The sequence below is a fragment of the Panthera leo genome, chromosome B4 (assembly GCF_018350215.1).
Source record: "Panthera leo isolate Ple1 chromosome B4, P.leo_Ple1_pat1.1, whole genome shotgun sequence".
Classification (NCBI taxonomy): domain Eukaryota; kingdom Metazoa; phylum Chordata; class Mammalia; order Carnivora; family Felidae; genus Panthera; species Panthera leo.
The window spans coordinates 127,246,825-128,400,257 of NC_056685.1; the positions used below are offsets into that span (position 1 = coordinate 127,246,825).

At 44.6% G+C, this 1,153,433-nt stretch overlaps 3 protein-coding genes and 2 long non-coding RNA genes across 14 annotated transcripts in view; 3 read left to right on the forward strand and 2 right to left on the reverse strand.

The window, feature by feature from the left end:
- Positions 1-23,447, reverse strand: part of SYN3 (synapsin III) — a 461,325-nt gene extending 437,878 nt beyond the window's left edge. For all 7 annotated transcript variants that reach the window (XR_006205084.1, XM_042947629.1, XM_042947630.1 and 4 more), the window contains exon 1: positions 23,398-23,447. The gene's annotated coding sequence lies outside the window, so the exon portion shown is untranslated. The remainder of the gene's footprint in view (positions 1-23,397) is intronic.
- An 80,336-nt stretch (positions 23,448-103,783) lies between these two features.
- On the forward strand, positions 103,784-118,954 carry LOC122223730. Of its 2 annotated transcripts, none has more exons than XR_006204439.1 (3): positions 103,784-103,844; positions 113,227-113,632; positions 118,556-118,954. It is a non-coding gene; the product is annotated as an uncharacterized LOC122223730 (long non-coding RNA). The 2 variants fall into 2 exon arrangements; XR_006204440.1 differs by having other exon boundaries at positions 118,559-118,954.
- A 33,026-nt stretch (positions 118,955-151,980) lies between these two features.
- Positions 151,981-691,857, reverse strand: LARGE1 (LARGE xylosyl- and glucuronyltransferase 1). The gene is made up of 15 exons (XM_042947656.1): positions 691,464-691,857; positions 551,208-551,395; positions 447,385-447,686; positions 430,482-430,564; positions 413,183-413,306; positions 379,314-379,485; positions 268,699-268,803; positions 234,272-234,384; positions 232,444-232,569; positions 208,920-209,075; positions 194,084-194,247; positions 183,243-183,521; positions 162,409-162,555; positions 156,417-156,612; positions 151,981-153,594 (listed from the first exon to the last, which is right to left on the reverse strand). Exons 2-15 carry the CDS (start codon positions 551,311-551,313, stop codon positions 153,397-153,399), a joined length of 2,271 nt encoding a protein of 756 aa, XP_042803590.1. The 5' UTR covers positions 551,314-551,395; positions 691,464-691,857; the 3' UTR covers positions 151,981-153,396.
- Positions 599,793-602,763, forward strand: LOC122225461 (60S ribosomal protein L32-like). Its single transcript, XM_042948341.1, has 2 exons — positions 599,793-599,863; positions 602,295-602,763. Exons 1-2 carry the CDS (start codon positions 599,793-599,795, stop codon positions 602,761-602,763), a joined length of 540 nt encoding a protein of 179 aa, XP_042804275.1.
- A 16,741-nt stretch (positions 691,858-708,598) lies between the features above and the next one.
- LOC122223731 lies at positions 708,599-734,245 on the forward strand. Of its 3 annotated transcripts, XR_006204443.1 has the most exons (4): positions 708,599-708,698; positions 709,905-709,990; positions 733,389-733,468; positions 734,175-734,245. It is a non-coding gene; the product is annotated as an uncharacterized LOC122223731 (long non-coding RNA). The 3 variants fall into 3 exon arrangements; XR_006204442.1 differs by lacking the exons at positions 733,389-733,468; positions 734,175-734,245 and adding an exon at positions 712,320-712,397; XR_006204441.1 differs by lacking the exons at positions 733,389-733,468; positions 734,175-734,245 and adding an exon at positions 710,513-710,584.
- Positions 734,246-1,153,433: the final 419,188 nt, after the last annotated feature.

Genomic DNA, 1,153,433 nt, shown 5'->3' on the forward strand with positions numbered 1-1,153,433 from the left:
CTTGTAAATAATCATTACAGCTTCTGTCAGGCATTGTTTTGTTTTGTTTTAAGTTTATTTTATTTATTTTGAGAAAGAGAGAGAGAGAGAGAGAGAGAGAGAGAGAGAGAATCCCAAGCAGGCTCCACAATGTCAGCATGGAGCCCAACCTGGGGCTCGATCTCACATATCGTGAGATCATGACCTGAGCTGAATCAAGAGTTGGACACGTAACCGACTGAGCCACCCAGGCATTGTTCTAAGCACTGGACACATTAACTCATGCCATCCTTCCTCTAGCCTTATGAGGTAGGTGTGCTATTATCATCCACACTTACAGACATGGACACCGAGGCCCAAAGTTAAACTGCTGATTAGTGGGAGAGCTTCAATTCAAACCCAGGCAACTTGGCTCCTATGGGCATGGTCCTAATCACTAGGTAGCACTGCCCCTTCATGATATTAGGATTCAAACCCAGGTCTTTCTGGGGCCAGGACCTATTGATTTTCTATCACATCATGGTACCTTGAGCCTCCATGAGCCTGGAATCTGGCTTCTTGGGTGCTGACAATATAGCTTAGCTATAGAGCTGCATAGAGTTCCTGGTTACCTACGCCCTGGCCCCCATGCAATGGTTTCACATCTCTGTTCCCTCTACCTGGCATGACATTCCCTTTGCTCTCCTATGTTCTTTAGTTGGCTACTTCTGACACAGCTCATTCCCTTCTCCCCTACGGAGGCTTCCCTGACTACTTTCACCAACCAACTGGGATTAGAGAGCTGCTCTGTGTCCCTGCAAAGCCCTGTGCACACCTGTCCCTATGGTTTTGGGGGAGGGACCGTGTCTGGTGATGGGCTCATTGAGTTGAAACAGTAGCAGACACAGCTGGGAACCCAGTCAAGAAAGATGCCAACATTGCCAAGGTCCAGGCACCAGACATGGTGTTTTCTTCTGCCAGATCAGAAAACACACAGAGCCAAATAAGTAACCTTCTTCCTAGAGACACCGGAGACTTTTGGGAGGCTCCCTCAGGCAAAGGAAGAAGGACTGAAATGAAGGACTACCTGGAACATCTGAATGAAGCTATTGACAGGTGAAAGAGGAAGAGATAGAGAGACAGGAAGAGATAGAGAGACAAAGAGGCACACAGAGGGACAGGGAGACATGGAGATCAAGAAGGACACAGAGAGAGACACAGAGAGAGAAAGAGAAAGAGAGAGACACACAGAGACACAGAGAGACAAGGAAAGACGAGAGAGACAGGGAATGACAGAGACGCACAGAAAGAGAGACAGGGAGACATGGAGACAGAGAAGGACACACAGAAAGAGATTCACAGAGACAGAGAGACAGAGAGAAACACACAGGAAGAGAGCACACCAATGAGAGCAGGCTGAGCGCTGCACCGTCACTCATCCCCTTCAGTTGCCCGCAGCCCCCTGCCTGAGCTCCGTGGGCAGACAGCCAGCCTGGCGGTGCTTCTGACGGGCAGGTGCCGCCCTAATGAGGAATTTAGCAAGTGCACTCTGCAGAGCAGCAAAGGCACGCTATTAGGCATCTTAAATGTATCCTGTCCAAAACAGAACTCCATTTCCTGTCCTCCCCCACCCCAAACTGCCCCTTTTCATCTTCCCATCTCAGTAAATACTGCACTTGGTTGTTCTTCCCTCTCCAGCAGCACCACCCCCGGGCCGTCAACCCTCCTCCCCAACCCAGCCTCCCAGTGCATCTACTTCTTCCGACTCCATAGCCACTACCAGGGTCCAAGCCACTGATATCCTGACCTGGACCAAGGAGGAAGCTCCCCTCTGGCCTCCCTGCCTCCGCACCCCCTTCCCTCCCACAACTCACACCCCTCTGCTCTGGATGCAATTAAGCTTCCTTCATGGCCTGTGGGGGGACATCACCTGGACTCCCTTTCCCTCACTCGTTTTCTACACCCAAACTGGCCCTTCTGTTTCTCACACAAGCTGACCTCACTCTCCAGTATCCCTGCCCCACCCACCATGGGCCTCAGCCCTTGCTGTTCCCACTGCCCAGAATGTTCTGCCTTCTCTCTTCCCCTTGCCACCTCCTTGTCATTCAGGCCCCATCTCCGATGCTATTTCCTCAGAGATCTTCCTGGCCACTCCATTTAATGTTGACCCTAGTGGCCCCCACCAACTACAGCAGTTCCCCCCTTATCCATGAGGGGTCTGTTCCCAGACATCCCGTGGGTGCCTGAAACCGCGGACGGTACCAAACCCTCTCTACACCAAGTTTTTTCCTATGATAAAGTTTGATTTATAAATTAGGTGCTATAAGAGATTAACAACAACAGCTAATAATAAAATAGAACAATTATTACAGTACACTGTAATAAAAGTTTGTGACATGGTCCCTCCTTCTCTCTCTCAAAATATCTTATTGTCCTGTACTCACCCTTCTTGTGATGATGGGAGAGGATAAAACGGCTATGTGATGAGATGAAGGGAGGGGATGACACGGGTATTGTGACACAGCGTAAAGGCTGCGGTGGCCTTCTGACGATTCCTCAGAAGAAGGACCATCTGCTTCCAGATGGAGGTTGACCACAGGTTACTGAAACTGCGGAAAGTAAAACCGCGGGAAGGGGGGCCCAGTGCGCATCTTCTTCCATTATCCTGCAGTAGTTTCTTTATATTGAGAATGGGTTCACTTCCTGCCAGACTCCCCGGTGACCCTGCCCACCCAGGCCTCATCCTGGCACCGTGTACAGGACGTGGATGCAAGACTGGCATGCTGGGCACTCACTAATGATCCAGTGAAGAACTCTGGGATTCTGGGGGGTGTGGGCTGTGCCCTGGCAGAGACAGTTACCTGGTGGGGCTGGATCTGGAGGGGACCCCTGGAAACACACGGAACTGTGCACTGTGGCCGCTCTGCTCCCACGACTTTGTTGCCTGATGGGGAGACCAGGCACAGCCCAGGAAGTGCCACTCCGTGAAGTAGAGCTAGGCCAGGCCCAGAACGCAGGTCTCCTGAGTCTGCAGGTAGTGTGTGTTTGTTTTGTCTTGTTTTGTTTTCTGACTCCAAAATTACCACAATTAAAATACAGGATTCTCTGGAAATCCGCGCATACTTGCCAGTTGCTCACTTCACCCTGTCCAAATGGGGAGCACTTTTCTCCTAAATAGCAGACAGTAATAGCCCTCATGCAGCCCACTGCTTACTAGCACTGAGCTCATTACAAGCATTGTCTCATTAATCCTTACAGAATCCTACGAAGCAAGTACTACCATTAACTCCACTTTACAGATGAGACAACTGAGGCTGAAAGGGGTGAAGCAACCTGCGGAGCATCATGTACCAGGTAAGTGGCAGAATTAACACCTGCCTCTGTATCAGTCTAGTCCATCCCCAGATGCAGCCCTTCAACCACTGTGACGCCCTGGCTTGTTGGCCCACCCTCCCCTCAGCTCTCCTGGTGCTCAACGTCAGTGGGATACTGCTTGTAACCCGGCACCTACTGGGCAGCACTGTGATGGACTCTGCAGTGCCCTTCGCCACGGAGAGCCTGAGCCCAGGCACTGGCTCCGAAGGCACTGGCTCCGAAGGTTCTGGGAACTGCTCAATTATGCGGTCTCAGCTGCGATTATAGGGACACGGTTCCCTCTCGACGGCTAGGAAAGCTGTCAGCCTCACCACTTGCGTAAAGGGGCAGATGTGGGCAAGACTAGCATGCATTTCCACTAAAGGCGGTCGGTGGCTACCACCACTGGCCCACTGTGTGACCCTAACACCAGTGGTTGTGACAGTGACAGCAATACTAATTACGGTGTTAACAGCACCTAGTATTTATACAATGTTTCCTATGATCTAGGCACGTTTTAAGCTCTGTTCATATATTAAACCAATTAGTGCTAACAGTAATCGTTTGTTATTTTCCACTTGACACACAGAGGAAACTGAGGCCTGGAAAGGGAGAGGAACTTGCACAGTTGCCACCGTGATTCTGTGTGGGATGAGGACTCAACCCAGATGGTTTGGACTCCACACTATCAGCGCCCCCTAGGCTGAGTCACCTCTCTATCCACGGGCTTCTTCACTTACCTATAAGACGAGGGGCTCAGATGGGAGAGACTCCATTACACATTTCCGATTCTCACTTCCAAGACTAAGAACCAAACACAGAAAAGTGGTTTCTTTCTCTTCCTTCCTTTGTACTGATGTGGTTTTTTTTTTCTGTTTTTCTTTTTTCCAGTGCAAAAAAGGTGATTTTATTAAAGCACGGGGACAGAACCCAAGGGCAGGAAGAGCACCCTGGGGATTGTGAAGAGAGACTATTTATATACTTGCGAGCTGGGAGAGATAAAGTCAAAGGGAAGTTTCCGTATCAATTTTCGTATGTTAAAGAAGACTCACAAGATACTGAAGGCCTAGCTATTGTCAAGGTAATGTTGTTTTTCCTTCTAACAAAGCATTAACATTAAGACAGTAGGAAGTTCCTGGAGGAATGTCATACTCTGCCTGCCTCAAGTATTTGTCAATGGGCTGCAGGTTATAAGGAAATTTAATTTTACCAGATGTCTAATAATATTTGTCAGACTATATATTTTTTTAAGTTTATTTATTTATTTTGAGAGAGACAGAGCGCACGAGCAGGGGAGGGGCAGAGAGAAAGGGAGACAGAATCCCAAGCAGGCTCCTCACTGCCAGTGCAGAGCCTGATGTGGGGCTCGGTCCCACAAAATGAACTGTGAGATCACAACCTGAGCCAAAATCAAGAGTCGGACGCTTAACTGACTGGGCCACCCAGGCGCCCCTTAGACTGTATTCATAACCATAACAACATTGCCTGAATTCTTGCTACATGCCAGGCTAAGTATGTTACCTATACTGCCTCCTATACTCCTAGTGATGAGGGAGCATGAGGCAGGCAGAGGGGCAAAGCACAAGCTAGCACCCAACCCCCACCCCGGGTGGGATCTGTGTGATATTCCTTGGACTCTCCCAGCTACCCAAGAACAAAGAAAGGGGGTCTAAGTGCTTGCCGTGGTGACGTGGGAAACTAAGACAAATGAAAAATTAAATTCCTTTACTGCCTACAGCCCATTGACAAGTCCTTGAAACCAGCAGAGTGACCTCCCTCTAGGAGCTCAGCTTCCTTGATGATGACACTTTGCTGGGGGCAAAAGAGAACATTGGCTTAACATTGTTCCAACCTCAAGGATCCTAGAAGTCTACTTCCTTTATGTCAACTGCCCCAGGATATATGCTGGTAATCACGCTCCAAGCTTATGCCCCCCCCCCATATGCATCTGAGGGGGGTCTCATGACTGAGGTTTTATTAAATGGTGATAAATGGTGTTTCCCTAGCAACAGCTGGCCCCTCAAGGTCCTGGAAAACTTGCTTACAAAATTCCTTAGAAACATACTCTATCCCTGTCCCCCTCCCAACCTGAGGGTATATAATTAGCTACCCATCAGGACTCCAGCACAGCTCTTCCTACCCACGGATCCTGTCCCTATGCTTTAATAAAATCACCTTTTTGCACCAAAGACATCTACCAGAATTCTTTTTTGGCCATCATCTCTGGACACCACGAACCCCACATCACCCCAAAACTTCATCACTAGCAATCCTAGGAAGAAGGTTCTAGTACTCTGATTGAAAGCTGAAGCATCTGAGGCTCACTTGAAAGGTTCAGTAACTTGCCCAAGGTAACACATTGAGGATGTGGCCAAACTCTAACCAGGTTTGTCTGACTCCAGAGATTAGACCACTTACTACAGGCTTTGCCTGTGTATTTCTCCTCTTCTGGCAGCAACTAAGCTTCTGAGTGCGGGAAGGTGTTATCTGTGCCCTGGGCTAAGTGCTGCACAGAGAACATGCTTGATGGATGGATGATGAATTAACAAATGAGTGAGTAGATGAAAAGAAGGAAAGAAGGGAGAAGAAAAAGAAAGATCTAAGAAAAAAATGAGGATAGATGGAAGAAGAAAAAAAAGAATGGGGGTGGATGAATTAAATAATGAAACTGAATACATACACACACACACACACACACACACACACACACACACACACACACACAAGAAAACAGAAGACTCAGACAAGGAAAAAAGGGAAAAGGAACGTCTTACAGGAATCCCGATCAATGCTGTGCTCTCACTCACTCCCCTGCTGGGCAGCGGCTTGCTGCCCCCAGACTCTCCCCCAAAAGCAGCCTTGGGAAGTGGTTGGCCTTAGCCAGGCGGCAGTAATGCCCCCTCAGGCAGGCACCATGACACCAATGATTGATGACACATGACAGGAAAGAGAAGCACCACGGGCAGCAGAGCTGTGTTCCACCCAGGGAGCCCCAGCAGCTGCTGCTGACTCCTTCCAGACAGCAGCCCTCTCCTCTGTCACTTGCAGGCATGGAAGGGCTTTTTCACAGCCAGGACTGGAATGGCGGCCTTGGCAGCTGCCTCCTCCAGCCCCTGCAGAAAAGAGCCATTTCTGTTGGGCTCACAGGTAAAACTGCTCACCTTCAGAGAAGGTGAGAAGCCAGACTCACCTTCACACCCACCAATTTTCACCTCCATTATTTCTTTAAATCACAAAAAGCTTTTTCTCACATCCTTTCCCAGGGGGTTGAGACCTGCCTAGGGACAGAATTCTTCCCAAGATGCATGGAGACTTTCAAGGACCACAGCACGAGGCATGACACTGGGTCCCATGGCTCTCCTGTCCTCTTTAGCAAAGAGGCTGTTTGGGGACTTTTGCCTCTCTGCCCCTAAGGCTCCCTGACTTGGTTCTGCAGGGCCTGCAAAGGCACAGCAGAGATTCCTGGTCAGGAAATCTGTTTCAAACCCCCCTGCTGTACCTCCCAGGGCCCCTTTCCTGTAAAGCCCTGGTGATGCCCTGCCAGAATCATCCCCACCATTATGAATATGTACCATATAGTGAGCATTTTCAGCGTGCCAGGCCTGTATCCCATTTTAGAGATCAGAAAAGCCATGTTCAAGGAGGTGAGAGGTAAAATGATGTGTCTAAGGTCACCCAGCCAGTATGGCATGGAACCAGGATTCAGATTTAAGTCTGCCTTTCCCCAAAGGTCATGTTCAAAGTTGCTATACTGTGATGCCTCCATGTAGGTAGTTTTGCCTCTATATTTGTATACTTAGGATAATGTTCCTTTTCCCCCCTTTAGCTCTTTATTCAAAAGCTGCCTTTTAAAAACTGGCAGCCCCTCCTCCAACACCCCTCTCCTCCTTCCCTCCTTTGTCTGTAATGCCCACTACCATCTAACACATTATCTATCTTACCTTTGCAGTGTCTCCCCTCTGTGCTCCCTCCAACTTGAATGGGAACCCCACGAGGACAAGAATTTTGTTGATTTTTTTCACTCTCGTATCTTGAGCACCACCCAGAAAGGGCTGGCACACAGCAAGCATTCAAAAGATATTTGTGAATCAAAGAAACTTGATGAACCCATCTCTTGTACTGCCAATGGTTTCTGAGATGTCTCTATATCATAAACTTTTTGAGGACAGGGTCATATCAAATTCACCTTCACAGGGAAAAGGGGGTTATTCTGGGTGTGGGACTCAATAAAGGGAAGCTTTGACGCTCGCTTCACCTCTCTCAGCCTGTAGCTCAGAAAAGCGTAATGTCTTGCATGGACCACTGCAGAACCTTCCCTCCTGGCCTCCCTGCATCCAGCTAGGTGTTCTCCAAATCCACTTCCACAGCATAGGCTGTCAGAGACATTTTTTAAAAAACAAAAATCTGACCATGTCACTACCTTACTTAAACGAGGCAGCTGCTCCTTAATGTAAGCCCAAGCCCTTCCATGCAGCACGGGGGCCCTTTCTGATCGGTGCCAGCTTGGGCTGCAGCCTCATCCGGCACCATTACACTCACTGACACGTATCTGCTTCCCTGCCATGTGGTCATATGCCTTTGCACATGCTCTTCCTGCTTCTTGGAATGGCATCCTGTTTTATCCTTCTCTAAGCACCTCCCCACCCCCGCCGGATTAGTGAACTCCATCTTTCAAAACTGAGCTCTAGGCTCCGGAAACCTCCTTAGAGCTCCCTCTCTACCTCTGCCAAAAGAAACTTCAAAACTCTTCTAGATCACATTGTATTTGTTCTGCGCTGTCTGGAGGTCTCTTGCATAGCACACTCAGCTACCCAGATGCTATGGGCTGAGGGTTTGTGCATCCCCCCACCCCCACCCCACCAATTCCTATATTGAAGCCCTAATCCCCAGCCTTTGGAGATGAGGCCTTTGGGAGATAATCGGTCATGAGGGAGGAGCCCTCCTCATGGGGATGGGATTAGTGCCCTTCTAAGAAGAGACATTCAGAGAGCTTACTTCCTCTCTCCCTGTTCTCCAGATGCTGGGACACAGCAAAAAGATGGCCATCTGCGTACCAGGAAGAAGGCCCTCACCACAACCCAGTACACTGACACCCTGATCATGGACTTTCCCGCCTCCGGAACTGTGAGAAGTAAATGCCTGTTGTTTAAGCACCCAGTCTACAGTAATTGGTTACAGCAGCCTGAAGTTACAAATGCCAGCACAGTTGAGAACCTTGAAATAAGGGGGAGAGGCCTTCAGACCCATCAGTCTGCAGCACCTCTCTCTGAACTTTACAGAAAAGGAGAAAAGCCCTTTAGTCCGAGCCTATTGACTCTTCCTTAGGAAGCAATCCACATATATTTGGTCATCTGCTTTCTTTGACTTCAGCCAAATAGATGTGGTAAATCAGAAAGAATTCTGCTAGAGGAAAGTACACTACCTGCTTGAAGCAGGGGAAGTTAAGGAGAAAGACAGAATTAGAAGAGCTCTAAAAACATAATACCCTAGGGCCATTTCAGCATAAGGTCGAAAAGTTCCACACATAACAACAACTTTTAGGGGCATCATGATACCACAACACCTTATGTTGCTATTTCATACCTCACAAAAGATACACCGTATTGTTATGAACCTGGCAAGAAAGAATAAAAATAGTGTTTTAACCCAAAAGCTAAAATCAAAAAAGAAAAATCTTTCAACATAAAAGTGTATTATTGACATAGTCCCCAGGGGCACCTGGGCAGCTCAGTCAGTTAAGCATCCAACTTCGGCTCAGGTCATGATCTTGCGGCTTGTGAGTTCGGCCCCATGTAGGGCTCTGTACTGACAGCGCAGAGCCTAGAGCCTGCCTCGGATTCTGTGTCTCCCTCTCTCTCCTGGTTGCACCCTGTCTGTCTGTCTGTCTCTCTCTCCCTCTCTCAAAAATAAATAAACATTAAAAAATATATAAGAAAAAAAAAAAAAAAAAAAGAAATAGTCTCTACAGGGAATCACCCCAGGAAGGCCGCAAAACAGTGACGGGGCTGCAGTAAGTTCAGTGCTTGTGTTATTGCAGCCACTCATCCTCTAAAGATGCCCCTAGAGGGCGGATGCAGCGTAACAATTCAAAGCGTGGGCTCAAGTCAAAACCACCTGGGTTAATATGCCAGCTCTTCTATTTTGTAGCACTGAGCCCTTGAGCCAGTCTGTGACTTGGCTGCTCATCGTAACACAGAAATAACTGTTCTATCTTATCCATAGGCTGTTGGGAGAATTAAATGGGTTAATCCATGTAAAGTGCTTTGAACTACACGTGGCACACAGTGAGTAGTAATTATGCCACAGGAAGATGTGGCTCAGCATCCTTGGGAAGTAGGCATGATGAGGTATGAAAAGGAGACGCAGAGTCTGTGAACTTCAAGGAAGGCCCAAAGTGGTCCTGGGGACAGGGCATCCTTCTGCAAACCTCTGCACACAGCACCCCCAACCGGCTTGTTCCCCAGGCAGTGGCTCTCCTCAAAGGCACGTGGTCACATGCGACTTCGAAAGCCAGCCACTCTGCACACCCAGCATTGGACTGCCTGGTCCATTTCACCATGGCAGACTCCTTGTTAGTACCGGGGAGCTGCTAGGTTGTGGTAATCACATTAGGCTCATTGAGCACAGGAAGTCACATGACTCCCACTCATCACCTATGCTACTCTAGGATCCAGCCAGTCTCCATCATTCTTCCAACCCTTTGCTTTCGCTCTTCCCTCACAAAACTGTACCGTGCCTGGCTGCCCTTCCCACAGCCTTCTCCAAGTCAGAATTCCCACTAAACGCTGAAAGTCAACCGCAGACATCACCTCTTCTCTGAAGTCCTCTCAGTTCCTCCAAGGGTTTCTCACATTGGTCAACCAATCACCTGCACACAATGATCTGTGGTGTTGCTAACCACAGGCCTCTTACTCTTGGGGCAGGAGCCTAGCCAGCTACATTTTTAATAACCTCCTCACCTGATTCTTACACACATGAAAGTTTGAGAGTGGCTGTCAAGAGCACAGGCCTTGCAAACCTTACACTTAGTCATTTTTCCATCAGCTGAGCTCCCCCAGTTCTTTCTATAAGACCTCTGAGAGCACACCTGGATGTATTCCAGGTGAACTGCTTATAGTAAATCTCCTCTCACTAGATGGTGAGCTTCTTGAGGGCAGATGCCATGCCTAAATTACATTTAAATTCTCAGCCCCTCCAGCACTACAGCACTATGGCTATCTTATCTGTGACTCTTCTTTTCCCCCATATTCCAATTCCACCCATCACCAAGTTCAAATGGCTCTACTTTTAAATTTTTCATTGATTTTGACCACTTCTCACCGCTTTCACCCAAATGAATTCCATTCAAACTGCCATCATCTCTCCCCATGGACTACTGCAATGGTCTACTCACTGACCCTTCTGCTTCCACCCCTCCACACTAGAGCTTCCCTCCCACACAGCATTCAGAATGATGCCTTAAAAACAAGTTCAATATTTATAGATCACATGTTCAAGAAAACACCGATATCCAGAAGATACAAAGAATACTCAAAACTTAACAGTTAGAAACACAAAAGCAATTTTAAAAATGGGTAATAGACTTGAACAGACACCTCTCTAAAGAGGATATAAGGATGGCAAAGAAACATGTGAAAGATATTCAGTATCACTGGCCACTAGGTAAATGCAAATTAAAACCATGGCAAGATATAATTAAACGATTAGAGTGGCTAAAATAAAAAGTACTGAAAATGACAAGTGCTGACAAGAATGCAGAGTAACTGGAACTTTCATACCCTGCTGGTGGGAATGCAAAATGGTACAGTCACTTGGGAACTCATTTGGCAGTTTCTTATAAAGTTGAGCGTAAATTTGTTGTATGTCCCAGCAATCCAACAGTTGGGTATTTACCCTAGAGGTCCAAACATGTGTGTTCATACAAAAACCTGAACACAAATGTTTATATCAGCTCGTTTCATAACTGCCCAAACCTGGAAACAACCCAAGTGTCTTTCAAGGGTGAGGGAATGGACACACGGTGGTATGTTCACACAGTGCGATACTAGCCAGCAATAACAATGAACTAACTATTGATACAACATGGACAATTCTCAAAGGCATCCTGCTCAGGGAGAGAAGCTAGCCTCAGAAAGCTACATACTGTATGATTCTACTGGTATCATGTCCTCAGAAAGATAAAATGATAGCAATGGAAAGTAGAGTTGTGGTTGCCAAACGTTACAAGTGGGGAGTCTGTGACTACACAGGGACATTAGGAAGGAGGTTTCTGGGTGATGAAACTGTTCTGTGCCCCCATTGTTATGTTGGTACTGCCATGAGTCTATACGTGTGCTGAGTCATAGAACTGAACACCAAAACAAAGTCAACTTTACCACATGGCAGTTTAAAAAATAAAACCAATTAACAGAATAAGCCAAACCATGTAAACTCTTTGCCCAAAACCTCCAGCTAAGAGTAGAGTCCAAACCTCACTCTACAGTCCATGAATCCCAACCAGACCTGGTTTTGGGTACCTCTCTAGTTCTACCTTCTCAAACTCCCCTCCTCCTCCCCACTCTGCTAAAATGAATTCCATTCAAATGCTGCTGCTGAAATAGCAACTCCTTAGAGCCCTTTGATGGACTTTTCTATAATGGCATCTTCTTATGCCCTTATACTGTTTTTTCTTATGGCCCTCACCACTGACATCTCACAATGTAATTGTTTTGTGGTTATTTTCTATTTCCCCAGAATACAAGATCCACGAGGGTAGGGATCTTGTCCACACTGTTCATTGATATATCCCCAGCACCTAGGATGCTGCCTATCACAGCATAAGCACTCCATAAATATTTATTAAATGGATGAATAAATAAACCCAAGGGATGAAAATTCAATGGTGAAATTTCTAATGCTTTGAATGCAGAGCCATACTTTGGCTTCTGAAGCATGCTTCAAATTACCTGTCCACTTGACCCCTGAGTAAAGCATATTTAAATCAGCTACTGGGGTTTTAAAAATGGGGGCACCTGGGTGGCTCAGTCGGTTAAGTGTCTGACTCCTGATCTCGGCTCAGGTCGTGATCTCGGCTCAGGTCGTGATCTCCTGGTTCCGTGGGCTTGAGCCCTGCATTGGACTCTGTGCTGATAGTGTAGAGTCTGCTTGGGATTCTCTCTCTCCCTCTCTCTCTGCCCCTCCACCACTCATGCAGTCTCCCTCTCCCTTTCTCAAAATAAATAAATAAACTTAAAAAATGGATTAAGGGGGCGCCTGGGTGGCTCAGTCGGTTAAGCGGCCGACTTCGGCTCAAGTCATGATCTCACGGTCTGTGAGTTCAAGCCCCGTGTCAGGCTCTGTGCTGACAGCTCGGAGCCTGGAGCCTGTTTCAGATTCTGTGTCTCCCTCTCTCTGACCCTCCCCCGTTCATGCTCTGTCTCTCTCTGTCTCAAAAATAAATAAATGTTAAAAAAAATTTAAAAAAAAATGGATTAAGCACAACATCTCCCTTCTGAGTGCAGCTTTCTGGTGTTTGGTTAGGTGACTGCCGTGAACATGAGCTAGAAGGGGACAAGGCTGCAAGACAATGCATTCTTAGAGCAATGTCAAGAGGTTTCCTGAAGGTTTGTACAAAATTCTCTAGAAACAGAGGTGCCTGGGTGGCTCAGTTGGTTAAATGTTCAAATTTGGTACTGGTCATGATCTCGTGGTTTGTGGGTTCGAGCCCTGCGCTGACAGCTCAGAGCCTAGAGCCTGCTTTGGATTCTGTGTCTCCCTCACTCTCTGCCTCTCCCCTGCTTGGGCTCTCTCTCTCTCTCAAAAATAAATAAACATTTAGAAAAAAGTATCTAGAAATACTACTAATGTGGGCAAATAAGTTTGAGATGAGAGTGAAAGGGGAAAAAAAAAACACCTTTCTGTAACACCTTTCGGTGGAGAACAAAGAAAGTAGCTATTTATAGAACACCTACCCTATGTATGTTCCAGTCCCTTTCTAAAGGTTCTAAATTAAGCCCCCATCCACCCTTCAGGGTGGGCCTACCAATCCAATTTTCAGAAGTGAAAAAACAAACACAGAGATGTTAAGTAACATGGCCAATGTCACAGAATGATAGATAAGGGCTGGTGTCTTGAATTCAGGTCTGTGAAGTTTACGATCTCATTAGTCAGGGACAAGAGGGCGAGCACTGTGCAGAGGAGCCAAACAGGACATGCCAATCTCAAATAGGAAATGCCAGCCTGGACACAGGTGGCCAGGTTCTTCTCCAAAACTTTTCAAAGACCAGCAGAGACAAGTATGCTAAAGCAAGATGCTGATTTCCTTCCGGTACAAATGTACTAAGCATCTACTCTGTCTGTAACAGTTCCTGGGTTCGGGGTTTCCACATACATTATCTCATTTAATTTTTAATATCACTTAAAAAACCTGTTAATGGTATTATTATAAACAATACCATATTTAATGGTATTAGAGATTGTTTACCAAACAGAATAGCATAATACAAGGAAGCAAGGGCACTTGAGAATTCTCCATCCCCTACCCCATGCAAGTGAGAAATTTTAGTTACCTTAAAGATAGAACAGTAGAAAGACCCAAATAACAGCATATAGGCTTTATGTTGCTACTTCTCTTAGCCTAAATCAGTGTTTTACACACTAATTAGCATACAAATTACTGTTCAGGATTGCATACACAAAAAACATATGTAATGTAATTTTTTGGCAATTAAAATATTTTAAACGGTTGTTTGGACTGTGAATGATTTCCACCCCATACTAAGACTAAGAGGCAGCTCTGGTATACTCTAGGCCTCCTCTCATTTACTCCTGCTTGGTAGATAGATTATCAACAAATCTTATGTCTAGAAGGGGCATTAGAGGCTACCAAGTGCTACTCTTGGCCAGGGCAGTAATCCCCAAAGGTTACCACCCTCTTCTGAAGACAAGAGTGTGGAAGGTGGACTTACCCATTGCAAAGCCCCCACCATCAGTACACTCTACCTCTATTTATCTATCTGCTCCCCTCCAATTTCCACCCATTGCTGCTAGCTTTGCTCTTCAGTCCTGCAAAATAATGATAACTCCTCTTTCCTACAACCATTAGGATGTTTGAAGCCTGGTATTAAGATGATTCCTTTTTAAAGTTACAGTGATCAAGGAGGGAGTCAAGTATCTACATTGTGCTTTTTAATCATTATTTGATGGAGTTTATTTCTGAGTGTACATCTCTGCACATCCAAGATACTGACACCCACCTCCTCATTAAGCAGCTCCACCGATTAAGTTCCACATTTTGGGAAACATGCAGCTTAGTAGGAAAGAAAAAGAACAGAGACCACATGCCATGTAGCAAGTATTCCTATAGTGGTATAAATTAGGTGCCAGTCACACACAGAGAAAAAGGGTCAGAGTCCCAGCTCATCCACTAAGAAAGACTGCTGACCTGTGAGTTAGATTCTCAGGAAATACAATTTTCATCCTGAGTCTCCTGAAGGAGACTGACCATGTCTCACATCTCATACTCAGCTTGCCTACCACCCTCCTTTCATGTTTCAGACACCTGCCACAACACCAAGCATGGGTTAAGTGTCCAATGGTTCTTACTTCAACCCTTTGGCATTTCAAAGGGGCCTGGTGAGAACAGACAAAGGTTCTGTTCAGAACAGTTAAATTCAAATGATCCCAAATTTCTCAGATGAAGGTTTTTTAAAAAAAAAAAAACCTCATTAATAATAATACACCTTCAAACACCTAAATCAGAGTCTTGGACTCCATCCCCTGCCATCTATTGACTCACTGAGTGACAGAAAACAAGTCACCTAACTTCTCTGGACCTCCATTTTCTCAGCTATAAATTGAGGGGCCTGGTCCACAGGACTGTAAAGTCCCTTTTAGATCCAGGGTCCCCCAATCTTCTGCTGTCTCAGATATTAATGTGGAGAGTTCACATCAATCTGGCTGAACTAGTCAATTTTAAAATCAGTGCTTGATTTATAGTAGAAAGAAGAGCATGCATGGAAGCAAAGGTAGGTAAGGACCCCAGCTCCAGCCCTTCCATTCTCCTGACACATACCGCTATCCCAGTATGATCACCTGCACAAATACCAGTATCAACATTTACTGTATGATGATTTGGGGTAATTTCCTATCTGTAGAGTGGGGTAAACACCACCTACTTCCAGAGCTATTGAGGGGGCAAAATGTTAAAATGTTTACAGCCTCACACCTAGTGGGCACATGCAGCATATTCCTTTATTCAAAGATTCTTTATCCAGCCCACTTAATCAACAACCTCAGATTCCAAAGACTTTTTGCAATCCAAAGTACAGACAGACAGAGCTAGGAGAGCTCTAAAAGTCAGCTAAGTCCAACTCCCTCCAGCCCTGTGATTGACAAATGAAGAAAACAAGCTCAGAGAGACTCAGTAACTTGCTCAAGGACCTATACATATATTCTTCAGCAGCAAAGCCTGACCCAGAACACAGGGCAGCAGGCACCAAGGGTCATACAAGACACAGAGAGAACACTGCAGGCTCCACTCTTCCTAAAGAAATTGGTAACTCCCCATACATCACTAAATTCTGAAAAATAAAAGAACTTTTTAGTTATATATTTTTTGGAGTGTTGCAAGAGAGAAGGAGCATCATAGCTTGTCTGTGAAACGCAGGCTTTCAAACTGAATTACCTATGAATTGAAGGTGAGACTTCCTTGCTATCAGCCTTTCCCAGTTATTCGGCTCCAATCTCCCTCACCCCACCCCATTTGTCCTTTTTTCAGTTTACACCCGGAGGCTAATACGCTTGCATTAGGACCCTCTTTGGACAAGGTGAGATGTTTCAGGCTGGGGCAATAATGCATGCCCCACTAAACACACACAAGAAAACTGTCACAGCTAAGTTACTCGATAAAGCAAAAATAATTCTCCTCTGCTTAGGAGTTCCAGCATGGGACAACTAGGAATTAATCAATTCGATTAATCAATTAATCAAATTCATTAAGGCACACTGATAACTCAAGGGTCAGGGGCCCTAAGGTCCTCCCAAAGGGCATGATCAAAATCCCTGAGACCGTTCAGGTGTTTCTGGAGAAACCTCAGCCCAGAGTCTACCAAGGGCTTCTTGGCCACGTGGGAGCACTGAAGAGGGAGTCCAGACAATATAAGGAGGAGCCTGGGTTACAGCTAGCTCCAAGGAGACCGCTCTCACCTGACACTCTCCTGCTGCCCAAGATTCCCAGAGCAAAGCATGTATCTACACAGATCATTTGACAGAAAGCTACACCAACAGTATGCTTGTTTACAGCTTCAGGTCAGCACACTCCCCAGTCAGTGTCTCCCAGAATTCAGAGGGCCCTAATCTAAGCCTCACATTGTGCACTTGAGCAAATAGACCCAAAGAGGGAAACCGTCCTGCCCGAGCTCATACCACGTGCCAGGTCTATGGGATGGAGCCTATGCTTGACCTTCAGTCTAGAGCTGTTCCCTCCCTTTAGACCTCTAGTCTAGAGCTCCTCTCTGCTAGGCCCACTCCCTCTTCCAAAACCCTGGGCTCACCTCCTGGTTCTGAGGATCCTGCCAGGTTGAACAATGCTCAGAAGCAGGTGGTAATTTAGCAATGCATCCAGTGGGACATTTGTAGGCCAGAGCAGCGGGGGCTGTGTCCGTCCCCAGTGGCAAGGAGAGACTGCAGCGTGGAACTTTGAAAGGGCTCTGTCTTCCCTAAACGATCCTGATCCTCCTCCTCCTCCTCCTCCTCCACCTCCTCCTCCTCCCCCACTCCCTCTCCCCCTTCCTCCTCCTCTGTAGTACTACGGAGACATGTGCTCTGCTTGGGAGGAGGTAAGGAGGAAGATGCAGCTGTTTATTGGAAGGAGAAGGGCAGCAATCTGCTGAGCTGGGCTATATACTCACACCTAGCAGAAGAGGAATGGGGAAAAAAAAGAGATCTGTTGCCACAGAATTATTAACCCTTGGGCTCCAGCTTTGCTCCTCACACAGCTGAAGCAGCGAGAGAAACAATACACTTAACCAATGGAGTGCCAGCCAAAGACATTACATCATCGGTCAGCACTGTCATTGGCTAATAATTCCTAGAAGGCAAAATTCTGCTTCTAGGTGCTTAACCCTTTCATGTTCACCATAGCAATGACTCAAGTATTTGGTCAAACCAATGGTTCCTAGACTTCCTTTTATCAGGATCATGTGGGCTGCTTTCTAAACATACAGATCTCTGTGCTTCATCCAGAACCATGAAAGCCTTCAGAGGGAAGACGAATATCTGTATTTTAAATAGTGTACAGAATGTGAGGACTACTGGTCTATTCAGAAACTCTTCCTCTCCAAAAGATAAAAGAGATAATCGGTTGTCTGAGCATTTATTATGTACCTAATATTTACTGCATCATTTAATTTATTTACTATACTAAGCAATGAACACTACTGGATCCATTTCATAGGTATAAAAAGTAAGGTTCAGAGAGAATAAGTCACTTGCTCAGAGATGGGACCTGGCTTTAAAAACCAGGCGGTTTGGGGCACCTGGGTGGCTCAGTCAGTCGAGCATCCAACTTTCGCTCAGGTCATGATCTTGCAGTTCTTGAGTTCGAGCCCCACATCAGGCTCGCTGCTATCAGCATGGAGCCCGCTTCAGATCCTCTGTCCCCCTCTCACTGCCTTTCCCCCACTTGCACTCTCTCAAAAATAAATCAAATATTAAAAAAAAAAAATTAAGAGCTCGGCTGTTTGCACCCTACCTCATTCCCCCTCTGAAGCTCCCACTTGAAATCAAACTAAGCCATTTGCCTGCTTATTGACTCCAGGGTTATAGAAAATGTAGAAAACCCTCTCATTGAGTTGGAAAATGCCAGTAACCTATGAAGAATGGTGGAATGAAGAGAATGGTGAATTCCCATAGTAGGTGTTCGGGGACCATGAACCCTCCAGAGAATCCTCTTTTTCTCAGGCTCCATTCTTCTGCTTCTGCTGCAAATCTCAGCTTCACTGTCACTTTCTCTAGGAAGCCTCCTCCCACTCCCAAATCTGGGGCAGATTCTCCTGCTCCAGGCTCCTAAGGTCCCCTGTATCAGTGGACTGCAGCTGCTTGCTTAGTGGGTAAACTCCATAAAATTAGAGCCATTTCCACTTTCTCCACCAACATACGCCCAGCACAGTGCTTGCCACATGTGAGTACTCCATCAGGACGAGGAGGGATGGGGAGGGAAGGCCCTTGCTGAAGGTCTAAATGGCATCATGCTGAGATGGGAATGGCAAAGCACTGGAGGCCAAGGGATACACATGAACAAAGTGTCTGACCTTGGGCAAGTTCATGTCCTGGGGGTTCGGGGGGTGGGGAGGGCTGAGTTTCCTCATCTGAAAATGAAGACAACAGCACCTCCCTCATAGGTAGATATGAGGATCAAATTAAAGAATGATCCAGGCTGTGATGTGCTCCTTTACACTGTCTCTCCCTAGATCTCATCCATTTTGTTGGCTGACATCTAAGTGCTGACAACTCCCATATTTATAGCTCTAGCCCAGACTTCCTCCCCACCCCAGGCTCCACGTGGATATCTCACAGGCATCTCTAACACAGCACGTGAATTTCCTCTCAGAACCACAACCTGCTCCCCACCTAGTCTCCTCCACTCTGTTATTGGTGCTCCCATCCAGCCAAGCTTTTATCTATTTTTGTTTTTGTAATTGAAATGAAACTCATATCACATAAAATGAACCATTTTGAAGTGTCCAACTAAGTGGCATTTACTACATTCATAATGTTGTGCAACCACCACCTCGATCTAGTTCCAAAACATTTTCATCAACCCAAAAAGGAAACTATTTACCCTTTAAGCAGTTATGCTTCATTTACTCTTCTTCCCCAAGCCACTGGCAAACACCGGTATGCTTTATGTCTCTATGGATTGATCTACTCTGGACATTTTACGTAAATGAAATCAGACACCATGTGAACTTTTGTGTCTGTCTTCTTTCACTTAGCATGTTTTTAAGGTTTATTCACATTGCAGCATGTATCAGTACTTCATTTCTTTTTATGGCTGAGTAATATTCTATTGTAAGTATATACCACATTTTGTTTATCCATTCACCTGTTGATGGACATTTGGCTCCACCTAATCTTAAACCATAAACCCATGGGTCATCTTTGGTTCTTCCGTTTACTGTATTCCCAACATCTAATCTATCAGCAAGTCCTTGTCCATTTTGTAACCAAATATAACTCTAATCCTTCTACTTTCCTCCAATACCATTGCTACTCTGCAGCCAAGACACCAACATCCCTCTCACCTAACTCTTAATTGGTGACAAAATCCCATTCCTCTCCCTCCTCCATTTTTCACCAGGTAGCTACATAAACCAGATCATTCATCAACTCTAGCAATATTTACTGAACACTTTGCATCATGGAGCTTGCATCCTAGAGGCATGACAGACAACAAACAAATATATAGTATAACCTCAAGTCATTACTAGGCTTAAAATCCCTCAATGACCTTTCAATGCACTTCAAATAAAATCCAAGCTCAGCATGGCCTTCCAAGGACTTCTCCAAACTCATCTCAGGCTGTTCCCCAATCACACTGGGCTCCATTCCTCCACCTCCTGGTCCTTGAACAAGCTGTTCTTTCTGCCTCTTGATCCTGGCATTGTTTAGCATTGCTGGATCCTTCTCATCCCTCAGATCTCAGGATAAATATCACTCCTCAACATGACCTTCCCTGGCCACTCTTGTTAAGCAGATCCACACCTCATTCATTTCACTCATTCAAGAAGTATGTGCTAATCACTGTGCTGGGCTCTTGGGATAAAGCAATATGTGACCTCCTGGAGCCATCAGTCTAATGGGGGGGGGGGTGGCAAACAACAAGGAAATAAATAAAATGAATGAACAAGTGCTATGAAGGGAGAGTAAAAGGGAGGGGACCTGCCTGACACAAGATGGTCCAAAAGGCCTTGCTGTGGAGATTATACTAAAAGATTCAGTTGGGAAAAGGGCCTATTACTCTCTATCACTTCCTGGTTAGGCAATGGGATGTTCTTTTTTTTTTTTTTTTTTCAATATATGAAATTTATTGTCACATTGGTTTCCATACAACACCCAGTGCTCATCCCAAAAGGTGCCCTCCTCAATACCCATCACCCACCCTCCCCTCCCTCCCACCCCCCATCAACCCTCAGTTTGTTCTCAGTTTTTAACAGTCTCTTATGCTTTGGCTCCCTCCCTCTCTAACCTCTTTTTTTTTTTTTCTTCCCCTCCCCCATGGGTGTCTGTTAAGTTTCTCAGGATCCACATAAGAGTGAAAACATATGGTATCAGTCTTTCTCTGTATGGCTTATTTCACTTAGCATCACACTCTCCAGTTCCATCCACGTTGCTACAAAAGGCCATATTTCATTCTTTCTCATTGCCACGTAGTATTCCATTGTGTATATAAACCACAATTTCTTTATCCATTCATCAGTTGATGGACATTTAGGCTCTTTCCATAATTTGGCTATTGTTGAGAGTGCTGCTAAAAACATTGGGGTACAAGTGCCCCTATGCATCAGTACTCCTGTATCCCTTGGGTAAATTCCTAGCAGTGCTATTGCTGGGTCATAGGGTAGGTCTATTTTTAATTTTCTGAGGAACCTCCACACTGCTTTCCAGAGTGGCTGCACCAATTTGCATTCCCACCAACAGTGCAAGAGGGTTAGGCAATGGGATGTGCTATCATTCAATGTTTGCTCTTGAAGAATCAAAGCATTTAATGTCTGTCTCTCTCTCCCCTAACAGACTGCACTGTATCCCCAGCACCTAGGACAGTGCCCTATCATTTAGGAAGCACTCAATGCACATTGTTGAATTAATAATTGGTAAATAAATTAATTAATTAATCAGACCACCAAAGAAATCACCTCATAGACTATAAAAAATCATATCATTTTGATTGCTGCTTTTGTTGTTATTGCTATTATTTTATGGCAAAAGGACACATACTCTGTTGGGTTTTAGAAAAAAGACTGGGTTGACTGTAAAACAAGAGTTAAAGTACTTGACTCAGAATACCACTAGACAACTAGGAGAGAATGCATATAGATAATAGGCACTCAATAACAGGAAGTGGCAGTCATTGTAGCTATTATTATTAAAGATCCTTTCCTCTAAAGCTTATTTACCCAACTCTAACTCCCAAATCTACTTTCAGATGCAGTCAAGAAGGTTAAAGGCAAAAGAAATGAACACTTTTTAAATACCTGCTCTGCACCAGATTCAGTGCAAACCAGTTTCTGTCAAGTTATCACATTTACTTCCCAAACCCATCCTGCAGAGGTGGCTGCTGTGGGACAGCTCTCAATCCCTCTCCAAGACAGAGGCACCCCTTCCTCCCCTGGGCCCTACTGCCAGTTCCGTTGGCTGAGTCCCTCTTCAGGAACTGTCTTGCTGAAGGGACAACCAAAGTTATGCCCTTCCCTGCATCTACTGGCTGGCCAACATGGGGCTTCCAAGGCCTGGCCCCCAGGCCTCAGGGGATCAACTAAGGCCTCTTTTGCATTGCATCACAGATCTACCTTCCCTCTGCCCAGTCCTGTTTTCCTCACCTGTCACCCCCTTGGACAGTGAGACGGCTCCCCCCAAGCCCCCCTACACACAAACCTCAGAATCTCTGAGTCTTTTACCAGGGAATTTGATCTTCTAAAGGTAGTTATGGTATTTCCTTTTAAATCAGAAAAGTGACATTCAGAAACATTGATTAATGTCCCCAAAGCACACAGCTAAAGTGACTTTCTGGCCTGACTCCCCAGTGACACCTTGCTTTTTATTACAGCCTCTAACAGCCAAGACTGTGCCTCTGCAAGGCAGAAAGAGGAGGAGAGAGGTACCATTCCCAATCCTCCAGGGTCCATGCCTGATGACAAGGTTGAGGTCAAAGCCTCCTGAAACAATACAAAAATGACCTGCAGGTTGCAGAAGCAAGTATCACAGAGGCAACATTTCCTGGCCCAAATCTTTGTCCAGAGGCCAGGGAGCAGGACTCCCGGGCAGTTGGGGCTGCTTTCCGGGACCTGAGCATTTGCAGCCACGTCCGAATAGCAACTACAACTTACCGGCTCTCTGATGCTCCAGTCTCCATCCATTTTCCAGAGAGCTGCCAGAGTTACCTGGTCACTGATCAGAATTCCTCCACTGCACTCCACCCCAGGACAAAATTCAAGACGGTCAAAGGCTGCATTTTAAGGTCTGCGCATGGTTTAGCCCCCCGCCATGCCGACAGCTCATTTCCTACCCACAGTAAGCCCCGGTCCTTCGTGATTATTTAATGGGATAATAGACTTTTTCAGCTTCCTTACCTCTCTCTGGAATTCCCGCTATCCCAGCAGCCCTCCCCCTTGGCCCCCTCCCCCCAGCTCTCAGCGGGGCAAACCCTCCGCCTCCTCCAGTCCCCACTCAAAGGTCGCCTCCGCTCCAAAGCCGTCCTGGCTGCCTCACGCCTCCTCTACACCTCGTGTCCCCTGTACTACGGTGCTCTGAAACTGTTCCTCCTACTGTCCTTCTTGGCCCCAGGAGCCCCTCCAAGGCCCGTCTTCGTGCCACCAGGGCTCAGCACAGTGCCTGGCACACAGCGGGGGAGCCGATAAATGCTGAATAAACACGGGGCGCGGCATCAAGGCTAGTCCCCGCTGCGAGCTCGGCCAGGGAGCCGCTCGGAGGTTTCTTCCTGCGCCTCAGAAAGACTGGAAAAAGGCAATGGCGTGACAAATCTGACCCCTAGCCCCAGGCCAACAGGTCCTGAGGGGTCCGAAGACCTGGGTCGAGCGCATGTCCGGCCGGGGGCTCCCGGGCCCCCGGCATTTCCCGCGCGCCGACCTGTCCGTCGCAGGGTCGGGCCGGGGCCGGGCTGCGGCAGCCTGTGGAGGGAGAGTGGCGCGGCGGCTCGTCGCCTCCCTCCCGGGCCCTCCGCGCGCCCGCACCCCACGGGCACAGGGCCGGCGCGCCGGGGACGAGGACGCCACCGGCAGCCCCGTCTGAGGGGCCGCGGGCGGGGACGGGGGGCTCCCAGCTTCCGGAAACCCCACAAAGTCTACTTCGCGGCGGCGCTCCCCTTACCGTGCGAGCCGCCAGGAAACCCGCGCCAGGGGAGTGTCTCGGCCGCGGCGCCCGCCTGCGGATACGCTCCGGGTCCGCGAGCTCAGCCTCCGCACCCGGCCGCGCTCCAGCGCCTCCCCTCCGCCGCCCGGCCTCCCCGCCGCGCCGCACCGCCCGATTGGCTCGGACGGCCAGGCCCCGCCCCCTGGGGCCCCGCCCCGCGCCTCCCACCACGGCGCCCCTCACGTCTCCACGCGGGAAAGTTGCTTCCTGACTCTGAGCTCTTCCCCGGCTCGGGCAGCCGAGTGCAGTGATCATTCCCGATCCCCAAAGCGTCTCTACGCCCCTTGGGGAGTGCGAAGAGTGCAGCGTCCTTGGAAGCCAGCTTTGAGCAAGGCACCTGACCTTCCAGGACTTCAGGAGGCGCCTCAGAGAAACCCTGCCTCACTGCTCGCGTCTCAGGTACTGTACCGGTCACTCAGCGCGGGAGGTGCAACAGGAACCAGACAAAGTCTGTCGCCCTCCTGTAGTTTGCGTGGAGTCGGGATGGGGGCAGGTTAAATGAAGGTACACGAAGAAGATATGTCAGATTGTTATGGGAGGGAGAGGTGATTTTAAATAAGAAAGGGGCCTTGGGACGTTGTAAATAGGAGGGTTTCTTGCGGCCACTTGGGCAGGTGATAGTTGAACAGAGTTGAAAGAGAAAAGGGATTCCAGGACTGGAAGGAGAGCATCGCCGGCAGGGGGCAGTAGATGCACCGTGATTCTGAGGCCACAAGTGGAAACTAGGATAGCCCAGAGTGCTGAGCAAGGAAGAGGTGCGCTAGGCTGGAGAGAGTGCGTGGGGCCGATTTCCCCAGAACCCGGAGGGGTGGGGGTGGGGGGGGGGCAGCCTGAATAGCGTCGGTTCGTTATAAGGACAAAACAAAAATAAGCCATCGAAGGGAGGCTACGACATGTTTAAAAGACCACTGTTGCTTGTGTGGAGAATAGATTTTGGAAGAGAGAATGAAATAGCAGCGAGACCAGTTAGGAGGTGTCTTAGTCGGCTCACGCTGCCATAACCAAATACCATAGACTGGTTGGCTTAAACAATAGACATTTATTTTCTCATAGTTCTGGACGTGAAGGTCAAGGTGCCAGCGTGGCCTGCTTCTGGTGGGAGCTCTCTTCCTGGCTTGTAGATGACTGCCTTCTCCCCGTGTCCTCATAAGGCAGGGAGAAAGAGAGCAAGTTCTCTCCTGTCTCTTCTCAGAAGGACACGAGCCCCATCATGAGGTCCCCACCTGCAGGACTTCACCTAAATCACCAAAGGCTCTGTCTCCAAATACCATCTTGTCGTGGGTTAGGGCTTCAACATATGGGGGGGGGGGGGAGATGCATAGTTCAGTGTGTAACTTGAGTCTACTGCAGGAGTCCAGGCAAGAGATGATGGTGACTTAGACCAAGGTGGTGACAGTGGAGATAGGGAGAGTGGACCAACTGAAATACATTTTTAGAATATCATGGAAAGCCTTGGTGATGAGTTGATTTTAAGAAATGTGGAAAACAGATGAATAAAGAATGACTCCCAGGTGCTCACCTTGAGCCATCCTTGAGATAATGGTGCCCTTACCAACATGGGGAAAGACTAGGAAGGGACAGGTTGGAAGCAGAATGGAAATAAAGGCTCCACCATGGACATTTGAGAAACCCATTAGGCAAGCTACAACAACTGTGCCAGGTTCTCTTCAAATTGTTTTACATATATTAACCAATTGTATACATAATTCTTATAGTAACTGTGTGGTGGAAAAGGACTCTCATTGTCCCCGTATCACAGTGGAGGAAACGAAGGCACTAAAAGATTGAGCAACTTGCCCAAAGTGAGGGCTGGTTACCCAAGTAGAAAGCACAGATGTGAGCCTGGGGCTGGAGATATGCACTGGAGAGTGTTCTGACCTGGGACCTTATGAGACCACCTAATGTGAGAAGAAAGCAGAGCCAAGGACTGAGAGCCCTTGGAAGTTTGTCTTCCAACATCTCTGCTTACTGCATGGCCCTTAGTAAGTGACTTCAGTCAATAAGAGGGAGTAACCCGACTTCTGTAACCAAGGGAGGAAAACTGGCTCAGGAGTCACAAACTTTAATACTGTTGGGGACGGGCAATAATGTAATAAGTGAAGTTGGCAGGGTGTGATAGAACAGGGTGGGGTAGAGACTGTGGTGCACTGAGGTGTGCGTAGACCTGCCTAAGGGGGCAGGCTGTTACTTAACAACTCATGTTTGCCGTATAGCAGTAGGGACCCTGAGTTGCCAGATGATCTGATTTTCATTAAATTTTCATTAAGAAAAATTCAGATTATGTTACATCTGCAAGTGTTTAAATGTTGGCGATTAATTTAAAAAAAAATGTAAAGGACTGTGTGAACCAAGATTGTTGAGCAAAATCAAACCCATGCATAGACAGGATTTGCCCCTTTGGCTACTACTTTCCACCTCTGGATCAGGCAGTACCTCAGATCCTTCCTGAGTTTCTATTCAGACATGGATAATGACAGTAGTGGACATAAGAAGATGAAGAAGATCAAGGAAATCTCAGCTCATAAACCCTGCATGGATTTTTGCCCCATCTCTGCCTCTACCCACCCTGGAATATCCTTTCTAAGCTTCCGTCTCCCCTACCTGTGAAATGAGGTCAGAGAACAGCTCTGAGTTCTCTCAACTCTAAGATTTGGACTTATATGTAGTTTTTTTTGTTGTTGTTTTTTTAAGAATATTGGCCTTCAAATGTGCACAGGAGAGTTGCTTGGACAAAAATGGAAAGGATGTTCTTGTCTAGGCCTATAAATTCAAAAACCTTCACTAGTATCAGTTTTAAACAAAGAAAGAAAAGAGGAAATGGTTAGTGGGATAAAAGTGTAGATGAGAAACCAGGCAAATTATGGCATGGAAAATTATTTTTTATTGCACTGTGAATAAGGGGGATAAAAGGCAGTTAGATGCAGAAGTGCTTAGTGGTTTCTATTGAAAATTCAATGTATCATAGCCAGTTCTCTATATTTATCATCAAGGGTTTAGCAGTAATGAGATTCTCCCGTCATGTATTGGAGGTCAGCTGCATTCCAGAATTATTTATTCTTATGTGCTGAGCTTATGCAATGAAAAGAGCCTGGAAACAGATAATGACTCTCCATAGTCAGTCCCTTTTGTCTCCGCCCTGAGATGGTGTTTCAAGCTGGAGAAACAGCTCACGACTTTATAAATTTCTGACTTTTATGTGAGAGTGAATGTGGGTTGGAAGTCAGAAGACTTGACACCTGGTCATGGGATAACCTCTCTGAACCTTCTTCATCAATGAAATGAGAGCTGGACCAAAGATGGCTTCCTAGAAGATATTTGTATTTATGCCTCCACATTTCTTTGGGGGGAGTTTTTCACGGTGGGGAGACCTGGAAATTCCCAGGGCCAGATCCTTCAACAACTTGCTAACTCCTAGTCCCCAAAAATACTTGAGGGAGGGATGTCACCTGAGTTGGGCCAGTTAGATCTTCACTCCTGGGACTTTGTCTCTCCAGAAAGTGATAAGGATGGAGAGAGATTGACCACGAGATTGATCAGACTAATGATGGCAGCAGCAGCAGCAGCAGCAGCAGCAGCAGCCGCCGCCTAAGGAGGCTGGACCAGTGATTGCTGTTTAGTCCTGAATCTTGTTGGCACACCTCTAGATTCCTTTGATTTCTGCCCATTTCGCAAACTTGCTCCTTCATGCCATCCCTGTCCCCCATCTAATTTTATTTTGTGAATCGTCCATCTCTGCTAAATTCCCTTCTTGTGTTAAATAGCCTACATTGTTTCTCTTGCTTTTAACCAAGAATCCTCCCAATGGGTCCAGGAAGGAAAGAAATATATTGTCATAGGATCTTTTCCCTGGGGAACAATTCAGCTCAGGAATTTGCATGCATATGGATGCACCCACAGTGACAGGTGTACACGTTGTCTTACAACTCAGTAAGAAATCCAAACCCACAGAGTGGTGGTGGTGGAGGCTAAAAAATATATTTATTTTTGATAAGAAGAACTCAGATCTGCTATTCTTATCTAAAAAAAGATGAGCAAGTTCTTATAATAACAAAACAACTGTAGCAATAAGTCCTTTTTATGTAAATTCTATAGTTTGCAAAGTCCCTCATTTCATATACCCTCCTGTGAGGTAGGCAGATTAGATAGTATTCATGGATTAGAGTAATAGTAGCTATCATTTATTGAATACTTTTTGTGACCAGGCACTGTGCTAAATGCTTTTCATACCCACGGGCCTACACTGTTAAAGAGATGTTATTCCCGGGGCGCCTGGGTGGCTCAGTTGGTTAAGCCGCTGACTTCAGCTCAGGTCATGATCTTGCACTCTCTGAGTTCAAGCCCCACATCGGGCTCTGTGCTGACAGCTCGGAGCCTGGAGCCTGCTTCAGATTCTGTGTCTCCTCCTCTCTCTGCCCCTCTGCCTCTCGTGCTGTCTCTCTGTCTCTCTCAAAAATAAATAAATATTAAAAAAAAATTTTTTTAAAAAGAGATGTTATTCCCATTTCATAGGGAAAGAAACAGACTTGTACAAAGTCACTTAGATGATACATAGTTGAGGTGGGAACTCAAAATTCTGTCTGACAACGAACGCCATATTTGCTTTTAACACACACAGCTTCGTGTCACGTAACACAGCTGGTGAATGACAGAGCTGCCGTGGGAACCTAGGTCCTGAGTCAGGAAAGTTTCACAGTTGCCAACAAGGGCAAAGTTAATTTTGTTATCCATCCATGGCAAGAGTTTTAAGCTCACAAGAAAGATCTTGCAATATTTCCTCCTCTCTACCTATCAGGGAGCCTAAAATCTGCACAAAGATGAATTGCTATAATTAAAGATTGATTAGGGGGTACGAGGGCAAATTAGCCTGCGAGGGTTAAGACACAAAGTGTTAACATGTGCAAGAATAAAAGGGCTCTGGAATCTATCCAAAAAGGGTTGATGTAGTAATCATTTCACTATGTATATGCAAATAATCGTGTTCTATGCCTTAAATAGATACAATTTTTATTTTTAAATAAATTAATTAAAAAGCATTAAAAATAAATTTGACTTATAAGAAATTTTTAAAAAAGTAAAAGTGAGAGAACTTTTTTGTTTCATAAATTTCATCTTTGGATTAAAAAACATCTTAGAAAGATGAGGAGGTGGGGTATAGAATAAAAGAAAAGCTGAAAATATTAATCTACTTCCTGACATGAGGCAATTCAGTTCATCTCTGAGCCCTACCTAGTAAAATGAGGGGAGTGCTTAGAATGCTGTAACATCTACAGTTCTTTTCTAGAATCCCTAGGTAAATGCTCAGAAGGGGCATGGCATGGTCTGGAGCTGAGGTGGATTCTGAGCTAAAGATTTTGAGTGGTTTTATGGTTGCTTGTTTGTAGCACAGAACATTTTTGCTGACGTTGCAAAAAATTGTCATGGTAACCAGAAAAATAAGTTTCCAAATCCTTGGGGTACCCCTTAAGGGGAGGCAGATGTCAGTGGGTGTTCCTTTGCAATTAAGGGTGCTTGAAGGTTTTAGCTGATCAAGTCACTTTCAAGGTAGTGTTCTAATGCATTTGCCCTCACCACAACTCCCTGGGAAGCAGCTGTAGTAGGGCAGAGAGAGTACTAGGTCCACTGGAGTGGGCAATGAAAACACCGAGGCAGTGGTTCTCACTGCTGGTATATATTTTGGCATATATTCTCACTAGTAGGTATATATTTTGTCAGCATCCCAGGTGACATCATTGTGTAGTCAAGGTCGAGCACTGCTGAGCTGATTTTGAGTCCTACATCCCCAGCTTCCTGTCTGGCTGTGAGGTCTTGGACTGGCCTCTTCACTTCTCCAAGCTTCGGGTGCTTCCGCTATAAAATAAGGTAATAGAACTAGCTTTGCAGGACAGTTGTGAGGCTTAAACACGAAAGTACCTGACCATCACCATAACTTCAATATTAGTTGCATTTGACTTAGAACCAGCATGGAATTCGGAAACCCACTTTTTATTTTTTCTTATTTTTTAATTTTTAGATTAAAATCGCCCTTGCTCTCCATTTCTACCACTTTGTGGGTCTGGATTCTGTCTGCACAGGAACACAACAAAAAACCTACCCCTTCCAGGTCATTTTCCTTCCATCTTAAATCCCACATAATAATGACGCTGCATCGGTTGGCCTCTAAACAGACCCTGGTCATTTCAGCCAAGCTCAATCACCAGAGGAATAGCCAGGCCACACTGAGAATGGATTTTTTTCCCCTTTAACTACATGGGAAGGCAATAACTGTAGCTGTTGAGAACATGAAAGCTGTAACTATACCGTGTTTGAATCCTTGTTCTGCTACTTCTTAGTTTTTGACTTTGGGCAAGCTGTTTGCCTAGGTTCCTTATCTACCCAAGGAGGGTAATAATAATAATTACTTTCGGGAGTTGCATGAGGATGAAATCTATTCAAACATATAAATTAGGGCAGTACCTGGTATATAATAAGTGTTCTTCAAGTGTTCCCCATTTTATTTGCATTGAAATGATCAACTCTTCGATTTCCCAAAAAAGAAACACCTAAATCTTACCACTTAGAGCTCAGACAATGAGCAGACCCCTTGATCCCTGGGTTATGAGGGAGTGTGCCCCGGAGGTGTGGAGCCCAGCCTTAAGCACTACTGGTCTCTATCTTATTTGTCCCAGACTACAACTGCTTTATTGGACCATGGGTTTTACAACAGCATCCACCGTGTGTGGCTTCCACCTCTGTCCCTATCTTCTCAAAGTCAGCTATAAAGACAGTTAAGTGTGGTCCTTTTCTCCTCCCTCTTTCACTTTCTTCTCTTTCCTCTGACCCTTAGAGATTATGGGCTGGCTGTGGCATTCCACCTAGGCCCATCTTCCCTGGCAGGTCCCCATAGTACAGGCAGGCCTCTGGATGGCATAGTGATCGCCATCATCATTGTGGCAGCTGCCATGGGGAGCACTGGGCTGAGCATTCTGCAGTCATCCGCTTACTGAATTATCCCAACAACTCTGAGAAGTAAGCATAATAAACACATTCCCATTTTACAGATTATTAAAACTGAGGCCTACAGTGGTACATGAACCTGCTAAGGTCCCATATCTCATACATACGGGATCAGGGACCTAAGCTGGTAATTCATTGCCCTTTACCAGCATGCCCTTGGGCTGGCTCCACTGCCCTGGGGGATGGGGCTCCCCCTCCTGGCTTTTGAGCTCCTGAGAAAAGAGTAGAGTTTAACTTCTACCATTGACAGACCATTGCCTTCTCCAAAACGATCTCCATCCAGACATCAGGGAAATGACCATCATATTAAGTGAGAGGATCCATGCAAAAACACAGCTTGATCTAAAAACTGCTGTGTAAGAGTTAGGTATCATTTTCAGCACCATCACATAGGGGCTCATAAGTATTTGCTGAAAGAATGCATGCTTATGGCTTTTCCTTTCAGGGAAGGAATGAAGTAATAATAACAAAAGTTGGCCTTGGCATTACCAGAGACCTGTATTCAAACCCCAGCTTTATCATTTAAGTGGTGTGTGACCCTAAACAGTAACAATAATAATGGTAAAAATTGTGTGCACGTGTACCAGCATCTGGTCTGGTGCTTCAACCTCTAATATCTTACTTAGTTCTTTCAATGACACTTTGAGATAGGATTAATATCCCCAATTTACAGATGGAGAAACTAAGGCTCAGAGGAGCTAAGAAACTCACTCAAAGTTGCACAGTTTATAGTGGCAAAACCAGGAATTAAACCCAGATCTACATTATTTCAGAAGCATTGCTCTTAAGTTTTTTGAAGGATTCCCTATCTGCTGAACTTCAGTTCTGCCTGTTTTTCAGAGTGATCATGGGGATCAGTTCTACTGTATACAACCTGTCCAGTAATCCAGAACCTAGATGTACATTTAAAGGCAGGTGGAGCACAGGAAACAGTAGTTTTTTACATGGAAGAGAGCAGAGGGAGATCTTTTATTAGTGATACTAAAATACACTTCTGTGCTTATGATTTATGTGATAGGGTCACGTCCTTATGGGCAGATAGGACCATGCATAAGGATTTTTGCCACCTCCAGATTCCCCATGAGGCTGCTGTATCAGCATTATATGAAAAGCACATTCCAGACAGGTGGAGTTATGAAATCTACAATGTGCTTCTCTGGCTGTGGCCACTGCTCCTGGTGTGAATATCTCTAATCATTCATTCATTTCTCCTCTGGGAACTGGCAATCTCCATCATCATGTTACCAGGCAACCAAAACAGCACCTGCATCAGGAGGTGAGCAAACCAATCAGGACGGTCAGGGGAGGAGTTTTACCTGGTTGGCCTCGGTGATGGAAAGAGGGCTCTCTGGGTTCACTCAGGACTATGGCTGCTGGAATCAGCATCAGAGCTGAAGGGAACTCCGGAAATTTGAAACCTCCCATTTTAGGTAGCTAAGTGGGGGCCTGGTTGTGTAGGAGTCAAGTCTTCAATGTCGCACAGCAACTCCAAGGCAGAATCAGGACAAGTCAGATCTGATCCCTAACAAAGTATTCCATCCCTTATACTTTACTGTCCTCATTTAAAAATCATTAATGGGGCACCATCTATATATTAGGCTCTCTGTGTAGTGGTGTGGGGGATGCAGAAGGCATGTAGACCATTCCTCAGTCATCTAACAGTTATGCTTATTATGCTTCCATATTTAGGGCAGTATAGCATAGTGGTTAAGGGCACAGGTCCCACAGTCAGAGCATAAAAGTCAGCTCAAGCACTTACCATTTATGGGAGAATTCAGGTTACTTAACCTTTCTGTGCTTCAAGTTTTCTCAAATAAAATGGTGCTAAGGATGAGATAAAAGAAATAACTTGATTGTGTTGTTGTTAAGCCTGTCCAAAGGAAGTTGCCATCAGTATTGGTCATCCTTGGTAAAAACATGTGGGGCACTTGAGCTTGGACTCTGGAACCAGGCACCTTGCCAGAGTTCAAGCCTTGACCCTCCCTTGCACTCATTACATGATCATTGCCAAGTGATTTAAAATGTCTATGCTTTAGTTTGCTTATCTATAAATGAGTATAGTAATAGACCCTCATAGGCTCATTATGGAGCTAAAATAATTTAATATACATAAAATGTTTAGAACAGTTTCTGGCACATAGTAAGTGCTCTGTAAATTTTAGCTAATAGGATTCATCAACAAATATTTATTTGAGCTCTCAGGATGTACTAGGTACTGTCCTAGGAGCTGGGAGGTATAAAAATGAACAAAATAGACAAGTCTTTCTCAGCCATCATAGAACTATGTTTATTATTACACTTGTAATCATGTCCGTTTACTTCTCGACTCCCGCAGCTTAAAGGTGGGGCAAGTGTTTTATTCACAGTTGTATTATTACCTGTGTCTGGAAAAGGCCTGACAAGGGGTACATGTTCAGTAAATATTTGTTTCATGAGTGCCAGGCACTGCACTAGATATAGAACAGTCGTTCTCAGCTAGGGATGGTTTTGTTCTTCCAGGAAATATCGGACAATGTCTGGAGACATCTTTGATTCCTGTGACTTGGGGGAAGAGGGTAAGGTGACAACGAGGCTACTGGCATCTAATGGATAGAGGCAAAGGATGCCACTAAACATCCTACAGTGTCCAGGACAGCCTCTCACAACAAAGAATTACCCAGCTCCAATGTCCAGTGTGCCAAGGTTGAGAAATTCTGGTGTAGGAGAGAAACAAAACCTTATAAAGACTCCTTCCCTTCAGAAACTCATGGTCTAGCAGGACCATGATCACATAGCACACTGAGTGCTGTGTGGGAATCATGAGAGAGGACTCTGAGGACATACAGAAGAAGCAGCTGAACAGCAGAAACTTCTGGTGGAACTGATGTCTGAGCTGACTCTTCAAGGACATGTATTGTCTTCAGGCAAATTCTGTGTGCCCTGAAGGATGTTCCAGGGCTTGAAGAATGTGTGTGTGTGTGTGTGTGTGTGTGTGTGTGTGTGTGTGTGTGTGTTGGGGGGCAGGCAACATGCATAAAGTCTTAGAAGTAAGAGGGAGTTTGGTTTTAGTAAAATGGAAGAACCAGAGCAGGAAGCAGAGGCTTGTGCAGGAGGTCATGGGGAACCCTATGACACATAATGTGGATGTTGGGCATGATGTGGCCAGCCAGAATTTCCCGAAGTCTGTTCTCTAAGCACCAGTTATTTAAGATGTGCCCAAAAAGGGCCACAGTCAACTAAGAATGATAATGTGCTGAATATTACTTCCCCCCCTTTTTTTTTACTTATCCCCTCTTTTAGAGATTTAGAAGACTCATTAGTATCATAATCCTTTATTAAAAAAATTTGATTCAGGGACGCCAGGGTGGCTTAGTCAGCTGAGCGTCAGACTCTTGGTTTAGGCTCAGGTCATGATCTCATGGTTCGTGGGTTCAAGCCCTGCATTGGGCTCCGTGCTGTCAGTGTGGAGCCTGCTTGGGATTCCCTCTCTCTCTGCCCCTCCCCACTTATGCGTGCTCTCTCTCTCTCTCTCAAAATAAATAAATAAACTTAAAAAAAATAAACTTGATTCATTTAACTTAATTTATCCCAGAGTCGTCCACAGTTATTTGACCATGAAAACTTCCTTTCTAGACATCTGTCTACATGGAGTCTACAGACCTTCTTTGGGAAGAGGAATCGTAGGAGAACTATTGACTTTCTTCAAGCAGTATCATGGCTGGATTTGTGTTTTAGGATAATCTCCTTGGCTCCTGTGTGGGGTAGATTCAGAAGGTAAGAAATATCTATGTGTATTGTTCAAGCACTTGTCAAGTTGATGTGACTTATTGACCGCTGGGCTGTCTCCCCCACTGGACCTGGTATAGCGAGCATACTTATTAATCATTGTGGCCCAGTGCCTAGCTCAGCTTGGCAGATAGTAAGCACTTCCATGCATTTTTTTGAATAAACGGATGTTGTTTTTAGTTAGGCACTGTACTAGCCACAGAGGCTGAGCAAATCAGATGCATTTCCTGTTGTCATGCAGTTAGCAGACTAGTGAGCATGTAGTAGGCACTTTATACATGTTTATGGACTGAGCAGGTGATTACCATAAATAAGACAGGAAGTGGCAAGGATCATAATGGGGTGAGGCCTGGGAATCTGTATTTTAAGCTAGTTCCTTGGCTACTTCTGATGTCCAGGGGCTGGTATTTGGGAAGCACTATGCTGTCAATCACAGATGATGTGTCTTTGATTGGCCAGCTGACATCAAGGCCCCAACCTTCGGACACTGGCTGTTCCTGACTCTTGCCACTTGGGTCCTCAAAGCCCCTGGTCTCATTGCCCCTGAGCCACCACCATGCCTTTCCTGATCCTGCTAGAATCCTCTGAATTGAGCTTGGAGTGCTATGGGTCCTTTATAGCCCAAATCCTAATGGGAACCATCTCTAAACACTGAGTGAGATGTTTGCTTCTTGTTTCCGCCTCTCAGTACTCTTTCTGAAACACTCATGACTCCCTCATGCATTCCTGAGTCTACATGATTGTCTCTCAAAAGCTGCTTGAAGACAGCTATGTGGCAAAACCTATTTATGTTTTGATGTATGTTGTGTACACATTATAGCTCTATTTTGTTTTTGGTGTGAAATTAAAAAGAAGGAGGAGGAGGATGGGAGGCAGCAGAAGGAGGAGGAGGAAGAAGAAGGGAGGAGGAAGAGAAGATTGCATGGTCTTTTAGGAGAGATTGTGAGACTTTTCTTCATTTTGTCCTGAAAAGAGTTTACTATGGAAATGAAAACAAAAAAAAAAAGTCCCTGATTGACTAGTTTGTGACAGGTGGAATCATTGCTTTAATGGTCTGGTTAGAAAGGGAATAGTTGTGATTGCCTTAACTGGCAGTTCTGAAATTTTGGCATATGAGTAAGTTTCACCAGAATTATGTGAAAATGAAAAATCATGCCCAGGCCTCATCTGAGATCTTCTTAATCAGGGTCTCCACAGGTAAGGTGCAGGAATGTGCATTTCTAAAGATAGTCCCTAGAGATTCTGATATGTAATCTGACTAGCAGGTGCGGGGCTAAGGTTTGCTGGGTGATGGACTGCTTCCTAGCCAGGCACAGCCTTCTCCTCTCAGGAAGTCAGCTCTGATTCTCTCTGCCCAGCTCTAAGTCCACCATCCCAGACCACAATTTGTAACCCCAAATCCTTTTTCATTCTTTTGGGCCCTGCTTGTGCCAGGGAAGGCTGTTCACCATCCTGGCTGTCACACACTGGTCTAGGAAACCCCAGGTCTGGCTTCTGTTCTAGCTGCACTCCCCATGAGTCCCCAGCACAGACATTTCTGAGCAATTTTTCTTGCAACTGTCTCAAGGGATATGCGTTTCCTATTCTTCGAGTTGTTAATTTCCCTGATGATGTAAGCATCATGTCAACTCTCATCCAATTTAAACAGGTCATCTATTGACTGGCTTTTCTTCCCCTTAGGAGTTAAAGATGGTAGCGAAATGCCTCCTCCTTCTGCTCAAGAAAAGACTGAGGATTTGTTTTATTCCCTTTAAACGTTATTCCCAAAGTTTAAATAAAACTTGCTGATATTTTCTCACTTGCCTTCACCAACAATTTTTTTTCAAAATTTTGAATGTATATTTATTTTTGAGAGGGAGAGAGACAGAGTGCAAGCAGGGGAGGGGCAGAGAGAGAGGGAGACATAGAATCTGAAGCAGGCTCCAGGCTCTGAGCTGTCAGCACAGAGCCTGACATGGGGCTCGAACCCATGAACCGTGAGATCATGACCTGAGCCGAAGTCGGACACTCAACTGACTGAGCCACTCTGGTGCCCCCACCGACAAGTCTTTCTTTAGAAGAGCAAAGTGGTTTGCCTTTAATGGAATAAAGGGGCTTGCGTGTCCCAACCCACGTCTTTAGTGAGTGGGAGTGAAGTTCTAGACTGAAGTTTGCCTGTAAATAACCCTGATTACTGGACCGTGGGTTAATCTCTAAATAAAGTCATATTTTTGAAAGTCCAATCTAGCAATCAGAAGTAATTTTAAAGGAATTTTAAATGATACTTGGCCCTCTTGAGGACCAATAAAAGGAGTCCATTTTACAACCTAGAGCAACTCTCTAAGATCCCCTTCAATCCTCCTCTCCATTCTGTCTCACCCCCATGGGTGCTCCAGAATCCATCCTCATGAAATGCCTCAGACCCTAACACCCAGCCCCTATGGCTTTTATAGTTTTTCTCTCTTTTCCTTCCTTTTGGATCTCTAGACCTGTCTCTCCATTCACATTCTTTCAATTCTTCTGAACTTGTGTCATAAAACCCTAATAACAGGAATAGTAGGCCAAAACTCAACTAATTGCTGAAGAGTAAAAAAAAAACAAACAAAAGGGTTTGAATGGGGGTGATGTAGAGCATATGGAGGCTGGGAACCTAGACATGCTGATAAATCTTGTGTCTTTCACGTGTGTGTTTGGGGGTATCATCTGTACTACATACAGATCATAGTCCCATAGACAGCCACTGTAATGATATTCCTATGGTATTCCTATAATTGTCCCACAGAGCTTGAGGACATTTGGACCTCCTGTCTCTCCTAACTAGATGCTTCCTTACTGTGTCTCTCTCCCCTTCTCATCATAAACAAGCTCATTCAAGCTATTCCTATTATGTTTCTATGCTGTGAACTCATGTCAACAGGAAGGCATGGTGAGCTGGCTGAATCAACCAAGGTTGAGGTTAGCATTTGTAAATGTTAGGAGGAGAGGACAAAGCTTTGTTTCAAGCCTTCTTCCTCACTTTTCTTTAATGCCTGGGTCTCTTGCTCCTTCACTCCCACCGCCTCCCACCTTTCCTTTCCTTCCATAGAATTCACTCCTTCACACATCCTTGTGATGTAGAATAAAATATCTCTGATGAGATCTCCCCCCATACTGATGATCACAGTTATCAACTGCACAAAATGGCCTTAAGAAAAATATGTAAATGAAAAATAAGATATGGTTTCATAATAAGCAGATCTACAGAAGAGAAAAAAAAATCCTGTCTTTAGTCTTCTGTCTGGGAAGTTAGTAAAGGGGGTACCTACTCGAAGGGCCTAGCTACTTTATGTCTGGTTGGCATGTTCTCTATCTTGTGACATTTATTGAGCCCCTATTATGTGTCAGATACTGTTCTCAATGCTTTATACCTATTAAAATTTTCAATGTCATAACATCCTCATAAGATGGTTGTTGATACTATCCACATTTTACTGATGTGTAAATCCAGGATCAGAGAGATTTAGATACTTGCCCAAAGTCGCTCAGCTTGTGACTGGTAGAGTCAGAATTTAAGCCAAACCACTGCTAGACCCTGAATTATTATCCATCTTTTAATCCAGGTAACTAGATTGATTCTTTTTGCTTTAATTTTTTTAAAAGATTTTATTTTTAAATAATCTCTACACCCAACATGAGGCTTGAACTCACAACCCCGAGATCAAGAGTTGTATGCTCTACCGGCATAGCTGGCTCAGCTAGCTATATTCCAGCACAATAATTATGTTTTTGTAGCCTGAGGAAGCAAAAGTTGGGAAAGAGGGGAGGAAGAGTAGCTAATCTATGCTAGATACAAGGTTTGAGGCCAATTCTGACTTCAGATCTCATGACTTTTTAACATTTGGGCGGTTGAAGAAATTCATTGGCAGTGACAAGGAAAATCTTTATGCCAGTGTTTATGGAGATTTCCTTCATGCTTTTTCTATAAAAAAAATGTATTTCAGCCCCCTTAGGGGAGTAAGTCACCTGTGCCCCATTTCCTCTGCTTCTGCCTGCCACTGTTTTATACCATGTGGTGGCAAATTATCTCATTATTCCTCACAGTGCCCCAGTGAGGAATCACAAGTCAGACAGTCCTCATTATACAAAAGAGGTGACCGAGACTCAGAGGACTTGAGTAACTTTCCATGATTACATAGCTAGTACTTGAATAATTGTTGGAAGCATCTTGGAGGAGAAAGATTTAGGGTGATCCTTATTTATATCAATAGAGACTCCTTGAAGACCTTTGCACTGACTATTATAATAAATGTAGTCTTCAGTGATTAAATCTATAACTCTGTATTCCTTCACAGAGGCACATTCTTTTCCCTTTCAGCCTCTCATAGCTGCTTTAATGGAATGGGATTAGTGAAGCACGCAAATGGAAAGTTTTCCTTTCATGAGCTCTGAGAACTATCTACCTAAAATGTATCTTCCAGACAAGATGATGTCATCCAGATTAGACATGTCCTTAGAGACTGATAACATGCTTACTGGGAGTGAGTCACCTTCCTCTGGGACGTCAGAATTAGGTAGCATCAAATCTAATAAACACTGATAGGCCGGAAAGAATTCTAATGTACTCAATGATGTCAAAGAAATGCAGTGTCTGAATCAGGGTCGGTAGTAACTTGGATCTGTTTCTCCTCTAATGAACCTTGAAACTTGTTTCCACCCATGCTTTCAAATTCAAATATATTAGGAAGGATATAGGGGATAGGAGATAGTAAATAACAATATTAGGAAATGAATCTTCTTAACTGATTAAATAAGGATTCTTCTGGAGCTAAAACCAGAGTACCTGACTTCTTTCTTGATTCCTGTTTAAGGAATTGTCACTGCATGCCATACGCATGTCACTGAATATATACACAATTTTTCTGCTTGGTGATACCAATACACTTGAGATGAATTATAACTAGATTAGTTCTAGGAACTTAGTTCTTGGCTTCAGATGTGTGGCCTCGTGGATGCAAATTTCCCTCTCTGTTCCAGGGACTTGTATTTGGTAATTTCTAGGATTCTTCCTAAGATCTTTCTGGATATTTAATTTGTGTGTGTGTGTGTGTGTGTGTGTGTGTGTTCTGAAATATCAAATCTTTATGAATTCTGAGAGGAAGGATGTTCCTAATTCTAATAGGTTTTGTCTGCTGTCCCTGGTGCTGAATTGTTCAAGACATTAGGGTTCCAAATGTGTATATTTTCAGCTGGTAGGGGAAAGGTAAAAGAAATAAAACCAAATGTTTAGACTTCATAAAGACTTATAGACCTGGAAATAGTATTATCCATATGAACAAAATGAACATGTACAAACCTAAAAGAAACAAATATATATTAAGTATATTAAATATTTGTGAGGGAAAGACTCTGTGTCTCTATTTTTTAGTAATATATCTCAGAGTGGGTTGGTACTTAGCCCAGAGTAGATTCTCAGTGAATATATTTTGAGTGAATAGTGAATAAATTCAGGCATAGTGCTCAAAAGAAGTGAAGATAGAGTTAATGCTCAAAAATGGGAGCTCTACTCCCAAATATATAAAACAATTAATCACAAACTTAAGCAACCTTATTGATAAGAATGTGGTAATTTTAGGGGACATTAATACGCCACTGACAGCAATGGATTGATCGTCTAGACACAGGATCAATAAAGAAACAAGGGCCCTGAATGACACATTGGATCAGATGGACTTGACAGATATATTTAGAACTCTGCATCCCAAAGCAACAGAATATACTTTCTTCTCAAGTGCACATGGAACATTCTCCAAGATAGATTACATACTGGGTCACAAAACAGCCCTTCATAAGTATCAAAGAATTGAGATCGTACCATGCACACTTTCAGACCACAGTGCTATGAAACTTGAAATCAACCACAGGAAAAAGTCTGGAAAACCTCCAAAAGCATGGAGGTTAAAGAACACCTTACCAAAGAATGAATGGGTCAACCAGGCAATTAGAGAAGAAATTTAAAAATATATGGAAACAGGGGCGCCTGGGTGGCTCAGTTGGTTGAGCGTCCGACTTCAGCTCAGGTCATGATCTCGCGGTCCGTGAGTTCGAGCCCCACGTGGGGCTCTGTGCTGACAGCTCAGAGCCTGGAGCCTGTTTCGGATTCTGTGTCTCCCTCTCTCTGACCCTCCCCCATTCATGCTCTGTCTCTCTCTGTAAAAAAAATAAATAAAAGTTAAAAAATTTAAAAAAAAATAAAATAAAAATATATGGAACAAATGAAAATGAAAATACAACAATCTAAATGCTTTGGGATGCAGCGAAGGCAGTCCTGAGAGGAAAATACATTGCAATCCAGGCCTATCTCAAGAAACAAGAAAAATCCCAAATACATAATCTAATAGCACTCCTAAAGGAAATAGAAGCAGAACAGCAAAGATACCATAAACCCAGCAGAAGAAGAGAAATAATAAAGATCAGAGCAGAAATAAATAATATAGAATCTAAAAAACACTGTAGAGCAGATCAATGAAACCAAGAGTTGGTTTTTTGAAAAAATAGACAAAATTGATAAACCTCTAGCCAGGCTTCTCCAAAAAAAAAAAAAAAAAAAAAAAAGGAAAGAGGACCCAAATAGATAAAATCATGAATTAAAATGGAATTATTACAACCAATCCCTCAGAAATACAAGCAATTATCAGGGAATACTATGAAACATTATATGCCAACAAACTGGACAACCTGGAAGAAATGGATAAATTGCTAAGCACCCATACACTTCCAAAACTCAAACAGGAAGAAATAGAAAATTTGAACAGACCCATAACCAGAGAAGAAATTGAATCAGTTATCAAAAATCTCCCAGCAAGTAAGAGTCCAGGACCAGATGGCTTCCCTGGGGAATTCTACCAGACATTTAAAGCAGAGATAATACCTATCCTTCTCAAGCTGTTCCAAAAAATAGAAAGGGAAGGAAAACTTCCAGACTCATTCTATGAAGCCAGCATTACTTTGATTCCCAAACCAGACAGAGACCCAGCAAAAAAAGAGAACTACAGGCCAATATCCCTGATGAATATGGATGCAAAAATTCTCAACAATATACTCGCAAATGGAATTCAACAGCATATAAAAAGAATTATTCACCATGATCAAGTGGGGTTCATTCCTGGGCTGTAGGGCTGGTTCAATGTTCGCAAATCAACCAGTGTGATACATCACATTAATAAAAGAGAAGATAAGACCCATATGATCCTGTCAATCAATGCAGAAAAAGCATTTGACAAAATTCAGCATCCTTTCTTAATAAAAACCCTCGAGAAAGTCAGGATAGAAGGAACATACTTAAACATCATAAAAGCCATTTATGAAAAGCCCACAGCTAATATCATCCTCAATAGGGAAAAACTGAGAGCTTTCCCCCTGAGATCAGGAACACGACAGGGATGTCCACTCTCACCGCTGTTGTTTAACGTAGTGTTGGAAGTTCTAGCATCACAGACAACAAAAGGAAATCAAAGGCATCAAAATTGGCAAAGATGAAGTCAAGCTTTCACTTTTTGCAGATGACATGATACTATACATGGAAAACCCAAGAGACTCCACCAAAAGTCTGCTGGAACTGATACATGAATTCAGCAAAGTCACAGGATACAAAATTAATGTACAGAAATCAGTTGCATTCTTATACACTAATAACGAAGCAACAGAAAGACAAATAAAGAAACTGATCCCATTCACAATTGCACCAAGAATCATAAAACACCTAGGAATACACCTAACCAAAGAAGTAAAATATCTGTATGCTGAAAACTATAGAAAGCTTATGAAGGAATTTGAAGAAGATGCAAAGAAATGGAAAAACATTCCGTGCTCATGGATTGGAAGAATAAATATTGTTAAAATGTCGATCCTACCCAAAGCAATCTACACATTCAATGCAATCCCAATCAAAATTGCACCAGCATTCTTCTCGAAACTAGAACAAGCAATTCTAAAATTTGTATGGAACCACACAAGACCCCAAAGAGCCAAAGTAATATTGAAGAAGACCAAAGCTGGAGACATCACAATCCCAGACTTAAGCCTCTACTACAAAGCTGTAATCATCAAGACAGCATGGTATTGGCACAAAAACAGACACATAGACCAATGGAATAGAATAGAGACTCCAGAATTGGACCCACAAAAGTATGGCCAACTAATCTTTGACAAAGCAGGAAAGAATATTCAGTGGAAAAAAGGTAGTCTCTACAAATGGCGCTGGGAGAGCTGGACAGCAACACGCAGAAGAATGAAACTAGACCACTTTCTTACACCGTTCACAAAAGTAAACTCAAAATGGATGAAGGACCTGAATGTGAGACAGGAAACCATCAAAGCCCTAGAGGAGAAAGCAGGAAAAAACCTCTCTGTCCTCAGCTACAGCAATTCCTTAATTGAGACATCTCCAAAGACAAGGGAAGTAAAAGCAAAAATGAACTATTGGGACCTCATGAAGATAAAAAGCTTCTGCACTGCAAAGGAAACAATCACAAAACTAAAAGGCAGCCGACAGAATGGGAAAAGATATTTGCAAGTGACATATCAGACAAAGGGCTAGTATCCAAAATCTATAAAGAACTCACCAAACTCCACACCCGAAAAAGAAATAATCCAGTGAAGAAATGGGCAGAAAACATGAATAGACACTTCTCTAAAGAAGACATCCAGATGGCCAACAGGCACATGAAAAGATGCTCAACATCACTCCTCATCAGAGAAATACAAATCAAAACCACACTGAGATATCACCTCATGCTGGTCAGGGTGGCCAAAATGAACAAATCAGGAGACTATAGATGCTGGAGAGGATGTGGAGAAACGGGAACCCTCTTGCACTGTTGGTGGGAATGCAAACTGTTGCAGCCGCTCTGGAAATCAGTGTGGAGGTTCCTCAAAAAATTAAAACTAGGTCTACCCTATGACCCAGCAATAGCACTGCTAGGAATTTACCCAAGGGATACAGGAGTGCTGATGCATAGGGGCCCTTGTACCCCAATGTTTATAGCAGCACTTTCAACAATAGCCAAATGATGGAAAGAGCCTAAGTGTCCATCAACTGATGAATGGATAAAGAAGTTGTGGTTTATATACACAATGGAATACTACTTGGCAATGAGAAAGAATGAAATATGGCCTTTGGTAGCAACGTGGATGGAACTGGAGAGTGTTATGCTAAGTGAAATAAGTCATACAGAGAAAGACAGATACCATATGTTTTCACTCTTACGTGCATCCTGAGAAACTTAACAGAAGACTATGGGGGAGGGGAAGAGGGAAAAAAGTTACAGAGAGGGAAGAAGGCACACCATAAGAGACTCATGGGAACTGAGAATAGACTGAGGGTTGGTGGGGGGTGGAAGGGAGGGGAAAGTGGGTGATGGGCATTGAGGAGGGCACCTGTTGGGATGAGGACTGGGTGTTGTATGGAAACCAATTTGACAATAAATTTCATATTAAAAAGTAAAAATAAAAAAATAAAAATCTTTGATAGAAGTGAGGAAAGTAATGGGAGCTCTAAATTCAGACTCTCAGTGTTCACATCCTGGTATGCTACTCACTAGCTGTGTGACCCTGGACAAGTTGCTTCATCACTACCTGGTAATACTATCTCAAAGGCTATTAGGAGGACAAAAGAGTTAATATACAGGGGTGCCTGGGTTGCTCAGCCAGTTGAGCATCCAACTCTTGATTTCGGCTAAGGTCATGATCCCAGAGTAGTGGGATCAAGCCCTGTGTCAGGCTCCATGTTTAGCATGGAGCCTGCTTAAAATTTTCTCTCTCTCCCTCTGCCCTTCTTCTCTGCTTGCATGCTTTCTCTGTCTTTCTCAAATTAAAAAAAAAAAGAGTTAATACACAAAAGCTGTTCAAAACTGAACCTGTAACATTGAAAGTGCTCTGCATTATTATTTTTTTAATTTTTTAATGTTTATTTATGTTTGAGAGAGACAGAGACAGAGACAGAGAGACAGAGTACAAGCACGGGAGGGGCAGAGAGAGGGAGATACAGAATCTGAAACAGACTCCAGGCTCTGAGCTGTCAGCACAGAGCCCAACGTGGGGCTCGAACTCAGGAACCATGAGATCATGACCTGAGCCGAAGTCGGATGCTTAACCGACTGAGCCACCCAGGCTCTCCTTTATTTTTCGTAAATTTTTTAAAAATGTTTGTTTATTTGAAAGTGCTATGCGTTATTATTGTTATTATACTTCTTTTCATTCCTTTTGTCGAGGATATTTATGAATAATATATTCTAGACACATAATAATTAAAATTTATTGTGAGATTATTATGCAAGAAACATTTTAATTGACTAATTCCTTACGACAGTACCATGATCTAAGCGCTATTATTATCTCCATTATAAAGTGAGGAACCTAAGTAACTTTCCCATGGCCCCATAGCAATTTTAAAACTAAGATTTGAACCTAGGCTATCTAGACCCAAAATCTGAACCCTTAAACACAACACTTTACTGCTTCTCAATATTTTTGATATCCCAAGTTGGTCATATGGAGGGCAGTCTGTGTCTGGAAGCAGCATTTTCTGTAGATGAGAAGGTAATGGCTCAAAGAGAGTTCGCAGGCTCAAAGATTTTTTTAAGCTAAAAATCTTCCTTCAGTATTGAGCCATACTACTAACCTCACAGAAAACATGATGAATTTCCAACATTTCTGTCTTTTTTCCTTGAGGAGATAGGAAGGGAAGGGGTATTTTTTCCATTCCTTTTCCAATGAACACAATTAGCATGTCGATCCTAAACATATGCTGTGTATATCTTATCACTAATCTTGACACAGAGATTAGCACATGTTGTGCTTTTTGGCTGACTGTCTTCACCTCTAGTCCAGCTATTAAAATAATTTCAATGACCCATTTTTAGTTTATTGGGTCAATATTGTAAACTTGAATACTGAATATTCTTCACCTGAAATTCTGCTTGCATGCTGAGTATAATAAGTTGTAGTTCACGTCCAATGAGGATGGATGTGCTTTTACACCATTGTTTTGTTTCCATTTCTTTTCAAAACGAGGTTCTTTTTCAGAGATATCTGAATTGCATGTACTATTTTCAATTTGCAGGAGACTGGCATATAAAAGAAATAATGAAAGCTACATTATTATGGTCCCAGAAGATAACTGGTAATGGTGTAATCAATTTTCTCAGGGTTATTTCTTTTTTCCCCATTTTTGACTGCTCAACCTCCATCCATCTGAATGGAAAATGTTAAGCATGTGCTGATTGCCGTTGGGCATGTACTAAATTACTAGAGTATAGCGGCTTTACAGATAGATTGGTTTATACCCCTTAGTCTGCCAAGTTGTCATCATTTAGCCTTGTTCATCTGAGCTATTTTCTTTTTAGTCAGTGATAGGCATGGCTATAATGCATCTTCACTGTGACATGTACCAGGTTGCTCAGGCAGAAGGAGCTAACATTTATTAAGCATACACTCATTAACTTATTACGTTCCAGGATCCAGGTTAAGTTCTTTGCTACATCATTTCATTTAATCCATGCAGTGACCCATTAAGGTTCATACTGTTATTGTTCCCATTGTATAGACACACAAACTGAGGCACACACACAAAAAAACCCACAAACATTCCCATGGTCATACCTGTGAGTTATGAAAATTGATGGCTGGTATTTGAGGCTAAGTGGTCTGACTCTAGAGTCTATACTCTCCATTGGTATGTTCTACTGTTTTCTATGTGCTCATGGTTTTCAAATCCTTGCACGTCAACTCATTAACAATAAATTAGCTTTTATTTTGTGCCAGGGAATGTGCCAGATACCAAAGATGCTAAGATTATTAAGATGTAGTCTCTAAGGCACTCATGGCTTAATGTGAAATTTATTGTAATCAAGGCATAGAGTTCACAGAAGAGAAAGTAAAGAAAGAAAACCTCCCTCAAATGGGAGGATGGGATTAGAACTCAGAGCCAGCTCCACAGTGAGATGGTCCCGGATGTAAGTTTTAAAAATTCACAAGAAACAGCACATGCAAAGGCATGGAAGTATGAGACAGGTGAGAGTAACTCATAGTGATTGGAAGCACGGACCCTGGAGCCCAACTGCTTGGATTTGAATCCTGGCTCTACCTCGTGACTGGTGGCAAACTCCTTAGCTTTTCTGTGCCTCAGTTTCTCATCTATACAAGAAGGATGGCAAAACTTGTAACTCCCTGATAGTGCAGTGGGATTAAATGGGTTAAGGTCCACAAATCACTCAGAGAAGGGCCTGGCATATTTATTTAAAAAGCACACCATAGTAGTTAGTTATCACTCTTATTACCCACAACCTTTATTATTTTTGGTGCCTGTTCCTCCTTGTTATATGAAAGATCATACCAACTAGACTGGACCACACACTGTCATCTCCTTTCAAGCCTGTCCCAGGTTTCCAGAGGCATCAACTGTTACCAAACCAAGTTTCCTCACAAAACAAATTGGCAAGAAGTGGCCTTCCTCTCCTTTCAAACCTTGAACTGTCTGTTCTGCTGAGGATATCCCAGGCAATTAGTGCTTCTTGGAAATTTCCATTCAAGGCACAGTTTCACTCTGGGCCACAAGGAAAGAAGGAGAGGAAAGGATGGATGCTCTGCTGGAGGAAAAATCCATCAAAACGAGTCACTGCCCTTCTCCCCAAACTGAAATCATTGGCCAGAGTGACCCGCTCTGGCCAATGCTCAGGAACTTGTCTTCAGGAGAAGCCATCCTCCTAGTACTAGGTTTCTTAGGACCAGAGGCAGCTGGCAGGTAGGGATAAGACTTCTGCTTATCTCTTCTTCTCAAATGTTCTTTTGTAGATCGTAGAGTAACATTTTCGTAGGTGAAAATCCTGTCATAATCCTACTCAGAAAACCTGAGTTCCCATCCTAGGTTTAATCTTAACTAAGTAGTAATAATTATAAGCACTTATGTCGTGCTTACCATGTGCCAGACAGCGTTCTACACACGATACTTTCATCAACTCATTTTTTGAAGGTTTTTTTTATGTAAAAAAAATTTTTTTAATGTTTATTTATTTTTGGGAGACAGACAGAGTAAGGGAGGGTCAGAAAGAGAGGGAGATACAGAATCTGAAGCAGGCCTCAGCCTCTGATCCTTTAGCACAGAGCCCGACGCAGGGCTTGAACCCACGAAGCACAGGATCATGACCTGGGCTGAAGTTGGACACTCAACTGAGTGAGCCACCCCGGCACCCCAAAGACATCTTTTTTTTAAGTTTATGTTTCAGAGAGAGAGAGAGAGAGAGAGAGAGAGAGAATGAGCTGAGAGGGGCAGAGAGAGGGAAGCACAATCCAAAGCAGGCTCCAGGTTCTAAGCTGTCAGCATGGAGCCCGATGTGGAGCTTGAACTCACAAACTGTGAGATCATGACCTGAACCAAAGTCTAGATGCTCAACAGACTGAGCCACCCAGGTGCCCATCATCAACTCATTTAATCCTCAGAAGAGCTTAGTGATTTGGTATATATATTGGTCAGGGTAAACTAGTTATGCTGTGATAACAAACAAATCTCAGTGGTTTGTTTGTAACTCATGTATGTTCGTTGTAGGTCCATGGGAATTTTGTTCCACACTATATTTACCCCAGGATTCATGCTAATAGAGAAATCTCCATCTGGAATGTTTCACATTTCATGTCAGGGAGAAGAAAAGGACAGATTACGCATTGGCTCTTAAAAACTCTCATATTGGGGCACCTGGGTGGCTCAGTCGGTTAAGCGTCTGACTTCAGCTCAGGTCACGATCTCGCAGTCAATGAGTTCGAGCCCTGCGTCGGGCTCTGGGCTGATGGCTCAGAGCCTGGAGCCTGCTTCCGATTCTGTGTCTCCCTCTCTCTCTGCCCCTCCCCTGTTCATGCTCTGTCTCTCTCTGTCTCAAAAATAAATAAACGTTAAAAAAAATTTTTTTTTTTAAAAACTCTCATATGGAAACGACACAGTTACTCAATTCACAATTCATGGCCATACCTAACTTCAACTGGGTATGGAAGAGATATCTTACCATGTGTCTGAAAGAAGAGAACCAGAATGTTGATGAACAGTTCTAGGGTTACCATAATATAGTATTTTTATCAGCATTTCATAAATGAGAAAACTGAAAAACAGAGAGCTTAAGTAAGTTGCCTCAAATTACCTAGTTTTTAAGTGGTAAAGCTGGGATTTCAACTCTAGTGGTCAGCTCCAGGGACTGCTCTTAATAACTGTGCATAGACCTTTTCCAAGGCACTGAATCTGTCTAAATTTGTTTCTTCATCTGCAAAAATGGGGAGAAAAATGCTTTCTTCCGTATCTCACAAGGGTACACTCAGAAGTCATCCATCCAGGCATCTATCCGAGCATCCATCCATCCATTCTTGCAGTAATTGACATGCCTATTGTCATGCCAATTGACATGCCAATTATTGCTCTAATTGATGTGAATCAGTAGTGAATAAGACTAAGTTCCTATGCTTGTGGAGGGTACATTCCTCTATACCGTATGAAACATTGGGTAAAAATAAAATAAGTAAGGGAATGGATCAATGAACAAGGCAAGGATAAATGCTCTGAGATAAATAAAACACAATGATATTGTATGGTCTGGATTTTGTCCCCCTAAAACTCATATATTGAAGCCTTAACCCACAATGTGATAATATTTGCAGATGGGGCCTTTGGGAAATAATTAGGTTTGATGAGGTCATGAGGATGAATCCTTCATGATGGAATTAGTAGCTTTATAACAAGAGGAAAAGAGGGATCACTCTTTCTTCATCATGTGAGGACACAGTGAGAAGGCAGCCATCAGCAAACCATGGGTTCTCACCAGAAACTGAATCAGCCAGCACCTTGATCTTGGACTTACCCAGCTCCAGAACTGTGAGAAATAAATGGCTGTTGTTTAAGCCACTCAGTCTATGCAGCAGTCTATATCCTGCATAGACTGATTATATATATGATAGAAAGGCACAGGGTGGGAGAGGTTCTCTTTAGAGTGGGAGATCAGGGAAGGACCATCTCAAGAAGTAATATTTGAGCTGAGTTTATCATGTGCACATCTAGGGAGCAGAGAGAATAATAAGCAAAAGGCTCTGAGGCAGGAATGAGTATGGCATGTGTAAAGAACAGAGAGCGGGTTAGAGTAGTTTGAGTATAATGAATGAGGAGGAAAATGGCAGGTAATGAAGGTGCAGAGGGAGGCAGGAATGAGACCATAAAAGAAATATATGGACCAGTGAGTTTTAAACCTTGTTTTTGGGTTAAAAACCCCTTTGGTAATCTGCTGAAAACCACAGACATGCTCACCAGAAAAGACAACACTCAGAACATTTTACATATAGTATCAGGAGTTTCACAGTCCCCAACTCTCCTGTCCATCTAGACCACAGTTTGGAAACTTGTGGAAGATGTAAAGATGTTTTGAATAGCACATAGGGAAAGAGAAGGGAGAAAGAAACTGACATTGTTTGCAAGCTTTCTCTGTGCCAGAAGCTTTGCCAGTTGTGATAAATTATTTATCATATTTTTCAAAATCTTATTTGATAAATGATGAAGCCAGGTATCAGGTAGGCTAAGCAATAGGCTTTAGGCTAGCCAGGTAGTAAAGGACAGACAAAGAATTTGAATTGAGGTTGGCTTCACAACAGAGATACTATTATTAGATGTAGGGTCCAGTTTCATTCTGCCAAGGGTATTTTTATTATTAGGTGAAGGGTCTGTATTTTCAACCAGCGGAGGCAGTATCCATTTCCTTTTCAGCTCGCTCTAGTTGAATAGCAGAGCAGCTCAGATTCTGTTTCTATTTCTTTACAGCCACACTGATTATAACGTCAGTCTTTATTACTCCCAGCAGAGCAGTGAAATATAATCCCTACACCACTACCAATTAAGGCAGCACCAACTCTATCCACATATGTTCTCTCTGTGTGAATGCCAGAAGACCTGCTCCAAGAGTTTTCCAGTGGTTTAGTATTCTGCTCAAAAAGCTCATTTGTCAAGCATCATCTTTCTTAATTAGGAACCTAATGTATTACAGCCAATCCTTTAAACAAGAGGAGGATGGTGACCTGAAAAGGAAGCATGACCATTCATTTCAAGATAATCAGCTTTGAAGCTGCTTGACAATAGATATTGATTTCTAGTGCCTGAAAAACCTCCTGAGAGAGGTTTCTGGTCTCAGCAGCCTGAGCAATCTGTTTGTCTCCTTATTCACTTACCATATGAGGCCAGGAAATGACCTATAATGTGATGAGCAAAGAAACTACCTTCTCTGAAAAACCACATGCATGAGAATGAGTGGAAGGATCCTCCTAGACTAACGTGAAGGAGGATAAGCAAACCATTCATTCCATTTTCTTACCTCTTACAGCCTTCTATTAAAGCTAATATTAGCTATCCTTTAAAGAACACACTCTATGTTATTTCCAATGTCAAAACGCTATTGGTTTTATCACCCAGTTTTCAGGATGAAGAAACTGAGCGCAGAGATGTGAGTTTCTTTTCACAGTGTCACACAGCAAGTAAAAGCCTGAGCTGAGAGTTGAAATCTGTCAGAGTCTAAAGTTTTTTTTCTTCCACAACACTAGGCTGCCTCATTTTTCTAGATATGCATTTTCCTCCTTTGACTTTCTACTTGCTGAAATTAATTTTTTGAGCCAGTAAAGTCATCATCGTTCAGAAATAATGACACCATATTGGTGGAATTTGGCTTCTTTAGTGTCTTACACAAGTATCTACATACGGCAATAGAGCTAGGTTGCAATACTACATGTTGCCAGTAGGTGCCACTATCTTATCTAATGCACTACATATTCAAAAATATTTACTGAATACCTAGTATATGAAAGGCTCTGTTATAGGTGCTAGGGATATAGTCATGAACAAGACAGTCTCTGCTTCATGACATTTCCATTCCATTGGGGAAATCTGAGCCACAAGCAAATATATAATATATCAGACAGTGATCAGTTGAATAAGTAAATGCTGAAATTTGAGGCTTCAGGCTCTGAAATACATCAGCTGTTTGAGTTTGAAATATGTTATATTCTAGTGACATGAAACCAGCTGCCCCGTAAGAGTTTATCTCTCAGGAAATGTCCCTGCAACTAACTCTGTTCGGCAAACCAGTAAAAATGATCAGTGTTCCCATGTCCCCATTGAAACAGATTAGGAAAGAAAAACCTCCTGGGACTAGAGTCTACATAGTTTACTGGCTGAGTGTACCATCACCTACAAAATAAGTCCCAATCCAAGCATGCTCTATTAGGCCCGTTATGATCCAGCTGACCTCTCTAGCCCGATCTCTGGCCACACCCTTTTCACATTTTACACCCTTATAAGCCATATTGCTTTTCATTCCCCACATGAGTATACTGTTTTACCCCTTCAGGCTTTTGCTAATAATAACTACTACATTGGGAAACAATTTTAATTTTTTCTCACTTATATAATCCCTAATCCTCTGGTTAGGGACCAGCTAGACCTGGTGTGGTCATATCCAGCTATCACCACCTCTAAGAAGTCTTCCTTGTTTTCCTCAATCTAAGTTAGATTTCTGTTAGATTCCTAAGTAATCCCTGTTACTTCTTCCACATCTTTTGGATCCTATCACTTGACTTCCATACTGTTTACCATGAGATATCTTTGTGCTTCATTTTCTTTTTGAGGCAAGGAACTAGATCGTATTCACCTCTATATCCTCTTTGCCTAATTCAGCACTGTCCAATAGAAATATAATGCAAGCCATATATGTAATTTAAAATTTACTAGTAGCCGCATTAAAAAGTAAAAAGAAACAGATGAGATTCATTTTCATAATGTGTTTTACTTTACCCAATATATTCAAAACATTACCATTTCAACACATAATTGATGTAGAAAATAATCAACGAGATGTTTCAGAATCTTTTTATCACATTAAGTCTTCAAAATCTGGCGAGTATTTTGTGCTTACAGCCATGTCAACGCAGAAACTAAATTTCCATCAGAAATACTTGGTCTATGTTTAGATTTTACAAAATTTATTCTCAAAGTATAACCACATGCTCAAACTGTTCCAAACATACTTAAAAGTTTTCTAAAAACTGAAATAAATACAAAAATATCATCTTCCTTTAATATTCAAGTCCACATTGACAAAACTGGCTTATCACTTTTAGAACAATTAGACTTTCAAGCTGAAGCATATCCATTTCAAAACTATGTCCACAATAGACTCACCAACTCTTCTGTCAATTCAATGTTAGCAGTGGGTTCAAAGGGTATTGCATAAATTGAAAAGCAGTTCTAAATTTACCAGTAACAGAAAAATTCTTCAAATTTTTCTTGCCATTTTTATAGCCAATGTACATAATTTTGTTAATTGCAATGACAATCTTCTGCATATTGACTCCCATTAGAAAAATACATAAAATTATTATTGATCTGTGTATTGGAATTTTTAATTCCAGCAAATTCTCATACTAGTCATACCGGGTCAGAAATAAGCTTTTCCTTTTCACTAAACTTCAAATTTAGCCTGTTCTTTTGTAGTGTCATATTGGCTAGGAAAGTTAAGTCAGACTGACATTTTTGTCTTTGACTTACTGAATTTTGTTTCAAAAAAATCTTGAATTAGAGTTAACAATAGAGTCGATTTTTACAAAACAACTCAACTGATAAGTATTGGCAAACCCCCCCACCAGATAATTGACTTCATTGTCTTCTGTTTTGTTCAACAGATGTATAAACTGGCAATGATTCACAACATTTACATACATGCACTAAAGAATTTTAACAACTGTAAACAATAACACTTTTCATAGAGTATGCTTTAGAAGCTTAATTTTTTTAATGTATGTTTTTAATGTATATCATACGGTGAAAAATGTATATCATTTTTTGTATGTTTTTTATGTATGTTTTTAATGTATATCATACAGTGAAAAAAAATAAAGTATCAGGACACCTGGATGGCTCAGTCTGTTGAGCGTCTGACTCTTGGTTTTGGCTCAGGTCACAATCCCAGGATCATGGGATGGAGCCTGCTTACGGTTCTCTCTCTCTCCCTCCCTGTCCCTCTACCCCACTCATGCTCTGTCTCTAAAAACTTAAAAGTTAAAAAAAATAGTGTTTTAAATTAAAAAACACTTTAAAGCTAGAGCATCATCCATCATAATAAGAACTTTTATTACATCTAAGTAAAATTCTTCTTTGACAGATACAAAAGATTTAAAATGATCTATGCCATAAGTTCCGTATTTTCAGTTCTGTATTAACAACATTTATTGTAAATCTGAGACAACATGTACCCAAAGTATTAATTAGGCGGTATCTCACATTTACCAACTCATTGAAAGATGAAAACAATACTTTAAAATTTACAAATTTTGGATTAAATGATTTTGATACTGTTAGAATGATCTTACAGTCCTTAGGCAATTGTTTGCTGGCTTAATTGAAGATCTTCCATTTTTTGTGAAGTATCATTTTTAGTATTTTCCTCATAATTTTCTAAAAAAATTTTCATAAGTATAATAATAGTTCATTTTACTATCTATCAAAAAACAGTTCTGTGTATGTATGTGTAAGAATTTGTCTTATGGCCAGAATTACAAGCTCAGATTCTGTTAAAAATCTTTAAAAATTTTTGATTAATGCTTAATTCTGATATTAGGTGACTAATTTAGTCAGTTATTTTTTGACTGTTGAGAAGAAACATCAAATTCATCATATTGCTGTAAATTTTCCTAATATTGTCTATTATTTTTATTAATTAAATAGAGATCTTTTTTTATTCTACTGCAATAAACTGCAATTGCCATTCATTGTAAACTTTTCTTCCAATCTTTTCTTTTCTTTTCTATTCTGATCATAGTGTTAGCTTTTGCATTTCCACTTAATTCTGCATCAGCAGTCTGCTTTTGTTTTAAAAATTTTAAATTTGTCCATACCTGTTTTTTTATATTGAAAAATCTAATTGTATTACAATTAAAATAATAGCAAGATTTCAATTTAATTATCAGTGAAATTTACAGTGGCTCGAGCTGTCAGCATAAAATATTCTAAGAAACACATTACCATATTGCATGTATAGAAAAAGAATCATTCAAGCTGAATCAACCCATCAACTTTAACTAGACCAGTGATATGTTTATATATATTAGTGGAAACAATCCATGTACCCAATAAATACATTACTATACAACAGTACTGTCTTATGCAATACAAAAGCTAAAGTGAAGCGTTCTTTTACTGAAACAAAGCTGTGTTTAATAGAAAGTATTTTACATTATTTCCATTTTAAAATTAAAATTTTAAGTAATACAAATTAAACAATATTAAAAATTCAGTACCTCAGTACTGACATTAGTCCCGTATCAACTGCTCAAAAATCACATGTAGCCAAGAGCTACTGCCCTGGACAGCACAGACCTAACACATTGTATCCAGTCAACAACTATCTTTTGAATTAATGGACCCAGGTATATAACTTTCCCCAACTTTACATTTGAACCTTGGCAGTTAAGACCTACACAGAGTCGCATCATACTCAACTCCTCTCTAATCTAAGATCAATGGCACGGAGACACTGTTTAAGTTTTAACGGACCAGTGGAGATTCTAGAGGTTGGAGTAGTATAGACAACCATGTGTAGTTGAAGGCAGCATGGTGCAATGGAGAAAATCATTAGACTTAAGGCCAAATGACTGGGATTATAGTTTCCACTCCCTAGCTCTTTAGTTGGGTGTGTTAGATTTCTTCCTTCCTGCCCTGCCCAATGCAGGGCTTGAACTCGTGACCCTGAGATCAAGAATTGGTTGCTTAACTGACTGAGCCACCCAGGCACCCCTAGATTACTCCTCTTTAAAAGAGACTGCTTTCAATACTTCACATATTTGCTATGAGGATCAAATAAAAATATTTCTATTTATAAATGTTAAAACACTGTCCAAATGTTAGTGTTTTTGTCTTGTCTGTGCCAGTGGGAAATCTGTCTCAGGCTGAATGCCACACCAATCAGAAAATATCTGTGTCAATAGAAAGCTCTGTTAAGCAGCTAGGGAAACCCATTCTGCTGGCAGAATATGTGTAGGCACAGTGGATACCACAGAGGTGTCTTACTATTAGCCAAGCACAGGGACACATACAATTCAGAGACTAATGCTTAAATTGTTAATTTTTTTTTTTTTCCAAGCAGTGGAAAATAGTTAAGAGTCCAGGCTCCTGCTAGCTCCTAGCAGACTACCCGGCTGCTAGGGGATTTAAAGATTTAGGATTTAGGATTTGGCAGCTGTATGACTTTGGGCACATAAATTAACTTGCCATGCCTCAGTTTTGTCATCTATAAAATGGGGGTTATATTAGGGCCTATCTCCTAGAGTTGATTACAGCATGAGATAACCCATATAAATTGTTTTAAAGAATGACTGACGTATATTAAGTTCTCAGTAAATAGTTAATGATAGTTATCATGCATGCCAAGTGTACTGTGGATGAACACGTAGGAATTTTCTTATTCTTTTTTATTGAAGTAATATTAGTTTCAGGTGTACAACATATTGATTCAACAATTCCATATAATACTCAGTGCTCCCAGGGTAATTGTAGTCACCATGTGCAACTGTAGAACATTATTACAATATTAATGATGTATACCCTATGCTGTACTTTTCGTGTCCATGACTTCTTTATTTGATAGCTGGAAGTTTATACCTTTTAATCTCCTTTATCTATTTCACCCATCTCCCCCGTAACCTTCCCTCTGGTGACCACTAGTTTTCTCTCTGTGTTCAAGAGTCCATTTTTTGGTTGGTTTGTTTATTCATTTGTTTTGTTTTTTAGGTTCCATATATAAGTGAAAACATAGGGTGTTTGTCTTTCTCTAGCTTATTTCACTTCGCCTAATTAATGCCCTCTAGATCTATCCATGTTGTTGCCAATGACAATATCTCATTGTTTTTTATGGCTGAGTAATTGCACATACCACATCTTCTTTATTCATTCATCTATTGATGGACTCTTGGGCTGCTTCCAAACTTACCTATTATAAATAATGCTGCTCTAAACACAGGGGTGCATATATCTTTTCAAATTAGTATTTTTTCTTTTGTGTAAATACCCAGTAGTGGGATTACTGAATCATAGGGTATTTCTATTTTTATTTTGTTGAGGAACCTCCATACTGTTTTCCACACTGGTTTCACCAATTTTACATTCGCACCAACAGTGCACAAGTTTCCTTTTTCTCCACATCCTCACCAACACTTGATATTTCTTGTCCTTTTGATTTTAGCCATTGTGACAGGTGAGACGTGATGTCTCATTGTGGTTTTGATTTGCATTTCCCTGATTAGTGATGTGAGCACCTTTTCATGTGTCTGTTGGCCATCTGAATGTCTGCTTTAGAAAAATGTTCAGGTCCTCTGCCCATTTTTAATCAGATAATTTGGTCTTTTTGGTGTTGAGTTATATAACTTCTTTATATATTTTAGATATTAACCCCTTATTGGATATATCATTTGCAAATACCTTCTTCCATTTGGTAGGTTTTGTTGATGGTTTCCTTTGCTGTGCAAAAGCTTTTTTTTTTTTTTCTTTTGGTGTAGTACCCGTAGTTTAATTTTGCTTTTGTTTCCCTTTTCCTGGGAGACATATCTAGAAAATTGTTGCTAAGGCCAGTGTCAAAGAGATTACTGCCTTTGTTTTCTTCTAGAAGTTTTATGGTTTCTGGACTCACATTTAAGTCTTTAATCCATTTTGAGTTTATTTTTGCATATGGTGTAAGAAAGTGGGCCAGTTTCATTCTTTTCCATGTAGCTGACCAGCTTTCCCAATATTGAAGAGACTGTCTTTTCCAGGAATTTCCTTCTTTTTCTGATTTCTCTCTCTCTACCTCCTCCCTAATCTCTCTGTCCTTCACACAGTGTCCTGGTTCTAACTTAAGAAATTGCAAGTCCTGGGACACCTGGGTGGCTCAGTTGGCTGAGCGTCCTACTCTTGATTTCAGTTCAGGTGAAATGATCTCACAGTTCGTGGGTTTGAGCCCCTCATCGGGGTCTGTGCTGACAGCATGGAGCCTGCTTGGGATTCTCTCTCTGTCCCTACCCACCTCCTCCTTAAAAATAAAGTAAACATTAAAAAAAAAAAAAAGAGAGGGGGTGCCTGAGTGGCTCAGTTAAGCATCCATCAGACTTTGGTTCAGGTTATGATCTCACCGTCTGTGACTTTGAGCCCCGTGTCGGGCTCTGTGCTGACAGCTCAGAGCCTGGTGCCTGCTTCAGATTCTATGTCTCCCTCTCTGCCCCTCCCTCATTCATACTCTGTCTCTCTCTCTCTCTCTCTCTCTCTCTCTCAAAAATAAATAAACGTTAAAAAATAAAAGATTTAAAAAAAATCACAAGTCCTTAAGATCCAGCTCATCATTAGAGGAGACAATAAGTCTTCCATTTTCTGCAGAATGAAATATCTGTTAAGTCTTCCTGCTGATGTTGACTATATTTTATAGCTGAATTTAGCTGTGTTATCTCATTAGGCAGTTTCTACCTCTTTACTAAGGCTTACCAAAAAATCTCTTCCAAAGAAGGACAAAATAAGAATGAAAGGAAAATCTCATTCATTCATTCATTCCAAAAATATTTATTGAGTACTTACTTTGTGTACAGACATTTAAATGTGCTTGGGAGTCAACTGTAAACAAAATGATTTTTTAAAAAATCCTGCCCCCCTGGAGCTTGCATCCTAGTGAAAGGAGACTGGCAATAAATACTAACATAATAAATAAGCAAAATATTCAGTATGTTAGAAAATTATGAACACCATGAAAAAAAATTGAACAGTCTAGGGAGGATTGGAACTGTAGGATATAGAGGTGAAAAATAACTTTAAGAAGAATTCTCAGGTTGAACCTCATTGAGAATAGAGTTTGGGGGCAAATAACTTGATGGAGGTCAGGGAAAGAAGCACAGAGTTATTTGGGGGAAGAGAATGCTAGGAAATGGAGCAGCCACTAGAACGGACCTAAGGAGTGCACTTGGCCTGTTCAAAGCACACTAAGGAGGCCAATGTGTCTGGAATGGACTGACAGAGGTGGGACCATAACACATGGCCTTGTAGGACATTGTGAAGAATGTGGCCTGGCCTTGCTAATTGCATAGTGATTTCAAGTCAGTTTGGGCACTGAGAGTATAAATAGACTGCATATTCTTTGAGCTATTAGAGACCTTTAAGGGAATTGAGTTTTCTTGCTCATCAATCTATGAATTCCTTCCACAGTATTGTCACCATAGAGTCATCTTGCCTTTTCATGGGGACCCTGGTGACAGAGAGCTCCCATCTTCCCAAGGCAATCCATCTTTCTAGTTTTACCTGGTGGAAGATTTTCTCTTTGATCGAGCTGACATCTGACTGTCTGTCACTGCCATCCATAACCTTTATTTCTACCCCCTGTAGGCCTTTCAGAATATAAGTCTAATTTTTCTTCCTCATGACAGCCCTTCAAATATTTGAAGACAGCTGCCACATCCTTAGAGTTTTCTCTTCCCCAAGCCAATACCCAGTTCCTCCTGTCATTTCTCATATGACAAATGTATGCAATTCCTGCTCTTTCTCCTCTGATTCTGCTCTGGCTCTATTTATTCAATGGCCAGAAGGGAGCCCAGATGTGCCTGGCTGGAGAATAACAGTCCAGAGCCATCCCATCCTTGGCTTAGGGCTTGGCCTTGCATCCTGGCAGTCATGTAATGAAGGAGAAAGACTTTGAAATCAATAGACAGGGGTTCAGATCCCAGCACTGCCCCTTCATTGTTGTGTGGCTCTGGAGAGGGTTTCGTCTCTCTGAACTTTGTTTCCATATATGTAAGGTGAAGATAGTAATTCCAACCTTGGAGATGTGTTGCAAGAATTAGTAGTTTGATGAGTTTATGGTTGCCTGGCACCTTGTAAGGGTGTGAAGTTGATTTTTTTGAAAATCTCTTCTGTGCCTTTGACAACGTTTTTCTCTCCACATCCGTTGTAGCATTTTATTCCCAGAGCCAGATCTTATACAATACGGCCTCCTAAGTCCCTAGTAGAAATACTCTTGATGCTCTTTTTCTAGTTCTTTAATAAGAGATATGTAGAGTCTTTAAGGTTTTTTCCCCTTCTTTCCTTCCAAAATTAATAAATACAACAGTTTCATTGGCCCAAAGCCCAGCTCCTCAGAGGCTGTAGAGGTGGTTCGGGGAGTTATTCAAGGGGGTCATGGGCAAGTACTATAAGAAAGAGTAGATGGAGTGATCACCTACATTCTGGCTGCCTAACCTTGTAACAAATAAAATGTGCTTTTATTCTAAATCCAGGAGAGTAGGCTCTTTCTTTGTAATATGATATAAAGAATGTAACTAGAACTCTCTCTCTCTCATCACCACGAACACAGCTCTGCAATGAATATGACTTTCACTGCCCATCTGAGGCTGAGGGATAAGGACAGACACTGCCCCTGAAGGGTTGTAGCCATTCTGGTGTGGGAGGTGGGGCATTGGGGAAAAGGCTGCAGCATGTCTGGGCCAACATGAGGACTGGTATTTAGCCAAACTGAGCCTTTCTCTCTGCCATCCTGGTTGAGAGGCTCCTCATCACTTGCTTGGACTATTGTACTTAGCAATCTCCTAACCAGGGCCCTGCCTCCATTCTCCACTTCACTTGTCTCTGTGATCTGATTATGACGTCACTCTCAACAGCTCCCCTGGTGATCAGGAGGCTCCTGTGCACTTAACTGTGTGGTTTCAGGGGAACTTCCCAACCTCATATCCAGCCCACTCTTAGCTGTGGTCTTTCAAAATTATTTGCCATTCCCTAAAATACTGTTTAAGTCCCAGCCAACCCTCTGTATGTGCTATTCTGCCTGAAATAAACTTCTCCACTTTTTTTTTTCTTACTGAATTCTCATCCATTTTTCGAGATCCTACTCAAATATCACTTTATTTAGGAGGACTTCCTGGTTCCTTCAGGAAGAGTTTATTACTCCCTCCCCCATGCTCTTAAAACACTTTTCACATAGCTGCATTGCGTTATAATTGGTGTATTGTATTACAATGATGTGTTCACCTTCTCCTCCACTAGAGTGTGAATAGAAAGACAGAGATTATGGGGCGCCTGGGTGGCTCAGTCGGTTGAACGTCTGACTTCAGCTCAGGTCATGATCTCGCAGTTTGTGAGTTCCAGCCCCGTGTCGGGCTCTGTGCTGACAGCTCAGAGCCTGGAGCCTGCTTCAGATTCTGTGTCTCCCCCTCTCTCTGCCCCTCCCCTGTTCATGCTGTGTCTCTTTCTGTCTCAAAAATGAATAAAAAACATTTAAAAAATTAAAAAAAAAAAAGAAAGACTGAGATTACTTTCCTAGGGCTACCGTAACACAGTACCACATACTGGCTTAAAACAACAGATATTAATTCTGTCACAGTTCTGGAGGCTCCAAGTCTGAAATCAAGGTGTCTGCAGGGCTGTACTCCCTCTGAAGGCTCTGGAGAAGGATCCTTTCTTGTCTCTTCCTAGCTCCTGGCAATTGCTGGCAATCCTTAGCCATTCCTTGGTTTACAGGTGCATCTCTCCAGTCTCTGCCTCTGTTGTCATATAACCTTCTTCCCTGTGCCTCTGTCCAAATCTCCCTCTCCTTTCTCTTATAAAGATGGCAGTCACAGGATTAGGGCCCACTGGGTGCAATATGGCCTCATTTTAACTTCACTACATCTGCAAAGACCCTATTTCCAAATAAGGTCATATTTGCAGGTTGAGGATGGTTAGGACTTAAAAATATCTTGTTTGAGGGATACAATTCAACCTACAATGCTAGGTTTTATGTATTTGTGTATTGTCACTGCCTGGCATATAAGAGATACATAAAAATGTTCATTAAATGATGAGGGCATAAATGATAAAGGAAAAATAAGCCATCTCAATACACACTCATTCCCTGTGTGCCTTCATCCAGGTGAGGTCCTATGCTAAGTGCTGAGGTTACAGAGGAGAGTAAGATGTGGCCCCTGCCATCACTTCCTCCCCGTGAAGTGTCTGAGCTCCCCGGCCATGTCTTTTACAGTCCTCAGCTCACCCCAAGTAAGGACTTTAAATAGATCTACCAGTGTTTCTGATGCCAGAGTGCTCATGACTAATTGAGGACCTTCCTGGCAGTAAGTTCAGGGGTGTGGGCATCCAGCTGGGACCCCCATTACCCCAGGATCACTGGGTCCTGCTCCCATTCAGCAGCAGTGAGGGTTTTACTCTCTGCATCTATACAGAGAATAAACCTGTAGACTCTTTTGAAGCAAGTCCCCAATTCTCACCCCTATTTTGCTCTGAGTTTTATTCCTTCACTTGTGAAGTGGAGATAATACCCAATCTTGAGGTAGCTGAGATAGTAGACGTGGAAGTAATTTTTTAGTTATTTAGTTTTCAAAATGTATTTTGACACATATTCTTCCTATCCCTGTGTCCTCACTTCTTCGCACGGTGATCCCATCAAGAGGCAGACACCATTTGCTCCTTAAACATCACCTTGACCATGTGATTCACATTGATCAATAAGGCAGTAGCAAATATGATGCCAGCACTTGGTTGAAAAGCATTTGAATATTGGTGCTTGTTCTTGTGGCTCTACCAAGAGTAGGCTTTAAAATATTCCCTTAGGACTCTGAAAGAATGGCACACCCCACTTTCCTTCTAGACAGGCCCCAGAGTTTAGACATACTGGAGTCCAGTAACTTCAGATATCCTAAACCTCATCATTAGTACCATACTCACTTATTGAGTCTCTTTCTTCAGACTATGTATGCTACTGAGCAAATAAAACACTGGCCTTGGCTTCTGGGAACTCTCTAAGACACTTTGCAGAGTCTGTAGAGAGAGCCTGAAGCAGTGCTGAATATGTATATTAATTAAATATATCAAAATAGGGGCATCTGGGTGGCTCAGTTGATTAAGTGTCCGACTTTGGCTCGGTCATGATCTCATGGCTCATGGTTTCGAGCCCCTCATTGTGCTTTGTGCTGACAGCTCAGAGCCTGGAGCTTGCTTCAGATTGTGTCTCCCTCTCTCTCTGCCCCTCCCCCATTCGTGCTCTGTCTCTCTCTCAAAAATAAACTATTAAACAAACAAATAAATAAATAAAATATATCAAAATAACTGCTAGCCTTATAAATTGATCCTAACTTGGAAAGGGATTTTAAAATCATATGTCAGCTGACCCTCACAGCAGTCCTGTGAGCCAGGATGGTGATGCTGTGCCCTTTTATTTATAAAGAATCTTGGGTTTGGAGAGTAACATGACTTCCTCAAGTCACATGGCTAGTTTATCAGTTAGTGTTTGCTGTATAACAGCCCTTGCAACAGTTAGTGGTTTAGGACAACACTCATTTATTAGCTGATGTTCCTGCAGGTTGACACTCTAACTTAAGATCCTTTGGGCAGTTCTTCTGCTGGTCTTGCTTGGGCTCATTCATGGAGTTGAGAACTGGTTGTTTTAGGGTAGTCTCATTCAGATGCCTGGTTGTTAACTGGGGTTGGTGCTGGTTGTTGGCTGGAGTGATAATGATTGGGCCATGTCTCCAGTAGATCAACCCAGGCTTATTCATATAGCAGCTCTCACAGAATTTCCAAGAGCCACAAGGGAAGAACTAATGTTCAAGTGTTTTACAACCTGTGCTTGCATTGATTGTATTTACTACTATTTCATTGGTCAATGCAAATCATAAGGTCAAAGTTAGATTCAAGAAGTTGGGAAATTGCATCCACCTTTTGATGGGAGGAGCTTTAAGGTCACTTTACAACGGGGCAAGAATATAGTGATAGGAAGATTTGTGTTTATCTTTATAATCTACTACAGCTAGTAAATGGTAGATATGGTACAGGAACTAAATATTATTTAGTATTCCTTCTGCTCTGGCAGGGCCTGAGAGTGTGATCAAACACTCAGCTGATCAATGTTCTTTTTTTGTTTTGCTTAATAAGTTATAATTATGATTCTGCCCTAAATGTATAGCACATTACAATTTTTCAAATAGGTATATGTTCTAATACAAAGACAGGCAAATAAATGAGGGCTGGTTGTGAACAGGGAACAGGAGAAGCTGAGAGCAGATGTCAGTGGTACCCTCAATTTCAATTTAAGTCAGTATTTTTCATTGAGCATCTATTATGTCTGACACTATGTTAAGTTCATGAATACAAAAGTGGTTAAGTCCTGGTCCAGTTGCTCAAGGAACTCCCAGAAGTCTAGTGAAAGAGATAAACATAGGACAGAAATTAATTATAATCCAGTGGGGAAAGTTCCATTAAAGAAGTTTCATATATAGTTCTTTGGGGAGCACAAAAGGAACAATTAATTCTGTCTCAGAGATTTAGAGATGTAGTCAGAGATGCCTGCAGAGAGAAGGTACTGGTGACAGGTGTAATTTTACTTGTGCAAAGGCACAGAGGTGCCAACTTGCATGGAATATTCTGGGAACAGCGAGACCACAAAGCATGGAGGGGATGGGTGGGTGCAGTAGCCAGAGATGGAGACTGGAAAGGTTATAAGTGACTTTGAATGCCAGGCTAAAGGGTTTTAAATTCATCCTGAGAGTTACAGGGTGACATGGAACACTTCTAAAGTTGTGGGGTGAGGTCAGAGAAACACAGTTTAATATCTGCAGAGTAAGATAATTGCAGGCTACACTTAGGAAGGAAAAACCATGGGGCGCCTGGGTGGCTCAGTCAGTTAAGCGGCCAACTTTGGCTCAGGTCATGATCTCGTTGTCCGTGAGTTCAAGCCCCGCATCGGGCTCTGTGCTGACAGCTCAGAGCCTAGAGCCTGTTTCAGATTCTGTGTCTCCCTCTCTCCGACCCTCCCCTGTTCATGCTCTGTCTCTCCCTGTCTCAAAAATAAATAAAACATTAAAAAAAAAATTAAAAAAAAAAAAGGAAGGAAAAACTGGAGAGTGCAGACCAACTCAGAAGCTTTTGCCAAGTAAGAGGTGATGATAGACTGACTCACGGAACTATGAGTAGGATTGAAGAGGACAGGATGAATTCTAAAACCAATGAATGGTTGTGTGTGGGAGATGAAAATGGGCAACGAAATGAGCAGCAGCTGGGGCAATAAATGACACAGAAGCAGGTGATGGGGAGTGAGGGACTGAAAGACAAAAAGACAGGGGAGAAGTGATGGCAGATTCAACTGGTCCATGTACAGCTGAGAGACCTGTAAGGATGTCCAGAGAAGTATCCAGATAAGTAGGTCACTGAATACCCAGGTCAGAAGCTCCAGAAACAGACATAGGTAGATGTCCATTTGGAGATCATCTACATACAGATGAAAAATTTGTTACAATTCATTTGATGGTAATGGATAGAGAGTTCAATCCAAAGCACCTTAAAACAAAACAGTAAAAACAAAAAGATGGAGTTTTGAATTTTACTAACAATATCACTAGAAAGTCCTAGGAAAGTCTTTTTCAAGCATGGCTAGATCAAGGGTCCCAGTGATGCTGTTATTGTGACTCTCCTTGCTCTGCTTCCTTCTATATGTTGGCTGTATTCCAAGCACGTTTTTTTCTTTCTAGATGGTGGCAGCATGCTGTCCATCCATTACTTATTCGTGATATTTTATCAGTTCATCCAGACTCGGAGGACAAAGTTTTAGAACCTATGCTGGGCAAGGCCAGGGCATCCCCAAGAACTGTCCGGATTTTAGACTCATTTGGTTTGTAGCCTTCTGGAAGTTCTGCAGGGTTTTGAAAGTATCTGAGTCCATTCAGTGGGATGACTGGCCCTATTCAGATCACAGTTCTTTTTCTGGAGTCAAGTGATTCTAGTTCTGTTTTGGGCAAGGCTGGGGCACCCCCAAAGAACTCTCTTAAGGTTAATAATTTTGGAATTCCTGGATTTCCTACATGAAAGATAAGGGGAGGGGAGGGGAGAGGAGGGGAAGGGAGGGGAGGGGAGGGGGAGGGGATGGGAGGGGAGGAAGGGAAGGGAAGGGAAAGGAAGGGAAGGGAAGGGAAGGGAAGGGAAGGAAAGGAAAGGGTGGAGGAGAGGAGGAGGGAAAGGGAGGGAAGGGGAGGGGAAGGAAGAGGAAATGAATGGAAGAGAAAGGGAAGGGAAGGGAAGGGAGGGGAAGGAGAGGAAAGGAAAGGGAAGGAAAGGAAAGGAAAGGAAAGGGTGGAGGGGAGGAGAAGGGAAAGGGAGGGGAGGGGAGGGGAAGGAAGGGGAAACGAACAGAAGAGAAAGGGAAGGGAAGGGAAGAGAAGGGAAGGGAAGGAAAGGAAAGGAAAGGAAAGGAAAGGAAAGGAAAGGAAAGGAAAGGGAGAGAAGGGGAGGGAAGTGTGTCTTTAAACACCACCCCAGGTGTCTCGGGTTCTTTATGCTCTTTACCTGAGCCTCCTAACCTTGCCTCCTGAGACACTGGGTAGGTGAGAAGGCCCATGGAGAGAACGCAGCACTGGAAGAAGGGGTGTCTGGACATAAACCTTGGGAACATCCACATTTAAGAGGTCAACAAAGAAAGAAATAATAGTGAAAGAAAATGAAAGAGGTCAGTGAGTTTGGAGGAGAACCAGGCGAAAGCTACTTCATTTATCCTCCTAACAGAAGGACACCAGCATTATCAGACATCCTGTCTTTCTGTCTCTTGCTCTTCTGTCTCTGGAGTCCTCTTCACCAGACAGTTAATTTCTTTAGAATGTTAAGTACTTCACCAGTTGCTGTAAACAGCCCCCTGGTGCACATCCAACACTTATCATGCAGATTAAACTACTAACATAGAGGAAGGGGGCAGCAAAAGAGATAATCAAATTTAACTTGATTCTTTTTCCCAAAAAAAGCATAAGTCAGGACAGAGTACTGTATCTTAATGACCTCTAAAGACACCTCTATCCAAGAGAATTAACTCATTTTCTTTGAATCTTAGCATAAGGAGCTTCAGTGCCTCCTACAGGAAGATCTTTTGGTATCTTTTGCATAGCCAACTCAAGAATTAAAGAGGTGGGGCACCTGGGTACCTCAGTCGGTTAAACATCCAACTTTGGCTCAGGTCATGATCTCATGGCTCGTGAATTCAAGCCCCACGTCGGGCTCTGTGCTGACAGCTCAGAGCCTGGAGCCTGCTTCGGATTCTGTGTCTCCCTGTCTCTCTGCCCCTCCCCCACTCATGCTCTGTCTCTCTCTCAGGAATAAATAAACATTAAAAAAATTTTTAAAAAAAGAATTAAAGAGGTTAGGTCAAAGAAGAGGAAGGTGGGTGCACTTATTCTGATTGTCAGTTTCTTCATCTAAAATAATACCACTGCTCTCTCAGAGTTACTATAAAATTATCACATGACATAATGTTTGTCAAGTACTTCAAATGGTCATGGGATATAGTGGCAAACTTAATTATATGATAGCTATTAATAGATAACTAGGTACAAGAAATCCATGGAATGTATATTTTGTTTTTCTATCCCTAGCACTTAGTATTTGCCTTCATGAAACTTTTTTGAAGTGAGACCATACAAATTAGCAAATAAAATATAAAGCATCTGTAGGGGATCAAAATTTGCCGCCCCCAAATATGCCACTTTGGCATAAGGATTATTTTTTTAAGTTCATTTATTTGTTTTTGAGAGCAAGAGAGTATGAGCAGGGAAGGGACATATTAGAGAGAGAGAGAGAGAGAGAGAGAGAGAATCAGAGAATCCCAAGCAGGCTTGGTGCTGTTAGCATGGAGCCTGATGTGGGGCTTGAACTCACTAACCATGAGATCATGACTGGAGCTGAAACCAAGAGTCAGATGCTTAACCAAATGAGCCACTCAGGCGCCCCAACACAAGGCTCTTTTAAAGAGACTTCACAAAGGGTTATGAGATCACAGGGAAATAAACCTAGGGGAACAACAAGTCTAGAATCTGTGCTGCTCAAAAAGGTAACCACTAGCAACGTGTGGCTATTTAAATCTAAATGTATCAAAATTACGTAAAAATAAAAATTCAGGGGTGCCTGGGTGGCTCAGTCCTTTAAGCATCCCACTCTTGATTTTAGCTCAGGTCATGATCTCTTGGTTCCTGAGATCGAGCTCCACATCTGGCTCTGCACTTGACAGTGTGGAACCTGCTTGGGATTCTCTCTCTGCTCCTCCCCTGCTCTCTCTCTCTCTCTTTCTCTAAAAATAAATAAACATTTTTTTTAAAGCAGTAAAAAAATTCACTTCTTTGTTCATACTAGCCACATGTAGCCAGTTCTTATTACATTGGAGAGTGAGATATAGGACTTTCCCATCATTGCAGAAAGTTTGCTCTGACTGCACTGGCCTAGGTAATGTGGCTCAAATGCTACTCAAACTTGAATGTGCATATAAATTGCCTAGGGATCTTATTAAAAAGCAGATTTTGATTTATTAGGTCTGGCGGTGGCACCTAAGAATGTGCATTTCTTTCTATTAAGCTCCCTAGTGATGCTGAGGCTGTTGGTTCACCAGCCACCTTTAGTAGCAGGGACTTAGAAGTCAGGGAATGTTCTCCAGTACTCATAAGAAAGAGAGGTGCCCAGGGAGCTTCTACAGTAACTCCTCACACACCCATCCTGGGTCTTATTTCTCCCTCCAACGTAAAAGATGTAGAGGCATATTAGTCCCACTGTCCCTTACTAGAAATTCATGTCTTACGGACAAGTGCATGGGTTAAAGAATCAGAATGCCTATGTTAAATTCCTGGCTTTAGAATCTACTAGCTGTGTGAACCTAAGCAAGTTACTTAACCTCTCTGTGCCTCAGTTTCTGTCTATCATCAAAATAGAATAATATCTTACAATGTCTGAAACTCTGGAAGTGTCTTATAAGTGTTAGTGATTATATTTATAAATCAAATAGGTTTTGCTGCAAGGCATATTTCCCCATGTATTTACTCTATGCTAGGGACTAGGAGATACAGTAGTGATCCTTATCTTGAAGGGTTCCCAGGTAAAACTGCAGATGTCTGGCATTTGTATAGGTCTTTGGGAATGAGATATTATGTCCTTTGTTTAATAAGAAAAAGATGTCTCACGATGTTAGATGGCACATTTCTGTGAAGATCTATGCTTCTCTTTTATTCTGCTGCTTGGTATTTTCATTGACATTGTAGGGCAACCTTGCTTGTAGCTTAACCAGTAAGATAAGGTACCTACATATGCAATTGGAAGATATGTCACCAGGCCCAGTCTCTGCACAGAGTCATAGTCAAGGAAAGACAGTCCAGTACTAACAATATTAAAAACAAATGCATGTTTTTATTGGCTCCTCTTAAAGAATGTCTCAGAGGATGTAATTTATAACAGTGCTTCTTAGGATCTTTTTTTCCCTGTTCCTCCCAATGCCCTTTCTCATTCTCATCTCCCACCAAATCTTTACCTGAAATCAAGTCCAGGATTCTTTCCTGCCTCCTTCTCGCTGTTCCCCCCTCACATAGTAGACCCAAACCTTGCCTCTCTCACCTGCCCATCCCTCACTCATCAGTGGTTTCCTATGACTTCCTCCTCCTCCTGTCTTGATGTCCACAGGCCCACTTCCTTCCAGAAAGCCTGCACTCCTGGCCATCTCCACATCTTGCTGGGAGAGGAAGTGTGGCTGTAGCTCTCACTGTTTCTGGGTGGACATCTCTCCAGTTCTCGGGTTACAGAGGAGAGCTTATAAACTGACCCTGAAGGCAAAACTCCTTCCTCCATAGAAAAGAGAGCATGGAATGTATGGGGACAGAATTCTGAGGTGTTCCCAAAGATCCTCACCTCCTGGGGTACACACCCTCCATTATGTCCAGGACTATAATATGTTAGATTCAAACTCTTGTATGAGTGTTACATGCTTACTGATTTCAAGAAAGGGAGATCACTCAGGGGTAGCTTGATATAATCAAGTGAGTGCTTTAAAAGCAGAGGGTTTTCAGGGTGCCTGGGTGGCTCAGTCGGTTGAGTGTCTGACTCTTGATTTTGGTTCAGGTCATGATCCCAGAGTCATGGGATTGAACTCCACATCAGGCTCTACACTGGGTGTGGAACCTGCTTGGGATTCCCTCTCTTTCTCTCTCTCTCTCCCTTGGCCCATTTAGCTTGCTCTCTCTCTCTCTCTCTCTCAAATAAACTTTTAAAAATTAAAAATAAAAATAAAAGCAGAGGGTTTTCACATATATGACATTGATGGACTAACTTATCAGTCCATAGAACAGAATTTAGAATCCTGAAGCAGATCCTCACATATACGATCATTTAATATTTGACTAAAGTTGTGATTTTACAAAATCAAAAAGTGTGGGTAATTTAATACATGGTCCTAACAACTAGCTATCCAAATGGAAGAAAATAAAATTGGATCCTGCCCTCAAACCATTAAAAGAAACCTTCTAGATATATCGCATACATAAATGTAGTAATAATAAAATTGTTTCACAGTATAATCTAAGAGACTATGTGTATAATCTCATGCAGGGGAGATATTAACCAAGATTGGGAACCCAGAAGTTGTTAAAAACATGTAGATATGTTTGATGCCAACAAAACCAAAGATAAGTTGAAAAAAATGATCACATAATGAGACTTCAGTGATTAATATCTACAGTTAAAAAATGAGCTCTAGCAAGTGGACAAGAAAAGATAAATAACCCGAAAGAAAAATGAGTAAAAAAGATGAATGGGCAATTTAAATAAGTGCAAATAACCAAGAAACATGTGAAAATGATAAATTTCACAGTAAAATGAAAATATGTAATAAAATAATAATAGTCACTTTTCTCCAAACAAAACATTTAAAACCCTTGTCTTCAGTAGTTAGTGTGGATGTGGGGAGACACATGTTCTCAAACACTGCAGGGACGCCTGGGTGGCTCAATCACTTAAATGGTTGACTTAGGCTCAGGTCATGATCTCGCATTTCATGAGTTCGAGCCCTGCATTGGGCTCTGTGCCGACAGCTCAGAGCCTGGAGCCTGCTTCAGAATCTGTGTTTCCCTCTCTCTCTCTCTGCTCCTCCCCTGCTTGCACTCTATCTCTCCCATTCAAAAATAAATAAATATTAAAAAAATTTTTAAAAAAGCATTGCAAATGGTAATAGGGATTGGTATAACCTTCTTAGACACAAATCACTGAATAAAGATTAAAATTAATATATATGTGTATATATATATAATTTTAAATTTTCAAATTATAATCTATATAGTGTACAATGTGTATTTGTGTACAATTATACAATGTGTATAATTATAATGTGCTTTACTAAAAAAAATAATAAACTATATGGCAAAGCAAACAAAAGCAGAGAGTTTTCTCTGCTTGGTCACTAAGAAAGAAGTGAGAGAGATGTGCTCCTTCTGGCCCTAAGGAAGAAACAACAGCCATCTTGTAAACCAAACAATGTTGGAGGCCAAATGGCAAGGAATGTGGGTGACCTCTAGGAGCTCAGAGAAGCCCTTGATGAGGAAAACCTCAGGCTTACAACCGCAAGGACCAACAACTCCAATGAGTTTGGAAGTGAATTCTTGCCCCAGAGCATCCAAAAAGGAACACAGCCTGGCTGACCCCTTGATTTTGGCCATGTGAGACCCTAAGAAGAGACCCAACCGTGCCATGGATGGTAGGATGTGGCGGTTGGAGAGATCAGAGAAAGCGTCCAGGTGAAGGGGTTGACTGAAGGAAACATGTAAGAGCATGTTGGGGAGAAGGAGAAGGGTGCTCTGGATGCTGCCTACTTTCCCCCCTTTGCTGCAGATGGTCCGGATGATTCCCTGCACAGGTCAAGTACTTTCATACCTCTGGGAATTTTCCATGTGCCCTTCCGCCTGCTGTGCCTCCCTCTCCTCCTTCACTATACTTGTCTTTCAAGACCAGCCCAAGGCTCCTCCCTGCGCACCCCCACCTTCCCAGTCTCAGAAAGGCTAATCCCCAGCCCGGAAGCAGAAACTCCAGCAGCCTTGCTCATTCTACTGTTCCATGTTCAGTGAAGAAAGAAAAGAAACTCTTTGCTAGGTCAACGATCAACCTCACATTCATCCCTTTTGCATAATTCTCATTTCCAGATGGCAGATTTTCTTAAAGCAGGGACACTGTGACCTGGCCAGGCTGGCAGCCCTAATTCTATAGGAGCCTCTGGCTGTTGGATTTCTAATGAAGCTGGAGCTGCCAAGTTGCTGCTGGAGGCTCCCAATAAGAACTGGAGGGCCCCGGGCTCTTCCCACAGGATCCTTGATCATGTTCTCATTTCCTCCTCCAGAAAGTGGGGCTAAAATAAGCCCAGGGGCTGAGGAAGGGGTGAGTCAGAGCTTTCAGAGTGGCACAATCACTGCATTGCAGCTCCTTGTAAGAAACGTCCCCCGTGGGCCCAGGGTTGTTTATGCCAAGAGCTGTAAGTCTGAGAAATGAGCTCTCCTAAGACAGGGTGGCAGCAAGCTCCCCTTCCTGGAGATAGCAGGGTGCTTCATAGCATGGAAACTTTCTATGCTAGTATAAAGGAGGGGCGGGCATCCATCTGAGCTGGGGAAGCCTGGTGACAAGGGAGGAGGAGCCTGGGCTGGAAGCCAGGTGACATGAGGATTAGTCCCAGCTTCACTGCTGAGGAGCTATGTCAAATCAGGTAATATACCCTTCACCCCTCCGGGTCTCCTTTTATTCAGATGCAAGATAAAAATGTAAGTCCAGATGATTTTCAAGTTTCCCTCTAACTCGAATTCTTTCAGGTTATCTGAGCAGCTTCCCAAGTGTCAGGTCTCCTGGACGGGCGTGAGATGTTAAATGTGGAGAAAGGAACGCCCACATGGCCAATGGCTGACGTTGTTCATGTGAAGCAGGCTCAATCAGCATGCACTGATTGGGCACCTCCACTGTGCCAGGCATCTGGGAGACGGCTGGGGATGAGAGGTGAAAGAGAAAGTCTCCCTGATGAGCTACCCGTCCGGCAGATAAGGGTGTGCACAGAGATATGGACAAGAAGGTTGTCAGCAGCACACAGCTTTGCTAAGCCCTGATCGTATGATATATACAAAGTGCTCAGAATGAGGAACAGTCCATGGTAGTCCAAGTGGAAGGGGGCTTTAATCTGTTACTAGATTTTCCCCACCTCAACCAAAGGTTTTAATGAGAGACAGCTCAGTACGAAATGACCAGAGAGGTCAAAATTCATTTTCTTCAGATTATCTAACATTTTAATATCCATATAGTGTTCTCCAGACAGGAAAAATAGTTCAGGATGGTTTCCATTCCCAAAGAGATAATTCTCCAAAATTGAGAGAAAAATCATTCACATACAGTGATGGGGGCCCCTCAGCTGAGAAAACTTTTAAGCCCAAGAGTAGGAAACTTCATAATGCCTAGGAGTTAAGATTCTAGTCCTACTGTGCTCATCATCCAATACACTTACCACAACCAGGACTTCCAATATGCCTTTCAGTCATCTTAAAACATTTATTTAAGACATTGCATCTTAAACCACGTTTAAAACATGTAGTAAAATTTAATTACATATTTTAATATTCCAAATATTGCGAGGCTTCTTTTAATTTTGTGGTTTTCTCATTAATGAGATTTTTTTTGCTTTCAAGTTTTTGTTTTGATGCTTTATTTTTTTTTTTAATTTTTTTAATGTTTATTTATTTTTGAGACAGGGAGAGACAGAGCATGAACAGGGGAGGGTCAGAGAGAGAGGGAGACACAGAATCTGAAACAGGCTCCAGGCTCTGAGTGGTCAGCCCAGAGCCCGATGCGGGGCTCGAACTCACGGACCGCGAGATCATGACCTGAGCCGAAGTCGGACACTTAACCAACTGAGCCACTCAGGCGCCCCATGTTTTGATGCTTTAAAAATTAAATAAGAAAAATTTGATATATACTTATATGGACAATGAATAAAATATCAGGCATACAGAAGATTGAATAAAACATGTATGTATCCATATATAATATATATAACCATATATATGTGTGTGTATGTATATATATAACCATATATGTGTATATGTGTATGTACACATATAAAACCACGAGTCAGGTTATATCATCCTATAGATTCCCCTCCTTTTCCTGAGCTTCTCTGAATCACATGTTTTTTGTCTGTAACCACACCTGTAATGCAGCTCGTGAAGCACCTAGGGCGGTACCTCATACACAGTCAGAGCTCAGTACGTATTCATCCTAATTGTGATTAGCGATTCATTCAACAAACATCCACAAGTTTGTGTCACGTGCCAGCTCTGTATCAAGCACTGAAGAAGGAAGCTGGCTGGCACATGGTGTCCCTTTCCAGGACTAAGAGGGAGACAGACATGAAAATAGATGAAACAAATAAATTACAGTCTCTGCTAATGGACAGCTCTTTGCCCTGGTTCCAGGACCTAGGGGAAGGAGTGATTCATCTGAAGAAGCAGACAGAGTTCATCAGTCAGTGTGGGGGAGGGGAGCTGATCGTTCCACCACAGGGAACACCAGGAGTGGAGTGTGGAGGCCCTGGTGAGCAGGCTTGTGGTGCACTGTGGTGAGGGCAGAATCCAAGAAGGAGCGGGACATTTTCCTTGAGGGACAGGAGAATCATCAGAGTCCTATAAGCTCATCAAATTTAGAGGGATGATTGTGACAGTGGAGTGGAAGTTTGGGGCTTACATAGAGATATATTTCATCACTGCATGTGACAAATAATAATAGTTCATGATATTTTTAAAGCCTTCTGAGTGCTGTATGTGCATTGTATCATTTAACCACCACAAAAGTCTGCTAAGATACATACTATTATTACTGAGAAGCCATAGAATTTCATTATCATGAAGTCATGCTTTGAAGCTAAACCATCTGGGTTAAAATCTTGACTCCACACTTAATTAAGTGTGTACTTTTAGGCAGGTAACTTTCCATAATGCAGTTTTCTTCCTTTTATAATGGGGTAATAAAAGTGCCAGGATGATGGGGTTGTAGAAAGGATTAAATGAGATTCTACCTGTACATTGTTTAGAACAATGCCTGTCCAAACCATGATGTTTAATGGGTGTTGACCCACTATTGACCCATTTCACCTAGAAGGAAACTGAGGCTTCAGGTGAGAGAGTCACGTTTCCAAGGTCACACTATGAATAAGTTGCAAATTTTAGCTTCAAATGGGAATGTGAATCTACTTTGCCATTGTCATCTTCAAGACCCTGGTTAATTAATTAATGGATTGATCAAACATTTATTCACTTATTAAGCCCCTAGTAAGGGCCAAGCATGGTGAATTATCTCAGGTGCTTTCTACCATACAATGTGTATGACTCTCCCAGTTCTGTAAGTGACAGTGTCCATGTTCAGAGGAGTTGAGTAGCTTGTCCAAGACCACAGAATTGCTGTTGACTTCCCAACATCCAATCCACACCATCTGCAGGGGCAGCACTTGATTCATCTCTGCTAATCATGGAAATCATATCCCAGTTTCCAGAGGGAGAACCCGGTCCTAAGCCAATTAGTGCAGAGCATTCTCTTGGCCACAGGATTAGCTTAGAAATGAGTGTAATTTGGATCAGAAAGGAGTGAGGGAAAATTTTATGCAGCTTCTGCAAATGTTGTCTCCACTCTTTCGAGAAATCCTCAGCAGGAGACAATCTCATCCTCTGACGTTGTGTGTGGGTCTGAGGTCTGGGGGTCGTGTAGCCTTCTCACCATCAGCCTGAGGATGACCATGGCAGGGGGTGGGCATGGCCAAGAGAATCACAGAGACCACCAGATGAAGCTAACCCTGAAACTACCATCTATGTGGGCCAATGGATGTCCTTATTGTTCCAACCAGTCCAACTAAGAATTTCTGCACAGCCAGCAAAACAGAGAGCTGGGCTCCAAGTGCAAGTCCAAACCAGGGCGACTCCCTGATCCATGCCTTCCTACAGTGCTTGGCTGCAGGCATGGCTCTTCTACCCAAGTTGTTTACCATCTGGCAGAAGGCTTTTGGCATTCTGCTGTAGTGGCAGATTTGATCATCAGTCACAATGCCAAAGTAATGGTGGTTTGAGTCATTGTTTATCTGTTGGTCTAATTCTCCCATAATAAATATGCATTGCTTAGATAATAAAAAACAACAAAGGGGAAAATTCCATGTGAGGCAGAGATAAAAAAGCTCGGCTAAAAAAGAAGGCTTATATAAAGATAAAGCTGTATGATGTGCGTCTGGCATGTTTTAAAAAATGCTAAACTGAATTGGGCCAAAGACAGAGCAAGGCGCTGAGCCTTTTATCACGCACTAGTGTGTGATAGGTTCCCTTGGAGACCTGATTATTAATTAGGAGGAGCTTGTTGTAGCTATTATCAAACTTCCCTGATTTCCCCCTGTCAATAGAGGACCTTACAGAGAAATGTCCTAATCAAGACAGCTTCTGAAGACAATGGGTCCAACTAAGAGAGATTCTAGACCTACTTTTTTTTAAATGTTTATTTATTTTTGAGAGAGAGAGAGCATGCGCAAGCTGGGGAGGGGCAGAGAGATAGGGGGACAGAGGATCCGAAGCAGGCTCCATGCTAAGAACAGAGAGTGGAGTGGGGCTTGCACTCACGAATGGTGAGATCATGACCTGAGCCAGTCAGAGGCTTAGCTGACTGAGCCACCCAGGCACTTCAATTTAAGAACTTTAATGAGAGGTCCTAAAAGTTCATGTAATTTTCAGACCGAGAAAGCCTGAGAGGATACATGCCATCCATTAGAAGTTTGGTTTAATACTGTGTTTTTGTGTAGTTTTGTCCACTTCCCTCACCCATCAGTGAGATCTTCAGGGATAGAGAAGCTCTGCATGAGGAAAGAGAGCCCCTAACACCCAGGGGTAGGCTCAGTGTTTGTGAGGTTGTACCATATTGGCAGAGTGATGGAGGGGTGTTGAAGCCAAGAGAGGACAGCCTTCGAGGAGGGGAGGAGGGCACTGGCCTTGCCCAGTGTCAATCAGCACTAACTGCAAAGTGGGGAGCAGTCATTTCTGGAAAGAAAACCAAATGAGTGAAGGCTTATCAGGAAATGGAGTTGTTTGTCCACTGTGGGATCCTAATGCAACTGTTCTAAGGCCTTCTTTAACTTTAGGCCTTCTGACTTTTGTTCCTTACCTCAAACATATTAAATTGCCCCCACACCCCACATTAGATTGAATTTATATATGATAAATTATAAAACTATAAAAATTGATATAATTCATTTCAGACACACTAATCAAAACATGTATTAATTTAAATTATACCGCTTTCATATTTCAGAGCCATTAACTTTTCTTTCTAGTTTTTAAAACATTTTTTAATATGAAATTTATTGTCAAATTAGTTTCCATACAACACCCAGTGCTCATCCCAACAGGTGCCCTCCTCAATGCCCATCACCCACTTTCCCCTCCCTCCCACCCCCCATCAACCCTCAGTCTATTCTCAGTTCCCATGAGTCTCTTATGGTTTGCCTTCTTCCCTCTCTGTAACTTTTTTCCCTCTTCCCCTCCCCCATAGTCTTCTGTTAAGTTTCTCAGGATGCACATAAGAGTGAAAACATATGGTATCTGTCTTTCTCTGTATGACTTATTTCACTTAGCATAACACTCTCCAGTTCCATCCACGTTGCTACCAAAGGCCATATTTCATTCTTTCTCATTGCCAAGTAGTATTCCATTGTGTATATAAACCACAACTTCTTTATCCATTCATCAGTTGATGGACACTTAGGCTCTTTCCATCATTTGGCTATTGTTGAAAGTGCTGCTATAAACATTGGGGTACAAGGGCCCCTATGCATCAGCACTCCTGTATCCCTTGGGTAAATTCCTAGCAGTGCTATTGCTGGGTCATAGGGTAGATCTAGTTTTAATTTTTTGAGGAACCCCACACTGATTTCCAGAGCAGCTGCACCAGTTTGCATTCCCACCAACAGTGCAAGAGGGTTCCCGTTTCTCCACATCCTCTCCAGCATCTATAGTCTCCTGATTTGTTCATTTTGGCCACCCTGATCAGCATGAGGTGATATCTCAGTGTGGTTTTGATTTGTATTTCCCTGATGAGGAGTGACGTTGAGCATCTTTTCATGTGCCTGTTGGCCATCTGGATGTCTTCTTTAGAGAAGTGTCTATTCATGTCTTCTGCCCATTTCTTCACTGGATTATTTGTTTTTCAGGTGTGGAGTTTGGTGAGTTCTTTATAGATTTTGGATACTAGACCTTTGTCTGATAATGTCATTTGCAAATATCTTTTCCCATTCTTTCGGTTGCCTTTTAGTTTTGTGATTGTTTCCTTTGCAGTGCAGAAGCTTTTTATCTTCATGAGGTCCCAATAGTTCACTTTTGCTTTTACTTCCCTTGCCTTTGGAGATGTGTCAAGTAAGGAATTGCTGCGGCTGAGGTCAGAGAGGTTTTTTCCTGCTTTCTCCTCTAGGGCTTTGTTGGTTTCCTGTCTCACATTCAGGTCCTTTATCCATTTTGAGTTTATTTTTGTGAACGGTGTAAGAAAGTGGTCTAGTTTCATTCTTCTGCATGTTGCTTTCCAGCTCTCCCAGCACCATTTGTTAAAGAGACTGCCTTTTTTCCATCGGATACTCTTTCCTGCTTTGTCAAAGATTAGTTGGCCATACTTTTGTGGGTCCAATTCTGGAGTCTCTATTTTATTCCATTGGTCTATGTGTCTGTTTTTGTGCCAATACCATGCTGTCTTGATGATTACAGCTTTGTAGTAGAGGCAAAAGTCTGGGATTGTGATGCCTCCAGCTTTGGTCTTCTTCAATATTACTTTGGCTCTTTGGGGTCTTGTGTGGTTCCATACAAGTGTTAGGATTGCTTGTTCTAGCTTTGAGAAGAATGCTGGTGCAATTTTGATTGGGATTGCATTGAATATGTAGATTGTTTTGGGTAGGATCGACATTTTAACAATGTTTATTCTTCCAATCCATGAGCATGGAATGTTTTTCCATTTCTTTGCATGTTCTTCAAATTCCTTCATAAGCTTTCTATAGTTTTCAGCATACAGATCTTTTACATCTTTGGTTAGGTGTATTCCTAGGTGTTTTATGATTCTTGGTGCAATTGTGAATGGGATCAGTTTCTTTATTTGTCTTTCTGTTGCTTCGTTATTAGTGTATAAGAATGCAACTGATTTCTGTACATTGATTTTGTATCCTGTGACTTTGCTGAATTCATGTATCAGTTCCAGCAGACTTTTGGTGGAGTCTCTTGGGTTTTCCATGTATAGTATCATGTCATCTGCAAAAAGTGAAAGCTTGACTTCATCTTTGCCAATTTTGATGCCTTTGATTCCCTTTTGTTGTCTGTGATGCTAGAACTTCCAACACTACGTTAAACAACAGCGGTGAGAGTGGACATCCCTGTCGTGTTCCTGATCTCAGGGGGAAAGCTCTGTTTTCCCCCATTGAGGATGAATATTAGCTGTGGGCTTTTCATAAATGGCTTTTATGATGTTTAAGTATGTTCCTTCTATCCCGACTTTCTCGAGGGTTTTTATTAAGAAAGGATGCTGAATTTTGTCAAATGCTTTTTCTACATCGATTGACAGGATCATATGGGTCTTATCTTCTCTTTTATTAATGTGATGTATCACACTGGTTGATTTGCAAACATTGAACCAGCCCTGCAGCCCAGGAATGAATTCTACTTGATCATGGTGAATAATTCTTTTTATATGCTGTTGAATTCCACTTGCTAGTATCTTGTTGAGAATTTTTGCATCCATATTCATCAGGGATATTGGCCTGTAGTTCTCTTTTTTTGCTGGGTCTCTGTCTGGTTTGGGAATCAAAGTAATGCTGGCTTCATAGAATGAGTCTGGAAGTTTTCCTTCCCTTTCTATTTTTTGGAACAGCTTGAGAAGGATAGGTATTATCTCTGCTTTAAATGTCTGGTAGAATTCCCCAGGGAAGCCATCTGGTCCTGGACTCTTACTTGTTGAGAGATTTTTGATGACTGATTCAATTTCTTCTCTGGTTATGGGTCTGTTCAAATTTTCTATTTCTTGCTGTTCAAGTTTTGGAAGTGTGTGGGTGCTTAGCAATTTGTCCATTTCTTCCAGGTTGTCCAGTTTGTTGGTATATAATGTTTCATAGTATTCCCTGATAATTGCTTGTATTTCTGAGGGATTGGTTGTAATAATTCCATTTTCATTCATGATATTATCTATTTGGGTCCTCTGCCTTTCTTTTTTTTTTTTTTTATGAGAAGCCTGGCTAGAGGTTTATCAATTTGGTCTATTTTTTCGAAAAACCAACTCTTGGTTCCATTGATCTGCTCTACAGTCTTTTTAGATTCTATATTATTTCTGCTCTGATCTTTATTATTTCTCTTCTTCTGCTGGGTTTGGGGGGTCTTTGCTGTTTTGCTTCTATTTCCCTTAAGTGTGCTGTTAGATTTTGTATTTGGGATTTTTCTTGTTTCTTGAGATAGGCCTGGATTGCAATGTATTTTCCTCTCAGGACTGCTTTCGCTGCATCCCAAAGCATTTATATTGTTGTATTTTCATTTTCATTTGTTTCCGTATATTTTTAAATTTCTTCTCTAATTGTCTGGTTGACCCATTCATTCTTTGGTAAGGTGTTCTTTAACCTCCATGCTTTTGGAGGTTTTCCAGACTTTTTCCTGTGGTTGATTTCAAGTTTCACAGCATTGTGGTCTGAAAGTGTGCATGGTACGATCTCAATTCTTTGATACTTATGAAGGGCTGTTTTGTGACCCGGTATGTGATCTATCTTGGAGAATGTTCCATGTGCACTCGAGAAGAAAGTATATTCTGTTGCTTTGGAATGCAGAGTTCTAAATATATCTGTCAAGTCTATCTGATCCAATGTATCATTCAGGGCCCTTGTTTCTTTATTGATTCTGTGTCTAGATGATCTATCCATTGTTATAAGTGGAGTATTAAAGTCCCCTGCAATTACCACATTCTTATCAATAAGGTTGCTTATGTTTGTGATTGTTTTATATATTTGGGGGCTCCTGTATTCACTGTATAGACATTTATAATTGTTAGTTCTTCTTGATGGATAGACCCTGTAATTATTATATAATGCTCTTCTTCATCTCTTGTTACATACTTTAATTTAAAGTCTAGTTTGATGGAAACCAATTTGACAGTAAATTTCATATATTAAAAAAAAAATAAAATAAAAAAAAATAAAGTCTAGTTTGTCTGATATAAGTATGGCTACTCCAGCTTTCTTTTGACTTCCAGTAGCATGATAGATAGTTCTCCATCCCCTCACTTTCAATCTGAAAGTGTCCTCAGGTCTAAAATGAGTCTCTTGTAGACAGCAAATAGATGGGTCTTGTTTTTTTATCCATTCTGATACCCTATGTCTTTTGGTTGGAGCATTTAGTCCATTTACATTCAGTGTTATCATTGAAAGATACGAGTTTAGAGTCACTGTGATTCTAGGTTTCATGCTTGTAGTGATGTCTCTGGTACTTTGTGGTCCTTGCAACATTTCACTTACAGAGTCCCCCTTAGGATCTCTTGTAGGGCTGGTTTAGTGGTGATGAATTCCTTCAGTTTTTATGTGTTTGGGAAAACCTTTTTGTCTCCTTCTATTGTGAATGACAGACTTGCTGGGTAAAGGATTCTTGACTGAATATTTTTTCGTTTATCACATTGAATATTTCCTGTCATTCCTTTCTGGCCTGCCAAGTTTCAGTAGACAGGTCTGTTACTACCCTTATGTGTCTACCTTTGTATGTTAGGGCCCGTTTATCCCTAGCTGCTTTCAGAATTCTCTTCATCCTTGTATTTTGCCGGTTTCATTATGATATGTCGTGCAGAAGATGGATTCAAGTTACGTCTGGAGGGAGTTCTCTGTGCCTCTTGGATTTCAATGCCTGTTTCCTTCCCCAGACCAGGGAAGTTCTCAGCTATGATTAGTTCAAGTACACCTTCAGCCCCTTTCTCTCTCTTCTTCTTCTGGAATTCCTATGATGTGAATATTGTTCTGTTTGATTGCATCACTTAGTTGTCTAATTCTCCCCTCATACTCCTGGATTTTTATCTCTCTTTTTCTCAGCTTCCTCTTTTTCCATTATTTTATCTTCTAATTCACCTATTCTCTTCTCTGCCTCTTCAATCCGTGCTATGGCTGCCTCCATTTTATTTTGCACCTCATTTATAGCATTTTTTAATTCCTCATGACTATTTTTTAGTCCCTTGATCTCTATAGCAATAGATTCTCTGCTGTCCTTTATGCTTTTTTCAAGACCAGCGATTAATTTTATGACTATTATTCTAAATTCTTGTTCTGTTATATTGCTTAAGTTGGTTTTGATCAATTTGTTAGCTGTTGCTACTTCCTGGTTTCTTTTGAGGAGAATGCTTCCGTTTCATCATTTTAGGTAGCCCCTGTGGTGCTACCATGCACCAAACTACAGGGCACTTCCCTGGTGTTGTCGGGAGAAACTTGTGTTGGTGGGTGGGGCTGCAGTCAGACTCGATGTCTGCCTCCAGCCCACCACTGGTGCCACAGTCAGACTGGTGTGTACCTTCCCCTCTCCCAGGGGCAGGACTCACTGTGGAGTGGTGTGGCCCCTGTCTGGGCTGCTTGCACACTGCCAGGCTTGTGGTGCGGCTTCAATGGGATCTGTCTGGCCAAGGGCGTATTAGAAGGGGTGGATCCGCAAGGTGCACAGGGGCGGGAGGGGCAAGCTTAGCTAGATTTGCCTTCGGTGGTCCCCTGCGGGAGAGGCCCTGCAGCACCGGGAGGGAGGCAGGCCTGTCAGAGGGTTAGATCCACAGAAGCACAGCATTGGGCGTTTGCATGGTGCAAGCAAGTTCGGTGACGGGAACTGGTTCCCTTTGGAATTTTGACTGGGGGATGGGAGAGGGAGATGGCGCTGGCCAGCGCTTTTGTTCCCCCACCGAGCTCTGTCCTTCCGGGACTTAACAACTCTCCCTCCTGGCGTCCTCTCGCCCTCCCTGCTCTCCGAGAGCAGAGCTGTTGACTTTTAACATTCCAGATGTTAGGTCCCGCTGGCTGTCAGAACTCTCCACTTTTGCAAGCCAGACTTTGGGGGCTCTGCCTTGCAGGGCAGGCTGCCCCTCCACCGCCCGGCTCCCTCCCACCAGTCCGTGTAGCACCCACCACCTCTCCACCCTTCCTACCCTCTTCTGTGGGCCTCTTGTCTATGCTTGGCTCCGGAGAGTCCATTCTGCTCTTTTTAAAATATTTTTAATGTTTATTTATTTTTGAAAGAGAGAGAGAGACCATGCGAGCAAGGGAGGGGCAGAGAGAGAGGGAGACACAGAATCTGAAGCAGGCTCCAGGCTCTGAGTTGTCAGCACAGAGTGCAATGTGGGGCTCGAACTCACAGACTGCAATATCATGACCTGAGTGGAAGTCAGACATTTAACTGACTGAGCCACCCAGGCGCCCTACATATATACATACACACACACATATATATATGTGTGTGTGTATATATATGTGTGTATATATATATATATATATACATATATATTACAAAATTTTTTTTGAGACAGAGAGAGAGCACACGTGAGTAAGAGGGGCAGAGGGAGAGGGAGAGAGTCCGAAACAGTCTCTGCGCTGTCAGCACAGAGCCTGACACAGGGCTCAATTTCAGGACCGTGAAATCATGACGTGATCTGAAACCGAGTGGGACACGTAACCAACTGAGGTTATTGGTGCCCCTAGAGCCAATAATTTTGTATTTGAGATCTCAAGGGTTTCCCTAGACACTTGGGAAGCTTGTCCCCCCCAGCTCCTGTTCCCATGGAACCTAATAGATTCAAGAGCCCTAGCAGATGAGAAGGACAGTTGTCCATCTGCTGGGCTGGTAGACAATGAGCAGTTACATGCATCTCTGTTTTTCTCGGTGCATGGCAAATAGTGGACATTCAGTGGTTGTGAGCAAACTGACACTTGGATAGGAGAGGAGGGAGCTCAGATCAGCGCTGGTCTTTCAGGCAAGTTAGATGGAGGTTTAGGCCCAAAGCTCTGGGCATCCCATCCTACACAGGAATCTCATGCATTTTCTTAATTCCATTTCTGTAGGTGTAGGACAGTGGCAACATATAGATAAGTTAAAGAAAAAAACAAAAGCCTGTCCATGTTCCAGCACTGTGATAGTCCCTTTTAATATAATGATTTCAAGGAAATCACAAGAACCCTCTACAGTAGCAGCACCTTTATTAATATTTTACAGATGAGGAAACTGAAGCTGGTGGGATGGGGCATGCGAAAGTCCCATAGCATAGCAAGAACTCAGAAGAGTTTTGTGGCATACTGAGGACCCACCCTTCCTAGAGGGTTTTCAAGTGAGTAAGTGAGTGCAGGGTGAAAGAGTGGTGAAGGAGAGGTGATAAGAACTCTTTGGAGCCGATTTCTGGAATCCTGGCTTCTCGTGATCCCTGCCTCCCTGGCAAATTTCCTTTCTGCTCTCTCGCAAGTGCCCTGCTGAGCCTCTGACTCCCTAGAACCGACCTCAGCTACCCCTTCGTTGCTAAGGATGGATAATCTTGCTGGGCTTTGCCAACGGCATTAATAAATCAGCTCCTGTCATTGTAGCCACACAAAGATAGACAAGGAAATTACTCTCAGTCAAAAAGCAGGACCCCACTCTCCAGCTGCGGCTCAGTTCCTGACCTTCCCACCCCTAAGGGCATCGGTTAAGATGCCTTTTCTCTCCATTTATTAGATTAGTTCCAGCCTCACAGACAATCCCTCCCTCCAGTTGTGTTTACCTGCCCTTGTTTCTAACCTCCACAAACGTCATGGCAACAAAGCTCAGAGGAAAGATCAGCGTCTGGAGACAGACCGACATGAGCTGGCACACTTACCCTATTGCTTGCTCCCACTCTGATTTTGAGCAGGTCACTTGAGGTCAGTTTCCTCATCTGTAGAGGGTTGAAGATGAATTAAATGATGCAATAGAAATCTGGCAAATGCATTAAGTTACCTGGGAATTCATGTGCTTTTGGAGGAAGTTTGAAGCAGAGAAGCAAATGAGATGCCTTTATCTTCTCCCAGAGATGAAGGCAGAAGGCAAGGGACACTTTTTGAGCTGAGGGCACAGACCGTGCAAAGCCTAGGAACAAACAAAGTCTGATAGAGCTGGATCATAGACTAAGAATGAGGGCAGGTAAATTAAGTCTGGAGAGCTCAAGGGAATCCAGATAGTTCAAAGCCATATAAGGATTTAGCACATTATCATAAAAATGCAGAGCCACTGAAGGATTTGAAACTAGGGAGCAACATGGCTTATGTATGTTTGTACAGCTTCACCTTGCTGAGGTAGAGAATAGATTGTAGAGTGTCAAGGCTGGAGACAGACAGCCCAGCTAGGAGGCTGAGGAACCAGTCAAGTGATGGAGTGGTAGGCTTGACTGGGGAGGTGCAGGTGGGTCTAGAGAAAAGTGGACAACTCGGTGCTGCTTGCTCGATCTGTGACTTTGGGCAGGCTACCGAACCTCTCTAAGCCCTCATTTTTCTTATGCTTTGATTTTCAACCATTATGGAGGATAGTAAAAGTAGCCTTGTCCCACAGCTATTAGGGGATTAAATGAGATCATGCATGCAGAGGACACAACACAGTGTCTGCCACATAGCGAGTGGAAGGGGTAATTGTCATCGTTAGCAGTGGCAGCTCTGGTCACAGGATGCACTCAGAGAATGTAACTGATGAAACCAATGAATGAGTACAAGAAGAAGCCCTTTAGAAAATGAAATCCTGGTTAAAAGGTACAAATGGTTCTGGTGTGAAGGAAGTCGAGAGGTGGAGAGAGCTGTTGTCTAAAGAGGTCAACGTACCTGGGTGGTGAGCCTTCCTGAGAAGTAGGACACAGATAGGAGGTGTCCAAAAGGTGGCAAGTGGGGTGGGCAGGCTCGAGCCCCTTTGAAGAGGGTCTGGAAAAAGAAACACCCAGGTTGGTAGGAAGGCTATTCTTAGTTTGGCACAAGAAGTCCACAGAAGAGGGGCGCCTGGATGGCTCAGTTGGTTAACCATCTGACTCTTGGTTTTAGCTCAGGTCATGATCTCACAGTTTCATGAGTTCAAGCCCTGCATCAGGCTTTGTGCCAACAGAGTGGAGCCTGCTTGGGATTCTCTCTCTCCCTCTCTCTGCCCCTCCCCTACTCTTGCTGTGTCTGTCTCTCTCAAAATAAATAAATTAAGAAAAAAAAAGTCCACAGAAGAAGCATAACTGTTACCAGAGCCCTCTTTGCCCCTGTCCTCCCCGTCAGGAAAATTAATCATTGAGTCAGGTGAGTGGGAGCTAAAATTGGTTGGAGGAAATAGAAAATGTTGAGAGAGGGTCTTGTTCTGTTAAATGCATACAAGTTTTATTGTTTAGACATTCATTTCAACATGGGATTGTTTTTATTGTTTCTGCTAATTCTGAAGGAATGTGTGTTCATTATAAAACTCTCAAAATATCCATAGGGACTATTTTGAGCACTAATTTTGTGGCAGGAAGTTGGCATAGAGCTTTATATGTATTTGTGTCATTTCATTATCACCCCAAACTTATCATACAGGTAGTGTTTACCCATTTTACAGCTAATGAAGCTGAGGCCAAGAGAGGATAAGCAACTTGCCCACAGGCACTCAGCTATGTCCATGACTTGCTAGTTGAGGAAAGTTATTTCACCTCCTCCCTAAGCCTTGGTTGTTTCCACTTGTTGAGGAAGGGTAACAACCATTCTGTGCATTCAAACAATGGGACCATGCTCTGGTTTGAAACCTGATTCTCCAATAACATTACATCTTTGGGACAGTCCCATAACCATGTGCCCTACTGACTCCTCTGTAAAATGGTAATACCATTTTAGTACTCACAGTTGCCATGAGGATCCAATTAGCTAATACACATTAAGGGCTTAGAACAGTACCTGGTACATAGTGACTGTTAACTGATATTAATATTATTGGTTGTAGCAGTGTTCCTAGGCTATTTTGCTAGGAGAATGTCAGTTATCCAGGCAAGGTTCATTAGAGGGAAAAGAATGGGATTTTAAGGGCAGGCAGATCTATTTTGAAGAATGAAAGGGCTAACACCTGTAAAACACTCAGCTGTGAAAAACAGTTAAGTGCTGATGTCCATTATTTATTATCTATAAATTCCAGAGCATATGCTCTCTTTTACAACAATGTTTTTTTTACATTTATTTGTTTTTGAGAGACAGAGCATGTGAGCAGGGGAGGGGCAGAGAGAGAAGGAGATGTAGAATCTGAAACAGGCTCCAGGTTCTGAGCAAGCATTCAGCACGGAGCCCAGTGCAGGGCTCGAACCCAGGATCGGTGAGATCATGACCTGAGCCGAAGCTGGACACTTAACCAACTGAGCCACCCAGGTGCCCCAGAACATGTGCTCTTAACTGCTGTTTGTAGCTTCTTCACACTACGTTATGGTGGCTAACACAGAGGTAGAAATTGTTAACAGCTTCTCTTGCATTCTTCTGTACTTTTTTTTGATTATTTTATGTTTATTTATTTTTGAGAGAGAGAGAGAGAGAGACAGTGCATGAGCGGGGGGAGGCCACAGAGAGAGAAGAGCGAGAATCCAAAGCAGTCTCCATGCTATCAGTGCAAAACCTGACATGGGGCTGTAACTCATGGACCATGAGATTAAGACCTGAGCCAAAGTTGGGCACTCAACCAACTGAGCCATCCATGTGCCCCATTCTGTATTTTTGAAACAAGCATATGAACTTGTTTCTGTGTGATTTTCACTTTTAACTATGGGTAAATGTAGTGGGTGTGATTTCTGGTTGTAGTATATAGACTACATGACGTTAGGTAGGCTATTTGCCTCCGTCTTACTTTCTTCATCTGCAAAAATGAAGCTAATAACATCCATCTCATAGAGTAGTAGTAAGGACAAAATACAGTAATTTAAGAGACTTAAAACTGAGCTTTGTCACATAGGTTTAAAAAAGACTTAGTGGTTTAAAATAGATATTCCACACAATAGCCAGAGTAATCCTTATAAATCAGATTGTGTTGTTTTCCTGCTGAAACTCTGAAGTGTTCCACTGCATGAAATGTTCCTGTTCTTATGCCTTACCTTGGTCTGTGTGAGGGTTTTTGGTGGTCTGGAAAATGTTATTTTCATTCTCCACTTGAATTCAGAACTGATGAAGCTATAGGTAAATATTTTTTGTACATTTGTTTGGAGTATATGGCATTAGTATGTGGAAAAATAAGTTGAAATCTGAGGGAATTATAGACTGAGTTGTGTTCCCCAAATTCATATGTTGAAGCCCTGACTCTCAGTGTGACTGTATTTGGAGACAGGATTGTTAAAGGCTAAATCAGGTTAAGTGAATTCATAAGGGCAGGACCCTTCCTTATAAAGAATAAAAAGAGACCGGGACATGAACATACACAGAGGAAAGACTGTAAACACACTCAAACAGATGGCTATCTGCAAACCAAGGGTTTACCGGAATGTGACCATACTGATCTAGAATTTCCAGCTTCCAGAACTGTGAGAAAATACATTTCTGTTGTTTAAGCCACCCAATATGTGATATTTTGTTATGGTGGCACTAATACAGGAGGCTTACTAAGACAGCACCCAAGAAATAGTCTGATTATAGGCTCATGGGCAGATGTAGACAACCTCAGGCTTCCTCCCTAAGGGTTTAACTGTATAAGATCTATGGCAAGAAGGAACCAAGAATAGCTCTCCCCTGGAGATACTTTAGATGCTAAAGAGGAGAGAGGAAAGGCTGGGGTTCATTTTCTAAAAGTCACACATTGGATAAATCACTCCTCCTGCTAAGGAAGAGTGGGGGAAGGACGAAGAGCCCAGAACTATTACTCCAGGTGCATCCTGTGGAGACACAGGGGTGGAAGATGGAATGTTCCTACTGAGAACCTACAAGGCCTGCCATAATTGGCCTCTTGACTCTTTCTCTTATTTGGCCTCCCCTCCTTCTTGCTCCCCATACTCCCTCTAGGCACGTGAATCTCCTTTCTGTCCCTCCTGAGTTCTTCCCAGTGCTTTGCCCACTCCAGGGACTTTTCATTTACTATTCCCTTTGCCTGAAACATCTCCCTCATTCTCATGCTTCATGTCTCAGTCCATACGTCACCTTCCCAATGAGTCTTTCCCTAACCATCTTACTTAAAGTGGCCACTGGAAGTTACTTGCTAATTGAAGGTCCTGCTATTTAGTTCCTTCCTGTATAGAACCTAACCAAATCTGTAATTACCGATTACATTTTATTTGTGTACATATTATATGTCTCTCTCAGAGAATGTCAATATCCAGGAGTATCTGTAATATAGTTGGTGTTCAGTAAACATCATGTGTTACTGGAGTGCATGTTGAGAAAAAGAAAAGCAATCCTGATGTCTATGAGTTGGCCAGGTGCTGGCAGAGAGGTCTTGATGTTCTAGGAGCCAACTTGAAACTCACAGCTAGGCCTGTTGGACTCATTCAATTTCATAGAAATGCCAATAGTAGGTGAAGTCACTCTGTAACTATCATGGAACAAGATAAAAGGATCACTACAAAAATAACCAAACATCCTGAGTAATGTGAGTAACTTCTGCTTCTTTTCCAATTACCCCTTAAATCTTGCTCCTGTCTTCCCTTCCTATAGATAAGATTTATTAAGATATCCAAGCAGAAAATAACCCCTGCTTCTTGACATTCTCTAATTCAGAGCAAAACCTACTTCCTTATAACCCTCCCAAATCACCCAACCAAAGCCAAATCTTTTAGGTCCTTCCTAAGTCCTTTTACTGAAAAGGTCCACTGTTCCTCCTGTCCCTCATTTTCTACCACAATCATCAGTAACCCCAACGTGTTCAATTACATGTATGTCACTGGGGACCTTTGGCCGGAGGGCATTGACAATATAAACTGGAAGTCCCAGGACACATCTGGCTTCAGAATCATCTGGATTTAGGGGCTTCCATGATGTCAGGACACTTTTCTTTCTATATTTTAGATCCACCTTCCTCTTGTGTTGGCTTCATCTTCTGGTAGGATCTTTCTGTGAAGCAGGTCAGATACCCACGGGCACTCCCAGCCCTACATCCATACAGTCCATTATGCAGATGAGGGGAAATCTGTTTTCCAATGACCTAACAGCACAACTTAAAATACTCTTGATTTTCTCTGCTTGGTTTAGATACTTCTCTCTAGATCAATCATTGTACTAGACGATGGGGTACATTGGCAAGTCTGAGGCACATACCTGTTCTTGGGGTAGGAAAAAAAAAAGATTCCTTGCTTGTCAATTCCATGAGTGTCACATAGAGTGGGGGTGGATTGCTTCCTATATCAGAATTTGGTAAGAAGAACAGGAAACACTCCCTCTTTTGTGGGCAGTAAGGGGTTTTAAATGTTTATTAACTTTTGGGGGCGGGCAGAGGGAGAGTAGACAGAGGATCCGAAGTGGGCTCTGCATTAACAGCATAGAGCCCAACGTGGGGCTCAAACTCAAGAAATGTGAGATTATGACCTGAGCCTAAGTCTGACGCTTAACCTACTGAGCCACCCAGGCGCTCCAGCAGTAAGGGATTTTATATAGAAAATTAGATGCTTATAAAACTACAGTAAGAGCCAGAGGGGAAGAAAGCCAAGGAAGATGGCAGCTAGTTTTCAGTTAAGCTGCTAGTTTTCAAGCAATCAGGAAGGCGCAGGACCTCAGCAGGAAGCTGCTGGCGGTGACTACAAACATCTTCAGTGCAGTGGTGGGTGAGTGGCAAGAAAATGCCTGGAGGCTACTCAAAATCTCACATCTGCTGCAGCCCACAGATCTTCTGTTTCCAAAGGAGCAGTGACTATCTATGATCTCTCTATCTATCTATCTATCTATCTATCATCTATCTTTCTATTCATTCCAGTCTTCCAAATTTTGTGAAAATTCCTCACATTGGCAAACTAGTTGTCAGGGACTCTGGGATATGTGGTCTGCCTTCACATTTTCTGGCCCCTGTGACACAGAGCACAGAAGGGAAATGGCAGGTGATGGCACTGAGTTGCCAGCAGATAGTCTGATGCAGATTATCAAAGGAGAGGATGTTGGACAAATGATACAAACAGTGCCCTCAGTCATGGATATTATAAATACTTTTCTCAGGTTATACCCCTCCCCTCCTTTTTTACTGACATGTAAAGGTTCAAAGGAAGCTTAATTTGTTTGAACAGCCTTAGGAATCATGGGGGTATTGAGACTGGATTCCCGGAGATACAGGAAAATGTCTCCATTTTCAAATACAGGAAGAAAATGGTTGTCATGAACTACCAGTGATGAGCTTGATGGAAATTTTAGGAGAGTTTCTAGGTAAGAATACCAAGAAGATAGTACACAAAGACTCAGAAAATAAAACCGTGATTACAAAGAAACATCAGAGGTTTACTAAGAACAAATCATAGCAGACTTGCCTTGTTTGTTTGCTCCTAAATGAATTAATGAGGGGGATTACTAGAGTCACAGGGCATGTGGGTTTTAGTGTGGCATTTACTAAAATCTCATTATGCCTCTGTGAACAAATGACCAAATATCGATGGCATCATCGTTGAGTGGAATGAAAGCTGAATGGCTATGTCCTGACAATGCTCACTAATGGATCAATGTCAATGTAGAAAAATGATCTCTGTGAAGGAGCTCCAGGTTTGTCTGATCTTGTCCCATTCAAGATTTTTATCAGTGTCTCATATGACAGCATTGATGGCCCTCTAATCAAATCTGAGGATGCACCAAGGCTGAGGGAAAAACAAATGGATTGTATAATAGAATTGGGATTGACAAAACTACCAATAGCCTGGCATGAAGGGAAGAAAAGAGCAAGTTGAATTGTGCTGGAAATAAATTTAAAACATTGCCTCTAGACCTCCACACACTGTTGTGAAGGTAAGTGAGAGGGATGGCTTAACCGAGGACTCTTGGGAAAAAAAAAAAAAAGACTAACACCTTGTCTTTATTGTAAACAACATAGACTGTTGAACATATTGAACAGTGAAAATAATGGAATGCCATGTTCGGTTGCATTTATAGAATTATTTTGAATTGAATAATGCTACACATATAGTATATGCTCAGCAGATATCACTTAAATAATTTATGATTTAATGTTTTTTTTTCTTTCTGGAACACTATGTTGAGTTATGCACACAGTCATTCAGCAAATATTTTTTGAGAACCAGAGCCAGGCTCTGGTTAGGTGCTGAGAACACAGCAGTGAACAAAATAGACAAAATCTCTGCCATAAGACAGCTGAAACATTCACTGAGCACCCAATATGTTCCAGATACAGTGTTAAGGCTGTAAAGATGAATAGAGTTCCTGCCTTCAAATTCTTGTTAAGGAAACAGATGTGAAATTATAATTACAACCCAGACGTGCTACAATGCCATTTTAGCTCTAGAAAGAGGAGTTGTTCTGAGAAAGGCACAAGGAACTCATAGAGGGGTGTCTGGGAAGGGGTTGCAATGGGTGGGACACAGAAGAGTTGTTTTATGTGTGTATTTAATAGATATTTGCCCATTCTTGGTGCCACCTTTATGAATGTGTTTTGAGTAAGACAACTAGAATAGTGGGAAAACCTCAAACCTGAACCATAAAGAGCAATAGAAAAGGAACTTGGATTTTGTTTTTTAACCTAGAGATGAGAAATTCTAGGAGTAGGGCCAGCTTCATAGGCATGCAGCCTGTGAAATGTTGCTATAGAAAATGAAGATTGGGGGTGCCTGGGTGACTCCGTTAAGCATCTAACTCTTTATTTTGGCTCAGGCCATGATCTCACGGTTTGCTAGATCAAGCCCTGCATCAGGCTCTGAGCAGACAGTGCAGAGCCTACTTGGAGTTCTCTCTCTCTCTCTCTCTCTCTCTCTTTCTCTCTGCCCCTTCTCCACTCATGCTCATGAGCACGCTGTCTCTAAATAAATAAATAAATAAACAAACAAACAAATAAACAAACATGTTTTTAAAATGAAGAATAGTCTCGTACTGTATGGCTACAAAGGATGGCTTTAGGATATTGCTGGGTGTTTCAGAGCAGCAGATTTGGGTTCACAGGAGGCAGATTTTTCTGACAGAGTAGTTCATCACTGGAAGGATAATATTTGTGAAGTAGTGGATTCCTTCTCTCATTAGAGTCATTCAAACAGAAGCTGGGGAGGCCCCTCACAATACGCGATGAAAATCGACTCCTTGATTTGTGTTGTGGACTGAATGGCCTCTGAGGTCAGGTAGCCCTGAAATTCTCTTACTTTTAGATCTTCCATATGCTGCATTTAAATATTTGTATCATGTATTGCTATTTTGCATCATGTCTGTAAATCATTACCTACTTCACTCAATTATGGACTTCCTGAGACCTTGAGAAAAGGGCTGAGTGGTGTATTGGAGAGGCTGTAGATTTGAAGTTTGTTCCGGTACCAAAACACTGTGTTCCTTTGGGGCAGGCTGTTCACCTTCTCTGCAACTGAATTTCCATGTCTCTAAAAATGAATGTAATAAAACTCATCCCGCCTTGTTGCTGTGAGGATAAGAAATAGTGTGTGGGTAAAGCATCTTGAAGAGAGTAACACACAAAATGGATATACATTTAATGGTAGTTATATTTATTCCATTCTTACATACTGCTGTCCCGCTGGCGTCTGGCACTGAAGAATGTAGAGATCCTTTCTGTCTACAAAGCTCCTTGCTGGGTGAAGGCCAAGTGCTCACTGAAATACTGTGGACCAACAAACCAGAGAACCAATGGTCATGGATTCTTTCCTCAGAAGGAGGAGGATTTTGCTCTATATTCTGGTTTTTGGTCTTTTTTTGTTTTTTTGAGGGTTTTTTTGTTGGTGGTGGTGTGAGTTTTTTTTGGGCGGGGGGGAGGGGCTCCCTCAGCTTCTTCTTTGTGTTATTCCTGCTCTGGCTCTTCAGTGTTCTTTACGTCATGTTCTGAAGCTGCTTGAGTCTAGATCAGTGGGTTCTGAGCACCCTCTAGAGACAGAAGAGGGATTTGTCTCTTCTTGAAAGAAGATAGATTTTCCTCATTATGCAGCTGCTGGGGCAAAGTGAATGTGCCAGGAGCAAGTGAGATGTGGAGGGAGGGAACACGCAAGGGAGAATCCAGCTTTTCTTAACCCACCCTTCCCTAGTAATGCGCTTTTCTGATTGCCTTCTCTTATATGTCCAAATCCCCAGGTGTATCTGAAGATAGGGAGCCACGCAGGATGCACAAAAAGATTCACTTCTATTCTTGAGTACAGGTAGTCAGTTGACAGTGTTCCAGTGGGGCCATCAATGAATCTCTAGTGAATTCCAGACATGCCAGTGACTCAGATCTAGGACTAAGTATGTGCCTGAATTCCCTCCTCTGACTGTCCAGGCAACATGTCCTGCTCAGTCATCAGAAGGGAGGGAAAAACTCATTCAAGCGCAGTGGACCACAGAGAGCAATTTTAATTCTAAAATCTATCTCCAAGTATTTAATCTTCAGGGTTTTTTCGTACCCAACTCTTAAATTTCCACAGCACTCCTGTCCCTCAGTAGACTTAAAGAACAACCACTTTCCTGCCACGAATGTAGAGGGGACTAGGGTGATCATAAGGGGGAGGGTATGATAAGACCCACTTCAAGATTGTTACATCTTGGATAATTAGCAAAAGTTATCAACTAACTGAAAACTCAGAACACTTATACAGGCCTCCCTTGGAGATATTGCAGGTTCTGTTCCAGACAATTGCAATAAAATGGATGTTGCAATAAGTGAATGTCGCAATGAAACATGTTGATGAATTTTTTGGTTTCCGAGTACATACAAAAGTTATGTTTACACAATACTATAGTCTTTTAAGTGCAAGATAGCATTATGTTTCAAAATACAATATACATACCTTAACTGAAACATGCTTTATTGCTTAAAAAAAATGCTAACCATCATCTGAGCTTTCAACGAGTTGTCATCTTTTTGCTGGTGGGAGAACTTGCCTTGATGTTGATGGCTGCTGACCAATCAGAGTGGTGGTTGCTAAAGGCTAAGGTGGCTGTGGAAGTTCCTTAAAATAAGACAACAGTGAAGTTCATTGCATCAACTGACTCTCCCTTTCATGAATGATTTCTCTGTAGCATGTGATGATGTTTGATAGGATTGTAGAACTTCTTTCAAAGTTGGAGTCAATCCTCTCAAACCCTGCTACTGTTTTATCAACTCAGTCTACATAATATTTTATATATTTTTTTATTTTTTTATTTAAAAAAAATTTTTAATGTTTTTTATTTTTAGTTTTGAGACAGAGAGAGACAGAGCATGAGCAGGGGAGGGGAAGAGAGAGAGGGAGGCACAGAATCTGAAGCAGGCTCCAGGCTCTGAGCTGTCAGCACAGAGCCCGACGCGGGGCTCGAACTCACAGACTGCGAGATCATGACCTGAGCTGAAGTCGAACACTTAACCAACTGAGCCACCCAGGTGCCCCAGTATTTTATATTTTTAAATGTTCTTTATATGTTTTTGGAGAAAGAGGGAGTACAAGCCGGGGAGGGGCAGAGAGAGAGGGAGGGAGAGAGAGAATCCCAAGCAGGCTCTACACTCAGTGCAGAGCCCGACACAGGGCTTAATCTCACGACTGTGAAATCATGACCTGAGCTGAAATCAAGAGTTGGACACTCAACTGACTGAGCCACCCAGGTGCCCCTATGTCATATTTTAAATTCTTTGTTGTCATTTCAACAATCTTCATAGCATCTTCACCAGGAATAGAATCTGTCTCAAGAAACCACTTTCTTTGCTCATTCGTAAGAAACAACTTTCCATCCATTAAAGTTTTATCAAGAAATGGCAGCAATGAAGTCATATCTTCAGGCTCCACTTCTAATCTTAGTTCTCTTGCTGTTCCCACCGCATCTGCAGTTACTTCCTCCACTGAAGTCTTGAACTCCTCGAAATCATCCATGAGGCCTGGAATCAACTTCTTTCAAACTCCTGTTTACGTCGGTCACATGTATCACAAGTGTTTTTAATGACATCTAGAATGGTGAAAACTTTCCAGAAGGTTTTCAGTTTTCTTTGCTTAGATCCATCAGAAGAATCACTATCTATGGCAGCTACAGCCTTGCGAAATGTATTTCTTAAATACTAAGACTTAAAAGTCAAAATTACTCCATGAAACATGAGTTGTAGGATGGGTGTTGTGTTAGCAGTCATGAAAACAACATTAATCCCATTGTATATCTCCATTAGGGCTGTTGAATGACTAGGTCCAATGCCAACAAGTGGTACTAATTTGAAAGGAATCTTTCTTTCTGAACAGTAAGTCTCAACAGTGAGTTTAAAATACTTAGGAGACCATGTTGTAAACATATGTGCTGCCATCCAGGCTTTGTTGTTCCATTTCTAGAGCACAGGCAGTGCAGATTTAGTGTCATTCTGAAGGCTCTAGAATGTTCAGAATGGTAGATGAGCATTGGCTTCAACCTGAAGTCACCAGTTGCTGTAGCTCTGAATGAGAGTCAGCCTGTCCTTTGAAACATCAAAGCCGGGCATTGACTTCTCCTCTCTAACTATGAAAGTCCTAGATGGGATATTCTTCCAATATAAGGCTGTTTTATCTACACTAAAATCTATTGTTTAGTGTGGCCACCTTAATGATCTTAGCTAGACCTTCTAGATAACTTGCTGCAACTTCTATATCAGACTTGCTCTTCACCCTGCACTTTTATATCATGGAGACAGCTTCTTTCCTTAAACTTCATAAACCAACCCTTCTAGCTTCAGAGTTTTCTTCTGCAGCTTCCTTACCTCTTTCCATCTTCACAGGATTGAAGAAAATTAGGGCCTTTCTCTGGGTTAGGCTTTGGCTTAAGGGAATATTGTGGCTGGTTTGATCTTAAACCCAGACCACTCAAACTTTCTCCATATCAGCAATACACTCTTCCATTTTCTTATCATTTGTGAGTTCACTGGGATAAAATTTTTAATTTCCTTCAAAATCTTTTCCTTTGCATTCACATCTTGGCTAACTGTTTGGCTCAAGAGGCCTAGCTTTCAGTCTGTCTCAGCTTTCAACATGTCTTCCTCACTAAGCATAACCATTTCAAGCTTTTGATTTAAAGCCAGAGACATGCAACTCCTCCTTTCCCTCGAACACTTAGAAGCCTTTGTGGGGTTATTTATTGGCATAAATTATATTGACATAAACATAAATAAAGTAAGTTATTAATTTCAATGCTGTTATGTCTCAGAGAACAAGGAGGCCCAAGGGGAGGCAGACAGAAGGGGGAACAGACACTTGGAGTAGTCAGAACATAACATTTATTGATTAAGTTCACTGTTGTATATTTGCACACTTCATGGTGGTGCCCCTAAACAATTACAATAATAAAATCAAAGATTATTGATCACAGATCACCATAACAAATATAATAATGATGATGAAAAAAGTTTAAAGTAAAAGTTTGAAATTTTGGGAGAATTATCAAAATGTGACTGAGAGACACAAAAGTAAGCAAATGTTATTGGAAAAATGGTACCAGTAGACTTGCTTGATGCAGGGTTGTCACAAACCTTCAATTTACAAAAAAAAAAAATGCAATATCTGTGAAGCACAATACAATGAGATATGCCTGTGCTTGGTGGAGTACAAGAGAAAATTTTTTTATTATCTTTTGCCCATCAGTCTTCAAACAAGTGCTGTTGGCTCTTCCTTTCCTTCTCCTTTGTGGCATACTGGGCAGATGTCACAGCTTTCCAGACACTTGCCCATGTTAAAATGTCCAGCCCAGCTAGGCCAGTCTAAAATCTTATTCTTGTATCCAACTCAAAGTATCTCCTCTCTCCATCAGCCAAGACCTGCCTTGCTCATTGGGGACTGGACCCTTTTGTTTTTGCTTCTCCTTCATGCCTCTTCTCTCTTCCTTCTGATGCTTCAGACTTCTCCAAGATCAGGATCTGAAAGGAGAAATTCGAGGAAAGTGGTAAAATCATTTTTTCTTCACAGGTCTGGTTGATGGTTCTTCCCTGGCTATGGTGGACTTCCATATGAGGTGCCAATTTCAGAGCTTCTGGAAGTCCATGGGGCTCCTCACTGCATGGTTTCTTGATGTGGGAGAACCTTGTGACTTGACCTTCTCCAAACAACCACTTCCTTCCTGCCCCAGGGGATACATACTCCAGAGTACCTTATTACTATGGTAGCCTCACCTGTTGGCCAGGATCCATGCAGATGCGAAGGAGGGTTGCTGGCAAGACAGTCTCACCTGTGGCCAACTCTTGATTTCCAAGAGACCCACACCAGGTAGTGAGGATGCAGGCTGCTCTGCTACCAGCTCCTCTCTTCCCCCTGCCACCAGTCCATTTCTTCCTTTTTCCCTTACTCAAATATACACAGAGGAGGGAAACAGGGAGATGCTGGTCAAGAGGACAGAGTTTCACTTCTGTAGGGTGAATAACTTCTGGAGATCTAATGCATAGCATGGTGACAATAGTTAACAATTCTGTGTTATGCACTCATTTGCTAAGAGGGTAGATCTTAAGCGTTCTCACCACACACACACAAACAAAAGGAAGGAAGGAAGGAAGGAAGGAAGGAAGGAAGGAAGGAAGAAAGGAAGGAAGGAAGGCAGGAAATGATAACTATGTACAGTGATGGATGTGTTAATTACCTTGGTTGTGGTCATCATTTCACAATGTATACCTATATCAAAATATCAAGTTATATACCTTAAATGTATATAATTCCTACTTGTCAATTAAAGCTCAATAAAGATGGGAGGAAAAACAGATGTGGAGGGAAGATGGCAAAGCTACTACTCCAACAGATGTCCACAGGGCAAAGGGATGCTGGGCTTTCATCTTTCAGGTACACACAGGCTTTACAAGTGGTCCTTTCAGAGCACCCCCCCCACCCCAGTTTGACTTGGGTGGGAGTGAATACCATAAAGAGTAGAGGGGAGGAGGAAAAAAAAAACAGCTTTTCTCCCCCTGAAAGCAATGACTCCATATTCTAACAAATTCCATTTAGTTGAGGCAATCATTGTCAAATTTTTAGTCTTTTCTCTCTATAGACAGGAGAGAGCATGGATGGGTGTTGATCATAGTACTGGAGGGGCCTCGTCATAATAAGCCTGAAGAGGAGTGTAGTGCTCACAATGCAGGATGCTCAGGGCTGATTCCACTCAGTTTCAGGGCATCAGTTTGTGGTTTCTGTTATACCTGTATAGATGCAGATGGTCTAGAAAAAAAGAAATTAAATGTGAGGATCTTAGAAATGGAAGACCAAGAAAATGAGATCTAAGGAAATTTTGCAAACCATGTAGAACAGGCTGGAAGATGTCTCTTGATATTTAGCTCCAGGAAAATAAGGATGTGTCTGTCCCTTCTCCCTGCGTGTGTGTCTTAAGTATCAAGCAATCCAGCATTTTGAAGCTGTGTGGGCTCCTTAGTTAGCAGGTAACAGGAGGAGTACATGGTGACTACATCATTATTCTTCCTCGTTATTCTTTGTAGTAGTTCTTTGTAACCTTTACTCTTTGTAGTCACTGCATTCCAAACTTTCCTAGTGTGATGGCCATTGGAAGCCTATGAGTGTCCTTCTGGAAAAATAATGGCAAGAGAACATATGCCCAAAAAAGACCACTGTGTATCTAGTCACCTCTTTTCTTTACAGTTCCCAGTTTGAAGTGCCTTTCTATGGTTCTTGTCCACAACCCCAGCTTTCCAGAACTGACGACTACATAGGTAGCAGATGGAAATCTTTAGTAATTTGCCTCCTCCACTGGTACTCTTCAGAGCCATAGTGTGTTGTGTAACCCATACACAATGTGACCTAAAACAAGCACTTACTAGATATCTTTCAAGTGGAATTCAAACATAGGAAGATGTGATAGTGTGAAGGTCAGTTCTACTGACTTTCCTCTATTCTGTTTTGCTCATGAAAGCAAGTTCCTAGAGTGCATTTCAGCGATGATTCAACTGATGGATATTTGCTTTACATACAATATCTGGATTCACAATAATAGTCTGCAGCTGTGATTCCCCACCTTAACCTTGGTTGTACATTAAAAATGCCTAGGGTGAGGAGCCTGGGTGGCTCAGTCGGTTAAGTGACCGACTTCAGCTCAGGTCATGATCTCACAGCTGGTGAGTTCACCCCGCATCGGGCTCTAGGCTGACAACTCAGAGCCTGGAACCTGCTTCAGATTCCGTGTCTCCATCTCTCTCTGTCCCTCCCCCACTCATGCTCTGTCTCTCTTTTCTTCAAAAATAAACAGTTAAAAATATTTTTTAAAAAATGCCTAGGGAGCTTTCAAAGCTCCCCACGCCCACACACCCAACCCATTTACACAGAGGATCTTGAGAGTGGGACTCAGACCTCAGGTTTTGTTTTGTTTTGTTTTAAGGCTTTCCAGAAGTTTCTGGTATGCAGCCAAAGTTGAGAAACACTGCTGTAAAGTAATCCAGAACTGTGTGCTCCAAATCCAGGAGTCTGTCTTTTTCCCATTAACTCCTTCTCATCCTTGGTCCTTGACCCTGCCCCCACCCCACCCCACCCCAAGCCTCCGTAGGCCTCTGGGACCCTGATCTTTGCCCCTCTGTTTAACACAGCCATAGTGAAGACGGAAGCCTGGGTGGCACAAGGGTGACATCTAGTGGTGAAAATAAATTTGTCAATTGTCCCATTTCCTGGAAAATTACAAGAGAAAGTCACCAGTGGAACCTGATCTGTGTGCATCCTTGCATTGGCTAACCCGTGCTTTTCTGTCCCATGAACTTATGACATTCTGGGAAGATCACCAGGCTGAACTGCATTTTTGGAAACCAGAGGAGAGGTTTTGGTCTCTGCTGAACTCAGTCTTCACTTTCAGGGTGCTTTGCCCCCCCTGCCAAGAGGTCTACTGTTCATGGCCCTTTTATCACTCACAGGCACAGCCTGACAGCCCCTTGCCTCAAGCCTGGCAAGCATGCCAAGCTTTCCCTGTTTCACTCCCATTGCCACTAAGTGCTTGTGTGCACATGGCTCACCTGGCCAGGCCCCTCAGGTGGCAGGCAGACAGGGGGTGTGGGTGGGGGTGGTCTCTGATTTTCAAGTGCTCAAAGGCCCTCCTCATGCTCTGTGCCTCCCTCCATCGATACCTCTGCTGCTCCCAGCAAATGTAGGGGAGTTGATGCCTGTGGGCATTATATTGGATTACTAGGGCCGCCATAGCAAGGGACCACAGACTATGTGGCTGAAACAACATAAATTTACTTTCTCACAGTTCTGGAGGCTGGAAGTCTTGATAATAGTGTTGTCCAGTTGATTCTTTTGAGTCTTCTCTTCTTGGCTTATAGATGGTTGACTTCTTCCCGTGTCTTTATATGGTCTTCACTCTGTGTGTGTCTGTGTCCCCATCTCTTCTTATAAGGACACCAGTCATATTGGATGAAGGCCCACCCTAATGACCTCATCTTAACTTGATCACCTTTTAAAGGCCTCATCTCCAAATACAGTCATTTTGAGGTACTTGGGGTCAGGGCTACACCAGATGAATTTAAGGAGGCGGGGACACAATTCAGCCAGTGACCAGCATGTTTAGCTAATATGCGAGATGGAATCCAGTAGATAAATTCTTCTCCCTTTTTCCCTGTTGACTATTTGGAGACACAGTACTTCTAGGCAGCCTCTCTGAGCTTGACCTTGGAGACCAAGTAACCTTTTGGCCCCTTAAAAAGCTGTGGCCAGCTCAGTAATGCATTCTGTTCTTCTTTGTCACACAACCCCGTTTCCTTCCTACTTACTTCAGATAGTGCTCCCTACTGAAGTGTTTGCATGTAAGATTTTCTTTCTAGAGTCTAGTGGTGCCCATCTTTCATATGAATTTCTCTGGTTTCACCAAGCTTAGGCACAATGAGAAGTTGGTGGACATTGATTTGGCTTCCTTGTGTTGTGTCAGATCAGTTCCACATAGCCAACCCTAAGTACTTAGTATATACAAGAGGATATAGAAGTATAAAACCGAATGAGGCCTGGTACTTGATATAGATAATACAGGGCTTTTATAAGAGGCATAAGTAAAAATGGCTTTAACACAATGGGAAATTATTGTTAACATTTTAATAGTTTCTTAAAAACTCAAAATGGTAAGAGTTGTGAAAGGGATAACGTCTGAGGTGTCTGTAACAGATGTAAGCTCAGGACCTCACCCAAGTTTCTCTGAATTAAAGTCTCTAGTATTTGTGACAAGGAACCTGCATCATTAATAATCTCCCTCCCACCCAGGAGGGGCACCTGGGTGGTTCAGTCGATTAAGTGTCCAACTCTTGATTTATGGTTCGTGGGTTCAAGCCCCATGTTGGGCTCTATACTGACAGCGTGGAGCCTGCTTGGGAGTCTCTCTCCCTCTCTGCCACTCCCCCCACCTCTCCCTCTCTCTCAAAAATAAACATTAAAAAAGGCTTGGGGTGCCTAGGTGGCTCGGTTAAGCGTTCGACTTTGACTCAGGTCACGATCTTACAGCCTGTGGGTTGGAGCCCCACGTTAGGCTCTGTGCTGACAGCTTAGAGCCTGGAGCTCGCTTTGGATTCTGTGTCTCCATCTCTTTCTGTCCTCCCCACCCCCCTCCCAGCTCATGCTCTGTCTCTCTCAAAGATCAATAAACATTTAAAAAAAAAAATTAAAAGCAAGTCTCCTCAGGAGAATTTGGTATATGATAAATATTGAGAGCTTTTTTTAAAGTTATGCTGTCCAAATAGAATAGTGCTTTGCACAGAATGGGGATCCAAAAGCATTGACTACGTCGGTGAACAAAAGTATGAGCCAATAAGGCATTTATTTGGAAAGGGACCCCACATCTTCCATATCTTCTAGATTCCAAATCCAGTGCTGTTTCCCTAAACCCCCTTGGAGAGCACCATTTGGGATTCCTTAAGTTAGGAAGGCATTAAGCCGTTGTTGGAAATGGGCCTCTGCTGTTCTCAGTTCTGGAGGCTTTTCTGCAAGCTGCCAGAACTCAGACGCTACACCGGCTGGACTCATTGCCCAGCCTGTCCACGGAGCAGGTGGTTGGCCTGAAGCTTCGAGAGGCAGTTAAGGTCAAACTCCCCACTGTCACCAGGGACAGTTGTTCTCAAGAACATCTTTCATAAAAGAGTGAAATCCTCCTACTCAAATAGCCTTTGTCCTGAGAAGAGAGACAACTTTATGATTACTTTCTAATAAAAGTCTGTGCTAAGCTTGATTTCTGTGGAGCGTTCTGCAAGGGCTGATAACCCCTGGGATCATCCAGCTGATGGTGGATTGAATTCAATCCTGAATTCTACTACCATGGGCTCTTGGGGGGTAACTTCTAACCTCTCTTAATGGAAAGGGACAAAGAAAGGCCAGTTCTGGATTTGTGAGGTCAGGCACAGCTCAGGCAGCATGGAATTTACGGAGTTTGCTGCCAGCTCAAGCTGTTTTCTCAAAATGACTGTCTCTCAAGGGAGAGATATTATGCTAATATTGTTAGAAGCTCAGAGGTTAGGTTATAAAACAATATTTATCTGCTCTTTTGTCAGCTTTATTTTTTGTTTTGGTTTAATGGTTGTTGAAAATGTGGGGAAATCAAGGGAGATGAAAAATTGCACCAAATAAAAAAGACTAAAGAAAGAAAAGGAGGGGAGTAGAGAGTCAGCAAAGAGCAAGTGAGCACAGTATATTCACAGATGAGAGAATGTGGTAGAGTGAATGGGGAAGAGAATTTAGGTCCTGCCTCCCTCCTTTTTCCTTTGAAGAGAGTACGGTGTGTAAGCTTCGCACTGTCCTGACCCCGCCCCAAATTGTCAGTGACGCTGTTTTTTCTTTCCTCTAAGCCTGAAACAGGTATTGAGGGATAATCTCAGAAAGTTGTAAATTGCCTGAGCACAACAATGAGACCCCCCAGAGACTACTGTAAGTCTAATGCTGTCTAGCAGAGGGTGCAGCCACAGAAGAATAAATCTCTGGACTTGTGCCTTTGTCCGGCCCATGCCGGCTGCCCTCCTCTGTGTCTCACCATCTCCTGAAAAAGCTTTCAGCTGAATCCTTCATGCTCGCTCTCTCAGAAATACAGCCTCATGGGGCTCCTGGGTGGTTCAGTCGGTTAAGTGTCCGACTTCGGCTCAGGTCATGATCTCACGGTTTGCGAGTTTGAGCCCTCGAGCCCAGCATTGGGCTCTCTGCTGTCAGCACAGAGCCTGCTTTGGATCCTCTGTACCCTGCCTCTCTCTGCACCTCCCCCGCTAGTGCTTTCTCCCTCTCTCAAAAATAAATAAACATTAAAAAGGAAAAAAAGGAAACACCGCTGCATGTAATCCCTTTGCTATTTAGGGGCAGAGGTACCCAGGCTTGTGAGGGAAGAACAAGGATTCTGGACTCTGATCTGCCCCATTCTCCTTTCTCTCTCTCCCATACGAGGGTGAGACACTGAAAAATTGGAAGGTCAGGGAGGACGTTGTCCCATGGGACCTCTGGGTTTCTGCTCCCCCCCACAAACCCCTAGAAGTAGAAGTATGGGACATCCTCCCACTGTTAGGAAACGTATTACAACGTATTCTCTTCTGCTCAGCGCTTTGCCCTTGTTGAAAAGAGAGAGGGGAGAGCAAGAAGGAATTAAGTGAAAAGGTTGTTTCAACATACGATTCTGGTTGCGAATATTATGTTGTTCACATCGTTAGGAGGGTCAATTATGAATGTCCAGGGGAAATGACTGTGCCCTCTCTTCTTCTCTTATGTTCTCTCTTTTTCTCCCCTGCCAGTCTTGATACTTTCCTGCAAGGAGCTACCTGCCGAGTGAAGGTCAGGACATAATTTTGAGGTCAAAATGTTGCTTCTTCTTTGTATGAAAAAAGATGTTAATTATAAAAGAGGAGTATCATTCGAGGTAGTCCTGCTTGTTTATTTTTGCTTTTGTTGCCCTTACTTTTGATGTCAAATTCAAAAAATCATTGCCCACAGCAACATCAAGGAGCTGACCCCCTCTGTGTTCTTCTAGGAGTTTTATGGTTTCAGGTCTTACATTCAGGACTTTAATCCATTTTGACCTGATTTTTATGTATGGTGTAACATTGGAGTCCTGTTTCATTCTTTTCCACATGGACATCTCGTTTTCCCAACACCATTTATTGAAGAGACTATCTTTTCTCCATTGTATGTTCTTGGTGCCTTTGGTGCCTTTGTCATAAATTAATTCACCATATGTATATGCATGGGTTTGTTTCTGTGCTCTCTATTCTGTTCCATTGATCTATGTGTCTCTTTTTATGCCAATAAGATACTGTTTTGATTACCATAGCTTTCTTGTATAGTTTGAAATCTGGCAGTGTGTTGACTCCAGCTTTGTTCTTCTTTCTCAAGATGCTTTGGGTGTTTAGGGTTTTCTGTGGTTTCATACACATTGTAGGACTGTCTTCTCTATTTCTGTGGAAAATGCAATTGGAATTTTGGTAGGGATGACATTGAATCTGCACATCACTGTGTATAGTAGGGACATTGGAACAACATTCCCGGCCTTTTTCCCCACAGAAGGCAAAATGACTTGTGATGGAGGTTTCAAACCCCCCCTATCTCTGCTACTTGGGATCTGTCCACCTGTGTCTTCTCATCTGCTCTCTGCTGCCCCTATCAGGGGACGCATGTGACTATGAACAATTTGTGCCAGTGTCAGGATAAATAAGCACGTCTGACTCAGGGTTAATTAGCAAGACCACGTTACACCAGGCCTGGTCCGTTTTACTCCAGCTTCATCGGTAATAAAGGTGATAGTTTTATCTCTATCTACCTGACTTTTCTGCCCATCTTTCAGGGGGAGAAAGCAGACTGTTGCTTAATCACTTCTTAAAACTTCGAAACAATCATTGCTAAAAGGGCAAGGCAGAGCCATGAGCAGAAAATGGGCCAAGAATTTTGATGGTAGACCAAATCCAGGTCTACCTGGAAAAGGAATACAATGCCTGGTGTGAAACTGCTTGGGCATTTGCCAAAGGTGCCTCTTCCTTAAGACACTGTACTTCCATCTATGAGAAAATGGTCATAAGATGCTGATTTGCATAGAACGAGACAGTTTACTATCATTCTTCTGGAAATTGCCACATTTTGGGTGCAGATGGATGTCTAAGATGAGACTGGTGCCCTCCAGAGTTGTGCAGTGCCCTACCTGTCCTGCAGGCAGCACCAGTAAATGCTGGTGTCGTACACCATATTGGGAAAATGGGGACACCCATACACCAAGTTCCTTCTTTCCTCACTCAGTGCAAGAAGCCCTCGAGTAAATAGGGCCCTCAAAGCTCCTTACTGGATTGGTCTTGCCCTGTCTGTGACTCAGTTTGGGCTCAAGGAACCATGCTTTTATAGCTATCTGAAGATATCTGAGTTCTGTACGAACCAGCCTCTAACATTATCTTATTTTAGGTCTTGGATACCAGATCTTTTTTAGAAGCACCTGACCCTACAGCTTGTTATTGTTAAATACCAGTCACCCAATCCCCAAACAATTCACTAATGCTTATGCAGGCCAGCCACGGGCCAGGATTCCTGTGCAATCACCACTCAGTCTTCCCCATCTCCACAACAGCCTAGCATAGTGGGTACTCAAAAAGCTGGTGAATGAATAAATGAATGGATAAATTCCTCATTTGTATACATAGTACAGCATCCTCTCTGAGTCATGTTTGTCTAGAATGTATTCATTCGTATATCGCCTTTGTGCCTTTTCCCAGAACTATTATATTGTTAGTGTTCTTTAAATTGGCTCACTTTTTCCCTTAAATCTTTTGAGTAAAAATCCTCATCGAGTGAAAAACAGTATCTCGGTATCTTTGTGCTATGGTAAAATGTTCAAACCTCACACCACTGAAAAACATGTTATGTAGTGACTATTGTGCAAATATCACAACTCAGGAAGCATTGCCCTAGGTCCTGGGGTCCACCAGGAGCTGAATCAAGATCCAACAAACTCCCAGATGCCAGCTGAATAATGCAACCTGCAGGCCTTGTCAAAGGCAGTACACATTGTGACACTTGTTAGCAATAGGATAGGGAGAGCTGGTAGCACCAGGAGAGGTTGGCCATAGGCTTACAGGCTCGCAAGCTGTCAACCCTGTCAAAAACAAAACAAAACAAAACACCCAGAGCCATGCCTGCCAGCCAGAGGAAATGAATCAGAACAATTATTCAGAGTCATTTGTCTGGAAGGGGGAAGAGACTTTTTTCTTAGTTTGCAGGAAATGCTTAGGTAAGCACGAACCCTGCTGGGCAGGCTAGCACCTGCCAAGTCACTGTCTGGAAACCCAGATAATTCCAGACTCTGCACTTCCCGATGAAGTCCCCTTGGCATCAGTTGTCAGGGCTGTCCGATGGCTCAGTGAGAAAGCTTCTGCTCAGCATCCTGACAGAAGACACTGCGTTCCTACATCTGCTTGCTTGTCAGGGAACAGGTGTCTCTGGGTGGTACTGCCCTGGGTGTGATAAACACCAGTCAGGAGAGGCAGGTGAGGCTGACTTGCCTAGCAAAGCTATGGAGGCCACTCTGGGCTCAGGAACAGGGCTAGAGGAGACGCCGCCCTCTTGGTTCTAACTGTGGGGTGCCTTGGACATACCTTAGTCCACCAAAAATATCAGAAAAATAAGGGGAAGAAAATGTGCTAGGCACTGTGCTGGCTGCTGTAAGGATAGACATTGTATATCCATCTTTTACAAAATGTTAGAGCAAGCCTTTATTTGTAAATAACCAAATAATAAAGCACTCATCCTGAACTTACTGGAAGGCCAGGGAATTTCCCAGGCATTTCTGAGAGTTCCCAAAGACAGCTTTATGTTCCCAAAACCCATTTGCTTTCCTCTGGGGTGCCTTCTGAATTTAAGTTCATTCATGTTGGCTGTGTCGAAATCATGTCTCCACAGTCCAGTCTCTCAGATCACTTTGCACATTGCCACACACACACCTCACCACCAGAGTAGATGCAGGGTCCTCCTTGAAGCCCCAAAGCACAGCAAACACAAGGTTGCCATGCCAGATGTGTTTGATCAGAATGTAAGAATGACATGAGGACACTACACTGTAGCTGGACATCTGTTGTCACTGCTTCTAGGACACATCAGCCCTGCCCCTTCCCAGGTACCCATTCCTGTCACTGTCACCCATAGCTGCTGACCTCAGGGCATGACATAGGGGCTCACTTATCTACCCAGACAAAAATCCTCCTTCAAAATTCCTATATTTATAATTCCAGCCCCCTTCTGTTTTTCCCCATCCTCAGGACCCCACAAGAGGAAGTAGAAAAATTTTTTAAAAGGTAAAAACAACTCTCTAGAGACAGATCACCTGTGATGAAGACAGCCCTGTAATTATTAAACAGGAAGTTATATGCATTTGAATCTTGCCATTTGCCTTTACCTCTGAATGACTAAATTATTTCTGTATTTATGTATGTATTCATTTATTTAGTAGACCTGCGTCACACCTGCTGAGTGCCAGGCACTGTACTGTGCAAAGATTAGCTCCTTTAATCTGTATAACAGTCATACGAGATAGTGTCTACTTTCACTCCTATTTGACAGATGAGGGCTCTGAGGCACAGAGAGACTGAATAACTTGTCTGACATCACACAGCCAGCAAGGAGCAGAGCAGGATTTAACCAGGTCAGTTGGCTCTGTAGTTGGTTCTTAACTACTTGACCATACTTCTCTGCAGTGGTCCCCATCCACACTGAGGGAGACCTAGTCCCAAAGACAAGCCCAAGCTTATACAGTGGGGCATAAGAAAAGAATTGCTGTCCGGTGTGTCCCCTCTTCCCACCATCAAGGGTTCAGAAATATTGTTGTCTTAAAGCCCCTCCCCCAGTTACATTATCCAAATTGGTTTACATAACAACCCTATTCGTTGTATGTTCTCTTGATTTTACAATTGGGAAAACTGAGGCACAGTAGGCAGTAGAGCTTGGATTTGACCCCAAACCTGGCTGACTTTAAAAAAAGTATGTTCTCAGGGTGCCTGAGTGGCTCAGTTGGTTAAGCATCTGACTTCGGCTCAGGTCATGATCTTGTGGTTGGTGAGTTCATGCCCCACGTTGGACTCTGTGCTGACAGCTCAGACCCTGGAGCCTGCTTTGGATTTTGTGTTTCCCTCTCTCTCTGCCCCCCTCCCGCTCACATTCTGTCTCTCTCTCTCTCTCTCAAAAATAAATAAACATTAAAAAAAATTTAAAGGGGAACCTGGCTGGCTCAGTCAGTTAAGCCTCTGACTTCTGCTCAGGTCATGATCTCACGCTTTGAGGGTTCAAGCCCCACATCGGGCTCTGTGCTGACAGTTCAGAGCCTGGAGCCTGCTTCAGATTCTGTGTCTCCCTCTCTCTCTGCCCCTCCCCTACTTACGCTCTTTCTCTCTCAAAGATGAATACACATTAAAAATTTTTTTAATTTAAAAATTAAATAAAAAATAAAAATAAAAAAATATGTTCTCTCCACCATACAGAGCACTGTGTCTATATGATGCTACTAAAGATAGTATTTTTTTTAACTTGCCTCATTTTAAATCTTTTACGTACAATGCTAAGTAAGACTTGAAGAGTTCAGAAGGAGAAAAACTAGATTTCAAAGAAAAGCTTACGCAATGATCAACTGCATAAGTAATATGTTTGAGTTCTGTGTGAAGGAAAAAAGAAACTTGCCATAGTTCTAGTTAGAGTGTAAGTCTTTGGGCCAGGCACATTCCTACACAGCTTCCTTAACATGCTTTCTGCCTCCAGGTTCTCTTGCCCATCAACCTCCCATTCACTCACAGCCAGTGAGGATCTCTCTCAAAGGCATTCATCTCCTCCAAATATGGTGATGACAATAGTAATAATAATACCTTCAACAGCCCTGTTCATCCAGTGGATATTTATTTAGGTGCTCATTGGAAGTGCTCATCTATCAGGATGTCTGGATTTGAATACTGAGCCCACCATTTCTTAGCTATGTGACCATCGGGCAAGCTATTTAACCTCTTTGTGCCTCAATTCTTTGTTGTAAAGATAAAACGGAATTACATATGTAAAGTGTTAATAGCAGTGCCTGGCATATAGGTAGGAGCTCAATAAAAGTTGTTACAGTTAGAATTTGCCAACCATAACAGTAGGTACTGGTGACACAAATAAAAAATAAATGTAGTGTGACCGCAACTCAAGTTAAACCATAACTGAGATGAACATGCATCCTTAACTATGACTGCTACTTGGTTAAGCAAATGTTATGTGGGAGTAAAACTTTACCCAGCACGGTTTTCTGTCTCTTGACCAGTGCCTCAAAATCAGAGGGATCCTGTGGAAGCAATGCTGAAGTTATCTGCATATTTTTTCAATCTTGGCTCTAGGTGAAAATTAAGAGTCCATGATGTTGGGAGAGGGCAACTTCTGACAATATGTCAGATGAGCTCATGTTGCAGGACTTCCTTAGTGCGACAAATCCTAGCTAAATTAAAACTAGAAAAAAACTAATACATAGTCTTTTAAATATATACACTTTCTCACATCAGCCATGTGCTTGGCTTTATGTTGAGTGCTAACGGTATAAAAAGAAATACCTCGGTGCTAGAAAAAAAATAAGAAATTGAGGCAAAAGCATTAAGAGATAATGCTGTACTCATCCGCAGGGTTACTGGTCTTATATATAGGTCACATGAGCTAGTGATTGAGATTTTTACAACCACACAAGGGCAAGAGACTTGGCTTTGGAGAGAGAGAGAAAAAGAGAGAGAGAGAGAGAGAGAGAGAGAGAGAGAGAGAGAGAGAGAGAGAGATTGAGCTGTAACTAAGCCCCATGCATAAGGCTGGGAACTTTGGATGCTATTCTATAAAAAGGAACATAAAAAGAATCCACAAAAAGCAGATAAAACTTCATTCTCCATCTCATGTAAGTTTCTATATAACCGTGAGTGAGAAAACAAAGTCACCATAAGAAATAGAAAAATGTTAAGCTTGAAGCATGTGTAGTAGATGACCAGAATTCACGTTATTATCGTAATTCAGAAAAACCCCAAATAGTAAATAGAGGCAAAATCTGTTTTGGAATTAGTGTGACCACAAGGATCTTAGCAGCTAAAAATTCAAAACCACTCTGCAAGGATACTTCCAGGACACATGGGTCTCCCATAGGGGAAAAATATATATATATATTTATATATATATATATATATATATATATATATATATATCTGAACATAAGTTCCCAATTAAATTATAAATTAAAAAACAAAGTTATCACAGGGAAATCCAGCAGGTAATAAAAAGAAGAATTAATACACAACATGGAAAAAAAAGAAAACAAGCTTAAAAAAAGATAATATGTAAAATAGAGACAAAATGATGAATCAGAAATCATATTAAAAATAAGGAGTATGAACAAAATAGTATGCATATTTGAAAAAAAGCAAATAAAACTTTGAAGAATAAAAGATAACATTAAAATTGAAAACAGCAAGCTGAATTTAAATAGAAGATTAGATACAGCTGCAAAGAGAATCAATAAACCAGAAGAGAAACCTCAGGAAATAAAGTAGATTATGTCATAGAGAAATAAAATTATAAGCCATTTTTAAATGAGGACATAAGAAGAAAGTTTAAGTGTACATGTAATAGAAATTTCAGAAAGAGTGAATATAAAGATTTCAGAAGGAAAGAGTAGAAAGGATGAGAAGAAAGCAATATATAAAGAGATAATGGCTGAGAATTTTTCAAAGACGATTTGAAAGGCACACTGAGTCCTGAGAAGAGAAAATAAAGACCATCCTATACCTTTACATGCCATGGTAAAACTTCTGAACCTTAAAAGCAGTGGGAGAGAAAAAAAAGACCCTATGACCCTACAAAAGAATTAGAATTAGATTGACTGCAGAGTTCCTATAAACAGCAAAAGAGACCAAAGAACTGTAAAATTATGTCTTCAAAGTTCTTAGTAAAATAACTGCCATCCTGAAATTCAGTGCCAGCTCTCATATTCAAGAGCAGTGGTGAAACACTACATTGGTGAGCATTCTAGAATGATTAAGTCCAAGCCTTGGTCCCATGGAGCAGCAGATTAAAAGGATGCTGGGAATCCCTGTAAACCAATATTCGTGGACTTAGAATTTCCCAAAAGAAAACAGAATCATCTTTTTCTTTCTAGAAAAAGAAGGGAAATCCATTAGGACTGATTTTAGGTTCTTAACCTACTCCAGCCTCTGAACACAAATCTCCAAGACAAGCTGGGTTCATATTACAGGCAGGTGATTGAACTGGCCTGAGAATTCCTGATGGAAAACACACATAGTTGTCTGCATTGGTCAGGAAAACTCTGAAATTGTCACAGTTTCCAAGAGCTTATTGGATACTGAATGAAGTAGATAAGTTTATAATTGTTATAAAAAGTGGGTGTGCTCTAAAGGTTGGAAGTGGGGTGCCATGGCCACTCAGAGAGAAGACGCCGACTCCTCATTGTCTGTAGTTCAGACTTAGCTTGACAGTCTATGTCTTTCACCATAATGTCCTGTCATAACTTCTCCAAAATAATCTTTCACTACTCCCCAAGCTAACACTCCCCTCCAAATGATTGGACTCTTCACTAACCCTTGAAAACAAGTCCCATTTTAATTAAAGTCCCATGTTAAATAAATATGGGCTGTTTGTTGGTTGATTAGTTGACTGGTTGAGTAACAAAAGCAATTCAGATCGCCTTATGTCTTGACATTTCAGTTGTGCTAAACCGCTGTGGACAGATTATAAATCAGGTTGTACATAGAAAGAGAAATCTCTGTTATAAAGCCATGTGACCTAACCTCCAGGTTGCAACAACTTTTCGTTAAAGCATGTAGTATAGTACAGAAGTTTAGATGCCAGCTTTGGAGACCGATTTCCTGAGATCTAATTCTCATTCTACTATTAGCTCTGTGACCTTGGGTAAGATATTTAATTTCTTTGCGTCTTGATAGCAAACCATAGGAATAAAATTAAGGTGTTACTCATAAAGTACTTGCAAGAATTTAATGAAGCAATATATGTAAAATTAAAATGTGCCTGATAACTGGCACATACTTAATATAAGTTAGCATGCATTGCCATTATTTTTATTAATGCTTAAATGCAGAACAAGGAAGAAACATCTGCTATTTGATTTATATATTATTGCAGGTAAGAGAAGGGCATCTAAATGAAGATTTGGAGAGGACCATGCAATCTTCCAATTTCCTATAATTCTACACCAATTCTCAAAATATAGAGTAACTACTGAGACTAGATACCAGGTCCTCAATCTACCATTCATTCTATCAACTCTATCACTGGTATAATACAGGTCTCCTGGCTTATAACCAGCACTTTCATCATTTCATTATTATTTTTACAACAACTCCACTGATAATACTTACCTGACAACCATTGCTATTATCACAACCATAACTAATGCCACTGTTGTGTTATCATTGCTTCCTCCCCACTAGAAATCATTTATGATGCACCAGCCTTGTGCCAAACACTCTAAGAAAGTATTTTCTCAAAAAAAAAAAAAAAAAAAAGGATTGTCTCTAGTCATTATAACAACTCTGCAAGAATTATATTTCTCTCCCCATTTTACAGATGAGGAAATTGCTAAATAGCTTGTTCAACATTCACAGCCAGTGGGCAGAAGGGTCAGGATTCACACCTAGATCCTGCTAGCTCTCAAGGCCATACCTTTTCCACTTTGCCAACCTGCCTCTCTACCTAAAATGTACTGGAGCACAATAGAACAGATTTTTACCAGTTTTACAGCTGTTTCTCTCAGCCTGCAAAACAGATTGCTCCCAGTTGCTGAGCCTGATGATTGGTGCCAATATGTCAAAATGCCAGTGGAGTTTTAATGATTTAGAAAAAAGCACAGGCTGATGGCTCTTTCTACACCCAGCAGATGCCTCTGTTCCAAGAACTCTAACAGCATCAAAGTGGAGCGCACCCCCTGACTTGCAATGTTTCCTGCAAATGACAAGTCTGTGGACGTCATCTGGGGACCAAGGGCAAGGATGAGCTCTGTCAGGCTCATCTGCCGGGAAAAGGGGAGCAAAAAAAACAACCAAGATAAAACCACCATGGGGCTGGAAATCTGGCAGAGGATGGCCTGAAGATTAGTTTTAGATTAGATAAGTCCTGTCTTCCTCTTGGTATTTGGAAAGCCTTGAAACTTCAGCTTTCTTACTTTGGCTCTTCTGTTCCAGCTCTTGGCGTAATTATTTTGATGAAGTGCATCCCGAGATGAGAGCCTCACTGACGTCTATTTGACAAGAACTCAGAGCAGTAAAGGGGAGAAGAAAGCTGTGTGTGCAGCTTGGAAGCCACAGATAAATGGGGCCTATTCACAAGGCAGTGTGAAAAACGGGAGAGTGATGGTAGCCATTTTGCAAGGTGCGGGACTTATGGACTCATAAGTCTTTTAGAACTTGGCAATTGTGCTTCAAAATGATGGAGAAAAATGAGCAAGTGACTGCACACCAAATATAACCCACCTTTCTGAGAGCAGGAAGCAGGAGCCCATGCTCATGCCTCATGTGGCATTTCTGTGCACGATCCATCATCTGGGCTGGGGAATTCACAGGCCTCGGAAACCTCTGCAGAGCCTCAAAGGTAGGATGTGCTTTGAATTCTGAGTTATTACAACTCATTCAAATTCTCATTTTCCACAGGGTTGCTAAATCTTATCGGGAGCTGCTTTTCTAAGGTAGGTCCAGCATCTTAGCAGACAAAGGGGACAAGGAGGAATTCTGAGAGGCTCTAGGGAGAGAGAGCATAATGAGGGTGTAGGAGTGGTAAACTTCCAGGTAAAGGGAGTTGCCTACGGCAGGCTGTTAGAAGCCTACATGGTGGTGGTGGTGATGATGGTGATGATGATGACAACGATGACAGTAACAGCCCCTCCTACTTGCAGAGCATTTACTCTATGCCAAGTCCATGCCAAGAGCCTTCATAGGCAACAGGTGTCATATGTCAACAGGTGTCATATGTTTTCTCCTGCCTCTGGCATCTTACATACTTTGTTTTCAGTCCCCTACCTGTTTTTTATTTTAGGCTTCAGGATTGAAAAGTCTGGTTTGTGGGAGGGTCAGACCATGGAGAATACATGATCAGGTTTTCTGAGATAGAGGTATGGTTGCAGATGAAAACAGAGTTCTCAGACTAGAGTGGAGGGAGAGTTTCAGAAGGGACACAAAGCTTTGGTATTGATGAGGGTCTCTAAGAAAAGAGTCTTCTAGCTGGACACCCTGAGAGCTGGCTATCTTAGTTTTTTCACTAAGTTTTTGGCAGTCATAATGAAATACCAGTGGGGGACTTAAGCAACAGAAATTTATTTTCTCATGACTCTAGAGGCTAGAAGTCCAAGATAAGGTGTTGGTAGGGTTGGTTTCTTCTGAGGCCTCCCAGAAGAGAGGTTAGTTTCTTCTTGGCTTATAGATGGCTGTCTTCTTCCTGTGTCTTCTTCCTCTTGTGTGTGTCTGTGTCCTAATTTCCTCTTCTAGTAAGGATACCAGCCATTTTGGATTAGTGTCTACCCTAATGACTTCATTTGAACTTGAGTTCCTCTTTAAAAACACTATCTCCAAATACAGTCACATTCTAATATACTGGGGGTTAGTGCTTTTACGTACGAACTTTGGGGGGCAATCATTCAGCCCATAACAATGGTCTCAGGGACAAGGAGCACAACAAAACCATAGGTAGTTTGGGGAAAGAGGGGAAAGTACAGAGGATTTGCTAGATTCTCTTCCCAAATAGTATAGCAAAGCAATAAGACCCAATAGTAAAAATAGCTGTGTGTTGTATTTATGCAGGAAAGCATGAGCTCACCTCACAAAGTTTGTCAAATCCAGAGTGGCCAAGCCCTTTGTCCCGAAGAGCAGGTCAGACAAAGCACAGATAGGTGGAGGCTCTAAAAAACTCTGTCATCAGAAAAAAGGGAAAATGAAACAATAGCATTCTACCTAAGATACGAACAAGGACATCTCAGAGAATATCAGCATGTATAGATGTTGATAGCCAATCTTGCCATTTGTGTAACACTTACTATATGCCAGGTTCTGTTATAGGTTATAGCTTCATTTGAATCAGATCATTTCATTCTATCATCAATCCTACAAAATAGCTATTATTATTACTCACACTTTACAGATGAGAAAATTGAGTCATAGAGAGAACTTGCTCTAGGTTACAGACAAGGAAGTGAAGAACCAGAATTCAAGCCATAGGCCAAGCTCTTGACCAGAACAAAGATTAATCACTACCCAGCAATATATCCACACTGATTATAAAAATATCAAATGCTTCTATATATGTTGGCGTACAACTGGTAGTCCAATACTCCTTAATGCTTTCTTGCTGCCCTGTCCACCAAGACCCCTCCCCTGGGACCCCAAGAACAGAATCCCTACATTAACAATTAATTCCAGGGTCTGCCAGACTCCTGTTCCAGCTCTGCATGTCCCATTCAGACTGATGAGACCCAGTGCCATAGTGGTGCTTCTTTTTTTTTATATAATTTATTGTGAAATTGGCTAACATACAGTGTGTAAAGTGTGCTCTTGGTTTTGGGGGTAGATTCCCATGGTTCATCGCTTACATACAACACCCAGTGCTCATCCCAACAAGTTCCCCTCCTCAATGCCCAACACGCATTTCCCCCTCTCTCCCACCTCCCCCATCCATCTTCAGTTTGTTCTCTGTATTTAAGAGTCTCTTGTGGTTTGCCTCCCTCCCTCTCTGTAACTATTTTTTTCCCTTCCCTTCCCCCATGGTCTTATATTAAGTTTCTCAAGATCCACATATGAGTGAAAACATATGATATCTGTCCTTCTCTGACTTATTTCACTCAGCATAATGCCTTCCAGTTCCATCCACATTGCTGCAAATGGCATGATTTCATTCTTTCTCATTGCCAAGTAGTACTCCATTGTATATACAAACCACATAGTGGTTTTTAAATATCTTGAACATTAGTCCTGCCTTATACCCCTGTATCATATTGCCTCTTGTGGGCCAGAATGTCCCCACCAATACTTTGGAAACATTACATCATTCAGGATCAGCTGTAGCCACAGCCCCCACAGCCAGTGGGTTCATCTAAAACGTCTTGCTCATGCTACGTGTCCAGCATGTGTCAGCAAAGAGTCTCTGCTCATCATAGTCACTCAGGGGCCCAGCTGATTAAGCCTCCACCCTAAGGTGTGCTTACACAGATACCAAGGGAGAACCAGACTGTGGCATATCAAATGCTGACTCTTAATTCTCCTACCAGGAAGTGACATATGTCATGTCCACATACATTTCAGTGGACAATGTGAATCACGGGGTCATGCCTATCTTCAAAGGGGCCAATCCTACATGTGTCTAAAAGAAAGAAAGTAGAAATGTTTGGCACAGAGCACTGGTGAGCAACCCACATGGCCAGCACTTAGTGGCAACACATGGAAGCTGAGAATCCTACATGTTCTGAGATGATGCTCCCTTTTTTTTCCTATTTTTTAATGTTTATTTTTGAGAGAGAGAAAGAGAGAGAGAGAGAAAACACAAGCAGGGGAGGGGCAGAGAGGGAGAGGCAGACACAGAATCTGAAGCAGGCTCCAGGCTCTGAGATGTCAGCACAGAGCCCAACATGGGGCTCAAACCCACAAACCATGAGATCATGACTTGAGCTGAAGTCGGACACTTAACTGACCCTGAGACACCCAAGCACCCTCTGAGATGATGCTTCTGACATGGGGGACTTATAATAAAAAAATCAAGTTCTAATAACATTAAGTAATTGTATTTAAAAAATACCTGGGTTCCTCAAATGATATTTATAAATACAACACTTAAATTATTTCATCAAATAATTATATAAAACACTTTAAGATGATATTTTATTCCTGTTTTATAGACAAGGACACTGAGCTATGGTAAGTAACTTGCGTGAGGACATTACCAAATACTACAGCTAAGATTTGAACCCTTGTCTGCCTGGCTCCAACACTTTCCAGTTTTAAAACACATGCTGTCATTTATTCATTCATTTTACAGTTACCTACTGAGAGCCAACTATGTGTTAGGCACTATAATGAAGTTGAGAATACAGCAAGGTCTCTCCTGCATGGAGCTTAAATTAGGATAAGGGAAGAAGACCCAGAATAAAAAGCAAGGAAACAACTATGTAAACAAGAAGATATCGAGTAATAATAATACTATGATGAAAAGAAAATGGAGAGTTACATGATAAAGGGGCTACTTTAAGGAGGTGATATTTGAGCTCAGACACAAATGACAAGAAGGAGCCACCAATGTGAATGTTTGAAGGAAAAGGCATTTGGCCCAAAAAGAACAGTTAGTTCCAAGGCCTCAAGGTCAAGATAAGCTTGGAAATGAAAGGACCTCTTATGTAGTTACAGTCAGATGTCAGCTGAGGCTACAGTCCAATGAAGGATCCACTGGACTGGATGTGCAAGATGGTTCACTCAATATATATGGCTGGCAGCTGAACTGGGGCTTCACCTATGCCCTCTCCATATCACACATGGCCTCTCCGAGTAGCATGAACTTCTCACAGCATGACAGTGGGGTTTCAAAAGGGAATGTCCCAGACTAAACATTCCAAGAGGCAGAAAACAGAAACTAGCTTGGAGTTAGCACAGAATCACATCCACAGTATTCTAATAGTCAAAGAAATGACAAGGCCTGGCCCAACTCAAGAGGGTTAAACTGGGTTAAACAGTGTTCCCCCAAATTCAGGTCCGTGCAGAATCTCAGGAATGTAACCATATCTTGTAGGGTCTTTGCTGATGTGCTTAGGTAAGTTCAAATGAGGTCATACCAGATTGGGTGGGTCCTAAATCCAGTGACTGTGGGATGAGCCCTAAATCCAGTGACTGGCATCCATATTAGAGGAGAGACACAGAGACAGAGATGCAGAGATGGAAGCAATGCACTGGGAGCCAAGGAACAGCAAGGATTGCCAGTAGCCTCCAGAAGCTGGGAGAGGCAGGGAACATCCTGAGTTTTCTGAAGGAACCCACCCTACAGACACCCTGATTTAGGAATTCTGACCTCCAGAACTGTGAGAAAATAAACTTCTGTTGTTTTAAGACTTTCAATTTGTGGTAATTTGTTACAGCAGCCTTAGAAAACTAAGAAACAGGCAGAGAAATAACTCCTCCTTCTGAAGAATGTGACGGTCACATTGCAGAAGAGAAAAACAATGATGGCGGATATTATCAGGGCCATCCTGGGAAAAATACCACCTGCTACTAGTGTTCATACCCCAAACAGGGTAATAGTCTCAGGAGCTATCAGGTTGGTTTCTTCTTCCTTTAATAATTTGTATGTTCTATGTTTATGTGAGTGTGTGTGTGTGTGTGTGTCTTGCTGTAGGGCTCCCAGTATCTTCCAGTATCTTCTTTGGAAAGTGTTGGGATGTGAACAAACCAACAACATTCTTTTCCCTGGGTTAGGGCTACAGCTTAGACCTCAACCCGTGAGTGTCACTGTTATTTTTGCCGGACTGAATTTCAAACTTTTTCTCAGCAGGATGTAAAGATTGAGCTACAGCTTTGACAATTTCTGAGCTCTTGCTGTGGCTGAGATCAAGGAACCATAGTTAATCACCAAGGGGTTGGTGGATGCTGCTGCCACTTCTCCACACAAAGCACCAAGGCCAACCCAGCCCAAAGCTAGAAGACCACAGGACCTGGGCATATTGACAGCTACTCATGGGTCTGAAAAGATGGAGTGTGTCCCAAGCACTGAAGAGGCTTCTGCAAGTCTCCTGTGCCTTCTGAACATGCCTCAGGAAGCTGTTCTTCAGCCGTTACCTAGGAATTTGAGATTTAAGGCTTGAAGCTTAAAGACCATGGAATCACTGGCATCTCATTGGGAACTGAGACAGTGGATATGGACACGCTTTGAAAGATGTAACAAATAAAAGCAGAGATTATTACGGATGCTTAGTGTCAAATCCTTCTACCATATGCCTCCACTAACAGGAAACTCACTACCATATAAACATGTTACAGGCCCAGCCCTCAGTGGTGAGGAAGTTTGCTCTCTGTCCAGATAATTTGGTGGTAGGCAAAGGAGGTGGGGAGAAAGTCACCTGTGAGATAGCAAAGTTCCATTACTATGCATGGATGTAAGAATTAAACCTGCGTGATGAGAGGCCCAAGTTGAGAATCCAAAAATAAAATTAGCCCAAGATGATTGAAACCATAGGACAGGTTTCAAGCAGGATTAAATGTAAAACTACCCTGAGGGAACATTTTCACAATACAAGGTAATAATTTGCTCTTCCCATTCCCAAACAAAAAGAAAATGTAAAAAACATTCTGCCAAAGCTTGAGTTTACTAGGGAAAAAGATTACAAAATACATGAACAAATGAATCTTCATGAAAACATGTGATAATAGGAAAATTATCTGCCCCCTACTCCATTAAACTGGAACTAATATAGTAAATCTAAAAAAGGTGTAAGTGAGCCTGGGTGGCTCAGTTGGTTAAGCATCCAACTTTGGCTCAGGTCATGATATCATGGTGCAGGGGGTCAAGCCCCACATCTGGCTCTGTACCGACAGCTCGGAGCCTGGAACCTGCTTTGGATTCTGTGTGTGGGTCTCTCTCTGCCCCTCTCCTGCTCACGCTCTGTCTCTCAAAAACGAATAAATGTTAAAAAAAATATTCTAAAAGCTGTAAGTATATTTGAAATGAATAAGTATATTTAAAATGAATAAATAAATAAAAATACTGATAGATGGGGGACTGAAAAAAAGCTATTTAGTGTTTTTAAAAATAACAGGTAAACCTTCAAGAAGTTAAAACCGAACTATTGAAATGAAAAACCCAGTGGTTAGCTTAAAATTAAATTAGATACAGCTGAAGACAGAACAAGTAAACTGGGAAAATTATCTAGAATGCAACAAAAGGATATGGAGAAAAAATGTGAAATAAGAGTTAGACATTGAAGATAGAATGAGAGGGTCCAAAATATATCTTCAACCTATTAGTGGCTAACCAAAGAACTTCAAAACATAAGGCAAATATTGACATAATTACAATGATAATATGACAAATCCATAGTCACAAAAAAATGTTTTAAGACATCTCTCTTAGAAACTGATATATTGAAAGACCAAATATGAGTAGTATTTAGAACATTTGAAAAATTTAATAAGCAACCTTGAGCTAATGGACAAATAGAGAAATCCACCACCACAGAGAATACATTTGTTTTCTGGCTCATGTAAAACCAGTGCAAAATCTGACCACAAAATAGCCCTTAAGTAAAATCTTGGAAAATACCAAAGAATAAACATTTTGCAGTGCCGTAAAATTAGAAATCAATAACAAAAATACAGTCTGCTAAAGCCACACTTGGTAACTGAAAATACATATCTTCATAATTAATGGTTCAAAGACAAAATTATAATGGGAATTAGAAAATATTTAGAACTTTGTATGGAAACCAATTTGACAATAAATTATATTTAATATAAAAAAAGAAAATATTTAGAACTGTGTAACAAAATCAGCATATCCAGAAGACTTTGTGACATTGCTAATATAGTACTTTGTGGGAAATTTATAACTAAATTTGTATATTGAAAAACAAGGAATTTGAAAATATTTAGCAAGATGTTACAATAAAGATAGAAACAACAGAATAATCACAAAAGGAAAAAGGATGGAATAAATAGTAAGAATGAGAGTACAAGTGAATGAAATGGGAAACAATAAGATGAACCAAATCAAAATTATCTTCAAAAGACTAATAAATTATACAAAAGATTGATAAAAAAAGACAAGACAAAAATTAACAAAAGATTAACAAAAAATTAACAAGACAAAAATTAATTCTAATAGAAATGAAAAACAGTGGACAGATCTGCATATATTTTAAACTATAAGAGAACACCATGCTGTACTGAACATTCTTGGTAGTTTATTCATATCAGAATTTGGGGGAAGGGGTATATACCTAGTAAAATTTCTGGGTTGAAGAATGTATATACCTTCTACTTAAATACATATTGCCACCTGGCTTTCCAAAAGGGGGTTGTAGTACTCACTTATTTATAGGCTTGCCAACATGTAGTATCAACAGGTTGTTATTTATTGTTTTGGGGTTTTTTTTGCAGATGGATAAGCATGAGATGGTCTATCAGTGGTTTCAATTTGCATTTTCCTGGCTATTAGTAAGTTGGCAATATTTCCATATATTCTTTTCTGTGAATTGCCCTTTCATATCTTTTGCACATTTTACTAGAATATTGTTTACATTTCTCTTTTAGATTTGTCGGAGCTCATTGTAAACTCTAGACACCAATCTTATGGCAATTAAATGCAAAGCAAATTTTTCCTGATATGGGAGAAAATATATTTGCAAGCCATTTTGTGAACATATGTTTTCATTTCTAAAAAATAGATGCCCGGGAGTGAAAAGGCTGTATCACAATTCAGAAATGCATTCAACATTATGAGAAACTGCCAAACCATTCTCCAAAATGGTAGTACCATTTTACACTCCGCCAGCAATGTATGAGAGTTCCTATTGCTCCACATTCTCATCAACATTTGATTCTGTCTGTCCTTTCTTTTTTCAAGTTTACTTATTTTGAGAGAGAGAGCATGCACGTGTGAGAGAGTGAGTGGGGGAGGGGCAGAGAGAGGAAGAGAGAATCCCAAGCAGTCTCCACGCTGACAGCATGGAGCCCAACATGGGGCTTGATGTGGGGCTTGAGCTGGGGCTGGATCCAACGAACCACAAGGTCATGACCTAAGCTGAAACCAAGAGTCAGATACCCAACAGACTGAGCCACCCAGGCGCCCCTGATTTTTGTCTGTCATTTTTACTTTAGTCACTATAGAGAGCGTGAAATATCTCTTGTGGTTTTAATTTAAATTTTCCTGAAGACTAGTTATTTGCATACTGCCATTCATAAATCATTAAAAAAAAATTTTATGTTTATTTATTTTTAAGGGGGGGAGGGGCAGAGAGAGAGAAAGGGAGACAGAATCCAAAGCAGGCTCCAGGCTCTGAGCTGTCAGCACAGAGCTTGATGAGGGACTGGAACCCACGAACCGCAAGGTCATGACCTGAGCTGAAGTCAGATGCTTACACAACTGATCCATCTAAGCCCCCCTCATAAATCACTTTTAAAAAAAAAATGTTTTTTTAATGTTTATTCATTTTTGAGAGACAGAGAGAGACAGAGCATGAGTGGGGAAGGGGCAGAGAGAGAGAGACGCAGAATCGGAAACAGGCTCCAGGCTCTGAGCTGTCAGCTCAGAGCCCGACGTGGGGCTCGAACTCACGAACCGTGAGATCATGACCTGAGCCGAAGTCGGGCACTCAACCGACTGAGCCACCCAGGCGCCCCCATAAATCACTTTTTAAATATCACTTCAAGTCTTTGCCCATTTTTATTGGGTGTTTGCCTTTTTATTATTGATTTGAAGGACTTCTTTACATGCTTATATTTTGGCTATGAATCCTTTGCCATTTTTTCTTTCCAAAAGAATATTCAGTTTGTACCATTTGTTAAAAAGACCTCCCATCCTTGTTTGATTGACTTTGCCTTGGCCAGTAGTCAGTTGACCTTATATGAGTGAGTATATCTCTGGACTATTTTCTTCCAATGATCTGCTTGTCTCTCCTGTCAATAACACTCTGTCTCAATCATGTAAGTCTTGAAATCAGGTCATGTAAGCCCTCCAACTTTTTCCTTAGATTTCAACATTGTTTTCAAAATTCCTCGTATTTCCAAATAAATTTTAGAATGAGCTTTGTCAATGGGGTATTGATTGGTATTGCATTGAACTTATGAATCAATTTGAGGAGAATGGACATTCTTATATATTGGTCATAAAGCCATCTACTTTGATGAACTCTGTCTTGTCCATTGCTAGCCCTAGGTCTAGGTGACACTACTTATTTCCTTCTTCTGTGTTTGAACCTCCAGTTAAACTCAGTTTGTATTAGTACTATCTCTTCCTTTGATGCCTTTATTCTCCTCTAATTACCAACCCATAACTTATCCAAGTTCATGGCTTGTCTCCTTCTTCCTGGGTGAGTGCTGCTCAGATTATGTGCTCAAGGCATTCTCATTTCCAGCTTCCATGGGATGCCTTGTACTCCTGAGAATGGACACCAAGTCTCTGAATAGCTTAACGTGGCATACAAGCCCTCTCACATGGTCAAGCTCCTTCATACCTCTCTAGCCTTATCACTTAAATTACTATCTTGTGCTCTTCCTTCAGCCATAATAAGCCACTAGGAGTTCCTTGAACACACACACTCTCTCTCTCATCTGGACCTTTGCATATCCTATTACTATCTCCTGAAGCATGTTTCCCTCCCCAGACACACCCATCCCCATCCTGTTAGCTTAGAAACCTTCCCTGATTCTTCAAGGCTGGTTTAGATGCCCTTCTCTGAGCTCTCATAACAACAGCCTGCAATTCATCATAACAGCCCTATTACGCTGTGCCCTTTGAAGGCAGGGACTGGGTCTTTCTCACTGTTGAATTTCCAACATCTATTTTTTTTTAATTTTTTTAAATATTTATTTGAGAGACATAGGGAGTGTGAGTTGGGGAGAGGCAGAGAGAGAGGGAGACAGAGGATCTGAAGCAGCCTCCGTGCTGACAGCAGAGAGCCCGCTGCTGGGTTTGAACTCACAAACCCTGAGATCATGACTTGAGCCGAAGTTGGACACTTAACTCACTGAGCCATCCAGGCGCCCCTCCAACATTTACCACATTGCCTGGCACATAGCTCTCCATCAATATGTGTTAAATGTATGAATAAATGGAAGAATTAATAATAAGTAGACGCTGTCAGTATATCCATTATATATTCCTAGGGGATGGGAACCCTGACTCACTAAAGACATCATGGCAGTTATGTACCTGTGGTAGAGACAGATGACTCATTCTGCTCCCGGCACTTGTTAAAAATATCCCTTATCCATATTCAATTTTTATGCACCGATCAGTCTTCTAATCTTAATGCACTTTCCAAGTAGATTTCATAAACTAGGGCGGAAATGTATTTGCTGGTGGATACATTCTTAGCTTATTGGTAGATAGAGTGCACATTGTAAATGAGTTTTTGTTTTTCTGTTTTTTAAAGCAATCTTATGTTATTTTGGTTGACATGGATACAATCTTAGAACTCCTGCTGGGAACTGAAAGAACTGTTTTTCTTTCCTTTTTTTTCCCCCCCATATATACGTTCCCCATGGGGGGCTGTTCTTACTTGTGTTTTCCCCACAGGGCCTACCTAACATAGTGTAGAAACACCGTGATGGCATTCAATAAACATAAGTTGGATTTAACAATTAGCAAGGCTGAAAACTGAACTCTAGGGACATGTATTAGTTTGCTAGGACTGTCCTAACAAAGTACCAGAAACTGGGCAGCATATCAACAAAAATATATTGTTTCCCATTTCTGGAGGCTAGAAGTCTGAGATATTGGCAGAGTTGGTTAGTTCTGAGGGCTGTGAGGAAGAATCTGTTTCATGCCTTTGTTTTAGCCTATGGTGGTTTGCTGGCAATCTTTGGCGTTCCTTGGCTTATACAAGCATCACACTGATCTCTCTGCCTCCACCTTCACACGGAGTTCTCCTGTGCCTACCTCTGTGTCCAGATTACCCCTTTTTATAAGACACCAGTGGTATTGGATGAGGGGACTGGCCTATTCCAGTATGACCTCATCTAAACTTACCTAATTAAACCTGCAATGACCCTACTTCCAAATCACCACATTCCTAGGTATCAGAAGTTAGGGCTTCAAGATATGAATTTGGGAGTGGGGGGTGGGACATACAATTCACCTCAACAAGACAATTAACCCTAGCCATTGAAAACCTCAGAAAGGCTTTATATCAAAATATAACCTTAAATAGACTTCACTTAGGTATAATATACATTTAAGTATACAGTTCAGTGAGTTTTGATAAATGTATAAATCTATGTAACTACTACCACTATCAAGAAGATATAAGACAATTACATCACCCCAGAAATTTCTCTTGGTCCTCTTTTTAGTCAATATCCCCCACCCCAACTACTGCTCTGTCAACAACTGATTTCATTTCTGTCACCAATGATTAGTTTTGCCTATTCTAGAACTTCATATAAATGGAATATAATAGTGTGTACTCTTTAAACAATTTTTTAATGTTTATTTTTGAGAGAGAAAGAGAGAAAGGAGGGGAGGAGGGGCAGAGAGAGAGAGGGAGAGAGAGTGAGAGAGAGAGAGGCAGAAACCGAAGCAGGGTCCAGGCTCTGAGCTGTTAGCACAGAGCCTGACATGGGGCTTGAACTCATGAGCCGTGAGATCAAACCTGAGCCAAAGTTGGACACTTAACCACTGAGCCACCCAGGTGCCCCGTAATAGCGTGTAGTCTTTAGTGTTGGCTTTTTTTCTCCCAGCATACTATCTGTGAGATTCATCTGTTTTAACATTTGTAATATCTGTGTTCATCAGCAGTTTGTTCCTTTTATGTTGGTTTGTAGCCCTCCCAGGGGCTTCCCTGGTGTAATCTGAAACTGGTCCCTGCATTCAGAGGGCAGGGAGAGACTGAAGAAAGAGGGAGGCCACTGACGTTGACCAGAACTCCATCTCTCAGAGCTGTGGTCTCTCGTGACTTTCCTTAACCTCCCAAAGCTTTAGTTTACCTGTATCTAAAATATATAATTATGCTGTATTAGTTTCCTATTGCTACCAATTTTGTGACTTAAAACAACACAGATTTATTACTGTTGAAGGAGGTCATCAAGAGGATGTGACCCTTGGTTGACCTGCAACCCCAACAGAGTCTTCTCAGTCCTTCCCCTGTCCTTGGACTGTACGTTCTGCCCACCTCCCCACAATAGGAGCCATTTTCAAAGACATAGTCTGGAGAGAGTAAGGTGTTATTGAGATCATCTGGACTGAATACATTACTGAGCCTAATTAAGGCCTGTATATAAACTTTTAAGATTCTGGCAGGTGGTTACATATATGACCCCTCTTGCAGCTGCCCAGGACAAGCCTTGTGTGTAAATTTCCTTGCTTATTAGAATAGCCACCTGTCAATCTAGAGTGGTCTGCCTCTATTTGGTCACCCCTTGCCCTCTGTATGGGGGCCAATTTTCAAACCAACAATTAATTTTCAGTTTTGGAGGTCAGAAGTCCAAAATGGATCTCACTGGACTAAAATCAGCAAAGTGGCCTTCCTTTCTGGAAGTTCTAGAAGTTACACCATTTTCTTGCCTTGCCCAGTGTTTAGAGGCTGCCTGCATTTCTTGACTTGCAGCCTTTCCATCTTCAAAGCCAGTAATGGCCCAGCTAGCCTTTCTCACATCCTATCACTCTGAAACTCTCTCTTCTGCCTCCCTGTTTCACTTATAAGGATGCTTGTGTTTGTATTGGGTCCACTCAGATATTCCAGGGTAATCCCTCATCTCAAACTCAGCTGATTAGCAATCTTCATTCCTTCTGCAGTCTCAATCTCCCTTTGCCGTGTAACATAACATAATCACAGGTCCCAGGGATTGGGTTGTGGATGTCTCTAGGGGGCCATTCTGCCTATCACAAATATCTTGCCTCTTAACTAGGTTCTAAGGATTAAATAAGTTATATTTAAGGCACAGTACCTAGCCTATGGTAAACTCTCTGATCTGTTGGTTCATCTCAAGAAAACTCTTGACTGACATCCACTAGTCTGGAACTATGTTTTATTTGTCTTTGTTTTCCTAGGGCTTTCCTATGATCTGCCGTACTAGGGTCGGTACATTTTCTCCATGCGTAAGTGAAGAAACGAATGAACAAATAAATGAAAACTCCCTATTCTTGATAGTGACTTACAAATTCAACCCTCACTTCCTATTATATTTATGCACTTGAAATTCAATTAGAGAAAGTTTGGGTACCCCTAACATATAACATGGGTATCAAAGAATCTGCTATCATAGACTTAGAGTTGGAAAGGACAATAAAAGTAACTGGATCCCCCTCAACCTTGGTAGAGAAGCGCAAATCAAAACTATAATGAAGTATCATCCCATACCCATTATGGGTAGCCATTATGATGGCTATTATCAAAGAAAAAAATAACAAGTGTTGATAGTGTTGATATGGTTGTAGGGAAATTGGAACACTTGTGCACTGCTGGTGGGAAGGTAAAATGGTAAAGCTGCCATGGAAATAACTCAAAATAGAATTACCATATGATCCAGTAATTCCACTTCTGGGGATATACTCAAAAGAATTGAAAACAGGGCCTCAAAGAGATATTTATCCACCTATACTCACAGCAACATTGTTTACAATAGCCAAAAGGTAGAAGCAACCCAACTCTCCATTTGTGGGTGAGTGGATGTACAGAATGTGGTACGTACATACCTTGGAATATCATTCAGCCTTAAAAAGGAGGGGAATTCTGACACACACACTACAACATTGATGAACCTTGAGGACAGTATGCTACATGAAATAAACCAGCCACAAAAAAGACAAATACTGTGTGATTCCATTTATATGAGGCCCCTAGAGTAGCCAGACTCCTAGAAACGAGAAGTAGAGTGGTGGTTGCCAGTGGCTGGGTGGGGGGAAATGGGGAGTTGTTTAATGAATATAGAGTTTCAGTTGTGCAAGATGAGAAAGTTCTGGAGATCTGTTGCATTGCTATGTGAGTATACATAACACTACTGCACTATACAGTTAAAATGGTTAAGATGCTAAACTTTATGTTATGTGTATTTTACCACAATTAAAAAAAAATGTTTTTAAGTGATTGGATCCCTACTCCCACCAACATCAATTCTTTTCCAGTGTCTCTGATAGGTGATTATTCTCTTATACTCTAAAATATCCAGCGACAAGAAATGCCAGAGTTACTAAATGCCATTATTGGATGATTCTACTTGATTAAAAAAAGTTTTCCTATTTGGAGCTGAAATTACCTGCCCTATAGGTTACTAGATACAGATTTGTCCACTGATGTAACAGAATAACTTGACTCCTTGTATAAAACACACTTTCAAGGATTTGAAAAAATTTAGATCTTCCCTAAAGTAAATACATAGGACATAGTGCCCAAACCATTTGGAGGAAGATAATTTGGGTACCCACCGCCTGTAAACTATGAGATTTTTAGCATCTCAAACATTCTGAACCTCAATTTTATTCATTCATTCATTCATTTAACCAGTCTTTATTAATCTCTGTTGTTGTTTTTTTTTTAACCAAGCACTGTGCAAGATACTAGGAATATAACGTTGAACAACACAGACATAGTCACTATATTCATAAAGCAGGTAATCCAGTGAGGAGTAAAGATAATTAAGCAAGTGTTAACAAGAAATTGAGACAGGTGCTAGGAGGTGGAAATTACAGAATTAAATGTGAGCATGGAACGGAATCATCAAAACTTGTTTGGGGACTGGGGTAGACTCCCCCTGAGAAGTAACATTTAATGTAAGCCCTTAAGAATATATAACAGTTTGCCAGGTGAGTAGCACCTAGAACCTTAGGGGTTATCAGGAAGATTACACTGGATAAAATAATTTAGAAAAATTTTATCCTTGTGCTCTCATTTACCCCTATGGATTCAAATCTTTTAGACTCTATTATCATTTATGGAGCTGCTGTATGCCAGGCTCTGTGCTAGCTTCCCATATCCTATCTAATTTATTTAGGACAACCTCATGAAGACAACTCAGAGTGCTGTCATCTTTTTTAAAAAGTGACAAGAACTATTCCATTTTGGATGAAATTATGCAGAGTGCAGTGGGAAAACACAAAGAGAATGAAATGCTTTTGCTAATAGTATATTGTGAAATGATAAGCCATCATTATTACCATTACTTTCTTACATATTTATGTCTGGACACAATGATTAGCGTAGCCTGCAGTTTCATTAATATTCTGATGCTGAATTGGTTTACTTGCATATGTGGTCCTACAAATATTTTCTCTTTTGTTCTTATAAGAATTCTGTCCATTTAGGTCTCCTTCCAGTCTGCACTTACACAGCTGAATTTTGGAAATTAAATGGACACATTTCGTGTTACCCTACACATTTTTTACTTAACTGATTTGGATGCTTCATTCTAGTCTGTCAAGATAACCTTGAGTTCTGCTTTTGTCATTCGCGTTAGCTCTTTTTCATTAGATTTGATAAGCATCTCTTCTGAGATCTGAGATTCAGCGACCAAGGTAATACCCTTATTTTGTTTCCTTTGATTCTGCTGGCTCCAGGTGGAGAAAACTGAGCCAATGCCAGCTTTAACCTGTCTCAAGCTCCTAAGAGGATAGAGGCTGGAGCAAGATTCACGAGGCTTCTCCCATCACGTCTCATTGGTGGGGTTGGTTACTAGATCTTGCTCTCACGTTCTGGGATTTCACGGCCTAGTCATGCCTTTTGCGTCCTTCTTTCTTCCCCTGTTTATGAAGGTGTCCTTAAGATGACATGTGGACATGCCCCTTTCGTGGCACATCACATTCCATATCCTGACTGGACTATTCCCTTACCCTATCACATGCCTATCTGTGTGCTAAGAGTACATCCCCCACCCCAAATAGTCAGTGCTTTGCAAGTGGTTTGGTGGTGGTAGATAAAAGCAAGGAAATAATTTTGTTCATATATTTTATATGAATTATAATTACTTCTGCTTTTTATAGAAATCTCAGTTTCTTAAAATCATTGCATTCACTAAAAGTTTTATGCATGCCACACATGGCTGTGGTATAATACTGTACATCATTTACATTATCAATGTGCTTGTTTTCATTTATAAAATTTTCACTTTTCAATGTTACTCTACGGTGTTACCTTATGTTCCAAAATGTTCTTTAAAAAATGTGTCATTGCCTCCAAGGAGTTTTTTTTGAAACATAAAAGTGATAAAAATAGTAATAATATTATAAATGTAAACTGCAGAAAGATCTCCATACAATACAGGGTGAAAGAGAAATGTAAAGTAATATTACAAATTATGGAAAGGTCTTCATATAACATAGAGTAAGGGATAAATCTCCAGCCAAAAAAATATAAATATAAAATTTAATAATAAGTATCTAAAAATGTATTTTATTGGGCTTGTAATCCATTTGCTTCTGCTGCCCCAGGAACTGTCAGTTTTAAATCTTTGCAAATACTGACAGGTAGCCAAAGAAATGCTATGCATTTTCAAATAAAGTAGGAACTTCTTTGGTAATCCAGTCACTTTTTCCCCCAGTCCTTGCACCAAATAGTATTTGCTAGTATGATTTAAGTGAATTGTATAGCCAGATGTAGAAGAGAGTCCAACACTCCAGAGGCGTCCATTGCTGGAAAACCTGATAAACTAGCCGAAAAGTTAGTGAAAACTTTGCAAAATTCTTTAATCCAATTAATGCTTTTGGGTATTACATAGTATTAATCCTAAAAAAAAATGTGAAGAGAAATTGCTAGATGAGAATTTCTAGCACATATTTTGCTTTACGTAGATCAAACCACTCATATGCAGAGTGTAAATCAACCCCTTGAATGTGTGTAGGGCATATATGACAGAGATATGTTCAACCGCTCATTATCACTGAAAGCCTGTGCCATCAGCAGACTTTTTTCATTTAAGTTAAAACGATTTTGTGAGCCAAGAGGAGGACAGTACAAATACACTGGGACCCATACCAATAGTGCACACATATTTTCTTGAATATTTTATTCACAGAGACTCATTAGTAGCCAACAATATGCCTCTCGATTTTGATCCAAGGTTGAAAAACCTGTGGAAATTTTTACTGTGACTGAATCATAGCCAGTATATGTGCATCTTTTCACTGCGACGTGTTGAGAAATAGACTGACACATAGTGGTTGATAAAAAACAAAAATGGATGTTTTAAAGTTAGGAATAAAAAGAAAACATTTCTTTGTGACTTGATCACTTCAATTACTTAGAATGTACTAATATATATTTCAAAGTTGGAGTCAGTATCTTGAATAAAGGGACTCTGTCATTTCAGAGCTAAACGATTATAATTTCTAGTGTTCCGGACACAATATTAGGATTTCTTAAGAAGATCAAACTGTGAAGAAATCCTTCAATCATTATGGCTAATAATTTTCTTCCAGTGTCAGAGAGAGAAACTGATGATATATTATTGATAATGTCTGAAAAATCACACCCAATACTGCCACAAAGCATTTAGAAATATATTCCAAAGACACATTCATCCAAAGAATGAATTGGTATTTTCATCTTTCAAGTTGAAGGGTTCTCTGAAAGTTAAAACTTTGCCTATGATGTATTTATGTCTAATGAAACATGGAAAGCAATCTTCAGTGATAAATCTATTCTTTCTGAGGCAATGCTTTATTTGAATATCCAGGATTATCTAACTATCTTTATAATTGTAAATTGGTATCTTTCAATTTAGAAGGAATGAAGATTGTAGCACCTGGACGTGTCTTGAGCTACTCATTGTCAAGCTGGATCTAAACTAAAATTGGTGGTCAGCTTGCAACACGTGAAGTGGTCCGCAAATGCTCAGGTATTGAAAGACTGTGCCAGAAATTCTGACCAGGTTCAGAAAGCACCTACCCCCAGAGCAGGGAATTACCCTGAATCGCAGAGTGTTGACTAGGCTAACATCAGTCCTCATTTTTGCCATTTCTGTTTTCCCAAGATTGGAACCTCGTCATTTATTGTTGACCCATGACTCTATCTGACTGTATCTTTTGCTCACTACCTGGACCCTTGATTCCCTACATGCCCTACCATGTTGAATATCCTAGAGCCAATTGCTCGAGCTTTGGTAGTAAGATAGACTACTGTGTTCCTTTGAATAGAATTCACCTGTGTGCTCCCTCTGTAGCTCATTAAAAAAGACACGCTTCTTTTCTCTTTTACTCCTGATGAATCCCTCCATGTGGCAGTGTCTCAGCTAGTGAAATGCCCCTGGCCTTAACTATCCTCGCTTATCAGATTTATGAGTTTTGAAGGAGAAATAGCTTTGGTAACCCAGCGCCTTCCTCCTGTTTCCCCTTGGGACTGTGCCAAACATGGAACAGGGGTTGCTGTCACTTGGCAGTCTGGCCAATGATGGATGATGACAGGATATAAAACCTGTGACAGGGTGGATGAATCTGTCTATTCTAGGGTTCAGTATCAGTATCAGCAGCTGGCCTGCAGATGTGTGACATTTACAAATATCAGCTTCTTCTCTTGGTAGTACAAGTGGCACTTCGGCTCTCTTTGCCTATTATTTTCACATGTCTCCCCCAACTCAAAGGGTTAGAAAAGGAGGTGCTATTACTTAGCTTTGTTCAAATTCTAATACCAGCCTCTATCGCTGGATCAATTTTCTCCACTGCTGTCCTGCCTTGGGGACAGAAAGAAGGTGCACAGTGTTTCAGCTCACTTCTCCTTCCCACCTGCTGGGAAACAGCATGCCTGGGTCTCAGAGAAGCTCAAACTATGGTTAAGACCGACAGGTAGTCAACAGTCTCTGGTGATTTAACCAGTGATGGAAATATTTAGCCAGTACCAGCCAGTCCAAATCTCCCCATCTTGTCTGTAAGCTATTGGAGTCCATTTCAGAGAGCTTGCTGAAATCTGAATGCATCCTCCTGTTCCCCCAGACTGGCAGGTAGTTTCAGGAAAGAAAGTGAAGCTAGTTCTGAATTTTTGTTAGTAAATGCTACTAGCTTGGTGGTAAAGCAAAGCCTTCTATATTTTTATAACCTCTGTGTCTCACACATACTACATACTCAATAAATGTTTTGACAAATGAATAAATTAATCAGTCCCATAAACTATTGCTGACTCCTAATAATTATCTTTTTAACTTGTGAGTGTTCACAGACCATCTTTTTAATGATCATTCTTTTAGTGCTTTCTTGTTCTAATTTCAAACTGCATATATAAAAGGAGGGGGTCTCCTTTTTACCTGGTGGTAACACAGAACAGTATTTACCTTCCCCTGGCCTTCCAGCCTAGCTCTCTTTCTGGATCATTTCTTAAAGAGCAGAAATGTCGATCCATCAACAGAGACACGTTTTATTAATACATCCTGTGCCCTGAGGTAGAATTATTCTGGTTGTGAGAATTTGAATTCATTTAAAGCATATTAAATCCTCTCTTTATTATCTTTTATCTTCTGGGAAGTATCTGGTTGGAGATAGCGTTTCTAGCGTTTATTAATTATTCCCCTTGGTGGTAAAGGCAAGTAGGAACTGAGCCATTTGCTTTTCTCTCTCTCATGCGTTAACATTCTAATATCGGCCCTAAGAACTGAGTCTATACCCTTGTCTCCTTTGTAGTATTATTTACAACTTTGCCAGCCTCTGCTTTTCTGGCAATATTCTTATGGGTTCCATAATTTGATGTTGTTTGGCTATGGTTCCCTTCTTCTGTATTTTTTTTAAATTAAAAAAATTGAGTGTGTTTAAGAGAGACAGCATGAGTAGGGGAGAGGCAGAGAGAGAGAGAGAGAGAGAGAGAGAGAGAGAGAGAGAGAGAGAGGAGAGAATCCCAAGCAGGCTCTGTGCTGCCAGCTCAGAGCCCGACGCGGGGCTTAAACTCATGAACCATGAGATTATGACCTGAGCCAAAACCAAGGGTCGGATGCTTAACTGACTGAGCCACACAGGTGCTCCTTTTCTTCTGTATTTTGTACACATGCTTTCATTTAAAAGACAGTCTAGAGGACCCTTCTTGAGGTCACTGTCTTTCTCTGAGAGCCCACTGCCAGACTTAAGTTTCATGCAAAGCCATCATCTTCCTTGACCACAGTTGATTAGGCAAAGAATGAACATCTGGGAAACCAGACTCTCTCTCCCAGGAATTCAGAGCTGAGACGGGATTGCTATTTGAGTCTAGGTTGGCCACTTGAGTGGAGAGATTAGGACCTCAGAAGTTATTAAATGTAGCATAGGCAGACTGTACACAATGAATTGGTAAGAGGAGAATGGACAGGTGTGTAGAATGAACTGGAGGCAGTGAGCCAAGGAGATGAGCTCCTGACGACTTCCCAGGTCCTAGCAAATCATGGCAGGATAATCTCTGGAGATTTCAATTTGTATTCTTGCTCCTTCCTGCTCCCATTATGAGGCAGGAACTAGACCACTGCTATTTCCTTGACTGTCCACATGACAGGGCAGAAAGCAAACACTGCTTAAAGGCAACACAGAGAAGCAGTGTAGAGCTGCAGGGGTGAGAGCAAGAGTCTCGGGCCAGGCCATCTGGTTTTGAAGAGTCTTGTGTCAATTCCTGGCTGTGAGAACCTAGGCAAGTGGCTTAATCACCCTGCTGTCCCATCTGTAAAATAAGGGTAATGCTGCATCCCTTGTTGGGTTATCATGACAATTAACTAAACATGTAACATTCTTAGAACAATTACCATCATGTCACAAAGAAACTAATAAGTGCAAGGTATTTTTATTAGCTTAGTTTTGTTTTTGTTTTTGTTTTTTTTTCCTCCAAAGCCCGAAACTAGTTGAAGGGCAGAGCTCTGTGTCCCAGAGGGTAAAACAGAGAGAGGAGCACCTCTGAGGACACGGAGTGGTCGGGGGCAAGCCGGCCAGGTGGGGTAGAGATTAGAATGGCCTGGAAGAGCAGTGGTTCCTACGACATTCTGACACAGTGTCTGGGGAGGATGCGCTGGACATCCGACAGGAGGGCTGCCTCGCGAGTCTGAGAAAGCAGAACCCTGCTCCCAGGACCCAGAAGCTGGCGTCGATGACACACTGCTAGCTGCTTCCCAAATGCTATTCTTTCCTTCTCCCTGCTAAATTTTAGCTGGCCTCCCAGGTCAAAGTGGCTAGATTTTTTATGAGTGAGAGGCAAAGAGACTTCCATCTTAATCAAGCCTTGCTATTTTGTTTTTCATTTTCGTATGCAGCCAAAGCTAATCCTGTCTGCTTCTACACGAAAGTGACGGGGCTTCCTGACCTGAACTACCAATTAGGAGAATGGGTGTAAGTAAGCCCAGGACTGCTGTCCAAAACCTGGAGAGGCTCTTCTGTTCTTTGGAGCCCCCTTGGACAAAGTGGGCAAGGAGGTCCCCCAGATAACCAAGATTTTATATCCCTCCAACATGGCAAGATGGGAGAATCCAAACCAGGTGGAAGTTGATGTAGTATTCCTCACGTTATCTGAGTTTATTGTTTGAGATTAAAGAGGTTTAACAGCCACCCTGGGATTTTGTGCTTTACCCTAGGACCCTTTAAATAGATTCCTCTTTGACTTCTTAAACTTAATTCAAAGTGATTTTTTCCTCGCACCCAAAAGGACCCTACCTAAGACACAGAACCTACCTGTGCAAACGCATTAATTTCTTAAGGTGTTTCTTTCATCTCTGGCTAGGGATACTTTAAATTATACTGTCAGATTTCATTTTTAGGCTCCTTCTAAAGCGGTTTGCTTTGGTGAAGTGTCAGTTCCTGGCATCATGTTCGTTTTTTGCCTCACATTTGACATCTGCATTGTCAAAGTTTCGGGCCTGGGGAGGGGGGGCTCCCTCCCTTCATCCTGTGCCAACCTGGTTCTCTTCCTGGTCATGTCCAGACAGTCAGCTGTTCCTTATTGATCTAAATCAAGCCCAGGATGGCAGTTCTTGCCGGTTCCTCTACCAGCTGGGCAGGGAGCTGTCAGCGAGGCAAGGCAAGAATTTATCAGCTTATCAGCGGTAATTCTTCCAGAGGAATTAACCTACCTAAGGATGGCAGGCTCCTTGAATCTTTCAAATGTGGTTTTTACAAGTGCAGAGGACTACAGAAGAGATTCTTAGGCAGAGCTTGGATAACACCTCTGAGGAAGGCCTTTGTTATTTAAGCCATTCACAGATGCCCCACATTCTTTGATGCTGGTTGGCTGTTGAAACAAACTGAAGCCAAACACTGGAAATGAAGCAACTGGAAAGAGCACACAGGGGAAATGGGCAAGAGCAGAACTCCTGCATGAAATGCAAAGCCCCTCAGCTTTGCCACTGATTCACTCTGTGATCCAGTACAAGCCACTCAAACTCACTGGGGCTTACTCTTTCAATCTATAAAATGGGGATAATTATCTCTCTTCTCGATACCTCACAAAATTATCTGGTACAGGGTTTGGAAACATGATTAGTTCTGTTTAAATGTGTGGTATTGTTATGATCTGACTGTGCTCTCAATCCCAGCTTCCATCCCCATATTAATTACATGTGCATTTTATTTTCTTCTTTTATTTTTTTTAAACACGTATTCATTTTTGAGACAGAGAGAGAGAAAGAGAGCAGGGGAGGGCCAGAGAGAGAGGAAGACACAGAATCTGAAGCAGGCTCCAGGCTCTGAGCTGTCAGCACAGAGCCTGATGTGGGGCTCGAGGTCATGAACCCACGAGATCATGACCTGAGCCGAAGTTGGAAGCTTAATCCACCGAGCCACCCAAGTGCCCCATTTTTTTAATGTTTATTTATTTTTGAGAGAGAGGGGTGGGGGAAGGGTCAGAGACCGAGACAGAATCCCAAGCAAGCTCCGCAGAGCCTGATGTGGGGCTCGATCTCACAGACTGTGAGATCATGACCTGAGCTGAAACCAAGAATCAGACAATTAACCGACTGAGCTACCCATGCACTCCAATTACATGTGCATTTTAATTTAACTTTCCCACCAGCCCAATGAGGCGTATATTAACATGCATTTTTGTGTTCACTTTGCAGACTTCCCTCCCAGGTTCTGGGAATTGAAGCGATTACTTAGAGTCTCATAGTTGGTAACTTTTAGAGACAAAATTCAAGTTCTAGGTTTACTCCAAAGCCAGTGTGTGTTTGTATATACTGTACACAAAGAGGAAAGGGAGTAGGGAAGGAGAGGTTGGAACTCTAAGGCTATCTTTTTCTAAGGCATTTATTTGTGTTTGTTTTCTTCAGCAATGGAAGTATCTTTATGACCTGACACAGATTTATGGAAATAGAACTCCAGGGAATTTATACCTTTAGAGCATCTGAGGTGCATTTGTAATAGCCAATCTGTTCACTGTCATCCAGGAACCCAGTCAGGTCCTAAATTCACGTCACTTTTCTGCTCAAAGCCCGCCAATGGTTTCTCATCTCACTCCGAGTAAAAGCCAGAGTCTTACAATGGCCCACCATTGTCCTGTGTGTTCTATGCTTCGTGTCCTTCCTTCTGGATTCCTCACTGTTCCTCATTCTACCCCAACTCACTCTGCTTCAGCCATCTTTGCCTTCTTACTAATCATCTAGCCTGCCAAGGATTCTCCTGCCTCAGGGCGTTTGCATTGGCTGTTTTGTTCTATCTGATTACTCTTTCCCAGATTTCCACATGTCTCACTCTTCTTCTAAGTCTCTGATCTTATCAGTGAGGCTTTCCCTGGCCACCCATTGACATTGTAAGCCCCTCTTCCCCCACAGCCTTCCCATATCTTAAAGAAGTTCTTTTCTGCTTGCAATGAGGAGGAAATAGACCTCGCTAGGAAGTAACACACCCCCCCACCCCCACAGGACACAGAAAGCCTTTGAACAGCCCATTACAACATAGAAACAGGAGAGGCCTTAGAAATCCTTGCAATCAGTTCTTCCATTTCACAGATGGAGACAAGAAGGCTCAGAGAGGGAAAGTGAGAATAAGAAGCTGTGTAGAAATGGGTCTGGGAATAGAAGCCAAGTTCAACTATGCATTCATTCATTTACCAAACATCTACTACAGGGTAGGGTCTTGAGCTACCCTGGTGAATAAAACCAGTTTCAGTTCTTCCCTACCTCTCTCTAGAGCCTCCAGCCTCATCAGAGAGTCACTGAACAAATCACTACATACACAACTGTGAAATTCAGCAGTGGCAGGTGTTTTGAAGAAGTCCTCGGTGCTTTGACAGCACAGTTTGAGGTGTTGACTTGGACGGAGAGATCAATGCACGCTTCTTAGCACTGGCGATGGACGAATGACTGACAGGTGGCTGGATGAGAGCAAAGGGCATTTTAGGCAGCCGGGCAGAGTGCAGTGTGAGATGAAGACAAAAATGGAGGTGGAGGTTAGAGTCTGCGGCTCCCTATAAGCCACGATAAGAAATTTTATCCTCATCCTAAGAAACGCTGAAAGGTTTATCTGATTCCTATTTCCATTCCTTACCTTTAAGCACACTGACAAATAATGTTAAAGATAAGTAATAGGGGAGGCAGATTCAATTTCTATTTATATCCATGAACCATCCAGAGAGTGAAAAATACACTTGGAAAAATACTCCTTCCATCCCTTGCCACATCATACTTTACTGGCCACCTGGACAGTCAGATGCCTTCTGTTTCTCTGCAAGCCTGATTTGTGTGTGCACTGCACGCACACACACACGCGCACACACACACACACACACGCGCGCGCGCTTTACATATACCTCTTCATTTTAGCAAACAATGTCTTGACATTCCCGATACAGGAATAACAGGGCTTATTCTGATTAATCTCATTTAATTCCAATTAGTTTATCCACTTGGGTCATTTGATCTGCAATTACTTGCTGTCAGGGCGCTGAGAATAATGCCCATCCTGACTTCTCCAAATGATGGTAATTCAATTGAGAGGTCTCTCCTGTTGTTAGGGAGTCCCACTCTCTGGTTCCAGAACACAGAGAAGCACCCAGGAGCATCATTATTAGCCACTTTGAAAGGTTTGTGATGTCTGTTTGCCTGGTTGAATGTTGCTTTTCTGCAAGAACCATGAGTTTCTGACATCTGGGACCTTGCTGACCCTGGAGAGGCTTGTCCCTCCCAGGGCCGGCCTTCCGTATGCAAATCAACCAATGCAAAGGTCTTACCCCCCACCACCTTCTGTATCTGGCTGTTACACTGTGGGCCACTCCCCTGCTCCAGTCACCGGAGGGCTGGGTACCAGACAACTCTGGGCCCTAACCCCAGAGCCCACTGAAGTTATTCAAACTAGCCACTCCTAAGCCCACTTACCCTGCCTCACGAGTCCCTTCCCTGGAAACCGTAATAAAGGCTCTTACCAGTGTTTTTCTCCATCACGTCTGCCTCTGACTGACCCTGGTATCTCCCCATGTGGCCCTGCATGATGTGCCCGCCCCTTCTCTTGGCAACTGTGAGTAACAAACTGTCTTTTCAATAACAGTCCTCTCCTGAGGTGCCTGGCGGGCTCAGTCAGAGGGGCGGAGGGATGTGCTCTCCTCTCCCCCTTCCTTTCTCCTCTCATAACTCTTGGTTATGAGTTCGAGCCCATGTTGGGCATAGAGATTGCTTAAAATAAGAAAATAAAATTAAAAAAAAAAAAATCCCCTGATCTGTTGGCCTCATCATGTCTGAATACAAATAAAACCTACATTTTCAAGCATCTTCCTCAGACTCTTTTTCATTCCCTTCTGAGGAATCCCATGGGAGATCCCTCTGCCTCCCTGGGGTATGTGTTAGTGGAAAGACACAGATTTCAGAGCCTGGCAGACCAGAGTCAATAGCCCTGGGGAGCCAGGGACCAGCTGGTTCACCCCCTTGACCCTACCCCCGCCCTGCCCACCCCCTACAGAAACCAGGATCACACAGTCATCTCAAGAGGTTGCTTGAGGCTTGGATGAGATAATACAGACCATGCATCTAGCACAGAATCCAGTACCTGGTGTCTGCCTAACGTGATAGACTCCCCCTCCCCCTGCTCCCTTCAGTAATCTGAGAGCCTCCTTTGCTGTCTGTTTTCTGCGTGCCGGTTTTATTGTTCAGTCAACCGGGAACCTTGAAGAAAATCCGTGGATGATTTATTGTAAGCTTTTCAACCTTTGCTTCCTTTATTTGCTAACCTCCAGCCAACCAGAGCCTTTTATTTTCCCCTCCCTAAGCCCCCTGCAGACTGACAGGTTCTGAGAGGGTGTTTTTCATGAACTGCTTGGGCCCAGCCGCTCTCTTGCCAAGCATATCAAAAGAGGGCTCCCAGGGACACAGGCCTGGGTTCCAGCTCTGACTCTACTTCTCATGCATGCCTGGGGGCACAATAGTTCACCCCTCGGAGACTTCACTTCCTCCTTTGTAAAGTCAGGATAAAAATGCTTATGTTGCCTCTTAGTACTGTTTCGTGAAGCCCTATGAAATGATAGGACACTAGCAAAAACCATCATGAACAACACGAGAGGCAGTCAGGGTTGACCCTCTGTTTTTCCTCTTCTGTGTCTCTTGACCTCCTTCCTGGTATTGGAGGTATATCCTGTCCCCTACCATCCAGGCCTCCTACCGCCCAGCCCTTCCCTTCCCTCTCCCATTCCTGCCTTGTGGCTCTGAGTCCAGCCTGAAAGACCTTCCTTTCTCCCTTATCTCGAGGATTCATAGAGGGAACCTCTGTGAAGGGGGCAGAGAAAACCACAGGGAAGAAAAAGGGAGAAGGATCAACTGTGTGTGTGCAGGTGTGGGCACATGTGCAGACTCACTACGTCCCAGGTGCTGTCCCATGCAAACCTCTTAGGCCTGGAAAATGGGGATCCTAGTGTCATCACCTTACAAGTGAGGACAGGAGACACAGATGTGCAATAACTAGCTGGGAAGCGAGGACTTTTTTGAGCCTGAGCTCTCGACTCCTATGACGTCTTGCTCCGCAGTCACATCATAAAAATGCTCCCATGCAGCCAATCCCAGGAAGGAAACTGCCCCCCCCCCCCCCCCCGCCTTGGGGTCGCTGCTGTTCCTGATTCACCTGTGTTCTCCTACTTGACTGATGGTTTTTGTGTGCTCATCTCCTGCACTAAGCAGTGAGCCTCGTCTGTCTCTTTCAGAGCCTGTGGGGCTGAAGCCAGCACACACACATTCTCACTGAATGCTGCATTTAATTTAATTAAAAGAACATCCTGTCCCACCCTGGGAAGAGAACGCACACATGAGAACGAGAGAAAAACGATCATGAAGCAGCGAACGGGGAGTGACGATACCTGTCATGGAATGGAGGGGTTTCTCCCTTCGGATGTCCGTGTTTTCAGAATGAAAGGCTAGTGCCTGGTGCATGTTGGTACCACGCCTGCCATTGCCCAAGCCTGGCATCAACAGAGTACGAGCAGGACGGTCTCTGTGGCATCGGGCGATTTACACTGAGCAAGGACTGAGTGCCGCTATGGGGACAAAGTACCAGTCATGGGACCCAGTGGCAGCCCTCTCTCTCAAGGAGTGTGCGGTCGGGCCCGGATAGAGGTGGGTCACGTGACTCCTTGCTTGTGCCAACAAGAGGTTTCTCCACACGACATTGTAATTGAAACTCAGACTTTTTCTTTGGATTTATCTTCTCTCCCAAGTTTTGCAATGTTTAAACGGCCAGAGAGCGATGAGAATTGGGATTCTGCGGTTCTGTCTCAGGGTCTTGGCTCTAATTTCCCTCTGCTCACTTGTTAGACGGCCTTAGGGGCTACTGTTGACTAAAGGCACTGGGACTGTTTTTCTGGGTCCCAAATTCAAATTGTGATTCAAAAGTGGCTCTCTGAAGGAGAATGTGTGAAAAGGTTGGTTATTTTATAAAAAGTGTGAAAAAGGAAAAAAATGAACCAAGGCTAAGATGCAATACAAGACCAAACAAAACCAACAAACCCTGAGCCAAAATCAAACCCAGACAAACACTCAAACCTGTTGTTGATTCTAAAATTTCGGCGACATGCTTCTACACCCAACGTCCTGTCAGTGTGTTGAAGTGTGAAGGAAATGAATCCTGAATAAAGGACTGTGTCTTCTCTGTCACGGGTTTGAGAATTCATTGTGTTTTTGCTTCTGTCTTCTCATCCCTGAAATGATTTATTTGCCCTCTAGAGCAGAGACTCAAACTGTGTGGCCACCAACATCCACCATGGCTATGGCAGCTCCTCCCAGCTCTTCAGACAAATGCCCCAGAAGAATCTCTATTTCAGGGCTATTCATGATAACTAACCTCTTGGCTCCCTTTTCCCACTCAAAAAAGCACAGATACTGAACAGGAAAAAAAAACGCATGAAGAGTTTTCTCGCAAACAATACTTTGTATGGATGGAGTGCTTTGAGGGTAAAACATATCCACTCACGCTGATGCCTTCAATCTTGACAAAAATCTTAAGAGACAGGCAGGATTTTTCACAGTGTTTTCTTCACAGCTGAGTGAACTCAGGGCAGAGATGCTAACTGGCTTCACCATCACCTGGCTGTGAAGCGGTCTGGGAGACACAGGAGCTCATGCGGGTCTGATCTCAAGTACAGAGCTCTTATGACCAGGCCATTCTAAAAGAACTTCTGGAAAATTCTCCCTCCTCCTTTGCTTTTGGCCAAACCCCTTCTGGGGCACAGGGGGTAGACAGGAGAGTCACATTCTTCTCTATTAAAGGCCTACCGTCCATCCTTGCTGGTGTCACCTCTGGTTCTTCTGCAGTGGGGAGACACAGGCCATCCCGTCTCTCCCACAGCCTGGTTCTTCTGCATGAAGGCCTAGGGTCCTACCCACCTCTCAGTGTGAAGCTCACAGGTAACCTCCTTAGGAAGCCGGAACTGATGCTCAGCCTGGGGTGGGTGCCCCTCCATGCTCCCACAGAATGTTGTGCCTTTCAGCTGGGCTGATAACTGATTAATTCCTTTTCCCTCAAAGGCAGTGGACTTGCTCCGCAGAAATCCTTCTGACCACAAATTCACATCGGAATCCCCCACTCCCTCCCACTCTGTGGCAGCAGGATTCTAAGGAAGCCCTGAAGTTTTTCATACCCTTGTGTGCTCGCCCTGTAGAACTCTACTCTGCCCCAGGTGTGGGCAGGGCTTGGGGATGCGATGAGGTATCACTCCCATGATTATATTACCTTATAATAGACTCTGTCTTAGCAAGCTGGAGGGAGAGGTTACCTCTCGAGGGCTTCAAAGAAGGAAACAGGCATGTTGTGCAGGGGACCACTTGGCAGGGAATGATGGGTGTCCTGTAGTTGCTGAGAGTGGCTGTGGCCAACAGCCAGCAAGAAAGCTGGGATCTTGCAGCATCATTTATAATAGTCAAGATATGGAAGCAACCCAAGTGTCCATCGATGGATGACTAGATAAAGAAGATGTGGTCTATATACACAATGGAATACTAGTCATAGGAAAGAATGAGATCTTGCCATTTGCAACGACATGGATGGATCTACAGGGTATTATGCTAAGTGAAGTAAGTTGGACAGAGAATGACAAATACCACATGATTTCACTTACATGTAGAACTTATAAAACAAAACAAACAAGCAAACAAACCAAGAAACAGACTCATAAGTACAGAGAGCAAACTCACGGTTGCCAGAGGGCATGTGAAGGGTGGGTGTGGGGGTGGGGGGGAGAGGCAGGGGCTGGGTGAAATAGACAAAGGGGATTAGTATAGTTAGGGGCATCTGGGTGGCTCAGTTGGTTAAGTGGCCAACTCTTGATTTCAGCTCAGGTTATGATCTCACAGTTTGTGAGTTTGAACCTGTGTCAGGTTCTGTGCTGGCAGCATGAAGCCTGCTTGGTATTCTCTCTCTCTCCCTCTCTCTCTTTGCTCCTCCCCCTGCTCTCTCTCTCTCACAAAACAAATAAGTAAACATTTAAAAAAAAAAAGTACAATTGTGCTGAGCACTGAGTACTGTACAGGAATGTTGAATCATATTGTGCACCCAAAACTAATATAATACTGTATACTTTAATTAAAAACATAAAAGCATAGGGGCACCTAAGACTGGATTTCTTAGTCGGTTAAGCATCTGACTTCTGCTCAGGTCATGATATCATGGTTTGTGAGTTTGAGCCCCACATCAGGCTCTGTGCTGACAGCTCAGAGCCTGGAGCCTGCTTCGGATTCTGTGTCTCCCTCTCTCTCTCTGCCTCTCCCCTAGTCATGCTCTCTCTCTCTCTCTCAAAAAAAAAAAACCATTTAAAAAGTTAATAAATAATAAAAAAAAAGACAGTGGCACCCTCAGTCGTACAACCACAAGGAACTGAATTCTCCCAACAAACACTGAACTTGGAAGAGGACCCTGAGTTCCAGATGAGAACCATACCATGGCTCGCATCTCTGTGGCAGCCTGGTGAGACCCTGATCAGAGGACCCAGCCAACCCATGTCTGGACTCCTGAGCCTTGGGAACAGTGAGATAAGAAATGTGTATTGTTCTAAGCCACTTAGTGAGTGGTACTTTTTTACACAGCAATAGAAAACTGATACACCCAGCAAAGATATTAAATGCAAAGATATTAAATGAATCTGTTATAATTGCATCTTTCTTTCCCCATCAGGGAGGCAGTAGCACATAGTGGTTAAGAAGTGAACTCTGGGGGCCCATGGTGGTTCGGTCAGCTAAGCATCTGGCTTTGGCTAAGGTCATGATCTCACTGTTCATGAGTTCGAGCTCCACGTCGGGCTCTGTGCTGACAGCTTGGAGCCTGGAGCCTGCCTCAGATTCTGTGTCTCCCTCTCTGCCCCTCCCCTGATTGTGTGCTCTCTCACTCTCTCTCTCTCAAAAACATTAAAAAAAAAAAAAAAAGAAAAGAAAAAAAGAAAAAAGAATGTGAACTCTGGGGCCAACCTGCTTGATTCATATCCCAGCTCTGCTAATTACTGTGTGATTTTGGGCAAACTACTTAACCTCTCTGTGCCTCAATGTGCCCCTTCACAAGATAGGTCTGGTAATATAGTACCTACCTAAGGTTACTACTTAAACTAATTTACGAATTTTCTAAATGTAAGGTGCTTAGAATTATGATACATAGCAAGCACTACCCAAGTGCTTCCTAAAATCATTAGCAAATCAAAACCAAATGGTATAACAGAATTTCTGTTCAGAGACACACACAACCAACTGCCTCATATTATAAACACAGAAACTGAGCTCAAGAGATGTCTTGTTCAAGGTCAGAGGGACGGTTTGAAATTCACCAACTACATTTAGTCCTGTCGGTAAGGCTCTTGGAGCCCACAGGATAAAATCATATTGTAATCCATTCATGGCAAAATCAGACCTGAATTACGGTAAAGAAAAACAAGCCAGTTTCAGGTCTCTCCCTGCTGGGCGGGCCACTTAAATCAGGTTTGCCTCCTTGTTCTTTAGGCCAGTGATTGTCCTCTGTCAGATGTGACAAAGACTCTCTCCTTGACCCAACTCTGTATGGGCTCCTCTGAGCCCTCTTCGTGACATGGTTTGTTCCCATTCTGTGGTGAGCTCAGCCCATTATAGCAAAGAATCCTGCTGACAAGTTAGCTTAGTAAGAATCCTCTACCCTTGACAGATGATCAGCCTTGACATCTGACCAAGTTCTTCACCCCCACCTTTGATGCATAAGTCCTGTATCTGCACGGGCAAGAATCCTGTTAATTTGGTTTAGGAAGACTCTCACTACCCTTGAGGTCTCCTCTTGGTGATTTTCCATCTACCAATCTGCGCCCCCCCCCCCCCCCCCCGCCGCCACCCCACTCAGATTGTCTATAAATCCCCCCTGTATCTGGAGCTGAGCTCCGTTTCTCTCCCCTACTGCAACAGTCTTAACACCTGAATAAAGCCATCCTTACCATTTTAACATGTGTCAATCAATAATTTTTAACAGGAGTCATCTGTCTTGAGAGCCTTCCAGGAGCCCAGCCTGGAGTGAGCTCCTTTCTGCCAAGCTCCCATAACACCCTCAGCCCCTCTCCCGATACTTCCCCGTATGTCACTCATCACACACCTCTCTTCCTACTGGACACGGGGAGGGAGGGTGGGGAGGGTGGTTCCATGAGCTTGAGGACTGTGTCTAATTCATCTTTGAATTACCACCACCTGGCACAGTTGCTGAACCTTAGCCACTGTTTCTTAAAAATGAACCAATCTCCTGAACGGCAATTTTCCGAGGTATCTAGTGATGCCTGCTAGGCATGCTGTCAGAGCTCCACAAAGATTTGGAAAGAAGCTGAGTGACTGATGCTTAAAGGCATGAGACCATATCACGTGTGTGGACCAGGAGCCTCTGCATCACGTGGAAGTTTGTTAGAAATGCAGAATCTGGGGATGCACACACTGAATCAGCTTTTTTTTTAATGTTTATTTTTGAGAGAAAGAGACAGAGCATGAGTGGGGGAGGGACAGAGAGAGGAAGCAGGCTCCAGGCTCTGAGCTGTCAGCACAGAGCCCGATGCAGGGCTGGAACCCATGGACCGCGAGATCATGTTCTGAGCCAAAGTCAGGTGCTTAACCTACTGAGCCACCTAGGCGCCCTGCACTGAATCAGCTTTTAATAAATGCTCACAATCCATGCACGTTAATGTTGGAAAAGCACTAGTTATAAGCCAAAGAGGAAACACACCCCACTGATGACTAGGCTTTTTCTCATTATTAAGGTCCTTTGAAAAACAAAGATTCTATGACCTTGTGTTAGCCAAATCCCTGGGAAACAGTGCAGACAACTGGCAACATCATGAGCTCTGGAGTACCTAGATCCGGCTCTTTTCACGGCTTTTGTTTAACGTCTCTGAGCTTCTGTTTTCTTACCTTTAACAAGGAGACACCTATTGCTGGTTAAATAAAATAATGCAAATTGCATACTAGTCAGCAAATGTCTGTCCACCCCCTTCCTTCCCAGCTCTGACTGATCCTTGCCTACATCGTTCAGAATGGTTCACAACACCAAGCAACAAAAGAGAACCTGGACTCTCGGGGAGGGAGACCATGAGGTCTAGCTTTATGTACACTGGGTTCAGGAATGCTGCGGGAGACCAGCAGAGAGACTCCTGTCCACTGCTTCGCCCCCAACCCCATACGCATTTACTTCCATCCACCAAAATTGTGGAGTCAGAAAAATAGTGTTTGGTTTGTGGCCCTACCAAGTACTTCCACTGAGCCTTGGTTTCCCCATCTATGAAAATAATCCCTCCTCTCATGGGATTCCTCCAGACCACAGAAGAAATTTAGCACACCAGCACATAAGTGCCGCATAAATGGTAGCTGGGATGGCTTCAGGTAGCCCTGAGCAATATTAGAATGTTTGAAGTGGATTTGTCGTCAGATAGGATTAAGTGGAGGTTTCCCATCAGTCTCTTCTGCTGGGCGAGACATAGGTTTTTTTATATTCAAGGAACTCAGAGTTAATGACATGCCCAAGCTCAGAGTTGCCATTGTTTAGGCATAGAGACAAGCCACGCAGGACTGCAGGGTGCCTCAGGGAGGGGCCCCTGGGACTTTGGAATCTGAGAGTGGCTAGCTTGGTATAACACAGTGACCAGGGACTACCCGGAAAACAGACACTTTTGAGTGGGGCTTTTGGTTTTGAGGCCAGATTACCAAGTCAGGGTATACAAAGAGGGCTCATTGTCCTTCCACATCAAGGGTGTTGGTTATCAGCGGGTCAGTCTTCTCTCACCTACTTAGAAGACATTTCTGATCCTACTAGATGTTGACCTTAATATTCATGGGGAAGGAAACCTAGTTGCACAGCTCTACCTAAGTATTAAATAATCTTTGGGTAGGTTGAAAATATTAATAAGTTGGTGAATGTGGGTCCATACATAATGAAGTCGGGGGGGGGGGGGGAAGGTAAGAATTCTTGAATTGTTTTATCTTTTCTCTTGTAGATCTGAGAAACTGAGCTAAAAATGTCCACATTTACATCCACATGTAATATACATTCATCCTAACACACAAAGCATTTCGACTAATGCGTGTATCTTAAAAGTGACTACTTAAATTTCAAGTAAGTAGAAAATGATCACTTTCATTGGTGATAAGATAACTAAGTGGGGTTAGTGATGTGTCCCCATGGCTGTATGTGCTGCCTGCCATAGCATCCCACCTCATGACCATCTCACCAATGCACATGCACACACATTGATGGTGAACCTTCTGAGGACTGGCTTCTTTAACGCTATTTGCCATACAATTTTATGTTATACAATATACTATATAATATTAATGAATTTAGAAAGTCACACATGCATATGTACCTATTTCATGAATTGCTTTGTATATGTATATCTATTTCTCATTCAAAACACTAAACTATTGCAAAATGTGCTTTTCAAAATGTCATTGTCATAAAGTGCAAAGGACCCAGGAATTATTCCTGATTAGAGACTGTAGGCAACTATGCAATGTGTCTTAGATTGGATTGGACCCTGGAGTTAGAGGTGGGATGGATGTGGTTACTGTTACACAGAAATTATTAGGGCAATCAGCAAACTGTGAATGTAGACTGTGTAATGGATTATCATATTGTAGCAAACTTTTCTTGAATTTCATCACTGCATCATGGTTATATCAGAATGTCCTTTAAAACAAATACATGCTAAAGTATTCAGATTAAAAGGGGTATGACATCTACAATCCACTGTTAAAGGTTCCAGAAAAAATATAGACAGATATAAAGCCTAAGTGGTCAAATGTTAACAATCATTGAATCTAAGTGAAGGGCATACAGTTCTTTGTATTATTCTTACAACTCTTCTATATGCAAGTGTAAGTTTAAAAAAAATAATCTGGGGTACCTGGGTGGCTCAGTCGGTTAAGCATCTGACTTACTTTCGGCTCAGGTCCTGATCCCAGGGTTGTGGGATTGAGCTGAGTCAGGCTCCATACCCAGGTTAAGATTCTCTCTCTGTCTCTCCCTCCCTCTGTCCCTCTCCCCCGCTCCTGCGCTCTTTGTCTAAAAAAACAAACAAAACACCAAAAAACCTAAAATTGTTGACGTGAGTGTAATAAAATAAGACCTATTTCAGCATTGTATGTTTTTTAGCTCTCCAGGTAAATATATTACCTGAAAGCTGGCTGTGCCTGGGTCGCTGCTGCATTCACAGTGCACATCCCACAGTAGATGCTCCATAAATTCTTTGTGGAATGAAGAAAGAAATATTAGTATAGTGAAATTACTCTGACGCCACCACTGGAGCCCTTCCTTCCTTCCTTCAGAATTTCAGCAGCATAACGTACCCAGGAATCTCTTGACAGTTCTTCTCTGGGCAAACTCTGTTAGTCATCCCATGACATCATCCCAGCCTCATTGGTCCCAAACCTTGGGAAACACTTTCCCAAAACTGACCGACTTCCTTTCATTCCAGAAAACACCGTCTCTCAAGACTGTGTTGGAAAAAAACAAGGACCAACTCCATCAAATAGTCACAATAAGAAACCCAACATTTCTGTGGTGCCCCCATTATCTCCTTTCCGATATTACCAATCATTCCTTGAAATCAGGGGAGGGGGGTTCTTACTAAGAACATTTTTGTTAAATGAATGAAGACAAAAACCATGGTATCTCTGACATTAGATTCTATGGGTCTGAAACTACTTAGAATGCACTTAGTGGATAACTGACATTTCATAAACTTCAATGGCATTAAATTGAAGATAAACACACAATTAATAAGGCAAGGAAAAAAAAAAGCATATCACCATGAACTACATGATGATGTGGCTGCATAAGCCTGTAGCCAAACTGATTTCAATGTCGTATGGGGAGGCAGCAGCAGAGTGGAAAGACATGGGTTTTTGAAGTCAGCCAGATTTTGGCTCAAATTCCAGAACCTTCATGAACAACCTGCGTGATTTTGGGCAACTCACATAATTGCTCTGAGGGGTTGGTTCCATTAGCTAAAGAGTAGGGATAGTCAAACCTTCCTTATATTATTATGCCACTGTGAAGATTCGTCAGTGCCAACTACCATAGAAGTCTTAGTTCAGTAAATGGTGGCTCTTATCTTCCCCGAGAGTGTGCAAGAGCTGTGTTGGAGGGGATTTTAATCACGTTTCTTCCACTAACACAGAGCTCCCTAAAGGCCGGGTGACCACAAATGAAGCCTTAACTCAAAGACAGTAGAGTCTTTGAAAGGAACAGAATTGAAGTAGGGTCTGTCCTTTCATGATGGGGTACAAAGAAGCTATTAGTCAACTCGGCAAATATGTGCTCTGTAAATCAGCTCAACACTCAGAGAGATCACTTTGAAGCAGCAAGCTGAGTTCGGGTCTAAGGGCGAGATTAAAACATAGTGTCTCGACCTGTGCCATGTAATCTAGGAGGTAACCCAGGAGACGCATTCAGGGAACGAATTACTGCTTCCTAGAGTTGATCCCAGCCATGTCTAAATATGATTATAGACTGCCAGGCCTATTTCACATGAATTTTCAGGAAGTCCATGAGCATAGCAAGATTTAGAGCTTCTAGAGGAGATTGCTGTCTGGACAGTGTTATTGGATGGATGTTGGAGAAAGTCTAGAAATCTAATACTCTTCCCATATAGGTTCAAATGCTCTCATTGGCCAATATTTAATAGATTTCTTTCTTACTGGGGAAGGAAGGAGCATTGCAGGTTATGTGGTTTTGGATCCACCCAAGTAGGCATGGGTTTAAATTCTGGTTCTGCCGTACATTATTGTGAATTCAGGGAAGCTAATTTCCCAGAGCTCCCTCGGTTTCCTCATCTATAAGCAGTAATTTTCATTTTGCAGCCTTGCTGCAAGGATTCAATGAGCTAATGCATGCAAAGGCCCTTTTACATAGTAGTTACTTGATAAATCTTAACTCTCCAGGGAATAGTATGGGGGCTAAATGAGAATAACTTTTTTTTCCTCCCAGCTGAAAGCCAAGATGGTATTGGCTTCTTTAGGCCTGAAAACATCCGTGTGGCCCATTTATAAGCTTGTTTTGCCCTGGGGAACTGATTCTAGGGAATCCACATCGATAGTGATTGCCTCTGCCCACAGGCAGCGCCCCCCACCCTTGAACTGGGATGTGCAGTGAGATGCCGCTGTGGGCTAAGTTCTGGAAGTTCCTTCTGTTGGCTCTGCAGACCTCAGCCTCCACTGACTTGGCAGCCTCTGTGTTGAACTTGGGCCTTAGCCTCTGAGCTCTAGCCTTAAGTGAGACCGGCTTCACTGTGTCAGGCACCTGTCTTTGGGGGAATAGGATTTTCTCCTGTTGGTGTGGAGAGTCAGTTTCGGGCTTTAATAAATTCAGTGTGCATGAAGCTACATTGTCCTCCAATTTATACCTATTGTCTCAAAGCACTTAGTACCTTCTCTTCTTCTCAGAGGTGACCCAGTCTGCATGGTAAGTGATACGGTCATTCTCATACCCATAGAAACGCAAGTAAAAGCAAGGTGGCTGGGCAGGATCCAGGGGCTGTGAAAAATTTAAAACATAAAAGGCTTTAGGGAATTAAAAATTGATTTTTAACATCAAAGAGCTAGTACTACTGTATATTCTCACTTGGCTCAAGTAGCTGGTAGTGATTAATTAAAAATTACATCTATTAACAATGGTCTTCTCTAGAAAAGAGAGTTTTTGAGTGAGTGAACGAGTGTGTGTGTGTGTGTGTGTGTGTGTGTACACAACGAAGATAAAAAGGCACTGGTGCGCTGGTAAATGTTTAACAACCAGCTCTTGGCTGGGGGGAGGGGGGTGGTGCCCTGATTTGTGGTTTTCAGATTTCCCATGGTGTAAATACTTCCATCATGGCCAATTTCAAACACAAGAGTAGGAGAAAGATGCACACAGTAAGTCCTCATGAGCTGGTTGGGGCTGGCTCTCACACACCTATGGAGAAAGGGGACTTTACCATGTACTTTGAATACTTTTGTGATAGTCTACTTTTTACAGTATTCATATATTGTGATATGCATGCTACCTATATGCTATATGTATGTAATACCATGACAGACATACACATATGCCTACAGACACACAAACTTATCCGTATCTGAGGGTGAGTCTTACTAATTGTTTTCCTAAGTTTTTAAAAATCAACCTGAGTGAAATCTCCCCTTGGGCATATAACACATGGAAGGGTCTCATAGGTCAGATTGCAGTGGGGTGTCACATGGCCACCAGGACAGAGTCTTAGAGGCTCACTCTGCTACTGACGACCAGGTTTTAACATGCTAGCATCTGAGATATAAAACATCTGGCTTCCGTGCCGAGACAGAAGCTGGATGGAGACTCTGAAGATGCTTTGAGGGTCAGAGGGTGTGGTGAGATCTAACCTCAGAAAAGGAGAAAACAAGGTTAAGGTTCAAATGGTGAGAAAAACAAAACGGGAGAACACAAAGTGTAAAGTTGCTGTTTATCGATCTTGCTCTCTACCCTGGAGCTACCCTCTGCAGCTTCTTACAGGAGTGGAGGGAGGGAGCGGGGGAGACACAGTCCGTACTTTCGTTTATTGAATGCAGCGTTCGCTGGTCACATTGCAACTCAATACAAACAGCCCAGCCTAGAGGAGGGCGTGGACTTTTGTTCTCATCAATGTAAACACAACATTAATATTGAAGATTCAAGAAAATGGGTAAAAAGTCCAGCGTCTCCTCAATCCTTGTAATGGTAAAGGTGCTTGCCTGCCCTCTGGACAGGTCCCAGAGGGAGCCCCAGGCTGTGACCTCCTCCCACCCGCAGCGAAGCAGCACGGAGTCGGAGGAACCCAACACATTCTTCCTCAAGGTCTCCAAAGGGACATGTGAATCTTCGGAATTGGGCATGTGTGAACTATTACAGTTCTTCTGAAGGCCTGGGAGGTTCGTACCTTTCATGTGCACCAAAGCAGCCCCTTCAGAGCCCTTTCTTCAGGAAGCGGTCACTGCCAATAGAAAATGTGACTGGTTGTAGACGGGATGGTCTTCCTATTTCCACAGTCCCCGTCTTAGCCCCTGGATTCTGGAGAGTAGGGAATTCAAGGTCACGGGGGCCTCAGTGAGAATCCTGAAGAGGGCTGCCCATGTTTAAATATTGGCTGAAGACTCTTGTCCTCCTTGCTGGGCCACTGCTCATAAGGGGATGTTGGTTGACGCAGCTGATTCTCTTTCAGAGACTTAAAAGATCAAGTTTTCAATTTTGGATTCCCAGACCAAAAACAAACAAACAAAATCCCCTCAAAGGAAAACAAATCAAAGCAAAACAAGAGCGACCTTGAGGATAAAGAGCCAACCCACCCCACCTCCAGGTCCCACCAGGTATAATGTCCCCACTGGGTCTTTCCACACAGTTGGTTCAGATCATTGGATGGCCCCCACCTTGGATACACAGCTAGATTGCAGGACACAAAAGAAAGTTTCCTCTGGACAAAAAGACAGTTTTGCCTTTATTTTCTGGGATCGCTAACCCCCAGCACCCTGACTTCCCTTTCTTAAAAAGCAACAAGAACATCCCTAAAGACCAGCTCGGTTTTGTGGCTTTTTAGTAGGATAACCCCTTTGCTCCCTCTAACACCCCTGTGTCCCGTTCTTGAAGAGACTGTGTCGATGAGCTACTCTTCCACATTCTGGGAATGCCAGATTGTGGAGCAGAGAGGAGCTGGCTGGATCCTTGTCCCAGATCTCTGTAGTGTGGGTGGCTTTGTTGGGCCAAAGAGACAAATAAAAACAAACCAAAAAAGCATTGCTCAAATTTTGAGTTTGAAGGCTGGGCCCCAAATAGCAAAGTGGCTTTTCCCCTGCAGAATAAGTCTCTCCCTAGGGGTGGGTTTCCTGGTGCTAGCTGTTGTTCTCAGCCGTGAGATATTTGAGGGCGGCAAAGCCGTAGCGGCGGGACATGTCCTGCTGAAACTCTTCCTTCAGGGTTTTGAGACAGATGCGGTATTGCTTGTTGGACCGGAACTTGGTGATGTCAAAGCTGGGGGCGTGAGGCATGTGGATCATGTAGGCATTGGGCAGCACGATGAATTCATATTCCTGGAAAACAAGAGTAGTGTGAGAGCGCTTGCAAGAACCCTTCAGAATGCGTGATGAATGCCCAAGTGCATGACCAAATGACAAAGTGACTGAATGAAGTGGGGAATGATGTCAGCAAGGAGGGTGGGGCCATGGAAAGCCTGCCATACTGGAGAGGGACAGAGCAGGCCTGTTTCCCTGACTCTGGACAAACTTCTTGGCTTCTCTATGCCTTAGTTTTCTCATCTATAAAGTAAAAGTAATAATACCTACCTTGAAAGATGACTAATAATGTGTGGATGATGCTGGGCAGAGCTCATGGCCCATGAAAGATTCTTGATAAATGTGAGTACATGCCCACGTGGTTGTTCTAGAATGACATAAGCCACGAGAGACTCTGTTGCTCAATTAAATGATGTCTGTTTATGTGATTTCTCATAGGGCTTGATGAGGTTTGACAGACTAACATACTAGTACACAAGAGGGGACAAAAAAGGAATAATAAAAAAAAAGATCCCAATGGAATCTCATAGATTCCATAAGCTTTCATGGAACGCTCATTAGGAACAAAGCTCTTGCCTACCTATCCTTCTTACACGTCACATCGCCATACAGGGGCCTCCGCTTGGCAGAATACAGATAGAAACTCAGACCAAAAATAAAATGTCTCCAAACAGCCCAAATGAGTGACATAAATTTAGAACGTGTAACAAAGGAGAATCCGGTGCACCTTCACTCAGACTCTGTGTATTCTGGTTTCGGACATAATGTCTGATAGGCTTTGATCATCTAGTTTCCCGGCCCAGAACAGATCAGAATAAACTACGAGAGGGAAAATCAGAATGGAGAAAGGTAGGGGTGCCTGGTGGCTCAGTCAGTTAAGCGTCTGACTTCGGCTCAGATCATGATCTGTGGTTCACAAATTCAAGCCCTGCTTCTGGCTCTGTACTGATAGCTTAGAGCCTGGAGCCTCCTTCAGATTCTGTGTCTCCCTCTCTCTCTGCCTCTCACTCTCTCTGTCTCTCTTTCTCTCTCAAAAATATATAAACATTAAAAAAAAATGGAGAAAGGCATCTGTTACAGATGGAAGAACACTGACCGCAGCAAGAAATGACAGGTGATGGTAAGGAGGAGTAAGAAAAATTCCTGAAAAGAAAATGCAAGAACTGTTAGAGCTTAGCTGTTGCGACATCTCCTACAGGCACAAAGCAGCTCACCGATCCCATTAGCCCCAGTAGGTGTGGCTGGATTACCTGTCAGGTATGACCTCATTATTTCCTTCAATCACGGAAAGGGCAAAATTGCCTGTGCTACTGGCAAAAAAGGGAAATAAGCAAGAAATCCTCAAGAATCCCACCAAAATTGCCTAAAACAAACAAAGCCCAGGTTTTAGTGCTGGAAAAATTAATTTTATTTGAACCAGTTCACCTCACCACACTGCTGGATACAAAAATAGTACTTTTCTTTTTGTTCAAGCAGAAGCTGAGGCAGACTAAACATTTCTGTCTGTGAGTAGCACTAGACTACCTCCAAGTATCAATGACAAAATGAATACTATCAGTCATGCTTCTGTTGTTAAATATGGACACTATTCTACAGCCTTCCATCTACACAGGTGGTTTGCAACCCTAGATACTTATTAAAACCACTTGGGACTGCTCTCAAATATAATGAGCTGTTGGAAAATTCTCCAGGTGATTCTCAGGCCAGGCAGCACTGAGCATATCCAACCTTGCTTTTTTTTTAATGAATTTGGTGCTCCTGTTGAGAAGTATGTGCATTGTGCTCCATGAACAGGTGCCTTGGAGAATAGACACAAAGAGAAAAAGGTGGAGTTGAGAGGCCCAGGAATCCTTCTCCTAACTTAACCAGATCAACTTTACTTTTGTTTGTTTAACACGGGGGCTGATGAACTGCAACATGTCCGGCTTGCTGCATGTTTTTATAAATAAAGTTTTATTGGAACACAGCCACACTCATTGGTTTAGATACTGCCTACCACTGAATGACAAAGGCAGAGTTAAGTAGTTGAGAAGGAGACCTGTAGGCCCCACAAAGCCCCCCAATTCAAAAAAAATTTTTTTTAATGTTTATTTATTATTGAGAGACACAGCATGAGCATGGGAAGGGCAGAGAGAAGGGGAGACACAGAATCTGAAGCAGGCTTCAGGCTCTGAGCTGTCAGCACAGAGCCCGATGCGGGGCTTGAACTCACAAAATGTGAGATCATGACCCGAGCTGAAGTTGGACACTTAACCGACTGAGCCACCCAGGTGCCCCTAAAGTCCCCAAATTTTCTATCTGGTCCTTTGTGGAATAAGTTTGCAGACTCCTGGTTTAACCTGTTGGAATTCTACTGATTTCTTCTGAAGCAGGTGTTTAATAAGTATTACTGAATGAATGAAAGTGTTTCACAACTAAATACAGTCTAAAGACCATCACTTATAGTTATAACGTACAATAATGAGCTGCCCCTCAGCCTCAAGCCTTGTGTCACTCATATGGAACTCCTAAAATGCTTTGGGCCACTTATATGGCTCTAACGCTAAGTGACAATTTTTCATCCTCATCGTTAAATTGGGTAAGGATGGGGGGTGGAATGTTTTGTCACAAGACACTCACACTTGCCTGGGTCCTGGTCAGGAATCGAACTCTCACCCAAATGTAGAGAAAGAAGTTGGAAATCAACAGCCCTAAGAATTAGCACTGCCATTTTCTCACTTCTGGTCCTAGGCCATGTCTTGTTCCCTCTCGGGCTCTGCTTTCTCACCTCCAAGGTCCCCTTTCAGCCCTGAAGTCTAGGCTGCTTCTTTCCTCACAGCCATGACAGTCCATTGTCTCACCTGTGCATCCAGTTCCATGATATGAGCCACCTTGTTCCATCCAAAGCCCACAAACCTCCGGTCATACTCAGGGCAGTCCCTTCTCACAACAACATATGGCTCGAAATCAGCTTCCCACTCAACACGGTAAGGCGTGGTGGCAGTCCGCCACTTGGCGAAGTTTGTGGGAGCATGGCCTTTTGTCCAGACGTGGTACCTAGGTCACACAGAGAAAAGCCATTGGGCAAAAGGAAGGAAGGAAAGGTTTATGCAGATACGGTCCTTGTGGGTTGCACTGTGTCCCCCGCCAAAAGATGTTCAAGCTCTAACTTTCAGTACCTGTGAATGGGACCTATTTGGAAAGAGGGTCTTTGCAGATATATCAAGATGAGATCATGGTGGAATACGGTGGGCTCTAATCCAACCACTGGTATCTTTATAAGAAGAGGCAAATGTGGACACTGAGACACACACTGGGAGGATGCCATGGACAGGTGGAGGCAGAGATGGAAGTGATGCTCCCACAAGCCAAGGGACATCAGAGTTGGCCAGCCTCCACCAGGAGCTGGAAAGAGGCAAAGAAGGATTCTTCCCTAGAGCCTTTGGAGGAAGAATGAACCTGCCAACACCTTGATTTTGGATTTCTGGCTTCCACAACTACAAGAGAATAAACTTCTGCCATGTTGGGCTGCCCGCTTTGTACAATTTTGTTATGGCAGCCTTAGGAAACTAACCCAGTCTGTTATGTACATCTTTCACTAACGCCAAGACTCTCACAATGAAGGGGTCGGTGAGTTCGTGTATCATTTATATGGAATGAACTGCAGGTGAGTGGATGCTGGTTGATCCTACCAGAGAACACGGTGCCCCTGCCCTCATACAACATTCTCCCCCCTGAGGCTGAACCTGTGACCGTGTCACTCCTGTGAGTATGTTACATCATATGGCAAAAGGGATCCTTGTAGAATCCTCATAGATGTAATTAAATTGAGCAATCAGTTGACTTTGGACTAATTAAAAGGGGGATTCCTGGGGTGGGTCTGGCCAAATCATGTGAACTTTTAGATCTGAGTTTGGAAGAGAGTGAAGAGCCATGTGTGGGCTACCTGTGGGGGCCACATGGCAAAGAGCCAGCAGGGAAATGGTGACCGTGGCCTTCCAGGTGCAAGGAAAGGAAGTCCACGAGCCCAGAGTTCAGGAGAACTGTAGTCTTGCCCTCACTTTGATTTCAGCCCAGTGAGACCCCACTGAGAATCCAAACATTCCATGCCCCAATCTCTCACCCTCAGGGACTGTGAGGGAACAAATCTGTATTGTTTAAAGCTTCTAAATTTGTAGCAACTTGTTATACAGCAAATGAATACAACTATATAACAACAATCCTAACAAGCTAATAGTTATTAAGCACTTACTATATACCAGTTATATTGTAAATACTGTATCTGTAGCTTGAAATTGGTATAACTTAATACCAAGTTACAAATAATAAGGATGGGCTGGGATTCAATCCTAGACAGCCTGGCTCAAGGGCCAGGACCCTGAAGCACTATGCTAGGTTATCTCTCTTCCGTGTCATTCTTACCCACACTCTGTGGTCTATACACACAGAGAGTCAATAATCAGAGAGTCAATAATCAGACACTAAGTTGAATAACTAACTAACGAGTAACCTAAAAACCTGAGGGGTACCTAAGACAGAGGGCAGACAGTAGGGCAGGAATCTGCCTCTGGAAGCTACAAAGAGATGACAGGAGGCTGGGAGCCTAGTGAAGGCAGCAGACCTGGCCCAAGAGCAAGGGGTTAGGGACAAAGAACACGGTAGAAGATAAAATGAAAGTGAGACTGAAGGGTAGGACTGTAACATCTTAGGGAGCTACAGGGAGAACGGAGCTCGTGGTCTGGGGGTTCCACCTCCACGCAGGGAGGGTCTAAAGCATGTGAGATTTTTTTTTTTAATGGGTATTTATTTTGGAGAGAGAGTGAGCAAGAGGGAGAGAGCACGCATGTGCGTGGGGCAGGGGCAGAGAGAGAGGGAGACAGAGGATCCGAAGCGGGCTTGGCGCTGAGAGCAGACAGCCCAGTGCAGGGCTCGAACTCAGGAACCGTGAGATCATGATCTGAGCCAAAGTCACATGCTCAACCCACTGAGCCACCCAGGCGCCCCTAAAGCGAGTGAGGTTTAAGTGAGAGTGGGTGGTCAGTGGAGCCCTGCTGGCAGGGGAGGCGGCCGCTTACTTATTCTGCTCCCTCCTGACGGAGGCTGGGCCTGCCCTGAAGCCTGAGGAACTCCCCAGTGCGCGGGCACTGGCCTTTCAGTAAGCTGTGTTGTGGGGCGACATGGCCAGGCTGGCAGAGAGCAGGGACTTGAATCCTCAGCTCTATCAGTTCAGCAACTGCCACCTAAACCACAGTCACACAATGGGAAGAAAAATGAAAGGCTGAGTCACATCACCTTAACAGAGTGTGAAAAGCAGGGATACTGCGAGATGTCGGGATTAATCAAAAAATCAGGCCGGGAAGGAGTTGATTTTCCATCTGTGAACTAGCCCAACAGGCAGCCTTGACATCTGAGACTTGCACAGAGCCGGCCCAGCACGACCGGTGGCTGTGAACATGCACTAGGCTCAAGCATGGCACAGTGGGACCACCGCACCAGGGTTTAAAAACCCACCTCCGCCACTTAGGAGCTGGGGACCTCGGTCAGCAAAGCATTTAAATGAGGCTTCACTTGCCTCTTGCATCCACTGGAGAAAAGAATATCTATCTTGTTGGACTGCTGAGGAACTGAAATGAGAAAATGTTTATAAAGGGCTTGGCACAGTGCTAGCATACAGCAGGCGTTCAATAAATGCTCCTTCCCTAGAGGCACTTTAACAAGGTGGCTGAAAACAATGGCTCTAGCGGCGCCTGGGTGGCTCAGTCAGTTGAGCGTCCGTCCAACTTCAGCTCAGGTCATGATCTCACGGTCCATGAGTTCGAGCCCCGCATCGGGCTCTGTGCTGACAGCTCAGAGCCTGGAGCCTGCTTCAGATTCTGTGTCTCCTTCTCTCTCTGCCCCTCCCCTGCTCACACTCTGTCTCTCTCTCTCTCAAAAATAAATAAACATTAAAAAAAAATGTAAAAAAACAAAACAAAACAAAAAAAACAATGGCTCTAGAGCCTCCCTGTCTGGGTTTGAATTCTGTCACTTAGCAGGTGCAGAAAACTTACTGAATTCCTCTGCTCCTTCATTTCTTTCTCTAGGTGAATTTATTAATAAATAATAATTAATATGATTCATTTCTTTCTATAGGTAAAACAGAGATGCTAATACTTACTTCATAGATTTCTGACAACTATGTGAATTCACATAAAGTATCCAGAGCAGTGCCTGATATGTAATAATTCCTCAAAAAATGAAAATATTCTCATTATTTCCCCTTGTTTGCCCTAACTACAATGTCAATTCACAGTGGTCTTACTCCCAGGGATATCAATGCATCAATAGCCTTCTTATTTAGAATATAAACTCGTGGCCTACTGTATGAGAAAGAGGAAATGGGGGAGGGAGGCAGCTGGCTCAGTCCTCTACTCCTGGGTGGGAAGGCAGCTTTCCTTAGCTCAGCAGCAACACTGACAAGCATACTGAGTGGCTGGTCAGCACAGAACAGGGTGACATTACAGTTCACCTGCCATGAAAACACATCACAGCCTGAATACTCGCTCAAGGAACCTACCGTGAGTCCAGTAGACATTGGACTTCAAGGCTGTTCTCTGGGACCATCAGCACCAGGTAGCCTCCAAAGAAACAGAGATGAGAGAGGTTTCCTGGATATAGCATGTGGGATGCTACTTCTGAGAGATCTGGGGGCATTCTGCTTTGAGCAGTGGTACTTAGACTTGAGCTGACTACCAGAATCACCTAGGAGACTATTTTTTTAACTAATCACTGGGTTCCACCCCCAGAGCCTCTGATCGGTTACATCTGGAATAGGGCTTGAGAGTTGGCACTTGGAAGTTTCCAGGGGATGCTGGATGCGACTTGTCCAAGGAGGCTTGACAGGTCATCATTTGGAGGGAAGGTGACAAAAGCAATTTCTTGGAGGAAGGTCTATAATTTAGCACTTGGCCTTGTGGCTTGTGAGCTGTTGGCCAGAGCAGCAATCACGGACGCAGCAGGCCAAACATGACCACAGACATGGCCTTGAAATGAGTTCTCAGATCACCTGGGGATGGGGATGGAAGGAAAGATGCCTTGGAAATGTACCAGGCGTGGAGCCATGAGGCTATGGCATCTGTAGGAAACTCAGACTGATTTTGGTCTCAGCGCCTCCATCTTTACCTTTATCTTCTGACACTGATTGGTGGGAACATTCAGGACCCAGTCCAATGGTATTAGACTTAAAAGCACTGGCTGTGCAGCTCCTAAGACCTGGTCTGAATCCAGGCTCTGCCACGTACTGGCGATGTGTCTTTGGGCAAGTTATTTAGCCTCTCAGAGTCTCAGTTTCTTTATCTGTAGAAGGGGAATAACAGTTATCTGCCTCATGGATTTGTTGTGAGGATTCCATGAGCTGATGACAGTGTCTGGCAGAAGTTATATATTCAAAAACTGGTGGTTGTGGTTATTTTTTCTCCAAGAAGAAAGAAGTCTTCGTTTTGGGGGGCAGGTATTAAATCAAGTGATTTCAGATCACTTTCCAGAATTCTGGATACAGGAAGAAGGTTGGGGTTCAAGTCCTGGCATGAGCAGGTCCCCTCCACTCCTCAGTTTGTCTGTATAAAATGTGTAAAAGGATCATCTCCGAATTGTTGAATGAATAACCTATCTTATGAAGGTACTTTCCCAAAATAAAACTTGTTTGAGAAAACCTTCTAGAAACTTCTAGTAACTTAGTAGTAGTATGGAAACTTAAGTTATTATTACAATCTTTTTTAAAAATTTATTAAAAAAATTTTTTAATGTTTATTTACTTTTGAAAGACAGACAGAGCATGAGTGGGGGAGGGGCAGAGAGAGGCGGGGACAGAGGGTCTGAAGCAGGCTCCAGGCTCTGAGGTGTAAGAACAGAACCCGATGCAAAGCTTGAACCCATGAACCGTGAGATCACGGCCTGAGCTGAAATTGGCCACTGAACTGACTGAGCCACCCAGGTGCCCCACTATTACAATCTTTTTGGTAAAATTCGGGTTGCCTAGGAATGTATGATTTTTCACTCCAAGGTGGCGTTGGCCATTCTTACACTGTTCAAAGCAGAGGCTTCTCTGTAAAATCGGAGACGGGAGCAGTGGCTCTGTCTTCAGACTGTTCTGTCACGAGACCGGGGAGGACTCGTACTTCCCCCAAGGGCACTACACTTACTGTTTACACTTACAGCCTGTTTCTGGGAGTCGGAGCCCCTTCCCACCTGTGCAGGTGCACACGCTCTCTGGGCACTGTGGACAGGTGGCAGGGCAGCTCCCCTGCGATGCTCCTGCAGGACTTTGGGAACTTGGAAAGTCAGGCAAGTGAGAGGCTTGTTCAGACCTGTCACTTGGGCAATAGCAAAGTCAGTGGCCCCATCTGCTATATCTGACCCTGTAGTCACCTTGATGCCATTAGTTGTTGAAGCTACATGAGCCCATCCTAGGCCTGAGGACCTTGGAGACCAGACCACTCACAGGAAAAGGAAAAGGGGGAATAGGAGTCATCATGCTAACAGGACAAACCCATTTCCCAGATGAATGAAGTAACAAACAAACCAAAGAGAGAATTCAGAGAGAGGAGATGGGATCAAGTATAAGCTGAACTTCCTACCTGACGACCTGATCCTTCCATCTGGACACATCATGTCCACCACCCATGTGCAAAACAGAGCACACGGCATGTGGGAAGAGAAAGATTATTCTAAAGACCTAGTGGGGGCCAGCGGTGCTTCTTCTGTCCTTTAAATGGTTTAAGGTAGCAACAAACTTCTGGGCCAGCAGCTCTGGTGCCTGGGTTTCCAAGAAGGTCCCGGACACCCCCAGGAGGGATGGCACCGAGGGCAACTCACCTGAATGTGAAGAGAGTCCCCATGTCCAGCATTGACAGCAACTCCGCTTTGGACTTGGGGAAAGACAGCCGGTAGCGCAGTGTCTCGAATGCAGGGACAATCATCGCTTTCTTGGTGCTGGCAAGGTCAAGCTGGATGACAGACTTCCTGAAAAGAGAGGGCAGGCAGAAACAGGGTCTCATGATACCAGGCAAAGGCCTTTCCCACGTGAGGACAGGGAGAGGGTTGGCACAAGGGGGTGGAGGACAGAAAGCCCAAGTCAAACTCTCAGTTTAAAGATGGGGAAACCGAGGCTTGGGGAGGCCAAGCAGCCAGTCCAATACCACTCAGGAGTCCAGAGAAGCAATGTCACCTCTGAGCCAAGTGCAGAAGGCAGGTCTCCAAGGACTCACGGGGGGTTGGAGCTCAGCCTGCAGGAGCCACTGTGCTGGCCGCACACTCCTGCTGTGCCACTGGCCGCATGGCATCGTCAGACGTAAAGCTGATGACGTGATCACCAACCTGGGCATTTCTGGGTCGCCTCTCTTGGACTCCTCAACTCCTTGAATCCCCCAGACCCTGAACCTTTAAACTAGCCAGGCCTGCCCCTTGCAGCCAGCACCCAATACAATAGAGCTTTGGTATTCCATGCAAGGGTGGGACATTCTCCATCCTCTTACTCACTCCTACCTTTGACCCTGGCCTTCTGCTCGACTCCCCTGAGACCCAGCTCCTGCCCTTCTAAATTCGTCTGCCATTGCCTAGCTCTGTAGCCACCATTCTGAAGGGGAGAAGAGCAGGAGGTTTGTAATGGACACAGAAAGATGATGGGTCTTGTACCAGGCAAGTAATTTAGCTTCTTACTACCTCAGTTCCTCCTCCCTAAAATGGGGCAATGATCTCTCCCTCCTGGAGCTGTTGTGGAGGCTGAATGAGGTAATATAAATACAAATGCTGTTCGGTACACTCGGCACATGGCTGACTTGTAGCAACAAAAGGTCACTATTCTGCCATGACACCATCATTATTCTGGCTTTGGTCTTCCTATGAGCCCTTTTGGCCACAACTATGGTACTTCATTCTGGCTTCCTGCTCAGACCACTGACTCTCGGATCTCAATGCCAGCAAGGGCTATTTGCTTATTATCTCTGAAGTCTTCCTTGGGGGAATCGAGGCACTGGAAGGCATTTTGCAAAATACTGGAAGCAGCAGTTCCATAGCAATACAACTTATCGCCGTATTGTTAAAGTCACTTCACTCGACACAACTTTGAGCCTATGCGTAAGCAGGGACTGGTCTGCAAAGGGAAGTCATGCTACCATTTAGTAACTGTTAGCCCGGGCCAGCATGGGGCAAGAACAGAGCCGCAGTTTGAGAAGGATGAGGCAGGGCTTGGTATCCATCCATGATGAGGTCAGAATAAGGACAGGTCTCAGAAGTTACCCTTGCTTAAGGGGTAGCACCAGTGTCCCCTTGAGTAGAGGTGGCTGAGAGATGGACCAGAAAGTCATTTTAGAATGCTCTGAATATCATTTGTAGTTCATTCTTTATAATTAGGCTTGTGTTATGTTCACTATATACCAAATCATATATGGTCCCGATGGCACTATTTCTGGGGAGACTCATAGAGGGTGACACCAAGATAGAATCTGGGTGAGCTATATTTAGCCAGTTGGAGGACAAGTAGTCTGAGTCAGACAGCTTTGGTCTGCGTTCCTCTCCTGCTTTGTGTCTCTGAACAATGACTTCATGGCTTCAAACACCAAAGATTCCCTCATCCACGGCCAAGCATTCTCTTCTATATCAATCCTATATTAGACATCAGCAGAACTGAGGCTCGTCACCTTTCCTCCAGGAAAACTAGATACCTTATCTACTGGTTCTGGGTGTTGAGGATGGGACACATGGGTCTACAGAATTTCCCTGGACTCACCAGGTAGCAGAGCCCCTGCAACTACCAGGAAGGAGGGGTTGGGAGGTCCCCCCCCCGCCCCCCCAGCACGGATAGTTGCTACTTATTGAACAATCACTGAGCACACCCACTATGTGCCAGGCACCACGCTAGGCACTGGGAGACACAGACTGAACAAAATAGGCCGCATCTTTCCTGCCTGGTATTTACATTCTTGTCTCAAATATCTCAGGATGCTAAAAGCCCAAGATTGCATTTGCAGATAATTGTGTTAAGATAATTGGAAAAAGCGTGGGAGGCCAGTAGCTCTGAACCACAAAGGGATGGGCGAAGCGTGCATACACATCCACAACAGAGATCCAGGAATGCACGTGTGTCTATCTCTATTACTTTTATAATCACAGTCACGGTGGCCACTTCTCAGGCTGCCTGCTCAAAGATGACTCCCCTTCTCGTCGTCCCTGTGTGGAGGAGCAGCTCCCAGAACACACGGCCAGGGCAGTGTTCAGGGGCAGACACTTGACTCAGGCTGAGCAAATCAGTTTCTCACTCTTGGAAGTTTGAACGGAGATGCAGAGACTGAAAACCAAAGAGCTGACATGTACTAATGTCAGGCAGCACTCTAGAGGCTTCTGAACTTCGAAAAAGATTTTTTTTTAACATTTTAATTTATTTTTGAGAGACAGCACAAGCAGGGGAGGGGCAGAGTGAACGGAACACAGAATCCGAAGCAGGCTCCAGGCTCTGAGCTGTCAGCACAGAACCTGATGTGGTGCTCGAACTCACAAACCATGAAATTATGACCTGAGCCGAAGTCGGATGCTTAACTGAGCCACTCAGGCGCCCTGAGGCTTCTGAACTTCTGCTGCAGAGGGTCCCAGAGCTGCCCAGGTTAATTATGGTCTCAGGTATTGGTTTTTCCAGATTCTACTTTGATTCCATAAGAAATACCACTCAACTAGTTTTTGTCTTGTTTTCCTTTGATTTCTTTTCATTTTTATTAAGCTGCCTACCATTGGTTTCTGTTGCTTGCAGCCAAACCACCCTGATCGATATGTTGCAAGGCCCAGAGTAAGCAGACCCAGTAAGCAGCACGCTTCACAAAATGCAGCCCGAGAAAGCCTTATTTCCCTGCATAGAGAGCATCAGATTCCGGAGTGCTTTCTGCAAATTCCCTTTAATCTCCCTGAAACATGCACTGCCACAAAGATGGATTTGTCACTAGATAGGCCCATTACAGACTCAGTTCAAAGAGGTTCTGATATCGATGTCCCGAATGGGTCTCATTACGAAGTTGTTGCAGCAGTAAAGTGGTTCCAGGATGCTGACTCTGAGCACATCTGCTCATGGACATGGCAAAGACAGCTTGGATCCTTCCACACGGCTTCCTTCCCTTGCTGGGGGTTTGTGGACCACCTAGGGATGCACAACATGCCTCCACTATTTACCTGGAAAGTGAGTCCTGCAGGAGATGGAGTGTTTCAAATGCAGAATCTTCAGGGAACAGAGGGGCAGTATAGTTGAGGTGAGAAGGCTAGACCGGGAGCCAAGAGACCTGAGTTCTGGAGCCAGCCCTGACAGGCTGAGTGACTTTTGGTCACTTCACTCATTCCTCTTAGAATCCTAAATCTAGATTAACACTGAAGATTCTAGAAGGCAGTCTGGTACAGGAGCAATCAGACACACTTAGCTTCTAGTTCTGACTCTAGAAACTCACTTGAACCACTCTGAGATTCAGAGTTCATGCTCTCGTTAAATATTTTGGTGAGGAAAAGCACACGTGCATATGGAAATACTTGGTGCCATGCCTAGCGCACGTTAAGCACTGTGTATGTGATGGTTCAGCCTATGACGGTTGCTTTTATGTGCCAACTTAGGGAGGCAATGCTGCCAGCTGTTTGGTGGAACCACTCATCTAGATGTTGCAATGAAAATATTTCATGGATGTAATTAACGTTTACAATCAGCTGACTGGAAATAAAGGCCTGAAAACAAGGCCCGAACCCACAACTGTGAGATCATGACCTGAGCCGACATCAAGAGTGGGATGCTTAACCAACGGAACCACCCAGGCGCCCCTGGACTGAGGGACTCTTAAAAGAAACCTTAGGCTTCTACTGAAGTAGTTCAGAACCCTGTGCAGCACATGCAAGTGACCTGGGGCCAGCCAGCACTGGGTTCAAATCCTGCCTGCCACTCTCTTATGACCTTGGGCATGATGCACCATTTCTCCTGCTCACAGGTTCCCCGTCTACAAAGTGGAGATGATGACTCTTACCAATAGGGCTGCTGAAAGGATGAAGCAGAACAGTCCCTCTAGAGCCCAACCCAGTGCCTGACTTAGAATAGCTGCTTCACAATCGGCTTACTGATGGGCCTGTTGCAGGAGATGCGTGAGTGCAGTGGAGGCGGGAAATACAAAACACTCTCACACCTGGGGCGGGACTCTGGCTGCCAAGCTGCTTATCTACGGAGACAGACTGTGTTAGATCTCTGTCTCCAGCCAGCTCTCTGGGTCCTTCTTCATGTCCAAAACAAGTCAGGTGTTCCCGGCAGATTAAGTTTGGCCCCGTCCGATCTGGCCGAGTTGATGGGGGGAGGGAGACCGTGCACCGGGTGGCGTCTGTCTTCGAGCCCCCTAGTGCTCTCTCCTGCACATCTTCCCTAGGCATCTCCCCATAGCTTGCTCAAGTCTACAAATACTGCCTGCTTTGCTCTTGCCTGGGAAAAGTGGTGAGCAGGGGAGAGGACATGAGCAGTGAGGATTCCTATACCAACTGACGGGGTGGCAGAAAGCAGACTGTAGGCTCGCCCGGGCTCAGTGTCATGTCAAAGAAACAGCATGAAAGGGTACCCTGTAAGGTAGACAGGCTTCCTGGGGTTTCGAATGACCAAACCCCAAGACTGGTCCTGACCAGTGCGTGTGCACATCCATGCACACAAGCACATACACCCCTCCCTCCATCTCTCTCAATCTCTTTTCACCCCATCCTCTGCCCAAGAGGCAGGTCTCTGTCACCAGGGAAACAGGTACCAGGCACGAAGAGATTACGGAAGAGCATCTCAGAGAAATAAGGAACAGGGCACTGCAGAGCTCTTCTGACTTCATCCCATCAGTGGTGAGGACAAGGGCTTGGGCTGCCTAGCACTGCATCCTGGTGGATCACTTATCCTCTTGTGCCAGTTTCTGTATCTGTGATCACGGGGGAGGTGACAACAGCACTAGTCTCAGAGGGGGTCTGTGAGGACCACACAGCACTTAAACAGAGCCCTGCAGATGGTAACCACTCCATGCATGACGGCCGCTAGCACGACTGCCCACCCATCTTCTCACAGCGGCTTGACCGGGGTCCCAAAGGCTGGCGCCAGCACTGGCCAAGGTCTGACTCTGCTACTCATCTGTTCAAGTCCTCACTTATTCCACCACGTGCCAGAGGCTGTGTGAGCACTTGGGATACATCAGTAAATACAACAGGCAGACATTCCTGTCCTCGTGGAGCTGACATTTCCAGGACGGAGACACAACAGTAAGTGAATTACTGTTGGAAAGCAAGAATTTCTGTGAGAGAGGAAGGGGCTGGGTGAGGGGTATTAGGAATGCCAGGGGTGGGGAGTGGGTGGCAGTTTTAGATAGGATGGTCCAGGAAGGCCCCACGGAGAAGGGTGAGCAGCAGGTGAGGGAGCAGTCATGTGATCTGGGGCAGGCGCTTTCCAGGCTAAGGAAGCAGCCAGTGCAAAGGTCCTAATGACGAGAGCACAATAAGGAACAGGGTGAGTCCCTAAAAGTGGGGCCAGAGAGGCAACGAGGGAAGAAGGGGTGCTGCAGGTCACATGGGGTCGTGTAGATCACTGAAGTTGAGGTGGGCAAGAGAACGGCACTCCCTCTCCTCCGAAAGTGTCCATGTCCTAATCCCAGAAACCTGGCAACACGCAACCTTACTTGGCAAATAGGACTTCACAGATGTTATTAAAGATGCTGAAATGGAAAGATAATCCTGTTTTACTTAAGTGAGTGCAGTGTAATCACAAGGGTCCTTATAAGACAGAAGCAGGAGGGTCAGAGTCAGAAAGAAAGATGGGATGATGGAAGCAGAGGTAGGGGTGAGGTGGCCACAAGCCAAAGAATGTGGATCCCCCTAGAAGGCAAGAAGACATTCTCCCCTAGAGCCTCCAGAAAGAACGCAGCCTGGGGTGCCTTGATTTCAGCCCTGAAAGACTGATTTCTGATCCTGACCTCCACTACTGTAAGATAATACGTTTGTGTTGTTTTCAAGTATGTTCATGGTGATTTGTGACAGCAGCCAAAGGAGACCAATACAGAGGTCTTGGGATTTTACTTAGTGAGATGCAGTGCCACTGGGGACTCTGAGCTAAGGGGTGAGATGAGCTGCTTTCTATATTAAAAGAATCCCTCTAGGGGTGCTTGGGTGGCTCAGTTGGTTGAGTTTCTGACTCTTGACTTCAGCTCAGGTCATGATCCCAGGGTCATGGGATTGAGCCGTGTGTTGGGCTCCGTGTTGAAAGTGGAGCCTGCTTAAGAGTCTCTCTATCTCTCCCTCTGCCCCTCTCCTCTGCTTGCTTTCTCTCTCTCTCTCTAAAAAAGAAGGGTCTCTCTGGCTGCCTTGTTGGTAAGAGGTTCCAGTGCTGCACGGGCAGAAGCAGGGAGATCAGTCAGGAGTCTCCTGAGGTGATGCAGGTGAGCTAGCTTGGACCAAGCTAGTAACAATGAAGGCAAAAAGACTAGCCTGGTTTTAGAGCCAGCAGGATTTCCTGACCCACTGGGCGTGGGCTGTGAAAGTGGAGTACAGGACGTGACCCAAGCCTCTTGGCTTGCATCATGGGAAGACAAGTTGCCATCAACAGAGATGCTGGCGTGGGCTTTTGGGGGAAGATGAGACTTCAGTTTTGAACAGTTCATTTGAGATGCTCATGGGAAAACTGAGCAGAGGCACCGAGAAGGCCATTGGGACATAGGAGTTTTGAGGTCAAGGGACAGGGCTGGGTGGAGCTATACTGGGGATCAGTGGCAGATGCCTTTAAAGCCACAAGACTGAACAACATCACCGAGGGACGGTGGAATGAGAAGAGAAGTAGCCAGCGATGAGAATTACAGGAAGGGACTAATAAAGTCAAGAACCACCAGGAGACAGGGATGTACTTCGGTAAGCCACGAAGAAAGAAATGGAGCAGCCATCAGCGGTCAAATGCTGTGGAGGAGTGAAGAGGAGAAGCGGGCACTGACCACTGGATTTTGGCAACGTGGTTTCTCCCTTGATGGCTGCCACCTGGACCCGAAGCAGCAGCCAAGACCAGCTAATGGGTGGGTGTGAGAGCCATGGCCATTTGGCATGGCCTGCCCGTACTTCTGCAGAAACGAACCAAATCAACATAAGAGGAGGGTCAAATCATTTGTCAGGAACGGGATCCACGTCACCATGCTGGCCCCTCGTCCCCCACCCAGCATGCACGCTGATGGTCAGAAGAGGCTGGCTATGGTGGAAGCAGGGGTGTTCAGAGAGGCCAGGGTCACTCACCAAGAAATGGGACCTTACACTTGGCAAAAACATACAACCTTGTTGTCATGAGTATCTTTCTGTGAAAAATGTTTAGTTTCACCTTATGTGATTAGAGGTTGGAAAGAACTGACCGGCATGGTGCAGTGGAGAGGAAATAAGTAAAAACTCCCGACTGACACCTGACTTCTTAACCATGTGCTGGGAGCCAGAAGAGGAGGCCAAGTTTTCCATTTAGACCCTCTAGGGGTCCCACAAAGGGTCACAATTTGCCTGCAAATGGGACTTGAGTTACTTGCCAGTTTCCCTCAAAGGATTAGCTAACTCCTTCCTCTCTACTTACCTGGACTCTGCTCTGTTCAGAATTCCCTGAAACAAAAGCTTCCTCTCTCATGGGCGTGGGCTTAGGCACTGCCAACCCCATTTGATGTTATTTTTAGGAAAACAAAATGAGAAAAATAATCTACCTCCAATGTACATAAAAATGAGAGGGGCGTCTGGGTAGCTCAGTCGGTTAAACATCTGACTCTTGATTCTGGTTCAGGTCATGATCTCACGGTTTGCAGGTTCGAGCCCTGCGTTGGGCTCCATGCCGAAGTGAAGAGCCTGTTTGGGATTTTCTCTGTCTCCCTCTCTCTGCCCCTCCTCTGCTCATGCTCTCTCTCTCTCTCAAAATAAATACAACTTAAAAAAAATTTTAAAAAGGAGACAACACAGTCAAATTTGAACAGGAAGAAATGGTTTTGGAATTATCTCCTGTTTCGGTCTATATTGGGTGGGAGGGAGGGGGGCACAGCCGCAGGGCAGTGGAGGATAGCGGACATCAGGTGTCAGTGCTGGGCAGGCAAAAGGGGGAAAGGGCAGGGGATGGGATGAACCAGGACCCACACCCCTCACTGAGATGCTCTTCAACTCCTGCTGTGTGGTAGCCACATGGCATTGTGGCATCCCTGTGGCCAGGTAGTCTGAAGTTTCAGGAGGAGCCAGCTAAAATTCAATGCATTTGAGGGCTGAATCTCCCTCAGGGGGGTACCAGTTTGAAGGAGGCTGAACAGTAAGAAAGAGCGTGATCTTTATTTAAAAAAAATTTTTTTTTTAAGTTTATTTATCTTGAGAGAGAGAGATTGCAAGGGAAGAAGGGGAAGGGGGTGGGGAGAGAGAATCCCAAGCAGGATCTACACTGTCAGCACAGAGCCTGATGTGGGGCTCGGAATCATGAACTTTGAGATCATGACCTAAGCAAGATCAAGAGTCGGACGTTTCACTGACTGAGCCACCCAGGCGCCCCAAGTGTGATCTTTTAGATGACAGAGATCCTATCTGAACTCTACCCCTTCACTAATTGTACAATCGGGGCAATTAGCTCAACTCTCTGGGCTTTTGTTTCCTTATCTTGATAATAAACATTTCACAGACTTGGTTACTAACAGAACTGAGATACTACACTCATTAATTAATGGACATTTATGAAGCCAGGCATAGAAACGGAGTAGAGAGCTGAATGAACAGATACAACCTCTGTCTGCACAGAGCTCAAAGTGCAGGGGGGGAGGAAGACAGGAGTGCAGGGCTCTCTGGTGCAGAGTCACGGAGAGTTTCCCACCACTGTGTTCGAGGAAGCAGGAGTTAGCTGGTTAGGGGAGGGGGCTCTAAATATTTGCAAAGCTCTGAAAATGAGAAAGCACATAAGGTTTGGGGAAACTGATTTCTTAGAAATGCCTGGCACATTCATTGTAGGTGGTCAAGAGATGGTAGTAAAGAATGCTTATGTATGTTCAGTACCAAGCATCTTAAACACTTTGTATGCTTCACTTCTTGAACCATTGCCATGTAGGACACAGGCACTAGTATTTCCAGTTTACTGATGAAGCCACTAAGACTCCAAGAGGCTGAGCAATTTGCCTTATAACCCAGCTGGCAGGTGCAATCACCCTCATCACATCATCATTATCAAGTGAAGGTGATGACAATCACTGTTTTAGTTAAGGCTGCACCAGCTTAGAAATAACTGGGAAAGATCAATAATCATGGGATCTGTCTCAGCCAACTCTGTTCATGTGGGGACTTTACACCTGGAGCACTGAGCCTCTTGGAGTCCATGGGTCAAGGCAGCTGATGGAAGAGCCAGTGGGAACGGGAAGGAGGGAGACACCGGTATAAGACATACAGCCCGTATGCTTATCCTCACGGCAGACCCTTCCTCACAGCAGCTAGGTGGGGCAGAGGCCAGAGCACAGGCGGTGTCTGGAGACGTGAGCACCGATGTGCTGGCTTACTGAGCCTCCCACACTGGCGATTTCCTTTCTTCAAACAAGTGGAGTCTGCCATCGAGCCCCCGGATCTGGCCATGATCAGTAGTGTCCCTTCATTGTCAAATCTGACACTTCTCCATTTCCATCTTCCCCGACTCCTCTCTCATTTGGTGCTAAGACCACGCCCTCTGCCCTCAGCTGGAGAACTCCATCCCAGAATTTCTGGACAGCAGCTTCCCCCTTGCGTCGGCTTTGATCAGGGAACTGCTTTGGGCATCAGCCCTTGTGGTGCTGGTTACCATTTGGATATCTCTTGTTCCCTCTACCTTTGGGCAGGGGTGGGGGTGGGGGGGGAATCCTTGATCTCTGCTCGTGCGAACTTCTGCTCCCATAACAGAATTGGCTGAGTTGGTATTTTGTGGCAGTGCGATGAATGGCTGGGGCCAATGCTGACCAGTGACAGACTGCTGGGAACCACGGGCTGAAGGCACTGGGGCTGGCGTCGAAATGCCAGGAGAGAAGGAGGGGGCTCATCAGCTCTCGGAGCCTTGCATTTGCACAGCCCAGTCGGCAGCATCCGATGACAGAGAGCATGCTGTTTAATCGAACCTGAGCTGTAAGGAGTCCAAGCAGCTCTTACGGGCTCCTGGTGACTTAGGTGAAAGTCATATTCAAAAGGGATGGGAGGCGGGAAGGAAAGTTATGCTGGAGTGTGCACCTATTTCTGAAACCCCAGAACGGCCTCACGCTTTCTCTTAAGGCTTTGTGCACAGCCGGCAGGAGGAGCTTTGCCCTTGCACCTCTCCTGCCCACCTCTGCTGGCCTTGACGCATCCCTCGGATGATGGGCCCACATCTTCTTGGGGACTGCTTCCTTCTGGACAGTTCTGCTCGCCGGGGATCGTGAGAGGTGGTTCTGGACAGTTCTGCTCGCTAGGGATGGTGGGAGGTGGCAGCAGTCACAGCATGCAGACAGCCTGTGTGTGTAACCTGTCAGCTCTGCCAGGCCTGAGGTCAGGGACGCACCTCGTCCATGGCTGTGTATCTAGCTCTGGCACACAGTAGGCACTCAATAAGTGTACAGAGAATGAAGGAATTCGTCTATGGTTGTCCTATGGAGGAGAGGACGGTATTGCGAAGGTTATCCTTTGGAAATGATGGAGTTTCCAAAACTGGGTTGAAATTGTGGTTGGTCCTGCCCCTTAATCCACAGGACCGCTGGGCACATTTAGCTTCTGCACGTTCATCCTCTCGCTTGGATAACGGGAATGGAAGCCCTGTGCACTGACTGGGTCGCCATAAAAAGGAGAACATTTGTCGAGCACGTAGCACAGTGCCTGGTACACAGAAGGCACTTGTAAAACGCTCCTTCCTTCCTTGTTCCTTCGCAGACTGCTATGCAGTCACATTCTCTGGTGATGTTCTCCAGGAGTACGTGGGCACAGCTGGGGTGGTCCCTGCTCGAAGAGAAAGCTGAGGCACACGTCTGAGGCTCACCCTCAGACCCTTTCCTGATTTCAGCTTCTTCCTGGAGCTAGTGGGTGGGCAGGGTGCAAACCAAACCCGTAAGTGAGCTCAGATGGTGAGAAGCAGCAGGCTAGTGTGGCCACAGGTGTAACCAACCGGGGAGGGGCAAGGAAGGGCATTCGTGTGTGTGTGTGTGTGTGTGTGTGTGTGTGTGTGTGTGTGTGTGTTGGGGGGAGGGCGGGGGGGGGGGTGAGGGAGCCTAAGGCAAACTGACACCTCGCAACCCCTCCCCCACTCCGTGGGATGAGTGTGATATTCCTCAGGCACTCCTGGCTGCCCAAGGACACAGGAAAGGAAAGCAAACAAATGGTTAACTGATAGAGATCACAGTCCTGCAGGACCCAAGTCTTCATTAGTTTACAAATGTCTTAGTAAACTACAAGAAAAAGCCAATCTTCTTAACAGCCTAATCTCCAGAAATCCTTAGACTTAGTTTCCTGGAGCCCCCAGATCACCCTCCCCTCCATAGTGATGTGGGGAACAGGCAAGGAGGGAATGGTAGGTAAAGTTAAGTTGCTTTATAACCTGCAGCCCACGGATAGATACTTGAGACAGAACACAGAGTCACACATTTCTCCAGCAACCCCCTCCTGTTGCAACGCTAATGTCTTACTAGAGAGAAAACAACTTTAACTTGACAATAGCAAGGCCTCCTGTATCCTAGAAGTCCTCTTTAGCATAGAAAGCTCATTTAGAAATTTCCTTTTTTTTTTTTTTTGCCTTTACCTCCCCTAACTCCCTAGTATACAATTTTTTTTTTTTATAATGTTTATTTATTCTGGGGAGAGAGACAGAGCATGAGCAGGGGAGGGACAGAGAGAAAGGGAGACACAGAATCCAAAGCAGGCTCCAGGCTCTGAGCTGTCAGCACAGAGCCCGACGTGGGGCTCAAACTCACAAACCACAAGAGCATGACCTGAGCCGAAGTCAGATGCTTAACTGACTGAGCCACCCAGGTGCCCCAACTCCATAGTATATAAATGGTCACCCCTCACACTTATAATGCAACTCTTTCTGCCCAAGGGTCCTGTCCCCGTGCTTTAATAAAATCACCTTTTTTTTGCACCAAAGACGTTTCAAGAATTCTTTCTTGGCCATCAGCTCCACACCCCCACTACTCCACAACCCCATCGTGTGTGTGTGTGTGTGTGTGTGTGTGTGTGTGTGTCTCAGGGAGGCTAGGAGAGGCCCCTGTCTCCAGCTGCCCCCACCCCCACCCCTTAAACCACCTAGCTTCAGTAGCACTAGATGTAAGCATGGCCTTAACCAGAGTGTTGGGGCTCTGAACCAGGTTCAGGTTCACCTGAACCGCATCTCTGAGGGCTCAGCAGCCTCCCTCAGGGCGGGGGAAGGCAGGAACAGAGTGCCCCTGTCCTGATTACTGTGCTGATAACCTTAGAGGCAGGCCCCACACAGCCAGCCCTGCTTCCTCTCTGAACAGGGAGGCAGGTAACAGGGTGGAACTCAGACCCTATTCCAGTTGCCTAGGAAATGAGCTCCTGGCAGACAGGCTTCCAGGAGGTGTGTGGGGACAACAGCAAAGACTTGCAAATGAGGGTGATCAGGCTGCCCACAGAGAATGCGACTGTAAGAGACACACATAATGGATGAGGTCTGGAGAGCCAGGGGGCTCCCAGGCCCCAGCAAGATCCCGTGGCTCCGAAATTGGTGGCATTAACATATCCAGAGAGAGAACCTGTCAGTCAGAGAGGGGTCAGGAAGAAAGAGAAGCTGAAAATGAGTCTTGGGGGCAAATTTTTAAACAACGAAATAGCTATAGTTACAACACCACGCTCCACGCTAGGGACTCCATATTCACCACCTCACGTAACTGTCAACATCCCTACTGACCCCTATTTAACTACCCCATGGCCACCATATTTACTGTTAGCAATCAGGGCTAAACTTCGGGGAGCGCTTTCTCTGTGAGGGCACTTTGTTAAGTGTTGGCTGTGGGTTATGGGAGGGCAGTCAATACCCCCGAAGTTAGGAGGGCAGCTTTGGGGCAGGCTGCCCGATTCACATCCTACCTGGACCCTCACCAGCTTGTGCTCTCGAGCAAGTTACACCGTCGTGCCACAGCTTTCTCTTCTCTGTGCGTGTGGTAGGGGGTGGGGGGCGGTTGTGAGGCTTAAATGGGTTATCTCATGTAGAGGTGAAGACAGCTCTCCAATGCATGGAATAGCACTTGACAAATATAACCCGTGATGATGGGCGTGGCCATCATGATGGCGGTGGAGATGGGCCCATCAGGCAATGGGAGCAATAAACAGGATAAGCGTAGAACCCTTGGGATAAGCCCAAGATAAGTGAGTTGTCCCCTTGGCAATGCTGTGCCTGAGGGCATGCTTCTTAGTCTAACCCACCTCGTCTCTAAAATGAGTTGTGATGAGGTGAAATGAGAAGATACAGGCAGAGTGCTGGTAACAGCGCTTGGCACATAGTAAGTGCTCAATAAACGTTAAATGTCATCGAGATAGCAGGATTAAATGATGAATTAACCCGAGGAAGTGCCACGTAGTCATGGCTCTTGGAAGGCAGCCAGTTGGCCTTGCTTGGTGCTACCTCGGCCTGGTCTTTTCAGATTTCTGCACTCGTTCAACAAGTATTTATAGAGAAGCTATGTGTGCCAAGGGAAATTTGATGCGGGAAGGTGGTTAGACATCATCCTGGAGAGAACAGAATAAAACTGAAATCTGTCATTCCTGCACGCTGTCAGAATACAGTATCCGCGTAGGGTGGCATGTTCGTCCCCTAGAAAGCAAAAGCAACATTTGCAAAGCAGATGTTTTAAGTTTCAGGCAGTGAACAAAGATGAGGATTCTTCAGGATTAGTGAAAGGGGCGGGAAGCTTGCCCAGTCTCATGGATCTCCCTCGACCTTCCGGAACAGCCCTTGAAAGTGCCAGGATGTATCAGGCCTCTACGCCTGTTAGTCCTTCGAGTCCATTACCGACTACCCAACTCTTTTCGAGGCCTCCCCTGTCCACCACACTGGGTCACCTGGTTGTGAGTCTGAGCTCCTGGATCTTCTCTTTTGTACCAATAACAAGAACAGCAACAGCAACGACAGTTGAGAGTAGCCCCTAGAATGTAAACCCCATGAGGGCAGGAACCTACGGGGCCTGTTCTGCCCACCGAGATAGCCCCGCGCCTGGAACAGTGCAGGGCCGCGGCAGCCATGACAATTCGGGGAATGAAGCACGTTCCAAGGCATTTTGCCAGGTGCTGTGCAAATACTACTATATTTAATTTTCCCAGGACCTTACGAGGGAAGGAATAATATGATCCCCAGTTCACAAATGAAGAAAAAAAACAAGTTACAGAAAGTTAAGTACCTTTCTGGAGGTCAACTAAACGCTGAGTAAAGGGTACTCAGAATTGAAAGGCAAGGCTGGGGGCACCTGGGTGGCTCAGTCGGTTAAGCGTCTGACTTTGGCTCAGGTCATGATCTCACAGTTTGTGAATTCGAGCCCCACGTCGGGCTCTGTGCTGACAGCTCGGAGCCTGGAACCTGCTTCGGATTCTGTGTCTCCCTCTCTCTCTGCCCCTCCCCTACTAGTGCACTCCCTCTCTCTCTCTCTGTCTCTCAAAAATAAATAAACTTAACAAAAAAGAAAAAGAAAGACAAGTCTGAATGACTCTGGGGACAGCACTGTCACAATGCAGCACACTGCCTGGCACATAATAGGTACTCACTAAATATCTTTTTGAATAAGTGAATATAACTACACAGCTTCTCATTTTATAAGAAAAAAAGTGGAGGTGGTTATATGAAGTCACCCGGTGGCACTAAAGCTGGCAGTCTGCAGTGGGAAGGGGTGGGGGTGGGGGCCTGGCAATGAAGTCCAATTCTGAGTGTTGTGAGCAATTCTGAGTGCTGTACACTGACCATTCCCTCACACGAGGCTATCGTTAGCCCCTTTATTCATTGAGAAAACATAGGATTGGAGAGACGAAACTGCCCCAAATCACACACCTGGTAAGAACCAGGATTCGGATGCAGGTCTGCTGCGCCCTGCTGAATCCCACTTGACACTTCTGAGATCCAGTGAAAGCCACACGTCTACCAGCTCCTTTAGGAGGAACTGGCGAAGAGGCGGGGGAGAGATTTCAGTGAAATTCTGCAGCTGTGTCCGTGCGAATAACTTATTTCATTATTTTCCAATTGGTCTGTTTGTTTTTGCTGTCATATTAGCTGGTTGGTAAGCAACTGCTGAGGGGAGCCATGATGCTGGACTGTGTGAGGAAAGGTCCCCCCAAAAGGACGATGCGAATGTCTGGGCGGGGGGGTCCAATGAGAGGGCTGCCAGTCAGCCTGTGCTGGTGTCCAGGGGTCTGAGAGTGGTCTGGCCCCTTCCATTAGTGAGCAGGCTGTCACAGAGGCAAGCCCACCTTCCTCCGCTGGGGCCTCAGTTTGGTCACCTGTAATAACCGTTACCTCACAGAGAAGTGTGAACAAGAGAGGTGACGTGTAACAAGGCAGCTGGCAGGCTTGCTGGCCCATGTTAAGGGCTCAAGAAATTGTAACTATCCTCATTTTTAATATTAATGTTTTAACAGAGTTTGGGGAGAGCGTTTTGTTGGAAATCGATGCTGAAGAAGTCAGTCTCGAAGAGGGTCCGCCGGCCTTGTTGGGGTCCACGACTCTCATGGCGAGCAGTACTCTTAACCTCATCCCAAAGTAATGATATAATACTGGTCACGAAGCACATCCACTTTTAGTGTCTGGATCAGAAACACATTCATCCCGTTCACTGGGGACAAAATTTTCCAGAAGCTGATGGCAAGCCAACATGGTTATCTTCATATGAGAAGAACAGTACGTGCTTATTTGGGGCTCCTGATAGAATCATATTCCTGACCAGTCCCCCCAGTTCTGGTGCCTAGGAATTACCTAGGTCAGAGGTCACAAACTGGTGGCACAGGATGGGGGTGGGAAGTTCTATTCAGCCTGAAGACATATTTGATTTGGGGCTCAATAGTGTTTTTGTTCTTTAAATTAGTTGTCAACATTAAAAATCAAAACACAAAAATCCAAGTTTCCAGGTTCTCTTGAAAAATATGAAGACCTCAGCCCTGTCCCCCATTCCCAAAGCAATCATGCCACAATTAGGGTGGAGAGAAGCCAGCAGCCAGAGGTGGGGGCTGGGCTCAGCATTCTTGGCTCTTTTAGGCCAAGACTGCATTTCTGCCTCCTGATAAAAGTTCATTTCTTCATTTTACAATGCGGAAACAGGCTGGTAAAAACAGGATTGTTGGAAGCCACACAGTTCACTACGGCACACGGGGTGAGTGGGAACAGGATTCCTGGGTCTCAGCCAGCGTCCTGTCCACCATAACACTCAAAGTCAATGCCAAGATATCCTGCCCAGTCCTGGAAGGAATGGGCACAGCGGATCAACAGGTGGCCAGCATGTGGGCCAAAGCAGGCAGGACTTCTGGGTGAAGGCTTTGCAAAGGAAGACTTGGGTGGCAGCACTTGGAAGAGATTCCTCTTCCCTTTCAAAGTCTAGACACCTTTGCAGAAAGTTACTGATTTCAGCGGCAGGATCCCTCACTGGTCCATCAGAAGCCCTGCTGCTTCTGATCCCTGCGTCAGGCCCTCAGTGCCTCCCACCTGAATTAATGCAATCGCCCCCTCACTTATCCCCCTTCCTCTGGCCCTGCTGATTGAGATCCTTCACAAAGCAACCAGAATGATCTTCCTGAAATGAACATCTAATCCGGCCATTCTCTCCATGATCTTCCATTGCTTTCCTCCCTCACGGAGTCCAAACTCCTCAGCATGTTTTACACGAAGTTCTGCGGGACCCACTCTGGCTTACATTTCTGGCCACATCATCTCTTGCTGTTCTCTTCATCAAGGCTCTCACCACCCTGCACCTCTGGAATGGACAGCCTCTTCTACCTGGAACATCGCTACTTCTACCAGCAAATTCCCACTCAGCCTCCGCTTAGATCTATCTTCTTCAGGACATCCTTCCTCCCACCCCAGACTGGGTGAATTCCACTGGGAGGGGGCACAGTCCCTCACAGAACAATAAGAATTTACATCTTTAATGGTCATTCCTGCTGGCCTGTAAATGCTGGGATTCATAGTTCCTCTCTGTGTGGCTCACATACATGGGGGCACATAGTAGGTACCTTACAAAAGTTCATACACTAAATGAATGACAAGATGGAGGGGAAGAAATCAGGAGAGTCACAATGTCTTTTCACTCTAGATGGGCAAGACACAGCTTCCCTGTTCTCAGTTTCCACATGTATACTTTAAAGAGAAGACTGGATAATACAATGCAACACTCCAAAACCAAATAATCCAACTAAGAAATGGGTAGAAGACATGAACAGACACTTCTCCAAAGAAGACATCCAGATGCTCAACAGACACGTGAAAAGATGCTCAGCATCACTCATCATCAGGGAAATGCAAGTCAATACCATGATGAGATACCACCTCACATCTGTCAGCATGGCTAAAATCAATAGCACAGGAAACAACAGGTGTTGGTGAGGATGTGGAGAAAAGGGAACCCTTTTGCACTGTTGGTGGCAATGCAAACTGGTGCAGCCACTCTGGAAAACAGTGTGGAGATTCCTCAAAAAGTTAAAAAATAGGACTACCCCACGATCCAGTAATTGCACTACTGGGTATTTACCTCCAAAATACACAAACACTAATCCAAAAGGGTACGTGCACCCCAATGTTTATAGCCGCGTTATTTACAATAGACATACGGAAACAGTCCAAGTGTCCACAGATAGATGAATGGGTAAAAAAGATATGGTGTATATATATACACACACACACACACATGCCCCACAACAGAATATTAATCAGCCATAAAAAAGAATGAAATCTTGCCATTTATTACACATAGATGGAGCTAGAGAATATAATGCTGAGCGAAATAAGTCAGTCAGTAGAAGACAAATATCATATGATCTCACTCATATGTAGAATTTAAGAAACAAATGAGCAAAGGAAAAAAAAGAGAGAAACCAAGAAACACACTCAACTATCGAGAACAAACTGATGGTTACCAGCGAGGAGGTGGGTGGGGGGACAGGGGATAGGTGATGGGGATTAAAGATATGCTTATCATGTTGAGCACTGAGTCATGTACAGAACTGCTGAACTGTTGTATTGTACACCTGAAACTAATATATCAGTGAATGTTAACTATACTGGAATTAAAATGAAAAAGTTAATAAAAAAAAAGATTGGACAAGATCATTTCTTCTCACTCAGGGTAGGGTTGCTGGGCTGCTACAGGGCCTGTGAAGAGAGCAGCAGAGCGGTAGAAGCCATGTGCACTATTTCAAAACCCCTGAGAGGACCACGCACCTTCCTGTAACGAGGTGGCAAAGGCCAACCAAGCCTCAGGTGACTGGGTGTTAAGAAAATGTTAATTAGTGGGCAACACTGCTTACCTCATATTGAGTAAGGTCTTGATTAGAGATTAATAGAGTCTTTGATCAGTACAACATAGGAGTACAACATAGAAACAATCTGTTCGTGTGTGATGGTTTTTAAAACCGTTATGCCCATGAGGTAAGATAAGAAAATAGTGCTTGGAGGTGGGGAGCAGACCACACACTCTTAAGAGAGGACCAGTTCACCTTAACTCCTGGGAATGGAGGCCCCTCAGGTGCTCCCGCAGAATAGCTCCACAGGGGGAGGACGGGCCCTGCAGTCTAACCCTGATTCCTCTCTTTTCTTGGTGGAGGGCGGCCCAACCACTGTCTGTTCCTGAGCCTGCAGGCTGCAGCGGCTTCAGATCTACACGACTCAGGCGCTGAGAACACAGTCTGGCCACACGGGGGCACCCTGAGCCCACACACTGGGCTTCCAAGGCCCAGCTGGAGCAGAGCCGGAGGACAGATCCATTCCTGGAGCCCCAAAGCCCATGCTCTTCGGGAAGACACCTCCCATCCTCCCTGGCCGAGGGTTATGCGGCTCCAGGGTCACAGACCCTGCTGGTGGAGAGAGAGAGAGATTGGACGGGGCTCCTCCTGTGCATAGGGGAGGGATTGAAGTTATGAAACCCCAAAATCACCCTGGAAGGAAGTCCGGTTCAGAAGAGTGGACAGAGAACACAGGCTGCCTTCCCTGGCTCCAGAGGGTAGGGTGGGGAGGGAGCTTAGATCACACCTGTGCTCTGGCTTCAGGACAAATGGCTGAAAGTGTTTTGGAAGAAGAGGCTTTTTTAACCCTGGGAGCAACAGGGGCACCTGGGTGACTCAGTCGGTTAAGCATCTGACTCTTGATTTCAGCTCAGGTCATGAGTTCACGGTTCGTGAGATCGAGGCCCATGTAGGGCTCTGCACTGACAACAGGGAGCCTTGCTTGGGATTCTCTCTCTCTGTCCCACCTCCAGCTTGTGCGTGCTCTCTCTCTCTCAAACATTTCAAAAAAAAAAAGAGAGTGATGGAGACAGTAAGAGAAAGACTGAGAGACAGAGGCAGACGGACACACACACACACACACACACACACAGAGGGAGGAAGGGCAAGAGAGCAGGGGAGAAAGGATTCAGATCCTACCTGGTTTGGGTGCAGCCAGACATGTATGAAGCAGGGTGGCTTGCCCACTTGGAGTTTAACAGACACTGGTTCAAATTCTGGAGCAAGCAGGGGACTCTGCCCCTTTGAGCCTCATGGTTGCCCACAGTCTGAGGAGGGTAACCATGCCTGCCTTTTGGGTTTGATGTGAGGCTCCAGCAGGATAATTCATATGTGCAAACCACCTCTCATGGTACCTGGATCCAGGCAAACACTCACTGGGTAGCAGAGATAATTCGTGCTGACAAAAGCCAGCAGTAAAGAATTAAAACAAAACAAAAGGCTTGACCACTTACATCTTGTGACTTTAGTTTTCTCACATGGGGACTTTAGGGCTATATGAATTCAACAGTCCCTTCCAGTTCAGATTGGTTGTTATGTCATAATAAATGCCATTCCCCACACAGCCATCTATGCCTGACATGAGCCGAGGGCTCTGTCCAGCTGCTGGATGCCTGCCCCTCCACATGGGCAGAGCTTCTGGAAAGGGTCACTGTACAGTCAGAGAGGCAGCCAAGATGGAAATTCAGCACGTGGCTCTGGAGTCGGGCCGGCTGACCCCAGCTCCCGCAGTAGGTGTATAACCTTGTGCTAACAGCTCGTGATCTCAGCTGCACACACTCCCATTCGGAAAATAAAGATAATAATAGTCCCCAGCGCAGGGACTGCAGGGGGTGGGAATGAACTACTTGTCACGCACTCAGAACCGCGCTTGGCACTCAGCAAGCACTTCAATAAATGTTAGCCTTCACCATCACTCTGATCTGTTTTACAGAATAGGCAGTGATCTTTCTAGAATGGTTAGATGAAGGCCATCTGATCCAAAACTGGAAGAGGGACGACACGTTTTCATAGCAGCTACAGAAAGAGCATTGGACTGGGAGCACAAGAGATGTTTCTGAGACCAAGCTCTGCCACTAACATTTCCATATGCAAAGTGGGGTTCCAGCCTGCTTGTCAGGAAAATGAAGACGCTGGCTTGCCTGATGGCCCTTCCAAACCTGAGAGGACCATCTTTAAGAGGGAAGAATTGGACTAGAGCCTAGGGAGCATCCTGCACAAGCTGATGTCCCCATGGTCCTCACCTGAGGTACTCATAGAGCCCGTACATGGGCAGGAAGTCGATGTCCGACAGGAACATGTAGGGTGTGCCGACGTGCTTCATGGCCACGTTGCGCAGCAGGTTCACGGGGTAGAACTGGCCCTCCTTGTACACGATGTGGTAGGCCACATTGTGGCGGCTCATGAGCACCTCGGAGCCCTGTGCGTAGCGGAGGAACTGCTGGGCCTCGGCGTCCGACAGGTAGAGGGCCAGGCTGATGGGTCCCTCCCAGTGCTTGCAGATGGCCTCGAGCATCTGGAGCCTGGACGAGACAGGGAAGGTGAGCCACGGGGACCTGGTCCACGCACCATCCATCCAGCCTCCTGAGGGGGTGGGGGCAACTCCACCTCCACAGACACCTGGTCAACCAGCTCCCAATCCAAATCCCTGCTCTAACATTAATCACGGTGCAATGAGGGCAAATCCCCAAGCCTCAGTTCCTTTATCTATAAAATGGCCATAAAGACACTTACCTTTCTGGTTCTTGTCTTTATCTGCCTCCAATTGAAGGTGTGATACTGACAGTCATATCCCACTATCAGCCTTCTCTTTTCAGACTCCTCTTTCCACAGGGGGTGGGGATGATTATATTAAATGATATAAAGATCCCCTTCCAGCTCAAAACTCCGTTGCCTCTCCTCTCTCAGCAAAGATGTACAGGAGCCACACTGCTCTGCTAAAGCAGTGACCACCATAGAAGATTTAGCCAAACTGGGGTCATAAGTTACAAGGAGCATTAAAACAGGGGTGATAACAACTATGATCACCGACTCATTAACTATGCACCAGACCCTTTCCAGAACTCCCTCAACAACCCTGTGCATGACCATCATTTCTCTGATGGAGAAACCGGGGAATCCAGATGTCCAGTCAGCTTGGATTCTTGGATGTGGACCAGACCCGTACAGATGGGTACTGGGACAGGGCCTCGGAGACGGTGAGAAGAAACATATACTGGGAACGGAAAAACATGTGAATGCCAGGGACAAAAGTTTGCCTGGAGTTACGCTGTCTTCATTTGTCAGAGTCCTTATTGCCTCAGGGTCTGAGCCAATTTTGCGAGGCAACATGACAGGCACCAAGCCAAGGATTATGGGCAGGGAAGAAGAAAGCCCAGAGAAAAAACAAGAGGTGCTTCCAATGGAGAGGATTCTACAAAAATGAAGAGAAATCTATAAAGATTTTTTACCCCCCAAAGGCATTAGAAGTGCCTGGCAGATAGGATCTATGGTTAAGAGACAGCAATAGCCTATTTCAATTTTTTCTCTGCCCAGCAAGAGGTACATAATCAGCAGTCTCCTGGTCGGATGCCCACTTTATTCGGACAATTACCAGGAAATAGATTCCATGCATTTCCCTGCTTCTAAACAAAAGAAAACAGGCACACCTATCTTGTGTCAATGGCTTTCTCGATGGACTTTCAGAGTTTCCTCTCAGTAATTCTGTGAATTGCCATTGCCTGGGGTTGCTTCCTCTTTCATGACGGGGGATTAAGATATTCACTAGGATAAAATGCCCTCCATTTCTCATACTTTATACTTACTAATCAAATTGACCACAGCCAGTTTTCAAAGAGGGTCTGCATTCTCCACAACGCCTGATTTCCCTGAAATGTACATTTGGCTTAAGCCACAGACCCTGTTCTCCACTGGGCTCAGAGAACCTGGGATTTTGAATGATCCCACGTGCACCGCACTGTCGCTATCTGTGAAGCGGGGCGGGGACCGTGCATTTGGAAGGGACAGCTGTTTGTACAAATCCTTTGAGATCTGGGGAGTGAAGGGCAAGAATAATTTCTAACATGTGGAAGGAAGAGGTTGCTAGAGGGACAGCGATGTAGGAGGCGTGCGTGTCTGCTGGGAAGAGAGGTCAGTTCCTGTGGTGGAGTCCCCCACTGCCTGGGTTTTTGACTCTGAGTTTTCTGCGTGGGGAGCCAGCTCTGCCAAAGGTTTAGCATGAGAACAGAGACACAAATACTCCAGGTTCTCAGGTGCTGCTGATGTGCTATACATCACACCCACATGGGCTTTACTATAAAGAGTACAGCGAACAAAGAGTAACAATGACCCAGCCACTCCTTGTCGGTCCGCCACCAGCCCGAAGCTTTCCCACCTCTCCTGCCTCAAAACTAAGCTTTCTGGCAGGACCTGAACAATAGTGGGAGACTGAGGTCTATCATAATGATACTACAGAAAATGTGATTGTGATACAATAAATCTCCACCATTTCTCTGCTGCTTCCAGTGTGCTGGCCACATTTTCAGTTACTGGCTTTTTTTTTTTTTAATTTTTTTTAATGTTTATTTATTTTTGAGACAGAGAGAGACAAAGCATGAACGGGGGAGGGTCAGAGAGAGGGAGACACAGAATCCGAAACAGGCTCCAGGCTCCGAGCTGTCAGCACAGAACCCGACGCGGGGCTCGAACTCACGGACCGCGAGATCATGACCTGGGCCGAAGTCGGCCGCTCAACTGACTGAGCCACCCAGGCGCCCCTACTGGCTTTTAACATTCACACTAATTCCATAAAGTTGAGATTCTTTTAAAAATTTTTTTAAGGTTTATTTAATGAGAGAGAGAGAGAGAGAGAGAGAGAGAGAGAGAGAGAGAGAGAGAATCCCAAGCAGGCACAGAGCCCGACTCAGGGCTTGAACTCACGAATCGTGAGATCATGATGTGAGCTGAAATCAAGAGTCGGCTGCTTAACTGACTGAGCCGCCCAGGCGCCCCTAAAGCTGAGGTTCTAACCACTGTGTTACAGGTAAGGAAGTTCAGGAGGCGAAGGGACTTCTTTCAAGTCACGTAGCTGCAAAGTGGGGAAGCTGGATTTACACCCAGGTCTGTCAGACTCCAGTGCGCAGAACACAGATGGTTATTCCATGCGGATGGCTGGCAGGCTGAAACAAATGTCCCCAAGCAGCTTCTCCTTGTTTCCCCAAACATGAATGTGTTCTTCCCCTGGTGTCAGCTTCTGTGCGTTCATTCCTTCCTCCTCCTCCTCCTCCTCCTCAGTCTTGGGTCTGTCTCAAAGACCCCGCCGTTCTCTTGACCCTCCTCCTGGTTGCGTGTCCCACACCTGTTCCTTAGGGTCCCCCTGTGCAGCTCTTGTCCACACAAAGTTCTGTGCTGAGTCACTCTTTGGTCTCTTACACTGGAAGATAAAGTCACAGCAAGGACCAGGGACGATGGAGAATGGTTCAAGAGACAAAGGTTCATTCTGAAACTATGGAATTTTCAGTTTGGAAAGAATCATAGAGGTTTTCTTAGATTATGCCATCTTTATGATCAAAGAGCTCAGCCTCGGAGAGGGGCTTGGCTTGGCGAGCACGTAGTGAGCGAATGGAAGAGCTCATTAGCGCTAGGACCCATGGTCCCGACTCTCTTGCCCCATGCTCTTCTCCACTTCCACCATTGCTTCATGTCTGGAAGGGGAGGACAAAGGCTCAGGAAAGGACAAAGAGATGGCGGGAAGGGCTAGACTGAGGCCAGGGCCACCCAGGGAGTCCTACTGAGACAGGAAGCCTCGTGTGTTCTGTCTAGAATCAAGGGAGCAGGCAAGGAGACAGCCAGGTCAGAAACCTGTAAGACTGGGTTGGAAGGGACTCTAGAATGCCAGTCGGCCTCTGCTGACATAGGGAACTCACTCCCTACAAGACAGCCAATTTGGTTCACCAGAGCAAGGCAGGATGCATGGTGTGGCAGTGCAACCGTGGGTTCTAGAGTCAGAACTGGGTGGGAATTCTGAGCTGTGTCAGTATCCCTGAGCAAGTCATGATGGTTCTTTTGAGCTTCCATTTCCACACATGTACAGCATGGACAGTGATAACCTCTGTAGATCACCAAAGGGCTATAAGTTATTCTTCTCTCTCAATCTACACCCTCGGCTAATACTCCCCACACCGATTCTGGGATGGCCACGTGACTTGCTTCCAACAGGACACAAACACAGGTGTTAAACCGTGCTTACATGGTGGGGCTTGGCCCTAGCTTTGTGACAACCACCATGGGACAAGCCTACTTACTACGCTTCTATGAGGCGTCTGGCACAAAGCAAGGTACACAGCAGGTACTCAATATATGGCAGCTGTACTCTTCCTTAGGTTCTGTTTCTGCCTTTCAAACATGCACCCAGCCAACAGATATTTATTATCTATAATGTGCAGGTGAACGTTCTGGGCCCTGCGATGAACAAGAAAGACAAGGTTCCTGAGCTCCTGGAGCTTCTTTCCAGTGGAGGGAAAAGATAGAACAAACCAAAGTAGATTCTGAGGGAGTGAAGGGCTAAAGAAGGCAACCAAGACAGGAAACAGGATGGAGTAACTGTGACGGCTGCTGGGGAAGGCCTGATGGGCACATGAATTTGAGACTTGGGTAAGGAGAAGGTCCCAGCCTTGAGGAGTCAGGGTGAGAAGCTTTCCAAAGAAAGGGAGCAGCCTTTGGGATAACGGGGTATAGCATGTTCAAGCAAGAAGAGAGGGAAGATGGGTGAGTGAGGGGCAGAAGGGCAGAAGACGCTGGGGAGTAGGCAAGTGTCAGGTTACACGGGGCCCGGAGGCTGCTGTAATACTGTTCTGAATGTGGTGAGAAATCATCAGAGACTTTTAAAGATGGTGACCTGATGTACAGACAGATCCCAGCTAATGATGGGTTGACTTGACAAATTTTCAACTTGGGGCTCCTGGGTGGCTCAGTCGGTCAAGCGTCTGACTCTTGATTTCAGCTCAGGTCATGATCTCGCAGTTGGTAGGTTCGAGCCTGACATCAGGCTCTGTGCTGACCACGCGGAGTCTGCTTGTGATTCTCTCTCTGTCTCTACCCCTCCTCTAAATAAATAAACTTAGAACAATTATTTAAAAAACAAAACACAATTTTTAAACTTTATGATGGTGCATTCAGTAGAAACCATCCTTGGGGTTTAGAATTTGCATTTCCTCTCCGGGGTATCAACATGCTGTGTGATGCTCCCTCGTGATGCTGGGCAGCCGTGGCCGCGACACTCAGTCAGCTGCATAGTCACAAGGGTCAGCAACTGATACACGGACAACCAATCTGTACCCAGACAGCCATTCTGCTTCTCACTTTTGGTACACTATTCCAAAAATTGCATGATACATCTGACATTTTATTATAAAATAGGCTGTGTGTGAGATGGTTTTGCCCAACTGCAGGCCAAGGTAAGCGTTCTGAACACATGTAAGGTTGGCGAGGTTAAGCTAGGATGTGTGGTAGGTTAGGTGTATTAAATGCATGTTTGACTTACGATCTTTTCAGCTTATGATGGGTTTACTGAGCTATAGCCCCAGCCACTGGATGTTAAGGAAGATCTGTATTAGAAGATCACTCTGGCTGTTACATGGAGAAGGGATTACCTTCCACTCTCTTGAACGATGCTTTTCAAACTTAAGCATGTTCAAGATCACCTGGGAGGTTTATTACAACACAGATTCCTGGGCCCCACTCTAGAGGTTGCTGTTGGCTAGGTCTGGGTGGGGCCAAGGATTTGTCTCTCTAACAGGCTCCTGGGTGATCTAAAGCAGGGCCCCCTTCACCTCAGCTAACATCCCTTCCTCCACTCACAGAAGGCAGAGAAGACCCATCAACCACAGGATTCCCTGGAGCTATATTCAGTATGTCAATAACTTTGTCAAAGGAACACGAAAGAGCAAGCTCTCCTGGCCAGGTGGCAAGGATGCTGTGACCAGAATCCCTCCTATCGACCGTTCTCGTGTGCTGCTAGGATGGGAGGGACGTCTCCCGTGTGCTGGGAGAGAGCAAACCTGCCGGTTTCATAGCTGTGGCAGGCGACATTCATTCTTTCTGAACAGAATTCTAGAGGGAGCCGGACACGGGAGCCTGTGTGCCGGCTCCCCTAATTCGTTGTGGCGTTCACGTAGGGCCTACTTCTGACTCAAAGGTTTACAAACACACCCGGAATGTTTCTTCAATTAAGAATCAATCCAACAGGCACCAGTCAGCCTGCTGCATCATAATTGGATGTGTAGGATGAAGCGGAAGGAGGAATTCCTACCGTCTCCATCGGCTTGTGGTACTGCTCTATAATTTTTTATTATGTCCCGCTAAGCATCTCTCGTTAGGGTGTGGAACTCCTTGGGCTCTCTGGGGTATTGTTAGGATGGCAACACTTGTCACAACGCATTAGGGGAGGGGATCATGCACCTGCTATGCCGAGGGATGTGCGTGCTTTGAAGGGAAGGTCTCTGTGGTCAGTGTTTGTGGCAGATGCGAGAGGGGCCAGGGTTTTCTTTTCAGAGGGCTGGGAGAGGGGGGCCTGCCGGGGTCCTGCAGCCCCAGCTGGGAGGATGCTTCCAGCCAGCACTAGCAGGAGCAGTTCTGTTTTGCCTGGATCCTTTTATTGATGGCAACTGCATACAGAAGGATGGCTGTGGGGTGTTAATCACTTAAACAATTTTCTAGTTGTCTATAAATTCCAGATCGCGAATTCCACAGCTAGTATAGAGGTTAAAAAAAAAAAACAACCTAAGGAAAGGGAAACTAGCATTTGTTGTAGACCTCATCTCACTGAGCACTCCACAGCCTCTTATTTCAGAACACCTGACACCAATCTGTGACCCTGACAGTATTGTCCACTTCACAGATAAGTAAGATGAGGCTCAAAAAGCCTAAGTAACTTGCCCAAGTTCATACAGCTAGTAAGTGGTGCAAATGGGCTTTGAACCCAGATGTTTCTTTTTGTTGTTCCCACATCACTTCACCGCTCCTAAATACATACATGTGCAGATGCTGTGGTCAGGGTTTTGAGATCTGTAAGCATTTATTGAAGGCAAATATATGCCAAGGGCTTTCACAGACAGTCTCTCATTTAATCCTAATTGGGACCCTATGAGGCAAATATTTTTTTTTTAACTCTTTTTATAGAAGGAGAAAGATAACCAAAGTGCAAGTGGTGATCTTGCACAAGATCACCAGCTGAAGAGTAATGGAGTTGGTGGGATTTGAACCCAGAGCTCTTTGTGAGACGAGTGTCCTTTTGTGCATTACCACAAATACTAAGATTTTGGCCAACGGTGCTATCAAATGATAAGGAGCCTCTGACCACACACCAGGGCTAAGTCCTGGGTATGTACTATCTCACCTGATCATTACAACAACCTTAGATGGGAGCTACTGTTATTAGCATTCCCAGATTACAGATGAGGAAACCAAGGCTTAAGAGGTGACTTGTTCAGGGGCACCTGGGTGGCTCAGTCGGTTGAGCGTCCGACTTCGGCTCAGGTCACGATCTCGCGGTCCGTGAGTTCGAGCCTCGCACAGGACTCTGTGCTGACAGCTCAGAGCCTGGAACCTGCTTCAGATTCTGTGTCTCCCTCTGTCTCTGCTCCTTTCCCGCTCACACTCTGTCTCTCTCAAAAATAAATAAAACATTAAAAAAAAAAAAAAGAGGTGATTTGTTCAAGGGTCAAAGTCAAGAAGTGGCAGTACCACCAAGACCCCACAGTGTCTGATTCCTGAGACCAAGTTATTCAAGGTCAGACCACTTTATTCAGATTAGAAAGGATGCCAGATTTACCTCTTTCATTTTCTCCTGAGTTTGGAGGTACCAGATAGCTACTAATCTTGATTCAGCATATTTTGTTGATAAACTGAATGTATTAACAGGAGGCATGAATTGGACCAAGGAAAACCAGGGATGGTCTGAGAGCTGAGAACCTGGAATTGTCTGAAACTCACTCACCTGGGCAGATTATAGTATTTGAGCTTCAGGGAACCCATCTGAGGGGCCTGACGTGCGTTTATGCTGCCTGAAGAATATAGAAGGCCAATCTCAAACATCATTCAGCATGAATATTAAGGATTAGATTTTATTTTCATTTTAAATGGCATAGAGGAAAAGGAAAAAGAAATGAGGAGACTGGAATGGCCAGGTCACTCACTAAAGTGCTGCCTGGTGAGGGGAGAGCGTGCATACCCCAACCGAAGGCTGGGTGAGGAGCTCAAGGGACATAGAAGTTTAGGGGTGACTCTGGGGCTCAGGTCTTGGTCAGGCCCTTACGGAGCCTCACAGGGAGCTTGACAGGGTTGAGCAGGGGCAGGGGGCACCGGCCCTGGCATCCCAAACCCCTCTGTAATCCTACCTGGCCATGTTCATCTGATCTCCTCTTCCTCACCAATCCCCGAGACTCTAACCACACTCAAGCCTGCGTGTTCCCCATGGGCCTGGGGTCCTCTTTGTCCCATGAATACGCTTAGCTCCACCTTGGGAAGCCTCCTTCTTTCCCTGTGCGCTTTCTCCTGCCCACCTACTCAGCCTCCAGCTCAATGTAGGCAACACCTCCCTTTGGACGCACTCCCTGTCTCTTCTTTTCTCTGCCCCCAGGCTGGGATGGGGGCTCCTCTCATAGCATCTTCTCTATAGTGAGAATTCTAAAGATGAATTCTAAGCTGGGCCCCCCAACTCCTGCCCCCCTGACATATAGACCTGTATAACCTCCTCCCTTGAGTGTGAGCCAAACCCAGGGAAAGGGATGGAATATTGTTCCCATGGATTACGTGATACAACAGACTGCAGAGTCTCCTGCTGGCTTGGAAGACGTAAGCTGCCAGGCTGTAAGAAAACCACAAGGCTAAGACCTAGGGGTGGCCTCTTATTGCTCAGAAGGACCTCAACCCAAAAGCCAGCAAGGAAATGGGGACCTCAGTCCTAGCATGAGTTCTGCCAAAAGCCAAATGAGCTGGGAAGTGGACCCAGACTCCCATGAGATCACAGCCCCAGCCAACACCTGGATTGCAGTCCTGAGAGCCAAATAGGGGATCCTGCCAGCCCGTATCCAGACTCCTGATCCCCCAAACTGGAAGATACTAAGTGTGTGTTTAAGCTGCTCCATCTGTGGTTGTTTGTTCTACAACAATAGATAACACACACACCGTCTGAGCCATGAATACGCTATACACTCCTTGAAGGCAAACATGGCGTCTTCTCATAAATATCCCCAGCTTCACAAAAGCCTGGTACAACACAGCAGTAGATGCCGACACAATATTTGCTGAGTGGTCACACGAGTTTTGGACATTAGGAAACGGAGGCCATAGGAAGGGAAAATCTTGCTTGAGGTCACACGGTAGGTCCGGACAGAGCTGGTACAAGGACCTCTGTGCTCTCCTTTTGAGTCCCAGTTCATCTCTACCTGCCACCTGTTATGCTCAGCAAGTTCTGTGTATTTCTGCACAGGAGCCCTGAGCCTGTTAATATCCAGGAAACACCCAACCAATGGAGCCACTTAATTCCATAAGCAAGCATTCGCCAACACACAGTGGCACTCCCACAGTGAGGAGCCTGCTTCCATAAGCCACACTGAACTCGACTCATTCCAGATGTCTCTCGATGCCAGGTTCCGCTCACTCACTCCTTGGACTATGTGTGAACCTTCTCATGTCTGAGTGCTTACCCCTTCATTGGCTTGTACAGTCTTCAATCAGTCCCAACTAATAACAACTGACATTTATTGAACACCTAACAAGTGTGCCAAGTACTGTTTTAACTCTTTTAATCCTGAAAACAGGCATTAACTCCTTTCATACTGAAAACAACCCCATGGAGTCTCATCCATAGGCTGGACAGGCATCTCCAAGGTGACTCAAAGACAGAGTGAGCCAATCAAATTCCCTTCCCAACTGTGGGAGGTGAGGGGGAATGATATGAAGGAGGCTGGGGCTAGGGAGCCACTGTGAACCATGTGTAAATCAAAGAGAAAGCTGATCACTCGAGGTGGGAAGGAGACACATAGGACACCCAGGCAAAGAAAAGTATAGCCTTGAATGCGTGACCTCAGGACTCTGAACCCATATACCTCCTGGCAGCCAGAGAGAGATTTTCAAAAACCTAACCTGGATCATATAACTTGGTATAAATGTCTTCACTAAGTTCTCACCACCCTTAGGATAAAATCTGAATATTTTGTGAGTTTCTAATGTTCTATAATCTTACTCTCATGCCACTTTCCTGCTAGGCTTCAGCCACTGCTCTTCTATCACGTTTTTGAATGTTGCAAGACCCTTCTCACCACAGGGCCTTTACACTCGCTATTTTATCCACCTGGAAACGTTTTTCTTTCAGCAACCCACATACCTGCCTCCTTTTCTCATCCTTTAGATCCCTGCAGAAATGTCCCGTCCTTATAAAGATTTCCCCTGACCACATCACCTAAAGAAGGTCCCTCTCTTATCATAGTTATTATCAATCTCTTTTCCTTCCAAGCACGTATCACAATTATAATCATTTTACTCAACTATTTTTTGCTATTTATGCCACTATCCCCACGTTCTCAACCCTGGCTGCACATCTCAAACTTAAAACAATGCAAGGTCTCTACCACACAAATATTCTTACTTAAATGGTGTGCAACAGAGCTTGAAGGTGAACTTAAGAGCTCCCCACATGATTCAATTTGTCCCCAGCCAAGGTTGAGAATCAGTGCATTAGAGTGTAAGCCACATAAGGGTGGAATCACGTCAGTACTTCCTGATAAGGGGTTGATGGATGTTTGCTGCATCAATCCACTAAGGAAAAGAAACAGCAATTGTTTTCCAGCAGTGATAGTGGTTCCAGAATATGTGTTTCCCTATAACACACCCCTTCTTCCTTCAGGTAGTCTGAGTAGACCACTGTTCTTCTTACTCTATCCTCAAAACCACCACCCTCACCGGAAGACAAGAGCCCTTGGGTTTCAGGGCTGGAGAGGGCTGTGACCTGAGCCTAAGCCTGTGAAGCCATCTCTCCCTTCTCCGTATGACTGGGTATAGAGCTGCAGGGAGGGCCCTGTGGGGAAGGCAGGGCCCATCTGCATACCTGTCCATGGAGAGCTGAGCGACCAGGGTGACATCCGTGTTGTCTGAAGCGGGCTCATACTCATAGTGTAAGAAGTACAGGTGGGTTCGGTGGACAGTGAATCGTTCTCGCCGGAACTCATAACACAGGTCATCCTCATCCAGCTCAGAGAGCTGCTTCTGGAGCTGAAAGATAGAAGAAAGGGGTATGGGACCAGAAAGGGAAGCCCCAAGGAGCCAGGAGCCTGCCCTTGCCTGAGGTGGTTACTCATTAGACGTTGTTGATGGGTCACACATAGAAAGACAGGATCACTGTTTTTAGTTTCCTTGGCAATTTAATTTTATAAAGGCCATGACGAAGAAATGAAGGCCATGAAGATCTCACGATCTGAGAAACAAGCCTCTCTCAGCTGAGAATGATGGTGGTTATCATCAACAAACATATAAGCAACCACAAACTTCTTATAAACAGAAAAATGTTTTGGTAGATGACCTAGTACAACAATTTCAGATAACAGGGCAGAATGTACTGAAATCCAAATGCAGCAGTGCCTTTGTGTGCGCTGATGCTTTTCTCCCGCCTAGAGCTACAGACTTCAATCTCTATACCAGCTATTGTGAGAGAAAAGCAAAACCAACCCCCAAACAAAATTTAAAAATCTGTTTCTTTCATTCTATCCAAGTTTAATCAGAGTCTTGGCATCCACTCTTCTTTCTTCTTTCTAACTCTCAGGAAGTCATGCTCTCTTAATCTGCCTGTAGAAGTTCTTAGCTCTACTTGCCTTCCAAATCCAGCATGTAAGAGCAGGCTGACCTGCCAATAGGGAACCAAAGACTTAGCATCTAACATTGACAGATGCAGACGCACAATATCCAGATTTGTCTGAGGATGCACAATTGCCTGACACACAACCATGTCATGCCAATCCCACCATGTCCCTCCCAGGCAAGGGTGACTGTGTCTACTTCATTGACGAAGATTTGCAATGAAAAGTAAAAGAACTTCAGCAGGGATAGAAATTAGATCAGTGGACGTGTGGGGGCAGAGTAGATGGACTGGGCAGAAGCAGGAGAGAAGCTTTTTGGGGGATGGAAATGGAGGACACTTTGTCTGTGAGACCGTAGCTGGCCCTGCCAGGTAGAGCTGGGTCCACTTCTCTGTGCCCCAAGAGCACTTGATTCATAACTCCGCTAAAGCACTCATTAGTTTGAACCGAAATTAATCAAGGGTAACTTCCGTGGCGCCATGGTGACACTTTACCATTGCCCTTAGCACTGTGCCCATTGCATGACAGGTGCTTAATATTCATGTGCTGCACACATGAGAAATGTTTGCCGCACATACACTGTAATCATTGTGCATTAAGGCCTGTCCTTCTAATTTTCCTTCCATATCCTCTAATGCTATACATAGAAGGTGATCCTTCTTAAGCCCTTTATTTGCTCCTGTATTTGCAGTTCAAGGGTCTGTAATGGCTGAAAACGTTTTGGACAGCAAACAAGCATGCACCAGGCTCTCTGCAAGGTGGCGGGTGCATGTGATCCCTTGGAGCCCTCCAATGAGGCATGTACAGCTTCATCTGACAGATGAAAAGCAGTTTCGAGATCTTGAGGTCACTCAGGGAGGTTGAACCTGGGTCTGCCACCAAGCTGCCTCTCCGGGAAGGATGCTCACTCAGCCTTGGGTCAAGAAGCAGACGCAGCACAGTGGCCGAGGCTACTGGTTCTATCCCACTCACACCTCTACAATCTTGGGTGAGCTGCTTAACCCTTCTGAGCTTCCACTTCCTCAACTGTAAAATGGGGTTGATAATAGTAACTACCCCAGGGGGCTGTGGGAGGACTCCAAGAGATCCTGCATATGCAGAGTACAGTGTTTGGAGGGAAGTAAAGACACAGCCAACGCTGTCTATTACCAAGGTTGTTATCACGGTTAGGAAAGGGAGACACGTGGGTGGATGCTTTCCATCCTCAACCACCACCTGAAGGAGACAGTACAGGGAGGGCAGGGGAGGCAGGGGCTGGGTGAGCCTGGATAGCACTTCTGTCAAACACAGTCCCCACCTCCTCCTCCTTGAGGAACCCAAATATACCTAGAAACCACAGTGTCACCCCCCAAGAGGAAACTTAACCAATTCATATCCTCCTCCTCTCCCACCCACACTGCAAAAGAACACAAGCAATTATTCCCTTTCAGAGAATATACATCTGCAAAGTTCTTTGCAAAAGCAGGGTTGTTTGGGGTGGGGGTGGGGGTTGATTTGTGTGGTGTTTTTTAATGTGTTGACAGGAGTGCATGGCTTCCGGTTCAGTGAAGACAGGTGTGGGGTCGCATGTGAGGATAGGTGTGGACATGTGTGTAAGGGTGGCCACACACGTGTGCATGGAGAAAAGCGTCTTTGATGAGCTTTAAAAAGAGAAGGTTATTTTGAAGGTTATTTTGAGAAAGGAAATTAGTGGGCAGAACATAAGAAATGCATGGGTGTATAGGGGTTTCTCTTTACTTATGCAGGCACATACCCTTGAGTTAGGGGCAAAAACCATCCCAAGGTAAATGGCTCCTCCAGGCAGGGGCTGTAGCCCATTCATCTCTGAATTTCCTGTACCTAGAACATCTAGAGCATCCTGAATGTTCACATAGTCTCTACTAGATGTACTCATAGCCATGTACTCAGGTTAAAAAAGGGAACAGTGATCAGTGACGCTTCCAGAACTCTCAAAGCATGGTCTGACCAAGTTGGGAGGGTCTACCAATAGTCCTGAGGGATAAGTAGCCTCTATGAACTTCATAGTAACAACAATGTGGTTCAGTGGCATCCATCCCTAGGTCACCTGTGGCCTAAGGGGTAGGGTCTAGGGAATACTGTTGCCTTCCTTGAGCTTTAATGTTCTATTCATTATCAACATGGTGGTCTGTACCTTTGCTCAGCTAACAGGAGTGAAACACCTGCTCAGGGCCAGGTGCGGTGCTAAATGTTTTCAGGTGGATTGTTTTATTAATTTAATCCTTTAGCACACCTCCGTTTTACCAAGGAGGAAACTGAGGCTCAGAGGGTTTCAGTTATCTGCCAGTTACACAGCTAAGGAGCAGTCCAGACTGAGAATCCAGTCTGCAGACCTCACACCAGGGACATCTTCGCAGTGTGGTGACTCCTCTTCCAGGGGATAGATACAAGGATCAAGGGAGATGGTGGAAGACACAATCCTCCATGAAAAAGCAGGCCACAAAAATGCGTATGCAGTACGATCCCAATACAGCAAAAAGACAAACAAAAAGCCACACGGAAAACAGACAAAAGGGAACACATTACAATGTTAACTAAAGCTTTTCTCTCGACTGGTGGATTCACAGATGAATTTTATTAGCTTCTTTATACTTTTCTGTATTTAACAAATTCCCTGCAATTTTCTCAAAGGAACTAATGCATGTAAAAGTGCTTTATAAACTGTAAAGTGCTACACAAAACCTAAGCAATGTTATTATGATTCCATTATGTACCTTTCCAAATTCTAATCTAGGAATTCTTAGTGCTGACTGCATGGTTGATGTTATCTCAAGGGGAAGACTGGAACAGCTTAAAAACTGCTTAAAACTACCTCTTTTTCACCCAGGGTAGGCGTAATTTCTCCAGGGAGATGCTGGGCTGGAGGGAGGGCTTTCATTAACAGGGCCTGAATGCGCCCGCACTCCGTACTCTGGCCACGGGGGAAGGAGCAGGGGGCTCCTGACAAGCAAGTCACAGAAACAAAAGACAGATTTCTCCTGAGATAAAATGCATTTGCTAAATTGCTTCTTTGGGCAGCCAGCTGAGGCACAGGGAGATTTGGACTCAAGGGAAAATGGCCCTTTAAGCACTTTGCATTTATTTCTTCCCATCCTTAAAGACAGTGGCCTGGATTGACCTCTGAGCTGTCAGAGATGACGGCTGGTCATTCCTGAGGATTCAGAGGGGTTGCAAGTGCGTCCATGGCTCTGGCCTAATGGCCTTCTGTTCAAAGTCAGGCAAAACTACAGAGAGAGGTTATGGGGATAACCAGAAACTGAGACCTAATCTCTCTGACATCCATTTTCTATGTGACCTTGACCGAGTCATTTCCCCGATTCATAAGACCAAGAGTTTGGGCTTCATAAAACAGCTCTCAAGGATCAAATGCTCACTAGGGTCAGCAAATGTGCTGGGAGCTTTGCAGACACTTTCTCTTTTAATGCTCACACAGACTCCATGGGTTAGGGACAGCTATCTGCCTGTTTACAGATGAAAGCATTCATCATCTGAAGGGTATAGCCACTTGTTCAAGGTCACACAGTGAGTGGACGGAGCTGAGATATTACCTCCAGGTGTACTTCCTTTGAGTCCTTGTAAGTAATCAAGTCACTACAATACCTTGTTAATCAATCTCTGGGACTCTTTCTAGTTCTAATGCTAGATAGTTCTGTGACTATAGGAGACTGAACACATGTATTCCCCACAGTGGCAGAGACCTTCTGCATTCATCAATATTCATGTTCTCTTCTCTTCCTGGGTGCACAACCAGGCTGTGTTCCCAACCTTCCTGCAGGTAAGCTAACTGCATGGCAAAGTCTGGTCAGTGGAATGTGGGCAGGTTCTGGCTACTCTGGGCACCACTTTCGAGGCTAACTTATGCACCTCTGTCAGAGAGAGCAAGGGCATCCAGTAGAGTTCAAGGCTCCACGGAGGGAAGAGCCACAAGATGGAAGGAGTCTGGGTCCCTAAACCTGGAAAAAACACACCGGCCAATCAAAAACATCCATTTGGACCTTCGTGAGTAATAAACAGCTAGCATGCTGAACCCGTTTTACAATTGCTTGTGTTACTTTAACTAACATGACTACTTGCCTCTTCTAGCCACTGAGTGATGAAGACAGAATCCAACAGACCAAGTAAGAAGTCTATTCCTTCTTAGGACACTTCTCTTTCGGATGCCTTGGCAGCACAGGTGGAAATACCTGGTGGGTAAAATAACACTCCAGAGTGTTGCTTTATACTTTCAACTTACTTTCGGTATTCTATGGCCTCGACACCCATGGCCTTATGTGTTCCTCTCAATCTCTGAATGAGACAGGTGGGGCTGCCCTATTGCCCTCAGGTGACTGATGAGGAAACCAGGGCCCCAGAGATTTGCTCCAAGAAGTTGGACTCTAACGCACGTCTCCTGAAACCTACCTCAAGGCTCTTCCCTGTGGTTTTCCGTGAAGCAATTAGGCTTTATTAAACCACACAGACAGGTAGAGAAAGATTACTAGCTCACACTGGCTGCCTGCAGTGTGTATTAATCAACGAAGTTCCAGGAACTCAAAACATCTACTAAGGAAAAAAACCCATGCGCCACTTTCCTGTTTTTGTGGGATGGGAAAGGCATGGGTTTAGGTCTATTCAGGGAGTCTTCCCAGAACTCAGGCTCTGAGGAAATAATGAGGAAAAGGCCTGGTCTCCTCCCTCCCAGGTTATCAGTATTAATTCGTATGTGACACACACAATGAATAGGCGCTTATTATGCGCCAAGCTGTGTGCTAGGAATGGGGAATGAACCCATTTCTACATCTAAACTGTTCATAGGGTCTGGGTGGGGAAATAAATGAGCAAGTTAGCAATTACAATGCTGTGTATCCAAAATACCAACAAAACCTAGTGTGTGTGTGTGGGGGGGGGGTGGTGGTGGTGTGGGCATGTGCTGTGTGCCACGCTGCCCAAAGTTCCTCAGCTCTCTTATATTTAGTTCTCACTGAGCCTATCAGGCAGCACTCGTTACAATGCCCATTTAACAGAAGGGAAAACTGAGGCACAAAGAGTTTAAGTAAATGGCCTGAAATCTCATATTTAGTATTCCTAAGATTTTACATGTGGCAACCCTGCTCCAGAGCTGCCCTATTAGGTACGGCACCAGGAGCCGGCCAGTGGAGAAAAAGTCCAGGAGAAGAAGGCAGGGAGTTGCTGCAAAAGCACATGAGGGGAGGGACACCTGAGCGGCTTACTCGGTTAAGCAGCCGACTTCGGCTCAGGTCATGATCTCATGGCTTGTGGGTTCGAGCCCCGCATCGGGCTCTGTGCTGACGGCTCAGAGCCTGGAGCCTCTTTGGGTTCTTAGTCTCCTGTGTCTCCCTCTCTCTCTGCCCCTCCCCTGCTTACATTCTGTCTCTCTTTCTGTCAAAAAGAAATACACATGGAAAAAAAAAAAGCACATGAAGGGAGAGCACCTAGCACATTGGGACAGATTCCAGCCAGAGCCTTGGGGCGGGAAGGAGGGATGCGTGCAAGTTGGAGCCGGATGGGAACAAAGCAGATAGGCCACTATGGCGTGCCTAGCACCCAGACACATCCCCTGAGCACCAGGACCCCCTGGCTCCTCCTCTTCTCCCTGCCCCCGCCTCCCAGGCAAACACTGTGATCCTTCTGGGCTCCTCCAGAACGGAATATGCCCGTGGAAGGCCACCAGAGGCTGGCCTTGGGCAGCCTGTCTTAGGGCCCTGGTGCCATCCACCCAAGGGCTCTTCTGCCCACCACGTGAGCAAAGAGCTGGTGACCTGCGGCTCGCACGTGAGGGCAATAATGCATTCTGGTTTTTCCTCTGGGGTTTCTCTGGGATACAGCTGTTTCCAGAGCCATCTGTTCCCCGGCCCTGCTGCGCAGACGGATGCTGTAAAGTGTTTATAGAATCCACTTATATATGTCTTATTTTTAACTTCTAATTGAGCCACGGTGATGCTGTGGTCTTTTCTTTTTGGTGGGCTTGGTATGAGGGAACGTGGCCCACACAGGCAGCCTGCCACCCTCGTAGGATGAGGGCGTTGAGTCTGGAAACCGTCCTTTCAGAGGCGAGGGGGCGCTCTCAGAGCAGCTGGAAGGGAAGGTGTCAGGACAAGCTTTCTGGCCAGCGCGCCGAACCTGGCCTCCTGTGGATGTGCAGCACTCCACACCCCTTAAACCCATCAACCCGCACAACAGCCTGAGCTGGGCTTATTTATTATGGACCATTCTACAGGTGAGACCACTGAGGCCGTGGGAGGTGAGAGTTATACCTAAAGCCCCATATCTAGTCTTCAGGCCAGTTGTTCTGATTTCGAGCACAGGGGTCCTTCCAGTACACCACAGGTGCTTCCAGAGAAGGACTTATAATAGCTTATGTGTTTGCCAAAATTTACTGAACATACCAGGTGCCAGGCGGTCGTTTATGGGCATGAAGATACACTGATGAATGAAACAGACAAAAATCCTTGCAGTCACAGAGCTTCCTGTCTAGCGGGGAGAGACATAATCAACAAAATAAAAAAGTCAAGATTATAATATATCTAGTGGTGAGAAGTGCTGTGGGGAAAAATAAAGGCAGGAGCCCTGGGAGACAGGGATGCTGGGGTAGAGGGCAGGCACTACACTTGTAGATCGGGGAGTGTTTTAAATACTTGTAGAAGGGCCACTCGGCTGTGGGTCAAGCTGCATACAGGTTCCAGCGCTGCCATCAACCTGTTGCATGATTTGATTCCTCGGACCCGCTACCTCCTTCTCCAGAAATGGAGACAGTAACTACCTTGTAGGGTTCACCGAAGAGTAAGAAGTGGTGATAAGTAAAAACCATGAGGACAGTCACCGAATAACCTGCAGTTCTCATTATGTTCATTTTCTATACAGAGCTCCATCCACATGGGAATCACGGCCCTAGTTCATCACTCCTGAGTAAGACAGACCTGGTTTCCAATCATGGCCCCACCACTTAGGAGCTGTTTGACTTTGAGCAAGTAACTCATCCCTTCTGAGCTTTGCTTTCCTTATCTGTGAAATGTGACTCATAAAGCCTACCTCCCTCGACTGCAGTGAAGATTAAAGCTGCATTTCCCTTTCTGCAGGAAACCCCCAATTGGCAGAGGCTGCCAGAAAAAGCAGATAAAAGTCTTGAAGCCACACAGAGAGCTGTCCCCATTTAGGAGACACTAGAGTGACTAATGCCTGGCACAGGGAGACTCAACAGGCTCCAGCATCTCTTATGTCATCACTTGGAGACCGGTGCTGGTTTCCTGAAGCGCTGTCCTGGCGAGGATGCTGGGGATGGGGCTGAGCCCAAGTACAAAGAGAGGGGTCATTGATTAGTGATGTCTGCTGTGGACATGTGCTAAGGAAGCTCCAAGTCTGCAATGTCCATTGACTTACAATTCCACATAAAGGTGAAAACTCATCAGTGTCCAGTTTTTTGTTGTTTTTTCTTTTTTTGGCACATTGTGGCTGTTTGCTATGTTTCATAATTTTTAAAAAAAAATTTTTTTAACGTTTATTTTTGAGACAGAGAGAGACAGAGCATGAACGGGGGAGGGGCAGAGAGAGAGGGAGACACAGAATCGGAAGCAGGCTCCAGGCTCTGAGCCATCAGCCCAGAGCCCGACGCGGGGCTCGAACTCACGGACCGCGAGATCGTGACCTGAGCTGAAGTCGGACGCTTAACCGACTGAGCCACCCAGGCACTCCAGCTATGTTTCATAATTTAACTTCTCACTCAATAATGTGTGATTCTTTTACTAGGGTCTTTCTGACTTACATATAATTGTTTTTACTTTTTTTCCTTCAGCTGCAGGGGAAGGATGAATGGGGAGGTGAGCCCAGAAAAGGTTGTTCTGAAGCTGATGAACTCAAAGTGACAGCTGTCAGAAAAGAATTTGCAGAATAAGCAGGAGAGTCTGAGGCCATTTCCTGCCAGGATAAACAGCATCCTCCTTCCTCTGGCCAATTCCTGCCTCCTCAGTCTAGTCAGTGCCGCCTTAGTCACTGAAAATTGTAAACTGAGGTTAGTATCCTTTAGTTATTAAAGGAAGCACATGTACTTTACAAAGATTCCCATCCAAACTGATGAACACATCTGTATTCTAATGGTTCTGCATTTGAAAAGGTGAGCTTCCTTTATCTGGAAAATTCCCTTAGGTAGAACAAGGCACTCTTGATGATAAAACATCACTTTACAAATGCAATGCTTAGGGAGAGTTGCCTGTTTCTGAATCGCCAATGTATGGAAACACGCCACCCTATCTGGTAGGCTGTCAGGGACAACAGGGGTGTATCCTTATTTTTCATTGCTCTAGAGGACAGGACTCAGAAGGGAAGGCTACACTCAACATAAGGAAGAACAGGTTAGCATCTGGAGCTTTCCAACAGTGGAGTAAGCTGTTGTAGGTGATGAGCTCCCTGTCTTTGGGAGGATTCCAACAGAGGCCAGATGCAAGCCTGTTAGAGTTGCTGTAGAAGGATTTTTGTGTGGATTAGGGGTGGGGAGTATCTGTGATCACCCAACTGTGCTCTGAGGAGCCCCAGGGTTTCCTGGATACACTTGAGGGACGGGGTTGCTGAGGAAAAGGGAGGGAAATGCGAAGGTAAAGAATTCTGGACTCCACTGGAACTTCAGAGAACAACCAATGACCACTGAATGCTTACTGCATTACATAAATTATTGGTTCCAGGGAGAGATGTTATGGGACAGGAGAGACTGTGTGTCCCATCGGCTGTTCATCTAAACCACAGATGGAACCTGCTCTTCAAAGCAAACCATCTTGTCCTCAAGCAAGAACCTCAAACACAGTCTAAAATGGGAGTCTGCTCCTTCCATCACATTGGGTTCTGAATGCATTTACTCTTTGGCAGCAAAGTCAGCCAAATGGGCTCTCCTTCTCACCCGGAATCTCCTACCTGGTGGGAAATCCATTTGGGATTGTTTGGCCCAGAGCAAAGGTGATAGTCCCCTGCTATGTTTTACAGCAAGGGCTCTAAGCAACGCTGTGTTCCTCTCTCTGCCAGGCCTGCCCGGGAAAAATGTTCATAAAATCTGAAAACCATTTGTGGAACAACAGATTTGGACTCAGAGGGATTTGGAATCGCAATTGGTGAAAAAATGCACCTCAGTGAATGCTGTGTTCCTGGTGCTGAGTCCCGTTTTTGGTGATTTAACATAAATTATGCATAAAACACTGTGACAAAGGCATCACTGTCCCCACTTGTCTGATGGTGAACTGAGGCTCGGAGGCCTCGTATGAATTCTCTGAGTCCTATGTCCGCTGAACGAGTGATCTGTGATGAGGGAGCCCACTGTCTTCTCATCACCGCCCCAGTGAAGAAATAATAGTGAATTCGTGTGGCTTTTTATGTTCTCACATTGCCTTCCTTTGCATGTGCCCTGTTGTGTTCGCCTCTGGTCTCCACTGCCTGTGCTGTTCCCTCCTTCCCACCAAGTCTACTCTCTGTACCCCCTCATTCCTCCTTTTTTGGCCTTCAACTCTTACCTCCTCCGGGAAGGTTTCCCTGATGCACCTGCTCTCCTGTAGTGTATGGAATGGCCTTCTCGTGTACTATCGAAGCACAACCTTGCTCTGTCACTTCTCACACCGAAGAACGACCCCTGCGTGTCTGCATCCCTCACTAGAACAGGCTGCGATTTGCAACACTCCCCCTGGATCACTAGTCCTGTGGCCGGTGACTGTTTGAACAACTATCTGCCCAGCAGATACTCCCTTTGGAGCCCTCTCCCCTCTGGGACCTGCAGTCCCATGAAGAGGTTCCCGACTTCACTTCTTCAAGAATGCACTTGTCAAAGCTCTACTAATGACCTCTTCCCACAGAGCTGGGAGTATCTGGCTTCGGCCCACGTCCAAGATCTTACCCTTTCCTTCTGGCTGTGTTTGCCGGTGACACTTGACATGCTAGAGGGCCAGGGCTGGAACTCCCTACAGGGACGCCTTTCCAGGGACACAATGTTACAGCCTCTCTCCTTGCCCCCGCCCCTGCCACTGGGGGCGGGCTCAGCCAGAGGAACCTGGCAGCTGCAGGGCACAGGAACCTGTCCTCTTGACTTAGAGTGCTAGTTTTACCGCTCCCCTGTTCTGAGCTGTTCCCTCTGTCGCTGCTGCTGCTGCCCTAGGTCAGAGCCCCACCTCCACTTTTGCCTGGGATGTGGCAATGGTCTAACTGGCCTCCCAGCCTCCAACCTGTCCCTCTTATTGTATTCTCTATGTGGAACGATTTCTCTCAAACATAAATGTGACCTTGATTAAAGCCCATTAGTGGGTCTTCACTACTGACAGGTCAGTCAAAACTCCTAAGCACAGCCAAGGTCCCTCCGATCAGTTTCATTCTTCGTCACTGTCAACATGTCTGTGCTCCAGGACACCAGCTGCCAGCACGTTCTCTGTGAGTGCCCTGCTTTTTTATCCGCTCTGTCCTTTACCTGGGACTTCCTTCGTCTCTCTTATTTGTTCAAGTATTCCATAAATATTTGTTAAGTGCTTATGAGGTCCTTGCTTCTCTGCTAGAGGAAGGAGTCCCTAGAGGGGAACAAGACAAAGTCTCTAGAGGTCTTATATTCTGGTCTTCTATTAGGGAAAAAAGAAGAAAAAGAAAAAAGAAACAACTGTATGAACCAACTAATTGTGGACAGTAGCATGTGCTTGGATGAAAGGAAAATGGAGCACATCACAGACAGTGACTTGAAGCATTACTTAAGGTTAGGGGCAGGTCAAGGGGAGTTTCTGAGGACGCCACATCTGAGACACTTGGGCACCTGGAGGCAGGGTGTTCCAGGCAGAAGCGAAGCAAGCACAAAGGCCCTGCCTTGGGAAGGAGATTGGAGCAGAAGGAACAGAAGGAGGTGGGTGTGGCTAGTGCACAGTCAAGGGCAGAGTGTTTGGGACAACAGCTGCAGCAAGCAATCGAGAGGGCTGTTCTCTCCTTCGAGGCCCTCCCTCTACTCGGAGAGACCACCCCCTTGGCAGTGCTAACACTTGTGCACAGCAAGTGACTTAATGTACAGGGACTGGGCCAGCCTCTGAGTTCAACCCCGGTGTCCTGCATGGTCTGGCAGACGGCTGGCATTCACACCTGCTTGTCGAGCAAATAAATGCGGTTACAGATTCTGAGAAGGACCACTGACGACTTCCCTACCCTGATGACCCACCGGGGGAAGCTGGTGGTAGGAGAACCAGGTGGGTCATTTATAAAGGGAGTCTCACCTCCTAAAACACAGAAGAGCACACGTGGGGAACTCACTGATAGGGACAGCTAACCGATGGCTTCATCCTGCAAGGCTTTTTATTTGAGCCTCTTCTATGTAGGAAGAAACAAAGGCAAGAGAACAGTTTCCATTTAGTATTTGGGGACAAAAGTGCCGAATGGGCACTTAGATATTGACAATGATGGCAAATACTGATTAGAGAGTGGAAGGAAAAACCAGAAGAACACGGTGTCTGTCGAAACCTCTAAGTGCTTCCCAGAATCCAAGCCAGAGTTCAAGTGCTTAATGGTCTTCTTTCCTCTACTGCCAGTGGTAGGGAAGGGCAGACACTGACAAAGGCATGGGGTGATGCAGAGGAGGGCCAGAGCTTGAGGGGAGTCCACTGTGACTCAGGGGTCAAATACTAGAGGGCAGGGGGGCCTTGGGACCAGTTGTCCTGATAAAGGTCCAGCCGAGCGCATCCTCCAGACCTTCCACACACACCCTCCCCTGCCACTGGGAGCCTAAAAGAATTCTCATGACATCCAAGATAAGAATATAAACAATAACAATAATAGTAACAAAACAAAATCCTGACTCTTTAGCCTGCCTACAACATCCTTCCAATCTGTCTCCTGCCTTCTTGCTGCTCAGCTTCTCGTGTTCTCCTCCTCCCCCTCCAGCCCCTGGCCACCCTGGCCATCCTTCAGGTCCTCTTGTGGGCCTGGCCTTACCCCAGGGCTTTTGCACTGGCTATTTCCCCCACCTGGAGTGTACTTCCTTTGCCCTTCCACCCCTGCTCCCCCAGCTTTACTGAAGTATAATTGACAGAAAATTATACATAATGGTAACAATTTGGTGACTTTGGACATACGCTACATTCATTCATGTATTTTCACTACAATCAAGGTAATAAAACAAATCTATCACCCCCAAAACCTTCTTAGATTTTGAGTGTGTGTGTATGTGTATGTGTGTGTTAAGAACACTTAACATGAGGTCTACCTCTTAAAACGTTTGAGTGCCCAATACTCTGTTAACTGTAAGCACTACATTGTACAGCAAGTCTCTGGGACTCATTCATGCTGTGCAACTAACTTTACACCCACTGAACAACGGCTCCCCACGGCCCCTCCCCCTGCCCCCTGGTAACCAACATTCTGTGGTCTACATCTCCAGCTTTTACTATTTTAGATGCATCTACATACATGAGGCATCATGCAGTATTTATCCTTCTGGGACTGACTTCCTTCACCTGGCATAATATCTGCCTGGCTCACCTACGTTGTCACAAATGCTAAGATTTCCTCTTATTTTTGAAGGCTGGACGATACTCTATCGTATATATACACTACATTCTATCCACTCGTCTGTCGACGGGCAGGTAGGTCATTTCCACCTCCGGCTGTCAAGAGTAATACCACAGTGACCATGGCAATGCAGACACTGCCTGGAGATCCTGATCCTGATTTCAATTCTTTTGGACACATCCCAGAGTGGGATTACTGGGTCATGGGACAGTTCTATTTGTAATTTCTTGAGGAACTGCCATACCGATTCCCACGGCAGCCACAGCATTGTACGTTCAACCAACCGTCCTGGTTCCTCCTCATCCCCAACAATTCTTGTTACCTTTTGCTCTTTGGGAATAGACATTCTAACAGGTGTGAGGAGGGGTCTCATTGTGGCTTTGATCCCTTGCTCTTCCATGACTGGCTCTTTCTTGTCACTCAGGTCTCAGATGGACCATCACCTCCTCAAAGAAGCCCTCCAGACCCTGCAAACCAGCGGAGTAGCCAGCTCGTCATTAATATGCTTAGTACTATGTAGTATTTCCCACTGGCTGATCATTTTTCCTGAATGTTCTTGTAGTTATCAACTATGTTTCCCCCATGAGAATATTAGCACAGTGAGAGCAAGGACCATCGTCCTTTTTTTACCTATGAATACTCAGTGCTCAGCATAAGAAGGCCCTCAGTAAATGTTTGTCGACTGACTAAATGAACAAGTTACTTCTGTGTCTAATACTAAGGGTCAAGGCAAGGGAGGAAATATTTATTGAGCATCTAACATGGCAGACGCTGAACCAGGTGCTTCAAATGCAATTTTGTGCTTAGTCTCAAACACGCCTCTAAGGTTTTCGTCCCCATTTGGCGGTTGAGGAAACGGAAGCACAGAGAGGTCGAGTAACTTGCCAGAGGTCACATGCTTGGTAACTGGAAGGGGTTAAGCCAAACCCAGGTCGGCCTGACCCTACATGCCCTGCTTTTTCCATGACAGCTTGCTGCTTCCCCCCCTTCCTGCTCCCCAGAACTTCAAGTCACTGTCAACTTCGCCCCTTGCTTGCTGTGCACAACCTGCTTAACCTCTCTGTGCCGCAACTTCTCAACTCTGATGGGGGGCGGGGAGATGTTTCTACAAACATCAAAGGAGACAGAACATATAAACGATTATAAACAGTGAAGAGACAGGAAAGTAGAGGTGTTAGCCATGCCACGTACCTAACACTCTCTTCACCTCTGCTAACCCTAAAGGAGCCAGCTACTTGTGCAAATCTTTGATGCCCCCCGGGCACTGACCACTGAAGCCTGGGTCTCCCCTGTGGCTGCCAGGTCCACAAGGATGTCAGAGTTTCCTGGCTATGGAGAGACACGGCATCTGTTGTTTCACTGGCGCTTGGCTCGTCCTGATTCCTCTGCTTGGACACTCACTCCCGACCTCACCCCGTCCGGGCCAGGCACGGCCCTTCTACACCCACAGCAGCGGGGAGCACGGCAGGGATGTGCTGACTCACCTGCCTCCCCCACAGCCTGGGGCAAGGGTGGTGGCTTGTGTACCTCAGGGGCCCTGCCCCGCACCCCCAGGCCCCACGAGCCACTTACGTTTTCGCTGTTGACATCGGCTTCACTGGGGCAGCCGAACAGCTCTCGTCTCAGGAGGTTCCCGTCGTACTCCAGAAAGGTCAGGTAGAGGTTGCGGAAAAACTCCACGTGCTTGTTCTTCACCCGCAGCTTCTTCGGGGAGTTCCAGTGAATGACCTGCCCGGGCGATGAGGGGCCGTCAGGCCGGGAGGACTGTGCAAAGACTCGGCTGGGCGCCGGGCTAAGCAGTGTTGGTGGCTTGTCCACTCACTCACTCACTCACTCACTCACCATCTATGGTACAGTGCTGAAGAGGAAGGGCGCGAAGGCCAGACTGCCTGGGTTCAAATCCTGGCTTTGGTCTAGGTGGCTCCTTCATCTTGGACAAGTGACTTACTCTCTCTGTGCCTCAATTTCCATATCTGTGAAATGGGGAGAGCAATAGCTGCCGCCCGTGCCAGAATTTTAGCTTCTGTCTCTCAGCTCCAAGCTTGCTTTGTGATGCTGAGGCAGGGACTTTGCAAACCCTATTTCTGCCTTGCCAGCCGCCTCCCATTAGATGCTGCCAGCAGGGGCCGTGACAGGGAGACTGACTGACAATCTGGGAGAAGGAAAAAGGAATGTGGCCCTCCTGTTGCTTCCTGTTTCTGCAAGCATCACCCTACCTCCTTTATTTTTATTTTTATTTTGTCTTCAATGTTTATTTTTGAGAGGGAGACAAAGCATGAGCCGGGGAGTAGCAGAGAGAGGGGGACACAGGATCTGAAGCAGGCTCCAGGCTTGGAGCTGTCAGCACAGAGCCTGACGCGGGACTCAAACCCACAAACCGTGAGATCATGACCTGAGCCGAACTCCAACGCTCAACCGACTGAGCCACCAGGGCGCCCCACCCCCCTCCTTTCTTCAAGGTGGCAGTGGCACATCCTCCCTTTAGCAGCAGCTAGAATCATTCTGCAGTTTTCCCAACACTGAGAACAAGATTCCTCGTCTGCCCTGGAGCTGCCTGCTTTCCCCAGCCCAGGTCTGGGTTCCAGCCCCACGCTGTAAGAATCCCCCCACCTCTCCCTCTGTTCCTTCAGCCCTGGGGGTGGTAATGGTTTCCTGCGAGTTTCTATTTTTACTGAGTTTACCAAATCAACACTTTATGTGTAGTTGCCATTTTTTAAAAATTAAATTCTCTGTTTAAATATTTGGTATGGTTCCTGCCTCCAGCCGGACTGAGGGATGCTCCGTCTCAGAGCTGCCTTCAACTCGTTAATACATGTAAAGCATGTAAGGAGTGTCTGGCCAAGTGTGAGCGCTCAATAAAGGCTGGCTAGTAAGTGCCAAGGTTGGGAGAGGGGCAGCGCCCCCTGCTGACAGTGCTCGCCCTTGGTTGGCTGGCAGTGGGCGGGAGAGGCATCCACAAACAGGACTCAGAATGTGACCATGGAGGGAGGGGCGTGGACAATGGGAGCTCTAGAAGAGGAGCTCCAGAGGTGCACCTGCTGGGGCCTGAAAGATGAAGCAGAGTTTCCTGGGACGCAGGGGCGGGCACGGAGGGGATGGTGGTGGCACAGTCCAGCCAGAGGGAAGACGGTGGGAAATGAGAAGTCACGTGCTGCAGCCGGAGCCCAGGTGCTGGGTGGGGTGGGTGGGAGATGAGGCTGCAGAGGTGAGCAGGGTGCAGGGAGAGCCCGGCTCCACGGAGGCCATGCTCGGGGTGCAGGGAGAGCCGGCTCCATGGAGGCTCAGAACTCAGCTGTGGCACTGGAGATTTTGCAGAGGAGGAAATTACTAACTCCATGTTTGAGTAGGATCCTCTGACTATACTGGACAAGACATGAGTGGCAGGGTGGACAGGCAGCAAGTGATGCCAGTTAGGAGAATTTCCCAGCAGGCACAGCTCATGCTTTTGGCAGGGGGGACCCCTCACCATCAGCTTTGTATTTGTCGTCTTTTAATCCTTATGGTGACCTGAACAAGGAATGCAATTTTAAATGTTTTTTTAAATCTATCTGAGAGAGAGAGAGAGAGAGAGAGAGAGAGAGAGAGAGAAAGAAAGAGAAAGAATCCCAACCAGGCCCCACGCTGTCAGTGCAGAGCCCGATGCGGGGCTGGGACCCACAAACCTCGAGATCATAACCTGAGCAGAAACCAAGAGTCCCAGATGCTTAATTGACTGAGCCACACAGGCATCCCAGGAATGCAACTGTAAAGAAGAAACTGGAGAAGTGACTTGCCCAAGGCCACAGAGTTGGTAAACATGGGAGCTGGGATTCAAACCTAAGTCTGAATAAACCTGATTCCAAAGCCCACGTTCTTCGGTCCACAGGGCAGAGAACAGGAGAAGCCAGGTTGTAAAAACTTCCCCGTTGATGCCTTGTCACATCGCAGAAGAAATAAACTAGCTCTCACCTTTCTCCAACTCGCCTCACGTGGTGGGGGGACCAGCAGAGCTGACACTGAGACAGAGGAAGGGAATGGGGTGTCAGAGCTCAGTCTTTTCCTGGCTCCCTCCTTTAACCACATTCTTTCTGCAGGAGCCTCAACAGGCTGCCATTTAGAGAGGTCTGGAAGGCCTACTTCCCCCTGCCCGCGCTCTCTCAGGGTCCTCTGGAGGTATGGCAGCCACAGCCCTTGAGGCTGGCTGGGCAAATACTCTGCAAGACCAAGTCCTTCTCTCAAGGCAAAGGGAACAACGGGAGACCTGACTGGTGCAAACCACACCCCCTGCCCTCCCATGACCAGAATGGGGTGATGGCAGAGCAAGAACCCGGGATGCCAGGCCAGCCTGGGTTTGAATCTCAGCTACGCTCCTCATTAGCTGTGTGTCCCGGGACAGCTCGTTTTGTTTCTTGGGGCCTCAGTTTCCTCGTGTGCAAGGTGGGAATCAGTAACCCTGACTCCACAGAGTAGCTAAGAGGTTTAAACAGATGCCTACCTGGCCCAGTGCCTGTAGGCCGGGGTGGGCCCACCTTATGTGGGTTCTCTTCTCTCCTCAAAGACGGTGGCAGCAGCCTGCCTACTGGCATCCTGCCCTCCCTTCTCCTCCTGCCAGCCTGAAGTCCACTGGAGCAGTAAGTCAGGAAGAGAGTATTTAGCATTCAGGACAGTGCAGAACGGCCAGCAGACCCTTCCTGGAATGAGGCCACTTGGTGGCACTTGCATTTCAGGGAAGCAGGAGTGTGCACAATGCGTTCTCTTCCTGTGCCTTCTGAAGGATGCAAGAGGGAAGGAGAGGGAAGTCTCTCCCCTGAGAACACACAACCTGGGCATGAGAAGGTCCTGGGCCACGCATTAAAATAATTGCATACGAGCTGGTGTCACTCACACCCTGTGGGGATCATGTCTTTGCTGCAAGACATTTTGGTGTGTGCCAAGTGCTGAGGCAGCAGGAAGGCTGATGGATATGCATCTGACTCAGGAAACCTGAACTTCCTCAACAGGGAGAAACTTAACACTAAGTAAAAATCAGGGCTAGCCTCTGTGTCCCCAGACAAACAAATCTTCACTCTCTGTGCACAAATCTGCCAGGCACTTTGGAGACACTGTGTCATCACATCCCCCAAATAAGCCCATTTGGGTCCTAATGTCCATTTTACGGAGATGGTACTTGACTTGCCTGTGTCTCACAGCGGGTGAGTGGCAGAGCTGAGACACGAAGCCAGCTCTAAGCTCGAACCCCAGCTTCCTAACTGCTATCACACACAGCGCTGTGGGCTGAGAGCTTTGCAGACAAGGACAGTGAGGCTTATGGAGGAGGTGGCTTGCCCAAGATCATGTGGTGAGTATGGACTCAGTCAAGGCTACAATGAGGACCCAGGCCTCCAGATGCCCCCGACCCACTCCAGGCCACCTCTTAACCCATCATGCCTCACTCTGTTCTGTGTCTGCAGAGTGAGTTAGGTCTGCCTATTGCATCCAGGTAAATACTGGTGACTGGTGTTCTATAAAAATTAGCCAAAGTTAGAGGGAGAAGACGGTGGCAACACTGGCAGGTCAAGGGGATTCTGGGAAACCCTTTGCCACCTGGGTGGCCTGTGACAGGGAAGCTCACCCAAAGATCCTGGTGCTTGCCAAGTGCTAAGCCAGCAGGAAGGCTGAGGGATGTGCATCTGACTCAAAAAACTTGAGCCTCTTCAACAGGGAGAAACTTAATGTATATTCGGATTTACCTTTTTCTCCTTAGTTTTTAATCAGCTAGACACAGCATACTCCCTTCCCCTGTGCTAGGCTCCAGAGAAGTAAATGATAGCTATGTTTATCTAATACCCATCATACCCTAGATATTAGGCCACGGTTGGCGTGTGTGTGCATGTGTGACGTTTTCACATCCAACCCTCAAAACAACTTGGTAAAGTTATTTCTATTATCCCCATCTTTGCAGATGATAATTCTGAGGCTGAGCCTAACACAGAGTCACTCAGTAAGTAACCAATCCTAATGCAAAATCAGGTCTGTCGTGCTCCCAAATCTTTTTCTTTCTATCACATCATTCATTTATTCAATACATATTAAAAATGAGCACTGACTGTGTGCCAGGCACTGAGAGGGGCCGTGAATGCAGAGATGAACACAAGAGATCATGACTCCCTTTCTGGAACTTACAACTGAGAGAGAGAGAGAGAGGCAGATATTATATAGCTGTCCATTTTAAATTACAGGTATGATGTGTACTCTTAAAGAGATGTTAAAGACAGGCGGTTATTGATGGTTCCTGAGCTATAGTAAAGAAACCAAGGCCCAGAGGGAGAAAGTGACTTGTCCAGAGCCACACAGCAGAGGGAGAATCTGTGCCCAGAATCTGTCTCCTGGGGCACTGTTCCTTCCACTAAACCATATGCCTGCCTCTGAAAATCTGACTCAGGATTAGTATTGCTGATAATTTTGATCAGCGCTTGTCTGACGACTGAGAAATGTCATTTCCTGGTCCCTTGAGGGACAGAATCACCCATCATTGCTGGCTTGGGGGCAGCAAGCTGGTGGTGTAGATGACATTTGGTGACAAGTTTTCACACATGAGATGGAGTGACACTGGAGAATGTGTCCCAAAAATAGATTTTTGCAAGGAGCTGGTAAGTGTGTGTGAGTCTCCCAAGACTTGTGGTAAAAACCCATCATAACTTACTCCACTTACTGAGGCACACTGGCGTGGCAAGAATACTCAGTATCAGCAGCTAACATATATGGGAGGCTTGCGAACGTGCCATGGCACTGCTCTGAATACTTTGCTGTCATAGCTCCCTTAACATGTGCATTCAACACTACAAGTGATCGTCTCCTTATCCCATCTTACAGGTGAGGAAAATCCAGCGAATTGCTCTAAGTTACATAACTAGGAAGCAGGAGAGTCAGGATTTGAACCTGAGGGAGAGAGACATTAGGGATTCCTCTCTCATTTCTCTCATGTCTATAATCATCAAATGACTCTATTCACAGCAATGAATGTGAGTTTTACTGAAAAATTATAGGATCATAAAAGAAGCCTACTTTCCCCTTCCAAGCACAGGGACCTCACCCATCCCTGGGATACTGAGGCCGAAGGATGGTTTAGGGCTTCTCAGATACAGGGACTAAACCTCCAACTTGGAAGGAAGCAGAGAAGGAGGTATCCAGGTTGCAGGCCAGGTGGGCTGCAGAAGCTGCCAGGCACCAAGGGGCCCCGTGGGCGTGATCTGCTTGGGTCTGAAATGTCTGTAAAGGCTGAGTGTATGTGCAGACCTGGAGTCAGCCTGGAGTGAGCCAGAGAAATTGACAGAAATTGATTACTGTCCGGGAAACTTAAACATCATTTGGGAAGACAGCAGAAGTCAACTTGTTTAAAGGAGAAACAGGAGACTCTATCGCCCATCAAGGAAAAGGCATTTTAAAGGTAGAAACGAGACCTCAATACAAGGACAAGGCTATGGAAAGAGCTCAAAAATTCAGCTTCTGAAGCACTCAGAACCCAGAGGGTTCATAAAAATAACACATGGTACCAAAATGCTAAGACATCAGAGCCTGCATGCAAGTGCCAGGTGAGCAAGAACATGGGCCTTATGTCTTCCAAGTTTACGGGGATAAGGGGTATCTGGCAAGTGGGTATGTGTCTCAAGACCTCCCCTGATTTTCTATGACTCACAGAACAACCCCTACCCTCCTTGGCCTGGTAGTTAAGCCTATTGCAAAATGGTTCCCACTTACAATTCATGCTCTTATCTCTAGGCTAAAAGAATTTCCTGGTATTTCTTGAGCCTGTCTTTGATGACTTGGTGCCTTTGCATATGCTCTAGCCCCCTCCCCAGAAATCCTTACTTCTTCTCTTTCACGTGAAGACCTGCTCGCCCTGAAGGGCTGAGTTCAAATGCATGTCTCTTCTGTAAATCTCTGCCTGACCGCTTGTGGCAGAAGGTCCTCTCCCAGTAGGTCTGTCTCTCCAACCCATTCTTCATTCCTGACAGAACACTAACTCTGTAGTTGCAACTGCCAGCTCCTGTGAATGGATCATGATCCATTTAAGATCTAAGCTAAATATGATGATCCTGTTCTCTGATTTCCCAGACCCCCTTGCAGCCAAGGTGGGCCATATGATTCAGGATTGCCCAAAAAGATACATGGGGAAGCATATATTTCATTTCCTAATAATAAGGTTCAGTTAAAGTGCCATTCTTCTCCTACCCCACTCACCTTTCTGCAGTAAACAGAGATGTGATGACTGGAACCATGACAGCCATCCCGTGACTATGAGAAAGAGCTCAACGCACTGCTATCCACAAACCAATGTCTGTATCTACTGCAGTATTCTTAGCTAAGAAATTAAACTCCCCCAATATAGGGGGTTTAGTTTAAGCCTCTGCAAACTGGGTTTTCTGATTCTCACTGTAAGCATTCTTAATGTAATACCTAGGGCTGTTGCTGGGCCCTTCTTCAATGCTCCATAGAATTCTTGCACTTAACTCTATGGAGGACTCATTGCACACTCTTGTAGTTATTTATTTACATGCCTGCACCTGGCAGCAATGGAATGTGAATTTCTGGGCTGGCAGGGAGCATGACTTATTATTCTTCCTGAGTGCCACAGTGCCTGGCAGGTACTTAGTATTCAATCGCTGCCCTTTGCTTCAAGAATGGAAATCATGATGATGACATTCTCAATAATCTTCACATTCTGTCTACAGCAAATCATTTATAAAAGCCCTATTAATGTGGACTTTAGGATGGAGAAATATATTCCCCTCTTCTTTGTCTAAGGGCCAAACAGCTTGTCATGTTCTCTTGAAGGAGTTGAAGCTCCCTCTGTGCTCCCCCCTTGTTTGGTATTTCAAGGAGGGGATGATAGTCTCACAAGTCCTTTTCCCTGTCATCCTCAGGATTACGCTGCATGGGAGAGAGGGGAGAAGCAGACATACCCACACACCGGCTGCCATCAGCGGCTGGCCTGCGCTAAGTTGCCTAATACCATGGAGACAGCCCCTCATCTACAAAAGGGCTGTCACAGAAACCACCCTGTAGTTCATGGTCAAGCCCAGAACCGATGGATCGATGCACATGAAGGTACGTCGCATGAGCACCTCAAGTCACAAAAGAAATCTGGGTTTGGATTTCACAAAATGGACACCTTACGAACTAGGAAGGCTGGATGAAAATGGAGTCTCTGTGTGGGAAGGGGGAACGAGAAACAAGAATGGAAGCTAGGGACTACAGGTGGTCGCAGGCTGAGGCAGAAGGGTAGGATGGGTCGGACGACACAGCCCAGAGAAGAAGCTGCGGTCCTGGCCGGACCACACGGAGAGGCTTGAAGAGGGACTACTCAGTAAGGCAAATAGGTTTAACATACTGAGCAGACACTGAGCAGTGCTGATGGGCAGAGGAACAAAGCAAATTTCACCTCTGCTTCCTCTCGACTCTGTCCCCTAAACAACTTGATGTGCATGAACCTCGATTTTCCAATCTGATGCCTGCTTCAGAGGATCCACGAGACAAGAAATGTCAAGGCGCCCACTGCAGAGTCTGGAGCAGACTGGCGCTCAGTTCGCGTGGAACACACACACTCTGTTTGTTCCCATGGGATGTCCTTTAAAGTGACACTATCCCTCAGTCTCTAACCGCCTGACTGCTGGCTCCCTGAATGCGAGGCCTGTGTTTGTCCACCTCTGCATGTGCAGTGACAGGCTTGGCCAATGTTTGTTGACTGACAATGGAATCCACCTCCCTTCTTTTATTGCCCTCACCAACTGTTGAAGATTCTTTTCCAGCTCTCGTCCTTCTCTGTTCCCATTCCTGACAATTACCGGAAGTAGCTATTAAACAAAAACAGTGTGTCTGAAACTCAGATTTCAAGCCACAAAGGCTCTGTTGACTCTTTGTCTCCTTTTTACACAGGTCCTTTGTTGCTTCTTGGTTCTTACAAATCCCAGAAAGAAAAAAAAATTCTTCCCAGACAAAAGTGCATCATTACCCATGAAAGGAGCAGAGTACAGACCAAATTCAGCGATTATTTAGTCTCCTCATCTGGAAAAGGTAGACACGTAGGCTCCTGCATGAATCCGAGGCCCTGTCCTATATCCTTCCATCTCTTGTTCTGTCTCTGTAACATTATTTCTCGCTGTCTGAGGAGGGAGAGGATAGGGAGGGGGAAAATAACAATAGGAAAATGGATACCCTTGCTAATGCTCAGGGACGACAGGGTCAGGAATCCATGAGAAGGTCTAGCCATCTTCTCTCATGTTCATCACGTTCAATGTTTTCAGTTCTTTTTTGCTATAAAATGGAGTTAATAATCAGTTTGAACTGGGTTTTGGTATGTGTGGGGAATTCCTGATGGACCACTGACGGCAGGAAATGGCAAAGCCGTCCAAACTGAAGAGTCCCTCAGTGAGTGTTGTCTTAATGTGGCTTCTCTGCAGACACCTGACTTAAGACTTGTGGATGATAACTGGCCTCATATTCTTCCTCTCTATGAAATTAACTAATTACTAGGACTTGACTCACATTTCACAGACTTCTCACAGTGTCCTCCTGGGGAGTGTGTCTATTGATCTGGGGACAGGGAGGATACAGGGAAGCAGATCCCACCTGTAGGGACAGCATGGATCTTTAGCAGAGGGATTCTCCCAAGGTTGGTTGAGGAGCAGATGGGTTTGTAGTCCAGTGGGATTTTGCCCGTAGAGGGTAATTAATGTCCTTAGGGCAGGCACCATATGGACCTCTGCTCCAGGAAAGGCAGCTGGCTTCCTGGTTCCCAGCAGACACCTTCCGTGATGGCTATTGCTTTTCTCTGTGCCCTACATCATTCCATCACAGAACCAGACCTGGTCCTCTTTGGATGATTCTCATGGGACTATCAGTCATGCCTGATACGCCAGAAGCATGGGCATGTGACTCACACTGACCAATGAGCCATTCCTGACCATCCCTAAGAACAAAGAGTTGGGTTCAGGTGTGGGCATGTGTCCTAAGAAGCATCAACAGAGTTATTCAGCTGAGGCACTGAAAGAGGGTCTCTTTCTCCACACTGGGATTATGAGTGCCAGTGATGGTTAAATCACTAGCTTTGATTTCTTCATAGCCAGTTCGATTGCCTGGAATGCCCCATTTGACCGTCTGTTTTCTTGTTTGGTATCTATATTCTGTGCTGGCACATAACCTCACAGAGAGCAGGGCCTATGCAGTCTCACTCACTGCCGTACAACCAGTGCTCAGGGCAGTGCTTGGTCTACAGCACACACGTAGCGCGTATTTGTTGAAGAACTGACTTCTGCATACTTACTGGTGGGGGGACTGCTAAAAGTTACCCTGCGGAAACACAGGCAGCCCGAGAGAGACAGAGAAAGGGAGAGAATGAGTTCCTATGTCATTTGAGTACCCATATTTCGCAGTGTCAGTGCAGAGGGCAGAATGTGGAGCTGTCACATTTTGAGACGTATTGGAGTTTAAATGTGTGTGCGTAAGTGTTCCACCAACCATTAATATCTATTGCTAGTACATTTAATAATATATTTTTTTTAACATTTATTTATTTTTGAGACAGAGAGAGACAGAGCATGAACGGGGGAGGGTCACAGAGAGAAGGAGACACAGAATCTGAAACAGGCTCCAGGCTCTGAGCTGTCAGCACAGAGCCAGATGTGGGGCTCGAACCCACGGACCTTGAGATCGTGACCTGAGCCGAAGTCGCACGCTTAACCGACCGAGCCACCCAGGCGCCCCCATTTAATAATATTTAATAATATCAATATTTAATTAAAATATCCCTCACAAAATGGAAAAAATGGCTTAAAAGGAGTCCTGCATGATAGCCCAAAGTATAAAATAAATATACATGCGTCTACATGGATATAAATAAATATAAATGGAGGAGAGAAGCAGATCTCCTTACAGAACAGCCCTAACATGTAGATTCAAATCCCTTATTGGGAAGTAGAACTTAATCTCCCCATTTCCAGTGTGGGGTGGGTGTAGGGACTCACTTCCGAAAAATGACGCATGAAAGGGGAAAATAATCACCTTGTGGTACAGAAACCTGGAAATGCTCTCCTAACCAAGTACAGAGAGAGCCCTTAGTGAAGTCGTGTGTGAAACGCAGGTCCTCCCTGAAATGATGTGATGCCCTTGTGGGGGTGGGCACCCTTAACCTGTACGATACTCTCTCCAAACACTCACAATCTCAGTCTCATCATGAGAAAAAATACATTGGACAAACCAAGTTTGAGGGATGTTTTATAAAATACCTGACCAGTCCAGCTCAAAACTATCAAGGTCGGTCATGAAAAACATGGGAAAACTAAGATGGTGTCAGAGGCTAGAGGAGACTGAGGAAACACTGGCAAAATGCACCTAAAGCCTGCAGGTCAGTGAGGAGCAATCTACCAACATGGGTTTGTCAGTTTTGACAGTTCACCATCATCCTGTAAGATGTTAACATTAGGGGAAACTGACACTAGATGGCTGGGGATACAGGACTCTCAGCACTGCTTTTACAACCTTTTCTTTCAAAAATCCTTCCAAACAAAAGGGTGTATTAAAAACAAAAGAGAGGGTGCCTGGGTAGCTCAGTTGATTAAGTGTCCGACTTCAGCTCAGGTCACAATCTCACGGTTCGTGGAATGGAGCCCCACATTGGGCTCTGCGCGAACAGTGAGGAACCTGCTTGAGATTTTCTCTCTCCCTCTCTTTCTGCCCTTCCCTCACACACACACACACACACTCTCTCTCTCTCTCTCAAATATAAAAAAAAAAAAAAAATATTTAAAACAAAACACAGTCCTACAAAGCATCGACTGATTGAGAACACCAGTGAGACAAGTTCAGGTGACCAGCAAGAAAACAGCCAAGCTGATGCTTCTGTTTCCAATATGAGCACCTCCTTAGCTACATTCCCAAGTACAGAAATGTCTACCTCATTAGATCTGACAAGAAGCTACAAAAAAAAAAATTTAATTCAAATATGGATTTACAACCACTATCATTAAGGAAGAGCTTCACCCCAAGTGTGTATAATGCCTCGAGATACCATTTGATGTTAGTACAAAGAGGCATGATTAGCAAGACATTTAAAAACAAAGCATCCAGAATATGAAGACAAGCCTCCATAATTTTTTGATGATGTTTAAAGTCTTGTGAAAGTCAGTCTAGAACTTTATAACATTCCACTAACCCCCATGAAAAGAGTTTAGCAGTCCCTTTGGGGATTTATACGTAACAATGAAAGATAATAAAATCCAATAAGGGAAACACTTGTTTTTCCTGCCTAGGCAAAAATGGCTGAAAAAATACACAAGATAATACAGTAACAAATGAAGTAAATTCCTTTGTCAGCAAATGCTGTGAGAAGAGTCACGAAAACAAATGCTGAAGGCCTGAAGATACACGTAGGAGAACAAATTACATGGGAGATTTGCTACCGAGTTAAATCAAAGCATAGAGGATCCTGGTGTGTGTCAGCTTAGGCTATTTGCAAGATTCTGTTTCGATAACGAAATACCCAAAGACCAACCTTCCAGTGAGCACTAAAAGAAAGACAAGTTATAATCTGAACAGCAACTTCCTGCTTTCATGATGACAGTGCTTTTATGGAAAGTGCATGTATGAAAGGTACAGTTGCTTTAATTGGAATAACCAGATTCCAAGTAAGGTTACAAAGTGATACTGAATTCTTTCACCGCATTAGTGAAGTAAAGTTTGCAACAAAGCGCTTGAAGCCAGCTGCACACTGAATGTCACTGATTTGGTTACTTTTATAAAGGCAAGACTGAAAATATCATAGAATTTTTACAATACTTGGGAATGATACCAGGAATGACAATGGATATCTTTTGTAAGATACAGAGTTCATAGCAAAGCCCTTTAGAAGGCATACATAAAGGTGATTTATGCATGTTTTTATGAAAAAAAAACCGGTTATCTTTTGTATGCTATCTCGTACTTTTGAAAAAAAAAATACACTTTTAATCTGACCCTTCAATGTCAAGGTAATGAATGGAGAAGTAACTACTTTTAGAAAGAACATGTGATATAGATAGGGCTTTTAGAAAGTAAATGTTTGAAATTGTTGCCATTGTTATGGGGTTTTGAGGTAAAAAAAAAAAATGCTGTGCTACCTATCAAAACTCTCATTTCAACATACTTAGAAATTTCAGTGGTTTGATATCCACAACCACCCAATACTGCTTAATTGGTAATTCCCTCTCTCAAAATCTTTTTCATTCGAGAGCCCAGACTATTTAGGGAAGTGTTTTCTTACAGTGGGCTTTTAAGGAACCAGTCCCACAAGATATTCTGTGATCAAAGGGATCTGTTCTGTGTGTTGACGCAGAAATGCTGAGGGTCCACCAATCCCATCAGGATTTCTTACTGCAGGACTTCATAATGTGCTATTTTGTATATACAGTACACGGAACTCCCCCTCTGCAGCCCCCCCGCAGCTCCCCCCTGTTTAAAGTAATCCCATTAACAATTCTTAGACTTGTTTGGATACATACCCCAAACAGTGCTACATAGGGCAGACCCTCCAGAGGCAACACCTTGCTCCTAGGAATGTTGTTGATGTTTCCAGGAATAATTGCATCTCAACTTCATCAGCTACGTATAACAAAAGCCAATGATGGATAACTTAAATCACTAACCAAAGGAGTTAAGTTCTGAAAATTAGCTCATGAGCAAAGAATGGGTGAGTGTTGAAGGAAGACAAAAGACCAAAAACTTAAATTCTCCAAAGTCTCCAACACTGGGTATGCCATTCTCCAGCACACTAGTAGGGCCCAAGACCAAGTGCCACAAACCAGGGCTTAATCTCGGGGGACAGCCCTTTCCCTCCTCAGGTCCCTATTTCTGGTCTGTGAAATGAGGGCATTGGGACAGACGAGGAAGAAGATCCCGTGTTTACATGCCCACTAGCTGACTGAAAACGACTCTAAGAGAGAGTGGGAACATTACTAATTATTAATTATTGGTAAGAAGGAAACGAGGCTTACTATGTGTCTCCCTGCTCGGTACCAACTGCTTTATACATAGCCCCTTGGACTAGAGTCATGCGATGAAACTGAACAGGCCTTGGCCTGGAGTAAAGAGAGGTCTGGCTGGGAGGTGGTAATTGTAGATTTTAGATCTTCTCCCCCACAGCAACTGTTTTTTCTTCCTGATCCATCCTAATCTTCCAAAATCAACCTTACCGTTCATCATTCTTATTACCCTCGCTCTGGCTTCCCCGGCCTCATTTTTCACTGTAGTCTGCTCAGCTACAGCACACTCAGTATGCTAATGCACGGCAGCCCCTCATCTTCCTCAAAAGATGTGAAAACTGACACCTCTCTAAGTATTATAAAATGTTTTAAAACTTGAGTTATGTGCTACTCCTTTTATGCAAATGGTACAGATTGCCTCTAGGCACATGCATCGTTTCTCCATATGGATGGCACGTTTTCTCTTGGTTTTTCTCTTTAGGATTTTTCTTTTAAGTGTACTCAGCTCCCAATGTATGAATGGATGGCAGTCAAAAATCCAGTCTCTGACTCTGTTGCTTAAAATCCAAATGTTCTTTCAAGGAGGCAATGTGATATTGAGAGTCTCTGTCCTGGGGTCAGCCCTCAAAAAGCCATTGAATGCAAAGAGGGCTCACACAGAATAATCCTACAGAAGCATTATCTCACGTAAGATGCTTTCCTGGGAAACTATAATAAGGTGGGAACTCAGCCCTGTATCGGAGGAAAGAGCTCTAGAGTTAGGGTCAGGCCAACGTGAGTTCAAACCTCAGCTCTGTCATATTTTGCTGTGTGACTCTGGGCAAGCAACTAAGTGACTTCATCCATATGATCCCTAATTTTCCAATGTATAAAACAGACCAAAATTCACCCCGTGATACTTCTGTAAAGATTGAGTGATCCCTGCCTGGCACACCACCCCCACCCCATCCACCTGAAAACTCCAGGTCATCCTTTGAGGTCCTGGCCACAGCCTGCTTCCTCTGAGAGGCATTTCCTGCCAATCCCAGAAAGGATCAGTGCATTCCGGGCAGATGTTTTTGGAGCACTGCTGTGGTCCCTGCTAGGCAAGTATCTACCAGCCCCTGGTTCACTATTCCTAACTTGCATGGGGGTTACTGCTCCTTTCCATTCTCCAGGGTCATATTCAGGGGAGGAAAAGTGGTTACACAGAAGGACTGGGGAGAGGAGCGGCAAGGGTGTTTGGGGGCTGAGGAATGACGTGAGGGCAGAAGACGAGGAAGGAAGAGACTTGGTATCACGACTGAGCTTGGATGTCCTATAGAATCCCTCAAGACACAGACTGCATCACATTTTCTCCCAAGAGGGGCCTCCTCCGGTTCTCCCAGGCCCCCTTTACTTCCTTCCACTGCAGCACTTAGCAGGCTGTACTTGGAATCTTCTGTTTGCTTAATGCTTGCTTCTCACTAGACTGTGACCCTCCTGAGCGCCAGGAGCTGTGGCTTACTCAGCCCTGGGGCTCCAGTAACTCTTATAGACCCAAGGACTGGACGCTCTGCTTGCTACCTCCTGAACATCACCCACTGTTTGTGGCCAGGACTTCCTTCTCTAAACACCTACTGAAGACTCAAAGACTAGAACACAGTGTTATAGCTACCCTCCCAATCTACCTTCTCCCAGCCAATGCACAGCCCTTTTGCTCATCTCCTAAGAGCTTGTGCTCTGGGTGAAAAGACAAACAAATGCTCCGTTGGGTCCTTCTCTTTTTATTTAAGACTCAGCCAGGTAAGGTTGAGTCATCAAGCTTTAGGACTGAAAGATAAAAATGAAGGTCTTTGAAACACAAAGACTGAAGTAAAAAGTCAAGTGCATTTCTACAGAGTACTCAAGGGGCCTGGTTGATAACAGGGCCAAAAATCATGGCCTCCATTTTACAAGAACATAACTGACATGGGGAGAATGTACGTGGTTTATACAAGTCCTTCAGCTGGTAAGAGGTCGAACAGGCATTAGAGTGTAAGGGATTGTTTGGCTCCAAAAGCCCATATGCTTCTTCCCCTTTCTCAGTGAAACCACTTTTCCCTTAGTTGTGTCCTTAACCAATCTCTTCTTAGCATAAATTTCTCTACTGACACCCAGGGCAGCATAGATGCCCAAGGCTGGTAAGCTCCTGTCTGGTAGGATGTGGGAGTACGTCTGCTCCTACAGAGTGAGCTTTATGCTTACCAACAGTGAGCTGTGTGTTGCCAAATGTGTTTTGATACCACTTTTATTTATAATGTAAGTGGAAATGTATGTATTCAAATATTCTCTGAATTAGGAGAATGCAAAAAGAGTTGCTATTTCCACGAAAGGCAAGCCAAAGCTTTGGGACAACTTGATTAAAAAAAAAAAAAGTCCCTTAAAAAATGGCTGTCAGATTAGTTGTGGGTGAGAGACCATACAAATCTAGGACTGTCCTTCACCTGCTTTGTAAGAGTCCTTAAGTTCTTGCTCGCCCTTCAAGGAAAGGCATCGGAGAACCACAGAAGATGGATAATGAGAGATGTCTATGCAGGATAATACAGCACAATCAGCAGACGAGAAAACCTGGCCTTGGTTGAAAAGACAAGCTAATCAAGGTTAACCTATTTTTAGGAATCTTGCCTGAAGCGACATTTTCAATCAGCTGACCCAGCACAGGTGCCCTGGGTGACCCACAGGTGGGCTTCTCAGGTTGGCTACCCTTTGGAGCGTGAGCTGAGGGAGAACAGCATTCAGGGCACCTCTGTATACTCCCCAGGGGGAACATGGTACCCAGCAAACAGGAGGTCCTTCATTCCTGTTGAACATGATGGATGAAAGAAAGGATGGGAGAAGAAGGAGACAGAATGAGAAGAAAGAAAATGACAAAGATGTACCTTTACCTGGAATCTGAGGCCCAGGTTGGCCTGGAGGGACCTATAGACACACTGTGTCATTAAACCAGGCCCTCGGGCTCCATGGCAATGTACAGGCCCCGATATCACCCAAAGGGTGAAACTTGGGCTGCCAGCCCTTCTCCTTCATCCCTTAACCCTCTCCCCACTTTTACGGACTGGCTGTATTTTAGGGTTCTGTGTAAGATTTTGGTGGAAAAGGTATTAGTGGGTAAAATGACTTTCAGATTTTTTTTTATGGTTTATCTAAAAAGATAGGAGTTAATCTGATTTGACTCTGTCTTCCTGATTTTGCTATTTGATACAAAGGCCTCTACTTGTACGTAGAATAGGCTGCCAAAAAGAGTTGGTTCACAAATTATTTTGTTTGATAGTTTCAAAGTGACAATAATTAAGCAACCACTAAGCAATGTCAAAGTGGTGTCACCACCTGCTACATCAACATCTAATGTTAAATCATTCTGGTCTTTCCTGGAATAAAGCCAAGTTGGCCGTGATATATTATCTATCTATCTATCTATCTATCTGTCTCTATGTGACCAATGGCTTTGTCTGTTTTGTTTCCCATAGCATCACCAGTGCCTGTGACAGTGTCTGGCATATAGTAACCACTCAGTAAATGCACAAATGCATTGGTATGACTGTGAGGGACAGATGTGACACACTTTCACTTGGACGCCTAGCTAGCTTTGTTGGCATTTATGAAATGTCTAAGTTGAAGGTTCACAGAGGAGATCTCCTCTATTTTATGGTCCCTTTCCTTGTCCCTTTTGTGGCTGCCAATTTAGAATCTCTGATAACAACGTCAAATACACTGGCTTATGAATACCTGTCCGGTTTTTTTTTTAATGAAACTCATACTAATCCTGCTAAAAACAATCAATTAATTATACAAGACACCTGCCACAGTCCTCCCCACCCCTGAATTCTTTTTAGTGATAAAATGTACATGATATTTACCAATTTAACCATTTTCAAGGGTATAGTTCAATGCCACGAAGTGTATTCACATTGCTATGCAACCCTCACCACCATCCATTTTGAGGATTCTTTCAGTATCTCCTATGGAAATCTGTACTCATTAATTCCATGTTTTCCCTTCAACCCAGCCCCTGGTAATCATTCTGTTCTGCTTCTGTTCTGTGTGAATTTGACTACTGCAAGTATCTCATATAAATGAGATCATCAATAGTTTCCCTTTTTTTCTGGTTTATTTCACTTAGCATTTTTTCAAAGTTCATCCACATTATGGCACGTGTCTGAACTTCCTTCCTTTTTAAGGGCTGCCAAGGTTTTTAGGTGCACTGGTTTTTGTAGAATTTTTATGTTCTTATTCTTTTTGTGTGTCTTTATGTTTTTATTTTATTTATGTTTTTATTTTTATCCTATATGAAAATAGGACTTGAGAGTTTAGAAGTCTCCTATCAAGGAGACTTGCCTGGTCAAGTGCCAAAGTGTTTTTCCAATTTTGTTGTATCCACTGACACTTCTGTCAACAGGACTGGACACTTCCTACAGATCAGCTGAGACTTGACAATACCACTCTTCTAATTTGGTGGGGGTGAAATTATATGTGGTCTTAATTTTCACTTCCAGGATTTAATAAAGAAGCTGTACATCTTTTCAAGTGTTTATTGGCCATTTTCTTCACAATCGGTGAAATGACTGTTTATATCTTTTACATATTTTTCTTATTAATTAGTAAGAGTTATTTGTGTGTTTAGTTTGCTAGTCCATTGTCAGTTGTGTTGAAATGTCTTTTTCGTTTCTCCTTTTGACGCTACTTTGACGGGAATTATTAATTTCAATGTGGTTGAATTCACGGATCTTTTCATTTGTGACATATGCTTTTGCTGTCTTGTTGAATACATTCTTCCCAACTCTGAGGTCATAGGCCAGTTACCTAAATTTTTTTTAAATTAAAGCTTAATTTGGTTTAGTTTTAAGTCTCTAATCCCTTAGGATTAATTTTGTGCATGGACCAATTTTCACTTTTCCACTTGGATAATCAAGGTGCTTCAACACCATTTGTGGACGATTACATGCTTTCTCCGATGGCCAGCAAGCCATCTCTTTATAGATCACATTCCCATTTGTGTGGGCTCTCTGTTCTTTTTTTTTATTAATTAGCACATCTCTAAGCAAATGCTCAGCAAAACTTTGCTGTAGGTTTTCAATGGATACTATTTATGAGAGTGTTTCTCATAAATGAATATTTAATCTTATCGAATAACTTTCTTGCATCTATTTACATGATTATGTGGTGTTTCTCCTTTAATCCATTAACATGCTGAATGATACTTGTGGATTTTTCAATGTTAAGTCATTCTTGTCTTTCCTGGAATAAAGCCAAGTTGGCCATGATGTATTATCTATTTTCTACATGGCTGAATTCGATTTGCTAATATTTTGCTTAAGGTTTTTGCATCTCAATATTCATGAGTGCTACAGGCCTACAGTCTTCTTTTCTTGTGCTCTCCTCATCTGATTTTGGTATTGAGGATACTGTGGTCTTTTAAATGGGTTAAAAGTGTTCCTTTTTTCCTATTCTCTGGAAATTTACTTAAAATGGGAATTTTTGATTACAAAAATTGGTATAACTTAATCTCTATTTACCATCTAGGGATGGTGTGTACTTTGTAAGAGGGTTTAATGGCTAGAAGGTAATCCAGAATTGATATTTTTTCCTTAGGTCAGTTTTGGTAAATTATACATATGTAGGATTTTGTTCATTTCATGTATATATATGCCACTGTATGAAATGTATACAAGTCTGGAGTTCCTGTATCTTCTTGGTGAACTTTAATTTTTAAGTTGTGATCATCTCTACACCTACCGATGCTCTGTCTGACACCAACACAGTTATCTTGGCATTCTTTCTGCATTGTCAACTGTTCAAGTTGTTATACATTAGGTGTGTCTTTTATAAACAGCATATGTTGCACACTATTTCCTGTTCAGTCTGACAATTGGTCTTTTCATTCTCAAACTTAGGTTGCAATTATTTGCTTACTGATATATTTGCACCTCTATCTGATTTCTTGCTCTCTATTTCCCCCCACTTTTTCTATGCTGTCACTTTTTTTTTTAATGATGGAGATATTTTGGTTGGTTTTGTTTTTTCCAGTTCCATTTACCATCCTACCCATCACAGGCTTGTAAGTTATGCACTTTTCTTCCCCATTCTTTTCCGGGCTTCAGCTTGAATGGTTAACACATACAACTACTTAGCAGCTAAAATTACTATCTCATTCCCTTTCTCAACAAAACTCTGATTCCAGAATACCTGAATTCTCATCGCTTCCCTCCTGACTTACATGATGTCATTGTCTGATATTTTAGGTATAACCTTTTTAAGATCACAGTTACATGGTATTATTATTCCTACTCCTACGACTACTATTTAGAAATTATTGAATGAAATCCCTACATGTTTCTAATTTGTTCAGCATTCCTTCTTGGATCTGGAATCACACGCCTTATTCCCGAAGTAAATCCTTTAGAAGTTTCTTCACAGAGGTATGTTCGCGGAAAATTCTCTTTGCTTTCGCTCATCTGAATACTCTTTTCTCATGTCTGAAGGGCTGTTTTGCTAAGTATACATATTGTTATTGTCACCCCGCACCCTGAAGGTATTACTTCCACTCTTCTGGCTTGCACTGCTGCTGATAAAAACTCTCATTCCCACCCATGAAATGTCTTCGTAGAGAATCTGTTTTTTTCTCTCTTGGTTATTCTAAAAAAGTCACAGTAGGGTGCTGCAATTTTACTACTGTAGGTCTAAGTATAGCTTTCTCTTAATTTAAACTGCTTGCATCTGTGGCTACTTTTAACAGTTCTGGAAAATTCCCATTCACTATAAAGATGCCTCACTTCCAATTTTCTCTATTATCTCCTTCTAACATTCTAATTAGACATATCTGGATATCTTAATTTCTCTGTTTTTCTTTTTCCCTGTGTGCTCGGTTTTGGATGATTTCTTCAGTTCTCTCTTCTAGTTCACTAATTCTCTCTTTACCTGGGTCTAATTTACTGCTTAACACATTCCTTCAATTTGAAATCTCAGTAATTATATTTTTCACTTCCAAAAGTACTATTTGATCCAAATACGTCTGTTTGCCTTCAAAAATCTCTTGTTCTTCCATCCTATTAATTCTCTTTTATTACTTACACATAATGACAATTCTTCTGTTTTATATCTGATGAGTCTACTACCTGAAGTTTTTGAGATTAGTTCTATAGTCTCTGCCCTTTCTCCTGGTAGCTGATTTCCCTATATGTTTAATGATTACTGAATGAGAACTCATTTTTCTTGAAATGTCACCTAAAGAATTCTTTGAAGTCTTTCTTGTTTTTGAAAGCATTCTTCTAGATCATATTTCTGTTTATTTCTGCCAGGCACCTGGCACATTTTCATTTTTTTCTATTTCTGCCCCACACATATAATTTTAGTCCATCAATTAATATGAGCACAGGCTTGAAATTAGAGATTCCCATTGGAAACATTTCTCTTATTTTACCTAAAGCCTAGGATAAAACATGTAACAATCACTATCATCTTCTTCTATGGATATTTTTAAACGTGTTATCCATTGAGGATATCACTTTTCCTGGATCTTGACTTCAGCAAGGATCTTTTAATTGTCTTTCTTGGGGTTGAGACCCAAATTCCAACACACAGCCTTCCAATAGAATGGTTGTACATAGGTTTGCCTGACTTTGATTTAGGCCTAATGTCCCAGTGTAACTAATAATAGCGTTCCTTTGTTTAAATTATATAGTTACCTACATTTAAGCCAGGGCTCCAGCTACCAACGGTCAGCAGATACCCAGCAAATGTCAGATCCAGCTGCTTTTTGCTTATCCTTCTGGATCCATATTTTATCATGTGTCTGGTCTCTCCTTACTTCATTTACTTTATGGACTGATCTACTATGCTTTCAAAACATTAAAAAAAATTATTTATCCAGTATTTTTGGTGTTCTCTACAGGGCTGGTTTTATTTGCTTTCTCTTTTAAACTTCTAGTTCTTGACAGTCTTAGAAATATTCCTGAGTATTTCATATATTTTCTTTATGTCTAAGAAACACATGACATAGTGAAACTGCATAAAAGTTGGTTGAAAGATTCAACAATGGAGGCACTTCTGTTTTAAACACTTTCTAAGATTTTGCAATGAACTTCAAGAGCAGTGAAAAAACAAAAAGAAGTTCTTTCTTCTTGACTATGTAATTTCACTAACTTTAGACTGTTCATTACAACACAGTTTATCTTTGTGAAAATTGAAAACAACTGAACTAACAGCAATGGCTCAGCAACAGAAGTGTACAAAATTCTATGTGCCTGAGGACAATAAATGAGATACAACACATACCTACTTGGAAAAGACTGATGTCTTTGGTCTCATGGTCTCATGGTTTGGGAGTCTGAGCCCCATGTCGGGTTCTGAGCTGACAGTTCAGAGCCTGGAGCCTGCTTCAGGTTCTGTGTCTCCCTCTCTCTCTGCCCCTCCCCTGCTAGTGCTCTCTCTCTCTCTCTCTCTCTCTCAAAAATAAATACATGTCAAAAAAAAAAAAGTAAAAATTTGAAACTATTGTTACTGCAGTGTCACGTGGGCAATGGCTACACATTTTAAGTGACATGAACTGTTGATGGTTATAGGTGTCTGCTTCCTGTTTGATACAGCCAGAGAAGCAAACACACCTGCTGTCAGGCAGGCCTGGGTTCAAGTCCTTGTTCTGTCACTTATCAGATGAGGTCGGTTCCTCACTCCTCCCTCTGCAGGTAGCATATTCTGACACACCCTTTAACTGGGCTCAGCCCTATGGGTACTCTGGCCGACAGGATATCAGCAGCAAGGGCTCAAGCTTTCCTTGCAAGCACTAAGACTTCCTCTCCCACCTCTGCTTTGCTATGACAAACCAGCCTGGCCTGCTCATGGGACATGGCAGACACTGGAGGAGGACCAGGTCATCCCAGCCACCAGCCATCGGATCCGAGGCTGATCACAGACACTTGGTTAGGCCAATGAAAATCAGACAACCATCCCGCCAACCTGCAAACTCCTCAACTAAATAAATGGTTATTGATTTAAGCCACTATTAGACTATGGCAGCAGATAACTCATACATCCTGTTTTCTTCATTGTGTGGGGGGATGCTCAAGGGCTCTCCATACAGGCCACCAAACGTGGAGTCTCCCAATTGGATGGCGGGGGGGGCACCCAATGTGGGACAACCCAATCAGGTGGAAGCTGGCTGCAGGGTGGTGAAAAGAATTCACCGAAGGCAGAACAAAGGACACAGAAGTTTACTGAATACACCTCAAGGGAGCGGTGGGCAGGACAGGAAAGCAGAGACCATCTGATGCAAAGCAGTCGTGGGGGGGCTGTAGTTAAAGGAGGAAGACGAGGAGGTATGGGGAATATGGAATTTTCCTTTTTTGGTAACGGTGTCCAGATGTTAGTAACTCATTGGTCAGCTAGGACTTAGGGCTATCTTGAGGTGAATCACCTGATGGGCCTGTTTGTATTTGGTCAGGGGGTTGCGGGGTCACTGCGGGTCCTTGTACCTCACTCAGGTTTCCATTGTTCGGGCTGGTCACCTAAAAGCAGCCTCTGCATTACTCTTTCTATGTCCCGGCCCTACCACTATGTCCAGTACCTAGAGACCAACATTGAAGGCTTTTCTGTCACTGTCACCGCTGCCTGAGGTAGAATGAGACATTTGTGCTGGCGTTCCCACCCCTACCCCACCCCACCACAGCACCTGGCAGGCGTTTTTACATTCATTTCCTCACATGTGTCTCTCCCCTAGCCACGACTGACTTGAGAGTAGGAAGTAAGTTATTCCCATCCGTATCTATGGCACCTGGCACAGAGTAGTCCTTCAATAAATGTTTTTGTTGCAATTAAATGACTGAATTTGGGGAGCGGACAGGAACCAAAACAGCCAGCAGCAGGTGGCAAGAAGAATAACCACGCAAGCTGGTTCTTACACTTTCTAGAAAGCCCAAACAAGAGAAAAAAAGAAAACAAAGGAGAAAAGCATATTCTCTCTGCTCTTCTGTGTCCTTATCTCTCTCACCACATGCACACAAAGCTCAGAGCCATTCATCCCCCGAAGAGCCCTCCCCATCTGGCTTCCGTCCACCGGCCACCACCGCAGGACACCTCCCTCCACCTCCGGCCATGGGCCCTGCATCCACTGCAACCTGTCCTTCCTCTACCTTTAGATCAGACACGTCCCTGTAGCACTGCTCAGAGCGGGTGTGGTCCGACAGCTGCACATTCCAGAAGCAGGGGAGCTGATACACGAGGAAGGGGTTCTGTTTGATGACAGCGTTGAAAATATCCTGGGAGATAAAAGCCAGAGATAGAATGTTCAGGAGCGTTTCACTTAGGAGGCCAGCTCACGGGCACAGCACCTCCTGTGCAAAGGCCTCTCTTTAGGCTCCTGCTCTGAGCACAGGCTGGCTTGCGCTGTGAGGCATTCCCCTTGGAACGGACAGGGGAGCGCCCCACGCGTGCTTGAAGCTCATGGGCTCTCTGGCCTCAGGAGGCGCCATCCGGCAAGGGGACGTGGGAGCAGACATGGCTGGTCTTTCATACCGGAGCCAGCACAGATGAAATGAAGTCACTTTTCCACCCCTCTTCCCACCTCATCCAGGAGCCCTGTGTCATCCATCCTGGGCCTCCTGGAGAGGAAACTGCATGATGACAACTGCTCTGCTCATTCAGGGGCTGAGACAAATTATAGATCTTGTTTCATCAGTTCTTCCTGGGGCTTTTGGCGGGGACTCGATGATGGATGTGCCTTGGACTCCTGCAGGCCATGGTGCCCGAGGACGCTCTCCCCACCTCCAAATCCAACTCCGACTTTTCTAGGGAGTTTTCCTTCTTTTGGGCTTTTCTCCAAGCTCTCGTCGCACCAGACCACACTTATTAACTAGCTGCTGACAGCTGGTGCCGGGGGGTGAATTATGTGCCTTCGCAGAAGGAGATGACTGGATAAACTACCCTCATTGGACACAGATATGCAACTGCTAGCTTTTGGGGACATGCTGGAGTCATTGTGACCTGACTTAAAATATGATGATGGAGGACAATTTTCCCCTCAGGTTTAAAACAGCTACCTGGGTAATTTTTAACTCATTCATTATACCAGATCTCATGTTTGAAAAAGGAAATTAGTTTCTGGCTGCTTGGGAAATACTGAATAATAACAATGCTAAAAAAAAAAAAAAAATAGTAAAGTCACCCTACAGAGTTTCTTGTTTCCTCTGTATTAGAAAACTTTACAAAAATTCAGTGACTCAGACAGTTGAACATCGGGCAAAAACATGGGACTGCACTTTCTTTTTGGATGAACAGTAAAGGGTAAAACGCAGAGAACCCAGACAAGTCTTCTCCCCGTTTCAACACAGCCATCTACACCACAGGGAACTCAAAATCTAAATGCACGAGCCTGGCAGAGCCAAGGTCAAAGGCTCGGGCACCTACATTTGCTAGCAAAAATGAGGAATGGGATTTTTATGCATTCACATCAATGGTTTGGTGGAGTTCACAGACTTTTTCAGATCGCCTGGATTAGAAGCTGGTTATTCAAGACAGGTAGTTTGTCTCTTCCATTTAAATGCATTTCCCTTGAGGATAGGGTCATAGCACAGGATCTAAGTGAAAGGCATTGCTTTTAAAGTTAGACCCTATGTGCCGGAAAAGCAAATGTAACCTTGTCTGGGAAATGTGCTGTGGTGTTCTATGCACCCCACACCAAGATGAAGACAGCAAGCTCCTCCGAATGCCTCCTCATCAGTCTCCTTTAATAAGCTAGAAGCTCTCTGAGGCCAAGGACGACGTCCTTCATTTACCTCTGCAATCCTGTCTCTGAACGTCATCCTTGGCTCACGCAGCGTGCAGTGAAGGTCTGCTGAAGGAAGCGATGAATGGGTCACACGACAGGTGGAGACACCATTCAGACCCCTCTACTTTCAAGCTTCCTGGAGAAACCGCACAGGGCGTCCAGGAACAACTGCACCTTCTCACCTGGCCACTCACCTGGTCCGCTAAGGACGTGGACAGCATGCCCATCAACTCCCTCTCTGCGGTCAGCCGCCACATCTGTTCCCATTTCATCTTCCGTAGTTTGTCCAGAAGCAGCAGGATCACCCCTAGGCAACAGCATAGGGTGGAAGAAGGAAAAAACGACAGTCAGACAGACAGACAGACACACCTGTCCGCGTCTTGGAGACGAACATACCTGGGTTCAATCCCAGGCTCTGCCAGTGACTCAGGATGAGACTTCAAACAGCCTCTCTGAACATCCTCGTTGCTGGAAAACGTGACAATAGCATCGAAGGCTGTGGCCGACACTAAGTGAGATGGGCAGAAGAGCCTCGCACTTTCTGGAGAGGGGAGGTGGAGACAGTGGCACGACGTCGATGTGCTTAATGCTTCTGAACTGCACACTTAAAGCAGGTTAAAGCGGTACATTTGTGCTATGGAGATTCTGCCACACTAATCTTGAAAAGAGCCTCGTATTGCACCTGATACGTACTACACTCCCGAGAAGCATTTGGTTCTTCCCTGTGTTTTTTCCCCAGAGACAGGACAACCTCCCTAGGTGTAGATGATGGAAGGCGTTTGTACACTATATGCTGTTTATCTTTACACACACAAAGCGGCTCCTCTGTGACTTTTTTCTAGGTGAGACTGGCTGATTTGCTTTGCATTTATTGACAAGCCATGGGAGCTTGCTTCAGTGTTCTGATTTCCAAAGTCTTCTCTGGGCCCCACAACGAACACAGATGTAAACTACAGTGAAGGTGGTGCTGATGCTCTAAGATGCACTCCATCTTTCTTTTGTTAGTTTTTACGGGGAGGGACCTGGGTCAATGGGGGGTTGTGTCGTGAGACAAACTGCCATTGCATACCCTGCTGTTGTTATTATTTTTTTTTAATGTTAAAACAACTCAATTTATTACTCAGGTAAAAATTAACTAGTAAAAATGAACTAGAAAAGCACATTTTGGCTTTGCTGAATGACTCAGAAGCAGCTGTCTACTTCCAGATCAGTTAGAGCATATAGAGAATGCACAGAGAGCACAGAACACGAGGAACCAAGAGAATTTCCCTGCAGGCCACTGCAGTTAATTTGGTGGATGGAACTGTAGCACCCATGGGCTCCCAAATCAATCCTCCTCAGGATGCTGAGCTCAGCAGAAAGCTCAGCGGAGAAAACTCCAGGCAGTTGACAAATGATCTGAGTTGATACCTAGTACATACATTTCTAAGAGTTTTGGAGAGAACCTGATTCCCCAAGTCAAATATAAATGTCAACTCTGGGAGTTTTTTTTTTTTTTTTTTTTTAAACCTATTCCAGTGGCACATATTTGGAGAAAAAAAGTAAATTCACCATTTAGTCAAAGGTGTTTGGTCAGGTAAAGATGAAATAAGAAAAAAAAATATATATATATATGGTAGCGGTAATAATGGGGTAATACACAGATCTGAACTCGTTAAGCCAAAGGGTCAAATTATATCCTTTGCACATCTTTTATGGTTTGCTCAGTTTTTGCACGTATCTTTTCCCTTTTTGCTCCCAAGATCACTGCAGGTTAGATATTGTCATCCTTATTTCTTAGGTGGGGAAACTGAGAAACTAAGTCAGAAGCTGGAACAATTCACAGTACCAGAGAAGCTACACCAGCTTCAAACTCAGATCTGCCTGGCTCCAAGGCTGGTGTTCCCTCATCTACACCACAAAAACCGAAGCCTCAGCACCAGAGCTCAGGGACTTGGGCCAAGACTTTTTCCCTTTGGTGACCTTTGGTTTCTATATGTGTAAAATGAGAAAAATGCTACTTGCCCTGTGCAACTCAGAAAGCTGTTATATCCATTCATGGTACACTGGTAAATGTTTAGCCACAAGCTCCCGGGGGGGTGGGGGTGGGGACTCTGAAAACGTGATTTGTAGCATCTGCTGGTTCCTATGGTGTAAATTCTCCTATCGTGGCTGATTTCAAACTACCAAAGTAATCTCACTGAACACCCCATTGGGAAGACCGGGCACACAGCTGACCCTCGCCAGTCAGTGCAGGCACTGAAACTGTTCACAGAAGCAATTTCAGAAATAGTAAAATTCACCATAAGCATATTATTTGCTTCTTGTGGAGAAAGAAAAGAAAAAATTTACAGAGTTACAAACCAAGAGAATATAGTGATAGATTCAGGAAAATAGATCCCTAACACGTAAAACAATTTCATCTTACTGTAGAAACTAATCCTAATTAGGTTGGATAGGTGCTCTAATATACAGAAAAAATGGGAAGGGAGTGGAGGCTACAAACAAGATGGAGAATATTAATGCACATTTTGAAGCCTCTAGAGATGTCAATGGGAGATCTATCAGTCTCAGGGGACTGACCTGAGAACTAATGCTTTTTAATGGGTATTAAGACTTGGCAAGTCCTCTGTGGCCAATGTGATTCCACCCCATTTCCCAGACTAGTGGAAGACAGGCAAGTGTCTAGACCAGAAGACTAAATGCAGAAATGTGGGGTTATTCTCCCAGTTACCTAGCCTTTTTTTTTTTTTTTATGTGATTTTTTTTTTTTTTTCTTGAAATTCATCGTCAAATTGGTTTCCATACAACACCCAGTGCTCCTGTTGGGATGAGCGCTGGGTGTTGTCATGTTGATTTTTAAAAGCATGAACTATTTCAAACCACCAGAAAAGTCTAGAAACTAATAGGACAAATACCCACCACCCCAATTTAATAAATACTAATATATTGCCACATTTGCTGTGAATAATAAAACATTATAGATAAATCAAAAGCTCCTTCATCCCACTCTGGCTCTCTCTCTCTCTCTCCCAAGGGTAACCACCATCCTGAGGTGGTTGGGTTTCATTTCCATGCATATTTTTATAGTTTTATTCTCTGTGCATATATTAATTAACAATCTATGATGCCTTTAGAGTATTTCATTTCTCAATTCTCATTTACCTTTTCACCCAACATTACGTCTTGAAGACTTAACCATGTTAAGATTGCAATATCTAGTCTATTCATGGCAATCACTTCACTCATTGTAAAAATATACCACAAGTTATTTATGCATTGCCTGACTGAACAACATTCTGGCTGCTTCCTTTGTTTCTCCTGTTACAAACGATGCTGCAGTAAGCATCCTAATCTCAATTTGTGGGGCACATGGCTGAGAGGTGAGCTGGGGTCCAGCCTCCAAAACTGTGCAAGGATCGCTGTGTTGATGGTGCCATGTGCCCCGAAACATCTCAAACTACTCTCTCTCCTCTCGTGTTTGGGCCATTGCAGCATCCCACAGATGCTACATTTAAAACGGCTTTTGCGGGGCGCCTGGGTGGCTCAGTCGGTTGAGCGTCTGACTTCGGCTCAGGTCATGATCTCACGGTTCCTGGGTTCAAGCCCTGCATCGGGCTCTGTGCTGACAGCTGGGAGCCTGGAGCCTGCTTCAGATTCTGTCTCCCTCTCTCTCTGCCCCTCCCCTCCTCACACTCTGTCTCTCTGTGTCTCTCTCTCTCAAAAGAAAAACCAGGGGTGCCTGGGTGGCTCAGTCAGTTAAGTGTCTTCAGATCATGATCTCACGGTTAGTGGGTTTGAGCCCCACGTTGGGCTCTGTGCTGACAGCTGGGAGCCTAGAGCTTGCTTCGGATTCTGTGTCTCCCTCTCTCTCTGTTCCTCCCCTGCTCTCACTCTGTCTCTCTCTCACTCCCTCAAAAATAAATAAAGATTAAAAAATTTTTTTTAAATGGCTTTTGCATCTCTTCCTTTATTCACTCATTCGGTGGTTATTTATTGAGCACCTATTTTGTGCAAACAACTGAAACAGACCTGTACATGTTTTTCTTCCCTACTTTTCCCAATTTCTTGGGTTTATTCAAAATATTAATTCAACACATATTTACTGGATGGAGAGCATTTAGTCTTGGTCATGCCCATCTGTGGAAGACACATTAAGCATCATGATTCAAGGCCAGGGCTGTGAACACTGAGAACGTGCACTGTTCATTAAGAGAGTCTGGGGAGGGTGGCGGGGGGGGGGGGGGGGGTGGTCAGCCTGCGCTATGATCAGGCCAGGCAGACACGAGGGGGGCATCTGAAGAAACACGGACAAAGGCAGAGTAGTAAGACGTGTGGGAACAGGTGTATATGATGGCTGGATGGCTGAAATAGAGTGTTTTGGGGCAAATGTCAGGACATGACCTTGAACACGTGAGCAGGGATGGATCACGAAGGGCTCGTATCTGTGAAAGAGGTGCTTTCCAACCATTTTCATGTCATTTCTTACATAGAACATGAGATCCTTACAACCTGCTTGGGGCTGGAAAGGCTGACCCAGGGGTCTGGCTGCTCCAGGCCCCATTCAGGGGCCCCAGTGGCTGATGGGATCACTATTTTGGCACATCTATTACCCACGTGTGCCACACTGGTTGGAAAGTCCTGCTGAGGGCACTTGGGAGCTAGCGAAAGATTTTGAGCAAGGGAATGACCACAACTGGGTCTGTTTCAGAAAAGCCAACCTGAAATGTTGCTTTATCAGGTCACTTCACAGGCTCAAAGGCCTCTAGTATCTCAGGAAGCCTAAAGAACAAGCTGTAATTCCTTAGCCAGGAATTATAATTCCACAGGAATTACAGCCACACATTTACTTTTTTCCTTCCATCAGATTATGCAGTAAAGCTGGCACAATCAATCGCACTTTGCCACTTAACTATCTCTCTCTTTGCAAACTTGACAAGCCAATATGCAGTTTGGTTTTCTCATCAGAATCCAGAATGTTTACTAAATATACTACTGCCCATCCCTGATTCAATCAGAATCCAAAACAAACAAAACTCGTGAACGAACATGTTATAAAGCTTATGAACTTCACTGTCAGCTTCTGCATTTAAGAGTTTCCACATTTATCCACTTCTGACTCCACCATATCCTTAGAAAGGAGACAGGCTATACTCATCATCGCTTCTGGATAGACGTGGGAAGTGAGGTGCTACGAAGTGACTTTCCAATGTCATGGTAAGTGTCTCCCACTGCCCCATCTAGAAAAGGGTCTTTATCTTAGAACATTAGAACTAATGAAGCCAGTGTATCCCCTGTGCCAGCAAGGTCTATGGGATGTATGTATGTATGTCTTGATTTTTTTTTAAGTTTTTTTTTTGTTTGTTTGTTTTAGAAATACAGCAAAGTCTTTTTAAAAATTTTTTTTAACAATTATTTATTTTTCAGAGACATAGCATGAGCAGGGGAGGGGTAGAGACAGAGAGGGAGACATAGAATCTAAAGTAGGCTCCAGGCTCTGAGCTGTTGGCACAGAGCCTGATGTAGGGCTAGAACCCACAAACTGTGAGATCACGACCTGAGCCAAAGTTGGATGCTTAATTGATTGAACCACTCAGGCTCCCCTTAAAGATTTTAAGTACTCTCTACACCCACTGTGGGGCTTGAACTTAACCCCCAGATCAAGAGTCACATGCTCTACTGACTGAGCCAGCCAGGAGCCCCTGTCTCAATGTTTTGAAACAGCTGCCTCATGCTAAACATTAATGCCAAGTGCGTACTTGGCCAACACAGGCCAACAAAAGCTCATGGGAATCAGGGCTCCCAGGACCTACAGCCCAGCCATATGTGAGCTTCTCTTGACTTGTCAAACAAACCAGTGGGGATCCTGTCTGGTCTTTATTCATGGGGCCTGCATTCAGAAGTTATTTCTTCTACAATTCATTTAGAGGTATGTTTTGAGCACCTCCTACAATTCACTGGGTTAGCTGTTGACTTAGCGGTTTGTAAAATGCAGTCCTTGCTCTTAGGGAGCAAGATCTAATAGGGAAGGGAGATGGGCAATCAAGACAATGTAAACACTGTGACAGATACAAGATGGGGTAAGAAGCATGGGATCTGGGACTGGGAAATGTGATCTGAGTGTGGGAGGAAGCATTAGGGAAAAGCTTCCTGAAAAAAATGATGTCCAACTTGAAAGCTGAATGCTGTCTAACCTGCAGCCTCTGAAAGGATGCAAAGGATCACCTGTGTGAAGGTCAAGCCAGACACGCTTGTCCCTTCAGGGCTGTGACTGCCTATCAGGTAGCAGATTATTTTCCACCACATTTGAACAGCAGACCTTAAAAGGTAATGACCCATTTCCCCCTCCTCTCCCCAAAAAAGAAAGTTAAAAAGTGGCCACATAAAATTGTCTAGCATGGGTGAAACCATTTGTCTTTGCTCATAAATCTGTAATTAACCGTGGGTTATTTGTACAATAAATATCCTCACATCCTCACGCTGATGCAGTTGAGTGGATTCTGGGAATACAGGCGTTTCTGTAGCTGTCACACAAGAGGAAACTGTATGTTAAGTGGAAACCTCAAGTTTTTCCAACCGGACTTGAAAACAGAAGCCCTGGGTTTGAGTCCTGACATCATCACTTACCACCAATTTCTCTTGAAAAAAGCCACTGGGATTCTGAGCTCCAGTGCCTTACCTATAATATATGGGGACAATCCCACATTAACTCAACATGATTAGGAGGACTTTTTTAAAAAGTGTATCTTTAAAAGTATCTGGTATAGGCCATGATCTATTATTTCCTACCTCAAAGTAAAAATCCCACAACATTATGAAGTATCTAGGGGTGCCTGGGTGGCTCAGTCGGTTGAGAAGCTGACTCTTGATCTCAGCTTGGGTCATGATCCTAGTGTCGTGGGACTGAGCCCTGCATCAGGCTCCGTGCTGAGCATGTGGTGCCAACTTAAGATTCTCCCTCAAATAAAAAAAAAAAAAAGGTATCTAGCACAGTAGGCACAGTACGTAATATGGCTGAACTGAGAAATATTAATTGATAATAAATATGCATGCCTAGTAATTCACTTACTAGCCTAAATTAACTTGTCTTTCTAAAACTCTTTAAAATCCCCTCGTGTGTGGAATGCCCCGGACACTCAAACTATTTGAAATATCTTCAAGCCTATATTCTTCCTCAGATTTCTGTCAAATAGTCAGCTTATGGTGTCACAACCAGCATGATTAGGAGGTCCCCTGGGGTTATTAAGTGGCAGCTAAGGGATGTGACCTACAAGGAAGAAAAAAATAATAATAAAGGAAAGAAAATCTACCATAAGTAAAATTATGTGCATAAATGATGTTTCTAAGCAGCTAGGGAGTCTGTATAGACTGTTAAATACAATCACACGGTGCACACTCATAAGAGAATCTGCCTGTTTCTTCAAAGGTTAGGAGTTTGCACACAGATTGTACAAGAGCTGAAAAACAACATCTCCAACAGAAACAGAGCTCTAGCTGTTTATTGACCTCACTCCTATGGTGCTGGGGAGATATCCTAATTAATGATTGTAAAGGGCTTTGAAAATATGAAGTGGTACATAAAAGCTTATAAATAACAGTTACAGAAACTATACATTTCCTCATTAAGGTGCCTAATTATCACTCACTCAACTTGCATAATTCCCACTAGAATGAATACAAATTATATGCATGCATTCAATGTGGGAACAAGCTTTTTGAGTGAATATTGGTTAAAATGATGAAGACGGCTCCTTCTGAAATTGGACCCTTTCGAGCCGAAACGACACAGATTTGGCTTTGCAGGGCTTGCCCCAAGTCAGACTTTGACAGCGCTTTCCTGCTGTCAGGGGGATGGTGGTACCAAAGACCTTGACTTTGGCCTTTGGCTGGTATTTGCTACTGCATGATTCCTCCCATTTCCATACTTGCTGCCCGGATCTGGGAGCACAGAGAGAGCCCTCGGCCCTGGAGGCCAGCACTCTGCACAGAGGCAGCACGCCTTCCATTTGACAGGGACTCCCAACGGAGCTGGCTAGGAGGCATGGGGCTGGCACGGCTTTACCTTAAGCTGTTGTGCTGGGAGCCTAAGAGACCAACACTAAATAAATCAATGAATAAATAAATTAAAAATCAAAGGCTTCTCCTGCGAACATCTGGTCCAGTGGTAGGGTGTTTCATCTGTGGATCAGAGGGCAATGTTTCTGTTTTCCAAACTGAATATGTAGCAATAGCTTGCTAGCCAAGATGGCAGGGAAAGCAAGGGGGAGGTCTATGAAGAGAGGAGGGAGAAAATCATGCTTTTTTAAAAGAGCCAGATACTGGTTCTTACCAATGGAACTGCAAGAAAGAGAAGAGACTAAATATGGTACCAGTGTTGATAACACCCGCCATTTCTCAAGCAACTGCTGCATACTAGAGATGGGGCTTTACTTACAGGGCCTCCAAGTCTTAGGACAAACCTGCAAGGTGGATAGAATCATCCCCATCTTACACTCACCTAGCTAGTGAGGGGCAAAATTAGTCTCACCCTTTGACCTGTAGCCTTTCAACCATGCCATGTTGCCTCCCAGTGTGTGTGTGTGTGTGTGTGTGTGTGTGTGCATGTGTCTGTGCGCATGCTCATGACTGGATACGACAAGACTTAGCTGAATCAGTGGCCCAAACCCAAAACAAGTCAGGTAGCTCTTTAAAAAACATAAGTAAATGCTTGAAGGACTGTGTGAAGACCACAGGCCATAAGCAGTTTACTTGTACGAAAACATACGGGGAGATCAGGCATTACAGGAGGCCAGGAAAGGGAGGGTTTCCCCATAGAGTGGGGCCTGATCTGTACCAGGGGCTCAGGGGAACATGTGGGCTCTCATCCCAGAAACGTTCACGAAGATGACCCTCAAAATCACCACTTTCCTCTCCCGCTTTGAAGTTCTACATTTCTCTTCTCCCGCGTGACCCACGAGAAAGTGAGTTTATTAAAAACCACTTAATTTAAAATCCCCTGCTGATTTTACCTGGGACTCACTTTTGATCACATAAATTAAAAGCTTCTACTTTTTGTTTGTTAAATCTTTTCGTTTCTGAAAGCTCTTGAGCACAGAGAGAAAATGGAGATCCTCCCACCTGAAGCCTACATTTGCTGGGATTTCTGAAAGTGTGGATGGATAGGAAACAAAGGTCAGTTCATACCTTACAAGAGGCTGGTGGTCATTCACTCACTCAATCACCCATTCAGTTAATATTTATTGAGGAATTTCTATGCACCAGATACACAGAGATGGAGAACAGAGCGGTTTCCGCACGCCAGAGTGGGAAGGATCTACAGGTGTTCAAACAGAGAGGGGTGTTCTGGAGAAGGGTAGGCTTGGTTCAAAAATATATCTGTCACTGGACAGAATGTATTTGGCTACGGTTGTGATATGGCTAAGAACATGAAGGGTTTGGTGGCTGGCAAACACTTACTTTAAGTTTATTTATTTATTTGGTGGGGGGAGGTTGGAGGGGCCAGAGAGAGGGAGAGAGAGAATCCCAATCAGGCTCCACACAGTCATACTGGAACCCAAAGTGGGGCTTGATCCCATGAACTGTGAGACCACTACCTGAGCCCAAATCAACAGTCAGATGCTTAACCGCCCAGGTGCCCTGATTGCCAAACACTTTCAACCAAGACTTGAAGAGCATTTTTGTTTTTGCGACTTACAGGAAACTTTTAATTGTAGTATCATATACATTCAGAAAACCACAGGGACCCTAAGTGCACAGCTTCACGAGTTTTCAGACCCCTGAACTCCTTGCTGGAACTAGACCCCAGACAAGGAAACAGAACATCACTGACAGACTAGAATGCCTCTTACAGTCACACGCACACACACCCGCCATGTTGCCATTATCCCAAATTCTGACATCATACCTTCGTTTTATCAGTTTCTGAATTTTATGTAAATTGAATCATATAGTATGTGGCCTTTTTATGACTGGCCTTTTGGCTCAAAACTATGCCTGTGAGATCCAGTCGCATTATTACACGTGGCATTTTGTTCACCTAATGCTGTATAATAACCTATCATGTGGATAGAACTCACCCTAGTTACGTATTACATTGATGATGAACATTTGGGTTTTGCCAGTCGTGAAAGTTACAATCATCCCTGATTGGGTCTCTTGGCATCATATGTATGACTTTCTGGGTCCCGGGATGTGCACACGTGCAGTCTAGGCAGACACTGCAATTGCTTCTTCCTCTTTACACAGCCACTAGCAGTGCACAAGAGGTTTTTTTCTTTTTTTTTTTTAATGTTTATTTATTTTTGAGAGACAGACACAGAGCATGAGTGGGAGAGGGGCAGAGAGAGAGAGAGAGAGAGAGGGAGGGAGGGCGACACAGAATCCGAAGCAGACTCCAGGCTCTGAGCTGTCAGTACAGAGCCCGACACAGGGCTTGAACTTACGAACTGTGAGATCATGACCTGAGCCAAACTAGGATGCTCAACTGACTGAGCCACGAAGGTGCCCTTGTCCACTTTTAAAGCAAAGGATTGTGGGTCTTGGAGCTGACTGATGCTGATTTATGTCCAGTTCTGCACTTACAGACACCCACTGCTCAGAGCTGCCTGGATTTTCCTGGGTGGGTGGTGTTCCCTGCCCACATTGCTAGTTTTGTGGAACCAAAGAATATTAAGCTAGAAGAAACCTCAAAAAGTTATCAAATCCATGCTCCCACCCCTATCTTCATCTTTATGAGGAAACTGAGGTTCAAAAGGCTAGGTGGGTGGCTCAAAGTAAAATAACCAGCACGAAGCAAACACAACTTCCCCAGGAGCCCACCCTTCTCCTGGGCTTTCTCTTTGTCTCCTGGCCCCCATTTCTCTCCAACCAAGCTCTTGAAACTCCTCTCGGTGTGGTTCTTCTAGGCTCCTGGACCAAAATAAGGGAGATAATTCCTGGTCAACTGCACAGACCCAAGGAGATTCTATAGGCAGGTCTTTTTTCTTATTTAAAAGTTTGTTTATTTATTTTGAGAGAAAGAGCATGGAAGGGGCAGAGAGAGGGAGAGAGAGAGAATCCCAAGCAGGCTTTGTACCATCAGCGTGGAGCCCAACACGGAGCTTGAATTCATGAACTGCAAGATCATGACCTACACTGAAGTCAGAAGCTTAACCAACTGAGCCACCACGTGGCCCTATAGGTAGGTCTTCTTAATCAGACAGTGTTTTGCAAATAATAAGTGGAGGAAAATCACTATTATGGGGTGAACTGAGTCCCCCCAGAAAGGTGTGTCCACATCATACCCCCTTACCTGTGAATAGGACCTTGGTGGGAAACAAGGTCTTTGCAGGTATAGTTAAGTTAAAATGAGCCACACTCAATAAGGATGGGCCCTAACCCAATGACTGGTGTCCTTATAAGAAGAGAAGACACGGAAACAGATGTAGAGTGAAGACAGGGGCACATACTGGAGTGGTACAGCCACAGCCAAGGAACACCTGGGGCTGCCAGAGCTGGAACAGACAGGGAAGGATCCTCCTTGAGAAACCCAGAAGGGAGTGTGGCCCTGCCGACACCTTGATTTGGACTCCTAGCATCCAGAGCCATGAAAGAATAAACTGATGATGACACTGAGTCCTTGGCACTTACAACAGCCGAGGAAACTGACATAGCACCAAGACCCCAAATCCACTCGATTCTCAAGCCCCCTAAACTGCTGTCTTAGGCCAAACTTATTCCTGCCATTTTTCTGATTCGGGTAAGTTTTCAGATAATCATTAAGTCTTAGAAGGTAAGTGAGTTTGCCCATTTTATTTAAAAAAGTTTTCTTTAATGTTTATTTACTTTTGAGAGAGAGAGAAACAGAGAGAGTGTGTGAGCAGGGAAGGGGCAGAGAGAGGGAGACATAGAATCAGAAGTGGGTTCCAGGTTCTGAGCTGTCAGCACAGAGCCCGATGACGGGCTCAAAATCACAGACCGCGAGATCACGACTTGAGCCAAAGTTGGGATGCTTAACGAACTGAACCACCCAGGAGCCCCAGAGTTTGCCCATTTTAGACAGTGAGTGATAAGAAAAAATCCAAGGCAGAAGCCATGCCTGCTGGTCTGTAGTTCTGGCTCTCCTGCTACCCAGAAAACACATCAGAAGATGGAGTCTCGTATAGGACCTGCTCTGAGACAAGGACAGTCTTTCATTGGCAGACCATCAGATAGCAGGAGACAACAGATACTGAAGAGATATTCTGACCATGCCCAGCCCACTGTCATTAAGGTGGTTATTAAAGAGTCTCTGACCTGTCTCTTCCAGCAAGAGGAAAGTATTTTCTGGAGCTGTATATGGGAACGAATATAGAGAGTCCAAGCGGTAGATCTAAAAATTATCAGTAAGGGGTGCCTGGGTGGCTCAGTCATTTAAGCATCCGACTGGCTCAGGTCATGATCTCACAGTTTGTGAGTTTGAGCCCCACGTTGGACTCTGTGTTGACAGCTCAGAGCCTGGAGCCTGCTTCAGATTCTGTGTCTCCCTCTCTCCCTCTGCCCCTCCCTGCTCACACTCTCTCTCAAAAATAAACAAACATTAAAAAAAATTATCATTGAACAAAATGGAGCATATTACAACGCTTAGAAAAGCCAGAGGTAGATGCAAGAGCCAAGGACAGCACAGCAGAACCTGTCTGGGGGGCCGGGAACCCCGTGCCATTTCAGCAGGTACGGAAAAATAATTATACTCTGAAAAGAAGTCAGACCTGCTGACCAGCTCGTTGGCATGGAGATTTTAATTTTTTACAAATAATGAGCCTGCCTCTCCCTACCAGTCTGGCTGGATGCTCCACTGCACAAGATGATGTCTCATTTGCTTACCAAGAAGGGCGAGGCGGTGTGGATGGCCGGGCGATTCTGACCAGACGAACGTGTGCTAGAGCCTGGCTGAATTCGGAGCTAATGGCCCGCAGAAAGGGCAAGAAGCTTTTTGCAGTTTCAGACTTAACCAAAGTGAGTCCACATGGAAGGATGCATTGTGCGCCTCTTCACTACTCACTCGTTCACATGCTCAGAGAAAAAGCATGTACTGCAGGACAGCCAGTGAGGTAGGTAGGGGTGCACAGCCGCCTTCTTCACTTTTCTCCCTCCATTTATGAAGTGGAAAGAAATAGCACTTCTGGAGTGTCTCTCATGCAGCACATGCCTTGCCAAGTGGCATATTCTCCATCTGTCCGCTTCAGCCCCACTCTCTGGTCTTCTCTGCACCCTAAGAGATGCTTCCCCACAGACAGAATTACCTGCGACCCCTGCTGGATGATTCCTAGTTGGAGGCATTGGCCACAGACTGGAGGGTGGGAGGAAAGAGAGGGTGTTCTCTTCTCATGCACTATCCAGTTTGGGCAATGTGTCCTACAGTACCAGTGTCCTCTCCTGCTTCCGCTTCTACTGGGTAGCCATGTAGGTAGCCAGGTAGGGTAGCCATGCTGGTTTCTTCTCTTTGTATCTTGCTAGGGGCTGAACTGTGTTCCCCCCCAAATTCCCAAGTAGAAGTCCTAACCCCCAGTACCTTATCATGTGATTGGATTTGGAGATGAGATCTTTAAAGAGGTGCCAAGTGCAAATAACATCATCAAGATGGCCCCCGATCCAGTATGGCTGGTGTCCTTCTAAGAAGAGGAAATCTGGACAGATAGGCACAGAGGGTCAACCAAAGCTCAGGGAGAAGTGGTCACTACAGGCGAAGGAGAGAGGCTTCAAAATGAATCAACCCTATGGACACTTGATCATGGACTGCTAGTTTCCAGAATTATAAGAGAATGTATTCCTGCTAAGCCAGCCGATTGGTTATACTTTGTTATGGCAGATCCTGAGAAACTAACACACATTTCCTGGCCCAGAGGTGGCAACAGCTTGTGGCTTCTGCTCATCTCTGGTGCCTCAGCATCCTTGCTGATACCTTCAGTGCTGCCCATTCACCTCATACATAGTCCCTTCATTACAACACCTTATGTCTGATGACATCCTATTACATGTATATTATAATCATTTCATCCCCTGGACTGTTTCAAGAAATTTGGATGATTATATTCAGCTGGAAAATAAGGAAACTGAGGCTGAGAAAAGTCACACAGCTAGTGGGTGGTAAAGTTGTGATTTCAACCGAGGTCTTTCTAACTCTAAGGGCACAGCATGCTGGCTCTGGGAAACCTGTGGCAGGTGGAATGAAAGAGCCACCTTGCAGAATTAGAGGCCCATGGAGTGGGTAGGACCCTTGGACAACATCTAGGGCAATCTCTTCATTTTATAGATGAGGAAAGCGAGACTCCGAAGACTGAACTCAGTAAAGTGAGGAAGCTCAGGACGCTCATTCATATAAGTGGCTAAATTAGGGCTTGAGTGTCAGTCTCTTGACTCCAGCTTTGGTATGTTCTGTTGCTTCCCTGACTGGCACCTCATAAGCCCCCAGCCTGGACTATCTGAGGACTCCAGCGTAGGTGTGAAGAGTAAGGGTTCCAGCAACAATCCACATGCTTGCTCTATGCTTATGAGCTACGTGACCCGGGGCGAGTGACTTAATTACTGCTCTATGGGTCAGTGTACTCTTCTGTAAAATGGGTATTCATAACTCCTAGGATTGTTAGGAGGATTAAATAGGACAAAATAAAACAGCACAGCAACTAACACACAGGGTAGTCTTCATTAAATAATGAGCTATCGTTATTACCCAGGGTAGACTTTAAAACTCAAAACCAAGTTCTTCCTACTGATGTGTAGGCACTTAATTTATTGCTCAGAAGCCAAATGATAATAAATAATGGCACTGATAACTAACAAGGATGGCAGAGCCCACTAATAGGCCCCCTCTAGGCCCCAGGCACTGTGCTACGCATGTCCATGACCACTACTCCTTATAACATCCCAGGAAAGTTGGAAGTAACGGAGAAACTAATACGGAAGAGCCCAGATTCAAACCTAGTTTCATCTAGTTAGCAAAGCCATGCATTTCCCAGGCTCAATGTTGATGAGATGAAGCCGGACAAGCTTAGTAAGCAAACTGGCTGTGAAAAAGTCCCACACAACCTTGTCTACACAGATGTGACTTTAACATCCACAGCCATTGTGCATGCTTTGTGCCACAAACTGTGAGCTCCCGGAGGGTAGCATGTGTCTCACCAACTGCACCCCAGGTTCAAACAGTCCGTGATACACGGCAGATCTGCCCAAGACAAATATAGTGACCTACCCGTGGTGTTGCACTGAATTCTGGACAGTTGCATTTCAACCAGCACAGTGCCTAGAGCCCCAGGAGGGACCAGATGTGGTCCCTTGGTTAAAGTGAATCCCTGTTACACTAAAGCTGAATTTAAGCGAACGTTTTTACAGGAGGAGTAGGCAGTTCTGTCTCCGTATTTCCTAGCACATCCACACTTCTAGAGAAGGCTTTGGGTTTGGCCAGATGCTGTAGGGTAGAACCGTAAAGACTTGAGGGTCTGAGACACAGGTTAATTCTGGATCGGTTCATTACTTGTTTTCCAAACAACCTGGGGCACACTGGCTAATTTCTGTAAACCTTCTCTTTCTTGGTCTGTAAAATGGTTATGGCGATAATTATATTTGTTTTTTCACTCAACTGATATCTGCTGAGAGTCTGTGTACCAGAACCCATTCTGAAAACAAGCCATTGTCCTCATGGAGCCTATATGCTGATAGAAGAGGAAAGACAATAAACAAGTAAGCAGGTTGAGGATAAAAGTGTGTTCTCTGATGATAACAATAAAGCAGGATGGGAGATAAGGAGCATTCGGGCAGGGAACCTGTTGAAATCTTGAATGGATGGTCAGCAAAGGTTTCTCTTCAGAAGGTGATATTCAAGCAAAGACCTGCATGAGGCCAGGGAGCATGGGATGCTGACGTGGGGGGAGGAAATCAGGCTGAAGGAGCTACAGGTGCAAAGGCCCTGGGCGAGCTGATCTACTGCAGGAACAGCAAGGAGTGCCTGCCTCCTGGGCTGCTGTGAAAGTTAAACAAGATAATAATCCATTTGAAATATCACATTCATAACAAGTGCTCAATAGATGTTAGCCAGGACTATTAGCATTATTCCCGTGGGCACACAAAGGCCCATATCTACTGGAAAGCGACTCCAGCAGGCAGAAGGCCATGGTAACCCTTCGGGGTGTGAGCCTGTTCTAATGAATGAGCCTACTGCTCTTTGCCAGCCTGATCTGGGCAAACCCACAGGCTGTCCTGTTCACGAGAGAGCATTTCGTAAAATTGGATTAGTGGGGTGCACACTGAATGCTGGGCAGAAGGAAGGGAGAACTTAATCCAGCTTTGTTGTGGTGTCAGTCATTGAAAAAGCAGGCGCAAAATTACCCGGGTCCGAGCTTTCAGGCAAGAATGATAAACGTCCTTCCCTTGATAACGTTTCCAGCGGTCAAGAAAACAGAAAGAAGGAAGGAGTGGGGATCGGTGGAGCCAAACGGCGTTATCCTTCCAAGGATCTATTTAATGCAGGGTGAAATTTCTCCCCGGAAATGAATTTCTGCTTCTGTTAAGTGGGGGGAGGGGAAGTGTGGTGCAAGCTGTACCTGGGAGCAATTATCTGGGGTGATTCTTAGTAATCAAGATAATCAAAGAGGACACAAGAGCAGGAGCCCTGTGTTGGGAGGGTGGGGATCAGCGTTCGTTTGGCTTTTAAGGGCATATAGTCATCCAAAGCTACGCTTTAATGGACCCTGAAATTTGAATTTCATCTAATTTTTATGTGCCACAAAATGCACTTGTCTTTTTTCATCATTTAAAAATGTAAAAACCATTCCTAGCTTGAGACACACCAAAACAGGTGGTGGCTAGATCAGGCACGCATCAATCCCTGCTGTAAACAGTTGAACGTTAGGAAGAGGTTGAACATTAGGAACAGTTGAACATTAGTCTATTTAGACTGAGACGAAGAAAATAAATGTCCCCTCAGTGTATTTGCCTGGGCACTCCAATTCGATCTTGGGTTTGCTGAAAGCAAGGGCTATGTTTTCTACTTCTTTTGTTGTCTCCGTTGAGCATAACTAAAGATGAGCTTGTCTGCACTGTGCCAGGCACACGGTCCATGCTGGATACATGTGGGCCCAATAAGCAAAGCTTGCCTCTGTGCAACAGCACTGTCAGCTAAGAGACGGGTGATTTCTCTTGGATAATTGTCTGAGCTAAGATTGCCTTCACTTCGAGGAGTCCCTGAGGGCCCTGCTAACCAATTCAGGATATTCCATGCTATTCTGATTCAAATACATCTGACCTGCTGTGGGGAAATGTCAAATATGGTCTAAAAGGACATCTGGCAACTGAGGGCTCAGGAGGACACAGTGCGGGGGGGTGGGGGTATGCTTAAACATAAAGGTGGACGACAGGAACAGCTTTCAAGGAAAGGGAAGATGGTGAGGCTAGTCTCTCTGATGTCACTGGCATTTTTGCCGGGTTCTGTCAGTTCCAGGGAAAGTATAGCATAATGGGTCATAATCTGGGCAACAATGGGGGTGCAAATAAACCACTGGAGGTGCGTCCTTGCACCCCCCCTTCCCTGTAGCCCAAGACTTTCTTCATCTGGGCACTGATACATTACAACCTTTTATAATTGTTTCTGGGTCTGTAACATTTAACTTAAATTTATTGAAGAATAACCAACACATAGAATTGTATATATTTAAGGCGTATGATGTGATGATTTGATATACCTGTGCATTGTAGAATGATTATGAAGATCAAGATAATTAGCACATCCATCACCTCGCATAGTTAACAAAGGCAACTCTCCAAAGGAATTGAAATCAGGATCTTGAAGAGATGTCTGCACACCTATGTTCACTGTAGCAGTAAATAGTCAAGATAGGGAAATAAACAAAATGCCCTTTGATGGTAAATGGGTAAAGAAAATGTGGTGTGTACACACACACACACACACACACACACCAACCAGGAATATAATTCAGCTATACAAAAGAAGGAAATCCTGCCATTTGTGACAACATGGACGAATCTGCAGTGCCTCTATCCTGGGTCTTCCTGACAGCAGTCTGAGGCCAGGATTCTGGTTTCACTCAAGTATGCCCAGAGGCTAACACGGGGTCTGATATTACACAAAGCTAATACTCAAAATGTCTTTGCTGAATGAATGTACACAAAATCAAACAGCTATGGAGTCCCAGAGTCTGGTGACGGTTATAGAAACAAGGTGAAGATAGAGAAGGTCCAAAGAAAGCTGTGGGAGGCACACAGGGGTACCTATAACTACTTTATAATGTAGTTTTGGGAAAGATTAGGGGGCAGGCCTATCGAGTAGAAAGGAAACACCTCAGGGGTGCCTGGGTGGCTTCTGACTCTTGATTTCGGCTCAGGTAATTATCTCACGATTCAGGGGATCAAGCCCTGCGCTGGGCTCTGCGTTGATGGCACAGAGCCTGCTTTGGATTCTTTTTCTCCTCTCTCTCAAAAATAAATAAATGTACAGAAAGAAAGAAAGAAAGAAAGAGAGAGAGAGAGAGAGAAAGAAAGAAAGAAAGAAAGAAAGAAAGAAAAAGAGAAAGAAAGAAAGAAAGAAAGAAAGAAAGAAAGAAAGAAAGAAAACAAGAGAACACATGTTTGATTTGAGAGAAACTACAGTTGGAGGTTCTAACCGTTTTGAGGTGAGCCCTGGACAGTAGGGTTTTTAAGATCTCCCTAGGGGATGCCAGTGCACAGCCATGACTGTGAAGCACTCTTCTAAAGGTAAGTTTTGAATACCTGGGCAAACCGGACAAAAGATATACTGAGAGTTAGATGAGATAAAGCATAAAGTGCACTTAGCACAGGACTCAGCAGAGTAAATGCTCTGTGAGTGTTACCAGGTGATACTAACATAATGCCTGGCCCTCAATGCGTGGATGGCACAAGGTTGTAAGACTACAGCTGCCTAGCCCTGTGCACTGGGGAAGGGGCTGGGTAATCCTCCCTGGGGTAAATGCTCTCTCAATCTCAAGCACTGAAGGCCAGAGAAAAGACTGGAAAGTAGGCACAAGCACTGGGTTGTTTACTGGCTCTGCTAACTTCTGGAGCCCATCAGCCCCTCTGTACCTCCACCGACGCCTCTGATTACGTGAGCCAGTGCACACGAAAGCATGAGTCGACTCTAAGAGATGGGTACTGTGCACTGGAGAGGCCTCAAGGAAATCAGATGCCTCCCACGTAAACATGTCTTCAAGGAAACAGTGCACTGAATGAATGCCAGATTATTTTCTTTATGGCAGGAAGATTTAGGATCATATCCTCCCTTCTTCTGCAGACTGAACCACCCAGGTGTCTGGGTCAGGAAGAGCTGACCTTCTGTGGACCAGCAGAGTAGGGCAGAAACATTTTCAGGAAATGACCACCCCTTGCGTCCACCGATTCGGCCTGGTCAATACGCTTTGTCCAGGTGCGGCAATGCCAGAACCAGGCAGAGCTCCCCACAGGAAGGAAAGGGCTCTGCTTGAGTTGGCCGCTGCTTTGTGATTCATGGCTTCCAAGGCCTGGCTGGACCTCTCAGTCAGAGACTGTCTGCCTGGATTGGAAAAGGCTGAAATTGGGTTTTGTATTTGGTGGCTCAGGCTGGTGTAAGAGAACACCGCGGACTGGGTGGCTTCGGCAACGGGCATTTCTGTTCTCACAGTTCTGGAGGCTGGAAATCCAAGATCCAGGCAGGGTTTCTGGCAGGATGGCTTCCTGGTGAGGGCTCTCCTCCTGGCTTGGAGAAGACTACTTTTTCATTGTGTCCCCTCATGGAAGGGGGGGGAGGAGGGAGGGAGGAAAAGAGCGTGAGCCTCTCTGGTATCTTTTTTTTTTTTTTGAGAGAGCACGGGTGGAGAGTGAGAGAGAGAACCGTAAGCATATTAAGCAGTCTCCACGTCCAGTGCCGAGCCCACCAGTGCCAAACCCGACGTGCGGCTTGATCTCACGACCTTAAGATCATGACCTGAGCCGAAATCGGCAGTTGGACACTTAAGCAAGTGAGCCATCCAGGCGCTCCTGGTGTCTCTTCTTATTAGAACACTAACCCTATCATGAGGGCCCCTCTCTCTTGGCTTTATGTAAACCTAATTCTCTCTCAAAAGCCCCATATCCAAATACCATCACATCAGGGATTAAGGCTTAACCTTATGAATTTGGGGAGGGGGCACATTCGGTCCACAGCAAATTCTTATTAAGTAGGTACGTGGCAAAAAACAGATTCTTCTGCAATATACAGACTGTGTTCCCAGCACCGAAAACAAAACACATACATATACACACACACACATTAGACTTTTTTCAAGTTTACTTTTAAATATTACCTGTTTTCACCTGACCTCCACACAGTTAGCATTTTCTAATCTAAAAAAATTTAAAATATCTATGTTTTTTTAAGATTTAAAAAAATTTGTTAATGTTTATTTTTAGGAGAGAGAGAGAGAGAGAGAGAGAGAGACAGAGTGCGAGTGGGGGAGGGGCAGAGAGAGAGGAAGACACAGAATCTGAAGTAGGCTCCAGGCTCTAAGCTGTCATCACAGAGCCCGATATGGGGCTCAAACTCACAAACCATGAGATCATGATCTGAACTGAAGTCAGACGCTTAACCGACAGAGCCACCCAGGTGCTCCCTTTTTAAGATTTTTTAAAAGTTTATTTATTTTTGAGAGAGAAAGTGGTGGAGGGGGAGAGAGAGAATCCCAAGCAGACTCTGCACTGTCAGCACAGAGCCCAATGTGGGGCTTGATCTCATGAACCGTGAGATCATGACCTGAGCTGAGATCAAGAGTTGGATGCTTACCTGACTGAGCCTCCCAGGTGCCCCCACAATGTTTGATATAGCAAACATTTAAGATATACCCCTTCTTAAAATCCATTGTGTACAAATACACATAAGCAAACAAATAAATATAAGGGATGTTTCTGTGTATTGTTTGTAAATGGAGGGGGGCAAAGCCTAGCAACTAAAACAGCAATTAATCAGGAAATGAGATCAATTATGGCACATTCATCAAATGGAAAAAGCATGCAGTTCTTAAAAAGAAAATGCAACTTTATATACCAATGTAGAAAGGATATCCCAACATCCTATTTTTAAGTAAACAGAGCACATAACTAAAAAGGAGATGCATCCGTAAAGAGAAATAATTACAGAGGCAGAAGAAGTATTAACCTTGGGGAAGGTGATGCGGAGAGGGGGTTTCACGTATTACGGCATCTCGGTTAGATGCTGGCAAATGTTTAACATTTGCATCTGCAGAAAGACAAGCTCTGATTTGTAGTGTTTGCCAATTCCCATGGTGTAAATACTCTCACTGTGGAAGATTTCAAATTACTAACACAGTGTCACTGCTGGAGCTGGGAGGAGATGTGCAGTAGCAAATCACAATACACTACTCCCACCATATAAATATGGCAGATATAAATAACCTTAGGAACACAGATAGTAGTAAGATGTTTAGGAAGTAATGAGTTTTGAGCATTTATTACCTGTTTAAAAAATAACTTATTTAATGGTAAGTTTACAGAATTTGATTCTAAATAGTAGTTGTGTTTAACAACCAGATCTCGTATTTCCTGAAAATTTAACCACAGGCTCTCACAAGCCAAGGCTCTAGTACGTCACTGCACTTCTTTACTATTTGTCCTTTACAACAAATGTGGACATGGATTGTTGTCTAAAGTTTTTTACATGCAGTTTAAAATTAAAAAAAAAAAAGTGATCCAATTCTTTGGCAGTAATCTAGTGCTCTCACAGCACCTGGCAGAGTCTATAATGGAATTTTAAAGCTCTTTCTCAAAGGCCCATTGTGTGCCAGGTTCTACAGAAAGAGTTTATTGAGTGCCTGCTATGTGCCAGAATATGGATTTTTTTTTTAAAGTTTATTTTTGAGAGACAGAGTGAGAGTGGGGGAGGGGCAGAGAGAGAGGGAGACACAGAATTTGAAGCAGGCTCCAGGTTCTGGGCGGTCAGCACAGAGCCCGACATGGGGCTCGAACCCACGAACTGTGAGATCGTGACCTAAGCCGAAGTTGGATGCTTAACCGAGCCACCCAGGTGCCCCCAGAATATGGATTTTTAAACATACACACTATACATACACCTTACAAGATCTCTACTTCTGCCCTGAAATACCCTAAGTAGGTATCAGGATTTGGGACTTTCAGACCCCTGAGAGCCCTCTCAAACATCAAGGCACAGGAAGCCCTGTTTATGAAGATGACCGCCATATGCCCTGGGGAGAGGGTTTCTAGCTGCAGAATGAGGAATGGCTGAAGGTAAGTGGATAAAACAGGTGTGATCAGGCTGAAGGAGCAAGTGGTGATATGTAATTAACAAAGTGGTGTAGGATTGGTGACAGGCGCTCAGATGTTAAGAAAACACTGATGACCTTGTTCAGCTCTATAGATCTCTACGCTTTTACCTTCTCAGCAGTAGGGTGACATTTCAGGGCAGGTAATTATGACAGACTGAATGTGTGTCCCCCAAACTCCTATGTTGAAGCCTAATCCCCACTGTGATGGCATTAGGAAGGGGGGGTCTTTGGGAGGTGATCAGGTCAAGACAGGAGGGACCTCATGAATGGGATTAGAGCCCTTATAAGAGGGACCACAGTGAGCTCCTTGCCTTCTCCACCATGTGAGAACACAGGAAAAAGATGGCCATCCATGAACCAGGAAGCAGGGTCCTCAGCAGACACCAAATCTGCTGGCACCTTGATTTTGGACTTCCCCTGTCTATAGAACTGTGACCAATAAATGTGTGTCATTTATAAGCCACTCAGTCTCAGGTATTCTGTTACCAGTAGCCTGAATGGACTAAGACAGCACTGTTGCTTTCAACTCACAGCAGAGAACACCGAGGCTTGGAGAGGCGGCTGGACTACCTTCCGTTCAGGATGCATAGCAGTTTAAGGACAAACTCAGAAGCAGCCAGTAGCACCCCCTTCTCTAGGTGACAGATGAGGCCATTCTAGCTCACCTGGACAACTGCAGATGAGGCCCAGTGGAGGCCAGTGGACAAGTTTTACTATTGTTCTTGGTTTTCTCTTTATGATTTACTTAGCAAAGAGAGAAGAAAACTGTGAGACCCTGGTCAGAGCTACCCAGGAAACAGAATCATTTATAAGGAAAATAGTTCAGGGGAAAAGATCCCAGAATGAGAGAAGTCGCAAAGCAGATTTCTTGTACTTAAGGTCAGATTCTGGAAGCCTTACATTAAACACACATTCTCTCTCGTGAGGCCATGCCAGGGGAAGGAAGGAAGCAAATGACAGAGAAACTCTTCTAGAACAGGGGCTTTTGCTCAGGAGGGTGGGGGATAAAAAATCTTGCCATGTTTTCAGAATGCTGCAGTTAGGAAAACACTTCAGCAGTTCAGGGTAATTGGAGGCCCCCCATCAAGTCTGACAAGTGGAGGGGGGCTCTTGCTTGGCTGCCTTGCGAGGGTACTACAGAGAACCCAGAGCTACTGAAGGCAATGTGGTGGGTTAAGTGCCCTGGGCCTGCTGATGGGCGCTTTAGCAAAGTGTCTGCACAGGCTGTAACCCCAGCGCTCAGATGAGAACCTGGCTCAGAGACAAGACTTAAATGGAGACCGTGAAAAGGGAAGAGAGTGCTGGGTGAGGACAGTTTCTCCCTAGGGCCAAGAGTGAAGCTGTGCATTGTTTAAAAACCTTCCAGCCTGTCCGGTGAAGCTGGATGGGCCCTTTAGCATTCAGACATTGGCCCTACCTAAGTTCCCAGCCTCTTGGCCTACCACTGCGCTCTGTACTCTTATGCCAGGAGTCTTAGCTACCATTTATTGAGTGCTTACTGTTGCCAGGCATTTTCCATTCACTTACGCTTTCCAGCAATCCTCTGAGTCTGTACCGACACTCCCATTTTACAAGAAAGGCAAAAAAAAAAAAAAAAAAAAAAAAAAAAACCCAAAAAGGTGAAGGGATGTGCCTAAGTGACCACTGTATGGTTGCTGTAAGGCCACTGAAGGAGCCAGAACTTGGGCTCTTCACCACTCCCCACATGCTGGGCACATACATACTCTACAAGTCACATCTTGGACTAAACTAAAAGCCCAAACCATGGGCTGTTTGGTTTCTGTGCTAAGAAATTCTACATCTCCTAGCCTGGGCAAGGGGCAAAGTTGGGGGGTGGGGGAGCTTGCTGCTCTATTGACCTGGAATGTCCACCCCCACCCCCATCCCCACCTCCAGTCCTCTTGGCTGACACTTCTCAATGCATGCAAGCAGGGACTGTGGGCACACCCCTCCATCACAGCACCCAACTGCATTGTATTTGTCCTTAACTTCCTACTTTAAATCTAACGTGACCATGTGGGGGGAGGGGAAATGGGGGTGCAAGCAGAGACCACACGTGACTTTAATTTCTACTCCTAGTGTAGGGCCTGATGCCAGGCACCTGTGACCTGCTGAGTGCATGCCTATCGAATGGGCACATCCTGTAAGACATGGGGACATAAATGGTTTCCCACCAGTGACTTTCCAAGTTGTCTTCCATGTCCAGAAAGGCAGGATTGATGGAAGCTGGAATGCATTTATTCATTCGACAAATATCTGAGAACTTTCCCTGTTCTGGATGGGGACATGGGAGCAAACAAAACAAGATTCTCACCCCTCAAGGACCTTGCTTTCTTGTGGGGAAAGAGAGGGATACAAGGCTCCTGTTGCTGCCATAACAAATTACTTTAACAGCTTAAAACCCACACATTCATTATCTTGTAGCTGTGTAGGTCGGAAGCCTAGGGGTGGGGCTGGGTTCTCCACTTAGTCTCACAAGGCCAAAATCAAGGTGTCAGCCAGGCTGGGATCTTAACTGGAGGTTCTAGGGGAAAATCTACTCACAAACTCATCAGGTTGTTTGCAGAATTCGGTTCCCTGTGGTTGTAGAACTAAGCTCCCCTCTTCCTTGCATGCATTAGCTCCTGAAGGCTACCTGCTCTCCTTGTCACACACTGTCCACCAGGGTGGCATGAGAACTCTTCCCCACACTCCCAGTCTCTCTGGCTTCCCTTCTGTAACATCTGTCCTGTTGTCAGGTGGAAGAAGCTTTCTGCTTTCAAGGGCTCCTGTGATTAGATTTTTGGGCACATCGGATAATCCAGGATAATCTCTCCATTTTAAGGTCTGTAATTACCACTGCAAAGTCTCTTTTGCCATGTAACGTAACAGAATCACAGATTCCAAAGATTAGGGCATGGGCATTTTTCGGGGGCCCATCTGCCTACAACAGGCAGCAGCTGAATAATAAAAAATGTGTCTTTTATAACACTGATGAAAAGCACAATGAAGCAAAAGAAACCAGGGTGAGGGATGGGGAGTGTTCCCTGGGAGAAGCAGGCCAGGTAAGCCTGCCTTGAGGAGAGGCTGTCTGAGCAGAGCACTGAAGGTAGTAATGGAAAGAGCAGTCCAGGCAGAGGGTTCAGGCTTAGGGGTGAGAATGCATTTGGGTGACAGCCAGGAGGCCAGTGTGGCCAAACAGGAATGTGCAGGGAAGAGGAGGGGCCATGTGCTTGGAGAGGTAGCCAGGACCGGCCCAGAATGACCCCCTTCCAATGATGCTACACTTTGCCACGATTCTCTCTGGGCTAGTGGTGGTCTTTACAAACCCTAGACCAAAGCAGGAGAACAGGACCAGATGCAAGGCTCCAATGTGTGTTAACGTGAGTCAGAGCTCCCAGGGCCTGCAGGGCAGAATCTGGCGGCATTCTGAATCTGCATACTTGAAGACCCGGCTTTGAGCATCCCTAGATTTCTAGAGGAGGGCTTGGACACTGCAGGTAAGGAATGGCCCAGAGATGGGTTAATCCTCCGTAGCTTGGTGAAGGTATGCTTGACACCTGTGGCCAGGGGGTGTGGGGTGTGACCATGAGAAGAACATACACATCCAGGTCTACTCCTGCTGGGGGCCTCTGCTGTGTTGGCCGTTCTCTCTGGAATGCTGTTGCAGAACCCAGCATGGCTGCCAACTTCCTTCCTTTCAGGTCTGCTGCTCAAATGCCATCCTCCCAGAGAGCCCTTCCCTAAAGAAATGGCTCTTTCCAGAAGAATCCAATTCCCTTCTATGCTTCTCAGCACATCATATTACATCAGGGTTTTCTCAAACTCAGAAGCGTAAACATTTTATGCCGGACATATTTTTATAGGGGACCTTCCGTGCATTGTTGGGTTGGCTGCATCCCTGGCCTCTACCCACTAAATGCCAGAAGTATCTCCCTCACTGTGACAACCAAATACATCTCTGAACAGTGCAGTGCCAATGTCCCCCAGGAGCCAGATTTCCCCACCAATTCCCACTGATGACCGCTGCTCTGTGCTACTGTCTCCAAAACACTTACCATCTTCCAAAGTTATTAATTTCATTCAACAACAAATACTTACTCAATGCCTAATATATGCCAGGCGTGATTCTAGGGACAGGAGATAAAGCAGGGAAATTAATAGACAGAAATTACTACCCTTGAGGAACTTAAATCCTCATGGAAAGAGACAGAAAATTAAAAAGAAAATGAGGGAAATTATCGTAGGTCAGATGGCAATTACCACGACCGAGGAGAGTAAGGCAGGGAAAGGCAGTGGAGTGAGGCTGCTCTCTGGAGCTGGAGAGGCCCCCCCCAGGTTCAAACAGGTGTGTTTGAGGAATGGCAGGGAAGGCAGAGTGGTTGCAGCTGAGTGAGTTCAGGAGCGCCTGACACCAGGGCATCACAGGATACAAGAGGGGGATTGCTTCTCTCCTACAATAAGGGACCTCCCACAAACACAGCTCCTTTTTGCTCTGTCTGTAGCATCCCCTGAGCCTAGAAAGGCACCTGGCAAGTCGCACATGCTGGGTGCGTGAGGATTATGTGTCCAGCGAATGACTGAACACATGGATGGCTGGTGCTGGGGAGGGAGTGCTCAGGCCCAGACCTCTTCAATGGACTAACAATAGGGTGACTATCAAACCATGTTCAAGAGCCACAACTGTTTTCCCTCTATGGGAACCTCATAACATTTTTTTAAAGTTTATTTATTTATTTTGAGAGAGGGTGAACCAACATGAGTGGGGCAGAGAGAGAGGGAGACAGAGAGTTCCAAGCAGGCTCTGCACTGACAGCACAGAGGCTCAATCTCATCGAACTGTGAGATCATGACCTGAGCTGAAATCAAGAGTCAGACAGTTAACCAACTGAGCCACCGAGGAGCCCCGGGGAACCTCAAATATAAAAAGAAAGTACTAATATCTGACACTGACTGATTCAGAGATCGTCCCAAGCACTTTATAAATATTATCTAATTTTGTCCTCTAAGCAACCCTGTGAGGTGAGAATGCTTCAAGTCCTGATATGATAAAGACTATTAGATGCCCGGATATCATGGAGCCAGAACCAGATGGAGCCATGAGTTGAACCCACAACTGTTCATTTCCACAAGTAATACTGTGTTTTAAAAGGAAAACGGAGGGTCACCTGGGTGGCTCAGTCGGTTGAGCAACCAACTCTGGATTTTGGCTCAGGTCATGATCTCCTGGTTCGTGAGACTGAGCCCTGTGTTGGACTCTGTGCTAACAGGTGGAGCCTGCTTGGGATTCTCTCTCACTCTCTCTCTTCCCTTCCCCTGCTTGTGCATTCTTTCTCAAAATAAATAAACTAAAAAAAAGAAGAAGAAGAACTAAGGCCAAAGGAGATTCTGGTTCAGGAAATGAAGTGAACAAGCTTTGGGCAACTTCACTGAGCCTTAGAAGAAGCGTAAATGCAGAGAAGTAGCTGGCGGCAGTATTGCTACACAGACTTCTAGCTGAGTGAATTTCCCTCTGAGAGGGGAGCATATTATCTTATTCATTGATGCTAACCTTGAGGGAGATCACAAGCAGGTCACGGCTTTGCACTTGGGTCCATCTGTTGAACAGCTGCAGTGCCTTGAACTCATGGCTCTCCATGGGGGCAATGCCTCTTCTTCCCAGGAAAGGCTACCACAATGAAGACTATTCCTGCATCCCATGGGCCCCCCTGGACATTTGTGTTTAGGCAATCTAACTATCTGAGCCTGAAACTCATCTCCTTACAGAAACAGAACTAAGTGATGTTTTTTCAATGGTTTTAATAATAGACAATGAATTTGGAGTGCAAATCGAGGGAGGAGGATACTTCCTGCTACCTGATAATTTGCCAAGAGATGGTTACCACTTTGGGAAAACATCTCACAGATCACAAATGCCACTCGTGGAATCTGGATTGCCAGTGCCCCATTGGTGATGTTCAACACTGTCAGCATCACACTGAAGATGGCTGTACCCTGAACACAGGCACAGAAGCATCTGACTATTCCATCAGGTCCTGGTTCCACTGGAGCCAAGCCTGAGCAATTACATGTGAAGTCAATATTATTTTATAGTAAATTAATTTCCTTTTATTTCTTCTGTAAATTATATAGCCAGGTCACTATATCGATTTTTTTTTTGAAATTGTATTTGTAGACAGTGTAATATAGGTTACCTTTGAATTTTATTCCAGGATTGTAAAAAAAGCCTTCAAAACATTTGTTACAAAAATGAGGCAAGGCCACTGGCTGAATGAACAGAAGGCATTTTCATTATTTCCATTATTTTTGTGAATGACCCTAAGTTGAGGACTAAAATGAAGTCAAATAAAATGAGACAAAGATGGGTCTAAATCAGATAAAACTCAACTAGAGATAAATATAAAGTCTGTGCTTTGGGGTCAGTAAATCTAGTACAGAAGTACAGAATGGGGAACCTTTGGCTCAACAGTCACTCATGGAGCTTCTCAGTTGAACTCAAGTTCAATGTGAGCTTGATGTGCAAATGGCAATAAAAGTGTGTACCAGGAGGCTGTCTCTCAAATTTTAGCATGCATCAGAATCACGTAGGGAGCACGCTTCGAAGCACAGTTACTTGGCCTCACCTCCAGAGATTCAGATTCACTTTATGTGGTTTAGAGCCTGAAAGCTGACATTTTTAAGCAGACATTCTAAATGATTCAGAAGAGCGGACAGAAATGTCCAGGTGGAGGCGTGAACCTCTGACAGTTTGATAACATCCAGAACATATCATTCAGATCAGTGTGTCGCCCTCACAGAGAGAAGTTGGAGCTACCCAAAATGGCCAACCCAACAGGATGGTGGAAGATCTAGAAGTTATCTCACATAGAATTCCTTCCTGTGGGAAGGAGGTTTTGGAGAGCTGGCAACTGGCTTCAGACATGCAATGACACCGAAGATGTTGACTAAGAAGGTGCAGTAAGAGCACGTCTACATCCTTACAGTACAGAGATGGATCAGAAAATACAGTACAGAATAGACTAGACATGTCTACTGAGTGAACCATGCTTCGAATGGCAAGCATCTTTCTATGGGCTTATTCTACAAACTCTATTTAAACTCTTCTGTGCCACGAGCTTGGGATACAGAGCTCAAAAAGTCATAATCCCTGTCCCCAGAATTAGTGTAGAAGTAGTTTTTTTCCAAACTTCTTTCCATAGCCCTAGGATCAAGTAAGAGTGGAAAATCCGCTGGGCCTCCCTTACTTTTGACTTTCCAGGATCTCGAATATACCAATACTCAATTTGAATCTCTAAGGGAAGGATCTAGTGTACAGATTTCTCAACCTTATCTGTCCATAGTTTCTAAAGATGTATCAACATCTCCTGCAATGCCTTCTGGAATTAGTCTAGAAAATGCTGGTTGAGGTTTATTACGAGGTCAGCATTCAACTCTGAATCTCAATCATCCTAGGGGCTCAAGTCACCCTAAGTCTCTGTGGATATGCAAACTTTCCTCCACTAAACCACAATCTTCTTAAAGGAAAGTTCTTGGTAGCACTCATTTTTTTTTGTTTACAAATCTTTTTCTACCCTGAATATAGACATTCAGTAGCATGTGTTGAATGAACTACATTTAAAGCTAGTTTCTCTGAAAGCAATTATTGCAGACAAATCATCCAACACTAATATTCCTTCAGAGCATAAACAGTTCTTAGCTCTTGAGCCAAGAGACAAGGAGGGCTCTGAGAAATGAAAGGACTTGCCTTGGGCTGCAGAAGACTGGAGGTCAGGGGCAGAGCAAAGGGTCAGCGGACATCCCACGCTCTGGGCGGCCCTCGAAAGCTAATTGTTTAGGAGTTCTTTGGCAAGTGGCTAAACATTGGCTCCTTTTGAATCCCTGCCCTGGAATCACCGTGGCACCTGGCTTTGCCAGGCCTCCACCTTCCACTTGTACCTCTTACTGTGCTCTAGCCTCAGAGCTGAGTCCACCCTTGAATGTCCCCATTCGATTGTTCTGTGGATGAGGATTCCTAGAGAAATTCCTCCTCCCTCCCTGGAGAGCCAGGTCTCCATCTGCCTGTCTCTGGCCTACTTTGGAGAGTGAAAGGAATTGGGATACATTTTATTTTTAAATTGTTTCTTAAAGCACATCCTCTGGTTAACAACCTCGTCTCGGGGAGGACGCACCTTGTCCTGGAGTAACCTTTGGGATCGTCCACAAACAAACCTCTCTGTCAAGCATCTCCTTTCTACCGGCCTGACTTCCCTCACCCCATTCTCCGGTCACCTGCTACTTGTAGCTTTCTTTCTCCTTCTCTTCTTTGCTGGTGTTTGTTTTTAAGATATTCGCCGTCAGCGTAGGAACTGAAGTGGGCTGAATCTTAATGAGCCTGTCATAATCTTATTTAAGGAAAGAAAAAAAAAAAAAGTCCTGCAGACAGCTGAATGCTGGGTGAATGACAGCTTCCCGCACCTAGATGATGAATGGACAGAGTGGTCGGGAATGAACCCATCTCGATGCAAGGATGTGGGTGGTGCCCTTTAATTCCACCCGAGTGCTCATGGCAAAGGCACTGTGCTGGGGTCGGCCTGGTCGTCCACAGCTGCTGTGGCTCAGCAGTTCTGTGAAGATGGAATTAAGTTGTAAACAGCTCTGGTAAGAAGGGAGGGGAGGATGTGGGAGATGGCGAACAGATCTGCTCTAATCGTTTAGGCCCTGTGGGCTTTGTGCAAGCAGACTGGGAAGGAGAAACAAAAGGAAGGAGGAAGCTGGCTGGCTATTTTCAGGGGAATGTCTACCGCACAAGACAATTCTAGGAATTAATGAAGATAGTGCATAGTAAAGTGTCTGGTCTGATGCCTGGTGAATGCAGCTGAACTTGATAAATGTGGACAAATCTAAATGACTGGAAAACAGTTACTCAGCTAGGCTGTGGTCCGGAGGAGATATAAAAACACAACCAACTCCTAATGCATTTCGGTTCACCAGGCCCTTGTAGCTACACTACCACAACAGAGCCTCACAATGGGCTCTGGGTGGGCTTATTCATTCTCCGTTCCCAGAAACAAACCCAAGGCTCAGAGAGCTTGAGTAGCTTTCCAAAAGGAACCATGTTGGAAAGCAATAAAGTTATCTCTTGAAGACAGATTTTCAACTCAAACAGCCTATGCTTCCCCCCCACCCCCGAGGATTTTTAAAGTAAAACACAGTTAGGAAGCTGGTCTATGAAGTAAAATCATCTCTTTTTCTAAAATGATATGAAAAGGTAACTTTTTCCAGATACTGGAGAAACAGGAGAAAAAGTGCTAGGTGGCTGCACTGTATTTAGGGAAGAGCGAAAATCTCAGGTTTTTTTTTCTGACCTGAGAGGGCTTTGAAGACCTTAACAAACATCACATAACCACCAGTTTAAAAGCAGAGGACGGGTTCCATTCCCCCATAGGACAAGTGACAGAAAATCCAAGGGAGCACAAACTAAGATTTACTGAGCACTTGTTTTGTGAGAGACACCGGGCTAGGCTTTTGAACTAGTTACCTTGTTAATCCCCCCATACTAGGTACTATGATCCTATTTTACAGGGGAAAGAATTAATTAAGTTTCAGGGAGGTGAACTAACTTGGCCAAGCCTACATGGGCACTTAGTGGTTGAATCACGATTCCAACATGGATCTGCCAGAGTTTGCCAAGACAAAGCAGAAGTCTCAACGCGGGGCTTTGTTGGAGATACCCCTTTTGGAGGCCTGCTTTCCGTTAGGATTTAGGGCAGCGGGCTCCCTCCCAGCAGAGTCCTCAATTTCCACGAGAATCTAAGTGCTTCATGACTCATCCACTGATGTGTGGTACAATTCCTAGTCTTAAAATAACAAATCCCCATCATGAAAGCCAATGCATTCTGATGTCGCATAAATCCTTTTATAATGATCACTCGGTGTCACTGGCTTATTTAAATGGACACATCACTTCTAACAGGGTTTTCCTCATCTGCTCTGCCCTTTAAGCAGCAGCAAGTGGGAAAGTAACTCACTGCCTTGGCATATCAAGGAGGAGCTGGAGGTGGTTTAGAGACTTGTATGTCTCCCGACCTCACACTGAGGCAAACTGGGAGAGGCAGGACGGGATGTGTCATTTTTGTCCTAATAAATTCCCCAGTGTGCCACATTCTTCTCCTCCCTGCAAACCCAGATTGATGACCTGTGGTTTTTGTTTGACACAGATAACCACGACCCTGATGCTGTGTCCTCAAAACCACTGCAGTATATATCTCTGTGTGACACTGTCTATTATTCTGTGTTGTGGAAGACAGATACCAGGGTTTACCTGAAATCTCCCTTATCCCACCCAACAGACATGGGTGTCTCGGGCTTCCTGAAAGCCTGGAGTGAATGTACTGGAATTCAGGATTTTACAAAATATCAACATCAGATGATAATTCATTTACCAAAGGAAAGAATGGGGCAGGGTGGGAGGAAGGCATATGATTGGCCCCACAGTGGGTTCCTAAAGGGTCTAGCCTCAAATACACTGGGAAAGCGCTCTGGGAAGGTTTGCTTGGAGAAGAAACAGAGTGCCACATTTCAGAGCAGACTCTTCTGCTCCAGAAACATCCTGGAGGCTTATGAGGCAAAATTCTAGGCTCGTCTCCAGATGGTTGAAAGACAAGAGTCCAGAATTCCACAATGTATAGTATTCTTGATCTTGAAGCCAGTGAAGTTCAACCTAGGAAGATCAATAGTCAACAAGGCAGCCTCCTTAATGCTCAGACTAGAGCCTCAACCCCTCTCAGTGTGAGTTTCCTGGGTATAAAATAGAGATAAGAATAATGCCTGCCTGGTGGGGTTACTGTAAGGATTGAATCAGAGTAACTTCTAGAAAGCACCCGGTACATACTCAGCTGGTATGCCGAGACCAGAGATGTTGCCTTAGCCATTATGAAAATACTTCTACACCAGCTGAGGGAGAGCTGGTGCTCAGAGCCCTTCTGCCTCCCTCCCCCAGCCTGGCCCCTCCCAGGGATTCCTCAGACATCCTCACCATCCAGCAACTCAAGGGTTAATGCCCAGCGCAGCAGGGGAGCCTCCAGGAGGTGCGTGAAAGGCCTGTTAAAATTCCTTAGCTGCAACCTGCAAAGAAGGCTGTAATGCCTGGAAGGTATCACAGGAAAAAATTCCATAGAGGGAGGCATGCCTGGATGTTCTGCCAAATGTCAGCTAAGGACGGCCCCCGACCCCCATCTCAAAGGACAGCCTTACAGGACTCCCTAACTGGCACCTCTGGACATGGACTCTGACACTTCCTTTCCTTGTCTTCCGCCAGCTTTGACACCATCTCTGAACTCTCACCTCTGGAAGCTTGACTGTCATCCATTTTTCTTTGGCCTCTGGGGCCCCTGCATTTGCACCTGACCCTCAGCTCTCAGAGTTGACTTTTAGCCCCCAGGACCTTTTAGGTGGCGCCATCCCCTGACACCCGCCCCACCCCAGTCCAGCTGGTCTCAGATGCCAGGTCCCAGTCCTTCTGGGCCTCACCAAACCTACTGCCCCCTGAGCTCCAAGTTTTGATCTTGACACAGACCACACATCTACATCCTTCAAGAGCAAGGTTCCAAAGGGGTGGCAATAGAAGATAAAGGAGAAAGGGCAGAAGGATCCAGAAGCACTGCAACAATAGACATTGGCAGTCCTGAGCTTAAGGAGAGGGATGTCGCTCTAGTCTCTTATTGATACACTCTGTGAGGTCATGGGAGTTATCTGGCCTACCTGGCACGGGGTCTAGGGTCTAGTCCACACCAGGCACTCTATACATAGCTGTTGAACACAGAATGAATGAATGAAGATACCATTAGCCAATGAACTATTAGCAGAAATTATGTCACTTCTGACCAGAAACTTTCAGAATTAATAGGACATCTGCTACTTTCCTCCCTATACCGGGAAGGATGAATCCAGATGAATCCGGAATGCCTACGGTGAGCAAGATCCAGCAGGCCTCACACGGACATGGAACTGGAGGAAAGTAAATTTTTGTTGTGGTAAGAAGCTGAATGTCGGGTTCTTTGTCACTGTGGAACGATCTTTGTATCAATGGAGCCAAGGGACCTAGAGGTCATACTTCTAAAAAAGCCCAATGGGATCTAGATCTGAAGGTGAGTCAGGAGGGAGGCTTTTTGCTGAGGTTGCAACTGACAGCCAAAGTCTGACAGCTGAGCTGACTATAGTTGTGGCTCTAAGAAAGAACCGAAGGTCAGCTGTGTAGGTACCATCCACTGCAGAATTCAGGCAACCAAGTGGTCTCCTCCTATCCTTTGCCCGCCTCCTCCCTCAGAGGAAGGCACACTGAACCCTCACGTCACCTTCTGAAACCCCCACCATGTACCACCCTCACGATTTACCTGTGTTGTAGCCCCTTCCAAGGGCAGGCCAAGGACGGTGATTTTTCCACAGGTTTCCAAGGTACCAGTCACTCTGGTTCTCTACCAAGCCCAGGACCTGCTGACCTGTAAAGTACAGAGAAAGCAAAGGTCTTAAAAGAAGCCAAGCCACACGGAACAGTAAGTACTGAATAGGAGATATAGTAATGGCAAATCTTATTGTAGTTTTTATTAAGTGTCAGGCCCTGATCTAAGTGCTTAACTTGTATTAGTGTATTTAATTTTCAAACTTTGGCAGCCCTGCCATTTTTTTTAAGTTTATTTAGTCATTTTGAGAGAGAGAGAGAGAGAGAGAGAGAGAGTGAGCGAGCATGCATGCATGGGTGAGGGGCAGAGAGAGAGAGGGGGAGAGAGAGAGTGAGCGAGCATGCGTGCATGGGGGAGGGGCAGAGAGAGAGAGAGAGCGGGCGAGCATGTGTGCATGGGGGAGGAGCAGAGAGAGAGGGAGAGAGAGAATCCCAAGCAGGATCTGAGCTATCAGCACAGAGCCTGACTTGGGGCTTGATCTCACAAACCACAAGATGATGACCTAAGCCAAAATCAAGAGTCGGATGCTTAAACGACTAAGCCACCCAGGTACCCCTTGCCCCGCCATTTTTATTACCCCCATTTTATAGAGAAGAAACTAAGGAGCAGATAATTAACTTGCCCAAGGTCACCCAGTTACTCTGTGATAATACCGGAATCCCAAACCAACCAACCAACCAACCAACCAACCAACCAGCTGACCATCCAGCTGACCAGCTGACCATCCATCCCTTAACTCATGCAACACATATTTATGGACACACCTCAAGTGTTCCAGCTCTACTATTCCCCACTGTACATGAGTTCACTGGCTGTCTGGGCATCAGCTGAGATCATCTGCCCCCATTGGAGGGAAGAAATGCCCCTTGGTGAAGGAGATGGAAGCCCATAGAGAAGAGCCCCCTTTTGGCCACCTCCCCACAGTGTTTTCACCCTCACGTCCATTTCATCATGAGTCCCCAAGCCACTGTGTCATGTCAGTGCAGGAGTGTTTTCTAGAGGAGCAATTGCTTCTCTGTCCCCAGCACTCAGCTCTGACGTTGGCCTGTGTCTGCTGTACTGGGACCAACAGCACGGCTGAGCCAGGCCTCTTAGACTAGTTTCTCAGCACCTTAGGGGAGTCAGTCACTTCTCTTGATTTCTTAGAACATAATGTTCCTGGCAGTCCAGGCCTTCTATGGAGGGCAAGCAAGGCATCAGACCCACCCATCTTCCACGAGACAAGTCCATCATCTACTTGCAGAAGGTATTCATTCCCTTGGATTTAACCGTCAACTATTTACACACCAGGAAACTGAAGTTCACCAGGATCATGATGTGCACAGGTAGTGGTGGAGCCAGCACATAATTTAATACTTGTGCGACACGCACACTCCTTCCACCGTCTCAATTCCATCTCGTTTGCCTTTACAACAAGCATTTGTGGGAAGAATGAAAAACCCTTGTTATGGAAAAAGAAACTGACGCTTGGATATTTTAAATAGCTTGCTAAGGGTAACATGACTAATAATCATGGTCTTCCAGAGCTAAGTGATGCCTTCTGGGGCTAAAATCTTGATATTATTGGCCAATCTGAGAAATAAAGACCTTTCTGACCAAATGAAAGCCTGGCAGCATGTTAAGAAAAACACGACATTTCTCCCGGAACAGCATGCTGCATGATATAGAACCTCCCTGGTGTGATGGCAGCTCCCTGAAATGATGGTGTGTGGGCTCGGCGTAATTTATTTGATCAATTTATCGAGCTCCTATCTAAATCATCACCCCGGCACAAATACATAAATTAGAGGCATGGGAAAAATACTACCACCCACTTTGTCATTGTATATGATCACATCCCAAACTTGTAGAATCCCTCAGAAAAACACATCAACAATTCAAGAAGTGGAAAAGCCAATCAATTCTACATGCAACGAGCTTGGGATGTTTGTGCAAAACAATGAGATCTGAAAAGCAGGTTGTCCTCAGCTGAGAAAGATGTGTGCCGCATCCCGATGCTGTGACCTCCTTACAGAGTCCACGTGATAACCTCTCACAGAGGTTGGGGTGCAGGGGGCCTACAGAGTCCTTGAGGGATCCGGTTCATAATTACTAATGACCCCGGGTTCAGTATAATGAACACGGTGTCTGTCACATGCTCAAAAATGACAACAGGGGAATGATCGTTCACTGACTTTTAGGGTAGCCACCTAAGTTCAGATATGCTCATCTTCAGCACCTTCAAAGTCCAAATCACATACTCTGGCATTCCATGAACTGTGTTCTGCCTCAATCTACTTCTTCAGAAGCTTTCTCTCCTTTTTTTTAAGTTTATTTATTTTGAAAGAGAGAGTACATGTGCGTGTGAGTGAGCAAGAAGGGTCAGAGAATCTGTGCTGTCAGTGCAGAGCCCGATGCGGGGCTCGATCTCATGAACCATGAGATCGTGACCTGAGCTGAAATCAAGAGTTGGCTGCTTAACCAACTGAGCCACCCAAGCACCCCAGAAGTTTTCTCTATTTAACCACACTTCATTCCTGACAAATAAAAATGTACAGTTTTATTGTTTACATTCTCACCTCTGGCTATTGCTCATTTGGCTCGTTTGACGGGAACTGCACTGACCCCCAGACAACCCCTGCCCGTCAACCCTTCCCGTTCATCTAGCATGAAGCCACCTATGAACACCTCTAAGTCTGAATGGTCACTCTACCTTCGCTCCCATGAGATGGGAGACAGCTCTATTTAGCACTTCCTCCTGGCATGTTTTGCATAACCGACTTACGCCCTGTAAAGGACAGCGTGGGTGATACGCAGGTACACCCACACCTCATTTGTAAATATCCACCTACATTAGTCCGAGGGCAAGGACTGGGTGGTATCCAACACACTAACAGGTGCTAATAAATATGCTAAATCAATGACGTCTGGTGGATAAACCTCTCCCGACTGGAAGACCCGCAATGTTAGTGTATTAGTACCCCCACACTTCTGAAGCTGCAAAGCATTTTGCCCTCCCCCTACTCACCAACACATTCTCTGGCAAATCTGGCATCTTCCTCACCTGCATGGAAAACTGCAAAGGTGGGGTGGCACCACCTGAAAGCATGTTTATGTTAGTTGCTCTGCCCAAGGCTCGAACCCAAGGTCTTGATCTCCAGAGAAGGAGTGACATACATGATTAACCTAAGTTAATGTTATCCAAACTCCCCTCTCAATTTGCACCTGGGCTGCATTTCTCATGATGGTTGCATACGACTCCTTTACACATGCCAGCCCTCTTTAAGGTTAAAAAATCCTTAATTAGGAACACGATAGCTATAATTTTAACATCTGCTGGTTGACAAAATGCAAAGTAATAAATAGCTACTAAGATTTCATTTTGCTTTTTCAGATGGATTCATTAGCTGCTCTGTCAGGGATTAAAAGGGTAGCTGGGTTGGGGAGCCTGGGTGGCTCAGTGGGTTAAGTGTCCAACTTCAGCTCAGGTCATGATCTCACAGTTTGGAAGTTCAAGCCCCACGTCAGGCTCTGCGCTCACAGCCTGGAGCCTGGAGCCTGCTTCAGATTCTCCTCCTCTTTCTGCCCCTCCCCAGCTCGCACTCTGTCTCTGTCTCTCTCTCAAAAATAAAATAGAACAATGAGGTGACTGGGTGGCTCAGTCGGTTAAGTGGCTGACGTCAGCTCAGGTCATGATCTCATGGTTCATGGGTTCAAGCTCCACGTTGGGCTGTGTGTTGACGGCTTGGAACCTGGAGCCTGCTTCAGATTCTCTGTCTCCCTCTCTCTCTGCCCCTCCCCTGCTTACATGCTCTCTCTCTCTCTCAAAAATAAATAAACATTAAAAAAATAATAAAACATCTTAAAAAATTAAAAAGAAAAAAAGGGCAGCTGGGCTTTGCAAATGGGCTTGTGAGTACCTTGGACTGTCTGATGTGTCCTATCCTGCAGAGGTCTGTTGTCCATCCACAGGGAACCATGCAGCAGGGTAGCTAGAGGTAAAGAGTGGAAACCTCAGGTCCCACTGCCTGATCCCAATTCCTGGCCCTGCCCCTGCCCCTTTCCAGCTGTGTAGCCTTGAGAAAATTACTTGACCTCTCTTGGCCTCAGTCTCTAACCATTAGGGCTGTTGTGTCTACACATGTCTGAATGACTTCATGTGTGTTAAGGGTTAAGCATAGGGCCTGAAACCTATTAAGCACTCTGTAAGTCATAACTATTTTCACAGATCATCCAAGCTCCCCTGGAAGCTTCTGGAAGAGAGCAAGCCCATCCACAAGCTTTTCTTTGAAGGTCAATCTAGCACAACAGTTAGGTCTTTCTAGGACTTTATCTAACTGTGGTCTGAGAACTGAGTGCTTCTGAGGTTCTTATTAACTGCAGGTTCCTGGGCGTCAACCTAGACATTAATTTTGACCCAGAGGCAGCTTCCCCCTGCCTCTCTGGTTTCTAGAAGGAGGAATTTCCTGGCTGTTAGCCCCAACCTTTTGTTTCCTCTTTGTACACAGGAGGACTTACCTGGCTGGTGAGCTTCAGAGAAACAAGCCTACATTGCTTAACCCCTCCTCCATCCCTTCTCTGACAGAGGGTCACCTTAACCCTGTCCTTTCCTGGGGCAGACCCCTTTCCACGAGGCCACGGTTGCCCCACGCTTCTTGGGACGGGGTCGGGGGGCGCAATTCCAACTCAGAGTGTTGATATGACAAACATCCATAGTAAGCCCTCCAATTTAACTTGCACTAAAAAAGGTGACATTTTGCTCTCTTTTACCCTTAAATTGGCTCAGTGTCTGGGAAGGTGGGGTTCACGTCATCTATTAATTCTCTCATGCCTCAATTCTAAATAAGAATTCTGGTCACTGGGTCTGGTCATCTGCATTTAAAAAAAAACCAGGTAATTGGAAAGGACATTAACGTTTGAGAATTAGTGATCCAGGTCTGGAAACTCTGTCCCTGACAGTCGAAGGCGAGGGTCGAAGACGAGGTTCACCAGTTGGGTCCCCAGCACACGATAAACTCTTATGGCATCTAAATCTAGCCGACAAACCAACAGAACTCAGTGGCAGCCTCCAGTGGTAGGCTTCTTGAGGACAGTGAAGGGATGAAGAAAGCGAACATCAGAGCCAGACCGCCCACATCCAATCCTGGCTCTTCCACTTATTAGCTGTGCAACCTTGAACAAGTTACTCAATCTCTTGGTGCCCATTTCTTCATTCATTTATAAAGTGAATACGTAGGACATCCCTTAGAATTAATTTTTTTTTCTCTAGGCACTATTTTGTGTTCTTTGCTTATTCAAATGTTACCACTAACAATGCCTGGAAAAATAGTAAAATGTTCAGTAAATATCTGCTCTTATCATTACACCCAGAATTCCCTGGCCCCACCTTCTGTCCCATCCACCTGGATTCAGGCATCAGCAGTCTCGGCCTTCTCCCCCGATCCTTCCTTAGCTGACACGGTCCTTACTCTGCCTAGACTTTGGTTCTGTTTAATATCGACTGAGGGTTTGCTCTGTGTCAGATACCACACAAAAACTAAAGAATCAAAGACAAATAAAACACGGTCCTTGCCCTAGAGGCAGCTAGAAGAGGAGGCAGACAAACAATTATGAAACAGCATGGTACCCACAGTGACAGAAACACTGATAAGTTAGAGGAATGGAGGGCAGGGAATAATTGATTCTGTGGGGGAGGGTGGGTGATGCTGGCTTGGGGTCTCCCCGGGGTCGTCTACTGCATCCTAACCTGCACTGTGGGCTACACCTGCTGGTCCACATAGACCTCCAAACCCCCAAGCTTCCCCACAAGCTTTTCTGATAACAGTGCTATCTCACAACACCGTTCTCAGCAGAGACGGTGCATAAGACAGGCCATCCTTTATAGCTTTGCCAATCCCAGCTCATCAGCCAGATGGCATCTGGTCTCCAGAGGTCAAAGTCTAAAGCCTTAACCTGGATGATGCGAACACACATGAGACCTGCCATCCCATTAAGAGGTAAAGTCCCAGGGGACTCCTCTTGGGGGGCGGTGCAGGGGGCTGGGGGGAACACGGCCGCTGGCGTGCTGCCTCGCTCAGCATCCCGCACTGTCTCGTCTTCTTAGGAGTTATTATAATAAACCACCGTGACTAACAGAAAAGGCTTTGTCATTGTTTTCCATGCGGCCCTGTGGTTATGATTAAGTGCACTGTTCCCCGTCTTCTTACTCCAGGCACAAGTTAACTTATGAAAATGAAGCTGTCTTCTTTGCTTATTCATACATCACCACTAACAGCCAGACAAGAGCGAACAAGCTTGCTATTCTGCTGGGGCCCTGGTGTCGGTGTCACCAGCCAGCAGACGGATGGCTCCAGGCTGGGAACTCCCCTCGCTCCCTCCTTCCGCAGCTTTTGGCTCAAGGCAGAGAGCTCCGTTCAGGAGGTGAAGCCCCAGAAGCAGGGGGATGGTGATGCTTCCACGTGGCACATGGGGGCATGGACAGGGCATGCTGGGCATTCGCCCACCAGGTGGCCGGGAGGGAGGCAGACAGCATGGTGAATTAGACAAACGGTTTGTGACCCAGAGGAAGAGGGAGTCTAGCCCTGATTCTGTATGGTTTGGCCACGGTCTTACTTTTCTGAGCCTCTATTTCCTCACTGTAAAAGGGCAAGGACAGAATCTACCTCCCGCCTCCAAGAAGGGATGTGCAGTCAAGTGACACAGGCAAAGAGCCCTGCTCCTGGCGGATGCCTGCCTAAGGCACTGCCCTTCCTCTCCACGGTGATGGTCACTGTGCATATGGCGTCTGAGTCTTCCTATCAAGTGCTCACACCAGCTGCACACACTAGACTCTGCGAAATCTGGCCCTACTGCCCGCACCCTGTCCTGCTGGCCCTGCCGTGCCTTTCTGAAGCTATCAGCTGCACCAGTCTCTTGGCTGTTTTCTTCCCTCTGAACATTCTTTCCCTGCCTCCCCTTCGATGCTGGTGCTCCCCAACTCCCATCCTTGCCCCCCGCCCCACTTCTTCTTGTTCTACATTTTATCCCTAGATGACAGGATCTGCTCCAGTGGCCTCAAGTACCACTGACAGGAAGTTAGTCACCTATCTCCATCCCAGTTCAGACCACTTTCCAAAGCATCTTCTCTTAATTCCTTGCTCTTCACATCGTTGCCATAACCAAATCCCACAGATTTTATCTGCTATTTTTCAAACCTGTCCCCTCGCCTGCTCTGTCACCCCCTTATCACATTTTCTTCCCAGATTACTTGGCAGATCGCACTTGATCACCTTCTCTGAGGGGAGCTGTGCCATTCCATTCTGCCTATGTAAAAATATTTGGAAGGTGCAAATTTGATAATTTTGCTTCCTTGATTAAAAGCTTAGTGCTCCTGGGGGCCCAGTATAGCACGGATGGGTAGATGAAAATCTATCACGGACCACCCTAGCCCATCTGGAACTGGTAAACTCTTTCTAGCTGAATGGGATGGAAATGGATGCTTACAGGTTAACCTCGCCAGGTAAACGCCAGGAACAGAGTTCTAACGCGGATTGCAGATGCTCCCAGGGCTGCCTCCTTTCCCCCGCCCCCAGGAAAGCTCCTGGATGCACAGAGAAAGTCCACCCATCACCGCTGCATATCAAAACTGCTCTGCTTGCACCAGCAGGTGAATATTAAAATGTGATAGCTAGGGGCTGTCCGTAGCATCAGCAGAGAAAGCAACAATGACTTTTCAACCTCATATTTATTCTAATAAGCTATTTTAAAATAGAAAAGTCTTTAATAGTACCATTCAATAATGCATGTCTGAGCACAGGACGGCTGTAATAAGGAAAACGTATAGTATCACATTACCGTTTACTACACATCCTGAGAGGACTGTTCCTCGCCCTGGATGCCCTCTGCTAGTGGGTGTGGAATAATAAAGCATCCCCTGAGAAGATGCAACACAAAAGGTATTTAAAACAACCCTGGATGGGTTGAAAAGGACTGTTTCGGGAAGCTGCACATTTCCCTACATCCTACATCCTCAGTATAACTCCGCCTGAAGTCACTCTGGGATCACCGAAAAGTCCCAGGCACAGCAGAGATCTGAGTACTTACTCCGGAACTGCCTGCTTTTACAGGTGGAGCCCAGAGAAAGGGAGTGAGGTGCTTGGGAACATACCATCCAATGCTGGGGCTCAAGTGCTGACTCCATGCTGGCTGTGCTTTCTATGCGCAAGCTTCTCCAACCTGGCTGCCTCTCCTTTCTTTGAACGTGAATATAATTCTCACCTTGTTCAAATTCTACTTGAATGGTAATCCTGGGTCAATTCGTACTCCCTCAGTCTCCTCCTCTGTATAACGGTAAAGGGATCTACTTCATGGGGTTCCCTGAGACTCTTGGTTAGGTTTATGTACCACAGGCTCATACTGTGCATCCTTGCGTTGGAATGCACGTGCCCTAGTTAAAAAAAGGTCTTCTCTCCAATCATTTTCTTGCCTTGGGGGTGCTTCTCTAGTTTATTCATTCCAGTCAACCTCGATTTCATTTGGAGATAAAGACCCCATTCTTGCTGACCTTGATAGCTGAGGGATAATCCCCTCTAAGAGGAATTAGAATCCGTGTCCCTCTAGAAGGCAGAATTAGGCTGAATGAGTGAAGACCGAAGGAAGATAGATTTTGCTTCTTATATGCAAGGCTGTAAGTTCCCTTAGAGTTCGCCAAAATGGAAACAGGCTGCCTTTCTAGGGAGCAGCTTTTAAATACTGGCGTAGTTCTGGAAAAGGCTGCATGATTCAGCCCTCAGCCAGCAGGTATTCACCAAGATCCTACTGTGCACAGGGCTCTGTGCCAACTGCCGGAGACACAACAGCGAAGAAGAAAACAGGCCCAGTCCCCGCCTGTCAGATTTTATGATCTCTACGCAACGCTTCTCAAATGGTTTAGCTACCTTCCGCCAGGCCCCACCCCTAACCTCACTGAAGCAGATTCTCCTGGGATGAAGCCTGGGGGTTTCTCTGCAAAGACAGCCCCCTTAATTCTCATGCATGGCAGATTTGGGGGCCTTTGGAGTGGGAGGGCACCCAGGGATTTCTGTACTAGATTTGATGACCTCAAATCTCCCTTCCAACTTGATTATAAGATCTCTTCATTAGGCGGTGTTCAGATTACTCTGTTGCACTGTGTTTCCACACCTACATTTGTGGTTAGGAACAACCTGCAGGGCCTCTCCCTCACACTGTGGGTAAGGCTCCAAAGGACAGGAAAGAATGGGTAGAAAGGCTGGCCAAGGCGTATTTGACCTGCACACCTGTCCCTGCCTGCACCGCCACCAGAGGCTGTGGGTAGGGGTCCTGAATATGGCAGAGTCCTCTGTGGTTCATCTAAGTGTTAATTCCAGAGCACTGAGCTGAGAGCACTTCCTATCCCAGGGGCATCTGTGGAGAACAGAAAAGGACAGCCTGAGGTTCAGAAAAGAGTCTGCAATCCAATAAAGGTCCAGGTAACGATTCCATCTGCCAAGATGCAAGAGTAAGTCCCCACCCACCTCCTTAGGTCAGTCCCAAGTGGGCCCACATTAACTTAACTTACAGTTTAAAAAATCCTGCTCAATCTCAAATAATGATTCTGTCTTCTTCCTTCCTTGATCTTTGGTCTTTGGAAATGGGAAAAACTAAAAAGGAACACAGGGCCAGCCGCTGGGCAATCTTCCAAGGCTGCTTTTATCACACCAACTCCCAGGACGCTTGACTGCTGTCACCTCTCAGACGAGGTCTCCCCCAGGGGAGCAGAGCTGGCCTGGATCCAGCTACAACTTCCATCCGTGGACTCCTTGGATCTTTTTTTAAAAACACAATTTGTTTGGGGGCGCCTGGGTGGCTCAGTCGGTTAAGTGTCCGACTCTTGATCTCGGCTCAGGTCACGATCTCACGGTTTGTGAGTTTGAGCCCTGTGTCAGGATCTGTGCTGGGAGCAAGGAGCCTGCTTGGGATTTTGTCTCTCTGTCTCTGTCTCTCTCTGCCCCTTCTCCACTTGCATGCTCTCTCTCTTTCAATAAATAAATAAACTTTAAAAAAAACACCCACAATTTGTTAGCAACTTTCAGATACCTGGCTCACAGATACTCCTGTAACTCACTGTTGATAGCACCTAGGAGAAACAATCTCACTTTTCCTACTACGATTGAAGAAAAAGCACTTACTTGTGGGAGTCTCAGACCACCAGAAAAGTTCTGGCTTTTCCAATTATAGCTGACCCTTGAACAACATGGGTTTGAACTGTGCAGGCCCATTTACACATGGAGTTTTTTGGTTAAATCTGGTACAGGGCTGTAAATTCACTGCTCTTCTGATTTTCTTAACATTTCCTTTTCTCTTGGTTGCTTGTAAGAATACAGGATATAATACGGATAACGTACAAAATATCTGCCAATCAGTTATTCACATGACTGGTAAGGCCTCCAGGCAGTAAGTAGGTAAGTTTGGGGGGAGTCGGAAGCTAAATGCAGATATTCTGACCGCGTGAGGGGCAGGGGTTCGGTGCCCCCATTCCTGAAATTGTTCAAAGGTCAATTGTATTAATTGTGCAACCTGGGCCAATACTGCTTGATTCCTGAGCTTTAGTTTTCATTTCTTTAAAATGGATGATGGTAAAATTCATTCTATTTCCATCATACAGTTATTTTAAGAGTAAAATAAAATGTTGTAAACCAGAAACTACTGCTCAACTTTAAGTATTACCATTATTAGCCAACATTTTTGTGTCTTTTGTAGCTAGTACTTAATTTTTTTCCCATATAGTTTTTTTCTTTTTTTTTGAGAGAGAGAGAGAGAGAGAGGGAGGAAGAGAGAGGTAGCACGTGTGAGGGGGGAGGAACAGAGAGAGGGAGAAAAAGAATCCTAAGCAGCCTTCACAGTCAGTGCAGAGCCCTACACAGGGCTCGATCCCATGAGTCTGGGATCATGACCTGAGCCGGAATCAAGCATTGGAGTCTCAACTGACTGAGCCACCTAGGTGCCCCAGAGCATCTTTTGTTCTAATGAGGTGACTCTTGGTGGGCTTCTAGAGAGCTACATTGGGTGGGGGAGGCTGGCTGCCAGAAAGACAAAGCCTTGATTGGAAGCTTGGGATTTTCACCCACTGCCCAACCTCCAGAGAAGGGAGAGGGACTGGAGACAGTTCATCACAAATGGCCAGTGATTTAATCAACCATGCCTACCTACCTGACGAAACCTCCGTGAAGACCCTAAGTAACGGGATTAGAGAGCTTGCGGACTGGTGAACACGTCAGGGTGCCTGAGGGGAGTGCACTCAGAAAGGCCACGACCCCTCTACCGCACCCTCCCCCTTCAACCTCGTCCTTAGGCACCTCATCCATGTGGCTGTTCCTGAGTTGCATTCTTTAGAATCAACCACTAACAGTAAGTACAGTGGGTTCCTGAGTTCTGTGTTCTAGCAAATAGCAAACCGATGTGAGAAGGGGGTTGAGGGAGGGTCTGACTTTGTAGCCAAGTCAAATGGAAATGTGGGTAACCTGGGGGCCCGATGCTCATGTCTGGTGTCCGAGGGACAGGCAGTCCTGTGGGACAGAGCCCATAAGCCTGTGGGGTTGGATGCCAATTCCAGGTAGTTGTATCAGAACTGAATTGTAGGATGCCTACTTGGTGCCCCCAGGGGGCTGGAGCACTGGTTGGTGTCAGGAGGAAAATCCACCCCTCTAGGGACTGATAGCCAATGCGGTAAATGTGCAGGGCCTCATGGTGAAGGAGTAAGGAGCTTCTCCGTGCAGGATAGGCAGGGACACAGCTGAAGAGTCTGAGGCAGGCAGGACTATCTGCTCACACAACATCGGGCACCATGTGCAAAGAAGACAACATGAACCGTGCCCTGTGGTGTGGTGTGGCACTGAGGGGAACTGTACAGCCTCATTTATGGCCATTAAATGCCCGTGTGATCAGAGTTTGGATTTGAAAAGAACGTTGTTGCTGCTGTGTGGGGTAGGACGAGTGGATGCTTGGAAGGGTTAGCAACCAAAGGTCTTATTTTTTTTTTTTTTTCCTTCTATTAGAAACAGCCCATTGGAGATCCACATGCCTGGAGATGCGTGGAGATGTAAGGGCTGCAGACGTGCATCATGGTCAGTAAACACCTTCTGAGGGATCTGGGTGCAGATGGCATGCTTGGGCTGAGGGCCATCCACACCAAGAGGTGGAGGTGAGGTGCCTGCAATCCAGTAAGGGGGTGGAGCATGTAGGGAAGGGGATAGACTCTGACGCTCCCCTAACCCTGGATCTCCCAAGGCTCCACATACCCTGGAGAGCATTGAACTGCTCTCTCCTTGCCGGGGATGGTGCTGTGGTGATAACAAGTCAGCCTGTGCCTGGAGCCAATCAGCCTCCTGGAAAGAGGTGGTAAAGGCAACTTGATGGAATTATTATTGCATGTGTCTGGAGGGACGCAAAAGAGATGCTGCTGGGCATGGGGTAAGTCTCCGAGGAGGTGAGACTCACCCCCTAAAATAAGTCAAATCAGTAGAGGGAGGGGAAGGAAGGGACAGCGAGGTAAAAGGAGGAGGGGAGGGGCGCCTGGGTGGCGCAGTCGGTTGAGCGTCCGGCTTCAGCCAGGTCACGATCTCGCGGTCCGTGAGTTCGAGCCCCGCGTCGGGCTCTGGGCTGATGGCTCGGAGCCTGGAGCCTGTTTCCGATTCTGTGTCTCCCTCTCTCTGCCCCTCCCCCGTTCATGCTCTGTCTGTCTCTCTCTGTCCCAAAAAAAATAAATAAATAAATAAAAAACGTTGAAAAAAAAAATTAAAAAAAAAAAAAAAGGAGGAGGGGAGGAAAGTTGTCAGGTAGAACTCCCACACATGCTCTCTGGAGTCAGCGTGGGGAGACACGAAGCCATAATAACAAAATAACATACTCAGCCATAAAAAGAAAGACGTATTGATATGCGCTACAACTCAGGTGAACCTTGGACACATTACACCTAGTGAAAGAAGCCAGACACAAAAGATCACATACTGTACAATTCCTTTTATATGTCTAGAGTAGGCAAATTTATAAAGACAGAAAGTAGGTCAGTGGTTAACGGGCACCGTGGGAGGGGTGGTGGGGAGTGATCACTGGCTGGGTATGGGGAGCTTTTCTAGGGTGACAGGAAATGTCTTGAAAGTGGAGAGAGAGAGCAGCTGCATAACACTATAAACAGCAAAACACTACTGAAATGCACATTTAAAAACGGGCAATGTTTGAATTGGATTTCGCCAACATAAAAGCTGATGACAACGTAGCTAATGCATCGTGGAAGTAATATATGCCAATAATAGGTCTACGTGGGGCATCCCCGTGTGTCTTCACCACTGAGGCCAGAGTGCCGAGACCTCACTCAATCCCTGGAGCTTCTCTGTTTGCCAGTCATCTGCCTGCATCCCCAGTGACTTCCCTCCAGGCCACTGCTTTATTTATTTATTAAAAAAAAATTTTTTTTTTAATGTTTGTTTATTTTTGAGACAGGGAGAGTGTGAGTGGAGGAGGGGCAGAGAGAGACAGAGAGAGAGGGAGAGAGACAGAGGATCCGAAGCAGGCTCCGTGCCGACAGCAGCGAGATCTAAATGGGGCTTGAACTCTCAAACCATGAGATCATGACCTGAGCTGAAGTCGGACGCTTAATCAAGTGAGCCGTCCAGGTGCCCCGGGGCCACTCTGCTTTAAATACTGCCCACGTGTTGGTAACTTTCAATTTATATCCCCAGTCTGATTTCTACACTGAGCCCCAGAATCATAAATCCAGCCGCCATCTCACTTCTCTCCTTGGGGCATGTACCAGGCATCTTGGACTTGGTGCATCCCATATTGAGGTCTTGATCCTTCTCTGCTCCACATGTTCTCACCTGTGCTACCCACATCAGGAAAGAGCAGCTCACTCTGTCCACCTCTCTAGTTGCTTAGACAGAAAACTATGGAATCATTTCCTCAAGCTTTACTGAAATACAGTGGAATTCAATAAACTCACTGATCTGGAGTTTAACAAAACTTTGGCAAATATGTCTAGCCATGTAACCATCCTCACCATCAAGATACAGAATGGTTCCAACACCCCAGTGTTTCCTTGGGGCCCTTCTGCAATCTACTTCCCTGAACCCCAGCTCCAGGCAACTGCTGATTTTCGTTCCGTCACACTATCGTCGAGCCTTTTCTAGGACTGCACTTAACAGAATCACAATCACAGAGCACACGGTTTTTCATATTTGACTTCCTGTACTTAGCATAGTGTTTCTGAAATTTATCCAAGCCATATGCATTAATACTGCTTTTCTTTTTATTGCTGAACCGTATCCTAAAGCTTGGATATATCACAACTGGGGTAGAATCAAGAGTTCTTGTTTGGCCTAAATTAAGCCTGCGATCCAAGCTGCAGATTTGGGTATCACTGGAACACAAATGGCATTTAAGAACATGAGCTTATGGAGGGGCACCTGGGTGCTCGGTCAGTTAAACATCCAACTTTGGCTCAGGTCATGGTCTCATGGTTCGTGGGTTCAAGTCCCACATCTGGCTCTGTGCTGAGAACTCAGAGCCTGGAGCCTGATTCAGCTTCTGTCTCTGTCTCTGTCTCTGTCTCTCTCTCTCTGTGCCTCCCTGCTCACAGTCTGTCTCTCTCTCTCAAAAATAAATAAACATTTAAAAAAAAAAAAAAAAAAAAGGACACAAGCTCATGGAAAGGAGAGGCTAATGGAGAAGACCAAGGCAGAATGCTGAGCCCCATAATGCTTTGCTGTTGAACAAAGGAGAAAGAAGCCAGAAAAGGAATCTCCCCTGAATAATAGCAGAAGGGAGGGCAACCGTCTGTCACCCATCAATGGGGACTCTAAAGGTAGGGATTCTAGACGATATCGGCTCTCTCTCCATCTAAAATTTGCAACGAAGCAGTCTTGACTCCCAAACCCAGACTCACCCTCCCCCGCTTCATTACACCTGCCATCACCTTTCATTCACAAGATGCTGTCTATGGTGAGAGTTGTAACTGGCTTCCTTAGCCTTAGTGGCGAGAAACCAAGGTCTCTGTACTTCTCTCACCAGCTTCAGATTGAAGCGCCTGATATACACGCCTTGTGATACACGTCCTTCCGGGAGGGAAATCAGTTGCCACTCTTCTTTCCTCAAACAATGTGCCAAAGCAGCCCACTGGGGCAGGAAAGCTGAGCTCAAAATCACATTTCTCTCTGTTGATAACCTGAGGACAAGTGCTCACATAAGAAAACTGTGTCTCATGTTTAGAAAAGCCCCCCTACCCCTCCGCCCCGTGTCTAAGGAAACTCCTGCATCAAGGATGTGGCTTTTTTACTTAAAAAAACAAAACCAAGAAAAAAAATGAACAAACCCATTCCAGCATCATGGCATAGGATATCAAAGTGGCAAGGGCCTGGGGAATATTTTGGACCACACTTTCCATCTGAATGATAAAGAAATGGAAGCAGGTGCCCTTGTCCTTCCCCTGTGCGGTCTCCACTGCCTGCACAGAACATGAATTAAGCATCTGCTATTTTCCAGACACTGGGCTAAAAAAAGAGTAGACACTTTAGTAGGTGCCGTGATGCTTAGCATTTTATAATCTATTGTGCAAAAGTGAGTATAGATACTCCAAGATAAACAACAGAGGTGTCATATCCTATGGTGTCTAAAGAACAACCACCAGGGGTTGCCTGGGAAAGCTCTGAGGGTGTCTTGAACTGAGCCCTGGAGGGAACAATTAACATTACTTAGTCCCTGTTAGGCACTGTGCTAGAGGTTACTTAATCCCGTGACCAACCCTGCAAGGTTAGCGTTGTTCCCATTTACAGGTAAGGCTCAGAGGTAAAATGGAACTAGCCTGATTCTGCACAGGCTAATGATGGAGCTGGGATCTGAGTGTGACCTGAAGCCTAGGTGTCGTTTTTCTGGGATGAAGATGAAAAGAGACGGAAAGGGGGTTAAAAAAGTTTCCTACGGGTGCCTGGATGGCTCAGTTGGTTAAGCGTCTGACTTTGGCTCAGATCATGATCTCACAGCTCGTGGGTTCGAGCCCCGCGCTGCACTCTGTGCTGACAGCTCAGAGCCTGGAGCCTGCTTCCGATTCTCGTTTCTCTCTCTCTGCCCCTTCCCTGCCCGTGCACTGTATGTCTGTCTGTCTCTCAAAAATAAATAAACATTAAAAACATTTAAAAAAAGTTTTCTATATTGAAGAAATGTGAGAGATGGCATACGAGAGTGATCAGATTCTCAGAACTTATGCATGGAGGATTTATGAATTTTGCATAAGCCACCTGTGTTTTGGGGCATTTCACTGCATAATTAAAACTCCATCAGCAGGTACCCAAGTGCAGGAAAAGAGCTGAGTCGCATTGTCCACACAATGCACAAGTACTGGGCACTAGCTCTGACTATGGGTGACAGACCCATAGATAAGACAGGGTCCTCCCCCTCAGAAAGGCCACGGACTCATCAAGGAGACAAAGCACGTGACCAAATACATGGCCTGAAACGTGTAAGAGAGACATGCTAAACAGCAGACTTCAAAAGGGCATTAGAACAGCTTATCAATACCAGGTCCTAATGTGGTTAAAAATATTACACTTGGAACAACTTAGTAATCATCTACTCTAACCTTGTCATGGCATCACTGATGGAACCGAGTTACAGCAAGAAGAAACGGGATTCTCAAGATTACACAGCTGTGTAGAGACCAGAACCCTCGAGTCTTAACAAAACGGTGCTTCTCAGCTGTTCAGGATCAGCGTGGGAAGGAAGGTTGCTGATACCAACAGCTGGCATGGACCCTGGCTTCCTGGGGCCCTTACACACACTCTTCGTCACGCCACACCTGCAGGAGCTGAACAGCAGACACGCCACATAAACCACGGGGTTCTGCTCACAGTCTCGAAGCCTGCTCGTTGCCGTCCTCCTTGGAGAGAGTCCTCTCTTAGCAAGCCAAGGGCAACACACCTGTAATAGTCAGCTAATGGTCTTCTTTGGCATGGTATTAAGTCGCCAATAACAAAACGCAAGACCTTGCTTTTCAACAGTTTTGATATCCTTTTTGATGCAGACTATAAATGGAGGCTTGCAAGTTCAATGTAGAAAATAATTTGGTCTGGTGAAGTCACTGGGCAGTGGTGGGAGAGAGCCAGACAGGGGATGCATGTATGTGTATGTAGATAAGCACATAATTCTGAACAAGGAGCCAGCATTCTAATCTAGATCTGCTCAGCCAGCCAGCCAGCCAGCCACCCACCCATTCAATTCATCCAGCATTCATTTATTAAGTGCCGATTATGTGCCAGGCACTGTTCTGGGCTCTGAGTCGTAAACAACAACAACAAAGCCAAAAACCTTAAGGTCCTGTCTCGTTGGCACATCCGTTCCAGTGGGAGAGCCAGGCGACAGACAGATCCACAGTAAAATGCCAAGTGGGGCTAAGAGACATGGGGACAGCACAGTAGAGGAGGGGGTCCAGACTGATGGCGGCAGCGGGAATGGGAGCCTACTAGAGAAGACAGGGGGTTGGAAAAGCATAGCTGAGGTGACATTTGAGGAGAAAGAAACTCTCCCTCGGCTCAGAGCAAAAGTAAGAAGAAAGAGCGGCAGACGAATGGGGAGCCTGTAGCACCGAGGCATCCAGGAAAGGAACCAGGGGCAGCTGAAGTCTGTCTGTCTGTCCCAGGTGAGCTGGCTGCATGAAAAAGCTTTCGTCGAGGCTCAATCTAGAAAAGGTCGCTGATTTAGTAGCAAGTGGCAGGTAAAAAAATCTGCCTGGATGGAATGTGTTCCTTACTTAGAGCTCAAGGCTGCTGGAGAATAGGTCAGAAGGCACGAGGCTGCATGCTGTATGTTGTAAATACATTTCAGAGCCATCAAAGGAGGGAAATGATGCCCATTTTGGCCAGAGAAAGAGAAGTGCATAGAAACAACACATTCCCTGAGCCCAGAAGTTGAGAGGTGTACGTGGATCCCAGGGAAGATGTCTACAGCTTTCCCATCCTCTTTTTGTAGTCAAAATTAGGACATTTCAATTCATTTAGGCTTTAACTTACAAAACAGTCACTTCTTTTGCTATCAGAATTTAACCCTGCATGATTTGCCATTGAGGTCCTGCCAAAGGCCTGGGAGAGAGGAGTCACAGTGATGGATGACTGGTTAAGGGCTGGTGGGGGGATTGCAGAATGCTGCATGATGGGGCCACACTGCCTGGGGCCTGTACTAAACTCCCATGCCTGGCCTCCAATTTTCACCAAAGGACACAACAAAGAGCTCTACAAAACTCTCCATTGCATTTATTGCAAGGATGTTACTGAGGACACCGTCCACTGTAGATTGAGTCCCCTCAAAATAAACAATTATATATTGTTTTGGAGCAAGAATCCTTCAAATGACCGAGTAGACCTTTTTACTTTGGCAGCCTGGAACCTCAGAGCTCAACTTTAAAAACAGCACAGGATACAATGAACCTTGTACATAACTTATTGTATAAGTTGCCTAAAACCCTTTGTAGGATAAAGTGGGCTATAAATGAGTGATAAATAAAACAGAATGTGCAAACACAGAGCCTGTTAGGTGTTTAACTTTGTTTAAACTTCTTACATGGTTTCTCACTATGGTTTGTTAGACATGAATCTTTGCAAAGTGTTTCCCATTTTCCATTTTCTAGTAGTGGGCCAAAGACAAGCTGACTTCTTTGTCACCATGTAAGGTTTGGAACTCCCTTAGAAGGAAGACTTTGAGATGTTGTCCTTTCACTGACTTGCTAACTTGGACAGCTACATATGCTCAGTCCAGTCTCCCAGGAAGTAGCACAAATTACCCCACTCCAGAGGTTAGAGTTTATAAAGCTTCAACCGATGTGTAGAGTCAAGCACAGTCAAAGACAGCCAAGTTCACCCGTTTCACCGAGGGGCCCGGTCCTTTCCATTAACCTTGATCTGGAGCACATCTGACCAGCAGCTTGCGGCCAGTCCATCCTCTTTCTGTCTCTGCATCTGTCAGGCTGTCCATCTCTCCTGGATCCTGGTTTTTACATGGATTCTGGCTAAACTCCACAGAAGTGACCTGGTTCTGACCTCCAGTTCCTATTTCCGTTTCACTTCCTGTAGCTTCTGTTGGATGTCTGGGTTTTCTCAGTTTTCTCAGAAACCTGAGAAATGGGAAAACTACTCATTTTATCCTTTTCCTGCTGCATTTTGAACATACATCAGAGGCTCTCTCTGTTGAGCTACATTTAATCAGGGATGAGATTCCAAGAATAAGAGCCCCTTGGGGCGCCTGAGTGGCTCAGCCGGTTAAGCGTCCAACTTTTGGGCTCAGGTCAGGATCTCACGGTTCATGAATTCGAGCTCCATGTCAGGTTCTGTGCTGACAGCTCAGAGCCTGGAGCCTGCTTCAGATTCTGGGTCTCCCTCTCTTTCTGTCCCTCCCCGGCTCATGCTGTCTCTCTCCTTCAAAAATAAATAGACATTAAAAAAAAAAGAAAGAAACACAAGAGTGAGGGCCCCTACTCTGGGTCAAGTTATCACAAGACACTGCAAGGAGAGAGGAGCCCAGAAGCATCCCGCCCCAGTCACTGCCACACTGAAGAGAGCTCTGGTCCGAATTTCACACACGAGGTCTGTGAGCTATATATCCTGTCATCACCACACTAACGAGAGCTGTGTCAGTCATACACTGCTATGTATATGCCAACAGTTATGTAGTTACGCGCCACTGTCCAAGGAGCAACTGCCCCATGAATCTGTTGACTCGATTTGTTTGCCATGTGCTGTTGACTGGGTATTTGCGTGCCCCTCAAGTTCTTATGTTGAAACATAATCACCAGCGGGGATGGTGCTTGAAGGTGGGGCCCTTAGGAGGTGATCTCTGGGGTGATTCCTCAGAGATTCCTCACCCCATCAGCCATGTGAGGACACAGAAAGGAGATGGCCAACTATGAATCAGGAGGGAGTCCCACACCAGACACCAAAACTGTTGATGCCTTGATCTTGGACTTCCCAATCTCCAAAACAGTAAGGAATAAGCATGCCATGCAGTGTATGCAATTCTGTTAGAACAGCCCAAATGGATGAAAACACCAGACCAGGTAGAACTCTCAAATACCATTAATGTGTTTGATTGAAGGTCTATCACCTTTCTTTTGTTCCTGGGTCTGCAAGGGGAGGGAATAGATTACAATACATCGAGGGCCTCCTGCCCATCCTTCCTGTTTCCCCAGGAATGTGTTACATGGACTGGTGCATAGGGCACGCAGAACAAGGTCTACTGAGTTCTTCAAGATGTCTCCACTTTCCCGTCTCTGCCCATTGGGCCATGGGTGAACCAAGAATGAGTTGTGGTTGCTCCAAAACGTGTGTAGACCTGTTGTTATTGTTGCAATTAAGTATGCTAAGTCAACATTATGTAAATTGATTAATTAGGAGTGTGAGAAGAGCTGTTCCTCTGAAAACTAAATTGATTCTTGAGAAAGATCTGATGATGGCAGTGAGTAGCTGAACAACGGCTATTGTATTAGAGAACTCAGAAAGGCAGTAAACATCGGGCTGGATTCTGCATTCCTGGGCTTGGAGAGTGTCTTTGATGCTACCTCTAACTGAAATTGGAAATGACATTACAAGTGTAGGCTATATAAAAGAATGCCAAATAAGGCTAATCAGTGGACTCTAAATCAGAAACAAAGCTGTGACTTCAAAACACCTGCATTTACAGCCACGGTTCATCTGTACGTTTTCTCCCCATATTATGGCCATCTTTGTGATACCTGAGCAATTATCATAGGCAGTCTTAGAAACAAGCATCACGAGGGGCGCCTGGGTGGCTCAGTCGGTTGAGCGTCCAACTTTGGCTCAGGTCATGATCTCGCGGTCTGTGGGTTTGAGCCCCGCATCAGGCTCTGTGCTGACAGCTCAGAGCCTGGAGCCTGCTTCCGATCCTGTGTCTCCCTCTCTCTCTGCCCCTCCCCCACTCTCACTTTGTCTCACTCTGTCTCTCAAAAATAAATAAATGTAAAAAAAAAAAAAAAGAAAAAAACAAGCATCACGAGAGTTCTAGGCCAGGCCCAATTGTTCCGAGACCTGGGCATCCACTTTTGTGAAATATTTCCACAAAATAATCCCAAAGGTCCATCTGAGTTCTGACACTAGGATTCTGTGGCTGTCAATTAGCTCATAGCTGCTTAAGACCTAAGCACATCCATCAATCCATCTGTACCGAAAAGTCTCCCATACAATCTAAGGACTCTGACCTACCTTATTATAATCAGTGCTCCCCACCTTGGGTACTTTTATTCTTCCTTAGAGACAGGAAGATTTGGGACATATTGTCTTCATAGTTTTCAAACACACAGTTCTTGGTTTGCCTGTGACTTCTAAATGTATTCCTAATCAAAGTGTGGAAAACTCTTAAACATCTTATAAAGTCCTTTGTGCTGCTTCTGTGCTTGACGTTTTCCATTTCAATTAACTCTGTATTAAGGTGTCATTGGATGAAAGGCATCAGAGAAACAGAGGAACCTGTTATAAGCGCAACCTTTTAGCCCCCGGGAGATTCTAATTCCGTTCCACTTATGCAATTTTTGACTGCTGCTGACCCGGTAACTTAGGGGCAAGCTTCCTCATCATGAATCATTTTAAAGAGCTTGTACATGTGGGCAGCTGTGGCTCTGAGCTAACAGAACTCAACATGCTTTCCACTCACCTTTTGTAGATTTGGAATAATGTGCCAGGTGAGAATGAAGCCAAAGGGGGCCGCAGAGAAAGATACAGACGAGGAACAGGAGCAAACCTGCAGTCTGGGAAATTCTGTGGCCATCAACAAAGCTAGGCACTAAGGCAAAGTGAGTCAACTTTGTCTTCCACTAACAGTCACTTGTACACATCACTGAAGATTTAAGGACGAGTATGTGGAAGAACATACTGAATCACAACCAGAATTTTTATTCTTTAATTCGATACACATTTAGTGGACATCTAGGACAGGTCATGGATTATTATTAAGTAAAAGAATGAATGAGATAGAACTGCTGACTTCAGACACACTGCAAATAAATATAGGAGACGTTTATGTGCATGAGAGACACAAGAGAGTATCAACTGTGCCCCAGTGGAACCTAAGTAAACTCCCATGGAAATACTGCAATGCACTAATTCTTTGCAACTGAGAGAGCCAGGGGAGGTGGTATTTGTGCTGGGTCTTAAAGGATGAATAAGATTTTGGTGGGCAGATTAAAAGTAGAAGGGCCATTTCAGGCTGAGGAAAGACCCCAAGCGTAACAATCACACAGAGCCCAGCATGGGGAAGGGAAGCTGCATACGTATCAAAGACACCACCATCCTTGTTTCCAGTCCCAGCTGAGCCACTGGCCACTTGTGTGTCCTTTCAAATTCCTTTTATTCTCTGGGCTTTAGTTTGTTCTCTGCAAAATGGGGCTGATAAAACCCACTTAGGTACTATAAAGACTAGAGATAATATAGGTAAAGTATCTATACCTACACTGATGTTGTTTAATAAATGAATTGTGTTTTTTACTGTTATTACTAGGAACTAAATCTGGGCAAGTGGACTGGGGTCAGCGTGGACACAGAAATCTGGTCTTGACTTAGATGCTGAAGTGAGTGGGCATCAAATTTGCTAAACAGGAAAAGAATATGAAACTAATCCTTGTCCTATTTATGCCTTAGGGATTTTAGGAACCATAATAACAACAGCAAAAGTAACAAAGAGAAGTGTCCATAAGACAATTAGTATAGGGCATTTAAAATACACGGTTTCATTTAAGTTTTCCAATAACCCCAGAAGATAGATATTGTTACCTTCCATTTAACAGAAATGGAAACCGAGGCTTAGAAAAACTGAAATCCTTTGCCTGTGGACATGCTGCTAATAAGCTGTGCAGCTGGATTCAAACCCAGGTCCTTCCTGGGTCCAGATATGCAAGCCTTGTGAACTGTTCAGGATCTCCTTTCAATGTGAATCTAGGGGTGTGGTCCATTGTGAAGACTTTTTCAGGTTACTGAAGAGTACAACCAAACTCCCCTGACACCATAGGGTTTGATATAGCTTGGGGTCCTGCCAGAAATGGACCCGACATCCTGAGGGCTGTCTCCTGTCCAGAATCCTCCTGGCTCAGCCAGTGTAGCTGAAATTCTCTGACTTTTCAGCACCTGACAGCTCGGACAGCCCACGCCATACTCTCAGTAGGACCAGAGAACAACGCAGGTAGGTTTCTACTCTGTAGGCTGGAACGCTGGTGGCTAAGCCCATGCAATGGGCAGACACGTGGACGGCATTAGGAAGTTTGAGAACCTCATGCCACGAGGTCGGCCACCTCACAAGGTCTTGCTACACACACAGTGAGAAGATGGCTGCCACCTTGTGGACATTCCCTGGGGGCCTTCGATACATGGAGCGATGCTGATGTTAGATGCATACCTATGGTAAAGCTAACTGAAGCAGAGGATGAGAGGGAAGGTTTAAAAGGGGTAAAAAGCAATTTCCTCCTCTATAAAGCCTTCCCCAACTTCATGGGCCAAATTTAGCTCTCCTGCTGCACTTCCATTGCTCCTGGACCATGTCCTCATTATAATAATTATCTCTTAGTATGAGCGGGCATCACGATCCTCTGAGGAGGCTTTTTAAAAGTACATGCACTTGGCTCCCCATCTCAGGAGATTCTAATTTGCTAAGTTTGGGTTTTGGACAGGGAATCAGTATTTTTAAAGAACCCCTCCCCCAACCCCGAGCATTAGTATTTGACAGTGTGGAGGATAATATATCCTGAAAAACAAACCAAAAATCTTGGTAGAAACCTAAAAATGCTGGATTAGTAATAATGATGATGATGATGATGATGTGGGGGGGGGGTGTAAAAAAGGAAAAAAAGGAATAGACAAGAACATAAAGATAATCTTCAGAGTCAATAAAGAAATTGATAAGAAAGCACAAATCCAGAGAGGTAAGCAAGCTGAAAGCAATACGTGAGCTGGGGAACCTGCCTCCATGAGCATCATTAAGCACTGGTTTTAATAAGCCAAACACAGGAAGAGAGACAGACTAGGACTGTAGGACTATGCAAAAGCAGGCTGGGCAACAAAGACTAAAGCCAAGAATCCACCCTGCCCTCCACAACCCCTGGGGAAGTCAGGGCCCTGGTCAGTGAAGCCAGCCTTACAGAGGGAGAGAGAAGGGACATTTGCCTGTCCTGGCTCCAATTCTGGGTGAAAGACAGTGACAAAGAGGTCTCTACTGAGAGTTCTTAACTCCAGGCCTATCCGCAGGTATTTGGGGGCCAGAATTCATAGCTGTCTTTTTGGTTTGAAACCACTGTGAACACAAATCCTCCCTGGAGGCATGTATTTTAAAACCTGGCATCAAAGAGTTCTCATAGATAAATCTCCAACTCTCTTGCCGCCGCCCCCCCCCCCCCCCACACAGACACACACATATACACACAGTTGCAAAATCTATCAAAAAACAAACCCTGCAGAAGTCAAAATGAATTCAACCCCAAAAGACTGACTATTGAAAACATTACATAAGAACATAACACAGACCCACAGACTAAGAAGTAACAGGGAATGGGTGGTGGTTTAAAAACATCCCCAAATTCTTTCATACTCCTTCCATGAAAAGGTAGAGTCTAATCCTCTGCCCATTGAATGATTCATTTTGATACCAACCTGCCTCACACTGTTTGCTCACTTTGAGAGAACCCAGTCTCCATGAGACAAGGACACTTGAGAGGCCTCCATGAAGGGTCAATAAAGCCCCCAGCCTACATCATGAGAGGCCTCCATGAAGGGTCAATAAAGCCCCCAGCCTACATCAGGCACCAACTTGCCAGCTATGTGAGTATACCTTGAAAGTCAATTACACAGCCTCTTCAATAAATGGTGCTGGGAAAACTGGATAACCACATGCAGAATGAAATCAGACCCCTATCTTACACCACTCGTAAAAATTAACTCAAAATGGATTAAGGACGTATACATAAAAATTGAAATTATAAAACTCCTAAGAGAAAATATATAGAAAAAAAAGCTCTTCACTTCGGCAATGATTTTTTTGGATATGACACCAAAAACACAACCAATAAAAGCAAAAATTAATGAGTGGGACTGTATCAAACTAAAAAGCTCTGTATAGCAAAAGAAACAACAAAATGAAAAGGCAACTGATGAAATGGGAAAGATATTTGCTTAACCGACTGAGCCACCCAGGCGCCCCTATGAAAGATATTTGCAAATCACATATCTGATAAGGAGTTAATATCCAAAATATATAAGGAACTCATACATCTCAACAGCAAAACAACAATCTGATTAAAAAATGGGCAGAGGACCTGGAAAGATGTTTTTCCCAAAGAAGACATACAAGTAGCCAACAGGTACATGAAAAAGTACAGCCATCACTAATCATCAAGGGAATGCCTATCAAACTACAGTGAGATGTCACTTCACCCCTGTTGGAGTGGTTGTCATCAAAAGGACAAGAGGTAACCTGTACTGGCAAGGATGTAGAGACAAGGGAACCCTTGCGCACTGTTGATGGGAAAGTCAACTGGCATAGCTATTAGGGAAAATGGTATGGAAAAATTAAATACAGAACTACTATATAACCCAGCAACTCCACTTCTGGGTATATATCCAAAGGAAATGAAAACAAGATCTCAAAGACACATCTGCACTCCCATGCAGCATTCATTATTCACCCTGGCACTATTCACAATAGCCAAGACATGGAAACAACCTAAGTGTGACCAGACAAATAAAGAACATGTGGTATATAGAGTGGAATATTATTCAGCCATAAAAAGAGGGAGATCTTGCCATTTGACACAACTTGGATGGACCTTGAGGACATTATGCTAAATGACATAAGACAGAGAAAGACAAATACTATATGGTATTACTTATATCGGGAAATCTGAAAAAGCTCATGGGAAGTATAACGGTGGTTACCAAGGGCTGGGGGTGGCAGTGAGAGGGGTGGGGAAATGTTGGTCAAAGGGTATAAACTTCTAGTAGTAAGATGAATTAGTTCTGGGGATCTAATATGTAGCAGGGCGAATATAGTTAGTAAGACTGTATTACATACTTGAAAGTTGATGTCAAATGTTCTCATCACAAAGACTGGGACATGATGGTAATCATTTTGCAATGTACAATGTATCAAATCAAATCAAATCAAATCAAATCAAAAACACGTTGTATACCTTAAACTTACATAATCTCATAAGTCAAATCTATCTCAATAAAGCTGAAAAAATAACTGAAACAAAAATAAAATACCAACACCATAACACGATAAAATATTTTGTGTGTAAAAAAAGGGGAAAAGATCAATTATCCAAACCAAGATGACATATGCCTACAACAGCATGAGTCCCCAAATGAGAAATGACCAGCTAAGCCCTTCCTGAATTTCTAACAGAAATCATAAGACATAAGTGACTTGTTTTAAGTCACTAAAGTTGATCTTAATTTGGTATGGATGAATAGGTAACTATCCATACTATAAAAAGTATGATAAAAGAACATGAAAGCTGTCAAAAATGACCAGGCATATTTGAAAAAAAAAAACAAGAAAAGGATGTGGAAATGAAAAGTGACTGACAGCTGACTTATCAACAGAAACAATGTAAGCCTTTAGAGAGTGGAAGAATTTCTTCAGCGTGCCAAAAGAAAATCATTATCACCTAGACTGGTGGATACAGTGAAAACATCCTTTAGGATGGCAAAATAAAGACATTTTTTCAGAGGATCAGGAACAAATTTGACTAGGAGCAGACATTAATTAAAGGAAATTTAAAAATATACATTATAGGGAGGAGGAAAATTATCCTAGAAGGAAAGTCTGAAATGTGGGAAAGAATAGAGAGAAAAAAGCAAATTTATAAAGTTTTAAAAACATACCAACTGAAAATCAACAATGTTACCTAATGAAATTAGAAGAAAAGTGAAATATGGCACAAAAACAGACACTCAGATCAATGGAACAGAATAGAGAACCCAGAAGTGGACCCACAAATGTATGGCCAAGTGATCTTTGACAAAGCAGGAAAGAATATCCAATGGAATAAAAACAGTCTCTTCAGCAAGTGGTGCTGGGAAAACTGGACGGCGACATGCAGAAGAATGAACCTGGACCACTTTCTTACTCTATCCACAAAAAGAAACTCAAAATGGATGGAAGGCCTAAACATAAGACAGGAAGCCATCAAAATCCTAGAGGAGGAAGCAGGCAAAAACCTCTTTGATCTGGAGGGTATTATGCTAAGTGAAATTAGTCAGTCAGAGAAAGACAAATATCATAGGACTTCACTCAAATGAGGACTTTAAGACACAGAACAGATGAACATAAGGGAAGGGAAGCAAACATAATATAAAAACAGGGAGGGGGACAAAACAGAAGAGACTCATAAATATGGAGAACAAACAGAGGGTTACTGGAGGGGTTGTGGGAGGGGAGGATGAGCTAAATGGGTAAGGGGCATTAAGGAATCTACTCCTGAAATCATTGTTGCACTATATGCTAACTAGCTTGGATGTAAATTCAAAAAATAAAATTTAAAAAAAAGAAGAAAAGTGAAATAACCTAACATACTTTAAACAACAAGCATGTAATTCAAGAGGAGGTGATTATAGACAAAGCATTCTAAAGTTCTCATGGGTTTTTTTTAGGAGAGGGAAAATATTGATTTTAGACTTTAAGTTAAATATTCATGTTAAGATTCCTAGATTCCTCAACCTAACAGAGGTTAAAATCCAAAGAAGATCAGAAAGGAGAAATGAGGGAACCTAAGAAGTGGGACCAGTAGGAGGCACAAAATCAAATGGCAGAAGTAACAACCACCATATGAATAACAGAAATTTGGATAAATAGACCCATACCTTCTGGGTGAAGGATTTTTATACAAAAATTTTTTTTAAATCCAGCTACATGTCATTTAAAAAGGAAAAAATAAATTAAAAAAAGATAAAAAAAATCTAAAAGGCAAATATGAAATACATCTATTAATATACCAAAAAAAGACATTACTAGAGGTAGTCTTTACATTATGAAAACATTGAAGTCTATCGATAAATTATTAGGATCAGTAAGAGTTTAGTAGATTTCTGCATATAGTGTCCATATACAAAAGTTAATTGTCTTTTCATATATGGACAATAAGTTAAAAATACACTAAAATATCATTTGCAATGGAAAAAAATACATCAGATACCCAGAAATGCATCTACAGAATACTTGTAAGACTTTTATGGGGAACACTATAAAGTGTTATTGGAAGACATTAAAGAACAAACCAAAAGAATAACAAATCATGTTTATAGATTTAAAAAAAACCCTCACTATCATCAAGATAACAATTCCTCTCAAACTGATTTATGGATATTGACTTGAAAAAATTCCAATCAAAATCCCAATGTTTATGAGTGTGTGTATACATGCACGGGACCGGAGAAATTTATTCTTACACATATTTAAGAATAGGCAAGACTCTGATAATTCACTAAGGTATAAACACCTATACATACTGTATTTTTGTTATAGTTCAATTTTAAAAAGCTTTTTTTTTTTTTTAAAGGGAAAGAATAGGTGAGGAGACCACCACTACCAGCTACCAAGACCTATTATAAAGGTATAGTAACATAATGTGGTACTGATACAGGGATGCACAAATAGTCTATGCATATGCAGGAATGTGATCTATGACAGATAAATGGGAGAAAGTTGATTTGAAAAACTATCTTGGAACAAATGTTTATAAAAAATAAACAAACTTTATACTTTATGTAAATCAATCCCATATGAAGTTAAATATGAAAAACTCTTTAACAAACTAAAAAAAAATTAGAATAAAATGTGGAGAATATTTTTATGACTTCAGGGTATGGGTTATTTTCTTAAACCAAATACAAAAGCATGCAAACCATAAAGGAAAAGTCCGATAAATTCAACTGTGCTCTAATGTCAGTGTATCAAAGGACACAATAAAAAAAATTAGAAAGACATGAAATAAACTGAGAGATGATTTTGCAGCATATAGAATTTGCAAAGGCTTAGTATCTAGAACATATAAAGAGTGGTTACAAATCAATAAGGAAAAGATGAGCAACTCAGTGGAAAAATGGGCAAAGACATGAATATTTCTAGAATAGAAAATCCAAGCAGTCAATAAACACATTAACAATGTTCAACCTCATTAGTAATAGAAAAATGCAAATTAATGCACCAGTGACATATCATTTTTCACACAGTAGACTGGCAAAGATTTTAAAAAGTAAGACAACAAGGAGTAATTACCAGTGTAGATGGGTAGCCATAGGAACCCTTAATCACTACAGTGGGAGTATAAATTGTAACAACTACTTTGGAAAACCACTGGCAATCAGTAATCAAGTTGAATATATACATATTCTATGACCCACCTCTATGTGTAACCCCTCAGGAAAGCCTCAGGAGGTATGCACCCTAAAATATATATAAATAATATTCATACAAGTATCGTTGGGAATAGCCAAAACTGTGGCAAAAGAAGGGATACACTGTGACTTAGGCATACAGAGCAGTGAAAACAGAATGAACTCAAGTTACATGTTGCAATGCTGATGTAGCCCACTAATAAGACATGAGCAAAAGAAGGAAGTTACAAAAGTATATAGGCAGAATGCTTCCATTTTTAAAAAATGAAAAGAGGCAGAATAAATAACACAGTATCTGAGAATGTGGATTGTTAAACTACAAAGAAGAGCCAGGAGGTGATAAAACATACTGGATTCTGGATTTAACTCTGGGCAAAGAGTACATAGGGCTTCAAAGGGTTTGACGAAGGTTTATTTCTTGAGCTAGATGGTGGATACATGGATGTTGGATTTATTCTTCTTTAAGCAGAATGTAAATATCAAATGTATTCCTTTCCGTGTAGAGCATGTCTCATATATTTTAAATACATAAGAACAAAAATGACAACAGTTGCTACAAAACAAAGCTGGTGGAGGCAGGGGGACAAGGGGTAAATAAACAGCCCAGGGGATTCTGCCAAGCACCTCCAGTTGTGTGCCAGTGGGTCCTGTTGTTCTAAGTGTTTATTTGCACATCTGTCTTCCTGTTACAACTGTGAACCCGGTGAGGGCAGCGATTGTATTCCGCTCCCATCTATTTCCCCAGCCGTGGCATTGCTGACGTGCCACGAACATTTGTCGACTAGTGATGATGGCATCCTTCCTCATACTGCCTGAGCCAGAAAGCTGGAAGTCAACTCTGATTCCTTCTCTCCCTCACCAACCATAGCCTAGCATCCTAAGTAGCACACCCAAAATATATCTGAGATCCAGACACCTCTCTCTGCAAAGGCTGCTATCCTCCCCTGCCCGAACCAGTCACCCTGCTTTGATACTCGTCTCCTCCAATCCCACTTCCACGCTGTAAACAAGCTATGTTCTCAGAACGCAAATCAGATCCACACCAGTACCTTACTGTAAAACTATTTAAACATAAAAACCAAACTATTATTGTGGCCTCCAGATCCCTACATGAACAAGCCCCTGCCCATCTCCTTCCGCCCTTCCTAATGTGTGTCCCTCAAGATTACTCCAGCCACATGGGACATCCCGTTCCTCCAAGGCCAACCGTTCAGATGCCACACGTGCTGGAATGTTCTCTGCCAAGCTCTTCCCTACTTTTCTCAGGGTCAGCTCCTCTGCACTCTTTCAGCTTAAGGTTCTCCTTCCAGAGAAGCCTTCCTTCTTGTCCCTCTCCCCAAATACCTCCCCACTCCTTTATTCTCAAATTCTCTCACGTTTCCTTCAGAGGACCTATCGCATTGATTTTTCTCTTGCCTCTCTTTCATACTACATAAGCTTCTGAGGGGGGTTGTTATTCCATGTCTAGAGCCCAGAAGTGTCAGGAATATAGTAAGTGTTCAATAAATATTTGTTGAAGGGGAGGAAAAAAAGGAAGCCCAGATTAATTACAATGGAAGATACTCCTTGGTTAAGTCATGAACCTTAACTGTGATCCCAGGTGTTTCCCCTCCTTTCCTGATCTCCTCACTTACCCACTCTCTCAAGGACAGGATGCTTCCTGTGGCAAAGGAGCTCAGAAGAACCAGTCCTCACCTCATTCTCCCCTGAGTTTTCTCTGTTCTCCCCTTTACCACACACACACCTGATGTGGTAGTTCTCTCACACTGATCCTATCTGTCACTTCTAAAGGAATGATATTATTGTCTCAATGTTCTCTTACATTCTCCAAGGGTCAGGTGCGAACTGTAAGGAAAAGACTGGAGACGCCCTGCCTTCCCTTGGCCGCTCTTCCTTGCTTACCTGCCACATGGGTGTCTCTGAATCTGTACAAATGGTGACACTCAGCCCAGGGTACTCAGTGTTGAGATGATTCTCAAACTACGAGAACAATTCAAAGGAAATGATATGGGCTCATTGGAAACGCGGCAATTATTAGAACAAGACCTCTAATCTCATGAACAGTTTTCCTAATTAACAAGTCCCATTTTCCCTTAACTGATGTATATTCTAATTTTTTTAATGACAGCTCATTCATAAAGAGGCAGAATCCAAAAAGAAAGCCTTCTGAGTTTTGTTCAAAGGATTCAAGTTTAAAAGCAAATAGGTGAAGGATTAACGGAAGGTTCAAGTTTCATTAAGTAGATGTGTTGATGTTACGGGAAAGTAAAGTACAGAGGGCCAAGCCTTTCCATCCTTAGGAACACGTCGCCTGTAATGAATTCTGTACAGCACTGCTTTCAACCCTGCGATATTTCATTCATTGATTTTATTGTCAAATGAAAAGGCTCTGGTTCCAAGTGGCATTTCGTGAGACAGACGGGAGTGACCCAGACTTCATTACTCGGCACTTGCTCTCTGGATAATTTTAATGCTACGTGGGCGGAAAGCAACAGAAGAGGACAGTGTGCTGATTCCAACATCTGGAATCACTTTGGTTGAGGTCCACGTTACCAATACCCCCCAGCTATTCGATTCCATCTGTCTCTGGAAATTTGTGTGCCTTCCCTGGATGCTAATGAAGGGCCTGACCCCAGCTTCTCTCCCTCCCCTCTGAGGCTCGGAGGGGTGACTGGCACAGGTGGTCAATCTCGCTAGCTGTGGCAGAAGATGAGGACAGAGAAGGAGCTCAGCATGTGGTGGGAACACCCGGGAAGCATCCCGATGAACAATTCGACAGCGTGCTCTCTGCACTGTGGCAACACCGGGGAGGGCACAGAGCACAGAGAGCCCCGTCTCTTCCGTGATCTTGTCACCTTTTCAATAGAAAGTTCATTTTTTTGCCAGGGGCTCTCTCCATCAACGTCTCTGACTCTACGCGTGCCTATCGAACCTCGTATGAGTTTCGGTCCCAGATCACCAACTCTACACCCAACATTTCGACGCGGCTGTCACTCAAGTTCAGCATGTAACAGCCCAGACTCCAAATTTTTCTAGCACGGTTGCCATTTTTAGGCAACAAGTCTGGGGGCTTGAACTCAATTAATTATCAAACTCATTAGTAATTCCTTTGGAAAAAGAGGACATAAAGCCACAACATTTATTATTTCCTGGGAACAGGTGCTCTGAAAATATTATCTGTTTTATTTTTCCTAGTAGCTGAAGTACATACCTCAGTCTCCATTTTTCAGATGAGGAAACGCACTGACAGCTGAAGGGCACTCAGCTGGAAAGTGGCAGAGCCAGAGCCTGGCCTTACACGGCTTACGGAAAGTCCAAAAGCAAACCCCCAAAACATTAAGCAAAAATAATCATTACTGTTGCAATAATTATTAATAACTAATAATAATGAAAACCACTGCCTCTCTGTACAAAGCATATGCTCAAGTTCTCAATGTGTTTAAGGATTTATCACTGGTCTTTTCTTTCTCCAGTCGCTAATTTTTTGTGTCTTAAGCATTTCATTTCCCACCAACGTGCCTCACCAAAAGGAATACCAACGTGGACTGGGGTGCCTGGGTGGCTCAGTCGGTTAAGCGTCTGAGTCTTGATTTCAGCTCAAGTCATGGCCTCACGATTCGTGAGATCAAGCCCCGTGTCAGGCTCTGCACTGGCAGTGCAGAGCCTACTTGGGATTCTCTTCCTTTCTCTCTCTGCCCCTTCCCTGCTCATGCTCTCAATCTCCCTCAAAATAAGTAAACTTAAAAAACAAAGCAAAACAAAAAAAACATGTACCAGTTGAATAACTGGTCAAGACCGAACACAAGACTGCCTGGGAAACTCTTTCACTCAAGAAGGTGTGGGTCTTAGCTCCTTCCCTCTCTCCCACTGCCAGTCCAGAGGACACAGAGAGGGAAAACACTGGGCTGATTTTATGATCAATAAAAAGAAGCGAAACCTCAGCTCAGGGCTAGTGGAATTAATGGGAAGACCACCCAACGAATTCAGTTACAGCTGGAACTCAGCAGACATTCCTGATTCAGGGTCATTTTGGTCATGTTAGAGCTGATCCTTTGGGTTGGTTTGATATGTCCAAGCATACCCTAAGCAGTTTGGGGATGAAAATGGTAGTTATCAGCAGACTGTCCCAGGCGACTTTGTAGGATGTTGTACACAGAGAAAATCTCTACAGGTTGTAGCTGATGAAGGACAGGAAATAAGAGAACAAGGACAGGAGAAGGTCTGCTGTACCTGATCTCTCCTTAAATATTTATTTCTTCTCAAATGTGTAATATAGTGATTTCCACTGAGGGAACTACTGCCTCCTAGTGGGTGGTCTGGAAATCTGTGCAGGAGGTTTCTGTTATTGCTAAGACTGGAGAAGCCACCGGCTAAATTCGGAAAGTAAAGTCAAGGATGATCAATATTCCACAGTGTGCAGGACAACTCCACACCACAAAGAATTGTCTCTTGCCTCTCTTGACTTTCAAATACCTCACTAGATAGTCATTTAAGGGGAAAAGATGTCAATAATCATCTGTGTATGAAATCAAAATTACATTTTACAGGTAAACTCCACATTTTTCTGCAGACATTGATATATGCTGAATTTTCCAGCAATGCAACTACTGAGTAAACAGAGGGAAGATTCGGTTTTGTTTGTAATTTTACCCAGAGTTCATCATTTTGTGAAATAATGCTATCGACAGCAGCATCACTTGGAGTATCGGAGTCACCACTACAACACATCTGTATCTCTCTGCATTTGTGGCTGTCACTGGCACAGGAATTCTACCTGTTGAAGCTCGCACATCATGTCTTCCAGGGTAGGCATTTCTGAGCATCCGGGTGACGAATTGCCCTTGAGGGAGTTCCTGAATGTAGAACTCTTAATGCTAAATGAGAAAAGACCCAGGTAAACCGGGATGGGTTGGACACCTCATTGAACAGGAACACATAAGCATTGTACTCTCAAAATCATGCCTTCTTTCCTTCTTTATACCCCCCATATACACAGAGTACCTGGCACATGGAAAGCTCTCAAAAAATATTGCTGAATGAATGGGAGAAGGAAAAAAGAAAGACCATTCTCTTAGAATTACAAAAATTAATTCCCCTCCATATACATGCTTGCTTCTTTCTAGAAACACGTGGCTGAAATACAGGCTCACCTTCCCGCCACCCCACAGTTTGAAGACTCCTCATATTGTTACAGTTTTCTGCCAAGTAGCTCCCCAACTCTTCTTTGGAGGGCAAAGAAAGCTGGCCTGAATTTTACAAAGGAATTGTAATATATCACAGGATCACAGATTTTTTTCAAGGGAACTTCAACACCATTACATCTGAATAATCACTTGTATCCAAAGAGTCCCAGACATGTATTGCTGGCCATTGTGTTTAAGTTGCCTGTTAAAAGGCAACATAGGGGCACATGGGTGGCTCAGTCGGTTAAGCGTCTGACTTCGGTTCAGGTCATGATCTCAGGGTTCATGAGTTTGAGCCCTAAATCGGGCTCTCTGCTGTCAGTGTGGAGCCTTCTTTGGATCTTCTGTCTCCCTCTCTCTCTCTCTCTCTGCTCTCCTCTCTCTCAAAAATAAACATTAAAAAAAAAAAAAATAAAAGGCAACATAACGTGGCAGGTGACTCACCTACTTACAATCCCAGAGACATAAAACCTACCGACTTATACTTGGAAAGTTTTGTGTATTCGTATTACACCTGCCTTCTGCTTGCAGACACATGAGTTTGAAACCTTCCTCTATGCCTTTGAGACCCAAACAGCTTCTATATTTTTGATAAGTGATCCTGAGCCTCACCTTGAACATCTGCTGTGAGATAATAAGCAGTAACTGGAAAACAGTTCTCTGTTAAGATTAAGAGGTGGTCACAAGAGGAAATGAACCAGAAAGCTTCCAGGGAAAATAAGCAATGCAGACAAAGAGCAGGATGCTGTGGGTTAGCTGGTGTCCCCAGAGAAAACTCAGCTGTCAGCACGATGCTAAACCTCCCGAACCCCAAACCACTGCTCATCTATAATCCTGACGCAATTTAGTTCAAGGGAAGACTGGTAGGAAAAGCAGTTTTTGAGTCTCTTATGTTTTGGCTCCCTCCCTCTCTAACCAATTTGACAATAAATTTCATGTTAAAAAAAAAGAAAAGAAGAGCAGACAGAAGCGAAAAGCCATGAACATGGGTTTCTGAAAGGACTACTGAATTTACTGAGACCTATGGCCTTCTGTCAGGCTGCACTTCTCTACCCATCACCATCTTCCGGAACCACAAGGGGTAGGACCAGGGGGCAGAAGACCTGAGTATGGGAATAGGGAATGGTAGTCTATTCACTGAAACAAAGCTTTAGGGTTTGAAACTGCATTCAGAAGTTTTGGGGCTTTTTTCTTTTTTCTTTTTGTGAAAGACTGTCTAATCTAGTATAGGAGGTGATTTCTGGAGCTGGACTACCAGGGCTCAAATCCCTGTTCCATCTCTTCCTACTTATATAACTTTATCGGTCAAGGCCAACTGGCATATCTTCAGTCAGCCTCCTCCTTGTTAGCTAAAGATGGTAACAACAGAGTTTACATTATAGAGAGTGTTTACAAACACAAATTGAGAGAGAGAATGCAGAGAAAATGTTTAGTCCTGTTCCTGGTCCATTTTGGATACTCAGTATCAGCTGTTATTATTATTATTATTTTTTTACAGCTTGATTTAGATACAATTAACATGCTGAACAATTAGCTATTTTTATTAAATTTTTAATTTTGATTCCAATATAGTTAACATGCAGTGTTATATTAGTTTCAGAGGTATGATATAGTGAGTCAACAATTCCATACATCACCCACTGCTCACCATGGCAAAGGCACTCTTTAATCCCTGTCACCTATTTCGCCCATCCCCCCACCCACTTTCCCTCTGGTAACCATCAGTTTATTCTCTTTAGTTAAGAGTCTGTTTCTTGGTTCGTTACTTTCTTTTTTCCTTTGTTTTGTTTCTTAAATTCCACATATGAGTGAAACCATATGGTACTTCTTTGTCAGATTGACTTCTTTTGCTTAGCATCATACTCCAGCTCCATTTGTGTCATTGCAAATGGCAGAATTACATTCCTTTTTATGACTGAATAATGTTCAGTTGTGTGTATATGTATATGTCTTCTTTATTCATCCATCCATGAACACTTGGGCTACTCTCATAATTTGGCTATGGTAAATAATGCTGCAGTTAACACAGGGGTGAACAGATCCTTTAGAATTCGTGTTTTCATATTCTTTGGATACTCAGCAGTGGGATTGCTGGCTCACAGGTAGTTCTATTTTTAATATTTTGAGGAACCTCCATTTTTTTCCACAGTGGCTGCACCAATCTGCCTTGCCACCCATAGTGCAAGAGGGTTCTTTTTTCTCCACATCCTTGCCAACCCTTGTTGTTTCTTGTGTTGTTGATTTTAGCCATTCTGGCAGGTGTGAGGGGATACCTCATTGTAGTTTTAATTTGCATTTCCCTGATGATGAGTGATGTTGAGCATCTTTTCATGTGTCCGTTGTTTTCCGTATGTCTCCTTTGAAGAAATGTTTGTTCATGTCCTCTGCCTATCAGATGTTTTTTGAGTGTTGAATTGTGGAAGTTCTTTATATACTTTGGATATTAGCCCTTTATCGGGTATGTCATTTGCAAATATCTTCTCCAATTCAGAAGGATGTCTTTTAGTTTTGTTGATTGTTTCCTTTGCTGTGCAGAAGTTTGTATCTTGATGTAGTCCCAATAGTTAATATTTGCTTTTATTTCCCTTGCCTCAGGAGACATATCTAGAAAAATGTTGTTATGGCTGATGTCAGACAAATTACTGCCTGTGCTCTCTTCTAGAATTTTTATGGTTTCAGGCCTCACATTTAGATCCTTAATCCATTTTGAGTTTATTTTTTTCTGTATGATGTTAACAAAATGTCCAGTTTTTCAACACCAATTGTTAGAGAGACGTTTTCTCTTTGCATATTCTTGCCTCTTTTGTAGAAGATTAATTGACCACATAATTTTGAGTTTGTTTCTGGATCTTCTATCCTGTTCCATCGATCTATGTGTCTATTTGTATGCCAGTGCCATACTGTTTTGATTACTACAGCTTTTCAGTGTAACTTGAAATCTGGAATTGTGATGCCTTCAGCTTTTTCAAGATTGTTTTGGCTATTCAGGGTCTTCTGTGGTTTCATACAAATTTCAGGATTGTTTGTTCCAGCTCCAGAGAAAAATGCTGTTGGTATTTTGATAGGGATTGCATTCAATGTATAGATTGTTTTGGGTAGTATCACATTTTTAACAATTTTGCTCTTCTAATCCATGAGTCTGGAATGTCTTTCCATTTTTTTGCATCATCTTCAAGTTCTTTCATCAAGGTTTTACAGTTTTTAGAGTACAGTTCTTTCACCTCCTCAGTTTATTCCTAGATATTTTACTATTTTTAGTGCAAATGGAAGTGTTTAATTTCTTTCTGTTGTTTCTTTGTGTATAGAAATGCAATGGATTTCTGTACATTGATTTTGTATCCTGTGACCGTACTAAATTCATTTATCAGTTCTAATAGTTTTTTGTTAGACTCTTTAGGGTTTTATATATATAATATCACGTCATCCACAGACAGTGGAAGTTTCACTTCTTCCTTACAGATCTAGATGTCCTTCAATTCCTTTTTCTTGTCTGACTGGAAGCTAGGACTTCCAGTACTATGTTGAATACAGTCTTCTTCCTGACCTTAGGGGAAAAGCTCTCAACTTTTCACCACTGAGTATGATGTTTGCTGTGGGGTTTTCATATACGGCCTTAATTATGTTGAGGTATGTTCCCTCTAAACCTACTTTGTTGAGGATTTTTATCATGAATGTTTGTCAAATGCTTTTTCTCAATCTATGGAAAGAATCATATGATTTTTATCCTTTCTCATACTGATGTAAATTAGCCATTCTTTTAAAACACATCTCTCCTGTCCCTAAACCATCTAGAGCCCATAGTTTGGACAGGTGCAATTACAATGTGTTGTCATTTAAATAAGGTAACTTTTCACTCCGATTCTGTTCTACACCTCCACCCCTAGGAAATAATTAGGTACTATTTAGGCAGGCCCCAAATAATGGTAAGGTCATGAACAAAGAGGGCAGAATTAGAGACCCAAACAGTGGTGTCAAAATGTTGTAACACAGGATTTTCTTCCTCAATGCTGACAGCAAGCTTTAGTGACATTACCTGGAAATGTACTGTGATATGCTACCTGCTGTTATGGACTGAATGTTTGCATCCTCCCCAAATCCTTATGCTGAAGTCCTAACCTCTAACGTGATGGTATTTGGAGGTGGGCCTTTGGGAGGTAATTAGAGTTAGATGAGGTGATGAGGATGGGACCCAGTCTGATAGAATTAATCCATTATCATAGCCTTAGAAGAGACAGCAGACAGCTTGTGTACACCCATCCCCCCATGTGCACGTAAAGAGCAGGTCACGTGAGCGCACAGCCAGCTGGCTATAGCCTCCCAGCCAAGAGAAGAGATCTCAGAATGAAACTTATCTTGCTGGCACTTTGATGTTGGACTACTTTGCCTCCAGAACTGGGAGAAAATAAATGTTCAACCCACCCCACCCCATTTATGGTATTTTGCTATGGTGGCCGGTGGCCGAGCAGCCTACCATACCTGCTCTTCTTCAGCTTAGTTTACCAGAAACAAAAGGCAGCAAGGGGCTCAGGACCGCCCAAGACGTGAAGAAACCGTTTTTTGGGGGGCTGCCTTATGAGCCTGCCACACGTTTTCTTTTCTCAGGTCATGTAGAAATAACTTTCCTGGAAAAAGTTTTCAGAGAGATGAAAAAGAAGGGCTAAGAGCTGCATTGTGACTTAGTTTTCAAAGTGCTATGGGTGCCAAGGGGATTCTGTAAGAAATATTCTTAGAAGAGCCCCACCTGGGGTTTGAGAGATCTTGACACTTGTGTGTGTAGATTCTTCCTTCTTATACAAGTCAGGAGGGGATCAACAGAGTATAATTATGACACTTCAGCAAGAGTAAGGCGAGGCCAATGGGTCCCTTCCAAGAAAGCATTTGCCTGTCAGCTGCAAGGAAAGGGGAATTCTGCAACCTCTGAAGGGCTCTTTGTTGAAAGTTTCTATTTGATAATTATGCTGTCTAAAGATTTTCTGACAAAAGTCCTGCTTTGTTTAGAAACCATGCAGTCTTGCTCTTTTGGGTTCAACAAAAAAGTAGGAAAAAAATTGCCTCAGTATAAGGTACTGAAAAAGGTACAAGAATGCTGTTTGTGCTCACAGGAACTTAATTTCACGTCCAAGGGAATCTATCAAAGGATTCAGAAGATACCCCCAGAAGCTTGTCCACAGGTAAGCATAACCCCCCCCCCCAGCCAAGGATGCAGACCACACCCACCCCCCTAAATGTGAGTCCTTCCAGTCCCAGGGCTCCACTGAATAATCCCACTTCAAGCAAAGGGCTAAAAGCAGTATGACTATGACCTAGGTAACACTAGAATTGCAATGAATTGCTAATAAATGGAGAATTAAAGCCTATGACTACCATCTGTCTTTTCAGATCTTGCACAGTCCATTTCATTGCAATAAAAATAGCCCAAATGCCCAGAGAAAGAATCTCTGATTGCCAAAGAATCTAAAATCCTCACCCTGCCTTACCCAGATTCTTCCTACATTTCCCCAAAACGCAGCCTCTCTGCTTGAACATGTGAGTCATGGGCCCTAGGACCTTCTTCCTGGAAGCCTTCTTCTCAGTTCTTCAGTCAAGGTCAAGGCCCATTTCACACACCCTCTCAGATATGGATTAGGCTGTAGTGATGACAAGTTCAGTGGGCACTGGGGAGGGAGGGAGGAATAGGACACAGTCCAGAGAAAGGCAGGCTCGCAGACCACGGGTGCCATTCTCAGAATAGCTCATCAGATGCTGGTTAAAGGAATGGTATTTCTGAATTTGGCTTTCACGGGACACAAGTGCCATGATGCACTGTGTGTTCGTGTATGCCTGCCACAATGTCCTCTCCGAGCCTCACAGGACATGTATGTAACCTGAAGAGATAAAGAAGCTCCCTACTTAAACCTGTTTAACCCAGCATTTCCCCCAATGTATTTAACCATGGAAGCTTTTTCTGGTTAAACACCTATTAACATCTTTGTTCTCCAAAATAGTCTGGGAAACAGTGCTGCGTTACCAAGTAGGATGAAATCATTGCCAGAAGGGAACTTCAAATAAAGCACCAAAGGGTAAACCCTCCTCCATGCTGTTTCCCTAATTGCAGAGGGATGAAGAGGGCAGACAGCTGTGTTTGGGACTCAGTTATGCAGTTCGATACCTGTGACCTTGGCCAAGTCAATTAACCTCTCTGAACCACAATTTCTTCAGCTGTGAAAGCTTAATAAACTGTCACAGGATTTCTTTGACAATTAAATGAGATAGCACAAGGCAGTATCTGGCAAAATGCCTAGAAGGAATCTAATAGGTGTTCAATAAAAGCCTGTTTCTTCCCCCTCTCATTTTATGGAATTCCTGTAACACAGACACGGTCCACATCACTGAGCTGGCACTTACAGGTGGTTAAGTACTGATGGCTCTCCTTCCCATGGGATGCTGCTTGGGGTTTGCATCCCCAGTCTTCGAGGCTCACGGAGTGGGTGCTTCAATACATAGCTGATATCAAGAATTTTACCAGTAAAGTAGTTATTTTTCAAGGAACCCTACCATTTGTGTTCCCTGGTGGCAACGTGACACCTCTTGACTTCTTTCTGCGTGATTCCTGAGGCCAACTTTCCATCCAGAGCAGGTGAGTTGCAGAAGCAGGAACTAGATAAGGACAGGCATTCCTGCAGCCAGGAAAGAGGTGATCTGTAGCTGATGTGTTTGTGTGGGTGGTGCTCCCATGTGCCTCCACTGGGCGTGCTGGGGTTATGCCCAGCATAACACTTACCGGACAGTCCCTGATCTTGTCTCATTTCCTCACTAGACCTTCCACTTTTTCAGAACAGGAGCAGGGCCTTGTTTATCAGTATCTCCCAATGCCTACCACAATACCAGGCATCAGATGAGCACTCAATAAGTGATGGATAGATAGATGGGCAGATGGTTAGAACAAGGAAGGATGGGGAAGAGGGGGAAGGAAGGAAGGAAGGAAGGAAGGAAGGAAGGAAGGAAGGAAGGAACTGATCTCAATTCTACTGAAATATGAGCTTCGTAAAAAGTGTCTTTTTGTCCCCTGTTAGTCACTGCTGTATCCAACGGGACTAAAACAGTGCCTGGCACTAACAGAGACTAAATAAATATTTGTTGAATGAGCAGATGAATAATTGAATAAACTAAGCTGAGCTACCCATTTGGAAAATTAGCTGTAAACAATTACTACTCACTGACAAATCAAATTGCTCTCATATTATTTCCTGATCTGCTGATTCCTCAAAATTATTAGGACAGTTTAACATTCATGCAAGTCAAAATGAAAGCCGAGAGACAGTAGCAACATGAAGGTCTCCTAGGGGTCAGGCAATGTACAAAGCTGAGGGACTACAAGACGTGGCCCTGCCCTCCAGGAGCCACAAAGACCTAGAACCACGCCTCAACTCAACGCAGTGGGTTGACAGCAGCAGGAGGGAAAGGAACAAGCACCTTCTGTGGCTTCACACATCGCAGAGCAGGGCTGCGCCACCCCAGCTAGAGTGCGCTCGGGGAGGAAAGCAGAGAATGACAGTCTCAATTAATCCCTTCATGATCCTAATGTCAAAAATGTAAGCCTTTTATGATGCAGTAAAACTATTTTTATGGGTTTTTCCATCCGTCTCATGTCTTGATGTATTTTTTAATCAAAAAGGATAAGAACAAGAAGTCAAGTGGGTATAAATCTCCTGCTCATTTTTCTGGTTCTCTGCCCAGGGAGGAGAGACAAGCCCCACAGTGCCCCACAGGAGATTCTGTGGTGCTTCCTGTTCTCCCTGGGAGTATTTTCCAGAAAGAAGCCTATTATTCCTGGTTTGGAGAGCTGGGCCTTGCTTTAAACAACAGACACATTCTCTAAAGACTACATGTAAATGAAATCTCAGTCAATCAAAACCTCACATTTCCAATAACTTATAGGTTTATCATTCTTGATTTCTGATGGTCTGATGACGAGACCCCAAAAAAAGTGTTCTTGCATGAAATGTGCAAATCAGAATAAAGCACAAACAAGGAAATAAAATTACCTGCATTCTTATCACCTAGAGGTAATTTTAAAATGTAATCTTAGACTTTTATTCCATATTGAGATACAGATACATATTCTGACAAAAAAAGGGTAATGGTAGAGGCACTATGTAACCTACTTTTACAGCTGATCTATAAATATGTCATCAGCATTTACTCATGTCAATATTCTACCTTTTATTTACTAGTTCCATTAGCATTCTGCTCTATGGACACACTGCAATTTAACAAGTTCTTGATTTGGGATGCTGGATTTGTTTTCAACATTTTATCACAAATAATGATAAATATCTCCCATAATTTCTCATCTCCCATAATTTCTTAGAAATAAAATAGCCATGTCACATACATGCATATTTTTAAAATTAGATACATTTTGTCAACTTGTCCTGCAAAAATGCTTTGGCCACTTATACTACCTATAGCAAGAAAAGAAGTCCTTACATTTTTATCTTTACCATCACTGGTGTGTGTGAGTGTGTGTGTGTGTGTGTGCATATGTATATTTATATATATGTATATATACGTGTATATATACACATGTATATGTATATATGGTAGTGTTTAATTCCTGTTTTATTTTTCATTTTTTGATTAGTCACAAAGTAGAATTTTTTCCTATGTTAATTGGCCTCTGGATTTTCTTAAGCAAAGGATATCCATGTTCTTTGCCCATTATTTTTTTCTTATTGATTTATAGCAACATTTTACATACTGAAATACTGATGCATTATTTTTCATCTAAGATGTACATCTTCCCTAGAGTAGTTTATTTCGACGTTTTTGTTTTTAAATGTTTATTTATTTTTGAGACAGAGAGACAGAGCATGAATGGGGGGAGGGTCAGAGAGAGAGGGAGACACAGAATCAGAAGCAGGCTCCAGGTTCTGAGCTGTCAGCACAGAGCCTGACACGGGGCTCGAACTCACGGATCGCGAGATCACGACCTGAGCTGAAGGCGGATGCTTAACCGACTGAGCCACCCAGGCAGGCGCCCCTCGACGTATTTTTTTTAAGTGTTTTGTCTCGTCTCTTCATCCACCCTCCCAATTTTTACTTGTAGTTTCTCTTGTCTCCTTACTTATCAAATAGTTATTGGTAAAATGACAGGAGAGAAAACCACCACCGTTCACTCCAAGTTTATCAGTAATTAATCTATGGGATGACCAAAGGAATTTTCTTCAAGGTGGTAAACTTCATCCCTTAGAGCAATCACCAACCCAAGGAGATGCTGGCAGTCAATGTAGAAATTGGTCCCTACAGAAACCTTACCAGTTATCTTAGCAAAGTCAGGCAGCAGCAGCCTCATTTAGAACAATACAATTTTGAGGGACATGGACATCACCAACAGAGTTGAGAATTTGGAGTTCCTCAAGGGACTCTGAGTTTCTGGGTCAGTAAGGCCACTTCCTGCATGTTAAAGGAGGGTCTCGCTTGTAGGGAGATGTTAATCAATGAGTTACTTCCCCTAGAGGAAAGTTCCTCCATGAGCAGAGAAATCAGAGTAAAAAGACCCTTGTCTCTATTAATGGAAAGCTGGCTTTGTTGTTCCTCAAAATGATGATGCCAGGAGTCTGAGCATTGGTGCAGCTCCCAGTTGGTGGGGACAGGTATGGTGCCCTCTCCACAGGGTGCTGGGAAACCAGCAAAGCAGAGATCCCACCTGAGATAGGACGGGCCTTACAAGGTCTTGGAGCAAACCAACCACTACAGAACCAGAAACTCCACCGTTGATCTTTTACTGTCATGTCTCTTGTGGTTCCATTTATGAATTACATTTCCCCACTACTTTCTAATTGCAAATTTTGAATCTTTTTGAAAGACTTGTCTGGTGTGCATTGGGCTTGGCTCACACTTGGGCCAGGGCATTAAGGGTTAAGTGGTATCGTCCCAAAGGCCACCAATATGGCAGCAGTGAGAGCGGGGAGAAAGGCTCTAACGGAAGGTCAAATTCAGAGGCCCTCTACCCTTTCTTAGAAAAGGCATTTGTACTTCCACAGCCACCCTGGAGATCCAAGATTCCATTTTATTAATGAGAATGCTTTCCTGCACAGCCAGCAGTCCAGCAAAGCTTGGAGATACATTGATTTAGGGGATGGGAAGGCATGCAAAACTGGCCACTGAGTTCTCATGCCCAGAGGACTGAGCACAAGGTAGTTTACGGACAGGGGAGGAAAGGATAGACAGAAGGAGGATAAGGCAGTGAAGAGGCAGGCTAGAAATCAAGATACAGAAGCTTAAAGACAGATGGGGACAGGTGAGAGTGGGTGGGGCAGTAGCCACAGGAGGCTGAGGGAGAGAACTGCACCAGGACAGTGGATATTTCTAATGACCGCTGACACTCTTAATTATAACCGCGGGCCACTAAAGCTCCTGTCTCGTTAAAAAACAATTAAATTATCTTCACTCAGTTAAACTGATGGAGGCAGGATAGTGGGCCACTGGCTTTTAAAATTCTCTTCAGAAGCAGGAATGACACAGCAATGGGTTGGAGATCTGGGGAGGGTGACACAGGATGAGAGAGTGCCAGTCTGTGTCTGGGCCAGGCCTGGCGGTGGGTGCAGGCATCACGGTGGTGGTCTGGCACAGTGAGATCTACAACCAAGATGGCTGCAAGTTTAGATTTTTCTGGTAATCTGTGAGCATGTTTGAGGAGAATGTGGGTACAAACAGTGGAAAGCCATGATCTGGGATGATGACCACCATCTCCTTCCTACAAATGCATTTATCACTGGACTGTAAATGTGGGACATTTCAAAGGTGCTCCTCACCAAATACAGTAAACAACGAGATAATGGACAGCGTGGGGGAGATTCTGATATCCCTATGTTAAAAAAAAAAATTAGCTGTATTTCCATTGTTCTTCTCACTTTATCAAACAATCTTTTCTAATAAAATCAATAAATATTTATGGAGCTAGGTGCTACGGGGGATACAAAGAAAAATGAGCCACGGTCTCTAACCTTGAGGAGTTCCCACTTAATGACTATTTAAGAGACTTTTTTCCCCCTACAACCAATGTCATCACTATTTAAATGCAGGAACAGGAATACTCAATAAATCTTACTGCGAATCATACTTGGAAAAGAAATAATGTTTCTAGAAAAAATGTTAAGGGATGATAAATTCCTCTTTTCCCATCTTCTCAGAGTTTCTGCATCTGTAGGTACCAGCAATGTTAAAGGGCCCGAGGATCCCGCCATCTTGAAGTGAGCTGGGCAGGGCATGCAGGAAGGCTCTGGGGGGCTTGTACTGGAGGACACAAGTGCAGGAGGGGTCCAGGGCTTACTCTTTAGCTGACTTTAAGAATCAAGCATAATGGGGGCACCTGGGTGGGCTCAGTCGCTTGAGCGACTGATTCATGTCATGATTTCATGGCTCATGGGTTCGAGCACAGTCAGGCTCTGTGCTGACAGCTCGGAGCCTGGAGCCTGCTTCGGATTCTGTGTCTCCCTCTCTCTCTGTCCCTAGCCCACTCGCATTCTGTCTCTCTCAAAAATACATAAACATTAAAAAAAAAATCAAGCATAATGGTTGCTTTTACTCTCCTGCTGCCACATTTTTACTTAAATTTGCCAACAGGATGCTGAGCCACGCCCCATCTGGTTATTCTCGTTCAACTTCTTTCTTCCACACTCATTGTGGCTTGTTAATCTGTCACTTCACTACAATGAAACCTCCCTCACTCACAGTAATCGATGAATCTTTTATTATTATAAAAGTAATATATATTTCTCGTGCGAAATGCTAGGAATAAAAATATAGCGAATAGAAAGAACTGTAGGGGCACCTGGGTGGCTCACTCAGTGGGTTGAGCATCTGAAACTTGATTTTGGCTTGAATCCCAGGGTCATGGGATTGAGCCCTGTGCGCTGGGTGTGGAGCCAACTTGGGATTCTTTCTCTTTCCTTCTGTCCCTTGCCCTGCTTGCACTCTCTCTCTATAAAATAAAAATTAAAAAAAAAAAAAAGGAACTGTAATCCCATAAGTTAGAGATTCGCACTGTGAACGTTTTAGAGGGTATTCAAGGACTTTCTGGAGCTTAGATGCTGTTTTTTCTTAGACCACCACCCAAACTCAATCATCAGCTCAAACACCATGCTATCAATCAGTGAGGCCTCTCAGACTGTACTTCCCAGTTACCATAGCAACTCCTCTACTCCCCACCGCCCCCCCACCCCCACCCCACGCATGCTCCACCACCTAAAACACTATGTATTTATGTGCTGTCCTGGGGCAGAATACCAGCTCCACCAGGACAGGGACTTTGCCTGTTTTGTTTGCTGCTCTGTCACTAACATCCAAGGACAATTACCTCAAAACAGCCAGCACTCTTCTCCACCCAGTGAAGAACTGTTAGTAACAAAGACCACCACTCCAGGGGACGGCCTCTGCAGGTCTGCCACTTAGTGCTGGTGGAGAGAAAGGGGCAGGGAGGCCAGGAAAGAGCATGGGAGCCCTGGCCGCCAGGGCTGACTCTACACTTACTTTTCTGGTTGAGCTGGAGCATATGGCTTGTCCACACTGAGTCTCGGCTTCCTCACTTATGTAAATGAGAGGGCTGGAGGGACCCGAAGCCCAACGGCTCTTGCATCTATCTGCTCCTTGTTATCATACGGACTGTATGGAGAAAATAACACACAGCCACCAAAAGCAGGGTGGATGTCTGACTACTCTCCCTACCATCCACCCCGTGCCACCCCCTTCCACTGGCACAGCATTTGACAGTTTACTAAGTGCTGTCATCTAGATGATCTCATTAACTTTATCTATTGGCTAATCAGCTCCAAGAATCTCAAACAGAGCATCAAAATCAAGCTCAGTGCGCTCCCAAAATGCCATGACAAAGACAGCAGGATTAAACAGAAGCGATAGGGAGAGCCAGCCAGAGAAAGACTGAGAAACTGCATCGATGAGATTAAATGTAACTTCAGAGAGGGGAAGAAAAAGAGCACCAAGAGGCAGGGGAGCTAATTTTCACATAACTCACCCAAATTGCATTTAAATACTCTTCAGGCAACTGTCACCCTCCAGCAATCCCATGGGGATTACACAAACCATGCCAATTCAGCTCTATGTCCTTACTCCTGGCACCTCCTCCCCCACCTCCCTGATGGACGGGATGAAACTAGGTGGTTTCACAGGCTCCCACTCCCCAGACTTGGCTTGAGGGTTCCAGGATCCTCAGGAAGTGGCTGCCAAAACTTTTGTAACAAATTTAGGAGGATATATCTAGATTCCTAGCGAATCTGTTTACTGAGTTAAATAACTGTGCTCTTATTGTGATTCTGTGACTTTTATCAAAAGGCTGGATCTGAATTGCAGACACAAATATTCCCTTCTTACATTCTCTCCCAATGAGTGACTACAGCCCCAGGTGATTCTCCAGTCCCTCCAGATTGCTATAGAAGTTCACAGAAGCAAACACTTTTTTTTTTTTTTAGAAGTCCTTTAGGGCAACCGTAAACTTATGCTCATCAAATTATTTATTCATTCACCTGTTCATCCATCCAACAGATGACTATTGAAAATCTCCTGTCAGCAAGACACTGATCTAGGCAATGGGGCTAAAGAATCTCATTGGAACTGGAAAGAAAGGTGTAACTCACTTGCACCAGGGGTTAGAAGGCTGCCTCCTGTCGTCATCACAAGATGCTGAATTCCCTGGCCCCACTCCCTGGTGCAGGCCACCAATTCCTCTTGCTTCTATTTACATCAGTCTGACAGGGTTCTCTGCAGCAGCCTAAGGTCTTTCTCCTTTTCTCTTCCAAGTCCTTTTACCCAACACACACCCCTCTGAATGCTTTTCTGACTCATGAGTTACTCTGTCCAGTACCTTTGGGGAGCACTTTGGTTTTAAAGGTCTTTCTCTCCTGCTGCCAAGCCGGGGAATCAGAGAACATGCCTGTCCATCTCACAGGGTCAGTATACCTCTCGAATAAGGGAGTTTTGAGAACACGTTGCTAAGGATGCTGTGTTGTTGCCACTGTTAAGAGGTGATTTTGTTTCGCAGAGTAAAGAGGAAAAACTCACTGAAGTCTAGAAAGTAAGTCTGCTTTCTGGCCCAGTGCTTAGGAAAGTGCATTCAGAATCTCTCTTCTGCTACTCACTGGCTGCAAAACCGTCATGGGCACTTGATTTAAAATTCTGTGTTTCAGTTTCCCTATCTACAAATGGAGATCATGATAGCTCCCCTTAGGGTTACTGCCAGTGTTAAATAAATGCTACCTTTATTGAGCATTTACTATGAGTCAGGCAGTGTGTGAAGAAGTACTTTTACAAATAGAATCTGTTCCACTCCACATCAGCCTCAGATCAAGGTACTGGTGGGGGATTTTGGTTTCCTAAGAAAGAGTGTTTCTGGAGCAACTAGGTTGGGATTAAATACTTCAATGATGAACAGGAATTGGGGAAATGTCAAACGAGGTTGGTCCAGATATCTAGAGTTGTGCTAGCCATGTACCTACCTAATACAGCAGCCACCAGCCACCTACAGCTACTTAAATCTAATCAAAACTAGGTTCGATTAAAATTTCGTTCCTAGGTTACACTAGCTGCATCTCAAGTTCTTAATGACCAGTGTGGCTAGTGACTACCTTAATCAACAGTGCAAACATAAAATATTTCCATCATTCTAGAAAATTCTATCGTAACTGGCAAATATAAAATAAGTTATGGAAGGAGAAATGAGAAAAATCAACACCAGGGTGTGAGGGTCAACTCCATAGACACTTGTGAAATTTCAGCAGATTTTCAGTAATTTGTCAGGGCTAATAGGGTGAGGCCGTTCCCCTTTGTGGTCTGTCCTAACAAAGTGCCTTGGGGGCATCTGGATGGCTTTGTGGGTCACCTTTAGTAGTTGTGGTTACTAACAGTTCAGCACCATTCAAAGGTATTACATTTTCAGATCTTTTACTAATTAGCACAGATCAAATAAAGACATTTATTAAAAAGTCATGCAGAATCCACTCCAACAAGCCAAATGGCTCCCCTATCATTTGCCCTGACAATATTAATTCTGATAACCTAGCACTAAGGAGCCATACCTCAAACATAAATCATGTGCTCAATCATTATGACTTGCGGAAATGCTTTGCAATACTCTCGGATGTAAGGAGTCTTCCCTCCAGATATAGCCTACTCTCTATTATACAAGCTCTAGTGTGCTCCCAAACTCCCTCTGGCCACACCCAATGGCCCTTGTAAAATGCAACTGTGATCAGATCCCCCAGCTTCAAAAATTTCACAAAGCACTCTTCCCTAGATTACTTATCAAAAGCCCTCAGCTTGGCATAGGATCCCCTGCACAACCTGACTATAGTTCGCCAAACCCATCCTTACTCCTCTGCCCCAGACCCCTACCTACTCCTGCTGCATTCAATTTCACAGAGACAGCCTCATTCAGCCATTCATTCCTTCAAAAATTATTTATTAAGCACTCCTAGGTGCCAAATATTATGCTAGGTACTAGAGATACAAACAGTGAAGGCAAGAGAAAACAAGATCCCATCCCTACCCTCATGGAGGTTACAATGTAGTCGGATGAGACAGACAAGAGATAAGTAAATGTATTTAGATATAGGATATGCCAAATGGCGATAGGTACTACAGAAACCAAAACATGGGTGGTGGCTGGTGGGGGTACTTTCCTTACATTTAGATATTATATTATTTTCTTAAATCCTTTGAAATTATCATTCATTCATTCAATAGATTTCTATTGCGTATTTGCCATGTGCTGGGAGGTGTTCTAAGCGTTATGGCTGTAGCAACAAACAAAACAGATGCCCTGACAACACCTGATGGAGCTTATGCTCTAGTGGCTGAGAGGGATCATAAGCAAGGCAACACTGTAGAGGCTCAGCTGATGGCAAGTACCGAGGATAAGGGAGGTGAAAGGATATAGGAATGCAAAGATGGGGATGGAGAGGTGGTGTTCCCGTCTACACAGAAGGTCACTGCGCCTGGACATGCACAAACTGTACACGCATCTTTTATTGTACATGCACTTGCATAGGTGGCCACTTCCTCCTCTGTTTCCTCTCCAAGCCCTGACTGCAATGGTACTTTCTGGAGCTTTTCTGATTCTCCCCCTGATGGATTTCTCCCTGCATATTATAAACACCTTGATTCATCTAGTATCATACAATATTACATTATGGATTTAGGTATATGTTAGTCCCAGTGGGTTCAAATTCCTGAAGGGCAGGGACAGTGTCTTATCCATCTTCGTTTATTTATTCTAGAACCTTTCACGGAACACCAGCTACAAAGCTTGCCCTGTTTCTCTACCATAGAGGATAAAAGAACCCCTATCATTTTGTCCTAACTTGAAAAAGACCTGTTTTCTGTCCACCCTGCCCACCCACAATAAAGCACTGATGTGCCATTTAAATAAAATAACGTGTGCAGAAGTGTTTGAAATCGCACCAAGAACATGAAAATTCCTCTATAAATAGGAATTGTTGCTACTATAATCATTCCTAATCTAAATCCGTTGTTTGTCTGTCTAGTATAGTACATGCACTGTTATCTAGTAAGTACATTATGGGAATGCTTCTGATTTTAGTGTCTGACGATGGTAAGATACAACTCTAGCACTACCTGACTAGTAAACCTGAAAGTGGGCACCTGGGAATCCTGTACAGCTTATCTGCTCACTAAAGAGACAGCTCGTAAGGGAAGGCATTGCAGTGACTTCAAGGTGGTTACTGACCCTCCACATCATCTCCAACACTCTCGATACTCAGTTATGGTGGAGATACTCTTTGTTTTCAAAGCCTGTAAGTATGGACATGGCTCTTTGCCCCCCACCCTGAGCTGCACAGCGGCCCCACCTCTTGGGTCTTTTCTGCTGTTCACTTCTTCAAACCCTTGGCACCAACTCCCCAGACTCTCTTCCCTCCTAACCCATGTTTCTTCTCTCATATGTTACCTATATATTGTCTGGAGAACGTGTAAAAAATCTCGGCAGCTCGACGAGACAAAATTGAGCCCTGCACCCTCATGCCCCATTGAAATGGCTGTAGGACCACGGGGGCAGATCTGTCTCTGGGTCTTGGAATGTTCTTTTGTAAAAGGGAATAGCATCTGCTTTCAAGGCAGTCGAGAGGAGGTACATACCTTAATCCCACAGTGCTGGCAACACAATGTCTGGAAGTTCGAGGGCATGAAAATGCTCTTTCCTGAATAGATGGCCACCTACTACATGTGGTTATAGAGATACAGCTTAACAATTATATTTTAAAATCAGAAAAAGTTTTTAATGTTTATTTATTTTTGAGAGCGGGGGTAGGGGCAGAGAGGGAGGGAGACACAGAATCCAAAGCAGGCTCCAGGCTCTGAGCCCAACGCAGAGCCCCATACAGGGCTCGAACCCATGAACCATGAGATCATGACCTGGGCCCAAATTGGCGACTGAGACACCCAGGCACCCCTATTTTTAAAAAAATATTTTAAGTGTATTTATTTATTTTGAGAAAGAGAGAGAGAGAACCCCAAGCAGGCCCCACTGACAGCAAAGAGCCCGAGGTGGGGCTTGAACTCACAAACCATGAGATTATGACCCAAACCAAGGTCAAAAGTCAGATGCTTAACCAACTGATTCACACAGAACCCCTCACGAAGTATTAAGTAGGCATGAGCAGGAACCATGTTTTTATACATTAGCTGTTTGTGGATAGGAAGACTGAGGTCAGTTGACCTGTACCTGTGGGGGGTCAGACAGAACCTCTGATAAAAATAGTTAGAAAGATGAATGCATATTCTCAATTGGGCTACACCAGGCAGCTAGGGCTCAATAATTTAAAAGACGATGCTGGACTCTCATTTCAAGGTGAGAGAAAATTCTGAAGAGGAAAGAATCTTCTCCAAACTTACTTCTAATGAAAGTGTTGGTTGGCTGCATTTCCCCTGAGCTCAGGTCTTGGTCTATGGAGGGGAAATCACATGGGGCTTTGCCTAGACAATGAGCCACTTCATTTAAATTGGAACTCAATGGCGGGTTTTCTAGCCCCAGTTTTGTGCCCAGCATTGGGTAGGTTTGAAAAGTTTTTGAAAAGTATGAATTCAGTCTTTTTTGGCCAACACTGCCTGCATAGTTAAAACTAAGCAAAATTGTCGAATTGACACAGGAGAGAAATTTGAGATGTGGCTGAATTACTACAAAATGCAGATGAGGTTAGGAGGAAAAACAAAACAAAACAAAACAAAACCAAAAACCCACCATTCCACAGCAAGTTGTAAGGCAAAATTTCTGCCGAGGTGGGGACTGACCCACCGACGCGGCTGCAGGGCTCAATACATGAGAAGAGTTTCACAGAATATTTGAAAACTGAAAACTTGCAAAAGATGCTAATGTTCTGCGCCGAGCAGGTGCCAGAAAAGTGCTGAATTACCAAATGGGCGATGACAGAGAAGAAAAAAGGCTGGCGGATGAGCAAGTAACAGTAAGATTGATGGGACCGGTCAGCCACTGGCAGGTGACAGATGAGCCAATGCATCACCAAGGAAGATGGAGGGAAAGGCACAAAAAGACTCTGAGCTGCGGGGTGAGCTGCGGGATGGAGCCTCTCTAGCTGAGAAGCGCAAAGCAACAGGAGCTCTTGGGCTGTAAGCTCCATGGCCCAGGGAACAGAGCAGGCCACCCTTGATTCCTGAATGTGCCAAGTGAAGCCAAAGGAGGGTGGGAGAGAACACCACCTGACAGACACTGTGCTTCACCTCTACATATGTTATCTCCTTTGACTCTCCCCCAAATCTACTGAAGTAGAAAGCAGTATCATCGTGATTTTATAGCAGAAGAAACTAAATCTCCAACTTGTATACTCTGGTAACACAGCAAGCAGGGAGCAGAGCAAGGACTTACAGCTGGTCTGTCTGAAGGCACAGGTTGGATGCTCTCAGAGCTCTGCAGAGTTTTTCACTAACGTAATTCCTAGGACCCTGGGGAATGAATACACAGCCCAGATTAGCCTGCCGGTAAGCAAGCCATTTCTTTGAAGTCTCAATTTTTATCGTAATCATTTGTGCATTTTATCTTGTATTTGTGTTTTAACTGAAAAATAATGTTTTAAATTTCTTACCATATGGAAGGACATACTGTCCTTGTCCTGGGGGCTTGGAACAGTGACTGGAGTCATAGCAGGCACCCAAGGGGAGAGGGGAGAACAATGGGTGGGCCATGTGCACCCTGTCTTGAAAGGCAACATATTCTACCATGCTGCCTCCTCACACTCCATTTTCAGGGCAAAATAGGAAATATCAGAGTGCCCCATTAAAGTCAAAATTATGTTTAATGGCTGGATAAGTGAGGAGAGCCATAGTGCTCTGGCGAATAACTCGCATGTACTCTCTCCAATTGAGAAATAACCTATCTAGGCTACTTTCCTGGTAAAAATCCTCTCTGTCCAAATGAATACTCCCATGGGCATGGTGTTTTCTTACAGTCTGCATCATCTGTGCAGCTGACATTATCACTCAGCCTAAAGGTGACAACAGGTGACTCTGACCCTAATAGTGACAATAGGTGACTCTGAGTGTTGGTCCAGGTACTGGCCAAAGGGTTTTACATGGGTTGCCCCCAATTAATCTCTTTCAACTACTCTATGAAATAGGCTGTACTATCACATCCATTTTGCAGATGAAGAAACTGAGGACGGAAAGGGGGCACCTGCATGGCTCAGTTGGTTAAGCATCTGACTTTGGCTCAGGTCATGATCTCATGATCATGTTTGTGGGTTCAAGCCCTGTGTCAGATTCTGTGCTAACAGCTCAGAGCCTGGAGCCTGCTTCAGATTCTGTGTCTCCCTCTCTCTCTGCCCCTCCCCTGCTCATTCTGTCTCTCTCTGTCTCTAAAAAATAAACATTGAAAAAAAAAAAAAAAAAACCAACAACTGAAGACAGAAAAGCTGAACTGCTTGGTCCAAGGTGATCCAAGCTAGGGCATCTTGGGGCTGGGCTTCACATCGATGTAACTGGATTCAAAAGCCTTCATTTTAGCAAATCGCCCCAGATAGCCTGGCTCCTTGGCCCACCTTTGCATAGCACAAAGCAAAGAAATATCAGTAAGCTCATTTCTCTTGACATAATTAAGAAGCTCTACTAACCCATTTGCTGAGTGGGGTCTTCTATCTTCTGATTGGGTAGCCATCATTAGCACCTTCTATTGGTGCTAAGGGAATAGTTGCTCAATCCTTGCCAAAGGTTCTCATCTAAAAGATGCTGCTCGGAGATTGCAATGCCCACTGTCAGTTTAACACAAGTACAAGGTAAATGCCCAAGGTAAATTTGCTTTTGTTAAGCTCCTCAGCCCAGAAGTCAAGTTTGAATGTTGGGTAATTGATAGATACTGGCAAGGCTGTGGTTGTATGAAACTCTGTCAAGAGAAAGCAGGGTGGAGTCATGGTCAATCCGTTCCGGAACCAAACAGCCCTGGGTGTGGATGGGTAACCTTTCCACTTACAGGTTGCATGGTTCTGAGCGCTAAACCTAACCGCTGCGTCTCTGTTTCTCCCACCTGTAAAGTGGAGTTAGTAATTCTGGCCCCTCAGTGCTGCTGTAAAGATAAACTGAGACATGCTTCCCTAAGGTTAAATGCTATTTGATGACTTGTGTGAATGTCCACAACAACCGAGCTCCTTCTAAAACACGACACAGATCAATGTATCATAATGATCCCCGGACAACAGCAGGGTTAGGGGTGCTGCTCCCCCTGCCCCCACACGGTCAAAAATCCACATACAACTTTTGATTTCCCCAAACTTAACTACTAATAGCCTACTGTTGATCAGAAGCATTACCGAGAGCATAAATAACCGACCAACACGTGTTTTGTATATGCTATTACGACAAAGCTAGAGAAAAGAAAATGTTACTTAGAACATCATAAAGGAAAATACTAGCATTGTCCTGCGTTTATTGAAACAAATCTGCATGTAAGTGGTCCCGGGCAGTTGAAACCTGTAGTTAGCTGTTCAAGGGTCAGCTGTGTGCGAATGTGTTCAGTTTGGTGCCTAACACACAGTGAATGTTCAATATGCTGTACATGACAACGGCATCACAATATTGGGATCTGTGTTGCCGTGTTATATTTTTAATTGTTCGGATCAATAACATCAATACCTTGCAAACGTGTTTCTTTAAAACCGTTTCAAACTGCTTTCCTACCGTCTTCTCCAATTGATAATCACAAACCCCTGGCGGGCGGGTAGCTCAACTAATATTACACTTCTTCAGCAGATAAGAAACGTGAGGTTCAGAGAGATTGAAGAACTTGCTTAAAGCCAGGAGGCTAGTTGGTGTCACTGTTGCAGCTAAGACCAGAGATCGGATTCTCCTTCTTTTCCTTCTGCCACCGCTGCTTTGAAAATACCTGCAGGTTCTGCGAGATCACAAGGAAGAGAGATAATCGGCTTCTCCAGGATCACACAGCAAGTCCACGAGAAGGCAGGAAACCATCCTCAAGTCTAGTCTTCCACTGTGCTGCAGTCAGGCAGATAACTGCACCTTACGGTTCACAGGGAGAGACAAAACCCGCTCAGGAATGCTATATCTGAGCCCCAAGTCAGACAGCGGCTGATTTCCTCTGTCCTCTGCCTCCAGTTCATCAGAAAGCCCTCCATGAATGAGCCCCACACCCTACCTCCTGACTCCCCTCCTCCACTTGCTATGCTTCGGTGATACCTGCTTCCTTGGTCTTTATCTGCTTTTTGCATTTGCCGTTTGCTCTGCTTAGAGCACTCTTGGCTCTTGGAAGCGTTGGTGTCTTCTCTTGGCTGAAAGTCCTCACCCACCCTTTGTGAGTTCCTACAGAAGCAGCCTTACATCTACCCACCCATCTCTGTATTGTTGCTCTTGGGTCCTTCATAGCCCTTATCACCATCGCAAGTTGCTTCTGTGCAGTCTTCTTTCCTCCACCAAGAGATCTAAGCTCCATGGGCGCAAGTCCCTTGGCTGTACCTCATGCAGTATGTGTTACATGGTGTAAAAAAATTTTCCAACCCCAGCAGCACCTGCCTAGGAGAGATCAAAACTGGAAGTGTGTGTTTCAGTGCAACTGCTCTTAATAAGCAGCTGAAGCTGTTCAGAGACCGTGATCATGGCAGGCTCTAACTGGACCTAAAAAGAAAAATTCTTTCCTAGCCAATGAACTGTGTTACTTTCTCTCAAAAACCTCTGTGCAAACCAATGAACTCATCCTGTCCCACTGAGAACACAGTTTTCAAGTGCTCTTTCCTAACCTACCTCTCTCTTTTGCATTTAAAAACTGACTTTTTCTCTCTGCCACCTATTCGGTAATTTTTTTTCATTGGTGTGTGTTCCCTTACCTGGCAATGAAATAAACAATAAATTCAACTTAGTTTTGTTTCTTTGTGTTTGTTATATTTTATTTATTTATTTATTTATTTATTTAATTTTCTTTTTTGCTCTTGTCAATGAAAATAGGGCTCTTCCTGAAGTATTCTGACATACCTGGAGAGGCAGTATACATAGGGACCCGAATCTCAAATTCGGGAACAAGACAATCAAATTCAGACCCTAGTTGTGCTATTTTCTTAGGCAAATGGAGTAACCACTCTATGCCTCAGTTTCCTCACTGCAAACTACAATAATGATGATGATGATGATGATGATGATGATGATGATGATGATGCCTGTGTCATGGTCTGGCCCAGAGTAAGAGCTATCTAAGTGCCAGCTACCATAATTATTCAGCACAATGTCAAAAAAGAGCCTCATAATTTGTAGACAGGATTCTTACAAGGTTGTTGCCAGAAGCTTAGGGCTAATATGTTTATCAGTTTTTCAATGTGATAAAACATACAAAGTGTCCAATACATATTGAATAAATGAGAGCAACTCTTCTTCTAAAGCAAGGCAATGTATTATTACTTTCAACTTTTTACTAAGGCTTTGCTAAATAATGAAGTTAGTACAGGCAATGAAAATGATAACAACCTTACTGTTTTAGAAGAGCTTTTAGGGGTGCCTCGGTGGCTCAGTCAGTTAAGTATCTGACTCTTGATTTTGGCTCAGGTCATGATCTCATGGTTCGTGAGATAGAGCCCTGTTGCGCTGACAGCACGGAGCCTGCTTGGGATTCTCTCTCCCTTTCTCTCTCTGCCCCCTCTCTGATGCACCCTACCTCTCTCTCCAAACATACAAACAAACAGAACTTTTATATACTTGATCTCAGTTAATTGACACTGCACAAAGGAAGTCTTAACAGGTGCTCATTTTATAGATAAGAAAGCTGAGGATCAGAGATGGAATTGAGACTTGTCCCTGGCCCCACAGTGCAGGGGAGTCAGATTTAACTTTTTCACTAACTGTATTTCCTAAAACCTCAAGTAAGGGAAAGTCACTCAAGTGGAATTGTTCTATAAAAATAATTTCTAGAATTCCTTAGAATGACTCCATAGGAGAAAACTGGTTGTGATTAGGATATTTCTTCCTTCAGAATAGTAATCTTGAGTATGTATATTCAAGATGCTGCCATTGTTAAAATTACTACTGCTGTAGTAATATCCTAAAGCATTTTCTGAATACCAAAGGACTGGCATATCTTTCCCTCTGAGAGTTGATTTAATTTTCATAAAAAGCCAAGAATCCCATGTACTTTCAAATCTTGTAAATAAGATAAGTGGTAAAGAAAAGTAATGAGGGTTTGTTCTTTTTAAAAAAAAATTTTTTTTTAATGTTTATTTATTTTTGAGAGACAGAGAGACACAGAGCACGAGTAGGGGAGGGGCAGAGAGAGAGGGAGACACAGAAGCTGAAGCAGGCTCCAGGCTCCGAGCTGTCAGCACAGAGCCTGGCACGGGGCTCGAACCCATAAACTGTGATCATGACCTGAGCCAAAGTCAGATGCCTAACTGACTGAGCTACCCAGGCGCCCTACCCTCCCCACCTTTTTTTTTTTTTTTTTTTTAAATAAAACTGACTATAAAAGGAGACTCACATGGTTTACAAGGTAGTTTTGTAATAGGACTTTGGCGATGATGGACATTTAGAGTAGCCTCTGTGATATTCTGTTCTGTTGCTTGCTGTCTTCCATAGAATTAGGCTAATGCTTTGTAGCAGGGTGAACTCTGGGGTCAGAGTGGACCCCAAGCCTAGAGCTTTCTGCCCTAAATGCAATAAGGAAACCAAAGAAAGGTGCTCTGTAGCAGACTAATAGTTGCAGCTTCCTCTTATCTTCTTCCCTCCTCTATTTTGTATCAGCCATTCAGTTTAGATGGGAGTCACCTCACCCCTGCTCAAAGCTTGGACCCAACCTGATCTAGGCAAGGAGCATAATCCGCTCTTTAGCTATATAGATTGGATAAGGAGTGGGGCTATGGCCTGCGATAGCGCAATTAGAGTAAAGCATAGGACTCTTCCTCCCTTAGAGATAAATGAGGAAGCTGGCAGCCCAAGGGATGGATAGAAATCATGTGCTACTAAAAGGGAAGTCAGCCTGAGGACAAAGATGAAGAATCTTTGAGAAATGAGCCCATCTGCCACCTGCAATTACACAACGCAGTGCATTCATTTTTTATGCCAGTATGGTATGGATTTCCTTATAGCACGATTCCTCTCTCTGTTTCCAGAGCACCCTATGTCATTCCTTACATCAGATTTTAAGTATGTAAACATATAATAATTATATCATTTCCTATGTACACATTAGAACGCATATACGTAAGATAATATGTAAATCTGCATATATGTTCTTTTTTCTTCTACACATAAGTTTTTCAAAGTAGAAAAGGATTCACTTTTGAATCCCCAGTGCTTAGCACACAGCTTTGCTAACTAAGTGGGAGAGGCTTCTCTCAAAAGACCATTAAAGTTTTAGAACCTCTTGGGGATGCCTGGGTGGCTCAGTCAGTTAAGCAACTGACTTTGGCTCAGGTCATGATCTCACTGCGTGTGGGTTCGAGCCCCGCATTGGCTCTGTGCTGACAGCTCAGAGCCTTGAACCTGCATCAGATTCTGTGTCTCCCTCTCTCTCTGCCCCTCTTCCACCGCTCTAAGAATAAACATTAAAAATTTAAAAAAAGTTTTAGAACAGCAAAGGAATTACAAGGCACTTACTTCATATCTTGATCTTTCCAAACTCCTAACTTTACCTGTCCAATTACAGGTACAAACCCACTTTGAGGACCATGATGTTGACAATTAAAGAGAGAGGAAAAACATCATTACAGGCAGAATCTCCTATGGGAGGCCATTTGGATATAAAAATTCTAGTATGTATTTATTAAGGAAAAACAAGTTCCATAGCTTCCTGGTTTATAAGGTGGTTAAGTGGAGGTGTGTGCATCCCTCCCTGATGCTACCCGGGGACTCTCTCCTTGCTAACTGTGGGCAAGCTACTTCACCTAAGTGTTTGTGTCCTCATCCACAAAATGGGGATGATAAAATCACCTTTCCTTAAGTGACTGCTGAGATTAAATAAGGCAATATGCATGAAGCCATTAGCCTAATGACTGGCATTATCAATAAATGGAATGTATTATTATTACTAATGTTATTACTTCTTATTACTTCAGCACTTGCTAACACAGAAGCCAATCCAGGCAAGTGCCTTAATGGAAATTCACAGCTAAACCAACAGAAGAGTTGCCATCCCCGGAAGGGATGCAGGAGGAACATCTGGTCCCAGCACAGGTGTAAGCTCAGGGGAGAGACGGCAGATGATCACTGCTGGACCGGTGACGAGATGGAGGTTTCAAGGAAGCCTATGGATGGCTTCCCGACCCAGCCCAAGACCCTGCTGGAACGTAAAGAGGAACCAAGAGAATGGGGAGGGGGTAGGGGCAGGCTGTGACACTTCAAAGCCATTTCGGGGCTGCATCTGAGAGGTACAGGATTGAAAATGATACATTAAAGAGCTGGACTCAGAAGGCGAGTGGATTAGAGCTACTCTGCAAGTCAGGGATGAAGCTAATGAGGCTTTTCTTGTCACCATCTGTAGAAGTTTATTACTTATACTTCAAAGGCAGTGAGCAGCAGAGGGGCTGGGGAGAGGGACTGCTTCTCACAAGAACAGGAGCAGGAAACAGAAGATGCTGACTTTGTGGGGAAGGGGGGGGGGTCACCCCCTGCATCACTGCTTCCAAAAGAACTAAGCCCGGGGGGGGGGGCGGGGCAGTAGTCTGGATGCACACACCTGTGATGGTCAGGAGCTGGTGGTGGTCACAGGGTGGGAAGAAGATGGATAGGAAGGAGGATTAATTAACTTTATTATGAGGCAGGAGATGGGCTGGTTACCCTGAAATTACCTGCTGGCAGCCCTCAATTCTGATCTCACACACTCTGGGCTTCTTTCCCGGTAGAAAGTGCTCCAAGTCTTTGTTAATATCAACCTACTTAACACCTGCCTGTCCGTCAACATATATTCCACTTGAACACGGTCATCCAGACAGGATGGCAGGCGGCTTGCACAATGACTCTTCACTCACCCATGAGATGGATGATGCCTTCCTTCTAGCTCAAAGCAAGTCACTTTTGATAGTTTGTAATTACAGGGAAAGGAACAGATATTCATTCCCTCATTAGATATTTACTGACTGCTCACTACTGTGTGCCAGATACCAGGAATACAGTGAGGAGCAATGATAGCCCAGGCCTTGCCCTCCTGGAACTTTAGAGTCTAGTGGGATATATGGGACATTAATTAAAGAATCATGCAAAACCAAATAAATTCAAAATGATAGCAATCCTAAGTGCTATGAAGGGGTAACATGATGTAGGTATAAAATAAGAGGAATTGATCTGAACAGGCAAGGCTCTCCTGAAGGAGTGAAGACAGGGCTGCGGATGGCAGAACATGTAGGATCAACCAAGCAAAGGTGGGGAGGTTGGCCTAGGAACACAGGGAAGAAAGCTCCAGTGTGAGGGAAGAGCATGTGCCAAGGCCCTGTGGTGGCAGGGAGAACGAGTCACTCTAGAAACACAGAACACCAATATTTCTAGAGTGAGGCAAGGAGTATGTGGAGAGGCAAGTAGGCATGGACTTTTGTCTGTATTTTTCACTACTTATCCTTTTGGTTCGTACTATGTGCTTTTACACCACATAGTAAAGCTCAAGTGTATGGGAATGCAAACTGGTACAGCCACCCCGGCTGAAAAACTTATGGAGATTCCTCAAAAAATTAAAAATAGAACTACCCTACGATCCAGCAATGGCACTACTAGGTATTTATCCAATGGATACAGGTGTGCTGTTTTGAAGGGACACATGCACCCCCATGTTTTATAGCAACACTATCAACAATAGCCAAAGTATGGAAAGACCCCAAATGTCCATTGATGGGTGAATGGATAAAGATGTGGTATATATATACAATGGAGTATTACTCAGCAACCAAAAAGAATGAAATCTTGCCATTTGCAACTACGTGGATGGAACTGGAGGATATTATGCTAAGTGAAATTAGTCAGTCAGAGAAAGACAAATATCATATGACTTCACTCATATGAGGATTTTAAGAGACAAAACAGATGAACATAATAGAAGGGAAGCAAAAGTAATATAAAAATGGGGAGGGGGACAAAACATAAGAGACTCGAATATAGAAAACAAACAGAGGGTTGCTGGAGGGGTTGTGGGGGGGGGGACAGGCTAAATGGGTAAGGGACATTAAGGAATCTACTCCTGAAATCATTGTTGCACTATATGTTAACTAACTTGGATATAAATTAAAAAAAAATAAATTATTAAAAAAAGTTCAAGTATAAATGCTGAAGTGAAATGAATGATTTACTACGATGTCAGGATTTTATGTACTGTATCTTACTGAATCCATTAATTCACTGATTCCCACTCAATCAATGCCTTTTACTCTCAGAGAAAGAACAGCTGATAAACCCAAGGTCACAGAGGTGGTAAGTCCCAAAGTGGAGATCCCAATCAGGTACCCTTCAGAAACTTTATAGGTAGGCTAGTCTGTGTAATGTAGCTGAAATTCACGAGTTAGGTTATCAAACTAAAATAATGAGTCAGGAGAGTTTGCTCACTTAAGACATGATTCCTGCACTCAAAAAAAGCACTCAAAAACAATGACTAGGAAATGGGAGCAGCCACTTTGAAAAAATGGCTCGGCAGTTTTTCAAAACACTGCATATGCAGTTATTACCTGAGCTAGAAATCACACTCCTAGGTATTCACCAAAAGAAATGGAAAGACGCCCAGGAAAAACTTGTACACGAGTTTCGTTAGTAGCATTATTATTCATAATGTCAAAAAGTCATTAGTAGCATTATTCATGTCAAAATGAATTCATGTCAAAGCCTCAGTTCAGTGTCCAATAACCATGAATGAAAAGATGAAATGCGGCATATATCCATACAATGGAACATTACGTGGCCATAAAGAGGAATGAAGCACTAACAAGGGCTACAAGATGGGCGAACCTTGAAAACATGCTAAGGGCAAGAAACCTGTCATAAAGGCCATATGCTGTCTGATTCCATTTCTATGAAATGTTCAGAATAGGCAACTCATGGAGAGAGGAAGGAGATTAGTAGTTACTTAGGCTGGGGAGTGATGCTTAATGGGTACAGGTCTCTTTTTGGAGTGAAAGTCTAACATTAGATTATAGTAAGGGTCATGTAAGTCTGTGAATATACTAAAGAGTACTCAACAGGATACTATAAAGAGGGGTATTTTATGGTATATGAAACACATCTAAAAAATAAAAAGGAATAGTGACTAAGACTCCGACAGAGTCTGAATCCTTAGTCTGAATCCTTGCTCTACTAATCACTAAGCCATGTGAAATAGGGCAGGTGAATTTCTCTCTGCAAGCTTTAGTTTCCACATCGGCACAAGATCCACACCCCCAGCTCACAGGGGTAAAGAGGCAGCAGCACATTTGCCATAAGACCTCCCCACTTAAAATACCTTAGGTGGATGCTGTGATCATCGAAACAACACATGACAGTGAAAAGCACAATTAATCATGTGTCCAGCAAGTGCTACATCTCCTGCCAGCTCACAGGTCACCCCCACCCCCTAGAAAAAGTGCAGAAACTGAAGAGAGTTTCCCCTGGAAAAAGAGAATAAAAGGCTCACCAGGTCCATTCTATCTGCCCCAGACATGTGAAGGACAATTCTAGGAAGGGGGATTTATTCTGCCTGGTGAGGGCAGATCCTGAAACAAAGAAAGGAGTTACAGAATGAGACATGGGGTTGAATGTGAAGAACTTTCAAAGGTCACTGTTCTTTGGAGGCGGAATGTGTTGTTGTGATAGTGAGTTCACCATCGCTGGGGGTATGCGAGCTTAGCTGACGACTTGGGTAAGACAAGTGGGTACTCTAGGCCTTGAGGATTGCTTGTCATGCTGAGATTGTCATTTAAGGCGCTGTCTCTTGGTTCCTGTCATTTGGAATCAATTTCCCTTCTCTTCCTTCACTTCCTAGTACTTAATAAATGACGGATCTGACAACTGCTTTGCTCCCAGAGCAACTTGCCCTCTGCTCTACTAAGCACTGGTCATTCTACATCAGATATAATCATCATGCCGTTCTCCTTGCCAGGGACTGCTCTTTTCATCCCAGACACCCCAGGGCCCTGAAGCACAGGAGGCGCTGAGTGTGTGGGTCAGGGCAACAACATTCCCTATGCTTTATAATTACAAACTGTCCTCACTCAATTATAAGACTCACTGCAATGCATTCTGGACACTTGCTTGACTCCCCTCTGACATTAGATCTTCCCTGAAAGAAGGAATGGGGTCTCATTTCAAACCTCTTTACCTCACAGGATGCCTCGAGCATGGTACACACTACATAAAATATAATATGTACTGTGTATGTGTGTGTGTGTGTGTGTGTGTGTGTGTGTGTATTCCCCCCCCCCCCCCCCAAATCAGAGCAAGGCATCTTCTTACTTAGGGCTAAAGAGGCAGCTGCTGCTTCTGGAACAATTTTCCATTTACACCTAGTAATAAATGACAATTCTGAACCAGGCATGAAAACCATACAGCTCCTAGAGCCAGAGATCAAGCCCCTCAGGGCAAGAATTTGGCATCGGGGACATACAACTATAGATGTACCTCACAGGGGCCCTTCCTCATCACCTAGGCTGGACTCAACTTGCAAAATTCTACTCAGGGAGGAGCTGGGGTAGTGTAATGGAATCTGCGAGGTCCCAAACGGATCTCCTTTCTTATAAAAAAAAAAAAAAAAAAAAAGATTCTACTAGGATTTCTGGGTTTTCTTGCCTCTATTTAGCAAGCTGCTCAACAAAGGTTACTGAGCACAGACCGTGTGCCGGGGCTTTCTTCCAGGTATCTGGGAGACACTAGGGCAAGGGGTACTCACAGGCTGAAGGGAAAAGTCACGGAGAGAGAAGGAAGTGGGTAATTAGAATAGTGTTGCACACCATGCAAACATGGAGGCCATGAGTACTGAGCTCAAGGGGACCCCAGAGCGATGCCCTGAGAATGAGTTGGAATCCAGCAGGCTGATGAGATGGGCATCCCAGACACAGGAATTAGAATACGCAAAGACCTGAGAGCTTGTGAGCAGTTTGGTTTAATAACTTTGTTTGCCAGGGGCTGGTGGGAGAAGGAACGGGGAGTTGGTGTTTAATGGGTACAGAGTCTCAGTTTGGGGAGATAAAAAAGTTCTGGAGACGGGAAGGTGGTGATTGCTGAGCAGCGTGAATGCACTTAATGTCACCGAAATGTACACTTGAAAATGGTTAAAATGCCGATTTCTGTTATATTTTACAATAATTAAAAAAAAAAAAAGATTATGCCCAGGAAGCATGCCCAGGACCACCCTTCTGCAGTCTATAAATTCAGGAATCTCGGCTGGCACTGCACTGATGTGGTATGGGAATCAGACACCCTTGGGAAATGTCTCAGGCTCCCTGTTTACAAATAATCTAGCAGTTTTAAAAGCTGTCGCCTCCTGAAAGAGGTGAACCTTTAAGTCACACAATTTCCCCCTCCTCCCCAAGTTTTTAACAAACTCCCCTAATTTTATACCTTTGGGTTGAGGGAAGAAATGAGGCAGAGCTGAAATAGGCAGGCATCCTTTGATAAGGTGCTCCCTCTCCTAATTAACAGGACCCCACACAACTAAACATCTGCCAGCTTCAAAAACTTCCACGGTGATGAGCTTTGATCACGGTGGAGCACATAGTATCTGTACCGAAAAGAGAATTTCACACAGCTGAAATCAGACACTGCTCAATCCAACTTGACTCAACTCAACCCAACATATGAAGACGGCCGTGAGAATCAACCCACGTAAGGCATGGGGGTGCTGCAGAGAACTGGGAATGAGCAAGATACGATCCTTGCCAAACTGAAGGTGCCCCGCGGTTCCAAAGCAGCCTTTCTCTTCTTCCAACGTGCACCATGTTCATGGACAAGCTAATGGGAAGCTCGTGTTAATTCTATCTCTTAACATTTCCTGGAAGTTTCCTAAAGCCTATGTTTGGTAACAACACCACGGTTGTCAAAAGTTTATGAAGTTGCCTTTCTATCTGGAAATGATCCTTTCTTGGTTTCTCTTCTTTCTCTTTGGTTCTAGTCTCACAAAACTCAGAGAGAACTGTCATTTGGTGAGCTCATCCAACAATTTCTGACATGCCTATAAATCATTTTCTGCTTCCTGGAGAAAGTTACAACGTACATCCTGACATCGCCATAGGAATTATGTAGGTGCATCCAAAAGGTTGATTCACAACTTTCACATACACCCAACTGAATCAGCACGTGCTGGCAAGCATTAAAAAAATACCACTGCATATTATTACTTCATGTGATCTTGTCTTAAGAGAAGAATCCATCCAACTGTGATGGTGTTTTGAATGCAAAAGAGAAACATGGCAGAAAAACGTTGAGAAAACTCAGAGTGAATTCAAATGGTGGGGATGTCTTTGAACCACAACTGTTTTCCTCTCTAGAGTCATTAGTGCTAATTACTAACAACCACCCTGGTGACAAGTGCTGGCAGTTACTTAACTGCTAATTGGCTTCAATTTACCGCTCTGATTGTGTGGTCACAGGTATATATTTGCTTGGGGAGTGAGGAAAAAGAGCAGGTATCTCAAGCCTTGAGGCTGTCCTTTAAAAAGGCATCAACTGTCTAAAATGTCCAGTTTAACCCCAGTGGGTCTCAAACTTTCCCGAGCATCGGAATCACCTGGAGGTTATTTAGCACAGACCTGCTGGGCCCCACCCCCCAGAAATTCCGATTCCGCAGGCCTGGGGTGGGGCCCAAGAATCTGAGTATCTTAGAAGTTCCCAGGTAATGCTGGAGCTGCAGATTCCAGGGCCAGCGGCTGAAAACCACTGGCCTCCTCAATCCTCTACTCCCCTCAGCCAAGGTAGGCTCTGCCTCTCCCGCCTCAGCTGTCCCACCTGCTGCGAATGGACGGACGGGCGCAGCTCAAGACCACCGAGCGCCCTGTAGGGTCTCAGGGTGCACCGCCTCAGGCAGGAGAGTGATGCTGTATGAATGCGGGGGAGATCTATTGAAAGACGGGGATTTTAGAAATGATTTGCCCCGCCCCCACACAACCTAACTGGGCATTTTACAATCTTTCTGCTTTTTTCAGATGGACAGAATGAATCCAAGAGAGAGTAGAAGAAAAATGAGTAAAGCTTCCTCACCTGGGGTTCACCCAGCTGTGACTTGGCAGTCAGAAAACGTCCTGTGCTTCATTGCTAGGACCCCTCTCCACCCTGCTCTTTATACACATTTTAGACCTAAAGACGTAGAATGTGTAAATATGATAATAAAGGTTCCAGCCCCTAACCTAACAGATTAGAGAATAAACCTGAGGAATGAGCCTTATTCAAGAAACTGCCATAAGCAGACAATGCACTGGGAGTCAAGGATATAATCATGACAATGAGAAGTACTGTTAATTAAGCCTCACCGCACACTAACCAGTGCAAAGGACAGTGCGGGGACTTCAGCACATGCCTACAGCGTGCCTATCAGGTCCCAAGTTTCTTCTCAGCACTTGGCACATACTTATTTGGTCCCAACAACCCTGGGAGTTGGAACTTTGCAGGAGAGGCTACTAAGCCACAGAGAGGTTCAACAGCTTGGCCAATTTGCTCATAAAAGGTGAACGTAACAATTGCACCCAAGTCACCGGCCTCAGGGGATGTACCAAACCCTATCCTATTGCCTCTGTTGGTCAGTGACGTCACCCACGTTCCACCGATAAGAAAACAGAAGCCCACGGAGGTTTCGAATGGACTCGGCTTCTGATTCTGAAGTCTGTGCTACATGCCCCCGGGCTCTCCGATAATTGGCATGAGGCAGCCGCTGTTCTCAAGAGGAAGACGGGCATAGAAACTAGGAAACACAACTCAAGGTGGCGGGTGCCATGACGGTGCAGTAATGTTAAGCAATCCTTCACACACAAAGTGATTTTCTTCCCGTTCTACTGATGGGCTGTTAAATGACTAATGAGACTGATCTGGGGCAGCCAGATTTTGCTCCCATTTGGGCCAGATGTTTCCACATGTGGCAGCTGTACTCGGATACCTTCGCATGCAGGTTTTATCGCCACACTTCTTTATGTTGCCAGTGCTGCCCGCGTTGAGGTGTACCTGTGTGCGTACTTCCTTGTGCCCTCATCCGGAAGCTTAATACCCTACGTGGTAATATTTGTTGAGTATCCTTTAAACTCTTACGGAGACTTGAAGGCTTTGACACAGACAACACGGGTGGTATTTTCCTGGCATTTAAAGAGGTTTTCTATGTGTTATCCATGGTGCTGCTACTGAGAGCAAAGCAGGAATCAGCTTTGCATCATAAACCCCAGAGCATTTCGGCTCTGCTATCATCGTTCCCCAATATTCTAAAGATTTAGGTGAACTAAGCAGTTTCACCCCTGAGATTAATCCCATAAAGACAGGATGGCTCCAGGTTAGAGACAGAACTCCCCCAAAGCTGGGATGTTTGCAGGCCCCTATAGCAGAGATGGAATGCCTCACCCTGGACTCGGCAGAAGGAATGTGTTTACAAGGAGGAGTGGGTCTTCTCCTCTCTGACGGCCTCTGCTATATCCTGCATCTTGCGAGGCAGCTTCTGCACACCCCAGCTTGGTAAAGACAAATCTGAATGATGTCAAGGTTGCCTTTTCCCATGAAACAGAACATCATTTTTCTACTTAATGGCCAGCTTTCCTCCTTCAACTCCACCAGAAGAGATGCTTTTGTCGAACTGTCCAACTATATCAACCGCCCACACCTGTGGATGGGACTGCAGGGCATCACCTTGTCTGACCTCTTTATTTTACAGGGAAGAAAACTGAGGCCCAGGACAAGGAACCACTTACTTGTCAGTTGGTGGTCAGGTCACACAAATTTTTTTTTTTAAGCCATTCTTTTTTTCTTTTTTTTTTCTTTTATAAAAAATGTACTGTGAAAGAAAAATCAGAGTCAGAACTTCATTGTGACCTAAAACATTAAATTTATACCTCTGCTAGGGCTCTCTCTGACATCACTGGCTGTACTATATATATATATAGTAGCATGCCTTGTAAGAAGAAAACTGAACATTTCGATGAGGAACCTTCAGAAAATTCAAACCCCAAAATCACACTCTGCTAATTTATACTGAAAGATGAATCTGGAAGAAGGAATGCTATATGCCACAGAAATTCAGTAAAGTCTTAAGTAAATCTTCAAAAAAAAAAAAAAATCAGAAACATCCTAATTGGCCCCAAGTAGTGAGAATGTCTTAAAATAATAATTATGATATATCACTAAGTGGAACATTACCCAGATAGTGAAAGTGATGATTATATGGATCAATAATGTTAAGTGAAAATATAAACAATCAGAATTGCCTACAGAAGCAACACAACTGTCTTGAAAAATGTAGAGAAAAACTCGAAGTAACTGATCAAATAGTGGTGATTTCTAAGTAGTAGAAGTATGATTTCCCTCACTTCTCCCAATCTTCTCAAGTCTCCAACATATTCTGTGATGCACAGACTTTATTCTATAATGAGGAACATGCACTGTTATTTTTCTTTTTTTTTTTACATTCTTTTTTAAATGCCTGAGTGAGATGTGCTATATCACCCTGACCAAAGTTTTTTTTGTTTTTTTTTTTTGGGGGGGGGGGGTAAGGGGGGGCAGTGGCACCTAACACCCAAGGCTCCCGGAAGATGCAAACATTGCATTCAGATGCTTTGCTGGAGAAACATAGGTGAGAAGCAGGGCTGTCAGGATGTGCTTTGGTGTGACCATTAATCAAAATGCTCAAACAAAAGTAAGGAATGTAAAAGAAAGGTACTGCAGAAGAGCCTTTCTGAGAAAGGGAATCGTGATGGAGGGGGTGGGGGGAAGATTTGTAACAAATGCAGCCATTTAGTAAGATTAATGAAAGGAGAAACCACTTTGCATGGCGGTCAATCTTCAATAATTTAAGGGTAATCGAGACTAATTTCGAGGTAATAGGAAAAGCTACCCATGTCTAAATTTTGGCTGAGATTCCTTTGTGTGCTAAATGGGCTAACCCTTGTGAAATCTGAGTATTACTGAGCATGGGGCAATTCCAGAACCTTTTGGTTCCTATTCCATACAGTTGTATGGCCAGGCTCCTGAATCGTAGAATTGGCATGCAGACGACGGAGACCAGCAGCAAGAAGATGTTTCTGCTCCAGGAAACTAGTTAACGGTAAGCAGAATGATGACAGATCCAGGAGAGCAGAATAAACAGAAATAAAGTACGTGCAAAAGAGGAAATTAATAAAAATCCCCATGGACCGCACAAGGATTGATAGAATCCTTGCACTGGAATGGGCAGAAATTAATTTCTCTGACCCTGGAGCACTCCCCCATATGTGAAAACGCATCATCGCTCAGGAGTTGGGACACGGACTACAGACTGCAACGACAGAAACAGAAAAGCTCTACAGACCTACAAGCTGAGGTTCTTTGCACACACACACACACACACACACACGCACACGATAAGGCATATGTACATATATGTATACTTATGTACACATATATGATACGTATCTCTATACAGGCACAGATATAGAGACCTCATACTGCCATATTTTAGTTGCCCAGTGTATACGTGGAGGAGAGACAATCATCCCAGGTCCAATACTACTTAAACTGAGTCTGAAACAGACCCATGTCGAGCTGAAACAAACACTTGGTCTTATAGAAAGGGACAGCCAAAGTCCAAAGCAAGAGGCCTAAGTTCAGAGAGGGTTCAAACAACATGAATGGACAAAGCATCACGTGCACACAGGGACCAGGCACTGGGCTAAGGAACTGACGTGCAGTATTTCCTTGGCAGCAGGTGGTGTGCCTGGCCCTATAATGCATGTGAAAACTACCAGCTGATATTGAGAAGTTGTTTGCTCAAGGGGTCAGCAAACAGCACAGCCGAGACTGAACCCGGTGTGGTGTGACTTCAGAGGGTACACTCTTGATCTCAAAGCCACTTTTGTTGGTGGTGAGGCCTGGATGGTAATTCAGGTCTCTAGACTTTGGGCCCAAATGTTCCTTCTTTCACACCATTACGAGTGGCTTTTCCAGTGCTAATTGAGGCATCGAGACCTTGAGAGATAGCAAATCTATCCATGCCAGTGGCTCATCCTGGACATCTATGAAAATGTATGTTCCAAAAGGCAGAGGTGTGGTTTGGTTTCACTGCTCTTTTTTGAGGGGCTCAAAGAATCCCTAGCACATGACGGGTACTCAGCATACATCTGCTGGCTGGCTGAATGAAGGAAGGAATATCGACAGCAATTAGAGAATAGAAAGCCAGGGTTGTCTTTTCCAGAACGTTGCAGCTGGACAAGAATTCTGGGCTCACTCAGCACACATTCAATACTAAATTAGAAATGCCATCCTTGTTTTATAGACTGAAGAACCCAGGTAAGGAGGTGGGGGTCTCCTGACTTAATCTGCCTGGAAGGGAGTGCAGAGTCCAGGAAAAGGCATTTGCCAAAACACCAGGGTGTCCCAATGTGTACTTCACAGATGAACGGTGCCCTGAGATACTTGGTGAAATGAATGAATAAGTTTGTGAAATTCAGTGCATGTCAGCACACACAGGGCTCTGAGAACCCTGAAGTCAAAAGTCAGGTCACAATCCCCCACTCCCTCCAGCATATCTGACCTCAGAACTGTCCCACACCACAGCTGCAAACTCAATGCAGGAAGTAGTGTGTTTCAGCAGATTCTTAAAATTCAGTGGCGACTTTGGCCTCTTACATGCCAACACCTGTTTTCTGTTTCACAGTCAAGGTCCTGAATCTTACAAATGGCACAGAGTCTGAATCAGACTCATGGAGACCAAGAGGAAGAAATGCTTCTGCCTGAGCAGATCACTGATAAAAGCAGGCAGAGTCAAGAGCAAACCCTCAGCCTTCTCTTGAACCCTCACACCTGGTTTGGCTTTGCCAGATGGCAAAGAGCATCCCCACACAGGCAATCCACACATACCAAGCAACAAAGGTGTGACTGGCACTGGGCGAGCCCTACAGAATACATAGAGCAGTGAGCAGCTCGGATCAAGTCCCAGCCCTACAAGAGCTTACACTTCACTGGGGTAAGAACAGCAATAATGATGAACCATATGCATGGAGAGAGTCAGGTCTTTGAGGCAAAGGGTGTAAGGGAGAGTGTTTGCAAAGGCAGGGAGTGCTATTTGGAGGAGGGTGCTCAGGGAAGGCCCTTCTGCTAAGGTGACGTCTGAGCAGGAACCTAGGTGGGCCCTAGGGTGACCTGGGGGCACAGACTTCCAGGCAGAGGGACATCAAGTACAAAGCCATGAGGCAGGTATGTGCACACTGTGATGGAGACACAGCAAACATCCAGATGCTCAAAGTGTGGCAAGCATAGGGGATAAGCCCCCATCCCAGCATCCTTCCAGGGCTGGCCTCATGGTCTTATGACCCATTTAGCCACCAAAAACCCCAAGCTGCATTTGGATTAACACTCTGCTGTCACCATTCTGAAATTCCTAACAGTTCTAGAAAGAGGAGGTCTTACGTGTAATTTTGCACCGGGCTCCACAAATTACACAGTCAATCTGCTGCCCGCAACACCATCCACAGAGGACCTGCCAACGTTACCCTTAAGACCAGTGCCTGTATCACTGGGGGAAGTGCTCCCCACTTTGTCCTGTTTAAGCCCTTTTCTCTCCCACTTACTAGATAGCGATGACAAGAACCCCACAGAAGTCCACAAGCGGGGGGGGGCACCATCATTTTTTTTTTTTTTAATGTTTACTGGAGCTTTAAAAAGAAAAACAAACACTCTTGTGTTGGGGCCCAGACCTCCGAAATGTTGCCAACTCTTTATTATCTGCATTAATAAGGAGAATACGGAGTGTGAATAATTCAAAAGAAGTGATGAAAATCTCCAGTTCTTGAAGGTACATGTGGCTTTTTTTTCTTTCTTCCCCTGCATAGTTTCCTTAATTGTGAATAAGCACTGACTGGTAATCCTGAGGCGGTACAACCTGAGCCATAGGAAAGCGAACTCTCTGTTACTGAGCAAAGCTGCTGAAGGATGAAAAATTGCGAGGTGGTTACAAGCTTACTTCCCTCACCACCAACTTTCCCCTTCCTCATGATCACCTGTCAAGTATCAGGGGCACACTCTCACATCCGTGACAGTTTCCGTCTAAGAAATGACAACCCACGTGTGACAGTGCCACCAAAGTTGCACCTAATACACAAACAGTTCTGCACATACCTTCTGAGGGGTCTGAGAACTGCCATAATCTATGGACCCCAGGTAAGAGCCCTCCCCCTCCCCGGACTTAGGAATGGGGTGCATGGCAAGGAACTGGCCCAGCACCCAACTGTTGTATCACCAGATGCAGCACACCCTGGGAAGGAAGGGGTAGATTTGGGTCAGCCACAGTGGCTTCTTCTACAAAAATAAGGCCACAAAGTTGGACCCCAGCAATTAGGTCCAGGAGATTACAAGTGGAAGGTGACATTCCTTACCATCTTTAGATAGACTTTTTATTACTTGGGGCTCTCTCTTCCCAAGGCAGTGGGATTCAGGATAGGACTTAAGGCTGTTTTTATGGCCAAGAAGACAACCACAGGAGAACTTCGGGCCTTTAAGTGAAGGAGCTGGAACAATGGCAAATGTGCACTGAGCATCTTTTGTTAATCACTGTTCTAAACACATAACATATATTATTACCTCACTGGATTGTCACACTAACCATATGAGTTAGATTCTGTTACTGTCATCCCCATCTTACACATGAGGAGACTGAGGCCCAAATAAGTTAAACCACCTGCCCAAAGTCACACAGCCTGTAAGTGGTAGGCTCAGGACTTGGAATGCTGGCCGACGGGTCCTTCTCCACTAGTGTTGACCATAACAGGATCCCACATAAGTTCTACCCACAGGGACCCTCCTAAGTCAGCAGGCCACAGACAGTTCTCCAGGATAGGGGTCGATGTGTGAGAAATGAGGCTGACAGTCCATAGTAAAAAGAGTGCCAGCTATTTCCTGGGAGGGTCCCTAAGAGACTGGTTCAGACAAAGGGATACGGCTGGGGGTACTAGACAAGGTTTAAAATTCTGGTAATAATCTGAAATACCTAGCAAGAACAGACACGAAGAAAAATTCCATTTAGTCAGCTGGGTGTAACGTGTTTTAGGAAAAGAAAAATAAAAGGTTTCACTTGCGGCCACCTGATACCACAGTCTAAAGGGACTTTGGCTTCCACAGGAAGAATGAAATCCCACGGATATGCCTAAGCTGCTGAATGAAAATCCAACTCCTCCTGCACACTGATCTCTGGCAAAACCCTGAAGGCCTCTGAGCTGCCCACACGTCAGGAGGACACGTGTGCTCTAGAGAGAGGTTCACCCCAAGGAGACCGGGGAACTCTGGGAGGTGGATGGCTAAGGCACAGATTCTACCCCAGACTCAGAGGGCCCAGGATTTTGCAAGTTCTAATGTTAAAAACCACTCACGCCAGAAGGGGGCACTGTTACCTCTAAAACTCACCTTAAGCTCCATCCAGGTCCTGAGGCAGGTTACCTGAGCTGATAAAAGGAAGCCCCAGCCAGACCCTTCAGGTTTCATTCATGGTGCAAAGGGCACATCTTTCAGGTTCCATATCACAAACTAGGCTCCCCATCTCCCACCCCTGAGGACTTTACTTCCTACATTAAAAAAAAAAATTGATGATTCCCTTCCCAAATTTCTTTTAAATCGTTGCTATTTTTACATCTTCCCTGCTCTACTGAAGTCTGTCATTTAACTAAAAGAAACAATATTTTAGAAGTAAAGAACAAGGGGGGAAAAAAAAGAAACCACTCATTTCTTCAGAGGCCTGATCTGGGATGGCTACATCACTAGCCCACATTGTTTTTAATGTCGGACATAAAAGACAACATTTCCAAGTTGTGTTCTGAAGGAAAGGGGGATTTATTTCTTCTTGGTATTTATTTAAAGAGCATTTTCTTTTCCTCGGGTTAGAAAGTTGCTCCAGCTGGCTTTCCCTTGTCGAGAGGCTTGTCTCTCTTGTAAGAGACCGTGATTCATCAATTTCAGTAGTTCTTAAAAAATTTTTTTTTTTTAACATTTATTTATTTTTGAGACAGAGAGAGACAGAGCATGAATGGGGGAGGGTCAGAGAGAGGGAGATACAGAATCCGAAGCAGGCTCCAGGCTCTGAGCTGTCAGCACAGAGCCTGACGCGGGGCTCGAACTCACGGACCATGAGATCGTGACCTGAGCCGAAGTCGGACACTTAACCGACCGAGCCACCCAGGTGCCCCAATTTCAGTAGTTCTTAAACTGCTGTGAGCCTGAGCCCTGCACACAGGGGTGATAAAATGTAGTCTCCCGGATCCCACAATTGTGCAGGGAACATCCTCCGGGCTTCTGCATTTCTAACAAGCATGCAGGGAACTCAGACCTCTCTCTGCAGAGCACAGCAGTTCAGAACTGTCATGTCCAAGTCACGCTGCCCCTGACACGTGTCCAGCTACTCCCTGTGCATTAGGCTGAAGCACAGTCCACTCCCCGACTGCTTCTGCAGTCCACAGTGGAGTCCTAATCCTGGGTTTGCTCTGCTGGACTCCCTATGGTTTTCTCTGTATTTCTGTCCTGGTTTCTGTAATGCTCTGTGAAACACAGACTGCAGGAAATTCACGGGATTACTGTGCAAAACACGAGCTATCACTTTGTGACTTACTTCACTCATTTGTGAAAGGCAAGCACTGAGCGCTAAGTGCCCTACACTTCCCTCCTTGTCAACTGAGGGAGGGCATCCGAACCTTCCCAATTTACTCCCATCACTGCACTTGCCAGCACCTGAAATAACTGTTTCTATTTATCTCTTGCTGGAAGGTAAGCTTCCTGAAGCCAGGGCATCTGACTTTGAGTCCTTAGCACTTGCCAAGTAGAGTCTTGATGAATATTTGCTGGTACTGCCTGTCTAACTGAAGATGAGATTGAACTATGAGTTATCTCAGGAATGATGATGAAATGGTGAAGAGAGAGCATGACAGGGCATATGTGGTTCTTAGAGAACTTGTCTCAGAAAGAACACACTGGGACCCGCACTTCTGTGTAACAAATCGCCCCAAGACGTACTGGCTTCAACATGCAGGTGGACCATGCATGGTCTCATGGCTGAGTTTGCTCAGCATCTGTAGTTGGCTCGTGGATCAGCTGGGGTTGGCTACTATGTGATGGCCTCTGCAACCCTCATAAGGCAGCTCAGGCGACAGGGACTTCTCTTCGCATGGTCTCTCATCCTCTGGCAGGCTGGCCCAAGTGTGTTCACGTCACAGCAGAAGGCAGCAGAGGGGTGAGCCCCAAAGCTTTCCAGTCTCTGCTCAGGTCGCGTTTGCTCCCATCCCATGGGCCAAAACAAGTGCTAAGAGCAGCCCAGATTCAGGAAGTAAAGACAAACTCCTCCTCTTGATGGGCAGGGCTGCAAAGCTGTGGTGCAGGGCATGCGCACAGGGAAGGAAGGAACTTGTGGCCATTTCTGCAAATGTGCATGCGTGCACACGCATACACAGGCACGTTTTTAATTCGCATCCTATTGCTGAGTTGCAGCAGACACATTGCTGGGAAGGGTAGCCCTTGTCTGCTTAGCCATGCTCCAGCTATAACTGTATCACTGGGGAAGGGCAAAATGAATTTTCTCTGTTCCAGGAATTTTGTCAGTTCTGCCGAGTCGCCCGTTCATACTCCCACCAGAAAAGCCTGAGAGGGCCGCTTTCCCACAGCTCCGTCAACAGAACGTGTTAACCAAATTTACAGATCTTTGCAAATCTCAGATTTTAAAAGTGGTATCTCAGTATAGTCTTATGTGCATAACTGTTTTTTTAATTTTTGAGAGAGAGGTTGAGTCTCTTTTATGTTTAGGAACCACTGGTATTTCTTCCTCTGTGAATGATGTGTTCATATTCTTTGACCATAGTTGTTGGTCTTTTTCATGTTAATTTCTAGGAGTTCTTAGCATATAATTTTGAGATTAGTCCCTTGTGTGTGACATGAGCCAAACAATTTCCTCTTGGGGAATCTTGATGATGGACACCACACAAGCCACCAGGGGCTGCCTTCTGGTTTGAAATGACACTATTTGTCAGAAGCGCAATAGAGGTTATACCTAGTTAGACGCTAGGACATTATTTGCCCTGTCCATCACATCATTTACTTTTTTTTCTGTTTGCAGTACTATTTCCTTTTTTTCCTCCCAAGTTAAAACAAAAACAAAAACAGAAACAGAACCTTTTTTGCTTTGAAATAATTATAGATGTTGCAACATAGCACAGGGAGGTCCCACGTACCCTTCACACAATTTCTCCCATGGTGACGTCTGACATTAAGTACAGTATGATATCCAACCAGGATACTGATGCTGGCACCCTGTGTGAATAGCTCTGTACCACTTTATCATACACGGAGAGTCAACTAACTACCCAGCAGTCAGGATCCTGACCTGTCTCATCTGACTGCAAACACCTCCCTGATACTGTCCATTGCTTTCAAAACTGTAGCTACTCCCTTGTACTCTCTCCCTGGCAACTGCTCATGCCATTTCCTTTCTAACCTACTTATTTTTCTTTGTGCCCTCATCATCTTCTAAAATCTCTAATGCTCCAAGTATAGGGTCCCATGTAAAATGTGTTTACTTGAACCTGGGAAACTACCAACGCAACGCTGGGACCCCAGAACGTCTGCGTCATCATCCCGTTCCGTGTTCTCTCATTCCCTCCAACATGCACCCTTCCGGGGTGAGTTCGGGTGCCAGACAACTGCCTTCATCCCAAAAGTCTTTCAGTCAAACCTTTCTCTCATTCCAATACAGGTGTGAGCCTCCTAGAGGTCTGAAAAGCCACTCCTGCTTCCTGGTTGGCTGGAGTCACTGGTCTACCAAAAATCACAAGGTAAAGCTAAAACAAAACAAAACACCTTCAAATCAAACAGAAGCCATAAGAAAAGCTCAGCCCACTGTCAGTAGGCATGGTACAGAGAGCCCTTTCTCTTCCAGTGTCTCTACAGGGGAATGTATCTCTGGTAGAGGTAGTTTGTTGTGGCAAAGAAACCTGGCAAGAGGGACCCCAGGGAATTCTGTCTGAAATGCAGTAAGGCTGCTACCACTGAGGTGGTTTTGCATTTGTCGACTTAGTACACAGACCTTCTGGTTTAGGAAGGGTCTAAATGCTTGTTAATCTTTTGTTTAGAATCTTTCCATTAGAGAGTGTGGTGTTGTCATAAAGATGAAAGTCCTACCTCAGTTGAGACAAATAATAATTAGGGCAGGGAGAAAGGAGGACAAGAGTCAGAGCTGACCCCGTACTGCAGAAGGTCTCATTACCTGCTCTGCCATCAAGAACAGAGGGACCCTTGACCTGCCGGCTCTAACAGGCTCTGCTTAATCCTCTAGGATGGAGGCCCAGAGAAAACACCTTCAATGAAAAACAGTCTCCTGGGCAAATCAGTGGCCACCTCAGGGCCACGGTATCAGCATGATTTGCAGCATAGAAGGTGTGACCTCCAGTAAGAGATTGGAGGTATTATGAACCTTGATTGTAACTATTGTACAAAGTAGAGAGACGGAAGCCGAAAGCTGCAGGAAATAGCCTCTCAAGCAATTCTGCTGCATGCCACTGAAGAGAAAGAAAAACAAATACAAGTGATACATGATGTGTGATCAGGATGCAGGCACCCGTCATGGAAATTTACCTCTTAGATACCATCCTGCCTTTGCCTCATGGCTAAACAACTTCATCTGTCCCAAGGCGACCCCTAAGCCCTGGGTCCTCTGTGTCTTTACCCATCACACTGGACCCACTCACTGTGTCTGAATTGGGCCTCAGAGTGGCTGCAGTGATGGAGGAGTCTGCAGTTCTTTGTTCCACATTCGTCACGTGTGTTTCACCTGTCTGATTAGCTGGCTTTCAATGAAGACACGGGCGTTGGTATTCTTAGCACACGAAAGGCTAGGTCTAAGATACAGGCTTGCAAATGGGACACTTTGGAAAACAGTTTGGCAGTTCCCCAAAATATTAAACAGACCTTCTGTTTAGTATATTCCCAAGAGAGCTGAAAATACATGTCCACACAAAAACGAGCTATGCAATATTCATAGCAGCATTATTCCTAAGAGCCAGAAAGTGGAAACAACCCAAATGTCTATCAGCTGATGAATGCATTAAAAAATGTGGTATAACCCTACAATGGAATAGGACTTGGCCATAAAAAGGAATGATGTACTGATACATGCTACAACATGGATGAACCTTAAAAACATGCTAGGCAAAAGAAGCCAGAAAAGATCACATAATGTATTATTCTATTTATATGAAACAGAATAGGTGAAATCTAGATGCAGAAAGTAGGCTAGCGGTTGCCATGAGCTGGCAGGGTGAGGAATGATGGAGAGTGACCACAAAAGGCTGAGAAGTATCTATTTTGGGGTGATTAAAATGTTCTAAAATTAAAAAGTTCTGATATAGTTGCACAACTCTTTGAATGTTTGACTATGCTAAAAATCACTGCACTACATACTTTAAAAGGGTAACTTTTATGGTATATGAATTATATCTTAATAAAGCTGCTAAAAAAAAAAAAAGAAGAAAAAGATATGGGCTTACCCAATACAATAAAGACCCCATGAATGAACGCCTGCTAAAAAATTACTACGAGGGGAAAAAAGTCAAAGCAAAGTTAACTAATATCTTTCCAACTTTGGAAGATGAGCTAAAGTAATTGCTCTCTCTTCTATGTATTACAAATGATAATAAAGAGCCCCAAGACCATCTTTTAGTATTTCCTCCATTCACAGCACGGTCCACCGCTTAATTATTCATTTTCTGATATTCAGGAAAATCAGACGCAGTGAGATGAAGTCAGCTAGTTCCTAAGAAGCAGAGCTGGTATCAGAACCTGGTCACTTCATTAACCATTTATTCTGGAAGGATTTATGTGCCTACCATGTACACAGCACATGAAGTTCTTGGTCTTCAAGGGCTTCTAGTCTAATAAGGGAGATGTGAACATTTTAAATAACACAAAGCAAAGCTCTTGAGGAGGCCGGTTTTAGAAAGAGATGGCACTGAAGTAAAGGAGAGACTGACCCAGCTTGATCTGGAGAAAAACAGAATGTGCTTCAGGAAAAGGTAATGCCCAAACCAGGCTTAGGGTCTGGAAGCACTCGTCAGATGAGTAAAGACCAGTGCAGGCGTCTGTTCACAATACAGGTAAATTCCCCACGTAAGGGTCTGGCTTGACACGATCCAGGGAGAGCAGCGACAATGGGGCCCCAGGAAGAGTTCACACGAAAAACGCTGAACACAAGTTCTTAAGTTGCAAAGGCTGTTCTGATCTTTCAGGGCAACTGATTTATACTGTTTTCCTTTACTCTCAGGAAACTTGCATTTCCTGAACTCCTTTCTCTTCTCTTTGTATACTAATTAATCAAATACTCAATTACCCCACCATTCAATTAAAAAAATAATCAGGCAAGGTGCTGGGACTGCACAGATACAGTCACAGACTTGCTCCCATGCAGCTCACAGTTGAGTGAAAAAGCATTTCTCAAAGCATGACCCAAAGATTGCATCCGTATGACCCATGAAGTTGGGTAAAAATATGGATCTCAAGGTCAAATCCTGGTAGGTCTGGGGACCTGGACCTGGAAATCTGTTTTCCTAAGGAAGCCCCACATGTTTCTAGGCTGGTGGTCCTCAGAATACACGTTGACAAACATTGGCTCAGTGACAATGACACTGGCACTTGGCAGGGGCTCCAAAGACCCAAGTAGGTGATGTGGTGGGAGCACAGAGCATGGACAGAGGAGATTTACCTTCAGGAAGCTCAATCCTGACATGACTCTTTCTTGGTGAGAAGTACTGGGATGGTGGGCAGCTCAGAGACCACCTCAAAGATGAGTGTCAACTTGAACCACTTTCGCCATTTCTCCACCATCAAGATGACTTAACATGCCCCTGTATCTGATGTGACACCTCCTGACCCAGCTTCTGAGTGCCACAGAGTCTGCGGTCCCCTGGCTCCTCTGTGGAAGGTACAACCATCTGCCCAGATGCTGACCCCATTCAAGGAAAGTGCCAACACAAAGAGAAAGTGACTGACTATGTGGGTGAAAGGAACTGTAACTGCAAGAGGGAAAAATGAGAGGAGAGAGAAGGCCCAGAAAGGAGAGGAGGGAGAATGAGCCGGTGTTCCTAAAAGACAAGTCATACCCTACCCTAGAGCAGGGCTAGACGTCCGTAGGCAGAAACGCAGTTCCCATATGGAAGAGCAGAACAACAGCTTTGGTGTCAAGATACTTCTGAGCTTGAACAACTAAACAGCTGCATGGGAGCAAGCCTGTGACTATATCTCTGCATCCCCAGACCTCATCTGCTGTATTTTTAATTGAACAGTAGGTTAATTGACTATTTGATTAATTAGTATACAAAGAGAAGAGAAGGAAGTCCAGGAGATAGAAAGTTCTAGTTTCTTAAGAGTAAAGGAAACAAAATAAATCAAACCGATTTCTGGACTTGAACAAATAGCTTAATCTTTCCAGGGCCCCCAAATTTTCTGCTCTGTAAAATCAGTATATTAATATCGATCTCAGTCTATTGGAGGAATAAAAAGAAAAGTTCTAGCAATAGATCTTTGCACAGAGTAATTAATGTACCTCCTTTCTTCTCCTTCAAATTGTGGGTTTTAGAGGGTCAAATCTCATACAGTTTCCAAGATTAATAATAGCAGATAATTTAATACATGTCTACTAAATATGGGGCACTATATTCGGTATTTACATTTGTGAGATTCTTTAGTCTTATACCCTTACTTTCCAAGGTGGAGAGGTTCATCAACTACAACAATTATTGTACACCCACCATCAAAAGTTACAACGTTCCATCTCCCTTACCCAACTCCCTAAACATGGAACGGTGAATATCTTCTCTACTCTCTCTCTTTTTTTTACTTCCCCAGTATCTTTTCTACCAGCCATGTCCTACCAAAAAAGAACTCTCTGAAGAGTTGGAGGAGGATGAACTTCAAATGGTATCTTGCGTGCTTTTCGTTGGAAGAAATATCAAACCCTCTTTAATACCTGGCTCATCGTCACTGAGTGTTGTGATGGCCTCCTGCTTTATCAACCCAAACTCGGGTTGGGTGGCCCCTCAGGTTGAACCAGCACCGTGGGAATCACAACTCCACCACTAAGGTCCATCCAAATGCAGTAGCTAAGAATCTTCCTAATTTACTGTGGATACCTAATTACCTACAGGAATCCAGTCAAGGGCATTTACCAAGTGGGCACCTGGAGCCAAAAACGATAGTGGGCAATGAAGTACACAGGAGACAAAAAGCAGCCTAATGTGTAGAGCTGTTGGCAGGGCAGAGAGCACTAAGTACCCCAAAGGAAAGACGACATAGTTGACAGCGGTGGAGGTTCTTACTCTCAATGAAAAGGTAGGACTTCCAGAAGAGAAAGGATTTTCGCCTTGCTTTATCTTTCTTTAGAGACCCTGGAGTAAAGATAAGATGGCCTGGGCCATGGCAGCCATCTTGCAACCATGAAGCAAGAAGTATGGAGACAAAAAGCCAACACACTAAGAATATAAAAAGATGGGAAGAATCTGGGGTCTTGAGGACACCGTGGAGCTGCTGCAAAGGCCCTGGGCTTCCCTACCTCCTTATGGCTTAAAGCCCTGTCACTTGCAGCAAAAGCTCACCTAACTGAAGTGACATATATAGCAATTGGCCTAGAACTTGGCAAACCAAAGATGTTCACTTCCTGTAGGGCAAGACTGTTTCACTGAAGCATTTTTTTTAAAGCTATCAGATAAGCCTCCTAATGGCACTGGTTTTCTATTTTCCCAGAAAACTAAAAATGAAGACCAAACAATCCAGGGGCAAAATGTCCTTTTATCCCAGGTCTCATACGACCTCAGCTCACCAGTATTGAGAAGTTAGGTGTGTTTGCTCTCTTGTGCCCCCTGAAGTCAACTGTGTCAGTCTCATAGTGCACAGACCTCACTCCGTACCTGTAGAATCTGAATCTTCAAGCACGGGACCCATGGTCTGAAAGTTCCCTAGGAGACAGACTTTGAAGCACATCCAAATTTGAGAAATACCAGCCTGCATATGGACTCAGACTCGGATATGATCATTTGGTTAGCTGGCCCTTTTCTCTGGACTGGAAGGACGCTATCTTATTGTCTGGCCATCAGGTACCACCCTGTGCACAGCAAGAATTGCAATCAAGTACCACCCTGTGCACAGCAGGAATTCAGGCATTGCAGAGACTGGCCATCCTGACTTTCCACCCGGTCATTCAGGGCACATACAGGGCACTGATATCCAGCCTCACCCTGACCTTCTAATAGACGTTCCAGGCTGGGAGTTTGGAGGCTCACGTGTCCTGATGGTACGTCAGCATCTTCATCCATAACCTGAGACCTGACCCCATCAAGTCAGAAGCGCTGCCTGTGTGGACAGCTAGACACACATACAGCACTATCATGCAAAGCTACATCAATTAATCCTTCAACTATCCAGGGTCGACATCATTGTGACTGCCCCTTCCTTTCGAGGAGCCTAGAGACCGACTCACTGGCTCAAGGTCACACAGCAAGAAAATGGCAGAGTGGAACATGAGTACGGTCCAATGCTGGTTTTGTGATCATGTGCTGCCACCCCAGACAGAGATCCCGGTAAACATGGAGTCCCACTTCCTAGAGGAATTCAGACATTGGGCCTGACGGAGGTAAGCCTTGAAGGCAGCCATGAAGCCAGCCGTTAATTACCTGAAAGGACATCATCAGAAAATCAATCAGCCTCAGTTCTAGGTCTTGGAGGACATGACTCTAAACAGGGAGAAGAAGTCAGGCAGTGGTTTAGGCTTATCCAAGCTTTGCTCAAGATGTCCAGAAGCAGAGAAGATTGTCCTGTGAGGTTAGCTTCTTTCCAAAGGATGCATACAACAGAGGCTGAACACCTACCTGCAAGGCAGGGCTTATACGGAAGGGCCTGAAGCCTCAGGAGTGCCGACATGATCCAGAAAGCCATTTTAGTGTAATTGTGCCATGAACTTAGGTGTAGCAGTGGTATCCAACTCTGATATGCTTGGCACATAGTAGGTGCTTAATTAATGCTTACTAAATAATGAATGAAAAAAACAGAAATGAAGAGGGCCACATATATCCTTTAACTCCATCACATGCTAACTGTATTAACCTAAGTCTTCCTCGTGTGAGATCTAGGAACTTGTTAATAATCTCTTAGTGTCCCATTTTCCCCCACCTGTAACAGCTGTTATACTGGTCTCTGTCCCCACAGGCTCTAGGATGGGTTTGTGCAGGCAACAGATGGATGTACAGATGCAGAAGTCCCGAAAAGGGGGGAGACTAGGAGCCCCATCCATTCAGCCCCTACTCTTGTGCCGGGTGCCACTCTGTGTATGTCTCACGGAGCATCTCCAATAATCCAGATACTAACACTCTAGGGCAGAGATTTTTCATCCCCAGTTTACAGATAAAAACACTGAGGTGGACTGAGGTGGTCACTGACCCAAGAGCAGACAGCTACTAGGTGGCCTGGTCCTTGTCTGCAAGTGCTTATCACTGCTGGCTTAAGTTCTGGGCTCATCAGCCCCTCCTGATATTTCTAAGACATGACATTAAGACTGTGCTGATTTTAAGTTTATTTATTTTGAGAAAGAGAACGTGCACGTGCATGAGTGGGGCAGGGGCAGAGAGGGATAGAGAGAATCCCAAGCAGGCTCCACGCTCAGTGTGGAACCAACACGGGGCTCGATGTCGGGAACCATAAGATCATGACCTGAGCCAACATCAAGAAGAGCTGGACACTTAACTGACTGAGCCACCCAGGCACCCCAAGACTATGCTGATTTTCAGAATGGAAAAGAATTCAGTCCTAAGACCCTTTCCCCTTGTACATACAAGAGGTATATGCTAATTTCTAAGTGCCAAGCACAGCGGTCAGCACAATTGGCCTGAAAATGGCTGCCGGATAACGCCCAGCTACTAATTCACTAGGAATGGACACGGAGAGCACAAACTCGTATACCAAAGAGTCAGCACAGAGCAAGATATGGCATAGGTTAGAGCTCAAGACATGCGTTGAACTCGAATGCTTGGTTTCTTTCAGTGGGAGAAAAAAAGGTAAAAATATTTAGAACAAAGAAACATCAAGCAGATGTATCTGCTGTAGGGACAGACCATTTTAGAGATGGGGGTAAAAAAAAAAAGTACATAATTGAGCATCCCAGGAGGAGAGAGGGACTGAGGTCCAGCCACTGAGCACGGATACTAGTCTTTTAGGAGCTAACAGATGTTCATTTTATGGGCAAAGACAAGAGCCATTTGGCCTTTTTAGGTAGCTATAAAAATCTGGATAATTCTAAGTTATTCTAATAGCTGCCTGACAATTTTATTAACATCATCAGCTGCTGGGTGGCCCTGTCCATGCCTGAAGGAACGAGCCCTCACTTGGGATTATTCTTATCAGCTGTGTCCTATTCGGAACACCTTCCTGGTTTTAAATTAGCCAGAATAAGAGGCTGTCTGCCCATATGGCCCCTTCAAAACTTCACGGCAGGCTTTCTCTCTGGGCATGCAGTCCCCTTTAAGAGGCTGACAGGAGCTTTAAAATCAGGCAGTACTTTCCGCACCCCGGTTCCCTAATGTAGTGGGTGTAAAACACCCAGACTTCGTGGACTTTTACCAGCAATAAGCAGGATAATGTAGAGTTATCCCAGAGACGGACACTTGGTGTTCAGTAAGTTGTTAGTTTGTGTTTTCTTCTCATTAGCCTAAAGTCATTTGAAAGAACCCAGGTGGCGAGGCTCCCCATTCAACAGGGATATGAGGCCAAGAATTTTTCTGACCATCACTACTACTTATTATTATTATTAACAAAATGTTTACATCATCCTGTGTCAAGAACTATGCTAGATGTTGGTGTTACAGGATTTAAGCTCCCAACAATTTCATGAGAGACTAAGTATTGTCATCCCCATATTCTTTACAAGAACACAGAAGCCCAGAACCATTTACTAACTTTCTTAAGACCAAAAGTTAGCTGAGTGCTCCTCTTCTCCCTCATCTCTGTTTCTTAGGTATTCCTTTCTTTCATCTGTCAAAATGGACCTCTGACTTTTATATTAGAGATTTTCCTCCAATGTGTACTGACTCTTCACAGTAGATATGAATGAGACACTAAAAATGGCTTGGCAGCTTTGAGTTCACGGGTAAGCTTTTTAAAATTTTTTTTAATTAAAAAAAATTTTTTTTAAATTCCCCCCCCAGCTTTACAGAGATATAACAGACATGCACCATCAAGTTTAAGGTGCACAGGGTGTTGACTGGATACGCCTATAAATCTCAAAATGACTATCACCAGAGTATCAGCTACCAACTCTATCCCATCACATAATTACTATTTCTTTGTTTGCAGTGAGAACATTTAAGATCTACCCTCTTAGCACTGTTCAAGTATGATACAATATGATGAGCCAGAATCACCATGCAGTACATTAGATTCCCCAAACTTCTTAATCTTATAACTGGACGTTTGTGTCCTCTGACCAGTATCTCATGTGGGTGGACTTCCTGGCTGTTGGCCTTCACTAAAGGGTGTTGAAACGAGTATTGGTCTCTTATTAGGTCTATTAGTCAGGGTCCAGTCAAGGAAGAGGAACCCCACACAGAGGAACCTTAGTAAAGGGTTGCTAGCTAGCTATGGGGGGGGCTGGAAAAGCCAAAAGGAAAATACTGAAATGTCACATAAATAGCACCTGTGACAAGTGCCATTCAGAGAGCCAGCACAACAAAGGGAAGTGAGGAATTAGGATTACTAGAGTTTAGGAGCTAGGAAGGGAGGCCCCCCTCAGACCTGGGGCCCAGGCCCCTGAGAAGGAGGCACCACAATGTGGGTGTTGGGAGGGGACAGACTAAAGTTGGAATGAACTGCACACCCAGGTGAGGAAGTCCTGCAAAAAACAGACTGTAGATAAGCAGGAGCAAACCCCTTCTTCTCTCCAGCCTTACTTTTCCTCTAGTGCCCTATTCATAGAACCTCACAGGAGCCAAGGGCAGGACTGAAATGTTAGCAGAGTCCCAGCCCCAGGATCGCAGAGCAGAGCACACGAGGCTGGGTTTGAAGCTGAGAGTAGAAACTTAAAATGACCTCAAGTGAGCACACGGGCTGTCCTAAACGTCAGTGCCAGACTCTTGGGCTGGGACCTTTCCCCACAGACATCAAACAATTTCTTGTCTAGAGGACAGGAAACCTGCCACACATATTCTGAGCTCTGGGTAGAGGAGGAGACTGAGGGGTCTTCTCTGTCCAGGACACAGACTTGGAGGCAATCTCCCGACGTTCACTTCAGCGTCCAGTCCCAACCCCATGTGTGCATGAAGGGGGTGGGGGGCGTCAGAGCCATGGGGGTGCAGTGCCCCCCATCTGCCTTCTAGATCCCACAGTTACTGATGCCCTTGTCCGTTCTCCTCTCTCGTTATCTCTGTTCTTGTGAACTTGTGTCATTTTTTATTCCTTTCCTTCCATTTTAGTAGACTTTGGGAGGGTCCAGAAATAAATGCATGTGTTCAATCTGCCATGTTTTATAATTCACATTAAAAAAAAAAAAAAAGTATGTGTGGATCCCTTAAAACACGTGTGCAAACCAAATCTATCCTCTGGACCATCATCTGCAACATCTGCAAGGCCTCACAATGCTGTCCTATGAATAAGGGAAAGCCAAAATAATTTGGGTCATTTTGCTTGGGAAGAGAAGGCTGAAGAACAAATTAATGGTAGGGAAGAGACCATTTGAGGACAGTGTGCAGCTGTTCTCTTGCTCTGCGAACAGAATTAAAGGGCATGAGCATAAAAGTATGACAGGAGGGATGTTAGCCAGACAGGAAAAACCCCTTCTCACCTGGATTACTGTGGGGCCCACACTGGTCTCCTTACCTGCTGCCTCTCCCTCTGTTAACGGCCTTCTGTGCTGTGCATTTCCCCTCTCTGATCTGGAACCTCTAAATACAACAGAGCATGCATCGAATTGTTTATCAATTAATTCTAGAATGCATAACATGCCAGGGCCGTGCCAAACGCTGGGGAGACAGGGATAAACCCAACAGATATGGTCCCTTCGCCTCAGTACTTAGTGCTTCGCTAGAAACAAAGACAAGCCAACAAGCATTGTAGCAAAAAGTCATTTTGATCTGTGATGAGGTCTCTTATTTTTATCTACTTTCACAAATAAATCTCGCCTACATGCCGGGTAGCTGGCTAATCCCCGTGTTAAAGGAGACACACACAATCCTCACCAAAACACAACATGAGGTTGCTGCTGTCAGCATGATTATTCCCATTTACTCCCACTTTTACACACGCGGCTTAAAGAAGTAAATTCCAAAGGCCATCTAGACACTGCATTAGTTTCCTAATTGCTGTAACAATCACCACACACTTAGTAGCTTGAAGCTAAATGTATTACCTCACGGTTCTGGAGGGAAGCACGGAATCTGACTAGGCGACCATCAAGGAGTCGGCAGGGTTGCTTTCTTCTGGAGACTCTGGGAGCAGAATCGGATTCCTTGTCCTTTACAGCTACCAGGGGGCCCACGTTCCTTGGCTGGTGGCCACTGCCTCTGTCTTCAGAGCCATTACTCCAGTCCCTGCTTCTGTAACACATCCTTTCTCTCCACAGTCAGATCACCCTGTCTCTTTCTGGAAGGACCCTCTCCGCTGTTTCTACTCCTAACGCCTCTGACACCAGATATGTAGGACCTTTCCTCACACCAGCCAACTCTCCAGATACCAACCATCCTACAGCCCAGTTCGATTCTGACACTAACTACCTGGAGTCAGCACAGACCCACAGCGTTAAGGGCTGAGTCCCACAGGACTGCCCCCACTTCAGACACAAGTCCCAAGTACTGGGTCCCCAAGTTACTCACACTTCTGTCCAAAATGGCTACAAAGTCGAGGGTTCCCACAACCCTCACTGTTCAAGTTCAATCACCTGCTAGAATGACTCATGGAACTCAGGAAAGCATTTTACTTTCTTACCACCAGCTTATTATAAAAGGTTTAACTCATGAATGACCAAACGGGAGAGATGCATAGGGCAAGATGTGTGGGCAGGGGCATAAGAGTGTCCACGCTATCTCTGGGTGTGTTACCCTTCTGGCATCTCCAGGTGCCCACCAACCTGGAAGCCCATCAACTCCCAGGGTTTGATGGAGGTTTTGTCACATAGGCATGATCGATTAAATGACACGCTGGTGATTAACTCAGCCTCCACCCCCTTGCCCTTCTGGATGTAGGGGGCCTGCAGGGGAAGGGGGCTGAAGATTTCAATGCTGTAACCATGCCTTGGGTCTTTCTGGCTACCAGCCCCATCCTAAAGCTATCTAGGGGCTCATTAAGAGTAGCCTCAATAGAATAAAAGACATTCGTATTACCCAGGAAATTCCAAGAAATTTAGGAGCTCTGTGTCAGCAACTGGGGACAAAGACCAAATATATATATTTTCTATTATATCACAGACACTCCTTACATTTTTAGCTCACCCATTATCTTCCAAGATAACCTCTCCATCTCAATACCCTTAGCTTAACCACATCTGCAAAGTCCCTTTTGCCATATAGTTTCATTTCCACAAGTTCCAGGTATCGGGACGAAGGTATCTTTGTGGGCATTATTCAGCCTACCACAGGTAGAAAGAAGGGCCTGAAATTCAGACCTGTGTTTTGTGCCTCAAGGCCAAGTGTTTAACCACCTGCTGTGCATGCCAGCTGCCCCATGAGCCCAGAGCTTAAGCCCTAGCCACAGTTAATGTCCTCCAAATCTACCCTGCAGGACCACTCCTTTTTGCCATTTCTAAGATGTTCCTTTTGCCTGAATTACCATCTGCTTGGCCCCTACAAATTCCTACTAACCTTCAAAGCCCAGATCGAGTACTTCCCCTGTGTGTTTGCCCCTGCCACTCCTGACCAGAACTGGTTCTCCATCTTCCATGTCCACACAGCACTTTGGTAAACTCTCTGCACAAGCAAGGACCACATTACTTGACGGCTGCTTCTCCTCCCCCTTCCTCTTCACTTATACAGGAGTTCCTTAAGAACGAGGATCCCTTCCCTTTCTTGTGCACTCACCATATGATATCTTCCATGTCCACCATTACTAGGCACACAGTAGGCATTGAGTACATGCTCCTGAATTGCAGTTAGTTAAAAACAGAACCAAAAGCAAATGATTTGCATCATCCAAGCGGATTGAGCCATCTTCCCCAAATGTTAATGAGAAAAAAGAACCGAGCCACCTTTTTTTTTTTTTTAAGATTATTCCCCATCGATTTACTGAGTCCAGTGCTGAGCATTATACTAGCAGCTAGGAAGAGAGAGATGAATAAAACCCGACACCCGCCTGGGAAGAAAGGACAATGAGACGTATGGGGTCCCCCACCATGTGCCAGCCATCGTGCTGGATGCCACCCCACACGTTAGCTCATTGAAGTGGAGGTCGGCCAGACAAGAGGGGAACAGACTAAATGAGATCCCCGTGGCCCCTTCCAGCTCATGGATTCTAGAAAATGAGTTTATGATCTCCTCTCTGATTATTGGCAGCTTTGCTGAATTTTAGAATGCTCAACACAGAGTTAAAAGCCATCTTAAGAGAATTTCCAGTCCAATGTTTTTGAAACTAGGGTGTGCCACACATTAGGGGGTTGTGAAAATAACTTAGTGGGTTTCGACAAGCATTTTAAAAATTAAAATCCTTTAGATCGATTAGAAGTATAAAAATTCACTGAACATTAGTAAGGTTAAGTATTGTTTTATGAAGATACTGTGTTTTAGTTACACAGCTGTGTCTGTATAATGTGTATGTGTATACATGTATAGACACACACATGCATTTTCCTTTAGATTGCGATGTAAGATATACTTACTACTGTAGGATATAGTCAAAAAGGTGTAAAAAGTACTGATGCTCCTACATCTATACTTGGATACAAGGAGCAAGAAAGGCTGGGTAATGGATTCCTGTCAGCTCTGTTAACAAAGGGCCCAACAGGTAAACTCCCCAAGCCCATGGGCGTCTGCACTTGACATTCAGTCCACTGCCGTTCCTGAGAAACGGGATGTCCTTTTACTAAAGGAGCCAGTGGGGTTCCCACGTGAGCCCCATGGGGAAAGTCACCCACACAGGTATGTCTTGTTCTATTCCCTAGGCTGTCCTGACAAACTTACATGGAAAACCTTTTAATAGTTTACAGTGGGATTTCCTTCTGATTGTCACAATCAAGATGGGATGATCCAGAAATGGTCTAATTAAATCCCCTGAACTCCTAAGATGTGAAATCCTGAGGAACAGGTCACAGGTTCTGAAGTTCTGCTGACCTCAGATAAAATTCCCACCTCGGCCACTTGCTGGCCAGGTGGTGACCTCAGGTGCGTTGGCTGCACTGGGGAAGTGGGCCCAGTGTGAGGGGGGCACCCCTTCAATCCTGGGAGGGCCTGCACAAAATACAAGCTCAGTAAACACCAACATCTCCCGCCTTCCACTCCCCTTCTCTTTCTACGAATATTTGCAAAGAAGTTAAAAAATAACCACATGCCAAGTACACTAATGAGTCAAGAAGAACAACCGCTGAGAAAATAGCATTTCTCCTCCTTCGGCAAAAGCAACAGAGCCACGTGAACCTCCATTCTGTGGCTGGGGCGCCGTATGCCTGAGCCCTGCCAAGTCCCCCCGGCGCTGTGTGCCAGCTCAAAGTTTGGAGTTGACCAAGCGCCAAGCCCAGCTCGGCTGTGTGCGCTCGATCCTACGAGCAAGCCCAGTCCTGACCTTTTCTGGTATTTATGATGTCGGATTGGATTTTGATCACTGTTTGAGCTCTTGACACAAAATAAACAGGTTGGCACTTTTCCCTGGGAGGCATGAGTGCCAGGATTCTAATCCTGTCTCCAAACACTACCCTGCCTCACCACCCCATGACAAAACAGCCACGACACAATGTCTCTTTTGCAGCAGCAGCCAGCAGACCCCGGGGCCGAAACTTTCGAGCAGGGAGTCTCAACCTTGGTGGCACAGGAGACTTATAGAAGGGGCTTGTCAACATGCCGTATCCAGAGCCCAGACCAGAGATTCTGACTTGGTTGGTAGAGAGTAGGTCTGGGCACTGCTCTTCTTAGAAAGCTCCCAGCTGATTCCAACTTGAAGCCAGTGTTGAAGAAAACTACATTTGGGAGAAGGGAAGGGAACAGAGAGGTACATGACTGGGTTCAACCCTCAGGTCAGCCCCTGTGAACTGGGGAGAAAGTACCTGGTTTTCATAGCAGGAATGTATAACAGAGAGACGTTAACTGGCTCATCCAAGATCACACAGCCAGGGCTGGGACTTGAACACAGGGTTATCTGACTCTCTGCAGCCATGACATTGTAGCATGAGGCTAAGTGAGCTTCATATGTCAGCAGCCTCAGGGCTCCAAAGACAGGGTGAGCATTTTGCTCTTCTTGAGAATACCAAAAACCATTGGAAATGGCCCAAGAATCTAAAACAGAAGGCCTGGATTGGCAAATAATAACACAGCCATACCACGGGATATGAGGAAGCATAAGAAACCACATGGCACATCACACTGGAAAACGGCCGCAATGTGTAGTTAGGGAGAAAACACAATAATGTGCAAACAGTATTACAATAGGATCCTAATTTTATACAAAAAATAAACAATTTTATATGCATGGAAAAGCGTCTGAAAGGAAATATACTATAATGTTAACACTGAACTCTAGGTAGTAGAAACACAGGAGGAGTTTTATTTTCTTTGTGCTGATACGGACGCGCATTGTTTTATTCATGACACATACATATAAAATGGATCAGTGTACTGAACCTTAATGATGCCCACGACAGAGCTGTCTGTTTGCGAAAGGATCTAGTAAATTCTTGTTTTTGCCTCTGGAGATGAAGCTCTTTCACTATTACAATAATGCCCAGAGGGCATCTTTATGCTGCCTGCACCCTGTCCTGACTAGACTTCTCTTCTTACTGTTTTACAAAGAAAACATATTTTCTTCCTCAAAATTTGAAAGCAAAAACAACAACAAAACAAAACAAAAACGTAGAGCCGAAGTCATGGGCATCAGTGTGCCTCTAAAAACCTAAGTCAGAGGAACAAATGCTATAGGGATGGGCACCTAGCGTATGCCGCAATGGAGAAGCATCAACAGGTATTCAAAGCCCATCTCCCATCATTGGTGCTTCCACACCTCTCTCCAAGATAGAGGCCAGAACCTGGCGTGGGTTTGGAAGCCCACTGTCAGGAGCTTCTCGCTGGACTGAGCAAGCCAGCTAGTCGCTGTTCGCTCTAGAAGTTCTAGATCCTCATGGGAACCCTACTTTGGGGCTGACTTCATTCTCCTCACTGGATCTCCATTCCTGTCTTAGACTGTGTTTCATGCCTCCTTGAACCTCAGTGCTTCAGGTCCCCTTGGAGACTCCAGGGCAGATGATTTCCTACTTTATAGGAGCAGACAGGGGAAAACAAACAAACAAACAAACAAACAAACAAACAATATTCTAGAATCCAAGGAGCCACAGAAGCTGAAGACCTAATTTTGTTTATTCAATAACTAATTTTTTAGCATCTCCTAGGCTTGGATTGGGATAGACCTTGAAGGTGGTCTCACAGGACTTGCTGGTAGATAAATGCAGGGTCAAGGGAGGCATGAAAAGGACTCATGTTTTCTGTGATTCTGGCTTTGCCTCTAGCCATGTGAATTTGTGTTAAGATTCGCAGACCTGAAAGGGGCATTGAGATTGTCCAGGCAAACTCATTCATTTTACAGATTCATTTCTGCACGAGGCACTCAATAAATACTTATCAAAGAATTATCCTTGGGTCAGAAAGGTAGAGTGACCTGCCTAAGACTAGTAGTAATGACAAAACAGAGACCTGTACCTAAGTTAAGTTCTCCTGCAACTGCATCTCACAAATTAAAGACCTTCTGGACCTCTCTTTACCTTTGCGACAGAAAGCACTAAACTAGCTCACAATCTCTTAACATCCTTCCAGTCCCTATTTCCTCCATGTGAGCATGCCAGCAAAGCCACTACAACACTTCCTTTGTTTTCTACTGCTTCTATACAAGACTGGAAAGAAAATTCATCTTTCAACGTGTCACCTTTCCACTTTGACAAACACTGATTTATTTTTTAATTGATGTCCCAGGAAGGCACACACCTAATCTGCTTGAATGATGACACAGTTAATTAGGCCAAACAAGGAAGAATGCCCAGGACGGAGCCCAAGCTGGAGGCACTACTTACTAGAAGCTATGGCCAATTTCTCAGGAAAGAGTAATTTGTAAAAGGGAAGATCAAGGAGATATTCAGTTAGGTCAAACTTTTAATTTAGGTCACATTTGAGGATAAATCGGCTCCAAAATCTACCTTTTCAATCTAGACAGAATACTCCTCTAAAAAACTGAAGAAAATCTGTTCACGTGCCAAAAATTTACCATGTCTATTATAGGCTAGTCCTGGTCACCGAGGAAGACCCCATTTGAGACAAGGAACAGTGACGGGGATTTGTGGTAAAGAAGTTAAAAAAGAACATTTTAGGTAGAATAGGTTTTATTGGCCAGTGTGCTTCTTAAGACTGTAAGTGGCAGAAATTTAAATTGACCTAAGAAATTAAAAAAGGAAAATCTGCTTCAGGCATGGCTGGAACTAGGGACTATAATACAATGTAATCTGGAATCGGTCTCTCTTTTCAGGCCCTCAGATCCGCTTTAACTCTCAGACAGAAAAGCTGTGCAGGAAAGAGGCACCACAGCCGGCCTGATACTTTTCTCTCTTAAAAGGTCTGCTTGCCAAGTTAGGCCTTGGCTGGCACCTGTGAACCTGGGTTCCAGGAAGGTTCCCGCTCTTGCCTGGTAAGAATTGCCCATTGTCTAAACTGTGCAAACATTATGGTTTATTATGAACACCTGCTTTCCTTCTGGGAGTCTGGTATTTTGGTATGGGCTAGTAGAAGGTGCCTACATGACAAGCCCCCAGTAAAGATCCCAGGTGCTAAATTTCTAATGAGTTTTCCTGGTGGAGAGCATTTCACTAATGTCACCACAACTCATTGCTAGCGGAATGAAGTGTGACCTGGATGACGGCACTAGGAAAGGACTCTGGAAGCCTGAGCCTAGTTACTCCTGGACTTCACCCATGTACCTTTTCCTTTGCTGATTTTGCTTTATGTTTTCTGCTGAAGTTAGTCATAGCCATGAGTATGACTCACGCTGAGTCCTGTAAGTCATCCTAGGAAATCACAGAATCTAGGGGCGGTCTCAAGGAGCCCCTGACACAGTGGCAAAATGACTGATGGAAGTTCCAGTCTCATCTCCTCATAGTTTAGCAACTGGAGTGGAAAATCTTCTCCAGAAGTTCCAGAAAAAATCCTTGGCCTCATGTTCTGATTGGTTCAGCGTGGGGCACATAACCACCCTGAACCAATCAATCACTAGAGCCAGGGAGATGGCTGGGGTCCTGATGCTGATCAGAACTGGCTCATGCCCTTACTTTGCAGCCAGGGATGGATTACCACCCCTGAAAATCAATTAACACAAGAAGAGGCAAGGTTTTCAAAAGAAAAAGACATTCTGCTGATGTTTATGGAAGGGGGACATGGATGCTGAGCAAACAGGACCTCTACCACAGTGGAGCATAAATGCAGTATATTATGAGGAAGCATCTGCTACCATTAAAACATCAACCTCCAGTACTGACACTAGCACAACCATATCACACATAGAAGACTTGAACTCATTTTCTCACCCAGCACTATGCTTCCTCTTGTATTCACACCCAATCTGCTAAATTGTGAAACAAGAGTCATCTACAAATCTCTCTCTTGTATCACATTGTATCTGGACATCCATCCATTTCTAATTGATTCTGTCATTGCATCCCACCTCTACCTTTGTCCAGGCAATGATCATTTCTTACTTGGATTACTGACATGGCCACCTAATTGGATTTTGCTTTTGGTTTTGTACCATCCAATTCATTCCCCTACTACAGCACATCACCTTTTCATACTGGGGACTGACTGGTCTGACTTGGTCAATCTTCTTAGAGACAGTCAATGGATTCTCACTATCTTCTGAATAAACCCAAACTCCATGGCATGGAATGCCAATGCCAGCCCCCCCATGACCTAGCTCCTGCCTACTTTTCAATCTTCCATCACATTTCCAACCCATCCTCCCATGCTCCATTCTTTGTACTAATTTTCCGGCCACAGGGAACCCCCTGAAGTCTAAAGAACACACCATACATACTGTTTCATGTCTCATGACTTTGGCCCATTCTGTTTTCCTGCCTGAAATGTCCCATTCCCCTCTTCCTTCGTGGAGATACTCTAACCAATGCACAAAACCAATTTATCTTATGATGTAGGTGATGTCTTTCCCAGTCCCCAAAGTTAACTATTCTCTCAATGGTGGCGCCACTGTGCTTGGTACATGCCCTCCTATCTCTGCCCACAGTCCTTTCTCAGGAGCTGTGTGCCCTTCTAATTCTCAATGAGAGTGTCCTCTCCCTGAAGGCAGGTGTATCACTCACTGTCCTCACAGCTCAGTACCAACAAGGAGCAGGGCTGAAAAACCTGTGGGCTTATTGACAAAGGAAAGAGGCTATCCTTATGGCCCTGCCATGTACTAGTGAGGTGACTTGGGTCTGTTATTTAACCTCTTTAAGTGTTGGGTTTTCACTCTCATAAAAAACTGAGATTGGACTATCCCTCTGTCAAGACTGTTGTGATGAAAGAAGCATATGTATGTAGACCATCTAGGCTGCATGCACAGTCTGGACGGTACCAGGCAGCTTGTAAAAAGGCAAGTTCTGGGGCACCTGGGTGGCTCAGTCGGTTGAGTATCTGACTGTTGATTTCAGCTCAGGTCATGAACACAGGGTCATGAGATTGAGCCCTATGTCCAGCCTGCTTAAGATTCATTCTCTCTCTCTCTCTCTCTCTCTCTCTCTCTCTCTCTCTCCCTCTCTCCCCCTCTCTGCCCAGCTCACTGGAGCTCACTCGCTCTCTCTCTCTCTCTCCCTAAAATAAAATAAAATAAAATAAAATAAAATAAAATAAAATAAAATAAAATAAAAGACAACTTGCCCCCCAAAATGTACCGTACTAATGTAAGATGCTAATAATAAGGGAGAGAGGGTGCAGGGCGTACAGGAACTCTGTACTAGCTCCATAATTTTTCTGTAACTCAAAAATTGTTCCAAAATTTTAAAGTTCACTTAAAAAAAAAAGTAAGTTCCATCCCTACCAACCAACCCTCCTCCTTCCCCTTCCCTCCTCCCTGCTCCCCCCAGGCCCTTCAAAGGCTGCCTCCTCCTTTTTGAAAACCTAGTATCACATCATTTCAAAAATAAAAATGCTCAGTGGCTGGATTTGGGGAATCTTTTTAATCTTGTAAGACTTCTTAGCATCGTGGCATCAACCTGGGTCTCTTCTGCCATCTCAGGAATAAAGAAGAGAAGCCCCAAATTGTCGTGACCTCTTTGCCTCTGAGACCAATCAAAAGGCAAACGAAAAAACAGAAACCAGACTTCCTTTTCTAATGAAGATGGTTGTGAATGAAAAAAAAAAAAAAAAAAAACCCTCTGCTTCTAGGGAAGCTGGTAATTCTACCTGGTCCTAGGCTGGCTGACAGTGTTCCCTTAAATGGCCCCTCCATCCATCTCAATAAGGAATCGGCACACACACCTCTGCCCACTGCACTCTTCCAGATGGGCAAGCCCAGCGCACCTTGCGGAGAAGAGAACAGTTATTTGTCTTCCTTGACAGGCCATGTCCGTCCTTGTCATATATTAGATGCTGCTAATAATCTATGTATATGCATTTCGGAGGGAAAAAAAAATTTGTGTCCTTCCAATAGTCAGCGAATGACATGCACCGATTTCCTCTTTTCGTGAGGATGTAGATGAGGGGTAAGTTGGTCCCTCTTGTAATTTCGGGGGAAGATGGTAAACTCCAGTGGGTCCTAACAGGATCATGGCCTCCTATGGATATGAATGCATCTGAGTGTGGTTAATTCAATCACACTTTCCCTTAGTATCATGTATCCTTCCAGGTACAGGGGAATGAATGCACTCATTTATTTTCTGAGAAAGGAAATTCAGTACTGGCTGTTCAACTCTATCTGTAGCCCTAGAAAAAGAGAAAATTTATGGTTCAAGCATCTTCGAGGCTAGCATTGAGGATAAACAAAGGAAAAGAAGTCTGGAGCATATAGAACAGGAGCTTGAACATAGGAATGATTCAGAAAGTCATTCAAAGGGCATTTGGTTGGGAGTTTTCCAAGATAGGAACTGATAAACAAGTTATAGAAAGTTCTAATTTTATTTCTCCTTTTGAGCGTTCATTATCAACCACTTAAAACCACCATCACCACCAATGCCTGACTGAGCCCATACACTTTCATCAGTAATGGTGGGCCACTAAGGAAGGGGTTCTCAAAAAAGATAGATTTTGCCCCTCAGGGGACATTTGGTGATACCTGGAGATGTTTTTGGTTGTCAAAACTGGGGAGGGTGGTGTCACTGGCATCTAGTGGGTAGAGACCAGGGATGCTGCTAAACCTCTACAATGTACAGAACCAGCTCCCCACAACAAAGAGTTCTCCAGCTCCAAATCTCAGCATCACCAAGCTAGAGAAACACTGCATGAGGCAATGAATCTCAGATCACTGGTGATGTCCAGGCCAGTGTGGGGGACAGGAGTGTGCCTTGGTGATGTGAAATCTGGGAAGACCTTACAGGTAATTCTGATACCAGAAAAGGGCCTCTCCACCCTAGAGCTACCCTTCATGTAAGGCCCCTTTAGCCAAAATACTTGTAGAGCAAACAAGAAAAAAAATTGAGCATATGATTCCAAAGATGGGCTTTGTCATTGTCTCCATCAATTCATTCAATAGGTATTTGCTTCTTTCCTCCTACTGCCTATTCTGCAGCTGTCTCTCTCTCTCTCTCATGCCTTTATTTGATCCCAACCTGCTCCCTCACCCTCCCTCCCTTCCCCCAGAATGACCCAGGACAGCCGTATATCCTCTATGCATCCACTAAAGCTACATTCACCATCAAAATCTCTTTGCCTCAAGGTAGCTGATTATCAGCTAACTTGAAAGAAAAGCAACCTGAATAATTCACATTAATGGCAGGTACCACCTAGTGGCACTCCCAGTGCACTGCGCCCTCTCCGAGTCTGGGGTCCCGCCCTGAGCGGGCAGCAGGTACACAGACTGCTAAAGTGTTCCCAGAAAAAAAAAAAATCAGAACGATCTGATTTTTTTCAAGGAAGAATGAATTAGTCGCATCAATTTCTAATAGACTGAGCACTAGAGAGCATCGCTTGTGTGTCTGGTACCAAGTAGGTGCTCAGGAAATATTTACTGAATGTCTGAATGAGCAAAAAAAGACTTCTGGGCAGAGCAGTTTCCTGTAATTCTGGGTTTGATGCTTAAGCTTTTTGATAGCTCTTTCTGAAATTTTCAAAGCCTAAAATGTTTCCGTTCCATGACTTGATGACCTCCCCTTTTCTCCATGCCCACAACATATTTTTTATTTCCAGGAAACACATAGTCAGTCTCCACAGCAGAAGGGCCTGTTAGGGGTGGTAACCATTCCAACGTGGGAGCCACAAGCAAGGTGTTCACCAAAAATAGCAACAGCACACACCCTGTGGCCATACAATAACAGGAGATCAAAGAGTGGCCTGCTAAGACCCCCCCACCCCCGCAAATCCTTCTCTTTTACTGATTCTAATCAACCTCCCAACTCCGGTCTACAGCCCTACCCAAACTCTGTCCCTCCTCTACCACTCCACGATGAGAGAAAAAGCTAGAAAAAATAATAACACCATATTTTCTGGATTCTAAGAGGCCACTGATTATAGAATATATCAAAACATTTTCCAGGAGAAAAAGACCATCAGGCAAATTACTTTTGTAAGTCACACATCTCAATTTTGCAGATAGTAAAATGGGAAAACCCCTGCATGGAAAAACTGAGCTAATATAACAAATACCTACAAAGCACTAGGTGAATTACATATTTTGCCTCCCAACTGTTATTCCCATTGAGATTGAGCAACAGACGTGCCAGCTGTATGGGAGAGCCAGCCTCAGACCCAGGTCCTGGGACTGGCACGCTCCACAGGGAGAGCCTGTGCTCTCCCCACGGAGACACGTAGCTGATGCTCTCCAGTTAGGACAAAACCCTGACTTCCCCCAGGACCCTCCTCCCAGGCTCCCCTCCTCCACCATGATCATAACTGGGGCTATCTGGGGAGTGCGCCTTACTCACAGAGGACTAAGGTTGCCTCCTCTGATATCCAGATCCTCCCACCCTGAATCTTAGGTCCCCAAACAGCTGCCCTACTGGGATGGCCACAAAATGACTCTAATATTAGTACCAGCAGCAGCTACACACAGTCAGTGCTGACTCTGCAGGTACTGAGCTAACCTCTACGTGCAACATCTCACACGACCCACGCAGCAATACCCTAGCAGCATTATTATCCCCATTTTACAGGCAGGAAATTTGACTTGAGACGGTACCAAGGGTAGAAAGGGGACCTACTCAAAGGAAAGGGCCTGGATGTCTTTGTCCCACTCCTTGGCAGTGGACACGTGAATTAGGGAAGAAGGGAAGGAATACTTCACAGCCACTTCTAGAAATGTGTCTTTCCTCCTCTTTCTTGGGAGCCTCCCAGTGTCCTGGAGAGCCCGGAGCCGTGTGCGTTTAGGAACAGCCACGCAGTTGACAGAGGTCCCGTCTGCCCAGTCAGGGGCCTCCTGGGGATGTATAGGGTATGGCTGGCCTGAGAACACATGGCCACATCAGCAGGAGGTACCCTCAGTCTCCAGGTATGTGCTGCACAATCAGGGCAAGGTCGGGGATCTTTCTCGGATGAATTCAGCTCTGCACTCGCCCTGTCGCTCCTGCTCACTAACCACGGCTTGCCAACCACACCTCGCCCTGCTTGGTGCTTGCTGATTGCTCATTAGCCTTCTATTAGGGACAGCAAATCCTGCCATTCTCCTTTCAGAAACCAGGAACCACAGAAAACAGAAAACCAGATGCTACACTAGGGCACACCAGGAAGTTCAGAAAAGGAAACTGTAAGAGCCCAGTGAGAACACTATTTTAATACCAAAAAGGAAACACCTAAAGATACCTCCAGCCCAGACCTTTGCTGTAAGATTCAGAGCTGCTCATCTGTCTCTGCATGTTCCACCCTGAACTCCAGGCACCAGGTGCTATCCACTCAACTTTCCTAGTTCACCTCTAATCCAGGTCCTCTGCTTGCTCCCAGGGGCACTATCCTACCATAGGCCACATGTCCTGCTTGGACTGAAGCAGTAGCCAACCCAACGCATACTGTCACAACTTTCTTTCGAGGTATGGGTTTCGTGCCTCACCTTTTGGATCACTGCCCACACTGCAGCCAAAGAAGTCTTTTCCAATCTGAGAATCTGAGCATACTTCTCTACCTGAAACTCTAAGCCTTTTAATTACCTGTGGATAAAACTTGAAGCTGTAACTTAGAAGACCCTTCCTAGTTCTCTTACTTTCCACCCCGCAAATCACCTAGAATCATATGCTTTATTTGTTCATTTACCTAACAAATATTAACTGAGCACCTATTATCTACCAGGCACAGTTCTGGATGCTGGAAATGTCTCAGGAACAAGACAGACAAAGGCAGTATTTATGCATCAGCAAGAAAGACACACAGCAACCAGGTAAAGCCAGAGGCATCCGGGTACCCAGGTCTTTGCTGCTTAGTGGGTAGCGTGGAGCAGCCATCTTGGTAAATCCTTGCAAGACAGACTAGAAGGTGACAGTTACTATAAAACATGAAAAGAGCAGGGTGGGAGCGAGAGGCTGGCATCTCAGGTTGCAGGATTAAAGGCAACAATCAGGAGAAGCTCACTGAGAAGCTGAGATCTGAGCCAAGACTCGTAGGGACTTGGGGCAGCAGGACAGAGCAGGCTAGGAATAAGCATTCCCCAGCAGGGGGACATCAGAGTAAAGGACCAGAGGCAGGAGCCCTCCCAGTCTGTCTGAGGAGATTTGATGTTCCCTTCAATGCCTGTCTGCACCATTCTCTCTCCAGGATCTGCATGTGGCATTCTCTCTGGGAGGTGACACGGAGGCTAATGTCACCATGCCTCTTCCCTCCAGAAGCCTTCCTGACTCCCTCAGCCCACCAGACCAGGGCTGCCTTCCCTGAAATGTGATCCTACCTCACCCCGAATTCTCCCTTTCAAGGTGCTTTCCACATTTTATGTAACCGTGTGTTCAGCTGGATCTAGAATCCAGTGGTCAAGAGCACGGGCTCTGGGGCCACCCTGGCTTCGGTCTAGTCTCTGCCACTTGCTGTATGATCTCAGCAAGACAGTTAAAGACTTTTATGAATGCTAAATGAAATAGCCCACTGCCTGACACGTGAAAAGCACTTATTAGAAATCAGTACCGTGAGGGCAGGACTTGGGTCTGCCTTATTCATGATTTTCTTCTCCCAAGCCTGAGGCAGGCCCAGAGGCTCAAAAGATAAGGAGTCAACGAAAGAATGAGTGGATGAATGAACATGGAGGCAGAGAGAAGGACAGGGACAGGGTGGCAGGGAAGCAGGTGGGTTTCTGTTCCCCCTAACTCCTCAGGAGTTGCTGGTTGAAGAACAAGAAAACAAAGACGCAGATGGGAAAGGGAATTATCATTGATGATTAAGTAGCATGCAAGGCAGAGCCATTTCCTGACTTCACCACCAAAATAAAACCTATGGGGGGTGTTTATGGCCAAATTATTCCCCCACTTTCATAGAACAACAGCAAAAAGGAAGCTCAGAGAAGTCAAACAATTTTTCTAATATAGTGAAAGAAGGCAGATCCTCTTCCAAGTTAATGGGAAAAATAATTAAAACGTCTTCACCAATTTTGCCAGGAACAGAATCCCTTGACGTTCCGCCAGTGACGAGCATTTCAGCCTGTCCAAGGGAAGAACCGTGAGCTTGTGAGAGAAGCCAAGAGCTAGTTCTTGGGGGCACCTGGGGGGCTCAGTCGTTGGTTGAGTCTCCAACTCTTGATCTCGGCTCAGGTCACAATCTCCCAGTTGGTGGGTTTGTGAGTTCGAGCCACGCATTGGCTGCGTGTTGCCAGTGCAAAGCCTGCTTGGGATTCTGTCTCCCTCTCTCTTTCTGCCCCTCCCCCACTTGCTCTGTATCTCTCTCTCAAAATAAATAAAAATAAACTTAAAAAGAGCTAGTTCCTGGACTCTGAATGGAAGGGAGCACGGACAGGACAACAGACTCGAAGAAGGAAGTGGGTGAGGACATAAAGGGCCCTCAAATTTTCCACACGGAAAACCAGCTGAGAATTAGCAGTTAAAAAACAAAGCAATGAAGACTGGTGGTGAGCAAGGAACTTTACGAACAGGAGGAGTGCAGGAGAACATTCGAAACCACGGCACAGACGAAAAGAAATGCCCCAGCCTTTGACTGAACCCTAAAATGAAACACAAACCCCACAGAGGAGACTCACCCCATCACAGCAGAACCCCAGCACCTTCTACACTAACAGAGCACCACCCACACAGACACAGGCTGCCAGAGTCATTGGAAAGCACCTGATTTGAAACTTCATAGCTTTCAAAGTTTCTGCTTTTCTTCCCTGGGGCCAAGCAGCCTCTCTAGGAAGGCAGGAACAGATGTGCAGTGAGGGGTACCTTGTCCAGAGCAGGCCTGGCCAAGGAGGGCTGGCTTTACTCAGGGAACATGGGCCCTTTGACTCCCTGTAAGTCAGCTGAAGGGGGAGGGGAGTGTGGAACTTTACCTGCAGGTCAGTGAAGGGAGGGAAGGAGAAGGATCTAAAGTCAAAGGAAAAGGGGCAAATGGGATATGACAAACAGTAGACACAGGAGGGAAGAGGAAGAGGAAGGGAAGGAAAGGAAAGGAAAAGGAAGAGGAAGAGGAAAAAGAAAAGGAAAAGGAAAGGGAAAAGGAAAAGGAAAAGGAAAAGGAAAAGGAAAAGGAAAAGGAAAAGGAAAAGGAAAAAATAACGAGACAAGGAAGGAAAAGCGTGTACTGGGCACTAGGGTTCCTCAAACCCACAACCCTGTGAGGTGGCATCTGTTTTCTTTCTACAGGTAAGGGAGCATCGTGGAGAGGTTAAATGACCCCCCCACCCACCCCTCAAGATCATCCCACTGATAAGCATACCAGCGGGGACTTGAAACTTGAGGTCTTCCTTTAAAGCTTTTCCTACTCCACCAGTTCCGTTAACAGAGGGAGGGAGGGGGAGGGGAGAAAGGAGAAGATAAGGAGAGGAGCAGGGAAGGAGGGGGGAGAGAAAGGGGGAGGGGAAAAGGGCAGGAATGGTAGAGGGGGGAGGAGGGGGAATGGGGAGGGGGCAAGGAGGGGGAAATGGGAGAGAAGGGGGAGGGGAGGAGGGAAAAAGGAAAGAAGGGAACAAGGAAGAAGGGAGGGGAGGGAGGGAGAAGGGAGGGGCAGCCTTCACAAGATAAGAAATAGACCTGACCCACTGGAAGAAGTGTTTAAAAACTCCTTCAAGGCAAGTGGTTATAATCACAAAAGTTCTACAAGTGTCTTTCCAGAAGTCATACTTTCAAGGTTTTTCATATTCAGCTTTTCTACATTATTTTACCCTTACAGCCACCCCAGTGCCGAGGAGGGCTTTGTAGACAAAGCTGCAAAGTAATGGAGCAGACACACTTTAAGGATGTCCACCATCATCCCATACTCCGGTGGGAGTCCTTAGAGAAAGCGGAACCTGGGAAGAATGTGCACTCCTCACAAAGACGTGCACTGTTCCTGGTTCATTTGAGCCCAGAGAAGTCAGTTAACCCACCATGGTCACAGAGCGACCCCGATTCTGCCTTCTTCTACCGGCCATGATGAGCACGAGTAGAGCTCTTGGGGCTCACGGCTACTTTAAAGATGATGTTCTGGGATGTCACAAGCTGGGCCAGGATTCTGGAGACCAAAATTTTATTTTCAAATCCTGGGAAAACCACACTTCTCCATGGCCCTGATTTTGCCTCCACACCTCTGTTCTCAGGATGCCTATATCATCCATACAGCCCAGTTCACATGGTCACCCAGACTGCTTTCTTGTTTCTAGCTTCGGTCTCTCCACAGAGACTCTAAACTCCATCTGCTCCCCTGGGGAGTGTAGGTGCAGGGTAAAGGGTATTGGATTTAGAGTCGGGTCATCTGAGTTCAAATCCCAGTTCTACAATTTAGGAGCTGAGGTGCTGGGCAAGCTACTTTGTCTCCCTAAGCGTGAGTTCCCAGATCTTTAAAATGGAAACATTAACAATAATTACTTCATGGGAGTGTTGTAAGGATTAAATGAGTTTCACCATAAAGTGCTTAACAGAGTGGTTGGCACAGAGTAAGTGCTTAAAAATGTTAGCTGTAATTGGTCCACAGTGAGTCTGTTAGCTCTTGAAAAATATCCACTGGAAAAAAAAAAAAAAAAAAGAAAAATATCCACTGGTATCACATACCTACCCACACTGTGGCACCGTGGGGGTGAGCAGGGCAATACCCACCTGTGCTTGGTACTCTGACCATACCTGTTCTGGGGCCAGAACTTTACATGATGGCAATATGCTCTTCCTACAGGGAAGGCATTTCTTCTCAAGAATTAAAAATACTAGGTTGAACACGCAGCATGGAGTTTTTCTAAAAGCTTCAGATTATGGGGGTACATTTATTATTTATGCCTTCCTAACAGCCCCTTCCAGTATTGCTAAAATCAGATAGTGTTTCCAAATATTTGTGCAGTAAAACGATGGCACTCAGGGGTAGTGGGTGACTCAGGATCAGCAGTCACAGCCGAACTAAAGGCAGCCCCCCCCCCAGCCCACACACCCCCCAACGACCCCCCCCCCCCCCCCGCCCTGGAACACACACAGCCCCCTCACCATCAGGAAGCCCAGAAATGCAGGAGGCAGAGCGCAGACTCCACAGCCAGATGGTCCAGGGCTGAGTTCTGCTGTGAATAGCTCTCTGAGCAGGAAAAGTTATTTAGCGTCTCTGGGGCCCAGTTTATCCTGCTTTTCAAAAGTACAAAGCTTCGAGCTCAGGGCCTGGACCAGAAGAAGGTCTGTAGGAACCAGTACTTTCCCTTTGCTTTCCAAGCACTCATTCACCTGCCTCCTTCTCAGCATCTCCGTGTGGATGTCCAATGAGGCATTTCAAATGTAAAGGGTCCCAAACCCAAATCTTCTTCTTGCAGTTGTGGTGGGGTCTGCCAAACGCCGGCTTGGGCGTCCCACACTCTGTGCCCTCTCACCTCCCACCACCTTGACCTCCAAAACGTACCCCTACCCTGACGACACCTTTCACCTGTGCTGCTCCCCTCGGGTCTGAGCTAGCAACAGGCTTCGCCTGGAAGACTGCCACGTCTCCTGAATGGTTTCCTTGCTTCCTGTTATTCTCAACTGGGCAGCCAGGATGACCCAGTAAAAACATCAATCAGGGGGCACCTGGGTGGCTCAGTCGCTTAAGCGTCTCTCGGTTTCGGCTCAGGCCATGATCTCACGATTCGTGAGTTCGAGCCCCGAGCTGGACTCTGTGATGACAGCACAGAGCCTGCTTGGGATTCTCTCTCCCTCTCTCTGCCCCTTCCCTACTTGTGCCCCCTCCATGCCCCCAATAAACTTAAAACAAAACATCCGTCAGATCACATCACTCCTGCTCAAAGCTGCACAATGGCTGCCCTTATCACAGAAGGGTAAGGCACAATTCTCCCTGTGCCTGACAAAGGAGACCTCCGTGACCAGACCCATTAGCCCCCAGCCATCCTGGGCTCATTCCATCCCATTCCTCAAACAAACCAGGCCACAGGGCTCCCGACACGTCACATTTGCTGTTTCTACTGCCTGGGACAGTATTCCACTTTTCCCTAGGCACCTGGCATGCCTATTCTTTCAACTTCTTCATGTTTCTGCTTAAATGTCACTTTCCATTAAATGTCACTCTTCCATTGGAAGAGCTTCCACTGCTGCTGGATTTGAATACTGAAGCAATGCACGTGTGCACACACAGAGGTATTCCTCATCTCCTCTCCTCCAGAGCAACCACTAATCACCATCTAATATACCGTATATTTTACTTGTTTGTTGTCTGTCTCCCCCCCGACCACCCCACTCAACTATACACTTGCCAGGGTAGGGGCTGGGTTTCTTTTATTCTTGCAACATTCCCAACAGTCAGGAGATGATCTGGCAACTATTAAGCTCAGTAATATGACCGAATGGGTGGCCCTTCATTCTCGCTCTCCGTGGCACATTCGATTCTTTTTGCTGAGAATCACTGAAAATCCTCCAGCAGTGGCAGCTGGTGGTAAGGGTGGGGAGGGAGGCACCTGCCATTTAGGTGAAGTCAAGGCTCTGGGGGCGTGTGGACATTTCCAAGAGGCACCCAAAGTTTCCCATGGTGGAGGCAGAGCAAAGATCTAAGCCCTTTCTAAAAGGCTTCTTACTAGTGTCTCCGTGTAAATGGATTTAGGTGAGGGGAATTTCACAGCGTTAGGAAGGAGTCAAGCATATGTGATCTGAACACAAGAGCCCCAGATAACTAGCCGTTGTGAAACAGAGAAAAATTAACAAGGCCAAACTACATCAATGTCACTCAAAATGTTTATGGTGAAGAACGCCAAATGCAATTGCCCTCAGGAGAGGGGAACTCTCCCTTTGGGATCAGAACTTCCTACATTCATGAGTTTGTCCTATGGGGTTTTCTTCCTATTCCATGTTCTGGCTACTAATGGTTCCAGTTTAGAAAAAAATAATTAAAAAACAACAACAAAAAAAGCTGTAGAAAAGAGTGCCATATGGAGAAGAGAAGAGCTTGCTTATTTTCTTTTCACCTCCGTATTATCCCAGAAAAGTTAGAGTGGGCATGGGAAAACCTCAGCTGTTTTTATATTCCTTTGTTGGTGATAGATAAAAATACAATGCAGCCTGCCTTGTTTGTGAGCTCCTTGAAGGCAGGGGCTGTGTTCTCGACCGTTTTAGGTAACAACAGCATCTACTATATTCCTCTGCACGGCAGGGGCCTAACAAATGCTAGAAATAAACCAATGAAAGAATGAACAAATAAAATATAGCCCATTAACTCAGCTCCTTGCATTCAAGTGCACACTCCCCCCTGACTCCTGCCACCCCCGGGTCCCTGTCCTGACCTTGGCTCATATACTCTGCTCTACCCCAGGATCCAAATCCTTGGGCCACAAGCACCTTGGGAGCCTTTCGTTCACAGATGATATCGAGGGACTTAAAACCACAATGATGCTATTGTTGTTATTGGCTTCAAAACCCCACCAGCACTATGGCAGGTCCTAGCTGGGACAGAATAAATGGTATTTCCTAGCTACAATGCTACAATTAGTGACCACCTGTTCTAGTGATTTTGCTGAGTTACATTTCTCCAAGGGAGACCTATAGCTTTAAATGCATATTTCAGGGTGAGTTTCTGGGGAAGCAGACTCTGATACAGAAGTTAGCATGCAGGAGGTTAATTTAGGGAGCGGGTCTTGGGAAGAGCATCTGAAAAGAAAAGGTAAGAGGACTGGGCAGAGGGAGAAAACCAGCTGCGAGGGGTTCTCCAGGGAGTGTTAGAGCTGGCTCTGCAAGACTCCACATTCTCCAGGAAAGGGACGTGGCCCCAGGCATGTGGCTCTTCAAGGGGCTGGTAGCTGAGGGCCACATGCGGGCAGTGATCCCAGCAACTGGAGTTAATACATCCTTTACTCCCAAAGGGGAATGTCGGCATCCACCACACAGAACCACTTCTCTCTGGCAAGTGAGAGCATGATGACCACCTCCTCTGTGAAGCCCTCCCAGCTGCCTTCTCCAATCCCTTTCAGAAGAAGTCTCCAGAGCCCAGCATACCAGGGACACCCAGTAGGGATGCAATAAATGCCTGCTGAATAAACACATCACTGAATACCAGACATTGGCATAAAAGTAGGAATATCTTAGAATTATTTTTTGAAAATTGTCCTCAAGGAGTTCAATGTAATCAGAAAAACAAAGAGAAGTAATAGGGAACTCGAAAAGAGGCACAGAAGCCAACACACATACACATTCTGGTCTGGACTCTGGGCTGAATCCTGCATGCCCTCAAGCCTCAGTTTCTTTGTTTGTGACATGAAAGGACAGACCGCCAACATTCCATGAAGAAGAGACCAGAGCTGAGCCACATGATGTCTCTATTAGTGTCATTACCGACATGGGTAAGGAAAGTATGTTTCGATCTTAACAAGGGAAAGCGTCTGAGGGTCAGAGTGTCTCCCCCATGAGATGCTGAGGACTTTTTTTCAATTAGCCTAGAGCTAAGAGACCCCTAGAAAGAAGCAGGCCAAGACCAGAGTAGGTGAGGAATTTACTCTTCTGTCCATGAGACCAACTGGAATACCCTGAGATTTAGGAAACGGCTGTGATTTAAAAATCACTGAGTAGTAGCTCACCTTCATAGGATAAGAAGCTACAGAGAAGTAGCAGGAGGGATTTTAAACACAGAAGCCAGAATGCAATTTTAAAAAGAAAACTAAGAAATAAAAAGGAAAAAAAAAACCTCTCACTCCCAAATTTATCTCCCACTGCATTTGTCTAATACAGAGAAGAATTTGTAAGATAATGCAATTTTAAGAAAGACATCTGGAGGGGGGATTAGAATTAAAGCCCGAGATTTGTGCTAACCTGTCACTTCTCCCATGCATCCACACCAGAGTCAAGTACACCTACTGGGCTCACAATTCCCCACCACATAATCTCATATACCTTGAGGCAGTGACAAGAGCCACAATAGCTAAGAAAAAACTAACTGGATGAGAGGGAATGTCATAAAAAGCCAAACTTATACACTTCCTAAAAATGATGAACCACAACATTAATGAAAGCAAAAGCCATAAGAACATTTTCCAACACTCTAATCACTACCCATCTCTACCACCTCACAGGCCTTCTTCGCAATCAAAACATCATTTGATTTAAAAAAAAAAACAAAACAAAAAAACACTGATAAATGTATGCCTCTACACAGCTAAGTCAACACTCAATTATCCACATACAAAATATACACATTTGACGTTTCTCTCTTACAATGCATCCTAAATTGGGTTCTTCCTATGAACATAAACCTTACCTCTTTATTTACTAAAGAAATGCAAACATATGCCAGTTTGATTCAAACGTGTTTCAAATGCCAGTAGAGTTGATACTTAACTAGATTTGTAATTCCATGTCCATTAGTATGGACCCGTTAAGTGTCAGCCTCACATTTAAAAAAAAAAAATACAATCCCTCTTCTTGGCATGGCGAGACCTTTAAAGATACCAGGGAACATGGGGTTACCTTTGAACTTGTGGAACACGGCCCACAATTCTGCAATGTCAGTGGCAAAGGTGATATCCGTGTCAAGGACAATGACCCTCTCCAGGTTGGCAGGGAGAGTCTTGGTCAGGACGAGCTTCATTAGACCATAAATGCCAGAGTAGTGTTTGTTGGGGATCCAGGAAACTTCAGACTACACCAGGCAGGGAAGAGAAGGAGCAGAAAAAAGAAAAACAAAAAGAATCATTACATTCATTTTTTGCATAAACATTATAAATAGTGCCTGGTACATAAAAAGTATTCAATAAAAATTTGCTGAGTAAATGAGTATTTCCTTAAAGATACGTTTATGTGATGTACAGTTTGGCATGTGAAGTTTTTTGGAAGAAAATGCATCTGAATCAAGAGAGAGGAAAAGCAATATTTATTAAATAAATATTATTTCAAATGTTAGGCTCAAATTTTTTTAAATAAAACCTTTATTATAGAGAGTATATAGGCTCACTGGGGAAAATAAGAATATGTGCAAAAGAATAAAAATATAAAAATTGGATCATACCCTCATTTTTACAAATAATACTTAATTGTTCCTATGTAGAAATATTTCTTTAAATCATATTCTGCTTGTCATTAAAGACTGCTACTTCAGTGGCATTGTCAAAGCTTCTGCTTATCTATTTTTTAGAGCTGTAATTAAACCAATGAGTGTTGCTCCTTTCCTGTTTCTCAAACACATGAGAAGGACTTGGTCATGACCCATGCAGCACTCTTCATTGGGGAGTAAGAGGATACACACCCATAGGCGGTAATGAACCACCAATGGAGAGCCACCACTGAAATCCTCACATGATAGAACAGGACAACCAACGTCCCAAAGGTCGGTAACCCTTGTCAGCAACTCGCACATCTCAGTACCACTTGGGACCCAAAGGCAAGGCGAAAAATAATACAGAACACCAGTGTGTTGAAAGTTTGCACAGGTACAGGACATATATGAATGTAACTACGGGTGGGGTCCCCATTCTAGCTGCCATGGGGAATCTCCATCGAGGCAAAAACACACTTATTTTTCATGAAGTTAACACTTGGGGGGCCCTGCGTGGCTCAGTCAGTTAAGCGTCTGACTCTTGGTTTTGGCTCAGGCCATGATCTCACAGTTTCATGAGTTCAAGCCCCACACCAGGCTCTGTGCTGGCAGTGTAGAGCCTGCTTGAGATTCTCTCTCTCTTCCTCCCTCTGCCATCCCCCTGCTCGTACTGTCTCTGTTTCCCTCAAAATAAATAAATAAACTTAAAAAAAAAAGTTAACACTTACAATGGAATTCTTTAGTGGAAAATGAGGCCACCTTATTAAGATTCAAAAAAATACCCCTCCCTTTTGCCCTTTAGGGACATTCTGAGGACTCTGTTCTTAAAAAAAGTCACATTTAAAAGCAAGAAACCAGTTTTGTTCCCAAAGATGTTCATCACCATGTTATAAAATAAACAGAAACAATCCAAATACCCCTAAACTGGACAGTTAATGAAAACATGCCTTTTTTTTTTTTTTTTTTTAGCTTGCTAGCATACTATTCAATGGCTATGAGCAATGTAGATTAAGATATACTGAGAAGAAACTTGCATATGATGTTAAAAGAAAAAAAGTAAGCTTTAAAATTGTTTTTGCTTAATAACCACTATGTATAATCAACATGAAAACACCCAAATTTACGCAGAGAAAGAAAAAATAGAAGCACGGCACTGAATTATAATAGTGGTCATTTTGGGATGACGGGTCCCCCTCTAGATAAAAGGATATGTATACTATACACACACATACACATATATTTAACTACACTTTTTTTTTAAGGTTTAATTATTTTTTAGAGAGCAAGAGACAGAGCATGAGCAGAGGAAGGACAGAGAGAGAGAGAAGGAGACACAGAATCTGAAGCAGGCTCCAGGCTCTGAGCTATCAGCACAGAGTCCAACGTGGGGCTCAAACTCATGAACTGTGAGATCATGACTTGAGCCAAAGTGGACGCTTAACTGACTGGGCCACCCAAGCACCCCTACACTTTTAAACACTTCTCAACTTTTTAAAATGAGCAACCACTACCGTTGTAAAGAAAACCTAAGCCCTGCATTCTTTTTAAACATGCCCACATCTAGTAATGGTAGGAAAACAGGGACACAGAGGCTGCCTTGGGAAAGCTATGAAAAAGGAGCCCTATGGTAACTCACACAGTCCAGGCCATCTCTGAAACCCCCTCTGGATTCTGCGTTCATCTTCAATGTACTTGAAAATACCATGTCAGCTACTCCTTATCAGTTTTACAATGGTCCTTTGCATACATGTGCAATTTAAAAAAAAAAGAAAGAAAACACATAAACTGATGGACAAAACTGTTCACCACATGTCGGCATCAGGAAAAGAACCCTGAACTCTGTCGCCCCCAACACTGTGTTCCCAGGCAGCAGAGAGGAGGGAAAGCAGAGACAGAAGGCAAAATGTAAACCCCTGTCCCATACAAGGGGTTGACTTAAGCCTCAGCTCCTCTACCTGTAAAATGGAGGTGGTGCCTACATCACATGTTCACGGAAAAATTAGAGATCAGACGGGGTGAGTGTTCCGTACACAAAAGACCCTCAGCTCATAGAAGCTCCCACCCTTCCTCCTGATCTCCCTCATCATGTCCAGGATTTAGAGAGCCATGCCTCTTTGCTCCATACCAAAAAGGGGGTTGGGGATCCAGAGTTCTGGAGTCGGGCACACCTGGATTCAGATTCTGGTGTCCCTTAATCACCATGTCACCTTGGACAGTTTGTTCAGCCTTTCTGAGCTTCTGTCACTTATAAGAGGCAGTTACTTGTCCTGCTTACTGCACTATATCAAGGTGTGGGTGGAAATGGCACACTCCAACTGGGTAATCTGAGGAAAGCAGGTAATAAAAGAACTATCTACAAAGCGCGTGCATAATTTAGGGCCAGTTGTGAGGCACCATGTGGCACCCGAGAACACAAAGAGTGGAGGGTCGTGACCACCCAAGGCCCAAAGGGCTGGTACCAGTGGCTGCTGGAGTCTAGACAGGGCGGCCATACACATAAGCCACCAGGAAGGAGCAGTGAACTTCAGTAGAGAGACGCGGCCAGCCTGTGGCAATCTCACAGGACAGAGCAGGGAGACACATGTCACTCGGCTTCTCTCCCCTCCTACCCACCAATCTCCTGTGAGGGCGCCCCTCTGCACAAACCCAAATGGAAGCCAGAGGGAAAGGGAGCTCAGAGGCATGGCCCTATGTAGCAGCGTCACGGGGCACGAAGCAGAGTGGAGAAGGGCCAGAGAGCACCTGGAGAGACTGCCTGATACATCCAGCAGTCATTAAACGAATGATGGCCAAGACCAAAAGGCAATGCCTTCTACATGACAGATGCAAAATGCTATCCATGATGGGAGGTGAGTGGGCAAATGGAAGGACGGACAGAAGGATGGGCAGGTGGACAGATGGGCAAATGGCACAGGAAGGTGAGCGATTTGCTCACAATCCCACAGTGAGCAGGATGCAAAGTTATAGTTAGAAGCCGCCAGGGGAAGGCATGCGTTCCTTCCCCAAGCCACGTTATCCTTCCTTTGAAGTGAGCACCCTGAGTAGCCATCAGCTTAGATTGTAGGGCTGGGGGCTCCTCAAGTAAGTGCCTCCAGTGGACTTTAAACAACTCTTTCTCATGAAAGCCCTGGCCTCTGGAACTCAGCTCAGCTTCTTCTCTCCCCTGAGAACCTTCCTGAACTGAAGCTTGGCAATCATAGGTCCACGCGGCAGAGCTGTGCTATTTAATCAGACCTTTGATTAACTTATTCATCTATTTTGGTTACCATCAAAGCCGGAGAGCTTGGTGAAGACTGAACACCAGAGCGTTGGGCTGAGCCATCTAATTAGATTGCCCCGACTCTCGGCTTTGTTTTTAACACACATGTGAGGCACTCAGATGCATCACAGAACGGTAGAGAGACAGGAATAAATTAATCTCAACATGAGCCCAGGCCGGAATGTCGCCCCAAGTCCCCGACTTAATACATAATCAATTAAGTCAGAGTGTTCAATTAGAGGTAAAGGAAGCATTCGGATGAGTTTGTATTCAGAAAGAAAATCTCAGAAAGAAAACCGAGGAATCTACAGGGGGAAAGAATGTGTGGTAAGAAGCAGATACATTTATTATAAATGGTGTTCTCTCTTAGAAGTAGAATATAACATGCCCCCTCACCCCCACCTTAGTCTAATCCTGTTCTTCCTTCAAGCCTCAGCTTAGAAGGCACCCCCCAGTCGCCACCTCCCTGGGGCCCCAGGCTGGGCATGGGCTCCTGGAGCAAGCCGCTTCCCTCCAGCACGGCACACTCTCATGCTGTGTCTAATTTTCCATGTCTCTCACCAGCTCTGGGCTGGAACTCCCCGAAGCAGGGACGATGTCATTTTTGCTGTGGTAACAACACAGTCATTACTCAAAAAAAATGTTTGATGGACGTGCATGACTGCCGAGTTTAAATCCTACCTTTGACGTTTTCTGCAACTAGCGGCAGAAATAGCCCTAATTGCTCAAGTCCAGGGTCAGAACAGTGCAACGGAAGAGGCACGGCTTGCTGAGCCCCGAAAGCCTGGGATTTAGCGCCATCCCGTCATTTCAGCTCTGTGAGGCTTTTCTCATCTGCAAAATGGGGGCTTGGAACGCTCTCTTTACAACACCACTGGGAGAAAGGCAAAGCACCTGGCCTGGTGCTGGGCACCCAGCCGGCCTCTGCAAAGGCCCCTTCTCCCAGGGGAGGTCTGTCAGCACAGTGGAGGCTCAGATGATTCAGGATGTCGAGCTTGATAAAAGCAAAGAATGAGGCTACCTTTAACAGTAAAGGGAAGTCAGGAATGAAAATGGCTTTGTCAGAGGAAAAGGTCACTCATCACCTTTCCCTATAGTCTATATAGATTATTAACAAAATCCTAAATTGAGACCTCTTTGGAAACTCAAAGCCTCTGCTGGTAGATCTCCAAACCGGACAGGATACCCTTGGTTTTAGGAGGAAAAACCTACTTATCCACCAAATTGGGTGAAGTGGTCACCCGTGAAACCTTTGGGACAGTCTCTTGGTGTAACCCCTGCTGCTATCAAATCTCACTCCCATCCTGCAATAAACTTCAGTCCAATCAGGGACACTAAGTCATGGGGTCAGCAGAGAGAAGACCGTCCTCAGAGGCACACTGCAGAGACCTGGGGGCACCCCAGGCAGACTGACCTCAGAGCATCCTAGAAGATGGCAATGTGTCACGGAGCAAGAACCTAGCATGTTCATCATTATAAACACACCGAAGGGTTTATGTAATTAAAACAATAACAAAAATGAAAGTTAGGTTTATTTTAATGGACAATTATCCTTGTAATGGCTGTGAATAATTCTAAGCGGCATGTTCTAAGATTTAATTAGCAAAAATGCAATTGTGCTCAAGAATACTACCTAATGCACACATCAAGGAGCATTAGCAATCCCAGGTTTTCAGGATTTCTATGCAGAGGAGGGGGTGGGGGATGCTCTCCAGGGAACATTCACCTTCCCCAAACTGCCAGCTCCTTGTCAGACAGATCCCAAGGGGAGTTTCTATGAAGTGCTACAGGTGATTTTAAGGTTCATATGATGCTGGGTGATCCTCAGAGAAGTTACTCAGAAAACCTGACCAGGGTAGTAACAGGAACACGGAAGCACAGGGTGTGAAGGGAAGCGATGTCTTGATGTGATGCCAGGCTCCTTACCTCTGACAGACAAGGGAAAGACAGGAAGAGAGGTTGGTTTTATCAGGGAATGATGCGAATTTCTTCCTGAAGACTCTGAGTTTCAGGAGGCACTGGGGATGCCCCAATGACAAGAACAATAGAAAACACCATCTAGCATTTCCTGAGTGCTTCCTGTGGGTCAGGCATTACGTTAAGAGCCTTCTGTGTAAGCTTTCAGTTAGCCACCCCCCACCGTGAGTGGGTGGAGGGTTACCATCCCAGTGCCTGAGTCCTTCCTATCCAGTCTCTCAGCCCCCAGCCTGAGACATTCCACTCTGAAACGATGAATGTTTCTCTCCTCCCGCCCCCTGCCCCTGGTCCCAGGAGTGCTTTTCACCCCTGTGGGATCCTGTATTGTCATAACCGAGCCTGTCTCCATCCAGACAAACAGAGAAGCAGCTTTTCATGCCAATTCGGTACGAAGGGTTTGGGGTTGGGTATTCCTGGCTGCCACGTTTCTCTGGGCCTGAACTGTCTCATCTGTATAATAGGGATTATAGTAGCACATCCTGCTCTCTTCCTAGGGAGTTATTTTATTTATAGTCTCTAAGCTTTCCCCCATCATCCTGGAAATATTTATTGCTCAGAATAGATTTCTCACCCATATCAACATTTTCCTGTGGATTACAAATCACCTTGACACCTTTTTAAAAATTAAAAAAGAAGTCTTCCTACCCGCAAAATGTTCGAAAAGTCATTTGCCTTTCATGTTGTTTCTGAGTGGTCGTCTTGGCAACCAACCTGTATGTTCAGAACATAATTGTTGAGAAAGGAGGGTGAGGATCGCAGATGGGGCAGGGCTCTGGGAGACACCACAGTGGAGGGCCACGGAACACGCACAAGCTCAGGCGTCTGGTTGGCCACATTCCCAGTCCAGCTCCATGGCCTCTAGACCAGCAAGCTCATCTCTCTAAGCCTGTACCTTGTCACCCATAAAATAGAGAACATGACATAGATCACATGAGGTTTGGGAAAGTATTAAATAAGGCAGGGGAACTAAGGTATCTGGCCCAGTGCTTGCCCCATGGTAAGCGTTCAATATTTAAAATGCAAGATTTTAAGGGGCGCCTGAGTGGTTCAGTCGGGTTGGGCTTCCGAATTCGGCTCAGGTCATGATCTCACAGTTCATGAGTTTGAGCCCCACATCGGGCTCTGTGCTGACAGCTCAGAGCCTGGAGCCTGCTTCAGAATCTGTGTCTCCCTCTTTCTCTGCCCCTCCCCCACTCACACTCTATATCTCTCTCAAAAATAAATAAAACATTAAAAAAAATTTAAAAGGCTTTTAAACTAACTGTGTGCACTCTGGAGCCTGACTGCCTGGGTTTGAATCCTGGCTCTATCCCTCACTAGCTGTGTCACATCAGGCAAGTGATTAAACCTCCATGTATCTCACTTTTCTCATCTGTAAAATGGGTATTCTTACAGCTCATACTCTATACGACTGTGAGAATGCTGGTGCTCTATAGAAGTATTGGCTATTGTTGTTCATTGTTAATATTATCAAAGATATTTAAAGCAACAGAAAAGAGGAGATTCATGTCTACGAGATAAAGTCATCTGCAGTTATATTTACGCTTTCCAGCAAAAAAAAAAAAAAAAAAAAAATCCACTTTAGCTCAGTTGTGATCATTTAAATAAGCGTTTCTAGAAAACTTAACGTGGGCCAGGTACTGAGGAGAGGCTAGGGACCAGAGTCCATGATGAATAAAACATAGCTGATGCTCTCAAGGAGTCCATGGTCTACTAGATATTCATTATCCATAACAAGATACCTCAAAACATAGTAGCTTAAAACAGAAATATTTATTATTTCACCCAGTTTCAGCGTCAGGGATTTGAGAGCACATTAGCTGGGTGGTTCTAGCTCAGGATTTCTCTTCAGGTTGCGGTCAAGGTGTCAGTTGAGCCTGCAGACATCTGAATGCTTGGGATCTGTTTCTAAAATGGCTCACTCCTACACGCACGGCAGGTGACGCTGGCTGTTCATAGGAAACCTCAGCTCCTCACCACATGCACCACCTGATAGGGCAGCTTGAATGTCTTTACAACATGGAGGCGGCTTCTTCCAGAGTAAGTCATCAAGAGAGAACCTAGGGTGTCTTTTACGGCTTGGCTCAGAAGTGACACAATGTTGGGGTGCCTGGGTGGCTCCGTCGGCTAAGCGTCTGACTCTTGATCACTGTTCGTGAGTTCAAGCCCCGCACTGGGTTCTGCACTGATGGTGCAGAGCCTGCTTTGGATTCTTTCCTTCTCTCTGCCCCTCCCCTGCTGTGCTCTCTTTCTCAAAAAATAAACACACTTAAAAAAAAAAAGTGGGGGGCGCCTGGGTGGCACAGTCGGTTAAGCGTCCGACTTCAGCCAGGTCACGATCTCGCGGTCCGTGAGTTCGAGCCCCGCGTCAGGCTCTGGGCTGATGGCTTGGAGCCTGGAGCCTGTTTCCGATTCTGTGTCTCCCTCTCTCTCTGCCCCTCCCCCGTTCATGCTCTGTCTCTCTCTGTCCCCCCCCCAAAAAAAAAAAAAAAAAAAAAAGTTGAAAAAAAATTAAAAAAAAAAAAAAAGTGGCCTGGTGTCATTTCTGCAATGTCTTATTGGTTAACTTATTGGTTATTGGCAACGTGGTTAAAGAACAGACAAGGGTGTGAATACTAGTGGACAGGGATTATTGGGGGACATCTTAGAAACTAGTTACCACATCTGTAATTCTAGAATATGGTTATCAACTGGATTATGAAGAACTCCAAGTGTATGCATAAGAGCAGTCTAGTAGAAGTACAATTAAAAGGGAGAGAGAGGTGGGGAGGGAAGGGTAGCCAGTTAGAGATGTTTGGAAGAGATGAGCCTTAAATTGGTCTTAAAAAATGTGTTGAAAATTGAGTTTCTCAGATAGTGAGAGAAGCAGGATAGTGGAGATATTATCATCAGTGAAGGCACAGAGATACAAGTAAACAACTGTGTGTGCATGTGTGTGTGATAGTCTGATACACCCAGGAAAAGCTTGGAGCTGGAAGTGATGAAGAAGAACATGGAGACGAGGAAAGGGTGGAATGTTGGAAAATACTGTATGCCCTGCCAAAGAACACTGGACAAGGTCCTAAAGATGGTGGGAAGAAACAAAAGGGTTTTCACTAGCAAAGAGACATAATCTCAACTGTATTCTTAGAATAAACTCTAACAACTTACATAGGGAAAAGATTAACAGAAGACAGCTCAGAGGCATCAGAACCTTGGAGGATGCCTACAGAAAATGCAGATTCCCAGCGGCGCCTGGGTGGCTCTGTCATTTAAGCACCTGACTCTTGGTTTCGGCTCAGGTCATGATCTCACAGTTTGTGAGTTTGAGCTCTGCGTCAGGCTCCATGATGACAGCATGGAATGTGCTTGGGATTCTCTCTCTCTCTCTCTCTCTCTCTCTCTGCCCCTCCCCTGCTCATGTGCTCTCTCTCTCTCTCTCCCTCAAAATAAACAAACTTAAAAAAAAAAAGAAAAGAAAATGCAGATTCCCAGAATCACACCCAGAGGTGGTGAGGATTCATCAGGTCCAGGGTAGGGTCCAGAAATCTGTTTTTGATTTTCCCGCCCCTGGCAATACAAGAAACAGACTCTTAACTTTAGAAATAAACTCATGGTTACCAGGGGGGAGGTGGGTGGGGCCAAGGGTTAAAAAGTGATGAAAATTACAGAGTGCCCTTGTTGTGATGAGCACCAGGTATTGTATGGAAGTGTTGAATCACTATATTACATACCTGAAACTAATATTACACTGTATGTTAACTTGAATTTAAATAAAAACTTAAAATTTTTAAAAAATCTGTATTCTTAAACCAGAGCCCTGTGTGGTCCTGAAACAGGTGTCCCCAGACTATACCCTAAGAACCACTAAGGAGACATAGTAAGCACTGTATTTCTCAAGGACTTGTTGGTTGAATCATTTACATTGGATCACCAATCAGCTAACTGTTCAGAAACACGACATAAGATAGCCCAAAACTTAAGGGTACCACCTGAACTTGATACAGTTGGATGTACAGGGAGAGAAGACCTTTCTCAAAGATTAATACAAAAAAGAGCTGATGGAAGGTCAGGAGTTCTTTAGATAACCCTATACCTCATGGGCAGTTTATGACTGTGGAGCCTAGAAGGTTTCCTGCCTGTCCTTTTTAAAAGTAGAAATCCCATTTTCATAAAAGCCACTCTAGGTCAGCTACTGTGAAATTCTAAGGAACCAGTATCAACAGGAGAGCTGAGTTACAGATTTCACATCTTCCCACATTGGAAACTTGGAAGGGAACCTTGTAAGAGCCCCCAGGTTGGTCTTTTCAGGTGACAGCCTTCTACACCAAGTGTCAATGAACATCATTCAGACCTCACAACTCCAGCCTGAAGTAAGTTAGCTGGCTTCCACCTGAAATGCTCAGTGTTCATAAATCTACTGATAAACCATCTTCCATAAACATAATTAATTCTAGAGTGATGATGAAGGTAGGATGAATCAAGAGGAATGTGCCCATGGATGGATCTATAAACACATTCCTCCTCATATCAGTGGCAATGAAACCCCTTCCTCTCACGTCTGGCAAGAAGCACTCTGTATTTAGCTTTGTGAAGCTTGGAGGGCATTGGTCACTGGAGCATTTATGGATTGCCTGAACATCCCTCAGTACTTTACATTATGAAACAAAGCATTTCAAAGCACTGGGAGTTCTGATTTGTGAACTGGACTGTTACAGTGGTTTAATTTCCTGAAATATAGCTGCCTTCTTAACTAATAGATTTTTCTTTTTTCTTTTCTTTTTTTTTTTTTTTTTTAAACATTTATTCATTTTTGAGACAGAGAGAGACAGAGCATGAATGGGGGAGGGTCAGAGAGAGGGAGACACAGCATCTGAAACAGGCTCCAGGCTGTGAGCTATCAGCACAGAGCCTGATGCGGGGCTCGAACTCACGGACCGCAAGATCATGACCTGAGCCGAAGTCGGCCGCCCAACCGACTGAGCCACCCAGGTGCCCCACTAATAGATTTTTCAATGCACTGAGGAGAAAGCTGCATTAGCTCCTGCGTAGCCTGGACTTAATATTTTTAGAAGCTGCAATTCTTACTACAGCGCACAGCAGCACACAGTATGTATTTATGTATGTATACTTAGCGCAGTTTCTGACACACAGAAGGCACTCAACGAACAGTTCTGAAAACGTGAAATCATACAAGCGCACAGGTGGTGAGTATCGAGAGCCACTCCTCAGGACGGGGATAGAACCTGTCACGTTGACCATTCACTCATCCTTTCAAACACCAGATGACGGCTTGAAGAGACAAAAACAATCGTTTCAAAAAAGCATTATTACAGTATTCAGGATACTGGTTTGTGTTAATGGAGGCTACAGGTGGTAGGGGGGCGGAATAGGAGGATGTCCTGGTGGTTCTGCTGATACTATTCTAGTTCTATGTTAGATGGTGTGGTGTTTCATCAGTGTCATCATAACCTACTTCTCTACAGTCTTCAAATGTGTGTATGGGCCTATGTGTACAGGAAGTCATGGGTGACCTAGAAGCAAGAATGTCAACTAGAGATAACACAGGATTTGGGAGTTAGAGAGACCAGGCTTAGCCAGCTAAAAACCCACCCCATTCCCTCACCTCTCTGTCTCTCTCTCAATTCCTGCTCAAAGCGCTAAAAAATGGAGATAATCATTTTGCTAGTAAATGCAAGGGGGGGGGGGTGTCTGGAAAAAACCTCTTCTTTCCCTGTTACTATAAATTTATTCTTCAGCATACATTCATAACAAGGCAAAAATTGTTTTGTGAGGCAAGAAAATAAAAAATCTTGGATATTACCATGACTTGTTATTAAAATCTCACAGGTGCAATTAGGGGGAAAATGTATCTAACTAAGCTCCTAGGGAAAGGCTGATAATAATTTTTTTCAAAGGTTGAGAAACTTTGCTCTAAAGGATTACAGGACACCAAGCTAGCCACAAAACAGAAAAGTGTACAAAAACACAAACAGAGGTGCCTGGGTGGCTCAGTCGGTTAAGCGTCTGACTTCGGCTCAGGTCATGGTCTCACAATTTGCGGGATCAAACCCTGCGATGGGCTCTGTGCTGACAGCTCAGAGCCTGGAACCTACTTCAGATTCTGTGTCTCCCTCTGTCTCTGCCCCTCCCCAACTTGTGCTCCCTCCCTCCCTCCCTCCCTCCCTCTCTCTCTCTCTCTCTCTCTCTCTCAAAAATGAATAAACATTAAAAAAAAATTAAAGAACAACAACACAAACAAACCAAAGCCCCAAATCTGCTGAGCTGAGCAGTTCTTCCTGAATTTACTCAGAAGGCAGGTTAATCACAAAACACTACAGTTATCTGTTCTCAAGTTCATCTGGAGATTTTAGGAGAACACTTGCCCAGGCTTCCCTCTCTCCTACTCCAACCACTTCCTCACAGGGAAACTTCCTGTGAAGGAACCTTCCTGTGAAAGGCAGCCTCAGAGCCTACAATTAATGAGGCACCATGCTGCTCTGCATTAATGAGATGCTTTTCATTTTCGGAGGGCTCTGCAATCCTTTGGAGGTGACGCTCTCTCCTGTGACATTCTCTGGTCCCAGCTTCAGAGATCTAATCTGCAGGTCAACTGAACTCTAAACACATGGGAGGGCAACCTGGAGCAGGTAAAGTGGGTTAAGGAGGGTGAACGAGAGTTGCCACTTAATTAATTCCTGGTTGGTTTAAAAACGGTCTTCTCTCGTAAAGCATGGAAGGTGAAACTATCCTGGTATAGTACAGATCCAAAGGAAAACCTTGACAAAGACCAACAAAAACCTTGTCAATGACCCTCTTCACTGGTCATCCCTGAAAAGATGGTGCCTTTACTCACCCCTTGTAATACATCTAACAAACATTAACCAAGAGTCTTACTGTAATTTAAAATATTTTTACCTTGACCTTGAAGCCTTAGACTGTGGTTAGTTATATTGACATTCACCTCCACAACAGGACCTTACTATTTATATGAAGGGTTGTCAAGGAAACCAGGTGTTGAAGATAGCTAACTTGTCTAGATTTAGAATTTATCATACACAAGAATACAGAAGGGAGATGAATGTCACCCTTAGAAAGTACTGTAGACGATGGTAATGGCATAATATAATTCCATTAAGCCTGTACTTTCCACTTGGGGATTTGGTTACTGATCAAAAGAATTCCTAATGCTCTAAATCCCTCTTCAAAAAAAAAAAAAAAATCACCTAATTCTGAAAGTGACTCATTTCTGTAGACATTCACTGTGTGTGCCAAACTCTCACGTAGATGTGAAGGAAAGAGCAGTGAATGTGGAATGTTCTTATTTCTTAGGAGATCATGGGTAAAAAGGAAAGAGTATTATTATATTTATGATGATAATAATATGGCATTTGTTGAATGCTCACTGTGTAACAGACACTAGAAGAAACTTATAAATACTCTCTTTTAACTCACACAATAACCCTATAAAGTAGACATTAAGGAAATCACACAATCTTAAAGAATTATAGGAGCCGGGACTACATATTAGATTTGATTTGCTTCAAAAATCTTAATCATTTTGGAAACTGACTCAAATAAGATATTCAAACGATCGTCAAGCAGGGAAAGCTATAAATAAAGTCTCACTAGAATTCTTGGGGATGGAGCAAACTGGTGGTACCAGGAAACAGGAAGTACAGTCAGAAAAGGCAAAGGTAACTACTACCTGGAGCACATACCTTCGGCACAAAGGTACATTCCACAAGTCACAGTCAATGCAACCTGTGAGGAGTCACATACCTTCTCAGTGCAAATGTCTCCCCAGCATCTACAAGGCCGCAAGTGACCAGTAAGAGTTTGAAGAAGAGCACTGTCAATAACACCAAAATGAAAAGCAGAAAGGGAAGATTGAAAAATAGACCCAAAGAGTGTTCAAATGAATTCGTAATTTCTGCTCCTTAGCACATAATGAGAATGTCAGAGAACATCTCAGCCTCTGATGCTCAGCCTTTATGTGAACAGTGCGATCGAGGGCCCAACTTCTCTAGGCCACTGAGGAACACCAGCTGGAGGCGAGGCCCGGCACCGGCCACACATGAGAGCCACCTCGTCCCACTAACTGGGCCTGCCCCAGGAAAGCCAGCGGTCAGGCCTGGTGCTGCTACTCCTTCTGGTTTGATAAAGATCATAAGCGATGCTAATGTGCAATCAATGAAAGGCCCTGCCATTGTTTTGTGGGTGCTGTTTTGTGTTTGTAAAGTCTATCAAGTGATTCTCAGGTGCAATCGAGCCCGAGGTACACATGCAACAATTGGGGAAGTGAGCCAACCAATCAATTCTAACTAAGCCTAGCTGGGAAATCAAATTAATGATGGCCCAGCTCTCTACCTTTGGTTCTTTTTTGTTTGCACACACACTGTCCAGTTCCCATAGAGTATTTGTTGTTATTGTTGTTGTCTCTCTTAATTCCCTGGTGTGGGAATATTTAAGCATTCTTGATCTGGAAGCAACATGGAATAAAGACAGGAGCGAGCGCTGTACTCAGAGTTTGAAAACACACGCTGGGAATCGGGTCAATTCCCTTCTCTCTCAGATTCTGCACCTGAAAGAGAGAGACAAAGCCGCTCACTGTTTGTGGGAGACTGAAAACCAGATGATGTCTGGGGAAGCACCAAGCGGAGTGCCTGACAGAATCTGCACTCACAGCTGCTGCTTAATTCTGGATATAGAAGTAAGGAATATTTCTTTACGTGACAAGTAGAATAAAGGCCTGATCACAGTGAGCAACTTGAAATGCCAGAGCCTCACCACATCTGCCACCGCTGGTGATTTCCTCTTGCTTCTTTATAATGGCTGGTTTTGGAGGGTAGGGCTTATGTATTATGTATATGTAATGTAAAGGCGACAAGCACATTCTGGGACACAATGTACGTTAGGTAATAACACCATATTAATAATAATAGGGGAGGAGAAAGGGGAGTCACAGCAGCGCTATTATGCCCATGAATAAGATGTTGATCATTGCTTGCTATTTTCTCTTCAAACATATTATTTAGCCAGTAGTGAGCAGATTTAAAACCCACTGGGGTTCTTGAATTCAGCCTAGCTGAGTGGTTAAATCCAATGAAAATATCCTAGTTAGATGAGTTTTTAGCCAAGGGAGTTGAGTATATAAAAGGATATTTAACAGGGCAGTTTGTGAAGACGTCCATCTTTCAAAAATGATAAGGGGCATGATGATAATACATGCATAGCATTTCCTAGTTTGCAATGCAGTGTCAGATTTATGTCATTTGATTCTTGAAATAACTTTGTGAATGAAGCAAGAACTCATATCCCCACTTTGCACACAGGAAGCGAAGACTTGAAAACAGCGTTGTCCAAAGTCGCACAGCTAGGAAATGGCAGGGTTGAAACTCATCTCTTTTGGCCTTCAGGAAAATCGCTTTTATGAGGTCCCCCCGGCAATGCTTTGACTTCATCATGGTAAGCAGATGGAACTGAGAGACTCAAGTATTGTCTCTTGTTCCTCAGCAAGAAAGCTCACATTCGGACACCTCTGTGCACCTTTTTGTTGGTTACATGGTGCAACAAGGGATGAAAACTTGAAAAATTCTAAGTTTGTGTAGAAATAATTCTAGCTTGCTTTCCACATTTCCATTAGAAAACAAAGAATCTGGCCCTTCAGTGTCCCAAATGAGGTAAGAAAGAGTGGTGAATGGACATCACCCTGGGGTCCACAGGTAAGGTGTCCAGAACAGGCAACACGTGGGTATGTCACGTGACTGGGCATAAAAAGACATAAATCTAATTGGCTCGTCTCTGACTTAGTGGCTTGAATTTTCCACTCCATGGCCTTCAAGAGCATCACAGTCAGGGCTTGCCTAAACAGCAGATTCACCTCCAATTTTGTCAGGTTTTAGTGCACTGGTTCTCAACTAGGGCCAATGTTGCCCCCCTATGGGGCATTTGGCAATGCTGAGGTCATGTTTGGTTGCCACATCCCGAGGTTCTGGAAGAGAGCTACTGGCATCTAGTGGGTAGAGGTCAGGGATGTTGCCTGACACCCTCAGATAGGACAGCCCCCCAACAAACAATTATCTGCCCCAAAATGTCAGCGGTGCTAAGGTTGAGGCACCTTGTTCAAAAATACTAGTGAAAACTTGAAAAAAGTATACAGGTGAACAGGGAAAATACTGATTGCATCCTAGTACCAGAGTACAAGTTTGCCTCAGTTTTGAGGCAAATACTGGAAATTACTGCATTACCCAGAGTTAGGGAACTTTGTCTGAAGAGGAGGAAGGCAAGGGTTTTCAGTCTTCAGCATCGTGAGCTAAAGGAAGAGAAGCAGTATTTCCACAGTCGCACAAACAAGACAGAAGAGTAAATGAGGCTTAGAAATAGAAGAACACAAAGTTTCAACGAGCAAGACTGCCCCGAGGCTGATTCAAGGAGGACTCTCCTGGCTGGCAGCGGCCATGGCAGCCCCTCTCCCAGCAAGAGCGATTCCCATTTCCACCAGACCCAGGCGCTCCCTCCACCCGGCAGATAAGGTTTATCCTAAACACTACTTCGTGAAGAACCCAGGACTCCAAGCTCCAGGCGCTGGGCAGCTGTCACTGTTTTGCATCCTCCTAAGCACTTCTACCTAATCCCGGGCTCTCTCACTCCAGAGCCCCAAATGTTAGGTTCCCTCCCATCCTTGTACTATACAAAGCAGAGTAGATTCCTTCTGCTGCATCACAGTCCCAGGATGCACCTAGCTGTGTCCCAACGGGGCTCACCTCTTACTTAGCAGGTTGCCTAAAGAATGATGCATTTGTGTACCTGATGACCCTGCATTACGCAGTTATCTAGGGGGGAGAATCACATTCATTATGAGCACTTCCAGTAACACACATTATACGCCCTAAGTGGATATCTAGATGACAGACAGAACTCTTGCTCTTCGTGAGAAAAGGTGTCCCTTTGTCAGTTTCCTTCAATATAGGTGACACCACCGCACACCCACCAGCTCCTTACAGGATTCTAGGAAGTGAACTTGATCCCTCTCTCCCTCTACTGCCATACCCAACAGGTCCAAACCCTACGAAAGCTATAGAAAATCAATCTGCCTTTAATACTAGTCACCTGAAGAGGAAGAAGGCGGTCTAGGGAGGAGACTTTTAACCAAAACACGTCTATACCTTCTTTCTGGGAACTGTTATAGTGTACAGCAGCAAGTCTGGAGTAGATGAGCCAATTCTACTGTTTATTTTTCACTCATCCATCATGACATCCTGCCCCCAAGATCCATACTGTCACCAGGTCACTGGTCCCGAGAACCTTAAGACCAGGCTCTTGGACTTAATTGTTCATTTTAGCACTGCCCCGAAGCACAAAGAGTTGGCATTCTGTTTTAAGTTACCTAAGGGAAACGGAATCTCAGGAAGGAATTTGACAATGCTCATCCCATTCAGCTCCCCTTTTGTCCTCAAACCCACTGAACAGATCAGTGTCATTGATTTCTAAATGGATTCTGCACACCGCAAAATCAAAGTTCAATTTTCTAAATATAAGGCCAGTCAGGTCCACACTCATCTGCTACGAAGCATGCTTCTCTCTGCCTTTACTCCATGGGTAACTTACATATATACACATATCTCCTCCATCTGAGCATCCTTTGTGGTAGATTCACTATGTTACCTCAGAAACTCCTCTAAACGTTTTCTAAGATAGTTTGCATACAGTAGTCATTCAACTTGTTGGCTTTATGGTGGATATAGTGACTATATGGATACTGAAGACTAAAAGGTAAAAAACAATCAAACTTTTCTCCTATCGGCATCCTGAGCAGTCCTAGGTGATAGTCTTAGTGAACCAGTTTATTCGTTTCTTCTACTATCAAAAGGTCTGACATTCATAAGTGAAAAACAGAAGGCCAGCCAGATAAAAGAAATGCATTTCTTTCTTTTCTGACAGAAAAAGCACAAAGATGAGGGTATTAAGTTTTATAGCTAAACTCAGCAGATAATAAGCAGACAAAGGAGTCCTGCTTGGGGAAAGGTATTCTCTTCTTAGGGCAGTGAAAGCCTGTCATTAATTCACAGAGCAAGATAAAAAGCTCTTACGCCTTCTCTCCACCCTCTTCCTCAAACCATGTTCTGGATAATGATGTACCCAGCATGGGAACGCCCCTCTCTTTCCCCTTCACTTCTGGAAATCGCACTAGCCTCCAAGGCCCAGCTCCAAATCCCATTTCTTCTGGGAAGCCATCCCTTGCTATCTAGCTGGTAACTGATTGGTACTGCATCTCTCCCTATTTTTATTCACTTTCACTAAATTCCTAGAGAAGATATTAGCTGCTCTATCTCTGCACTCTCTTGGAATAGTGTGCATTCAGCAAATCCTTATCTACTCATTGACTTATACCAAGGTACAGACCTGAGTTGCTTCCTCTTAATTGAGAATTCAGCTACCTAATAATTAGAGTTAGCATCAGGCTTTCCCCAAGCCAGTCAGTCTCCCTGGGCTCCTGAGAACATGGAAACCATTGGCAGTCTGTCTACCTTGATCCTGGAGGGACTGGGAACTTCCCCATGTACAGACTAAGTGCCTTGGGAAATCCCAATGAAGTTACTCATCATAAACTCCAAACTAGTTAACTCAGAGCAAGTAGAGAAAGAATACACACAAATACACACACACACACACACACACACACACACACACACACACACACACAAAGGGTTATCCCTGCCTAAATATGCATTTTCTTCTCACAAGAAACCTGCAAAGGGAAGTGTGAGAGACTCTACTGCTTGTCTACCCAGAGCTCTTCCAGCTCTCTAGTGGAAAGGCTGCAAATATGCAGACACACAGAAACCCTCACTTTCCCAGTCTCCCCTGAAGACAGGACATGGACACATGACGATCCTGACCAATGCACCTGAGGGGAAGTCTGCTGGGAGATTTGAGATTCCTTCCTTGCGAGAGAGAGAGAGAGAGAGAGAGAGAGAGCGCGCGAGAGCGCGAGAGCAGGCAGCGGTGGCTCTCCTTCTCCTTCCCAACGTCCTGAGAGGAGATGCCTCCTGGATTTTGCTATGGCCTCTGTGACCAGGAGACCAAGAGAACCCCCAAGACAACTACCATCTCTCACGGAATGGCCAATCTTTGGGCTTCTTGCTATGTAAGAAAATGAATAGGTTGCTTAAGCCATATTACTGGAGTAGTTCTTTCACTTATACCAAAAGCAATCTAATTGATAGGAGATCATGTGAAACACTGGGAACCATACTTCTGTAACTTCTCTTTGGGAACTGTCATAGTATAAAACAGTGAGTCTAGAATAGATGAACCAGTTCTACTCTGACCACATAAATAATGCAACCAAGAGTCACTGGGGCTGCTCAAGAGAGCAGGAGGCAAGTCCTTAGTGACCTGCTTCTCCATTATACTTCTTCACCTGTCCCACAAGAACATCTCAGACATGATCGAAGCAAAGAGGGTGGACTTACTAATATGCACAAAGCCCCAAGAAGTTCCGGGGTGTCCTTCCAACCAGATTCTCACCTGCGACACAGCAATGGTGGTGCCGACAGCCACGATTCACAGGCAGATGAGACAAACCCCACAGTGTGCGTGCGCTCTCCTACCTTTGAACATGCCGTCTGTTCACCACACCTGGAGAACAAGGTTTCTCCTCTGATTACTAGCTTGACGTCATTATTTTCTCTTTGTTTTTCTCCTTCTCTCCCTCCCTTCTTTCAAAAGGAAAAAAATTTTTTGAAAACTGAACTAACTATATAAATTTTGTATAATCCAACAATGACAAAAAAGGACCAGAATCCCTGTACCCAGAGGAAAGCTATTAAATGATGCCCTGTGTGCTTCCTTTTTCAATAATTATATAACCACACAGATGGCTTTAAATTGGGGGGGGGGGGTGGTAGCTTTGTGTCTTTTTTTTTTTTTAACTTAAAATACACCACAAGTATTTTCCCTTTTCATTGATTCAAGTAACATTCCACCTTGTTACTAAACCAATAAAAATCTCATCAAAAGAGAGATTTTGAAAAGTTTCAAATATCCCATTGTGAAAATGTACCATAATCTACATTTTCACCACTACTGGGATTTAAGTTGTGTCTAATTTTTGCTACTATAAACAATACCATTACGAAATCCTTGGACTCCACACCTCTATTTCCTCAGGACAGAGAATTTCTGCATCCTATAGCTTGCGTATAGTGCATATAAGTACTGCCTCACTATTAAAAATAACACTATCCTGATGTTCATTTATAACAGAAATTTTCACAAGAGTCGGTCCGACTGGATACTTGCCAATAGTGGGTAATACGTCTTTTTAAAGCCTTTCCCATTTAGATATAAAAATCTTAATTTTCTATTTCTTTGAATGCATAGCAATTCATTAGCAGTACCCCGTATGTGCTGTATAACAGTACATACACCCTCTTACCATTTGTTTTTCTTATTTTGTGAATTCCTTTATTCTTATCCTCTACCCATTTTTCCACTGGTCTATTTTTCCTATTGATTTGTGAGCTCTATGTGTTATACGCTATGTGGGTTTCAAGTATCATTTTCCCAATTTATCACTTGCCATTTAAATTTGTTTCAATTGCTAACAGACATTCAGAATTTTTCCTTTTTTTTTTCATTTCAATTAAATCTACTAGAGTTTTCCTTTGACTATATTTTTCCCCATTCCTTTTTGGCATATACAAATTTTCCTCACCCTTGAATGAAAATTTTCATATTTTTTCTTCTAGTTTTAATGCTTCTCCAAGTCTTCAAACTATCCAAAATTTATTTTTTGTATCTGGCATTATCCTATTTGATCTTTTCCCAAATGCTCAATTTCACAATAATGCCTTTTGCTACAGAATCCATTTTTTATCTACAGGTTGGAAATTCTTCCTTGAGCAAAGGTTGACAATTACCCTGAACATAAGAGATCACTCTTTCCTTTCATATTCACAGCTGATAGAAGTAACAGTTCCTGGGACTCCTCCCTGCTGAGTGGAGGAAAAGCCTCAGCATTCTTATTAAGACTCCTTCATTCAAACATTTACTTAGAGTCAATTACACACAAGCACTATGCTAACAGTAGAAATAGGCAGGATAAGAACAGAGGGGGTCCATCCAAGTGGACTGCACATTGTAGTTAGAAGAATCAGACTTATAACTAATATTGGGCAGTGAGGGTATTTAACAAATAATCATACAAGAGAGGTGTTTAATAATTATACAATGGCGAGCGTTAGGGAAAAGGAAGCAGAGGGGCATGACAACTCTGAGAACCCAAACATTAATAGGATGTTGGGCCAAGAAGAGTTTCCTTGAGGTTTAGGAAACAGTCAGTGGGGAGGGAGGTGAGGAGGGAAGACCACTATTTCAGGTAACATGGTGAACTAGATGACCTCAAAGCCTTCTCAGTGAAATATATGTAGTATATATGCATATAGAATATGTATATACCATATTACATACAATGTATGCATATGAGATCCATCCCATGCATGTATATTACATGTACCTAACACACACAGTATATACTAAAATGTATATTCTACATATACAACTAAAATACACCTATGTAAGGCACGGCATTTTACAGCGTTATGTTCTAGGAATCAAAACCCAGACACATTATCAGGCTGAAGGGCTCCAATCCTGTTTCCACCCCCTTCTAGACCATAGGTCTTGGCCAAATGGTCTCTAGTTTCAGGTTCCTCATCTGCACAATGGGATCATAACAGCACTAATCTTAAAGAGTGGTTGTGATCACTAAAAAAGCTAACCCACATTAAATACTTAGTACTGTATCTGGTACAGAAGTACCACATAAATGGTGGCTACTATTGCTATTTTATTACCATTTTCCATGTACATTGTTCTATCCCATCTTATTGTTTAGCATATTAATATTTTCTCCACTCATTACTACACTTGCCAGAGGACTGCCATTTCCTACACACAGAACCAGCTTTCAAACATTTAATCTTAGCTTTCTGTTTTTCATTTTCCTTATTTCACAGACTTCTGCTATTAACTTTATTTTCCTTCTGCTTTCCTTAGGTCCACACCATTGTTCTTGTTCAAATTATCGAGTGGAATGTGAGGTTCGTTTATCATCATCTTTGTGTTTGAATAATGAAGGCACTGAAGGCTATTAAAACATCTCCAATGACAGCTTTGAGCACACTCCATAAGCTTTACTGTGAAATATTCCTCTTTTGTGGTTTTCAAAATAGGCTATAATTTTTAGTTTTATTTCCTTTTGGATTAAATAAGCATTTAGAAAAATTCTTTACCTTCCCCTAATTTCCAGGTATTTGTAGCCCCCCATCTAGAAGTTTGTGATATGTACGACTAATTCATTGCAGTCAAAACTGGGGCCTATATAATCTTTATGGTTCAGAATTTAATGAGGTTTTCTTATGCTTTCAATTTATGTAATTTTTTTCACAAACACACAAAAATCCATTTTTATTCCATTTTATGGATATGAGCTTTGATATCTACTCATAATGATTATATTCTTAAAACTGCCTTTGTCATTAACAATATGATTTGCCTTGTTAGTGGTTGAAACTCTACCGATATATCCTATATTTCTATCAGTTTTTGCTTTATTAGAAAGCTTTCTACTTGGAAAACAGCTTGGCTATTATCTCCTCTTATGGATATCACACTTGTCAACCTAAAATTACTAATTTCAATTAAATATACTTTATATTTGAGATGGTCTGAAATTAACATATTCGTACCCTATTTTTCTTCGTATGTCTGAGACATCCTAATATAAATTTTATTTTTAAATTTTATGATTTATTTTACGTATGTTTCTTTAAGATTGTAAACATACGGTTAAGATACTGCTATCTAATCAAGCATCTGAGTTTTTCTCCAATGACAGAAGTTTCATGCTTGTATATTTGTTGGTTTTGCTTCTGGAACAGTATTCTTGTGCATAATTTTTCAGCTTTGAGAAAAAATTTACATGCGTTATAATCACCCCTTTAAAACGAAAAACTCAGGGGCGCCTGGGTGGCTCAGTCGGTTAAACGTCCGACTTCAGCTCAGGTCACGATCTCGCGGTCCGTGAGTTCGAGCCCCGCGTCGGGCTCTGGGCCGATGGCTCAGAGCCTGGAGCCTGCTTCCGATTCTGTGTCTCCCTCTCTCTCTGCCCCTCCCCCATTCATGATCTGTCTCTCTGTCTCAAAAATAAATAAACGTTAAAAAAAATTAAAAAAAAAAAGAAAAAAACGAAAAACTCAACAAGTGTATACAGTCTGCAACTAGCACACAATTGCTTTATACAATTCTATCACCCTCTCCCTGTGTCCCCTCAGCCCCTTTTCAGGTGATCCTGAAAAGATCCTACTCTTTGGCTCCTCGTAACTTCTGTCTTGCTTTCGAGAATTTTGTACGAATGCAGTCATATAACGTGTAGTCTTTTGTGTCTGTTTTTTTTCACTCAGCATACTACTTTTGAGATTTACTCATATTGCCATATATATCATATTCAATGCCGAGTAACATTCCATTAAATGGATATATCACAACTGTTTCCTCTGGCTAATGGACATTTGTGTTCTATGAATAAAGCTGACGTGAATAATCACAGACAAATTTTTGTGTGCGCACGTTTTTATTTCTCTTGCATCAATACCCAGGAGTGGTACTGGTGGGTTGTAACATACGCCTCATGGCTCACGAAACTGACAAACTGTTTTACCAAGTGGATGTACCACTTTACACGTCAGCTAAGTACAACAGTTCCCGTTGTTCTGCATTCTCACCAACACTTTGTACTGTCAGTCTTTTTAATCTTAGCCACTGCAGGGGGTGTGATGTGGTATCCTGTGATGACCTTAATTTGCATTTCCCTGGTGACTAAGGATGCTGAGCATTTTTTAGGGATTTGCTGGCTATTCCTGTCTTCTTCAGTGATGTCTCTTAAAATATGCTGCCCGTTTTTAAATTGGGTCATTTGTCTTCTTGTTACTGTTGTATGAGTTCTCTGCTTATTCCAGATACACATCTTTCATCAGACACATGCTTTGCAAATTTTCTCTCCAAGTCTATGGCTTGTCATCTTCTTCTTAATGTCTCGGAACAAAAAAACTATCAGTTTAGATGAACTGCAATTTATCAATATTTTTTTCTTTTAGTTTGTGCTTTTTTTCAGATTCCACTTAAGAAATCTTTGCCTAGTCTAAGGTCTCTAAGATTTTCTCCTCCGTTTTTTTCCTACCACCAGTTCCATTGTTTTTAATTCCTATCTTTAGCTGTAAGATTCATTTCAAGTTAATTTTTGTATATGGTATGAAGAGGGTCAAGGTTCATTTTTTCCGCATACGGATATCTAATGCTCAGCATCATCATTATTTTTTTCTGCTCCCTACCTATTTTATATAGACTTTGTTTCACTTGCAATATTCACCTTCAACAACTCAGTTTTAATTCTATTTATAACTTTACCAGTGGTCACCTTTGATTTTTTTCAGAAACATCTTGTCTCTCCTCGACGATCAGAGAGAAGGGTTACAAAATTCCACCTGACTTATACAAAACACAAGACACTTAGCAGCTTTGAGTCCAACAGCACCTCCCAACCTGTTTTAAAATGACTGATCAGACTTCAGTATTCAGTACACCTAAGTGTCCACTGATGGATGAGGAGAAAAAGAGTATTGTTCGGCCATAAAAAATAAGATCTTACCATCTGGCAACATGGATGGCCCCTGAGGGGATTATGATAAGTAAAATGAGTAAGACAGAGAAAAACAATTAGATATAATCTCCCTTACATGGGAATCTTAAAACAAAAACAAACAAACAAAAACAACCCAAGCTCATAGATCCAGAGAAGATAGAGGAGAGACGGTTGCCAGAGGTGGGAGGTGCGGGGCGGGCAACACAGGCCCAAGAGGGAACAACAACCAAACGAACTGGTTATTTGTGTGTGTGTTTTAAAGAACAACTTCAGGCATTTGCAGTCATCTTTGCAACTGACTTAAAACAATTATCTACAGATCATTCCATGTGTAACTTCTTTCAGTACACACTGCCTGCCCCGTTAGAATAAGATCTCTTCATTCCTGAATATTCATTTTGATAACTGTTTTGGTTGGCTGGCAAATTACTGATGACACTTCCTCCAGAAGTACACAGTGGTGTGTATTTTGTGAGCTGTTGCATTGAATATCATTTTTCTGTTGTCTTTATACGTGAGCAAACGTGGCTGGTGTTCTGAGGTCTCTGTCTTTCTAGCTCAAAAAGCGTGGTAGACATTTTATTAAGAACATTTATTACCCCAGCAAAAAGGCTTATGTAGAACTTTTACTCTTCAGAGATGTGTTTCTCTCTACCCCTTGCCCTGGAGTTACGACGGAGCCTCAGAAACCAGGTTTTGCTGCTTCTCCACAGCTACCAGTTGTACGTTGCCATTGAGCCCTTGAAATGCAGCCTGTCCTGGTTGAGATGTATGAAATACACATTGACTGTTGAAGATCGTATGGAAAAAAGTACATGAAATATCTCAATAGTAGTTTTTAAAATACTGATGTTGAAATGGTAATATTTTGGATATAGAGGATTAAGTAAAATGTTACTATTAAAATCCCTTTCACTTGGTTTCATTTTGCCCTTGGAAATATGACCAGCAGAAAACTTGAAATTATACCTATGATTTGTCATTGTATTTCTCTATCAGACAGCACTGCTCAAGAGCCAGATTCCAGTCGTATTCTGGCTCACAATGCTGAGTAATTTCAACAAGTCTCTTTCAGAAGATTCCATTTCCTCACCTGGAAATGGGTGAAAATAATTATACTAACCTCAAGGCTTACTGTGGGGATAAAATAATAATATGTGTGTAAAACTACTGTGTTGGCACATAATCAATTCTTATTAATGAGAGCTATTATTATTCTCAAAGGAAGGATTTTTTTGTATTTTTTGTAATCCTTATGACTCATAATGTTTCTAGGGTGTCCCCTGATGTGGCCAACTTGTTGCTGATTTTGCCTGAATTGTAGGGGCTTTTTTTGATCTGTGTGCATAGAATTCTTCTCTCTTCTTGAGAATTTTTCTTGGATTTCATCACCCTATGGATGGACCACCCATCACCACCCTTGCCTTGACGTTCCTAGAGTTCCTAATTTGCATTAACTTTTCATCACGCAGTCTCAGGGTAACATGTCAAAAAATACACCTCATCTGAAACACTGAGGGTCTAACATTTCACTCCCCAAGTCCAGCCTTTTATTCTTTCAAAACATTTGGAAGAAGAGTCATGTTCTCACTGGGAAAATGTCTTAACTTCCTAATTCTCAGTTCACTCTGCCCATTCCTGTCACTCGTCAAATAGCTCTGGTTTTATTTTGTTTTGTCTTGGTTTGGTTTGGGGCCAGCTTATATTCCAAAATCCGTCGCTGTCACCACATTGTGGAATCACTGATGTTGCTTTTTAACTCAAGCTGTGGATAGGTACAATTTTTTAGTACTAGGGAAGAGCACTGTATTCAAAGCCAAAGAAGTAGATTCTGGCATCAGTTCTGCCTCCGATTATTCCTTTGGTAAATTCCTTATTAACACAAGAAAACATGTGCTGTTTCCACAGCATGAGATTCTTGAGGACACAGTAGAATAAGGCACAAGAAAGCATTTCCTTCTTTATCAGGGGGAATGGATTACAAAGGAGAAGAGGACAGCAGTGAAAATGGGAAGGGATCGACACTCATGATGGGGACACTTAATTACTTTGAATGTGTTTAGGTCTGAGCCCAGGCCAATTACAGCTCCTGACGGGGCATGTCACCTACACAGATCTGACACAACTGTTGTATTCTGAAGGACCACAGAGAATGGTGGACAAGACAGAGACAAAAGTCAGCACATTCAAGGAAGGCAACAACTTGGAAACCATGTATTACACAAAAATGTCACAAGGTATATTTAAGTGACAAAAGCGTTTGCCTTTGTGCTGGAGTACTGCAGAGGCTCTCTTTAGATAACCGCACCCTGCTGTCCAGTGGGAGACAAGCTTATATTGTTCTTCTCACGGGGGGTGGATAAACTGCTACCTACACTTCCCTACCTGTTTCCTAGGAAGATGTGCTTCCAGATGATGGACATTTTCACTTAGGAGGCACTCATGCAAACTGGAAATCATAGGGTTTCAGGGTTAGAAAGAAGCCCAATAAAAATAGCTACTGTTTTTAGATAGATGAGGCCCAGGGTTTGGGGGGGGGGGGGCGGTGGTTAAGAATTGTCCAGGATCTCACATGTGATTCTTCCTAACACAGTCTCTTCCCCAAATTGGGTCTGGACGTTTGGACTGTGGAACCTGGGATGTAGTTCGAAGGGACTGCACTCGGCAATAGTTGAACTTCACGTGCAGTCTCCAAATACCCCCATGGGGCTGGAGCAGGTTCCAGTTAGACTCTGCCTGCAGAGCAAAGACAGACATGCTGGGACATGTCTCATGGAGGATATGATCTGCTCTAAGATGCCCTGCAGAAGAGTAAGGAATGAAGTAAGGTATGTGTGATCTTTGGGATTGTCTTGCGTGGCTTCTGTAATATACGGCAATACCCAGAGTAACATACATTGGTTAATTGTCTTTTAAGATTGTTACCTCTAGCTCCCCTTTATTGGTGAAGATTAAATGCAGGAAATGAGGTCTCGTAATGGAAAGCACAGTGCTTGGCACATTGTGGGCACTCAAAAATTCTATGTTTTCCCTTTCCCTTTCATATATTTGAAAGGCTATGATTAACCTCTTAAATCTGTTCTTGTTCCTTCTCTCTGAGTCTCATGTTATATAGGAGGGCTGGCAGAGGTTAAATCTTATGTTCAGGTATGGAAAAGTTACCATTTTCCCATTCTCTTTATTGTCTTGCTTGGGCCCTGGATTATTCATGTAGTTTGTGAATATAAGGGTTGGTTCCGTAAGGCCAGCAATGGACCTCTGGCCTTTGTGTAGCAAAGGTGAGATCATAGGATGGACGTGGATAATTGAAATGCATCTGAAAATGTATTTAGAATGCTAGTCTTTGGCTTTTAAATATTACACATGGAAAATTGTAAGCAACCAACAAATTATAATCTGCGTTAGAAAAGAATCTTTCTGTGTGAGTTGTACAATTCACTTTATACACAGGCAAATATTTCTTTAAATAATGGGGTGTCCTAATGAGCGGGGCCTGTCCCCTTCTGAGAATCATAGAATCTTAATTAGGAAGGAACTTGGCATTCATCGGGCATAACCTTCCACTTTCTTCTGTAATATTCTATATAAATGGTCATTAATCTTCTGCTTTTGAATACTTCCAGAGATAAGAGACCATTACCTCCCAAAGGACCTTGTTCCATATTTAGAAACTCTATTAGAAATATTCGCCTTGTGCTGTACTGAAATCTTTTATCTTTTTGATTCCCTCATTGGTCCTGAGCATTAATAAAGACCAAATGTAAGTGTATATATCATTGTCTGTTAACTCATGTGCCTGCCCCACTAGACTGTGAGAACCAAGAGGGTAAGGCCTGTAACTTTTATCTCTGTGCCCAGCTTTTCGGACAAAACCTGGTCAAAAGTGGCTCCAAGAAAAGCATGGATTCCATGCTTTGGGGTGACAGAGCAAGTCAACCAGCTGTTTGGAGACTGGCAGATCTCCTATGTAGGAAGCTGATTGTTAAGAGTCAGCCATCAATATTTTCTGTAACCATCATCCTGAATCCCATTTCATAATCTTTCTGATGTTGGTAACAAGCAGGCATCAGGCCTAAGAGAAAAGGAGATAAATCATGACCCTTGACTGGACAGGTGAATCATGAAACAGCCCCTACCCCAGAAGCTTCTCGTTGCTAGCTCGGGATCATCCTCACCCCAGTTGATGGCATGGGGGTGACTTTCTGAGCCAAGTGGGGCAAGATCAAAGCTGGTACGTAGGTAAGGTCTTCTCTGAAAATTGACAAGATATATATTGCTGATTTAAGGCAAACCGTCCAAGGTAGTGACTACTTCGTTTAGAAAATAATCCTTGGGTGCAAGTGAGAGGGCTGCCCCGAACCTCAGCAGCATTGTTGGTGGGGTGTCTTTTTATCCTCAGCAGGAAGCTCCAGTCCCAGTAGGCCTTTTTTTTTTTTTTTTTTTTAATTTTTTTAAAGGTTTTATTTACTTTTGAGAGAGACACAGAGCATGAGCAGGGGAGGGGCAAAGAGAGAGGGAGACACAGAATCTGAAGCAGGCTCCAGGCTCTGAGCTGTCAGCACAGACTCCGATGCGGGGCTCGAACACACGAACTGCGAGATCATGACTTGAGCCAGAGTCAGATGCTCAACTGACTGAGCCACCCGGGTGCCCCCCCACCCACCCCAGTAGGTCTTTAACAGAGGGGTCATGCTTAACATTTGTTCTTCAGGAACAACCAGAAAAAAAACCTCCACTGACAGCTTAGAGGACCCTTGTGTAGACACAATCACAGGGTCCCAGCTTAAAAGTTGGCTACAGAGAAGGAAATTCAACACTGGGGAGCACAGGTTTTGGAATCAGGTAGTTCTGAGTTTTAATTCTGGCTCTGCCATGTATGAGGTGCATACATGACTTGGGGTTAACCTCCCTAAGCCTCAGGTTCCTAGTCTGCATAGTGGGGGTAATAATAGCACCTGTTCCACAGAGTTCTGAGCATTCTATGAAAGAACCACACAAAACACAAGAAACAAAGTGTCCCATCAATAACACCTGTCACACTGCAGGCTATGGGGTCCAGAGGCACCGAAAGCAAGAATTCTGTGTTCAAGTGCAACCCAACAGTGGCAATTTCATTCCGCAGCGGCTGCAGCCCATGCCTCCCTCCTCCTTTTCGGATCTGCTCCACCTCCGTGTCTACTGAATTATACAATCCCGTATCTCATCTCATTTCATTTGGAAAGGGAAAAGTTAAACAGCAGCCTTGGCATTCATTAGATGCCTGATCTTAGGCAAATACTCCTCAACTCCGGGCTTCAATTTATAAATTATCTGTGAGATGGAGGTAATAAAACTTCTCAGTCCACCCCACAGGGCTGTTGCGAGGAGTGAGTGACGGCATGCCGCCATCTACAAAGCTCTACACAAAAATAAGCCCCCCCCCCCAACCCCCCGCCTCCTGCTCCTCTCTCCTCTGTTGAAAGGAGCTGCATGTCTTGAGTGGAGATCGGGGCACAAAGACGCACTCAGTCCTGGTAGCCTGTTGACATGGGGACTTGGAGGCTGGAAATGAATGGGCCCTGTAAACATCAGGAAGACCAATGAGCATTTCACAGGCCACAGAGACAAGCAAGCTGAGTGATCACTATTTGCAAATCTACACTAATTGGTCATTACTGAGAGAAGCATACCAGTCCACTGCGAATTTCCCACAGTTCATTTTTAATCATGCACCAATCTCTCATAAATTTCCTCTTCCCTCTTAGTCCATTCTCTAGCACTAACGGATATAATAAGGGGCCCGCAGGAGTATTTCTGAGAAATGCCATTTCCAACAGCTGTACAAAGCGATTTCTCGGCACCAGATCAGGGAGGCCATCGTGTGTGTCTGCTGAGGGTGCCATCTGACACGCTTCCTGAACTACAGAACACAGCACACGTCCCTTCCCTTCCTATTCTTCCTCCTTTGCTAACATCAGGTAATGGATGGTGTTTTAATGCATTCATGGAAAGACACTCACCTGTCCCCAGGGATGCTCTTGGGACTTTACACGGGGCAGCACAGATGGAGCTGCCTTATTTATGACACTGCAGGGTCACTGGTAGACAAATATCTGGCGGCCCGCCCGTGGCCCAAGGCACAACGGGCCTCACGAATGTGGTGAGCCCTGACAGTGATAAAGAAACCCCTTTCTAATGGCTTTATTACTCTTGGGAACCAGCACTGAGCTTATTGTATATCATCATTTTGCAAATATTTTCATAGGCCAGGCATCACACTAGGCACTGAAGACAGCAGGGTGATGAGAAGCAGACGTGATCTCGGCGCTTTGGAGCCAACTATCTGGGGAAGAGGACATTTACCAGCTTACTACACAAAGGCATGAAAGAGCACACAGGGATGAGTTTACTGAAGAAATGTAGGAGACCCTATGAGAACCTATAACAAAGGAACCCCTATGAGATTATGAAGGCAGGGAAGATTTCTCAACGTAAATGTAGCTTAAGCAAAAGAACACGGAATTAACCAGCAATGGGAAAGAGGAGGCAGGCTGGGGGACAGAGGTTAACAGACAGAAAAATAACCAGTGCAGCGGCCCCCTGGTGGGAGGGAACGAGCAGAGCAGACGTGATAATCTAATGGAGGGAGGCAGGAGCCAGAAAGCCCAAGGAGATGCCACTCAGGACTGTGGTCTTGATCTTAGGAGCACGGGGAAACCATGGAAGGTTTTATCCACAGGAAAGGGGATGGCATGGTTGGGCATGCCGTTGGGAAATCCAACTCACGCTACTGATGGAGAATACATTTGGGGGAGGCGGAGTGAGCAGAGCAGAGGGGAAAAGACTAGTTTGGACAGAGACTGCTGTTGTGTTAGGGAGAGGTCACAAGAGCTCAGAGTGGGATGGTGGCAGGGGAGACGGGAGACCAGCTAGGATGTGGAGTGGACAGACACACGGTGAGGAAGAGGGGCTGTCAAAGACGAACTCTTGGTTCTGGGGGTGCAGCTAAGCAGACAGATAATGGTGCTACAGCCAAGAGATGCTCAGGCTGCAGGGAGTAGGCAGATCACGGTTTAGGGTTTGCAGAGCTGGATTATGCATAAATCATTATTACTGTGATCATCAATTATGGCCAAATTATGTGTACAAAATGGTTTCACACCCATTGTCCTTACAGGATTCGGACAAGAGTCTCATGGGATACAGGATGGTGGGAGATGGGTGCTAACTGGTAGGGAGATAAAATGCAGGTGTTCAGGACCTTGCACAGTGTAGCTGGGAGCAAAGGTCACACTAGAGGACAGGACACTGAAGACAGCATCCTTTGGAACACATCAGATTGTTTTTGTTTTTTGTTTTTATTCCTATTTTTTAAGCCATGGAATCACCAATTCAAATGGATAAAAATCCAGTATATAAAGTAATAAACAACAGGACCACCTGGATTAAAGTGGTCATGGGAGAGTCAGAGCACCAACCCTCCTTCCCCCATCTCGTTCAAGACCTCAGGGAAGCCCTGCGTCCCCAGGAGATTATAGCCCTTGCTATACTCCTTGCCTTACTCCTTCAGTTTCCCAATGGTCCACAGGTTTCCTAACAGGCCATATAATCCAGAGTATTTTAATCCTATGTTGCCTTGGCTGCAAAGGGGAGTGTATGGGGCATTTTCAAGAACTTGCATTTCAGGCACCGCTGGGCTTTCATAGGAATTATCTTGTTCAGGGTCTGACTTGGTGGCCGGCCCTGATCGAGCCAGGGCTCAGGACCCAAATCAGATGGTTCTTCAAAGGCAAGTGAGGATATGAACCTGGGGTTTTGTTCATCTACTTTTGTGTTTTCTTAAAGAGTAGGGTGTACAGGCTTACAAGGGACATGGCACAGGATAGTCCCAAAAAGGAGAACGAAGAAGGAGGCAGGAGCATCCGTGAGCACCAGGCGCTGTGCCTCCCCTCCCGCTGCTTTTCCCCACTGTGTTGGCGCTTAGACCCTGGGAGACAGAGAGGCTTGCTTTCACCTTAATTAGTGCAGCAATTTGCTAAATTCTGTTTTTCCCTTTTAAGAGTGTTAATCAATTTTAGCTCAGAATAGATTGGAATGGCACACAAATTACCACGACAATCCCCAAATGCTAAATTCTGAACATCTCGATCAACCTCAGAGCCTAAAATATGGGAAAATCAGAAACTCCGGCCGGCATCTCTGTGATCTATTTAAAATGTTATGGCTCCGAAATGAAAAGATAATGGCTTTATGAGGTTTGGAACAAGCAATTTGCTCGAATCTGCCTCATGCCTAGGTGTTTAGTCCTTCCCAAGGTGACTGGAGATAGAACATCAACATATTTCTGCAAAGTTACATGTTCCTCTAACAACAGCAATTTGTTAAATCCACAAGCATTACAGGGTACCAACTGTGCACTAGAAATTAGAAAGGAGTAAGACGTGCTCCCCGCCCCCTCCCCCATTAAGAAGGTTCTAAACTAAAGCGGTAGACAGACACCTGAATAGAGAACATCTTCCTCTTTTCTGGAGAGGTCAGGGAAGGTTCTCGGAGGAGGTGCCAATGCCGCAGCGTCCTGCAGGGTGAGGAGGAGTTGTGAAAAGGCAGGTGCAAGGGCAGGCCAGATAGAAGGAACACCATCAGCAAAGGCTCCAACACAGGAGAGCCAGCAGGGACCAGAGGTGGTTTCTTAGAGCGGAGTATGGGACTGGAAGAAGAGTCAAGAGCCAGAAGCAGGACTTCTTAATGAGACCGTGAATCTCAGTCCTGATGCAACAATGTGGCACAACAGATGGATTGTAAGCAAGGAAATGGCATGACCAAATGAGTCTCGTTTGGTGAAACCCTCCAGTCCAACACAGTCTGTGCTATTTATTCAGCATAATCTTTTAAAGCACATTGACACATATTCTCTCATTTTTGCCTATTAATTATCCAATTGAGGTTGATATTATAATCACCTTTTCACTGATGAGAAACAGACAAAGCAAAGGTCTAAGTTATTTGCTTTCTATCTTATGACCAGTAAATGACAACATACGAATTACAACCCGGGCCCATCTGACTCTGAGTTCAGCACTGACCTCACTGGGGAGCAGAATTCTCTAGAACGGCCACCACGGACCTCTTTCAGATGTATACCAGGCCAATGGCCTCCACCTCTAAAGAAAGCCCTGGTGGCCAGAACCGCACAGACCAACATGGATTCTGTGCTGAGGACGTGGTTGCTCTAATGCTTTCCGCAGTCAAATCTGATGCGGGTGGCAAACAACCTTAATTATACTCTGGATGTTTCCAGTTGAAAGCTGAGATTTCCTCCACTGCCAGTCTGCTGAACCACAACCAGGAAAAGCTTCCAGCATGAGGAGCTGAGGGGGCCACCTCTCCCCTCCCGCCTGTACCTTGAGCTCATCCGCATTGTAGAAGTCTACACGTACGGCGGGCACCATCCACGTCTGGAAGAGCGTCGCCAGGATCTGCTCTGCGATGGAGTCGGCGATGAGGTGGAAGTGGAGAGGGTTCCGTCTGTAGGAAGCGGGGAGAAGACGGGTCAGCAGGGAGAGTTCCAGCCATAGAATCACATGCTTACCAATTTCACAGCAGCTGTGAAAGTCAGTCAGGCACGTTACCAACCCAGCGCTAAAAAGGAGAGAAGGCATCTCACGCAACCTCAGGATTTCAGAGAGGGTAAAATCATTGGTAACGCTCCATCCAAGCCAACCACCATACCTGTTACTAGTATATTTGTGTTTCCAGAAATCTTAAGCATATGTAACAATTTGGTCAAACGGTATCTGCATTGGTTTCAGAAGCACATGGACAGAGAAGGGTCTCTGGACTGGCTGAACGCAACTGGGAAGATTCTGAGTTCTGTTTTCTGCTTGCTCCTCTCTAAAAGAAACCTAGGCATCCAAGACGGCATCACCAGGGGCTCCCATCACTGAATGTCAGCTTACCCTCACTTAACATTCCTACAGCTTTTCTTTGTTCCACCTCCATCAACCAGCCATTACTGAGGCAGTACCCAAAATACAAACTAGCATTACACATGGGAAAAGCTTCCGGAGTCAACCAGAAATGGGTTCAAGTCCCAACTGTGGTATTTATTAGTGGGGATTCTGAGCATGTCACTTCTATTTCTTCACTGCTGCTGCTTCATTCTGTAAAACGTTGAGAAACATCTCCTTATCGGGCTACTGTGTCGATAAGTATAATATATGATGCATATCAATAATAAACACAGATAGGACAATAAATAGCAGATATGTTCTCTTGAGAAAGTACCAGGCACAAAGCCATAGTTCAATCCAGGAGGACTACTCTCATAAATACTATCGAGCTAGTAAAAACAGCAGCATAAATTGTAACACCATGCATGAGCACCTTTGGGAAATCTAAAGATGAGAATGACCTGGTCCCCCTGACTTCAAGGAGCTCATAGTCTTTAGAGGGACGGAGGATCCACAATTAAATACAAACACAAGGTGGAACATAACGTTGGTAACAACCACAATAGAACACAATGTTCTATGGGAGTAAAGAAAAAGAAGGGCTAATTCTGACTGGCTCAGGAGTACAAGGAAGAGTTGGGGGAGCAATACCTCAAAAGATAAAGGGGTTTGAAAGGAAGCAAAGGGAGAGGGGGACACAATCCAAGGAGAGTAACAGGAGACTATGGCCAGAGCCGAGGGGCGTGCCAGGAGTATGTGGGGACAAGCGGTTAGCTGGGACCCAAGGGTCAGAGCAAAGGAGGACAAAGTGCAGGAAGTGCAGTGAACGCCCAGTTAAAGAGTCCAGACTTCATCAGTGAGGCGTGGTAGCAACATGACTGATTTCAGCTCTTGGCCCCCCGTGCAGCCTCTCCCCAGCCCTGCTCTAGACCCTCCCTCAGATTCCCATGCTCCCATGCTGTCTTCACCTAGGCCTTTGCATATTTGGTTTGCTCTGTAAGAAACCTTCTTGCATTTGCTCCTTTGATAACTACTTATTGAGCACCTACTACTTACCGGGAAATGAGAAGGATGCTGGGGACAAGGTAAGACACACCATCGCTGCTGTTGGAAATCTCATGGTCTGGCCCTCTCCTCTCCCACCATTCACGCTGCCCAGTCAGCATCTATCTCTTATCCAGCCTTCAGTTCTGAGGTCTACCACCATTTTCTCCTAGAGTCCTTCCCTGACTACCCATGACTGGGTCAGGGGCCTTCCCAACGAAAAGCCATCTTAGTGCCATGTACCCACCCTTAGGTTTTGATCACTTGTTTACCTGTCTAGATCCTCACATGACTGTGAGCTTAGGGAGGTCAAGGATTGTGCCAGTCACGTTCAAGTGGATCACCTTATGATGTAGCTCTGTGCATGGAATGCAGGAAGAGTTCAATAAATGAACTGAATGGATGGATGGGTGATGGAAAGTGGACAGATAAGGGGAACCAAGGTGGACACATCATTTGGAAGACGGGACTAGGTGAATGTGAAATGAGGATCTGAGTAGGACTGAGTCTGGGGAAGAACAATAAGGGAGCTGAATCTAGAGGGATTTTAGGAAAAGAGATCTTAGATATGGGGGGAAATGGAGAAAAAGAAGCAGAAGGGGACACTGAGGTTCCTGGGTTGGTGGTGATATCTCCACGACAGGGGATAGGAGAAGAAAGGTATATTGGAGGAAGATGATGGGTTTGGGATTAGAGGTACCAAGTTTAAGATGAGGGTGGTAAAGCCAGATGGAGCTGAATGGATGAGTCTGGACCCAAAGGCAATTATTATCCAAGGCCAACCCACCATCTACATAACAGGTGCTCAAGGGTGACAAACTGAATAAATGAGTACAAGACCCAATCAGCACTGCAGAATTTCTCCACAGGGACCCATTGCCTGAAAAGTACAAATTTTCCCATAAACTACCTATAGTCAAGGGGAAGGGGCACACCTGCCCTGGAACCTGCCCCAACATTCCCTGGAAGCCCTAAGAAGCTTCCCCATAAGAAGCTACCAGGTGGCCCGAGGGAGGACTGATGCCAGTGGCGGGGGCATGTTTATCAGCCAGTGACTTGCCTGAAGGCCAAGTGAGAGGCAGCTCATCAGAGTCACTGGGAAGACACATGGGTCCATTTAGCCCTCAGTGTTGGCACGGCCACCCCCCCACCCACAGGAGCCACAACGGAGACTTATGCATCCAGAATGGATAAAGGTAAGCCTTTGTAACTGTCAGTTTGCATTTGTATCCACAATAGAGGAACGGCATAATTTTAGACACCGAATGGCAATACCAAACAGACCAACCTACATATGTTTGTTCCAACACGATCACGCTGTCCACACATCTGTATCTCCATGTGCAGCTTGCTCTCCAGGGAATACTCGCCCCTACTTAGAGGTCCCACGAATTCCTGTTCATCCTTCAAACTTCCCTTTTTAAGTCATTTCCTCCAGGACACCTCCTATAAGCCCTCCCTCGACCTTTATCCTGCTAACCTGGCATCTCATACGAAAAACATGACTAACATTCCCAGCACGGCACTACGATACTTATTCAAACATGTGGCTCCTTGTCTCTACTACGAGGCCCCCAAGGACAGAAACCGTGTTTTCACCTCCATCTCCAGTGCCCTGCAGAAAGCCTGGCACGTAACAGGGGCTCAACAAACACTTGTGCAACAGGAAAAGAAAGCCAACGTCCCTCCTTCTAGGCCACCATTAACTTTACCGTAAGAACGGTAACAACAGTCAATGGCAGTCTACATCAGTGCTTCGGAGCTGGGGGCTCTGCTCCAGAATGTCTGGAGTGGAGCCCTGGCTGCCCGAACTGCTAACTGAAGGCCCAGAAGCACATCACTTCATCTTTCTAGGCATCAATCTATTCATCTCCAAATCAAGAATAGTAATGGTAAGTAAACAATACCACACTGTGCAGACTAAGTGACATAATGTATATAATTTTTTTAATGTTTATTTATTTTTGAGACAGAGAGAGAGAGAGAGAGAGAGAGAGAGAGAGAGAGGGAGAGAGAATGAGTGGGGGAGGGGCAGAGAGAGGGAAACGAAGAATCCGCAGCAAGCTCCAGGCTCTGAGCTGTCAGCACAGAGCCTGACACGGGGTTCAAACTCATGAACCACAAGATGGTGACCTGAGCTGAAGTCGGATGCTTAACTGACTGAGTCACCCACGTGACCCAGCATAATGTATATATAAGGTGTTTAGCAAAGTGCCTGGTGTGTAAGATTTCAACGTATGTTAACCCCTGGTATGGTCTGAATGTTGGTGCCCTGCCTGCTCAAATTCCTATGTCAAACCCTAGCCCCTAAGGTGAAGGTGTCAAGACGTGGGGCCTTTGGGCCCTACTCCAAAGCAGGTGAGGGTAGAGTCCCACTGAAAGGGATTAGCGCCCTTAGAAAAGAGGCCCCAGAGAGCTCCCCCTCTCCTTCCATCATAGGATGCAGACAGAAGTCAGCAACGTGTAACCGAAAAGCAGGAAGGCAGGCTCCCCCCAGAGCCAGACCACGCTGGTGCCTGACCCTGGATTCCCAGCCTCCAGGACTGAGAGGAACCAACATCTGTTGTCTATGAGCCCTACCCCGTCTGTGGTATTTTGTTATAACACCCTGAGTGGATGGGGCCACCATTACCAGTGTTAACTCGGGGAACTTATTTTCTCTACTGCTTTACATCACTTTTCAAATGAAGTAATTTCAATAAGTTCCTCCATCCATAAACCCCAAAATGAGTTGAATGAATAAACATGCAACAAAGAGCTGTCAAGCAGTAAGTACAAGTAAGGCATAACGGGGATTTAGGTGACTCAGGAACTGGAACTCTCCTCTCTTCGGGAAGCTATCAGGCTGGCAGAAACAGAGACAGAGAGGACACAGATAACTAAATAAACATTGGAACACGGGTGGGCCGGAACACTGGGCTACCTCACACAACTGCTAAGTTTGGGAACTGCACACCTCCCGGGGAGACATTTGAACGGACAGTAAGTGAAGGGTACCCTTAGAGTTGGGTGGTGAGCAACTGTGCAACTGTACGGGATGGCTCTGCAAGGAGACACAGAAAAGCTACAGGAGTGGAAGAGGCTACTTCTCCATGGTGGAGAATCTAGGATGTTTGCATGGACTGCGTGGCTGTTAAACCAGACATTCAGGTAAGAAAAGATGGGAGGATGAAGGCGTTCTGCAGGGGTGACAGAATCAGGAAAGGGACAGAGGCAGGGAAGTACACAGCATGTCTATGACGGAACAACAGTTTTATCTGGGTTGACCACACTGCTGCATTTGGTGGACACGTCCTGCATGCCAGGAATAGGGAGGATAAAAAGAAAAAATTAAAGTCCTAACGGAAGGCTGAGCCAGCGTGTGTGACCTCTTAAGATCCATGACTTTCATTCTCTAAGAGAAAGAGACCCAGACAAGACTTGGGTGCCGAGCAGGAAGGAGATCAAAGCTGTAATTCGGGACGTTAATCTGGCAACAGAGCAGAGGATGCACCAGCATGGAAAGAGCAATAGGCCCACAGAGGGCACAGAGAGCGCTTGTGTGAGGCCTTCCCCTTACAAGCTCTCACTCTGGTCTATTGCAAGTATCTCCCCAGAACGAAGAATCAATCCAGAGAGACACTTAGCTCATCTTTAGGGCAAAACTAGCTGTTTGCTTGGCCAAAGGGGTCCATGTGCCTCATTAGAAGACTATGAAAATGTTTAATCAGAGGGCACACAAGGGTCCCCTGGACTGGGGACCATGGAGGACCTGGCATTTTGCTGACGATCTCCGCAATCCAACGCAGCTCACCAGCAGCTTGGTCTCACTCCCTGGAGGCAGAATGCCTGGAAAGGCTCTACTGAGCTCCGCCTTCCACACCACCGTGAGAATGTGGGTCCTGTCAACTGCACCTCTCGGCAGCCACAGGACAAGCATGTGAAAACACTGCCCAGACCACTTTGTTTCAAGTTTCTGTGTAAACCAGAATGTTTCCCTTGAGCTTTAATCTATAAATCCAACCATCAACTAGACGGTCCCACCTTCATGCCCACAGACCACTCAGAATCAAGATGGCCTAATTACAACCCTCCTAATACCAGGTTACTACGAGTTTTGTAGACTGTTCAGTACCCGTCTTCCCTCAAGAATGTAAGCTCCATGAGGACAGACATTTGGCTGTGATCCATGGTGCAGCTAGCTCTCAGAACGACACCGGGCATATTAAATAGGGGCCTCTTATACATGTCTGTCTTCCGGGATTCCCTGCCGGGGTTAAAGGCACATCATTCAACGTGGGAGTACTGCTTGGGCTCCTTCCCGGCCCATCTCCCACACCCCCTATCAATTCCATGCCCTGAGAGGCAGCTCAGCCCAGTGGTCAGGAGCCAGATCTCTACAGCCAAATTGCCTGGCTGCTTCTTATCATGGTTTGTCACAAAGTAATGATATGAAGTTGAGCAAGCCACTTAGTCTTAGAGTCTCAGCTTCTTAGGTTGTTATTATCAGATTGACTTAAAATGTATGAAACACTTAGAACAGTGACCCACAAGGAGTAAGGACTTAACACACATTAGCATTTATTAGCCTTTCTGCTCTTTGGTGAGATCTCATCAATATATTCACCCCTTCTCTCATAGGGTCTCTGTGCTGGTTCCCTCCAACAGATCCTCTGTCCTGTAAGCCCTCAACTCCCTCCAAAATGATCACACAACCCCCTGTTCACTGTACGATGAGTCGCGTCCAGCCTCCTGCTTGGAGCTAGCAGGACCTTTGATAATCTCACCCTGTCCACCTCTCCAAGCTCACGTCTTCCTACTCCCTCCTCAAACCTGCATTCCAATCATTCTCTTCCCCAGACCTGCATGTGACCAATTCCTCTCCCTCTTCAGGAATAAAGAGTGACCTGCTCAGGGAGGCCCTTCATGGCCATTCCCTCCAAAGTGCCCCCTCCCTCCCCTATGGCTCTCCACCACATTGCTTCTTCCTAGCACTTCTTTTTATTTTTATTGTTTAAAAAAATTTTTTAATGTTTTATTTTTGAGAGACAGAGAGACAAAGTATGAGCAGGGGAGCGGCAGGGAGAGAGGGTGACACAGAATCCCAAGCATGTTCCAGGCTCCGAGCTGTCAGCACAGAGCCCGATGAGGGGCTCGAACTCACAAACTGTGAGATCACAGCCTGAACTGAAGCAGGATGCCTAACCGACTGAGCCACCCAAGCGCCCCATCTTCCTAGCACTGCTTAGCACTGGAAATCTCTACATTCATCTTCAGGTCTACCTCCTGCCCACCACTAGAATGTGAGCTGTGTAGGGTGGAGTTTCGCTATTTCACAACACACCGCCCTCATTTTCTCTCTGTACAAACCCAGTGCTAAGCGAGTGCCTAGTTGTGGGTACAGATTAATCACATTTTCCTGCAGGCTTGTGTGCTTGCTGTCTCTCTTCCTTAACCACGTTCATGTTCCCTCCCTACCTGCGCTTCTAGCCTTCTGTGGTCAAGTTTCAGCACCACTGCTCCGGGGAAGCTATTCCACTAGATCAGATGCCCTCCTTTGTGCTTCTCATGGACGCCGGGGCTCAAAACACATGTGACCGCAATAATCTACTGACACTCACTTCTCTGTTTCCTGCTAGATGGAGTCTAGGCACTGGGATTGTATTTTGTGAATAATCTTATCCTCAGAGTTTCAATAGCCCCGTAGATGTAACATCCAGTACCTGTTTATTGAAAGAATAAATAAACAGACAATAATTACCAAAGAGATCCAAATGTTCTCACGGTTTGACACAGTTACCTGGATGTTACAAGTAGAGGCACTTATAAGAAAATGATGGAGTAAATCTTTTAGCATTGGGTTATAGAATGGTTTCTTTTTCTTTTTTTAATTTTGTTTTCATGTTTATTTATTTATTTTGAAATTTTTTTTATGTTTTTATTTATTTTTGAGACAGAGAGAGAGCATGAGCAGGAGAGGAGCAGAGAGAGAGGGAGACACAGAATCTGAAGCAGGCTCCAGGCTCTGAACTCTCAGCACAGAGCCCAATGCGGGGCTTGAACTCACAAACTGTGAGATCATGACCTGAGCCGAAGTCGGATGCCCACTCGACTGAGCCACCCAGGTGCCCGTCATGTTTATTTATTTATTTTGAGAGACAGAGACAGAGCGCAAGCAGGGGAGGGGCAGTGACAGAGGGAGAGAGAGAGAATCCCAAGCAGGATTGGATTGGGGCTCAATGTTGCAAATCACAAGATCTTGACCTGAGCCAAAATCAAGAGCTGGATGCTTAACAGACTGAGCCACCTAGGCGTTCCAGGGAATGGTTTCTTTGACACAAAATCCAAAGCACAATCAACAAAAGAAAAAATGAACTGGTTTTCGTCAGAATTTAAAACATCTGTGTTTCACAGGACACCATCAAGAAACTAGAAAAGATAATCTCAGAATGGGAGTAAAAATTTGCAAAGCTTTTCATAAAGGACCTGTAGTCATAATATATAAAGATCTTCTACAACTCAAACACTAAGCAAGCTGATCAAAAACTGAGTGAAGGATCTGAACAGCTATTTCTCACAGAGGAGATACGATGGCCAACGAGCACAAGGAAAGATACTCCACATCGTCAGTCACCAGGAGATGGCAATCAAAACCACAAAATACCAGTTCACAGCCACTAACATGGCTCAAACAATAATAATGAAAAAAAAAGGACAATAACAAGCGTCGGTGAGGATGTGGGGAGACTGGAGCCCTCATTTGTTAGTAGAGAGATGATGTTAGTGAGAGATGGTGTAGCTGCTTTGGACACAGGTTCTTGGAGTTTCTCTAAATATTAAGCATAAAAAGTTACCACCACTGAGCTCCACAGCAGTCCTACTCCTAGTTATACACAAAACCCGTGTTCACACAAAAGCATGCACACAAACCTTTGTAGTAGCATGATCCGTAACAGTCACGAAGCGGAAACAACCTTGATGGCCACCAAGTGATGAACGGACTAACAAAACGTGCTCGAGCCACGCAGTGGAATGTTACTGGCAATGAAGCGCAATAAAGCACAGACACGGGCCACAACACGGATGGAAACATGATGCCAAGGGAAAAAAGCCACTCACGAAAGACTAAATAGTAGAAGGTCCCATTTCTACAAAATGTCCAGAACAAATACATCCACGGGAACAGAAAGACAAGTGGCCACTGGGGGATGGAAGAAGGGGAAACAGGGCAAGACTGTGCATGGGTACAAGGGCTTCTGAGGGTATAGAAATGGTCTAATATTAGGAAGCAGCGATGGATGGACAACTCTGAATATTAAAAACCAACAAGCAGGCTGTACACATTTAAGGAGTGAACGCTATAGTATGTGAATCAAATCCCAATACTTATTCATTTGCTTGTGATGGGATGTGACCTGTGGGTTTGGGGGAGGAAAGTAGACCCGGTCCGCTCGGCGGTCTCTGGCTTCCTTCCTCAGGGAGCCGTGTTGTACAATAAACGGTCCACCACATGGGGAAGGCCAGCCTCTGACTGGGAAGGAAACTCAACTGGTTGGGACAAAAAAGAGCCCAATTGTGCCCACATTTGAAAGAACATCCCACAGCCCAGAGCAAACTGCACTAAAGGTGGCATTTCAATCTCCAGGTGTGACTTCTGAGTCTTACTTTACTTTCAGTTCCTAGCTCAGGAAGGCGTGAACTCGTTGTGTGTATGTGTGTGTGTTTAATGTTTGTTTTTGAGAGACACAGAGACGGAGCACACGCGGGGGAGGGGCAGAGAGAGACACACACAGAATCTGAAGCAGGCTCCAGGCTCTGAGCTGTCAGCACAGAGCCCGACGCAGGGCTCGAACCCATGAACCAGGAGATCGTGATCTGAGCCCAAGTGGGACACTTAACCGACTGAGCCACCCGGGGGGCCCCAAGGAATAGTTTTAATGATACAGCACCTTCAAATTCCAAAATCAGCCAAAGGCCGAGAGCCTGCCACCTATTCTCTTTTGTTCAGTGGGAGATTAGCAAGAGTTAGACAGATGTTAACGACACATTCACACCAACAGAACTTTACCAAGGGAAGGATAAGCACTTATCCAGAATTTCTTACTATTCACACGCACACACACACAAAGATAATTTCCTCGATAGATGATTCATTGTTATTTAATTTTATTTCTGTACAACATCTAAAACAGTCTTTTATACCAGCCGCCAATTATATATGCATTTGGGGAGCATTGCTTTGAGCCCATGAGAAAAGGCTTCTATGTGAACAGGCCAGAATATCTTAATATAGAACGGGTCCCATGTAGCTTGCTGGAGGCCTGAATGACACAGACGTTAAGTCTGGTCTATATTCAGACCAGATCACGCTTTGACAACAAAGAAAGAAGGAAGTGCATGTTTTATCTTCAGCAGAGCCTGCGGACTTCGCTTATAATGAGCAATGCTCCTGCCGCCTCTGATTTCCTTAACTGCTCCCCTGGTCCAGGTTGGGATGCCGTAAATATGGTAGTACAAAGAGCAAAGATGATTAAACCCCAGCTTTCTCCCTGCCTTTCCTTTCTTATCTTGTCAGGAATGTGCCACAGCCCCTACAAGGCAATCTAGGGTCTGCTTTTATTAAAATACACAGGGACATCTGAGCTGAAATAATCCTTAATTATTAAGTTTACAATGGAATGGCAATTTTTAGAAAAAGAAAGAGCCTGTGACAGCGGCCCCAATGCTCAGTGAATCTGTGACACTTGGAGATTTAATACAACTTATTGCAGAAAAACACAGCCGCCAGAATGAGGGTTTCTCAGTGTGCGTTCCCAGTTAGAAGGAAGAGAGGTAGCACTGATCATGTGGGAGGGTTCAAGGACAAGTCAGCATCACATCAGAAGAGCTCTCCGTGGGAGAAATACAGAGCAACTTTCCAAAAACAAACAAACAAAAAGGCCTCATGGATTCCAGGCTTTGGCACAACCAAAGTTAGAATCCCAGGAGCATCATTTACTCACCTGTGACCTTGAACAAGCTATTTAACCTCTGTGAGCCCCAGTTTCCTCATCCGTTTGTGGGGACAGTGGCATCTACTGTACCGGGTTGGGATGAAGGTCAAATACAATGGCCTATGTGATGCCCGGTATCTGAACTACACACATCACTTTTCTTTGGCACATGTACGTGCATGACCAAATAGCATAGGTATCCTACCCGTTCGAAGATATCACATGACCATAGCACTTTCTCTTTTCCCTAAGTTTACTGAGGTTGAGTTGACAAAAACTGTATATATTTAAGGTATACATTAAATATATTACGAACGTTTAAGGTGATGTTTTTACATATGTGTGGAATGTGAAATAATCACCACAATCAAGCTAATTAAGTTAACCATCACCTCACAGTTACCACTTCCTTTCCTCCGTGCTTTTTTCTTAAGTTTTACAAGAACACTAATGTCCAAGCCTTTAAAACCACTATTTATTTTATACTCAGCACCTCAAAAATACATACTTCAGTGGAGGGATGAAAGGGTGATTACAGAGATCATAGTAGCAATAACAATGTCCACAAGGTCACCCAAAATGATGATTAAAAACAGAAAGAATAATGATATTCAAAATAGTAACCCCCCCCCCCCCCCCCCCCGCCACCCCAGTTGAGGGCTCAGACTCTGAAGCTAGACTGACTGGGTACCAACCCATATCTGAGCATCCTGCGACTCTGAGCTAGGACTTAACATGAATTCTCAGCTTCCTCATCTCTAAAAGGGGTGATAACAGTACCCACCTCCTGGAGTCACAGGAACATTAAATGCATTAATATCTGAAAAACACTTAGAGCAGAGCCTGATATAGAGTGAGAGCTACATTTATATTTGTTCAATAAACAGAATACAGGGGTGCCTGAGTGGCTCAGTGGTTAAGTGCCCATCCCTTGATTTCAGCTCGTCATGATCCCAGTGTCGTGGGATCGAGCCCCATGCCAGGCTCCATCTGAGCTTAGGGTTCTCCCTCTCTCCCGTTCTGTCCCTCTCCCCAGCTCCCATGCTCTCTCTCTCTGTCTCTCAAAAAAAAAAAAAAAAAAAAAAAACACAGAAGTGTTTCACATAGATTATCTCTGTTGACAGTCAAGCAGGGCTATAAGAAAGGTTACAGAACAAGCCAAAGCTCTAAGTACAGAGACTTCACTAGGGTCACCTGGCTCATAGATGGCAAGACCAAAATCAGAACCTACTTCTGTTTGTTTTGTTTTATTCAAATCCTATGTTCTTCCCTTCACAAGCTAGACTCTACTTGTATAATAAGCTTAAGCTTGAATAAGCAATAACACAATTAGAGACGGATACTTGGCACAAATAGGCTGTTTTACCCTCCATGTTCTTCAGGGGCACGAGTGAAGTTAAAAAAAAAACAAAAAACAAAACAAAAACAAAAATCCAGCTGCTTGATATGCAAAGTAAGGGAAATCACCCAGCTTCTTCCTGCCAACAGGACTATACAGTGTAAGAATCAGTAGATCATTCCAGCAAACAAATATTAAATTTTTACAAGCTGGCCCACCTTCCTGCCCAGGAGGTAAACATTTAGCTACTAAGTAATTTCCGCCCCCCCCCCCCCGCTCTGCTCACTAAAAGCTTAGCTTCCTTGAAGAACAGCTACACTTCCCAGTTTATTTGCAAATGGGATTGGAGTTACAGGCCCCCAATTTCCTTTAAAAGCCCTTCCATGGACACATATTGTGCTATTCTCTATGAGATAAACCCTTGTTCACATGTATTTTGTATTCATTCTTTCTCATCCACCTTTTTTCTTTGCACAATGAGATGACCCAAAATACACGTAAAGAGAAAACAAAAACAATATCACCTTTATTTCTACCTCTCCAAACACATGAAAAATGCCATTTTTAAACAAAGTCTCTGCTACTCTTTCTCCTACCAGTGTTTTGAGAATATTTGTGCACATCTGCACACATGTGACACATATGTGCTTGTATTTATACCGCAGAATGATATTATGCACATGTTTTGAACTGTCTTATCACTTATTTTATATCATAAAATACAATTTGTCCACCAACTGAGAACATGGGTTACTATATAAAAGAGCGATCCACTATTTAGTCTTATTGTTTTTAAGAATGATTCAAATTAAAAAAAAGATTTAGTGTTTAGTTATTTTTGAGAGAGAGACAGAGACAGAGCGTGAGTGGGGGAGGAGCAGAGAGAGGAGCACAGAATCTGAAGCAGGCTCCAGGCTCTGAGCTGTCAGCACAGAGCCCAACGCAAGGCTCGAACTCACAAAAAGTGAGATCATGACCTGAGCCGAGGTTGGATGCTTAACTAAGCCACCCAAGCACCCCAGTATGATTCAAATTTTTATCATTATAAGCAGTATGTCATAAAAGTGTTTTCTATAATCAGGATTATCCTTTTTTTTAAAAAAAAAGATTTCTTAAATATTTTGATTTTTTTAAATGTTTATTTTTGAAAAAGAGAGAGAGACAGAGACAGAGACAGAGACAGAGACAGAGACAGAGACAGAATCTGAAGCAGGCTCCAGGCTCTGAGCTGTCAGCACAGAGCCTGATGCGGGGCTCAAACTCACAAACTGTGAGATCATGACCTAAGCCGAAGTGAGACACTCAACTGACTGAGACACCCAGGTGCCCCTTAAATATTTATTTTTGAGAGGGAGGTAAGGAAGGAAAGAGAGAGAGGGAGAGAGAATCCCAAGCAAGCTCTGTGCTGTCAGAGCAGAGCCCGATGCAGGGCTCGAACTCATGAACTGTAAGATCATGACTTGAGCTGAGATCAAGAGTTGGATGCTTAACCAATTGAGTCATCCAGGCCGCCCAGGATTATCCTCTTAAGACAGAGTCTCTGAAGTCGTCATATAGGGTCAAGGTCTTGGGCATAACACCATAAAATTTCTTTCCAAAAAGGTTATAGCAATTTCTGGTTCTGGTAGGAGTATATAGGAGTGCCTATATCACTCTTTTACTCTCTTTTAAAGTCTACTATGTCAACTGTCACCAGGCATACTGCAGAAGTAAAATTGATTTGATGTAACAAAGCAAGCCTTAAATGAAAATCTGCTGAAAGTCTTGTCTGGAAAATAAATCTAATTGCTGTAATTAACAGAGAAAGCCAAAAGAAGCATCCTACACCACTATTATTACATTATTATTAACACTAGAAAGGTACTTCATTTGCCAAAGTATTTTATAACCATGTATTGGTTAATCCCCATAACGTGCTTCGGAAGCAGTGAAGCTATTTATAGCTGGACTTTCTGAGCTGAAAGTCTTTCAAAAGTCCTTTTGTCTTGGTATCTTCAGTCATTATCACCAGCACATCAATCCACAGACATTCTCATTTGTAGAATTTCAAGGATGGGAGGGATTTAAGTGGTCATCTGGGTGAAGATCAAGTCCTCACTGACGTGGGGTGCAGAATTTTCCTAACGCATACTAAGAATTTGCTTTCTTCTCAAATCCCCAGGCCGCCACCAAAGCACGGCATGCCATTGGCAGCCAATTATAAATCTATTGCTATTTTTAAATGTAACATCTTTGTGCTGCGCAGTTACTGTAGGAGTAAAAGTTTACACTCAATGGGATTCCTTAGGGTTTCGGCAACTACTGGAATTATTTGATTTGTAGCGAAGCTGTTCAGCAACTACTGGAATTATTTGATTTGTAGCGAAGCACCAGCGATAATATTTACACCCAGCAACACAAAACATTTTTATGGCTTTAACATGAGCCATAATTGAGAGGCAGCACATTTGACTGTCTGTAATCATGCGAATACTCTTCTCTTAACAGGGGGGCTTTTCCCCCCAATCAGGGAGGGACCCAAGTTTTTTACTGGTGACAAGAAACCAACACAAAAAGGCTGAGAACCACTCATCTAATTCAGTGCTTATGGGACAAAATGCCCGGTTTCAAGCAGATGAAGGATGAAGAACCACAAGGAGTCTCAAACAACGCACAGGAGTGATGGTGGTGTAGAAACGGTATCTCACTTTAAGTCAGAAGACATGAGGTGGAGCCCCACTTGGGGCTTTATTGGTATCTTTATTTGGTATTCCCATTTCCTCCTGAGAGGAGCAACTGAAATCCCAATACCAACCTGGCAGAGGTAAGAGGAGGGAACGGAGAGCCCCTCCCATCAGCCGACCGCATTCTCTACTTGTTGGTTACCCAGTGCTCCCCCTTCCCCACTCCAGGGCAGGGACTGAGCAGGGAGGAAGGCAGGGAATCTCCTGCTCCTGGGTGCAGATCAGGGAATCTGACATTTTGTGGGCCTGCTACCTGACTACAGGCACATCAGGGCACCCACCAAAAGACCCGCCCAGGTGAGTTCAGTTTAAACAGTTGAGCTAATAAATTTTGTCTTCAATCTAATAAATATCGGGGTGAACTGATTCACAGCAAAAGGTAAGTAACCTAAGCATGAAAGTCTAAAGGGTTAAAATGACCTGCTGAAAATCACTCAGCTGTAGAGTGGCATGAATGTGTAGCTGAACCAGGTCTGAGCTGGATCTATTAGTTAACTGGTTGAATAAATTTATCTTCAGGTTATTTATTAATGAAGTTCCCCAGATTCACTTGTTAAACCAGTAAACATTCATGGAGCACCTAATACATGTGAAGTCCTTTGCTAAGATACTGAGAATACAGAAATATAAGGCATGGTTGCTGTCCCCAGAAGTCCCATATTCGACTACAAAAGACAACATGAATACAGAAATAAAATACAATGTACTAAGTCCAGTAACAGAAAGATGCACAGGGTATTATGGGCTGGGAGAAGGGGAGCCCCAGCCCAGACTAACAGGTACAGGTGGGCCTCTTGTTAGAAGGATAAGGAGGGGCACCTGGGTGGCTAGGTTGGTTAAAGCGGCCGACTTCAGCTCAGGTCACAATCTCATGGTTCATGAGTTCGGGCCCCGCATTGAGCTCTGTGCCAACAGCTCAGAGCCTGGAGCCTTCTTCGGATTCTGTGTTTCCCTCTCTCTGCTCCTCTCCTGATCTCTCTCTCTCTCTCTCTGTCTCTCTCTCAAAATTAAGTAAATGTTAAAAAAAAATTTTTTTTTAAAAGAAAAAGAAAAAGAAGGATAAGAAATTTGCCAGGCTGGGAGGAGGAAGAGGCTGGAGGAGGTGAGAAATGGACAAATAGACAACAGGCAGGGAGAGGGTGGGAATTCAAGCAGGTCAATGTTTCTGGAGAGTGAAGTATCAGCAAGGGGAGGAGACAGAATCACATCAGGTCCTGATGGTCTAGACAGACCCCGGTGAAGAGGTTTAATTCTCTCCCGTCCACAAGGAGGAGCCAAGAAAAGGTTTGAAGAAATCAGATTTGCCTTTTTAAAGTATCACCTGGCGTTGGAGAGGCTGGATCTTTTGGGACTGGGAGGCCAAGTGCAGGAGGGAGATTATGCAGACCTCAGCACTGACAGCTAGAGTCGGGCATTAACGTGACGTTGATCTCTGTTCAGGTGAGATCTAAGAGCTTCTCGTGATCATTCACACTACCCAGAACCTTCTGCATCTTGGCCACAGCCATGAATAAGCTTTATCTAAACCCTGAGTAAGAATGTTAGAACAGAGCCAAGGATACTGGCTAGAACTACAAACTCAATTCTGGATACACCTTGAATAGGTCTATCAATCTATCAATCAATCAAAATAGTGGAAAAAAAAAAACAAACACAAGAAAAGTCCTGTAAAAAAGTAGAAGCAAATGGCAGGAGTTTAAGTTGGATAAGAGAGGACTTAGGAGAAGCAGAATCACTTCCAGGTGGAGGAGAAACCTGTCCTTTGTGTGGCTAGTTCTACGGGGATCCACAAGGACCCACACACATTATCTACGGGTTGGAAAATTTCAGTTTAATATAAGGCAGGACTTTCCAATTGTTAGAAATGCCCAGATATGGGACAGGCTACAACTGGAATACAGCAAGCAACCTCTGTGAGCTAACTAGGGCTGCCATAACAAAATACCACAGACTGGGAGTGCTTAAACGAAATAAACTTATTTTCTATGGTTCTGGAAGCTGGAAGTCCAAGATCAAGGTGCTGGCAAGGCTGGTTTCTCCTGAGGCCCCTCTCCTGGGTTTGTACATGGGGGGGGGTCTTCTCCATGTGTCCTCACAGGGTCTTCCCTCTGCATAAGTCTGTCTCCCAATCTCCTCTTAGTAGGACACCAGTCATACTGGATTAGGGTCCATTCATATTGCCTCAATTTAACTGAATTGCCTCTTTAGAGGCCAATCTCCAAATACAGCTCACGTTCTGGGGGAGTAGGGGCTAGGGCTCCAGCAGGTTAGGTTTTAGGGGGACACAATTCAGTCCATAACACAACCTGTCAACAGGGATGTGTAAACAGAGAGGTCTGGTGACTGTCGGGAGAGGAAGCCAATGAAGAAATGGAAGTCTCAAATCTGAAGTGTCCTTGAAGGTCCCTTTAGGTCTAAGAGCTATAATCCTAAACGTTGTGGGACAGCACCTAACTGCTCCCGTTAAACATTATTAACACAATAATCTCCCCAGGGTTTCAGACAAAAAGCATATTTTCACAGCAGCTTCAGTGATTGATGAGAAATGCTGCCCTTCTTTAACTCTCTCCAGAGGAAGTGTGCAGGCAGGCAGCGACATGGATGGATCACACGCATGAGCCACGCGCCCCGGCCCCACGCACAAGCCCGCAGAGAACAATGGCCGCGCTTACCTGTGAAACAGGACAGACTTGACCAAGGTGACGACATCGCGGCTGGCGTTATATCCGGCACAGACAATAGCAACGTGGATTGTCTGGGAAGCAAAGAAAACCGGGCGAGCAGTTAAACAGATGGAAGAGGGCCTTCCTGGTGTTCCAGACCACATGAAAAATAAAAACCACCCTCATTTCTTGTTGGGATCATTAGAAAACAAAGGGCATAGTCTGCAGCTGTGGAAAATAACTTGAGAGAGTTTTATTAAGGCCTTTTTAATTGGTTTATGGAGCTATCATCATTTGGAAACCATTAAGGCTCTTTTCAATTACATTTTGGGGACGAGAGAAAGGGCAATCGGCTCACATAGGCAAACAGTGCGTCCCCTGCCCCCAAGCTGGGGGACAATGACAACTGGTCACATGAGAGAAGAAAGAAATACACCCTGAAAGGAAGCAGTGACAATCAGGGATCTCAGACTGAGAAGTGATGGCTCAGAGCTGGGAAATGTTCTCGCAAGATGACTCAGGTTAGGGGAGCCTGACCAGGCAAAGACACCAATGAACATCTATAAGGGCGCCAGCTGGGACATCGTTCCAAGAACTCAAGACAGGAGAAGTGAAGGGGACTTTATGGGGCATCTCATCTGAGCAGTTAAGAGCTCGGGCTCCGGAAAGGAATCCTGGCTTCCTCCTTTAGCCCAGGGTGACCCTGGGAAAGGTGTGGCATCTCACAGTCACACAAGGGCCATGACGCACGTCCTGCAGGAGGTCATGGAGCACATAAGGGAACAATACCAAGAATAGAATAAATATGGCGCTTGGCACACAGCCTTCCGATCATAGCGATGATGTTCTCTGGAGCTGGGCTTCCCAAATGGGGTCCCCTTGGCACCCTGGTGTGCTGTCAGTGACTTACAGGGGACAAAGTCACTCATGTCCTGAAGCGAGGTCTTAAGGCTTACCAGGCAGGGCTGGCCCCTCAGGCACGGCTACCCTGTGTGCTGTAGCAACTTGACAAAGACTGGGAAACCCTGTTCTAGGGCAGCCCCTACAGAAAGCCATCCAGCCTCTCACAACAGCTCAAAGAATAGAGGGGTCACGCCTCTCAACGTTGTACCTTTCGCCGAAGCACAGTCCACCTTGGACTGAAACCGGCCTCCTAACAGCCACCCCAGGCTTGCTCTGTCCTGGGAGTATTGCAGAACGAGCACGTTCCCTCTAGCACCCAATACTTAATTAAGAGAGGGGCCTCCAGAGGTGCCTTCTCCACCTTCAGAACTACTCACAGCCCTCTCCCCATGGCATGGCTTCTGGACTCCCCATTATTCTCATCAGCCAGTTCAAAACACAGTTCTGTTGACCCTACGTACTACCTTTGCAACTTCCTAGAAGTCTATAATTACTTCAAAGTACAAAGTTAAAAAACAATAATAAAAATAAAAAAGCAGTTCTGATATCCTGGTTGCTCCCCGACAGGCTTTCAGGATAATGACCTCTGGTTCCCAGGCCTACTTTACCACACTCCCCACCCCCCCGGACCCCCACCCCTCATAACATCACCAGGGGAAGTTTACTCGGGCTTAGATGGGATTCGAATTCTGGAGCAGACATTCTTAACCCTGATAGTACATCAGAAACACTTGAAAGGTTTACAAAATACACCCTGTGCCCCAGCCCCACCTCAGACCAATGAACTCACAATCTCTGGTGTCCAGGACCTTAAATTACTCTGCTGGAAGGCAATGGTTCTCCACAGGAGGCAAAATTCATCCCCCTCTGCCTTACCCAGAACATCTGACAGTGACTGGAGTCATTTTTGGCTGTCACTCCTGGTGTGTGCAGGCCTACTGGCATTGAGTGGGCAGAGGCCAGGGATGCTGCTTGACCCCCCTACAAGGCTCAGGGCAGCCCCCCAACATGGCATTACCCTGCCCAAAAGGTCACAGGGCTGTTGTGAGGAAACCCTGCTTTTAGAAAGAAAAAGAGAGGGTACAGGGAAACTCAGACCCACAAGCTGCCAACCCGACCTTGACTCAGTCTAATTTATGCATATTTTCATTTCTCCACCTGTAAAATGAAGAGAAGACACCATCACTTATCTCTGGATAATATCTCCAAAAGACTTGGGATGAAAGACTGTTATGTGGATGCAACCATCACCGTTTAAATCACGAAGGAAGTGAATAGGAAAATGCCTGCACGCAGGAGACATAACCAGGAAGGGGACAAGAATGGATAAAAGCACGCTGAATCAAGCTCTTTGCAATTGCAAATATTTAAACATGCGGCCTCTGAGATATCAAACTTTGTCTTGGCTTCAGGGTTCAGGGGCTTTTTAAAATGGGCCCATTAAATGAAAGCACGAGCGTGCACATTCTCAAACATTTTACATAATTTTCCAATCTCTTTAGTTTCATCCAATACACCTGCCACCATGAATACATTCATCATCTGGAGCCGTAGCAGCAAGGCCCTGCTACCAAGGAAGGCAGAAAATTGGAGCACTGTGAACATGCTCTTGGAAGAGTTCTGGGTGGTCCCAGCTTTTGGAGGTGTGGGAGTGAATGCCAAGAATGGGTCAGCGGTTAGGCTTCAGAGCAGAGACAGTAGGGGGACAGGGATGAACGTCCCTTGAAAGAGCAGAGCCACAAATATGGTCTCACCATGATAACTTGGTTTTGAAGCTACAAAGCCCACGTTTCAAGTGTCTCTTTGTGGTGACTTAAAGATGGCCAATAGCCAGGGTCACCTGGGTGGCTCGGCCGGTTAAGCATCTGACTCTTGGTTTCAGCTCAGGTCATGATCTCACGGTTCATAAGTTGGAGCCTCACATCCGGCTCAGCACTGGCAGTGCAAAGCCTGCTTAGGATTCTCTCTCTCTCTGTCCCTCCTGTGCGTGCTCTCTCTCTCTCAATAAATAAACTAAACTAAAAAAAAAAAAAAAAAAGATGGCCAATGGCCAAACTACTTGAACATTCATCCCATCAAACTGAAGCATCTAAAATACCAGATTTGGTGACCACTGGCCAGTCATCAAGACTTGCTTACATTTTATATAGATGTCATACTTACCTTTACTGGTCACAAAGCTCAGACTGGGCTGGGGTGATGATCTTAATTTGTGCCTCCAAACTCACTCTTACCCTCTTTCAATTTGCTCTGTGCCTAAGTGCCTGACATTTACAGACTGAATAATTGGGCTCCCACTGCCTCTGGTTTCTGGTGGAGTTTGGTCACTGGGAGGCCTGAGGGCAGGCGGAAGGAGAGATTAGATCCCCTGCACCTGTCAGAAACCCTCCCCCTGAGTTCTGATTCTGCTGGGCTCCATTAGGCCACCTGTCTCCTATCCCTCGGGCCCAGGGGTTCTAGTGGCTTCACCACCCTCACCAGTTTGCATGTCTGCGCTGCCTTAAACCCTTCCTGCCTCCTTCAAGAGTGCCACTGATTTCCTGCCAGGGCCTGACCAATTCCAGTGACCCTTCCTAGCCTCACATGGGTTCCGGTGGCTGGAAGGGAAGCACAGAGGACTCTGAAGCATTCATAGATAAACAGTCCATCCCTAAGCTGAAAAAAAAAAAAAAAAAAAAAAAGGCAGGAGAGCACCAATGTAACAAACTTGAGAATGTAGAAGCTGTATGTATAAACTTTAAGTAGCTTGACAAAGTTCTCAGACACATGGACCAAAAGTTCTTTCTGAGAAAGCCCACAAAGCTTCATGCTCACTCCCTCAGATCCTGAATCTGGCACTCAGCACATCCACAAGCTGCCCCTGAAGACATGATGTAGCTGAACTAGGTTCGAGTGAGTGACATCGACTTTTAGGACTTATAAGAAGGATTCAGGCATGACATGGGCATTCCTGGGGTCCCTGATATGCCAGGCACTATGTTGAGCTGGATGGAAAGGTGAAGCAGTCCCCCGGGATGAAGAGAAGAGGGAGAAAGACAGCTCACCAGACAACCCCATCAAACACTGGGAAGGATCCTATGTTGACGAGATCAGAGTCCTTGCAGCCTAGAGCAACCTGCACCATCTAGGCCAAAAGGGTACCAGCCGGCTTCAGGGAGGAGAGGGCCTTCCAGTGATTGGACCAGAGCAACTGTCACTCCTGACATTCAGGGCCACCTGGGATTTGTAACTCTCTGTGTGTCAGCCTTCAAGAGAACCTGAAAAAGAACATTCTCTGTGTTCTGGCCTCCCCTCCCCCAACCCCAACACACACAAGAAAAATCTCCACAGGGTTATCTTCTCAAATATGGACGCAGGGAAAAAGTTCCTGCTATCCCGAAAGAAACGTAGGAAAAAATTAAGGGACGGCAGGCAAGGTATGGCCCCAGCAGAAGTAATTAATACTGTGCCCAGCTGTGCTTCCCCCCAGCAACACTGCGAGAGAGACTGTGCGATGGGAGAGAGGGCGGAACCCCATTTCAACAATGTGCTGTGAGGAGTCAGGCTGAGCCCACGTTCTGATTGTGTGGTGGGGGAGCAAGGGGCGGGGAGGCAGGACTCCAGGAGGACAGGCAGCTGGGGAGAAGCACACAGCTAGACACAGAGGTGGAAGAAGGTTCATGGGGAGATCTGGTCTGAGCTGCAACATCAAGGCTAAGCTACTGTTTTGTGACTGAGGAGCATTCATTCAATGTCCCTGAGCCTCACTGGCTTGTCTGTAAAATGGACACAAAAATGGGCGCCCCACTGGCTTGTTGTACGCAGACAAGTGAGGGCAAGAAGGTGCACCTCGTGAAGTAATGCTGTTCACCAAATGCCTCAACAGCATAAAGAAAAGCTATTCAGCATCTTTGTGCTTTAACCCCCTCAGGAGAGCTGGGTGGTGGCTGCAGCTCAGCCTCTGGCCAGCTGAGTGACCTTGTGCAAGTAACGTAACCTCTCTGATCCTTGGTGAATCCTGTCTAAGAGCAGTGTAGAATTTCTATATACAATAGTGCACAGGGGATACTTTCCAAGACACCCCCAGTGGACGCCTGAGACTGGATAGTACTGAACCCTATAATACACTATGTATTTTCCTACAGATACATACCCACCATAAAGTGGAAGTTATCAGTTAGGCACAGTAAGAGATTAACAACAGTAACTAATCACAAAATAATTATAGCAACATACTATAATAAGTTATATAAATGTGGCCTAAGTCTCATGTTGTCCTGTACTCACTCTTCCTGTGATGAAGGAAGAAGATAAGATCGCTACATGCAGAGATGAAATGAGTGAATGACGTGCGCATTCTGACGCAGCGTTAGGCTACCACTGACTTGACGAATCATCAGGAGGAGGACCATCTGCTTCCAGACCACAGCCTGACCACGGCCAACTGTAACCGTGGAAAGTGAAAGCATGGATCGGGGGGATTTCTGCAGTCTTCCTAACATCCAGCGTTTTCCAAATTTCAAGGTGACGAGTGAGCGACACAGGGTGGCTAAGTGTCTCTGGCTCAGCCAGTCAGTGGCAAACCGAGGGGTTGAATTCACAGTCCTGCTGTGAAACCCATACCACCCTGTCTCAATAAAACACGTATGTGACTATTAAAATGAAAGCAATGTATTGCTAACAAGCCATCTAATATCATCTTACAAACCTCCAGGACATCCCTACTCTTCTGGGAAGCCAGTGATCGAACTCTGTTTTCTCTAAATACAAAAAACCATGGACTCAAAAGACAAAATTATCTCCATCCTGTAGAAAATAAAGGTAGAACACCTCCTAAGGTATGTCAACATTCCAAAAATTAAAAATCATTTAAAAATAAAAGTAGACATCTCCTGACTGTAATGGGACCCAAGCTGTCAGGGGCTCAGCAAGGAAGGGCAGGTGGAACCACGGGGGCTACAGGGCCAAGGATGAGGACAGGAAGGGCCACCCCTGCACTGGGGACTTCGAGCACCTTCTCCATAGCCAAGGCCTAATAAACGCACAACAAACGAATGAACCACCAGGCGTTCTCCATCCTGCATATTTCTGGTCCACTTTAGGATTTTCCTGTGTTACAAAGAACAGAGTACCCTCACCCAATCAGAAATCCAAATGTTATGTGGAAGACATATTAAAGGGGCAGACTGATTTTTAGGGTGAGTCAACAGAAGTCTAACCAGGATTTGGAGCAGGTGCACTGTCTGAATACAGCCCCAAACGAACCTGCCACGCATGGTGTGTGTTACACCCCTACCTAAGGTTGACCTGCCTGAGCCAAAAGCCTACCCACATTCGCCAAACCTGCAACCATTCTGCAAATGTAGACTTGAGCACCTACTATGTGCCAGACTCAACTGTAGGTGCTGGGGAAATAGCCTGGAGCAAAAGAGGGAGCCAGGCTGCGTGGCAACCAGTCCACAAGAAGAAAGCCAGGAGGTGAGGAAGACCTTCTAGAGTTCACAGCCATTTGGAAGAACTTGGCTTTTCCTGTGTGTGAAAAGAGAAGCCACTTGAGGGTTCAGAGCTGAGAAATGGCATGATCCTACTTCTATTTTATTTTTATTTTTGTTTTTGTTTTTTTAATGTTTATTTATTTATTTATTTTTTTTATTTTTTTTCAACCTTTTTTATTTATTTCTGGGACAGAGAGAGACAGAGCATGAACGGGGGAGGGGCAGAGAGAGAGGGAGACACAGAATCGGAAACAGGCTCCAGGCTCCGAGCCATCAGCCCAGAGCCTGACGCGGGGCTCGAACTCACGGACCGCGAGATCGTGACCTGGCTGAAGTCGGACGCTTAACCGACTGCGCCACCCAGGCGCCCCAATGTTTATTTATTTTTGAGACAGAGACAGAGCATGAGCAGGGAAGGGGTAGAGAGAGAGGGAGACACAGAATGTGAAGCAATCCTACTTCTATTTTAAAGAATCACTCAAGCTGCCCGTTGAGAACAGAGCATGTCTGTGTGCAGGTGCACGGGGAGGGCGGCAGAAAGAGCAAGCTGGAAGCAGAAAGGTCAGGAAGCTACTGCAATCACCTAAGCATGGTGGACACGCCATGATATGCTGCCCAAACGCCCCTTCAATGAGGTATGTATTGCCAGGAACTACCTTCCCTGCAGAGAAGTGTTTGCTGGGGCAGCTACCTCTAACAAACCCCACAGAGCCTTCAGGCGCCGGTCCCAAGGGCACACCTTCATAGACCGCACATGAAACTCCGTCTCAGGTGTGTCTTACCATTGCACTAAGCCAGAGGTGCTACAGGACAGGGAGGCAGAGGTGGGGGCGGGGGGAGAAACGGCCACACAATGTATTCTTGCCAAGTCCTTGGTGATCACTTTGCAGTCAACTTCCCCAGCAGAGGAAGCAGACTATCAGATACATAAAGATTTACAATCTGTGGCAAGGATGTGGAGAAACTAGACCCTCGTGCACCATTGCTGGGAGGATAAAATGGTACAGCTGCTGTGGAAAAGAATATGGTGTTCTCTGGAATAATTAAACATAGAATTACCATATGATCCAGCAATCCCACCTCTAGGTATATAGCCGAAAGAACTGAAAGCAGGGTCTCAAAGAGATATTTGCACACCCACGTTCACTGCAGCATTATTTACAATACCCAGAGGTGGGAGCAAACCCGAGTGTCCAGTGTCAGATGAACGGATGAACAAAATGTGGGCTATACATTCAGTGAAATATTTTTCAGCCTTAAAAAGGAAGGGGATCCTGTCTCACACTATAACTGAACTTTGAGGACGTCATGGTAAGTGAAACGAGCTAGTCTCAAAGACAAGTACTGGGGCACCTGGGTGGCTCAGCTGGTTGAATGTCCAACTTTGGCTCAGGTCATGATCTCGCGGTTCGTGAGTTTGAGCCCCGCATCGGGCTCTGTGCTGACAGCTCGGAGCCTGGAGCCTGCTTCAGATTCTGTCTCTCTCTCTCTCTCTCTCTCTCTCTCAAAAATAAAGAAACATTAAAAATAAATAAATTAATGGGGTACCTGGGTGCCTCATTCAGTTAAGCGTCCAACTCTTGATCTCAGTCATCATCTCACAGCTTGCGAGTTCGAGCCCCATGTTGGGCTCTGCACTGACAGTTCGGAGCCTGCTTGGGATTCTCTCTCCCTCTCTCTCAGCCCCTACCCCACTCATGCTCTCTCTCTCTCTCTCAAAATAAATACATAAACTCAAAATAATTTTTTAAATAATAAATTAACATTAAAAAAATTAAAGGTAGAGTAGAGCTATATATACCGATGTTGGATATTAATTGCTTAATTAATATGGATATTAATTAATATGGATATTAGTTACTCCAAGATATTTAAAAACAAACAAGAAGTAAAATTATTGTTTTGAAAAAGATGCGCATCAGGGCACCTGGGTGGCTCAGCTGGTTAAGTGTCCGACTTCAGCTCAGGTCATCATCTTGCGGTTTGTGAGTTTGAGCCCCGCATTGGGCTCTGGTGCTGACAGCTCGGAGCCTGGAGCCACTTCGGATTCCATGCCTCCCTCTCTCTCTGTCCCTCCCTTGCTCACACTCTGTCTCTCTCTCTCAAAAATAAATAATACCACCAAAACTAAAAGGCAACCAACAGAATGGGAAAAGATATTTGCAAATGACCTATCAGACAAAGGGCTAGTATCCAAAATCTATAAAGAGCTCACCAAACTCCACACCCAAAAAACAAATAACCCAGTGAAGAAATGGGCAGAAAACATGAATAGACACTTCTCTAAAGAAGACATCCAGAAGGCCAACAGGCACATGAAAAGATGTTCAACGTCACTCCTTATCAGGGAAATACAAATCAAAACCACACTCAGATATCACCTCACGCCAGTCAGAGTGGCCAAAATGAACAAATCAGGAGACTATAGATGCTGGCGAGGATGTGGAGAAACGGGAACCCTCTTGCACTGTTGGTGGGAATGCAAATTGGTGCAGCCACTCTGGAAAGCAGTGTGGAGGTTCCTCAGAAAATTAAAAATAGACCTACCCTATGACCCAGCAATAGCACTGCTAGGAATTTACCCAAGGGATACAGGAGTACTGATGCATAGGGGCACTTGTACCCCAATGTTTATAGCAGCACTCTCAACAATAGCCAAATGATGGAAAGAGCCTAAATGTCCATCAACTGATGAATGGATAAAGAAATTGTGGTTTATATACACAATGGAATACTACGTGGCAATGAGAAAGAATGAAATATGGCCTTTTGTAGCAACGTGGATGGAACTGGAGAGTGTGATGCTAAGTGAAATAAGCCATACAGAGAAAGATAGATACCATATGGTTTCACTCTTATGTGGATCCTGAGAAACTTAACAGAAACCCATGGGGGAGGGGAAGGAAAAAAAAAAAAAAAGAGGTTAGAGTGGGAGAGAGCCAAAGCATAAGAGACTGTTAAAAACTGAGAACAAACTGAGGGTTGATGGGGGGTGGGAGGGAGGGGAGGGTGGGGGATGGGTATTGAGGAGGGCGCCTTTTGGGATGAGCACTGGGTGTTGTATGGAAACCAATTTGACAATAAATTTCATATATTGAAAATAAATAAATAAATAAATAAATAAACAAACAAACAAACAAACATTAAAAGAAAAAAAAAGACAAGTACTGTCTGGCCCCATTTATATGAAGTATCTAAAGTAGACACATTTACAGGAAGCAGAAGGGTGGTTGTCAGGGTCTGGGGGGAGGGGGAGGGAAAAATGGGAGAGTTGCTGTTTAACAGATACAGTTTATTGTGCAAGATGAAAAAGTTCTAGAGATCTGTTGAACAACCGTGTGAATATACTTATCACTACTGAAACACACATCTCTTTTTTAAGAGAGTAAATTTCATGTTAAGTGGCTCTGCCGTACCACAATTAAAAACAAAGAAGATTTATAATGTAGACCTACACTTTTTAGCCACGTAGCCTCACCAAGCCCAAGCTTCCACAGCTATAAATTCAGGATGACTGAGTGCAGGAGCTCACACACATAGCGAACACTTGCTCACAAAGTGAAAGCAGACATGGTTAGCATCATTCTCACCAAAAGCCCTGCCCGCTTCTTTTCGTGGTGTTCGTGCCCCGGTCAAGCTGGATGGCTCGCTGGGTTTCTTCGCTTCCGTAATGTGCCTTCGATTTAATACGCCCTAGTCCTTCACCTCACTTAACAAACTCCTCCCCATCTTTCAAGATACACTAGCACCTAATGGAACCTCAGTTTCTCCATCTATAAAGAAGGGGTAAAAATTTCTCAACTCACAGAAATCTGGACAGATTAACTGAGATGATTCATCATCGTACAGGAGCCTGGCATCCTGTAAGTAGGAGAGATGTATCAGAAATCAGTAGTGTTACTATTAATGTAAGAGTTTACAGTATGCTGAAGGGTCCGCCACCTTCACGGTATTGAGCCTTAAATATTCTTGAAAGTCAGACATCAGTTTCTTTTCCTTCTGCCCTTATCCCCAACTCTCCTTCAAGTAAGGATTGGGATAGTCTTTCCCCCACTATTGAAAAGAGGGCTTTGGAGCTGCCCAATTCCCTCTGCTGTGTCAAACGTTGGTGCTTCCTTCACCTTCCTCCCATACAAGAGGGTAGAAGACACAGGAACGTGGAAATGAACCACTAGAATCATTCGTTATTTCGGCCTTGGTGGCAACTGTGTAAAATTAGGACAGATCCTTTATTTTGCTCAACTTGAGCTTCATCATCTTTAACACGAGAGGGTTGTACCTTTACTTGTTGTTCTTAATGGTACATTTTAGAAATAAAATATAGTAAGAGAGTAAAATATAGAAAAGAGATCAAGGCAGGACTGCTCCAGGGTAAGCACAGACAAGAGATTGCAGGAGACAGGGCCCCTTGCCATTGTCACGGTGAGGTGGCCACCTCCAAGACTGTCTCCAAAGATCCCTGCCAGCTTGTGTAACCCCTGAATAATCTCTCCTATGCTGTATCAGGGTCGGTCTGTATGACCAATAGCACTGGGCAGAAGTAACGGTATATGATATCCAATGCTAGATCATAAAAAAAAAAGACTGTGGTTTCTGCCTTGTTCTGCACTTATTCGGGGGGGAAGCCAGCTGCTATAATGTGAAAACGCTCAAGCAACCCTAAGGGACTGAGGTCCCAGCCATGCCTCTGTGCCGTCTCTGAAGCAGGTCCCTGTCAAGCTGACAGATGGTCACAGCCCCCCCACAGACATCTTAACTGCAACCCCATGAGAAAACTACAGACACAATGTCCGACTACGCTGCCCCCAGATTCCTGACTTTCATAAACTGTAAGACAAATAGATGCTTGTTACTTGAAGCCATTGGGTTTGGGGGATAAGTTGGTGTGAAACAGTAATTACCAGATTCGGGGACAGGAGGTAACCTAAGTTACCGCTGTAGGAGCTAGGGTTCCCTGAAAATCAACACGTAAGAAAATCCTACTAAGTTTCTTCCAGTTGTACCCATTCCCTAATTCCAAGGCCTGACATTTAGGGAAGATATTTTAGCAGATTTACATCCTTGAAGGAGCCCCAAAGACCGCCTATGAAGCTAATGAAATCTGAATCCAAATGTTGCAACAGCATCTTCCAAGAGCAACATGTATACAGGAGGATGGCAGGCAAGCCCTCTACTGCTGAGTTATTCCATAAAATCCTCAAAGTAAAAACAATAGATTGAAATACCATATAGTTAGTTAGGGGCCCAGAAAATGAAGCTGCAAGATGTCAAGTTTTATAAACATAATGCCTAACGTAAAACAGTACACCTCTACTAAGTTAACAAATGCAGTCACAATCTGGAAGGCAATTTAAAACAGAACTTCTTTTATAAGAACAGACATACCCTTGCCTCAACCTACTGAGAAATGAGTATCCCTCACAGGGCTACTGTAGCCCCCAAGGGAAAGATGACCTCCATCATGCCTGGTCACCCTGAAGCCTTCAAGGTGGGGCACCTGCCAGACTGGGGCTGTAAGTGTGGGTCCCGGGCACTCTAATTCACAGAGCGGGAGTGCAATGGTTCCAAGCACAGGTTCTAGAAGTAAACTGCTTAGGTTTAAATTTGACCTCCGCCTCTTCCAGGCAGTATGACTTTGAAGTAATTATTGAACCTTTCTTAGCAGCCTTCTAATGGGTAAAACAAAGTATGCTGCTGTGTGGACCGAATGAGATATTTTATGTAAATTTTAGCATAGTGTCTGATCTACTTTAAAGGCTGAGTAAATGTTAACTTTTATTACTACTACATTAATACTAAGAAATGAAGCTCAAAGCACAGTGCAGAAGGAGAGGCATACTTCCCTAATGGTGGTCTCACATCAGAGAGTACAATTCACTTGATCTCCCATAATAACAATATTAATTGTTGCCATATTACAGTATATCCACAAATGCTTGACATTCCTCCCACTGAGAGATGAGAAATGTGTATCCTTTTACCCACGAAACTGGGTGAGCTTTTGAGCTAGTTTCAACTAACAGATTACACTATCAGCAGAAGTGATACTGTGTGACTTCTGAGGCCAAGTCATAAAAAGTGCTTCTGTTGTATCTTGGTCACTGGAGTACTTGTAACTTAGTCTTCAGCTGCTACGGAGGCAGCCGACTGCCCTGGGGCCGCCATGTTGTAAGGAAGCCCAAACCAGCCATAGGGGCAGACATAGAGAGGCCTTGAGTCTACAACAGGAAAGAAGGATGCTGGGTCAGAGCCCACTGCTCCAGCCCTCGCTGCTCAGCTCCAGCCACGAACTAATGGCAACTACATGAGGGACCCCCAAACCAGAACTGTTCACCCAAGCCCTTTCCAAATCCTTGACCCCAAAAAACCAGAGAGCTAATAAAATGATCACTATTGTTTTAAGCCATTACATTTTAGGTGTGTGTTAGGCAGCATTAGGAAAGTGGACCACCCAGAGTAAGTATATGTGACACTCTTGGAGAATTAGTTTCCCAGCCGCTATCTCGTTTCGGCCTTACAACTGCACTGGGAAGAACATATTATAACTCTCATTTCGTAATGATGAAATAGACTACAAGAGGGTAACTGAATCACCCAAGCTCACATGACTAGTGACTGACAAAGCAAACATACCTGGTCAGGAATTTGGATTCCAAGTTCCGTGACTTCTCAGCTGCACCAGAGCGGACTCTCAGAATACACCAGAACCAGAAATGCAAGAAAAATACACAGAGCCACACACACGCTGGCCCGAGTGGAGATCAAAGAGGGTTATTCTGCTTCAAGTTCCATGGCACACAAAAACCAGTGCCTTGCTGAAACAGAATTGCCCTGACAACAGAGAAAGGCAAGAATAAAATGGACAGCTATTTGAAGGCCACATAATTAGGAACGATAAGAGGGCACAGGGACTGGCGAAGGCCCATTGTTTCCATCACCAGATATCTCGGCTGACAGCCTGGCATCATTACAGAAGACTTTTCAGAAATACTTGTCATACCCCAGAGAAGTTTCAGTGCAACAAGAGAGGATGACAACATCCTCGGTTATGAGGCACTGTGCTCTGACAGGGTGTCAGGACCAGCTTTGCCGCTTGTAATCGCAAAGTGTCATGACGAAGGGAGACTTCTACTTTGACGCCACTCGCCACTAACTGACATTTCTTCTTTGCTTCTATGGCTTCTTCACTGAAATCTTTAAAGACACCGAGTGATAGAGACAGAGAAAGCATTTATACTGGAATGGGTATGAAGTCAGCATCTCATGGTAAGTGTGGACCCAGGAGACCACGCTGAGACAAGATGCCAGCAAGATGAAGACTTTCAAAGTCATCTACGGAAACTCTGAACAGGACCAGGGTTTCATCACAGATAATTCTACCAAAACCAACCTTAAGGGCCTAAGAAGTAACATTATCAAGACACACAGGGAAAGCAAAGAAAAATGAAGAAATCTTAATTCCCAGGTGCAAGTCAAAAGACTAAAAAGAGAAGTTATGATGAGAATCAACAATCCCAAGATCTTAATTCCTATGGTGCTACTTTATCTTTCAAAGAGCAAAGGGATACAGAGAACCCCATCGTTTATGTTGTGCCTTCAAGCAGCGGCTTCCAAACATGCCCCACTATCTCGAATCACCTGCACAGATCTCTTTAATGCCCATGTTCTTGCAGCCTGCACTCAGAGATCCTCAAGTAATAGGTTGAGGGTGGGTCCCAAGAAGATGCATTTTGGGTACCCAATTCTAGTCACAACCGAGTCTGGGCACAACCCATGTGATAGGCAATGTTCACTGTAACCCTAACATCTGTTCTCTCGAGTGGCAGAGCTCCAAAATGTTAGCAGAGAACATGGTTTCCTTGGATAAAAACCCAACTTTTCCGGCTCCCTTGCAGCTAGATGGCAGCTGCCAACAGCCCTGCAGTAATGTTTTTCCACAACGTGCTCCAAGGGGAACAGATGGTGAAATGTCTAACACGTGTTATTAAAGGAGGGTGACATGCCCTGCCTTAACGCTGCTTCTTTCCTGCCTGCTGGATGGCATGCACAGATATGACCAGTGCTGGGACAGTCATTATGGACAATGAGACCCCCTTGGGAAGCCAGTCAAGCAAGCTGAGCGAAACATAAAGGAAGCCTGTATCCCTAAAACAGACATCCCCACTCAAAAGGTCTCCAGCCTTCTTAAGCTTCAAGAGAAGACTCAAAGCCATGGTTAGTTGGGATGTTTTGACACTTAAAAGTGAAATCTAATGCCAATAACAACCATTTTAGAGCTTGCCTCTAGTTCTAATATATATCGTCACCCCTGACATAGTACGAGGCAGGAGCTTGATTTTTATCTTTTTTACTGGTAATTTACAAATGAGGAAATCGAGACACAGAAAATGATAAAACCTGCTTGTTGCCACATGGCTGTGAAGCTGCGATGGGGTCAGGATTTAGGTCAATGTACCACCAGCTTCAGTAGCTGTTTTGCCTACACGATTTTGCAAGGCACTCCAGGCAGAGCCCTCGTTAGAAATAGGAGGTGCATCTCTGAAAACTGAACGGGGGGAAGGGAGCTGCTGGCCAGACAGACCGTGGTAGGAAGAGAAAGCCCCCCATTTTCTCCCTCTGCTCTACATGTGTCCTCCTTTTTTCTTTTCCTTTCCCATCTCCACTTTTTACCTCCTTGATGCTCGGGCAGCTGAATGGGTCTCAGTCATAACAGCATAAATACACTTCCTCCCTCTGGGCCCTCCTACCTGGGCCATAACCTGAGAGCAGACAACATGCAAGAGAGCAAGCAAGCCTTCTCCAAGGCAAGAATACAAGTTCTCAAAACTACAGCCCTCCCAGACCAGCCTAAAGTGGGGGAAGTTGATAACACTGCCGAGTCCCCATTTTCGAAGATGTAAAAGAGAGATACTCAGTACCATGGGCCACTGGCGATGGCAGTGGAAGGTTACATGGATGGGACCAGGCATGCAGGCAGGACTGAATAAACACACAGCATTTAACAAGTCCTAATGTTCCCAACTCGATGTTTCTTAAACATTTCTTCCTCCACGCCCCACCTCAACATGAGACAAGAGGAGTTTGGTTCATTGCTATTTCCCAGCACAGGGAACAGCATGGGATACATAACGGAGGCTCAGTAACTATTGGACGAAAGAATGGAAGAATGAATGAAAATACAGTTCGATCATGTCCTGGCCCAGGCTGTCTGTCTGTGCTTCCTGACCAGCTCCCCATGTCCTGCATTCTTTCTCGCCTTGCTTCCTATTCTTCATACGCTCATGTACATTTCTCACTGGACAGCCTCCATCTACCTGTGTCCACCTCTCCACCCCTCATCCAGGCTGGAGACACCATGACAAATCCTCCCAGCCCAAGGGCTCTCCTCCTTCACCACTGACCTTTCCCAGACCTGAGTCTATGTTGCTCAGCAAGCCCTACATTCCCTGACTGCAGTATGAGCAACAGAACAGGACTCCCCTCACATGAACAACATGTTGCTGTTTGCCAAGTGTTTTCAGGGGGGGTTGAAGTCTAACATTCTGAGAATGTGGCCAGGAAATGGAATAAAGTAACAGCAGGTAATATATCTAACCAAAATCAATAAAAGTTAACCACAATTGAACACATATTAAGAACCAGGCTCCGTCTGTGGCTTTATATGGCCCATCCCTTTTACTTCTCATAAATCCCCCACGAAGCAGGAATTATTTTCTCAAATTTATTGGTGAGGCACCTGAAGTTCAGAGAGGTCAGGTAACTTGCTCTGGCACCTACGGCAGAAACCATCAGAGCTGGGATTTGAACTCGGGCTTGTCTGGGTCACAAAAGGCCTTGCTCTTAACAGGGGTGCTCTAATTCCTGTCCTTGGGAACCGGGAGAAGCAGGAAATGAACGTGCATGCCATTGCCTTCAGTGCACACAGAAGCACAGATGCACAAACAAGAGGGGTGAGGCCGGTAGGGAGAAGGGGCGGGTAAGTTCTCCAAATGTCCAAAGAGTTACTAACACAGAAAGCATACTCTAAAAGTGGGGGGCAGGATATTCAGTTGTAAAAGTTCAAGACACTGCCTTAGAGAAGTAACAGGTCTCTGGTTCTCCAGAAACTGATCGTTAAGTGAGGAAGGAGGTGGCCAAGGGAACTGTTGCCCAGCAAGGCCACAACTCCAGGTACACCACTCACACCGTAGTCTAAATTAACAGGTGTCCCCAGGAAGACAACTAGGCGTAGAGACCCTGAGTGGGTCAAAAGGAACCGCAAAGAAGGAAGCGGTGGTTTCCATCCCTTTGCTCCTCGTAAGCTCTCTGTGCTGGAGGCCTTCCCATACCCACTTTTCAGATGGCAAGGCTGAGGCTCAGAGAGGCTAATCGACTGGCCAGGCCACACGGCAACGGTAGCGACCGTGCAAGGTTCCCACGTAGGCCCGAGTCAAAAATGCCAGCCCTTTGCGGGCACCTGGCGATGCTTCCCGGTGGCGTCTGCGAGGGGTGAGGGCCGCTGGCCTCTGGACCACCGCCCCCGGGGTGCTCTTTACCTCACACTTCTCCACGGCCGGCTGCTGCCCGCACTCCGAGCTGTTGCCCGCCACGATGCCCGCGCGGAGGTTCTCGCTGTCCCCGGTCCCCTCCTCCATGGAGTAGGTCTTGTTGTGGTTGCCGCGGCGGTGGGCTGGCGCGCGGCCCTGCGCCAGGCTGAGCTGCCGGCGCAGCGCGCGGTTCTCCTCCTCCACCTCGCGCACGCGCACCTCCAGGCTCTCGCGCTCCCGCTGGCCGGCGGCCGCGTACCGGGGGCTGTGCGGCTGCGACTCCAGCGGAGACAGGGACACCGGCTTCCCATCTGGGGAGGCGGAAAGACCGGGGGACGGTTAACCGCGACGAAGCACACCGCGAGCCCCGACCCGCACCCCACGCATCTGTTCCGCTCACGAGGGAAGGTGGATCCAAAGTGAGTGACCAAGAGGTGCGTCCAGACTGACCTGGGGACAGAGTTGAGAACGGAATGACTTAGGAGGTGATAAAAAGTAACATGCTATTTAGAGAAGACAATCATAATTTTTCCTAACTAAATACCCTGTCGTCTTTTCCCACCTTGGCACATTTCCTGGTAGGCGTTTTTCTTCTGGATAAAACACACATGAATATGAAGAAATAGCAGGAGGAAGGGAAAGAGGAAAAGGAGAAAGTGGAAGAGAGCAAAAAGAACAAATATTAATAACGACAAAAGTTTATTTTGGTCTTCCTATGTGAACTCCTATTCATCCTTCAAAACCCTGTTTCTGAAGTATCACCTCCCAGGAGTGTCAGAATTCGTCCCCAGGTCTCTCTTATGTCTCATCCTATACACTCTCCACTTAAATACAGTTTCATAGGAGGCCCTATAGAGAGCTATGGATTTTTAAAACATTTTATTAATGCAACATCCCCATCTCCCAAAAGTACTTAGCATACCACATCTTGTACACAGGTGCCCCAGGTACATGACACACTCAAAGCTGTCTGTCCTCCCTGTTCCTATGCTGCAGACATCCCAGTATCCAGCTACAACACAGCTGCCTTAGGGACTACTAAGCAAAAATAACATCTCTAGAAAATTACCCTCTCTTAGCCACCCGCCAAAAAAGAAGCTTCTCATTTTCCATACTTCAAGTTTTTCTTCTTCCTGCTCAGACCCCACTGAGCTTCCAAACCATCCCAGAGAGTCTCTGCGACCCACAAAACTTGAGGATCAAAGAACGCAATGAATTACACCCTGCGGGGTTCACCTGTGCTGCTGAACTGAGTCGGCCTCTGCCCAGGGCTTTTTGATGTGTCTCTGGGCCTTCACAAACATGACTCATTTCTCTCCCTCTTAATCACCTCGGGGTTAAACACCTGAGCTCCTGGCCCCCTCCTATCAATGTGGCATATAGGACTCGCTGCATCCCACTGCCCAGGACCACAGATCAAAGGCTGAGGCTGAATGTGTGGGTACACAGAATCACAGGTGGCTTAGGGCTGTATTGTCCCCAAGCTGGCCAATTACAAGCTCTAACCCAGGCTTTTGAAACCTGTTTCCCTGTTTGGTAAAACCAAATTAGTTCCACTGAGAATAAAAACGAATAGGCCACTGACGGCAACTGTGTTTGCTCAACTGGCATCGACCCTTCGAGCAGGGGTGGGGAGAGATGCGCATCAGGGCCCCGCTATGCATCCGTGCAGTGCTGGGTAGTTCCGTGCTGATAATGTCTTAGGTTATTCCGACAAAAACAGGTGTCAGACTCTAAACACTTAAGCCTTCCTGTTGGGGTGGAGCCTGAGCAGAAATAAAGTTTCCATGACTGTATGGGGCCGAGCCCCTGCTTTCGTGCTGGGAGTTAAGAGTTCTGGGGCTTGAGCGGTCTTCTTTCTTATGGAAACAAAACAAAACACCGGAACATTTAGGAAGGCACCCAGAAGCTCCGGAAAATTCACAACAAAGGAAAATGAGAAATTTGTTCTTTGGAGGGGTTACTTAAATGCTCTGAGCTTCAGTTTTCCAGTCTCTGAAATGGGAACAGAAATGCTAACCTCACAGGCGCAATGGGAGGCTTAAGTAAGATATGGAAATACAAAGCTCTGGGGGCTTTGTTTCTCATTGGGCAAACAGTTCCAGTAGTTTCCGGTGAGAGTGAGTGGTATTATAAGTAAGCTGAGTTGATGACATAAATTAGCGTGTTAAAGGCTGTACATTTTCTGAACTCGGGGCTGTTCTCTGAGTAGTGTATGGGAGAAAAGGGCCAACAAACCTTGGCTTATTCTGATCTGTGGCGTCTCTGAACCTTCTTCCCTTCAGCCTCAGTTAGGTCCAAGTTCATCCAGAAGCAAAGTGGAGGAGTGGGTAGGCTCCCAGGGAGACCTCATCACTTCCTCTGGCTCCCCTCCCAAAAGCCCCACATTTTGCATGCCTATAATTCTTTGATTATGTGCTTATAAATAAAGTCATAATTATGTAATCCCCAAGCAATTACAATTTCAAGGGTAGCAAGGGGGAAATCCTATCAATATTCTTTAGACCCCAAATGGTGTTTTTTTTTTTTTTAATGTTTATTTTTGAGAGAGAGAGAGAGAAAGCAAAAATAGGGGAGGGGCAGACAGAGAAGAAGACACAGAATCTGAAACAGGCTCCAGACTCTGAGCTGTCAGCACAGATCCCAACATCGGGCTTGGACTCATGAACTGGGAGATCATGATCTAAGCCGCAGTCAGATGCTTAACTGACTGAGCCACCCAGGGCGCCTCTGGACCCCAAATGGTTTTAACCAAACTTAGCTCTCCAAGGCCTGCAGGTGTTTCCTTCACTCTATAGATTTCTCAGGGTGCCTGAGTGGCTCAGTAGGTTAGGTGTCTGACTCTTTGTTTTGGCTCAGGTCATGGTGCCACAGCTCATGAGTTCAAGCCCCACACAGGGCTCTGTACTGACAGTGTGGAGCCTGCTTGGGATTCTCTCTTTCTCTCTCTCTCTCTGCCCCTCCCCTGCTTGCACTCTAACTACATAAACTTTAAAAATAAAATAAAAAATAAAGCTCTATGGATTTCTCAACCATTAAGACACACGAAATAATAAATGCCAGGCCTTAAGGAGGGGAACCAATGTTGGGAAAGGCAACATGTATGCTGTGCCCTACACCTGGCATATAGGAAGTGCTCAATCAAGAGCAGAATTCTGGTTTGTTCTAAAGGTAGGCTGTCCTGAGCTGCCCTTCCTCTTCCTTGGCCAGGTTCAGCTTCTGGAAGGGAGCATACTGGAGATGCGCCTCAGGGCCTTCTCAGCTGACTTTCCCTGCCTTGTGTGCACAGGGACCCTGTATCTCTTCCCTGGCGGATGGATCCCAATGCCGCTTGATACCAAAGGGACCTGTTGCTCTGCCAAGTTCACGGCTCATTCTACTTTCATTCATCCTGATTCTTGCTTTTGTTCCTGGGCTACTCATCTCTCTGGTCCCTGACCTCTTTGTTTTGGCTTGTCCTAGCCCTCTGGGTGGGGAGGGGGAAGGGTTAGGACAGCGAAAGTTCACCTTTTCAGAGGTGCTTTGCAAACACCAATGATGGGGACATCTTATGGGTTCTGGTCTCTCCCGGGAGTGCTCCCCTAGCTCTGGGTACAGCTTGTCACTACAAGGCCCATCACGTGGGATTTTATGGCCTATGTCGACAGCTGTGCCCACACCAGTACTTCTCAGACCATCAGTGGAAAAGAACCAATTTTCCTCCCAACCAATCCTGGATAAAAATCTGGCCCTAACACATGTACCCAGTACATAGCTTGACCCACGTGCAATACATCACATGAATTTGACAAATTGGCCTATACCCTCTTCATCAAGTCTACTGATCACATGCTTGGGCTGCCACAAAGTCCAATTTCTCTAGAAGTTTCTTATATAATTTTCATACTTCCTTGTTGTAGAACACTTTGGGCACTGTGATGTTTCATTTTGTGTGTCACTTGACTGGGCCACAGGGTGCCCAGATATTTGGTCAAACATTATTCTGAGTGTTTCTGGAGGAGCTTAACCCTTTGAATCAGCACACTGAGTAAAGCAGGTTGCCCTCCCTAATGTGGGTGGGCCTCATCCAATCAGTTGAAGGCCTCAAAAGAACAAAAGGGCTCACCCTCTCCTCTGTAAGAAACTTCCTCCTACTTGACAGCCTTCAAACTGGGAAAATTGTGGGGTTTTTTGTTTGTTTTATTTTTTCCCTCCCGCCTTTGGTTATGAACGGAAACACTGGCTCTTCCTAGGTCTGAAGGCTACTAGCCTTTTGAATGGTATTACATCGTCAGTTTTCCTGGGTCTCTAGCTTGCCAATCACCCTGCAGATCCTGGGACTTGACCAAATCCATAACCGCAAAAGGCAATTATAATAAATCTCTTTACACACACATATGCATGCAAACCCTAGTAATCTATTTCTCTGGAGAACCCTAATGCAGGGACCAAGAACAGGAACCAAGAACAGAACTGGCAAGAACAGTCTGCCACACTGAGTGGCACGGCCCAAAACCTGGTCTCTCTATCCTCAGGGCCTGGCACACTGCCTGTACTTAACAAACATTTGAGGAAGGGATAGAGGGAAGGAATGGCATCTAGAAAAAAAGACATAAAAAATTGATCTAGCAAATCTTAAACTACCAGTTACTTAAAAAGTGGCCTCATCATATACAAAAAAGAAAAACGTGGCCTCATGATAATATTAAGTGCTTAAGGAGAGGGAGAAATAGCCAAGAAAAGGAAATCAGGTAGAGTTATTCTGAATCCCAGACGCTTATAAGAAAGAACTGAATTTGAGTTACAGTTCCACTTACTAATAAATAACAGCCTTAGGCGAAGGACTTAACTTCTCTGTGACTCAGTGTCCCCATCTATAAAATGGGGGGGGGGGGGGGGGCGGCGTATGTGTGTATGTATATTACTTAGCATCAGGCCTGATCAGAGGAGACACACGAATTTCCCCTTTCCTCCTACCCTACCGCACAAAACCTGGAAGCAAGAGAAGATCCCTCATTCTGAGTTCCTTTACTTTTGCTTCTCTATTACCTTCCCTTCCAGGTCCTATTATTCAGATATACACAGTCTATTTGTACACATGGTACATCTCTGTCACATAATGCCTATATGTGTTGATCCGCGGTTCAGCCCACTTGAGAGTTTAAAATGTCAGAACAGACATTATTCAAAAGCTTAGTTGACAACATCTTCCTCCTCCCTCCCAAATTCTCAACAAACGTGAATTTATCATCAGATTTGAATTTCTGAATCCACTTGAGATGAATGCTCTGAATTAAGCAAAACATCTAAGATTGAGAACAAAAAAGGTAAATTGAAAATCAACCTCTGTGCAGTGTGGTGACAGAGATTAGGGACTTGCCATCCAAAACACTCTAAGTGACGATCTGAATCAATTTGTGTGCACTGAATCGCTCTGGATGTCTCCAGAGTGCTAGTGTTTAGCATTGTGTGTGATATCCACCACCAGAACTGTGGGTCGGGAGGGGAGTCAGAGGCAGGGTCAGGACCTGGGTGGCCTCCCAGCCCTTAGGCCACCCATGTAGGGGACTCCACCAGCCCCTTCCAGTGGGGACAGACCTACATCTCTCTAGTCAAGGACACCAAAATTCTACACTCATGCCCAGATTTCAGGAAGCCTGTCATTCTGTATCATTCTACCCACGACAAAGACACTGCATCCTTAACCTTTATGCAGCAAAATCCCCCTACGTACAATCTGTCACCAGGGCCTGAAGATTCTTCCTTCCCCGTGTTTAAAGCACTTGCTTCTATCACTATATTTCAAGCATTCCATCCCAAACCAATTCTTTTAACCTTATTCTAAACCAGGGGTCAAACTTTTTCTGTAAATGCCCAGAAAATGAATACATTTTACACTGCAGGCAATACAGCCTCTGATGCAAGTACTCAGCTCTGCCAGTTCAGCACAAAAGCAGCCACAGACATGTGTAGCACATGGGCATGGCTGTGTACCAATAAAACTTTATTTACAAAAACAAGTAGTGGGCCAGATTTGGCCCATGGGCCATAGTTTGTGAGCCCCTGTCCTAAGAACATTGGCCTCCAATCTCTCCCTATTTCTGCCAGCTTCACTCACAGATGCCAGGGATAACGTTCTTCAACCCCATTGGTACCGCATCCTGCATTGTGACAGTGCACAGAAGCAACTCCATCTACTTCAAGGTCCTCTATCGCTTTCAACAAACACTTGGTCACCATTCCTAGTGAGCACAAGCCCGTGCGTGGAAGCTGTGTGCACCGTCTCATTTGATTTAGCAACACTGTAATGAAGCAGGCATTCTCACTTTCCCAGGTTGACTATGAAAGGGGGGCAGGAGGGAAACAAGAAATAAGACACACGAGTTAACTTGTTCAAGGTCATCCCAGCAGCAAATGGCAGAGGGAGAGTCTTGAACCCAGATTCACTGGCTCCAGATCAATGGCCCTTTTATGTTCTAAACCAGAATGTCTCCTGCTCATCCTCTCTCCAGACAAGTCCAGTCTAACTTTTGTGTTGCCTCTGCTTCATTTCCTGGTCCCTTCGTCCAGTGGTTCTCAATCCTGGCTGCCGTTACAATCCCCTGGGTAACTTCTACAGAATCCCAATGTCCTTACGCCCCCTCTCCAATGAATTAGCTCAGAGGTGGGGATCCGGTTAGCATTTTTAGAAGCAGCCACTCTCATGGGGTCTCCTGTACAGTCAAGGTTGAGAAACCCTGATTTAGGCATGTCCCCCAATCTTCTAAGGCACCATAACCCCCCACTTGCAAGTGTGCCTGTTGGCTCCTGAAGGCAAATTTCCGAAATGGCTCAGGTGCAAAGGAGGTCTTAGCATTGCCACACTTAATTCCATTACTGCTCTGACACTGGGCCCCCGTTTCCCGGCCCGAGTCTCAACTGTATTCTTAGGACAGCTCCTATTGTATAACGCAGGACCTTCCTGAATTCCTAGAAGCTAGGTTGCCCGGTGTTCTAGTTCATTCAAGCTTGGGGCTGTTTTGATCCTGTCAATGCCTCCCTTTCCAAAGCAGCTACCCACCACCACCCCCCACCTGCTCCCAGACCTTCCAGCTTCCCTGGTTCTAGGCTCCCTTCTCTTGACCCACAGGTCACTTCATGCCAAACGAATTCTCCAATTTCTCACCTTCCACATAAAGCTGTGTTCATTAAGTAAGCATTTTGTAATTTTTTAAAACACAATGTCCTCTGCTTTAATTAACATAAAAATTTCACACCCTCAATACATTCTGAAATTGCAAAATAAATATTGCAGCCAGAGTCACTTCAGAAAAATTTAGAGAACTCAATCTCAATTTCATCTTAAAGTCTCACATTTAAAAAATTTTGGGGGGCGCCCAGGTGGCTCAGTCAGTGAAGCATCCAAATTCGGCTCAGGTCATGATCTCATGGTTTGTGGGTTCAAGCCCCACGTCGGGCTCTGTGCTGACAGCTTGCTCAGAGCCTGGAGCCTGCTTCAGATTCTGTGTGTGTGTCTCTCTCTCTCTCTCTCTCTCTCTCTCTCTCTGCCCCTCCCCTGCTCACACTCTGTCTCTCTCAAAAATAAAGAAAATGTAAAAAATAATAATTTTAAAAAATATGTATTTTTTTAACATTTTGATCTATGGATGTCCATATGACAGCTGAATTGGATATGGCACTAATTCTGGGCTGAATAAGACACAGGGCTCAGCCTGGACACTTTCCTAATTCCAGAATTGTGGAACTAAGATTTGCTGCAGGGAGGAACATGGCAGTGGTGATGAGCAAAGGCTGCTTACTTGTGTTGGGGTAAACAGGGAACATTTTACCCAAAAACTCCCCAAAGTGATTTTCTGGAAGTTGTCTTGGCAACCAAAGTAAACTTGAGTTCCAGCAAAGACCTTGGAGATCCTCTGGCAAAGACTAAACAACAGTTAAGAAAACAGTTCCCCACAAGCTTCTAAAAAGCCAGGGAAAGAAGCCTGGTTCTGTTTCGTCATAATAGGCTAAATGCGATTTGACTTTTCTCCTCCAAGAAAGTATTTTCCAGAACCTTGCCTTAAAGAGCTTCATTAAGTCAAGAAAATGAAGACATTTTTAGCACCAATTTGCTATAATCCATAGCTGGGTTTTTGCTACAAGTGCTTGAAGTATATCTTAATGAGCAATGATGTCAGTGCTTTGCCCCTTGAAACTTCAGGTTCAAGGACTTCAAAGCTCCAAATGTTTTCTGCCGAATATCCTAAGTTCTGGAAGTTTGAGACAGTTGGTCTCTGAATTACTATTCTCACAGCAGAGTAACTGAGTCTTTCCAGTTTTAGATCTGGCCAATTCGATTTCTCTTTGATTCCCAAGGAGTCTAAGTACAGACAGAAGGACCTTGTTGACAGCATTCAAACCATCACCAAACAAGGCAAAGGATAATGTGAGTAGTGCTTTATTTTTCATATGTTTGAACAATTTGACAGTGGGGTCCAGTTCTTCTCTTAGATCCCCGGAAATAACTACCAGACACGGTGTGTCCCAGAAAATGTGAGGAGACAGTCACTCCAAATCTGGAAAAACAACCAGTGGGTAATAATAAATTCACATTCCAAGTAATCTTTGATTACCCTCTGTCCCCACTTAACTCATTAACTTCAATCACTTTTAGCATGGCCTCCAAGTCACCCAGTTTTCATGGTGGCCTCCAGTGGTTGAGTTTGGAAGGCGGTGTTTCCCCTTCCTCTGGCATCCTGAGCCACATTTCCTAGGTGTGCAACAGTTGAACACCATTCCCCTTCAGGGACAGTCCTCAACACTCCAAGGAAAACAGGCATGATGATTTTATCCTTAGCAAAACATCAACTAGCCATCCTCACCGGAGTCATCAATATGGTGATCGACTATAGAATCAGACCCAGAAATATTCTAAAATTTCTTCTTTTATTTTCTCTTTGGCAGTATTCAAGATGAAAGATTTCCTAAGTTATTTTTCCACTGATCTAATTTTTAAAAAAAAATCCCAGCAATAAATGTGTTATTTTATATGAAATATTCATAGCCCTTATAAAATCCTACTAATAGGTTCCAAGAGTGGCAAATCATATGTGCTGGGGAGAGTCATATTTTACAATAAAAATTTTGAACAAGGATTTTTGTGTGTGTGTGTGTTTTTTTTTTTTTTTTTAACAAAATCTTGTTCAAATCAAGAGAACCACATGGGAGGACACTATAGCAAAGTTTAAAATTTTTTACGCTGGTCACACTAAGGATGTTCAAAGCTATCCTTTTCTAATTATGTGAATCCATACTTGCCATAAAACTCAAACCATCATTCTTGGTAGCCATATTAAGTATTTACCAAAAAGGAATTCTGTGATTTTTTTTTTTTTTTTTTTTTTTAAATGGGGAATGCTGACAATATCTGGTTTGGATGGCAAAGGGATAAAGATTTCACTGGCAGGGAGCCAGTGTTACAGGTCTCCAGACAAATCAGCAAAACTCTGGCCCCATCCCATTCTTGCTCCTTACCCTTCCCCGGGCGTTTAAGTCATCTTCTTTCAGGGGTGGAGTGTCACAGTGAAATTCACATCTACGGGAAAGAATTAGGGTCTCTTATTCTTTAAGAGAGTGTGTCTTTAAAGATTTTTTTCATTTTATTTATTTTATAGAGAGAGAGTGGGCAAGGGCAGGGGGTGGGGGGAGAAAGAATCTTAAGCAGGCTCCTTGCTCAGCACAGAGATCCTGATGTGGGACTCGATCCCATGACCCTGCGATCATGACATGAGCTGAAATCAAGAGTCAGACACTCAGCTGACTAAGCCATCCAGGCGCCCCGCGTGTGACTGTAATTAGACTGCCTCAGACTCGAACAACAGTGCTCTGCTCTCCTAGGGAGGGACAGGGACTACCAGACAGCACTCTCAGACATCACTACTCTCCCCTGTGTTTGGAAGACAGTAGTCTCACAAATGCCCTAGGTAAGAGGAAAACTAACTGCAAAACAGGACTAAAAGTCTAGCGTGTTCTTCATGCCTTATGTCAGTGACGGCACTCAGTTTGCCCACGTCCAATCAGGCACACGCCAAGTCTGAGCAGAAGTTCTCTTCCTCTGCATTGGGTGGAAGTAAGGATTAACATAGGAGAAAACTCCTTGCTCCCACTTCTGGTGTTTCAGGTGGTCTAGTGTCAGCGAGGAGTGGCTGGGTCTGCATCATGTTCTCTGGGCCCTCTGACGTTCCCCTCTCCTCCGCAGTGAACTGGTTTTGAGAGACAAAGCCACTGCCTTTCACACACTTACCCAACCGCCCGTGGCTATCATGCTGGTGCAGGGCACACGGCCCCAGGGGAACCCAACTCTGGCATGTGGTGCTCATGATACAGTTATACCTGATGACATACTGAAAGGAAGAGGTTAGAAGGCAGGTCAGTAGGAGAAGTTAGTTAGTAGGGCTCTTCATGTGCACAGGGTTAAGTGGGTAATGGCCATGGAACCCACAACAGCATGAGTAGCTGCCGCGAAGAACAATCTAACACGTTTCAACAAGAAGGGGAAGCAAATGTTTCTGTGAAGGTGGTTGATTCCTTCACTAGCGCCCCTTTCCTGCAAACTGCCACATCACCTAAATCAATGCCATCGTCTTCAGCTCAATTGTAAATTAAAAACAAGAGAAAACAAGCAACAGCCTGCCTGAACATCCCCTCGCCTATAAATGTCTGCCCTCCTTTATGCCGTCTTCTTCCCCCTTCTAAAGAGTCTCCGAACCTCCTTTATCAGTTCGACTTAAAGTTATATTCCAATTCTCGTGACTATCTATATTGAAACAACGGGGAAAAAAAAAGAGGGAAAACCCTTATCATCCCTTTTTTCACCCATTCCTGGCAAATCCAAACCATCCCTTGGGAGGAAATCAGAAATGAAGTATGAGGTTTTATCAGGATAGATGGGGTGGGGTTGGGGAGAGGGGAAAATAGAAGATTTTATCAGAAGCTCAGCTTGACAGAAATAACACTTTATCAGGATGGGCACTTGGCAAAGATAAGACATTACCAAGAGCAAGATAGATGTTTGGGTAAAATATTACGCTAATACCTATTAAGCAAAACCTGCCATCTCTACTTCTGACGGATTGTTATTTATTTGCAAGTCCTACTCCTGGGATGATGGTGATTTTTTATAAGGCGCTTCCACCAGTAGCAAAAGAGCAACAATAATAAAACCAAGGACCCTCTGTGAAGCAGAGGGAGGCTATGCCTCAGCAAGTTGAGAGGAAGCTGGGCTTGGGTGTGGGGAGTGCTAACAAACACAGAGGCCCCAAGAGATGCCCTGATGGTGGAGCCTCCAGGACAAGACCCCAATTTCCTGGCCCCAAAGAAATGAGTCCCTTGCAGGACCCAGACAAGGCTTTACTAATGGGACTGACCTCAGAGGCTAGGTCGGGACAGAAACCCTGGTGTAAGACTTCCTGGAATTGCTGTTGAAACGCCCTGCACTTTATGACTCCACCTTCTGGCCCTGAAGGGCACCTCAGACAACCCGTGACCTTCGCCAGTGAGTAGTTCCAAAGCCCCGACAGGTGCAAGCCCTATGCTAAGTTCCTGGGCACCACGACTGGCAACTGGAAGGAGCCTTAAGGATCTGTGCGATTTCCCCTGCAGGCCTTGTCACCTGGCGAGTTACCATGGACTCTCCCCTACCTGAGAGATCATTCCCAGGAACCCTTCTCCCATCCGTCCAAGGTGAGTCAGCCACTCCTCTGTTCTGTCACTGGATTTCCTGCAACCTGCTACAATACAGACCACAGGCAACAGCTCTTATTACATTTGTGATAACTGTTGATGTAGCCTGCTTCGCACCGTGACTATCCATTCCCTCAACACCTGTTTGGGGCAGACACTTTGTGGGTGAAGGCAGACGCCATGCTGAGTACCTTTGTTCCCGAGTACCACAGAGACGGACTCAGGAGCCCCTCGTGTCTCCATATCCAAATGAGAGCCCCTGGTTCCCACCTCAAAACCCCCTGCTCTCTCAGCACATAGCATCACTGTTGTTACCAGTGCACAGACCACAAACACAGAGCTCAGTCTTGAACTTGAACTTCTTCCCTCCTGTTCCATAGACCTCTTTAACGATATATTTTAATGTGTGTTTTACCTTTCAATACACCCCAGATACAAACTCTTAGGCCACCATCCAAGTCCCAGGCCCCACCTTTCTTCACCTGGACTCACACAACAGCCACCTAACCGGCCTCCCTACTTCCCACGGTCTACTTACCACTCAGCACCTAGACAACATGTGAAGATGGTTCTCAGATCCCATTACTATCCTGCTCAAACTGCCCCTCTTATGGCTTCCCAGCAAACTTAAAACCCAAATACCCTACAGTGGATTACAAAACTTTTATCAGAATTATCTTTCTGACCTTAACGCACTCCTCCACACAGGTCTTTTATTTATTTTTTGTTTGTTTATTTTTGAGAGAGACAGAGTGCAAGCAGGGGTGGGGCAGAGAGAGAGGGAGACACAGCATTGGAAGCAGGCTCCAGGCTCTGAGCTGTCAGCACAGAGCCGGATGGGGGGCTTGAACCTACGAACCACGAGATCATGACCTGAGCCGAAGTCAGACGCTTAACCGACTGAGCCACCCAGTTGCCCCCACCATCTTTTAGATGCTTCTCGAATGTACCAAGCATTCTCCCACCTTGGGGCCTCTGCACCTGCTGTCAGAGATAACACTCTGCAGAGAAAACTCTGGCCACCCTTCAGCCAAAATCTGTCTCTCACTCCTTCCCTGGTGATTCTTCCCCTTTGCACACATCCCAGAACTCCCCTAAGTATAAACGTCTTTGTTTTCTTTCTTGTGTGCCTGTCTCCACACCTAGAATACAAGTTCAGTGTTGGAAAGGTCCTTTGTAGATCAGTCTTATCCACCATTATGTGCCCAGGGCCCAGAATGGAGAGCACACAGTAGGCACTCAATAAATATCATTTAAATGATGAAAATTAATGGGGGCAGGCAAGGACTGGAAAGTTCAGTGGTGGGAACTGATTTTCAAAGGAGAATGATTATAACTCCCTTACTGACCACCCACTTTGGTTGAGTGGGTCTCACGTATCACCTTATTGTACGAGGTAGGTTTGATTGTCCCCATGTTAAGGTGGAGGCGATAGGTTCGTTGAGCTTAAGCAACTTGCCAAGGCTTAGTGCAAAAGTAAAAACGCCCAGGATGAAAAAGAATCTGACACCCACCTCCAAAGAAAAAGTCTGTTTTCATTCCATCTTCTACCTCTAAACAGCTCTCTTTCCAGAAAACAAAGGTTGCCTTTTGATGTGACAAGGAGGAGACACACGAGAGAGACGAGGGCAAGACGGCTGCGACAAGCATCGAGAAAGTTAAGAGCGTCCTGTGGCAAGAATGCTCGGAGAATCCAGCAAAACCATCGATGCCAAACTGCAGAACAGAAACCTGCCGAGACACAGCCGGAACAAGGGAGTCTGACAAAGCAGCCCAGGTGTTACTTCTACACACCCCAGAGGCAAGTGCACACACAGAAGAACAGGAGAAGCAGAGGAAAGTTTTGGATATCGTGAGCTAGAGATCCTGGGCACCCTGCCTCTGGGTCACCCTACGTCCTTCGGGAAGGATGCTGTTGGTTGGTTCTGAACAGGAGAGCTACTGCAGGGAGGCCAGTATTTCTAGGGCTGGAAGCAATCCTGCCATGGCCAATAGAGATGGGTCTATTCTGCCTTCTGTAGCCTGTAAAACAGAAAGGAGGTGGGGGCACAGGAAAGATGAACACATGTTAATACGAGGGGTCAGGAAGACCCAGCTGCCAGGCTCCAGCCAGACAGGAGGGGGGACAAAAGGGGGAAATCAGAACCTTTGTCTCCAATCACCGGAGTATTCAGAGGCTAGGGGAGGCGGCATATCCGGATGGACTAGAAATGGTTAACTCACAGTTTCTCTCCTGAGGAGCAGCTTCAGCTGCTCATCAATAGAATCTCCAGCTGATAATTATTAAGTGAAACTTGGGGCTTGCATTTGCATATGTAAAGCACACTTCCCTCGGAAGCCACAATGGGAGGAGAATGCACTTCCTGATTGTGCAGCCCTGGGAGGTTTGGGTGGGGTGGGGCTCCAGCCTGCTTTGCATGTGCTTCTCCACGCTAATCAAGCCAGATATTCAGCAGAAATAAACCCCACATCCCAAAATACACCATTTGTCAAAATCCAGAGCTCAAATAAGAGACCTCTTTTCTCCAGATCTGAGGATGCATCCTACCACAAAACAGGTCTGTAAGGAATGTGATTACCCAGCCAGGTGCACATGAGCTTGTACACACACACCTGGGTTGTTTTGCCGGACAGAATGGTTATTAGTTTCTCCCAAAGCAAGGCTTCTATCTTCCTCGGGTTTCCTGGCATTTCTCAGTCTTTGCACCTGTCGATTAAGAAGCTTCTGCCCCGAAGAAGAAAGAAAGAAATGCAAAGAGCATCAAATTCCAAGTATCTGATGGCTTATCTCTGTTATGACCTTTGTCTTGGCTTTCGAGGAGGAAAGAAGTTACTGAACTTGTCTCTCCTCCCATAGGAAAGGATGCCATATGGAGAAGAGCCATCAGTCCCAGGAGTATAGCGAGGACACTGCCCTTAGCATGGCTTCAAAAATCAAGGACTTCAAATACCAATGCCATTTCTAGGCGCTACGACTTGATTGTGATAAGGATGCTGTTGGGGCTGTCTAAATTTACAGGGTGTCTAAAATTACACCCATGACATTCTGAAGACAGAAACAGACAACAGGATTAAAAACAACAACAGCAACAACAACAAATTGTCAACTCTGGATCTCTTCATCCTTGGTCAAGCCCATGATCCTTTTGGCACCTCAGTGCCCTCATCTGTAAAATGGGAGTAAAGATTCTGCAGGAACCCTCTTACCCAGCATCATTGGGGTATGTATCTACTATAAACTTTTTAACTGATAACCTATAAACACGCATTCATTTGACAATCTTTTGATATGGGGCCAAGGCCTTTACTGTAAAAACAGGCCCACTGTGTGAAAAGGCACAATACCTCTGTTGCTTAAACCAGAAAGAAACTGTCAAACACTTCTGGCTAGAGTTTTTTTTTGTTTGTTTGTTTGTTTTAATGTTTATTTTTGAGAGAGAGACACAGAGCATGAGGAGGGAGGGGCAGAGAGAAAGAGACAAAGAATCTGAAACAGGCTCCAGGCTCTGAGCTGTCAGCACAGCTGACAATGTGGGGCTCGAACCCACGAACCACGAGATCATGACCTGAGCCAAAGTCAGATGCTTAACTGGCTGAGCCACCCAGGCGTCCCTGGCTTGGGTATCTTTAAAATACAGGGGAAACTTTAAAGACATTTGTGAAGTAATCAGAGTACAGAATTCCTTTCATATTTTTATCTCCCCCCCCCCCCGTTTTTTTAGCTGTCTTGCTTACATTTGACAGCTGTTTTTACAGCAATCTGCCTTTACGTCATTGTTCCAAAATACACAATTTAGTTTTCTATAGACCCGCTTCTTCCTGCGCTCATATTTCACTGCCTTCTGTAATAACTGTATCATTTAATTATATGATAAAGATACACTATAACAGACTTGAAAATAGATTAAAATGTTTTTTTGCTAAGCACAAAATTCAACTGGTGGGATCAAATGCCAAACAGTTCTAGAAAGCCGCCCAATATCCAGGAGACTGCATGCAGTGGGCTAGGAACAGTATTTTGATAGAGGGAATGGAGGAATGCGTGGTTATTGGGTGTGGTTCTTTTTTGTTGTTATTGTTTGTTTATTTATTTTTGAGAGAGAGAGCAGGGCAGGGGCACAGAGAGAGGGAGACACAGAGTCTGAAGCAGGCTCCAGGCTCTGAGCTATCAGCGCAGAGCCCGACGTGGGGCTCGAACCCACGAACCACGAGATCATGACCTGAGCTGAAGTCGGACGCTCAACCGACTGAGCCACCCAGGAGCCCCTCTTCAGTGGAGGTGCATTAAGAATCTTCCACTGAGTCTGCCTTGTGGTGCTGCGGGAAAGAATAACAGATTTCCCAGGGGGCATTTCACTTCCCAGGGTAGGTAGGAAAGGAGGACTCTGGAAAAGTTCTTGCCATTTTTCTTAGGCAGGGTCAAGTCACTGCTTCGGTAAACTATGGCTGCAGGCTTTGAAATCACCTTCCATGTGCTTCTGGTAAAAAATACTCCTCCTTTATGCTGGTAGAGCACCGTGAGACCACATTCGGAGCATCTGTGGGTCTTTGGTCCCCCTTGTCTTTCATGTGAACGGACACAGGCAGGGAAGGGGTTATGGCTGTTCCCACTCTGCATGAGGCAAGTGAGTCTGGAGGTGCAGAGGCACGTGCCCGGGAATGTCAAGAGCAGGACCAGAAGTGTTGGTTCACATTCCCAGAAATTGCTTCTCGTGCATATTGGCTACTTCCTATCACCTTTGTAACTTTGGAAGCAGCATAAGCAAGCATTTCATGGAGTAAAAAGGTGCACAGAAACAGATCTTTGCTCGCAATAGAGAAAGGTCACAAGAGAGCAGACTTGAAGCTTCCATGCAGACCCCTCAGCCGATCCTGTCCTTCCACATAAAACATTTCCACAGACCTGGAGTCCTGAAGCCTCAGGCTGTGTCAAAGATCTTCAAAGGCCCACAGGGTTACAGCATAAGTGAGAAAAGTCTCCCCTTGCAACAACTGAGCCCTTACAGAAAGGAAGCAGTAAAGGGTTATCAGCTGTGCTGACCTTGGGCGAGTAATTTAATACCTGTAAGCCTCAAATGACAGGGAACAAACTTTCCTGTCTACCTTACAGGGCTATTTGAAAATGCATTAAAAAGAACGGGCCTATAGGAAAGGCCTAGGTAAGAGAGACTTATGGGAATGGGACATGATCTTTTATTATTATTTTGTAATGTTTATTTATTTTGAGAGAGAGAGAGAGTGTGTGTGTGAGTGATGCAGGGCTCGATCTCATGAACCATGAGATCATGACCTGAGTTGAAATCAAGAGTCAGACGCTTAACTGACTGAGCTGCCCAGGCGCCCTGGGACATGATGTTCTCAAGCAAAGACACACAGTAACTATGAGTACTGTTACCAGACATTATTCATGAACCATGTTATTTTTTTTTTGAGAGAGAGAGAAAGAGAGGGATTGCACATGACAGTACATGTGTCCATGGGAGGGAGGGGCAGAGAGAGAGAGAGAGAGAGAGAGAGAGAGAGAGAGAGAATCTCAGGCAGGCTCCACACTCAGCGTGGAGCCTGACACGGGGTTCCATCTCACCACCCTGAGATAGTGACCTGAGCGGAAATCAAGAGCCAGACGCTAGAATGACAGAGCCACCAACATGTCCCATATACCATGTTATTTAATTTAGCAGTAAAAGCAGCCATCTGGTTCCTTATAGCATTACTGTCCCCATAGTCTAAGGATAAGACAAAACTGAAGAAAAACAATGTCCACGAAGCTCTAAAAAGCCACTTGAGTTATTTTTAGCCCGGTGGAGGACGTGGCCATCCTTCTTCCTTGATATTCATCTCATCAGTTCCAGGAACAGATACAGAAACACAGACGACCAATGCGCACTTAGGTGACTACCGTCTACTAGTTGAGGCCCGAAGAGACCTCTCCCACCTGCTCTGGTGTAAACCCACGTTCTGCACCCCCTGACAGGAGCCGGGCCACCGTCCCCAAGCCTCCATCATCTGGAGATTGAATGACCACAGCACAACTGTATTTCCAGTAATGCTACAGTATGCCGGCAGTTGGAGCCATCAGGCAATGTAACCTTTTTTCCCCTAAAGGAAAGAACAAACACATTTGAAGCAGGTTATACCTACAATTTCCCAACCAAAAAGATGTGTCTATGGGTCAATGTCTCGCAACATGAATAAATGCAAAAGGCTCAAAATGATCTCCGCTGTGGTTTATATTGAAATTCAGGAGGCCATGTGCTTATACCCAGGGAGGTCTGCAGGATGCAGCGAAGGAGCATATGAGGTCACGGAGGGCAAGAGACACTGCGTGTCGCTAAGGTCAGGCTTTTATAAAAGACATCCTCATACAAATGAGAAAAGCCCTGTAGTTGTCAACCTTGTCTGTTTGGAACACTTATTTCCTCGGGTCTACAAGCTCATTCTGAATAAGATCCAGTAAGTTACTCATTCATTCACTCAAGGTACACATTTACAAAGCATTCGCAATATGACAGTCACTACGCAGGTCCTTTCCTTTGAGCAGCTTAAAGCCCAGGGAGAAAGATGAGTGAAGCTAAAATGACAGAGATAATGTTTATCTCTGCAAAGAGGTAGGATCATAGGGTCTCTCTCTCTCTCTATTAAGAGATAGAGATGCTAAGAAGGATGATGCATCCATGCGGCAGCACCCCTTAGCACGTAATGGCCCAGGGGAAACTTCCAGGAGTCCTCATGCTGACGGCTAAAGCATGGGCACAGGAAGCCCGATGGAGAGGAAAAGTGTTCAAGCAGAGGAAACAGCGTATGTAAAAGCTAAGAACCACAGTTCTCAAACTGTGCCCAGATTCCCCAGGGTGACCCAACAGACCCACATAGGCACCCCAAGGTATTCTAAAATCGCTACAGAAGCACAACAATTCTTAGTACCTGTCGGGCATTGCCCGAACTACTAGCTCAAGATAGTTCGGTTTCAACAGGAGGTTGTACCACATTCCGTATCTTGGGCAAAGCTGGGTTTTCAGAATTTGCTAGGAAAGAAAGCAATGACTGCACAAGAAACCAACAGGTGTCCAGGCTCCTTCCAAGATTTGAGAAGTTATGCATCCCGTAAGTAAATAACGCTGTGTGTCACTTTATGTGTGTCCTATTTTCAAGCAGCTACTAAATTGTTAGGACAGGGGCGCCTGGGTGGCTCAGTCGGTTAAGCGGCCGACTTCAGCTCAGGTCACGATCTCGCGGTCCGTGAGTTCGAGCCCCGCGTCGGGCTCTGGGCTGATGGCTCAGAGCCTGGAGCCTGCTTCCGATTCTGTGTCTCCCTCTCTCTCTGCCCCTCCCCCATTCATGCTCTGTCTCTCTCTGTCTCAAAAATAAATTAAAAAAAAAACGTTAAAAAAATTAAAAAAAAAATAAATTGTTAGGACATAAATACTTAATAAATTGAATAGTTTGGTATTTCATTTGACCTATGAGCAAGGTGATACTACGGGGCCCAAGAAATGAGAAAACGTAGGAACCTATGGTTTAGAGATCAAAGGGCCTGGAGCTTATAATGGACAAAAAAGATTTTCACATAAGGCACTCAGGGCAAGGGGTGGAGGGTGGAAAAAGACGCTGGAAAGACAGGTAGGGCAGATCACAGAGGGTTTGGGGGCACCATCAAGAACTTGACCTTCATTCTGAGGCCAGTGGGACCCACAAAAGAGTTTTGAACTTCCCTGTTGCACTGAATGCAATGCCGCCTGAGTTTTCCCGGACTCTCCCCAGTTCTCAGAATATCTGCACTTCACAGCCCATCATGTGGGTACCACACAGCTGAGGCCACACTGAGGAGTGAGGTACGCTGAGAACCAGACCAGTTCCAATGAAAGCCATCGAGTCTCTGCAGAGAGGCTTGCAATTTCATCTAATCCACTGAACCTAAGTAAAATCACACTGTCAAGTGTAAAATGCCTTACAAACAAAAGTTACCATTATGTAGCATTTATATGTATGATTCATATTCTAATAGTCAACCCACAGTGAATTTAAGTCCTCTCTGGACCTCTCACAGCTGTTAACACCTCCTCTCCTTTTTCTACATTATTGCCAAAGCTCAGGCTTGCTTAGTCCTCTAATCCCTAAACCAACTTTTGGATTCAAAGAGAAGGAGCTATATGGTGAAATCTGAACTGCTTAACCTCGCGTGTTTGATATGCTGGACATGCCGAAACAATGTATGTTGTCATTTCTCCAAAGCTAAGATTTTAAAGAATGTTGACTCTTCGTATCTGCAGGTGTGATACATTGTACAATAAATTACAAAGACTACTGGAAACAAATTTACTAAAACATTTCACATGAAGATATTTTTCCTTTAAAATGTGATGCTGAAGAAAAATTTCTTGCCAGGCACAGAAAAGCTTTTATCAACCTAAAGCTAAGCTAGACACATCATCCCAACTTCCCTCGCAGTTCCAAAAGTCTGAAAACAGCAGGGTATTAAGTAATTAAAAAGTCACCATATCCACTGGGTCTTAGAGAAAAGAACAACGAACGAAGAAGAGAAATTGTGTAAAGGCTGTCCTAGAACGAGCACACAGGAGACAGGACCCCACTGGCGGCTCACGCACAGTCTCTTATAGAGGACAGAGAATGGTCAGGGGACCAGGGGCTTTGGCCAGTCCCAAGATCTTACCCCAGAAAAACCTACTCACTCTGAAAATTGCAGCAAGAGCTACTGTTCTGTATTTATTAACCCTTTGACCTCACTGCGCAGGGTCCCAGGAGGAGCGAGCTCTGCCAGAGCAGCAATCCTGGTCCATCACGGCACCTGCCGCTCCTCCTAGGGAAAAGGAGGCTACGTTTGCCCATCTGTGCGAATGACTTGTGCATGCTCAGCCTTGCCTGGCTTCCCTGTTCATTCGGGGTCCATCAGCCTGTGGAGAGCATGTGCCACATGTCCCCAGGGGGAAAACCTGATGTTTGCTTTGCTAAGACAGTCTAATTTGGGTGAGGAATTAAGTCTGCCTGCTTGAGACACATACATTCTCCAAGTAGCTTTAACAAAAAGGGAAGTTCTGATCTCTTTGGGCTCAATCCCATGCTCCTCCACCTGTTCTCATCATCTCACACACAGGACAGAGGGGTATTACTTTTTTAAAAATTTTTTTTTAATATTTATTTATTTTTGACAGATAGAGACAGAGCATGAGTGGGGGAGGGTCAGAGAGAGGGAGACACAGAATTGGAAGCAGGCTCCAGGCTCCGAGCTGTCAGCACAGAGCCTGATGCGGGGCTCGAACTCACGGACTGCGAGATCATGACCTGAGCCAAAGTCGGTCGCTCAACCGACTGAGCCACCCAGGTGCCCCAGAGGGGTATTACTTATTGATCCTGAAACCTTAACACTAGAAATAAGCCAAAGCACCAAATCAGCAAATGGAAAGGTAGACTTGATAAGTTACACTTCAGAAGCAGGATGTGGAGCACCTAGAGTGTGCAAGGCCTCAGGCCAGGTGCTGGGGATACTAGGTGAAGCGAGCAGACATGGTCTCTCTTTGGGTGCTATGTCTAGTTCACCAGGAGGACAGCCGACGGCCGATTAATTATTTAGCTGTAAGAGTGATTAATATAAAGTCTTGTGATGGATCCTATCAGGGTTCTGTATCTTGGCAAATTAGTCCCCATTGGGTGGGCAAAAGCCCGAGCCCCAGGAGCCACACTCACCCCGTTCCTTCTCACCCCCAAATCATGCCGCTGCTAACCAGTTCCCAGTCCCCAGCGGTTCGACCTCCACGGTCACCTTCCAGGCCAATCCCGTTCTCTCCCATCCCTCCCAGGAACCCCACGTGCCAGACTCCTTACCGGGTTTTCTCCCCAATGGCATCTGTAGCCTTCCCACTGATCCGCTTGGATCCATTCCTGTTGTGTTTTGTTTTTAGTTACTTTTAATTGTGAAATAAACACACAAAACTTTTCATCTTCGCCATCTCTAAGTGTGCAGGTCAGAGTCAAGTACATTCAGGCTGCTGTGGAGTCACCTCCACCATCCATCCCCAGAACCCTTTTCCGCTTGCAAAACTCTAACCGTCCACACACAGGAGCCCCGTATTCCACTCCCCTCCGCCCCTGGCGACCGCCATCTACTTTCTGTCTCTGTGAAGGTGACTCCTCTAGGGACCCTGTCTGAGCAGAATCAGACAAAAACTGTCTCCTTAGGACTGGCTTGTTTCACTTAGCACATGGCCTTTATCCCCCTTCTATCTGCAGGGCCCAGCACACCTGATGGCACCTAGCAAGGTCTCAAAAAGGCCTTTTATTTGCTTGTTCATTTAGCAAATTGACACTACAGTAGAACCCAACTTTAAGTCTCCAAGACCACCCCCCCGCCCCACACACACACACACACACACACACACATACACAAGGATTATATAAGGGGCAAGGACTCTAACTTCTTATATCATTATCTCAATTAATCCTCACGCTGCTCTGAAGTGGTTATTCTCTCTGATTTAAAGGACAGTAAATTGAAACCAAGAAAGTGAAGCCAGTTGGCCCAAGGCCATTCAGCTGGTGAAAGGGCCTGAAGTTTGGACAACGATCTGTCCCTAACACCCATGGGATTTTCATCAAACCATGGCTCTTAGGAAGCCTAGAATCTTAGGGGGTTTTTTCAGGTTTTTTTTTTTTTTTTATACTTATGTAAATTCTTATTCCAAAAGAACAGTTTTATGTTTTTATGCATTTCAGACACCAGCAGTGGAAGTTGTAGGGTGATATTTTGGTAACAAAGGATATTTTTGCATAAAAACATCAAAAAGTGGTTTATGCAGATTCACTGCTCAGTATACTTGCTGGGAAACTCGGGTCACAGCTCGGAGGTTCCCCCAAAGAAGCCAGATCCTGGAAACGAAAATGGAGAAGCAGGAGCCGCTCCATCACAGGTGGGAGAATCCTGAGAGAGGTCACTGCTCACATGCCGTTCTTTTCACATAAGAGTACGTCCCGTGGGTTAAACCTGCATGTCGTATCACTGCAGATCAAAGGCAGGGGGAAAAATTGCTAGCTAACCAGAAGTGGTTTAGAAAGACGGTGAAAGAGAACAGAGAATTACATACAACAGACAAGTAAAAACGAAAATACACATCAAAGACCAGAACTATATAATAAAATCAAAAAGCCAAAAAGTCTATGATACACAACACGAATAAACAGAAAGCTATTTATTCGCATCAAGACCCTGAGATACTTGAACAAGGGTTGGAAAACTTTTCCTATAAAGGTACAGATAGTAAACACTTTAGGCTTTCTGCGCCACATGGTCTCTGTCGCAACTACTCAGCTGTGCCACACTGTGGCTCAAAAGTGGCCACAGACAGTACATGAAGCTGTGCTCCAATAAAACTTTATTTACAGAAACAGAGTGAGGCAGATTTGACCTGAAGGCCGTAATATGCCAATCCCCATCCCTGAAGGCCAAGAATAGGTCTTCTCCCATCCTTCAAGGTAGTAACACAGAGCTTGGATATCGCACAAGGAGGAAAATTAAAATTAAATATTTCCCAGAGTTCTATTTAATTTTTTAAAAACCCTATTCTGTGAACTAAATGCCATTTATGCCCACTTTTCAGAAGAAGGAACTGAGGTTCAGAGACCTGCAACACTTTGCACAGGGCCACCCAGATGGCAGAGCCAGGAATAGAATCCAGGTGTGGTGGGCTCTTACATTCAGGTGCTTGTCACCATACTGGGGCTAACTGCTTATGGAGGGGGCAACAATCTGGCTGGGAAAAGGATCGGGGAAGATACAGAAATGGTCCTCAAGATGCGACCGCACCACGTGGGATTCCGTCTGCAAAATTCCAGGGGCAGAGACAGAAACTCACTTACACTGGTCCAAATGGAAAAAGACAGTTTACCATAAACACATGGGAACTGTCTAGGAACAAAGGAGTCGGAGTCTTGGGGGACTGAAACCACTGGAAATCAAGGCAGTTATCTCTCCATATCCACCCTCCATTTTCCCCTCCCTCCCTACTCCCCATCCACAGATTTCTCTGCATCTCTACCAGAAGCCTGAGGGACTCTCCTCTGTGCTTTCCTCAGAGTGTTCGCAACACTGTCCCCTCCACCAGCTGATGTCCCCTGCTGGCTCACAGGTGCCTACAGTCGCATCTCCAGCTGACCCATGAACAAGTGCACCTGCCACAGCCACTGCCCTGGTGCCACCCTCTGCTCTAGACCCAGAGCCGATGCTCAGCATCTGTCCGTCCAAATTCTCAGAACGGAGCGTCCAGTCCTCATGCACGAGCACGGGGATTCACCAGGCGCGGTTCACCATGGCATGTGTTCCCTGGCTAGCCGTGGCCAGAGATGCAGCAGACCTGGGGTCCCAAATGCCTGTGGAATATGCCAGAGCCACAGGCAGAAGCCAGTCCTCTGAGAGATGGGCACACACTTCCACACGTCTGACGCCACAGGGAAGACTGGTACCTACGATCCGAGAGAAACAGCAGACAGACTGGAGGAGCACAAAGCCAGGCCGGAATAAAAAAAAAAAAAAATTACTTAAAGGAAGTGGGATGTGTTTACTCAATTCAGGAAGAATATGCAGGAGTTGGAGACAGACCAAATGAGAGCGATGAAAATAATCATCTAGATGAAAAATCCAATATGCAAAACTACAAAAATTCAAAGGCGGTGGCTGCTCTTATTTTCTGTAAAGGGATACTATTCAACAACTGTGGAGAGCTGCAGAGTGAGTGGGGGGAACAAGAATCGAAACCAGGGCCTCCTGTCTGATTTAAAGAAGCTGGCAGTAGATTCCAATGGGAGTTGCTAAGGGGTGCAGCAAAGTTTCTGAATCACCTTGAAAACACAGTAGAAATGATCACCTGAGCGGGTACACAAGGCATTTGGGGGAAGGGGAACTAGCATTGCAAAAAAAAAAAAAAAAAATCATCACTTGATGGCAGATTTCAATATGGAGATCCCTACCGGGAAGCTCATTGTCTCTGATTTCTCTGCCCGAATGGTCCTTCAGCAACAGGAAAATAAATCTCTGCCCAAGTTCTGTTTTTAGCACGAGCCCTAGAACCAGCTCATTCTCTTTTCTGCTTCTCCAAGCTGGCCCAGATCTCTCCGCATCTCTTAATGACGTTCTGAGATTTGAGGAGAGCATGGTTATTATGTGACATATCCTCCCAAATCCGAGCCGGGTGCACGGAACAACGGAACCCTTCACAATGACCACGAGGACAAGGCACGCTAGAGGCAGCTCTGCCTCATGACATCCAAGTCATTGTAGTGGCAAGCGAGGTGACATCCCCGTACATCCCTTTTCTTGATGCTGGTCTAAGAAAAGAATTGACCGCTGGGGAAATAGTATCAGTGCTTCAGGGCAGTGATTCTTAAAAGCAGAATTATCTTCGGAGCATTGTTAATAATATCTTCGGAGCGCTGTTAGAAAAACAAACAAACAAACAAACAAAAACAAAACAAAAAACATACTTGCCAAGCACCTACTGCAAAACTCCAATTTAGCAGGTATGGGTTGGGATCTGGGAATCGGCCTTCTACGGAACCCTCCAGATGGTTCTGTCATACAGTCAGCCTTCAGAACCACTGACTGAGGGCATGAAACACTCAAAGTATACATAGGGCCTTGGGCAAAGAGAAAAAGCAGAGGAGTAAAGGATCTCCATGGGCCAATGACCCAGGTTTGGAGCTGTTGGTCTAGCAATGGAGTGGGAGGTCTTAAATAGGGCAACTGAGTTATCTATCCAAGGGGTGGCTCAACAGAGAGCTGAATACACAGCCCCACTGGAGAGGTTAGAAGAAGAGGTTCACATCTACAAACAGATGGGAAGAAGGTTGAACAGACTTGGAGTTTCTTTGAAACCCCATGAAACTAAGATTCAAACAGGGATAGAGGCCTCTGAAATTGCTTTCCAGGCCAATGTTCAGACCAAATGTGACACAAGATTTTAAGAGTTCTACTATGCATTTAACGCAGCTGCTTTTCCCTAAGGTTTTTCCTTCCTTCCTCTCAAATATCAGAACTCACTCCCAAGGACTTCCAGGGTGTTTTAAAAATAAGCCTCAACCCCAAATATCTTCTTCAACGAACCCTAGCGACACGTCGTATTTAATGTACAACTGGGGAATCACCACAGTGCAGGCCACAATGTCTCCAGATCTCCTCATGGCACAGGGAAGTTTTGGCTCCAATGCCACCGGCTCCCAGACACCTGCCTTGACTCCATCTCAAACAGCTGCCCATGGCACACACCAGTGGTTACCTGCCTCCCCGTTTTTCTTCATAGCACATCACTACTTTATTTTTATTTTTTCATGTTTGTCTCTCTCTCTCTCTCTCAAAAATAAACAGAGTGCAAGCAAGGGATGGGGAGAGAGAGAGACAGAGAGAGAGGGAGACACAGAATCCGAAGCAGGCTCCAGGCTCCGAGCTGTCAGCACAGAGCCCGACACGGGGCTCGAACTCACGGACCGCGAGACCATGACCTGAGCTGAAGTCGGATGCTCAACTGACTGAGCCACCCAGGCGCCTCTCTGCCTTTTTTTTTTTTTTTTTTTTTTTTTAATTCAAGATCTCCCCCGATTAAGATATGAGCTTCCTGGGGCACCTGGGTGGTTCAGTTGGTTGAGCATCCGACTCTTGATTTCATCTCAGGGTCATGGGATTGAGCCCCACGTTGGGTTCTGCACCAAGTATGGAGCCTGCTTAAGATTCTCTCTTTGGGGGCACCTGGGTGACTCAGTCCATTAAGCGTCCGACTCTTAATTTCAACTCAGGTCACGATCTCACAGTTTGTGAGTTCGAGCCCTGTGTCGGGCTCCGTGCTGATGATATGGAGCCTGCTTGGGATTCTTTGTCTCCCTCTCTCTCTCTGCACTGTGTGCAGTCTCAGTCTCTCTCTCTCTCTCTCTCTCTCAAAATAGATACGAACTGATCTTCTATGTACCAGCCACTTTACTCGTGTACAGGCTGGTATGGGTCGAACTGTGCCCCCTCCCCAAATTTATATGTCAAAGTATTACCCCCTAGCTCCTCCGAAGGAGACCTTATTTGAAAATAGGGTAGCTGTAGATGTCATTAGTTCAGATGAGGTCATACAGGAGCAGAGAGGACCCCAAATGCAATATGCCCGGGGCCCTTATCAAACGAGAAGCTTGGAAGCACACAAGGAGAATGGCATACGGAAAGATTGGAGTCATGCTGCCACAAGCCGAGAGGGAACATGGCCCGGCCAATACCATGATGTCGGACTTCTGGCCTCCGGAAATGCTGAGACAAAAGTTCTGTTGTTTAAGCCAGTCGCTGTGTGGTATTTTCTCACGTTAGCCCTGACAAACTAATAGGCAGGGATTCCAAATTCAGGAAGTTACGGAATGTAACACTTCACTCTACAGCTGCCCCAGGTCACCATCTGGGCCACCCAAAACAAGGTACCGCGTGCAGGTTACGCATCCAGCTTCAAAAACTGGGTTTCCGTGGAGCCCCTGACCACCGTGTGGTACGTAGTAGGAGTAAGGGGACGGGTGTGCGAGGGGACGACCTCCAGGGAAAACACTCAGGTGAACTCACAGGTACAGGTATTTTTACTGGGGTGTCTTGCCTGGAGCTTTCTAACTCCAGAACGGAGGCTTTTACAAATCTGTACTGATCTGGCTGTACAGTAACCATGGGCTGAGAACAATCCTATCCTCCTGCTTCCCAAGGAACAGACTCTTGGCTTTTGGAAAGGGCAAAGCCCACCCGCGAGCGTGAAAGACGCAGCTTGTACTCGAGTCTAGCAATGAGAATCTTGACTTTCAGATGTCTCATTGAGACATTACCCAGAAGGCGAGTCATTATTTCAACTCAGATGTCTTCTCAGAATACCCTCTTGTCATCTGCTTTCAAAAAAAAAAAAAAAAAAAACTGAAAAGATGATGTTGTTGGAAATGTCATCTGCCTGTTACGCAGAAGCAAAATCAAAGTGCTCTTTGTGTTAAATGTGACTGTCCCTGCACTTGTGATCCAGGGCACAAATGTTACTAATATCCTCTGCAATCACCCACCCAGTTATCAGCTGGCAGAGGCTACAAGGACAGATTCGGATTTCTTAATTTTGCCACTTATTTTTTTCTTGTTAATTTAAAAATATCACAGTGTTTTAATTGCACTCAATTTAATGTACTATACCTGCCAGTTCCAACACACTTCATTATTTATATTGCTGGAAAAGCACTTAAAAGTCAGATTGCATAATTTGTACTTGTATATCTTTAAGGTAGATTTATATCCGAAGTTGTCAAATAGCTGTGGCAACATTGCTCTGAATATTAAATTTTAGCAAGTTGTCAACCCCTAAACACACACAGAAGCTAGTGGGAATCAAGTCATTAGTTATTGGAGGAGATAGCTATTAAAAGAGGAGTTGAAAAGTCCATTCAAATCTGCAGCTGTTAGGAGCAAAGGGTCCCAGGCCAGACTGCCTGGGTTCAAATCCTGACTCTGTGTTTGTGTCCCTAAGCTGTGACCACAACTTTCTGTGCTTCGTCTTCTTCCCATCTGGTAAAAATACTACTGGAGGAGTGTGGTGGGAATGAAATCAGAGAACATACAGAAACCCTCAGAACGGTGCCTGGCATACAGTGAAGACAATTTAAGCATGTGCTAGCATGTGAATTTCACTACCTTAACGGTCTCTGGCTAATGAGAAGGGCAGAGAAAGAACAGATTCGTCAATGATGCAGTATACCTCACGAAGCCCACAAGTCTGGTGCAAAGTGGTTGGGAGCTCTCTGGTGGGAACAGAGGAAAGTAACAACCAAAAATGAGCCATCGTGTGGCACATGGGCATTCCAAGTTCTATGCCACGGTGACGCATCCCTTAGCCAAGAACACCACAACCAACCCCCCCCCAATGTTAAAATCAGGTTGATCATTTGCACTTTTTATTAATGTTGCAGTTGTATTGGAAACATTATATACATCTGTGGTGCTCTTCTATAGTTCATTCGAGCTACTTCTATAGAGGTTGCACGAAGTTGCACATGTCAATAATATCATGAAAATTATTTATGTCAACACAGAGGGCTGTGGAAACAGCATTCCTTGGGAACAAGATGGCAAGGTGCTAAAGGTGAAGAAACTCAGCCCTAACGGACCCATGGAAAAGAGGGCCTGCGAGCTGGTCCTGGCTCCTCTCACGTCCCCGTGCTTCGTCAGCAAAGCACCCACTTCTATCCCCTGTCGCCGGCCTCCACTATCTCCCCCAGACGGGAAAGTCCTAGTCTGCTCTCAAGTGCCCCCAACACCCATCCACGGGAAGTCTGGTGATTCCTACAGCAGAAGTTAGCTTGTCTTCGACCTGGTCCCACTACTGCTATGAATGCAAGCTTCTACTTCAGCCATTACAGCTTTGTGCAAAATCTTCTCTGGTCACATCTATGTTCTCATGGAAGAGTAGGCTGCTTCAAGCCAGAGACCATGTATTTGTGAATCTCTGGATCCCCAGCCATGAATGCCCAGTCTGGCATACAGCAAGTGCTCAGCAAAAACACGCCCGCGAGCGAGTTACCTACTGTGGGCCAGGCACTCTGCTGTGTGCCTGCTGCTGTGTTCACCTGAGCCCACAGGAAAACCAGAGACGCGTGCTTGGATTTCACTGGGGACACAGGAGGCCAATCTATAGCCCAAAGTGACATCGGCAGCAGGAAGCAGAGGTGCAAGTTCAATGCCAGGTTTCCTGGCTCCAACCCACCATGTAAGAGAATCCACGACAGCGATGATGGAAATAACAACAGGTAACATGTTATAACCTCCCATGTAACAATATTGTGCTTTACTTATAACACCGTAAGACACAGGCTATTATTATCTCCAGAGGACAGCCACTGAGGATCAGTGATCAGCAGACTGAGTGATCAGGCAAGATACCAAAGTCGCACGGCTTCTAGAAGTTGGACACAGTATTTGAACATCTACCATGCCTGCCTCTCTTCCCAGGGTGACTGAATGCCACCAGAACAGCAGGGACCCTCCCTGCAGCCTGCGATGAAATGCCCAAGCACGTGTCCAGAGGTACCGGAACAGAACGGAGGGTTCACTGAGGTAAAGCCCCACCCCGAGCCCAGAGTCTAGTAAGCGGATGCCACCTTCATTGTTACTAACAGTGGTGGTAACAGCAAGACCGCTCTAGGCTGATGGCTGTCCATTGGCATGGAGGCCAGTCGGGCAGGGAGGCGCAGAGAGCAAACCATTCTGAGCTAACGTAACAGTTTTACGGTGAGCAGCTCTTTAATAAGACGCGAAGCCAATTTAGTGCCCAATGCGCTTCCCCGTAAGTCAGCAGCATCAGAAATCACCACGGGTGGGGACACCCAGGGAACGTGGCATGTGTTCAGGGGAGGAATGTTCTAAGATGCCTCTCCCGGAATCCCTGCTCTGTGGCATCTGATCCCTCCTCCACGCAAGCTCCCCACCATCAACCCGGGACAACAAACTTACAGGGAGCAAGGGGAACCACGATACAACTACAGAGGCCAATGAGAGATTGAGAGACTGGCCCTGGGCTCCCCATGTGTTCTTTTCTTCGTGGCCCTGCCACCCGCCAGGTAGGACCTCCCCTCAGGAAACAAGACTGATACTGGGGAAAAACCTAGAGAGAACCCCACAAGGAGCTCTCTCTTTCCTCAAAGAGGACTCACCTGGTGTTTCATCAGTTTCTTAAGTAGCATTGCCTATCAGCAAGGGGACGGCTGCACAGACCCCATGAGGAACTGGGGAATTTCAGGACCTCACTCACTGGGGATCACTGTGTATGGAATGAATGCCAAGGTCCTCAGTAGTATACCCAGGGATGAAGAAAATGTTGCCAAGCCAACAAAAGTGTAGTTAAGAAGCAGAGAACTCCTTATATAAGGCTACCCTCTCTTCCATATCCTGTACTCCCTCAGGATGCCACTCCAGGCCCCCTGCCCTCCCACACCTATATTCTCCTCCCCCGACCCCCAACTTTTCTTGGCCTCGGTTCTGAGCTTTTACTTCATTTCTCTGAGGTGCTGGATGAGATCTTCTGAGGCTCCACATCACCCTCATTTCGAGGACACCCCAGGTGCCTGGGGCAGAAGCACCTTACTTCACCAAATTTCCACCAGCAGAGTTTTCCCTTGGGATGAGCATGTAACCAAAACATATTCAATCCACGTTCTTCCCCAAAACGTGCACACGGGGTGGGGTGAGAGCGCATCCGGCTGAGGAAAGCACGTGGGAGCGGCCGGCACAGGTCCTGGATGTGAGAAGGGTAAATGCAGCCTGATGGCTGGGGGGTGCTGGAATCCTTGGGACTGGGGGAAGGTACTCAGCAAGTGTGGGGGGACATCAACAGGCAAAAGAAACCCAAAGCCATTCTGCCCGAAACACTGACTGCAGATCTTCCCCGAGGCATCTGGTAAACGATGTGGAAATCCCTGAAAATACGAATCTGAGTAACCTATGCGATCAAACTGCGCTCAAAGCGCATCCCTAATGCCCAGTGACGGAATCCAAGCATGTCCCACTGGGTTCTGTTTGGCATCATTAAAGCAGAGTCACAGAGTATTTCTCAAAGAAAGTAGAGGAATAATGACATCACAATCGACTGTAGGGTTTGTCCGAAAACACATGCCCAGGCCATACCCTCCAGTCTGACAGAACCAGAACCCGAGGCATGGGTCTCAGGAGTGTGCATTTTTAGCAAACCTCCTAAGTGGCTTGTGTTCCTACTCGAGACTGAGAACGCTGCTATATAAAGTTATGGAACTGGGTTCTAATTCTGACACTGAGGTTTTAGACAATTTTAGGAGATGTCCCTCATGTGAACAACCCAGCTGCCGAGGGCCAAATACTGACACATGCCCACAACACAGTAGGAAACAGAGGAATAACCCAAACACCAATGCAGCAGGTAGCAGGCAAGTCACATGGTCTCAGACCCTTGATATGCTGGGCTGTAAACTGTGGATGATCCCAGCACGACCCCACCTGGTGGGAAGGGGGGGCAATCACGTAAGAGGAGACAGTTGTAGAGAGCAATTAGCTGAGAACCTGGCACAGGTTAAGGGCTCAAAAGATGAGGTATTCATCTAGCATAGTAACCACAGAACTAACTATCCAGGCAGAGCACATATAAGTTTAGTGAATATAAAAACAAACGCAGGGGCACCTGGGTGGCTCAGTCTGCTGGGCATCCAACTTCAACTCAGGTTGTGAGTTCAACTTGCAGTTCATGGGGTCGAGCCCCATGTCGGGCTCTGTGCTGACAGCTCAGAGCCTGGAGCCTGCTTCAGATTCTGTGTCTCCCTCTCTCTCTCTGACTCTCCCCCACTCACACTCTGTCTGTCTCTCTCTCTCTCAAAAATAAATCAGCATTAAAAAATAAATAAAAAACAAACAAAAAAACAAATGCAGCAAAACATGGCAAATTGCCCTGCGATCTGTGGGCACCTGAATCTTTAGCTCAACAAGACCTTAGGTAAACAGCAGGCGACTTGGTCTACAGCTGACCCTGTAGGACTCCACGCTTCCCCTCATGAACTAGAGCTTAGGACCAGCCCTGCCTGCATCCTCTGTCTCCCTGGCATGTCCAATCTACTACCAAGTCCCATAAACATCCAATATATCTACCCAAACACTTCTCAGCACACCTCCACTAGGGCCACTGGGGCCCAAACCAGCCCCACGTCTATCTTGGGGATGACTGCCTCCTTCCCGGTCCCCTGATTGCAAAATTCCTTCTAGCCAACAGCCTCCAAACAGCAGGCCTCTGCTCTGAGCCCACTGATGTAGGGTTGCCAGGTTTAGCAAATAAAAATACAGGATGTCCAGTTATGTCCAAACTAAACAATTACCCATCATTTATCTGCAATTCAAATTTAATTGGCCATGCTATGTTTTATCTGGCAACACTGTATCAATGGCCTCTGCCTGCAATTGAAATCGAAACCTCCTTTCTAGCATCTGTGAGCCCCATACCATTGGCACTGGCCTAACTCTGCTCCCACGTTGTCCTCCTTACTGTCCCTGGAACATACCAGACTTGTCCAGCCTCAGGATAGCTACACGTGTCGTTCCCTCCATCTGGGACACGATTCCCTCCGATCTGTGTGGCCTTCATCCCTCACTCCATTCAGGCCTTTGCTCCAAGAGAGCCTCTTCAGAGGTCCCCTCTGACTAAAACCATACTCTCTATCTACCCAGTCCGCCAGGTTCTATCTCCTTCCCTTGCTCAAGTTTTCTAACATTCATTACTAGCTGACAGGATTTATTTAGTACCCGCTGCCCCTTCTGGAAAGTTCTACGAGGTCAAGACCATCTGTCTCAGTCATGAGTATATCCCCAGGGCTGAGAGCAATAGGAGGCTGGTCGTAGGTGCGAAATAAGCATTTGTTGAATGAATAGATGTTCAAGGAAGCACCGTGTTCCACTCCGCTCGAGAGAGCCACGCAAGGAGGGCGCTGTGCCAGGCCTGAACACCCCGGCAGGTGTTGTTGACGGCTCTGTCACATCTTGTACTGGGAAAGCATGGGGGGCGGGGGGGGGGTGCAGGGGGGCACGTGGAGTGGATGCTCCCTCTCCCAGGGAGGACGGGGAGGTGGGAGGCAGAAAGGGGATCTGTCAGGTGGGCCCCGTGCCAGCATGGGTGCTGCCCACCTAACAAGTAAAAATACCCCAATACTAATTCTTGTCCTAATCTTCCTCAAACAAGGCCCGCACTCAGCTTCTCTCTCGATGGTAAACACTGAGACATCACGCCTGCGGAGAACTTCCATATGTTCCTTCTCTCCCAACAATTCACCACAACCCCATGCAGACGGTATTACTGCCCTCATTTTCCTGGGGGGAGGGGGGAGGAAATCAAGGCTAGGAACGGTTAAGTAACTTACCCCAAGCAACATAGCAAATAAGAAGCAAAGTGGGGATTCACGTGCAGGGAAATGTAGCAACTGGAGTGTAGAAACCACAGCCAGACTGCCCGCGATAGAATCCTAGCCCTGGTGCCACCTTTACCACGACGTCCATCTACAGACGTCTCACGAAGACGTGAAGATTCATGACTGAGCCCTCTCAGATAGGAAGCACTACCCCAGTGTTCATCATTCTTTGTGCTCAGATTTTAAGCATCTAAATTCCCTGTATGTTGCACAGATTTGAGCCCAGACCTCTGGCTTCAAAAGCTGTGCTCCTTTCAGCCTCCTTTCCCAGCCACATCACTTTTCTCTCTGGACCCTGCTCTCAGCTGCGAGTTGACAGAAGTGGCCTTGTTGGTCCTGAAGCCTCCCATGCTCATGAGCCAGGCTCTCCAGGATTCGTCTGCCTCTTCCCTTCTGAAGGTTATGGGCAAACTAATGGCCCCATTCCACCTACCTAATTTTTCAAGCCTTCCCCCCACTACAGCATCCTTCAGTGACTACCCCCAACACTGCCCTAGCTTTGCAAGGTTTTATGACCTTCCTGAGCACATATCCAAATGTAAAAACACTACATTAAGCACCAAGCCCTGGTTTAGAGCTCCAAGCCAGTAAATTAAAAATTATAGTTCCCACAGTAACCATCTCTCTCCCTACCATGCCCATATTTAGAACTGTGTGTTACTGTACAGGCTGACAAATTTACTGCCTTTAATGTGTGTGTGTGTGTGTCTGGCTAAGTTATGAGGAATGCAAAAATTCCATCGCAGAACTTTGCTGACTTTGGGGAGATTAAGTTCTCAGCCAGAGTCCTGCACAGGGATCTCCCCCTGCCTGAGAAGCATCTCCTCTGGCAGGAATAAATAATAAAGACGGGGCACACCCTGGTGACAGCCTGAGGAGCCACACTCCACCCTGTGCTGTGCCCCCAGGAATGGGAGGGCCCGAGGCTAGCACAGACTCCCCAGTGCTCCCACTGTGCCTGGAGACAGGGGCTGACTTCCGTCCTTGCTGGATTTGGTATGGCAAACATCAAGACGGATAAAAGCAGAGAGAGATGAGAAGGGAGAGAGGGACAGGCATGAAGCAGACGGTGGGAGGAGAGATTTAGGGAGACAAAAAGGAAATGGAGAAGGGGAATATACTAGGGAGTGCAAAAAGGCGAAAAGATCAAAAGCTTTAAAGAGGAAGGGGGGCTGGGCCAAATCCCCAGGAAAAAGGGCGTAAGAAGTGTAAAAAGAAGGAGAAAGGAAAAAAAACCAGGACCATTAATAGAAAAATATGAGTGATCTTTTAAATAGTTATAATTTATAATTATACGCCCAATACATACATTGTGCATCTTTCACATTGCACGTTAAGGAACTTTCGCCTGAAATTGGAGACGACACAAGAAAGCGAAAAGACCTTCCACACTCATGGATTGTTAGAACAAATACTGTTAAAATGTCCATACTACCCAAAGCAATCTATGTATTCAATGCAGTCCCTATCAAAATACCGACAGCATTTTTCACAGAGCTAGAAAAAACAACCCTAACGTGTATGGAACCACAAAAGACCCCAAAGAGCCAAAGCACTCTCGAAAACCTAAAGGAAAGCTGGAGGCATCACAATTCCAGACTTTAAGTTCTATTACAAAGCTGTAGTGGTCAAAACAGTATGGTACTGGCGCGAAAACAATGGAAGAGAATAGAAAACCCAGAAATAAACCCACAATTATATGGTCAATTAATCTTTGACAAAGCACGAAAGACTAATGGGGGCACACAGAGTGGCACCTCCACCCACAGCTGCTGTGGCTGTATTGGTCCTCAGGTGGCGCCAGCGGGAGGGTCTGTGGAGTTGGCACTCAGCCACGCAGCTCCTGAAGGGCAGTGTGGGCTCTCGCAGGGGGCTGACCTCTGCTGCTTCCTCCTCCACCTCCACCTCAGTTCCTGAAAGAAGGTCCCCATCTAATGGCCAACAGACACATGAAAGGATGCTCAACGTCACTCCTCATCAGGGAAATACAAATCAAAACCACACTGAGATATCACCTCATGCTGGTCAGGGTGGCTAAAATGAACAAATCAGGAGACTATAGATGCTGGAGAGGATGTGGAGAAACAGGAACCCTCTTGCACTGTTGGTGGGAATGCAAATTGGTGCAGCCGCTCTGGAAAACAGTGTGGAGGTTCCTCAAAAAATTAAAAGATAGAGCTACCCTATGACCCAGCAATAGCACTGCTAGGAATTTACCCAAGGGACACAGGAGTGCTGATGCAGAGGGGCACTTGTACCCCAATGTTTATAGCAGTGCTTTCAACAATAGCCAAATTATGGAAAAAGCCTAAATGCCATCAACTGACGAATGGATAAAGAAGATGTGGTTTATATATACAATGGAATACTACTTGGCAATGAGAAAGAATGAAATCCTGCCATTTGCAGCAATGTGGATGGAACTGGAAGGTATTATGCTAAGTGAAATAAGTCAGAGAAAGACAGATAGCATGTTTTCACTCATATGTGGATCCTGAGAAACTTAACAGAAGACCATGGGGGAAGAGAAGGGGAAAAAAATAGTTAAAAACAGAGAGGGAGGGAGGCAAACCACAAGAGACTCTTAAATACAGAGAACAAATTGAGGGTGGATGGGGGCGTGGGTAATGGGCACTGAGGAGGGCACTTGTTGGGATGAGCACTGGGTGTTGTATGGAAGCCAATTTGACAATAAACTATATTAAAAAATTAAAAAAAAAAAAAGGTCCCCATCTGTGGCCCCAATGAGCCCTGAGGAGTCCAAACCATGGGACCAATCCAAGGGAACCAGCCTGTGGTTTCAGGTCATGCATTCTTTTCAAGAAAGAACAGGTCACTTACACACGTCACCAGGCTTTTCTGTACCAGCCCGGACACCAAGGAACCAGACCCTCTTCCACAGCCTCCAAGCACTGTGGTAACGTCTGTAGCTGGCACCATCGAGACTGCACATAATCAAGATTTGTCACAGTTCACTGCACTCCCTTAACTGATTAACTGCCCTAAATCCCTTTAAAAATCTTTGGGCCAGACAGAAACCTTGGAGTTGGCTTTTGGACAGGAGTCTGCCTTCTCCCCAGGTGGCCAGCCTCTTGAATAAACGTCATATTCCCTTCCAATCAAAAACTGAAAAAAAAAGAATATATAATGGGAAAAGGACAGTCTCCTTAACAATGGTGCTGGGAAAACTGGATAGCTGCATGCAAAAGAAAGAAACTGGACCAGTTTCTTACACCATACACAAAGAAATACATTCAAAATGGAGTAAAGGCCTAAATATGAGACCAGAAACCATAAAAATCCTAGAAGGCAGCACAGTTAGTAAGTTCTTTGACATCAGACGTAGCAACTTTTTTCTAGATTGGTCCCCTGAGGCAAAGGAAATAAAAGCAAAATGAACTATTAGGACTACATCAAAATAAAAAGTTCCTGTAGAGTGAAGGAAACAATCAACGAAACTAAAAGGCAATCTACAGAATGGGAGAAGGCATTTGCAAATAACAAATCTGATAAAGGGTTAGTATCCAAAATATATAAAGAACTTATATAACTCAACACCCCCAAAGAGTCCAATTAAAAAATGAGAAGACACGAACAGGCACTTCTCCAAAGACAACATCCAAATAGCCAACAGACACATGAAAAGATGCTCAGGATCACTTACCAGGGAAATGCAAATAAAAAACACAATGAGATGCCACCTCACACCTGTCAGAATGGCTAAAATCAACAACACGAGGAACAAGTGTTGGTGAGGATGTGGAGAAAAAGGAACCTTTGTGCGTTGTTGGTAGAAACGCAAACTGATGTAGCCACTGTGGAAAACAGTACAAAGGTTCCTCAAAAAACTAAAAGTAGAACCACCCTATAATCCAGGAATCTCACTAGTGGGTATTTACCCAAAGAATGCAAAAGCAGCACTTCAAAGGGATACATGCACCCCTATGTTTATAGCAGCATTATTTACATTGGCCAAGATACGTAAGCAGCCCAAGTGTTGATCAACTGATGAATGGATAAAGAAGATGTGGTATATATACAATGGAATACTATTCACACATAAAAAAGAATGAAATCTTGCCATTTGTAATGACAGGGATGTGGCTAAAGAGCACTGTGCTAAGTGAAATAACTCAGTAAGAGAAAGACAAATACCATAGGATTTCACTCACGTGTAGAATTTAAGAAACTAAACAAATGAGCAAAGGGGAAAACAGGAGAGAGACAGGCAAACCAGAAACAGGCTGTGAACTATAGAAAATTGAGGGTTACCAGAGGAGAGATGGGGCGGGGGATGGGTGAAACAAGTGATGGGGATTCAGGAGTGCACTTGTGATGAGCACTGGGTGACGTGTGGAACTGGTGACTCGCTCTATCGTGCACCTGAAACTAATGTAACACTATTAGTTAACTGAAATTAAAATAAAAACTTAAAAAAAACTTTCATCCATAGATGTCCAATAAATGTTAGTCCCTCATTTCCCCATGTTCCAGATGTTTCCATGGATAAACTTGCCATGGTGTGAAGGATGGAGCCAGGCTGGGTGGAGATACTGGCTTCCCCATATAATAGCTGCGTGACTTTCAGCAAGTTGGCTGCTCTCCAGGCCTGGTTTTCTCATCTGTGAATTGAAGACAATAGTCCTGTCTCGTGGATGGTCCTGAGGATTGAGTGCACACATGTAGAACCAGTAGGTGATTTACAAACATAAGGGCTATAAAAGTTTTAGTGAGCGTGGTCATTATCCAGATCTCCCAAACAGAAGGAGGTAGGTATCTGCAGTCAACCCTCTAAGACACCGGTGCCCAAGTTCCGACACACACTCAATAGGACACAGAATTCTAACATGCTCCATGTTCCTTTTTCTAGAGACCACGGGGGAGAGACAGAGGAAAGGAGAGCAGGGGAAAGAAGAACGTAAAGGGCGGGAGAAGCGCCCTTTCCCCCTCAGATCACAGGGGAGGAGGGGTGAGAAGGAAGAGAGACCAGAGAAGAGAATAAAAAGGAAAGACATCCTGGGAACTTCTTGACCAAATCAAGGTCAGTTTCTGGACCATCTCCCTGTGGCTTAGTGGGGTCAGTGCTGGGAGGGGGTCCCATGTTGCCACCTCCCCGCAGTCCTGCCTGGTTTCTTCTCCAAGAGCATATATCCAGGCATCCAAGACTCCCTTGGACTCTTCCAGTATCGCAAAGCTACAGCTGTTGCACAAAACAGAGCTCACGGGGACCCTGCCTGGAACACCCTCCACAAGCACTGACCCCAGGTTGAGTTACTGGAATCATCCTTTGGCTTGAGAACAGGGTAAATGTGCTACGGGCGATACCGAAGGGAAACACAGAAACCCCACAGAGGCTCTGTGCGATTGCTTTCCACAGTCCAGCCACACACCGTAAGCAGATGGGCAGGCAGCCACACCTGCAAGATGTTAATCCAACTGTCATTCTGAGGGCGCGAGGGATGGAGGGAGGGAGGGAGAAGAGGTTGCTGGTCAGTATCTTCTCCCTTTCCTAAAAGATTTGTCAAAGCCCTACCACCACTAGCCACGCGCGTGACATTGATCACAGAGAGAATCAGTGAGGCTGAGCATTAGATGCAGTGGTACTGGTCGACTGGCTTCTCACCAGCAAATATTGACTGCACACTAAGATAGCTTGTGAGCCCAAGATTGGAAACACTTAACTACTACGCTCTTCACAGGCCAGGAGGTGGCAAGTCAGCAAGCAAGCAAAACACACAACCACACATCCCCATACAGACTCAAACACAAAAACTGACTAAGCCCCATTAATCTCTGCAAGTTTCCCAGCATGCCTGGCCCAACATGGCGGATTCCTAACAAGTATTTGCAAAGGCCACGACTGCTCCCACTCTCTAGGCCAGTCCTTCCAGAAGTTTAGACATGCAGACAATGGGAGACCCCCCCCTAAGGAACCACAAAGAGCCACGGCCTAGGAAGGTGACCCCACTCTTCTCTGGGCAGCTCTAAGGACACCAGAGGACCAGGTCTCTTTTTCACTCTGCATCCATACTTCTTCTCCTCTTCAAAATGTGCAGTGTTATAGCATCCGTGATATACCTCAAAAGGCAAACAAACATTTCCCTTGTTATTTCAATAATTCATTCCTGAAAGTAAAATGCTCTGTGCCAAAAAAGCTACCACGGAACCAATTTCCCATGATTTTAAGTGGGAAACGTTATAATTAAAATTATAAATTAAAATTATAATTAAAACTTATAATGCATTACACGTTAAGCCAACTCCCTCCTCCCACTCAGTTTTATAAAATGAAATGAAGACATCATAAACATTAAATACCTGTATAGAAGTGACACATTCTCTCATTAGGATGTGAAATACTTACAAATGTCACTTCTTGACCAGAAAACTACTCATGCAGCTATCAGCCAACAGTTGCTGTGCATGCAGCCGAGTGACCTTTCTTAGTACCAGCAACTTCCTAGACCCACATCCCCATCTTGTTGAGGCTTGGGCACTTCTAAAGTCTCTACACAGGATTCTGATTTTCTGTCTGTTGTATCTGCCCTATAACTTAATGCTTATCACAATACGTTACTTCGTTAAAAGTATTATATTGGTTTTTGCAATGAAAATATAAATTCTCCCTATGTAAATATCACTTCAAAAGTGTGGTGTTGAGATATACCCAAACTTCATAGAATGCACATAAGGAAAAAAAAAGAAAGAGGCAGCAGCTTTATCTATAATCACCAAAAGACACAAAAACCCCACTGTTCATCCACAGATGAGCAGATACACAAAACACAATACACATACATACAATAGAATATTATTCAGATTTAAAAAGGAAGGAAGTTGTGACACACGCCACAGACACAGACAAACCTTAAAGATATTCTGCCAAGTAAAATAAGCCCGTCACGTAATGACAGATATTGTAGGATTCCACATATATGAGGTCCTTAGAATAGGCAAATTCACAGAAACAAAGTAGAATAGAGATTACTAGGGGCTGGGGGGCCAGGGAATGGGGAGTTACTGGTTAACGAGCACAGAGCTTCTATAGAAGATGGTAAAACAGTACTAGAAATCGATGGTGGTGATGGTTATACAACATTGTAAAGGTACTTAATACCATGGAAGTGTACTCTTAAAAGTAGTTAAAGTAGTAAATTTTATGTTTATTTCACTATAAACAGACAAGATGCGCTCTACTAGGAACTCAACCCAAAAGCATGGAGTATGGATCCAGAGACCTGTGGAAAGGATCTGGATCTAGTTTGTTTTCAAATGGGGTTTTCTTGGTGACCTGGTGGCTTGTTAAAATAAACGGCTGGTGGGGGCGCCTGGGTGGCTCAGTCGGTTAGGCGGCCGCCTTCGGCTCAGGTCATGATCTCGCGGTCTGTGAGTTCGAGCCCTGCGTCGGGCTCTGTGCCGACAACTCAGAGCCTGGAGCCTGTTTCAGATTCTGTGTCTCCCTCTCTCTCTGCCCCTCCCCCGTTCATGCTCTGTCTTTCCCTGTCTCAAAAATAAATAAACGTTAAAAAAAAAAAAACTTTAAAAAAAAAATAAAAATAAACGGCTGGTGGAATTTAGAAAAGAGCTCTGACTGGTAAGATGTTCTCAAGAAATGTAGGCAGGCTAAAGCGTTTTAGAGATTCTCCCACCTTTCCATAAACAGACTGAAAACCTAGAGACACCCCAGCAATAGCATCTTACAGGTGGATCCCTAAGTAGTCTTGTTTCCAGCCACTGTTTGGAAAGACTTCTGTCTTCTTGACACTAGTTATGATGAGAACAGCAATGGTCCCTGTAATAATGCTGCCATGCCTGTCTCTTGTCATCCTTTCTGTAAAATGGTAGCCAGAGCATCTGAAAGCACAGAGGACAGAGACATAACTGATATTTTTAAGTTTGCTTCAATCGCTTGGTGCAGATTGACTAATGAATGCAGGAAGGTTGCGGTGGGAAGCTAACCTTCATCCAACTCAAATGTTTTGGTTGCTACCATTACCTACAAAATCAGCTAAGATTTTTAAATGACCAAATTGATTTAGGGAAATTCACAAAGAAATAAAATAAGATTACGTCGCTCCCCTCCCACTTTGGGTCTCCTCCAACTATAAGTTTGTGCTTAACCTCATCACAGAAATGCCTAGTTGTAGTATTTGCTAGCACGGACTTTGGGCTATCACTACAGAGTAATAGATTAAGTACTTTCTAGGCATCTTCTGAGGATGGGTGGATACAGACTACATCCCTAATCCCACTTATTTCAGTCACCCAAGTTAGGAGTCCTTTGTGCCATCCTGTATCCTGTTGAGCAAAAATCGCCTCGCCCCATAGAGTGGTGCCAGCCAGCTGAAGTGACTCGGTTAATGACAAACTGCTGCCTGATGCAGGAGAGGAAGGGACCACACATCCTACCAGTTTTAACGTTCCCTTATGAAATTTTCAAACCCACCACAAAGGGGAAAGAATTTTACAGTGAACATGTATACAGTGAACATATCTGCAACCTACATCAGCATCTAACCATGCTTGCTTTCTCATCCCTACCTACGTACCCATCAACTCATCTCTTGAAAAATGCATTTCAAAACAGTAAGTTAGTCACCAGCACATTATACCCTAGGCACTACAGTATGGACAGCATTAACTAAGGATCAGTAATGTTTACATATTTTTCTTTTGAGGAAAAAGTTACCTTATTATAATGAAATGCACAGGGTGACTTGTGACAAATGCATACATTGTAAAACCCAAACCCCTTTCAAGACACAGAACATTCTGGAGTGATGAAGGCTTGTACTCAAACCTCTTCCCAATCTCTGCCTGCACTCCCCAGAGGCAGCCATTTTTATAATTTATTCCCATTATAAAGAGGTTCATTTATTAGGGATCAAAGTATATACTCTTATGGGTAAGTCTTCTTTCCCAGCATAACATTTCTGTGATTCATGCATGTTTTCAGTTTCTATCTATTGTTCAGTGAGTGACAGGTCATTGTATTAATTGTATTAATATATTATATCTGTTCAGTATTCATTTTCTTATTGAGGAGCACCTGAGTTATTTTCAGTTTTGGCAATGATTACAACTGAAACTGAAGGGTTTCAGAGGGTACATGTTTATCTTTAGAAGAAACTACCAGACCTCTTTTCAAAGTGGATGAACCAGTCAATACTCCCACCAATAATGTAGGAGAATTGCACTGTGTCACATGTTTGCCAACGTCTGATATTATCAGTCTTTCTAATTTTAGCCATCCTGGTGGGTTTGTGATGGCATCTCCTGATTCATCCGGCCTTTCTGTGGGGTCCTCAAACATTGTTTTGGAATTCCATTTTGATTCACTTATGGGTTTTTTTGTTTGTTTGTTCTTTAGTGTATTTCTTTGTATGGCTTTTTGAATGGTTTGCTCTAAATATTGTTATACCAGCATAACTTATCAATGTCTCCTGGGGCCAGGAGATCACGAAGTTTGAGTGAAGTGCAGAAACCCTAACTCCATCTGAATCCCTTTACCCTCTCGAATTTACAATAGGATTATCTCGAGCACCTGGGTGGCTCAGACAGTTAAGTGTCTAACTCTTGATCTTGGCTCAGGTCATGATCTCATGGTTCATGGGATCGAGCCCCTGCATCAGGCTCTGTGCTGACAGAGCTGGGCCTGCCTGGGATTCTCTCATCTGCCCCACTCGCTCGTGTGCTCTCTCAAAGTAAACACTAAGCGTGCACGCGCGCGCACACACACAAACACACACACACACACATACACACACACACACACACACGGGTTGTCTCAGTATTTCCCCTACATACACTGAGAGCCACATCAGACATTTTCTGAGCTCCTTTAAGCCTATTTACTCCTAACTCCTGGACACCCACTGTGAAACATAGTTTCCACCACACAGATGCAACCACGGGAGATTGGAAAGCCACAAATGAACATCAGGAGGTGGGGCAGCTCTGCTGTTGCTTCTAGTCTTTTCTGATGAGCCTAAGCAAGGGAGACTGGTTTCCTTCCAAGGCACCTGTAGTTAGATCCCGGAGTCCAGTCCTGAACTTTGTGAGGATCAAGAAAACATGATACCCATACTGCTGACCCAGATCTCATCACACAGGGTGTGGTCCTTATGGGGCAGTAGTCTCAAGCCTTCTTAACCACAGTCTCCCTGGTGGTCTGCTTCTGTGTGGTCTGGAGAACCGCTCCTCACAGCTCAAGTGGAGAGCCTGTGCCTCTGGCTTCTCCTAGAATCCTGTACCCAATCACGGCCATAGATCCTTTTCTGTTTAAACTCATGCATTCTCTTGTCTGTAACTGAACTCTAATACATGGAGTCCCATGGCTAATTACTGGCACAGCAGAGATCAAAACCCTGCTCTCTGTCCTTTCTTCTAGAGTGTGCTGCCAGAGTCTCTCTCTGGCACTGTGTTCTTCAAAGAAGAAGGAGTTGAAAGTCCCATATTCTATTTTGAGAACATGCACTGGGAACATAATGTTTGTATCTCTTTGTCATCGCCTCCTTTGCCCACTTTCCCACGCGTGCAATCATCCCCACCTGGGCTGGTTAGACCTCTGCTCATGGAACCAGATGCCATGAACACTTCCCAGGCAGCACGATGGTGACAAAGATGAGCACATTTTTTTTTTGGGGGGGGGGGGTGGTGTGGAACAGTTACTCGCTACTGGAACTGAATCAAATCAAGACAGTGTTTCTGAAAAGATTAAATTCAGTCCGGTAAATAGACAGAGGTGTAGTCTACAGAGCTTCTCATATTTACCTGCATGAAGACAAACCCCAGACTCAGAGCTCAAAGATCTAGAAGTTTCAGCTCAGGCTAGATCCCAGTTTGTGCCATTTATCAAGCCTTTTTGAGCTCCAACACAACTGGCTTCCTTGCTGTGATCAACGTGTATTTGGTCTTTTTGTCCCCAGTTCTGGCACACACAGTGCCTAAAATCCCTTGGAATCTCTTATCATCCCAGAATGTCCTCTGTGTGCTAAGGAGAGGCGACCGGTGGCCGGGAACCCCTAGACAGCTTCAGGATGGGTACTGGTCACCACAGAGAGGAAGGCACAATTAGAGGGTGGGCTGGAGACAGAGTTAAACACCAGTGGCCAATAATTTCATCAATCATGCCTACATAATGAAGGCTCCATAAAAGCCCCTACATGACAGGGTTCAGACAGCGTCCAGGCTGATGAACACATCAAGGGCCTGGCAAGACAGCATGCATAACCCCTGCCCCCTCCATAACTTGCCCTAATGCATCTCTTCTGCTTTAGTCCTTTGATAATAAAACTGCAATAGTAAGTAAAGCACTTTCCTGAATTCCAGAAGGGGTTATGGGAACCTCTGAATATACAGCTGGTTGGTCAAAACTTAGGTGGCAACCTGGGACTTGAGAATGGAGTACGAAGTAGGAACAGTCTGTTGGATGTGAAGCCCTTCACCTGTGGGGTCCGTACTAACTCTGGATAGTTAGCATCAGAATGGAGTTTTAGGATATCCAGTTGTTGTCCCGAGATGGACAACTGGTGAGAAACCGCCTGCACCCCCATGTATTTGGAGTCAGAAGTGTTGCAGAAAAAGAACCATGCAGACTTCCTATCCCTCAAATAAGACAAACACATTCCTGCCACAGGACCTTTGCGCTTGCATTCCCTCTGGTCCAAATCTACATCTGTATAAGTGTATACCTTCACTGCACTCTAGTGTCTACTCAAAAAGCCTTCCCTAACACCGTGCATACCCCAACTTTTCTTCTTATAGCATTTACATGATTCAGTCTTAGATATCTATTTTTTCATTGACTATTCCACCCAGAGAATTTTCCACTTCAGTATTCCCAGTGCCTATACTGGCAACTAGCACAGAGTAGGAGCTCATTTAACTATTAGGGGAGTGAATGCCTGTTTGCATGTTTAATAGGGACCCAAGTTCCTCACCTATACAAGAGGTCACAATGCTGACCTTGGACAACTGTCATAAATACTAACAGACCGGTTATGTGAAAATCCCTGACGGTGAGAACATGTGCCTAGCACGTGGTGAACATTAAAAAAAAATTTAAGATGTGGTTTCCACATTGTAACATCTTTGAAACCAAGAAGCCCCCAGCAGTAACAGGACCACACAGCAGCAGTAACAGGACCACACAGCAGCAGAAACATGGCTGTCATCCCCAGCACATTCACAGAGCTTGCAGAACAGATCGGGGGCCAGTGGCTTCAGTAGGAATCCTGGAGACCATGGAGGAGGGCAGTCTTTTAACCCCGTGAACCGGATGGTTGTGGGAAGGGGCAGGAGGAGGTGGAGAATCAGACGTGTTAGCAACATTCTTGAAAGAGAAGCCAGGAGCAGGCCAGCTCCACAGAGCCGCAAAGTGGGCTCAAGTGCCTTCTTGATGGGATTCTTGCAGGAAACCTAACGTTCACAATGGTGAGGAAGAGGGCACAGTGTAGCCAAAACGCATCTGGCAAGGACATAGAGCTGAGAAAGGATTTTGAAGAGCGAGACTCCATGTAAAGAAGCTTTAGGAATGCGAGAACCAACATATTTGCCAATACTTTCCTTTTGACGTAGGCATGGCAGTAAAATATAATAAAAACCCATCTAATTAGGTCTAAAAGGGCCCTTTCAACAAGTACAAAAGAAAGATTCAGCAGGATAAGAAAGCATTGTGTCGCAGTTTAATTAAAAGCCTTTTTAAATTTTCTTGGCTTTATATAAAGCAACAGTGCATCTTACAATTGGCAGCATCTAGGTTTAGATGAAATGGAATTTGTTTGAAAAAAGAAAAAAAATAAAGAACTAAGAACCAAGATTCCAAAGTACCCTTGACCCCAAATATTTCTCTGCTGGTTTATCCCTGGACTTAATTTCTCCGTATTTAATCCCCATGTGTATTGTCAGGCCTGACGTACATTGAAGGTTCCCCTGGGGAAAAGCAGCAAACCTGTGTGTTTCTCAAGGACAGTGGTTCTCGGAGGGGTTGTTTCAGGACCAGCAGCATCAGTGTCATCTGGCAACTTGTTAGAAATGCACTTTCTTAGCCCCCACTCCCCCCCCACCAGACCTACTAAATGAGAAACAGGGTGGGGGGTTGTTATAACACACCCTCCAGCTGATTCTGATTCATACCAGGATTTGAAAATCACTGCTCTAGGAAAAACACCCAGTGCCATCAGCGTGAGCACTCAAGTTTAACTACTTATGCAAGTTGAACTAAAATGTCCTGGGGACTCATCGTGCATCAGGCACGGTGCTGGGGGCGGAATGCTGCCTCACAAAAAGAAGTACACGTGCAAATGACTAAGCAAAATGTAAAACAGAATGAAATGATGGCTGAGGAAGGTGCCGTAAGTACCACACTCTGTTTCAGGGGATGGGGGATAAATTCTGACGCAGAAGTCCTGGTGGGCTTCCCAGAGGAGGTGGCAGTGGAGCCTAAATCTTCTAGGGGAAGATGGTTTGGGGCGAGTTTTCGAGGACACTCACCCTAAGGAACTGGGACAAGCAAAGGGCACAAGAAGATCCACAGACCTGTGAGCACAAGGGGCCATCACTCAGACCTGCTCTAAGAACCTGATGACTTCGACAGGCCTCCGTCCCCTTTTAAGCCCCCACCGTGGATTCCACTTGTGGCAAAAGCACCGCCATGTTGCCACCCCACAGCCACGCTCCCTTTGCTGCTCAGGAATAGAACCCTGCTTACATTCAGGGGAGCAAAGCAGCCAGAAGAACACCACGGCTCACAGCCTCTGCAGCAGCTAAGTACGGCAGCAGGACCTCAGGACTACAGGCAGCTTGCCAGTGGCGACGTGTGCCCATTCTGGCAGCCTCTCCTGCCTCTTCTTGGCTGCCAGCCCACAACGAGGACATGGAGGCTCTGGCGCCATATTGGACGCGGAGGTGCCTCGGCCCACAGCGGAGGATGGCAAAGCCAAAATACAGTGCTCTGGCAATGACACCGTTAAATTACCACACCGACCCACTGTCGACAGGCGGGCTGCCTGGGTGCAGGAGAGAAGTAAACTTCCCTCGGGCTTAAGCCGCAGTTACTGGGGGCTGTTGTCGCATGCTGGGGCACCTAACCGTCCCTGATTCACCCCTATGTCCACCAGCCGCCTCTCAGTCACCACTCCAGGCACCCCCAGGCACCCCCTCCGCACTGAACACCTTTGCACCAAGCCCCCGCGTTTCCTCTCCATCTACGCCGTTCTTCTTGAGAACATGACCACACGGCCATCCGACCTTCTAGCCTGACAGCAAAGGGCAGGCCTCATTTCCAAGCACCTTCACCCACAGCCTCCCCCAGACCCACATCACCCTCCACACACTCCCAGACCTGTGTCACTTCCCCCACCCCCAGACCTACGTCACCCCCCCACACACACCCCCAGACCTACATCACCCCCACACACACACACGCCCAAGACCTACATCACCCCCCCACACACACCCCAGACCTACATCACCCCCCCACACACGCCCAAGACCTACGTCACTCCCCACACCCCCCCAGACCTGCATCACCCCCAAACACACACACACCCAAGACCTGCGTCACCCCGCCACACCCCCCCAGACCTGCATCCCCCTCCACCCCCAGACCTGCACAACCCCCCCACAGTCACACCCCAGACCTGCATGCCCCCCAAACACACCCCCCAGACCTGCATCAACCTCTATACCCCCCAGACCTGCATCCCCGCCACACCCCCCCAGACCTGCATCCCCCTCCACCCCCAGACCTGCACAACCCCCCCACAGTCACACCCCAGACCTGCATGCCCCCCCAACACACCCCCCAGACCTGCATCCCCCTCCACCCCCCAGACCTGCACCACCCCCCCACAGACACACCCCAGACCTGCATGCCCCCCAAACACACCCCCCAGACCTGCATCCCCCCACACCCCCCAGACCTGCATCCCCCCCACACCCCCCCAGACCTGCATCCCCCTCCACCCCCAGACCTGCACCACCCCCCCACAGACACACCCCAGACCTGCATGCCCCCCAAACACACCCCCCAGACCTGCATCCCCCCACACACCCCCAGACCTGCATCCCCCCCACACACCCCCAGACCTGCATCCCCCTCCACCCCCCAGACCTGCACCACCCCCCCCACAGACACACCCCAGACCTGCATGCCCCCCAAACACACCCCCCAGACCTGCATCCCCCCACACCCCCCAGACCTGCATCCCCCCCACACCCCCCCAGACCTGCATCCCCCTCCACCCCCAGACCTGCACCACCCCCCCACAGACACACCCCAGACCTGCATGCCCCCCAAACACACCCCCCAGACCTGCATCCCCCCACACACCCCCAGACCTGCATCCCCCCCACACACCCCCAGACCTGCATCCCCCTCCACCCCCCAGACCTGCACCACCCCCCCCACAGACACACCCCAGACCTGCATGCCCCCCAAACACACCCCCCAGACCTGCATCAACCTCTATACCCCCCAGACCTGCATCCCCCTCCACCCCCCAGACCTGCACCACCCCCCCACAGACACACCCCAGACCTGCATGCCCCCCAAACACACCCCCCAGACCTGCATCCCCCCACACACCCCCAGACCTGCATCCCCCCCACACACCCCCAGACCTGCATCCCCCTCCACCCCCCAGACCTGCACCACCCCCCCCACAGATACACCCCAGACCTGCATTCCCCCCAAACACACCCCCCAGACCTGCATCAACCTCTATACCCCCCAGACCTGCATCCCCCTCCACCCCCAGACCTGCACCACCCCCCCACAGACACACCCCAGACCTGCATCCCCCCCAAACACACCCCCCAGACCTGCATCAACCTCTATACCCCCCAGACCTGCATCCCCGCACACCCCCCCAGACCTGCATCCCCCTCCACCCCCAGACCTGCACCACCCCCCCACAGACACACCCCAGACCTGCATCCCCCCCAACACACCCCCCAGACCTGCATCCCCCTCCACCCCCCAGACCTGCACCACCCCCCCACAGACACACCCCAGACCTGCATGCCCCCCAAACACACCCCCCAGACCTGCATCCCCCCACACACCCCCAGACCTGCATCCCCCCCACACACCCCCAGACCTGCATCCCCCTCCACCCCCCAGACCTGCACCACCCCCCCCACAGACACACCCCAGACCTGCATGCCCCCCAAACACACCCCCCAGACCTGCATCAACCTCTATACCCCCCAGACCTGCATCCCCCCCACACCCCCCCAGACCTGCATCCCCCTCCACCCCCCAGACCTGCACCACCCCCCACAGACACACCCCAGACCTGCATGCCCCCCAAACACACCCCCCAGACCTGCATCAACCTCTATACCCCCCAGACCTGCATCCCCCTCCACCCCCCAGACCTGCACCACCCCCCCACAGACACACCCCAGACCTGCATGCCCCCCAAACACACCCCCCAGACCTGCATCCCCCCACACCCCCCCAGACCTGCATCCCCCCCACACACCCCCAGACCTGCATCCCCCTCCACCCCCCAGACCTGCACCACCCCCCCCACAGACACACCCCAGACCTGCATGCCCCCCAAACACACCCCCCAGACCTGCATCAACCTCTATACCCCCCAGACCTGCATCCCCCCCACACCCCCCCAGACCTGCATCCCCCTCCACCCCCCAGACCTGCACCCCCCCCCCACAGATACACCCCAGACCTGCATTCCCCCCAAACACACCCCCCAGACCTGCATCAACCTCTATACCCCCCAGACCTGCATCCCCGCACACCCCCCCAGACCTGCATCCCCCTCCACCCCCAGACCTGCACCACCCCCCCACAGACACACCCCAGACCTGCATCCTCCCCAAACACACCCCCCAGACCTGCATCAACCTCTATACCCCCCAGACCTGCATCCCCCCCACACCCCCCCAGACCTGCATCCCCCTCCATCCCCAGACCTGCACCACCCCCCCACAGACACCCCAGACCTGCATCCCCCCCAAACACACCCCCCAGACCTGCATCAACCTCTATACCCCCCAGACCTGCATCCCCCCCACACCCCCCCAGACCTGCATCCCCCTCCACCCCCCAGATACCCCCCAGACCTGCATCCCCCCAACACACCCCCCAGACCTGCATCAACCTCCATATCCCCCAGACGTGCATCCCCCCCACAGACACACCCCAGACCTGCATCCCCCCCAAACACACCCCCCAGACCTGCATCACCCCCAACACACCCCCCAGACCTGCATCCCCCCCAAACACACCCTCCAGACCTGCATCACCCTCCATACCCCCCAGACCTGCGTTCCCCCTCCATCCCCCAGACTTGCCTCACACCCCCACCCCCAGACCTGCATCACCCCCCCACACCTGCATCCCCCCCACCTCCCCCCCCAGACCTGCATCACCCCCCACACCCTCCCAGACCTGCTTCCCCCCAACACCCTCCCTACCCAGTGAGAGGCAGGTACTGACCACATCAGTGTCACCTGGGAGACTGAGGAAAGCAGTCTCTTAGGCTCACCCCAGGCTTCTGGACCAGAGTCTGTATCAACCACATCCCAGGAAATCTGTGTGCCTACTACAGCTCGACAGACACTACTGTCAACCTCATCACAGTCACCTCCAGCTGCTCACCTCCTGACCACAGAACAGGAGATCCATTCTCCGGCTACATCCTCCTGTCCTTCCAGGACTCTCTGCCAGCCAGCCTTCCCTACAGCTTTAAAAGCAACCTATACTACCCTGAAGTCCTTGCTACTCACTCTTCCCTGAACACAATAATTACTTTCACACTTCCCTGCTTCTGGTTTCCTTATTCCCTCTGCCTGGACTGCCCTTCACAATCCCAGACTACCTGTGGATTTCCCACTCACCTTTTAGGGCACTGCCAGCTTAGATGTCTCCTCCCCTCCAGACCATGAGCATTTTGTGGAGAGGGCCTGAGCTGGGCTTTCTCTGTCAGCAAGGTGGGCAGGAGAACACTCTGGAGCCCATATCATTCACTAGACTGTGACCCTGGACGTGGACAGCAACCTCTCTCTGCCTCAGTTTCTTCCTCTGTAACTCTGATAATAGGACCTGTGTTTCATAGGGTAGCTCTAAGAAAGTCAAGGAAGTGATAAAAATTAAAGCACCTGGGAGAATGGTTGGCACATAGTAACCACTTAATAAATGCAAGACACTCATTCTGTGTAGCAAGACCTAGCATGGGAGCAGACACACAGGGGGCACTCCGTATACATTTACTGATTTTTCCAGATTGGCTTCAGTGCCTTAATTTTTCCTGGGCTCATGAGTCCACCCCACCCACTCTTCTGCACAGCCCAGCAAAAAACCAGCATCCAGCCCCCAACAGGGACATTATTTAGATGAAAGAACATTTTCCGCAGCCATCCCAGTCCTCAGAGCCTCGCCAAGAAATAGAAAAGAAAAGCAATATAAATGTTAATAGGAAATTGTCTATTCGCTTTTACTGAGGCTAATCTACTGCAGCCCAACAAAGAGGGAATTAGACAGCTGAAGAAACAGGAAAACATGGGACCTTGACCTGCTGAAGCCCAAGGGACTACAGTTCCCAGGAGGAAACGATTCCAGGCCAATGAGGTCGTGTGGACATCAGGACAAAGGGCTTCCCCTTTGAATATCTCCATGATGGGTGGCATGGTTCCTGCCCTGGCTCCCACTTTCCTGGGCACCCATCAACCTGCACCTACGAAGTGTGGCCACTGGCCCACATGGTAGAGATAGGAAGACAGTGACAATGCAGTCCCTGTCCCCAAGGACTGCTGGGACAGGCCGACAAATAAACCTATGTTATCATACAGTGTGGCAATGCTAGTAATGGGTTTAAGGTGTGTACGAGATCAACAGGGCAGGAGATGGAAGAGGACCAAAGAAGTCTTCTAGAGAAGCCTCAGGGGTGGGTTCTGAAGGATGAGCAAGAATGAACCTCATGAAGGAGGCAGGCAAAGATGTCCCAAGCATCAAAAACACTCAACACAGAGACCAGGGAACCACACTGGGTTAAGCTACATAACAGTCCCCCAAAGATGCCCAAGTCCTAATTCCTGGCCCTTGTAAATGTTACATCATAAGACAAAAGAGACTTTGCAGGTATGATTAAAGATTTCGAAATGGGGAGATGATGCTGATTATCTGGGTGAGCCCAGTGCAATCGCAAGGTCTTTAAGACACATGCGGGAACTGTCGGCATCAGAGGGAAAGTCAGTGCGACACAGAGGCAGAGACTGGAGCGAAACACTTTGCAGACGGAGGAACACGTCACAAGCCAAGGAATATGTGCAACCACCTGACGCTGAGAAAAAGCAAAGGAACGGATTGTCCCCTCAGAGCCTCCACGAGCAACCAGCCTTGCCGACTCCCTGACTTGAGCCCAGAGGGACGGATGTTGGACTTCTGACCTCTAGGAGTCTGAAAGAATCCGTCTACATTGTTGGAAACCGCTAAGTTTGTGCTAATTCGTCACAGGAGCAACAGGAAATGAATACGCACATCTTCGGGAACGTTCAAGAAAAAGGACCAAAAAATGAACCGAGGAGGCAGCCATGGGCCAAACCGTGAAAGGATTTGTACACGAGGCTGAGTTTCCATTTTGTCCTCAACATGGAGCTGCTGCTAAACGATATTAAGCAGAGGGATGATATAATAAGATGGCCCGTGCTAAAGCACTGAATCGTCACATTTTTCGATCTTAAATCTCGGGAATTACCACATGTCTAATTCTCCATTTTATTGACTCATTTCTTTTATCATGGTCTATAATGACATTATGAAAAAGAAGGAATAACGTACTGGAATATGTAACTCTAGTGCCAGCCGCCCCCCAATGGCCCTCTCCAAGGCCATTTTTTGTGTTTTTTGATGACGCCCACCTGTATTGGTAGGACCGTCATCAGGGAGGAGTATGCATGGGCGGACAGCTGGACAGGACCAGGGATTGAGAGCCCCCTCGCCCCCCAAAAACTCCTGGATGGATGATTGCCGTGTGCATAAAAAGAAAGACCACATTCAAATCCAGCCCCGCTCCCCACCTCCAGGAAGCAGAAAGACAGACAACACGTCCTGAGCGCTCACTGGGGCCAAAAGCTTTGTGAACACTTCCTTTGCCGAGGCCCCCAACGATCCTCTGAGGAAGAATGATAACCACCCTTCTGGGCGGCACTCTAAGTGCCGGGAGGGGGGGTGGGGGCTGAGTGTCCAGTGACTGAGAGCCATCCCCCAAGAACTGTTGTCACCAGGCACCCAGTACTAGAGAAATCCAAGCAGAGGAGATGATCCGTCTGCCCACGCACCCCAGAAATCTCTTCAAGTCTCTGTCTGCACACAGAAAGGCCTTGAAATGTGAAATTGCAGCCAGCCTCCAGGCTCCGTGGCCTCCCCACCCGCCGTGTGCATCACATCCTCCACCCACAGGTACCTCCTTCAGGGCCTCTGTCGGCTGTGCCCTTTGCCGTATGTCACTCGTTGCCAAAGGGACTGCTTAGGCGGCATCTCGGCAGCCCCGGATCTGAACAAGCTGGCTTTGCTCTGACACTGCCACCAGACGCCTGAGGCCACGGGCCAGGCGCTGCAGAGGTGGCCACGGAGTGCCTCGGCTGGGACCAAAGCAGGGGACCCACAGAGAAGGGTGCTCCACAGACCGCAGAACTGACTTCAAAAACACCCTAGCCCTCTCTGGGCTTCGGTGAAAACAGCGGCCTGTTGCCTTCCCCGTCGGGACATCCCACAGACCGGAAGCCGTGCACACTTCCCACGCTTCCGACACGCTCCGTGGCCGTAGCGGGCTCTGTGGCGTTAAAACGCCAAAAAAGGGCTGACGACGTCGGGCACGTGCAGCGTTTTCAATTTGGAGCTATTTTAAACAGCACTGCTATGAACCGCTCTGACAGGCTCCACTCTTCCCCGCTCCCCCTTTTCTTTTGGGATCTATATTTGGGGACAGTACATTCCTAAGAATAGAATCACTGAGTTAAAGGGTAAAAGCACAATTTATAGTTCCTATGGTGAACTGGCAGTTTACTCCCCAGAAAGAGCGATGTCGGTATTGCTCCGACAGCCGCTGACTGAGCCCTGACTTAATCCCAGCACTGAGATGGGCACCTCCCCTCCGTGCTCTCTCTTCAGGATCGAACGGCGCTCGGTTAGCCCCATTTCGTTGATGAGGACACCGAGGTCATGTAAAGTAAAGCAAGCTGCCCCAATACACTAGGAGTATTTCAAGTTATTTTGAGACAGGGCTGGGAGAAGAAAGTTAAGTCCCTGGATCTCCCAGTTCTGCTGTATCTGCTGAATTATTCAGATCTTTGAATTATCCCACACTGCGACAATAGCTTTCACTTATTACGATAACCAAGAGCAGGGACTAGACTGGGCACCTTCTCTGTTATGGAAGCCAGCACATCCACCCCAGGCAAAGGTCAGCGAGTCAATCTCAACAAGGAAAACCCCAGCGAGGATAGCACCTACTACTGAATGCTCCCCGTGTGTAAGTCATTGTACAAAGTACTTTACATTCGCGTATTAACTCTAAAGACCTGAGTTAGGCATTAATATGCCCAGTTATAGATAAAAGGAATGAAGCTCGGGAAAGTGACTTCCCTCAACAGTTCCACAGATTATAAATCCATCCATCAATAAATGGATCTGAACACAGGGCGGTCTCCAAAACCTAAGCAGTTTGTCGCAAGGCTAGACTGCTCCTAGCCGTTACCACCAGCAGGTGGGTGGTGAGGAAGGAGGTTTCTAAAGATGGTGGTGAGAAAAATCAGCATTCCATTTTGGTCCATCTTCCCTGCGATGTGCCGGCTGTGTAGTTTGATGAGGGTGGCGTTTATTTCAACGCCATCCGCCCAGCTGCATACAAATGCACATCCTTCTCTCCTGAGGGCTGCTTCCCATTATACGAACGAGGACCACAGGATCAGCCCACATCCCACAGAGGCCTCCAGTGGACCCCTCCAATGGCTAAGAGGGGCCTTCCCGTGAGAGCCTTCGAGAAAACATGAAGGTTCCTCTCAGTCTCTACTGTGCAATGCAGATGGAACAGAAGGGTGACAGTTCCTAGAAAGCAGAAGGAGCTCCCTGTAAGGCCAAGAGCGTCCAAGATGGGAAAGAAGTCGCAGGTTCAAGTCCCAGCTCCGCCAGGAGTGACCTGGGGCGAGACAGTCTTGACCTTGCAAACACTGATAAATCAGACAAAGAACTTGATGGAATTTCAGACTCCCCTCTGGAGGGGGTAGGGTGGATTCTGGTAAAGACCGACTGAACAGCTTTAAAGAAAGGAAAAGATTCAGCAAATCAAGACCAGGTACCTGGGTCCCAGATCATTTGCACAGCTAACCTACCATCTCACAAGTGCTTTGCCTCAAAAATGCAGACAGAAACCTACGGGCTGGCTCCTTTCTGCCCTAAGGCAGTGGCCATCATAGATTCTTTTCAGATGCCACGCCAGCTCACATCTTGGTAATATTGCAGGTTGAAAGCAGCCTGAAAAAGAAATCATTACCTCCATCTTCAAGTGAGAATGCTATCATCTCAGGAGATCCAGAATTGACACACGAGACCAATGCCAGCCGAATAATGTTATGACTAATGGGACAAAAACGGGAGGCAGGAAAGGAAAAGCCCACACTGGCTTCCCTTACTGTCCCGACACGAGAAGGATGTGTCTTTTTCCTGGTCATCCTGCCCGTTGCTAAAGGGAGACCTCCCAGGACCACACCTGTCCTCTGGCACAAACAGTCTGACCATTTGATTATACATCCATCAGTGAAATACAGAGAATGCCCAGGGGAGAATGAAAAGCAGTCAAGCTACACATAACAAAATTCACCAAGTCAAGTTCGGCTTGCCAGAGTTGCTCTTTTCATTGTAACTTAGGAAGTCTCCAGGTGCTAACAGCTGGAAATGGTTCTAGGGCTCCTCTTGCTGGGGTTTATGGCTGCATTTTCAGTCCACAGCCAAGGTTTTCCAAGCACGCAGGACGCCAGGCACGTATCCATCATTCGCCCTCCTTTCTCCAATTGCTCTGGCTTCCTAGCCAGCGTTACTCTCTGCTCCCAGTTCTTTGGAATCAAAGGAACTTAAAAAAAAAAAAAAAATCAAGCTGCTTTGGGGAAAAAAAAGTGTCAAATTGTAAATTCCCTACTTGGCCCTGTCTACCTGCAAAGACACAGAAAATTCTAGAAGTGAAAGGAGAGGATTGTTGTTTCCCTTTTTAGTTTCCAGATGGAGCTGCCTCCCACTGGCTACCCACACACTCAAGTGGCTGATGTCACTACTGGGATTTTAGTAGTACTGTGCGGGCCCTAGGGCTAGTACACCACCACCCCCCCCCCACCCCCCCCACCCCCCCGCTAAAAATCCACCAGAGTTAGCACATCTGAGAAAGCCAGAGATAGAAACAAGGAAACCATGTGTATACCTGGCCCCGGAAATGTCCACAGAAGCACCAAACAGAGACCAGCAAATGGACTGAACATCAGTCTTAGAGAGGCAGACACACCTGAGCAGGCTGACAGAAGTCTGGGTGCTGAGAATAATGCAGCCCCAAATACCACCCCCACCCCCCGGACCTTCAGGAGAACCTCCTTGGGCCATTTCCTAGGATGAATGGCTCAAAACTCAGCAACCACACTGCATGGTCTGGAGGAGAAAAAAGCACTTTCGACTGAGCCTGGCACTGTGGTGTGAGTAGCCTCCACAGACTGGAAAGAAGTTGTCGGCACCCAATGGGGCTGCTATTTGAAAAAGAAAGTAGTTAGCACGACTGTGCACCAGGCACTGAGTCCACCTACCGAGAAGGTGGAGACACGGATGGGGGCTCAAAGCTGAACCCCTTTTACTTGGTCCAGCCAGGGTTCTGCCATGTGGCGTACCATGTAAGCTAGACATCGCACGCCTTCTTGAGCCACAGTGCCTCTCTTCTGGTGACTGTCACCGTCTTAGGTTACTAGTGTTGCCCTAACAGAGAACTGCAGACTGGGGGTGCTTAAACAACAGCAATGTATGTATGTTCTCACAGTTCTGGAAGCTGGAAGTTCCCAGATCAAGGTGTCAACAGGGATGATTTCTTTTCAGGCCTCTCTCCTTGGCTTATAGGTGGCTGTCTTCCCCTGTTGTCTCCATATGGTCTTTCCTGTGTGTCTGTGTCCTCATCTCCTCTTCTTAAAAGGACACCGGTAACACTGGATTAGGGCCACCCATGAGATCTCATTTTACCTTAATTAACTCTTTAAAGACTCTATCTCCAAATACTGTCACTTCCTGGGTAGGAGTTCTTAAGCCTATGCATTTTGAAAGGAACAAAATTCAACCCATAACAGTCATTACCACTGAGGAACGGGACACACACAGCAAGGGTAAGCAGCTTACCAGAGGGTCACAGATCTAAACAGAGTGACAGTGGAGCCTGTACCTAAGATCTAACTTTATCCCAAGGAGTCATTCGCATCGAGCATGCCAAGACTGCTCTAGGATTAAAACTGGCATTTTTGTGGTTGTTGAGCCAGCAACTGCCTGTCGTCATGACTCATTCTCCTCTGCTCAGGGTTGTCGAGACACCATGGTTGTGCAGAGCTACCCATTCCCCATGGCAGTGCACCAATTTTTAAAAACCTTCATTACGAGCCACTCAACTGTGGGATCACAACCCTCAGTAGCCCCCATGTGATTGATGCCTGCTCTCCAAATTGGATTTCATGCTTCCTCAGAGCCTTTTGATGGTACCTCGTGGAAAACCTTGCACATAGTTTCCTGATCAATATTTCTGCTGAATGCATGAACGTATGTATGAATGGATGGAGTGGTCAAGGTAACCTCAAAAGAGCCTTCCCAGTTTTAATTAAGTTTCATGATTCTGTTCTAGGAGGTAACACACTGGGACAGCTGTTTGACGGCTGAGGATTACATCAGATCCAAAACCGTTTCTTTCTTCTATAAAGTGTGTCTTCCTCCCGCCCAGCCAGTGGATCAGGGCAGCAGCACCCATGGAAACAACATGCAGTGATAAGCTGCCACTGAAAATAATGGCCTTTGTTCAGGTACAGAATGATGGAAAACCCCAGGACCAATTAAACTTTGCCCTTAGAATTAATCCCAACACTACTTTGATGTACTTTCTTCTCTTGCCAGACACTTGTTAGGTGGAAAAAAGAAGGAAAACTTCACTATCGCCATCTGACTGTACTGTCTCTGTTTCCTTTCTGGAAAAGGCCATTGTCATTCAACCAATGTCTGTTTGAGTAGCCCTATATGCAAAGAATTACCATGGGCAGTTCCCAAAGAAGCAGAAGACAATAGCTCATGAAGCAAGGCGTTTATAAGAATTCAAGGAGATAAAAAAAATTCAAGAATGCAGAACAATGCAATACAAATTGTATTAAAATGTGTGAAGTCTTTGAGGAATACCAGTAACAAGTGTAAGTCTAGGAGTTTAAATAAAGGATTCTAAGAAGAAAAGAGACAGTAAATCAAAGCATCAAATGGGAGACTAAAACTGTAAATCTTGACCTTGGCCCTAAAAAAATGGCTAGTTCTGGGTCTAATGGATGCCCATGGATAGAACTGTCTAGGTATTGAGCAAGCTAAAAGAACAGTGGCGGCAAAAATTGGAGGTCCAGGAGCTGTACCATCTGCCAAAGGGCAGGTTGACTCCAGAGAGCTTTAACCACTCCCACTACCCTGTTCAACAACCATGCCAACCACGTTGGGTGAAGAACAAGATGGCAGATGCAACTTGGTAGGGAAGCCAAGAACCTGGATGCCAGGCCTACCACTGGACATGAATGGCTCTGGACCACTAAGGATGCTGCCTCAGTTGGAGAAATGGTTCTTCCCTGAACATCTGAGCAGTCTTGAGGCAGGCAGGATCAGATGGGTCTTGGGACGAGGCCCTCAAGGAGAAGAACGCAAGAGGGGAGTGTTCACTGAGACCAGAGACCCAGAAGTTACGAGCACGCCAGAATGAGAGGTCTAGCCACTGGGCAACTAGATGAGCCACACACTCTACTCCATCATCAACAGGAAATTCCCAGGAGATCAACTTGGCTCCAAGTGTAGTCAAGACACAGAAAGGAACAGGTAGAGAACTAGAGGAAACCAAGAATGGTTAGAGCCACAGCGGTTAAGAGAGAGGGATGGAGAGTAAGTGTGCATACACACACATGGGTATCATGCATCCTACTGAGGCCAGCAAGAAAAGCTACTAACATAACCCAGTCTTTATAAAAACAAAGTAAAAGCAACAAGGCGAAAAAGAGCCAGTTACCTTGGCCCCCGCATTCCTCACCAGCCTTTACCTAAGTCAAGTTTAAATTCTGTTCCTGTGGCACCAACTCTACCACCTTCAGGAATCTGCCTTGTACAACAGGTATACTCGCAGGTGGTATATCTTAAATATCTATGGTGCCAACGACAGCCACTTGTTCACAGCCACAAACTGCCTACCCCCATAGCTAATTTGTTTTGTTTGTCCTCAAAATCTCCCCTTTATGAACCTCTTCATCTAGAGAGCAAAACCACATCACTTGAGGGCTAAGATTTGCTAAGAAGCTCAAAGCTTCATTTCATATCTATTTTCTTATAATTAATCAGTTTTATTTAAAAAGCAGGCGAGGGATAGATATATCTACAGACCAGGGAAAATGGATACGGCTTGGAGAACGATTATATATAATCGTCCCAGAAGGTTTAGCTGTTCAGATGATCATTAAAGAAATGGATGAAGTTGGTTTTTAAAAAGGTTCCAGCTCCCTGTCTTCCCTGAATCAGATAAAGAAAAAATGAGGAGGCCTCTTCCACGTCTTTCTGGAACTACATTAAAATGTATCCCCAAACAGCCCCTCACGGAGAGCCGCCCCACCTCTGCCATGCCTCTAGTATGTGAACGCAGGGCACCACCCCTGGATGTTGGAAGCACATTAGTTACAGCTTACGGTTCACTTATATTGTGGTATTGGTGGTTTATTTTTAAACACACCAGCCAGCACACATGGCTGGGCCCAGTAAAGCAGGTTGGCATTGTATTAATCTGAGAGTTCCTTAATTATCTAGGTGATGGTTTTGTTTTAGGCTTCCCCCCCTCCCCCGCCCCAGGTGCAAATTTCCTGTCATAAATGGTAAATTTGTGTATCTGTTTATTCTTCCTCTGTGATATTCAGGGTTTAAAAATGAACCCCACCCGTTGGTAATGTTGAACCGGATTATCTTGCACAATGGTCTAGGCAGCTGGGGACTGGATGCTTGCCTTTCTACTAAATTGGCTACAACAGCAGAAAGTTCCCACTATCCTACCACCGTGGTAACAGACCAGAAATGAAGAAGTCACCCTTGCCTGGACAAATTAAAGTACCGACTCTAGAGTCAAACGAGCCAGTTCAGATCTTGGCTCCTTTACCTGTGCAACTTTGGACATACCCATTCCCTCACTGCCAGTGGCCTCATTGCTGAACTGGTGAAAAGAATTATACCTACTTTCATGAGATTAAATGAGCAAGATCAAACTGGGATAGAAGACAGCATACAATAAACTGGAGCTAGAGATAAGAAGCAATTGCTTTGATTGTGTAAATGCTAAATTAAGAACTATAATATACATTTACCAAACCAATCAAAAAAGGGAAAACAAAAGAAACTGGGGGGGGTGGGAACCATACAAAGTCCAGGCAAAATGGACTGTGACATCATCTTGTTCTCACACAGGCCTATCACTGGCCCTGAGAAATTCTCTGAAAACCAACCAACCACCCACAGATCTCTGACCCATTCCAAGCTCACTCTGGCCTTCATGACCTCTTGAATTCCAACGTAAGCCACCGCAGATAATAGAAGCATACAAGCGACTACTTCGTGTGCACAGAACACAGGCCTCCAAAAATGCATAGAGGTGGTGGGAGAGAAGGAGGGGATCAGTCTCAGAACCTCATTTCATTTCATCCCCATCCCCTCGGACTTTGGGCTCAGTAGCCCTTCATGCAGACTGAGCAAGGGAGACACCTGCAGGTGAACCTGCTCATTCTGCATCACCTTGTCTGCCCCTCCCTCCACCCTTCCTCCCTCCCCACCCCCCCACCCCCACCAGGATAGGAATCTGAACTTGGGCCTGATGGACTCCAAGGGTTCCTGGCTCCCTCCAGGATGTCCTCTGGAATCCAAGTCACGGACAGTCCCCCCTCATCCTCAGAAGGACTGGTGTGCAAGTGTGGAGAGAAGTGGGGGGGTGGGCAACAAAACAGAGAGCAAAGAGCCTGGGTGGGAAGCAGGAGACCCCAGCTCATACTCTGCTGGGGGAAATTCTTGGGCTTCCAACTCTTCATCTTTTGTGTGAGAGGCCTGGGCAACAAGGAGTCCAAAACAAGGCTGTTCCTCTCAAATCCTCCCTTGACACCACCAGAAACTGAGGTCCAGAGAAAAGAAAGCAGTCGTATGAGGTTAACTGGACCACTTACTGGGCAGGTCATGACTAGAAACCAGGGTGCCTACCTATCACAAGACTTTTCCCACATCTTGGTATCAACACACCTGAGATAGCTCACCACCAACAGGCGGTCTTCTGAGCCCACTGAGCCCTCCCACTGCTCCTTGAAGGTACAACAGCAGACTCCTGCCATCCTGCTTACGTGGATGTTCCTAAGGGCAGGTTGGTAATGTTCGGGTAACATCTGGGTGTTAACCAGTCTCCAAATGGTTTCTCCAGACCGGCTGGGCTCATAACAGCCTTTTTTTGAACCACAAAGCAAACACTCTTCAATAGTCCCTCTGCTGCTTAGAACAGAGGTGCTCAAACTTCAGCGGGCAAAGTCACCTTGAGGGCTGGTTAAAAGCTAAGAGTGCTGGGCCCCATACCTCAGGGCAACTGCTGCAGTAGGTCTGGGGTGGAACCCAGGAAATCATATTTCAAACAAGTGCCCAGTTCAGAAATTCTCTCCCCCAAGCTCCCCGATCCAGCAACATGACATGTGGCAAGGATCACAAATCAGACCCCCGTCTGGTACCTCAGGGGACATCGCACAAGCCAGCCTGAAGTTGCTACTCTCTCCAACATGGGTCAAATCTCTCTTGTGATCACAGACAGATGTCATGAAGAAAAAGACCCACACTGCCATGCTGTGGATTCCAGCTGGCAGTGGGGCTTTCTTTCCACTGTTCTGAAACCAACACTAAGAAATCTCTCTGAGGAGTTACAAACCATTCACAATTTAATTTTGAGTTAATTCTCCATCACTAACTACTAATTCCAATTTCATGTTTCCCTCCAGATAAATTGTTCCAACTCTGTGCACAATCTACATTCAACTTTCCACCTCAATCCATATGGTTAAGTAGGTTCACAACAGGTAGCCCTCACTTTGGGAAACAGAGGCAAACCTTCAAATGTATTTCCATAAAGTCACTCCGATGTCCCTAGGGTTGCCAGATGCAGGAAATAAAAATACAGTACACCCAGTTAGATCTGAATTTCAGATGAACTAACCACGTTTTAGTATGAGTGTGTCCATGCAATGTTTAAGTGATGTTTATACCAAAAACTGTTAAATGTTTATTTGAAGTACAAATTTTAATAGTCTTGTATTTTATATGGTACCTGTGCACTCATTCAAAAAAATATGTTGAGCCTTTACTATATGTTACTTATAGACATATGGTAACAGATATATAAATATAATACTACAAATATATGACACATACGCATATATTATACTACAAATATAAGGACATATAGGCAGGGGTGTGTTGTAAATGTTTACCAACTGGCCATTGGAGAAGGGATGATTTTTAGTGTTTGTTGATGCTTGGGAATGCCTACAACCATCTTGCAAATATAAGATCAAGAGACCTTCAGAGATGCCCATCCAGAGGACCAATATGATTGAGCCACAGAACTGATGGCAAAAACCACATGCCTCCAAGGTGTAAGACAAACACACTCTTGTTTAAGCCACTATTAGTTGGCTTTTCTATCACTAGTACCCAAGTCATTCCCAACTGACACTCAAGATACTCCTCTCAGCTGTATATGTTATACTCTGCATCTCCAAGTAGACCAAATGTTGTTTCTGTTTGAGGGTCATGTAGGTGGGTTTCTTCTTTCCTCCCTTCCTTCCCTTTCCTTACCTACCCACCCACCCAACCGTCCACTGCTCACAGTGTAACATTTATCCATTTATTGTATCAAGACATCCACTGGTGCTATGCTCTAGAGCTGTGGGGACATACCCCAGTGGACTAGGATTCAATCACCAGTATTTTCTCCCAGGGCTTCTTTTGGAACAGTATTTTGTAAATCTGCTCTCAGCTGCTACCACAGAGTAAGGCTTTCTTCCTTCTAGCACTGGTAAAGCCCAGACCTTCTCAGGACCCAGTTCTTTCAACCTACTCAATACTTGCTTGGGGTCAGTGTACAACCCTACAGAAATCCAGAAACAGAGGAGCCACGGAAGGCCAATAAATCCACTCCAGAACCCTCAAATATCTGCACTGGGACAGGAGTGCTCTTAGCCACAGGTTATCTGGGAAAGCTGTTGACCCAACAGACCCTTCTTTTGTGAGCAATCCAAGCTTGAAGGACTGTACCTAAGAAACCAACTGGCACTTACTTCTCTCACTGGTACAGCAAATGAAAAAGGAAACAATGCATGAAGGATAAAGATTATTAAAAACATGCATGGAACCACTTGACTGACCATGTCCTGAAATTTCATTTCAAACCTATTCCTCCAAAGTCAGGTTCGTCGCAAAGAGCCAAGATGTCCATCCGCATTCCCGCCCCCTATGCCAAGACTTCCCACTTCACTCACCACTAATTTCCACCTCTGAGAGATCCTTCTCATACATAGTCCCTCGGCTTTCACTGCCCATCTCAACCCTAAAGCTTTTCTCTTTCTGTTCTCTAGGTTCCTGTAATACTTTGTCAATCACAATTCTGCAGTGCAAACCACCTTTTCTGTTTCACTGCTGACAATTCTAGGCACTATCTATACCTGCCCTTCAACCAAGCCAAGTGTGATATTTATTTATCCTCAGCTCATGGTTCCTTATTAGCACACTGACTGTCCCCAGAGACCAAATGTCCAAGATTATCAATACCTTGAGGTACTGATTCAAGAGGCAGACCAAAGCAGAGACCCGCTTTCCTTCTCTGAAGCCTCTTGGCTAAGTGAGGTCCATCAGAACCACAGCTGGCTCACTGGAAGACAACACCATTCAGAGCGAAAGCAGATGCTGGGGAGAAATCTAAGACAGTGACCAATTGATGAGGGGGAACAGGATTGGACAAATTGCAAGGCACAGAATGAGGCTAAGAAAATAAACAGACAGGAGACTTTTTAGAGGAAATCTGTTCACACGGAGGATAATTAATTAATGTGTTGACTGGACTCCCAGAGGCAATCACTGAAGCTGAAGCCATGATTATTTTTCATAGACCTGGGCTCTTATTGGGTGGAAACAATATGAGCCAACAAAGAGCTGGCTGGCCATGTGGCCACATGACTCAGCTCTCTCCATCCCGATCCACAATTATTTTAATGAGAGTGAAGTGGCTCTCCCACCCCAACTTTAATTCACTATCATTTTTAGCTTCTACTCAGCCTGGGATGGCACCATTTGGAGGGAACCACCTTATCTCCAAATGTCCTACACAGGTCTGTCATTGTCTGCGTGTCCCAGCCTGATTCTGTCCTCCCCTGTTCTGATTACACCAGCCAGAGATTCTGATCCAAGATGGCGGCTTGGGGCTTCAACCAGCAATGCTGAGCCACTCATACTTCTTCTCATGGAAATTTTAAATAAGGCATACAAAGAGAAGTTATCACTGATGGCAGGTGCCTAAGCTGACAGGTCACAAGGAGTTGGAGCTGGAAAAACCCTACTAGGTTGTATTTAAAAAAAAAAAAAGAGCAGAAAAGAATGAACGAGAGAAAGAGAAGAACACAAGCAATGAATGAGGAGAGGCAGAGATGGACAGTGTATGGGGTGGGGAACGAGAAAGACAGCAAGAAAGAGTGAAAAGATGGAGAGACGGACAGACAGAGGAGACTGGGGACTAGATGGATCCTAAGGATTCCTACATCCTGAAAGTAAAAGCCTTGATTCATAGATTTTCAGGTAAAATTGAGCTGTATTTCTCACTCCTGGGTTTCCAGGCATATACCTAGGTCTCACAGATACCACCACCATCCCCCTTTCCAAACTTGAGCAGATCTACAGGTCTTGCAACTAAAATATGAAGGATTAGTACTTCATCAACATGAAACACTCTCCTTGGGAGAAGCACAAAGGTCCTTTTAAGGTCAAAACGTGTCTTCAACAAATTATTTGTTGGACATCTTCTATGTCTTTGACCTTGTACTTAGAACTGGCTTGGAGGAATGAATCAAAACACAGCTGGTACCCACCCACAGAGTGCAGAAAACAGAAGGGAGATTTCCCAGCACACACAATTATGATACAGGCTGATAAGTGTTATTTATAACCAATGTTAGCAAGGAGGCATGTGAGCACACAGAGCCTCTGCCAGGCAGGGGACAGGTGGGTGCTGGTCAAGAAAGTCATCTCAGCAGAAGTAGTATCTGAATTAAGTTCCAACAAGAATCAGCAAGGTGAAGAGGAAAGAGAAAGCTGCCAGTGGTATGCCGACTGGCTCCTACCATTGGGAGAATTTATGCCACATGAATGAGCAAATAATTGCATATCAGGCCTTTTTTAATTCTTTCTTTTCTGAGAGTCAGTATACCACTGCACACCCGGAGGCCCAGGGCTCAGAGGCTTGGAGAAGATGATTTGTGTTTATAATAAGGTTGAAATATAGAATGTCAGAGAAGGAACTGGCTAGAGATAAGGCTGCCAGGTAAACAGGGGCCACCTTGAACACATCCTTGGTGACTGCAAGCAGTTGAGATTGTCCTAAGCCACTGGGGGGGGGGGGGGGGGTTTAAGTAAGGGGGTGAAATCATTGGCTGGAATGATCCGGCTGTACAGAAGATGGTTGCTAACAAAAGCTGGGACAATGAAGGCAGAGGGCCGCTGGAAGAACAGCCTGGTCCTCTAAGAACACCATCTCCATGCAGAGCATTAGTGCCTGCCCAGGGAGGGCAATTCCTGGGTCCTTAGTGCCCATGGGATTCCTAGGGTACTGAATGGAAAGCAGAAATCCAGAGCATTAAAGGTGAATCAAATCTTCTTGACAAAAAAACAGAGGCAGAAGGGAGTGGGATTCAGCAGCAATATAGCTGGGCTTTACCATTTACAACCCTCATATGACTAAGTAAGATTCAGTAAAATGACTTCAGAGTCAGGTGTTGTGCAGGGGAAAAACCGAACTTGAAGTCAGTAGGTTTAGATTGAAATGTTGGCTATCCTGCTGTAGACAACCTTGGGCAAGTTATCGAACCATAGCAAAATATCTATTCCTTCTGAACGGCAATAATCTCATTCACAGAATGTGGACAAAAATACCACAAAAATACCAGAATGTGGACAAAATTCTGTTTTCCGGGTTTATTATGAAGACTATGTAAGAATCTGAACATGTAAGTCCTTTATGTACAATACTTGGCAATTATGGGGGCTTGCTGCTGAGTCACAGAACTCTGAAACTCCCCTCTTCAAAGTCCGGACGAATTGGGGCAAAGAACAACAAAGGACGACACAAAGCCATGAGCACAAAGGAAACACAATCAGGAACGTTTCTATGAAGCGTCTTCAAGGGATGTCTTTTAAGTGCAATTGAGGCCCCCAAATTAAGAACAGCATTGAAATCTGACAGAGAACCAGAGCAGCCACACAATAAATGTTGCATGGTGCCCCCTTGAAGCTTATTGGTTAAATGCAGGTTAATGGCATCAGGTGTAAGCGATACATAAGAACAAACTTCTCACAGAAGCTCTGGACTTCACACGCGGAAATAACTGATCTGGTCTGAGCGTGACCTTCTTTGGCGCTAAATGGAAACATGAAAGTCTTGTGTGCAGCCCTGACACGATTTGTATTTTTATCTTTGTCTCTCGGCATATGCTGTTTTATACCCAGCAGCAGAAGTCCAACGGAGAGGGCCTGGATAAGAAATTATGCTGTTGCTTCGAAGTCACTATAAAGATAGTAATGACAACCACGTTGGATGAAAACAATGAAGACAACAAATGAAACACAGACAATGTTAAAAGTGCTTCAACTAAATGAAAATGTATTGAGACCTATGGCATGCATGGAACGGAGCCAGACATTAACAGGGATTCACCATTCATTCCTGCCCTTGGAACTGAATGGACAGACAAAAGCATTCAAGAGTCCCGGCAGAGGGCACACGGTAATAGGCTACCGTCATGGAGGGAGTTATGATGGCAATAATGAGGAGGGAAAAATACCTTCTGACAAGACAGAGCAGAGAATAGTACTGGGAGAGGAAACAGTGGAGGGGACTCTCTGGAAAGGACAGGGTGGGCCTACGAGAGAGGAGGTGGGCCCTGCGTGAGGACCAGCCTGCAGACAGATAAGGGATGAGGACATCCAGGAACATCTCCCATGGCTGCTCCAGGGGTCTGCTGAGGGCTGGGGTCATGAGTGGCAGTTGAGGTTGATGGCTGGGGATGGAAGGAGGGGTGAGGCGAACCGCCTCGGTAGAGCTGGAAAGGGAAGTCAGAGTGAGATGCTGGAAAGCAGAAACAGGAAGCTCACGACTCTTGTTCTGGCAATAAGGAGCCACAGAAGGCTTTCCAGCAGGGAGTGGTACAGCCTTTGAGGAAGATTCCTCTGGAATCCCTAGGAAGGACTGGGGGAACGACAGGAGACAGAAGGCAAGGGAGAAGAGGTCCGTTCCGAGCTAACGAAGCCTGTTTCAAACAAGACGGCCACTAGGGGCAATTACAAATGAGAAAAGTTTCAATTTAAAAGAACTTGATGAAGCTCTCGTAACAGGGGGAGACTGTTAATTTCCGGGTGAGCTGCAGAGAAAGCCCCAAGTTGGGTTCATGGCGAAAGACTCACAACCTCGAAGGTCCAGGGAGAAGGGGAGACATGTCGTCTCTGGATCTCTCAAGAACTTTAGGATGTGGGTAATGCACAAAGAAATTCTGGGGACTACCAGCCTCGTGCTCTTTCTTCTGCTCCCAGCCAGCTCGTTTCTGCAGACACTCTAGGGAGTCCTGCTACGTGTGATGTCCCGTAAGGTAAGAAAGTGGAAACAAGAATGAAAAAGGCAGTTGCTGATTCTGAGGATCCAACACCCCAAAACAGCTGTGACACCAGGTATATTTGGGTAAAGGGCATACGAGGCTGAAACGAGCCATCATGGTAAAAGGAGGGGGGAGGGCACAGAATTTGGAGTACGAGAACAAAAGCCATTGGAAGATGGTCTCTGTGCTGGACGAGAGAAAAAGTCCTGTCTTCCAAGCCATCCATACATATATCCATACAGGATGTGACCCTGCATTTACACCCACTGTGAGCCCCCTTTCTTCGCCCACTCCCCGTGCATTACAGGGTCTTTGGGGACCTCACTCATGCACACTCTGTGGCTCACGTGGCAGGCGGACTGGCGCACAAGGCTGTGTGGAAGACAGCAGATACGGGAGCGACAATGACGACCCATGTCAAAATTCTGTGTGCATTAGATGGGGGGAGACAGGGAGCGTGAGCGGGGAGGGAGGAGCGGAGGAAGCAGTGAGTCCCAGGGCACGGAGGCGACACCCCTTCTTGATGATGCTGGCGATCAGACGTGGAGTCCGGGGCTCCCAGCCAGAGTTCTACAAGGGTTCTCCTTGACACCTCATCTGTACGTCCATGTGGGCTCATAACCAGGAGAGTCCCCGCAAGATAGAGAAGGGCTGACATAAGGCAGACCAAACACCACTCAGAGATTCACACAGGTACAGACTACCAGCACCCAGGTCACACTACCAGAGCAGTGCGCACTCTTGGGAACTTGGTAGTGACACAGAGTCATCTTAAAAAGTCTCCTTTGTCAAGAGGGAATCCATCCATCCATCTGCTTATTCATGGATTATTACTGAGTGCTCAGGACATGCCAGGCACTCTCCTGGACACTGAAAAGACCTACAAATGGTCCACCCTAAGGACTTTAACACCCTAGTGGGAGAATACAGATAATAGCCTCAACAACAACAAAATACAGTGGATGTGTCAGGTGGTGATCAGAGTTGTGAAGACAATAAAATCAGGTGTGGGGGGAGGGAGGAGGAGAGCCACTTCATAAAGGGCCCCAGGGAAGGCTTCTCTTACAAGATGAAGTGTGGACAAGGACGTGCTCGGAGTGAAGGAGTGAGCTATGACGGATGGGGAGGGACAGCATTCCCAGAGGGGCCAGAGCCGTGGGCCCAGCAGGGAGAGCAGCTGTGGAGGGAGTAGAATGAGCTGAAGGGCTGTGGGGGAGTAGAGACAGAGGAGTTGGGGGTGAACAGGGGGGCACCTCGGGAAGACCTCGGAAGGTCAACAGTCCAGTGTGATGGAGAGCTCTGAGCAGTGGCACTTTGCAATGTGGACTCCTCTGCCTCAGGGACAGGTGAGCACAGGGAAGAGGTGGAAGTGACCCACCCGCCAGATTCTGGTGGGGTTGGGAATGCAAAGGAGAAAGGCAACAGCAATGTGACAGTGTCTGTCATCTCCAAGGGCCAGCTGCTCTAAGGGACAGCCTCTCCCAGGCCAGGGTTCACAGGAACCAGAGGACCAGCCAATGAGATCATCCCTTCTCCCCACTGCCCTCTTCGCCGGGAATCACGACAGGAGAGCCGCCAAGCCTGAAGAAGGCCTGGCTGTCGACATCCCTCTGCTATTTTTAGGTCAGAACAAAATGTTCGAAGCAATCCCGAAAGCCCATATGCTCAGGTGTAGGATTCTCGAAGCCCATCATAATCTCATTACCTTTTTTGATGGTCTCTCAGAACCCGGTGCAATGCAGTGAGCACAGTAAATGCTACACAAATACCTGTCAGATAAATAACACAACTGCATTATCATCAAGAGTGATGAGGTTTTTAAGAATACCTCAGTCTGTCTTTTGGGGCACCCGGGTGGCTCAGCCGGAGAAGCGTCCGACTCTTGATTTCCACTCCGGTCATGATCTCACAGCTCGTGGGTTCAAGCTCTGCATTAGGCTCTGTGCTGACAATGTGGAGCCTGTTTGGGATTCTCTCTCTCCCTCTCTGTCTCTCTGCTCTCTCCCTCTCTGTCTCTTTCTCTCTCTGCCCCTCCCCTGCTTGTGCTCTCTTTCAAACTTAAAAAAAAAAAAAATGCCTCATGATAATCTTCTTACTCATGCCAGTAGTTCTCAGCTTAGGGTGATCTCAACCCCCAACGGACATTTGGCAATGCTTGGAGACATTTTTGATGTCCTAACTGTGGGGGAGGGGCAGATGTTACTGGCATCTAGCCGGTAGAGAGGCCCGGAAAACTGTTAAACATCATACAATGCACAAGACAGTCCCCCATAACAAAGAACCCTCAGGCCCTTAACACCCCTGCTCATTTAATCCCCATGACACTCTCTTTTCCAGCTGAGGAAACTGGTCTGCTGGGAAGTCATGGTACCCAAGAGAGCACAGTAAGGAACATTCTGAACTACAAAACGGCAGCAACAGAGGCCAAAAGACAAGTTGAACAGTTTTTACTCAGCACTTTTGACACCAAATGTATAGTTTCTCCCCCTCACCTAAGTTCTAAAACACCCGGAGTTAATGCAGACCCCACTGGTGGCCCTACTTCAGACACCAGTCCAAGCACGGGCCTCCCTTCCCACCCACTGGCTAGAAAGTTGGCATGCTTCCAAGACTCCCTCCTCGGGTTTCATAGTTTGCTAGACTGGTTCACAGAACTCAGAAAAAGCACTTTCCTCTGTCACTGCTTTATTAGAAAGCCTACAACTCAAAACAGCCAAATGGAAGAGGTGCAGAAGGTAAGGTATGTGGGGGAAAAGACATGGAGCTTCCATGTTTCAAGGGGTACCACCCTCCCAGAACCTAGAGCTGTGCGCCAACCAGAAAGCTATTTAAGCCCCTTATTGGTTTAACAGGGCATGACCGAGCTGGCCAATCAATGGCCAATGATTTACTCAGTCTCTAGACGCCGCCCCCCATACCCTCTCCCCATTGCCTTGCTCTGACAACCAGCTCCCCATCCCAAAGCTATTTGGGGCCCCCACCAAGTATCACCTCATTAGCATAAATCCAGGTAGTTTTAAAAGGGGCTAATTATAATAACAACAGATGCTCCTCTCACCCCTTAGGAAATTCCAAAGGTTTTACAAACTCTGTGTCAGGAACCAGGGCAAAGACCAAATACATATTTCTAATTATCTCACAGCTAAATATAGATTGGTAGAGTATAACACATAGAGAGATTAACACCAAAATGGGAAAAATCAAGAAATATAGACAAGTTCAGGGAATGGGCTGGGAGGAAGTACCTCTAAGTCAAGCTCTGCCAAGGACTGGCATACGGCCCTGTGACTCTCACTCCCCACGCTAAACCAGTGCCCCCAACGGTAGGACTTTCGGACATGTACAGGATCACTGGCTCCCAGCCTTAATGTCGTTAGGACTCGTTCTCCTCTGCAGCAGAGACATCAGCTTGGTAAAAACACTCACAGACTCATGGCAACATTAGTCATACAAATCCTAAATTCCTTCCCCTTTACCCAGAGAAGGCAGAGGTGCCAAATGCATTTACTAGATACTCCTCCCTCCCCCCCCCCCCCCCCCCCCCCCCACTTTCTTACTCCCAAAAATATCTATTGACATCCACCCCATGTCAAGCACAGTGCCAGGACTGGGAATATTCGAATACAAGATGCAGGGGGGTCCTCCTCTTTACCCGGTCCATTTGTAAAGTGTTCCTTACCTGCCCAGGCCCAAGGTAGGCAATTTTCCTACTGCAACAAACAGGGCTGCCACACTGGGACCCGGCCTGCCTGCCTGCCTCCAAGCAGCAAGCAGGAGGAGGGAGTGTGGGTGGGGGAGGAATTCCCCACGTCCCTGCCTGTCAATATTTACCTCTCCACTCAATAAATCCTGATGTTCATCTTAATAGAAATCAATACCTACTTAATGGCAGAGGAACAAGAAATTAAGGCAATATAAGTGAAGGAAAGAGACAGGTTTTGAGAGATGTGAGTGCATTTGGAAAAGCAACGTAGGGAAAGTCAATTTGCCGTGGCAAGCGTGGACGGCAAACACTGGCAGCGAAACCGAGGCTTGAAGGTCGAGGTGATATAGGGCAGCCATGACAAGGTGGAAGACGGTTAAGGATGGAAAGGAAGAGGGAGGGCTTCACAAACAAGAGTGCCCCCAAACCGGACCCCCAAAGAGAAAGACGTCTCCCATGTCTTATGCCAACCATTGTGCATGTGGTTGCTAAGAATCAAGAGATTTCAGACTGCTCTAAGGAGTCACCACAAATAGCGAAGCTTGGGCTGATTTGATGAAGCCATTTTATTAGTATCCACGCTGGGCTGGGCACTGAATTAGGGCTGATCCATTTCCCCACCTGATTCAATCTGCACATTGATATTACCCCATATATACCACAATCAAGGGCCCAGAAGTATTTTGCTAAACCAAGTCAAGAGAAAGAGCCAGCATTCAAACGTGACTGTGTAATGCGTGTTCTTCCATCCTACTGTAGTAATGTGAATGGGGCTGGACAGTAGAACATGAGGAGAAATGCGATCTTAGAGCCCTGTGGCTCCAGATCCCATGATGAACGCTGTCCAACGGGAATGAGATCAAGCCTGAGTTCACTGTTTCAGGAAGAAGACAGAGGTGTCTGTTTCTTTTCTTTGTCTAGAAACTATCATCATGTCCATTTTACAGATAAAGAAAGTAAGACCCAGAAAGTGACATGGTGCACCTAAGATCACAAATCCATGGACTAATAAGGCTGGGACCTCAACCCGGGTCCATTCTCTGAATGACTAACACAGAAAACAAAGGCAAAGAGAGAAGGCCAGGAAAGGGAGTAAAGAAGGAATTCCTGAGGCTCAGGAAGTTCAGGGAGGGCTTCCTGGGGGAGGTGAGATTTGAGCTAAACTTTGAAGTATGGGTATGAGTGCAGCCAGCACAGAACCATCAACAGGCTCAAGAACGGGGGATAAGTAAGGGACACTCTGAGGCCCGGCAAATGGGGCCCAGTGCTCACAAGGCCTGATGGCAAACATCAACCATCCCGCACAATGGAATCAAACTCTCAGTGTGATGCAGAAATGCCCACTCAAAGCAAATGGCTCTCCATCAACTGTGCCACACCGCACATGTGGTCTGGTGCTCCCTCATCAGCCCACCTCCTTTACCGCTTCCCGCCTTCATCCACCTCTCCTCTTACACACATGTAGACTGCTCCTCCAGCCTCCAGACTCTCTATCCCACAAACGAAACCGTTTCCAGGGGATTTACTCCAGGGACACCTGTCTGCTGGAAGTGACAGGACAGACCGACCTCCAGGTCTTCCTACCCCCCAGGAGGCCACGGCTCCACTCAGCACGTAAGAGACTGGCCCTGCCTGCACCGTCTGGCCTCCCCACCAGCTACTTGAGGCAGGACCCAGAGTAGGACCCATATATGAGCACCTGCAGGTGTTCCAAGCCGTAGGCCCTCAGTAAACACCAAGACAACAGAAGAATATTACGAAAAGAGAGCAGATACAGTCTTAAGTGAGTCTCTGGCCTCCGGCTGCCTCAGTTGTCTCAATTCTGTGAAAGGGGTAATATCTGGCTTTCTGTGCTCATCTGGTAATCTTTATAGAAAGTCCAGAAGCTCAGGGGTATTAATCATTTCAAGAAAAAAAAAGTTAATTTTTGGAATGAGCCTTTATTTCTTTTTAATTTTTTAAATGTTTATTTTTGAGAGAGAGAGAGAGAGAGAGAGAGAGAGAGAGAGAAAGAGACAGTGTCAGTCAGGAGCAGAGAGAAAGAGACACACAGAATTCAAAGCAGGCTCCAGGCTCTGAGCTGTCAGCACAGAGCCCGATGCAGGGCTCGAACTCACAAACTGCTAGATCATGACCCTGAGCCGAAGTCGGACGCTTAACCCACTGAACCAACTAGGTGCCCTGAGAATCAGCGTTTATTTCTGAAACAGAACCAATTTATGTGGTGCCATCGTAACACAAACACACACTGGTGATAAACCGATCGAGGCACAGTGATGAGAACTCTCAATTTACACTTCGATCCTTACTTCCTGCTCCTTTCCCCAGTGAGTTGGCTGAGAACTGTAATATGTTTACAGAACACCAAAGCGCCAATTCGGCAAGAGGAGATACATAATGGGGTAAGGAGCTGGGAAGAAGATGGTCACATCAAGTCCCGGCAAAGGTCAATGACTGCAATCAACTGTCCCAAGCAAGGGCAGCCAGGGCAGGAAGGCAAAAGAGAGGAGTTGAAGGTGTCTTGCTCAGGGGACAGGATCAATGTCACGGGGCATGGGGTTGAGCATCAACTTTCAGGAGACACACACGATCACCAATATGTTACAGAAGAGGAGGAAGCAAATATGGTTTTCAGAACCATGGGAAAGAATGTGCTGATGAGGGACACAACAGACTGCAGCCCACAGGCCTTCCACACCCAGCGACCTCAGCCTCCTTCAGAGTGGTCGTCCTAGAACACTTTCATTCACCCCAACTGAACATGCCACCGTCGCCCCCCAAACAGCGAGGGTGCCCCAAAAGTACCTTCAGGGCTCACTCCCTTCAACAGATGATGCCGAGGACAGCAATGAAGATCAGCAGACAGGAACACAGGACAGATGCAGCCCCAGCCCTAAGCCTGGCTCCTACAGGCCAAAAGTCATTCTCTCAGTTCCCTGCTGAAGGCTATTAGGAGAAGGGGTTAGAGTGCATGAGGCTCTGCACAGATATGGTCTGTGACGCCTGCCCCTCTTGGCCCTTCAAGACATACTTACAGAGAACCTGGAATGTGCAGGGACACTTCTGACTGTGGGGTACAGCAGTACCTAGCAATGAGAACAACCCCTGTCCCATGAGCTCACGCCTGTGTGTACTGTCTGCACGCACACGTGTCAGGGGAGATGCAAAACAAAGCAAATAACCGCATCATACAACAGATTGAAAAGTGGACAGGGATCCCTGGGTGGCTCAGTCGGTTGAGCGTCTGACTCTTGATTTTGGCTCAGGTCATGATCCCAGGGCTGTGGGATCGAGCCCTGCATCGGGCTGTGCACTGAGTCTACAGCCTGCTTAATTAAATTCATTCATTCATTCATTCATTCATTCATTCTCTCCCCACCCCCCGCCCCTCTCATCCATTCATGCTCTCTTTAAAAAAAAAAAGTGGCGAGAGGAGAAACATTAAGTAGAAACTCAAGAAGTGGCAGCAGGTTGCACTTCTAACTAGAGTGGTCAGAGGGAGCTTATTGAGAAGGTGGTGTTTGGGGGACATGTGGATATCTGAGGGAAAAGCATTTCAGGAAAGGGAACAGCTAATTGGGACTCCTGGCAGAAAAAAGATGGCACGCTCAGATTGGCTAGTTTGAGGAGCCTGTCCTCAAAGGTTTAGGGAAATAATCAGCACTTCAGTAGTCCAGGGTTAGGAAGAGTAGGGACCAGGCCACCTCCAGGCCCGACGTGGTCCTGGGAACGCGACAGAACTGCACAAGGAAGGCTGCCGGCAAGAGCTGTAAATTTCCCTGCTTCATTCCTTCTGCCCTCAGGGAGGAAGCCTAAAGCAACAGCAGCAAACCCAGCCTCACTCTCTCCCTCCCACTGATCTCCTGCCAGAGTCCTCCAAATAGCATGCTGGGGGCATGGAAGCCTTTGCCCACGTGCCATACAAGTCAGGCTAAGGGGCACCAGGATGGAGCAGGGGAAGAAGATAGGGAAGGGCAACAGAAAAAAATTCCCATATCCAGTGCAAAGGTCCTGGGGCAAGAGTACGTGTAAGGAGAAGCAAGGAGGAAGTGGCTAGTGTTCCTGGAGGAAGGTGAACAGGGCTGGGGGGTGGAGGGTGGGGGGCACAGGAGGTCTCCTCAGCAGACAGATGCTGCATGGCTTGTCTGGCTCACTGTCACATTGCCCAGTGTTTGGCACAGACCTGGACACAAAATGTATGCACAGGACACATTCTGTCAACAGATGAACAGGTCAGCGATGAACAACTCAGTAAGCAAATCTTCTGCAAATGAGAGGACGTTAATGTATGCGATTGAATTTTAAAGAAGCATTAAATTGAAAAAATAAAATTAAAAACAAAAGAAACAAAAAAAAAACCCCCATATTCTAGAACCTCTGCACCCAACACGTGCAGTCACCACCAAAGTGCTCACAAGCAAGGCCACTCTCGCACTCAGACTGCTGCCACTGCTCTCTTTCACCTGGGCCCCTCTCCCTAGGAGTTGCCACAGGGATGGGCAGAGGCCGCAGTGCCTTTGCATATGCTTTTCTGTGTCTAGAACGCCAGCCCCCCCACCTGTGGTCAGGCAAAGCTCCCATGATGAGCCTTTCCTGACCACCACTATTGGGAGCTGGGTACCCCAGTCTACACCCCATGCTACCTTCCAACATACTGCTTCTAATTATACGCCCCGAATTCTGCCTCATTCCTCCATTGCACGCCACCCAGACTAGACAAGCCCCTTGAGGGCAGGAGCTTACTGCTTTGACCGCTGTACCTCTAATATTCACAGTCCATGGTGGAAAGCTGGAACTCAGATTTTAGCTGAATGTCTGACAAAATAAAATCCACACAGCATTAAGTGGCAGGCCCGAGTCACTGAATTCCTGGATTAGGACTCTCCGGAATAAAGCAACTCTTCTATTTTTAACGCACCCCACATTCTTGAAGACATCACTGCTGCAGAATTCCAGAAACACGATGAACAGTTTACAGCCCGTGCCACACTCAGCAGCTCAAGTGACAACATTAATTTAATGAACTTAAACACTGGTGAACTTTTTTAACACGTCCAAAAGTTATTTATACTGGGAAACGTGTGCCTGAAGACAGTTGCTAAAGAGAGGCTCCAACAGAGAGGACACACACAGCTTTCAAATGTTAATTTTGCATTTTAAACCTTGAGCTTTGATACCAAGGAGGTGGTTTTTTCTCTTCTGGAGTCAGAACATCGAGATTGACTTTTGACTTCTACATCCGCCCATCCTTCCTATGGGACACGTACATCAGTGGTTTTTAGTACATTCAGAGTTGTGCAACCATCACCACTGTCGGATTCCAGAACTTCATAACCCTCCCCTAATAATCCCCATACCCATTATTCTCAGCCACTCTCCCCCAGCCCTTGGAAACCACTAATCTACCTGCTGCCCCTCTGGACTGGCCTATCCGGACAGTTCAACAGTTCACCTGAACAGAGTCACATACAGTCTTTCATGACTGGCTTCCTTCATGTAATGTTTTCAAGGTTCATTCATGTTGTAGCACGTATCAATACTTCATTCCTTGTCATGTCTGAATACCCTCCACCGTGTGGCTATACCATTCTCCGAAGTGGCTGCGTATCTTACAACCCTCCCAGACCTGTCAGAAGGGTTCTGAATTTTCCACATCCTCTCCAACACTTGTGGTTTTCTACATGTTTGATAACAGCCACCCTAGTGGGTGAAATGGCATCCCACTGTGGCTCTGATGTACATCCCCCAATGACTAAGGATGCTGAACATCTCTTCGTGTGCTCATTGGCGATCTGTGTGGCTTCTCTGGACAAATGTCCACTCAAGTCGTTTGCCCACTTTTCAACTGGGTTGTCTTTTCATGAATCTAGAAGAGTTCTTTATGAAGGATGTAAGTTCCTTATCAGATTGCAAATATCTTCTACGTTGTAGGTTGTCTGCACGGTCTTAATGGTATCCTCTGACATGCAGAAGATTTAAATCCTGATGAAGTCCAATCTTTGTTTGTTTTTGGTTTTGCTTCTGATATCACATCTAAGAAACCAGTCTAATCCAAAGTCACAAAGATTTACTCCTATGTTTCCCACTAAGAGTCTTACAGCTTTAGCTCTTATAGGTTTATTTGAGCTCTACAATCCATTGAGTTGATTTTCGTTCTTATCCTTTGGAGAGAATGGCAATCCTCATAACGTTTAACTCTCCCAGTGCTGAGCCCCCGAGTTCACAGATTCTGGAAAGGAGGAGTAACTTTGCCCACGGCCACACAGCTGGACTCACATTCAGGTTCTCTGCCTTGATGTCCACAGTGGGCTGGCTTTGGCTCCCCTTGAGCGCACTGGGTAGGTAGCCTCTTCACAGAAGGCTACGGCATCCCCATAGAAGCACTCAGATTCAGCAGCCCTGCAGCAGCCTGAAATGACCCACAGTGCTCTGAACAGGCTTCCTGCAAGTCCTAGAACCCTTGCAATTAATCTCAGGTCCTGGACCCCAGCCCTCAAACTGGCCCTCAGGTATCAGGGGAGTAAAGTATCGTTCTCACAACCTCCCTTTCCCAGGTGGACTTTTATTCACTCAACAGAATTCACGGAACACCAACCGTGTACCCTGTATCTGGGGATACAAAAATATATTATTTAACCCCATAGCAACTTTGCACAGTAAGAATATTACTGCCCCATTTATAGCACACATGAAGCACCGATTCTGCGCAAAGCACTCTAACCAAGGGACGCATAAGTGCTGCAGGGGCAGAGTGAGGAGTTGGGGACAGCTTCAAGTACAAAGGGACCGGGAGTTGACCTTGCACAGTGGAACTTCTCAGGGAAAAAGCAGAGTGTGGGGCAAAAATAAAGGCACCAAAATACCTGTCAATTTACAAGACAAGCGAACAGAGGGATGGGTATATCCCAGTGAGAGGGGGCCAGGCAAAGGGAAAGGGCACAGCCCCTGGAACCTCGGAATTCACACTCCTAGACCACAGCCTGGACAGCCAGCACGTTACACAGGGGAAGAGTCACATTGTGTCATAATCATGCATATTTTGTGCCTTTCAGACAATCTGCCAAAAAAAAAAAAAGAAAAGAAAGAAAAAAAAAGAAAAGGAAAAAGGCTGCCAACTAAAAAGAAACCGGTATTAATATGATCCAGTGTGAGGATATGATTGATCTAAGAGTCGGGGGTAGAAAGGAGGCTGTTTTATTCCTTACAATAATAAATACTGGTATTTCAGGTAATCGAGTTTGGTTCTTAGCGCTAATGTCATTTTCTGCTAATTTAATGTCCCGGGGATCCCTCTGAGGTAGAGCATCGCTGGCAGAATGCAAATGGAAACCATTCTAAGGGGAAACAGAACCATTTCTCCAACCCAGGTGTGATCAGAGGCCGAAAAAAGGCCAATCCCACTGTGTAGAGGGAGTTAAACAGATCCTCCGAGGTGGCCTGGGCACATAGGCTGCGTGCTGAGCAGGGGAGACGGTGGTTATTTGAGATTCTTTGCTGTGGAGGCAAACTAATCAGGCCCTCCTGCACCAAGCATCTGGGAAGCCAGCAGGGCTCTGTCCTAGTGGGAGGGGAAGGAGGAGGAGACAATGGGGTCTGTCTTGCCATCTCCGCTTCCAGAAACGGCATGGAAGCATCCCTCTGCCACCAGCTATAGCAGAGGCAGGAGACCGTGCTTCTTGGTTACCCTGGACCAGCCACCATTTATGCCTGGTGGCCCAGCCTAACTATTTCAGCATCCCCGTTCATTCCTTAAAGTGTTCCAGTTTGGACAATAAATTGTATAGCCATCCTTGGTGGGCAGAGCGCAACAGGAGGAGTCAAGAAACCAACGACCGAATTTGGTTCCTCCTTGCTTGGCAACCTTGGCAAAGGCACGCAACCTCCCAGTGCTCAGTTTCCTCATCTGGAAAATGGACTAACAATGCACATCTGGCAAGTTCGTTTGTGACTGACTATGCCAACGCAGCATTTGGCACATAATAGAAGCTTGGTGCACGGTGAGCTATTTCTGGCAGTTGGTTCACAGAAGCAGGAACAGCTTGGGATGGAGAACAGCTTTGGAAAATAGGTCCTCTTCCATCCTGTCTGGTCCTCAAGCTCTTTGCCTCCTTCCCCAGCCATCCAGGATCACAGAAACTCAGGTGCTGTCTCCAAGCGTTAAATGGTATTTCATAGACTAAAAAGCCTACAGCTTCCAGCTGTGGTATCGCCCCGTTCTAATTTCCCCAGCAGTAGTGAGGACAGTGAAGCTGGGAGTTCCCATCAGGGGGAGCAATTTTCCCTTCCCTCCATCCCCTGACAGGGGTCTTCAATTACAGCATGTGATGCTTGGATGCAGGGAGGCTAAGAGAGGGAAGCAGAGAAGTGACCCTCCTGAAATGCATGTGCAGAAGCAGATTACTGAGCAGACACGTTTAAGAGCCCCTAAGCTCCATGGGGGGAGCTGGGGGGAGGGAAGGGAAGAGCAGAAAAAACCCCAGCTCCTCCACGGGCCTGATGAAGATTAATATCTCCTCTCTGACGAGATGAGGCGGCTTAATCACCGCCATTAATACAGAATCACTGAGGGCCAAAGATGGGGGCGTGGACGGATGTGGGGGACGGGAGGGCAGCGATTCACAAATACCATACAGAGGCAGAAAGGGACACCCTGAATGTCTGGAGAGAGGATTTCTTCAAGGCACGGAGGTTAATACTGAAAACCTGCTAGCCTGTGCATGGTACCACACAGATCCGGGTGTCATCTGTGCTTTTCCTACTAAGATCATTGGGCCGATTCCTTAAGCACACCACTCTCAAAGACCATTATCCGTCATCACTGGATGATCTCGGCAGGGACCAACCTCGCAATCTCTTGACCCCAAGCAACAACACTCAGCCGTGGCCTTCCAACTCTGCTCTCCTTGGCTTGCTCCTGGTCATGTGGCGAGACTCTGCCCAAGAGGCACGGTCCTCATGAAGCTTTCCTTGATGGCCCCAGCCAGCTGGACTCCCCAAAACAGGTGTGCACACTTCTAACACAGTAGCTCCTTTGGACTGTAACTTTGTGTGGCGGGGGTGGGGGGGGGGGGCATCACCTCCAAAAGAGATTGCTGCTCTTGAAGACTTCAATCTTCCTTCTGATCATCCTCTAGCCTCCCTCCTCAACCACACAGTATCCACCACTTGTGACCTCCCTCCTCCACAACACGATGGTCCCATCACCTCATGTGGTTTCCTCCAAGGATCCACTGTCCTCAGGGAATCACCACTTACTAAAAGGTCATGATCACCTAAGACTAACAACAGAACATCTTAAGGACAGGGACCATACCTTAACCTGCTCTGTGTCTTTCTCAAGACCCCAGTCCAGAATCAAACATATACCCAGTACTTAATAAACACCTCCTCCATCATCTAATAGGAAAACAGGGGAGTAAGAAACGAAGGCAATAAAATCAGGTGGCCATCCAGAGGGAACCTCAACACACACAAAGAAACATGCAAACACAACGGGGATAATGCAGGTCTTTCCTGCTCAAAAATACCAGGATTTTCTCAAGGGGGATGGCAGGGGAGAGGTCATTAAAAAAGGCACAGTAAGGGGCGCCTGGGTGGCTCAGCTGGTTAAGCACCCAACTCTTGATTTCGATTCAAGTCATGATCTCAGGGTCGTGAGATAGAGCCCCACATCAGGCTCTGCACTCAGTGTGGAGTCTGCTTGGGATTCTCTCTCCCCCTTGCTCTCTCTGCCCTTCCCCCACTCATTCATTCTCTCACACAAAATAAATAAATAAATATGTTTAAAAATGAACTAGGGGCGCCTGGGTGGCGCAGTCGGTTGGGCGTCCGACTTCAGCCAGGTCACGATCTCGCAGTCCGTGAGTTCGAGCCCCGCGTCAGGCTCTGGGCTGATGGCTCAGAGCCTGGAGCCTGTTTCCGATTCTGTGTCTCCCTCTCTCTCTGCCCCTCCCCCGTTCATGCTCTGTCTCTCTCTGTCCCAAAAATAAATAAATGTTGAAAAAATAAAAATGAACTAAAAAAGCAGTAAAAGTAGCACTCCCTACTAAACCTCACTTGCAAATTCCGGGTGAATTTTCATCTCAAATAAGCTCAGGATTTGACTCCCCAGATGCCACACTATCTGACATTAGGCTTAAGTGCTTGGGAAAAGTGGAATTGGGATGGGGGAATCTGGAAGGGCAGGGCAAGCCTTGGGCAGAACAATATTTACGCCCATGTTTTACATGGCACCTGGGTAGCTCAGTCAGTTAAGTGTCCGACTCGATCTTGGCTCAGGTCATGATCTCATGGTTCAAGAGATCAAGCCTCGCTTGGGGCTATGTGCTATCAGCATGGAACCTGCTTGGGATTCTCTCTCTCCCTTTCTCTTTGCCCCTCCCCTATTTGCAATCTCTTTGTCTCTCAAAATAAAGAAACATTTTAAAAAAATAGTTTTTAGGGGCGCCTGAGTGGCTCAGTCGGTTGAGCGTCTGACTTCGGCTCAGGTCATGAATTCACGGTCTGTGAGTTCGAGTCCCGCATCAGGCTCTGTGCTGACAGCTCAGAGCCTGGAGCCTGCTTTGGATTCTGTGTCTCTCTCTCTCTCTGTCAAAAATAAATAAACATTAAAAAAAAAAAAAGAATAAAAAAATAGTTTTTAAAGGGAAAAAAAACCTTCAAATGAAGGGGACTAGCCTGGAACTCACACAAGAAAGGAAGTCATCAAAAGGTGTGTGACACACACATATATTTTCTGTGTATATACTAATCAGCACACTGGAATATAAAACACACACGTGTATGGAATAAATGCTGCGGTATTATAGTACTGAGACTGCTTTGCTCCAGCTTTTAGGTTTAAAAAAAAAAATCCACAAAAAGTAGTATCATGCAATAACATGCCTCCCTCACGTAGGTTAAAAAAATCAAATTACTTAAAAAAAAAATTTTTTTTTTTAATATTTACTTTTAAGAGAAAGAGTACAAGCAGAGGAGTGGCAGAGAGAGAGGGAGACACAGAATCTGAAGCAGGCTCCAGGCTGTCAGCACAGAGCCAGATGCGGGGCTTGAACCCACGGACCATGAGATCATGACCTGAGCCAAAGTCAGATACTTAACTGATGGAGCCACCCAGGCACCCCCAAAGAAAACAAATTTAAGAAGTGGCCAGTACAGGACCACCGTCTCAAGTACTGATCACTACCCTTACGTGCTGCACCTAGTAGGGGATTTAAAGAGCCCCCAAAGCCAGTTTGAACCTTCAAGGCTCTCACAGACTGATAGGCAATATAAATATTAGAAAACCCAGCAGCTGCAAGGTGAAATGTCAGGCACCTGGGGCAAGCTGCAAACACGTCTGATGGAAATGAGACTTTCCTAAATGCACAAGCTTGCTTGAACCAAGTATAGAAACACGGAGCCGGTAAGGACACCCAACCCTACGGGGCTTAGAGTCTTCAGAACAGCACGATTCTGGCTAAATCACCCCCACACACCCCACACACCCGTGACTATAACTTCTCACTAAGCTACAGGCAGGAGCAGAGAGGGGGATCCAGGGGGAGGGGCTGCAGGGGAACAGGGATGCTGGACCGCATGGCCAGGGCACTGGAACTGCAGTTGGAAGGGAGAAGGAGAGCTACGGTCCGGTCCTGAGACCATCTGGAGAAAGAGCCGACCTTTCCGAGGCCCGGGGCTGGGAGGAGTATAGCAACAGGGCTGGAGCCCCTGTTTGAGATGAAAACCCCCTAAGAGACCATCTGGAGAAAGAGCCGACCTTTCCGAGGCCCGGGGCTGGGAGGAGTATAGCAACAGGGCTGGAGCCCCTGTTTGAGATGAAAACCCCCTCCTTAGCTGGGAGTTCCGGCAGAAGCAGCTTCAGCTTTTAACCATCCACGAGTGAGAAATGTGCTAATTGCCACAAACCCGCTGTTTCTGTAGGTACTTGATCCCCTGCCACCTCAGTTTCCTCATCTGTCAGATGGGGATGACGCAGGTCCCCTCCATGTGCGGAGACCACACAGTAACTAAAAGCATGGCCCCCAGGGCCACCTCCTCTATTTCCAAGAAAAGGGACCTTGGGCAAGGAATTTAACCTCCCCGGTACCTCCATGTCCTCACCTGTAAGTGGGGATAATGAAGAGACCGACCTGGCAGGCTGGTTTCATACAGATCAAAGAGCTCATCTGGGTAAGTCACAGAGAACAGCGCCGAGAGCGTGAGTGTTCAATAGATGCTAGCAGTGTTCCCTCTGATCTCTTTTCCCTCAAAGAGGGCTGATGCTTGCCGAATAACCCCTGTACACCCGGCAGCATGTCTGCAAGGATCCTGTCCTGCGTTAGCTCATCTGTCACAACCGTGTCCTAAAGCTTGATGAGGAGCTGAGGCCCCGATACAGCATGGGACCGCTCCAAGCTGATGCATCTGTGAGCAGGAGAATCCGACTCAGAGCCCAGGTCTTACGATCCAGGAGCCACACACTGGCTGCCCTGGCACACCTCCACAGCACCACCTAATAAAGCCACTGCCGGCGGGGCGCCTGGGTGGCTCAGTCGGTTGAGCGCCGACTTCGGCTCAGGTCACGATCTCGCGGTCCGTGAGTTCGAGCCCCGCATCGGGCCCCTGTGCTGACAGCTCAGAGCCCGGAGCCTGTTTCAGATTCTGTGTCTCCCTCTCTCTGACCCTCCCCCATTCATGCTCTGTCTCTCTCTGTCTCAAAAATAAATAAACGTTAAAAAAAAAAAAAAAAGAACTGTTTAAAGCCACTGCCGGCACTTCTACTGGACTTCAAACACACTTTTCTTTATGATGAATATTAAAAGTACAGCGTCTGCTTCATACTGGAAATGAAAAAAAGCCATCCCAATCTTTCTTTCCATAGAACATTTCTTTTTCCTAGCAAAGACTGTTGACATTGGCAGCCTACATCACCTCTCTGCTAAGTGTCACTGGTTCAACGGTCCCAACACCCAGGTGTGACCAGGTTGAGGGCGCTTACTGTCAGATGTTTGGTCTGTCACCGAGAGGTCACAAACCGGCCACTGGTTGCCCCACATCGGCTCTTCTGCTGGATCTCGCTACCTTTCTCTCACCGTCAGGAACCAAACATCACCAGGACCTGAAGGTTCTCTACAGAAAGCAGCGGCCAGCCATTTCTGCCTCACCTCACGGCCACCATCCAAGGTCAGGTCACCTCACTGCTCACATGGACGACCACACTAGCCACCTGGCTGGAGGTCTGGCCTAAACTCCCGTCTCCTTATAGCATTCTCCATGCAGACCCCCGAGGAACGGTTCCGAACGTAAATTTGATATGGCTGGCTGAATAACAGCCTCCAAAACATCCATGTCCCAATCCTTGGCCCCTGGGACTATGGTGCCTTAAGGGAGTTTGCAGAAGTGATTAAATGAAGGGCTTCAAGATGAGAAGATTATCCTGATGTAACATAAGGGTCAGAGTCGGACAGGAGACGTCACAGTGGAAGCAAGATGGAAGGTTCTGAAGATGCAGGAAGGGACCAAGAGCCAAGGAACCAGGCAGCCTCTAGAGCCGAGCCTAGAGAAGGCAAGGAAACAGATCCCCTCGGAGCCTCGAGAAGGAACCAGCCTCGCCGACACCCTGACTCCAGCCCAATGACACAGACTGTGGACTGCTGACTTCCAGAACCGTAAAAATAAATCAGAGTTGTCTAAAACCACTATGGGTGTGGTCACCTGTTACGAGGGCAGAAGAAGTGAATACATCCACCATGAGGCTGGCCTCGCCCCCAGCTTCCAGGACACTACTGGTCTTTAAAAGAATCCAAACTCCCATCAGTGGTCTGTCCACACTGTGTCTGCCTAAGTCCCCAAGTGCATCTCAGACCACGTATCCTCGTGCTTATCCCACCCCTGGCTCCTGAGCCTCCATCAGCTTTCCCCAAACACACCATGCCCCTTTCCAGACTCTGAGCTGTTACAGCTGGTCTCTTTGTGTGGCTGTTCTCATGCTCAGAATCATGCTTCAGGTCCCAGTTCAAATGTCACTTCATCCAAGTCCTTCCCCACCCACCCTCTCCAAAATGGCACGCACAGTGTCATTATCTTATTTGTAAACTTGCTTGCTTACTATTTCCTGGTAAACTGAAGCTCCCTGAGGACCAGAGGGTTTCCAGAGAACCCAGAAGTGTGCCTGGGACATAGCATGCCCTCAGTGAATTTTTCCTGAATTAATAAGTGGATGAGGCCGTATGAAATCAAAATAAGGCTGCAGACTCTGCTTCTAAACGGCCAGCCAAGCCAGATGGGTTGCACAGGAAGGAGTGAACACCAAGGCCTGGGAACAAAAGGCTTTCAGAAGGGTATGGGGAGAGCAGGGTGGCTCTCAGCAGGGCCTTGAAGCTGGGGGCAAGGTTGGGGAGGGGTGCTGGGCGAGAGAAGGTGTGAGGTCGACAGGGTGGGTGTTCAAATACCTCCACCTTCTACCCTGCAGACCTCAGCTGTATTCAGAGGAGGAGGCATTTCATCTTTTTGACTCTAAGATCCTTATGTGCACCAAAAAGAGTCTCCAAACATTTTCCGTATTTCTAGAGAAAGAGCTCAAGCAGGCCACCCTGGAAAATTAGGAACCGGGAATGAAATTCCACCTGCCCTTTGTCAAGCCAGCTAACCTTTCTTGGTTTTCTTCTTCAAGGACTATTCAATCCGATCTCCTTAACAACTCTCTGAGGTGGGGGCAGGGCAGATATTGATCACTCCCATTGTACAGGTTAGGAAACAGAGTCCTGGATCGGCTTCATGGCTGTTTGGTGATGAAGTCCATTCTTGGGGCCAATGACATGAGCGACTGGACAGGATATTCAGCTTCCTTGGATCTTAATTTTCTCTGAGAGAAAGAACACTAGCACAGCTGGACTCTCAGAGCTGCTGCAGAGACCAACGAGAAAGTGAGTGCCCCCGTGTGCTGGCCCGGTGACCCTGCACAATCCACTTAACCGCTCTCTCATTTTGTGCTTTCTCCCATCATGCCCTGCTGGCAATGAGGCCAGTCCAACCACGTGCACAGCCTCTGCTTTATATTTACTGGGCAACAGCTATGTGCCAAAAGAGGGATTTTTATACTATGTTTTATTTTCAATTACCTATCTGAAGTTTATCAATAAATGACCTCATCAAAACAAAACAAAACAAAACAAAACAAAACACATCGCTGCAATTTACTGATAGCCCAGGATGTGTCAGGTGCTTCCATAACTCTTCACACTCAGCCTTCTGAATAAATCTTTATGAAGACAGCGTTGTTCCCATTTAGGCAGGAGAAACAGAGGCACAGAAAAGGTGAGAGGCATGGAGAGGCGTGCCTGTGGATGCACAGAAGAGTTCAAACCCAGAGCTTTCTGTCTGCAAAGCTCATGTCCCTTCCATTCTGCCCCGCCTGCTGTCCTCACGTTCAGGTGCACGCTCCTCTGACAGGCAACTGCCACGCAGGGGGCACGGGAGACGTCTTCCGATTCCCTCCTGCCCTGGTGGCTTCTTTCCTCCGTGTCTTCCCAAATGACAAAAACGCTCTCACGAATCCCCAGAAAACTCTAACCACCTTTTCAACATTTAGCTCCAGATCACTTCCCCGTGAAGCCCTTTTCTGACCCGTGGCCCCTGCACAGCCCCCTGAGCTTTGTACAGTGTTCTCATGGCACCAGCAGCACATTTGGACTTCTGTATTTCTGTGTCAACCCCGTGCCCTGGGAAGTCCTACTCACCTGTTCCCCTGTGTCGGGCACCATGCTTTGCACAGAGGGAGAACCACGTGTGTGCCACCGTAATGGAAGGGAGGGAGGCGGGAGGCAGTGTACTGGTCGTTAAGAGCACCAGCTCTGAGCCAGACGGGCTGGGCTCACTGGCTCTGCAACCTAGGGCAAGTTTCCTAACACCCTGCACCTGATCCCTGCAAGGATGACAAGAACAGGACCTGCCCGAAGAGGCGTTATCAGAAGCAGTGTGCGTGCCTAGAACAGCACACACAGCCAACACTCACCAGCGCAAACTTCCCTCGTCCCGCAGCAAGGGCGGACGGAAGGCAGGTCTCAACGTCTGAAGGAGCCCAGGGAACTAACTGAACAAGGGAAGAAGAGGAGAAAATCTGCAACTCAAGGTCTCTTTCTGATTACCACCTGTCATCAAGGCATCTGGAAAGCAGTGCAGAGATTGTCTGGGGCAGAGGGGTGGACTGAAGGGAAAAAGCAGACTCCTTTCTGCTCAGCCAGCCACCTGAGCAGAACTCTGTATTAAGAGAACGGTGGTGAGAGGGAAATATAAAGATTTCATAAATACTCACTCTCTGAGATCCTTACTTATCCACCCCTTCACATCACTCACCTCAGAGTGTTTATCCAAAACATGAAATTAAGCTGTGAGTGAGAGGCTTCTCTCTCCAGACCGGTCTCACTCACTGCCACCTCAGAGCAGTCTCCCACGTGTGCCACAGGGGAGTGCCTACGTTCATTTCTGGACTGATCTGACAGCTTTCAGAAACCCAAGTGCCCCCAATCTCTTCAGGGCAAGCCAGGCATTGCATTCTGGGAAGCACAGATCACAGGCATGGTTTCCGGGTAGGAGAAAGCATAGGTTAGTTAGCTCTATTGCTCAGAAAAGGCTGACCCCTTATCTGTCCCTGAAGTCTGGATCCAACCATCAACAGGGCAGAGGCAACTGGCAGCTAAGCCCAGGAGGCAGGAAAGAAAACCCACGGCTTGACAAGTAAGAAAGGTTAACACAAGTGGATATCCCACCACCTGGGAAGATTTAGTCTAGTACTTTCCAAGTATATCTGAAGGGTTACTCACACATGGGAAATGACCTGCTTTTCCCAACCTCCATAGAGAATGATGCAGGAAGAAAGGAACTCACACAGTAAAGAGAAAGGTCTATAATCGTGTCAGTTTAAGAGGTAAAGGGAGCCTTGGTGAGATCCTGGTGAACACCAACTGCCTGAGCAAAGCCTTATTAGCTCTACCATGTGCTACCTCTGGAACCTTGAGCCAATTACTGAAATTTCCTGTGCCTCCGTTTCCTCATCTGTAAAATGGAAAGGTCAGTACTTACCTTAGTTGTTCTGACACACTGATGAGTTATTACAAGGACCTAAATCCTCCGTAAATAAGAGCTGGTGTTTTTATCTCAGGCACTCTTCAACACTTGCCGAGCACCCACTATATTCCAGGTGCCCCACGCTAAGGATTCAGAGATGATGACAGAAAAGCAAGACCTCACCATCTGAAGGGTGTAGAAATGAGGGCGAACACTAGCAACAAAAACAATTGATCCGGCACTCTGTCCTGTGCCAGGCCCTCTCTGAGCGACGCACGGCATTATTCTAGCCTACCCGCCAACTTTGCAAAAGAAGGGAGTTACGTAAGGGAGGTGCAATTCAACTCTAGAAGCTGAACAGAGGCACAGACAGTATAGTGGCTGGAAGTAATAATATCTCCCTCGGGAACCTGGTGGGAGGAGATTTAAATGTCAGAGATGAAGCACAGAGCTGGGCTGCTGCAGAATACAAACAGCAGGCATTAAAGCCAAGCTGTCATCACCAACCTGACCGTTATCAAATGCAGGTCCTACAGCCCATGAGCTGAGGAAGGGAGCTGAGGTCAAACACCCAGAGGAAGAAGGGAACCTACCTAGCAGAAGGAAAGATCTAGACTCGCGTCAAACCTCCCCAGCTTGCCAGAAGATAAGGCTGACCCTGGTGCGCTTGTTAAAAACACAGGCACCTGGGCACCTCAGCAGCAGAATCTCAGCATATCCCGGAAGGAGACCAGGATGATGAAGAAATCAGAGCCCAGAGCTCCAAGACCCACTGGCCAGGCCTGTGCGGTGGCCCCCACTTTTCCTGACTTCACCCACCACACTCCCTTCTCCAGCGACCTGATTTCTCCTTGCCTTTCTACAAAGGCACTGAGCACTCACCGCTTCCCACCCTTCCTTCTGCCTGAAATGCTATTCCTCCCATCTCCACCTGGCTCTGCTTAAATGTCACCCAGCAGAGAGCCCTGTCCAACCACCCTATTAAAACAGCACCTTCCCCTTTCCTGACACTTTCACCATCACCTTGCCAAACTTTTTCTTTGTAGCACCCACCACCACTCAGCAGAAGAGGAAACTGTCCATGGATCATTTTTCCCCCTGCACCAGAAAGGGAGCTCCGGGAGACCAGAGGACAATGCTCATGGGATTGCAAGCTCGACCCCCAGTGTCGCAGAACAGTCCCTGGCTGTGTTTGTTGAATGAATGAAGGTCCTCGGATGATCCATCAACGGCTCTGAAGCTCAATTACCTCATTCGAGACAAAATACTGCCTTCCCCAATGGAGTTGGGGGAGGGTTATTTAAATGTATGGGAGAAAGCTTCTGTGTGGCAGCACCATGCTACCTAATCGTCATGGTTACCTACTGGTGCAGTGGAGAGGGTTCCCACCTAGGACATCACCACCAGCTTCAACAGCCCGCACCTGCTCAGTCAGGACAACTCCCAGGTAGGCAGAAGATGGGGCATGGACTGCCCTCTGCTGGAGCAAAAATGACAAATACCCATAATCGAAAGGGCCCACCCTGGAAAGACCAGGAGCCTTGCATCATCAGGATCTCTTTAAGCCTCTCTGGGAAACGGTGTGGAGGTTCCTCAAAAAATTAAAACTAGATCTATCCTATGACCCAGCAATAGCACTGCTAGGAATTGACCCAAAGGATACAGGAGTGCTGATGCATAGGGGCCCTTGTACCCCAATGTGTATAGCACTTTCAACAATAGCCAAATGATGGAAAGAGCCTGTGTCCATCAACTGATGAATGGATAAAGAAGTTGTGGTTTATATACACAATGGAGTACTACTTGGCAATGAGAAAGAATGAAATATGGCCTTTTGTAGCAACGTGGATGGAACTGGGGAGTGTTATGCTAAGTGAAATAAGTCAGGCAGAGAAAGACAGATACCATATGTTTTCACTCTTATGTGGATCCTGAGAAATTTAACAGAAGACCATGGGGGAGGGGAAGAAAAAAAAAGAGAGGGAGGGAGCCAAACCATCAGAGACTCTTAAAAACTGAGAATAAACTGAGGGTTGATGGGGGTGGGAAGGAGGGGAAAGTGAGTGATGGGCATTGAGGAGGGCACCTGTCGGGATGAGCACTGGGTGTTGTATGGAAACCAATTTGACAATAAATTTCATATTAAAAAAAAAAAAGGATCTCTTTAAATATTTATTTTGAGAGAAAGAGAAAGAACATGGTGGGGGGGGGGGGGGCGGGGGAAGGGCAGAGAGGAGAGAATCCTAAGTAGGCTGCCCGCTATCAGCACAGAGCTCAAAGCGGGGCTCGACCCAAGAACCGTAAGACCCTGGCCTGAGTCACCAAGATCCTTCTGAATGGCACAATCTTAAACATTCAATTCTGGTGATTCCTGAAGCGATTTTCTTGCTTCAGAGAGCACAGTGTATAAAGCACAGCTAACCACAAAATGACTGCGAATCTACTCCAAATTACACACAATGGATTCCTTATCACCTGCACAAAAACCCTGTTAAATAGGCAGCAGCACCCCACTGTTAGAGGGGACCACTTGGGCACAGAGGGGTTAAGTTCCTTAGCGGACAACACACAGCACTGGCAGGGAGGTTTGGGAATTAGAGGCAGGTGTGCCAATGCATTTCCAGCCCTAGAAGACAAATCTGGTCACAGAGGTGATTCATCATGGAGTCAGAGGATGGTCCTCTCCTCTCTGTTACCCTTCAATGTCCTCACTACAAAGCCATCCATGTGAAATAGCTTCACTTCTCCAAGCACGGTTCCAGGGTCCCCAAGTAGCTGCGGGTGCATTTACGACCACAGGTTACGGGTCTCAGTCTCCCCACTTCCTCCCCCTGCTTTCCAACACCTACAGGGAATGCTGCCAATGTACAGAAATGTACTGAGGGATGGTTCCAGCCACACTGCCAGCCGAGACGCAAGCTTAGTTTGTCCAGTTCTGCTGACTTCAGTGGCCTCTGTGGGCCTTATTTAGACCAGGGGGGTGATCGTTTGCATCTTTCCAAGGAGGACCTTCTAACACTCTAGGAAAACAGGAGAGGGGGAAGAAAAAGTCCTCAACAACTGTCACTCTGTAAGACACTCTGCTCAGCCTTCACAACAAATGCATGAACTACATTCCTGCTTCCCTTTCCACGGGGGAGTGCTGTGAACTCCCATGTCTACTGTCCCTCTGACTTAAATCATGCCACCTGGCCCTCAGGAACGTGTTCATCACCCCCACCCTCCAACAGCCCCTGCCCCAAAGTCAAGTGGTTTTCAGAGGTTTTATCTGCTTAGGTTGTAAGGCTGCCCAAAGGAATCCTTAAATTCACTCCCGCTCTTAATTGTAGGAGTCTATGGCAGAAGCAAAATGCAATCTGCACTATAAGACTAATCGAATTCTCTGCTACATAAGCCAATATATGGCTAATAATAATCCTGCTAGCCACAGAATATGGTTTGCCCTCTTCTCGACCAAGATGGGTTTTGTCTTGTCCTTGTCTGAAAACTTGAGCATATGGACTTTTTTTTTTTAACGTTTATTTTATTTTGAGAGAGAGAGAGAATGAGCAGGGTAGGGGCACAGAGAGAGGGAGAGAGAGAATCCCAAGCAGGCTCCGCGCTGTCAACACAGAGCCCAACATGGGGCTAGAACTCACGAACCATGAGATTATGACCTAAGCTGAAGTTGAGTGGGACGCTTAACCGACCTAGCCACCCAGGTGCCCCTAAGCACATGGACTTTAAAATCTCCTCTGCCAGCCGTTTCTGTATCTTCAAGTTGAGAAAGGGCAACGTGCAGGACCTTTTTGGGGCAGGCCTGAGTTCACGTGCTGGCTCCAAGTTATCAGCTGGGTGACCTCAGCGAAGGAACACAACACCCTGAACCTCAAGTTCCTCATCTGTCAAACAGGAAGGCGTGAAGCTGTCTGGAGGAAGAAATGAGAGAGCGTAGGGCACATCCCCACCCCGGCACATGGCAGAGAGTAAGCCAGGAAGTCCAAATGCAAAGTCTGAGCCAGCCAGGGTCAACCAGGGACCTAAGCAAATCCCAGAAGCACTTTCTTCTCAATCCAGCTCTGTGTAAAACAACAGTGCACAGAGTGACACAGGGATCAACCAGGAAGGATGGCTCGGTGACAAACTGGAATGTCCATGCACTGGGCAAAGGGACAGCCACTACCCAGCTCCAGCCAATGGCTGCTAGGATGAAAAGTGGGTCTGGTTTGCTAGATCTTTCCACGCTGTTAAGCAAGGTCAGAAATCATGATTTTTATGTGCACTCTCCCAAGTTTTAATGGTCAAAAATCCAGTTAAAAACAGTAAAAGCAGTGCACCAGCCAAGCACAATGCAACTTCGGGCCAGATGCAGCCACTTTCTAACCAGAGACAGTAAGTGTTATCCCTTCCAGGTTTTCATGTCCAATAAAAATTTTCTTTCTTGGGGCACCTGGGTGGCTCAGTCAGTTGAGCATCCAACTTCAGCTCAGGTCATGATCTCACAGTTCATGAGTTGGAGCCCCACATCAGGCTCACTGCTGTCAGCACAGAGCCCACTTTGGGTCCTCTGTCCCCCTCTCTCTGCCCCTCCCCCATTTGTGCTCTCTCTCAAAAATAAAACATTAAAAAGTTTCTTTTCCTTTCTTTTCCAGGCACAAGGGTTTTATGGACATGCAGGTCGGCTGATTAATGCAGATGGGAACTTTTATCCAATGTGGCTTGGAATCCGTATTAAGAAATACTATCACTTTAATATTAATCGGAAATTGTCATTGCTGGAGTTCTGGTTAGGAACACTGATCTCATTTCAAAGTGATGGAAACACTCTTTCAGAATTAGGGCTTTATGAGCAAATTTCAGATTTTGAATCAGTGCTGTGATCAGGCCCTCACAGGAGGCGTGTGTGTCCAAATGGTAAGGTGGATCAGGAGGGAAAAAAAAAAGGAAACGTGGTGAAATAGGAGTGTTAAATACATATCCCAAAAGAAAAGTTTCGTGTTTAAAAGGTATTTGAATTTCAAAGTTAAACAATGACACTGATTCGTAAATCCCAAAAGTTAATAAAATTCCTCTTATCTGAAAAGAATGCAAACCCCACAAAATCTCTTCAAATTCAGTTAACTATCAGTAGAGTTGCAGTGTTTTTTTATACTATTTTATTTTTATTTTTATTTACTTCTGAGAGAGACAGAGCACGAGCAGGGGAGGGGCAGAGAGAGAGGCTGAAGCAGGCTCCAGGCTCTGAGCTGTCAGCAGAGTCCAATGCGGGGCTCAAACTCACGAACCGTGAGACCATGACCTGAGCTGAAGCTGGATGCTTAACCTACTGAGCCACCCAGGTGACTCTGCATAGTGTTTTGTTTTTTGTTTTGTCTTTTTTAAATAACACATGCAGAAAACAAAAAAGCTGATGAATATTCACAAAGTGAACACCCCTGTAGTAATCACAGGTTAAAAAGTTAGTCACCTGGATTACCAAGTCTTCCTTTGGCTCCTCCCCAGTCTCTACTCCTAGATCAACTTTGTCTGCTTTTGTATTTACATAATTGAATCCTACCATACATACTCTTTTGTTCAACACTATCTGTGAAGATATTCATTTTCATTGCTCTGTAGTACTTCACTATACAAATATGCCACTATTTATAGGTTTATTTTACTGTGGACGTACATTTCAGTATTTTCCTATGTGGCACTATTAATAATAATGCTGACGTGAACATTCTTGCACACGTCTTTTGTGCAAACATCCATAACGCTTCTCTTTGGTATGTGACCAGGGACAGAACTGATGGGTTACAGGCTATGTTCAGGTTTAGGTGGTAACACCAAATCGTATTCCAAAGTAGTTACACAAACATTTTACTTAGAATTAATAGACCATCACAGGGTTCTCTGAGGGAAATGCCCCCTTCTTTGGTTAAATTGATGTTTGAAATAAGAAAGAAGTCACTTTAAGACCTGCACCCCCCCAAAGAGAAGTTCCTGTCCCTTCTTTTCAGAAAACCTTAGCCTATCATTGGTTATTGAATAAACACCTATTATAGAAAATATTATGGTTTACAATTGTTTGAACAGATATGAATGTAATGCCTTTTTCATGAGGGGCAAGTCCTGCTGGATATTTATGTGTATTAGAATTATAGAACCCCAAACTCCTAGAGCAGGATAAGACAGAAGAGATGATTCCACATCCTTTTGTCCCTAGACAAGAGCAAGATGGAGGGGATGGGGAGGGTAGACTAGGGCCATGTGGAGGACCAAATAATGGCCCCCAGAGATGTTCGTGTCCTACTCCCCACAACCTGTGAATCTGTTACCTTCTATGGCAGGAGGGACTTTGCAAGCGTGACTAAACTAAGGCTTGTGAGATGGAAAGACTGTTCTGGGCTATCCAGGTGGGCCCAGTGGAATCACAAGGGTCCTTTTAAGAAGACAGGAAGTCAGAGAAGGAGACCTGAGGATTTCCAGCAGCAGGCTCAGAGTTAGAAAGCATGACCTGAGGGGTGCCCAGGTGGCTCAGTCGGTTAAGCGTCCAACTTTGGCTCAGGTCATGATCTCACAGTCTGTGGGTTCGAGTCCCGCATCAGACTCTGTGCTGACATCTCAGAGCCTGGAGCCTGATTCAGATTCTGTGTCTCCCTCTCTCTCTCTGCCCCTCCCTGACTAGTGCTGTCTCTCTCCAGCTCTCAAAAACGAATAAATGTTTTTTTAGAAAGAAAGAAAGAAAGCAAGAAAGAGTAACCTGAAGGAGCTACACTTCTGCCCTCGAAAACGGATCCCCGCTGGGGCCTCTGGAAGGAACCAGCCCCGACAACATCTAGGCTCTAGCCTACTAAGACCTGACTAGATTTCTGACCTCCAGAACCATACGATAACAAATGTGTGTGTCTTTCAGCACCGAACTTGGGGTACTTGGTTACAGCGGCCGTAGGAAACTAATACAAGGTGGCTGCTGGGATTAGTAGACCCCAGGTTTCCTAACACTCGGTCAGAGATTCTAACCATGAGCTCCTCCAGGAGGTACAGCCAACTGATGACAATCAGGGCCATTTTCTCCACCCCAGCAGGACCGCCAAGAATGCTTTATGGTCAAAAGCTGGTGCGAGAAAAGTAAAGGTCACCTTAGCAACCATCTCGGAGCTGAACACAACGGGGATGGATTTCAGCCACCCTCAGGGTCTAAGAATTAAGGAGATGCTTTGGGGCCCCAGGTGAGAAGCGCAGATGTGTGCAGGCCCGCTGTGCCCGCGACTTGGGCTCCGCTCACTGCTGCCTCCCTCACATCCTGTTTCGTAGGCTTCCACTCGGCACGAACAGCTAGGAAGCACTGGCCAGGAAACCCCTTCATTTCTGACCTATTAAGAACAATTTGTATACTTTCCATTTCATTCTGCATTCAGCACCCTGTGTTTTTGCACCCCATAATCACCTCATTATGGGGTTCATTTGGGCCACTGGCAGGAGGGCATGGCTCACATCACAGCTGCCACAGAGACTCATCCCAGGGGATAGACACCAAAACCTTGAGCAAATCATTCACTAGCACCTCGCACACTCCAAACTCACCAACCTTGGGGCACGGTCTCTGGGCTGAGGGAAGTGGACGGGAGGCTAGGGAATCGGTCAGGTTTGGACACCGCCCCCCCCCCCACCTCCCCTTTTCCACCGTTCATGCGCCCCGTGATCCCTCACAGTGAAAAGGAAAACACTTTAACTTACAAGTCCTTGGTTCTCAATGCAATTCTTCAAAACAGTCAAATGTCAGGCCCTCATTTCTTTCTGCTGAAATTTATCAAGACGACTCTCAAACCATTCATTTTAGGAGTAATTTGTGTTGATAAGAATGGCATGAACGGTGAACTAAAATGTGGGTGTGGGCTGAAATATCTGTGTGATCCAGATATTAATATCCTGTGCCTGTTCCCGACACCAGTTTTAAACGCTCAGGACTTTGCATCCTCTGAAGACATTTCCTTTTGAAAGCACCCGCACCCTCCCGGCCCTGCCTCCCTGACCATTGAAAGCTTCCGGCCTGAGCTTCTGCACAGAGCTGGTCATAAATTATCAGAAGGCAGCATGTGTGAAAAATCTTCTGAATGGCCGAAAAGCACGCTTTCTCCGCATGCTGGTAATTCAGTAACAGCTGAATACCATCTCCATGATGGGCAGAAGAGACAGAGCCACAGCCCGTAAATAAAACTCACATGCCCACGAGATAAGGTGATTCTGGTGGAAAATAATACGCATGATCTAAATTCAAACAGAGGTGTGTTTAAGCAGAATTACTTAAGTCCAAGAATTAACATTCCATCCAGAATTAAGGGGTGGCTCCTGGAGCCATATTCTGAGGTCTCAAAATCACACATGCTCAGGGCTCCGGATGAGAGACCCCTGCTTCCGTCAACATCCAGACTCCCACCCAGTCAACATTCACTAAGGCCCAACTAAGAGTGATGCCCAGACTCTGAGAATGGAAAGATAAATAAAACAGCCCCTTGTCTCACGAAACTCAAAAGCGAGTGGCTAGAAAGACACCACACAAGCAAAACATCCCTTGATGAGTGCTGTCATAGAAGTTTCCACACAGAATCAGACATTAGGGGAAAATGACATTGAATTTGGGCGCTGAAGATGTTGGTTGGGAGGAAGGGTAGTGGGAAAAAAAGAGAACTGTATACTGGACAGAAGGAACAAAGAGCAAAAATTGAGAATTAGGAAAATAGATGTTTTCTCAATGCGTTCAACAAGGCATTCACCTGAGTAAAGATGGAAATTATGAGCTAAGGGAAAATGTCTGTGAAAGACCCCAAGCAGTGACCATGAGTATGGAGAGAACCCAGAGGGCAACGGTGAGAGCTGAGAGCTGTCGGCATTCAAAGCCAGAAGAGGGCATTCTTCTCTCATTCATTCATTCAACAAACAATTCTCCTGACGCTGGAGTAGGTGCTAGTGACAGAAAGATGAATAGAAGAAAACCACTCCATTCCCTCCTAAGGCTTGTACTCACTTGTGAAGACAGGTGATTAAAAAAAAACAAGAAAAGGGGCGCCTGGGTGGCTCAGCCGGTTAGTGGTCCGACCGGCTCAGGTCATGATCTCGCAGTCTGTGGGTCCGAGCCCCGTGTCGGGCTCTGTGCTGACAGCTCAGAGCCTGGAGCCCGCTTCCAATTCTGTGTCTCCTCCTGTCTCTCTGCCCCTCCCCTGCTTACACTCTGTCTTTCTCTCAAAAATTAATAAAGAAATTTTAAAAAATAAAAGAAAACACAAGAAAAGTAATGAGGGTATGAAGAAAAGAAAGTAAAAGGAGTTTGTAGACGTGGCAGAAACCAACCTAGCTAAGGGGGAGGACCCATCATGCTCAGCTGAGACCTGAGGGTCTAAGTCAGCCCAGAAAAGAAGGAGGGAAGGAGGGGGGGTGGGCGGCGGGGAAGGATGGAAGGGCAGCAGTGTCCCAAGAGCCAGCATGTGAGAAGACCAGCAGTCTCAGAGGGCAGGTGCACACAGCACCCGAAGCGAATCCAGTGTGGCTGATGGAAGACAGGAGGGGACATAAGGAAACAGAGGCAGCACAGCTGACAAGGAGCAGGATGGCCCCGCAACTGAGCTCTGGCCGCTCTCTGGAGGCTGGAGGACATGTGTGAGACAGCAGGATGTTCCATCAGCCGCGACCACAAAGGATGAAGGTGAACGGCTGAGCCAGGGCCACGGCAGTGGTGAAAGGCGGGAAGCAAAGACGTGGCCGCAAGAGGCCACAGTCAGGTGCGACAGGATGTGGCACCCGGCGATGGAAAGAATAAAGAAGGAAGCAAAGACTCCACGCTTTGAGCTTGATGGACGGGTAGCTGGGAATGGTAACTGAGATGCTACAGGAGAAAAGGAGGATGGGGGCGGAAACGAAGGAAACAGGGTTGAGGAACTGGGGGGCTGAAGTGCCAGCAAAGACATCCCCTGATCAGCATCTGTAACCAGCAGGCACCTGGCCTTTGACAAACAGCTCTGCGAATGGGGATCTCATCACTTTCCAAGATGTGGACTCCAACACCTGGCAAGTCGAATCTGCGATTACAATGGTTCTTCTCTTACATTGAGTCAATGCCTGTTTCCTCATAACTTTTATGCATTGATCCTGGATCCACACTCAGGAGCAAATCACAGGAAGCCGATTCCCTCTTCCCGACATATTTGCCATTAACTGGAGAAGATTCTGGCCATTTCCAATTCATTCACGTCAGATGCTTAGAATAGAAAACTTCCAGAATGTTAGTGCCCCAATAGCCCCAACAGGTGACATTCATTTTTTTTTTAAATATATTCTTTAAGTTTATTTGTTTTGAGAGAGAGTGAGAGAATGCAGGGGGAGCAGAGAGAGAGAGAGGATCCCAAATAGACTCCGCACTGTCAGCGCAGAGCCTGATGCAGGACTCGAACTCATGAATCAGGAAATAATGACCTGAGCCGAAATTAAGTGTCAGACGCTCAACCAACTGAGCCACCCAGGCACCCCAGGTGACCTTCAGTTTTATGTCACTTCGTGTAGCAGGAGACAAAGGCCTAGAAAGAGCAGTGATTGTACCCCAAATCACACCGCTACTCTGGCTCAGCTGATTCGGAGCCTGAGGCTATCATCCAGGATACTCTCAATAGATCTTACTGCTGTGTGTCATCGAATTCGAAAACTTTATGCAGGAGGCATCTGCATCTCTGGGAGAGTCTAGGCTCTGCTCTCAAGAGATCCATTGAAATTAAACGGGGTTGAAAAATAAATAAACTCACATAAAATATAAATAGCATCCCCATGAATACAGGCAGCAACTCTGTCCCTTATTTATGGCTCCACCTGCCTTGAACAGAAAACTCAAGGGGGTCAATAAACGGATTGCAAAGTTGTTACATTTTTGGTTTTTTTTTAATTTTAACATTTACTTATTTACTTTTGAGGGAGGGGGAGAGAGAGAGAGAGAGCACAAGCAGGGGAGGGGCGGGGGAAGGGGGGCAACACAGAATCCAAAGCAGGCTCCAGGCTCTGAGCTGTCCGCACAGAGCCCAACACGGGACTTGAACTCACGGACCTCGAGATCATGAGCTGAGCTGAAGTTCGATGCTTAACCGACTGAGCCACCCTGGCGCCCCAAAGTTGTTATGTTTAACTACAGAGAAAAGAATGTCTCCACAGGCTCTTTTGCAAATGCACTGATATCTGCTGACAACCAGCAGGGGCTCCACGGAGGTACCTTTGTCTCCCAGTACATACTCAGCCTTTTCTAGAGCCTCAGGATCTCTGGGTCATCCTGCCCTACATGCCCCCCGCCCCCGCCCCATGCTGAGCTCCCCGTACCACACGACACTTGTATTTACACACCTCTCATGTTGGGTGTTTCACTACTTCCCAGGGCAGCTCATTCCAGCCCTGGACAGGATGATCCTTTACTAGGATGAGTTTGACAGCTGGCTCCCTGCCATGTCCCTCCATAGATTCTGGGGCCATCTCTCTTTCGGGCGACAGCTCCTTGACTGTTTGTGGAAGCCGATCAGGTACACCTGGAGTGGAACCTCTGCTTCTCCAAGGTAAATAGCCCCAATTCTTTCCACTATTCTGTATGTCACAAGGTTTGGATTGGCACTGGCATTCACCTAGACTCTCCTGAACGTGCTGACTTGTCTAGATTGTCCTCCAAGTGTGGCATCTAGAAATAAATGCTGTGGTCCAGCTGTGGATTAACTGATACCCCAGAAAAGGCATCTTTCCCCACTGTCATTCTAGCTGGGATACTTCTATTAACGTACTCACATCATCTAGCCCCTATTTAATGCAGTTTGTGATTTGGTCCCAAGGGGAGGATTTATTATTAGCAACATGTTGGTAAACATGTTGGTAAATCTTTCCAGTCTGTACAGGTCACCTCAGAGTATTATTTCCTCAATCCTCTCTGTTTCCCGTCGTCTGTCGTCTGTCTGATAGTCTAATACAATCATTCAAAGTCAGAGATAGTGGTCACTCCATCAGCCAAGGCTGGCCCAGACAGCAGGAGGCTGGAAAGGAGATTCTAGTTGACATCAACCTACCACTAAGCACAGCCAATTATACATTCTCCATATGTCAGATCCACTCCTAGTCTCCTCTTTGGGAAAATGCACCATTTACCTTTGGGGGCTATTTTGAGTCCCTCATTCTGACTCCACGTATTTCAGGGAACTCCTCTTTACCCTAAGACCAAAAATAGGCACCTCCCCCAGCCACGGTGATTGGTCTCTGGACCACAAGTGACCAGAGGCAATCCAATCAGGCAATACTGTGGAAGCAGGGGGAAGACGAACTCCTCTTTCCACAGGCACTGGTGAATGTAAGTTGTAAACTAAAGCTTCCTCTGTGGAGATAAAACTGCCCTGAAAGAAACCAAGGTGGAGAAATGGAGAGCAAAGGCAAGAAGGGAGACTGCACTACAAAAATATCATTTGAGCCCCTGGATCCAACCCTGCCTGAAGCCCGTCCTACATTTGAACTTACTGGTTTTGTTAGCCCCCAAATTCCCTTTTTGCCAAAATCATTTGGGGTTGGGAAGTGCAAATGAAAATTCTGCAACTTCCCTCTGAGGCACCCAGAAAGGTCATGTGACACCTTGTCAAACCCCTAAGCCAAAGTCTGATACCTCACTGGAGCCCCCATCTACAACATGGTATCGTAGTTACGAAGCTTAGATCTCGAGTCCAATAACACAGGCCCATCCTGACGGGCTTTGGGGTCTTGGACAGATCACTGAAGGATTTCTGCCTCGCCCTCCTCTTGTATACCTACTTCATGGGATTACTGGGGAGAGCGAGACAATGCATGCAAAGCCCCTGCAACGATAAGTGGCCCGCAGAAATGTCTGAAACACTGGCATGCTCATTATCGTTAATATTGTTACACCATTAGTATCATCACTAGTCCCGTTATATTGGCAGGGTCAAGGTTTTCACGTGCTAACCCTGGACCAGCACTGGGTGCTCTCAGCCTTCTTTTACAAGGGCTTTTCCATCATCCCTGGCCCAATGCTTCCTTCTGTCTCTTCTAGGATCCACATCAACTCACCTTTCTCCCTCTGATCTCTTTGCCAAAACTTAATCATCCACTGCCATGGCATAATTTACTCCATGTAGCTGCTCATATGGAAACTCCTCGACTCCAGGGATGTATGGGGCAGGACATACGGGTCCTTTCCTGCTCTACAGGCACACAGCCACCCCGATCACACTCAGTCGAGCTAACTCAGGGCACATCTCACAAAGTCCACAACTCCTAATTAAAAGGTAGCCTTGAGCTGTCAAAAAAATTATGCATAAAGGAAATGTTTAAAAACACAGTAGTGACTTCCTTGAGACAGATTTTCATCGGAGATTTTTTTGAACTCACTTATGGGCGTAAATAAAAAGAAAGTGTCCTCCTCGATGCTCCCATCCCTTCCCTCCCTGAAGCTTAGAAAACCACCTTTGATACGCGAAACACCGTGCAGCATTTGAAATTGCTGGCTGGGAGAATGGCCAGGCTTGTCTTCTCCACTGATTGCTGAGAAGCGACAAGGATCGGCGTTTGTTTTGATTGGCTTGGGGAGGGCCGCTCCTCTGCTTGAACGCCTCCATCCAGCCAGTGTGACCATCATCTTTCACACCCAGCCAGGCCTGACACCCCAACCGCTGCCTCCCGCGGCACCCTGGGCCCCATGCACGGCAGTCCTGTGCTCACCTGTCGTCCCCACCCCCCCCCCCAATGCATTGTGAATGTCCAGATCTGTGATCGCTGCATTCCCAGCACCTGGTTCGGTGCAGATGTTCCACAACAGCAGCAGCAGCAGCAAGAGTCAAAACAAAATGTGAAATGTGTGAATGAATGAATGAATGAATGAATGAATGAAAGAATGAATGAATGGAAGAATGAATGAAACAGCTGGCTCCATGCGGTTGAGAAACCTCTCCAGGGCCCAAACCTTTCGCCCGCTATTGACACAGCGATCGACCTGGAAAGCTGGTAGCTGACATTTGTGTAACCTCCACCATCCACTGCACCCAGGTGCACCTGACTTCGTTTCTGTTTCTCTGTGTTCCTCCTCACGACAGACTCCCTCCAACACGCGTGTAAGCCCCACGCAAGTCTCTGCCTGAGCACCAACGTTCTCCTGCTCCACACGGCAACCCGGAGGGGGCTTCCGAGACTCTGGGACGGCCAGTGTCCTTTTTCTTCCCTCTCCATCCCTCTCCCTGTGAGGAAGCCTCCTTCTTACCTTCAAAGCTCCCGGCAAAGAGGTAAAGCCAGGTGATGGCTGGGATGCAGAGAACAGTCAGCGAGGCAGCCAGGAATTTCCGTCTCCCTCTGCAGATTCCCAGCATCCTCTCAGAAGTGACAACCCCTAATCCCAGCGCCGATTCTCTGCCCGGAGCACGGGGTCCTCGGCCTCCCTCATAATACTTTCTGAAAGGAAGAGCAGAGAGGAAGGGCTGAGTTCTTAGCACTGTAAATGGATGCAGATTGCAGAGGAGAAATACCCTGTAGGTCATGAAAGTATCGGACTCGTCCACAATCTCCTGCTAACCTTCTATTCTGAGACACAGTGCTGCAGTCTTGCAGTCTATCAGAACAGAGACAGCTCTTTAAAAAGTAAATGAATAAAGGATGATAAAAAGTATGAGATCTCAAGGGACACTGGGTGGCTCAGTCGGTTGAGCGTCCGACTCTGGATTTCGGCTCAGGTCATGATCCCAGGGTTGTGGGATCGAGCCCCACGTTGGGCTTAGCATTGAGCATGGAGCTTGCTTAAGATTCTCTTTCTCCCACTGCCCCTCCCCAGCTTATGTTCTCTCTCTTTCTCTCTATAAGAAAAAACAAAAACAAAAAACCCTATGAGATCTCTCCCTTCTGCCTCTGCCTCTCTCTCTCTCTCTCTCATGCACATACACACACACACACACACACACACACGCACACACACACAGAGGCATGTATTCTATAGTGTAGGTTAGCTTGCAGCAAGAATGTGACAGACTGAGATGTGCACAGAGCTCTGTGGAAAGACAAACGAAGTTGCTGACTGATGCAGGTGTGGCCAAGATGCCAGAACCGTTCCCGAGTTCCAGATAGGAAGAGCTGAGGAAGGCACTGGAGGCTGACTGATGGCACACTCAGAGGAGAGGAGACTGCACTGGCCACATCATCATCTGCAGGGGACTACAACTGGATCACAGTTGATAACCCACAAACACTCACCAGGGACTATCTTAATAGCTCCCACCTTTAATACAGAAGAAGATATCCAGAAAAGCATGGAAACAATTAAAATGTGCAGAAAACGGAGAGGAACACAGATAACCTACAACTCATCTGCAGAGAGCCAGTCCTAAGGTCACGCAGAAGACTGCCTGAGACATGTTCAAAGAGGGAGGAGAAGGTCAATTCTCATGGAGTAGGGGCCCATGATCCTTCACCTGGGTATCTGACCACAGGTCATATGCCTTACGAAGGAATTTAAAACCCGACAGACCATGCAACCTCTTCACCTATATCCTAATGTGGATGTCACAATGGCTGCAGGTGGAATGCGGGATCCACATGTTAGGAGCCTCCCAAACAGGGCGGAAGCTAGTACTGCAGGTACCTATACAAGGCTTCCCATCCCCAAAGAACAATGTCCATGAAAGAGCTGGCTTTGCTGTCCCCTTGGGTAGTCCCACAAGTGTCCTTCCCTCTGCCAGAACCCCTAAGCCCCATGTGACTAGGGTCTGGTTGAGCTGTCTCCCCTCCCCACGAGCCGTGGCGTTTTCGGGAGACAGACACCCTGTCCGCCCATCTTACACTGGCCTAAGACTTAGCATACTGCCTGTCACCTGCTGGCTGGCTGATAACTGTCTGCTGAACGTACAAATGGAATCAGAGTCTAACCAAAAAAAAGCCTTTTGGAGCTTTAGCAAGTGGCCGGCAATAAGCACCTAATGGAGCCAATCTCAACTGTCAGTGCCAGGCTTTCTTCTGCAACCACTCTGACGCCATTTTCGGCCCTCCCTCGAAACACATGAAAGACCACAAGGCTGGAGGGTGTGGCCTAGAAAGTAAAACCAAAAAAGCAAAACCCCTTTCAACAAAGAATGCTGATTTGAGAAAAGGTTCCCCCAGCCCCCTCCACTACCATGGAAAGTTTTTCATTCTGAAGCATGGGCAACAAACCCTCCACACCAACTGTGACTCACTACGAATGAGGATTTCCCAGATGCTGGGGGATCTCTCAGGAAGAACATACTGGGGACAGGAGGCTATGCAGTGACGCTGATGTGGCTTCAAATCCAGTTCCACGCTCAACTAGCTGCAACACTGCCGAACTCCCCGTCTCCGGGTAAGTTCCATGTTGTCCGTCTACCATGAAGCGATGCCCTCTCTGCCAGAGAGTCTTAAATGAGAGATCCCTTGAAGAAGGGCCCAGAAAGGACTGATGGAGCCTGAGGCCAGGTGAGCCCCACCTCCTCCTGAGAGCAGAAGGGCAGAAGCATCATGTTTTTCTCACTCCCCATTCCCACAGGGCTTGGGAGAAAAGAGCCCAACAAAGAAGTCCTGGCTGACATTGTCAAGTGCAAATGGGTGACTTCAATCAGAAGAACCCACTGGATTCTCCTTCAGGAAGACACCACATTAAAACTGCCTCTCGTGGTGTTTGGTTGTTTGTTTGGTTTTTGGGTTGTTGGTTTTGTTTGGTTTTTTTTTTTGGTTTTTTGTTGTTGTTGTTTTTGTTGTTGTTTCTTTTGCAGTTCACTTATTTTTTTTAATGTTTATTTATTTCTGAAAGAGAGAGAATACACACACACACACACACACACACACGTTGACACACACGCACACATTGGGGAGGGGCAGAGTGAGAGGGAGACACAGAATCCAAAGCAGCCTCCAGCTCTGAGCTGTCAGCACAGAGCCCTACACCGGGCTTGAACTCACAAACTAGGAGATCATGACCTGATCTGAAGTCGGATGCTTAACCCACCGAGCCACCCAGGCGCTCCTGCAATTCACTTATAATAATAATAGTAAAGACAACTAGCAATAAGCAGCATGTATTATGTCTCAGGCTCTTTCAATTCTCCAAAATAATCTATGAGGTAGAAACTATTTTTCATCCCCATTTAGTGGATGAGAAAACTAAGGCCTAGAAAGGTTGATGAACGGGCCAAAGGTTACATGCCCCTACGGCCGAGAGGCCTTGGGCTCTGCTCTCCCCAAGTAACTGATTCCAACAACCTTTGCCAGGGGTCGTTTCCCTTCTGATCTAACCTAAATCTTTCATGTTGAATCTTAGGATTACTTTCCTCCCCTGGTTAAATACATCACCACCGTCTGTTCCCTTTCAAAACAAAACAAAACAAACAAAAAAAGTACACCAGACGGAGCAAAAACTGGAAAGCAATAGATGAATTTGGAGGGGTAAGTAGTAGGAATATATATGGAGCTGAACGCAAGTGGCATTAATATTTAAAACCGTTTTTAAAAACCTCTTTAAAACACTTCCTTTCCTCCTTTCTTCGCTCCATCTGCAAAAGTTAATTTCAACTGGCACAATTTGTCCTAAGTTTTGAAACAGAGTCCAGGGTGGTTTGCATTTTATGATAACACTGGCATCTGAAATTAAACCCAGCAGGTAAAAAAATATTCCTTCATGGATTTGACTTTTAAATGACACCTCTGTGCACTAAAAACACAATTTAAAGAAAAATCTCAATTTATATCAGGAGTTACTCCAGGAAGTCAATATAGTGAAGGAACACAAAAAAGAAGGAAGGTCCGGAAATCACCTCCCATACCTGTGCAAATGTTGATGGATTAACTGGGGAAACCAGTCTGGAACCGGTTCTTGCCTGGTCTGAGGGAGACAGACTCCAGGGTGAATAGGCAGGGCAAAGAGTCACCTCTAAAATGCCCATGTCTCCATCTGTTGGGATGAGCACTGGGTGTTGTATGGAAACCAATTTGACAATAAATTTCATATTTAAAAAATAAATAAAATAAAATAAAATAAAATAAAATAAAATAAAATAAAATGCCTCAAAACCCATCATCCAATTCCTTGGCCAAGCTGGTCAATTTCTGCTCCTAAACTTCTCCTACTTGATCTGTCTTCTCCCATCTGTTTTAACCAATGAAAGTCACATTTATGCAGAACATTGTATGAGCCAGAAAAATTATCGTGCTCTATTAAAGCCACAAAAGCAGTACTCACAGCTGAACATAAATGTGATTACAAGTATCTTTCAGTCCAACAAAACATGTATAAATACCGATATAACTATACATATGAACAGTATAAAAGTTAAAGGTTATCTCTGGGTATAGGATATGGATCATTTCAATATATCTGAATACAGATTTCTCCCAAAAAACTTTGACAAAGAATATGTGTTGCTTTTATAACTGAAAAATATTTTAAAATTTGAATCACCACGTCTTCTTGTTATATTGCATGTTGATTCAAAATACCTCAGGGCAGACAGTGAAAAATACATGTGTTAGTTTCACTTTCCATGACAGGTTCAGTAAGTTAAGATCTGCAGGATCCTAATTAGGAATACATCTTCTGGGGGTGGCTGGCTACCATTTGAAAGACTCCAATCAGAAGCCCACCTTCCAAATGCTGAGCTGAGCTGATCAACACCAGACAGTTGTCATCCCCTTCCCCTTCCCCTTCCCCTCCTTCTCCTTCTCCTCCTCCTCCTTCTCCTTCTTTTTTGAAGTAGGGTCCAGGCCCAACTTGGGGCTTGAACTCACAACCCCGAGATCAAGAGCCCCATGCTCCACTGACAGCCAGCCAGGCATCCCTGGAGGTTCTCTTTTAAAAAAAAAAAATTTTTTTTTAACGTTTATTTATTTTTTGACAGACAGAGAGAGTGAGCGGGGCAGGGTCAGAGAGAGAGGGAGACACAGAATCCAAAGCAGGCTCCAGTCTCTGAGCGGTCAGCACAGAGCCTGACATGGGGCTCCAACTCACAGACCATGAGCTGAAGTCGGATGCTTAACCGACTGAGCCACCCAGGCACTCTTGGAGATTCTCTTTTAATTAGCATCATTAGAAATGAATTTTCATGGGTGTTCAAGACATGTGAATTGTCTAGAAATTCTGCACATGAAGAGTGAATAAAAATCTAAGTAACTTCCAAAGGAAACAAACAAAAGTCTAAGGAACCCAATAACTGAAACCCTTCAGAATTATAAGGAGCCCCAACTGATCCTATAGGCATGTAACAGATTTGTTACATGTTATATTCTATGTTGTTACAGGTTATATGTTATTTGTTACAATTACCAATTGTAACTATAAGATAGGGTGAATCCTGTCAGTCCCATATTGTCATTGAAAGAGCAGACCTAGACCGGCTGACTCTATTTTGTTCTGTGTCCTCCATCTTGAGTGACTATGTCGCCCACATGGCCCCCTTTCCGGAAAAACCACAGAAAGAAATTCCAGCTCAAACCTCAGACCACGCATCTCACCGCTGCGTCGGTGCAGGTAGGGGACTGAGCTCAAGCTAGCTCGAATAAAGGCTCTTTGCTTTTGCCTCAGACTCGGCTCCCTGGTGGTCTTTGGGGATCACGAATTCTGGGCATAACAGTCATCCCAATCTCGAGTGAACCTTTCTTGCAAGAGGCTGTCCCAGTTCCTAAGAGGGCACAGGGCTGGCCTTCACTGAGCTTATAATACAGGTCCTACAGCAGACAGACCCTCCACCGATGTTGGCTTTGTTGTGTCATTATTTGTACTATTGCTAGTGTTATATCCACACCTCACACCTTTGCCCAAGCCTCTCACACACAGCCCGACTGTCCTGCCGTGTCTTCCCTCCTCTGCTGGACCTCAGGAGAAATTTTAAGTCCTGGCTGCTTCAGTGAAACATCTCTGGCAAGTCCAGACCTGGAGATGTTCCCTCCCTTTGTTCCAAACTCCAAAGGCCATCGGGAGCACAATCCAGATCACTGTCATTGTCTTTTTTTTTTTTTTTTAACTATTTTTAAAATATAATTTATTGTCAAGTTAGCTAACATACAGTGTATACAGTATGCTCTTGGCTTCTCCAGTAGATTCCCATGATTCATTGCTTACATACAACACCAGTGCTAGTCCCAACAAGTGCCCTCCTCAATGCCCGTCATCCACTGTCATTGTCTTCTAATCATCTCCTGTCTCTAATCTCTCTTCATCAGACTAAAACCCCGAAAGGGCAAAGGATCCTGGCCCTCTAGTGTTTGTTTTAAGCCTCTGCCAGAGACCAGGAGCTAAAACATTGGTTTGCACTTAGCCATCTCCATCCAAGTGTGGCCCCTAAATCAGCAGCAGCAGCAGCAGCAGCAGCAGCAGCAGCAGCAGCAGTGGGGGCTCATATCTTTCGAGAAAGGCAGACTGCCAGGCCCCACCCCAGCTCCACGGATCAAAATCTGCATTTTAACAAGAGCCCAGGTGATGCGGGTGCACTCTACTACCAAAGCACTGAGTAAACGACTGGTTATTGATAAATAAAGCTGGCCTCCCTCCACTCCTACCTGACCCCCTCCTTCACCTTACCCCTGCAGGGACTGGCCAGTGCGCCAGGGAGAACCATCACATCCTGGACTCTGTTGATGGCAGATTTATTACAACAGTTCTCTGATAGATGGAAAGAGAGTTTCTAGAAGGAAAAGTGCTTTTTTCTAATCGAACAGAAGCATCTTATGGACTAGAGGTTGCTCTGATGACCCATCCTGACTTCCCATCAAAAACACTTCTTCCATATTTGAATGACTGAAAAGCACCAACACCACCCACAGAGGCTGCATTATGTCCATCTTTCAGAGACCAAGAGAGGCTAAGGACACTGATTTAGTTGGAAACCCTGGGACTCAAATTCCGGTGCTTCCTGAAAAACAAAAATAAAAGAAAACAAAACACCCCAGAAAATCAGTTCTATGCTACAGGACACACAACTGATGCCTCAAGGGCAGATACTTTGTCTGTTTTGGCCACAGCTGTTTTCTTTGTTGCTAGCACAGTATCTAGCATATAGGAGGAGATCAATAAACATTGAATGGATTGATGACTGAGTATTTCAGTCACAGCCGGCAGACTCCTGGATATTCACGACCCTACAAACTACTCCTGGGACACAAGGGCCAGCCCACACCTTCCTCCCAAGCCCAACTGTAGAATCCTATGGAACTTCCACTATGTGATCAGCAAACTCCTCTTTATCCTCAGCTTCACCTGGCTTCATTCCAGCTCTGCTCTTATGTGAAAGGACAGCTGTCCCCCGATCTCTGCCTTCCCCAAAGGAGAACCCTTTCCCCTACTCTTCTCAAGCAAGTACGAAATGTCTAGAAGGTGGGCCTCTGTCCTCCAGGCTTCCGGCTGTCTGCCAACTCTTACTGGTTCTCCCTCTCCTGAAGCCCCTATTCGTCTTTGGCTCAGCATCGTTCTCTCTGTCCTTGTCACTGTCATCTGGAAGCTCCTGGTTACTCTTCTCATTGTCTGAAGACCTCAGCCTCCACCACACGTCCTTCTGCCTCTCCACCTCAGTTCCATGATGGGAATGGTCGGTTCACAACATCTGCCATTTCATGTGGACCAAATTTATGTTCTAGCTCTTGGTGTCACCAAAACCAGCACAGTCCCCAAAAATCTCAAATGTCAACATCAACCCCCCCATCCAGCCCCCTGCTAGCTTTCCCAGGCTGCCATTGCCCAAATTCTTCACTGTCATCATGAACCCCAGTCCACTGGCTTTCTTCATTACTGTCCAACCAGGTCTAGATTTTCTTTCTATTCTCTCTCATTCAGCTTAGATGCCATGGTTCATTATTATAACCTCCCTCTGCAAGCATGCATGCCTCCCTTAGCCCTCCTTCTTTCCAAATATACTAGCCTGGAAAAATCCAGTCATTCAGATGAGCACAACCACACTTGTTTACCACAGCTCTACTTGGGAAGCCAAATGTTGGGGTAGGAAACCGCACTATCAGGCAGGCAGATTTGTTCCATTTAATCATGTCTGATTTCAAATGGTCAGTCAACTACTAAGAGGTGCTATTACCTTTCTCTGGTAAACTCACTGTGCTATTATCTGAGATATTTATTTCATACATTCCTTTTCTCCTGTAGCCTTCTCTTGTCCAGATGGCAAATTCCAGGAATGTTCCAGGATGCAGTGTGGGACCCCTCTTGTTTTCTCTCCCCAGGTGAGATCTCCCATTCCAATGACTTGGGAGACGGTCTCCAGGCTGATGTCTCCCACTTTTGTATCTCCAGCTCTGGCCTCTCCTCTGACCTCCAGACTCACATGTACAATGATTTTCCCTACCACGTGTGCCTCAATCCCAATCTCCCCCTTCTCCACCCCCTCTTCTCCAGAGCTTCCCGCCGCCTTAAAGAGAACCATCATCTACATCAATGCTCAAGCCAGATACCTGGGTACCAGTTACCAAGTACCTCAATTCCTTACTCACTCCTCGTATCTTGTCAAATCTGGCCATCCTCAAACCCTGCCATTTTTACCTCTGAAACATTTATTCTGTCCTTTGATACACCCACTTCTTTCCAGTTTTACTGCCACTATATAAATCCAAGCCGCCATCATCTCACGCGTGTGCCCAGTATGATAGCCTCCTAACTCAGATCACACCGGAAATTATTCAACGTCTCCCTGCAGCTCTTAAAATAACCCCCTCTTTGTCATGTCTGTAAGGATCTCACGGCGTGACCTCTAACTGTCTCTACGTCCTCCTCTCTGGCCAGCATCCCTTCAATTCTGCTTGCCTCCAGCCACACCGGCCCTCTCACTTCTGGAACACACCTCAGGGCCTTTGCAAGTGTCTTCCCTCTGTCTGGAATGCTTCTCGCTCTGCTCTTCACTTGGCTAAGTCCTTGTGATTCTTGAGGGCTGTCAACTCACAGGGAAGACGTCTTCTCAGAGGGTCCCAGGCCTCAGTGCCCCTCCCTCACGTCCTCCGTCCTGCTCTCTGGTTACCTCCTCCTCCTCTGCACACATCAAACTTTGGAATGATACAATCGTCTGATGGATTACTTATGTAATGGCTGCCTCACTCACTACATTTCAGTCTCCGCTTGGGCAAAAACCAGGATGGCACCTAGGCACACAGGAGGCAGCCCTTAAATGGATGAACGAGCGAGTGAATGAACATGCCAGACAGCCTTGGCCATCAGGCAGGCACCTGGCAGCCTTCTCTAAACAAAAGCTTGCCATCTTGCTGCCGGACTCCACAACATCTATAACAGGAGAAACAGAAGCCACACAGCACCTCAGGTAGGTCCCTACAGTTGCAGTGAACCCTGCAGAGACCATTTGGTACATTTGAGGTCACCTGCAAAGTTCACTTTGGCAACTCTCTTTCCTTTCTCTGCTCCACGAGGAGGAACACACAAAGGGGGTTTGGCCTCTCCCCCCGAGTCTAAGGCATTGCTCCTGGAGGCCCACCCTACAGATGCTTCCTCCCTCCCTCTCTTCTCTGCACATCAGGGCCCAAGGCATCTCCCTCCTGTAGATGATCCTTGGGCTTGTCAAACTGGCACTCCCAATTCCTTTTTTCATTTGGAGAATGGCGTTTGGCCTCGGAGGCACTGTTTAAAAATTAATCACGTGAACTACAGGAGTAAAAGCCACATGCAATATGCTTGGGAACAAACATTGAAAACTTGGGAGTTCGCCGTGTTTCAAAGGACTCTAAGGGCCCACTGTCGCCAGCTTTGTTCGTCTTGATCCTGCTGTGAAGTCAAATCCTCTTGCTGCAAGGAAACATATCCCTTCGCTCTCAGAACCACGATGATGTGTCAGATCAAGGGTGGAGGGCCTCACCAGGGTCTCTGGTCTGGTCTTCAACCACCCATGTCACACACCTTTGCAGTTAGGACATGCTGCCTGCAGCCTGAGAGTTTTGCCGTCTTGTCTCCACTATGTTCACAGCAAGCTCTGAGGCATGGTCTGCATTCTATGTGGGCCTCACAGCATTTACAGAGGATGGGGAGTCAGGACTTGGGCTCAAACATCAGCTCTGCATATTGGCTGTTCAGGATCTTGACAGGTCATTCAACATCCCAGGGGCCCCCATCCTTTTTCGTGAAAGCCCGTGGCAGTACTGTGCACTAATAGCTGTTGGAAGCATTGAGGGAGATCAAAAGAATATCCAAAATATGATTACAGCAATGTGAGAGACTAGAGTAGTATTAGTAACATTAAAATGAATCAGTTGGATTTCAGCTGCTTGACCAACCAAATTCTAAGAACTTGCTGTCGCACCTACAAAGTTGTTAGAGGGGCGTCTTCATCTGTGTGGGCTGCTTGGGTAAATACCATAGACTGCGTGGCTTAAACAACAAACATTTATTTCTCACCATTCTGGAGGGTAGGAAGTCCAAGACCTAGGCTCTGGCAGATTCAGCATCTGGGGAGAGCCTCCTTCCTAGTTTGTAGACAGCCATCTTGTTCTTGTGTCTGCACACGGTGGGCTTTCCAGGTCCCTTTTATAAAGGCGCTAGTCCCACTCGCACGGGCTCTGCCCTCATAGTCTAATCATCTCCCAAAGACCCAGCCCCCTAAGACCATTGCACTGGTGGTTAGGATTCAACAGGCAGATCTTAGGGGACACAAACATTCAGTCGTAACCAAGGTGGGGAGGGAGGTAAAAAATATGGGTGTGCCCTCGTCCTGCCTCAAGGCGGTGTATAGGATGTATAACACTGTACTGTAAAGGGAGTAGTATTCAAAAGGAAAAAGACATCCTAACATCTGCAGGGGGAAAAAAAACCTGCGCTGAACACATTATTCAATAAATGGCTACTCTTTTAAAGGGGCCATTTCTGTTCTTTAAAATTAAACGGACTGCTCCGTGAAGCAGATTATCTCTCAAAACTCAGTGCCAGGAAATGATTCTCTTTTGAACCAAACCAATATGCTTCCTTGGACAAGACAATAGCTCCTCTTACAAAACTCATCTTGTTTTCCAGAGCCACCTTTAAAAAAGTAAAAAGAAATAAGGGAAGTTAATTTTAAGAATACATTTAACTTAAGCTAGCATGTCGAAAACATCGGCATTTTAACACGTCACCAATGTAAAATATTATTGAGATATTTTATACTCTTTTTCTCTCATTCTAAGTCTTCAAACTCCAGAGCTCACCTAACAGGAACAGCACCACTCAATTGAACTAGCCACATTTCAAGTGCCCCAGAGCCACAGTGCTGGACAGTACAGGAAAGTGTCTTCTGAGCCTTCTTGACATCCTGCTTCAGGAGGCAAGCGTGGCTGCAGGCCTGAGACGGAGCTGGAGCAGAGAACCCACGAGGCTCTGCAATGACACAGGCTGCATCGATGGCAGCTTGAGTGGGTGGCAGTGGAGCTAGAGGGACTGGAGGTCACCAGACGTGGGAGCGTGAAGACACTGTCTTCAAGAAGGAAGACAACAGGGGCGCCTGGGTGGCTCAGTCGGTTAAGCGTCCGACTTCGGCTCAGGTCACGATCTCGCGGTATGTGAGTTCGAGCCCCGTGTCGGGCTCTGTGCTGACAGCTCAGAGCCTGGAGCCTGTTTCGGATTCTGTGTCTCCCTCTCTCTCTCTGACCCTCCCCTGTTCATGCTCTGTCTCTCTCTGTCTCAAAAATAAATAAACATTAAAAAAAAATTTTTTTTTTAAAGAAGGAAGACAACATTTATCAGGCAACGAGTGCCAAGCACCATACTGACGCTTCCACACGGTCTTAGCTCACTCAGTCTTTACAACCAAGCTGTGCAACTCTACTTTCCAGATAAGGGCACCAAGACTCAAAAGGTTAAGTGATTCTCATCACATAGTGGGGGGACAGGAGGGCAGCCTGGGATTAACCCCAAGGCTTCTGACTTCAAATCCAATGTGTTTTCTTCAGCATGGTATTAAAGGCCTCCACGACCTCCAGCCCACCCACATCACACTTTCCAATGCAGAACAAGCACCCAGATGAAGGACGCTGTGTCTATCACATTTCCCTGCCTTTCTGCCTGCTTTGACTTCTTCCTACTGGTCTACCTACTGCTTATCTGCGTGGTGAGCCTGAAAGACATTGGTTCTCAATTGGGGGTAATGTTGCCCCGACCCTGGGAACATCTGGCAATGTCTGGAAACATTTTTGACAGTCAAGACTGGAGAGAATGGGGTGTTACTAGCATCTAGTGGCCCAGGAAGTACCACACATCCACTGTGGTCATCTTCCTCCAAAGTCACCACCTCCCTCGGCCCAGGGAGGTGGACTGTGTTCATCTGCATCCCAGGGACTTTCCTTAATTTCCACCCTTTCTATCGCATCATACAACCCAGATTCTGCTTTTGAAGAGCAGAAATTCAAGTTCCATTGAGATGTTGACTGGCAGGCAGTGTGACTATCACTTCTCACACAGAGCTCTCTCTGGGGTGACACAGGTAGAGAGGCAAAAGGAAAGAAAAGTGTCGAGACGCAATCAAAAACTTCCACTTACAATATTAACCTCTTTCAACAATGCATTGCCAAACAGATCTTTAATGGAAATTGATCTTTCCTGAGGATACAAGCTTTTCCTGGGGTCAGACTATAGCTCCGGGAAGGCTGATTTTTATGTTTTTCTTCTGAATGTTAAATCAGCGCTTAATCATATCCATGAGGCTACCCATTGGAGTGTTTTGGTCTTCGTTCTTTTGATTTTCACTCTGGAAAGGGATGATTTAAGCAGGCATTGCCTCCCATTTCCATTCTGCTTAAGCAAACACTCATAAGCACTTAACAAGGGCGGAGACGAAAAATGCACTCCAGTCTTCCCGACTGCTGGAGGGTGATGTGTCTAACTTGCAGAGTCTATTTTTCCTCTGGGTTTCAAGGCCTATGGAGATTTTATGTAAATATCTCTTGTGGCAAATGATAAGAAGGTAGCTATTTCTTTACCTTCTCTTGACTCTGCCACTTTCCTCCTCATTCCACTCTGCACGTGTTTACGGGGCACACACTCTATTCCAGGCACAGGGCTTGGAGCTGAGCATAAGAGAAGGGTACAACAGGGTTCCTGCCCTTGAGAAGACTTGTGAGAGTGTAGGGACCAGACAGACGCAGACACCATGAACAGGAACACAAGACAGGACCAGAGAAAGTGCTCGCAGGGGAAAACATCTGGGCTGAGCCAAGGAGGATGGCACAATTCAAATGGCTGCCAAGGGAAGAAAAGTCATCCCTGGCAGAAGGAGTCCCTCAGGAAAGTTCAAGGGCATGCCTGGGACCAGGGGATGGCAGCTAACCATTCCTTCCAGAGTCAGGTAAGGAGGCTGATGGGTGGAGGGGAACGAGCCTGGGTGGCCTTGAATGCTAAATGAAGGAGAACTTGGACTTCATTCTACAGACCCTCAGGAGCTGCTGAAGACTCCTAGGCAGGAATTACACCATCTGTGGTCAAGAAGACCAACAACTCTACGAGCAATATGAATTCTGGGTTGGGCAAAGAAGAACACACATCCCAGAGACCAACTTACAGGCTTCTGGTGGCAGGCCCAGCTGGGGGCCATCCCAATAGCCATGTCCTTGTTTGGGGGACATTTCTGTTAACACGATGCCAATTTGGTACATATATGGGTGCAATGGACTGAAGATCTGTGTTCCCCCAAGATTCATATGATGAAATTCTAATCCCCAATATGATGGGATGAGGAGGTAGGGCCTATGGAAGGTAATTACATCACAAGGGTGGAGCCCATGCATGGGATTGGTGTCCTTATTAGAGGCACTCTTTCCATCATGTGAGGATGTAAGAAGTCAACTGGAAGGGTATCATCCCCAGAACCTGACCGTGTCAGCAGCCCAATCACAGTTACTGTGACAAATGCATTTCTATTGTTTGTAATCCAGCCATTCGGTCTGTGGTACTGTGTTCCAGAAGGCCTAGTGGACTAAGACAGTGAGGCAGCACTGTGCTGAAGGATGGGGCCTCTAGACGCCCAGGATCAGTCATGGTTGGTCTCAGTGTGCTGGAGCAGTACTGTTCTCCTTTGCCAGGGAACAGTGGGGGGAGTCCTGGTCCTACACTGCAATAAAAAGTCACAGTGTCACCAAAGCCACAGCAGGGAAAGTGAAAAGAAAATTCCTCTTTTAGACAGAAACATTACTTGCCTCAGATCACAAAGACTCTATGCCTCCCAATTTCAAGATATTTGAACCATACTGTGTGATGGCTTCCAAGTGTGACATTTTGACCCTGTTCCACATTCCCCTGATTTGGGCCACATAAACATCCTTGTGACTAAAGAAGAACGATGCTTTTCTTTTTACTGGGTTAGAATTCACTTACCATAAAAATAACCATTTTAACAACACAGAATCCAGCGGCATTTACTGCGTTCGTAGTGTTGTGTGCAACCACTGTCTCAATCTGATTCCAAAAATTTCTCATCACTCCAAAAGATAATCTCATACCGTTAGGTGGCCACTCCCCATTTCCCCTCCCCTGGCCCCTAACAACCACCAATTTGCTTTCTGTCTCTATGGACTCACCAATTCTGGATATTCCATATAGGTGGAACCATACAATATTCCAGCCTTCGGTACCTGGCTTCTTTCACCTTGCATAATGTTCCTGTGCTTCAACCCTGTGTTGTAGCATGTATCCGTGGGTCGTTCTTTTTCATGGCTGGGTAATATTCCACTGCAGGGATAGACCACATTTGCTGATCCATTCATCGGGTGATGGATATTCAGGATGTTTCCACCTTTTAGGAATTCTGAATTGTGCCACTATAAATGCTTGTGTATAGTATTTCCTTGAGAAGAGTGGCTTTTCTTAAGGTTATCTAAATCCCTTTGCTCTATGCACACAGGGAGGTCTATTATTATTAATGATTTTAAATTTCTAGAACCTCGCACTTGGGGAGCTCAAGCAGTAGCAGCTATTTAGCAACTACTATGCAGCTGGGTCCATGCTGGGCACTTGACATTTTCATCTCATTCAACCCTCAAGACTCCTAACATTTGTGTATCTTTGGTCCACTGTGGAGAAGAGAAAACCATGGCTCAGTGCGGGTCAAATGCCACACGTTACACGTGTAGTATGAGGTAGAACCAGGATGAGACACAGTGGGAAAGTGCCCAGCATTTTATCTGGCACAGAGCAGCTAAACAATGAGTATGAATGAATAAATGAATGAATGAATGAATGAATGAATATTCAATTAATTCACCACACACCTAATGGCAGTTTGATAATTAAAAAACAAAAGAACTTTGGAGGAGGGTAAAAAGGAAGGTACTACAGTCAATTATTTATTCTCATAACTAATTATACTTTTATGGTATGAAATGCTTGGTGGGTGGCTGTATTAGTTTCCTAGAACTGCTGGAACGAAGTTCCACAAAATGGGTAACTTGGCAGAAATGTATCATCTCATAATTCTGAAGGCTCCATGGAAATCCAAGATGGCAGCATGAGCACTCCTGAAGTTGCCAAGGGAGGACCTGACCCAGACTAGTCTCTGAGCTACTGGTGGTCCCTGGGCTTACGGCAGCACAACCCCAGGATTCACGGGGCATTCTCCCCATGTGTCTATCTCTGTCTAAATTTCCCTTTTTATAAGGACAACGGTCATACTTGATTAGGGCCCAACCCAATCCAGTATGACCTCATTCTACCTAACTAGATCTGCAATGACCCTATTTCCAAATAAGGACATATTCTGAGGTACTGTGGATTAAGACACCACTAAGATAATGAATTTTGCAGAGATGTAATTCAGTCGCTAACAGTTACCTTCATCATCACGCAGAAGTCAAGAAAAGAAACCACCATGAAGGCAGAGAGTCATGAAGAGGCACTTCAGTCCTACGGGGTCAGGGATAACCTGTCAAAGAACAGCAGGACTGACTCGAGGACACTGGAGAAGGACAGGCTGGCCTGGACCTACCACAGGTCTCAACATTCTAAATGCTGTGAAAGAAAGAGCATGAGACCAAGCTTCAGGAAATCTAGTCCTGCTCAACCAGCAACTTACACTGTGACTCAACTGGACACTCACCTCCTCTGGGCCTCAGCATCCAATGATAATAAATGCAGGTTCCATAACTGATCTCTAACACCCAAAAGGCACCTGATTGTCAGTTCCAAAGTCCATCAGGAGATACAAACCCCACCTCTGCAATGGTGCAGAACTATTCACGGCTTCTAACAATCTCTTGCTGCCTTCGCTCTACGTAAGAACTTTGCAGCCAATGGTCCTGCTACCTTTAAGGTTAGAGATTAAGTCTCAGGCATCCAGGCTTCTATCAAAGAAATCAAATTATTCCGACGTAGCTCACTCACACAACACATCAGACAGATGAAGCACAGAAAGTAAGCAGGCTAGTTAATAAGAGCTAGTTCATTAGTTGTGAGGCTGTCAGGAGAACCTAATCGCTGTGATAACACAAAGCTGTCCCTCTCTTCAGAGTCAAGCTAAATGCTTTCCATTTTTATCACCCAATTCATAACCGTGCTGTCTGGCTTTAAGAATCAATAGCCTGGTGGTTTTGGTATCCACTAAATTCGTCTTAGTTTGGACGTTTTTCATTTCCCGTGTCACTTGAAGAGAGCAGGATAAGGTAAATTGCTCCTCTCATGGCATTTGTTTTTCCAAATCTATAATTTCGCACTGACATGTTCCGCACACCAGTGAAGGCAAAGGGGGAAAGGAAGACTCTCTCAGAAGCCCCATTCCAAGATCAAGGAAGCTTCCGACTGGGATCACGTGGGACAACCAATTTAACAAGTTTCACATGGGCAAGTGTCAACTGGTCTACCATCACCAACGGGTGATCCCATCGTTCACTTCGCAAAGAACTGTTATCTAACACTAAGTGCCAAATCCTCGGCTAATTTACATGAATGATCTCATCAGTCCTCCCAAGGCAGCTGCCTCCAAAAATGCCACTGTTTTATACACACGCACACACACACACATATAATATATTTACGTATTTTGACACATAGCACGCTGAATTGGAAACTAAAAAAGGAAAGCAATGCCAGCATGGAAGATAAGAAAGCAGCAAGAAACTTAAAGAACAAGCACACATTTAAAGCCAATCAATATAAACATGCATAGACTCAAAATCACTGAGTTTAAGCCTAAATGAGAAGTTGGAGAGGGAGCAGTTCTCAAATTGAATACAAGTCATCTAACTGCGGCAACTGCGGCTCAGACAAGGGAGTGACATCCCGAAGTCACCCAGAAAGCAAAGGGCACAGTTAGGTCTGGAACCCAAATCCCTGCTTTCCTGTCCTGCTGCTTCTGTTTTATCTTCTTCATCATCTTCAAATCAGCACATATTTTTAAAAATGTTTAAAGGACCCAGGGGTGCCTGGATCAGTTAAGGATCCGACTCTTGAGTTCGACTCAGGTCATGATTTCAGGATTGTGAGATCAAGCCCCACATCAGGCTCCACACTGGGTGTGGAGTCTGTTGGGATTCTCTCTGTCTCTCCCTCTGCCCTCCCCATTCGTGCACGTGTACACCCTCTCTCTTTCTCTCTCTCTAAAAAAATTTAAAATGTTTAAAGGACCTAAATATGTAAAGATTCATGATTTGTAAGTATTCAAGATGGGAGAGAGAGATACTCTTCAAGAATCTCCCAGTCTGAATCCAAGGAAACAGAAAGTGTCTACCTGGGGCTCACGGAAGAGGGGAAGGGGGGACTGCTAATGAGTATGTGGTTTATTTTGGGGCTAATGAAAGTGTTCCAGAATTAAAATGTAGTGACAGTAACACAATCTTGTGAATACGCTAAAACCACTGACTAGTACACTCACAGTAAAAACTACAGTATGTAAATTACACCTCAGTTGAAAAAATACTCAGTGACACCAGAACAGTCATGGCTGAACAACACAGACCAGCCCCTATCAAAATAAAGAATCAAGCTGTAAGAAAAACAAAACAAAACAAAACAAAACAAAAAAAGATTCTACCAGTCACCTTATTTATCCTGAGCAATTTCCAGACATAAGCATGTCAGGTAACACACAACAGTTCCTTGTCTCATTTGATCTACACAATAATTCTGTGGCACAAATGCTATCGTCCCCAAATTACGGATAAAAAACTAAGTCTCCTAAAAGAGATTTCCTCAAGATCATATAAGGGGATCAAACAACTGTCTTCTCTATCTTCTATCACGGACTTTAGCAAAATCTATTTTAATGAGTTGGTGTGGATCTGGCTCATCAGAGAATGAGCCCCTCTAAGCAGGGACTATGATTTTTCAGGAAAAGAACACGTGTGAAAGAACAGTTTGAGATGTACAGGAAGGCGAACTGGAGCCAGGAAATGGAAAACAAAGAAGGTTGAGAAATGAGTTTTGGGGCACCTGGGTGTCTCAGTAGGTGAAGCGCCCAACTCTTGATTTGGGCTCAGGTCATGATCTCAAAGTTCATGAGTTCGAGCCCCGAGTTGGGCTCCGCGTGCTGACAGTACAGAGGCTGCTTATGATTCTCTCTCTCCCTCCCCCTCCCCCTCCCCCTCTGCCCCTGCCGGGCTCGATCTCTGTCTGTCTCTGTCTCTCTCGCTCTCTCTCTTCCTCTCTCTCTCAAATAAACTTAAAGAAAAAAAAAGGAGTTTCCATTAAAGGAAGAAGTGTCTACTTAAAGGTACTCCAGGCAAAAGGGTTTTAATTCCCCATTAATTCAATCAAACAAATTTCCATGGAAGCCTACTGGTGTATGATAAAGTGCTTACAGTCCAGCTGGGGATAGGGGCATGGTCCCACAACAAGACAATAGCAACCTCAGTGCCACTGCACGATTCTGACAATTTGTGTTGAGAAGTGGCTCTAAATCCCCTGGTGGCTATTGATCACCAGGCTCTGCAGGAAGTCCTGGGCCAGAAAAGGCAGTGGAGGGGGATTAGAGCCTTCTTTCATCGGTGGATGATAAAGAGGACCTGTGTGCTCAAAAGGAACTTCAAAGTTGCTAAAACCAATCAATACTGAACCGCTAAGACAATCTCTCACTTTCTTCTTTCCTTTTTTCTCCTTTTGTGCGTGATAAGTCATGACAACCTCCAATCCCTCCTTCAGGGGCCACCTCTTTGGGGAAGCAGACCCAGACTCCTCTGAGCACCGCCCCCAATACTCTGTTTACTTAGAACCCTTTTTCTGTTTTAACAATTGCAACAAGACGAGTCGTAGTAGTATTTCCTATCATCTTCCAAACAATGTATTTGTACCAAGCACTGCATTTTAAGTGTGTCACATGCAGTGTCTCACTGAAATCCAACCCCGCAAATTAGGGAATAGTATCCCCATTTTAGAGAAAAGGTAACTAAGCAATTTGCCCCACGTCACACAGCCAGTAAGTAACAGAGCAAGAATGTCAACCCAGCAACCCGACTCCAGCAGCTTTTCCTCCGGGTTATGGAGGCTGGACCTCTGGCAGTTACCTAAAGAATTTCTGAATTTTCTTCCAAATTTGAAGGAATAAAAATTGAAGGTAGGGGCACCTGGTGGCTCAGTCGGTTAAGCGTCCGACTCATGATCTTGGCCCAGGTCAGGACCTCACGGTTAATGGGATTGAGCCCCACATCGGGGGTCATGCTGATGGTGTGGAGACTGCTTGGAATTCTCTCTCTCTCCCTCTCCCTCTGCCCCTACACTCACTCACTCTCTCTCTCTCATTCTCTTTCTCAAAGTAAATAAATAAAACTAAAAAAAAATTAAAGGTAAAGGTTTCTAATTTCCTAATTTGCTTCTTAAACTGCCTCAAAGTTTAGGCCTCTAATGCAAGATTAAATAATATGTTGAAAAGTTATAATGAAGGTGGCATTCTGCTCTCAGTCTGTCCCACTTTCAGGAGATAGTTGCAGGTACTAATAAGCACAAATCAATCTTTATCTTATTTACATATGCATACATATAAATGTGTACACCCATACAATCACACACATATATATGCGTATATAGTTTATATTTAAAAAATGTGTACACTATCTCTATATAGTAGACACATGCCACACACATACGACACATAATACACATACATACAGGGCATATACACACACACTACACGTATACATTTTACTTTACTATCCATTTTATCAAGTAGTAAACTGGGGAATAAGGGTGTTAAACAACTTGACAGAGACACTTGATGAGTAACTGGTCAAGCCATATGTCACACGCACACCTAGCACACTTTCTAACACACCAGGCCAGGGACACCCGGGTGGCTCAGTCGGTTGAGTGTCCAACCCTCAGTTTCGGCTCAGGTCACTCGTGATCTCACGGTTTTGTGAGTTCGAGCCCCGCATCCGGCTCTGTGATGAGCCTGCTTGGGATTATCTCTCTCTTTCTCGCTCCCTGCCCCTCCCCCGCTCACACGGGTCTCTGTCTCTCTCAAAATAAATAAATTAATTTAAAAAAAAAAACAAACATGTCTAATACACCACACCAGTTAATTCTAGAACAGCTGCTGTGTGTGAGGTCCGCCCCGCTGATGACTAACACAAGGGAAGTAAGAGACCTGAAGAAAGCTAGGGCTGCATTTCTACAAACCTCAGAGAGAAGTTTAAAAAGAAACCCCCCCCCCCCAAAACCCATGCACACGGATACAAGGCCAGGTGAGAGGGGGAAAAAAATACAAGCCCCAATTTGTTCCTGTTTACAAACACTTTTCAGCTGTTTGTCAAACAAAATGAGTTTGTCTGCCAGATGAGATGCCAATTTTCTAAGTTCATTAGCGGCAGATGAACAGAAAGGGTAGCCCTGGTGATTTAATAATTTGGCCCTGAGTCTTATCAAAGCCACTTAAAAGAGAGGAAAAAAAAAATCCAAGCTGTCAGGAGAGAAAGGAAATGCTATTTGATTCAATTTGGGCACTATTTCTGTGCAAACACGTTGCAGATATTTACAGACATGCTGTATTAAGTCCCACCGCCGGGGCAGGATGGCATAGGAAATAAAAGAAGGGAGGGTGGTAGGGAACGTTTCAAATAAGCCATGCTGCAAGCCACAGGCAGCATTAAATTGCCTGCAAGCCGACTCAGACAGCCTCTTTTTTTTTTTTTTTTTTTTAAATCCTGTAGGTAGCAAAGACACGCCTTTTTTAAATTATAAAACTCAGAATCATTAGGGAATGAGGAATTTTTCAAGAAGCCTGCCATCATGTGCGTAAGTAGGGCTCACTATTCAGAGGCCGGGGAGACTGCGAAGGTGGCTTTCCAAGTTCTAATAAGGCCCTTGTTAGGAGAAAAAACTTTTCTTTTACTATTGCCTTCATTTTATAATGCAGGGGAACACCAAGGTTCTTATTCAAGTGTATTAATCAGAATAATAAAACATCCCCAATATATCTCTCTCTCCAAATTACCCCACCATGAGCTCTCAGGGGGAAGATTCAATATTGCTACTCCATAGCCAAAGGGCATTTTTCTTTGAAGAATGAGTCCCATTCAGTTAGTTACAGCCCTTGGAAACTCCATTTCATGTTTGAACCTTATGGTGCCTGCCAGTAGAAGGAGGGCGGAGGCCTAATCTCTCCCCACTCCCTCCAGAGGAAAGGGGACATTCGCCTTTATAGCCTGACAGTCCCTTCAGCTCTCAATTCTCACATTCCTGGGGAATACCCTCCTTCCTTCCTAGCATTTACCTGCGTGACAACCTACACTTACTTGCAAGGTTGTTTTTGTTTGTTTAAGTTTACATATTTTTGAGAGAGAGACAGACAGACAGAAACAGAGTGTGAGCAGAGGGGGAGGGGGGAGCAGAGACAGAGAGGGAGACAGAATCCAAAGCAGGCTCCAGGCTCTGAGCTGTCAGCACAGAGCCCGATGTGGGGCTAGAACTCACGAACCTGAGATCATGACCTGAGCTGAAGTTAAGACGCTTAACCGACTGAGCCACTCAGGTGCCACTGCAAGGTTATTTTATTAATGTCTCTCTTCCCCTCTAGAGAATATGCTCCATGTGTATAGGGCTTACGTCCAAGTAAATAACATGCTTTACTTTCAACTCATGGCTGATAGGATTTTTTTTACCCAATTTTAAATAGGAACTAGAGAAGATCTTTGAAATTCCTGATTTATTGGTTAACCCAAACCTCTGGAAAAGTGCTGGAAAGATAAGTTTCAGAGAACAAGGGGCACTAAGGAGGCTGGTGACCTTAAGTCAAGACATGATGTTAATGCTTAGCAAGAAGTGAGGGCAGGTGGGGATTAAAAGGGCACTTTGTCTCTATGATCTTCCTAAAAACAGAGAGATCTTCACAGTGAAGTCTCAATATTCTTCTGAAACATCTTTTAATTTCTAGAATTTCAGACTTTCACCATTTGACACCAGATATAAAATAATGTACATTTCAAAACCAAATAAAAGCAACTGGATGACCAGCCTTTTGGAATGTCCTTCCTCCAAATTATCTGCTAACTCAGCTGCTAGTTCTCCATCCAGACATCACTTAATGGCCTCTATGAAGGCTTCCTCGGCAGGCAGGGCTCAGTTCCATCAGAATGAGAAAATCAAGTATTTAATTCAGTTTTTGCAAATCTTCCTATCTTAGTTCAAAAGAGTTTAGTGAGAAAGTTACTTCCTCCTTTTTCAGCCCTCCTTATGATGCTGGTGTATCCTGAAGGCTTTCCACTATTTGACAAACCGGAGTGAGGACTCCCCTTAAAAAGAGCTTTGGGTTAGGGCGCCTGGGTGGCTCGATCAGTTGAGCATCCAACTTCGGCTCAGGTCATGATCTCACAGTCTGTGAGTTAGAGCCTCACGTCGGGCTCTGTGCTGACAGCTGGGAGCCTGGAGCCTGCTTTGGATTCCGTGTCTCCCTCTCTCTCTGACCCTCCATTGCTTGTGTTCTCTCTTTCTCTCAAAAATAAATAAATATTTAAAAACAATGTTTTTTAAAAGAGCTTTGGGTGGGCAGCAGCACCTAGCCAGGCTTTAACACATCATGGGTTGCTTTGGTTACCTGCTTAGGGAGCATGATATAAATTTCTCATTACCATAAATGTATTTACGTAAATAACAAGGTCCTAAGAAGAAGTGGACGACCACTGAACAGGAAGACGAGAATGGCAGAGCTGGCAGAGCTCAGGAAGCCCTGGCCAACTGCAGACTCCATCAGGCTAGGGGGGTCAGTGTCCGGCTGGTTCTCGGTCACGCCCACGCCCTTGGCCCCTGGAACACAGCGGCCACTCAGTAACCACAGGAGAGAAACCAAGATGCAGACACTTTCAGCTAAATGGTGTAAGGACACAGCAGGGACTTAAACCATGTCTCCCTGCTCCCAGTCCAAAACATTTTCAACTTTGGAACTCTGTACCAAACTTTCTCTCAAAAGCTGAGAAACGCTTGTTACGTGAATAAAAAGAAAACGAAGATGGTTCTTTTCCCGGAGGTATTCATAACCCAACAGGAACACTTAACAACTCATACCATCCAGAGATTTCCCTTTTTTTTTTTTGCCTTCAAAAATATGATGAAAGACCAACCTGTGCTTCTGTGGAAGTTGACCAAAGTATAAGTTTATCCTGCCCATCACAGTGATTAAAACAAAAACTCCACATCTGGAGAATCTACTTATCTGACATGCCAACTTCCTAAGTTCAGCAAAATAGGAGATATAATTGGCAGGTATTTCCAAAGGCTGTTCTGAATTTTGTTTTCCATAGCAACCCATATCCAGAATATTTATTCAGATTACTTCAGAAGTTTTAATCCTCACTTTTTTTGCTTTAAAATGCCCTCAGGCACATATCCTCTCAAGGTGAACATCAGGTAAGAATTCTGCCAAAAACAACCACTGTGACTTCTCTTTGTATGCACCACAAACACAATTTCCGGAAGAGAAGGTAAAGAACACAGCTGCTTTGTAACTCAGGTTGGCTGTGAAGATGAGGCTTTTCAGTGAAGAAAGAACCACTTTCCTAGAAGTGAATGAGAAAAGCTCATCAAGTGACAAGATAAACAGTTCAAATTTAAAAGTCTGTGAGCCACTTCCTAGCGGTCACCCCCCCCCCCCCCCCCCCCGTTCACCAGGTACTTCAGGTGTGGGGAGGACTGGCTGATGGCCCCTGGCAGCTGACAGCAGGCCTGAAGAAAACAGAAGCAACAGGCAGCCACAGAAGCCACAAAAGCACCACAGTGGGGGCCACTGATTGTAGGGGCAAACTATTCTTCACACGGGGCCATCCCCATGGATGACAGTACAGCACAAAGGCGAAATGAGTCTCATTATGAGAGGTTTAAATAATACTCGGTCTCGCGTTTGAGAAGGGAGAGAAATGGGAGTTTAGAACGTTTTCTGCAACGTCACTATTCGTTTTTGGTTTTCTTTGGTTTGGGACATTTTGCTGCCTTATGGGGGACAAGTGTCCTTTCACTCAGAAACCTACCTGTATGGAACATTTTATTGCTAGCAATGACTTATTATTAGGCTATTGGGTGTTTCATGGCTAAATCTCTTTAAGAATAATGCTAAGTGGCATCATTATTAGAATATATATTAATAATATTAGCAGTAGGGGCGCCTGGGTGGCTCAGTCGGTTAAGCGTCCAACTTCGGCTCAGGTCATGATCTCGCGGTTCATGGGTTCGAGCCCCACGTCGGGCTCTGTGCTGACAGCTCGGAGCCTGGAGCCTGCTTCGGATTCTGTGTCTCCCTCTTTCTCTGCCCCTCCCCCACTCATGCTCTGTCTCTCTCTCTCTCTCTCTTTCTCTCTCTCTCTCTCTCTCTGTCAAAAATAAACATCAAAAAAAAGAAAACTAAAAAAATTAATAGTATTAGCAGCATATTTTTCCATATAATAATCTGACAGATGATTGCATAGAAATCATTAACGACTTTCATATGGAGGCTAAGCCAAAGCCTTACTGCTATGGTTACCACCACCACTAACAACTACCACCATCTTTCTAGGAACAACACATTTTAAGTCTTACATGTGCCTAAGGGAAAAGGAAATCTTTGTGTGTCTTATTTGTTTCACACCCGCTGCCTGCTAGGATAGGTACCAGGTAACACAATCTCATTCGGTCCCTGTCCCTTACCACCTGTCCCCTTCTCCATCCGAGGAATGTGATACCAGAGAGGCTAAGTGGCATGCAAGGCACCCGTGTCAGAGCCAATGTTCAGACCCAGACACAGTGACTCCAAGGCCAGTGTTATTACCCCTCCCTGTGACAGAACATACTATGACTGCAGATATTCTGGGATGAGAAATGCCCAGAGGGCAAAGGTGGGACCAGGAAAATCTGTTCTTAGATGACCCCTCTCAGGGGGCAGGATCGGGGGAGAACAGGAAGGAGTAAGAAGCGTCTTCTGTGACCTAAGGGCAGCCAGCCCTTACAAACCAGACTAGTAGAGTCATGTGCTCCAAAACAAAAAAACACACCAAGCTTCTGGACTTTTCCTCTACAGGAAACGCAGGCATCGTCAAGTCCCCTGCCCGCAGTCCACAGAAGTGTCTCTCTCCCCGACTTCACTACCCAGTGCGCTTTGTGATTTTCCGGAACAGACTTCCCTTCCCACTATGTCCCAGGGGTTCTCCAAAACCCCACCCATGAGAAAAGGAAAGGAAGAGGTGGGGTCAGGGAGGTCAGAAGAGCATCTAATCTGTGCCGAGTGCTATCTTACTTAATATCCATGAACAGCTTTCCACAAGCAGGACAAAAGACCCCTGGGCGCATCTGAAGGAGGGAGCTCCCTGGCTGGCTGAGCTGCTGCAGGCAAGAAAAGAAGGTTCAGGAGATGCGGAACATGCTCTCAAGGCATCTCGGAGACGGGTGTTCAAGACAGCGTTACGATTCACGCTAGGGACACAATGAGGACCTGCAAAACACATTCTGAAAGTTTAGAATTCCTTTCTGTCTCTCACCACCTGAAGGCTGTCATAACAGTTGGGGGAAAAAAGGAAGCAGCCAACCACCCCACCTCTGATCACAGACACCGGACTTTTCCAAGCGCAGATGAGGAAGGACAAGCCCAGCCTCAGCTCCAGCTGGCATCCGTAATGCCCACCGCAGACCGAGTAGAAAAAAGCCTCCAAACCCGGGAGTAGCCGCTTCCAACAGCTGAAGCTGGGACATAAATTCAGTTTTATTACAACGCCGTTGATGAAAATAAAAGGTTCACCTTCCCAGTTTCCACTCCAGAACCTGAAACCCCAGCAGAGGCTGTAGGAAGTAAAGAACACTGCTTCCCTCGGGACAACGGCTTGGATTCCAGAATGCAGACGGCTGGGCCACCATGTTCAGAGTCTCTCCTGCCCACCCCCCCCACCACCCCCCACCCCAGGAACTCGGGAAAATCCTTCTCCTGGAAACAGAACTTTTTCCAACTCAGCTCCCAATCTTGGAGGCATGTCTGCATTATATCCTCACCATTGTGGGAATCTCTGCGTATTTATAGAAGGCAAGCCCCCTTTCATCCGTAAGAATCTGCCCTCTCAAGGTTTGTCATATAAAAAGTAGTGTGAGAATCTTTTGCTTTCATGCAAATAGACCTTAAAAAAAGAAAAGAAAGAAAAAAGAAAAGCAATATTAATAGAGATGGGATTGGTAGAGGCAGCTTTGGGGTTTGCTTGTTGGTTTTTTTTTTTGGTATTTTGCAAAAGAATATGTTTTGGGTTCTGAGTTTTCTGTAGGGCCTCTCTCTCCTACAACTACAGGGGAAATAAGTAAGTTTATTGGATGTGGAGGGAAAAACTGGGCTCGGATACTGTGAGGTTTCACGAAGACCAAGACGACACGTTTATGCTCGACGCGACGCCCACCCAGCCTCCGAAACTCACAGATCCACACGCACTTCCCAGCTCCCACGTTCCCGTCCCTGAAGCGTGTGGTAGGGCCCCATGTGTCTGTGCATATAATTGGTGAATAATTTGCAAATGTTGACAAGACTGTGCAGCCGATTCTTCCCAGATACTGGACCACCAAAGACGGGAGTCTCCGTTCAATTCTCAGCTGGGTGGGAAGGAGGGAGGGAGAGAAGGGGTCCAAAGCCTTGGAGCTGCCCAGGCACCTGCAGTCCCAGCTGGACCTTGAGGGCTGGGGCTGGAGCACACAGAGCATCTCTGCCCACAAACCTCTGCCACGGAGGCAGCAACTCTCAGAGGGGTGGGGGTGGGGGTGGGGGGTGGGGGAAGGGCTGTAATGGTTGAAAGACTTGGCTCTTGGTGTAGATGGATCCGGGTTCCAGCCCGACCCACCCTGTTACTGTCATACGGCCTTGGGGAAGTCACACAATTCCTCTGAACTCGGTGTCCTCATCTGTCCAGCAACCACAGATACAATTGCCCAAAGTTGGACAATCTCAAGAGCAAAAGGGAGTAGTATTCACACAAATTGAGGCCAAAATAACGGAGGATGGCTCAAATGTGACAGTGTAAGTAATGTTTTCCTAACAGTTGTTGCCGGTCCTATTTTAAGAGAACTGATCTTCAAAAAGGTTTAAATTCAGGCTGCATCTTTGCAAACTGTGTCACCTGGTAGATACTATTTACTCTGTCGGCCTCAGTATCTTCACCTAAAAACTGGGTTAGCAATAGTAGCAAGCTGTAGGGCTGTTGAAAGTTCAGTATGGAATAATTTAAGCAATTAACACGACACCCAGCATACATGTATTTGATTAACTCTTAGCCATAATAATTACTATTTACTTATATTTATGTTCACATAGATATAGTCAATTTGATTCTTGCAGCAATCAGAACATATACACTGGTAGATATATGCATGTGGGGTTTTATAAGTGTGTGTGTACTTATAAAGTACACACAATGTACTTTATACATTGCAATGTATAAAGATGCATTGATTATAAGTGTGTGTGTACTTATAAAGTACACACAATGTACTTTATACATTGCAATGTATAAAGATGCATTGGGAGATGCAATGATTAAGAGCATAGACTCTGGGGGAGCCTGGGTGGCTCAGTCAGGTAAGCGTCCGACTTCGGCTCAGGTGATGATCTCACAGTCTGTAGGTTCAAGCCCCACATCAGGCTCTGTGCTAACAGCTCGGAGCCTGAAGCCTGCTTCACATTCTGTGTCTCCCTCTCTCTCTGCCCCTCCCCTGCTCATTCTCCTTCTCTCTCCCTCAAAAATAAATGTTTAAAAAAGAAAAAAAAGAAAAGAGTGTAGACTCTGGAGCCAGACTGCCTAGGTTCAAATGCTGCCTCTGCCACCTATATAGGCTGTGTGACTTTGTGCAAATCAATTAACATCTCTGGACCTCAGTTTCTCCATCTATAAAATGAGATAAAAGTTGTACCTACCTCATAGGGGTTCTGTTTAATAAGTAAATATATGTGTAATGCTTAAAACATATGAAGTGCTCAGATCTTACCCAGGCAATATACACATTAATGCCTGCATCATCTAATTTAATTTGTTACTGGAACCCTTTCTGAGAGTCGGTTTCAGTGGGAGTGAAGAATAAACAGCTAAGAATTTGAAACATTAGAAGGGATGAACCTGGACAACCCACTCACTTGGTGGTGGAGGAGAGAAGCACTGAAAATAATTCAAAACTCTAATAAGAAACACAAAATAAACCTTTAAAATAATGAAAGGAGGAGAGGGGCCAGGAACAGTATCTTCCTTGTAAAATCACCATGCCAGCAAAGAACACAATAAAAGGAACTAAGAGAAAGGCGACAGGAAAGTCCTGCTTGCGGAAGACCCTGGGAAAATGCAGAGACAGAAACAGGTGGAACAGGAGGGGAGGCTTCCACCTTAAGGGTGATGTGGTGGGACTTGGGCTCTTCTAAAAGCATATGGAAAGGTGCCAGCGGGTGTGGGGACCTACAAGGAACATGAACAATAGATGGGGGTGGGGGGGGCGCCTGGGGGGCTCAGTCGGTTGAGCCTCCGACTTCGCTCAGGTCATGATCTCACACTCCGTGAGTTCAAGCCCCGCGTTGGGCTCTGTGCTTACAGCTCAGAGCCTGGAGCCTGCTTCCGATTCTGTCTCCCTCTCTCTCTCTCTCTGCCCCCCCCCGCCCCCCCACCCCTGCTCATGCTCTGTCTCTGTCTCAAAAATAAATAAAGACATTAAAACTTAAAAAAAAAAATAGATGGGAGTGGGTACACGGGTGGGTGGCTGGATTTCCAGTCAATCCGGAAGCGGGCAGATGAAAAAGGGGGAGGAAGGAGACCCCTCCAGCCAAGCCATTCACCTTCTCCAGCCAGCGCCTCCTGCCTCTTGGCTTCCCTCCACCCTGGCCTGCCTGTTGACGACATCTGAGACCTTCACACAGTGGGGTCTGCATTTCTCTTTTCTTCCCTCTGCCCAAAGGACCTGGGTCACCCAGCCGATTGGGTGTGGGGAGGAATCCCACCACCTCCAGTGTCACGGTTGATTCCAATCAGCCTATACGATCGTAATCAAAGTCCCAGGGCCACAGAGAGGGATGCCAGGTGGCATGCACCTGAGCCACTCCAGTTGCTACAGAGCCAATGCTGCTTGTGGGAAAAGCAGCACGTGGAAGAAGACACTGTCACGTCAAGTCAGTCCTACCTCTGGACCTCTCAATTACAGGAAACCTCCAGTATATTCCCTAAACTGCTTAAGCCAGTTTATAGATGCTGCTTCCCACAACAAAGTCATCTAAACAGATACAGTGCCTTTGAGTTCTGGGATCCTCCTTTAGCCGTCACATGGTGCTGAAGATAAACTGACCTGAGTCTTACCCCACTTTTGCCATTTACAACCGTGACCTTGGAAGTTAACCTAACCACCCCTCCCCACCCCCACCCTCATTTTATTTTGCCCCTCTATAACATGGGGATCGTAATCCTAAAGTGCAGGGTGTTGCGTGAATTATGTAAGGCAATAAATGCAAAGTACCCAGCAATATCTGGAGTAGTGTGAGTATAGATGTGAACACACATGCACACACACACACACACACACACACACGAGCCGCATTTACCTTTAAAAATGAACATATTATATAATAAAAAGTATCAGTGAAAAAGGAATAAAGGAAAACTTTAGGAAAGAAATAAGTGGAACTTTATAGGTCCTCCTATTCCTAAGGTTTAAAAGGGAAACTGATGGAAGGGGGACCACAGGAAGTGTTCCGCAGACAATCTCCTTCCTTTTCTCCACTCTTCTATTTACTTTTTAACATTTTATTTATTTGTTTATTTGTTTATTTATTTATTTATTTATTTTGAGAGACAGAGACAGAGCATTTATTTATTTATTTGTTTGTTTGTTTATTTATTTATTTATTTATTTTGAGAGACAGAGAGAGACAGAGCATGAGCAGGCGAAGGGCAGAGAGAGAGAGAGAGAGGGAGACACAGAATCCGAAGCAGGCTCCAGGCTGTCAGCACAGAGCCTGACGCGGGCTTGAACTCACAAACTGCGAGATCATGACCTGAGCCAAAGTCGGATGCTTAACCGACGGAGCCACCCAGGCGTCCCTCTCCACTCTTTATCAAGACACACACATGGCTTTTTCGCATCAGGAATGTTCCACACTGGTAACTGCTGCTCCAAACGCTGGATGCAGGATCTGGACACATTTTTCCAAGATCTAATCTGGGGGGATGATGCAATCCTTCAGGTCCCCGCCACCCCCAGCTCTCTTACTGGAAGAATATGCAGAAAGGAAAACTGGCACCAGCCCAGCCTTATCTGGCCCGTGACGAGGGTGACAAAGGCAGACGCCATGACAACCTTCCTAAATCCTTCCTCAGAAATCATTCTCCATGAGGGCTTTCCATCCTGCTCTTAAGTGGAGCCAAAGAGACGCTGGGGTGGAAGGAACCTTCAAGGTCAGGTACTTCAACTTCCCAGCCAACACTACTGCACTCAGTTAAAAGTAACAACGGTGTGGACCTCAGTCACTTACAGCAGTGAACTCAGGCTTCTGGTTTGTCTGACTGGCTTGAACACCTTCATCAGTATTCTGCCTCCAGAATCTGGAGACTTCTTTTTCTTCAAGAAATTGCTGATAACAAATTTGATCCCTATCAGGATGAACAGCAGCTATATGCCCTGTCCCTTGCAAAACGGTGTCTGTAGTAGAATATTACGCTTGTAATCCTGTGGGTAGGAGGTAAGACTACCCCTGTGAAGTCAGACTGGAAAAGGGCACACCACCACCTGCTTGTTCACGCGAGAAGCATTTCTAGAGCAACACGACGGGCTGGCACTGTGGCTGCGAGAATAAAGGCATAATCCATGTGGTAGAAACAAATCAGTAGGCAACTAACTCTAGCAAAAAGGGATGCCTGTGTTTGTAAAGCTAGAGATAAAAACATTCTGACAAAGAGTCACTGGCTAAAAGTATGCTGGTGTAAGGAAATGCTTGATGTGCACAAACGGAAAATAGAGACGTCTCCATTGACGAGATTACACTGCAGCAAGGATCTGAAGTATGGACAAGGGTTTGCCGAGTGTGTGTGTGTGCTCACACATGTGCGAGCTGCACTTAGATAGAGTGCAGGGAAAAGCGATATCGTAGCTGCCCCATGCACTTTCTATTGTTCTAATTCTTTTTTTTTTTTAAGTTTATTTATTTTGAGAGACAGAGACAGTGTGAGTGGGCAAGGGGTAGAAGGAGAGAGAGAGAGAGAGAGAGAGAGAGAGAGAGAGAATCCCAAGCAGGCTCCATGTTGCCAGCACAGAGCCCAATGCAGGCCTTGAACTCATGAAAGGCAAGATCATGACCTGAGACAAAATCAAGAGTCAGAAGCTTAACCAGCGGAGTCACCCAGGGGCCCCTGTGTGTTTTAATTCTTAAGAAGCCTGACTCTGCGCAGCTTTCTCTTAGGCCCTGACTCATTCTATTTGAAAAGTTCAATGTGGGCATACCAAACCCCTGTACTAAACAGTCAGTTTCTTGTAGGCAAGGATTGTAGCAAATGTTCTGACTGCTAAGCATTTAGCTCCAAGGGTTTTTAAAAACTTTATGCTTATTTTTATTTTGAAATATAATAATTTTGAAATTATTTTGAAATAATTAACACGTTCACAGAGGTCCTGTGTACCCTTCACCCAGGTTCCCCCAATAGTGACATCTAACATGACTATAGTCCTCATCAAAACCAGAAAACTAACACCAGCCCTATACAGTCAGATCACAGACCTTACTCAGATTTCACTCGTTTGTGCAGCTACTAGTGTTTTTGTTTTGTTTTGTTTTGTTTTTGGACTTTGGGTACAGTTCAAGAAATTTTATCATGTTTGGATGTGTGTAACCACCACCAGAATCAAGATGCAGAATTGTTGTGTTACCTCCAAGGCAACTCCCTCAAGTTACCCCATTATCCCCACACACACCCCTGCTTCCGGCCAGCCCTTGGCAACCACTGATCTGCTCCTATGCTCTGCAATTCTGTCATACAGAGGATACTATATAAATGGAATCATATAGTATGTAACCTTTTGAGATGATTTTCACTAAACATAATGCCCTGAAGACCTCACCTCAGCTATTGCACCTATGAAGTTCATCCCTTTTTATTGCTAAGTAGTATTCCATTGTAAGACAAGACTACATTTTAATAAATCACCTGTTGGGCTCCTGGGTGGCTCAGTGGGTTAAGCGTCTGACTCTTGATCTCGGCTCAGGTCATGATCTCACAGTTTGTGAGTTCAAGCCCCGCATCGGGTTCTGTGCTGTCAGTGCAGAGCCTGTTTGGGATTCTCTCTCTCTCTCTCTCTCTCTCTCTCTCTCTCTCTCTCTGCCCCTTCCACACACTCTGTCTCTCTCAAATAAACAAACTTAAAAAAAATTTTTTTTACATAATAATTTGCCCGTTGATGATGAAGATGTTTATCTTAATTATGGCCACAGTGTCGGGGTGCCTGGGTGGCTCCGTCGGTTAAGCATCCGACTTTGGCTCAGGTCATGATCTCGCGGTTCATGAGTTGGAGCCCTGCATCAAGCTCTGTGCTGACAGCTCAGAGTCTGGAGCCTGCTTCGGATTCTGTGTCTCCCGCTCTCTTCCCCTCCCCCACTCGTGCTCTGTCTCCATCTGTCTCTCAAAAACCAATAAACATTAAAAAAAAATTTTTTCTTTAAATTGTGGCCACGGTATCACAAGTGCATGCATATGTTCAAACTCATCAAACTGCATACATTAAATATGTGTAGTTTTTATATATCAATGATACCTCAATATAGCTGCATAAAAATAAATGCATGTGTAAAAATAAAAAGCAAATTCTGGCATCAAATAACGATAATAATTATTATAGTTACCTGTTGAAGGACACAGGGGGTGTGTCCAGCATGGAGCTATTACAAATAACGCTCCTATGAACATTTGTGTCCAGGTGTGTGTGTAAACACAAGTTTTCATTTGTGAAATGAAATGGATTAAGTGCCCCGGAGAGGGAACGCTGGATCGTATGGTTAAGTGTATATTTAAGAAACTGTCAAACAGATTTGCAGAATGGCTGCACCATTTCACATCTCTGCAAAAGACATGGTGTCTGTGCATCCTCACCGACAACGGCTACTGCCAGCACTTTTCACATCCCTCTAATAGGAGTGTGGTGGTTAGCTGACTGTGGCTTCAATCTGTAGCTCCCTGATGGTGTGGAATCTCTTCTCATTGGCTTCTTTGCCATCTGCGTGTATTCTTTGCTGAAGTGTCTATGTAAGCCTGCTGCCCATTTTCTAATTGCACTGTTTGGTTTCTTCCTGTCGAGTTTGGAGGGATTTCTATCTATCCTGGAGAGAGCTTTGCTGTCAGATATGCGATCGGCACAGTTTTCTCCCAGTTGGTGGCTTGTCTTTCCCCCTCCTCACAGCAGACCCCCCTTCCAAAGCAACACTTTCAATTTTGATGAAGAACAATTTATCCATTTTGTTTTGTATTTTTGTGTTGTTTTGTGAATTGTGCTTCTGGTGTCCTGCCTTTCTTTAATCCAACTTTAGAAGACGCACTTGAACACATTCCTTAACCCTCTGATGACTCAGTTTCCTCACCTGTAAAAGGGGGCGGGTAAGCCTCCCACCTAATTCATGAGTTATTGTAAGAATCAAGAGTTGAAGTGTATTCTATAAAGCACTTACAATGCAGTGTTTGTGGTTTTTATTATTTTCGTGCCCTCATGGAATACCTTTTGCTCCCCCCACCTCCTGAGGACACTAGGAGGAAAGGCCTGGTAATTAACTCTGGAAAAAAAATGCAGGGTTAATGAGCATCTGTGCAAAGGAATGGTTTCTTGGAGGCAGAGAGGACAGAATGCTCTAAACACAGAAATCAGGCCAGATTGCTCACACGAAAGGTAAGTCAGAAACAAAAGGAATTCTGACCCCAGGCAAAGCCAAAAATAAAAGCGATAATTTGGCTTCTTCAACTCACAACAGCTGACTCTCTATGGGGGCTTCAGCCCCCACATCGTTGCAGGAAGAGTTCTGAGCCTCTGCTGCAGGTTCCAGACCACTCAGTTCCGGGGTCTTCCTTTGATTACCACTGACAGGTGAAGGAGGTAACTGCCACTTTCCTTTGGAAATGGCTCTGTCCCCTGGCTCTGACTCATCTCAATGCCAAATGAAAAGAATATTTTAAATTAACCTTTGGGGAACCCCGCAGGAGGACCTTCCCCTCTCCTCTGCTTAAATGTCCATGAAGGCAGGGACAGGACACCCAACCCCTGCACTGGTCCCTTTGTTTGATTAATCTCCTTGGACAACCTCACTGACCACGTTCCCTCTCTCCCCACCCAGATGAATGAGGCGTATGCTCCTGTGGGATTCTGGCGAGACTTATGCATATCACTTTCCACCCAGAAGTACTTGTTTCTATGTCTATCTCCTTCCCCGTGGACCACACTCCGGGGGGGCAGAGACCCTACTCAGCTCATTCCCGTACCCCATGCCTAGCACATTGTGTGACACATAGCCAATGCTCAGGAAGTTAACAAGCTGCCTGGGTGGGTGAGTGGATAACCAGACGGACAACTGGATGGATAGGAAGACAGGTAGATGAACACACTGATGAAAGCTTAAAGACGAGCAAGGGATACTAGGGAAGGGCAAAGCTTTCTTTCTCCAAACCACTCAACTCTACCAGTGTCTTATAGTCACTTCTGTAACACCCTCAAGACAGGAAGCATAAGCCTGTCCTTAATAAAAACGACTGCCACATCATGGAATTTTCCCCAACTTCTAGGGGTTCTGCTTTTATCAACCTTACATTTTCTCCCTCAAATTGAGATTCTGTCTCTGCATCAATCGTCTCTGTGACATACATAGCACCCCAAACGTAGAAATGTCTCAGGCACAAGTCACCCATGGAAGCACGTCATGGAGTGAGTCTTTGTAAAGGCAAATCAGCCTGGAGATGCAGACGTCTTACAGACGTGACACGCTAATGCCATTTACAGATAGTAGTGCTAATGACATTTCATGGTCTCTAAGGTGACAGGACTATTTAGTAAAGCAAACAACCAAAGATGGAGGAGTGTCAGAGGTCCCCAAGACCAGGCCCAGGTTCCATGATTCTCTAAGAGGACTCAGAGGACTCAGCATATACTCACACACACTCATGGCTATGACTTATTATGGCAAATAGACACCCAACAAAACCAGCAAAGAATAAAGGTACATGGGCAAAATCTGGAAGGAACCAGACACTAGCTTCCAGAGTCCCCTCCTGCTGGACTCACCCAGGATGCACCTAAGCCGCCCAGCAATGAGCTCTGACAACACATGTGAAATGTTTGACCAGCAAAGTTCAGACTCAGTGCCCAGGGTGTCTGCCAGAGACTGGTCAGATGGGTATCCTTTGCCTAACATGTGCCAAAATTCTGGACTCCCAGAAGGAAGAGAGGGGTTCAGCATCAACTACACTCTTTGCACAGATGGTTGAGGCACAGTGAGCCACCCTTACCGGCTTCAGGAAGGGTGGGAACCCTCCTAAAATCCGAGTTTTCAGACGTCAGCCAAGGGCCAACCTTGTAAACAGGCCTTTCTCCGGATACCAGCCGGGCCTGCTACCTCTCATCTGCACAGGGCCATACACCCAGATTCCTCAAGCATGTATTTGGCACCTTGTGAGGACCAGACCATTTCTCGGTCACTGGAGACACACATATGAGAAAAAATGCTGCCAGACACCCATAGCCCAGTGCACTGTTGTTCAGCCCAATAAACACCTCCCCCCCACACACACACACCTGGGGACCGTGTGCCACAGAACATTGCACAGAGCCAGCTGTGTATCTGTGTGCTTTTGATACCTTGAGCAACCTGGTTTCTTATTTTCCCCGGAGAATAAGACTGCAACTCTTTGTTTTAAAAAAAAAAAAAACAAAACTCAGGGCGTATGGGTGGCTCAGTGGGTTAAGTGTCTGACTTCGGCTCAGGTTATGGTCTCACGGTCTGCGGGTTCGAGCCCCGCGTCGGGCTCTGTGCGGACAGCTCCGAGCCTGGAGCTTGCTTCGGATTCTGTGTCTCCCTCTCTGTTCCTCCCCTGCTTGCTCTCCCTCAAAAATAAATAAACATTAAACAAAATTTTTAAATCTGTTTTTAAAAAAAGACTAAAGAACCCCCAATGTTCCCAGTGCAGCACAGACTTTATTTTTCCAGAGCATGGATAGAGTGCAGCCAAGTACAGCCTCCTCTTTTCTACTCGTTCTGTTCCCTGGCTGATCTCAGCCAGACCCGTGGCTTTAAATGCCACAGAAACAGTGGCAACCTCCAGTCTACAGCTCCTTACCCCAACCTTGCTCCCGAACCTCCGGCTCACATCCCAGTGTCTTCACCTGGTTACCTAAAGAGCAATGCTATTCAGTAAGACTAAGCCCAAACTACTAATATCCTCTCCCAAACTGGGACCCATGTAACCTTCCCGTTACTGTAAATGGAAGCCCTCCCTCCTTCCTTCAAGCTGCTCAAATAAGAAACCAAACTCACCACTGATTTCCTTCCACATCCCACAGGGCAGCAAATCCTGGTGAACTTCCCTCGAAAACACACTCAGATTCTGATGCAAAACAACGCACCGTGTTTACGACCCCAATGCCAATCCAAGCCACCAGCACCTCCTGCCTGAGTGTCTGTCCCAGCTCGCTGATGGATCTTCCCCACTTGCACCCTTGTCCCCAGTCTCTTGTTGACACAGGAGCCGGAGGGATGGTTTTGAAAAGCAAGCCAGGTTGCGTCACCACCGTGCTGGGAGCCTGAGTAAAGACCCTTCCTGTGATTTTCCCTGTCCCGCGGTTCTTAGCTGGGCCACCACTTGGCACACACACATTGTGCCCAAACAAGAGGGCAGGACAGAGAGGGATGAACTCCAGCCAGCCCTCTGGGGAGCCCTGTGCTCATGGGCTGCACCTCTGGGGGTGGAGGGCGCCTTGTTCTAATCTGTGCTCAGGCACTTGGGGACAGCAGCAGCACCTTCTGGCTCTGATCCCCACTCGGCCTGTTCCCCAAACACGACACATGATGGACACGCTCTCCTCCAGCCCTTTGCCCTGCTGTGCCCTCCCCTCCCTCTGCCTCTCCCAATCCTCTGCTGACACATCCCTGTCTCTAACGACAACCCAACATTGCACCTAGGAGCCCCATTTTCCTTCCCTTGCATCTCTAAAATTTGCACCACGAACTTCCTTTGCTTAATGCTCATCTCCCCTCCCTAGAATTTTTTTTTACTATTTTTTTTTTAATTCATTCAAGTGTGGGGCGCCTGGGTGGCTCAGTCGGTTGGGCATCCAACTTCGGCTCAGGTCGCCATCTCACAGTCCGTGAGTTCGAGCCTCGTGTGGGGCTCTGCACTGACAGCTCAGAGACTGGAGCCTGCTTTGGATCGTTTCTCCCTTTCTCTCTGCCCCTCCCCCATTCATGCTCTGTCTGTCTCTCTCTCAAATATAAACATTTTAAAAATTTAAATTCATTACAGTGAAACACAGCAGAACATAAAATTAAATATTTTATTTTACTTATTTATTTATTTTGAGAGAGACAGAGAGAGAGTGAGTGGGGAAGGGGCAGAGAGAGAAGGAGACAGAGAGAGAGAAAGAGAGAAAGAGAGAGAGAGAGAGAGAGAGAGAGAGAATGCCAAACAGGGTCCACACTGCCAGCGCAGAACCTGATGCTGGGCTCAAACCCATGAAACTGTGAGATCATGACCCGAGCTGAAACCAAGAGCTGGATGCTCAACCTACTGAGCCGCTCAGGCACCCCTAAAATTAAGTATTTAAAGTGAGCGATCCCCTGCCATTTAGTGAGTTCACAATGTTGCGCGACTGCCAACCCTACCAACTTCCAAAATATTTCCATCGCTCCAAAATAAAACCCCCTACGCACTGGGCACTTTCTCCCCACTCAGGGCCTGGTAATGGCCAATCTGCATTCTGTCTCTACATTTTACCAATTCTGGATATTTTATGTCAGTGGAATCCCACAATGTGTGACCTTTAGCGTCTGACTTCTTCCACTGCCCCTCGCCCAGAATGTAAGCAGCAGTCTCTGCTTTATTCGCCGCTATATTTCCTGAGCCGAGGGACAGTGCCTGATGGAAGAAAACCAGCTGGCAAAAATAAGTGTTGAATGAATGAATGGGCGGGTGGATGAGTGGATGAAAGAAAGGTGGATGAGTGGATGCTCACTGTCATCATCTGCAGAGTCAGGAGGACAGCTGTGGTTTCTGCACCCTCAGACTTCTGGGAGTAAATGAGTTAACCCATAGGAAGCACTCAGAACAGGGACCAGCACTTAGTGAGTGTGCAAGAAGCCTTCACTTTCACAACCAGTTTTCACCCTTCGAGTTCCTCCATCTTGTTATCTGGGAAAAGAAGAATGAAGCCTCGCCAGAGTGCTGAGAGGAGTCAGCAAGGGGGCATAAGCAGACCCCTCTGCCCCCACCACCGGGCACAAAAAAGCAGGGGGAACGTGATAAGGAGCCTTCTCCAGTAAGAAGTAAGCATCATAAGTATTTCCCAAATGTTTTCAAGCTGCAAGGCCCTGTGCACCGTTTCGGATCAGGAGCGTACCTAGGACTCGGAATCACCCCATCCTGAGCAGGTACACAGTCTGATGGCTTCCATGGAGTGAAGTGCACACTGGCCTTGGACCCCTCTGGGGACACAGCGAAAAGATTCAGGGTTTCACACACTTTTCAGGAGACCATCCTTTCTGTATTTCCCCATGAAAATGAATTATTTGTGCAGCTCGAAAGGACGAGATGGGAGACTTGGCACTGTTTACCCCTCAGCTCCGAGACCAAGATGCATACTTTTCACTCTGCCTGAGACACTCCTCTCTGAACCCCAGGCCCGCCTTCATCCAACCCCCTTCCCTCTGAGTTTAGGTCTCAGCAAATCATTCTTCCCTAACCCCACCCACCCACCCAAGGAGCACCCCCTAACCCCTTCCCTAACCCCACCCACCCACTAAAAGGAGCAGGTCCTGTGTCATTTGCTTTCCTATCATCCTGTCTGATGTGGCATATAGTGACTTACACTTATGTATATACACCATGGTATCATTGGTCCCCAGCCCCCCACCACTAAGCATGAGCTACGAGAACACATCTGTTTTGATCAGTACTGATAACCAAGGGCTTAGCACAGCACCTGACACAGAAGAGGTGATCAGTAAATCTATACTGACTGGATGGATAGATGGATGGATGGACAGAAAGATAATCAGACTGAAATCCCAGTAAGGCATGGACCTCACTTTCTGTATCTCTAAACCAGCACCACCCAATAGAATGCTAGCCCTGTATGTAATTTAAAATTCTCTAGTAATTAATTTTAATTCTCTTATTTAGCCCAATATATCCAAAATATTATCACTTCGACAAGTGGCCAACATAAAAATGATTAATGTCATAATTTACATGCTGTTTTCATACTAAATATTCAAAACTGGGTGCATATCTTATACTTATGGTACACTTCAATTTTGATGCTATGTTTTCAATAATTAAAGTGAAATGGAGTCCTTCCAAAGCAATTATCCTTGTGTTTAAAGGAAAAATATTTCCAAAATAATAACCTTCCATTTAAAGGAAAAATATTTTACACTGCTCATTTTAAAATTTAAATCATCAAGGGACACCTGGGTGGCTCAGTCGGTTAAGCATCTGACTTTGGCTCAGGTCATGATCTCGTGGTTCATGAGTTTGAGCCCTGCATCAGATCCTGGAGCCTGCTTTAGATTCTGGGTCCCCTCTCTCTCTGCCCCTCCCCAGCTCATGCTCTGTCTCTCTCTCAAAAATAAATAAAAACATTTAAAAAATTTTTAATAAAATAAGATTTAAACCATCAAGATTAAATAAAATCTGATGTGCAGGTCTTTAGTCACACCAGCCACATTTCGAGCGCTCCAGAAGCACGTGGGGGTGTGTCCTCCATTAGGGAGGGCACAGATATCAACTACAGCAGTCTGCAGGGAACAGGCACAGAAGCTTCCACTCTGAATGGGCTCTAGGGGAGGCAGCAATGACCATTTATTGTGACAAAATCAGAGATGCTCTCGATCCATTATCTCACTTGATCCGTACTAGTCCTTGATGACAGGTATTACTGTTTTCATGTTACAGATGAAGACACTGGGTTTGAGAGAGGTTAAGTCGTTGGCCAAGGTCACATAGTTAATAAGTGGTGGTCAGGATCTGAACCATGGACTGCTAAATCCCAAGCCTGTGTCCTTCACTACAAGACTCGCCGAGCCCCATAATCTCTCTGTACTGACTCCCTAGAACCACACTGTACAAGGCATAGGAATGTACCGCTCTACTGTGCTATGGTGGGTGCCAGGCTGTTCCCAAATACCAGTTCTCCAGCTCGGAGCTCATTGAAACAGAAATTGTCCGCTCGGGTGTGGCCACGTGACTTACTCTGGCCAATGAAATGAGCACACAAGCAACTGAGGGGAAGCATTAAGAACCAGTGAGTGTTCCTTCCTCTCTCTGCCATGATGACCAGAAATTGTGCCTCATCATCCTGGATCCTGAAGATGGCATGGGCTAGAGCCACAGGTGACCTCTGATAAACATGTATTACGGGGCAGGGGTGGGGGGTTGGGGGGAGGACTCATTAATGTGAGCCACTGAGATTGGTTACCCAGATAACCTAGCTTCCTGATGGATGTGCACACAGTTAACTTGCAGCGGAAGATGGGTAAGTTTGGTGTTGAAGGAAAAGTGGGGGGCTCAGAGCTTTTCCTTATATTCACTGCCAGAATCCAGCAGTCTGCTCCTCCCCAAAGCCAGTGAAAGGGCTATTACACCACCAGCTGTGGTGGGGTCTGGTTTCATCCCTACTGGTATTACTGTATTTCTTACAAATAGCTCATTAAGGCAATTATCAGTCATTAGCACAGTAGCCCGAGCATCAGTACAATCACACACATTAATAAAACACAATTTAGCAGAGCGAGTGAAGACATGAACAAACTGGGCTCCCTTGTGGGGCACTCATGGCTTCAGCTGAAGAGAATTTCCACTAAACTAAAGCAAAGCACTGAAGAGAAGTTTGCCAATTCCAGCACCTTCTTAATGCTCATTTGCATGCAATTCAATTCAACCCAAAACAAAAACAAACAAACAAAACACAAAAAGCAAAAACCCTGAGTCTTAAAGGAGGAGTAAGAGTCTCAGAAGCAGAAAAAGTTAGTAGGCTTCCCAAGGGAAAAGAGCTCACAAATCTTGGAAACATGGAGAATATGTTAGATTCGGAGAGTGGTCAAGTTGAGGTCTGGTACACAGATGTAGAGCCCAAGGCCAGGAGGACCAGAGCCCAACTGGGAACAGCTTTCTATAACATGTTCACTTGTTCAGACTTTTTCTAGAGGCAATGAGGAATAATCACAGAGGCTTAGTCATGGGCTGCCATGAGCTGCTCTGAGCTTTAGAACAAGCCCTCACCCCATGGGAATGATGGGTTAGGAGACACAGGAAGGGGGCAGGGGTGGGGTGGGGAAGCAGGCCAGCAGCTAGTGCCATCGTCCAGGCCCAGGATGATGGGAACCCCACCCAAGCCTGTGGCAGGTGGAGATGAAAATCCTCCTCGCCTGGATGACCTAAGTAAAGGAGGAATGAGGAAAGGGGAAATACCAGAGACAGAGTTCCTAAAGAGGACTCTGACATTTCAACCTTGGGGACACAACGGTGTCATTAAAAGAGACATTTTGAAATTATTTTGATAGGTTTAATCTGGGAGGGGAAATGTAGGAGATGATTAACATATGCAAACACAGATGTTAAAAACTCATTTCTTTTCCCATTCAAGGGCACTTCATATCTGAACAACTCCAAGAGCAGAGGCCCCAGAGGGCTAGATCATGAGGTCAAGGCTACACAAGGATCCAACATACTCTGAAACGTACTGAGAATCTTGCCTGCCCTACTCTGCCTTTTTTTTTTTTTTTAAGTTTTGTTTATTTATTTTGAGAGAGAGAGAGAGAAAGTACACGTAGAGGAAGGGCAGAGAGAGAGGGGGAGAGAGAGAGTCCCAAGCAGGCTCTGCACCATCAGCACAAAGCAAGATCATGGCCTGAGCTGAAACCAAGAGTTGGATGTCCGGCCAACCGAGCCCCCCAGGCGCCCTCCCTACTCTGTTTTTCTGTGGTTCTGACAAAGCAGCACGCCTGCCTGTAATGTGTGATGGACAGCTACATTTTGGACAAGGCTCCATCTGTGACAGGTGCTGTCTTCTCCAGGTCATTACTTCCACCGGATGTATTCAAGTGATGGCCCTCTCCCTGCATACCACGATGCCACTTCAATCCATTCAAGTCTCAAGGGACACCAGGACTCACACCAGTGCCTCCCAGCATGTACCTTCCAGCTAGGGTGAGTTGTCATTGGTAAGACCTCACTCAATCACGCGTGCACCTTCGATCTGCCAGGTCGGAGACACATATGGTACAGGCCTTGCCAGGCTGTCCCATCCATCTATCAGACCCTCCGAGGTGTTCCTCTTGGGACTCTGGTCCATTACTGCGTTTCCCTGTGTTGGAGTATTTCATTCCATAAGCACAGTCAAGCCTCAACAGCTGTCCAGGCCAACAGCACAACATGGATCAAGAATCTCCCTCACAGTGTGTCTGCTCATCCAACAAACATATACACTGTGCCCTGACAACATGCCAGACCCTGTGCTAGACAATGAGGCACAGCGATGGAAAGAAAACCATCTGTCCTTCAAGGACTTCACAGCCTTCTCAAGGAGACAAAGAAAGAAAAAGACAAAATACAGACCTATTTAATGCAACTGGTTCTGCATGCTTTTTGGTGTTTTCCCATGCAGAGGTACCAAGTTAGTATAGAAACCAATGTGAAGCAAATAGTCTGTATGGAAAGGGTTGTCTTAGTCACTGCAGACTGCTATAACAAAGTACCATGGAATGGGGGCGTTCAGAAACAACAGACCCTTATTTCTTGTAATTCTGGAGGCTGGGAGTCTGAGCTCAGGTGCCAGTGTGGCCAGGTTCTAGTGAGAGCCCTCTTGCATGGTTGCAGACTGCTGACTTCTTGTATCCTTGCATCCGGAAAGCCTTTTGGCGGTGACTCTTATAAGGGCACACTAATCCCAGGGTGCCTGGGTGGCTCAGTCGGTTAAGCATCTGACTTCTGCTCAGGTCATGATCTCATGGTTCGCGAGTTCAAGCCCCATGTTGGCTCCACACTGACAGTGCAGAGCCTGCTTGGGATCCTCTCTCTCTCCCTAGCTTTCTGCCCCTCCCCCATTTGGGCACTCTCTCTCTCAAAATAAATACACTTTACCCCCCCCCAAAAAAAAGGGTCCTAATCCCATGAGGGTGGGCTCCACCCTCATGACCTCATTTAATCATGATGATCCCCAAAAGCTCCACCTCCTGATACTATCATCACATTGGAGGTTAGGATTCCAACATAAATATCTGAGGGGAAGACAGACGGACGACCGGTCTGTTGCAGCGGGAATTTACCAGGCTCATATAGATTCTCTGTCCATCTTCTGACAGCCCCAGGACCAGAAACAAAACAGGTGCCAATACTGTCCCACACAAACATGCTGGTGAAAGATGGACATGTAGTGCATTTCAGATCCCCTCTGCCCAACAGGACAGGGATGGATGACACAGGATTGACAACGGTGATGGCTTATCTGCAGAAATGATACATCACCGATTCCCATTTGCACACAAGCATCAGGAAACAAGCCTCCACTTCTGCCCTCGCCCAGCTCTCAGCTCGGATGACAAAGCAGTCCTTCGGGGTGTTCTATCTCTTCTGCTCATCAAAGATCTCCTGGTGAAATGCACTTTCATTGTGCACATGGGAAAGCCAGGCAGTCCTGAACACCATACTTGTCCCCACCTTGACAGATACTTCCAGCTTTCCTGAACTCTCTTGCATTCTGCAATGTTCCCAGCTTCAAACCCCTTTTGGAAAATCTTTAATTAGAAAACAAATGTCCCATCGTAACAACTCAATAAGCACTTAACAGATACACAGGGAGGGAAACAATTATTTACTGAGGGTTTCAATCATGCCGGATATACTCCACACTCTTACAATAAGCCTAAAAGATGTTTGTTTTCCCCATTTTATGGAGAAAAAATGTTTTAAAAGCCATTGCTGAGGGTCAGTTACTTATCACAGTGTGGAATGGGAAGGAAGTTATGTTGAGGTCAAGATTCTAAGTCAGGTCTGTGTGGCTTCCAAAATGAAGATCCTCTCCATGACATACTCTCACTTGACCATTTCAAATTCCAGAATGTTCCCCTAGAAAGGCTGGTCTGATGGTCTGTAACTCTCCCCTAAGTGCTTCTGTCTCTCAAGTCATTCTCCTCAACCTGACCTCATCCATCACAATCTATCTCCACAGTTAACATGTTGGCTGTGTGTTAGGCCAGCAAATGACACTTTTCCAATAGTCCCCAACGGGGGCAAATACAATATTTGGTTCCTGGCATCTCAATAACAGTGACAACAACAATGATGGTTAGTTTAATGTGTCAACATAGCTAGTCTATAGTCCCCAGTTACTTAATCAGACACCGGCCTCAGTGTTGCTACGAAGTCACTTTGTAGATGTGGTTAACATCTGCAATCAGTTGAGTTTAAGTAAAGGAGATTACCCTCAATAATGTGGGTGGGCCTTGTCCAATCAGTTGAAGACCTGAAGAGCCAAAACTGAGGTTTCCCAGAGAATTTCTGCCTCAAGACTGTAGTATTGACTCTTGCCTGAGGTTCCCACCTGCCGGCAAGCCCTAGAGATTTCACAATTCCCACAACCTCGTGAGCCAATTCCTTAAAATAAAGCCCCTAGGTATAAATATATCTCTATGTCCTATTGGTTCTGTTTCTCTGGAGAACCCTGCCTGATACAACGACTAACACAGGCATAATGTAATCCCGTGTGAACTATTCCATTTGATCCTCACAACAGGTCACTGATGTAAGAGTGTCTTTTCTCCAGAGGAAGAAACCACAGCTCCCCACCACTGAATAACACATCCAAGGAACACACAGACATAACTGACAGGGCCATCACTTAGACTGCCGTCTATTGCAATGGCATGTGCCTTTCCCCCAAGACATGCTGTCCCCCAAAAGCCACTGTAATCCCTAATCAGAACACCCGAGGAAAGGAGATTTAACAGTTTGCCGCTGGCTACATCTTGAACACAGCCCAAGGAAAATGGACGCCCACAACCTAAGCAAACTGGTTCCTCTCCTCTTGGTGGGGCAGCCCTGGTGTTGCAGCCCAGAGCCTACCATGCTCAACTTCTCCCAGGACAGTAATAAGACCATGGACAACCGAGGAAGGGGCTAGCCGAGCAGAGAGTTTCCCTCAGTGCTTACCACCTTGGCTAAGCCCTGGGCCCTCCTGGGGTGCTCCCTTATCAAGCTGTCCAGCTGTTCAACATGAATGCCAAAATCACCGTTCTTCATTAATTCACTGGAAGCCTTCATGTAAACCTCATTAACGGGCACAGTAATTGCTCCGTGAATATTGCCCATTTTCCAATTATGTTTCTTTCCTCATGCCGGGAGAATCTCCCATCGGAGAAAAAGCACTGTGTTGGCTTCATCCGCTCGAAGACAAGTGGGTGAGTGATTGGCTTTTGACCATGGCTTCTACAACCATTAAAAAAAAAAAAAAGGACTCTTTTCATCTAAGACCCATTCTTTGGCATTCAACAGTGAGCCAAGTGCAGGAACCTGCCTGTCAACCCAGCCCAGGGACTCACACACTTGTGCAACTTCAGAGAAGAGGCTGGCCATGAAAATGAAGTTTCAAAACAGAGCTGCAGCGAGGGTGGGAACTCCTTTGCTGCCTTTCCCACAAGGGGCATCACCGGAGGTGCATGCACATTCACATGCACATGGACGCCCTGCGAGTGTTCAGCCTTGAGCATCGGCAGAGAGCAGGAGGGGTGGCCACACAAGGAAGACCTTGGGGAGATGCGCCTTAGAAGTAGGAACCCGGCTGCTCAGCCGTTTGTAGACCATCATGAGCACCTCTTATGAGACTATCAACTGCTCATCACCTCCAAAAACCTGCAACCCTCCTGAGTCCAATTATCTCCAAACTTTCCCTCTTTTGCATTCAAGTTTCTCATTAAATGAGCACACAAAGCATGGCCTGGCGTTTGGATGCCTGCACTGTTTTCACAAATAGCAAGAGTCTAAGTGATGGAAACTGAGCCTGACAGTAGCCCCTGTGCAGGAAAGGAGAGAGTGAAAATCCCAGGCCAAAAATGAACAGCGTGAGGCAGCCTCTGGAGTAACATGCAGGGTAACCCTCAAGAGGCAGTTTGTTTTGACAGACTGATAGACACAGACAGACACAGATATCAACAGATGGATGGATGACAGACACAGATGGATGGATGGAGGGATGGATGGATACATAGACAGATAGACAGATGATGGATACAGATAGAGGGGGGAAGGAGGGAGAGATAGACGGACAGATAGATAGACTGACATGGATGAATGGATGGATGGATAGACAGACATGGATGGACGGACAGACAGACAGATGGATGGACGGATGGACAGATAGATAGATTCATAGATAGATACACAGATAGTGGGGATGGATGGATGGATGGATGGATGGATGGATGGATGAATAAATAGATAGGGAGTGAGTGAGTTGTTGAGGCCAAGATTCTAAGTCAGGTCTGTCTGATCTCCAAAACTAATATCCTCTCTGTGACACAGTGTTTACCCTCACTTGACCATCTCGAATTCCAGAATGTTCTCCTGGAAAAGCTGCTCAGAGGGACTGTCACTCTCCCTAAGGACCTGTCTCTCAAGTCATTCTCTTCAACCAATCTGTCCCATAACTAAGATACCAGGTAAATGTCATATGCGTGTATGTGTGTTATGGGTAAATATACATGTGTATACCCACACACATTATCTGCATACACACACCCACACACAGCGTCAAACACATAACCCCTGAGGCTCAGTAGTTTCCATAGTCTCTCCTTCTCCAGGCACGTCGGTGCCTTCCCCACCTGGCACTTGCCTACAACCTTGTCTCCCACGCACCTCAGCCCCTTGTAGGCCACTCCCTCTACAGGCCCCTGCAGAGGCTGTCGGAGGTTTATGAAAGGCCCTCTGGCTGCCTCTTACCTCTCCTCCGATGGTGTTCCATGTGTGAGCATCTTTCTCAGGCCTTCCCATGGCTTGCCGCGCTTGGTCACACATTTGCCCTTCTCCTCTCTCTAGACCAGGACACCCTCAGGGCAGCCCCTACTGCTTTCGTGGCTGGATCCCTAGCACGACGTCCACTGTTCTTGTGGCTGTTGGCCAGTTCACAGAGCCAAAGAGCTTTTGAGTTGCTGCGGAGTCACCGAATCCACATGCAGAGAGATCACAGAAGGGAAACAGAGCAAAAATACAGAGGATGGAGCTAGAGCCGCTGGAGCCGGACTCAGCTTCCTAGTCGAGCTGGGGGCAGGAAAAAGCCCGCCGGCTAAACAGCTACCTAATAAATGTGCCCTCACATCTGAGACAGGCTCCGCTGCGAATTAACATTCAGTAGCACACCTTCTATTGGCAAAACGCTTCATTGTCATTTTTACTGGTTATGCCTTACAACTTCCCGCTAGGTCAATATCATGGAGGGGGTCAGTGGTAAGGTAGGACAAGATCATTATCCATGTTTGACAGATAGGGAGGCTGAGGAGAGAGGGAAGGCAGAAGGGAGGAAGGAAAGCTGGGGAGCCTAGTGTGGCACATGGAAAAGGGGCCTTTACAGGCAGACGACCCCGAAGGACACCCCAGTTCAGTAACTATTTTGACCTTGGACAGTCTGTGCCACAGTGTGTCACCTATAAAAACAAGCTATGATGGGGCGCCTGGGTGGCTCGGTCGGTTGGGCGGCCGACTTCGGCTCAGGTCACGATCTCGCGGTCCGTGAGTTTGAGCCCCGCGTCGGGCTCTGTGCTGACAGCTCAGAGCCTGGAGCCTGCTTCATATTCTGTGTCTCCCTCTCTCTGACCCTCCCCTGTTCATGCTCTGTCTCTCCCTGTCTCAAAAATAAATAAACGTTAAAAAAAAAAATTAAAAAAAAAAAAAACAAAACAAGCTATGACTGGGGCACCTGGGTAGCTCAGTTAAGCTACCCTTGATTTCGGCTCAGGTCATGATTTACTGTTCCTGAGTTCGAGCCCCACATGGGAAGCCTGCTTGGGATTCTTTCTTTCTCTTTCTCTCTCTCTCTCTCTCTCTCTCTCTCTCTCTGCCCCTCCCCTGCTTGCACATGCTCTCTCTCTCTCAAAATAAATAAACTTAAAAAAAAAAAAAACGAGATATGACTATACTTACTCACACTAGCACAAATATTAAAATCTCCCTATGATACAATGGCCAGTTTATAAGAGTTAAATAAATGGCATTTCTTTTCCTAGTCAAGATGGAGTACAAGAGAGTGAGGGGCTCAGGATTCCAACCTGGGGGCTCCCAGGGCTCAATATGGCGGGCACGGTGAGAGCCAGTTTACAAGATTTATTCACGTGCGTGGGCTGCTAGTTCTTATGTAGCCAGGGCATTTTAACAAGAAAAGTGGGAGAAGGGCTTTTAGGAAAACATTTTGCCTTGGAAGGTTGGAAGAGTCGGCTGGGAGGGAAGGGGGTTCAAAGAGGTGGTGTGTATGGGGGCACCCACTCTTTCACAAATATTCACTGAGCGCCTATGACGTGCCAGAGACTAGGAAGAGGGCCACCATCTCTCACGTGTGTCTCAATATGCATTCACTCTACCCCCATCACCTGACTCAGCTTTGAGCCATCCACCACTGTGGCCCCTTCAGTTCCTGCTGCCCACGGCTAAGCCTCATCCCTCAGGGTAGCTGCTGGTCCCCCCCTCACGGGGCAGCTCCTCCACCTCCTCAGAACCCAGAGCACCCCCCACCCCTGCAAAGACCTTCCCATCCAGCATGACCCCACAAGACACTCCCATGACACTGCTGTCTCTGCTTACCTGGGGCACATACCAAGGTGTGAAACCGCCTTGTTTGCCCGTTTACAGCCTGTTGCTCCAAAGACAACATTTGCTCCATGGGGACAGGGACCCTGCCAACTCATTCGTGGTTGTCTCTCCAGAGCCCGAAAGACTGTAGGTGTTTAAGAAGTACTTTCCAAATGACCAGGGAGGAGGAGAGAGGAGGAGCATGGGGTGGCTGTACAAGACTGGAATGGACTTGAGACCACGCGGGAAGCAGGCAGACTACCTACTGCCGGGGCCCTGGGGGCAGAGCCTTGTACAGCAGGGGTTCTCATCAATATCTGTCCACAGTCTGTACAAGTTTGCCTTCCCCGCCTCCCCCCGCATGTATTTATTTTATTCCTTTGCTTCTTGAGGGCAGCAGCTCTGTGTCCTACCCTTCTGTGCCCCATGGACCTGAACAGATGGTACATAGCAAATACTTATTGAATAATGAAAACAAAGCAGCCTTGCCCGCGCTTTCTGGTTTATTTTTAAACAGATGAGACACCCAAGGACCAGCAAGCCCAGTGACTTGGCAAAGGCTCACAGAACTCAGCGGGTGAGAACCGAGGTGGTCCCACCTTCGGGGGCTCTGTGTGCTATGATCACTGACTCCCTCGGATGCCAAAAGAACCATCAGTCCTTCGACCCCTCCTCAGGAGCGTCTCCTCTCCACAAGCCGGCTCCGGCCAAGACTGTGGGTTACACCCCATCCCATTCTCACTGCCTTCCCAGGAACGGATGCCACAAATATTCGGGCACACGGTACGTGTTCAATAAATATGCATTGATAGACTGATTTATCCCCACGCTCAAAAGCAACCTCAAAGACCACCAGTTTGAAGGGAATTGGGACTCATCCATTTTACCAGCAGTCTCATCCGGGTTTCCAAGTTCACACGGGCTCCCATAACCTTTGTAATCCGAAAGTACTGACCACGACAGCCAATTTCCGTCCATCCCACCATCACATCTCATTTTATCTCCTCCCCAGGGTACGTGAGCTCGAAGCTCTCCCTGGGTCTGCTAGCCTGCAATGCACATGGGAGGACTAAACAAGTAAGTTATCCCACACATACAAATGCCCTGAATAACCTGTTTGAAGTTTAGACCTTCTGGCCACAAACTCTGTATCCCTCTGTCGCTGACAGATCTCAGGTTTTCTCCTTCCCTTTCCCGTTCTACCACCATCCCCGGGCAGCACCAGCCAGCCTGTGACTGTCCGTACCACCGGTTTACCCAGTCCTTAATTTCTGATGCCAACATCCTTCACCACCACGCCTCCTTGGTACCAGCTCATGGTCCCAGACATCATCCTAGAATTTCCTCAACTATCTGAACTGTAAATACCCCTCCTTTATGAATTACTTAATCCCACTAAATCCACTTTCCTTAACCTCCATATCCCCCAACCGTGGGGCCCTTTGTGGAGAGAACTCATTGTTCACCAAGCCCCATACACAAGGTGAGACAGTTTTCAGCCTTCTTGCAGTGAGGTGTGACCCTGGGGGACTAAGTTTTAACCAGTGGGACGTGAGCAGCACTGGCACCGTGTTCTTGTCCTGTGCTGGCTGGACATCAGTATCCACAGCTTCGAGACCACATGAGGACCCAAGTCACTGTGTGGAGCAGACATACCACCCCCTTCCTTTACTCTCCCCAACCTTCTCCTTTGGAGAATGAGAAACAAACCTCTTGAAGCATTCTACACTCTTGGGGCTATTCAGGCTGCTCTAATGAGATGGTTATAATAATTAACAAAAAATTTGCAAAATGCCTAGTACGGGATCTGACATAGAGCCTGCCAACATAACAGACACGTGATTAATTTTTTTCCCTTTATTCGCTCCTGTAGCATTTTGCCCCGACTCTTTAAAATGAGAACAGAGGTTGCCAGGTATTAAATTCCCCACTGCACTCTCGCCCTCAGTGCTGCCTGGAAAGCTGGTAGCCATGTCCTGCTTAGACCCCTGGTAAAGCCCAAGACCATTCAAAACTGGACCAAGAAGTTCATCCGGCACCAGCCAGATGAAGTCGTCAAAATTAGAAGCAACTGGAGGGAACCCAGAGGCACTAACAACAGGGTGCACAGAAGATTCAAGCGACGGATCGTGACGCCCAACCCTGGTTACGGGAGTAACAAGAAAGCAAAGCACATGCTGCCCGGTGACTCCCGGAAGCTCCTAAACCACAACGTCAAGGAGCTTGAAGTGTTTGCTGATGTGCAACACGTCGCACTGCACAGATGTGGACACTGCTCACACGTGTCCTCCAAAGCCACTGCGGAAAGAGCAGCCCGGCCGGCCATCAGAGTCACCCATCACAACGCCAGGCTGCACAATGAAGAGAGTGGACAGACGGCTTGCGCACGCATTGTATTTGTGTTAATACAACCATAAAACTACAAAATAAACCAACTAATGAAATACGTTCCTCGCTGCAGCAAGCTGCATTTTTCACATCTTCATCATCAGTTATTAAGCACTGGTTATCAGTGACTAGCAGCAGCTGGCATTCACGTGTCAAACTTGAAGTGCTTTGTGTGTGCGATTTCATTTCCTTACAAAACCCCTAGGAGGGAGGTACCATTTGTATTCCCAGGTTTCAGGAATCGAAGGCTCAGGGTGGGTTAAGGATTCTGCCCGAGGTCAAAGAGCTAAGAGAGAACAGAGGGCTTGACTCCAAAGCAGGTGTTCTGGTCCTGTCTGAAACAGGATTGTCTTTTCCACTAAATGTGGCCCTCCCTCCTGGTCCACCACCACCCAGCTAGCTGCCCAAGCCAGGAATGTGCAGACCCTCCCAGGCTCCTTCTTCTCTTCTATTCCCCATGCTTACCACTCACCACTCATGAGACCAAGTGCTTCTCTCCATCCCCCTGCAGCCATCTGAATGCAGCTGGCTCTCATTCCTATGGCTTCTTGATGGAGACAGCAGTGGGCCAGGGCGGGGGAGGGGGGGCGGTTGGTAACTCACCTCCCAAATTGCTCCTTCGTCGCCGCTGCTCAAGAGGTATGCTGGCTGAAACTCAGTCACACAGTGCCACACCCCTGAACACCCTCAATGCTTCTCATGAACTACACACGAGGCACCCTTGCCCGTGCCGCTGCCCATGGTAGCAGGCTCCCTGCACCGACTTGATGAACTTATTGTCAGTTACACAGCACTAGACTGTTCACTCCTGAGGGCAGGAACCTTTCTTCTTCTTCATCTTCTTGTTTAAGTTTATTGTGAGAGACAGAGAGAGCAAGAGAGAACACAAGTGGGGGAGAGGCAGAGAGACAGAAAGAGAATCCCAAGCAGGCTCCATGCTGTCAACGCAGAGCCCAACACGGGGCTCCATTTCACAATCCATGAGATCACGACCTGAGCTTAAATCAAGAGTCGGACGCATACCTGACTGAGCCCCCCAGGCACCCAGGGCAGGAGCCTTTCTTAACCATCACTGTATCTACACCAGACTTCCAGGTCGTCACCGGGAACATGGTGGTAAACAGAACAAACCCCTCTGCCCTCCTGAGATCCCACTCTGCTTCAGGGATCTCTGAATGCTCCATGCTGGCTGGCAGGTATCACAGCAAGGGCAGAATAGACTTAAAGAGAACCCTGGCTTCACATCCAAATGCTGCCACTTCACTATGTAAGCACAACAGAGTTAGCGGTCTTCTCCGGTCTCAATCTCTTCATCATCAAATAGAAAACCTGACAGCTACAGAAGCCTACCGTAGGGTTAAGTTAGGTGATATAAGCTTGGAACAGTGTGAGGCACGTAACAGGCAAATCCTGACTGATCTCCCCATCTCGAAATTGTAAGCTCTTAGAGTCTGGGGGCCCTACTGACATTTCCCTTTCTTTCTCCACCATGCCATTGGGGATATAAACCATGCTTGATAAATGTTTGTTTGACTGATTAGCTAGTGCAGATCTCCAGGAAAGTGAGCCAAAGATATTTAAGGATCTTTCTTCCTAGCCACCTGTACAAAGGATATAGAAGAACGTGCTGAGAAAGAGAACAGAGCAGAGATAACAGGTAAAGACTACTCCAAAATGATGTCCTGTGTCCTTTTTACCCCAGCCAATGACCTTCTGCTTGCTGAAGCTCATATTTCTCCTGGTAGAAAGATATGTATGCATGTGTTCATATACACTTACATCAAAGTAGCTCAACTGTCAGTACTCTACTGGAAATTCTCAACAACCATAAGCATAAGGAACAAGAAAAAAATAAGAAGAAGAGAGACAGACTAAGGTCTGCGCGAACAATCAAGCACTCACAAACTGCCCATGAAGAAATGGAAAACTATAAACAGCAGTGCCTCAATTTACCCAAGTTCTATTGAAGTCACATTTTTGGGTAACAAAAGGCTTACTGTTTTTGTTACATTTAGTTTTAACTAAGTGAAAAGACACTTCCTCTGGAGTTTTACTATATGCAACAACATTATATGTGCCCCTGGGAGCTAAAGAAGCGTCCTGGCAATCAGCTCTACGCAATGGATCTACCTGACCTTATCACTGGTAGACAGACATGACTTTCCTGTACTTTTCCTAGATGTCAAGCTGTCACTCCTTTTCATGTTTCTGGCCAGCTTCTCAAGCTTGTCTTTCAATGCACTGTTTTGTTATATCCTCTAGCCTAGGAATTCAAACGTGAAGTTGGTCAGAATAATCTAAGGCTATCAGGAATCACCTGGTTCATCTTCTCCCAATCACAGGCAGACCCGATCGTCCCCAGCTCCTGTAAGTGAACAGTGACCATGTGACTATCTTAGGACAACCAACTGTAAGCAAAAGCCTGTAAGAGCCAGAACATGATTCCCCAAGTTCCAACTTCCTCCAGCCACCGGGATCTAGCACATTCCAAGGAGTGGGACTTGCTTGAGTCCCAGAGTATTGAGTAACACGGAGCAGAGACCCTCCCCACAGACACATACCAACCACAGATGAGTGTGTTACATGAGTAAGAAATAAATCCTTATTATTTAAACCACAGAGATTTGGGAATTGCTCATATAAATAACATAATCTAATCCATCATGACAAATATAAATGATATATTAAAAAAGAAAACAAAATCATGAGTCATCTGTCAAGAGGCCCTCCAACAAGAAAAATTCATGAGCTTATACTCAGACCACAACACACACCTTGCCCTTGCTCACGTGCATAAATATATCCCGGGATGCCTGGGTGTCTCAGTCATACGTCCAACTCTTGATTTTGGCTCAGGTCATGATCTCAGTTTTGTGATTTCGAGCCCCACTTTGGCCTCTGCCCTGACAGCGTGGAGCCTGCTTGGGGTTCTCTCTTTCTCTGTCCCTCCCCAGCTCACACACTCTCTCCTTCTCTCTCTCTCAAAACAAATAAATAAACTTAAAAAAAATTTATAAATACATCCACAGTACCAGAGTGCACCTGATTTTACTGCCTCCTTGCTATGTCTCCGGGGAGCTGAAACCTGCCCAAGGGCAGAAACCATGTCTTTTTCCTGTCTCCCCAGAACCTAATACAGTGCCTGATACAGAACAGAGGTCAATACATACTAATGTAGGGTGGAAAAAATAATTAGTAGAGCTTGCCCAAGTTAACACAGGGCCTGTAATGGAAAAGGAATTAGGCTCAACCATCCTCCTAAACCACAGTTCCAACCACCCCATCGGATAGGTCCAATGGCATGCTGTCCCCTGTCCTTGCCCTCCACGTCTGAGGACACAGCCAATGACTCATGCCCATAGACAGTGTGACTGTGGACAGATGCATCTGCACCCAGCCAGCGGCTCCTTCTGTCCATTGTGCCTGCCCGTTAGACAGTGAGGAATTTTCTGGCCAGGGCTGATGGTCGATAGAGTTCTTTCTGCTGCCCTTTGGGGTCAAGATATCCTTGTACCGACTGAGTCATGTGAACTTCACACTGGCTGTCCTGTTGGAAGGGAAGACCTTGGAACAGGACTTTATAGTTACCCCAGAGCACCCCACAGCCCAATGACAATGCATTCCTCATGTGCCCTTCAAGTACCTCACCAACTAACAAAAATTGCTGCCATGTACTGGGTGATCATGCCATTGTGCTATGTACTGGGTTAGGTACTTTGCTTATATTCCTCTCCCACCCAATCTTCAGAACACTCTGATACGGTAAATATTGCTATCTTCATTTTCTAGATGAGAATATGAATGAACTGAAAGGCTCATGTCACATGCTCAAGTGAAACACCCAGGGGGCTCCTGGATGGCTCCGTTGGTTAAGCTTCTGACTCTTGATTTCGGCTCAGGTCATGATCCCACGGTTTGTAAGACTGAGCTCCGTGTCAGGCTCTGCACTGATAGCTGGAGCCTGTTTAAGATTCCCTCTCTACCTCTCTCCTGCTCAAACTCTTTCTCTTTCAAAATAAATAAATAAACACTAAAACACACACACACACACACACACACACAAAGGTCCTGGATTTTCTTAACATTTTATTGACTGATATTTCTCAATCACATGTATTTTTCTGAATCCACCATTTATCTGTTCATCTACTTGTTCCTTTCACCTATAAATATTTACTGAGAGCTCTACTATCCCCATTTTCTGTATGAGGTTTCAATTTAACTAGCAAATGATGGTTCCAGAATTTAAAGGTTTGACTCATTACAAAGCCGAGGCACTCTTTACTAATAACAGCACCTACCTCATAGGGTTTTAATGATAATCGGATGAACTATATAATATAGGGAATGTGCTAACAGCAGTGCCACACACATAGTATGGCTTCAGTAAATGTCAGCTGTTTATAAAATTAAATAAATGACAGCTATTGCCCACCAAGACATTTTGGCACAGTCTTTGGTAAAGAGAGGTAGGAGAGGGATGGGGGCAGGTGGGCAACAGGTCTTATGTTATATTGTATCAGTGCTCACCCCAGAGGCAACACTCGGGGGCTGTGCTTTCTCATATGCAAGATGAGGAAAATGTGTTAGATCATCTCCAGGAACTTATCTTAAAATGTTCTGATTTGTGATTCTAGTAGTTGATCAATAAATAAGCGACTTCATGACTAAGCACCCGAGGGAATCCCCCAAGTCCGCTCTGCAGAGAACACGGCTCTTTACTCTAGAAAACGGGGGAGGGGTCCCAGATGACTGAGCGCTCTAAAACAAAGCTCAGAAAGGAACATCCAAGAGGCCACTCTTTTCATGTCAGAATAGGGCTATTTATCAGATCCCACATACAGGATGGAGACAAAGACAGGGAAACAAAGCCCACCTGTCGTTCCCACCACCCATCAATGCTGACTCCAACAGAGACTGGAAGCCACTAAACTCCCCAGCTGCAATTAGTGAGAACAAAACAGCAGGTGTGCATGTGGGAGAGCAGCATGATGGGAGGAAGCGCCCGGGAATGCAACACACAAACTGCCACTCAATGAGGAACGCAGAGCAGGAGGCTCAGGAAAGCATCAGAACGGGGCTGGGGAGGGGCAGGGCTGAGGACGCCAACCTGCCCGTCCCACACCTAGAAATCCTGGTGCCAAGGACAGACACATCTGCCATCCAGCATACGTTTCAAACACAGGCACATTCGTTTCTCTTTTAAAACAGAAAGAAAGAGAAAGAAAGAAAGAAAGAAAGAAAGAAAGAAAGAAAGAGAAAGAAAGAAAGAAAGAAAGAAAGAAAGAAAGAAAGAAAGTTTGTTTTTTTTTAATTGTGGTAAAATTCCTTATGTCACAAACTTGGTGGCTTAAAACAACAGAAACTTGCTCTCTTAGAGCTTTGGAGGCACAAGTCCAAAATCAAGGTATCCCGGGGCAGGGCTCCCTGCAGCAGATCCAGGGGGGAATCCAGTCCTTGCCTCTCCCAGCTTCCAGTGGCTGCTAGCACTCCCTGACTTGTGGCTTCTTGACAGCAGTCCCTCCCTCCGTGGTCACATCGCCTTCCCCCCCTTCTGTGCATGGACATCTCCCTCTGCCTCCGTCTTATAAGGATGCATGGGATTGCATTTAGGACACACCCCCAGTGATCCAGGATTATCTCCTTATCTGGAGATCGTTCACCAATCACACCTGCAAAGGGTCTTTCCCGATTTTCAAATGATGTTACATTTACAGGTTCCAGGGATTAAGACCTCATATCTGTGGGGGACATTTTTCAGCCTACTTCAATTCTCTTCTTACCTAATTTTAAGAAAATAGACAAATATTTTACCTTCAGAGTCACAGACCTAGGATAGCCAATGCTGGAGTAACAGCCTTAGACATCAGCACATTCCAGCCTCCTCCAACTGAAAAGAAGAGGCCAGAGGTGAAAGTTTTTGGCCTGGAATTCCCCAGAAGACACAGCCAAGCAAACAAAAGCTACTTCAATCCGTGGCTTCTCCCAGGGCATTTAAACAACTTCCCTGAAAAGAATATTCTATTACCCTCCTCTCCCCCCCCCCCTCAAAAAATCCACCGTGCATAAATTTTTGGTACATCTGCTGCATAAAATGAGCCACATCTCTACAGAGGGATATAATTTACCAAAAAAAAAAAAAAAAAAAAAAAAAAAAAAAAAAAAAAAAAAAAAAAAAAAGCCACTTCTGAGTTAGCCCAGTAGACCAGAAATACGAAATTCAAGAGTTCTGGCGTGGGTTCACGCCTGGGCAGTGTGACCTCAGAGCTGTCACACCGTGGCCTATGCAGGAGCCACGCGGGAGGTGTGTGACAACTGGGGTCTGATCAGGGCTGCTCCTGAGGAAGAGGAAGCCAGCATTGTGGTGCACAGCTGATGGGAGCAGAGAGAAATGAGTCATGGAGACGGGGAAGGAGGCTTATTCAGTTACCTACCTCGTTGGTTCTCAGGCTTCAGGAACAATCAGAATTACCTGGATGGACAGTGTTAAAACACAGGTGTCTGGGCCCCACCCCCAGAGACTCAGATTCTGCAGATCCAGGGTGGGGCCCAAGAATGTGCATTTCTCACGAGTCCCCAGGTGCTGGGGAAGCTGCCTGCTGGTCTGCGGGGACTGTTCTCTGGAGGACCAGGGCTGGGACAGGGAAGAGAAGTAGAAAAGGAACAAAGGGGGTGGGTATCAGAGACAGCACTGCTCAAGAATTCCTACGGTTTTGGTGGATGGGAAGAAATGAGTTGACAGGCACAAAGGTGCTGTCTTCACAAGAAGTGGGAGCATAAAGGGGGAGCCGTGAGGAGGAGGGAAGGTGAAGGATTCGGCGTTCCACACACTAAGTATAAAGCTGCCACAACAGAGCAGGTGGGCAAACACATCCACACACCCAGGGGGCGAGCTCATGAATGAGGTGAAGCCACAGAACCTGGAGGTGACCCGCGTTTGAAGGGCGGGAGAAGGGGTGTCGACATAGCCAGCTGGATGGGAGTCCTCAAGGAGCTAGCTGAGTGTGGAGAATCCTTTTCCAGGAAGTGCCCAGGAGGAGGCCTCTGCAGCAGCGGGAGGTGATCTGTGGGATGAAATGCGCCACCTGGTTCAGGAAGGGGGAGGATGGAAGAGGGGCGCGTAGACCTAACAACCAGCTCACTGACAGCACAGACTGCAGCTTGGGAACGGAAGCCAGATTCTGATGGCCCAGCTGAGAATGTGAAAGCCTTGGCCATGGGCTCTTCTTTGAGGCCTGGTGTTGAAGGCGGAGGCAAAAGGAAGGAAGAAAGAGTTTTATATCTTCTCAGTGAGGGACCACTCTCTCTAGAGGTAAAAGAGCCATCTAAAAAGAGGAATGGGGGGCGCCTGGGTGGCTCAGTTGGTTGGGCTTCTGACTTCAGCTCAGGTCATGATCTCACAGTTCATGAGTTTGAGCACCACATCGGGCTCAGTGCTGACAGCTCGGAGCCTGGAGCCTGCTTCGGATTCTGTGTCTCCCTCTCTCTCTGCTTTTCCCTGCTTGTGCTCTGTTTCCCTCTCTCCCAAAAATAAATAAACATTAAAATTGTAAAAATAAAAAAAAAAATTAAATAAATTCCCAGTCCCTAAAGTAGTAGCTGACAAGTGGCATCCTTGGTAAAGGAAAACTGAAGGAATAAATGAATGAATGAGAAAACGTAAATAATATAGAGGTATAAGTTACATTTGTTATATATGTTATATATATATATAATGTAATAAAGTATCAAAATTCTGTAAGAGCGATATGGAAAGACAAAAGAAAGAACAGACCAACATCAGTTCCAAATAGCCCCGCCCCCCCCCCCGTCTTTGGACTTCTGTTTCTTTCTTTTTTTTTTTTTTTTAATTTTTTTTTTTAACGTTTATTTATTTTTGAGACAGAAAGAGACAGAGCATGAACGGGGGAGGGTCAGAGAGAGGGAGACACAGAATCTGAAACAGGCTCCAGGCTCTGAGCGGTCAGCACAGAGCCCGAAGCGGGGCTCGAACTCACGGAGTGTGAGATCATGACCTGAGCCGAAGTCGGCCGCTTAACCGACTGAGCCCCCCAGGCGCCCCTGGACTTCTGTTTCTTAAACTGAGCTCTAGCATTTCTACCTGAAAAGCATCTTTTTAAATTTAATCCAGATGGAAGAGAAAATGCACCTGCCACTCTACCCCCTTTATTGCCAACACTTTTCTTCTTCTCCCCAAGGAAAGAGAAATTGCTAGCCTGATTGATAAGGCTGAGAATATTCATTTGGCCATACTTGAAAGTGAGGATTAAAAAGAAAAAAAAAAAAAAAAAAGGAAAGAAGGAAAAAGAAAAGAAAAATTGGTGTGCACCTCTTCACACCCATTCCTCAGCTCCCAGAGTCTCCTTTCTAATCACATTCCATGCAGGGCACCTGGGTGGCTCAGTCAGCTGAGCATCCGACTTCAGCTCAGGTCATGGTCTCACAGTTTGTGAGGTCGAGCCCGACGTAGCGCTCTGTGCTAACAGCTTGAGCCTGGAGCCTGTTTCGGATTCTGTGTCTCCCTCTTTCTCTGCCCCTCCCCTGCTCATGCTTTTTCTCTCTCTCTCTCTCAAAAATGAAATAAACATTAAAAAAAATCAATCACATTCTGCACTCAGGGCCCTTATTCTTGCTGTTCCCTCTCTCTGAAATGCTCTTCCCTGCTTATCTAGGTGGCTTGCCTCCCCGCCTCACTCAGGACCATGATTACTTGCTACCTTCTCCAGGAGGCTTAAAAACCTTTTTCTAAAACAACATCCCACCCCATGCTCATGGCCCAGTCACCCTCTTTAGTTTCCCTTCTCAGTACCTCCTGCACTTGACATAATCCGTGCTTGTTTGTTCACTAGAAGACCCACTGGAGCATGGGGTTGGCTTTGCTCCTTCCTATATCCCCAGTGTGTAGCTCCTGGCACGTAGTAGGGACTCAATAAATATTAAATTTTTTTTTTTATTTGTGTACAGTCAGCATCAAGAACTATTGATGAATCCATTGCCTTACTTCTCTGGAATCCCATCGCAGCCTTAATAGTCCCTTTAAGGGTCCCTGGGGGGATGGACTGGAGCAGTGGAAACCTGAGGGAGTAAAAACCAGCTCCTCCCTGCACCTGTGCTGCAATCAGAGGAAAACTGATGACTGGCAGAAAAATCCAGCCACCATCTGGCTGTTCAAGGACCCCTCCTGGGTGCTGACAGCATTGTCATTCAAGATAATGAAGATTAAAACCAACAGTGATCCAGGGGGACAGGTTCCCAGGAGGCAGCCTGGCTGGACTTAACTCCTTCTGAGCCACAGAGCTTCCAGACAGGCTGGGAGGAAACCACCCCTCCCTGAGGATGGAGGCAGGAGGCAGGCCGGGTCCCCGCTTGAGAGACTACAGGTGACGGTCCCAGAAAGGGAGGAGAGCGAAAGCGCCTGGGGGAGGTAAGGAGCGCCACCCCAGCGACAGATGTAACGTACCATCTGCCCATCCGTCAGCAAGGCCCTTCAGGCTGGAGGCCAAGGATGCTTTCAGCTCATTTATTAAAGCGATGGTGCGTGCTGCCACCCCCAAGGCCTGAGACCCACGGCCACTCGGTCTTCAACGGACAGTCCACCTCTGAGGTTGACAGACACAAGTTGTGCAGCTTAATCACTTTCCATGAGCAAGTGCTGACCACTCTCGATTCGAACATAAAACTTCGGGGAGCTCTCAAGAGCACAGGAAAGCAACAGTGTGCAGATGCCAAGGCAGAGGGAGCCGGCTGCCATCCAGGACACCCCCTCCCTGGAGCACGGGTGGAGACACCACCAGGGACACGTTTGCTCCGTGAGAGGCAGCAACGGCTCACACTGCGCCAGACAGCCTGGGGTGGGGTTCCACCTCGGCCGCTCAGCGGCTGTGTGGTCTCCGACAACTGATTTAACATCCCCACGCCTCAAAGGCGAAGTAAGGCTGCAACACCTCAAAGGCGAAGTAAGGCGAAGTGACTAACTCCCAGGGTTGTTATAAAAATTAAGTGAGTTCATTTATGTCAAGCATAAAGAACAAGGACTGGGGTACACCTGTATTCTAGAGGCCGGAGAGGATGATATGATGCTGGTGGTGATGATGGTAACGGGACAGGCGGTGGTGATAATGAAGGGGATGGTCGTGGTGATACTATTTCCAGATTAGCAGAGACTCTGGAGTTACACAGAACAAAGGAGTGACCAAAAAACTCATTGAGAGAAGCGTTACATAAAACGCAGTACTTTATCTTGCACGGGGTGCATATGAGTACTGTTCCTCTGCCCCTCCTTTCCTACTCCTCCGGTAACACACCTGAGAACAAGGAGACAAGTCTGGAGAGATGAAAAGATGCCGACAGTGTGAGAGAGCAGCCGAGAGGGTGGGTGGGAGGCTCATCAGTAGTTGCACTAGGACCTAACGCCAGCCCCGAGGCCTCGGGTGGCCCTGGGGGCTCACAGGAGCACTCTTGGGGCTGACGATGACTTCCTGGAAGCAGATGCTGGAAAAGTACTTTTCAGTTTTAAAAAAGATCACTGAATGAGAACGTACATGGTATGTCTGCCTCTCTCCTTAGTGCCTTCACGTCCAGCCCTCCAGCCTTCACAGTCAAGTCCATGGACCCCTTTCACTCAGGCACAGGTGCACCACTGGGTAACCTGGGATCTACAGGACAGAGTCCACACGACACACACACACACACCCCCACAGGTGCCCATGCAGGTGCACCACACACGCACATGTACCTGCACACAGACTTGAGCCCCCAAAGAAGAGGAGATTCAAGCTGCCGGCCAGCACACAGAGCCCCTCCCAACCTAGCCCAGGGATCATCCCCTGACACCTACTTCACCTTTCCAAATCCCAGGCACCTGGGCAGTCGTACTAACAGGTTTGAACAGTGCCTTCCACCACTTATCTCAAAAGTCCCTCACCATCCTGTTCCTGCAGCTCCCACTGACCGGCAGGCCCTCCCTCCTTTCTTTCTAGCTAACTCCAAATCAGTTTTCAAGGTTCTGGAATCAAATGCCTCCCCTGAAAGCCTCTAGTCAGTGGCCCTTTTTCCAGGGCCCCATAATACTGCTCCTTACTTCCCCTGTCAGAGCACAGGGAGTCCCAGCACCTGCCATAACAACCAGATTCCCAGGGAGCCCCTCCCTGGGGCCCTGGAGGCCCCCAGCTATCTTCTGCCCTCATGCATGGATCAGAGGTAAGGGCAGACACAAAGCCTAAGTCCCATATACTCCAAAAGCCCCCATCTAAGCGACAAAATAGATGAGGAACAGCCCTGAGAGGGGGATGGGTGTCTGATGACCAAAAACACAGAGGGACCAAGACAAACTCATGTCTTAACCAAAAGGGAAGTCGATGACCAAGGGACCCAGGACACAGAGCCAGAGCTTCCAAGCTTCCCACGAGCTGTGGCTTGGGCCCAGTTTAGAACTCTGCAGACAGGAAGTCAGGAAGGGCTTTTGAGCTGAGGCAACCCCAGAGGGCTGGGAACAGGCTGGCTCCACCCCGAGGGCATAGGGTAGGTGAGCTGCCCCCTGGGTTTCAAATACAAACTCCAGGGGCACCTGGGTGGCTCAGTCAGTTAAGTGAACGACTTCAGTTCAGGTCATGATCTCACGGTTCGTGGATCCGAGCCCCGCATCAGGCTCTGTGCTGACAGCTCAGAGCTTGGAGCCTGCTTTGGATTCTGTGTGTGTGTGTGTGTGTGTGTGTGTGTGTGTGTGTGTGTGTGTGTGTCTGCCCCTCCCCACTTGTGCTCTTGTCTCTCTCTCAAAAATGAATAAACGTTAAAAAACTTTTTTTAAAAAATACAAACTCCAGCACATGCTATGCTATCCTGGAGGAGCTTACCAAAACTCTAGATAGGAGCCCAAATAGAACTGTGCCCAGCAAACAGTAAGCGCTCAGTAAGTGCTGTTATTAGGCCACTGTTAATGAACGAGGCCAGACAGGACTTTGCAGGTACTGTGGAGCGTCTGAAGTGTGACCCTGTCCTCAGGTAGGTAAAGGCAGGCCACAGCAATTCCTTAAGCCCCAGGACGCACGTGTACCTTCCACAGGAGAACGTGTGCAGGAAAGGGGTAGAATGAGGTCCTCTCTAGAACCCAAAAGCACCATGTTCGCCAAGATCTTAGAATATACCAGACTGTGAATTGACTTTCATGCTATTAATTATACTGTATCTTCAATTAGATTTGAAACTCCTCAGTAATACCAAAACAGGTGAATGGTGCTTCACCAATTACAAAGCCCTATAATCAGGTCAGTAACTTCCCTCTTCCAGGTAGAACCGTGTCTCCTCCTTCACCTGGCCCTCCACCCCTGCGCACCCCCCCCCCCACCTTAATCTCTGCCAATTCATGTTTTGAAGTCTTACTCCCAGGACCTTAGACTGCAACTGTATTTGGAAGCTGGGGTCTTTAAAGAAGTAATTAAAGTTAAATGACATCTCTAGGGTGGTCTGATCTGACTGGTGTCCTTATAAGAAGAGGCCATTAGGACAGACACGCACAGAGGAAAGACCATGTGAGGCCACAGGGAGAAGACGGTCATCTGCAAGCCAAGGAAAGAGGTCTCAGGAGAAACAACCCCCTAATTCCAGCCTCCAGGACTGTAAGGAAATGCATTTCTGTTGTTTAAGCCCCTCATTCTGTGGTGCTTTGTAACAACAGCCCTAACTAACACACCCAGGTCAGTCTTAGTGTGTTAATTACCGTCATTGTACCATGAGAACATTGGACTTCTCAGACTTAACCGCTAAGAGGGATTCAAGAAAATAAAACCTAATTCCTTCTACTCCCTCCTAAGGAGCTGACATTTACTGCAAAACATTTATTGAGTATCTACTATATGCTGAGATCTAAAAGCCTCTTTCTTCTCTCATGGAGCTTACGACTGAAGGAGAGGTCAATGATAACCATAATCCGATAAATATAAAATATCTACCTTAAGAAATAACCAGGGAGCACTAGAAATATGAGCAATTTTTTTTATTCCCATCTGTAGTTTACAAACATTGAAGCCAAACAATTAAAGTTTTGTTTTTAAAAAGCTAAGCCATAAAGTGAATATTCAAAGGAAAAGTGCTGGGGAAAAAAAGAACATTGCTCACTCATTTTACTCTTCTTTAAATGAAAAAAAAAAAAAAATCAAGCAGTGGCAAGTTATAAGCCCTGAGTAAAGTTTCTATCACATTAATATGCCTCGGCAGCAAAGCTACAGCCTTAGAAATGATACAGTTAGCATTTTCCTACGAAGGATAATTTTCCCTCTAAAGTTTGAGGCCAGAGCTATTTCAAAGAATAACTACGCTCAGGGAAATGGATTTTGTTTTTCTTCACCCAGATGAGAATTCGCACAATGGCTAACACTCTCCGCCAGGGAAAATTCTTGCAAAACTGGATCGAGCTGAATTTCACTTTATGGCTGGTGCTTACGCGTAAATTATTATTACATGTTTATGAGGGGTTTATGTTGGTATAATATTTTACCGCGAGAGAGGCGTTTACACAACATGTGGCATCTTTAAGTGTTTTTCCGTTTACAATCCTGCACTTTGGGGTCCGTAATGGCAGGCAAGTCTGTGCAAACCCCTTGTGACTGTCAACCCCCTGGCTGGCCTGGCGCTGTCTCAGCGGGGGGATTAACTGCACTGCTGTGTGCGACAGAAACGGCAAGGACTCCACATCCCCACAGCCCTCCAGGAGTGTCAGGTGCTTTTGTAGCCACGTTAATTAATGCATCGATGGCATTCAAGACGGAACCAGAAATTCAATAGCATTCCCCAGGCTCGTGGATCTGAGCTGCCTAACAGAGCACAGGTGAGAAATGACATTTGAGGTCCTGGCAATATCTACAAGCACTTGTTTATTCATGCTAAGAACATTCTGGCACTAACTGCAGCCTGACTACTTTGAGATTCAGTGTAACTAAGAGCTAAGTTAGAATCCAGGCTCTGAAGCTCAGCTGGCAAGGATCAATCCCCCAAACTCCAGGCTTGGTTCTACCATCCTTAAAATGGAGGAAATTACAATACCTCTAACAGAGGATCACGGGGACATTGAGATGAAATGAAGCCGTAAGCTCTTGGTCCCAGACCCGACACATGACTAGGCACTTAAAGGTATGCTATTTAGGTAAAAGAGGTCACAGCTTATTGGATCCACATAAGAAGAGCGGTCAGGAGTCACTCTGTTCCTCTTCTTCCCCACTGCGTTGGTATGTCAGGGTCCAGCCTGACTTTGAGAGAGTAGGAACGGGGTTCCGGACCCATTCAAGAGATGCAGTAAAGCCCTTCCATGTGCATGCAAAACTGTGCACATGCAAATATGCACAAACGAGACCCTTTGGGGAAGAGGCCACATTGTAACAGCCTCTCCAAAGGGATCCACAGCCAGAAAAGGTTGACAACGACCTATGTGGAGTGCAGCTTGCTCTTCTTGTTCAGCTTGCTTCCTGCAGGCTGGACAGAGCAGGTGTGATGAAGTGGAAAGACAGTGGAGTCAGTTCAAAAGTTCAAATCCTGGATCTGTGCCCTTCCTGCTAGGGGCTGATGGCAGAGCTCTCCAGCTCTCTGAGCACAGTGCTTCAGCAGCAAAACAGGATCTAGGCCACCTCCTTGCAGGGTTTTGGGGAGGGTTAAATACAATAACACATGTCTGACATGCAGTGGCACCAACTAAGTGTTAGTCTTCCCATTCACAGTCCTGCTGGGAGAATGGGAGGGTTCCCTTGGTCAAGAGGACCAAGCACACGCCTCATCTTATCTTTCCGTTCATTCGCTGCTTCGTGCACATCACGAACCCGTGCCACCTAGGCTATTCCTGCACCTGGCTGGGCTTCATCTTGCCCGTTTACACCCACCCACAATCCCACACTCTCTCTATTCCCAGCTAGTCCCGTCCATGCCTGGCTCCACAGCCAGGGCCTGAGTTGCATCCCTCTTTCAAGTGGCAGCATTAGCTTCAGAATTGAGCCACCTGGGTTCACACCTCAGCCCTCCCACTTCCTAGCTGGTGACTGGAGACCAGTAACCTAACCTCTCCAGGACTCAGGTTCTCAGTCTGTAAAATGGGGATGATCATGGTTACATACCTGGCTGGGGAAAAATGAGTTAATCCATGTAAAGTGTGAAGACAGTCCTGGCATATTATGACTACTAGCTGTGATTCAGATCTGATTGCGAAAAACACAGACTTAATGAGGCCAGCTCAGATAATGACAATTTACCATGAACACTTTAAGGACAAAAAGGGAGACAGCCCCTCCCATGAACCCCAGAATAGCAGCCGTAGTATAACCAAGCAATATAGAACTGGCCACTAGAACCCAGGCAGCACAAGTGACCTCAGCTGGGGGAGCATGGGCTCTGCCACGAGCGGATTCCATGGCTCCATGTGTCTCTAAGATCTGGCCTCGTTTCCTCCAATCTCATATCCCACTGCTACATCTCAGACACAACAGCTTTTCTCTGTCCTTTGAACAAGCCAAGTTCACTTGCACCTCAGGGCCTTTGCACTTGCCGATCCCTCTGCCTCAAATGCTCTACTGTCCTATCTTTGCACAGCTGCTTTATCACAGCCTTCAGCTGTCTCCTCCCCAAGAGGCCTTCCCTGACACCTAATCCTTCCCTTCTACTGTCCACTCTCTAGCCCATCGATCTGGATTATTTCCTTTATAGCACTTGTCTTTCAAAACAATAAAAAGCATTTTTCTATATTGCCTCACCCTGGAATGTAACATCCAAGAAGGAAGGGACTTTGCTTCTTCATGCCCCTAGAAGAGTGCCTCATCCATAGAAGAAACACTGTAACTATTTGTCACAGGAATGAATTTCTCTACTTCTTTTCTTGAGGCCAAGTGACTGCTCCTCTCTGTATTTCTAGTTAAGATTCTCTAAAAGATACACATAACTAGTCACCATTATCGCATCAGGTTTCGGGTTCCTATGCTAGCCCACTACAAAAAATGCTGCCCAGACTCTGCAATGGCCGTGTCGGCTGCCCACCCTTAAGGCAATGAACACATATGCCCACAACAGTCCCCATCAACAAGGGGGAGACCACTGCTATCCACAGGTGTTGGGAATGTGGCAGAGCCCATGACAGTCATGTCAAAGGCAGAGTCTTTGTAACACCCTCCTTTCCACATATATAAATCCTTCCACATATATACTGTTTCCCCAACAACATTACGAAATTCTTAACGCTTTCGTACCTGCCCTTAACACCTTCAAGAAGGGCTAATTCAAACGGATTATGAAAGGCAGACCTAGTGCCTGAGAACAAAGACCAAAATACAGCAGGAAGAGTGAAAAGCATTTGTAAACCATAAAGAGCTTTGTGAGAACATCTTTATGGGAACATCTGAGTCTTGAGGCACGTTCAAGGAGCTGCAGAGGAGCAAGCCCAGGCGAGTGTCCATATCAAACAGCCGCAGGTGGGGCTGAAGCCCCTGGCCAGTCTCCGAACGAGGATTTCAGGTGTGGTGAGGCACTGCTCCCCCAGTCCTGGGCCAGCAGGGCACCGTCCACTGAGCAAACGTCATCATTTTCCACAATGCTTCAGGGTGAGAAGCATCAGAAAGCTCTGCCCTAGAGCATAGATCAGCATGCTGTTTATGTAAAAGGTCAGACGGTAATATGTTGGGCTTCGGGGCCATATGGTTTCTGGTGCCACTACGCCACTCTGCCCTTGTAGTGGGAAGCAGCCACAGACAACAATGAATGAACAGGTGTGGTTGTGTACCAACAAAACCTTCCTTGTGGACGCTGACATTTAAATTTCATATAATTTTCACATGCAATGAAACAGTATTTTTTTTTCATTTTTTTGACCACTGAAAAATGTAATAAAAGCCACTCTTATCTCATGGGCTCAGGCGGTGGGTTGTAGTTTGCTAATGGCTGCTCTAGACCACTCCCCACTGCTGTCTCTTATCACACGGTCTGAACGTCAAGATTCTCTTGACATTCTAAGCTGGGGCTATGGATGCTGGAATTTCCTCTATTCAATCTTTAGTAACTCATAAAACCACTATATCTCAAAAAAAATTTTAATTTTTTTTTTTTTTTGAGAGAGAGAGAGAGAGAGAGAGCAAAAATGTTCACATGCATGAGTGGGCAGAGAGAGAGAGAGAGAGACAGGGACAGAGAATCCAAAGCGGGTTGTGCTGACAGCAGTGAGCCCGATGTGGGTCTTGAGCTCACAAACTGTGAGATCATGACCTGAGCCGAAGTCAGACACTCAACCAACTGAGCCACTCAGGTGCCCCAAAAAATGTTGTTTTAAAAATTGTCCTTTGGCCTCTGATGAAGCACCTTGGCCAGTAGATCTCCACCTGCATGAGGAAACAACCCACCCGGCTGGTGGACAGCTCCAGTGCTGAAAGTTCTGTGCCACGAACCTCCCTCCACCTCCTGGTGACTCTCCCCAGAGCTCCTGGGTCTCTTGGATTTTGTCTGCAGAATTTATACCCTCCATTTTCCCCCTAAGAGTTTCCACATTTTTATTTGCATCAAGAGAGGGGGAAAATGAAAGAAACAGACTATTCCCATGACAATAAAATCTAACCCAAGAGAGCAAGCAAACACGTAATTTTGGTGGAAAACTCTACTTTTATCTAAGTATCAGCTCCAGAAATAACCCCAAGTCCACAGACCTACTAGGAACTCAAGAAATGACTTAGGACAGGTGAAAAGAAAGATGTTTCCTCAACACCTGGCAGAGAAGGTCCCAATTATAATTTGAATGAATGAATAAATGAATGGACCAATATATTTTCACATGTCTGAACAGAGAACCTCCTCATCTTTCTACCTAAAACTTGCCCAGATCTCAAAAAATAGAACATCTGCTGAGCACAAGTTTTAGTAGTCTAAAGAATTAAAAGATGGATGCTACTGGGATCAATTGGTTCTTTAATAAAATTCCTAATTTCCCTAGAGCTAGACTCACTGCCTGAAAATACCTCATCTACATGAATAAAAAAAGAAAAATAAGAAAGGTAATTACTGACAACCTACCAGGTGTGAGGTGCTTTGACACGTATCACCCCCTTCAGTCCTCACAACCAACCCACCACAGAGAACCGTGATCCTTCCTTTTTTCAGATGAGGTCACCCAGACCCAGGAGTGGGGGCTCCAGGTCTCAAACCCACATCCACCCAACCTCAAAACAAAGCCCATGCACTTCCTGCTGTTTAGGACATAAAACTCTGCTTATTCCAGTCAATTGTGGATTATGAAATCATTATTCAACCATCCACAGGTCAGTTAGAGAACATGCCTCTAAAATGCCTCTGAATGGCAAAAGGTAAGAGACAACACAAATCAATAGAGAAAAATTTGTATAATGTGAAAAACACACGCCCATTGTGACTAGGTTTGGGATTCCAGTCTACCTCATGCTTAATATAAAAGTATTTGATTTAATAACATCCTATGCAAAACAGCTAGCCTGGCACTAAATAGGTGCCTCTCAAAATGGAAAGCCCCACTTAAAAATCTAGGAAATTAATACACTAAAAAAGGACCTAGTTTAGAAAACCAAAAATGGCCCTAAAAATAAAGAACCCTTTTGCAGTTTTACTACCAGTTCTTAAGAACTACTTTTACATATATTCATTTAAAAATTATTTTTGGAGGCCAGCTCACTTTGGGAAAATACTGAGAATGTTATAATATGGTCTAGTCTCTTCTGTTAACGTTGATTAATGAAACTAAATTGTTGCTCCTTATCAAATAAATAAATAAATAAATAAATAAATAAATAAATAAATAAATAACAAAGTCAAAATTTGGTTTGGAAAGCTCTAACATCTTTTTTCTTACAAATATCTGATACCAGTATGATTTTACCCTTTGAAAAAATGCTTCTGGATATGTCACCTTCCTTCACCTTTACAATAACCTTAGGTGATAGGCAAATACTTTCATTGTTTTTTCCTTTAGGAATATTTAAGAAGGGAGGCTTTTCCAGTTGCAAAGGATAGAAAAACTATTCTAAACAAAACAGACAATTTAGTGGCTTATAATCTACGAAGTCCAAGGGTAGATCTGCCCTCAGGCAAGGTTTGATCTAGGTCTAAGGGATGACCTGGTCTCTCTCCAGTTCTCAGCTCTGCTCTTATCCACACTGACCTCATTTGCAGATGCCAAGCTGTGAAGAGACAGCTGCCAGGTAGGATGTAGCTAGGATGTGCACAGCTCTCCCCTCTAAGGTTCAAGGCCAGTGGAAAAGAACACATGCACCTTTCTCAAGAGTCCCTACAAAAGTCCCATCACATCTAATTGGCTCTGACTAAGCCATGTGCCCACTCAAATCACGGTGGTGAGGGTGATCTGTCTTACCCCTGAAGGTCACACCCTGAAGTCAGGCACAATATTGTCTCCTCCAAAGTTCATGGGCTGAAGTAGATTTCCACAGAAATCTACCACCTGAACAGGGTGAACACATACTGAGTTGGAAAACCAAGAGCTGCCCTTCCAAGTCTTTCCCCACCAAACAGAATACCAAGAGACACAATCAGGACTCAAGTAAAAATCTTCTGAAAGCAAGCACTCCAAAAACAGTGGCAAACTGTTTCAAAACACACGGAGTAAATCACAAAAAGCCTCAAAACCGAACCTCTTGGTCACAAAAAAACATTTGAAACTATTGATCGACGGCTCACAGAACTTCAAAGAAAGCCAAGCCCCTTTTACAAAACATAAATTTTGTGAAATTAAGCAAGGTTACCATTATCTAAATCAAAATCCCTTTATGGCTCTAAATGGTTCCTCACCATCTGGAAAGTCAGATCATTGTACTCAAAAGGAAAGAGGAAAAGCTTTTTGACCTATTTTTGTCCCTCCACTAATGTAAAGCACTGAATCCTATTTATTAAGTACCCTCAATGCGTGCTATTTCACTGGCTATTTGCAACTCTAAAATGACACCTATTATTCAGTTAGAGATTAGAATCTCAAGCAGTAGGGTGTTTTTTAATAAAAAATAAAATTAAAAATAGATTTGCCATTGCCTTTTTAATGAAACTAGTGGCTCTGCTGGCTTAGAGGGGAAATGATATATTTCTTGGGAGCTTTACATACTGATCTGAACAGTGCTTTAAAAAAAGTTTGGATCTTAAGCAAGTGTACAGTGTTTCTCTTCTAACTGCACACATCATCCCATTACCCCTTCAGGTAGAGCCTAGGCAGCCAACACGTGCTCTTCCCCCCAAACCAACCAAACCAAACTCTCTGAAACCTGACACCTGCAGGTGATACACCAGGTGGGGCCTGACAGGTGCCTGCCAAATAAGGAAATGATTTAGTCCAGCACCCTCCAACAGAACCTCCTGCAATGATGTAACTGTTCCACATCTGTGCTCTCCAATATGGCAGCCACTAGCTGCATGGGACTATTAAGTCTGAGGACCTGGAATTTTTATTTTATTTTAATTAATTTAAAGTAGCTACATGTGGCTCTTGGCTGCTGAAGAGGAGGGCAGTACAGATGTTGCCCTTGAGACTTTCTCCAGTTATGTCCATCTACTGGTCTCTCTCCCCCACTTGCATTTTCTATCCCAGCACAAACCAACCACCTGCCACTCTCCAAATAGGTGCCTGTTTGTGCCTCTGGCTCCTGCATGTGCTGCTCCTTTGGGCCGGAATTTCCACTCCAGGCCTATGTGGGTAGACTCCTTTTCATCCCCAAAAGTACAACCTAGGTTTCACCGCTTCTCTGAAGTCTTCCTTGACTTTCCCTTCTCTCCTCCACACTCATGAGAGTGGGTTGCCTCTGCTTCTCCATCACCTCTATGCTTACGCACATTTCCGTGGCTGTGTTTGGCACACTGCAATGTCCCCTCCACAGCAGAAGGCAGTAGGGCATGGTGGTAAGAGGGAGCACTCTAGAAGACAGCTGCCTAGTGTCAAATCCTTCTTCTAGCACTTACTATGAGCTCTTTGGGCCCAGGCAAGTCACAGGACCTCTCTGTAAAATGGGGTTACTAATGGTAACTCTCCTTTGTGGTTGCTTCAAGGACTAAATGACCAAACGCAGGTAAAACGTGGCTGGCAAGGAGCAAAGACTCAATAAAATTGAGCTCTTAGGCATGATTTTTCCATTACCTTATTAGACTATGCACCTTAGAGCAGGTACTAGACCTAGCCATCCCCATAACCCAGAGTCAGAGCATACAGCAGGCACAACTTAAAGAGTGAAATTAGTAATTCTCCTTCCAGCAGATGGATGCCAGTCCTGAATTCAGTTCTGAATATACCCCATAATGCTTAACAGCCTTGAGACTAAACAGGAGATCTCAGGGTAACCCGACGTAGAGGAGGGAAGTCACAGGTAGAACAAAGAGTTTCATGGGGGCTTATTCAAACTGCACCCAAAGTCACTACCACCACCCTCCCATATGTCCCATCGCTAGCCCAGACCCTTTCCCCATCCCCAATCTGGCCAAATCTCTACCCAAATGTTCCTGATGGAAGTTAAGCCTTATCCTGCAGGTTTTGGGGGCAGTAACAGAAGTTAAAGTGCCACTGGGCCAACATTAACCTAAGAGATTTTATAAGCCAACAATCTGTTTCTACCACTTTCCTCCATATTTCTAGTTTACCAATTCCCCTCTTTTCCTAGGTGGATAACTGGATACGGGATGGGAGGGGGAGAGGGGAACCTCTACTTTCAATGTACAGAAACAGCCTTATAAGCCTGGATTCTAGCTGTGCTCCACCTGTGTACCTGGCCCTGAAGGATGGGGCATCTCCTGAGTCCCTACGAGGCACCTAGTTTGACTGAAGGCAAAGAAAGACGAGCAGCAGATGGAACAAGCATTAAAAATGATTCAGTGTTCAGTATACAGGCTTTTCAGCCTGTGTAGGGTCCCAACGAGGCCGTTCATTTCCCAAATCCGATATCCGATGTCCTCCTCCTGCTGCAAGGCTCCAAGGCTCCCTGGCACAGGAGCACAGCCATGAATTTGGGCAGAGAGCAAGTCCGGGAGCCTGGAGCAGGAGCCTAGAGCAAACACTGCACCCAGAGAAGGACTTCAGCCTGCTTCCACTGCAGCTGGGGAGCGCAGCACCAAATACCAGAAGGCAGGTGATCGAGCCTCCTGGGGGACCCTGCACAAGAAGCCTAAAAGAATAACCAGAAGCATGACTGAGCAGTGCAAGGGACAGCTAACAAGAGGTCTGGGGCTCTGCCGCGTGCCTGGGGTGTGAATTTGGATACATCACCTTCCCTGCCTGGGCTTCAGTTTCCTGGTTTATAATGCTGAGGAGTGCTCTCCAAACTTTTTTTCTTTTTTTAAGCAGTAAAAATATCTTTTTGTCCCAAATGAAATCTTATGGGGGAACTCCAAGATATAAAATATACAAGTGAAACAGCTGTGGTCAAAGTGCACTTGTAGGATTCACAAAGCCGTACCTACTGAGTCTCTCTCCCTGCCCTCTCCCAACCCCTAGAGACCGAGGGGACAGTTCTAGCAAACTGGTTCATCTTTCTAAGATCATACCACATTGGAACATTTCAGGATATTACTTACAGCAGACCTTACTATAATTCTCCACATGGAGTAGAGGAGAAATAGACCAGACTGATGACTACTTTATTTAAAATTCTATGTCAGAGTGCCTGGGTAGCTCAGACAGTTAAGCACCTGACTTTGGCTCAGGTCATGATCTCACGGTTTGTGGGTTCAAGCCCCACATCAGGCTCTGTGCTGACAGCTCACAGCATGCAGCCTGTTTCAGATTCTATGTCTCCTTCTCTTTCTGCCCCTCTCCTGCTATGCTCAGTCTCTCTCTCTCTAAACTAAAATAAACATTAAAAAATAATAATAAAAACCATCTCCCAAAATGCTGTCATCTACTCAAAAATATTTTCACATATTTGTCTAAAAGACAAGAGATTTTGAAAATCTAGCCCTCAGTTTCATTACTAAGAAAATAAAAACATTAATCCCTTAATATCATCTGCATCCAAGTCACCGCTCCATCAATGTTTCCCTCTTACAATTAATTTGATGAAGGATTTTTTTCTATAGCATTTCCATTGCCTGGATTTTCATGACTGCATCTCTGTCATTTGACATGTGGCTGTACCTTGTGTATTTTTGCTGATTTCAAAATAGATCAAGAGTCTCAACCAGATACCGGGGCACCTGGGTGGCTCAGTTGGTTAAGCATCCAAATGTTGGTTTTGGCTCACGTCACGATCTCACAGTTCATGGGTTTGAGCCCCATGTCAGGCTCTGCACTGACAGTGCACAGCCTGCTTGGGATTCTCTCTCTCCCTCCTTCTGCCTCCCCCTACACCTTTGTGCTACCTCTGTCTCTCTCAAAATAAATAAGGGGGGGGGGGGGAATCTCAACCAGATTCCAGTTCCATCAGGAGACACATAATATTTGGTTGTTTTCTTTCTGCGTCGTTGGCAGCCATTAATTATGACTTTATTAGATTATTTTTTAGCTTCTTGTGTATCTTCCAAAACGTTTCACAAACATACAAAAACATCAAGCTATACCTTTTTGTTTTTACCCAGAGTGTATTAAACCCTGTTGTTGATCTGAAGCTCTCGCTGAACAATGTGAGATTGTTCACTTTAAAAATCAGAATTCAATAAGACACAGTTAACATGGTAATGATATTGGGTATAGCTGACATTATAACAACTTACAGTTTAAATTCCAGAATTTGTCCAGAACAGTGCCTACACATAGCAGGTGACTGATAAACAGGTACTGAATAAATAAGCAACACCATTAAATTTTATTAAGTTTTATTAAGTTTTTATTTATTGATTTTTAGTAATCTCAACACCGAACGTGGAGCTCAAACTCACGACCCCAAGATCAGGGATCCCATGCTCCACCGACTGACCAGCCAGGCGCCCCAGAATCCACCGACTTGTCCAAGAGTAGTACATACTATCAACTGACCTGCACAAGGGCTGAAGATACCACATCTGCTAAAAATTCTCAATCATCTTCTCAGATAAACTGCTAGGAAAAGCCAACCAAACCCTGTTTTCCACCACTTCACATTTTCTTTTTTTATAAATAATTGCTTAACAATCCCAGCATGACCCCATCTCTTACTGCCTCAAGTCGCTCATTCATCAGTTTTCCCGCCCCCAAAGAGCCTAACTATAAGCCATAGTCCCCGATCAATAATCAAAGCAGTGCTTCCAGCCGCCCCCACTAATGCTAACTGGTGGTTACAAAATTAACAGCCTGCTTCTGTGTGGCACCGTCTGGAGGACCCCAAAACGATCAATGTCCCTGTTCCACTTCCTGACGAGGGACCTACTGAGGCTAAAAGCAGTCACTCTCCGGTCCGTTAATAGTCCCATGAAAGAAGCCAGAATATGAGCAATCAAAACTAAATCAGCAACACAGATTTTTTTAAAGCCCTCTGTAGGTTTATTTACTTTTTTACTGGCATGACACTATTGCTTGGATCCACTGTGGAAGCTCAGAGTATAAACAAGTGGGTGCTTATCAAGAAAAGACTAATCAGAAGTCTCCTCCCAAGTCTATCTTGACCACCCCAATAATGCTCATGGCAAATGCATTTACATCTGAAGTATGTCGTGTAGAAGGCCAGAAACAGGAGGATGGCTAAGTGGTTTTTAAACCAGGATCACAGACCCAAGGAAGCAGTGGACTAAGAGTAGGTATGAAGAGTTTTTGGCCAGCAACTCTATCCCCTACCCCCCGAGGGCCACTAAATAACCATTCCCTCCAGAATTAATGCAGAGGAGGAAAGATGTGCCCCTGATCCACTCTCCCCAAGCCAGCAGCCCATCCCCAGCCTGATCCGGGTTCTACCTCAGCCAGCGAGGAGAGGGAACTAACTATTCCTGAAGCCATACTGAGACAAAGGCATCCCCTACTTCTGACACACAGCCAGGCATGGGGCCCTTAAACCCTAGTACTTAAACCCAGCAAAGGTATGCCCACCTGCACTCACAGAGCTCTCGTCCCGAATAAACTGCTATTCTACTAATTACTCGAGGTAAGCCCTTGGGTCCATCCCAGAGTGACTCTGAGGCACAGGGACCTGCGTCCAGGTCCTTGATCCATCCCTAACTAGCCCTGAGTAAATAACTTACCTGAAACACCTCTCTGGTCTCCAAATTGGAGAGCCATACTCACTACCTTCTAAGGTATCTAAAAGGGTAAGTCAGTCAGAAAAAGACAGATATTGTATGTTTCCACTCATATGTGGAACTTGAGAAACTTAACAGAAGACCATGGGGAAAGGGAAGGGAGAAAAAACAGTTTCAAATGGAGAGGGAGGCAAACCACAAGAGACTCTTAAATACAGAGAACAAACTGAGGGTTGATGGGGGGGTGGGGAAAATGGGTGATGGGCATTGAGGAGGGCACTTGGTGGGATGAGCACTGGGTGTTGTATGTAAGCGATGAATCACAGGTATCTACTCCAGAAGCCAAGAGCACGCTGTATACACTGTATGTTAGCTAACTGGACAATTATATTAAAAAAATAAATAAATAATAAAAGCATTAAAAAGAGTAATTATATGACCAATCCCTGTCTTCTCTGCTCCACCCCACCCCCTTCTTTCACTCTGCTTCCCTGTTCTTCATCTGTTTCCCAAGCGCCTGCTCTGTCTCAGGGACCATGGATAGATGAGCAGGATATAACCTCTATGCCCTTGTGCTGTTTCTGGCCTAGGGGCAATGCTGTATCATCAGTCTCAAAGCCCAGGCAATACCTTTGCCTGAGTCACCCCAGGATGGCATGCTGATCAAAATAAACCCGTCTCCTAAATACCAGGTCCAACAGACACACACACACACACACACACACACACACACACACACAAGTCCACTTCACAGAACACCCAACCACCTGGGTGGGTGTGGTAAGCAAATGTTTTTCGTGAACTTCACTGTCCAGCACCTCCCCAACTTCACCATGTCTTCAACGGCATCCATGGCGGGGATATGGGTCCTGGGCTGGGGCGGGGGGCAGGGGCAAGGACCGGAGCTCCAGCATACTGGAACAGACTCAAATTAGGACTACGACCGTGGAACAGGTAGCACTTACTGATAACTCACCATGTACTAAGCATTTCAAATATATTAATTCCTCCCATTTTTATCATATCCCTCTGGCATAGGTATGGCTGTTATCTCAATTTTCCACATGAGGAAACATAAAGGCATACAGAGATTACACAACAAGCCCCACGTCACGTGGCTGGCCAGGAGCAGAGGTAGGCTGGGAGCCCAGGTAGTTTGGCTCTGTGGTCTTAGGTCTTTTCCAACTGAAAAACAAAAGGGGACCCACACTTCTGTTCAAGAAACCACACTAGGAGAAAACCATCAGGAGAAAAAATCATATGAACTCTCTAGACTGAGGTAGAGATCGAGGTCTTAGCCCAGCCGCCCCCCCCCCACCCCCACCAACAACATGGCCCTCTAACGGGGACCTCACCTCTTCCAACCTCCCTTTACCCAACTAAAAGAAGATGCCCTAGATAATAGCTCTCATATACTAGGATTCTCTGAGAGGACCCCAGGGAGCAGAGTCTTAAGACTTTGGAACTTGAGGTCGGAAGGAACATATTCAAATGTAGGCTATGAGACCTGCTGATTGGTAACTGGGGGTAGGTAATTCAGTCTCTCTGTGCCTCAGTTTCCTCATTTTCAAAGGGGGATAACAATGGATTTGTTGTAAGTGCTAAATGAGATAATGCATACGCATGCTGAGTGCAGTGCCTGGTGTATGACACCCAGCAAATGGTAGACGGCGGTATTGTTACTACATATCACCATCATCACCACCACCACCATCATCATCATCATCGTCTGAAATTCCATAGAAGGAACTCTCTCCCTCTTTTTTTTTTTTGTTTATTTATTTTTGAGAGAGAGGAAAAAAAAAAAACAGTGCAAGTGGGAGAGGGGCACAGAGAGAGGGAGACAGAGAATCCGAAGCAGGCTCCAGGCTCTGAGCTGTCAGCACAGAGGTGCGCCCTTTCCCTTCTTTAATACAGGTAGATTTTATAACCTTATTTGGAAGAATAATGTGGTTAACACATTTTCCAGTTTCAATCCCTGAACAATTAAGGTTGACTCAGAGTGGAGGGGATAGGGCAGATGGTTTAAAGGTAGCAGTGCCTTCAATCCAGGGCCGACACCGGAGGGAGGGGCTGTGTGGGCTCCCCTATTGATGTAATGCCCCTCCCACCACATTCCTGCCCCCAAGACCCTACAAGTAACCTAAAGGGCCTTGGGAAAATACTCTACCCTCCCAAGTCTACATCTGCTGAATAATAATGACAAGGTTCCTATGGCAACACTCCTTAGTAAAGTTTGAGTAGTGGAAGACAGAGGGCTCACTTAGCACCTGGCTTCTGTTCCGTGAAATACCTTGAAACCACATTTGTTTGTTTGTTTTTCTTTTTCTCCACAATTAGAGTAGGCCTTACACTTTTTACAGCACACGACCATTTATAAAGCACTTCTACCGGAGTTCCCTCCTCTGTGAGGTAGAGAGAGATTACTGGCCCTATTTTTTACATTTTAAAAATCTAGCAATTAGAGTCATTACGAGCTCATACACAGTGAAATCAGCAGAAGACCAGTGCTGTTCTCAAGACCTGCAGTGTCTCTTGAAGTTGTCCTATCAGCCCCCTCCAGCAGGCTTTCCCTTTCTCTCAACCTCCAGGCCTTGAGGCATACATACCACGACCCCTGCATTAACATCCCAAACAGGGGAGGCTTGATGGACTGAGCCCTCCGCTTCTTTGCCACAGCAATCACAGTGGTTCACTGAAGCATTACGATGCAGAGTCTGAGCTTGGAAGTCCAAACATGTGACTTCACATGACAAAGACCTAGGTTTCAATCCCAGTTCTGACACTGTTTAGCTGTGTGATCTTAGGAACCTCTCTGTGACTTCATTTCCTTGTGTGTTTACTGAAGTAACAGCACTTCCCTCGTATGGTTATTGTGAGAATTCATGGGACCTTGACTCACCTCACACAGAGTAAGCTCTTGGAAATTTTATGCTATCATTATCATTGATATTATCTGGCAACATCATTATTAATTAACATCGTCAAAACTTTACAGTTAATAACACCAGAATTCAGGGCCCTGCATCTTGTGCAGGGCCACACAGCGTGCAAGTGCTACAGCCCAGGAGGGAATTCCTCCTACTTGTACCTCTTTTCTGGCCCTCACAATGCATAACACGCACTGAGCACTTAGTAATACCCAGGAGCCACAGAATGTGGCAACTATAAGAAACACCAGTGAGTCATCTGGTCAACCCTCTCCCTTTGCCAATTAGAAAACTGAGGCTGAGCGGACACCACATCTGTTCAATACCATTTATCTATTAATGATGACCTACACAGTTGTACAGTGATGCCTAGTGACAGAGTTTTATTCTCCAGGCCATTCGATGCTGAAGCCTCCAGCCAAAGACCACCAGGAACACACCTGAAGTCAGACAAGGAAGTCACCCTGGAGAATCTGAGCTGTCTCAGTAAGAGGATGTTAGGAAGTATTCAGTATACAACTTGGGCCTGCTTAGTGGTTTGGGGGAGGGTTCCAGGAAGCATGGTTTTGTCCTGGTGGGTGCAGTCGTAGAGCAGGAATTCTCTGAGCACGTACCCTTGTAACAGTTATCTGAGAAGCAGGAGGTACAGACAAGGGCTATGGCTATAATTGGTGAAGAGACAGCAGTCATTCACATGATCTGAGAAAAGGGGTGTTTGACCAGTTTCGTGGACTGCACAGTGAGCTTGTCTTCGTCTGCGATCAGTCCTGGTCATAGAGTGGCCTTGCCTTCCTCTTAGGTTCTATCACCATCACACAGTGACCTTGCCACATCTTGGTGCGCTGTGAAATTCCTCTCATCCAAAAGGAGAACACCAGGGCCTCTCCATCAGAGCCAGGCCAGCCCATGCGCACAGCAGTCAGAAGCTGCTGGGCTTTTTTCCTTTTCTCTATAACGTGTTCAACTCTTCACAGCACCTGTTTGTGTCAGGCAATTTCAAGACAACGGAAGTTCAAAATAAAGGAAGTTCCTGACCCTTAATGAGGCTACATTCCAATGGGAGGAAGAGGTAATTAAAAATAAACATAATACATCAAAAAAAAAAACAAAAAAACTCTACAGTATATTACAAGTGATAAGTGCTTTGGGAAAAAAATAAAAGGCAGAGCAGGGCAAAGGAGATGGGGCATGCCAGGCAAGGACAGCAGTGATAAGCAGGTGGCCAGAGGTGGCCTCCTCCGTATGAAATTTAAACAGACACTTTGAAGGAAATGAAGGACGAGGACCACAGAAGTTAGCAACCTCGTCCTAGTTCAGAAACAAGAAAAGTGACACTTGCAGCAGCAGGGAACATGTCGGAAACCACCTTGCAATGACATGGTAGAACCAGGGAGCCCTGTGGCCTCTGGATCCTCTGCCACAAGTGACCTTTCTCTGACAACAAACTGGATGTAAGGTCATTCCTCATGCAGGACTGGGCCCAGGATGGACTCCAGACTCAGGGGTGTAAGTGTGCACTCTGAAACTAGAAAGAGCCTCACTTTCTCACCCGCAGCCAGGCTGACAACACATCGGTGTATCCACATCGCTGGACTCAGAAGAGGCCACTCAAGATATGCCCCCCTGGCATAAGGACCACTTGAGCAGATGTCATGCAGAAAAAGCAGACAGATCCAGGATGTGCTCTCTGCCCTCTCCCTACCTGCCTGAAAACAGGGCACAAATTCCCCTGTTAAAGTTCCCTCTCTCCCACACCAGGAAGTGGGGAGAACAACTTTATCACCAGAGAGGCAGACTGCACGAAGGAGAATCTACATAAACACACCCTGCCAGATAACCCTTTTCTGCCACTGGTGCCCCCCCATCCACCCGGATACAGTGACCTTCCCACAATTCACCACCCCTAAAGGTCCGGAAACCCCTTTCTTTGTATCTTCCTTTGTCCCGTCCTAGCTGCTTCTCTGGGGAGTTTTCTCTTCTTACTCCTAAGCCTCCTCCCCCCACCTCTGTGCCCCATAAAACTTGCAACGTCCAATAAAATTTGAATGCTTTTTTCCTGTTAATCTGTCTTCTGTCAGCTTATTTTGCAGGCCTGGCCGCTGAATCTTAGAGGGCAGGGGAAAATTTGTCCTCCCCACCACAGATCCCACCTACTAAGTGCTGCCCCTATGCAGTCAGGCCATCTGCTATGCCCCTCACTCATCATCTCAATGACTCAGAGAGGGACATCCAACCATTAGCCTCATTCAACAGAGGAGGACATGAGGCTATGAACACTGAGGTGCCTTTTTCAATACAGCACAGTTGGTTAAGAGGCAGGGTTTATTTTTGGGGGCACCTGGGTGGCTCAGAAAGTTAAGCATCCGACTCTTCATTTCAGCTCAGGTCATGATCTCACAGTTCATGAGTTTGAGCCCCGCATCAGGTTCTGCACTGACAGCACAGAGGCTGCTTGGGATTCTCTCTCTCCCCATCTTGGTCTGCTCTTCCCCCACTGTTCAAACTGCCTCTGTCTCTGTCAAAATAAATAATAAACTTAAAAAGAAAAAAAAAAAAGATGCAGGGTTTATTTTCAAACCCAGACTGCATAATTCCATAGCTTAACTGTTTTTGCAAAACACCCCACACCAAACTAATGTTTACAAATGTGTGTGTGTGTGTGTGTGTGTGTGTGTGTGTGTGTATAATCCCAATTATTGGTGAGGTCTAAGTAAGAATGCCTTGTGTAGCAAGGACCCATCCAGCTCCCGTCCCACATAAGCTGAGCTGGAAAGAGCATGTTCACAAGGAAAGGACTTTGTCTTCACTTCTGTATCCTCAGAACCCGCCTTGAAGCAGGTACTAAATATTCACCAGATGAACAGAGAGAAAAGCAAACTTCCTTCTGCCCTTTGCCCAGAACACTGGAGGGACCCTTCCCCCAAGATCACCTCTTGGTTCAACTGTGGACAAGAGGAAGCAAATGTGAAATGAAACTGTTCTCAGCATGTCCCCATCTGATTCCCAACAGACAGGCAGGAACATGGCCAGCTGTACACATAGCCTGGCCTCACCAGACATTCTTTTCAGATGCTGAACAAGAAAATTAAGGTGCCACTTGGGGATTAGGCAGTCTACCAAGGCACTCTACAACTGACTCAAACCTGTTTGTATCAAAAAAATAAAATAAAACAGGGGCACCTGGTGGCTCAGTCGGTTAAGCCTCCAATAGCTCAGATCATGATCTCACCATCCGTGAGTTAAAGCCCCGCATTGGGCTCTGGCTGACAGCTCAGAGCCTGGAGCCTGCTTCAGATTCTATGCTACTCCCCGACTTGTGCTCTCTCTCTCTCTCTCTCTCTAAAATAAATAAACATTAAAAAGTTTTTTTAATTAAAAGTTAAAAAAATAAAACAAACCTCACACTCAAACAATTAAGATAAATTCATAGTTAATGAACGCAAATACTAATGTGCTTAAAAAATAAAAAGGAACTTGCCCTTGGCACAGATGACTGGCGGTGAGGGATTGGTCGGGAAGCTTTGCCAAATATAAAACAAATTCAAAACGAAAAGTGACTATTAAATACTTGAGCAGTTGTTGGCAAAGAAAAAAAAAAAAAGGGGAAAAAAAAGTCCTGTCCTGGGAGCATGGGTTTCAGTTCCTCAGTGTGAAGGTCCTTTTTTATAGCTCAAGGGCGGACCTTTCACCCATCAGCTCACATCAGCCTTCTCCGCCACGTTCCTTATTTTTTATAAAAACACAAAGTTAAATCCCCTGGTGCTCTAATCAAGCTCCTTTGCTCATCTGAAGGGTAACCTTCACAGAAAAGAGGCCACTTGATCAATTCCAAGGGAATAAAAATAAAACATAATGGAAAAGACAGTCTAATCATCAAGGCTAATTACAAAGGAAGAGTATCCTTCCCCCACCCCAAATGTCCCTGATTTATTAAAAAGAAAAAAGGTAAGAAAAAAAAAAAGACCCGTCTGACAAAGATGTCCTTTGTCACTGGTCTGAAAACGAACAGAAGGAGTCAGCTATGACTTACACATGTGAAACCAGATAAATTAGCTTTTGAAAAAGTAATTCATATATTTACCGGTGACATACTGGAATATCTATGATGTGCCAATTAGATCCAAGAGGCTGGGGAAACGTGCTGGGAGGGGTGGCCATTGAATCAGGCAAGACTCTGCCCTCCACTAGCCTATTGCCTAACATAGAAGATACATCTCATTCCAGCTGGTGGTGGCATTACAGATGTCCAGGAGCAGGACCCTGGGGCACTGAACAGAGAGGGGTGCTTTTGATCTGAGGAGGAGAGGGGAGTCTTTCTGGAGGTGACTTTTAAGCTGCATCTTGAAGGAGGGGTGGGAGGTGGAGGGCTGAAGTGAGTGCCAGGAGACCCTGAGAACTTGCCCCTACCTGTCAAACAGGTCAAGTCAAATCAGTCAGGAGACTTCAGAGGTCTGCATGCCCCTCTTTCTTAACTGGGGCCGCACAAGAGCATCACCCGGAACGCTTATTTTCAGAATGCGTGCGCCCAGCTCCAGCCAAGATGTAGTGAGGCAGACTTTCAGAAGCAGGGCTTTGTTGGGGGCTTATAGGAAAAGCCCCCAAGGAATTTCTGAGAAGCATCCCCCTTGAAGAACTTCTGATCAACACCATGATCTCATTTTTCAAAGTGGGGGAAATGAGGCTTAGAGAGGTACCCCTTATTCCCTCAGTCATTCAGTAAACATTTACTGAGCACCCACCTGGAAATACAACAGTGAGTGAAACAAAGATACCTGCTCCCATGAAACATTTTTGCTCCCTGAGACCTAGCACCAACACAGAGGGGTATTACTCTCACCCCAAGACAAGGAAACCTCGGCAAAAAAAAGATTAAGAGAACATAAATAATAACTGATGGAGACAGGATCAACCTTAGCCCTCTGAGAAGCCCCTCAACTTCAGGACTGTGGGTTGAGGGCCTCCTGTGGACTAGCCCTTGGGGGATGAGTTTGCACAAGGAATGGCCTGTTTTCAGAAGCAAGGACAGAGCAGGGGAGAGGGGTAGGGTAGGGGAAAGCTATGGGAGAGAGCTCCATGCCAAACTTCCACTGAAGAGATTCCGGAATGTTCCATATGCAGAGTCTAACCAGAGTTAAGTGTTGATTTGTGGCTATAACAGCTCTTGGGCGGCCGTGTTCCTCTGGAAATGTTCTCCATTGGGCTACACAACCCTCCATAGGAGGAGGCCAGGGACTGGGATGCAGGATCACTTCCGGGTCAACATGAGGAAGCCATTATGTCTTCTATGGTGGGAGAAGCAGAAGAGAGCCCCGAACTCATAAGAGGCCAGTGCTGAGGCACCGGCCTTTCCACTTACAGCTCTGTGACAGTTAGGCAAGTCACTTAAGCACAGTTCATCCAGATGCAAAACACCAATTTGCAAAGGTTCCCTTGAGGATTTAATAAAACAGCTTTGGAAACACTCCACATCTTACCTGGCACATGACAGGTGCTCTACAACGGCCAATGCATCTGAATTTGTGTCTAAATGTTCGTTCGAAACAATAGACGAGTTCCCCTCCTAAGGTCAGCTGTCAGATGAACCTGTCTGTCATTATCTCTTTTTCTTCCAATTTCTGTTTTGCCAAGAGCAAACAGAAAAGGCTAAAATAGCATCTGAAGTCAAGGTTCATGAGGCAGATGGAGCTTGGCAACCTTAGGGAGCTCACCTCATCGCCCACATGCCTTCTTGGTTCTGAACTGGAAACCAAAAAAAAAAAAAAAAAAAAAATAGACTCTCCTAGGGCAGGAGAAAATCCATCATGAGCTTTTGGTACTCAAACAGCCTCAAATGCTAGAGTTAACAGATGTGCACAGTAAATATTCCCAGTGGACACACAACTGTAAGAAATGATGCGGTCAGAGAAAGAGAGAGCTAAATTAAGCCCCGGCTGCAGTTACGCTTCCCAGAGAAGATACTAATAAAACACCTATCTAACTTATTTTTATTTATTTGTATTTGTTTTTGAGAGAAAGAGAGACAGAGCATGAGCGGGGAAGGGGCAGAGAGAGAGAGACACAGAATCCTAAGCAGGCTCCAGGCTCTGAGCTGTCAGCACAGAGCCCCATGTGGGGCCCGAACTCACAAACTGTGAGATCATGACCTGAGCCGAAGTCAGCCACTTAACCGACCGAGCCACCCAGGCACCCAAAAGCACATATTTAAATCTTTCATCTAGTTGTTGATGCCTATATGGTAGCAATTAAGTGCCTGGAAGAGAAATCACACCAGTTAGGAACTCCGGAGTCAGAATGTCCTGGTGCAAAACCGTCCAGGTGTGCCCTGAGGAAAGTTACCCAACCTCTACGGTCCTCATCTGTAAAAGGGCAGCGGGACCACCCAGAGCTCAGAGGGGAAATGTTCTGGGAATAAATGTGCGGGAAGTATTGAGGAGGGCACCTGGCACATGCTGAGGGCTCATAAACTGAGATGCGCTGGAATCACCAGGTGAAAGTGGGGACAAACCCAACACAGCCAGCTGGCCAGGCCACTGCCCTGACCGCCCCCCCCAACCCCTCCGGGCCAGCCCACCCCTCCAACGGCCACAGCTGGGCTGGGGCATCCATTCCCTTCACCCCAGAACCCCAGAGGGGCGGGACATGAAAGCTTGCTCAGCCTGAGGGTGGGGAGGCAGCGTCGCCCATGCGGCCTCTTCCCACTCTCCTGCCCCATCCAGGCAGCGAGGAAAAGGTCAAAGCTCAGCCCCGTCCTGCTATTGTTCCACATTAAAGGGAAAGTGGCTTGTGCACCCACAGAACAGTGGGCTCCTTTCCCCTCCTTGAACCCGGTGGGCTAATGACTCCAGCCTTCGCCATCACCCACTCTGCAAGAGGAGCCAAGCCCTGTGGTTTTGCTAGATGTCCCCCCCCCCCCACCCACCTGCGCGCGCGCGCACACACACACACACACACACACACACACACACACACACATACCCTCTACCCCACAACACGACAACAGAAACCAGGACAGGGTGCTTGTAGCACATCATCATGGAACAAGCCAGACCTGGACTTGAATCCCAGCTGTGGGACCCTGACTAACCTGGCCAAGCCTCAGGCTCCTCACCTGCAGAATGGACACATTGCCATCTCGGCTGCTCAGGGTTTAGACACCCCCTCCCCCTCCCCTCTGTATTTGGTACCACTTCCCTAGCCCCACCGGCTTCTGAATGGATCAATGCGGGAGCTAGTAAGGCATGTCACCTCTGCTTGCCACAGTTGGGCCACAAGGAGCCGCTTGGCCCTGCCTAACTGAAAGGGCGGGGTTAGGGAACTGGCCCCCGTCCCCAGAAAAAGAGGGTGGGATTTGGGTGAGAAGCAGAAGTTTCTACAACAGACACAGTCTCCTGTCTTCAAGAGCTCCCGGCAGTGGAGGAGCTGAGACACACAAACCTCTAAGAACACACAGTGGGAAAGGCTACAACAGAGGTTCACATAAACCACCATGGAAGCAAGGAAGACTCCGCTCACGCCACCTGGGAGCATGAGCGGACAGTCCATGTTATCAGGGAAGGCTTCTCTGGGGTGGTGACACTCGAACTGTGCCACGAACAATACAGGACTTGCCCAGGGAAGGGCAGCCAGCCAGCACCAAGCGGTGATCCAAGCCCGGACTTGAGTACCACCACAGTCCCGTACCGCCTTTCCGCTTTTCCAGCGGCGTTTCGGGCTCCCCCACAAGAGATCATAAGCTCCCTTGGGGAGGGCCTCCCTCATACAGTGGCTACAAGCAGCACAGTCACCAGGACCATGGGAGGTGAAACTGTCAGCCAGGACACGGGGGTCCTTGGAGAGACAGCTCTGGCTACATGTCCTTGGGGGCCCCCGGAATGTTGCATATGGGCTTGATGTTGTAAAACAGAAGTTCTTATTCTAAGAGCTGTGTCTTCATTAATAAAATGACAACTCTATTAACAAAGGCACAGTCCAGTAACACAATGCTCAAAATTGTTACTAGAAGCAACAACTGTCAAAACTGTAATGATCATTAAATGTTACTGTTAACGCTACTCATCCGGTAGGGCTCACATGTACTGAGAGCTTGTGGCGCACCAGGCTTTACCTGAGTAATCTCATTTAATCCTTATCAATCCTGCAAGATATTACTATTATCATTAACCTATTTTACAGATACAGGTGGGAAAACTGAAGCACAGGAATCAAGTGAATTACCCCAGATTGTGTGAATGTGATCCTGGGCCCTCGGCAGGGAATTCAGTATCCCCACCTCTCCACACATCATCGTGGCAGACGGGAACATAGAGGAGCCAACAGATTAGGGTTCAAGTCCCAGAATCTGCCACTCAGTAGCTGTAAGACATTTGGGGCAGGGATGCTTAACACAAATTTTGCATCCGTGTGGTTCTGAAGGTTGTAAGTCCAAAATGGGATTCCTGGGCTTACAGAGTTCCATGTTTTTTCATTTTTTGTTCTTGTTTTTTTGTTTGTATTTAAGTTTATTTATTTTGAGAGAGAGAGAGAGAGAGAGAGAGAGGGAGGCAGGGAGAGACGAAGAGAAAGAGAATCCCAAGCAGGCTCCACACTGTCAGCACAAAGCCCCATGAGGGACTCGATCTCACTAACCATGAGATCACGACCTGAGCCAACATCAAGAGCTGGATGCTTAACTGACCGACAGAGCCACCCAGGTGCCCCTGTTCCCTCGTTTTGTTTTTTTTTTTTTAATGTTTATTTATTTTTGAGACAGAGAGAGACAGAGCATGAACGGGGGGGGGGGGGGGGGGGGAGGTCAGAGAGAGAGGGAGACACAGAATCTGAAGCAGGCTCCAGGCTCTGAGCTGTCAGCACAGAGCCCGACGCGGGGCTCAAACTCACGGACCGTGAGATCATGACCTGAGCCGAAGTCAGACGCTCAACCGACTGAGCCACCCAGGCGCCCCTGTTCCCTCGTTTTTAAGTGGAGATTAATACAGGCTCACTAGGAACCCAAGACAACTAGAGTAAAACAACATGAATTAAGCCCTTGACACAAAATAAACTCCCATGAACTTGGTGACCTTCTTTCTTCCGGCTCCAGAGGGACCCATGCCCTCTCTGCTTGCTCGACTGCCTACTGCCTCCTGCCTCCCGCCTCCCGATGGGAGGGTGGGCAGTGGCACCCCTCCCAATGCTGGACGATGCCATCCCCATTTCTAGGAGTCTGAACGAGGCCTCGGACTCCTTCTAGGCTCAGGTGAACTTTATTAGGAGTAAAGGGGCGAGGGGAGCGGGTAAGAGTGCCTTTTCTCCAAAGTTTGTAGATTGTGGTTCCTACACTGAAGACACCAAGAGAAACCTGGAGTTTTGTATAACCAAACAAATTGTCTGGCATGCTTACATTTCAGTGTTACCTAAATGCAAAGTAATATGTAACGTCCCACGTTTTTACTCCAGAAAACTAACCCCTCACCTGTTTCCGGGGGGACCGTGAAGTGCATGGAGGTGTGGTGAGCTTTGGTGAACCTCTGTCTTCAGTGAGAGGTGAGGCTTCCCTTTCTTCTTCCACTGACTGGCAATAGCTCATGACAGAACATACCCTGGTGGGCCTTACCCAAGAGAGGCAAAGACAGAGGAGAAAGCTGGGACGGCCCTTCAAGTCACTGAGGACTGTTAAGATCCCTTCCAGTTTAAGGGGCTCTGATTTACTTCCATGGTTCTGGAGTCCCTAGCAGTGTCTATAATTGGGCTGGGTCCCAAGGACACCCCTATCCTCGGGAGGGTTACAATAAAGATGCAGTAAAGGGCTACCCTGAGCATAAATTAAATACCCCGAAGCATAATGCAGACAGTGACTACATGTATGAGAAAGCCATGCTGGCCTCATGTTACTGGCGAAAGCTACACAGCCAAAGTGCTGTTGACCATAGGGTGCAGAGCATCCAATGCCTTCTTTACCTGCTTCATAAACACATGCTCACGTACATGTCTCCAAACAGGACTATGACCTCCTCAAGCATAAGGACGGTGCCTTGTTCACCACCCTATCCTCAGGATCATGGACAGACTCAAATGCTGGCTGGGTGGGCGGGCAGATGTATGGACAAACACACAGAGAGAAGGGGCTGGTCTGGGAGGCTGTGTGACAGCATTGAGATAGCAACAAGAAGAATGTGTGTCTAACTGGCCAATCAAAGCCCTCAGAGAGCAAGGCTTTCCCCAGAGGCCACATTTCTTCTGTCCCTGCTTCTCAGAACCCAAAGCACTCTTGGCCTGTGGTCCCTGGGTTCCATCCACCATCACTGCCTGTATTTGGACCATGGTCCTGATGTGGCCTCATCCTTTAGGCCCATCCCTCTCACCCTCTTTCCATGTCTCTCTCCCCGTCCCCGTTCCTCCAGCTCTGCTTGTAACCTGAATCCCTGTTTGGTTTCTGGATGAGCCATGGGCATGAATGACAGACGGCCTCAGCCCAGCATGCACAACACAGTCAGATGAATTTTTCTCGCAAAGTAAGCTGACCTCTACTGTGGAACACAATTCAGTGACCTCTGCCACCCCAGCCCTGACACAGAGCCCTCTCCCACCCATCCTCAAGAAGGGAGGGTGCAGCCAGGAGCAGTAGAGTCTGCTCATTCTGCCCACAGGCTGCAGTCCCTTGTTCACCCCAGCAGGACTGCGGATTATTTCAGCTCCATTTTTTTCCTCTCCTTCCCAGCCTGACCTCGAAATATTATCACCATTACACCAAGAAGCAGCTTTTGTTTGGTCTGTTTGTTTTCACTAAAGAACATCCTGGCAAGGAATACTGGCATCTTATTTTATTTCAGAGTGACACTGACACAACTCTACTTCAGGTAAATAAATGTTTTCGACCCAAATGAGTCATTTGGTGGGGACAGTGAGTTCACAAGCCTGCATATGGGCTGACCCCTTTCCCAAGCAGGGAAGAGGGTGGCATTGTGTGTGAGGTTCAAAACCACTTAGAACACCAAGACCTCATTTTTCATGGCGATATCCATTGCTGTACGTGCAGAAAACAGGGAGGACAACAGGGAGATCATTTAAAACGCTGGGATTCTCTCTGGGGTAGAATCCAGCTATGCCACTTTCTGACTGTAAAATCTCGGGGGTGGGAGGAAGTGCTTGACCCCTGACCTTCGTTAGTTCCTTTGTGACTGTGAGGATTAACCTAAATCACTTACTGCTGTAAAGCATTTGAAAAATTGCAGCACATGCTAAACAATTACGGTAAACTGTTAGAATATGTACAGATCGCATAGGAAGGTACCGTGCTGTCCAATAAGGTGATCACTAGCCACCTGCGGTCATTTACCTTTAAATCAATTAAAATTAAATCAAACTAAAAATTCAGTCTCTCAGTCACACTAAACATATTTCAAGTGCTCAGTAACTACCTCTGGCTAGTGGCTACTATACTGGACAGGGCAGAAACAGAGCATTTCGCCACCACAAAGTTCTACTGGATGGCGCTCGTATGGAAGGAAGGAAAAATGGCTTGAAGCAAGAGAGTCTGTGTGACCTTAGGCAAGTTACTTAACGTCTCTGTGCCTCATTTCCTCATCTGTAAAATGGGGATGATAGCAGCTACATTATTCAGTGATGATTATTATCTGCTGTGCAAGCGCGTACGATAATGTTTACAGTAAAGGTTGGCACTCACCAGCTAGTACCCTACAATGGGGGACAGACACACGTAGGATGAGAGATGTGTTACTGGGAGAATTTTTTTTTAAGTTTTATGTAAAACACCTCCCACAGGGCCAAACACATAGCAGACGCTCAGTTCATTCACTCTTTTTTTCAACCAATGTTCATGGAGCACCTACTATGTGCTGGGCATACTTCCAGGCACTAGAGACCTAGAAATGAGCAAAGGCCCTGCCTCCTGGAGCTTAGGGTCTCAACGAACGGGGGCTCTATTGTGCTGATACAAATAGGCAGAGCCAGATTTCCATTTTACCACATCCTAAGCACTCCCAGCAATGCAGAGAGAATGCTGCCAAATATAAAACTAGCCCCAAACAGATACCTGATAAAAGTGCTCTTTGGATGGATGGATGATGGATGGATGGATGGATGCATGGATGGATGATGGATGGATGGATGGATGGATGGATGGATGGAGGATGGATGGAGGATGGATGGATGATGGATGGATGAATTAGGGAGCTGGGAGGGGACTAGATAATGTACAAATAGTGAGTTGGGCCCTGGGTGACCCAGTAAATTACTCTCTGGTGGGAGTGGCTAACTCAGACAGCTGTTGCCAGGCAACACTAACAACTGATCCTACAGCAGTATGCAAACTGCTATGCATAAAAGCTTAATCATCTTTAACGAGAATCTTAAAACTCGAATGCTAGGATAGAGATGGCCTTTACATACATGCCCTCTGGCTTCTATTCTGGGCTCTGCTCTGACTCACCCTGCCAGCTGGGGCTGCTCACTCCCCTCCGTAGTACCCAGAGGGGAAATGAACCAACCAAGGGGCCCACACCTACTTTGCCTACCCACCTCTCACACCAGGCAAACAGCCTTTTGCTGGTGCTGGACAAACAGCCACCCAAGAGGGAGGCATCCCGTTGCCCAGCAAACTCCTGTCCAGCCCTCAGACTCACTTGCGAGCTGAGCAACTTGCACACTGGCCCCAGTTCTTTTACTCACTGGGCACATCTTTCCCAAGAGGCGGCAAATGGCACCATACCTCTGCCTGTGTTTCTATTTGCAAAAATCTAAAAGCTCATTTTGATAGGTTTGCAGCTCCCTGACACAGCTAAATGTCATGGGAGGGGGCTATGTTGAATCACTGGATCTACATCTTATCCACAGGACAGGCCTCAGCAAGTTATTTCAAGTCCTTATGTCTCAGCCTCCCCTTGGTTGCACAGTAAGGAGAAATACTACTCCCTACACGATGTTGTTGGTGGGATTAAATGACAGAACTTAAAGCTCCCAAATACTCAGTAGGAACTAGTTTACGTTCTGTCTAGCATGTCAAGATAGATGGACAACAGGAGGAGATGTGGTCTAAGCCCCATGTGCTGACACCATCAGGGCCAGCTGGTCAACCCGTGCCTCGCCCACTTCCTTAGCACTCCAAAGAGGAGGCTGAACTGGATCTGTGCAGTCTCTTGCACACGGCCTTCCCTATTTTACCACAGCTATGTTGCTTTTCATCCAGATGAAAAGAATGCAAGGTATTTGGAAATGCAATACAAGAATTCACATCAGCAACCTCTTCCATCTGCATAAGCCTGACTTCCAAATGGTCATAAAAGGATATTGCTCATTATAGGTCTCACACATACAGGGGCATGCAGGAGAACCACCATGTAATCCGTGGGATCTGCAAGAGAGAGCTACTGTGACCTGTCTTACCCTAAGCAGTAATACCTGAGAAATGGCAGGTGTAGGATGCTAGTTTTATAGTAATATAAAAATGCTTGTCTTGAATATCACACTTCAAAACACACAGGACTGGATGATGTCTAAGGGTTGTGCTGTGTTTGATGTTCTAGGATGATTTCTGCTAGGAGCTGAGCTGGCTAGGAGGACAGGGCTGACACAGGGAAGCGATGTTCCCTACGTGGCCTCAAATGATCTCTGTCCATTTCTCCCCTCACCTTATTGCACTCAACACCCAGCATAACGTGCGGGACCTCTTACCTGTCTTAAGCATGTCCTTAAGCTTAAGTTTAAGCTTAAGCTTAAGCATGTCCTTAAGTCAATGACAGGCGATTTTCATTCCCATCCATGTGGACTCTTCCCACCAAAGGGGTCTCTGTGTACTCTATTATTCTCATTCATTCAATGTCCTTTTCAAGGCTGCTCAGGCCCTGGTATGGGCAACAGGAGACCACCAGTCACGTCTAATTCCACTCGTTTTGCATTTTCTGCATGTCCATTCCATGACAGGCTCAGCCTACAGACACGACAATGACCATGGCTGACCTCGAGGGGCTAAAAAACAAACAGGAGCCTACAAGATACACAGACTAACCTCGCAATGAAATAAGAGGCCAGAAGTGCTTCCTCAGAATCATAAAAATGGTAGGAAGTCCAGGCAGCTGTGGTTGATTCCAAAGGTGCGGGGGCGGGGGGGGGGGGGGGGGGGGGGGGGAGGGAAGGGGGGGAGTGAAAAAGGGTCTTGGACTGGGCTGAAAATGAGCAGAATTTGGACAGGGGGAGGGGGAGGGGAAGGAAATTGCTTGGGTCTAAATACTAATTTCTGATACATGCTCATCTCTCAAAGCCCCTCTCTCCAGATGCCTTTTCTCCCCGGAGTCAGTCCCTTGTGACCACTGAGACTGCAGCACCCTCCAAATTCTGGCTTGTCAGTTGGCTACTCCGTGCTCATTCTGACCCTTTCAGGCCTGCTCACCTTCCCCATTCTCTGGGCCCTGACCCAAGACAGCACTCTCCGAGCTGGCATTAAGTGTGGCAAGGCTAAAATTAGGACTGTTTCCATAGATATCTAGACTTCTCTGTAGCAAATCTGTTCGGCTCCCAAGTGGAAAAAAAAAATTTTTTTTTTCTTTCCCATTCTGACTGCAAAAGCAACTGGGGATCTGGAAAATCCAAATCAGCTGATGTCTGGACACAGCTTTGAGCCTTCCTGACCCCATAGGAAGGGAAGAAGGACCCTTCTTTGTCTGTGCAGTGGCCCCCACAGGAGTTTGTCCTCAATGGGCTGTAAATCACCCACCACGATTGAAGGATGGCAAGCATGGGAAGTACCATGTGTCTAGGCCACCAACACACTGGGCCTCACTTCATCCTGGAGGGACTGGTCCTACTTCCTCCCATCGCAGAGACCCGCTGCAGATCAGCGGGGTGAAAAAACAGCCTCGCCCTGGAAGACGGGCCACGCCATTCAGTTAATACATGGGAAAGCTCGTATTTTAACCAACAGGGTGAAGACATGAGGTTCATAGATGTTCAGAGACCCTCCCACGGCCACCCAGCAAAGGGCTGCCATTGTGTTAATGATGACAGGGTAACAGCAATGACAGGCACAGCCAACGTTCACTGGCACTGTTCTCTTCTGGGCTCTGTGTCCACTGCTTCTCGTGGATTCTTCTACTCCACCCTCGTTATGGGTTGAACTCTGTCCTCCCAAAAAGGACATGTTGAAGTCTGACCCCCAGGAACTCAGAATGAAACCTTATTTGGAAACAGAGTCATCGCAGATGTAATTAAGATGAGGTCATACTAGAATAGGGTGGGCCCTCCTCTCCGGGGTGCCTGGTGTCCTTATAAAGATGCCATGTGAAGACAAACGGAAAGAACACCCTGACGACACAGGATAAAAGTGATGCATCTACGAGCCAAGGACTACCCAAGATTGCTGGCAACCACCAGAAGCTAGGAAGAGGAAAGAAGGCTTGTCCTACAGGTTTCAGAGGGAGCACGGCCCTGCTGGGGTGCCTTGACTTCAGAACTCCAGCTTCCACAACTGTGAGACGATGAATATCTGCTCTTTTGAGCTGCCCAGTTAATGGTATCTTGTTATGGCAGCCACAGGAAACCTATACAAGCCTCATCCCAATTCTATGAAGACGTAGGTACTGAAATAGTCAGGTTTTACGCACGAGGGCACTGAAACTTAGTGACAAATACCAACCTGCTACTAAATGCTTTATATATATTAACTTGTTTAAAATCCACAACAACCCCAAGAAGGTATTCCATTTTAAAGAGGAAAGAAAATGAGGCACAGAAAGGTTAAGTAATTTGCCTGAGGTCACACAGATCCTAAGTGGTGGAGTCCGGATTCAAACTCACACCCGGAATCAGTGCTCTTACTCACTGTCACCACCTGAAGCCAGAAACAGAGTGTCTAACCAGGACTTGAGCTCAGGTGTTCTGGTGTTAAAGCCCACATCCTGGGCCTCTGTGTCACCTTTTGTGTTCCACCCGTCAAACAGAATGCTCTGCACTTAGGGGCCCTCAGAATGCTTGTTTGATGACACGGACAAATTAATTAAATGAGCAGTGACTTGCATGCATACCATTAATTCAGATTAAATTCAAATTAGTTCATTTTAGCAGTTAAAACTGACCCAGGTCCATACAGGCGAGAGAAAATAGGAAAGAAGCAATTAGGGTAGCTCGAGCACTAAACAGCAGAGTGAAATAAAGCTCTTAACTTACAAAGCTTTTATGTACCAAGTTGTTTCCATACACATTTACTGAGCCCACTACGTGCCAGCACAGAGTCAGGTCATGGGAGCAGAAAGTCACAGCTCCAGCCCGGGAAGGACATGGGCATGGTCAAACGGCCATCTATCCTGGCGGGTTCCAGCACTGAGGTCAGCGCAGAGGTGCTGCTGGAGGCCAGAGCAGAGGTACCTGAATCTGCCCAGGTCCACAGCAGGGGCTTCAGAATAGGAGGTATCTGGGCACCATCTTGCTTGTTATGATGCTGACCCAAACAGCTCCCTCTTTCTTTCCCGCCCCCCTCCTTTTTGCCTCTCTGTAACTTTTCCCTGAAACAAGAGTATTCTCACTGCATGAAACACACTGGTGCACATTTGGTGACATTCAATTTTCATGCTCACTAATCCATAGCAGAGGGAATAGAGTTAATTGTTCACCTTCAAAAAAGAAAAAAAAATGGGGGAAGAGTCAGAGCCTTTGCAAAACTAAAGTCAACAGACAACTGGTGACGGTTACGAGCGTTAATTCAGCTAAACTATCCCTCATTTGTTGACAGAGTGACAGAATACTGCACTGTATTCTTTATCAACAAGTGAGAGAACAGTATTAGGAAAGGTGGAGGTCAAGGTCAAGGGCCATGGAACTGACCTCACTGGGGAAACAAACACTAAAATTAGGAGGGTGGGGAGCAGCATGTGGGGGACGGGGGGGTGTCAAGGAAGAAAGATCTAGAACAGAGATGTGTCCTGTCACCCACCTTTCAGCCAGCCATTCACTCACCTGCAGGGCCTCTCCACACACAGCATGGCACGATCATGCGTGGCTTATCAGAAAGAATGAAGGTTCTGACTTAACCCTTTAAAAGAACTTTTTTAAGTTTATTTATTCATGGTGAGAGAGAGAGCAAGTGGAGAGGGGCAGAGAGAGAATGGAGAGAGAGAATCCCAAGCAGGCTCCGCACTGTCAGTGCAGAGCCCAATGCGGGGCTTGAACTCACGAACTGTGCGATCATGACCTGAGCCGAAATCAAGAGTCACGTGTTTAACAGACTGAGCCACCTAGGCGCCTCCTGACTTGAGCATTTACAGGGGGTATACAGGGGCACCTGGGTGGTTCAGTCAGTTAAACATCCAACTCTTGATTTTGGCTCAGGTCATGATCTCATGGTTGTGGGATCAAGCCTCACATTAGGCTCTGCACTGACAGCTGCTTGGGATTCTCTCTCCCCGTCTCTTTCTCTCTCCCTCTCTCTCAAAATAAATAAATAAACTTTAAAAATACACACATACATACATGCATACATACATACAGGGGGTATACAGAGTGGTTTCAAGATCAAGTGCACCTCTGATAGCTTAATTAATAGCAAATGATACTGGTAACAAACACCAACCTGGCACTAAGTGCTTTATATATATTAAGTTGTACAATCTCCACAAAGACCCTAACCCACAACAACCCCATGAAGCTATCACATTTTCTGGTTATTTTACAGACAGAGGGAAAAGGGCAGAGGGAGGGAGAGAGAAAGAGAAGGAGAAAGAATCTTAAGCAGCCTCCACACTCAGCGCACGGAGCCAGGCATGGGGCTGGATCCCATGACCCTGGGCTCATGACCTGAGTCCAAATCAAGAGTCCAATGCTCAACTGCCTGAAGCACTCAGTTGCCCCAAAGCTATCCCATTTTAAAGAGGAAAGTGAGGCATGGAACAGACACACAGTCAGTGCCAGCCATTACTGTTATCAACACGGTCTTCATCACCAAAGAATTTAACACAGTGCCCAGGCAACCAACCAGCAGCTACGCCTCTCCATCGTCATCACCAATCACCATCACCAATCATCATCACCAGGACCGCCACCAGAGCTGTGTACAGCCTTGGGCAAGCCCCTTACATCTCTTGACCTGAACTTCCACGTGTGTGAAACCCAGTTCTCATGGAGTGGAAGGACCAGGCGTTAAGCGCGGGCAGGGGAGGCTGGCCCGGCTCACGCTGGGAGCTGGTCTTCCTGGAGCAGGCTGGCAGGAAGTAGGGAACCATGGTCAAGGGCCATGGAACTGACCTCACTGGGAAAACAAACACTAAAATCGGATCCTTTCACCAGGAAACATTCCCACTCACCTCTGCCCCTTAACGAGATCGCCCTGCCCCTATGGAGGGGGCGGAACTGGCCATCTGACAACTTTGGTTTCCTGGGGCCCGGCAGAAGCTGGCAGAAAGTGACCCCGATAAGGCACCAACCTCGCTCCTGAAACGGCTCGCCTCTGTGTTTGGGTTTATTATTTCTGCACTGCTACAAAAAGCCCTTGGATCGGCGTGAGTATTTCTTTTTTTAACCCCCCTGGCAGGAGCTGCACACGGCAGAGGCACGCCTCGATTAGCTCAAGCTGTTCCTGGACTAAAGAGACAGACACACCGTGGACTTTATTTGTGGAGCCTCTTCTGAATGGCGTCGGGCACGGAGGCCGAGGTCCCCGGGTGGACCTTCTCAGAAACTCTGCTGCAGGCGGGAGACCCATAGGCTGAGCTGAGGAGCAGACTCCAGCCCCTCCAGCCTCACCCTCCTTTGCCCTGAGAGGCCACCTGGCAGCCAGGGAGCACTGGGGTGGGAGTCAGGGAGCTTGGCCACTCACCAGCTGCGTGGCCAAAGGTGGGCCAGGGTCTGTCTCTCAGCGGTACCCCATCCCGGGGCCTGGAGTCTATTCTGGCACTAAAACCTGTGGGATCCCTTCTCTTCCCAAGCCATCCTCCACCCTCCCACTGTCTGCCACCTGCTGTTCACATCCTTCCTCCCTGCTGGCTCCACCCCAGGCTTGCCCTGCCCTTCCCAAGGCACAAAACTCCAAATACAAGTCACCAGGCTCACCTCCCTCCTCCTGAGCCCCTGCCCCCACCTCTGCCCCATCCCCTCCCCCTCACCTTCCACCCCTATGGCATTTTTCTCTCCCCCCCCCCCTTTCTCTGGCCTCCTCTCTGGTGCTGGTTTCTTGCCTCTACTCAGGGAACTTCAACACGAAAATGGTACCTTCTTTCCACAGACTGTGCAGTGCCCTCCTATCTCTGTCAAACCCGAATCTCCTGTTTCCTGGCTGCTCTGGTCCTTTCCCAGAGCTGGTACAGGTCCCGAGGACGGGACCTAAAGAAGGGCTGAAGGTCAGAAGGGTCCAGCCAGCCTGGGCAACAGACACCAAGCACAGACAGATGAGACAGCGAGGCTTCACTTCTCCGAAGACACCACCGCCTCCACCCTCCCACATCAAAGCATCTCCCCCTCTCGTGAGCACATCAGCGAGAGAAGAGGAGCCTCAGGTCTGACAAGACCACAGAACTTTCTCACCCAGGTCTCAAGACACAAGCCAAACACAAAGGCCATGGAAATGTAGCAGCTGAAATGGGGCCATTCACTCAGCAAACATTAGTTATGTGTATTATTTTAAATGGATCATAAAATAAATAGCATCTGTCCTGTTTTTTCCTGCAACTATGGGAAGAGTGTGTGAAATGTGTGTAGTTCTGGGAAAGCCAACGGCAGCTTTACCCACCATTCACTGGAAAGCCTGCAGAAGGTTGTGCTGGGTTCACATTCCACCTCAGTGGCCTCCCGGCCAGGAACTGACCCTATCTGCGTCTCAGTTTCTCTGCAGGTAAACTGTGAAGACGAAATTATCTAGCACCCCAGATTGCTCAGAGACTAGAACCGATCCGTGCACATCTTCATCATCATCATCTTCTTCATCACCATCACCACATGAAAGTTTACTGAGCCTTTAACATGTCGGGCAGTAACCGAAGTGCTCCACGTGGATCCATTCATGAACACGACAACTCCACGTCATGGCTGGACAGAGAGGTCAAGTCACTTGCCCAAGGTCACACAGCTAAGCAGAGGATGGCAGGATTCAGCCCTAGACAGTCTGGCTCCAGAGCTATGCCATTCAATCCCTGACGTTAGGCCCAGTGGCCAGCTAAGAGTAAATCGTTCAGCAACTCACTTGCTAGGATTATTATAATAATATTGGCTTTATTTTTATAAGAACCACTGCCTCAGAGGGATGATTTTATTTTGCCTTTTTGAATTAAATTTCAGCCCTCAGGGCACCGAGCCTAGGGTAATAGCTTCTATTTCTGCCTGCTATCCACTCCCGTCCTAGCAGAGAGAAAGCCAGGCTGAGGGACTGCCTGCTTGCAGTTTTATGGGTCAAGCGGCATTCTCCGGGCCAAAGAGGCTGGGGGGTATCTCTATTCCAGAACTGTTGGCAAATCTCTCTCAGGCCACGACCAACTGCAGAATGACAGCTACCACCTGTCCCTCTGGACTGGAGAGCGGTGGGGCAGAGGGCAGTGCCACGGAGAGAGCAAAGCTCCCCAGCGTAGAATACGTATGCCCAATTCCAACCCTCCGAGGGGCCTCCAGGCCAGCCAGGGGCTGCCCTCCCCAGTCTGCCACTCTGGCTCCCTCCCAGGAGCGCTGATGGGTGCTAAACTCCAAGGTCCTCACAGGCAGCAGCCCCAGCCGTGCCCCCAGAGCAGGAGACCAGTGTGTGTGGCAACACAGAGTCCTTTCCACTTAGGTGGGAGTGAGCTGCTTTTGAATGGAAAGCTTCCCCCAACAGAGCCCTGGGTGAGCCTGTCAGCAACAAGCAGGGGTGGAGAACATGGGGCACTGAGGAACCCACCCGCCCACCTGTCCCTGTCACCCCACCCGGCATGGGCTCGCCAGCCAAGCCACTCTGGAAGGTGCGGGAGGTGCGGCCTCTGGGATAAATCCAGCACACTGGGCTCTGAGCCGGGATGGCTAGCCCTCCTCTGCAGCATCAGGGCGGTGGCTCCAATATTGCTCAGACCAGCAATCTCATCCTGAACATCCCAACCTTGCGTTTTAGACAAAATGCCGTAGAAGGAGACCTATGGATATGGGATGGTCAAGAACACAGGCTTTGGAGCACTACAGCTCTGGGTCTGAATTGCCGATCTATGCTCAAGCCATGAGACCTGGGCAAGCTGTATTACCGATGTGAGCCTTCGTTTCTATCTGTGCAATGGACACAAGAATCATGTCAGAACCTTAACCTTGGAGAACATCAGTGTAACAAGACAAACAAACTGCCCCTCCCGCCCCCCATCTCCAATCATCAGGATTTCTCAAAAGCATGGGCACATGAAGGTCAGAAGTCAGGAGAGCAGATACTCTTGGGAGGGCGGGGGCAGGGTGGCTCTGGGGTACTGGGGTACTGGGGTACTGGAAATGCCCTATTTCTTGATGTGAGAACTGGTTATATAGGGGACTCCCCTTATTAAAAATATATCAAGCTGCACACTTTGTTTTCTGGGCTTGGCTATGCTGTATCTCGATTTCTTAATTTTGCTAGAAAAACAAACAAAACAAGAGCTTTGGCATGGGATGTATAAACTCTGTCCTCAGCTCAGAGCGAGAACTCTGGATGTGAACATGCTTCCACATGAGTCCCCTTCACCCAGGGCTGTATTTATGAGACCATCCCTTAAAGGCACAGCTTCGTCTCCAAGCCTTTGACGGGCTCAGGGGTCATCATATCCACTGATGCTAACGCATCCCCACCGACTTGCACAAATATTTACCAAGCAGCTACTATGCACCAGGCTTGGGTCTAGATGGGAGCAAACCGGAGAAAGCCCTTTCTCTAGCAGACTTTCAGGCTCATCCAGATGATCCTTGGGGCCTTCCTGCCTCCTCAACCTCTGGTGTAAACTACCCAGTCCAGGCCGAATGGTAAGATTCAGTTCCTCCAAGATTTTTTAAGGTAACTAGCACAGCAGGGCTCCAGAGACAGCTTATCTGAGTTCAAACCTCAGCTTCATGGCTCTGGGTAAGTTTCTTAACTTCTCTGTGTTGATTTTCCCATTCTCAAAAGGGGAGAAATGATGAGCTCTTAGGGTTCCGTGCGGATTGAGAGGCTCCAGTGAGATGCTTAGAACAGTGCTGGACATACGGCTGCTACTGTTTTGCAAATTCCTAGTGCACTGCCCCTTTCTCTGTGTCCTTCCATGAAACTTATCCCCGTCTTCATTGTTGACAAAAATCCATTCACACAAAGCATCCACTGTGGTCTCCACTGCTCATTTATCTTCTCAGCCCTCTCAGGGAGGGGAAGCATGGAGAGAAAGACAGAGACGAAGAGAGACACAGATGGAGAGAGGGAGGAAGAGCTACAGCATTGTTACTTTGGCTCCTCCCAGGACCCACACCACCCAGTACAGGAGCCACACCTGTCCCGTGCTGGTCTGAATCAAGCTACACAATAAATATAAACCATGCACCAGCTTGGACTTAGTGTAAAATAAAGAATACCAAATAGTGCAATAATTTTTACACGTATTTTGGTTATACTGACTTACATACAACCTGTTATCACAATTCATCTCACCTATTTCTTTTTACTTATTTTTTTTACCCTTGCTACCAGAAATCTTTAAATTACATATGTGGATTCTATTTCTATTGGACGACATGTTGTAGCTTATCAACATCTTTTCCTACTCGAGGCAGTTCCTTCCTTCAAAGGTGTTTCCATCCTAGTCCTTGAGATAAATGTTTCACACGATACATATATACATGTCAGACAAAATGCCATGGGTGCAGAAACTCCACCCAGGAGTGAGGTCACGTGGTTTACAAACGGTGCGGCCAGAACAAGGTCCAGGTCCAAACAGACACTGCCCGAGCTTCTCCCAACATTCAGACCAACTGGCATATGTCTACTAGTCTGCCCTATGCCATCTCCCCAGGAGAGAATGAAGAACCAAGGTGCAATCCCTTGCGATCAAGATCACAAACATGTGGCTGTTTCTTAAAGGGTAAGATCAATGGGTACCTCAAGGGGAGACAAGGCTTAAACAAGGTGTGAGTAAATGTCTGCAGAGGTAAAATCAGGACGTGTGATATTCTGACCCCTTTAACAGCTGGCCCTCCGTGACATTTCCAGTCTCAGGTCCTTCTTAAGCAGGGCACACTCAAGGAACCTGGCATATCTCAGGGCTCACTGCTACAAGAGGGTCACCACGGGCCAAGCACAGTGCACCTTGCATGTAGTAGGAAAGAATCCTCCCAATACCCCATGAGGCATGGAGTCTTTATGCCCACTTTACAGATGAGGAAACCAACTCACAGGAAGGCTCAGTGATTTGCCCGGTCACCCAGCTAGTAAGTGGCAGAGCTGAAATTCAAACCAGTCCCTGCTCATCAACTGCGTATCCCCCCCTCATCTTATGCGTCCAAACCTTTGCTCCTGCGGTTGCCTGTGCGAAAATACTGTTTTCACACTACTTTTCTGTAAAGTTAATACCGCTCTCTCTTTTTTCATAAAACCAAGCACTCGGGGGGCACCTGGGTGGCTCAGTCGGTTGGGCGGCTGACTTCGGCTCAGATCATGATCTCACAGTCTGTGTGTCCATGACTTCGAGCCCCGCATCAGGCTCTGTGCTGGCAGCTCGGAGCCTGGAGCCTGCTTTGAGTTCTGTGTCTCCCCACTCACACTGTCTGTCTCTCTCTCTCTCTCTCAAAAATAAATAAACATTAAAAAAAAAAAATTAAGAAGAAAAAAAGACACCAACCTCTCCTTCCCTTGGTCCCCATGAACTTTGAATACCATCTATCCTGTACCTACTATGAAGCATCAGAATCCATTGCTTATGTGTCCATTACCTCCACCATCAACAGTCTCAGCCTCTTCACAAGAAAAGCTACACCTTACCCACAAACGTATCTTCAGTTCCTGGCACAGAATCAGGCCCACAGGAATTACTCAATAAATATCTGTTGACTGAAAGAATAATCCACCAAGCAACCCATCCTGACACCGCTTTTTGCTCTGAACCCTTTTTCCAACCAGCTTCCTTATTCTGCGTTCCGATGTTCCTCCCCATGGGTGGCTTCTCCACCAATCTGTTTGCGTGGAGAGAAGCCAAATGCATTGCTTTCAATTGCAGCTTGGTAACACCAATTGTCACCTCTCCACTTTTATTAATTGCTGGGTTAATCAAGCACTCCAAACTGTGCCCACCCACGCTAACACGAAAGCATCTCTGGATGACCAAGAAAACAGGTGTAAGCTGAAATGAGACGGAATCTCTCATGGCCTTTTGGACCCTGCGCGGCTGCCATAGTTTTCAGAGTATGTGGGTGCGAGTCGCATCGGATATTGGAACAGTCTTGACCAAAACCTCAGCCATCCGAGGCTTCTACCCAGCAGTCGGCATCACAGTGAACCCTGATGTACATTCTCACTTGCATGCCCTCACAGTGTGAGAGACTCTGGTGTTATACCAGCGTTCAGAGACGGACACTGAGGCCCAGCTGAGAAACACACCACACACTTGCCCACGGCCTCCGTGCGGATCACTGCACGAGTGATCACTAATCCCTGCCATCCAGACCTGAGGACCACACTCCTGTCTCCTCCCTGCGGCCTGGCCCGCTCTCCCAGACTCACCTGCCTCGCTCTGATCACTTCATCGAAGTGGGGCTGACCTGCGTGATTCAAGTTTTCTCTCCTCCGGCTGCGCTTTCCCAAACCTCCCAGACATAGCGGGTGAGGACGTTTTGATCAGAACCTTCAGCTAAATCTTGCTTTCAAATTCTAGAACAAGTTTTCATGCAGACGTTTTTACTCCCTCTGCTTCTCTCACGTGTGACACAGGCGTTGATGAAGGTATATTCCTCTCCCTCACACGTGCCTGTCTCTGCACCATTTTGTGAGCAGTAAACACAGAAGCAGAGGGAAGTACAAAGTGAGGAAGATTTACCGTACGTGTTCATGTACTTTTTAGGCTTCTGATTGCAAAGAATAATGTCATCCTTCCAAATTGTCCCCTTCTAGTTCACAAAAAAAGCAGCTTTTTTCATGCTCAATAAAGATGCCAGTAGGCCGCTAGGCCAACCCGCCATGACATTCCCTGACAGGCTTCCATATGGAAAGTCTAACATTCCAGATGCCTTCCCATGTACCAGGTTTCCAGAAGCGTAGTTACGAGCACCCCCGGGGGCCGAGAAAAGAGTTCTGTGCACAAGACAGGCTGTACGGCTTACTGCCCAGCTTCACGAGCAAACTGCTCAAAGCCTGCAGTGGGCCCAGGAGCCCCCAGGAGTCCCTGTGCTAAGTCATGGAGGGGAGTCACCTCCTGCTCCCCAAATGAACAGGTGGAGAACACAAAGGGAAGGTGTGCATCTGCATAGGAAGGCTGATCTGAGCCTCTCTGCCTGGAGAGGAATCTAGGAAATGGAAGGTAAAACAGAATTCTCATCAAGTTTCTTCAACGTGGATAACAAACTGACGCCTCTCAAAGGGGGAGGGGGAGGCTGGTTCCAAAGCACAGGTCCTATTTTCTAAAAATACATGCCAACTGCAAAAGAGCACAGCAAAGCTTCATGGCAACGTTTTTTTGTTTGTTTTTTCTTAGTTTACCATCAACTTATACACCCCCAATTTTAAAAGTTTTGTTGAAGTGGCAGCTCCCTCTCCTAGAACATACGGAAGAAAGACCCGCCTACAGAGTCTGTGTCACCAAGGCTAAGCCTTACGGGTCAGGGAAAGTTCAAGGAACAGTGCGGCGATGCTGTGTCCACACTGACATCTGGGGCTTGTTCTCCAGGACCCAAGGCTGACTGCAAAAGCCGCCAGGGCAGTAACAACCAGCACGGACACGTGACATGGAAGAAACGCTTTCCACACACGTGCACGGAGTAGGTGCTAACACCCTTACCACACCAGCAAAACTGCCTCTGTCCTTCCAGACTCCTTGTCCCTCTCCTTGATGAAAGAGGCCAGGGGCCCAGGGTGAATGAAATCCATCTAGATGAAGCCATCTAACGTCTTTCCAGATCTTGCCAGACGGCCACCACTTCTGCCCCCAGCAGCCATAAGGGGGCCAGGAGACATGCCAGCAGGAAATACTGTTCAACCTTAGGGAAAACAACCCCGATGGCATTCAGCAGGAAATCAAGGACTGGCACATCAGGAAAAATGGCACGGCAATGTTGACCTTTGTCACAGAAAGAAACTAATGACAGTAAATAATGCACTTTGCAAATAAAAGTTCCATACGTCCCACAGAGCAATAAAACACCCTTAATTACCTCACTAGGGCACTTCTGGTCAATGCCTGATATTCGATCTTGGAACAACAGGTGTGCATTCCTTAAGAAAACTGAGCCCAAATTTTGATTTTCTTCTGTTGTTCTTCCACTTTCTCTGCTAGGAGTTACCTTGAACTCCGAGAGCCCAAAATTACAGGATTTCAACAGACTGATGGAGCACTCTTTCAATTTATTGCTCCATAATCCAATTTTCCTCACACTGGACCACAAATCACCCCGCCTCTTCACAAATCCTTGGACGCCATGCGACGTGACACACAGCTGGATGAATTATGTGGAAAATCCGAAGACTCATCACTTTGCGCCCCAGCTTCCAAATCACGAACTCAAGGAGGTTGGGTGAGAACACCTCTGCGGACCTGCTGGGTCATCAACCCCAGCAGAGACCATGCAGAGAAGTTGCCAGAAGCCTGTCGGCCTCAGCACCTCAAGCCCCTTCCCGAGTGACACGACGAAAGGGACAGCACACAGCCTCCAATGCCAGCTGTGGGGAGGGTGGGCAGTGCCCCCACTGGGGTCAGGCTCATGCCTGGCCATTGCGTGGCAACCGCTCTATGAAGTAGGTTTCATTATCTTCATTGCAAGGCTGAGAAAATTAAAATCCAAGGATAATAAGTAACTCGCGCAGGATCACAGAGACTGTAAGCAATAGAGACCCACACTTCCCATCACTGTAACCCTAGCCGGAGTCAAGGTCACCTCCTGCCTGAACTAAAGCCCTCGTATACAGTCTCCCTGCTTCCATCTGTGCCCCCCAAGGGCAATCCTCAACAGGAATGTCCTAAGTGACTACCTGAGAAATGGGTGGGCTTATTAGGTCACTCCTCCAATGGCCCCAGCTCACCACCTGAACCACTGAGCCTCTACTCCTCTTTGACCTCATCCCCCACTACTTTCCTCCATGCTCCCTGCCTTCCAGACACTGACCTCCTTGTGGTCTCTCAATTAGCAATTGAAAAATGGCCTCAGGGCCTTTGCATTTACCCCAGCTCTTTCTCCAGATAGCCCCATGATTCGTTTCTTTACCTCTTCAGATCAGATGTTTGCTCAAATCACCTTGGAGAATCCCCACCTGAGTAACTTCAACTGGCAAACTCCACCTCCCAACACACGCATCCCCAACCCTCCCACCTGCAATTTCTTTTTCTCCGTGGGGACTTTTATCACCACAGAAGGCTCGACATATTTCACTTATTTTATTTGTTACTCTGTCTCTCTCAACTGGAATGTAAGGTCCCTGAGAACAGGGACTTTTATCACTCCATTTATGGGGCACCTGGGTGGCTCAGTCGGTTCAGTGTCCAACTTAAGCTCGGGTCATGATCTCACAGCCCATGAGTTTGAGTCCTGCATCGGGTTTTGTGCTGACAGCTCAGAGCCTGGAGCCTGCTTCAGATTCTGTCTCTGTCTCTGTCTCTGTCTCTGTCTCTCTCTCTCTGTCCCTCTCCTGCTCTCATTCTGTCTCAGTCTCTCAAAAATGAATAAATGTTAAAAAAAATACTTTATCACCCAGTTTACTATTTATAATTAGTTTACTAATAGACCCACTGCACATATAACCATGCCACACATAGTGCTCCATAAATATTTGTATGATAAAAAAAATGATTTGAACACAGGTCTGCCACAAGGTGTTCTCTGTTCTCTCAGTCTGGGCTAGCGTGTAGAGCACCAGCTCCCGGACAGTAGAAGTTAAGCAGACAGGACAGGCCTCAGTCAACACTGGATTCCTCCATTTACTACCATTTACTAGTCATTCCTGAGCCGTCCCTCCAGGCTGCTCGGAACACATCACTTTAAAGCACCTGGATATTTGCAAAGAACGTGGTCCTGGGTCACTGCATGTGGGACCTCTTTCCTCTGATGGCATTAAAGAGTGTGCTCTTCACACACAGCAACGGTGCAGGGTGAGTGAGCCCAGGAGAAGTGGCCCACTTATCAAACCCCACGTCTCTTCCGCGGCCCTAACACGGCGCCAGCCCAAGTGAAGCACCTGACACGAGAAGGCACGTGCCACATCCAAGCGACTGTGAGTTTGGCCGGAAAGTCACAATGAAGCAGGGAATCAGTCAGTGGGAGGGCGGGCGAGGCCAGATGGGGGAGGCCCTGCAAGGCCAGATGCCACCGTCCCACAGAGCTGCCAGATCCTTGAGGTCACTGCTTACACGGCTGAGGGCTGGCAACCCAGCCTTTAATCTGCCTGCTCGGGGAAGGGAGGCCTCCCCCTCCTGCAAATCACACACGCACACGGACTCCAAAAGCCAGCCCTCGCCTCCGAGGGACCATGACAGGAGCGTCTCTAGGTTTCCCCAACGGCTCAAGTCAACCTCCTTCCTGTTCTCTGAAGCCCAAGTTCCTGCAGCCTCCAAGGTGCCTGCTGAGCATAAGGACGGGGTCACCCTGCGCCTGTGATGCTATCAAGAGCACATGCATTTGTGAGGCTTTCTACTGAAAACAAAACAAAACAAAAATTTTTAATGTTTATTTATTTTGGGGAAAGAGAGTATGTGAGCAGGGGAGGGGCAGAGAGGGGCGGGGGACAAAGGATCCGAAGCAGGCTCTTGTGCTGACAGCAGAGAGACAGATGCAGGGCTATAGAACCTATGAACCACGAGATCACGACCCGAGCCATCGGACACTCAACTGACTGAGAAGCCACTCAGAAGCCCTGAAGAAAATTTTTTAATAAAAGTCCGGGTTGAGAACCTTGGGGAACAGGAATAACAGCAATGTGCATGCGTGCTGAGCCAGCCAGTTTTCAAATGATGGCTCCTTTCATCCTAATGCCCTGATTCAACCCATCAGTATCCCCATCTTACCCAGGCAGAAACTGAGGCTCAGATGAGAAGTAATCCACTCCAGCCTGAAAGGGACAGAGCCTGCATCCAAACCCAGTTTGTATGGCACGAGGGCGTGAGTCTCACAAGCCACACTGCCTTTCATGGAACCAAGAGGACCTATCCCTTTTTCAGTTTGGAAAACATAACAAAGTTGTTGCTGAGCCACTCTGTCATGAGCTGGTGTCCTAGGTGACCCTCTGCAGGAGGGAGCAGCTGAAACTCCAGACCTGGATGGAGGCGCTCACTTTCCTTCAGAGGGCCAAATGGCACGTGGAGGTTAACAGGACCTTGAAGCCCTAAGACTCAAGTTCAGATCAATCCCCTAAGCCTCAGTCTGCTCATCTGTGAAATAGGAATGTTTATCCCATATCCACTTCCCCTGGTTGCAGTCAAGACCTTATATTTTTTGACAGTAAATAAAAGGTGTCAATAAAAGGCTGGTGTACTCTCTGTCCCATAAAAGGCTGTTAGAACACAGTTATGATTATGACGCAGTCCAAGTGAGTAACACCCACTAAGAAGTTGAACATTGGGCATAAACAGCTACCCTCCAGAGGTGAGCATGGGCTCACCTGAGCTGCAATTTCCTGCTCACCTCCCACTTAGGCCCGAGTCTCTCCAAACTTCATAAAGGACAAGAACCTTCCAGGCGATACCCAATCAAGAAAGGGTACACTCAGATTACAAGCTCCCCAGGTAAGCATCTCAGGTATGTAGACGAGGTGAGCCATAGGCCGCCGTGTCCTCGTTGGACCCACCAGACACTGACCCAGGGCAGTCCTGCCTCCTGGTGCTCAGCAGACCCAAAGCATTCCTACTTCCCCACTTCCTCCACCTCTGGCAATCCCTCTCACACAATGTTCCTCCAACCTGAGTGACCAGGGGCCACTTGTACAGAAAAGAAATTGGCAGGGAAGCCTCATTATGGCTTAGTTTTTATTCTAGTGTTATTTTAGCATTAAAATGTAAAACATTAAAATTAAAAAATGATTTAAATATCAACTGAGTGCTAAACGCCAGGCACTGTGCTCAGTGTTGCAGACAGAGTAACAAGGACGTACCCTCCAGGCCTCAGCAAATCACCTAAGAAAGAAATGAACCGAAACATCCCACAAAACAAACAAACAAACAAACTGTAAAAATCAACTGGGAAAGCAGTCTTAAAGCTCTTTTAAAAACACAGAAGGCAAGGCTCAGGTCACGATCTCACGGTCCGTGAGTTCGAGCCCCACGTCGGGCTCTGTGCTGACAGCTCAGAGCCTGGAGCCTGTTTCGGATTCTGTGTCTCCCTCTCTCTCTGCCCCTCCCCTATTCACACTCTGTCTCTCTCTGTCTCAAAAATAAATAGACATTAAAAAAAAATTAAAAACAAAAACAAAAACACAGAAGGCAGGTGTTGACCTGGACGAGGCAGTGTGAGAGGACTGAGGACTGGTAAGTAAATTGAGGGTGGGGAGTTCCAGGACAGGGCTGATGAATGAGGACAGAATACCAGGTGAAGAGCTGTGGGCATGACCATCCAATGGGGGCCGCACACCCAGGACCTGTGGCTCTAATACAACCTTGAAGGCAAACCAACTTACAAGGTACCTGCTTGTTTTTTATAAGTTCAGCAACAATATAAGTGTAAATCAACTCAATGTGATAGTCAAGGCTGAACCTAAGCCAGCACTTTCCCAAGGGAGCATGGTTCACTGTGCTCAGGTCAACGAGGTTCTTTTGAGGTAGTGCCCCCAGCTGTATGCCTTCTTGATGTTGGAAACACTGTGGAATAGCCCAGATGCCTCCTTCATGATAAGCACTCCATCCTTCCTTCATGAGCTTCCCTCAACTGAACAAGGAACCATTTGGTGCCAAGGCAATGGTTTATCAGTACAAATCCAGGGCCAGTATCTGATTATAGGTGGTCACCCAGATGACCCAGAAGATATTTACATTAGCTTGAGATGACATCAAAATTCAATTTAAAAAAATTTAAGTGGGGGCACCTGGGTGGCTCAGTCGTTTAAGCGTCCGACGTCGGCTCGGGTCATGACCTCGCAGTTTGTGAGTTCAAACCCCCCATCAGGCTCTGTGCTGACAGCTCAGAGCCTGGAACCTGCTTCGGATTCTGTGTCTCCCTCTGTCTCTGTTCCTCCCTCACTCATGCTCTGTCTCTGTCTCTCAAAAATGAATAAATATTAAAAAATTAAAAACATGCGGGACGCCTGGGTGGCTCAGTTGGTTGAGCATCTGACCTCAGCTCAGGTCATGATCTCGCGGCTCATGAGTTTGAGCCCCGTGTCGGGCTCTATGTTGACAGCTCAGAGCCTGGAGCCTGTTTCAGATTCTGTGTCTCCCTCTCTCTCTGCTCCTACCCCACTCATGCTCTCTCTCTGCCTCTCAAAAATAAATTAAAAAAAAAATTTAGGTGATAAGAAAAGTCTCAGATAACACCTGCAAGCCCATCAGGGAACACTGTTAGAGAAACAAAGAACCTGCTTCCCTTCCATTTGTCAAAATCTCCACACCCTCAAAAAAAACCTCCCCCTTGCATTTTCAGCTGCCTTTCCACTTTTCTTCCAGTCTCAGAAATGGTGTGTGTATTGTGTATAAATGCAATAATGATGCATGCAATGGACAGTCCTTCTATCTATCACACACGAGGGTGAGAAAGGGACTAACATCCACTGAGGCCCTCCTGCCTGAGAAGCACCTTCAAATATGTCCTCATAACACACGCAGTCCGTTTCATAAAACATCTCACCCATTTTAGAGATAAGAAAGCCACGGGTGTTTTTCGTACCTTACTTAAAGCCAGCCCCACACTTAGTCAAGCACCCGATTTAATCGAGGTCTGTCTGATCCTAGAGCCCAGACTCTGTGCAGGACCTCAACTCCCTACCCCCTCCACCAAAGAAAACCCTCTCCTTTGAACTGTAAACAATAGGTACCTCTAAAATTCTTACCCAGCTCCAGAAGCTCTATGTTTTCCTTTTAATTACAAGCCCCTTCATTCACTATAAATGAAAAACATTCTGAGTCAATTGTATCGCCTTCCCATTTTAATTGTCAGATTTGCAAGTGTGGCCGTCTGACAATTTTGTGGCAAAGGTCCCAGAGTTAACTCCCTCCTGGGCCAGGCAGACTTTTGTGTACCGAGCAGCATTCCGTAGCATCTTTATGACATCTTTTTCAGCGGGAGAAAAGAAGACATATCCTTTGGAGCCCATCCATTCATAAGTTTGAGCTGGAATAATACAGACTTGGAAACTATGCAAAATAGTTTCCTTAAACTTTTTTTCTCTTGGTCCCCTTTGAAGTTCTAACAGAGGCAAAAGTCAAAGAGGGCCTCTGTTCAATCAACTCATGTCAACAGCACTTAACTGAGAACATCTGACATGGGAAAGTGGGCTCTGGGCCTGATATTTGCTGCGGGGGCGGCAGGGGCGGGGGGGGGGGGGGGGGGGGGGGTGGTTGTCCCACAGGCGCTCACCAGCAGGCAAGGAGACCGCCCCCAGCCCTTGCTGAAGCACCCACATAAAATACCAGCATAATATTAATATATAGGCTCAAGCTGTTCGTTTCACTACAGGAGGATGGGATCATTTGAAGGGAGAGTGGTCTTGAGTGACCGGAGGACAGGGGAGAAGATAAGTGAACAGAAATCTATTCATTCATTTGGTATTTACTGAGAGCTCAAAGCGGAAAAAGTACTAAGTGCCAGAAATACAGGAAAACAGATATGGTCTCTGCCCCTGGTGATATATGCAATCTCACAGGATAAACAATGATAAACATGTGGCCAAACACAAATGGCCACACATGTCAGCACTGAAAGAGATGCCCCAAGGTGCCACCCATGAACCGGGACCCCAGCTGGTGCCTGCCAAGCCTTCCCAGCCTAGCAGGCACACTGGTTCCTCAGGACTGGGACAGAACAATGGTGGTCAGGTCTGCAAAAGAAGGGGATGCCTGCACAAGTTTTAAGGACACAGTTAGTACAGCTGAGGGGTTGAGGATGGCTCTGGGGGGTTCAAATCCTAGCGCCCCCCTAAATAGTGCTGTAGCAATAAAGGGAGTTATCACACTTCATTTGTAAGGGGGGGGGGGGGAATCACCCCATCGCATGGTTTTCTGTGAGGATTCAAAATATCAAATGAATCCATTCATACAGAGGTTAAAAAAGACCACTTGACACATAGTTGGTGCTAAAAACAAAGAAAATCCTAGTTTTTTGTTTGTTTTTTTTTTTTATTTAAACTGTGTAACTCTAGGATGTGGATTTTATCTCTATTTCACAGATGAAGAAACAGAGGTTCGGAAAGCTATTAAGGAACTTCACTAAATTCTCACAGACAAATGCTGGGGCCAGGATTCAGATCTGGGTCAAGGTGCAAGTTGTCAGTAAATACTGTCAAAACTGAGAGTCACTGGGTGTGATTCTACGGCGGTTCGAACTACCACGAGCTATTCCAAATTTATTTTATATCTGCAGGATTCCTAGCTCCACTCAAGAGAATCACTGGCTTGGTGATAAGCCAGCCTTATTAGGCAATAACTCCTCAAGTTGTTTACGACAAAATGGGTCTTGGTTCCTTTTGTTATGCTGCCTCAGTTTCCTTAAAGTGACAAGGGTTAGGGGAACTAGAAACAAGGTTATAAGATTGCAGAGACTCAAGTGTTCACAGCTGTGGTCACAAGAGCTCAGAAAGTTCACTGCCAGCACCTCCCTCACCCAACAAACATTTATAACTGAGCGCCCGCTGTGTCCCAGAAGCTATGCTGGGCACTGGAGGGCATGTATATGTGGTTTCTGTAAACTCACATCTCCTCTGCGGTAGACCCCTTGCTTCTCCCTTGTCTAACTCAGACTCATTTGAGACTCACTCCAGAGATCACCACTTCCAGAAGGTGCTACCCTTCCTTTCTGGGCTCTCCCAAATACCTATAAATATTTCCAGGATCTCCAACCACTGACACAGCCTCATTGTTTTATAAGGATCAGTCCAGAAATCTGGAGACTGAAGTCTCGTCACCAGATACAATTTCCATACAGACACTATTCCTTCTTAATAGATTTATTCATTTTTTTTTTCCCTTAACAGATGTCATCTGAGCACCTACTGTGTGCAAAACATCATCCTCTGTGTAGTGACACAAAAATGAATGGAGAGGATGTCAATCTAATCGGAGAGACAGGTACAGAGAGTAGAATGAGACTCTGACGTTACTGCAGGGCTTAGCAAGTCACCTACCCTCTCTGGCTTGGTTAATTTACCTGGAAAATGAAATTAGCATTAGTATCTATCACTCTATCTTAAGGTGATGAGGATTACATGAGATCATGCCTATAAAATGCTGAGTAACCACATCCTCGGAACTCAGTAGGTATGTCAAATACACATCGGGTAGTTCTTTGTGATAAGCTTTGGAAATATTAGCTGTCATCACAGGGGGATGCTGTAATCTGACACCAATGTAGCTTTAAGTCTTAAGAGCCTTCTTTTGGTCCAGTGAAAGCAAAGTCATTAGACACTTAACGGAAAATTGATACCAATGCAATCCAGCTTTGATGAGAAATCAGTTTTGAACAACCACATATTCTAAACTCAGAAATCTAGTCAATGGTCCTCTATTCTGAACTTTGATAACATAGTCAAAGAACATCCTTTCCAAAGGTCACTCCCTCCTTGAGGCCTTCCTGAATCACTCACCCAGCAGACTCTCCCTCCTTGAACTCCCTTTATTGAGTCCTTTCTTAGGGCACTCAAGCATCTTCTCTGCCCCGTAGGAGCTAATGATCTTGTCCTGGCCCCACCATCACATTCCCAAACTCCAAGACTTGAGGATCTATGTCTGAGTCACACTAATATCCCTCCTTCAGCCACCTGTCACATCACAACACTGTGTAAAAAACCATCCCCAAAAGCAGTGTCTTGAGGCAACCATCATTTATCTGCACTCAAGCATCTGCAGGTCAGCTGGCGCTCAGCAGATCCGGTTGTGGGGGGGAGGGCTTGGCTTCTCACTGCAGTCTCGAGGGTTGGCTGGGCAGCTCTGTTCCAAGGATCTCTCATCCTGCTCTTCCTCAGAACAGCAAGCTAAAAGGGCATGCTGTTCTCATGGCAAAGGCACAGAGATGCAAAGAAAAGCAGGAACACTCAAGGTCTTCAAAGGCCTAGGGTCAGAACTGGCACACCAGCACCTCTGTCTCATCCTCAGCCTAAAGTCACCTAGTTGAAATATACCATAATCTTTAGATAGGAATTCCGAGAATTCAGAAAGGTGTGAAAAACTGAGACCATTAATGCATATAACATATCACATCCACCACCCAGGCACCTTTATACATAAAAACAGAATCCTTGGGCATGGACTAACTGAATGAATAAGTGAATGAATGAATGAATGAATGAATGAATGAATGAATGAAAGAAAACTGAGTGTCTTTCGGAACCTTGTCAAGACACATGGCAATTTACCAGCAGCCACTCTGAGTCCTAAATCTGGTAATACAACAACACTCTCATTAAATATTAGTCGGCTACAGGTCCCTAGACGCCCCTGTACTCTAGCTGAAAAGGCAAAATTTCAAAACCTTGTGTGAACACATTGTTATTTTTTTCATGGATCTCAGATTATGGAATAAACCGATATATCCATTCACACACGGGAGCCCGCATGCACACACACATCACGCCCTCTCCCTAAAAGAAGGAAAACGTGACAGTGTTTTGCACACATGAGGTAAGGGAAGGGGATCCAAAGGGAAAAGGTGAAGAGGTGACTTTGAATCAAACCTACGGCGGTTAATTTTCATTTAACTACCTACCTGAGACTAGAGGCTCAGCAGAAGCACATTAAAGTCCGTGAACTTATGAAATGATGCATTATTGAAGCCACAGCAGGGGAAAGGGCTCGGTATGCAAGACATAAAAGACTAAAGCCTGCAGAATTGTCATTTTCCATTACAAGGTAACTGCTAAAAAGAAAAATAAAAACATTTTAATTGAGAAAGAAGACACCAGATCTAAGAGGGTAGGTAAAGTAAAATTAACCCATAGCTCTCCATTCCTCCTGCCCTGGGAAAGCCTGCAGTTCATCTCAGAGCTCAACCAAGGGGAAAAGTCTTAGATGAGCCACAAGCCACCATTTGTTCATGCATTCGGCAAATATTTACCGAGAGCCTTCTATGTGCCAGATATAACGGGACAGAAACGCCTGCCACCATTAGCTTACATTCAAGCACGTTGCACAGTGTATAAACAAACAGTGATGCTATGTATAGGAAAAAAAAAACGGAGCAGGCTACAGGAGGCGGTGGGTGCACTTAACACAGTTGCAAATTAAACAGGGCAAAAATCACCAAGTGTTCCACTTGCCCAAGTGACCTCAGGTTCCCCACGCTTCAACTTCCCAAAGCTTTTTAAACCATCGCCAGCTGAAGTTGTACACAGCACCCATGATGGTAAATCCATCACGCCATTCACTCCAGCAGATCACACGCGAGGTCCCACCCACAAGATGACTGCCATCTAGCACCACTCGTCAGGAAGTGCTCCAGCTACGTGGGAAAACAGCCCAGCCCAGATGTAACCACTAACTCTAGGCAAGAACCAAAAGCAGTCCAGGCAGACACCAGCAGACTTACTAAGGCTTTGGGGTCTGTATCCCGACCCCTCTATCCCTTTCACTGTGTGTTGAGTAGGAGTGACTTGATGGCACTAGAGAAGCGGGGGTCCATCGAATCCACAGCCAACTATGAGCTTGCCTCGCTGGGTCCCCAAATTAGGCTCCTGGAAGCCAGTCCTGTGGGCCTGGACTCTACAAGGCCAAGGCTATAAACATAGAGTCTGTCTCTAAATGGGGGAGACAGGAGAAGAGGGGGTGCCTGGGTGGCTCAGTTGGTTAAGCCTCTGACTTTTGATTTCAGCTCAGGTCACGATCGCATGGTTGGGAGAATGAGCCCCACGTCAGGCTCGGGGGCTTGGGGCTGGGCATGGAGCCAGCTTAAGATTCTCTGCCCACCACTTCCTCTGTCCCTCCCACTTCTCTGCCCCTCCCACTCCTCTGCCCACCATTTCCTCTGCCCCTCCCCTGCTCATGCTCCTGTGCATGCATGCTCTCTCAATCAACCAAAGGGGAAGGGGGAGTATGGTGGTATTTGGGACCATGCCCCTACCCTTAGCCTCTGTCCACTGGACCTCCTACCCAACTTCCTGCCACGTGGAGGAAGGTTCTTCCAGTGTTCTGAATCTTGACTGCATGTGCTAACCTCCTAGGGAGTTTGGGGTTCCCAGCGTCCAAACTGCACCCCAAACCAGTTGAATCAAAACTTCCAGAAGTGGGGCCCAGGCATCAGTAGATGTGAAAGCTCCCCAGATGATTCTAGTAGACAGCCAGGGCTGAGAACCACTTGGGACCCCTCATTCTGCCTACTCCAAATGAAATCTCCATTCCTGAGCACCTGGTGGTCTCCCTCCCTATTTTGGCTTGAAGGCTCAGCTGTGCCCTCTACCCCACATTGTCCCACTGTGGTCCACCAGGAAGAAATTATCAGAAACCTCCAGGTGGCCTGTGTGCAGCAACTCTATTTTCCAAGCAAAACTGGGACACAGGACCTGGCAGGAACACCCCTATGCTCTTCCGAGGCAGTGAGCCCAGACAAGTTAGAGAACAGTTTTGGAGTTCTAATCCTGGTTTGGACACACACGCACTCCGTGTGACCTTGGACAGGAAAATAAACCCCACTGCATCTCAGCGTGCTCCTGTGTAAATCAGGCATCATGATAGCCACCTCACCGGGGCTGATGGGAAGACACGAGGGGAATCATTAATCAAGGGTCTGACATACAGCAGGTGCTCAAAAGACGGCAGCAGCTCTTATTAATTTACTGCAAGGGAACCAGTCCAAAAAGAGCGTAGATCCCAAAACAGACTATCTGGGACAGTTTCATGGTTTACGGGGAAAACAAATGGGGCAGAAGATTTGAAACCAGAGCCACCCTAGAAAATCTGATTACCTGCATTTTGTATAGTGAGCACTGTAACTAGGAGGCAAGACAGGTTAAGCCACTGGCAGTGAGCAAGCAGGTGAGGGATAGAGGTGGTACCCCGAGTCTCTCTCTGGCAACGTCCACCAGTACACCAGAAACTACTCTTCTCTTTCCAACAGGGGACGGGACACTCCCCTCAAAGCACAAACCAAAGGAGAGTAGGCAGGAACCGGAAGGACAAAGCAGCTCTAACATGGCATGTAACTGAACGTAAACAGAAAACAGAGAAGCTGCACACTGCCGGTGAAACAAAAGGGAAGATGGAGGTCTGAAGTGACAAGGGTGGATGGAAAACGAGAATGGAATAAATCCACACGGGTCTCCTGTGAGGTTCCGTATTAGTTATCTACTGCTGTGTAACAAATCACCACCAAGCTAGTGGCTTCAAACAGCACACATTTATTATCTCACGGTTTCTGCAGCTCGGGAGTCTGGCTGTGGTTTGTAGCTGGGTCCTCTGCTTAGAGACATGCAGGGCTGCAGCCAAGGGGTCCCGGGTGGCATCCTCATGTGGACGCTCTGGGGGAGAACCCACTCACAAGCTCACTCGAGTCCTTGCACTGTAGCACTGAGGGCCTCGCCTCCCTGCTGGCTGCAGGCTGGCGGTCACCCACGGCTCCTGGCCACGTACGTGGGCGTCCCCAGCATGCCGACTTCATCAAGCCAAAAAGGACAGCCTCTACCACGAGTCAGCCAGAATCACAGAAGCAGCATCCCATCACCCCTGCTACGTTCCATTGGTCAGAGCAAGACACCAGTTCACTCACACCCCATATGCAAAGGATCACACAAGAGCATGACCATCTGCCAGTGGGGCCACAGACAACCACGTTTTTTCCCCATTGTGGTAAAATACACATAACAAGGGGCGCCTGGGTGGTTCAGGTGGTTAAGTGTCTGACTCTTGGTTTTGGTTCAGGTCATGATCTCGTGGCTTCGTGGGTTCAAGCCCCACATTGGGCTCTGTGCTGGCGGTGCGGAGTCTGCTTGGGATGCTCTTTCTCTCTCTCTCTCTCTTCCCTTCCCCACTCACACTGTCTCTGTCAAAATAAATAAGCTTAAAAAAAATAAATAACAAAACTGAAAACTGCAACCCTTTCCAAGTGCACCATTCAGTGAAATTAGATCCATTCACACAGTTAGGTGACCACGACCTCCATCCATCTCTAGAGCCTTTTCATCTCCCTAAACTGAAACCCTGCAACCTCAGTCAATCAGTCAATGAGCCAATCGACGGGGAGAGGAAAGTGTGACTGTGTTTGGGACCTTTGCCTCTGCCTACTGGACCTCCTATCTGACCTCCCGCCACACAGAAGCCCTCCAGGTGTTAGCCCTCCATGCTAACTACCTGTTCTCCTCTCTCCCCAGGCCCCATCAGCCCCCACTCCTTCAGTCTCTATGAATGGGACTCCCCCCAGCACCTCACATGGGTGGAATCATAGACACCCAGGAGCAACATAACACTGTCAGCACCTCTTCTCTCTCAATGATGCCGTCACCCTGCTAGAATGTGCAAGTGAAAAGTGGATGTGGCACCCCACCTACAGGGGTCGGGATGCTGACCACTCCCCATACCCACCCACCCTTTGTGTACTCTTGACTTTTGCTGATCATTCTGCATTTTGAAGGAGTCTTTTTCTGTTTTGAGTTTCCTGTAAGCAGACACTTGCTCTCTCTTGGTATTCAGAAAAGCTCACAGTCAAAGACAGTCTTTCCCGGCACCGCCTAGAGGCCAAGCGTGGACGCCACACAGCAGAGCGCCTTCCCCACTGACCAGACCTGATGACACAACACCAGGAAAGGTCCTCCAAGAGAGGAAACTCGGGATTAGAAAAGACTTGGAGTCTTCCCCCCCCCGCCCCCCCGCTTAGGCATTTCCCCCCTATCGTATGCTTTGCGAATTCTCTGACCAAACCTTAGCAGGTTAGGGGCAGTGTTGCAGGAAAGAGGAGGCCAGTCCTTTGAGGCGCTCCCTTCCCCAAAAAGCCAGGAGGAAGCTGAAAGGAAACCTCAGGGAGACTCACTCTCAGCGAATGAATGAGACACACCTTTCTCTGCGCAGCAGCTGGTCACTTGGGGCAGAGCACCTGGAGCCTTTAAGTCGAGCCTGCTCTTTTGGAAATCCTCCTGCCCCCCCCCCACGGCTCTGCTTTTATTACTGCTTACCCCAAAAGCTGCAAGTGGTCAACTCTCATGGGTGGTTCATGCAAAGTCCCAGGGATGTGTTATTACAGGCAGCATGAGGGGTTCCTTCCTACTGTCCCCAAAGTAGCCCAAGAGAGGGAGATGGGCCACGTCTGCTGGGCCACTGAGGGGCCTGGCTCCATGGCAGGAGTTGGGCCGGGTCGTGTGACGGGAATACACAAGGGCGGCAAAGGAGTCCTTACCTCACTCCATCCCATCTCCGCCAGTGAAGGTGAAATCGGAGAGTGAATGACAATGAGGCCGCCCAACTCCAGACAAGCCAAAAATGTGGCGGTTTATTACAGAGTCTAAGTGACTGCAAACAGGCCATTATCAAATCTCTTCTGTGACAAAGCTCCGTGTTGAAGGGGACAAATAAAAACAAGTACATTAAGCACAATAAATCACAGGGGCCTGTCGTGGAGACCCATTATCCCTGGGGGATTAAGGGACTGTTCTCCTCCCTGCCTTCCAGCCATCCCGATCCCGGGTTTCTCATCATTGTTTTAATATTGCAGCCATTACTCTCCCAGCCACGAAGAGCCTGCTGTTTCTCTGTAGTTCTGGGTGGCAAGGGCATAATTTGTTTTTGATTTGCTTGGGAGGGTAGCTGTTTTATATTCATCTTTAAAAGATACGTTCAATAATCGTAGCAATGAGACCCCGCTTAAAAAATGAGACCCAGCCCTGCCATTCCTTCCAGCATCAATGTGGCCACCTCTGCAGCAGCCCACAGGGTACCCAACCATCACCAGGAGGGCCAGACCATTTCTCTGGAGTGGTGGGGGGCGGGGGGGTGGGGGGGAGGGACCAGCCCAATAACAGCCTGGGCCATGTAGCCTGGGCTAGAGGGAGTCAACCAGAGGCCAGAAGTCAGGGGGCCTGGATTTCACCACTGAAGTTGCTGTGACCTTAGACAGGTCCTTTGACCTCCCGGGCTGAAGTGTACCCATTGCCAAATCATCCAGTTTGTCCACATGTCTGTCTCTCTGGAGCCCAAAGAGTCTGCATCTCTATAGGATGCAGAGGGAGAGTGAAGAACTTTAAGCCAGATAACAGTACTTGTATTTATCTCCTCCTCTCTCTCAACAAAATCATTACAAAGCATCAATCCTAAGATAAAACCAACCCACTATGCAACTGTCGGAGACTCTCTCCACTGGTTCCTTCTCCCATCCACGTGGAAACCTTCCCTCCCGCCCCTCATTCCCCGAGAAGGTGTTGTCCAGGGACAGGTCATCGTAGATCCTGTAAGGGAATCCTCTCCCAATTTTATCCAGCAGGAAGTGGATGGGAGGTCTGTAAGGCTAAACCTGCTGGGCCAGCTCCCCACAGCAGGGCCAATTTACGCCCTTCCCCATCAGAAGGCAACAAGGCAACAAAGCCTCTCCGCTCTTCTGCAAGATGGCTGGTGACTCCTGCACACAGCGTGGGGACATCAACGGTCCTTTCAGGCATTCCCGTTTCAATTACCACATCTAAATCTCTACATGAAAAGAACACTTCTTGCAATGTAATGCTTCCAAGGGCGGCACTACGCAAGGCAGCCATATAACAAAATTGATCCCAGGGCTTCATTGGCCATCCGAGAGGCATTGACATAAAACCCGCCCGACAGTGCCCAACTCTCAAAATACTCTATAAAGGACTCAAATTCAGAAAAGGCAAGAAAAAAAAAGTTACAAGCTCTCTCGTGTTAGAAACGAAGCTGGGTTTTACGGATCATCAAAGCCCGCTGAGCAGCCTCTTGGGAGTGCAATAGAGGATTCCCTCTAACCAAGCGATGCCTCTGGCTTTGCAAAATTTGGTGTAACAACCCAATAAATACCAAGTGGAGTTAGATATATGGTAGCCTTCAGCCTTCAGTGCACGTGGCAAGTGTCAAAGGAAGTAGCTTTGCATGCAAATGGGACAGAGAGCAGGGAGACAACACATCCCAGACAAAATGAACTGCAATGAACCACAGGCCATTGGGAATGAGAGCTCCATGCAAGCAGGGCCTCACGTGTTGTCCTCACCCAGTGCCCAACACAGTGCCTGGGACATAGCAGATGATGCGTGTTCACTGAATGAAGGAAGGAAGGAAGGAAACGCAGCATCGTTTGACCTGAAGCCCCTGGAAACACTGATCCAGCTGATGGGGACCATGTTAAGACCTTCTTAACAAAGAAGTGAGATCTCTGCCGAGTTTGTGCCATCTCCAAGCAAACATCAAGATGCACGAGTATTCGGACAGCAAAACATACTAAGCTCTTTGTAAAAGGAAGTTGAAGACTCCAAATCCTTCCCATGTCAGGGTGAGGCCTTTGAGGGTTGTTTTTGCTTTGTTTTGTAGCTTTTTTTTTTTTCATACCACTGCAAGTTACTAACAGAAAGCAAAAGAGAAACACTCTCCGAAAACATCCTTAGCCTCTGCCCCAGTGAACCTCTTTTGAATATCAAAATACATCTCATGAAAACAAACCAATAAAGCTACCACGCAGTCCCATGCCCTCTATGAAAGATTCAAGAGTTGGACAGATATCTCAGGGTTTACATCCAAACTGTACCGCGGGGCGGCAGTGAGTGGCCAGCGAGTCGGGACGAGGCAGGAGACACAGCAGTCTCAGACTCTGTGGGGGCACAGCTTCATCCTCGGGGCGACATACCCATTGCAAGTCCACAGACAACTTGCCCACAGCCCCGGTCAAACATTCACAGTCCCCAAAGGACCTTTACTTGCAAAATCACAGAGAACATGGCATGCGCCAGATCCGAACGCTCACTAGGTACCAGAAACCAGGAAGAAGACACATCTGACATCCCATAGGGCATCCAGCCGTCACTCAGGGAATATGTTTTCTAGAGTGCTCTCGGACGTGACTGTGTTTGATCCCTACGCTGAAGATGGGAACAGATAATGGACCCTGTGAAAAGGAAAAATGAAGCTCGGGGAGCAATGGGCTGACTTGTGTCCTCCCCCCCACAAAAGGTATGTTGAAGTCCTAACCTCCAGGACTTCAGAATGTGACTACATTCGGTAACAGGGTCTTTACAGAAGATTCCAGTTTAAATGAGGTCATTAGGATGAGTCCTAATTGAAAATGACCGATGTCCGTACAAAACGGGAAATTTGGACACGGAGCTGTGCACAGAGAGCAGACAGTGTGCAGACACACAGTGAGCCTGTAGCCATGTGACCAGAGTGATAACAGCCAAGGATCCAGGCACACCCTAGAAGCTAGAAGGGACGAGGAAGGGCTCTCCCCTAGGGCTGTCAGAGAGAGCATGGCCCTGCCGACACCCTGAGATGGCCTCCGGAACTGTGAAACTTGTTTTAGACCACCCAAGCCCAGTTCCGGTACTTTGTTACAGCAGCCACAGGAATCCCATACAGAGAAAGCAAGTGCCTTGCCCAAGGCTGAGCTAGTGAAAAACAATAAACCATGTTCTGCCCAAACTTCCACCTCCTGAGTCCTAGTCTCCCAGGAACAGTGACCCGCTTTCAATGAAGACAATCTCTAAATCGCTTACCGCAACCCACACTGGCATATGAAGGGGTGTTACTCTGTGGACGGATTTTTCAAAACTTCATCCTCTCTCCGGGCAACATACGTACCCTTCAACCACGTCCTGCAGCAGAGGGCTTTCCTAAGCAGTAAGTACTGAACTTTCTGGACTGTAGGTAAGCACAGTTTGGGTGGGACATCTGGGGGTTTTGACATGAAAAGACTACAATTTGACAGGCAGCTGCTCACCCCCCCATCTTTTCAGCTGTGATGCTCCATCAACGGACCAGATGTTACTAGTCTCAGTTGTTCCTGGTCTCAGTAACAACCACTCAGCAAAGGAGAATAGCTGACAGGTTTGTCACCTGCCGACTTTAGAGATGAGCCCAGAGTGTGAATGGAAAGTGATTTCGGCCCTTTTAGGGACTTGGGTCAAGGTGACTCATAAAACCCCTCACTTGCAAACTCTGTTCCCTAAGACACAAAATAAAGGATGACGAGATTTCTCCTTCACACACACCAGCCCGGGCACAAGGGGGGCCCAACAGAGCTCAAGGTCAAATAATGCACCTGCTCCAAGGGAAAGAGTAAAGGAAACCGGCTTTGGCCACCAGCTGTTGAGCTAATGCAAGAATCCTGCCTCAACGCAGCCTCTTACCCAGCTCTGCAAAAAGTCCTAAAACTCGTTCCACAACCCAAGTTCACCCTCAGGGAATTTCAGGGAAACTGTTACCTGAACAACACTGGCAGCTGAGCTTAAGGAGGTGAAAGGTCCAGGTCCCACCACGGGATCCCAAGCATTTTTGGCAAACCCACAATCAGTTCTCACCTGCCTTCTCTCTAGTCCTATTAAGGGGACAAGTTACCCAAATCACAGAGTCAAGCTTACCACCCTGTAATGGGTTGTCTGCATTTCATTCGCGAATCTGTTACCAATTTGTGTTTAAACAAGGTGTGTGCATTAGTATTATTTTTCAAAATATAACCCATTCACAGAGTTGAAAGACAGGATGGTGTTATGGGCTGAACTGTGTCTCCCCTCCCCCCCTCTCCCACCAAATCCATAGGCTCAGGTCTTAACCTCCAGGACCCCAGAATGTGACTGCTTTTGGAGGCCATCTCTTTAAAAGAGATGATTTCCCTAATCCAGTTTGACTGGTATCCTTATAAGAGGAGATGGATACAAATCATACTAAGAGGGACCATGGGGGGGGGGGGGTGGGGGGGTGGACGGCCACAGACAACCCAACAGAAAAACCTCCAAAACAACAAGCCTGCTGAGACCTTGATCTTGGACTTTTAGCCTCTAGAACTGTGGGGAAATAAGTGTTGTGTCAGCCCCCCAGTCTGCGGTCCTCTGTGACGGCAGCCCAAGCAAACTGACACCCATGAAATTCCACATTTTTTAATTTCTTTTCTTTAATCACATAACTCAAGGTCTTTAAAATAAAAAATCATAGAATACACTATGTCAGGGATTTTTTTTTTTTGGCATTTCTTTCGAAGTCTTGAAACTACCAAAGCAGGGAACAGAAGGTATCACTAATGTCACTGTGTCATTGGGCACATGGGTATCCTAACATTGAAAGTGTTGGCTGGTGGGGCGGGGGGGGGGGGGGGGGGGGGGGGGGGGGGGGTGTAAGGGAAGCTTATCCAGGTGAATAAAAGGGTTTTAGAGACTTGTGGTTGGTTTGATATGACTTCAAGATCTCCAGGCTCATCTTCCCACTGGGCATTTGGGGGTTTCTGCTTGGCCAGCTTCTCTTGGCAACCCCTCCCCACTCTCTGAGCAATTCAACCAGGACTGGTCACTTTCCCCCCAACTAGCCCCAGGGCTTCATCTCAGCCCTCCTAACAGATCACGACCAAGACTCCCACCACGTCTACTGGGGAAGAGACACCCTCCTTCAGCTGTGATGACGAGGTGAGTACGATGTAAGCCTGAGGACCAACCATCCTGCCTTCCCATGAGGACACTCTACCTGAGAACAGAGCCAACAGATAAGAAAGCAGAGCCAAGAGACAGAGTAATGACTTCCTGAGGGCTGGATCCAGCACTTCCTGATGCTGCTCTCTATTTTTCAGTTACTTAGGCAGATAAAGTCCTTTTTTTTTTTTTTTTTTTTTTTTTTGCCTAACACCAGTATGAACGGGGTTCCCACCATTTATGCATGAAATAGTCCTCACCGAGCCACTAAGGCATTCTGGTATACATGATCACATGTCTTGCTCCCTACATAAAAGTTTCATCAAAATTCAAAGTGTGTTTACATTTGACTAAAACCCCACGTAATGTCAAGTGTGCTTAACTAGGAGTGCAATGTATGAGCTTTAGGAGACACTGATGTCTCTGAAATTCAAAGAAAGAAAAAAAAAATTAGGTGCATCAGAGTCTGTAGCAGAAACCCAACTTAGGAGCTGTCCCCTCCAAACTTCAGTATCTGAGGCGGGGGAAGGACAGTACAATGATCAGGCTATTTTTTGAATTCTGAAAGTTGAAAAACTTGCAACACCCTGCCTATTTTTAGGCTGACATCTGAAGTTCTTCATCATAAACTAATTTCTAAGGACAGAATTCCCAGCATATCATATAAACAGTAACACTTTAAAATAAAACCTTAAAAAATAATAATAATAAATAAATAAATAAATAAAGTAAAGCCTTCACATCACATCTTTAAACAGAATCTAACCATCTGAGCCCCATCACTCATTTTTAAAAATTCAAGAGCAAGTTATTTTTTTGGAGATTGGAAACATTTACATCCTTCCTCAGCATGACAAAGGGGCCCAGATGTCCTGCTTGAACACCAAGTTTAAACAGGTGAGAGACTGAGTCTGCAAAGGGGTGCCATATGGCAGTGGCTGCATTCACAGAAGGTTCCTGCCCGCCAGTTTCAAACAGTTCCCCTGTTTGGTGCCTCTTGAAGGGTTCTCTACTCAAGAGCAGTGCACCAGAGGGAGATTCGTGTTGGGTAAGAGATGTCCCTTTAAAAATGGGGGAAGACTTGGGGTACCTGGGTGACTCAGCTGGTTAAGCGTCCAACTTCGGCTCAGGTCATGATCTCGCGATTTGTGGGCTCAAGACCCATGTCGGGCTCTCTGCTGACAGCTCAGAGCCTAGAGACCGCTTTGGATTCTGTGTCTCCCTCTCTCTCTGCTCTCCCCCACTATCGCTTTGTCTGTCTGTCTGTCGGTCTGTCTCTGTCTCTCAAAAATAAACATTAAAAAAAAAAAAAAAAATCACGGGGGAAGACTGGGAAAATGGAAAGACAGTCCATGGACCTGGGAGCAGTGGTCTCCGTGCAATAAATTTCAGGGGACAGTTCACATGTGAGTTTGAAAATCTGAAAACTGATTCCCTTAAAGCCATCCACATCTGCATACTCCATGGAAAGGCTTCACATGTCCCCAGGGGTGTGTATATCCCAGTGTCAAGACCGCTGGGCTGGAGGATTACGGGACAGAGATTAAGAGGAAATGCTCTACAGACAGAACTGGGGTCCAGTCTCTGGCTTTACACTTAGGCCAATGACCACATCTCTGCACCTCAGTTTCCCCACCTGCAAAATAAAATGGCATAGCTCAGAGGGTTGTAGTTAGCATCAAAAGGTGTCGTGCATGGAAAGTGTATCTCGTAAACAGGTAAGAGGCCCTCAGCGGATGGTCTACGACTATTACCACTGCAACTGTTACCATTATTACGGTTACTGTTATTTTAAATACTGAGAAACACAACTTGCTAAGGAAGAGTCCTCTCCTATAGCATTCACTGACTCTCACCTCCTTTGCCAGTCAGGGTGCCAACTTCCCAATATGAGAAAGGAGCATGGCAGGACAGAAAGCTTCAGAAAAACAGTCTCAGGTGATGAGTGGGCTAGTGTTTGCCGTTACCTTCGGGGCCTCTGCAAGCTTTCTGAGATCTCTGGACAGAGCTGAAAAGACAAAGCCTGTGGCCCCCTCCTCTGCCCCAAGAGCCATTGGTTTCCTTCTTTTACCAAGCACGACCACCATAAGTAGTGAGGGAGAGGGGAGAAACGGTGGGGAAGCTCTAAATAAAAACACAATTATAACAGCTAATACTTATGGCGTGCTTTCTGTGTATGGCTCTGTCCTAAGCATTACAGACACATTAACAGATTTAATGAGCTCAAAAATGCCGTTTCAACAGGAGCTAGGGATAAATCCAAGCAGAAGAAAAAGGGAAATGTCAATAAGTAAGAGCCAGAGAAAGCATCTCTTGGTGTGTATGAAGTCAGACTACTATTGGAAAAGTAGCAGGGCCTTGTGAACCATGAAACCAACTCCCGTGCCAAGTGCAAGTTTACAAAGTGTTGCCAGTGCCCAGATCACATACACCCTCCGATAAAGCCCAGGGTTCATCTACCACTCCTCCCTGATTCGCTAAGCAAACCTACTCACGCGGCACCAATGCCGGGCTTACAAGGGCAGTGTGATAAAAACCCAAACGGACCTCACAAATACTAGAGGCGATCCTAAAAATTCCGACATAAACACACCGGTTACCTGAAGCAGAGTCTTTGGGCGCTGGGGCTGGGCTTCTGTGCAAGTCTATCCATCCTCCTCAGCCACTGCCCATCACTGCCTGGTAATCTCTCAATCTACTCCAAGTGCCACTCTGCAACTGGTTCTCTAAAGAACGTGCGACGGCATTAAGCCTAGTAAACAACGGAAACCACGGTCAAAGACTCCATCAGCACCTAGGGACCAGCAGCATCACCAGAAAGAATCAAACACTCGAGGGCAAGGTCCGCTACGGCTTGAAGGAAAGAGCTGACCTTCTCCATCAGGGTTTTAAAAAGCCTAGGAGGAGAAGAAAGAAGAGGCTGAAGACCAGAGACAATGGAGGAAAGCAGAGAAATGCAACGCTGGGGCAGCAGACACAAGAGGGTGTGGTGAGGGTGATGGCAACATAGTTACACGGAGCAAGACAAGAGGAAGCAGCAGGGATACAGAGGTTCTTTAAGCGAAACTTCAACATTCAGCCTGGGGGTTTGTGTAAGAGGCACTTCTCTGTCTGGAGAGGTGGCAAGGGCCCCCTCCCCATCTCCACCCCACATTAGCCATGCTGGTCCCTGGCAAGGGTGCATGCCCTCTTTAGACCGGGGGTACCTTGAGAAGGTGATACACACGCACACCCCATGTGCCCCTACAGCACACTGAACACTCAAGGTTCTGCAGGAAAGGGCTGAATTAGGCCTGGACACGCAAATTCGATGAAATCCAACATAACAATCACTGCTACCACGTACGGAGCGGACAGCACGGTCCAGGCATCCGGGGAAACACTGAAGAGCCCTCAGCCCTAAGATGCCCTCTTTACTGAAAGGCTCCCACACTCACGGCAAGGCGGCCAGCTTGAAGAGCTAGGAATACAGCGTAGAAAACGCAGAGGCAGAGTCCAGCCCCAGACACACATGCGGTTTAGCACCCAGAACCAGGAAAAACTTGCAGGAAAGGCTGCCTGTCCTGGGTTGTGAAGGAAAAACAGAGGTGTCAGAGGCAGACAGAGGGAAAGAACTCATCAGAGAGAAGGAGAAAGACATGCACGGCTTGGCAGGTTTAGGGGGAAATAGCCAGTAAGGGAAAAAAAGATAATGAGTGGGGATGCATGAAGGTGGGGGAAGGCGGATGTGGCCGCAGAGAAAGGCAGGGGCCAGTTCATAACAAGCTTTGTGTGTCCTGATAAGAAAGCTGGATGCTTTCCAGTGGCCAATAGCGAGCCGGTGAGGGTAAACACACAGAACATTCTAGAAAAGCCCTCACTCCTTAAAGATTAAAAATAAAGGCTGTCTTATCTAGAAGGGATCGGGCTAGTCGATTTGAAAAACTCTGTCATCCAGAATGGCTTACTCTGCAATTCTGAAAGGTGGGGACTGTAATCTCCCAGCAAGGCCCTGCTCAGGCGGAGAAACACCACCAGTCACGGGACACACAGCACAGCTTCGCTTGTAAGGTGGATCGGGAGCCGGACGTCTGAGCCCCAGTCATTCTGCTCTCAGCTCTCTGCTGCCACTGCTTTAGGGACCCCTCATGAGGAAAAGAAGAATTTTCTCCATTCCATCCCTTACTATCATCCAGGGCTAGGAAAAACGTTGCTCTCTACCGCGGGGCTCATGTGAACAAAACCCCAGTAAAAGAGGCTCTGGAGGGTGCATTTTGACCCAAGCCCCATCCCCTTGCCCAGCAGAGCCAAGGGAGAAAGCACTATTTTAAGAACACCGATAGGGGCGCCTGGGTGGCTCAGTTGGTTAAGCGTCCGACTTCAGCTCAGGTCACGATCTGGCAGTCCGTGAGTTCGAGCCCCGCATCGGGCTCTGGGCTGATGGCTCAGGGCCTGGAGCCTGCTTCCGATTCTGTGTCTCCCTCTCTCTCTGCCCTTCCCCCGTTCATGCTCTGTCTCTCTCTGTCTCAAAAATAAAAAAAACGTTAAAAAAAAAAAAAAAGAACACCGCTAGTGTCACAAGTAAACTTTCCAGGAGGCAACGTAAACCATCTGACTTCTGCACCAATGACTGGGATCAGAGAAAAGTTCAGAAACTCCTCTGGGCTACTATCCCTACTGTACCAGTTCTGGCCCAGTGGTCTTCAGAACTTCACGTGCGAACCAGGGCAAAAGCCTGTTCAACGGCCTCCCAGTTTCCATGTCTCCCCACTCCAATCTGACCCCAATACTGTTGGGCTCATCTTCTTAAAACAGAGCTTTTTTTTTTTTTTAATTTTTTTTAGTGTTTATTTATTTTCGAGAGACAGACAGAGTGTGAGTGGGGGAAGGGCAGAGAGAGAGAGGGAGACACAGAATCCGAAGCAGGCTCCAGGCTCCGAGCTGTCAGCACGGAGCCCGATGCGGGGCTCGAACTCACGGACCGCGAGATCATGACCTGAGCCGAAGTCGGATGCCCAACCGACTGAGCCACCCAGGCGCCCCTAAAACACAGCCTTTAATACACCATCCTTCTGATCAAAGTCACCCTGCCTTCCAAAAGCCCACAGCCCCAACCTTGCTTGCCAAGTTCACCTCCAACTCCCTGCTAAAAGAAACCCAAGAAATCCTGTAACCCAGAAATACTTGTCCACCTAACGTGGGCCCCTTGACCTCCCTATAATTCTTCTGTTCAGATTTTAACTATCCTGAGTCCAAAGACCCAACTCAAATCCTACCTCCACTGAGTTTGAGCAGCTAAAGTAAACTCCCACCTCCTATTTCCCATCCGGCTCCAATAATCTACAACCATTAACTGCACTGCCACATGGTTTCTATTCTTGCTCTGAACCGTTGATTTGAATCTTCTCTTGTTATTTAACTTACCACACATTCTTTAATTTTTTTTAATGTTTATTAATTTTTGAGAGACAGAGAGACAGAGCATGAGGGTCAAGGGGATGGGCAGTGGCAGGAGAGAGAGGGAGACGGGGAATCTGAAGCAGGCTCCAGGCTCTGAGCTGTCAGCACAGAGCCCGATGCGGGGCTCGAACTCCCAGACCGCAAGATCATGACCTGGGCTGAGGTCAACACTCCACTGACTGAGCCATGCAGGTGCCTCACCACACATTCTTTAAATCTCTCCAAGTATCTTTCTTGAGGGCAAGGACAGAGGGCTTTCAATTTAATTTCATAAATGATTGATTACTTTAGGGTTCCTAAGTGCTAGGAGGGTAGCAAGACATACCCATAGGAACACAGATGGGCTAACCTAGCCATAGTGAGGATATTAAGAAAAGGGTAGAGACACTGACCAGATGCCACGCAGAAGACCATATGAGAACATGCCAGTCTCCCGGGTCTGGGGCAATGCCTCTCCCACTCTGTTCTTCTGTCTCCTAGTCACTAAGAGCCAGACTGAATACTCTCTTCTTCGACCCCCCAAGCACAACACTGCCAACACACGGTGCCCACTGCCCTTCATGCATGCCCTTGTTAGCATATACCTCCCTCGCCAAGGCTCCCGGGTGATGGCGGGTGATCTCACCCCCGTGTTGCAGATGTCAAGCTGAGGCCTGTATATCATGGGAGTTTATACTGAACGTTGGCTGAAGAGTGTTGGCTTAGTGGATGTGGAATGAATGAAGGAAATGCCTTCAAAGACACACAGAGTGCACGGGGCCTCTAGGCAGGAGAGATTCTGACCAAAGGAGGGAGGACAGAAGAGTCTGATCCAGCAAAGGGAGCAGCAGTAACTAACAGGCCCAAGCAAGAAAACAAGAGGCGTTTCTGGGCAACAGCCAATAGGCTAGGACTGGAGAAGACCTACAGGGTCCTAGGACACACAGCGAGTGTAGACGGGCGGGGAAGCCAGGCAAGGTCAGTACTGAGGCAGCAGACCAAGTCTCAACAGCTCAGGGTCGAGTCCCAGCCCCAGGCTTCACGGCTGTGTGATCTGCGCAAGCCTCAGCTTCCACGCCCAGTAGCTGGGGAGAGCAAGAGTGCCGTGCCCACCACCAAGGGTGCGGGAAGCCAAAACGACACAAAATGACCCACTGGAAGAGTGCCTGCCACAAAGGAGGCACTCGGGGAACGAACTTTTGGGTGTGGAACAAGCTGACATAGAGCAATGACAGGAAGGGAAGGGGGCTAGGGACAGACACCCAGAAGTCACGGGTGTGAAAAGGCAGAGCCACAGGCTACACGGGGTGGTCAGGAAGCTGGGTGCTGGTCCTACCTCCCCTCCGGATAATCCTCCTTACCTCCGGCCTTAGTAACCACAGCTGTGAAACAAAGGTGTTGGTCTGGGGGGCTCAAGGTCTCCTCCAGCCCTGGTGGCATCTCCACACCACAGCTCTGCCCCCGATGCAGAGAACTTCCCCAACGTGGAAGAGCCCACGTGCCAGTGATCCAGGTAAACAGCGAAAAGAGACCAGACAAGATGGCAGTAGAGAGGTCTCCCTACAGGGAGAGAGCAGGCTCCAGCCTTCCTAAGCTTTTCCAAACCCCCCCCCTCCACCCCCTCCTAAGAGGGAGCCACCCCCACCCGGCTCCACTCGGGTCACTTCATAATCACCCTCACCAGTGCAGGGAACAGCATCAGCAACAATCCCGCTTTTCCAGGCATCTTCCAGGCCACCTGGCGTGTACATTTGACAGGCTTTAGGGCACGCCCATTCGTCTGGTGCCAGAAAAAAGTCAAAATCCTCACAAATTCAGAGCAAAGGAAATCCGCCACACATTTCGGTACTGTACTTCCCTTGCCTTGTTACAAAGCCATCAGTGTTTGAACCACAACAATGACCCCTAAGAGAATTCATTTTGCTGACCTGAAATGTCCTTCACATTTTTAAAATAACATCTTCCTGGAGAGGCCTCGAGTCTGTATGTCTGCTGGTGTTTACTCACTCTCCCTCCCCCATCACCCCCACCCCAGCACTGAAAACACGACCATTTGTTCATTCATCAAACAAACCGTTCTGGGAGAACACACTACTTACCTGGTGCAGACCTACTAAGCACCAGGCACCAAGCGTGCAGGCAAGGAAAAGCCCCATCCTGCTCCGTCACTCGGCCTGTGCCTCCCTTGGCTCCTGAAGCAACCAGGAAATACCATTCCCAGATGAGAGCTGACATCAGTCAAGGAGGCTGGTACACACACAGGCTGGCATATTCAAGATCTATGCAACCATTCTGGAAACAAAGCAGGGGAGGGGGTGTTTCCCAGTAGCCACAGAAATGTTAACCTTACTCAATAATAAGTATGTGCTCCAACGTATCCAAGGCAATCCCTAGCCACAGAACAACACTGGAGAGCCCATGACTCCCTGCTGAATTTAAATTAAAAAAAAAAAAAAAAAAAAGGAGGAAGAAAGAAATCCCCACATGCCCATGTGCTGCTGTAAATCCCCCTAAATTCTACTGCTTCTGTGGAAAGATCAGCAACTGGCCTTTCTTCCCGACTGGCCTTGGCACTTTGAAAAAGAGCTGTGCAAAGAGCAAACCTCTCCCAGCAGGTCAGGGCTCCATCTCCATCTTCGCCTGCTGCCTGTCCAAGGCGCAGCCCCATAAGGTGACAAGAGAGGCCAAAATTACCGGTGACACGGGACTTTCCATTCTGGCCCCAGCCTACAACTCCAGGTTGCCCCCAAATTACCTCTGGAGCCATAAGTGCTTCACATTTTATTTCATTCCTAGAACAAATTCTTTTCTGGGAACTTTCATGAGAGATAAAGGAACAAAAAAACAAAACTAAACTAAAAGCCCTAGACATTTCAGATGCGGCAAAGGACAAGCTAGTAGGCAAGCATGATTCTGAACATCTCCTACATTTATCTCCTCTCCTGTAGACTGAGAACAAAATTCATTCCATGTCTCCGCAATTAGGAAAACTCACAATCCTGGAAACTCTTACCTAATTTCCTCTTTAAACCGCTTCTGTTTTTGATATATTCTCAGAGGTAGAAGCTCAGTGGGGGCAGTGAAGGGACTCAGGCAGGTGGGTAGTTAGGACTGCCATCTCCAGGAAGACAAGCAGTTAAACAAGTAAATCTGCCCCAAGTAACTAGGTAAGTGAGGGAACACTAGGTGCTAGTTAGTGGTTATGAAAGTTAATATAACTACTGTACTTCTCAGTAAAACAGATCCTTATTAGGATCCTTGGCAGGTGAACATAGGGAGTTATTTGTTAAAACATTTGAGAAGTTTATAGTATAAAAAAAACCTTGGTTTTATGGAACAGAGGTTCCCAAAAGCATCCATCATGATTGTCGTAATCAAATAATTTGAAATACAATAAACGATCTAGCCCTTAAAAAGAGCCTTTTATGAATCCCTTTTGTATAATAAAAATCTGTTGTGCCCCAATTACTTATCTTAATGTGTTCACCTTTAAAATCAGATTTCAGGGGCACCTGGGTGGTTCAGTCGGTTAAGCGTCCGGCTTCCACTAAGGTCATGATCTCATGGTTTGAAGGTTCGAGCCCTGCATCAGGCTCTGTGCTGACAGCTCAGAGCCTGAAGCCTGCTTCAAATTCTGTGTCTCCCCCTCTCTCTCTGCCCCTCCCCTTCTCGCACTCTGTATGTATCTCTCCCTCTCTCAAAAATAAATAAACTTCAAATAAATAAAATTAAATAAAATCAGATTTCACAAGGCAAATTCTCCTAAAATAGGGCATTCCTATAGTTAGCTTCTAAACTGAAATAATAATGGAAAAAAAAAAACCCAAAAACCTTATATTTACACTGTACTCACTTCGAATCTCCTCTTTCCAGTAAGCACTACCCTCTACACCCAGGAGATCAATGTCTGGCGGGGGAAGAGCTTTCTTTCTAGAACACAAATTTGGAAGCATAAAATTAACTTGGTTTTTATTTTTCCCCGACTTGTTCATCTACCCAAGTGCTTTTCTGCATCTATTTTTCTTCCAAACATCCCTCCCCCCACACTTGCCCCACAGCTTGACTGCAAGGTAACCCGCCCCCGCCCCAGCCATATGAAAGGGTTCCCCTTTCCACATTAGAATCCAGGCTTTGCAAAATCCCTAAGGGTCAACTCAGCTTTTATCTACTTAAGATGGAAACAATCAAAATTTTCAGCATTGCTTTTTATCACGAGGTACTTAATTCTCAAGTCGTTCTCAAAGAATAGGTAACATCAAAATCAACTGGCTTCCATATTACATAATAAGTTAGCAGGCAAGTCTAGCTGCTTATGTGTGAATGGCCCAATACATCAGAGAGAGATCAGAGAATCTACAAGCAACACAGCGAAGACTTTGTGATTCTTTTATTCAGTGTTCCATCCTTGTGGTGTTTTATATTTCCAGGTAAAGTGCACCTTTGAACTGGCCAGGCCTCTTCCCATTTCAGAGTCAGAAATCTTAAGAAGTCCGAACTTTGCCACTAACTTAGGTAATCCCATTCCCTTTCTGGGCTCTAAATTCCTAGTAGCAAGATAAAGAACTCATGTATAGAGAGACAAGGCCTGAAGCCCAGAGAGGTCAAGAAGTATTGTAATGTCACACAGCAAGTCAGCAACAGATGATGCAAGGCTAGACCCAGATTTTCCGATTTTACTTAAACCACCCTGCCTCTCACTCAACACAGGTAAAGAGGATACAAGCAAACGCACACAGAAGCTTCTTTTACCTCCACTGTCTGGCTCCTATTTCTGAAAACACTAAATATATTTTGCACTGGGGCTCACTGCTGCCACTGTGATTTTCCTTCCTCCCTAACATCCTCCAGCAGCTATACTGTGGTTTTTCTTCACTATACAGTTTCCTCATGCCACAACACACACACACACACACACACACACACACACACACACACACGTACATTTGCACACATGCACACACACATACTCATCCTCATTATTACATTCTTCTTTTTCCAACAGCAAAGAAAGTTCAGGCCACAACTGAGATGATTCAAATACAAGAACCTTGTTCAAGTGCTAAACACGGCCATAACTCTACCCAGAAGCAAATCTGACAAAATGGAATTTGTTGTCATAGAGAAGGATTTTTTTTCCCCCATACTATATCATTTGTCAAGCAACATTGTCATTTCTCCCACTGCTGCATAATCACATAATGAAAGCCCCAGATGGAATTCTTGTACACAAGAGGGCGGACTTATGGTTGATAAGGGACCCTTTCTTTATTTGCATTGCTAATAGTTTTTTTAAAGAACAGGCAAAGTGCTATATGTAGAAGGATAAAGGACAAAAAAGAGAGTTCCTGTTTCTGTTTTTATTAACAATGTGGCATAATCAACTAGTACTCGAGGATCTTATCCAGAAACCTTTCTCCTTGCCATTTGAACACAAGGAGCATGAAGCTAGTCCCCAGCATGGAATCCTATTAAATTCTCTCCCTTCTAACACCAAGGCTTTCCCGTCTCCCAGAAATTTTCCAGCCACATCAACTAATGGCCGTGCTCCATATACAGTACATCTTTTAAAGTTCCCATGCTGTTCTTTCCGACTGGGGCTCTCTTCCTTTCTCCTCTTCTGGCAAAGTCAAGCTCATCCTTTGCAGAAACCTATACAACGGCACTTAGCTTGTAGTAATGGTTCGATGTCTGCATCCCTGAACTAAACATGAAACCTCTGTAGCCTCCACACAGAGCATGGCTGCCACATAAGAGATGTTCAATTATTGTTTGTGGAGTTAAAAAGAGAAACATTTTCTAAAATACATTTCAGGGGCACCTTGGTGGCTCAGTGGGTTAAGCGTCCGACTTTGGCTCAGGTCGTGATCTCACGGCTGGTGAGTTCGAGCCCCACATCTGGCTCTGTGCTGACAGCTCAGAGCCTGGAGCCTGTTTCAGATTCTGTCTTCACCTCTCTCTGCCCCTCCCCTTCTTGCTTGTGTCCGCACTCTCTTTTTTTCTCTCTCAAATATAAACATTTAAAAATATGTAAAATAAAATAAAACAAAATATATTGCATTATGCTGTAACTTTACCAGCTGCTTCCTACTGGGCTCCAAACATCAATGTGCTCAAAGAGGAACTCAGCACCCGAGTACCTCTCAATGTCAAATGCTCTAGAGTAGAGCAGCAAAGCCTCAACAACACTAGTGGATCCTGTGAGGGGGGCTATATTGCTAAAGTGTGTCAATGGCTGGGTGCCCAGAGCTCCCAGTGCCCTGGGACTCACACCCCTGACCTTGCATGCTCCCTATTCTCTGAGAACTCTGGCTGCAAAGATGCCTTCACATTATTCACAGACCCTAAGGAAGGCCAGTATTCTGCATCAACTTCTTACTCTCCCTCTGCCACCTGGTGTCCCTAAAATTCAGAAGACTTCGCACACACTGTAGGTCCACAGTATGTATCTTTTGCAGGACGAGTTTTCACTAGTTGATGCTCAATGGCAAATTTAACAGTGTTCTCCTGCTCCAATCTCCTACCCCCTGGCTATACGGTGCCTATGAGAATCAATCTATAAAGCTTTAATAACAGAAATAAAGCTTTATGCTGACCATTTTCCTTAGACCACAACAATAGCTCCCTTCAAACTACCTAAATATGCACTACGCATATGGGTAAAAGATCACAAATGTGGTCTGCCAGACCCCAGGGTTCAGGAAAGTGTAATAACTCATACAGGTTCACAGGTTCCAGACACTAAGTCTAATTCCATATGCTGAGTTGGGGCTTTTAGAATCCATTGAGACCTAAATCTTGGTGACATTTGCCTTTTTTGGTGCCAGTGTTCTGAAATGGGTAATCTCTTCTTGGACTCTGCTTCTCACCTTTTTCTGTCTGTTCACCTCTGGAAGTCAACTTTGATAAGGTTTGGCCACTGTGCGTAAGGTAAGCCTGGGCAACGGGGCTTTGTTCTTCAGTGAAATAGAATTATCTTGCAATTCTGCTGGAAGAAACCTAGACACTAATGACTTAATGCTGTTAAAAGTGCAGAGAGCATCTGAGATGAAACCACACTGTCAAATGTTCTATGTGTATAAATACAAGGTGTGTACTTTTAAGGGATGACAAGTGAGAAATTTTAAGTTTGAGGGAGTTGATGCTGGACTCCACTCAGAAGACTGCGGGTGTTCGGTGTAGCCCAAAACCAAAAAGGGGATTACAACCTCTCAGGGAACACAAAGTCAGCATGGTCTGACGCCCAAAGGATGGAATCTGCAAGAGATTCTGTCTGCCCGAAATGTATAGCCCCTGTAAACTTAGAGACTGCAACTGAGTTTTTTTCAGTCTTGCATAGTACTTTGCAGTTAACCGGTTCTGAGTTGCCTAAATGACACTTTAGATGTGATCAGGCCCATCATTTAAGCATTTGGAATACACTCATTCATGCAAGCATACATCAGGTACCAAAAAGTCAAGTTCCTGAGCCCTAAAGATACACCATAGCCTTTTGTAACATGGGTCCTTATGTTTTCTTCATTGGTGGTAGAATAGAAAACTAGTCCCCTAGTGTCCTGCCACTGTAGATGGCTGAAAAATGGAGATACTCCTGCAATCAGCATCCACAGTAAACCACAGCTCAGGAACCCAAGAACCTAAGGAAACCTTCATATCATCCCAATGAGATGGAGGTCCTCTGGGACCTATGAGGAGCCGGGAAAACTTTTCATTTCATTTCCAAGGCCCTTCTAGTTCTGCTTCCAAAGTCAATGCGATCTGCGTTATCTTACAGCCAAAAGTTAACCCACCAGCTAGCACATTTCACTACCTGAAGGAAAAGGGCCCACTCCAGAGTGATCCCATCTTCTCCCTGAAAGATGAAGGGAAAGATGATCCCTTCTCTCTATCCTGTTAGGGGAATTTGTTTCCTTTCCTCACCACCCTTGAAAACCCACTAACATGTAGATCTTCAGGACTTTTGCCTCTCTGTTCCAATTCATTTTCTTCCTGGTATGGAAGTAACAGGCCCTGGCTCGATAAACGTGTGTTCTCTTCAAACAATTTTCACTGAAGGAAAACACTCTTCAAATATAAAGGTTCACTAAAATGTGTGAAACCTTAAAGCCAGGTTTTGTTTTGTTTTGTTTTGATCCCCAGTGAGGACTCATGCCCGCGAGCAATTCATTCATGTCACCCATTTGTGAGAGATGAGAAAAGAAAACACCACTTATTCCTTTCCTTATTTAGAACCTTCCCCAGTCTTAAGTCTACCAAAGCTGATTCCTGGGGAGGGAAGACAGGAGAGGTGAGAAAAATTAGCCTGAGGTGACTGCCTCCACGGAGTGAATAAGCACTCTGGGTTTCCACCTGTGTCTGAGAGGGACCGATCTGCCTTTAGGGGAGGTGACTTTAGGGGAGGTGACGGACCCACTAGCAGCCCCACCTCATCCCCCAAGAAGGAAACAGGAGCCTGAGTGCTCTCTAGGGCAACTTACATAAGACCCTGTAAAACTTCCTGTGACATTCACGGAAAATGTAAGCTGCTATTTTGCTCCCTCAGGAGATCATTTTAATGGACTGAGTGACAAAATTCACGGATTCGGGATTCAACAGAAACCTGCTCAACCGAGGTACATCAGCTCAGGGACGGAAAAAAATCCATCCCCATTAAACAGGGTCACCGGGGGGATGGAGTCAATGTAGGAGAGACAATCTGTTCCTTCCTAAGTGACCCATTTAAAATCAGATTGTTCCAGGGAAATCTCATAGGCTTAATAAATTTCAAACAGGCAAGGACAGGCTTATAGGACTGAGGTTCCTTAAAAGGAAAACTTTGAAGAAAGTAATACAGCAATAAACAAAATAAGGAAGCACAAACCTTGGAGTCAGCCACTCTAGCCTTCAGCAACAGAGATATTCACGAGAATACCTGGATCGCTATATACTGATCACTCCCCACGAGCAGGTTTGTGGAAACAGGACTGGCACTCTGGTTAGGTTTCCTCTCTACAGATGTCCCCGCCACCCAACCACTCTGTCCTATAGAGGGACTGGAAAGCTGTGGCGGCTCACCCTAAATCGCCACGACTCTCTACAACAAGGAGCAAAGAAAAGTTCTTCACAGCATCACACCAGGAAAGGCAGGTGAGGATCACCGAAGAGGGGCAGCTAAAAACACAGCAGGTTCCCCAAAGCACAGGTGCCCAAAGCTAACAAGCTGCGGGGGGCTTGGGGTGGGGGTGGGCGCGGGCACACTACCTCCCGGTGCTGAACAGGAAACTCCTCCTTGCTTGCTCCCCGTTAAGCAGCCTATGTGCCTAGGAGCAAGACAGTCCCGGAGAAGGGTCCTGGGGACATCAGAGACTTGGGGACTTGTACTTCCAGCTTGTCCAGGGTTCCTGGCCCAGACAGCTGAGGGTGTTGTCTCACAGGGGGTACCAGCTACAGGTTCGGAGAACTTGTCCGGCGCCGCTCACCAGGGCGTCCCCGGGGCGGCTCTCAAGCACCCCCGGGCTCTTACCTTGGCCGTGACTGCCGCCAAACACAGGGGGACCGCGGAAGAGCTGGGTGGCGCGGCGGCGCCGCCGCCGCCTACAAGGCGCAGAGGGTCTCCGGGTCGGGGTCCCAGCAGGCGCTGCCCTAGCTCAAGCGGCGGTGCCAAGCGCAGACTTCGGGGCGGCCCCCGGCTCCAAAAGCTGCGGGGAGGGTCCGGGCCGCCCAGGCTGGGCACAGTCCCTTCTTCCTCTCCCTCCGGCGCCGCTGCCTGGAGCTGCTCCCCGCCCTAGGGACTCTTCAGAGCCGGGGGCGCCCCGCACGGGCAGGGGCCTGCGTCCGCCTCGGGCCGGGTCTGGGAAGGGGGCGCTGGGGAGAGACGCGGGGCGGCCGCCGGGGCCGGCTCCACCTCCCGCGCTCCCCGCGGCTTCGCCCCCTCAGGGCAGGGCCTGCCCGCTCCCGGCCCCGCGAGGCGAGCGCGGCCGCGCCCCCAGCTTGGGGCGCCCGGGCTCCGCGCGGCGGCGGGGCAGCGGCAGTCTGGCCGGGCCGGACGCCGAGCGCGGCGGCACGGAGACTGCAGCCGGCCGCGGCGCCCCCTCCCCCCGGGCCTGCGCCGCCCGCCCGCCCGCGGCTCCGCGGTTAGGAGGCGCTGGAGAGGGCCTCGCCCCGGCCTGGGGCGCGGGGCCGGGGGCGCGGGGCCGGGGGAGGCGCCCGGGAAGGTCACCGGAGCGGAGGCGCTGCGCAGCGCGGTGGGTGCGGGGAGCCGGGGCGGGCGGCCCCGCTGCCGCCGGGAGCGCTCGCCGGCCTCGGCCGCCGCCGCCGCCGCCGCCTTCGAGACGCGCCGGCTTCCCCGAGCGCCGGGCGCTCGGAGCTGGGCTACCGCTGCAGCCGCCGCCGGCAGCCGGGCGCCGCTGGCCGGAGCCGGCGCGCGATCCCCGCCTCCCGCGCCCGGCCAGGCGGGGGCCGCCGCGCGGAGGCCCGCGGGGGGAGGGGGGGCGCGGGCGGGCGCTGGGGTCCGGGCTCCGGGCTGGCCCCGCCGCCGCGTGCCCAGAGCTCCGGGCTCGCTCAGCAGCTGCAGTGACTGTGTGTCTGTGTCATGTCTGTGCAGCTGGGGGGGACCGCGAGCCCGGGCCGGGCTCCCGGCGGGGGGCGGGGCCAGCGCGCGCCGGGGCGCCCGCCTCCACCCCGTGACGGCGCGACTGGCCAATAGCAGGCGCCGCAGCCGCACGGACCGAGAGGCCGCCCCGGCCTGGGCTCCGCCCCCTCCCGCGAGGCTCCTCCCTTCTACTTCTCCAGCTCACTCGCACGCGGGCGGAAGCAACACCCGGAGCCGGAATCTCGGCCCGGGTTGGGATGAAAGGGTGCTAGCTGGGAGCTCCCCGCCCTTCTCCCCCCACCCCGACCGCCCCCGGCCGCCTCGGGCTTGGCCAGCCTCGCGGAAAGAGGGGGAAGGGAAGAGGGACGGGTCCGCAGCTGCCGCTGTCGTGACGCCGGCAGGCTCACAGGGCGGTACAGCCTGCCCACTCCCCCTTGGACAAAACCGCCGTCGTGGGAAGTAGGAAGTTTCCCCGCCTCCACTTCTACTCGGGTCGCCGCTTCTCTCCGACGTGGGCAGGGTATGGGGCAGGCTGCGGCTGCGAGGAGCCACGATGAAGCGCTCGGACACATTATTTGGAGCTCTGTATCTAAGAATCCGGTCCAAAGCTCCCAGTTCTTTCGGGAAAACTGCATTTCTTTGCCCCCACCCCCAACACACACACCCTTGCACGCACGACATGCCCCTCCCCGTTCCAATTTCATTCTTGCTCTCCGTCCTGGCAAAAGGGCCCCGCGCGCGACATCCCACTGAATGGACTTCCAAAGCCTCCCAGTCCTAAAGCCGCGAGTGGGGCGCCGAGAGTCCTCTGAAGCTATGGAAGGAGTGGGTGAAACCGGCAGGCCAAAGGGGCCAGTGGTGTGAGAGTGAATGGAAGGAGGAGGCCTGGAGAGAAAACCCAAAGGAGGGGGAAACAGGCCCGGAGAGGAGGAGAACGCAGAGGGATGGGCAACTCTGACTGGGAGACCCGAGCTCTGGCGCGTGATCCAGCTCCCGGGTTTTTCCTCAGCTCGGTCCCAGGGCTTCTGGGGTCCCCTTCCCCACCCCACCCCCCACCCCCCAGCCCCGGGTCCCCACCCCTCCCCAGCCCGGCGAGCCCCGGGTCCCAGCCTCGCCTCCGCTCGCCTCTCTCTCGGCCCTTGGGTGCAGATGAGGCAGCGGGAAGCCCACAGTACTCCAGGAAAGGGCAGGGGAAGGATGCAAAAACAGAGATAAAGTGCAAGGCGTGGGGTGGGAGGGTGTATAAGACAAGGATGCCGAGCTCGGGCTGCGGTACTGACCACACTCCCCAGAGGTCAGGCTGAGGGCCCCAGGGTTTTGAGGTCCGGCCCCTCGCTCGGCTTCGGACCTGGCTCCCGCCAAGTAACCCCGCTCTTGGCCTTCAGCTCGACCCATCCGGGACCCTTCCGCCATCCCCTCCCTTTCCTCCAGCCTCTTTAGGCAAAGACCCGCGGCCGCGGTGCTCCCCACCCCACCCCTCGTGCACCGCCACCTGCTCTCCCGCAGCTCTGGAGCGCTGTTTACCTAATCTCAGCGGCAGACCCAGCAAAGGAGAATGCAAAAAGACGGTAGCGGTTACACAGCGGCGTCCCCGGCGAAGAAGTAAAACACGTTTGCACTGGAGCTTCTGGATAAGTTAACTGCGAGCCGGGGTCCTGCTGGCTTATCTCCGCGGGGATGAGTCTCACACTGCACGTTTGCAGGGATAGGAGATCGTTATCTGGTTTTGATGTCACTACCGTGTCGGAGAAGAACATTAGATGATAAAATATTATCTAATATCCTAGAGACCATTAAAGTGTCAAAGTTTAATGCCAATCCTTTTAGCTCGAATGCTGCTTCCTTCTTCCTCTGACGTGCAGCTCTGTTGTAGAACGCGCTGAAAACAAGGGGATCATTTTTATTTTGCGGGTCGACCGTGCTTCCTACTCTTCCTCCTCCCGTACTCCAACCACACCCCCCACTCCTGCCCTGGAATTCGGTAAAGTTAAAGCAAGAATTTGGGCTTTCTTTTTATTCATTGCTTTGCTTCATTTCATTAGTGGTGTAAAAATGCATTATTACAACACATTAGCATAGTAATAAGGTTAACGTTACTGAGGAAGGGGAGGGAGACCTGAAATTTACAAGCAAAGAAGATATAATGGAATAATATCAGAAACTAAAAGATAAGCATGTGGTAAAGAAACATCTCCATTATAATTACCCAGTATATTGCATTCTCTAGATTGGATTTTAGAGAGAAAAATATGACCATAGTGAGGGACAGAGCAATACTCACTCTGGTCAATAAGATACATTAAAGATATATTTCATTATTAGGGGATTTCACAAAAATTACTTGCATCAGTCAATAGGCACCCTAAACGGGTAGAAGCTTTGCTTTCTCAATGTAATGTTGCAGTTTTGAACTCAGTAGCCTAAGATTCTAAACGATAGGAATGTTGTCAGAGTGAAATATTCCAGAAACTGAGCCCTTCTGTTAATATCACGTGAAGCCCCACATTAAAAGAATTCCTTTGCCCCACCAATGGTATGGATAGGTGTGTGTGTGTGTGTGTGTGTGTGTGTGTGTGTGTGTGTGTGTCTGTGTGTCTGTGTGTCTGTGTGTGTGTGTCTGTGTGTGTGTGTGTGTGTGTAAAACCTAAGATAGGATGTACTTACCTATGAATTATAGCCCTTTGACACAAACCAGGATATAAATGTCTTAAAAGGAGTTCGCTATGACATAATATAGTATGAGGAATGCAGAATAAAATATGTAAGGTGATATATCTGTTATTTCTAAAGAATCTGCACTGCTTTCGCTAAGAACTGAGAAGTGAAAAAATACTGAGCCCTCTAAACCAACTGTTATCTATTTTTTCTCCACACAGTTATTGCACCTGTCACAGGAGAGATTCAGAAAGGTCTCTCTCTCTTTTTTTAATCAGGGTCAAGGGGACCTAATCCTAAAAAAATAAATAAATAAAATAAATAAAAATTGTCTTAAGTCAGCCACTAGGGGGCCCTAAAGCATCTCAAAGAGGAAGCCTGGAACCCTGCTCTCCCCTCCGCTTTTCCTGGTCTCATATTTTGTGCACCCCAAGGAACTGGAATGGAATAAGAACATGATGCAAAGTCTGGAGGCAGATTGGTTTTATGTTTTTAAAGAAGAGAGTTCCGTTTTCCCAATTCTGTCTTTCCTCCCAATACTACTACTACTAATAATAAAGAATATTGCACTCATCCAGATGAAGGTGGCCTGATACTCTTACCATCTTAAAATCAACCCAATTACTTTTACTATTCCAAATGGAATCTCATTTCTAAAATTTTAGAGCTGTTTTCTGAATGTTTTGAACATTGTTCAAGTGCTAGGTAGGGAAACTAATGAATGCTCACAGGGGTGATATGAAAATTATATAACCTGTAACAGCAGGGCACCTACCAGGCAACTTATGGGAAGTCAAGTCAGCCATGGGGCACCAGCACTAGAACAGAGTCTGGAGGTGTCTGGTAGGCCCAGTATTAGTTCTTTGGTGCTGGGTTTGGTGAAACGGTGGTGGGAGGAAGTAATGGTTTGGGCAGAGGACAATGGCAGCTGGGGTAGACAGACAGGGGATGGGGGCTGGAAGGATTTCAATATTTTAAATGGTAATGTTATATTTGTCAAAACAATTGAATATCAGGCCTGATTATATGTAAAGTTGCTCAAATTTTTTTTGTAGACTTCAATATCTAGCAATCAAATCTTCAAGGTTTCAAATACTTAGCAGTCACATAATATTTTTCCCACATCTTACCAGTAAATTAGGTTACAATGCCCTTCCAAGAGTCAAGAATCAAACAGCACTCAGACTGCACAGATACAGAGAAGACTAGTTATCTTTCAGCTGATGCTGGAGAAGTATCTAGAAAAGGTAGTCTACCCAGACACATTTCAAGGGAAAATGTATGTGTGGGGCATGAAACATTCCTCTGTCATTCAGGCCAATAATCAAAAGACATTTCTGAGCAAAACAAAATGCCTCCATCAGCTCTAAGCAGGATACCAGCCACTTGCTAGCTGAAGAATTAAAGAACATTGCAAACGCCACAGAATTAACACTAATGAAAGTGTGATTTGAACATAATTTAACTAAAAACAAAGCAAGTCTAGAATTGAGATGTGAGATGGGGAATAAGGATAAAGTCTTTCTTGGTGGAATGAAAAATAGTTTATGTTCCCATCATCATGTTCATTAAGCAGGCAACATACAGGTATTCTCAAAATAGCATTATTAACTTCCGGAAGACTTGCCACTGAAAACCTCAGAGGCAGCTAATTAGAACAAATTTGGCTCTAGATAGAGAATCCCATTGTCTTTAGAAGAAAGAAGGTTTATCCACTCACTGAATGCGAAAATCCATCAGAGTAAAAACCTTGTCAGGTATATAGCTCCCTGATCACCTTATGATAAAGTGCTTAACTGGGAATGCAAAGGCCTTTTGGAGATAGCAAGGAAAACTCAGTGCTGAAGAGGTCACTTTAAAGGCCAGAGCCAGGTTTTGTCCTGAGGTCTTGGCCCCCCCAGAAGAAAAGGGGACCTCAAAAGACCAAGACAAAAAAATGAATGTATATATATATATATGATATATATATATATATATCATATATATATATACACACACCTATATATACACGTATGTGTATATATACATACATATATGTACATATATATGTGTACATATTTGAACATTGGTAAAAGCAGCAAAGTATTGAATCAAAATGATGAAATCTACTTTTTGAAGCTTTTAGGCAAAACAAAACAAAATGCTGTTTAAATGGCAATCATAGTTGTGTAGGTATATTTTATCAGTTCTGCTTATTTCTCCCCTCTTTATCTAAGAGACCCATACAGCAGGACATCTCAAACCTCAATGTGCATATAAAGCACCTAGGAGCCTTCTGAAAATGCAGAAACTGATTCGGGAGAGTTGGGGCAGAGCATGAGATTCTGCTTTTCAAACAAATTCCTGTCCAGGGGCTACACTTTGAGTAGCCAGGATATAGAGGACACTTGTTGGTAGTCAACAATATCCTACCCTTGCGTTCCTATTCCTGAGAGTATGGTGTTAGTAGGGTTCCCCAGAAAGTAAATGCTGAGACAAAGATTTGGGAGCAAGAAGCTTATTTGGAAGGAGATTCCAAGAAGCATAGTGAAGATGCAAAGAAATAAAACCAGAAAGGGCAAGAAGCTAATAAGAGGTATATTAATAAGTGGTCAATGGGTGCTTACTAACAAAAAGGATGCTCTGAGAGACTGTGTAGAATGGCATTGTCCAAACAACCTGCGTGATGGAAATGTTATATGTTTGCACTGTCCGATATAGTAGCCACTAGTGGCTATTATGCACTTGAAATGAGGCTGGTCAGACTTAGGAAATGAATTTTTAATTTTATCTAATGTTAATTGATTTAAATATAAATAGCCACACATGGCTATTAACTACTGTGTTGGACAGCACAGATGTAGAACATAACTCAGAATTGTCCCATTAAGGGACAGGAAACCTAGGGAAGTAATTATCCACCAAATCCCTTCATCTGTTGAGCATTGCTCCTGGGAATTGGTCACTTCTAGCACTTCTCCCATGCTCCCAAGGCCAGAGAATACCCACAGCAGAGAGGTACAGGTGCTTAAGATAGGAAACCTTCAGTTTATGTGGAATCTATCCATCAAAGGTGGAGGTGATCACCAAGGTGGGTCTGGGGGATACGAGCAAGGCACTTGCAACATTTGCTAAATGAATCCAGATTTTATTTTGAACCTGAACTATCCCCAGTTCTAGGAGCAGACATGAGTAGACATAAGGTAATCAAAGCATTCCATATCCTAGACACCATCATTGGTTCAAGGCTCAGTAGATAACCTAAGGCAGTCCAGTCACGGTGACTCTCAGGAGTCTTATTTGGGATGCTGGTCTACCACTGTTCTTTCAGTGTCCTATCAGTGTTCTGCTGATACAAATGTTAGCACTGCTGGAGCCATTTTAATGCCATGACAGATTAAAGTGACACTGAGAATAGCAGAGCGCAGAGAGAGGGGAAAAATCTATCTGTATCAACTAAGATTGCTTTGAGCTACAAGTAACAAAATATCCAGGTAATAGGTCCTTAAATAATAATCTCCCAAATGATAAATCTCAGAGTAGGCATGTCCATGTTTGGTACAGCAGCTCGATGCTTTCATCAAGGAGCTAAGATCTTTCTCTCTAGCCCGCCATTCTCCCATCCTCCATGTATTGCTTTATGTGTTGCTTCATGGTCACAAGTTGGCTGTGGTTGCTGTAAGCATCATGTTCTCAAACCAGCATCCAAAGCAGAAAGAAAAAGCCAGGCAGAATGTGCTTTGTCTTTTGTTAGATTTCTCCCTTAGGATTGACTTGGGCTATGATTCCTCTTCTGGAGATGGAGCACTGTTGGGTTTTGTTAACAAATAAGAAGGGGAGGAAGTGACTCCTGGAAGTGACCAGCTAACAGTGCCTTCTCTAGGACCCTTGAGGACACTGAATAGAGCAACCCTGGAACTTACCCTATGAATTCCCCATTTACATGAACCAATAAATATACCTATTGCATAAGTTTTAGTTGAGATTTCTCTTATTTGCATCCAAAAATATCTTAACCAATATAGGTAAGAGGGCTTGCTTCCCAAAGACTCGGACTTAGCAATTCTCACCTTCCCTATTCCTGGATGGGATGACAGTTGATCCTGGAAGGGTACGAGGGGCTCCCCCTCCTCCAAAGACTGAAATTCTGTTTGGAAATCATTTGCTATTTTATGCTTAGTGTGAACAGACTTAGAACCTGTGGTTCCCACACTCTACCCACCACCTATCACATGTGGTTGGTCTCCCCAACTACAACTTGCCTTTGCACAAGGATCCATTTACCGTTCCAATCTCCTGCTGAGTCTGGCATGAAGACCCAGCCTGCTTGGTTACCTCTTTCACCACCCTCTCTCCTACCCCACAGTTCCTGCCAGCATCTCTATCACGGGAGCTGGAGCCTGCCTCTAGAACCTTTGCTTTGACTTTGGAAGATCTACATTCCAGCAAGAACCTGACTTGAGAACTGATGATGGCTGACAGTTCTTCTGATAGCTCCATTCTCCACCAGGGCAATTGGACCTTTGGCTTTTAATCCCATATGTTTGAGTTTGAGTGTGCTGTAGTTACAGAACTAGGGAATTTGAATCAATGACCTATGTGTTGACAGGGCAAGTCATGGTGTCCTAGTTAAACTCCCAAACCCAAGCCTCAAATTGGTCTCTTTTAGGGCAGAATAGAGCAGGTCTGGAGGCCAGGGAAGAGCTGTTTCTGAGTGTTGTACCCAGTCCTGCTAGAAAGTCATGGATTTCTCATCTTAAACAGTTTTAAAAATTACTCCATTAAGAAGATTAAAAAACGTAACCTGAGTGTTTAGAATCGTGGGCCTCATGGTTTACTGTGAGGCACATCACGACTGTGCTATGCATTCTGTGGGGTGGGCATCGTGGGGACAGCAAGCCAAAGGAGATGTGGATGTGTTCCTACACTTGAGAATCTCCAAATCCAAATCAGGGGACAAAGCATTTACTTTGAAGAGTTAAATGACTTTGCAAATATGAGATAAATCCAAAGACTTGTCCTTAAGTATTCTTAAAAGATGCCGTAAGAACAAGAAATACTATGAATCTGAAGAGAGAGATCACCATGCTCCATCCGGTCTTTGGAAGACTTCTGAAAGCAGGAGTTTCTTGTTGGACATGGATGGTTTGGCAAGATTTGACCGTATGCAAAGAGAAAAGGTTTCAAGCTTTGAGAAACAACTAAGGCGTTAAATAGAAGGTGTGATTGGTTAAAGTGACGCAATTATTTGAAGGATCAGAGACTGGAAAGCTAATTTCAATCTAGAGTTATTTGACAAATAGTGTCTGAATCCCTGCTGAGTGTCAGTTACTATGCTGACTATTGAGGGTTTTAATAAAAATAAAGACAGTTCTTACTTTTTTAGTGGCTCACAGCCAGTGGACAGAGGAAAGAAAAATATTAAAATGTGATGGGTTAAATTCTTAACTTTGACTCCATCCACAGTTTATCCTCAGTCACCAACTGTTGTTCATCCTACCCTCAGAACATCCTTCAAATGCTTCATCCAAACTGTTACTACCTTAGCTCAGATCCTTTTTTTTGGTTTTTCTTTCTTTATTTTTTTTAGAGAGAGAGCGAGAGTGCAAGTGGGGAAGGGGCAGAGAGAGAGAGAGAGAGAGAGAGAGAGAGAGAGAGAGAGAATCTTAAGCAGGATCCATACCCAGCATGGAGCCCAACATGGGTCTTGATCTCATGACCGTGAGATCATGACCTGAACTGAAATCAAGAGGTGGACACTTAACTGACTGAACCACCCATGTGCCCCTTTTAGCTCAGATCTTTATCTCTCACCTGAAAAATTGTAGAACCCACCCAACTTACCTTCAACTTCCTTAAACTAGCCTTTTCCCATTCCTACATGCTAACCAAAGGAACTCTACAAAGTAAATCTGAGCATATTTCTTACTAACTTACTAACTTTACTTCTGTCTTATTTATTCTAGGTCCTTCCCCCAAATATCTATAATTCTAGTTTGACTCCCCTATGTGAGGATCTGAGATACTAGCCCCAGACTGGGGTTTAGAGAGTATCCAAAAGCTCCCTGGTCTCCAGAGAGGAGAGCCAAGGGAAAACCCAAAGTCCAGAACATCACCTGAAATTCTCAAATGAAGTATCAGTCCTCAAGTATCAACCCATTTCAGTAGAGAGGAAGAAACCAGGGACAATGCAAAAGATTTAAATAATGCTTTACCACGGATTTGCAATCCACTTAGCACTGTTCAGAACGCTTTCGTACATTAGCTCATTTAGTTATACTAAACCCTCTGAGGTAATTACTATTATTGTCATCATTGTGGTCATTTTACAGATGAGATCATGAGGGCATAAAGAAATCAGATGACTTACAAAGTTCACACAGTAACAGTAGGACTGGATTCCAGACACAGGCAGTTTATTTCCAGAGTCTGAGCTCTTAGGATGCCTGGGTGGCTCAGTCAGTTAAGCGTCTGACTTCGGCTCAGGTCATGATCTCATAGTTTGTGGGTTGGAGCCCCACGTCCAGCTCTGTGCTGACAGCTCAGAGCCTGGAGCCTGCTTCAGATTCTGTGTCTCCCTCTCTCTGCCCCTCCCCTGCTCAGTCTCTGTCTCTCAAAAATAAATAAATGTTAAAAAAATTAGAGTCTGAGCTCTTAATCACTATGCCATATTGCCTCCGCAAAGTGTGAGCGTAGAACAAATTAAGGAGATCATAACAAAGTCTAAGAGATGACTGTGGAGATACAGCTCTGAGCCCCCAGAACAAAACTGTAGGGGCTTTTTAAAGATTGTTCACAACCTTGGCTAAGGGCTGGGGAGGGAGTAGACAAAGATGCAGGTTAGTTCCCTGTAGTTCTTTTTGTCTGTAGGTGTCATCTGATAGAGATGCCATTCACCGTCTCATTGTTTTTAACCCCTGAGGGTTCATATACGCCTTCTGAGAAGGCTACCCTAGTTCATCCTCTCTGGCGTTGATCCACATTTCCATATGCTCAGTCCCGCTCTCTACTGATTCATTGTAGATTTCAATTCTCTGTTTGTATTTCATTTTTTGTTCTCCTTACAATTCTTATTTATACCACCTGTCTCTCTTTTAATTTCATTTTCTTTGTCTTGACATCTTGGCCTTTCTGCTCTAGTTTTATAGATGTTAAGCAGATTCTGAAGTATCACTTTATTTCCTAGAGTAAATCATTGTGAGAGAATTCTTCTCTCCTTAGATCTTCAGGACGGTCTTCCCTTTCCCTTATTCTGCAGTGTTTTTCACTGACTTCATATGGTTGTGGTTCCCTGCTCATTTATCCTCAAATAAGAACAAATCCATTGATACCCAGTGTTTACCAATATACTGGTGATGGATTTCCCTTAGCTCAATTCTCAGAGTGGTAGTTTTGAACTGTTTTCCAGATCTACAGCTGGCTGGACACTGATATGCATAAGCAATTCCTGGCCCAATGTCTCATCCCCACCTACCCCACAGCCCACTCTGTCTTCTGTGGCTTGCTCATTTGAGAATGAATCTTCTCTCTCCCTGCCATGTGGCTCTCTGATACTCTGAACAAGTGGACTGTGCAAATCTAGAATTCCCAGTTCTTCCTCTCACTGTGCTTCCCTATCTTGCTTTGCCTGTGAAGACTCTACCTTTCAGACTCTGGTTAGTTGAGACCTAGAGTTTCTCAATCAGAAGGCGGGGGCTGGGGGTTGTGCCGAAGGGTCTATCCATCAATTTCAAGCTCCCGTTACTTCTATTGGCCCAATGAAGGTGGTCCATGACTGTGAGCTTCTTCATCCCCACCAGCAGCCATGTGGTTGGTATAGTTACTCAATCGATAGACCCACTTTTCCATGTTATTGTGTTGTAAAAAGTTGTGAAAGGCGATGTGTGATCAGCCAAAGCTTTTTCATGCTCAGGAGGGAGAGGATCACAACTTACGGTTTTCTTGTGTCTGGTTATAGGGCCTTTGTTTATGAGCACCACCTTCTGAAGGATTTCTTAATGTTACAATTTTAGTGAAAGGTATATACTTCAGTTTCCCAGTGAAAGCAGGCTGAGGTTGAAGGAGAGTGGGGAAGTCAGATACTGCTTCTCTGGGGAACAGCTGTCCACTTCAACCCAGCATAAGAAGACATACTTGTTGGGCAGGTTAGCCAAACCAGAGCTAGCCAGATTAACCTAACCAAGTTGCTACTTCACGCTCCCATTGATGCTAATGAAAAGTTGAGTTAACTCTTTCTTGTCCAACATAAATAAATTACATGCTGAAAGCTGGTGGAAAATGTCTCCAGTGGAGAGACATTTTGGTTGATTCTAAAGAATTCTTTTTTGTTGTTCTTGTTGTTAATGTTTATTCATTTTTGAGAGAGAGAGAAACAGAACACAAGCAGATGGAGAGAGGGGGAAACATAGAATCCCAAGCAGGCTCTAGGCTCTGAGCTGTCAGCACAGAGCCAGACATGGGGCTTGAACCCACGAACCATGGGATCATGACCTGAGCCGAAGTCTGGACGCTTCACTGACAGCCACCTGGGCACCCCCATTTGGGTTGATTCTAACACTCATATGTTCAACCAGGATTTTTTGAGGGCCTGCTTTTCTAGCCTGGTGCCAAAAGTGGGCAGAATAGACATGTTCCTTCTCTCGTGGAGGCTACGATCTAGTTGGAGAGACAAATAATTAAGCAACCAAACACAAATATCTATATAACTGTTAACTGGGGGAAATGCTACAATATACATGTTAGGGGTACAGTGGGAAAAGGACAAAAGCTGGAGTTCAGGTTGGTCTTTCCAAGGAAGGGACACTCAGTCTGGGATCTGAAGTAGAAATAATCCAGGCAATCAGTGAGGACAGAGAGTATTCCACGTTAAAAAAAAAAAAAAAAAAAAAAGAATATTCCAGGTAGAAGGAACAGCATGTGCAAAGCAATGAGGCAGGAAGTCTTGGCATGTTTAAGGACTGAAAGGCCAGTGTGGCTGCTGCTTGGTGAGCAGGAAGGACAGTCCTGAAGAGAAGAACAAGACATGAGCAGCTGTTGAGGGCATTTAAGGGAATCAACAAGAGATGAACATATGGAGGAGCAGCATTGCCCCTTGAACTTAGCAGAAATTAGTGCTGATCCATCTCACCCCGTTCTGGGACTTTCTCCAGCAACATTCTCTCACTCTGTCTGTCTTCTACTTTTGCCTGGGTTAAAGAGATGCAGGATAACCCAGCTTCACCTTTTGTGATGGTCTGCCTGGTCCCTTAGCCTCTGCATTTGCTAATCCATGCTACAAGGCCTACTTAACCTTCTTATGTAGCCTTGTCTTTAACTATATTCTGGAAACACCTTATCCTAAGCAGGGAGATTATTTGGAAACTGTCAACTTTTCTTTGACTACGTTGAGTAGGTTTGCGATATCCCCTCCCATCCCATCACATTCCCATCTCCTTCCCAGTGGGAATGGGATGGCCTTTCAGTAATTGTGGCTTTCCTGGGACCACCTCCAATCAGTTGCTTGTCTCTGGATCCCATTTTGAGGAACTCATATCCCTCACACCTTACCTTTGGACTAAAAGCCGTGACCTTATTTTATAATGCACCAGACCTTTTTTGTTCAAAGCATCCAACTGGCCTCCTCCTTCTAGAAAGCCCCAACTCTTACACTGACAGTATTTACATAAGACATCTTTAATCCTCCCAATACAATCTCTGGAAGTGTTTCTTGGAGTTAAAACCTGATCTCTTTCAGTAGCACTTGAAACTAATTTCCTATTGTGTAGACCTTGGTAGAAACCAGATGATTTGGTCACAGCTCTCTTTGTGGAGACAATATTCAAGTTACAAAAAATAATTAAATCACCCTGTTCAGCTTTCCTTTCCCCAGACTAATTTAAATCCCTTAAACTTTTTTTTTCTTGGTTACATATTTAGACCTTACGTATTTAAAGGGCTTTCAAGGGCAAGTCTTATTATTTACCAGGGTAAGAGCTTTCCAAAAACAATAACAGCCACAAGGCCAACAATACCTTGCAACTTTATGGCACTTAACTTTTTTCCCAGTGCTTTTTTTATACATACATTATCTTATTTTGTCCGCTTAATGACTCTGTGAATTAGGGAGGGTGGATGTTACTATCTCCCAGGGGAAAAAATAAAACAAAACTCAGCCTTGATTCACTCTGATAGATATTCAGAAGCAGGTTAGACCGACACGAGGTTCCGACCACATCCCTGGAGTCTCCCTCCCAACCCTTAGCTGACCTATTCCTCTTTGTGCAATGCCTTTGCCTTTTATCAAAATCACCTGAGGATAATAGCCAACACTTGTTGAGTACTTAATATATATCAGACACTGCGTTCCGTGAGTGCTCTAGATGCATTTTATCTTTCAAACCTCAGAACAAAGGGGGTGGTTCTATTATCCCCACTGCTCAGATGAAGTTAAGGGACTTGCCCAGGATGCTACTATGATGCTGTGCTGCCTGGTAAATAAGCCAAGGAAAGCCCACTTCTGTATGTGCTGTGAAACTCTTGGGGAGGGTAGAGTCTGGTCACTTTCTGGAACGTTCCAACAGAAATGCCCACCTTTTTAGAAAATTCACAAAATTTACCACCAGGCATAATGTACTTTCTCTGGAAGAGAGGGTTTTTGCTGACTTTTGTGTTTTGTGTTGTGTTTTTACTGTTAACAAAAAGGTGTGTCACAGTGGAAAATAATAGGAATTAGAAAGACCTGGCTCACGATGCTTAGTGGCCATCAGAGCTCGATGGATTCAGCTGCAACTTTGCCACGTAGTTGTCTGTGGACTTCACACGAGTCACTTTATCTTTTTGAGCCTTCGTTTATTTCATTTTTTTAATGTTTATTTATTTGTGAGAGAGAGTCACACAGAGCACGAGCAGGGGAGGGGCAGAGAGAGAGAGGGAGACACAGAATCCAAAGCAGGCTCCAGGCTCCGAGCTGTCAGCACAGAGCCCGACAAGGGGGCTCAAACCCACAAACTGCGAGATCATGACCTGAGATGAAGTTGGACGCTTAACTGACTAAGCCCCCAGCTGCCCCCATTTCATTTCTAAAATCGTAAAATGATTATGGTAGTAATAGATAATTTAGGGATCATTGTGAGTGTTGGAGAAGATATATGTAACAGTGCTGTTGTAGTATTAATGTGTCTTTTTTTAAAAATACATTTTCCTTTTAATTTTTGAGAGAGAGAGAACATGAGCAGACACAGAGAGAGAGGAACAGAGGATCCGAAGGGGGCTCCATGCTGACAGCAGTGAGCCTCATGTGGGGCTCAAACTCACAAACTGTGAGATCACCACCTAAGCCAAAGTCAGAAGCTCAACCGACTGAGCCATCCAGGTGCCCCTAATGTGTCTTGTTTTTCTCTTTTGCTTCCCAGGGTCAGAATACCACTCTTCTTTTATTTTAATTTTTTATTTTATTTTATTTTATTATTATTATTTTTTTTTTAGTGATCTCTACACCCAGTATAGGGCTGGAACTCACAACCCTGAGATCAAGAGTCACTTGTTCTGTCAAATAAGCCAACCAGGTGCCCCCAAATACCATTCTTAATTGGGGAGACATTCTTATTATTTTAGTCTTGGTAGGAGTGAGGTCCCAACTTTTCAACGTGGAAACTGAAGAGGGATATATTATCAGCTAGGGATCCTGATTATGATCAACACTAAGTGACCCTGGATGATGAAGCAGAGGACAGACAATTTACAGATTATTGGAGGGCTGAGGAAAGGGGTTCGATTAGGAAGGATGTGGAAACCGTGCTGGGGAGTTGGCCCCATGAGGAAATTGCTGTGCTCTCATTGAGTTCTAGATGTTAGCGCTTGCACCCCATTAGGGACTCAACTTTTTGCCCTGTCTAGTATGCCATTTATGCATGGGGAACTTGACCTTGCAACCAGCAACCCCACAAAATAGACACTCCACCCAAAACCTGCTTCCTCTTGTTGTCCTCTATGGATGGGTGGAGCTGAGGTCGCATCTCTGGGTCAAGGCTGCAAACGAGTTCGGAGAAATAATTTTTCTGATTTCTACCTTGGGAAGATAGGACCCATGGGGGAGGGAGTGGATTGCCCAGAGATTACAGGGTAATCAAAAGGTTTCCTAGGCAGACAGAAAACACGAGAAATATCCAAGTATCTATCACAGGGAAGATATTCCCTCTCAATACTCTCTGGCAGCTAAGGCAAGGGCGTATGATCAAGGCTGAGCTAACCAAATGTCCCCGTCAATGACTTTGCCATCTGAGAGAGCAAAGCAGACACCCAGGTCAGTTGGAGATTGCTCCTGGTGGCTGTGGCAGAATTGAAAATTAGGGGCTGCTGCAGTGGCTTTCCAGGGGTGACGGTACCCACAGTGGCATCCTAACCCGATTCTTTCTAAGACATAGACTCAATAATGGTGGCTTCCTTTAATCTCCACATTTGTTTTGAGCCTGCTTTTCCGTCATTTCCTTCAGTTCTACAAGCTTTGTCATAACCTTCCAGTAAAATAATTTATCTAATGTTTGCAATACTCGTTGGTATAGAAACTGGTAGTAGGGAGTAGGTGATGGACAATAGTAGACCAAAGAGAAAAGGGAATAATCTGTGATTGTTTTTGGACTAATCGGGGCTGTAGCAATGTGGCAGATTATGGTATATGGTAGTTTTATAGGTTCCTGGACCTGATTCCAACATGTGAGGGTGTTGGAGAGGAAAAATTTTATTCTATCTTTCTAGGTCTTCTAGCTGGTTTAAGGATTAAATTGACATGAGACAGATTAACAGAAGGGAGAAAAAAGTTTACTTACATGTGCACAGAGGCCCCATAATGAAATTATGACCTAAAAAAATGACCAAGGCAGGTTGTCTTTATACTTTTTAGACAAAGAGACAGCAAATTTGTGAGGAACTGATGGACAAAGTAAACTTACATTTGGGAGTTTTAATTAGTAAGGAATTCTAAACAGCATTTGGGCTGGGGCAGTAAATTAGTAAAAAGTAACAAGGTTTATTTATACAGCCTTTGATTCTAAATGGTCTCTCTTTGGTGATTGGGATGTCTCTTTACCTCCTGGCACAGGAGGGTACCTCTCACGTGGGAGATTTATTTCCAGCTTTCAGGGGGACAAAGGAAGGTCAGAGTATTCTTCTTTCACTGGCCGTTTCTTGAGTAACTTTTAATTTAATGTAATCAATATGGCTAAAGTGGTATATTTAGGGACAGCCTGCCCTTGGCCCCTACACTTGGCTCCCCCACACCACCCAGCAAGTCTCTGACACTAAATGGGTGTCCCCACAAGGTTAGGGACTGGGTCCCACAAGACTGCCCCTCCCCCACTTCAGATGCCCATCACAGGCTCCCATTGTTACCTGTGCTTCTGACCAACTGTAAATGAGGTTCCAGGACCTCCTCCTCAGGTTTGATTAATTTGCTAGACTGGCTCACACAACTTAGAGAAACACTTCACCCACTTGATCATCAGTTTATTATCAAAGGATATAACACTCAGGAACAGTCACATGGAAGAGATACAGAGGGTGAGGTCTGGGAAAAGGGCATGAAGTTTCCATGGCCTCTCCAGGGGCGCTGCTCTCCCCATACGTCCAGGTGCTCATTCACTGAACTCCATCTTTTTGGATTTTTATAGAGGTGTCACTCTAAAGGCACAATTGATTAAATCATTGGCCGTTGGCAAAGGATTCGCCCTCCAGCCCCTCTCCCCTTCCCTGTAAGTTCCAATGGCATTTCTAAGGGCAATCCGAGTCACCTCATTAACATAACGAAGGACACCTTGCTTTCTCTCAGCACTCAGGAAATTCCAGGGGTTTTAGGACCTCTGTGACCCAAACGGGGTGAAGACCAAATATATATATATATATATATATATATATATATATATATATGCCATACATTACAGTGTTACAGTCTTTTAATTAATTAAATCAGTGCATTGGCTTACCTCGAATTCTGTGCCCATTGAAGGACCAGTGAGTGTTCCTCGCTACAGGGCAAATAACAGGCTTTTATTGAAATCATCCGAGATACTTTGTTTCAGTAAGAACTCCAACAGAGTCAAAAGCTTTATTTATTAATTTTTTAGCATCCATGCATGTAGGATAAAGAAAGAAGTACCAAGAAGACTTTTGGTTTATCAAAGAAACTTCACAAGTATTTGTAGCCTTTGTGAGGATGCCGCTCTATATATTATATTCAGGCAGCAAATCATTAAAAGTAACAAAGACAATTGCAGCAGCTTTAGAAGTAAAAGGTAACACCCAACCTGCTGAGGCCATCTCGAGTCTGAGAGTTGTAAGGACTCCTCTGTTAAGAAAATACATTTGCACAAACAGCATCCCTGTACAAAATCGAATCTGCTTTTCTATTGCTGAAGCAGAAAGGTGAACATTATCTCCTTATTTTTCTTGAGATTCCTTTCATCAGAAGTAGAAGGGCCCATAGCTTCAAGCTAAGCAATGAAATCACACCAGTTAGCAGTGAGGGGGCGGAAATAGGCCAAGAAGCTTAAAAGCTAACAGTATGGAAGAGAAAACATCTCGAAGGAAATGTTTAACAATTAATGTGCGAACACGTCAAATTTTGTATTTACGAGAGCATGAGGGATTCGTGGACGATGGGTGGTAACAAAGAAATAGAACGACGTCTTCAAATCTTCCCATTTGGGCTCAAAACTCAAAAATGGAGGACTTTCAACGACTGCAGCTAAATAATGTTATCTATTGCAGCTGAAAATCAAAAGCGAATTTTGATCCTGTGGATTACCAAAGCAATGCCTGTTGAATTCAGTCCCACCAAGTGTCTTTTGTGTAAGGTAGGTAATTGTTAAGAGTGGGCCCTCAAGAGTTAGAAGGGGGGATATGTGAGAGAATTTAGAGCATGGGAACTCCCAACCCTCAGTAATTCTCCCACTAAACCGCAGGAAAAGCAGCCCTCTCTACCCACAGTGTGTTGAGGCTGTTTTCTCTCGCTCAAAGGCCTAAGGGCATTCTCTTTGAAGACACAGTTACTTCTCTGCCTGACCTCCATACCTATGAATACTCAGGTCCCAGTATTCCTTGAGCTGGAAGTCAATTTAAAAGTTAAGCCTTGGGGGGAAAGGATGAGTCACAAAATAATTTTGATACGGGTTTACATGCTGGAGATGCTGAATTCAGTGTGTTAGCTCAAACAACTGGAATTAGTTCTAACGGATAGTTTGGGTGGTTGGCCGAAACCCACGCGGGCGCGCAGGCGCAAAGACAAGCCCCCAATGGTCTTGAAAGCACAAATGCATTATAGTAACACTGCCCAAACTCCAGGTGTACTTACCCCTTTTACTTTGCTACTCATCTAGGCCCCACATCTATGAAATCATGGGATTTTCCAGTGGCTGAGGAGGAAACAATTTGAGTTTGGCATATGCTGGGTCCTCACTGTGTGCGTAAGCCAGAATCGTGCCTGTTAAAAAACAAAATTTAATTGAGTAAATTTGAAGGTCTAATTGGCTTTATTAAGCGACCCATGAATCCAGCTGCACCCCAAGTAGCAAGTAGCAAGATGCTCTGAGGGGCTGCACAAAATGGAAGGTTTTTATAGGCAGGTTTTTTTGTTTGTTTGTTTGTTTTTGTTTTTAATAGGCAGGACAAAGACATTATTAGCAAAACAAAAGAAAGGATTGTTTCAGGCAGGGCTTTTTTTTTTTTTTTTTTTTTGGAGAGGAGCAAAATCAGGGTTTTTATCACACAGATTACCTCACTAATGCTGATCTGGAAATTTCAGGTTGACAGTTAAAAGGTCACATTCCTAGAATAGGTTGAAACTGTCATTAAGTCTTGGTTTGCTGGCTTGGGGAGGGGAGCAAATGACTCCAATTTGGGCTTCTTTCTTTTTTTTAACATACCCTGTGGTGATACTTATGGGTGGTCTTGTAGAATAGGGCTGGAGTGGCCTTGCCGTGAACAGGGCTTTGAGTAGAACATTCATAGATCATTCTCAGTTGTATGAGGAATAGTTGAATTAGTACTATTTTAGTGGGAAGCAGTCTTTTTTTTTTTTTTTTTTTTACGTAGGAAGAAGTGTTCTGAAGTTACTGGGTGCTAGAAGGGGCAGACTTCAAGGAGATCTTTTTATCATATCTTTTATCTTATCCTTTGTGGTTGCCTGGAACCTGAATATCCTTCCTATTAAGGTGAAATTCCTCTTTATAAGGACCTTGGTTGGATACGGCCCCACCCCCAATAAGGAAACTGATAGGAGCAGGTGTTTCCTCCCTCTGGCAGCTAAGATGTGGCCACCTGATCCTGGTTGACCAAATAGAAGCTTCAGAGTTCAAAGGAGGCAGATGCAGTTGTTTAGATATTAAGTTGTCGGACTCACTCTGAAATGTATCCTTGCCTGCGGCCTCAGCTCCCTTGTCCCCTTTCTTTCCTACCAGTTTTTAGTGGTACTCACCCGTGGCGTAAATGGGCTGAATCCAAGGACCCAGAGGGGGTCTGACAGGACCAGCCAAGGGGATCCTTGGCTTCGTGGAGGATAGAAATCAAACGTGAGGAAAGAGGAAGTGAGAGCGGAGTTTATCAAATAGCGTAAGTGAGAGAACACAGCAGGCAGAGTGTCTGGGAGACTCGGAAAGGAAAGGTAAGTCTCCCCGTCATTTGGGGTCAGGGGTTTATATTGGAAAGAGGTTCAAGGTACATGTTCCTCCAAGAGTCCAAGGTAGGATAGGGTCCCATCAAAGACAAGTGTCAGGTGAACAACAGATATTACACCATAAATCACAGAAAGTAGGCAATATTGATGCCAGTGTTGACTGAGGTTTGTTTGAAACTAATGTCCTAGAACACGTTAAGGATCCAATTCTTCTTAGACATTATCAGGTGTACGGGGGCCTAGGACGAAACTCGGAGAATAATTAGCTTTCCTGCCTCCCCCTTGGAGTGGGAACTTTGCTTCTTTGGTTTACTCGGATGCCAGGTGAAATACAGAACATAAATAAATAAGGTGTAGCAGAGAAATAGCAAACATGGAGCCTTTCTAAAATGGAGTCCTTTCAGTTTCCCTGCCTCACCAACCTTCTCAATTCCACTATGGACCACTTTGGTTCCTCCCAAAAATATCCATTTCTGCTTATCTTAACCAGACATGGTTTCTGTTGTCTGCAGCCTACACCCTGCCTGGTTGTAAGTGCTCACACACAGCAGGATGCTTGACACATGAGATGACCAATAAATGGTAGGGACTGTTGTTTTAACAACTTTTATGATTTCATTGATATCAAAAATCCTCTGAGGCTCTTTTAATCAAGTACTATTGTATTTAGTCTGTTCTGGAATAATCCCTTCATTTACTTAGACATTCTGGTTGTTTCTGTCTAGAAGCTTTCTTGCTCCTCCCTGTCAGTGTGTGATATTAGCAAAATTACACAGTCATTCTCCCTAGTGAAACCTGAGATTTCAGGACTAACCAGAAATTGCTACTGATATCCTTGATATTTTGATTAGAGATCTTTGGTTGGATGGTGTGAACTGATCTGCCTGTAGCTCTAACATCCAGAAATTCTACTTAAAATTTTAAAAATCATTAAAAATTTCTTTTCTTTTCTTTCTTTCTTTCTTTCTTTCTTTCTTTCTTTCTGAGAGAGAGAACACAAGTAGGGGAGGGTCAGAGAGAGAGAGAGAGAGAGAGAGAGAGAGAGAGAGGACCCAAGCAGCCTCCACACTCAGCATGGAGCCTGACACAGGGCCCATGTGAGATCATGACCTGAGCTGATATCAGGAATCGGAAGCTTAACCGACTGAGCCACCCAGGCATCGCCCCACCCCCAACTTTGTTTAGATCATTTGGATTAAGACACTAAAGAGTAACAATGGTTTTGTTTTGTTTTGTTTTAATCACATTACATATGGGATGCCGCATCATTACGTGATCAAGCCCTGAGTCAGGCTCTGTGCTGACAGCGTGGAGCCCGTTTGGGATTCTCGCCCTCTTTCTCTCCCCTCCCCCACTCATGTGCACTCTCTCTCTCTTTCTCAAAATAAATAAATGTAAAAAAATCACATTATGTCTTATTTTCTGTGTTAAAGATGTGAGCATAGTTGCTTAATTAGTTAATTTATGAAAACTAACTCAGAAAAATAGTGATTGGCCTAAAGGTATAAAAAAAATCCTTGTTTAAGGGAGAGATACTACTTAAATTCTGTGAATAAAACCAGACTTAAAAACTTTAGTGATCATTCATGGAGAAATCGATGTTGAGCCAAGTGCCTAATCCAGTGATAAGCTCCCTAAAAAAACTAGAGTCTAGCTGCCAACAGGCATGCTACTATTGTACATTTGCAGAGTTGCTCTGAGCAGGAAATTCATCCTTTCTTGGGTTCTTAAAAGCATCACACAGATTTTCAGTTATGTCTCTAGCTTTCCCATTCTCTCTTCTAGTCCTTTCTGCATCTTGGAAAAGCCTTCACTATTTATCCTGTCCCCTCCCCCATGCAATCTCTTCCCACTCCACTTCCCAGGGGATCAGTTAGGGAGAAGAAAAGCAGGGGGCCTCACTGTTGAGGTGATTTTGCAAGCAGTAAAGGTTAGGAGTCTCCAGAAAAAGTAGTAGCTTTCTCGACATAAGAGACGTCATTGAAGGGGCCCCGCCATCTTGCCATCTATCCCTGACCGGCACTACTTGCCCAAAGCACATTCCTTACAGAACTTCCTGGGATATGATGAATTGCAGAAGGATAGACCTATGTGGTTATGATTTTAAGCGAGGTAAGAGTGTAAGGACAAACTGCCACTGTCAGGGCAGGAGATAATCCAATCACATCAGGGGCAATAAATCAGTGGTAAAACTCCCAGTGCTGATTCAAAAGTAAAGACTTGACCTGAAGATGGAGATTCCTGAGTTGTCTTTGCAAGATTGAAACCCCTGTGAGCAATCAAATAGTGGGCCAAGTGGAGCAAGAGAATCGATGATACTCACCCTTGCCAGCCCTGGTGACTTCTTCCATCAACTAAGACCTAGAATCTGTTTCCTTAAGACGACTTTTGCCTCACTTCCATGCCGAATTCCCCACTGCACGAGCCCCTTTGTGAATGTGTGTGCCGTTAGCTTCAAACCTCCCCAGTTTTGTTGTTGGGGGAGACACTATTTTGGGAAATGTGCCTGATGTTCTCCTTCATTTGTTGCAAATGCATTGTGGCTTGACACCCACCAAGAGGCAAACCCAGTGTTGGGTAACAGTTTCATTTGTTTGGGGTTTATTTTCACAAAAGACTTGAATGTTTTACTGCTTGCTTTGGATTCCTACACCCAGTTTCAACTGGGGAGCAGAGGGGGAGAGTGGTGCCTGAGGTTTCTGAGAACTCAACTCAATTGCAACACAGTGTATCCAGGGACAACATCAAATCTGACGTGAAGGGCTCAGTCTGACAAGATTGCCCCTCCCCCCACTTCCATTTCAGAAGCCAGTTGCAAGTTCAGGTTGTCTTCTGTGCTTCTGACCAACCTGATACAGATCAGAGGTCCCCATGAACCCTCTTTATGTTTGATTAATTTTCTTCAGTGGCTCACAGGTCTCAGAGAAACAGTTTACTTTCTAGATCACTGGTTTACTGTGAAAAGATACAACTTAGGAACAGCCAGAGGGAAGAAATACATAGGACCAGGTGTGGGGAACAGGCTTGGAACTTCCATGCTCCCTGGTCACACCACTACCGCTGGAATCTCCACTTCTTTGCCAAACCTGAAACTCTCCAAACATGTAGCTTTTGGGTTTTGATGAAGGCTTATTACATAGGCATGATTGGTGAAATCACTAGCCATTGGTTATAGGTTCAGTCTCCAGCTCCTCTGCCCTCCCTGGAGGTTTTGGGGTGGGAGTAGCACATTGGTCTGAAAGTTATAGCCCTCTAACCAGGTGATTGGTTCTCCTGGCAACTAGCACCATCCTTAGGTAAGTCCCCAAAGTCATGTATTTAACACATCAAAAAACACTTCAGTCATCTCTTGGGCAATTCTAAGGGTTTTAGGAGGTCTGTGCCAGAAACAGGGTCAAAGATCATATATTTCTTTTTGTAAATCACAATATCACACTGTCCAACCTCAATAAATTTATAGTATAACTGACTCTTCCAGCCAGGGGGTCTTAAGGTCATTAAGGGTCTTAAGGGAGTATCCATTGTCTACGGAAAGCTTTTGGTCGATGGCCATAAAGGCTTGTCCACAGGAAATAGCCTGAGGCTGTGTTTCCAAGCCTGCTCCCTTATCACCCCCTAGCCCACAACAGTAGCTTTTTATTAAATATTTATTTATAAAACACTCCTAGGCTACTCTGTGTACCCTTCTGCTGAAAGGGAACGCTGGGAGGCCTGATTATTCTTTGATTCCCTAATGCAAAGCAACCATTCTGGGAACTGCTCAAAGATGGTCCTGCAGTAATTCTGAGATGGTGCACAGTGCCTACTGACAAAGTCATCCTCCCTTCTTTCTTGCCCCAAGCTCCAGGGGCAGATCCTAATTAGTCTATATCTACCACTGAGCCACAGTCCTCTTGCCAGAAGTTGGTTTAGAGATATACCTTAAAGTACTTCTGGCCAACGAGATGTGAGGAGTATGCTGAAGGTTTGGGAGGTGGGTTTCATCACTGATAAAAAGGGACACAGTGGTCACTTTCCTTCCTTTGCACATCACTGTGTTCGCATTGTAATGCTCAAAATGGTGGCAGCCATATCCCGTGACCATGATCTCACCAAAGACAAAGCTAGCACCATGGCACAGTTGAAAACTAGAAGAATTGTGGGTCCTTAATATCACTGCATCTTGAATTAATTAATTCTGAAACCACCTAATCTTAGAATCCTTGCAACTTGAAAATTTTAAATTTCCTCACTGTTTAGATTGGTTGACTCAATGTTACCTGTTACTTGAAGCTGAATGCATCCCAACACATGTATCTCGAGAACCATTCACTCATGCCCCTCTTCCCCCCACCAAAATTGAGCTGTAATGATCAACTTTATGGTTCTTCAAATTTTACTGTGTATAAAAATGTTTCTGTTTAGTAGCTGCCTGTGAACACCTGCCTGGTACTCAAAATTACCAGTGATATGTGGACACCCATCACTGAAGTCCTAACTAGAGATACAGGGGGATTAAATCATGGAAACAAAAATAATACTAACAAAACCAAAAAAATACATATATATGTCTGCTATGTTCCAGGTACTGTTCTGGGTGCTTTGTATCATGTGTTTTGAGAAGTTTTGCTGTTAAGAAAGAGATAAATAGAGGGGCGCCTGGGTGGCTTGGTCGGTTGAGCGTCTGACTTCGGCTCAGGTCATGATCTTGCAGTCCATGAGTTCGAGCCCCGTGTCGGGCTCTGTGCTGACAGCTCAGAGCCTGGAGCCTGTTTCAGATTCTGTGTCTCCCTCTCTCTCTGACCCTCCCCTGTTCATGCTCTGTCTCTCTCTGTCTCAAAAATAAGTAAATGTTAAAAAAAAAAAATTAAAAAAAAAAAAGATAAATAGAGCAGTAGCTTGAGAGTCAAGGGAAGATTTTATCAATAGTACTCATAAGATTTTCCCAAACACATCCACATAATTTTTAAACTGTTAATCCTCAGCCCTGGGAGTATCTACTCCATGCAAAATTGTGTTTAAGAACCCACCCCTTAGTCTGAACTCATGTTAGAGTTACCAAAGGCCATTGTAGAATCAGTGGTATCTGAAGGCCAAAGCATAGACATTGGAGAGAAAATCTTCCTTTGTTAAGCCTTGTTAGGATGACAATCATTCTGTTCCAGGAGAATGTAATCTATATCATCCTGAATTTAAACTCCATTGAGAGAAATTTCCCATCAAGCTGTTAATTTTGGCATCATCTGATTGCTGTATATGGGGCGGGGGGATTGACCTACGCTTCACATCTCTTCTCTAAAAGTGAGCAATTCAAATAGTTTTGCCTTCTTGAGAGTTTAGAAACATGTGTTGGCCCTTGCTGTGCAGTTCATGTCCCACCAGCCACTCTTCAACACCATCCTTCCCCACCTCCCAGTAAAGCTTCTGATGTTGTTACTTCATGGAAAATGGTGCTTGCTAAGGTCCCCATTGGCTTCTATCTTGCTAGATCCAATTCTCATTTTATGTGACCTCTTACCAGTAGGGATGGTGTCTACTTGCTGAAGTGTTCTTGGTGCCCAGTAGAGTCTGGCTCACAGTAGGTGCTCAATAGACAATTGTGAATGAGTGAATGAATACACGTCTTATGTCACATGATGTCTTAGGGGCAATCAGGTCTAGAATTCAGAGTCCAGAGTTCTTGCTACTAAAACATACTTTGATAGAGCTTTACATGGTGAGACTGAGATACAGCATGTTTACATTTTCTAAAGAAGGAACCAAAAGCCACTTTTACTTCTTTGCTTTGAAAAACAACTAAGTCCAAGAGCACACTGAATCTAGAGTCACTTTTCCTTTTCAAACATTCTTCTCTCAAAATTCCATTGCCTTGCAAGCAGGTGCATGGTGGAATGTTTTCAGAAAAGCTCTCACGCAGGCATCAGTTTTGTTTTGAGTTCCACACCCAACCCCAATTCTTCCAATAGCACTCTGAAAGAACAATTAAGCCCTGAATTTTTTACAAGGGGCTGGGGGAAAAAATCTGTTTTAAAAGCTCCATTATCAATCACATAAACTGCCAACTAATTATTACAATGTACCAAATAGCCAAAAGCAGCAAATATCTTTTGTAGAGCTGGCTTACACAGCCAGGAACTGGGCCAAAAGACCCAGCTGGGAGGCCCTGCTGCTCTAACCAAAGGTAAGCTGCAATGTCCACTTACCTTCCAAATTCACCAGTTAGGCAGCATATCAGGTTTTTGCTGTTGCTATTGTTGGTTGTTGTTGTTGTTTTTCACACAAATCCTCATGAAATGTCAGATGGAAACCAAGGCAATAGACTTCATAGCTTCTTTTGAAGGGAATGGCCTGATGCTATTGCCATTCTTTATGGGAAAGATAGATGTTAGCTCATTTTAGAGAATGACTATGCTTGACTATCAATCCTCTTTCTAGGAGGCACCATTCTAGTGCCCAGTGAACACAACAAATTGGGATACACAGTTACTCAGAGAATCCAGAGCAAAATAACTGGAGATGGCTTCTGAATGTCAGTCAAGGTCATAGTTTGGAAAGAGAGACTGAACACTAGGCCTTCAGGATGAACCATGGCCATCAACAGGAAAAAGAGTGACAAAGTTGGAAGTCTGGGCAATTGGAACCTGGTTGGAATGCTCTGTGCTGAATGCACCTGGCGGGAGGCTGGGGGGTGAGGAAGAGGGGGCAGAAACAGGTGACACTGGGTATTGAAGGTCCAGGTTGATGAATCAAGGAGATAGACTCTTGCAGGACTGAATGCCAATGTCCCCTTGCTCCTACAAATGCTTTTTCTTCACATCTTTGGACACTAACCAAATGCATTCACAAGACGCAGCCAACCCAGCATTGCCCACTCACCTCTGCAGGTTTGCCTTTGCTACAGAACACACTGAGGTAGACAATCTAGTGCCTTCCCAGTTATGTGTCCTGGTTGCCTTTGGAATAAAACCCAAAATTTGCCTGATACTCACAAGTTACATTTTGCTTTTTAGGGGGTTACTTTCTCCTGAAGGACAAATACACCCTTGAATATATTTTGGCCAATTCTTCCAATTTTCTGTATTCTGTAAACACTGGGATAGCTTTGCAGCAGAGCCAGACATAGATATAGCAAAGTCTGAAATTTAGGGTAACAAAGTAGGACATCTCAAAATCAGGCATCTTCTGAATTAATAACCTATTTTTGGCGATGATTTTTTATGGTGACATCTCTAAGCTAATATCATACTTTTTATATTAAAGCAGAGTCTTTGGGAAAAGCTGAACATTCACAGTTTGTGCCTACCAATACAGTCCTTAGCCTCAAAGTTCCCAAGGAACAGGGAAAACACAAGAGCTCCCATGATGACAATGGAGCATGAATTTAGAGAAAGTTCAAGGGTGCTATATGTGGGGGTGTGACTAGATGTGCCTGGTTACTTAGTAAGACCAAGGAAGGTGAGAGGGGGTTCGTTTGGCAGGCGTGGGGCGTGGGAGTGGGAGGGGTGGAGAAGCTCCTGATGCTGAAGCAAGGACTGGTCCTAATATCCAAGTTCTCCAGCCCACAGTGACCAGTAGTCAGATTTCCCAACGAATGGATGGAGTGTAGCTTCAGCAATTTTAGATGCAGCAATACCCAGATGTCCAAGTAGGCTGTTGCTTTCTAAGAAGTCCAAGAGCTTGTAGTCAGCCCCCTGGTGCAAGGTGGGGCCCTGTTTGTTCTTCAAGGGCAAAGATGGTGTTTATTTAATCTCAGAATCCCTAAGGAATGTTCATGAATGGAAAAATGGATGAATGGAAAGGGACATGGTCCACAGCAGGCCATGCCCCAGTCATGGGTAGGGAATGAGATACTAAGCATATTATTAGAACAGAAGCTGGTTACAAGGGACAAAGGGTGGCTGTTGTACTCAATTTCAGGTCACTCCGTGGGGACCATAGCTTAAAAATAGGACTGGAACCCAGATATCCAACAGAAGAAACTCAGATTCAGATGTCCAGCAAAATGGCTTGGCACCAAGTCTCTGACTAGAGCTCTCAGAATGCTCCCAGGTTGCAGGTGCACCTCAAGAGGCTACAGCCATGGGAAAGAGGGCAGGGTCCTTGAGGCTGGGTGGACCCTCACCTGGGAGGAGAGGGAAGCTTCTGATTGGTGCTGGAATATATCTGCCTATGGACCTCCCATGATCCAGCAACTGAAGGGGTTATTCCCACTACGGCAGGGTCTGGATCTGTTCTAGGGGGTAGGGGAGGCTGTGCTAATGGAGGTTATTATAGGCTTGGAATATCATCCTTGCATGTATTCATCCCCAGGGTAAAGCTAACCACAGGATCAGCAGTGGATTGAGGGTATGTGAGAGAGATTTTTTAGAAGTGTAATTGGGGTGTTTGGTAAATAGAGACCAGCTACCCAGTCTTTATTCTCCTGACACTCTTAATCTCCATACCTGTACAACAAAGAGCAAATCTGTAGACTCGGAGTTGTCTGAAAAGTCTCATGTACTGACCACCACTGGCCCTGTCATTTCTTAGAGCTTCTTGTTACCTGAGAACTCAAAGAGAAACAGATTTGTATCTCGGACCAGAGAATCAGAACAGGGACTACATTTTGGAAAGCCGAGAGTTTCCTGTATGGAGGAACAAACCAGACACAGGATAGGAGCTCCTCTGTTTTTGTTTTGGTTTTATTTTCCCTTCTTCTGGTTATAGGCTCACTTTTCACAATGTCTTGCTCATCCACCCTTGCAGCTGGACACATGGCTCTATCAAGGTCAATCGGATCTTCTTTCAATGGAATGGGTGGTGCTAGAATTAATCTGATTTGGTCTCCCTAGGACGTACCTCGTCCCTATTCCTGACATGCTCAGAGTTGCTCTTCTTCCTGTCCGATAGTCATTCAGTTCTCTCTCTGATCTGCCAAGTGACTTCATTGTCCTTCTAATAAAGCTCCCTTCCTTATTTCTGTTGTTCACATTCTGAGAATCCTAATACACCCAAGATAGTAAGGAAAATATTTTGCAGGAAAAAGATGTAAGCGTACTATCATTAAAAACCACATAGACAACTACTTTACATTGGTATAGACCAGTCAGGAGTCCTGTTAGTTGGGTTTGCACTTCAGAGATCATGGAAATATGTGTTTCTGCATCCTAAATACCGTTGGCTGAACATTCCTCAAATACAGTTATACTTAAAATTAGCTTGACTTTTATACTGTGTTTCCATTGCCTTTTTTGTCACTTTGGCAGAACCTTAGGAAAAGAACAAAAATGGGGTATTATTGAAAAACTGAACATTGATAGACGGAGTCACAATGAGCCAGCCCATGTCTGACATCCTTTCAGGGAGCTCTAGTTATGTAGTAATTCATTTCCTGTGGAACAATTTACTTCGAGCTTTTCTCTTATCCCCAGAAGAATTTAGGGGTGACAAGCACCTTCTGAGCTAACTCTAGGGGCTCAAATTAGGAGAAAAAAAAAGTCCTGGCAACAGCAGTAGGAGAAATTAGCAAGGGCGGGTAACTCCCAGTTTACAAAACAGTGAATGGAGAAACCAGCAGTTTTAGGATGCTGATCATTTATTTTGACAGGTGTAGTTTATCTCTGCTCATTTATAATAATTATACATTGTGGAGACTCATTATCCTGCCCCCCTCTGTCTCAGTGCTGAGAGCAGTTAAAAGTAAATTTGGCAAGTCTGTGGGGGGAGTGAGATAATGGGTGTTAATGACCAAATGGGAAATCTATACTTGAGCCACTTACTGTGAGGGTGGCACATGGATCGTTGAAAGGGTGCTGGCAGGCTTTGAAATAACAGTTCTAAACTCTTGATTTTTTTTTCCTCCCATTAACGTGTTCCCGTTACCTGTTACTCTCCCCTCTCCTAAGAAGACAGAATCTTTTGGATTCGGAGTTCAGAATAATATTGATATTTGGATGAGATGGGTATGGATGCTTTGGAACGTCTTGGAATGTTTTTATTTTAGACAGGGAATTTGGGGATATATTTGGGGATGATATTGGTTAATCACATGTACCCTGGAGCCCAGGAGGTTTCCAAGCTCTGTTACCTACTAAATGTGCTACCACAGCTTGGTTTTGCTATCAGTACCATGAAGATGATGATAGTAGCTTCCACAAAGTTTTATTAGCAGGGTTTAATTGGTTTATATAAGTAAAAGTGCTTAGAGCAATGCCTGTCACATATTAAACACTATGTATGTATTTCTTCTACTTCCTCCTCCTCCTCCTCCTTTTTCTTCTTCTTTGCAAAAGGGAAGTAATAACAATACCCACCTTACAGACTATGCTGTGAGGATTAAAGCATAGAGTTCATACAGCTCTCTCAATAAAAGCGAGTTATTTTTAGTACCCATTCTGATTTTGTAATATTAAAATCTTGAGTTCAGGATTCTCTTAGAACTGAAACTTCACATTATGACCTATAGCATGTCATACAGTTTTGCTCAACGAACATATTCTGAGTGTCCAGTCTTGGCCAAGTCCTGGGAATGCAAAGATCAGTTAGACGAGAACCCTAACCCCTGGAAAGGGAAAGAAAACACAAGCAAACATATTCTGAGAGCTAAAAGAGACGCTGGGAGACCCTCCCTCCCCTCCATGCAGAATTGAAGATAAAATATTGTAAATTGCCTTTTTGGAGAAGTCTTGCTAGAAGGGCTGTTTTCTAAGACTCCTTAGAACCACTCACATACCTGTGTCTCTCTCCACCTTTCACCTGATTCTCTCTCATCCCATAAATGAGGTCTCTGCCTTCCCACTTCGTAGGGATGAAGAGCACTCTTGTTTTCTTGTGGACATATGCTCTGGTTTTGCTTTCAAGTTTATCGACCCAGGACTGCCATTTGCCCACAAGGTGCCTTTGTTCAAATTAGTAAATGGCGATCTTTGTTCTGGGTGTCCTGGTGCAGAACTTTCACGGCGTTGTGTGGCAGCCCGCGGCTCTCCACTTTCTAACTTCCTCTATTGACATCTCAACTCTGGAGGGCTCTGCAGACTGAGATGTCCTTTCAGAAGTGAGTCCTTAAGAACCACCTCTGCTCTAGGGAAGCTTTTTAAAAAGGCAGATTTTTCTTTATTATTTTTTTTTAAGAGAGGGAGCAAGAAGTGAGTTATTAGGGAAAGGTGTGGCAAAGAGGCTAGATATGGGAACTGTTGCATGTGATTTCTTTGGCCACTGGCCTCCTCTACCTGTGACCTGGCCTCCTCTACCTGTGACCCTCTACCTGGGGGTTCTTCATACTTAAGCCCAAATTACAGTGACTTGGGCAACTCTCCAGCCCACATCTTCTGATGCAGGAATGGAGGTCATTTTGGGGAACCCTCTTCCGCTCCGGCTCTCATCAGTCTGCTGTGCCACTTGGAATCTGGAATCTGCTGAAAGGTTTCCTACAGTTACCCCTGTTCCACGTGCTTATCGCAAGGATACCAAGGTCCATGCAGGGCAGAGTGACCCAATCCTCTCCAAACTGCGAAGACTTGGGGTGCGGGCTTCTGTGCAGAGGTGGGAGAGACATCTCATGATGTGACCCACCAGAGTATTTAAGGAAGCCACAGAAATGTATGGGCTCTTGGGAAGACCATTACAATCTGCTCCCCCTAGCTAACTGTTCTCAAGGCTAATCCGTAAAGGGAGTCCTAATGAAAATCGATAGCTTACCTTCTCCTGTAAGGTCCCAGCACTGATCCTATTATGCCTTCCATGCCTTGTTACCTCAGTCCCTGTCACGTTGGCAAGCCTGTCTGACCATCCCTGGTCCCCTGGACACATCCCCAAATTGTCCAGCACATCACTTGCTTGGCCTGATCTCACACTCCCTTCCCGGTCCCTTTCACTCTTCTCTGTATTCCAAAAAAAGGAAAAAGAAAAAAATCTACACCCATTACCCCATCTCTGTCTGTGTGTCCCCGTTCTCTCGTTGCTGTTACTCCCCTGAGAAAACCACCTCCCAGGTGGCCCTCTCAAGTGCTGGTTGTTATTTGCACCCCCAAGGATTAGCAGACTAGGGGACAAGATACGTGTCCTAAGGGCTTCTCATCCAGACCCACCCACGTTCCCTCTAGGCTGAAGCTACAGCTGTGAACCAAAGCAGATAAAATCCTTGCCTTCATGAAGGAGACGGGGGTGGCAACAAATAACAAATACCTATGAAACATGTAAAAAATAAAGCAGAGGGTAAAAAAAAGGAGAGGAAGAGGGAAAAACAGGGATGCTAGGATCTAGGAGAAAGCACACCCGATGGGCAGTGAACCAGGCATGTATCTGAGAAAGAAACAATGTGCGAAGCCTTCAAGGAGAACATCGAGGTAACCGATCCATCCAACATCCAGGCCTCCGTCCTGCGTTCCCATGTCCTTCTCATTTTCTCCTTCCACTAAATCCAAGCATCTTGTCACATGACTCCCCCCTCGACTTTGTCATTGGCAATAGCTGAACTATCTTCCAGTTCTTGCTTGAAGCATCTTACTCTTTGACAAGCGGACTCTGTTTTTCCAGCTCATTTATGTGACGACAGCCCCCTCCTCCACTCCCAAACAGGTCTCTCCCACCTCATTCAGACCTGCACCAACCCTAACACTGTTTTACTATTTATCAATTGCTTTTGAACTCAGCTTATAAAACACAGACCACCACTGCAATCAACACAGCTTGTACATGTCACTACCACCGAGCCCGCATGCTAGTCCCCAACACTGCTCACCATCTGCTTCTCAGCCCAAGTAGCTGAACGTGGAAAAACGTTCTATAGCAGAAAAACACACATCCCCGCTGATGAACCTCACTTCAAATTATGGTAAGTCATATGCAGATGTTAGGGCTGCCTGGCTATTCTACTGGATGCCCTGATCCCCTCATTCTCTTACCCTTTGGGCTACTAATTCATCATGTCTCCTCCCTCCCCACAATTCCAGTGCTGCTCTGGCCTTGTCACTCACTCCATCTCTTTCTTCACTGCCATTGATGATGGAATCTGGAGGGAGAGGGCTGCCTCAGCCAGCTTCTTCCTGCTTCATCGCTTTTCCTCTTCTTGTCTTCTCTGTGGAGAATGGGTCCGGTTCCCCGGGGTTGCCATTGGCTCTCATCCTGCCCTATTAGTCATGAGCTTTGCAGCTCTTTGGATTATCCCACCTATTTCTTGTATGGACAGCTTCTCTCTTTGTAGGACCTACTCCCATAAGTATATGAGCACATGAGAAATAGCTGTGATGTTTAAGCAAAACTGAACAAGCCATTTTTAACCTCCGTTTCCCATCTCAAACCTAAGTAATTTCTTTGCTCGCCTTTAAGGTAAAACTTCTAAAGACTGTGTATATACTTGCTGTCTCCAAACCACTCAACCAAGTCACTGTAGATCTCTTTGTTATTCAACCTATCCTATTTAGGTTGCCTCCTCCATTCCCACTGTTCTTTTCCAGCTTACCAAAGTCCATGGTCAATTTTTGATCTGTATCTCACTTGATGTCTCAGAAGCACTGGACACAGTGGACCACTCCCTTTCTCTCAAAGCCTTTTGTGGCTTCTGAGCTACCCCCCTCCTCCTGTTTTCCTCTTACCTCACTGGCTGCTCCTTCTCCTCCTCCTTTCTGGGACTTCTCCCCTCCTCCGGACTCAACATGTGTTAGAATTCTCCAGCACACAGTTCTACTTACTCTCTTTCCTCTGTGAACTCACCTCACCCCAGTGGGATTAAATATTATCTATATTCTTAAGGCTTCCCTTTTTTTTTTTTCTCTACCCACCTCTTCCCTGAGCTCCAGAACTGTGTGTCTGGTTGTTTATTTTGGATTCACTCAAAGAGGTGAGTGTCTACCTGGCCAAACAGGCTTCTTTATTCTATTTCCCAATATTCTCTCCCATCAGTAAGTGGCACCACCGAGCACCTAGCTTCTCAGGCTCCAAACCCTAGGAGACTCCTTGAATCCTTACTTTCCCCTTACCCCAGATCCAATCCAACAGCAAACCTCAGACAGGTCCCTTTCCACCACCTCATCTGTTACCTTTCTAATCCAGGGTGCCGGTGTCCCTGGTGGCCTGATAAAACAGCTCTGATTGACTCCCCACCCACTTTTGACACTAGCATCCAATTCTCCATATGACACCCAGAAAGATCTTTAAAAGCCATAAATCAGTTCATGGTGGGTTTTTTTTGTTTTGTTTTGTTTTTTTTTTTTTTTTGCTAAAAAAAAAAATCTAATGATTCCCTGGGGCACTCAGAATAAATCCCAAACTCTTTACAATGGTGTCTAAGGCCTTACATAGTCAACTTCTGGTTATCGCGTCAAACCCATCTTCTACCACTTGGTGCCTGGAATGATATTTCCTCAAACTTTTGAACAGTTTGCTCCTATTTAAGTCTTTATCCAAATGTGATCTCTTCAGAGAGGCCTTCTTTGCCCACTGTTGAAACAGTCATCCCATTCTTCTCTTTCCCTTTAAATTATTTATTATTTTATTATTTTTTATTAAGTTTTTAATTTTAACATACAGCATTGAACATACAGCATTATGTTAGTACAATATAGTGATTCATATTAGCTGGTGCTCATCATGGCAAATGCATTCTTAATCCCCATTACTTTCTTCACCCATCGCCCCCCCACTCCCAACCTCCCCTGTTGTAACCATCACTTTGTTCTAGATAGTTAAGAGTCTGTTTCTTGGTTTGTCTCTCTCTCTCACTCTCTCTCTGTTTCCTTTGCCTTTTTTGTTTTGTTTTTTAAATTCCACATGATGAATAGATAAAGAAGATGTGGAATATTTTTTGAGCCATAAAAAAGAATGAAATCTTACCATTTGTAACAACATAGATGGAGCTAGAGAGTATAATGCTAAGCAAAATAAGTCAGAGAAGACAAATACCATGTGATTTCACTCCTATGTGGAATAGAACTTGTTTATTTTTTATAGCATGTATACTTCAACTTTTTACTATAATTTTTATGTAATTCATAATATTATTATATCTTTTTTTTAACGTTTTTTTTTTTTTTTATTTATTTTTGAGACAGAGAGAGACAGAGCATGAATGGGGGAGGGTCAGAGAGAGAGGGAGACACAGAATCTGAAACAGGCTCCAGGCTCTGAGCAGTCAGCACAGAGCCCGACGCGCGGCTCGAATTCACATACCGCGAGATCGTGACCTGAGCCGAAGTCGGACGCTTAACCGACTGAGCCACCCAAGCGCCCCTAATATTATTATATCTTATACATATTCTATATTAACTATTTCATATATAATGTTATACATAATATTCATATTATATTTTATATAATTCATAACATTAACAGAATAAATAAGAAAAGCCATGTGATGCAGAAGTGCATCTGACAAAAGTCAATACCTAGTCATGATAAAGTCTCTCTGCAAACCACGAAGGAATAAAAGGAACTTCTTCAACCTGTTAAAGGACATTTTTTAAAAACTTACAAATAACATCATAATTAATAGTGAAATACTGAATTATTTCACCCAAGAGTAAGAATAAGGCAAGGATGTCCACTGTCACCACACTTTTTAATGTTGCACAGGACACATCTTAGTTTTTGCAATAAGGCAAGATAAAGAAATGAAAAGACATAGGGATCAGAAAGGAGGAAGTAAAACTGTCTCTACTTGCAAATGCCATGATTATTTACATAGAAAAGTCTAAGAAATCCACAAAATGACTAGAAAAAATAAGTGAATTTCACAAGCTTGCACAGTTCAAGGTAACATGAAAAATCAACTGTGTGGTATATGTCGGCAGTAAACAATTAGAAAATGAAATGTTACAATTCTATTTATAATAGCTTCAAGAAACATAAAACACTTGGAACTAAATATAACAAAAGTCAAGGTCTGAAGACTAAAAATTATAAAACACTGCTGAGAGAAATAAAATAACTAAATAGAAATATATGCCATGTTCAAAGTTTGAAAGACTAAAATGTGCATATTTTTGTTTATATGTATATTGTCTGCTTACCCAGCTAGAATGTAAGGTCTTTGAGATCAGGAATTCTTTCCTATTTCATTCCCTGATGTATCTTCAATGTCTGTTAACAGCGTGGGGCACACGGTAGTTGTTTATTAAATATTTGTTGAACGAATGACAATACTAGGCTCCAAAGCAGCTTTGATTTTTGCTCCGAGTCTCATAAAAGTTTTTCACGAAAACAATCCTCTATTCCTCTATCCACGAGGACCGAAATTGGCTCCCGCAGCCTGCCAGCTGGAGAATATCCCCTTCATAATCTCCATCCCCTCTTGTATCTCCAGCCTCCAGCCAGAGCTCTGGTCCCCACCACTCGGCTCTGAACAGAGGCTCCTGGAGTAAATGGAGTGCGTGGCCTCATTGCCAGACAAAACACCTCATTAGAGCAGACCCTGTCTGCCAAGTGTGGAAAAGAATAGATTCAGGTCTTGCAGCAGAGTTGGGTAAGGGCTGGACAGTTACCCTAAAATAATGAAGAGCCAAAAATGTGGCCACGAAGAGGGAAGTTAAATTCTATAATGGTTCCCAAGGGAAGGGTGCAGATTAGAGCCAAGAGACAAAACCAAAGCAAAAGTCAGAAGCTGGATAGACGCTGTAGGGAAGGAGAACACAGGACAATGATTAAGACCTGGCTTGCCCCACTCCTGGGGAGCAGAAGATGACTTATCTGTAAAAGACTGAAAACCTCAAATTTGAAGTCAAGTGTGGATTTAAAACCCAGTCGTATGCATAGGTTTTGCTTTCCCTAAGACTTTCTTTCTGTACTTAATAGGAACTTTAATACCTGCTATGCCTACCTTGTAGGATCATTGTGATTGTCAAGTATGTATCATGGAAAGATTATTATTATTTATTAGCTTAAGACTTACATTATCAAAGTTCTGAAGAGTGCTCAGGTTTAATTTTTCGTGGTTCATTATTTAATTTGAAGCGAATTCCCATAATATAAGACCTTTCCATATTCAAATATAAATTTAAAAATCCATTTTGCTACAAAATATATGACTGTGGGGAAGATAATTTGTGCCTTGGCTTACCTGCAATGGTGGGTAGACCATTAGCGACCATGCCGTTTTCTTGTAGAGTTGAAAAATATCTCTTCCACTCTTGGTCTTGTTTTCCAGCTACATAATCTCTTTCAGAGGCCCTCATAAATTATCCCAGACAAAAGCATCCAATACATACAAAATCCCGACAAAGGATCATCCAATATCTGGAATAAAGACAGAATTAGCTCAAAATAATTACGTAAGTCTCCCATTTAAAAACGTCAACATCAGGTTCACATTAAGCCACAGTGTTAAGTAACTGGGCCATGTTCAGCTTGTTTTTGTAATGCAATCTCCTTGATAAATTCAATTATTAAAAAAAAAAAGTGGTCTTCTTGGTATGATAACAAGCACAAAATAAGTGGAAAACACCATTAAAATGAACTCTACATTGTTTAGAAATAGAATAGTTAATCGTATTGAATGTCCTGCCACTTATTACATAGAAGAGCTGGAAGCAGATCAAATCAATGACAAGAAATGTCACATCACTCCAGAGTCTCACAGATAGGCGTGTGCATTTCACGACATCTCTTATCTTCTGCCTTGAACATTTGCTTCTCATCGCCGTTTTTCTCAGCAGACTTACCTGACTTTAGATTGGTCTGTGCCCTTGTCTACAGTTGTAAAAGACAATTCACCAATATGATTTCCCAGGAACTGGTAGAGGACAGAGACCAAGAGAAGAGACAACCTGACTTGTCTAGGTTCTAAATGATGCAGAATCATGAGCCATATGGTCGAGGCCTCAAAGCTAGGAACTGGCCAGGCTGGGGTTTTAGCTCAAGCCCAAACATTGTTCTTTTCTACAGAAACAGCACCGTCTCTTGTGGGAAGAATCACATAATGCTTATAAAGGAATGGATAAAAACTAGTGATGATCAGAAATGTTATAAAAAAGCCATTTCACACAATGGTTTGAAATATCCCGTCCCCATTTGATATAGGGATTTGTGATGGTCTTCGTGACCTATCACGTCAGTGACAAAAATAACCATTGGCCCAATTGCTCAAGCTTGAAATAAATCAGAGAAAGGCAATCAGTCAAATATTTTTCAAGTGTCTTCTGTTTGCTCAACACTATGCTAGACTCTGTGGGAAATGACAGCTCACACATCAAAGTTCTTTGGCAAGCAAGAAGGGAATATGAAATAGAATCATCAGAGAAAAATGACAGGAGCTGGTCTGGCTTCAAAGAACCTAAATCACGATGTGGGGGAGGGGGGTTTCGAATAACAATAGATCCTCATTATCATAAACAGCGCAGAAAATGTCTTTCATTGGTGATTAGACCAGGGACAGGCAAACTTTTGCTGTAAAGGGCCAGATGGTAACTATTTTAGGCCTTGCAGGTCATAAGAGTCTCTTCAGCTGTTGAAGTGTGAAAGCAGCCGTAGCCGTTAAAGGAATGAGCATGCCTGTGCTCTAATAAAACTTTATTTAAAAACACAGGTGGGCGAATCTTTTTGATCCACTGGTTGTACTTTGCCAATTCTCGCTTTGCTTGAACATGAGGGAAGGGTGCAGAAGTGATTGGCTCTGAACAGTCAAAGAAACCTTAGTTACAACCAGCCGTTATTCAGGGCCAACCCTCCGCCAGGCACTCTGTGTCACAGTTCCCTGAATTTTTAAGACACTCCCCACCAATGCAAGCTGCTTAAGTTTACACAATTTAGTAATAAGCTGTGGCCTACACTTCAATCCAGGCATACCTGTTCGCAATCCTGCACTCTCCCACCATAATAAATTACCCCTGCAGGCAGACCTGCTGTTTTCGCCTCTCACTGTACATCTTAGAGAACTCGGCATTTTGAGCCATTAATAACAGGACGACCCTGCCACCCAATCCAGAGGTCAAAACTCACACAAAATACTTGGAGAATTGGTCCTCACACTTTGCTGCATGTGGAAGCTTTAGAAAATCCCTGGAAGCTTTAGAAAATCCCGATGCCCAGACCACACCTTGTACCAATGAAACCTGAATTTCTAGGGGTGAGACCCAGGCATCAGTATTTTTCGAAAGGTTTCCAAGTAATTCTAAAGTACAGCTAAACTTGAGAGCCACTGTGCTAAAGCAGGATGTCATCTACGTGTGTCATATGTAAATGGTACCCCCTGGAGTTGTCGAAGGTGACAGTCCCGGGCTAACCCTCACTGAGTAAGCATACATTATCAATCAAATAATTCGCTAAATATCTGTAGAGCACCTTCCTGGGGCTGGCCACCATTGTAGACATGAATAAACAGTAACAGAATAGGTAGCCAAGAGTCAGAAAGCTGTCCTCGATTATGTCAAACTATTGTATTTCTTGAATCTTCTTTATTTCCTTCCCGTCTCCGCTAGTATTTAACAAAGGCTTTTGAAAATTCCGGCCTGTCTTCTCTTGGCTAATGATGCACAATCCACTTTGAATAGTAGCATAGCTAACACACATCCTACCTATGGTAACAACATAGCTAACATTTACTGGACATCTATCACCCTGCAGGGGTGTACCCATGTGGTGTCCCAGCTCTGAGAATCATGTTTTCCGTGTTCATCCTGGTTTACACATGCGTAAACAGTTCCAGTGAGTTCCTTGTCCAAGGTTACCTGGAGAGTAAGGGAATAAGTAGGATCTGTACCAGATCTGCTTGATTTTATAACCCAGGTGCTTAAACACTGGAAATTACTGCATGGGTTACCTCCTCAATAAGTGTTGGCCATCTATTGAAATGACAAATGAATAAATGAGAGAAAAACTTTTGCTTTGAATCAGACCATTAATTAAGAAGGAGAAGTATCCCCTGGGCATGATGTAGGGGTGACAATGGAGGTAATGAAGAAAAAAAAAAAAAAAAAGAATACCTTTGACTGGCAACCCCTTGCTCACCCGGAAGGTTTCATTCCAAACTTTTCTCTATTCAAATTCCTCAATCTGTATTTTGGATTGAGAAGCAAGGCTGTTTTATTTGAAGAAGCACCTTGAAGAATGTGCAGGATCAGGATAGATGAGAGGAGAATGTCTTCCAGGCTCAAATGCCACCATTTCAGTGACCACATTCTCTTTCCACGTTCTCCAGCCACCCAAGACAGAATGAGTAGTTCTCTCCTCTGAGAATCAGAACACTTTACTCCTTCCTAGAGCATCTGATCCTCATCGTGGTGATTTCAGATTTCTATTATTGTTTTTGATTTCTCTGCTGTCCCATTAGCCTGTAATCTCATTATAAGCCAATGTAACACTATATTACGCAATATTATAACTAGTCTAGCCTCAGCCTAGCATGGAGCCAGGCACAGAATTGGTGGCCAGTTAAATTTTGCTCTGTTCCAGAGGCTAGATTTTGACTGTCTAATAATAATAGCTTCCAGTTCTTGAGAACCAATTATGTCCTAGGCATTGTGATATGCATGTTAAAGTCTACTTAGTGCCCTCATCCTCATAATGAGCTTGCAGTATTTTGTATCATTATCCCTATGAGGGTGGGCTTTTGGCATTCTGGTGCCCAGTTTCCCTTTCCTGAAATAGCCCAACATGCATGGTCATGTGGACACAGCAACCCCTGCAGTGATGGAGGCTGAAGAGATCTCTTCCATCCTGGCAGAGCCAACAACATGGGAGTGATGTGGCAGTCACAAATGAAGACGTTGAATCTTGAGCCAATGATCAATGTAAGGACACGGGGCCAGTTGGAGGTCATATTCATGCCAGCAGCATTAATGGTCACTAACCACCTTCTTGCTGCTGCATGGTCTTGCTGTGGTTTCTGCCCAGTCACCTGGAACCTTCCCAAACTTACCAGTGTTCCAAATTGGTCTTCTAGTCTCATTGGCTGTAGAAGACCTGAATGCTTCCAATGACTTGTGTTTTTTTTTTTGGGGGGGGGGGGCGGGGGGCGGGGGTAAGTTTGCCCAGTCCATTTATGTCAATTGCAATCATGGCCCCAATGGACTCGAACATTTTGAAGATAAGAGGGCAGGCTGTGTTTCCACCATCACACAGCTAATAAGGAAGAGACAGGATTTGAACATACTTCCTTCTGATTCGAAAACCCATGTTCTTCCCATCCACTGCTCTCTTTTGTACAGGGAGGGTGCTCAATATTTGTTTGCCTTTTACGATGCTGCTGCTGCTATTCCAGAGTTAATGGTTTTCTTTCTTTCAACTTAAGAGCCATTTAATTCTTTATTGCCCTGGTATTTTCTGTGTTTAATTACCTTAACCTGCTGCCTGACACTCAGAAACTACTTACATATAGGAAGGTGATTCTTTCTAAATTTATTTCTAACCTTTATTAAATGCTTACAATGTGACCAGCGTTGTGCTACGTGCTTGGCCTGCATTACCTGATTGAAGCGTCCCCCAAACCCAATGAGATACAATTATTTTCATTACCAACATTTTACAAATGAAAAAATAGGGGCTCAGAAAGATTATGTATTTTCTCCAAAGGTCATGCGCTGATGTATGTTGCATCCAGGATCCACTGAGGACTGACTCCCAAATGGATATGCTTTAACCTTTAAGCTTCGTTGAATTACTAAAAAATTGTTAACTTCAATTGTTTTTTATTACAGAAACAAGAGATTCATTGTGGAGAGCGAGGAAAATAAAGAGACGTTGGAAGGAAAAATGCAAATAATCTCTCCACTTAGAGGTAGCAATATCTGTGCTTTTTTTTTCTACATATGCCTAGGTATGCTTTAAACAAACAAACGAAAATAATCATAGTGTGCCTCATGGTGTGTGCCAGTTGCTTTTTCACTTAAGAATATGTCTATTGCTGTGTAACAGATTACTCCAAATTTAGCAACTTAGAGCAACAAATTTATCATCACACATAGTCTAAGGGTTAGGGTCCCCAGGAATGGCTTAGCTGGTTGTGGCTCAGGGCATCTTGACAGTCAAGATGGAGACAGGTCTGCCATCACCTAAAGGCTGGGCCAGGAGAGAAAGATTTGCTTCTTGAATCACTAAATGTAATCCAATGTGTGTTCCAGCGGGAGTCCGTTTATGATAGTTCCAGACTGAAAGGAAACTTCGAGGTCATGCTGTAAATACTTAGCTCTTTTGTCACTCATCCACTCCACAAGATTTGACCTGATAACTAACTTCATTTCAAGGGTTGGAAGAAACTCCTTTGGGGACAAGCAAAGTCTTGAGTAAAATGTTCTTTCCCTTCTCGAGTGAAATCAATGATGCTAGCAAAGCACTATGCAAGCATATTTTACATACCATTGTGTCTATGGATTAGTTTCTTGATGGCGTTTTTAATTATTTAAACATATTGAGAAAAAAGTACAAACTGACAAGTTTTTCCTTTCTCTTGCTGGTTTCTGTCTGTTATGGGCTGTCCATTACAGTCACTTGGGGTTGGTTACCTAGGAAATGGCTGGCAGACTGGAGCTTTTAAATTGATCACCAGACTTATGGCAGGAAGGTGAGTCACATGATGTGAATTTAGTTGCTTCTAAGTGGAAGACTAGAAATTGCTGAGCATTAAAAAAGAATCACCGGAACTTTCCCCCACTACTCCTTAATTTTAAAGATGAAACAAATGATCTCCTTTCAGGAAGTCGCAGAGATCTAAATTTATCTCCAGAGGAAGGGAGTCTAATGATTCCATGACCATCTCAGACTTCATGGTTATAAAGAGACACTGTATTCAAGGTGTGCATGTGTGTGTGTGTGTGTGTTCATGATAAACGCAAACTCAGCTATCTCTTAAGCTAATGAAAAATGAGGTGTTTCCTACTTTCTTCACAAGGATGAGGATTAATACGTATACAGCTTCTTGAGTTGCTCTGAGAAGCACCATTCCTTTATCCATAGAGCCTATGGTTATTAATCTCCAGAATGAATAGAGTACATTCAGTAAAACTATCTCAGTAGCTAAAACGTCGTTATCTGCATGATAAAGGAATTAAAATTCATCAGAATGAAAAGAACTGATCAAATTTGAAGTTCCTTAATAAAATATGCCAGGCACTTAAAACATAGTTGGAGGATAAAGAACATGAACATTTGCCAACTAGTGACTGTGAGCTAGGCACTTTTATTTAATATCTCACTTAATCCTAAACAAGAAAAAGGTATATATTAGTATAGTAATTTTTAGAATTTGGTGATGCAAATATTTATTGAGCACTTAATACGTCGTGTCTGTACCAAGATTCAGAGAAGATAAGTAACTAATCTGGGATTAGAATCTATTTCTGTTCTGCTCCAATGGCCATGCATTTCCTGCTTCAGTATATTATTTTTCAGTAGGGCATTTTTGTATCAGAAGTGTGGAAAATTCAACAATTAATCTGGACGTTTTTATTATAAGACATTATCTAATTTGTAAGTGAGATGTGCATGCATGTACACACATACCTTCCCTTATTCCTGAGACTTTTTCTAGCGGGCCAAAATCACCTTGAAAATCACCTTCTATCTTGAATTTGCCTGCAATGATACAGGAATGGTTGGTAAATAAAAGCAGTGAATCTGTATTAGGCCTTTACATGTGCCAGGCACTGTACCTAATACATAATCTCCTTTAATCCCAACACAACTCTATGAGGGAGGAACTATCATGATCACTGTAACAGATGACAGGACTAAATATGAGAACAGTGACCATGCCAAGGTCACATGGCAATATGTGACTGCTTTATTTTCTTCATTTTCTTTTTTTTTTTTTTTTTAATTTTGATTTATTATTTTTGAGAGACAGAGAGACAGAGCATGAACAGGGGAGGGGCAGAGAGAGAGAGAGGGAGACACAGAATTTGAAGCAGGCTCCAGGCTCTGAGCTGTCAGCACAGAGCTAGACACAGGGCTCGAACCCATGAGCTGTGAGATCATGACCTGAGCCAAAGTTGGATACTTAACTGACTGAGCCACCCAAGTGTCCCTCTTCATTTTTTTTCTAACTCCAAAGCCCATCCTCTTAATTACTCCAATATCTTCCTCTTCTTTGAGCTAGAACTGGTTTTCCTAGTCAGCAAGCAGTGGTGAATGCCAAAGATTAAAAAAGAAATTATGGGAGGAAAATAGAAAATCCTCTTATTAATATACTTCCTCTGCAAACGAAGACATTAACATCATTCTGCTTTATCAGAGGAACACCATGATTCAGAGCATAAGATGTGTCTCACTGCAGCAAGCTTTGAAAACCCCTGGGCTGGACAGACCCACATTTAGTGTAGAATTCCCGGGTATGTTGATCTCCACCCGTGGCAGGTGTCCTTGTGTTCCCTAACAGGTCCCGCACTCGATCTCCCGTTGTGAGGGGCTAACGGGAGAAAGCATGTTCTGTGCCTAGAAGGATGCTCAGCACACAGAACTAGCATGAGCTTACACTTTATGTATTAACAGTTACTGCATATAAATAATGCATTATGGAACAATGATATACAAATACTTTCATAATTTCAAGACTTACCATAACCACTTTCCCCCATTCCCTAAAAAAACAAAAGTAGCTTCTGGCTCTGAAATCCCACCATCAAAGCTTGATTCCTTTCCCTGGAGGGTTTCACACTGTGTAAAATGAACTACACGGGTGCCTGGGTGGCTCAGTTGGTTAAGTCACCAACTCTTAATTTCAGTTCAAGTCGTGATCTCACAGTTTGTGGGATCGAGCTCCGCATCCGGCTCTGTGCTGACAGCCTGCTTGGGATTCTCTCTCTCTCTCTCTCTCTCTCTCTCTCTCTCAAAAATAAATGTTAATAAAATAAAATAAAATGCAACTATAACTGGGCAGTCTTCAGTCATGGATACCTCAGAGAAGCTGAGGATTTCAGACAGGGCTTGAACAGAAGAGAACAGGAAAGGGAGGGAAAATCCCAGAAGGTCCCAGAAGCAGAATGTCAGAGCGGGAAGGGTCTTTGGGAGCCTAGAGCTGTACCTCCCTGTCACCTGACAGACTGGGAAACTGGGAGATAGAGTTAGTGAGTTGTTCTTTCTTCTTTAAGCATGGGTGAGCACGTGCGTGTGTGTGTGTGTGTGTGTGTGCTTACTTGTATGTTTTGGGGTTGTGTTCCCTTCACTAATGCTGTATAATAAACCACCCCACATTGAGTGATGTAAAAACTGAGTGATGGGCATTTTGTTCAGGTCACAGATTATGAGGGTCAAGAATTCAGACAGGGAGCAAAGGCAATAGTTTGTCTCCGTTCCATAATATTGGGGATTCACTTGGGGAGAATGAAAATTCTGGTGGTGGCTCAGATGTCTGAGGCTGGGAGCATTTAGAGATATTGCCTACTACCTGGTCTGGGATGACTCACCCAGAGCATGATGGGTAGGCAGTGTCTCCATGTGGCTCAGCCTTCTCCCAGCATGGGGCCTGATTCCCAGGAGGGAGTGTGCCCAGAGTGAGCAGTCCATGCAAGTCACGTGGGAGGTACCTGTACTTTTCTTACCCAGTCTTGGAGGTCAGAGAATCCATTTCAGCGGCCTTCTACTGGGTATGAGCAAATCACGAGATCAGTTCAGATTTCAAGGGCAGGAGAATTAGAGCCCATATCTCAGGGGGATGTCAGGTTACTTTGTAGAAGAGCATGTGGGATGGGAGAGAATGTTGCAGCCATCTTTGGAAAATACGGTCTGTCCAGGAGAGGAAAGCAGCAGTTTATAGCTTTTCTACTAAGTCTTCAAAATGTCTCTCTTTCATTCTCCAGGCCCTGGCTTCCTCTCTGGGCACCTTCAGCGCTGGCCTTCACAGGTGTGAAGTGAGCTGATGAATGCTGGAAGCCTCCCATCCAAACCTGCCTCCTTAGAGGGACAGGTTTCCAGAGGGGACTCTAGTGGCTTTGTCTGGTGCCAGGGAGCCCACTGGGTCCTGGGGAAGCCTTGATCCATCACAGTTGACCTTTGGGAATTTGTGAGAGTGGGAGGGAGTCTGCATGGGGGAGGCTGAAATAAAGCGGAGACTTAACACTCCAGGAACCAGAAGGAAATAAAACAGAGGGTGTGTGTTTTGTGTGTGTGTGTGTGTGTGTGTGTGTGTGCGTGCACGTGTGCGCACAAGCCAGGGTTGCTGAGGTTGAGGGTAAGAGAGCAGAAACTCTCCAAGAGATGAAAAGGCATTTGGATCAGCCTAGCAATGCTGGACCCTGGAGAACGGTGTGTCTGGAATGAATTCTCCTAGGTCAGCACTCCCTCGAAAATGGAAGGAAATCAATAAGGGTGGAGGACCTACTAAGTGTCAGGTACTCCATTAGGTACTTTATATACATTTTCTTATTTAATTCTTTCAATAAACTCACAAGTTACAAGTGCTAGTAGCCTCTTTTTATACCAGAGGAAAACTGATTGAGGTCATATAGCATCTAAGGACCAGAGTCTAGATTTTAAGGTATTTCTTGGGACTCTAGGACCTGTGAGTCTGTCACAAAACCAACTTCTTCAAAAGGCATTAAAGTTCTGTCTTTGCAGAAAATATTAACTTAAAGAATATAAAAGAGACTCTAAAGGAGCTGTTATGGTTGAGGCAGAGATGGGAGATTTGAGATGCACATGGCTGGACTTCCTTTTGACCCCAAGTAACAGTCCTGAAGGGTTTGGGGAACCCAGGGGTTCCATGGGCTACTGTTTGAAAACCCAGTTAGTAGTATCTTCACTAGCTGCCAAACAAGACATTATATTTGTCCTGTAGTGTTTCTGCTCATAATCCTGAACCTACCTGGGGGCATCTCTTCTTTCTTCATCCATCTAAATCTTAATCCTTCAGTGCCTCTCTCCTGGAGGCCTTCCTTTGGGTTTGTTACTTTTCTGTCTCTACACTCCCCCGGAAATGTATGGTAACTCCAAGATTCTACTCACCTCTGTGTGATAATGATTTCTCAATTTATAACATCAGTTCACCATTTCAGACATCTCCTTTGAATTCCTGATTTGCATATCTGAAACGCTACTTGACATCTCGCCATGAGTGTTGATTGGGAGTGAAAATTTAACATGTCTGAATTAGAACTCTTGAGTCCCCATTCTCTCACCCCTCCCAAACAAGTTCACTTGTTCTTTTGCTGGTCTTCCTTATACCACTGACTGTCCTTGACCATCTTGAGATGGTTTCCAAGAACCAAGTCCCAAGGAAGTAATCAAACTTTCTTCTGATCCTGAGCACTCTTTAATATCAAGAGGCTATAATGGAGAGAACAGATGGCATCTCAGCCTGAGGTGGGCTATGGAGATGATGAGGCTGTCAGTAATTGAAGCAGGAATATACTATTCCCTCCTCCTCAGGCTGGCTAGATTCCTAGTGGGCAAGAGAGACGGCAAGAAAGAAGACTCAGGCACAATGTTCTCTGAGATACTTTGGCAGAACTTGGGTACTGGTGAGAATTCCTGGCATTCTAAGAGTCTGGCTCCCCTTACCCCCTAAAAGGCATTAGGGTCACTGTTGTGACTAGGTGATCTCAGTTTGTGTGGGGACTTCCCAACTAGATTTAACCCTCTTAATGTCGGAGGTCATGACATGGTCTTCTGTCCATCAGCTCTCATGCCTGTGTAGTGCTTCTCATCAAACATCTGCGATTGACCTGATCAAGCAGATGCCATCAACAATTGATGAAGCAATACATAAAATGTATTTGAGTATACACTCAGGTTCTTAGGGAAAATAACATCTAAAAGGACTGGGCAGAATGTTTGAGGTCGATCTGGATGTGACATCTGTCACCTCATGGACAGACAGGCTTGATTTCTGTGGATCTTGCTGAGTAGGTGGGGTCCCCTTCCTCCCTCACTGCTCCATGTGTGTCCCTCTCAAAGCTTTATATTCAGTTGAAGTGGACAACCTTCCCTGATACAGGAAGACTGTTCTTTGGTGAAGGGTATAGGAGTAGCTGCGCTCCCCTGCTAGAACCTCCAAACAAGCTCTCGAGGTCCATTTGTAGAACAAAGGATAGTCAAGCTTCCAAGGCTCCAGACACATCCAATGGGGCACTGCATGTGGCAACCTGCCTTTCTTAAAAAAAAAAAAAAAAAAAAAAAAAAAAAAAAAAAAAAAAAAAAAAAGGACTGAGCAATTTGCACATTGAGAGTCACATTTCAAGACTTTGGTGCATTGTTTGTACATTGCCCATATCACAGGGAAGGACAAAGTGACTGAAATCTGTGAGTCATGCCCTTGGTGCTGTAATACCTGGGTATATCATGTCATTTCACTCCTACACGGTCCATTGAGGAAAGCAAGGCTGAGAGAGGTCCAGTAAATTGTTGAAGATTCTTAGCTAATTAGTAAGCTGAAGAGAAACAATTTGAAGTTAGGTCTAGTTGATTCCAATTTATAGGTGAGGCATATAAATTTCAGAGAGAGCCAGCAATGTGTTCAAGTTCAAGGCTAAAATTTATATCCAGATGTGATTCCTGCACCTGTGCTTGGTATCTGTATTCATCTGTATCACATCTCCCACCAATGCTAACTCCATCTCCAATAACAGTGGCCCTGGTTGGATGAGCAGTGAGATAAGCGTTGGATCCAGTTTTCCTGCCCGAAGGCAGGATTCTGAGAACAAATCTCTTGCGAGGAAGTTGCTAAGCAAACCTGACATCTCCTGGGGATGTTGGAAATGAAGTGCAGTTCAAAGGACTGGTAAGTGCCTACTAGTATTTGTCTTAACATTATACTTCCTCTTAGTTACCTTCTTGCTGGAAATAAATCGTGTTGTTCTGAGGTACTAAAAGAAATGTTTTTATAGTGGAAATAAAATTTATTTCCATAATAGGAAATTGACTATGTTATTGATCAAGATGTCCCATCTGCCAGGTCTTCCTAATTATACATTTGAAAGGTGCACCCAGTAGCATAGTAACTGTCAAACAATTACTGATGGGAAGCTGTTGTTATAAGTTTCGATGTAGGTCCCTCTAATGACAGTGGTACAGAATGAGACACCAAATTAAATATGTTCCATTTACTAGTAAAACGTTTTTGTTCAGTTTTGTCTCCCATGAGTTGGTTAACAAAATAATCCTGTGAACTGTTCACTCCCCAGGAGACACTGGACTTTACCAAGTGCCAGCCCTGGCCCGTGCATACAAAAGTGATATCACGCATCTGAGATTAATGCTGTTTTAATTTTAAAAACTGACGGGTTTACGTAGCTCTTCATTTTTGTTACTTGGTCAGAGATTCTTATAATCCCCAGTCTGCTTTACTTGATGAACAATAATTATCTTGCTTAAGTGTCGACATCACCCACAAATATATTGAAATATTATCCAAGAAGATTGTTACATGAGATTTTTTTTTTTAGCATTTTGCACATTTGATATGCAATAAAGGATCTCAGAGATGGTTTCTTATTTTGATTTTCCCTCCAATTTGGCAGGGTTAAAGCTGTTGTCTGTCATAGGCCAAGACTGTGTCAAACGGGATGAACTTCTGAATAACACGCTACGGAGACTAATAAACTCTAATTATCCCACAGGCTTCTTCTGAAATGGATACTTCCAATTCCATCCACCACAAATATTGGCCCAGAATCAAAGATGATGCTTTTTATTGCATTTTATATAATGGAGAAGTTCCACTGAAGACGAGGGAGCAAAGAGAAAGCCTCTATACAGTGACAGACCTAGGACAAATGTCAAAGGAGAGGGTGGTGAACCCAGTTACCTCTGAGCATCTCATGCGCTAGGTACCCAAATTTGTAACATCAACATGCTTTTCATTCAAACTGCCCTTGTGCCCTTTAAGTCTTTAGTCTTGTATCTTTCTTAACTCTGTGGAATGTCTTCTCATTCATTTTATTATTACTTCCTGTGCACATTTGACCCTTTAACAACACAGGTTTGATCTGTGCAGTCCACTTACACATAGATTTTTTTTCAATAAATACAATAGAGTCCTGTAAATGTATTTTTCTTCCTTGTAATTTTCTTAATACCATTTTCTTTTCTCTAGCTTCCTTTTTTTTTTTTTTTTACATTTATTTATTTTTGAGAGACAGAGAGAGACAGCATGAGCAGGGGAGGGGCAGAGAGAGAGGGAGACACAGAATCCGAAGCAGGCTCCAGACTCTGAGCTGTCAGCACAGAGCTCGACGTGGGGCTCGAACCACAAACCATGAGATCATGACCTGAGCCAAAGTCGGACGCTTAACCGACTGAGCCAGCCAGGCGCCCTTCTCTAGCTTCCTTTATTGTAAGAATACAGTATATAATACACATAACATACAAAACTGTTTATGTTAATGGTAAGACTTCCGGTCAACAGTATCCCATTAGTTAAGTTTTTGGCGGAGTCAACACCTATACATCAGTACCCCTAACTGATAGCTGGTTCAAGGGTCAGCTGTATTCTCTTTGTTCTCTCTTCTAGAATCCTGACTGGAGGATGTTCATGCTTCTTGTTATTTTCTCTATCTTAATATTCTTTCTTACTTTCTCCCTTTCTATTCTTTGGCACAGCATTCTGAGAGAATTCCTAGGTTCAGCCTACCGATTTCTCACATTGTTCTCTGTGTGCATGTCCATCCTGTTCTTCAGACTATCACGTTTGGTTTGATTTTATGGCTTATATTATCTATGATGGCAAATTGGTCTTATTCTTACTTCATGGATATCCTTCCTTGTCCCTGCAGAAACACTTAACTTTTCTTTCTTTTAAAGTCTTTTTTTCTTTTTCTTTCTTTCTCTTTCTTTCTTTCTTTCTTTCTTTCTTTCTTTCTTTCTTCCTTTCTTTCTTATTTTGGCCCTCTGATTTCCTTGGGTATTAGTTTTTCAATGTGTTGAACTTAGTATTTTTTCTTAGATTAGTTTCCTAGGGCAACTGTAGCAAATGCCCACAAATTAGGCAGCTCAAAACAACAGAAATGTGTTCTCTCGCTGTTCTGGAGATTGGATGTCTGAAATTAAGGTGTTGCCAGGGCCATGACCCCTCTGAAGGCTCTAAGGAGGAATACTTCCTTTGTTCCCTTTTTCCTTATTCCCTTCCTTCTTTCCCTTTCTCCCTCCCTTCCTTCCTTCCTCTTTCCTTATATTATGGTAAAAAAAATACATAACATAAAATTTACCCTATTAACAAAATGTTAAAAGTACAATACAGTATCATTGACTATATTCACATCATTGTATAGCAGATCGATAAAACTTTTTCATCTTGCATGACTAAAACTCTATACACATTGAACCATTTACCCTGGGCCCCAGATCCTGGAAACCATCATTTTACTTTCTGTGTCCCTGAATTTGACTACTTTATATACCTTCTATAAGTGGAATCTTGTAGTATTTGTCTTTCCCCGACTGGCTTATTTCACTTATCAATGTCCTCAAGGTTCATCTCTGTTGTAGCATGACAAGATTTCCCTCTGTCTTAAGGCTGAGTAATGTTCCATTGTATGTATCTGCTTTAGTTTGTAAGCAGACATGGATTCTCTGGGCTCACTCTGATTAGGACGCATCTTCACTACATCTATGGGAGGCTTTCTAAGCTGTTTCCTGGAAATAGTACGCCCTATCCACTGTCTCCTCACAAAGAGTTTACCCAAACTGCAAAAGCCATGATTGAACAATTGAATTTCATGTAGGAGTCAGTGAAGGGTCAACCTTTGCAGAAAGGTTGGCTCAAAGCCAGAGCAAAGCCAGCCTCTACAACTGAAGGGGCAGCTAGTGGTTAAATTATAAAAGATAGTGTTTCCTTTCGTCAAACACCTACTGTGTGCATGAGCTAATTGCATGGATTACAGTATCCTTATGAAACAAATACTTTTATCTCTGCATTTTGCAGAATTAAGGGCAAAGTGCCTGGCGGGTAGGTGAAAAAGGTAATGGGGAACCAAAAAACTAGTGTCTTCCTTGTCAGTCTTTTCCCAGGTTCTCCCCTCTGTAGGCTGGACCCAATCCTTTAATCCGGGAAGTTGGAGAGTGTAGTATTTAAGAGCAAGAACATGGAATAAGACAGATGTGAGTTCAAACCCAAGTTCTGCTCATTACTGATGGTAGGATCTTGAATAATTTACTGGACGTCTCTGGCCCTTAATTTCTTACCATTAAAGGCACGAGTATGTACAAAATAGGGGGACTGCTATCCATTTGCAAACATGGTATTTACCCAAAAGACACAAAATGCATATCAAGTGAAGAACCCAGATAGCAAGGTACTCTGTAGATTAGTGAGGAATTTAAACACTCTGTAAATGAATGAGTCCCTCATATTTAATGTTTGACAAACAAGGAGAGATGAGGACAGAGAATAATTTCCTAGTTCAAGGTTAGAGGCGATGCGGGGTCGCAACAAGATCTTGGGCTTTGGAAAGGCCAGACAGGTTATTCGCCTCCATCATATACTCGGTGTGACCTTGAACAAGCTGCTTATCTGCCTGGGTCTCGGGGCCCTCATCCGAATGTGGACACCTAACTTGAAGAAGGATGTAGGGTTAGATGAGGTGAGTGACATAGCCACACCCGAAGTGGGGGTTGCAACCTTCATCTTCTTATCCCAGGGTACAAATTACCAGGGTCATGCCTCTCAAAGCTCCCCCAAATGTCTGTTTCTGCTGCTACAATCCTTTTTTACCCCTTAAGTTTATTTTATTTCGACAGAGAGAGAGAGAGAGAGAGAGAGAGAAAGTGTGAATTGGGGGGAGGGGCAGAGAGAGAGAGAGATGGAGAGAGAATCCCAGGCAGGCTCCACACCATCAATGTGCTGAGCCGGATGCGGGACTCGAACCCTCAAACCGTGAGATCATGATGTGAGCCAAAGTCAGATGCTTAACCGACTGAGCCACCCAGGCACCCCTGCTGCTACTGTCCTTCTGATACAACTCATCATCTTTCATCTGGATGGGTGGGATCCCCTCTAAAAGTTCTCCTGTCTCCAGAATGCAAACTGAGTGATGCCCTTTGTGTAGACTCCTTCGGTGGTTCCCAGTCATCTAAAAGGTAAAATTCATGCATCTTTGTGTGACATGTGGGCTCCTCCCTGTCTGATCTTTACTTGCTTCTTCCTCTTTCCCTGGGTCTCATTCCTGCCACGTCTGCCTCTCCTATTAGGGAATCACCTGCTTTGGTGAAACACCATGTTCTCTAAAATGTCTTTTTTCTACCCTTAATCCACCTGGAAGCCTCCTACTTTTTTTTTTTGTAGCATTCAGTCTTAGCTCAGGACATGTGAAATGGACCCATCAATTTTTCTAACCCTCATTCTCTTCATCTGTAAAATGGGATGCAATTTTTACTTAAATAAGGTGGCCATGCAACTTAAATAATCTAATTCATATACAGTATAAACATGACACCAGAGACGTAATAAGTGTTCAACAGATGTTCATGATTACTACTTTAATACTATTATTATTTTTTTATTAGAGCACAAAGGAAGTAGAGCTTAACTTCTGGGGTTAGGGGTCAAGGAAGTTTTCCTGGACAGGGGATGCATGTGCTGAGCCTGAAAATATAATGGGATTTGACTGAGCACCCCCCCCCACCCCCACCCCAGGGGAGAGGAAAATGAGGAAGGACATCTCAGTCTCAGGGGTGGGAATGCGCATGATATGTTTGGGAAATGGAGAGAAGGTGAGTTTGCCTAGATTAGGGTACAGCAGGGAGAAGAGGAGAATGGGTGGAGGTAAAAACCTTCCTCCTCATCCTGTTCCCTATTTACCTGCCCCCTCCCTGCCCCCCAGTCATCTTTACATTCTCCACCCTCAGACTGGAATCTGGAATGCCCTCCAGCTCATCCTACCCAACACTACCTGTCACTTGCCTTTCGAAGTCCAATCCATTCTACAAGGCCCAGGTCCAATGTTACATTTTCCGGTCCATGATGGCTGGACCGTGTGTATGCTATCATCTCTCAGTGCTTGCCATGGATTGGGTACTCATTTCTTTTCTTTTTTTGGTTAAATAAATGAGTATATGGCAAACCCTGTTAGTTACTGTCCAAATCGGCCTCCCCACTCCTCCCCTGTTCTCCTTGCTGACAGAATGCCTTTGTGGTTAAGGTAACAATTTTCCCAGCCTCAGGCAATGGGTCATGATTAGCCCAGCACAGCGCCGTCCAAGAGAAACAGAATGAGAGCCACAACTGTGAGGCAACCACATTAAAAAAGCAGAAAGTTATTTTGAGGGTATGTTTTAATTTTTGTATGATTTCTTTCGAGAGTATGTTTTAATTTTTGTACAACTGGTTTTGATGGTATATTTAAATTTTGTAAAATTAATTTTGATAGTATATTTAACTCAATATATCTAAAATATTAGCATTTTAGCATGCAATCAATACAAAATTATTAATGAGACGGTTTGCCTTCTTTTTGGTACTGAAATCTGCTGTATGTTTTATGTTTACAGCACATCTCTCTTGAGTCCAATCACATGTCAAGTCCTTAATAGCTACACTTGGCTAAGTGGCTCCATTATTGGAAAGCTCAGGTTTATCCATCTCTTGGTATCCAAGACTCTTTTTCTGCAAAAGGTCACCATGTGACCCAGTTCTGACCCGTGAGGTGAAAAGGAAAGTCAGCTGGGGCCGGGTGGGGCTTACACCACTTTTCCCACCTTGTCCTGAAAGCAAATGTGCTTTCCAGAGCACATTAAGAAATGGTAAGGGCAGGGGTCAGAAACTTTTTCTGTGAAGGCCAACAAGCAGATATTTTAGGTTTTTCAAGCCATATAGTCTCTGTTACAACTACTCAACTCTGCCATTGTTGCACAAAAGCAGCCGAAGATAATATGTAAACATATGAGCATAACCGTGTTGCAATAAAACTTTATTTGCAAAAACAGTTGGCAAGCCTGATTTGGCCTGTGGGCCATCGTTTGTCAATCCCTGGTCAAGAGAATTATAGAGACGCCAGCTCTGATGTTGTAGATTCACTTCCAGACTTCTTATTATACGAGTTAAAAAAAAAAGATCAAGCCATTGCAATTTGGCTTTCTGTGACTTCTGGCTGAAAGTAACCTAATGGATAGTTACAAGATAGAATCAGTGTGTCAGTTATAATTAATCATCTCTCCTGAGATATGTGCCTTTTAAAAATATTATCACTAAGAGGATATGATGATCATAGTAAGATTAATGCCATTGGTTGAAAACCACTTGTTTTAAAAACTTTGATCCTCTCAACTATCATTTTTCTAGATTCATTGATCAGGACACTGAAGCCAAAAAAAAAAAAAAAGCATTGATTAGATCATGTAGTTGATAACCAGCAGAAAGAGGATCTGAATCCAAATCATTTAGAAATATTTTTAAATCACCTACTATGTTCCGGCTACTGTTTTCGGTGCTTGGCAAGATCAGTGAACAGTAACAAAGATCCCTACCCTTGAGGAGTTTACTGTCTGGAGAAGGGGCAACAGGCAATAAACAACCTGCACTGAGTTAGGAGGGTGTCTGCACCCCCAAGTTCACTGCATTGTTATCCACCATGACCAAAATGTGGAAACAACTTGAGTGTCCTCAGGCAGATAAAGGGACATGTAATGATGTAATACGTAATATGTAATAATATAACAATAATGTAATATATATGTATATATATAATGAAATATATATATATTATATATATATAATATATATATATTCTGACTATATAATATATATATATTCTGACTATTCTTATTATATAAAATATATATATATATATATTATATATATATATAATGAAATACTGTTTAACCTTTAACAGAGAAAGAAATCCTGCCCTTTGTGACAACATGGGTGGACCTTGAAGGCATTATGCTAGGCAAACTAAGCAAAACATAGAACGAGAAATACTGTATGATCTCATTTATATGTGGAATCCAAAATAGTCAGACTCATAGAAGCAGAGTGAAGAATGCTGGCGGTGGGGGTGCTGGGGTGCGAGGAGAGGAAATGGAACGATATGGGTCAAGGGCACAAAGTTGCAGTTATGCAAGATAAGTAAGTTCTGGAGGTCTAATACGGAGACGGTGATGAGAGTTAACAATACTGTATTGTATACTTGATATTTGCTAACAGGATAGATCTTAAATCTTCTCAATAGACACGTGCAAACGGTAACTGTGTAGAGGTGATAAATATGTTAATTAGCTTGATAGTGGTGATCATTTCACAATGTATGTGCATATGAAAACATCAGGTCACGCATCTGAAGTACATACAATTTTTAATGTCAGTGGTACCTCAATAAAGCTGTTAAAAATCTATATAAAGAGGAGGAAGTCAGGCAGGAATCTTCCCACTGTGCGGCCTGCCTCTTTGCACTTCTTTGAATTGCGTTTATCACAGGCTACCTTATGTAAGGATGACGTGAATGTCTGTGTGCATTTCCCCCTCAATTACAGCCTCTTGGCACGGAGGGCCTCTATTTCACTGATCTTAATACAGCTACAGCAAACAGCAGGCACTCAATGCTTGTTGGAGAAAAATCCAATCGATTTCACTTTGGCATCAGCTATTCAGTTGGAAGCAGCTCAAGAAACATGGATATCAGAGAGGAGGGTAAGTCCAGTTCAAAAATTCAACAAATATTTTTTGTGAATGCCCACAAAGTTCCAGGCACCGTGCTGGGCTCAGGGCTCCCAGCGGGCTCTGGTGGGTTTAAGGAGGCAGATGCCCAGGAAAGCACACAGCTTGCCAGCAGCAGAATACACAGGCCTGGGCTACACAGCTCAAGCCAAGACTGTAGGAGCAAATCCCTAAAGGGAGAGACCTCGGTAGGGTAGGGACTTCAGGTAGTAACTGCTGCAGCTGCCCTCCTACTTCTTATACTCCCTAAGATTGCATGTTTATTCTGTCAGCTACTCTGTTCCCTGGGCCAAGGGACATGAGCTTTTTTTTTTTTTCTCTACATCAGGTGTACAACCCCTGTTTGCAAACCTACCACAGGGAGAAAGCACACACAGAAGGCATTTGCATTTTGTTTGTTTCAGGTGAGTGGCTTTCAAGGTCCAACTAAGGAGGTCACCTGATCATTCAGTGTTTGAAAGACACCAGCCAGCCACAGGCATCCCTCTAACTGACCGGGCCAATGAAAGACGGTGAGCAAATATTCCTGGGAGCTGTATACAGAGGTAGAGACCCGATTTCAGGACCAATACTGCTCAATACTTAAAGGCCAATGCCGAAAAATAAAATGCATTATTCCCCCATTCAAGATGGAAATCACTTGATTGAGTTTTATGGGGTGCGAGGATGACTATTCTTACGATTTAAATTACCTACTTTACTGGATAGGAGAATCTAAATAAGAAAACCCGGCTCTGCTTTTTAGCCGTTAAAAAGTTAATATTCAAGTGTATTTTTGTGGTGCCAATTTGATCCTGAAATTAGATCCTGCTACTGGAACCCAAAGTTAAATGGGCCACAGTTAACTCAGCCTGGGTCTAGGAACTTGGACAGACCACATCTCTCCAAGACTTCATTCTCTTATCTGTAAAATGAGGGGTTGGACTAAAGCATCTCTAAGTCCCTGACAGCTTTGCCATTTTAGGATATAAATAGATTCATAATGATAAGGACTCAGGGGCTCCTAAACCTGTGTGTGCATCAGAAGCAGCTAAGGGGTGTCTTAAAAAATCAAGATTTTCTGATCCAGCCCTAGAGATTTGGATTCTGTAGGTCTAGTTGGGGGCCTAGAAACAGGCATTTTAAATTGGCTTCGGTGTTTCTGCAAAGCCCATTCTGCAAAGCCCAGCTTCCCTGGCATTTGACAGCCACTGGGAGAACAGAACAGCCAGCCCAGATTGGAGTCATTCTTGTTATTTTAAAAGATCTCATTGGATAAAAACACTGACTTGTCCCTGGTGTCTCTAGCTCTCATCCTGGATTCTGGGCCTTGAAACTAGCTTATGTTAGTAGACATCTTCCAGAACGCATCATTCAAACTCATGTTGGGGGGGCGGGCAGGGGAGAAGTCTTTGTATTTTGCATTTTTTTAAATTCCTTTTTATAATAATACAGTCCCAAAGAGGCAGTGGGTTTTAGGAAGGGGATAAGCCCCTCCAATTCTGGCTTGACTCGTTGTTTGACGCTGGCTCAGGAACTCTGCCCGGCTGTCCCAGTTTTCCTGGTGTGGAAAATGGGGAGTGCAAGCCGTGGCCTGTCACACATGTCACATGCTGCTAGCACCATTTTTTAAAGCTCACAAGTGCTTTGAGGATTAATAAGGTGCTTGGAAAAAGGGCAGTTTCTAAAACCGTGGTGTTTGGATTCAACATTGACAGAGAGCCAGCAGCGGCATGTGCTGGAAAGAACACAACACCAGAGACGAGCTGATTTGATTCCAGAGGACTGAAGTATCTAAATGCAACATCCAGGCCAGGCATGCCCTGGCAAAGGACAGCCCCTTCTCAACACGTGAAGCATGGGACAAAGGTCCTGATCTGAGGTTGGGGATGGGGGGGTGTGGATTGGGGGGGGGGTGTTGAGAAACAAGGGAAAGGAGAGTAATAGAAGGAGGGAAACTTGGTAGGGATGTAGGGGGAGGCAGGCAGAATTTAGGGTCCATCTGACTTTCACGGCCATGAATCTAAGGAGAGTGCTGTCAGCTTGGGTATGTGTTTTCTCGGCTGCATCCTGCTTCCTGAGCAGGCACCGAGCCGGCTTGAGGGTTGGGGTTCACTGGGATTTGGATTTTGCTGAGCAAGGACAATGGAGACAGGGCAGGTGGGAGACTTGATGGCGTGGTGGTGGATGGGGTACCCCATAGAGACAGAGAAGCCCCTTTAAAGTGCACATCATGGGAAGAAGGAGTGAAATGTGCTCTCCCTGAGGGATAGGGGAAAAAAAGGTGAGCTACCAATTTACCCAGCAGGGTAGGATATCCTCCCTTCCCAGGGAGGATAAAGGTTAGAAGTAGCACCAAAAGGTTAAGGAAACAGCCGGAGCATGGGAGGTGCATCCCCCTTCCTAACCAACTTCCCGGAAGTTGCTGTGGGAAGTATGGCAGGCCAATGTTATCTGAGTGTGCACAACTCTGGATCCCCTCCTCAGGGTCCCCTCCTTCAGGACAATGTTTACTTACAAACTGTGTATGTGTGTACTCACTACTAATCTATTGAATACATCATAAAACATACACAAATACCAGATGTTAACAAAGGATATCGAAGATCAACATAAGTAGAAGTTCTAGGATTTTCTTCCTGCTCCCCAGAACATCAGTGATTTAACTCCCTGTGTGACACTCCCCTTTTTGGAGAACAATCTTCTAGACCATGCTTCCATGAGAACCAGTGCAGTTCTTAAAATGCATATTCTGCTTCAGTAGGTCCTGGGTGGGGGACCGAGAGTCTAACAAGCTTTCTGGGATGCTCATGGTGTTTGTTAGTCCAGGACCACACTCCGGGTGGGAAGGCTCTGGGGTTCAGGGTACAATTGTAGCTCCAGTCATTAGTGGAAAACAATGATGCCTTTTTTGGGGGGTCGGAGAGTAGTAGAGGAAAATTAATAAGGAAGGGACCTAATGTGTTTTTATGTAACTGCATTGAGCTCTCTAATTTAAAATATCTTAGTTCAGTCTGACAATAACACAAATTATACCCATTTTACAGATGAGAACCTTGAACTTCAATGATATTATATATTTACCTGAATTTGTACAGCAAATAAGTGCAGAATAACAGATATGAACGCCGGTCTGTTTTCATACTAAAAACAAATACATATTTATTGTAGGGAGAATTAGAAGGGCACATAGACAAAAATTAAACTTTTTGTTCCCAGCACCCCAAAGCAGCTGCCACCAACATGTTGCTTTTATTTTGTTTTGTGTTTACGGGAATTCGGATCCTTTCTTGCATGAGCCGTGGATCTGAGTTTGAATCTTGGCTGTATTCCTAATGAGTAAGACCTTGGGCAAGTCACCAAACTCTGTGCCTCAGTTTCACCATCTTGAAAATGGGGATGACAATAGGACCAAAATAGAGTATTTGTGAAGATAAAATGAGTTGTATGTAAAATGCCTGATCTACCACTCCTTGGCAGATAGAGAGTGCTCAGTAAATATTGCCAATTATTATTTTTATTACCACTAAGACCAGAAAGGAGGGAGACACATCTACTGCGTAAGTTATACAGATTTAGCTGTAGCGACATTCCAGAAATTCTCAGATTCGAGTCGGCTCACTGTGAGGGGAAGTGGGAAGGCTTCTAGATCTTGTTAAATACACAGTTTATAAGCACGCCCCCTCAGGGTTCTGAATCAGTAAATTTGGAAAAGGAACAGGAGCCCAAAATTAAAATAAGCTCCCTGAGATGGTTGTGTGGCCAGTGGCCTGGGGACCACATGTTGAGGAAACCTGCTTGTTCATGTCTCAGTATTTCTGTTTAAGGGGGTGTGCGTGATCTTTCCGTTGCTTCAGGCTTCTCCCTACAAGCATGCACAGTGGCTAAGAAGTCTGGACGCCAGTGTTTAAATATCACATTATTATTATTTTGCTATTTATCTCAGGCAGGTGTTTTGAATTCAGCTGGCCTGAGTCTCTCTCATTTCCCAGCAGCCAAGCTGGGATGCAGAGTTCGGCTCAGCTCCCAGAGCAGACTCTGATGGCTTCCCTTCAGCCTCTCCTAACCCAGGCTGAGCAGGGCAGTGTCTGTTCCAGCTGCTTGAGAATTAGTTCACACGATCGGCCAGCGAGGAGTGCCAGTGTGCCCAGCTCCACAAAGATGGCCCACCATGGGGTCCCCAGCATTGCACACAGGCTCTGGAGCACAGTAGAGCTCAAAAAATGCTTGCTGGGAATGAGTGAACTCAGTTGCATAGACTTTCCTTTCACAAAACAACCAAGGTGTGTTGAACAAAATTAATCCACCATGCACATTTTGTGTCAGAACATGGGTCAGAAACCACTGCCCTGAAGGCATTTTTCAGAAGCCCAAACAGAGTAGCACAGGATCTTTGACTTGGGAAGGAGAAAAACTTAGCTGAAGGAGACCTAGTGGGGGTGTGATCACAAGCCTGGCATACCTCAGGGGCTCCACCAAATGTTGGCTCCTGTCCCCTTTCCTTTTCCATCCAAAGATTCAGTAGTCTAGGATTCCAAAAGGTGACAGACATCTTGAGACAGAGGTTTACTTATAGATGTGGAAACCAAAGCCCAGAGAGGTTAAATCACATGCCCAAAGTCACACAGCAAGTAAATGCCTTAGTGGGTTTGAATTTGAGCCAGAGGCTGGTTCCTGACTTCAGAGTCCTTTCTTCAAGCTTCTAGAGGTTGGCTCCCTAGCCATTTACATCAAAATTACACCTGACTGGTTCAGTTGGGGGAGCACGTGGTTCTTGACCTTGGGGTTGCAAATTCCAGCCCATGTTGGATGTAGAGATTACTTTATATATATATATATATATATATATATATATATATATATATATATATATATAATGGCACCTAAGTCTTGCAAAATGCAAATCAAGGGTCCCACCTTGTTGGATCAGACCTTCCTGGAATGGAGGCCAGGAATCTACAGTTTCCATAAAACGAGACTTACTCTGGATCAAAAGTCAAACAGACCTTAGTACAATAAATAAAGGTCAATTTCTGTAAAAAACAAACAACCCTAAGCAGGTAAATCACATTTGCACTAAAGTTCAAGCACCACAGCAACTCAATGTCTTCTACGTAACTAAGGAGATCCCTAAATTCATCCCATAGAGGATCAGATTCCCAACCCTACCCAGTCGTTATTTATAAAACAAAATTGTGGGGCGCCTAGGTGGCTCAGTCGGTTGAGCCTCCGACTTTGGCTCGGGTCACTATCTCAAGGGTTTGTAGGTTTGAGCCCTGCATCAGGCTCGCCGTTGTTGGCGCAGAGCCCTCTTTGGATCCTCTGCGCCTCCCCTGCTCCTGTGCTCTCTCAAAGGTAAATAAATTTTGAAATAAATAAATAGATGAATGAATGAATGAATGAATGAATGAATAGGTAAACAAACAAACAAACAAATAAATAGTTTTTCAAAGCTGGTGCAGCAAATGTCTTCTTGAACCCCACCATGAGCACTGGTGGGTATTCTGGTCCAAAACCTCCCCTTGGTCCTAATGGCGGTCACCGTTGCTGCCCCCTCACCAAAGGGGTGACTTGAAGAAGCCAGCCAGAAACAACGGGAACAGGCTCTCGCAAGGTCCCGGACGGCTCTGCCAAATTTCTCACATTCAGATCCTGGAGTCGTCGCCCATCAGGACCTATCAGGACCTGGGCAAGGGAGTTGGGGGAGTGGATTAAAACATGCGTTTTGAAGAGGCTGCGATGGAAGCCGGAGTCCCTGGCGAGCTAACCTTGGAGAAAGACGACACCAGAGACACCCTAGATGAGTGTGCTTGGGATAACAAAGGCAAGGACGCGGCGCTCCCCGACTTCCTGCGCAATATGCCTTCACCTGAAGTTTAGCTAACACCCTGTCTCTGGGGCCTCTGTTGCTATCAGATTTATGCCTTACGAAATGTCAAAAGGGAGGCACTGCTTCTCCAGTACAGTGGGAAATTTCTTTCTTTCTTTCTTTTTCTTTTTTTAACGCAATGCCCTCCTGGAGGATTTTTGCAACCCTGGATAAATATTTCTCTGTCAATTCAAACGGAAAAGAGCTTATGCCTTCTCAAGAAGGGCACCGTTTTCCTCTTTGTGCGGTGCTCCAGGGCAGAGGGGGAAACGTTTCCCTTCTGCCCCTTCAGTGCTTTGGCCGGTCTAATAATTAAATTGACATAAGACGGTTTAACAGGAGAAAAACAAATTTAATTACGTACATCCTGGAGTGCCATAAAAAAAATATGACACCCAAGGACAATTCTGGCAATGGTGGTTGATACGCCATCCTGAGCTAAGGAATCGGCTAGGGACCTGGGGCTTCAAAGTGGGGGAAGGTGATTCACAGAACAAAAGAGGACCAGATGTTTGGTAATTAGATGTTTGCCCTGCCACACAGATAGGTCATTTCAGATAGAAAGTCATCACTGGTAATAGCTCTCTCTCTGGGCCAGTCCCCCTATCTAAGCGTAGCTAAGGGAGAGAGAAAAAACTTTTCTTTGAATCTGCCGGGTCTTGATTGCCTTCAGCTCAAAATAATCCACATGCCAAAGTGGCATATTGTGGGGTCACCTGTTGGGCTCCATCTCATCTGCAAAGCAGCCGAGTGTGTGTGCCCAGCACTGAGGCGTGCGCACCAAGAGTGGAATCCCAGGTGCCTTCACCAGACTTACCTGCAGAGGAGAGAATGAATCGCTGTTATTAAATCAGGGAGAGTTCTTTCTTTTCTGCGTGGTGCCCAGCAGCCTGACTGCCAAGGCAAACCGGACGTAACTCCAACGACTTCGAACTCAAAATGGTCTCTGAGTGTAATGCACCTTTCGCAGGCCACACCTCCAGGAAGCCTGCTGGTACTTCTGCAGCCCAGTAGTTCTTTCCACAGGGAAACTAACATGTCCTGAGTGACTGCCTTCGGCCAGGGGCAGTGAGGACATGATCTCATTTATTCCTCCACACAACCTTGTGAAGTGGGCATTATTAAGCCCATTTTATTATTGAGGAAACTGAAGCCCAGAGTTTAGGTTAGGAAGTTCAACAGAAATCTCACCTCCCCCACTATTCAGGTGGGTGATGTGGGGCAGCTTGCTTAACTTTTCCGAGCTTTATGGCCCCATCTATAAAATGAGGAGTATACTGTACTTTCCAGGTTCATGGGGATTAGTCACTGCAATTATGTATATAGGGCTCAGCATTGTGCCTGGCATAGAGGAGACATTTAATAAAATGGTGGCTATTGCTATCATTATGATTAACTCTACTAAGGCAGAGAGGGGCAGAGGAGGGATCCAAACCTGGGTCAGGGTGACTCCAGAGCCCATGGACTTTCCTAGGTGTGCCCTGATGTCTGCATCTCTGAAGGTTTATACTCTTAGGTGTTCATGTGTGTGTGTTTTCTGTCCAGCCTCTGAGCACATAGGTATGAGATAGACTTTCTTTTCATTTGCCACACTGCCAGGTTCTGGTGTGCAGGAGAAGCATACTAAACACCTAAACATGGCTCAACCAGAGCCCTCCCAGACTAATGACAACTTTCCAGTCCTTTCTCTCCAAGCATTGGCATCCAAGTATTGAATCTACAAAAAAATAGTAAAGAAAACCATATTGGAAGATTTATTAGTTATCCTGAATATCTTTAAAAGAATCACAAACGGATTAGGAAAAAACCCCATGGAAACAAACCAGATTAAATAAGATTAAATATATGACAAAGCATGTTGTGACAGAAGCCCCCTACACCGACCTTCTTTGGTCTATGTGGGAAAGACCTTCTGAGTCCAAGAAGAAAGCCAGAGCAAAGTGGTGATCTCATCTTGGCTTGTGCGTTCCCATTCTCGTATTTGGGAAAAAGCACCTTCTCCTGAGAAGTTGAAAACAGGGATCTGAAATCCCTTTCCTACTTGGGGACTAGCCTTTGTCTTACGGCCCTTTTGGCTTACAAGGGAGCAGTGTGGCCCAGTACTAAAAACAAGGGTTCTGGAGATTCTGGAATGGTGTCTCTATCACAGCAGGAACACATGTTATTTACTGCTGTACTTCCAGAGCCAGGAACAGAGTTGAATGAGTGAATGAATGAATGAATGAATGGGCAAATGAATGGACCAGGAGTGCCTGGGTTTGCATTCCGGTACCACCTCTGGTTAGCAGGATCAGTTTTCCTGTATTTGTTTGCCATGCTGTGTGACAAATTGCTACAAACTTAGTGGCTTAAAAGAATACAAATGTATTACCTCACAGTTTCTGCGGCCTGGGAATCTACTTAGGGTCTCACTGGGCTGAAATCAGAGTTCTGGCTGGGGCTGCAATTGTCAGCTGAGGTTTGAGCTCCTCTTCCAAGATGACAGATCTTTGGCAGAATTCCTTTCCCTGTGGTAGTAGGACCGAGGTCCCTGTTCTGCCCCTGGCTGTTGGCCATGGAACATTCTCAGATCCCAAATGCTGCCTGCAGTTTCTTAACACATAACTGCCCTAGGTGGCTCACGACATAACTCTGCTTTCTTCCAAGCCAGCAGAAACACATCTCTCTCATCTTTGTTGTTTGTAACTGCCGGACCCTCTAAGAGCACACCTGATAAGGCCAGGCCCACCCAGGATGAGCTCCCTTTTGATGGACTCAGCTGATGAACAACCTCAGTCACATCTACAAAAATCTATTTTGCCATATAACGTAACACAACCACAGGACATCGCAGGAGTGACGTCCTATCATAGCCACTGGTCTTGCCCACAGTCCAGGACAAGGGGTTATACAAAAGCATGGGTCACGGAGGGTCATTTTGGAAGTCCACCCACCACAGTTCTTTAGTTGTAGAAGGAGAATAATAATAGCATCTAGTCTGTAATATTGTTATGAGGATTGTACAACATGACATAGATGAAATGCCTGTCATGGAATAAGTGCTTAATAAATTATAAACTATTATTTATATTGATATAGGCGTCTCATGTGAGTCTCCAGGGCATGCCTCCAGAATATCCCCTACCTCTGTACATGGGAAAAAGTTAGATTCAGACAGCCAAGAGCAACTTCATTCAGGCAGATCCTTTGTCAATAGCACTGTTTCTCAGACTTTCCCCTTCCAGATGGAAGAATGTAGACACACATTCTTGAATGGTCTGGAGTATACCTGAAGGAACCAAGCACTGAAAAATTTCTTAGAAGTCTTATGTTGAACTTTAAACTAAAAAAAAAAAAAAAAATCATGAGGATTTGGATTTAACTCCAAAATCTGTATTTGCTTTAACGATCATGGAAACGTCTGCAAACAACACGGATACTTCAAGAAGGCATACCAAATTTACCCTGCCGCCTCTGGAGTCCCCTGACACATCAATGTGTCTGTCAAACCCTAAAGGAGAGGTCTCCCCAACTTTAAACAATTTTTTTAAATGTTTATTTATTTTTGAGACAGACCATGAATCGGGGAGGGTTAGAGAGAAAGGGAGACACAGAATCTGAAACATGCTCCAGGCTCTGAACTGTCAGCACAGAGCCTGACACGGGGCTCGAATTCATGAACTGTGAAATCGTGATGTAAGTCAAAGTTGGACACTTAAGTGACCGAGCCACCCAGGCACCCCATCCCCGACTTTTTACCTCCTTGATCGTGTACTACAATGAGGACATTTGTTTGAGCCGATTCTTTAATGTGTGTATAATTATTGATAAATTAGATGCATGAACTACAGTGTAATATATTAAATCCCTAAGAAAACATCTCAATTTCAAAAATAGAAATTTAAAAAAGATGAGATAAAAAATAAATATGGGCACCTGAGTGGGCGAAGCGAGTTAAGTGTCCAATTCTTGGTTTGGGCTCAGGTCATGATCTCACCATTTGTGAGTAAATAAATAAACATTGAAAAATAAAAATAAATAAATATGAACAGAAGTTCTACCATTTCCTCCCTGTGCCCCCAGTGGATCATGTTGTAAGACCCCTGGTGTAGACCCCTCCTTTGGGGGACCAATAACCAAAAGGATGCATTACAGATCCTGCTGGCCACACCCATCTTCCTATCCCTGTCTCCTGTCCTCAGGGAGGCTCCTGGGTGTGGGACAAAAGCAAGTAGGAGCTGCAGATTTCCCAACACAAGAAACAAAACCTTTGGGAGAAAGAGCATAGGAAGACAAAACCTTCTTTCTGCTCTCTCATTGTCTCTCTTCTTCCTTTTGCTCTCACTCAGTTTTTTGGTTTTTTTTTTTTCCTACTTTTTGCTTTGGAAGGCAAAAAAAGGCCCAGAACAAAGACAGGGTTGGAATCTAGCACTTACGGGATAGCAGGCTACGTGACAGGTTCCGCACTGGATGCTTCTGGGTCCACTATCCCTCTCGCTCAGTGCAGCATGCTTGCCGGGTGGCTGTTAGAGTCCTGGTTTTACACGTGACAGGGATGGAGAAGTAATTAAACTGAGCCCAGCTCTACACAGTGGAATTTGCATTCTAACTTCTGTTCAACTCCAGTGCCTCAGATTTAACCACTTTGTAATTTCTGAAGAGATTTTGTTATATATTTCAATGCTGTTAAAGAAGGGGTTGCGTATGTGGAAGGTTAGGATCGAGTGGGTATGGGTGATATTGGAGACCCTCCACTCTGGCCCACTACAGTTTGTCAATATTGGAATTGAGCCAAAAGATGCTCCTGCTGAAACTGTCTCCAGAAATCACCTAGGCCATGATCACCTAGGTCAGAGAACTACAGCTTGTAGGCCAAACCCAGCCACCACCTGTTTTTGCAAATAAAATTCTGTTGGAACACGTTCATGTTCACTTATTTACATATAGTCTATGACTGCTTCCATGCTACAAAAGCTGAGTTGAGTAGTTTTGACAGAGACCATATGGCCTCCAAAGCCTAAAATATTTTACTGTTTGGCTCTTTACAGGAAAAGTTTACTGACCCCCATCTAGTTCAGAGACCTGAGACCTTCAAGCTATTTTGATCGTGTGCTCCTATTAGTAAAACGACACACACACCCCCACATCCTTTGAACTACATAGGTATATTTGTTTATTTAGAAAATATTTAAATGTACTACCATTCTAATAGATATTTTTCATCAGAGGACACCCAAACTAGAAATTTAAAATGAACTGAAAATAAAGGTATAAAAAGGTACAGAAAATAAAAGTATAGAATTTTTTCCAACACTCCTATGGATCATTTTGACCCTTTTTTGGTCTAGAGGTTTGGAGACAGATCTAGATCATGATTTTTAAACTTCATGCCTAGAAAGGAGCTATTATGGGTTCCATAAATTATGTAAGAATTGTGTCCAATGATATGGATTTGAATTCAGCAAAAACACAACTCTCTCACACGTATCCCTCTGCTGTATCATGTGTATATGACAGATTTCATTCAAAAAGAGGATTTTATAGTTAAGAATAGTTTACTTAGTTTTTAATGTTTTTTTTTAAATTTATTTTGAGAGAGAGAGAGAGAGTGTGTGTGCACACAAAGGGAAGGGGCAGAGAGAGGGAGAGAGAGGATCCCAAGCAGGCTCTGCACTGCCAGCACAGAGCCTGATGTAGGGCTCAACCTCATGAGCCATGAGATCATGACTAGAGCCAAGATCAAGAGTTGGCTACTTATCTGACTGATCCACCCAGGCTCCCCTATGGCTAAGAAGAGTTTACAAATGGACCAGACTTATTTAGGCTGGTGCTGGAAGCCAGACAGAAAGCACCATTTGGGTCTCGAATAAATACCTTATTTCCAAGCAGCACATTTTAGGCACCAACTTGCCATAAGGAAAGAAAAACACTTTGGACTTACTGACCTAGTCATTGAAGATCCAGGACATCCACTGGGCTTTGCTTTTAAAGAAAATCAAGGTCATTTGATTACAAAGACACAAACTCTAACATCCCATCTCTTATCTAGGTGGCTGTGTGAGCAGGTGGGCTTGGGGCCTTCTTGAGAAGCCAGGTCTCTGTCTGTCTGTCTGTCTGTCTGTCATTCTTGCTGCGTGCCTACTTGAACATGTGCATCCCTAGCATCGGAAACAGTAAGGCATTTATACCTCACGCCTGAACCACACACTCAGCATCTGACCCGAACTCTGTGGTGAAGAAGTGGGCTTGTGGGAAACTCTGGCTGAAGTGAAGCCTTGGCCACCACCTTGTCTAAGCATGAAGGGTGGTTTGAGAGTCTGGGTCTCAGCGATCCTGCCTGCTTCATCCTTTACTTCTAAGAAACGTGAAAAAGAGTTGGAGAGTGGGGGCCTACTTACAAGAAGAGGCTAGTGGCTGGAATGACATTTTCGAATCAGACAGAGGGGCGCCTAGGGAGCTCAGCTGGGTGAGCATCCGACTTCAGCTCAGGTCATGATCTCAAGGCTCGGGAGCTCAAGCCCCGCACTGGGCTCTCTGCTGTCAGCGCAGAGCCCGCTTCAGATCCTCTGTCTCCCTCTCTCTCTTTGCCCCTCCCCCTGTGCTCACTCTGTCTCCCAAAAAATAAATAAATAAAACATTAAAAAAAATTTTTTTGAGTCAGGCAAAAGTGGATTCAGCTCCCGTTATGAGTTACTTAACCTGAATCTCTTTTGCTGTTTCAGGGAACACTACGACTTGCCTTGCAGGCAGTTCTGATGCACTTGAGTGGTTTTTCTGTATATAAAATCAGACACAGCGTAGACCAGTGCACATTGCATGCATCACAAGGATTAAAGCATAATCATAACAATGACATTAATATTATTAAACTTTGTGGTGCTAACCAAGAAAGATGCTCTGTCTTCTCCCTGGATATCCCTGCCACACCCAGACCATCACCAATACCTCTGAAGTCTCCAGCGAATCCTCTTTCGTCTCATATTCCTCCCTTCTGTACTGTCTACCACTCCCCAAACCCATTACTTCCTCGATTTTACATTTTTTATTCCTTGTAAGCAAGCATCTTAACTTCTCACACATTTGCTAAGAAGATTGAGTGAACCTTGTCTGTGGACAGCGCAATGCAGATGCCCATTATTACAATTGCCTTGTTTTTAAATCTGCAAAATCATTATGTGGCTACAGACTGGAGGTTAGACACCCACTTGCTGCATTTTTTTTTTGCAGCAAAACACCCCAATTTCAACAGTCAGGTGCATTTTCCAATTTCAACAGTCAGATGCATTTTATTTTCCTACTCTGGGTTCATTGTTAGGGTGGCAACTCCCATAAATTTCATTTAATCTCTTCTGGACTAAGAAACAAGATCACTCCAATTCCTTAAAATTGTGAACTGGCTCTCGGTTTGGTCAAGGGTGTCCCGCCCTGGAGGACAGAACATGAACTTCACTTCCCGCCTGTAAAGCCATTTACTTTCATGTTTCAGAGGACTTCCATTTATTCTTCACATTTGGGCTGTGTGCTGAGGGGCGGTGGTTAATGTTGAATCCCTCCTACATCTTTACTCCATTTGCTCGTGCAGCAAACCATGACTGTGTGCCAAACATGTTCCAGTTGGAAATAGAGTTTTGAAGTATCATTTTCCCCCCAAAGAGCAGCTCCAGGCACGGCTCAGACAGATCCTCTGACTCACTAGACTGCAGTCAAGGCTTTGGCCACTCTGTGGTTTTCGGCTGGACCTTGGGGTCCTCTTCCAAGCTCATTGTGGTTGACTTGTGGTTGTAGGGCTGAGGCCCTTGCAGCTAGGAAACAGCCCTTCTCCAAGACAGTTTTGCTTCCTTCTTGATGTCAGCAGGATCATCTCTGTGAGTCTCACTTTGTTTCCCTTTAACTTGAGAAAAATTTCAGATTTATGAAAAAGTCACAAGATAGGACAGAGAGTTCCCATAGATCCCACACACACCTTGTCCTACCATTAACAGCACATGTGAGTGTGGTATATTTATCACAATGAATGAACCAGTGATGAACCATTATTATTATTAACTCAAATTCTGATTTTATTCAGATTTCCTCTTGTTTTTCCCAGTATTGTTTTCCATTCCAAGATCCCGCTCAGGATCCCACATCCCATTTATAGTTTGCAATCTCCATTTACGAACAATCTATGTCTGGTTTCAAAAAAAACTACGTCACTTCAGAGGTTGTACAGGTGCCTCAAGAGTATTTCTCACTCTTCTTCCTCCTGCCCACAGGGATATCACTGTTATTTACTTATCTCTAAGTACACTCATCTGGCACACTGTAACCATTATTGCTTCAAACAATATGTCATATTTTAGGTCAATTAAGAATGGCAACAGGGGCACCTGGGTAGCTCAGTTGGTTGAGCGTCAGACTTTGGCTCAAGTCACGATACCATGGTCCGTGAGTTTGAACCCCGCATTGGGCTCTGTGCTGACAGCTCAGAGCCTGAAGCCTGCTTTGGATTTCTGTGTCTCCGTCTCTCTCTGCCCCTCCATCACTCATGCTCTATCTTTCTCTCTTTCAAAAATAAATAAACATTGGGGCGCCTGGGTGGCTCAGTCGGTTGAGCGTCCGACTTCGGCTCAGGTCATGTTCTCACAGTCCGTGGGTTCGAGCCCCGTGTCGGGCTCTGTGCTGACGGCTCAGAGCCTGGAGCCTGTTTCGGATTCTGTGTCTCCCTCTCTCTCTGACCCTCCCCCGTTCATGCTCTGTCTCTCTCTGTCTCAAAAATAAATAAACATTAAAAAAAATAATAATAAAATAAAAAAAATAAACATTAAAAAAATTAAAATTAAAATAAAAAAAAAGAATGACAACAATAAACTATTTTATTTTACCTTCATTTATTCCTTCTACAACATCCTCCCTTTCTTTACGCACCTCCAAGTTTCAGTCCCATATAATTTTCCTTCATCCTGAAGAACTTTGAACATTTATCGCGGGGCTGGTCTGTTGGCAGTAAAATCCCTCCAATTTTGTTCGTCTGTGAAGTCTTTACTTTTCCTTCACTTTTGGAGAATTTTGCTAGATATGGATTTCCAAGTTGGTAGGGTTTTATTCTTTCAAAACTTTAAAGATTTTACTTTACTCTCTTCTCTCTCGCATGGCTTCTGATACAAAGTTCCGCATGATTCTTACCGTTGTTCTTCTATCGCTAAGGTTTTTTTTTCTTGTAGCTTCTTTTATGATTTTCTCCTTGTCTTTGGTTTTCTGCAGGTTGAATATGAATGCCCTGATACATTTGGTTTTGTTTTTACTTATCCTCATTGGTGTTCTCTGGAACATCTGTGGTTTGGTGTTGTCATTGATTTTGGAAAATTCACAGCCATTATCACTTCAAATATTTCTTTTGCTTCACTCTGTCTTCTGACAGTGTTTCAGTTATATGTGTAATTTCTTCTGATGTTGACCCACAATTTTTGGATGCTCTATTTTGTTTTTTTTCCCTTTGAATTTTCTTTTTGGGGTATTTCTGTTGACCTATCTTCAAGCTCACTGGACTTTTTCTTGGCTATGCCAAGTCTGTTGTCAAGCCCACTGAAGGTGTCCTTCATATCTGTTGCTGTGTTTTGATTTTTTTTTGAACTTTTTATTTATTAAAAAAATTTTTTTTCAATGTTTATTTTTGAGAGACAGAGAGAGACAGAGCATGAGAGGAGAGGGGCAGAGAGAGAGGGAGACACAGAATTGGAAGCAGGCTCCAGGCTCTGAGCTGTCAGCACAGAGCCCGATGCAGGCTTGAACCCATGAACGGTCATGACCTGAGCTGAAGTCAGAGGCTTAACCAACTGAGCCACCCAGGCGCCCCACTGTGCTTTGACTTTTAGCATTCACTTGATGGTTTCCTGGAGTTTCCACTTTTCCACTTACATCACCCATCTGTTCTTGAAGGTTGTCTACTTTTTCCATTAGATCTCTTAATATATTAATTGTAACTATTTTAAATTCTGTCAGATAATTCTGACATCTGTGTCATATCTGAGTCTGGTTCTGATGATTATTTTGTCTCTTCAGACTGCTTTTCTTGCCTTTTGACCAACCTTGTAATTTTTTGTTAAAAGCCAGACATGCTGTATTAGGTAATAGGGGATCAGGTAAATAGGCCTTTAACATGAGAATTTATGTTTCTCTGTCTACACAATGTGCTGTATTAATGTTTTTTGTAACTGCAGGTGCCAGAGGCTTCCCATTCCTCAATGCCCTTATTTGTATCTCTCTTTTTGACTCTGGGCTTCCTTCAGTACCCTCCCCAGAGACAGTCTGTCCCTTGCTGCTGTTTCGGCCCAAATCCACTATCGTTATATGGGAGCCCTATTGGTGTGGTGGAAAGGCACGAGGAATGGGGAACAGTCTACACCTTCCAGTTAAATCTCAAGTCTTTTGGGGGTGTCAGGGTGGCTCAGTCCATTGAACATCCAGCTCTTGATTTGGGCTCAAGTCATGATCTCATGGTTGTGAGATTAAGCCCTGCAGTGGGCTTGGTGCTAAATGTGGAGCCTGCTTGGGATTCTCTCCTTCCCTCTCCCTCTGCCCCTCCCCAACTTGCATGTGCACATGCGTGCTCTTCTCTCTCTAAAAAAATTAATTAATTAATTAATTAAAAATCACAGTCTTTCCCTGGATTTGTGTCTTGGGGCTGTGACCTTCATAACTATTTCTCCAGTGATACAGCTGTTTTTTCCCCTTTCCCTGTCTCCTCCCTCCTTCCCTGGCTATAGTGTTTTTTTTATCTGTTTCTTGGAAGGCCTTATCCTTATTGACTATGTTTTTCCTCCCTGCAGGTGATCTGGGAATGTTGAAGCAGGCTGGAGTGGGACGATCCTTCCAGGTGGATAGCTCTGGCAAAGCTCTTCTGAAGGTCAGGCCTTTGTAATGGAGAAGGCTCCTGGTGTATTTCCCTCCTGCTGTCAGAGCCAAGAAGGGATCTTTCTTGGATCTTCAGCATGTGAACCTGGTAGGGTTCCTGGAGGTAAAACTCACAAAAGCGTGGGTCCTTCTAAGACTGTGGCCCCCAGGAGTTTCTCACTCTCATGGTCATCCACACTGAGCCTCCAGCAATTTGTCAAAATTGCTTTCTGAGTCTTCCTACCAGCTTATGACCCCCAAAATTTCTCTTCTGGGTAAGCAGATCTCACCTGTGTCTCTCTGGATTTTAGGGTGGCAGTTTCTCTTACATCTACAGCCATCTCATGAGTCAAAAAACTTCATTGATTTTTCACGTCGTCCAATTTTTTCTTGGTGTAAGGATGGGAATAAAAATTTCCAAGCTCTTTACATGTCCAAGTTGAAACTGACAGTCCTGTATTGACTTTAAAAATGTTTATTTATTTATTTGGAGGGGTGGGCAGAGAGAGAAGGAGAGAACCCCAGGCAGCTTGTGCTATCAGTGCAGATCCTGACACAAGGCTCAATCTTACAAACCATGAGATCATGACTTGAGCCAAAATCAAGTCAGATACTTAATCAACTTAGCCACCCAGGCACCCCCCCATACACCCCCCATATTGACTTTTTTAAAGAATGCACCTGATTATGCCAGGATCACTCAGAATAAACTCCCTTTTGATTAGTCTAATCCCAGGAGAGAAATTCCATGTGTACATACATATCACCCACACTCAGTGGGAGGAGACTACATATTATATACACCAGGGGGTGAGAATCTTGGGGGCCATATTAAAATTCTGCCTACTACAACTTGCCAGAGTAGGTGACATTTGAAGTTAGTTTTAAAAAAACAAGTGGAATGAACTGACCTGGAAGTGGGGGGAGCACACAAGGCAGAAAGAATTGCACATAAAAGAAAGAGAAGTCACTGAAAAATGCCATCGAGATCCAGATGCTATGTCCAAACTCATCAAACTGTACACATTACATACATGCAGATTTTTGTCTACCAATTATACCTCAATAAAGCTAAAAGAAAAATCCAGGCATTGACTTCCTTTACTTTGGGATTGTGTCTTGAAGTTTTTGGTTGGAGAAATGTCCTCAGGAACTCACTTTGCGAACACACATAGCTAGCCAGCAAGAGTTAAAAATAAAGAATTCTCTCCATCAACCAAGAAAACCTCAGATTATTAGTTTTGAACGACAGGAGGTCTAGGTCACCCGAGGCTCCCAGTGAATGCTTGCCTGGAGTCGTGGTAGTTGGGTTGACGGATATGGTTCTTTCCTTCCAGAAATGCTGTCACCTTGGTTCTAATGAACCAAAACTTTAATGAACGAGGTCTTTCCAAAGAAGTGTTGTGTCTCTTCGAGAAAGTCTTGTTAAACCTTTTCCTTATTTTTTCCCTCAAACAGAAGTTAAAATAGCAACAACAAAACCACCCTGCACCCCCCCCCCCCATTTGGTCCAGGGGGAGAGTTGGGATAATTCTCGATTGTTTCCCATTTGTAATTATAGAAATGCCATTCTTTTCTTGGACTGTCATGTTACCGGACATTTCTAGTGAAGATGTTTACATTCCTGCAACACATTCAGAACACGTGAGGCAGCCGCTCTGCAGGGAAATGGCATTGACGGTTGTCATGGGAACTGTGTGAAGTCACAGAAAGTAGATTATCTCATAATGCATTACCCTGTGTCAGAAACCAGCAGCCTGCCTGCGGAACAAACCACCAATTAACAAGCGACAATTCAGGGCCAGAGAATAGAAACAAAATAGAGGCCGGCCTTGGAAAGGTCATGTTCAAGCTAATTTATTGGTTACTCTGCTCTACTCAAACCAATTATTCTGATTGCTTTCCACCCATAGAAATCTATTTCAACCAGTCCAGACTTCTATAGGGGGAAAATCCAGAAAAATGGAATTTTGACATTTTAGTGAAATGTTTAGGATCCGTTGTTGCTGGGTTTTTTTTTTTTTTAAATCCTTTTGCTCAATCAGTGAGATTTTCAAATTAAAGTTTTCGTCTTTTTATTTCTAGAAGTTTAAAAAAAAATTTTTTTAATGTTTATTTATTTTTGAGACGGAGAGAGACAGAGTGCAAGCAGGGGAGGGGCAGAGAGGGAGGGAGACGCAGAATCCAGAGCAGGCTGCGGGCTCTGAGAGAGCCCGACGCAGGGCTCTAATTCACGAACCATGAAATCATGACCTGAGCCTAAGTCAGGCACTTAACCAATCAGGAGCCACCAGGTGCCCCTGTTTCTGGAAGTCTTTTGGAGGCAGTAAGCTTAGCAATTAAGGGCGTAGGTCCTAGTATCAAACTACTTGGGTATAAATTTTGGCTTTGCCTCATTAGCCCTGTGGTATTGAATAGATGACTTTGTTCCTCCAGGCCTCAGTCTCCTCACCTCTAAGATGGGAACAATAATAGCATCTACCTCTCCAGTAAAAGTTTCCACCTCCTGGGCTCAGCATAATGCCTGCTCATATTAAGTGTTCAGTATGTGTTTAGCAGTGTTATCTGATGAAAGTACTCATGTTTTCTTGCAAAGAATTAAGGAATTTTGAAAAGCTCATCTTGTGAAGAAAAGCAATGAAAGGAGAGGGAAAAAAAATCTGTGTTTACCGCAAAGTCTAACATGAACCCACATCAAGGTCACCTGGGAAGCTTTATCAAACCACAGAACACAGGGCCCTACCCTAGACCTGCCGAATCAGAATCTCCTGATCTCAGGCTCAGGCTTATGCATTTTAAATGACCTCCCTAAGAGAGTTGGATTCATTTTAGCAAGCCTAATAATCACTTATTGCGCTCGTAAGAGTCATTTTGTTGTGTTCATGGAAATGCGTTTTTCTAAATCCCATTTTCTGAGTTTGATCAGCACACAGAGGACAGCAGCACAGTAGTGAAAATTTTAACATGCATCTCGGGATTCTGAAGCAAGTAGTAGGAAAACCACACTCGTCAGTGTCTCTTGGTCCCCTCCCCTCACAAACCTCACTTCCTCCCTTAGGAGGAGGGGAAATGTCTTAGAATGTCCCCAGATGTTCCTGGGTATGGAGTAGGGTTTTCCATGGACAGAACAAAGATGGAAAAGCCCTTTTCTTCCCTGTGGCAAGCCACTGTCATCTCTGTGTCTCCTGTGACCCAGACTGCTTCCTGTTGGGGTCCACCTTCCCTCACCCCGAGATACCTCATAAAAGGCCAGACGGAAACTGGATTGGGGGCCCTGGGACAGAAGCCTCCCACGAGTGGCTTCGGTCACTCCCACTCTAGGTGAGGAAAGAAACTGGGCACTTGTCTCCATATTTCCCCTGGTTCCTGGAATGCACAGGGTCTAAGGAAGAGGTGTTCTGGTTTCACAATGGCCTCTCGACAAAACAAAACAACAAAAAACTCTTATTTGTAGCACTTGGTGATTTCCATGGCATCAATATTTCCACTTATGGCTGACTTTATTCATTTATTTTATTTTAATCTTTTTGAGAGCAGGAGAGTGCGTACATGGGTGGAGGAGGAGAAGAGAGAATCTCAAGCAGGCTCTGCGTTTAGCCCAACGCGGGGTTCAATCCCACCACCGTGAGATCCCGACCTGAGCCGAAATCAAGACTCGGATGCTTAATCAACTGAGCCACCCAGGCGCCCCAGCTTATGGCTGATTTTAAGCTACCAAATGAAGTCCCAGAACAGACTTGGGAAAAGAGAGGCACAATTTGCTCTCGTGAGCCACCCACTCCAGCTCCAGTACAGCTCTGGGCCAAGTACGAGGACCAGACTGTGGAGCCAGTGGAAATAAATACAAAGGAATTTGCCACTTGGCTAGGTCTAGTTTTGGCTTTAAGCTAGAGGGACAAAGGAGGGTCCTCCTGCATGATCTGTGGCCCAGCTCATTCACCAGGGCAGAAGACCACATTGGCCTCAGAATGGCACATAAGTTTCTTCACAAGTGCTGACTTCAGTTGGTTGGCAGTTGCTGCCTAGAGGGGATTCTGAGGCTCTCTCCTGATTTAGCAGCAATGTTTACTGTGATCAGATAGCGACATCTGAAATGAATACAGAAGAGGGGAGTTAAACACACATTTGCCATCCAGGACATGGGGATTCCATTCAGGTGTTCAGAATACACAGAGTTCCCATTAAGTTCCAGGCATTGTTCTAGGCACTAAAGGCAGAACTGTGAGCGAATCAAGCTCTTACATCTTAGTGGGAGAAAGAGAGACAATAAACAAATGCACTTGTAAGATGTTAGGTAGTGTTGAGACTGTGAAAAAAACAAACAGCACCTAGGATTATGGGGTAGGGGAGTGGATGTGAGATAATGTGGTCAGGAATGGGATTTTGATTAGATCACATTTAAGCAGTGGCCTGAAGGAAGTGAGGAGGTGAGAAATAGAGTTTCCACAGTAAGATAGATCCAGCGAATGCAAAGGCCCTGTGGAAGAGTAGTGTGGGGTTGTCCAAGGAACAGCAAGGAGGCCATTGTATCGGGAGCCCAGTGAGTAAGGAGGAGAGGGTGGGAAACCAGGGCCAGTGCTGCCACAGGGCAAGGTCATGTTGGGTTTATAGGATTGGGTTCAAAGTTCCAATTAATAATAAAATGAGAATTTCCTATCTGTATATAGTTCTCAAACCTAAATAGATAGTTTGCCAAGAATTCAAGGGTCTTATTCAAATGTCTTTCCATAAGAGGCATGAATGAATCTGTAGGGAGTTTCTGTAACTCAGGGCCCATCTCTGGAAGCAGGAAGAGGCAATGAGAATACAAGTGTTTAAGAAGAATAAAAAATCCTTGTATTGTCAAAGATGTATTCCACTGATACTTAATTTTCAGGAAGGAGGAGAAAAACAGACAAAGAGCTTAGCAGATTTTCATATTTGGGCATTACCTTTGCCAGGATGAAAAGTCTGTGGTCTTATACACACACACACACACACACACACACACACACACACATACACACCCACACGAGTTTGGTTCTATAGAAACATGCACAGATTTTGGAGACCAACAGGGATGGATTTTGGTTCCACCTCTGTTTCCTTAATTTTCCATTAGTGCATATGCACTGAGGGCCTACTTTGTGCCAGATGCTATGCTAGGCACGGGGAGGTATAAAGATGAGTAAGAGACTGTCCTCTCCTCAAGGTGTCCACAGTCCATTTCAGAGCTGTATGAGGTACTTAGCCTCATTTGACTTCATAAGTAAAGTAGTGTAGGTGAAAACATCTACCCTCGAAGGGTCTGGGGGCATAAATGAGATAATGCAGGAAAGCTAAACTTAACCGGGTTTTAGAGATGCCCAGCATACATTTGTTCCTTTGTCCACTTTCCATCCCTTATTTCTCCTAACATTTGGAAGTTAGAGCCACTCACAGAAAGTGTTATCCTTCCTGAAAGTGTTCCTCTAATCTGGTCAAGGTGAAAACCAACAGAAGCCTTGACGGGAAAATAATTCATCAAGATGCACCATCCCTGAGTTAAGACAGTGAAACTACCTTGTATGATATTATAATGATGACTCCATGTCATATATTTTCCAAACCCACAGAATATACAGTCCTAAGAGGGAACTTGTAAACTATGGGCTTTGGATAAACGTATCTGTGTTGGTTCATTGATTGTAACAACTATATCCTGAGTGATGTTGATAATGGGGGAGGCTATGCCTGTGGTGGGGGGTGGAGAGTATAGGAAAGCTCTGTACCTCCCTCTTAATTTTGTTGTGAACCTACAACTACTCTAATAAAAAAGAAATCTATTTAAAAAAAGATGCACCATGTGGTTGGAGGGGTGGGCCTAGAAATTGGAGACTTTCTCATCTGGTCTGCTGTATCTGATTATAAATCCACATGCCTGGCAACCCTAAGTTTTACTCTAAGAATCCATTGACATATTAGTTGTTTAAGACTTGAAGTGGGTTTTCCAAAGAGAAGACATTTTAAATGGTTTCAGGGCACCCCACAAAGACCTATTAAGTGCACATGTAATTTCAGGTAAATTATGAGTTCTAGAGATTCCCTGAACCTTGGGCTTCCATGAATGCTGTGTTCTCGGGGATACTTCACTTAGCTGAGATTCAAGAAGCTAGGACCAGGGTGGAAGTCTTGTTTGCAGAGGGGAGTGCCAATAGACTGGTTATCAATGGAAAAACATGTTCATAGAGGCATCTGGCTGGCTCCGTCAGTAGAGCATGTGACTCGTGATCTCAAGGTTGTGAGTTCAAGCCCCACATTGGGCATGGAGCCCACTTAAAAAGAAAGAATACAAAAACAAATAAAATATTTTAAAAAGCCCAAGACATATTCATAAACTAGACATTGCCACTATATAAGCCTCAAACTTCTTGCTTTCTCTTATTTTATTTTTTATTTATTTTGAGAGAGAGAGAGAGAGAGGGCAAGTAGGGGAAGGGCAGAGAGAGAGGAAGAGGGAGAATCCTAAGCAGGCTCCACACTGTCAGCACAGAGCCTGATGCAGGGCTCAATCTCATGAACTGTGAGATCATGACCTGAGCTGAAACCAAGAGCAGGGTGCTTAACCGGCTGAACCACCCACGCACCCCTTACTGTCTCTATTTTAAACCAAACCTTCCTCTTCTTTCTCATTGCTTAGTCACCTGTCCGCTTGTTGGATCCTGGCAAGGGGCATGTGTATGTATGCGCATACCTGGGTTACCAAACACTGAGCATTTTTCTTGATTTTCATATCCCCGACATAAAGATAGAAAATGTGGTGGGTGATGGAATTTCGGCTTGCAACTCTCCTTCTAATACCATACGAGGAAACGCAAATTCTAAGGTCACCTGGTTCCTGTCTAGTGGAATCAGCAGATTTTCAGCTGGCTGGGTGCATGCATGCATTTAGACACTGTGAGCGTGTTATTCAGAGAAGACCAATGTCTCTATACTCTAAAGCCTTTATTTATTTATTTGCACATGACATGTTTAATTCTAAGGTGCTCAAGGCGTCTTGCAAACATTAAATTAAATGTTAATCCTCTCCATGCCTCTATAAAGCAGTGAAGAAAAAAAGCCTTTTATTATAACACATTATGAACTAAATCTGAAAAATAGACTTAACAAGAATAGGGATAATCAAGAGGGATGAACAGAGAAAGACACAACAGGAAAAACAGACCTGGATGAAAAGTCTCCTGTAGCTCCCAGCCATGTAGGGAAACTTTGGGCAAATTTTCCCTGCAGCTGGGGCCCAAGCTAGCTGTGCTACATTGCATATGGTGACAGCATATGTGTGTTTCTAGGCTTGCTACTTACTACTTCAGTAGCTAGATAACCTTGAGTAAGGGACCTCCCTGCTTGAAGTCGGAATTTTCACATCTGCAAAATGGGGATTACAACAGTATCCAACTCACAGAGTTATTGTGAAGAAGACTTGTGGTGTTATCTTTCTCTTCCTCTTCGTTTTCTTCCTCCTCCTCCTCCTCATCATCCACAATCATCAAGCAAGTCTTTCTCTTGGTCACTGCAGGTAAGGGGATTATTTTCTTGCAGCCAGAACTATGTCTGAAAATTCCCCATCGTATACTGTTTGCAGTAATGTCCTCAAATATCCATCCCTCCCTATATCTATGCCTTTGACAGTGTGATTTTTTAGTTCCTCCCATCTCTGTTTTCCTACCTCTCAAATTTGGGTTGGTTTTGTGACTTGCTTTGGTCAACAGAATACAGAAGTATTATTATCCCAGTTCAAGTGGTCTTGAATCCTTCTGTTGCTCTCTTGGAAACTTGGCTTATACCATGAGAACAAGTCCAGACTAGCATGTTGGATGATGACAGCCACGTGGTCCAGGAGCACTCACCCCACCAACCGACGGCAATCCTTGCTTGATCAGCCTTCAACCCCCTGCCAGATGACCACACATGCTTGAGGCCAGCCAATAAGGCTACGCCTGACCCAGGTCAGCAGAACCTCTCAGCTAGTGAGCACTAAACAATGGCTCCCGTTTTAAGTTACTAAGTTTGGGGGATAGTTCATTACACTGTAATAGCTAACTGCTACAGCCTTCTTCTCAGGTTTACCTTTCAGTCATTTTGCCAGAATCTTTCTTTCCTGATTTATAAAGATGAATCCATTCTATGAATTTATTTATGGCTAACTCTGACCAGGGTCAGTGAGAGTAATAGAGATGGATGAGTCAAAGTCTCAGTTGTCATGAGGCAACAACCCAGTTGGGTAGGGAAAACATGGCAGATAACTATCATGAGTGGTGAAAATGGCAAAGGGATTTTCATCAGGGAGTATGAGCAAAAGGAAATGGGATTCTGAGAGACTATTGCTCACGTGGAGTTGGGAAGAATGGGAGAGTTGGTGGAAGTCACATAAAGAAATGAAAAAAAAAATTTAATGTTTATTTATTTTTGAGAGACAGAGACAGAGAGACAGAGCGTGAATGGGGGAGAGGCAGAGAGTGAGGGAGGCACAGAATCTGAAGCAGGCTCCAGGCTCTGAGCTGTCAGCACGGAGCTGGATGTAGTGCTCTAACTCACAAACCGCAAGACCATGACCTGGGCTGAAGTCAGATGCTTACCCAACTGAGCCACCCAAGTGTCCCAAGAAATTCTTTCAGTATCTCTGGAATCCATACCTACCCCTTCTTGTCCACTTCCTCAACCTGACTTCTGGGCAGGTTGATATAGGCCTCGAACTCATCTCCCTTTATTAGCCTTGCCTTTGCTCCAATCTATTCTTCTATCAAATGATTTTCTCCAACATACAAATCTGGCTATGTTTCTCCCTTATTTCAAACCCTCAAGTTAAAATCAGAACTCCAAAGCATGGACCACAGCATCCTCCCTGGTCAGTCTCACTCCTGTTTCCCCCCCTAGTTTTATATCTACCCACACCTCCCATTCATTACTTAAGATCAAGCTGTGGTTTTTGGAGTCTCTGAGGAGCGTAGCATTATACTTCCTCATCTGGGTTTTGAACAAGTCAAGAAAAATAACTCAAGGGAGCCAGAACACCGAATTATCACCTCTCATTCTGATAAGAACTAAGTTATGGGTGCCTGGGTGGCTCAGTTGGTTAAACATCTAACTCTTGGTTTTGGCTCAGGTCATGATCTCATGGTTTGTGAGTCTGAGCCCGCACACTGGGCTCTGTGCTGACAGCATGGAGCCTGCTTGGAATTCTGTTTCCCCCTCTCTCTGCCCTTGCCCCACTCACGATTTCTCTCTCTCTCTCTCTCTCAAAAATAAATAGATAAACATTAAAAAAAAGGGGGGCTAAGTTAGATGACACAGTTTGTGTGAGTGGCATGGGCCTGCTAGCTGATTCCCCTGAACCAGGAAAGTCCCCCATCCAGCCACAAGAAATCCTGGCTTGGGGAGTCTTGAACCAGCAAGTGTAAAATGCATGATGCGAAGATGCACAGAACTGCTCTTTGCATGTAATTTGCTCACCAGAGGATAAAGGGAGGTCTGTTTTATTCTTTCCAAACTTACTGATCAGATAAGTCTCCTTACTTCCCCTGGGATAGAGTGAGTAAAGGGGTAGAAAGAGGCCACGGAAAGACATCAAAGAAGAGAAAATATGTCCCTCTAACAATAGGGAACTGCCGTGGTCCTATGAACACACTGCTGCAGCTTTCACACCTGTGCATCTTCACACATGCTGCTGCTTCTGGCTGGAACATTTAAAATGAAAGCGTCCCTGGGCTTCACTAGAATGCCGAAGAGGTCAAAGGCTTAGACAAGTTTAATAATCCATGGTATAACATTCGAGAATGGTCACTCTTGAACCAGTTTGGTTGAATTAGATCCCAGCTCTGCTGCCTATGAGCCCTACAATCATACAGCAATTATTTAACTCCTCTGAATCTCAGTTGTCTCATCTATAAAACGGAAATAAAAATAAGGCAAAATTTCTAGACGACATGATACTCTATATGGAAAATCCAAAATATTCCACTAAAAACCTGCTAGAACTGATCCATGAATTCAGCAAAGTCACAGGATATGAAATCAATGCACAGAAATCAGTTGCATTTCTATACACTAATAATGAAGCAGCAGAAGGAGAAATCAAGGAATCGATTCCATTTACAATTGCACCAAAAACCATAGAATTCTTAGGAATAAACCTAACCAAAGAGGTGAAAAAATCTATACACTGAAAACTATGGAAAGCTTATGAAAGAAATTGAAGAAGACACACACAAAAATGGAAAATATTCCATGCTCATGAATTAGAAGAACAAATATTGTTAAAATGTCGATACTGCCCAAAGCAATCTACATATTCCATGTAATCCCTATCAAAATAACACCAGCATTCTTCACAGAGCTAGAAAAAATAATCCTAAAATTTGTATGGAACCAGAAAAGACTCCAAATAGCCAAAGCAATCCTGATGCTGGAGGCATCACCATCCCGGACTTCAAGATGTATTTACAAAGCTGCAATCATCAAGACAATATGGTATGGGCACAAAAAACAGACACTTAGGTCAATGAAACAGAATAGAGAACCCAGAAATGGACCCACAAACATGGCCAACTAATCTTTGACAAAGCAGGAAAGAATATCCAATGGAATAAAGACAGTCTCTTCAGCCCCAAATGGTGTTGGCAAAAATGGACAGTGACTTGTAGAAGAGTGAACCTGGACCACTTTCTTACACCATACACAAAAATAAACTCAAAATGGATGAAAGACCTAAATGTAAAGCAGAGAGCCATCAAAATCCGAGAGGAGAAAGCAGGCAAAAACCTCTTTGACCTTGGCCGCAGCAACCTCTTACTCAACATATCTCCAGAGGCAAGGGAAACAAAAGCAAAAATGAACTATTGGGACCTCATTAAGGCAAAAACTTCTGCACAGCAAAGGAAACAATCATCAAAACTAAAAAGCAACTGATGGAATGGGAGAAGATAATTGCAAATGACATATCAGATAAAGGGTTAGTGTCCAAAATCTATAAAGAACTTATCAACCTCAACACCCAAAAAACAAATAATTCAGTGAAGAAATGGGCAACAGACATGAATAGACACTTTTCCAAAGAAAACATCCAGATGGCTAACCTGCTCATCATCAGAGAAATACAAATGGAATGTTTTTTTTTTTTTTTTTTTCCTGGACTTTCCATCACTAGCTCCTTGGAGTCATGTAGGTCTGGGCTGAAATGTCTCTTCCACAACAAAGTCTTCCTTGCCACTTGGAACATGCTTAGATTTGAGGCTATTATAGATATGTTTTAATTAGTGTATGAGTGGAGGAAACTCTATTAACCACTGCCTTCTTGTTGAAACTTCCCTGCCTCATGGAGCAGCACCTAGCAGTCTAGGGACCTGGAGGAGAAATCCAGAGGAAGGAGATTAAGGTGATGGGTAGCCCCTGAGCCTTGAGAAGTTGTCTTGTCTACATGGGGACTCTGTGCTTGTGCACCTGCTTCCACGGCAGGCATCATCCATCTTGGCTGCTCGCTTTCGGATTAGCTGCAGCCATGAACAAATCTGTACAGTAGCTGGGGAAGGATGGGTATTTAAAACTTAGCAAAGATCTCAAAACAATTATTTAAAAGTTTTGCACTTCCAAATTTTCCCTCCGTCATAGCTCTTTTTTGGCTTAACAGCCGTCTCCAAATGTATTTGCTTATTACCTCTGAAAATAATTTTGGAAATTAATATGCTTCCTCAAAAGTTTTTGAGTCAATGTCTTGAAATTTTCATCTGAAGTTTAAATAATTGCCAGGGATGTCATTTTTAGTGAGTTATAAATATTGACATTTAAAACTAAAATGCCACGTTGTGATTTAAATGTATCCATTGAGATCTAGCCACTGAGATGGTGATTAGAAAATCACCATCAAATATAAAAATATATAAAAGAATAATTTACTTTTAAATAACTGGATACTTTGCATTCTTGTGTAAATTTTGTTCAGCATGGGTCAAAACATTGCATTTCTAACACTAAGCTTTGCCCTTATCAGAAATGTTTACAAGACAGGCAATAAAGGCACTGAGTTTTGCATTCCTCACAGAGATTGGACAGAAGTCAATGGTATTTAAAGAAAGGAAGGAGGATGCTTCCAAGGTGTTAATTTTTAGAACCATGGACAGAGGGGTTCCTCAAATGTTTTAGTCACGCTGCTCTTCAACCCTGGATTTGAGCCCAACGTGGGGATGACAGGCTAGGTTGCTGACAACTCTCAGATGTGCTGGAACCTGCATCCTGGCCCCTTCAGAGTCTATTCCAGGCTGAATGATCTAAATGCTGATGAGTGTCTCCACCCTCCTGACTCTGCGCTGAGGCTGGGCCTTCAGCTGTGGATCTGTCAGAGCAGGGAGGAAAAGAACAGCACCCTGACTTCCTAATTAAGATTTCCTAGGGCTAGGATTTAAATTGGCTTTTGTTCCCTCAGCAAACACTAGGACAGAGAGGCAACAGTGGGCAGTAGCTATTGGTTGGGAAATAAGGGGCATTTGCAGATGATTTAGCAAAGGACAATCCACACCCAGTTAATTGGGAGTAGGGAACAACCAGATTTTAAATGCAAAAGGATTGAAAATCCAATGTAAATGGGCTTTATAGGCTTGGTAATGAAATTTGTGCAGTGTCCCAGACGAAGGTCAGAGAAGAGATGGAGACATGTCAAGATTATCTTTTCAACAGTTCTTTCTTTCCTTCTTTATTCATGTGAACACTAAACCGATTTATCAACCAGCCTCATTTGGGTAACATAATAATAAGTGCTTATGGTAGGATGCATTCAAAGCATACATAGATGTCAGGAACACCTGGATTTAAATCACTGCTTTACTCTTTGTTTCTCATATGAGTTGGGATAAGGTACTCAATTTCTCTAAAGCCCCAGCCCCATCTAGCCCTTGTGGATGGCAGCCCCAAGGGTGGGCAATGCATAGACCTCCTGGCTATTTATGGTGGCCTGGACTTGCATCATCTCATCTGGAAACGGGGACGATATCTTCCTTAGGACGATGGCAGGAGAGTTAAGTAAGTTAACGTGCATACATTGCTTAGTTTGGTAGCTGACATGGAATTGGCATGAGTAACTATTGGTTTTGAATGTGGCTATGTGCCAGGGATTATTAGATAGGATTTTTATCATTATTTTTAATTTGAGAGAGAGAGAGAGAGAGAGAGAGAGAGAGCGGGCGTGGGGGAGAAGGGCAGAGGGAGAAAGAGAATCTTAAGTAGGCTTCATGCTCAGTTGAGAGGCTGATGTGGGGCTCAATCCCATGACCCTAATATCATGGCCTGAGCTGAAATCAAGAGTTGGATGCTCAACCAACTGAGCCATCCAGGAGCCCCATAGGATTATTGAGTTTAACTCCCACAACCATCCAATGAGGCAGACCTTGCCCAACTTCCCGTAGCTAGTAATTGAAACATCTTGGCTTTGATTTAGCAGTGTACTTGTATAGCCTGTGCTCTTAACTAGTACTATACCCAGAATAACATGCTCTCCTTTCCTTTCTCCTTCACTATTATCCTTATGTATCTTTCCATCCGTCTGTCTATCCATCATCTACCTACCTACCATCTTCATCATCTTCACCATCTCTATTCTTTTTCTTTCTGTCTGTCTGCTTCTATCAATCACCCATCTTTCTGTTCTCTGTCTACATACCCTATACACCACTTTATGTGCATATGGTTGACGTAATACACAGAGAACAAAGCAGAGGCTCAGAGAACGTAACAGACCCCAGACAACAGAGCTGGTTTTTTAGTCTAGAACTGTCGACTCCAAAACCAGTGCTGGGATGTTTCAAACATACATCAAGATTATGATTAGAAGTCGTCAGCAATTCATCTTCAGGATAGTTATTTTAAAGTTTACTGCCAAGAAAGAAAAATATAAAAGCATCAGCAATCTTCCTCAACATTTTTTTGCTGTTAGCAAATAAGAAAGCATATTTTAATAAGGGGAACCGGAGCTAATGTTTTAGGGATGGAGATCATGGGTTTTCAGGAGTTAGGATGGTACCCATGTCGCTTGCATGCCCGTCGAAGGCTTGGTGGTCTTCATGTCTGGCTGCACGGTTCTTCTTGCAGGCGCAACCGTGAGGATGACAGCTTTAAAGGCGACACGGTGGCCTAGAGGCAAGTGGAACCCAGGAAAGGTGTGACACGCCCTGCGCATTTATATATAGAGACACTCCACGGAGCTGACACAATTATCTGCAGTAATAGAGGGGAGTTGGCAGCACACAAGATCCAGAACAGCAGGCAATCCCCGAATCATAACTCTCCAGCTTTGGAATGCATGGACTTCATTGGGATAATTTTGCATCTGATTAACTTTCCTAATTAGGCTTCCCATAAACCAGCATGACCTCTTCAGCATTTCTCCCGGAATACATCAATTCCTCTGCAGTAGTTTTCGATAATTTGGGAGATGACCCGTGGTTGGCACCCTTTCCCCTCCTGTCTCCATGGCTCCAAGTGATTGCCTCTCTCCATCAAGTCCCTTGCTTTGTTCCACCTGCTCCTGTCCACAGATGACCTAATGCCAGCCCCAGCAGGCAAACACAGACCTGCTCCCATGGTCTCTCTCAACTTCTCTCACATCTGTCTCCAAAAAGGATATCTAAGCAAACACATGGCATCACTCTCCTGGAAACTACCCATTTCATTTATCCTGTCTTGTTTTCCCAGTAAACCTTAGGGATACCTGCAGACGCCAATAGTTTTGAATCTAAAGTAAATCTCCCTAGATCACCTCTCATTGACCCCAGCTGACACAAACTGCTCTATGTTCGGATATTTGATTAACAAATAGGGGCACTTGTCCAAGTTTTCTGCTCCCCTTCCTTCTTAGAGGATGAAGTGATTCCTACTCCTTTCCAAAATAAATCCTCCCTATTGTGTCCTGGATCCAGTTTCCCTTTGGGAAGTGATGCTATTGCTTTCCCCTTCCCCCTCCACCTCATCTCTCTTTTCAAGCTCTTCTTTTCTACTGGCTTCTCCCAGTAGCCTTCGACATGCTTTGGTGGCCCCCGTACAAAAATAAAAACAAAGACAAACAAAAGCAAACTTTTTCAGAACTCAACCTTTCCCTTAAGTTGCTCCCCGGTTTCTTCTCTTCAATTACTATCATTAGTCTTTATCGTTCCTTCATTACCCAACCTGCAGCTGGCTTGCTTTGACTTTCTCTTCCCACCAAAAGCACACTCTGTAAGGAGACCAATAACCTCCATCAAAACTCTTTTTCACATTGTATTGTTATTTTTTTATGTCTGTTTTCTCCCACTGGTTTGCTCTTTGAGATCAAGAAGACATTAATTATGTGTGCTGGCATTTAACCAAGGGCCTTGCATATGTATCTTCTCAGCTAACATTTTTGAATGAATGTGCTCGGCCAAACCCAGTGGGTCCTTTTCGCTGTCACTTTACTAGTTTTCTCAGATGCATTTCCTGCTGCTGACTGTCCATCCTGCTTGAAATTCTCTCCTCTGGATTCTGGGATGTAGCTTCTCTTTTCCTATTCTCACCTCAACCTGCTCCTAGGGAAAATGGGTAGGGTCTTATTCATTCTTGTAATTCATCCCTCTTGTCTTTAGCAGGTCATGATAAATCAAATGGATTAGAATGGGTGAATCACGCTGGCTATGTAAAAGTTTCCTGTACTCTGTTTTTATTCCAAGGAAGGTATTCCCTAAATAAGTTTTTAATTCTCAGAAATCTCAGGTCTCTCCAGTAGGTGATTGTTTGAACTCTGCCTTATTTATGTCCATGGATCATAGACACTTGCTGCTAATAAGTATGGAACCCTCTTTGTATTTAACCTTAATTTTTTAAAATACGTAGTCTAAAGAAGTTTTTAATCTAATTTCAACCAGGAAATCTGATTGAAGATCAAGCATGCCTTATCTCTTTTACAAGAAGCAATGAATGTGCCCAAAGCTACCCACAAAATGAGTGGTTAATATGAAATTAAAAGCTAGACTTATTGCCCCAAAAACAGTGAGATAGACTGATTATAAAACTTGCCTAAATTCTTTACTGCTTCCTGGATCCTCGCCCTTTGCAATGTGATTTTTCAGAGGCTCCCTCCACCCCACCTTAATTTTGGTTGGCTTTATGACCCGCTGATTAAATGTGGGGGAAGTTGGGGCACCTGGGTGACTCAGTCGGTTGAGCATCTGACTCTTGAGTTCGGCTTATGTCATGATCTCAGGGTTGTGGGATCGAGCCCTGTGTTGGTCTCTGCACTGAGTGTGGATTGCTTAATATTCTTTCTTTCTCTCTCTCTCTCTCTGGCCCTTTCCCCTGCTCACGCTCTCTCTTTGTCTCTAAAATTTAAAAAAAAATGTGATGAAGTGACTCTGTGCCAATTTCCAATTTCAGCCTAGGGCTCAAGAAGTCTGGCAGTCTTCCATTTATTTTTAGAACCCCACTATCTCCATGTGAACAAAGCTGGGCCAGCCCTTTGGAGAAGGAGAGACCATGTGAGGCAGAGATAATCATTCCAGCCAACACCATCCTAGACTGGCCAACCGTCAGCTGAATGAACAGCTGACCAACATATGAGCAAGTCAGGCCAAGATCAGCCTAGCTCAGCCCAGAGCAGTGGTACCACCCACTAGATCTGCAGATTTATGAGCTAAACAAATGCTTGCCATTATAAGACACTGTGTTGTTTCTGGATGGCTAGCATATCTACACGAAGGAAAAGACTGGGTCGGAAATGTGATTGGTGTGTCTGACCCACTCAATGATGAAATGACAAATGTCTGACTGAATTAGTTGATTATCTTGATTGATGAAAAAATAGCTTTACTGAGATATAATTCATACACCATACAATTCATCCACTTAAATTATACAGTGGTCTCCCTTATCCACGGCAGATATGTTCTAAGGCCCCCAGTGGATGCCTGAAACTGAATAGCAGCAAACCTTCTATATACTATGTTTTATCCTATGATAAACACACACCTGTGATAAAGTTTAATTTATAAATTTGGTGCAGTAAGCGATTAAACAATAATAACTAATGATAAAGCAGAACAATTATAACAGTATGCTTTAATAGGTTATGTGAATATGTCTCTCTTGCTCAAGATATCTTATTGTTGGGACCTACTTCTTGGGATGATGGGAGATGATAAAATGCCTACATGGTGAGATGCACTGTGGTAAACGCTGCGGACACTGTGATGTAGTGTAAGACTACTACTGACCTGACGATATTGCAGAAGGAGGACCATCTGCTTCAGGACCACAGTTAGCCTCAGGCAACCGAAACCACAGAAAGCAAAACCACAGATAAGATAAGAAAGGGTACTGTATAATGCAACAATTTTCAGTGTATTCAGAGTCCTATAACCAGCACCACAATCAATTGTAAGGTATTTTTAGAACCCCTCAAAGAAATCCAGCACCTGTTAGCAGTCATTCCCAGCTTACCATCTCCCCCTCCCGGTTGCAGCCGGGTGCAACCACTAGTCTACTTTCTATCTATGTAGATTGGCTTATTATGCAAATAGCATATAAATGGAATGATACGATATCCGGTGTTTTGTGGCTGGCTTCTTTTACTTAGCATAATGTTTTTGAGGTTCCTCCATGCTGTAGCATCTATCAGTACATATGTCATTTCTTTTATATTGCTGAATAATACTTCATTGTATGGACATACCACTTTTATGTACCCATTTATCAGTTGATGGATATTTGGATGGTCTCCACTTTTGAGCTGTTATGACTCATGTGGCTGTGACCATTCATGTACAAGTTTTTGTATGGACATGTATTTTCATTTCTCCTATGTATATACCTTGGAGTGGAGTTGTTTGGTCATCTTATTACTCTCTGTTGAATTTTTTTCCTAAGAACTGCCAGACTGTTTTCCACAGTGGCCACACCATTTTTCAGTTCCATCAGCAGTGTATGAGGCTCCCATTTCCCCATATCATCACCAACAATTGTTATTATATGTCTTATTGACTATAGCCCTCCTCGTGGTATGAAGTGGTATCATGTTGTGATTTTCATCAGCAATTCCCTGATCACCAGCGACGTTGAGATATTTTCATCTATTTGTGGTGTCCATTTGTGTTCCTTCTTTAGACAGATGTCTATTCAGATCCTTTGCCCAATATTCAGCCAAAATTTGGAACCACTGCCTTGGCCCATATTTTTCTAGGTGAAGTGATGTTGAGAAATAAGGGGACTTACTTGGAAATTATAGGTCAATATCAGGAAAAAAATAAAGGCTTCCAATGCTTGCACCCGGCACATCTTTTCACCATGTAGGAAGGCTTAATAATAAATGCTGTGTATAGAGAGCAGCGATGGGCAGAGGAGGCACAAAGTTCAGCTGTAAACACTTTATTAACTGCTCTTGAAAAGCACAGACTCCACTTTCTGTAGATTGTAACTCACAGACCCCAGAGGAATAAACTAACAAGAACTCAAAGGTAAAAAGTCCTTACTGTCCCCTGCTGTGTTCAATAGCAGTTGTCCAAATAGACCCCTAACTGGGAGATGTGGAGTGGGACAAGGGGAAGAGGATATTGAGTAGATCGTGAAGGGAACAATAATGCTGGACATGAGGAGCAGTGGATTGATTTTGAGTGTATAAAATCAGGGAATAGGTGCCAGTTAAGCATTATCAGCTTCCACATTCCAGATTCAAATTCTGGGAGGAAAGGTCTGTCAGAGCCCCTACGACCAAGGGGCTGGGAAGGACTCCAAAGTTTTGTGAGTAATAAATCAGGTTTTTCAAATTTTCACTTTGCAAAAATCCTTTACAAAACTTGTAGCAGAGTTAATTATGCAACCAGTCCCTTTGAAAAGCTGTAACTTTGCATGTAGGTTATGGTTGTACCTCAGATCAAATAAAGGTAGGAAAAAAGCCTAGAAGGAAGTAAACCAAAAGATTCACATTATGCACATTCCAATTTTTCCAAAACAAGCATGAATTGGGGTTTTTTTTAATAAGTAAAATTTCTTTTTTTGAGATAGGCAATACATTTAGATTTAAGTGCACAGAGTCAAAACCCAGGCTGCCTGTGTTTAAATTGCAGTCCTGCTACTTATTAGCTGTGTGGCACTGGGAAAATTAATATCCTCTTCTGTGTCTTCATTTCATCTTGTCTAAGATAAGCATACTAGCGGGACATTCCTCATAGAGTTGATGTGAAGATTAAACGAGTTTTAAAAGATTAAATGTTTTTTAAATTTGTTTTAAGTTTATTTATTTTTGAGACAGAGAGAGACAGAGCATGAACAGGGAAGGGTCAGAGAGAGAGGGAGACACAGAATCAGAAGCAGGCTCCAGGCTCCGAGCCATCAGCCCAGAGCCCGACGCAGGGCTCGAACTCACGGACCGCGAGATCATGACCTGAGCTGAAGTCGGACGCTTAACCTACTGAGCCACCCAGGTGCCCCAAGATTAAATTTTTTTAAGTAGGCTTCACACCCTGCGAGGAGCCCAACATGGGGTCTAAACTCACAACCCTGAGATCGAGACCCGAGCTGAGATCAAGAGTCAGACGTTTGACTGAGATCAAGAGTTGGACGTTCAACTGACTGAGCCACCCTGGCGACCCTAAATGAGTTAACCTTTTAAAAGTGTTTGCTATGCATACCTCATGTAGTAAAGACTATGCAAGTCTTTGATATTATCAGTATGGTTTTAACCATGTTGATTTTGAATGGACTTATTAATTTCTTCATTCAAATATTCAGTGAACGTTTTCTGTTTGCCAAGCCCTATAGTAGGCATTACTATGCAGAGATAAGAAGGTGTGGTCCCTGTTTTCAAGCTCATGGAAGTTCCAATGGAAAACCACTCTCATTTTCTCCTTCACACAATAGTACCTTCCATTCAATGTTCAGTTATCATATGCCAGGCACCATGTTGAAAGTTCTCCAGACATCGTTTGAGACTTAGATTTGCCCTTCAGGGTTAATATTCTGATTTCTATTCTACAGATGAGGAAAACATGTCTCTGAGAGGTCAAGTAATTTGGCCAAGGTCATAGCACTACTAACTGTGACCCTAATGCAGGTGCTTTTAATAACTACATGATCTTTCCTCTTAAATTCCAGTTTGTGACTATTGGAATAAGTATTCTTATCAGCCTCTCCAGCAGTCGCTCTAATGGACTTGCTGTTGGGTTTCGCATGGAACCAAGTTTGGAGAGAAGGGTGTGAAGGTTGAGGAAATGTCTGAGAAGAAAATATCATCAAATAAGTCATCAGGCTGCCGTCGCAGAAATGTAGTCAAAATTCCCCTCTAACAGATGAAATCTTGATAGCCAGAGTCCTGTGTCTTTTAAATCTTTCCCATCCCCAAACTCCAAAGTAATAAACCATTCAGATAAAACTCAATATTCTTCAAGGTATGAGGCAGATCACCCCTTTTTGTAGGAAGTATGTGCTCGGGGTGATTTTTAAAAAATGTTTATTTTTATTTTTGAGAGAGAGACAGAGCATGAGTGGAGGAGGGGAAGAGAGAGGGGGAGACACAGAACCCAAAGCAGGCTCTAGGCTCCGAGCTGTCAGCACAGAGCCCAACGCGGGGCTCGAACTCATGAACCGCGAGATCATGACCTGAGCCGAAGTCGGACACTCTACTGACTGAGCCACCCAGGCGCCCCTAGGGGTGCTTTTTGAAGAGAGAAGGCCCTCTAGAGCCATCTCAAATTTAATTTGCCCCACAGTGGGAGATAAATATTATTTCTTACATAGCAGATTAATCCCAGCCAAGCCAGTTTTCCTAGCCAATCCATCCTCCCTGGGCTTTGGAAGACTGCCTCTCCAGCATCCACAACACAAAGAGTTAATGCTACAGCCTAAGTAGGTTTTTAAACAAGAGACCCATCTTTTTTGTGTGTGTGTGTGTGATCTGTTGAATTTAAGTTTGGAGACGGTGATGAGGAAGAGCTCTATTTGCTTGGAAACTGTAAGGCAACAAACAAACAAAAAAATGACTTTGGTTCACATGGTTGATTTCACACTCTTTCTCTTTGGACCTTTTTATACATTAATCATTGAGTTCAATTTGTATTGCCTTTCTTCATTTATGCAAGTTCTATAGAGCAGAACCCCTAATTCTCTGCACTTCTTGACCCTGTCTGAGCCCCTGGGAAAATTGTGCCATAGTGGGAATTATCTTCTGTTGTCTCCCTCCCCTGTGCTTGATCCATTTATATCGAGGTTCATTCTTCTGTCTGTCTGCCATTCCTGTGGATTTGGAAAGTGGCCTGGCATTCGCTGGTAAAAATCTTCAGGTGTTAGCTTTATGGCAGGACTTGATTAAAATGATGTTCGTAGTGGATTTTCAGGTGGTATGACAGGTCAGGAAGAAGAAGCAATTATTTGATTCATACTTACAGGAAAAAAAGGTTGGGCTCTGCCATCGATGGTGACTGAAAGCTGTGTCAGTGAGCCAAATCTGAAAATATAAATATGATGTTTGTAACATCAGTAGTGATCACGGTTTTGAGTTATGGTAGATTAATGTTCCAAGTTTCTGGAGTCCAGCTGTGGGCAGAATGAGGTGGGAATTGGGAAAAGCCTGCTGAGTTTCAAGTATCTACCAAACCAACCCCAGGTTTTCAGGCGGAAGGCTAGTGCTAGGAAGATGAAGACATCCTTTTTTCCCTTGTTCCAATAATGTAGCTGAAGCCCAAAGTCATTCTAGCTCTAGGAGCAGTAGAGAGTTGAAAAGAACTGTATTGCCCAACCCAGCAACTATTTCCTGTTTCATCACCTTGAATAGAGACACATTTGTTTATTCTCTCAAATCTTTTCTGAAAAATGATAGACTCATGGAGAAAGAAGCAATGTTATTGGCCCACGGCTCCATGGCTGCTAGTCCGCAGGGCTGGCTTTGAATGTAGGCAATCTAGTAAGTGAAGTAAGATATTGAAATTAGAAGGAAAGGTGTCCTAACTAGATAGTTAATTACCTGGGTAAATGGTGGACATAGTCTTTACTGGAAATACACTGAATAAAACACACTTTCTGGTGTTCTTGATAATATCATGGAGACATGTAACCCCCAGAGCATCTACCCCAATTCCTTCATCTCATAGATTAAAAACAAACAAAGTGGGGAGGAGAGGAGAAGTGATCTACCGAGGACCTGAACATGTCATTTTCTTATGGTTTCTGCCTTGCACTCACCAGTCTGTCCCTTAGCATGTGCCGTTCCTGTCCCTGAAGTCCTAGTCCCCACAAATTTCTACTTACCTTTTATGTCCGAGGTCACAAATAACCTCCTGAGACCCCCTGTATGTCTTCCCTCTGCCTTACGCCACACCAGATTAGACCCCTCTTCTGTTTTTTCTACCCAACTATCTATAGGCAGCAACTCCCCATTTAATTGGTTGATATGGTTCAGTCTCCTGATCTGACAGATAAGGAAACTGAGGCTCAGATCTTAGAAGGGATTAGCCTGTGAGCACATGCTTGGTGAGAAGCAGACTCAGGACTACAACCCACATATCCTAAAGCCATAGCATCTCACCAATGCATGTGACTTCTCCATATTTTTGCTGATTTTCATAGCAGTTGGTAAAATTCTTCTCCCATGTAGTAGCTGTGTGCCTTTGGGAAAGATGCTCAATCTCTCTGAGCCTCACTTTCCTCATTGGAAATCACACACAATAACATGGCTTATATTAAGATTTACTGTGAGAATTAATTGCGAAAATTTGTGTAAGGTGTTTAGTACAGTTGTTGGCACTTATATATAAGTCTGCCTAGTGTCACAGTCCCAGGGGCCCAATTCTCATTATATTCTTAGATTATCCTGTTCAATAAATTAAAAAAAATTTTTTTGCTTTAAAGAGAGCATGCACACATGTGTGCATGTGGACAAAAAGGAGAGGGGCGGAGGGAGAGAGAGACTCCTGAGCACTCCTGACACAGTGTCCAATCCCATGACCCTGGGATCATGACCTGAGCCATAATCAAGAGCTGGACGGTTTCCTGAGTGAGTCACCCAGGTGCTCCCACAAGTTTACTTTTTATCATTGTTTTTATGTCAGATGCTCTGACTCCCATTTTATTTTCTTGCTTGTTTTTTTCTTTTCCCTGTGGGTCTTGTTTTCCGCATGAATATTGGAAGCCTTGCAGGCTGGTAGAGCTATTTAAGACTCTGCACTCCTGGGTTCTGACCAGCAGCCTGGTGAGAACACCAATCAAACCAGTTTCACCCTCAAGTTACTCAGCAAAACAGATCTGGACTTTCTGATCCGCCATATTCCCTGTATATCTACCGACAGGACGAGTAAGTGGAAATTCAGCAACCCTGAACTAATGGAAGAAATACAGTGCCGGATGACTTTCAAATTTAAAGGGCAATGCTGTTTTGGAGAAAGGTCTCTGTGTAAGGTTACTCTTTCATCCAGAGCGGTGCACAGATCCAATCATCTGGAAAGTCAATAGAGAGGTATTTCGGTGTGAGGGTGACTATCTTTAGATTTGGGGGGTTCTTGGGTACTTGTGCTTTGGGATTAGGCAATCTGATGGACCTGTAGCCAAAATGAGTTTTGGAATGGAGTAGGGGGCTGTGATTGGAAAGCATGTGGTCTCAGAATAGACGTGGGTTTGATCCTGATTTCCACTTTCTGCTTGTGTCATGTTGAACAAATTACTCTCTCTTAGTCTCAGGGTCCTCATCCAGAAAATGGTGATATTAACAATACCTATGTTAGGAGATTATTTGTTCATTTATAGGAAACATCACTGAGCACCTACTCTGTGCCTGTCCTTGGCACTTGGGTGACATCATTGAAAGAATGCAAACAATCAAATGAGATAATATAAGGCATACATTTCAATACTCAATGCCTCGTAAGCGGTGAAACCGGCAGCAAATGACAGCTATTTGTACCACATTTTCTTATTCACTAAACAGAACTATGATGTGCACTCTGTTTGTTTTGAAGCCTGTCCCTGCCCATGGGTGGTATGTAGCATCTTTGTGACTTTGATTTTGCCTGATCCATTGAACTAGCATGGCAGTGGGGAGGGGATGGGGGAATTCAGAACTAAAATGCTAAGCTGAGGGTCACACGATATCAAAACCTTTCAAGGGGATGACAGGAGGATGTCTCCTGAGATACACTTATCTAAATTAGGGATGAAGTTCTCAATGGCGAGCTTATTTCTTCCACCTCTTCATATCGTGTTTTCTATAACCTTTTTATAGCCTGTGCGGGGGATGGGGGGGGGGGCTGAAATGGGACCAAAAACAGTGTGCAGAAAAGGGTTTTTCTCATTCCTTTTATCAATCTTGTTCAAAATGTCCATTCTCCAGAATATGGGCTGGGGACGTAAATTCTACAATTTATCTATTTCCAGCATGCCTTGGTGAGGACAAGTTTCTCCAGGTCTCCAAGGACTGTGCTTCTGTGATGTAAATGCTGGTGCCAGAGATAGGGAGCATTAAGCACACCAAACATCCATCTGGGAATCACTGTGCAAGCTGACGGAGGGGAGGGAACACCAAGCGTGTTCCATGTACCAGACAACGTGCTAGAGGAGCCCACAGCCAGGCGCGAGCAGGCATGGCGAGGAAGAAAACGACTTTAGATGGGAAATCAGGGAAGACCCCCACCCCCCCAGCCCCGAGCAGGTTTTTTTTTTTTTAAAGCCGAGACCTGAGGACCAAAAAGAAGCAACATGGAGGAAAAAGTCACCAGAGGAAAAGGTGGCAGAGGAAAAGGAAAAAGTCCTTCTGATGTGAGGAAGGACTTTGACCCTTGGTGTTTTCTAGGAGCCAAGAGGAAGCCACAGTGAATGGAGCAGGGGGCAAGAGAGGGTTACAGGAACTGGTGTACATGAGGCAGGCAAGGTTGTGCAAAGGAGTCCTAATCTTAGTCCAAGTCAGAAGGAAATCTCTGGAAGGTTAAAAAAATTGTTTGAACTTTGAAATAATTTTAGAGTTGCGAGGATAGTATAGTCAGTTCCCTTATACCGTTTACCCAGTTCCTGTTAATGTTGATAGCCATCTCCCATCTCCCATAAATGGTTCCATTGATCAGAACCTAGGATTAACACCGGTACCGTACTATTAATGCAACTTCAGATCATTGGGAGATTCTAAGCAGGAAGATTACTTAAGAATGGCCACCTCCTTAAAATATAACTCGCTACCTGTGGGAGTGCATCAGAGTGGGGTAAAATGGAAGTTAGGAAGCCATGGCAGTGAGCTAAGTGAGAGATGGGGTGGTGTGACGCTGGCAACGAGGGTGGACTCAGGGTTGGGTGGGGAACGAGTGGGGGAGGGGTGAAGGAAAGGAAAACAAAACTGCATCCTCAACACATGGCCCGAGCAGGATGATGGATGCCAGTGCCATTGGCTGATATGAGGAAAAACTGTAAAAGGTAGGAGAGCTTCGGGGAAGATCAAAGCTTCGGTTTGAGCGTGTTAAGTGCGAGATGCCTGGAATTTTGTAACATTCTGTAGAAATATAATTTATCATTACTAGCGCTAGAAGAGAGCCTCAATTAGGGGTGTGTTTGGATTGAACACTTCTGTCCAGCTCTTATGTTTACTCTTTTAACTAGAAGGAAGCAATAGTTATTAAATATTATTGAAAAGTCAGGTCCTAGACTAGATTCCCAAATTCAATTAATAGGATGGCTTTTGGCAATGGAAAATATACTTTAATGTGGCAAATATTTGAAGAGATGAACTCTCTGGATTGTACCCTGAAAGAGGAAATCAAACACTGACAAGTTAAAGTCCCAGAGGCAAGCGCCCAGGCAGACTCTAAACCTGGGTTTCTGTGTCCTGTTGGCTGGATACTGTGGGACTCAGTTTCCTTATCTGTAAAGTATAGACAGCAAATCACCACTTGGGGGCTGCTGGGCTGATTTACATGATTTGGTGTTTATAAAGCACCTGGTACAGTACTTGGCATATAAATATCGGTTCCTGTTCTCTCCTTCTAAACAGATTTCCTCGCTTTAACAGAGCAATCCCCTGCACTTTAAAAACATTTTTTGATTATCAAAGTGCCTACTGCAGTCTCAGAGCCTAGACTCATTTTCTCAGAAATCAGAAGAAAATGGAAGTATTTTTTTCTTCCTCTTCAAAGAAAACCTGAGAACAGTTAATTAAATGATCTGAGTTGACTTCATTTAGTACAGAATTACGGGCTCTCGGCATGGGCTGATATCCTTGACCCTCTCGTTAACCTGCACGGTCTCAGATTCTAAAGACCCTAGCACTCTTGCCATCCAGGCATCTGAGTGTCCTTGCTGATCTTTGGCTGATCTTTGAACTCTCCCTGTTTATTTCCTCATCAGTTAGTGGCTTCCCACCCTCTTTGGGCTGAACTCTGTGCAGGGAGCCCCAATGCTCCCTGCTCGGCCTTTACTCCGTGGCAAGCCGCTTTGCGACACTGGCAGGGCTCTGTTCACCTTCTGCTCAGTTCTCTCTGCCCCCACCCTTCTCTGCCTTCCTCCTGGACTCCAAAGGCCAAAGCTGTGCAGGTGGGTCTTGTGACACCGTCACACCTTTTATCTTATTCCTTGGCCTTTGTTGATGTTTGCTAGGCTCTTCTTCCTCTGGAGCACCTGTTTCCACTCCTTACCCTTGCTCTCAGGTACGTATTAGTCCTCCTGATTCAGCTGAGGCCATTTTATCAGAGTTTCCTCGACCATCTGGTTCCCATAATTCATCCATTGATTTATCGTCCATTCAATCATTCATTCAGGCACTCAGTTAATCACTAACCCGCCTCCCTCCCTTCATCCTATCTTTCCCTCTCATTTCCTGCAGGAGGCAAACAGAGTCCTGAGAGCCACTGTTATGGAAAGTGGCAGGCAGATGGTTTGTGACTGGTATTTCTGGGTTGGGTATGATTATCGACTTACTGTGGGTGCCCCCCCATTCATATGTTGAAACCATACCCCGAATGTGATGGTATTCGGAAGGGGGAACTTGGGAGGTAATTAGGGTTAGATGACAGTCAAGCCCCCATGATTAGTGACCTTACAAGAGTCACTAGAGAGTTTGCTTTTCTCTGCTGTCTGCCATGTGAGGATATAAGGAGTTGGTGTCTGCCCACCCAGAAGAGGGCTCTTCCCAGAACCTGATCACATCGGCACCTTGATCTCGGACTTTCCAGTCATCGGAACGGTGAGAAATAAACTTGTTCATAAGCCAACAAGGTTATGACATATTGTTACAGCAGCCCAGGCTGATTGAGACAGATACCTAGCACCAAATCCCCAAGGGCTGAAGTCCATCCTTTCTGTTGCCGCCCTCCCCGCACCCCCAACCCGACAAGGACAATCAGTATCGAGGGTAGAGCTGATTGGGCTCCAGTGATGGGGCCTCAGAAATTAACTCGTGCATCCTGTCCCATCTTACAAGTGAAGAAATGGAGGCTCAGAGGGGGAGCTGGCTCCTTGTCAGTGGTAATGCCATCCGATGCAAGGCACCTACCTGGTTTATAGAGTCAGGTGACAGGCATGAACTTCTTGTTGCGCCAACTGCGAGCTGTGTGCCCGTGGGAGAGTGCCATATTCTCTCTGAGCCTCTTTTCTCCTTTAAAAACAGGATTATAGCATCTACGCTTCAGGGTTGTTGTGAAGATTCAAAAGAGTGTAGAGAGCCTAGCTCATTCCCTTATAAATAGTAGTTGCTCAATAAATGGTGGCTGTCATTAGCTGAGGCCCAAACCCAGGAACCCAAATTCTTAGTCCAGGACTTTTCTGTGACCCATACTCACTGCAAAAGTTCTAGCTTCAAAGCCCCCTTTTCTGTGAAGCCCTCTTGTACCTCGAATCTCGTCTTGCTCTGTGCTATACGATTTTCCTTTTGCCACTTTTGGAGCAGTCCTGTCCTTCTGCCTTGGATTGTAGGTATTCACACACCCCTCTGTGTCCTCCCCTTGATCACAGAGCTTGAAGGCTGAACAGTGGCTACTGATTTGGGGGTCTTTTTAGTGTAGTAGTCTTCAAACTCTAAAGAGGATTAAAAGTCACCAGGGAAGCTCATCAAAAATGCAAATTACTCAGTCCTACTTCCAAAAGTAGGTAGGTGCATGACTATAGATCTTTAACACACACTCTATGTGATCCAACTGTAGGCAGGTTACAGCATTCTGGCAATTACAGAGCATCTACCTATTTTAGTGGCTTGTGTGTAGAAGAAGGTTCTAGAAACCTTCATTAGGTGAGGTACGATAAGATGCACTGTATTGAATGTTTATTGCTACTAACAAACCACCTCTAAATGGCAGTGGCTTGTTACTTCTCATTAATTGTGTGGGTTGGCAGTCTGAGTGGTTCATCTGGGCTCCTCACGTGATTGCATTCAGCTGGAGGGTCAGTTGGGGCTAGGCCAGCTGGGCCAGCTGGGCTCCTCTCTCCAAGGTGTCATGCATCTCCAAAGAGGCTAAACCAAGCTTCCTCACACGGTGGCAGTAGTCTTCAAGAGGCACAGCAGTCTCTGCCCAAGCATTTATCACGCCTCTGTATGTGTTACACTTGCTGACATCTCATTGGCCAAAGCAAGTCACATGGCCAGCATCAATAAGGGAGGGACCACGCAGAAGTGTGGCTGCATGATTTATTGGTAGGATTGCAAGACAAGACACAGGACAACCATAAGTAAATTTCAGATAGGTAAAGAATAATATATATATTTTGGTGTAAGTATGTCCTATGCAATATTTGGGATGTATTTGTATTAAAAATATTTTTTTGTTTACCTGAGGTGCAAATTTAATAGATCATCTAATATCTTCGTTTGCTGTATCTGGCATTGCTACATCGGAACCATTAATGTAATACTCTATCACTTTACTATTATTGTTTTTTAAATTAATCTTTACTGTGAAATTGCTGCTTTGGGTTTTTCTGCTTCAGACGGTTCCAAAAGTAGGTGCTTGCTTCTTTGCTGCTCCTAAGTACTCAGGGCTCCTATATTTTGAATTTTCCTATTCCACATTTTCTAGATTTCCTGAGGAACAATTTCTACTTAACTCTGTTCTTCTCGTGTGTGGTATTCTTGAGTATCTTCTCTTCCAAATCAGAGTTTCTTCTGGAGCCCCCATTTTTCCTAAAGTAGTTCCCCCCACCGAGGCCAGACTTTGTTCTAGACACATTCTCTTCATCTTTTTATCGTGGGTTCCTTTGGCCATCTGTGGAAGCCTATGGACCCCTTCGCAGTGTCATGCTTTTAAATGCATCAAATACAACACAAAAGAGTATTGAGGAATTATACTGAAATTCAGTTTATCAAAATATTGATAAAACAAAAGCAACAAGAGTTGTGATATAGTAATGTACGTCCGTCCTCGTTCACCATGAAATAATAGTATCTATAGGCAGGTGTCCTTTGAAGTCGTTGGTGAGGGTAAACAGTATTTCAAGATCCCTGCCACAACTGTAATATGATATAGAAGTTTCTTGATTCTCTTGGCCACAGAATCAAAGGTCCTGAAAAAAATGGCAAACGTCAGAGGTTAGCAAAAGTAAGTTTGCTAAAAAAAAAAAAACAAAACAACAAACTTTTTTTTTTTTTGCCATTCAACTTCATAGACCCCTGAGTTCTATCCATGGCTCCCCAGGGGGCCCCAGGTAAGAACAGTACATCTAAAACAAGGTGAATCAATCCTCTTTTCTCTCTTTTCTCTGGTGCTCTTCCTCCTATGGCAGAAACACCTCATTTCACTTTGAAACTACCCCTGATTAGCTACAGGTAAAAGCGTTGTGAAGCAATTAGAGGGTAAGTTAAAGATTAAGACCTTCTTTTCTTTTCTTTTTTAACCAATAGGCACTTCACAGACCTTATCCAAAGGATGGAGTGCAGTCCTTCGCGATATTTCCTATTCTAGGGACTGGGGCTTTCAAGATTAAGCTCTCAAAATTAATTCAAACCATGATCTGTGATTTCGGCTTGTCATTACTGTTGGCACCAAATAGTTCTTTTGCCTGATGTGGGTATTGATTATCACATAGTTATTTACCCAACGTCGTTTCCTTGTAAGTGCTTTCCTTTCTCCATGCAGATGATGTCAGTGATCAAATGTCCTTCCAGGAGGCGCGATTGATGTGGGCTCTTCTTATCTGTTCAGGTGCTGGGTTTCCCTTGGCTTTAGGACACTGCCCTCTCCTGGGCTCACACCTATCTCTCTAGCTTGGTCATTCTCCTCTGCTGACTTATTACCCTCTGATTTCAACACAACAGAGTACCCCTGGGCTCAGTCCAGGGTCCCTTTCTGGTGTGTGCTATTCTCCTGCATGGTCTCATCCAGCCCAAGCCTTTATTAGCCATGTATTTGGTGAGGATGGTGAAATCAGTATCTCTGGCCTGATCTTCCTGTACTCCAGATTCCCACATGGATTACCTCTTTCACACATCCAAGTCAGCACCTTGGAGGCATCCCAGGTGTAACACGGACGGTTTTCACACTTTGATTCTCCAGATCTGTCTTTTTTCTAGACCTCCCCCTCTCGGTGAACGTCATCAGAATCCACCCAGCAGCTCAAACCAAACAACTAGAAGTCGTTCTCTGTTTCTTTCCTTTACTCCCTGCAATGGCAAGTCCTGTTGGCTAACCCTCCCTCCCTGGTCTGAGCCCCCACCCCCATCCCCACCCCAGCCATTTCCATGGCTTCCACCTGTGCAGAGGCCCCATCATCTCTCATGTCACCTCCTACCTAGATGGATCGCTGCAATAACAATCCTAATCAATTCCCCTGGCTCTTGTCTAGCCCCCATTACCTACTCATTATACAGCAGCCAGAGTGATCTTTTAAATTAGATATGCCATCCCTATGCTCAAAACCCCCCAGCCCCTTCCCATTGCTCTTAGACTAGAATTCCCGCTCCTCAGGTGGTCCGTACAATTCTATGTCACCAATTCCTGCAGACCTCTGGGACCACCAGCCCCTACCACTTGCCCTTTGCTCACTGACTTCCAACCATACTAGCTGCCTGTCTGTCCTTGAATGCCCCAAACTTGGCATGCACCCAGGACCTTTGCACTTGCTCCCCTGTCTTCCCAGAGCCTGACACTCTCCTAATTTTGCCTTCCGATGCTTCTTGACATTCAGCAATCACCTCACAGACTGCTTCCTCAGTGATGTCTTCCACACCCTCTGAGTAGCCCTCACAGTCATTGGAACTGGGCAGCCTGTTGCAGCCAATGGACCTTCCATTGTCCTGTTTTGGTTTCTTCACAGCATTTAACACTTGCTAGAGTTATGTTGCTCATCTATGGGCTCCTTTCTTTATTCACCATCTCCTCTCTAGAGTGCAGTCTCAACAACATCAGAGCTTCTGTCAAATATTTTACCCTTGAATCTCCAGCACCTAGAACCATGTCTGACACATAGTAACTGCTCAGTAAATATTTATTGACAATCTGGAGAAATGGTTGGGCCACCACGTTTATATTCTGATCTCTGGATGGCCCTGGTGATTGATCATCAGGGTGGGTGAATGTGGAAGTTAGGGATCCCACCTCTCGCCAAACACACAGAGGTATTATTGGAACCATTTGTGAGTTGGATTTAAAGCCTTGGTGTTGTAATTTCATACTTGTTTATAGTGGAGTGTATATACTGAGACGCCCAGTAAAACATGTCATATCTTCAGGAACCATTGTTTTTCTAATGCATTGATTGATTTATTTTCTTTTTAAAATCTAACCTTGACTCTGTGCCTCTTCTGGGCCGGACACTGGTAACTAATAAGGCAATATCTACCCTCATGAACTTCTGCTCAGGGGAGAGGAGGAGGAAAGCCCAGTTGTTGGGTTTGGAACCCATTCTATTGGGGTCCAGGAGGGTTTTTCTATTGGGGTCCAGGAGTGGTGCCTGGGTAAGTTTTAAGGCAGGCACTGGAGGAAGCTAAACACAGGGGTGGGATGGTGGGTGGGGAACTTTTCTAGGTAGCAGGATAAGCACAGGCAAAGGTATGACACTGAGGGTATGGTGTTTCCCAGAGACCATAAGAAGGTCGACAGGCTGGAGCATAGCTGGAACAAGGAGTTGTAGCAAGAGACAAGACTGGAGAGGCCAGATCATGAGAAGTCTCGTGTGTGACATAAAGGAGGACAATGGGGGTCACTAAAAGGTTATAAATTGGGAGGAACACAATTGTGTTTGCATTTCAGAATGATCATTTCTAGCTGTTGGAGGATGGCTTAGTGGGTATGTCATGAGTGGAAATAGGGAGGCTATACTTTTAGGACTAAAATTTGGGACAGGAAGTGGGAAAGAAGGATCTTTATATTAGTTCCTGGCTTAAGAAGCAATCTGGGACCAGTAGTAAGGACGCTAAGACTTTCTGCTATGTGAGGCAGCATGATCTTCAAATATATAGGTAGCGGTCTTTTTTTTCTCATTTTATGTCTAGGGCACTATTCTGGATGAACTCTTTCTCATATACTTTGATTCGATAAAAAGATGGAACTGCTGAGTTTCTAGATTTTTCTCTTCCATTTTGCTTTCCTCTCTCTGTTGATCCTTTAGTTTCATTGAATAGTGCCACAGGACAAAGCCCCCAGACATTTTTACCAACCATCTGACTGGTCCCTGAGTAATCACTCAGTCTACAATAGATGGATTCAAAAGTTTACTGCGATCTCAGCCATTTAGCTGCCCTCCTGGGACAATTGGATCAAGTGTTGTAATTGGTCCCAGATTGAGACCAGGTCTGCAGCTGGATGGGGGAGGGTTTGTGTAGGAGAGAAAAGTGACACGGGAAGGAACATGGAGGGAGCCCAGCACCGGGGCAGAGCTGCCTCTCAGCAGGAGTAGGGAACAGGACAGCCTGGCTGGAATCTAGGGCACCTTCCTTGCTGTCATCACCAAATGTCGAGGGAATGAATCCTTCTACCTGCTGGGAAGTGTACATTTCACAAAGAGACTCTGGAGGGGGAGGATGAATCGTACCTGTACATGGGAGCAAGGAACTCTCATAGATTCCGTTGCTGCAAAAGGCTTTTGAGATTCATCTATGTAGACAAATCCGACTCATCTTGCTACACTGGGGAAAACACCAAGACTGTAGGAGGAAGTGGTCAAATTCACAGAGCTGTGGAGTAGCACGCTTAGACTCTGGGCTCAGTGTAATTGAAGAATGTTTCTATCATTCTTGTCTTAGAGCAAGAATCATTGAGACAGCGGGGGATGGGGTAGGTTGTTAACTGTATTCCGGAAATGGTTAGGATGTTTCGCCTTGGCATGAATCCTAGGCACACCGTGAATCCCTGGGCCATGCTCAGCTCTTGTTCAAATCTCAAATCAGTCCAGACTTCTCACCTGGTCCCTGAGTAATCACTGGGCCATGCTGACTCCCTGGGCCATGCTCAGCTCTTGTTCAAATCTCAAATCAGTCCAGACTTCTCACCTGGTCCCTGAGTAATCACTGGGCCATGCTGACTCCCTGGGCCATGCTCAGCTCTTGTTCAAATCTCAAATCAGTCCAGACTTCTCACCTGGATGGCGGTTGCATTTACCCAGTTGCTTCTTTTTAATTTTTCCTTGGCTTACTCACAATCACCTTGAGATATATGCTGTGGTCAGACACCCAGAATCCATCCCAATGCCTTCTGGAGTAACTTCCTGAACTATTAAGCTTGGAAAGCTAGCAGTTATATTTCTCAGACTCCATTGCAGCTGGAATTCTGGAGGAAAACCAATTATATGTATGCACATGAGATTTGGAAGGTAGAGGCCATCTTCCTGCTGCAGTTGGTGGGACGTCGGATTCTTCTGCAGTGGGGTCCCCGCCTCTGGTCACTGCATTTTTGGATATGGAAAGGCAGCTGCTTCTGAAGTGGGAACAGCAAGAGTGGCTTCTTGATTGTTGTATCATAATGACAGCGGTCCATTCTTGAAAGCAGTGGTCCTGCGGCAGCCATCCTGATTGTGGCAGAGGCAGAGGTTCCCCTGGAGGGCAAGTTCTCAGGTTCGTTGTTGGAGCCTGAGCATGGGGCGTGTTCCTGCAGTCCTTTCCATGATTCTGTAAGTACTTGTGATAGATTGTTTGCAAAAATGGTCATGATGTCTTATATCTCCCTATATCCATTCCCCTTTGCAGGGAGACTTTGCAATTCTTCCCATAAAGAGATGGGTCTGTTTCCCCACTGCTAGAATTTGGGCTGACATTGTAATTTGCTTTAACCAACAGAATGAGGTAAAGTGACATTCTACCCACTCTGAGCCTACCCCTTAAGGGGCCTCATATACATCTTCTCCCAGCAGCTGTGTGAAAAGCTCAAGCCAGACTGCTAAATGATGAGAAATATATGGCCCAGAGTTCTTTATCATGCTCAACCAACAGCTAATCAGTGTCCAGATGCAGAGCTGCTAAGCTAGTTTGCAAATGACCACAGACTAGAGTGAGCCCAGCCAAGACCGGAAGAACCACTTGGCTAAGCTCAACCCCAAATTGCCAGAGAAATTGTGAGCTAAGGAAATGGCTCTTGTTATAAGAAATAAAGTTTGGAATGGTGTGTTCCACAGTAAGAGATACCAGAGAGAACATCTCATTCTGGGAATTAAATCCATTACTGCTTAAAACAGCTAGAGTGGTTTCCATTGCCTGCCATTGAGCCTTGACTGATGTACACTTATAACCGACGTTTCCAAAACCAAGCTCATCATGTTCCCTGATAGAGCACTTGTTCTCTCCTGGGTTTCTATCTAGCCATTTGCAACTCTTCTCCCATGCTGTTGTATCCTACTGATCCTTGAGATTTGTTGTTTCTACCCCCCAAATACATGTGGCTTTGTCCACTGTCCACAACCACCCCCATCCACATTGACCTTCACCTTCATCTCCTGCTTGGACAACAGCTGTCTCCCCCCTGCTTTTCCTGCTTCTACTCTTGTCCTCTTCCAATGTTTCTTTACAAGGCAGCTGGAAAAACCTGATGTTTTTAAAATGCACATCTGATGGAATTGTTGAGTCCCTCTATTGTACACCCGAAACCAATATAACTGTTCACTATACTGGAATTAAAACAAAAATAAACCAAAAAAAATGCTAGTGGTATACAACCACCCTCCCCAGGTTGTGCTTCACCAGCCTCATAATGTAACACTCTTACCCTCCCTCTCAACACTGTAGACCTCCTCCCTTTCCTTCAGTTTCTAGAACCTTCTTTTCACCTTTCCTTCGCAAGGTGTTTGTACATACTGTTTCTTATGCCTGAGACACTTTGCTTGTTTACCTGCCCCACCTTCAGAGCCCAGTGAGAATGTCACTTGGTCCACAAGGTGTACCATGATCTCTCCCTGCGGTTCCAACAAAACTTGGCATAATCGTAAATAAACAGTAGTTTTCGTAATTACTTGAATACTATCTTTCTCCACTGCTAGGTCCCCTGAGGGAAGGGACCTTGGTTACTGTTTATTTTCAATGGCTAACAAGGTACATTTGGTATAAGAGACACTCAGGCAGTTTGTTAAGTGAAGGAATAAAGGCTTGTCCCTCAGGTTGACTGCTGTTTAGCAGAGTAGACGCTTGGATGCACTGTCACTTGGCTAACTGACACTTGGGTGCTTGTTAATATGCAGATTCCTGTGCTTTGTCCCCCTATGTTCTTTTTTTAAATTTGCATTTTTATTTTATTGTGGTAAGAACACTTAAGGTGAGACGTACCCTCTTAACAGATTTTTTAAAAGACAAGTGTTGGTGTTCTTTTTTGGTAAATAACTCAGGGTTATTTCAATGCTGTGCATGCTGTAGTAACAGATTTTTAAGTGTGCAATACATTATTATTAACTAGAGGCACTATAGAGATCTGTTGTACAGCAGATCTCTAGAATGAATTCCTCTAGTATAACTGAAACTCTATGTCCTTTGACCATTACTTTCTCCCTCCCTGCCCTGGCAGCCACGATTCTGCTCTCTGCTTCTGTGAGTTTGACTCCTTTAGATACCTCATATAAGTGGAAGCATGCAGTATTTATCTTTCCATGACTGGCTTATTTCACTTAGCACAATGTTCTCAAGGTTCATGCATGTTGGTACATATGGCAGGATTTCCTTCTTTCTTTTAAAGGCTGAATAATATTCTCTTATTATATTTATATATATAAAATATCTCATTATATATATATATATATATATATATATATATATATATATATATATATTCCAATATACCACATTTGCTTTATTCCTTCATCTCCTGTATTTTGATTCACTAGGCCTGGCCTCAGATCTGGACATCTGCAATTTTAGCAAGATTCCCAGGGAAATCTCCACAGACCGCACTTGGGGAAAAGGTTTCGATGGAGAATTACCTTGTTTCTTCAGTAAGTATTCATGATTCACCTGTTACGCTTCTTGGTGTGTAGATGTTTAAATCATGGACCCAGCCTCCAAGTATCTTATTTTAACTGGGGAGTCAAGCTTCTCCTGCATGAAATATTTAAGTGGATGGCATATGACGAAATTTCCTAAGAGCTTTCTTTTATGGATCAGGGATACATGGGGGTGGGAAAACGCAAAGCTCTTAAGATGTTAATTTCTCACTTGAGATTTGGGAGGAAATCTGGCTACTGGAAAGAGAGCTGGCTTGGACTCTCCGTGGTCTGGAATTCTGGAATTCTATCTCTTCTTGAGCTAACTGTAGCATGTTGAGCAAGTTATTTTACATCTTCTGAGCCTCGGGATCTTCATTCTTTTTTATTTTCTCTAAAGTTTATCTATTTATTTTGAGAAAGAGAGAGAGTGAGTGAGCATAAACAGGGGAGGGGCAGAGATAGAGGGAGAGAGAGAATTCCAAGCAGGCTCTGCACTGTCAGCACAGAGCCTGATGTGGGGCTCAAACCCATGAACTGTGAGATCATGACCTGAGCTGAAACCAAGAGTCGGCCACCTAACCGACTGAGCCACCCACGTGCCCCAGGATCTTCGCTCTTAAAATGGAGATGGTGGTAAGTAAACAATCCATATCTTACAGTATTGGGTGGACGTTAGAAATATTATAGGCAATGTACTTAGCCCAGGGCTTGGGCTTCCAGTGAGCACTCCAATGGCGAATTGTATTATTAATTCCAATGATCAAGCAGTGCATAACCATTGTTTTTCTTAACTGTAACTTCAGGCTTCAATGGGAGAAGGGCTTATATGATGTAGGAGAGATGTGTTGGATTCAAATGCTCACTCTGCCATTTCTTAGCTGTATGACTTTCAGCACTTAACTTTGCTTTCTAAGTCCCAGTTTGTTCATCTTTAATTGAGAGTAAGACTATCCATCGCATGTTGTTATAACCTGAATTAAATAATAATAATAATAATAATAATAATAATAATAATAATAAGCAACCCTAGGTAAAAAACCAAACGTGGTACCTTGAACATAGTAGGTTATCAATAAATATTTACTCAGCAGCTTCCAGCATCAGGGTTAAAGAAGGAGTACTCTTAACAAACTGAGGGTTGATGGGGGGTGGGAGGGAGGGGAAGGTGGGTGATGGGTAGTGAGGAGGGCACCTTTTGGGAAGAGCACTGGGTGTTGTATGGAAACCAATTTGACAATAAATTTCATATATTGAAAAAAAAAGAAGGAGTACTCATATATGAGAAAGTACCCAGCCACTGTTTGAGAAAGGACTTAGGAATTATAGGGAAGAAGGAAACTAATCCTCGATCAAAATCCTCTGAGAAATTTTTTAAAATACAGAATTCTTTTGTTGCAAGAAATCCAAAACCCAACTAAAACCTAGCTGGAAACAAAAATCAAAAGGACTGTTGTATATAATGTGTGTCTTATGTAGTTGACAGCTTCCAAGTGGGGCCAGTTTCAGGTATGGCTGTAGCAAGGTGGCAAGACGTGGTCAGGCTGTCCCCATTTCATAGAGCTGTTGGCTCAATTGGCAGTCTCCCTGCCAGTGGTGGAAATGGATTCTAGCAGCTCCTGGCCATCATTCTGTTCTCTTCTCAATCCCAGCAGGAGGAACATACCTCTTCCCTAAACTCCTTAGCATGTAGCATCAGTCCTTGGGCTAATGATGATTGAGTTGACCAGGGTCATTTGTCCATCTATAAATCCATCACCATGAACAGAAGGACGGCGTACCATGATTGTCACAGCGCTGGGCCAAGTACCTATCCCTGAATCTGGTGTGGCTGGTGCTGGCCGTAGCTCAGATCCCAAGAACTGAGAGTTAGGGGGTGATGGGTCTCCCCCAGAATGTGAGTGTTATCATCAGAAGGGGGAATAGAGCCTAGATACATAAAAAAATAACAGATTCCACAATATTCATTTCCCTTCTTGTGCTGTTTTCATTCACCCCTGTCTATTTCCCAGTCCCAACACCCTAGGAAGAAAAGGCTGTGTGCTTATTTTCCACAATGAAATCCGGGAGCCAGAACTGCATCCTAATTTGAAACCAGTCTTTGGTGGGAGACAAATCTGAGAACTGGAGGCAGTCCCGGCAGCAGTGAAGGGGAATGGGAGGCAGGATTAGTCTCTGGGGCTGTCGGAAGGAGAAAAGGACCCACGGGAAGTTAGGCTGAGGGAAATGTACCAGCTGCAAGAGGCAGTGCTCCTGGCTGCTGCCTATGCCGCCCTGTTTCTTCCCTCCAAGCCCCACTTTCACCAGGAATTGCAGCTGATGGGTCAGGGCGGCCTGGCCTGGCCTGAGTCCCTCCTCTTTGCCGACACCATGGTGCCCCAAGGGTCACCTGCTGGAGGACAACCATCCTTCTGGCAAGGCAGGGCTGTGTTTGTTAGGTGGCATATTAAGCTATGCCCCATGGGGGCCAGAGCTATGAAAATAGACTCCAACCCCAAGAACTGAGCAGAATACATTGACCAGCCTTTACATCAAAGGCAGAGTGGCAGGAGCCAGCTTGTGTCAATAGCAGGCTCCCACACTCAGCATTTTCTTCATAGAAAACAACATCACTAAGTGGCTCTCCCCACCCTCCCTGCATCTGCGGACCCCAGAGATCACCCGCAGCCCTTGCCAGGCGGTGCATTTGCTCCATCTCGGTTCTCATCCATTTTTCTTCTTGTCATGGGAAAAGACTTAACAAAACACTCACATTAATAATTCTGATTCCCTGTAAATGGCCAGATCCCCCAAGAGAGCGCCTTGGCCTCTCTGTCCACACGGCCCCTTCTGCCTGCCACCCTCCCTGGGACACAGCAATGTCTCTTTACATTCATGTCAGTTCAGAGCTTGGTAATAACTTGTAATCCATACATTCAGGCTCCCCGGTTATTCACCATTCCCTACTGAAAACATTAAAGTGGTTTCTGGCTTGGGACTTCCGTCTCCAAAACAATGCTCATACTTCCTTAATGAAACAATTTCATCAGCTCATCAAGGAGCTGGCCCCAACACAGACGCCCTGGTAGGTACACCTACAATTAACTAGGAATCTGGATGAGTGTGGTCTTGTATAAAAGCCCACTGTTATATTTCCAGCTCCAAGGACAGCTTTAAACCATGTATCTTCAGTGGTTCTCAACTGGCAGTGAATCGCTCCCCGGCCACCCCCAGGGGACATTTGACAATGTGTGGAGACATTTTCTATGGTCACAATTCGGTGGTGTTGGTGACATATGGTGTGTAGAGATCGGGGATGCTGCTTAAAACACTGCACTGTGCATGGCAGTTCCTGCCACAAAGAATTATTCAGCCCCAAATATCACTAGTGCCACGGTTGAGAAACTACGCTGTACGTCAAGGATAGTGATGATTTACTCATTGATTCTTTGATTCATTCATTCGTTTAGCACTTGACTATGGAGCATCCACTATGTGTCAGATACCACTCTATATATCAGGGATTTAATTGTGACCAAAACAGTCAGGGTACTTGTTCCCATGGAGCTGTTTTTCTAGTGAAAGACTCTGGCAATGAGTACATTAAAGAATAAGATGACTTAGAAGATCATATATGCCACCAAAAAAAAAAAAAAATGCAGAGGAGTGAATTTGAGACAGGATCGGGGCCCTGTTAGGTGAGGAGATTGTGGAAGGCCTCCCTGAGGAGTTAGCATTTGATCTGAGACCTGAAATGTGAAAGGAAGCCAGTGTGTGAAGATCATGATGAAGCGTTTCAGTGAGAATGGCAAGTGGTCCTGAGGCAGGAAGAGCTAGGCTTGTTTGGGGAAGAGAAGGAAGACCAGTGTGTCTGGAAAAGAGTGAGTAGAAGAGAGAGCAGAGATAAGAGAGGAAAGGTGGGTCTGAACAGACGGTGAAGAGGTAGGTTCAATAAATCTGATATTAGAGGGCCAGATGGTAAATTCTTTTAGTTTTGTGAGCCAGTCTCTGAAGCAACTACTCAAGTTTCCCACTGTAGCGCAAAAGCACTCATAGACATATGCAAATAAGCAAACATGGCTTTGTCCCAATAAAACTTTATTTACACAATCAGGCAGCAGGCTAGAGTTTGCTGGTCCCTGGTGTAAGATTTCTTAGGACATGGAAAGGAGTTTGAATTTTAAGTACCCATGGATTATTTCATGCGGGGGGTTGGGGGGGTGAAATCATGATGACTTTTAAACGTGGTTCACAAGAATAACCCCTCTACTGGCTTTGCGAACTTAGGCCCACATAACACATCACCTGTCAGCACCAGTATGCCCTCGTTTGTCAAGCAAAACAGGCCGGTCCCTGCCCCAGATTGTTGTGTGGCCAGGACCACGAGGATAGAATGAGCGGAGCGTAGTGTGCAAATGCAAACGACTGCGGGTGTTGGAAGCGTTTCCATCTGTGGAGGCCCCCACACCCTCACGCGCATCCTTGCGGCCTTCTAGTATGAGAGATGGCTCCGCTTCCGAGCTGGAGGAGCTTCCTGAAACTCCAGGAGGCAAAATTACTCATTTGCGATCGCAGAAGGCATAAACAGTTGTGTTTGGGCTCCCGCCCGCCTGTCTGCATGTTTTTCAGCTCAAATATAGACTTAGTGCTCACTGCCTCGTGGGTGCTGCTTCTCTCCCAGTATGCCCATGAACTTCATTTTCTCTGCAGAGGAGTCACCTCTCATGGAAAAAGCCGCTTCCTCTACCTTGCTTCTCCTTGGCAAAGGCACCCTGCAGTCTGGCTGCTCCGTGCCCAGGAGAGCTCTGAGCAAGTTAACAGGGGGAGGAACAGAGGGGCAGGAGCTGGGTCCTGGAAGCCAGACAGGTGTGCAGGGAGGAAACAGGCAAGCTCTTGGGAAATGGTGGGAGAAGTCCTGCCTGCCTGCCTGCCTGCCTGCCTGGGAGACAGGGTCTGTGCTCCCAATTTCCTAGAAAAGGACTCAGATTCCTCCCCAAGACCCAAGGCGGTCTGACTCGCGATTCACCTCTCTGCCTTACCTGTGTCACGCCCCCTCCACCTTGCCCACTCTGCTGAGGCCACACTGGCCCTCTCGCTGCCCTCCAAAATGCCAAGCACATTCCTTTCTCCGGGCTTTTGCATGAGTTGCTCCCTCTGTCCGGCTTGCCTTTCCTTCAGCTTTTTCTTAGCTTTGCTTGGTCCCTTTGCATAAATCTCAGCGTCAACGTCTTGTCCTCAAGGCAACCTTCCTGGACTAACTCAATTAAAATTGCACCCCAGCCCAGCCATCCCTCTATTCTGTTTATTCGATTTATTTCTATGCCTTTATTTTGCTTCATGTTTTCAAAGTACATCATATATTCCTACCTAATATTAAATTACATGTTTACATGTCTGTTTAGTTTCTGTGTGCCCCATTAAAAATGTAAGCTACCTTATCACACCTATGGCCAAATCCCTGTCTCCTGCTCGGGGTACTACACATGATAGGAGCTTAACCATTTACGTTGAATGAATGAGAGACTTTCAGTTAGGGTAGGAGAGGTGCTATACTGTCAGGCAGATGATCTTTAATGGGTTAGTCTGGTAGCAGCCGAGAGCTCTGGCAGGTTGCAGGAAGCCAGCAGTGTCAGTTCTGGACACATATAATATGCAGATTGCATTATAGTCACCTAGCTGCTAAAGCAAACAAACTCCCATATTTCCATGACTTGGGACAATCTTTCTTTCTCACTTATGGCAGTCCATTGTGACTTTTCCTATTAACAGAAGGCTTTCCTCCGGGTGGTGATTCAGGAACCCAGGCTTTCTCAGCTTTGTGGTGCCACCATCCCTAAGGGCTATGACGTCCTCTGCATCCAGTTGGAGGTGAGGGGAAAAGGGGTAGAGAAGGCATACCCACTCCTCACCCACCTTGGCTTGGAGGGGACCTACCACTTCTGCTCCACACCATTGGTGAGAACTGATCACATGTCCCCATCAGGCTGCAAGGGAGGCAGGGAGATGTTTCCCACTGGGCACCTGCTTCCCCACAGCAGCTCTCTATTAAGAAGTCCCCTGGACTCCATATCCCAAATGTTGCATTTAAGTCTCTCTCAGATGGTCTTAGCCCCTTCATGGTCTCTGCTCTCTTCTACATTGCCAGCCTTGCCCAGTGCTAGTTCCCACAACAGCCTCTGGACATGTTCATGCTCCCTAGCCTGCAGACGCTTTTTCTTGAATCTAAATGCTTCCAAGCTGCCGGCGTGGCCACCTTCTTCCCTTCACAATTGCCAAACTTCTTGAAAGAATTCTCTACTGACTTCACATTTCTCACAGATTACTTATTGCTTAGTTTACTGGAACTTCTCCAACTCAAAGTCAGCAATGACCTTATTGCTAAATTTGGTATTCTCTTCTCAGCCGTAGGTCTATATGTCTTCTCTGCAAAATCTGACACTGAGGAGCACACCTTCCTGCTGAAGCTCATGCCCTTTCGAGCTTCCACCCTCATAGTTCTCGTCTTACCTCTCTGATTGCCCTTACTCACCATTCTGACGCCATATTTTCAATGCCATATTGGTCTCACTTGATTTCTGTCTTGGGTCCACCTCTCTCCTTCCTCACCATATCCTGGGGCTTAAAATCCTTGCATCTGTGTTCATCTCTTAGGACTGTTGCAACAAACTACCACACACTGGGGGGCTTAAAATAACAGAAATTTATTCTCTCACAGTCCTGGGGGTAGAAGTCCAAAATCAAGGTGTCAGTAGGGCTGGTTCCTGGTGGAGGCTCTGAGGCAGGGGGGAACCCATTGCATTCCTCTCTCTTAGCCTTGAGTGGCTCTGGCATCGTTGGCAATCACTCTCATTTCTAATTTCCTCTGTGTTCTCTCTGGGTTTCAAACCTCCCTTTCCTTTCTCTTATTTGGACAATAGTCATTGGATTTAGGACTCTTAGTTCAGGTTGATCTCATTTCAAGATTCTGAAATTCGTTATATCCACAAACAAATCCACACTCATGGTTACTGAGGGTTAGAACTTGGACATACCTTTTTGTGGGACACTATTTAAATCATGAAATCTCTTTGGGGTGCCTGGGTGGTTCAATTGGTTAAGTGTCTGACTCTTGATTTCAGCTCAGGTCATGATCTCACAGTTCATGGGATCAAGCCCTGCCCTGGGCTCTACGCTGACAGTGCAGAGCCTATTTGGGATTCTCTCTCTCTCCCTCTCTCTCTCTACTCCTCCCCCACTCATGTCCTGCATCTTTCAAAATAAATAAATAAATTTTAAACCATGACACCTCCCAAATTTATACTCTGTCACCAGCTTCTTACCCGGGATCCAGATCCACATTTCCAACTCCCTGCTGCGCATCTCCAACCACAGGGTGCCGAAGAACTTCACATGCCCAGGTCCAAATTGGCATTTATAGCTTCAATTCCCTTCACTCTAATCATTCTGGATTTTCTCTTGTGGTGGATGGCTCACCATCTGTCCACTCTGACAAGCTGGAGGCATGAGACTCATCCTGGATTCCTTCCTCTCTTACCTCCCACCTCCAATCAGGCACTGATTTGTGTTGTTCTGACTGGGAGCTGTCCCCCAAACCCCTCTGTCTCCAGCAGATCCATCCTGGAGCAACTCTCCATCGTTTTTACCACCGGTTTGCCTATAGCTCCTTAACCAGCTCTCTTTTCTCCTTCCTTCAGTCTAGCCTTAGCTCAGCTTCCAGAGTTTTCCACCAAAAGATTATGCATCTGATCATGTCAGAAACCCATAATCCTTGATCCAAAACTTTGAGTCTTCCAAAAATTTGAAGCTTTTGGAGTTAAGAAAAACAAGCTACAGCATATCATGTAGGTCTAGCAGTGAACTCTAGGGCAGTACCCTGTAATCAAACACATCAAGTGAAATGTATGAATATTCACATGAAGAGGGAAAAATGAAGACTGTGAATAGCCTCGTGTAAGTTCAGTCAGTGTTTGCTGCCAGATGAGTTTGGGCCAAACCCATGAAAAGCCTTCAGCTGTCAGCTTTTAGAATTTTGAGATTATGGATAATGATTGGGGACTTGCACTCTTTTTCTTGAAACCCCGGTTGTCTTCTGAATGTCTCCCTTGGCAGGATTTGAAAATCGGTGCCTCACAACCGGCCTACGGCCTCCAGACATGTTGCGTGAGGCCATCACAATATTTTTTAATCATCCCAAACTGAAAGCCTTTACGAGGAAGATACACCCGACAGTTCATCAAGTTGGCCAGGTTTCTACCAGCACATATTGTCTTAACAACCTATGGCCTCACACACTCACATTTTCTTCCTTGTCCCTGTGGGTATTTGACCTTGAGTAAATGGCTGCAAATCAGAGTCCCAGGTTATTTCTCCAAGATCATCCTGACTCCTTCTGCCATGTCTCTCTTAGCCTCCTTATCCTAGGCTATATCATATTATCCAGTGGATAATATGGATAAGTGGAATCCTGAGATTATAAAGCTAAGCTTCGTGGCTTGGCATATGCACTTGCCTCTGCCTGAAATACTCTTTTACTGCCATATCTGAGATTCAAAATTTCTTCATTTGGCAAAAATCTATGCAACATCTACTCACCAGTGCCTACTAGGGATCTAGGGATACAGCAGAGAATCAGGCAGACAAATCCCTACCTGCACAGACTCTACACAAGCTACTAAATGTAGCCTGGCCAACTAATCTTACTATTACTGTATAACTAAAGGCACTGCTAATGCCACTTCACTTTCTCTTATTCTTATGACTTTGTTCCTATGACTTCTCCATCGTGGCACTTGTTACACAAAGTATTGTCCTTACTTGTCTACTTAGCTGAGCTGTCCACAGATGTGAGCTTCTAGAGGTCAGCATTAAACTCTAGTAGCTCCCGTGAGCCAAGAGCCATATCTACAACTCTTTAGTAGTTAGATTTCCTAGATTTGCTGTGTTTCCATGTTCCCCTGGCTTGCTCTCTTGACTTAATTTTGGATATCCTGAGTCACCCACTGTCCATCTTCTGGATCAGTATAACGTACTTTAGTTCTTCGTTATGGCCATCCCTTACTTTCGAGTACTAATCTCTGTATTGGTCAGGATGGGGCACATTGTGTTGCAATCATAACCACGGACTCTTGGTGCCTCAGCACAACACAAGTTTATTTCTGTTAACACTTTATGTCCAACACAGATGAGAAGGGGGCTTCCTTTTGACAAATGCCGTACCTTTGTGGTGCTGGAGAGAGAATGTGGCAATTTGTACGTTGGCTCATAAAGCTTCTACCTGGAAGTTACTCAGTTATCTGTGTACAGTTCATTGGCTAAAGTATGTCACTGATCATACAGCTCTCAGGGGGTGTGAAAGTCCCTGGAAGTAAGAGAACTAGAATATTTGCAAATACATCTAGTCTAGTGACTGCCATATCAAGTGTCTGCTTGGCAGCAGCTAGCACATGACAGGGCCCTCTCTTTTAGGGGAGCAGAGGCAAGAATCCCTTAAGTTAAAGTCAGTCCTTGGTTTTGAAAGATCTGGGGTCTCAAGCTAGGTTATAGAGGCAGGATTTGGGCCCAGGTGGATTCCTTAATAGGAGACAAGGTTGAAACATAAATGATGGAAATGAGGTTCTCGGTGGGAATTGGATCACAGAGGTAAAGTAAGATTTTCGTGGCTAGAACTGGTGCACACAGAGTTGAGTGAAGAGTGTGGAGCTTTGTCTAAATTATTTGGGTAATAACCTTGAGCTCCTTCAATTTCCTTTGATAGGGCCAAATTTATTAATTGAACACCTGCCATGTGCAATCGGATAATGGACCATTGCTGACCAATCCCTGCCTGCCCGTGACCCTTGTCTTCCTTTTGCCCCACCACATGGATGGGCATTTCTGTTCTCGAAATAGTCATGACTCAGGGCTTTGCACTTGGTATTCCCTGGTCCAGAATGCCTTCCCTTTTAATCTTTAGGTGGCAAGTTCCTTCTCACCATTCAGACTTCAGCTTAAATATCACCCTATTTCAGTGCACCCTTTTAAATATTCCTCCCACATTGCCTTAGAGCAGGGGTTGGCAAACCATAGTCCACAGGCCTGCCACCTGTTCCTACGAACGCAGTTTCATCCTTCATTCCTTTACATATCATCTGTGGCTGATTTCATCCTCTAACAGGTGAGTAGATGTGACCTAGACCGTATGGCCTACAAAGCCAAAAATATTTACTCTCTGACTCTTTCTAGAAAATGTTACAGACCCTGCCCCAGAGTCACTCTGTCGTCTGTCATATTTTCCTTAATACACTGTGAAACCATCTTATTTGTCATTTCAGTCTCGTTCCCTACTAGATTGGGCATTCCATGAGAGTAGGGACCTTGGCTCTATCTCGCTCATGGCTGCAACCCTAGAGTATTTGGAGGCATTCAATAAATACATTGTGTTTGAATGAGAAAAACAAATGGATGCTATGTATACACTGAAGGCACAATTGGTCTGAAAACCTGGGCAGGTGCAACTCTGGCCAAACGTGGACCAGTGAGGGGAAAGGAAAGAATGGATGCTCAGGAGGTGCGGTGTGTTTTCCATCTTTGGATTTAGGTCAACCAGCTGCCATCACCCTCCGTCTGTTACTTAAGCCATGAAAATAAAGTGCAAGAAATCAATTTCATAGGCTGGCCAAGGATTCAATGGTGTGTGGTCTGCAATGGGTTCTTGTAGTAATGAGGCTCTCGACCTCCTCTAAGGGCTTTGGCAAACACGAGGCAAAGAGACATGCACTGGCTCAAGCCACTTCCCTCCAAGACCTGAAATCCTGTCCGAAATCAACACTTTATTAAAATGGTACAGTGTGCAACACTCTCCCTGTGCTGCTGGCTTGCACAGATCCTTACCATGCCCGAGATGGGACAGCTTTCCAGGGAAGCCATCACCCCGCTGTGTAGTACTTGCTGTGTACAAATGATGTTTCAAAAAAAAAAAAAAAAAGTAAACCGGCTTCCCCCAAATTACGTTTTGCTGGAGAAATCAATAGCAGTGACTCGTAGCCTCAGTCAGGGCTTTAGAAAAGGAAAAGGTGCAGGAGACAAGCGAGGGAGGCTTGGGGGCTAGGAGGAAGGAGCCAGGTGTGCTGGCAGATTTCACTCCGGAGCATCTTCACTGATGTGGGCAAAATGGGAGTGTCCTCTCTGTAAGCGTTGGGGTACTGGAAAGGTTACTCATTTAGAAATCCATCTGAGCCAACAACCACCACCCACCCTTGCTCCCATCTTTCTCCTACCCTCTGTCCTGATTGCACCCAGCAGATTCTGTAGGCTTTCCCTCCAACATAGCTTCTGAATCTCACCTCCTCTCCATCACCACCAGTACATCCTGGACCAGCTGCCATCAACTCACACTTGGACTAATGCAATGGCCTTCTCCCTGGGTTTCCTGTGCCGACTGCTGTTATGGCTTCAGAAACCTGTTTTCTCTCCTCGGTCACGGTGATCTCTCAAGGACTTAAGGCAGAGTATGTCACTGTTCTGTGTAAAACTCTTCAATGTCCCTACCATGCTCACGAGGTGCTAATAAGCTGACCCTTGGAGAGTCTCTGGGCTCATTTCCTCCACCCCAGGTCCTGGTTCCCTTGCTGTGCTTACAACGTGACAAGCCTGCTTTTCCTGAGAGCCCTTCCACTCAATGCTGCCTGGCATAGCCTTGCCCACGGATCTATCCCACCAGCTCCTGTGGTCATTCAGGTCTCAGCTCATATGTCACCTCTTCAGAGAGACCACCCTGAGCGCTTATGTATAAGAAACCCCAGTGGCTCTCTCTTCAGCTCCTTGTGTTATTTCTCTCATGGCGCTCCCACTATCTAAAGTCTCTTGTTTCTTTACTTCTGTACTTGCTTCTTATTTCTCTTGCTTCATTCAAGGCCTGGGCTCCAGGCCTCAAACTGTGCCCAGCATGCAGTAGGCACTTAAGGGGTAGCTACTGAGGGGCGCCTGGGTGGCTCAGTTGGTTAAGCTTCTGACTTTTGATTTTAGCTCAGGTCATGATCTCACAGTTCATGAGCTCAAGCCCCACATCATGCTCTGCACTGACAGTGTGGATCCTGCTTGGGATTCTTTCCCTCCCTCGCTCTCTGCCCTTCTCTCTCTCTCTCTCTCTCTCTCTCTCTCTCTCTCTCAAAATAAATAAATAAACATTAAAAAAAGAGGTAGCTACTGAATATCTGAAGGCTACTTACCTCAGAATAACAAATCTGCTAAAGAACTGGGCATATTTTGGTCATTCATTCATTTAATCAATCAATGCCCCGGCACCTGCTAGATGCTAGTCTCTGTGCTTGATGCTGTGCGTAGAGATAGGAAGACTCAGGCTTTGCCCTTCAGTGACTTTTGCTAGGGGAATGAGGACAGACACAGCACTGGAGGCAGGCCTAGGCTTCAGCCTGGTAAGTTCCAAAGCAGAGCTGTGAACAATAACAAAGTCCTTCAGGAACACGGGGAGTATGGACTTACATTCCCTGATGGAGCGGAGAAGACCCCACAGAGAAGGTGGCATTTCTGCTGGATTTTGAAGGGGTGATAAGATTGTTAGCTGTAAAGGGGGTGTGAAAGAGATATAACACCTAGCACGTGAAGGGAAAGACTTTTATGGATATTTTGACTCAATGGAGGGAAGACCCTTGGAGAAGTCAGACCTGTCCCAGGAAGGGCTGTTCTGGCCCCAGAGGTTGCAAGATCTCATTTTCTTATTCAGATGAAGGACAACCACATGGAATTCAAGTGAGAGCTCCATGAGGGTGATGACCTTTGCCTGTTTTGTCCACTGTTCTATTCTCAGTGCCTGGTGCACAGTAGGTGTTCAGGGGAAGTCTGTTGAGTGGCTAAATGATTTGGCAGGGTGGATTGAAGCGTCAGATGGGGCAGAGGAGGCATAAGGCCAGATGGTGTTTAAATTCACTTCCAGTTCTGCAACTTTATGTCTTTGAGCCTTACAGGAGACCGTGACAGCAATATTCTTGGGCTTAGATTAATGACCTGCGGCCCAGACTCAACCACATCTGGCAAATCGTGGTTCAAGGAAGAAAGGCAACCCCCCCCCCCTTCCTTCAGGTTAATTGGACAGGGCCTTTGCAGAAGGAAATGGGGCTCTTTTGGGAAGAAATTCTTTTATTCCTTTGTGCACTTGACACTTCTTGTTTCTGAGCGTGGGAACTTAGAAACAGGAGGGAAAGATGTTCTTTCCAATGGGACACAACTAGTCCTTGCCTTTTAATTTATTTGACTTTCTGAGACTGTTGGACCAGCCTCAGCCTTCCCCACAGCTGGCTCAGTGTCTACATGGGAAGAGCATAGTGGGGAGAGATCACAGGGAGGACAGACAGAGGATGGAGAGAACGCACTCATTTCTGTGCAGCAGAGCGATGCCCAGCCAGTTTTCTCCTCCCAGATCGCCCTGGTCTCCCCAGGTTCTCTCTGGGCCATCTACTCTGCTTGTCTATTTTTCCTCAGTCCCAGGGAGGATCTGAGCAGGGAGAGCTGTAAATTATGCTGTGAAATTGGACAGTACAAGAAAGTGGCAAGGAGACGAGGGCCAGGGCCTTCCCGGATAGCAGCCAGATGAAAATGCCTTATAAAAATGGCATGGGGGCCATGTTTGAACACCCTGTCCTTGACATTGGTGCACAGGTTCCATGTTCTTGGCAGCCAGCCAAAGGCCTGTCTATAGGTCTATTTCTTTGCCCCACCTGGCATGAAATCATCCTCTGGATTGCACCTGTAGGCAGGCCATTCACATGGCCTAGTCTTTTAAGCTCATTCTCTTTTTCCTTTTGGTCCATGAAAATGAGCTGCAAATGCCTCCATTTGTGAGCTCCTAGAGGTTGAATCTGATTTATCCCTGAAACCCTCAGTGTCTGGCCCAGTGCTTGGCACAGCGTAGTTCCACCATAGATATTTGTAAAATGACTAAATGAGCAAATAGATTTTTTTTGAGGCATTGCTTATCCACACCTTCACCTTTCTCTCTGGATTGTTCTCCAGATTGACCTTCTTTTGCTTTGTGTGTATGGGAGGGTGCATTTGGCTGCAAAAGCAGAAAACCTGGCTGATAGTGGATGAAGTCATTAAACATTTATCGTTTTTATCTTTAACCAGACAGGAGACAGGTAGTGCCAGGATTGGTTTGTTGTCTTACCAGTGTCATCAAGAACCCAGGTCTTTCTGCTCCGTCTATTTTGCCACCCACTGGGCATCTCTCCTGCCCCCTGTTGGGTTTTATATGAACTTTCTCTGCTTCCTCTACCAATTCTTTAGGATGGAGACAAGCTCTCTAATGCATGGGTTGCAAACTGATGGCTTCCTGACATATTTGTTTAGCTTTCAATATTAAAAAAAAATTAAAGTAGTTTGCAGCATTTAAAATTTGGGGTACTTTACATAAAATTCCAGATTTTTGAGTCCTCTCCCCAAATCACAAGATCTAGAAGCATAGTATGGCTGCAACAAGCCACAGTCAGTGGTGACTGCCCTGTTAGAATGAGTCACGTACTATCCAGTTCTCTGGAGTGCCTGCCACTACTATTTTTGATGCTTTTCCAGCTTTATTGAGGTATGTTTTTTAAATTTTATTACTATTATTTTTTTTAATTTAAATCCATATTAGTTAACATATAGTGTAATAAGAATTTAGCGATGCATCACTTACATGTAACACCCAGTGCTCATCCCAACAAGTGCCCTCCTTAATGCCCCTCGCCCAATTGGCCCATTCCCCCACCCAACACCCCTCTAGTATTGATTTTACCCTGCCAGCTTCACCCATTCATGCTGTCTACAGGAATCCCTGCAGGTTTTTGAGTCCGGACCCTACTCTAAAGATTTTTTTCACCCCATTGGCCTGCAATTTCAGGCCACCTATTAAGAAGCTCTTGCAGTTACTTTCCCCCTAAGAATTGCTCTAGACTTCACCTCCCGTTGTTCAATTGTTGTTTCTGGATTCCACCCATTGGCTCTATTCTCTCCCACCCTTTGACTTGAGGGCTGCTCATTAAAAAAAAAAAAGTCTCTCAAATTGAGACAGCATTAAGGTTTGGATATGTGTGAAAGCAAAAATGACTAACACTGCAGAAGATTCAGAAAATACATTACAATATGAGGCAGTGAGAATCAACCATCACCCTGTTACCCAGATAACCCTGTTGATACTTGGATATGTGTAATTCCTCGGGCACTTTTGACATGGTAGGCACTGATCTAAGTGCTTTCCATGCATTATTTCATTCAATCCCCCAGAAAACTCTAAGAAATGGGTATTATTCTTATCTTCCTTTTACAAATGACAGAGTCAAGGCATGAAGAAGTTAGATATAGCTCCTAAGGACACACAGCTGATACATGTTGAAGCCTCAGTTTTAATTAAAGTAGTCTGACTCTAGGGTGTACATTCTTAAAACTAGAATATACTGAGTATGTGCACATATGCACATTTTATATGTAAGTGGCTAGAGATTGCATCACTCACCCCACAAAATAGCATAATGGGAATTCCTTTTGTTGTGTTTTCAAAGAACTCACTAAAACGCCCCAAGAAAACCCAGGATTGGGGGGAAGTCCCTCCTATCATCATATTTTAAATGCTATTCACTCTGAATACCCTAGATAACCAGACTCCTTGTGTGGTTGACTCAGAGGGTCAAGACATTGGCGAGACATATCTTTTCTAGCTTAGGTGTTTCTTATTGGTAGTATGGAGATGATGATATTTTTATGAATACCAAGGGTCATGGGAAAGAAGTAAAGAAAACAATTTTTATATCAGAGCTATTATGTATCTGCTATTTGGCATATGTATCTCACAAGGCCCCTTACAGATGGACATTATCGTTTCCATTTTTTTTTTTCCCCGCAGGTAAGGATAGAAAGGTTGAGTCACATGTTCCAGGGCATACAACTAGAAGAGACAGACTAGAATTTGAACCCATGTGGGTCCAATTTTCAAATTCATTTCTTCTCCACTCTTCTGTACCATACTCCATTGGATAATGTCACTAATTATGATTGAAAGGGTAGCCATTGCATAATTTTGTCAAAAGAATTATGAAATATCTGACGAGAGTGCTCTGTGCCCTTTCTTGTGGGCATCCCTGCGAGATATATGTGCATAACGTGAGTTGATTGATTTGTGGGCATGCTCATGTTAAATCACAGAGCTGTCCTTGAAAAAGTGAGTGCCAGTTAAAGTTTCAAAAATAGGATGACTTTGAAGTCCATCACAGGGGAATCAATACGAAGGGGAAGCTCTGTTTTATTTCTTCGTAACACATGTAACCTGGCTTCTCTGTCAACTTCTCTGTTGTGAAAAGCTGGCTTTCTTAGAGGGAATTACCCCATTGTGAGGATGGCCAGACACAGGTATAGATAGACCTATGGCTGATGTGCCGATCATCTTTGATTAGAAAAAAATTCTCCTGGGGCGCCTGGGTGGCTCAGTCGGTTAAGCGTCCGACTTTGGCTCAGGTCATGATCTCACAGTCCATGGGTTCAAGCCCCGCATCGGGCTCCATGCTGACAGCTCAGAGCCTGGAGCCTGTTTTGGATTCTGCATCTCCATCTCTCTTCCACTGCCCTGCTCATGCTGTCTCTGTCTCTCTCTCAAAAGTAAATAAACATTAAAAAAAAGAAAAAAGAAAAGAAAAGAATTGTGCTGGGGCACCTGGGTGCCTAACTCTTGATTTCAGGTTAGGTCAAGGTCTCACGTTTCACAAGATGGAATCCCGCATTGGGCTGTGCGTTGACAGGGCGGAGCCTGCTTAGGATTCTCTCTCTGCCCATTCCCTGCTCTCTTTGTCTCTCAAAATAAATAAATAAACTTTAAAAAAAAGAAAAGAATTCTTCCCAATTATTACAGCAGCATTATAGCACCATTTGTGGATCTTCTACTGGGTGATGTCTAGTTTCAAAGCACTAAATACATGTCTCTTCACTGAGCAAGTATAGGCATGTGTTGGACCTCAGAAGATTCTGAAGTGACTAAGATCCCCTTCTTGTCTTTAAGAATCTCAGTGTTTCACAGGAAGACAAATATGTAAGCAGGTGTATACAATAGTGTGATTAGTGCAACCAAATAAGTGATCTGTTCTTTCTATTGTTTCTATCATCCATTTATTCAAAAGTGTTCAATATTTAGCTCCTACTATGTGCCAGGCTGTAAGCTGCCTTGAGCTTATGGTTTCTCACTGTATCTGCACTGGATGCAGCATACAATAGTATCCAAGTGCATGGGCTCTAGCCCCATGCTCCCTGGGTTCAAATCCTCCCCTTTGCTGGTTCTATAACCTTGAGTAAATTATCCAACTTTTCCATGCTTTAGTTTCATCTGTCCTATGGACCTAAAAAATCACATAGTACCTATTTCATAGAATTGTTATGAGGCTCAAATGAATTAATATTTGAAAACGTCTAGGTGAATGACCCTCTCTCAATGAAGGCAGAATGGTGTTCATCAAGTAAGCAAATGGAATGGTATATCATAGACTCGGGTTATTCGAATTTTGGCCAAATCCACATGGTACGTGTATCATTTGTCATCTTTAAGCATCAAAAAAACCGTTCATCCACATCCAACCAGACATCACGAACAAGACTTTACCTTGCTTTCTGGGCTACACTGGTAAGGATGCAATGATGGCACTGGGCACTTCCTTTGTGAAGCCCCTCTTTGTTCGCCAGGCAAGACCAGCAGCTCCACCCCCTGTGTTCCTATAGAACTTTGTGCCAGACTCTATTTAGTGCTCATCAGAATGCCTAGAATTCAAGCCTCATCTTTGGCGAGTTGGCCAATACGAGGCTTTCCTTTGATTCACCCTGCCTCCATAAGCCCAGGCCTATAAAGACTGAGAGTAAGAAAATTTTCGCTTCTTAAGCCCACTGCATAAAGCACTCCATGACTGTCAGATATTATATGTGCCTCCATGTACCTATGTGTCCATCCAGAGAACATACACAGAACATACATGCTTACCAGATAAGGAACATACCCACTTAAGCATGAGAGAGTTTTAGAATAAGCAGGAGGCAGGGCTGGGGAAGCTGTATGTTTCTGGGGTGGGTGAGGAACCAAGGGCCATGTTTGAAGCTGTGTCTGAGTCTCCATTTTTATAAAGTAATGAGAAGAGCAGAGGCTCATCCATACTGCCCCAGTGACCAAGAGTAGGGACCAAACTCAAAGGTGTGACTGCAGAAGAGAGAAAATGAGTCACTTTTTACCTTAGGGGGTCTGGAGGACGTCTTCCATGACTTCCTTGTGTCTCTATTGATTTCAAAGGATGTAGGAAGGGGTTCACCATGCAAATTCATTCTAAGCAGAGGGAATAGCACAGAGACAAAGGCGCCCACCAGCATGAAACATTTGGCTAAGTATTGACATTTAGACAATATTTTAGGGTAGGAGGTCAACTGAAGAGTTTGAAGAGAAGAGAATATAGAGGTAAGTAGGGGGCCCGTCATTAAGATCCTCGAAGGTCCAAAGGCACTTGTACGTATCTTTAAGAGGTTGAAAGAGAATGAAAAATTCCCCATGCCAAATCACTACTGCTTGAGTGCATTCTGAAACAAATTTCTTCAAATAGAAGTTTTTTTTCTCTTTTCATACTTCTGCAATAACCAGTCTGAGGAATCTGGCATTTAAAGACACAAATGTTTCTGAAATACCCCACCACAGCAAAGTATCTGAAAGTGTTTCTTAATTGTTAGAAAAAACTATTTCTGTATGTGCTTGGAACACGTTTTTTAAAACACTGCCCTTCAAACACACCATCCTTTCTGGCCCCAAGTGGCTAAGGATGGTGATGCTAAGTGGTTTAATAGAGACGCTGTTGTCTGTCTCCTGCACATCACGCCTCCAGTTCAATGCATAATTTTATTTTTTGCTTGGTAAGTGCCCTACAAGGTTGCCATAGATGTACAGCCCAGCACGCAGAAGGGAGTCAGACGATCAGCAGAGTTGCCTCTATGTAACCAGCCAGGCAAAGGCTCTGGAGAATCCTTTGGCCAAAATGTTCTTTAATCCAGCCAATTTGAATGAGCTCCATGCACATTTACCAAAGTCATGGCCTCTCCAATCTGCCTCAAGCAAATACATGTCCCTAAGCAGTTTTCCGTGGAAAGCAAATTTCTGCAGAGGGGATGAGAGAAGAGAATTAGCCATGCTCATTTTACAATGGAATGCAAAGTGGGATTGGATGGGATTCCATCCTGCGCCTTAGGCCCGTCCCCTCTGCTGCCACACCCCTTCCAAGAAGTCCTCCCTGCTCAGCGTTCACTGAACTTGTCCTTCCTTGAATGCCCATACTAATCATAGTTGGTAGTGTGCATTCTTGCTCTTTGGTATCTTGCTTTGAACTTCTAATTGTCATTCTCACTGTTACCTTCCTTGTAGTACCAGCAATGAGGGAGCCCTGGGATTCAGGCATCTGGAAGCGCTTGTAGCTCCCAGGACAAGGCTAACTCTCACAATCCTCTGGGGCTCTGCTGGGGCTGCTCTTGCTCCTTGGAATGCCCCTCTTGTTCTTTATTATTAGCCTGTGTTGGTCTTCCTGGGCTGCTACCACAAAATACCATAGATTGGGGGCTTAACCAACAGGCATTCATTTCTCACAGATCCAGAGGCCAGCCATCTCCTTCTCTTCCCTTTGTATACAAAGCCACCAATCTCAGCATCCTAAAGCCCCACCCTCATGACCTCATCTAACTCTAACTACCTCCCAGAGGCCCCACCTCCAAGTAACATCACACTGGAGGTTAGGGCTTCAACATATGAATCCAGTCCATAACATAGGCCAGCTCTTTCTTGTCCTTCAGATCTTGGTTCAGGTATCAGTTCCTCCAGAAAGCCTTTGGTAAAACTCTCAACATCGGTTGAGATCTCTCTCTGCAAATACCTCTTACAATAGCACCCATCAAGCTGTACCACCACAGACCATTGTTTTGTCTGTCTTCCTCATTAGGTTGTGAGCTTTTGAGTGTAGAGCCTTGTCCTTTGTCTCTGTTCCCAGTGTACATGGTCCTTAGTAAGTGTTCAATAAGTGATTACGTGAGATTGGGAGACAAGCAACTACTTTAGAAGAAATGTATAACAGAGGAGATTATGGTTCACTCCTTCAATGGGTGTTATGAATGTCCATTTATACCTCAGGCACCATGAGAACAGCTTTGTGAGGGCTTGCTTTTTAACCGACCTCCTAACTAGGGTAGGGGAAGGGAACTAACTCTTACATCTGTTCAGTGGGACCCAGATTTTCAACGTCTGTGTTTAATTCAGTCCTTGTTTGATCCCACCCCTCCCCCTCATTTAACAAATTCACCAGTTTAAGTCAAAGCTTCTCTCTGAACTCGGGAAGGCAGATCCTGGGGGCAGAGTCTTGAAGAGTGACTTTGCAGTGGACAGGATGGGAGAATCTTTTACTCATGAATCTCCTACAGGTTACAACTTGCTGTTCTTTTCACTCTTTCTCAAGCAATCTTACACTTTCAGGTAACATGGATGCTCCTGTCCAGGCAGAGAGGAAGCACATACACTGAGCTGGGAAAAGAGATGCACAAGAATAAATGCCTGTGCTCTGCTCATTGCTTTATGTAGTTAGCTTTTCCCATATTAGTACAATACACTGTGTGGCCCTCGGTTCAGCAGTCAGCACCACCTGGAAGCTTGCTAGAAATTCGCATTAATGGGCTCCATCCCAGATCTACTGATTCAGAGTCAGAAGGTGGGTGAGAAGGATGGGAGCCACTGGGTTCCAGATAGAGTTTGTGGGTTCCCCTGTTTCACTCACTTTCTATACTTGGAATAAAGCTTCCTGATCATGGGCAAGGGAGTGGGTTGCCTGCCACTGGTTGCATTTTCTTTTCTGGTGTTCCCTAGCGAGGCATGGTTCCTGTCTTGCGGGCCCTGCTACCTTAGTCTGGTGTTATATACTTGCTTATTTAAGTCTCTGTAATACCTCACGACATTGCTTAGTTTGGACCCCCAGCCTTTTGTCTAAAATCGGCTGCATTTTAAATAACCTCCCTGATCTTCATCACCTCCTTGCCCCTCCATCTCCCAAAGTAGAAAACAGGGGGTGGTCAAATTTCCTATCTGAACATGGAGAAATAGAGAAAAACTAATGGCATCATTTCTGAGGGCATTATAGGATGCACTAGGAATGTTCAATGCTGATCTCCCAGTTTCTTCCACTCTGAGGAAAGTGATCCCAACAGAGCTGGGATCTCTGGGTGAGAGTCCCCAAAGGATGACCCACCAGCAGGTGTGGATTTCTTCATTCCAGCTTGCTGCAGTATGGTCTGCACAACCAGAGTGGAGGGAATTCGGGTAGTAGACCATTATGCACGACAAGGACCTCTACCGAGTCAGGAGACCCTTCCTCCCCACATCCTCCCTTTCTTATGTGGATTTGCTTACACGGGGTCTCTACACATTGCTTGTGTCTTGGCATCCTGGCAGCAGCCACAGATGACCTTATGCTATTTTTGGTCTAAGGAGTTGTAATCAGCTTGTGGGGGCGGGTGCATGCCACACATGGACTAAGAATCCTGAACATACCTCAAGGTTAAAGGAGTTCCACACTTACTCACAATACATTCAGTTGCACAACATAAATGGAGCCTCTTTATTTCAGGAAGCTATTCTGATTGTCCTCATTTTCTACCCCATCGGGTGGGTCCAACCCAGTAATCAAAGTCCAGTGCTTTCAGCTTTTTCTTTGGCTTTGGTAATTCACTGATTTGCAGAGTGCTGTTTTCCTCCTGTTTCTCTGCATGTTAGAATCTGAATGGAAAGGGGAGTGCGTCTCAGGTGACTTTAAGGAGGCAGTGGGAGGAGAAAGACAGGGTCTTTGAATTCCTCTCAAATTCTCAGGATCCTTCCTGCTAATTGTTGCAGAGTGGAGTATCTCCAGGGGTGTGTGGAGCCCTGAAGCACACTACATCTGATGCTGTTTTGTGTTTTTAATAAACTTTTTATTTTAGAACAGTTTTCGATTTACAGAATTATTGTGAGGATAATACAGAGAGTTCCCATACGCTGCACACTGTTTGCTCTATTATTAACAAGTTACATTAGTATGGTACATTTGTCACAATTAATGAACCAACCCTAATACATGATTGTTAAGTAAAGTCCACACTTTATTCAGATTTCCTTAGTTTTTCCTCTTTCTGTTCCAGGACCTTATCCAGGACACTGCAATTTGGTTGTCATGTCTCCTTAGGCACCTTTTGGTTGTGACATTTTCTCAGAGCTCCCTTGCTTTTAATCACTTGACAACTTGGAGCAGTACTGGTCAGATATTTTGTAGAATGTCTCTCAATTGCGATTTGTCTGGTGTTTTTCTCATGATTAGACTGGGGCTATGGGTGTGGGTGTGAATGGGGGGAAGATCACACAGGTAAAGTTCCATTTTTCTCACATGAAATCAAAGGTACATAGTTTTGATATGACTTATCACTGTTAGTGTTGACCTTGACCATCTGGCCAAGGTAGTATATGTCAGATTTCTCCACCACGAATGTATCCCTTCCTTTCCATACTGTCCTCTTTGGAAGGAAGTCACTATGCACAGCTCACAATCATGGAGTGAAAAGTAATGCTCCATTTGCACAGGAGATTTATTTATTTATTTATTTATTTATTTATTTATTTATTCATGGTATTTATTTTATAGTTTGGGTTATAATCCAATAGTACTTTATTAATTTTGTTGCTTAAGTGGCTCCAGCTCTGGCCATGGAGTCAGTTGGCTCCAGTTGGCTGCTGTGTTCTTTGACATGCTTGCATCATTGTGTGTGTGGGTTTGGTGCCATCTGTTTCTGTGGGTCGACACGAGTGCTGGCACTCCTGGGGGCTTGGTTATCTGATTCTGCAGTCTCTCTGCTCCACCTCTAGGTGGCTGCTCTGACATTCCCCTTGGAAACTCAGAGTCCTCTACTTGGAGCACATTGCTCTTCCTGGTATCGCTTGGCCACAGTTGCAGGCCATATGGGCCCAGGAGTACTCCCTCCGTCTCATCCATCTAGCCACTCTGATGGCCATGCTGGAAGATTCACCTCTATGCCACTTGAGTATGACACCGAGCTGTGGGCTGGAATCTGGGGCCGCTGTAGCATCTCTCACCACATTCTTCCGTTCTTAGTCAAGATCCTTCAGGGAGATGCATGCATTTGCCTTCTCACCTCCCATGTAGTCCTCAGCTTACTCTTATCTGTCTTCACCACTCTACTGAAATACCTCATGAGAAGATCTCCACAGATCCCCACATGGCTAAATCCAAGGAATGCTTTTCAACATTCAGGTTTCTTGGTCTCATGGAAGTTCAAGACCTATTGACAAGACCTTCCCTTTCCTTTGGCTCTTGGGATGCTTCCTCTGCTGCTCTTTCTCTCACCTCCCTGGAAGCCTTAACTCAGTCTTCCTTAGCCATATCCTGCTCTACCCCGCCTGGAAATGTCAGAGCTCCTCAGAGTGTCATTCTAGATCTTCTCTTCTCTTGCTGTACTCTCCCCAGGCAACCATGTCCATATCTGCCAAAAGCTCACGGAGCCTTCAGTACAATTTTACAAACACTGGTTGTGAGTGTATTTCTTTTAGAAGAAGAAGGGGAGCTTTTTGTCAAGGAGACTTGGGCTTGGAACACAGATACTATGTAGAAATGCAGGAATCCAAACCACAAGGAATTAGCAGAAATTACATTGTATCTGAGGGCTCGTCTAGGTCATGACAATGGGAATTTGAGGCAATTACACCTAGATATCAAGAATCAGGGATTCAACCGGCACACTGTTTTATTGTTTTTATCTTGGTGATGCATAGTGAGGCCAGACACACATCAAGAGAGAGAAACTAGAAAGAGTTGTACCATTTTCTTAATCTTGGCTCCCTGGGAAGAAATAGCATACTCTTCAGAGACACTCAGCTGAAGCATAGGGTGGGTGATGAGGTTCACGGGAGGTATCTGTAGACAGAGGCTTTATTGTGGGTTCTGCAAGAAGGAAAGGGTGTGGCAGGATAAGTAGGTTTAGGATAGGCTGATTTGAATAATTTCCGGAGGTTGTGGGCCATAAAGGCTATCTCTGGTTGTGTGGTATGTGGCCCTGGGGTGGTTAGAGCTGATGGGCAGTGACCCAGAGTGTGAGCCCTACAAGAGAGGTGGGTGGGCGGTGTGAACTTAATCAACTACTCAAGAACGGGACTGACCACCCTCTAGCCAGGGCCTCAAAACTAGGATAAGACATTTAAAAAACAAAACCTATATTATACCCATATCATGCCCCACCTCACTGAAGTAGAGGGTCTGGGAGCATATTGATAGTGTCTCTCCTGTTACCTGGTATACTGTTAGGATCTACAATAGGTATCTTGCATATAGTAGGTGCTTGATAAATAATTGTTGAAAGAATGTATAAATTCTTAAATAGGCTTTTTTTTGAGAGAGAGAGAAAGAGTGCAGAATGGGGGCAGAGAGAAAGAGAGAGAATCTTAAGTAGGCTCCATACTCAGCATAGAGCCTGCCATGGTACTTGATCCCACGACCCTGGGATCATGACCTGAGCTGAATACAAGAGTCAGAAGCTTAACTCACTGAGCCACCCAGGTGTCCCAAGAATATGTAAATTCTTAAAAAGAACAATTGGACTTTGTATCATCATAAATAAGTACAACGAGAGAGAAAAGCTGTATCTTAAGAAACCCAGAGAAGATATCTGAGGGGCTCAGGTTTTTAAAAGATGGTGGTCAAAATCAGAAATGCAGTATCAGTGTATAAGGACAGTTCTCAATGGGTAGGAGTTCCGTAGGTATCCTGAACCACACAAAAATTGTGGTGTCAGGATTTTATTTGAAGCAAAGAACAGGAAAAAGAGAAGGCCAGCACTTGAGGAAAATGTTAGAACTCTGTCCTTCTTCCTTTTTGTAATAACAGTAATCCCATGAGAGCGGTCCTACACCCCCCCTTACCCAAACGTCATCATCTCCTGAAGGCCTCACCTTTAGCTTCTAAATGAAAAGGGTTCTGCCCGATTGGGGTTATGAACTGGTGAGGGTGATTAAGTAGCTTGAAGGTGGAAATGGAACTGCACACAGGTGAGCACACAGAGGGCACCTGTGAGCAGAGAGGGCGGGGGGGGGGGGTGGGGGGGTGGGGGGGGGGGTGGGGGGGGGGAGTGCTTTAAATGACATCACATGTCCTGACAGACCAAATCCCAGAGCACTGGAAGGAATGTCAGCTGGTCTCAAGACCAAGGTGGGTGATCCTGGTGAGGAGCCCAGAGGTGGTGGAGATGTGGAAGAGGGGTCACGGGATTGTTCTGTCCCAGTATATGATGACGTAGACAGCTGGCACCCTAAAGCACTAAACTTTAATTCCATCAAGTCCCAGGGCAGATAACAAACAGATGGTTTACCAACATTTAGGAAAAGTAAATCTCTTGGTGCTAACATGGATTCATATTTGCTAAATCACAGCTTTTTTTTTTTTTTAAAGTAAAGTTATGTGACTGGCTAATTATGAAAGGCCCTGGAAATACTACTACTACTACTACTAATAATAATATAATAAATTCCATGAGGACAGGTCTCTTATCCATCTTCTTCACAGCTCTACTCCACACCCTAGAATAATGGCTAACATCAGTAGATGATGATCAATATTTCTAGAATAAACTAATAAAATAACTCATATTTATTGAACCTTACATGCCAGGCAAAGATATAGAGATGAAATCTATTAAAATTACAGATAATGATCATAATAACAACATTTATAGAGCAATTTTAGAATGTATCCGGCATCAGGGCACCTAGGTGGCTCAGTCAGTTGGGTGTACAACTTTGGCTCAGGTCATGATCTCAGGGTTTGTGAGTTCAAGCCCCATGTCAGGCTCTGTGCTGATGGCTCAGAGCCTGGAGCCTGCTTCAGATTCTATGTCTCCCTCTCTCTCTGCCCCTCCCCTGTTCACACTCTGTCTCTCTCTCTCTCAAAAAAATAAACATTAAAAAAAATTTTTTTAAAAAAAGAGAATGTATCAGGCATCATTTTAAAGAATTTTGCATACACAGTATTATGTTTGGAAATCTCATTAACTGTTATGGCTTGAATTGTGTCTCCCCCCAAACTTACTTGTGGGAGTCCCAACCCCCATTACCTCAGGGTGTGACTGTAATTGGAGATAAGACCTTTACAGGGGTAATTAAAGTAAAGTGAGGACATTAGGGTGGGCTGGGCTCTAATCCAATATGACTGGTGTCCTTACAAGAGGAAGAGATTGGGACACAGATACACACATGGAGAAGACCAAGCAAAAACACTGGAAGAAGACGCCCATCTACGAGCCAAGGAGAGAGCCCTCAGAAGAAACCCATCTTTCCAACCCTGATGTTGAACTTCCAGCCTCTAGGACTGCGAGGAAACAGATTCCTGTTGTTTAAGCCCCCCAGTATGGAGTATTCTGTCATGGCAGCCTGAATGGGCTAATACATTCACCCTTGTAGCAAGCAGGTATTCTGTTCTGGTTCACACTCCTGATTGCACCAGGCAGTATGCAGTGATAGCTAACATCTACTGAGTATTTAACCAATGGCAGCTCAGGACCGAGGTTCTGCCTGAATTCTGAAGCATTCTGTCGTGCTTCATATCTTTTAAAGTTTTCTTCAGCATTTTGCACTGAATTTTATTACATATCTTTCCATCCCTTGTTATCCATTGACTTTTCTTCTCAGGTGCAGGGTATCTACCCTTGGTCTACAGTAGCAGGTCTTCCGGAAGAGCCCCACCCCAGGTTGTTACCTGAGAGCTCACAGAATCCCATGAGATCTACTGTCCTCTCTTACTCAGGGTGATTATTTGGCTAACCACACACTAGGAAGGTGTAAACAAAGATTATTCAATAATTCAACAAACTAACTTGCTGGGCTCCTACTATGTGCCAGACTCTGAGTACACACTAAGGCTGCAGAATTGACACAGGGTGTCTGCTTCAGTAAATCTAGATCCAAGTGGAGGACACAGAAAATCAGTGGAGTCACAAGTGAATGGAATCATCGCAGGCAGTGATGAATGCCAGGGAGGAAGGAAACAGTGACAGGATGACCCTGGCTGAGGCTCCTTCAGACAGGGTGGTCCAGGAAGGTTGCTCGGGGCTGAGAACTGAATGGTGAGAAGGAGCCAAACAGGGGCGCCTGGGTGGCTCCATTGGTTGAGCGTCCGACTTCGGCTCAGGTCACGATCTCACAGTTTGTGAGTTCGATCACCATGTCGGCTCTGTGCTGACAGCTCAGAGCCTGGAGCCTGCTTCAGATTCTGTGTCTCCCTCTCCCTCTGCCCCTTCCCCGCTCATGCTCTGTCTCTCTCTGTCTCTCAAAGATGAATAAACATTTAAAAAAAAAAAAAAAGGAGCCAAACAAATAAGGATTTGGGGGAAGAGGGATCCAGAAACCCAGGGAGGGAGCAGCACGTCCCAAGGGAATGTGCCTGGCTCCTTGGGGGAAGGAGCTGGAGCCTTGGAAGGAGCATGGACTTCGCTTGAGAACCTTGGTGTAAGGGTAAACTTTGCCCAGCAGCACCTGTGTCACAGAAAAATGTTAGATGCTCCAGAAAAATGAAGATGTGTTCTTTTGCGGAAGGGAGGAAGGTGCTGGAGAAATGGCCCAGGAAGTTTAGCTGAACAAGCAAGGCACTATGTATTCTTGCGCTTTTATTTTGATTTTCTGTTTATTTTGACGTGCTGGGTCATCATCAACTCATGTGACAAGGAGAGGCACATCTTAGTCGGTTTAGGAGTCCGTGTGGATTGCACGTGGCCCTAACAGTTTCGCCTCATTAGAGAAACGCATTCACGCTCAGGGGTGGCCTTTTCCTCTTTCCAGTTTGCATGCATGTCTGAGGTTGACGTGGAGCGTGAGAGGTCAGAGGAGGGGGGTCGCCAGTCACCCCTGCCAGTCAGGCACACCCTGCGTACTTGTACACAGGGGTGTCAGTGGAGGGGAGGCTGCAGCTCCCAGCTCCCGCAGAGTTGGTGAAAGCTGAAACCCATTCTGGGAAGCTGCACAGGGAACATCAACACAAGCTACTCCAGCATCTGGATCTTCAGGGCTGGGCCAGCAAGTTCAGTTGCTGTGTGGCCAGGGTTCTGCTCTGCACACTAGATTTTAGTTGGACACTCCTGGGGGCTGGAGCCCAGGGACTAGGGTGTGTGGTGGGAGAGGCCATGTGGCCTGGAAAAGAGCCCAGAACTGTCCCCGGGAGCCCTGCATCCAGCCTGGCTGGGCTGCGTTTTGTGCAGTCTTTGGGTCACGATGATGGACAAGTTGCAAGAGACAATGAGAAGAAAAAGTGGGCACGATTTAGGGATGTGCGTCCTGGATGCCAGAGACGGTGGTGGGACAGAAGTCAGCAGCCAGACAGATGACTGGCTTTGGAAATGTTGAGTGAGGGGCATCCCTGTAGCACCAAATAGCGTGATGAATTTTAGAGAGGAGGCAGGGCTTATAAATGCAGCTTTGGGAGTCTCATGCTGGGAGTTTCAGGTCACAGAAAAGACTTGTGCAGCCCAGTAAGCCACAGGGACAATGAAAGCAGCCCTTAAGGAGACGACTTCCTAACCTACATCTCTGGCCCGCCCTAAAAACTGCTGGAGCGAAGCTAGCCTGAAGCTAGCCTCTGGCAGTGGGAGCTCCTGCAATGGGGTTGGGAATACCCGGGCTGTGAAGGGGTTCGGCTCTCTGCAGCAACGGGGGAAAGCCACGTGCTCCTTAGGGTGCATCCTCCTTGGCCGCTGACCCCTCGACCCTCTCATAGCCCATTTTTCTTGAGTGACAGAAGACAGACAATTAAGTCAGAGCCTGAGGACTTCATCTGCTGTTTCCTTAATTGTATTTCCTACACATTCTTTATAAATAGATTTAAGTGAGACACTATGTCCTTTAAATTGTGCATCTCTGTTGCTATGGAAATGGTTGTTTTTACCCTCCCCCCCCCCCCAACAGCTTAGCTACAAAGAAGTTAGCACCTGTTTTCCCAGGCAGGTGAATTGCCTACCAATTGTATTCTAAGAAGGTCTCTTTGGGTGGGTTGGAGTAACCTGCTAATGGCAGCTACTTAAGAGAAGCATCAGGTGAGGGTTTGGGATTTCCAGAAGATATGATCCATCCTTGCTAACCCTTCAGCTGATAAATGACTCACTCCATACATTCCTAGGCTGTTGGAACTGGAGAAGGATCTCTATAGAGATACAATAATAATTAAAAAGTAACTTACACTGTACATTTGACACATTCACTTATTTCTAAAGGAATCCTTTAATGAAATCATTTGTTTGAAAACATTTACTGAACACTGACACTGGGCTGGGGCGGGCACAGGTAATCATCCCAGAACACTGCAGGTGCCTGTCACATGGAATGGAGTCCACAAACCTTTCTCAGTGAATGAATAAAGCTGCCCACTCCTCCAGATGGTGGAGGATGCAGACACTGAACCGGTTATAATGTTCCGTGTCTCTCGCTGGAATGTGGGTGTGTACAGTCATCACAGCAAACAGCTAGTCACGGATCCACTTTATTTATTTATTTTTTTTTTTGCAAGAAGTGAGAAAGCAAAATGCAGAAGACTTGCAGGGAAGAGAGTTGGCAACATCATGTGACTCTTTGGTGCCAGAACCAAGTCTAGGACCCAGGTTCCCTGAATCCCTCCCTGATAGCTTCTTCCCACGTCATACTGACTCTTGGAGCTTCCAAGCTCTCGCGGGCACAGGAATCACCTGGGGATTTTGTGTCGGTGCAGATTCTGATTTAGGAGGTCTGGGGTGGGGTCTAGGATTCCGTGATTTTGGTGATGCTTGTTTGCAGACCACACTTTGATTCACAAGGCTCTGAACACTACTGGTGAATCTTTGGAGATACTGGACCCTTTCGACAATCTGATTACAGCTAAGGACTCTGTGTGGCTTAAGGTTATTTGGTTGATGAGAACAGAAACTTTGGCTAATGCACATAGCATAACATAGCATACACAGCATAGAGTAATATAATCAATCATATATAATAACATATGGTCTATATATGAATGTGTATATGTACATGTATGTATATATTCATACATATAGGTGTATATGTGTTCGTGTGTGTGTGTGTGTGTGTGTATAATGGGATAGTACAAAAGAGGAAAAAGTGGAACTTCCAGTCAGTGGAAAAGAAAGAGACCAAGGAAGCCTTAGGGTCTGGCCAGCAGAATGCATGGGCAGTCCCTTCAGGGGAACCCTGTCAGGGTGGATATATTCTAGTTTCAGAACTACACCATTTGAATAAAGACACAGTTTTCCAAGAAGAGACCTTTGCTGCCTAGCTGAGATCCAGGGCTGGCCCCTCAGCCAGGAGAGTCTGGGAACTTTGCAGGACGTTTCCATATCCACTGTGTCCATCAAGGCAGGGTAGTTGGCCAAATGTGAAGCGGATGTATTTTCGCCAGAGGAAGGAGGAATGCATGCGGGGAGGTCAGGAGACACTGATGGCCAGCAGAGACTGTCTCTCCAGAAACACGTCCACGTATCTGCATGTATCAGTCAGCATCCCCATGTTTCACCTCCTCCACTGCCACTTAGGTCCAGGCCATCCATTCACGTGGGTCTCTGCACTCCTTTCCTGTTGTCTCCCTGCTCCACGCTGCCCCCTTCAGTCTGCTCTGCACCAGGCGAGCCTTTAAAAACCCGAGTCGGATCGTGCTGGATCTTTGCTCACAGCCGGCTGCTGGAATCCCATTATCCTCACAGCTAAATCAAATACCAAGCCAACACATCGCTCAGCAAGATGCTACATGCATCTTAATCTCTCTCTCTGTCCTCCTGTCCTGCCATCTTCCCCACTGCTCACCACACTCCCGCCGCACTGGCATCCTTCCCGTCTCGTGAACACGCTAATATCTCATCTCAGGGCCTTTGCATCCGCTGTTCTCTCTGGCCGGAACACTGTGCCCCAGACGACTGCACTTCCCATTCCCTTACTTTCTTCAGATATCCACTCAAGGTCCACCTTCGCGAAGAGACCTTCCAGCCAAAGCTACCTGCGAGGGCTCCCTGGCAGCCTGCCTACTCTCTGGCCTCTTAGCTTTGTTACTCCACACACTCCACACACAGAAAATAGGCGTGGGCCTCGCGCGTCTTCTCTCCCCAGAATGCGAGCTGCTCCCGGGCAGGGACTTCCGGTGGTCATCCTACAGCCCGGCGGCGGCGGTCGGCCCTTGTGGGCGTTGTGAAAAGAACCGGGGACCATACACGGATGCTTCGCTCGCACAAACACACGCACACTCCACACCCATCCCACACACTCACACACATACACTCCACACCCACCCGCTCCCACCCGCCCACACACTCACACACAGTCTTACACACACACGCTCCTCATCCACCCACTCACACCCACTCCACACCCACCCGCTCACACCCACCTGCTCACACACTCACACACACTCTTACACACACACGCCCCTCACCCACCCACTCACACCCACTCCACACCCACCCGCTCACACCCACTTCACACCCATCCACTCACACACTCACACACACTCTTACACACACACACCCCTCATTCATCCACTCACACCCACCCCACACCCATCCGCTCACACCCACCTGCCCACACACTCACACACACTCTTACACACACACACCCCTCATCCACCCACTCACACCCACTCCACACCCATCCACTCACACCCACTCACACCCACCTGCTCACACACACTCTTACACACCCCCCCCTCATCCACACACTCACACCCACTCCACACCCACCCACTCACACCCATCTACTCACACCCACCTGCTCACACACTCACACACACTCTTACACACACACACCCCTCATCCACACATTCACACCCACTCCACACCCACCTGCTCACACCCACTCACACCCACCCGCCCACACACTCACACACACTCTTACACACACACTCCTCATCCACCCATCACACCCACTCCACACCCACCCGCTCACACCCACCTGCTCACACACTCACACACACTCTTACACACACACGCCCCTCACCCACCCACTCACACCCACTCACACCCACCTGCTCACACACACTCTTACACACACACACCCCTCATCCACACACTCACACCCACTCCACACCCACCCGCTCACACCCACTCACACCCACCCGCCCACACACTCACACACACTCTTACACACACACACGCCCCTCACCCACCCACTCACACCCACTCCATACCCATCCACTCACACCCACTCACACCCACTCCACACCCACCCGCTCACACCCACCTGCTCACACACTCACACACACTCTTACACACACACACCCCTCATCCACACACTCACACCCAGTCCACACCCACCCGCTCACACCCACTCACACCCACCCGCCCACACACTCACACACACTCTTACACACACACACCCCTCATCCACCCACTCACACCCACTCCACACCCATCCACTCACACACACACTCCACACCCACCCGCTCCCACCTGCCCACACACTCACACACACTCTTACACACACACACCCCTCATCCACCCACTCACGCCCACTCCACACCCATCCACTCACACCCACTCACACACTCACACACACCCCTCATCCATACACTCACACATCCACACATTTTACACACATATTCCACATCCACCCACTCACACCCTCCACACACTCTTACTCACTTATACACACTCACACTGCACACACATCTGCCCACCCACACACTCACACACTCTTATACACTTACACACACTCACACATGTATGCATCCCACATCTACACAGCCACACACATACCACTCCACACATTCTCCATAGTGATACACACACTCCACACACACTCTTACACACTTACACACTCACATATGCATAACCCCACCTCCACACTCCACATACAACCTTTCACACTCACACATATACACATCCCACATCCACCCACACACTCATCCCCCCCATACTTTTGCACACACCTCACACTCCACACACACTCACATACATTCCACATCCACCCGCACATACACACGCATTCCAAATACACTCTTACACACTTATGCACATATACACTCCACGTCAACCCATACATACACCCCCCCCACATACCCTTAAACACCTCATATGCACCCGCACATACACAGTTACACACATATGCACATACTCCACACACTCTTATACACCACACATCCACCCACACATATACATACTCTATACACGCTCTTACACACACGTACACTCACACACACACACACACACTGAGACACTTTTGCCTATGGTTTCAGATGATTTATAGGCCTGAAACTTTGGGGTCCACATATCTTGGGTCAGCAACCTCTACTGTGGCCCAGGTATCTCCAACTCTGAGGAAATGGGGTCCCAACACCTCAGCACCTGTCACCGCCCTCTTTGTCCTGCCCGGCTGACTTTTCTCAGTAGGGCAATGCCATTCCATTGCCATGGAACATGGGTGACCAAATTGAACTTACACTAGAGTTACAGTAAGAACGACAATAATTGACATCTGTCCAAGGAAAATAATGAAATATGTTAGATATAAGGAGCCTCTAGTATGATTTGATAAATTTGAGGGCAGAATAAAATTTTACTTTTATTCAACAAGTATTTATTGAACATTTGCTATGTGCCATTCAATCTTCTAGGTGCTGGGGGAATGCAGTGAAAGAACAATGATGTGGTCTCAGGGAGTTCGTATTCAGGAAGGGCTGGGAAGACAATAGAAGAAAGCTAGGTATGACAGCTACAGTATGCTAGAAAGAGAAAAGGGCTATAGGGAAAAATAAAATCTGGAAAGTGGGCTAGGCAGTCCCATTGGTGAAGGGAGTTATAATCATAAATAGAATTTTCAGAGAAGAGCTCTCTAATGGAACAAAGAGCTAAGAAAATGTGGGAGGATAAAAAGATATCTAGGGGAAAATATTCCAGGAAGCAGAAGCAGCAAGTGCAAAGGCCCTGAGGCAGGTGTCTGCTTAGGGTGTTTGAGTCACAGCAAGGAGGTACATGTGGCTGAGGTGGAGAGAGCCATGAGAGATGAGAAGAAAATGTGGTCAGACCATAAAATGTAGGGCCTCATGGGCCAGGTTAATAAAGACTTTGGCTTTTACTTTGAGCAAGATGAAATTCTTTGGAATTCTGCAAGTAGAGGAGTGACCTGATCTAACTTGCATTTTAACAGGATCATACGGGCTACTGTGTTGAGAGTAAACTCTAGGGGAAAGCAGGGAAACAGTGGGACCATTAGGAAGATCAGTGAGCATCGTCCAACAAATACAACTCACCTACCCTGGTGGGTCTCACTCAAAGCCAGTATCATAGAACTTGGAAAGACTTCATCACTGACCCTGAATATTAGCCTCCAGGAATGCCTCCAAAGTTCCCAAACAGGAAATCAAGGCAAGAGTTTGTTCCCTCAAGGTGGACAAGCCCCCGAGAGCTCTCTTGGCTGGAAAATGTGGAATGATAGTCATTCTGTAGGGCACAGTAGGCTTGGAGCTGGGTTAGAGTGGGGGAAAAAAAAAGAAATTATATTTAAATCAGGAGCCTTCCCACAAACTGAAATTAGTTAAATCCAGTCAATTGCTGACTGATTTTATGTTATGGAATTCAAACGCTTGGAGGCTCAGTCAATTGAAACCCCGTCTCAGGAATGAGCCAGTTATGGATGGATCTGCTGTTCTATTATTAAAAGAAATGGATGTGTTCTGAGCATAACATATAGAACACTAAGAGCCCACTTGGTGGATAAATGCACTTTTTTTTTCCTTTATGTCCAAAGACCTGGGACCAAATTCTGGAAAAAGTCAGAGACCTGCAGAGATTTTCATGACCGGTAATTGCAGATAGCACATGGTCTCCTTATTCTCCTAGTCCAGAAACTGAGGCTTAGAGAGGGCCAGGAAATGGCTCACTGTAGGCTAATTACTCCCCCAATTTTAGTGGCTTGCTACAATAGAGTTTAAATTTTCACTCATATCACAGTCCAGCGTGGACGGGCAGGGGCTCTGTTCCCTCCAGTCCCTTGGGGAAGCCAGGTGCCTTCCACACTGTGGCTTCTTCCAGCTACAAGTCCCCAGAGACGGTCGCTGCTCAGCTGCAGAAGGAGGTGTGAGAATCACCCCAAGGGGGTTTTTATGGGCTGAACTTAGCAGTTGGGCACATCACTTCTGCTCCCATTCCGTTGTCCAGAACCTCGTTTTGTGGCCATAGCTGGGAAATGCTGTGTGGCCACGTGCCCTTGAAGAGGAGAATGTGGAGGTGGAGGTCAGTGAGCACCAGTCACATCCAGCAGAACCAAATAGGTGGTAAGAGGCAGAGCCGCAGTGGAGTAATGCAGCAGAAAAGACACGGAGGCCTACAGCGGCTTGCATGTTTGATGGGGCATTTTCCTTTCTCCTACGCATGGGAAATTTCACGCTACAAAATGTCTTGTGCTGACTTGAGTAGAGGGGAGCACATCTTGAGCTTTGTTTGGTATCTGCAGAATCCCTCCTGGGCGCCCTGTAATTTAAGGACTTGAATCTTTTATTTATTTATTTATTTAAAAAAAATTTAAAGTTTATTTATTATTTTGAGAGAGACGGAGACAAAGTGCGAACGGGGGAGGGGCAGAGAGAGACGGAGACACAGAATCGCTCCAGGCTCTGAGCTGTCAGCACAGAGCCCCACACGGGGCTCCAACCCACGAACTGTGAGATGACGACCTGAGCCGAAATCGGTCGCTTAATCGACTGACCTACCCAGGCGTCCCAGCATGGATCCGTGTTCGATGATTTTTGTTACTGAAAAAAACATAAGAAGGGAGTAAAGGGATTTTGGTGCATTCTGTGTAGAAGGAACGCAATCTATCAGGCAGTGTGAAAGGCTGGGTGTGAGTGGTGGTCCCAGGTCCTTGCTCCTGGGGTCCCAGAGTGGGGGGCTGATGGTGAAGTATCTTTCAAGTATGAGCTAGCCTGGCTCTCTGGCTCTTCTGGTGTGTGGTGCCCAGAATTTGTCCCTATGCCTGCATGGAATTAATATATGATTACCCAAAGTCTGACATTCGAGTGTGTGAGGTGGCCTTTCCCAACTATGATGGCTATGGCCATCAGCAGGGAAAGCCCTCTGGTGAAGAGAGTCTCCAAACACTTCTCCACATCTCTGGAAACACATTCAGATCAGAAGGGATAAACCCTCGGAGTGTCCCTCCCCTAAGGTTATACAAGCAAAGGGACCTAAGCCACCTCTTCCACACTCCTCAGGATCTTTATGTGTCCGCATCGCTTTGTGGTACAACCTCAGGGCTGCGTGGATGGGAACAGGGCACTTGTTACTGGGCTGGTTTTGCAGGACTGGAGTTATGGGGAGCTTCGGGCTGAGAAATAAATCGGATTAAGGACAATATATTCCTTCACCAGCACTAAAGGGAGCCACAGGCCAGTATAGACCTTCTAATTGTGTTGAGTTAGAACTTAGTGTTGAATGTGGGGTGAACAAGAGATACCTTTGAGGGACCAGCAGAAGTGGCCTGAAGGAAAGAGGTTGCCACTGTTTCGGCTCCAGCCACAACGATACAAACTATTGGAGTTACAAGAGTGTGCCTGGGCTGCCATAACAAAATACTGGGGGTGGGGGCTTAAAAAACAAATTATTTTTTCTCACAGGGCTGGAGGCCGGAAGTCTCCAGAAGATCAAAGTATCAGAACAGTTGGTTTTTCCTGAGGCCTCTCTCCATGGCTTGCAGATTGTCCCCTTCCTGATGTGTCCTCACATGGCTTTTCCACTGGTGTTTACACCCTTCTGGTGACTGTCTCTCTTCTTAGAAGGACACTAATCCTATTGGACCCTAATGACTACATCAAGCCCTAATCACCTTCTTAAAGGCCCCATCTGCAAATACAATCACATTGAGGGTTAGAGCTTCAAATGTATGAATCTGAGGACATAATCCAGTTCCTAATGGGATCATACTTCTTTGGGGAAACACTCACAGAAAAACATGGAACTTCTAGGAAAAAGTGCCTATTTGGAAAAATAACTACTGGAAACACACTTCATTCTGAGATAATATCTGATGAAAACATATACTGCTTAGTAAAAATATCCAACAGGAAAAATTCTCCCCAAAAATGCTCCTTAGGAAAAATATTCTCTGGGAAAACTGTATTACGAAAATACTCGCCATGAAAGTACTCACTAGGCAAAGTATCCACTGGAAAAAATAATTGCAAAAAAAAAAAAAATGGGGAGGAGATATAACCTCTGGAGAAAGAGCCTTTCTAGGAAAAATGCCTACCAGGAAAACATTCACTAGGAGAAATGACCACTCAAAAAATATGAGCAGAAAAATGTCTGGGGGGAAAGATCGCACCTAGTATTAAAAATTACCTACAGAAACACATCCTGCATTGAACAAATACTCACTGGGAAAATATGCACGGGAAAATTACATTCATCTGGAAAATGGCCTTTGCTGTTATAGATACTGTGAAAAACAGGAAACTGTCATTTATTTTGTGTATATCAAGTGTCATGCATTCTACTGATGGCTTCCTATTAACTCAATTATTCCTCATAAAATCTCTGTGAAATTGGGGTCCTGGGCGGCTCAGTCGATTGTGTGTCTAACTCTTGATTTCGGCTCAGGTCATGGTTTGTGAGATAGAGCCTGATGTTGGGCTCCACACTGATAGTGTGGAGCCTGCTTGGGATTCTCTCTCTCCCTCTTTCTGTCTCTCTCTGGCTCACGCTCTTTCTCTCAAAATAAATAGACATTAAAAAAAAAAAGAAAACAAAAGAAATAGGTACTATTCAATGCCCTATTTTACGTATGGGGAAACTGAGACACAGAGAGTTAAGTAACTTGCTCAAGGTTGCACAGGAAGTAAATGTGCCCCAGCTTTGAACTCAAACAATGATTCATTTCATTAATTTATGGAGCACCTAATGCATGGCAAACACTGTGTTAGGCACTGAAAGAAACATAAAGCCCAGGTTTAATAACTTGATGTGGGAAACAGATGCAATGCAGACAATGAAGTTATAGTGACAGGAGCCTTTATACATTTGGTCTCCACCTTGGAAACTGAAGCAAAATGTTTCCACCGGCCTGAGGTTCCTTTGTGTGTTTTAGAAAGAAGCTAACTGTCCTGATAAGCCACAGGCCCCCTAAGAATAACAGCCACTGGGAAAACATTAACACCCAGGAGACCACTCACCAGCGCGCTGGGAAAACACATTCCCAGGGGATAGGTCCTCAAAACATGACCCCGCTGGAGCACGTGTTTGGAAGCTGGTCTCTCCACCATCCACTCCAGGTCTCTGCTCTGGACCACGTGAGCCCAGCAAAGATGACCAAGTCATGCCACAACCTGGTTAGTGAAATGGGCTGCAGGAAGCGTTGTCACAAGGGGGGAATTAGATGGAATCTGGTGGAAGTTCTGAGTTCTTTTGATTTTTAAAAACCGTTGCTTGTATGTGGTCTAACCCCACCAGTGCATTAGCCCCACGTGTTCAGGTCGGCCTGTGCAGTTCATCTCAGCATCCCCACTGCTTACAGAAGTCGATGCTCAATAAGTAATATTTCCAAACGAAGGAATGTTGACCATCGTATGGCAGAGGTGTCAAACTGCATGGATGCTGGAGTCAAATGACCTCATTTCAAACCCTGCACTGGCATTTCCTGGCTGTGCAGGCTTGGCCAAGTTACTTGCTAATTCTGAGCCTCAGTTTCTTCATCTGTGCGGTGGGGACAATCATACTTTTCCACTATGGCTATTTGGTGGGGGCGGGGTGGGGGGAGTAGATGAGGGAGTGTCTGTTAAATAGCATAGTGGCTGACACATGGTAAGATGGTGAAGAAATAATCAGAACTGATCCCTTCCTTCATGAAGTTCGTAGTCAAGTGGGTCATCACCCACCCACCATGCAAAAACTTCCAAATTGGAGGCAGAGTCCCGGAAAGGCTGATTAGTTAAGTCTGGAATCTGCAACTCAGGTTTTCTCTCTCCTCTGCCGTCTCTAGAGAACATGTGTGCTGTAGGGTTCCATCTGCTTCTGTAATAAAACATAAATTATTAAAACCATAAAATATTGATGAACTGTTTTTATAAAACAGAGGGACTTTAATGTATTGATTATGAATTGAGAAAGCCTTAATGAGCTTCAGGAAAAATAATTGGGAAATGATAGTGGGTTGATTTCCTTCTGTGCCCTTGAACAACAAGCAGTTTTGAGAATAAGCTCCTCTTGTCACCATCATACTGCATTTCTGCCACTGTAGCTTTAAAACCTGCCCTCTGGGGCGCCTGGGTGGCTCAATCGGCTAAGCCTCCGACTTCGGCTCAGGTCATGATCTCATGATTTGGTGGTTGGAGCCCTGCATCAGGCTCTGTGCTGACAGCTCAAAGCCTGGAGGCTGCTTTGGATTCTGTCTCTCTCTCTCTCTCTGCCCCTCCCCTGCTCGTGCTCTGTCTCTCTCTCAAAAATAAGTAAACATTTAACGAATTAAAAAAAAATAAAATAAATAAAACCTACTCTTCTGTGGACATTAAATGCCAACCCAAGAGAGAAAGAAGAGGGGGTGGATTCCTTGCTAAAAAGCAACAATGTACTTTGGTTGCAAACTTAACATGCTCATGGGTGGTTCCCAGAGACTCTGGAGAACTAGTGGTTAACCGTGTTGTTATTTTCATGCTTAGGTGATTCCTCCAGTAAGTTTCTCTCACTGAATTTCAGGAAGACTTCTCTGTCCCTTTCATTTTAGGATGAAGGATCTGAGAGCTAGAAGCAAACTTCTTAGAGCCCAGGCCAACACTCTCATTTTTTTGGATGAGAAAACGGATACCCACAGAGAGGAGTTACCTTGTCTGTGATCTCATAGTTAATTAGGGTCAGGACTTGGCTGGGCACCCAGGTGCCCTGACTCCCCAGATTCTTCTGCTTCCACACACTAAGGCGTCTTTGGGGTAGTGAGAGCTGGTCAAAGGTGGAACCAGGCTCTTGGGGCTTGGTCTTAGTGACCAGTGAGATCTCCATCACTTGGAAGTATGGAGCAGAGGTTGAAAGGGAATCTGAAAAACCAGAGAGCAATGTGGTCACTCTCCCTCGGTCATCCACGTTGGCCTGCTGATCTTCAAAATCTTCACTTGTTTCAGGCTTGGAATTCTAGACACAGCTGCCTATTTGCGATGCTCGGGAATATTGAGGAAGGTCAAGACTCTGCTGTCGGTGGACTGCTCAAGCCGTTGCACCCATTATGTTAAGAAGGAAGCATGTCAGTGGCGACTAGGAACTGAGGCTCGGGGACGTCGATGGAATTGCCTGAGATCCACACAGCCCTTTGGTGGCTGAGCCAAGGGCTGCAAACATTGCCTTTGGAGAACTGGACGACCGATCCTATATAAATACCGTGCTGCCTTTTAATTATATGTGGAAGATAAGGCTTATTGACCTGGAACAATCAGAAAATAAGATGATGCCTATAATTAGGGATTCACTGTGCTGAGGATTTTCAGAGAAGGACTGAGGCTTTATTGACAGCAGAGTTCACTGCCAAGACAAGAGTGACGTGTTTGCAACGAGACCACCTGAGGTAAGGGGCTGTTGTTTGCTTCATTTTTTCCTCCACATACTTTAGGTCTGATTCTTGCGAGGCAAGTTGGCAGGTAAGGTGCTGAAGTATTAGCAGGTAGTATTTGCTGAGCACTTTCTATGTGCTAATGTTTCACTCCCGTTACCTCATTTTTCTTTCACAGCAATCTTCGAAGCAGGGATTATCATTGGCCCATTTTACAGATAAAGGCACTGAAGCATAGAAGGTTAAGTAACTTATCTGAGTTAAGTAGTGAAACCAGGGTTTGAGCCCAGTAGGATGGACTTGGGAACTAATGCTCTTTCTAAAGTTGATTATTTATTACTTTACAATTTACAAGTGAACAATGAGGGGGTTAGAGGCACTGACCTCCCCACACAGCTGAAAATCTGAGTGTAACTTTTCATTCCCCCAAACGTAACTGCTAAATAGTCTGCTAATAGTTGACTGGAAGCCTTACCGATAGCAGAACTAGTTGATTAACACATATTTTTGTATGTTTTATATATTATGTACTGTATTCTTGTAATGGAGTAAGCTGGAGCAAAGAAAATTTAATTAAGAAAATCATAGCATTTAAAGTACCATACTATCTTTATGGAAAAAAAATTCGTTCATAAGTGGACCAGTGCAGTTCAAACCATGCTGTTCAAGGGTCAACTGTAATTGACATATAATATTGTAAGTGTGAGGGTTACAACATATTGATTTGATACATTTATAGTGCAACGTGACTGCCCTTGTAGAGCTAGCTAACATTTCTGTGGTGTCACACAATCAATGATCATTTCTTCTAGTGGTGGGAGCAATTAAGATCTATTCTTTTAGCAAGTCTAATGTTTATAGTACAGTTTTCATGTCCGTTAGTAACCTCCTCAGGAGCTTCCTGGGTGTAATGGAAATTGGCCCCCTGAACTGGGAGGGCAGAGAGAGAAGAGATAGGCCATTCTAAGTTGTTAGGTGGCAGTTTTAGTAAATAGAAACATCATTATCTCAAAGCTATGTCCTTGGAGTAGCCTCTGGGGGAGTAAAGGCAAGCAGAACCCACATTCCAAGGACAGGGATGGGGGTGAAGAGCCTCTGATACCCTTGCCGTAACAGGTCAACTGCTGGTCACATCTTCTTGATGACCTTTCCCTACAGTTTTCTATAATCTGATACTGTGTATCAGATCTCCAGGACTCATGTATGTATCCATTAGTTACAAGTGTGTACCCCTAAGCATTTCTCCTATTCCCCACCTCCCAGTCCTTGGTAACTACCATTTCTACTTTCTTGTTTTTTCCAGATGGATTCTTTTTAGATTCCATACATACGGGGTATCATACAGTATTTGTCTTTTTCTGTCTTGTATCACGCTGCATAATGCCCTCAAGGTCCATATTTATGTTGTTACAAATGGAAGGATTTCCTTCTATCTCATGGCTAAATAGTATTTCATTGTGTGTGTGTGTGTGTGTGTGTGTGTGTGTGTGTGTGTGTGTATGCATCACATCTTCTTATCCATTCATACATTGATGATCATTTAAGTTGTTTCCAAATCTTGGCTATTGTGAATAATACTGCAAAAAACATGGCAGGGCATAGATGTCTTCCATATCCTATTTTAATTTCCTTCGGATGTATACCCAGAAGTGGGGTTGCTGGATCATAAATGGTGGTTCTATTTTTAATATTTGGAGGAAACTCCACACTGTCCTCCATAGTGACTGAACCAATGTATGATCTCACCATCAGTGCACAATGGTTCCCTTTTAGGGAGCCTATACTCTTTCTTAACTGTGGGCACCTTTATTCTTGTCTGAACCACACCAGTTCATTTGATACTATTGACCCCTCATTTCTTTTTGAAGCTGTTGCTTCTCTTGGTCTCAACTCTGACCATTTCTTCTTGGTCTCCTTCACTGACATCCTTCTGCCCTGCCAGTCCCTGGTGGTTTCCCAGCGTTCTCTCCTGGGTCCCCAATTCTTTCTACTAGATGCATTCTGCTTGGGGCATCTCAGCCATTGCATTTTTACATGCACTGCTATTTGCTATTACTGTGCCAGCTTCCAACCGCCAGCCCTGAACTCTCCCCTCATATCAGGGGAATGTGGTCTCATAAAATGAGTTGGAAAGTGTTTCCTCTGCTTATAATATCTGCAAGAGGTTGTACAGAATTGGTGTTATGTATTCCTTCGATGTTTGGGAGAATTTTCCAGTGAAACCATTTGGACATGGAGATTTATTTTTTGGCAGACTTTATGCTCTGAATTAAATTTACTTTAAAAAAAATTATTTATATATGTAAGTTTATTTATTTATTTTCAGAGAGAGAGAGAGCATGAGTGAGCAGGAGCTGGGGAGGGACAGAAGGAGAGACAGAATCTCAAGCAGGCTCTGCACCATCAGCGTATAACCTGATGTGGGGCTTGAACTCACAAGCAGTGAGAACATGACCTGAGCCCAGATCAAGAGTTGGACGCTTAACCAACTGTGCTACCCAGATGCCCGCAATTGAATTTCCTTAATAGTTAAAAGTCTGTGCGTGTTTGTGGTAGGGTCCCCTCCTTAAGGAAAGAATAAAAACAGACAAACCTGTAGGCAACCTGGCTATATGTGACGACATCCCTCCTGACCTTGTAACAATGAGACCACTTAATCAGACTGCATGTTTGTGTGTTACCATATATGGGAGACAAAACAGTAAAAAATATATAAAAAAAACTATGCCACATGGCGTTCAGGGCTCAGTTCTTTGGGTACAAACCCAACTGAGCTGTGCCAACAAGAATAAAGTCGCTTTCTGGAAAGAAAAGCCTCACTGTCAGGACTCTGTGAGAATCCTGCTACGGGTTATCTATTTCACCTTGGGTAGTTTACGGTTTTTCAAGCACTTTGTCCGTTCTTCATTACATTTATTATTTTCTTCCTTCTGCTTACTTTTATTTTGCTCTTCTTTTATTTTCTTCTAATCCTTAAGGTGGAAACTTAGCTTATTGCTTTGGGACCTTTCTCCTTTTCTAATAAACATTTAATATTATATTTTTTCCTTTATGCACTTTATGCACTTTAGCAGCAGCTGACAGATTTGGCAAATTTTTCTTCAGTTCAGTGTATGTTTCCCTTAAGACTTCCTGGTTGACCCATTGATTATTGAGAAGTATGTGGTTAAAACACAAGTGGTATTGAGATATTCCAGACTTCCTGTTATTGTTTAACTTCATTGGAGTCCAGTAACATATTCTGTATGGTTTCAACTCTTTTAAGCTTGTTAGGTTTGTCTTATGGCTTAGAATATGGTCTATTGTGGTAAATATTCCACGCGCGCTTAAAGAGAATGTGTATTTGGATGTTGTTGTGTGGAAAGCACACAACACTCATAATTAATAAATATCAGTTCAATACAGTTGGTTGATGTCCTTGCTAATTTCTTGTGTGTTAGTTCTATATATAGCTGAAAGAGGAGGGTTAAGATCTGAAACTGTATTTGTGGATTTATCCATTTCTCCTTTCAGTTTTTCAGTTTTGCTTTGTGTGCTTTGAAAATCGTTGTTAGGCTGCATACACATTTTGGACTATTATGTTTTCGTGCCGAGTTGACCTTTTTACCATTATGTTTTGTTCCTCTTCAGGCCTGGTAGTTTTCTTTGCTCTGAAGTCTATTTAGAATAGCCCTTGCAGCTTCCTTTTTATTAGTGTCTCTATGAGGGGTGCCTGGGGGCTCAGTCGGTTAAGCCGCCGACTTCAGCTCAGGTCATGATCTCGCAGTTCGTGAGTTCAAGCCCCGCGTCAGGCTCTGTGCTGACAGCTCAGAGCCTGGAGCCGGCTTCGGATTCTGTGCCTCCTTCACTCGCACTCTGTCTCTCTCTGTCTCTCAAAAATATAAATGTTAAAAAATATATAAGTATTAGTGTCTGTGTGATATGTCATTTTTCATTTTTTCCCCTTTTAACTTAGCTGTATTATTATAGTCAAAGTGAGTTTCTTTTTTTTTCTTTTTTTTTTTAACGTTTTATTTATTTTTGAGACAGAGAGAGACAGAGCATGAACGGGGGAGGGGCAGAGAGAGAGGGAGACACAGAATCAGAAACAGGCTCCAGGCTCCGAGCCATCAGCCCAGAGCCTGACGCGGGGCTCGAACTCACGGACCGCGAGATTGTGACCTGGCTGAAGTCGGACGCTCAACCGACTGAGCCACCCAGGCGCCCCAGTCAAAGTGAGTTTCTTATACACAGCCTATAGTTGGGGCATATGTTTTTGCCCATTCTGAAAATCTTTTTTATTTAGTGTGCTTAGAAAATTTACTATATTTAAAATTTACTATAAAATATAGTAATATTTACTATAGTAAATAAAATTTACTATATTTACTATAATTTAATATATTTACTGTTACGTTTTTATTTAGATCTATCACTTTATTTCTCTTTTTGTTTCCTTTGTTTTTCTCAGTTTCCCTTTCCCTGCCCTTTATTAGGTTATTTTAATATTTTTAGTGTTTTATTTTAATTATATATTTAGATTTTGACTATATCTCTTTTATAGTTACTTTAGTATTCAACAAAGGGATGTCAATATACATACTTATTTTCTTGTAATCTACTTATAAACAAGACACATATAGAAAACTTACCATCCTTTAGGTGCCTTTACTCCCCCACCTTTGTATCTGTCTTGCATATTGCTTCTGAATTCATTTAAAACTCCACCAGAAAATGCTCTTTACTTTCAACTGTGAAATCCATTTTAAAAAACTCAAGAGGAGAGAATTGCCTATTATTCTATCCTGATATTTCCTATGTCTTTTGTTCTTCCTTCATTCTGACAATATTTCGTCTTCTTCTGGTTTCATGTACATTCATGCCAGGAGAAATTGCTTTAGAAATTCCTTAAAAGCAGGTGTATCTTACAGGTGCATTGTCAAGAAATTTTCTGTTTATCTTCATCCGAGAATGCCTTTATTTTAACTTTGTTCTGTTACAGATCACTACATACAGAATTCTAGATGGGCGATTTTTCTCTTTCAGCACTAAAAAACATTAGAGTCCTTTTTTCTGGCCTCCATGATTTCTGATGAGAAATTTATAGTCATTTGAATATTTGCTTCTCTTTAAGTAGTGCATTCTTTTTCTCTGGCTGCTGTCAGGAATTTTTTCTTTATCTTCAGTTTTGTAATTTGTCTGTGATGTGTCTTTGTATGTGTATTTCCTTGGGTATATCCTGTTTGGGTATCACTGAACACTTTTATCCTGTAGCTTTATATAGTTTTGCCAAACGTGGGGAAAGTTTTCAGCCTTTTTTTTTTAATTTTTAAAATGTGTATTTATTTTTGAGAGAGAGAGAGAGAGAGAGCGAGCAGGGGAGGGGCAGATAAAGAGGGAGATACAGAATCCATAGCAGGCTCCAGGCTCCAAGCTGTCAGCACAGAGCCCGATGCGAGGCTCGAACCCACGAACCATGAGGTCGTGACCTGAGCCAAAGTCAGACACTTAACTGACTGAGCCACCCAGGCGCCCCTCAGTCTTTATCTTTTAAAGGTGTGCAGCGTCACGCTCTCTATCTTCCCCCTTTGGACTCAGATAACGCAAATATTAGACCTTTTGTAATAGTGCCACAGGTCTATAATGGTCCACTTATGTAATGTTTTTTTTCCCCTCTCTGTTCTTCAGACTGGATCATTTTTATTAAAATATCAAGTTTGCTGAATATTTGCTCTGTCATCTCCAGTCTACAATGGAGCCCATCCAAGGGAATTCTTTAAAAAAAAATTTCAGTTAGCTACTTTTAAGTTTCTATTTGATTTTTTGATAGATCTTCTATTTCTTTATTGAGATTTTCCATTTTCCATTTGTTTCAAGATGGTTTATGATTGCTTGTTGGAGCATTTGTGCAATGACTGCTTTAAAGCCTTTGTCAACTAATTCCAACACCTGTGTTGTCTGTTAACCATTTCTTCCCAAGGGAGCTAAGAGCTTTCTGGTACTTGTATACTGACTGATTTTGAGTTAGATTCTGAACATTTGGGTTGCATATTATGCAACTCTGGTCCTTATTTAACTAACTCTTATGGAAATTGTTTTGCTTGAGCAGGAAATCAATGGGTTAGATTCAGGTAGCAAGTTCCAGCCTCCCTTTTGTGAACTCTGGCTCCAACGGGAGTTTGGTTTTCAAACCTCTGTCCAGCTATTTAGATCTGGCCACCGCTGCGCCACCTGGTGGTCAGTCTAAAGACATGGGTCAGGGTACATCTGTGAGTCCAGGTCTCAGTGTTAGGTATGCTGAATTGAATCCGACCCCATGCAGGCACAGCTTGGGTGTGAGCACATGAATTCATCAACCACTTTACGGGGTGGGGTGGGGGGTCCTCTCTCTTGAGCCCCTGTGTCTGCTTTATGTCTCCGGTGCTTCTCATTTATTTTCCTGGGGCTCCCCTTTTCCTTCCTTTGGCTAGAAAGTTGGGGCTTTAGTTAGCTTACCTTGCTAAGCACTTAGCAGCTATGCCTGTATCTGGGGCCAGGCTGCAGGAAGACAGAGAAACAGAGACAAATGTAAGATGCTAACAATAGGAAAACTGCCTCTGGGGTGCATGGGGATTCTCCACACTGTCCTCAGGGCTGTCTGTAAGTTGAAAACTATTCTAAACTAAAAAAGTGCAGGGGCGTCTGGGCAGCTCTGTTGGTTAAGTCTCTGACTTGGGCTCAGGTCATAATCTCACAGTTTGTGGGTTTGGGCCTCATGTTAGGCTCTGTGCTGACAGCTCAGAGCGTGGAGCCTGCTTCAGATTCTGTGTCTCCCTCTCTCTCTCTGCTCCTACACTGCTCGGATTCTGTCTCTCTCTCTCAATAAATAAATAAATAAATAGAGTTTAAAAAGTGCATTTATAAAACGCAAATGGAGAGGGACGCCAGGGTGGGTCAGTTGATTGACTGGTGAGTTCGAGCCTGGTCTTGGGCTCTGTGCTGACAGCTGGGAGCCTGGAGCCTGCTTTGGATTCTGTGTCTCCCTCTCTCTCTGCACACACCCCCTCCCCCTGGTTACGATCTGTCTCTCTCTCTCTCTCTTTCTCTCTCAAATAAACATTAAAAAAAATAAAAATATAAAAACCTCAAATGGGTGTTTGCTGCACTGAGCTGAGCCAGGCCCCCTCCCTCAGCGTTTCGGTCCCCGTAGCCTCCTGCTGGGCCTCTGGCACTGACATCACAGGATTGCTTGGGGTCTAGATCTGCGAACGGAGAGAGGGGGAAATGTGCCCTGTCCTGAGCCTGGAGTCACAACCAGAAGCTGCATCTGGAGACGTCTGTGTTCACCTGGGTGCTCACTTGCTGGGTTTGGGCCGCTGTGTGCACCCGCTGGGCACCACCAGAGGAAAAGCCACGGCAGACTCACCTCCCGTTTGCTCGTTCGAATTCTCACCTTCCAGGTTAAGAAGTAAAAGATTACTGATATCCCAAAAGCGTCCGTGATGACTCTCTCATTTTCCTGCTAGAAGCACCCATTATCTCCGGACTTGACGGTGCCCATTTCGGAACTTATCTTTTATCTGCCATCTATACCGCGGTAGCTGTGCATTTTTTGAACTGTATATAAATCGAATCATCCTTTTATGTCTGGCTTCCTGTGTTCACCAGGGTGAGATTCACCTACGTGGTTGTGTGTAGCTGTCCTTATTTTCATTTCCATGTTCCATCCTGCGAATATACGGTAATGTGTTTATCCATTCAAGAGCCGATGAGCACTTGGGTTGTTTCTGGTTTGGGGCTGTTGGAAGAATGCTCTATGACATTCACATACAATTCTTGGAGCACGTGCACATAAGTTTCTCTAGGATATATACCCAGGAGTGGAATTGCTGGGTCATAGGATACATCTTCAGCTTTGATAATAATGGCACACTGTTTTCTCGAGCGTTGTTCCAATTTACATGCTCACCAGCAGTATATGAAAATCCCTGTGGCTCCATGGGGCCATTTTTAGTCATGTTTGTTCCCACCACACATGGCACAAACGATGTTCAATATACATTTGTTAAGCTATTGAACTGACAGCTGGCTATGACTGTATTATGTATGATTGAGGTGAAGTCCTTTTGTTCAAATTTTGAAAAGCCCTGGGTTACGCTCCACTCTCATTAGAAGGGGATCGAGGACATGTCACAACAATTATCTCCAGTGGAAAATGTGCTAAAGAAACCTAATGATGATTTGTGAAGGGGAAGGAGAATCTCGGGGCCATTGAAGACTGAAATGACATATCAAAGGCCATCATCTACTCAGGGAGTTGGGTTTGGTGGAAAGCTCTGGGCAGGAGAATAGAAGCGGTATAAAAGAGGGATTATTGCAAGAACCCCAGGACAGGAAAGGAAAGAATGACTGAGAAGATTCCATGGTGGGGGAACAGAGAGTGAGTCACTTGTTCGGTGTTAAGCATCATGATTCACTCCATCAAAGTAATGGGATTCAAGGCTAGATGGAAGGAATATCAACTACACAGTGTTAGAAGAGGCGTCTCTCCATTTCTGGACTCTAATTTTGGGTCCTGACTTCTTCCCATAAACTATCTTAAACTCTTAGACTTGGAGAAAGCCTCACAACCCAGGCGATGGACAGTTTAATATGGAGGGATGATCCCATGGTCTTACAAGGATAAATCACAAAAATTCATAAAATCCTTCTGAATCTGGTACGGATGGAAGAGTTGCTATATGAAATAGGATATTCTGAATTAAGCGAGAATTACTGTTCAAGCCCCCCGAAGAGATCGGTTTTTGAATGATAAAATCCATTCAGTGTAACAGCTGGACTAACCTTAATGAGAGTAAACATTTAAAAACTTTTTTTAATGTTTTAGTTTTTATTTTTGAGAGAGAGACACAGAGCATGAGCAGGGGAGGGACAGAGAGAGAGAGAGGGAGACACAGAAGCCGAAGCAGGCTCCAGGCTCTGAGCTGTCAGCACGGAGCCCCACCCAGGGCTTGAACCCACAAACTGTGAGATCATGACCTGAGCTGAAGTTGGACACTTAACCGACTGAGTCACCCAGGCACTCCAACGAGAGTAAGCATTTATTATTATTATTACATTTCTTTCATATGCCAAGCCGTGTCTGGGTACTTTCTTTATATGATTTTCTCAACTGATCCTCACAAAAAGTTTATGAGGTAGGAAATATTATCTCCATTCTACAATTTGGGAAGCTGAGGCAAAGAGAGGTTAAGTGACCCACTGAAGGTCACACAGCCAGTAAGAATTATAGAAGGGAACCAAACAGCTCAAGCGACCCCAGAGCCTACCTTCTGTGCTCCTGGATGCTTGTTTTTCATTGCTATATAACACAACTCATTTTATTTTGGCGTAGGATTCTATGAGTTTTAATACGTGCATAGATTTTTGTAAACGTCTTCACTATTCTGACACAGAACAGCACCACCATTTCAAAAATCAGCCTCACGGTGTTCCTTTATAATCTCATCTTTCCCACCCCTAGCCTTTGGCAACCACTATAGTTTGGTCTTTTCTAGAATGTCCTATATTATCATACAGTACATAATCTTCTGAAATTGACTTTCTTCACTCAGCATAATGCTTTTGAGATTCATCCACGTTGCTGTGACTATCGATAGTTTGTTCCTTTTATGGATGAGTAGCGTTTCATTGTATGAATGTACCACAGTTTATTTATCCATTTACTTATGGAAGGACATTTTTGTTATTTTCAGTTTTGGGGGTGATTTTTAAAAATTTATTTTGAGAGAGAGAGAGCGCAAGTGGAGGAGGGACAGAGAGCGAGGGAGACAGACTCCCAAGCAGGCTCCATCCTGCCAGCATAGAGCCTGACACAGAGCTTAAACTCACGGAATGTGAGATCATGCCTTGAGCTAAAGTCCAGAGTTGGTTGCTTAACCGACTGAGCTACCCAGGCGTCCCACTGGCTGGTTTTGACTAACATTCACACGCAGGGTTTTGAGTGAACACGTCTTCATTCCTCCAAGGTCCATAAAAGGAGTGTAATTTCTTGGTCATGCAGTTGTGTGTATGTTTAAGCTCTCTAAGAAATTGCCAAGGTATTTTCTAGAGGGGTGAGGCATTTTCCATTCCCGACTGCAATGCACAAGAAACCCAGTTGCCACCTGTCCTATAAGCACTTAGTCATGTCAGATGTAACATTTTCTAAGAAAAAATTAGCCATTCTAATAGATGTGTGGGCATATCTCACGATTTTAATTTGCATTTTCCTAATGATTTACGACGTTGAATATCTTTTCCTGTTCTTCTCTGCCATCCACATATCTTCTTTGGTGAAGTATCTGCTCCATTCTTTTGTCCATTTCAAAACTTGGGTTGTTTGTGTTCTTATTGTTGAGTTTTGACATTCTTTATATATTCTAACTAGAAGCTCTTTTTTGTTGTTGAAAAGCGATTTTCAAAGTGTTTTCTTCCAGTCTTCAGCTTGTGCTTCATTCTCTGAACATTGCTTTCTGCAGACCAAAGTTTTTTTATTTATTTTTTTATTTGAGAGAGAGAGAGAAAGAGAGAGTGAGTAGAGGAGAGCGGCAGAGGGGAAGAGAGAGAGAGAGAGAGAGAGAGAGAGAGAGAGAATCTTAAGCAGGCTCCATACTCAGCACAGAGCCCAATGTGGGGCTAGATCCCATGACTGTAGGATTGTGACCTGAGCCAAAATCAAGAGTCAGACACTCAACCGACTGAGCCACCCAGGCACCCTCAGACCAAAGGTTTTAATGAAGCATAATTGATCAATTTATTATTTTATGGATCATGCTTTCACTACTGTGTCTATGAACTTTTGCTTAATCAAAGGCCACAATTGTTTCCTCTGATGTTTTCTTCCAAGCGTTTTATACGATTGTGTTTTCCACTCATGTCTCTGTTTCTTGTTTTGAATTAATTTTTGTATGAGGTGCAAGATATAGGTTGAAGTTTATTTTCTTGCGTATAGATGCCCATTCATTCCCAAACTGTTTGCCGCAAAGACTATCATTTGAATTGCCTTTGCAACTTTGTCAGAAGTCAGTTATGACCATATCTGCGTAGGTATATTTTTGGAGTCTATTTTAGGAGTTGGCAAAAGTTTTCTTAAAGGGCTAAATCGTAAATATTGTAGGCTTGTGACCACATGGTCTGGTTTGCACGACAGTGGCCATAGACAATAGGTGTTGTAGGGAGAGAGGCAGTGTCAGACTTGGGAGGTGAGTTGAAGGCCACCTGCAGATTTCTACTTCGGGACCTGAAGTTATTGGACCTTTCAGTTGCTAGAATTCTAGGTCAGCATATTAACTGGATTAGACTCCTTTTCATCCTCACCCAAAGTTCCATAGGCCAGAGATTGTCCAGTCTGTGTGTGCGCCAGGATCACCTGGAGGTAAAGCAGGTGGCTGACCCCACTCCCTGAGTGTCTGAGTCAGTTAAGTCTGGGCTGGGGTGTGAGAATTTGTATTTATAATAACTTCTAACGTGGTGCTGATGTTGCCTGTTCTTTTGTTCCAGTCTGTTCAGAAGTAACCTCCTCTGTCCAAGTGAATGCAGTTGCCACGTGTTCTGCCCTGGGGCATCTTTGCATTTTTAGCAGTGGATGTTTGCAGGGAAACTGCTTGGGGCTCCAGCCTGTGCTGTCTGGACGTGCAAGGCGCTTAAGGCCTCTTGATGAACCCTTGAGCCATAGAAGATAAGAGCTGCTGTTACATGTTAGTAGGCAATTCTTTTTTTTTTTTTTTTCTTTTTTTAGAGAGAGAAAGTGTGAGCTGGGGAGAGGGGCAGAGGGAGAGAGAGAGAGAGAGAGAGAGAGAGAGAGAGAGAGAATCCCAAGCAGGCTCCAGTGTGGAGCCTGTAACGGGGCTGGATCCCACGACCCTGGGATCATGACCTGAGCCAAAGTCAAGAGTCAGACACCAAACTGACTGAGCCACCTAGGCGCCCCTAATTCTGACATGCATTCTGGACGGTGGCTCTGAAGGTCCCAGGGGAAGTAGCACCCCAGTTGCCCATGGTGGTGACCAAGTTGGTGTTATGCATCATGCCCTTACATTGGCTTTCCCCTCTTCCATGTTTCACTATCCATTCTCCCACTCCTGTTGCTAGGCTCACTTTCCAAAACAAATTACCTGCATGCAAGTCCTTGACTCAGGCCCTGCTTTCCAGAGGAAACTCAGTCTAAGACATCGACTGTGGCTGTCTATCTCTTCCGCTGTCTCAATCAATTAAATGGCCTAATTGATATTTACCTGGCATGAGAAGCACAGAGTTCCCAAGACTCCCCTAGACTCCATGGTCAGGGACTATGGATTGCTCATTGTTGTACCCACAGCACACATGGTGGGCGTCTGGAGAATTATGAATAAATGATTCAGTGAAAGTATTTTTACACTTATTAAATGGGCGTGGGCGGAGGGGATGGCGCAGGAGGAAATGGCAGGTGCTGAGTCTGGTTGCAGAGAGAAGGCTAGCACTCACACAGTGACTGCAGCGCAGGGCGGGACTCGAGCTAACAAATTGCAACAAACTGTGAAGGAGGGGTTTAGGCGATCCCAGTTGGAATGCGCCTCCAGCTTTTCCTAGCTGTGTGACCAGAGGCAGCTTTCCCTTCGAACTTCCATTCCCCCTCTGTAAAATGGAGGAATAGCCGTATCTTTCTCACTGAATTTTATCGAGACAAGAGTGTGATGCAGTGGGCTAGACATCTAGCAGTTTTTCTGGCACATAGTAGGTGTTTGAAACATGTTAATTCCCTCTGTGGTCGGCCACCCACCCATCAGAGGTGCGCTGGCAGGAGGTGGGAACGCAGGACCTCTAAGATTCTCTCCACTTCTGGGATTTCAGGAGACTGTGGCAACAGCCAGAGACGGGTTAGTAACATTAATAATGAAAATCACAATGCTTATTAATAGTAGCTAATGTTAATATAGTGTTTACCATACGCCGGGCACTGTTCCAAAAGTTTTATGTTTTGGCTCATTTGATTCTCAAGCCACTCTAGGCGGTAGGTTCTGTTATACTCCCAATTTTCCAAATGACGAAACTGAGGCACACAGAGAAGGGAAGTGACCTCACCAAAATCACACAGCTAGTAATGAGTTCAGCTGGGATATGAACTGAGGCCGTCCCGCTTTTAACCTCTGGGCTGTATTTCTGGGATTTGAAATAGACTGTTCTGGTCTCACGGTGGAGCCTCGGGGTCCTGACCACTGTGTCTCCCAGCACTGGGACTAACCAGTACGATGTGGTAACGGGATTACAGGTTGTACAGCAATTTCACACATCTTATCTGTTGAGCATGTATCACTGGAGAAGGGGAAGAGTGTTACAATTATCTTCAGAGCTGGTGTCTTCCCTCCAGTCTGCCTTAATGCATGCTATCACACCCCTCATGTTTAATGAGCCAGGTACTCAGCTATGTAGCACTGAGAAAGACATAGTTCCCACCTTCAAGAATCTGTCTCTACCTTTAAGGAGGGTGGAAGGGTAGAGCACATGAACAAGGAAATGCCACGTGTAATTAATTCACGGTGTGGGGGCAGTGAAAAGAGGGAGTGGCCAACAGTGCCTGGGAGATCTGGGGCAGGTCCTGGGAGGCCAGTACTAAGCCTCTACTCTTTCTGTCACTTAAATTGCCTCCTGAGACTTTTCACTTTCTCCCCAAGCAGAACAGGTTAAGAAAAAAAAATAAAATAAAAAGATTACAGCTAGAACATGTCAATATGTAAGGGGATAGAATGAGAATTATTGGTGTTTGCACAAAGCATTTGCCTCCTGTCCATCCCTGGCTGTTTGTTTGAAAAGTTGCCCTGAAGAATGTCAGGTTTTGTTAAGATCTGGAAGGAGTAAGATTGAAATGCTCAGGCATTGCTTGTCTCCTCTCGTATTATTTGTGTACATGGGAAATGCAGAAATCCAATGAAAAGTCTTTTGTTTTAAATTGGTCTGTTTGATGTGCCTGAAATTGATGGATGATGCCGCTGGCTTAATACAGACAAAAATCTCTCCTTCTATGCTGCGCACTGCACTCACACAGCCCGGGTTTCCTTTTCAGTGGAAGGCAGGGGGCAGGTAAACAAAAGGAGGAACACGGCTGAGCCCTGGTAGGGGGGAGTCCTCCCATGTTCTTGGTATGGACTTTTCCTATTACAAAAACAGCAACCCCTGCATTTCTTATGCTTCCCACCTCCAGAGTGGTGCAGTAAATTGTCTGGGGTGTGTGTGTTTTGGGGGGGGGTGGTGATCTGTCCACATTTCTGTTTGGACTCAAGTAACAAAGGGGGCTGGTTTGGCCTTATCCTCCTCTTCCACATGACCAACAGGAGGCAATGACCCCAGTAAATGCAGATGCAAACTTCTTCCCGATGGGCTGGTTGTAGTTCAGGATCAGGAGGCCGGAAGATGATGGGTCCATTTAGCAGTCCCACCAAAACCCCCAGATATTCCAACATGGACTTTGTGCTTGATGACTTTTGTTTACCCCTCCAGATCCTACCTTCTCTGTTCTTTGTTGCATTCGAAAATACGTGCTCGCCCCGGTCTCAGAAAATACGTGTAGCCCTGGTCTCAGACTGGGGAGGTCTGGAAGGAAGAGGGTAAGGCTGGGGCATTTATTCCCATGGCTCTCTCCCTGACGGCTGTCATTGGTCAGCTGTGTTCCTTAACTAAAGTATGTGACTCTCTCAGGCAGTCACTCCCTCCCCTTATGCCTTAGAGCTTAAGCATAGTGACAGCTCCCACTGTATGCAGGTCTAGTTGCTTTTCCTAAATTCTTCCCCATACCCTTGTAAATAGATGCTTTATTAATGTTTATGTATTTTTGAGAGAGAGAGCGAGAGAGAGCGAGCAAGCTTGAGCAGGGGAGGGGCAGAGAGAGAATCCAAAGCAGGCTCCAGGCTCTGAGCTGTCAGCACAGAGCCTGATGTGGGGCCTGAACTTACAAACAGCAAGATCATGACCTGAGCTGAAGTCGGACGCTTAACCGACTGAGCCACCCAGGTGCCTATAAATAGATGCTTTATTAAACCTTCCTCCGTAACTTAGCCTGACTGGTTAGCTTCTATCAGTGGGTTAGCCAACGATGGCTGCGCCAATATATATCCCATCCCACCCCTCCTTCTTCAAACATAATCTCGATACTCTTCCACCAAGAGAGTCTCCATGTTCCCTCCTTAAATCTGGGCAGGACTATGAAAATGGCAGAAATGATGCCACGTGAATTCCAAGGCTGAGTCATTGGTGGAGTCCAAGGTGGGGGCAGTATCGCTTCCACCTGGTCCTCCGGGGATGCCTGCTCATGGAACCCAGCCAGCATATGGAGAGGACATGTATCCTTGTCCTGGTCACAGGTCCCAGGTGCCAGGGGGTCACGTGCCCAGCTGCCAGGCATGCGAGTGACAGAGCCTTCAGATGATTCTAGCCCTGGACCTTTGAGCTGCTCCAACCAATGTGAGTAGAGCAGAGACAGGGAGTCCAAAATGTAACCCTGTCCAAATGGCAGCTTTATGAGCACAATAAATATTGTTTTCGAGCCCCTAAATTTTAAGGTGGTTTGTTATACAGCAGTAGATGATCAGTAATAAAGTTGATATTTGGCCTCTATTTTGCTCTTGCATTTTACTTCTCTCCTTGTTTAGAAATTTAGATGGGGAGGAGAGATATATATGTACTGGATGTGCTGCAGAGACTCTGACATTCACATGCTGTATTCCAGGCCCTTCAATACGCATTTTATAACGTTCCCTCGTGTGTGTTTCACCACAAACCTAAGTGGAAGGTGTTACTGTCCACATTCTTCAGATAAAGAGACCATACAAGCAGGAGAAAGATGCAGCAACCAATCAAGATCGCTCAGATGGTCAACTTGGGAGTCTGACATGGAACCCAGGTTGGCAAAACTCCAAATCCTATGTTCCTAAAATGGTGCCAGGTGATTCTATCTTATTAAAATGCTAATATAGAAAGCTGCTCCGTTGTCACTTAGGTCACCTGTTTTCATCAGTGGAATCTCCATTGTTTTCATCTTGAAGGGAAAAAGAATCCTTTCTTATGTCCTGGTCAGCCTTTATTGAATCGTGTTTCACCCGGTCTCAGTGATGCTCTTGGAGTGCACTGCCTCCTTGGGTAGTGACCGCTAGGTCACCTTGCTCGTCATCCATGTTTGCTCTGCAGGAAGGTGGAGAGCCCCTGGGCATGTTGACCAAGGTCTTTCCCATGTGACCCTTGGACACCTCCTGCACTCAGTGTTCTTCACATGTATTGACTGTGTGCTCCTTAAGATCAGGAACTATGGTGATTTGTTCATCTTTGTGCTTCTAGTGCCTACAATTTAATAAGTAGCTTAGTGAGAATTTGCTGAATGTCTGAATGCATCCTTATTTTCCCAGGCAGAAGGTTTTATCTGACTTGCCCCTTCCTTCATTTCTCATGTCAAGGCCTCCTCCATTGCTGTATCTGACCTCCAAGCAGACATGCTTCTCCATCTCTGGAACGAGTATTTCATTTTTAGACCACAGAGCCCATCCTGCCTGGTCTGTAAGCTACGGTTTGCAGACACTATGGTCCTAATTGTCGCTCACTCATCAGTTCCTGATCTAATTCTCAGAGTTTTTTCATCTTCTCAGGGACTGTCTCAACTATGTCAGCCGCTGCTAGGAGAGTTTTTCCTAAAAAACACAATTTGATAAGTTTTTGCCCTGCTTCAACCACCATTCACATCTTGGTTTCTACAAGGATCAACTCCATCACTTGCTATTCATCAGGCCCTTCATCACTGGCCTCCGTGGACCTTTCTGTGCACGACTAACTGCTTGCCCTATGCATGCACCATCAAGTAAAGGCACACTGGACTTGTCATCATGGCCTGGACAAAACAGGTTCTTTCATGATCTTGTGACTTCATACCTTGTTTTGAAGGTATTTTTGGTTTTGGTTTTGTTTTCTGCCCCCACCTCTCGTGTTTTCCTCTGCCTGGCGAGCTCTTTAGCTTCAATATTACCTCCTCGGTGATTCTGTTCTAGCTCTAACAGGCTGATAAGCTCCTGTATCCTTTACATATTCACAGCATTTTGTCTGTGACTCCGTTCCAGTACTTAATGCATTGTTAAGTCATTTATGTGTTTACAGTGTCCGGCTCCCCTATCAGTCTGCAAGCTATTTAGGGGCCAGGATTGTGGCTTAATTATCAGTGAATCCAGATGTTTCTGCCTCTGCCACTGACCACGCTATCGGGTTAATTAAGACTTGAGACTGTAATCAATAACTTGAACGTGAAGCCTGGTTCTAGCCTACATTTGCCAGATCTGAGGGCAAGGCACGCTTCTTCACTCCCTTAAGTCTAAAGTTTCTTTTCTTTTAAAATAAGAAATTTTGAATGATAGGATTGTGTGTGTTGAATGAGACAAGCCATGGGAAGCACTCGGCACCTCATAAACACTTAATAAATATTATCTGCAATACTTCTTACTGCACAGCCGTATTACTAGACATTAGCTCATTAAATCTCATGACGGTTCTAGTAAGTAGGCATTATTATTTCTGTTCTACAGCGAGGGAAACAGGCTCAGGGAGAATAGGGAGCTTTCCCAGGGCTGTGTGGTTGGTATGCCATGAAGCGCCTAGTGTGGGGTGCTTTCTAGGGGCTCAGTACAAGCTTGAAAATCTTCAGCCTCCTTAGCCCTTGTCTCTGGCGGTCAATCCACACTTCACATTTCTTGGCCTCTGGAAGCAGAGTTCAGCTCCAGAGGGGTCTGTCTCCAGTTCCCCTTTTCCAACCACCTTCCAGGTTGTTCGGTTCTGAGCCAGGCGGCGCGTGGGCTGGTTTGTTTGTTTTTGACGCCGCTGAAAAGATGTCTTCAGGCTCATTCCCAGGTCAGTACACAAACTCATTCCATCTGCCTTACAATTAAGATTCAAAAGCAGGAGGCAAGAAAATTCCTCCCTGTGCACCGATTCCAATCAGCGATTATGCTCTTAATGACCGGCTAATAAAGAATTCACAAAAGCAAACCACACGATTAAATATAGAATTGTATTGATGCCGACCTGTTGGGAGTACTTTCTGTTCCTTTTCCAGAACAATGTCTGAGAACAAGAATATAATACTCCTTCCTTGAACATTTTTTTGCCCTTTTAAGTAGAGCCATCTCTAAAACAAAGATTTGTAAGGAGGTATCCATTCCCCAGAAGCCAATAAAAGGCTGCTTTAAAAACACAGTCCAAGGAACGTCGATGAGGCCCCACGTTTGCCCATCCGCAGACTGGTCCGACTGGTGATTAAAGCATAGTAGCCTCAGACGAGTTTATGTGAGCTGTGCTCATGTTAGCAGCGTCACAGGGAAACGGAAAAAGAGACGTTTGAAAATGAAACAAAACTCAACATTCTAATAACCTTGGTGATGAGCATAACGATGGGCCAGCCTCCACGCTGAGAGCTTTATGCATACGATCTCACCAGGGCCCCAGAAAAGTCCTGGGAGGGAGCCACTGTTCCATTTTACAGCCGAGCAGAGTTCAGAGGGCTGACTTAACTGAGGTCACTTCACGGTCACTTGGGGATGTGTGCCCAGGTATCAGTGATTCCTGTATCCTGACTCTTGGCCGTGACTCACAGGAGAAAAGAAAAGAATATCCAAGTTGTAGTGATGGGGGATGCTGTGTATGTTTTGATTGGATGTATACTGGGCCTGGTGTTTAGAGCTTTCACAGACGTTAGACCAATTTAGCTTGACTAACACCTTGTTGGGCCGGCATTGCCCATTTTTCTCATTTTCTTGATGGGGTAGTGGGGGTTCTGAGAGGTTGTCACTCTCTCAGGGTGACTCAGCTGGTGAGGGACATGGCCTCGCCTTTCACACTAGACCTGGAAAGGTGATTGAGGTCGGTAGTGGGGATGGGCAGAATGAATCTCCTGTTTCTTTAGGGGCTGAGTGAGTGGGTAGCACCTTGCTTCCCTGGAAAAAGCCAGCTGAGAAGAAAAAGACTCACTCCTCACTCCTTCCTATGGGGCTCAGTGACCTGAGGACAACCACAGAGAGGCTGTGTTAGTCTGCTGGAGTCGCCATAACAAAGGACCATAGACTGAGTGGCTTAACCATAGAATTATTTTCCCACAGTTCAGGGGGCTGACCATCCAAGATTCTGGTATTGGTGGGGTTGATTTCTTCTGAGGGCTGTCTCCTTGGCTTGTAGACAGCAATCTTCACATGGGCTTTCCTCTCTGTGCACATGTGTCTGTGTCCAGATTTCCTCTTCCTATGCTTATATTGGATTAGGAACAACGCTGAAGGCTTCATTTTAACTCAGTCATCTCTTTAAAGATCATACCTCAGGCACTTGGGTGGTTTAGTAAGTTGAGTGTCTGACTCTTGATTTCAACTCAGGTCATGATCTCTCACAGTTCCTAAGATTGAGCCCCGCATCAGGCTCTGTGCTGACATCATAGAACCCGCTTGGGATTCTTTATCTACCTCTCTCTCTCTCTCTGTCCCTCCCCAGAGCAAGCTCTCTCTCTTTCTCTCTCAAAATAAACTAAGCTTAAAAAAAACCCACATCTCTAAATACAGCCACATTCTAAGTTCTGGGTGTTGGGACTTCAACATATAAATTTGGGGGAAGAAGGACTCAATTCAGGCCATAACAGAGTCCCAGTAAGTTTTTCATTTTGTTTTATTTTATTTTTAACTACATGGCCTCATCAAACATCCACTAAGACCTTTGGTAAGTCCATATGGTGAGAACCTCCAAACCTCTCAGATTCCTCATCTCTAAAACTGGAGGCTGGTGAAAGGATAAAATGTGACAATACATTTAAAGCATAAAGTGGTTCATGAGCTGGAAGTGTTCATTCCCACACTGCTGCACAAACTCTTCTCCCAGCACCACAGCTGTTCCCAAAATGTGGCTGGCTACTCTGTGGGCAGTTAAAGGTCAGGGTCCCAAGGTTTGGGGGAAGATGCTGCTGGAGCTTGGGATGGTGAGTTTTCTCTTGCTTATTGTGTCTGCCTTGTACCTTTAGAGTGGTAGATAGAGACAGTGCTAGGTGTTCGCAAAATCGTGTTTTATGTTCTTCTTGTGCACCCAGGCTGCTTATAGTTCCCAGATACCCATACGGGTTGATTAGGGATGTGTGGCTAGTTCCTAGCCAATAGCGTGTGGGTAGAGGTGGTATAATCTACTCCCAGCCCATGCCAATTCTTTTGAAATAATTTCAGACTTACAGAAAAGTTGCAAAGATAGAGTAGAGAGTTCCCATAGGCCCTACACCCAGCTTCCCCTAATGTTAACATCTTACATAACTATGACGGACTGGTCAAAACTAAGACATTGACATTGGCGCCTTACTGATAACCCAACTATAGACTTTATTCCGATGGCACTGTTTTTCCACTCCTACCCCATTTTATGTTCCAAAATCCAACCCAGGATGCCACACTACGTTTATTCACCTTATCTCCTTAGTTTATTCTAATTTGTGACAGTTTCTCATTCAGTGCTTGTTTTTCACAAATTTAGTAATTTTGAGAGAACTGGTCAAATATTTTATAGGATGTCCTTCAATTTTAGTTTTTCTGGATTTCTTTTTCTCATGATTAGACTAGGATTATGGGGTTTGGAGAAGAATACCACTGAGGGGAAGTGTCCAGGAAACAGGACATCCATATGACTTAAGACTCACGATGTTAACCTTGATCTCTTGGTTCCAGTTGGGTCTGCCAGGTTCTCCACTTTAAGGGTTATATTTTCCCCTTTCCATAATTTATTCCTTGGAAATGAGTCATAAGTCCAGCCTATACCCAAGGTTTATTCTAGCTTTCTCTCTCTGAGTTTTACCTTCTTTCTCAGACAGTAGGAAATCTAGTTCTCGTTACCTACAACTCATTTATATAAATTGTTAAAACACTGTAAACAATCAAAATTACCTACATCAACTCCTTCCCATCAGTAAGGTTATGTGATGTGTACTTTATACAGATAGATTTATTTTTCATGATCTGCATTCCATCCTGAGATCCCTAGACATTCTGATTGCTTAAAATTTTTTTTACGTACAATAAAGTTTACTCTGTAAGGATTTTGACAAATGTGGATTCATGTATTTAACGACTTCAGAACACACAGAACAGCTTTATCACCCTAAAAAATTCCCCTATGTGCTCCACTAGAGTCAACCTCTCCCCTTCTCCCAACCCCTGGCCATTACTCATCTGATATTTGCCCCTCTAGTTGTGCCTTTTTCATTTTATCATATAATTTTTAAAAAATTTTTAATGTTTACTTATTTTTAATAGAGAGACAGAGTGCAAGCGGGGAAGGGGCAGAGAGAGGGAGATATAGAATCCAAAGCAGGCTCCAAGCTCTAAGCTGTCAGCACAGAGCCCGACACAGGGCTCGAACCCACCAGCCATGAGATCATGACCTGAGCTGAAGTCGGATGCTTACGTGACTGAGCTACCCAGGTGCCCCTCATTTTATCATATAAATAGAACCATATATCATTAAGCTTTTTGGGTCTGAACTTCTTTCACTTAGCAAAATGTATTTAAGATGCATCTTTGTTGCCATTGGATCAATAACTTACTCGTTTTTACTGCTGGGTAGTATTTCACTGTATGGATGTACCACAGTTTGATGGGTCCATTTAGAGTTTTGGATTTTTTTTAGCTTAATATAAATGTTGCTGTCATTGTTACTGTAAAGAACTCATGAGCATCCTTTCTCCTACCCCCCGAGCTTTATTGTGGTGTAGTTGACAAATAAAATTATATATGTTTAACATGTACAATAAGGTGATTAGATATATGTATACATTGTGAAATATTTGCCCCGATTAATGAATTAACATATTCATCGCCTCATATAATTACCTTTTTAATAATGAGAATGTCTAAGATCTGCTCTTTGCAAATTTCAATAGACAATACAGTATTATCAATTGTAGTCACTATGCTGTACATGAGATCCTCAGAAGTTATTCATCTTATAACTGGAAGTTTGTACCCTCTGATCAATATTTTCCCATTTCTTCTACCCTCCCTCCCCAGTCCCTGACAACCATTCTACTCTGTTTCTATGAATTTGTCTTTTTTTTTTTTTTTTTTATTCTACAGCTGAGTGATATCATACAGTATTTATCTTTGGTTTATTTCACTTAGAATAATGCCTTGAGCATCCTTGGTTTTGCTTTTCCTTAACCTTCATGCAGGCATTATTACCTCTTTATAACCATCCCCCAACAAAATCCTTGTCTCAAAGCATTAGTGTGCAATGCATATTTCATTAAAGATTTTGTAGAGGGAACTCAGAGATGTTTCACCTGCTATGCACTGCAACAAACATCAAGTTGTTTGATATTTCCAGATGCCTCACCAAGTGTGTGTGTGCGTGTGTTTGTGCATGTGCCTGCGCGTGCATGCACTGTTCTTTCTCCTACTCAGGGCTGCAGCTTCTAGGCATTGTCCTCTAGCTCCTCCACCTTCTTCTTCTGTCTCTTGCATCCTCCTGTCCTCTGATTAGATACAATAATCTACCTCTGATTCTTCCAAGCTTACATCCCCACAACCGTCACCTTGCTCAGCAAACAGAAAAGCCATACTCCCAGAATTTGCCTTACTCGGTCGGCATGCCATGTCTGTGTTTTCTATCACATTATTTTATAACTTCATACGGTTGATTTGTGGGCTACATGAATGAGTGAGGTAATGTACATAAAGCCTGCTTTATATGTAATATATATAAAGTCTCTGTATATAAGAGACTGCTACTGTGGGAAACTACCAAATAAAGATGTATTACTTAGATCTCTCATGGCTCGTTTTACTTTTGACAAGAAGAGACTTCTGGAAAGAGGTCATTTCAAGGTTAAAGCTCAGAAATTCTGGAACCCTACCTCCAAAGCCAATTCTTGAAAGCCCCGATTAAAGTGATTATTGATTAATGCTTGTGGTCTGCCTCCCCCAGGGGGGAATGCTGCCTGCTTACTAAGGGGAAAACCTGCTGACCGATGGCCTTGTCAGACACTGCTGGGTTCCTGGAGAAGTCAGGGAACTCGCCTTTCCTGGCAAAGGTTGAGAAGCGGGAACGTGCCCATCTGTCAGGGATTTTGCGAGCCCAGCCCAGCTTGGAGGCCGGGGCGGGGGGCCTTTATTCACATTTGCCACTCTTCCCATTCCTGCAGTCGGTGTTGAGATTCTGCCTTGCTTACTGTGCAGCCGGAATGTACAAAACGTACTCGCCGTCTTGCCTGAGGCTTTTCAAGTTAAGACCGAAGTCATCCGCCTCTTCCCCTTCAGTAACAGCCTGCCCCTCACTCCTAGTCCTCCCTTCCTCAGTAACCATGACGCCATTCATTCCACATCTTTGCGTCTCTCTCCCTCATGCCCGCTATCCATCCTCCCAGCCCTGTGGATCCTCCCCCTATAGCGTCTCAGCTCTCTTTCTGTCGCCTCTGCTCTGGTTTATACTCTCACTACCTGCTCTGGGCTACTGCAAGCCCGGATTTTACCCTCCTTGCTCCTGCTCTACCAAAACAAAGCAAACCCGGGTAATTCTATCAGGTTATGCTACTGTATGGTGTAATAACAAAGTGCTCCAAAATCTCGGTCGTGTGGAACAGCCAAGGTTTACTTTTTGCACATAGTACCTACTCAGCACTGACCAGCTATATCTCCTCCTCGTGTTACTCAGGGGACCCACACACTGGAATGGCGTGGCCACTTTCTGTTGGAGTCCCTGCCCACCACAAAGAGAGGGAACATGGTGAATGGTCTCTTGAAGATTTTCCTGCAAATGACACAAATGACTTTTTAATCATATTTAATTGGCCAGAGGAAGTCATACCACAAATCTGACTTCCGTGGAATTATAATCCGCTGCCAAGGTGGGGAATCAGATGTTGGTAAGCAGTTTAGTCTACCATATAGGTGTTTTTTGGTCCTTAGGTTGACACTAATTGGTAACAATAAGGCTTTGGCATCAGATCTGGGACTGAAGGCTTCACCAGTTTTATGTATTTTTCCAGCTGGTTATACACTCATTCATAACTAGTTTTCCATCCATTTCTTCATGAGTTTATCTAGCTGACATATTTTCATCCAAGTCCTCCGCAAATAATCCGGGATACACAATACACAAATCCTGTCTTCAGAAGTTCATAGATGGAGATATATGAAAAAAAGAGCATTAAAAACTAGATCATAGGGGCGCCTGGGAGGCTCAGTCAGTTAAGTGTCCAACTTCAGCTCCGGTAATGATCTTGCAGTTCGGTTTGTGAGTTCGAACCCCATGTTGGACTCTGTGCTGACAGCTCAGAGCTCGGAGCCTGCTTCGATTCAGTGTCTCCCTCTCTCTGCCCCTCCCCCACTCACACTCCCTCTTTCTCTCTCTCAAAAATAAACGTTAAAAACAAACAAAAACTAGATTATAGAAAATTACAAACATATACAAGCATGAATAAAATAATATAACGCATTCCCTTGAACCTATCACTCAGTTTCAACAATTCTCAATTGATTGCCAGCCTCACTGATCTTACTATGTCTCTACCTCCACCAACATCTTCCATATTAGTGGTTTTTTTTTAAATTGGAACTTTTATTGAGATAATTGTAGATTTACACAAAGCTATAAAAAATTACACAGAGAGAGGTGCCTGGGTGGCTCGGTCAGTTAAGTGGCTGACTTTTGATTTTGGCTCAGGTCATGACCTTCTTATGGTTTGGGAGATCGAGCCCTGCATCAGGCTGTGTACACACAGTGGAGAGCCTGCTTGGGATTCTCTCTCTCCTTCTCTTTCTGCCCCTCCCCTGCCTATGCGCACTCTCTCTCAAAATAAATAAATAAACATTTAAAAAACCTAAAAAAAAATGACAGAGAGAAATCTGTGAATGCTTCTCCCTGTTTCCCCCAGTTGGAATATCTATAAAGCTATAGTACAATATCACAACCAGAATATTGACATTGATAAAATCTGCTGTCTTATTCAGATTTCTCCAGGTTTTCCTGTATTCTTGTACTTCTTTGTATGTATGTGTTTTGTCCATATCATCTTGAAGCAAATCTCAGACATTATGTAATTGCTCCCAGAATTGTTATAGTTATATAGCTTTACAAAATAAGGACTATTTTTGAAATAAATTCCACAATATCATTCTCCTATCTTAAAAATTTAACAGTAATTCTTTAATACCATCAAACACTAAGATATTGTTCAAATTTCCATTTTTCCTAAGTGTCAGTTTTAATAACTTCTTTGAATAAGGTCAATACCTTGTGATTGTTTGATATGTAATTTACTCTTAAAATCTAATGTGTTCTTTCTTCCTCTCTTTCTTCCCTACCCCATTACAAGTATGTATTTTGTTCTTTGTGGCTGGTCTGAATTTGCGTGATTGTACCCAACTGTTATATTTTAAACTATCTCTCTGTCCTTTCCACTTCCTATAAACTGGCAATGATCAGATTCAGGTTCTATTATTATTATTATTATTATTATTATTAGCAAGACTCTTCCATCAGGAGGCAATAGTGTCTCTTTTTGTGATCTTGGTGATGATCAATGCCTACGTTTGTTAATGAATTAGAAGTTATAAAATGGCAACATTGTAATTCTATTTAGTTGCCTAGAAATAAAGGAAAGTAGGTATTTAAAAATAGTAAATTGAGTTCTCTTATATCATCCTAACAGTGACCGATTAGTTTAAATTTTTAAAGCATCATTATTTATTCGTGGGTGTAAATAAATTCCATGTATTTCAATCCACTAAAGCTCAAAATGTCCTATTTTTGGCCAGGGGGAGTCTCTTCAGTTTGGTTCCTGATCTGTTTTGACATTAGTAATATTTGATAGTTTTCTAGGATCTTGGTATGGCAATCTGTTTTAGGCTTGCCTTATGTATTTCCTGCTCCAGATCCGGAATCAGTCGTTTCTCCAAGGAGTACTGATTTCTTCTACTGGTAAATGAAATTTCAAGAGTACAATCTGTACTTTAAGAATGCTCATTGCTGTTGGGGTTTTCATTGGGGTTTTAGGTGTTTTCAGTGGACTGTGCTAAGACATTTTTAACAGATAAAATACATCATGAATTTATACTTGAATACTTGAATTCATGGTACTTACAATTAAATGTCAGGAATATAGAGCTTTCCCTTAATCTTTTCTCTATTACATTTGTATTTCTTCTATTCTGGGATTGATCTCATGAAAATTGGGAATAATAGAATGAGAGTATCATAAAAATTTGCCTTGTGATTACACACCTGAACAGAAAAACAATACCAGTAGCTGCCCCAATAATGTGGTGGATCTTGGTGTATAGTCTACGAAGGATTTACAGTTAAAATTACTGTCTTTAAAGTTATTTGGAATAATTCTTCTCTGTGTGGCTCTGCTGACAATTGGATATGCTTTTGGAGATCTTTGATATTGTTAAACTTCTTTATTTTTAACGTTTAGTCATTGCTTTTCATTTTACTTTACAATTCCATAAAATAATCCGTGACTCCAAATGAAATCTACAAAACAAGATATATTCAAGTAAGTCTAGCTTCTGTCTCTGTACCTTTCACCTTATTCCTTTCCTCCCTTATAGGCAACCATTAAAAATTTATGGTTTATCCTTCATTGATTTTTTAATTGAAGCAAATATGTATACCCCCCTTTTTCAATAAACAGGAGCATATTATATGTGCTTTTCTATTTCTTCTTTCTTATTTTCTCTGAAGCATATATTTTGGGATTACTCCATAGGGGTATATGGAGATACACTTCATTTCTTTTTTTTCCATCTGTATACTAATAGCTTTACATAATATCTTCAGTTCCTCATTCTTAATTATGGTCTATTGGTTATTTGCAATGAGCATTATTGAAATCAGTGAGTAACCTCTTCTTCCTCTGCTCATCTCTCCCCCCAAGTAAAACCTTCTAATACCCAGTTAAAAATTATAAATCAACTAGCTTAACTGAATTCTTAGGCACTCTCCTCATCGCCCACCCGTTTAAAAAAATTCAAGTATAATTAACATACAGTGTTACATTAGTTTCAGGTGTACAATGTAATGATTCAGCAATTCTGTACATTACTCAGTGCTCATCATGATTAAGCGTAGTCTTCATCCCCATCACCTATTTCACCCATCCCCGACCCGCCACCTCTCTGGCAACCACCAGTTTGTTCTCTATATTTGAGAATCTGTTTTTTATTTATTTGTCTCTCCCACCCATTTTTGATAGCTATGCTGTCACACATATAGTCACTGCATTCTGTATACTCTCCCTTATAAAAGTCTTAGCTCTACTACATATATTTATACAAGTACTTATCTATTTATATTTATATGTATTTAATATTCCAGTGATTTTGGCAAGCTGAAGCTCACACTCAAGTGGATGCTTGGAAGAGTTCTTGGGAACAGTACTCCTCGAGTACTTTCTTTATTTTTATTTGTATTAAAAAATTTTTTTTGAATGTTTATTTACTTTTGAGAGAGAGAGAGACAGAGAGCGAGCGCACATGCATGAGTGGGGGAGGGGCAGAGAGAGAGAGGGAGACACAGAATCTGAAGCAGGCTCCAGGCTCTGAGCTTTCAGCACAGAGCCCGACATGGGACTTGAACTCACAGACTGTGAGATCATTTCCTGAGCCAAAGTTGGATGTTTAACCGATGGAGACACTCAGGTGCTCCTCCTTGAGTACTTTCTTGATGAGAACCATTTGTTAGCACTTATACCTGAAGGTTAGTTTGGCTAGATATAAAATCTTTGGCTCACATTGTCTTTCCTTTCATTTTTTTAAATTTAACAGCTTTATTGAGATCTAATTCACATATTATAACATTTACTCTTCTGAAGTGTACAATTCAATGGTTTTAATATATTCACCAAGTTGTGAAACCACCACCACTGTCTATTTCAAGAACTCTGTCATCATCTTCAAAAGAAACCCTGTATCTGTTACCAGTAATTCCTCCCTGCAGCCCTGGCAACCACTCATCTACTTTTTGTCTCTGTAGATTTACTTATTTTAGATATTAAAATAAAGGGAATCATACAAGTGTGGTATTTTAGGACTGGCTTCATTCACTCAACATTCACCTTCTCTGTCTTTGAGTATACTAACTGTTGCCCCTTGTCTTCTGGCATATTGTATGTACTACTTTCAAAACGTTTGATGACAATCTGATATTCTTTCCCTTGGAAGTGACTTAGTTTTTGTACTTGGATGCCCTAAGGTGTTTTTTCCTTCAAAGTTAAGCTATTAGGATATGTCTCTATACTGGTTGTCCTGGGTTGATTGTACCCAGATATAGGATGTGGCATTTTAAATGTGGTTTCAAATTTTAAAAAACAGTATTTTTGGGTAGTCTTTTTAAGCTATAGTTTTAGAATTTGTTCGGTTACTTTTCTTTGGTTGTTTTTCTTCTAGCGTTCTAATTATACATGTACTGGATTGTCTTTGACTATCTCCTGCATTTGTCACTTTCTCGTTCAATTCTTCTTATTTATTTTTTTATTTAAAAACTCCTCCTTTACATCTTCTATTTCTTTTAAGGCATTATCTGTTGTGTTTCTTTTCCTCTTGTGTTTTTTTTTCAGTGTGAACCTCCACTTCTAAAATGCTCTTTTGCCTTTGTTCCTATGGTTTCCTGAGTATTATCCCAGTTTTTAGTATTTCTTATTCTGACTTATGTTGTTAGTTCACATCTTCTATGATCACTTCTGTTAGATCATTGGAAATATTAGATTATAAACAGTTTCATCTCTTTCTTTCTCTTTCTTTTCAATTTTGTTTTATTTGAGAGAGAGAGAGAGAGCAAGAGTGCATGAGTGGGTGAGAGAGCCAGAGGGGGAGAGATTGAGAGAGAGAGAGAGAGAGAGAGAGAGAGAATCTTAAGTAGTCTCCAGCACAGAGCAGAGCCCAATGTGGGGCTGCATCCCACAACCCTGGGAGCATGACCTGAGCCAAAATCAAGAGTCAGACGCTCAACCAACTGAGCTAACAAGGTGCCCCTCATCTGTTTCTTTAAAAACATTCAATTTTTGGTCATTATTTTGTCCTTGGTATGGGAGGACGTTTTTCTGTGCTCATGTGGCTGTTTTCATAATAATTTTGTGTGGGATTTGTGCATAATCTTTTCCTGATGGTCATTTTTACATGAATGTATTCTCTGGCATCCTTTGTGGGGATGGTAGGGAAGACTTTCTACATTTAGCTCTGGACTTCTCTCTTCTGTTGTTTTGTGAAGTGTTCAAAAATCAGGTCCTTATTAATTCTGACATCTCCTGGCTCCTTTTCCTTCCTCCATTTTTATCTGGATGTCTTTGTCCTTTCTCCTGTCTCCTCATCCTATTAATTTCACCTCTATTCACAGAAGTTATCAATGTGGAACTTTGTTTTATTTTTTAGAAAAATTTCTAAAAATGTTTATTTATTTTTGAGAGAGAGAGACAGAGTGCAGGCAGGGAAGGGGCAGAGAGAGAGGGAGACACAGAATCTGAAGCAGGTTCCAGGCCTCTGAGCTGTCAGCACAGAGCCTGATGCAGGAATCAAACTCACGAACCATGAGATCATGACCTGAGCTGAAGGTGGACTCTTAACCAACTGAGTCACCAAGGTGCCCCCGGAACTTTGTTTTAAAGGGCATGTTATGTCGACCAGTTAATTTGGGGTGTTGATACGGCATAGATAGTTTCAGCCCTTCCAGCATTGCGTGAACCCCCTGGCATTCACTCACAGATTATGTTGGAAATCTCTCCTAGTGTCCATTATTATTCTTAAGTTGACTTGTGTGTTTGAGGAATATGGGATGCTCTTTTGATAGTTCTTCCAGTCCCAGTCTGTCAGATGCCGCTCTGCTTCCCTCTCCTATGTTACACACAGATACACATGCTGATGAAGGGCAGTGGTCTGTCTTCACTGGGTCTTATTATGGTGTTGATGAGAATATCTAGTCATCTGGTTGTATTGTAGATATTGTCTGTGGAATTTCAGTTTGGCTATCCCAAGTGTTCTGTATGTTTTTATGGGAAGGGATTCAAAATCTAGTATACCATAGTAGCCATCTTTTTTTTTTTTTTTACTCTAAAATGTAGTCTTAAAAGTGCCAAAAAGGCTGTAGGCACAGGATGCCCTGAGATGCAAAGAAAGGTGGATGGAGGGTGGTTTGGAGGTCAGCTAGAAGAGGTAACTTCTGTCTGAACTGAGTCCCAGGAGAAGTCCGTTGGGCAAATAAGGGAGGATAATATATTCAGGCAAAAGGAACAGCATGTGTGAGTGGTCAGGGCATTGAAAAGGCAGTTACCTGGGGGATATGAGAGGCCCTGATACTTGTCATGTGCTAGGTGGGTGACCGGTGGATGTGGGCCTATGGCACCTCCTTACTTTTGTACCAGATGCTCTATTTTCCTGACCTGGCAGCCTTGTTTTCCAGTATGGACTAGCTTTTATATATTGTGAGTTCTCACCTTTCTGGTCCCTGGGAAATTTCTCATTATTCATTGCTATTTACAATTCTCTCAGTTTAGAGCCATTTGTGAAGTTAATTTCAGTGCTGTTTACTCTTTTCTTCCAAATCATTAATGATGATAAAACATTGAATTGAATTGAGTTTTGCAGCCATTTCTGGGTAATTCCACTGAGGCTCGCTCTTGTGCCAAATAATCATCTTTAATTTAACTATGTTATCACCCCTTCAGTCAGGCTTCATAGGCTCTTGGGTCAAAGTTTGTGTTCGTTTAATTTTAGCTTTTGACAAAGACTTCATGAGGTATCCCAGCCTTACTCTTCAACAAAACAACAAAGAAGTAATCAAAGATAATCAAACTAAAACATTATGGAGGAGTTTGTGTTTTTCACAGACAACATTTGTCAAAGTTTAGGAAGTCAGCACCTGTCCCTGGTGAAGTGTGCCGAAACAGGTATTTCTAAATAATTTTACAAATCAATACAGCAATTAAGCATGGAGACTAGAAGAGGGTTTATCCTTTTTACCAGGATTATGAATTTATCCTGAGAAAATACTTTGGGAAGAAGGAAAAAAAATTGCATGAAATGGTTATTGAAGTGTTAACCTTAATGTTATATAATGGAAACAGCCCAAATTCATCAGCAATAGGAGATTTATTAGATAAATTCGGTGCCTGAACTGAATGAATGGAAAGTAATTAACACATAGGAGAATCTGGACAACTGGTAGCTGCTGTTATTATTGTTATTAGTAACATATTAGTAACTTTGGTGCTGTTAACCTCTGATGCTAGGAACAGGTTGCTTTTCCCATAGTACTGTGATTATAACACCAGGTTACCAGACAAAACATATTTTGTCCTAAAATAATTACCAAAAAATTAAATTAAGACTAATAGTTGTGGGGCATTTGGGTGGCTCAGTCGGTTAAGCGTCCAACTTCAGCTCAGGTCATGATCTCACGGTCTGTGAGTTCAAGCCCCATGTCGGGCTCCGTGCCGACAGCTCAGAGCCTGGAGCCTGTTTCAGATTCTGTCTCTCCCTCTCTCACTGCCCCTCCCCCACTCATGCTCTGTCTCTATCAAAAAATGAATACACGTTAAAAAAATTTTAAAAGACTAATAGTTGTATCTTAGAGAATGGTAGAATGTGGTTTATATAAATAAGAGCTTTTTGGGGGGGTACCTGGGTGGCTCAGGCAGTTGAGTGTCTGACTCTAGATTTTGGCTCAGGTCATGATCTCTCAGTTGTGAGATTGAGCCCTGTGTCAGGCTCTGTGCTGAGCATGGAAACTGCTTAAGATTCTCTCTCTGTCTTTTTCTTCTCCCCACCCCCCCCGACTCATGCTCTCTTTTTCTCTCTCAACGTAAAAAAAAAATTAAAAATTAAAAAAAGAGCCCTGTAATAGAACTCTTTGAGGATGAAATAGCGCAGGAATGTTCATAGCAGCATTATTCATCATAGCCCCAGATTGGAATCAACCCACATGTCCGTCAGCTGACAATTCTATAAATAAAATGTGGTATATCCATAGAGTGGAATATTGTTTGGCAATAAAAGGAAGTACTGTTACATATGACAACATAGATGAACCTGGAACCACATTGTGCTACATGAAAGAAGCCAGGCACAGAAGTTCATATTGCCTGATTCCATTTATAGAAGGTCCCTGACTTAGGATGGTTTGACTTAGGGTTTTCTGACTTTATGATAGTGTTAAAGCGATAGGCATTCAGTAGAAACCATACTTAGAATTTTGAATTTGGATCTTTCCCCAGGCTAGTGATATCAGGATGGTTTTCTCCTGATGCTGGGCAGAGGCGGCCACAGCTCCCAGTCGGCCATGTGATCACGAGGGTCAACAACCTGGACACTGACAGTCATTCTGCACCCAGACTGCCATTCCGTTTCTCAGTGTCAGTACAGTATTTGATGAATTACGTGAGATGCTCAGCACTTTGTTATAAAATAAGCTTTGTGTTAGATGGTTTTGCCCAACTGTAGGCTAATGGAAGCCTTCTGAGGACATTTATGGTAGGCTAGGCTGAACTAGGATGCTTGATACGTTAGGTGTAGCAAATGCATTTTCAACCTGTGATGGGTTTATCGGAACATGACCCTATCGTACGTCAAGAGAGATCTGTACACGAAATGCCCAGAGTGCGCAAGTCCACGGAGACAGGAAGTAGGTTAGTGATTACATACGGCTGAGGAGGGGTGGGGGAGTGGGGAGTGCCTGTTATGGTGCAGGGGGTTTCTTTTCCAGGATGATGAAAATGTGCTAGAGTTGATTGTTGCAATGGTTGCAGCAACTCTGTGACTATAAAAACCATGGAATTGTGCACTTTAAATGGGTGAGTTGAATGGTACATGAATTATATCTCTATAAAGCTGGTACCAAGAAAAGGATGAAATAAGCAGGCTACAAAAAATGTAATTGTTTAAGTGGTCTCTATAATAGGCAATAATTCAACCTGTAGTAAGACCTAAAAGAGTAGATGCCTCGGTATTGATGTAGGTAATTCTTTCTTAATATAATCCTGACGCCTCCTAACTGTTCTGTGGCTTTGGTGTAATTCTGATTTTAACTTCCCCCATCTTCACAATCTTCAGATACTGAAGCAGTTTTAGGAAACTTACAAGAACCAGCAAATGACCCGAATTTTGATTTTTTATTTTATTAAAAAAGTTTTTTTTAATGTTATTTATTTTCTTTGATAGAGAGACAGAGTGGGGGGGGGGCGCAGAGAGTGAGGGAGGCACAGAATCTGAATTAGGCTCCAGGATCTGAGCTGTTAGCACAAAGCTGGAGGTGGGGCTTGAACCCACAAACCCAGAGATCATGACCTGAGCCGAAGTCAGACACTTAATCGACTGAGCAACCTAGGTGTCCCCCCAACCTGAACCTTTAAAACCAAGAGATTTTAAACTATTTGGTTTCCTTGAAAGTTTAGGCACCGTATCACTTAAAATTAGGTTTGGCTGATAAATAACAGAACCCTCCAGGCAATACAGAATTAAACAAAATGGGGAGAAATTCATTCCCCCCCCCCATGTAAATATAGGTAAATATAGATAATGCTGGGTGGATGAGGCAGTTACTTGATCACTGGGTCCCAGATCGTTTCTAGCAGCTGTTTTGCCATTTCAAAACAACATTCAGCTAGTAGTCCATCGTGGCTGCTCAGGTCCTGCCAGCACATCAGCATTCCAGCCAGGAGTGGGAAGGACAGAGAAATAAAAAAGACAGTTCCTCCATGTATGGATTTGTTCTGGAAATTGGATGCAACTTTCTGCACGTGTCTCTTTGCTAGAACTCAGCCACATGCCATAATTAACTGCCAGGGAGGCTAGGAAATGTTACTTTTATTTTGAGTGGCCCGATGCCCTGCTAAAATCCAAAGCAAGAGTAGATACTAGGGGACTAGCATTCCCTGATACAAAGCATCTCTGTTCATAAATTTTCATGCGTAGATACAGGGGAATCCATATTCAGAATACTTGGGTTTGGATCCTGTCTCTGACCTGGAAAGTCACCGAACATCCATGCAACTGCTTCCTTTGTTACAAAGCGAGAACAACCATTCCTACCTCCTTAGACTGTGGAAATTAAACATGGTACTGGGTGGTGATAGGTTTCACAAACCACAAAGCAGTACGCCATGGATACATTTGGCCTGAGAAAGAGTACGCAGGGGTAGCACACAGCAGCTGTTCTCAAACGTCTGAAGGAATTCCAGGGGAAGACAGAAGGGGCTTTCTTTCTGTCTCTGTCACTCCCAAGGGCAGCACTGGCAACCAGGTGCATATCAGGTAAGCCAGTGTCCTTCATTCTAGAACAACTCCCATGCTACTACCCCTTCCTGGTCAATCGACTTTTTCTTCTTCCCCCCTTTCCTTTCCTGTATCTCAGACCCTGGGTAGACTGTTCGTAGACGGCTTGCTGGGACATGTGGAAGCAAGGATGGACAAGTGTGTAAGGTGGTGCTACGAGGTTTCTCTTCACAACGTGTACAGAGGAAAGGACTTGGGCTTGAAGGTTGTACCTCCCCTGGAAGCCCCTCACGAGTAGATCTCCTATCTTGTGTGATCTGTACTCCCAGAGCCTCACCTGGGCCGGGAGCAAAGCCCCGTTTCAATGAAGGTCTGGTGCATCGCTGTTCAAGGCCAGCTTTGTTTGAACCTCAGTTCGGTTCCTGACTGGTTATGACACCAGTGTTGTTTCACTCTTCATGCTTCACTCTCCTCCTGTGTAACAATGAAAACACTAAGTGTTGAGAGGATTCAGTGGCATAAAAACCCAGTGTGCGTGCCCGTGTCGGTTTCTTGAGGCTACTGGAAAACACTTCACAGACGTGGTGGCTTCAAACACCAGAAACTCAGTCTCTCACTTCTCTGGAGGCAGAAGTGCTGTGCTTTCTCTGGAGGCTCTCGGGAGAGTTCTTCCTTGCCTCTTCCTGCTTCTGGTGTCTGCTCCTCCTTTGTGGCATCCCTCACCCCAGTCTCTGGCTCCTTGTTTGCATGGTCTTTCCTCTTTGCTGTGCCATATTCCTCTTCTGTCTCTCTTAAAGACATCTGTCATTGAATGTAGGGCCCACCAGGTAATCCAGGATGGTCCCACATCTCAAGATTGCTAACTAAATTGCATCTTCAAAGCCTCTTTTCCCCAGTAAGGTCACATCCACAGGTTCCATGGGTTTGGACATCCATGGGTTTGGACTTCTCTCTGTTTTTAATTGCTAAAGATTTATTTATTTATTATTATTTTAAATATGAAATTTATTGTCAAATTGGTTTCCATACAACACCCAGTGCTCATCCCAAAAGGTGCCCTCCTCAATACCCATCACCCAACCTCCCCTCCCTCCCACCCCCCATCAACCCTCAGTTTATTCTTAGTTTTTAAGAGTCTCTTATGCTTTGGCTCCCTCCCTCTCTAACCTCTTTTTTTTTTCTCCCCCCCACCATGGTCTTCTGTTAAGTTTCTCAGGATCCACATAAGAGTGAAAACATATGGTATCTGTCTTTCTCTGTAGGACTTATTTCACTTAGCATCACACTCTCCAGTTCCATCCACGTTACTACAAAGGGTCATATTTCATTCTTTCTCATTGCCACATAGTATTCTATTGTGTATATAAACCACAATTTCTTTATCCAATCGTCAGTTAATAGACATTTAGGCTCTTTCCACAATTTGGCTATTGTTGAGAGTGCTGCTGTAAACATTGGGGTACAAGTGCCCCCATGCATCAGCACTCCTGTATCCCTTGGGTAAATTCCTAGCAGTGCTATTGCTGGGTCATAGGGTAGATCTATTTTTAATTTTTTGAGGAACCTCCACACTGTTTTCCAGAGTGGCTGCACCAGTTTGCATTCCCATCAACAGCGCAAGAGGGTTCCTGTTTCTCCACATCCTCTCCAGCATCTATAGTCTCCTGATGTGTTCGTTTTAGCTACTCTGACTGGCATGAGGTGGTATCTGAGTGTGGTTTTGATTTGTATTTCCCTGATGAGGAGTGACATCAAGCATCTTTTCATGTGCCTGTTGGCCATCTGGATGTCTTCTTTAGAGAAGTGTCTATTCATGTCTTCTGCCCATTTCTTCACTGGATTATTTTTTTTTCGGGTGTGGAGTTTGGTGAGTTCTTTATAGATTTTGGATACTAGCCCTTTGTCCGGTATTTCATTTGCAAATATCTTTTCCCATTCTGTTGGTTGCCTTTTAGTTTTGTTGGTTGTTTCCTTTATTGTGCAGAAGCTTTTTATCTTCATGAGGTCCTAATAGTTCATTTTTGCTTTTAATTCCCTTGCCTTTTGGGATGTGTCAAGTAAGAAATTGCTGCGGCTGAGGTCAGAGAGGTTTTTTCCTGCTTTCTCCTCTAGGGTCTTGATGGTTTCCTGTCTCACATTCAGATCCTTTATCCGTTTTGAGTTTGTTTTTGTGAATGGTGTAAGAGAGTGGTCTAGTTTCATCCTTCTGCATGTTGCTGTCCAGTTCTCCCAGCACCATTTGTTAAAAGATTTATTTAAAAAAAAAAAATTTAAATAACTTATTTAGTTAGAATATTAGTTAGTGCAACAATGATTTCAGGAGTAGATTCCTTAATGCCCCTTACCCGTTTAGCCCATCCCCCCGCCACAACCCCTCTAGTAACCCTCTGTTCTCCATATTTATGAGTGTCTTATGTTTTGTCCCCCTCCCTGTTTTTATATTATTTTTGCTTCCCTTCTCTTATGTTCATCTGTTTTGTATCTTAAAGTCCTCATATGAGTGAAGTCATATGATATTTGTCTTCCTCTGACTAATTTCACTTAGCATAATACATGTTAGTTCCATCCACGTACTTGCAAACAGCAAGATTTCATTCTTTTTGATTGTTGAGTAATTCTCCGTTGTATATATATACCACATCTTCTTTATCCATTCATCCATCGATGGACATTTGGGCTCTTTCCATACTTTGGCTATTGTCGATAGTGCTGCTATAAACATTGGGGTGCATGTGCCCCTTCGAAACAGCACACCTGTATCCCTTGGATAAATACCTAGTAGTGCAATTGCTGGGTCGTAGGATAGTTCTGTTTTTAATTTTTTGAGGAGCCTCCATACTGTTTTCCAGTGGACTTCTCTTTTGGGGAAGGGAAGGCACCGTTCAACTCATCAAGTGCCCCTCATCAAGTTTCTCTTCCCAGCAGAGAAAGTCTAACATCCTATGAAATCCAAGGAGCATTACCTGCAACTTTTCACTTTAGTAGGTATGTAATTTAAATTATTGCTGTTCTCCCATTTAACAACCCTCTACTCTTCTCTGTCATGAGCTGTGCTGGTTTGTGCCTGGGAATACAGAGGTGAGGGTCACCCAGGCTCTTAGAAGCTCATTTGAGGGTGTTTGGCTCACTCATTTTGAGACTATGTTCTAGGAAATCTGTGGATAACATATATGCCCCTGCAGAAACCTTAGCTATTCGCTTGCTTCTGCATTCTCCAGATACTTAGTGAGGGCCACCTATCTGCCAAGATCTTTGCTAAGCCCTAAGGGAGACTCAATGGTGGCTGAGATACAATATCTACCTTCAAGAAGCTTACAATAGAAAAAGGAGTTTGAAGTATATAAAAACAATAATCTCTCCTAGTAAAAGGATAAATAAAGTGAGGTTGGACTTTAGAACCCTATGGAATGAAAAGAACATGTAAACATTGGAAATAAAGACTCCCTAAGCTTGTACCTTCTTAATTACACCGTGTAGCTTTTAAAAATATTCCTCGAAGGTTGAATACCCTCAGCTCAGAGACAATCAAGGGAGGGTTCATTCTTGAGAGTGCAGTTTTTCAGAACGTTCTGACAGAGTGAATGCTTTTAAGGGGGAGGCAAACACTGAAATGTATTTGGGGATTGAGGGAGGGGCAGGGTGTGGAAAGATACCAATTGTATTATTAATAAAATTGATCCAAGGTAGGCCAGTGGAAGTAGAAGGAGGAATTACATCAATAAGACAAATGGTACCTCCTGTAACCTTGAACTCAGTATTGATAGAAGGGTGGGTAGGGAGATTTGGGGAATCAATGCAGCTATCGCTAACATCTCAAGGCAACTGATTGAAAGAGGGTAAAGAAAACGGGTAAAAACAATATCAGCCTGTCATCATTGCAAATAAGGCCACATTGCTGCTCACCTGCTCTTAAAATCAGACTCTTACTACAAGCTTCAGGAGGAAAAAAATAAAAAGGTGTCACGCAATCTGAAAATAGGTTAGGCTGCTCGGGTGTATTAATAGGAAGAGAATGATCTAGTTCATGTATTCTGAGTCATTCAACTTTTATGTAGGAAATGAAATCAACCCCATTCAGGATGATGGAACCCTTACCCTCACCCTCTTAAATACCCACCCTCACAGTTCGTCTTGTGTGAAGACGGAAAACGGAAACATTTCCTCACCGTGCCCTGATGCTGAAGGGACGTATGTGATGGAGGCTGGTGTTGTGCACCTTTCCCGACCACAGCTTCTGCTCGCCACTCCACAAACTCCGTGCTCACTCTTGAACTTCTGAACCAAGGCCCTACCTAGACTCCAACCTAGCCCTGTATCAACCTCTGTAGTCTTTCTTGAACCGGAAGTATTTCATGAATCTAGCATTTGGGATGAGTTAGGAAAGATTGGACTCTTCTGTTTGTAACCATGCGTGGTACCTCTTAGTTACTGGAAATTCTGAGAAAATGGGTGGATTCGATCATCAGATATTTTTAGGTAGGGTTATATTGTGGGCGGCACCTGCCCTACATTCATGTCTCCTGATGCCAGTAAATTCGCCCTCATTTTTTAAAAACATTTTTTAACGTTTATTTATGTTTGAGAGACAGAGAGAGATAGAGCATGAGCAGGGGAGGTACAGAGAGAGAGGGAGACACAGAATCCAAAGCAGGCTCCAGGCTCCGAGCTGTCAGCACAGAGCCCGATGAGGGGCTCCAACTCACGGGCCACAAGATCATGACCTGAGCTGAAATCAATCGCTTAACTGACTGAACCACCCAGGTGCCCTTCGCCCTCATTTGTAAAAACATAGCTACCCATCCTCTACCATCAGTTCATTCTTTATTTACTGAGCTTATGTCGTGTGCTTCATACTAAGAAAGGTATAAAGGATGTGGTGAGTCAGACGGACAAGATTCCTGTCCTGATGGAGCTTATATGCTAGTAGGGAAAATTGGAAATAAGTTAAATATGTAATTTACATAAGGGACAAATGTGATCAAGAGAAATTAGGTATAGAATAAATTAGGTGTAGAAATTAGGTATAGAACTAGGTATAGAAATTAGGTATAGGGAAGGATGGGAAAAGAAGATTATGTAGCAAGGTAATTTTCTTTGAGGAAGTTCACTGAAGTCGAAAATCAAATAGGTGAGAGAGCAAGCCATATGATAGTTCTCGGGGGCAAGTGTGCCAGGCAGAAGGAAAAGCAGGTGCAAAGGCCCTGTGGTAGCAAGTAGCTTGGCATTTTCAGACACAGCAAAAAGGTCAGCATGGCTGAAGTAGAGAGAGCAAGGGTGCGTGAAGGGAGATAAAAGCAGAGAGGTGCCAGCAGAGACTGTATCATGTAGGATCATGAATTTGGATCTTATTCTGAGTGAATGTATGCCACCGGGGGGTTTGGGTAGGAGAAGGATTTATGTCCTTTACAGATGATTGAAGCTTCTGTGTGGAGAATAAATTATACGAAGAAAAAGAGGGAGCCGAGGATTCAGTTAGGAGGATACTACAACTATGACATATGGTTGGATGTGGGATGTGTTATGTATGTATGTATGTATGTATGTATGTATGTATGTATGTATTTAGATTTACATCCAAGTAGTTGGCATCTCGTGCAACAATGATTTCAGGAGTAGATTCCTTGATGCCCCTTACCCATTGAGCCCCTCCCCCCTCCCACAACCCCTCCAGGAACCCTCAGTTTGTTCTCCGTATTTATGAGTCTCTTCTGTTTTGTCCCCCTCCCCGTTTTTATATTATTTTTGCTTCCCTTCCCTTGTGTTCGTCTGTTCTGTGTTTTAAAGTCCTCATATGAGTGAAGCCATATGATATTTCTCTTTCTCTGACTGACTAATTTTGCTTAGCATAGTACCCTCTAGTGCCATCCACATAGTTGCAAACAGCAAGATTTAATTCTTTTTGATTACTGAGTAATACTCCATTGTATATATACACCACATCTTCTTTTTCCATGCATCCATCGATGGACATTTGGGCTCTTTCCATACTTTGGCTATTGTTGATAGTGCTGCTATAAACATGGGGGTGCATGTGCCCCTTTGAAACAGCACACCTGTATCCCTTGTATAAATACCTAGTAGTGCAATTAATGGGTCATAGGGTAGTTCTATTTTTAATTTTTGAGGAACCTCCATACTATTTTCCAGAGTGGCTGCACCAGCTTGCACTCCTACCAACAGGACAAAAGAGATCCTCTTTCTCTGCATCCTCGCAAATATCTGTTGTAGCCTGGGTTGTTAATGTTAGCCATTCTGACAGGTGTGAGGTGATATTTCATTGTGGTTTTGATTTGTAGTTCCCTGATGATGAGTGATGTTGAGCATTTTTTAATGTGTTGGTTAGCCATCTGGGTGTCTTCTTTGGAGAAGTGACTATTCATGTCTTTTGCCCATTTCTTCACTGGATTATTTGTTTTTTGGGTGTTGAGTTTGATAAGTTCTTTATAGATTTTGGATATTATCCCTTTATCTGATATGTTGTTTGCAAATATCTTCTCCCATTCTGTTGGTTGCCTTTTAGTTTTGCTGATTGTTTCCTTCACTGTGCAAAAGCTTTTTATTTTGATGAGGTCCCAATAGTTCACTTTTGCTTTTGTTTCCTTTGCCTCTGGAAACGTGTCGAGTAAGAAGTTGCTGCGGCCAAGATCAAAGAGGTTTTTGCCTGCTTTCTCCTCGAGGATTTTGATGGCTTCCTGTCTTACATTGAGGTCTTTCATCCATTTTGAGTTTATTTTTGTGTACGGTGTAAGAAAGTGGTCCAGGTTCATTTTTCTGCATGTCGCTGTCCAGTTTTCCCAGCACCACTTGCTGAAGAGACTGTCTTTATTCCATTGAATATTCTTTCCTTCTTTGTCAAAGATTAGTTGGCCATACGTTTGTGGATCCATTTCTGGGTTCTCTATTCTGTTCCATTGATCTGAGTGTCTGTTTTTGTGCCAGTCCCATACTATCTTGATGATTACAGCTTTGTAATACAGCTTGAAGTCTAGGATTGTGATGCCTCCTGCTTTGGTTTTCTTTTTCAAGATTGCTTCAGCTATTTGGGATCTTTCTGTTTCCATACAAGTTTTAGGATTGTTTGTTCTAGCTCTGTGAAGAATGCTGGTGTTATTTTGATAGGCATTGCATTGAATATGTAGATTGTTTTGGGTAGTATTGACATTTTAACAATATTTGTTCTTCCTATCCAGGAGCATGGAATCTTTTTCCATTTTTTTGTGTCTTCTTCAATTTCTTTCATAAGCTTTCTATAGTTTTCAGTGTATAGATTTTTCACCTCTTTGGTTAGATTTATTCCTAAGTATTTTATGGTTTTTGGTGCAATTGTAAATGGGATCAATTCCTTGATTTCTCTTTCTGTCAGTTCATTGTTGGCATATTGGAATGCAAACAATTTCTGTGCATTGATTTTATATCCTGCAACTTTGCTGAATTCATGAATCAGTTCTAGCAGTTTTTTGGTGGAATCTTTTGGGTTTTCCATATAGAGTATCATGTCGTCTATGAAGAGTGAAAGTTTGACCTCCTCCTGGCCAATCTGGATGCCTTTCTTTGTGTTGTCTGATTGCAGAGGCCAAGACTTTCAATACTGTGTTGAGTAACAGTGGTGAGAGTGGACATCCCTGTTTTGTTCCTGACCTTAGGGGGAAATCTCTCAGTTTTTCCCTATTGAAGATATTAGCGTTGGGTTGTTCGTATATGGCTTTTATGATCTTGAGGTATGATCCTTATATCCCTAATTTCTAGAGGGTTTTTATCCAGAAAGGATGCTGTATTTTGTCAAATGCTTTCTCTGCATCTATTGAGAGGATCATGTGGTTCTTGTCTTTTCTTTTATTGATGTGATGAATCACATTGATTGTTTTGCAGATATTGAACCAGCCCTGCATCCCAGGTATAAATCGCACTTGGTCATGGTGAATAATTTTTTTAATGTATTGTTGGATATGGTTGGCTAATATCTTGTTGAGGATTTTTGCATCCATGTTCATCAGGGAAATTGGTCTATAGTTCTCCTTTTTAGTAGAATCTTTGTCTGACATTACAATCAAAGTAGTGCTGGCTTCATGGAAAGAGTTTGGAAGTTTTCCTTCCATTTCTGTTTTTTGGAACAGCTTCAGGAGAATAGGTGTTAACTCTTCCTTAAATGTTTGGTAGAATTCCCCTGGAAAGCCATCTGTCCCTGGACTCTTGTTTTTTTAGGAGGTTTTTGATTACTAATTTGATTTCTTTACTGGTTATGGATATGTTAAAATTTTCTATTTCTTCCTATTTCAGTTTTGGTAGTGTATATGTTTCTAGGAATTTGTCCATTTCTTCCAGATTGCCCATTTTATTGGAGTATAATTGCTCATAATATTCTCTTATTACTGTTTTTATTTCTGCTGTGTTGATTGTGATCTCTCTTCTTTCATTCTTGATTTTATTTATTTGGGTCCTTTCCTTTTTCTTTTTTTTTTTTTTCACTTCTCCAACAGATTTATTTTTTTTTGGGACAGAGAGAGACAGAGCATGAACGGGGGAGGGGCAGAGAGAGAGGGAGACACAGAACCGGAAACAGGCTCCAGGCTCCGAGCCATCAGCCCAGAGCCTGACGCGGGGCTCGAACTCACGGACCACGCGAGATCGTGACCTGGCTGAAGTCGGACGCTTAACCGACTGCGCCACCCAGGCGCCCCTCCTTTTTCTTTTTGATCAAACTTGCTGTGGTTTGTCAATTTTGTTAATTCTATCAAAGAACCAGCTTCTGGTTTCATTGATCTGTTCTACTAGTTTTTTGTTTTCTTTTTTTTTTGTTTTGGTTTCAATAGCATTAATTTCTTCTCTAATCTTTATTATTTCCTGTCTTCTGCTGGTTTGGGGTTTTATTTGCTGTCCTTTTTCTAGCTCTTTAAGGTGTAAGTTTAAGTTGTGTATCTGAGACCTTTCTTCCTTCTTTAGAAAGGCCTGGATTGCTATATACTTTCCTCTTATGACCGCCTTTGCTGCATCCCAGAGGTTTGGGGTTGTGGTGTTATCATTTTCATTGGCTTCCATGTATTTTTAAATTTCCTCTTTAACTTTTTGGCTAATGCATTCATTCTTTAGTAGGATGTTCTTTAGTCTCCAAGTATTTGTTACCTTTCCAAATTTTTATGTGGTTGATTTCAAATTTTATAGAGTTGTGGTCTGAAAATATGTATGGTATGATCTCAGTCTTTCTGTACTTGTTGAGGGCTGATCTGTGTCACAGTATGTGGTCTATTCTGGAGAACATTTCATGTGCACTGGAGAAGAATGTATATTCTGCTGTTTTAGGATGAAATGTTCTGAATATATCTGTTAAGTCCATCTGGTCCATCTGTGTTAAGTCCATCTGTGTCATTCAAAGCCATTGTTTCCTTGTTGATTTTCTGTTTAGATGGTCTGTCTTTTGCTGTAAGTGGGGTGTTGATGTCCCCTACTATTATGGTATTATTATCAATGAGTTTCTTTATGTTTGTGATTAACTGATTTATATATTTGGGTGTTCCACATTTGGAGCATAAATGTTTATAATTGTTAGGTTTTCTTGGTGGATAGACCCCTTAATTATGATATAATGCCTTTCATCTCTTGTTAAGGTCTTTATTTTAAAGTCTAGATTGTCTGATATAAGTATGGCTACTCTGGCTTTCTTTTGCTGACCATTAGCATGATAGATGGTTCTCCATCCCCTTAGCTTCAATCTGAAGGCGTCTTTAGGTCTAAAGTGGATCTCTTGTGAATAGTACATAGATGGATCTTGTTTTCTTATCCATTCTATTACCCTATGTCTTTTGAATGGAGCATCGAGTCCATTGATGTTTAGAGTGAGTACTGAAAGTTACAAATTTATTGCCATTATGTTGCTTGTAGAGTTGGAGTCTCTGGTGGTATTCACTGGTCCTTTCTAGTCTTTGTTGCTTTTGTTATTTATTTATTTATTTATTTGTTTATTTATTTATTTAATCTTTTCTCCCCTCAGAGAGTTTCCCTTAAAATTTCTTGCAGGACTGGTTTAGCGGTCACAAACTCCTTTAATTTTTGTTTGTCTGGGAAACTTTTAGTCTCTCCTCCTATTTTGAATGACAGCCTTGCTGGATGAAGAATTCTTGGCTGCATAGTTTTCTGATACAGCACATTGAATATATCCTGCCCCTCCTTTCTGGTCTGCCAAGTTTCTGTGGATAGGTCTGCTGCAAACCTGATCTGTCTTCCCTCATAGGTTAAGGGCATTTTCCCCTTGCTGCTTTCATGATTCTTTCCTTGCCTGAGTATTTTGTGAATTTGACTATGATATGGCTTGTTGATGGTTGGTTTTTTTTGGGTCTAATGGGAGTCCTCTGTGCTTCCTGGATTTTGATGTCTGGGTCTTTCCCCAGGTTAGCAAAGTTTTCCACTATGATTTGCTCACATAACCCTTCTACCCCTTTTTCTCTCTCTTCATCTTCTGGGACCCCTATGATTCTGATGTTGTTCCTTTTTAATGAGTCACTGATTTCTCTAATTCTTAAATTGAGCTCTTTTGCCTTAGTTTCCCTCTTTTTTTTGCTTCATCATTCTCCATAAGTTTGTCCTCTATATCGCTGATTCTCTGCTCTGCCTTATCCATCCTTGCCACTGTGGCATCCATTCGAGATTACAGCTCAGTGATGACATTTTTTATTTCATTCTGATTAGCTTTTACTTCTTTTATCTCCACATGAAGAGATTCTAATCTAGTTTTGACTCCAGCTAGTATTCTTATTATTGTGATTCTAAATTCTGGTTCAGACATCCTACTTGTATCTATGTTGGTTAAGTCACAGCCTGTCGTTTCTTCCTGCTCTTTCTTTTTGGGTGAATTCCTTTGTTTTGTCATTTTGAAGGGAGAAAAGGAATTAATAAGGTAGAAAAAAATTTAAAAAATTAAAATTAAAAAAATTAAAAAATAAAAGCAACACACACACACACACACACACACACACACAATCAAATAAATGATGCTAGATCCTAAGTGTGATTTGGTCTGGGTGTGGAAAGGGGCTTGATAAATTGGAGAAGAAAAGGGAAAGGAAAAAAAAAGGAAATTGTTTGAAAATTTGAAAAAAATGAATAATGGAAATAGAATAAAATGAAATGATGGAAGTAAAATAGAATTTGAAAAAACTTTCACAAAAGCAAAAACTATAGTAGAAAAAAATTAAAGAAAAATATTTTCAATACAAATTTAAAATAAAAATAAATTTTTTCTCTTCCTGTATTCAAGAAAAAGAAAAGAACTCAAAAAGAGAAGAAGAAGAAGAAAATTGAATAGATATACCAGAGAACAGATTGAAATATGATTGAAATTACTTCGTTTTCCCCTAGAAGTTGAACTACAAAGCACTTTATAGTCCATAAAGTAAGCAGGCAGCGAGATTTGTGTTCCTGAAGAGCAAGGTTGGCCCAGTTGGGCGGGGCTTAGTGTAATGGCTCCATTCTCCACTAGATGGCGCTGCTTAGCTTACTGGGGTGGATTGTTGCGGTGCTTGTAGGCGCGTATGCACATGTGCGGGAGCAGTGAAAATGGCGTCACCTAGCTACCCAGTCTCTAGTATTGGAACTCTGTTCTTCCCGATCAGCAATCACGCACTTGTCCTTTGTCTTCAGTTTCCATCCACTCCCCGATTTTACACAGTCCGTGACCAAGCCCCAAGCAGCACCTCCCTTCTGAGTTTTGTCTCAGATGCGGCTGTGTTTCCTGACCCCTTATTTCTGAGGGATTGTGGCTTTGACCCATTCTGCCCCTCTGCAGAGGGTCTCACTGAGCAATGGCTGGATACTGGCTGCACCCAGGAACGTTCGCAGGACCGTGCTGCTGCCGATGCCCAGAGACTGCGGCCGTGTGTCAGCCCACCCCAGAAAAGGTTTGGGTGGTTGTGTATCAGCAGTGTTTCAGGGATTATAGCAAATCACAACACGTATCTGGCACCAGGCTTCACCCTTAACGACCTTGTTCCAGCACCAGCGAATGTGGTTTTTCTCCCGCGACCAGTGGCGCCTTTGCCTGTGGGGCGGGGGCCACACGGCCTCTACCAGATATCCTTCCTGCAGGGGAACCAACTCTCTCCATGTGGCCCGAAGACCTCCAGCCTCCACTCTGCTCCTGGGGATTTGTCCTTCTCACCAGAGCACCACCAAGTATTGAGCTGCAGAGTTTCAGACTCTGCACTTCCCTGTTTATAGAGTCTTAATGAAATTTAAACCCTCTCCTTTCTCATTTCTCCCCTTTAGTTCAGTCCCTGTGGCTGTTTCCATTTTTTCACTTTCTCTCCAGCTGCTTTTGGGAGGGCGGGGTGCTTTTCCCATATTTTCCCTCCCTCCCCATCTCCGTCCTCTCTCTGCATGCAAAAACAGCTCCCTGCCCTCCGTGGCTTCTCTCTTCCCAAGTTCATGTTTCCACACCACGTACCTGCTGAATTCCATGGTTCAGTTTGTGCAGATTGTTGTGCTAATCCTCAAATCAGTTTTCTAGGTATGCAGGATGGTTTAGTGTTGATCTGTCTGTATTTCAGGGATGTGAGACACACAAAAAAACTTCCATGCTCTTCCCTGGATGTGGGATGTGTTTTGAAGGAGGGACTAAAAGGACTGATGGATCAGACAAATGCAGAGGTAGAGAGGAATCAAGTATGACCCCTGTGTTTCTGTCTTGAGCAGCATGGTGGGTGGTGGTGTTGTTTAATGAAATTGGGAAGACTAGAGGAAAAGAGGGCTTGGGGTAGAAAATGAACAATTCTATTTTGGAAATTTTCTTTGAAATGATTAATAGATGAATAAGTGGAGATGCATGAAGGAGGCAGTTTGATACATGAGTCTGGACTTCTGGAGGAGAGAGGTCAGAGCTATAGGGACGTATTAGGAGTCTTCAGGGTATAGAAGATATTTAAAGCTGTTGGACTGGATGAGATCATTTAGGGAGGAATTATAGAAAGAAAAATAAAGGAACAAGGACAAAACTCAGAGGTCCTCCACGAAGTTCAAGGTGAGCTGACTTGCCCTGCAGCTCCAGGTGTAATCATGTAACCCAGAATGTCCATCAGAGCTAATCTGGTGACTTCTGTGGTTATTAGGAGGAGGATGCTCTCTTGTGGGCTGGACTGGAACCCAGGAATATTAAGTAAGCCTGGGATTTCTGAGGGCCACCGGTTTAAGAGAGCCTGCCTGAGAATGAAGCCGACACAAAAGCAGAGCCAATAGATGGAGATAAACAGTCCCGATCATCTAACCCTGGCCTGGATCCAGCCATACTTGAAGCTCAGTTTATTCCTGTGTTTTGCTTTTATATGAATCAGTAATATCCCCCTTTTATTTAAGCCACTCAAGTTGGATTTTATGCCTCCTGAAACTCTCCCCCACCGTCCTACCACGTACCCTATGTAGGATAACTGATGTGCCCAGTTTGAAGTTATTAGTGACACAGCTGGGCTTTCCCAAGCCTGCCTGGTGGTCCAGGGCCCTCTTCCATCACATCTTCCTGCCTTAGGGCTGTACTCCTTGCCACCATGTATCTTCCACAGTTTCTGTATCGGTCTACTTTAGATGACTTTTTAATGACTCTGGAGTGGTGTGTATTGTGCACACGTATGTGTGTGGTGTGATTAGATACTCCTCCCAGGAACATGTAAGTCGAGCCCCTCCCCCCCATACCCACTCTGGGAATGGAGAAGCTTCCAGGATAGCCACCAGCAGCTGGCATGCCACTGAAATAGCTCTTGCCATCAGCATTTATGCCAAGGACTTCTGCTGCCTTCAGCAGCATATTGAGACAGGAGGACGAACATCTGAGACCCAAACTCTTAGTCTCTTGGGCTGAAAATGGCACTGGCTATATAGATTTCTGTGAGGATAGCCAATGAGTTACCATCTCAACCATCATCCCATCCTGTCCCAGGAAGTCTCCAAGGTCCAAATATTCATTCATCCACTTACTATTTATGGAGCTCCTTCTATGTTCCACACAGTATGCTGAGTACTGGAGAAATGAACAAGCCTGGGAACCTGTCCCGTGAGAACTTTTTCTTATGGGAGAGAAGTATACAAGCATACTGGCTGCATGATAAACTCTAGGATGGAGTTAGATGCAAGGTGTTGGGGAGCAGAGAGGAAGGTTCTGCCTGAGTCATTCAGGGGCACCTTCATCACAACGGTGATCCTTAAACTGGGCTTACAAACTCAGATCTTTCCAGGAGCTGACAGGTAAAATAAATATTTAAAGTGACCAGATCTGGGACAATTGGGAGAGAAGAGGCATCCTGCAAGCACGGAATACCCATCCCCTCCAAAGGAACCTTTTACACAACACTGTGATGAATGGATAAAGAAGGTGGTGTATATATATATATATACAACTGAATACTACTCAGTGATCAAAAAGAATGAAATCTTGCCAGTTGCAATAACATGGATGGAATGAGAGTGTATTATGCCAAGTGAAATAAGTCAGCCAGAGAAGAATAAATATCATATGATTTCACTCAGATGTGGAATTTAAGAAAGAAAACAGATGAACATAGGGGAAAGGAAGGATAAAAAAGATAAATACAGAGAGGGAGGCAAACCATAAGAGACTCTTCAATCCAGAGGACAAACTGAGGGTTGCTGGAGGGCAGGTGGATGGAAGGATGGGCTAAATGGGTGATGGGCACTAAGAAGGGCACCTGTTGGGATGAGCCCTGGGTGTCATATGTAAGTGATGAATCACTGGGTTCTACTCTGGAACCCACTACTACACTGTGCGTCAGCTAAATTGAATTTAAATAAATAAATAAATAAAAAATAAAGAACACTGTTCTGGCAAAATACGCTCACATGCAGGATGCTTTGGTCGCCAGTTTTCAACCTGTGCCTTTGAACCAGTGAGTAAGAAGGCTCCAGGCAGACAAGACAAAGCAGCACTCCAGGGAGTGGTATAAAAAGCCCGAGGACAGGACCCTTCTCGACAGGGAGTACACAGATCTCCTAGGCTGACACAGAGGGCTGGCATAGTATGAAAAGTTCTCCTGGCTGGTTGCTCTCCTTGCCTTGATCTTGACCCGTGCAACTACATTCATGCCTCTCGACCATCTCTCTGCTTTGGCCTGACAGGGTGATTTCATGCTCCACATTTCAGCTATGATGTTTGGACTCCCACCCAGGTTATAGCTTCACTCTTGGTATGCACTCTGAACCCTCCACCTGCCTGCTTTTGGAAACCGTCTCCTCCAATTTTGAATCCCGCTGAATGTATCGATTATATATCATGATTGTGTAGCGATCGAGTGTGGGTTTTGAATCAAACACTTGGATTGAAATCCTCAGTCATCACTTACTAGCTATGTAACTTTGGGGAAATTCCAAAACATATATATTTAATCCCTCTGAGCCTCAATTGTTTTTTTTTTTTTTCTGTTAAATATAATAAACCAGACTTTTTCTTATGTCTATAAAGTACTTGGCATTGCTCTGAGGATGTGAATGAGCACTGACATACCATCTGTATTCCCACTGGGGGTCTTGTGCCAGGTTCCTTTCTTTGCCTCTGTCTTGGCTCTAGATTTCCACATTCCTCTGCGGGTTCTCTCTCCCGGTCTCCCAGCCAGCTTTTCTGGTCCTTGCATCTCTCCCCACACGTGCCCTGCCTGCTTCCTCTGGTCCTGAGGCTGACATGAGGAGAGCCGACTGTGGGTAAGATATTAAATAAGATATTAAATCTGTCCATCAGGAGGTATTTTGTGTGCGCTCAGCATGAGATGGAAAGGGCCCTGGATCCTTCTGCTCAGACCCTCCCCTCCCCGCCAAATTCCATCTTTTCCCTCTGGTGACCTTCTCTGTCTCACTGCCAGAACTGTCTCTTATTTTCATTGACAAATATCGCTCCCTATTGGCTACAAGACATCCTGGGCTGTGTGTCAGTGGGAACTGGTGAACTTCTGAAGTCACTCAGCCTGCAGCCTTCTACCTTACAAACACCCCCTATAGTGTTCCATAATTGCCTGGAAATGCATGGTGTCTCCCATGTTGTTGCTTAATTAAAATTCAGTTCTGTTCAACAGAGTCACAATTAAGAGGTGTTTTTTTGTCTTCCTTTCTTCTGCTGTCATTTTGGACCCCTGATCGTGATGCCTCCTTGCTTAATCAGGAAATGGTCTGAAATATTTTCATGGGCAGTATGTCACTGGCACAACTCCTAGAAAAGAAAGGCACTGTGTTCTATTGAGAACATACGAAGCAATAGTTTTTGTTAGCTACTTTATTTGATTTGGCAGGTAATATCATCCTCTTTCATCCTGAGAAGGAACTGAAGCTCAGGGAGGTTAGGTAGCTCGCCTAAGGCTGCACAGCTTGTCAGGGCAAGAACAAGAATTGAAAACACAGAGTCAGCTGTCTGCATCACATCATGGGAGGAATGCTAGAGAATGAGAAGTAGGACAGGGCACCTGCATGGCTCAGTTGGTTAAACATCTGACTCTTGATCTCAGCTCAAGTCTTGATCTCAGGGTCATGAGTTCAAGCTCTGTGTTGGGCTCCAACTGGGTATTAAGACTACTTAAAAAAAAGAAAGAGAATGAGGGGTAGGTTGATGAAATTGCCCACATAAGGGATGAGTTCTCGAATAGCTGAAGGTTTTTCAGGAGCAGTTAACAATGATGACTAAATGGGGGAAATCCAAAGTCTGCAACCCTCAACCTCTAAAGGTTTTGAGAACTGGTACAAGAATTGGTGTGTCTTTTTAATTTCACTACCCTCAACATCCAAAGTCAAAACAGTGTGGTCCAAAAGTCCTGTGCCCCAAACACGAATAGGGCCTAATCAACATTTGTTCAATTAAAAAAATACTTTGCATATTGACTTAAACATCAGCGTCTCTTAATTCTCTTGAGGAAGGTGGCTGTCTCCACAGCACTGGAATTGACCCCATTCTCTCCTCAGTGGGATGCCATGGGAGATGAATTTGGATTTTGGGTTAGCGTTAGAAAATTATATAATTATTCCCCTGAACTAGTCTCTTCTCTGTAATGCCAGTGCTAAGTGAGGGTTGACCCTGGCTCCCCCTCCCCACCTCCTCGTGTAATTATCTCTCCAGTTAAAGAGCAAAGGGCAGACCACCAATCCGGAGGTTCTGCTGAATTACAGCTAATCAAACTGTGCGGAGGAATCCCACTCAGCTTTGACCTCATATCGCTCTGCACACACAAGCCTTTTCCTCTCAGGCTGGTTGCTCAGAGCATCGCTGTGCCTAATCAGACGTGTCACACCTCCACCGAGGTAAATTGGGTTTATTGGAGAAGGGAAATCAAATTAAGTCTGTTTAGGAATTAATTGTGACTGTCTAGGCTTAATCTATCATATTATCCCATTGTGGTGTATCGGGATCAAAATCTGCTGACCCAGTTTAAAAAAGATACAACCTTCACAGCCAAGAAATAGGCATTGTGTTTTGGGCAGAAAAAAAAAAACAGCAAAAGGAAAATGAAAATTTAGGAATTAAAAGGGATAGGATCCATCTATCAGCTGATTCACTGTGGAAGAGAACGAAAAACAAAATTACAGAGACCAAATACACCTGACTTAGTCTGCCTGCAAATAAAGATGTGGTGGCTGGCAGATAATTAGGGCTCAGTAAATATTTATTTAAATTTATTTTTAATATGTATTTATATTACTTTTATATATTGTATGTATGTATGTATGTATGTATTATGAAATTTATCATCAAATTGGTTTCCATACAACACCCAGTGCTCATCCCAAAAGGTGCCCTCCTCAATACCCATCACCTCCCTCCCCTCCCTCCCACCCCCCATCAACCCTCACTTTATTCTCAGTTTTTCAGAGTCTCTTATGTTTTGGCTCCCTCCCTCTCTAACCTTTTTTTTTCCTTCCCCTCCCCCATGTTCTTCTGTTAAGTTTCTCAGGATCCATATAAGAGTGAAAACATATGGTATCTGTCTTTCTCTGTAGGACTTATTTCACTTAGCATAACACTCTCCAGTTCCATCCACATTGCTACAAAAGGCCATATTTTATTCTTTCTCATTGCCACATAGTATTCCATTGTGTATATAAACCACAATTTCTTTATCCATTCATCAGTTGATGGACATTTAGGCTCTTTCCATCATTTGGCTATTGTTGAGAGTGCTGCTGTAAACATTGGGGTACAAGTGGCCCTATGCATCAGTACTCCTGTATCCCTTGGGTAAATTCCTAGCAGTGCTATTGCTGGGTCATAGGGTAGATCTATTTTTAATTTTTTGAGGAACCTCCACACTGTTTTCCAGAGTGGCTGTACCAGTTTGCCTTCCCACCAACAGTGCAAGAGGGTTCCCGTTTCTCCACATCCTCTCCAGCATCTATAGTCTCCTGATGTGTTCGTTTTAGCCACTCTGACTGGCGTGAGGTGGTATCTGAGTGTGGTTTTGATTTGTATTTCCCTGATGAGGAGCGACGTTGAGCATCTTTTCATGTGCCTGTTGGCCATCCGGATGTCTTCTTTAGAGAACTGTCTATTCATGTTTTCTGCCCATTTCTTCACTGGATTATTTGTTTTTCAGGTGTGGAGTTTTGTGGGTCCTTTATAGATTTTTGGATACTAGCCCTTTGTCCGATATGTCATTTGCAAATATCTTTTCCCATTCTGTCGGTTGCCTTTTAGTTTTGTTGGTTGTTTCCTTTGCTGTGCAGAAGCTTTTTATCTTCATGAGTTCCCAATAGTTCATTTTTGCTTTTAATTCCCTTGCTTTTGGGGATGTGTCAAGTAAGAAATTGCTGTGGCTGAGGTCAGAGAGGTTTTTTCCTGCTTTCTCCCCTAGGGTTTTGATGGTTTCCTGTCTCACATTCAGGTCCTTTATCCATTTTGAGTTTATTTTTGTGAATGGTGAAAGAGAGTGGTCTAGTTTCAATCTTCTGCATGTTGCTGTCCAGTTCTCCCAGCACCATTTGTTAAAGAGACTGTCTTTTTTTCCACTGGATATTCTTCCCTGCTTTGTCAAAGATTAGTTGGCCATACTTTTTTGGGTCCAATTCTGGAGTATCTATTCTATTCCATTGGTCTATGTGTCTGTTTTTGTGCCAATACCATGCTGCCTTGATGATTACAGCTTTGTAGTAGAGGCTAAAGTCTGGGATTGTGATGCCTCCCACTTTGGTCTTCTTCAAAATTACTTTGGCTATACGGGGTCTTTTGTGGTTCCACACAAATGTTAGGATTGCTTGTTCTAGCTTTGAGAAGAATGCTGGTGCAATTTTGATTGGGATTGCATTGAATGTGTAGATAGCTTTGGGTAGTATTGACATTTTAACAATATTTATTCTTCCAATCCATGAGCATGGAATGTTTTTCCATTTGTTTATATTGTCTTCATTTCCTTCATAAGCTTTCTATAGTTTTCAGCATACAGATTTTTTACATCTTTGGTTAGGTTTATTCCTAGGTATTTTATGATTCTTGGTGCAATTGTGAATGTGAATCAGTTACTTTTATTATTGTTTATACTTATTTACATTTATCTAAATTAATCGAAAAATGAATGAATGGGTGAATTGTCATCAACTTTAATACCACGATCTGAAGGTCTTAATTGGGTCACAAGTGACCAGGTTACATCGTATGTTCTCTACATTCAAGGGCAAAACAATTATTTATTAGAGACTTACTGTGTATAAGGAACTGTGCTAAGTGCTAGGGACACAGGAGAGACCCAGTGCGTGCCATCATGTAGCATATAGTCGCTGAGGGAACACAATGACCCAAGCAATCATGATAAAGTAAACCTCTGTTACATGGGGAGTTTGGTGCAGGCGCACAGTGTGTCCAGTGAGAGCTGAGTCAGAGGGCCAGGGGCCTGACCACAAAGCCTAACCTGACTTGGAAAACATGGGTGGAGGTTAAGGGGAGAAATGTACAAATGCTTGAGTCAGTTATTGATAGGGTTATTGATCAGGATGGTCCTAGTTGGCGCTTTTTTTTCCTGGTGTAACTGCAATAGTGCCTACTTTGACTTCCCCAAGTTCCCTAATTTGAATGATAAATTATACAGCAACACTGGTTATTGAAAATTTCCGTGAGCTACAGATGTGTTGAAGAGAGCGGTGTGATTGCTGGCAACAAGCTATAGGTCTTATATGATGGAGCACAGAGAGAGCTGCTGTTGGACCAGGATGGTCTGATGGAGAAATCTTGTGTTAAACTCTAGGCTTTGAGAAAGGTACAGAAAGTGAATCCCTGCTTCTTTACCTTGAGTATGTCAATCCTTTAAGAGACCTATAATGGTGATACTCTTTATTCTGTTTGGTGTGAGTTTTGGTTCCTGGTTTCCTAATAGGATAAGAAAGGGAGAACAAGCAGATTGTAGGTATCAGGTCACTGGTCAGTGGAGATCAGCAATCTGGCTTAAGTAAGCATTCATTGGCCACCTGCAAGTTAGGATGTCTACAAAATGAAGGTAATTAGAAAGCTCCTTGTAATGCATCACCCAGCTGGAAACTAATGAGTGATGGAGACCCAGTGAAGAAGAGAGAGAGCCTAATTAGACTAAGTGGGAATTCCTTCTGGAACAGGAAAGCATCAAGAGTCAGGGAGAAATAATTTTTTTTTCTAGCAGCATTTGAAACCAGATAAATCCATTTGTCTCTTGTAGTGCATTCGTATAATTTTCTTAAAAAAATTTTTTTTCAACGTTTATTTTTGAGAGACAGAGAGAGAGACAGAGCATGAGCAGGGTAGGGGCAGAGAGAGAGGGAGACACAGAATCCAAAGCAGGCTTCAGGCTCTGAGCTGTCAGCACAGAGCTCAATGTGGGGCTCGAACCCACAAACTGTGAGATCATGACCTGGGCCAAAGTCAGACACTTAACTGACTGAGCTACCCAGGTGCCCCAATATAATTTCTTTTACAATATAAAATAACAATATTTCCTTTGTAAACGGGAAAAAATTTTCCCATCTTAACACACACACACACACACACACACACACACACACACACACAGCAATATTCAGAGAGCAAAACAAATGAGGGAATCTGGACAAAGACTTAAACAATTTATTTATTTATTAAAATAAATTTGCAGATAGGATATAGGTAGTAAGGCACTCTCCTTTTTTGGTGAATCAACCTAAGCTTTTTCTTTCAGATTTTCTCTTCTCCTTCCCACTGAAATTATTTCGTAAATGAATACTAGAATTGCTAGTCTTCTCAAGACATCAGGGGGCGATGGTGGTGAAGAATGTCTAATGTTTCCATATGACTTCAGAGCCCTGACCATTTACCTGTCCATCCACGTATCCCTCCACCCACCCATCCATCCATCATCCATCTATCCATCTGCCCACCCATAAATCACTTATCCACCCGTCACTCCATCTACTCATCCATCTACTCATCCATTCATCGAGGCACTAGGTGGTGTGACAGTTCCAGCTTCAAGTTTTGGTTCAGCCACTTGGGAGTAATTTAACCTCAGACAAGTCACCTAACATCTAGAGGCCACCATTTGTTCATTTACAAAATAAGCAAAACTATAGTAGCTACCTCATCTCATTGTGAGAAGTTAATATGTACTCAGTAAATATAAGTTATTATAATAAAAAAGAATTCACTTGTTTATTTTAAAAAGTAGTACATGATTACTGTCTGCACTGTGATTTTTTTACTCCTGAGACAAACAAGCCAACCGCAATTGCTGCCTTCAAGACACTTGGATTCTAGCTTGGGAGATTGATGTTTATATTGACATATGAAATTGAGATCCCCTTTGTGCTGAAGTGAAGATGTGAACTTAGCTGTTAAGGGAGGCATGAGGAGGGCCAATGGCTCCACATGACCGGAAAGAGATGGGAAGCTGAGTAAGTTTTCACTGAGAAAATGGTCAAAATGGGAAGATTAGTTAGAAAAAGGGTAGGTAGACTATTAGTATAACCCATTTAAAATTTCAAGTTGACTTTGGTTTAATCCTTTTAAGGTGCACTATTACCTCCCTTGGGTAAATTTGCTAAAGAACAAGACTGAGTCTTGTATAAGGTAGGTACTTTTTTTTATATCATTCATTCATTGTATTATTGAACAAAGATTTGTAAGGTGCCTGGCACAAATTCAGATGGCAAAAATTAGGGATGAGAAGGTCGGCTCTTATTCTCAAGGATCTCCTGTCTGGAAGAGCAAAGAAAAAAATATACTTGTTTTAGCAAAATATCGTAAATATCATGATATGCAGAAGGAGGCAAAATGGAGGGCTAAAGAATTCTCCAGGCGAACACCTATGGATCATCGATTTCAGATGGAGCCACCTGAGCGAAGACACTAATGAAGGGAAGAGAGCACATTCTGCAGGGAAACTCAACTGTGTTGGAGGTAGCAGCATATTACAAGTGGGGATCAGAAGTCATGGGTAAGGTCAGATCTCCTAGGACATTTTCAGGACCTTGGATTTTATCCAAAGGTAAAAGGAGCCTTCAAGGGTTTTCAACAGGAGCGATACAGTCGAGGGTACACTTTGAAAAGGTCAGTGTGGCTGTGGCGTTGAGGATGAACAAGTGTGTCACAAGAGACAAAGAGAGGAGAAACAAGACCTTGGTAGAGTCTGCGAGAACATTAATGAGGATCTCATCCAGGGCAGCAGTAGGAGAGTCAGAAAGAGATGAGATTTCTGAAATATACTTGACCCTTGAACAACTGGGTTTGAACTGTGCGGGTCCACTTCTGCATGGAGTTTTCACGCTACGGCACTATAAGTGTATTTCTTCTTCTTTGTCATTTTATTAACATTTTCTTTCCTCTAGCTTCCTTTACTACAAAAATACTGCATAAAAATACATACAACGTACAAAAGAGGTGTTCATTGACTGTTTATGTTATCATAAACTTCAGGCGAACAGTAGGCTATTAATAGTTAAGTTTCTGGGGAGTCAGAAATTACACTCAGAATTTCAACTGTGTGAGAGGATCAGTGCCTGTAACCCCCATGTTGTTCAAGGGCCCACTGTTCTTAGAATCTAAAATCGGTTTCTAGATGTCTCAGCCCAGAGCATCTCATTATAGAGATGCCTCTGCCGGAAGGCATAGGATGGCTAGACCCCCCAAGGGCAGCCTGGCGCTAGGCCCCAAGCTAGAATATTCTGTTCCCAAAGATCACCACCCTATGAACCACCATGTATCTGAACTCCTTGCCAACGATTCCTCCTCCTTCACAGATTTCAGTTCCTGGAGAACAGAGTGCTTGTACTGTAAAACACAAATCACTAAACTCCAGCTTTCAGATGTTTCTGAGCACATGCTGTGGTTTTCAGTTTTTGCAGCCTAAGCTTCCATATTTCTTACTGAGCGGGCAGGGTGCATGTGGCCGAAACCTTGGTGCCTGTGTTCTTTTGGAAAGTACAAGTAAAGCAAAGGGTCTTAAATAATTTAGAACTGTCCTAAATTTTTCCAGCTGTCTCCCTTCTTCCACCTCTCCAAGGGATGCAAAAAGCAGCCTCTAGCACTCTAAAATGTTCATATTTCTAGAAGCTCTTGGAGAAAAGAAGAAAAACTACAAATGTTCCGTCTTGAAATATTGCTTGTATCATATTTTCTTCTCCTCATACCCAATGGTGGCAGGTAATAGTCACAATTTTAGAGAAAAACGTGGTCTAGTGAAAAGATCTTGCATTTTTGCTATGGTTGCTTTGAATCATAGACTGTTAGAACTGAAATTTGAATTTAGAAGTAATCTGCTTCCAAGATGAACACCTGGCACACGCACTGTAATTCTCCTCGCCCACATCCATGGCAGACATTGCGATTCCATCACTGTAGTCTTTTGCTGTGCGTGCACGTGTAGCCTCAAATCTGTCAATACAGCATTTAAGTGACTGCTGATTGATTGCAGTTGGCATGTTGAAACTCGTTTGTCACCCCTGATCTGGTCACAGCAGTTGTATAGGGGAAAGGAACAGTGGAAATGACCTAGCACCACCCATCTGTAGATTTTGTTGCTAAGACCTGCCTGTAGGTGCTTTACTCTCAAACCAGGAAGTAAGACCCTTCTAGTCCTGACTCTGGGTCTTTTTCTCCTATGTCTCCATGTCTCTGTAACCCCCAGAATCTCTGTGTCTTTCTCCTTCTTTGGATCTCTGAGCATCTGTCTGCTTTCTAATCATCTCTGAACTGCTGTCTCTCTCTGCACATCCCTGCCTCAGTGTCCCTCAGCTTTCCCATTGTGTAGCTTTGGGTCTGGGAATGCTCTTGACCTGTCCATATGTGAGTTGAGAATTGTAGTTCCTGCTCCGCACTAGAGGACTTTTAGAACATTGTTGCTAATTATGATGGGAAAGAAAGCTTAGGAAACACATAACTACAGGGAAACATAAAGCAATAGTTTGAATTGTGATCATGTGAGAGCAAGATTTTTCTGAGACAACAGAAATGTTGAAGCACATTTGTTCATAGACAACTACCATTTAATTAGCCTCTGGAGAGAGAGTGTGGAGTTGTGAAGAAGAACCAAAAGAGGCAAGGGTGAAATGGGAGTTCACTGTATTTAGAGGCCAGTGGTAACTTCCACATGTTTGCCCTTTTTGTTTTGGTTTGTTTGGTGTGGCAAGGGAGGTATCCTCTTACAGCTTTACTCAGTTTCTAGGAAAATGTCTGGCTCAGAAGCACATGACTGGAGCTTGGAGTTGGGGGAGTCTCATAGCATTATCACACTCAGTGAGGAGGGTTCCTGGGTCCTGTCTGCCTCCAAGCTCCTATCTATTTCACTGGATCAAAAGAGATATCTATTGAAAGTGTATACTTGCTTTCTGAGCCAAGGACCTGCCTCAGTCTTTGACACAAGCCCTTCTCTTCGGACAGTGAGTTGACTTTTTCAGTATACAAGTTTACTCAAAGGTGGATGGGAGATTCTCAACATGTATCACCTAAACAAGCAGAGATACCTTACTTTTATATCAAAGGACATCTTCACATTGAGGCATGCTGTGAGGAACGATGCCATCCCAGTGTGGTCTTGCTGGTCCTGCCAGATCACCACACTCTCCCTGAGCACTCCTTTCTTCTCTCTCCTGAAGCCTTCCTGCATCTCTGGGTGCAAGGTTTCCTTTTTAGGACAGGAAATCAGAGGTGTGGTTCTATAGCATTGGTGCTTAAACTTGGCTGCACAATGGAATTTTCTGGGGAGTTTAAAAAAATATCGATGTCTGGGTCTCACCCCATGAGATCCCGATTTAGTTGGTATTGAGTGTAGCCTGAAGTAGGAGCGGTTTTAAAAATCTCCCTGGTGATTCTTACATGCGGGTTCAAAACCACTGCTTTATAGTTCCCAGCCCCGATAAACACCATCAGTTTCCTCCTTTGGATTCCTTTTATGATCTCTATCAAAATGAGAGCTCAAAGTGTCCCCTACCACTTGTATCATCTGTCAGTTCAAGCATGGGATGCAATTATCCCTGCACTTGCTAACAACCAAGAAGCAGGTGGTATAGTCAGTTATTGGCCGGATTTCACGCATTAGGAACATCTGTATTTACTGCTACAGTTGCCACATTGGGAGGCATTCTGATGGTGGGAAATATCTCACTCACAGGGAGGTGGGTGAGGTTATACGTGTCATCAAAAGAGGAGGAAACATACCTAGTAGAAGAAATACAACCTTACCTTTTTCAAAAGTAAATTCTCAGGGGGGTGCCTGGGTGGTCCAGTCGGTTAAGCGTCCGGTTTCAGCTCAGGTCATGATCTCATGGTCTGTGAGTTCGAGCCCCGCGTCGGGCTCTGTGCTGACAGCTCAGAGCCTGGAGCCTGCTTCAGATTCTGTGTCTCCCACTCTTTCTGCCCTTCCCCCACTCATGCTCTGTCTCTATCTCTCAAAAATAAATAAAAAGTTAAAAAAAATTAAAATGAATTACCAGAAGCCCTTTTACATGGAGAACCAGACAATTGCCAAGGTGTAAAGGCCCACCCTCAGGAAAAAGAGCACAGTGTGAGTGGTAGCTGATGTCACTCCAAGTGGCAAATGTCAAGTTGGTATTTGGGTGTGTGCACCTGCCCTCACACTTGAAACACACCTTGATGACTACTACAAAGTTATCTAACTTCTCTGAGCCTATGTCTTCTCCTCTGTAAGATGGGTTTAATCAAACCTACCTTAAAAATTATATTGGGCATTAAAGTAAATTATGAATTTAAGGTTAATTGTACATGTTAGTCCTAGAGCTCTCAAAGGTCTGTAGGGAAATGTAAAATCTCAATTAAAAATCAGTAAGAACATGAATGGGCAATTTGGTGAAGAAAAATATATGTGGCCATTAAATAAAAGGAAACAGCATCACTAGTAATCAAATATTTCAATTAAGATGAAAATACTATTCTTTTATCTTAATAAATTGCCTATGACTTATGTTGTAGTGAGAAAGTCTCTCTTATACCATGTTAATGGGAGTATAAATTGATTTGGTCTTTCTCAAAAGCAGTTTGGCAACGTCAGAAACCTTTAAAAAGTTTTATTTTTAAACCAGAATTTCTATATCTCTAATCCATCTTAAGGAACTAAATAGGGCTGTTTATAGATGTTGACATCAATGTTATTTATAATAGTGAAAAATGGAAATAACCTAATTACCCCAAAGTGTGTGAATAGTTAAATAAATTATGATGCATTTTCAAAATACAATAATGTCCCTATAAAATTTAATTTATAAAGATTATCTACTGACGTAGGAAAAATCTCTTGGTAAGTGAAAAAGCAAGATAAACATTACTTTCAATATTTTAATTTTGTTTTTAAAATATTTTATATTTTATTTATTGAAATGCTTTGATTTTGCTAGTATCAGACACTGACTCAATCTGGCTTAAATAATAAAGCAAATTTATAGGCTCATTTAATAGAACATATCCAAAAACATGTCAGGCTTCCAAATTGGTTGATTTAGCAGTTCAATATTTGTATTAAAGATCCAGATTCTTTGTAAATCTCTCCTCCACTATCCTGGGTGTTCCCTTCATCTTAGGCTGAAAGTGTCATATCAAAAGTCAGTAATGTCTGGAGAAGGAGAGAGGTTATATCTCTTTCTTCTCTCCCCTCCTCTTCTCCCTCCTTGCCTCTTTGGTTGATTGAGGAAATTTTTTCACTGGCCCATCTGCAGAATACCTCTCACATTTTATGGCCCTGAATTGGGTAGTGTCCATTCCTGAACCAACCCTTGGCCAGGGAAATGAGACTACACTTAGACCAATTAGGATCAATTCCTGAACTCAGGGGTATGAGTGTCCTAAGGCTCGTGGCTTGTGGAGCAGGCAGAAGGAGAAGTGGACAAAAAGATACTGGGTAGGCAACCAACTCAGTCCACCATGAGTATGCATCAATCCACGAAGGTACATACCTTCCAACTGATCTGACCACCAGGAGGACGTTTGATGGAAAAATACTCTTAGGACATGGAAGAGATTTTCAAGTCATATATATACTTGGTGCTAAGATTTTGACTGAAGACTGGTTCCATGTGGAACCCTTTTAGAACTCATGGGAGAGAATCAAATCAAATTCGGAGAGTAGACCAGTTAGGATGTGACCTCTGATGATCAACCTTCTGAAATGGGGACAGAGGCTGCATGACCTGGCTGTTTCTTTTCATCTCTCTGTGTGATATGCCTGTTGCTTGTCTTTGGATATGGCTTGATCATGGAGATGGGCATAAGGTTGAAGCTGTATAAGAATGAGGAGGCATTAGTGAGGGAGCAGGCTTTTTTTGTCATTTGTATAAAAGCCTCAGTTAAAATTCACCTAGTGAGGGGCACCTGGGTGGCTCAGTCGGTTAAGTGGCCTACTCTTGATTTTGGCTCAGGTCATGACCTCACAGTTTGTGGGATCGAGCCCTGCACTGGGCTCTGTGCTGTCAGCATGGAGCCTGCATGGGATTCTCTCTCTCCCTCTCTCTGCCCCTCCCTTTCTCTCTCTCTCTCTCTCTCTCAAAATAAATAAATACACTTAAAATAAATTTCCTAGTAAACTAGGCTGAAGATATTCATGGCCCTGTTTCCATGATGTCATGAAACAATGGTTGCAATAAAATCTCCTAAGATTCTGCAAACCAGATTTATTTCTGAATCCTTTTCATTACTCTGGACTCCCAAAGGGTCCCAGAAACCCAGAGAGAGAGTACAAAATACATGAATTCATTCTTTTTTTTTTTTAAGTTTATTTATTTTGAGAGAGATACAGTGTGAATGGGGAAGGGGAGAGAGAGAGAGAGAGAGAGAGAGAGAGAGAGAGAGAGAATCCCAAGTAGGCTCTATGCTGTCAGCATGGAGCCTGATTGGGGCTTGAACTCATGAACTGTGAGATCATTACCTGAGCTGAAATCAAGAATCAGATGCTTAACTGACTAAGCCACCCAGGTGCCCTTTGTCATTCTTGTATTCAATAAGCATTTAAGGGGTGCCTGGGTGGCTCAGTCAGTTAAGAGTCTCACTTTGGGTCAGGTCATGATCTTACAGTTCATGGGTTTGAGCCCCACATCAGGCTCTGTGCTGACAGCTGGAGCTTAGAGCCTGCTTTGGATTCTGTGTCTCCCTCTCTCTCTGCCCCTCCCCTGCATGCTCTCTCTCTCTCTCAAAAATAAATAAACATGGGGTACCTAGGGGCTCAGTCAGTTAAGCGTCTGTCTTCAGCCCAGGTCATGATCTCACAGTCTGTGAGTTTGAGCCCCTTGTCCGGCCCTGTGTTGACAGCTCAGAGCCTGGAGCCTGTTTCAGATTCTGTGTTTCCCTCTCTCTCTGCCCCTCCCCCACTTATGCTCTGTCTCTCTTGCTCTCAAAAATAAATAAAACATAAAAATAAATAAATAAACATTAAAAATTTTTTTAAAAAAGCACTTAAACCACATACTCATAATGGCGGCTAATTTGTGTTCATTTCTGTGGCTTTCCATAACAAGGTACCACAGTGGGTTGACTCAAAACAACAGAACTGTATCATCTCACAGTTCTGGAGAGTAGAAGTCCAAAATCAAGGTGTTGGCAGGGCAATGCCCTCTCTCCAGGCTTTAAGGGAGGATCCTTCCCGGCTCCTTTGTAGCCTCTGCTATTTGCTGGCAATCCTTGCCATTCCTTGGCTTATAGAAGCTCACTCCAATCTCTCTCTCTTCCTTCACATGGTGTTCTCCCCATGTCTTTACATTATCTTCCCTCTGTGCATGTCTGTGTCTCCGTGTCCAAATTCCCCTTTCTCATAAGGACATCAGTCATATTGGATTAGGTCCTACCCTAAGGACTTCATCTTAACTTGATTACATCTGCAGTGACCCTAGTTCCAAATAAAGTCACAGTCGCAGATACCAGGGGTTAGACTCAGCATATCTTTTTAGGGGACACAGTTCAGCCCGTAGTACTACTAATAATATGTATTGGTACTATTCTAAGTACTGTTCTACATATATACTGATATAGTTCTCACAAAAGTTCTGTGAGATAGTTACTATCATTCCTAATTTATAAATGAGGAAGCTAAGTGTTGAAGGAGTTGGTTAACCAGGACAAGGTCATATAGTTAGTAAGTGGCAGATTTGGAATTCACACCCAGGTAGTCTTAGTTCAGAGGCTGGTAATTAAACAACAGCACCATACTGCCTCTTCATGTCCTTCCTTACTGTGTGATGCAGGCTGTGTATGCCAAGGGCACAGAGTGAATGAAGTCTAGTAAAGTGGCCAACACAAGCTAGGTGGTAGATGTATGCTAAAAGGAAGGGAGAAACAAAGGAATGGAGAGAAGAAAGATATGAATTCTCTATCACTCATTTATTCAATTATTCTTTTAGAAAGTATTTACTGGAGAGCTGTTAGACATGGGGATCCAGAAATGAATCAGAAAGATTATTTACCAAGGGGTCCTGTAAATGAAATAAATTAAATATATTGTAGAAGAGAATCCCCATCAATCCATTTGATTGGTCGACACATTGGATATGTTCTGTGTTCTAGAACTTGTGGGGTTCTCAAATGAATGATTGACATCATTGAATCATATCAGTGATAAATGATGAGTGGTAACTGAATGAATGGTATTGTCGATGCAATGATATATCACCGTTAAGGAACCTACTGTCTAGTAGGAGAGGGAGAGAGATTTCTAGAAAACAGACAAAATATTCAGTAATACCCACTATGTACATGGGTTTATATCATAATCATCCCCAAATCCTCACAACACTAATGAAGAAAATATTATTATTTTCATCTCGCTAAAGGAAATAGGTTCACAGAGGGGCGGTGATATGCCCAAAGTCACCCAGCTGGCACTTAGGAGAGCCAAGACTCACACCTAGGATGGCTACAAGTCCATGGCTCCATGCATGGCTACTCTTTTCCCCTTAACCACAAAGCAAGATGGGATGAATGCCACCAAAAAGATAAGAAAAGCTCATCAGAAGATCCTATTGGCTGCGGTGAGGGCATGAGGCTCTGAGTAGACAGGACATTGGTCAGACACATTTTGACCAATGTCAGATGTCAAACGTACAAATGGTTCTTGCTAACCCCAGGAATACCTGATGTTCACATGAATTCCAACAAGGAGAATTAAAAAAAAAAAAAAACAACAACTAGTGGAACAAAAGGAAAGTTCTGGGTTCTGGCCACTGTCTGGGCAGGATATACATTTATCAGAAGCTGCTTGATGGAGCCAGTTTACATTATGTTTACAGAAGCAGAACGAGAGGGGCGCCTGGGTGGCTCAGTCGGTTAAGCGTCCGACTTCAGCTCAGGTCACGATCTCGCGGTCCGTGAGTTCGAGCCCTGCGTCGGACTCTGGGCTGATGGTTCAGAGCCTGGAGCCTGCTTCTGATTCTGTGTCTCCCTCTCTCTCTGCCCCTTCCCTGTTCATGCTCTGTCTCTGTCTCAAAAATAAATAAACGTTAAAAAAAAATTGAAAAAAAGAGAAGCTGAACGAGAGCAAAGCATAAATGACTTATAATTAGTGCCTACAATATTCCAAGCACTGTGCTAGTTGCATTGCTCTTGAAATCCCACATCACCTTTACAATGACCTGGAGGTCTGGTCTTATTTATCTCTATTTTGTGGAAAGGAACACTGAAGCCAGGAAAGTCTAAATTTCTTGCCCAGTGTCACACAGCTGTATGCCACTGCAACAAGAGAGGCTCCCCCAGCCCTGGAGGATATGGCATCAGGATGACAGACAGAAAGAGAAAGGCCGACCCCAAAGCCAAGAACCTCCTGCCCTAATACTTCTTAATCTACAACAGTAGCCACAAGGGGATAAACAGAGAGACAGAGACAGAAAAAGAACTGGGTCCTCTCACATCCAGAGGGAGTCTCAGCGCTCACACTGCAGGGGTGAGGAAGAGGAAGAGAGCCCTGGTGTGTCTACACTGACTGACCTGTTCACCCATTGAACAGCTGACCCTTTGAACACATAGCCCCATTTGTGTCTTGCGATCTAATTCACCAGTTTGGCATTCTTCTGTTTAAGGAGGTAGAGATATTTGTCCCAGACCCTGGCTCATCCCAAAGGAGGGGAATGGCTGGGCCTAGGGGGTGGGGACCAAAGAGTGCTGAGCCCCACTAGAGGTCAACACATGCACTGTCTCATCTGATGCTCACGTCACCCCTGGCATATAGATATTATTGTTTCTATATTACAGGTGACAATCTGAGATGTCCAAGAGGAGAAGCGCCCTGCCCAAGGTCATTGCCTACTAATGGCAGATGTGGTATTAGAACCCATGCTTCCAAAGCCCTTATATGTGCCCCTTTATATGGCCCCAAGGCTTATGAATGAGCAGGTGGGCAGCCTGCTTGCTGTTATGGTACCATAACGAGTAGGAGAGGATGACTCTGACTTTCCCTGGTCGTGCTCAAGGCCATGCCGGTTCTCAGCAAATCTGAGCCCCCACTGTTTCTTCTTTAGAGGATCCTGGCTGCTGACGGATGAGTCCCTGACCCAGGAGGGGTCTGAGGTGCTAAAGAAAAGAGAAGTTGGTCACCCTTTTGGCTGAGTCTCCAGATCTGCTTCAGAGATAACTGCTTATAGGTTACCACATTTCTATGTTTGGTGCAGGGAGTTGTACACGGTGACTGAGGCTCAGATTTGGGACCGGGGATCTTTTAGGAGTCCAGAAATGTTAAGTTCTAGGGGTGCCTGGGTGGCTCAGCCTGTTGAGTGTCTGACTCTTGATTTCAGCTCAGGTTATGATCTTGCAGTTTGGGCGATGGAGCTCCACATTGAGCTCTGCAATGACAGTGCAGAGGCTGCTTGGGATTCTCTCTGTCTCCCTCTCTCTCTGTCCCTCGCTGCTTGTGCTCTGTCTCTCCCTCTCAAGATAAATAAATAAACATTAAAAAAAGAAACTTTAAGTTCTAAGAAGAAATAGAAGCAGAATGAAGAGATTGACAGAATGGAGGAGGCCAGAGGGAAGAGCAGTGATGGCAAATGAGTGCCTTAGGGGTCTTTCCATAATAGAGAAGAGTGGAAAGGTGGGCCCCTGATTCTGGTTGCATTGGCCCACACATCCCCATCCTCTCTTCTGGTATTGAATCCCTTTCTACACTCTGTCTCTGTGATTAAGTGGGAGTGACCATCCCATCAGATCCAGAAATGGGCACATTAGTCAGGCTGCCTCATCACTCAAGTGCCCCTGGCCAACATGATTGGTTTAGACTCGAACACCTGACTTTAATCAGCATGAATTCCAGAAATTTTGCAGGAATAGTTGAGAAATAATAGTTCTTTTTTTCCCACAGGGATTATTACCCAAAATAATAATAATAATAATAATTAATAATAATAATTTGAGCCTGGAGATGCATGAATCTCCATGTGGGCAGGGCTTATTTAAGGATGAAACCAACCAAGTAGGAAACAAGGCCAAGAGGTGGGGGAGCAGTGGGAGAAGAACGAGACAGATGGAGAAAGAAAGAGACAGACAGACAGATAGACCACTGTGTAAGTAGATGGACCCAACAGTACTGAAATCAGCAACCATCCTTTTCAGTTACGTGAATCAGTAAGTTCTCACTGCTGAGGTTGAGATTTCCTGTCGATACAACTGAAAATGGCCTGGTCTTGGACAACGCATGCATGGTGTATGGGAATAGCATGCCAGTTTCAAGATGCATGAGCTTGGTGTGTTCCCTTTACCTCTGCTAAAATGCTAAGATGAAGAAGAATTGATATTCAAGGTCACTTCCTCTATGAATAATTGTAATGATGTCTAATATTCATCGAGCACTTGCTATCTGCCAGGTACTGAGATAATATATTTATACTCTTTGTTACTCATCACAGTCCTAGGGGATAGATCCTGTAATGATCTGTGTTTTACAGATGTGTAAACCGAAGTACAAATAGTCAAGCAGTGCTCTTGAGGTTGGAGAGTTGCTAAGTGGCTTAGCCAAGATATGAGCCCAGTGGTCTATCCACTAAAACTGCGCTCTTAACCACTATACCAAGAGAATGAAACATTCTGGCAGATGGACAGCAGGTGGTGGGGTGGAACCAGACCTGGATGAGAATCAGGACACCCTCATTCTAGTCTCTGCCCTGCCGTTAAGTTGTTCGTCTCTAGAGAAGTCATCTCCCCTCTCAGGGCCTTGTTTATTTTCATGTGTTCAGTGAGGGAGTTGGTCTAGATGTTCTCTAAAAGCCTATCTAGTTTTAACATTCTGTGATTTAGTGACAGAAGCTGTTACATAGATCATGTTCATTTTCCTCTCCGGACAGTAGATGTGTTCAAACCACTGACTACTGGGCCCAGAACTGTTCTCATTCAGACCACAGTTGGCAAAAGAGCAACCAACAGGCAACTTGGCCTTGAACGGACTTCTTTCAAAATCTAAGGCATTCCTGATATCAGGTCAATGGAGCACACAGTTCCATAGCTCTGTGGATTGTTTTGGGAAGAAGAATAGAGTCAATCAGGGTTTTTGGTTGCAAGCAACAGAAACCAACCCTGGGTTTCTTAGGTGCAAGAAGATTCACTGGCAGGGTGAGAGGCATCTGGGTGGCTCAGTCTAAAGGAGGCTGAGGGGCACCTGGGTGGCTCAGTCAGTTGAGTGTCTGACTTTGGCTCAGGTCACAATCTCATGGTTCATGGGTTTGAGCCCCACGTCAGGCTCTGTGCTGACAGCTCAGAGCCTGGAGCCTGCTTCAAATTCTGTCTGTCTGTCTGTCTCTCTCTCTCTCTGCCTGTGTCTCTCTCTTTAAAAAAAAATTAAGGAGGCTGAGACTGGGCAGGGAAAAGGGGAGGAGCTGGGGAGAGCTAAGGAGAACTCGGCATAGGAGCCCCAACCATGGGTCCCAACCAGGGAGTCTGGCGTGCACACATCCACCACTCACCTGAGTCCTGGGAAGAGTGGCCAGTGGGTCAGTTTGGCTCACAAGCCCATCCCTTGGCTGTTCTGTTCTGTGGCAGAGGGGCAGGAGATCCTGTAGATGGAGGGGTTCTGTAGTGAGAGGCCTTGCCAGGATGCACACTTCACTGTACCTATGAGTACAGGTGTTCCCCAAAAGGTAGTCAGGTGCTCTTAGGAGAGGAATGACTCCTGAGCAATCCAAACGGTAAACATCCTCTTCAAGGGCATAAACTGCAATGATACTTCAGAACTCTCAGTAGTAAATGTAGAAATATTTTTTTAAAATACAACAAAAATCTTAGAGCTCTTCCTTAATTCCCCTCTTCTTTTATCTTTCCCTTTATTTCTCTTTTGCATCCACAAATATTTTTGTGAACCTTTTTTTTTTATGCAGATGGATGCATTGCATCAAGCCCCTGTAAGCCGGGCCGCCTGGATTGGAACCCCATCTCCACTACTGCTTCATTAGGGAACTTTAGATAATTTACTGAACCTCTCTGGGCCTCAGCTTTTTCATAGGGTCTGTAGTAAGCATCCTATAATGTTTGGATGCAGTTGTCACCACAAAGCTGTACAAAGAGTAACCTGGAAAGCCTGCCTTCCAGGAGTGCCCCAGCTAAGAAAGGAGCTGAAATTGCATTGATGTGTGTTTAGTCTGTGACTGCCGTATAAAAACATTAGCAAAATCACACTGGCGTGCAAAACAAGCATGTATTTTCACTCATGCAGATGCTGGATTGGCTGGGATTTGGCTGGTCTAGGTTAGGCTGGGCTTGGTTTCAAGTTGTAGTTTGGGTCCTTCTGATCCTCTTAGAGCAGCATGTACCTCCAGGATGTTCTCCTGGCAAAAGGCAGAAATGCATAAAGACAGGGGCGCCTGGGTGGCTCAGTCGATTGAGCATCTAACTTGGGCTCAGGTCATGATCTTGTGGTTCGTGAGTTCGAGCCCCGCGTCGGGCTCCATGCTCACAGTTCAGAACCTGGAGCCTGCTTCTGATTCTGTGTCTCCCTCTCTCTCTGCCCCTCCCCCACTTGTGCTCTCTCTCAAAAATAAATGAACATTTAAAAAAGAAGGAAATGCAAGAAGACAGGCCCAGCTCTGCAGGTCCATTTCAAGCTTCATCTTGAGTCACATTCTCTAACAATCCCATTGGCCAAAGCAAGTCACACGTCAAAGCCCAACGTCAAGTACTCCTGACCACACCAAGAATGCAGATCTATAATATCGCAGGGTAGTAAAAGGTTTGGGGCTGGTAATGCAGCCTCCATCATGTTTATTTAATGTCAAGTAGAAGGTTAGAGACATGATCAGAGAGATACAGATAGAAGTGTCAAACTAACTCAGAAGTCGAAGACCTCACTTTGAACTGGTGGAGAATTCAAGGGAAATATTGTGGAAAAGGAAGTGATTGTGATCAGTCTTGCAAGATGATGAAGAGATAGTGAGCCCCTACAGAACAGAGTAATGTGTATAGCTCTCAGCCAGCCTGGCGACAGTATTAACCATCTGGCACGAATAAACAAAGAAATCGTGATGAAGAAGCTTATTTATTTTACTCGCTCAGAAGAGGCTGGTGCCCTTCTCAGTTGAAAAGGAGAATGACATTTACTGGGATGTTGGAGGGTAGAGATGAAAACCCAGTGGGTAAGGTCAAAATGGGCGGTGACGAAGTGCAAAACGAGTTTTGCTATAAAGTTGAGCAAAGCAATGGGGTAGCAGCTGCAGGAAGGTGGGGTTGAGAAATGTGAGGATTAATTTTTATGTGTCAACTTGACTGGGTCACGGTGTGCCCAGATATGTGGTTAAACATTACTTCTGGGTGTGTCTGTGTGTGTTTTTCTGGATGAGATGAGCATTTGAATTCATAGATTGAGTAAAGGCAATTGCCCTCTCCAGTGTGGGTGGGCATCATCTAATCTGTTCAGAGGTTAGATAGAACAAAAAGGTGGAGGAAGGGGGAATTTGCTGTCTCAGCCTGACTGAGCAGCGATATCCATCTTCTCCTTCCTTGGACTGGGACTCTGATCATCGGTGCTACTGGTTCTCAGACCTTCAAACTTGGACTAGAACTCACATCATTGGTTCTCCTGGTTCTTGGGTTTTTGGACTTGGGTTGGAACTACACCACTGGCCTCCAATGCTTGTAGGGTCTCCAGCTTGCAGATGGCAGACTGTAGGACTTCTCCACCTCCAGAGTTGCATGAACCCATTCCTCATAATACACTCTTAAAAGATGTAGCTATAGATTTTTTCTTGAAACATACAAGAACTTTATTTTTAAAACTTTTAAACTAATAATCAGTAGAGAGGAATCTTCTCTAACTTGATCTCATCTTTCTTAAAATGTCCTTGGCTTTTTCAAAATCATCTTGTTCAAAAGCTCTGCTTGTGTGGTCAGTCAATTCTTTCTGTTTACAGATACAGATATATTGGTTGGATCTGCTTCTCTGGAGTACCCTGACTAATACAAGAGCATGGGCACGCTAGGGTGCTGAGGGTAGTTGCTAGAAGAGAGATCCCACTAAGGTGGGGGAACGGGGAAGCAAATGTGAGAGCAGTATTCTTGTAGAGGTGAGACAGGAGGGGGTCCGCCACACAGGAGAAGAACTAGACTTTTAACAGGAGCATGTGTATTTTCGGCAGTAGAAGGGAACGCAGTACATGGGATTAGATCTGGCGGGTTCATGTATGTCAGAGGAGCTTATTGGGGTTCTCATTGCTTCTATGCTTTCAAAGTCCCAGAAGGCATTACTATCAGCTGAGATTAGAGTAGGGAAGGACATGTGGAAGACTTGAGAAGAGAGAAAATTGACAACTATTTTCTAGAAGAGAGAATGAAGGGGCAAAGGAAAAAATTATTATTATGCTGTTGGATATACCTAAAGGGCCCATATGAATTTGATGGCCACAGGGCCAAATAAGCCCAGCGAAAATGTGTGCATGTGCGTGTGTGTGTGTGTGTGTGTGTGCATGTGTGTAAATATGCATATCTTATGAACAGGTTCACTTGTTTGGGTAGGAAATATCTAACCAAGATTCTTTTATTTCTCCAGGTTAATGAGATAATTATATAATAATATAATTAATTATATAATTATAAATTATATAATTTATATAAATTATATAAATTATATAATTTATATAAATTATATAAAAAATAATAATTCTTTTATTTCTCCAGGTTTTCTCTCTTGAAGGGAGAAAAAAGGAAAGTATTTGAAGATGTACATAAGGGAACATAAAATCGGAGCTCGATAAGCAGGGAAATAAGCATATGAAATGGGATTTGGGAAAGTGGTGGCAGAATCAGTATATTGAAGGTCCTTGTTGGATTCAGAAGTCATTGGTGTTGGGAAAAGAGAAAGAATGGGCTGGACACTTCAAAGGAGGTAAGGCCTAGGATGCACAAAACTGTTGAGGAGGGAGTGCAATCAGGAGTAATGGTAAAACCAAATGTGATTCTAAGAATGAGAGCCTGGGTTAGGTGGACAATGAAATCATTGAACTAGAAGACATAAAGAAACCTAGGGAATGTGGTATTGGGAGGATCTTACGTAGAGATACTGAAATAATTGAGAATAGTATCAGAGAGTGTTGAGGTGACCCAGGTACTAAAATCTTTGATGGATGAGGAGGATTGGTCCAGACTTCTGTAGACAAGTGCAGGAAGGGGTGGGGTAGTGAATGGTGTATAAGCTGATGGTATAAGCTTCAAAGCCAAGGTTTTTCCATGGGGAAAGCAGTGAAAATTATTTGAGAAAAAAACACTGATGAGTAGGCAGGCAAGCACCATACCAGGTCCAGTGGTGCAGAGGGATTTGGGGGAAATCAGCCAGCTCTGGAAAACTCTGTAGGAGATTAACTGTCTGTCTTTAGTTAGGGCCAGGCTTCACTGAGAGGAGGAACATGAAGGAATAACTCAGAGAAGAAGTGAGAATATAAGGGACTTTGCTGATAATGGACTATGAGTTCCAGAGGGCAGAGAATAGAGTTTCCCAGAAATGAAGCAAGGTAGGCGAGTGGTTAAATAAAAGAGTATACATCACCAGCTGGGATTGAGAGTCAAAATGATAAGTGCTATCCAGAGAGTCTGGCAAGTCTGGTGGTTCTGACAAATAGAAATACAGGCATGATGAGGTTGGTCTTGTGCATTCCCCGGGCAGTTTGTGGTGGTGAGGTTGTGGGTATGTTCCTTGTGTATGAGTGTGGGTTGGTCGGAGGGTTGTATGCATTAAAACTTTTTTTTTTAACATTTATTTATTTTTGAGAGACAGAGACAGAGCATGAGCAGGGGAAGGGCAGAGAGAGAGGGAGACACAGAATCCAAAGCAGGCTCCAAGCTGTCAGCACAGAGCCTGATGTGGGGCTTGAACTCACAAATCACGAGTTCATGACCTGAGCCAAAGTCGGATGCTTAACCGACTGAGCCACCCAGGCACCACGAGGGTTGTATGCATTTGTTCGTTCATTTGTTTGTTTGTTTACTTTTTATTTATTTATTTTTTTAATATGAAATTTATTGTCAAATTGGTTTCCATACAACACCCAGTGCTCATCCCAAAAGGTGCCCTTCTCAATACCCATCAGGGTTATATGCATTTGAGGATCAAGCCGATCTCTGGGGCTTTGCCATTTTTTCTACAAAATATTACTATAAAGCACATTTTGAAAAGACATTTTATCACTATGTTAAAAAAAAAAAACCTTTGTAAAATTAATCTAAAGTGGACATAAAATTGGTCAGGGGAAATAACATAAAACAACAGAAAAGTTTAAATGTGATCTGGTGGATCTCAGGAAAAAAAAAAAAAAACAGAGAGAAGGATAAAAATAAAACCATCACAAGAAGGAAGATTTTTACAAGAGGAGGCACAATAATAAAGACTTCCACATGGCTGAAAACATAATGAGTGAGGTGGAAGAGAGATTAAGAAAAGTGAGTGAAATGAAATGTCCCTGGAGAGAGGACGAGAATGGGTTCGAAATAAAACAATAGTGTTGGAAGGTGGATAAAGGGGATACAACATACACATAATGGGTGGTCTCTAGTTTTGTTTTTGTTTTTGTTTTTAGTTTCCTTTTAACACAGGGAGAGAATACATCTTTTTAAATAGTAGGATGGGGGCACCTGGGTGGCTCAGTTGGTTGAGAATCCACTTTCAATTCAAGTCATGATCTGTGTTCGTGGGTTCAAGCACTGCATCAGGCTCTGTGCTGACAGCTCAGAACCTGGAGCCTGCTTTAGATTCTGTGTCTCCCATTATCTCTGCCTGTCCCCTGTTCACACTTTCTCTTGCTCTGTCTCTCAAAAGATAAAACGTTAAAAAATTTTTTTCTTAAATAGTGGGATGGAAAAACAACCAAAACATAATTCATGAAAAATTTTCAGAAATTACATGTGCACACACACACACTCACACTCACACGCCCTGGGGATATTGGCCTGGAATGATAAACCCTATAATAACTAGGCCAAGTAGGAAATCAGACTGTTTAATGAAAGATTTAAAAACCTTAAGTGATGAAGACAAAGAAAGGTACCGAATATGATTGTTTTAATATGCTGTGCTTGTCCTGTTCTCAATGTTTCCACGTGGAAACATTGCTTCACTCCTCCTGACCTCTCTCTGTCTCTCTTGGCTTCTTTAGACACCCTGCCCCAGGGGAGGTGAAGGGATTTATCTATTTGGTAAATTTAGAAGCAAATGGATCACACTCATCTCAGCTCTTCCTGGTTTCTCCTTGCGACTGAGCTGCCCTTAGGGTAAATGAGTTCTAAGCTTCTCCTTGAGGCAGTGCACCTTATCTTTGCTCAGAGCCCCAGGCCAATCCTGGCAGGTTCGTCTGTGTCTGAGAAGGTAAGTCCCTTCAATTCTGGGGTTCAGTTTTAGAGAGCATACACATCCAACCTAGTCTTTATCAATAATAAAAACAATACTTTGGCTTGATATTCTCATCTCTCAAAGTACATTTTCGTACACAGGTGCGGGAGGGGATGCTGTTTATTGGACCCTTACAGAAGACCCGAACTGGGACACCTTGTGGCTCAGTTGGTTGGGTATCGGACTCTTGGTTTTGGCTCAGGTCATGATCTCACAGTTTGTGAGTTTGAGCCCCGCATCAGGCTCTGTTGGATTCTCTTTCTCCCTCTTCCTGCATCACACACTTCCTTGTCCTCTCTCTCTCTCTCGATGGATAAATAAACTTTAAAAAACAAAAACAAAAGACCCTAACCAACAGTGATGATTTGGGGTTTCTGAGGGGCCCGACTCAATGAGTGAATATTTGTAGTGCACTTAGGCTGGTGTCTGGAACGTTGTGGGTCCTTGCTAATTGCAGCGAAATGAGTAAGTGGCAGGTTTTAGCACCTCACAAGAAAATGACAGCTAGTCAGTCTCTGGTGTGGCAGAAAGCAAGGACAGGGAAGAGCAGGACCTGTAGAAGAGTCATCCTCTCCATCTGCGCACAGAAAAAAGACACAGGGACTTTGCAGAGGAAGAGAATGATCCAGATATGGCAGAGGTCAGTGGAGACAGACCTGGGGACACAGAGGGATGGATCTGGGGCCATCTTGCTTCCTGTTGGCTTCTCAGTTACTGGCTCCCGACCCTTGTGGGGCCCAGCAGTGTTCTACTCCCTTGGGTTTCGTAACTCACCCATGTGTCCCGTTAATAACCCCTGCTCCCCCTCCCCACTTCTATGTTTGCTGCTTAGGCTCATTTGAAGTGGGTTGTTTTTACCTTCAGCCAAAGGACTAACACATGAGATGCTAAGGTCCAGAGCAGCTGGAGGATGCTTTCTAAGTTTATAGAATTTTTGAGAATTTTGAGTCTGGGCAAACAGCCAGAATACTCTATGGGAAGAGCAAGGGCACTTTTCCTGGCAAGGAAAGGACCACTGGGTTTTCCTCAGCTAACGGTGGAGGGTGGGTCTGCAGTCCAGCTGTCACGGTGACCATCAGACTTGGAGAGAAGCCACGGGCGGCCAGGGATGTTAAACAAAAACGCAAAGGCTACTACGTAGCAGTTAAAATCCCAAAGTGCCCGGCTTGTGACTCACCAGCGACGTGTAGAGCTCCTGAATTCGAACCAGTTGGGCACTACATTAATTCCACTGTGTAATTCTCTGAATTCTACAGTCTCACAGATGGAGTCCAAAAACTGAAATAACAGCCTGTTCCATTCTGATGTGAGTCCTCATTTGCCTGCGCCCTGCTTTCTCAGGAGCCCAGGGAGACTGATTGCAGACCCTGGACTTCATTGGGCTTGAACTAATAAGTACGGTGAGCGTGTATTCTGGGACGGAGGTACCCAGGAAGCCGGTAATCGGATGGGAGGAACGTTCACCACACAAGCCAGGACGGAGATGAGCTTCCACATGGGGGTGGGTGTGTGTGTAAATAATTCCAGTTAATAAATAGATCCAAACCCTGGATGGATAAAGTGTGGTTGTAGCTTAGCACTCTTAGCACTCTCACAACAGGGTCTGGCACAGAGCAGCAAAGAATTAGTTGAATATCGAACGAAGTCTGTCGAGCCTCCCCCGCTTGTTCTTATATTGCACGTTTCTCTCTTTGGTAGCGTTTAACACAATAATGTTTCCACTTACCTAAGTATTTATTTGATCAATGCCTGTATTCCCAAGGAGAGAAGCAGGCAGATGAAGGGGGAGTGTTTACATTTGCCCGTTATTGTTTCCCAAGAGCCTAGCACTGGGTCTTCATGTTGTTTGATCTTAATAAATATTTGCGGGATGGATAAACAATGTCTCGATTTGCAAAGTGTATGCTTGGCAGATACTCGGCTCAGAAGCCTGGGTGTTTAATTTGGAGGGAGGTCAATGTCCCTGCCCATGGCCATTTGAGTGATTTCTTGGCAAGGCCCTGAGTTTTCTGTCTCCTCTCCTGCCCGGATGCTAAGGGACTGGCACCTTAGTATTGGACCTATTCTTTCTCTCCTTCTTGGAATGAAGGAGTTGATCTTTATCAAATCAGGCTCTGCCAAAACTAAATGTATCAATCCCAGCTGTCTGTCACTTCCCAAGAGACTCATTATGCAGAACCATAAGGACACAATTTATAGCCGGCATACTGCACAGATCACCTGTGGGTACAGCTGTCTGGGTGCTGTCTTGCCTCTGTGGACCTTATCCTTTGCTTCACTCTTGTATGGTCAACTGGGTCTTTCTTGAACCACTGCAGTGAAGCTGGGGAAGAGACCGAAACGCTGGGCTTCTCCTGCTGCCTGTAGCGCAGTGCCCAGCCCTAGCAACGGGGCCTGTCTCTTTGGAGCCGTGGCTGAGGTTTTTGCTGCAGCAGGATGGGGTTCTCTGCTTTCTTCACTTCTTTTTTGTGCCTTGTTGGTGCTTGTTCTGTGTCTTGATGGGACTTGATGATGCAGGTGCAGGGGTGGTGGCTGAGACGTCTGGCCTGTACACAAAGGGCCACATCAGAAAGAAATCGGGCCCCCTGGGGAAGTGGTGGAAGAGCAAGGAGAGAGACTGAGACATTGTGCACTTTCAGGTGTTCCTGGAGAGAAGACTGCAAGGTAACTTGCAGATAACTTGCAAGGTAACTTGCAGGTAACTTGCAAGGTAACTTGCAAGGTAACTTGCTTGCCCCAGGCCTCCTTGATTTGAAAGTGGCAAAGCTTAATCGAACAACAACAAAAAGTTTAAGAAAGAAAAAAAAAAAAGGAGGATTTTATTGACCTGGATTACTGGGGAGTCCCAGGGGTGAAGGAAGCATTTAGGCCTGACTGGACCCAGGCACTTGGAAAATACCTCCAGGAATCAGTCTTTCTTTCTTGGTTCTGCTTTCTTCTAGAAAGGCTTTGTCCTGGGACACTGGGTGGCTCAGTTGGTTAAGCATCTGACTTTTGATCTTGGCTCAGGTCATGATCTCATGGTTTGTGAGATCAAGCCCCACATCAGGCTCTGCACTGACAGCACAGAACCTGTTTGGGATTTTCTCTCTCTGTCTCTGTCTCTCTGCCCTTCCTTCAAGCTCTCATGCTCTCTCTCTCTCAAAAGAAGAAAGAAAGAAAAGAAAGAAAGGAAGAAAGAAAGAAAGAAAAGAAACAAAGAAAGAAACTTAAAAACTATGAAAAAAGAAGAAAGCCTTCACTTTTAGGCAGGCTTTCTACATGGGGTGGACAACATGGCTGCTGATAAATTGGGGCTGACATCATTAATTTGCTGGATTTATCAAATAAAAATATAAGAAGCTCAGTTAGATTTGAATTTCAGATAACTTAATACATTTAAAAAATATTGTATGTTGCATGCATAAGTATACCCCATGCAATGTTTGGCATATACTTACACTAAAAATGCATTTAGCATTCTGTATTTTTGCTAGCAACTATCATCCTCATAGCCAATAGCTTCAGAGGAAAGAGCACGACTCCCACTCTCACACAGTCTATTCTTAAAATGATTCTGAATGACTAGCCTAGGGGAAATATTCATCCCTATGGTTGGTGAGTTTGGTCCGTGTAATGAAAGACCCCAGTGGGAAGAGACAGTTGTCAGCCAGTAAATATTTGTTAAGTACTACTTTGTGCCAGGCTTCATTTTAGGTGCTGGAGATTCAGCTGTGAGCAAGACAGAGGCACCCTGGCTGCAAGGAGCTTACTTTCTACAATGGGAGCGGGCAGACAATGGATACATACACTTCTGAGTAAATAGATAATTTCATGTAGAGATAAGCAAAGCATTATGGAGAAGATAGAGTAAAGTGCTGTGATGGGAAGTGTCTGGCACTGTCATGGGTTGAATTATGTCTGTCCCCCACCACCTTGCCCAAATACATGTTGAAATCCCCCAGTGCCTATGAAACGTGACCTCATTTGGAAAGAGGGCCTTTGCGGATGTAACGATGAGGCCATACTGTGTTAAGGTGGGTCCTGCTCCAATGACTGGTGTCCTTGTGAAAAAAATGTGGACATGGACACAGAAAGGACAGTGCCATGTGGCATGCAGGCGGAGACTGATGTGATTCAGACTTTCAGCCTTCAGATCTGTACGAGAATACATTTCTGTTGTTTTAAGCCACCCACTGTAGTCATTGATTTCTTTGGCAGCCCCAGGAAACTAGCATGGGGCAGAGGGTCGGCTGAGGGGTCAGGGAAGGCCTCTGTGAGGAAGTGACCTTGGGGTTGAGGCTGGAAGGATAAGCAGAGACAGCTGTAGGGACATGTAGGGAAGGGTGATTCCAGAAGGACCAGAAGGTGTGGAGCCCTGCTGTCAGGCATGGTGGCACATCAGGGACCTGTGGCAGGAGCAGAGAGGAAAGAGAATGGGGCGGGGGGAACACTCAGATGACTGGGAAGCTCCCTGAGGGTGGGGAGCCTGGGGCAGTAAAAGCTCGGTTTGCACCCCAGCTTTGCCACTTCCTCACTGTGTGATCTGAGAATGCAGATCTGAGTTTCTTCAAATATAAAATGTTCATGCAAATGCTTCTGAATCCAAGAGCTAGCTCCCAGGCCTTCTTGGCTTGTTGTTTCCGTGACCTTGGATTTTCTGTGAAATTTTATTCCTATTCTAAACCCACACGTTCTTTCGTTGCCTGTTGTTGTCATTTGCAGTCTGTCTTGATCATACCTCCTAAAACGCTTTCACCTTGCAGACTGGTGTTCTGCCTAAATTCCCTTGGCCTTGCACAATATCCTTGTCTATTCCTGGTTTTGCTTTTACTGCCTCCTTCTGGGTGCAGATAGCTCATTGCCCTAGGCCGGGCTCCACGAATGAGCAAAGACACTGCACTAGTAATTTAGAGCTGGGAATTAGTCTTGAGCAAACAGATTTGCACTGCGACGTCCGTCCCTTCTCTTAGGACTAAATAGCCTGCAAGTGCACAGAGGCTAGGGTTAGGGGATTCGGTATAGGGGGAGAAATATCACTGGCCTTGATGCGTGAGGATGATCTCATGACCTTGTCCTCATAAGCATCACATTGCAGTCAACTGGCCCAGATTCATGGAGAGACCCCTTCTCTGATACTGAATAAGGATGGCTTTTCCTTAATCTTGTGGTTCTCAAATTTGCGTGAACATCAGAATCATCTGGAGGGCTTTTTATAGCACAAATGGCTGTAGCCCCGCCTCAGAATTTCTGATCCAGTAGGCCTTGGGTGGGGCCTGAGAATTTGCATCTTTAACAAGTTCCTAGGGGGTGCTGAAGCTGCTGGCCTGGGGACCACACTTCCCACTGCCCTGAATTAACAGAGAAAGTTGAGTGCCACAAAACCGTCAGACCCACAGGGAGCGAGGGAGAAAGAAAGCCTCCGGGAAGATGGGGCTTAGTCATTCAGAAAGTGAGTCCCAGTGGGGAACTCAAAGCACCAAGGTCCTCCAAAAGCTTATACTTCGGAAGACAGAATGGAAGAAGAACTAAGAAAGGCTGTGTATAGGAGACAACATTTGGACTGAAGCGGTGTAGTGAGGGGAAAGATGAGGAAAGACATTTTAAGGGCCAGGGTCAGAGTGGGTGAAGAAGGCACAGAGGCAAGAAAGGGTGAGGGACTGGTGGCCAGTCCTATGGTTTGGTTAGGACTTCACCTGTTTTGACCACAAGCTACAGCAAGACACAGATTTTACATTGTACACTCAATACGACGAACACTTTATTGCACTTATGCCGGTATACATTTTTAGTTATCTGCTACAGACCTTCATGAAAGTCACCTTTCTGTGTTCAGCGCACCCTAGATTTTCTATCTTCTTCCACACGGTTCTACAGTATATTGAGGCAGTATTGCATAGTGATGAGGAACATGGCCTCTGACACCATGGCTGCTTGGGTGCAAGCCTACCTTAATCACCTTGGGCAATTTATTTAATCTCACCATGTGATGGTATCCTCATCTGTAAAACAGGGATGGCAATAGTGCCTACATCACTGGGTCAGTGTGAGAAGTCCGTGAATCTGTGTGAAGGATTGAACACAGAGCCTGCTGTATGGTAAAAGTCATGTGAGTGTTTGCTCTTTTGCTGTGAACCACATTACAAATGCTGGTCACAACACACTCGATTGATTTCAGGACCTTCTTGATGAGCCACTGCCTGCAGCTTGGAGACCTATAGAATGGAGGTGTGGAAAAGTAGCTAAAGCAGAAGGGCAGATATGGTGGTTTGGATCCATAGCAGGGAGGCTTGCCAGTGTCAGAGTAAGGACTCTGCACGTTCGTCATTGGACAGCTGGAAACGTCTAACAGTTTTATTTGGACAGCGATGTGACCAGAGCCATGTGGAGGACCGTGATCTGGCTGGAAGGTGAAAGCCATCTGGGAGTGAAAACGGGGTGGAGTGGAGATAGACTGTGGTCCTGGCGAGAGGCGATGTGGAGTCCACGAGGGCAGAACAGTGGGAATGAGGAGGGGGAAGGAACAGGAGCCCTGGAGGCCACATGGTGAGCCTTTACCACTAAAGCTGAATTGCCGCTTGAAGCCAGCATTTGAAGATCCGTATCTCCTTTGTCACCCCGACTAAGAGAAACTTAAGTGGGGGGAGCCTCCCCCCACTTAGCTTCCTCTGAAGATGTAAATGAAATGGGAAGGAATTCTAATACAAAAAAGAGAGTTCTTTATAGCCCAGCAAGGGCTAATCTTGGGTCCACTCCTCAGCAGGTCCTTGGGGCTGGCAGCAGTATTCAAGTGAGATAAAATTCCTCAAAGGCCTAGGAAAGTAACTGAAGTCTCTCCGGATGCTGAAGAATAATCCTCAGAGATTAAAGCAGCATCTGTGACCAAACCTTCACAAAAGATCTTAAGCCTGAATTCAAGTTGCTAATTAGATCCTTGTTTATAATGTTAGATTCTTTCAGAGGCTTAGTGGGGGGTAGGGAACATTTGTGGGCAGGGGGGATTGATGCATAAGAAAGCTGGTAATTAATCTTCTCCAAGGCTTAATCATATCCTGACAATTTAAATGTTGATATGAGTTTCAAGTTGGTCTTCTCAGGAGCTTGTGATGGGGCAGGAGGGAGCAAACCCTGAATTCAGGCAGAGGACACATAATGCATTTCTGCCAGTCAGCCATGCTTTCTGAGCACTCAGCAGTGGCCATTATCAGATGCTCCTGGAACCTTTGAGAAGGCTATAGCATGGTCCAGAGGCTGTGCTGCAGGCTTCTAAGAGCACGCTGTCCCAGAAACATTCTAATGAAGTTTTTTTTTTAATTTTTTTTTAACGTTTATTTATTTTTGAGACAGAGAGAGACAGAGCATGAACGGGGGAGGGTCAGAGAGAGGGAGACACAGAATCTGAAACAGGCTCCAGGCTCCGAGCTGTCAGCACAGAGCCCGACGCGGGGCTCGAACTCACGGACCGCAAGATCATGACCTGAGCCGAAGTCGGCCGCCCAACTGACTGAGCCACCCAGGCGCCCCTCTAATGAAGTTTTTAAGTCACATTTTTTGTCTCCACTTTGAGGTCTTCTTATTTTGGTCTCTTGTTGATACCTGTTCGTTCTTTGCCCTGGATCTTTTGCCATAAAGAAAGCAAAGACTGAGTGCTTACTACGTACCTGGTTCTGTTCTAATTTCTTCACTTGCATCACCTCATTGATGGCTCACAAAATCTTCTGAAATATAGTCTATTGTCCCCATTCCATCTGAAGGACAAGGAAACGGGTATTCCTAACTGATGGGATTTCCCCCAGGTCACAGAGCACCCACCTGGTGGGCCTGGGATTCAGGCCTAGGTAGTAAGGACACAGAAACTCATTCTACTCTGACTCTTGTACAGATGGGCTTTGATTTCCAATGGCTCCCCTCCAGATCTCCTTTGGTTTCTGAGGTCCCCTACTAATTGGCCACTTTCGCTTGTAAATGGAAGGCTGATGGTTCTTCATCTGGAGGTGACGAGATCACTCCAGAACATAGCTCCAGGTCAGGTCCCTTGGACACTTATCTTCAGCTTTTTGAGAATAGGGACACAGGGAATCTCTTCCAACATGGTTGCACCCAGGGGGTTGGAGGCATATCCTCTCAGGATGAGTCCCAGCAAACTGAGGTAGGCAAGATTAGAATATGGGTTTAGAATATGTCTACTTACATATTCCAAGTCTCTATGGATAAGTTTTGAGAATTGGATAGACTGTTAGAAGTTCAATGGATGCAAACCAAAGTCATCGGCTCTTAGAAGCCCCTCCAGACCTAGAAAATCCCATTCATTCATTCATTCATTCATTTGCCCTTCATACACCTAACACATATATATTTATCATTTACCATGTGCTAGAAACTACTAGGTACTAGGGAAACATTGATGAGTAAGACTTAATTCCTGCCCTCTGGTGCTTAGTCTAGAGGGGAGAGAGACACTGTAAAAATAAAAAACAAATAAATACAAAAATCACAATTTGTGCCAAATGCAATGAAGCATCCCTTTTCATTATTAATAATGGTGCCTCATTTTCGTGGCTTTGTAAAGAGATAAGGTGGTTCATATTATATTTTCCATTACATTTGCTAATGGTTTTATCATCTGTTTTTGGATAAAAATGTTTTCAAAATGTTTACTTGGTGTGTATGAGGATAAGTTTCTATAAGGAAACTTAGGTTTCCCAGTGGTTCATGATCCCAGTCTTAGGTCAGGCATGGTCACTCAGTGGATAGTGGTGAGATGAAACCCAGGGGGAAGAGCCTACAGCTTGGCCTAGCTCTCCAGTCCCTCTGGGACACAGAGGCAGCCAGATTCTGAGAACGTAAAAGTGGATAAAAATCAGAATAAAAAGTTCTTTTCTCTTTGATGTTTCTCACGTATTTCACATTTTCTCACAAAAGCCCTGTGACACAGGCATGATTTCCCATCGAGGGGGTTTGGGGTTTAGTGATGTGAAGGACTTTCCAGAAATTTCCCAGCTGGAAAGTGGTGGTGCCAGGGTAAAAAAAAATCCAAAGCTTCCTGACTGGAAAATCAAATGCTTATGTTATGGGTTTGTGTCTTCAGCTGAGAAGAAAAGATAGAAAAGCACGGAATAAAATCACCCCAAATTTTGAGTTTGAAGAGCACTGTCTAGGTGCTAGGTTGTCTCATGTCATGAATGTCAGGAGCTACCATGCACATTGTGTTTTCTGCTTGACAGTATCTTTCTCATTTTATAATCCTTTCACATCACATTGCAGTGTAGTGCATTGCACCCTAGCTCTCCTATTTCTTTACTTCCCATAGCATTCCATCACCCCCCCATTCCTTCCATTCCATTCCATTCCATTCCATTCCATTCCACTCCACTCCATCCATCCATCCCACTCCAGTCCATATATCCATCCATCCATCCACCCACCCATCCCACTCCACTTTATCCATCCATCCATCCTAATCCAACTCATTTTATCCCACCTCTTTCTGTTCTTTTCCATTCCATCCCATCCCATCCCATCCCATTCCATCCCTTTCCTTCCCATTCCATTTAATTCCATTCCATCCCATTCCTTCCCATCCCATCCCATCCCTTCCCATCCTATTCCTGTTCTTTCTATACTTTTCCATTCTGTTCCATACCACTGAACCCCATATCATTGCATTTAAAACAACATGACTGCATTAGGAAGCAGCATGATAAATGGAAAGATTGCAAGGCAGAGAGCCAGGAAGGGCGCCTTCTAGTTCCTGTAGTACCACTGAATTACATAGGACCTTAAAAAATCCACTTCACCTCTCCACATACCTCAATTCTATAGCTGAAAAGTGAGAGATTTGGGTTAGATCTGTTTTCAATCCTGGCTGCATTAGAACAATTTGGGGGAACTTTAAAGAGATATAGAACCTGTCCCTTCCCATCCCCTCACACAAACAGCTCCAACTGTTTGTACTTAGTCAGTCTAAGGTGGATCTTGGGCTTTGGGATTTTTAAAAAACCATCCATAGATAGATCTAATAAATAGCCAAGGTTGAGAACCACAGGGCTAGACGGCCACAAAGCCTTCGTTACTATCTAGTCAAAACACATTTATTGTGCACTAACTATATAAGTGGTATTATACCAGGAATGATGTGCATTCAAAATTGAATCTACAAAAATCTTGTCCACAAAATGTTTTTGTCTAATGGCCAGAGATAAAAGATGGAAACAGTGTAGAAATCACAAGTTCTGGAAGTGTCTCAGGTAAAATGTGTAATTTAGAGGATATAAAATGTGTAATTATCAGCTCTCTGCTTTTGCTCTGTGTGTCTTTGGGCAAGCCATTTAACATCTCTCGGCTTTTCTCATCTTCAAGGTGGAAATGATATTATTCCTCCAAATAGACCTTGGGTTAGCCAGAATAATAAGCAGCAGCCCTTACCCTGTCTTGGGGGACTTGAAATTTAACCACTGGTGGGATGGTATCGATTGCCCTCTGAGAAACTGTGAACAAGTCACACACATTATTTAAGAAGTCTTTGTGTGCCCATTTCTGCAGATGTTGTTCTAGTCTGGGTACTGAGTCTTATGCACCACTCTGGCATCTTGCAGGAGGCAGGGTTTCTATGGTCCATCCATTTTGTTTGGGTAGGATGAAGACAGGAACATTTGGGCTCTGCTGGGCCATCTTACTATAGCTAAAGTGATGGATGTAGTGTTCAGCTCATGGGTAAGCTCCAGTATTTCAGTTGTAAGAACAGCTTATTACAGTCTTCAGCAGTTGGTCCACCTGGACCAATTCAAATAAGTGCTTTTAACACTTAATTTTTTGAGCGGGGGAGTAGAGGGAGAGGGAGAGAGAATCTCAAGCAGGCTCCACACTCAGTGTGGAGCCCCTCGTAGGGCTCGATCTCATGACTGTGATATCATGACCAGAGCCAAAATCAAGAGTCAGATAGATGCTCAACCGACTAAGCCACCGAGGTGCCCCTTAACACTTACTTTTTTTTTTTTAAGACTGAAGTCTATTTATTAGATGAGTCATAAGCGGCTAGTTCTCCCTCATCTCCAATCCTTGGTTCCAGGGCATGATACTCACCTGAGCTGCGATGTCTCTCCAGGTAAAGGTGCAGCTGGAAGTTCTTAGTGATCATAATGAGTACTCTAGGACAGTAGCATATGTAAGGAAAGAATAAAGTCAAGTCAGGTCCAATCCACTTTTCAAACAAGCAATGTTTACTTTATGAGTCTCACCTGTGACCATATTCAACCACCTAATTTCTTCTTGCATCTTTTGTCAAATGCTATGGAGACTTGCTTCTGACCTGCCAAACAGAAATGAGGACTTATTTATTTTTTTCCTTCTTTTTAAACGTTTATTTTGAAATAGTTTCAAAATGTGGCAAGAATAGTACAAAGAAATACTTCACTTGGATTTCACAATTGTCAATAAACTTTATCATTTCATTTCTATACTTATACCTACATATCTGTCTTTTTACCTATGTAACTATTGGCTTTATCATTCTATATCATTATCTACCTATCTATCTATCTATCCAGCTATTATTTTGAGAGCAAATTGCAAGCTTTATGCCCCTGCTCCTTTACCCCAAATATTTCAGTGTGTGTTTCCTAAAACCGTACATTCTCTTATATAGCCAGAGTACAATGATCAAAATCAGGAAATTAACATTGATTTAATAATATTATCTAGTCTATAGAACTTACTCAGATTTCATCAGTAGTCCTTATAATGATCTTTACAGTAAAAAAACAAACGACAACAACAACAACAAAAAACAAACAAACCGAAAACGTTTGCTGGTCTACAATCCCATCTAGAATCCTACGGTGCATTCAGTTGTTGCCATCTTTTTGGTGTCTTTTAGTTTGGAATAGTTGCTTACTCTTTGTAGCTCATGACCTTGTTATTGTCGAAGAGAACAGGCCAGTTGTTTGCAGAATATTCCTCAACTTGAGTTTGTCTGATGTTTTCTTGCAATTAGATTCAGGTTACAAATTTTTGGCAGGAATATCACAGAAGTGCTGCTGTGTCCTTCTTGGTGTATCATGTTGGGAGGCTTATGATGTTGATTCGTCCCATTACTGGAGGGAGGCTTAGTTCTTAATGGCTCACATCCATTTTTTCCCCCTCCGTGCAACACACAGCAACAGCATCGCTGCACACAGTTTTGCAATCAGCCGTTGATAATAATTCCAAGCTCACTTTGGTTTTCTTAAAATGCTTCGTTCAGCCCCTAACATAGCTTGAGGTTTTACTGTTTTGTCTTCCAATGAGAGATAATTACAGCCAGACTTTTTACCTGGTTCTCCTGCTCTGCCTGTCTCATGAGGAAAGGTGAAGCTCAAATGAGACAGTGAATGAGAAAACGGGTTGTAAACTGTGATGAGTGATAGACACCTAACGGATCATGATTGTGACGAGGATTGTTTTTCTCTGATTTCACCAGGAACCAGGATTTCAGGCGGCGAGTGGGCGGGAGCTGTCCAGGGTCCTGTGTTCCAGAGAAGAATCGCTTTTATTTCCTTTCTCAGGTTTATGCTCACTTTTCTTCTGCCTGTGATCCTAGAATCTCCCAGTCTTCAGGAGTCCTCAGGATTTGTCCTTGCTTCAACCCCACAAGTCAGGGGAGCCTGGCTGAGTCATCAAGTTTTTCAACCTTGCTATTTGCACCAGTGTCCAGGTTGTTAATATATATGCCTGCACTGTGTGCTGCTGGCCTCCAAGTGCTGGAGGGCACGAAAATATTAACTTCTGTTCATGCAGAGAATTTGCTATTAACTCCAATGCTTCATTTAAAAAAATTCATTCACAGAAACCTGACAAGGGTTTTACAGCTTTTTCCAGCTTATCAACCTGGTTCAAAAATCTTAGAGGTTATTTTACCTTTTCTCACCTTGTATTTCCAGGATTGTTTAAAATAGATCTTCCCTGATTCAAAATAAATCATTCTCATGGTATAAAATTTGGAAAGATCAGAAAAGTATAAAGAAGAAAATAATTTCTTTAAGTTTTAACTCCCTGAAGCATCTACTCCCCAACCTTTTTGAATATGATGCAGGTATTTTTCTTTTTCTTTTTTTTTCCTGGCTGGATTTTTACAGAATTAGACTCTTCGGTATTTACAATTTTGAATGTGCCTTTTCTTCCCAATGAACGAACTCTGCCTCCACTTCGGGGTCCCGTTCAGTTCTCTGCTCATCTGTGAAATTACCTGCTGGCCCCAAGCATGTGGGAGATACACACCAGCCTCACCCCTGCCTCAGACTGAGCAGGAGCATGCCATGTTGGTGGGCTTATAAATGGCACAGTGGAAATCAGAACACTGGGCAGCGGATGCCTTGGATGAGGTATCTCTGTCTTAGAGCCCCTGCAGCCCTACTTACTAGTTCTGTGCTGCCTGGCAAAGTCTCCTAATGGTTCCAGAGCTCAGTTTCTTTTATAGTAAATAGGGATAATGATAGCCACCTCTGAAAGTGGTTGTATAGATCAAAAGATACAATGCATGTAGCCTACTCCACACATAATATATGCTCAGTTAATGGTAGTTCAATGACCTTCCTTAGCTGTAGAAGAAATATCTCTCCCTCTCTCTCTCTCTCTCTCTCTCTCTCTCTCTCTCTCTTTTTCCTGCCAAGGACCCATCCCCTTTCTCCTTATTACAGTGTCTCAATATTCCTCTGGAAAAGCCCTCCTGGTCCAGTCGTGTGTATGGTCCAGGCAGAGCTGACTTCCCCTCTGGCATCAGGGAAGGGCATAAAACCCCATGAGTGTGGCCATTCACTGTGTAGTATCCCTTTCAACGGTAGTTGGTTCAGTGCTACGAACTGAATGTTTGGGTCCCCACTAAATTATATGGGGCCCTAAATTCTCATGTGATGGTATCTGTAAGTGTGGGCCTTTGGGAGGTAATAAGTTTAGATGAGGTCATGAAGATGGGGAACCCCATACTGAGATTAGTGTCTTTGTAAGAAGAAGTGAAGAGACTAGAGTTCTCTCTCTCTCTCTCTCTCTCTCTCCCCCCCCCCCCCCGCCGCCCCCACTGTGTGAGGACACAGAAAGAAGGCAGCAGTCTGAAAGCCAGGAAGAGGGTTCTAACCAGACACCTCCACGCTGGCACCTTGATCTTGGACTTCCAGCCTCCAGAACTGCAAGAAAGAAATGTCTATTGTTTAAGCCACCCAATCTGTGGTGTTCTGTTAGAGCAGGCTGAGCAGGCTAAGACACTGGGCATATTACCTATTTTGGGTCTCAGTGAAATGCACTTGTAGAACTTTGTTGTTACTTTTGGAAAGGAGCTGTCTTTCCACTTGGTTTGAAGCTGGGATCACACAAGCACTGAGCTCATAGGAGCTTCTGCGCTCTATCCCCACCCTCCACAGTGTGGAGAAGACTGAAAATTAAGCCTCTATAATGGGACGCAGAGTTGAGGGACAGAAAGACTGATTTATTTCCACATTGTGTGACCAATTGGATCCAGCCTTGCTTGAAGCTAGAATACCCTACTTTTTCTTTGAACGAGCCACAAACAGTTTACCACACCCTCCCGCCCCCTTTTGAAAGGTGGTTTGAGTTGGGTTCTGTCATTGGCAATCAAAAGACATTTGACCAAGATACTTTCTTGGCCTCTGCTTTTCAAAATCGAAGATCCTATTAATCCCTTCTTCAGAGCAGATTTACCTGTGTCAAGGGTAGTCCATTCAGAAGCCCACAAGTGCCAAGTGGTTAATATTCACTCGGGGTACTTTGCAGCCTGGATCTGAATGCACATCTTCAACAAGTGGGGGAGAAACAGATGCTTGCTAAATCACGATGCATGTTAACTGAAGCTGCCCTGGACAGCTTGGTCTGCTGGCTTGGGGAGCAGAAGTTCATGTTCAATATGCAGTTTGACTTCCCTTTTATGATTTATTCCTAATTAGTGTAGGAACAGTCTTTGTACTCATCAAATATCCCCGCCACCCATTTTTCTTTCTCTCTCCTAAGGAAACCCAGCTACCAATGCACACCTCTTCTGCTTCACCTTTAAATCTTATTCTCTTATAATTAGAATAGACATACTCAGAAAACTAATGAGACCATAACTTCACTTGTTCTGATAAAACCCTGTGATGATATAATTTTTCTAATCAGAACCTTGTTTTTAAGCCATTCAATTCCTTTTTATTTGAGGTTGACTATACAGAAGTTACTTTCCATAGAGTACTACTGTATTTATACGTTCTTCTTAGAAACTCATTTCAGGTCTCCCAAAGAGGCCTTATTTTTGTTTCTTAATGTACAATTGATATAGTTGTATCACTTCATTCTGTATTACTGACATAATGTACTTAAATGTACAACAAATAGAAGGGATTTTAAATCTAGATGTGTAGTAGTTGAGGTATAAGGCTTTTGGGAAGTGGATATTATTAATAGCATTAAGGAGTCTGTTGTTATTGGTTCAGCTGCTGAGTGATGCCATCACTCCAGAGGGGGTGTGTGGTCACCCAATACTCTCAGTTCCCTTCAAAATTTGGGGTACTGGATGCCCCTTTGCCATTTGCTTTGAGTCTGAGTAGCTAATTCTGGGTCAACAGTAAAAGTTCCATTTGCTATCCCGCAACTCTTATTACCTTAACCTAATTAGAAATTATATAAGTCGATAAAATGTGCATGTAAAAGGAAATAGAGCAGTGTTTCCATAAAAACTAAGTTAAATCAGTTGAAGAAAACTTGAAAAGCCAAGTCATTTAAAAATGTTGTTCAGATATGTGTGAGATCATTGTAAGCGGCTGGAAAACAATCATAAAAATAGAGACCGAGCCTTCACCCACACTCCTTCACTCGGTCTCTACATCCTCATCCTGTTTTAACGGATTTGAAACTGGAAATTGAAAGGGAAAGGAGTTTTGTACAAGAAGATTGGGATTTCCAATTTGCAAGCCCCTACTGGAAGAAAGAAGTGCGCTCTACAGCAAAAGGGAAACAAAGGTGTGTTGATATGTTTTAGATTGAAATAAAACCTTTAAGGGGTGCATCTTTCATTTTTAAAGATTTTCTTCTTTCAACTCACTGGTTCTAATCATTCCAGATAACAGGGCTTTCACAGCAGCTCATGGCACCAGCTGCCAGCCTCCAGGCGCCTTGCAGACAATCTCTCAGCCAGTGAAGAATGTCACTGCCTTTCTCCTGCAGCCCCCTCCCCTCCTCCTCTCCTTTCCTCTCCCTTCTTTCCCCACACCGTCATTCTTCCCTAGCAATTGTCAAGCTCCCAGGCTCCTTTTGCATCTCAGGATTCTTGTGTCTGTTTCTGCTGCTGAGTAGCTGGACATGGAAAGCCATGATGACACAGTGGGGTTGGGGAAAGACGTGAGAACCATCTGCTCTTGGATCCCCCTTTGACTTTTTATTCCCCATGTTTCTTCAGTATCCTGAAGTAGTAAAACAAAACAAAACAAAACAAAAAACAAAAACACCCCAAACAAAACAGATACCTTGTCCTGTATGGGTTAATATTGTAGCAATAGTCCTCACCCAGGATACATATAAGATTCCATTTTTTACACTACTATAATTTTTAATCTGATAAGAGTGGCTGTGTCTATTTCTTGCTCTACATAGACATTTTCTATTAAATTTGAAAGCACTTTGCCCAATTATGGCTTTGTAGTCCTTAGATTTTATTTCCTTATCAGAGGGAACAAGGAGACAGACCTTCCTGCTATCTGTCTACCTATGTATCTAGTAACCTGACTGTATGCATGCATATATGTGTGTATGTATGCCTGTGTCTGTGTGCCCATCTTCTATAAAATGTAGTGTCTGACACACAGGAAGTGCCTGACAAACGCGTGTCATTTTTATTATCAATGGTGATCATTGCTGATGTAATCAGTTGATAGCAATGGTATCATTGCTAACAATTATTGTTATCAGCTAACACTGGTAACAGTGTTATCAATTGATTGATAATTGGTAATGTTCTGTGTAGCTGATCATTTGGTCCAATCTGCTATTGGGGGTTTTTGGTTTTGTCTTTTGGCCAACTTCATCTTCTGGTGTCTTCCTACCCTTTAATCTGTATTTTTCCCACCCTGATCCCTAACTCCGAGCCTGCTCTGATCTACGATCTCCACGGGCTCCTGTTTCTTCTGGACTTGTATCCTCCAAGAGGATTTTCTGCTTTGCTTTGAATATGGACAAAAAAATAACACAAACATGCCTGTCCTCAGTGCCCCTTTCCTCCACTCTTCTACCCTCCAGACCAACAAGAATCTTTTGAGACAAAGTCTGAAATGTCACAACTTGCCCGTGTATCTGTGACAAGTATTCACACTCAGGTCTACGTGGCATGGCTGTTGGGCCATGTGTGGAACTAGCAAGGATGTTACTGACAACAGAGAGTTGAAAGCATTTCGGGCCCATCACTCTGGCTTCTTCTTCCACTGCCCAGAACACCCAGCTCCTAGTTCACTGAGGCTGTAGGTATTTTCCATCTACATCTCTGCTGGATCCACTTTGTCTTTCCAAGGCTGCTCCCTTTGTCGGAAGGCTTGCAGGCCTCAACTAGCAGAGATGGTGTGTGTTTTCGGTTTTGGAGACACTTGCTACCAGGACCAGTCTTCACTAGCACATGAGTATTTAGGGGCTCTCTCAGTTCCCGGGAGCATGATGCTCTGGGTCCTGAAATCCATACTATAAATGATAGGAAGGGGCGAGATCCCTTTCCACCAGTGCAGTGTCAATGGCTTAAAATGGCCCACTGGTCCTTGCATGCTGTTCTTCAGCTCTCAAGATCCCTCACACATATGCCCCTCAATTGTCTGCCTCTTGCGTTGTCCTCCAGCAGCCATGAGTTGCTTGCAGATCCCAGGGCAAGCCTCACTGCCTCGTAGGGTCTTCCCTTTGCCCAGAAAATTCTCCTCTTTCTTACCTTGCCTTTTCAACCTATCCTCAGTCTCCTTGGCCCGAAACTCCTACTTACCCTTCAAGTCTCAATTTGGATGTCGATTTTCCCAGAAACCCTTCTCTGTTCCCCCAGAGCCTGGTGTCCTGCTTTGCTGCAAGCACATTTCTTTTTTAAATTTTTTTTTTTCCCAACGTTTTTTATTTATTTTTGGGACAGAGAGAGACAGAGCATGAACGGGGGAGGGGCAGAGAGAGAGGGAGACACAGAATCGGAAACAGGCTCCAGGCTCCGAGCCATCAGCCCAGAGCCTGACGCGGGGCTCGAACTCACGGACCGCGAGATTGTGACCTGGCTGAAGTCGGACGCTTAACCGACTGCGCCACCCAGGCGCCCCAAGCACATTTCTTAGTATTACAGAGTATTTGTCTTTTCACTTATTGGTCTCCCCCATTAGATAATAATTTTTAGCAAATTAAGAACCATGTTTATCATTGTGTCCCCCTTGCATAGAGTGGGAGCCCAGTACAAACTCCTGGCACAATAAAGGAGAGGCTACAACTAAGCGCTGTGCTAGGCTTGCTCTGGTCGCTCCAAGTGAGATCCAACCCAGTGGGGCCAGCCCCACTCTGCTGAATGGGGGACGACTGTCCAACTCAGGGCAGAGGCACCTTTCAGCTCCAGCAAATCTGTCCATCCAGGAGAGGCTCCATCAGCACGGCCAGCTCACCCATTCCAGAAAGGCATTCATACCAAGTCGGAGACTAAACACCTTACCAGTGACTGGCACCTGGATTTAGCCCAATAAGGAGAGGAGAGGAAGAGAAACAGACCTCATCACTACAAGGGTATTAGGCTTTGAGACAGCAAATTTTAGGGAATTAAGAAATCTAATCAGCCTGGTGCACTAAGAGGGAATCTGCAAACTCCCGGGTGTGGAAAAAAGCCTGAGTATCCTGAGGGAGATCCTAATTAAAGCACAGCCGATTACAATTCCTCTGAAAACGGAAAATGAAAGGACTAAGAAACATCTGCTGTGGATTCATGAAGGACTGCTCAAGGATGCAGAGTGTGAGCAAAAGAAATCCTTGACAGCCCTGAAGAGGCACAGAGCATGGTGGGGGACGGGCCTGGTACACAAAGACAGTGGTTTAGGATGGTTTGGGTCAACGGGGCAAAACAAGAGAGACCACGGTTTAGTGGACATGACAGGGGAAGGCAAGACCCCCTGTGCAGACAAGAAGGGCTGAATGATCCCTTCAGCCCTCTTCAAATTGCTTGGCAACCAGTGAACTAAATCAGAGCTCCACCCTTTAGTGGGAAGGGTTATGCCTGACACCCACTTCCCAAGGTCTCTGTGTGCTTGGCATCTGGACATTCCAGGGCTCCTCTAAATGTCTGGCAGCTAGGCTCAATCTGGTTGGTGTCTGAGTCTAAATTGTTTATTTCTTTCTCTGAGGCCACTCTCATGCTCATCCCTTAAAAAGGCAGAGCAGCAGATAGGGGTCCATTCCCTGGAGCCCAGACCCACAGGTTGTCCAGCTGTGCCCAAGTCTAAGCACACCTGGCTGCAGGATGCAGAGATGACGGGAGAGCCATGAGCTGTTGCCCTTCTGCCTGCACATTAAGTGACATCCTGGGCTTTGCCCCAGGCCCTATCCCTGATAGATCTCCAAAGAGGAGAAGTTTAGACCTGATTAGAGTTAAGTGTTCAGCTATCCGCAGTGGGACCTTGAAATGGCTGAGCTGGAAGAGAACTCAGGGGTCCTATAGCTCCACCTCCCACAAATACAGGAACAAAAGTAAAAACCCTGATAAGATTTAAACAACAATTTCATACAAATAGTGATTTGGATGGAATTTCCAAAGGGTGGTACAGGAAATACATACTATTGAAATACAGAGAAGGGTGTAGACCGTGGCCTGGTCTACATCAAGGCAGAACTTTCAAAGGTCAACAAGACTCAGGGGAGCCCTCTGGGAGTGAAGGACAGGACATGAAAATCCCAAGACAGAGAGAGACAGCTTCTCAGACAGTAGCACTCAGAGAAATGGATGGAGCTTACTTAGCCCAATGGTGTGGTTATATCTCCAACTGTTCCAGTAATCTGAGGTATAACAAACTACCCCAAAACGTAGTGGCCTGAAACAACCACCATTTTATGGTAGTCTCCTGTGACATCCTTGCATCTTTGCTCAGGAATTCAGGTGGGGCTCAGCTGGATGATTCTTCTGCTGCACGTTGCATCAGCTACAGCCACACATGCTGGTGGAGGCTGGGCTACTGTAGGGCTTGTTCACAGTATGGCTTGTTCACATGCCTGATGCCTTGATGACGAGAGCAGGCAGGATGGCCTTCGGTCGCTCTCCTTTTCCATGTAGTCTCAGAGTCTGCCTCTCCCAATGTTCTCCTGCAGAGCAGTCAGACTTCTTACATAGCTCTCAGGGCTACCTGCTCGTGTTCCAGGAGACCCACACAGAAGCTGTCAGACTTCTCACGTCATAGCCCCAGACATCCCCCGTGTCACTTTCATCACATCCCGTTAGTCAAGGGAGTCCTTAAAACTGGTATGGATTCAAGGGGAGGGGGAGTAGACCTCAGCTCTCAAGCACTCACTTCCGTAACAAATATTTACAGACCACCCACCCAGTGCCAGGCCTTTGCTACCTACTCATGGCGGCTGTAGAAGCGAATCACTCGTGTCCCTAACCTGGGGAAGTTCACATCCATGTGGTGAGATAAAAGCTAGACAAGGCAGGAACTAAATGGCAGAAGGCCGTAGAAAAAAAGTAGCCTGCCTCAGAGGTTGGAAAGCTGTGGCTTTTGGGCCACATTCAGCCTGATACCTGTTTTTATGAATAAAGTCTTAGCGAGCACTGCCATGGTCATTTACTCACATACTGTCTACCGCTGCTTTTGAGCTACAAGGGCAGAATCGAGTGAGTAGTGGCAACAGAAATCGTGTGATCTGCAAAGCCTAAAATATTTACTCTCCGCTCTTGACAGAAAATGTTTCCTGAGCTAACTTAAGAAGTGTGGTTGACTTCTAGGAACCATCAGTCCAAATTTGGGGCAATTGTTCAGAATTCTTGACTATGTTTGGATACTGATCCTTGATTTTCCCCTTACTTTCATTTTCAAATATATTTTTACTTCCCTTATGTTGTATATGTTCCATATTATGTATATTCTATACAATTTTATTTATCTAAAGACTTCTTTATGCAAGCTCTGTATTAGGTCTTCCTTGTGGAAGACTCACAGTCTAATAGTCGGAAAACCAAATACAGATATAACTATAATACAAAGCAGAAAACTAGGCAGGAATGTGAAAAAGGAACAAGGTTGAGACTAACCATGTGCCAGGCTTTATGTGTACTATTCATTTAAATGCCATAATAACCTAATGAAATACCTATTAAAAGACCATTTTATAAATGTGGAATTTAAGGGTCAGAGAAATAAAATAACTTCCTTAACCAAGGTTAGTTAGTAGGTGGTAGAATTGAAATTCTGTTACAGATTCATCATATAAGCTATCCACTGAGGTTTTATTTATTTATTTATTTATTTATTTATTTATTTATTTTCTACTATATTTTCTATTTCCACAATTTTATTTGGTTCTTTTTCAAATCTGTACGCAATTTTTTTCATAGTTATCATACTATTGAGTCTCTTTCATCCTTTTTCTCTTTGAGTATCTTAAACATACATAAGTGGAAGCTGCATCTCCAATCTGGCCTCGGCCCCAAAACTGTCAGAAATGTGGATAAAGTGTAATATACTGAGGGCTAGAAAGGCGACTGAATTTCACTAAACACTGAGTTCTATGTCTGCAGAATAGTGGCTGTTATTTTTTGCTTATTATTATTACCCTTGGTTCTTCCATGGGATGTGATTCTGACATTTGCTCCATCGGCTGGGTCACATTGACATTTATTCCCGCTGTACTTTGTAGTTTTTCACTGCAAGCTTGTCTTCAGTGGCATTTGTTTTCTCTTGTGAATCCTACATGTCCTGACTTATGCAAGCATCCTATTGAGGATTTTACCATTGGCCTCTACGGAGGAACTACAGGATTAACTTGTTCTGGATCAGTCTTTTTGTACATTTCCCAGTTTGGGGTGGACACCATGTGGACAGTGTTAACTTGGACGCCATGCTTCGTGGCAAGGATGAGAGCTTCCGTTACTCAGGGCTGACTTCCTCTAGCTCAGGGGATCGGCAGATTCCATTGCTCTTCTCCAAGCAGTGGAAGGGGGTAAAAATCATATGTTTTATTTTTGTTTGTTTTTGATTTCCATGTGCTGATCAATTTTATCTCCCTCTGTGCCATCTTTTCTTTTTTTTAATTTTTTTACGTTTATTTATTTTTTGAGAGACATAGACAGAGCACAAGTGGGGGAGGGGCAGAGAGAGGAGACACAGAATCCGAAGCAGGCTCCAGGCTCTGAGTGGTCAGCACAGAGCCGACACAGGGCTCAAACTCACGAACTGTGAGATCATGATCTGAGCCCAAGTCGGACGCTTAACTGACTGAGCCACCCAGGCACCCCTTCTGTGCCATCTTTTGAATTGAGATCTGTTCAATTATATTTTTATGACTACACATGTTCATGTTAGCTATTTTGTTTCTTTTTGTGGTTATCCTCGATGCTTCACTTAACTTCAAATAGCCCCAAATTTGTCTTTATTTTCTTCCTAAACAATAAAAGGATCACAGGATGTTTTTGTGCTGCTTACCCTCCGATAATAAAATGATGTCCAATTTTCGTTCTATTTAAACCTCACAAAGAGAATATCTGATTTATTTATACATTCCTACGTTGTTGAGATTCACACCTGTTAATTTTTCCCCTTCACCCTCCCTCCTTGAATCCCATGCCTTTCTTGGGGCTCATTTTTCTTCTTTTCAAAATACATTCTTTATGAAGGTCTCTTGGTAGTTAAGTGCTTTTTTTTGGTTTCTGTATGAATATGTCTTCGTTTCACTATTGTTCTTGAAAAAAATGGTTTCTCAGAATACATATTCTAGATTGACAAAGATTTTCTTTCACTACTTTTAAGATATTATTCTTTTGACTTCTGGCTTCCATTTTTGTGGATGGTGAATGAGAGGTCAGCCTATGTCCATAGCCCCTTTGATAGTAACGTGCATTTTTGTTCCTGGGATTCATTAGATTGAGCACACCTCTAAAATTGTGCCTTTTGGTTATTCTGAACATTTCTCTGATGGTAATCTTCACATGGTTTCCATCTCCCTGGTCTTTCTGTTGGCCCCTTGTGGACACTTGTTGCTTGTTTGTTAGACCTCCTTGCTCTATTCTCTGTGAGTCCTTTTCCATATTTCCTGCCTCCTGTCTTTCCAGACTACAATCTTGGTAATTAATTAAACCTATTTTCCAGTTCAGCAAGACTTTCTTCATCTCTGTGTAATCGGCTACTCAATCTATTCATAGTGTTTCTAATTTTCATTTATTTATTATTTCTAAAAGTTCCATTTTATTATTTTTCAATATTTCCTGGTTAGTTTTGATAGTTTTTCTTTTTTGAGGGAGAATGGTGTTTTGTCATACCTTCAATACCCTATTATATTTCTTTAAGTATATATATATACACATATACATATACATATACATATATATATATATATATAGTTTTGTTTTTAATGTTTATTATTTATTTTTTGAGAGAGAGGCAGAACACAAGTAAGGGGCAGAGAGAGAGGGAGACACAGAATCTGAAGCAGGCTCCAGGCTCTGAGCTGTCAGCACAGAGCCTGACATGGGGCTTGAACTCACGAACCATGAGATCATGACCTGAGCTGAGGTTGGATGCTTAGTCGACTGAACCACCCAGGCACCCCTTTAAATATATTTTTTACACTTATTTTTATCTTCCTATGTCAGTTCCAACACTGAGTCTTTATGAGTCTAGTTCTGCAATTTGGGGTGGTAGTGTTGTTCATGGTTTTAATCTTAATCATACTGACTTGCTCCTATATGTTATGTAATTTGTTACTGTGAGTGCATGTTCCCTGGAACATCATTCTTCAGAGGCCTCTTAGAGGAGGCCCCAGGGGCCCTGGGGGCACTACTACAATATTGGACTACTTTTAGCTACATTTTTGGTTTGGGATATTTTTTGGACTATGTATCAGATATGAATTCTGGACCCGAACCCACATGCAGATAGACTTATGGGTAAGGACGCTTTTTATCTGTTTGTTTTTAGAAAGGGGGGAGAGAGGGGGGGAAGGAGAATGGTGGGGAGGGGCATAGGAAGGAGTGGGAGAGAGACACTCCCAGGCAGGCTCCACACCCAACATGGAGCCCAATGTGGGGCTCGATATCACGACTGTGAGAGCATGACCTGAGCTGAAATCAAGAGTCAGACCCTTAACCGACTGAGCCACCCAGGAGCCCCAAGGGGAGAGATTCTTGAAGAGGCTTTAATCTGGTTTACCAAGAGATAAACAAACAGTCCAACCTTGCTTTTGGAGAGCAAGTCTTTAAAAAAAATTATTTTTAGGGCGCCTGGGTGGCTCAGTCGGTTAAGCATCCAACTTCGGCTCAGGTCATAATCTTGCGGTCCGTGAGTTCAAGCCCCGCATCAGGCTCTGTGCTGACAGCTCAGAGCCTGGAGCCTGTTTCAGATTCTGTGTCTCCCTCTCTCTCTCTCTGCCCCTCCCCTGCTCACGCTCTGTCTCTCTGTCTCTGAGAAATGAATAAACCTTAAAAAAAATTTAAAAAATAATTTTTCTTAAATCACTTTTGAGAGTCTTATCTTTAGATATGGGTTCCAAATTCAACTCCCCCGACACCCCAGCCCCCCCACTGCAAGTCCTATATTTTGTCTGCTGTCCCCTGGCTGCATGGATTATTAAAACCAAAGTTCTTGGCTGCCAAGAATTGTCAGCCCTAACGAAAGTGATACTTTCTCTTCGGACTCCTGTTATTTTCCCATCATTTCTAACTTCTGTAGAATTTCCTCATTTGTTTATACTTTACTCAGAGTTTTAATGAATTCTGTCCTGGGGAGGTGTCTCTGGACCTAGGAAGTGAGGTCTCTGTTCCTGTTCCTGAGTGGATATCAAAACCCCAGGCCCAATTTGGATGTTGCCCTCAGCCCCTGCTCACCTCTTGGCTTTAAATTCCCTCTTTTTCGCAGCGGAGAATCCTCCCTATTGCTTTCAAATGCTACTGCATTTTTGTCTTGCTTGTAATTATTTTTGTCCAAGAATTCTGTACGAGAGGCTGGGAAGCACCGTCGTTAAGAGTGCAGTGTCTCATGCTGGACTGCTGTGCTGTCCTGCCTCTGCCGCTCTCCAGCTGTGAAAATTTGGACAAGTAATTTAACCTCTCTGTCCCTTCCATCTCCTCAGTGATCGGGTAGATACAACACTGTGCCTACTGCGTAGAGCTTCTGTGAGAATGCAATGGGTCAATCTACATTAAGCACTTAGAACAGTCCCTGGCCTGTGATTTGTGCTGTATAATTGTTAACCGGTGTCAATAGGGTATGTTTAGACCAGGAGCTAGTCTTTCTGCTTGACTTCAGGCTTTCTGAAGCAGACCTAACTCATTCCAAAGCCCGTGTTCTTTCCATCACACGGGGATGTCTACCCAGGGCTAGGAGAGGAGCTGTGTGAGTCTGGTGGGATGGACCGAGACCGGCTTGTTAAATTGGGGATATAATGTAGAGAGAAGCTTGATTGTTAAATAATAAAATGCCGCTTCCTATAAGTAAGGGAATAAAAGTGAGAACAAGGGACTGGGTAGATTTGGAGGTGTTCACATAATGGACCCCTTACTCGGATAATAAACACTGGTCTTCACGTTTGTGGCAGGGTGGACCTATGGGTGGGGGTTAATTGCCCCCCAGTTTAAATTCATTTAGGTTGGAGGGGGGCAGAATCTCAGGAGCTCAGCACATGTGCCCTTGTGTCTTTGGTAAAGACGTGCACAGTGGCTCACACATCACAGCAGCTCAGTGTGTACTTGCTAATCAGGGAGTAAACACCATTTGAACCTGTTCCTCTTTTCCAGGGGCCAGATGGATTTGTTTTCTATACTCTGATTCTTGTGGTTAGCTAGAAGAACATAGGCAGAGTTAGATGAACTGGCCTGTGAAATTTACCCACGTGTAGAAAAGAACTCAGCTGCTCAGTTTCCTCCATGGCTACTATACAGGAAATGTGAACTAAGGAGCAGACAACAAAGGCATCCAGTTGGGAGACATCTCTTATTGGGTGACACCAGGGAGGCATTGGGTAATGCTTCATTTTAGATTTTTAATTAGTTATCTGAAAGAGACGTTCAGTAGTGCTATAGGGACTTGCATGTGTGTTTCACCAGGAAGGATGGCAAATGGCACAGAAGAAGAATGGAACAAAAGGGGGCAGTGACAGCAAACCAGGGAGGGGAAGTGGGCAGACACTTCTATCAGCTGTGGTCAACATGGAGCGCTTAATGGATAAGCGCTCAGTGAAGCAGAGTCTTCCTTCTTCAAGATATCTGGTCTACCTGTTGGTTCCAGCTCTTTGAACATACCTCCACCCTGTATGATATTTGCATCACTCATGCCCTAAGGAGCATTGCCCAGTGTAAGTTCTCTAGAGTTGGGCAGACTGGGTTTAATGTCAATTTTCAGGAATGTAATTTTGGATAAATTGCCACCTCCCTGATTGTCTCATCTATACAGTCATGAGGATTGTGGCCAGGATAAGGCTGAGGTGAGTGATGAGCCTAGTGGGTAAAGTTTAAGGGGGCACTTACTCTCTGGGTCATGTAGGTGCAGGAATGCCACTGGCTCGGCCCTGAGAATGAGTGCCACCTTAAATTTTTAGCCCTACGTACCCCACTTCCTCACCCTCATCCCCCAACCTTGGTGATCATCATATCTATGCCATAGGACTGCAGTGACAATCAAATAAAACCACACACACGGGGCACCTGGATGGCTCAGTCAGTTAAGCGTCCGACTTCAGCTCAGGTCATGATCTTGTGGTCTGTGAGTTCGAGCCCCGTGTCGGGCTCTGTGCTGACAGCTCAGAGCCTGGAGTCTGCTTCGGATTCTGTGTCTCCCTCTCTCTCTGCCCCTTCCCTGCTCATGCTTTGTCTCTCTTGCTCTCAAAAATAAATAAAACACACACACACACACACACACACACACACAAATAGTACTTAGCAGAGTGTCTGATCTACAGGAACTGTGAATATTTGGAGCCTTCCCTTTCTTAGCCCCAGTGTTCCAGTCTCACCAGACTCTGGGAAATTGACCCTAGGAATCTGTTAGAAATTTCTGGCCTCTTAAAGGGGAAAAAACTCATCATCCTAGAGAAAACAGATGCCTGTCATTCTGAGAACAAAGATGAAAGCAGGCTCACAGCATGGGCCCTCTGAGTAGCTGACATTTGTAAACAAGAATATACATCGTTGGATATAGAAATGGGATGTTTTATTATATGTTTTTATCGAGTGGAAACTACTTAGGGCAAACACAGATTGCTCCTGCTCAGTAGCCGCTCCCCAACCTCTTTTTCCTTCTGAAAGAGACCACTTCTCACAACAGAAGCTGAAATGATAGGTGTTTACTTCCTCAGACTCCCTTGCAGCTATGGCAGGAGCACAGGAACCTATCTGAGGGTGTTTCTGGGGAGAGTTTTCTTCCCTAATGAAGAAAGATGCCTCCTTGTCACATGGTGAATAGGTGGCCCTGAGCTGTGTTTTTGAACAGCATGTCTGTTAATATCATAGCATCACTCTGCAGAATGATGCAATTTCTGAGTTGGAATCTAACTTGGAAATTAAGCATTAGTCCCTAGGAAACAAAATTAACTCAGAGATTATTTTTCTTTATACTTTCAGATTTGTTTTATTTCCCGCTCTAGTTTCGGAGTTCTTCTCCAGTTCAGAGCTCATATTTAGTTTTTATTAATGTTTGTTTTTGAGAGAGAGAGAGAGAGAGAGAGAGAGAGCAGGAGAGGGGCAGAGAGGGGGACACAGAATCTTAAGCAGGGTCGAGGCTCTGAGCTGTCAGCATCGAGCCCCATGCGGGGCTCGAACCCACGAACCGTGAGATCATGACCTGGGCCGAAATTGGCTGCTTAACTGACTGAACCACCCAGGAACCCCCAGAATTCTTCTTAAGATAGAATTTGTCCTACCATAACTGGTCAAGACAGAGAAGAGTTTTGACAGGCAGGGAGTAGCATGATGGTGCCTACAGGAGACCAGCCAGGTCTGGAGCCACCAGCAAAGATGGAAGGGAAATGAAGATGGAAAGGTCTGGGCCACTTGTGGGCTGGCCTGAGTCTTTTCTGTTATTCCCTTTGAATGTGAGGCTGGTAATTGCACTGTCAAACAGCTTCAGAGGGCAGCCCGTGGCAACACCATTGAGCAAACACTAGGGAGTTTGTCAGCAGAAGCACATGCTGGAAGCACTCACAGACACCTGCATATGAACAACACGAGAGATAGTGAAAATTAATAGCATGGTGCTTTCATCCAAGGGTGCAGGGTGGACAATGAGAGGAAATAGTCAACAAAGCCCTTGCTGGATGAGGTCAATTACAGAAGGTTACAAAGATAAGGCGAATTTAGAGCTGAGAATTGAGAGAATCACAGAATTGTGTTTGAGCCACGAAAGGATAGGAGTGATCTTCACATTCAGTGTTTTCTAATTTAAATTGTACATTAGAGGTAAGTGACCCCATTGTGAAAAATGCCTAATGGCAAATATTTTTGGCTTTGTGGGTCATCAGTCTCTGTTGCAACTGCTCAGCTCTGCCATTGTAGCATGAAAGCAGTCATAGACAATGAATAAATGAGCGGGCATGGCTGTGTTCCAATAAAACTTTATTAACAAAAATAGATGGTGGGCCGGGTTGGCCTGTGGGATCTAGTTTGCCAACTCATGCTCTAGGATTCCAGAAAGACGGAGATGTAGCAGCTATACTATGCCAGGCACTGTTTGGACCATAGGAATATACTGACTCTTCCTAGGGTTTTATTATTTCCCTTCTGCTTTTTCAACTTTGTCTTTTTTATTTCAATCACTACCATCATCAGCCCCCAACATTAAGCATTTTCTATTGGTCAGACCCAATGATAGGAGTTTTATGTATGTGCTATCTTTAAGTTTCAAACAAATCCTCAGTATAGATTTTATTATTTCTGTCTTGCTGACTAAGGAAACTGGGGATCTACCTTTTGCCCAAAGCTCTGGAGCTCATAGATGCTGGAGCTAGAATACAAGCGTAGGTCTTTCATATTTCAAAGTACCTGCTCATTCTAAGATGCATTATAGATTCAGAAGAGGGAATCTGGAGACGCACTACCTGGAACCGAATTCTGACTGTGTGACTTTTGACAAGTTATTTGTCTTCTCTGTGTCTCCTTTTCCTCATCTATAAAATGGGGACAACAAAAGCATGGACTCCATGGGGTAAGTGATGAGACTTAGCTAATGTAAGTAAATCTCGTAAGGACGATGCCAGGCATACAGTGGGTGCTACATAAGTATTAGCTATGATTGTTCTTATTAACAAGGGGTCCAGACAAGTAGAGGAGAAAATTACACTACCTTGGGTAGAATATCACAGGGGCTCTTATAGTCATTGTAAAGAAATGCTCCTTCCCTGCAGGTAGTTTTGTTCCCAGGGGGGCGTTTGAAAATGTCTGGATTCATTTTGATTGTTATCACTGGGGGAAAGGGGACAGATCTTAGCATCTAGTGGGTAAGGTCCGGGATGCTTCTAAATATTCTACAATGTACAGGGCAGCACTCCCCCCAACAAGAATTATCCTGCCCTAGATGTCAACTGTGCCAAGTTTTAGGAACACTGTTGTAATCTTTTGAACAATGGAAAAGAATAGGTGGACTGTAGAATGATGTATTTGGGCTCAACCCAATAATTGGTCAGGGCAAAAATGAGATAACCCCTATCTCTACAGTCCATGTTCTGAGTTCTTTGTCCTCCATTATATTCCTCCAGCAACAACTGTGGAATGAGCAATGCCAAGCCAGGCTATGGGAGCTGTATGTGTAAAAACTTAGAAGCAGGGAAAATGGACCACAAGCCTTTGATCTGGGAAAAGCATCCTAATTTGTTTGATGTAGACAGTCTCAGTGTGGGGGTATCATGAGAGGCAAGGGAGGAAGGTGGGAAGGGTCCCCGGTGAAGAGCTCAGAGTTGGTAAAAGAGGCAATAGGGAGCCATGCTGGGCATTTGAGCAGAGGAGTGATGCCTCGCTATTAGGAGCAGGGAGGTTCTGTGCAGAAAGATACTGGAGTCTGCTGGATCAGCTGACAAGTGACTGCAATACTCTTTCTGGAAGGTCCAAGGCTCCCGACAAGGTGGACAAGAGGGAAGGGGTGACTCAGAGACCTCATGGAGGGGCCTCTGTGAACCTGTACATGGCGTGTGCTTGGCCTTCAGTCAGAGACAAATGAGGCTAAAGGCCACTGGCCATGCGTGCAAACCTTCTTCTGCACAGCCCTGAGTGATTCGGTGCCTGCTAATGAGGTTTTCTGGAGGGCTGTTAAAGATCATTAAAAAGCAGTTTTTGCAAACTCAATATTAGTTTTTAAGTAGTTAGCAGGGGTGAGCCCTTACCGCTCAATGTTAACCAAAGCAAGTGATGAGTTGCCACTCAGGAAACAGAGGGAGGCAGTACTAATCCTTCAGGTCCCATGGGCGGTGGGGGGCACTTCTGAATCAGTGCTACACCATTTATTTCTATGTGAGTCATAAAAATGCTTTTTGAACACCCTTTCCATTCCTAGAACTGTGCTAATCATTACAGAATAATACTGGTAGCAATAATAGCAATAACAATCATAATTATAATAATGGAAATTTACTGGGCCCTGACCATAGATTAGGAACTGTGTGAAGTCCTTTGTAGAAGCATTCTCCCTAATCCTGCAACTCAGCTGCAAAGTCAGTGTTATTAACCCCATTTTACACAAGATGATAAAAACAAACTCGAAGTCCTTAGAATCTCATGATCTAATAGGAGAAAATGCTTAAACAAATGGTCGCTACATCGTATAAGACTAGAAATAGGTAAGGTACTCTGTTACTTTCATTCCAGATAAAAGCTCCTTTATTTCTCACAAAACACTATGAGGTAGCTACTAAGATCCCCATTTTCCAGATTGGGAAGGTGAGGCAGAGCACTTCTTTTAAGATTTTTTTTTAATATTTATTTATTTTTGAGAGAGAAAGAGAGAGAGAGAGAGAGACAGAGCATGAGTGGGGGAGAGACAGAGAGGGAGACACAGAATCCAAAGCAGGCTCCAGGCTCTGAGCTGTCAGCACAGAGCCCGGGGCTCTAACCCACAGACTGTGAGATCAAGGTCTGAGCTAAAGCTGGTTGCTCAACTGACTGAGCCACCCAGGTGCCCCAAACACTTCTAAGGAAACATACCTAAAGTTGGATAACAAGTCAGAACAAGAGCCAGATACAAGCTCAGGTATCGAGTTAGTTAATCCGACCAACACTCCTTTTATTCACCTATCTATTGACCTGACAAAAATATTGCTCTCAGAGACATATTGCAAGGATCCAACCATCCGATTGCCCTAAAATATTTAGCAGAGCACCTGGCACATATTGTGTGCTCCATAACCCCCTCATCCGGGTGTTTTGTTCACACCTTTATCCTCAGTGCCTAAAGCCTCCCAGACACAAGATAGGCAATCAAAAGAAATTTGTCGAATGCATGTGAAAGTGTTGGCTGTCAAACTAGCCATTGTTGTTACTGTGGAGAGATGAAGGGTGACTTTACATCCCGATGTCTGGAAGAGTTTGGTCCGGCTCTGAGGAATAAGGTGTGCTAGAGGCAAAGACAAAGTGGGGAATCTTGTCTGACATAGAATCGCGGGATGGCTGAGACGCTACAGGTGCAAGCCACATCCCAAGCTTGGGAAAGTTCTCTGGAGACGTCTGGGGGGAAGAGATGTATGTGTAGCAGAGGTGGTTGCCATGGAAGCCAACACATCTCCAGCCAAGGAGGTGGCCACCTGGGGAAGAAGACACCTTTGTGCTAAGAACGAAGGCCAGGTTTCCTCTGCAGCAGACATTGCCCCCTGTGTCCTTAGGAGAAAGGCAGCCCATGGGAGGGCAGAATAGACAGTTTTGTTAGGAAATGGAGAGGTCACGGCAGAAGTTCAAGGCGAAGAGTTTTGAGATGGAGGTCGTCCACGGTGTCACACACTGCAAAATTCTATTTCAGGGCTCGGCTGGACAAGGGCTACCCCACGATGCCTGATCCCATATAGGCATAGGTAGCTGTTGAGTGAACTTGCTGAAGATCAGAGTTAAGTGAACATCCGGGATTTGGACTCCAGTGTCTACCCCAAGCTTGAACCACTGTACTCTCCATAAGTCACCTCTTAATAGTTGCAAGCTTTGCCTCACATATCTCCTGGGCGTATCTATGTTTGTGCCCTTAATTCTTCCCAGGTACCATCCTCCACCCAAGTTGGCCAAAATGTCTGCAGTTTTTTTTTAAAGGATCCAGTAGTCTTTCACCATGAGTCACATCTAATTCTTCCCATCTATACATCATCACATATTTTCTCTTTGTTTTCTCCTCCATAATTGTAACATTGAGCTCATTCTACTTTTTTATTACACAATTAATTGTTTGTTGCTTTTTTGACCCACTTGGGGCCCTTTAGGGCGGGATGGTTCTCTATATTGTGGTGTTCCCCCTTGACACTTAGTGCTGTGCTTTTGACACAACACAGGATCAATAACCCTTGTTAGGTTGAAATAAGACATAAACAGGGTATATTTCTCTCCATGTATTACCTCCAAACTGGTCTCTCGAGATTTCTGTTGTCTATAGAGCCAAAGTTTTCATAAAATTTACAGGAGGATCTAAAAATGCCCTTGGGCAAACAGAAAGATGCCCAAAAGAGTAGAAAAAGCTAAATGTACATCAACAGGGCACTAGTTGAATAAACCTTGAGATTTCCACATAGCTGTAACAGAGAATATGTTTAAGGACAACAGTGGAGTGGTCTCTGGAATATATTCTGGACCAAAGCAAGTAAATTAAGCAAAGTGGAAAAAAGCATGTGTAATTTAAGAACATGAGGACAAGCATATAAATTATATATATATAAATTATATATATATATATATATACACACACAGACACACGCATACATATATGTACACATATACACACACACATATATATGTGTGTGTATATATGCATATGTGTATATATACATATGTGTATGTAGATATATAATGATAGGAAGAGAAACCAAACACAGATAAGAAAGGTTACGCATATCTATAAGGCAGTGAAGAAACAAGATGAGGGAAACAGGCAGGGTGAACCCTGGAACCAGGAAGACATTTTACATAATTACAAAGCAAAATCAAATCTAGGAAACAGCAGTCTCTGAAGATTGAAAGCAAAGTGAAATAAATGAACGTGTGTGTTCAACAATCAAATTAGAGAAGAATTGTTTCAAATGACTTCAAAATGTAGATGTAGATAACTACATCTCTAATGGCGTATACTCTATGGATAGAAACACTAGTAAAATAAACGTGGACATCTGCAGTGGTCCTAATGTCGGTGTGGGGTTAATGGGGTTCTTTTTTCTTTTTATTTATTTATTTTGAGAGAGTGAAAGAGTGCCAAGGGGGTAGGGGCGGAAAGAGAGAAGGGGAGAGAGCATCCCAAGCAGGCTCTGCGCTGTCAGCACAGAGCCCAATGTGGGGCTCGATCTCACGAACTGTGAGATCATGACTTGAGCCGAAATCAAGAGTCGGTTGCTCAACCAACTGAGCCACCCAGGTGCCCCTAATGGGGCTCTTCTGAGACCCGTGTGTGTGTGTATGCCATGAGATAGATTAAGCGCTTGGGTTAATATTGTCAAGGACCAGAATTATTTGTGTGGCGGAAATGATATGAAGGCGTCAGATTGAAGACATTAAGTCAAGGCTCCTTAGTCCTGAATTTGATTTGGAAGTTTAACTGTGGCTTGTGATGAATTTCCTCCTATGCAAACAGATCACAAAAACCTTGTTTTCAAGCTTGGACCACTGGAAAGACCTGGATACAATGACCAACCTTGCAGCAGTGAGCGATCTGAGTCCCCATAGTGTGGTCTTCAGACACCACTTCCCAACAGAAGAAACAAGGACTCTCTATCACCATCTAGTATATTCTATATTTCATTCATTAAAAAAAAGTCTGCCTTCTTCTGCTGATATGTGAGCTCCATGAAGGCAGGGACTATTCATCTCTCATTTGCTGTTGTATCGCTAGTTCTACGAGGTACTCAATAAATATATGTTGAACGAACAAAAGAATGGTATGGAAAACTAAGTGTTCTGGCCACAGAGGCACCAGTTAATGTCTCTGGACACTTCGCAGATTCATATTAACCTAAGTGCGGTTTCTTGTACGTGAGAGAAACATCAGAGTCCCCACAAATAGTAAAATTATCGTATTCTGTTCTCTTCCCTCAGGTCAGTGTGTTTCGTTCCTGTCTAACCACCATTCTTGTTCTCGCTTCATTTCCCCCAAGATTTTTAGTTATCTCAGGGGATTCGTAAAAAGGACAGGAGGCTCATCGCTGAAGCTGGAGGAGGAAGGAGTCTCCTCATATCCTCTTTCTAATTGGTAACAGTCACCAGCTGTCAGTGCAAAGAGAAAAAGCCCAGGCTTGTTTGATTCTTGTCTACCTTGGTTTCCACTACCACTGCCCCTGGGTCCTGCACACCAGTACTTTCTGCAATCCATTAGTGGATGGAAGCACCAAGTTACTTGGATGTGACCAGGATTCACAAAAAATATAATAAAAAGAATAGGTGTCCACACTGTGTCAGGAGGTTTCAGTAAGTATTGTTTCCTGAGACTTTTGTTTTGGTTAAGTGTGTGTCATTTGTGGGCTTGTATGTCAGGTCTTGACGTAAAAAGTGTTCTATATAAATATTCATTCTCTCTAGCTTTCTTCTTCCCTGCCTTCTCCTCCTCCTCCCCTCTTCCTCCCCCTCCCCCTTCCTTCTCTCCTCCACCCTTCCCCCCTCCTCCTCCTTTTCCCTCTATCTCTGCCTCTCTTTCTTCTGAATACTGGAGGAACTTGTTGAGAAAGGATATCTGATTCTTCACTTCCAGATCTCTTCACAGTGCTTCTTGTCATTATAGTTCAAGCCAGCACCTGACCTAAATGTCAGTCACTGTACACAAGGTGTGCTTCTTGGGGAGATTGGTGAGAGGTGCTTCCCAGGCCCCATGCACCCTAGGGACACTGACTGGATAGGTCTGAGTTGAGCCTCAGCATCAGATTTGTAGCTGGCTTCCCGGAGATACTGATGCAGGGTCAAGACCACATTTTACAGATATCCATAAGCAAAAGGGAGAGATTGAATTTGTGCAGGTCTCCATCGAGGCCAACAAACTGTGTCTGACTTGCTCAATGGTCCCCATTCTTACTGGGACCATGAGCGGCTCGAGGTTGACATCCCTCATGTCTGAAGAGATGAAGACTCTTGACATTGAAGCAGCTTCCTCTTTTCATGGAAATATCCATTCATCATTTCATCCTCCTTGAAGGAAATCCTACTGTCATTGGCTCATAGAGGACTCATTCCCAGGCTTTGGCTCAGGTAACAGCGTCGTGGCTCTGCCTTCAAAGAAACTATGCCGTTTGATTGTCCAGGAATTGTCCAGCAATTTGAAAAATCTCTTGTGAAGAGCAGAGCCCACAGGCCACATGGTAGACTCTATCAAGAAGGTGGGATGCCAACACGTGGGGGCTCTTCTCAGCCTTGGCCAGCCTTTGAGGTGGCACAACAGATGTTTTCTTGTTTCCTCTGCACACAAAGGTACATTCTGATAATAAAGCAGAGAACCAATGTGGAAAAATCACCTACCTGTTTTTGGGCTTAGAGTTTAGCAGTGCGTGTGGCGGGGCTGGTTGAGATAATAGCTGGGGAGCACTCCCAGATCCTCAAATGAAAAGTGTTTCCCACATACCTTATACTGGTAATGGGATGAATATGTTACATCTTCAGTTATAGTCTTATTAGTGCCCTCGAATTCTCCACTTCTTTGATTTACGATTGCTTCCTTGTAGATATGTGTTACCCCTCAAAACACCAGGAAGTGAAGGGGGTCCAGCATTCCCAAGACTCGTCTTGAACCTCAGATAATGCAAACATAGATCATTCACTATTAATATATGTCAGGAACCATTGTCAGCAGATACACACATGTTGATTCATGTAATTCTCCCATAGCCCTACAACCAATACCATTATTTTCCTTATTTTCGAGCTAAGGACTTTGAGCACAATGAGGTCACGTGACTCACTCAGAGTCACAGAACTTGTAGTCCTGGAGTTAGGGGTTGAATCCAGGCAATCTGGCCGCAGAGTCTGTGCTACTAACTACTATGCCACATTTCCTCTTAAAAGAGTTTACAGTCTAGTTGAGAAAGAGGGGAGACTTTTCTCCACAGTAAATAAAGTAGCAAGTGTTTTGAATGGAGAAGGGGAAGTGGTAAATCCATAGCGTGGATGGAGCACGTCATTAACCAGTGTTAAGGCTTCCAAATTAGAATATGTGTAATTTATTCCAGTGGTTTTATAGTACCCTCCTGGTAAGGTGGTTAATAATAGATCATAGATATTTAGAAGTGTGTCAGCTTCTGCTCACATTTCTGATGGGTGGATCTTCTGGATTGGCTAGACTCAGTGAATCTCAGTAGAGTTTACTCATATATTTGCATCCAATCAAAAGTTTGTTTGGTCCTAGCAGGTTGGCTGGAGGCTAGCTGGTACTGGATGATAGTAGGTGGTACTCAAATGTCTGGTGATTTGCTGGTTAGGAGCAATGGGGGTAACTGTGCCACAATCTATAATCATCCAGGGGGCTAGCTCAGGAATTTTCACGTGGCAGGCTAGCCCAGCTTATTCAATTGATGGCTTATTCAAGAAGACCAAGATTGGGAAACCCCAGAGGTAAGCCTTTTGAAGAAGAATCTTGGGCTACCTTTCCAATCTACCATAGTCTGCCCTCTGCAAAATTGTTTACATTCCACTCACACACAAAACGTGCTTGTCCCATCTCTGGGTCCTCTACATGTCATCCAATTATAGCATCAGGATCTCCTGATCGCCATCAAGTCCAGATATGGATAAGGTTTCTTGGGTGTGGTTCTTTGAATGTTGTTCCCCTTCATCTTGAGCCCTTGAACTAGTAAAGCTATCTGACCCCAACCCCCCCAAAATACCTTAGTAATACAGGGAAGGACAGCCATACAAGTGAAAATAATGGGATGCACATGGCAATCCTGACCCAGAGAAATTCTGAAAGCCCTCCAGGCAGATGCTGCCCTGTCTCCCTACTGTGGACAAAGGAAATGTTCCTTGATGAGGACTCAGGTTAGCTCCTTGATAGGGACTCTGAGTCTATTATTTTTAAAGGGTCCATTCTCTTGGTTTTCACCCTTACCTTTTGAGGCATACTTCCTTTTCCATAAGAAATGGCCCATGTTGGCAGCTGAATAGCTTTCTCTGCTCACTTTATGCCCATGTAGAGCCCAGAGCCTAGAGGTCTTTTTGCAGTTTGAGCAATATCAGTCTTACCCAGTTAAAGCTGATGGCTCTTTTACTGATACAAGTCTCTCAACACTTTGTGGGTTTTCTAGTTATCAAATAATAAGTCCACTCCATTTGACAAAAGCTTATCTCTACTATGGGACAATTGCCCTAAGACTCTGATAAGTCCCTTTCTCTAACTAAGAATGTCTGATAGGCAGCTCATCAAGTCTTTACATGAGGTTTAGAGTTTTTTGGAGCCACATCTTAATTTATCTTTACCTTGAGGCTGTTACTTACTTTGAGAATCTTTTGCCTGCTCAAGACTCGGATTGAGAAACACATTTATGTTACCGTCAAGAAAATTCTGACCCTTCTATGCCTTCTAAATTCTGCTTCCAAAACTGGATAATTGTTCCTTTATCCTCTTTTTTTTTGTATCTTTACACAGACTCTTAAATAAGCCAACTGATTCTTTCAACATTATGCCTGGAAGTGATTTTGCCAAAGTCCAAAAGCTTGAGACCCTTTGCTATATTTTACCACGGATGACAGTGTTGATGATTGCCCTGATTGCCCCACTGCTATATAATACAGGTCAACATTTTTTCCTGTTTCTCTTGCACTCCCATCACTGTTTTTCCAGTTTCCACTAACACTTTGCTCATCATTTTTATCCCTTCCATTAACATTTTCTTTGCTTCTTCTCCAGGCTCCATCCATTGGTCCCAAAGCCAATGCCACATGTATAAGATTTTGCTAATGGCAGCAGGCAGCCTTTAGGTATCAATTCCTGTACCAGTTAGCTTTTGCTGTGTCACAATACACTCCAAAACTTACTGGCTTAAAATAACAATGATTTCCTCAGCTTCTGATTCTGTGGATCAGCTGGTTCTCTTGGTGTGGGTCATCGTGGCTGAGCTCTGCTAGGTTGCTCTTGAACGTGTTGTCAGCTGGCAGACTGGTGACTGAGTGAGTAATCTATGGCCTCACTTACACACCTGGAAGTTTACAGACTTTGAGTTGGGGCAATAGAGGGGACTTGGCAAAGTGTCTGTCATCACCCAACTAGCTAGCCCAGGCTTCTTCTCATGGTAGCAGAGTTTTAAGGATAGAGCAAGCTCCAGTCCATAAGCACTTTTCAAGTCTCTGCCTGCATTATATTTTATGTTGTCCCATTGGTCAGTCAAGTTATATAGCCAAACCCAAGGCAGCATGGGAGGAGATAACCAAGGCTGAGGTTACAGGGAGGATAACCATGGCAGCCAGTTTTGCAAGCAATCCATCATAATATGGAGAGATGGAAAGATGGAAAGACTTACTTAAAATCCTATCTGAAGGGGTTGCCTGGGTGGCTCAGTCAGTTAAGCATCCAACCTTAGCTCAGGTCATGATCTCACTGTCTGTGAGTTTGAGCTCAGAGCCTGGAGCTGCTTCGGATTCTGTGTCTCCCTCTTTCTCTGCCCCTCCCCTGTTCATGCTCTGTCTTTCTCTCAAAAATAAATGAACATTTAAAAAATAAAATAAGATCCTATCTGAAGGACATTGTCACTGTCAAATTTATTTATTTTTTATTAAAAAATTTTAAGCTTGTTTATTTTTATTGAGAGATAGAGAGAGAGGGGGAGAGGAAGCACACACATGAGTGAGAGGGGTGGGGAGGTGCAGAGAGAGAGGAGAGAGACAATTCCATGCAGGCTGTCAGTGCAAAGCCTGATGCAGGGCTTAATCCCACGAACTGTGAGATCATGACATAAGCCAAAATCAAGAGTCGAACACTCAACTGACTGTGCCACCCAGGTGCCCCAATGTCAGAGATTTATTTATCTCAGTGCCTAGATGGGACAACCAGTTGAAGAAACTCTTTAAAATCTTGTCTAGTGGCTCAGCAGATGGTTCCACTCATTGTCACTTACACTTGGAAGACAAGACATACAAAGCAATGGAACTCTAGTAACCTGAGATTTAATACGACCTTTGGATGCAGAATATTTGAGTCAGTGTTCCACTTACAACACCTGGGAGAGTGACTGGCCCAGAGAGTTACTTTCTCTCGTGCAAACACACACAGCTGACTTCAGTTACATGGAAGGGTTGAGAGTTACAGCGACCTAGCTGGATCATGTAACCTATCTATCTATGAAGGAACACAACTGACAAGGACAGTGGAAGCAGAGGTCACGTGTTTGCAGTGAAGGCAGATCATGCAACTTCTTGGCACCTAGAGCTGGATTCGGAAATGAAAATCCTTACGGATGCAGTATCAGAAGTGGCCGTATGGTATAAATGAAATCAAAGCCAGCATGCTTCAAATATAATGGAAAGATAATAGATGTTGATGGGGGTGAAGGTCCTACTCTGGAAGGAAGCCTACAAATCTACAAATCATGGCAAACATTGTGTCTCTGGGTAAATGTGTTCTCTGTTCCAAACAAATAAATGGCTTGGAAGCTAACTTTTAGGTAGAATAGAGTCCTAAATTGGTGAAAGTCTGTCCTTAAATGTTCCTCTCCCAAGGAATGAGATATTAAATTGTTCCTCTCTGAAACAATGGGATGCGTAATTATTTCTCTTCCAAATAGTCTCATGCTCAATTGTTCCTCTCAAGCAATGAAACATTCAATCAGTCCTCTCCCAAACAATGGAGTGAGCTCAATTGTTCCTCTCCCGAGCAGTGAACCATTCAATTATTCAGGCAAATGCAGCGAAGCTTCCATTTCTAGCAGTACAAAGCAAAGCTGTGACCAGGGCAATGTTTTGGGCCCAACTTGCTTATTTGGAGTCAGGCAAGTTCATGATTATTATCACGATCCTTTGGATGATTTCAAAACTTTCTGAATAAGAGATTTCACTGTCTCCCCTCCACCACCCCCACCAGAAGAACCTCTTAGATTTTCACCTTCTCTTGCCAGCCATGCAGAGTAGGTAAGAATGGCCTCTCCATGTAACAGATGAGCTTGTGGCTCCCATTAGTGAAATGTCACAGTCAGGGTAAAACTGAACAAAACATATCTGATCTGTTTTAGCAGAGCTGAGTTAGTACCACCCAGGTCTATAGGAGACTCACATTCTTGTTGTCTGGGGAGGTGCATCACAAGAATCAGCTGGGTAGTTTCCAGTTGCCCTCCGAGGCTGGAGAACTCCACTCTTCCTGGAGAATCGGAAAGGCTGTACATAGATGACAATGCCCTTGGGCCTTGAAAAATGGGAAATATTCTCACAAAGGCAGAAGACTAGGGAGAACTGGCCCAGGAAGAGAGAAAATCACACACACGGTCTGAACATTCATAGCACGGGATGCCGCAAGCTGTAGCCTCATGTTCAGATATCGGACACCTGGAGCAGGGTGGGGGCACTTGAGTCTGGATTGTGAAGGACCTGCAGTGACATTCTCTGGAGCTTTGCTTTTCTTCTGAAACCCTCCAATCACACAGAAGCCAAGAGAGGGGACGTGATTGACACAGAGAGCCCAGAGAGGAGTACTGTCTTGGAGATGTTGAAATGAGCCCTGATTACACAGGATGTGGGGACTTCCCTGAGGTCACCGGAACCGATTGTCACACACAAAAGTGTCAAGTGTGTCCATAAGTGACAAGAGCCAACTCTCTTGCCTGACACCTCTTCCTTTGAACTTCCAGTCTCCAGGTCCCTGTTGCTTCTCGAAATTCTTCTGCATGCAGGGAGTGAGACAGAAGCTGCCAGGCGTGCCCATGCTAGAGGGACCGCTGATCTTTCTTGGACATGCGGATGGCATTTGTGGGGATGGAGAGGGCGGGCTGTCTCCTGGAAAGAGGATGGCATATCCAGTTAATGAGGAAATGTAAACAGGTCACGGGATGCAGACATGCTCCCCTTAAACACCTAAAATCATCATTTAGGGGTGACACATAAAAAATAACACATATCCTTAGTCAAAATGGGGACAAGCAGAAACATATCAAGACAAGTGAACATATAGTATCCTATATCATCACTCAGAACTCACTAGTTTAACATGTGCTTGGTCTTGATTGCATTCTTTTCTATGCATAGACAGCTATATGTACATCGTTTTTTAATTTTAATTTTTTTTTAATGTTTACTTATTTTTGAGAGAGACGGAGCGTGAGTGAGGGAGGGGCAGAGAGAGAGGGAGACACAGAATGTGAAGCAGGCTCCAGGTTCTGAGCCATCAGCACAGAGCCTGACGCGGGGCTCAAACTCATGAACCGCGAGATCATGACGGGAGCCGACATCAGGCGCTTAACTGACTGAGCCACCCAGGCGCCCCAGGTCTTCGTAGATCTCAAAAAAATATTTCAAGCCAAATTCAGATTATACTGGTAGTGCCTGGTTTTGTATTCTGTGTTTTCATTTCACCTTCTCCCATGAGTATTTTCATATGTAAATATACTTTGGAAATATGTAGGATCTTCATTTGTGAATCAAATATCACTGATATCGTGCCTATTTTGGGCCATTTTACACATATTAACTCATTTACCTCTCACAGATATCCTATGAGGTACATACTTTTTTCCCCCATTTCTTTAATCGTGGTAAAATATACGTAACATTTACCATTTTAAGTGTTTGTTTCCGTAGCACAAGGTACATTCGCATTGTTGTGTGATCAGCACTACCATCCAACCATCCCTAGACTTTTTCTTTTTTTCTAATTTTTAATAAAATTTTTAAAGTCTATTTATTTATTTTTTTGAGGGGAGAGAGAGTGAGCGGAGGAGGGGCAGAGAGAGAGAGGGAGACAGAGAATCCCAAGTAGGCTCTGTCCTGTCAGCTCAGAGCCCGATGTGGGGCTCGAACTCATGAACCATGAGATCATGACCTGAGCTGAAACCAAGAGTTGGATGCTTAACTGACTGAACTACCCAGGTGCCCCTCTAGACTTTTCCGTCTTCCAAGCCAAAACTGCACCCATTAAACACTAAGCCCCCATTTCACTGCACACTGCAGTCCCTAGTAACCGCCATTCTACTTCCTGTCTATGAATCTGATAATTCTAGGTATGGAATCACACAGTATTTGTCCTTTTGTGACTGGCTTATTTCTCTGAGCATGATGTCTTCAAGGTTCATCCACATTGTAGCACATGTCAGCATCTCCTTTATTTCAAGCCTGAATGGATATACCCCATTAAAGACATGTTTTAAGTTTATTTATTTATTTTGAGGGGGGGAGAGAGAGAGAGAGAGAAAGAGAGAGGGAGACAGAAAGAGAATCCCAAGCAGGCTGCATGCTGTCAGTGCAGAGCCCAATGCAGGGCTTGAGCTCACAAACTGTGAGATCAAGACCTGAGCTGAAATCAAGAGTGGGAAGCTTAACCAAATGACCCACGTGGACACCCCTGGATATATCCCATTTTTTAAATCAATTCATAGATAAATGGACACTTGAGTTGCTTCTGCCTTTTGGCTATTGTGAATAATGCTGCTGTGAACACAGAGGTACAAATACCTGTTTGAGTTCCTGCTTTCAATTCTTCTGGTATCTACTCAGAAGTGGATTGCTGAGTCATTTGATAATTATATTTTTAATTTTCAGAACAAATTTAAAATTTATTTTTAACATTTTATTCCCAGTTATTGGACATATTGCTATTTTGTATCAGAGTTCTCTAGAGAAACAGAACCAAAAGGTGATCAATCGACCAATCAATTGATATGAGACAGAGGGGGGGGGGAATGAAGACTCATTATAAGGAATTGGTTCACACAATTGTGGAGGCTGACAAGTCCCAAGATCTGTAGGCAGCAAGCTGGGGACCCAGGAGAGCCAATATTTTAGTTGAGTCTAAAGGCAGGAAAAATTCAATGTCTCAGCTCGAAAGCAGTCTGGTAGTAGGAATTCTCTCTTATCTGGGGAGATGTCAGCCCTTTTTTTTTTTGTTTTATTCATGCCTAATTTAGTTGACTGGATGAAGCTCACATTAGAAGGACACTTTACTCAGTCTAAACTCACCCAAACACGCCCTCACAGATACACCCAGGATAATATTTGACCAAGTGTCTGTGACCTGTGACCCAATCAAGCTGACATACAAAAATAATCATCACACATTTTGAGGTAGGTAATATAATTATTGACATTTTACAGATGGAGAAGCTGAGGCAGAGAGAGATTAAGTGATCTGCCCATTGTCGCGCGGTCAACAATCAGCACAGCGGGGAACTCAACTCCTCTAGGTTAGACTCATTACTGCTCTTGGCCTCTGACCATTTTTAATGCATTAAAATGCATTAAAATATGTATAGCCCCTCTCTCTACTGTGTTGGACATTTCAACATGAAGACAACACAGCCTCAGACAACATTGTATATATACATGTGTTTCTATTTTGTTAGGATTAATTTCAAAAAGCAGAATTAAGAAGAGAAAGGGGCGTGAACATTTTAAGGATCTCAATATGGACAGTATTGCCATCCCAAATGGTTTTATTAATTAATCTTCCGCCAGCTATAAATGGTGGCACTGATTTCGCTATGCCTTTATCCACCCTGATTATTTGATATTTAAATGTATCATTGGCAGTTTAATTGGCTAATATGATTTCACTTTTTATCCTTCGAACTATTAGTGAAGTTAAACATTTTCTTCCCCGTTGTTGGACAAATGTACTGCTCCCATGTGTTGATGACCTGATTTCTCTTTATTTTTCTAACTGGCTTCTCTGAGCTTTTGTCAGGGACCTGTGTGCAGTGACATCTTTGCTGGCAAATGACAAGGTAAAAGTAAAAGGCAACTTCTGATGATAAACCTTCTCAGGATGAATCCGTGTGCCCAGGGCACATTCCTAATGAGGTTTTGTAACTTGGCGGGGAATGGTAACTTGTAGGCTGGTGTGTTAGTTTTAGGTGGTCTTAGTTTGGCATTTTCTGGACCAGTGATACTCAGGTGTGGTCTGTAGACCAGCAGCACCAGCAGAACCTGAGAGCATGTTAAAAAATGCAAATCCCACTGAATAAGAATCTCCAAGGCAGAGCCCAAGATAAGGTCTGGATTTTATTTTATTTTTTAAGTATTTATTTTTGAGAGAGAAAGCATGAGCAGGGGAGGGGCAGAGAGAGAGAGGGAGACACAGAATCTGAAGCAGGCTCCAGGCTCCAAGCTGTCAGCATGGAGCCCAATGCAGGGCTCAAACTCATGAACCGTGAGATCATGACCTGAGCCGAAGTCAGACGCTCAACTGACTGAGCCACCCGGGTGCCCGACAAGGTCTGGATTTTAACAAACTCTCCACATACTACTCGGCAACAGGGAACAAACTACTGGCAAGTGCTGTCATGGATGAACTTCAAAAACATGATGTTTGGTGAAAGAAGCCAGACACATGGGACAAGTATTGTGTGATTCCATTTCTATGCATGTCCAGAGAAGGCAAATTTATACAGACAGAAAGGATATTAATGGTTGCCTGGGGCAGAGGGTGGGAATAGGAATTAATTGTCCATGGGCATGAGGGATCTTACTGGGGGCGGGGGGATGAAAATGTTCTAAAATTGGATGAAAATGCATCTAAAATTACGATGCCATTTAGTAAAGTTACTAAAAATCATTGAATTGTACGCTGGAAATGGGTGAATTTTATGATATGTAAAATATACCTCAGTAAAACTGTTAAAAAGCCAAACAAGCTCTCCAAGTGATCCTGATGCTTTACTCTGATTTAGATGCACTGATCTGGGCTCACTGATCTACCCAGTGTTTCCCAAACCTGGTTGAAGATAAGCTTCACCTGGAGTGCTTGGTAAAAACAAGAAACCAAACCAAAACCAAACAGATTCCTGGGCCCCCACCTAAGCCCTACTGAATTATAATTTCCATTGGATGGGCACGTATGGGCATAAGGACTCTTGTCATTCTTCGGTCACCATTGGGAAAACACTGAAGAGAATTTAAAACAATCATTCTCAACCTTGGCCATACAAGACAACCCTAGCTATTAAAAATACAGATGCCCACAGAAGTTCTAATTTGGGGGGACATTAGGAGTTTTAAATTCTACCCAGCTGATTCAAATATGCAGTCAAGTTGGGGACCACTGCTAATGGTGATTACTTCTGGAACTTTCCAGCTCTTGTGTCTGTTACTCCTGGGATAGACTCAATCTTCATGGCTAATCCTCATATTCTAGGGTGGCTGCTCAAATTCCAGGCATCACATCCATACTTGAGGAAATAAGGTGGAAGAAAAGAGACAAAGGATGAGCATATCCTCTTCCTTTCAAGAAGCCGTTACCAAGGGCACCTAGATGGCTCAGTTGGTTAAGTGTCCAACTTTGGCTCAAGTCATGATCTCAGTTTGTGGGTTCAAACCCCGTGTCAAGCTCTGTGCTGACAGCTCAGAGCCTGGATCTTGCTTTGGGCTCAGTGTCTCCCTCTCTGTCTACCCCTTCTCGGCTTGCACTCTGTCTTCGTCTCTCTCTCTCTCCCTCTCTCTCTCTCAAAAATAAATAAACAAACAAAAAAATTAAAAAAAAAAAAAGAAGCAGTTACCAACTACCTGTATATCTTCTTTGGACAGAACTTAGTCACATGGCCACACCTTTCTACAAGGAAGGTTAGGAAATAGAGTCATTTAGTTGCGTAGTATTTGCTGCATTTTCTTGCCTTTCTCACTCAGTGATGCCTTTTGGAAAGCTTTCCAAGTCCTTAGGTAACTTTAACTCATTTTCTGTAGTTAATGGTAGGAATGCCCACAGTTTACTCAGCCATTTCTCTATTGACGGACATTCACTTTTATTTCCAGTACACTGCCTCTTAGAACACTACTGAAATGGACACCCTAGAATTCATGTCTTCATGTACTTAAGCTTTTATTTCTATAGGCATGTACCCTGAATTGAAATGGCTGGATTGAAGGAAATATGTATTATGAAATTTAATAGATGCTGAACACATCGTTTTCTACAAATGCTATGGCCTTCACATTTCCACCAACAGTACATAAACGTACGCTTCTCAGTTGATGCCCACTGGCAACTCCCATATTAATCAGACAGGAGCCATAATAGTTTGATACTTAGTATTCTTCTTCCTTTTTTGTGGCTTTTCCTGGGCATTTTTCATTCATATGGTATTGAAATTCATGTGGAAATGGAAAACTTTTCAATGGAATAGAATATCCACATGTTGATCCCAAAATACTTGAGAAATTCAATCAGTAGATGAAAGAAAGGTAATTTAAAAGGGATTGATTATGGGGCGCCTGGGTGGCTTAGTCGGTTGGGCGGCCGACTACAGATCAGGTCATGATCTCACAGTCTGTGAGTTCGAGCCCCGCGTCAGGCTCTGTGCTGACAGCTCAGAGCCTGGAGTCTGCTTCAGATTCTGTGTCTCCCTCTCTGCCCCTCCCCTGCTCATACTCTGTCTCTCTCTGTCTCAAAAATAAATAAAAACATTAAAAAATAAATAAATAAAAGGGATTGAGTATGTACCTGGGAGAAGAGAAGAATGGATTCCCATAACAGGCTGTTTTAGTCTCCTCAGGCTGCCATAACAATATACCATAGATTGGGTGGCTTACACAACAGAGATTTATTTCTTCCCAGTTTTGGAGGCTAAAATGTCCAAGATGAAGGTTCTGGAAGGGCTTGGTTTCTGGTGGGGATTCTCTTCCTGTCTTGTAGACAACCACCTTCTCATTGGGTCCTCACATGGTGGAGAGGCAGATCATTTCTCTCATGTTTCTTATACGGGCACTAATCCTGTAGTGTCAGGACCCCATTCTTAGGACCTCATTTAACCTGAACTACTCCATTTGGCCCTACTTTCAAATATGTTACATTGGGGTTTAGAGCTTCAACATATGAATTGGGGGGGGCATCATTCAGTCCATAGAAAACACTATGTACAATAATAAATTCCATATAGATTAAAGTTTTAAATATATATTAATATATTTAAATACATATATATGAATGAATAAAAATCTTATAAAGTGTCCAGGGAGCTACATGTACAATCTGCTCTTGAGAACTTCCTAACCATAGTTACAGGTCCAGATGCTTTAAAAGATAGAAATATTTGACTATATAAAAATTTAAAACTCTGCATGATGAAAGATACCATAACATAATCAGTGGACAGAATTAATAAATAATAGATCTGAAAAAGTTTAATATTGCTAATAGATCAAGACATGATATCTATAAAATAAAAATGTGCTTAAAATTTGACAAGGAAAAGATAACACAGCAGGAAAATTGATTTGAAAGGGCAGTTCAATACTTCACTCTTTTTTTTAATTTTTAAAAATGTTTTTTATTTATTTTTGAGAAAGACAGAGCATGAGCATGGGAGGGGCAGAGAGAGAGGAAGACACAGAATCTGAAGCAGGCTTCAAGCTCTGAGCTATCAGCACAGAGCCTGATGCAGGGCTTGAACCAGTGAACCATGAGATGCATGACCTGAGCCGAAGTCAGACGCTTAACCCACTGAGCCACCCAGGTTCCCCTTTTGCTCTCTTTTTTATTGAGACCTAACATCCAGTAAAGAACTCAGTGAATATATATGTATACAACTGTGTAGTTCCCATACTGATCAAAACAGAATACCATCAACACCCCAGAAAATTCCTTCCTACCTTTTTCTAGTCAATACCACCACCCCAGAGGTAATTTCTGTTCTGATTTCTATCAACCATAGAATAATTTGGTCTGGGGGCACCTGGGTGGTTCAGTCAAGTTGAGCATCTGACTCTTGGTTTTGGCTCAGGTTGTGATCTCACAGTTCATGGGTTCACGTCCTGCATTGGGCTGTGCTGACAGTGCAGAGCTTGCTTGGGATTCTCTCTCTCTCCCTCTCTCTCTGCCTCTCCTCCACTGTGTGTGCTCTCTCTCTCAAAATAAATAAATTTTAAAAAAACTTAAAAAAAAAGAATAATTCGGTCTGTTCTTGAAGGTCTATGAATGGAATCATATAATATGTACTTGCATCCATCAGAGTCCAACCAGAAGATGGAAACTACTAGCTTCTTTCATTTAAGTTAATACAGGTAATGTGAGATTCATTCATGTTATTGTATGTTTGGATGTTGTGTTCCTTTTTATTGTTTATTTTATTGTTCTGTACCAAATATACCAAATTTTATCACTTTGTCTGTTAGACATTTTGATCATTTCTAAGATTTGACTGTTATGAATAAACTGCTCTAAAAATTTTGTACATATTTTTTGGTGGGCATATACACTCATTTGTCTTGTGTATACATACATAGCAGTGAGATTTCTTGGTCACTTATGACCCTTGCCAAAATCTGGAATTGTCTTTTTAGTTTTAGCTATTCTCATGGGGATGAGTCACTGTCCTATTGTGATTTTGAGTTGCATTTGCCCAGTGTTGAATACCTTTACATGGGCTTATTGGCCAGTTGAATATTGTCATTTGTGAACTGCCTATTCAATTTTTTTTGCCCATTTTTAAATTGGGTTGACATTTAAAAAAATACACTTTCTGGTGATGAGTCCTCATCAGATACATATATTGAGAATTTCTTCTAGTCTGTGGCTTGGCTATTTACTTTCTTATCATTTCTTTTGATGAATAGTAGTTCTTAATTTTAATGAGGTACAAATTATCTATTTTTCATTTATGATTATTGTTTTCTGTCCTATTTTTAAAATTTCACATTCCCCAGGGTCATAAAAATATTCTCCCACATTTTCATCCAGAAACTTTCTATTTTTGCCTTTGATGCTTAGGAATGTGATCACCTCAAATGAACTTTTGATGTGGGATAGGAGTCAAGGTCCTTTTTTTTTCTTTCATATGAATATCCAGTTGTTTCAGAATCATGTATTAAAAGACCATCCTTCCCCCTGCCCCCAAATGAGTTGCATCGGAGTGCACGCCACAAATTAAGTGCATTGTATGTGAGGATTTATGTCTCACATACATTTCTATTGTCTTTCATTGTTCTATTTATCATTGAGCCAATACCACACAGTCATAATTACTATAACTTAATAGTGATCGTTGAAGCCCTCCAAATTTGATCTTCACGATTTTCTTGATTACTCTATGTTCTTTCCACTTTCATGTAATTTTAGTATTAGCTTGTTAATTTACACACACACATGCATGTGCACACATACCACTTCTGGTATTTTGATGGGAATTATTTTGCATTAATCTATACATTCGTTCAAGGAAGATTGACATCTTTATCATAGGAAGTCTTCTAAATTATAAATATGGATTATCTATTTATTTAAACACACCAATGTCCCTTAGCAATGTTTTAATTTGTTTTGTTTTGTTTTTTTGGTATGGAAGTGTAGCACTTCCAGGATTTGATATTTTTGATGCTGTTGTAAATATTTTCCTTTTTAAAAATTTTATTTTTTAATTGTTTGCTGTGGCATATATAAATAGACCTGATTTTTGTATACTTATATTGTTTTCATTGACTTTATTAAATTCACTTATTAACTCTAATAATTTCTTTGTTGGATCCTTTGGATTTTCTCCTTACAGAATTTTATGAATCATTTTCTGGGAATAAAGATAGTTTCAGTCCTTCTTTTTGAATCTTTATGACTCTTATTTCTATTTTTTTTTGTCCTATTGCTCTAAGAATTCCAATACAATTGGATAAATGTCACCCTAGTAGAAATCTTTAATCTTGTTCCCAATGTCCCATTTCACCATTAAGTATGTTAGTGGTAGGTATTTGTTGAAGACATCCCTTATCAGATTGAAAAACTTTTTCAATTGAATTTTTCTTTAAGATCATGAAGGGGTATTGAATTTTATCAAAAGCTTTTTCTTCATCTTTTGAAATAATCGTATAGTTTTTGTCTTTCTTCTGTTTATGGTGAATTATAGGACTGATTTTTTAATATAAAATCAACTTTGCCTTCCCAGAATAAATCTTACTACATGATTTTCTCCTCCCCCTCCCCCCTTTTCTTACTATTTATGATTTTTACTTCTATGTTCACAAGAGAGATTGACATGCAGTTTTTCAATAATGTTTCTTGTAATCTTTATTTTTTCAATGTGTTCCTGGAACAAATAAAAATAGCCACTGAATTAGACTGATAATATTCTGTTTTGGATTGTTGCTTCTGTGTTCATGAAGGATATTGACCTTAATTTTTATTTCTTAGAATGTTGTTGTCAGGCTTCAGGACAAGATTATAGAGAATTCATAATACAAGTTAGTGAGCATCCTCTGTTTTTCCATTATCTGGAAGAGTTTTAAAAAGATTTGTATTATTTATTCCCCAACTGTCTGATACCACCCACCAGTGAAACCATTTAGCTATAGGATAGCTCACATTTTCCATTTCTTCTAGCAAGAGTTTTGGTAAATCATGATTTTCAAGAATTTGTCCATTTCATCTGTTTAAAAGATTTACTGGCCTAAAGTTATTCATAGTATACTCTTACCTTTAAATGTCAGCAAATTCTATAATGATGTACCTGATTATTCCTGATATGTGTAGTTGTGTATTTCATATTTTCTCTTTGTCTTGCTCCATTTTTATTTATGTGATTAATATTTTCAGGAGTTAACTTTTGACTGTGTTACTTTCTCTATCACAGGTCTTATATTTTACACTGTCTTATAGTTTTTTCTGCTCTACTTTTGTTCCCTTTCACTTTCTTTAGGCTGAATTTATTTTTTTATTTTTCAAGTGTATTGAGTTAGAAGCTTAGATAATTGATTTTCAACTTTTCTTCTTTCCCTAATATATGCACATAAATACACACTTTCCCTCCAGGTTCTGCTTTAGCTTCATTTCACAAATATAGATATTTAGTGTTTGAGATATTCAATATTCAGATGAAACTATCTCCTAAATTCCATTCTAATTTCCATTTTGCACATGGGCTGTCTGAGATGTGTTATCTAATTTTCAATCATTTGAAGATTTTCTAGTTATCTTTCTGTGATTGAGTTTTAATTTAATTCCACAGTCATCAGAGTATACACATTAAGTTATTGCCTTCTTTGGAAATTTTTTGAGATGGGATTCCTAGCAAATAGTCTGGCCTGTTTTGATGAATGTTACATGTACACTTGCAACAGATACATATTTGGTGTGGTTGAATGTATTCAGTTTGGTCCGACTGGTCAGATTGGCCACATGGTTCTAATCTTCTATAGACTCACTAATGTTTTCTGATTGGTCTGTGATTATTGGCATGCATGTGTAACAACTTACAACCCTTGTGTGGTTTTGTGTCTCTCTCTCCTATTGGCTCTGCCTACTTCAAGTTTATATACATTAATAGTATATTACGAAGTACTTTCAACTTGAGGATAGCTGTATATTCCAATTAAACTTACTTTCTTGTTGTAATATGTTCCTCATTTTCACTCATCATAACTCTTTCCTTGCAGTTGCCATTCCTTCGTATTAATGGAGCTACGCCTGCTTTCTCTTGCGTAATGTTTGCTTAGCATTTGCATATTTTATGACATATACTTTTCCATCCTGGCAACCTATCCTTTATGTTTAAAATGTGTTTCTTGGGGCTTCTGAGTGGTTCAGTCAGTTGAGCCTGTGACTCTTGATTTCAGCTCAGGTCATGATCTCACAGTTGTGAATTGAGCCCCAAGTCGGGCTCCACGCAGAGCATGGAACCTGCTTAAGATTCTCTCTCCCTCTCTGTCTGCCCCTCTACTCCACTCTCTCTCTCTCTCTCTCTCTAAAATAAAAAAAAAAATAATTAAAAATAAAGAAATAATTAAAATGTGTTTCTCGGGGTGACCGGCTGGCTTAGTCGGTAGAGCATGTGAGTCGTAATTTCAGGGTTGTGAGTTCAAGCCCCACATTGGGAATGGAGCCTACTTTAAAAAAAAATAAAATATGTTTCTTGTAATCAACACATAGGCACATCTTGTGTTTGTTTTTGTTTTTGTTTTTTACTTCGGTCTGACACCCTTTTAATTGGAGTATTTATTTATTTAAATTTAATACCGCTACTGATATAATTGAGGTTAAATTGATCAAATTCATCATCTTGCTGTTTTTTATGAGTCCTTTCTGTTCTTTGCTTTATTACTCCCTGTTTACTAGTTTTGGTATTTATCATATGCATATTTTCCTTCGTCTGTTTTATCTCCTCTAATTTTTTTTATTGTTTGTCACCTTCAGAACACTGCTACATCTTTTCTGTAGTTTAACTCCACTTAGCCTCATCCTGTTTTTTGTTGTTGTATGTTTCCCTCAACACATGCCTGCTTTCTAAGAGGCATTGTTACTATTGTTGCTTTAAGCCGTAAATATATTTGTTAATGTGACCCATATATTTATCCTCTCCAATGCTTGTTCATTCTTTCTTGAACTTTCATGCATCTGTCTGGAATATTTCCCTTCATTCTGGAAAGCCTCATTCCTGGTGTAAGCCTACTGGTCACAGATGTTCTCAGTATGTGTTTGTCTGGGGATGTCTTTATTTTATCTTCGTTTTTGAAGCACAGTTTTTCTGAGTAGAATTCTAGCCTGGCCGTTGTTTGGTTTGGTTGGTTGGTTGGTTGGTTGGTTGGTTTTCCCCAGAGCTTTAAAGAGGCCATGCTTTTGTTTCTGGCATTCCTTGTATCTGTTGATGAGTGAGTCACCTTATCCTTTTTATTTCTCTGAAGGCGATTTCTCCTTTTTGTTTGCAAGTTCGCGATTTTCGCTTCCGCAGTTGTGGTCAGTGTGAAGTTCTAAGGCGGCTTGAGGTGAGTGAGGAAGACGCTGGGTAGCAATGTGGTTGTCCTTGTCCGCATCGAGACTGCCTCCCTTTGTGAGAAAAGGGGTGAGCTCGGTGGTCTCTCAGTTTCTGCAGGCCAAAGGTCAGTGAGTCCCTGGGTCAGCAGGATGGTAGAAGGAGCATTGGATTGGGAGCCCAGGAACTTGGCTTAACGTCTGAGCTCCTTCCCTAACTCCACCTGTGAAGTGGAGGACTTCAGAAAGGGGGACTGTGGTTGCCCGTTCCCCTCACTCCAACCATCTGTGGTCTGAGGTCAGGGTCATTAGAGTCATCCTGTTGACAGGGGACTTCTGCAGCACTGGACCAGTGATCATGGAGGCTGGATTCTGATCCTAAAGTGTAGTAACTGGAAGTTACTAGTGAAGATAAGGATGCCAGCTATTCATTGCACGTCGGTGTTATTCTAGCCTCTGTGCCGTGGACTTTGCCTGTGCTATCTTACTTAATCCTCAAAATAAACCTCCACGTAGCTTTTATTACTTTCCATTTTATAGATACAATCATGGAGCCACAAGGAAGCTGAGGAACATGCCCCAGGCCACAGAGTGAGGAGGAGGAGGAGGAGGAGGAAGAGCAGAGACTGGAGCCCAGGGAGTCTGGCCCCAGGGCACCCCCTCCTCTTCCTGCCTTTGCTGACACTTCATCATCTCATAGTAGAATCATTATAATGGATCGATGGGTGTAGTCTCTTAAAATTTACAAAGCATTTTAAAATTCTGTTCGTTTGATCGAGTGCTCTTAACATTGGTTTTATTGCTTTGATTTTGGAACCAAGAAAACGGAGGATCGAAACAGCTAGGGGACTTCGCACAGATTCACAAATTGGTCAGGAGCAGAGACATTACTGCAACGGGTGCCCCTGACTCAGAGTTCAGGGATTTTTCTGCAGCTTGGCAACTAGCTTTGTGAAAGGAGAAATAATCACCTCCCCGTGGCATGCTTCACATATGAGAATGTGAGAAGCTGTTCCGGAAGGTGTAAAATGTCTTATGAACATGTGTCCTATGGCCTTGGGTTCAAAAGCAGGTCCCCATCCTGCTTGTATGTGGATCTGTCCACAGCACCTTCCAGCATGCTCCTTAACATGCCGCAGATGGGGAGTGACTCAGGCGGCCAATCTTCGTTCCCGCTGGCGTTTCAGCTGCTCGAGGCTGTGACACCCTGTGGGTCCCCAGTGGTGGGGCGGACATGACAAGTTAATTCTGCAGCAGGCTGGGCTGGAGCAGGCCTGGCAGCCATGTAATGAGAGGGGCCCTTGTTGCTGCTGCTAGCGAGGGCGAAAGTCACATATGACAAGTAGATTATCAGAGACCAATTGTATTAGGAAGGAAGGAAGTGAGAGCTCCTGGTTTCCCTGGAGAACTGTTCTGTCCACCTGGTGTGATTTGGTAGCAGGGGGAGGGGCTGATCCAGGAGGAACCAGACAGGCTGGTGATTGCTTTCTCAGAGGAAGATTTCAGGAAGCTTTGATGTTGCCAGTTGCACAAAGTAAATCTCAGCGATGATGGCCCCTATGTTTTTAGGGTTCACAGAATCACGTAACCCATAGAAGCTTCTCAATGACTGACACCGAATCCTCAGTACCTCCCGTCCCTTTGGATCTTGATTCTTGAATCCAGTCCTCACCCACCCCAACCCTGTGACCCACACAGCCAGTGACCAGTAAGAGGGAGTGGAGAATATGGCATCTCCCTTGGTAACAATAGTATCTAGAGGATGCGGTCCAGTTCACCAAAGGCTTCACGGCTGAATTGCAATCTCCTTAGAATTGTCCTTTCCTCCTGCCCCGCTCCAGTTCTGTTCTGATTTGTACCTGAATTGTGACTCAGCTCTTCACATTTGGGCTTGCTGGTTGACTTCAGTTTGCCTAGGTTGGCTAACCATGAGCAGTAAGGGTTTTGCTTTGACTTGCCCGGTCAGCTGTTTTCTTTCCCAAGTCCTCGATAAGAAACCTCAGTCTGGCTCTCACCCCTTGTCACCCGGATAACACCACAGTCCACTGAACTGATGCTTGACTAGGTGTCCCGCCCAGGCACCTCATAGATCCTGGGCTCTTCCCCAGACCTGGGGGATATTTGTTACAGAGTTAACTGATCTTTACCCAGTGACTTACCCAGGCTACAGAAAAAGGAAGCGAATGAGGATTCGCCCAGAATCAGAGTTGAGGGTAGTAATACCCACACTAATACTATTTCTACCACTGCCTCTACGACTACTTATAATAACAACTCCCAATATATACTGAGCACTCGTGTGTTGGCATAAGCACATTACATAGGGTGGATCTGTTATTGTCCCATTTTACTGATAAAGAACCAGAGGTGTAGAGGCTAAGTAATTTATCCAGGGTCAAAAGGTAGTCCTCACTCCAAACAGAGGGAGTGAGGAGTGTGGCAACATGGCCCCTTGTTTGAGGCCCGTGTTGATCCAAAGTGGGAGGAGAAGAGAAGGAGTCTCTAAAGGTAATAAGTCAGGAAGGAGTGCTGATGTTTCCAAGTAATGAAAATCTGCCTCAAGCTGGCTTACTGGCACTGACCCAGAAGTGGAGAAGGTTTCAGGGTCTGTTTGATTTAGGGGCTCACAATGGATGTGGGGCCACAGCTCCAGTTCCCCCCACCTCCCTTGGTTCTTCTCTCCTTTGTAGTTTGGCTTTCATCTCAAGCTGACTTCTTATGTTAATGATACAGATGCTGACAGCTCCTGGGGCTACTTGGTTCTTCACTCACATCTAGGAGCAGGGAAATGGCTTTTCATCCACCAACCAGTGAATAAAAGTCTTGCACCTTGTTCTCTTTTGACAGCATAAGTCCTGTTCCCACAAGAGGATGCCACGGCTGGTGGTATAGGCCTAGGGACAAGGGCACAGGATTGGGGTGACTGAGTTTGCAACCCCTGGATTTTGTGATCTAATGAACCCTTCCAGCTCTGGCATTAAAAATATCTAGAAAAATCCATGCCAGGGTACCTCCCTCCCAGCCATCTGGTCATCTCTGCAGTTCTCATTCCCAGGAAGTGACTGCTCTCTGTCTGCCTCCTCCCATGGGAGGTGGGGAGAAGAATGGAGACAACGGTAAAGGGAGGAAGCAGACTGGAGAACATGGGTTGCTCTTGCAGTCACTCACCCAGCCTTTAAAAGCTGATCGGTATGGGATGCAACTGAGGTCTTTTTCTGCTTGGTGTCTTGGGGGTTGAAGGAAAGAGTAGGTGTAGGAAGTAGATAGAGCTTATGGGCTGCACCTAGAGCCACTGGTGAGCTGTAGGGGCTCAGTGCGAATGGGTCTATAGAGAACTTCATCCCAGGAAGAACCTCAGAATGCCCTCTTCAGTTCTGGCTGTATGCTCCCTCTGGCCACTGGACCAACCTCAGATCACAGGGAAGTGGAGCTGAGGGCCAGGCTGCCATTCCAGCAGGAAAAATGCAAGAATGGAAGAGCGGGGGCATAACTTAGTCTCAAGTTGACGTCTTTCGAAGGCTGGGACCTCTTAATGTCCTCTCTGTTCTCTGCTTCTGCTTCCTAAAAGCCTCCTGTTTCTGATCAGGTGCTGGGTTTGAATCCGAACCTGGCTTTGGCCCCACCCCCATTGTTGACCTAATTTTGTCTTTTAAGTTCCCTAGATTCGTTCCCTTTAGGCTCATCTTTGACTTCTGAGTTTGAATTCTCTGCTGTTTTCACTACTTCTGGCTACCCCTGATAGGGATCATAATAACAACAGGCACCATTTACTGAGTTCCTACTCTAAGCCTGGAGCTTTACAGACATCATTTTCACAACACTGCAGGTTGGTTATTATTACTTCCATTTTACTGTGAGAACACAGAGGCTCAGAATGCTTATATAATTTGCCCAAGGTTTCTCAGCTTGTTAAGTGGCAGCATTAGGGGTCAAAACCATTTCTGTCTGACTCCCACATTCTTTTTCTTTTCACAGCACTCTGCTATATCTCACAGAGCAAGTGAGAGTAGAGAACCAGGTTGGAAGACTGTATCTTCAGGTTGGAGTGGGCAGATGTACAAATGGTCCCGACTCCACTCCTTAGGGTTTTACCTTCCATTTGGGTCTTTTTCTGTCTGGTTCCTCCTGGGACACCATGCCAAGCCTCCAAGGGCCACAGCGTCCCTTTCAACAGTTGAGGCCAAGCTTGACAAGATTCTCTTTTCCTCCATCCCTTTAACACAACTGAGACAGGCTGATATTTTCAGTAAGATTTTTTACTAAACACTAAGGGAAACTGAAAGGAAATAATTGCAGCAAATACAGGCAGTATAAAAATAGCCAACTTTCCAAATACACATTTCTGGCTCTAAGAATCACAGTGGAAACAGCAGAAAGCTTTTCTGCTGCCCAAACCTGATGCTAAGGAAGCTGTCTTCCCCTCCCCCCCAAAAAAAAAGCTGCTACAAAGTCCATTTTAGGGGAGCTCAGCTACATGCATACCTCTGGTCAGGGATCTGACAGGTCTGTTAAGAGTCTGGCAGGAGAAGAATGAATAGGGCAGGGTGTGGCTGCAGGACCCACATCTGCCTGTGTAATCTCATCTGGTCCTGTGGCCTTGATTAGCACCTATATGCGGGTGCTGCTAGCCCAGACTGCTCCCAGGAAGCCTCTGGACATCTCTCTGCTTTGATGTCCCATGGACTCCTCTACACTTGAACCCCTCATTTATCTTCTCTCGAAACACCTTCCTACTCTTCCACTAGATGGTCACCACCATCCAGCCAGTGTGCTGTGCTAACACCAGGGCTTGGAACACATTCTTCTCTCTGACTGGAAGACCCCTGTCCCAAGCTCTCTTGCCTGCTGTCACCTGTTAGTCTTAACTTGGATGTAACTAGCTCCAGAAGGTTTTCTATACCCCGTAAAAACTGGGGTTAAGTGCCTCTCCTATAGGTACTGACTTATACTTATTACTTATACTGTCTTCTAGCTTTTAGGATTTCTGCCCAAGAGCAGGAATGTGTGGGGAAAGCAACCATGTCCTCTGACTCACTGTGATAACACCATATATGATCATAGTGCCCGGCACAGACTGGTAGCACTCAGGCAATATCTAATGAATAGATGAATCGATGGAAGCATGAATGAAGATGGGGTGACCAGGGCCCTGGGGGGGGGAATGATGTGGCTGCTGTAGGAAACAAAAGACCAATCCATTTAGCAATCATTTCCAGAATACCTCTTCCATATTCAGCTGTGTGATTGGCAGTATGGACCCAAGAGACAGGGCCGGTGTTCTCTCAATCATCATGAACTTGACCTCGGACCACTTGGCTCTTGTTACACTTTCACTGCTGTGAATCTTCCCTTTGAGCAGGTCTGAGGGGCTCGTCTGGCCCACTTTATAGCCACAGAATTAAGTTTTAAAAGAAAAAAATATTCATCCCTTCCTTTCCTCTCCTCTTCTTTCCCTTCATTTTTCTTACCTTTTATGTCCCGTCCACTCCTTTCCTATTTAAATGAAACCCATGCCATGCCTGTGTTTCTCCCTACTTTCGTCTTCCTCTTTTAATTCATTTGTGATGCTGCAGATCTCACTTTTATTGTGATTTATTTAAGAATATGCGCTGGTGGGACCAGGGCTGATGCATTTCTGAAGGTGGTGTGTTAGCATCCTAATTGACTACCCAGCATCCTCTGTGACTAACCCACTCCTGTGGTTGTCCAGGCAAGGAGGGGCTGGTGAGCAAAGCTGCCCAAGAGTTGGAAAAGGATTAGTGTTAATTCCTCCCAGACACCTCCCTGTGATGCTTCTCGGTCAGTAAGAGATTATGTGGGGAGAAGGTTTAAACACACCCATGCTTCTTCTCATCAGCTGCTAATCCCCTCCTCTCGATTCCCGCAGCAGGTGCAGGTGTGGGGCCTGAGGTGTGGACCCGCCAACGCAAGCAGGGCCCTCCAGGGCCTTCCTCCTTGTCCCAGACCCATTGTCAGGAGAGCCCCGAGCAGCAGAGGCTTCTGGTGGTGTTTTCCGACAAATGGGCCCCTGGGATGTGCGATCAGGAGCTACTGAGTGGTCTCGTAGGAGGGAAGGTGGCCAAGGAGTGGGTGTATATATAGGTACAAGATGGGAAGAGAAAGTAGGAGGGCAGGCGAGTTCTCAGCAGCATGGCATCACTGTCATGTTTGGCAGCCTCAGGGGCTGTGGTCGACAGACTCTAGGGTGTTCCCTGTGAGCCTCACCTCTGGGTGTTCTCACCCTTGTATGATCCCCTCCTTCGGTGTGGCTGGGCCCTGTCACTTTCTTCTAGCCAACCATACATAGAAGGTGATGAGGCATCACTGCTGGGACCATATTATGGTATGGAAGTCTCATTTTGCCAGCTGACTCACCCCACATTCTCTTTCTCCTTCATCGTGTGTGTGTGTGTGTGTGTGTGTGTGTGTTTCTGGCTTTGAAGAAGCAAGGCTCCTTGAGTCCTACAGCTGCAGGGAACCGAATACTGCTGACACCTGAACGAGCTGGGAAGACGATCTCTGGCCTCACATGGGAACTCCACTCTGGCTGACACCTTGTTGCAGCCTGTGACCCTTAACTACAGGACCTTAAGCCATGCTGGGACTCCCGATAGAATAGCATAGAAACTGTGTGCTCTCGGGGCACCTGGGTGGCTCAGTCGGTTAAGCGGCCGACTTCGGCTCAGGTCATGATCTCGCGGTCCGTGAGTTCGAGCCCCGCGTCGGGCTCTGTGCTGACGGCTCAGAGCCTGGAGCCTGTTTCAGATTCTGTGTCTCCCTCTCTCTCTGACCCTCCCCCGTTCATGCTCTGTCTCTCTCTGTCTCAAAAATAAATGTTAAAAAAAAAAAAAATTAAAAAAAAAAAAAAAAAAGAAACTGTGTGCTCTCTTAGGCTCTGCTAAGTCTGTTGTAATCCGTTCTGGTGATGGAAATCAATAGTGATAGAAAACAAATAGAGTGGCCCCTTCTCCTTCTTGCCTTGAGCACCAGTGGACACTTTTATCTTTTTCCATCATCAGAAAAGTCTCTCGGAAAAAGACAGTGAACCTATTCATACAGGCATGAACTTGACTGACCGCAGCTTGGGTTGCTTCTCTCTCAATGGAGGCACCCACACACAGATGAACCTTAACACCTGTGGCTTCTTGTAAAAAAAAAAAAAAGTCTATTAGTGGTGCCTGGGTAGCTCAGTCCGTTAAGTGACAGACTCGATCTCAGCTCAGGTCATGATTGCACAGTTTGTGGGTTCGAGCCCTGCATCAGGCTCTGCACTGACGGTGTGGAGCCTGCTTGGAATTTTCTCTCCCTCTGTCTCTGCTTCAATCCCACTCATCCTCTCTCTCTCTCTCTCTCTCTCTCTCTCTTTCAAAATAAATAAATAAACTTAAAATTTTTTTAAAAACTCTATTGGGCATTAACACCTTATCAAATATATAAGGAACTCATGCTAATCAATAGCAAAAAAAACAAAATAAAACAAAACAAAAACAAAAAAACCAGAAAACTAATAAATCCGATTTAAAAGTGGGCAAAGGATTTGAATAGATATTTTTCCAAAGAGGTTATACAGATGCCCAACAAATACATGAAGAGGCACTCAACATCACTCATCATCAGGGACATGCAAATCAAAACTGCAATGAGATATACCACCTCACACCTGATAAGATGGCTATTATCGAAGAAGAAAGGAAATAACAAGTGTTGGCGAGGGTGTGGAGAAATGAAAAGCCCTGTGCACTGTTGGTGCAAATATAAATTGGTGGAACCATGATGGAAAAACAGTATGAGGTTCCTTAAAATATTAAAAATAGAACTACCACGTGGTCCAGTAATCTCACTTCTGGGAGTATTTCCAAAGAAAACGACATCACTGTCTCAAAGAGACATCTACACTCCCATGCAGTGCGGCATGGGACTCCTATTATTCATAGGAGTCAAGACATGAAAACAGTCTAAGTATCCATTGGTGGCTGAATGGACAAAGAACCTGTGATATATACACAATGGAATATTATTCAGCCACACAAAAGGAAATTCTGCCATTTGCAACATTGATGGACCTGAGGGCATGATGCTAAAGGAAGTAAGTCAGACAGAGAACAACAAATACTGTGTGTAGCCTGTCACTTACACGTGGAATCTGAAAAAGCCAAATTCATACAGAGAGTGGAAGGGTAGTTACCAGGGGCAAGGGTTGGGGAGATGAGATGTTAGTCAAAGGGTAGGAAATTTAGCTATAGGATGAATACATTCTGGGGATCACTAGTACACAGTAGAAAGACTGTATTGTCAGGACTGTGCTATTTACTTGAAAGCTGTCCAGCGAGTAAATCGACACACACACAAAGGTCATTATGTTAGGAGGTGGAGGTGTTAACTAACTTTATTGTGATAATCATGTCACAATGTATACCTGTATCAAAATATCACATTGTACGCTTTAAACCGACAGGCGCTGCATTTCGATGATACCTCGGTAAAGCTGGGGACAAAAAAAGGGTTATTGGTCCTTTCTGTTAGTTTAGATAGTTCAGTGTGTTTGAATCCTGTCCCCTTTTTGGGGGTGGGCAGTTTGTGGCAGTACTTTGAATGTTTCATTCTTTCTTTTAAACTATTCTTTACTTGGCTGGGCTTTCAAGATCTGCTATTTAGGCTCCATTAGAAGGGAAATTACTTTCATTGTCAACTTCAAAACCCCTTTCTCAAAGCAAATCCCCTTTAGGCCAGAGTGGCTAGCCTCAGGCCAGAGGCTCCCTGCTCCCTCAGTAGATTCCCAGTTAAAAGACAGCCCGGAAGCCAGAACCTCTCTGGAAATGAAGGCTGCTTTCTGAGAGGGAGCAGGTAGGAGCGTTGGTTTTTGGACATCTGGGTGAGAACAGCTTTCACTCTTTCTACTTAATTTGAAGGAGCATGGTCTCTGAAATCAGACAGAACTAAATTTTGCCATCTGTGAGCTATTTACTGGCTGTGAGTGACTTACTTAACGTCTCTTGTCCTGTTTCTCTTTTCAACATACGATTTTTGTGAAAATTGAATAAGGTAATGCGATAAAGAGTTCTCAGCACCATGGCCAGCCCCCAGCTGTCAGCCAATACTTGTTCATTGTGTGTGTGTGTTTCTCCTCTGTCTGTGTGTGTAAGGGGAGGGGTGTGAGAGAGGACAAGGACAGAAGTTTCTCAGCGATGAAATCCTCAATCTCAGAGCAGGAGGGGCTACTTCTCCTTCACTCTGTTTCCCTGTGATTCCTCTCCTCTTCCTTCTTGCTCCTGAGTAAATCCATGAAGTGCCTAGGACAGTGCCTGGCCATAAATGCTGGTTTTGCTGCTGTTGATGTATTTCTATTATAATTGTTGTCATCACCACCACTGTCTTTACTGTCGTTGTCATCGTCAACATCATCACCATCATCATCTCCTCCCTCCCAGCTTACCCTCCCTTCCGCAGAAGAGGTAATAGACTTGTACTTTTTTTTGTAATGCTGAGGCTGGGAGCCTGTGTAAATTACATTTCCTGAACTCCCCTGCCATCTGGCTCCTTGTTCAATTTTATCAATAAGGAGACACTGTCAGAAAGGGAAGGCTTTGCATTGGCTTCTTCTTTTTCTGCTCTTGGCAGCATCTCTGGAGAGGGCTGCTTCGCACTGGAATGATCCCGGTGTCAGACACAGCACCCGATTCTTGGCGATCAAAGCCTCAGAAGGGGACGTCCTTCCATGTGTCTGCCATCATCAGCCCTTCTCCATGGGTTGAGCATGGACTGGGGCCCGCTCTCCTGGGCAGTTTCTGCGCTGACCAGGCGGCATGGCTACAGCACTGGTGTGAATGCACCCTGGTCTCTGCCTGCGCCATTCCCCCACCCTTCCTCCTGCCCTAGGGTGCTTGCTGCTTCCTGCAGTTTTTCAGTCCCAGGTCATCACACCTTCTGCTCTTTGCTTTCTCAGCCTCAGCAACACTTTATAATTCATTACTTGGATTGCATCTTCTCTTTTCAAATTTCCTATTTGGATTTCTGTTTTCCTGCATGGACATTGACTCTTAAAGGCAGTGACTTCTATCTATTCCCCCCACAGGAAGAGGGATTACAAGTAGTTTAGTATCAGAGCTCTTAGGGTTAACTGCTTTCCAATGCCTTCCCGTCTTAGAGCACCGGCAGATGGAAATTAAAGCCACCTCTTAACTCACTTTCTCAAGGTTGTAGAAGGAGAAAGGGAGTATATGCATCTCCCTTTTGCCCTCCCCTCTGGATGTCCATGGAGATCCCTGAAGCTGATTGTTTCATCCACTTTTATCAGTGTGGGTCTTCAGAATGCCAAGAATCATTTCACCCATTCTTGAATTCTAAATTCTTTTAAACTTTTCCTCCTCCCTCCTTACTTCAGCATCTGATATCTGCCTTTCTCCTCGTCCATCATTGTCAAAACAATCTTGAAGGAGCGTCCTTCACTATCCACTAAACTAGCTCCTATAATGATTTTTGAAAAGCTAATATTACTGAAAATTCTACTCCATGATGTAGGCAATATTTTTCAGATGAGAAGACTGTGGCGTGGAAAAATTTATCATCTGCCCACGATCACTGAGATAGTAAGTGATGGAGCTGTATTCCAAACCAACTCTGCCTGATTCCAGGCCTCATACATTTAATAACTATACTATTCTACCCTCCACCCACCCACCCATCCATCTACCCATCTGATGGTTAATGAGAGTTTAGTACATGCTGAGCACTGTGACAAGCACAGTAATGGAGAGTTGGAAGGCTCAGCCCATATTACCTAAAACACCACAGAGGCAGTCATGTCCAGAGCCAGCCCTGAGAGAATGGGCAGGAGGCCTGGGGATGGAGTGATGAGTAAGGGGTGAGAAGGTGAGAAGCAGAGAAAAGAGACAGGGTGAAGATCAGCTGTGAGGTGAGAAGCGGGTCCAGGTCAGCTGCAGGGAAGCCGTAGGAGGCCTTGGTCTTCTCTTTCTGCTCTCCAGAGAGCTGGGGTGAGAGCCTCCATCGATGTTCTAGAACCCCCAAACTGAGAGCATGTTCTCTTTGATATGGCATCAAAGTTCTCTCAATATCTCATTTCTCTTTTTTTCCTCAGGCTCTTTTGTTACTTTTACAACAACAATTAAATAAACTGACTAATGAAATAACCAACTTAACTACTATACCTTTAATCAAATTTTAATTTTTCTGGGAGAAATAGTTAAATGGGCCCATATTGATTCAGTGTAATGTCACTTGAGGGAATCTTAAGTGTCACACCATTGGGGAAGTGATTAAGGAGTCATTTTTTAAAAATCTAGATAATATTCCAAAGGGTATGAACTTTCTGAGAGAAGAAACTCTAACTCACCTTCATGAATCTTGGTACAATCTCTGACACATTGGGGAATCTGTCTGATTCCAAAGCCCTGAAGTACCTTCTGTCTGAGTCATTCTTTTCCTATATCTGTATATGTTTATTCTGCTCTGTGCCAGTTAGCATAGGCTAAGTTGTGCTATAGTAACAATTGTGCCCCCAAATCTTTAGTGAATTAGAACAGTGATTCTCAACATGTGGTTCCTGAACAGCAGCATCAGAATCACCTAGGAAATTGTTAGACATGCAGATTCTTTTTTTATCTTTTTTCCCTTTCCTTCCCCTATGTTATCTGTTGTGTTTCTCAAATTCCACATGAGTGAAATCATACATCTGTCTTTCTCTGACCTATTTCTCTCAGCATAAAAACAGAGAGGGAGGCAAACCATGAGAGACTCTTCAATACAGAAGACAAACTGGAGGTTGCTGGAGGGGATGTGGGTGGGTTATGGGCATTAAGAGGGGACACTTTTTGGGATGAACACTGAGTGTCATATGTAAGAGATGAATCACTGGATTCTACTCCTGAAGCCAAGACTACACTGTAACGTTGACTAATTTGAATTAAGAAAAAAAAAAAGAAATGCAGATTCTTGTCTCTCCCTTAGACCTACTGAGACCATCTTAGGATGGGGCTGATCAGTCTTTGCTTTACCAAGCCCTCTGGGTGTTTTTGTGCACACTAAAGTTTAAGAACCACTGGCTTAGAACAGTAAAGACTTGTTCCTTACTTCCTTACAAGAGCACTGGGGGTTGTCTGTAGCTCTGTTCTATATCATCTTATTTTGCCAGCATATGGAGAAGGCCCTGTTGGGACTGAAAAGAGAGACATGATGAACCAAGAGCTAGTTCTTAAGACTTTGCCCTGAAATTAGGTATCACTTGCTCTCATGTTCCATTGTCCTTGGCAAGTGAGATGGGAAATGATGTCAAGACATATAACCCTGTCACAGAGAGGGGACACATAAGAAGGGAAATAGGACTATGGTATTAGTTTTATTTTATCATTTCTCTCTAGATTTACAAATGATAGTAAGAGTACTGTCTTGACAAACATTTTTCAAGGTCATGGAACAATCATAATTTTTCCCATTGTTGAGATTGCATTGTTCATGAGACGAATGGTCATTTTTATGGTTCTGCACTACTGTGCACCCCACAGTTAACAAATTAATCTGTAGTATGTCAAGTGGTAAGAAGCAAAATGAAAAGAAATTAAGCAGGGTAGGATGGATGGAGCTATTTTATATAATGTGACCAGAGAAGACTTCTCTCATCAGGTGAGCCTTGAGGAAAGATTGCTAAGAAGTGAGGGGATAGGTGAGTGGTGCAAAAGAATTCCAGGAAGAGGGTAAAGTCCTTCAGGTGGTGATATGGTTGCCATGTTGGGGAAACTAAAGAAACATCTGAGTGATTGGAGCAGAGTGAGCTAAGGCTTAAACTGTTGGGCCATGACTCGTAGTGAGACGTAAATTTTATATGGGGACCCAGTACACACACACACACACACACACACACACACACATGCACACACACTCTCACCAAATTCAGAGTCTTACAAAAGAATACTCACCTTTACTATATGCAGTGTTCTGTAATATTGTCTATTCTATTTTATTAAAAAATTCTGGTCATGACTACGTAAACTGATTACATAATCTGCCAGTAGTCAGAACCTACAATTACACTGGGATAGGCTGAGAGTGTTAGGAATTAAAATCAGAGAGGTAGTGGGTGGGTGGTGGCCAGAAGATGGGCTTTTCACATTCTTTTTTTTTTTTTTAATTTTTTTTTAACGTTTTATTTATTTTTGAGACAGAGAGAGACAGAGCATGAACGGGGGAGGGGCAGAGAGAGAGGGAGACACAGAATCGGAAGCAGGCTCCAGGCTCTGAGCCATCAGCCCAGAGCCCGACGCGGGGCTCGAACTCACAGACCGTGAGATCGTGACCTGAGCCGAAGTCGGACGTTTAACCGACTGAGCCACCCAGGTGCCCCTGGCTTTTCACATTCTTGAAGGGGGCTGAGTAGGAAGGCTAAGAGAATACTTATTGTTGAGGAATGAGTTATGTTTCTAAAACATGATCCCAGCTGCTCTTTGGAGAATGGAATATGATAAACCAAAGGTGGAAGGACAGAGAAGAGTAAGAGACCATTGCAACAGCCCAGGTGAGAGGTGAAGGTGGCTTGGGTCAGAAGATTGGTAGAAGAGATGGTGAGAAGTAGTCTGATTACAGACTTACTTCAAAGCTAGACCAAACAAGACTTTCTGATGGTTTGGATGTAGAGTGATAAAGAAAGGTGGAAATCAAGGATCATTCCAGTGGTTTGGACTGAGCAACTGGAAGAATAGAGTTACCATTTATTGAGAAGGGTCATCTGAGGAAGAATTAGATTCAGAGAAAAGAGTGGGATCAAAAGTTCAGGTTGGGGGCATGTAAACTCTGGAGACAACTAGATAGAGAGGTCAAAAAGCCAACCTTATATTTCAGTGTGAAATTTAGTGCTGGAGACATGCTCTTTGACTGATTAAGTTTATGAGTGGTGTTTAAAGCCCTACCAGGTCGTATTACCCATGGATGTTAAAGACGTACAGAAGAAGGAGCCCCGAAACACACCAAGAGTTGGGAGCTGGCAAAGATGAAGGGAAGCCATCAGAAGAGTGAGATGGAAAAGTAAAAGGAGGACCAAGAATAGGCAGAGTCCTTCACAAAGGTTGGAGTTGTCATGTGTATCAAAGGCCACTGACGGGTTAAGAGTTTAGGACCTAGAATTGACTGTTGGATCAGGTGATGTGGAGGTAGTTTGGTGACCTTCAAAGGAGCCGATTTAATGGGGTTGGTGCAAAACATAGCCTGATTGGATTGGGTTCCTGAGAGAATGGCAGGAGGTGAAGGAGAAACAGAGGGTAAGGAAAATTCTTTTGAAGAGTCTCCCTTTAAAGGGGAGCAGGGAAGGGGATGGTAGCTCTTAGGTAGGATGTCACATTTGGAACCGTGACAGTATCTTTCAGCCACCAGGAAAAGACCAGGGAAACTTCAGAGACTTTGGCCAGAGACCTTACATTGGTGAGGTGCTGAATTTATTAAGCAAGTACTAACAATTCTAATACTAACTCCTGGCAAGCAATCCGTTTCCTGTAACCGCACGCATCCTAGAGGAAATGGCACCAAGTATATGCTTCCATCAGGCTCTTGTTCCTGGAAGCAAGGCCATGGAGTTTGGGGGTGTGGGCACGGGAGTGAGTTCCTGGCTTGCTGACCAGCTGCGTATTTGTGGGCAATTATTCAACACACATGAGCCTCAGTTTCTTCATTGGAGCAATTGCTTTTGTAACTGTTGTGAAGCCGTACGTTTATTTAGAGAATGAGATGAGGTAATTCTTAAAATGCACTTACGCTGTGCTTTCAAATTATAAATGTTCAGGGGCGCCTGGGTGGCTCAGTCAGTTGAGTGTCTGACTTTGGCTCAGGCCATGATCTCATAGTTTATGAGTTCAAGCCCCGTGTCGGGCTCTGTGCTGACAGCTCAGAGTCTGGAGCCAGCTTCAGATTCTGTGTCTCCCTCTGCCCCTCCCCTGCTCATGCTGTCTCTTTCTCTCAAAAATAAATAAATTTTTAAAAAATTTTAAAAAGAAATTATAAATGTTCAATAAATATAGGTCATTATAACCTTCATTGAACAGTGCTGGTTAAGGAAAACGCTTTGTACTTGCCCAGTCATTGGAAGACCTACAAAAGCCAGCTCTCCCTGGCCTCCCCGGTAGGGCAGGGAGGACTGAACAAGGATGACCTTGAATAAACTTCTAGATCAGGGAGCAGGGCCCAGAAGAGGAGCTGCTGAGCTCTGACTCCTGGACATTTTCCTGCCAGAACAATAGAGCAGCACAGCATCCTTCACGGCCATCTCCACCCCTCCCCCGGCCCGCCCCCTTTGATGGAGTTATTCAGTTGTTCATCACGCCACAGTGGCCACCAGAACCTCCGAGTTCTCTTGAACCTCCACAGTGTATTTACTGCTGAGCAATGCTGCCTCGGAACAATTAAATCAAATGACAGTTGTCAAAAAGCATTGGCACTTCTTTGGCCTGTGATCGCCAGACTCCACTTTCTTTGTATGCTGGCACCTGGAATCTGTAATAACCTGCCTGGCTCCCTGCCTCCATCTTTCTCCGATCCTCTGCAGCCCAGGCCATTTATCCCCACAGCAGGCCGGGGCTGCCTCGGGTTCTGGAACCAACCAGCTTATTCATCCGAGGAGGAATAAAAAATCCCAGATACTCAGACTAGCTGAGGATCTCATTGTGACCTGTACTCCAGCCCTAGAGCGAGCCTGCCTCTTGTTTCTTGTTCCAGGTTTTGCCTTGTCAAAGATGAAAGCGCTTCTCCCAAAGCCCTCTCAGACCAGCGCCTTCTAATTTTGCCTTCCTCCTTTCTCCCGCTGAGGCCACCTTACCTCCAGCTTATGCTCAGACTTCCCCCTAATCTCTAGGGCCTGTTTTGATCTGAGCTAGGAAAGGCACCACCTCGGTAGAGTTCAGGCATTGCTTTAGAAACTTTATGTATTTTATTCCTTTTATTATTTGCATCAGTCATCTGGACAAGGTTAAAGCAAGACTGATGACTTTCCCAGGGGCACAAAATGTGGTAAGAGAGAGAGGATTGTGTTTTGAGGGAAGGTAAGTATTTGGGTGTGAATTACATCCAAATGATTCACCTCCCACCCTCCAAACTTTGCTTTCCTTTTGCCCTCTACTCAGGAGTTCCTCATCTGGTAAGTAAGTTCTAGAAATATGACTAGGCTTGGTATTTTAGAAGGTGGTTGACTGCCTAGCAAAGGGATGATAATGGCTTCTCTCTCTCTCTCTCTCTCTCTCTCTCTCTCTGTCTCTCAGACTTGAATGTTATCACTTGGTAAATGTGGGGTTTTGCCCTATTGGGTCAGAGTAGATCCATCCCTGACAGGCATCAGGTGAACGTCTCTACATTCTCCAGGTAAATCTGCCAGAGGGCAATGCCTGTGGCTTTGGGTACAAGCCCAACAACAATAAAATTTTACTGACTTTTCCCATTTGTCATTGTCCCTTGTGAGTGTCTCTCCCTTAGGATGAAGCCAGGATGGCTAGATCTGAATATTGTTTTGGGTTCTAAGGACCAAAACTTTATAATGAATTCCTGAACATCATGTCTGTCAGACTTCAAATCCAGGGCTCTGAATGTATAAAACTATCTATAACACAAGGCATTAAATGCAGCAATAAAGGCCTTTCTGCCACCAAACAAAGCCCCAGCTCTGATGGGATCTCCTATGTACAATAAAATGCTAAGCGTTTGCTCAAACATGCCTTTAATCCCAGGCAGAAAATTCCATCCACAAATTTCCTCTGGATATTCTACAATGGCTTCAAATTTCTTATGTTTGGCTGAATGAAACACCATCACTTCAATACTGGGAAATACAAAGGCTTTTCAAAGGAATGTACTCTACAAGAACTGTTCTTTTTATTTTATTTTTTTAAACTCCAACAGTTGACTTTCAATATCTGATGTTCGCAATTGTAGTTAGCAATTTCTTTACGTCAGGCCCATACATTTCTGTGGCAGGAGAGAGAAGAGAGGGCTTAGGTTTATTAAAAGAACAGTAAAACTGTCTCTGAGACATTGCCCTGTGCTGGGCTGGTTGTGTGGAAAATGAAGACGCGGTCAAGTCTGAAAGAGGTCACTCCGGGTTTCAAAGATCTGTCCCTTTGTAGAAACCGAGGAATTGCTCATCTGTGTAGAGATTTCCCTCCAAATCTGCACTGAGCTCACCCTCAATCTTCATGCTGATAGGCTTAGTCCACCTTTCTAGCATTCCTCTGTGGCCCCCCTTAGCGCTGATTTTCTGCACCACATCCATCGAATGCCATTTCCTGAGAGATTCGGGATAAGCTCTTTTAGGGCCAAATGCTCGTCTTGCTTCTGCGATGGAGATTCTGGCCTGAGCCCAGATCCCACTTCTTTTCGTATCTGAGAATGGAAAGCATGGTGGGAAGGGTGTGGGGCTCAGAGGAAGAGTGTAGTTGTATCTCAGTCTTCCTGTCCCATGACTTTGGGTAGGGTATCGTCTGGCTGATGTTATGTGCTACCACAAATAAGGCCCCAACTCGAAGAGACAGTGTAGCAGATGCTTCTTTTTGGTTCATTTACCAGTTTCACATCTTTGCTCCTTGTTACTGGCTAGTCTTCCCTGTGGTGGTGACTCAGGGGCTCTGACTCTGCCCGCCTTGGGACTGCATCCTCCCCTGGGCCCTCAGCGTCCCTTTCATTCCATCCAAATATGGGGAAATGGAGGGTGGAGAAGGTATAGCTACTCCTTAGCCAACACAGGCTGGAGGTGACGCACATACCATCAGTAAGATCTTGCCGTGGGGCCCCAAGGGGGTGAAAAGTGAACTTGATATGTGATCTTTGGCAGGTGAGCTGCTTTCAAGCAATAATCTCTAGTATTGAAGAGATAACAAAAATCTTTGGTGGGCAGTTCGCTATTTCTAAACCTCTAGAAATTTCCATTCCTTATCTGAGAAGTGGAGCTCCTGGAGAGGTTAAATAAATTGTCCAAGGTCACGCAGTTGGCAAATGATGAGGTTAATACTACAAGCCATATCTCATAGCTCGTATTCCATATTGTTAGTACCTTACCTGATGGTATCATAAAAACGTTTCAGGTCATTCTAGACCCTGTACCCTCCACTTTTGCCTCGTAGCTTAATAATAAACTTAGGAAGGACTATTTTGAGTTGACCAACATCTATCTTTATAAAACAAAGAGATAGAGGGGCACCTGGGTGACTCAGTTGGTTAAGCGCCTGACTCTTGACCAGCTCAGGTCATGAACTCACAGTTCGTGGGTTCAAACACCACGTTGGGCTCTGCACTGGCAGTGTGGAGCCTGCTTGGGATCCTGTCTCCCTCTCTCTCTGCCCCTCCCCTGCTTGTGCTCTCTCTCTCTTGAAATAAATAAACTTAAAAACACATGAACAAATAAACAAAGCCAAAGAAATAGATGATAGGGTCCAGTGGTGGATTGAAGAATATCTCCCCAAAACTCAGGTCCATCCAGAACCTCAGAATGTGGCCCTATTTAGAAATAAGGTCTCTTCAGATATATTTAGTTAAAGATATCAAGGTGAGATCATCCTGGATTTAGGGTAGACATCCAGTGACTGGTGTCCCTGTGAGAATACACAGAGACACAGGGAAAAAGGCCATGTGAAGACAGGAGCAGAGATTGGAGAGATGCAGCCACAAGGTAGGAAATACCAAAAGTCAACACAAGTTGGAAGAGGCAAGGAAAGATTCTCCCCTAGAAACTTCAGAGGGAGCATGGCCCTGCTGACACCTTGATTTGGGGTTTTTGGCCTCCAGAATTGGGAGACAAAACATTTCTGTTGTTGAAAGCTGCCATGTTAGTGGTTCTTTGTTATGGCAGCCCTAGGAAATTAAGGCTGGCTCTTCACAGAGGAACAAACAGGGGGACCTTCCATTTCACCCAAAGGGGAGCTGCGAACAGGAATTCCCCAGAGCAAGAGGCTTTGGCCCGAGGCAAGGAAAGAACAACACATGTGTTTAACCTGTGGTAAATCATGTCCATTTCTGTGAGCCTCAGTATCAGATGAGGAATTTGCTTTAGCAGGCACCAGAAATTTGGGAGCCAGTCAGCATCTGGATTTGGGCTCTGGATTCAGCATCTCAGGCAAATCTTCACACTGTAGCGCTTCTCCTACTGCTGAGAGAACACACACTTGAGTTTCAAACCTCAGCTCTGCCACCGTTCTCTTTGTGTGACTGTGGGCCAGTCAGTTAATGCCCTCACAAAGCAGAATATCTCTGCCCCTTCCTTGTAGAGCTCAATCCTATCCTACCTGCAGAGTGTCCTTTATAATGTTGTCACACAGTAGGAACTCAAATTAGTCTGGCCCCCACTGCCAATCTGTGCCCCTGATTTTAGCTGGGCATTTGTTCATTACCTATTTTCAATAGTTTTTTAGATTTTAGCCTCCATATCCTGCTTTTGTAAACGACGTTTTCTTTTCTTTTTAAATATTTATTTTTGGGAGAGCAGAAGTAGGGGAGGGGCAGAGAGAGGGAGACAGAGGATCCAAAGCAGGCTCTGCATGGACAGACTGGCAGCAGTGAGCCCGATGCGGGGCTCGAACTCGTTAACCATGAGATCATGACCTGAGCCGAAGTCAGATGCTCAACCCACTGAGCCACCCAGGTGCCCCTTACCCCCATATCTTTAAGGACCGTGCCTGTCTGGGTCACTGTTTTGTCTCTAGCACCCACCTGACAATATTGGTGGGATAAAGAATTGAATTTGCCTTGCACCTGATCTAAGTTCTTAGAGAATATGGGCTCCCATTCTCTTATTTACTTTGTATTCTCTCCAGGGCTCCCTTGGAACTGAGCGAGAAAATATGCTCAGGGAGTATTGTTTTGATTGAATTATTATGAGAAGGAGTGAGAAGGCAAGGAAAGTTCTTTGGGTTCAGAAAGAGAAGAGTTTGAGGTGAATGCATTTTGGGACTTCTAATTGTCGAGGACGGATGGCTCTCAGAATCAGAGAGCTTCATTATCTTTTTAACTTGTACATATAGAGATTTATGAGAGTCGGCTTCGATGAATGTATTCAGGATCATTGACTCCAAAGAAATTGTGAAGCACAAACCGTTTTCTCCTCGGAAGGACAGATTAAAAGGTCAGTGCTTTTAAAGTCAGTAAAAGAATGTGTTCTCTCTCTCTCTCTCTCTCTCTTTTTAAAAACTTTCTGGGAGGAGGGGGCATCTGGGTGGCTCAGTTGGTTAAGTGTCTGACTTCCGCTCAGGTCATGATCTCATGGTTAGCGGGTTGGAGCCCCACGTCGAGCTCTGTGCTGACAGCTCAGAGCCTGGAGCCTGCTTCCAGATTCTGTGTGTCCCTGTCTCTCTCTGCCCCTCCCCTGCTCACGCTCTGTCTGTCTTTCAAAAATAATAAATAAACATTACAAAAATGTAAAAAAAATAAAAAATAAAAACTAAAAACTTTCTGGGAAGAAGAGTATCGGAATTCACAGGGACAGAGTGAGTGTTGGCACTCTGCTCTGTTCCCAGAATCTCGGGTTCTGAAGTCATGTCCCCAGTAGTGCTCTGCTGGTCATGTCCACGTCTGTTCTTCCTTCTGAGCAAAACATGGTATCAGCGGGAGGGGGAGCTGACCACTCAGCAGTCACTGAGGGGGGGGGGGGCAGGGGCGTGGGGAGCCCTCAATGGCTAACTGGGCAAATCTGAGGGTGGTGGCAGTCCCTGAGTGGGTGCCAACTGGGATTTGTTTCAACAGTGTGCTCTAGCCTTCAAAATAATGGATATGCTAATCATTTCACACTGTATATGAATATCAAAACAACACCTTGTACACCTTAAATATATACAATTTTTATGTGTCAATCATACCTCAAGAGAGGTAGAAAAAATAATGCATTAGCACACATCTACTGAGGTCTTGTAATGTGTGATATTAAGCACTTACAAATTTTTTAATGTTTATTTATTTATTTTGAGAGAGAGAGAGAGAATGAGTGGGGAGAGGCAGAGAGAGGGAGACAGAGGGAGAGGGAATCCCAAGCAGGCTCTGCATTGTCAGCACAGAGCCCGATGTGGGGCTCGAACTCACAAGCTATGAGATCATGACCTGAGCCAAAATCAAGAGTTGGATGCTTAAATGACTGAGCTGCCCAGACGCCCTGATGCTAAGTATTTTAAACCACCACTTTCATTTAATCTTCATAATTATGCAGCAAATTAGGTCCCATCACTATCAGCTCTCTTAATTTGACAGGTGGGAATCTGGGACTCAGAGAGTTTAAGTAACATGCCCAATGTTGCACAGCCCAGAAGGACAAAGGTAGACCTTGACCCTCAGTGTTTCTATGCTCCTGACACTGAGAAGAAGGATGGGGTAGCTCAGGGCCAGGAGCTAAACCCATTGTGCTAGAGGCCCTGATTCAAATGGTTTCACATCCCACAAAGTTCAGAGTCAAAGCTGAAAAGGCAGGAGACCCAGCATCATGTCTTGTCCCTTTTCTGTAATGCCTTGGAGTCCAAGGTCCAGGACACTGGCTGCTAACAGAGTCTGGAGAATGGGGTTTCTAGAGCACTGCCCATGGTGTGATCCAAAACCACGCTGGGATGGGATCCTATCGCACCTGATTTTGACCTTCTTCACTGATGTGTTTTCCAAGTCCAAACTCCTGCCTGGCCAAATTCAAATCCCTTTGCAAGTTATCACTTCTACCTCCCTAAGTTCTGGACTGCAGATTAAGGACCCACCCATTTCACGACCAGCTGACTTGGTCTGAGGCCAGGAAGATCCAGGGTACAGTTTTGGCATGAAAATAGAGCATCCTCGAGGCTTGTTGGGGTTAGAAGCATGTAAACTGATTTTAGGGGAAGGAGTGCTGTGCTGCCCTGTCCATCTTGGCAGAGGTCTCTGTATTGGACTCAGTCTGTCCCAGTGAATAAATCAAGGGTTACTTTGCTTTCTGGGTACAGCCTATGTATGTTTCCCCATCAAGGGCTTAATGAAGTGATTATTTACTGTGAGCAAAAAGTAGAAAGTCTGGAGGTGCATTGTCTAGATTTAAACCCACTAACTGGGTGACCTCAGGTTGTTTTTTTTTTGTTTTTGTTTTTGTTTTTGTTTTTGTTTTTGGTAATCTGTAAAATAGATGTAAGAGTATCTCCTACTTTCTGGAAGTTCACATTGTGCCCCTTCGCTTTTACAAAAGACCTATATTAGTCCAGTAATGACTTTTTCCATAAAAGCGAAAGCCCTCTTTAGATTGCTTTCAGATAGCAAAAACATGTAGTAATGTAGGTCGTTTGTAAAAGTGAAGGGGTTCTACTTTTGTATGGGGTGCCTGAAGCGTCCGAATTCAGCTCAGGTCGTGATCTAGGGGTTGGTGAGCTCAAGCCCCACATCGGGCTCTGTGCTGACAGCTCAGAGCCTGGAGCCTACTTGGATTCTGTGTCTCCCTCTCTCTCTTTGCTCCTTTCCCACTCACACTGTCTGTCTCTCTCTCTCAAAAATAAATAAACATTAAAATAATTGTTTTAAAAAATATTTATTTCTTTTTGAAGGAGAGAGAGAGAGAGAAAGAGAGAGAGAGAGAGAGAGAGCATGAGCTGGGGAGGGGCAGAGAGAGAGAGGGAGACACAGAATCTGAAGCAGGCTCCAGACTCTGAGCTGTCAGCACAGAGCACGCCGCAGGGCTCAAACTCATGAACCATGAGATCATGACCTGAGCCAAAGTTGGTCGCTTAACCAACTGAGCCACCCACGTGCCCCAAATACTAATCTTTATCATGGTTTGTTGTGAGGATTAGGTGAGTTATTTCATGTAAAATGTGCTTAGAGCAGGGCATGACATGTGCTAAACATTCAACAGATATTAACTGGGATTATTCCGTGGACATGATGTAATTTCTGACTTGGACTGGGAATTCAAATCTGACTTGGGTTCACAGCTTAGTTCTGCCACTTCTGAGCTGTGTGATATTTGCTGAGTCCCTTAGCCTCTCTGTGCCCCAGTTTCTCCTGACTTGTAAGCTGAGCTGAATGCTGCCCTTTGATAAACTTTTTCCCACCCATCATGCCCTTGGGCATTTTCTTCATCATCCTCTGCCAGACCTCTCCTTTCCCATCCTGGTTCCCGCCATGGAGAATCAAGGCCTGGCAGAGAGCAGTGAGCAGTTCTGGGCTTATTTGGGGGTCAGGCCAGCCTACCACTGTGGGGGCGGTTGGTGTTGAGGTCAGGTCCTGTAAAGAAGGTTATATGTAGTAAGGGGAGGTAAGATATTTTGAAACAGAAGGAGTTGAAGAAAGAATGTGGAGGCTCAGAGGGCAAGGCTGTCTTGCTGTAAGAGGAGCATTTGCCTTTTATCCATGTATGTCTCAAAGTCTGTGACAGGGTTCCTTAAGATCCCCAACACTGGCCACTGGTTTCGCTCCTACTTCTTTTACTCCATTTTGAAAGGGAAATGCTGCTATTTATGTAGAAACTGGTCAGTCAGGCTCACTTTGCTTTCTTGGCCATTCTGTCTTTCAGGGGGTCTTGGCCTGAGATCTGGTGTTCTGACCTCCAAGAAGAGTCTTGGTGAACAAGAGGTGGTGGAATTTGAGTTGGGGTATCCTGCCTTCTCTGAGGGTACACACCAAAATGGTTACTCTGGCTCAGTTCCTACCACGGAGTCCTTAAGACTCTAACCCCACCTGAATCTTTCTGTCCTTCTCAGGAGTCCATGAGGAACCTCATAGGGGCTCACCACTGGCTGCACCCACCCACCATTTTCTTCCACCTCCTGGCACTTGCTAGTACTTCTTCCCTTGATGCAGACCCACTAAGTGACCCTTCAGCTGCAGGGTCACCCTCTCCGTCTCAAAGCTATTGATATGAGGTAATGTTCCACCTCCTTAACAATTTAAATTTCTTCTTCTCCAAAAGTCATCAAGTGAATACCCAGGGATTCATCATCTATTTCGCCCACATTGGCCTCCTCTCACATTGGGTTATAAAGTTTTGGTTCCTACCAAAGGACTCAGAGATGTGGCTATTTCATCAGATCTACCTTACTGTGGCATCAGCCTGCTACCCCATCAGACTACTTGGTTTCTTAGGACTTTGGCTCAAGTCCCTAGACTAAAAGTCATTGGTTATATTCACATCTGGCTTGATTCTGGCTTTTCTTTGACCTTTGTCTATTCCTTCTACCAATTTCTATAAAATAAATTTCTCTCAAATTGCTTTGTCCATTAGGGATGCCAATCAGGGTTTTATAAGGTGTCTATGGTAAGTACTTGGGTGCGGTTTCCATGAAGCCAGGAACCATGTTTATTTCAGTCACTGGCTATGTCCCTGTTCCCTAGTAGAGTACCTGGCACATATTATAGTCTCCGCAAAGACATGTTGAGTAAACTAGATATTTTCCCAGATGTTCTTCTCTCTCTTCCTAACCCAGTGGACTCGTTCTTATCCTATAGTATTTGAGCTAAACCTCATCTCTTCTTAGAACCCTTCCTTCACTCTCTCAAGTCTGATTAAGACACTTCTCCTCTAAGCCCTCATAGGAATGGGCTTGCCTGTGCATGGCCCTTTGCTCAAAGAACATAATAATTTATTTACATGTCTGTCTTATGCAAGCACCTTAAAGTCAGGAACAATATTTAATTTGTCATGTCTGATAAATGAAAAAAAAAAGAATGAATTAATGTGTGCCTTGGTCCCTAATCACATCACATGTTCAAGCATTGACCCTCTCAGGTGCTTCTTGATATCCCATTAGTTATTAAAGCAGAGATATAACTTGCTGTGAATTCAGATGGCACAAGGTCCTGAGTTTTTGTGGGGCAGGGGCCGAGATAGGACTCAGGAGATGGAAACTCCTGACTTCCACCTAGAAGAACAGCCTGGCCCTTCCTGAAGCATGTATGGCTTCTAGTGAGGGGCTCCAGCAATACAGCATCAGAGAAACTTTGCTCCTAGACTTGCTCTGGCCCTGGCACTCCATTTGAGTGATGTGACCAAGAAATTTCCTGTGGCCTAGTTCCTGGCTCATGGTGTTGCATTGCGTTTTACCTGGGGGAAAGGATGCCCATCCTTTTTTTTTTTTTCCTGCACAAAATTTGTGTGTTTTAAAAAATGGAGTTCTGATCATCAAACATATTCTTGTGAAGTGGGTCCTAGCTGCCTTTGCTTAGGGTGCCCAGATGCCAACCATCAGCTGTGGCCTCCAGCCTAGATCCCCAGTGTCACCCCCACAGGGACTCCCACATCTTGTTGACCTGCCAGAAACATGACCGGTGCTTGCCTGGGGGACCCGGTTCCTTCCAGGTTGACCTGAGCCCGGCAGGTCTGGTCCTCATATTCTGTTCTGACATATCTCAGCCCCATGGAGAGAAGGAGAATCGGACACAGCCATGGCTAGGAGGAGGAGGAGGAACGACTCTTTGCCCCCAGTATTTTTTTTTAAGTTTATTTATTTATTTTGATAGAGAGCAAGCAGGGGAGGGACAAAGAGAGAGGGAAAGAGAGAGGGGATCCCAAGTAGACTCTGCACCATCAGCATGGAGCCCATGGGGCTAGAACCCACGAACTGTGAGATCATGACCTGAGCCAAAACCAAGAGTGGGGGGCACTTAAGTGACTGAGCCACCCAGTGCCCCTCCCCCAGTAGTTTTGATGTCAGCATGGACAGGCCAAGATATTCTGACTGGGAGAGCACCCTGAGGCCCAGTCATCTCCATTGTCACTGGGATAATATTAACAATCCTTTGTTTCTGGGGAGCACTGGGTTTTTCCTTCAACATTTTCTAGTTTTGGGTTTTTTTTTTCATTCACAAAAGCCTTGAAGAAAAGGAAAGGACAAATGGTTTCATTGGTTTTATTGTGGAAATGTGGTCCACTGGTCAAGTTGTACTGTTCTTTTCTACCCTAGGACTCGGACAGTGCATGCTGTTCTCCCTGCACGCACTGTCCTCTCCTTACCTCTCCTCATTGTGTTTTATGTCTCCATTCTACTCCACCTCTCCATGCTTCCATTCCATCCCAAAGCTTCTTACCGATGTGACAGTAGTGTCTTAGAACAGCCAGAAGCTTTTCGGTTGAGACACTGGCTCTACCTCTTACAAGGTGCACGATATCACATCTCTCAGCTTCTATCTCATTATCGTAGGATGTGGAGAGCAGTATCTAGTCCATATGGGGAGGGTTAGAACTGCATCATGGGACACAAATAAAAGATTGTTCCACATACACAGGTTATGATTATTATTATCATGTGCAAGGCCACAATGCTAGCCACTGAGGGTCTCTGTGGAGTCTTGCAATTCATAACAAGGGACACTGGGACCCCTGGGTGGCTCATCTGGTTGAGCGGCCAACTCTTGGTTTCGGCTCAGGTCATGAACTCATGGTTCCTGAGATTGAGCCCTATGTTGGGCTCTGTAATGACAGTGTTGAGCCTGTTTGGGATTCTCTCTTCCTCTCTCTCTGCCTCTCCTCGGCATCTGCACACATGGACTCTCTCTTACAATAAATAAACATTAAAATATATACATTCATAGCAAGGGACACTACTAGTGCCCTTGTTGACTTTATATGGCACAAATGTGTTAAGTCTTATGAAAAGTATAACGTACAATGAGAGGAAATATTACACCTAACCTGGAGAGTGTATGTGTGTGTGGGGGTGGGGGTGGGGGCTGAGTCTGTATGTATGACTGAGAGTTTCACGGAGAAGGGAGCATTTGAACTGGGGCAGGAAGCAGGATGACATTTTGTCAGATAGACAGGAAGTGACAGCAGAAACTTTAGGTAAGCTACTGCATTTCTCTGAGCCTCCCATCTCTCAAATGTAAAATGTAATGTAAAATGTATAAATCACATGAAAAATACTAATGGTGAAAATGCTTAGATAGAACTCAATTTTGCTTGGACCTGTTCTAAGTGAAGCATACACATTATTTCTTTTAATTTCCACAACAATTTTCTGGAATCATGTACTATTATAATTTTGACTAATTTTATAGTCAAGGCTCAGGTAACACCAAATGGTTAAATAAATATCCACGGGTGCACAGTATTATGAAGCACTGGGATGGATGTGAAATGCTCACACAAGGCCTGGGGACTCCAGGGCCCCATGCTGCCTTCCATCAGGGAGACAATGGAAGTAGGACTCCAATCCCAGAACATGCTCCTTCTTACTCTGGTCACATAAATGCTTAGTTTTCCCCCACATGAGTTCTGGAGCCCGTTCCAGAGCCTGGTGTGGTACATCAGCCTAAGGAATATCTAATGAAACATTTTTGTTAAACTCTGTGTAAATGTGCAAGGGCTTCCTAAATGCTGATTTATAATTAGAGGGCATCCAAGAAAGAAGATTCATCACTGCTTCCTAAATATATATGTTCTGTGAGCAATTCTGCAACGATGTGGAAAAGGAAGAATAGGAATCAACAGTCCCAAACTCGCTCCAGTCATAGCTATCCCAAGGTAAGAACGTGGAACCCACTGGCAGAAGAAATGAAAGTGAACCCCCCATGGAAGAGTTCTGCTCTGTGTTCAGATACTCACATTGGCTGTTTCCCTCCTTTCCATTCCTAACCTGAATGAGGTTTGGAGTTGACCTGACTGGGAATCGGATGCAGGTAACAGAGGCTATGGTAGATAATTTCAGCAGGAATTATTTCAAACAGAGTGGTAGAATATTTCCAAATCTTTGGGAAGGTTGGAGCAGCAGCCATTGGGCCTGGGGCTCCGCCCAACAACATGGCGGAACCAATGTGCCCATGGAGCTGCTTCCTCAGCAGCATCAAGAATTTGGGGAATCAAGAAGTTCCAGGGCAGAAACTATTGGCTCCGGTGACAATACAACTGAGTTACCGTGCAGGGCTCAGTGAACTGGCTGTGGCTGCTTCTTCCGAGCTTGTTCAGAGGGGCTCTCCTGGTGCTGGGCATGCATGCCTTTAAAGTTCTGAAGCCCTGCCCTGTGACCTTGACTATACTGCTGTCTTATAGGTGACCTTGTGGAAATGATTATACCCTCTCCATGCCTCAGTTTTCCCCATCTGTAAAGTGTGCATAATAATCCAACCTGTCAGGTTTTTGTGAGACTTCAGTGAGAAAACTCATGGAAAGAGCCCAGCAGAGTGCTAACCTCTGCTTAGTTATTCCTTCCTTTGCTTGATGACACGGTATGGTTTCCTGATTGTTGAGCTTTGCTCCCAAATCCTCAAATACTCCCTTCTGCCTGTCAGAGGCTTACAGTTTCCACATGATGCTCATAGATTGTTAGAGCCAGAAGGGAATTAGTTAGGATTTCATCATTTTTAACACCCAAGCAGCCCGGTAGCTATTTCCCCCTGGGATCTAATGTTTCAGAAGGCTATGTCTAAAACAGTGCATCTGTTAAGCAATAATTAATTTGTACTCATGCTTTTAAAAAACCAAAGGCATTCCACAAAAAGACCTTCTGACAGGCATGAATTAATCAGTTTTCCTACATTGAATGAATATAGTTTGAGTCTTAAAAAAAAAAAAAAGAAAAGAAAACTTGACATTTCAGTTTGCTTGAGTGGCCTCACTTTGGGTTCATGTACAATTTCTATTTGGCTTTTGTAACTGAATGTGCACATGCACTCTTCCTGTGAGAACCAGCAGGCCAGGGATCTGTGTACATGATTGGCTTCTGGCCACTTGAGCCACGTGAGGGGTGCCCACTGAGGCATGTGAACAGAGTGGGGGAGGGGAAAGTTCTTCAGTCAGAAGTTGAACTGTAGTTACTCAAGGAAGGTAGAAAGAGTGATGGAAGGCCATAATCCAACAAAGGCCCTCTGTTCTAGAACCTTCCATTCAATCTTCACAACAAGCCTGTGAGGTTGGCATGTTATTGTCATTTTACAGATGAGAAAACTGAGGCTTAATGGGGACGGGGGCGTCTACATTTGCAACAGCAAGGGCTGAAACAGGTCCACATTTGGTAGCTACATTTGTAGTGAGCTTAGCATGACATGTAAAGATGACAGATGTCAGATGTCAGATCACTAAGCTGTACACCTGAAGCTAATGTAAGAGCACATGTCAACTATACTCAAATAAAAAAAAAATTAAAGAAAAGGAGGTCCACATTTGCACAGAGGTCCAAGTTAGCCACAGAGCTGGGTCTCCTGGCCCTGTGGTGGGTGTTCTTTCCACAGGCTAATGCTCTCCTGCTGATACTCTGGCCACCAGCCTGGCCTCCTTTGGCTCTTTCCCTCCTGCCTGGAATTCTTCCTCCCTCTCTCCCCCTTAATCTCTAGGCTTGGCCTTTCTTACCAGAGAACCTCTGGGGTCCAGACTGCTTCACAACAGAGGCACAGCCCAAGTAGAGGCCTTTGGAATTTGCCATAGCTACAAGCCCAACAGCTTCCCACTGTGGGTTGGGAAATAATTATTGTCAGTAATTAGAACTACATTACTCTCGTGAAAACACACAGAACTGCAGCACCAGCACCGTGGCGTCTTAGATCCCTCTGTCCCAGTTGTCTTTCTCTCTCTCTCCTCTTGGCTAAGACTACTATGACCCCCAGAAGTTCCCCCTCCATTCCAGACTCCAGGCACGGGTCCCAGTCATCCCAACCTTAGACCTACTGTGTGTGAGGTGAGGAGGCTGGATTTCTGAGCTCCTGTCTCTCTAGATGGTGAAGCAGGAGGAAAGCTGGTAATAATAACAGCGGCCGCTCATGGCAGTCAGACAGAAGGGAACAAAATGCAGCTTCATGTGCAGTGGAACTCTAAGGGCTTACAGTCAATGGAGGCGTCCTGAAAGTTCACAGGCCTGAGCGAAGACAGGAGTGGAAGAAAGGAAGGGAGGAAGGAAGGAGGGAAGGAAGGAAGGAAGGAAGGAAGGAAGGAAGGAAGAAAGGAAGGAAGGAAGGAGGGAAGGAAGGAAGGGGGAGGAAGAGAAGAAGGAGGGAAGGAAGGAAAGAGGGAGGGAGAGGAAGGAAGGAAAGAAGGAAAGAAGGAAGGAAGGAAGGAGGGTGGAGGAAGGAAGGAAGGAAGTAAGAAGGGAAGGAAGGAGAGAAGGAAGGAAGGAGGGAAAGAAGGAAGGAGGGGGAGAAAGGAAGGGGGGAGGAAGGAAGAAGGGAGGGAAGGAAGGGAGAAAGGAAGGGTGAAGGAAGGAAGGAGGAAGGAAGGAGGGAGGAATGAAGGAGGGAAGGAAGGGAGGAAGGAGGGGTGGAGAAAGGAAGGAGGAAGGAAGGAGGGAAGGAAAGAAGGAAGGAAGGAAGGAAGGAAGGAAGGAAGGAAGGAGGTGGGGAGGAAGGGAGGAAGGAAGGAGGGAGGAAGAAAAGAGGGAAGGAAAGAGGGAAAGAAGGAGGGAAGGAAGGAGGGGGGAGGAAGGAAAGAGGGAAGGAAAGAATGGGGGAGGCAAGAAGGAGGGGAGGAAGAAAGGAAGGAGGGAAGGAAGGAAGGAAGGAAGGAAGGAGGGAAGGAAGGAGGGAAGGAAGGAAGGAGAGGAGGAGGAAGGAGGGAAAGAAGGAAGGAAGGAGGGAGGAAGGGAGGGCTTCTATGGCTTCCTTTCTGATTATGGCAGGACTGCAAGGCAGTTTCAGAAAATTTAGAAAATAGGGAAAAGTACAAAGAAAGAAGTAAGAATCATCCCAAATCCCAATATGCTGAGGTGATTGGTATGCGTATTTGGAGTATTTTCTTGAGTTAGATTTTTGTCTTCTCTCTGTCTCGCTCTGTCTCTGTGTGTCTGTCTGTCTGTCTGTCTCTCTCTCTCTCACACACACACACACACACACGCAAGCACACGCACGCATGCATGCACAGAGGATAATTTGGTTCTTCCCTAGGCTCGTCAGGAAGTACCAAGTGGTATATCAATTTGCTTCCGCCACCAGCATATGGAGGGTTGACTTGCCCTTGCACTGACAGGGAACGAATGAGCATTTTCCCTCCCAGGGGTGGTCTTTAGGGCTGGAATTTCTGCCACGGAGAGAGGAGCCGTCCTCTGTAGAGGGAGCTGGGGAGACTGCCTGGAGGGAAGAAAGAACAGTGCTACCCATAGTGTTTTCTGTACTGATTCTGTCGCTTTGAGTTCTCCGGCGACCTTACGGAGAGGAACCAATACTCACTAATGGCCCTAGAAGCCAGATTCCATTTGGTTCAGAAAGAGAATGCATTCCGAAAGAATGTATTTTTTAAACCTGAAATTTAGGGAGTAAGTTCATGCTTGCTACCCTGATGTTCTCACTGGGTGACATCATCCTGAGTGTGCAGGGCTGTGTGCAGCCTGTGTGCGGGGCTTCCTCTGACCAGTTCCAGTGCACTTCCTCATGCCCTTCCTGGGCTTCCCCGGTCCTTCCCCAGGAGCCTGTCTCTAAAGGTCGGCTGGGCAAAGTTGGGACTGACACCCGTGGCCTCAGGAAAGAAGGGGCCCCTGGGAAGCCTGCTAGCTCCATTAAGTTCTCACGGGAACTCCCGGGGCTGACAGAAGATTTGTTACTAGAGAGAAGGCCGAAGATGGATGATGGCTATCACTGCTTCTGCAAAACACAGGAATCTTATGTGTCCTTGGCTCCCCTTAAAAAGAGACTACAGGCCCCAAATGGAGTCACTAGTGTTAAGCCTTTGTCACCAAATGAACACTCAATACCTAATTTAATTACAGTTTCAACCTGTTCCATGAGTGACCTCTTAAACTGGTCAATCTGGGCTCACCTGATCAGAACCAGTGAGGTCATCTGCCTGATAGACACCTGCCATCCCCTAAGGGAAGGTGACTTTGCCTGGAACAATCCAGTCTTTGCTAGTAATTTCCTCCCCCCACCCTCTCTTCCTTATAAAAGTCTTTCATTTTGTGCAGCTCTTTGGAGCTCTTTTCAGTTTGCTAGATGGGTTGCTGTCCAATTCACGAACGGTTGAATAAAGACAATAAGAACTTTAAATTTTACTCAGTTGAATTTGGTTTTTTAGCACTCCGCAATTAGGAGTAGGGCGACCTTGTAAAATTTACTTAACTGCTCTGTGCCTCAGTTTCCACTTCTGCACAATCAGGGTAATAGGAGGGCCAACCTCAAAAGAGGAGTCTAAAGATTAAATGAGAAAATACTTCTCATGCATGAGACATAGTAAGTGCTCAAAAAATACTAGCTGCTAGACCATGTTTCTCTTTGTTTTCTTCTGCCTCAGTAAATGAGACTAGTATAAACCATCATATGCCTATGATACTTTAATGGGAGCCACCAGGGAGGTTAATAATTTTGGGTGCCCTCTTGGAACTCTGGCCCTTTCTCTCCCACCACAAAAACAGCCTCATTGTAGGCTATTTGGTGGCTTGCCCTCCAACCGCCCAACCCCCATTCATCCTGGAGATCATCCTAAGGGATTCCTTTCCTGCCCCTCCCACCCCCTTCAAGACCCTTGTAATAAGCTCTCATATGCCTTCATGCTCTCTGCATTCCTTCCCAACATGAAACAGCCACTAGGGAAATAGCTGAGCGATTACTTGATTAATATATCACTAGACCATAGAACCACTATAACAGGGACCACTTCTGTTTTTCTCACAATTGGTACCCATTGCTGGGCACAAGTAGGTACTGGAAAGAGAGTTTAATATGTGGTGTTGGAACTGTAAACGAGAGGAGTGTTCCAGTGAGGAAAGACTTGCCTCTTCTCTCTGTTGGAAAAGAGACTCCCTTGGACAGTGGTCCTTTAATTATTAGGAAATAATTTTGTTACATGCTTCAGTGTTCTCATGTTTAAGAATCTATGCCCCCCCCCCGCCACATTTTCTCCCTGTTCTCCCACTTAAATAATACATACTGGACAGAGACCCAGCTCCAGAAGTAGGAACTAAATTCCCTTCCTTGGGCGAGAGAGAAATGTAACAGGAGATAGGAGCTGTCAGGGGGTAAGTCATGGATGGTCCACTTAATGAGAGTTTCTGCTGGCTCCCTGCTTTCACATTCCAGCTCCAGAGGAACCTGGGCAGGGGTTTTCTCATCACTCTTGATACAGATGTTCTCTCCCTTCTGTTAACTGGAAGCTGAAGGTAATTACTACCAGAAGCACAGCTCTGCCAGGCACATTAGGCTGGTGGAGACTTCACTGGGCTGCAAATCGTGACTCTAATTAGGCAGTTGCTGATGCAGGGAGCTCAGAATCTAGTTTAAAGTCTTGCTTAGGCCTGGGACATCTTCCAACTATAAGTGGTCTGAAAAGGTTTGGGAAGAGGAAGGAAGGGAGGGGGATGCAGACGGATTGAGCAGGGAGTTTGTGTTGATGGAAAAAAAAAGGTTGACAGACTGAGAGAGAAGACAGAAAGAAGACATAAGGAAGGAAGGAGCCTTCCACCTTCACACTTGATGACTAGAAAGGGCACCAAACTTCATTTTAGAAGGTTTGAGCACCAATCCTTGGTATAATAACTTTGGAAAACCGTTTGGCATTATCTACTAAAACTAAACATACACCTGTCTGACCTATGATCGAGGCAATCTACTGCAAGGTTTCTATCTAAGAGAAATGAGTATCTATTCCCACCATGAGTCATGCACAAGAACATTCATGGAAGATCTATTCAGACTAGACCCAGTGGCACAACCTTGATGTCCATCAACAGGAGAATGAAGAGATACTTTGAGGTGTTTCCTACAGTGGGGTACCACACAGCAGAGTTTAAACAGAACACAAAGCAACTACTAACAATTGCAAACCCCAGGGGATTTTGTTGAGCAAAATAAGGCAGGTACAGAAAAGGTACATTGTGTAAAATTTTGTTTTTATCAAGTTCAGCAACAGGCAAAACTAGACTTTGGAAATAGAAGAATGAGGATAGCAGGGCACCTAGATGGCTCATTCGGGTAAGTGTCTTACTCGTGATTTTGGCTCAGGTCATGATCTCACGGTTCGTGAGACCGAGCCTCGCCTCAGGCTCTGTGATGACAGTGTGCAGTTTGCTTCGGATTCTGTGTCTCCCTCTCTCTCTCTCTGCCCTTCCCCTGCTTGTTCTCTCTCTCTCTCTCTCTCTCTCTCTCTCTCTCTCTCTCAAATAAATAAATAAATAAACAAACAAACTTTTTTATTAAAAATTTTCTTAAATGTTTTTATTTATTTTTGAGAGAGAGAGAGAGACAGAACATGAGCAGGGGAGGGACAGAGAGAGAGGGAGACACAGAATCCAAAGCAGCCTCCAGGCTCTGAGCTGTCAACACAAAGCCTGACATGGGGCTCAAACTCACAAACTGAGAGATCATGACCTGAGCCGAAGTCTATGCTTAACTGACTGAGCCACCCAGGCACCCCAATAAACAAACTTTTTTTAAAAAAGAGTAAGAGTTGCTTCTTATGAGGGGAGAACTTATTAGGGAGGAGCACAAGGGAGTTCCCAGAGGGCTGTAAATGTTGTATATTTTGACCTGAGTGTGGTTACACGGATGTAAAAACTATGTAAAAAGTAAGCCTACCGTATGCCAAACATTGGTGTCCTTTATGTAAATTGTAGCTCAATGAAAAGCTTTCTAAAAGGAGAACACCAAAGCAATGGGTGAAGAATGCTGTCTTGTGGTTCAAACTTGCCTCTCTTTGACTGAATGAGGAAGAAAATCTTTCACACGCTTATCTATCTTAAGCATTTATTTGGTGAATTGCCTGTGCCTGTTCCAGACCTGGTCCCAACAGGAATCTGGGTTCTTATCTCCCTAACTTGAACAGCCTTGTTAAACAGCAGTGCCTCTGAATCCTTGTCTAGTTGTTTGTTGCAAATCCTTCCTCCCTGTTCATCGTCTGTCATCAGCTTTTTTTTCCAATGATGGTTTTTATGTAGAGAGTTTAAAGTTTTAAGTAATCTGATCTATCATTCTTTTCTCTTGGCTCTTCCTTTCATTGCCTGTTTTTGTGTTCTTCCCAAGCTTCTTACTTAAAATTTTTTTTCTTAATGTTTATTTACTTTTGAGAAAGAGAGAGAGACAGAGAGAGAGACAGAGAGAGATAGAATGTGAGCGTGGGAGGGGCAGAGAGAGGGAGACACAGATTCTGAAGCAGGCTGAAGGCTCTGAGCTGTCAGCACAGAGCCTGATGTGGGGCTCGAACTCACAAACCACGAGATTTGATTGAGTTGGATGCTCAACCAACGGGGCCACCCAGGTGTCCCCCAAGCTTCTTACTTTTGAGAAGCTGATGAAGCCAAGGTAGCTAGAGCCGCAGAGGGAGTAAAGGGACACGAGCAAAACTGGGGTGAGACAGGTAGTGAGGGGATCAGATAACACAAGTTTTTTGACTTCAGAATGTATACCAACTGCAATGGATAGTCAAGAAGGGAAGTCAGCAGAGCAGGAATGCAAATTAATTTGTGTGTGATGAACGTCACTTTGGCAGCCGGGTAGGGGATGGATGGGAGGCATGTGAAAATGAGAAGAGCTGTGGTGACTATGGTAGTGGTCCTGGGGAGAGTGGCACAGAGATGGAGAGACGGGGACGCGTCAGAGACGTGCATTAGAACTCAGTTCCATGGGATGCAATCTGGCGGGTGAGGAGGGAGGCAGGTCTTGGTGAAGAAGCCCAGGCTAACCAAAGACAGATGAACGCTCACCCATATGTGTTCCCCTGGACTTCTGATTTCTGGGTGTGTGTATTTGCTTATTTGTACTCTTATCGCTTTGTCAGCACAGAATGAGTTTTTAGTGGTTCAGTTGAGGCTGCCATTTGTACGCCCCCACCCAAAAGTGAGTCTCTCCATTGCAGAGTCCTGGGTAACCTCTCACTGCCTTGTCGATTTGTGAGGTCTCCCTTCCTGGTGAGGAACCAGTCCTATTTCTCAACCTCCTCTAGCAGTGTTTCTTCTTCCTCTTCCTCCTCCTCCTCCTCCTCCTTCCCCCCTTCCTTTTCTCCTCCTTCTTCTTCTTCTTCTTCTTCTTCTTCTTCTTCTTCTTCTTCTTCTTCTTCTTCTCCTTTTCTAATGTTTATTTACTTTGGGAGAGAGAAAGTGCACACAAGCAGGGGAGGGGCAAAGAGAAAGTGGGACAGAGGATCTGAAGTGGGCTCTGGGCTCTGCCCTGACAGCAGAGAGTCCGATGCGGGGCTTGAACTCAGGAACCACAAAATCACAACCTGAGCCGAAGTTGGATGCTTAACCCACCGAACCACCCAGGTGCCCCTCTTCTTTTGCTTTTATCACACAATTCTGATGTTTGTATGTTTTGATTCATTTGTGTTTTTTTTTTTGAGGAAAATTCTCTCTTTAATCACTCTTTAGAAAGTTCACAGCTGTTTTCTCATTAATCTGTTTTGTTTGTATTATTATCACTCCCCCCCCCCCCAGGTGAACTTAAGAATCTAATAATTAATTTCCAAACAAATTCCATTAGGGATGTAACTGGAATTTTATTAAGCCCATAAATTAATTTCAGAAGAATTAATGTATGAATTTCTCATACATAAATATTTTTGCCTATATGTTAAAAATGTTTATTGTTATTTTTCAGCAAATTTAGGGGCATACACTGTAGATCTTACTTATTCTTCAAAACGTTTTTCCTCCCTCAGAATTATATGTTTTGGACACCACTGTAAAGTCATTTTTTGGGGTCATTTTTCATGGATTACTATTGATACATATAGGAAATATACAACTTTAAAAAATACCTTCTGTGAAGTTACTTTATAAAACTAACTTAAGGGGCCCCTGGGTGGCTCAGTCAGTTAAGCGTCCAGCTCTTGACTTCAGCTGAGGTCATGATCTCATGGTTCGTGAGTTCAAGCCCCACATAGAGCTCCATGCTGACAGTGGGGAGCCTGCGTGGGATCGTCTTTCTCTCCCTCTGTCTCTTCCCCTCCTCCACTCGTGCCCTCTTTCTCTCTCAAAATAAATAAATAGACTTAAAAAAACACTAACTTAAAAGATATGTTTTAAACATAGATTCTCTGGAGTTTTATAAAGGTACCATTGCATTATGCTACAAAGTGATAATTTCGTTATCTTTTCAACAATCATATCTCCTCCTGTTTTATGCTAATTGCATTGCTGAGAATTTTCGGAAAATGCTAAACTGTAATAATGACGAGTATCTTCTTTACTTGCTTTTGCCACTGGTTTTAATAAGAATTCTCTTTAGTTTTCCACTCTTAAGGGTAATGTTGATAGTTAGCTTAAGATATAAAGTCTTACTATGTTAAAAAAAAAAAAAACTTCTATTTCTCATTTCTTCCCAAAACAAATTTGGGGATTATTGAATGTATTTGAATGTCATTGAGCACTTTTTCTTCCTCTATTAAAATGATTATTCCTGTTTTCTCCTTAAATATATTCATATGGGATGTTGCATTAATAGATCTTATAATAATTATCTTTGCATTTCTTAGATAATTCCTACCTGGCCATTGTGAATAATTCTCTTAATTCTGCCACTGGTTTGGTCCAATAATGTATTATTTAGGATTTTACATGACTTCCCAATTTTCCTACAGTTTTTATCCTCACTTCTTGCGTTTCGGAATCAGGGTTATGTTGGCTTTACAAAATGAAAAATGTATTCATATTTTTCTAAGCCTGGAACAATTTTAATAGCATAGGGATTTTAGTCCCCCGAAAGTTTGAAAGTACTAAATCTCAGAACTGTCTGGTACAGGAGTTTTTGCAAAGTAATTCTTTGATGAATTTTTTAGTCTTCTCCAGTAATTTGTCTGTTCAAATTTTCTACCTTTTCATGAGTGAATTTTTTTTTTTTTTAATTTTTTTTTCAACGTTTTTTATTTATTTTTGGGACAGAGAGAGACAGAGCATGAACGGGGGAGGGGCAGAGAGAGAGGGAGACACAGAATCGGAAACAGGCTCCAGGCTCCGAGCCATCAGCCCAGAGCCTGACGCGGGGCTCGAACTCACGGACCGCGAGATCGTGACCTGGCTGAAGTCGGACGCTTAACCAACTGCGCCACCCAGGCGCCCCAGATGAGTGAATTTTTTAAAGTGTCTGTTTCCCCAGAATCTTTCCATCTCAATGAGATTCTGAAGTTTAAGTTTTTTATAGTCTTTCACTATTTTATTTTTTTCCTCCTCATCAGTAGCAAGATTTCTTTCCTCATGTAATTATTTTTCCTGATTTAATATGTCAGAGGTATCCATTTTACTAATCTTTGAAAGAATTATTATTTTACCTTTAAAAAATAATAAAATATATCCTACACACAAAAAAAACTACATTTAAATAGAGATACACTTAAGTGCTAAAACTAAAATAAACATTTTATTCTAGTTTTGAGGTAAATAGAGATAATACCGGTTACCCAGATTCACCCGCTCCAAATGGCCCTTTCCTCCCTTGCTGAGAAGTAACCACATCCTGAAATAGCATATGAGTCAGTGGCATATTTGTAACATAGGTACTTTTTCTAAATAAGATCTAATTTAGTTTTGCCATTTTTGAACTTTTTGTGAGATGACCCATGCCATATGATTTTTTGTTCAGTTGCAAGTTTTTGAGGTTTGCTGTAGCTTATGCATGTAGTGGGGCTGATCCTTTTTCACTGCAGTATGGTATTCCCACAAATGAATTATAATACAGTTCCTCCATCCTGTTTGAAAGGACTTCTAGATAAAGTGTTTTATTATTTTTTAATTTTTTTACTTATTTATTTTTGAGAGAGAGAGAGAGAGAGAATATGTGAGCAGGGGAGAGGCAGAGAGAGAGGGAGAGAGAGAATTCCCAAGCAGGCTCCATGCTCCGTGTGGAGCCCAACATAGAGCTTGCTCGTACGACCCTGGGATTGTGACCTGAGCTGAAATCAAGAGTCAGTGCTCAACTGACTGAGCCACCTAGGTGCCCCCAGATAAAGTGTTTTTTATCACAACTTCTGCTGCCATGAATATCCCTGCACATATTTTCTAGTACCCCTGTGTCCTTTCTCAGATATATAAGAAGGAGAGAAATTTCCAGATCATAGGATATTTGGAGTTTAACCTTACTAGGTTATATTCTTTTCTGATGGGGTTGAGCAAGTTCACGCAGACACTGGAAATGCTTTGGAACACCCCACCCCCTCACCACACTTAGCATTGCCAGGCTTTTTAATTTTTGCCAAACTGTGGGTATGAAATAGTATTCTAGTCAGTGTGAAATCCCAGTGGCATTTTAAAGATAAAGTTGTGCAATTATTGGGAACAGGTAATTTATACGCATGGTTCAAAGACAAAGTCTTGTTTTCAACTTTGTTCTCACTATATATAGTCCCCATTATCCTGAGTCAGAGTTAACCATTTGTTAGTTTCCATAACTTCCAGACCTTCTTTATGCAAATGCACACAGATACGATTATATATTTTTATTTTATTCTTTTTATACACAAAGTGTCGCATATGTTTTTTTCAAAGTGTAGCATGTTATATACACTCTTATCTACTTTGCTCTTTTCACTTAACAGTGTGACTTGTAGATCTTTGCAGATCAGTAGGTAGATAGCTTCGTTTTTCTTTTCTTTCTTTTCTTTTTTCTTTTGAGCAGGATAGCAAATTCTATGGTATGGATTCACCACATTCTATTTAACCAGTCCACTACTGAGAGGTATTTCATTGTTTCCAGTCTTTTGCAACCATAAACAAGGCTACAATAACTTACCATTTGTAGAGGTCATTTCCCCAAGTTGGGACTGCAGGGCCAAATGGTCTGTCTAGGCATTTGAATTTTTTCCATACAAACTTGACCATCAACACTTCTATTTTGTTAAACAAAACCCGTTAATATTTCGATGGGGATTATGTGAAAGCTCTAAACTGTATAAGAAGAATTAAAGTCTTTATGACATTGAATTTACATATCCCAAAACACAGTAATTCTGTTTGTTTCCACAAGTCTTTTCTAAACATACATTTTGAATACTTTTTGTTATTCTATTTTCTAGGTAGTTCATCTTTTTTATTGTGATTGTATATGGGGTCTGCTCTTGATTGCTGATGGGTGTTGAAGGATACAAAGAGCTTGTTGGATGAGTATATGACAGATATGTTAATTTTCTGTTACGTATGTTAACTCCAAGAAGCAGATGCCAAGATGGGAGTTAGACATGCCAGAGACTGATTAGCAGAAATGCTCTGAGAGCGAGGGAGGCTGGGAGATGTAGGTGTGACACTGAGTGAGGAGAGGAGGGCTGGGTGGAAGCATGTCAGAGTGTAGTCCAGTTCTGAGGAAAGTTCAGCAAGGCCACTGGAGGTGGTGGTGGTGGGGGTGGTCCTGAAGCCAAGGTCGCCTGTTAGGGGAGCCCTTCATCTTCCCTGAAACGCTCAGCCCTGGTGAGAGCAGCCAGTGGGCAACATGGTCTCTGTAGGCATGTGGTGATGGATTTCAAGCAGTGGGGCTTGCTGGTCAGTTATGCACCCTGAGGTCTGAGAGCACATCATTTGGCTACCACAGTCCACCCCTGGCATTGCACTTCTCCACATGGACTTGGGAGCAGCTCTGCCATGGTTCTTGTGGGTCTTTCCTCCTGAGGGAAAACACAGCAGATAGAAGGGAGTGGAGCCCTTGTCACCGTAGTGATCTTAGGGTTGTAAGTACACTCATCTGCTCCCTCCTCCATCCATTCTGGATTCCCCCCACTCCCCTCAGCAAGTTGGTGGATTTTCTGGTAGTATGCCCCAAACCCTCATTGACGAGAACATGAACTCTTCATAATTGTATCCTTCTTGGTCAGTTATAGTGGTGCCCGCATTCCACACTATTCCACCCTGACCGCCTCTGTAAAAACCCTACCTCCTCATGCTGATTGAGATCCATTACCCCTGCCAGTGACAATTCTCCTCACCCCTGGTCCCTTGTCCCGGGAGTCCCAAGTATGGTGGTAGCCACACGTTGTAGCTCAATGGAAGCCTTGCTATGTTTCCTGCCAAGGTTCCTCCTTGGGAGATAAGACCTTCAAACCCTGCAGAGTCCAGAGAGAATGGGAGGCACAGAATACCCCAGCAGGTCATTGGGAGCGTCCATAAACACAGCTGCTCCTAATTCTACCCCTTCATCCATTCTGGACCCATCCTTCTATTTGGGGATCTAGTATCATGCAAAGCTCTCTAATTTAACACATACATTTCATCCTGAAGAATGGTACCCCATTGTCTTCAGTGTTACCCTAAGTCTGGCATTCCATCTAAGCTTTAGAAGGCCACTGCAGTGTCCCATGAGGAAGACTGCCTCTGGGTGGTTCAGTATGTGAGCCCACCAGTGGAACCCATGAGTATGGGCCCACCAACACCTCTGTCACCTTGATGTGGTCACCCCAGCCCGATGTCATTCCATGCAGGATTCTATTCCTATGGATCTGGTATTCCAGAAGCCTCCATCTCCTAGGAATGGTCCTGTCTTTGTATGCCAGCCCTCAGCACAAATGAGATGCATTCCAGTGCCCAGCAGCTGGGTCTGTAATTGTATTTTCAGAGTCGATGATGCAGTCACAGATCTGAGAGGTGCCCACTCATGACCACCATATTGAGCTACCTTCCTGCACTTTCTTCTTATTTTCAGTTTTTTTATTTGATTTTTTTTCCTGGATTACAATAACATAATCTGAAACTAATGATTGTTTTACTTCTCCCATTTTTCATTGCTTTTTGTTAAATTGTGGCATCTGAAACGTCCAGTGCAGTATAAAGTAAAAGTGATGATTATGAGCAGACTGGTCTTGTTTCTAACTTTTGCCCAAACACCCTCTGTTTACCCTTTCCAAGTTTTAAACTCCCAGTCTCCTTCTAGGGTAAGATCATCAAAGGGAAATTGGGGCAACTGCCCAGTCCTTCATGTCTAGGTTGGATACCAGTCATTTAAAAGCTAGAAATTCCAAGAGGACTCAGAGGCACACATGGAAAAAAGCTGTTGCACAGTATAAACGCAGCAAATATTTCTCCTCTCCCAAATGCCTCAAAGTCTGATAGAGATGCTGTTTTCTCTATCCTGGATTATTTGCTACAGACACAGATGCCTAGGAAAAGCTGTGCTGTGGAAGAGGCTGTAGCAGTCTGCATCTTGAATCCACCATAGTGCTAAGAGCCCATGAGTTCTGGAAACTTCCCTCGTTGCTGTAGACGGGTGGTTCTCAGGCTTCGGTATGCATCCGAATCTGCTGCTGGGCTTGTTAAAACCCAGATTGCTGGCCCTACCTACTACTACTGGAGATTCTGATTCAGAAGTTCAAGCGTGCAGCCCAAGAATTTACATTTCTAGCAGACTTCCAGGCCAGGCTGATTCTGCTGGTCTCGTAGTCCCATGTAGAGCACATCTACTGGTGACCCACACCTGCTGAGAACAGAAGGTCAGTGCCTCTGCTTACCAGGCTGTCTGAACAGCAGACATTATCCTTGAAGAGGTCCTTGTGGTCCCTTGGCTTTTACTTATGACCCAATGTAAGGAAGGTAGCTTAGTATGGCAGTCTCGGATGGGTGCCCCTCAGATCTCTGACTGTGTCACTGACTTTGATAATGTGCCTATTATCAAAGCCCAGCTGCTGGGCTCTGGAATTCACCTCCTTATCTGTGCTGCCTTTATAGAAGGAGCCACTTGCCTGCAGATAAAGGTACCATCAGCTGAATTCACCAGCCAACATCAAAGAGCACGTGCTCTAAGGCTTGAAGGCCCAGGCCTCATCAGTCAGAAGCTGGCCTTATACAAGCCTCTAATGAACTGCCAGGTCAGAATGCCCTGCTCAGACAGTAAAGTTCAGGGTCCAATGTCACATGTTCTGGTTGCACCAAAAGCCTCTAGGGTATGTCTTTATACTTTAATCTGACAACTCTGTCCTATATTGTGAGGGGTTGGTTGAGTTTTGTAGGTGGTGATTCCTACATATTTGATTTATTGCTATCATACCTTTTCTGTATACCTCTTCCTCCTTTGCATTCATTGTGCTCTTTCCCCATTTCCACGTTTCCCTTCTAATAATCCGGAAAATTTCGTGTTCTGTTTCAATTCTGCAGTAATTACTCTAGAACTTTTAACATACTTACAACAAAGTCAGAAGTTAATCAGTATCATTATTCTCCTTCTGAACAGTGCATCCTAACCCCTCCCCACCCTCTTCTCCTGATGTTTGTTTGCTTGTTAGCCACCACATTAGTCTACCTTCTTTTAAAGTCTAACATTTAGACATTGTTTTTGTTTAATCAGTGTTTGCTTCGATGTGTACATTTACACATATGCTGTGAGATGTTTTACTCCTTCCTAAAATGAACCCTCTAAAGTCATTCTTTATAAGAAGTTTAGCAAGAGTCTATGCATAAAAGATTGTTTGTTTTTTTCCATGAAAATGTCTTAATTGTGCCAGATTGTTTGTTTTTTTCCATGAAAATGTCTTAATTGTGCCATAGTGTTGACATTTTTACTGGGTATACATCCTAAGTCAACAGTAATTTTCTGTCCTAAATTTGAAAATGTTATTCCACCCCTATCAGCCCTATCAGGGTTCCATTTTTTTTGCTGGGAGATGTCAGCTGACATCTTAATTGTTTTCTGTGCAAGTTATTATTTTTCTCCATCAGCCTTTAAGATATTTTTCTTCTAGGAGCGCCTGAGTGGCTCAGTCAGTTAAGTGTCCAGCTTCAGCTCAGGTCATGATCTCATGGTTCGGGAGTTCGATCCCCGCGTCGGGCTCTGTGCTGACAGCTCAGAGCCTGGAGCCTGCTTCAGATTCTGTGTCTCCCTCTCTCTGACCCACCCCCATTCATGCTCTGTCTCTCTCTCTGTCTCAAAAATAAATAAAAATATTTTTAAAAATTGAAAAAAAAGATATTTTTCTTCTGCCATGTTGTGCAGTTTGGTTGTGACCAGTTTAGGTTGTAAGTTTTATTATTATTTTTCATCCTGCTCGTGTTTCGCTGGGGTTTTTAAGCCTGAAGCAGTGCGATTTTGCGTGTATTCAGCAAAGTTTCAGCCACTGCCTTGTCAAATGTTGTATCTTCCCCTCTGTCTTTATTATCTCCCCATGGAACTCTGATTAGACACATAATAAACTTTCTCCCTTTCCTCTATTCTTATAACCTCTTTTTCACACTTTTTTCTTTTTGTCCCTCCGTGCTACATTTTCCATAATTTTACATAATTTCTTCAGCTCTATCTTTATTTACTAGCCATCTGTTCAGATGTGTTAATCTGCTCTTTAACTTGTGGGAGTCTATACTTGTTATTATTATATAGACATTTCTTTCTAGAAGCTCTTTTTGGTTCTTTTTCAAATCCGCGTGGGTATTAGTGATAGAGATCTTACCTTCCTGTATCATACTTTCAGTAACTTGGTTTCGTTTGGTTTGATATTCATAACATTTTTAGTTAGCCCCCCACCCCCAATGGGATAATATATGTGTAGAACTAATCAATGTTTTTTGTACTGTGGGAAATTATAAATAGTATAAAATTGGAGTGTATAGTTCGGTAGCATGAAGCACATTCACATTGTCGGGCGACCATCACCACCATCCAGCTCTAGAACTTGCTCATCATTCCCAAACTGAAACTCTGCACCTGTTAAACAATAACTTCCCCCTCCCTCTTGCCCCCTCTCCCTGGTCCTTGGCAACCACAGTTCTACCCTATGAATTTGACTACTCTAGTACCTATGTAAGTGGAATTATACAATATTTGCCCTTTTGTGTCTGGTTTATTTTCCTCAGCATAATTTCTTCAAGATCTATTCATGTGAGGCTTCTATCAGAATTTCATTCCTTTTTAAGGCTGAATAATATTCCATCATACGTATACACCACATTTTATTTATCCATTCATCTCGTCATGGACATTTGTGTGGTTTTCCACCTTTGGCTATTGTGAATAATGCTGCTATGAACATTGTTACAAAAACATATATGTTCAGGTCTCTCTTTCAATTCTTTTGGGCGTAATATTCAGAAGTGGAATTGAGGGATCATATGGTAATTTTATGTTTTATTGTTTGAGGAATCACTGTATTGTTTTCCGAAGCGACTATACCATTTTATATTCTCATCAGCAATGCACAAGCATTCCAATTTCTCCACATGCTCACCAACACTTGTTATTTTCTGATGTTTGTTTATTTGTTTAATATCTGACCTAATGGGTATGACGTGATATTTCATTGTGGTTTTGATTTGCATTTTCTTTTTTTTTTTTTTAACGTTTATTCATTTTTGAGACAGAGAGAGACAGAGCATGAATGGGGGAAGGTCAGAGAGAGAGGGAGACACAGAATCTGAAACAGGATCCAGGCTCTGAGCTATCAGCACAGAGCCTGACGCGGGGCTCGAACCCACGGACCGCGAGATCATGACCTGAGCCGAAGTCAGACGCCCAACCGACTGAGCCACCCAGGTGCCCCATTGATTTGCATTTTCTTAATGAAGAAATGATGTTGAGCATCTTTTTATGTGTTTATTGACCATCCACATATCTTCTTTGGAGAAATGGCTATTCAAGTCCTTTGCCCATCTTTTGATTTGTTGTTGTTGAGTTGCAGGAGTTCTTTATATATAGTGGATATTAATCCTTTATCAGATATATGATTTGCAAATATTTTCTCCCATTCTGTGGGTTCCTTTTTACTCTGTCAATAGCATCCTTTATTTATAAAAAATTTTTTAATGTTTATTTATTTTTGAGAAAGAGAGACAGAGTGCAAGCTGGGGAGGGGTAGAGAGAGGGAGACACAGAATCTGAAGCAGGCTCCAGGCTCTGAGCTGTCAGCACAGAGCCCAACAGAGGGCTCGAACTCACAAACCATGAGATCATGACCTGATCTGAAGTCGGACGTTTAACCAACTGAGCCACCCAGGTGCCCCACTAGCATCCTTTAATGTACAAAAGTTTTAAATTTTGATGAAGTCCATTTCACCAGTTTTTCCTTCTGTTGCCTGTACTTTTGATGTCATTGCCAAACCAGTGTCACAAGGTTGCCCCCCTATGCTTTCTTCTAAGAGATTTCGAGTTTTAGCTTTCACATTTTAAATCTTTGACCCATTTTGGGTTAATTTTCATATATGGTGTAATGTAAGGTCCAACCTCATTATTTTGCATGTGGATATCCATTTTCCCCAGCAGCATTTATTGAAAAGACTGTATTTTCCCCATTGAATGGTCTCGACACCCTTGAGGAAAATCATTGTAACATCTTTGCAAGCATTTATCTCTGGGTTCTCCATACCATTGGTCTATGTCTGCCATTATGCCAGTACCACACTCTTTTGATTACTGTAGCTTTGCATTAAGTTTTGACTTAATGCAACTTAATGCAACTTAAATCAGGACATGTAAATAAATCCTCCAACTTTGTTCTTTCTTCTCAGGATTCTTTTGGCTGTTCAGAGTTTCCATGTGAATTTGAGGAAGGAATTTTTCTATTTTTGCAAAAAAAAAAAGCCATTGGCATTTTGATAGGGATTACATTGAACTATAGATCACTTTGACTTTATTTTAAATAAATTACATATCTAATTATATATTCCTGTATCTACAGTCATTGTGGGTATGGTTAGTTGTTTCTGCTGCCTTGCATTATGATGCCTAATTCCCACATAAGTTCTGTGATTTATGATTATGAGATGATGTTTTGAGAAATGTTATCGGTGGGAATTTTGGGGGTGTGAATTCCAGAGAGGAATACATTTGCTATTGCCAGTGGCTTAGGAAAGATTATCATTCCAGAACACTTTAAATTATAGTTTTATTTTGTTTTGAGGACAATGGTCTAGGTAGTTAAAACTCATGCAAGTGTAAACTTGGCATTAAGGATTCATGGGATTAAATCTTGAATCTTTTTTTTAAATAATTTTTTAATGTTGTATTATTGATTTTAGAGAGAGAGAGAGAGATAGAGAGCAGGGGATGGGCAGAGAGAGAGGGAGACACAGAATCAGAATCTGAAGTAGGCTCCAGGCTCTCAGCTGTCAGCGCAGAGCCCAATGTGGGGCTTGAACTCATGAGCTGTGAGATCATGACCTGGACTGAAGTCAGGCGCTTAACCAAGTGACCTACCCAGGCACCCTTTTTTTTTGTTGTTTTTTATTATTGGTTTTCACAGAAACCTGAGCCAGTATGGACCAGAATCCATATTGTTTATCTCTGAAGGTGTGTGTGTGTGTGTGTGTGTGTGTGTGTGTGTGTGTCTGTGTGTAATTTTAATTCGCTGAGGATGGTGTTGCCCTTAGAGGGGTTGGCTTTATGCAAGGGTCTCCCAACTGTGTATCTCAGGTTTTGTCCTTTGATTATGTGTCTTGTCCCCATGATACATGGAATCCTTTAGAACCTACGGTCTAGGTCAGCAGCAGATGACCTAAGTCCTGAGGGCAAATGGTGCTACAAGGCTCACTTATCTCTTTGTATCTATTCTTTTTATTTTGTTTTTGGCCTTTTATGATTTCTCTTGCTTCCTCTCCTGCTGAATGATGTATTCAAAAGCTCAAGCCCCATATTTCATCCAGCATTTTGTATGTTGTTCTGAGATGTCTCTCCGGACTTCTACTGCTGTCATAGTCTTAGTGTTGGGAAGTCCAGGAATTCCTTCCAGAGTTTAATTAAGAATTCTATTTTACTTATTTGTACTTCACAAATATCTGCCTTCAACATTATCATTTTCTCCTTTCCTGATGTTATTTTAGTTCGTTTTAAAAAATTAAATCCTTAGTTACTCTAATTACATGATTTTCTATTTAATAATGACAGCTTTTAAAGGGCTTGACTTTAGGTAAAGGGTAACCTTTTCCATTGGGTTTGATAAATATTGTTCTCATTTTTGCTATTTTCTAGATAGCATGTAATTATAATTTTTATTTCCTCTTTGAACCAATCCTTATTTAATAGAATGTTGTTTAATTTCCAAGAGGTTTTCTCACATTGTTTTGATTACACTTTGTGATTACACTAGCTTTAATGCAATGTTGCCGGAGAATATGGCCTCTACAATTTCTACCGTATAATTAAATTCTGTAAACACCACATGAATGCTTACAAAAGTATATTTTCTGTTTGATGTTAATATAATTGCATATATATTTTATTAATTTTATCACACTGTGTAAATTATTAAATCTTCTCCATCACGCTCTTCCTTTCACATCCACATCTTCTGTCAAGGGCTGAGAGAGGTGCATTGAAGTCTTTCACAAGAGCTGTGTATTTGTAAATTTCTCATCTAATACAGAAAAGCTTCATATTTTTGCCTTATTTTTTGACCTTTGAAATGTATGATTCTTTTATCTTAACTCTGGGATTAATATTTTATCAATTTAAGGTGACCTTTTTGAAATGATTTGTGCTTTGAATTATTTTTCTGATCCTATTATTGTCATAATTCTTGAAAGACTTTTGTTTAGGGCTCAAGACTTCCTTTTTTTTTTCTTTGAGATGTAGTTTACATACCATACAATTTACCCATTTAAAGTGCACCATTTGGTTGTTGTTGTCTATTTACAGAGTCATACAATCATTTTCATAATCTATTTTAGAATATATTCATTAACCCAAAAAAGAAGCCCCCACACCCATTAGCAGTTACACTCATTTCCATCCCCACCTTGCACCCCTGACCCTAGACAACCACTTATCTATATCTGTCTCTATAGAGGTACCTGTTCTGAACATTTCATGTAGATTGAATTCTATACTATGTGGTCTTGGGACTGATTTCTTTCTTTCACTTAGCACAGTGTTTTCAAGGTTCGTCCATGTAGTAGAATATATCAACACTTCATTGCTTTTTATTGCTGAATAATATTCCATTATATGGATACCAAATCTTACTTATCCATTTATTGTTGGACATTTGAGTTGTTTTTACTTTTTTACTATTATGAATAACGCTGCTATGAATATTTGTGTACAGATTTTTGCATGAACATATGATTTCACTTCTCACCATGTATACCTATGTAACCATGCACCCCTCCCACATTGATTCAATCAAGAAGTTTTGCTTTGTGCTACCACAGATATGTGCTTCCTTTCCTTGCATTCTTCGTTACTGTTTATTGAAACAACATCAACTTTTATTACGTTACTTACCGTTAGTCCTATCTTTCTCTGGGTCATTTCCATTTCACAAAGGTTAAACACCATGAGACCTTAAACATCCAAGAATATATTTTATTTGTTTGTTTTTTTTTAATGCTTATTGTTTTTATTTTTGAGAGAGAGACAGAGTGCAAGCCGGGGAGGGGCAGAGCGAGAGGGAGATACAGAATCTGAAGCAGGCTCTAGGTTCCAAGATGACAGCATAGAGCCCAATGCAGGGCTCGAACTCACAGACAGTGAGATTATGACCTGAGCTGAAGTCGGACACTTAACTGACTGAGCCACCCAGGTGCCCCTACTTTATATTAATTTTAAATTATAATTTAGTAGAATGTAAAATATAAGTTCAAAATTCCCATCATACACTAACACTTGAATATGTCCTGACTTCTCTTAGTTATTTGATGCTATTTAAAAATTCTGATGTAAGCAATAGTAACAAATACATATCACTTCTGATGTGCCAGATTATTCTAAGTACACAATGTGTATCCATTTATTCATTGCTCCTTAAAAGCCTCATAAAAGTGGGTATTATTATTATTGGCCCTCTTTCTAGAAAAGGAAACTGAGGCATAGAGAAGTTAGGTTGCTAGTAATTGGCTTAGCTTTATTTGACTCTAGTGAGGGGCTAGACCATGACTGCTGCCCTAAAAGCATGTGCGCACACACACACACACACACACATACACTCCACACTCTATTATTTCCATTTCTCTGGAAAACCCTAAACCATTCATAACTTCTCCAAATATTTCCGTTCCTCTGTATCTTTTAAAATATCATTTGGGATATCTGTTGTCCCTCTTGTATTAGTCAAGAATTCTTACGTTAATGCTGCATCACAGTCCACCCCCAAGTGCAATGGTTATGTTAATGCTGCACCCAAGTGCAATGGGCGTTTAATAATCGTGCATTTCTCATTCAAGTGCTCTCAGATCAGCTGGGATGGCTCCTCTTGGTCTGCATATCTGAGTGTTAGTCAGGTCAGCTTTGTTCCACATCCTCCTTCTCGGGGCATGGTTAAGACATGTCCTCTCTAGAGCGATGCGGTTCAGAGAACAAGAGGAAGATCCAAACAGGCAGACCTATTTTAAATCTTGACCATGTCGGGGCACTTGGGAGGCTCAGTCGGTTAAGCGTCTGACTTTGGTTCAGGTCATGATCTCACTGTGAGTTCGAGCCCTGCATCGAGCTCTATGCTGTCAGCACAGGGCCTATTTGAGATTCTCTGTCTCTTTCCTTCCTTCCTTCCTTCTCTCTCTCTCTCTCTCTCTTTCTCTGCCCCTCCCCTGCTCGAGCTGTCTCTGTCTCAAAAATAAATAAATAAACATTAAAAAAATCCTGACCATGTCACATGTGCTGATACTCCATCGAGCAAGGTTAAGTCAAGGCATGGGGGGCCTTGAAGCCATCGATGCCATGGCAAAGTTGTGGATGCATAATCGCTGCAAGGGAATGAAGCGTTGGGCTGGTGATTTCATCTGTCACAGCCAGTCTTGCTGGTCACATATGTGAAATGCACTCACTCTCACCCTGAGACCCCCAAAAGTTTCATCCAATCTAGCATCAGGCTCAAAGGTCAGAAAATTGTGTTCTTTATCATTGGAACTTGAAGAGTACCTACAAATAACACCTTTGTCTGCCTCTTCTGAGTACAGATATGATGGAAAAATTGTACAAGGGATCAGAAATATTAGCTTCATTTAAAAAAAGGGGTGGGACGCCTGGGTGGTTCAGTTGGTTGAGCATCCAACTCGATTTCAGCTCAGATCATGATCTCGCGGTTCATGAGTTCGAGCCTGGCCAAGGGCTCTGTGCTGGCAGTGTGGAGCCTGCCTGGGATTCTGTCTCCTCTCCCTGCCCCTCCCCTGCTTGCTCTCTGTATCTTTCTCAAAAATAAATAAAAATTAAAAAAAAGAAAGATTAGTATCATTTCAAGCACAGTGGGATCGGGAAATAGGGCTTCAATCTTAGCAGTTTTTGGGTTCCTTTAAAAAATTTGCACACCTCACTACAGAGAGTCTGAGTCCGTTGCACAGTTTACCACTGAGAGAGGAGTTGCCTGGAAAGAAATGTCCCTGCAGGCTGGTGGGGCTGAGAAGGGAGAGGCAAGACTGCACCCTACACTCCAATCCAGTGGTTCTCAAAGGGTGGTCCCTGAGCCAGCCATATCAATAAGAACCACCTGGCAACTTATTAAAAGTGAAAATTAACAGGCCCCACTGAGACCCGTTGAATCAGAAACGCAAGTGGCGATGGGGAAAGGCGGGGGCAGCCATCTGTGTTTCAACAAATTCTCCGGGTGATTCGGCTGCCAACATTTGAGAAACACTCTTTGACCCAGTGGTTCTCAACCTGGCTGTGCATTGGAATTGCCAGGGAAATATTTAAAAGTGTTTTCTACCATTCCATGAGAATATGTTTGGGTCCAGCCTGAAAACTGTCCTTTGTAGGCATCCAGTCTCTTTGCTGTCTGTACAGGCAGGCAGGCAGGCTTATCGCTGCTGGTCTCCTTTGAAGGAGCCCAGAACTTGCTGCTCAGTCCCCAGTGTCCTTAAGTTTAGTGGGGATAGTGATGGTGGGCAGAGAGGGCCCTGGGCTTAGAATCAGGCGACCGGAGTTCGAGCCCCAGCTCTGCCCCTTACTGGCAACGTGGCCTTGTGCAGTTCACCTCAATTTTGTGCCTTGATTTCCTCTTCGGTAAAATCTCAGTTGCCTACTTTCTAGAGTATTTGAGAGAATCAAACATGAGACGGTATAAGGAAAGTGCTTTGCCGACTAAAAAGTGTTTGGGCCTTATGTAAGCACTTATTCTCTTTTATGCACGGAATTTGAGGAGTCAGCAGCTTCAGTGCATGCACAGGAGGCTTGGCCCCAGAGGCCTGGCTCTCCAGATCACTGAAGGTTCCGCAGGGAGTTGTCTGTTTGTTCTCCTAATTTGAGGCTAGCCTCAGGATGACGTCTGCCCATCGTGCCATGATTCACCTTGCCCCTTATCACAGAATTCTCACCAGGGCTTTTAATTACTCGGGTCTCCTCTCCGCCCTGGGCGCCTCTTTAGCTCTGTCTTTGGCTGCTTATTTCCGCCAGTTTGAGCAACCAGCTGTAGGCTCAAGGCCTCTTGGAGCCATTTTTGCATGGCGGTGCTCTGTGGAGTCACACAGAACTTTCTCGTCTCCCCACTGTATGAGCAGGTACGAGGGGAGGCAGTGAGAGTGTTGTTCTCTAGAACTGCCCCATCCTCTGAGTGACTGCAGGGACATCCCCACGGGCACACAGCACAAAGGATTTCTGGACATCGGTGAGTCGAGAGCACCTTCTCATACCAAGAGGAATATTTCATGGAGGGAGTACTAAGTGACAAGCCAAAGCCCCAGAGTGTGCAGCCAAGGACTGAACTCAGGTATTTGGACCTCCAAAGTCCACATTGTCTATTTCACATCTTCCTCTTGAAGGTACTCTCCAGGTCTTTGGTTTTTTTTTTTTTTTAATTTTTTTTTAATGTTTATTTATTTTTGAGACAGAGAGAGACAGAGCATGAACAGGGGAGGATCAGAGAGAGGGAGACACAGAATCTGAAACAGGCTCCAGGCTCTGAGCTGTCAGCACAGAGCCCGATGGCGGGGCTCGAACTCACGGACCGTGAGATCATGACCTGAGCCGAAGTCGGCGGCTTAACCGACTGAGCCACCCAGGCGCCCCACTCTCCAGGTCTTTGATTTGGTGTGGAGACCACGGTCCGTACATCCTCAGGCAGGATGTCCTGACAATGGGCAATCCCAGGATAAGCAGTTGTCTTTCCTGTGGGATTGGGTATCATCCCAGCAGGGTTGCCTCAATATATGTTCTATGGTTATAAATAGGTGCTTGATAACCCGCATCTGTTAGGGAAAGTGAGATGGCCAACATTTTTTCACTCAGCAGACATTAATTGACTCAATTTTTAAAATTATTTTAGAGAGAGAAAGGACACGCGAGTGGGGGAGTGGGGCAGAGGGAGACAGAGAGAGAATTTCAAGCAGGCTGCACGCTCAGTGCGGAGCCTGATGTGGGGCTTGAACCCACGATCATGACCTGAGCCCAAATCAAGAGCTGATGTGCAACCCACTGAGCCATGCAGGTCCCCCTTTTTACTGAATATTAAGAATGAAGCAGGGTAGTGGTGAGGAAAGAGGTCAGAAATATGTAAGAAATTGCTCCTGTTCTCCAACACATTGTTGGAAAATATTTATGATAAATCTCTTTCTCTCTCTCTCTCTCTCACATACACACATATGTCTATGTCTATGTAGTGTGTATATGTATATACAGTTAGTGTATATACAATATACACAATACTACTAATTGTGTGTGTAAACACACACACACACATACACCCACACCTATATATGTGTGTGTATACACACATACAAACATAGGTATATATAGTATATACCATATATACAGTTGATTCTTATTATTCACAGTAATATTCTATAAAGTCATTGCAAACACTCAGCCATTGCTCCAAGGGGAAATACAGGTTTAGGTTCTTACAAGCCTCTGATCACAACATTTTCATCAAGTCATCAATGCATAACCGTTGTTTTTTTGTATGTGTGTCTGCCTAAAGACATCTAATTTGATGTATATTGTTGATTCATTAACATCGAACTCATGGCCCAACAGCACTGTAACTGAGGCCTGAATGAAGCTTATCTAACACACCTATGTTTTCCCTAAGGTACATCCCCGCCGGGAACACCGGATGGCACTTCAGTGCTAGGCTAAGGGTCATTTTATTTATTTATTTATTTATTATTTTTTTTTTTTTTTAATTTTTTTTTTCAACGTTTATTTATTTTTGGGACAGAGAGAGACAGAGCATGAACGGGGGAGGGACAGAGAGAGAGGGAGACACAGAATCGGAAACAGGCTCCAGGCTCTGAGCCATCAGCCCAGAGCCTGACGCGGGGCTCGAACTCACGGACCGTGAGATCGTGACCTGGCTGAAGTCGGACGCTTAACCGACTGCGCCACCCAGCGCCCCTAAGGGTCATTTTAAATGGTGAAGTTGTCAACAAAAAATAAAAAGTAAAAAACGTAGTGCTACGTAGCCTGTGAGAAGGACACTTGTTTGTTTATACTCTGAGAGCAGACACAAGAAGGCAGAGTGTTGCTGTCTGGTTCGACCTTAGCTGGGAACATGCGTGTCAGGAGACCCATTTTTCATCTCTCTGCACATCTGCACGTGTCTGCTAATTACTGCAGAGGTGCTGTGAGTATTGATTTGGGGTTACAAAAACATTGTAACAAGTAGGCAAATTTGCAAATATGGAATCCATGAATAGCGAGGATTGAAGGGACGTGTGCCGCAAGATGGATGGATAGATATTATGTGAAGATATGTTAGTTCCCAGTAAGTGAGCGTAGGCAGGCAGAACATGATTTGTTGCAAGGGTACCCTGGTGGCAGCTGAACCACAAGATGGCAGGCAGCGTAGGGGTGCAGCGAAGCTGATATGGAGGATTTGAGCACTGCCTGGATTTTCTTTGACTCGGTTTCCCATCTGTGCTGCCGTCTGTTCCGGTGCACACTGCTAGCCCCCACGGCACAGGACACAGCCACCAATGGGCTCTGCACTTTGCATCTAGTTGCTTCCACTTGCAGACACCCTGTTGTGCTTATTTCACCATTGGGCCAATCACTTGAGAATGGATACAGGATGGGAGATGTGGCCTCATCATTGGCTGGCTTGAACTTGATGTAATCAAGGAGACTGGGTTTGTAAGAAGATAGCAGTGCCCCCTTGAGGGTCACAGCTGAAATTACAGGAGGAGAAACTCCAGGAAAAGAAGATGCTTTTCCCAGTGGAACAGAGGGATTCTGGGAAGACCTACTAATGTATATCCATTATAGGCACGAACAAAATGGCTCTTTAAAAAGAGCTGGTATATTTGAGGCAGGGGGCTGACAAGATTCCTCTCACTGATTACAACCCTGACTTGTAAAGAGCGAAGAAATGTCACATCTAGCTGGGATCAGAGGCAGCATCTTAGAGGAGGTAGTGTGGGAATATACGGGATTGTGGTGTGGAGGCAGCTCCCCTCCTTGTAGTTTAGGAGCGTGATCTCTTGGAGACAGAAGGATATGGTGCAATGAGCCGGTCTGAAGAGTTTGAATCTCATATCTGCCATTTTCTAGCTGTGTGCCCTCGAGTAAGTATTCACTAGTCTGAGCTTGATTTTTACTCCTTGTAAATCAGCGAGCGGGGGGGCAATGTCTCTCTCGTGGTGGCATTAAAGAGGTGAAATAAAATCATGCCATTAGGAGCCTGGAGGAGTAACAGTTGGTAATGTTAGTTCCTTTCTGCTGCCAGAGTTTATGCAGCGAGTTAGTGGCAAGTACGTGACTTGAACCCAGAACCCCCAACTTAGAGGCTAAGACCCTTACCACTACAGTATCTGGCTCTAAACTATTATTCTCTTAAGGTCATTGCCTCCTCCTTATCTGATCTGCCCCCAGTGCCCAGTGGGTCCCCCAGGCCTCCGGGGAGTAGAACTGCCTTGAAGGGCATGCCAGGCCCTTCCCTCGTTCCTTGCCTCCCTCACTTTAGACACATTAGTGATGATGCTGGAGATAACAGAAATGCTGACTTTGAAGGCGGCATAATTATTTATAGGCTGGTACCATTAACAGCTTCACCAATCAATGTGGGACTGAGTGAGGATTCTTGGCACATGGAAGTCCTGTCTCTCTTAATTAAAGGTGATCACTTAAAAAAATGATTAGGGCTCTCACAACATTCCATAAAAGGGAGATCTGTCCACCTAGGCTAATTTGCCTTCACACTGGCAACCAGAGGAAAGATGGGCAAGACGTCAAAGCCAACAGATGGCAGATAGTGAAATGAATGTTTGCACGAGATACTTAACCTACTGGGACTCAGTGTCATTGTTACAGCAACACAGTAACAATATGAAATAAAAACAAAACTGAAGAAGCAGCAAACCTAGAGAAACTTCACTGAGATCTTTTGAATGCCAGAAACTAAGTACTTTGCGTCTTTTACCTCATTCTGTCCTCCATAAGCCTACGAGGTGAGAGGCACCTCTATCTGCATAGGTGAGGGAGGTGCAGCCCAGACAGGTGCCTAATCTGTAAAGTGGGTCAGTAAAGAACACTTATGCTCGTAAGGGGAGTGTGGAAGGGTCTTCATTCCTGTTTGACAGTTGTTTTATGGTGCTGGTTTGATGACTGGGTCCAGAAAGGAAGCCAGGATTCCCTTCCTGCCCCCAACATTAAAAGGAAGGGACTTTTGGTAGCTGGTATCTACAGGTGCCCTTCATGTTCCACCCAGATAGCTGAGTTTGCTCCCTTCCTTTAGCCAGTGTCTGCTTACAGGTTAGGAAATGGAAGAGGTTGGGGTGCCCGCGTGGTTCAGTTAAGTGTCTGACTTTGGCTCAGGTCATGATCTCATGATTTTTGGGTTTGAGCCCCACATCAGGCTCTGCACTGACAGCTCAGAGCCTGGAGCCTGCTTCGGATTCTGTGTCTCTCTCTCTCTCTCTCTGCCCCTCCCCCCTCATGCCCTCTCTCACTGTCTTGCTCTCTCTGTCTCTCTCTCTCTCAAAAAAAAAATGAATACACATTCCAAAGGAAAAGGAAAATGGAAGTGGTTGTAGTTCTTGAGGACTGTTGGCATAAATCCATATGCAAATCCTCTTTTTTCCCTGCCTGTGTTCTGAACCAACTGAGAAAAAAACAGGAATCCAGTGAATGGCAAAATGAAGTATTATCATTGTTAAAGCTAGAGTATGCAGCTCAGATGAGTTTCACGTTGGCTTTGTGATACTAAAACTTCAGGATGAGACAAGACTCTCCACCTCAGACACGGGCAAGGTTGGGAAAGGTCCTACCAACAGGACAGGGGACTTTAAAGATAAACTTACTTACCATGTGGTTGAGAGCTGGTCAGTCCCAAAGAGAAAGCAGTGGGAAGAGGCTGATCTACACACACCTGGATCTTCTCAAACTCACTGTTAGACCAAGCACTGCTCCCAGCACCCAGGGCGGGGTGGGGGGCGTGGGGGCTGGACGGGGAGAGTGCGATGTGCCAAAGGAGGGGGTCACACTAGGGGATAGGAATTGTGTGCAAGGAAGCTTTGGGCTATAGGTATAGAATTTCTTCTCCAATAATTCTAAAGTAGAAAAGGACAAGAAGGGAATGGCTGTGTGTGTGTGTGTGTGTGTGTTGCACACAGGCATGTGTGAACGTGTACCTACATCAGTATTAATTGTCTAATACTGACATTATCCAAGCAGTCCTTCTACTAATATTTTCCCTTGAGAACATATGGAAATTGAAAGATCATCACAAAAATTATCTTCAAAGGACAGAAACTTAAAACTACAAGTGTATGGGTTAGTCATCTGGAAGACAAAGCTTTTACAAAGAATAAACAGTCTCTTTTTCATTTTTTCAAGATTTAGCCCCAGCCTACATTCAGTTGAGCTAATATTTAGATCAGCCTGCTCATGCTGATGTCTCTAAGAGTTTGACTTAGGCCTTCGTATTCTGGCCGAGGTCTTTTGGAAAGACCGGTGGATTCTATAAGAATCAGTGGGGGGTGGGGGCGCCTGCGTGACTCAGTCGGTTAAGCGGCTGACTTCGGCTCAGGTCATGATCTCGCGGTCCGTGAGTTCGAGCCCCGCGTCGGGCTCTGTGCTGACAGCTCAGAGCCTGGAGCCTGTTTCAGATTCTGTGTCTCCCTCTCTCTGATCCTCCCCCATTCATGCTCTGTCTCTCTCTGTCTCAAGAATAAATAAACGTTAAAAAAAATTTAAAAAAAAAGAATCAATGGGGATGTGAGCATTGAGTGATGTACAGAATTGTCCAATCAATATGTTGTATACCTGAAGCTAATATGGCATTGTGTGTCAATTATACTTCAATAATAAATAATAAAAGAATCAACGGGGGTGTGGAAAGTTAAACTATAAGTGGAAGAGATTTAGTTATAGTGACAGAGATAGGCAAGGCAAAAGGCAAACACTGCTGTCCTCTCCCCCATCATCACACCCCAGAAAGAAGGCTGTTTGTCCCTATTCTTTGGAATGAAGAAGAATAACTAAATGTACCTGATAGCACCTCCAGCATCTTAAGACAGATTCTTAGGAGGAGGGAGTCTAGCTGAAAAACTCATTCATTTCAATTAAGTAAAAAAAAAAAAAATCCATAGTAATGCAATGTTAGCCTTGTGGTAAAGTCATCATTTCTGGAAATGGGGAAAGGGATACTCCTTAAAGAAACACAATCTCCCTCTTGACATGGCGTCTAAGAGGCATATATCGAACAGGCAAACAGAAAAGCAAAGTTCCTCCTTTCTCAGCAAGCTGGAGGAAAGGAAGATTTAAAATGTGAGCCTATTTTTCTCGGACTTTGTTCACATTTCTCTCTAGCGATGCAAGGTGAGTAGAGAAAGTACCAGCTTGGAAGTGAGGCAGAACAAGACTTGCTCCCTGGCTCCCCTCATAATCTGTGATTTGGCAATCAGTAGTATCTGGAGCTCTAAAACTCTCTTTCCTCAATGGTAGGATAAATGTGATGATGATAGTATGTTTTAAATCAACAAGCTTCTAAAACAAAAATAAAAATGAAATGAACAGAGACCCAGAGCACAAGTAGTTGCAAGGAAGGAAGGAAGGAAGGAAGGAAGGAAGGAAGGAAACTTGTTTTCTTTGGTCAAATATTTATGATGCCTTGAATTGGATTTTGTTATTAAAGTATTGTTGAGAGGAACATTACAATGTTAATGTATTCATTCCTCACTTGACAGTTATTGATTGTATACCTACTGTTTATTTGGCCCTGGACCATTGTGGCACAATTTCACTTCTGAAAGCAGTCTGGAGCTGTGATCTTGGCAGGGGGTGGGGGAAAGGATGGTGGTGATGGTGGTGGTATAGAATATTTGGATGGAAAATCAACTTTTTACTGTATTTGGGTACCTTTCCATTCTGGGATTTCTTGTTTCAAATGTGAGGGATTTATGGCGTCCTTTCCTTCGTTTTGTCTCGGACTCTTCTCTCTCTCTGTCTTATCTGGATTTTTCTCTTTTTTCTTTCCTATGTGGCTGGCTTGATAGGACAAGTCAGGAATACCTCTTTTGGGGAGAAGCCTTCCTCTTGAGGGACCTAGGCGGGAATGAGAGTGTGGTTCCTGGAAAAGGAAGCTTTGTTCAGGTCATTTAGACCTACCCTCTGGTCTAGGATAGAGGTATGAATGGACTCACCTTGAAATTAGGGTGGAGACCTGATGACCTCGGTGAGGTAATTTCCTAGGGCTCCTGACCTTGTAGGGAGCAAAGTTCACAGGTACCTCAAGCTCTGTCTGGCTTCATAACTTACATAGGATGGGAAGAGGATTAATAAACGTGGAGGTGATGGGACAGAAGGCAAAGAATGACAGGATGTTTTAACTAAGAGGAGACCTAGAAATAATTTAGTCCACCAACTTCTGTTCTCTCCTGTTTCACACACCATTTTACAGAAGGGGGCATTTGAAGTCCAGGAAGATGAATTCATTTTGCACAAGTTAGGGAGTACCAAGTCTAAGAAACCGTCTCTTGAATTGTTCCCCCGTGTGCTTGCTCTTCATGGATTGACTTTGTGGTATTTCCCACAGAGACTTTCTCAGAGACTCCCCTTTGTGTTCCTCAGGCCAAGCCCTCCTGTTAAATTGGCTTATTCTCAAGATAAGACTGTGGAGGACAGGATAATTATTGGCGAGATATTGAGGGGGTGAAATCAAAGCCTATTCTAATTTGGGTGAGTGAAGGGCCCGCCATCAGAGGCAGAATGGAAGAAAAGCAGGCTTGGAAAGAAGGGAAGAGTTTCAGACATGTTGAAGTCCCACTGGTTGGCCAAGTTGGAGGGTTTCACAGAATCAAGAGAAGGAACCGTCTAAAAGGCTCTCCTCTTATCTATAACCTTTCAAAATCTGACCGAGTTCTCAAGACCCTGTCCAAAGCTTCCCAATCTGTGAAGGGATCCCTACCTTCCCACTCTCTCTCACTTCACCCTGCGTGCACCTACAATGTGTGGCTTGTGCCTTTGTTAAGCATTCCTCCATCCAGCTGTGTGAGAATTTGTCCTCACGAATGTCCCAGAAAGCACACCCAGCACCAAGAGGCTGTATGGTGTTGTGGTTAGGAGCACAGCCTCTAGGTCCAAACTGCTTAGATCCAACCAGAGCCCTACTCCCAGTGTTTTTGACTTTGGGTGACTTGCTTGCTTAACCTCTTTAATGATTCCATTTCCTCCTCTGCAAAGTGAGGATGAAAATCGGTTATTTGCCCAACTGGACTGTTGTGATGTTTAAATGAACGAATAACACATGATGTCGTATGTTTTCACTCATATATGGAACTTGGGAAACTTAACAGATGACCATAGGGGAAGGGAAGGGAAGGAAACTAGTTTCAAACAGAGAAGGAGGCAAACCATAAGAGATTCTTAAATACAGAGGACAAACAGGGTTGATGGGAGGGGCAGGTGAGAGGGGAAAATGGATGATGGGCATTGAGGAGGGCACTGGTTAGGGATGAGCACTGGGCATTGTATGTAAGCGAGGAATCATGGGAATCTACCCCCGAAACCAAGAGCACGCTGTATACACTGTATGTTAGCTAACTTGACAATAAATTATATTTAAAAAAACCAATAAAACAATAGAAAAAAAATAAGTGAACGAATAAGTCTAAGTGTCTTAGAACAGCACAGGACACAGCACATGCAGGAAGGCTCCCTTCCTTTTCTCAACTTCTTACAATGAATCTCTTGGTTCTCTAACTATACATCCATCTGCTGGTCCCCATGTAGCATCTCTTCAAGTGAGGAAGTACCTTAATTCAAAATCATCTCTTTTTTTCTTTTGGCTCAGCAAGGATCCTATGCCCTCAACCAGGATTTTCTGGAGGCCGTTTGACATTTGAAATTCGAAACAATTTCAGAGGAAAAAAAATTCTGTTTCAAAAGAGCTAGCTGTCAAGGACCAGGGGGTGGCAATACGGCAAAATGCCCTCCTTGCTGAACTGAGAGAGCCCTCTGGGGAACTCCCTGACCATCTTCACGCCTGAGTCACAGTGACTTCAGATGCACTTGGAGAACAATGCTCGGAAGGTATGTTTTTTTTTCTTTTTTTAAAATCCTTCCCTGCTAGTCCTGACTGAGTGAGTTGAGGCTGAAACAGAAATGGTTTTGAACTATAAGTGGCATGTCCGTAGCTGCAAATTCGACAGTAATACACTTGTTAAGCTGAAGGAGAGGTGCGAGCTGGCAGCTTAGAATAGATTTTATTTTCACTCTCGTCTGCTGCCAGGAACACCGTTCACCTGTCTCCCGTGCTTTAGTTCCTGTGGGATTCAAAGCCAACGGCAGTCCACTCCGTCTGTCTCTGCTCTTCCAGCCCAGGCGCTGACTTTCTTTAACCCCCCTGTGGCTGCAAGGAGGTTTCAGGGGTGTCTTCGGTCCTGGTGTGGTTGACTAGGAACCAGCTGGCCAGCTTCCCTCTGGCACTGGCAGGTTAGCAGCATAGTGTCAAAAGGTTGAAGTTTTGGGTCAGTTTGCATGTGGAAGGGGTAGGGCGGGAGCAGTGAACCGTCACCGGTTTTGGTGTCCGACCTGGATTTGAATGTTGGCCCTGCTGCCTTGAGTGAGTGACATAGCTTCTCTTAGCGTTTAGTCTTTTTCTGTAATGGGATGTTATAACCTGCCTTGCTGGGTCGTGTAAGCATTAGGATAGTCATGGGGTGCCTGGGTGGCTCAGTCGATTAAGCATCCAACTTTGGCTCCGGTCATGATCTTGCAGTTTGTGAGTTTGAGCCCCGCGTCGGGCTCTGTGCCGACAGCTCAGAGCCTGGAGCCTGCTTCGGGTTCTGTGTCTCCCTCTCTCTCTGCTCCTCCCTTGCTCACACTTTGTCCCTCTTTTTCTCTCAAAAATAAATACACATTAACCAAATTTAGAAAAGAGGATTAGGATAGTCAGAGCATTTAAACATCCAGTTCATTGGCTGAAACGGAGGATGCTCTCAGTAATAGTTTCTGGAAAGGTCTCTCGGTTTCTTACTAGCAAACAACCTTGCAGAGAAGATGGGTGGGTTGCTGCTAGCTAGTATAGGACTTTGCGCAAATTTTAAAAAGTGGACTCTCTTAAGGTACCTGGGCGGCGCAGTGGGTTAAGTGTCTGACTCTCGATCTCAGCTCAGGTCATGGTCTTGTGGTTTGTGAGTTCAAGCCCCACATGGAGCTCTTTGTTGATGGCGTGGAGCCTGCTTGAGATTCTGTATCTCCTGCTCTCTGCCTCTCACCTGCTTGTGTGGACTCTCTCTCTCTCCCCACCCCCCCCCCCAAATAAATAAACTTTAAAAAATAAAAAAAAAATAAAATAAAAGGGTGGACTCTCCAAGTGGATGTCCGTTGTGCCAGGGCCCCTGGTTTGGACAGATGTGTAGGCTAGATGCCAGGCCCCACCTGTCTGTGCAGCTAGGTTCCTGTGTGCAGTGCACAACTTCAACAGTTTTTCCCCGGTGACTCAGAAGACTGATATCAGCATTGTGACCTGACCGTGGTTTAGCTGCATTGATCTCAGGACGACACAAGCAAGTTCAAACTCACATGGCATTGAAAGGCTTTTAGCATGTGACCTACAAGCTGGTTTTTGACTTTCTCTTCTGTTTCTTTTAAAGAAGAACATTTAGTCCACACAAATGGGAATTCTAGTTAACATGACCTTGCACGTGATCATGGTTTTGCCATATGGCGTGCTTCATCTGCAATGCCTGATTGACCATCAGGGGGCAGTATAGTGTAGTGGCTAAGGGACTAGCCAGGCTGCCTGTGTTTGGAGCTCTGCCTTGGTGCTGATCACCTGTGCCATCCTGGCCATTACTTAATCCCTTGGTGCCTCAGTTTCTCATCTGTCTAATGGAGAGAAGAATAACACCTACGTCACAGGACTACTGTAAGAATTAAATAGTTAATACACACGACACTAAGAACTGTGCCAGGCACATGGTGTGTGCTCAGTTGACGTGAGCTATCACTTTTCTCCGTCCATGGCTGCCTCCCTTGATTCTGTTTCTTTCTGTCTTCCATGAAGCCGGCATAGATGACCCCATGCAGAAGGGCACTTCCCTTTCTGGCACATGCAATAATGATGGTTGGTGACACTCACAAGAGGGTCATTTTAAGTGTGTGCCTTACTTCTCTGTCCCCCATTTAACAGTGAGATGCTAGGAATATTCTCCACTTTAACGCCTTAGCCGTTAGCTTCATGCACCACTCCAAGCCCAATAAGGATGTGCTGAGTCACCTCTCAGGTCCGAGCTCTGTTGGTTGTATGTGACAGAAAACCTGCCTTGTACTAGCTGAGGCCATAGAAATTCCCAGCCTAGAGCTGGAGCAATGTACACAAATGCTAGGATCCCCTCTCTTCGCTGCCCCCTCACCTTTGCCACTCTCTTCAGGTCTGTGTTACCCGCTCAGCTCTGCTTTCTCCATCGCATTGGAACCATTGTCACAAATAGCTACAGGCACACATCTTTCCAGCGAGGAAAGACCTTCTTATTCTGGGTCTAGACATGAAATGTCCACAGAAGATTCCAATCGGCTCATCTTGAGTCAGGTTTTTGTCCATTGTCTTTGTGACAAATATAAGGTAAACAGATAATAAGTCACATTAGGACTGTTTGGTATAGAAAGTGTTTATAGAGACAGCCTGGGTAACCGGAGACACGGCGGCGCCCCCAGCTGAGGCCAGGAGCACGAGAGGATTGAGCAGGAAGGAGAAGCAGTGCGCGAGGAGTTCGATTTTGGATACTCTTGAGTTAGAACCATAAGTAGGACATTCAGGTCGATGGGTCTCAGGGCAGTTGAATATATGAATTCAAAGCTCAGGGGAAAGCTCAGAACTAGAGATAACAAATTTATGAGTCATGAGGACATAAGAAATTTTTCCAAAGAGGACTTTTACTTCTAAGTAATATGTGGTAGGTTATAGTAGGCTCACATTCCCATTGCATCAACTAGGGAGAAAACATTGCAAAAAACTCACATTTTCAAAAACATTTGGGAGCTGTGAAAGCAAAGAGTAATAGATGAATGAGAATTACAGAGAGAGAAGAGCCTTTTCTGGGTGAGCTGACGCCATTTGTTCCCCAAGGATCCTGCCTCTCCAGGTACAGGCGGAAGATCAGGCATGGCACTCACGGATGGGCTCTCCTGGGGGAGAGACCGACAGAGCGTGCGCCAGTTGTGTGGGGCTAGGAGAATGGACTAGAAACTGGAGAAGCCTCAAAAGAAAGGGTTATTATCCTCCATGGAATAGAGAATTAAAAATACACAACTAATAGAAATGTAAAAGTCTATCCTAAGAATTCTTAACTACAAACCTACAGTCTTTTTTTTTTTTTAATTTTTTAATGTTTGTTTTTGAGCGAGACAGACAGAGCGCAAGTAGGGGGGAGGGGCAGAAAGAGAGAGGGAGACACAGAATCCAAAGCAGGCTTCAAGCTCGGAGCTGTCAGCACAGAGCCCGACACGGGGCTTGAACTCATGAACCGCAAGATCATGACCTGAGCCGAAGTCGGATGCTCAACCAACTGAGCCAACCAGGCGTCCCAAACCTGCAATCTTATGGAAAAAAAAACTAAAGTATTACACAGAAGGGAAGCATTGTTTATAATGCTTATAATGCATCGCTTCTCGGCCTTTTGGTTAAGATCAAGGGTATAATGCTTATAGTGCAGAGTCAAGGGACACAAATGCAATAATCTCCAACTAAAGAAGTTTCAAATAGAATAAGTGCTCAAACCCAAAGAAAGTAGAAGGAAGGAAATAATAACGAAGAGCACAGGAAGGGATGAAGTGGAATAAAATGCAAATACACATTTAAAAAAGAAAAGAAAGTCAGTCTCTACAAACAGTTAAAGAATTGTCAACCTCTGGCAAGGCTGATCTGTCCCTCCCAGAAAAGGGGAGGCAAAGGAAAAGAATACTGTGACAAAAGAGACTGTGACAAAACTAACTGAAGGACAGAGAGAAAAATCAAATGATTTTTTTTTAATTTTTTTTTCAACGTTTTTAATTTATTTTTGGGACAGAGAGAGACAGAGCATGAACGGGGGAGGGGCAGAGAGAGAGGGAGACACAGAATCGGAAACAGGCTCCAGGCTCCCAGCCATCAGCCCAGAGCCTGACGCAGGGCTCGAACTCACAGACCGCGAGATCGTGACCTGGCTGAAGTTGGACACTCAACCGACTGCGCCACCCAGGCGCCCCAAAAAATCAAATGATTTTATGACCACTTCAAAACACACGAGCAGTTACCACCTACCCACAAACGTTCACACAATCTTATGTGTGACTTCTACAGAACGTAAAGGGACCGATCATCCCAAATTTCGAGAAAAATATTTTAAGAATAAAAACTGACTGATTTTTGATGCAGGCTGAGGTGGAATTAGTTCTGTTTTTTTTTTTAAAAGTAGTTTCCACGCCCAGCATGGAGCCCAATGTGGGGCTCGAACTTATGACCCTGAGATCAAGACCTAAGCTGAGATCAAGAGTCAGATGCTTAACTGACTAAGCCACCCAGGAGCCCCTGAAATTCTTCATAGACTATCTCTCCCACTAATTACAACTAAAAACCCTAGACCAAAAAAAAAAAAAAAAAAATCAACTACCTGGAGATTCTGAAAAAATAATTAATAGGCCATTTGGGGCAGGAAGTCAACCCCTGAAGAATGACCAGTACTGTAAGGGCAAGGGAATATTTGTAAATCATATATCCTAATAAAGGACTTATGTCAAGATTATATAAAGAATTTTTAAAATCCAACAATAGACAACAAAAATTTTTTTCAATTAAAAAAATGATTAAAAGATCTGAACACTTTCCCAAGAGGATATATGAATGGCACATGGAAAGACAGGCAATACAATTACTGGTCACTGGGTGAGATGCCACCACGGGCCTAGTAGGATGGCAGCTGAAGTAGAAAAAATAAGCTCATACCAAATGTGCATCAAAAAGAATGAATTTTACGATTGTAAATTTAAAGTAATTGTTTAAAAAGTAAGTTGAATGATGAAAAGTTTCCCAACTCACTCTTTTTTTTTTTTAATTTTTTTTTTAACATTTATTTATTTTTGAGACAGAGAGAGACAGAGCATGAACGGGGGAGGGGCAGAGAGAGAGGGAGACACAGAATCGGAAGCAGGCTCCAGGCTCTGAGCCATCAGCCCAGAGCCCGACGCGGGGCTCGAACTCACGGACCGCAAGATCGTGACCTGAGCTGAAGTCGGACGCTTAACCGACTGAGCCACCCAGGCGCCCCCCAACTCACTCTTTATATCTTTCTTGAAACGTAGACATCAAAACTGTACCTTGCTATTGTAATAACAGAAAATTATAGCTCACTCTTCTTCCTGAATGTACACATATACTCTGAATATAGCCGTATGTGAACATGGGTACAAAACTCAGTTTATCAAAGTTCCACCCTCATTCATGATAACATGAAAACTCTTCTCAGACTTGAAATTGAGAAAAAAAAGTTATTCCTACATAGACACAAAAATCCTGAAGCAAATATTATACTCATAAAATATTTAATGCATTCTCTTTATGGTCAGAAAAACAGATGAGAATGATATCTATCATTAGTTATTTCCAGTATTTCATTGGAGATTTCTAGTTAGCAAAATAGAACAGGTAAAGGAAATAAAAGGTAAATGAACTGAAAACCAAGACTCAAAATGTCATTACTAGAAGATGAGATTTTCTATATTAAAAATTTCAAAGAACCTATAGTACATTATTATAATGTATAGGAAGTTGAGCAAAGTTTCCAGATGAAAAAAAAATCAACATACACAAGTCACTTGCATTTTTATACATTACTCACAGTCGAGTTGAAAATACAGTAACAGGGGCACCTGGGTGGCTCAGTCAGTTAAGCGTCTGACTTCAGCTCAGGTCATGATCTCAGTTTGTGAGTTTGAGCCCCACATCGGGCTCTGTGCTGACAGCTTGGAGCCTGGAGGCTGCTTCAGATTCTGTGTCTCTATCTCTCTCTGCCCCTCACTGGCTCGCGCGTTCTCTCTCTCAATCTCTCTCAAAAATAGACAAACACAGGGGCGCCTGGGTGGCGCAGTCGGTTAAGCGTCCGACTTCAGCCAGGTCACGATCTCGCGGTCCGTGAGTTCGAGCCCCGCATCGGGCTCTGGGCTGATGGCTCGGAGCCTGGAGCCTGTTTCCAATTCTGTGTCTCCCTCTCTCTCTGCCCCTCCCCAATTCATGCTCTGTCTCTCTCTGTCCCAAAAATAAAAAAATTAAAAACGTTGGAAAAAAAAAAAATTTAGAAAAAAAAAAAAAATAGACAAACATTAAAAAAAAAAAATTTAAAGAGAAAATGCAACAACAAATAACATTTCCAAAAAATGAAAATCATCAAAATATAAGAGAAGTTATCTGAGACTTTTATGGTGAGAAGTATAAAGTGTTACAGAAAAGTCATTAAGGAAGATCCAATATACCAGGAAAGGGATACTAAGCTAGTGGGCAGGAAAACTCAATGCCATGAAATGTGTTAATTCCTTCCAAATTCATCTCTCGATTTCCCAAAACTTCAATCAATATGCCAAGAAGCACTTTTGTGGAATGTGATACACTGATTCCAATAAGCACACAGGAGAACCAAAAGCCGACTAATAGTCAAGATACTCCTAAAGATGGTGAACCAAGCACGGAGACTCGCCCTTACGGACATCACAACTCACTATAAAGTTATGATAATCAGTAGTCTATCATTCTGGTGTAGAAAGAGACAGCTATTCCAAGGGAACACAATAAAGTACCCTAGACGTACCCTCGTCCATATGCAGTCATGATATAGCATGAAGCTGGTGTTTCTGACCAGTGGAAGTGATAGTCTGTTTTTCAATATATGTTCATCAGCAGTTAGATGGATGAAAAAATAGTAATGGATCTTTTCTGCACATCACATGTAAAAATCCCTTCCAGATGGATCTAAAGATTTCAATGTGAAAGAAAGCTTTGAAAATTCCTAGAAGATAGTGTAAGAGAATGGCTTTCTGATCTCAGAAAGGGTAGGACTTTTTAACAGCGTCTAAAAATGTGCAACCCATGGGGAAAAGCTCGATGGTTTTGACCACATGAAATTTAAGAATTTTTACTCATCTTAACAGACATCACAAGCACATGCCACAAAGTTGGGAGTAGATATTTCATAGTATATATGGCCAAGGAAGGATGTATCCATAATGTAAGATATAAAATGAGCAGGAGACAAAATCAGCCATTTCACAGAACAGGGAATATGATTGGCCAATAAACATATAGCAAAATGTTCTTAACCTCATTATTAGTTAGGAAAAGGCAAGATAAACATATTGAATTGAAAAAAGTTAAAAATCTACCAAAGATGTGGTGTTCACTCACAGAGGAAGTGGAAATCGGGATAACTGCTTTGATAAACAACTTGGCCCCGCTTCTAAAGTGGAACATGTGCCTGCTATGTGAAATGTCCCAGAATTCTGTACCAAGGAGCACACGCTGTAGAAATGGCGTATTTATGAATAATGAGCTGCATCTAAAGGATGCTCATTGTGGCATTGTTTTTAAAATTGCAGAAACAATCTCTAAAGTGTCTGTCTACTATGAAATGGTTAAATAAATTGTGCCTCATGCAGACATCACATAAATAAGCAGTGAAACCAAATACAGCCATAAGCATCAACATGGGTAAGTCTCAAAAACTATGTTGTTGAGGGAGGGAAAAAGAAAGAAACAAAACAAAACCAAGTTGCCGAAGAATGTATTCAGTTTGCTGTCATTAATTCAGCTTTCAAAAGCAGGGAAAACCTAAAAATATGTAGTTTCAGAACACATGCCTTTGGGTAAAATTAACAAGAAAAGCAATCAACTTGATTTTTAAAAATTCAAAACACTGGGGACCTCTAGGAGAAAAGCAAGGGGATGAAATCAGATAAAAACACAGGAAGTACCAATAGTATTAGCAAAATTTTATTTTTCCATTTGGGGAGTGAGGGTGTGATGTGTGTTCATTTGCCCACTTTTCAGTTGTCTTTTACACATGAGTTCTGTACTCTACAAGTGCTTGTTTTTCAAGTGTTTTATTTGTGTTTTGTTAACTTGACACCTACATTACATACCTCCTTTGCACCTACGGCATATTTCTCAGTAGAAAGAGTTTCGAGAAGAGCTAATGAGGGGATCGGGAGTGTTGGGTAAAGAGTGTGGGATTCTTTATGAGGTGATGAAATGTTCCAAAATTTATTGTGGTAATATTTATATAACTGTGACTATACTAGAAGCCTTCACATTGTGGACTTTAAATAGGTGACGTGTGACATATGAATTATACCTCAATAAAACTGTTAAAGAAGAATTAATATAGTTGAGGAAGTAGGGAAATACAGGTAACACTTTTTGAGAATTTTTAATTTTTTCTAATGTTTCTTTTTGAAAGAGAGACAGAGCAGGAGGGGAGGAGGGGAAGATAGGGAGGGAGACACAGAATCTGAAGCAGGCTCCAAGCTCTGAGCTGTCAGGACCTGGGGCTTGAACTCACAAACTGGGAGACCATGACCTGAGCTGAAGTCAGACGCTTAACCGACTGAGCCACCCAGGCGCCCCTGGGAATTTTGGATGAGGACAGAAGGAGAGGATAGCAGTAGCTTGAGAGTAGCATGGAATCAAAAAGTGTTTTTTGTTTTTGTTTTTGTTTTGGAAGTTTGGCTATAGGCTGAATATATATGCTAGTTAATAACTTAGGAAAAGCAAATTTCACGTGATAGAGCAGGATTTCAACACAGGCTTTGCTCTTCAAAGTATAGGAGTCTTTCTACTTAATGAGGCTTCCTCCTATATGGTTCTTTCAAGTTTAAAGAGCAAAGTGATCCCTGATTCTGTGCTCAGCCCTGAGCAATCATAGGCGCCATTCAGACTTTTGGGACAGACTTTCGGGACAGACTTTCAGAAACACGGGGTCCTGGTGGTGCTGTCATTCTTGTAACCTGGGTGATGAGACATACTGAGCCACCTCCTGGAACTCTGCACATGTGAACTCCAACCTGCAATGATTTGGTGGGGTTAGGTATCATCTGGCTATCATGATAGGATGATGGGCTTTAGGACTGGGCAAATGTAGGGGCAGAAGCTGGACAGCACAAGATCTGTGTACTTCTTTCTAATTGCCCTGTCCTATAAGATTCACATGGTGACCCTAAAATTGTTCTGACCTCCGGGGTCCCCCAAACTCATTCTAACCCTTTGCAGACAATAACATAGACCAGGTACACATCAGGTAGTGATGTGTTAGAAAGCACCCCTGTTGTCAGTGATTTGGCACCCACTCCCCACTCCCTTTACAGAGCAAAGATAGAATCAATAGTAAATTGACCCACCTCTCACAAAGTGAGCAAATAGAAGAAAAAACATGCTGGCATGAGAATCAAGCAAACCCTATTCTAAACAGAGTTTCGACATGCCCAGCTTTTCCTTTAGTCTTACTCATTTATAACTGGGGTTCTTCATTTGACCTCTTTCCCACTGTCCAACAGCCGTCTGATTTGGGTGGCATTTTCCCCATGCACAACTCCACGGGTGGGCCTTGTTGGGTCCAAGCCAATCCGGTTAATTCCACCTTGCTTTCCACAGTGACTGGTTGAGAATATCATTTAGGTCTGGGCCAATTGGCATACGGGATTTCCCTGGTCAACTGTATTGGTTCAGAGGCGGTCTAGTCCCCACAGAGTTTGAGACATTGTTTGATGACTGCAAGATGGAACTGGCAGCTTTTCAGTGGACGTGAGATTGGTGCTTTCTGCCATTCTGTGACCATGATGGGGCCATCCCCAGGATGCCGCTGACTCTGGAGAGCAGAGCTGAATCAGAAACAAGCATATCTTTAATTTTGTATCACTGAGCTATGGGGTTAGCTCACACTAACGTCTGCCAGTTTTCACTCTTTCCTGTCACATGAGCCAAGCCATCTCCTCTATTGGCTGATCTACTTTATGTTGGGTCTTCTACTCCTTGCAATTTAAAAAACCCTTCCTGCTTCATGGAGAGGATAATATTTGCCACAGTTTTTTCATGGGGTCTGCAGGGCTCCAAGGTAGCATCAGTAATACACATGGAAGAACATATAAAATTATATCCTTCAAATAAGTGTAGCGTCTATTTCTTTTCAACAAACATTGGATGGACGCTGAGAGAGTAAAATAGATTCAGAAAAGAGCCAGAAACAACAGACAGACTAGGATTTAGAAAACTCTTCATGGTGCTGTATCTTATTTAACTGATTTTGTTAAATCTGCCCTGAACAAATCATTGTAAATCTCTGAGCATCTCCCCAATCTGTAAAACACTTAAATGATACCTAGAAGTCAGTTAGATCTATCAATATATAAATTGGGGGCAAGGCAAATGTCTTATCCATATACTTTCAATAATAGATAATAAAATAACAAATTAATAATACAAACAACCAACATTTATTGAATGCATGTATTGTACCATGCACTGTGTTGTTTCACACACATTATCTCATTTGTTTGTCACAACTATTGTTCCCATTATACATCTAAGGAATTGGGGCTGGTGGGGTTAAATAGCAGGTCTAAGTCTGTGGTGAAAGAGGGATTCAAATTTGGCTCTTCTGGATCCAGACCATGTGCTTCGCACTGCTGAATAAGTTTAAATTGTATTCATTCACTCAGCAGGATTTGTGGGGGCCTGTTGTACACCCGGCCATGACATAGACCACGCAGATAGGGAGATGAGCCTTGGATTTAAACGATTTCAACATCTAGAGAGGGAGATTGCCTAGAAAACAAATATATATTCATATATATTCATGCCTTGTATCCTCCACTTAAACACAGCAGCCACTTAATATATATTTAATAAAAAGATGAATAAGTGAAAAGCTATAAAAATGAATATATGACAATGAAAAGTTTCTGAAAATGTGATTAAATTTCTGTGACAAAACTCCATCCTGAAAGAGTAACAGAACAGTTAAGAAGCAGGGGCTCGGACAAGAGACTTTTCACGACATTCAAGGCTTCTGTGGCTTTCTTCCCAAGATCCCTACAGCTCTGTTGCCAAGGATGTTCCCTGGGGTAAGCAGGGCCCCGGATGGGCGATTTGGTGGGTCCTGAGATACCCAGAAGTGTCCATCTTGCCCTTCAAAAGGCCAAAGCAGGGATGGAGAGAAGCACGTAGTCAAAACAGTTTGTTTGTCACGTTGCATTGAGTGAATCATCTCCTATGTGATCAGTTAAGAGGGACACGTTTGTGTAGTTTGGAAGTCATGTTAGTTCCTTCAGATTTCCCCAGCACATTAATGCTTTACTGTCATCGGGAGCGAGTTTTCCAAATAATTAAAGAAGACCCCGTAACAGAAGACAAAAATCGCTTTCTCTAGTACATCTAATGGCTAGTTTTAAGGCTCAAGTAACCACTGTACTTCCCACGTGTTAAGGTTCTAGGGAATCTGGGATGACATTTCCCCCATATTAAAGCCGTGGACTCCAGAAGAAGACTACCCTCTGAGTCATATTCTTAATTTTGATGAAATTGTTAGTCAAAGGAGACAGAAGGCCCAGGGTGTCAAGCCGCTGAGAATGAAGTGTGATTTGGGTACATCTGCTGGTGCAAAGTTAACTGTCCTAGGGTTGTGATTGTATTGTAAGATCTTTGGTTACAAGCAGTTCTGACCCATCCTCCCTGACCTGTTCTTCCCATGAATGCTTTTATTTTTAGCATGTGGTATGGCCAGGCATGAGAGCAGAAACATTTGGAGGAGTGTTTAGAATTTATAGGTGTCCCAGACTCCAGCCAAAGTCTTCCCAGCCCTTGTGATCTAAATGAGGTGCGTTTTGGCCTCTATCCTAGTCTCTGAAAATTTAAAGTAGTGTCCTGTATTTCTAACAATCTTCAAGGGCTTTACCCTTCCCGTAGCTTCTTTGGCACTAGCCTGGCTCCCTTGATTTCTGGGATATCTTACCCTCTGGTGCATGGTATCTCATTTGCATCTGTGCTTAGCCAAGGTAGGAGCTCAGCCTCCTGCACCCACACACACTCATACACAAAAGGCACACGGGAAGCTATCCTTATGCTGGTTGCCTTTGCTAAAGACTTGTGTGTAAGCAAGGAATGTTGGAGCCCAGTTTACACTTCAAGCATTTCACTTTGCTCTCTTAACCACATGCTCCTTCCTTGGAACAAGAGATTTTTTTCCCTCCTTTATATTCTTCTCTTTTATCTCATGCCGAATGGTTTAGTTTTTTCTTTGTTGCCCGAGCTCCTGCCGAAACCCATGCTTCCAGAGTCCCACCTTCTACCCTAAGAAACATACTAAGGTATGTCCCTTAAACACACACACACACACACACACACACACACACACACACACAATTTCCTCCTTAAGAAAAATTTCTGGTACCAACTATTAAGTTAATACATTGTCACTTCCACTCCACTTCCAAAGACTTTTGCCTCTCAGGGATTGCACAAAAGATCAAGATCCAGCTGTGCTAATTCAAACCAGAGCTCAAATCATCCAAGCTTTGGGCGCCTGGGTGGCTTAGTCAGTTAAGCGCCTGACTTCCTCTCAGGTCATGATCTCACAGTTCGTGAGTTCGAGCCCCACATAGGGCTCTGTGCTGACAGCTCAGAGCCTGGAGCCTGCTTCAGATTCTGTGTCTTCCCTCCCGCCTCTCCCCTGCTCACACTCTGTCTCTGTCTCTCTCTCAAAAATAAATAAGCATTCAAAAAAAAATTTTTTTTTTAATGATCCAAGGCTCTGGTTTGTTCCCTGAACTGCCAGGCGTGTGATTCCCCATGCTCTTCCCACGGCTGCTGCAAACCCCAGAGTCTTGTGTTGAGATGGTAGTATTGTATGATGATAGAGCCTCTGTTAGCCCAGGGGTGGGGGGGTGGGGGGGGGCGGTTCCAGGGACCAGGGACTCCCTGCAGCTCAGTGCTGCACAGATAGCAACAGCAGAAATAAAACTCCATTGATCTAAGTGGTGAGGTGTTTATTTTTGCTTTCTCCCCAATAACACAATCTGGCTTCACCTTTCTGAAGATGCTCATGTGATAGCCATGACTATGCTTTTTTTGCGTTTTCATGGGCTTTTACACTGCAAGCACCTTTATCATAGGTATTCTTCATTGAATGTTAAGTGCTTGCACAAACAAGCCTTTTCTGGCATTTTTGCACAAGCTTGGCAACTGCATTTCCTCCCCCCAAAAGTGTCATTTGCTCACCCAAAAAATATTTATTTCTTGTCTATTAGGAACCTGAAATTGTGCTAGGCCCTGGGAATTTTAAAGGAAACATGATAAATATTCTTGGAGGGGTCTGTGTGTCACTTCAGCATTTATGGAAGGTTTTCAATTCATTGATTGATTCACTCATTATTCAAAATCTATTCAGCCATTGATGTGCCATGCTAAGCAGTCATAATTCAGCAGTAAACAAGACAGACACACTCTGAACCTCTGGGATCTTGAAGTCTGGGAGCAAATGTGGATATTGAACAAATAACTCTGCATGTCAAGAGTGCAATAAAGGGAAATCATAATACAAATGACAATAACTGATAGTTATGGAATTTTTGTTATATGACAGGGACTTCTCTGTGTGATTTATGTGCCATAACTTAATTAATTCTCACAACATTACTCCCCCAAATTAATATCGAAAGGGGACACTGAAACACAGAGAGGTAAAGTAGTTTTCCCAAAGCCCACAGCTGGTAAGTGGTAGCTGTGGGTACAACTCCAGGCCTAGGCCGTGCTCTTAACCACTCTACTATTCTGAAAAAATCTGAGGGTCAAGGGAGACTTCTTGGAGGAGGTGATATTTTGGGTGAAACCGCAAGTCTGGGTTGGCATGGAAGAGATCAGGGAAGCACACTTTGATAAAGAGAGACTAGTAAGAGAGAGTAGTAAGTGTGAAAGCGTTTGAGCCTCTGAGGGAAGTCCGGGAGTCTGGGAATCCTGCCTGCCTCACAATGCCCAGGTACCTCTACACCCCTGAAGCCAGCTTTTTGGGGGAACCCTATGGTGTTCTCAGCCCTAGTCTCGAGAGCTCGAGAAAAATCTACTTCTGTAAGAGGGCTCTAGGTACCCCCTCACCTGCATCGATAAGGTGAGGTGCTCCCAGTTCTGGGTCACCTTTTGCGGTGACAGCAAGGACAGCTGGAGGCACCATGGGAGCTTGTGGAAGACAGTCTAATTACTGAGGTGACAGATCAAGTCTTCTTGTAATAGAGGGGCTCCCAAGCTTGTGACTTGAAGGATAAAGAACCTCTTATTTTTTCCACTTCAGTGGATATTTGATAGTTCTGTGGACCTGTGGGAATGAGCTTGAGAGTTTAGGATGAGCAGAGGGAGGCAAAAGAGGTCTCTGTTTTATTTCTTTTTGAATTGGAGAAAACCATGTGTCAAGCCAAAGAATGGATGAACGGAACAGGACTCGGTCAACTCCTGCCCCTTTCCTCCTCCCTCCTACCCCTGTCTGAATTCTTCAGTCTTCCTCATCAGCCAAGCAACACTTTGGAAACTGAAGAGGACTGAGCTTTTTGCTTGTCAGGCCCCAGGCACCTACATGTCACAGGGGCTGTGAAGTTTTGTGGCATTCATGGGTATGATAGATCATCTCTGCACTGGGATGTTTAGGCTCCACTGATTTGTTATTTACTCTCAGAAACAAACACTTACATGTTTACTCTTACATTCATTCATGGATGTGTTTTGAAGTCAGGTCTTTGCTCCAATCTCAACCACTTTTAACCTGGTTTCATCTTTGTCTTCTGTGGGATGAAGAAGTTGCCTGAAGTTGGCTTTCTCTGGTTTTATAAGCAAAAGCCTCATCCAATGAATCTTCCTTTGTCTTTCTGGGGCTCAGCCCAGGTATCCTTCCCTGGCCCAGGTCAGCATCCAAACAGCCTATTCGCCCCCCTCTCCATCCAGCAGAGCCATGAAAACACAGTCTTTGCAGCAGCCCCAGCCCCGGCTTCTGCTTGGTATCCAGTTGGCTGCAGAGTGGAATATCATCTCTACCCACCATCTTTTCTCAGCTTCTCCCAACGAAGTGATCCCTTCTTCCTTTTTTTTTTTTTCCTGTAAGGATTTTCACTGCTGATCTGTATGAAAACACCCATGAGAAAAAGTGTCTGTATTTCACAAACTCCCATGTTTCTATTCCCAGGGTCTGTCATGAACTTCTTATTGATGATGAGGAACAATTCCCCAGGAACAATCACTAATTTTCTTTCCTTTTAGCCTTGACTCTAGAGTAGGGAGCCATATTGACTCCTACCTTCCTCTATAAAGGGCCCCTAACTAAAACTTTAGCCTAAAGAGCCAGCCCGGGGAAAAACATAGGAGTACCTTCATCTAACCTGGATTCTTAATGTCTAAGAACTTTTAGTTTGGGAATCCGCATATCACTGAGCCTTGTCATCCTCCTAGGCTTTTGATGCCCATTCTGTGGTCTTGCGTATCCCATTCAGCATGCGTGCGCGCGCACACACACACACACACACACACACAATATACTTTGCCTATTTGTTTCCAACTCAGGTAGCTAAAATAACTAAAGTGATCATAGCATCCATTTAGGAGAGCGATAGTCTCCCTTCTTCCTGCCATGATGTCCCCTCAATGCCAAGTGCATTATCTCCTCACTTATAGGTACTCAATAAATATTTGTTAAATGAACAAATAACAATTGAAAATCACTCAAGGAACAGACAGATTAGGAGTATAGATTTCCATGAATTCTAGTGTCAAACATGGATCTATTTCTCTGATTAGATTTTAAGTTGCTGCACTTGAGATCTCCATCTTTTATAGCAATGATAATGGCAGCTCGTACTATGTAACTCTGTTCATTATAAGTCATTTTTTCTTTTACTGCTCACCACAACCTGAGGCATTATTGTTATTTACACATGAGTTATCTACACATTAGAAAGCTAAAGCCCCCAAGGGGGATAATAATTCATGCAGTTCCTAAAGTTTGTAATCTGGAGAGTGAACTTGAACCCAGGTCTATCAACGTACAACACAGGGCTCTTTCCTTTATGCCCTGCTCTGCCCACCTTATTCATCTTGAGTTGAGTTTGTGGTTCCATGCAGTAGAAGAAGATGCAGAGACAAGTGGGCCTCTATCCAGATCCAGCCTTGACAGACTAATGACCTTGTATCTTCCCAGGATGGGGGATGGGGTGAGAAGCAGAGGGCAGGACTCACGTCACTGCCCAGAGGCATTCCCACTTTTTTCCCATGGTCGCATATTCAGTTTCTATGTTGGGTTGCCAGGTTGAATCAAATCTCTCTTTCAAAGCCTACCATCATAAAGTTTATTTCCCCAGGTGACCTTCTTCTTGTTTTTCCCTTTGTTACCATATTTGAGAATAATCAGAGACACAGTGTCAGTTCAAGGATAATTGACTTTGACTTTGGGGAAAATGTCGGGAGGAAGAGGCTGATTCCTGAGACTGCTAACTTTATTGGGAGTTATGGTCTTCCCTGGGGCCTGAGCTTCATTCATTCAACAGGTATTTGTTAAGCACTTTCTATAAGATATGTCTCATGTTTGTAATTTTATGCACTTGAACATGGGCTTGAATAGAGACTCCATGTTTTTGTTGACCAACATCATCAATTTATTCATCATATAATTATTAGTATCTTCTATGCCCTAGACTGTATGTAAACATTGCAAGATGACACTCAAATTTGATGGCCACTGGGTGTGGGGGAATGGGTTTCTCGATGTCCCTTTTTAGATGACTACTTTGCAAAAGTTTCTGTTGTTTCCACACTGATGTTGGGAGTGGTGGGGCAGTGTGTGTGTGAGGGGTTCCTTCTAGTCAAAAGCAAGAAGTTCTCCTAGCCCTTGAAGGTCAGACAAAGTTTACTCACTAAGGGACTCCTGGAGTTTGCCCCACAGCACGAATCCTGTAAGCAGAGATACTGGGGATTCTGCTGAGGTATGGCTCTTGAGTTGTTACATTCTAGTCTTGGTGTCTGAGTGATCTCCCATTTGTTGTACAACATGGATAAATGTTACCCCATTTGTGTCTACAAATATAAGATCTTTATAAGGTGAAAAAAATCTTAATATCTTAGCAGTTAAAGCTTCTCATCTCCACCCCAGTAATGCCCCTAAGGAACACTTTAGAGTAACTGTGTATGGCAGGTAAACTGCTTTCTAAGGAAAACAGTTTGAATTCAGGAAGCTTATTATAAAGCACATTAACCAAACATCATTCAAAATGATGGGAAAATGCCAAATCTCATTATCCTAGGGTTGCCCAGCCCTCACACCATCCTAATGCCAGAGAGAAACAGACCAGTTCCTTCTATTCTAGAGAAGTCTTTCTTCAGGAAGGCTAAAGAAAACAAATTTGATGGGCTGTGTTCACAGGAAAGGAGCTCTCTCCTTGTCCAGTGTGCATGGTTTCAATCCTTATAGAGTTCATAGTCTGGTGGGGGATACAGAGAAACAAACAGACAAGCTTTATGTTATATAATGAGACAGGAGCCGGGTGCCATGGGAATACATTTTGGGAACAGTTTACATGGCCTCAGAAGATTGGCAGAAAGCTTCCAGTAGGAAGTTTCATTTAATGCTGAAGGATGACCAGTAGCAGATCACAAGAAGCAGAGGAAGGGTGGGTGGTAGTGAAAAAAAGGAGTCCAAGCCTGGGGAAACAGCATGTGCAAAGGCCTGGCAGTATAAATAAACATGGAGGAGACAGGGGATGCAATCAGTTCCATAAGTCTGGACTGTAAGACAGGGTTGAGACGAGGCAGGTAGGAGGCTGCAGGGAGGAGATGTGATTGGGCTCGGGGACTCTAGAGAGAGATAAAACCAGGGAGATGAGCATGACCACAAATCAATGAAGGCCTTACAACCCATGTCCTTTTCCACATTGACTAGGCTTGGCCATGTGACTTCATTTGTTTGGGCCACCGGAATGGTAGCAAAGGCATGAAAATCACCTGCGCATTAGAGCTTGCTCTTTTTCTTGCTGCTTTTGGGATTAAGCCACCCTATGAAGATGTTCAGACAAACCAGCTAGATGGAGAGAGATGTGTGGTCCAGTGGCCCCCATCAGCCCAGCCAGTCATCAGGCATCCAGGGCCAGCGAGCCCTTGGCTGATCCACCAACTGAGTACAAACACATGAATGAACTCAGCTGATACCACGCAGAGTAGAAAGAAGCCATCCCAGCTGAGCCCTGTCCAAACCGTCCACCCACAGAATGAGCAAATAAATGGTGGTCTTCTTAAGCCACTAGGGTGGTTTGTTATGCAGGAATAGAAAACAATACAACCCTTGTCTCCACCAAGTTCCTAAGGAAGCAAAACACGTTAGAACCAATAGAAGGCTGTGTTAAAGTTCTACTTTATCATTTGCAGATCTAGCACCCAATAACCCCAATGTATATATAAGGTCTACGATAAAAGTTGTGTTGAGCTTTGGCCCTGGAGGTCCAAGAGAGACTCCCACTTGCCTCTGAATCGAAATCTTAGGGACAGCATGTGTTCATCTGTCTGTGGGGGGAAAGAGAAAGATCCTGAAAAGGCCTTTATTGTATCAGCTCAACACAGTGTGAAAGTGGAGGTGCAGAAGCCTGGGTATCCTGACCCTAGAGACTGATGCAAATCCAAGGTGTTGGGGGCTAACCAATCAGATTAGCAGCTCTCTCTCGGCAGGGGAACAGACTCAGAGTCAGGACAGGGTAAGGAGTGGTGATCACAAGAGGCAGAATTGTTTTCTTCATTCAGAAGCCATTGGGGGAGTGCTTAATAATGACCTCTGTTCTTAAAGAGCCCCCTCTAGTCAGAAAGATGTGAACAAGTTTGTGCCAGTCAGGGGCCAGTCAGCACACAGAAGTGACCACGTATTTCGACTAAGAGAATTTAATCAAAGGAATTGGCAAAACAGATGTTGGGGAGCTGAAAGGGCCAAAAGAGGGCTCTGAAGTTCTACAGTGATGGTTACTATAGGGAGCAGCCACCACTATGGGGTCAAGAGGACAACGGGAGAGAGTGGGGTCACCAGAACTTCAGAAGTTAGAGGAGCTGGGAGTCAGCCTCTGCGGGGGTACCTCTAAAGTTCAGAGGTCCCCGTGGAGATGGGGTGCAGAGGTATGGAGGGTCCAAGGGGAGGGTGCAGACGGGCTGCCAAGGACATCCCCAAGGGGTGCGGTGAGGCTGACCCCGCAAGTGCATAAAAAGGCTGGAGAGTGGCCATCCATGCCTAGGCTGGGTGAAAGGCTCTTGCTGGTGCAGAGCTGGCAGAAACCGTATGCAAACGGAAAGGACCAAGTCCCTTCCCTCTTCTTGCCACGTGGGATCTCTTCAATGCCTCTGACTGGCAGAATCTAATGAGAACTCCTTGGCTAAGGGAGACACATGGTTTGCAGAGCCCCGGCGTCAGCCTCAGAAGCAAAGCACAGGGTGGATTTGGAGGTGAGACGCAGTGACTTCCTCCCTGGCTCACAGACTGGGTGATGTGTGGAAGCATCTACGGGGCTGATCTCCTAAATCTGAGGCTTCACAGAGCCTAATGGCAAAGTCCCTAGAAGCGGCTTTCCAGAAGTGGGGCACTGGGCGCTGGCAGGACTTGAGTTTAGGTGGTATGAGAGATCCTTCAGGTGGTAGGCAGCCGTTGAATTACACAACACTGAGCAGCACACTGAGATCATTAGTTTTTTTCAATTTCCGTATTTCTGATTAAGGCGAGCAAAGTCCTGGTTTAGTGTCAGCAAATCTTTAGCAGGATCTTAACCCTTGCTGCAATACATCTTAACAAAGACAGACGAGGCCTCAGGCTCTGAATCTTTAGCAGGCAGCCAGTTAGAGTTTAATAACATTTGTCTGAGTGCTATTTATTCCCTACGCGTACCTTCTGGTTCATGGAAAGTGGTTCCAGTTTCTTTTCATTTACTACATATTCCTGTTTAAGTAAATTTATTTGAAGAAAATGTGAGTAGGATTAAGCCTATATAGTGAGAAAATAATAACAGAGGTATACGGGTAGAGCAAATGAGAGGGGGGGAAATCTCCAAAGTAGAAGGCAATGACTGGGTTTAGGGAAAACTTCCCCCAAGGCAATACAGAGATAGCCTTTGTTTGCAGATTAAGCATTGATACAATTAACTAGAGTGCTGAGGGGTGAATTCTGCATATCACAAAGAGGATGTTTGGCTAGTAATTTTGACCAGTGGGCTTCTTGTCCTGGGTGGGGGTTGGGGGAAGGATGCCTGGACTAAGCCCCTGGAGCCTACCTTGCCATTTGGCAATTCCCTTCCCCAAAAGCAAAGTGTTTGGGGCCAGATGGGCACAACTTCTTGAGAAGCCTGACACAAAGATTGGCTTCCACACTCAGATTTCACATGTTCTCCAAATGACAGCCGGACGGGTTCCTTCGAGCCGATCCCCTAGTGAAGTAATAATCACTTTCCCATCGATTTCCTCACAGTCTTATGAGCATTATCCCATTGGAATACAGCCCCATGAAGCCCAGGACGTTGTCTATCTTGGTCACTGTTGTGTCCCCAGGGTCTAGGACAGTGCCTGGCATATAGCAGGGTAGACTAAACATGTGTGAGTGCATGAATGTATCCATGAAATAGCTTAAGGGTTTCCAAATCTGAAAAGAAAAATGAGTAAGGCGTGGCTCTGGACATTGTGGAGTAGAGGCCCAGACTTTGATTTCTTGGGACCCCCTTCACTAGCAGAATCATAGTGAGTCAAGAAACACATTTTTTAAAAAACTTGTTTTGGAGGCATGGGGGGAGCAGTTTTAGGTTCATAGCAAATTGAGAAGAAGGTACAAAGATTTCCCCTCTGCCCTCTGCCCCCACACATGGGTAGCCTCCCCCTGACTGTCCCCATTCCCCACCAGAGCGGTACATTTATTACAACTGATGAACTTAACACTGACATGTCATTATCACCCAAAGTCCATAGTTTACCTTGGGGTTCAGTCTTGGTGTTGTGAATGGTGTTTCTATGGATTTGACACATGTATAATGACTTGTATCCATCACTATAGTATCATGCAGAGTATTTCCACTGCCCTAAACATCCTCTGTGCTTCATCTATTCATTCCTCCCCCACTCCATCCAAAACTAACACTTGCAAACCCTCATCTCTTTAGTGCCTCCATAGTTTTGCCCTTCCCGGAATGTCATGGAGTTGGAATAATACAGAATGTAGCCTTTTTGGATTGGCTTCATTCACATGGTAACTTGCATTTAAGGTTCCTCCATGTCTCTTCATGGCTCAATAGCTCATTTCTTTTTGTCGCTAACATGCCATTGTCTGGACGCACCACAGTTTATCCATTCACCCGCTGAAGGACATCTTGGTTGCATCCAGGTTTTGCCAATTATGAATAAAGCTTCTGTAAACATCCCTGTGCAGATTTTTGTGTGGACATACGTTTTCTGTTCTTTGGGTAAATACCGAGGAGCGTAATTACTGGATTGTATGGTAAGAACATGTTTAGTTTCATAAGAAACTGTCAAACTGTCTCCCAAAGTGGCTGCACCATTTCGCAAGGAAACACATTTTGAAAAATCAGAGCTCGATTATTCTTCCAACAGCACCGCAAGGTGTTTAAAAGTTTACTCCTATTTCAGAGATGAGGAAATTGAAATTCCAGGGCATTTCATGATTAGCTCAAGGACATATAGCTGCAAGGGGCAGTGAGGGGGCGGGAGTATAGGATTTCATCATGAAGATTTGCTTTAAGTGAAAGAGCCAACAGCAACCTCCAAGACGCTTTGGATATTCTTCCTCTCTTTAAGAAGCACCAAAGTTAGTTCCAGTCAATTTACAGAGAACAAGAAGTCAAAATGGTTGTTTTGGGGTCATGTAAATGAGCAACCATTTTGTTGAATGCTTTTTTTCTGTTCATTTTTTTAGTTGACAGCTGTGACACCGTCTAATCTCCATTTTTACACGCTAAAGTAATTAATTCAATGGTGTCTCAAGGAGGTAGATGCCCTTAGGGTTAATATCACTAGAATTCCCTTCTGATAATCAAGTTCATATTTGAGGATCTTCTTCTTTCTCTGGGTCATAGGGGTGTCTCACTGTGAACTCCTGTGATGCCTTTAGAAGCATCCAGTTTCTCTGTTAGGGAATTTTAAACATTAGCAGTGACTTTTAAAGAATCTTGAAGTCTTTGAATTTAAATGGCATTCAGTCCAACTTCTTAGCTCATCATCTTTCAAAATGGCCATAAAAGCAGATTATTGAGTCTGTGTCCGAATATTGTCAGCAATGGCAGGAGACAGCAGGAGCTGGGGGATTCTGAATTCTGTGAAGCAGTCTGTTTCATTGCTGGGAAACCCTAATATTAGAAAGTTCTTCCTAATATGCAGTGAAAATGTGCCTGCCTGTAAACTACCCATCAAATCATAGATTCAGAATGTTACAGAAAAGGGACCTAACATTTTTGAGCACTTATTATTTCTTATTATGGTTATGAGTTTACATTCAATCTCTCTTTTGTGAGAGAGTGATCATCTTTCCCATTTTGTGGATGGGTAAATCAGTGCTAGACCAACTTGAACAACTTTTCACTCTGATAAAAGATCTAATTGGGACTTGACTCTCACTTCTCCAGTGTCTAAATCCATATACTCTTCCAACTGCCTCCCTTCTGAGAGCTTGCCAAAGCTCTCAACATTCTCCTACCCATGCTATTCGTATTTGTATAAAACCAGTTTTCAGTAATAGGAGTAGGGGGAGGGAGAGTTGCACTATTTCCCTCTTTCTCTAGGAAAGCAATGATCAGCATCCCCAAGAGGCTTGCACAGTTTGAAGAAAGCGTATCCGCCCTGAAAACATTGACAACTCCCCAGTCCTCCTTCCCTCCCATGTATGTTTTCATTCAGAATCTCCGATCATCTAAATTGCATTCTTACCAGTGAGAAATTGGCTGCCCAGATAGGCAAATTTCAAAAGTAATGTTGGTAAATGGATGTTCACATAAGGTGGCTGTACACTGGGAGGAAAGTTTGAGTGTCTCTTGAAAGGCAGCTAGATTAATTCAAAGTCACCTTCCAATAGGCATCTCTTCAGGTCTTGGGACTTCAAAAGCAACTTTTACTGGAATCCAGAGGCTGTCACCAAGGTGAGTTATCACAGTTACTGCCACCCCAGCATCATTGATACGCATGAAAAGGATCTGGGATAGATGCGCCCACGACTTGAGTTTAGGGTCAATGTGGAAGAAGACATATTTCACAATTTTCAAATCAGCTTAGGCAAACTCATGTCTGGATAAATCATAACTAATCTATTCACCGGGCTTTAAAGACAAATTCAAAGTCGGCTCTCATTTCAGTTTTTCATCTCTGATACCTATTTGACAAAAATTCTCCATGTGTTCTTGCTCGTTGGGTTTACATTCTCATTCAGGACATAGGAAAGAATCAGTGTTGGCCAATTCCTGACGGAAGGAAAAGAAAATTATTTGCATCTTCTCTGTATGATGGGGACACTTACAAAATTCTCATGTTAAACCCTCACAATAGTCCTTTGAGTGCATATTATTGCTTTTAGGTAATAGATGAGGAAATTGATGCTAAGAGAATTTTGTTGCTTGTCAAAGATTAAATGGATACTGTGGGCCAAAACTAGGATTTGTATCTCCTTGATTAACACTGGACAAAATCTCCCAGAGTCTAGAGGAGTCCCTTGGGTATGTAACAGAACTTCAAAGCTGTAATCTAATTGCTGAGTTACAACAACTAACATTCCATAGCTTTTCCTGTGAACCAGGCCCAGTTCCAAGCACATCATATGTATAATATATTAACTCATTTAATCCAGCAACACTGTAAGGCAGATACTTACATTATTTCCCATTTGATAGATGAGGAAACAGGCATAAAAGGCACAAGCTCACATTTTAGGTCCCACAACTAGTCAGTGGAGAAGCCAGGATTCACATCCACACAGTCTGCTGCATGCTTTTAACTGCTAAGCTGTATTGTATTTGCATTAGGAAAAGGATTTTGTTGATGGAAATAGGTTACCCTATGGAGCCTAGAATATGTCCTTCATTCATGGATGGGGAGTGAAATGCTCTTACAGAGGATGATGGCAGGCCAACTGAGTAATGAACTAGTAAGGTAAATTGTATGATCTTGAAGAATGTTACCAATATGCTTGCTCTGGCATCAGAATCAGCAAACAATTTTCTGGGAGAATTTCGTTTCCCAGGTATCCTCCCTAAAGGCAGAGATTGGCTCATGTTTGTCCCTCTGTATCACTACCCTCTTGCCTATAGGCTGAGTCCAAGCTCCTCATGTTCATGGTGCCCCCTGAAGTGGCATCTGTCTTTCCCTTTCTGCTCCCCCTTCCATCACTTCCACCCTGTTCTCCCTCGTCACTAAACTTGTGTCTTGAATGGGCAATTCCTAGAAAGAGAGGCCATTTCATGCCTCCATAGCTTTATGGGTATGGTTCCCTCTGTCTGGAGGGCTCTTTCTCACCATCTCCATATGACAAACTCCTACTTACCCTTCACAACTCAGCTCCAGCAGCTGCTACTCTCAAATCTCTCCTGATTTCCTCCAAGCAGGGTGAATTCACCCCTCTTCAGTGGCAGTGAGGTCCCTAGACTTGGATTTTCATGCTCATCTCTAGCTTTGTGTGCATTTGTTTGCATGCCTGTCTGGTTAACAGACTGTGAGTTCCTCAAGGAAAGAGCTCATTTTTGTTCATCTCTGCCTCCACAAGATCTAACACATAATGCAGCTAAGCACTGAATGAATGATTGAATAAATAAATTTAGCCTATTGAGTATTATCATCAACAAACAGGAGATTTGCTGAAAATATATATTGGCACCTACATTACCTATCAGGAGTCTTGTAAATTTGGGAAGTGCTAATCTGTCTCCTTGAGTTGTATCACCTCTAGGTATTGAGACAAAATTGAGGATCCAAATCTACAAAACTGGAGACTAAACTGTAGGGGGAAAAATGATCCTAACAAGGTATTGCTGTGCTCTGAGGGAGCAGGCCAGACTCCTAGTGTGATATTTCTTCTGTAACAAAAAAGAATCTTCCCCAAAGGACAACAATATACTATACTACTATACTAACAATATACTAACAATATTACTAATGTGTCATTATCCTCAATTGTAGTTCTTAGATGCTTTTATGGAAGAGCATTGTTGCCAGTAAATAGATTTAGGATCAAGAGCATTTATTGAGCACCTAAGGTATGTGCTGAGGTCTCCTTATATATATTCTCATTGATATTAACCTAAGGTGACTTGATTTCATTTGACTTGATTTTCACAACCCTATGAGATATGGCCAATTGTTTCCAATTCAGAGATGGGAAATCTGAGGCTCAGAATAGTAGATTTATTCAAGGAGGTATAAGGTGTGAGTAAAAGAGCTGGTGTTTGAATCCAGATATTCTGACTTTGAGCCCAGTGCTCTTTCAATACTCAGGGAAAATATTTGAGGCAAAAGTACTGACTTTGATAATTCAGTTTGGTTAGGATGAAATGGTCCCTTGCTTGCATCAGGGTGTCCTGTTTATTGAAATGAAGAAGGAGTCATAGCCTTGGGGCAGGTAAGACAAAAATCTAAGAGTTAGTTATAGAAAACATCCATGTGCTCTGACCCAGTCATTCAAATCTCTCTCCCATCTCTCTCTCCTGCTTGTGCTAACAGGTTCCCCAAATGAATTGTCTACATCAGTGGTCCCTACTTCTTCAACACCCACTCATTGCCCCTACCGATGTATTGGCATTTGGATTTTATCCCTACTGCTGTTGGAGGAGAGCTTTATTTTCCCCTTTTTTATTAAAAAAATTTTTTTAAGCTTATTTATTTATTTTCAGAGAGAGAGCAAGTGAGAGCAGGGTAGGGGCAGAAAGAGAGGGAGAGAGAGAGAGAATACCAAGCAGGCTCTACAACGTCAGTGCAGAGTCGATGCAGAGCTCAAACTCACAAACCTCAAAATCATGACCTGAGCCCAAACCAAGAGTTTGTCACTTAATCAACTGAACCACTCAGGCACCCCTCCCCTTTCATTTTTATTTCAAAGAGGGAAGACAACTTTTCTCTCCCTTTCTAGAAGGCAGCTTTGTGAAAAAGTTAGCTTCTCTGTTTACTCTCTGTGGATGGATAGACTCATCTGACTGATGATATTGGAAGAATCCTGAAGTTTACTTGTTCAACAATCCTCCTCTTCTTTCAGGCGTATCTGTTCATCCCTATGCAGTAAGCTTCCTTGGGCAAATTCTACCCTGCAACCGAGAGAACCACACTGCAGAGAAGATGGTCAGCACGAGGGAAAGGGAGAAGTATTCAGTCCATTTGACCACACACCTAAGCCACATTTTGCTTTCCATCTGATTTTCAGGTCTTAATTCCTCAGCTGATTCCGTCCACAGCCTGGGAAGGTAGGGATGCTATTAATTGGCTTCCTCAAACCACTCACGCTCAGTTGCAACCACTCTTTTAATGGCCTTGTCCAAAGACTCTTTAGCTCTTACCTCACCTGATGTCTCAGTAGCATTTGGTAGTAATGACCACTTCCTGTCAATCTTGAAACTTCTCTCGTCTTTCCTTTTTAAGCCATTCTTTTCTTATCATCCCTTATCTGCTCTGCCGCCTCCTCTTTCCCTTATAGCTCAGATTCTTGGCATACACGACTAGCTTCTTTTATCAGTCTTTGAGTTATCCTTGAGCAATTGCACTTGCTTCTGTGGTTTTAACTACCACCTCTCGTCTGATGACACACACCCCTTTATGTTTTTGCCAACATAAACACTTGTGGATGCAGCTACTTAATGGCCGTCTTCATTTAGATGTTCCATGAATATCACAATTTCAAACATGTCCTAAACCAAACCTACTGTGGTCCCCATTAAACCTGCTCCACCCCTTTCGACAAACTCATTTAATGGTGCCATTAGTCTCTGGAGTCAGCAGCCTAGGAGTTATTCTTGATTCGGTCCTCTTCCTCAGCTCTGCATTCAATCAGTTGCCTATCTGGCCATTTTTACCTTATATATATTTTAATTAATTCTCCTCTCTCATCCCTCCTAGAGCTCTGTCCTTATTCAAAACCTCATTATCTTTCACCTGAATTATTGCCTCAGCTTTCTATTTCCTATACGCGGGCTCACCTCTAATATATCATCCATGCAGGCACCATAAAGATATTTCTGAAATAAAAATAAGACCGTGGAACTTCACGTAAGGCCCTTCAACTGCTCCCTAACAGGATAAGGTCTGTGCTCCACAGACCCTCAACACACCACACACCCTCAAGATATTTCCCCCTCAACAACCTACTTTCCATCTCACACTTTACCCTCTCATAAAACAAATCTTTTCATAATCTCTACACGTATTATGCTGCTTCTTCTATTCTTTACAAAATGGCCTTCCCACATTTCTTTACCTGGATAATGCCAACTTTGCTTAGGGACTGCCTCCTCTAGGAAGCAGTCTTGAAATGCCTCATTAGACTGGGTGTGATACCACTCTCCCATTCTTCCAATTCACCTGTGCCTCTGCTGTTGTGGCATTCATCATGCTGCACTGTACCTACCTCCTTGGCTCCTTGGGATGACAGGGATCATATATTACTCATTCTCACACCCCCGCTCCTGGCATAAGACCTGGCACAGAAGAGGGACTCAATGAATTTTAATAGAACTGAATTGAGCAACACTATGGGATATTTAGAGAGTAAAAATAAAGTAATTTAATCAAATCACTGAATTAAGTGGGGCATGGTCCAAAACAAGTCTGCTCTTTCTTTCTATCTGGCAAGACCCACCAGGTAAGATTAAACCCAAGAATCTGGTGTAGAAGATATCCATGTACTGTAGCCAAATCATCCAGACCGCTCCTTTTCCAATCTGTCTCTTCCTGCCCTTCCCATCTTCCCTAAAGGCGGGTCTGGATAGACCAAGACTCTCCAGGGTTCCTTGACCCTCGGTAATGAGATACTAACAGTAAACTCTGCTTTCTGGATAGCCTTTGTTTCAGTGGATTCTTTCAGTCTTGAACTCTTCTCAAGAGGAGTGAAGTAGAGGCTGTAGGATGAGAGTGATGTAGAATGATGGAGAGAAGCAGGCATGACAGAAAAGTCTTGAGCCTGATCTTCTCTGCACTTAAAGGATCTACCAAAAGACCTTGGCATCAATGACTGTCCAAGGCTGTCCTTGCTTCTGTAACTGACCACTACTGAGGATTTTGTCACACTGACCTTTCCATCTGAGTCCTTGAAGCTGCCCTGCAGGCTTTGAGAGGAATTTTCAGCTCCTAGCTATTTGCACCTTGCCCATTTCTCCTCGTATTGGAATCTGGCTTCACAGCTCCTACTATTTCCTCTTTTGTTTGCATTCAGCTCTCTGGGTCACAAAGTACTTCCACATGTTGCACTTCTTTTAACCCTCCTAGCTGTCCTATGAACCAGTATATTATTCCCTAGAGCATGGATCTGGTAACAGAGAGGAGTCTGGATTTGAACTCAGGCACTTGTGATGAACACTGGGTGTTGTATGTAAGTGATGATTCACTTACATATTACACCTGAAACTAATATTACACTGTACGTTAACTAACTGGAATTTAAATAAAAGCTTGGGGAAAAAAATGAACTCAGGTCTCATTATTCCAGAAACTGTAGCTTTCTATTGCTCAGGGAGAAAAATCAAGAAAATCTCTCATATTCATCTCTCAGCTATTTGTGGACACTGATAAATAAAACATTAATATTTACTACCCCTAAGTTAAGTGCTAGACATCTCTGAATTTTTATAAGTTCACTTTGCCACCCGATCTGCAAGCAGTTATCTTAGCTGGTCTTCAACACCTAAAAAAGGAAGCAAGTACAGACATCTGTTCCTTTCATCTGTATAGTGCCCATTTTACCACTGCCTCTCCTTTTCTCGTTTCTCTCTTTTCATAAGAATGTCCTATTCTCCTTGCCGAAGTGATTTGTTTAAGGATTTAGAAATATGGTCCATGCTGGACCAATTATAGTCTTCCATGGGGCTTTCTGCTGGAATTTTTGGAAAGACTTATTTCCACTGGAAATGGACTGTGGGTCTGGGGTTGCTGGCCACCATCTTTTCCTTCACATGGAAAGACCGTTTCTGAGAATAGAAAAGAGTAACAGAATCTCCACTATTTTGACTGATCTCCAGGATCTTGCTTGCCTAACTTTTGTATTTTTCTGGACTTTTTAATGATGTAAGTCAATGAGTCAACAAATTCCTTTTTTCTTAAGCTTCATTAAGTTGGGTTTATCTTACTTGTACCCAAAGTACTTTCATTTCTATTTAACGGATAAATCAGAGACATTATGTAAACTTATAAAAGTTTCATGGTTTATAGTGGTATAAATAATGTTGGGGAAAAAAATCTTCTTTCAGGCGATAATATCTTCTTTCTATTAACGCAGAAGTGGATCTGTAAGAATATGTATATTCATGGAGATCAACGCAGGACTGAGCCACACTCTTGGCCTAATGTATTATGTGTAACCCTTCTTGATTCAGACATGTGACCCTGAAATTGAGTAACTCTCATCCGGCTCTGCCAGCCCATTTGGCCCAGACCCAGCATGGACCCTCCAGTTCATCCTTTACTATGTCTGAGTTTTTTATGATTGGTTCCAGTTTGAGGAGTTCCTCTGGTCCTCAAGCACTCTACACATGCTTTCACAGTGAGGTTGATGTTGTTGATATCGGGTCCTTCCTGGACATTGAATAACCCATTGATCAGTCTCCCTTCAGGTCACCCGGGCCACTCGTATTTCTGCTGCATCTCTGCTGTCTATGGATATACATTTCCCAGGAACCTTGCAGAGCCAGCTTCAGAGGCAATTTGTTTCAGGGCAGGCTATGACCCGGCAAACAGTTTGAAGCTGTATCGAAAACACTCACTTCCAACTCAAGTCCAGGGCTACACCTGCACATGTTTCTATCTTTTGGAAAGTGTAATGCTTATGTTCAAATATTTTTTAAAAATGAAAACATGAAAAGACTTTCCTTCAGAGCCTTCAGTTTGCCTGACTTCTTTAAGATACCATGTACCTCCTGGTGTCATACCAAACAGGAGTTAAAAATAGACCCCTGACCCCCTGACCTTTGTTACTAAGTTAGTGTTGAACCACTTGATAAAACTTACACTGCATCTCTGGACCTTTCCATGATTTTCTAAGATACCCACCCCTGTGCCACTCACCAGCTGTTTTATTGTTCACTTCTGTCATGTTTCCCGAAATAATCTAAGTACGTCCTGATGCAATGCAACAAAAAGTGAGAAACTAGAACCTTTGGCTTGCAGCCCTGTGGTTTATTGTCACATGTTGGTCATGCCTCTTTCCAGTAGTTGATGGCCCAGCAGTTGTTATTGCCTTGGGGTTGGAAGATAGTTCTGAGGTCTCTTCCTCAGTAGAATTTGGATGATGCCTCCGGCTTGGCTGTTCTCCCCTGCTTGCCCCCACATGCGTAGTCCATTCCAGTCCCCATATCTTGTATTTACCCAAGTTCCCTTAAAATTTCTTAAAATTTTTAAAAAATGTTTTTATTTATTTTTGAGAGAGAGAGAGACAGAGTACTAGCAGGGTAGGGGTAGAGAGAGAAAGAAAGAGAGACAGGGAGTCCAAAGCAGGCTCTAGGCTCTGAGCTGTCAGCACAGAGCCCACCGCAGGGCTCAAACCCATGAACTGTAAGATCATGACCTGAGCGGAAGTTGGATGCTTAACCAACTGAGTCACCCGGGTGCCCCATAGAACAGTGTTTCTTGTTCTGTTCACCATGGCCTGGATCTCAGTACAAGCTTCCCAAGAGGGAGAATTCCTGAATATTGGCCTTAGGAGTAACCATAGTGTATTGGTCAGTGTTCTTCATCTGGAGAAAAAGAAAAGAGAGAGAGAGAGAGAGAGAGAGAGAGAGAGAGAGAGATTGATTTACTATAAGGAATTGGCTCATATGATTATGAAGGCCAAGAAGTCCCAGGATCTCAGCTGGTCAACTAGAGACTCAGGAGAGCCAATGGAGTAGTTCTAGACTGAGGCCAAAGTCCAGTCTGAAAGCTACAGGCTTAAGAGTTGATTTTTCAGTTCAAGTATAAAAGCAAGAAGAGAAGTGTTGTTTCAGCTTATAGGCAGTCAAGCAGAAGTTCCCTCTTATTCCAGGGAGGGTCAGCCTTTTCTTCTCTTCAGATCTTCCATGAATTGGATGATATACACCACACTGGGGAGGGCCATTGGCTTTACTCAGTCTACTGATTCCAATGTTCCTCTCATCCAGAAACGCCCTCACAGACACACCCAGAATAATATTTAACCAAATGTCTGAATGTCTCATGACCCAGTTGAGTTGACACATAAACCTAACTGTCATGTATGATAATGAGGGCAATGGTATTTCCTTCCATGTTCTCTGCACATTGTGCATTGCACCCTGCAAGACACTTTCTCCTTTTTTATGAAAAAATTTTTAAAGTTTATTTATTTTTGAGAGAGAGACAGAATGTGAGGAGGGGAGGGGCAGGGAGAGAGGGAGACACAGAATCTGAAGCAGGCTCCAGACACCGAGCGTGTCTGCACAGAGCTGGATGTGGGGCTCGAACCCACGAACCGTGAGATCATGACCTGAGCCGAAGTCGGATGCTTAACCAACTGAGCCACCCAGGCACCCCTAGTTTTTGTTTTTTAACCACATTTTATCCTCAAAATTGTACGCTGAGATAGGATTTCCCATCCCCTTTGTGTGTACAAGGAGACTCAAGCTCAGGAAAGTCAAGTCCAAGGTTCATGTATTCATTCACCTTCTACGTGCCAGACACTGTGCCAAGCATTGGAGGCTTAAAAACTAGAGTCAGACTCAGTTTCCCATCACTCTATGAATGGCCACAGGAGCTCAGGAGAAATGGCCCTGTGCCAGGCTGGCCCAGTGGGACCAGAAATGACAGAACATGAGCTGTGTCTGCCAGAGTGGTTAGCATTAAAAGAGGAAGAGTTGGTTGGCAAATGAAAGGTGACAAGAAGCTTGACAGGGAGCAGATGAATCATCTTGGGGTTTGTAGTGGCTATGGAGAAAGGCTGGGAGCAGTGGGTGCCCTGGCATGTGGGGAAAACTTTCACAAAATTTCAAGATGAGAAAAGTTGAGGTTCTGAAAGAGAGCTAGAGAGCTCTCACACCTGCCATTTCTGCCCTAACAGCTCAGAGCCGGCAGCCTAGACTTTTTTTCTCTCCTGCTCACTTTTCTCTTTCAACTAATAAACCCTGTTTATTCCAGCTTCTGCATACTTCCCTCTATTTCCTTCTGTTCCTCCCCTTGGCCACTTCTTGAATTCAGGCCTTTCAGACCTTGACCCATGCAGTGATATTCTGCTTCCTTTTCCACCTCCTCCCAGCTTTCTGCACTGAGTCTCCAGCAGTCCTTCTAAAGTGTGGTGGGGCCAGGCCCAGATGTCCATTTGCCTATTTTACTCTATTTATTAGAACTTCTTGGTAGGATTAGGATGGTTTCCTATGGATCCTAGGATCCAGGCATTCCTAGATCTCTCACTGTAATACCATACAATATTGTCAAACATTTCCCTTTAGTCTCTAACAGTGAATTTACATGAAATGGATGTAGAGTGCTTAGCACGGGCCTGCCACATTATTTCGGGCTCACTAAATGATTGCTGTTTTAATTATAGATAGTATAGATTTTTGTTTTGTTTGTGTATTATTTAATAGCTCCTGATCACCTATAGTTTGAAGCACTATAGTCTTACAACCTCTTGTTACCTGACTTCAAACCTGTTTTCCCATCCTTATCTCCCATCTGTCAACCCCACTCCCTACATCCTAGCCCTTATGGAAGAACCTCATAGTTACATGGTTCATCGTGATATTTCAGGCCTCCATGTCTTTGTACATGTTATGGCCTCGGGCTAATCTTCTCTCAATTCTTGTGGGTTTTTGTTGTTGTTGTTTTATTTTTTGGTTTTGGGTGTTTTTGGTGATTGGGGGATGAACCATAAAAAGACACAATTCAAATTTTACCCCCCTGAGAAGCCTTTCTCGACTGCTCTGAACAGAATTAGCAACTCCTCTTTGTTACCCCTCTACAGTTTGTATAGTACTCAGATGTAAGATTGTTTTACCTAATAATGTTTTCTGGTATTTGACTTTATGTCTGTCTACCCTACTGCATGGTGAACTCTGCTGAATAGGCAGCACTGATCACAAGCGAAATGTTTTCTATCAGATGAGGAAAAAATATCGCTATTAGTTAACAGAAGTAGAATAAGAAACATGAATGAATGTAGAAAAAAAAAGCATATAGGCAGATGGGGCATCAGAAAATAAGGAAGAGGAGCTGGTGCGTGCTTACACCCTCACGATCACAAAAGCAAGCTTGGCTGTGTGCGTATACAGAATTTTCCCGAATGAAGCAGAAGGTACAGATATATAATAAAGCTGTATCCTGGGAGTGGAGCCACCTCGTGATAATGATATTGAAATGAGGAACCCATCCATATGTTGATGAAATAAATCCTAACTAGATACCAGCAGCCACTGTTCTGCCCATTCCATTCTGGAAGCAGGTCCAGAGAGGTATTTAGTAAGGATTTGTGCAACAAAGAAGGAGCTCAGGAGGAGAAGAATCTGAGTAATTGTATGTAAATAAAGGCAGTCACACGGGGCCAACATTTTCAGACTCTCCTTGGTTAAACCACAACTACAGTTGTGATGAGTACACATAATGAAGTAAACATTTCTGGAATCCGCATGCCACAAATGCATCACCCAGCACTACCACTGTGTGGAGAGATGTTGGGCTGGTGGAGCGACTTCTCCTGGTTCATCCGGTTGCTCAGGACAGGAGCCACTGCAGTAGCCTGCGGCTTATTTTCTCTCCCAGCCTGCTGATTTTAAGCAGGAGTATCTAGATCTCTCAGAAGAGAGAGAACTGCAGAGATGAGTAAAAAATTTTAATATTCACATTTCTCTTACTTACCTCAAAGGCTGGCTCAGATAGGTACTGAGTGCAAAGAAAAATTTGTGATCGAATGAATGGTAACAGATGACTGTCCAGGAAGGCTGAAACCCCAGATGTGTTGATTCGTACAGAAGGAAGTATCTACCATTTCCCATACTGTGCTAATTATCTAGGACAGTCTGAAATGCTTTACATCTATTGACTCATTTATTCTCATTTAAGACTCAAAGCAATTATCGGAGAATGGGCCTGATTATTCCTATTTTGTGAATGAGAAAAGTAAGGGTGTATGTCACTTGTTCAAGGCCATGGAAACAGCAAATGGCAGAGTTAGCATTCAAGTTAAGTCTGTGTGCTCCCAAGCCCTTGCTATATCAATGGACATAAGGATCATATTATCATAATAATAAAATCGGGGAAAGGATAATGGGTCCTTGAGGGTCAGGTTTAAGTTGATGACATAGAGAAATCCATGCAAGTCTCATTCTCTTTTGCTTCTGCCTTAGCAGAAAATCTGAGCCCTAAAAATGCTTGAACTCTAAGTAGGTATTTATCTGTTGAAATCTAATTAGATTTTTCTTACACATACGCATAAATATGTGCAAAATCCATCAGTTTAGAGAAAACTGATCAAAGTGTTTTTAGGCTACAATATGCTTAGTATTATAAGAGTAGGTTTGGGATCTAAATGATCTGAATTCAAACTATTCCCTGCTGTGCCCCAGTGCTGTGAACTTGAGTGGGTTATTTCATTTGCCTGAGCCCCAGTGTCCTGAGACGGTAATAGTGGGTAAAATAGTACTATCTCACCGGATCAGTGTATAGATTTAAGTTAGAAAAATATAGAGAGAATGGGAATATGTACTGTGGACCCTACTACATGTTCAATATGAGCTATTATTATTTTGTTACATTCAAGATGCATGTTGATATCCATAGCAAGCAAAAGAGGGTCTTGGGAAATACTAATAAGAATTAAGATTCAAGGTTGCATCCACAGGGTCGTCGAAACTATGCAAACATTGAGAATGAAAATTGGAAAAGACTTTAGAGAAACAGACTGGAGGAAAATGTATCAAAATTATCTAAGAGATTGCCTTTAGAAGAGGTGTCTCTTTTCATGATTTTGTACTTCTTACATCTTCTGTGGTCAGCATATTTTATTAATGGGGAAATTTAATTTTATATACTTTTTAAAACTATATGCTTATGATACCTTAATCCTTAAAGGAAATAAATAGAAAAGTTTGGAAAAGTTTTCTGCCAGCAAAATGTCAGTTTGACTACGTGTAAGCAAATTTACCTAGCAACTAGTTCACTGAGTATTGCAGGCTCCCAAAGGCCCCTCTAGGTGAGTGGGGCAGATGACTGGAGCTGGGACCCCAGGAGAGCACTTCCCAAGAGTCCTAGAAAGTCGGAAAATGAAAATTCATCTTTGTACTCAATCCCCTGTGATTGAACTAAGAAGCCCCTGGGCTCTGAAGAAGTCTGGATGTGTGCCACATCCCTGTTCTGACACAGTTGAGTCTGCAGGAAACAGAGCTCCTGAGCAGGAACAGTCCTGCTTTATCCACACCCATGGCTTGAGCAGCCATCAATTAGGCTGAGATTAGCTTAAGTACAGTAGTTAGTTAATTACGAGTTTGACACAGAACTCCCTGTGTCGCAGCATGCAGCCTGGAAGCTGAGCCAGAACAGTGGGAAGATTTCCAGGAACATTGCAAATGCATCAAGTGGAAATGAATACACAGCAAGGATGTGGAAGATGAGGGTGGTCCATCCTGGTTTTGGAGTCCTAGTTTAGCGTGGCTTAAATCCTGAATGGCTCTTTGAAAGAGTCCAGGTTGGTTGTACAAGAAGCCTTGCAGAGGTGGTAATGCCAGGCAAGAATGCTGACTGTCAAGTAGGAAAGAGCCAAGTAGATCTTTTAGAAGACTTTTGAGGTCATAGGGCTCAGTCAGAGATTGGGATGCAAGAAAGGCATCTGAGATTCAACAGGTAGATCAGAAGGTCCAGTATAGAGTATAGTAAAGGAAGGGTTGGAAGTGGCAAGAAGACATAAGAAAGGTAGGGGAGAGAGAAGTCTCTGTGGGAAGAGAAGGGAAAGGGAGGAAAGGGCAGAAGTCCATCCAGGAATTGGAAATATTCATCCATCCATTATTTTGTTCCCCTTTTTTTTCACAAATAGAAATTAAACATCAACTTTTGTGCCTAACACTGTACTATGACAATAAATCAGGGAGAGGGAGAGACACATTCAAAAATGGGTGATCACAACACTGTGGTCAGAGCTAGAATTAATGTTTGGACAAGATGATATGGAAGCCAGGAGGAAAGAGGTAGTTGGGGTAGTTGAGAAGGATTTCAGAAGGGATGGGGCATTTAAATAGGGTTTGAAGGGATGGGTTGGCAATTAACAAGGCAAAAGGAAGTATATCTCAGAGAGAAGAGGGAAGTAAGGCAGCTTATGTCTGGGGAGGAAGGAACAATCATAGGTAGATAGAGGATGGATGTAGGAACAAGAGAAAAGAAAGGGAGGTGGGGTCGAGGTGGGAAAGTTAAATTCCTGTGCTAGGAACGGGAAACGGGTTCTGTGGACCAGTGGTCTCCACCTATTTGATCATGCCTATTATTGTTCCTAAATCAGCATATACCACACTGCTTCCCTAATGACAGACCAGGTTAACTGTCCTAGATATCAGGTATAGAGAATCATTTCTTTTTTTGCCATCTTTTCATATCTTATATATTTAAAAATATATGTGTACATGCATATGTAAAATATATAAATTATATATATAATTTTTTGAGGACTTTTTCTGTATGATGGATAGAATTGTTTGTGTGATTTCTCCCTCTTAACGGAGCTTACAAAGAAACCGTCCTCTAACTTCATTTCCTGCCCAATCAATAACCCCTGCCTGTTTTTAGCTCCTTTATCCTAGGTATTTCATAGAGATTTGATTTGCTTGTTGTTGGTTTCATGTCCCTGATGGAATCAGTTTTAAGTATATATGCTGTGATCTTGTGACCTGATAAGGTGTCCTTTGCCCAAAAAAGTTGATACTTTTTGGAAGTGCAGACAATGTAATGGTTCCCAAATCTTTATCTAAGCCAGACAGTATCCTGACTGTTTTTCATGTACTGACTTGGTTCATCTTCACAGCAACTTCCGTGAAGAAGATTGCATTGTTATTGCTATGTCATGGGTGGGCAAGCTGAGACACAGGAGGACCAAGCTGTTGTCCAAGGATGCTTACTGTACAATGGTACCTGAAAGAGCCAGGTTTTGAGTTAATTAGGTTTGGTTCTAGAGCCTACACCCTTGATCAGTGTATCTAACATCCATGATAATCACAAGTCACATGCATCAAGAGTTTACTGTGTGCCACGGACATTGTTGATTGTGTCAGTACCTCAGTGAGCTCTCGTAACTCCCCAGTGGTACAGCCACTGTTATTATTGCCCATTTCACAGATGAGGAAACCAAGGCTTCAAGAAATTAACTAGCTTGCTATAAGCCATATAGAAGGTGAGCGGTTGGGTTGGGTTGGGTTGGATGGAGAAGGCGGACAGCTTATGCCCAAGCCCATGTACATAAACTATTAGCTATACCACCTCTGACACCTGGGGAAGGTCTTTCCTTTTAACTGTATTTCTTACAGAATGTGCTGTTGTGATGTTTGCCATCTGATTATAGGTAAACCACCTGCAACCATTATTAGTTTCGTCACGATCCGTTAAGGAGAGAAAGGGGTTGTCTCCAACAAGCTTTGAACGCCATCAGATGCTGAGCACTGAGCTAGTATTTTATTAAACAGTATTTTCCTGAATGTCCCAGACAACCTTCCCAGGGAGATATTATTTGTTATCATCCAGTTTTCGTGTCAGTGGTTTGATTGAGAGACATTGAACGGCTTCCCCAGAGTCATATAGCTGATAGGAGAAAGAACCCACATTGGGACCTAGGTTTCCCTAATTCCAAAGTCCATTATCCCTTGGAGCTTCTGGGGATAGTCCCCAGGCTTTTCCCTCCTCCTCCACCTGAGAAAAGAACACAGGACACTCTTGTCACACATACATTTCTCTGTCTCTGAGCTGCCTGAACTCCCAGAGAAGGACCCACCAGTGATGTCCCCAGTCCAGGTGACAGTGTCCCTCTCCTCTGCTTGTCACCTACAGTCTTCCAGGAAGAAGGGAGTGCTTCAGAAGGAGGATTTATGGCTTCAGCTTCATCAACTTGGCTCCAAGATGCCATGCCCTAGCTCAGCTCCCTCTTCCCCATTCATCTTCCCCGGCATGAGCAAGGCTTATAAATTCACAATGCCTTGTGATTAAGCTTTAGGAGCCAGTGCCTCCCCCATCAGTGCCGGACACACACACATGCACACACATACACACACCCCTACTCATATCTCTTGATTTCCACTATGTAAAACACAGAGTTTTTCTCACATACCGTAGTCGTCAAAACTATGAACTCTGTAGCCAGACTATCTGGGTTCATATACTGACCCTGACATTTACTAGCTATATGATCTTGGGTCACCTGTCTGTGCCTCAGCTTTCTTACCAGTAAAATAGATATACAGTTCTTCCTTGACTTATCATGGGGTTAAGTCCCGATAAACCCATTGTAAGTTAAAAATATCCCAAGTCAAAAATGCATTTTCATACACTTAACCTATCCAAAACATCGTAGCTTATCCTAGCCTACCTTAAACATGCTTAGAACACTTATGTTAGCCTATAGTTGGGCACAATCATCTAACACAAAGTCTGTTTTATAATAAAGTGTTGACCATCTCATGTAATTCATCGAACACTGTAATGAGAGTGAAAAACACAATGGTTGCATCAGTGCAGAATGGCTGTAAGTGAATTGGTTGTTGACTCTGGGGATCATGAGGGCTGACCAGGAGCTATGGCTGCTGCTTCCCAGCATCAAGAGAGAGGGTCGTACCACATATCACTATCCTGGGAAAGATCAAAATTCAAAATATGAAGTACAGTTTCTACTGAATGCATATCACTTTTGCACATAGTAAAGTTGAAAAGTCGTAGGTCAAACCATCTTAAGTCAGGGATTGTCTGTATATTAGTACCAATCTTACAGGGCTGTTCTGATCATCACATGTAAAGAACTTTAAAAAACTGACTGCAACATGTTAAATGCTCAAAGTTAACTATTTTACCATTACATCCTTATCATCATTGTTGTCATCAAATTATTATGCTTTGCTTCTTGGTTGATCTATTTCTCAGGAGTATTCTTCAACTAGAAGCCAGGAACACTGTCCTGGAAGGTGACCTTGAGCCCAGTCGTAAACCTTACTCTATCTAGAGATTTTTTCCCCCAATTACAATAATCTCCATTTATCGGGTAACATATTTTATTCCAGACACTGTAACATTGTAATAAGCTGTGACAGATCCATGCCTATTTCTATTCCCCGACCCTCCTGCCCCCCCCCCATCCATTCCTTGCTTATATCTGTATCACAAGGAGGCTATAATTGCTAAGATCCTACATCAACTGGCTTCTGGCTTGGTGTAGCCAATGGGAGGCATGGGTGGAAGACTGGAGAGCAGGAGGAAGAGAACAGCTGGTGCAGCCATCAGCTATTGCTGTGTAATAGCACAACTCAGTAACATACGATGGCAAGCATTTCAGGCTCCCATGTCATTGGATCTATTGGGCTGGCTCTGCTTTGATCTACAGTGGCGAGGAAACTATACCCCTTGCTTCAATTCTGCAAGTTTTCTGGGGTATCTCTATTCCATGTGTCTCTTATTCTTCAGGGACAAGTTGGCTACCCAGGGAATGCTCTTTGCATGGCAATGGCAAAAGTGCAAGGGAACAAGTCTAACTGTGCAAGCACACTCTGCTTATGTCCTGTATGCTAATCTCTCTTGGTCAAAGCCAGTTACATGGCCAACCCTAACATCAATAGAGTGGGAAAATTTACTTTTCCCATGAGGGCGGGAGCCGGGAGTAATATTTTTAAATGTTGGATAATCTATCACACCGGAATATTCCTTCCTTCACTCTCTGCCTTGTCTCTGCTTAGAGCTGCATTTCCTAATGACTCCAGTTTCCCCTGGCAGACATCTTTTGGTTCCAGCTTCTACTGATGACTCTGGCCCTTGGGTTTTCATAATGCGGCCCCTTCCCTTTGTGTCTCCAGCCTAGGGCTTATAGCAGTTTTCTGCTTTTTTGCCTTCACTCTCTTCTGTGTTGAATTTTTTTTTTGTTTTTACTTCATTTGTTTTTGATATTGAAAGCTCACAGAAATTTTACAAAGTACCAAAAAATATACAAGGACTGTTAACCTCCCTGTCATCCCAACTCCCGATCCATTTCCAAAGAGTTGGAGCTGTCAGTAGTTTTTTGCATTTGATCAGAAAATTTTGCAGCAACTCTTATAATTTAAAACTCGTCACAACCCCTAGGAGGGAGGTGCTATCATTCCCAGTTTACAGAGGAGGAACATGGCCATTCTGCAAATTAGGGGAAGTTGCTGAATTTTTCTGAATCTGTATGTCCTCCCCAAATACAGAAATTATAATAGTGACAAGGTCTATGGTCAATATATAGAGGCAATGTGCAAAGAAGGCCTAGCACAGTATGGAATAGTTTAAATGTTGGGTAAGTAATAATAATGATGATAATGATATTACTACAGTAGTGATTATTATGAGTGTTATTTCTCAACGTCATTCAGATTTAGAGGCTTAATGGAAGAGCCAGCCCCAGAACACGTCTTCTGCATTTTCTATAAATAGTAACAATTGTCATAGGGAGGGGTTGGGGCTTCTGAGAAGAATTTCTAAAGGCTTCCTTACTCTCCCAGGAAACTGAAAGAGATGTGAAATAGTTTTTGTCAACCTTTTGTCACCTGGGTACATTGGCTTTTCCTTGGCTTGGTGGGGTCCATTTCTAAGAAGGCAGATAGTAACTCTTCTTTCAAGAAGCCTCCCCTGTCTACTCCATTCCACTAAACTTTTCTTGTCAGGATTGTATTAGCCAGTGTGCATGTGGTTAGCCAACTTGAAAGTCAATAAGGATTCCTGGGTGTCTTGCAAAAATGCATTCTTGGGGATTGTCTCAATCTACTGAATTTGAAGACTGCCAGGTAGGGCCCCAGGTTGACATATTGAGCAAGCACATTGGGTGATATTCTTCAAGGATTTAAGGACACTGTTTAAGCCAAGCTGCCCCATCTTCATTCAGTCATTCAGGAAATGTCAATAGAGTGCCAGCTCCATTCTGGGCACCAAGAGAGTAGTAAAAAGATACTTTATAATAGAGGGCAATAAACGTTACGACAAAGGCAAGTACAGGTATCTGTGGAAACACAGACTTAGGAAAATGGTGGTCATAGAAGGTTTGATTATTGCTCTGGTAAAACTCTGGCAAGCAATTAATCCTAAGCTTTGTGGAACATGTCAGGATACACATCAAGAGGGTTATAGCAGAGAAGAGCTAATGTCTGAGACAGAATGCCTTCTGTGAGCCTTCCATTCTTCCCTCACCTACAGTAGATAGCTGATATATTAACAGCCATTTCTACTGGCTTAATTTCAGTTTACATTTGGGAAATGGGACTAGGAGACACATTTAAATTATGGAAGGTACTGAATAAAACACATACGCTCATAAACGTACACACATACACTATAAACTGACATCGAAGATACTCTACATTTGGAAAGCAGTGCTTTTTTAAACAGGATGCTATAAGGTTAAAGACAAAAAGAACTGGGCACAAATACTGTAATCTTATAGTATATGCATTACAGTTCTATTACTGCATGTTATACTGTTGTACAAACAAGTGAGTAAACTGTAGATAATGAGATCCAGGTATTTTGTCAGAGAAAGAAGTCACAAGGAAAGTGGAACAGCTAGAATAAACTTAGTGTCACTGGATTGGAATGTTAGGTTTCAATATGAACTTATAGCTCTATAATATATACAGATAGATATACAGAGAAGTAAATTAGATATGTATGAATGCATGAATACATTTCCTATCTCTGGCCACTGAGAGATCTTCAGCAATGTCATTGAATGCAAACTAATCATGAGAAAACATCAGACAAACCCAAATTGAGAGACATTTTACAAAAAAACTGATCAGTACCCATCAAACACATTAAAGTCTTGAAAAATAAGGGAAGAGTAAGGAACTGTTACAGATTTAAGGATACTATGGAAATATCACTAATAATTGATAAATGGAATGTGGGACTCTAGATGAGACTCGAATAGAAAAAAAACATTGGGGTAAAGCTAGTCAGACTTGAATAGTCTATAATATTAATTTCTTGATTTTGATAATTAAACTATGGTTAATTAAGTTAACATTATAAAATGTAAACACTCAGCTATTTTTGTAACTTTTCTGTAAATATAAACTATTTAAAAATAAAAAGTTTTAAAAAAAGGGAAAAATAAACACTTTGCCTCCTCCACAGTGCCTGGCATGTCTAGAAATGTAATAGGCGTGCCTGGCTGGCTCAGTCAGAAGAACGTGCAAGTCTTAATCTTGGAGTTGTGAGTTTGAGCCCCATGTTGGGTATAGAGATCACTAAAAAAATAAACTTAAAAAAAGCAAAATATCACACACACACACACACACAAACAAAACACTCTGCTCCTCTAAACAATAAGATTATTTATAAAAAAATAATAAATGTAATATATGCTTATCAAATTGTTTTGCTGCCATGTCCATGATCTCAATCAGTCTCCCTCACTTGGGGTGCTGTTCTCTCATCCTCACATTTCCAGGTTTGTTTTTATGACATTATGTATGGCCATGAATTATTTGATGTTGATGTGAACGACATGAGCATTCTGGAGTAGGAAGCACTAGAGAAGAAACAAAGGTGGATATGGGGATTGAAAGGCGCTACCATGTCCTCAGGCACAGCACAGGCATTAGGGGATTGGGGAGGAGAGGAGAGGCTCCTGCAGTTTATCGTCCTGTGTACTGCTCCACACTCACCAGGTAGGGGGCAGCATATCACCAAGAACCATACACAGGGGGCCCTGAGTTGGGCAGCTGGTTGGCTCCCAGGAGCTGTCCGTGGTCCTGAGATGTCTGTAGTTCCCTATCTGGCCAAGGCACTGCTGTAGTTCTTAGATTCTGCCATGTATTTGCTGTAATTGAATATGACCCTTAGGGTACCACATACTGTGGGGAATGTGTGTGTGTATGCGTATGTTCCTATTTGTAAAGCCAGGCTCCAAAGAACTCCATGATTGTGGAAGGTAGCAGAGCTGGCTCATTTCGGAAGCTTGGAACTGGAGTGACTTAAGCCCCATGAAGCCAACACTTTCTCCACAATGAGTTTCATAAAATGTAGTTCCAAGTAGATCTACAACATAATTTCCTGTGACTTGTAAAAATGCAATTTCCAAGCCTTGCCTAATCATACCTATTAAATCAGAATCTAAGGCAAAGGTGGAGGGGAAGAAAAAGGAGAGAGCTGAATAAAAATACTCACTTTTAAAAAGCTTCCCTGGTGATTCATATTCACCCTGAAGTTTAAAAATAATTTTATATGCAATTTAAAGTGGAGTAGATAGTAATGTGCTGAGGGGGAATGGAGGGAAAAATCACCGGAACTGCTATTCATATTTATTTGCCTCTCTTTTTTGAGTTTTCCCCTTTTTCAATAGGAATTGCAATTTGCATAATATTTCACTACATGAATATACATTAGTTTGTTTGAGTACATGAATATAATTCATAAATAAATACATGTGTATTTACTCATGTGTTTATTATTTCATTCAACAAATGTTTATTGAGCACTCCCTGTGCCCCAGGCACTATCCTAGGCCCTTCACATACAGCATTGAATAAGACAGTCTCTGTCCTCACAGAGCTTATGTTTTTCTTGTGAAAGGTGAGGGAAAAAGAGGGACAGATATATTGGTGATGCATGTTCAACATGAAAAATAAAAAAACACCTATGGAGTAATTAATTTTTGAAAGTTTAGAAACTGTTTATTAGGCTAAGAATCACAATACAACTGGACAGTCTTCTCTCCTTTCAGAGGGTTCTTTCCCCCAGAATCTTACTGGCCCCAAGAGGGCTGGCCAATTCTCTATCCTGTTCCGGGTCCTTTTTGCTATTAGCTCTCAGGAACTCTCCTTTGGCTCCATTTTACTTCCTTAGAAAAACAGACAGTGTGGAGTCCCTGCTGTTCTGCTGCTGTGACAATAAATGAGTGTGTGTTTTGCAGCGCCACCTCCTTCTTCTATGGAAGGAGCTGAAAAAATGCAAAGTGCTTTCCTCCCCCAACATGCATACTTTTTTTTTTAATCAAAAATGCTGTTTTGTACTCATCGGGTGCCCTCTTCCTAGGAAGAAGAATTTATTATTAGATCGGCAACTCCCTCAAACACTGAATAAAAGAATAAAAGAGAACTGTTTGGGCTGCCTCGCTTTACTGGAGGCTCTTGGCATAATGTGTGAGCTCCAGTGTGTCACCATATTTTACAGTAACACTAATGTTTTCACCGGGCGCTTTTGAGTCAGGCAAACAGAACTCATATTTCAACCCAAACTCAATTTGCATAGCACAGATGATAACATCACATCTTTCAAAGCTGCCTTCCCTCTTGGGATCCCTCACATTCAGCTCAAATTCTCCTGTTCCCTAAACAAAAGGATGTTCTATAATTATTGTAAACTGGTCCTAAAGCCCATTGGAATTGACTATTGTACACTCAGCAGGCAGAGTGATGTCTTATCCAAGTCCTGACAAAGAAGATTGGTCATGTATTATCACCTCTTCACCACTTGGGCAGCAAAGACGTCCCCAAGTCAAGGTAGTACAGACGGTTCAACAATTTAGCTTGGAAACAGTATATCCTGTCGTTAAGAAATGATGTCAGGACAGCAAAGCTGTAGTTCTAGAGCATGAAGCAAAGAAGAGAGATTAGTTATGTACTAAGAGATCACTAGACAGAGATTATCCATTCATTCATGAAACCACTGATTATTGAGCATCTATTCCATACCAGGTGCTAGGCCTAAAGCAAAGAGTGACAAAAGTCCAGACCCTCTATCTCATGGAGTTTCCAGCCTGTAGGAGACAGACAATTAAATCAGCAAGTATAGGGGGCGCCTGGGTGGCTCAGTCGGTTAAGCGTCCGACTTCGGCTCAGGTCACGATCTCGTGGTATGTGAGTTCGAGCCCCGCGTCGGGCTCTGTGCTGACTGATCAGAGCCTGGAGCCTGTTTCAGATTCTGTGCCTCCCTCTCTCTGACCCTCCCCCGTTCATGCTCTATCTCTCTCTGTCTCAAAAATAAATAAACGTTAAAAAAAAAATCAGCAAGTATAAGAGAAAATGTGATATGTGTTACCATAGAAAAAGCATAGTGTTATTAGGGAAGCAGTTGAGGGCATCCAACCTCACTCATGGGACTCAGAAAAGGCTTCCCAAAGGCCATGTTTAAACCAAGACTCAAGGATGAGTAGCAGGATTGGGTTCTAACAGGTACCTTGACCCTATTTCTTTATTTCAATTATTTCTGTGTTTGAAAATGCTACTGTATTCCAAGTCCTATACCAGACAACTACTAGCCCCCTGGCTACTGACTTTAGAACATAAAATGGAGTGTGGGGACAGGCACATGGAAAGATGGTCTGGGCAGAGTGCTATGCAGAGGAGTGAAGAGCTACTCCTTCTGGAGGAAAGCTCATTGAGAGGGTTGAGTACTGAAAGAACAGTTGGAATTTTTCGAGTGAAGGATTAAAAAGTTTACTTTAGGCCCAGCATGTGCAGAAGTATGAAGCTGTGCTAAGTCCAGAAGTGTCCAGAGGATGGTGAGAAGTTCTGAATGAGTGAGACACAGGTGCATGTGATGGAGATGAGTGTGGGATTGGATGGAACACGCCAAAAGAAACAACAGAGATGTTCCACTCTTTCAGGCAAAGTGGAATTTAAAAAGGATTTTATGCAAAATAATGCCACAATCAGGCATGCGGTCTGGAAGTACATCAGAACTAGTTTTCTAGGGAAACTACAGGAGAGAAGCAGAGCAGTCCAGAGTCCATTATACTGGTTCCGCTGATGGGTGATGAAGGTCAAATTAAGGCATTGGTATTCTTCATAGACAGAAAGGAAATTTTTTAAAGTTTTCTGTGGGTATATTTTAGGTTTTGGTGTCTGACTAAATGTGGGCTAAGTGGAAAAAAGAAGACAAAAATGATAGACATGTTATGTTCAAGAGAACAAGGTTCACTGATCTGACTGTATACTGGAATCACCTGTGAAGCTTTGAAAAAGCTGCATAGGTCCTAGACCCAAACAATTAAGTCAAAAACTGTGGGGGTATAGCCTAGACATCTTTAAAAACTTCTCAGGTGAAGGGTGCCTGGGTGGCTCAGTAGGTTGAGTGACGGACTTCGACTCAGGTCATGATCTCAGGGTTTGTGAGCCCGAGCCCTGAGTCGGGCTCCCCGTTGTCAGCATAGAGCCCACTTCAGATTCTCTCTCCCCCTGTCGCTTTGCCCCTCCCCTGCTCACACTGTCTCTCCCTCTCTCAAAAAGAAATAAACATCAAAAACAAACAAACAACTTCCCAGGTGAGTTTTAACCTGTTTTTAGGATTGGGAAACAATGGTCTGGCTCAGTGGTTTGCAAACTCTGACTCATAGGACAAATATAGCCCACTGCCTGAGTTTTCTTCTTTTTCTAAAAAATTGAGACTCTTATTGAGATAGTTGTAGATTCACAAGCAGTTGCAAAAAATAATAAAGAGAGATCCCTTGATAGTTTGCCATTTTCCTAAACGATAACATTTTACAAAACTGTAGTATAATATCACAACCAGGAAATTGACATCGATACAATCCACCAATCTTATTCAGATATATCCCATTCTGCTTTTGTGTGTTTATCGGTGCTCTACAATTCTATCACCAGTGTAGGTTCATGTATCCACCACGGTTCTCAAGACAATGGCCAGCTCTAACACCACAAGGATTCCTTCATGTTGCCTTTTATGACCACATCTACCTGCCTCCCACTCCCAGTGATGCAAGAGGTGGTTAAGAGCTTGCCTTGTTCCCGATCTTAGAATGAAAACATTCAGTCTTTCACCATTAAATATGATGTTGGCCATAGGACCTTTGTAGATACTCTTTACTGATTTGAAGTAATTTCCCTTAATTCTTAATTTGCTGAGGGTTTTTTTTTTTTAATAATGAATAGCTGTTGGATTTTGTCAATTTTTTTTCTGCATCAGCTGATATGATCATGTGATTTTTTTTTCTTTAGTTTGTTGATATGATAGGTTATGTTGATTAATTTTCAAACCAGCCCTGAATCCCTTAGAATAAATGTCCCTTCTTCATGGTGTATAGATTATATTTATATATTATTGCATTCAGTTTACTAATACTACGTTGAGACTTTTTGTGCTTATGTTCAAGAGAGATATTGGTCTGTAGTTTTCTTGTACTATTTTTGTATGGTTTGGGTATCAGGGTAATCGTGGCCTCATAAAATGAGTTAAGAAGAATTCCCTCCTCTCTATTTTTGGGAAGACATTGTATAAAATTGGTATTAATTCGTATTTAAATGTTTGGTAGAATTCTCCAATGAAATCATCTGGTCCTACACATCTGTTTTTCAGGAGTTTTTAATTACAAATTCAATTTATTTAATGGTTAGAGGGTTATTCTGATTGTGAACTGCATCTTGGATGTGTTTTGGTAGTTTGTGGTTTTGAGGAATTGATCCCTTTCTTCTAAGTTGTCTAACTTATGAGCATAAAGTCGTTGAAATCTTATTATCTTTTTAATGGCTTCAGAACCTACAGTGATATCCCATTTCATGCCTGACATTGGTAATTTGTGTCTTTTGTTGTCAATCTTGCTAGAGGTTTATGAACTTTATTGATTTTTTTCAAAGAAATATGTTTTTATTTTATTGATCTTTTTCCTGTTTTGGTTTTATTGAATTCTACTTTTATCTTTATTATTTATTTTCTTTTTCTTGCTCTTGGCTTATTTTGCTCTTCTTTTTCTAGTTTTTTGAGATAAGAATTTAGTATTGTAAGCATTTAGTGCTATTAATTTCCCTCTCAGTACCCTTTAGCTGCATCCCACATAAATTGGTATGTTTCAGTTTCATTCAGTTTTATGTGTTTTTTAAATTGACTTTGGGACTTTTTCATTGCTTCATGGATTATTTAGATATATGTTGTTTAATTTTCATATTTACACATTTTCCTGTTGCTCTTCTGCTAGTAATTTCTACTTAGATTCCATTATGGCCAGAGAACACACTTTGACTTAAATTCTTTTAAATTTTTTACAATTTGTTAAGACTTGTTTTATGGTCTTTTTATGTAATCTTGATGAAAATCTCTTGGCCACTTGAAAAAAAATGTGTATTCTGCTGTGGTTGGGTGAAGTGTTTTATATATGCCTTTTGGATCCTACTGGTAGATTGTGTTAAAATCTTCTGTATCCTTACTTATTCTCAGTCTAATAGTTCTATTCGTTGCTGAGAAAGGTGAGTTCTGTATCAATTTTGGCTTCATGTATTTTGGAGCTCTGTTGTTTGATGTGTGTACAACTATGATCATTGTCTTTCCAGCAGTGTGATATTTCTATCATTATGATACAATATTCCTCTTGGTCTCCAGTAATTTTCTTTGCTCACTCTTGAAGTAAATTTCTTATAAACAGTATAGAGTTGGGTGTTATTTATTTATTTTTATCCATATTGCCAATCCTGGATTTTTGATTGGTATTTAGACCATTTACATTTAAGGTATCATTAAAATCTGGGTGCCTAAGTCTGCCATTTCTAGTATTTGTTTTTTTATTTGTTTTCTCGTCTTTTCTTTTCTTCAGGGTTACTTGACATATTTTAAGATTCCATCTTGACTTATTTATAGTGTTTTTGAGTGTATTTCTTTGTATAGTATTCAGAGTGGTCACTCTGAGCATTACAGTATACATATGTGTCTTATAATAGCCACCTAGTATCATTTTGCTACTTGAGAAATGTGAGGGGGCACCTGAGTGGCTCAGTCAGTTAAGCATCCAACTTTGACTCAGGTCATGATCTCGTGGTTCATGAGTTCAGGCCCTGAGTTGGGCTCTGTGCTGATAGCTCAGAGCCTGGAACCTGCTTGGGATTCTGTGTCCCTCTCTCTCTCTCTGCCCCTTCCCTGCTCACGCTCTGTCTCTCTCTCAAAAATAAATAAACATTTAAAAAATTAAAAAAAGAGAGAAATGTGGAAAGCTCAGTTGAATTTAGAACCCTTTTTCTTCCTCACTTTTAAATATCTTTGTTTTGAATATCAGATGATATCCTAATTTTTTTTCAGTTATAAAAAATGACATAAAACTCATGAAAAAAAAGACACTATTTAATGTATGTCCCTATTTCTGATCATTTCTTCCTTCTTGCTTCCTGGTGCTGCAATATTTTTTTTCTTTTTCCTTTACTTTGTGTTTGAAGAACTACCGTTAAGGATAAGTATGCTGGAGACAAATTCTTTTTTTTTTTTTTTCATTTTAGACTGTTTTTATTTCCCCTTAATTCTTAGAGGACAGTTTCATTGGATATAGAGTTAACTACTTCCTTCTGGCTTGCATGGTTTCACATGAGAACCTCGTTCACTTAAATTCCACTATAGGTAATATGTCACTTCTCACTGGCTGCTTTCAAGATTTATTTCTTTGACTTTAGTTTTCAAAATCTTTTTTTTTTAACATTTTCTTTAATGTTTATTTATTTCTTTTGAGGAGGGGGGAGGGACAGAGGAAGAGAGAGAGAGAGAAAATTACAAGCAGACTCTGTGCTGTTAACACAGAGCCTGATGTGGGGCCATTTCACGAACTGTGAGATCATGACCTGAGCCGAAATTAAGAGTTGGACACTTAACCAGCTGAGCCATCCAGGCGCCCCAGTTTCCAAAACTTAATGATAATATATTTGGTGTGGATATCTCTGGGTTTATCCTGCTTGGTGTTAACTCACCCTCTTAGATTCATAGATTTGTGTCTTTCACCAAATTTATGAAGTTTTCAGCAATTATTTCTTAAAATATTGTTTTAGTTCCATTCTCTCTCTTTTTTAATTTTCTTCTACAACTGTGATGTATGAATGTTGGGTTGCTGTTATTGTCCCAAAGATCTCTCTCTCCTTCTCTGTTTTGTCTCTATTGTTTAGATGGGATGAATTTTATTGTTCTGTCCTTAAGTTCACTGATTCTATCTTCTGTCACTTCCACTCTATTATTGAGCCCATCTTATGAGGGCTTTTATATTATGGAATCTTTCAGTTCCATAATTTCCATTTGGTTCTTTAAAAATAAGTTCTGTTTCTGTGTTTAAACTTTTTAAAAACTATTTAAAGATAATTTGTAATTGATTATTGAAGTATTTTTGTGATAGCTTCTTTAAAAATTCTTGTCAGATAAGCCCAATATTGGATTCAAATAAGTGTTGGCATTAACTGTCTTTTCGCATTCAAGTTGTGATTTTCTTGGTTTTGGTATGAAGGATGGTTTTTGTTTTTTTTTTTTTTTTACATTGTATTCATTATATTTATTATGTCAAGAGACGTTGGGTTCTATTTAATTCTTTTATTTTAGCAGGCGATCACCTCCTTTTGGTTTTGCATGTGGGTCTTGGCCCACTTCTGTGGACTATGGTTCCAAAGGCAGTTTAATTTCTAGAGACTTTGCAGTGTTACTTTTGGGCTGCTTGGTTTATCTGGTGCGGCTAGGGTTCCCATTGGGTTCCTTGTGGTGCTGCGTGATGTGGAAGGGATTCACTAACGGTGGGGGGTGGGGCTGCTGAATGTCTCTTTGCTGTGGATGCATGTGGTGAGATCCTTCTATTGGTACTCCTAAGTTACCCTGGTGTCTCCGGGCAGGGGAGTAAATTCTCAAGCCCATGGGTAGTACAAAGAGGCTTTCTGGACTGGATGCCTGCTGTAGCTGTCCCCTGCCCCCTGCCAGTTCTGCTGGTTATCCCTCAACAGAAAAGGGGAGTCTCTGGCACAGTGAGAAATGAGTCTTTCACCTGTGGTGGATTTAGTCTTACCTGATGTTGATATGGTGGGGGAATGAATCTACGCAAGATGTCTTCTGGTGTTACATCATGGGTCAAAAAACATTAGGTCTGGGTGCTCATCTTCTGTTGGGTGATGAGGGGTACAAGAAGTCCAGGCAGTTTTCTTCCTCCTCCCAAACTGCTTGTCTCCTTCTTACTGCCTGTTACGGTTCTCCTTTGCTTGTCTCTTGTGCCATTTTCAGGGCTTATCGTTGTGCTTCTTGGGGAGGAGCAGGGAAAATCAGGCCTATGTCATCTCATCTGGACCGTAAGTTTTACCTTTTGTTGTTGTAAATACTGTCACATGGGAGCATAGCCACTCCCACCCATTTTATATATTGTCTATGGCTCCTTTGTGCTGCCACAAGTGGGTTGAGTAATCATGACAGAGACCATCTTCCCTCTTTCCACCTAGAGATATTGAGGTGAGTGGGTATAAAATATTTATTATCTGGCCCTTTATAGGAAAATCTTGCCAACCCCCAGTCTGATGATCCATCAACCAAGAGGTCATGGTTGAGAGGTTTTAAACAACCAGCCAGGCCCCTTGGCTGACTAACTACTTAGGTAATATCTGCTGATCCAGACAAGGACCTGATTAATAACAGAATAGTTTTCAAAATTCTTCCACATTGGTTATGCTCCTCACTGTAGTCTTATGAAGTGGAACATTAATAGATTAATAGCACCCATACTGTATAAATGAGAAATATGAGAACCTCGGAGTCCTAATGATAACTCTCTGGAATTATTCAGCATGCAAGTGCTGAGCCAGGACTGAAGCTCTAACCTCATGACCCCTGTTTCAGTATATTGCACTGACTTTTAAGACAAAGTGTAGCCTTTGCTGCCTGATGCCCTCAGAGAGTCTATTTTATACTATATGTGTATATATACACATATATATATATACATATACATATATATACATATACATATATACATACTATATATATATATATAGTACACACATCAATGGAGGATAAGACCCCAGAAAAGATGAAGAGGTCATAAAAATACTGTGTGTGTGATATTAGCTGTATGGTAATACCCTAATCTTTCTGTAATAGGAGAGAAGGAATTAATGTAATTAAGTACTTTTTATTTTCTGTGCCACACACACCCTTTACCATATGTTTATGGTCCATAATTTTCAATTTTTACAAATGTGAAAAATGAGTTGCTGAGATATTTCCCCAAGTCAACAAACAACTAATGTTTTTAGATTTGTTATATTTTACAGAACATTTCACAATGATTATTTCATTGAATTCTCCAGTAATTCTGCAGGGTGGGGTATTAGCTCCCTGTTTTATAGGAGAGAAATCTGCAGTTTAGCAAAATGAACTAGTTTACTTGAAATTGCTAGGTAAGCATCCTAGGTAGAATTTGAATCTAGGCCAGTCTGACATTTACTGTGAAGGGGAACTAGCTTGCATAGGACACTGGACATGAGAAGGAGCCAGGAGACTTTTCCTTTGACTCCGTTCCATCCCACTGGTGGGGAATCAGACAAGGGGGAAGAGAACAATGTCTTAAGGCTAGAATCTCTATGGCTACAACTTTATTTCTCTCCCCTTCCATGAGCAGTTATACTGGTTTACAATTCTATTAGCACTTTCTGTGGAATGAAATAAGCAATAATAATAAAAAAATGCATTGTTATTATAAAAGAAAAGAGAGATTAGTAGCCTTCCATTTGCCTCTTATCTCCTGCTTTTCTGCTAAAGGGTATCTGAAGAGAGTTCATTTTGTTCAAGACAAAGGGGGAGGCCTTCTTATACTTTTTCAGCTGGCCAAGATCACCTGGTTTCCAATTTGGGAGACAGGAATAATTGTTTATCTAGATTACCAACTCAAGCTCCTAACTAATCCCCAGCCCCAGGGGCCCCATGACTGTGATGTTACATTTATTGTAATGGGTTTGTGAGAAGGCAAGGGTCACATGCTTCCTCTGGTAGGAGCAAGCAGTTTTCCCATGTGTAAGGGGCCTGGGGAAGAGTGATGAGACCGTGTCTGACTCTGATTCTGAAGGAGAATCAGGCAGGTTGAGATAGTTTTCTAAAGGTAGTAGTTAGTAATAAGTATGTGTACACACTTATGAATATGACTGTATCATGCATGTACATGCATTTGTATGCATTTGTGGGGGGTGGAATTCAGAAGTGCATGTATGCTGAATATTTGTGATTGTGCAGGAGATGTGCATTTAGGTGTGTAGAAAGTTGCATATGTGTGTACATGGAATGTGCTGTGGCTTTGTGTGTGTATTCACTCATGTGGAATGTAAGGTGCACTTGCTAATTTAACATATACTGTGAGCACAAGTCACGTGATTCTCCTGTGTGAGGTACACAGTTACACTTACATCAATCTACATGGAGGGACTGCCCTACTAATTTTAAATGATTAGTTTTTCAAGAAGACATGAATAATCCACTTTCTTGACCTCTCTCTTTTTGTGAAACTTAAGTCTAGAATGAGATCAGCCTGGCCTCTGAGCCAGATGGATCTGTGAAATGGATTTGAGTCTGGTCTATAAAGGAGTTTGTGCAGAATCCTTGAGCCAACAATGTTGAGATAGGACTCTTTACCCAAGAGGGGAACCAAGCCAAGAGTCAAATTACAGCTCATGTGCTTGTTTTACTTGGCCTTAGATGACCTTGGACAGAGCTATGAGGAAAGAGGCAGTAGGAGGCTCATCCCCCTGGGAACTGGCCAAGGAGATGGGAGGGAGTTTATCATACATTCTTTTTTTTTTTTTTTTTTTTTTTGCATCCTCGTCAAAAATCAACAGACCATAGATATATAGGTTTATTCCTAGACTCTCAATTTTATTGCATTGGTCTCTATGCCTCCTATAGTATTTTGGGCATAGATGGAAACTGTTTGAGAGAAACAGAGAATCTTGTTACTCTTAAAAGGGCCTTGAGAGCCCAAGTCATCCTTCCCTTCATATGTGGGACCCCACTACAACTTCCTAGACAAAGGATCCTGCAGCCTCGGGTCAAATACCACATGTGATGATGCTATAGAACTCCACTGTTACACAGCATACATGTTCCTAGGTAGCTCCCCCTCCTCTGGAGACCAGTTCCACCTCTTTATAACTCCCACTTCTCTCTGTCCTTTGGGCTCCCGAGTGAAATACTCTCTTTCTTTTGAGGGTAGACATATTGGAAAGAACACCAATCTGGTCCTGAGTTCAGATCACACTTTGTCACTGAATAGTTATGAAATCCTGGGAAGGGATCTTCCTGAGAGCCAGTTTCCTCATGTGAAAAATGAACACAAGGACGACACCCCATGTTTCACAAGGATTGTTGGATAGATTCAGTGAGATAGGGACTCTAGAGTCCATGTTTCCCAGATCATCCCAAATCTCCTTTTCTTTAATCTAAAAAGCCATTTCCCTCAATGGTTCTGCACTTCACGTTTATTTACAGACCCCTCAGGAGTTTATTTTCCATTTTCTAGGTGTGCTTCCATTTGTTGATACTGCTTTGAAAACGTGGAGCTCAGGTCTGTGCACAGGGCAACAGCTGTGTTCTGAGTATCCCAGAGGGACCGGGCTACTCACCTCCTCTGTAAGGTACAACACAGCTCTATTCACACAGCGCCAGGCTGCCTTAGCTCTCCATAGACCTAATCTGCTGTTGCTGTGCTCATTCATGGCACTGTTCCATCATTAAGTCATTAAGGAAGTTCATGGTCTCTCCCGCTTCTCCCAGTATTTGAGGAGGTAATTTTTGAGCCTGGCGGGGGGAGGGGGGTGGATTAGTACATATTTAGCCACAAGAAATAAAGCTCATTTCCCCTCCCAAGGCCCTGTGCAATCTGGTCTGTTTTGTCTCATTTCCTGCCACTCTCCTCCTCCTCCTCCTCCTCACTTCTTCCACTCCAGTCCCTGTGATCTCCAATTCGTGCATCTCACCAATGCCATTGCCAGCTCGGGAATCTGGCACGAGGTAGTGCCTTGGCCAGGAATGCTCTCCCCACTCCCACGATTTCGGAGGACTGCCTCTTTCTTATGATACAGGTCCCTCCTAAACCCTGAGACACACAACTTAAATAGCCCTTTCTGCCTACCTGCATTCCATTTCATCCTACTTCATAGCACCTGTCACAGGTGGCGACTATTACTGGCGTACATGTATACCGTTTGTCTCCTGAACTAGATGGTAAAGCTCAACAGAGCAACGTGGATACCTTGCCTCCCTTGACCATTTCTGAATCTCCAGCATCCAGCACAGTGCCTGGCATATGGTAAACATGCAATCAATAATTTTTGCGTGAAAAAAAAATGCATACATGCATGAATGAGTTTATTCCTGCTCCATATAATCTAATTGGATTTGGTCACTTTGATGGAACTTGTAACTTAGATTTTGATTGGAGTCCTGCTTGCTCATCTAACTCTCTTGGCACTGCGTCCTCCACACATTTGTTCAGTGCACTAACCCTTAACCCAAGTTATTGAGGAAAATGTTGCTGAGGGTAGGGTCCAGGAAGAGCATACAGTAAGCCACAAATAACCCCGATCTTCTGGAATATGCTGCAGGGAGCAAGGACAATCGCTATAGGCTGGAAGGATAAGCCAATTCAAATTCAGCCTCATTAAGAGAAGAAGAAACCACTGTACCTGTTCTATCTCTCATTTTGTGTTTGTTGGGCTTCTGTGAATTCAGAAGTTGACCGTGTACATTGACAGCAACAATAGTAACCAGCTTATCTTCCAGTCTGTTAAGTAGGGTTCATAGTCGAGGGAACCGTAAAATGTTGGTAATTCCATTTGGCTGAACTTAATAGTCATGCCTGCCTCCTAGACTTGTTCTGAAAATGGAGAATACACACAGGAGACACCTGGCATTATGTTTGGTGCACAACCTTACCCTGGCACACATGATTATGGTTGCTATTAATCTTGCTTTTTTTTTTTTTTTAATAATGACGGAGCACCTGCTATGGGTCAACCGTGCTGTGTGTTTTACATGGGTTCTCCCAATGAATTATTTGTGAGAACAGAACATCTCCTTTCTGTGCCTGCTGTTCCCTTCCATGTGAAGGGACGTATGGTAGTGTAACACTCGTACACGCTCACCTTCCACCTTCATTGTTGCCTCTGTGGAAGCTGAGACTTTTCCTTTGGTGACTTGAGAAGGAGACACTATACCTGAGTAGCTCAATCTTTTCTCTTTCTCTTCTTCTTAAAAGGAAATGCCCACTGGGTCATGTGTTCCTCTCTGCTCCCTTAAGCTGTGGTCCTCCATGTAGCTCTCTTTCCCAGGCCACCCAATTTAGTAGAGTGTGTCCCCATTTCCCTTATCTTGTTTTATTTATCTCCAGAGCACTTATCATATAACATTTTGTATATTTATTTACTATCATTTTAATTGGTCCCCACATCAGTATATAATCTCCTTTCTTTCTTTCTTTCTTTCTTTCTTTCTTTCTTTCTTTCTTTCTTTCTTTCTTGTAATGTTCTTCTGTATCCTCAGTGCCCAGAATGGATCCTGGAAAACAGTAGAATTTTTTTTGTTTTTTTTGTTTTTATTTTAGAGAGAGAGTGCATGTGAACACGTAAGGAGCAGAGAGAGAGGAAGAGCGAGAATCCCAAGCAGGCTCCATGCTCAGTGCAGAGCCTGATGCAGGGCTCGATCCCACAATCCGGGGATCATGAACTGAGCCCAAATCAAGAATCCAATGCTCAACCAACTGAGCCCCCCAGGCATCCCGGTAGGAGATTTACAAATACTTGTTGAACAAACCTGGCTCGCCTCATTTGTAATTTGTCTCACTTTAAGTTCAGAAGCAAATAACAACAACCAAATCAATACACAAACCTCCTAAAGTCAAAGCCGAACCATCTCACTTGCTCACACAGTGGCCATCCTGTGCCAAAGCCTCTTACTGGGCCAAGAGGCCCAGCCAGCCCTCTGCTGCTTCTGAAGAGCCACAGCAACAGGCTCCAGACACTGCTGGGGAAGTGGCATGTAGCATAGTCCCAGTCCCAGATGAGCGTGAGAGAGATTTGTGCCCTCGGGGGAAGGATGGGAGGCCTTGTTCCCTCTTCCTTCTGGGAAATGTTGTGGCCCAGTGTGTTTGCTTCTAGGGGTTCTACAGATTAGATCTAGGGGAAAAAAGCCAGTTATTCAAAATGTATTGTTTAATTTACATTCCCCCATGGTTGGGATGCCACCTGATTTGCGGTGGAGGGTGTGTTCTTCATTTACTTTTTTATTCAGTCATTGAGAAAACATTGATTGAGAACATGTGTGCCTGCATTTTGCAAGTCACTGGGGAAATGATAATGAGGAAAAAGAAAAAAGGAACAAAGAAAATACCCAGTCCTCCATGGAACAGACTCTTCTCCAATACGCTCTTTTGGGTTCCTCCCTCCTGTTCTCTCTCTCTCTCTCTCTCTCTCTCTCTCTCTTTCTCTCTCTCGTCTGCCTCTCTGCCCAAACTATTTGGTGTTATGGTGTCACTGCCTTCCTCCCCCACCCCCAAACCTCTCACTATCCAACACCCACAGCTCCACTGCACCAAAAGTTTGTTCAGGGATGCTTGCGTATTACATTCATACATACATGTGTGCTCATGGCATAATTACTAACACGTTTTAGTCACATACAAATATCCTGACTTCAAAGACAAACAGTAAACAATTCTTTAGTGCAATTGTACTTGTTATAGTTCCTGGGTTTTGTTTTGTTTTGTTTTGTTTTGTTTTGTTTTGTTTTGTTTTAAAAAGAGATATAATTGGGGCACCTGGGTGGCTTAGTCAGTTAAGCGTCTGACTTCGGCTCAGGTCATGATCTCGCAGTTTGTGGGTTTGAGCCCCACGTCAGGCTCTGTGCTCACAGCTCAGAGCCTGGAGCCAGCTTCAGATTCTGTGTCTTCCTCTCTCTCTGCTCCTGCCCTGCTCATGCTCTGTCTCTGTCTCTGTCTCTCTCTCTCTCTCTCAAAAATAAACATTACAAAAATATAAAAAGAGATAACATTTTTTTAAATGTGGGTAATATTTATTTTTATTTTTAATCATACTGGTTTGAATGCAGAGATATTTGCTGACTCTTAGTGCACGATCCCTCTAGCCTGGGTGCCTTGTCCAGGGTTTCAGTGAGGAATAGGAAGTGCTGGAGACCTGAGCCTGGGACAGCGGGTCCAGTGGTCCCAATTCAGCCTGAGTACAACCCACAATGCCATAATTGAATAATTATGTAGGTAAAAACTGGTTCTGGAATTACTGATGCAGGCCCATGTTTATAGGGGAGCTCTTTTCCTTTACATTTTTGATTAGAGAAGTTTCATTTATTTGGGACTATGGAAAGGGAGTAGGGATTTTTATAGCTCAGAGAGGAAATTTTATCATTCATTCTGTATCTTGCCTCTGACTCGGGGAACTCACTTTCCTCAAAATAGCTAGAACTATGTCTTGTGTTTAAATTTTTCACATTACTACCAGCTGATCTCACTGAATCATTAACATTTTCTATTGAGGCTGATATTATTATCTTTATTGTGCAGATGTGAGGCCTGTGGTTCAGCCTGACTTGCTCAAGGTCACCCAGCCTGAAAGTGGCAGAAAGAAACTTTTCCTGGATATGGGTTTTCTGTTGCCAAACCATGAGCTCTTTCCAGGGTTCCATTCTTACCTTCCCCCTACCCAGTCACATCCTTTGCCAGTTCTTCATACATTTGCCCCAGGCAGAAATTCCTCAGTAAGGAGGTTCACTCTGCTGTAGCTTCTAACTTGCCTGTTAGGAACACATGCTTAGCTTTCTCAGATGCTGTGAGAGTTCCCACCCACCAGTTCCCCTGCTGGAGTCAGAGGAGCCATTTTGCTGGTTTAACTAGATGCTATCATCATAACACACGATTGCTAATTCCCCTCTGGAGTCCCCTAACAGCCAGTTTAGTGGAACACAGGGGCTGCCTTTCTTTTATCTTTTTAATTTTTATAAAGCAAAATGCATAAACCGAAGGAGAGAAACCAACTAAGATCTGCTTGGAAAATGCCTCCCAGTCTTCTCTGGTTTGTTCGTGTCCCTGGCCATCCTTGGCCAAGGCATAGTCTCAGTGTCTTTCTAGAGATAGCCAATTAAGAGAAAAGCTTGATGAAAAGTCAAAGATCCAGTGTTGGGACAGGGTGCCATGAAGCTGAGCCCATGGGACATTTGTCCTCCAGCCTCTACCATCAAGTTCCTTGGACAGATAGACAACACCTGGACTTGACTCTGCGGCCTACAGATCCCACCAGGCTGTACTTCCCTGTCATCCCAGAACACTGTTAATGAACTTAGTCCCTCTGGTTCCACCATGTTCTCCCTTCTGCCAACCCTCCTTTTCTTATGTTTCCTCCTACTCTCCCACTTCCTCCTAGGAGACACGGTTTCTCCACCCTCCCTGTACTTTCTGGCTTTTCCCATTGAGAGGTGGATTCTATTTCCCTTCCCCTTGAATCTGGGCTGTCCTGTAACTTTCTTTGAGGAGTGGAATATGGCAAAAGTGACCTTATGCCAATTCTGAGCCTAGGCCTGAAGAGACCCTGCACATTTCTGTTCATTCTCTTGGCATCATACTGAGCCACTGTGTCAACAACCCCGGGCTAGCCAGCTGGATGACAACAGATACATAGCCCTATCAGCCCTGGCACCTTAGCTGAGCCAGTCAACCCCCAAAAACAGAGCCATGCATTGACTGGCAGTTGACTATTGATTGAGGAATGTCCCCAAGCCAAAACCAGAAAAGCCATCCAACTGAGCCAAGACCAATTGTCAACCTGCAGAATTGTGAGCTAACTAAATAGTGTTATCTTCAGCTACTAAGTTTAGAGTTGTTTTTAAATCAGCAATAGCTAAATTGATATATCTCCATTTCATACATTTCCAAATCCTCCTTAGAGCCATTTTCCTAATTGGCTTGCCTTTCTAGCTCCAAAGACACCCCCAGCAGCCATGGCTGTGGCAGCCAGGGGAACTGCCCCTCCTCTTATCCTTTTTCTAGCCACATGGAACAAAGGGAGAGTTGCCATCATCTTATTGACTCCACCTCCTTCACAGGCCAGAGATGAGCATAGGGCCCAATTTGGACAAAATCAGAGTACTTTATTCCCAAACAATAGTAATTAGTCCAATGTGGGGAGGGCATGTGAACCAAACTAGGGAAATCAAAGGCCATGGAACTTCCCAACTGGAAAACTGAAGCAGAGTAAGAAAAGCTTCTTTCCAAATGAGAAAAGAGACTGTAAAGATGTCAACTGGAAGCTACCATTGACCGACTTCCTTGTCAAAAGGAGAAACTGATCTAGGGAAATAGAGCGGAAGACCCAAGTTGAATCATGAGAGGGTGACTCTGCAGGTGGACTTAGAGTCCCTGGTGTCACCCTTCCCTGACCTTGGTGTGGACTTGACATGTGAACCAATAGTGTCCGCGATTTCTCTAGGCTAGTATGAGCTAGGCCTCTGTGACTTGCAACCAGAGTCCCGAATGAGACCTACTCCATGGCCAATGATCTTCCCTGAGCTATGAGACCCGGGGAAAGGTCTTGCCTGTTGAGTTACTTCTAACCCCAGCCCAGTCTAGCTTAATTTAAATGCAGTTGGCATCTGGAAGCATTTATCATCATAGACATTTCTTTCCATGCTTTTTTCCTTTATTCATTCAAAACATAGTGGCTGTGATAGGCCAGAGCTGCATGTGCATTTGATATGTAAAGACTAACCACCTGGGCTCTGTCTGCCCTTAGCTAGTTTGTAATCAAGGAGGGCAAGAAGCGAGTAGCTGGCCAGTTCTCTCTGGCATGGTGATACTGCAATACAGGAGACGTAAAGTGCTGTGGTAACACAGGAAAGATCATGGGATCCAGCTGCCAGGGTGGAAGAGTAGGCTCACTTAAGGAAGGTCTCCTGATAGAATGACATGTGCTGGGTGTGGCAGCTGATAGTAACTAGCCAGGTCAAAGCAGGAGTTACAAGGTGAGACCATTTCCTGAAGAAGGGATTTATATATGGAGAGACTTTGAAGAACTGTAGGTTGAGGTGACAGACAGAGGGGAAGGGGATGAGAAGAGAAGGAAGCTACAAAGGTTTTCCCAGGGCATAAATAGATTTTTGGATCATGCTACAAGGATGGGCTTTCCACCCGCCCCCCCCCACCCCCAAGATTGGTGGGAGATTGTGGAAAGTCTTCAATCAATGAGTCAACTGATTGGACATGTGCCTTATGAAGACAGGTTTAGCCTCTGTGCAAAGAACAGATTAGAGCAGGGAAAGCCTGTGGCAGGGAGATGGGTTGATAATCCAGGAGAGAGATGGTGAGGATCCAAGCAATTCAGGGCAGCATCCTTGGGCTTTGGGGATGGAAAAGTAGGGTGACTGAGGCAGATAGTAAAGCAGCAGAACAAAAGGAACTGGAGTTTCAGGGGATGTGGGAGGGGAAGGCAAGGAAACCCTTCTCCAGAGTTGCTTTTGTCAGTGACAAATCAGCCCTGAAATGGAAGCGGAGTGGGCTGTGCCGAGGCCTTTGGGTCCAGATTCAACAAACTCCTTGGTATAAGAAATCTTCAAACAAGAATGGTCAGAGAATATTGACCCTTCAAATCCTGGCTGATTTAGTAGCCATGAACTCTGCTGTTTGTTTCCCCAGTACCTCCAGACTGCTAAAAGCTTAGCCCCCAACCCAAAGCCTTGCTCCCCATTGCAAACAAATCGACAGGTTCCTTCTCTTGTGTGCTGACTACCTTGGCCACTGTCCACAGCCCTCCATCAGCTGTTTTTGTAGTTGTTATAGTTGTTGATTTAACTTTTATAGTTCTTGGCAAGACGATTGGTCTCATACAAGCTTCTCCAACTTGGGTGAAACGGGGAGTTCCCAACCACAGCTGCGCTTGATTCAACAACATGGTACATGTTCACTTCAGTGCAATCAACATTTCTATTGGGAATGGAAGTGAAAATATTCAATGAGCGCCTAACGTTGCCAGGCAGTTTGCAAGGTGCTTTATACAAAACACAAGCTGTATTCTTTAGTAGTTGAGTACAGTGCTCTCAGGAGACACTGCCTAGGTTTAAATTCAGAACTTAATACTTAAACTCAGGAAACTTATTAAATTCCTCTGTGCCTCAGGGTCCTCGTTTATAAAACCAAGGTGGCAGATACCTATCTTCTGGGACTATTGTGAAAGCTCAAAGGCATAAGACCACAAATACCATGGCACAGTGAGTGTCTCACTCACATTAAATGAGGGTGTCTGTTAATACTTTCTCATTTCCATGGCGCCAAAACCCTGAGAAATAGTTATCACTGACCCCATTTCACAAGTGGTGAAACTGAGGCTCGGAGAAGGAAATGTGAGTATGTGTGTGCCCACGTGTGAGACCATGTATGAACACATATGTGTGAGTGTGCGAGGGGACATGTGTGAGTGGGGGTGGGTAGTGAGAGGACCAGAGAAATAACCACGTTGGTGCTAAACTAAACAAATCTAGGTGAGAAAGAGAGGCAAGGAACGATGTCCATTAGGTTGTCGTAATGGACAAGGAGAGTGAGGGCCTGACACAGGTTAATGGTACCAAGATAGGAAGGAGCAAATAAACAGAGAGATGCTGTGGAGAGAGAAGCAAGTGGATTTAATGGCAGCTTGACTGTTGATTTTAAGATAAGAGTCAAGGATAGCCCTACGATTTTGCATCTAGACCACAGAAAGGAGAACAGTGTTGATGATTACCAGGTGGCTCTTTGTGGAGACAGAATTAATGAAGAGACTAAGAAGGGGAGCCAGGATGGAGAAGTTTTGACAAAAAATAGGTGCTTGTCAAAGATGCAGAATATAGGTACCAGGTGAAGAGAAAGGCCCCAGGGATGTGGCATAGTAGGAAGTTTTCTAACTTCTCTAGTTGTGAGAGGATGTATGTTTGGTGAGAAGAACCTACTGACCATGGAAAAGATGTCACAAGAAATTCATTTAATTTTATGGTTTTCTCTAGTGCAACCCGAGACACTGCTTAGCACCTTTGAAAACACTACAGTAATCCTGAAGGCAGAACACATTTTGAGAAAGAGATAAGATGAAGAAAATTTCCACCTGAATCCATCCATCCAACCATCCATCCATCCATCCATCCATTCATCCATCCACCCATCCACTCTTTTATTACTCACACAGTTCCCGTTACCTGACAAGTATTAAAATATGGGCATTAAAAGCAAGTCTCTGACCTCTGGAAATTCTCATCCTAACAGGAAGACATGTATATAATTTAAAGTTTAAATATAATTTATACTTCTACAATATAGAGAAATATCACAACTTCATATATAGACACTTTCTGGTAAAGCTGAAAGGAATCCACTCAGGATTTCAGCTTTGGCTCTCATGCTGTCTTGCTAGATGACCTTGAACAAATCATGCCCTGTATATATTGAAAGGTCATAGGAAAATCTCCTCTCACTGAAGCTTGGCTTCCACATCTGTGGGTTGAGAGTAGATGGCCTGGGAGGTCTCTTCCAGCCATTGACATGTGGAGCCTGACCAGCAGTTCTGCTTCCCCACTTTCTCTCCCTACCTAGAGCACATACTGAGCTCTCTGTCCCATGATCATAAGGGGAAACTTCCAGGGGAATAGGCTGTGAATAAATCTCAGAAAGTGGCTGACACGTGAGCACAAACGTACCCTGTGGGAGACCCTGGTAGAAGCTCTCTAGCAGCCCAAGTGACATGAGCTTTGTGATTTACTGGACTGTAAGGCTCAACTTCTGCAGCCCGATAAATTTCCTGGCTCTCTCCTGAGATGACACCTAAGGAAGAAATGGAGAAGACAGCGACTTCTCCTGGGATGCAAAGGAGATAACGATTGCCCCCATTGTCCTGTCTTGGATCCCCACACTTTAATTTTGTTTCCATAGTCTCTTACGTTCACCTCAAATGTTATATGGAAGAGACCAAAGTGTAAAGCCTGGGGAGAATTCTTGGGGACAATCTTTGTGACTAACTTCTTTGGTGTACAGTCTCTGCTTCAAGCAAAGTGGCCTCATCATGGCACTAATTGCCATGATGGCATGATGTCATATGCCATGAATACACCTCCTTTCTATATACATGTTCTTTCTCCTTCCTGGAATGTCCTTTCATATGTTCTCCTCCTACCTCAATTCCATCCACCCTTCAAAGCAGGCTTTCTGGACTCTGTCCAGTCACCTCCCTCTAATCTGTGCTAACACTTAAGAGAATGAGATCTGGGGCCAGACTCTATGCATCCAAATCTCCACTCTGTCACTTACTATCAATACGACACTTTGAAAGTTAGTTCATCTCTTTGTGTCTCGGTTTTCTCAGCTGTAAAATGGGGAAAATAAGGCTTCCTGTTACTGAAGGTTGTTGTGAGGATTAATATATGGAATCTGTTTAGGATGGAATAATCTGTTCAGTGATCTCTTCCATGGAGTCTGCCTCTGACCAGCTTCCTTTATCCACCTTGACCTCCACCATTTGTTCTCCACACTCTAGCCCCACATCCTGCCCTGCTTAAACTTTCTAATGACTTTGCTGGCTCTTTGCATAAAGACCATGACCTCACAAGACAGTAGATGGACCTGGGGGGCCCAGGCTCTTGTCCAGTCTCATGCTCTGCCCTTCACCCACATGGGCTTTCTTTGAGTTCTTCAGGCTGACCTGTCTTCTTCCCACCTCACACTGCTTGAGCAAGTCATGTCCTCTGCCTAGAATACCTCCTCAGTAACTCCTTCCCATCCTTCAGATGCTTGTTCACATGTCATTTCTTCTAGAAAGCCCCTGTATTCATCTTCTAGGACTGCTGTGGAAAACCACCACAGGCTGGGTGGCTCAAAGCATCAGAATTTCTTCTCTCCCAGTCCTGGAGACCAGAAGTTCAAATCAAGTTCACATTAAGGTGGGTTTCTTCTGGAGGCTCTGAAGGAGAATCCATTCATGATTCTCTTTGAGTTTTGGCTGCTGGTGACAACACTTGGCATTCCTCAGCTTGGGGATTCTTAACTCCAGTATCTGCTTCCATCTTTACATAACCCTATTCTTAAGTCTGTGTGTTTTAAATCTCTTCTCTTTTCTCTTACAAGGATATTAGTCATTGGATGTAGAGCCCACCCTACATCCAGGATGATCTCAAGGTCCTTAACTTAATTATATTTGCAAAGATCCTATTTCTAAATAAAGTCACATTCACAGGTATTGGGGTTAGGACTTGGACTTTGGGGCGGGGGGGGGACTCAGTTCATCCACCATACTGCCCAAGAAACACACCCCCCCAACACACACACTATGGTGCCTCCTGACATGCACACCAGTTTTCCCTCTTGATATGCACTCTCCTGGCACTGTGAATTCTGGATTCATAGCTTGTATGACACTTGTCATGTTACATTTATCTGTATGATCACATGATTATCTCCTATCAGAGGGTAATACCTAGGAGGACAAAAACCATGTGTGTTTCATCACCTTCAGATCTGCAGAGTCTGGCACAAAAATGGCATTCTAATTTAAATACTTATTGACACATGGGGTGCCTGGGTGGCTCAGTAGCTTGAATGTCTGACTTCAGCTCAGGTTATGATCTCATGTCTCATGAGTTCAAGCCCCGCATCAGGCTCTGTGCTGACAGCTCAGAGTCTGGAGCTTGCTTCGAATTCTCTCTCTCTCTCAACAATAAACATTTAAAAATTTTAAATATTTATTGACGCAGGGGATTTAGAAAATATTTAACGATAAGAGAAGTAATTTGCAGTAAAGTGTTAAGCAAGAAAATACAATCCATAAAATGTTTACACATTCACACACATATATAATATATTATCTATCTATCTATCTATCTATCATCTATCTATCTATCATGTATGTATCTATATAGGGAGACAGACAGAGAAATGAAGAAGTACACCAAAAATTTAACAGAGGTTATAGCTGGGTAGTAGAATTAGGGGTCATTTTAATATTCTTCTTTACATCTTTCCAAGCTTTTATATGATGTACTTGTTTGTCATGCTACTTAATTCACTTTCTCCTACGCATATGTGGTACTTATAAAATTTAAGAAATCTTAGGAAATTTACTTTACAGACACCACCACATGGCTTTTGTGGTTTATAATATACAAAGTTCTAGAATAAACTGCACTTAGTTCCCATTCTTCGGCGTGAGTCCAGCGATTCTCCATAGACCCTTTTGTGATTATGAGAAAGATTAGGATTGTTTTTCCTGGCTGGGCCATTGTTGACCAGAATTGGATTAGCTGTAATGTTGTGTTCGGGTTACAGCTACATCACTGGTCCATGCATGGTGCAGGGTCTTTACTTTTTCAACAGCGTAAGTATCCATGAGCATGACTTGGACGCCACCTCCCTCACCTGTGTGTATGCTTATCTTTTCCTGTCCTCTGGACTCTCCGTGCCCCTTCCCCCACCACACACACAGCACAAACCCTCTATGGACTTAGGCTTATCAATGCCTGGGTGGGTAAACCTGCATGGAGCACTAGGGCCAGGATCCGCCCAGAGAGAGAGCTCTTGTAGATGCTTTCTTGATGAAGACTGTTTCCCCTCCGTGGACTATGTTACCTGAAAGCAGCATCTGGCTCATGGTAAGTCCTGAATAATCATCTGCTAATGAGTGAATGGTTAGAAGGAGCAAGACATTGAATTTGGCAATGGGTCCATCCTACGCGGTCAGGACCTGGAGTTTCAGTAGTAGGAAGCTTTGGTTGAAAAATGAAACCAGGAAACTCTTGGATCCCAGAATGTCTCAAGCAGGTTTGCAAAGTGATTAGAACAGTGATTACCAAACTTGGATAAGCATCAAACTCACCTGGATAATTAAAATCATTGAGAATGCCAATTCCTGGGTCCCACTCCAGACCCACTGAACCTGACCCCCTTCAGGTGATACACAGGAAGGTTTGACAGGCTCTGGGTTAGAACAAAGCAGAGGAGGCCAGAGCCTGTTGTATGTCAGGATGATTTCTCCCTGAGAAACCTTGATGCTGTGGCCACTGGAGGCCTTGGCAATGTGAACCTCCGTTCCCATGGGAACTGGACCAGAAGGGTCTCTCTGAACTGACAGAAGAAGCCCTGAGAGCACTGGGAGGAGGGTGTGCCCAGCCTTTGTTCAACCAGGAGGCCACGGAAAACAGTGGGGTGGCAGTTTGAACTTCCAAAGGACAGGTGGGGAGAATGGGCTAGAAGAAAATGCCAGCTCTCCTGAAGGAGGATGACCCCAAATTTTGGAGAAAACACTGAAATGAATGAACTTCAGAAGAGTGACTTAGGCCAACACATGCAGAAATAAGCTTGCCCGGCCACGGAGCAAATTTAAGTCAAATCACCTTTTTGTGTGACTCACACTTTCGGACAAATACTATGAAGAAAAGAAGTGTTAAGTCAAGTGAAATAAAAGGCATAGAAAAGGAGGAGCTGGAATTGTCCTAGTGATTTGCTCTATGTGTTACGGCCGTCAGAGGGCTGAGTCTATGGATTCAAGGGGATAAGGATGTGCTATTCTCTTCCTTCAGGAAGAAGGTAGGGGGCTGATTCCATCTCTGCAGAAATATGTAGATGCCCCAGTGTCGGTTTTGGAGCCCGAAAGAATATTTTGTACTTTTAGGCACATTTCTTAACCTTTCTGCGTCTAAGTTTACTCTTTGGTAGATGCCAGAAGCACCCCCGTCAAACGTCCCAGATTTGGCCTGAGATTTGTCTGGTGCATACAGCTATGGAGGATTGTGGGACAGACACCCCCAAATGCAGTTTTCACAAGTCCACTTGCTTAAGGGTTTTGGTGAAAAGAGAACCATCAATGCCAGAGCACAGGGAAGGGGAATTGCAAGAAGCAGACGGTGTTTATCTGGCAAATTGTGCTTCTTAAAAAAAAAAAAGTGTGTTTTATTTTTTATTTATTTAAAGGTTTTTTTTTAATGTTTATTTATTCTTGAGAGAAAGAGAAAGAGATAGAGCCTGAGCAGGGGAGGGGCAGAGAGAGAGGGAGACACAGAATCTGAAGCAGGCTCCAGGCTCCGAGCTGTCAGCACAGAGCCCAATGCAGAGCTTGAACTCAAAAACCTCGAGATCATGACCTGATCTGAAGTCGACGCTCAATTGACTGAGCCACCCAGGTGCCCCTTGCAAATTGTCCTTCTCACCCAGACTATGACTAACCATGCACCCAGATCCTAGAAAATGAAACCAGGTAGGCAGAAGCAGAAGCAATGATTTCTGCTGTTGTTTTTTAAAAAGCTCTTTGTGGGGTGGCTGGGTGGCTCAGTCGGTTGGGCGTCCGACTTCCGCTCAGGTGCTTATCTCAGGGTTCATGAGTTCGAGCCCCACGTTGGGCTCTGTGCTGACAGCTCAGAGTCTACAGCCCTCTTCAGATTCTGTGTCTCCCTCTTTCTCTCTGCCCCTCCCCCCCCACCGTGCTCTGTCTCTCTCTCTCTCTCTCTCTCTCTCTCTCTCACACACACACACACACACACACACATACACACACACACACAAAATAATAAATAAACATTAAAAAAAATCTCCTTGAGATCTCAGTGCCCATGCAATCCTGTCTGGATGCTGCAGCAACCCAGGGAGAACCCAGGCTGCAGAGAGGGAGCTTTTCTCTCTGGGCCACCTCATGGCTTTGGCCCTTTCTTTGTGAGCTCCCTGGGAAAAGAATGCCCATTTGGGAACTACATCAGCCATCAGGAGAGGCTGTCACTGTGCCCAGCAAAGTGGCGTTTGGGGTAGACATCAGAGGCAGGTTGCGGTACCTTCAGGTATGTAGACATTCACTGTTCTGGCAAGGTGACATTTCTGGAAGGTCTGATATAGAAGAGCTTGGTGAGTGCCTTGAGATGCTGAGGCAGCTGTTTCTGAGCACACATGAGACAATGTTGAGGGAAATTCTGAGTCTTTATAGCTTGGAGAAGAAAGAGGGGTAACAGCCTGCATAACAAAGATGATCTATAGTTATATCCCAATCTACCTTTAAAAAGTCTGGGCAGGCTAAGAATCATGGGGATGCATAAAGCGTAGTAGCATTTAACTCAAAGCAGGCTTTCGCCACCTTGGCGCTGTTGGTGTTTTAGGCCGGATAATCCTTTGTCATGGGGGCTGTCACATGAACTGTAGTATACTTGAAGCATCCCTGGCCTCCACCCACTAGATGCCAGAAGCACCCCTGCCAAGTTGTGACAACCAAAAATCTCTCCAGATTGCAAATGTCCTGTGGGGGGTAAAACTGCCCCGCATTGAGAACCACTGACTAAGGGTGACCGTGAGAATTCAAGATGTGGTGTGTTAGTTGCCCAGTCCCAGGCCTGGCACATGGCATGGGCTCAGAAAACACCAAGTTCCTTCTGCCTTCCTGTTGCTGGCACCAGACCTCCGGCTCTGGTCTCTCTGGTGGGAAGACAGGTCTTCCCCACCGGGGTGCATGGATCACAAGTAGCTAGGGCGGCTGCAGTTCTAATGCCTCTTTGATGTGTGACCTTGGGCAGTCTCTCTGGTAACCTAAGCTTCCCTAACAGCAAAATGAGGGGCTGGGACTCAGTGACTTTTAAATACCATGTCCGGGATGACATTTCTCAGTTCTCAAGAGAATGCGGCCCAGGGCTGGGATACGAAAGATTGTCAAGAGCACCTTATGAGGAAAAATGAAAGGTCCTTTCTTTGTGAGATGAAGCAAAATGATGACCGAGAGGGCTGTGCTACTCAGGCCAAATATCTGAAGGCTGGACACATAAAGGAGAGTGCGCCCAGGCCTCAGCACAGTGATTAGTGAAGAATGGAATAAAGACAGGAGCTACCGTCAGAATGGACACGGAGATATCTGGCTAAATATGGGCCGAGGGAAACCCAGGAGAAGCGAGCTATTTGTACAGGCCAAACACTAGTGTGCTAAGCAGAGTTCTAGGATGGGCCCAAGTTTTCCAGCCCGTGATTACACACCCCTTCTCCCAGAGATTCAAACACTAGTCCAGGTACTGCTGGGAAGAGATTTTACAGATGGAATTAACGTCCAAATTAGTTGACCTTAAGTTAGAGAGACTATCCTGGTGGCCTGGCCTAATTACCTGAGCCCTTTCGATCTGGATCTAGAGGTTAGAGACAGAGGTCAGAGATAGAAAGTGTGAGAGGGGCTTGATGGAGGCAGGTGGGGGACCCAGATGGCGGGGTATGTGGGGCCTTCTAGGAGCTGACAACAACTTCTGTCTGATAGTCAACAAAGAAATGGGGGCCTCAGTCTTATAACTGTAAGGAACCAGCTTCCAAGCATGAGTGGGTCGGGAAGAAGTTCTGCAAAGCTTCTAGATGAGAACTCAGCTTGATGGAGGCATTGATTTCAGCCTTTGAGACCCTAACAGAGAGCCATGTTGGGGTCCCTGATCTGCAGACTGCGAGATGACAAGTGGGTGTTGTTTCCAGGCACTGAGCCGTAAAAAATTGATATGTCATGAGGACCTCTGATGTGTCCCCTTGTGTAGAGGCATCACGGAGGATTCATTCACTGCACAGTCAACCACAACCCCACACCAGTGGCTCCCATAGAGCCCTGTTTGGAACAATCTTTGTTTCCAACAATGACAGTGGCAGCTAACAAGCTGCAGAAGCAGAGGTCAGGGGGAAGGAAGAGGCAAACTCCCCATGGTTTTGACTTCAGGGGAAATGGTGAAAAAGTTCCTGACTCGGGTCTCAACCAAATAAAGTTGGAATTTTTTTTTCTCCCATTGCTGTTTACAGATATCACCTAGTCTGAGCTCAGAGTAAACTCTGTTCTTTCTTAACAGAACTACAGACTGAATAATCCTTGGGGCTGGTGGGGAGAATAATAGGAGATGTGTTATGTCTTTTTTTTTAATGTTTATTTATTTTTGAGAGAGAAGGAGACAGAGTGTGAGTAGGGGAGGAGCAGAGAGAAAGGGAGACAGAATCTGAAGCAGGCTCCAGACTCTGAGCTGTTAGCACAAAGCCTGACGTGGGGCTCAAACTCACGAACCGTGGACCTGGGCCGAAGTCAGATGCTTAACTGACTGAGCCACCCAGGCGCCCTGGAGATGTGTTATTTCTTAAAGTAAGTTGGTGATAGACCAGATGCACTCCTTTGTGAAGCAAAATGAGGCTGAATGCAAGATGTACCGTGTATATCTGTGCATAAATGAAGTGTGTGTGTGAGTGTGGGTCTGTGCAGACACAACAGTCAATCCACGGAATGTTGTGATGTGATGTGTGGAACTCATGAATCATGACGCATGCTGGTGACATGTGTAGGTACATCCATGTGTGAGAGTGTGTGGCAGGCAGTGGAGTGGGGTCATTGTGATGGGGAGTGCATGTGTGTGGAACCGTGACCCTGGTATATTGGCATGTGAACAGACAAGGGTGTGATGGAGCGATAGAGCTGACAAGGGTGTGCTGTGCGATAGAGCACGGTAGGGAAGGAACTACATGTGTGGTTATTTGTCTGCAGGAGAGATGGGGTGGGGATGGTGAGAGGGTGATGACATGGGATGGGTGAGGAAAATACACTTGTGCACCACTGTACGGAGGGCATATTTGTGGGACTGTTCACAGTAGAGGGTCTGAGGTGTGATGCATGTGAGTGGTGGGTGTGGGCTCGTGGATCCTGCTCAATGATTCTTGTCTCCCTGACGTTACCTTGTTTAAATTGTTTTTTTTTTTCACTTGTGATTATCTTATTTATCTATGTAATCTGTGTTATTTTTATAACTGGTCGTGTGTCTGTCCACTGGAATGTATGCTCCAGGAGGGCAGAGCCATGCTATCTTATTTGCTGATGTAACGTCGATTCTTTAGAACGGTGCATGGCATGAGATAATAAATGGATGTGTGGGGAGGGGGTGACATGATAGTGGGGTGTCCGTGCCTCTGAGTGTATATAAGATGGTCTCAGGGAATTTCCTAGGACAGTGGAAATGAGATCACATAGCTGATCATCTGTGAGTTAGTGTAGAGGTGAAGTGAGGTTTGCGGAGGTGATAGGCGTTGTGCGTGATTGTGCAGTGTGTGCACATGAGCATGTGCTGAAAGCATGTATGTGTACTTGAAAGTGTGTATGTGTACTTGAGGATGGGTGCTTGAGGATGTGGTTGGGGGCGATGTGCAGGAAGAAGGTGTGGGATGTATTTATGTTACAGCAAATGTCATTTGTGATCTCCATTGACTCACTGGGGTGTATCTTGTCAGGCACTGACTCCCCTAGGTTCCAGGGACCTGACGCTGTATTGTGTCTTCTTAGTGAGGAATCTGTCTCCACAGCTGGATCTCAGAAACCATAACTGTCCGGTAGGCACAGGTGGCATAAGTGGGGTTAAGGGAAATAGAATTCTGTCTTCTTAAGTGATCCCTCAAATGAGAAGCAGGTATGCCTGGATGCCTGTAAGATGTGGCTATAAAACACAAGAGCCTAAAGTCCAGTTGGTTTTGCTTGTTTGTAGCAGTCATGTGCTGAGTCTATGGGTGTGGTGTGGTGTGTGTGTGTGTTCTCTCAAAGATCCAAGGCTTTACCTCCAAGGTCCTAAGACACTTTCTAAGATCTGAACAATTAAATTCTAAAGGTATAAGTGTCCTTGCAAGTTCAGTTCCTTGTTCTTGAACTAGAGAGGCTCATTTTCCTCTAGGATATTTCTGAAGAATTATCCTTTTCCTTGTCTTTTAGAGTTTTGCTGATAAGAGCTCTAAGTGCCTGCTAAGTCTTTTGCCCAGCTCTAGAATCACCTTCCTCCTTGTGTGAATGACCTCAAAACTCTCCAGCCCAATTTATCTTGAGTTCCATCTATTTTCACCTTTTGGAAAAAAATGTTCTTGGCACTTTGGAGCTTCTAGGTATAGGATCCGTCTTTCTTTTTTCTTTTCCTGTGTCCTTGATGTAGCTGTAGGGCAGTTGATTAACTACAAAGAACTACACTAGAATTTCAATAATGCTCAAATTGGCTACCTGAGTAATTTGAAAAAATTTTTTTTTTCCTGGAAATCCTTGATTAGATAGTTTGACCTGAAATTTACTAAATGCCAGGCACTGTAAAAGTTACTCTCCCTGTCCTCATTTTTAAACCTACTGTGTAAAAAGCATTGTCTTAGAACCTGAAAGTGAGATGGGAAGTGAGAGGGAGAAAATTCTAAAAAAAACAAAAATAAGTAAAAAATATGCCTGGTTTAAGAGAAAAGATTCTTGAAAGAACAAAGTTGGATCATCAACCACCATCAACATCACCATCACTGTCATTCTCCTCCTTACCAATAACCTTAACCATAACCCGTAAAATTTACAGAATGTGAATCATTGGTTTCTCCTCTTCTGGTCTTAAATTCATATTAAAAAGATAAAAGATTATTGTCCTACCCCAAATCTTGTCCCCACCAATGTGGGTTTCATAGAACACAAATTTTATGGGGTCATTCCTCTGCCCAAGGTTATTCAACTCCCCAGTCTAAATTCAGATCAAATCCAAAGTCTTCTTTTAAAAAAAATTTTAATGTTTATTTATTATTATTTTTTAAAATTTATTTTAATATTTATTTTTGAGAGAGAGACAGAGAGCAAGTGGGGAGGGGCAGAGAGAGAGGGAGACACAGAATCCGAAGCAGGCTCCATGCTCTGAGCTGTCAGCACAGAGCCCAATGCGGGGCTCGACCTCACAAACCATGAGATCATGACCTGAGCTGAAGTCGGACACTTAACAGACTGAGTCACCCAGGCACCCCAAATCCAAACTCTTCTGATTGCCAGTCGGACCATGCCCTGGCTTCATTTGGTATAAATCTTATCTCCACTATGAATTCCTCATCTAGTGCATACCAGATGGTGACAGGCTCTGTGAGCTGGGGTGCAGAGGTGGGAACCAAATACAGATTCCTATATCTGGCCTCAAGAATCTCATGGTCCATCGGGAAAGGCAAGGTGTAGCACAGATGGTGATAGCCAAGTCTGTGTTGGGTGGAAGGTGGTCATAAAAAGGGTTAAAAGAAGATGCTGCTGGGGTTGAACCTGGGAGGATGGGGCAGGAGTGTTCCAAGAGGCTAAGTGCTTACAGAAAAGGATAAGATCCTCAGACATGCTCTCTTAGACATCACACATGTTCTAACCTCCAGGGGTTCGCTGATGCATTTCTATTATTAGAAATGTCTGCCCCCCTCTTCTCTTATTTGTCCAAATCCGACTTCCTCTGCAAGGACCATGTCTGATGTCAACTTTTCCATGAAGCCTTCCCCGACTGCTGGGACCCATCCTCTCTGTCTCTTCTCTGAGTTCTCCAGTCCAGACCGTCATGCTCAATATTACTTTTTTTGGCACTGGTCTTGTTTCTCTACTAGGGAAGAAAACTCCAAGGGAAGGAGGCCAGTTCTTGTCTTTGGAACCATGCACTGGCAAGGCTAGGCAGAGTCTAGAGAGCTGGACAGTGCAGTGTTTAAGAGTGCATTCTTGGAAGCCAGACCATGAGAATTGATATGGGGAGGACCCTGGTGCTTTGCCAAATGTGTCACTTTCAGAAAGTTATGAAATTTCCTGTGCCTTCATTTACTCATCTGTAAAATGGGAATGATCAAGTCGATTTGTTGCCAGAATTAAATAAGTTTATAAGCGTAAGGCCTTTAGAACAGTGCCTGAGAAGTGATAAGCACGAAATAAATGTTGCTTATTATTATTATGGTCTGATTCAACCAGCCTCTCTGCTATTTTATAGATGATGAGGCACAAAGTGGGGAGGGACCTTTCTAAGGTCACTTAGATCGTCACGGCTGGCGAGTGGCAGAGCTGAGACAGAACTTATGCATACTAACTCCCAGGCAGGGCTCTTTGGGCAGCATGACATCACAGATCCTAACCCAACCCTGAACTCACAGCTCCAAACTTGTTTGTCGAGTAACTGATTGACCACTGAGCCCAGCCAGATGTTCCAGAAGAACTGGCTGGTGGTAAGAAGTGAACAAGGGATCTGATCAAAATCCTGGTGGTCTGAGCTCTCCCTCCATTGAAACGCTAGCCCAGCCTTCAGGGAAGACATTATCTGTGTGCTGGAAGAAAGGAAGAGTCAGGGTCGTTTGAAATGAATGCTCTCCGATTGGGTTTAAAAGCCCCTCCTTCTCTCTCTCCATCTTCTCTTACAACCTGGAGGCAACTTGACTTTTGCCAGCTTAAGAGGCAGCTCCATTTAAAAGCCATTAGTTTTTTAATTGCGCTCCCGCTGCCTGGCTGCAAGCTCTCCTCACTTTGTACCGGGTACCTGGGAACTCATGCGCCAGGCAGCCAGCCGTGTCCTGATGCCTCACAGAGCAGAGCTGGCCCGAGCTCCTCCTAGCCCAGCCCAGACCCTTTTCTTACCTAAATGTTCCCCTCCTGTTTCAGTTACCCAGATGTGTAGCTGGGGAGGCAGAAAGGATCCTGCAGTCTGTTCCGTTCTGGACCACAAGCTCCCTGTGTGAGCTCTGGCACGTTCATGTGATTGTTGGGACCTCAATCTCTTTGTGACCATAAGCAACATTTACTGGATGTCTGCAATGCATTCAGTTAGACCCATCCTGATGCATCTAACAACCCAGCAGAGGAAGTTTTATTATCCATTTCTTATGTGAGGAAGCAGGCTCCGAGAGGTGAAGTGACTTGTCCAAGGCCACGTAGGTGATTCAGGGAAGCTTGGACTCAGAGCACTGTGGCAGGAAGGAAGAGCTAGAAATACCATGGCATTAATCCAGATTCTTCCGGTACTGATGCGGTATCCTGGAGCAAAACCCTTCTGCCAAATGGCAAACCCTTTCATATAAAAAAAAACTTTATATTTAATATTCTGTGGTAGAGTCATTCCCAAATGTGCCTACACATCTGACTTGCCGCCAGAAGCTTCATAAAAACAGATTCTTAAACCTTAATCCAAGCCTGGAGACTCACAGATCTCTGTGGATAGGACCTGGGAGTCTGAGGTTGAGCAAGCTCATGTCTGACACATGGAAGAATGTGCAAACCACTGCCAGTTCTCTAGTCCTTGGATTTGACGAGACCGTGCCTGTGTTAGTCAGGTGCAGCAAGGCAGAGCAGTAACAAGCAAATCCCACATTTTGTCGTATGACACTTAACACAAGTGTATTTTCCGCTCCTGCAACATCGGGTGTCAACGTGGGTGCCTCTCCAGAGCAGCGGTCCTCCACGTGGTGGCGCCCATCCCAGGCTGTCTTCACCCAGGGTACCATCATGACAAAGTATGCTTCTGGGATACTCCCCAGCAGGGAGGAGAGCCCTGGCCACGGGCTACTTCCACCCCAAAGTGATACACACCATGTTGGCTTATATTTCATTGTTCCAAGTAAGCCCTGCTTGCTAGAAATAATGTAAAGGGGGCAAATAAGAAGTCATCCCTGTGTGTCTCAGAGTGGTAACCACTGATAAACAGGAGAAATGTCTATTACTGGAAGCTGATGGAACTGCTCAGATAATGCCTTCATCTCCACCTGGTTGCACAGATAGGGGATAAGAAGGAAGGCCAAGGGTCCAGGACTGACTCATGGCAGTGGTAATAGCCACACATTCATTTGTTTATTCATTCATTCCTTCCATAAACACTCTCTGAGATCCTGCTATGTGTTTGGCACTGGAGCAGGGAGGAAAGAAACAAAGATGAGTCACCTACAGGCTACGGAACTCACAACGTGCGGTCAAGTGCGGCAGGCAGACACATAAACGGATAATGAAGATAAACAGCCACAAATACCAATTGAAGATAAGAGCAGAAAGGATTTTCCAGATGGGGGAACAGTATGTGTGAAGTCATGGAAACAGGAAACGGTGTCTGTGACATTTTTGTGTGGCTAGGGCCTTGGGTAAGAGAAAGCAAAGGTCGAAATAGTGAAGTCTGGGTAGGTCTGTGAAGATAAAGGTCAAGGGGAATGGAAACGAAGGGAAACAGTGAGAGACCCTCTTAGACACCATACCTTTTCATTGCTTTCTTTGTGTCTTTTTGTTCTGATGGAAAACACTTTGGTTTGGGATGGACCAGGTTTAGAAAAACAGCTCCGCCAATTATTGAGGGACTTTGGGCCGGGCGCCCGATGTCCCTGCACCTCAGTTACACCCACTTATAAAGTAGGTGTCTGTACAGCCGTGGGGTGGGGGTGGTGGGGGTCCCACTCAGATCTCCCTTCATGGGAGAACCTGCTGCGAGGGGAGGAGTTAGCAGACAGCTCCAGCTGTCTTCATGACCTTCATGACCATCACACCTTCATGACCTGTGGCAGAAGTTATGTTGGGCCGTCCCAGCTGAGGACTGAGCTCGTGAGGGCACTATCGTCAAACATACCTGCCCTCTGTGGGACTCCTCTAACCGCCCATCTTTGCTCCAAAACTTCCACAGCCTTGCTGAGACTTGCTCAGATCTACACCTTAGCCCTAGAAGCTCTTCCTACCCAGACCTCTACCCTCCCTCCCTTCACAGGTGCCAGACCCGCATCTTGGTCTGAGACCCTCCTCATCTACTCCTGCCATTGCTCCCTTTTATCTTCCATGTGCATTTACCTCAATAAATTCCCTGTGCTTCTTTTTTTTTAATTTTTGAATTTTTATTTTAGAGAGAGAGAGAGAGAACATGTGTGCACAAGAGAAAGGGGTAGAGGAAGAGAGAGACAGAGAGACAGAGAGACAGAGAGACAGAGAATCTTAAGTAGGCTCCACCCTCAGTGCAGAACCTGATGCAAGGCTCAGTCCCGTGACTGTGAGATCATGACCTGAACTGAAATCAAGAGTCAGACACTCAACCGACTGAGCCACCCAAGCACCCTGAATGCCTTGGGCTTCTAATTCCATCTTGGCTACTGCTTCCCAGGGAAGTGTAGCTGACACGGTGTCATGCCAACATTGTGAGTTTGAAAGAGGATTGAATGATATACAGTAGGGGTGTACAACAGGTAGACAACCTGTATTTTCTCATGAAAACATCTCAACATCTCAACATCTATTTTCTCATGAGCTCATTTGCCTTGTACCTTACAAGAATACATTGTAGTTAAAAAGGGCACTAGACTTGGAATCCTATGGTTTTGGTTTCAAGTTCTGGCCTTGTCAGTTTTTAGTTTTTAGCTATGTGATATTCTGCAAAAAGTTACCCTTTCTGAGCCTTAGTTTCCTTATGATTAAAAAATGGACAGCATCTACCTTCAATAGCACTTCTTAATGATGAAATAAGAAGGCCCGTATTGAAGTGGAAGGTCAAATATGATTGTTGACCATCCCTCTGAACTCTTTTTCTTTTGGAAAGGTCCCTCCATCTCTCTTTCTCCACTTCCTCATTGTGCCTCTTTCCTTTCTACTTGAAGGTCACATGCTCATTCGCGGCCAGAAGAGCCTGGGCTTTAAGTAAGGGCTTACACTCATCTGTGCATCTTCTTACTGGTCAAACGTCATGTCTGACTGTGAAATTTGCTCCAAAGTTGGTTTGGACTTGGGGCCTGGGCAGTATCCCCAAACATAACAAGTGAGGTTCATTCAAGAATTGTGCACCTGACTTGGGCACCTTCACTATGCCCAGCTGGGGATCAGGAAACTGACATGAAGGGGACATGGTTCAGCTTTCATGTCAATTACAGTCAAGGAGAAGAACTTGATCATCGCCATTGATACTGGCATCCTTTCTGTCCTTCACACCTGCCTGGTGTCTTTACACTTGTTCCTCCCTCTCCCCTCCTCTTTTAATTCATTGAATGATTCCTTTTCCTATGGCATCTCAGTTCATAGGTCATCTCCTAGGCAGACCTTTTTGATTACCAAGCCCTAGATAATCTTGGTCAGACCATGGTATTCATTTTGCTCGTAACATTTGTTGGGCATCTTGGGAAGATCTTATAAGTTTATTTTCTTTTTCCTTCATAGTGGCCACCAGCCATCTACACCTTCCAAAAGAATGTAAGTTCCTTGAGGGCAAGGATCCTGTCTTTCTCACCTCAGTATGTAATCTTGGAACCAAAGAGTGCTAATACCTCAATAAGTATTTACTGGATGAATCAATTTATTAAAGAATTGCTCTTTACCAAGCGCATTAACTCATGAACATATCAAAGGTTATTTTTTTCCCAGTAGGAAAATGCATCATACATGTTCCCATTATGTGGGAAGAACTGGACTTAATGAGGGCAACTTTATTACAGCTTAGCTCTTTCTCCCACTGGCCTCCAAGCCTGCTCTGTGTGGGTTAGTTCTTACCCTGAACCTGCAAGAAATCTTATGCACGTGCCATTGCTTTTTGGGTTCTTTTCATTCTCGAGAGTAATTTCATGTTGGCCATTAAACCATCAAATCCAATCTACTGTTTTAGGTTAAACCACGAGAAGATGCCAATATTTGATAATTTTTGATCTGTGTGAATGACAATGTCACATGCAGTGTGAAGCCAAACATGATTCAAGTTTGAACTCATCCCCTACTCGGCTTGCAAACTGGCCCCCAGTGAGGATAATGGGTGTGCTCGGCTTCTTGTCTTTCTCTTGATATCCTTCTAGTCCCCTGGCCACCTGCTGCTTCCATCACCTTCAGGGTAAGCCCAGATGAAGAAAGTCAGCCTACATGTGGCTGACCACATAAAGCTGGTGCTGCAGGTCTAAGTTTGGTGAACAGTTAAAACTGACTTTTCTTTCTTAGACCACTTCTGTGTGTTTCCCTTGGGATCTTCCAGCAAGGCAATTCCTTTACTGAAATCAATGTGTCACTGGGGGACAACCTTGTGTTTCCAGTCAGCCCTGGGTCTTCTGAGAGTCCATCCTCTCATTGGGTGCCTTCAGGATGTGTCCTCTGGACAGAATCCTCCTGAGCTGTGCCAGGCAAGCTCTCTGAGTTGTGGCCAGTATCTGGTCCAAGAAAATCCACAACTGTGTCCCACCATAGCAAAAGGATGGCTTTCATGTGCTCAAATCCTACTCGCAGTTGGCTCAACAGCAGCTCACGCCACCCTAACATTCCCTCAGTCCTCAGGGACACAGGCCATGTTCCCTGTGTGGTCCCATTAGCTGTCTCTCATCTAATTTAATGCCCAGAGGTGCAGCCCTTGACATTTCCACCTTGAAGGGAAAGAGGAAGAGAGAACCTATAGCACTCCAACAGCCCTCTTCAAAGGGCTCTGTTCTGCAAATACCTCCAATTTGACAATTTTACAGGCTGGAGGTAAGTGATCTCAGTGGCAGAACCAGTCTTATCACATCCTTTCCATGTCCCATGTAGGGAGTATGGCATCTTATTTTAGGATATGGGGGTGCACATCACCCATTATGCATTCTAGGCCTCTGGGGCCTCTGTTGAAACTCTAAGACAACAGGGAGGGCTACCTTTGATGTTGGGCTTTATTTATACACAGCTGTTGATCAGATCCCTCCTTGCCAGTCATTATATTTCAGACATGACAGCAGAGCACAGGCAATTCTGCAAAGTACAGCTGCTTCTGAGCCCATTAGATGAAGATTCAGGAAACAACTTGGCTCCCGGTTAGAAGGTTTTGATCAGCTTGGCCTTTGAAAAAAATGGATTACAAGAGCACCGTGTGATCACTACTGCGAGGGGGACCTTCAAAGTCAGTTTTCTGCTAGGAAAGGTCACACAGAAGTATATTGACTAACTGACCAACCACTCACAGGGCTGAATCACTTAAATATGGCAGCCGCTGACCGAGTCTGACAAAGATCAAACCTTATATCTACTTCTTCCTAAATGGTATCATACAAAGAATCCAGACCTCATGAGGAACAGTGAAAAGCACAGTAAAGTTCTAGAGTTACTGACTTTTCCACCAACACATAGATGATCTGGTGTAATTACTTAGGGACCAGATTTAGGTGTCACACAGACCCAGCTATGAATTTGTGCTTTCCCGCTTACTGAGTGCCGTTGGTCAAATTTTACGTATCTGGAAACCCGAATTTATAGGGTTTGTGTGAACATTCAACTAAATAGATTTCTAGCTCTGTGCTTTGAACATATTAAATACTTAATACCGATGAACAACTATCACAATAACAATAATTATTATTGCCAACCTGGTAGCTGTGGGCCCAAGAGTCAAACTACTTGGCTTTGAATCTCAGTTCTGCTATTTAGCAACTATGTGGCCTTGTCCAAAAAATGTGGCATTATTAAAACCTATCCCATAGGGCTGTGAAAAATACTAGCCCGAATTAAGAAATATAAAACAGAATAACACCTAGAACACAGAAGACTCCCAGAAATTGTTAGCTGTTACTATTGTTAGTAAGGCCCTCTTTATTGTCCTTTTCCTCAGGAAATCCATAGATTGGAAATTTTGGTCTATTCAATCACGTAAGTAATGCTTAATTTCTTTCCTCCCCTACCATTTCATTAAAATGGATCAGAGACATTCATGACTGCAAATTAGGATTTCTGATTAGGAGTTGGGGTAGGGAAGAGACAGCAGTGTGATCAGACTAATTTCAATAAAAAGCAAAGACCTGGCATTTTTGTTGGCAATGAAGGATTATCCCTCCAATTGCCTTTAAAAAATTTTTAAAACAACCCTAAACTTCGAAAACTTTTACAAACACATACAGATATTTTGTTTTCTAAACCATCTGAGAGTAAGTTTGCAAACAGATATCCGGTTTACCCCAATACTTTAGTATGTCTATCCTGCAAACAGAAACATTCTCTTACAGAAGCACAACACATCCCGGGGTGCCTGGGTGTCTCAGTCGGTTAAGCGTCTGACTTTGCTCAGGTCATGATCTCATGGTTCATGAGTTCGAACCCTGTGTCGGGCTGACAGCTTGGAACCTGGACCCTGCTTCCAATTCTGTGTCTCCTGCTCTCTGCCCCTCACGCTGTCTCCTCTTTCTCTCTCTCTCAAAAAATAAATAGACATTTAAAAAGAAGAAGAAGCAGCACAACACATCCCTTGAATCAGGAAATCAGCATTAGTACATCACCACCATCCACTCAAGTTTCTCCAGTTGTCCCAGTAATTTCCCTGATAGCGAGAGGACTCCGTTATTAATCATGTATTGAACCTACTTGGGTGTCCTTCAGTTGTTTCTCAGTCTTTCTTTGACTTCCCATGGCCTTGGCACTTTTGAACAGTGCAGTCTTTTATTTTGTAGAATACCTCTCTATTTGGTTTTATATTATATTTCCTTACGATTAGATTTGGGTTGTGCTTCTTTGGCAGAAATACCGTAGAAGTGATGCTGTGTTTTTCCCATCCCATCCCCCCAGGTGGTGGATGAGTCCATTTGCTTACTTTGATTCTTTGATTAAAAGCCGGTGTCTGCCCCCCTGTAAACTCACTCCTCTTCTTTTTGTCACTAGCAAGTATTTTATGGGAAAGTACTCTATGACTATTTAAATATGCCACTGTCATCAAACTCTTAAGTTGTTTTTATCAGTGTGGATGCACGGTTTCCTATTTTGTTCAGTGTGCAATAATCTATTACTATGACTTATTTGATTACTTGGGTTATTCTCCAATTTGGCCAGCAGTGTTTCATTCAAGCTAGGTTTGTGCCCCTTTAATACTCTTCAGTTATTTTTCTCTGTCACACGGTGTTCCCTTTCCGTTTTGTAATCTCATCCCTGCCCCACTCCTGAAATTAGCTACTTCCCAGTGAATTTGAGTTTCTTTTAGTGGAGAATGATATTAAGAAACCAAGATATGAGCTGTAGGTGTGCTCACTGCTCTTGGGGTGATGCTGCTCCCAGATCTTCTCAGTGGACAGAGTCAGGGAACATATGTGCATATATTCACGCATTCATGTTTCTGACTATCAATATTAAAAACCTTGAATTTGCTCCAACTGTAATCCAACTCCGCAGTTTCCTTTCCAATTTTCTTTCCACGTTTGTATCTCGCTTCTCCAAATGGTTCCCACCACCCCTACTTTATTTACTTATATTTGGTCAGTTTCTCCTACACAGCTAATCTCCCATCCCCACTGCCTCTCCCAGAGCAGATGGCCCCCTCTTTCCATTTGAATTCCAACATCCCCTGTGGGGCTACCGCACTGTGTGAACACCTGTCTCACCCTGCTGGGCCTTGGATACGCCTGCACTGAGCTGCCCCCACACAGGGGCATACTCTTAAGGATCATGCTTGCAGTTTGCCCCCCCCCCCCACTGCCAGGCACCCCTCCTCACTGTGCTCATGCTCTGACTCTCCACTCTAAGCTAGTCCTGCCACCCTCCCCCACGTGACACTCCCCATGGACTGTCCGTCCTGAGGATCACACTCTTCATCTTGCTAAGGTTCTGACTTCCCAGGCCAGGCAGCTGCCTCTCCTTGACTGAATAGATATACTTCTCACCCCACTTGGGCCCTGAAGGCTGCTCCACTTTGCGAATGCCCCCCCTTGGCACACTTGGGATGGCTCTCCCTGACATAGACAACATTTTCACATGTTCCAGGCCCTGATACTTCACATCAGGCTACTCCTTTGCGTGGCCAGGCTCAGGTTATTCTGCTTGGGCAGCCCTCACATGAAGCCTTCCTCCCCTCCCTGAGCTCTCCCCTCCCGCCCCACTCCAGAGCACTGCACTCTCTCCCCTGCAAATGCTGATGCCTACCCTCTTCTGTCCCACCTAATTGACTTAAGACTGAATTATTCTCTGACTCAATGACAGAGAAAGCAAAGGGAGGGGAGGGAAGAAGAATGGAGAAAGAGTTGAGGAAAAAAAATTTTTTTTAACAATCAAACTCAGTGTTTCATAAATATGTACGTAAATTGATAACAATGCTAGATCCTCTAATACTTTCGAGAAGTATCATTTAAAAGAAATTTATAGAGTTTAAAAAAAGTTATTTCAAAATATTTTCATGCTGGTAATGTTTTCAAATATGTAAGATGACCTAAGTCTCATGATTCATCTTTCAAATAATATTAACATCCTACCCCAACCAATGTTGTAGAGGCGCTATAGGGATCAAATGAGATAATAAATGTGAAGTCCCTATTCAAAATTTAAAGTGCCATTTGATGGGAAAGAATAAAAGGCCCAAGATAGGCCTCCATTTTCCACACACACAGGAATGGCTCTAGTCCAGTAACTGTCATTACTGTTCTCTAAGTAGAAAAGTCCAGCCCACAATTCATCCTTCTTCCTTTCCTATCTTCCCAAAGATGTAGCAGGATCAAGGTCACAGCATTCTCCCATTGAGGAGGAAGAGTTGGAAGGATGCTGGTCTGAGTGGCCCCATTCCATCTATTTAATGAGAAGTATGGTTCTGATGGGTGGCACTTTCAAGGAAATGGAAAGATAAGATAGTGCACATGTCCCCCTCTTTCTTCCTTCTGCAAGTTGGTGATGATATGGTCTCACCTCTCTTTTTCTCTTTTGGATGCTCTCGTTTCTTCCAAGAGACACAATATGGCCCATTGATATAACCCTAGACCAAGAGGTCTGTGGGCAGCCTTAGCAAGCTTGGCTCTCCACCATGGGGTAAGTGTTCTTCCCCCCGCCCCCGGCCCCATCATCCCAGACCCTTTTCCTATGGTCCCTCTAGGTTCATTGAAAAAGCAGGAGACATGTTTGAACAATGGGAAGAAATAGACATCCTAGGCCTTCAGCTTGATCGGTTCAAGGTTATATTGAAAGCTAACAAGTAGAGGAGAAAAAGAAATCCTACCTGTGGCTGAGTGTCACTTATTAGAGTTTAACCCTAAGTTCCCTACTTTGTTCTTCTGCTTTTGTCTATGTTGGTCTTCTAAGACCTATGGGAAGGAGATGTGGCTTGTCCGAACTAGGGCTTAGATACTCTTGGGTTCTCTTCATTCACTCTAATAACTATATGCCAAGCTCCTATGTGCTAGGCTGGTATATAATGGTAAGCATGTGAGATATGGGTCTTCCTCTCAGAAACTTAGAGTCAAATAGGAAACCATATATATAATTACAAATCACATCACTTGAAGATATGGCATTTAAACTAGGTAGAAACTAGCCAGGTGGAGTTCTAAGAGCGTGTATGAGGCAGAAGCAATAGCATGTGTAAGTGTCCTGGGGCAAAAAGAAATTGGATAGGTTCAAGGGACAAACAGGAGGGTCCAGTGCTTAGAAAGCAGTGAGCAAGGGGGAAATAGAAGCATGAAATAAGATGAAGAAATAGGCAGCTGCCATATCATCATGCTGGTCTTGTAAGCTGCTAAGAATTTCAGGCTTTATCCTAAATAAATGAGAACCATTGAAAGATCTAAGCAGAGGAGTGGCATAATTTATTTTAAAGATATTCTTGCTACTTTGTAGAAAATGAGTTGAAAAGGAGCAAGATTAAAAGGCAATAGGCCATTAAGGAACTCTTGCAGTCATCCAGGTGTGAAATGATGCCAGCCTATGTGAGGGTAAGAGCAGAAACGCTCCTATCCTTCACCCTCAGCAGCCTCAGGCCAGGATGAAGGTAGTGGGCCTGGGCCTGTAAGAGATTTAAAGGCACGACTTCAGGCTCATTAGATCAGTCTCCTGACTTTTGGTCAAACCAGCCACAGTAAGATATGATTCTTTCGCTCATCCAAGAATGAAACTCATCATTCCCTGTAATAGTTGGCGATATTCACCGATTCATCATCCTACATATTATAGAGGGCATCTGAACCAGGTGGCCTCCGAGATGGCCTGCCACAAGCCAGGCTTCTTGATATTCACACGCTTGTGTCATCTGCAGCCCCAACAGCTGAGTGTGAGCTGAGCTCACTAATTCTTTTCTAGTGAGCAGAAGGGTCATGTGCTACACCGGATGTTGTTCACTCTGAGGGAGGCCAGCTGCCCTGTTGTGAGCTGCTCTATGAAAAGGCCATATGGCATGGAGTTAACGTCTCCAGCCAGTAGCCAGTGAGGACCTGAAGTCCGCCAGCAGCCACATGAACACACGAGGGAGCTTGGAAACAGATCCTCCTCCTGTCAAGCCTTGGCTGTGGCTCCAGCTGACACCTCGACTGCAGCCTTGTGAGGGACGTGAAGCCAGAGGCACCCAGTTAAGGTGCACCCAGAGACCTTAGCCACAGGAACTGGGACACGTGTGTTTGTTGTCCTGAACTGAAAGTTCTGGGGCAAAATTTTTGTGCAACAGTGAGTACCTGATTCAGCAGCGTTATGAAATGCTTCATGTATTAGTGAATTGTCTGTAAAAGCAATCTTGGTGTTGAGGCGCCTGGGTAGCTCAGTTGGTTAAGCATCTGACTCTTAATTTCAGCTCTGGTCATGATCTCACTGTTCTTAGGATCCAGCCGCACATCGGCCTCTGTGCTTGAGAGCATGGAGCCTGCTTAGGATTCTCTCTCTCTCCTTTCTCTATCCCTCCTCCATTCTTTCTCTGTATCCTTCTCTCTCTCTCTCTCTCTCTCAAAATAAATAAATAAACATTAAAAAAAAACAATCTTGGTGTTTGTATGTCAGTCTTCTATAGCCACATGAATGAGTCCATTCCTATCAGGACAGTAGTTGCAAGCCACAGAGGCAAAACGTTCCTGCAGACTTGGGTTTTGGATCTAGAAGAACCCTGGAGATCAATGTTGAACCCTCTCAGATGTGAGTAAGTGGAGATTCAGAGAGGAGGTATATCTGTCAGCTCACTGATTTTAGTGTACGGGTAATGTGTCTGGTCTTCAGATTGATATAGCAGAGGAATATTCTAGCTTTCAGGGCAATGAGCCACAATTCTGATCAGAAACTTCCAGGTGATATTTAGAGTATTGGCACTGTAATATTTTCCTATTACTTTTATAAGCAATAACCACAAGCTCAGGGGTTTAAAAGAGCACAGATTTATTGCATTACAGTCCTAGAGGTCAGAAATCTGAAAGGAGCCTCACTGGGCTGAAATCAAGGTTTTGGCAGAGCTAGACTTGTTTCTGGAGGCTCTAGGGGAAAATGTATTTACTTGCTTTTTCCAGCTTTTAAAGGTTGCCCACTCTCCTTGGCTCCTGGCCCCCTTCCATCTTCAGGGCCAACAATGGCAAGTTGGGTCTCACACTGTATCACTGTGACATGCTCTCTCTTCTGTCTCTCTTATCCATTTAAGAATTCTTGTGATTACATTAGGCCCACCTGGAGAATCCAGGTCTCAAAGTCATCTAATCAGCAGCCTTAATTCTAATTGCAACCTTAATACTTCCCCATGTGTGGTAACATAGTCACTCATTCTGGGTATTAGGAGATTTTTGGGGTGGGGGCAATGTTCTGCCTACCACAGGCATCTTCCCTCCACTTCCCTTGATACCTTGTTGATTGTTGTGGAAATGTTGAGATCATATCATAAGTTACCAAATATATATGCTCTTCCCTCTCTTCCTTGAGAGTTGTATCTTCAACGTACCTCCTTAGTGTCCATTACTGGACAAGCCATTGACTGAGTATGTGGCTGGACTTCTGCCAGAAGTGTTTCCAACCACAGGTCAGTAGGTGGCCCAATAGGACTTTTGTGAACACTGAGATCAACACCTGGAAACTCAAATGTGTGCTGGCATATGCGGAAATTTAGACTTTGTGCTGGCAGTGGACGGTGCCTGGTGTGGGGATGGCCGCATGTTCTGTCATTCCAAGGACAGGTCTTGTCTTCATTTTCTGTGGGGTCTTTGTCAGTGGCAGAAGTTCGTTGAGCCAGTGAAACAAAGTAGAAGATGGGAAAGGTAGAAGAAAATTTTCTTGGTTCGGGTGCATAATTCATGAAGCCTGAACATTAATATTAATGATCCTGTCTACCAAAGTCAGGCAAATGAAATATGCAAAGGAAGATAAACTTGGAAGCTCAGAAACTTCAGGTCTTTCAGACTTAGTTCCCCTGAGGGTATAGCTGTAAGAATATAGCCAGATTTGTATAGCAAATTATTGCTTGCTGAGAACCTTCCCATTTATTAATTTGCATTTTGCTCACAATAACTCTGTAAAGCAGGACAGACAGGAAGGAGCTTCCATTTTATGGATGAAGAAAGTGAGGCTCCCACCAAAGTTGTAGCCTGACAGAGCAGAGCTGGAGCCAGAATTCAGGTCACCTGATTTCAAATCCTACATTCTCTCCGCAACCTCCCTCTGCTATGTTAGCTGTTAGGTGATATGATTAAGAGGACACACAAAGCCCTCTCAATGTTAAATAAACCAAAAACAACAACAAGCAGAACGACAGCAAGATCAAGCCACTGTGCCACGAACATTTTATAACCTCTCTGGCTTATATAATCGCTCTGTCTATAAAATGAGATAGAAGTAGGGCTCACTGCATAAGTTTCTTGGGTGATTAAATGAAATAATGTACAAAGAAAAGCCAAATGGTGCCTGAAAATAGTAAGCACTTAGGAAATGGCAGTTATTACAAGAAACTAAGTAGCTAAATAAGGTGGTTTTCCAGGCAAAATAGCCTTTATTTACTTATTCATTCATCTATCCATTCAACAAATATTCATCGGGTATCTTTTTTGTTTGTTTTACAAGTTTTATTAACTGCTCATATTTAATGTAAACAATTTGATGAGTTTGAACATATGCATACACTTATGAAGCCATCACCATAATCCAGGTAATGTGTAGACATATTCATTACCTCCAAAAATTCCTTGAGTCCGCTTTGTGTATGTAAGAACACCTAACATCTGAGCGTGAGTATTGTTAAGCACAGACACTTCCCAGAGCTTCTGCTGCATATTACGTGGCTGTTCTGAACACTGTGGTTGCAAGAATGAACGAAAGAGACAAGACCCTTTTCCTTTTGTTGGGGAGGGGGGATCAACATTTAACTAATAAGAATAGTAGTCATCTGGTAATAAAATGGAGATAATTAAGGCAGGAATGCGGGGGGGGGGGGGGGGGGGGATGGTAAGATCTGAATACCAAGAGGGCCAGGAAAATCCTCTCTGAGGAGGTGATGTTTGATCCACGTGGAGTGTGGGGCTGAGCTGTAGGCTATGGCTCTTGGAGAAGAGTGGTCCAGCCACGAAAGCAGCAAATTCCAAGTTCCTAGACAAGAGGTGTTTAGCGCTCAGCACACAGGCTTGCATCTTGGAGGTTTTCCCAAAAGCTCAAACTCAAGGTGCCCTGTGCTTCCACTTTCCACCACCTCCCATGCCTGCTAGGATTTGCTTCCCACATCTGTGCAAGGGGAACCCCCAGGAGAAGGTGGAGTTTCACCTTTCACATCTTGTTTCAGGACACTGGCTTTTTGCCTGGAAGCTGGGTGCTGAGTTCTCTGTCAACCCCACATCCTGTCGCTGCTTAGGCTCAACTGAAAAATCCCTCCTACATCCTTACCATGGCACTATTACATGCTAACTACTTGTTCATTGAGCTTAACAAATATTTACTAAGCAGCTACTAGGTGCTGGCACAGTGCCAAGCATGGATATACAATTAATTACCCATCCCGTCTTATTTATGGTTAGTTTCTGGAGGGCAAGGATTGTGACTTTTTATGTTTGTATCCCTAGCATCTAGGATTTCCTTGATAAAAAGCATGAGCTTAAGAGATATTTGGTGAATTAATCAAACTGAAATGCAATGCATTTATTACTCTTCATTTATCCCTACCTTTAATAAAAATAACATAAAATTCCTTCTATTTTACCTGACTGAGGTTTCATAAGGCTCTTTGTATACATGATCCCATTGGGAATTGGGAGACCACAAAATGGCCATTCATTTCATTTCTGTAATAGTACTTTTAGGAAATTTATTCCAGGTAAATAAAAAGAATCTGGTCAAATATTTCAACATAAAAGTACTCTTTTCAGCATTATTTATATTAATTGAAATTGGTCACAGTCTGTGTATCCAGCAATACAGTAACAGTCATGTAAATTATGTTTCCTTCTGTACATTTGCATCTTTTCTCCTGTTTTCATTGTTACTCTCATTATTATTCTTATCATCCATTCTATTTTCTTCTTTCAAAGAAAGCTATATTACCCAGGACTCAAATGAGAGCTTGCCGTTTTGAAAAGTGACAACTATAGGGTTGAGGGAGAAAGCTATGTCTAGCCCATAAAAAAATATAAAAAGTTAGTGGTTTACTTTACTGAGATATGCACATTTTCCCTGATACTTTACCTCTGGAAATAACTTGGGGTGGGTTATTCCAGTCAAGATTTACCTAGGTTTCTTTCTACTGCCCAAGACTAAGACCATTTTAAACTAAACTCTTAGCCAGACGTTCAATAGATAGAGTGAATTCTGACTGCAGCAGCCTGGATGATGGCTCTTATGTTTGTAACTTCTCATGGGAAAATTTTCTTCTTTATTTATTGCTATGGTTTCCAAGGCAAACTTCTTTTTATTACAAACTTCTTTGCAATTCTCCAGGACGTATTATTTCTAATTCTCCTGTGCATTAAAGTGTACTAACTTCTACAGAGCCCAGTTTTATTGGGGAGATCCTACAGCAGCCATCACCTTGTCTTGGGTGGGTTCTGGGTTTGTCTTCTGTCTCCAGCCTGTAGAGCTGCAAGAACTTAAAATTAAGTTTCACAAAGATCAGAAAATGTCATTCAGGCACAAGGTACTTTTGGTGCTATCCTTACATTTCTAGGTCTTTATCATGAGTGTCACTTAACTTCTGGCCAGCTCAAAGAAGCATTCAAAAAGATATGAAAATATTTTATCCAACATTGACAGGAGGGTTGGGGGCTGGTGCTGGTAGGAGGCACCTGGTTTACCATGTCGCTAGAAACAGAAGTCCCTCACTTGACAGGAGAAAGAATTTTGACACAAACTCAAATTTGCCTGCCTCCAAGGACCTTTAAACACCATCCTCTTGCATCACTTTGGAACCATATTACATCTAACATGAGTGTAGTGACTGTTCCAATTTAATCAGACTAGAACCTGGGGCTATATTGAATTCTAAGAACTCATTGACTTTTCTTCATGACTCTGCTCCACAATACAACTTTGTTCCTGCTCATTCCAGGTCATTCCAAAGCAGAGGAAGCCCCTCTGAGCCAGAGTCAGGAGTGCAGCAGAGAGCAGGTTAAAGGGAGCAAGCAGAGGGCACATGTGTGGCTCAGTCAGTTAAGCATCCAACTTCACTCAGGTCTCACGGTTCATGAGTTCAGGCCCAGTGCCAGGCTCTGTGCTGACAGCTCAGAGCCTGGAGCCTGCTTCAGATTCTGTGCTTCCCTCTGTCTATCACCCTCCCCTGTTCGTGGTCTGTCTGTCTCTTTCTCAAAAATAAATAAAAACATTAAAAAAAATTTTTTAATAAAATAAAATAGAGGGGGCCAGCAGGATATGTTTCTTGGGGGTTGTTTGCCCCATGAATGATAATAAGCGATGAACTTGTCCATCTTGCTGCTCTGTTCACCTCCCAGATCTTTCTTCCCTCCCTAGTCAGCGCAGGGGGGCATTACTCTCAGAATCCAAGAGGGAGGCAAGTCAGGATTAATGGACTGTCACGTATTATATAAAATCTGTTTTTCCTTTTCCTCTTCAGTGAGATACTCAAACACATTATGACGAGTAATATAAAAACGACAGCAGGTAGACATTATGCTTGCATTTTCCCAGACTCCATCTAAAGAAGGCATCAACTTTGTCCTGATGTCTTCTAAGAGAATTATCATGGCAAAAAAATAAAACTAAAGAAAATTGTTCCAGCTGCCCATTTTATTTATACAAGAGGGGACTAAAATTCTATACATACCTGAAAGGGAGAGGAGCCTTTGAATCTATCTGCCCACCTCATTATCCATCTACCCATTCACCTATACATCTACCCATTCAGTAAGCCATCTACCCGTCGATCTATCAGTCATGAAGTTATCCCCCTGCATCCATTTATTTGTGTCCATCTGCTTTTCAATCCATTCACCCAATGACAATTCTTCCCATCAATATATTTCCCATCTACTCATTTATTCACTCGTATATCCATTAATTTCTATTTTTACCTTACCTCTACCCATTTATCGATGGACCTATCAATCCATCCCTTGGTCCATTCATCAATCTATTCAGAAACTTTTTGAGCACCAACTGCCGAATTGGTCTGTGTATGAATACAAAGGTAAGTACCACTTCCATGTAAGAATGCTATGCATTTTACATATGATCTCTTTTTTTTAATTTTTTTTTAACGTTTATTTTTGAGACAGAGAGAGACAGAGCATGAACGGGGGAGGGTCAGAGAGAGGGAGACACAGAATCTGAAACAGGCTCCAGGCTCTGAGCTGTGAGCACAGAGCCCGACGTGGGGCTCGAACTCACGGACCGCGAGATCATGACCTGAGCCAAAGTCTGCAGCTTAACCAACCGAGCCACCCAGGCGCCCCACATATGTTCTCTTGTAATCTCAGATGCTGTCAGAGAAGTATTATTATCCCTGTTCTAAGCATAAAGAAACTGCAGTTTTAGGAGATATCTAAAGTCAAAGTAAGAGCTGAAGTTGGGATTCAAATCCTTGTTTATTGAATAACAAAGGTTATTTGTGCTATTTACCACTACCAGGCAAGATATGGCAAGTACTTTACTATGAACAAAGTATTTGGGGGAATCTGAAAATGGAGCAGTTCGTGTTTGGTGGGGAAGAGGAAGAGAAATAATGAATAATGAAGCTTTGATTCTGCACTTAAATGATATGCAAATTTTTAACAGGTGGAAAGGTGGGGCTGCTGGTTTAAACATCAGGTTCCAGGACTTTTCTCAATTCTTAGAGAGATCCTATATTCTTCCCAGCTTTCTGACCATAAGTTCTTTTTGGCATGAGCTATTTTGACCTGCCTTTCTACCACTCAGACTAACAGTGTCTTGACTCTCAAAACACCTGGATTTTCCCATCTGATGAGTGGAAAACCAATGTAGTGGTTAGGAGTTTGAGTCCTAAATCAGCCAGATCTTTGTTGAGGGTAATAATTATTGTCTTTTGCAGTTATCAGATACTATTTTAAAATATTTGCATAGAGGAGGTGCTCACTAAATGGTTACTATTATTCTTCTTTACTTTTTTGTAAGATCTTCAATAAATCGTCATATGGCCTTTAAATAAGCCAGAATGAACTCTGACTCTATCTGTTGTGTATCTGTGGCCCCTATCACCATTATGCCTGTTTATTAATTTATGAATCCATTCCATAAACATTTAACGAATACCTGCTTTATGTCTATTTCACTGTGCTATGCATTTTACGTATGATCTCTTTTAATTTCAAACCCTATCAGAGAAGTATTATTTCCCTTGTTCTAAGCATAAAGAAACTGAGGTTTTAGGAGAGATCTAAAGTCAAAGTAAGAGGTGGATCTGGGATTCAAATCCTTGTTTATTTAATAACAAAGGTAATAGTACCTGCTATTTGCTAGCCTCTTGGGTGTCAGATACTATGCTAAAGTGTTTCCTTCCTCTATCTTATTCTGGCACCCACAGCACCTGTGATGTGGATGTTAAAGTCTCCACGTTGGAGCCAGAGAAGCTGAGAGTTGGAGAGTCTACATCACTTGCCTGAGGTCCCAGAGCTCGTAAGTAGCAGAACCAGCAGTGGACTCAAGTCTCTCTGCCACCTAAATCCATGTAATTACCACAATGCCTGCTTCTCCTGCAAAATCTCACAGGGGAGATGGCATGCATGCATCCTGATTATAATACGAGGTTGAAAAGGGCCAACCGGACAACCTATGTCAGGTACAGTGAGAGATCATGTTTGGTTAAGCAGGATCAGGGAAGACTTCCAAGAGGAGGATACGTTTAAGCTGGTCCTTAGAGATGAAGTAGACTAGGATAAACTAAAGGAGGTGGCATTGGGCATTCTAGGCTTTGGGACAAAAGATGAAGGTCACACCAACAAGAATGCAACCTACAAAGACAAAGGGTGAGCAAGCCAGTTAGGTCAGAGATGGGCATCCAGGATGCAGGACTCCCTTGGTTCTACGTATACATTTCACAGATTGTTCTGCTGCACAGGAGACAATATCCTGAATGTGGAGGCGGCAAATCAACCAATCAAAGGGGAAAAAAAGGCAAGATAATATATTTATCATAAAAGGTAACACAAAGCTGCCTCCCTCCTGTTCCTCTACTATTTCCCTCTGTGAAGCATGAAGCCCAGGGCTTCTTGTAATAAGTGAGGGTGAGGGTAGTGAAATTAACAGCCGGAGGTGGTTCGGCAAAATGGGAGATGGTGCGGTGGAGTTAAGTCAATGAATTAGCGGGGGCACTGAATTTGGACTCTGAGTCCCAGTTTTGCTGCCGCCTGGCTATATGACCTCAGACAAATGCCTCCAGCTCTCAGAGCCTGAGTTCCACCATCTTTCTGTTGAGACAATGGTAGCCACTCGGAGGAGTGCTGTGACGGTCATGGGCATGTACCTGGCGCATGTAGCCATCCAATGGATATTGCTTGGATCCTCCAGCATTAGGGCACATGAGGAAAAGCTAAGAAACAAGATGGAGGTCTGAAGAGAGGGAAGAACAAAGCCACTGGTGTGGACGGCAGAGGCAACGAGTGCCTTCCTGGGGACTGTGACCTCTGTGCCGTCTGTTTTTCACAGTTCTGCCCACACAATACCCTGCAGCTCTGACTGCATTTGGAGTTAGAATATCAAGCCTTTTTGAGCCTTTACTGCAGCAATTAAGGGCTCATAAAGCTGTTCTTATGAGCCTATAATAAACTGAGCTACATTTGGGGTTGCCAAAGTGAGATCGCCATGTAGGGAGCTCAGCGCTAACCACTGGAAAGGTGACATTGAAAGCAGTGGATGGGAAGAATGCTGTGGCCATCACTCTCTCCAGCTGGTGGGGAGGAGGCTCAGGAAGGGCACTGGCAGAGGGAGGCTGGTGAAGAGCCCCACAGTGGGCCAGGAGGCTGGTTCTGGCCTCACCAGCTCCATCAGTGACAGCTTTCTTCTTCTGATGTGCAACATCTTCTCACAGAAAGTGTTTGTTTTTAACATTGTGTTACCTGACCTATCAACACAACTGAAACCTAGGGATTCATCTACTGCACTGCATGTTGGCCATCTGTTGAGGGGGGATGGACACATCCTGGCTTCTCCCCATCTCCCATTCCTAATACCACCCCAAGAAGACCCTTGTGCTGGAAGAGCTCCTCAGTGAGGCTATTCTGCTTCCCTCTCATCATTCACTCACATTTCTTCCAGGATACTCAGTACATATTTGTTAGAAAGAGGGGATGCAGGGAGAATGGACAGAAATAGAAAAGAAAGGAAGGAGTGGGGGAGATGGGAGGGTAAAAGAAAAGGAAAGAAGAACAATAATGCATGGTCCTCTTCTCCAGATGTTATAAACATTCTCTCTCTCCCATGGCCACATGGATGACAGTGAAGGATTCTGTGACAGGACAGCCACATGATGTAGGGGGGCTGGGCTCCAAGGGAATCCTTGGCAAAGAGCTGCCCACTTGATCCATTTGACATTTATGGAACTGCAAAGGAGTGAGAAGTAAACTTCTGTTGTGTTGTTGAACCACTGAGATTTATTTTGGGGTTTGTTGTTAAAGCAACTAGTGTTGAATATCCTGACTAATTAAAGCACCTACAATATGCCAGTTTCTGCCCAACATATTTTGGAGAGTTATGACATTTAAGAGGTTGTTTACACATTGCCAGTAATGAGCTGCAGTTGTTCTTTCTCTCTCTCTCTTTTCTCTCCTTCCTCCTCCTCGTTTCCTCGTCTATGAGAATCTAGACCGTGTTCACCATGATCCTTCTAACTCAACAGCCATGAGTTGAGTTACAGGTACTGATTGTACCTACAGGTAAGTTGGTTATATGGATGGGCTGCCTTCCCGTTAGTTTCCAGCCTCCTCAAGAGCAGGGGGGGTTACCTTGCAAATCAGTATCTCCTCACAGTTTCAAACACATTTTTGCATATATTCCGGGTACTCAAGAGCTCCTGCCAGAACTGAGAAATGCAGCCCTTGCGCTCCAGCCAATGCTCTGACCTTATGTTTGTAGGAGTTTTCCAACTCACATCTTCCTTACACACACGCCCCCCACTCCCACATGCTGAGGAGGCAGAGCTGGCAAAGATTATCGTCACCATATTACAGACAAGGAAACCGAGGCATCGTGAGTGGAGGGACTTCTCTCGTGTTACTCAGGGTGTAAGTACCAGAGCAGATTATCACCCTCCACACACTCTTGACAGTTGTATGCTTTCTGTGGTCACCTGTCCCTGGTGCGAGTACAAGCTGACCCCAGTCAACCATCCACTCTAGGTTGTTCACTGAGTGAGAGGTGGCATTGGAATCTCTAAGACAACAGTCTCAACTGCTGTCAGGGCACCTTTATGAAGTGAAGCAGATAATCCTGAGGGTGAAGAACATATAGAAGTCTTGAGAAGTCAGGCTTCTTTCTAAGCAATTCTTAAGATTTGTTGGTGTGTCCTTTTTTGAGCCAAAGGCTCCAAAGTTCCATTGGAGACATCTGCTCATGTCTCGGAATGACCACCTGAATCGGCCGTGGTCCAAAGGGTTGTGCTCTGGGAAGCCACCACAGACTGAATGGAGTGGAGACGATGGCAGAAACAGTTCTCACCAAACGGCTCATACTTCCCTGCCTCCCAGCCTCCACTGTGGTTGTACTGGAGCCACGTGACTAGTTCTGGCTAACGGACTGTGAGCAAAAGCAACTCTAGTCTGTTGCTATGTGACTTGCAGCACCTTCCTGTGGAGTTCTTCCTCCTCCCAGTGAGGTCAACTTTGGCCAGGGGAATGTGAGCAGAAGAAGTCAACATGCCACATTTAAACAGGAGGCCTTTGTGTTGTCCAGCCTCCCAATTAGAAGCTGCTCCTTCAGCTTGGATCCTAGAATGAAAGACCCGTGGGAGCAGAGCCACCGTCTACTGGCCACCTGTCGCGAACCGTGCAGTGTTAGTGAGAAATAAGTCTTCGTCCTTATAGGATTCTGAGATCTTGGGTCATCACAGGATAGCCCAAGCAAATACTGACCAATATACAGCCAAATGGTGTAGAAGGGCTCTGCACAGCCTGACGTGACTTTTCCCCCAGGAAGCTCCTCAGTCCCTATATTCACTGCAGCCTTCTAAAGTCATGAATGCTTGGTATGTGAGTTCTTTGTGGAGGAAACCCCAGGTGGGGATATTCCTTGTGCCGGTTGATGGTGGAGAAATGGGGAAGGGGGCCTGAAGAAAGAAGCTCTCTCCTGTACCACCTACACCAGTAGCAGGACTTGAGAAACTTCCATAGACCACGGATTAGAAGTCATCCAGACAAATTAATTTTGTCTCAACAAATCTCAACAGCTCGGGAGAGGTCTTACCTGATACCCATATGACATAAGGAATTTGCTGTTAATTAAACAACAAAAAGACAACAGCGTTGAATGAGTCACTTTACTGAAACATCAGATTTGTTTTAGTGAATTCCTGTGACAATAGAACTCCCACTCTCTTGCATCTCAGTATGATTCCTCAAGACAGGAGGTTCTAGTCAGTGAAACTGTGCAGGATCCCTGCTAGTTTTGTCTGTGCTTCATCCTAAACGAGGATGCTGGATTTGGGGAAGTCCTTGGATCACACCATCCAATGGAAATACAACGTGAGCCATGCGTGTAATTTCATGTCTCCCACTAGCCACATTAACAAAACACAGATGGCAAAAATTCACTTTTAATAATATATTTTATTTAACCTAATATATCCCAAATATTACCATTTCAACATGGAATAAAATATTATTGAGCTCTTCTACATTTTTTATCACATGAAGCTCTTGAAATCTAGTGTGTATTTTATATTTAATAGCACATCTCAATTCAGCTGCATTTCAAGTGTTCAGCAGCTACCTGTGGATAGTGTCTCCTGAACTGGACATCACAGCTCTGAGCTCTGCCTCTGTGAAAAAGAGCCAGGACAAAGCCATGTGACCTTCTCCAGTGGGTTCTATGGAGCTCTGGTTAGTACGCCTAACCTCTGACCTCTCCTACTTTTCCTTTCCGAGCTACCATTGTGCATGGAAATGGAGCAGATCTCATCACATGCCTGCCTAACCAGGCCTGACAGAACAGCTGCTGATTGGAGGAGAAGCGTAGAAGGTGCCAGATGCGTGTCCCACCTGTTATGTGCCGAGGCTGCAGGTTGCCTGACGGCAGTTCTGTAGCACTGCTTCCCCCATCTGCCCGCTCACTTGTGCACATGATCACCAAGCAGTCTTCCCCGGCAAGTTCTCTTGGAGACTTACCCTCCCTTCTCCCCACCCCACTCATCCCCACTTTGAGCAGAAACAAGAGAAAGTAAGGGCCTAGTTATTTCAAATGGGGCTTGACGCAGCTTCACAAAGAACATAAAATCAAACCATTTTCACAGGCAATCACACCCGGGCAGTTAAAATAAACTGAGAACTCAAATTACAGTCCATTACTGTCAGATCCAGTGCTCCCTGTCTCTCCATATCCCTTGGCTTCTGGGAAAAAAAAAAGGGGGGGGGGGTGGGAAGGGGCAAAGGGCACCCACTCTGTAGCCTGTTAATAGGCTGGGCCCACTGCAAAGGCCTTGATTTCTCCCATCAATCAAGTGGAAAGACAAATGATTCTGCTGCTATTTAAACAGCAGAAAAGTAGATGGTGTTGACAAGCTCTAAGCAAAGATCCTTTCAACGTATGATTCGCAGCAGAGTGCATCTCCATTGCACAATGTGTGTGTGTGTGTGTGCGCATGCGTGTGTTCTCTTCCTCACACCGATGCAGTATATACAGACATCACATTTAGTGATAGAGTCAGAGCGAAACCAGCATCCAGTTTCGCAGGGGCATCCTGAACATACCAAACTGGTGCCTCTTCCATAACATGAGGATAATACCATCTATTACATAGGGTTGTATAACCAGCAAACATAGTAAGCCTTATGTCAGTTACTTTCTGCTTGTTATTTACTTATTTATAAATGGAAGGGGCGTGGTATGAATCTTCTGGGCCCTGTTAATGGAAAGGTAGAAAGAGCAATGAACATTGCCCTCTAGGACAATCTGGAGATGTGAGTATTCTCTGACACTTCTCTCTCTGGTCCAATTGCATAGAAATTATAGATCAAATATTTTATATACTAATAAGGAGAATGTGGCTGTGTTCAAAAGCATTAGGGGGGGAAAAAAGAAGAAAATAGATAATGGAGAACCCAGAGTAGTAATCCTGAAGCTAAACCATCTTGAACTGTGGGGGTTTGGATCAGAGGCAGGTGGGAGACCCCTTTCCCACATGGGGATAGGGACTGAGTGCATCCCATAAATGCAAATGACTATACCTCTGTAGTCCATTTGGAACTAGGGCCTTAATGGCCCATAAACTGAGATCTTAATACCTCTGACTTTCCACTTCATATTGTGACCAAGATAAGCCAGAGAAATGGTGGAAAGTGGGCCCCCTTTTGAGCCTGGCACCTCATTTTGCAAGTGGACCCAAGATTGTACAATCCAGGTAGAGGAGGAGTCCCCTTCTGAGACCAGATGATGCACTCTCCAGTGTGTGCATCCTTTATTAAACTCTCTTTAAAGACAAACTAGAATATCTCCTCCAGCTCAATGTCATTCCCACAGTGAGATAATAATGATAATAGTCATTCATTCATTTATTCATCCTAGATCCTCTATTGTTGGCCAGATCTTGTGCTAGGGAAACACAGTAAAATAAAGCCAGTCCTTCTAACCAATAATAACAATAGCATGAACAACTCACAGCCTGTTGGAGTCCCACACCAACCCTGTGGGGGATGGTTGGTAAAGTAGCTTCCTTCAAATCACCCAGGTAGTATGCAGTGGGCAGAGACTGGGACTCAGATCTTCTGATGCCTTGGAAGAACCCAGAAGGCATCCCTGCAGAATAAGTGGGCTTAGTCTGGAGTGTGTGAGATCATGTTGGCATAAAAGAGGCAAAAGTTCAGAAGAATAAGCCTTTTCCAACTAGAGGGAAAGTGGGAAGTGGGGTGGAGAGAAAATTATGGGTAAGGGATGAGCTACTACTTCATACCCTGTAGGGTCACCATAATTTCCTTAAAACAGACAATAACTAATGTTGGCAAGTATGTGCAGAAATATACCCATTCATCCATATGTCCCAGTGGTGTGAACCCAGGTGGCACTGGTTCCTCAAAAGGTTAAACACAGAATTATCACATGACCCAGTAATATGCCCCCCCCAAATCGATAACATAGTTACTCAAACAAATGCGTGTACACACATGTTAATAGCAACATAATTCATAATAGCCAAAAGGTGGAAATAACCCAGACATCCATCAATGGAAAAATGGATAAATAAATTATGGCACACATATACAAATGAATATATTCAGCCAAAAAAGGAAAGAAATACTGACACATGCTACAAGGTGTAGGCATGAACCTCAAAAACATTATGCTAAGTGAGAAGAGCCAGACATAAAAAGTCACATGTTATATGAGTCCACTTAAATGAAATACCCAGAATAGAAAGGTCCTAAGAGAGGCACGGGTGGTTCAGTCAGTTAACTGTCCGACTCTTGATTTCTGTCCAGGTCATGATCTCTTGGTTTGTGAGTTCAAGTCCCACATCGTGCTCTGCACTGACAGTGCAAAGCCTGCTTGGGATTCTATCTCTCTCCCTCTCTCTCTGTCCCTGCCCTGGATGGACTTCTCTCTCTCTCTCTCTCAAAATAAATAAATAAACATTAAAGAAAGAAAGAAAGAAAGAAAAAGAAAGAAAGAAAGAAAGAAAGAAAGAAAGAAAGAAAAGAAAAGAAAAGAAAAGAAAAGAAAAGAAAAGAAAAGAAAAGAAAAAAGAAAAAAAGAAAGGTCCATAGAGACAGAGTAGATTGGTGTGTGCCAGGGGCTTTGGGGAAGGAAGTGGTGGGGAGGGGAGTAACTGTTTAAAAGATACAGGGCTTCCTTTTAGAGTGATGGAAATGTTTTGGAACTAGATAGAAGTGGTGGCTGCACAACATCACACATATCATTGAATTGTTCACTTTCAAATGGTTAATTTTATGTCAAGTGAATTTCATCTCCATTGGTGGCAGGCAGTGGGGGATGGGGGGAGGGAGAACAAAAACATTCCAGCCACTCTGGCCCCAAGCTTGTGGTCTTCTTGCTTTGCCATGGCCATGACGCTTTTCTCATTTGGTTCTGATCATGAGACCAGCACCAAAATAGATCTGTGCTACAAAGAATGGAAGGTAAAAGCAAATGACCTCAAGAGTGACAATCAAAATAACAAAATTCTTTAAAATTATTTTTTACTCTCTCTCTCTTTTTTTTTTTTTTTGGCCACCGAGGACATTTAACCAGCTTCCAAACTCTTCCTAATAGTTTCAAACTTTAACCTAGGATAGGAAATTTCTTTCTTTATGGAACTGCTGTCACAGGTCCGGGCTTTGGGAGTGATTTAGGGAGGAGAGGCAGAATGGAAGAAACAGAGGAGGAAGGGATGGGTCAGAAGACATGAGGGAGAAAAATGGAAACAAATGTGTATACAGCTACACTTCCTGATGGAAAGTAAACTTCCCTCAGCTCAAGGAGCATGTCTTATGCATCACCAGAAGAACCTATTATAGAATCTAATTTGTAGTAGTCACTCAGTAAATATTTGTTTAATAAACAAACTATAAAGGAAAATACATTTGGGTTTCACCCTGCTGGCCTACCTCATGAATCATAATACTTAGGAAAAAACAATGCTTCATAACTAGTTGAGTTCTTTTGTTCATTTAATTCATCCATCCATCCATCCATCCATCCACTTTACTCCCATTTAAAATTTGACAAGCATGGGGCGCCTGGGTGGCGCAGTCGGTTAAGCGTCCGACTTCAGCCAGGTCACGATCTCGCGGTCTGTGAGTTCGAGCCCCGCGTCAGGCTCTGGGCTGATGGCTCGGAGCCTGGAGCCTGTTTCGGATTCTGTGTCTCCCTCTCTCTCTGCCCCTCCCCCGTTCATGCTCTGTCTCTCTCTGTCCCAAAAATAAATAAAAAACGTTGAAAAAAAAAAAAAAATAAAATAAAATAAAATTTGACAAGCTTGTATTGATTGTTTATTCTATGCAAGCCACTATTCTAGAAGCTGTGGCTACAGATCTGAATAAGACACTGTCTCTGCCCTCCAGGGAGGTTCTGGAAGGGGGTGGGGTGGGGAGTAGGGACAGTGGAAAACGGAGCTGGAGAGGTAGGCAGATGCTAGGTAGTGAAGGTCTTGGCCAATCAGATGGAGAGTTTTCCTGGACTCATCAACCACAGAAGGAACCTTGTTAGGATAGTTGACATGGGTGAAAACCAGGGAAGCGCAATTTGCTTTTAAGCCCAAGGGACAAAGGCAGAGTTAGAAGGGGGAGATAAAAGCAAGAAGGCCAAAATCCAGGCAAATTCAAGAATGAAGTGGGAAGCTCCTTAAGTGGGGGAGAGCCAAAATAACAGTGATAGTTGAATTATGGTGCCCCACCCTCATCGTTACTGGGTGCCAGCTGCACAGATAAGGGGAAGGTCTGCCTGAATAAAAGTAAAGGTGATAGAGAACAATCACTGTGATGATGTGCCTGTAGCCCTAAACTGCCTGTTGAAGGCAGACCATCCCCTGAAACATGTCCTAATCCTTGGATTCTGCGAATATGTTATGTTACATGACACAAGGGACTTTACTGTTGTCATTAACTTTATGGACCTTAAAATAGATTATTCCAGATTACTGGGTGGACCCTACCTAGTCACAGGAGCCCTTAAAAGCTAAGAAAGGTCTAGAGTACGAAAGAGGTGGCAGAAGGAGAAGTCAGGGAGATTTAAAGCAGGAGAGGGACTCAGCCTGCTGCTCCTGGAGGAAGGGACAGTTGGAAAGCTTAAGGAGGAATGGGGACAACTTCTGGGCTGGCAACCTTAAAAATAAAATAGCTATTTCACCAGCAAAATGACTTCATTCGGGAACAGCAGAGGAACGGCAATTCGGGACAAGCAAACTATGGCAAACTACAGGCAAGTCCGAAGAGACAAAGGAAAGGTCAGCTTTTATTAGGTTTTAGGAGGAAACCGGGAGGGTTGTTTTGAACAAAAGTTCACCGGAGAAGAGTTGGAGGTTGTGGCTGTTCCTCATTGGCCGCCAGCGGTGGGTAGTGCCTAGTTACTGGGCAGGGAAACATCTTCCTTCTTTTTCTTAAAAGCAAGCTATAAAATTCCTGTGTGAAGAGTATCCTCCCTTGTCAAGATAAGAATTATCTTCCTTCCAATGGACATGCAGGCTGCGAGGAGAAGGATCTGCAGAGAGCGCCCCCTGCAGGGTTCGCACTCCACCTTCAGTGAGATTTCCTTCCCTCATCTTCGGGGGGGGGGGGGGGGGGGGGGTGGCAAAGACTTGTCCCCCATGGCCGCCTGCTGGGAAACAGGACCTCAGTCTTAAAACCATAAGGGACCACATTTGGCCAGCAACTTGAAATGAGCTTGGAAGATCTGCTAAATCTGTGGTACTTTGTTAAGGGAGCAATAGAAAACTAATCATCGCTGCCTTTAACAAGAATGTGCCTTACATCCGATGAGGTGGTGGTTTCCTCCAGAGAGTGTCTGCTATTATCTTGGAAATTCAGAGCACAGACTCTGGAGCCAGATCTCCTGGGTTCAAATCCTGCCTCTGACATGTTCTCCTGGGTGACAGTGGGTCCATCTTTTAACTGTTCTGAGTGTCCTCCTCAATAACACTTCCTACAGGACTGTTTTGAGGAATAAATGAGTGACTGTCTGTAACTGGGAACTGTGTCTGGAACAAAGTAAATACTGGAAGTATTTTATTTTATTATGATGCTATGTCTGGAACATGGTGGAAGCATTCGATGAATGACACATTTTCTCCCTGTAGTAGATGCAATGGTTTGCCATCTAGACGCCAACCCCCCTCTTTGGGCCGACATGCACATTCCCCCAAATGCAGGGAATGTCGGCAGAGGGGGCTGCCTTCTCCAAGGTCACATCTCCATGGGGCCACAGCCTGCATCTGAAAGTCATTCCTCAAGCAGGCCTGGCTCCTTTGCTGAGATTCAAAACAACTCTAAAAGGATCACCTCAGCTTCAGAGTCCCCTTGGGATTGGCCAAGGCCTCTGTTGCCACATCACCATCCCTCTGTCCCTGTCCTGCTCCCCTTACTCTCACAGAGGTGTGGGTCCTGAGATCCCTCCCCAAGAAACTTCCTGCACACACATCTCTGTTTCTGTTTCCCAGAGCATCGGACATAATACACTTCTCCCTTCTCTTTTTCTCTCTTCTTCTTGCTATTTGCAGACCATGCACTATGCCTTATGCATAGACCTTACAGCTCTAACTCAGGGCAGATATTACTTATTGTATTAAGAGGAGGAGACTGAGGCATTGAGTGGTTACATACCTGCCCAAGATCAAAGAGCTGGCAAAAGGCAAAGCCTGGCTGGGAATCCAGGTGCAAGGAGAATTTAAAGCCAGAGATACCCAGTTTATCATATTGAATTGACCAGATTGCCCTTGGATCTTCCCTTTGGACTTGGACTCCATTTTTGCTTGGGCTTGAGTTGGCACTCCCTTTGGATATGGAGTCTTGAGCTACTTTTGGCCACCTCGGAGGGCTTTCCCTGTCCCTCCTCCAACACAGTTCTGGTTCGCCCCCAGCACTCTCCTCCTGAGTGGGCTTGTACCTGAGACTCCATCTGTCCCCAAGGAGGTGGAAGCTCCTGTGTGACAATGTGGCATTTCCTCTTTAAGGACACTACGTGATATTCTTCTAGGACCAGAGTCCCACTTTCAGAACCAAGGACTCTGCCACACAGACACTCACACAAGCCCATCACCTCCAGAGTTTGTCAGATGGGTCAGGAAATGGCCAGTGATCAGGCTCATCCTTATTCCTAGGTCTAGGCTCCCCCAAACTGGTCTGGACAATAAATGTAGTCTGTAAATGTATACTTACCTTAAAACATTATCCTGCTACTTGATGCAAGCTAGTTAGTATTGGAGAAGGCTCTATGTTCCAGTGTGTGCACACAGCATTGCCTATAGAAGCAAAAGAACAAGGGAATGAGCCAAATGTACAACCAGAGTACAGCTAAATAAATGTGAGCAGATAGTACTGTGTTATAAAATCATGCTTTCAAATAATATTTAATGGCATGGAAAATAGCTCAAAATATATTAAGTGAAAACAATAGAATAGTAAACACTTTCATTGAATTTTTCACTAATTTTTAATGTAATAGGCTAGTAGGAGAACAGGCTAGAATAAAATACTTCATCATGGTTATCTGGGGGAATGTGGAACTGTATGTTTTGGGGTTTTTTTTCCTCCTTCATACATTGTTGTATTTTTAAGTTATGTGCAAGTAGTGGGAACTACTTATCAAGATAAACAACCATTTTATTTTATTTTATTTTTTAATTATTTATTTTTTGGTTTCAGGAGTACAATTTAGTGATTCATCACTTACATATAACACCCAAGTGCTCATCCCAACAATTGCCCTCCTTAATCTCCATCACCCATTTAGGCCCCCCCCCCCCACCCAACACCCCTCCAGCAACCCTCAGTTTGTTCTCTGTATTTAAGAGTCTACAGATAGGGAGGCAAATCATAACAACTATTTTAAAAGATACTATAAAAATCTGTTTTCTTAATTACTTAAGAAATTAAAAAATTTAATTAATTTTTTTTTAGGTTGGCAATAAAACACATTTTGGGTCTTACGATCTAACCCAGTAGAGCTTAGGAGTTATGAGCAATTCTTATCTAGAGTTTTTTAAATTCATAGCCTGTTCAGTATGTTGAGTCTGTTTTCTGCTTGGTTGTCAGTCAGTAGTTCATGGATGGTATTGGATGGCTACATATCCAAAGCATCCAGATGGTTCTGATTACTGAATATTAGGATTTTCTATGTGCCATTCTTTACCAGCTCGATTTTGTTTTTAAGGAAATGAGAGAGCAGTGCCTTTATTCAAAAAAGATTTCATGAATACATAGCTCATGCCATGAACTGCCTTAGTGCAGATGAATATGTTTCTTTTAAAAAATCATGATATATTATGTTCTACGCTGCCATTACATACCAAGAATTGTGGGCATACAGAGTGGAATAACCAACTCTAGTTGTCAATAAATATTACATGGAGAAAGTCATTATTGAACTGGGTTTTGAAGGATAAATAGGAGTTGTCTAGGTTGAGAAAAATGGGAGACAACCATTCTAAGAAGAGGCAATAATATAAGCAAACTTAGAAAAATATATGATATGTTAGGAAAATATATGAAACTGGCAAAATATATGGCTGGAGAAGTAAATGGGCCAGATTGGGAGAGTATTTGAATGTTGTGTTAAGGAGTTGATGGTTTGGTTTTGGAAGGAAATGGGAAATATTGGATACTTCCAGTGGCAGGACAGCGCATAAATGGAGTCAGATGATTCAGTGATTCAGCATAAGTACACTTAGATCCCAACAGCTTGATGCACTGAGTTGATAGAAATACCCTCATGAGTCACAGTGCAATTATTTATTACTTTATTTAGCATATGTCTGATGTGCTCTGACTTGTTTTGGGCACCATGAATAAAATGTAAAATTTTTGAAAATCTTTTTTTTTTCTAATAAGTGCATTTGCAGCTTGCCAAATATAGGCCATAGGGTAGGAATGCTGATACTTTAAAAAATAAACATCACTGAGAGAAAAGACCAAAATATGTGACTCTACTATAGGAATAAAGGAACTGGAGTCCTAAGATCCTTCCACAGCATCAGTACAATTTATTACAATTATGTGTGGACCACTATTTCTAATAGCAGTAGACTAGACAATACAGATGGCCCAGCAAACGTGGAGGGAGATGTGACCCAGTGACCTACTGAAAAATCACTCTGTGGGTTTTCAGGGCTATAGAAGTCCTTCTGCCAACCTTTTTGGAGTTGAGGTAACTCAGCATTAAAAAAGTATTTCTACAAAGCTACCTGGAAGTAGGAAAATTCCTTCAAGGGTGTGTGTATATGTGTACCCGTGTGTGTGTGTATGTGTGTGTGTGTGTGTGTGAATAATGGAATGGTTAAAAGAACAGACGTTGCATCCAGACTGCTAAGCTTAATTCCAAGCTTTGCCCCACATACCAGTTTGGCAACCTTTGCAAGTATAATCATCAATCTGTGCCTCAGTTTCTTTGTAAAGACAATAATAGTATTGACCTCATAGGATTGTCATAAAGATTTACTGTAAAGCACTTAGAATGGTTCTAGGCACATGATAAGTATTAGTGATTACTGTCACTACAGTCCACAATTATTTGCTAATGAGCCAGGGAGTAGGGAAGATAGAGAATTAATGGGGAAATTTGCCCCTGAGAAAATACTGGGAGGGAAAGGGTCAGGGAGAAGAGGCACTGGGTCTGAGGATTATCCTTCCCTCTCTCCCTCTTTTCCTTCCTTCCTTCCATCCTTCCTTCCTTCCTTCCTTCCTTCCTTCCTTCCTTCCACAATTCTATATTGAGTGCCTACGATGTGCCATTCTTCTAGATACCAGGGAAATTGCAGTAAACAAAAGAATTAAAAGTCTGCCTTTGGGGTCCTTATATTCTAGTGAAGAAGATAGAAAACACATCAATTTAATGTCAGGGAGCATTTGTTTTTACAAAGAAACTGAAGAAATTAGATGAATTAGATGAGGGATTTGTTTCCTGGGAATGGCCCTAATATTGGTAGGGAAAGAGAAACTACTAGGCCAGTGGGCAGACACATCTACTGAGAAGGGCCATGTGGGAGTGTCCAGGAACTGTCCTGGATAGAAAAACCAACCTTGCACTATAGCAGGGAAGTCTCCCTAGGTTAGTCCCATTGTCCGGAATGATAGTGTTCTTTGCTCTTGGATCTTGCATGTGGAACATCTGGGAGTCACAGGAGAGGCGACATCACCCTGGGTTTTGAGACCTTGTCTACAACTCTCTCACCAAGTAAATGTAATCAATGCTGTGCATGTGCTAAGAATCCTCACACACCAGATGACCAACTGCCGTTGAGAATGCCTCCCAGCATCATGGTCATTCATGAGTGACTCTAGAGGACCTCTAGATGCTAAGTGCAATGGCAGGATGTACCCTGGTTTTGTCTGAGAGTGAGGTCAAGTCACACTAGTATAGTCTGCATCCTCTAGTACACAGGGAATGGAGGATGTGATGGTTCATTATACTTGTCAACCTAGCTAGGCCAAGTGCCCAGATAGTTGTTCCAACACTCATCTAGATGTTGCTGTGAAAGTATTTCTTAAATGAGATCAATTTTTTTAAGTTTACTTATTTATTTTGAGAGAGACAGAGACAGCACAAGTCAGGGAGGAGCAGAGAGAGAGAGGGAGAGAGAGAATCCCAAGCAGGCTCCATGCTACCAGTGCAGAGCCCAATATGGGGCTTGAACTCACAAAACTATGAGATCATGACCTGAGCCAAAACCAAGAGTTGGACACTTAACCAACTGAGCCACCCAGGTGTTCCTCAACATTTGAATCAGTAGACTCTGAGTAAGGCAGATTACCCTTCATAATGTGGGTGGGCCTCATTTAATCAATTTAAGACAAAAAAGACAGATGTCCCCTGAGGAAGAAGAAATTCTGTCTACAGTCTGCATTTGGACTCAAGCTGCAGCATCAACTCTCCCTGGGTTTCCACCCTTCCAGCCTACTCTTCAGATTCTACAGTTGCCAGCCTCCACAGTCATGTGAGCCAATGAGCCAATTCCTTAACATACATCAATCTCATGATGAGAGATAGATAGATAGATAGATAGATTGATAGATAGATAGATAGATAGAAGGATGTATATATAGGTTGATGTAAGGTTGGGTGGGTGGGTCAGTGGGTGGGTGGAAGGAAGGAAAGAAGGATGGGTAGAAGAATGAATGGATGGATGGATGGATAGATAGATGGATAGATGATAGATAGATAGACAGACAGATAGATATCTCTCTATCCACATACATACATGCACATCCTATTGGTTCTGTTCCTCTGGAGACCTCTGACTAGTACAGAGGGGAATGGACTTCTCACTCACATTTAGAAAATTCCCGTTCCTTCCTCATGATTTAGTTCATTTAAAAAAATTTTTTTTTAAATATGAGATTTATTGTCAAATTGGTTTCCATACAACACCCAGTGCACATCCCAAAAGGTGCCCTCCTCAATACCCATCACCCAACCCTCCCTCCCACCCCCCATCAACCCTCAGTTTGTTCTCAGTTTTTAAGAGTCTCTTATGCTTTGTCTCCCTCCCTCTCTAACCTCTTTTTTTTTCTTCCCCTCCCCCATGGACTTCTGTTAAGTTTCTCAGGATCCACATAAGAGTGAAAACATATGGTATCTGTCTTTCTCAGTATGACTTATTTCACTTAGCATAACACTCTCCAGTTCCATCCACATTGCTACAAAAGGCCATATTTCATTCTTTCTCATTGCCACGTAGTATTCCATTGTGTATATAAACCACAATTTCTTTATCCATTCATCAGTTGATGGACATTTAGGCTCTTTCCATAATTTGGCTATTGTTGAAAGTGCTGCTATAAACATTGGGGTACAGTGCCCCTATGCATCAGCACTCCTCATGATTTAGTTCAAATGGCACCTTCAAAGTGAGGTTTTCCCTAGTATCTCACATTGGGCTAGTTGAATTTTCTCATTATTCAATAATTGTTTCTTGTAGAATTAGGGTCACTTCTTATTCATATTTAGATGCCTATGTCCTGGCTTCAAGCCCACTAAACAAGATTGTGACATGAATACAATTACTGCTCAGGGCAGGACCATGTCCTAGTCATCTCTGAATATACTCTGTGTGTGATGGATTGCTAGGTTTTCACTAAATTTCAGTAGAACAAAACTACATTGTCCACTCTCTTTCCGTGGCTGGTTTTGCCTGCAAAGGGGTATGTTATGGGTTGGGTTATGTCTTCCCCCAAATTCATATGTTGACGACTTAACCCCCAGTGCCTCAGATGTGACTTTATTTGGCAATAGAGTCTTTACAGAAATGGTAAAGTTAACATGAGGTGATGCGGTGGTAGGGGTGGGGCACGAATCTGGTATGATTGATGTCCTTATAAAAAGGGAAAATTTGGACACAGAGAGAGATACATAGAGAGAAGACAGTGTGAAAGGACACAGGGGAAGGATGGCCATCTACATGCCAAGGACAGAGGCCGAGACAGATCTTCGCCTCACAGACTCAGAAGAAATCAACCCCTCTGACACCTTAACCTTAACCTTTTAGCCTCCAGTACTGGGAGACACTAAATTTCTGTTAAGAAGTTTGGTTTGTGCTCTTTGTTACAGCAATCCTAACAAACAAATACAGGTATATCCCCACCAACAAATGCACATTGTTCAGTGAACCCAGGCGTCTAAGGACCTATGTAGCTCCTTCCAAATTTTTAATATTAAAGAAAGAAGCTGAGTGTTTAAGTCACTGAGATATCACACAATCTTGGTTAACTTGGTTCCTGTTAGCTTTCTTACCTCTTATCACAGCTAGAAAGTGTATTATCTCTGAGAGCAATGCCTGGCACATAGTAAGCATTCAGTAAGCATTTAGGGATATGAATCAATAAATAATGGACATGTCCCATGCTACTGCCTTCCAGCAGAACAAAAGCAACCTTCCACACCCTGTTTGACTGTCTTAGATCAGCCTCTGTGGTCCATCTTAGCCCCAAGCCCCTTTGAAGTTGTTTATTCCTTACCAGATGCCCTGATTCATTAGTGGTTTCCATTAAAGCCATGGTTGAAGAGACACTTTCATTTGAAACCCTTGAGTGTGGTGTTTTTGTTTGTCTGGCTTCTCCTGCTCTGAAATAATTCTTTTCTTAAGGTGCTGAATTTTCTCATGTTCGCCTCTCATCCTTGACAGCCTTTCCTTTGATCTGTTCTGGAGGGACTTGCCCAGGCCCATTTAGGAATGCCAGAGGATCTTAAAGGAAAATAAATCATTGACTGTTGAAGGTGAGAAAGATCAAGGGAGATGCCTTTGTCCAGACCCTTCGGTTCTAGATGAGGTCACAGTTTTCCAAATAAGCCATGAGAATGGTAGTAGTGGTGGCAAGACATGTTAATAATAGCAAGAGCACATCACCTACCTTGCCATTTGTAGAGAACTTCCCCTCATGTGATTTGATTTCACACAGCACCTTATAGAAGATTGAAGGAACTTGGACAGTAGAAGAGATCACTGGCCCCGGTGTCCGGAGGCCTTGGCATTGCCACTTCTGCTCTGCAGTGACTCTGGGCAAGTCAGTTCACCTTTATGAGCCTTTGCTGCCCCACTTATAAGATGGGTATGAACATGGCTCCTCATTATGGTTGCTGAGAGACCAAGAATATACAAGATCTTTGAAAACTATAAAATTCTGCAAAAATGTAAAATGCAGCAATTTTGTACTTCAATTTTTTCTTAGTTGATTTTTTTATTGTTATCAGCAAAATAGGGACAAGTTTTTTTTAAAGGAATTTTATTTTGTAAGTGAGAAATGAATAAGTTTGTGCCAACAATTGAGGGTGCCAATTGAATTCACAGTGAGAAGCCTAATACATCAGAGATGTCACTCAAATCATGGCAGTCATTAATATGGCCCTGAAATTTGAGACATGTCTGTATGTGAATATCCATCTCACCACTGCTGGGTGCTTTTTTTAAAAGGAACTTTTGCTTCTCTACTATTTTTTGTTTTTATTTACTCTTTCTGGCTAAAAAAAAGTTCAATGTACATTCACTCAGCACATATTTACTGATCCATGTGCTGGGTATAAGTCAAGGCCCTGGGGAATAAAGTTCCTGCCCTCATGAAGCTTACATTTTAGTGAAGGAGATAGATGGTAAATAGAAGCATATAGTGTGTGAGATGATAATATACATTATGGTGAAAAAAATGGTAGCAAGAGAAGGAGTGCTTCTTGAAGATAGCACTTCAAGGGATGTAGGAACTCTGCACTCACCAGAGGGATGTGATGGAGAAGCCATGGGACTATCAGAGGGAAGAACATTAAAGGAGTGTCGTTGCCTTATAAATAATTGCCTAAGAATGTCATCCTTTGAGTAAGAAGAAAAGCCACTGGAAGGTTTTGAGTGGAGGGGTGATATTATTCATTAAACATCCAGGTGCAAATATCAAGGATACAGTTGCATATGTGAGTCTGAAGTTCAAAGAAGTTCAAAGTGGTGATATAAATTTGGAAGCCATGCTCAGTGAAGAAAGAATGGAAACACAAAAAGTATTAAAAAATGGAAACATATAGAACATCTTTACTGAGGTATAACTGATATACAAGGAACAGCACATAGTTAATGTGTACAGTCTGATGAGCTGGCTGTATGCAAACTGCATACCCATCACCACAATCATCACCTCCCCAAATTTCCTTGTTGTCTCTTTGCTTTTGATTTGTTTTGTGGTCAGAACACTTAACGTGAAATCTACCCCTTTAACAAATTTTGAAATGCACAGTAGTAGATCCTTAACTATAAGCTCTATGTTGTACAGCAGATCTCTAGAACCTATCCATTTAGCATAACTGAAATTTCATACCCATTGGGCAATAACACCCCATTTCTCCCAGCTCCCAGCCCCTGGCAATGCCTAGTGTATTCTCTGTGTCTATAAGGTAGACTATTTTGGATACTTCATGTAAGTGGAATCCTGTAGTATTTATCCTTCTATGACTAGATTATTTCACCTAGCATAATATCCCCAGGTTCATCCATGTTGTCACAAATGGCAGGGTTTCCTTATTTTTAAGACTGAACAATATTCCCTTACATGCATATACCACATTTTCTTTATCCACTCATCTGTCGATGGACGCTTGGGTTGTTCCTGTATCTTGGCTACTTTGAATAATGCTGCAGTGAACATTAGAATGCACATATCTCTTCAAGGTCCTGATTTCAGTTTTTTCAGATAGATACCCAGAAGTGGGATTGCTGGATCATATGGTAGTCCTATTTTTATTTTTTGAGGAATTTTGTACTGTTTTCTCTAGCTACCACACTATCTTACATCCCTGTCAACAGCGTACAATGGTTCCAATTTCGCAGCACTCTCATCAACACACATTATCTTTTTTTTTATAATAACCATCCTACCATGTGTGAAATGATATCTCATTGTAGTACTGATTTACATTTCTCTGATGATGAGTGATTGTCAGCATCTTTTCATGTACCTGTTGGCTGCTGTATACTCTTTTGGGAGAAACATCTGTTCAAGTCTTTTGCCTATTTTTTAATTGAATTGTTTTGTTTTATTTTATTCTATCTGCTATTGAGTTGTAAGAGTGCATTATATACTTTAGATATTAACTTCTTATTAGATATATGGTTTGTAAATGTTTTCTCCCATTGTATATATTGCCTTTTCATTCCATTAATTGTTTCTTTGTGTGGAAGATTTTGTCTACTTATCTATTTTTGCTTCTGCTGACTGTGCTTTTGAGGTCATAGCCAAGATATCATGCCAAGACCAATGTCAGGAAGGTTTTCCCTTATGTTTCCTTCTAGCAGTTTTATAGTTTCAAGTCTTATATTAAAATCTTTATTCTACTTTGTATTGATTTTTGCATATAGTGTAAAGTAGGGATTCAATTTCTTTTTTCTCTTTCCATTTGTTTATTTAGGCACATGGCTACCTAGTTTTCACAACACCATTGGTTTAAGAGATTATCCTTTCCCCATTATGTATTCAAGACACCTTTGTCAAAGATCAGTTGACTTTATATTTGTGGGTTTATTTCTAGGCTTTTTATTCTATTCCATTGGCCGATATGTCTGTCCTTATGCCAATACCATACTATTTTAATTACTGTAGCTTTGTAACATTTTTTGAAATCAGGAAATATGACGCCTCCAGCTTTGCTCTTCTTTTCTCAAGATCACTTTGGTTACACCAAATTTAACAGCACTTTAAAAGGATAATACACCATGATCAAGTGGCATTTATCCCTGGAATGCAAGTAGGTTCCAACATACACCTATCAATAAATACAATAGATTGTATTTATTACATTAATAGAATGAAGGATAAAAATCACATGATCATCTCAATAGATGCAGAAAAAGCACTTGACAAAATCTAACACCCTTTTATAATATAAAAGCTATAATATAAAATAAAAGACAAGGATACCCACTCTTGCCCCTTCTATTCAACATAGTACTGGAGGTCCTAGCCAGAGCAATTAGGCAAGAAAAAGAAATAAAAGGAATCCAAAACAAAAAGGAAGTAAAAGTGTCTCTGTTTGCAGATGACATGATCCTATATATAGAAAATCCTAGAGACCACACATACACAAACACACACACACACACACACACACACACACACACCCTGATAAAAATAATGAACAAATTTAGTAAAGTTGCAGGATGCAAAATCAACATACAAAAGTCAGTTGCATTTCTATACACTAATAACAAATCATCTGAAAAGAAAATTAAGAAAACAATCTTATTTATAATAGCATCAAAAAGAATACATTGCTTAGGAACAAACTTAACCTATGAAGTGAAAGATTTGTACACTGAAAACTGTGAAACACTGATGAAAGAAATTAAAAGACATACAAATAAATGGAAAGACATCCCATGTTTGTGGGTTGGAAGACTTAGTATTGGTAAAGTGTCCATACTGCCCAAAGCAATCTAGATATGATTTTTTAAAGCTTCCTTTATGGCTGCTCAGCTATGAAAGAGAAGGAAGGTATTACTTGAGAATTCCCAGATTGTGACCACAGTTTTGTCTCATAGTGTTAATACAGCAACATCTCTGTACTTGTTTCTGACTTGGACACTATCCAACCTGAACCCCCTTCATCTCTGGCTTCTCATCTGGACTCTACGCCTTTTATGGTGGCAGAGCTGGTCTTCAGAACTAGCTAGTCCAACACACCAGCCTGTGTAAGTTTCCATTACAATCTGTCCCCTTCTATTATCTCATTCAATCATTACCCAACCCAGGTTTCTCTAACTTCCAACCCAAACTTTTTCTACCATACCATAGAATCACAATTTCCCTCATCAATTAAAAACTACAACTATGACTTTAGAAGATTCATTTCAGTAGTATCAGGGCTCACAATATGCCTGACCCCTCTTGAAATACACAAATAAGCCACTGACTTTTAGATATGGATGATTTACAGCCTGTGTAATGTAATGACCCACTTCATGTGAGCAGCAACTCTGGAGCCTTCTGAATGGTCTTTTGGCCTTTATGGTGATCTAGTCAGCCCAAATTCAACACACAATTCCCCAACAACATGTTTTTGTTGCTTCACAACAAGCCCTGTGCTACATATTCTGGAGGATATAGAGGTAAGAAAGAAAGTGTCCCCACTCTAAGAATTTGTAATAGGTAGCGTATTCCATTTTGGAGCAGCTATGTCAGAAACACCTTCCTAAAATTGATTCAGAACTTCAGCCCACTGCAACTTCTACTCATCGGTTCTTCCACAGTTTAATACATTCATTATGTGCCGGAGGGAGTAGGCTCAAGTCGGAGGGAAGTTTCCTCTCCCCCATCCCTGCCAATCCTCCGCAAGGACAGAGGAGTTACCAATGATGGGTCCTAATCCAGACCATACACTGTACCACATTTGCAAGTGCACAGTGTCATGTGCATCAAAACATTGTATAAATGCACATGGGTCTTCTCTCCATGCAGCTGTGTTGAAAGCTCAGCTAGAGGCCACTTAATATCCAGCTATTATAATCTCCTCTCTTTTGTTCCCTGCATGTGTATGTGACAAACATGTGATCAGTTTGTTTTCATGACCAGTACACCAAACCAAAGAGCTTGAGTTTTTAAGATCCACTGGGGCTTGAAGAAAGATAGAAATCATAATGGGTTGTATAGGTGAGGCTTTTGGTGTAATCCAGGGATACCAGATTTTTTTCCTTTGGGGTAAAACATGCTAGTTCAATCAATTATAAAGTATTCATTTTGTTTCTCACTTGCCATTGTACCTTGTAAGTTTCCTCAGGAACTTCATAGGGAAGGAGTTACTGAGATGAAGCTATGATGTTGGTATTTCCAGAATTCTTGGCTACGATGCTATCAGAACCTTGTCGCAGTTTGCAAAAGAAAGAATTTCTAATATTACAGCCATTTATCTACTGACTGAATGTTATCTTCAACATCTTCTGAAAGCATTCATGCAAGCTGTATTTATACACTTCCAGTGACAGGGACTTCTTTACCTTACACAGCCAGGCTTTTCACCTTTGCACACTTGTGATGAATAAGAAGTTCCTTTGTGGATCGAGCCAATTCTGATCCCCAGTAATTTCAATCTCATGGCCCTATTTCTATCCCTCAGAGATAAAATGGAATGAACTTAACAAAGTCTATTCCTTTTTAGTGTAACGGCACATCAACTTGACTACAATTCCCTCTAGTTATGTCAAGGTCTGATAACCCGCGGGAAGGAGATATTCCCAAGTGTTGGCTGTTTCTCTGTAATTGACTTTTCTGCTCAGTGCTCAGCTCAGGCAAGCCACTGTTGATATGCCAATCTGAGACCCCCTCTGTGTACACAGCCCAATGGAGTGCGACAACCAGAGTACAGGTAATGGGTATGGATGAAAGTCATGGCTCCTGGAACATCTCCATTTCATTTGTGATGAAGCAGCCCATTCTCAGAGCCCTACAGGAGACTTGGCTTTGCTACCCAATGTTCCTAACGTCAGCTGAATGTGAAGTTTGCATGCAAATAGCATCCTTGTTTAGGTGCCAGATGGTCAAGTGATCCTTGGTATACCTGGGGCATCAGTATATACACATAAAGACAGTGTTTATACATCATAACAAGTAAAAAGCCTTTATACATCATCCGAGAGTGAGAGAGAGATTGTGGTAAACATACAAGAATAAGAGCTATGGAACCAGACACACCCAATTCAAACCTTGCTTTCTGTCTTTTAAAAGACTTGCTATATGTTGTGCCCTTAGGCCCAGCTACTCTATCTCCCTGGACTTCATTTTCCCCCTATATTTGCAAACCAGAGAAGCAATATCCTCCCCCACAGGGTTGTTATTAGGATTAAACGAGTGAAGGGTCTAATATAATGCTTGACACTTAAAATATACTGCTTTGACACTCAAAAATGTAAGTTCTTTTCTACAGTTATTCAGTTTACAAGGTTTTTTCCCCCCTTTTATTGTCTAATAACACCTAGGACTTGTTTGATCTAATTTCAAGCTTTCAGGCAGGACCATTGCACGTGTAAATGCACTCTGTTCTAATAAGAAAACCAGAACATAGAGGAGATTGTGCAGCTTTATCCTTGGAAAGTTCTCTGTCCATCCAGCTTGCACTTTCATGCTTCCATCTCTCCATCTGCAAAATCTTTGGGTTGAATTAGATGATCTAGAAGGTCTTACACTCTCTTCTTACTCTCATCCATTATTATTATAGCAGTTTGGAGCTATTTTTGTTCTGTTCCTGAAGGAGAAGTGAGGGGAGATGAGCAGTTCTTGGGGATCTGTTGGCTTGCAAGGCCTCTGTTAGATACTCTGTTTAGTATCGTGTTAGGCTCACTACGACTCCATGAGGGAGTTACTATTACTCTTTACTCACAGATAGATGGAGAATGTCATAGAGATTAATGACATTGGCCAAATTGCTCCTGGTTAGTAAGTGGCAGAGCTTCCTAATCTAGATGAGGACATGGACACTGGGAGTGGGAAGCTTGTCCTACTCCTCAGAGATACCAGGGTCCCTTACCTAACTCAGTACTCTTATCCCTACAAGAGAACATCATGGAACAGAGAAAGGGTGCATAGTCCCAAGACTTAGGAAACCAAGCTTCTGGCTTTTACTCTACCTCCAACTTTCATCCTAAATTTTCTTTCTCAGAAGAACTGAAAAATTACCTGCTATAATTGCCTTCATGGTCACCTTGAAAGGTGCATGAGCAGGGTAAAGAGGAATCAAAGATGGAACAAGGAGCTGCAGGTATGAGCTGTAAGGCTCCACTGCTCACTGTATGGCCTTGGGAAGGTTGCTTGCACCTCTGAGCCTTAGGGTCTTCACATGTCCAATGAAAGCGTCGAACCAGTTTCTTAAACTGTGGTCCCCACACCAGCAGCATCAGTCAGTATCATCTGGGAACTGGTTAGAAGTCCACATCTCAGTCCCCACCCAAGACCTAGTGAATCAGGTGCCCTGATAGTGGAGCCCAATAATCTGTGTTTTAATAAGCCCTCCAGGAGGTTCTTACCATGGTAAAGCTGAAGAACTGGTGGGTGAGCTGGGTATAAGGACTCTGCATCTGACAGAAAGCCCTAGAAAAATGGCTGTGGCTGGAACTGAGGGAAGAATCAAGTCACTTCCTCAAGGCAGGAGAAATGAATGAATTTGCGTTCTGTGTGTAGCATTCTGCCTCCAAGTTAAGCCTCTAACACACACTTGTTATTTTATCTTCATATTTCTTGACCTTTTTCACTGATTTCTTTATCTGCAAGGGATGGGGGAGAGCAAAGATATTTACCTCCTAAATTTCCTGGGAATTGAAGCTGCATCAGCAGCTCGTGGGAAGTGCCTGGCACATAGCAGGCTCTTGATAAGTAGTCGCCCAAACTCTCTGGGTCTCCACCCTTAGGGTAAAAGGTAAACAATTTTGAAAGGAAACTCTTCCCTTATCTGGGTGACATGGGATTTTTCTGAGCCAACCCAAGCAGGTCACCAAAGGAAACCTAGTGCATCAGAGGTGCCACGACCCACAGATTCTAAGTATGCCTCCAGCCTAGAACTTGTGAGTTTGTCTCTCGAGGAAGCTCTGTGTCTTCATAGTTGACTGCAACTCCTTCAGGACATGTGAACAGCAAGGGCATGTTTTTTTAACTAGCAGGAACCTACTTATGCTTTACGCAAATTAAAAGCAGAAAGTATCCTGATACAGGACACGGACCATGATCCGGGACTGGAAGGTGGTAAAGTCTTGGTGGGTACTGTTGGTAACAGAGACTGTATTACCACTCTGGCTTTGTGGGTCTGATTTCTCCGTTCTCCAGTTCACATGATGGGAAATAGCCACCCACACCTCTGGGGTTTTCTGGCCACGTGACTCTGTGCCCTCTGCCCTTCTCTTTTGCAGTCTACCTCTCTTAAGTCCAAATCCCCGGAGAAGAGAATTTGGCTCACAGGCTTGGTCCAGTCATCTGTGGCCAGAGACACTGGATCACCTTATACTCTTAGTTACTGGGAACCACACCTCTGGGTTGAGAAGGAGGTTTGAGAAGCTGTTAGGAACCGGGCAGACTGTTAGATACTCTTAGTTACTGGGAACCACACCCCTGGGGTGAGAAGGAGGTTTGAGAAGCTGTTAGGAACCGGGCAGACTGTTAGAGATCTTCATTTTGACAAAGATGGGAGAGAAATCTTTTGACTCCTCCTCAAGAACCGGGGCTGCCGATTGCTGTCAGGTGCAGGGTATGATCAAGACCCTGCCATGTTGTGTTCATAGTAAAGGTTACAATTCATAATGCTAGCTCTTCTTTTAAATTTTGCTGCCAAGAAAGGTTGACTCAACAGACATGGGATATGGAAAGAGAATTTTTTATTCTGCAAATACACCAAAGTTCAGCGTCAGTAGGGCAATATGACAAAACGTAAATTACTGTTATCTTTAGTGCATGTTATGCTTAATAGCAGCTTATTGAATCTCTATGTAAGGAAGTTCTGCTTTGATGAAACATTTTTATTTTTTTAGTTTTTCAAGAGGTGACTGAATACAAAAAAATTATACTTACTTAAGGCACAAAATGGGTGTAATGTTGTGGAAATGCTCTGTGATAAGAATCTTTTCTCATCCAGCCACAGCTTAACTGTGATGTGGGCTGCAATTCCCTCAAATGAAAAATGACAAAAGTCAGACCTAGTGATGTCCAATGCCCTTCTCGCTGCCGATGACATCTAGGCTTTCTGTGATGCCCTGTTGATAGAGATTTTGTGACTTGGCAGGTATCCTCAGGATGCTGGCAACATCGTGGTCCCGGCAGGAAAACGAGCGGCACATTCAGAGGGTTTGCTGGAAAAAGTTTAATGAGGGTATTGTTTACAGAGATTTGGGTGAAGCAGCCAGAGTGGCAAAAGTAGGTGGCTACTGTCCTGTAACCTCAGGAGAGAAAGCCACCTGAGGCTGGCAGAGAGGGAGTGAGGAACAAATGCCTGCATGCCTCTCTCCTGCACCCTCAGACTCTAGCTGGCACCTCCCATTGAGTCCAGTGAGAAGCCAGCATAGAAGGTCACCCAGGGATACCGTCTCCCTGCTGCAGAGCAGGGCACATTCCAGATCTGGGGGAACAAACGGAAGCCGAAGACAACAGGAGGGTGTGGTGGATGTCTCTCCAACTCTTGTGCTGCCAGCTGGGGACAAACACCCTGTCCTGTCTAACAGAGAATCCACACTGCTTCTGTGGCCTTGGGGTGTTGCTGTCTGTGGCCTGACCCCTGCTGGATAGACTTGAAGCACAGGGGCTGTGCTGGAGAGCTACTGATTGTAGACATCCAGTTCCTAGAGGAGAAGGGGGCAGACCCCCACAGCATCCCCTCCCCTCAGGAGGTAATGGGGCCAGGGATGGGCTTCTTCAGGCTTCTCAAGCCCTTTCTGTTCCAAGCTACCCCATCGGCAGCTGCCATCCTGAACATGGCCTTGGGACCAGTGCTGACCAGCGCTCCCTTCAAAATCCTGCAATGGTTCACCAGTGCCCGTTAAAAAACTTTCTTCCAGTACTTGTGCCCAAGTTTCCTGCAGGTACAGGTGTTTCCTGTCATAGGAAAACTTCTCTTGGACTGTTTCTTTCCTTCCCCTGAGGTGTGCTTTCTCTCCATCTCCCTGGGAAAACACGACCTAATATGGAAGTGAGCTCTCCTTCCTTTGACAAACAACTTCCCTTCGTACCTCTCTCAGTGCACCTGTGACATGTTAACCGGGCCTTGTTTAAGTTCTCTTCCTGTTTCATCACTGCTTCTTTATTTTTTTAAATTTTTTTAATGTTTATTTCTTTTCGAGAGAGAGAGAGAGAGAGAGAGAGAGAGAGAGAGAAGGTCCAAAGCAGGCTCCACACTGACAGCACAGAGCCCAATGCAGGGATCGAACTCATGAACCATGTGATCACGACCTTAGCCAAAGTTGGAAGCTTAACCGACTGAGCCACCCAGGTGCCCCTCATCACTGCTATTTTAGCAGACCTCTTTCCTGTTTGTTCCCACAAGTCCAAGTCTATTCCAAGGTCATCTCCTGCTGTACTCATCACTGCAAGGAACTACACTCCCCAGGATCTTTTGCTCTTTGGCTTTCAAGTGGTTTCAGCCGGTGGGAGGCCTTGGCAGAAGACTGGACAGGAGAGAAGCTGGGCTTCTGGAAACATCTCCCACTTTAGCACCATCTCTTCTGGGATCCAGCTCCTGGAGGGCAGTTCCCACTGCGGTTCCCACTACAACAAATCTCCTGGAGGGTCTTCATGCCCGGACTCTGGTAGCACCGTCATTTCCCCATGACCCTAAAGTCCTAAGATTTAGGCAGCAGCTTCTTACTGCTGGAACCCTGTATGGTCTGTCAGTTCCTTCATCATCTGTGTAACTGATCCCGTGTGTTAAATTTCCTCTGCTTGAAATAGTTAAGATAATTTTCGTGCTCCTCACCGGCCCAGATGCATCATCTCACCCCCACGTGGAGAAGGCAGCGTGAGATTGGGGAAAGTGTTTTCATCTTCATCACAAAAGATACCCGGGATCAGATTCCAGGTCTGCTTTTTTGACTCCAGGGACTTCAGACAAGGTCCGCAGCCTCTAGCCAAAGCCAGTTGGCTATTTTCCTAGACTCCTTGGGAAGATTTTCAGTGAATTCACATTCACATTTAGATGAAAATGGTATGAAAATAACCTGGCACATGGTCCATACTCAGTAACCTAGAGTCATATTCTTCAATATCAACAAGAAACAGACTCACCTCTTTTCCTGGTCCCAGTTGTGGGCTTTGGGACTTTAGCCATTTGTGAGTAAACACTACAACCTTTGTAGGAATGAAACGGTCAGAGTGCCATGAGGAAAATCAAAGAAGGCAAAGAAGAGAAAAATATCCACTGAATGGCTGTCCCCATTCAGGAATTGTGCTAGGACCCCCAAGTGTACCTCCCGGTTTGACTTCCCCTGCAGAAGAAGAAGCAGTGGGAAAGAGGAAGACAAAACCAGGAACTTGTCATTATCAACACTGCCTGCCCTCCGTTGGCCAGGACATGGTCCCCACATGGAAAGGACATCTGTCCTTTCCACAGAAGGAAACCGGGCCTCTGGGAGGTATGGTAACTTGACTTAACTAAAGACACACAACTAGTGCAGTGGTTAGATTCCAGAACTTTCCATGCCTGGCATCCACAGTTGCCATCAGGATGGAAGATAGAAGGAAAGTTGCAAGCTTCCCTGAAAAGAAAGAAGACACACAGAGGTCACATTAGGTCTCAAGACAGGAAACTCACTTCTTGTGAAGCTTGCAAAGCAAACCCAAGAGGTATGGAGGGGGGAGGGAAAAGAGAAGAAAGAAACTAGGAGAAACAGTTGAGTTGGAGACCTGGAGGGGCCGGGAGAGATAAGAAGGGAGAAGAGAGACGGAGGCAGCTGTGACAGGGCTCAGATAAGCAGCTGCATCTCTCTATTAGAGATTCTGCCCCAGTTCTCAGAAAATCCCATCTCCAGAGCCTGTCAGGGGAGATGTAATCCACCTCAGAGGGAAGGAAAAAGGAAATGGAGGTGGGGGAGGTGGGCAGAAGGGAGCTGCTGTCTCAAGGGCATTCTCCTCCATTTTGGAGACTGCCTGGCTCCTGACCTCGGTTTGCCCTCCTTTTCACAGGAGCTTTAAGAAGTAGACAATTATGTGGCAGATTCATGACTTCACTCTTCAAGGAAAATACTTCTGGATCCAGCAAGGAAGACA

Excerpts from the sequence above, each read along its gene's own strand:
- LOC122225461 (XM_042948341.1), top strand. The coding sequence starts at position 599,793 with ATGGAGTACAAGAGAGTGAGGGGCTCAGGATTCCAACCTGGGGGCTCC. Across the intron at positions 599,864-602,294 it reads GGCTCAATATGGCGGGCACG|TGCTGCCTGGAAAGCTGGTA; the intron begins GTGAGAGCCAGT and ends TCTCGCCCTCAG.
- LARGE1 (XM_042947656.1), bottom strand. The coding sequence starts at position 551,313 with ATGCTGGGAATCTGCAGAGGGAGACGGAAATTCCTGGCTGCCTCGCTG. Across the intron at positions 379,486-413,182 it reads ACAATGCGGATGAGCTCAAG|TCTGAAGTTTCCTGGATCCC; the intron begins GTACAGGCGGGA and ends TGCCTGGTGTAG. Across the intron at positions 162,556-183,242 it reads GGGCTCTATGAGTACCTCAG|GAAGTCTGTCATCCAGCTTG; the intron begins GTGAGGACCATG and ends CTCTCTTTTCAG.